The sequence below is a fragment of the Equus asinus genome, chromosome 21, assembly GCF_041296235.1.
Source record: "Equus asinus isolate D_3611 breed Donkey chromosome 21, EquAss-T2T_v2, whole genome shotgun sequence".
Classification (NCBI taxonomy): Eukaryota; Metazoa; Chordata; class Mammalia; order Perissodactyla; family Equidae; genus Equus; species Equus asinus.
The window spans coordinates 85,855,116-86,931,768 of record NC_091810.1 but is presented as its reverse complement, the minus strand read 5'-3'; the positions used below and the strand labels follow the sequence as shown (position 1 = coordinate 86,931,768).

Sequence of the window (1,076,653 nt, the reverse complement as noted above, 5' to 3'; positions counted from 1 at the left end):
GTGCTCTGGGCCAGGCAACTCCTGTGAGCCAAGCTCTTTCTCCCTGATGCAGGCCTTGGCACACACTGACCTTTCTCCCCGGTACAGACTTTCGCTAGGTAACTCGGTCCACCTTTTGGCTTTCTGCCTGCGTGCATGTCATCTGCTCCAGGAGGCTTCCTCACACCCTAGGCTCAGCATGATGCCTCCTGGATGTGCCCTCAGGCCCATGCTTCCCTCTCTCAGGGCCCCAATCCCACTGTGGTTGTTGCCTCTCTTCTTGCCACCCTGCCCCCTCCAAGAGGCACTCAGTTCTAGAACAGAATTGTCTTTTTCATCTTCGTAGCTTTTGCACTCCCACCTTCATTGCATCTTACTAATTTCTCAAAGCACAAAGCTCCACAGTCTTCCCAAGTAGCCCCAGTGGGTTAGGGGCCCCTTCCCTGAGCCCTACAGCCCTTGTCATCTTACCTCTGTCAGAGCGCTCTGCAAACCCTCCAGGAATTGTCCGACTCCTGCAGCAGAGAGCCACTCTGCTAGGGCAGGACTGTGTCTGTTTCACCTGGTGCTCCTGGCACCCAGCCCAGGGCCAGGTACACAGTAGACATCCAATAAATGTTTGTGGAATAAATGATTGAAGGCAGGGCAGAGGGAAGGAAAGACAAAGGTTGGAAGGAAGAAAGACTGACTCCATTGGCCTCTATTTTTCTTTCTTTCTTTTAAAACACTGAATGTTGAGAATTGGATTAACCATCACCCTTGGTTCATGACATGCTGTCGTCATTAATCCACGCATGGCCCTTATTTATTTAAGTATTTATTCATGGTAAACACCCCGGAGCCCACACGCAACCCAAGGCCCCTACGTCTCCCAATGTGCTGCCTTCCTAGGCCATCTTTTTGCCTCCCTTTCACATAAAACCACTATCCTGATTGTTAAGGTTTATCGCTTCCTTGGATTTTCCCCCCAAATATATATATAAACACTTGAAAGAAGTTAGGCATATATATATGTCTAAACCTTATTTTATTTAGTTTTACTTGTTTTTTGAACTTTATTAAAAGACGTCATACTGTATATTGTTTTCTAGGACTTATAATCTGGACTCAAGAAGATTCATCCATGTTGATGCATCAACTGTAGCTCATTCGTTTTCACGGCTTATAATAGTTCATTGGGTGAACAGACACAATGTTAAAAAAATTATGCCTGACATTTGCTGAAGATGGTAAGGAAGACTGTTCAAGGGGCCCTACTACAGTGGGGTTTTGCAGTGGGGACAGAGATCAGGCTCAACTCTCAATGCAAGAAGAACAAGTGGAGATTCACAGCCAAGGAAAAGGTGGGCGCCAGTGGATGGAAAATTACTAAGAGCAAACACGAGGGGTAAGGAGGATTCTTGCTAGACCGACTCAACAGGGTTCTTGCTGCAGGCAGGCCAGAGTGAGGGACGAGGAATTTGATCAGATATCGGTGGGGGGTTGGGGGGTGGGCATGGGGTTCTCGGATACCAAAGGGTGGGGGATTTTTGCCAAACTAACTTAGCAGGATTTTTGCTCAAATTGGATTCTCCAAGAACAGAGAAGGAAGCCCAAAGTCAGGCCTAGTTGAGCAAAGTCTCCTGATTAAAGTTTAGTCAAAGGAAAGAATCTTTATCAGCAGTTTATTTTTCCATGCTCCCTCCAAGCGGGGTTTGGATTGATTCTGCTTTGGGGCTGTTACGAACACCCTGCTGTGAACGTTCTTGAACAAGCTCCCTCGAGCATCTGTGCTAATGTTTCTTGGGGCTACTCTTAGGAGTGGAATTGTTGAATCACTGTCTACATGGGTCAGCCCATCAAAATAAAGTGCTAAAAACTGTTTCAATCCTTCACATTGTATGTCATCAGGGAAATGCAAATTAGAACAACAGTGAGATATCACTACATACCTATTAGAATGGTCAAAATCCAGAACACAGATCACATCAAATGCAGGCAAGGATGGAGAGCAACGGGAACTCTCATTCATTGCTGGTGAGAATGCCAAATGGTACAGCCACTTTGGTAGTTTCTTACAAAACTAGACGTACTCTTACCATACAATTCAGCAGTCATGCTCCTTAGTATTTACCCAAAGGAGTTGAAAACATGTCCACATAAAAACCTGCACATGGATGTTTATAGCAGCTTTATTAATAATTGCCAAAACTTGGAAGCAACAAAGACGTCCCTCAGTAGGTGAATGGATAAATAAACTCTGGTCCATCCATACAGTGGAATATTATTCAGCACTAAAAAGAAATGAGCTATCAAGCCATGAGAAGACATGGAAGAATCTCAAATGCATATTACTAAGTGAAAGAAATCAATCTGAAAAAGCTACATACTGTATAATTCCAACTATATGACATTCTGGAAAAGACAAAACTATGGAGACAAAAAAAAAGATGAGTGGTTTCCAGGGGCTAGTGGGGAGGGAAGGTTGAACAGACAGAGCACAGAGGATTTTTAGGGCACTGAAACTACCCTGTGTGATGCTATAATGGTGGATACAGGTCATTAGACATTTGTCAAAACTCATGGAAGGTACAACATCAAGAGTGAAACCTCAGGTAAGCTATGGACTTTGGGTGATGATGATGTTTCAATGTAGGTTCATCAATTGTAACAAACACACCTCTCTGGTGGGGGATGTTGATAATGGGAGAAGCTGTGCATGCGTTGGGTCAGGAGGTATATGGGAAATCTCCATACCTTTCTCTCAATTTTGCTGTGACTCTAAAACTTCTCTGAAAAAAAAAAAACAACTATATTACTTGGAACATCTGAGTCACTATGCAGACTAATAAACCTGAACTAGAGGGAGAGAAAAAAGCCTATTAAAGAAAAATCCCAAAACTCTTTTACTCCAACCACAAAACAGGAAGGGTCATATGTTCCAAAAGTAATTTGCATCATCCACAGGAGACAAAAATGATTGACCCAGAGATCCCCAACACCATTTCTTTGGAATTATTTGCATACAAATAAATGATTTACATCCTAACTGGGATGCAGATCCAAGGCCACTCCATTCCCCATCCCATTGCTCTTTACCTCTTAGGTAATTAGGGTTAGGGGTGCCCAGAGGTCTCAGCACCTCAGGACTGTGGAATACACCTGAATTAGTCTGTAGTAAGAAAGAAGACAGGTGACAACTTGGTGACAGAGGCACCCAAATTCATCCGGTGAACATTGAACTTGGTGCAGGACAAGATATTAAGGACACACACACACACAGGCACCCCTACACCCAGAGGCCTGGAGAGTTCTGCTGTTATAAAACGCCTTGGTATGCAGGGGCGAGGTGACAGGATGGGAGGGGCAGATCATGGCAGGGTCACACCTCGGGAATTTTAGCTTTTTAATTAATTTCTGTAATCCTAATTTTTCTCTTATACGTAATGGACGCAGTAATATCTACCACAGATTGCTGTGAAGGTTAAAGAAGGTGATCACTCTAAGGGCTTGGCAAATGTATTTTCTTCCAACTGTGATCTTGAACAAGTTACCAAATGTCTGGGCAGCTCAGTTTCCAATCTGTAAAATGGAACTAATGGAAAGCACCTTTCTCTAGTGGCATTTGTCACTTTTGGACGTCTAGCTGCTGAGCCACCTTCCTAAGCTTGAGGAATTCCCCTCCATGAGCCTGGGTAGGAAGCAGTCACTTCCCGGTGACGGACAAAAAGCCCAGGGCTCGGTCATGGCTCTGAAATCTCTTACAAAGCCTTTTCACGTTTATTGTTGGTAAAAATGAAACCAACAAACCTCTTCATCTCTCAGCCTCCCTCGCCGCTGGAAGTGGGTGTCATCTGGATTCTGCCCAATAGACTTACCAGTCTGATTCCGAAGTGGGTCACTTGAGAAACTCCGTAGGGCATCCATCCCAGCTGGTACTTCTGGGGAAGTAGAGGCAGCTCTTTTCTGGGATCAGGGGCGAGAGCAGCCGCTTCCGGATCTCAGCTGTGGCGGAAGCTCCCTTACCGGGCCAGAGCTGCAGTGGTCAGAGGTGTTTTCCTGAAAGCTGAGTCCAGAGTCTAGTTTTCAACCATCCCAATGATTCTGTGAGCTATTTTATCTGTCTTCCTGAGTCCCTACCTGCCTGAGGCAGGTGGAGTGGATTCTCTTGTTGGCAACTAGGAACCCCTTCTGTTACTGCCCTTTTTCCTGTCTCTCTGACAGCTTGGCCTGTCAGAACCTTCACTCTGGGTCTTCAAAGCTGGAACCAGCCATTCAAAAAAGCAAAGATGGTGGAGAGTTCATTCTGATGAGTACAGGGTTGGCAGCAGTGACATCCAGACCCCAGGGATGGCATTGGCAGTGGTGCCCACCCCTGGTCCAGTGGTCAGTGCTGGGAGGGGCAGCAGTGTCCTCACCAGACTGGGTTTTGGCCTGATTCCAGCTGTAGTTCCCCCACCCCGCATTTGTTGTTGGGTTGTTCTTGCCTATTTTTTTCTGGATCTGGTTCTCCAGCTTCCCAGTCATTCTGCGATTTCTCAATTTCCTCTCTTTTTGAGGCTGGTCATACAGTGAATTACAATGATTGAGAGTTGAATGTGGAACCAGCTTTGCGTTCCTGGGATAAACCCCACTTGCCACGATGTATCATCCTCTGACTACGCTGTTGGATTCCACGTGCACGCATGTTCACAAGGGATATTGGTCTGTGCTTTTCGTTTCTTGTAAAGTCTTTGCCCGACTTTGGCACCAAACTAATGCTGGACTTCAAGAACGAGTGAAGAAGTATTCGTTTTTCTTCTGTTTCCTAGAAGAGTTTGTGTAGAATTGGTACTATTTCCTCCTTAAATGTTTCGTGGAATTCACCAGTGAAGTAATCTGGCCCTGGAATTTTCTTTGTGGGGAGATTTTTAAATAGAAACTCAATTTCTTTAATAGATATAGAGCTATTCTGGTATCTGTTTCCTTTTTAGTAAACTATGGTAATTTATATCTTTCAAGAAGTTTATCCATTTTATCTAATCGTGGAATATACCAGCATTAAGGGGTCCATAATATTTCCTTATTATCTTTTTTATATATGTGACACCTGTAGTGATGTCACCTCTCGTGTTTCTGACACTAGTAATTTGGGTCTATTCTCTCTTTTTTTGCCTGGTCAGTCTGGCCAGCAGTTTATCAATTTTATTGATCATCTCAAAGAATCAGCTTTTGGTTCCATTTATTTTCTCTGTTTTTCTGGTTTCTATTTCATTGATCTTTTGCTCTGATCTTTCTTATCTCCTCTCTTCTGTTTGCTTTGACATCCACTTGCTCTTCTTTTTCTAGTTTCTTAAGGTAGAAGCTGAGATCATCAATTCGAGACCATTTTTCTCATCTAATATAGGCATTTAGTGCTATAAATTTTTTTCTAGGTACTGTTTTAGCTGCATCCTGCAAATTTTGCTATGTTACATTTTCATTTTCATTCAGCTCAAAATACTTTGTAACTTAGAAAAAATTCCTTCTTTGACTCATAGGTTACTCAGAATTGTGTTGTTTCCAAATATTTGGAGATTTCCCAGGCATCATTCTGGTATTGACTTTTAGTTTAATTCTATTGTGGTCAGAGAACATTCTTTGTATAACTTGAATAGTTTTAAAGTTACTGAAACTTATTGTATGACTCAGAATATAGTTGACGCTCATAAATTGCTTGGGTGCACTTGGGAAGAATGTGTATTCTGCTGTTGTTGGGTGGAGGGTTTGGAAATACCAATGAGGTCAAGTTGGTTGTGTTATTCAAGTCTTATATACTCTTACCAATTTTCTCTCTCCCTGTTCTGTCAATTATCAAGAGAAAGATGTTGAAATCTATGACTGTACTTGTGGATTTGGCTGCTCCTCCTTGCCGTTTCTGTCAGTTTTTGTTCCATGTATGACGAAGCTTTGTTTTCAGTGCATACACCTTTGGGTTTTTATGTCCCTTTATGAAATGACCCTCTTTGTGCCTGCTGATACCCACTGCTCTGAAACCTATTTTGTTTGATACTACTCCATCCATTCTGGCTTCTTGTTCAAATTAGTGTCAGCATGGTGTATCTTTCCCCATCCTCTTATTAACCTCTCTGTGTCTTTCTATTTAAAATGGGTTTCCTGTAGGAAGCGTAGAGTAGCGGCTTGATTCTGTTATCAGAGTAGGTAATCTCCGCCTTTAGACTGGGATATGTAGACTATTACATTTAATGTGATTATTGATATGGTTGCATTTAAATCTACCATCTTGCTATTTGTTTTATATTTGTTCTGTTTGTTTTTTTTCTCTTTTTTTCTGCTTTCTTTTTGATTACTTTTTATAAGTCCATTTTTACTTCCTTTGTTGGTTTACTGGCTGTAAGTCATTGTTGTGTTATTTCAGTTGAGTGTAGTTATTTAGTCATCGCCGTGTTAGTTATTTCCGGTGGCTTTGGGGTCTATGGTCTACATCTTTAACTTGTCGCAGTCTACCTTCAGGTAATATTTTACCATTTCATGTATGTATAAGAACTTCACAACAGTGTATTTCCGTGTCTCCCCTCTTGGCCTTGGTGTATAGCTGTCATAGATTTTACCCCTACATATGTTATAAGCCATTTAATACATTGTTATTTTTGCTCTAAACAGTTGGTTATCTTTTAAAGAGATTTAAAGGCTAATTCAAAAGTCATTATATTTACCCATATAGTTTCCATTTCAAATACTCTTCATTCCTTTGTATGGATCCATATTTCCATGTGGTATAATTTCCCTTCTGCCAGAAGGATTTCCTTGTAACATTTCTTATAGTGCAGGCCTGATGGTGATGAGTTCTTTCAGCTTTTGTACGTCTGAAAAAGTCTTATTTACCTTCGTTTTTGAAAGATATTTTCTCTTGGTGAAGAATTCTAGGTTGATGGATTTTTTTTTTTGTTTCAGCACGTTAAAGACGTTCCTTCACGGTCTTTTACTCAAGTTGTTTCTGATCAAAAGTCCACTGTCACTCTCACCTTTGTTCCACTGTATGTCATGTGTTTCTTTCTCCTCCCAGGCTGCTTTTGACATTTTTTGCTTTATCAGTGGTTTTAATCAATTTGATTAGGGTGTGCCTTGGTGTAGTTTTCTTTACGTTTCTTGTGTTTGGACGTCATTGAGCTTTTTAGATCTATGGCTTTACAGTTTTCATTGTATTGGGAAATTTTTTGACCATTATTTCTTAAAATACTCTTTCTGCCCCCTCGATTTCCTTCAAGGACTCCAACGACACATACATAGGCTGCCTGAAGTTGTCCCGCAGCTCACTATTATTCTGTTTATTTTTTCCACCTGTTTTCTCACTGTGCTTCATTTTCAAGTTTCTGTGTTTATGTCTTCAAGTTTACTAATCCTTCCTCTGCTCTGTCTAACCTGCAATTAATCCCATCCAGTGTATTTTCATCTCAGATGTTGTCGTTTTGGTCTCTAGAAATTCAACTTGGGCCTTTTTAAAAAATCTCTCTCGTCTTTAATTAATGTGTTCAATCTTTCCTCTAGCATCTTGAACATATGGAATACACTCATAATACTTTTTAAAATGTCGCTGTCTACTAATTCTATTATCTGTGTCATTTCTGGGTTAGTTTCAATGGATTGATTTTTCCCCTCACTTTGGGTGGTATGAACCTGGTAATTTTACATGCCTGGTAATTTTTTTCCCCACTGTGGAGCAAGATTCTTCTGAATATTCCATTTATGTCCACTCTGGCTGGTGGGAATGGGCAGTATTTCTAGTCCTATGTGAGCTCCAGGGATGGCTCCCTCTAATCTTTTTGGTAGTTATTTTCCATGCCTTCCATAATTTCCTCTTATGCACACTCCCATCTGTATTCAGCTGAATCCCCAAGGGGGAGTTTTGCAAATCTCCGTGGTCCTCTCTCTGTGTAGCTTTCTCCTTTCCAGTATCCTGCCCCGCAAATTTTAGTCACCCCGGCCTCCCGCTCCAGATCCTTATTCCCAAATCAAGGAGGTCACCAAGCTCTGCCCAGCTTCCCCTTTTTTCCGCCGTGGCCTGGAAGCTCTCTCCAGGCAGTAAGCTGGGTCCACTGCAGGTTCATCACGGTGGTTTGCCATCTCTCAGAGATCCCTGTCCTTCACTGCCTCTTGTCTAATATCTTGAGAACCATTGCTTCATAAATTCGTCTGTCTTTTCAATTCTTTCAGGTGGGAGGGCACGTCCAGATTCTTTTGTTCCATCTTGGCTGGAAACAGAAGGCTTCCTTTTGCACTTCCTTCTGTACACAGCCAGAGCAATTTTCTCATGTTTATAAAGGAAAACCCTGGCTGAAACATTACTTTGCATGATTAATGTGAAGATTAAATGAGAGAACATATGTAACTACTCAGGAAAGTGCCAGCATAGAGCAAGCCTTCAATTAATGTTGATGTATTAGGCAGCTTTTGCTGGGGCAACAAACAGCCTCCACATCTCAGGGGCTTACAATAACAAATGTTTCTACCTCTTGGGTCTGCTGGTCTGTTGGTCTGCTTAACGGTCTGTCATGACTCAGCTGTGCTTGGCTCACCTTGAGCACCAGACTTCCTCATTCTGGGACCCAGGTTGACAGTAGCATCATTGGAGAAGAAAAGAGCATGAGGCCAAATGAGCCATTGAAGTACATTTAATGTTTCTGCTCTGATATGCTACCTATTATAACCTCTTATATTCCACTGGTCAAAGCAGGTCACATGGCCCTTCTGCAAATTGACGGGACATTGCTGTACTCTGCCCACAGAGAGTCCCGGCAGAGAAGGGAGGTATGACTTTTTTACAGATGAGGGACTTGATGATGGGGAAGAGTAACACAGTTTGCCATAGCTGGTGATTGTCATTAACCTCCTCTTCTGCAAGGAAATTTCTCTGGACATTTATGTTCAAAGCAACACTTTGTTAGGCGTATTGGGGGGAACACATCTCAGTCCACAGCATTTCCTTTATCCTAGGTACACAGCTGTCCTCCACTTGGTTTGTTATTGCCTAGTGGACTGTGATAGTTCAGGAGGAGGGACCATTCATTCACAGCAGGCAGAAGGCCATGGAGACAGGCGGATGCTGAGAACTGACAGTTTGAGGGCAAACGGTATCATTGACCTGGGCATTGGGTGGATAAGTGAATGACTTTCTTCAGTCTTCAATGTGCCACTTCTATCTTGGGTGCCCAAGTCCTTATTCCTGATCATTGGTGCAGGAAACAAGGCTCCCATGAGACATCAGAAAATCGGCCCATCCTTGAGGATGCCAGTCATTTCCCTTCTCCATCCAGACATCAACCCCACTTACCTCAGCCGCAATGGTTCTGCTTTCCACTGAACGCCAAGAGCCTTTATTTCAGGGCATTTCATTTAGCAATAAATTACAGGCTGTCTCGTAATAAATCTTCTGTTATACTATCTAACTCCCAGGTGGTCTGAGTGTGAAAGAACTCAGAGTTTTTCCTGCTCTGTGCCAGGGCCCTTACACGTAGTGGCTATTTTAAACCTCGTGATGACCTGACGACGTAGGTACTGGGGGTGGCTCTGTTTCACAGGTGAGGCAAGAGAGGTTCAGGGAGGGTAAGTGACTGTGCAAGGTCACACAGCCCGTTAGTGGCTGAGCTGGGATTTGAACGTAGGTCGGTCTGTTTTGCATGATGCTTATTTTAGGTCCTTAGTGGCAATTTGTTTTCCTGGAAAGCAGGGCCTACATCTTATCCTTCTTCATATTACCCACAAAATCTGACAGAGAGACTGAGCACTGGATAGGTGTTTTAGAACATGTGCTACCTTTTCTTTTTAAAGAGAGAAGCAGGTAACTTCGTGCTGAAAGAGATCCTGGGTGTGGTGTTGGAAGCAGCATCGTCCCTCTTGGCTCTGTTACTCTGGTGGTCTGATGCTCACAGCTGGCTGACAGTACATTAGGCTGAGGCCACTGTGGGGCTGAGAGGATATGGAGATAAATAGGGCTTTGTCGGGGCACAGAAACAAGTCCATGGAAGTTGCAGAGGGAGAAAGGAACTCACACTTACTGTGTATCTGTGTGCTTGGCTTTCATCATTCATTATCCCGCCAAAGGCACATAATATTTTATGGGGTCAGGATTTCTTACCCCAGTTTAACAGCCCAGCATCATACAGCAATAGATAACAGAGCTTTTATTTGAATACAGGTCTGGCTGACTCCAAAGCCCACATTACTGCCAATACAACCCACTGCCAACACGGGTGGCAGCCGCTCTGTTGAGAGGAAGCCTGGTGAAGCCATCGCTGAGGATGGCTGGCCTCAAGCACCGGGGCATTAGTAACTCAGGCTGTCTGCCACCCACGCCACTGACAGTGACCTGCTCCCCTCTACCTGATCTATTGCTGCCTGAGAGATTTTTGTCAGCAATTACCTGCGTGGTAGTGGAGCATTTCATCTTTTTCACTGAATTATCTCATGACGTCCTTGACATAGTCTCTCATTCCCTCTGAAAATAAAGTGGTTTAAAATGAAAACTGCAATTACAATGCCATCTATTAAAAGGATCTGGGCTTCCTGTAGCATTAAAAGGAACATGTAATTGCCAATTAAAGAAAAGCATGCTATTGGCCAAAGGTATTGATTAGAAGTAAATTTGGAAAAGTTCTCTGAGTGACACCATGGACAGGCTCACATGCTTTCTCCTAGAGCCAAAGTGACCTGTGTGAGGCACAGAGAGGTTAACGACTTGTCCGAGGCCACACAGCTGGTATTCTCCTGACACTGGAGAATGCACACTTGACATATATTATCCAGGGAGCTGGTACAGATGAGAGTGTGTAAGATTCTAGAAGGGCTCAGTTGATTACATGGGCAACATGCCTGTAGGAGGCCTTTATCATCTCTCCCCTGGGCCTTGGCAGTCTAATCACCTCTCCTTCACCTCACTCCCTTCCCACAGTGTTCTTCAAATAACACCCAGAATGATGGTGGCAGTTATTGTTGGTTGCCCACCGAAAGGTCTCCCATCCCTTTTCCACTAACAGACCAAAAGTTTTAGTCCAGTAGCAATATACCCAGCTTCAGGGAGAAATCTTGACAGGTTCCAGCCTTTCCTGACAACTGCATCAATAAGTAAATAAGTCTGTGTTTCACTTAATAGATTTGGATTTTCTTTCTTTTTGAGGAAGATTAGCCCTGAGCTAACATCTGCTGCCAATCCTCCTCTTTTTGCTGAGGAAGACTGGCCCTGAGCTAACATCCATGCCCATCTTCCTCTACTTTATACGTGGGACGCCTACCACAGCATGGCTTGCCAAGTGGTGCCATGTCCGCACCCAGGATCCAAACCAGCGAAGCCCGGGCCGCTGAAGTAGAATGTGCAAACTTAGCTGCTGCGCCACTGGGCCGGCCCCCTGGATTTTCTGTAGTCGCATGAGTGTAAGAATTCTGAAACTATTTTCTACGTTTTTAGGTCTGAACAAGTAAGCAGATACACTAATGTTGTCGGAATCAGTGTTCTTGCCGAGGAAGAAAGGAGATGCAGCTGTGAAATGGGGCAGGGCAGGCAAACTCCACAGAGCAGGACGGGAATCAGACATCAGTATTTCCTGCTCTGTCCAGAGAACGGCCTGGAATCACTGACACCATGGGGAGTGAGCATACAAGATGAGTCTGGAACATCATGCTGTGACAGAAAGCAAGAAACAGCAGGAATGTATCAAAAGGACGCAGGAGACACCTGAAGGCACTTGGGATCCAAATCTCTGACAGTGCTGGATTCTAACCATTGAACAGAGTAAGAATCCATAAGTCCATACAAAGAACACGGACTACCTAAGGACAGCACTTCCTCGTTGTAGAAGGTCAGCGAATGAGCACAGAAGAAATGACGGTATTAGAAAGTCACCATTTTGCTACTGTCCTAGGAATAGAGCCAGGCAAGAATCATCAGGGGATGCTAAACATGTGCGTGGAAGCCCCTTGAGGAACAAGATACTTCAGTCTCAACAATTCTTTCCACAAAAATAATTACTAATTAGAAAAGGCAAAATAGAAACTTGGCAGGCACCATTTTAACAAAATGGCCGAAGTTAACCTCACCAGCAATCAACATCATCAGTAATCAAGATCATCAGTAATCAACAGCAAGGCAACATCGTGTGCTTCCTGATACGTTGCACTGAGAAGGACACAGCATCACTTCTGTGGTCTTCTGGCCAAAGGTACACAACCTAAAACTACTAATGAAGAAATATCAGACACACCCAAGTTACGGGACATTCCACAGAACAACTGGCATGACTGTGCTCTTTAAAATGTCAAAGTTATGAAAGAAAAAGAAAGGAAGAGGAATCACTCAGAGTAAAGGAGCCTAAAGGGATCTGATAACTACTGCAATATGTGATTGGATCCTGAACCAGAAAAAATTCGCTATAACTGATATTATTGGACAATTGGAATACGGGCTATATTATATAACAGTAGTTGTCAATGTTAAAATCCCTGCTATACTGTGGATATGTAAAAGAATTCTTTGTTGTCAGGAAATATATCAGAAGTATTTGGGGTAAATGAGCATGATGTATGCAGTTTACCCTCAACTGCTTCAGAGAGAAGAATGATACAGCAAACGAGGCAAAATGTGAACAGCTGGTGACTTGTGGTACAATAAAGATGGCCACAAATTCTCTGCTACTCCTCCGATTGGGAGGCGGAAACTAATTCCCATCTTCAGATCTGGCCTGGCCCTAGTGACTTGTTTGACTACTAGAACGTGGGAACGCGATGCTCTGGACTTGTGAGGTGACATCATGAGAAGCTTTGCACCTTTGACATGGGCCTCCTGGAAAGCTTTCTCCGGGGGCCTTGAAGACGTCCAGCTCCCTGAGCCCAGCACACTGCAGAGGCCCTGTGTAGGTGCTCCTGTTGACACTTCCAGGTGAGCCCAGCCCTCCGCCACCCTCACCAAGGCGCCAGACTGCGAAACGAAACTATCTCGGCTTTTCCAGATCAGTCCATCCATCTCTCCATGACCTCTGTCAACACCACATGAGACAGAAATCACCCAGCTGAGCTCTGCCCAAATTCCTGACACAGAAAATCATGATATGCAATATAATAGTTGTTGTTTTGAGCCATTAAGTTCTGGGGAAGTTTTTAATACATAAGTAGATAACTAGCACTAGGTGATTGATAAAAAAAAAAAAGGCACTCTTTGTCATGTTCTTGCAACTTTTCTGTAAGTTTGATATTATTTTCAAGTTAAAAGAAAAAAAATTTAGGGCCATAAATTAATGGTTGAAATGAGTATGTATTTCTGCTTAAACCAAATGCTTTTTTTCTCAATAGGAAAATCATGTAACGATTCCTTAAATCTGTGCCAACCTCTGGACCCAAGTTGAGTGTTTTGAGAGAAACACTGTGAGTCAAGACCCTGAAGGGGCTTGTTGAGCCTTGATCCTCAATGTGGAAACCAAGACTCAGAAAGTGGAAACACACCTGCCAAAACGCCTCGCCTCTGTGCGCCATCACCATCGACTCCTTCTCCTTCTGTGCTGAGCAGCTCAGAGGTGCTTCAGCTCAGCACGTCCTGACCTAATTCTCATTCTCGCCAGCTTGAGCCCCAACCTCCACCCAAACAGACAAACAATAAGTAGATGATAACCTAGCTCTTCGTCAATGTTTGCTATACCAGAGAGAGGCTTCCAGAACGATGCCTCCCTCGCCTCACTCTCTATCACCAGGTATGTTGGTTTTGCCTCCTGATGTCTCTCCCATTTGTCCCCTTCAGGCAAAGCTGCATCACCTCCCACCTTCTAACCATCCTTCCTGGGTTTAGTCCTGTCCTCCTGAGATTCCGTCTCCAGTTCTCCGCACAGCAGCCACATTTAAAACACAAATCAGATCATATCACTTCCACGCTGAAAACCATTCAAGGCTTCCTTTTGTTCTTGGACTTCCTTCAGGAAGCCATAAAGGAAAAATTTAAATTTAACTAGGAAAAATACATAAAACTCCCAGAGGCAAAGAAGAATACATATAAATTATCAGAAGCAGGCAGAAAACAAATAACAAATTGGAGGGCAATATTTGCAATACCACATGTCTAAGAAAGAGCTATAGTCCTCATTATATAAAAAGCCCTAACAAAGCAACAAGGAAATGATCGACATCCAATAGCAAAATGGATCTAGAACACAAACATTCAGTTCACAATAAAAGAGAAAAATGACAGATACAAACACAAAAAACTGCTCTCATAGTTAAATAAATATGAAACTAAGAAACAAGCAGAAAAATTGCCTATCATGTGGGCACAGATTAAAAGTTTTGAAAATACACAACATGGATGAAGGTACAAGGATACAGGCAATTTCCTACACAGTTTGTACAATTAAGGACCTTTTTAAGCCCTTTACAGATCTCCGGCACTCTTACTTTTGGAAGCCAGGCCTTCGATCATATAAGATATATTAAAATATACATATGTCCTATATTAAACACAATTTTTGCTGATATTGATATATTGAAAGGGTTTTATAATTTTCCCTTTGAAATTACTTGGCAATAAGTAATTCTTATGAGAGGCTATTTAATTTATCATAGTTTATTTCTCAATAGTCATACATACAAAATGAGCAAAATATATAACCTACAAATTGCTTTCAAATATAAGGAATCTTTTATGAATAATAACAGTACAAGTAATGCATTGTAGAGATATTTAATTAGAGATTTATTGATCTCAAATTTGCAGTTTCCCTTTGTGTCAGGAAGCTAATACTACATTCAGCGCCCAGACGTTTCCTGGGACCTGATGACAGGCTATGCCGACAGAACATTTTAATGGGGAAAGCGCCCTGGACAAACAGCCCCCCAGGACAACTAGCTAATGCCTCTCAAAATTATAAATGTGCATCATTTTCACTGAGAAATTCCACTGACGTGAATCTATCCTACACATACACTCACATAGGTGCCCAAATATGTCTTTACAAAAGTGTTCCCGGCCACACGGTTTGTAATAACAAAGTATAGAAGGGGCTTAAAATATGCACCCATCAGAGACTGAGTAGATGCACATTGGCACAGCACGCATTGGAGTGTGTGCAGCCCTTGAAAAACTGACGTGGACCCAACTGTGCTGATGTGGAAAAGGCTCTACGTATTTTGTCAAGTGAAATAAATGAAGATACAAAACACTGTGCATAGAGCCCCACTCCTTTCCCCACACACTAGTCTTTTTAAGAAGAAGCTGTATATCCTCACTCGTGTGTGTTTGTGAAACAGTCCTGGAAGCGCATACAGGAAAGCTGGACAGTGGTTATTTCTATGCAGTGGGACAGGGCTGGGGAGGGGCACTGTGTTCTTTGAATACAGGCCATGAGTTATTTTCATAACAATTTCACAAAGGGGTGAGAGGGAAGGAGGATGCGGAAAGGGAGGAAAGGAAAAACAAATTCCTCAACTGGACCACAAAGTTCGCGTCTTTGGATGCAAAGGACCTCCCCTCTCAGGCTTTATCTTGTGCTCCCTGCCCTAGCTCACTGGCCTGCTCCCAGTTCTTCGAAATGTCCATCCTCCCTCCCATCTCTGGGTCTTGACACATGCTGTTCCCTCTGCCTGGAATTTCCCCCACGAGCACACACACTTGGTTAACTTTTCCTCCTCTTCCCAGTGATCTCTCCCTTCTGAAGGAGGCTTTCTCTGACCTTTCAGGCTCAAGCTCCTTATTACGCACCCTGTGCTTTTAGCACATGGCACCAGTCACAGTTGAAAATTCTATGCCGGTGGGTTCCTTTTTCCCGTCTGGCTCCCTCAGTCGATTGCTGACCATGTCATCCAGCTCCTCGTCTGACACATGTTAGGTGCTCTGAACACACTTAATGAGTAAATAAATCGCCAAGGGCATAGGCAGGGGGACAGTCTCCTGTCATGGAGGCACGGGGCTTCTCCAGCAGGGCCCCTTACAAGTTCTTCCCTCCCAACAGCTTCATAGTAGGAGCTAGCAACTTTGCCTTCCTCGCAGAAAAGTGTTCTGCAAAGAGCTTCCTCTCAGCACTGTTAGAACACACGAGAACAGACACTTCCTTGTGGAGGACTGGATGGGGTGTCAATAGACTTCATTTTAGTAATCTGGGATTTTTCTTGATGTCATGGTTGTTAGAACATGGCAAAATATAAGTCGATTTTACATTGGACAATATTTTGTCACATATGAGTCAAACAGGTCAAAAATAAAATTAATAGGCAACTATATAGACAAAACAAAGGTAAGAGGAGATTTCCACTGCCAGTGTGGCCAACGGACCTGACCCTCTCAGAGAAAACAATGTAAACTTTGGACAAGCTTACCAAAAAAAAAAAAAAAAAAAAGACCTGATGACACTGAAGAATGAACCAGAGCAGGCAGATTCGGGAGAGGAGTCAGCAGTTGGAAAAATGAGTGGCACGGGATGAGTCACTCATATTTATGGATTTAGCCTTAGGCTAAGCCTAAGTCAACACCACACGGGGCAGCCAGACCTTTGCTAGAACACCTGTACTTTTTGGCCTGAAACAGTAGAGGTCAGAGTGCAGGGCAACCATCGTCACTGAAAAGTGAAGGGAGATCCTGCAAAGCAGAGAGCCAGAGAGAGAGAGTTGCAAATTCTGTGCAAAATCTCTACCCAGATCTCAGATCCCATGCGTGCCTGCGGCAGACTGTGAACAGCCCGGTTAAGGAAAAACGAAGTGACCTGAGATTTGAGCTGCCACTCAAGAGACAGAATTTGCAGTTGTAATCTAACAAAGGTAATTGCCTACTAAGAAAAACAAATGTACAGACCCAGCCCCGATGGCCTGGTGGTTTAAGTTCGGCACACTCTGCTTTGGTGGCTCTGGTTCAGACCCCAGGTGTGGAACCATACCGCTTGTCCGTGAGCAGTCATGCTGTGGCAGCAGCTCACACGGAAGAACCAGAAGGACTTACAACTAGAATATACAGCCATACACTGGGGCTTTGGGGAGGAAAAAAGAAGAGAGAGAGGAAGATTGGCAACAGATGTTAGCTCAGAGAAAGAAAACAAAACAAAAAACCATATACACTAGAATCTCTAGTCTCTACAACATAATATTCACACTGTTGGGGATATAATCCAAAATTATTCGACATATGAAAATCAGGAAAAAGACCCATCAGCAAGAAAAAAGAAAATCAACACTGACCAACTTTGAGATAACTCAGATGTTCAAATGAGCACAGACAGATTTTAAAGCAGCTATTATAAAATTCTATAGAATTCTACACCAACTCTTCCAGAAAAAAGAGGAGAAGGGAACACTTCCCAAGTCATTCTATGAAGTCAGCGTTACGCCAAAGCTGAAGACACAGCAAGAAAAGAAAACCACAGACCAATATGAACATAGATGCAAACATTCCTTTGAAAATTAAGCACATTTAATCCAAGAGTGTCTTAAAGAAGAGAATACATCATGACCAACTGGGGTTGATCCCAGGAATGCAAGACTGGCTCAACATTTGAAAGTCAATGTAATTCACAATGTCAAAAGACTAAAAAGAAAACTAAGTCCATCATCTTAAAAGATACAAAGAAAAGAGTTCAATAAAATTCAATTCCCATTTATAATAAAAATTCTCAGCAAACTAGGAATAGAAGGGGATAAAGGGAAATTTCTCAACCTCATGAAGGTTGATACTAAAGATACTAAAAACCTACAGCTAAATTCGTACTTGTTGGTGAAAGACTGCAGGCTTTCCCCCAAGAGTGGGAATGAGCATGTCCACACTCATCACTCCTAGTCAACATCATACGGTAGATCCTAGCAGGAGTGATGAGGCAAGAAACAGAAATGAAAGGCATTTAAATAGGAAATAGAGAAATAAAACTGTCTTTATTCATCAATGACATGATCACCTGAGTGAAAAATTCCAAAGAATTGACAAAATGCTATTAGGACTATCAAGTGAGTTTAGCGATATCAGAGGACGCAAAGCCAATATACAAAATCAACTGCATTTTTATACACTTTCAATGAACAATCATAAATTGAAATTTATAAAACAGTGCCATTTACAAAAGCATATAAAACATAAAATATATAGGGATAAATTTTTTAAAGTACGTGTGAGATTTGTATGCAGGAAATCAAAGAGGACTTAAACAGATATACCATGTTCATAAATCAGAAGACTCATGATTAAGATGTCAATTCCCCCACACTGATGCATAGACTCAACACGATCCCAATCAACCTTCCAGGAGACTTTTCAAAATTGACAAGCTGGTTCTAAAATTCATATGGAAAACCAAAGAATCTATAATAACCAAACCATTTGGAAAGAAAGAATAAGTTAAAGGACTCACACTGCCGGGTTTCTTGGCTTTCTATAAAGCTGTAATAATCAAGACAGTGTGATACTGGCAGGAGAGTAGACACACAGATCAATGGAACGGAATAGAGCCCAGAAATAGACCCAATCATGTACAGTCAATTATTTTCCAACAAAGAAACTAAGATAATCCAATGGAGAAAACATAGTCTTTTCAAAGAAAAGAACCTTGATCTTCAACTTGCACCACATACAAAAGTTAATTCGAGATGGATCATGAAGTTTACGTAAAATCTCTCTGACCTTAGATTTAGGCAAAGATTTCTTACAGAGGACACCAAAAACATGAACCTTACAAGAAAAATTGGCAAATTGGACTTGCTCAAAGTGAAAAGTTTCTGTACTTTGCAAGACTTTAAGATTATGAGAAGACAAGTCACAGTGGGAGAAAATATGTGCAGAACACACATCTGACAAGGGACTCGTATTCAGGACTTGTGAAGAGCTCTCACAGCTCAATAATAAGAAAGCAACTCAGTCACTTTAAAAAATGGGCAATAAGATTTGTATATGTACAAAATATAGAATGTTAACAGATGTATAAATCATCCATTTTTATACTTAAGGGAAAACCAAGTGGGGTCTTGGAGACCCTCGCTGTTTGGGCGTGTGGGCTGGGAAAAGCACGGGCCGTAGGAAGCGTGAAGGCACCCAGTTCATGTTGGGGGCCTCCAGAGTCACTGGAAGGTCAAGGTGCCCTGACAGCTTTCTTGCATTTGTGTGTGGATTTCTCCCCGCCACGGTCAGGCCTCCGCCCTGGCTCGGCCTCTAGGATGCCCATCACGCCTCCTGCCCTTGCCTGTGGCCGCCTCAGCCTCCTCGTCTTCATCCTTCCTCTGCGGAGCCATCACAGTCAGCCACCTCTCTCTGGCTGGAGATGCTGCTGCTCTCCCCTTCCCCATCCATCTGGGGGACCCCTGAGCCACAGTGGAGCATGCCCGGACTGGAGCGCAGCCTGTCAAAGAAGCAACAGGGCTCACGGCTCGGGATACAGAGCTGCACCTGCACAGGGAACAGCTGCTCTTTACACTTTGAAGGATTCCTCCGTCTCTGTGATCTCACTGAAGCCTCAGGGCCGCCTGGGCAATGGATGAGTAACATCCTCGCTTTTCGGGGAAGGAGACTCCCAGAGGGCCCTCCCCACTGCCATCAAAATGAGCAGGGAAACCACCTTGCTCACAGGATGCTCAACGTCTCCCCGGAGGCTGGGGAGCGCACAGGCTTTGGAACCAAGGAAACTCAGGTCTGAGTTGGCCTCCCACTTGCCAGCTGTGTGACTCGAGGCAAATCACTTACCTTCTCTGAGCTTTCATTTCCTGTGCTCTGCTGTGCTAATACTACCTGCTTCCTAGGGTTATTGATCGTGATCAAATGCACAACGAAGGTAAAATTCTTCTGCAAGGAACTCATTTGATTTCTTTCTCTGTGAAGACAAATCTGCTTATTCGTAATTTTTCTTTGTGAGTGTCTTTCCTCACCTATTGTATTTTGAAATATTAAAACCTAAACATTGAAAGCCTCATGTTTTGTATATAAATAACAATGGAACTATTTCCCCCCACAGTTGTTTGAAGCCATTCTCTTTCTTTATTTTTCCTTCTTCCCTTTCTCTATTCCCTCCCTGGCCCCCTGCACATGGCAACACACCCTTAGTCCACAGTCCTCCCTGTGCCTGAGTCCAACTCAGAAAAAATCCACCAAGGAAAAGGGAACCCTGGCGCGCTGTGGATGGGAAGGTAAATTGGTGCAGTCGCCGTGGAAAACAGTATGGAGGTTCCTCAAAAAATTGAAAATAGAACAACCATATGATCCAGCCGTCCTACTCCTGGGACTATATCCGAAGGGAAGGAAATCTCTATGTCGAAGAGCTCTCTGCACCCCACACTCACTGCAGCATTATTTACAGTAGCCAAGGCAGGGAAAGCCCCCAAAGGTCCATCAGCGGGAGAATGGATAGAGAAAATGTGTATACATGCAACGGAATGTTATTCAGCTATAAAAAAGAAGGAAATCCTGCCATTTGCAACAATGTGGATGGACCTTCAGGGCACTATGCTAAGTGAAATGAGACAGAGAAAGACAAACACTGTATGTTCTCACTTATACATGGAATCTAAAAAAAAGCTGAACTCACAGAAAGGGAGAGTAGAATGGTGGTTGCCAGGGCCGGGGGTGCAGGGGAAGTGGGGAGATGCTGGTCAAAGGGTACAACCTCCCCGCCCTAAGATGAGTAAGTTCTGGGGCTCTAATGTACAGTACGGTGACTACAGTTAACAGTACCGTATTGTATAATTGATACTTAAGAGGGTGCATCTTAAATGTTATCACTACACACAGAGCAGAGGTGATTATGTGAGAGGACAGAGGTGTTAACTAACCTTACTGTGGTAGCCATTTTGCAATACAGCTGTGTATCAGATCATCCCATTGTACACCTTACACTTACACCTGTTATACGTCAATATCTGAATAATACTGGAAAAGAAAAAATTCACAGTCATTCTAAGAAAATTAAAGGAGAGAGAGAACTTCCTTATGGTCACCTGAGCACATTGTGTGGGTTGCTGTCCAGGAGGGAGGAAGAAGAGGAAGAGTTCACAGGAGACAGAGTTAACTTTGCATAAAGTTCCCACAAATGCAGACACACGTGTGCCCCTGGGCCTGGTCAGCCCCCACGCACATTCAGAACCATCTCTGCTGCACAAACCAAGGCCAGGGAGGGAGCAGCCAGGGGGTCTGGGAGGCTGCGCTTGCCTGTGGCCATCCCTGTCCTCTGTCCCCTGCATTCCTGTCCACGAAGCCCCCCTTCGATGTCCTCCACAAGCGTCTGGGCCGCGGGCCCATCTGGGCTTGGCTGGGAGGGAGGGAGGCCGCCACACAAAGCCGAGGCCTGGCCCGGCCCCAGAAGGCGTCCCGCATTGTTCTAGGGGAGGCCCAGGGCAGCCCCGGGGCAGGGGAGGGGACCAGGCGCGGTCAGACGGCAGGCGGACGCGACCAGACAGATGGCGAACAAAGAAGGCACACAAAGGAAGCAGAGGCACCAGGGCATCCCCACCCAGGGCCCCGAGCCGCCGCCCCACTCGCATGCTGGCCCCACACGCACGCTGCCCCGACCCGAAATCCTCGGCACACAGAGGGAGGAAGGAGCTGCCTTCAGGGGTCCCCTGCGGAGCTGGGACCCAGAGAGTTTCTTCATTCAAAATTCACAGCCGAATTCTACAGACAGGGGACTGGGTCTAAGGAATGCTTGTCCCAGGTCACCTGTCAGGATTGAAATTGATTTGTTTCCAAAGCCCATGTTCTTGATCCGCGTGGTAAATGTCGAGCTCCTGGCCTCTGGCACAGACTTCCAGTCAAGGTAGGACAGACGCAACTCTCAAAGTACCTCAGCCTGTGTTACCCAACCAGGAAACAACAGAATTCTCAACAGGACAAACGAATCAAGATGCCAAACTGCTTGACTAGAGATGTTCATATCACGATAAAATGAGTGTTTTCAGATGTTTAAAATAATTGTGTTTAAAAAGAGAGAGGTTTTGACCTCACACAGCTGTGCTGAGGCATGACAACGTGAACAACTGCTGGCTCCGTTGGACACTTTCTGCAAACATCTAGAGGTGGCCTAACCATTGCATTCCTCCCCAGGGGCTTGCCAATTGGGGGGCTCTCTGGGGAGGGAGGATGGTGACAAGAGGCGGCTGTCATGCAGCACACACCTGCTGACTCGGGTACCTGTAGCACAAGCTCTGTCTCCACGAAGAGGAACAGACATGGAAGCATTAGCCAGAGTGGGGTCAGAACTGTCCCATCGTCATATCACCGAGCACAGGACTTTGCAGATCCCACTGACTCCTCAAGTAGGCAGCATCAAGGAGGCAGATACGTGAGCAGGGCAATACCCAATTTTTATTAAGCCCATTGTTTTTCATTTCCACTGATGTCCCTTCCTTGCCTGGTCCATATGGTGGGTTAATCATATTCCTCAGTCGAGATTTTCCTCATTAGTCACTGGAAGGCTCATGGGCAGAGGACAGGCACACGGGAAGACAGACTTCCCAGCCTCCCTTGCAGTTGGTAGGGCATGTGGCTGAGCCTAGCCACTCTTCTTTCACCTGGACTATCTATTGTCCACTCACCTTTTCTTCCCTCTGGATCTTTCTAAAGGAAATTCTAGACATCTTATCATTTTACCCTAAGATGAGGACTTTTAAAAAAACATTACCACAATACCATTATCACACTCAATAAAATTATAAAATTATGCTAATTTCTTAAAATCACCTAATACTCAATCCATGTTCATGTTTCCCCAATTGTCTTAAAATGTCTTTTTGTATCAGTTTGTTGAAACCAGAATCCAATTATGTTCCTTTTGCACATGGCTTATCTATCTTAGTGTCTTCTAAGTTTATTTTAATCTATAATAATAGCCTCCTTCACTCTTTACCCCACATCATTTATTTATTGGGGAAACAGTCATTTATCCTGTAGAAGTTCCAACATTCTGGCCTTGGAGGATCGTATCCTCACAGTGTTTCTTAACATGTGCCTCTGTCCCTTGTATCTTCTGTAAAGTGGTGGGAGGATCTAGAGGCGTGGTTTGACTCAGGTTCAAATTTTTTTGGCAAGAATACCTCCCAGTGGTGCTGGGTGTTTCCTATAGTGTCACAGCTGGAGGTGCATCCCATCTGGGTGCTACACTTTGAGTGATGTTCAAACTGATCGGGGCTCAGGCGCCAACCTGAGCGTCCATCATACAGCACCTTCATCTTTCCCCTCACGGTGTTAGCAGTGTTGATGATTGTGGCTTAGATCCATCATTTCATTAGGGCTTACAAAACAGTGGTTTTCTGGATCAATCATGTTTCTTTCTTATTTTTAATTTATTTTATTTTTTTTTGCTGAGGAAGATTAACCCTGAGCTAACATCTAGTTGCCAATCTTCCTCTTTTTTTTCCTTTTTATGTGGGTTGCTGCCACAGCATGGCCACTAACAGGTGAGCAGTGTGGGGAACCAAACCCAGGCCACCAAAGTGGAGTGTGCCGAACTTAGCCACTAGGCCACCGAGGATAGCCTCATGTTTCTTGCTTTTATTAGCCATGATTCTTCTATAAAGATAAACTTTTCCCTATCAACTATTTTTTGGAAGATTTATCCTGAGCTAACATCCATCCCAATCTTCCACCGCTTTTTGTATGTGGGTCACCACCACAGCATGGCTGACGAGTGGTGTAGGTCTGCACCCAGGATCTGAACCTGCAAACCCAGGCCACCAAAGCAGAGTGTGCCAAACTTAACTGCTACGCCATGGGGCTGGCCTCCCTATCAACTATTTGATTACTCTGAAATATAGCCCATCTAGTAAAGAAAGAATAAACGGTTATTTCTTTCCTTTTATTTACTTATTTTCAGAATAATGACTTATTCCCTACCAAACTTAAACAAAAAACCCCAATAACTTTTTAAATGGATGTCATTTAAAGTGGATTTAAAGTATATGTGATATTTCAATAAATTGTAATCATTATTCTTTTATTTACTTATTTATTTTTTGCTGAGGAAGATTAGCCCTGAGCTAACATCTGTGCCAGTCTTCCTCTGTTGTATATGTGGGATGCCTCCACAGCATGGCTAGTGAGTAGAGTAGGTCTGCATTCAGGATCCTAACCTGTGAACCAGGGCTGCTAAAGTGGAACAGGCCAAACCTAACCACCAGGCCATGGGGCCAGGCCTGTAATCACTACTCTTTTTGATTCTCAAACTGTCTTCCCTTTGGCCACCGAGAGCCCCTTCAAGTTGGACTCGACAGCCTTATATCCTTTCCGCAGGATCCAGGAGTCCTGATAGCTTCCATGCTTTCTGGCACGAGATGTCCAAGGCTTATCTTGTCCATATCCTGCCCAGCCCTGAAGTCAGTCCTTTCTCCAAGGAGCCCTGACTCCTTTCGGTAGTAAATGGTGCTTAAAATAACACCATCATTTTAAAAGCCCTTCCCCTGTGGAAGTGAAGCAGACAAGCAGTTCCCGCAGCCACTGGTCAGATCTTGTCTGGTGCAGCCACGGAAGACAGATGCTGCAAAGCAACCTCACTGCATTCGAGATTCTGGCCTCTGGCTGGCCCTGCCGGAAAGGACCATGGAGAAAAGCCCAGAAAAACCAAGCCCAGCTGTCTTTGCATCCTTTCCACAGAGCAACTGGCCAAGAGCTGACAGGTGTGAGGCGGTGTTTTCCTGGAGACCTGCTTCCTCTGTTCACCAAGCTGATATCTGAAACAGAGTGTGCCAGGCTTCCTCAGAGGACCCAGGGGTGCCGCTGCTGAGGCTGTAATTGTGTATGTTTCGGGGGGGGGGGTGGAGAGTGAGTGTTCCTAAGGGCTTTTGGTAAAAACTTTATAAACAATTTGTACCTCACAACCACCCTGGGGCTAAGTACCATTTCTATCCCCGTTGTAGAGATCCGGAAAATGAGGCTTCAAGAGGTTAAGTCACACAGTTAAGGTCACCACATAATGAGTAAGTGCATGCAGTACAGTGTGACCAGGGTCCCTCGGAACTCCACAGTAATGAAGCTCCCTAAGCTGGGGGAGGGAGGTCCTTCTCCAACATCAAAAACACTAGCAGCAGCAACAGCAACTGAAATTGCTAAATGCCACACCAATATCCGTTCTCCCTTTCTTTCTTGTGATCAGAATTCTGCTTTTATTCTGGAGAACAATGTGCACAGCTGAAAAACTACATTTCCCAGCCTCCCTTGCAGTTCAGGGCAGCCAATGAGATGTAAGCAGAAGTTGTTGGATGGGACTTCTGGGTAAGCTCCTTATAAGGGGACAGACAGCTGCAGGGTACCCCATTGCCCTCTTTTCATTCCTAGCTTCCTGCTTACATTGTGACCAAGATGACTGGAGCTCCAGTGTCATCTTGGATCATAAAACAGCTTTGAAAATGGAAGCGTGGCACCAAAGATAAGGGAAGAGAAAGCTAGAAGGAGCTTGGGTCCCTGATGACCAAGGAATTGCCGTGCCAGCTGGACTGCCTTGTTCAAACTCTCAGCAGGCTCCCTGAACTCTCTTTTCAACTAGGCTCTGACTCGAGCTTCTGTAGTCATCTCCGCACAGTCCAACTTTAGCAAGAATCCTACTAAGTCAGTTCAGCCAGAAGCACCTCATTCTCAATATCTTATCACCTTTGATATCTGAGCAGCTTCCCCGACCTCCCCATCCTCTAGGTGGTGTCTGATCACCCTGGCCTGCCTTCAGCAAGAATCTTGTTGGGTCAGTTTAGCCAGAATCCTCCTCACCTGTGATGTTTGCTCTTAGTGATTTTCCATCCACTGACTCCCACCCTGCTCCTTGGCTGTACGTCCCCACTTGGCCGAGTTGTACTGGGAGTTGGGCCTGATCTCTGTCCCTACTACAAAACCCCATTCTACTAGGCCCCCTCGAATAGAGTCTTCCTTACCGTCTTTAACAAGTGTCATGCATAATTTTTTCTTTGACACCCATCTTTGGACTTCATTTATGGGAGAGAGAAACAGACCTCTGTCTTTTTAAGCCATTTACTTGGGTATTTGGTTCAGGGTAGATGAGCTTAATCCAAATAGATATAAACAACAACATCAAAAGTGGAAGCAGTGCAGAATTCTGGATCTTCAGCGATGCCCTAGTTCAGAGGCTATCAGCCTTCCTGATAAAACTTATCAAATGTCAAATATTTTGCAGGGACCCCTTCATCATCTTGAAATAAAATTTACACGTAATATACCCAAGTCAATGTAATGTTCCGATTCTAATATAAAGGAGAAATAAAAAGAAAGCAATTTGTAAAAATAGGTATTTCAGTATATAAATGCCTGGGCACAATTACCCCAGCAGACACACTGAAGCAGTCAATGCTAATACCTATGAAACCACTGTGTGGGCGGCAGCTTCCGATGCAGCCTGACAGGTACGTTTTATCAGTGACTCAAATACAGCAGGCTATTGTCCTTGGTGTTGTGATTTTCTGAAACGGCAAACAACTCTTGGGTAAGTTTCAATCATAATGAAACAAAACATAATCTTACCTTGATTTACAGAGTTAGATGCATTTCTAGGAAACACATTATTAAAACTACACACAAATACTTTGTGTTTATATATAAAACCGAGAGTTGTAGGATGAGCTAATTATGACCAGGTTTCTCATCTACATGAATTTCTGGTAGGACACTGAGAATTCATGTGGGGCGCAGGACAGTTTTGTAGTTGGGACTGTCTTACACAGGGCAGGGGACACACCTGCCTGGACGCTCTCCTCTCCAGTCAACCTGAGCCCCAAGGGCACTGCTCAAACTTCCTAAGCGCCCCCTAGCGTGTGGTCCTGCCCTCTCTGAAAGCAGCCGGCAGAGTGCGGCTCTGAAACGCACGCGTCAGCTCTGCAGCTTCAGAATGACAGCAAAGTTGCCACAATGAGAGTAGGCTTCTACTTCCATGCTCCTCCTTGCCCCCAAGGGCGTCTCGGGGCATGGGTATCATTGTCCCCATGTGCCAGATGAAGAAGCAGAAGACGCTGGGAAATTACTGATGCTAAAAGCGCTGTGCCTTGAGCCCCTCAATGACTTAAATTCCAAATCTCTAAGAGCCCTAACAAAGAATAAGGAAAGATAACAGTCAACACGACTCTCTCTGTTTTACAGACTAACACCTAGCCAAGGCTGCACATTTTCTCATAAGACATTTGCTGATTAACTTGGGTTGGCTAATCAACCCTCGGATGATATGAAATTATAATCTAAGGATGCTTTGCTTGCATGGAAAGAAGAGAGAGGAAATGGCTGTGTGGCAGATTTCTGCTAACGACCACTCGGCCTGAAATGCAGCGTGGATGAGCAGGAACCCTCTGTCAACTCCCAGGCCCACAGCCAGCCCTTGGCTGCTATTCAGCTGCAAGAAGGACCTTATTATAGGAGCTCCCAAGAACAGTGACATGAGAGGACTCAAAGTGAAATACACAAAAATTTGTATTTTTTCTACGAAAGTGCTCACCAACCTTTTCATAGCCCGGCCCCAGCTTGGCCTGGCAGCGATGTGGGCACGGCGCACGTCTGTGCTGGTCTCTCCTTCTCCCTGAGGCCCTGGGGGAACACCCAACTGACTCACATGTCCATCTCATTGTTTTCAGATATATTTTTCCTTTTAAAATAAAGAAAAATGCTTTCTTCACTGAATTCTTCCCTTTCCAACAAGTTTTTGCCTTTTTTTTCTTGAAACAACAAAGATGGAGGCAGGCAGGAGTTTCTCAAAGTCTGGGTCAGGCAGATACCAGGTTTCCTGAAGGCGCAGTTGACTGGGTGGAAGGGAGGCCCTGAAGGAGAGTGCAGGGGTTGGCCTTCTGCTGTGTGACAGGACGTCTCACACGTGTTTGTGACATTAGTGCTTAAAGCAGCCCTGTGCAGTAGCTATCAGGGTCTTCTTTTTGTGTGTGTGAGGAAGATCATCACTGAGCTAACATCTCTCCAGTCTTCCTCTATTTTGTATGTGGGATGCCCCCACAGCGTGGCTGGACAAGCAATGAGCAGGTCCGCCCCAGGATTCAACCTGGGAACCCGGCAGAGCACAGGAACTTAACCACTACACCACCAGGTGGCCCCCAGACCCTCCTTTTACAGTTGGGAAAAATAGAAGACTTGCTCACTTCCCCAGAGCGGATGCCCGACGCAGGATTTGAACTCAGATCTGTCTGGACTAGGGACCCACGGTGATGCCATCACATCCTTTGATAACTACCTGTCTGAACAACCCTGCCCTCCCCCACTGCCTCTCCCGGAGCTCGGCGTTCACTGCCCAGCGCGAGATTCCTTGCTGGGCGCATGGCGCTGGACACCCTGCCCTTGGAATCCGCCTTAGTCCCCAAGTCTGAAACTCCAGGAGCCCGACTGTAAATGCAAATTCTATCTAGACAGTCCTTTGGAGAGTGGTTCTGACTCCCAGTTCTGTCTCTCTCACAAATGTCACAGAGTACAGTTGTATTGGTCTTTCACGATAAACAATGAAGAACTGTTGCACGATGTTCCAAATTCTAGCGAGCTCTGCCAGGATTTCTCTCTATTTCCATAAACATTTGCTGAGTATTAATAAACGAGTAAACAAGAAAACTGATGAATGTGCTCTGTGCTTCCGTACACTGGGAGTCCTTCTCAGCGATGGGGACTGAGGGAGCGGCTGCGCCGGCCTCCTGCAGTCATTGGCTCTTCTCCGCATCCCACCTGCTTTAAAAAGTGAGACCCTCCAGGAACGAAGAGGAAATTGCACCAATAAACACAATCTGACTCTAAATCCTTGATTTCCTATATGACGTGGCCGTGTATTTAATGCCCACTCAAGTCACGTGAAATCCCAGAGGAGAAGGGCCAGAGGGAGAGAAACAGGGCGTTCACCACAACTGCAGCTAGAATCAGGACCACAGCGTTTTAAAGATACAGCGTCAATATTTTGCAGACTATTCCCTTTGAGTTGGAGAATCTGAGCCCCAGCTGCCGTTTTCAACTTCATAATCTCATTCTGCCTAAATTATACCATTAAATCATAAAATTACTAATATGCAGCCCACATTTGGACATATACAACGGTACCAAATAGTATCTTAGAGGACAAGTATATTTATTCAAATATATTTATACAAATATATGTATTCAAAGTACACTTAATTTGCCCTCTATCATCGCAGAAGACTATAAAACCATTCTTTATGTCTCTTCGTGTTTCAATGTTGGTAATTTATCATGCCCTTAGGCATCTCCCAGATTTTCCTAAAATGTTAATGTAAGGACTTTTGGGGGTGCTCCTCTGTGAGTGGCTGCTGTTTCCAGGTTCTGAGGGTTCTGGGTCCCAGCTCCTGGACTCAGAGCCGAAGAAGCTGCTGCGGAACCAGGAGAAAGGTGAGCTCTACAGCGGCTGCTGGGCGCCCCCTAGGGCTTTGGAAGGGGCAGGATGCCTTATTTCTGTTTAAAACATACTAATTCTGTTCCTAAAGTCTTTTCAATTAGGAACATGTTTAGATTGAGAGAAACGTTGGGGTGTTTTTTTTTTTCTATTTTTCACATAAATTAAGAACTGGGTTGCATGGTAATCATTTTCTAGTTGTTTCAGGAATAGAACTATCAGCTCGTTAAACGCCGGGCAACAATACAGTATCCTTTCCATGGTGTTCCTTCCCAAAGTGCATAACCTCGATCGAATGACACGGAGAAAATAAGGCAAACTCAAATGATGGGTCATTCCGCAAAAGAATTGGTCTGTACTTTGAAAAATATTGGTTTCTTGAGAGTGAAAAACTGAGAATTGCTCCAGAGCGAATGAGACTAAAGAGACACAACCACCAAATGCAGTGTGTGATTCTCAACTGGATCTTTTTGCCATAAAGGGCAGCATTGGCATAACCGGCAATATCTGAATATGTGCCATACGTTAGACAACAGTATTGTGCAAATGTTACTTTTCCTGACTTTGGTAATTGCACCATCGTTATATAAGAGAATGTCTTTGATGTAGGAAACTTACTCTTAACTGAAAAACCTAAACTGAAAAAAGATTTTTGAATGAGAATGTGTATATAATATACACGCCGTATTAATTTCCTATTGTTACTTTAACAAATTACTACAAACTTCGTGGCTTTAAATAACACGGATTTGTTATCTTACAGTTCTGGACCCCAGAAGTCTGCCGTGTCTTACGGGGCTAAAATCAAGGTGTCTGCAGGACAGCGTTCCTTTCTGGGGGGTGTAGGGGAGAATGCGTTTTCTTGCCTTTTCCAGCTCCCAGAAGTTGCCTGCATTTCTCGGCTCATGGCCCCTTCCATCTTCAAAGCCTGCTGTGGCCGATCACGTCTTGTCACGAGGCCAGCTCTTTGGTTCTGACTCTTACCTCCCTTTTCCCCATTTATAAGGCTTCTTGTGACTACATTGGACCAACCTGGCTAATCCAGGAGAATCTCTTTATCTCTAAGTTGGCTAATTTGCAACCCTAACTTCATCTGCAACCTTAATTGCCCCTTGCCATGTAACATAAGACATTCACAGACCCCAGGGATTGGGATGTGACATCTTTGGGGGCCATTATTCTGCCTAACACACACACACACATACACACAGTAAGAGAAACAGACAGACAGAGCAAATGTGTTAAGATCTTACCAAGTTAACAATAAATGAAGAGTATACAGAAATTAATTGTAATATTCTTGTGACTTTTTGTGGGTTGGAAATTTTTTCAAAATAAAAAATTTAATTTAAAAAACCCCTCCCTTACAACAGTACTGGATATTTGAAGCAACACAAACGCACAACCCCTTATATGAAATTTAAAACTCTGAAAACTGACCATTTTGTCCTAACTCCTTTGGCTTCAAAGCTGCCCTGGACTTCACAGGGCTCTTCACCGCCTCCGTTGACTCCTTGTTCATTGACTGTTCATCAGCATCCCTTCCCCGCCTCTGCACTGTTGCATCTGGGGTGGCTCATGGGTCGGGCTTTGGGCGAGGTCCTGGGAGGCAAACAGGGGGTAGGGCCCCCCAACTGCCCAGAGTTGACAAGGCCCAAGCTACCGTGAGATCAGCAGAACCCAAGCTGGGTGTGCAGTGGGGAGCAGAGGCGGGGGAACAGAGATCGCTTTTGGGGGAGGTGATGCATGTTAGTAAAAGAGTGGAGAAGATCAGTGGGGAGCAGACACCCTCCACGGGGAACAGTGCGGGAACATGCTTGGAGACTGGAGGGCACGCGGCCTGTTTAGAAAATCAAGTCAATGAGTCTGATGGGAGAGACAGTGGAGGTTGGAGCGCACACAAGTCCAGGCCATGGAGGAGGGCTTCTTAGCATCGGATTACCACGGTAAGGAAATTATTTTGACCCTGAAGTTCCTGGGGAGCTGCCATAGGGATTTTTATTATGGAATATTTAATAAAGGACACACGCATACTCAAACACATGTGGTAGGCAGCTTTTTAAATGGCTGTCAGTGGTTCCCGCCTCCTCGTGTTCACACTCTCGTGTAATTCCTCTCCTTGACTGTGGGCTGCACCTGTGACTTGCTTCTAATGAATAGAATGTGGCAAAAGCGATGGGCCATCGCTTCTGACATTAGTTTATAAAGACCCTGAGTTCCCTCTCACTCACCTCTTTCACTGCCTTTCACTCTGATGAAGCCAGCTGCCATGCTTGAACTGCTCTATGGAGGGGTCCACGTGGCAAGGAACTAAGGGCGACCTTTGGCCATGAGCTATTGAGGATCTGAGGCCCTCAGTCCAACAGCTCGTGAGGAACTGAATCCTGCCGACAACCACATGAGTGAGCTTGGAAGCAGATCGTTCCCCAGTGAAGCCTTGAGTTAACCGCAGCCCCAGCTGACACCTTGCGGCCTCTGAGAGTCCCTGAGATGGAGGACTCAGATCCACGGAAACTGCGAGGCAGTTAGTATTTGTGGCTTTATTAAGTTTTGGGGTTATTTGTTATGCAGGGATAGATAAGAAACAGTTTAGGAATCATCTGACCCACCAGCTGCTCGAAGAACTAGAGTATCATTTCCTTCGAAGCCTCCTGCGTGCCCTTCCTCCATCCCACCCTACCCCACTTCTCCTGCCAGAGTGAGGGAACCACCATCCAGAATTTTTGTTTATCGTTCTCTTGCTTTTGTCATTTTAACACATTCATATTTGCTTAAACAAATTTGAGTTTTGCAGGTTTTTGAACTTTATATAAATGGAACCTTGCCACACATACGCTTCTGTGATTTGTTTTTCTTATTTAAAATTAAGTCCCTAAGATTGAGCCACGTTGATCTTCTGGTTCCTTCATTTCCAGTGATGTGCGTTTCTCCATTCTCCTGTCTTTGGACACTTATTTTCAGTATTTTTCTTTTGCAACCAGGCTGCTATGAACATTCTTGTGCATGACTCCTGATCATATGAGCCAGGATCTCTCTGGGGTGTAGGCCTGGGAGCGCAAGCGCCAGTTTATATGGTATAAGCAGCTTCAACTTTCGAATATAATGCAAAATTTTTCCAAAGTGATGGATACTGCTTTACACTCTAACTGGAGTGCATAGGAATTCCTTTGTTCTGCATGCATTTGGGATTGTCTGATTTATTCAATTTTGCCTTTTTGAGGTTGTAAAGTGACATCTCATGATGTTCATTTGCAGCTTCCTGATTACTACTGAGATGCACTGTTTTTCACACGCTTACTGCACATTAGGTTTTATTCTCCTGTGAAATGCTTCTTTATGACCCTTGTCCAGGTTTTATTGGGTCTTTGATTGATTCGCAGGTGCTCTTCATATATTTTGATTCTATACCTTGTCAGTTATATGTGTTGCAAATATATCCTTCTAGTTTTCGGATGATCTTTTCATTCTTTTTGAAGTACTTTTGAGGAAAGGAAGTTATAAGTTTAATGTAGTCTAATTTATTCATCATTTCCTGTATGATGTGCACTTTTCATATCTTGCTTAAGAAAGCCTTTTTCTCCCACTAGTTTACAAAGACTTTCTCTCACGTTTTCCTCTTAAAGTTGTGAAAGTTTGCCGTCTCCCATTTGAGTCTAATCCATTTGAAATGGTACGGTGTATGGTGTATGGCACGGTGTAAGGTATCCACCTTATATGAATATTCAGTTTCATACTTTTTCACATGGATAACCTTGAACCAGCACCATGTTGAATGGTCCATCCAGCCCTCACTGGTTTGCGGTGCTATCTCGACTACAGTCAAGCGTCTGTGTCCGTGTGTGTCAGTGTCTGGTGTCTGTCTTCTGTTCCATTGTTCTAATTGTAGATCCCTGTACCAATACCCTATGTCGTAATGACTCCAACTTTATAATAATAGTGTCACCTTATGCTCCTTCTTTAGGAATATCTGTGTTATTCTGGCCCTTTGTTTTACTATGTACATTTTGCAATAATTTTAATTAAATTCTAGGAAAAATGCTGTTGAGATTAAATTGTGTAGATTGCCACAGGTCTAGTAGAGGCAATGGTGTTGTTCTAATACTAAGTTTTCCTGCTCAGGACGTGTTGAATCTCTCCAATTATTTGGGACTTCTTTAATAGGTTTCCAAAAGAGCTTTATCATTTTCTCCATATTTGCTTCATATATTTTCTGAGCTTTATGTCCAGGTAGGTTACTTTTCACTGTTGCTATTGTAAATGTATTATTTTAAATTTACATTTTGTTTGTTACTGCTATAAAACACAATTATTTCTATATATCCAGCAACACTGTTCAATATACATCTTAGCTCTGATAATTTATCTATAGATGCTCTCGAGTTTTCCATGTGGATAATCCTAACAGCTTAGTTCTTTCCTTTCTAATCATTTCAGGCTAGGCTCTTAAGCACAGTGTTGAATAAAAGAGGTAATAGCAGGCATTCTTGACTTGTTCTTGATTTTAAAGGAACTACTTTAATGTTTCACTTATAAGTATGATGTTCACCGTAGGTTTATTGGTGATATTTTTTATCAAGTTAAAAAATCTATATCCTGGGGCTGGCCCCGTGGCCCAGTGGTTAAGTTCACACGCTCCGCTTTGGCGGCCCAGGGTTTTGCTGGTTCAGATCCTGGGCATGGACACGGCACCGCTCATCAGGCCACACTGAGGCAGTGTCCTGCATGCCACAACTGGAAGGACCCACAGTTGAAAATACACAACTATGTACCGGGGGGCCTTGGGGAGAAAAAGAAAAAATAAAAAATCTTTTTAAAAAAAATCTATACCCTATTTCGAGCTTGTGATGAGTTTTATCATGACTGAATATTCAATTTCCCTGGATGTTTTTCCATATCTGTGACGATCATATGGTTTTTCTTCGCTAATTTGCTGATGTGAATACGTTTACATTAATAAATTAGTTAATATTGAACTAACCTTGTATTGTTGGGATTAACCCAATTTGGTTATAGTCTACTATCTTTTAGGAAAAAATACTTTCAATTAATTTACTTTGAGTTTAAGTCTGAGTGAGATTGGCCTGCAATTTTTCTTACTATACTCTTGTTGCCAGCTTTTGCAAACAAGATATACTGACTCAAAAAATGAATTAGAGAGTATACCCTCATTTCCTTTTCTCTGAAAAAATACAAGTAAATTTGAAGTTATCTGCTCCATAAGTGGTTGGTGAGAGTTGAGATTAAAACCTTCCAGGATTTGTGTGTCTGCTATGAAAAATTTTTAACTACAGATTAAATTTCATTTCAAAGTCAGTTTGGAAAGTTTTGGTAAGTGATTTTTATTACAAATTTGTTAATTTCATTTAATTTACAAATTTATTAGCATAACATTTTCATCATCATACAGTTAAGAATTGCATTTATCTGTGTCGATGCAGATAATCCATAACCAATCTATAAATCAAAATTGGGTGAGTTTATTCTGAACCAGATCTGAGGACCACATAGCTTGGGGCCTTCCTTCCCAGAGGAAGGAAAGGAACCAAAAACTGGGGTGAACAGAGTAGTTTTACACTGTCTTGGAACAAAGAGCATACCTCACATATGACAGGAATGTCCCTTTTACAATTGTCCCAAGATGCTTAGCTGGCACAGCAGGTCGGTGGTCAGCAGGTCAGTGGTCACAAGGTGAGCTCAGCAGGTCAGTAATCAATCCTTAGTTTCCAGGAAAAGATGCTTATCCTTAAAGAAATGCTGATACGTGGGGAAGCCACATCCCTATCTTTAAAGGCATCATTCTTGTCTTTGGGTCATAGTAACTGTTTCAAGCAGATGTACAATGCATGCTGGACAGGCCGCGTCAGGCCCTTTTGGAAAAACAAGGTCAGGCTGAATTAGTTTTACACCAAATGGCTTCCTCATACACTGCAGTATATCCTATTGCTTGTCATTTATTTATCATCTGTAACAGAAATGCAATATCTAGTGGTTTAATCAGGTTTTATTTTTCTCATGTAATGGGAAGATCACAGGTTGGTGGTCCAGAGTGGGATGACAGCTCCACAGTGCCATCTGGGACCCAGATTCCTTTGTCTTTCTGCTGTCACATTCTGTATGCTTCTAACTGCCTTGTCACAAGCTGGTTGGCCTCAAGGATGATGACTGCATTCCAGGCAGGATGAAGTGAAAAGGTAGCAGGAATAAGACATGGGCCGCATGGAGATAGATGCCTGGCACAAGGTTTCTAGCCATTGTTAAAACCATAGAAGCGAATGCACTAAGTGGTGTAATATATCATGTATTTGAAAACTACGAGTGCGGGAGGGACTAGTGACCACAAGGAAATGGAATTGAGTGGCTATTGCTAAGCTCTATTGCAGCTCTAGAAAAAAAAAGTCAATAAAAGGCCAAGAGTGATTAACATGCAATTGAAAGCCACTGTGAAAGCGAGAGGACTTCCTCGGCAGCACAAAGAAGGACTCCTCTCTGGGGGAAGGCAGAGAGAGCTGAGGCCCAGGCCCAGGCCCGAAGCATCAGAGTAGTCAAGCTCCATAGAAGGGTGAACTCTCAACCAAGGCAGGTCTGCTATGCCCAGGGCAGGGCTGTGGTTGGGAAAGAACGGGACATTGACACAGGTGATAGAGTGGTCACTCTAGTGCTGACAAAGGGCACAAGAGCAAAGTAACCAGAGCACTAGAGAGGGAGGCTCTGACTGGACCCAGCAACATGGGCTCCCTCTTAGTAAGGCCGACCCAGCTAACGCTGCTGCCAAGGGTCCTGCCTGCCAGTAACAGAGACCAAGACTCAGCACCCAACATGGCAGCATTGCTTGAGAGGACCAAGCAACCACTGAGAGGGAAGTTGAATATAATTGGCCTCTTGCATTTGAGAAGGGCCAGTAATTTGTTCTGACAGGACTAGACACATATTTCAGGTGTGGGTTTGCCTTTCCTGTCTACAGAGCCTCACCATCTGAGAACTCAGAGTCTGATCCACTGGCACATCACGTCAGATCAGGGGGCCCACTTTCCAGTGAAGGAGGTGAGGGAGTGGGCCTGCAATCATGGGATTTACTGGTTGTACCATATGCTGCACCATCCAGAAGGTTCTGACCTAATAGAGCATTGCAATGGCCTGCTGAAGGCACAGCGCCTGCTCCAGTTCATGGCTGATACTTAATTAAGATGGGCTGCCATCCTCTAGGATGTTGTATATAAACCAAAGACCATTACAGGGTTCTGCATTCCCAATGGGAAGAATGTGTGGGTCCAAAGGGGAGACCCCACTTAACATCACTCCAGCTGGTGAGATTCATCTTCTCGCAACTTTGGGCTCTGCAGATTTAGAGGTCCTGGTCCCCAAAGGGAGGAAAACTTCCATCAGCACATACAGCAAGACTCCATTTGAACTAGAAGCTGCATCTGCCATCTGAGCATTTCAAGATCTTTGTGTTCAGGGACCAGCAGGCAAAAAGAGGAGTCACCATTTTGTCAAGGGGAATTGACCTCAATCATTAGGAGAAAGTTAGGGTTTCTGTTGCACAATGAGGGCAGGGAGGAATATGAGTGGTACCCAGGAGATCCACTGGGGAATGCCTCTTGGTTCTCCCTTGTCCAGGTTCAATGGTAACTGGACAAGTCCAGCAACCTGTGCTGAAAAGGGCATGGGGACCAGAGACTCGGGCCCTGCAGAGATGAGCATCTGGGTCATGCCACCACATAAGCCACTGAGATCGACATAATTGTGACTTCAAACTGAGGGAAATCTAGAATGGACAGTGGAACAGGTGAACAATGAGTATTGGTTGCAGCTCCGAGACCAGCTACAGTGCTGGGGGTTCTGGTTCATCTCGCTAACCTTCCTCTTAAGTTTTCCCGAGGAAGAGGGGCCCACTGCTTTCAGCCTGGAGCTGCTTTGAGATCACTTGGGAAGAGGGGGGTCTGACTGGTGGGGGTAGACTGTAACGTCTGGGGAGACGCATCACACAGGAAGCTCTGTACGCTGAAAACGACGACACTTGGATGAAAAAAACTGAAGAAGACACAAACAAATGGAAAGATATCCTGTTTCATGGATCAGAAGAGCTAATATTATTAAAATGTCCATACTACCCAAAGCTATCTATAGATTCAATGCAATCCCAATCAAAATTCCAAAGGCATTTTTCATAGAAACAGAAAATCAATCCTAGAATTCATATGGAACTACAAAAATCCCTGGACAGCCACAGCAACTTTGAGAAAGAAGAACAAAGCTGGAGGAAGCACACTTCCTGATTTCAAACTATATTACAAAGCTGTAGTTATCAAAACAGTACAGTAGTGGCATAAAAACAGGTACATAGCCCAATGGAATAGAATAGAGAGCCCAGAAATAAACCCACACATACGCTGTCAACTAATACTTGTCAAGGGACCAAGAATACTCAATGGGGAAAAGATTGTCTCTTCAATAAACGGTGTTTGGAAAATTAGATATTTACATGCAAAAGAATGAAATTGGACCCCTATCTTACACAACTCATGAAGTCAAAATGGATTATAGACTTAAATGTAGGACCTGAAGTTGTAAAACTCCTAGAAGAAAACAGAGGGGAAAGCTCCCGGACATTGGTCTTGGCAATGATCTTTTGGATATGACACCAAAAGCAAAAATTACTAAGTGGGACTACATCAAACCAAAAAAAGGTTCTGCAGCAAAAGAAAAAATCAACAAAATGAAAAGGCAACCTACTGAATGGGAGAAAACATTTGCAAACCATACATCTGATAAGGGGTTTAATATTCAAAAATATGTAATGAGGGGCTGGCCCCAGGGCGGAGTGGTTAAGATCGTGCGCTCCGCTTCGGAAGCCCAGGGTTTCACCGGTTTGGATCTTGAGCACGAACATGGCACTGCTCGTTAGGCCAGGTTGAGGTGGTGTCCCACATGCCACAACTAGAAGGACCCACAACTAAAATATACAACTATGTACTTCGGCGACTTGGGGAGAAAAAGCAGGAAAAAAAGAAAAGAAGATTGGCAACAGTTGTTAGCTCAGGTGACAATCTTTAAAGAAAAAAAAATATATATATAATGAATTCAAACAGCTCAGTAACAACAAACAAATAATCCGATTAAAAAATCAGCAGAGGAGGGGGGGTGGGGGGTGGGCACAAAGGGTGAAGTGGTGCACCTACAACACGACTGACAAACGATAATGTACAACTGAAATTTCACAAGATTGTAAACCATCATAATCTCAAAAAAAGCTAAAAAACAATCAGCAGAGGAACTAGTTTTGTTGTGGTGGTTGTTTTAAAATCCAGTCTTTAAACTGGAGTATTTGGTCCATTTCCACTTAATGTAACTACTGATATATTTGGATTTAAACTGTATTATTTCATGCTGTTTGTCTCTCCTTTCCGGCCGCCTTTTTAACAGATTTTTTAAAAGAATAATTTCATATTTTCTCCTTCCCTAGGACGGAAGTGGTCCTCTTCCCATTCATTGGTTATCCTACATGTTACAATTATCCTACATGTTACAGTGCTTACTTAAAGTGAATCAAAACCTTCCTCCTCCTCCGGGCTGACATACACTTCCTAGAACACTTTATCTGCTTGTCTCCTACCCTACTTTCATAAAAGTGTACTGCGCTGTATTTTCCTATCATGTTTTTTTTTAAATCCCATTATTATTACTCTTTTATATGGCAAATCACCTTTTGCATTTGCCCACCTAACTTATTGCTTTTTTGTTTACCATTTTTTCTTGCATCGTAGGCCTCCCGTCTGGAATCACATTCTTTCTGCCTAAAGTACAGCTTCTAGGCTCTCCTTTGGTGAGCTTCTGCTGACAGCAAACTCCCAGTTTTAATTCTGAAATTCGATTTCTGAAATTTCTTTATTCTATCTTCATTCCTGAAAGATTTTTACTGGGTGTAAAATTCTAGTTTGGCAGTAGCTAGAGGAAATTGTTTCATTGTTTCCTGTTATAAATGTTGTTAGTCATCAGGCTAAGCTGCCACTGTTGAAAGTTCCGTCAGAGGAGAAAGTCTGGATGCCTTTATGCCCAAATTTTCTCTTTGCCTTTGGTTATCTAGTTTCCCGATACTGTGTCCAGATGTGGATTCATTTTTATTTATTCTGTTTGGGATTATCTGTGGAGTAGTGTTCTTCACTAGTTTTGCAAAATTCTCAGCCTTGATAGCTTCAGATGCTCTCTGACCCCTTCTTTCCTTCTTCTCTGGGATGCCAGTCAAACCTGGATTGGACGTGCATATCCTCTCTGCTCTGCCCTTTCCTCTGTACTTTCTCTTTCCTCTTCGCTCCATTCTGCATTTCTTCTGCTCCATCATTCAGTTAAACAGTTCTCTTCAGCTTCATCCTACTGTGCTTTACATTTTTTCATTTCTACAAGTTATATTTGGCTTTCAAATCTGCTCTACCATTTTTTAGTGTCCCATGCTGCTATTTTCAAGCATGCCTTATATTTTGAAAAGGTACTAATTTGCATTTTACAATCTATATTTGACAACTCCAGAATCTGCTGTGTTTTGGGGAGAGTGGGCTGTCTTTGCTTCTATTTTGCAGTTGTCTCCAGGTGTGTGGTCTCCTTGCGTACTCACCGTTGTCTGTGTGCTGCTCAGTCCTTGAGAAAACCATCAATGCGGTTTCACCGTGACTGGGCCGAGGACTGATTTCCCAGCAGTGAATGGGAGCTGCTTCTACCATGCATTTGGAATTCTATGTCTGCAACCACTTAAATTCATGACCCGAGGCCCCTCCCCACTCCAGCAATGCAAATCTGGGCTTTGATTTTGCTCGAGGGCCGGTACTTGATCTACCGGCTCAGGGATGGGCTCTCTTCATTTTTCTTCTCCTCTCTTGTGCTCAGCACCAAGGAAACTTTGTCCAGTCCCATGGAGGTGGAAGAAAGAATCCAAACTTATTCCTGGGGTCTCAACTTAATGGGTAGGGTCTACCAGACTCCTCAGCTTAGGTGGGGCCTGACCTTCTACTTGTCTTCCTCATCCCGAAAGGTTAGCAAAATCATAGTTCAATCAGCGAATGCGTCTAGGTCTTAAGTGGCTTTCTAGGTTCTTATCATGTCAGATTTTGGGCTGCTCATCCCTCATTATGATGTTACTCCTGGATGTTAAGATTTTTAGACTATTTTATCGAGCATTTTAATTGCACTCTTTAGGAGCACTGATCTGAAAACCTAGCCCTCCACGCAGGTAGCAGAAATCAAGATCTTCACTTTGCTTTGATGTCGCTCAGTTCTACTACGTTCACAGGCATGTTTAATCCTACTTCGGATGCACTGTGGTTCACGGAGCTATGGATTCATGTTTATCAATCCTGGGAATCTTCCGGCGACCTTTTAAAATACTGCCTCTTCTCCATTCTCTTCATTTACTTAACGAAGTACAGTAGACATCCTCATTCCATCTTCCACGTCTCCTAACTTATCTTTAATACAGTGCTTCTCTTTCTCTCTGCTGTCTTCCAGGTAAATTATTTAGATATATCTTCAAGTGTAAACCACTTCAGTTATGTCTAGCCCATTTCTGACTTATCTATTGGGTTCTTGATTTCAGTCTATTACTTTTCATTTTTACTGTTAACTTTTAAAGTTTATTTCTGAGTTTCTTATTGTATGCTCATCTGTGTAATTATCACGACTCTGCATTTTATCTCTGACAACTGGAACACATTAAGTCCTTGCTGGCATAAATCTGTTGTTTCCATCTTTCTGTAATCACTCATAGTGGTTGGTGTGTTTGGGAACGATCCAGTAATGCTACGGGAGTTCTGTAGGCCTAATTGGAAAGTTTCCTTCCACAGATTTGATCCTGCTTCCACTGATATGTGGCGAGCATCCCCATGCTGGAAGCACCTCAGCCTGCTCTGACCGCCCTACTCTTCAGCCTCACCCCAGCCGTCTACACCTCAGCACCAGTCTCTACCCTGATTAATTCAGATTCTGGTCTGTTTAGCTTTGGGCTTGAAGTGGGGAAGGAAAGAGGAAAAAGTCCTTGGGGAATCCTTCTACTTTTTGTGAGCAATGTCTTGAAAAGCATGTTCTGAGATTTAGTTGTCATGGAGCTGCTCAGAGGTCCTGCTGAGTTCATGATGTCAAAACCAGACATTCATTTTAAAACCCCCATGTTATTTCTTAAAATATATTAAGCGTGCCCATTTTATGAACAGTACTTTGGATAATTCCACAATCGCAAGTCTTCATGAATTTCATTCTACAGCTTTCACTTAAATTCATTCTATTTTTCAAGTATTTTGTATTTTGCACTATTAGAGTTTGAAAAAACACGTTTAAAGTGAACAAATCCTAAATGTACAAGCTCATGAATTTTCATATTATGTACACACCTGTTTAACCACTCCCCAGATAAACACGTGGGACATTTCCATTACTCCAGAAAGTTCCACTAGGCCCCTTGTCGGTCCACTCTCCCTTCCCACCTCCAGGTAAACTCTAATTTGAGTTCTATCAGGTTGACTAGTTTGGCCTGTTCTGGACCCTCACATAAATGGAATAGAGTATATACCATTCTGTGCCAGGCTTCTTGCATCTAAGACGTTTTTGGTACTCATTCATGTTACTGCATGTTTCATTAATTCATATTTTGCTTTTTGTTATGCTGTGTAGTATTCCATTATATGAATAGACTACAAGTGACCTTCTCTTGATGACCACCTTTAGTAACAAAGCTGCTATGAACATGTGGACACACTTTCACTTCTCTTGGGAAGCCCTTACTCTCTCTACCTGCTCTCCCCGGCCCCATCAAGTAATAATTCTGGGTTATGGAGTAGACGTGGTTTTTTCTTTTTAAATAAATGCTCTCCTTTTTTGTTCATGAAAGATTGGCACTCGAGCTAACAGCCGTTGCCCATCTTTTTTTTCTTTTCTCCCCAAAGCCCCTCAGCATAGTTGTGCTACGAGGGACGCCGCCTCAGCAGGGCCTGATGAGCATCAGCATGGCCTGATGAGTGGTGCCATGTCTGCAGCAAGAACCCGAACGGGCAAAACCCTGGGACGCTGAAGTGGAGCACGTGGACTTAACCACTTGGCCACGGGGCCAGCCCCTGGAGTGGATACGGTTTTACCTTCCTTAGAAACCATAATTTCCAAAGTAGCTGTACCATTTCACACTCTCAACAGCAATGTATGAGTCCCAGTTGTCTGTATGTGTCTACTGATCATTACACTGTTGGCACTGTGGTGTTATCTTATTTTTGGTTCTAATTTGTATTACTAGTCATACTAAGCATCTTTTCATATGCTTACTCTTTTTGTAAAGTGACTGTTCAGGTCTTCGCCTCACATATATTGTGAATATCTTCTCCCAGTCTGTGGCTATTCTTAGTTTTTAGTGGTATCTTTTTAATTTTGATTTTTAAAAAATCCTTAGTGAATTCTAATCCTTGCCTACTCCAAGACTGCAAAGATTACTGTTTCCTTCTAGGTTTGCAATTTTAGTTTTTACCTTTAGACCTATCGTCCATGTTCTGTGTCTGGCGAGGTAAATGGTTCATTTTTATTCATATTGATGTCTAGTCACTTTAGCACACTTACTGGGGGTAGGGGAGACAAAAAACAAAACCAAAAATCAGTACATGATTTAGTAGGGTATAGCTCAAGTAGCATAGGCCACTAAGACACTTCAGTTAAGCTCATAAAATGGAAATCAGTCCTACTGGGTAATCTTGAGCTCCAATTCAGAAACAGCAGTTGAAAACGGGCTATTTACTCTCGACAACAGAAGAGTCAAGGAGGAATGATGAGGTGCTTTGGAAGAACAGGGGATGGGAAACAGCAAACAGGGGTCTCACACTTTATTTTGTTAGGCTGGATGTGAGGAGCTCCTTTGAGTTAGACTAGGTTTAGAATCCTGGGTCCAACACTAGTTTCAAAACCTCAAGGCAGTTACTTTTTTTTTTTTTTTTCCCACTCAATTCCCAGGAGAGTAAAAGAAAATGGGTTATTTCTCCTAATGGACTGCTAAAACACTTGGATCTTTGTTTCAACAAGGAATGCCCCTCCCTGTATCAGCCTGTCAAATCTCTATCCTTGTTTCAAAGCCTGGTTAAAACAGTTTTCTCCAGGCAACCTTTCCAGATCTTTCTAAAAGAATTAACCACCGTAACACTTCCAGAGACACAGGAAGTCCCTGAGGCTCAAAGGTAGTAATTGAGAGCAGCTTACATAGGACAGACTGAACCAGGGGCTGGCCCCGTGGCCAAGTGGTTGAGTTGGCGGGCTCCGCTTCAGCAGCCTGGGGTTTCACCAGTTCCGATCTGGGCGCAGAGTGGCACTGCTCATCAGGCCATGCTGAGGTGGTGTCCCACATAGCACAACCAGAAGGACCCACAACTAGAATATACAACTATGTACTGAGAGGCTTTGGAGAGAAGAAGGAGGAAAAAAAGATGTTAGGTCAGGTGACAATCTAAACAAAAAAAGACAAACTGAACCTACAGTTTGTTAAATCTGACTTTCTACATCACTACGATGCTTTGGAAAAAAAAAATCCAGTGGTTCCCCAATAGCCTCAGGATATAATCTAAACTCTGTACAGCTCAGCTTCAAAGACAATTCATACTGTTCCAATTTTCATACTTAGCTCCATTTCTCATTACTCCCCAGTATGTTTCATTCTGAGCGCATTCTCATAGGTCTTTCCTTTAAATGAAGAGGCCTTTTTTTTAACCATCTCAGTGTCATCCCAAGTGCTGATGAATAATGTAGTAAGTAAACACAAGACTAAGGTTCAGAACACTCAAGTCACAAAAGCCCAGTTGTGACTAATATCCTTCTAAATGTCACTCGTCTATTCCCGCAACCTATAAGCTATTGGGAAACACATAAACTCGTATAAACATAGCACTCTATGAATTAATTACTGAATTGATTCCATATATACATCACGGTAGCCAGCCAGTCTGTGCAAAAATTAAAAAATAAAATCATTTATACTTTGCTCACTTGCCTGAGTTTCCTCAGTTGTGTAGAGGTCACACTTGAAACTTCAGAAATCATAAACTCACAAATTCCTCCATCACAGCTCCTGACATCCAGTCTGGAACACACACACACACAACCTAAACTGGGACACTTGAGTTGAGCCGGGCCAACCTCCACCATTATTTTGCCACTGTCTTCACTCTACCCACTATTTCAGTCTTCCGTGGAAAAAGGACTGTTAGTAGACCAAATGATTGAGGTTTACCTTAAACTTCAAGAAACGGAACACGACAAATTTCTCCTGGTTTCCTTACCTACAAAACCGGGTGATGCACAACCAGAGGCACTCACAACTAGAATATACAACTATATACTGGGGGGATTTGGGGGCGATAAAGCAGGAAAAAAACCAAAAACACAAAAACAGGGTGATGTTTGATAACAGGTACAATTTGAGAAAACTTAAGACAGGGGCCAGCCCCGTGGCTGGGTGGTTAAGTTCACACACTCAGCTTCAGTGGCCCGGGGTTTCACCAGTTTGGATCCTGGGCACAGACCCAGTACTGTTCACCAAGCCATGCTGAGGCAGTGTCCCACACAGAACTAGAACGACTTACAGTTAGAATACACAACTATGTACTGGGGGGTCCTTGGGGAGAAGGAGGAAAAAAAAGACAAAATGGGTAAAGTGGGTAGGCACTACCTAACACATCTGTTTCAACTTGTATTTCAACCCAGCATATGTGGATCCATTTGGTTATCCAAACAAGTTTCCAGCTCTTTACTAAATATTCTTAGCTTTCCTAAAGGCCAACATTAAAACAAAAAAAGCTCCTAATGGTAAAAAACCATTACAACCTTAGGAGGTATCAATCAAATAACCTATTCAGGCTCCAATTTCTCAGATGTCCTTTCCCAGGTGGATGTTTTGATACATGAAAAGTACTGGACGTAAGGTTCAACCAGCCTGTGGAGAACAGAGAAGAGGAGAAATTTCTCAGCGAACTAGGAGGGAGTTAGGTTATTTGACCTTCTGCGTCCTAGAGATATCTAGACCTGTCTGCTAGTACTTCTGTTCTACACATAATCCTAAGAGTGTGATTATATTCTCACCATATTAATATTAAAACATTATAGGAAATATAGCAAAATATTAAAATACATTATAGGAAAAAAAATCCCATGTTTTCATAAGCATATTTTATTTTTCTGAATTTTAACAATTCAAATAAAATTCAGCTAGTTAACATAAATACAGAGTAAATGCATATAATTTACAGCCATGTACATAAATGCAAGAATAGCAAACCTCACATAAATGGTCAAAAGATAATCAACTCTTTTGAAGTTGATTATTTAGTTATGACTGACAGGTCATAATTTAATTATTCACATATGCAGGGGTACACATTCACAACATTAACACAAAAACTGAGTGAAACTAGAATTTTCAGTTTCTAAAAGGAGTAGCATAAAAGCAGTGTATGGATTAACAAGAAATATAGGGGCATGATGGAGAAGAGATCTGAGTGGAGAGAAAATTAGTACATTAGATTAAACACTTTTATTTAATTAAAATTCCTTCCAATTTAAATCAGAAATGTTTGTATTCTTAGGAATGTTAAAGTCATGAACAATATTAAAGGAGAAAAAGGCTGAACTATTTATCAGCCCAAAGTACTATCCGTCTGGGCAGAAGAGCATGAAAGCAACAAAAGACGAGCACAAACAATGCTAGAGGAGGAAAAGGATAGACATCTGATTTCCAGCACTTACATTCTTCAAGTTCAAGTCAAAATTTTTTTGATTTAAAACAAATCTAAAAACACTGACATGTTTACACTCTAGAGAGTAAAAACACTCATTATCTCTAACCACCTGAACTCTGCTGGTCCTAATACAACAACGCTATTACACAATGGGCACGAGGCCTTAGGAGACAAAGCCTGGGTTAAATCACCTAATGATGTTCTCTATCTTGGTTTCAGGTACAAATCAATTACTTGTGGGCCCCATCTAGTAAGGTCAGGTCCACAAAGTTACAGACACAACGAAAATTAAGACAAAGCTTTGGTGATTGTTTCCTGGGTTTCAAAGCACTGTATGGTATCCCACAATCACAGGGTTGGTAATTCTTAGATTTGGACTTGAAATTTAGGAAACTGCTTCTATAAGCTACAGATACTAGCACTCTATCTGCCACTCTAGGAGAGTATGCTCTTTCAGTATTTACTGCTTTTAAGTTCAGTTCAATTTTCTGAGAAGATTCTATCATAAAAGCACATACCAATCTGAAGAATGCTGACTACCTCTATACCAGAAATAAAAAGTTATCTGATAGAAAACAGATGAAAACAGTTAAAAGAAAAAAGTCCAATGCTTTCAGTATGTTTTTCTTTTTAATTATGTGTATCAATTAAAAAAAAACTCCAAATAAATGTTTCAGAGATAAGCTTTATATACAATTTATACACATAGTTTTCTTTTTTAAATTATCTCTGTCACACTCAAAGTAAACTACAGCAGATTGTGCTTTGGCGAAAACTTCAACTTCGTTTCCATTTGTGCACAAAGAAAGTCTAAGAGTCTAAGGTCTCTTTCCTTCTACTACATACGTAATACTCACTTTTAAAAGTTGAATATAATGCACTAAAGGCCAACGTAAGTTTTACTTGCTAAATACAAACAGGAATAGAATACATCCTCATCCTTGAAGGACACTTGTTATAATTTGCTACAACTAAATAATAAAATGTTCCTTAGCTGCTGGTTTTCATATCATCTTTAGTCATTTGTGGAGTACTGAGATCGTTAAGATTAGGAGAGTCTGTCCTACATTCAACACAACTAATGTTTACGAGTCTTCACAAGGCAAATGGCACTGTATTAGGCAGTGTATGTGGCAGGTGAAAAGGCAAACACTATAGATTGAGACTTTCTCTACAGATTTAAGTTAAAACCCCTGTTACTGTTTTTTTTTTTTTTTGGCATGTTCCTCATAATAAATATCAAAGCTGAAATTCACCATAAAAGGTACGAATAATTCCAAAGGTAATGAAACTAAATTTGCCTTTGGTCTCCTAACAGATTGGAATATTTTTAATTCCAATCGAAGCACCTCAAAAACATCCAGTTCCTGCTGATTACAAGTTAAGAAGGTGGAGGAATTTAAGAGGGCACTATGTTTCATTGGTGACAGCAGAGAAAGCTTGCAATGACATGCTAAAATGTCTACGTTAGGGGCACTACAGTGTACACAGAATACTTAAAACATTTATATTAAAGATCTCCAAAATAACAACCCTAAAACCCAGAAAAATGTTACGAACACTATTTCTGCCTAATACATGACCAATGTTTAAAAAAAACAATCTTAACATGGAGTTCTCTCCACTCTCATCCATCAAAAAAAGGCCACAAAGTGCATCCACAGAGTCATTCTTAAGATACAGCCATTGCACAAAATGTACGGGTCACATATGCTGAAATGAGTACCACACTGGAGCTTAACTAGAAATTTTATACATCAGTATAGCAATATCCATAAGCAAACGTCTCTTAACAGAGTTACAGCAAATATCTTTATAAGGGCCATACATATAATACATTTAAAGTATTAAATGGTGCAGTTTAACTCAATAGCAAAATGTAAAAGCTATATCCTGTTAGCACACTTACTCTGAATTAACGTGACTTTCTATGAGTTACCATTCAAGAAATTAGGACAGAATAAATTTCTTGTCAAAGCAGTCTGTTCATTTACAAAACTTTACGTCAATTACGATCTCTACCTGCTTACTCAGACAGGAGAGGGCCCTTGTTCTGTTTATATTGCCCCAGATATTTATGTTGCCTTAAAACAACAAAAAAACCACAAAAACTTGCAATGGCATAACTGAAAATTACCATTTTCTCTACAAAATAAAGGCAATCTATACAGATCTTCTAGAAACAATTCAAAGATTCAAATTCTTAACGTGAAAGCAAATAGAGAAAGATTCGTTAAGTGGTAAATTTTTTCCACTTTAAGAAAATTCTACCTAGAAGATAGGTGATAATTCGAGTTCGTAACTAATAAATCACTGAAGACAACTGCACTCATTCATGTATCATAACGTTAAACAAGATACGAGGACATGCTCAAGTTACTGAAAGGACTGCGAATCAACATTTTACTGGTTTATTTTGTCCCAAATGATTACAATTTGACTTTGATATGTTAACAAACAATCTAAGTGTCCACATTATGCTAAACATCAAGCATCTGTAAGCAGTGAAAACCAAAACATTTTAAAGCTAAAAACATACAAGATATTTATACACTATTTCATTGCTTGTCAAAAACAATGACTACTAATTAACTTTAAATAATTAACTTTAAAATATTGTGCCAGAGCCTCTGAAGGAAACATGAACACCGAGGCTCTCACTATTATTGGTGTTATTTTACAATTTTACACGAATTAAACAGCAGCCTGAAGTTAGAAACTTATGACTGTCAATACTATCTTTGGATACTTACAGTATAGTATATAATTAGGGATGGCTTTGTTTAGAAGATCGGAAAAGCGCTCATGGAATAAACACTACTCTGACTGCCACAGATCAATAAAATGCAACTGTGTCCCACGGACATGGTAGAGAAAATGGCAATTTTGAGGAAGGAGTGCTTCTGAAGGCTCTTTCTTGGAGGCAGCTGAGATTTTTTTTACATTACTGAAAAGGCCAAGTAATGTGGTTGTGATCACTTTAATTCCTACAACCAAACTTCCACCTAGGCATAGTTACATGTTCCCAACTATTCTTCTGTCCACCACACTGCTTCGATACTCCATGGTCCACTGTCATCTTTTGGTCTTCCCTTTTTATATCATGGCAGCCCGAGGCTGCTATCCATTGAGTAGGTAGACCACCAGTTCATAGGTGGCCATCATAATGGCTGTGTTTGGAATCTGTCTCACCAGATGAGTCGTTAGACCGCGGTAAAGAGACCCGTAACCTTCTTCTTGAACAAGCAAAGATAGTGTCTGAAAAAAAGATCTGTATTTTGTTCCCTCTTCACGTAGTCTCGTTCTTACAACTTCTGTTTAGGAAAAAAAGTCGTTTTATTTAAACATCAGTGATATCTTTATGCCTTCCCAATACTGAACACATCCCGTCTATCAGTCTGTAAGTGTATGCTTAGGATAAAAAAGGAGAGATTTTTAATGTGTAACTTATTGAAACCAGTCACCGTATAACATCAAATTTCTAAGATAGCTGGCTAAAATCATGTAAACTGATTATAAAATTCCATAGATCTCTGAATGGTAAAAGACAGAATAAAACAGGAGTATAAGTTGCATACTCGATACAGATCCAAGGGAGAACAGATATAAGAAAAGGTGAAGAAGTAGGAAAGGGAACGGAGTTAGCATCAAAGATGAATACAGAAAGATGCAGTGAGAAACAAGTAGAAAAGATTAAAGAAAAGTGGACAGAACAATGAGAAAAGAGAATTATTAATCTATTCATAATGGTCCACATACACCAACATGAAATTTCACATGGATAAGGCTGAAAATGTTTAGTGCACCAGCTGTCAGGTAAAAGGCCCCATTTGGGAGGGAACTAAGCAAAAATCATAAAGTTTTAGAGCTGCAAGGAATCTTAAGGGTTACAGTTAGTCCATCTGTTCTTTATTTTAAAAGGTGAGGAAATAAGGGCACTGAGAGGTTTAGTCGGGGTAGAGGCCGGGACCAGAATTCAGAGCTTACTATTAAGAGTCTGTTCTTTTCGCACCCATTATTTCCAAAATTTCTCACCAGAGTACTTGGGATGGGCCTGAGGGAAATGCCCTAAAGCCATTTTCACTGCAAATGTTAATATATTTGAAATGTCTTGTGTCCTCTCTTGAAAAATTCATGCCATTTATACATTCCACTTCAAAACACTGCTTCTAAGCTCTAACTCTTCTCATAAGGACGTGATCTCACCGGAAGGAAGAGTGCTTAGACTCCACACTCTCACTCCCCTTAGCACCAGCCTCGTCCTCCCACAGGAGGTCGGAGCCTAAACAGTACGGCTGATCCTGTCCTCTTCTGCCTTGTCTTACACAAGTGCGCAAGTTCCCCCAGGAAACTGGTTAAAGAGCTGCTTTTACTCATAAATTCCATTTTAGAGCAAATACTCATTTCCTGGTCCTGTTTCATTTTTCCTGATACAGCTTTACCGGCAGAGCCTTAGCTTTCCAAGGTGAATGAAAATGGTAATCAGCGTAACAACCAGCCTCAAACATACCAAAATCAAAGGCTGCATTTAAAACAACAAAAGCTACAAAAAACCTTCCACATGCTATAGCCAAATTCTTAAGTGATTTCCTTAGCTATTAATGAAATAGGCCAATACTGTAAAACTTAAAGACAGAAATAAGAGAAATTACTCATATATGCTTACTTGCTAACGTGAAATAATATAGAATAGCTTGGTTTTGGGCTTACACACTTCAATCCAAATTTGGGTTCCACCACTGAGTAAGCTATGTGACCTTGAGCCAGTTATTTAATTTTCAGATTCCTTCTTTCCCATTTGAACATGAAAACAATTCGGTGATGTTCTAAGCACATCTTGACTTAAAGAGAAGATGAGTACTTTGTAGGATTTTTATGTAGATTAGCAATAATGCATATAAAGTACCTAGTATAGCACCTACATCCATACCTTGTTTTTAAAAAAACAAAACTTGCCCAAAGGTCACATGGCCGGAACCTGACTGCTCCTGGGCTGAAATCTAACTGTCCAGAGCACACGCTAATCCACCACCATGCTCCTACAGCACATACTGAGTATTAAAACAGCCTTATGTTACTTATACAGATTGAATCCCATTGTGAGGAACTCCTAAGTAGCTGTATTTTGTTAGACTAGAATTCAGTAAAATTTCTAAATGCTCTAATAGGTGGGGAAAATATTCCTGAATTAACAGATTATTACTCATATAAACTCAACTCCTCTTACCATGTGGATATGCTATAGTTGTGGCACAAGTTTTTGAGGTGGCAGCAGCTAGCATCATTCCCACAAAATCTGAAGCTTCTTTTACAGACTCTTCATCATTTTCCACCGTAGAAGGAGCCTTATAGTCCAGTAGTTTTTGCTTAATACTTTCATAAATAACAAAATGGATAACAGTCTCTGATATGCCAGCATATGAAGCAGACATGCCCCTATAAAATCCTCTAAGTCCATCTGTCTGATACACTTTACGAACACATTCAAAAGCCCCCATTCGCTTTTCCCCACGGTTCCTGAAAAGCAAAAAGGAAAAATCTTATTAATCTAAATAAAACAGTACAGGTTTTTAACTAAAGTAAATAAAATATAGTAGAAGTATGTCATTCCCCTCTCTAAATCATGAAGAAGTCAAAACAGAATTTTAAAATGCTCATTTTAGAAATCCTATTCTTTTGTACCAATTTGTCATATTAGATGGGTAACATTTAAGTAATTTATTTTACTAAATGCAAAATACACTGCATCAAATCTTCAATGTCACATCTGCACTGAAGCTTGCACTGCACGATAAACAAAGGAATCCCTTAGGCCAAATACACTGCAACCGCGGTTCAAGACAAAAACAAAATAAACAAAAAACCCTCATTATATTAAATCTAGTTCTAATACAACAGAGAAGTTTTTTAAATTTAATAATGCATAAAAAAGAATGACAGACACAACAATGATAGCACATCACAAAGCAAGCAGTATGATTAGCCTAATTTCTGTGCACCTGAAGGAATCTTCCAACTCTACTCAATTTCTCCCAAAAAGTGACTGGGTGAATTTAAGTCAAACTTCCTATGATCCTTTAAAGTCAACAGCCATATCTTTCGTCTCCGCATCCTGCTGGACACTGAATGAGGCCTTCTACAGTTAGAAGCATTCATTAAGCACTGTGCTCAAGAACACTTCTTCAGTGCTCCCTAAGGGTGCAGCATCTACTTTTATACAAGTATATAATTTTGAGTTTGTAAAAATATTTATTACACCTCACACTATGATCCCCCCAATAGAACCTTATCCATAAGAACTGGGTTTAAATGCTACCCACAGGGGAAAAAAATAGAAAACTTACCTATTTATAAATTATACATAACCTATTTCTCACATAAGATAAAACCACAACTAAGACACCTACCCAATAACCTACGGATTCCTCTGGTTTTATGAACTAATGATTGTCTTGAAGTAATAACTGTCCTCAATTAATGATATTGAATAAATAAATAGCTTTTTAGTTGAATGATCCATGCAACCAACTGAAATTAGTTTCTGCCATCAGATCCTTCCTCACAAGAAAGTTAAAAGAACTACAAGTCCCAAAAGTAAGAGGCAAACACTTCACCCTGCTCTTGATCTCAGTGTCAGAAATTAGCATCCTCAAATCAACCTTTCACTATACTCCAACCCCATCCCATTCCCCATCTCCAAGCCTAAAAAACTGTGCTGGCTTGAGTTACAATGATAAGTGAAAAAATACCATTAAAGAGTTGCAAGCCACGCTTTTCCTGGATCCCTTATAGGTCCGTCCTGTAACATACTGAAACATGCCCCCATTGACAGTACACTAACTGGCACCTCGCATTTTTTTTAACCTTTGGGTGAAGTCTTACTTTTCAGATCTTTGACTTTAAAAAATAAACTCTGAGTTTTGCTAAAACACTTATGATTTCATTAAAAATTATTCCAGATCAAACAAGAATCAGACACTTGAAGTCTCCAAATAGCGCACAGTTCAACATGATAGAATGTGGAAAACAGATATTTAAGCAGGCATAATTGTAATGATTTCTTAGGTCAGTTTTATCTCTAGTTTACAAGATATAACACTACTTCCCAAACCCTAAAATAAAAACCAGTGGAAATCTGTTATAGTCTACTCCACACTGAAAGGCTCAAACAGTTCCAAAACCAGCAACATTACTATTATTATCATACACCAGATAAAAGCATTACCTTCTCCCATCCTCCAGTTAAAGGCCAACAGGAGTTGAGACGGTCAGACTCTAAGCTGCACTACTCCTGGCCTTCTCTCAGCTCCCAGAACATGCCAAAGGCCCTAATCTTAGGACCTGTGAGGTTTGCACTGACTGTCGCCACTGCTTGAAATGGGCTCAAGAAACCACTCCCTGACTGTGCCATTTCAAGCTGGTCCCCACTGCTTCCTGGTGTATCTCTAGAGCCTAGCAGTACCTCCTCAATATAGAGTTATTGAGTCACTGAATTCTGCTGCTGTAAGGTGGTCAGTGCTAACAGATGAAGTCTACAACCACATGAGCTAAATCCCACGCCAGGACTTTCTGCAATGATCCGCAAAGATCCAGTCTAGACTAGTACATCATTGGGCTACTTTGCTATCGGGAGGCTGATTACAATCATCCATGCAGTCAGTATCACTTCTTGGGCTGGGTTAATACATCCTTTTTTTTTTTTAAAGAAACCCCCACAACACATAATACACCCTCTTTCCTGGAAAGTCTCATACTGCCAACTACTATATTACTTTTGCTTCTGACAGCGGACCCAAGTTTTGGGAAAAAAATTAAAAAACAAACTCAGCACCAAAAGAGGGGGGAAAACACGGTTAGACACCTGGCACTGAATCTCAATGATATGAATATATAGAAAAAAACTAATTGAAACCAACTTTAATTCTGTTTTAATGAATTAACATACCTTGCATCAAGCTGTAAGCGGGTCTTTATAAGCCAAATGGGGTTGGTCGCTGTGATTGCAGTAAAACCTAAACAAACATGTTTAAAATGAACTCTGGTAAAAATGAAGAACACACTATTAACTTTAAGGTTTTTAATATTATATAAATCTATATTAAAGAAAATGCATATAAATATTTAAACTATTAACTGATGTATGCTTTACATTTTTATTTTACAAATCCATACAGCCACGAACATTTGTACTTTGTTTCCAATCTACATTCTTGAATTCTGACCATAACTAAAAGATTCTTTTAAAAGCAAAATCTGAAACTCCTCTCCCAACATATTCAGAATATCCTCAGGGGCGCCCTCTACTCTCTAAGCTGAATTCTGAAACCCATTTCTACAAACATACAGAAATGTTGTGTATTCCAGGGCTTTTTAGCATGCAAACTCGTCTACAACAGCTACTGGGGTCCAAATAACACCACAAATCACTATGTACAAAACGGATTCAACAGAAACATCAGCATTTACTAAAATGTTATCTTAAGTTGACTATGTAACAGAAAGGATTGTTGTTTGGCCTTATGGATACTTTATATAAATATACACTCACTAACACTGTTAAAATAATGGTATCACAGAGGTAAGGTTTCTGTTAGGGTTGACAGGACAGATCTATTTTCATCCACTTAAACACACACGAAAATTCAAAAGTTCAAAAAGTTACAAATTGGAACTTCCCTCTCCCTTTTATAGACACTGAAGAGAGAAATTCAGGGTAGAAGGCAGCTCTAGTTTACTTTAAACTGAAGTACTATGTACTAGCTGTCAGTACAGAAGGGTGGGCACCTAAGATGGCTCGCTCCAGGAGTCAGTTCAGATCTCTGGAACAGCGTGTGTCTGGGCCAGTGCATATCTTCTACTACTTGCTATCTTCCTAGTGTTGTGGAACCACAGCAGTATGTGAAATGCAATCTCGATGATGGGAATTTATGAAGATTGCTTCAATTATACAAAACAGGGTTTTAATATATTGCTTGTGAACATTTAAGATCAGTTACACAACCTTCGCAGAACTACTTACATGAAGCTACATTTATTCAATTGGCCTTTAAATTCAGTGAAAAGTTACATGCAGAAATGTCTAAGGATCTTAACTGTTTTAATACTTTCTATCAAATACTAGCAGGTCAAGCACATTATTTTTAGAAAGGTAGAATATACAGCACATTTAATATGAGTAAAGTACTTCCAGGAACAAAAATGTCGTGGTGTACTTAGAAATCATTTGTTTTTCAAGTGAACAAATAGTGCAGCACCAATTATAAACCTTTCCTGGCTTTCAAAGTTAGTATGGGTATATCTACAAACAATTTTACTAAATTAATTACCAGGTGGAATTTAGTCTCATAGGTTCTTTTTCCTTCTATAATGTAAGATAATTAGCTGACTCAAATTTTACTCCCTTAATCTACTGTTTTAACACTGTAGAAATAAATAGCCAGATGTTTCACAAATGGACGCTCAAATTGAATCTATCAAGCAAGATAACTGGAATAAAAGTTAGGTTTGATAACTCCTATAATTATTTTATAATGATTATATAGTCTCCATTTCTCTTATGTGCTTTTAATACCACATACATACATATAAAACTAGAATGGGACCAACAGTTTTGAAGCATCAGCCAGTACTAAAATAATAAAAATCTAAAGCGTGGGATGGGTTGTCAGGAAGATTTTTAGCAAAGAGGTTCTTTTCATGCATATATTCTTAGAAAAAGGAAAGAGAAGAACTATAAGAAACTGTCAGACCAGTTTAAATATTTCGTTTGGAAGAGATTTTTCTAGCATGGCCTGGCTTAAGTGAGAATAAAGTTAAAGAGTATTATTTTTTCTTCTCTTGAACCTCAATTTTTTTAGGGAAAAAGAAAACTAAAGATAAACAAACTATATTTTAAAGCAAATATGCATCAAATATCAGTATTCTGATCATTTAATGATTCTTTATCTTTAAACTTAAAAGTCTGTATTAAATACAAAATGTTTGTAACAGCATTAGGGGTTTATTAGCGAAAAGCTGCTAAGCAGCATAAACCAACAAAATACTCTGCATTACTCACAATGGTCTCTATTAATCATTCTGTGGAATTTTGAATTTAAGAAAAAATATTTGCTTTTTATTAAATTTTAAAAGCCTAAAACTGGGAATATCCTCATAGGAAACTTTTTTAAAAAATAGCCTGTCTGGGTGAAACTCTCATTCAATTTATTATACTTTATTTGAAAAGAAGATGAGCACTCAAGTTTTGTTTTAAATAAAAGTTCTCTTTCTAAAAATACTAACTTAGTACCAAGCTTAATACTCTTCTCCAAGTCACAAAATTCCTCCATTAGAGGCTGGAAAAAAACCCATATATAAACTTTAAAATATTACAATAAAGATTTATAAATGTTACTGGGAATAAATATTTTAAACACCCTTAAAACTATAGTTTTAACTATTCTCTGTTCATCTTAATAAAAAATGACAGGAAGCAAACAACAGGTATTTCTCACTTAACTAAAATTCATTTCCAGACACAAATTAACCTATGGAACAGGACACATTAAAACTGAGGTGAGAGAATGCTGTCATCTTAGGCCCATGGAACTGCTGCCATCAGTAACCTGTGCTGACAATAACTGTTTTGCTCCACTCTCCCAATAATAAGCCAGCTCTCTTCATAACAACACCAGCCTAACTGCCAGCAGACCATCAGGTTAGATAAACAATCTAGGCATAATCCACAGGTTTTTTAGCTATTGGTCCTTTACCAGTTAAAACTTTGGTCCTTGAGTTTTAGGCTATGAATTTCTCTTAACGAAAGAGACTCTAATAAACTAAGTAGACATTATTAGGGTAGTTAAATCTAGAAATATATAATCTATTAATTCAAGAAATAAAACAAGTAGGAAGAAACAAAAATGTATCACCAACTTAGAATTATATATCGTAAGGCAAAACAGCCAAAGCTAAACTTATCTTTCTATTTCTTCTAAGACAAATATACACAAAGATACTGGAAATGGCGCCACTGAAATTTAGAAATTTCCTGTAACTTTTTATTTTGGCATTTAAAACTGGTGACATTTTGACAATATGCTAATTCCTATTAATATTCTGAGTACCGTGTTAAACACTAAAATTGACTCAGAGGTAAATGAAGGATCTAGCGCAGGTTAAGAAGAATTAATATTGCTCCAGTCAGTTAAAGCCCAGTGGCAGTATACTGGCCATACTGTTAGTGGTGTGGTTAGTATTTTATTAGCGAGTTTGAAAAAACTTTTAAAATGCAATTTTTAAAGTTTTGGTTAATCTAAGACTCCACTGATAATGTAAACCAATTAAAAACCAGATTAAATAGAAATCCTGCTTATAGTAAACGTGCTGAAAATGTCTGTTTCATTAAGTGAGTGATACCTGTAGTATTGCATTTTTGGTACTTTTTTACTTCAATTAACTTCTGTAAGATCAAAGCCCACCTAACCGTCTAAGAGAAATGTACTAAAACTAGTAAAAAATTTAAAAAAACAAAAAACCTATAAAACTAAACAGCTAAGATCCCATACATTCTTATCCTGCATTTATTTGGAAACTAAGGGTAGGTATTTAAGATCAACGTTTTTGCAAGAGAGTAGAAAGCCAAGTATCAACAGACAAGAGAACGGAAAGTACTGTATTAGACTTCCTAAATGTTATGCTAAGGAAAAGCAGCAACTACTTTTTCTAAAAGTTGTAGGACGGTATGATACCATTTACATGTATATCTTAAACACTGCTATCAAATTCTTTGGAGGTCAAGGCTATTACGGCCAAGCTGAAGACCCCAGGCTTTCATTACACGATGACTAAAAAATTACCCCATTCTTCCTTCTAGAAGGAATATTACAAAGGAATCAGACTTAAAGTTTTATAAAATAGTCAGATAATGCACACACAAACTCAAAAATAAAAGTTCATGTCCCGCCTTCTATTAATTCCACAGCTATTACAAATTCCCAGGGTGTGTTTCTTATACTAGAGGCTGCAAGAGATGCTCAGATCAGTACTCACGAGGTTTAAGTTAGTCCATATTTCTACAGGAAGTGACCTGCGGATGGGGAGCATGAGATGACACGATCTCACTCTTTTCTCGGGAGAAATGTACAGTAAATGCCTAAAATAGACACAGGCTTTTCTGTATCATAACAACAAGCAGTGACCTCATCAGAAACACGTGTACAAAATGAATCCCATTGGAAGGATCTGAGAAATATTTACTGTGAGACCTAACTTTTTTGAAAATTTTAAGTTAAAAAAGAAAAAGAAAGGAATATCAAAATGGGCCATAAATTAATAAAAAAAAAATGTACCGAGTACTGAAAATTCTGCCACCTGCAGCAGTTTGAGTCCAAATACTTACCTAAAAGAAGACCAATTCTGCCTTAAAGAAAAAATGCTAACCTTGTCAAAGGGGAATCTGAGAAAATATTTAGAGATTATCGTATCCCATTTTCCTACTATTATCTACCATGATTAGAGTTGAAATCACAATTTTCTATTCTTTATCAGCCTACTTAGTAAATCTCAAAAAACAAAAACCAAAAAGCAAACAGAAAATTCAAGTAAATTCATTTTGTAACTATTCATAATTTTCTCTGATAAAATACATGTTGCTACAATAGTACCTTTCACCTTTTGCACTATGGCCAGTAATATTGCACATCCATTTTTATGGAATGTTTTGGATTATTTTGTATTTAATTTCTTGTGTTCTACAAAACAAAAAAGAGGAAGAATGTTTACACACAAACACACAAAACACCTATCCAACCATCCATCTGGTTGAATGAACTGCCATGGGCAAAACAAAATTTCCATTTAATGAGTAAAAACTTAACCTTTAGTAAACTTTAAGTCAAATAGAAAAATATAACTTGAAAAACAACAATGAATGCTATAAGCAAATAAAACCTACTAGGTATGTAGTAAATGTTAAGCAAATAATTATTGGTATTCAAAAAATTGAACAGTAATTGTTTGAATATAATAACCCCACCCAAAATCAGAATTCATTCCCTTTAAATCTGTAATATATATAAAAGCAAATATATTCCAGATAAAAACTTGTGAAAGTTGGGAATTACTATAAAGAAAGAAAAAACTTAATACTACTTTTTGAATACACACCTGTGTCTAGGTGTATACAGAAGGATACGCAAGTTCAATTAAACAAAACAACACAAACACCCTCAACAGAACAGCTTCAATAGCTAAGTTAAGTTCAGCCTGACAAAAGTCACGAAGAGGGAAAAAAGGCAGGTAAAACATAGAGGCAACATTATTTCACTTTATTAAACAAACTCGCAATTGGAAAAATTTTTCAATGCATGAAAATTTATAGCTCAAATTTAGAAATTTACAAATTCTTAGGGTAGTCCCTTGAAACTACCACAAATGAAAATAAGACCTACTTTAAATAAACTGTCTTTTTAATAGAAAACATTTAGTATCTAAACTTTTGAGTTCATACAGATAAAATGCAAAATTAAACTGAATTAAGGTTACTTGGAATTAAAATTATGTACAAGGTATCTTACTAAATCCTTAAAGTGTGTGCTGTTTGATGTGGCAAAATCTTGCAGGCACTATCATTAATTGCATTTTTTGGATATCGAAGTGACAAGGTTAGCATTTTTCTTTGAATAGCTAGTTAAAAAATGATTTTTCACATGACTGCCTCCAACCACTTTGCACCCCCAATTCATATTTAGACAACCTCTAAAAATGATCCTGAAGAAAAACCAGAGCAATCTGGTCTAGATTATTTCAAGAATGAAGGGGGCCAAAGTCTACCTTAATGAGTCTGCATGGGACCGTTCAGTTTCACCGACACAGTTATGTATAAAAACCGTGAAGCTAAATGTTAATGCTCATGAATAGTGCAAGGAAGCTCTGAAAGCACAATTCTCAGAAAATGTAACTGCAAACAAACGGAAGAAGTATTTTCAAATTACATAATAAATGTATAGTGCAACAATCTCTAAACAAGTATAAGACTATCAATTTACCAAAATTCAAGGAGTTCCAGTTGGGAAATAGTATCAATGCATAGATAAAAACAGATAACTATGAGTTAACATTTGTCCACACTTGAGAAAAAAATGAAAAATGACAATTCCACTGAAATTCTTTGCAATGTCATACGAATATGGTAATAAATTCTGACGAGTTATTCTAATGAAAAAAATACGTTCCAGTGGGAATTAAGATATTCTGAAACTCTAAATTTGCAATACTGAATATATAACAACTATCCTCAAGTTAAAATGATTGCTCATCTACTCTCTTGACTTCAATTCTTTCAAAAACGAAAGATCAGTATTTTTAAAATAATTTTCTGGGGTTAAAAAACAAAAACATAAAACTGGTAATCCAAAAATATATTCTTAAAGATCCTAACACAGTAGTTATATAGTTTGAAATTGGCCACTTTTACCTTATACCTACTCAAATTTGTAGAGGGAAAATCACATCTATTCGTATTGAACATCTGTAAAAAGTACATTAAAAATAATTCTATTTGTAACTAGATAATCTCTATGGTACTAAATAATTCTCAAACTCCAAATCTATGTAGACCAACCTACTCATTCCAAGGTGAAGGTTAACAGAGGTTCAAGTAAATTATGTAACTTGCCCGAGGTCTCTCCTCATTGGCAAATAAGAGTATTTCACCACCTTGATCTTTAGGTTGTATCTTCTAACTATAAAACTTCAATGACTCGGTCCACAATTACTAAATATAAAAAACCCTGGAACAATTTGAAAGGTATATGCTAAATTTATTATATGGCTACTGACCTTTCAGAAATAAGTATTTCAAACTTAACACTTAGTTCATTAAGTTATGTGGTTCAAACTGATCCAATTTATTTCTAAACAAAAAATGGTTAACAATTTAAGGCACTTATTATTAAGCACATAATTGACACTCAATTTATTGATCAACAGCTGATGAAATTAGTTATAGTTCGCTCTATTAGTCATAGCATAATTTGGAAATGGGAGGTATGGTTAAATATGCAACAAAGTCTCAGAAAACTGCACAGAGAATTTTCTACCGAGAACCAAAGGCCATGGCTTTGTCCAACATGCATGGCAGCAAATGATTCCAGAACCAGACTAGTCAAACCAATCTCCCAATTTATCTTTAAGGCAGTGCAGAGGCCCAGGACTAGATGTTTTAATTCAGAGTCATATATACTCATCAATGATGACAGATAAGTTCCTGGAAACAATGCTACAGCAAGCATGTACACATAGCCAGTGCCTAAACTTCAAGTGCTGTCTACTGTGATTTACATGGAATGCTATAAACATATTTTTCAAAATACGTACATTAGAGGAACTCTGAGTTATCAATAATACATCACTCACAAAAATTTCAGCATTTGAGCACAGGACAAAATGAATACTTTACCAAGAACTGCCGGCACATTTCAGACAGAAGCCAAAACATGCAGCAAAAAGAGAAAAGGCACTAACAGAAATTGAGGAGAGAAGAGTAAATTATAGCTCCATAACTTATTTATAGTGTAATTATGGTTGGATTCTTAAACTGTTAAAAGCGATCACTAAATATTCAGTGAACTACACAAGACAATGTAAATACTATATTACCTGTATGTTATTACAAACTCCTAATTACAAAAATGCCAACTGACAATAGATTTTACATGTGCCTCCTGATCAAAATTTATTGTATACTAATAAATGTAAGAATCGTGTTTGCAGATGCTAATTAACGAAAAGTACATCGTCTTAACTTTACAATGTGAATTCAGTATAAATCAATATTAAGTCTCTAGGTTTCAGAAAATTTTTTTGCTTTTTAATATTATATATTCATACCTGCCATTGCAGCTGAAATCATGTGTACCTGGGTAGAATCAGGATCAAATACACCATTCAACTTTTCCTTGCAGTTTGAATAAGCAGCAAAGTATATTGCTCTAAAATAAAGATTTAAATGTTATCAATAAATACGTTGCTTCACTCATAAGATTTAAATGACATGTAAATTGATCTTTATAATTTTCAAGTAGAGAAATCTAAAAACATAAGGTCCTAGCCACATTCTCGTTACGTCAGGTTAGTTTACACAATTTTTTCCATGAAGATCCTGAGTACTTTTTGTACCAACTCATTAAGAAAGAAACAAACTCAAAAGTAACGTTCCTCGAATGTAAAGCATCCTCAGACACCCCCACTTCCTCCACCCCAATATCTTAGTGGGAACTGACTAACAAACAGAAAGTGTTTGTATGAGATTTTAACATGAATAAGGCTCAAAGGCATATGTAATGCTAAGCCTAAACTAAATACACTTACCTGAGTTAAGTAAATGTAGTGTGAGCACTTTTATATATACACATATGGTTTGGTTTTCTTCGGCGGGGAGAGGGAGGTAGTACTGACCCAACCGATCAAAGTCTGTGTTGCCCAATTTTGAGACCCTGGGTACCTTCTCATCTATACTATAAACAGAGTCGGTCACAGGACTCTTCAACAGACAGAACAATCCCTAAAGAAATCAGCCCCACCAGGTCAGGCCGTGTTTTCCAACATTTGTAAACATTCCATTAAATTTGTAAATATTTGCCCTGTTAACTTGTTGACTATGACTTTATGGATCCCAACTACCTCCTCACTGTTTAGCTTTCCAGAAACTGAACTGCTTCCTTGCTGTATCAAACATCCTGTATTTCCCAACAATCCCGATTCTCTGTCCAACGATGGACAGTAGACAAGTACAAACGGGGAGACTCACTGTTGTGCCTTTTTAAAATATGCTTCAGGAAAAAGTGAAGTGAATATAATTGAAACGAAACATTCTACTTTATGAGAAAGAAAAAAGCAGGATACATTTAATGATGCCAAATTGCGAAGAAGAATAAACAATGCATTCCTAGAAATCAATAAGGAAAAAAAGATATCCTAAAGAGAAAACTGGCAAGGAATATACATATATGCAATCCACAGAAGAGATAGACAAATGACAAATATTACAAGGAGAGCATGCCTGTACCACAATTAAACAAATGTAAGATTAAAAGTGAAAAATCATGTTTTATTTATTTGGCAAGTATTAAAAGACATGGATAGTAGCCAACCTTGGTAACATGTGGATAAAGAGCAACTCATTCACTATTTGAGAATAAACATAGAGGATGCCTTTTCAGAAGGCAATTGAGCATTATTCATTACTTTTAAATGTGTACATGTTCTTTTATCCAGAAATTCTACTTTTAGGCAACTAGCATAAAGAAACATACTTGGGGGCCGGCCCAGTGACACAGTGGTTAAGTGCGCACATTCCGCTTCTCGGCAGCCCGGGGTTCACCGGTTGGGATCCCGGGTGCATACATGGCACTGCTTGGCATGCCATGCTGTGGTAGGTGTCCCACATATAAAGTAGAGGAAGATGGGCACAGATGTTAGCTCAGGGCCAGTCTTCCTCAGCAAAAAGAGGAGATTGGCAGCAGTTAGCTCAGGGCTAATCTTCCTCAAAAAAAAAAAGAAAAAAGGGAAAGCAACATACTTGCTTAAGTACTCAAAGGCACAGCTATGTTCATCAAACCATCGCTTTTAACAGCAAAAATCTGGAAATAAATGTTTATCACAAAAGGAAAATTTATGAATGAGGGGATAGTCACACTATACAATTTTTAAAAACCTACATATTTTCATGAAAAAAGCTTCAAGACAAATTTGGTGAAATATTTTTAATATGATTCAATTTATGTAAATGATAGCATATACATATTAAAAATCTTCTGTACATGATAAACCAAAAAAATTAATGGAATACTATATACCAGACTGTTTATTAATGATGGTTATCTAAGGGGAGAGGAGTTAAGTGTGTGTGAGAAGGGGGACAGGGTGAGAGGCAATGTGTTTAACGTGAAATGTCAAGCTTTATGCTATACATATTTTTCAATTTTTACAATGAGGATGGAATTTTGGATAATTTTCTAAAAAGAGAGAAAAGAGACCATAAAAAGTTGAAACCCAATAAATAATGAGACATGGATCCAGTACACTGTTTGGATACAGAGAGCTGGGTATGCATTTTCACTGACTGTGAACTCTGTGCAGTGTTCTATCATGCAAGAAGTCAATCTAAGATAAAAAGATATCAGAGAAAAATAACAAACTAACGTGTTAAGGCCTTTTTGGATAGGAATGAAACCATTCTGTTTGGCTTGTCCCCTAAGCCAAAAAATAGGGTTAGTTCTAGAGATGCAGGTCTTCTCCTTTCTTACTGCTGGTTCCTTTAGTTTGTCCTTTGCCTTTTCAACTTGGTGTAAAAGCTGCCTCGCAATGATCTCACTAAGAGGTCCTTTGCACTCCCACAGGGTGCAATCTGCCCATTCTTTTAGATGGTTACTGATGCCTGTTTGTTAACCACAGTGCTTTATCCTTACCACCTTGACTTCTGTTTAGCATCTCCCCTCTGAAGCTTGAAACAAGAAAGATTGACACAGTTTTACTTAGTTAAAAATTTTTATTTTTACCTGGAAGGGGCCACCCCTACTAAATTAGGGCCTAATCCTCTAAACAATGAACGAGGTCCTTCTTTTTCCAAGATCACCCTGAAAGAGAAAAATATTATTTAGAAAGGAATGTCCTCCAAAGTCTGGTTCTTTATTTGTATGGCAAGCTTAAGAGTCTAAATCCCATGTTTGTACTATAATATGTTATGCTGCTCTGGTCAATTTTCCTTGTTTTTCTTGACATAGCATAAATTACTGAAGACTGATAATAGATTTACTAGTGATGATAAAAAGAACTCCATTCAGATCCTTTCCTAAAACTTTTAAAGACGTAACAATATAGATTGCTGCATTTCTTTTTATATGATCATACGACTCTTATCTTCAACTTCCTCCAACATACTATCTTTATCAGCAAATTCAATTCCCAATTAGAAACGTATGTCCCCCCTAGTATTTGAGCTCCTTTCCTCAATACTGAACAATTCTCTCAGTACTGCAGTATTCCAGTGAAATGCTACTGCAAAAACCTATCACCCTAACATCCTTTAGGTACTATAATAATGGTTGGCCTGTTACCACTTCTCCCGCTACTCAGTTAACATTTACCACATTGAATACTTACTGTATAAAGACTAAGCAGAGAAAGGAGACAGAAAAGAAAGGGTGGGGCCCCTGCCACTGAGAAATTTGCTGTTCAGTTGTAGAAAAAAAGAATGATATTGAAACAAATAATTTAACAGGTCATATTAACAAGCAAATACTATAATTGGCAAAGCATAAAATTCACCTGTTTAAAGTGCCAATTATATCTCAATAAAGATGTTGGGAAAAAAGCAAAGGCAGCCATGAAACAGATTGATTAGGACAGAGCCTCTGAGTCGGGAACAATGGGAATGATATTACATCATGGGAGGTAGTGTTAAGGCAAGCGAATGCAGCCCTGGAATTCAGCCGCTACTGGTGACAGGTGTAACATGTTAACTTGACTCCTATAAGACAACCTGAAAAACTAAGAAATTAAAACAGAGCCCAGAGGAATTCCTAAAGTTCCTGTGAGGAAAGTCAGAGAAGGCAAAACCATCGAAAAATAGAATAAAAAATATATAGTACTGTCATAGAGGTCAAAGCAAGAATTTTAAGGAGAGGTAATCAGTGGTACTAAATGTCAAAATCATGATATTAAAGTACTCTATTAACCAAAAGAGGTATTTATCTATAACTATGGCATTTTAATCCAAAACTGTTAACAATTTTATGCTACCTATTCATATACTTAGGCAAGTCTGAAAAAAGAAAAGACTGATGAAATCTTTTGGTAGTGAAAGTAAACACAGAGTATGAGTTTATTTGCTACTACAAAATAAACACTATTGAACTAAGTTCAAATAGATTATGTCCCAAGTGAGCTGATAAGGCAGACACACAAGGCATTCAGTTATCTACTTAAGTTTAGACATGTAAAACCTAACTTCAATAGTTTTGAAATTTCAAATCCAATTTGTAACACAATGAAAACGTAAAAACAAATCTTTTTCAAACCATCAAGAAATGTCAAACAAACACTGAATTCCATCCTGAAACAAGTACAACTCTGCTTTAAATCTCAGTTATGTTTAGGTTATACAAAAATCACACACTGCCAGTAATCGGCTGTACTTACTTGTGTTGAGTACTTGGAAAATTAGAAACACAAAAAGAGTTAGCATTTAACACTATTACATTTCAAAGCTAAACAAATTAATAATCCAAAATAAAACGCCTACAATAGCTTTAGAAAATAAATCTATTGGATAAATGTAGATTATCCAATATGCTAATAACTTCTAAAATTTCTAATAATTCCTAAAAAATATTCCAAATACATATGATTCAGAAATAATATTACATTTTATATTATCCAACTAATTGTTTCTCTCCATTAAGGATTATCGTTTCTAATAAACATAATTCAGAGTAACTCTGTCATTAAGTTTGTAAAAAACCTTTTTAAATATGGCAGAATAGTGGGCCAGTGGCGCAATGGATAATTTGTCTGGCTACAGATCAGAAGATTCTAAGTATGGCAGAATATAAACAAACATATGGGCATCAGTAAGACAAACAGACTAAAAAGAAGTTCATGAATACTGTGCTCTCACTTTAGGCAATGGAGAGGTCCAGGAGACACTACTCGGTTGACACTGGCTCCAGCCATGGTGCTCAGCTGAACTTCAGAGATGTAAAGCGTCACAGACGACGACTGCAGTCGCGTTTTTACAACTTCCAGTGGACATGTCAGAATAGCTCCCACTGTACCTCCACATCTACAAAAAACCGACAAGAACAAACTCATCTACACTTCATTCGTAAGTAAAACAACTGGGCAACTGGGGTTTTGCCAAGGTACTAAAATTTAAGATAAATTTTGATTTTAGAAGACTAAGAAATTTTTTTAATGTTTCATTCATTTGACTGCATACAAACACCTCCAGTAGCTAAAAAGAACTGAGCTTAATATCTACCTAGTGAGAATAATTAAGCTAAAGGACTCCGAACAGTAGGTGTTGTTACTAAAATTTACTGGTAAGTCACATCACAGCTTTAAATACTGTTCCAAGGGTTTATCTGGTGCTCCTTGTCCAGATGTTACTTGTGGCTCTATTGAAACCTTGACCATCATTTGAGGTATATCCTCTCTCTCAAACTCCTCTCTTATCTTTCAAAACTCAAGAAATGGTCTTCAGAGCAGTAAGATATAAACTACTGATGGATAATCATACGGCTCCCATTTTAAATATCCAAATACTCAGAAGTGTTTCACCTACAAAAAAATACAGCATTTGAGTCTCAAAATCAGTCTGTTGGACCGACGTGGAAATCTGTGCAAAGTAGAGAGGCTTAGCTCAAAGAATCCAATTTAAATACAAACACTGATCACCAAAACGACAACAGAATAAAAGCTGTAAACAAACGAATTATTTAAACTTTTTAAAGGTATATAAAAATAGGCTGAGTAATTATTCTTTTTAAACGCAAGAGTGGGAAATACTTTTCTCTTAAGGCACTAATATAGCTACCCAGCGGAGCCCTGAGAACCGCTTTCTAATCAGAGGAAAACCACTTGGAAGAGCTCTGACTACAGTGAAAGAAAAAAGCAAGGCTGAGTCAGAGGCAACCCGAACTCCAAAGCGGGCATTAAAGGAAGAAAAAGAAACGCAGCTCACCACAGAAATACTAAACACTTCTACCTCCACAATCTTAAAAATGTATACATATAAAATATATAATAAAAGAAAAGCAGGCATGGCAGCAATATCACTCCAAATAAAATTTAAGACAAGAAATCATTAAATAAGCAAAAGTAATTCATAGTGATGTTAACAGTACATGCTATCAAAACAATAAAATTGAAACAAACTTTATGCAACTAATAAAAGTGAAAAATACAACAAATTAAAAAGAGAGAACATCCATATGTAAAACAAAACTTGACTCTTAGCTCATACCATATTTTAAAAATTAGCTCAAAATGGATCATAGACCTTAATGTAAAACATGAAACTATAAAACTTCTAGAAGAAAAACATTTAGAGAACAATCTTTTTGACAGGGTTTGGCACAGATTTCTTAGATGAACCAAAAAAAAAAAGCATAAATCATAAAAGAAGAAAATTGATAAGCTAGATTTCACCAAAATTAAAGTCTGAAAACGGTTTCTTTGAAAGACACTTAAGAAAATGAAAAGACAAGCCACAGCCTGAGAGAAAATAACACTTATCTGATAAAGTACTTATATTCAGAAACACAATGCAATAATAAAAACAACTCAAAGACTTGAACAAAAGATATATGGATGCAAATAAGCATGGAAAGATTTTTCAAAATCATTGATCACGGAAATGCAAATTAAAACCACAATGAGCTATCACTGCACATCTATTAATGGCAAAAATTTTAAAAACTGACAATAGCAAGTGCTGATAAAGAGCAAGCGGAAACTTATACATTGCTGGCAGGAATGCAAAATGGTACAGTCATTTCAGAAAACAGTTTAGAAAAAGAAAACAGTCTGGTGGTTTCTTACAAAGTGAAATGTACAACCACCCTATAACCCTGCAACCCTCTCCTAGGTGTCCGCCCAGGAAAAATCCACAGATACAGTGTAAGTCCACACAAATACCTGTCCATGAATGTTACAGAAGCTTTACCCTAACAGCCCCAAACTGGAAACAATCGAAATGTCCATCAACTGATGCAGGATAAAGAAACTGTGCTACATCCATACAACAGATTACTTATCTGCAATAAACAGCAACAATCTGGATGAATTGCAAAAGCATTATACTAAAATTGACAAAAGCCAGGCACACAGGCTTTCATTTTATGACATTTTCATTTTTATTATATTCTGGAAAAGGCAAAACTAGAAAAACAGAGATGAGATCAATGGTTACCAAGAAGTAGCAGAGGCAGGAGGAACTGACTGCAAAAGCCAAGGAGGAATTCTTGGACTAAGAGCAATGTTCTTTATCCTGACTATAGTAGTGATTACAGTACCCTGTACATCTGCCAAAACTCACTGAAATGTATACTTAACAAGGGTGAATTTTATTATATATAAATTATGCCTTGATAAATTTGACGGAAAAAACCAAATATGTGAAAACTAGTAGTAAATGCTAGTATGTGAACTACCTGGAGTTGATACAATTATATTAGGTGGAACTTTTAATCACAATAAACTTAATATTTCCCCAAAATTCTACTTACAGTTTTAAATGGAAATTTAAAAAATCTAAGCCCCCAAAAGATCAAAACTATAATTATATTGTCAAAACTCAACACATCAATTAGATAAACAGTAGCGCTATAACAGACTTGAAACAAAATTAACTAGATCCGAGAGAGACATCTATACTCAAACAAGGAACAGATATTATTTTCAAACAGCTACGAAACAGGCTTAAAACCTAACTAGACATAAGGCCTCAAGGAAAATCTTAAACAGAAGCCACAAGTTTATTTATGCTAATCGTCAAGGGCTAAGCGGTAAGATACGCACATCGTCACAGCACACGCTGTAGTAAACACAGTGCAGAACTCAAGAGGGCCTGTGTGGCAGACCACACTGTATTCACACTGCAGTAGTGATTTATTTACAGTAAATCATACCTGCTCTTAATTTGAATTTGCCTAGTTTTGTTTTCTTAGCTGATTAATGAACTTAACGAACATAAAACCCAAACGAGCCCAAAAATTGTAGTGAACATTCATATTTTTTTTTTGGTTTTATATTTTGTAAAACCTAAAAAAGGAATTCTTGATCTTCACAACCAACATGAATTACTTCTATAATGAAAATAAACAAAAACAAAAAGCAAAGTTAGCCTATAGGCCATGATTCCTACCCAGTCACTTCTGGTTCCACAAGAATAAACACATTACACAAAGAAAACAACTTTCTAAGAAAAAAACAATTATCTATGCCTTACAGACTAACAAGTCTGTAAAGATGATGTGTGATAGAACCCATGTAAAGTATTTTGTGATGTGGCACAGAAAGTACTCAATAAATATTGGCTACTGAAGTTTATCAGTGTCTATTATTCATAATGACAATTAAAACTTTGCAATAGAACTACTACAAATACTTTATGGCCAGACCATAGACAAGATACATAGAGACATGCACTGCATAACGACGTTTCAGTCAACAACAGACCACATATATGACAGTGGTCCCATAAGATGAGCACCCTACAGCCTAGGTGTGTAGCGGGTATACCATCTAGGTTTGTCTAAGCACACGGTGTGATGTTTGCACAGTGAAGAAATTGCCTAACAACGCACTTCTCAGAATGTATCCCCATCGTTAAGTGACAGATGGCCGTACAATGATTTCTAAAAAACCATTTCCACAAGTAAAATAGATAATGAGACTCTCAATTGTACAGAGCTGGGGCGTGCTGTAAGTGGATGTACACACAAGCGCTTCGGCTGTCCTGAAGCAGCTTTACATTATAAAACGCAATAGATACGCAGTAGAGGGGTGACACTCTGATATTTTTCATGCTGCTTTTATCTTACATCATTTTAAAGAAATTATCATGCACATTGAAATCATTAGAGAACAAAACTACTGCTGTCAATAAACATTTAAAATCTATACTTAGGAAACAGGATTAACTACATTCGATTTATCTCCTCTCCTGTCAAAAATCTCACTGTGTAAAGGAATATGTGACAAAAACAGAGCCAGAGGAGAAATTAACAGACACAAGATTTCAAGCACTGAAACAAATGGGAAGGGTAAGTGATTGAGCAAAGAGGAAGAAAGGCTTGCAGAGGGAAACACCAAAGAGAAGCAAACAGTTTTGTCCTGTAGAATCCCTTAGGGTCCTAATGATTAAGGGCACCAGGTGCTCAAGATTGAAGTGAGGCAAAGGACTGGCTGATATAGAAAAGCTATATAGCAAAGGTAGGATACCCAGGTGGTAACTCCAACTCCCCATGCCTCCCCAACACACACAGTGGGTAAAACTATACTCCAGGGTAGAAGCCGAATTCTCTGAAGAACATGAACTCAATCTCCGAGTTTAGGTTTAACAGGCACAATAGAAGCAAAAAGCCCCACACCAAGTTGCACTTACTGCAATCTTTTAAACTACTGAAGACAAAGATCTCATCAACTTCCAGAAAGAGCAACAGGTCACATACATAGGAAAAGTCCGAAAAGCCATCAGACTTAACGAGAGCAGAAAAGTTCTTATTCTAGAATTCTATACCAAACCAAACTATCAAGTAGATAAAATAAATATACTTGCAGACAGAGAGATAGTCCCAGAAATTTGCTACCTTGTACCCTTTCATACACAGCTACCAAAGGATGTGTTCCACAAATTAAGGGCGTAAACTAAAAAAGAGGAGGGAATAGATTAAATCATTACGCTATACACTTAAAACTAACACAATGCTAAATGTCAATTATATCTCAACAAAATGGGGTTGGGGTCAGGGGGAGGGAACTGAATGTAGGAGCAAAATAACCTAGGAGAGGGAGAAAGCAGTCTTACAATGATAGTGAAATGTCAGTATTAGAAAATAACTAGTCCTGACAGGATGAGGATGACACAGTTTAGAAGGATGAAGACTTCCAGGAAAAAAAGGCTCATAGATGAATGTATATGACCACATGAAAACAAATACTCAAGTACGGTGCTCTAGTAACTACGCCAATGTTTTAAAACGTGGGGCAATTATTAACTCCAGGTGGGAAAAATGAAGTTATTCAAGAAAGAAAAGGTCAACACAATATACAATTTAGCTTTGCTATGAACAATGTTTATATTGTTACAATAAGGTAAGCACTGACTACTGATTTAACAATAAATTGTGCTATAATTAACTATGTATTGAGAGGATGGAAAGAAGGGGGAAACAGGGAGTGGTTTAACTAAATCTTCATCTACCAAAACAAAAAGGATGAAGGAAAATGCCAAAAGAAATAGCTAGGACTTACAGGAAGCTCCCACTAGGAAGGAGACATGGGGAGGGGTGCTGGTGAATACTGATTATCTTTCAGCAGCTTTTTTTAAATCACATGCATGAATTTTTTAATTTTCAAATTAATTTTAATCAAAATTTTAGAAGTATTTTGAAAAAACAGCAGGGTTTTGTTTTGAGGAAGATCAGCCCGGAGCTAACACCTGCTGCCAATCCTCCTCTTTTTGCTGAGGAAGACCGGCCCTGAGCTAACATCTATGCCCATCTTCCTCTACTTTTTACATGCGGGACGCCTGCCACAGCATGGCTTGACGCACGGTGCCATGTCCACACCTGGGATCTGAACCGGTGAACCCCAGGCCGCTTAAGTGGAATGTGCGAACTTAACTGCTGTGCCACTGGGCCGGGCCCCCACGAGGGTTTTTAACTGGAGAATGTAGTTGACCTTTCTGGGATCCACTGGACCCCATGAAAAAAATGACATGTATAGTGTGCAAGTGTCTTTGACTCAGAACTCCAAAATAGCCGTGACGACTCTCTAGAATCTTGACCACTTATCATCATCTCCAGCCTGGTCTAGGCCACTCTATCTTATTGAGGTTTCTGCAGGAACCTCCTAATTTGTGTCTCCTTGCTTCCACACTTGCCCCACCTCCTCCAATCAATCTTCAATACAGTGGTTGTATTAAAACTTAGATCAAGTCACTCCTCTGTTCAAATCTTTCCAAAGGCTTCTATGTCATTCACATAAAAGCCAAAGTCCTCACAATGTCCTACAAGATCTCACACAACCTGCTCTTCCCTGGTCCCTCCAACGTCATCTACTACCCACCTCACTCACTCTGCTGTAACTCTAATTATTAGAGTTTAATACACCAAGCACGCCCCTGCTTCAAGACCTTTGTTCTTGCTGTTCCCTCTATCTGCAACAGTCGTGACTCAAACATGGGAATAGGTTACTACCTCACCTCCTTATCTTAGCTCAGTTGCCACTTTTCAGTAACGTTCTCTCTGATCACCATATACAAAATTACACCCACCAACTCTTTATCCACCTTCCTTGCGTTATTCTTCTCTAAAACACATACTGTCACTTAACACGGTAAATATTTTATTACCTTGTGTCCCCTTATGCTGGAACATAAGCATCAGAAAGGCTGCAATTTCTATCCACTACTATATAACCCAAGCACCTTTGATAATGCCTGTGACACAGCAAGCACTCAGGTGTGGAATGAGTGGATTAACATTGTAGTATTTGGTATCTTAAGATTTAAGAGGTAGCAGACAGTGTATTATCTGGTCCAACTTCCTTATTTTGTACGTGAGGAAACAAAAGTTCTGCAAGGGAAAACTGTGTGCTCCAGGTTGACAGCCAGTTACTTAAAGAACAGACCATATCTCCTGATTCTTAGTCCAACTCTTTCCCTCCTTTTCATCAGTGGCTTTTAAATGTTTGACTTCAATCCACTATAAATATTTTACATCAAGATGCAGTATGCCCACATGCAAAACATTTCACAGAACAATATTTACCCTTATTAGATGCAACACACTGCTAATTTTCTATTCTACTATTTTGCTAAATGTTCTCAAACTTAGCATCTAAAATGCAACTACTGATCTTCCCTTATCCCAACCCGGTGCCATTTGCGAATTGCCTATCTCAGTTAACAGCAATTCCATCCTTCCAGGTACCCAAACTAAAAATCCTGGAGTTATTCTTGACTCTTCTTGACACTCTACATCCAATACATCACAACCCGCTGTGAACTACTGTTACCTCCACTACTTCCAAGCTGCTCTGAACGCTCACTCTCTCATTTTGATTACTGCAATAGCTGAATCATCTCCCTACTTCTGCCCTTGCCCCATGTATAGTCTATTCTAATCATGGTGACCAGAGTTAGCCTTTAAAACTCCTGCAATGACTCCTCCCATTTCAGAAAAAGCCAAAGTCCTTTCACGGCCGAACAAGGCTCGACTACTGTGGCTATGCTTGCCTCATTCCTGTGCTACCCTCGGCTGTTTTCACCACATGCGCCTTCGGAACTCTCCCCCTCCAGGTCTCTGCTCAAACGTCACCTTCTCAATCAAACTCATCACCACCTTCTATTTAGAACTACAGTGCACTGCCACTATTTCCCTTTATCCTGCTCCACTCTTTCTCCATAGCACTGAACATCTTCTAATTAATGATATAATTTACTTTAGTATGACAATTCAATCCCCTTTTCCCAGATAATTGTGTATATTCTTCGATACTACATTAACACTGGAGAAGCGGTAAGTTTTTAAAGTCTAGTTGTAATATGGAGTCTGAATTACACCAATAAACTTTCCATATTGTTACATTAAAACCCACAGGTCTGGGGCTGGCTGGTGGCGCAGAGGTTAAGTTTGCACCCTCTTCCCCAGTGGCCCAGGGTTTGGCGGTTCAGATCCCGGGCATGGACCTACCTGCTGCTGGTCAAGCCATGCTGTGGCAGGCGTCCCACATATAAAGTAGAGGAAGATGGGCAGGGCCAGTCTTCCTCAGCAAAAAGAGGAGGACTGGTGGCGGATGTTAGCTCAGGGCTAATCTTCCTCTTACACACAAAAATCCACTGGTCTATCTTACATTCTGAATCTTTTACTCATGCATGACTCCATAACATCACGTGTTGGTCATCTGAAAAATACTGGATCACTGGGTTATACAAGTCTTCCTAATGTTGATACATTTTAAAGAAACTCCTGTCGATCCAAGATTTCAAAAATCCTAGTTTTTGCTTGAAAACCCGAATTTTATCATGGCAGCAAACGCTATCAGTGGTTTTCCTTGAACCAACAGTCTCACTTTATTCATTTTTTGAGGAAAAGTCTGCCACATATTCAAGTCTGAAACGTCTGTCTATTAATCATTCTTTCAAGAAGGGTTCTCATGAAAAAACAGGCTGGTTCAGCTTGAGACTGAAACAACTGCAGAAGCACTTTGGTATGCAGAAGTACATTATGCTATTTCCCGTACTGTCACACAGAATATGAAGTAAAGATGTGTACTCAAGGGTCAAGATTTAATAAAATTAGTTATTTTTACTTCCTCAAGAACATTTTTATTTATTGTTTGTTTGTTTGTTTGTTTGAGGAAGATTAGCCCTGAGCTAACATCTGGTGCCAATCCTCCACGTTTTGCTGAGGAAGACTGGACCTGAGCTAACATCCATGCCCATCTTCTTCTGCTTTATATGTGGGATGCCTGGCACAGCATGGCTTGACAAACGGTGCCATGTCCCCACCTGGGATCCGAACCGGCAAACCCCGGGCTGCCGAGAAGCGGAATGTGTGCAATTAACCATTGAGCCACTGGGCTGGCCCCTCAAGAACATTTTTAAATTGCAAGTGCCAGTGACTACTAACTAGTACAGTCTGGTGACGTCGCCTTGATGCAAGCTAAAACATCAGCAGTTTTACCCATCACTGCTTTTGCACCATTAGTACCAATGTCAACACGGTGAAAAGGTACATAATGTCTTCGTATTTTTATGAAAATCGCTTTAACCGCTCCCATCACTGAAAGGGTCTTGGTAACTCCCAAGGGTCCCTGACCCACACTGCTGTACTACACTAATCCAGTTACATGAAAATAGTTTCTTTGAGAATATTCTACATTATGATAAGAAACTTCCTTTAGTCTTACTGTGTATTAGTAAGAATGAAAGAACACATTTTTACAAGGAAAAAAAGAAGGAAAAGAAAAGGTGGTGAAAATTATAGAAATAAGCCTAATAAAAAATACAGAGTAAAGTAGAAATAAACCACATTAATTATACTATTAAGTATTCTACTTCTACCCTGGTCTTATGAGGAAACAGGTGAAGTTATTTAACAAATATCATTACAATAAAATGTCTGCAGAATCAACACATCTGACACCCAAATGGGAGTTTCTTACTGAATTAATAAATGAATAAATAGTTTAGGAAATGAATGAACTAATTAATTCCAGGATATCAAAATAAAGTTTCTTATATAATCTGAGATACTACTAGCTATACTACTAAGCTCTTACTGTCATAGGAGCCACACAGAAAAAAATTCATCCACTTGAAGGTTGAAGGTTCATTCCTCCCATTTAAGCCAATCTCTCTCTCAAATAGAAGAGAAAAAGCAAAGTGCCTCTTGGCGGGCATATGCAGCTAACACAAAACTAGACAATGTATAGTTCTATTAAAGAATTTAAAACTGTATTTCACATCGCTTATATCTTCATATACACACCTGTAGTGTTATCAAAAGTACAACTAAAATTAAATCTTCTTTATATCCTTTTTACAGGCTGCCATGAGTGGCCTCCATAACTCAATTAACCTAACCAACAACCTTACAAACTCTGAATATTAACTGTGGCAAAAACACAACGGGATCAAAGGATGTCTTAAAGACGGCACAAGTTATGCATGTGAATATGTCACCCAGAACCAAGGTCCAGCAGCTGTATTATCAAAATGTTCCTGATTTAATAATACATCTACTACGCTATTAGAAATCTCTCTGAGATCCTGATAAACACAAACTTGACTACAATTATAATCATTAGGAAAAAAACCCCCAAAGCTCCATATTCAGCTAATTTTTTGCCTCAGATTAAATGCCACTGTGAAAGGTTACTCGGTTCTTTCAAAGTACATTGAGTTTTCATAACTTCCTCCAAATAATACCTGTGTGGCATAGCTCAAGCACAACAGCTAATAAAAGCATGTCGCTCCTTTTCTCTACCTAATTCATTAAAGTAAAACATAAATTTCCTAACTTCGAATTCACATAATTCTATCAGGATAAAAAATAATGGAATCTAGTTTTCTATGAAGAATGTCCTAAAAATGATTGCCTAAACAACTTTGAGACACAAAAAATTAGACATCTTCAATTTAGAACAATGTTACCAACATAGCCCACTTTCCATTTCCAAAATGCTCAGTACAGAGACTTCCAGAATATTCTACAGAACTGATTTTATATAATAAAGAGCTGGAAGAATCTGTAGAGATTATTTACCTCTCATTAAACATGTAAGAAAAACTGCCTGACCTTGGGTCAGTCAATTTTTTACACCTCAGTATTTTTCCATATTTTGAAGGGGTTGAACCAGATGATCTTTATCACCTTTCCTAGTGCTAATGTTTCTCTAAAAAAGATAAACGAGGTTTTATTGAAATGACTTATGCAACCTCATATAAATGTAAAATGAAGACAAGATGCAAAGGAAGGAAATTTACAAAGGTTGAGCAGCTATCTTGCGCCAAGCTCTACCTCCTAGCACCTCACTTAATACCCTAAACAACCTTCACGGGCTAGGTCCTTTTTTGGGGGGGCTCGGGGGAGCCGGCATTTCTAAATCTATTTGTGTTTAGATGCTGCAAAAACTCTCCATTCTTGTTCTTAAAGAAAAAGCTAACCAGAAGGGCCTTTACAACAAAGTGAAAGATGATCCTAATCCTAACTGGGAAATTAGTGCAATCAAGGGAACATTTTAAATAAATCTGCCCTACTTTTAACAAAACTTGATACCATGTATGAATCTTGAATGCAGAATAACAGAAATGTTAGGACCTAGGGGTCGGCCCATGGCCGAGTGGTTAAGTTCCCACGCTCCACTTTGGGGGCCGAGGGTTTGGATCCTGGGTGCGGCCATGGCACCGCTCATCAGGCCATGTTGAGGCAGCGTCCCATGTGGCACAACTAGAAGGACCACAACTAAAATATACAACTATATACTGGGGGGATTTGGAGAGAAAAAGCGGTGGGTGGGGGGGGAGATTGGCAACAGTTGTTAGCTCAGGTGCCAATCTTTAAAAGAAAAAACAAACGTTAGGGCCTTAGAGATCACAGAGTACAACTTCCTCGCTTTACAGATGACACAATTAAAATCAAAAGGTTTGTTCATTTTACACTAATCGAAACAGTGGCCAAAAGTAGATGTGCGGTTTCCTAACTTTCAGGCGTTACCTAACGATAAAATTACACGAGGGAATACAATTATTTGCATAACAGGACATCTTTACAAGAATATCTATATGGGTAATGGTTTTTTAAAAATGAGTTAATTCGCCAAGATTATTGGTAAACGAACCAGAAATACCGAAAGCAAATTCTGCCTAAACTGAGTCTCACAGATTAGAAGAAAAATATTGCTTTTAGACCAGAACAGCGGCTGCCCATAACTGGCGTACAATAAATGCTGAATGAATGCGCCAAACCAAGGAAAGTACTGCCATCGTTGGCAATAGAGTCCATATATCCAACTCAAACCAAGACATTATGAATAGACCGCGTATCTATCACTTTGAAATTCTTAAAGTGGTTCATTTAAAAAACAAACTGTACGGCTTACGGGATGTGACTTTATATGGTCATATAGGCAGAAAACAGCCTCAGCACAATTCATCGTAGCCATTTTTGATAACACTCTTTATATCCCAGATATAAGAAATAACTCAAAATTGCAATGGTTCTCCAAATAACTCAGAAGGAACAACTTTAAAATGGTCTGAGCCCAAACGGGCTCAACAAAATATCTGTGGCACTCAGGTTGGCAACCAGCGAACGAGGACATTAGGCTTAGTCCTGACCTCGTACAAAGAGTAACTATTTCCAAAGCATTTGACCTCTCCCTACCCCCGACCTTCTCCTTTGAGAAGCAGCGGGTAAGAGGACTGGTTTTCAGGAAGAGAGTCTGAATCCGAAGGCACTGCTGCTTTGCACCACGTCTCCCAAGCTGGAAGGGTTGGGGCAGGAAACCTTCCGAGAGCTCGCCGGGCCCCCAATGACCGCGGGCGAGAGACCCCCGAACCCTCCCCGCCGGTGCCGGAAGGCCCACCGGGCCGAGCGGGACCCGGAAACCGGCCGCCCGCGGTGCGACGGGGTGGGAGCGACGTGCGGAGGCCCCGGGCCCGCGCGGCCAGCAGGGGAGGCGGCGGCGCGGCGCCCATTTTGTCCTCGGCCTCCGCGGTTCCCGCCCCGTGTCCCGGCCGAGGACCGGCGCGAGGCCCACAGGCACGCTCCGCACGCGGCCCGCGGCCCCCACCCCGCCAGGCCGAGGCGCGCGGCCCGGGCCCGCAGAGCCCCGGGGCCGCGCCGACCCCAGCCGGCCCGCCGCTCCCCAGGCCCGCGGGGCCGGCCCGAAGCCTCCCGCCCCGCCCCGGCTTCCTCCTCCCGACTCCCCTCGCCGGGCCTCAGCCCCGCCGCCCTCCCGCCGCGGCCTCGCCCCCTCTCCCGCGAGCCGAGGCCCTCCCCCTCCCGGCGCCCCGGGCGGAGCCGCCTCACCCCGCCGCCCGCCCGCCCGCCCGCGGCTCCGGCCCCGGCCTCCGCCTCCGCACGCGCCGCCCGGAGCGTACCCCCCGGCAAACAGATGCACCAGCGTGTCCCTCTGGCTCATTCTCTCTCCCGCATGTCCTCCGGGCGCTGAGGCGGGACGCGGATCCGGCCGCCCGCGACGGCCGGCGGCTTCGGTCCCCGACGGGGTCCGCACAGCGCCCCAGGGACGGCGAGGGGAGCGGCGGACACGCGGCTGCAGACGGCCACCGGCGCGGCCCTCCCCGCGGCGCTGCAGCCGCGCCGCCTGCCGCCCTCGCTCGGCGCTGTGACCGCAGCGGGAGCGGCGCGGCGGCGGAGGGAGGCGGCGCTGGGGCAGGAATATTCCGGTGACCCCCGACATAAACAGAGGCTCCCATTGGTCCGCGCGGCGTGACGTCACGAGGCTCGCATGCCTCTTTCACGTGATCGCTAAGGGGTTTCTCAATGAAAGGGGCTGGCGAGGCGCGGCCCGAGCGCGTGCCCGGACGGTAGTAGGTCGCCGTGCCCTCGCACCTCGCCCGCGCGCCGGCCCGGCTGCCTCGGCCAGCAGGGACCCGCGGGCGCCCGCCCGGAGCGCGCGTGCCCGGCCCCGACCACGTGAGAAACCGCCTGGATTCCGGGTACGCGAGCAAGGGAGCGCGAGCGTGCCCAGTCTCCCATGCACCTTTCTTAAAAAAAGACTGTTCTTTTAGAGCAGTGTTAGGTTTACAACAAAATTGGGAGGGAGGTACAGAGATTTCCCATTTACCCCGTTGGATTCACTTTTTAAAAATTGAGTTTATGACCCAGCATTTCCGCTTCCTGCTATCTACCTCAGAGGAACGCTGGATGCTTGAAAAGCCTTGCGCAGCATGCTCGTACAGCATCGCCAACAATAGTGCAATGTTTACAAACAGTGCTTGTAATAGCGGAAAATAGGATCAGTCGGAGAACGGAGAAATAAATCATAGAACACTCCTACTGTGGAATGTTATGCAAATACGACAAGGGGTGGGGTGGGGCCACGTGGAAGAAAATCTCCGAGGTGTAGTCACTCAAACAGGAAAATAAAGTTAAAACACTAAGGTGTATTTTAGAAAGAATAAAGAAAACTAGCATTTACTCGTTCTTCTAACCAGCAAATGTTTCTCATATGTATACATAAGAAGGAAATAATATTTCTCCAGAACATGGTGATTAAATATTTTAAACTTTTGTTAATTAGTAATTTATTTCTAAGGTGCAGAAAAGTACAGAAAATGATACAACACATATTCTTTACTCATCACCCACATTGAACACATGTTCATATTTCCCACCTCTTTGGTAACTTCCATTCCACCTGCAAGGCCCTCCAGGGCCTACTCTTCTTTCCTTCCAGGGCCACTTCCTTCATGAAGTCCTCCCTAATTGCCTCAGCTCTCTATGCTCTTTACCTACTCCTAAATTCCTAGAAAATGTACAGACTGCACGCCACTGGCGGGTGTTCCTCCACTCCACAGTAAACACTCCTCTGTAATATGGCCATCAGAGTCCCCAGCTCGCAAGGTGGTTGTGAGGACTAAATGCGTTAAATATGCAAAGCATGCACAGCAGTGCTCCATAGGTGCTACCTCTAATGATAAGCAGTATTTTACTGCCTGTATTCTTTTTTTTTTTAAAGATTTTATTTTTCTCCCCAAAGCCCCCCGGTACATAGTTGTATATTTCATTGTGGGTCCTTCTAGTTGTGGCATGCGGGACGCTGCCTCAGCGTGGTCTGATGAGCAGTGCCATGTCTGCGCCCAGGATTCGAACCAATGAAACACTGGGCCGCCTACAGCGGAGCGCGCGGACTTAACCACTCGGCCACGGGGCCAGCCCCTACTGCCTGTATTCTTAATAACAAAAATGGCAACTGATGTGTCTTGAGCACGTACTAATGTGCCAGGCTCTAATCTAAGTGCTTTCCAGCATTCTCTTGTTAAACCCTCGCAACCACCTGAGGTAAGCGATGTTATCCCAATTTTTCATGAGGAGCCCGAGGTGTAGAATAATTAAATGACTTGCCCAAGATCATCCAGTTTATCCAGAAGGAGCTTGGAAGTGAATCCAGCAGAATCCATCTGATTCCAGAGCTTCACTTGGTGAAATAGTGGCTGCCCATTAGAGAGGGAAAATTTGAAAAAAAAAACCCAGAAATGGAGAAATAAAAGTTGGCACCCGTACATACTTCCCCAAAACTGTTGCATTAACATTTATGGGGGAATTCTTTCTTTTTTAAAGCAGCTTTATGGAGGTATCATTCACATGCCGTAAAATTCACCTATTCAAAGTGTACAATTTAGTGGTTTTTAGTATATCCTCATGATTGTAAAATTATCAGTACTTCCTAATTCTGGAACATTTTCCTCACATGAAAAGAAACCCCACACTTGTTAGCACTTCTGTTATTCTCTTCCCCATCCTTTGGCAACCACATCTACTTTCTCTCTCTCTGTATTTGCCTAATCTGGACTTTTCATATATGTAGAATCACACAATATTTGGCCTTTTGCATCTGGTTTCTTTCACTAAGCATAATGTTTTCAAGGTTCATTCATGTTGTGGCATGTCTCAGTACTTCATTCCCTTATGTGACTGAATAATACGCCATTGTGTGAATAGGCCACATTTTGTCTATCCATTCTCAATTGGGGGACATTTGGATTGTTTCCATTTTTGGCTATCACGAATAATGCTGCCACGAACATTTGTGTACAAGTTTTAGCATGAACATGTTTTCAGTTCTCTTGGGAGTTTACCTGGAAGTGGAATTGCTAGGTCGGATGGCGACTCTGTTTAACCCTTTGAGTAGCTGCCAGACTGTTTTCCGAAGTGACTGCACCATTTTAGAGGTATTTCTTTAAGACAGTAGCTGTAGCTCCTTGTTTTTGACATAGTGAATGCTGTAGTAATTACATTTAATAAAGCTTCTAAACTGGTTAGGAGGGAGCCACAGTTCTGTGCAGTAACAGGTACTCCCGTGATGAAAAATAACAGCTCGTAATCCGACTGTTTCCTTTTGCACCTCCTTCAGATGCCATCATGAAGGAGACTCTGCTCCTGGCACGTGCTGGCTGGTATGTCAGGGAGGCTGCCCATGTGGGTGTGGTTGCTGAGGTCATCATTCTTGCAGTGAATTCCAGGGCTGAGCTGGCTGTCATGCTTGTTGAGGTTCCCCAGAACAATCATCTGCCTGCTCTTTTATAACCTTCCTTCCTCTTTCTAGGTGACTAGAGCACGTCTGTAAGTGATTCCTTCAAGATCAGCACAAAGACGAGGTTTCTTGAGCCCCTGCCCCTTGCACAAACAAGCTTCAGGTGCTTTTCCAGAATGACTTTAGGGCAGTGTAGGTGGGGCGAAGCCCATGCTCTGGTGGCAGGCACACCTTCACCTCCTCCAGCTCCCTGTTTCTGCAAGGGGTCTGCTGGGAGCTGGAGCTTTTACTGAAAGAGAACCTGATGGGGAATGGGCGGCTGCAGCTGAATGCTTGCCTCACAACAAACAAATAAGCTCCTGTGAAGTAGAGGGGACTGCTACTCTATTTCCTGATTGGTACTGACCTTGAACTTTAATTGCTAATGGGCTGAAGAAAGTTCTTAACAGCTATTTGTAGAGTAGAACATAGATGGACTGCTGATGCCATTTTTTCTCCCACTTAACTTCTCTTGGTCTGGTAGGTACAGAAAACTCATATGTGTTTCAAGCCTTGGATTGGCAACATTAGTTTTAAATGTTAGGTAGGATTTTGTTTTTGAATTTTTGTGTCTCCTTAGCTATTTTAGTGGGAGGTTGAGAGAGATTGTTGTATGTTCTCTTAGCCGGATGCCATTTTATTTAATTTTTTTCCTTATTTGCTTTTAGTAAAAAGTAATACATTCAAACAATACAGAAGTGCACGAGGTAGAAGTTAAAATCCTCTCCTCAACCTCCCTTTGTAAATCCCACTTCTCAGAGGACATGGTCGGTGAGAGCTGGGTGCCTGTCCTTCTGGGTACTCTCTGCCGTGATGGCAAGTGTCTCAAAGAGCCTCAGAGTTGTACAGCACTCAGTGTGCGCTGGGCATTGTTGCAAGCACTGTACAGGTATTTAAGTTAATCCTCTCCAGAACCAAATGAGGTACATTTCACAGATGAGGGACCTAGATACAGAGAGGTTAGAGGATTGGTCGCGGAGCCTCAACTAGCAAGTAGCCAACTTGGGACGGAAAGCTAGGGAGTCTAGCTCCAGAGTCTGTACTCGCATCCTTTATTCTACACCATCTCAATTGTTTTCTGGTTGCTTGGGAATATTAGCTATGTTTCCTACCCCCTCAAAAGGACTTTTTCCCCCTAAAGATTGGCCCTGAGCTAACATCAGTTGCCAATCTTCTTCTTTCTTCTTCTTCTTCTTCTCCCCAAAGCCCCCCAGTACATAGTTGTATATTCTAGTTGTAGGTCCTTCTGGTTGTGCTATGTGGAACACCACCTCAGCGTGGCTTGATGAGTGGTGCCATGTCCACGCCCAGGATCCAAACTGGCGAAACCCTGGGCTGCCAAAGTGGAGCGCACAAACTTAAACACTTGGCCACAGGCCGGCCGCCCCAAAGGACTTTTGAACTTAAGCAGATGTGGTGCCCAGAGGACAAAATGTGTGCTTACATCTGGACTCCAGACAGATGGAGTCATGAGAGCGGGTGCTCCTGAATGCAGGTTTGATGTCCCATTGAGCCACCACTCCCATCAGCCACCCTATGTAACATGTCTATTCAGTGATGGCTAAAGGTTCTTCTTAGATACACAGGTGATAAGCAGAGCTAGCACTGGAGATAGGTCAGGAGCTTGTAGAAATGGATTTTCCTCAGAATGAATCAACAGTTTGCTTGTAAGAAACAGTATCCTTCAGGGACCAATTCAGGAGCGTGTCCCAGGAGGCTTGAAAGAAAAACCCAACAACCTACTTTTCCTACTCTCCGAGACAGGAGTATTAGAAGTGTGGGGAGAATTTGCAAAGAAATGCATAGATTTTGTTGAGATAAGGGTGTAGTGCACTTTTTAATTTTGTCTGGACAGTACCTGGGACGTCAACAGTTTGCGGTAAGACAGGAGTAGTACCCTGCCTCCCACTTAAGAACTCATCTAAGGGACTGTCCCTGCTTTGAGACCCAGCTTGCCTGTTGCATTTGGATCTTGCTTTTAACATTAATTCTTTGTGTTTATTACAAAGTAATAAAGGCACACAGCCCAATTCAAAATATGGGCAAAAGACTTGAATAGCTGTTTCCCCCAAAAAGATACACAAACGGCCAATAAATAAGCACATGAAAAGATGCTCAACATCACTAGTCATTAGGGAAATGCAAATCAAGATCACATGAGATACTACTTCACCCCCGTTAGGATGACTATTACAAAAACAAAACCAAACAGACAAACAAAAACAGGAAATACCAAGTGTCGGCAAGGATGTGGAGAAATTGGAACCCTTGTGCGATGCTGGTGGGAATGTAAAATGGTGCATCTGCTGTGAAAAATGGTATGGGAGTTTCTCAAAAACTTAAATATGGAATCACTATGTGACCCAGCATTTCCGCCTCTAGGTACATACCCAAAAGAATTGAAAGCAGAGATATGATCACGCGATGTTCATACCAGCGCTATTCGCGATAGCCAGAAGGTGGAAACAGCCCAAGTGTCCATCCTCAGATGAATGGATAAACGAAATATGGTGTATGCTTACAATGGAATATTTATTCAGCCTTATAGAGGAGGGAAATTCTGACACATGCTACAACATGGATGAACCTTGAGAACATTATGATGAGTGAAATAGGCCAGTCCCCAAAGGACAATTTGTCTAATTCCACCTACATGAGACACCTAGAATAGTCAAATTCATAGAGAAAGAAAGTAAAATAGTGGTTACGAGGGGCTGGGGGAAGTGGGGATTAGAGAGTTAGTGTTGAGTGGGTGTGAAGTCTTGGTCTGAGATGACGGGAAAGTTGTGCAATGGGATAGTGCTGATGTTGCACAATAATGGGAATGTACTTGGTGCCACTGAGTTGTACACTCATGTCGACGAAAATAATCCATAATGAATCTCTAAGTCAAATTGGATGAGTTTACTTATAAGCAAGATCTGAGGACTAGCTTAGCCTGGGGCCTTCCTTCTCCAAGGAAGGAAGGGGACCAAAGAAGGGAGGTGTACAGAGTGGTTATATACCATCTTGGAACAAAGAGCATCCATCATAGAAGATAGGAATGTCCCTTTTACAACAGTCAAGAGGTTGCCTGGCCCGCACAGCACAGCTATTCACACAGCAGGTAGTAGGCTGCCGTCTTGGTGGACACAGCAGGGTGGATGCAGCAATCAATTCCTAGCCTTAAGGAAATGCCAGTGTAGGGGAGGTTGCATCCTTATCTTAAGGCCATTTGTTCTTGTCTTTGGGGCACAGCAAATGCTTAAGGCAGATATACAATGCATGCTCAACGGCCATGGCCACGTCAGGCCCTTTTGGAAAAACAAGTTCAAGCCGAATTAGGTTTGCACCAAATGGCTTCCTCAAATACTCCAATATATCCATTGCTTGCCATTTGCTTATCACTCAGAAATGGTTAAAATGGTAAATTTTATGTTATGGATATTTTGCCACAGTAAAAAAAATAATACAAGCAATGCATATAGTTATAAAAATGTAAACATATAGTTTGTTAGAAAAGTTATAATGAAAAACATCAGACTCCCTTCCCCATTCCTCTCTGTCTCCTCATTTTGCTCCTAGAGGTAACCGCTTTCGACTTTTTCTTTAGTTCCATTTCTCAATAGTAGCAGATCATGCTGTTTTTCTTTTTTTTTCTTTCTTAAGATTGGCCTTGAGCTAACAACATCTGTTACCAATCTTTTTTTTTCTTCTTCTCCCCAAAGTCCCCCACTACGTAGTTGTATATTCTAGTCGTAGGTCCCTCTAGTTTTACTATGTGGGATGCCGCCTCAGCATGGCTTGATGAGTGGTGCTAGGTCCAAGCCCAGGATCTGAACCGGCAAAACCCCCGAAGCAGAGTGCACAAACTTAACCACTTGGCCCTGGTGCTGGCCCCCATGCTGTTTCTCTTGACTTATTAGTTTCAGACATTATCTGTTACACTTCGGGTTATAATCAATGCCTAAGTATGAGAAAAAGAGCAATTATCAAAATAAGCGTGGCTAGGATGTAAGAACCTCAGTTGACTGTGGACACCTCTCTTGTGACTTCTTTCTCCTGAAAAGTAACTTTAAATCAGTCAAGGGTTCATAAGAATAAGAGGCAGGTAGTGAGGAGAAGTCAGTGTCTGGAATACGGAACCAGCTGAGGTTAGGATGATCTTGGCTATGATGTTCTTCCAGGGTGTGGTTCCCATTTCCCATGGCATTCTGGTAGATGGGACGTGGCGAGTCTGACGGTTCTCCTGGGGACAACTTGACTGGAGTGTGGTGGATCCATGGCTTAACTCCTCTCGGCTTTATTGAGGAGTGGGCTGCCAGCAGCACTTCATAGGGCCCAGCCCAGTGAGGGTGGAGTTGGTCCTCTGGTTGCTTGTTTCTCCAGGACTTTAATGAGACCCAGTCTCCAGGACACAGGTGATGTGGAGGAACATCTGTGGGATACGTTACCCTAGAGGCGAACTTAGGTATAGCAGTTAGAGTAGCTCCCAAAGACTGTACAGACCTGACAGTGTCTAGTTCTTCCCTCTCAGTTCCCTCTGGATCCCCCAAGCCATATTTAAAATATGAGAAGGGTCTCCCATGTAACATTTCATAGGGCTCAATTGGAGCTTGTTTCTAGGGCCTACCCCCACCTGGAGCAGGGCAACTGGCAGGGCCTTGGCCCAAGTTAAACTAGTCTCTTGGCAAATTTTAGCTACAGTCATTTTAAGGGTGTGATTCATCTTTTCTGTTTTGCTAGTAGACTGAGGCTGCCAAGAAGCGTGTGGTTTCCAGCAAATATTCAGGGCACAGATACCTCCTGTGTAATCCTTGCTATGAATACCCCTCCATTGTCACTCTGAATAGACATAGGTAATCCAAACCTAGCAATCATTTCTTTTAATAGGGCTTTAACCACCTCAGAGGCCTTTTCAGGCCGACAGGGAAATGCTTCTACCCAGTCAGTAAGCATGTCCACGAATACCAGTAAATACCTGAGATTCCTGGTGGCTCTTGGCCTCACTGTGAAGTCAGTCTGCCAATCTTCCTTGGCTCTGGTGCCTCTGGATTGGACTCCTTTTAGCATTGGTGGGGGTCCCGTGTTTGGGTTTGTTGGGGCACATGTCATACATTTCTGAATTACTTTTTGAATGGTCCTTTGCATATTCGGTCCTATGATGAATTTCTGAATCCATTGGAGGGTGGTGTCCCTCTCAAAGTGGGTGCTCTGATGTATGTGACTATTACGTCTTCCATAAGATGTTCAGGGACAAGGACTATTCCTTGCCTGTTATGATTCCACCCTTTTTTGGTGTACCTGTAGTCGGCGTCCTGAGAATAGGCAGAATCCCAGTTGAATTCCATTCGTTGGCCCTTTCTCAGTCTTCAGGAGAGTATTTTGGGTGGCATTTTGTCAAATCTACTTCAGGAATCAGGGCCGTTTTTGTTCTGGTCACTAGTTTCGCAGCCTGATCTGCCTGATTATTCCAATTTCTGTTGTCCCGGACACTGGCTCCTGCTTTTTGTTCCAAGACAGCTTCTAGTAAGTCTAAAATTTATTTAGCATGTTTAATCTCCTTTTTCCCTGCAGTTAATAATCCTCTTTCTTTCCAGATGGCTCCATGGTCATGGACCACCAAGAAGGCATACTTGAAATCACTAAAAATGGTCACTCTCTTTCCTTACCTAGATGAAGGACTCTCATCAGAGCTATAAGTTATGCTTTTTGCATGGAGGTCCTTGGAGGAACGGCAGCTGCTTCCAGAGTCTTTTGATGGGTTACCACCGCATCTCCAGCTCGGCATTGTCCTTGCTCCGTGAAGCTGCTCCCATCTGTGAACATCTCAAGGTCTGGGTTTTCCAATGGCAGGTCTGTCAGATCAGGATGGCTGGAATAAACTGGTTCAATTGTCTGAATACAATCATGTACAGGTTCTTCAGTACTAGCTGGAGGTGGAGTGGCTGGATTGAAGGTCAAGACTGCTTTCAGAGCGATGTTAGGATTGTCGAGCAGTATGGCTCAATACTTGCCTAGCCCCCCAGAGGTGAGCCAGTATCCTCCCTTTTGTTCCAAAAGAGGAGGTACACAGTGAGGAGTGTGGGCAGTGGTGGGCTGACCCAAAGTAAACTTTTCTGCCTCCTGTAACAAGTCACAGGTGGTTGTTACTGATCTTGGGCAGATGGTCCATCCTTCAGTTGTTATATCCAACTGTTTGAAGAAATAGGCAACAAGCTTTCTCATGTTTCCCAGATTCTGGGTCAGTACTCTGAGGTTAACTCCTTGCCTTTCATGAACAAATGGGTCAAATGACTTTCTAATGTCTGGGAGGCCTAGAGCAGGGGCGGTAAGCAGCTTCTCTCTCATGGTTTGGAAGGCTTTATGGCATTCTCCAGTCCAGTTAAGGGGTTCATTGTCTCCACCCTTGAGAAGGATGTCCAAAAGTTAGGGATCTGGATACGGCAGAATCCTGTCATGCCCAGGAATCCTCGCAATAGTCTCCTAGTAGTGAGTACTGGGATTTTTATGGGGCAGGGGGCAGGGTGGTCTGAGATGTGGGGATAGATGATTGGAAGTAAGGAGAAGTGACGTAATTGATGATCTGTGCAAGCGTGGTCTAACTTCATGGCTCCTTATAGGATGCGTGTTCACAAAATGGTGGTGTTAGCATGATCGGAGGGTGGAATTTTTAGTTCCCTGACATCAGAAATTCACCTATGAGACACCTGCACAGGCCTAGTTGGTGGATTGCTGGTCTTGACCAGCTTGAACTGGACAGGGGTCAACTCTTAGTTCCTGAGAAACCACTCCAGCATCCGTTATCATAGTGACCCAAGCCTCAGGGATGTCGTCTATGAGGATCCTAGTGGGAGTCAGATAACATATTGCCTAAGCAGCACAGCTAACAGTGGGTGGGCAAACAACTAAAGACTACAATTAATAATTGCCCAAAAAAACTTAGTTAACTAGTCACCTAATCATTAATGGCTAACTGTCCACTGGTTTCGCTTAGAATGTTCTTTAGTGGTTTTACACATGCTGGTTTGGGTTTTTCAGCCCCTGAAGCCAAAAAGTGTAGTTGATATTTTCTCTTCCCCATGGTACCTGACAAGAAGTCAACATCGGGTCAGTACCCAGGGCCAAGGGCAAAAACTGATGGAACTGCAGAGGACAAATAGATAACTCCACAATTATAGTCAGAGATTTCAATACCCCCTCTAGGTAATTGATAGAACAAGAAGACAGACAAACAGCAAGGAAATACTAGCTCTGAACAATACTATCAACCAGCTTGTCCTAATTGACATTTATAGAAAACTTCTCTCAATAGCAGAATACACATTCTTTTCAAGTGCACAGGGAACATTGGCCAGACAGACCATATTCTGGGCCAACAGAATATGCCTGGAAAAGTTTAAGAGGACTCAAGTCATACAAATTATGTCCTCTGACCATATGGAATTAAATTAGGAGCTGTGATGTTAGCTGAACTGTAGGCTTGTTTCAGGCTTGAGGGCATTCACTGCTCATGCCATTTGATTCCTATAAATTAAGTGGGTGCGTGATTCCACTCTTTGATGGGCAAAAAGAGAATGTGTAAACAGAATGTGGTGAGTTGCTAGATGTGTGTAGGTAATAGGAGGTGATTAAACAAGTGATAAGGTGGTAAAATTGTGGGTGTGTGTGTGAAATAGTGCACCATCCATTCGAATCCAAGAAATGAAACGTTTATTACAGTTATGCAACTAACTTTTATCAGTTAGGGATCTGACACATTCGTGGATGCTTTCACATGTGTTATCTCATTCTGTTCTCACAACACACCTGTGAGGTTGGATTTATTTAGTTTTTCCTACTTATAAGAGAGGGGGAGGCAGAGAGAGAGATAGAAAAGAGAGGAAGAAGAGGAGGAAGAAGGAGAGAGAGAGAGAAAGTGAGAGAAAGAGAGAGAAGAAAGTTCAGCTACCTTAGCTGGGCACTCCATGATGAAGTCCCTCTCACTCCCACTGTCCCACCTCTTCCCTCAAGCACAGGTCCCTCGAGGCCAGCTGACTGCTGGCGTGGCCCACACTCACAGGTCGTTTCACTCCTCTGGGATTTCAGACGTGTCTGAACACCTCCCTCCCGGCTTTGTGCTTCCACAGCATGCCCTGTGCACTCCTCAGGCCCGTGCTCTCCCTGAGCGCCAGGATTCCTGGCACACAACCGGCACCACGCTTCCCCAGGTTGGCAGCCTCTTTGGACCTTGAATAAATATTTTCCGTGTACCTGCCCTGTGTCAAGTACTGTCCTAGCAGCGCTATCAGACAAAGTGCCAGCTCTCACTGAATGTATATTCTAGTGTTCAACGGGCAATAAGCTGTTCAACAAATAAAATAATTTCATACTGTGAAACTATTTTACTATGAAGAAAAACAAGTGGTGGGAGGTTGTAGTTTGAGTGGTTATGGACATACTCTCTGGGGACATGATATTAATGTTGACAGCTGGGAATGGTAAGCAGGAACCAGCCATGTGAAGATGCAGGTTGTGTTCATTTTCTAGGGCTGCCATGACAAAAATACCACAGATTGAGTGCTTAAACAACAGAAATTTATTTTCTCATAGTTCTGGAGGCTGGAAGTCCAAGATCGAGGTGTTGGCAAGTTTGGTTTCTTCTGAGGCCTCTCTCTGGGGCTTGTAGATGACTGCCTTTTCCCTGTGGCCTCACATTGTTGTCTCTCAGTCTGTGTGTGTCTGTGTCCTCATCTTCTCTTCTTATAAGGACACTAGTCATGTTGGAATCATGTTGGAATCAGGCCCACCCATATGATCTCATTTCACCTTAATTTCCTCTTTAAAGGCCCTATCTTGAAATACTGTCACATTCTGAGGTGCTGGGGGTTAGGACTTCCAGATATGAATTTGGGAGGATACAATTCAGCCTGTAACAGGGGTGAAGTGCATTTCCAGGACTAGCAAGTGCAAAGGCCCTGAGAGAGTTTAAGGAGAAGGAAGGCAATGGGGCAGGAGGAGAGTGAGCAGGGAAAGCCTGGCTGGAGATGGAGCTGGATAGGGGCCAGGGGCCAGCTCCCTAGGCCCTTGAAGGTCATGGCAAAGATTTCATTCTAAGTGAGATGGAAACCCACTGGGGGGTTTTAAGCACAATAGTGCAAGGACCCAGTTTTCAATTTCAGAAGATCGTTCTGGTGATGTGTGAAAACTGAAGGGAAAGAGGGCAAGAAAGGTAACAGGAAATGCATTAGGGGCTTTCGAGGTGGTGACTTGGATAGAGCACTCTCAGGGGAATAATGAGTAGGCCGGTGAGGGGAAGAGCCAGCGAGTGAGGAAGGAGAAGTTACCCTTTTATACAAATGTAAGAAGGGACTAATTTATGAACACTTTCCAGGAATAGAGCAAGGCCATTCCAACGAGTCTTGGATGGCTTGATTAGAATAATAAATGCCATTCATTGAGCCTCTACTATGTGACAGATACTTGCTTTATATGCAGTTTCGTTCCCTGCTCAAGACAATTCCAGAGAAGGAATTGCCACCATCCTGGCAGAGATGACGACATGTAGGTTCTAGGGAAACCATCAGTGAGCATCAGAGTCGGAAATATACTCTCCAGTCCCTGAGCCCTTCTGACAGCCTGAGTTCCCTCCTCTTTTCCCTGCCTTGGGCCCTCCCAAGGCCACTCCCTGCTCCCTGTTGGGCTCAGAGCAGGGCTGCTGGCTCCTTCATCTCCCTGAGCAGCTGAGCCTGTTCCAGCTCTGGCAGCAGGGTGAGCCCCACAGTGGAGACCTGCGGCTGTGGGCCTTTAATAAGATAGCGTTGCTAAAAAGGAACATTTAATTGCATGTTTTATTAATTTGTTCTCCATGAAATATTAATCATGAACTCTTGCTAACACAAAGTCTGAGGGGCAGTGAGTAACTTTGACTTGTGGCAGTCTTGAAAGTACTGACACTTCCCCAATTCTGGTTTTGAGGTGAGTTCTGTCACATGATCCTCTACTCTGTCCCACCAGAGATAACCACTCCACCCAGAGGCTCTGTGCTTGGCTCCATCCTTCAGTCCTCCTGAGGAAAGCTGCAGACTTATTTTTATGAAAAGGAAAATAAAATATGCAAAGGGAAAGAAAGGGAGGGAGATGCCCATGGTGGGGAGGGCAGCAGCTGGCCGCACTGGGAAAGCAGAAGCAGTCCCGGAGGACGTGGGGTATGGGATGGAGAGGTCAAGCTGAACGCCTCCTCTTCCTGCCTGGGCCACGGGGCGGGGGGAGCAGACCTGACCTGAGCTGCCTGGCTGCGGGTGAGAGGAGGCCACTCTCTACCCCAAAGCGGTTTTCTGCTGACTGGCAGGAATGTCAGTCGTGGACACCAAACAGAGGTGGTATTTATTTTTACTTGGCTCACAACAGACATTGCCACCTTCTCCTCAGGGAGCATCAGGGCCAGGAATAGTTCTGAGAAATAGTCAACAAGGAGGAGGGCGTGGCCAGTGTGGGGCAGGTATGCAGTGATTTTTAGAGATGATGCAGCCTCTGCCCCAGAGCAGGCCCATCTTAATAGGAGCAGGAGGACCCTTTCCCCTGATGGAGGAAGAAACATGGTGGAATGCTGATAGAGGAGGTAGCTGGAGTGCTGCCCTTAGGGAATGGCCAGTTTGAGAGAGGAGACAAGTTCAAAGAGCTCCCAGGCTAAGGGTCTCTGTTCTTAGGGAGCCCCCATTTGTCCTTGGGAAAACTCCAGGCCAATATAGTTTTCACAGCCACCATTTACAGTGAACTCTAGTATATAGTGAACACATGCCTGAAAATGACTTGGGTACTTTGTCATATTTGAAGAAATGTTAGCTAATATATAGGCATCTCTTGTTTTAAGTAACCACTAGATGCAGACTTTAAAAAGCATTCTGTTTTTTAGACCCAAATATGTATGAGAATTTAGTATAAAAGTGGTATTTCCAATTAGTGGGAAAAAGATGAATTGTTCAATAAATCATGGATTATCCATCTGCAAGAAACAAACAAAATGTGGATTTCCAGTCTCACTTCTTATCAAAATAAATTCCAGATGGATCAAAGATTTAAATACAAAAAGTGAAACTAAGTCAAGAGAATGAGAAGATAAGCCACAGACTGGGAGCAAATAATTGCAGAACACATATCTTATAAAGGACTGTCATCCAAAATATGCAAAGAACTCGTAAAACTCAACAGTGAGAACATGAACAGTCCGATTAAAAAATGGGCAAAAGATATGGACACTTCACCAAAGAAGATATACAGATGGCAAGTAAGCATATGAAAAGATGCTCAATGTCATATGTCATCAAGGAAATTCAAGTTAAAACAATGAGACTACTGCACACATATTAGAATGGCTGAAATTCAAAACACTGACAACACCAAATGCTGATAAGGATGTGGAGCAACAGAAACTCTTGTTCATTGCTGGTGGGAATGCAAAATGGTACAGTCACTTTGTCACTGACTGGTTACCCCAAGGAACTCAAGGGTGGGTTTGGATATTTTAAATGTTTTTCCAACTTGTTTTTTCCTTTTGTTATGTTAAGGAGATGCAATCACCAACCACCCTGAACCAGACCAAGCCTCACCACTAGAGCTATGCCTATGATCTTTGCTTTATTTTTAATGCTGAGATCTTTCCAGCAGGAGCTCAGGCCTTATTACCATAACCTGCAGTGTATGTAGAAGCATGTTTTCCAACTGGGCCTGCACAAGCGAATACCCACCTCTCCCATTTGAATGTTCATTCCCATCCGAAGTAAATGTCTCTGCTTCCCTTTGTTTGTGGACACCATGACTCTGGAAATGCTTTCTCATGGTCTCCTATTTGCTGCAAATATACTTTACTTTGTGAGACAACTACTTCTCGTGGAGAGTCTGATTTAACTCGCCAGGAGGGAACCCACTTTGGTTTCAGTAACAACTTTCAAAGACAGTTTGGCAGTTTCTTATAAAACTGAAATACTTTTACAGTGTCGTTCAGCAGTCATGCTCCTTGATATTTACTCAAGGAAGTTGAAAACTCATATCCACACAAAAACCTGAACACAGATGTTTATAGCAGCTTTATTGATAATTGCCAAAACCAAGAAGCAACCAAGATGTCTGTCGTAGGTGAATGGATAAATAAATGGTGGCACATCCAGACAATGGAATATTATTTAACCTGTCGACGAAAATAATCCATAACCAATCTATAAATGAAAATTTGGGAGAGTTTATTCTGAGCTAAAATCTGAGGACCATGGCCTGGGGCCTTTCTTCCCAAAGGAAGAAAGGGCACCAAAGAAGTGAGGTATACAGAGTGGTTATATACCCCCAAACAGGATGTTTCACATATGATTGCAATGTCCCTCCCACAATAGTCACAAGATTGCCCTGTCAGCACAGCGCTTGATGGACACAGCAGGTAGTGGGTCTGCTCTCTCGGAGGGCATAGCAGGAGGCAAGCCTATTGTCTCGAGCTGGGTGGTCACAGGTGAGTGCAGCAATCAGTTTCTAGCCTAAGGAAAGATGTTTAATCCTTAAGGGAATGCCAATGTTGGGAGAGGGAGGGAAGTTGCACCTTTATCTCAAGGGCCTTCGCTCTTGCCATAGGGAACATCTAAAGCAGATAGACAATGCATGCTCAACTGCCATGGTCAGGCCCTTTTGGAAAGACAAGGTCAGGCAGAATTAGGTTTACACCAAATGGCTTCCTCATATTCTCCAATATATCCTATTGCTTGCCATTTTTATTTGTCAAACCTTGAAAGGAAACAAAGCTACCAAGTCATGAAAAGACATGGAGGAACCTTAAATGCATGTTACTAAGTGAAAGAAGCCAGTCTGAAAAACCTACATACTGTCTGATTCCAACTCTATGACATTCTGGAAAAGGCAAAACTGTGGAAACAGTAAAAAGATCAGTGGTTGCCAGGGGCTGAGGGAGAGAGGAATGACTAGGCAGAGCTTAGAGGGTTATTTTTAAGGCAGTGAAACTATTCTATATGATACTGTAATGGTAGATAGCAGTAATTGTACATTTGTCGAAAGCCATAGAATATACAACATCAAGAATGAACTATAGTGCAAACTATGGGCCTTGGGTGACAAAGATTTATCCGTGTAGGTTCATCAGTGCTAACAATGTATCACTCTGGTGGTGGTGTTTGATGAGCATCAAGGCTGCCCCTGCCCCAGGGAGAAGCCCAAGGCGTCCTGCCCTACATTCCGATCTATATCATCCTCCAGGAAGCTAGGACTGTCCTGACTTAATGCCATCTGATTCTTAGCTAAAGTTATAGGACCGCCCGATAACCAGACCCCACCGGCACTGAGACCATTTTAACGATTTTTTTCATGATCTTTCCTTTGTCTTGTAAAGAAATAACTCACATACCAATGCTTTATAAATTTAGTTCTAACCCTCAACGCATTGCAGCTCTGACTGCCCATGGGTCCTGTCCCCATGCTACTCCACGCTATTCTCTGAGTAAAAGAGCAAAACTGCCAGACCTTGAGAGTCCAAGAAATCTTTCTTTCAACTCATTGACTCACCGAGCCTGCATCATGTTGACAGTTGGGGAGGCTGTGTGTGTGTTTGTGTAGAGTCAGGTGGTATATGGGAAGTCTTTACTTTCTGCTCAATTTTGCTATGAACCCAAAGCTGGTCTAAAAAATAAAGTCTATTAAAAAAAAGTTAAACCATCAGAAACAAAACAAAAAAGTGAAGCCAAGAAGCTTTATTCACAATAACCCTGTAGGGGAGCAGAATTTGCCACCCCAACAGTGTCTCTTTGGTATGAGGATCTTTTTGGCCTGGTTACTTTTAAGAAACTGAGGACAGGGGAGAAGCTCTGAAAACCAAGTAGAAGTTACCGTTTGTAAGAGACACTTACATTTGTAAAGGACATCTCCGTCTGTAAAGGTATCTCTCTCTGTACTAGGAAGAGGAGGATGACCTTATCTCTAGAAACTTACCAATGTGGAAAGCAAGGACTTAAATCTACATAATAACCTTACTCTTGTTTACTGTGCTTTTTCTAGTAATCTCCCATAACCGACTCCCCCCACACCCAACATCCTCCTTTGTCTTCAGCTGAAGATAGTATTTAAGGTGGTGACCTCAACCATTCTGGCGAGTTACTCAGCTTTCCTGTGTTTCTCACATGTATACATGTTATTAAACTTTGTTTGATTTTCTCCTGTTGTTCTGTCTCATGTCAATTTAATTCATAGGCCAGCCAGAAGGACCTAGAGGGGAGAGGAGTTGTTTTCCTTCTCTACAATGCAAAACTGGAAAATATTCAACACTTGAAAGGATAAACGAATTGTGGTTTATCCATACAATGAAATACTATTCAACAATGAAAAAGAAAGAAGATACACACAACAACTTGGATAAATCTCACAGACATTAAGCTTAGTGAAAGAAGCCAGATACAAAAGACATATGTACAATCCCCATATGCCATTCTAGAAGAGGCAAAGCTAATCTAAAGGGAGAGAGAGCAGACGGTGATTGTCTACGGTGGGGGTTGGGGGTGGGGATTGACTGTAAAGGAGATGGAGACCCCTGGAGGGAGGGCAATCAGGGAGGTGATGGAAATGCTCTCAATTATATTGCTGATTACTTGGCTGCATGTATTTGTCAAAACTCATTGAACTGTATACTTGAAATTGGTGCATTTTGTTGTATGTAAATTATACCTCAATAAAATTGATTTAAAAAATGAAACCATAAAAATTTTAGAAGAAAACATGGAAGACTTCAAAAGATATAATTTTGGGATGAGGAAGGCTTGTCTAAACATGGCACAAAACCTGGATGGCAAAAAGGGACGATTGATAAGTTTGATTACAGAACTGAAAATTTTCTATGGGGCAAAGAAATACCACATGCAAAGTAAGAAAACATGACAAACTGGGGGAAATATTTATAACTTGACTTCTCTTATTCTTAAAGTAACTGAAATGGGGTATAAATATAAACCTATGTTGTCTCAACACCGAGCCTGGTGAGGGATGTAAGAACAAATACATTCTGAGGACCATGGGTGGTGATTGGAGTTGCCTGGGTTAATCATGGAAGCCTTGGCTTACTGGAGGAGGTGATTTATAATAACAAGGCATATCCCATTTGGGCAGGGCCCCTGGGACTGGGAGATGCAACCATCACCTCACCATGGAACTTTGATCTCAGACTGTCGTGCTGCTGCTGTTGTAACTGCTGCTGCTGGTGAAACTGACCTCACAGGCCTCGATTGAGGGTATTTGTGCAGAGCAAGGCTGGATGGGGGACCCAGGATCCAAGAGGATTTTTATTCCCAGGATAGGCTCCTTCCTACCCCTGCATCTTGATCAAGATATAGGAAAAATCCTTTTCTTAGGAGTTTGAACTGGGTTTCCCCAAATTAAATCTTAAAAGGTAAACAGGGGCTGGCCCCATGGCCAAGTGGTTAAGTTCGTGTGCTCCACTTCGGTGACCCAGGGTTTCGCTGGTTCGGTTCCTGGGCGTGGACATGGCACTGCTTATCAGGCCATGCTGAGGCGGCATCCCACGTGCCACAACTAGAAGGACCCACAACGAAAATATACAACTATGTACTGGGCAGATTTGGGGAGAAAAAGCAGGGGGGAAAAAAAGAAGATTGGCAACAGTTGTTAGCTCAGGTGCCAATCTTTAAAAAAAAATATCTTAAAAGGTAAACAAATGGAGGACTTCTCCCGTGCCCTGCTCCCCTCCTCCACTGCCTTATACCTAAGCCTGGTTTCTGATTAACCAAGGCCTGGTCCCGATTAGACCAGCTGACTCTGCTGATCGTACACCTGGCCCCGGACTCATTTCCCTCATGGCAGCTCTATCTGGATCCTAAATAAAGATAGCCTGGCTTCTAGGCCAAAGTTGATGGGTTGGCATAATGTCCAGGCCTGGCTGGTTGCTGTCCAGAGCTGGCTTCCTGGCCTTGGGCCCCAAGTCAGCCTCCTCAGCCCCGTCTGAATGGTGTTTCTTCTCTGAGGCAGGCAGCTTGACTGCCTTGACCTCTGCCCTGGCCCGGGCTTCTCTGAGAGGAAGTCCCTTTCCTGTGTGTCTCAAAGAGTCTGCCCTTGCTTCCAAGCCAGTCTCCATTACTCTGTATTTGCTTATTTCTCCTCTCCAGCAGCTTCTATCCCTCTGAGCTCCTAGAAGTCCTTCTAAACCTTCTGGGTACCCTCTATGTGCTGAGTATTCAGCTAGATGCTGGGATCAGCCCTGCCTTCAAGCTGCTCAGTTTAGTGTGGGGGACAGACAAGTAAACAGGCCATAACAAACCATGGCTGTAACAGAGGGAAGCACGGGGTGGGGGGAAGCAGTGGGATGCTCAAGGGCAGAGCAGCCAACCCAGCTGAGGAGGCAAGGGCCGATTCCTGCAGGAGTGACGTTGAGCCCATACCTGAAAGGCAGACAGGAAGACGTGAGGTGGAAGATGCCCCAGACAGGAGGAATAGCCCACGTGGAAACCTGAAACAGGAGAGGGAGCTTTGGGAGCCGGAGGCAGGAGAATCCTACAGCTTATTTTCCTCTGTTGGGCTATGTTTGTCAGGAGCATCTCTTCTTTCTGATTAAGGCCAATCCCACTCTGTATTAGCTATCTAAAATCTAATATAAAATTTAGCTGCTTCAAAGAGCAAACATTTATTATCTCCTACGGTTTCTGAGGTCAGGAATCGGGGGAAGCTTAGCCAGGTGGTTATGGACCAGGGTCTCTCATGTGCTTTCCGTGAAGCCATCTCCCGGGCCAGAGTCATGTTAGGTTTGACTCAAGTTGGAGATTCTGCTTCCAAGCTCCCTCACATGGTTGTTGTCAAGCTTCAGTTTCTTACCATGTAGTCTTTTCATAGGGATGCTTAGAATATGGTAGCTGACTTCAGTGAGAGAGAGAGAAATAGAGAAAAAAGAAGAAGGAGGAGAAGAAGAAGAGAGCCCATAGAACCCACAGTCTTATAATCTAATCTTAGAAGTGACATCCCATCTCTTCCATCACATGCTATTGATCACATGGACCAATCTTAGTATAGTATGGGAGGGGACGACACAAGAATGTGAATCCAGGGGGTGGGATCATTGGGGCCATCTTGGAGGCTGGGTACCACATATCCTGTGGTTAAACTGGATTGCATCACCTGAGATCCTAGGTGGAATAGCATGTAGACTTGGTTCCCCGGGCATCCCTGTGTCTTCCCTGGGGCAGGGCCCCTCATCTTTACCTGAAGTTCCTTATCACTGGATCAGGTCTCTTAGAAAGCTAGACATTTCCTTGCTTCTTCCTACTTGGGAAGAGGGGGCTTTCCTTTTGGCTTCTAGTTGTTTTTGTTTCTAGTTTGTGGAAGTCCCTACTGCTTACTCCACTCCTTAGGGGATTTAGAACACACTCTGAGCCAGGTGAATGACTATATCTTCTCTGACTCAGCTAATGAACCGAGTCTACCTTTTGAGAGTCTGGCTGCAGGCAGAGTGATAAGGATCAAGGCTGTCCCATGGAGAGAAGCCCAAGGCGCCCTGCCCTACATACCGATCTATATCATCCTCCGGGAAGCACGGGACCGCCTGACCTGATCCAACCTGATTGGAATTCACAGTTATAGGACCACCTGATAACCAGACCCCATGTGCACTGATAGCATTTTAACGACTTTTTTACATAATCTTTCCTTTGTCTTGTAAAGAGATAACTCACATACCTATGCCTTATGAATTTAGCCCTACCCTCAACCCAAGTTTGCAGCTCTTCCCTGCCCATGGGTGCTGTCCCCATGCTGCAGCTCTTCACTACTCTTTCTTCACTACTCTTCAGCTCTTTCTGAATAAAGGAGCACTACTACCAGACCTTGAGAGTCCAATAAATCTTTCTTTCGGCTCCTCTGTTCACCGAGCCCGCATCAAGAGGATCGCTCTTCTTGAGTCTCATTGCTCTAGTTTTACCATTCCAAAATATTAAAAGACAGTTTTCATCAAGAGAAAAGGAAGGGAGCTGTTGTCCACATCTTGGGGAGGTGGTATATGTGGTGTGGTGGAAAGAATATGGGTTTAGGTTTCAGACAAATCTGATTCCATCATTGGCTAAGGTCCTTAAACTCTCTGAGCCTGTTTCCTCATCTGTCAAACGAGTTGCTCTGGAGATCAAATGACGTAATTTATACAAAGCATTTGCTGGCAATGGGTTATAAAAATTGGTACTTCATTTATTTTATTTTTTTCTCAGTTAATGGTACTGGTTTTAATATTATCACTACCGTCTTCTTTCAAGGTCCAACTCAATTTTTACCTCTACTTCAGATCTATCACAATAATCAAATCAAGATTGCCATCTCTGTTCTCTAGACTCAAATAGCACTCTGAGTCATAACGTAATACTTAATTACCTATCTTGTTATGTTACTTTCTGTTTATTTCATGTGTGTCAGTCCTGTCTCACAGTTAGGTTTTAACCGTCTTTTTCTAAGTGCCTCTATAGAGCCCTATACATTTGTTACTCATTAATTGTTTGATGGTTGTTCAAGATACCAAGTATCCTTGGGAAGCTGGCTGCAAAGTGAATCCCCTGCTCTGAGCTCGGAAAATTTTCAGGAGGGAAAGAAAAGGGAAAGAGCAGGGAGCAAAGTAGCTGAGTACAGATACTATCAGGCATCTGCATAGAAAGTTTTGTATGTTATTTCACTTGAGATGATTTTGTTGGGTTTCCAAATTGTCTGCTGAAACCCTTAGGACAGCTGGCAACCCGCAGGGAAGCCGTCAAACCAGGTTGGATTCATTTCTTTAAAACAGTGTGAATGAATCTTACTTCTGCAGAGCAAAACAAGCTCTCACCTTTAAAATTCTGCTTGAAAGACACCAATCCAATATTAATCTGGAAATAGACTGTAAACAGTTCTTCCTGCGAGACAGTAGTGCTACTATTTTAAAAAACCTCCAAACCTGCCTTTCTTTGCTGCAGTTGACAACATGTTTATCAGTGTGGAGACTATTTAGTAACAAAGGAAGAATGGTTCCATTAAGGCATCAGCTTTACGGAATCCAGTGGCTGGCTTCAAGTGCTATTTTAGGGCCTACGTGACATGTATAAACATCTGTGTTGACAGCTCTAGCTTCCCGTTACCAAATGTGCATAAAATTAGTCCTCATTTAAAAAATGAACTTACTATATAGAGAAAGTCAAACTACAGGGTTAGTTCATTAGTGCCCCTCCCCCCACCCCCTGTTCCTTTGATAGAGGAAGCTGCTTTTGCAAATGGGAAGGATTTCCAGCACACTGTGTTGTTGGAAGTTTCTGCAGATGAATAGCATTGCCATGCTGCTCTGGGAATGACCTAAGCAGTGGGTCATATTGTGGGTTTCTGATGAAGCCAAGGAAAGGGTGCTTCCCCAGAAAACTTCAGTCATAAACAAAAACATGTAAGGGTTCCATTGATTGCTTCCAAGAGTCAGTGGATTGTTGGTTAAGAAAATCCAGGGTGAAGTTGACTGGGGAGTTTGGGGTTTTAGGAAGAGGCTAGGAAGTCAGTGATGGCCTGGAGGGTGTGGCCAGGTGCCATTGGCTCCCTGGAAGCCAGCATGGTGTGCTCAAGGATGTTGTTTGAATGAATGGCTAAAAACATGGTTAGAGCTGATGTCAAGATCATGACAGAGTCAAGTCAAGGGCTTTAGGGAAGACACCAGTGTAAGTGACAACCTCATATATAATCTCTGCTGTCCTTTCTCATGTTTGTCCTTCTGCAGAGCACAGTTGGTCTTGTGATTGCAGGTGGGTGAATGTAGCCAGAGGGATCATACCTGCACCTGACCTCTGACCCTGATGGGGACAGAGAATCTAGACACAGCCAGAAGGCAGACCTACTGTCATTTTGCTGCTCATGGTTCTATTCTAGTAATCCCCATGCCCTAAGGGGCTCAGTCCCTCACAAGGGCCCACCTGGCAAGTCTCCCCTTACCACACAGCACCTGGCGGTCTGCCTGCATCTTCCTTTTCTTCCAGGCAAAATGCCCACCTCCTTGGCGCTTGTAATCTCAGGAGGCAATCTGATAAGTGAATTCACACCAGCCAACGCATAACAACTCCACTCTGTTACTCAAAGGGAGGAATCTAGGTTGCTAATTTAATTACTGGGACAGGCGGGGGCGGAGGGGGGGGGCGGTTTGTGAGTGGAGTAGCCCTGCCCAGGGTCGCGACGACATCTCTCCCTCCCAACGAGCATCACATGACATCTTGGAGCATGGATCCAGGTTTGGGTCCTGGCTCCCCCACTCGCCAGCTGTGGGGTCTTATCCAAGCTGTGTTAATTTCTGTGAGCTTTAATTTCATCTTCTCTAAAGTGGGGAAATAACTCTTCTGGCTTTCCAGGGTGGTTGGAAAGAATAGAAGAGTGTGTAAATGTAAAAGAAAGTGTTGGCATTTGGCAAATATTTTAATGAATATGATGCACAGACTAGCCTTGTCAGGGTTGGGGGTTAAAGGTTGGAGTGTTGTGGAAATGAATCCAAATAATCCCTTTGAAATTCTGGTATCCACAGGTCAGGTTTGGAGGTAAATTTCAGAAATGATTGAACTCTGTGGGGCGCCCCTATCCCCAAGCGTTGCTTGCACTGCCCCAAATGGGCCTCAGGGCCTGCCAGCCGTACACTGGAGGCCACTCAGGCATTCGTGAATGGCTCCTCCAGGCCTGGGCCACCAAAGCAGGAGTCCACGTGGGAACAGAGGGCGAGAAGGGAGGAACATGACTTGTGCTTTGTTCTCTGCCCTGTCTAGGAAGTGGCTGGGGAAAGCATAGGCTTATGTGTCTTGGACATTTGTGAAGGAGATTTGTGAATAAAGGACTTGGTGCCAACATCAGGTCACATTCAGTCAGCCCCGGAGGATGTCCAGCACAGAGCCTTGTCCCTGAGAGATGTCAAGAAGGGGCAATGTGAGGGAAGCCCTTGCTGACTTGCCTTAAGATTAGGGATGTGTCTCATGCATTCCTGATGGCTATCTTAACTGCTTCTTATACAGATGCATCTTCTGAGATCAGAAGCACAGCCCAGGGGAGAAGGAAGGTGGAGTTCAGTGTTAGACATAGTGGGATGTTTATGGGGAAATGTCCTGTGGCTGATGATGCCACCATGGGAGAGAGATTGAGAAGTCCCCAGCCAGGAGGTGATGGGTGAGGCTGAAAGAGTCCATAAGCTCTTCAAGGAAGTGTGCTGAGAGGAGAGACTCCTATGTCTAGAGGTGTACCAAAGTCAGGGCAGTGGGAGCCATTGGCTTGGGTGCAGGAATTAAGGGGAGTACTGCCTGTAGATAATTTTAAAACAGTAATAAAAACTAGAAATCAGTTTCTATTATCATGGGTGCAGGTGATTTTAAACAATATTAACGATAACATTCTTTCCTTCTGCTGGAGCAGACGGCTCCCACGACCATCCCTTCCTTGGTGTGTCACCACCTATGTCCCCTTGCATTTGTTGACTCCTTGCTGGGAGATTGACTTTCCGAATGGCGCACCACTCTCCAGGTGTGATCTAATCAAGTACTGGGCCTGTGTTTGTCTGAGATACATGGTGACCTCGGGAAAGAAGACAAGAGCTTCTAGAGATGGCGAGAGAGAGTCCTGCATCCGGATCTGATCTTGCCTGAGGATTTCCCCACCATGTTCACTCACAGAAGCCAAAAAGTTGCCTTTTGCGCCTAGTTTGATTTGGGTTTTTGTCACCTGCAACAGAAAGAATTCCAGTGATATAAATACCATATTAATAACTATAGGCACAGGAAACTCCAAAAGCATTTGGTTATACACAGGGTGTTCTGATTTTCACCTAACGACCGGGATAGAGGCTGTGGTTTCTAGGTTTTTCCAGGCATTGGTGACCCCTGTCATCACTAAGCAAACAAACACATTGGCAGGTCACAGAGACACCCTTCTGTACACAACAGAACTCAGTAGAAAGCTTCCTGGACCCCATCCAAGGCAATTATTTACAGACGTTTCAAAGCACATAATTACAGGGCCACAGTGAAGGGACCCACACTATGCAGGCAGCTCCTGAATGGAACTCTGGAGTGACATACAAGAAATCACCCAACTCGTTGAACTTGCATTTAGGGTAAAAAAAAACCCCAAAAACTAAAAATTCCACTGCATAAGCCTACAGTGAGGAAAGCTGAATCAACAGCATTTCAATATGAGAAAACTTTGAAGATAAAATTTTTAAAAGGAGCAGAAGAAGCTATCTTAGGATTTTGAATTTATCCCAGGTCCAACACTACCCAGTAGTTGACACAGTGGCTAAAAAAGTTGACATTAGGGCCAGCCCCGGTGGCCGAGTGGTTAAGTTCAGCGTGCTCTGCTCCGGCAGCCTGGGCTCGGTTCTGGGTGTGAACCTACACCACTCATTAGTGGCCGTGCTGTGGCAGCAGCTCACATACAAAAAGAGGAAGACTGGCAGCCAATGTTAGCTCAGGTCAAATCTTAGCAAAGAGAGGAAGAGGGAAAGAGAGAGAGAGAGGGAGGGAGGGAGGGGCAGAGAGAGAGAGAGAGAGAGAAAGAAAGAAGAAAGAGGGAAAAAAAAGAAAGATAAAAAAGACAGAAAGAAAGACAGACAAGAAAGAAAGAAAGAAAGAAACACAGAAAGAAAGACAGACAGAAAGACAGAGAGAGAGAAAGAGAGAGAAAGAAAGAGAGAGAGAAAGAGAGAGAGAGAGAAAGAAAGAAAGAAAAAAAGAAAAGAAAGAGAAGGAAAAACGAAAGAGAAAAAAGACAGAAAGACAGACAGACAGACAAGAAAGAAAGAAAGAAAGAAATAAAGAGACAGAAAGAGAGAGAGAAAGAAAGAAAGAAAGAAAAAGAAAGAAAAAGCTGACATTCCATTTCCAAGCAGGCCCTGTCTCCTTAGGTGGAAGATGATTCCAGCACATCAGGCTTACAGGGTCCCTGTAGCTCATGATTTCTTAAAGGAGAGATCCTTTTTATGCCCAGCAATTCCCCAAAACTGTCTTTGGGCATAGTAGGGGCAGAAGCTGCAGCCAGCGTGCACAGGCTCCTGGGTGTGACAGCCTCCTGGGTGCCGTGTTCCTGGGCTCCGGGTGACATTCACTTCTTCAGTTCTAGGGTTAGTAGCTGCTTTTGCTAGTTGCTAATCTTTGAGTGATTTCCCTCTTTGGCTCCTTCCAACACCTTGTAATCAATTCCTGGTATTAACTTCTCTTTAAATATCTTCTCTTTAAAATATCTAGAGTGGTTTCTGTTTTCCTAATTGTACTAATAGGATTTTCATTTTATTTTGTTCTTAGAAATTCTTAGTTTTCATTAAAAAAATTTAAAAATTGTGGCAAAATGTACATAACATAAAATTTATCATTAAATTTTTTTTAAGTGTACAGTTTAGTGACATTAAGTACACTGACATTGTTGTGCAACCATCGCCACCATGCGTCTCCAGAACTTTTCTATCGTCCCAAACGGAAACTCTGTACCCATTAAACACCAACTGCCCATTCCCCCTTCACCCATAGCAACCACATTCTACTTCCTGTGTCTATGAGTTTGGCTACTCTAGGCGCTTCATGTAAGTGGAATTGTTACCGAAACCAAAGAGAGTTTGCCTCCTGGTGAGTTAAAATCAGACTCTCCACCAGAAGTAGTTGTCACACAAAGTCAAGTGTATTTGCAGCAAATAAGAGACCACATGCAATCATGTCCAAAGTCACGGCTCCCTGAGCAAAGGGAGGCAGGGACCTTTTATTTTGCATGGGGAGTGAATATTCAAATGGAGAAGTGGGTTTTCGCTGGTGCAGGCTCAGTTGGGAAACATGCTCCCACATACATGGCAGGTTATAGTAATCAGGCCTAAGCTCCCCCTGGAGAGAGCTCAGCATTAAAAATAAGGCAAAAGTGGGGCCAGCCCTGTGGCCGAGTGGTTAAGTTCTTGCGCTCCACTTCAGCAGCCCAGGGTAGCTGATTCAGATCCTGGGTGTGGACATGGCACTGCTCATCAGGCCGTGCTGAGACAGCGTCCCACGTAGCACAACCAGAGGCACTCACAACTAGAATATACAGCTATGTACCAGCGGGCTTTGGGGAGGAGAAGAAGAAAAAGATAAAATAAAAGATGATTGGCAATAGATGTTAGCTCAGGTGCCAATACTTAAAACAATAAATAAATAAAGCAAAATGTCATAAGCTTAGCTCTTGTGGTGGGGCTTGGTCTGGTTCAGGGTGGTTGGTGATTGCATCTCTTAACCTGACAAAAGGAAAAAGGAAAACAATTTGGAAAAACAATTAAATGCTTCCAAACCCACCCCTGAGTTCCTCGGGAAAATTAGTAGGTGGCAGAATCATACAATATTTGTCCTTTTTCGGACTGTCTGATTTCACTTCGCATAATGTCTTCCAGGTTCATCCATGCTGTAGCATGTGTCAGAATTTCCTTCCTTCTTAAGTCTGAATAATATTCCACTGTATGTATATTACCACATTTTGATTATTCATCCATCTCTTGATGGACACTTAGTTGTACGTTAGTTTGCTGGGGCTGCCATAACAAAGGACCAGAGAATGGAGGCTTAAACAAGACAAACTTATTTTCTCATAGTTCTGGAAGCCAGGAGTCCAAGATCAAGGTGTCGACAGGGTTGTATCTTCTGAGGCCTCTCTCCTTGGCTTGTAGACGGCCGTCTTCTCCCTGTGTCTCCACATGGTCTTCCCTCTGTGGGTGTCTGTCCTAACTTGTTCTTCTTACAAGGGCGCCAGTCATACTGGGTTAGGGCCCACACTAATGACCTCATTTAACCTTAATTTCCTCTTTAAAGGCCCTCTCTCCAAATATAGTGCCGTTCTGAGGTAGTGGAAGTTAGGATTTCAACATATGAATTTGGGGGAGGACATAATTCAGCCCACAACAGGTTGCTTCCACCTTTTGTTTATTCTGAATAATGCTCCCATGAACACGTACAGATATCTATTTGAGTTTCTGCTTTCAATTCTTTTGGGTATATACCCAGAAGTGGAAATGTTAGAGCATATGGTAATTCTATGTTTAATTTTTCGAGGAACTGCCATACAGTTTTTCACAGCAGCTGTGCCATTATACATTCTCACCAGTAATGCACAGGGTTCCAATTTTTCCACGTCTTTGCCAGCATTTTTTGTTTTTGTTTTTGTTTGTAGTAGCCATCCTTATGAGTGTGAGGTGGTGTCTCATTGTGGTTTTGATTTGCGTTTCCCTGATGATCAGTGTTGTTGAACATCTTTTCATGTGCTTACTGGCCATTTGTATATTTTCTTTGGAGAAATGTCTATCAAGTCCTTTGTCCACTTTCAGACATTTTTATTTGTAAAAGAAACCATATAAACACTATAGCAACAGTAATTGAACTTCCAATGAAATGGAGAAAATATTCCCAGATAATAATCCCCAGATCTGAGATGGCCACATTGTGGGGCAAACAGTTGATCCATTTTTCAGAGTCAGCTATAGCAAGGTGGCAAAGAGGTGGGCTCGAGAGCCAGCATCGCCTGGGATTTGATTCCTGGTTCCTCCACTTACTAGCTACGTGACCTCAGGCAAGTTGCTTAATCTCTCTGTGCCTTACTTTCCTTACTTATAAAATGGGGATAATAGTACTGCCTACTTCATGGGGTTGTTACAGGGTTAAACGAGTTAATAATTAGAACAGTGTCTGGTGCAAAGCAAGCACTTAATGTAAATTAGCTAACATCATTATTATTCTCTGGACCCTGACCCAGTCTGGGCTGCTGCCACAGCTGGGCACCTCTGATGTCCCCTCCCCCCACTGCAACTGTTTCTCATTACCCACTGAGATAGTGAGGTAACTCACTGCCTCGGTTATCCACAAGACAAATAGATCTATGCAAGTAGCGCTACTATATGGGAAAAGCTTTTTACATATTAACTCTAATTTTCACAATTACCTTCAATGATAGCCTGGTGATCGTGAGCTCTGGCTCAGAGATCAACTGAGAATGAATCTGAATTCAAATCCCACATCTCCTCTAACTCTGTGACCTTGGGCAAGTCATTTCACATCTCTGAGCTTCTGTTTCTATATTTGGAAAATGATGATAAGAGTCATTCCTCTTCACAGGGTCACTGTGGGGTTAAATAAGATAAGGCTAAGTGCTTAGAACACTTAGCACAGACAGTGCCTGGTATATAGTAGATGCTTAATAGATATTTATTATTATTATATTCATTTTACAGATGAGGAAACTGAGTCTTAGGAAGCTGAAGTTCTTGCCCAAGGTCATAAAGCTGATGTTGAGAGAAGGACCAAAACAATGTTCTTTATTATTTTCTTCCAAGCTGCAGACATGATTTTTGTGCAGTTCCTGTTGTGTGATAAGAGTAAAGACATAATTTTGTATTTTTTAAAATTTCACATTAAAGCGTAAGTAATGGAGATACGAAGACTATATAATATTCCACAGAATAATACAGCATCTTCGTGCCCATTATTTCCTTTCCTTCTCTTGGATTATTCCCTCAGGACAAATTCCCAGACGTGAAATTGGTATGTCAAAGGGTGTTAACGTTATTTTGATTCTGGATTCAGAACATCCTATTCCTTTCCTAAGGAGCTTGTCAATAGTAATTACGTTTGTGTGCTGTAATTTATTTTCTAGTCTCCTAGAAATAATTGAAACGTTGATAAAGAATGAATAAGCCTGATATAGATAAGTAACCTCCAGGCTGAAAAGGAGTGAATAGGTTGGGACGATGATGATCATGTTTGGAAACATGTGACGCAGTAACTCCAGTTACTAGATCTAGCTGTATGGTTGTTGTCTACTAGATAGGATGCTCATTTCACATGGTTAAGGAGTGCGTATATTATCCGTAAAGGACCAGCTCAGTCTCTGGGCGTATGAGGGGCCAAGTGTCACCGGGAGGGTGTGACTTGTTTACTGGGTCCTGCTGACCTACCTCCAGAAGAGGCCTCTTGTTCTTAAAGGGACCTGGATCTGAGGTGCAGGTGCCTGAGGGGGGTCGCTCTTCAAATCCTCACTCAGAGTGTGGAGTCAGGAGCACGGGGCTCATGTCCCTCCTCCCTTGTTATTAGTCTTGGGATCTACAGAAAGCTCTGAGAGTTTCTGTTCCTTCGTGTGTACAAGGTAGTAATAAGGTGAAATATTTCACAAGCTTTCTAAGGGCTTTACATGTATTAAAGCATACAATTCTCAAACGACCCCATGAAGGAGATGTTATCATTGTTCTTATTATACAGATGAGGAAACTGAGGGACAGACTGCTTAAATAACGTGCTCAGGTAACAGAGGCAGGAAGTGGAGGAGTCAGGGTTTGACCCCGGTGCTCAGGCTCCAGAGCTTCACTCCTCAACGTCACGCACCACGTTGAGTGACATGGCAGGTTGATGATCTTTAGCTTTAAGGGCTACCGGGAAGATTGGGGATGACGGCACATCTGGCTCTGGTCTCACTATTCTACAGAAATGGTCACTCTTGCTAAATTTGCCCATGACCTCCATATTCCCAAACCTGATAAACACTTTTCTGTTTTCATCTGCCCTCACCTCTCAATAGCGTTAAACCCAGTTGACCATTTCCTCATTCCTCACTCCTTTTTTTTTTTAACCCACAGGCCACGAGGTTGGTTTTTACTTTTTTTGTTTAAACAAACGTGCACCACAATGGTTCAACAAGTAAGGCAAATGCTGTACTATGAAAGCTGCCGTTTGCAATATACCACATCTAGAAACCCAGGGGAGGTGAATTACACCGAAGTGGTAGTCATTCTGATTAAACAATCAGGTCACATCCTGACATGTTGGTTTGCAGCATCAAAACTGTCCATTGAAGTTTCCTTTTTCTTAGTATCAGAAGTCCCATGTTGTTTTGTCTCTTCATTGTGTTTTGTGTGAGATCCATCACAGAATGGGAACTTTTTGACCTCCAACAACAGCAGTACGTGGCTTTATCTTCTGAATCCTCTGTATCAAAAGAGGGTACTATTTTGGGATTACATACTCTCTCTGGTTGTGAAGGTTTACCATAGATTTGCTGTGATGATCCTTTTTTTTTTTAAAGATTGGCACCTGAGCTAACTGTTGCCAATCTTCTTTTTTTATTTTTATTCTTCTCTCCAAAGCCCTCCAGTACATAGTTGTAGATTCTAGCTGTGAGTGCCTCTAGTTGTGGCATGTGGGACGCCGCGTCAGCATGGCTTAGATGAGCGGTGCCATGTCTGCACCCAGGATTCGAATCAGCAAAACCCGGAGCCGCGGAAGCAGAGCACACGAACTTAACTACTCGGCCACAGGGCCAGCCCCTGCTGCAATGATCTTTAACATAAAGTCTTTTGTAAGCTTGATAACCAATTGCAGCTGTCCCAGCAGTAATGGAAACTGCTGCAATCCATTCAGCTCAGATGCCGGAAGTCAGATTCATGGTGCCATGCCTTGCAAGATGTGTGCGATGGACACTGAGCACAAACGGCTCGCGTGGCCAGCCAGAGTCAACATGCGAGAGACATTCTAAGGGCATCAACTCCAGGCTGCTCCCTCGTTCTTGAAACACTTTCTTCTCCTGGCTTTAGTGACAGCACGCTTGCAAGGGTTTGCTCCTACTCCATGGGCTCTTCCTTCTCAGTCTCTTTTTCTCTCTTTTCCTTTTTTAACTGGCCTCTAAATGATGGTGCACCCTGGACTGGTCTCTCCTTGGCCCTCCTCTCTTTTCTTTCTTTAGGAGATCTCACACAGTCCCATGGCATAAGGTATCATCTATATTATATTTGTTGATGACCCCAGTATCAGCCAGGGTTCAACCTGAGAACCAGAACCAGTAGGAATATATCTTAAGAGATTTTTTGCAAGGAATTTCTTACGTGATTTTATGGGTTTGCTAGGCAGGCCCCAGATCCGTAGGCCAGGCTGTCAGGAAGAGCAGGCTGGAGCTCTTGGGCATGGAGTGAAGCTGCTGTCCACAGCCAGACTGTCTTCCTCCTTTTGGGAAGCTCCAGCTCTGCGCTTAATGACTTTCAGTTAATTGAATCAGGCCCATCTGGATTATCTAGGATAATCTCCTGCACTCACATTCCACTGATCATGAACTTCAGTCACGTCTACAACATAGCTTCACAGCAACACCCGATTAGTATTTGATTGAATAAATGAAGACTCTAGCCTAGGCAAGATGACCCATAAACTGACCATCACGACTCCCTAATTGACGTCTCCAACCCAACCTCCTTGCTGAGCCTCAGATCTGAATATCCAACCGCCTACTCAACCTGACCACTTCGTGTCTCAAACTTGACTTTCTCCCAACCAGACCTTCAGTTCTCTCCTGCGCCATCCCCACCTGCTTCTCCCTTCTCTCCCCATCCCTGTCAATGGCGCCACCACTGGCTCAGCCAAAAACCTCAGAGTCAGCTTTGCTTCTGTCTCACCTCTACGTTGACAAACAAGTCCTATCTTTGCTTCTCGAATAGATTTCAGTCATGTCCACTTCTCGCCATTTCCACCACCCCCGCCCTGGCCCAGATTCCTCCCTGGACCCTCTCCAAAGCCACTTAACCCGTCTCTCTGCTTACCTTCTTGCCTCACTCTCATCCTTACTCTACCCTTTCACCAAAGTGATCCTTTTAAAGCACAAACCAGATTTACTTGAGTCTCATATTTGAAACTCATCAGTGATTTCCCATTGTTCTTAGACTAAAATGTAAACTTCTTTCCTTGGTGGAGTATATTGTGAAATTGGTCATAAATACCTCCCATCTCTGTGGGCATGCCCCTTTGCTATGTGAGTTTGTCACTCCTCCCATACAGAGGAGAAGTCCATGCTCCTACCCTTTGAATCTAGGCTGGCTTTGTGACTTGTGTTGACCACTAGAATGAGGTACAAGTGACATTATTTGACTTTTAATCCTAAGCCTCAAAAGGCCTTGTGGCTTCTACTTTTGTCCTCTTGGAGCGCTCCCCCGAGACCAACATGTGGAGAAGCCTGGTCTAGCCTACTGGAGGGCGACAGATCATGTTGACAGAGATGAGCTCTTCCATCTCAGGCCCCCTAGACTGACCAGCCAATAGCCGGCTCTGACCACCAGATGTGTGGGAAGCCATCAAAGATCATCCAGTACCACTCGAGCCACCAAATGGTAGCAGCCACATAAGTGAGACCGGGTGAGACAAGTGGTTCTTCTGCTGGTTCAAGCCCAAATGGATGCCTTCCAGAATTGTGAGCAAAATAAAATGGCTGTTGTTTTACTGTATTCAGTTTTGGGTTGGTTTGTTACACAGCTGGAGATAACTGTTACACTTCATCTACAAGGCTCCACACGCCTGCGGCCAGCTTCTCTAAACTTACCTCATGCTGCACCCTCCCTTGAACATTCTATTCCAGCTATGCTGGCCTCGTCCTGTTTCTAGAATTTTCTAAGCTGTTTCCTTCCTCCAGGCCTTTGCTTCCTTTGGCAAATGTGTGCCAGGTTCATTTCCACTTTTCAATGTGTACTATCAGTTTAATTTCAAACACATGGAGCAGTCTCCCACGACCACCCCTCTACTGAAAGTTGCCTCCACCAGCTACTCTCATTGTTATGATTCCCTTCCTCTCCACAGTGTGTAATTATCTTGTTCCCTCATTTGTTTACTTGTTTTCCTAGAACGTAAGCACCACAGTTCTTCACAACACAGTGCTACAGGCCGCCACTGTCAGTGGAGGAGAGTTGGTGCAAAAGATACACTGTTCACCTTTGTAGGTGGAGAGCCTGGCTCCTCAGTGAGGAAGGCAGGGCAGCCGGGACCCTGGGGGAGGCTGAGGGGCGCATGAGGGCATCGGGCAGGGAGAAGGTCTTCAGTGACTCAGAAGCTACAAAGATGTACTTCCTTCAAGTCACACTTTGAGAGGTTTCAGCCCTCCCAGGCTCCTGGCCTGGAGCACCTACCAACCTGACTTTCATTCTTCTCAATCCTACCTGAATTCTGGGAGTTGCTGTGTGTAAATTATCTCAGTCTCAGGATTGCTCCCGAGACTTGGGGCTTTTAAAGAACCACAGGGGCTGGCCCCGTGGCGCAGTGGTTAAGTTTGCACGTTCCGCTTCTCGGTGCCTGGGGGTTCGCCAGTTCGGATCCTGGGTGTGGACATGACACCACTTGGCAGGCCATGTGGTGTTAGGCGTCCCACATATAAAATAGAGGAAGATGGGCACAGATGTTAGCTCAGGGCCAGCCTGGCAGTAGTTAGCTCAGGGCTAATCTTCCTCAAAAAAAGAAAAAAAAAAATGTAAGTCTCACCAGCCTGCTACAGGTGTATTTTCTGGTCTTACTGATGGTCAGCTGAGCCAGACCCCAGACTGTGCCTCCATGATACACCAGGCTGGTTCCTCTTCCTGGTCAAGGAGTATCCTTGAAAACTGTGACCCCCAAAGCCTCACACAGGCCACACCTTCAGCCCTCAAGGCACCGTTAAGTTGTTAGCAGCCCGCAGCAAGGGCCTGGGGATGGGGGAAGACTGGTAGGCCACTGATGAGCTGTGTGATGTTGGTCAGTTGTGCGGCCTCTCTGAGCCTCAGGTTCCTCATTCTGTGAGCAGGGGTATTAATGCCTCTGTGTGGTGTGTTGGGAGGGTTGCACGAGACAACGTCTGTGGAGCACCTAGAACTACGTCTGGCCCAGGGTGGGAGGTCCCCTGCCTTCCCCACAGAGGGGCCCTGGGGCCGCGATGTGATAGGCCAATGAATCAGCTCACCCCCTAAATAGATGTTGGTCTGGGAGCATCAGATCCCTAGGGAAAATGCGCTCCCAAGAGCTGGAATCTTCAGGAGAGTCCAAGAGGACTTTCGTAAGCCCCGTAAGAACTTAGTTCTTGAGGTTTGGGAAGGGAGAGGCTGGGCTGGCTGCTGTATACACAGCTTGTTTGTCTTTTAAAGTAAATCATCCTCCAGAACTTGCCCCCATCTGTGTCCAGAGCCCTGATGTGCTGGCGAGCAGAGGAAGGCAGTGCCAGAGGCGTGCTGGAGGAGGCGTGGGTTACCGGAGCTCTCCCAGTGTGACCTGGCAAGTTCGGCTCCCTCTGCTTGGAGCAGTCTCTGTCCTCAGCTGGCTAACCCCTACTCACTCCGCTCAGACACCATCCACGCACCTGGTCCCTGGCCCCAGCCACCCCGGGCACAGTTAGTTGTCCCTCTTCCGTGTCCCCCAGTCCCATGCGTTCCTCCATTGCCATGGTTGCCACAGGTGTGGGGGTCCGTTTCCTCCCCAAGGGCAGGCATTTGTCTTGCTCATCTTTGCACCTCGGGCCTAGCCCAGGGCCTGGCGCACAGCAGAGGCTCAGTACTCCCAGATGGCCAGCGCTGTATTTGGGAGCAGCTCTGCGAGAGGACTTGCCTCGGGCCTGCTCTGTCCCCCATTCTTCCCTGGCTAAAACACATACACATTTATATCTTCCACAGACATTGACAGGCTGCCTGCTGGGCTCCATGCTGGATGCTGGAGATGCAGGAGTGATCAGAAGAAGCTCTCCTGGAGCCCGCAGGCTGTTAGACAGGACGGCCGTGTGCCCGACAACGCTAACGCAGAGCAGAGGCCCTCAGTGGCCAGGGAGGAGTGTGCTGTGGGATGAGAGGAAGAAGGAGTAGCTCCTAGTTGGGATCAGGGAGGACTTCACGCTCTCTTTCCTTCCCCCAGGGACGTCTTCCTGTTTCTAGTATGGTGATTGCTGCTGTGGTGAGGTGGGCTGATCACACACAGAAGCCCCCCACCCCACCAGTCCCTCTGCCTACCTTGTCTATGGGCTTGGTCCTGTGTCACGGTTTCTTAAGAAATACCGCCCCTCACCACTCTGGGGATGTTTTAGGAATCTCAACCAAATATGAATCTCTTTGATTGGCACAGTGATTAGGGCATCTGCTGGCAAGGTCAGGGCAAGGTCAGGGAGGCCATATACCCTGTGAAGCCCAGGACAGTCTGGCTCAGTGAACAAGTGTGGTAGGTTGCACACGACTCTCCAGTGCCCTGCCTGACATTCGAGAGTGTGAAAAACCTGTTTATAATGCTCTGAGACTAAAAGCTAATCCCGTCTCACATGTAAACACAAAAGTACTTTCTGCTCGATTTTGATAAACACTGAATTTCCCAGAGGTGCAGCTATTGTATAAATCAGAGAAGACTGTACCTTGTTTTGTCTGGAACTTTGCCAAGGGTTGTTCAAAGGCTTGGAAATCATGTCACCAGTGGCAACGGTCACATTTGGTGCCCAGTTGGACTTTCCTTTATCAGTCTGCATTTACAACTGTTACATTCATATTTATTTAATCCTGCCAAGAATAAGGAAAAAGTGTTGACGATATATACTTTTTCAAGCAAATGCAACAGAGCTTACACCAAGTGCTAAGGAGAGGTGGGCGGGTGGTGAGACAATGAGTAATTTGAGGATGGGAGCTCTTTTAGGTAGAGAGGTCAAGGAATCCTTTCTGTGGAGGTGATGTGAGGTGAAAGCTGAAGAGTGACAAAGAGCCAGCCATGCAAAGGCCCTGAGGTTGCCATAGCTGGGCACAGCCTATGTACTGTCAGAACACCCATGTAACTGGAGTGCAAGTGAGCGAGGGGAGAGCGGCAGGGACCGAGGCTTAAGAAGTAAAAAAGGGCCTTGAAACCACGGTAAGGATTTTATTCTCAGGGAGTCACTGACGGGTGTGAAGCAGCGGGTGACGTGGCTGAAATTATCTTTAAAAAGATGAGGCTGCAGGCCAGGGCCATGGAAAGTACAAGATGAGCCTGGAATCTTTTTCAGTGTCAGAAAGCAAAGTAGTACTCAGAAAGTGATGGGAGCATTTCAAAATGAGACAGGAGCCAACTTGAAAGAGCAGCCAGTGGCCAAATCTGGGACAATTTGTGCAATAAAATAATGAGTGATAATAGTGAATTATAACTCATAGAATAAAATAAATATCCATGAGTTTATACTGACACAAATAAATAAATAATAAGGAACAGCTTATTTTTATAGGAGATTAATTAATATAGAAGAAATGATGGACATGGAAAACCATCATTTGACAACACAACAGTAATAATAATGCAGGCAGGAATCCTCATTCAGTACTAAGTTTAGTGGGCAAAGTATGATGAGAAAGATGGTATTTGCATAGTCTCATAGTATCTCCCACAAAATACTTGTTAATTACAAAGGGAAAAATCAGGGGGTGTCAAACCTGGAGATACCCCCTTAACCAAGTGGTCACTAGTAATGGGAAAATGGACACCATGTGCCTTCTGATAAGATGGCTGAGAAGGACACATCACTTCTGTGGTGTTCTCGCCAAAAATGCCTAGCTTGAAGTTAATCGTGAGTAAACATCCGACAAATCCAAACAGAGAGACAGTCTATGGAATAACTGGCCCAGATTCTTCAAAAGTGTCAAGGTTATCAAAGATAAAGAAAGACTGAGGAACTGGACAGCTGAATGCAGTATGGGTGCCTGGATTGGATTCTGGAGCAGAAAAAGGCCATTAGTCGGACAATTGGTGAAATTTAAATAAGGTTTCTAGATTAGTTAATAGGATGGTATAAATTTCTTGGTGTGGATGATTATTCCATGGTTCTGTAAGTTGGGGAAACTGGGTGAAAGGTACATGGGAACTCTTTGTCTGATCTTTGCAATTTTTCTATGAGTATGACATTATTACAAAATAAAAAGTTAGACATATAATAAATAAATACATTTTTAAAATCACAACACACATCCACACACAGTATCGGGCTGGCTGCTGTGTGAAGAAGCGGTGGAACGGGCGAGGATGGAGGAAGAACAGGTAGGGGGCTTCTGCCGGTGAATGAAAGGTGATGGGGACCTGGAGGAGAGGGTGGCGGTGCTGATGGGGAGGGGGGAGGGTAAGAGTGTATACATGCGCATTTTTAAATTGAGATACTATTCACATACTGTAAAATTCACCACTTCAAAGCATGCAAGTCAGTGGTTTTTAGTAATTCTCAAGGTTGAGCAACCATCACTCCTATCTAATTCCAGGACATTTTCATCACCCCAAGAGAAACTGCATACCCTTAGTAGTCACTCCAATTCTTCCCTCCCCCATCCCCTAGCAACCACTAAGCTACTTCTTTTCTATGTGAATATCCAGTTGTCCCAGCACCGTTTACTGAAAAGACTGTCCTTTCCCCATTCAATAGGTCTGGCATCTTTGTTGTATAATCCACGTATGTATGGGTTTATTTCTGGACTCTCAATTCTATACCATTGATATATATATAAATATATGTATCCTTATGCCAGTTACCACACAGTCTTGATTACTGTAGCTTGTAGGTTTTGGAATTGAGAAGTGTGAGTCCTCCAACTCAAATTTATGTTTTAAAGGCAAAGCCAACAAGACTTGCTTATGGATTTCATGGGGAGTGTGGAAATATCACAACCTTTGGGACTTTTGGGAAACTTAGCCCTTTCCAAACTAGATTGGCCACAGAAGACCCTCCCTTCTTCCTGGTGACTCTTTGGGGGTCGCAGGAGATAAGCTGCTTCCTCCAAGTGGACGCTCCTGGGTAGGGTCACCTTTGCAGGCAGTCAATGTGGAGAAATCACACACCTTGTTCCCCTGTTGTTTGGAGAGCTTAAAGGGAGAGAATAAGTGCTCTGCAAATATTTACCGTTGCCCTGCTGTTGCTAGAAACCGATCGCAGAGCAGCGTGCATGGCCCTCTGTGTTGTGGGTTTGTGTAGAGCTGTTCTGTGCAATACAGCGGGCACTAGCCGGCGGTGGCTAGCACAACTGAGGAACTGAATTTCAGCCAATTTAAATTTATATTTAAAAACTGAAACTTGACTCAGTTATTAGAAAATGTCCGACTATGTTTAGAATAGTTAGAGCATATGACTTGCTTTGTCAACTCAGTTTTATGAAACATAAAAACAGATCAAGTATTTCTGGTGAAAATTTAGCATGAGATTTTCAAATTGAGATGTGCTGTAAGTGTAAAGCACTCCCCTAGATTTAAAAGATTTAGCATGAAAAAGGAATGCAGAATAGCTCATGAATAATTTTATATTGATTGCATGTTGAATTGATAACATTTTGGATGCAGTGAATCAAGTAAAGTGCTTTATTAACATCACCAGTTCTTTTACCTTTTTTTAAATGAAGCTGCCAGAAAATTTAAAATTATATTCTGGCTTATATTATTTCTTGTAGACAGAGCTGCTCTAGATGTTTTAATGATGAGCCCCCAATGCCATTTCAACCACAAAGATAATCACACAGCAGAGGAAGTGTAGTGACCTCCACTGTTGAGATTAAATGTTCCAATTAAGTGGAGGCTGTAAAGATCATGGGAAAAACAGAAGCAAAGACTGGCTGGACGGTGACGAAGCGTTAGAAGGGACTGTGCCCCTCTCCCTCCTCTGTCTGCCCATCGGAACGTCTGCTCTGGTCTTTCCCTTGTCCCCTCCCTGTTGCTCCTTCTGGGGGGCTCACATCCTTCTTACTCTGCATATCACCAATCTTCTCTGGAGAAACAAAGGAAAGAAACCGAACCCTACAGCAGGAGTTGGCAAACTCTGGAAAAGGTGTAGGCTTTGTGGCCATGGTCTCTGACACGACCGTTCACTTCTGCTGCTGTGGTGCGAAAACAGTCACGCTGTGTGCACAAATGGCCAGGGCTGTGTTCCCGGAAAACTTTATTGCTGGACACTGAAATGAGAAAATCATATAATTTTCCCATGTCATGAAATATTATTCTTTTTTTGAGTTTTTTCCAACTCTTTCAAAATGTAAAAGCCATTCTGGGCTCATGGGTCATGCAAAAACAGCCCGCGGGATTTGGCCCTTGGGTCTTGGTTTGCGGCCCTGCTCTAAAGCGTAAGTGTAGACCCAAATGGAAGGAGCTATCCTTTTGGGAATATTGGGGCAGAAGGATCTTTTCCTTCCTTCACCGTATAGCTCCAATGATAAGCCAACTGTAAGCACTCGGTGCTCAGCCTGAGTGATCGAAACTTCAGGAGCCCTGTTGAGGTAGGAATATTAAACACGGAAGATCATTGGAAGCCCTGGACAGTGGGAGGGGTGTCTGTGCAGTAATCACTCTCAGGCCCGGGTCCTGAACTTTAAAGGGCTTGCTTTAGCCCTGGTCTCCCGTGGCCTTCCCCAGGGGATGAAGAATCCACAGGGCAAAGGGACATGCCCACCTGGAGACCACCCCATTCCTCCATGCTTCAGGTACTTGAGACCCCCTAATTACCTGCCCCATTGACCTCAAGTCCACTTTTATGCTGGTGTGGCCTCTTTCCTGGGCCTGTTCTCCTGTGCACAGACCACACTGCCAGTGTGCTCACGCTGGGCCCAAGGGACGGCCAAGGTGCAGCTGTCTGCACAGGTGCGATGGAGCTTGGAAGCAGGGGTGGGGCTTGTGTGTGCTAGGGGTGAGAGGGAAGGAGCTTGGGCCTCACGTAGAGGGCTGGGGACGGTTCTTCTCTCTGGCCATGTTAGGCATAGAATTCTAGATTTAAACCTAGCTTTCCAGGAAGTTATGAAAGTACATTTGTCATGGCAGCAGGCTAAGGCATATTTTAATTTACAGTTTGTTAGTTTGATGTGTAACTCTAATATTTAGACATACAAGCCTCCATTTGTGCCCTCACCGGAAACCCTGCCAGTGTTAGGGTAGGCCTGCTTCTGCAGTTAAGATTTGACTTTGAAACGCAGGTGGAGGGTGGTGGGAGTCAATGGTGTGAACAAGCCGGCTTGGTCTGGCCGGTGAGAGCCCATAGCATGTATCTCTTCCCAACTCTGTGTTCGGTGACGCCATGTTGGTAGCTCAAATTGGCCAACGTAGGAGTATTTTCACCGTGGAAATGGCAAATGCTACAAATCAGAGCTTTTTCGTTTGTTTTGAAAGCTGGCTGCTACACGTTTACCAGCACACCACACACTGCATAACTATCCCCTGCTTGTGACAGAGGCTGGCTTGTCTCCCCCTTGTCCCGCATAGAGTCTCTCCTCATTTCCTGTCTGAGAAGAGCAGACTGGAGAGAGTTTCTCAAGAGACATGTTCAGCAGAAAAGTGTGACTGTGAGGGAGCATTCTGAATCGTTCACTCATTTGGAAGGAATTTCTGAAATAAGCCAAGTTCCTGTTGTCTGGAGCCACACGCCTGAGCAGTGCCAAGCCCCGACTCTTAGAGCAGCATCTCCCATGAGGCCCCACTTCAAACCGCTGCTACTGATTTTGATCAGCTTTAGCAAGTAGTGAACATTCCCACCCTCATGCTTTATGTTTGCAGAATACTTCCAAATTCAGATAAACATGTAAAATGACTTTCACGGTTAATCCTTGGATTCTTTTCGCTGAAAGTACAAGTAGTAGCAAAAGGTATGGTTTCTCCTCTTATTGTCCATGTCTGCCCTCTGGTGGTCAATCCAGATAAATACAAGCCGATTTCTATCAATGCCGGATTCTCGGATTCTCGCAGAGGGGTGCACAAACCCAGTCACCTGCTGGGCCAGGCAGGAAATGTAGAATGAAGATGGCAGGATGTGAGAAGAGTGGGGAGTTGTGGGGTGTACTTAGGCCCTGTCTAAAAGGGAATGGCATTATTCACTCAGGGTCGAATGGCCTGGCACCCTACGGGTAGATCTCTTTCGTTTGGCCTTTGCAGTGTGGGTCTATAGCGTCTCAAAATAGTTCCATCCATTAAAAATTTTTATTTCCACCCTTTTGGTAAATATCTGAATATTTGGCAACCCTAAGTTCACGCTGCCGCACAGTGACAGTCTGCTGATGTGGTGACTGTTGGAGAATTTTTTTTTTTTTAAGGTTTTATTTTTCCTTTTTCTCCCCAAAGCCCCCTGGTACCTGGTTGTATATTTTTACTTGTGGGTCCTTCTAGTTGTGGCATGTGGGATGCTGCCTCAGCATGGCTTGATCAGCAGTGCCGTGTCTGTGCCCAGGATCCGACCCGGTGAAACCCTGGGCTGCCAAAGCGGAGCGTGTGAACTTAACCACTTGGCCACGGGGCCAGCCCCTGTTGGAGAATTTTTGAAAATGGCAAATGATGTTTAAGAGCAAGTTACTGTGATTTTCCCAGTCAAAGCAAGAATGATCTCTATGACATGCCCAACAGACATGGCCATATGTTTCATGGTTTAGAAATTCCAGAAATAGGAAATCCATTATTCTTTATTTACTTTTAATTTTTTATTGTGTAGTATTTCATACAAACAGAATCACACACGACTCATTATAAGGTTTATGGAATAATAAACAGCCTTCTCTCCACCATCGTCTTAAGAAATAGAAGATCACCAATGCTTTTAAAAGCTATCTGTGTCGTATCCCACTTGAGTCCTCTCTCTCCCCGCTGAGGGTAAATACCATTCTGACTGTTTTCTTTCTCATTCCTTTGCTAAACTCTTAGTTATTCTGAGAATTATTCTAATAATTTGTTTATTGTCACTTTGGGTTTTTTCAGATAAACAATCATTTCATTTGAGAAAATTAACTCATTTTTTCCTTTCCAATCCTCATATCTCATTTCTTTTTCTTGACTTGTGCTGATTAGTTTCTTTGATTCAATGCTGCCGAGAAGTGGTAATAGTAAGGGCGTCCTGATTTTATTCTTGATTTTAAAAACGCTTCTGTTTCATAATTAACAATAATGTTTGCTGTAGATTATGATAGGCACACACTTCACCAGGTTAAATAAATTCCCTTCTATTCCTGGTTTTCTAAGAATAGCAATTATGAACAGGTCTCAAATGTGGTCAAATGAGCTTTTTCTGCAGCTATTAAGGTGACCATATATTTATGCTTAACTTTTTATTACAGAGATTTTCAAACGTACACAAAAATAGAGAGAATATTACAGTTAATCCTCACGACCCATCACTCAACTTCAACAATGATCAATTTCCGGCATTCTTGGATAAGCTCTTCTCCCCACTTTTTTTTTTGGAGTATTTGAAAGTAATTCCAAGACATCATATCATTTAATCTATAAATATAGTAGTGTGTACCTCTGGCAGATAAGGACTTCTAAGAAGCGGAGACACAATTCCCATTATTGCTGCTCCCATCCTCCCATCATAATAATTCCTTAATATCACCTAATATCCAGTCTGAGTTCAATTTTTCCCGATTTTCCAAACGATTGTATTTTTATTGTTGGCTTATTTGAACCAGCATGCAAAAAGATGCACACTTCACTTGGTTAGTATGTTTCTTAAATCTTTTTCAGTCTATAAAAGTTTTCTCTTCTTTTTAAAAAATTCTATTTATTTGATAAAGAAACTATATCATGTGTACTATAGAATTTCTTTCCTTTTGTATTTATCTGATTTGATTTTTGAACTGTTCTTTTACATGTTATTCCGTCCCCTGCATTTCTGAAACCTAGTAATTAGATAGTAATCAGAGACTTGATTAGATTTAGGCTCTTTTTCTTTTTAAAAACGTTTAAAATTTTACAATATTTATTTGGCAAAATTTCTCTATAGATGGTGCTGTGTGCCTCCTACAGCAGCACATCAGGAGATGCTGAATGTGTGGTTGTCTCACTTTTAGTGATCTTAATACTGATCAGCTGGTCCAGATGATGTCCGCCTAACCCGTCCATTATAAAGTCCGCCATGCACCTTTCACCTAGTGCTTTTGGCAGCCATTGTTGATCATTATCTCCATCATTAGAGATTGCAAAATATAGTGATTTTCTAAGTCATTAACTCTTCCCACATTTGTTACCTATGATTTTTCTATAAAGAACTTTCCTCAATTATTTGGTTTCCCTGAAAACCAGTCTGAACAGGAACGGCAGGATAAGTGTTTGATTCTTTCTTTTTATGTGTCCATTTCAGAAGGAGTCGGCATCCCAGCCACCTCCACAGACATCCAACGACGGCTTTATAAAACTATCATTATAAATCAATGAGTTTTTGTGTATTTGTTGTGTGTTGGTTTTTTTTTGAAGAAGAAGAAGAGTGGCCCTGGACTAACATCTGTTGCCAATCTTGCTCTTCTTGCTTGAGGAAGATTGTCACTGAGCTAACATCTGTGCCCGTCTTCCTCTATTTTATGTGGGATGGATGCCGCCACAGCATGGTTGACAAGCTGTGCTACGTCTTCGCCCAGGGTTCGAACCTGCAAACCCCGGGCCGCTGAAGCAGAGCGTGTACACCCAACCATTACGCTACCCGGCTAGCCCCATGTTGTTTTTTAAAGTATATTTTTACATATTTGGTGTGTCTCAATCTATTAAAATCATTATTATTTTTGATGCTCAAATTATCCCATCTTTGGCCAGTGGGAGCTCCTTCAAGTTGGCCCCAATGTGCTATTGACATGCCCCCAGTAGCCTTGGAAAAGTTCCTTGATTTCTGTTACGATGAGATGTACCAGGCTCTTTTTGTATATTTCCTTCCCCAGATGTGGAGAAGTCATTTGTCCAAAGATCTTTGGTTCCTTTTAAAGGGTGATGATATTCAGAGACCGTAATCTTGCGGTTGGGATGTGCTGATTGATTCTACATCTTTTCAGAATCACAAGACTAATGCGACAGCTGACAGCAAGACCCCTGAGTGCAGTTTTGACTTTTTCTTTTTTGACCTTCTGATCAATTTTCCTAGGGATGGATAGTCAAGACACTGTTTAAAGTCACTGGAAATAACTCTGTGTGGTTATGCTACCAATTTGATATAGACTGAGTTTCCTTTGTTTTAGTTTTTAATTTTTAGGGGATTTTTTTTATTTTTTGATCCAATTTTGTGTTTTAATTATGTAAAATATTTACATGATTCCAAAGTCAGACCATTGTTAAATTCAACTGAGTAAATTTTAAAGATCTGATTGGCTTTATTCAATGATTCCTGAATCGGGCAGCATCCAATCTAGCAGATAGAAGGGCGCTCTGAGGAGATGTACAAAATGAGAGACTTTTATAGGCAGGAGGGAGAGGAACAAGGAAGCTAGACTAGTCAAAAAAGCAGGTTGGTTATTGCAAAGTTACTTTCCCCTGGGGGATGGCAGAGGTCCGTCAGGCAGGTTGTGTAACTAGTGTTGACCAGTGATTCCTGGTTGACTGGTTTAAGACTCCATTTCTGAGAGAGACAAAATTGTGATAGTTAAGTCTTGGTTTGGTGATGTTTTGGGCCTGTTGTCTGTTTTTAACATCATAAAATAAGGTACATTCAGAGAAGTCTAGCTGCTACCCTCTCCCATCCCATCTGTTCTCTTCCTTCCCCTTTATGAGACCTTTTATTAGTAGGTTTTGTTTTATCTGTTCATTGCTGCGATGACTTCTGACACTTCATAGGTTGAGGGTATAGTGCTCCACAGGCTGCTCTCCCTTCAGACACCGGCCCCGAGCTAGGGAGTTCCAGGGCCACCCTCACTTCTTGATAAGTGGCTACAGATTTGGGGGTTCTTATGACCCCCACAGGTTTGATAATTTGCTAGAGTGACTCACAGAGCTCAGGAAGGTGCTGTACTTACAATTACAGTTTTATTATAGCAAAAAGGATACAAATCAGAACTAGGGTGAGTCTGGGAGACTCCCAAATGGGAAGCTTGCAACGTCCTCTCCCTGTGGAGTCAGGACAAGTCACCCTCCCAGCACATCGATGTGTAATGATATGCACAGAGTATTGCCAACCAGAGAAGCTCACTCGAGTTACATTTTATTGAGTTTTTATTGGGATTTCATTATGTAGACCTTATTGAGTGAATTCAGTCTCTAGTCCTTCCCTCAGGTCTGGGTGATATCTCCTGGTTCAAAGCCTCAACCTTCTAACCACATGGTTGGTCTTTCTGGGTAGCCAGCCCCCATAATGAGTCATCTTCTTAGCGTAAGTGTCCCACCGTAGCGACATGAGTCATCTTGTTAGCATAAATTCAGGGGTGGTCTAGGGACCATCATGAATAACAAAGATCCTCCCAGCACTCAGGAAATTTTCAGGGTATAGAGATTATCTCCCAGGAATGGGGGACAAAGGCCAGCCAGGTTCTTGATTATACAGGAATTGCTTATTCATTTTTGAAAATATAAGAAAATATGTATTATATTTTTCCTTTAATATGTTAATTTAATTAATTATATTAATCCCTTTATAACATTAAACATACTTTGAATTCCTAGGACAAACTCAACTTGGTAATGAATGTATTATATTTTTCATGGGTTGCTGGATTCAGTTTGCTGATATTTTGTTTATAATTTTTTATCTGTGTCAACCTTGACTATTTTGTCAGTGTATGCTTTTGATATCCAGGTTAAATCAATGCAAATAATCCATAATCAATCTATCCAAAATTGGGCTGAGTTTATTATGAGCCAGGTCTGAGGACTATAGCCCAGGGCGCTTCCTTCTCCAAGGAAGGAAGGGCACCAAAGAAGTGGGGTGTACAGAGTGGTTATATACCATCTTGGAACAAAGAGCGTCCACCACACATGACAGGAATATCTCTTTTACTATTGTTATGAGATGCTTAGCTGGCATAGCAGGTCAGTGGTCAGCAGGTCAGTGATCATAGCAGGTTGGTAATTAGTCCTTAGTTTCCAGGAAGAGATGCTTATCCTTAAAGAAATGTCAATATCAGGGAGAATCCACATCTCCATCTTTAAGGGCATTGTTCTTGTCCTTGGCACATTTAAATGTTTAAAGCAGATGTACGATACATGCTCAACAGGCCGTGTTAGGTCTTTTTGGGAAAACAAGGTCAGGCTGAATTAGTTTTAAACCAAATGGCTTCCTCATATACTCCAATATATCCCATTGCTTTTTTTTTTTTTTTTGAGGAAGATTAGCCCTGAGCTAACATCTGTGCCAATCCTCCTCTTTTTGCTTAGGAAGACTGGCCCTGAGCTAACATCCGTGCCCATCTTCCTCTACTTTATATGTGGGATGTCTACCACAGCATGGCTTGCCAAGCAGCGCCATGTCCGCACTCAGGATCCAAACCAGTGAAGCCTGGGCCGCTGAAGAGGAACGTGCGCACTTAACTGCTGCGCCACCAGGCCGGCCCCTATCTCATTGCTTTTATTTATTCATCAGTTACAATAGCTTCAAAGAATGAAAGAGGGGAATTTAAAATATTTGTTCCTTGAAAGAACTTACCTGTAAATCCATCTGGTCTGGCCTGGTGTTTAATTTTGGTGAAGATTTTAAACTACTGATAATTTCTTTAATGATTATAAGTCTATTTAAAATTTCCAGCTGAGTCAGTTTAGATTTTCTGGGAATTTATTCATTTCATTTCTTTTTTTTTTTTTTTTTTTGAGGAAGATTAGCCCTGAGCTAACTGCTGCCAATCTCCGTCTTTTTGCTGAGGAAGACTGGCCCTGAGCTAACATCTGTGCCCATCTTCCTCTACTTTCTATGTGGGACGCTACCACAGCATGGCTTGCCAAGCTGTGCCATGTCCGCACCCGGGATCCGAACCGGCGAACCCCGGGCCGTGAAAGCAGAACGTGTGCACTTAACCGCTGCACCACCGGGCTGGCCCCTCATTTCATTTCTATTTTAAAATTTACTCGTATAATATTATGCACAATATTTTCTTATTCCTTGATTCTTAAAGTTCATTTCTTTTTACTCTGAAATAATTTCAAACCCAGAAAAATTGTAAGAAGTATAGTAAAGAACTATATCCTGTCCCTAGATTCACCCACTGTTAATATTTTGCCCTTTTTGCTTCATCATTTGTCTCTTTCTCTGTCCAGGTGTATTTTTTCTTTTTTCTCCCTGAATCATCTGAGATTGCAGATATCATGCCCCTTCAAACTTTAGTGCTTCAGCACTTATTTCCTAAGAATAAGGGCACTTTCTTGCATAACCACAGGAAATTTCATGAATTCAGGAAATTTAATATTTAAGTGTTGGACAATTTGGCATTGCCTAATATACAGTTCACATTCTACTTTTGCTAGCGTCGGTGCAAATAATCCATAGCCAACCTATAAATCAAAAATGGAGTGAGTTTATTATGAGCCAGAGTGAGGATTATAACCCGGGAATGATTTAGAAGGCATTCCGGAGAAGCATAGGTTTCAGTCCGTTTTATATCTTTTTAGAACAAAGAACATATATTAAACACACCCGGGATACATTTTCATCAAAATTTCAAAGAGGTATTCGGTTGCAAATTAGCCGGTCAACATGACCATGATGTCAGGAAGGGGACTAATCTAGGCATTACCAACAGGGCATTACCAGTAGGGCACAGATGGGGAAGTCTGCATTCTTATCGTAAGAGAGTGTATTCTTTACTTTGATGGTTAAGCAGATGTACAAAGTATGTTCGATAGGCCATAAGTCAGGCTTTTTAGCTCAAGCCGAATCAGTTTTGAACTTGAATAGTTAACCCATATACCTCAATATGTGAAAATCTCTTGTCATTCATTGTCCTAATAATGTCTTCTATCATGAAGGGGACCAGAATTTGTCACCCCAAAATATGCCTCTTTGGCATATGGATTATTTGAGGTTGATTATTTTTAAGAAACCACAGACGTAGGAGAAGCTCTGAAAACTGAGTAAAAGTTACCCTTTTGTAAGGGACATTTACATTTATAAGGGAAATCTCCATTTGTAAGGGCGTCTCCCTCTCTGTACCAGGAAGAGGAGGACGACTCTAAATCTCTAGAAACTCTTATCCATGGAGAAGGCAAGGACTTAAATCTGTGTAACAGCCTTACCCTTGTCTACCGTGCTTTTCCTGGTCACCTCCCATAACTGACGCCCCACCCCCAGCATCTTTTGTCTTTAACTGGAGGTGATGTTTAAGGTGATGACTTGGGCCAATTTTTTGAGGAGTTACTGTTTTCTTGGGTATCTCCCATGTATACAGGAGGTATAATCTTTCATTCATCACAGAGAGTGTCAGACAAGAACCTAGAAGAACAGAGGGAAAATTACTTTTCCTCCTCTACAATAGCATTATTTTTTCTGGTCCATGACCTAATTCAAGATTGCATTTAGTTGTCATCGTTCTTAGATTTCCTTTAATCTGGAATAGTCCCTCAGAGATTCCTTGGTCTTTCATGACGTTTCCATTGTGGAGAGTACAGGATGTTGTTTGGCAGATGTCTCTCGTGCTGAATTTGTCTCATGTTTCCTTATGGTTAGATCTGAGTTGTGCATTTTTTTTGTAGGAGTACTATGCAATATTGTTTGCTGCTCAGTGTGTAACATCACGAGTCAACTGATGATGATTTGTGCTGTGAATTGATGGCTGGGTTAAGGTGATGTCCAACAGTTTTCTCCACTGTAAAGTTACTATTTTACTTTCTGTTTTAAATAAGTAATGTGTGGGACGTACTTTGAAATGGTGGAAATATCTTGTTCCTCATCAAACTTTCACACGTGAGTTTTAGCATCTGTTATTGATTCTTGCCTGCATCGATCATTACTATTATGGTTGCAAAATAGTGATTTTTTTAACACCTCCATTCCTATGTTTATTAATTGGCATTCTCTTGTACGGAAGAATTTTCCTCTCTCCTCTGGTTATTTATCTTAGTCCTTATTTTAAATCTCAACAGCATCCATAGTTTGGTCTTCTTGTTTATTTGCAATCTTATTTGTTCTTCCTCCTTTATTGGTCCAGTCTTGCCAGAATTTGGGGTATTTTATTAGACTTTTCGCTCCCCTAGAAGCAGCCGATCTGTGGCTTGCAGATAACGGAGCTGGCCAATGCACTATCGGTAGAGAAGGCAAACCCCATAATCAGAATATATGTCATTCCTAGTAAGGATGAATTGCCCCCTCCAGGGTAGAAGAGATCCGAGATACTGAACTCGCCACCAAATGGCTGCTTACGTCCTTGAGGGATGGTACCCGATCAGGGGCTCAGCACTGGTCTGAACTGCTGACAGTCAGGCATCCAGCAGTGGCGGTGGCTAGATCAGCCTTTGTGAGAGGGACCCCACCATGTCAGGCCACCATGACTAATCCATTCATTCGTGGACCCCTTTGTAAGGACTGGGATGGCTGAGGACAGAGTCTCGCTGTCACTCACTGGACAGTTCATCCTGTTCACCTGCTTATTCAGTGCTGCTGCTTCTGCCACACGTGCTTTCTGGTGGGCATCGACGTAGGACCACCCACCATGTGCCCATTCCCATAGCTCCATCCACATGCCTCCTCCTCAGACATCCTGTTTCCAGTCTTCCAATCTTGCTCCCTCCAGGCCCTTGACCAAGCAGACAAGCCATTTGCCATTCCTGAGAAGCCTGTGTACATCCTCACTCCAGGCTACTTGTTCCCCCACACAACGTGGATGACCTTTAAACTCTGCCCACTTGGAGGACTTTGCCTCATCACTCTTTTCCAGGCCACTCTGTGTAGCAGGAGTCCATTTTTAGGTTATACCAACATATTGTGTTGCCCTGTTTTCAGGCCTTTTATTTTTTTTCTCCTCTGTCAACTGGTTGTAGAGAAGGCCCCAAGGGGCCATAGATGCGAGCTGAAGGTGAGGCATCAGTGCTAGAGAGGCAGAGTTCATGGGAGCTGGACCGCCTGTCCACACACTTTGTTTTCTCCGTACCTGCTTGAGCCTGGTTCTAAATGTACTATTTTCATTGTATGACAGATTGCAATTGTGCCTGCCTCAGCTTATGATTTGGGGGGTCCGACAACTGCCCTAGCCTATAATGTTCTATGGTCAGATGCTCAGTTTCTCCCAGAGTCCAACATTGTGCCAGAAGCTGTTTTTTGAATGGCAAATAGTTCTCTGTTGTAGACAGCATGGCCTTGCTCCAGAGCCCTAGGGCTCTGGGCCACACGTCTCCTCTCAGGGCTTGCCAGAGACTCCATAGAGTGTCCTTAACTACCACAGATGCCTCCAGCATCATGGGATCTGCCAAACCATATGCCCAAGCAGTAGGGCTGCGTGTACTGCAGCCTGAGTCCACTGCAAAGCTCCCTCTTGCTCTGGGCCCCACCTGACACGGGTTCAGGCAGTATTGCCAAGTGCAGCATATGCTGTTTCTAAAACCTAAAACAAGCATTGAGTTTCTTTCTTAGTGGTAGGTGGCAAAAAGTGCAGTAAATTGTCCTTTACTTTGGACAGGATATTTTGGCATATTCCAGACCATGGACTCCAAAAAACTTCACCAGTGAGGCAAGTCTCTGAACCTTTGTTAGGGTGTATCCCTCACTCTCTGGTAAGAATGCATCTTTCCAGGATGTCCAGAGTGCTTGTTACTTCCTAGTCTCCATGTCCAATTAATGTGATGTCATCAATATAGTGGGCCAAGCCTGGAAGGTCAGGATGATCAAGATTCCTTCAGATTACAATGTGACAGAGCAAGAGCGTTACACAGTCCAACAGCAAGCTTGTGAAAGTGGACTGCTGTCCGTCCTAGGCAAATGGGAAGTGATCTTATCATCCCTCCTGATCGGGCCAGATCAATCGATGCACCCAAGTTCCAGCGGCTGTGTTCATCTGTTCTAATAGAGATACCGTATCCGGCCCAGCAGCTGCAAATGTGGCTGCCTATAGTTAAGCTCATAGTAGCCCAACATCACTTGCTATGAGCCATCTGGTTTGGCAGGGATTACATCAATGAATTAAAAGCAGCGTATGTGTCCTTTAAGTCTTTGGGAGTGGCACTAATCTCTGTCATTCTACCCAGCATCTTGGGCACCTTGGTGTCAGTGTCACCTCACAGCTGGTACACAATAGCACTCCAAGGTCCTGGGCATCCCTTGCCCAGGTGTATGGCTAGTCCCGTAAATGGCTGGAGCTCCCTTTGGGAGAAGAGTTGGGAGAAATGCAACTATATTTGTTGTGCAAACTTCTGTGGGTGCTGGTCTCCCCTTTTATAGATGGGCTCTGGGTTCGAGCACTGTCTGTCTTCTGCTTATCGGCTCTTGGCCAGAATGGTTGTGTAAGTGAAGCACAGATCCTTGTTATCAGTGGGTTTCTTACTTTTTTACTTAATAGAACAAAGCCAAAAGTTAAACAGTTTCTCATCTTTCCTCCTCAATCTTAGTTCTCTTGACACAAATAATCCGTAATCAATCTATAAATCCAAATTTAGGGTGAGTTTATTATGAGCCAGATCTGAGGACTGTAGCCTGGGGGGCTTCCTTCCCCAAGGAAGGAAGGGCATCAAAGAAGTGGGGTGTACAGAGTGGTTATACACCGTCTTGGAATAAAGAGCATACATCACATATGACAGGAACATCTCTTTTACTATTGTTATGAGATGCTTAGCTGGCACAGCAGGTCAGTGATCACAAGGTGAGCACAGCAGGTCAGTAATTAATCCTTAGCTTCCAGGAAAAGATGATTATTCTTAAGGAAATGCCCATATCGGGGTAAGCCACATCCCTATCTTTAAGGGCATTGTTCTTGTCTTTGGGACATGGTCACTGTTTAAAGCAGATGTACAATGCATGCTCAACAGGCTACTTCAGGCACTTTTGGAAAAACAAGTTCAGGCTGAATTAGTTTTACAGCAAAGGGCTTCCTCATATACTCCAATATACCCTATTGCCTTTTATTTATTCATCAGTTCACGCTAATTTCCTCCAGCTGACATCTACTTTTATTCAGTATTTTAAATCTACTTTGTATTTTTATGTTAACCCCACAAATTAGACATTATTATTATTCTTTTATATAATCTATGCTTGCTTAGATTTACTCATTTATTTCCTAATTTCTTTGCTCATCACTCCTTCCAGCATATCAGATCTTCCTTCTGGGATTACTCTCCTTTTTCCTAAAGTGCACCCTTTGGAAACTTTTTTGTGAGGCTCTATTGGCAATGAATCACCATGTTTATTTGTCTGACAATGTCTTCACCATCATTCTTCTTCTCTTCTTTCCACAAACTTTTATGTTGAATTATAATGTCCATGCTGTGAAGTGCATGATATTACGTGTGTGGCTCAGTGAATTGTTCCCAAGTGCTCTTGCCCATTCAGCTCCCAGGGGCCTCTACCCCTCCCACGGGTAGCCACTCTTCTCATGTCTATTGCCAGAGAGTGGCTTTATCTGCTCTGACATTTTATATAAATGGAAGGATACACTATGTGATGTTTTGTCTCTGGTCTCCTTCATTCAACGTTATGTCTGTGAGATTCATCTGCGTTGCGTGTACCAGTGGTTCATTCTCTCTCTTTATTCTTTTATTCTTTGTCCTCTAAACATTTAGCTGTTTCTCACGGGTCATTATTTTACTGAAGCTTGTCAATGCCCATCTAAAGACATGGTTCCAAGCTCCGCATGTAGGCTGACTAAGAAGACTGGGGATGTTTTCAGTAGGAGTGGGGCTGGGCGCCTGCTTCCACACGGCCTCCATCTTCATTACATTATTCTTCATGCTGGGTTTATGGATGGTTCACCCCTTTCCAGGGAGAAATTTTTTTCCATAAAAACTATTGCCTACCTTATTGCACTTCTGTAGAGCTGGGTGTATGTTGCTATATTTACTCTTGCTAAAATTGATTGTTTTCCTTTGGGGTCACCTTTTCTCTCCATGGGGAGAAGCACTGAGCCTTGATTTGAGTTTCAAATCAAATTGAATTCAAATCCTGGGAGGAAGGAGGAGCCAAGGAGCAGTGGAGTCAGGCAGCCTGGGTTCCAATTCCAGCGATGTGACAGAGAGCGAATTATTCAGCTTTACTGAGCCTCAGCCCCTTTGTTTATAAAATGTGAACTCCGAGGGGTCTGTCTGGTTAATCCCAGTATAGTGGCATAATCCTGGCATAGTGTCTGACACATAGTAGGTGCTTGTTGACTCTATGAATCAATGAGGGTAATAATACCTACCTGCAGGGATGTCATGAAGTTTAGATAAAATGTGTGTCAATTGCCTTGTATGGGGACTAGGGCACAGGAGGTGCCCAACCAAAGGCAGATATTCTTATCAGAAAATGATTGCCTAGGCCAAGGTGCCTTATAGCATTCTACACTGACTAGGCTGAGAAAGAGCATAAACCATCATTTTGGGTTCTGGTGGATTACAGGCTTAAACTGTCACACAGCTCACATTTTCTATGGAGTCCCACTCTACCCAGGGTGCAATATCTAGCACTCTAGCACTGTGTTATCCAATATGGTAGCCACTGGCCACATGTGCGTAATTAAATTTAAATCAATTAAAATAAATCCAGGGGGCTGGCCCCATGGCTGAGTGGTTAAGTTTGCATGCTCTGCTTTGGCAGCCCAGGGTTTCACCAGTTCGGATCCTGGGCACGGACCTAGCACTGCTCATGAGGCCATGCTGAGGTGGTGTCCCACACAGCAGAACTTGAAGGACCTACAACTAGAATATACAACTAGGTACTGGGGGCCTTTGGGGAGAAGAAGAAGAAGAAGAAAAAGAATATTGGCAACAGATGTTAGCTCAGGTGCCAATCTCTAAAAAAAAAAAAGAGAGAGAGCAAGATAAAAGACCTCAAAAAAATATTAAAAGCTTTAAAATAAAATCAAATAAGAAATCTAGTTACTCAATCACAGTAACCAGACTTCAAATGCTCAGCAGCCATCTGTGGCCAGGGGCTGGTGTATTGGACAGCACTCATCTAGAATATTTCCGTCATCACAGGAAGTTCTGTTGGAGAGAGTTGGCCTAGGGTCTGTGATGGCAGGAAGTAATGTGGTGGAGCATGGGGCAGGAGTGTAAATTAGGAGGCTGAAATACAGGTGTGACATGACCAGCTCCTGAACTTCAGAAAATGGAGAAGAAGGGCAAGTCCTTGGGACATTTTGAAGAGAGAATGGACAGAACTTCCCGGCAGAGTGAAGAGGGCAGACAGTGAGCAGGCTTTGGATCTGGGCAGTGTTGAAATCCTGGCTTGTAGCTCACCAGCCTTGGTGACCAGTCACTTAACATCTCCAAACCTAATTTCTCATCTGTAAAATGGGAGTAATAAGTCACAAGGTGGTTGAGAGCATCAAATTAGGATGAATTTTTAGGTAGAAAGGCTTAGCACAAGGAAGGACGTAAGTAAGGCATGAGAGGTGACAATGGATGGTGGGTGTACGGTTATTACGGTTCTAGCTTGGGGGTCGGGGTGAAGTGGTGTTGACTAACAGAAGCATCTCTCATTGCACATTTCCTTTCAGGACCCTCGTACCCCCATAAAAATCCAGTGCCCTCTTTCTCCAGAGGCCCCAGTGCTACAGATTTCCATATGGGTCTCCCTGCAAGGTCCCAGACAGTGGACTCTTTTCCTGTCAGTATAAAGCTTTACCTGTTCTGTGTTCCACTCCCAAATCTGCAAGATGACCTAAAATATTGGAGCCAAGTTTGAGGTTGGAAAAGACCAAAATGGTTATGTCTCTCGCCCTCTCCCCTCAATCTGATGTTTGAAGCCATTCGACAATAAGATCATCTACCACAATTCTAACAACAACGTCCATATTTGAAAGTCTTCTGTGTGCTAGGACTGTGCCAGTCACTCGACATGACTTGTCACATGGCCATATGTTTCCCCTTTTCTTAAAGGAGGAAACGGGTTCAGTGAGCTGCAGAGTCTCTTGTTATCACCTCGGAGGGTAAGACATCGAAGATTTCTTCAGCTTGGTCATTGCTTAGTCTGTCCTTTTTGCTGCTCTTTGTCTGTTTCCCTGGGGTTATCAGCTCGTCAGATGTCGGCATGCTTCACAAGGAGTGTGGGGAGGGGGACAGTGGGGAAACCCTTGCCCATGAGGCAGCCAAGCTGAGGGTGGAGACCACGGGGCAGAGAGAGGGGCAGCCAGCCTCCTGGGGGCTGTGAGAAAGAGGAAAAGAGAGTAGGGAGTGGTCCTGCCTGGGGTGTGGTTGTGGGGCTGTGTGCATTCCCTCATGTTTTAGGCCTAAAGGAGGAAGCAAATCTTTCCAGCATGGGCAGCAGAGGAGGAGGAAGAGGAGGAGGAGGTGGAGCATGTGGAGGAGGAGGAGGAGGAGGTGGCTATAGGTCACATGCTGGCTTTCCACCACTCTAACTCCAGCTCCTGTTACACTTCTCTTTACACAGTTGATATCTTTTCTTCCCCTCAGCAACTGTGAGTTAGATATTATCTGCACTTTATGTTACAAACAAAGCTCAGAGAAGTGAAGTGATTTTTCCACGTAAGTCGCAGAGCTGGGATTTGAACCCATGAGTCTCATATGATGCTCTCCTCTCTGGTTTTTGAATGAAAATCTAATAATATTCTTTCTATAAAAAGTATTTCTAGGGGCTGGCCCCGTGGCCGAGTGGTTAAGTTCGCGCGCTCCGCTGCAGGAGGCCCAGTGTTTCGTTGGTTCGAATCCTGGGCGCGGACATGGCACTGCTCATCAGACCATGCTGAGGCAGCGTCCCACATGCCACAACTAGAAGAACCCACAACGAAGAATACACAACTATGTACCGGGGGGCTTTGGGGAGAAAAAAGGAAAAAATAAAATCTTTAAAAAAAAAAAGTATTTCTAATTTAGTCTTTCGTAACTTCAAGGAAGTTCTGTATGTCTGTTACTGTTTTTAAAAGATATTCTCTCTTTGAATGCTTGGTTGAATCAGCTGCATTGAAGAAATCTTGCCAGCAGGTGGCGACACAAATCCAATAACTCGTGATACCAAGCAGTGCTTTCCCAAGGACGGAGTGGGACTGCTGTGTCCCCGGCGGAGTGGGCGTCTGGCTTCATATTGTGATTCCTGGGCTACTGGATTCTCCACTTCTGCTGTCTGGGGGCTCACCTGCTTTCCTCAGGCCCTCGGGACAGAGTCCCCACACCTTAGCCCTGCCTATTCTTTTGCCCCTCCTCTCACTCCCTGCCTCCTAATCTTCCCAAATGGCTTAATGCTCCTCACCCACCCTGCTCTCCCACATTCCATGCCTTTGTCCCTGCTGGTCAGGCTGCCTGAAGGACCCCTTCTCCCTTCCCCAGCCTGGTTAATTCCTTCTCATCCTTGGGGACTCAGAGCAAGGGTTGCAAGGGTTGCAAGGGTCTCAAGGGTTGCTTACGGGAGGCCCCCTCCCACCATACCCAGGCTGTGTGGGGCCCCTTCTCCATGCATCTGGCTGTCGCAGCACTGGTGGCCCCGGGTCCTACTCTTTTTGCTTGGCTGCCTTCCTCCTAGACTGTCCCCTTGAGGGTAGGCCCCAGGTCCTATCCATCCTGGGCTATTCCTAGTGCTAGGCGCGGAGGAGGCGCAGAAAAAAACTGTTGATGAATGAATGAGCAAATGAGTGTTTATCTGTCCAGGGAAATTCCGTCCAGGGGTCTCTGGAGCCCAAAAGTGCGAGTCTCCTGTAGACACAGACGGTGCCCCCCCCGCCACCCCCCCCCCACCCCAGGGAGGGTGGCTCTTCCTGGCCTGCAGGGTGGTCTATTTTTATTTTCTGTTGGGGGCATTTCTTATTGAATCTCAACAGCATCTTTGAATCTCCTCAAATACCTCCGAGGAAGCATATATTTTCGCCAGACGTAAAGAAGAGTAATTTAAATAAGTGGAAGGAAAATGCATTTTAATTGCATTATTATACTAATTTATGTCTCCTGCCCCTCTTGAAAAAGTGCTTTTTCACAGTGTGGAAGCACATTAGGGTTGGGAGTCGAGACTAATTGTTTCAGATGGCTGCCGGGAGACGCCTGGCTTTGTTTTTACAGCTCTCAAAGCAGGTGGGTAAACAGGCCTGCTTTTTTCTCTCTACAAGGCCAGATCGGGTTTCATGAGCTCGGGGACCACAGGGGCAATGTCTGTGCTCCTAGTACAGCGCCTGGCCCGTGGCTGGTGCACAGGGAGAACTTCTCTGTGGATGCATGGGTGAGGAACAGAGAGAGGGAGGGCTGGATGCCAGACCGAGAGGGTGCAGGGTGGTGGGGTCTCCTCCACAGTGAAGTCCTGTGAGATCTGGTTGCAGAGAGAGGAGGAAACGATCAAACGTCTGCTGGACTCCTGTGTGCTGCTGGCTGCAGGGTAGCCACTGAACACTTTTTCCCTCTGAATCTTCACAACCACCCTGTGAGTTCAGCCCACGTTACAGATCAGCAAGTTGATGCACCGATGAATTAAGTAACTTGCCCAAATTCTCCACGTAGGAGAGGGGCAGAGTCAGTATGAGGACCGGACGTGTCTGATTCCAGCGTTCAAGCTCTTTCCTCCTCCCAAGTTGGGCTCTTTTATACAATAGCTCCTGCACATTGGACACCTACTGTGTGCGGGCACTAAATTAGGCACCTCTCTCAATTATCCAAGTAGTGATGTCTGGTAAATGGCGGTAATTGCTGTTAATAAGGATCCTAACAAAATCCTTTAGAAGGAGGTATTGTTATTCCCATAGTGTAATAAAACACAGATCCTGGTTCAGCAGTTCTGGGGCACGGCCTGAGAGCCTGCGTGTCTAACGGTGTGGTCGTGCCCGTCTAGGCTGCATGCTGAGAAGCGGGATGTAGATGATAGGGCTGAGGCTCAGAGGAGGAACTCATTTGCATGGACACCCAGCTGTCTAAAGCTCAGCCGCCTTCTCTCACATTCTCCTGCCTCCAGGTCCCCCAACCGTGAGGGTAGCCCTCCAGGGCCGTGCCCTCCGCAGTGGTCAGGACATTCTGCCTGGGGACCACCTGGGGCCAGCTCCCAGTGCCTGGGCCAGGACCACTCCTGGAGTGGACTCCAGGGTACTCTCAGTGTGAGAACCTCTGCTCCAGGCCAGACCCATCCACCTGCCAACCCTGCTTCTCTGTTTCTGTCTGGTTGCTGTCTTCCGTTGTGTCACCACTGTTGGTAACAGCTTTATTGAGATATAATTCACCCATTTAAAGTGTGCAAGTCAGTGGTTTTTAGTATATTCAGAGTTGTGCAACCATCACCACCATCAAGTTTAGAACATTGTCATAACCCCAGAAGAAACCCTGCGCCCTGAGCAGTTACCCTCCATCCCTTCCAGCCCTGGGGAACCACTATTCTGCTTTCTGTCTCTACAGATTTACCTCTTCTGGGCATTTCATATACATGGAATCATATATGGTCTTTTGTGACTGGCTTCTTTTACTTAGTGTAATGTTTTCAAGGCTCACCCATGTTGTAGCATGAGTACTTGATTCCTTCTTATGGCTGAATAATATTCCACTGTATGGATATATCGCAATTATCGGCTAATGGACACTTAGGTTGTCTCTACTTTTTAGCTATTATGAATAAAGTTGCTATGAACATTTGCATTCAAGTTTTGTGTTGATGTATGTTTTTATTCTCTTGGATATAATATACCCAGGAGTGGAACTTCTGGGTCAAATAATAACTTCATGTTTAACTTTTTGATAAACTGGTGTACTGTTTTCCAAAGTGGCTGTACCATTTGACATTCCCACCAGCATGTATGAGGCTTCTGGTTTCTCCACGTCCTTGTCAACACTTGTTGTTGTCTGACTTTTCAATTCTAGTCATCCTAGTGGGTGTGAAGTGGACGTCACCTGTTTTTGAGGCATCTCAACTGTCGTGGTGTAAAAATAACTTTTTCTAGTATCTGTCCTCCAGCTGTGCTGTGATGTCCTCCCCTTATTTCCAGATGGCAGTTGCTGTCCCCTCATTAACATCCCGACCAGATTTTACAGCTTTTCAGCCACTTTTAGTTATTAAAAGTGTCTCATTCCAGTATTAAAGATTCAGTCCCATTCACTTAAAAAAAAAAAGCAATCTCATGTCTGATTCAAAACCTTCTCTCCCTCCCGGAGCTGTGTCTCTAAATGTTTCCGGGGAGCGGCTGTGTCATCAGCCGTCATATCCCCCTCCTCTCTTCTGTTCTAAGTTCTGGCTTCTCCAGTGAGGAAGGAGAGGGCACTGTCTCCTTATCGGCGGGGAGACTGCAGGCCTCTCTGCTGGGCGGTGCTGCTTCTCCCGTCAACGCAACTGGCTATTAGCGCCCTCTGTGTGGAGAACACCCCAACGCAGGCTGTCTTGGGGGTGCATCACGGAGTTCTTTGGGGGGCCGTGGGACCTCCTCACTGGATACCTTCTTGATGTTGGAGACCTGGCTCCACCTGACGTCTTCCCCCAACCCTGAGCGCCTGCCCAGGCCGCCCACTCACAGCCCCTCTGCAGAGGTCCCCGGCTTGGCTCCCCACTCCTAACAGAGGCTCCTCCTTTGGTCTCAGTGGGGAGAGGATCTCCAGGGCTGGGGCGGGAACAGACTCTCTCCGTGGTCACTGTGTCCTCCAAAGGCTGAGGACCGCACCCTTCTCCTTCATTTCTCTTCTTCCACTGACTGGGGGTGGGCGGGAGAGGTTGAGGTGAAGTGAGCAGTGGAAGTGAAACCTGTCAGAAGGCCCAGTGCTGCCCCAGCCGCTGAGGACGTGGGGGAATTTATCGCCTTTCCCCCTCAGCTTTGGACTTCAACAGTGACACCAAGAAAAAGGAAAGAATCCTGCCTCCCCTCATTACTTCCTGTCCTGTGGGGTGGGGTGCAGGCCTTCCAGGGCACCTGGGGGGGGGAGGAAGAGCCACTTCTCAGGAAACCCAGGCTGGGCAAAAAATCGGTGACGTCCATCTCGTAAATTAGACTGACATTCAGGTGAAAATGTGTGGAAAGCATTTCCGAGTTGCGGGGTCAAGAATGTGGAAGCAGACACAGCATGCAGGTACAGGCGATTGAGAGAGCCCCCCAGCACGCTCATCTTCGGCCTTCTCGACACTTGCACACCCAGCCTGGACGGGGTCGGTTTGCATTTGCTGTTTCCTGTGCCGTTTCTCAGGGTCCTAGCACGGTGGCCAAGAGCACCGCAGCAGGAGTCTCACTGCCTGCCTTCAAATCCCTGCTCTTCCTTTCCTAGCTGTGGGCCTGGGGAGTCGCTGAGCACGTCTAAGCTTTGGGGTCCTCATCTGCAAAATGGGAATATTAGTACTGTCTACCTCACAGGCTTGTAGGCAGTGAAAAGAGGCAATGTGTGTATGTCTTAGTCCGCCAGCCTGCTGTAACAGGATACCATAGACGGGGTGGCTTATAAACCACAGAGATTTATTTCTCACAGTTCTGGAGGCTGGAAGCCCAAGATCAAGGAGTTGGCAGATTTGGTGTCTCCTGAGGGCTCTTTTCCTGGTTCTTTGACAGCTGGTTCTTGCCGTGTCCTCACATGGCGAAGGGGCGAGGGGGTCTGTTTTATAAGGGCCCTAATCCCGTTCATGAGGGCTCCACCCTCATGTCCTAGTCACCTCCCAGAGGCCCCCCCTCCTAATACCATCATATTGGGAGTCAAGATTTAACACCTGAATTTTGGGAGGACACGAATATCCAGCCGCAGTGTGCCTTATTTGGAGTCTGCGCTAATTAAGCACTCAGTTCCTCCTCCCCCAGCTCCATCACAATTTTCTCTCAATGAATAATTTAATATCTGAATTAAATCACTGCCTTCTCTGATTGCAGAAGGAAACTTATTTCCTGGTGCAGAGGAAGCGGTCAGCGGGGGAGACAGGCTGTGTGGAGAGGTGTGATGGTCGCCCTCAGAAGCTTCTCACCCTGGCAACCCGTCTGCTTCTCCCGCCGTCACGCCAAGCCCGCCCTCCACCCATGACCTCTGCCCCATCTCACAGAAGCAAGAGTAGAGATCTCGTGCTTGAAGATGCCTGACCTAGAGCTGTATTACAAAATTCACGTCTAGCCTGAGTCAGGTGATAGAATAGCAACAAGAAGGAAACATTTCAAAAGCTCTGCCTTGTGCTTAGGTCTAGAAAATAGTGGAGGCACTTTTAATTTTGTTTAAATTTATTATAAACTTCTTCGGAAGGGAAATAAATTATAATTGCCTATCTCAAAAATGAAGACTGCTGGAATTTTATGTTTTGGAAAACCCAGAGAGGCAGGAAAAGAATCTTAAAATGTTCGTTTTGAGTTAACATCTCCACATCTCGATTTAGGATGAGTCATAAATACAATTAATGAACTATGAGTATCTCCGACTCTTATCAAGTTTTATGACATTCCACAATTTTCCTTAACAAGTTTCACGCTTAGGCATCTATACAAACCACGGGCTACTGTTTAGATGAGTAAAGATAAGCTCGGTAACACTCAAAAGGGCATCCGGGCCGTAATACAGAGCAGAACGCGGTTGTGTCTCGTCTCACTTAGGGCCCCTCCTCTGTCCATCAGTCAGCTTACCAAAAGCTCTTTGCTTAGTTCAAAAACTTGAATATTCAGTTTTCTTATCGTTTTACAGACAGCATCTTAATTTTAAAAGTGCTTCTGGGTCCTAGGAAATGGTTCATAGCTTCCTCTTGGTTAGATATGATTTTCTTAGAGGGAGAGAGAAGTTCTCATTTATCGGATCTGTCTCGTCCTAGTTTCATTTGAGCAGGCCGAAGCAAGCTCTCAGTGACCAGCGTGCGCCCTTACCTCTCTTCCGGAATCTGAGAGAGGGCATCAGGTCAGGCTATCAAGGACTCTGGCTGCTTTTCAACGGAGGGCTGGAGTCTCGGATGCCTCAATGACAACGCGAACAGTGCTTCCTCCATCCCCACCCTTCTGTGGTCTGTCCAGATGCACACCTGCCTGGATCGCTCCGTGTAGCAGGCTTCTTTGTCATCTTCATTCTATGAGAGGACAGGGAGTTAGGAATTACACTCCAGTCTGTTGCCTAGGACCTGTCCTTTCTCCCTCACCCCATCCTACCAACTCCTTAGTGATGCCTGGCGCGGTCCCCATTCTTGCTTGCTTTTGTCTCTCTGCACCTTGAAATGACCTTGATCCTCATTCTTGCCTCCCCCACTCACGTGTCTGCTTATCGTCTCTGGAGCCACACCCTTTACCATGATGTGTTTAATTATCAGTGTCTGGTCTGGAAGGGGACGGGTTCCCCAAATGGACAGTATTAATAATCATCATATATTTCATCTATGGAGCACTCTTGTGCTCTCTCTTTCTACGCACACAATCTTAAATATGAAACATTATAAATGTATGGGAAAATATAGTAAGCATAATTCCTTTTTGTATCTTCTTTCTCTGTTGAATTTCCTTCATCTTTAGTAGTTTCTTCAATTTTTTTTTCAGGTTGGGTATGAAGTGGTAAACTCCGTCCTTATTTGTTTGGAATAAGCTCCTTGTGGAGTACTCGTCTAGCTGAGGACTGTTGTAGGTTGACGATTGTGTGCTCTCAGCATTTTGAAGCTGTTTTCCCATAGTCTTCTGACCTTTGTTGATGCTATTGTTCATGTCGTACCGGTTTAATTATTGTTATTTTGTAGGAAATCTGTTATTTTGAAGTCCATACCAGTCTAATTGTTATTATTTTGTTGGGAATTTGTCTTTTATCTCCGGTTGCTTGTAAGGTTTTCTCTATGTCTTGGGTGTTCTATAGTTTCGCTGTGATGTTTCTAGGTTTAGATTTATTTAGATTTATTTTTTTCTCACTCATTATGGTTCTTAAATCTGAGAAGTCGTGTCTTCATCAATTCTGGAAAATTCTCAACCATTATTTCCTATAATGTCTTCAAATATTATCTCCCTCATTTATTCTGTCTTCTTCTGGAAATCCTATTGGATATAGGTGGACATTACCATCCTATCCTTGGCTCTCTTAAATGCTCTTTCATATTTTTGCATCTTTTTATCTCTTTGTGCTGAGCCTGTGGAATTTCCTCAAGTTTCTCTTCCAGTTCATTACTTCTCTATTCAGCTTGTCTGGTACTGTTTTGCTAAATGTCTCAAGTTTTTTAAACATCATTTAAATGGTTAAATTTTTAAAAAGCTTTATCGAGATGTTGCTCACATACCATACAATTCACCCATTTAAAGTCTAGAAGTCAAGGGTTTTTAGTATAAATGGTTGAATATTTAATGATTTAATGTCCAGGAATTCCATTTATTTATTTTTAAAATTTGCCTGCTTTTTTTTTTCAATAATTCCTTGTACTCCTCCTCTGATCCCAATTTCTTTATTTTGGGTTATTATTTTAAACACTTTTATTTATAATCTCTATTATGTTGTTCTATTCTCCAAAGATCTTTTGAGTGTAAAAAAAAATCCTTTTTTTTCCTTTGCATATGTTTCCTGACTCTCACTCAAGCTCAGCTGGTTCCTTGTTTGCTTTTGAATTTTGAGCTTATCTTCAGTGAACGTTTATCCGTTGGATCATCCACAGTGTAGGATGAAATTGTATCCTTTGACAATGGTTTTTCATTCACTTCTATCAGGAGCCCTGGGGATATCACCAGCTTGTAACAAATTTCTATGCTAATTCATCAGCTTGGGGTTTTCTGGATTATACTGATAGTGTAAAATTTAACTTTAAAGCTATGTGAGGTACTGGACTATGATTATAAATTCCCAGGAGAGGACTTTTTTTTTTCCCACCCAGATCTCAGACAGAGGCAGACAGCTGTCCTCTCTTCTCCTTGAACTGATGGGGAGACTTTTTCCTAGTCTACACTGTCGCTAAAAGTATAGACCTTTGATGGTCCTGGCTTCATGTTGGCTTCTAAGCTTCATTTCCTTACTTTGCTTAGGTTGTTGATCTCATCTCACAGTGTCCCGGATGAGCATTAAAACCCACGCCCTGTGTGTCCACCAGAAGACATACACAAGGGTGTTCATAGCAGCTTTAGTCATGATAGTTCCAAACTGGAAACAACCCAAATGCCAATCAACAGTGGAACTGATAAAGAAATAGTGGATTATTTTTACAATGGACTACTACACAGTAATTAAAAAGAAAACACTGCTGATACATGCAATATCATGGATGAGTGTCGCAGACACACTATTGAATAAAAGAATTCAGACAAAAAAGAATAGCCAATGTATGAGTCCATTCCTAGAGAATTCTAGAACAGGCAAACTAATCTTTGGTGACAAGTCAGAATAGTGGTCGCACTTGAGGGGAAATGTTGATTGGTGGGGGCCATGAGGGAGCCTTCTGTGGAAATATTCTATATCCTGATCAGGGTGGAGGTTACACAGTTGTGCACATATGTAAAAATTCTTTAAGTTCTACATGTGTGAATTTCACATTTTACTATATGCTAATTATACCTCAACAAAAAAGTAAACAAATAAACAAAAACTAAGACACCCTCCTCCCCCAACCCGGCCCCGAGCAGCCATAGGGTAGCTAACATGTTTGCCTCTCTGGTTTTGAGATCCTTTATATTTCTGGGCCCTGAAGACCTGCCTTTCTTTTTTTTGTGAGTTCAGCTGAGAATGTAAAAGAATATTTGGGTTGTGTTTCCCAGATGTCCTGCTGTCTCTTTGAGGATGGCTCACAAGAGTCCACCATATTGCAGACCTAGAAGTCTGAGGTCTCCTTCTGTCTTAAGGCCCTTTTGCATGCATGTAGTGGGTGCATCCAGCTGGATACAACGTAATTTAGCGTAGTTGTCTCTCTGTCTAGGCGTTCACCACAAATCTCTTTGGGGCAGATTTGTGTTCAGGAAGAGCCCCTAGTGTGGGCCCTTTTGGTTATGTTAGTGTAAGTCCCCCAGTGACCTGGTCAAAGGGCAGAACAGGGCCTGATGGGGCCTGATGGAGATGAGCCCTGTCAGTGATTCTTGCAGTCAGAGCTGGTTTGGGGACAAAAGGTGTGCAAATTTGCGTAGGGGCCAAGGGGTCTCCTGTGGGGACGGCATTGAGATTCTGATTGCCTCCATTGAGGAGTTCAGCTGTCCTAGCTGGGAGGATCTAGTCTGACATCTCCAGTAAGAAAACAGACATCCTCTGGGGAGTCTGGACTGGTGACCCAGCCTCGAAACTGGAGTCTAAGGGACCTTGAGGGGCCACTTCTGACACAAGGTGTGGCTGAGGCGAGCAGCCCTCTGACCCAGCCTCCCTCCCACCAGAGTAATAGTTGAGGAACACTGGCTGTGCGTGTGAGTGCATCATAAATGACGGCAATGTGAGAACCAGGCATGAGAGCCCCCAAGGCCCGTGTAACAGCATCACCTCTGCAGTGGACAAGGGGTCAATGGATTGTGTGGGACCAGTTGTTCCCAGCAACCCTGCAAGGCAGAAACACACTCAATGATGGATGAAAACTTGGGCTTCCTTGTGGACGGATCAGACTTTCCAGTTCTCGCTCCACCTGGCCTTCGGAAGTGGAACTGAAGCCCTCGGGTTGAATGAATCCAGTGGTGTGGTAGACTCAGCGGCTTGGTTAACCAGAAACCATTCATGACTTCCTCCTCCTTTGCTTTTCTCTACTACAGAGCATGACAAGTGAACTTACTCAACTTCCCAGCTTCCTCTGAGCTAGGGGTGGTCATGGGATCTAGTCTGGCCAATAGGATATAGGCAGAATTCCCATTCCAAGTGAAAAGATGAAATCTCTTTGTCCTTCGCTCTTTGCCCTTCTTCCCATGTGAAGGCATGGCAGCCTTCCTGTGACTACAAGAATGAATCACAGATGAAGGATGGTGAGCCAGGAGCCTGGGTCCTTGAGGACATCCTTGAGCAGTGTTCCAGCCCAGCAGTCTGGGCTGCCTAACTCTGGATTTCTTGTGATGGGAGGGAAATACACCCTGTCTGTGTAAGCACTGTTAGTTGGACTTCCTGATACTTACAGTGGAACCCATTCTTAAGTGCCACAGAGGAGAGGCCTGAGAGGGCAGACACTGTATTGCTTAATAATAAGGGCTGGCAGCTGCTCGAGTGATTAATTAGAAAAATGAAAGAAATGTGCTCCTGTTTGTAACCTCAGCTGTGATGTGGATCATGCAGTTTTAGGCATTATCTCATCAGTCCCAGAATAGAGCTCTGACAGAAGCAGGGCAGGTGCGAGCCACACTCAACACCCTTGGGGACTGAAGCCCAGAGATAGTCAGTGAGGGGTTTTCTAATTATAAAATTAATACCGGTTCATTGTGCAAATAGGGGAAAATACAGAAAAGTATAAACAGGAAATTACTTGAAATTGCCCCCTCCAGAACATTTTGATGCGTTTCATCCTGGTCTTTTTCCTTTGTGCAAGCACATGTTCATACACACACTTTTTGACTTTTTGGGTGTTTTTTAAGTGACTTTCCAAAGGTCACACAGACCGCCTCTGTGGAAACTGGCACAGAGGCTGGGGTTGGGGAGGGCAGAGTGAGAACAGTCATCTTGTGCAAATAGAAGACTGTGGTGTAACTGATTCACTTTCTTTTTCGAAGAACGAGAAGGGAGAACATCCGGAGAAGGCCCGGGAAGGCCACTTGAGGCTGCGGTGGGTGCAGCGCTGCCCTCCTTCCTGTCTCTTTAGTTTCTCACACGGAATTTTCTCTGCGGCGCCCTGTCCTTAGTGGAGCACAGTGACCTCTGTACAAAGATCGTCTTGTTCTCCGGAACGAGTCAGTGGTCAAGGTCTCCCGACAGGCCTGAGAGAGGTAGTCGGCCAGCAGAGTGGGGACACCTGTGTCCCTTCCTGCCAATCGGGGTCCTGGGGCCCCAGAAGGCTTGGAGGAGAAGGAAGGAGGAGGAGGAAAGGGATGGTAAGAGGAGAGAAAAGGAGGAAGGGGAAAAAGCAATAACAATAATGGGAATGGCAGAGCTCTGTAGGCCCCTGAAGGATGGGCTTCTTCCATCCCCACACCCCAGCCCTGCTCTCCTGGGTCTGCATTTCTGTCCCAACGGGGTGTTAATGAGACAGACACAGACATGCTTTCAAATTCTGCTTCTGCTTCTCACCAGCTGTGACTTTGGCAAGTTCTTTAAATTCCTTGAGACTCTGCTCCCTTTGGGCATCATGGGACGACAGACAAGGCCGCCACAGCAGCTACCTGGTGGAGGTGGTGGTAAGAACCTGACCCCTGACCCTCCCTGGGGCTGGGCAGGGCACCTGGAGGGCAGCATTAAAGTCTGCCCTCGCTGCATGCAGAACTGGGCAGGGGTGGACAGTGTTTGCTGAGTTCCTCAGTCAAAGGAAGCTGATTCTGTCTTCTAGGCTGATGGGTATAGTTCACATGGGGGGTGTGAATCTCTCTACTGCTCTCATTGACATCCAAAGGCTGGTGGAGGAGAGAGGAAGAGACCAGCACTTCCAACCCTCCCCCAGTTCCTGCAAAAGCCGGAGTGAGGGGCTGAAGAGAGGGAACGTGTGGGCTCCAGGAACTCTGAAACCGGCATCTCAGCCGTTGTCACGACTGTCTCTCTTCATCTTTTCTTATGGCTGCTCTTGGATACTTATCGTAAATGCACTTCATTCTTTTTCCCTGCTAAGTGACTTTCTTCACCTGCTGAAACATGGCAGCCAGCACCTCCAGTGAGTTCTGTTATAGCCTCAGTGACCAGAGTAGGCCGACTTGCCCACCTCTCAGGTCCCAACTCCAGAAGTCCTGGGGAAGGGTCTCGCTGGCTGAATATGGATTAGAGAGCCACACCTTGACCGATCACAGGGGGCCATGTAAGAACTCTGCAGCCCCCAGGACCCATATGGGTGGGTCAGAGGATGGGGATTTAGAATAAGGAAGCAATTCCACGAGTGTCCCCTAGGGGCATTCAAATGTGAGGAGTGTTTTGAGATAAAGGCTGGAACCTCCAGGGAAAGGTGGACAGTGAGAACCCCCCCAGAGGCACCTGAACAGAGGCTATGATGAGCAGGGATGTCTGACGGTCAGTTGTAAGCTGTTTGCTTTTCTGGGATGACGAACTACTCTGTCTCTGTAAACATCCTGCTGAGCCTGCCACGCGCTCTTTAATGCCTGTGTGAGCGATTTGAGTGAAATAAAGGGTCTGCGTCTTACATCCGGATTGGTGCTGAGCGGAACGGGAGACAGGTTGAAGGTGGCAGGTGTGGTGAAATGAGGGCGTTTGGAACAGGAATTTGCCTCAAGAATGTGAACTCCCTGGGAGTTTTCAAAAGTCTAGAAAATAGCAATGGGTTTTCCACAGTGTGATGGAGATGCTTGGGCCAAGTTTAGTTAAATGTTAGTGGCCAGGGACTTCCGCTGACATTTGTGTTGGTGTGCGAAATAGGGCAGGCCCCACATCACAAATGTAATATGTATACAGAGCTTAGTGTCCCATAAACACACAGTGAACAGTAGGTCCTGCCTCCCCCGCCCATCCCATTGCCAGTATTCCGGGACATGACTTTAAATGCTGCCTAAGATTTAATTTGTGTGAAAGAAGATATTTTTGAGAGGGTAAAGGTTTTGGAAATAGACAGACTTGGCTCTTCATCCATTTTTGCCTCTGACTATCTGGGTAGTTTCTGCAGTTTCCTTCACCTCTCAGACGTCAGTCTCTGCACCCGCGTCACGGCGGTAATGACGCCCGCCTCAGGGTGTGGGTGTGACAGTCGGGCGAGAGAAGGCAGGTGAAGCACCCCAGTGCCCGAAGCACACTTTGTGCCCACTAAACAGAGATTCCATCTGCTACCTGTGTTTCTTTCTCGTTTCCTCAATTTCACTACCGGATCCTTGAGGGCAGAAGCCATGTTTAATAACAACATTTTATCTTTGTAAGGTACTATAGCATTTGCAACGTTGGGGGTTTTTCAGCTCGTATTTCTCACTTGATTCTCAGAATGTTCTGTGAGGCAGGCAGAACAGTCTCATTTCTCCCACTTTAAGGAGGAGCGGACTGAGGTATGTTTAGCACGGAGCCTGGCACACGTCGGGTGCTTACTGTTTGTTGACTGAATGTTGAATGAGTTCCTCGTGTATAGGCACTCAATGGCTACTTATTGAATCCACCCATTTGTTTATTCCTTACACAAATATTTATTGAGCACCTGCCATGTGCCTATCTGTGAACAACAATAAAAATCCTTGCCCTGTGGTGCTCCCCTTGTAGGGAAATGAATGGATAAATTAATAACCGAATGAACTGAGAAGACAAGGAGGAGTTGCTGCCTGGATACCAGTTGCTGTAGACCGAAGAGTTGTGCCCTCAAAGTTCACATGGGGAAACCTAATCCCCAATGCAATGGTTTAGGAGATGGGACCTCGGGAAGTGGTTAGGTCACCAGGGTGTAGCCCTCCTGCGAGGGATTAGTGCCCTTATGAAAGAAACCCCAGAGAGCTCTCTCACCCTTTCTGCCATGTGAGGATCCAGCAAGGAATGGCTGTCTATGAACCGGGGAGAGGGCCCTCACCGGACACTAAATCGGCCGGCTCCTCGATCTTGGACTTCCAGCCTCCAGAACTGTGAGCGGGACCAAGGCACCAGTCCTGGGTATTTTCTTTCTGAGCTTTGAAAAAGGAATACTTGTAGGATTTTAGAAGGACAGATGTGGAAGGGACCTTAGGGAACATCTAGTCTCCTTGGAATACACTTTTTAAGGTCTGAAAACACTGCGTTCACACGAGAACTTACTGCGGACAGCCAATTTAGAAAGCAGATGGAGGAAGTGCTTCTTTGTATCTGTCTCTGGTTCCTTAAAGATGTTCTGTGACTGCAAATCTCCTTTCAGCTACCATTGCACTTCTCTGCTTCTCTCACAAACTTGAAAGGGTGTGTACACAAGTTGTCTCCACTCCCTACACTCCCACTGCCTCTCCAACCCTCCTGTCCAGCGTCACCGCATCCTCCATCGCAACGCTCTTGGCAAAATTCTCCCTGACGTCCGTCTTGCCAATTCAAGGGCACCCTTCTGTTCTCATTGTGCTGACCTCTCAGCAGCTTTGACGCGACTACTTCCTCCTCCTTGAATCACTCTCTCCTTTCCTGTCTCTGGAATCGTTCTCTCCTAGTTTCCCTCCTATTTGTCTGATCATCTCCTTTCATCTCTTTCGTTGGCTCTCCTCTTCTATCTTCATGTTCCAAGTTTCCTACTAGTCAGTCTTGGGTCTTGCTCTCATTTGTCTTCATAGTCACTCCTAAAGTAACCTTCCTGAAGTCACCTCATTGATGCCCTCAGTTTTAAATATCATCCATATTTTGATATCTTTTTTTAAAGATTTTATTTTTTCCTTTTTCTCCCCAAAGCCCCGCAGTACATAGTTGTATATTCTTCACTGTGGGTCCTTCTAGTTGTGGTATGTGGGACGCTGCCTCAGCGTGGTTTGATGAGCAGTGCCATGTCCGCGCCCAGGCTTCGAACCAACGAAACACTGGGCTGCCTGCAGCGGAGCGCGTAAACTTAACCACTCGGCCACGGGGTCAGCCCCATTTTGATACCTTTTAAATTTCTACCTCCAGCCCAAATTTCTGACGAACCCCAGATTTAAATGTCCAAATGCCTGCTTAACGCTTTGATGTCTCACAGTCAATTCAGAAGCAGTTACCCAAAGCTGAGCTCCCCATCTCCGCCATATTCAAATCGTTTAACTCGAGTTTGCCCTCTCTCAGCAAATGACTCCACCGTTCAGGCGCCTGCTCAGTTCAGGAAATCCTGTGATTCTTCCCTCGCCCTCACACCAAGCCCTGCCTCTTTCCTCCTGCTACACAGGTTTCGCATCTTTCCAGTTTTTCCACCGCCATCACCACTACTGTAGTTTCAGCCACATCGACTTTTGCTGGATTACTGTAGTCACGGCCTCTCAGCCAATCTCTCTGTTTTCACTCTTTTAAAATGCAAATCATTTCATAAAGATGTGAGGCTTGAAGGTCCTTTGATGGCCTTGCAGGGCCTCAGAGGAAAACCCGAACTCCTTTCCAGGGCACGGCAGGCCCTGCGCGATGGCACTCTGCCTGCTCCTCAGGTCAGATCTCGCCTCTCTCTCCTGTCCACTCTGCTCTAGCCACATCGGACTTCTCCCCACATGGGACAGGGGCTTTCCCGTTTCAGGACCTCTGCCCACACGGCTCCCTCCCCGAGCCTGGGACCGTCATCTTCTCCCTCTCTCTGGCTAGCTCCTTTTCAGTCTTTTTTTTTAAAGATTTTATTTTTCCTTTTTCTCCCCAAAGCCCTCCGGTACATAGCTGTGTATATTTTAGTTGTGGGTCCTTCTAGTTGTGGCATGTGGGATGACACCTCAGCATGGCCTGATGAGCAGTGCCATGTCCACGCCCAGGATCCGAACCAGCGAAACCCTGGGCCACCGAAGCGGAGCGTGAACTTAACCGCTTGGCCATGGGGCCGGCCCCTCCTTTTCGGTCTCGATCACAGCGTAATGGCCTCCCTTCTAAGAACCTTCTCTAAACATCCTATCCGAATAGTGGACTAATTTTCTTTGTCACTTCACTCTGTTGGTTTCCTTCATAGCACTTGTGACAAATGGCAGTTATTTTTCTGTTTACCTATTTATTGTCTTCCTCTCTTGCTAGATTGTGTGTCCGCTAGGACAGGGGCCATGTCTGTTTCGGTTACTGCAGTGTGCCTAATGCAGTATATACTCATTTAATCAGTAATAGTGGATGAGGTCCAAGCTGGAAGGTTGGCCTTTTGGCCTCAGTTTGTTGTGGCCTTCCTATCTGTGACTGCAAGGATTCTGCTTTGCTTGCCCACCTGTTCCTCTTATTTCATCTAGAAACACACCTGGGTGGGCGTAGGTGAAGCATGGGGAAGCGCCTGGGCCAGCAGAGGTTCTCCGTGGTAAGGGGCATGTGGCGCAAGCCTGGTGAACCAGAGCACTTCTCTAAGGTTCTGCTATCCGAGGCTGAGGAAAGACTTTCTTTGCTCATTAGCTGTGAGGCTCTAAGGATGTTAACTTGGAGCTGCTGAGGCAGCTGACCTGAGAGAACAAAGCAAGAGGAGCAGAGACAAGAGCAAGAGTGAGGGGGTCCTGCTGGTGTCCCCATCACGGGCGGCTCACTGAGCATGCTCGAGTCCTGGACGGACCATGTGCTGTTAGCTCATTACCCCTGACATTTCCCGTCCTTGACACACATGCCCATGGAAATCGTGAATATTGGGAAGCCAGCTCCTTCTGGATGAGTGTCAAAATCTTTTATTTTCGTTATTTATTTTCCTTTGAGCTGCCGGGGGACTTTCTTCTTCATTACCGGTGTCACACAGAGAGCTGGTGCGCCGAGGGCTTTGATCTAAAACTGTTTAAAGTGAAAGCAGCTGCTTTTGCTGAGCAGCCTCACCCCAGGTCCCCTGAGAACACAGTTAAATAATGAAATGCAAATGCTGTCTAAAGCCTGCTGCTTGTGACCACTCACGACTTCTCCCGACGATCTTTCTCTTCTCCAGCACCCTGTACCAGCCGTTCCAAGCATCTGAGACGTCGAGTGTCCACAAGAACTGGAACTTTTTCCCTTGTTGTCGCATGCATCTAAGCCTTCACTGTCATCTCACTTCGTCACTGTCTTCTCCCCTCCCAGTGGCTCAGGACCGCCCGGTGCCTCCCAGCCACCTGGAGGTTGGTGCCCGAGTGACTTACATCTTCTGAGCTCCAGCTCCTCCTTCTCTCTGACAAGTCCTTTAGTCTCAGCAGCCTTCTGTCAGGCTGAACACCACCAGGTCTAAAGTGAGAGTCATTCTGCCACCTCCCCGGTTCCTTGTCCAGCCTCTTTATTTCTCTCAGTGCCCCCTCCTTCTGTCCTCATCCCCAGCTCTGACCTTCAGACTCGTCCTGACCCTTCCCTTTAGCTTGCTGTGCAGATCCAGGCAGCTGCCCCATCCTAGTGATTTATTGATTGATTGTTTCATCCAACCCAATTACCAAGGACTCTCCGTTGGGTCTTGTGTAGGTACCAGGGAGACAGAAAATAGAGCTGCTGTCTCTTGGTCTATTGCTTGGACCTCCGAGGCAGAACAGCTGCGTCCCTAGGCCAAGGCTGGATTAAAGCTCCCTCAACTGCTTTCTTGTGCATTTCACTCCCCTGGCAAAAATCTGTCCTGGCTCCCTGTTGTCCATAGAATGAAGTCCAACTTTCATCTATAGCTGTGTGTCCACTATGGCATCTACTGGCCACATGTAGCTATTGAGCACCTGAAATGTGTCCTCTCTGAATTGAGATGTGTGGTTAGATGTATAATACATACAGAATTTCAAAGACCTAGCACAAAAGAAAGAAAAAAAATATGAAATGCCTCGTTAGATGTTTTATTAATTATATGTTGAAATTATAATATTTTGGATATATAGAGTTAAAGTATTAAAATTGATAATATTTACTTAAAATTTTTAATGAGGCTATCAGAAAATCTAAAATTAATATGTGGCTTGCATTATGTTTCTTTTTTGTTTTTTTAGGTATGCTTTTTTTGTTGAGGAAGATTGTCCCTGAGCTAACATCTGTTGCCAATCTTGTTTTTTTTCTTCTTCTTCTCCCCAAAGCCCCCCAGTCATACTTGTATAATCTTGTTGTAGATCCTTCTAGTTGTGCCATGTGGGACGCTGCCTCAGCATGGCCTGGTGAGTGGTGCCATGTCCGCGCACAGGATCTTAACTGGCGAACCCCGGGCCCTGAAGTGGAGCACACGAACTTGACTACTCGGCCATGGGGCCAGCTCCCACATTATGTTTCTATTGTCAGCACAGGTCCAGAATATGAAGTTTCCCATAATCTGTCTCCTAATGATTTAACATATTGTCTCATGTTATCCTCACAATAGGCAGATGTGATTTGTATTTTTGCACCATTTTACTGATGAAGAAACTGAGGTTCAGATGAGGCACTGGAGAAAGGGATGTGAAGGTTAGCGCCAGAAACACACGCCTGAAACCCCACACGCCTCAGGAGAGTCCTGAGTAGCTTCACATCCGTGATGCCCACATGCCGTGTCCTACTGTCTCCCTTCCACCAGCCCCAGTGGGTAAGACGTGGAAGAGGGGCAATAAAATCAGGAAAAGCCTGACTGGACAGACCCGAGGCTGGAGGAGGACTGACTGGTTCTGTCTTTACACAGAATCACATGTTAGGCGAGCTCAAGGAGAGTACCCAGTTGAGATCCATCTGTTGGGTACCACTTGGTTAGCCTCCCCCAAGAGTGGCCACCTGGTGAACTGATAAAGTAAGCCTTGGTCTTAACCCAAGTTGAAGGTATCGGTGGCTGATTTCTTGGGCATTGGGGGTTGCTCGTTGTTTCAGAGGCTGGTGGGTGAGCCCCTGAGCTGGTCAAGTGTGGCCCCAGGGCCAGCAGAAGTCAATGGGAAGCAGGCCATGCAGCTTGGGAGGATCTCCTAACAAACAAAGAACTTGTTGCTGCCAACCAGCTGCTAGGAGGCGGAGCTGGGATCGCATCTCAATGCCTGCGCCGGGTTCTAACCTCCACACTGCACTGCCTCCCAGAGAACAATGCTCACCTTCTGTGACCCTCTAGTGCCAAGGATACTTCCGTGCACAGAGTGGGGCTGTATGTGCCACATCACGGAGTTGAAATTTAACCTGAAGTCACAGCGACCCATTGGAGAGTTTGAGCTGGGCAGTCAGATAGGAAGTCTTACAGCCAGAGTCTAAATGAGAAATGCCTGGAACATGGATGCAACAGGTGTGCCAAAAGCCCATTTGCATGATGCCTTTAGAGATTTTTGAACAAATTCATCTAAGGGATGGAACCAGGCATGATGAGCTGGACCCTCGGTTTCTGGAAGAATGGAGCAATTCCTGCGCATCACGGTCTCTCTCACTCACACCAGGGGAGATGTGATGCAACCAGCTTGCTTGCGTTGCGTTAGCTGGCAGATGCCCAACGAGGGATGGCTGGCTGACGCCTGGTGGATGTGGGAAGGGCGGCAATGGCATCTGCCAGCAGTCGACTGCCTCTGGTGTTGGGGAGCACATGTGATACAGCCCCTGGAAGACCCAGACCTGGTCCGGGGTAACCTTGCCGGGAATCGGAGTTCCTGATGACAGGCTGGGGTGATAGGAACCAGTGGAGTTTGAGGTATTCCTGTTCATGTGGTTCCATCTGCCCCCAGAGCCCAGGGAATCGGGGGATTCTGGGTTTCCTGTGCTTGAAGCATCACCCTACTGTGTTGATATCCAGGGCGTACTGAGAGGGAGCTGCGGCCTGGCTCTGCGGCTGGTGCCTACTTTCCCCCTGTCACCTGTGGAGGAGTTCCTGATTCTGGTGGATCACGGGAGCTCTGGGAGTGACTTAGGGAGCTTTCAGGGCCTTTCCCCTTTCTCTGATCACAGGGCAGCTTCTGGGTTTTGACAGATATGTATATTCAAGGAACTGCCTATGCAGAACTAATCTGTGAGGTAATTTCCCTTACCTCGGAGGCCCTCACCCCTCTGTGGTGTGAGCTCTTTTGTGGCACACCTCCCAGGAACAGGTTAATGGGCAGTCAGGGGCAAATGGCTTCAGAGTTAACCTAGTGTGACTTTTAAAAGTTTTTGAATTCGAGGCCAGCCCAGTGGTGCAGCGGTTAAGCGTGCACATTCCGCTTCTGCAGCCCGGGGTTCGCCGGTTCGGATCCCGGGTGTGGACATGGCACCACTTGGCAAACCATGCTGTGGTAGGCGTCCCACATAGAAAGTAGAGAAAGATGGGCATGGATGTTAGCTCAGGGCCAGTCTTCCTCAGCAAAAAGAGAAGGATTGGCAGCAGATGTTAGCTCAGGGCTAATCTTCCTCAAAAAAAAAAATAAAAAATAAATAAAGTTTTTGCATTTGAAACAAAAACGGGGTTTTTGGGCAGTGCTAACTCAGTGACATGTTTCTCTGTTCTCTTTGTTAAGGAGGCTCCCATTCAATTTCTCACCTACCCAACCACCTACTCTAAACACTTTGGCTCATCTATGGGGGCTAGTGGAGAGGTGCTAATGCTGCTTGCCGTCCTTTAGTCAGTCTTTGCTTTGGAAAAATTTAGAGCAGACAGAGGTCTCTGAGATCCTCTGGTCCCGTATCCATGTTGTACAGATGGGGAAAGGGAGGTTCAGGAAGAGCTCCATTATGCAGTGGACCAGGGCCCCGATGGGCGCTCGCTGGCTCCCTACATAGGCATTTGGCTCACAGAGGGATACCTTCGCCCCTCTGACCTGCTGTAGTGAGCCCTGTTCCTGCATTTCATTTGACTCTTGTCACCTGGACAAGCAGCACAGTGACATGGGAAAGGCTCTGCACGGGACATCAGGAGAGCTGGGCTCCAGACCTCTCTCCGTCTCAGCAGGCTGGTGGCCGGGGGCGCACTGTCTGAATCCACTTCACTGAGTTTGGGTAAGATGTCTCTTGAATGTGAAACACAAACCCCCCAAATGATCTAAAGCCTGCCCGCATTAATTAATACCCGCATCTGAGTCAGTTTGGGCTGCTATGCCAAAGTGCCAGAGAAGGGTAGCTTAAACATATTCCTCACAGTTCTGGAGTCTGGTAAGTCCAAGACCAAGGTGCCGTCAGATTTGGCTCCTAGTGAGAGTGCTCCTCCTGGCTGGCAGACGGCTGTCCCCTCACATGGCGGAGAGAGCGAGAGTTCTGGTCTCCCTTCTTTTTATGAAGACTCTAGTCCCGTCGTGGGGCCTCCACCCTTGTGACCTCATTCAAAGCTAATTACCTTCCAAAGGCCCCACCTCCAAATGCTATCACAATGGGGATTGGATCTTGACACATGAATTTTAGGGACACACAAACATTCAGTCTGTAACAGGCCTTCGTATAAGGCGATTGTTAAGACCCACTGTGTTCAGCACTAGAAATACAGAGACTAAAGAGGTGCTTCCTCTCCTCAGAGAATTTCCAGGTGAACTGGTGACAGTCTTGGAAACAGCATCATCCAACTTGGCCAAACAATTTGTGAGTTTCCTGAGCTTAGCGGAGGGGACAAGGAAGAAGGCGTGTTGCCCCTGAGTGAGATCTGAGGGGCGAGAGGTAAAGACTCAGAAACCCCCTCCTCCTTCCTGCTGGCCAGGGCGTCTGAAATGCACACTGGCAAGTAATTTCTCTAGCTTTCAAAGACATCTGGAGAGGACATGTTAGGTTTTTTCCAGCCATCGATATTATGACCAGCAGATGAGCATCCAGAAGCAGCAGGTGGAAGGGAGTGTTGAAGAGGGGTGGGGGCTGGGGCCGGGCTCGGAGGGCAGGTGGGAGACAGGAAAACACGTCCGTGCTGCCTGCCTTGCTGGGAGAGGAAGGGCATCTTCACCCACATCTTTGGGTCGGATGGTTTTCTCTACACTTTCCCCCTCTCTCTTTTCTCTTTCTCCCCTCTCTCATTTATGAAGCTTTCCCTCAGAAGGAGGTCATTTGTTGAAAAGAATCTATGGTGTGAGCTCACCCAGTCCTCTTGGTGGTCAATAAACTCCACCATTTTTACCCTCAAATGATTTTAACTTGGTTGTTCTGTGAACTCTCAATCGTGTTTTCTCTCCCCTTTGAGAATTATCTCTAGCCAGTGCTAAATCTAAGCTCACTCATTGGGCCTCCTGCTGTGACAGGGTACCAAAACTATTCTAGTGTTAGTTTGTCATGTAATTGACAGTGTAAGATTTCAAAAAATCCCATATTCGGCGTTAGGTTAAAATTAGCTAGTTCCCATTCTCTCGACTTATATTCCTTTATTAAACCCCTGTCTTACCTATTTGCAAGCCAATGCTAGCGATTCCACTATTTTCATGACATTTTGATGATTTGAAATAATTCATAAAACATCTAGAGTGGTCTCATTTAGCTGGATAATACTGCTACAGTATCCCCACTTTCAAGCTCCGTGTTATCATTATTTTTAGTAACACCTTTATTGAGTTATAATTCATACACAATATAATTCACTCAAGGTGTACAATTCAATACTTTTTAGTGTATTCACAGATTTGTGTAGCCATGACCACAATCAATTTCAGAACATCTTCCTCACCACGAAAGAAACCCCGTACTCATCAGCAGTAACTTCCCATTTCCCCTCAGGCCTCATCCCCTCGCAACTACTAATCTACTTTCTCTTTCTGTCTCTATGGATTGCCTATTCTGGACATTTCATATAAATACAATATGTGGTCTTTTCAGACTGGCTTTTTTTCACTTAGCTTAATGTTTTCAAGGTTCATCCGTGTATCAGTATAGATCAGTATTTAATTTCTTTTTATTGCCCAATACTATTCCATTGCATGGATACACCACTTTTATTTATCTGTTCATCAGTTGATGGACATTTGTGTGCAAGTTTTTGTATGAGCCTATGTTTTCAGTTCTCTTGGGTGGATGTGTAGGAGTGGAATTGCTGGGTCATATGGTAACTCTATGTTTAAGCTTTTGAGGAAATCCCAGACTGTTTCCAAAGTGGGTGCACCATGTTACATTCACCCTACTTGAGCGTTCTGATTTCTCCATATCCTTATTAACATTTGTTATTATCTATCTTTTTGATTTTAGCCATCTTAGTGGGTATGAAGTGGCATCTCATTGTGGTGTAGTTGGAATTTCCCTGATGGCTAATGACATTAAGAATATTTTCTGGTGCTTATTGGGTATTGGTATATCTTTTTTGGAGATATCTCTATGGAGATTCTGTGCCCAGTTTTAAATTGTTTTTTTTTTTTTTGTCATTTTGTTGTTGAATTTTAAGATACGTGGATGTACATAAGGTATATATATTCTAGATACAAGTCTCTTATCAGACGCATGATTTACAAAATTTTTTTCTCGTTCTGTGGGTTGGTTTTTCACTTTATTGATAGTGTTCTTTGAAGCACGAAAGCTTTAAATTTTTGAAGACTCCAACTATCTACCTTTTCTTTGTTGCTTATGTTCTTGCTGTCTTTTCTAAGAAACCATTGCCTAATCCAGGCTCATAAAGATTTATGCTTTTGTTTTCTTCTAAGATTTTGATAGTTTTAGTTCTTACATTTAGGTCTTTGATGCAATTTGAGTTAATTTTTGCATGTAATGTGAAGTAGGGGTCAAAAGAATTCACTTTGGAATTTATTTCTTAGGTTTCTTCTTTTTAAATTCAATTTCAGCTTTTTATCTTTAATAACCTCATTTTTTTGCTTTCTTTACCTTCCTTTTGTTTTATTTTTAAATTGCTTAAGAGAGATGCTTAATTCATTTGTTTTGGTTTTTATCTTGTTTGTATAATAATTTAAATATTTGACTATTGCTCTGAATACTATTTTAGTTCTATCCCATAGATACTGATAAAAGATTTTATAATTTTGTTTTCTAGAAATTCTGGAAATTCAGTTTTTATTCCCTCTTTGAGCAATGGATTAAGAGTTAAAAAACATTTTTTTAATCTTTTACTTTCTGATGTTCTTAATTTCTAGTTTTATCATATTGTGATCAGAGAGTATTGTCTGTTCATTTTTGTGTGTTAGAATCTAATTCAGTTTTCTTTGTGACTTAATGATGGTTGGTTTTCATGTGTATTCCAAGGGCGTTTCAGGACATAGTGTTCAATATATATCAATCAGGTCTACTGCGTACTTATGTTATGTAGGTCATCCAAATACTGATTTAATATTTTTACCTACTGGATCTGTCAGAGATGCAGAGAGGAATTAAAATCTCCCTACCACTAGTCTGTTTCTTTAAAACCTAGTCCTCCTTGTGTGCTGTAATTACTGTTTTTGACCATTGCTTCTCTGTGTCTCTTTGCATACATATTCATAACTGTTACATATTCCTTGTGAGTTGCACCCTGTAGCCTTATAGATGGCGCCTTCCTTTGTGTTGTTTAGCACCTTATGCTCTGAGCTTAGCTTTGTCTGACATTTAGGTTGTGTCCTCTGTTTTTTTGTTGTTGGCTTGCTTTTTCTTGTTACACCTTTGCCCATCCTTTATTTTCTACTTTTCTGAATCACTTTGTTCTTTGTGTACATCTTGCATATAAATTAGGCTTTAACTTTGCTTTGTGATCTTATCTGAAATATATTTTTAAGTAGATAAGTGAAGCCTATTTACATTTGTTAATGTCAGATACATTCAATCTTAGTACGGTGCATTATTTTATATTACATTTCTCTTTTACTATTTATCAGCAAGTTGTTGCAAAGTGAGTTTTCTTTGCCTTTTAAAACAATTGCAATTCTGGGGCCCGGCCCAGTGGTGCAGTGGTTCAGTTCGCACACTCTGCTTCAGTGGCCTGGGGTTCACAGATTTGAATCTTGGGTGTGGATCTACACACCACTCATCGAGTCATGCCGTGGTGGCATCCCACGTACAAAATAGAGGAGGACTGGCACAGATCTTAGCTCAAGGACAATCTCCCTCATGCAAAAAGAGGAAGAGTGGCAACAAATGTTAGCTCAGGGCCAATCTTCCTCACCAAAAACAAAAGAAAGCAATTGCAATTCTGATGTTCAGGAGGATTTGTATTTTTGTTCTCATGGCTATTTTTATAATTATAACTTTAAATAGTATCATTAGTGCTCTATTTCTCTAGACAGTGTTGATTAGTTCTTTTGTATGAATAATGATAAAATTACTATGCTTGATTTTCCTACCCTCGCCACCACCCACTGTTAGTTATCTTAGTGTCTCCCCTTGTCTTGTTAAAGATGTTTACACCTACTTCTTACTTGGTTTGTCAGCTTTGAATCATATTCTTTGGCTCCCACTATTACAAATGCAACAATCTGCAAACCTACTCTACTTTTCATTTTCTCTATCCCTTCCCCTTTCTGTTTTTTATTAGTTGTATCATTTATCCATTGTGGTGGCATATAGCATTTATATTCTATCTGTCACTTCAATCCCCAGCTTTGTTTAATCTTATTTATTTATTAACTTTTATCTCTTTATTGAGGTATAATTGACCTATAACATTATATTAATTTCAAGTGTACAACATAATGACTTGTTATTTGTACGTATTGCAAATTGATCATGACAATAAGTCTAGCTAACACCCGATGTCTAACCTTAATTTGCAGTTGTGATATATAGTGCTTGTCATCTGTCTTTTTTTTGTGTGTGTGTGAGCAAGATTGTCCCTGAGCTAACATCTGTGCCAATCTTCCTCTATTTTATGTGGGATGCTGCTGCACGGTGGCTTGACGAGCAGTCCCAAATCCATGTCTGGGATCCAAACCTGCAAACCCTGGGCCACCAAAGTGGAGCACGCGAACTTAACCACTACGCCACTGGTCCAGCCCCCTCATCACCTGTCTTTCTGCTGCAGTTTGCTCCTCTGTTATCTCTTGGTTGGTTGATGTTTGATCTCTTATAGATTCCTCAAGAAAGGTTCATGGGACAATATTACGTAAATTCAAAGATTACAAAATTGGTAGCTTTGTTTGCTTTTGAAAGGATGTCCTTGCTGGATATAAAATCCTATCTTGTAGGATGATAACATTCTCTTCCCATTTTGACTGTTGCTTTGGAGAAACCTGAGACATGTCTGAATTTCCCCCTGTTTAGTGGTTTATCTCTTTGCTGGATGCCCAGAAGATTCTTTCTCCCTCTCCTTTCCTTCACCCCTCCCTCCGTCCCTTTTTCCCTTCTTCTCTTGGTCTCCTCTTCTCTCCCCTCTTTCTCTATTTCTCTACAGTCTTACAGGATATGGTTCATGGTTGACTGTTCTGATTCAGTTTTCTCTGGTCCATGGTATATCCTTCTAGTGTGTAGAGTCAAGTTTTCTTTTATTTATTCAGCTTCATAGTTTCTGTTTTCTTCCTATGGACTCTAATTATGTGTATGTTGGATCTCCTTTGCCTGACGTAGCTGTCATTTTCTCCTGAAGCCCCTTTAATTCTATCTTTATTTAATTTAATCTTGGTTGCATTTCTTTTATCTGTCCTTTATGTCCTTTAATGTCTTTTCCACAGTGTATAGTTTCTCATAAACTTTCCAATTTTGTCTTCATTGCTCTGATAGTTTTAAATTTTTTGTCAATTACTTTCTAGGGTTCTGCCAGCTCACAGTTCATTTCTTCCTATTTTCCTGCTACAACTCTCCTGACTTTTGACATTTTTATTTTGTGATATTCTTTTAGAGAGAAGGTTGCTTTATTAATTTTTAAAAAATCATGGTGAAATATTTATGGACTTGTTTTTGGTTCATAGCAACATTTTTTTTTGATGAGTGTTGTTCATCTGTTGGTAAATTTTGCTTCTCATCAAATTTTTACCTTACAGTAACTTTGTATGAATGCTATGCCAGTTCTTTAAAAAAAAATCACTTATCACTAAATGTGTTGAGTTTTTTCACTTCCAGTTGTTTACATAAGGTTTCTGATGCAACGCTTCACAACTCAAAGCTTTCTCCTTTTTTTTTTTTTTTTGCTGTTTACCCAAAAGACTGATGGCTGGAAATATGGTTTGACTGTGTTATTTTTTGTGTGGTCTTACTTCCTCTGTATCTCTAACAGGAGGAGGGGGACTCCTCCTGAGATTTCTGCTTCCCTCAGTTTGCTGCACTCACTTTGCTGCCCTCACTTTGCTGCAAACAGGGTGTGTAGCTCACCCACTGCATTGTGAGTTCTTCCCTCCAGGAGTTTTATTTCTGCTGGCACTTTTGAGATCTGCCATCATTAAGTTCTCTCTCAACTCAAATTTTCTTCTTTTCTCTTCCTTCCCATGTGGTTTCTGTCTGATTTCAGTTGCTTTTGTCAACCCTTAAGCATATTTTGGAGTGTGTAGATTGTATTTGGCTTCTAGTTTCACCGAAAATGGAGTTTGTGGCTATTTTTAAGCTCTCCTTGCTCCTTTCATGTGATTTTGTGGAGAGGATGGATAAGTAAGCTGGTTTATGCACCCATGTCCATATGGAAGCCCCCACAATTAGTTTAAGGTTATCTACCATCATGGGTTTCTGGTGTGAAACGCTGAAGAACTGAGGTTTGAGAGTCCTTGAAAGAGTACTCCCCCTCCTCTCATTTAGTAATAAATGTGATTACAGATTTTAAAAACCCACATGACCTTGGCTATCCAGAAAGTTAAGGAATACGTTCTTTGAGTTAAATCTGAGTTAAAACTTTAAGCACTAAACTTTTCCACTTGAATCATTTTGGAAGGAAATCTTTCTAAACACTAATGTATTTCTGGCTTTCTTGGAGCTTAAAGAACCTGCTCTGTGTGGATGATTGGGTACTAGGGGTTATTGTGGCTGTATTGTACTGAAACATGGTCATTTCATTGAGGGGGTGGAGGGTATTGACTTCTGTAAGATGAAGCTCCAAAATGTGTGTTTGGGGTTTTTTGTCATATGTAGTTTCTTCCCCATTTTTCTTGTGAGTAGATTTTCTTTAGATGCCCTGTCTTGTAGCTGTCATTGTGTTTGCCTGTCATAGTCCTTCTTCTTTTAATTTGATGAAAGCTCAGAATTCAGACAACAAAGTTTGCTGGAATTATATATAAATTAAAAGTAAATTTACTTTGGGCATGACATGAGGGACTCTCCCATGAGAGAAGTGATATCAGTGCACAGACCTTGTAATATCTGCATTAGTTGCTTGGGAATCTGTTGTTTGTTGGATCTCAGCAGCCCCATTCCTCTTTGGGGCAGCCCACCTGGAGGGAGAGAATTCCCATGAGAAGAGCTCATCAAAAGGGCAAGTGGAAAAGTGAATAATGCAACACAGCTTGATAGGCAGCTGCTGTAGGCTACATGGAGATGGTCAAGGGACCAGATTATGCCAGCGAGGTTGTGTGTAGCTGCAACCAGGACCAAAGCTGGTTTGCTGACAACACAAAAGGGAATGGACGTTGAACAGCTACATTTCTGACACATCAGGTGTTTCTGTAGTTTTGATGTTATATACGCTTAAGGATATTGTAATTGAACATTGTAACTCTAATTTAAAACGTCCCCACTGTATGATCTCTTTTCTCTGGGAAATCTAAAGACAACATTTGCCAGAGCATTCCATTGACTTGCAGAGAAGGGTGTTTGTGAGTTCCCAGTGCCAAGTTGTCCTAGCATCTGGGGGAGGTGCAGACGCTTGCTATGCTGGCCAAGTACACAGGTAAGGTTCTAAAGTTATTAAGTGCAAGCTGCAAGATTCTAAGATTAATTGTGCTTCACTCTCCAGTGAGATTGGTGTATTATAAATCATAGAGGCATATCCCATCAATCTGGCGCCTGGATGCAGGGAGCATGATAACCCCTAACTCAGCAGAAACGTACCTTCCATCCATTACGCCTCCTCTCCTGGAATAAACCAGGTGCTCCTCAGATAGGGCCAGGGCAATGGACAGCATTTTAAAGACATTTTGGAGATAGCGTTTCTTCTCTTACCACAGGGAAACCATTTCTATGGCTCCTTGGTTTTATTCTACGATACCTTTAAACAAGGCAGGTTTAGAGAAGTATTTTCTGGGTACTTAGTTTTGTTCAGCTGTGGGTTATGTCTTCTTGGGGGGTTCAAAAGTAAGAAAATATATGATTCCTGCCCTTGATGACCCTACTGTTTGGTTAAAAAGCCATATTAATTATAATTGTGTGCTGTTGATGCTAATTGCTACTGCTCATCTAGCACTTACTATATGCATACCAACAGAACACATTAAGAAATTATTCATAGAACCTATTTCAAACAAATGCTGATAAGGTCAGAGAAAGGAGAGCTATGTACTGGCTGGGTTGGTCTGGAAGGTAGGCCTGCGCTGGGTCTTGTTGGTAGGAAGGCTTTAGTGAGGTGAGACAGGCTAAGTATCCCAGTGTGAGGGTGCAGATGGCAGGAGAGAAATGAGGTTAGACAGGCAGTGAATGAGTCCAAGAAAGGCTTGCAGGGGGCTGGCAAAACCACAGAACATGCAGAAGTCTCTTGTCTCTTGCTCTGCACCTCCTTGCCCTTCCACCCTCCCTCCATTAGCAGAGTCAATTCCATTCTCCTCTGGGGCACCTGCCTGAAGGAAGAGAATGCCTATGGGAACATCTCATCAAAATGGCAGCTGGAAAAGTGAATGCAGCACAGTTAGATAGGCAGATGCTGTAGGCTTCACAGAGAAGGTCATTTGAGTAGATTATGCCAGCTAGGTTGTGTATGCGTAGACACTGCTAGGGCTAAAATTACTTTGCTGACATTCTGCAGGAACAAAAAACAAGCTTTCTTCCTTCCCTTCCTTTCTCCCTCCCTCCCCACCCGCCTTCCTCTTTTTTTATTTTGAAGTATTTCAAGCTTATCACTCCATCCCTGCTCCTTTCAATTCGTCCTCTTCTTGATGCCCAGCTCAGTTCCCTTAGCTCCAACTTTATGGCCACACACTGCTCATTCAACTTCATCCATTGATTCATTCAACAAGCATTTATTGAGAATTCCATGTGTGTCTTCAGAAAATATGCAATCTTATAAGGAAGACAATTAAGATGCAATAATAACATGATATGACATGTTCCTTGAAACGAGAAATACAGGATGCTATGGGAGCAGATAGCAAGATAGAACTGAGGGGAGGAGGGTATCAGAAAAGAAGTGACACATAAGCTGAGACCTGAAAGTGTGAGGGGAGCTGTTCCAAACCCTCCCTAAGGCTGTCGAAGGGTCCCCCTGTCTGATGTGGGGGAGCTGCCAGGCACAGAGGATTCTTGACTGCCTTTGGCTGCCGCTGCCATCATACTCAGGAAATCAATTTTTTAATTCGATCAATAAGTGTTTCTTGAGCAATTCAAGGTCTAAACAGTTCTAGGCTCTGTAAACCAAGTGGGCAAAGCACCTGACCTCATAGAGCTTGCATTTTAGTAGAGATGAGTAACGAGTAAATAAATAAAAATACATTATATTAGGTGTAATGGAAAAAAATGAAACAGAGTGAGATGATGGAGTGTATGTTCTTGAATGTATGTGTGAGTGTGTGCTATTTTAGATAGGGTGGTGTGGACCTCTCTGTTAAGGTGATATTTGAGCAAGAACTGATGAATTGAAGGAGTGGCTATCCAGTTGGCAGGGTTGGGGGACAGCATTCTGGGCAGAGGCAGCAACTAGGGCAAAGGCTCCCTGGAGGATGTGTGCTAGGAGTGTTTGGGGAACTGTGGAAAGACCAGGTGCCTAGAGCTGCAGGAGGAGAGCAAAGATGGATGAAATTGTGGAGGTACCTGTGGGCCTGGTAAAGTAGAATCTTGTCCCATGCAAGACTGACATTGAAGAGGATGCCTTTGGCTGCATGTGGAGATCTGACAGTAGAGGGGCACGAGTAGCAGGAGGGAGATCAATTAGGAGGCTACTGCAACGGTCCAGGCAGGAGGTGATGGCAGCTTGCCAGGGTGGAAGAAGAGAGGTGGTCGGAGTCTGAGTGTACTTAAAAGATAGCCTGACAGGTTTGCTGATGATTTGGAGGGGGATGTGAGAGAAGAAAAGGATCAATGATGAGTCAAAGGATTTTGGTAAGCCAGATTTGCCATTGACTGACATGAGAAAGACTTGTTTTGGCAAGTACACATTTTGGGAAGCAAAGATCTGTTAAGTTTGCTATGTCTGGCAATCATCCAAGTGGAGAGTTTCTGTAAGCAGATTGTTATACAAGTATGGATTTCAAGGGAGAGTTTGGGGAGTTGTTATTTAAAGCCATGAGACAGGTTAAGATCACCAAGTGAGTGAGCCTAGAGAGAGAAGAAGTGAGGGCTGAGGGCTGAGTCTTGGGGGGCCTCTATTGTTAGAGGTTGGGGAGATAAGAAAGATGTAACAAAGGAAACAGAGAAGGGGCAGCTAGTGAGGTAAAAAAGACAAGGAGTGTGTGCTTCTCTGGAAGCCAAGGAAAGAAAGTGTTCCAAAGAGGAGGGGACGGCCACCTCCGTCACAGGCTGCCGTCCCAAGCATGCTGGGAGATTATAGGAAAATGATGCAAGCATCGGGAGGTTTGTTAAGACTGACTCTGAAGGATTTGAGGCAGAGGTGAGTCGGCTGACACTCCGAGCTCTTGAGTGCACAAGGCTGTGGCCAGGCAGAGGGGAGGGGAAGGAGTGCCAGGCAGAGGGACTGCAGGGGCAAAGGCTAGATGGTGGGGAGAGCATGGAGGGGAATGGGCAGTGGTAATTAGGTGTAGTGGAAAAAGTGGGAAAAACAAAGCAGGAGGAATCGTTTGGAAATGCTGGATTGTAGGAGCTCCGGGCAGTGTCCTCACCGTACCCTCCTTTGCCATGTGCACTTCAGCTTCTAGGCCTTCTGTCACGCTGGTTTCCCTGCCAGGAATGCCCTTCATCGCTGGATGGCACAGCTCCAGGGCATGCCATTTACGCTGTGCTTCCTGTTTCCTTCTAGACTCATCTCAACCTCTGTGTCTTCCACGACAGCCCCTTCTTTGGCTCCAAGCCACAGTCACTGTCCCTTCTCCAAATTTATCTTATTTCTAGTGGGTAAGATTGCCAGATTTAACTAACAAAAATACAGGATGCCAGTTGAATATTACATGGGACATACATATACTAAAAAGTTATTAATCGTTTATCTCAAATTCGAGTTTAAGGACGCATCCTGCATTTAATCTGGCAACCCAACTAGACTGACAGATACAGTTAAGCATTCATTCAACAACCCTTTAGAGAGAAGGAACTAGCGGCCCTCTCCTGCACACTGGGGAAGTAGGAGCATCAGGCCTGGACCCTGCCCTCAGGGCTGGGAGGCACCAAGCGTGTATTTAGGTCACCAGCCAAGCAGGGTCACAGAAAAAACAGCAAAGGTTCAGCTTGAATAAACTCCAGAATTTTGCTATCATATTACCTAGAGAGAAGCTATTTTATTTCAGTATACATGAAAATTTTGTGACTTTACTTTCACCGAGTGCTATAATTTTTTGTTTTAATGCTGTATGGGGATAGAGGCATCATCATCTTTTCAAGGCTTCAGATGACCAAGTCTTCATTAAGACTCCTCTACCTGTGAGGATATTGTCATTTGTTATTACCGTCTTCATCTTCAGCGCCGTTAGTGTTGATCAGAAGTGGCAGCTGCTAGGCAGAGGCAGGACGACCCAGCGGCTGACAGCATGTGTCCCTGCTGTGCCGTTTACTAGCGGTGAGATCCCAGGAAGTGAGTTGGTCTCTCTGTGCCACAGGGTCCTCATCTGTACCATGAAATGTAATAATAATATCTACCGCAGAGGGTCGGTGAGGGGAAGAGATAACTTGAGTGCTCAGAACAGTGCTTAGCATATGGTAAGTGTTAGATGGATGCTGGTTAACAGAATTTTAAAATTATTTAAAGACACGCACTGTAACTGATGTGGATCCAGCACTAGGACCTCGGAGAGGAGGGTGCCGAGTGCTCCTCTGATGTGAAGTGGCTCCACTGGCCTTGGTCTTGTGTTTTCCCTTCGACCTCCTTGAAGGGGAGAATCACATGGCCCACGTCTTTGCATCCATCCCTCACCTCCTCTCAGCTCCCCCCATAGTGGCATGGTGGAGACTGAAAAAAACTGTGGTGGGTTTATTAACGCTATTGCCAGCCTAAAGGAACAGTAATGATGTCCATGGGTGATGTTTCCCAAGGTTGCTGAGTTCCAAAATAATCTAAGGGCCTATAATTTCACTATTCCTGATTTATTTGTAAGGATTAAGAGAAAGTACTTAATGTAGCATACCTGAGGTGATCTTTACAATTACTCTAGGAATGAGAGCAAATTGAGAACTCGTGTACCATTCACATCTAAGTACACATTAGGACGCCAGGTGAGAATATCCATTTCAACTGATGGAGTGTTTAATAAACGACCAACGTTGGTTTACCCACCAATACACATTTCTAAGTGAATTCCCAAAACCTCTCTGAGAGTAGGTGTTAGGAACTGCACATTTCATACAAGGAAGTGGAGGTGTGGAGCAGCTATGAAATTGCCTAAAGTCACTTAAATAGTAATTAGTTGACCCTGGATTCAAGTTCAGGACTGGCAGATTTCAAAGCCCGTGTTCAAAGTGAGTAAGCATGTTTCTCAACCTAAAAAGCTGGTGGAGAGTGCAGAAGAGGCCTGAGAGCATTCGTTCGTTCATTCATTCATTCATTCGTTCATTCATGTTCGAGGCCTGCAGAGCTGGAAAGGACAAGGCCCTGCCCTCAGGAAGGGCACAGTCATGAAGAGCTGGGTGTGGGGACCAACGTAAGAGCTCTGGGGGCGTGCTCATCAGGTGCAGGGTAACAGAGGAGGCAGAAGAGTGGGAGGGGCCGGGGAAGGCATTGGAGCGGAGGTGGCGTTTTGCCAGATGGTGCGAACTGGGTGAGAGACAAGCGTGTAAGTCTCTCTCAGCATTTAGTCAGTGCTATATAAGATTTGCAATTGATACTACTTCACCATCATCATGCAAATGATAAGGAAACAAATATTTTTGAAAGTCTACTTGGTACAAAGCCCTGTGCTAGATGTTTTTATAGACAGAGGTCAGCTTCCTGACAACCATCACCGGTGGATACTCCAATCCACTATGCAGGTGAGGAAACCGAGGCTCAGAGTGGTTGAGATTTGCTGAAAGTGGGAAGTTATTATTTATTCGACAAAGTCCCTTATCTATTTATTCATTCAGTAAGCATTAGTTGAGCACCTACCCTGTGTCAGGAGACGTGGTTGGTGCCGAATAACAATGGTGAACCATAGGGAGATAGACCCAACCTCATAGAGCCTACCGTCTAGAGGGGGAGACGCACATTAACAGGTGATATGTATATGTACATGTGCACGCATATATATGTATTTTAGGAAAACAGTGCATCCTTTGAGAAGCAGCTTCAGGTGGGAGTGATTGGGGAGCACCCTAGGGTCTATAATTGGGATTGTCCTCCAGCAGAACTGTGGAAAGTCCTCCCGCACAACTGTGCCCCAGTGATAGGCGAGGTGCCCTCAATCAAGACCTCCAGTGCGGCTCCACTGAGCACACGGGGCTGTTGTGCTCTGTGTCTGCAGAGAGCACTGCAGGGAACCAGAGCAGAGAGGAGCACCGTGGTGGGCTCTCAACGGTGACCCAGGAGACTCTTTCTGCACACACGTGAGATGCCCTTGGGGCTGCTGTGAAGGGAGGCTGAAGGGCCCGCAGTTCTGTATGGGAGCAAACCTGAGCTGAGAAAGGCAGTTCACGGCTCTGATTCTAATGCTGATTTTACTCTTTGGTTTTTACAAAGGTCAGAATGGAGAGCAGGCTTCCAGGAGGGTGAAGAGCAGGGCTGCCATGTTGCTTCAGACCATGGTAAGCCAGACATGTGCGGGAGACACCCTCGTGCTCATGTGGTGGCTCTGGGTGGGTGTGGTGCCGAAAGTGCTCTGTGCTGGGGAGTAACAGGATGTCCTGGGCATCAGAAGGCTCCAAGGCAGGTTCAAGTTTCCCAGGACCAACTTTTTCCACTTATCACTTTGAGAAGGGCTGATCCCAGGAGACGGTGTGCATAGTAACGAGTGATGATTTCTTTTTAAGTTTAAGTTTTTGATTGCAAACAACAGAAACATCCTGTCTAATGTAACCAATGATTGAGGAATCTCGATTCATTGAGACATAAACACCAAATGTTTTATTTCATCTGACTACCTGTGATTCTCAAACTTTAATGCGCTTATCAATCACCTGGGGATCCTGGTAAAATGCAGATTCTGGTTCCGCAGGTCTGGGCTTAGGGACAGAGGTTCCGCTTCTCTAAGAAGCCAGTGCTGCTGGTCTGTGGACCTCAGTTGGAGTAGCAAGGAGATCTGCTTGCCCCTTTGTGGTTCTGTAACATGGTCTTTGTCGCATTTGAACACTTTCTGACACTTGCAGGTCCTACTCCTTTGGGAAGTCAAAGCTTATTCCTGTCCATTATTTAACACACCTCAGTTCCAAACTTTGGACAAATTCTTCTCTTTCTCCAGTCCAGGCTACAGCTGTGGCCCTGCCTCTTAGACGGAGGAGAGGGTGTGTGATCTGGTCCTGACATTTGCCCTCACCTCCCCTCCACCAAGTGCATCTCATCAGGGGTTCCGGGGTGGGGAAGAGAGATGGGGGAGGCCAAGGCTCCTTCCTTAGCCTCCTGCGTTCAGCCACGGGCAGTGTCGCTTACTTTGGTTCAGGCTGGCTCCAGCCATTGCTGGGGCCTTTGCTGGTTGTCTCCATGACAGTGCTGTGTGGGGTTTTGGGGCATTGTTCATGTAGCCCCTCCATCTCTTGGGAGCCTCCCAGAGGGGCAGGCTTGCCTCCTTTTGGCTCCTGGAGGTATATCCCAGTGACCCTTCTGCCAGGCCGGGCATCCTCTTGCGTGGCCCTGGAACCATCTGTCCTGTTCCTATGGAACTAGCCTATGTGCCTGCTGCTGGGTCCTGGCTGTGGGGGTGGTGCAGGGGAGCGGCCATTCCTACTTCTCCCACTCGCGCAGAAGACCCCTGGGGGGGGAGTACAATCCTTGGGGCCTGGCTCCAGGCCAGCGGGCATCCCACTGCAGCCCCCCAGGACTAGGTGGGAAGTGGGCTGAGGCTCCTCGTAAAGCTCTCTCCATGGGTCCCACTCTATCCCTGGCAGCCAATGTCTTCCCTCCTGCTTCCAGGACCCTCCACCCTCAGAATTCTGTCCCCACATCTGGCTTAAGGCTCACGTTCTCTGATGCTTTTCCTCCCAGGTGAACCAACCTCAGGGAAAACAGAAGGAAGAGGTAAGTCTTACAACCCACTCCTTGCTGGGTTGGTGCTCACGGCTTCCTCTTGCAGGTGTCTTACCTCCTTTTGGCCCACATTTGGGGTAAGTATTTGGATATTTGGCTGTAAATCTCTCCTTAGCCTAATTCACTGCAGAGCACAAATTAGCACGGCTCCCCTCTGCCTGTGGGCAGAACGCCGGTTGCCGGCGGAGCAGCTCGCTTTTGACATCCCCATGTGTTTTGGGCTGTCAGCTACTCTCCTTCTACAGGATCTGGCATCACGCTTGTCACCATCATCCCTCAACAGAAACCCTGTAACATTCATCTGGAGATTCCGCAAACCCCAGTCATTAAAAAGCAGACAGATTTTTGTATCTGTGATGGCTCACAATTAATATTTCATAGAGAAAGGATTAATAAAACATCATGCAATTAGCTGCTTCCCTTCAGCAATCACATCTCATTAAGGGCGGTCGCAGGCAGCCCACAGGACTCCTGAGCGAGCAGCTGGCCGGGCCCTGACTCAGGGGAGCGGCAGCCCCGGTTCCGCCCTGTCTGGAGAAGAATTTTCTCTGGTAAATGTGTGATAAATGGGGTAGGTGCTCAGCGGGATAGCTTTCAGCAGCCACACCTTTGTCTGTGTCACCAGAATTTTCCATTGATTTGTTCATTTACTCCTTTCTTCTTTTACTGTGCTCTGTAAAGTAGGTGCCGTGCTAGGCAATGGGAAAGGAGCAGTGGTCAGTGTGTCCACTTCCGAAGCTCCTCCCGGCTCCCATCAAAGACTCCTGCTCTTTCCTCAAAGTCCCTTCCCATCCAGCACAAGCCTTCTTCCGCCCTGATCACTGGCTCCACTCTCCTCCATACTCGGCCCCTGAATTCACCGACAGGCTTGTTCCGTACTTTGTGCCTTTGCTTTCCTCCTGTGTGAGGTCCCCTCCAAGCCTTTCTTTCCTGGGCCCTAAAACTGTGCAAAGAGACCCCTTTTTCTCCACCCTCAAGAAAAACACCTCGGAAAGGGCCATTAAAACCCTGTTTCAGGGGCCAGCCCAGTGGTGCAGCGGTTAAGTTCGCACATTCCGCTTCTCTGTGGCCCGGGGTTTGCCGGTTCGGATCCCAAGTGCGGACATGGCACCGCTTGGCACGCCATGCTGTGGTAGGCGTCCCACATATAAAGTAGAGGAAGATGGGCATGGATGTTAGCTCAGGGCCAGTCTTCCTCAGCAAAAAGAGGAGGATTGGTAGTAGTTAGCTCAGGGCTAATCTTCCTCAAAAAAACAAACAAACAAAAACCCTGTTTCAGGGCCTCCTTCTTACCTGGGCTGAGGAGAGCCACGTGGACCTAGCCTTTCTCGCCTGAGCCTGTTTCCTCTTTTGTCATGTTGTCTTTTCTCTGGAGCAGAATGGTTAGGAGGAAAAAATAGGTTTGAATGTGACTCGGGTCCTAGGGGGGCTAGCAGGTAGCCTTGGGCATCGGCTTCATCTCTTGAAGCCTCAGCATCCCGCCCTTGAAAAGGGGAGAGCAGTACCTTCGCATGGTGTGGCATGAGGATTCATGAACTGCACTTGAGGACAGGGGGCTGTGATTGTCACAGTTTGGGCATGCTGTGTAGCCTCTGATCTCAGAGGTGCTGGGCTAAGTGGCCAGCTCTGCTGGCCCCTAGGGGACAGGTCTGTCCCAATGCAGGGCAGCATTTTTCTGCCTGGCATGCTGTCATCTTTGAATGGTGGCTCTGCTTGACTGACACTGTCTCTGCTTCCAGCCTGATGTCCCTGTGTGAGGCCGTGGCCTTGGTCTGGGATCAGCATGTTGACATGGTCCTGAGGCCCCAGAGACGGGAGCTGACAGCGCCTTCTGATTTCCATCTCACTGCATCAGCTCCCATCCTCCTGAGGAGGCTGTGATTGTGAAGGAGCCCAGTTAGACGTGTGGGATAAAAGAACATTGAGCTGGGATGTCACTCTGGCAGCCTGATGGTCCGTTCACGTGTCAGGCCACCTTCTGCAAGCCCTTCATGTCTAGAGGCAGGAAAACAGGGCCTCAGTGACAGTGTCTTCAGAACCAAAGTGGCAGAGGAGGGCATGCTCTCGTCAGCTTTGTTTGATCAACCCGTACAGGCAGTTTGGATCACTCTAAAATGAACGGATTAGGAAATGGAATTATCTGGATGATTGCTTCTGCTCACTAGCCTACTTCACCTCTGTGGATGAGAGAGAGGGAGACAGAGAGAGGACAAGAGGGAGAGAGCTATTGAGAAGGTTGATTTGATTTGGACTAGATTGTGGTAGTCTTACGTGAAGATAGACAGAGTGTGGGCTATGTGCCCCCACCCAACCCAGTGCAGATGGAATCATCTGACAGTTTTAATCAAAGACATGATGAAATCAGATAAGTTTGTTGGGAAGGTCATTGTAGTGGATGCTATTGGTGTTCTGCCAAATCTCTTTTTCAGGTTGGTGTCATCCCACAGCTTCTGAGTGTTTGCTGCTAACAGCCCACAGCTGTCCTCTTTCCAAAGAGTTGTCCTTGGCCAAATTGAGCCACTCTGCCTGAAAAACATCCCCTCGCCCCCCAGTCAGTGGCTGGCAGTCACAGGGGGGCATCTACTTTGCCTCAAGGTGGGACCAGCTCTTGTACAAACAGTGCTCCTGAACTCACCCAAGAGATCAAGCTGAGACCACATCCTTGCCTAGTTCCTTCCTGTGCCTCATCCTGCTTTCCTCATCTCCCTTCTTTGAGAGAATTCCCCTAACACATCACTTGAACAAGAATCCCCAGCTTATGCTCTGCTTCCAGGAAACCCAACCTCAGACAGTTATTGTGCAAGGCGTGCGAGGACCGAGCGCTGGGGAGCGGGGGAGGAGGCTCTGCAATGCTTCAGGCATAAGCCGATAAGGTGATGACCAGGGAAAGTGGTAATGAGAAGAAGGAGGAGAGAGGCGCCAGAGACACCAGGACCCCATGTCTGCCTGGTTAAGGGGATGAAGGAAGAGGCAAACGTGACTGGTATTTCAAGTCGAGGTGAGTGAGGACACACGTGGTGAGGCCACTGGTTAATGGAAGGAGGAATCTTCACTTGGTCCTTTTCCATCTCTGGCTCACTTCTCCCATCCTCCTTGGGCCTGCTGTCCTCTTCCTGGGCTTGTTCAGGGCTCACAGTTGTACTCTGCATGGCCACCTCCATTCCTCGTGTGTGCCATGTCTCTCTGACTGGATGGTCCTCTTGATGTGTTCAAGGACTGTGCTGTGTTTTCTGTGGAGAACGCCCTGTGTGCTTTTCATATGTAATAGGAATAAAAAGATGTTTTTTGATTAATTGCTAGATTACTCTTAAAGCTTCCTCAGGACATTGGTGAGCCATAAGGAAGTCCTCCCTGGTCCGGTTGAGGCCTTCACAGTTATAACGCCATGGCCTGTAGACCTTGGTTGCTGGACTTTTAACTTATTTCTATTTCTTATCAACATTATTGAGAAATAATTTATTTAAGATAGACCACATCCATTTAAAGTGTACAATTCAATGAGTTTTATCAGTTATTTACACTCATAAAACCACTACCACAATCAAAAGAAAAACATCTCATCCCCTTCTTGCCTCTTTGCCTTCCATCCTCCCTCCCCCCGGCCCCTGGCAACCCCTGGTCGATTTTTTGTCACTTATAGAATAGTTTATATTTTGCAAGAATGGAATCATGCAGCATGTATTCTTTTGTGTTTGACTTCTTTCACTCAGCGTACTGTTTTGAGGTTCATCCATGTTGTTGAGTGTATTAGTGGTCCATCCCTTTTTTTAAAAATTGAACTTTTTATTTTGCGATAATTATAGATTCACTTGCAGTTGTAATAAATAATAGAGAGAGATCCTGTGTACCCTTTACCCTGTTCCCCCTAGTGGTAACATCTTGCAGAACTAGTACACAATCACAAATAGGATATTCACATTGATGCAGTCAGTCATTACAAGGATGACAATCCCTCATGTTGACCTTTTCCAGCCACACCGACTTTCCTCACACCCACCCGCTTTTTAACCCCTGCTAACCACTAATCTGTTTTCCAAATGTGTAATTTTGTTATTTCCAGAATGTTGTATTAATGGAATCATTTATATAGCAGTATGTAACTGTAGGGGAGGAAGACAATTCCTCTATCCTCTAGGTCTTCTGGCTGGTCTACAAATTAAATTGACATGAGACAGAATAACAGGAGAAAATCAAACAAAGCTTTATAATGTGTATGCATGGGAGAAACCCAGGAGAACTGAGCAACTCACCAGAATGACTGAAGCCACCACTTTAAATATCATCTTCAACTAAAGACGAAGGAGGATGTTGGGGGCAGTGGTTTGGGTCTTCAAGGGGAAGGAAGCAATTTACATGGAGATGGAAATGCAAATGGGCCAATTATAGACAATATGACCTGAGAGACACATTTACATTATACTACAGTTATCTTACAGTATTAGCTCCTTCCTGGAACAGGCCCTTCTATTTTAAATTCTTTGAGGCAGTTAGGGGAAAGGTCAAAGTTTCTTTCAGAGTCTTTTTGCCCTTAAAAATAATCAAGGCAAAGAGACACATTCTTGGGGGACCAATTCTGATCCCTTACATAACCATTTGGGAGTGCCTTTAAAAAAATACTGTATTTTTTAGAGCAGTTTTAGGTTCACAGCAAAATTGAGTGGGAGCTAAGAGGTTTCATGTACAGCTCTTGCTCCCGTACATGGATAGCCTTCCCCAAGATCAACATCCCCGACTAGATTGGCATGTTTTTTCAACCAATGAACTTGAATTGACACATCCTGTCACCCAAAGTCCGTAGTTTACATTGGGGTTCATTCTTGGTGTTGTACATTCTCTGGGTTTGGACAAGTGTATAATGACACATATCTACCATCATAGTGTCATACAGGGTGGTTTCACTCTCCTAAAAATCCTCTGTCCTCCACCTATTCATCTCTTCTGTCTCCCTAACCTTCGGCAACCACTGATCTTTTTATTGTCTCCATAGATTTGCCTTTTCCAGATGTCTTATAGTTGGAATCATAAGTATGTATCATTTTCAGATTGCCTTTTTTTACTTAGTGGTATGCCTTTAAGGTTCCTCCATGTCTTTTCATGGCTTGATAGCTCATTTTTTTTTTGAGCACTGAATAATATTCCATTGTCTGTATGTACCACAGTTTATCCATTTGCCTATTGAAGGTCATCTTGCTTGCTTCCAAGCTTTGACAATTATGAATAAACTGTTGTAAATATTCATGTACAGGTTTTTGTGTGGACGTAAATTTTCAACTTTGCTGAATCATATGGTAAGAGTATGTTTCATTTTGTAAGAAACTGTCAAATTGACAAAAGCATCACAGTTAGAGAAGACAAATTCATATACAAAGTATATGCCTGGTCTAGTGAGGACATATTACTGCTGCCCTCTCCATGATGAAATAGGTGCAGTGTAATGAACTGGCGTCTATGTGGCTGGCTAGTCCCCTTAGGGAATTGTGCCATATCAGGGGCTCAGGATTGGGTTCAGCTGTTGACAAGTTGGACCCTTGGTATTAGCAGTAGCTGTCAGCCTGGTGCGGAGAAGTCTATGTTGTTGAGCTTGTGTGTAGCTGCCATTCCTGCCACCATGTGCATTTTGTACATGATCTACTGAGCAAACGTTGGGGTGATTGATATCCATAGAACATTTCATCTTGTCTGTGTTACGAAGTCTTCTCTGCAGTGAATGCCCTTTGGTGACCATTCATATGGAACATAAGTATCTTTCCATTCTGTGCCCATTCATAGAGAGAGATTTGTTCCCATATCTTTCACAAAATTTGGTAAGTTTTTGGTCATTATTTCTTCAATTTTTTTTTCTGCATCAATCTCTTTCTCTTCTAATTCTAGCACTCCAGTGTCACAAATGTTAGGCCGTCTAGTATGGTCCCATTGGTTCCTGAGCCTGTATTCATTTTTTTAATCTTTTGTTTTCTTTGTTGTTCAGATCAGATAATTTCTACTAATCTATTTTCTTTTTGAGGAGGATTAGCCCTGAGCTAACATCTGCTGCCAATCCTCCTCTTTTTGCTGAGAAAGACTGACCCTGAGCTAACATCATGCCCATCTTCCTCTACTTTATATGTGGGATGCCTACCACAGCATGACTTCTACTAATTTACTTTTAAGTTTTCTGACTCTTTCCTTTATCATCTCCATTCTGCTTTTGAGCTCATTCAATGACTTTTCAATTTCATATATTCATACTTTTTTTCAGTTCTAAAATTTCCTTTTTAAAAATAGTTTTAGAGGCCAGCCTGTGGCTGAGTGGTTAAGTTTGTGTGCTCTGCTTTGGTGGTCCAGGGTCTCGTTGGTTCTGATCCTAGGAGCAGACCTAGTATCGCTCATCAAGCCGTGCTGAGACGGTGTCCCACATAGCACGACTAGAAGGACCTACAACTAGAATATACAGCTACTGTGAGGCTTTTGGGAGAAAGAAAAAAAATGAAGATTGGCAAAAGATGTTAGCTCAGGTGACAATCTTTAAAAAAAAGTTTTAATTTTTCTGCTGAGAATGTCCATCTTTCCATTCATTTCAGGAGTGTTCATCTTTACCTTGTAGAGCATGTTTATAAGAGCTCTTCTAAAGCATTTGTCTGATGATCCCAACATCTGGATCAGCTCAGAATCGGCATCTGTTGATTGTATTTTCTCTTAAGGGTTGGTCACATTGTCCTGATTCTTTGTATGTTGAGTAATTTTTTATTGTATTTTTGACATTTGGACCACCATGTTGTGAATCTTTGGGTCGTGTTAAATTCTCTGCAGAATGTTGATTTTACTGTTTTAGCACGCAATCAAACTGGTTGGGTTCAAACAGCAAGTTCTATCTTGCCATCTGTGGGCAGTGGTTCCAATGTTAACACGGTTTTCAAAGCCTTTGTTGTGCTGCTTTTGGTCTCTACTATGCGTGTGCCTTTCTGGGCGTGGGCAGTGGATGATGTTGTCGTTCAGATTTCACGGTCTTTGCTGTGATGCTTTGGGTTATCTTGTGCATGCACAGCTTAGAGGTGATCCTGGGACTTGTGACTGAATAAAGGGAGACCCTGCTCCAGCTCTCTACTCTCTAAGATTTCCTCCACTCTCTTTTAGCTTCCAGGGGCCCTTTTCCAAGGTCCTCTGTTCTGGTTTTCTCTCAATGTTTTAGGACCCCTGTCTGCTGCCTAGTTCTGCAGTGGGACCACATTTTGGTCAAAGTCAGAAGACGAAAGAGGGAAAAGCTAGGAAACTCATCCCCTGAAATGGATCATTCTTTAAGTGTTGGCTTCCTTCCCTAATCTACTTACTTTTGTTAGCTTTTCAGAGTCTGCAAGTAGTTGCTTTTTGTACTTTGTCTGAATTTTTAGTCGTAACCTGTGGGAGAGAGGGTTGAGGTGGACTTAATTCCTTTTTGCTGGCACTGGAATTTCCAGAAAACTGTGTTTTTGGAGATGTTGTTGGGCATTAGAGTATGCTGTCTGAGAGCTGAGTGGCTTTATTCATGCTTTTGCCTTAGTGAACAGAACATGCTGCTGAGTGGGACCTTGGGTAGAGTGTGCCACAGAGAAATAGAGGGGCCTAATTTCTGCAAAAAGGGCTGGAAGTGGTTTCCTTGGTCATTTATGAGCACATTTCTACTTATTTTTGGAACATGCCATGCATGTCATTTGCTACCAGATACTTTGGAAATGTGAGATTTTTGCCGAAATCATGATGTCTCTTAGGGTGTAAATAGGAGTTGGTGGTTGCAGTAGCCAAAGGCTGTCATTAGTATTATATGGGCTCTTTAGCTGAGTCCCTGAATGAACTCCTGAAGCTCCTGGTATGGCCATATATGATTTTTCCTTCTTGTAAGAATCAATAGCATTAAGATTTTAGACTCTTGTCCTTAAGTAAGGTGAGCCAACACCATTGCACCCTCACTTGGAAGATTTGCTGCATATCCACACTGGGGGAGGGAGAATCATTCTCATTCTTTTGTTTCAGCTCTTTTGTTTAGAAATCTTATTTATTTAATCTTTTTATATATATGTAGTTTATATCAAAGGGAATGTGTGTTTGGCTTTTACTGCTCTACGGAAAGTAATAAATAAATTCAAAAGAAATGTGTTCCTTTGACTCCCAAGTAAGGCAAAAGAAAGTTGCAATTGGACTTTGCCTTAAACCTACAATTTTTGCCCAAAAAAGTGATAAAAAGGGTCATGACATTCAAGTCCACCTTTTCCTGGGACAGTTTGCTTGGGCCTTGGGGATTCAGCTATAAGTTGCAGGCAACCCCTTTGTCACTGGCTTCAGTCACTGAGGGAGAAATGTCAGATCTGGGGTCAAAGACTTTCAGATTAGCAGATATTCTGCTATTTAGGGAAATGTTTGGGTGGAATGCAGGTGATAGCAAGAGAGTGCTTGGATTTCCCATTTGACAGAATTAAAAGGCATGTGAAACGCTTTGGCCAGTCTCTGTCACCTAGGGTTTTGAAAACTTTCATTTTATCCTAATTAAAAATAATTGAAGTCCCATTTAGTCCAGGGAGAGGTGCAGCCCCAGGGTTGGCAGACCCTAAAGCATTAGACCCAGCTAAGCCTCAGACTTTTCATTCTCTCCCCGGAGTCCCTCCAGAGGCAACACTTTCTTGTGGTAATCCTTCTCTCTGAGGCCTCAGCTTTAAAGAAGAGCCATAATGAGTGTTTGGAGGAGGAGGTTAAGAAAAGCTGCATTCCTGCCTTTTGTGGGACTAAGCAGCTCACTAATTAGGGTCCCCAGACAGCATGACTCAAGCTACGGGGCGCAATCTCACCTGCAGATTAAATCTCCCATCCCCTACTAAAGTCAGAGTACCCCCCGGGGGCCTGTTCTGGGAGGCGGCTTATTGCTGCCTGGGGTTCCTGCCTCGGGTAGAAAGAACCAGACCTTGTGTGAGTCAAAGCCAAAACCAATGCCAAAACCATGGCACAGTGGGAGGGATGTAAAAGGCCTCAGTGGACAGCTGGAGTCAGGCTGGATGTGAAAGAAACAGAAGTGGTTCAGGAACAAAGTGGGGTGGTCCTCGGTGGTTGCTGGCTGGCGCTGGTTCACATTTGTTGGTTAGGGTGGATGGGATGTGGGGGGTGGGGCACTGATGCAGACAGGCTTGTCAGCCGGCCCTAAAGGCACGGGATGCCGTCAGACACTATCAAAGGGGCTTCTCTGTGTTTGTTTCTCTTTCTCTTTGTCGCAGTTGTGGCTATAGAATCAGTTGTAAATAAACAACATTTTCAATTTGTTCATTTCCCCCTTCTATAGTTATAAGTATTATTTTAAAATATATTGTTATAAAAATAAAAGGTACTGACTGGTTAAAAAAAACCTCACAACTTGGAAAGCACAGCAAAAGAATTAAGAATTCAATAAAATGCATCAGTAATCAGGCCACTCAGAGATATTTTGGTGAATTTTCTTCCCGGTATTTTGGCTGTAAATAAATGATTGCTGACCTTGTATTTTCAACCAGGTGAGCTGGCCCGGTGAGCCATGCTGGCTAGGTGACCCATGTCAGCCAGGTGAGCCACCATCCAGAGTCCAGAGCAGAGACCTCCAACTAGGGTGTTGAGTGGAGAAACTTTCAGACACATTTGCCCTCCGTAGTTGTACCCTTTTAGTGGTCCGACAATATTTTGTCAATATCTTTGGCGTGTTTCATCACATGGAACATCTGATACCATTTGGACACAAGACTGGGGAAAGAAAAGCCCAGAACGATCCAATTAAGGGAACGGCTCTGCTTCTCCTGCAAGTCTAGGGAGATGCATTTTCAAGTCAATGTCATTACAGTCACTCAGTGGGGGAGCATAATTCTCCGGGTGTCCCCCGCACTAAGACCTTATTACGATGATGGGTTTAAAGAAATATCCACGAGACGTGCACATCAGAGGATAACGAGAACCCCAAACTGTGACATGTCCAATGAACTGTTTAATTGGAAAGGATTTTATTGGAGACGGCGGCCGCCCTCCTGACTCTCCAACTATGATGGGAAGTTATGGAGTGTCGATCATCATCAACGCTGCCCACAAAATGGCAGAATGAAATCATATAAATGCAAATTATGCTGTAATTAAAGAGGAAAGAGGCAAGAAGCAAAAACATTTAGCTGCGGATGGCCTTCAGAGTCCTCTGTTGCCTTTGAGAGTCCAGCAGGCTCTGAGGCTTTGCTTTGAAACCATCCTCTTATGCTGCTGATGGGGCAGGAGGTTAACGAGGAGCTGCAGCCACTGTTTGGAGCGAGCCGGCACAACGCCATTTCAGACTGACAGTCGCTCAGGGGGTGTCAGATTGATGGGAATCTGCCCTCTCACGTGGGGAGAAGGGCAGGCTCCTGTTACCTATTGTTTCTTCCCACCACTGTTTATTATCGTCTTCCAGGGACCCAGCACTGGGGCGTGATGGGAAAGGAAGAGAGAACTGGGTTCTTCTTCGCATGGGGAGGCAATGTTAAGAGTGTTGTCAGGGGCAGTAATGACATTTATTTTTTAATTTAATTTTTTCATTAGTTCTAAAATTCAGTTTGAAAATAAAATTTAAAATAAAATATAAAGAAGTGAAACTCTCTTTTTCCACTTCAGCCCCTGCCCAGTCCCTCCACCCTCAACCACAGGAGCCACTGTGAGTAGACTTCTGGGTGTCCTTCCAGAGTGTCCTTATGCTTATGTAAGCAGACATTCATATATAGTCTAGTTCCCTCCATTTTTATGAGGAAAGTAGCACACTATATTCCATACCTGGCTTTTTTCATTTAATGTATCCTGGAGCCCTGTCCATGCCACAGCATGGGAAGCATCCTTATCCTTTCCTACACAGCTTACTACTCTGTGGAGGAACCATGCTTTACTAATCCCCTATTCACAGACGTTTAATTTATTTCCAATATTTTGCTACTACAAACAAGTGCCATTGATAGGTACATCCTCTCCACCTGGGTTCTGAGCTCCAAGAGGACTATGGCTTTCACAACAGGCCTTTTCATAACACATAACACAGTCTCTGATACATGGTGGGTGCTCAGTAAATGCGAATGGAGTTTAGTCAAATTGAACATCAAAGAATCCCATAGAGGCAGCCACGGTGAACACGGCTGTCAGCCTGCCCATGGGGTGATTTCAGTGGGCCAGGTAAGACCTCATTCCCTTCCCCGCTCAACTCCAAACCTTTTCAGACTCCCTGGACCATGTGTGACATCCCTTGGTTTCTTTCATCCTTTAGCTTCCTGCTCTCACTTGTTAGAGAGCAAGAGCTCCACGCTGGTGTTTGCTGGTCATTCACCTCTCATGGAGTCTTCAGACCTCCCCTCTCCTGGCCACATCACATATTCTGACCATTTAGGACGTGGAGGAACAGACACCTACAACCTGCAGTGACAAGTCATAACTGGCTCTTGTTCATGCTGCCGGGTGGTCACTTACCTCACTGGTCCAGGGTCCCAGACTAGAGACTCTGGGCTCAAATCCCAGTTCTGCCACTTCCCAGTGTGTGGCACTGGGCCAGTCACTTCATCTCTGTGTCTCCAATTCTTTACCTGTAAAATAGAGATACTTATACCTTCCTCTTAGGGGTGTTGAAGGCATCAATGAGCTAGCATACGTGGGTACTTAGAACAGTGCCTGGCACATGGTGAGTGCTGTGTAAGGGTTTGCCATTATTGTCATTTGTCCTTAGGGCAGGCAGCGGAGTGGGTGCCTGCCCTCTGCTTTGAGTCTCTGCCAGCACTCCTGGGCAAACATCTCAAAGCTGGGAGGCGTTCGCACTCTCGTTATTGCTTTCTGGGGGCAGAAATTTTGGGTCACTGGTGGTGTCAGTTGACACGCTCCTATTTCCTTCAACACCAGCCATAGGGGGACGGCTTGCATGGAGTTCGCCAACATCGCATGCTCCTTTCCTGTGTTGCATTAGCCTGGTGAGTGTCCTGGGAATGAGCATATAGATCTTTGACGAGTTTTGCTTAAGAGCAATAAAAAGCAGCCACAGTCTGTTAATCCATCAGTTCCAAGTTAGAAGGAAAAACCACGCCATGATGATGGCACAGGGTCCCATAGAGAGATTCAATTGAAGGTTTCCCAGATGGGAAAGCAAGTGAGAGACAGGGTCTGGCCTGGGATGGGGAGGCAAGAGTGGTGAGTCACATTCTGCCAACTTTTTATGAAACTGATGGGGAGAGAGAAAGGAAGGAGTAAACAATGCAAGCCTTGTTCCCGTGAGAGTTCTGGTGTTTACATGGTGTGAAACAGCAAGAGATAGGCACAGGCCAGGCAAAACCAAGGTCAGTGGCCCTGCAGGCCTGGGCCCCACTTATGCCTCTGCCATGTTTCTGGCTGCTTAACCACGTGTTCCTTGAACACTGGGTCCCCTGAACCTAGAAGCGTATTTTTATGCCTTTGTACCCGTGCCCGTGCTGTGAGTTTGTCCTGGAATGCCTTTGCCTCCTTTGCTGGCTAACTTCTGTATTTGTTTCGAGACTCAGCTCAGGCACCGCCTCTTCTGGGAATCCCTGCCCGTGAGCTGCGTGTTCCTCCTCTGTGCTCCCGGGATGCCCACGCTCAGCTCTATAAATGGAATGAAGACATTTTGCAGACTTAATTATACGTGTACCGGTCTGGTTTTCCACGAGCTATCATGTTGCACCCGTTGTTTAAACAAAGAGGAGAGGGCTGTCCTTAGCGAGGGTTGTAGAGGTGCATGTGGGTAGAGTGTATGCGCTGCCTCCCAGACCTTCTGAGAGTCACCTGGGGCCCTTGCTAAAGGACAGAGTCCTGGGCCCCGCCACAGAGATGCTTCACTGGGTCTGGGGTTAGGTGTGGGAATCTGTATTTTCACTTTGGGCCCCAGGGGATTCTTAGGCTCTGGCGAGTCTGGGGAACATCTGTAGAGTGGTTGAGAGCTTAGGCTCGGGGCAGACTTGGGTTTGAATCTAGACCCTTTCAGTTATTAGCTGTATGATATTGGGCGACGTACTTTGCCTGTCTAAACCTCGTTCTTCTCATCAGCTACACAGGGATTATAACAGTATGGACCTCAAAGGGCTGTTGTAAGTTTAAATGAGAAAATGGATGGGAAATGATTAGCATAGCCCTTGACACATAACATATTCTACAATAACAGCTTATTTAATGCTCAGAATGATACTAAGGGGTAGGTACTATTATGTTTATACTCATTTCACAGATGAGAAAACTGACACACAGACAGGCTAAGAAGCTAGCCAAGGTCACACGAGCAGTAGGTGGCAGAGCTAGGCTTAACATCCAAGCAGTTTCTGCTGCGGTGGCCCACAACGGGCTTGGGGACCCCCAGCAGTGGGAAGGAATGGGGTGAGGCTTTGGGATACATGCCTTGCACATGGGTTGACCCTTCCCCTATAATGAGGTGGGAGTCTGAAATTGAATTGTAATAGACTAGGTATCTATTCAGATTAGAGGGTTTTCCTCAAAGACTGAAAGAGATAAATTTAGAATGGAAAGAGGTCTTCAGGGAATGGAAGAAATTCAAAGAACCCATTATTTCAGGCCAGTGATAGAAATAATCTTAAAAGAAGTAACATTGCGGTATCACAGACCCCTGAGAGGTTACTGAGGGTGAGTGAAGGGCTGAGGCGCTGGCATCATTGGGGATGACCGAACTTCCCTTTCATGACTTCAGCCTTGTGGTCTCCAGGGTTACAACTTCTCCCTCCACACATGAACAAGAGTATCTGAGAACATTCTCCTAAGGCCAATTCCAGAAAGTTTTCCATGGTAATGGAAAGTGGGTAATGGCAGTGGGAAGGAAAAGATGGGAAAGGATGTATACAACATTTTGCAGCAGAAATGAACAGGATGGCGATTTTTGCTTCTGATTGGAATGGTAAAGGGCGAAAAGGACCTTCATTAACACCGTTAAAGAAATCATGGATAAGCCACAGAATCATTCATATCTTTAGAGCCACCAAAGAGCTGTGGGTGCAAAGAAATTAGAAAGAACTAAACTCCAGGGAGATTAGTCCTTTCTAGGTGAGCAGAGGACAGAGGAAACGTTTATACTTGGCATCAGTTGCTGAAGTTAGGGCCATTGGGGGCAAAGGAGCAGGCCTGACAGAGAAAATAGAGTCTTTGCTGGGATGAGGAGAAACAGCCAAACTCTTGACAAATCTATGGCTGGCATTTGAATTTGAATCTGGAGCAACCGTAAATGCAAAGATAATGTGCCATAATTCTCTCACATAGAAATTCTGTGGAGTAAACAGAGGCTGGGGGCAGGGCTGGAAAACAGAAAGGGCTCTTGTAATTTTGCAGTCCTATATTTTCAAAATCTTGTGATCTTGAAGTCTCACCATCGTTCAGTCTTGTGGTCTTGAGATTTCCTGGCCCTGAGATTCTGAGGTCTCATAGTGTCATGCTGTGCACTCTCATAGTCTTGTGACTTCACAATCTTGAGGTCTAGCAGCCTTGTGGTGCTTTAGGGAGAGACCTGCACTTATCTTCAAAGAATTTAAAGACAGACATGAACTGACCTTAATCAAAACTGTGATCAAACATTCACCCTAAACAAACAATACAATTTCTGATGAGATAAACAAATCCTGGCTGCTCCAGAGGATGGGGGCTAGGATCAAAAGCAAAGAGATATTTCCATAGATTGCTGGTGCTTGAGCTCCAAGGCCCCATTAGAGGCATTAAAGATGCAGTGTTGCCCCAAACTAGCTCAACTACTAATCAGCTCAAACTGATCAGAGATTTATCCTAGCTGCCTAGCAAAAGCACACACTTAATATGCTTTAGCTCCTACTGTTATTATAGAAACAATATCAGATGTCAGAATTAGCAGATAGGAACTTCAAAATAACTATAATAAATATGTTAAAGAAGCTACAGGAAAAAATTGATATCATGAGTAAACAGATGGGAGAATTTCAGAAAAGAGGTAAAAACTGTAAAAGAGAACTAAGTAGAAATGCTAAAATTTAAAAAATATAATATTTGAGGGGCCAGCCCAGTGGCGCAACAGTTAAGTTCACATGTTCTGCTTTGGTAGCCCAGAGTTTACCAGTTTAGATCCTGGGTGTGGACATGGCACTGCATGTCAAGCCATGCTGTGGCAGGTGTCCCACATATAAAATAGAGGAAGATGGGCATTGATGTTAGCTCACAGCCAATCTTCCTCAGCAAAAAAGAGGAGGATTAGCAGCAGATGTTAGCTCAGGGCTAATCTTCCTCAAAAAAAATCTAAAAACACTTAACTGGATGGAACAGCATATTGAGACACAACTGAAGAAAGGACCAATGAATGTGAAGACATGTCAATAAAAATCATCCAAACCAAAGCAGAGTGGAAAAGGGTGGAAAAATTTTAAACAGAGACATAGTGACCTGTGGGACAGCAGCAAGTAGTCTAAAATGCATGTCATTATAGTTCCAGAAGGAGAGGAGAGAGAATGGGACAGAAACATTTTTTGAAGAAAAGTTGGCTGAAAATTTGTTAAAGTTGATAAAAACCAAAACTCTCAAAGCCAGGAAGCTCATCAAACTAAGCAAGATAAGTACAAGGAAAATCATGCTCAGACACATCATTTTAAAACTGCTAAAAACAAAAAATTAAGAAAAAAATCTGGAAAGTGTCTACAGAAAATGATTCAGTCATACAGGGTAACAATGATCCAAACATCCATTAACTTATTCTGGAAAAAAATAGAGGCTGGAAGACAGTGGAACAAATCTGTGAAGTTCTGGAAAAAAATCCGTCATGATAGAATTCTTTGTTCATCAAAAATGCCTTTCAAGGATGAAGGCAAAACAAAGGCACTTTCAGATTATACACACACACACAAACACACACACACACACACACACACACCCCTAAGAGAACTAATTGATAGCAGGCCTACACTACACAAAGTGCTAAAGAAAGTGTTTTAGCTTGGAGGGTAGGGGTACTAGATGGAAACTGAGATATTTAGAAAGGAACACCAGAATGGTAAATATAAAAGACTATTTTTCTCTTAACTAAAAAAAGAGTTATGACAGCTTACAGGCAGAATTATAACATTGTCTTGTGGGGTTTGTAATAATATGTCAAAGTAATAGGTAAAAAAAACTATAAGGTAAAGGATAGAGGATGGAGGTATTAGTTTTCTATTGTGTGTAGCAAATTACTACAAATGCAATGAACTAAACCAACTAAATTTATTAGCGCAGTTTTGTAGGTCGGAAGTCCTGTATGGCTCAGCTAGATTCTCTGCTTGGGTCTCACAAGGTCAAAATCCAGGTTTTGGTTGGGCTGGGCTTGTATTTTGAGGCTCTAGAGAGGAATCGACTTCCGAGCTCATTTAGTTTGTTGGTGCAATTTGGTTCCTTGCAGTTGTAGGGCTGAAGTTCCTGTTTCTTTGCTGGCTGTCAGTTCCTAAAGTCTGTCCACACTCCTTGGTACGTGACCCTCTCCATCTTAAGGCCAGCAATAGCTCTTCAGAGTCCCTTCTGTTTCAGATCTCTTCTGCCCCCAGACAGAAAACAGGCTCTGCTTTTAAAAGACTCACTGACTGGGTCAAGCCCACCTGGATCATCTCTGTATCTTAAAGTGAACTGACCTGGGACTTTACTTACATCTGCAAAATCTCTTCACCGCAGTACCTGGATTAGTTTTTGATTCAACAGCTGGGGGATGGGTATCTTGGGAGGTCGTCTTTAAATTATGCCTACCACAGTAGATAAACGGACGTGCATTGTTGCAAGGTTTCTACATTTTACGTGAAATGGTACAATGTTAACTCTAAGTAGACTGTGAAAAATTAAGGATGTATGTTGTAATCCCTACAGCAACCACTAAAAAATATAATGCAAAGAGACATAGTTAAAAAGCCAAAGAAGAGCAGTAAAAATTATTTAATTAACTCAAAGGAAAGCAGGAAAGGAGGAGCAGAGGAACAAGAAATGGGAGATAGAAACAGAAATCACATAAAAATGGTTAAACACTATTCAAAAATAAAATGAATGAACCATTGATACATGCAACTATCTGGATAAATTCTTAAATTCATCCAGAATAAACCTCAAAAAAGAGTGTATACTGAATGATTACATTTGAATGAAGTACTAAATTACTGAACTGAATTCATGGTGGAAAAAAATCAACAGCTGTTGCCTTGGTGGTAGGGTGCAGGGACCTGCCTGGAAGGAGCATAAGGGAATTTTCATGGGTGATAGTAATGTTCTGTATCATGAAAGAAGTTTGGATTGAATGTGTGTATGCATATGTCAGATGTTATCAAATGGTACAATTAACATTTGTGCTTTCACTGTGTGTAAATTTTACCTCACAAGAAAAAAATGTAAATTAATAGTAATTGTAGTTATGATACATATGCTAAAATATTTAAAGGGTACTGATTTCTTCAACTTGCATAAAAAATAAAGTGAATGATGGATAGATGGTTAGATGACAAATATGTAATAAAACAATTATAATTGAATGTCAGTTATAGAATATAGATAGAAAATATATGGTATAAAAGTTTTTCAACTTTCCTTTATGCTTGAAAGCTTTTATAATGATAAGCTGGTAAAAAAAAAATGAAGATGGAATAAAACATATTCAGATAAAAACTGAGAGAATTTGTTGCCAGCACTACGAGAAATACTAAGGAAGTTTTTCAGGTGGAAGGGAAATTATAGCAGAAGGAAATTTGAATCTATAAGAAGGAAAGAAGGTCACTGGAAATAGTAAATAGCAAATACTATTTTTCTTTATTTTCTATATTCCTTAAAGTCAATTGACTGTTTAAAGTAAAAATAACAATGTATGTGGCATTTAAAATGTATGTAGAAGTGACAGATGCAACAACAGTAGTATGAGGGCAGGCGGAGGTGTAAAGAGAATTAAACTTTGTAAGTTTCTTCGTTATAAAGGAAGTGGTGTAATATTAATTCCAGACAGTCTATGATAAGGATGCATATTTTAATTATGAGAGCAATCACCAAACACAACAAAAAGAGTTATAGCTAAATAGCCAATGGAGGAGATAGAATGAAGAAATAAAAAAGGCTTGATTAACCCAAATAAAAGGAGGAACAAAGGAAGAGAGAACAGAGTAGACAAGTAGAAAATAGGAATTACATTAAATGTAAATGGACTAAACATACTGTTTAAAAGGCAGAGATTCTCAGACTGGATAAGAAAGCAAGTCCCAAACCTATACTGTTTAAAAGATACACACTTGAAATACAAAGACATAAGCAGATTGAAGTAAAAGCAAGAAAAATATATGCCATGCAAATACCAAGCATAAGAAAATTGTATCACTATATTGATATCATATAATGAGCATTGCTGGAAACAAAGAGGGGCTGCATTTTGGTTTAAACATCTCTATAAAGAATTCTGAATTTCAGTCAGGTTGGTGAACCTACATCAGCTGTTTCATGTTTGAGTTCTGTATTTTTTTTTATCTCTCTTCCTTTTACTTCTCATCTATCTCCTTTCTTTCTAATATCACTTACCATAAAGTAATTTTTCTATTTTTATTCCTCAAAAAACTCATTTGCAAAAAATAAAATAATTGTAAAGAATTGCTCATAGTTCCATCCTCCTAACAATACACCTGCTTTCTTTTTATCTTGTCCCTCTGTGGTCCCAGTGCATATGCATATGCAGTTTTTACAGCTGAAGCTATAGCATGGATACAATTTTGGGTTCTGGCCATTCTCTAATATCAGTAAAACATCTTGCTTATGTTGCATGTAAGTACGATAAGGTTTCTCAACTTTGGCACTACTGACATTTTGCATCAGATCATTGTTTGTGGTAGGGAGCTGTCGTGTGCATTATAGGATACTTAGCAGCACCCTGACCCCGACACACTAGATTCCAGTAGACCTGAACCCCGCAGTTGTGACAATCAAAAATGTCTCTACACATTGCCAAATGTTCCCTGGGAGGCAAAATCATCCCTGTTTGAGAACCACTGAATTCTGGAAATCATTTTTATTCACTGTCTCACATTATACACATTCAGTTGAAGACTCATAATTTGTCAAATTATTTCCTACTACTGGACATCTGTATTTTTTCCAACATTTTGCCATTCTAAATTGCTTTACAAGAGGCATTCTCCTAGGCATTTCTTTCTTCTAGACTGTTTATTTCCTTCAGGGTAAATTCCTGGAGCCAGGTGTGTGTGTTCAAGGGCATCTGACCATCCTCCTCTTGGGGCCTTTGAGGAGAACAGTGGTCCTTGGAGCGATCGAAAGCTGGGGCTTTCCACGGTTTCATGCCCTGAATTAGTCCCCTGCCAGCATAAATCACCTGAATCATTTAGGACCCATCTGTGTCACTGAGAAAAGTGCTAGGTGACTTATACATTTTGGTGCTGGGTCAACAAATTAGTTATCTGAGCTATAAATTACTGCTATGATCCATATATCAGATCTGTATTATATAAATCAAAAGACACAGACGTATGATGGAAATTTAAGAATACTAATTTATAAAATGCATTATGATAGATTGAACCATACAATAAAGGAAAACTGTGGCACATCCATCAATACCTGCTCACTGGAGGAGATATTAGATGCCCAGACTGGCAGAGAGGGTGCCAGGAAGTAATTTAAAGGCTATAGACCCTGCATGGAAGGGGAATGTGGGCAAGTCTTAGTGATTCCTGCAAAACAAAGAGATCGCTGATTTATATTTTGACTTTCAAGAAATTTCTAAAGTGCAGTTTTCCTTTTGTGTATTTTTTTTTCCTTCAGAGTGTATGGTGCCACTGGGTTTAGGGGTTGAAACGTGGGTTTGGAAATACCTAAGTTTTTCTTGCCCCTGTGCATGCTGCTTCTCCAGCCTGGAATTCCCCCTCACTTCTCTCTCTTACCTGCTATCTTATTCATATTCAACCTCCGGTTCTCCGTTTGAATGTCCTTTTCTCAGGCACCTCTTCCCTGACACCCACTCCTGCATCAGATCATCCTGTCATGGGCTCCCATAGCTCCGGGTGCTCCTCATTGCTTGTGTCTCCGTGCCCATTCATTGTTCGTGTGCACTGCTCTCCCTCACTACAGCATCAGCTCCGGAAGGAAAATGGCGGCGTCTGTCTTGTCCTCTGCTGTGTCTCCAGCACCCAGTAAATTGCTGCAGAGGACACATGCTAGTGTTTCTGGAATGAAAGAATGCTAACAGGAGAAAGGAGGGTGCCACAGCTTGGGGCTGGAGGTCGGGAGATGCTGTCTCTGGCAGATGCTGGGCTAGTGCTGCGCAGGGCAGTATTCTCTAAGTATTGCTCAGCAAAGGTTCTAGCAATCGGAATGTTTGGTGGGTAGATAAGCTTGAAAAAGTTGCATATTTCATTCCCCTCTAGGGGAGTTGAGATGCACATCACCATAGTAAAGGCTTTGCAGGGTCTTCTAGTTAAAAATGTTAAATATTGTTTAGCTGTGGCCAGGGTTTGCGGATGGGAGTGCTATCTGGGTTGTGAGTTTTGCTGAATCCAATCACTGCCCCCTGATCAACCTAGATCTCTTAGGGGTTGCGTGGGCTCCTCATGCTGGCCAACGGGACGCCAGACATAGGCTCCACAAGCCTTTCCCTCCAAGAGATCATGTCTTGCTGGGGATACACATACTGACCTGCACCTGCATTTTAGATTGTCTAAAATTTCTGGGGTACAAAACAAAAATTAATTTTTTTCCAACCACAGCCTTCAAACACGCTCTGTTGTAATTCCTTTCCCCACCTCCCCACAACAGCTCTGGCAGACACTGTGATATTAGGGTCCCTTTAGCGATGGGAATGGTCCTCCTGACAATGGACACTCACATTCATGCAGCAGCCAGTCCTTTCTGGTCAAACCACCACTTGAGCCTCTTTCCCCTCCGGAGTGTTTCCCTCCCCCAGTTCAGCTGTGGCCGGTGACGTAGGTCTTCTTTCATTCGTTTTACATCTTTAGCTCTTCTTGGTGGGCAGGATGAGGGAGAATTAAAGAAAAGGGCCGAAGCCTTTGTGCTTAACGGGCTCTGCTCTTGAGGTTCCCTCTCGGCTCACCGGGCTGGTTGTGGTAGTCTCCAGGGACAGGCAGGGGTGTGCTGGCTCTCTTGCAGGTAACTGTGTGGGATTTTCAGAAGCCCCTTACGTCACAGGTCCCTGCCCTCCCCTCAGCTCCTGCCCACCACACGGGCTCTTCCTGCTGGGGCCCCTTGCCCTGACAGCCTGCCCCCTGGGGTGGCAACATCCCATTTCCTCCCATGGCACTGGCTTGGCCCATGGGAGTTGCATCCTTGTCCTTCCAATTCTGTTACCTCATGTGGCTGTCATGGGCTGCTCTGCTCAGCCTCCCACCTTCAGAGTTCTCTAGGTAACATCCAGGAGACTGCAGCCCCTCTCTCCTGAAGTCCAGGCACCACATGGCCCCGTTCTGTGCTGGGGCAGTCTTGGGGCAGGCATCTGGCTGGAGAGGGGCAGCCAGGCTCCCTTTCAGCAGCATCCTCTACCTTTCCAAGTGGTGCCCCAAGAGCTCTCCTCACCTGGTTGGGGTTGGACCAAGACACCCACCTCCCCGCTCATAGCCATCTCCCCTAAGCATCAATGACTTCCCCCATCAATGACCTCCTTTGACCTTCTAGTCTTTATGTAAGGGAGGGTGGAGTGGTAGGGTCAAAGTTACAGGACCACTAGGTAGTTTCTTTTCTTTGCTTTTTCTTTTTTGCTGAGGAAGATTTGCCCTGAGCTAACATCCATTGCCAATCTTCCTCTTTTTTTGCTTGAGGAAAATTAGCCCTGAGCTAACATCTGTGCCAATCTTCCTCTATTTTTCATATGTGGGACGCCACCACAGCATGGCTGGTGAGTGGAGTAGGTCTGCACCTGGGATCCGAACCTGTGAACCTGGGCCCTGAAGCAGAGCACGCAGAACTTTAAGCACTTGGTCACAGGGCTGGGCCCCATTAGGTTGTTTCTTAACAAGCACCTTGGTGCTTTCTTCATAACCAAGGGCACTTAGTACTGAAGACCCTCAGCCACAGGGCTGTGATTCTGAGCTAAGTGGGAAAATCTCATTCACCCTGTGTCCTCGTAGATGAGTGAGTGGCATTGGACTGTACGTGGCAAGGGACTTGGCTGGGGGGGGGGTCTCTGCTCTGCTCAAGGGGTGTTCGGAGATAGGACCAGACAACAGATCTGGGAATCTGGGGAGCTTTCCTGTGGGAGTTGGGGCCCGACCTGAGCCTTGAAGGATTTTTTTTAGCTTAAAAAAATGGCTTTATAACATATGCTTCTTATAAGAAACCACCACAAAATAAAATAATCTCCCTCCCCTGCATTTCCCCAGGAGAATCTCTCGTAACAGTTGGCTGTTTCCTTCCAGACCTTCTAAAATGTGTGTATAAACACACACATCCGAACCACAAATTGAGCACAAGATTTTTTTTTTTTTTAAGATCATCCCATGTGTATTGGCTTGAAAGGTTTTAAACAGTCTTTCATCAAATATTAGTGTGTGTCTGCAGCTTGGTGTGACACAGTCCTAGTCCCTGAGGGTGGGGAGCAAGGCACGCTGCCTGGCCTGGAGAAACAGGGCTGCTGGTCTGGCTGTGCAGGCTGCGCTCTGTCCTGGAGCCCCTGTGTGCGTCCCGTTGCCCAAGCACAGGCCCTGGCTGCGTGCATCCAGGGAAGGGGTCCTGGAGGGAGAGAGGCCTAATTACAGCAAAGGCATGGGCTCCCTGAGAAAGTTCTAGCTTACTAGTGGAGCTAGAGAAGGGAACGGAACTCGCTAATGCTGGAGCGAGGCTGGGGGGTGGCCCAAGGCCTCGTGTGCTAGGAGGTGGGAGATCCATTGGTGGAGCGTGAGCTGTGAGGCCAGGACTCATGGGGACTCAGAAAAGCACGTGGCTCCTGCCTCTGGCAGCTGGCAACCCACCTGGGGAGGAAGTCACACACCTGAGACATTTGTAAACAATGACCACATGGACAGTGATGCTGTGCTGGAGTGTGTGATACAGCTGGTATGTTAGATGTCAGGCTGCTGTCTGGGGACATGCTCGTTCCAGCTTTCTGACAGTCTGTGGTCAGTGTCAGTCCTCTGCTCAAAGGCCTTCCCTGGTCTGTCTCCCGTCACCTTTAGGAGAAAGAAAACCCAAACCTCTCCACAGGTCACATAAGGACGGCCCTTTGAGATTGGACCCATCACTCCGGTCCCATTTCCTGGCCCTTGGGAGCTTGAGGACCCTCCGCCCACATGCAGCCTCTCAGAGTCCCTGAAAGCCCCCTGCGCCCGGGGCTCTGCAGTCCCTCTCAGGCTGGATGCCCCGGGCACTCTCCGCCGCCCACTGCCTGCCGCCTGCTGCTTCTCTCTCTGGCTGACTCTTACTGGTTTCCCAACCATGGCGATGCCCACAGGGTTTGCGCGTTTCTTCCTGAAGACCACCTTTGGTCTTTCTTTTGGTTTAAGTGGAGTTGGGTGCTGCCCAGCTGTCTGTCCTTTCTCCTGTCTGTCATTCATTCCTAAAACTTCACAGGCAGGCAGAGAGGAGAAAGGAGGTCCCAGAGAGGGAGGCCTGTGGAGGACGTATGGAGCTTTTGTACAAATTAAACTTTACTTGCAGTGACAAACCATTACATGCTCTGCTGAGGTAGAAAATGGCATTTTTCTTTAAGCTCTGTTATGTCTGAAAGTTATTTGAATAACAGTATACTCGCACATCCAGATCAATTCCTCGTTAGAATAGCTCTATACTTAGGAAACACAGCCTTTCAGGATGCACATATCTAATCTTGTGGGGACATCATTCCGTCTGCTGACACCATTCATCTTGAGTGTTCAGTTGCAGCCGGAATGAACATGAATGAGCTCCTGATTGTGTTTTGTGAATCAAAACATGGAAAAAAATTAAAAATTCGCCTCAAAAAGAAAATAGACTTCTTTTACATGGTGCCTTCTGGGTACCTGCAAAGCCTGAGCTTGCTTCAGCCAGCCAAGCAGCTTAGGCCATTTGTGCCAGTGTTCGCTACGAGTGATGGATAGATTTTCCTTCCTGGGCATGGAGGAAAGTGGATGACGAAAGATGACCCCACTGCTGGCGTAGGTCCCTGCAACTGCCCCTGCTGCCCCCATCTCCCACTTTGTGAAATCCGTCAGGTGTGCACTGTTCTACCGGCACCCCATTGTGTTAGCTTCCCACTAACCTGCTTTTTCTGCCCTGCGCTTGGCTTCCTTTGATGGATGGTGTAAGAAACTGATGGGCGAGACCTTCTATGGTATTTGTCATAGCTTGTTGGTGAGCATATTGTCCACTAAATCAGTGGACCTTGTTTGAAGAGCCACATGAAAAATTTAGGGCTTGAGTACAAGAAAGGCATTGTTTCATCTGGAAAACTACTCTGCTTTATTTTTTGTGGACAGATTCAATTTTGTAATTGATTGTCTTGCTTTGGCTGCCAGGAAACTCAGAGCCATATTTGCAGTCCAATTTTTTACCAGTGTCTGACCCTGAGAACTCCATATTTATGTATGCTGTCTCCCTTGATTCATCTTTTAGTTTTATTTACACTTCCTCTTTTCTGATTTTATTTGATGTGTATTTATGTTCATATCTCTAGCTCTAGCTCCTTCTACCAAGCATATAGAATGAGTAGAATCTATCAGGGGGCAAGCAGGAGACCAGTATTTTTATATATTTATTCTTTCCCACCACTGTCCCCTCAGACCTGCTCTGTGGACCATACTTCCTTGCACCTTGGATGAAATCGCAGTGAAGTTCCATAATTCTTCTCGTCGCTCTTAGGGAAAAGCATCCTCTGTTCACTTTGAATCACAAAAGCAGTCTTCTCTTAATAATTACAATGTTCCCTCCAGAGCAGTACCCAAAATTCGGAACTTTCTTCCAGGTTAAACTTCCCCAGCTTTGAGCCTACTTCAGGATGGGGACCTTGTTGGGGAGGTGCAGCTGGGGTGTAACCAGCATCTCCAGTCAGCTTCTCTTTTTCCCTGAATTGCTCTTCTAACCACCTCACCCTCATCCCTAGACTGCCTCTTGCTCCTCCCGAGTTAGATGGAAGCTGAGGGGCAGGAAAGCTCTCACCTGCTGGGTGGCCTTGTCCTGAGATGGAAAGCAGCCTTGGTCTTTTCAAAATGACCCATTCAGCTTCCATAACAATGCCCGGGGGTAAAATACAGCACACTTCTCTGCCCCGCTGCTGATGGAAACCAGTTTGGCCCTGGGCCACCTCAGCCGTGTCTCTTACGCTTCTTTGGACCTAGGTATTGCACCTGTCTCTGCACCTGTCCCACACCAGAGACACAGGGCCAACTCCCCACATGGTTCTTGTGAGGCCCTTTTTGGATCTTCTCGACTTCACAGTTTGGCTGTGGGCACTCAGAGTGCAGCTGACGGGGGGGGGAGGGGGCGGTTAGTGAAGGAACCATGGACATACGTGTGGCAGGGTAAGGACAAAAGATGGTGAGGCTCCAGATACTAGCGCTGTGTCCTGAAAGGGTTCGGGGAGGGAGTGGTGTCCTTGTGAGAGATGGGCTGCTAGATAGAGGTGGTGGATGAGAGGAAGCAGCCAGAGCCAGAGCAGTGGCCAGGTGGGGCTGTGTTATAGGTTGAATTGTGTCCCCCCAAAAGATACGTTGAAATGCTAACCCCAGTATCTGTGAGCACGACCTTACTGGAGGTAGGGTCTTTGCAGATGTAATCAGTTTGAGATGAGGATATTAGGGTGGGCCTTAATCCGATATGACTGGTCTCCTGACAAGAGAAGGCAGAGACCCAGGCCCAGACCCAGACCCAGAGAGCATAATGCCATGTGAAGATGGAGGCAGAGGTCAGAGCGATGTGTCTCCCAGCCAAGGAACACCAGGGACTGCAGGCAACTGCCAGAAGCTAGGAGAGAAGCACAAACAGGTTCTCCCTCGGAGCCTCCAGTAGGAACAACCCTGCCAACACCTTGATTTTGGACTTTCCTCCTTCAGAATTGTGACAGAATACGTTTCTGTTGTTTCAAGCCATCCAAGTCTGTGGGAATTTGTTGTGGCAGCCCTAGGGACCCAGCACAGGGTGCGATGGGAGAATTCCCTAACTCTGCCTCTTGTCTTCTTTCATGAGGGTGCCTTTCACTGGCCAGACTCACCGGGAAGCGGGAGCAGAGGAGCAGCTGTGCAGTCCCTGGAGGTCAGCTTCCGGCCCGGGGCAGGGCAGGGAGTGGAGGGAGGGGGGTTGTAAGTGGAGGATAAGCACAGGCAGCCCTGCCTCTGCCTTCCATCTTCGCCAAGTTCAGAGTCAGGGATGGCGGGGGTCCATTCCAAAGGCCCTGGAGAAACTGCTGCCTTTACCTCTCTTCTCTGCCCTTTGGATTTTGGTTCTCTGGTGAGCACGAGCTGCCTTGGAACACAGCTGGCTCCTCAAAACCACATCTGAGATCAGCAGTCGGCTCTCCCGGGAGAACAGTGTTATAAACAGGAGAGGAGTGGTCTGTGCGTGCTGAGGAAGGCAGTGATGTACGCACTGAAAGCTGGGGAGCAATAAACACGCAACGCTGTTCAACCTCATTTGTAAGCAGACGAACTCAAGTCACAACAGCACTGAGATGAATCAATTGTCACCCTTCAGTTGGCTGGCTCCCAGGGCTGATGAGGGGAGGGGAAAAGGCCATCCCTTCACTGCTGCTTGCCGGGCCGGCTGTGGATTCCATGAGGTGCAGAGACCCAGCACAGCGCTGGCCCGTGGCAGGTGCCCAGCAAATATGAGGCCCTCTCTCTTCCTGCTTGGCCCCTTCCTCACCTGCCCCCTCTGGCCTTGTAAAGAGTGTGCCATGGAACACTCAAGGTGCAGCATCAGTGTATCAGGGCCATGTAGAGTTCTTTACGCAGACATTCACCTTTGCTGATGGAAACCCCTGGAGCTTTCACGCTGAGCATTCTCGGCAGTGTGTACAGCTTAGAGCACTGTAGACGCCTTGTTCTCCAACGCTTGGCTCAGGGTCTGCTTCTGGGGCAACTCAAACTAAGACAGCTGGCAAGTTTGGCCTCCTGAGCCCATGTTCTCCAGATGTGGGAGTCAGGGATGGGCTAACCTTGGCCACTTGCCCCTCACTTTTTTGTGTTGATTCATCACCAAGGGTCGCATAGCTCACTCATGACGTTGACATAATGAAAACATGTATCGTGAACTTAATATGTGCCAGGCACTATTCTAAGCACTTTAAGTGAACTAACCCATTAATTCCTCATAAAAGCTCTCTGGGATAAGTATTATTATTCTTATATCACAGGAGAAACAATAGGCTCAACTGAGGAGACCCCAAAACACAGGGCAAGCTAGTGGCCAAGCTGGGCTCCAGCCCAGTCTTGTGACTTTAGATTGTGCTTTTCCCACTGCACATTTACACTCTATGAGATGTGATTTTATTTCTGTGTATTTTTGTTAGTTTTCATAAGAATTTGGGGTTTCATAACTGAGCCCTTTTGTGGAGGTTATTAGCCCCCCCATGGAGGGGTTGGGAAAAAAGGAAGATGAAGGGAAGGTGTTATGGACTGAATGGTTGTATCCCCTCGAATGTGTATTTTGAAGCCCTAACCCCCAACGCGATGGTATTTGGAAGTGGGGCTTTGGGGAAGTACTTGGGTTTAGATGAGGTCATGAGTGTGGGGACCCCATGATGGGATTAGTGTCCTTGTAAGAAGAGGAAGAGAGACCAGAGCTCTCCCTCTCTCTACCATGTGAAGACATGCTAGGAAGGCGACCATCTGCGAGCCAAAGAGGGCTCACCAGGAACCAAATCTGCCAGCATCTCCATCTTGTACTTATCAGCCCCCGGAAGTGTGAGAAATAAGATCTGTTGTTTAAGCTCCCTAGTCCGTGGTACTTTGCTAGAACAGCCTGAGCTGACTAAGACAGAAGGGAAGAGGCAGGCATGAAATCACAGAAAGAGAAAGGATGCTGAGAGGAGAGTAAATTTCAGCCTTTGAACAGCAGTGGCTCTGTTAGCTGCCAGGATGAGTCGTGGGGTGAGGTGATCAAGGTTTGACAGCCCTGGGCTTTGGGGAATAGAGTCAGAGAAGAACCTCTCAGAAAGGTCAAGTAAAGGTTTCTCCAGGGGTTCTTCCATCATCTGCAATTATGGTGGTTCTGGTGTCTGGGGCCTCCAAAGTGGCCAGAAGTGGAGGGTTAACCCCCTGAGCCATCAGTGGGCTCTGGAAAGAGGACCACCCAACTGGGTCCCTCTTGGCGGGCACATCCCATTCTGCAGAGCTAGCAGAGCTACCAGTATCTTCTTGACACTGCTGGGAGGGGAGGCCTGAGAATTTTCTAGCAAGGGCTGATAGGTGTGTAAGTTATGAACAATTATTAAGTACTGTTATTATTCTCATTTAACTGTACTGGAAAAAGGGGAGCTAAGAGATGAGTAATTTAGGAGGACCACACAGGAAGTGAAGGAGCCAGATTTCAAACCCAGTGCCCACATCTTGAACCCCTATTTGTAACTACTGCACCATACTGTACCCTTAATGGGATGGTACCTGCTTTATTATTTTGTGTCAAATGTTATTGCCATTCTTCTTACACAGTCTTTTGTTTCATGTAAGTAAACATAAAAATAAGCATAAAGACTCATGGGGACATGGATGGCCAAGTGAGGGGGAGGCTAAATGGACCAAGGTCCCTAAAGGCCCCATCCCCTTTCAACCAAGAAATTCCTTTCATTTCTGCTATATATGCACATCTCCATAAGATGCCTCTGTGGGAGGGGGGTTTTGGGAACCACTAATGTGGTAGGAGATAACCAGCTCTGAAGTTCAGAGAGAGATTTTTTGGGTAGGGGTGTGAGTGTAGGAGGATCAGTAAGAGTTCATTAGAAGAGCAGGTGGTGGTGGTAGCTCAAACTAGAGACCAGGGGACATGCAAAGTGAGAGAAGCTGGTGGGTGTAAGACATATTTGAGAGGTAACATTTCAAACACAACACTTGCTTTTAGACCCTACCTCTTATCGAACTGTGTCCTCCTGCTTTTAGTTTAAAGTCTACAGACTTCAGCTAATTTATGATACAGTTTGTTGATTGAAGGGAGAAAGTTCTGTTACAAAAATTCTCCCTTGGATTGAGGGTGGGAGGAGAATGGGTCCCAGTCTCTCAAAGTGGATTGTCCCAAGATTCCACCAATGCACTAGGCAGAGATTTTCCCTTCTGCCGAGCCCCGCTGTCATTCTTTGGGACTTCATTATCCTCCTGGGTGGTCTATTCCGTGCTCTGCCCCTCAGAGTCTTGATCTCCATAACTCAAGAAGCCTTCATCTCCTCTCCACTTCAGCCGTCTATTCCAGCGGCCATTACACGGGCCATACCCTTGTTATCACTTGGATCTCCTCTACTCTGACATCCTGAACTGTGCTTGTACTCTGACCACCCATCCCATCTTTCCATTGCTCTCACTGGGCTCCTCCCACAGCATCTGATCTTTGTCCACATTGAGATTTCTACCCTCTTGATACTTAGAATTTCCTTCTATTTTCACCCTTCATTTAGTCACTTCCTTCCCAATCTACCCCTAACCTTGGGGTCCATCACTTCAATTTCTCTCTTGCCAAGATCTTCCCTCTCTTTACCTAACTTATCCTTCAGTACCACCACAGCCAATGCCTTCCACACTGGATCAATCTGGCTGTCTATTTTCTCCACTCCATTGCTAGGCTGCCAAGCGCTATTGGGCATAATTACACAGTTTTGGTGGTTGGGCCGCCAGAAACTCATGGTCCGTTACCCGAGCTGGGTGCTCAACTCTGCACAGAAAGATCCTGTTTCCCTGGCAGTGCTCTCCTCTGTTCCTCTCAGAAGCTCATCCACAGTGTCTCCTCTCTCTTCAAACCTTCCATGCCATACCTCTCCCTTCACCTTTGGGGGTTGGCTGGGCATCCCACTAAACTGAGAAAGTAGATGCTCAAAAGGGGATTCTTGTTCCACCTCCCAAACTATCTGTACCTCCAGCCAGCTTTGCCTCCTTCCTTTCGGTCTCTTGGGAAAAATAGCTCTTTTCTGGTGTAAGGCCACTTGCTCCAGCTGGCTCTCAATTTTCCTCTCCTGGTGTTTGCATATTCTGTTCTCTCTACCTGACCAACCCATCCTTCTCATCTTGGAAGGGTCCTTTGATCATCCTCCGACCCCTCCTCTCCTCATTAGCTGGACAGGATCACTTTTTGGTTTCCCCATCTTTAGCCCAACCCCTACATTCTGTGACTTCGGAGCTCAAGGCATGAGGCCAGTGGGGGCCAGGGCTGGGGTGAGGATTGGGCCTCTCCAGCCTCCTATTTCACTCATGCACCAGGTTGGCCCTGCTCCGGATTTCTACCAGGTATGTCTTAGAAACCTTGGCACTGGAGGAGAAATTGAGTTTTCTAAATTGTCATCAACATTGACCTTTAAAAAAACGTCCAGTAAGGAGCAAAGAGGATTTATCTTTCGATTTCAACCCTGTGAACTTCAGCTGGAGAATTGCGTTTAGGGATCTTGTTTTTGAGAACCCTATTACAAAAATAATACAGCTACATAATTGCAGGGGGAAAACGAAATTTTATTCTCTTTCTGTGATGGCCTTGAGGGAGAATAGAAGAACACAGAAAACTCTTGACTTAGGAAAAATAACCAGAACCTCCCAAACATGCTATGTAATTTAGTCGTGAGATGCTTTCAAAAAAAGTCTGTTTATCTTAAGCCCTAAAGAAATAGCTTCATGGAGAGATTATCCCATTGAAATTTATTTTAAGGAATTATTTAGAGAACGTTGGTCTTTACCACCCATTAATCAGATTTCATTTGCTATTCCTTCGGTTTCTCTTTAGTTAGGGGTAATTATTTGAAGACTGCTGATTGCCTGCTATATAGGATTGGATTTTTGTGTTATAAAAACATTTCAGATGATCTATGGGCTTGAATGCTGTCAGAGACGACTGAGAGAGTTCTGGGAGGCAAATTGCTGTAAAGTCAATTGGGTTTGGTCTGGGCTGTGACAGAGAAGAATGAAACGCTGCTGCTCTGCAGGTTTGTTTTGGAGGTGGAATGTTCTTCGGGTGTGGCAGAGGTTTTAAAGGCCCTGACGGAGTGGATGGAATTCCCGGTAATGGAGGGTGGGCCAAGCCCACTTGGGGGAGGCCGGAAGCCGCTGCTGGCTGGAGAGGACACCATGGGCTTCTTGAGGCCTTTCTACAGCGTCCTTCTCAGGGGCCCAGAGCCCAGGTGAAAGGACAAATCCTGACCACCCCTCCCATGTTTTCCTCTGGTGGGAATCATGCCCTTCATTTTCCCAAAGTTGAACATCGAGGCAGATCTCAAGTGCGAGCAGACAGAGGACAGCGGCCGTGTGTACAGAAGAACTCACTTGGTGTGGACCGTTGTGAGTCTGCAGTCAGTGTGAACCGCGCGGTGGTGGGACCTTGAACAAGCCACTCAGAGGCTCCAAGTCTCAGTTTTCCGGACAATGGGAGAAATAGGAGCACTTGCAGCTCAGGGGTTGTCACGAGGAATCGGCGAAATAACTCACGTAAAGCGTCGACAGCATGGCCCAGACTAGAGGCTCAGGGCATGTCATCATTGCTAGTATCTGTTGGATGGGTTAACAAGTGCCATCTCAGGGCTTGCTGTGATGATTAAATGGCATAAGTGAGGTGGAGGACTCAGCACTGTCTTGGACACATAGCAAGCACTCAACACAGGGTCGTCATTAATGTGAGTGGCAGTCACCGTGACCGCGTGTGTATTCGATCAGGTCCGTGCCCACCTTTCGGAGCTCCTCCTCTCCACGTGTGACCTGCGGCCATGCTGGCCTCCATCTGTTCTCCCAAGAGGCCAAGCCTCTTCTCTCCTCGCCTGTCCTGTGCCTCTGCACTTGGTGGCTCCTCCTTATCACTCAGGTCTCCAGTCTAAAGTCATCTCTGCAGAGACCACCAGGCTCAAGAGCCTGCCGGCCCCATCCGGGCACTGTCTACCCTGTGCGATGCATGATGCACCATCACTGGTTTATTCGTTCTGTCTCCTCCCTCTGGACTGGAAGTTCCATGAAGACTGGGATCTCTCTTGTCCACTGCTATTCCCAGGGCACAGGACCATGTCCGGCACAGGTTGGGTGCTCAGAAAAATAACCTTTCCAGCCTTGGCCTGTCGAGTGCCCATTTAGAGGCCCCGCAAAGGGATTCATTTTGGAGTCCACATCTCGGAGCCTTGAAAATGCTCAGTGTTCCCTGGAAAGGGCCTCGTAAAACCTCACAGCACTAAGAATGTCAGGAAAAATATCTCCCCAAAGAAAAAAGAAGCTACTTCTGCAAGTAGGGTTTGAGGAGACCGGGCTGGATGGAAGAGGGGCTTCTGTCTTCCAGGAGGGAGGAGGTGCAGCAAGGTCCTCTTGGGATACCCTGCTGCCCGGGGAGATGGGAGAGGAGGACCCACTTACTCTGGGGATCAGTGCTGTGGATATAGCTGCTCACAGCCACCCCATGGGGTGCCCTCCAGCCAGCAGTCTGGCTCCCATGTCTGAGCTCCCTCAGTAGAGTAGGGTGGTGGGGAAGGGGTAGAGACCTAGGCCACATCTAGGGAAGGGCAGCGTGTGGGCCCAGCAGCGATTCTGTCTGGAAGATGTGGATGGGCTCTGGGATAACACAGAGGGCGTTGGGGAGGCAGGAGAGCAGGGGGCAGTGGTGGAGGTGGCCAGAAATGGTCAAAACAGAAGGAGCAGGAAAAGCAGGCTACATCTGTGTGTCTAACGGGTGTAGGAAGTCCATCCATCCATCCATCCACTCATCCACTCATCCATCCATCCACCCATCCGTTCATCCATCCAAACATTTCTCTCTCCCTGCTCTTCCCTCCTTCCCTTTCTCCCTCCCTCCATCTCCCTCTCTCCCCTCCTCCTTCTCCCTCCCTCCCCCTCCCTTCCTTCTTCCCTCCTCTCTCCCTTCCTCTTTCCCATCTTTCCTTTTTCCCTCCATCTGTCCATAAATCAGTCTAAGAGCCAGTCACCTGCTGGCTGCTGGGGGCACAAAGTGTGCCCAGTCCAGACTCTCATTGACTTCACACATTTTGGAGGGGGGACAAGCAGGGTCGCTGCTAGAGCATAAAGCACCTTTGTGAAAAATTTTTAAAAAATACTTTTTTTTTAAGAAAAGTGTGCTTTTGTCTTCAAGGAAAAAAAAAATTGGTAAGTTTGTATGCTGTTTCCCTTGAATGGTGGTGCCCTTCAGCCATGTCTCTGCCTGGGGAGCTTTCTGGATGCTGAGGCGCACACGCCCAGATCCCTGCCTGCCGCCAGCAGGCGACTGAGTCAGGACCAGCAGGGGTGCAGGGAGTGGAACTGCACCTCCCAGAGCAACGGGTAGGCGAGAGAAGTGATACCAGGAGGGCCTGAAGTGCAGTTGGGCACGCTGCGCACACGGGGGTGAGCCAGGGAGTGTGCACAAGGCTGGCTGTGCCCAGGGTGGGTTAATGTCGGAGGTGGCTCACGGCCGCTGTCCCAGTACACACATGGGGAGCTCTGAGTGTACACACTGGCCACTGCGCTTCGGATAGGTGAGTGTATGTCTAGATCTCAGTGGCGTTCCTTGGGTGTGTGCCTTGTACGCCTCACAGTCTGAACATCCATAATAGCAGGCCTGCAGACAAGTAAAGACAGATTAAATGAACAATGTGACATGCCAAGACAGAGGTGGGTGCAGTCCTGAGGGGAGCAGAGAGGCCGCACTGACCTTGCTCCAGAGGGTGCCTTTAAATGCTCTCTGACTGCTCCAGGCTCAGGGCTTCTGTAAAAAGCTTCTCAGATGGTCAGGAATGACTCCAGCTCCTCTCTCCTTCATCCTCCAGGCCCTCACTTGGCCCCATCTGTCTTTGTGTCTTTGTCCTGTGTCTTGCCTGGCTTGTTGGGGTGGGATCTTGGCTCTGGCTTAGCAGTCCCTTGACCCTGGTATGGTCCCTCAGCAACTTGTGCCACATCGACGGACAGGAATGCACCACACACCTGCTCCTGCTCAGGCCCGGACACCCCAACCCCATTTGTGCCCCAGGTGCACAGCAAGGAGGGAGCGGCAGGTCCTGAGCATCCCGTGGATGTCTCTGCTGCCCTCCCCAATGTGCTGCCCTGGGGGGCAATCACAGCCTCCAGGGGCCACTGAGGTCTTGGGGCTTGAGGTGGGACCAGCTGGAATCGATGGGGTGAGCAAAACGCTGTGATTAACACCCCCTGCACAGTGGCTTGTGCCAGCATTTGCATCAACCAACACATCACACAACAAGCTCTTGAGGGATTCTGGAGTCCTCTGTGTTTGATTTATAAAAGTTTACCACGAAGAATTGATTTGGACCGGCAGCGGGTTGCTGCTGCCGGGTTATCTTAACGTCTTCCTAGAGAAACTCGGTGCAGGTGATTCTTCTTGCTAATAAGAATCACCTATGTATTTATCTATCTGCCCAGGAATAAAAATTCAACACTGCCAAGGAACACTGTCCTTTCTGGGGACAGCCTTGTCTTTCCTGTGATGTGTGCGCACTCTCCAGGTGACTCGTCACAGGTCTTCCTGACCCGGTGGCTGCTCACACTTCCGACGCTGTGTCTGGATCGGAGCTTAAATGGGGCAGTCCCTCAGGTTTGCAACGACTGTCTGCAGAGGACTCAGACGTCACCACAGCCGAGGGAGGTGCAATGGCATGGGTCCTATTGCCACCCACACATCAGGGCTCACTCTCTATTTTCTAAAATTTTCAAACAAAGTATTTCTACCAACATGGGCATATATATTAGAAGGTAGAGTAGGGTAGTGAGGAAAAACAAAACAAGATACTAAACATGGGTTCTGTGGCCAAGACTGGGGTTTGACTCCTGGAAATATTTGCCATAGTAGCTGTGTGATCCTGGCCATTGTGGGAGACAGAATAATGGCCCTCCACAGAATCCATGTCCTAACCCCTAGAGCTCTTGAATGTGTCACCTTACGTGGCGGAAGACACTGTAGATGCTAGCCAGTTAAGAATCCTGAGATGGGGAGATTATCTTGGATTATCCAGGTGGGCTCAAAGTAAGCACAGGGATTCTTTTTTTTTTTTTATTCAGTTCATAATAGCTTACGTCAATGTGAGATTTCAGTCGTACGTTATTTCTTGTCTGTCACCACGTAAGTGCTCCCTTTTACCCTCTGTGTCCACCTCCCACTCCCCTTTTCTTGGTAACCACTGAACTGTTTTCTTTGTCCATGTATTTGTTTATATTCCACACATGAGTGAAATCATCTGGTGTTTGTCTTTCTTAGACTGGCTTATTTCACTTAGCCGAATTCCTTCCAGGTCCTTCCATGTTATTGCAAATGGGATGAATTTGTCTTTTTTGTGGCTGCATAGTATTCCATTGTATGTATATACCACATCTTCTTTATCCAGTCATCGGTCAATGGGCACTTGGATTGTTTCCACTTCTTGGCTATTGTGAATAATGCTGCAACGAACATAGGGGTGCATGTGTTACTTTGGATTGTTGATTTCAAGTTGTTTTGGTAGATTCCCAGTAGTAGGATAGCTGGATTTTTCTATAGAATGGTATTTCTATTTTTAGTTTTTTGAGGAATCTCTGTACTGTTTTCCATAGTGGCTGCACCAGTTTGCATTCCCTCCAGCAATGTATAAGGGTTCCCTTTTCTCCACACCCTCTCCAACATTTGTTATTTTTAGTCTTAGTGATTATTGCCATTTTAACAGGTGTAAGGTGGCATCTTAGTGTAGCTTTGATTTTCATTTCCCTGATGATTAGTGATGTTGAACATCTTTTCATGTGCTTATTGGCAATCTGTATATCTTCTTTGGAAAAATGTCTGTTCACCTCCTCTGCCCATTTTTTGATCGGGTTGTTTGTTTTTTTTATTGTTCAGTTGTGTGAGTTCCTTATATATTATGGAGATTAACCCCTTGTCAGATATATGATTTGCAAATATTTTCTCCCAGTTGGTGGGTTGTCTCTGTTTTGATTCTAGTTTCCTTTGCCCTGCAGAAGGTCTTTAGTCTGATGAACTCCAACTTGTTTATTTTTTCTTTGTTTCCCTTGTCTGAGAAGACATGGTATTTGAAAAGATCCTTTTTAGTTCAGTGTCAAAGAGTGTGCTACTGATATTATCTTCCAGGAGTTTTATGGTTTCAGGACATATCTTCAAGTCTTTGATCCATTTTGGGTTTAGTTTTGTGTGTGGTGTGAGATAGTGGTCTACTTTCATTCCTTTTGCATGTGACTGTCCAGTTTTCCCAACATCATTTGTTGAAGAGACTATCTTTTCTCCATTGTATGTTCTTGGCACCTTTGTCGAAGATTAGCTGTCTGTAGATGTGTGGTTTTATCTCTGGGCTTTCAGTTCTGTTCTGTTGATCTGTGTGCCTGTTTTTGTACCAGTACCATGCCGTTTTGATCACTAAGGCTTTGTAGTACATTTTGAAGTCAGGGATTGTGATGCCTCCGGCTTTGTTCTTTTTTCACAGGATTGCCTTAGCAATTCTGGGTCTTTGGTTGCCCCATATGAATTTTAGGATTCTTTGCTCTATTTTTGTGAAGAATGTCATTGGGATTCTGATTGCGATTGCATTGAACTGTAGATTGCTTTGGGTAGTATGGACATTTTAACTATGTTTATTTGTCTAATCCACGAGCAAGGAATCTCTTTCCATCTCTTTATGTCATTATCAATTTCTTTCAGTAACGTCTTATAGTTTTTCATTGTATAAGTCCTTCACCTCCTTGGCTGAATTTATTCCTAGGCACTTTATCCTTTTAGTTGCGATTGCAAATGGAATTGTATTCTTGAGTTCTCTTTCCATAAGTTCGTTACTGGAGTAGAGAAAAGCAACTGATTTTTGTGAGTTGGTTCTGTACCTTGCAACTTTACTGTAGTTGTTAATTATTTCTATTATTTTTCCTACGGAGTTTTTTGGGTTTCCTATATATAGGATCACGTCGTCTGCAAACAGCGAGAGTTTCACTTCTTCACTCCCTGTTTGGATTACCAGCATCTTTTTAAGAGGGATGCAGAGTCGGAGAAGGAGCCGTGATGATGGAAGCAGGGCCAACAGGAGAAAGACTGATTCCTGGAAGATGTTACACTGCTGGCTTTGAAGACGGACTGAGGAGCCAGGAGCCAAGGAAGGCAGGAGGCCTCCAGGAGCTGGAAGAGGCAAGGAGATGCATCCCCTCTCGGAGCCTCTAGGGAGGGTGGCCCTGCCGACACCTTGATTTCAGCCCAGTGAAACCCATTTCTACTCTCTGCCCTCCAACACCATAAGAAAACAAATTTGTATAGTTTTAAGCCACTGAATTTGGGGCACTTTGCAACAGCAGCAACAGGAAACTCATCCAGGCCTGTTGCTGTCTCTCTTTTAGCTTCAGTCACTCATTTCTAGTAAGAGAAGAGAAGGCGAGCTGGAGGTGCTTTCCGGGTAAGGCTGCTGTGTGGGGTGAATGAGGCAGTGACTGGCGGGGGTCAGGAAGGTGGGGAGGAGGAAGAGGGCGGTGGAGAAAGGCCTTCAGCGCCAGGCTCTCTGGAGGGTGCTTCTCACGCTGTCTGCGGAGAAGGCCCCCTCGCTTCATTTTTAGTAAATTCAATAAATTTAGATCCATTGTGGATCAACACTTTTATAAAATACAATAAAAATGAATCATTAGAACAAAATGAATAAAAAGACATAGAAAACGAAGCTCCATTTTATAATTATTAGATTCAGCAGTCATAGCATTGTTCTGTGTAACTGCTCACAATTTTCTCAATGCTCTCACTTTCTGCACCTCACCACCTGTGGGGGGGTCACAAACAGCATCGGCAACGTCCCTGTCCCGGCTCACAAGCTGAGTCAGTCGTTGTCCGGAGGTGAGGATAAGCTGCAGTTGAGGCCTGGGGAAGTCAGATTGCTTTACAGACAAGGCGATGGCCAGACTGAATACTGAAGTATGAGTAGGGGTTTACCAGGAAGAAAAGCAGAAAAAAAGAACCGGGGAACAGCATGTTGAAAGGCATGGAGGTGCGTGGTCATCGTGCCTCCGATATGAATTTCCCTGATGGTGTCTTTGAAGGACAGCATGCTGAGGTCTGACTTTCTAGGACCCTGATAAAGAGGAGAAGACCACGTGCTACAGTGTTGATGACGGGAACATTACTTCTCAGCTTGAAGCCTGCCCTCAGATCAGGCGATAGCTCTCAGTGGAGTCTGCAGAGCCTGGCCAGCTGTGGCACTGCCTCTAGGTCCAGCCTCACCCCGTGTGCTCGAGCCCCAGTGCTCCAGGCCCCTGTGACTCCTGACATTCTCAGAGGCATGCCCTGCCCCAGGACCCGTCATGGTGTTCCTCTGACTGGCATGCTCTTCCCGTCTTGTCTTTGCCAGGCAAAGTCTACCTATCCTTCAGGTCTCAGCTTGAACAACGTTTCCTTGGGGGACCTTCTCTTACCTCCCAGCTTTCATCTTGTTATGTGTTCCAGGAAGCACCTGAGATAGGGGTCTGCCCATCTTAGTGTTCAGTGAATATCTAGTGGATGAGTGAGCAAACACGCTGTGTTTCTCTCTCTCCAGCATGTACCACAGTTGCTATGAAAACTTTTATGTATTTATCTGTTTAATGTCGATATTCCCACTAAGTCATGAGCTGTCTGAGTCAGGGATCATGTCTGCTTTGCCTTACACAGTGCCGCACACATAGTAGATGCTCAATAAATACACGTTGAATGAATATGTGAGAGGATGAGTGATGGAGTTGGGTGGGATGGCTGGGGTAAACCCTAGAGGAAGAGTTTGATTGTCCTCCTCACAGTTGCCTCAAGCAGCAGCAGCAACAGTAGCTGACATTCAGAGGGCTCCCCTGACCCTGAAGCATCAAGCTGTGGTCAATGGCGAGGTCCAATGATCACAAGAAGTGAAGGAACTTTTCGGATCCTAAGAGGAATCTGTGACGTGAAGATTGCATTTTCTGGAGAACAGTCATGTCTTTTCCAAGACAACCAACTTATATATGCCCAAAGAGTCCATTCGAGGAATTTCCCGGATGTTTTCTTCAGGTGGCCATAGGACAACCACATTGGTTAAGGCTCTGTTCCATTATAGTGAAACAACAACAAACAAACAAAAGCCACAGTAAGAGAACAAACAACAATAACAACAAAACAACCTGCCAATCCAATTATATGAAACAATAAACCGGAAAACATCAACACCTCCTTTCATGACGACTTCCTCCTGGGACGCAGGTAACCCGGAGGAGCAGGATCCTGCAGGTACTAAGTACTCTCTGTATGTTCGTGGATGTGACTTTTGTCTTCTGAGATGCAGATGGTATTCCCTGGTCCTCCCGACTTGGCCGGATCTGTGGCTTCTTGGAGCAGATTTAACAGCTGTGGGTCCTCGGGGAGAAGGGACTGAGTTGGGATCACAGCTGTTGGATGTGCCAGGCTTGAAATGATGGGCCATGATGGACCTGAGGACTGAGGAGGACCACCTGGCCACCTCCCAGCTTCCCCCTGAAGCTGTCTGCTCTGGCTCGCCAGGTGGGAGATAGATTTCCAGCCATGGTGCACAGTGATAACCTCTTCCTCTGTTGGGCCACAATCGTGGCTTCAGTAGAGTGCCAATTCTTCACGGGCAGTGGGCAGGCTTCTCTTTTGAGCCTTGATGGTGTCTAAGGCAGGGCCTGCTCTCTGTGGTTCCTGTTAAGGGCTGGCTGACAGGTTATTCCTATAGATGCTAGTTCACAGTTCATGAGAGGAATGATGATCTTGTAGAAAGAAGCCAATTGGAGGACTAGTCCTGGATCCACGATCTCTCTGGGCCTCTGGATCTCACCTGCTCTGCTGATTTCCTGGGGTTCTTCTGAGAATCAGCTGAGTTGATGGCCGTGGCCATGGGGGGGAAAGTCCCAAAGTGCTAGCACAGAATGGTGACTCGCTGGTCATGGAGATGGAACTCCTGATGTCTGTCACTGTGACTCGAATCTGGTGGTACGACTGTGGATTCGAATTTTGCTTTCTGATATGAGAGCTTTATCTAGAAGAAGAAATCTTTTCTTTGGAATCATGGAAACTTGAGTTTAACTTTCTACTTTTACATTTTTTGAGTGCTCACTACCTGTTAGCACCATGCTAAGCCCTCTATATAATTCTTACGATAGCCCTGTGAGTTGACTTGCCCAAGATCCCTAAGAGGTATGTGTTGGCCTAGAGAGGATGGCATAACAGCAAAGAGCTGGGCTCTGGAGTGGGACCGGCTGGGGCGGAGTCCCTGCCCTGCTCACCAGCTGTGTGACCACGAGCAAGCTCCTTCCTCTCTCTGGGCCCCAGTTTTCATGTCTGTAAATGGAAAGACTGAGAGCCAAAGGGCCTTACCCAAATTGGGCAGTGTGTCAGGGCACATGGATGACCTGAAGCCGTAAAGGCCCTATTTCCTCTTATCATTGGCAGCATTAATCTGATTTTATTTATTTTAAAAATTTGCAATTGTGATAAAATACAGGTAATATAAAAATTATCATCTGAGCAATTTTTAAGTGTACAGTTCATTAGTGTTACATTCACACTGTTACGCAATCAGTCTCCAGAAGGCTCTTCATTTTGCAAAACTGAAACTCTATGCTCATTAAACTGCAACTCCTCATTCCCCTCCCCCCCAGCCCCTGGTAGCAACCATTCTACTTTCTGTCTCTATGAATTTGACTACTTCAGATACCTCGTATAAATGAAATAATACAATATCTGTTCTTTTGTGATGGCTTATTTCATTCAGCATGATGTCCCCAAATTTTATCCATGTTGTAGCATGTGTCAGAATTTCCTCCCTTTTTAAAAATTTTCTTTGTTTTTTTTTGCTGAGGAAGATTAGCTCTGAGCTAACATCTGTGCCAATCTTCCTCTTTTTTATTAATTTTTTTTGTATGTGGGACACCCCCACAGTGTGGCTGGTGAGTGGAGTAGGTCCATGCCTGGGATCTGAACCCATGAACCTGGGCTGCCAAAGTGGAGCGTGCAGAACTTTAACCACTCACTCAGCCACTGGGCTGGGCCCAGAATTTCCTTCCTTTGTAAGGCTGAATACTATTCCATTGTATGTATATTCCACATTTTGCTCATCCATTTGTCAGTTGATGGACACATGGGTTGCTTCCATGTTTTGGGGTTATGAATAATGCTGCTATGGACATGGGTGTACAACTCTCTCTTTGAGATCTGCTTTCAATTCTTTTGAGTATATAGCTAGAAATAGAATTGCTGGATCACATAGTAATTCTATTTGCAATTTTTTGAGGAACTACCATACTGTTTCCCATAGCGGCTGAACCATTTTGCATTCCCACCAACAGTGTACAAGTGTTGCAATTTCTCCACATTCTCACCAACACTTATTATTTTCTCTCTCTCTCTCTTTTTTTCTTTTAAAGATTGGCACCTGAGCTAACAACTATTGCCAATATATTTTTTTCCCCTGCTTTTTCTCCTGAAATCGCCCCAGTATATAGTTGTATATTTTAGTTGTGGGTCCTTCTAGTTGTGGCATGTGGGATGCCACCTCAGCATGGCTTGATGAGTGGTGCCATGTCCGCGCCCAGGATCTGAACCAGCGAAACCCTGGGCTGCCGAAGCAGAGCATGTGAACTTAACCACTCGGCCAAGGGGCCAGCCCCTATTTTCTCTTTTTTTTTGATAGTCATCATCCTGATGGGCATGGGGTGGTCTCTCACTGCAGTTTTCACTTGCAGTTCCCTAATAACTAGTGATGTTGCCTATCTTCTCATGTGCCTGTTGGCCATTTGTAACACATCTTCTTTGCAGAAATGCCTATTCAAGTGCTTTGCCCATTTTTTAACGGGGTTCTTTATTTTTTCGTTGTTGAGTTGTGGGAGTTCTTGATGTATGATTTTACTTATCTGAATTTCTTGCAGTCAAGTCAAATTTATCTGATTCAGAAAATAACGAAGCCTATATTTCTCCAAGTGTCATGAAACAAATTCACACTTGCTGTACATAGATTATTGCATTTGATCTTCACAACAATCTCTGAAGAAGCTACTAATGTCCCCTTGACTTCACAGAGGAGGAGACTGAGACCACCAGGAATCATTGTTCCTGACGAGGGTCTCAGGTCAGAACTGGCAAAGCCATCAGGGCTGAGGGCCAGTGGGTAGAGTCCAGATGCTGAGCTCTAAAATTGCCTGTCTGCACTTGGTCTCTGCTGAGATCCCCGGGTGAGTTCTCGTTGTCTGAATGATATGCTCTGGAAAGCCTGGTGGTCCAGGCTTTGACATCACCTTGATCTTTCTGTCCTTTACACAGAGGCACTTTGATTTGACCAAGTTTATGAGCCTTGACTTAGAGCTGACCTGGGGCTAGGGACTGGGAATTAGAGATTCATTCATTCGTTCCACAAACATTTGCTGAGCACCTACCAGTTTTCAGACGTTAAACCTGATTCTCAGGATTCTGAGATAAACCAGACCCAGTTCTTCTCAAGTGACTCACATTCAGTGGGGGAGAGAACAGATAGATGGTTAATTTTATGTGTCAACTTGCCTGGACCATGGGGTGCCCAGACATTTGGCCAAACATTATTCTGGGTGCATCTGTGAGGGAGTTTCTGGATGTGACTAACATTTGAATCAGTAGCCCGAGTAAAGCAGGTTTGCCCTCCCAAATGTGGGTGGGCCTCACCAAACAAGTTGAAGGCCTGAATAGAACAAAATGGTTGACTAAGAGGGAACTCCTCCTGCCTGACTGCCTTTGAGTGAGATATCGTTTTTTCCTGCTTTTGGACTTGAATTGAAATGTTAGCTCTTCCTAGATCTTGAGCCCGCTGGCTTTCACACTAGACTTACACCATTGGCTCTCCTGGGTCGCTAGCTTGCTGACTGTAAATTTGGGGCTTCTCAGCTTGTATAACCATGTGAGCAAATTCCTTACAATAAATCTATATATCCTATATTTATGTGTTACCTACCTATCAATCTATCATCTATGTATGTATGTATGTATGTATCTATCATCTATTTATCTACGTATTTATCTATGTATGTTTGTATGTATCTATCATCCATCTATATATGTATGTATGTGTCTATCATCTATCTACGTATCTATTTATGTATCTATGTATGTATGTATTTATCATCTATCTATGTATCTATTTATGTATCTATGTATCTATCATCAAACATTCATCTATGTATCTTTGTATCTATCTATGTATCTATCCATCTATCTATTATCTATCAATCATCTATCTGTGTATGTATCTATGTATCTGTCTACCTATCTATCTGTCTACGTGTCCACCTCCTGTTGGTTCTGTCTCTCTGGAGAACCCTGACTAACACTGCACAGTCACAAAGTAGAGTGATGAGCACAGAGGCAGAGGTCTGAGGGCTGCATCATGAAGACTTGACCAAGATGGAATGCAGGCCCTTGATCCCATTTCTTGGGAGTCCTTGGGGCTCATGAACCCCTCCCTGGCATCAGAGTGGTCTAAAGGACAGCACTGCCCTGGCCTGGCAAATTCCAGGGGCCATGGCTTCCACAGGGTCCAAAGCTTTGAGGGGTATTGGCAGACATACTGATTCATTCAGTCAGCAAACATGCATGGAGCACCCTTTGTGGGATGGGTCATGTTCTAGGAATACAGTCGTGAAGACTGCAGATGTACAAGTCCCTCCTCTTACGGGGCCTATGGTATAGCAGGGATGGGAGAGCAGACCATTAGGAAACAGTGGTAAGTTGTGTGAAGATGATCAATTAGGCATTGCGTTGGCTTCTTGAGGCAGTAACGTTGGATGAGAAGCACATTCCAGGCATAGGGAAGAGCTGGAGCAAAGCTGGCCCAGAAAGAGGGGTGATGGGGCTGGGCCTAGTGAGCACGATGGGATGCTCTAAGGTGAGACTTGACGTCTCACCCAACAGGTAGGGCCCGTAGCCTGAGGAAAAGAGCTTATTTAGATTTATTACAAGTGGGAAGAAAATTCTTTGGAGGGTCCTAAGTAGGGGAGCACTGTGATCTGGCTCATAATGGAACACCATGCCCCTTTGTTGCAGCTGTCCAGATGAGAGCTGATGGTGGCCTGGACTGGGGTGGTGGCAGAGAGGAGGACAGGCATCACTGGGTGGGGTATATTTTGGAGGTAGAGGTGAGAGGAATTGCTGATGAATGTTGGGGAAGGGGTACCAAAGAAGGATTGGATTCACTGAAGATGTCCTGAGCTCCTAGGAAGTGGTGATCCCACCGCCTCTGAGGTCAGCAGAGGCCCCAGCCTGGGGTCAGCAATGGCACCTGTCACTGAGAGGTTAAAGTGGATAGGTTTTGAGTTGAGTCCTTTCCTGGCCACTCCCTTCAATCCATCTGAGCATTGGGCTAAAACCCTCAAACCTCCTCCTTGCGTGTCTCAACAGTGGGACCAGAGCCGTCTCTGGACACATGTTGGATCACTGAGGAGACATGGGTCTCTCGTCCGCTTCTCTTGTCCTGTGTTCAGGCCTGCCTACCCTTCAGGGCACCCCTGCCACTCAGGACAGGAATGCTCCTCAGTTCCTGGGCCTCTCAGGCGCTGGGCAGAGGTCGCTGCATGCCCCCGGGTGAGTGCGGGCAGGTGGAGAGATGCCCACTGGATGCAGTCTTCCCCCAGCGCGCCAGGTTCCTCCCAGCCGGGCCCTGATCCACTGCTCTCCTACCTGGAGGGCATTCCTCCTCTTCTGAGGACGAACCTGCTCATCCTCGGAGCCTCGCCTGACAGCCCCTCCCACCCCAGGCCTCTCCTGCATGTGCCCACAGCCTCCTGGTTAAAGCTAATTGTCCCCCTACTTGAGGGTCATCTGTCACGAGCAGGTGAATTCCTTGAGGGCGGGGACTACGTCTCATTTTTATTTCCAGCCCCCAGCGCAGGGGGCTCAGTCACTGTTTGGATTGAAAGAGCAAAACAAATCCATTGTGGCCACAGAGCAGTGGCTGGGAGAGAAGCTTGCCCTTTCCAGAAATGTCCAGCTTCTCTTCCATAAACCATACTTCATGCACCAGCAGAACAGCGATAATGACTCCAGCTTTATCTTCATTTCTGTGATTAGGGAGACGTAGTTTTGAGTTAAGCTTGTTAATGAGGTGCTGTGACTGTTACTTGAATAAAAGACCAAAATTTGCTTGAACTTAGGCAATAAGTATTTTACTTTTACGACATGTCTGGCGTTATGTTAAAGGTGGAATCCATCAGACGTCCTGTGCTGCAGTCTCAGCGTTGGGCTGAAATTCAGATGTGCTCACACTAACGGGAAGGAGTCTGGAAGCTTTAATCACGGCTTGTGGTTCAGCCTGATTGACAGTGTTTCCATTTTTTAAAGCGACTGTTTTTCATATGGAATAAATGACTCCCCTTTCGTTTTTCTCCTGTAATAGGAAAGGTTCTCATTGCGGAGGGAAATCTCTACAAGCAGCCTGTTAAGTAGTAAATGTTACTGCTGTGCCTGAACGGAGTTATCATCCATGGGAAGCGTCAGCTGATAAGGTGTACAACACAGAGTAGGTCGTCCCACCTGCTGAGCTCGGAGGCAATTCCTTCATCATCTGGGGAGATGTGCATTCAACATCATCGTCCTTCCTCTCCTCCAAATGCAACCTTGGTTTGCACGGTAGTTGGGCCTATTCTGGATGTCGGCTCTGGAAATTCCACTCCATCTACTCTGAGTGAAAACGGACTTGGTTGGAAGAATCTCAGGATGTGTGGCTGAATCCAGCCTCAGAAATAAAGCCAGGCAGCAGGACCAGAGCTGGCCTGGGGTGCTGTTCCAAGCCGGGAGTCTTTGCTCTGTTTCACTTATTCATGCTTCTCTCTTTGCTGTTCTGTCTTGCTGTAGTCCAGCTTTCTCAGTTCCCCAGTTCTTGTGGTGGGACGTGGTCACCTCTACCAGCTCCCAAGGGTCCATGCTACAGCCCAGCCATCTAGAGAGAGTCTGCCCTCTTCCCCGAATGCAGCATCCCTCCCCAGACCAGTCCGCTGTAAGCAGGGGGTAGGTCACACTTTAACATGGAACTTTGGCTGCAACTCTATGGATGGGGTGAGGAAGGATGAATTTCTAGAAAAGCAATAGTAGGAAGATAACCCAAGAGATGTCCATTGCATTGCTAGCAAGAGCCCAGATTCACCCCACAAATGGATAGCAGGCTCAGGGACTCCCGCCATCTTGTAATTCAAGTTCTGACATTGAAGCCCGTAAATACCTACAAATGAAAAGGGGCTGTGAAGGACGGAGAGCGTGTATTTCTGATTCCATGTGGAGCTGTGACCAGATCTGAGTCCCGCACACTCACCACCTCATTCTCAGAGCTTGTGCTGTTGATTTAGTCTTGGGGGCATCACTCCTCGACCCAAACCAGGTTTCCTTTCCCCTCTTTGGCCCGGCTCCTCACTAAGTAATATCCACAATATACCAGGGGCTTGCAGCCACAGTGATGAAGCTGCTGCCCCTCGAAAACATTGCTTCTCTACATTATCTCTCAGCCTCCCAACAACCCCATCTTCTAGATGTGGACTTGAGGCTCACAGAGGTTGAGCAATTTGCTAAGGTCATATCGATAGGAAGAAGGGAACTGGGACTGGCTGTCACACATTTCTAGCTCTACAGCCTTTATTTATTTCATAACACTACACTAGTCCCTCCATACAACAACACATCTCAAGACCAGGTTGTCAGCAAGGAGAAAACAGGGAAACAATGGACAAGAAAATGGGCCCGTAATTTCTACATTTGAAAAAGGATGTAGAAATGCACGGGTGGACCCGACGTCTGCTGGATTCTTAGCTGCTGTGGCCTCAGGTTGGCTTAGAACTGTGTTCCATAACTGTGGAAGCTCATAGTCCTCCTCTGGATGGGGTGGATTTCCAGGGGGCTTTTGGGCCCATTTTACCCTTGTCACTCAGGTTCTGTGGCCCATGGGTGCTTTCTACGTGGGACATAGCATTGACCCAGACATGAAAACACATTCCTTTTCTTAGGTAACATCCTGAGCCTAAGTAAAACACATCCACACAAAGTTTTCCACTATTGCGAACATAGTAATCTTCCCGGAGGATGTGGAGGTGGGCTGAAGACGGGTTTCTACCCGTCTACACAGTCAGTCTAAGGTTTGACATTAGTCACTCCGATACTTACATTATCTTATGGTCATCACATCCAGGGACATTTCCACTCGCTCCTCACCCCATAGAGTCCCCTCGCCACTCGCCATCTGCAGAACTCCCCTCTCTCCCTCTCCTACCTTTTCTTGAGTGTCAGGGTAAAACACGCGGTCTTCTCATTTTCTAATGCTAATAGCTGCCAGATGCAAACCGGCTCACTATTCTGAGCCTCTCTTATAGTCCCTGGGTGGAACCAGAGCCTCTGCTTGTGGAAAGCCCCCTCCCCTCTCTGCCCTGGGGCCGCTCTCTCCATTCTCCCCAGGTCTAGCATCCTCTGTCCACCTGGAGCTGAAGCCGCTCACATCAGTACCTGCTGTTGGAAGTCATCTTTCTCTGACAGCACTAGCTTGGCCCTCCTGCCTGGAGCCTCCAGAAGCAGCCATCCCTGAGGAGAGAGAGAAGGCATTTCCTCCAGGTGGAGCAGCCAAGAAAAGGTGAGGTGGCAGGACTGAGCGCGGGTGTCCAAGGAGCTGTGGGGAGCGGGGCAGAGCGCACTGTGTCGGGGAAGAGAGATGGAAGACGATGAAGGGCTCTGCCAGCCTGGGAGAGGACTCCAAGGTCCACGCGGGGGACAGCGGGGGGACTTGTCTTTATCTGTTCGGCCTCTAGTAGAAGGTAGGTGCTGGTCCTTAAACATTTCTATGACTCAGCCCTAAGCATAGTGTCTGCCTCATGGAGGCAAATGGTAAATATATGCTGAAGGAACAAGTAAGCAGAGGAACAGATTTTGTCAACTGTGAAAGGGACTTAAGGTGTTAGACAGTAGGTGGGTCCAAGAGGCCGTTTTATAATCCCTGAAGTCCCACTCTGTAGCATTTACCTTAGGATCAGCTCCAGGTTCAGAAAGGCCAGTCCATGCTGCCCACCAGACAGTCCCTGGGGGCCGTAGTTGACTGAGTCCATGGGGTCTGGACTGGTGAGGCCACCAGCCTGCAGGCCCCCTGTGGGAGGAGCGAGCCTGCATTGGTCATCCTTGTATCCCTGGTCCCAGCTCATGCAAGGCTTCAGGAGCTGTGAGGTGTGCCCAAAAGGAAACCCTCCGAAATAGAGATGATTGTGGCCACAAAGTGGCGCCATTGTTCCAGCCAAAGACCTCAGAATAGACTTGGGCAGACCGTGTTGCTTGGAACTTTGAACTGAATCCAAACTCCTCCAACATATCTGTCAGGCTCTAATCTCAGTGCAGTGATATATTCTAATCCCATAACAAGAGGATTAACACCACCACTGTAGCCAATTTGAATTGAGAAAATCTGTTTCAGGAGCGAATTCTGAGGCGATTCCTTCCCCAGCCGTCAAGAAGGGCCGGCATGTCGGTAGGAGCGGGTTCTGCACCAACTGGCGAGCCGGCTTGTAGGCTGAGCTGCTCACGCCGCTCGGGTGGTGCCCACTTACAGAGCCACACTCCAGCCCCCGCGCGCCATCTTGGTGGCTGCCACAAAGGCAGCTGGGGACAGACAGAACAAGGGTCCCCAAGCTAAATTCCCCTCATTCCTCCCCTGTGCACCAAGCTCTTGGTGTGGGACGCCTCTCTGCGCTTCGCCCCATGTTCACGTCTTACCCTTTCTTCAAGGTCCAGGTCCCAAAGAGGCTGTTGGCGTGCCTCCTGCCCCAAAGAGTAAGACCCTCTCTGGAAGCTTCTTCTGCAAGCTCTTCTGATTCAATGGGAACTGACAGATAGGAGAGACCCACCATTTTCTGTACCTGTTTTTACTTGACTCCTCATGGAGGGGGTGATTCCCTTGAGGGCCAACTCCACACCTTGAGCTTGTAGCGTTTCCTGCACACGGGGAGCACCTGGTAGTTATTTGTGGCTGTTGAACAGCAAGTGGAACATGCTGCCGTATTTAAAGGGCTGGAGGTGTTTAATAGCAGAGCCAGAAGAGCAGAGTTCTGTGAGGTGTTTCTCTTGTTCTCAGAGAGCTGTAGGTTGTGACGCACCAGTAACTTTGTGAAAATTAAGATAAGAATAGACGCATTTACTGAGTGCCTGCTAGATAGTAGTCACGGTGTTCTGCATTCACACGTGGACTTCATTTAGTTTCCCCAACAGCCCCAGGAGGCAGCATTTCTGCTTTCCACGTGGGGGAAAGTGAGGCTCAGGAAGTTAAGTAACACACTTGAGTGTCTAAGTTAATGCTGGCCAAGCTCTGCGGGGTTGATGGTGGGGTTGGAAAACCCAACCTGTTTTCCTGGACCCCTGTCTGTAGGTCCCAGGCCCACAGTCCCTTTGAGACTCATAGGGACTCATGTTCTGGGGCCATGATGGCTACACTTAATCCGCTCTGACTCTCGAGGGCATGGAGGCAGCATGGCTGGGGCAGTGGCCTGGTGGATGGCCAGAAGCAGCACATCTTGGGTACATTGGTTGCAGTGGATCCCTCCAATTGTCCTCCAGTGAGAAGGCCCGAGGCACAATGTATTTGCCCAGGAGGACATGTGCAAACAAGGCGCTGCCATGGCCTGTTTGTTTTGATCTGGGGGTCACCTGGGGGACTTCCCTGCCCCCAAATAGCCCCCTCTCTGGCGTGTTATGGGACCCTGAATCTCGCCATTAGTTCTCATTTCCTTTACGTTTATAGTGTTTTTCAGCCTCTCAACATCCTCCATGATCTATCAAACCTGGCAAAGGATGAGTTGAGGGCCACGTGGGAGGAGGAGGGGTGCCTGGAGGTGGCAGGGAGTTGGGGCCAGACTTGGCTGTTCCCTTCTGCTTTCGTGACTGGGATGAGGCCAGCAGGCAGGCAGGAAGGCAGAAAGCCACCGATGCAGAGAATCCAGCTTTTGGATTTGGACCACAAAGACTTGAGGACCCTGCTTTTCACCTGTTCTCTGTACCCTGGCTCCCTGAGGCTGCCATTCCTGCAGCTGGAGTCCCAGATGCCGTGGTCTGTTAAGCAAGCACAGCAGGTATTGCTAGCGAGAAGCAATGCAGGAGGGAAGACAAGTCTGCAGCAGAATCTTCACTCAGCTGAAGATGCTGCAATGGAAACGCATTTTCTGGGCAAATGAAGTCTCTGGCTTGTCACTGAGTGTTTCCTTGGTGAGAAAAAAGCTAAATGGGCCTACTTGGCTGCCTGCAGGAACAGTAGGAAGCCCCCAGTTGGTCTCTGTCACTGGAAATTCCCTCTGCAGAGGATAAGGCCTTTCATCCTACTACTAAAAGTTAAGCTAAGGCTGCAAACCCTTGGGAGAGTAAATTCCTGATCCTTTTCTCCCAAGAGTCCACTGCTATGGAGGAGAACCTCGAAATGTGAGGACCCTGAGCAGCTGGGGACAGTAGGCAGGTGTGGCAAGGCAGGCAGAGGCATCAGGGACGCCCTTGCACTTTGTAGGTTTCATGAGTGTCCTGTGGGTTGGCCTCCTTTGCATGGATCTGAAGTGTGTGTGTGTGACGACTCAGCTGCAGCCTTGCTTGTTTAGTAGCTTTCCGGGTTCCTTTCCTAGGGTGGCTCCAAACTTGGCTGGCTTTCTTTGGCTTCAGAAAGTCACGTAGACTTTCTCTGAACTGGGCTGTGATAGGCTGGATAACGGTCCTCAGAGATATGCAGGCCCTAATCCCTGAACCTGTGAATGTTCCCCTCTGTGGAGAAAGGGTCTTCGCAGATGTGATTAAGTTAAGGGTCTTGAGATGGGGAGATTATCCTGGATTGTCCAGGTGGCCTCTGAATGTAAGATCAAGTTTCCCTAGAAGAGGAATGGAGAGGAAGACTTGGCTACCGACAGAAGAGAGGAAGGCTGTGGGACAGAAGCAGAAGGAAGCAGAGTCAGAGCGAGAAGATACCGGCTTTGCAGATGGAGGAAGGTCCCATGAGTCAAGGAATGCAGCTGCAGAGGCAGGAAAAGGCAAGGGATTATCCCCTAGAGCCTCCGGAGGGAATGTGGCCCTGCTGACACCTTGGTTTGGCTAATGAAACCATCTTGGACTTCCAGAACTGTAGGAGAAGAAATGTGTGTGGTTTAAGCCACCAAGTTTGTGGCAATTTGTTACAGCAGCTATAAAAACCTCATACATGGGGTAAGGGGAGAATTTTCATCCATGGGACCCTGGCCTCTAAGGAGCTTTCAATTTAGGAGGTGAGAGGAGACCCACAGGAATCTTTGAATGCTGACTGTGCACCATATTGTTTCCCGTCCCCTTCAGTTAGCAGGGGCGTGGAGCAGCGGGAGCAAATGGGTTTGGGCTCAGAGGCCCCAGTCCAAGCCTGGTGCTGCCGTTGATCATCTGATGGACCCTGAGAGCATTGCTTGAACTCTGGAATGCCAGTGGCCACATTGTAGAGTGGCGCTAAGAGTGCAGGCTGCTGTGAATGTTAAATGAAATCAGGGCTGTCATGATGTCATGGCCAGCTCGGTGCCTGGTCCATTAACCTTCAATCCCTCATCCTTCTCTCCACAGAGTCGCCCGGTACCAGTGTTCTGAGTACCTGGGGAGATGATCGTGAATTAGTAAAAATTCTGAATTCTACGGTTTTTTTGGAGGAAAAAAACTCCTCATTTCACATATGGGGAAACTGAGGCTCAGAGAAATTATGAAACCTGCTGGGGTCACACTACAAGTCAGAGCCTGGCTGTAACTTTGGCCCTGCCAGCCTCCTGTGGGGACACCTGTGCTCCTTTCCTATCCTGTCAGTCACCAAACCCTGACTAGCTCTTGGCCTCTATCCATCCTCCCTCCCGTTGGTGGAAGGAGACAAGCTGGGGAGTAGGCACACATAGAGAAACTAAAAGAAGATTGTTCTTCCGTGAGCGTGGCGTGGGCTTCACTTGCACGAGGTGAGTGGACTCTGGAGTTTTAGTGACGTAACCCGCTGGAGTGTAGGAATAATGGCATCTAAAAGCAGAGCCCTGAGGAGACTGGAAGGACAAAGTCTCCATTTTCCTTGACTACAGATGAGTTCCTTTATGTGGATAAAAACACCAAACCCGGAAGGATCCAGAGTGGTGTGTGTAGCGTACATGTGTGCATGCACGTGACCAAGGAGGTGTGGGTGAGCATGTGTGTGCAACGTCTGTGTGAGCTGGCATGTGTACTGTGTCCTCTGTTACCTTGGACTAGGCAGCCTTGAAAGCAGAGCCTGAGACAAGGGTTTGTGTGCAGGAAGTTTGTTTTGGTAAGTGATTCCAGGGGATGGGAGAGGGGGACTGAAAGAAGTGAGAGAGAGCAGGTGGGCAAGCCAGTCCAAGGGCATGCATCAAGCTGGTCACTGCTGCCAACACGGGCTCAAGCCTGCTGACACCCTCCCTGGAGCTGTCCTGGACGCGCCCAGAGTGGTCCACCTGAGGGGCGGGAGAGGAGTCCTTATCGGGCAGCGTCAACAGCCTTTGCTGTTGTTGCCTGGCTCATGCTTTAGAGTGGTGACTACGTCACAATGGGTGGTTCACAGGGCGGGCAGAGAAGTCTGGGGCAGGAGAGAGACACGCAGCTAGGGAGTCAGTGCTTGCAGCTGGCGGCTGCCGTGATGGGCGGAGTGAAAAAGGAGGCAAAGAGGATGTGAGATGAGGCACAGGAGGTGTCTGATGGCTCCTCCTACCAGAATGTTCTCTTTTGTTGGTGTTGGAACCTCAATCCTGTATTGTTGGTAAAAGCATCTTCCACACCATTGCAGACCACAGGTAGAGACCTGATGGGTTTTGTCCAAGCTTAGGGAACTATTCAGAATGTTTCTTACCTAACTGATGCATCAAAGGAGTGACATTAGGCAAGGATCTTGGATGCGTCATACGCTGTGCCAGAAGAAAGCACGAGGAGATGAATATAACATGAGTTCCTGTTCTTAAGAAGATGTCACAGCAGAGCGAGGGGGCTGGCTTGTGACAATCTGATGGGGGTTAAAATTTCAGCTTCTCAACTATTGACTGTGTGGACCTGGGAGCGCCGCCCCGCTTGTCTGAGCCTCAGTTTCCTCTTTGGCGAGATGGGAATAATGATAACCTCTCCAGAGGTATGAAATAAGAATTAAATGACACAATGAATGTAAACTGCTTAGCCCAGGCCCTGGCACAATATACACACTAAAAATGGTGGTGACAAGAGGCTTACCTTCAAGGGGGAAGATATCAATACATAGATGATTCCAGTGCTTGTGCTAAGTGCTACCCACGTCAGAGGGACGCAGAGTGAGGGCAGAGTGAAGGCTTCCTGGAGCAGGCTATGTAAAGACAAGTAGTTGATACAATTCACAAAAAGATGAAATAACGTGGATATTTTTAATATAAAATTTAGTCAAGTCAATTGAGAAACCATTAGATCCATAGCAAGTTCAGAAGTCTGAATGCAAGACTTAGAGGTTATGTGAGAGAAGGTGTAAGATATGCCTTGTTTCTAGGCAGGAGGAGATGATACTCCAAAGATGGCAACTCTCTTCCAATTATTTTCTAAATTCGACAATTCACATTCATTGTTAGTGTGAGGCTCGTTGCTGCTCCATTATCAGAGAGAAATTTGGCAAAATGTCCCTATCACACCTTTTGACCTAGCAACTCCACTTTTAGGAATGTATCCTTCAGCAATACTGAAATGAGCTCGAACATGTCCAAGGTTCATTGCAATAGTTTTGTGAGTAGAAAACTGGAAACCGTGTAACGGTCCTTCGATGGGGAACGATGGCATCAGATTATGGGCTGCAATTTAAAGGCAAACGAGACTGCTGTCAGTGTGCATGTGTTGGCAGGGAGGTTTCCTAAGGCGTTAAGTCACAGGATAATATGTGGAGTATGATTCCAATTACGTAGAAAACAGTACGTGTATGTGAGTGAAGAAATGAGCCTGGAAGCTCACCAGTTACCCTGGGAATTGGGGCAAGATTAAAGAGGGACTTAATTTTTTTCAAATGAAGGAATATTATGTTTGTTAATGTAAAAAAAAGGTGAAAAGGAATAACAGGTACATCTTCTTTATAGAAAGGTCCCAATATAGTTTCGATATATAATTGTTCAAAATTTGATTCTTAAGTGACTCTACTAATTTGGGGAAAATAGCATAGTCATCAAGTAAAAGCCTAAATGAAGGTATTCATTTCTATTTTTCTTGACTTATGACTCAGTATTTAAAATATAGCTCTTTGTCATGGTCATCGAATATCGATTTTTCTGTTTTCTTATACTTTTAGATTGATTTCCCTATTCATGTAAAAATCAATGTTTGGGTGACTTATTAAAGTTTTATGTTCTTTAATGTTCCTTGATCTGTTATAATTTTTTCCTTTTTAGGTCAATAATGCTTGAGGATGCTCTTGATTTTCACATTTCACTTTACGTCCTGCTGTACTGTGTGAATTTGTTAGTGACCTCTCAGCTATGCCACGATATCTCTGAGTCTTTGTCTTAGCTGATGAGCCTGCACTCAGATTTGGGGGCGTTGATGCAGATTGCTTCCCCCTAGTTCTCGCAGAGTCCCTGGGCAGTCTCACGGTTGCAGCTGGGTGGGCATTCAGGGCCTTCCTCCCACCTCACCTTCCCTTCTTTTTATCATCTGTAGGGTCATGCCCTTCCTGGGGGCCCTGCTGGAGAACCTTGAGTCTTGTGCAACCTGAGGGAAGAAGCTGAGAGCTTTGGAGTCTTCCAGGGAGCCCCCAAGACAAGCAAGGCTTTCTCTTCTTGTATCAACAGCATTATTGTGATGGGCCATCCTGGTTTTGATCTCTTCTCCAGGAAGGGGGTAGGTGGGAAGGAGAGAAGGCCCAGAGAGGAAGAGCAGACCTCCTCTGCCACAGCTTATGGCAATGTAAAGTAAAGATGAGCAGGAGGTTGCCAGACTGAAGAGGGGGTGGGTGGTCCAGGAAAGAAGAAGGTCAGAGAGAAGGAACAATAGGCGGTAGGCTTGAGCATGCCAGGGCCCCTTCTCCCCCCACCTCCACCTGCCTCAGCAAACACCTCGGTGTACACCCGTCAGGGGCCACCTTGTCAACGGTTGCAGATCTCGACTTCACAGGGTTTCTCTCTTTGCCTCAGGTTCTTCATCAATAAAATGGGGCTAATGCTAGTGTATGTCTCACTGGATTATTGGGGGATTTGATGAATTAACATTTGTAAAGTGCTTAAAGAGGGGCCTGGGGAGCTGGGAGGGCGGTAGAGTGTATGTATTATTATTATGAACAATCTGTGGCCTTTATTTATTATTTTTTTGCCATTTCCTTACACGTGAGTTACCTGTTTTTAAATTTTTTTAGAAAATGTTCTTTTCAGTTCATGGAGAGAAAAGAACCTGTCAACTCTGTACGTTTAAACAACAAAGCGGTTTTATTTCAGAAACAGTCTCTATTATCCTGTCCCGGCCAAAGCTTTCTGGCAGTTGTTTTTCAATTGGGTTCATCTGATCCAGTAAAAGGTTGACCGGCCTCTGAGTACATGTTCTTTTTGCTGGTTTTTCCTTTCGTTGGAGACTCAATGGTGCCTAGCTATCAGTGGGCCTCGGAGTGGCCCCATGTAACCTGTTGAAAAAAACTAGCTTTAGTACGGAGGGAGGCTGTCCCCACAATGTCCAGCCTCCTGCTTCCGTGGGCTCTGGGCGGGCCTGGCTGAGTAAGACGGTGGAGGGTAGCCTGCCAGCAGGGTGTGCTGGTAAACTGGCTGGGGTGGAGGAGAGGTGTGGGGTAGATGGGGTGGGGGTCGGGGGGTGGGAGCTGTGATTTGCAGCATTGCTGATTGCGGTGCGTAAGCTCCCACCATGGCTGATTTCACTCTGCCTACATGGGGTCCCTGAACAGAGTTCGGGGGAAGAGATGAGCATAATCAGCTCTTGCAAGCTGGTGCAAGCCGGCTCAGGCCACCAGCACCTGCCAGGGAAGGACCTGGATGGGACAGAAGAAACCAGACTCCTATAGCAAAGGGCCTGGGTCGGGATGTTCTTGTGGGGCTGTCTTTCCGAGCAGTGGATGTTGGAGGAGTCAGAAGAGAATTAGCATTTGCTGGGCATCTCCTGAGTTGGTTCCGAGCTAGGTGCTTTGCAGACATTATCTCATTTGATCTTCGTAATGACATTGTGAGTCAGCTAACTTCAACCCCATTTTCATATGAGGAGACAGAGCCTCAGAGCTGTTAAGTAACTTGCCCAAGGTGACACAGTGGCAGAGCAGAGATTGAAACCAGTACCAGTGAAAGCATAACGACCCCTGGGGTTGAAAGCAGTGGAGAATAGCGCTAATGAAAAAAATTGCAGGTCATTCTCTAGGGATGAATCCATTTTAACTTCGCTCCATCACTCTGACATAAAAATCATGGATTTAAGGTCCGGGAGGAGCCTTTATTTAACTCAACCCCTCATCAAACAGATGAGGTAAGTGAGCTAGAGCCGCTTTATTTCAGCATGAAATAGGGACACCACGAGCACGTGTGTGCAACAGTTAGGAAGGTGCTCCGTGCTCTTGGAAGGGAGAGGCGATCTTACTTTCCCGGGCCCCTGCCCTCAAGGACAAGAGGCAAGGGCATCGGTGCCCTGTCTCTGGGGAAACAGTGATTCCTGGAACCAGGATTGAAATGAACCGATGGGAGGAGGTGCATCCTTTCTTCTCTATGAGGCCTTCCGCGTGGGCTCCTGGGACCTGGACTGACACCCGAGGAGAGGGACACTGCCTAGGGATGCTGATGATGTCACACCTGCGGGCAGGCCATTCACTGGAGCACGTTCCCAGGCCCGCATCCGAGGAAGGCTGCCTTTGCGAACAGTCCCCCGCATTGCAGTCCTTCGTGGTTTGGCGGACACGTCTGTGCAGAGGGCGTGGGGAAGATTCCAGCCCTCATCTCGCATTTCAGCCTGTGTTTGTTAGGGAGGAACTGAAGGGGGACCTTTCAAACCTGCTGTCCGTCTGCTTTGATGCCCTCTGCAAATGTGACGGACCAGTCCTCGGGTCAGATGGCCCATGTTACCAGGGTCAGGGTCACCATGCCTTCGAGGGCCTGCAGGCGCGTCCCTGTCGCGTCCTGGGTCCAAGGGCAGCGGGCTCCCTGTCTCTGCCTGTGGCCCGTGTGCAAGCTCCCCTGGGCAGAGCCTGCCCCCTCAGCCTCCCCCCACTGCCGTGTTCTCTCCACTCCAGGGGGTTAAGTGGGCGAGATCATTCTAATGGTGGAGGCATAAAATAGGAGCTCAGTGAAGATGAATAGAATTAGCTTTTCCTCCCATAGTGCCTTTCGGGGGGTTTTGCACATACCCCTATGAAATCTGTGTCATGCTCTCTGGTTTATTTACTCCATTCTTTTAGGCATTTATCAACAGGAATTTATGTGCCAGGACGCGGCTGAATTCTTAAAGATCTTGGAGGTGGGGCTCTTCCCTCCTCACTTGCCTCCCCACGGCCCTGCCTCTCGGCTGGTTACACAAGAGTACTCAGCACAGAGTTATGTGTGTCCTGGTCTTCTGGGGTCCTGTCGGGTTAACCCCATCCTCCCAGGGTGGCCTCAAGCTCCGAGTTACAGGCTCAGAATCTGTGGTGCCAGGTTGTGTGTACTTCGCCCCTCACCCACTGCAGACATTAGATTTGACTGTGAATCTCTAGTATTTCAAAAGATTCAGGCTTAATGACCCAGCTCTGGCTCATGTCCATAAAAGTCAGGGAACCTTAGCGAAGACAGAGGCACGGCAGGCCGGGAGATCCACGGAGAAATGGGTCCCAGAGCAGCACAGAAGGAAGGAAGTTGGGAGTGGGGAGGACTGGCCGCCTCTGTCCTGGTTGCCCGGAGTCTGAGCTAACACAGAGCAAGGGGGCAGGTGCCAGGCCTCAGCAATGGAGGGGCCTCCCTGTCTCCCTCCAGAGCAGGGAGAGGGGCTTTGCATGGAGCCAGAGTCATTTCTGTTCCAGTGAAAGGGCGACTTGTCCAAGTGGAAAGGAGGAGGGAATTACCAGTATGTGAAGCCCTCAGTTTCTTGAGGCAGAACCTCCGGGAAATGGCTGCCTGGGGAACCCTTGCAGCCCAGGCTGGTCTGAGGAGGGCCAGGCTCCAGGGCCCGCAGACCTGAGTTCAGACTCTGGCCTGGCCACCCTGTGGCTTTATGACCGCGGGTAAACTTGTCACCTCTCTGACCGCCAGTTTCCTTTTCTTTAAACTGGGAGCAGGAACACCTTTCTGGGGCTGTTGTGAGGACTACACGGGGGCTGTTTTTGAAAGGCCTGGCACAGAGCAGGCACTTGATAAATGCTGATCCTCCTTTTCTCGTCCTTAATTAACGTTTATTTCTGTGCTAACTGGTCTCCAAAGATGGCGCCCAGTGAGCCGGCCACCTGAGGTCCACACCTTGTGTCTGGGCTGGCTGTGGCTAGCTCTCGACCAGCAGAGGCAGTGGGAGTGGTGCTGTGTGATTCCCAAGGCCAGGTTACCAGAAGCGAAGCCTCGCAGCTTCCCCTGGGCCTCCTGGAGGGCGGGCTCTCAGGGATCGGCCTCTCAGAACCCAGCTGCCATCATTACGTGGAGAGGGCATGTGCAGTCGCTCTGGTCCACAGCACCAGCTGAGCTCCTAGGCAACCGCCAGCACTGACTGCCAGCCATGTGAGCGAGCCATCTTGGACATTCTGCCCAGTCAAGACTTCAGAGGGCTCCAACCCATGTACTGTGTGAGACCCCAAGTGAGAGCCCTTCAGTCGCCATAGAGCCAAGATAATAATTATATACAATATATAATATTATTTTATATATATATATGGTTTTGTTTTGAGCACTATGTTTTGCTTTGGTTTGTTTAGGAACTATCTAGATCCAACCTTGTCATGTGGAAATTCCATCATGACTGACTTGTTTCTTTGGGTTGGATAGTAGGCCATCTGGAATTCCCCTTTTAGGATGCGGTGTCCATCTCTCCCGGGGTTTTACTGGGGTTCGGGTCCAGCATAGTCTGAAGGGGAGGGGAGGGGCTGGGCGGAGAGGACAGCTTGGGGATTCTGAAGCTGGGCTCTGGGGGTCCAGAAAGCAGCTCAAGTGCCGGACTCAGTTCTCAGGCTCAAGCAGGCCTCGGGTTCTGCAGGGCGAGCGCCCATGGTGAGCCTGTGTTCCTGAGGGAGCAGAGGCCACTACACCCGTCTTCTAGATGAGTGCATGGAGGCTCAGAGACGTGGAGATGTGACTTCACCCGAGGCCACAGAGCCAATGAGAGCAGGGCCAGGCTTTATGCCCATTTCTGCCTAATTCTGAAGCTGGGTCTCTTTAAGCTGAGAATTAAGCGTTTTCTGGGGTGAGTTCTTTCCCCATCCTGAGAGCTGCTGTTTGGCACCAGAGACCTGCCACTCATGTTTAGGGGGTGGAGGAGTGCAGTTTCCCCTAAAGGGCCATAATCAGGGCTTGCCTATCCACTCAGAGGCCTGTGGTTCCAGAGCAAGGTCAAAGGTCTTCCCTCAGCTAAACCTCCAACCTGAACCCAGGTCACTGTTTTGCCTAGAACCCCGATTTCCAGGGAGGCAGACTAGGGGTCTGTATCTAGCAGGGGCAGGTGCCCATGGGGGCTGGGTGGGGGCCTGACTGCTGCCTGACTATGCTGGGCCTCTGTCTACTGCCTTTACACGCTGCCACTGCTGTCACCAGGATCCCGTGCATGTTCGAGCCTCTTCGCCAACAGGGGAAATGGACTTGGAGAGGCTTAAAGTGGGAAGCGTCTGGGCGCCTCCCCTCCCCGAGACAGGAACACATTTCCCTGCTTGCAGCCTCGGCCTGCCTACTTTATCTCTGAAGAACTAAGAGGATGTGCTTCGGCCCAGACAGCTTTCAACCGCAGCCCGCTGTCCGAGGGCCTGTCAAACCCTCCCTGCCTGCCTGCCTGGCTCTCTGCAGAGACAGCATCTCCCTTGGGTCCAGGAACAACCTCCTTCTCCACAGCCACACCCATGGGCTGCCTCAGGCTCAGGAGAGCTGTTGGTCACCGTCGGCAGAGGGAAGGGCCTGGCTCCCCCAATGGCAGTGTGGGGCCCTGCCCCTGTGATGGGCTCTCACGTGGGGAGGGGAGTTGAGGGTTACTATGGAACAGCCCCTCATGGGGGCAGGCACGGTTCCAGGCCCTTTGCTAACACCACTTCCTTTAATTCTCATGACAAGTCTGTAAGTTGAGTGGTATTATCCCCGTTTATAGGTTTGGAAACTGAGGCTCAGAGATGGTAAGTGACTAAGGTTCTCTTCATTCATTCATTCATTCATTCACAACTATAACCACCTTAGTTTGGGTTCCCTTGAAGCAGAACCTGATGCAGGGGTTTGGGCACATATGCCCTCGGGAGAATCACATAAGCAAGTGGCGATGCAGGATAGGCAGGGAAGGGGCTGAGCAAGGGCATGATTTCAGGGGCAGTATTGTCTGGGGCTGAAGCACTGAGGGGGCTCCGGAGTGTAAATAGCACCACAGAGTTGCCCCACCCTGAGACGGGGGTGCTGTGCTCTTGGACCTCTTTATCAGCCAGTCACGGCCCCGCTGAGGTTGGTGGTGTCACCTTCCGGAGTCTCTGGGTGAGGCGGTTCCTGTCAGCCAAAGACCATTCTGGAGATGGTCACCTGGGTAAGCTCTTGGCACCAGCTCTTGCAGCAGGAGCCGGGAGCAGGTGTAACTGACACTCCAGGGTGACCAGCCATCTTGATTGCCCAGGACTGAGGGTTCCCGGGATGCAGGATTTCGGTGCTAAAACCTGGAAAGCCCTGGGCAGTCCAGCACTAGCTGTCCACCCTACCTGGCAGTAAAGGGGATCCGAGTCGGGTACCAACCGGGTCTACTACTTTGACTGAGGGTCTAGAGGTATGAAAACTCCTCTTGGTAATGGGGACGTGGTGGCCAGTGGTGAAAAGACATGGTCCCTGCCCTCAGGAGCCCAGAGTCTAGCTGGGGAGACCTGAAAAATGACAATGGCTGCACTGAGTGGAAGGAAGCATGGGGGATGCAGAGAAGGGACCCTCTGCTAGCTCGGAACGGCGGAGCATGGGGAGGAGGACAGGGGAGGTGATGCCCAGTAAGGATCTGACAGGTAAGACGACTTAGCCAGGTGAAGAAGTTGGGAGACCAGGGGAAGAGGATATTGTAATTTGGGAAATTGCAGATGTAAAAGATAGAAACCCAACTCAACTGCAGAAAAAATATGAGATGTCCAAGGTGGACATCATGTGTTAGTTACCTAATGGTGAGAAACAAATGACCACAACACTCACTGGCTTAAAACAACAAACATTGATTATCTCACAATTTCCAAGGGTCAGGATCTTGGGAGTGGCTTAGCTGGGTGGTTCTGGCTCGGAGTCTCTCATGAGATTTTAGACAAGACATTGGCCAGGCATCTGAAGGCTGGACTAGGGCTGGAAGAGCCACTTCCAAGACGGCTCGCTCACACGGCTGTGGGCAAAGGCCTTCATTTCCTCTCCGGCTGCTGGCAGGATGGCTCGGTTCCTCACCACGTGGACCTTTCTGTAGGGAGGCTTGAATGTCCTCTGACACGGCAACCTGCTTCTCCCAGAGCAAGTCACCCAAGAGAGCGCAAGATGGAAGCCACAATGCCTTTAAGACCTGCCCTCAAAGTCCAGCTCTGTGTTTTCTACCCCATTCTATCCGTTAGAAGGAGTCACTAAATCCAGCCCACGCACAAGGAGAGGGGAATTCGAGTCCGTCTGTGGAGGGAGCAGTGTCAAATTTGTGGGCACCACAGCGGGTTTGACTGGATCCAGGGATGAAAACAAGCTCTGGCGTTCTCTCTCAATCTCCCTCTCTCTCCTGCTTCCTTTTCTGCTTCAGCTCCTCCAGCTAATGATCTCTCCACATTGGCGGCAGGAGGAGACGATGGTTTCTGGCAGCCCCTGGTGTACATTATTTCAACTCCCTGACCAAGAAGACAAGACCCACTTCTCTTCATTTAATAAATCACAAGAGAAGACCCCGATTGCCTTATGTGGATCACTTGGCCCTACCTGGGCCAATTTATTTCCAAGGGAAAGCCGTTCTCTGGTTGGCTGACCTGAGTCACATGTCCCCTCTTGTGTCTAGAAAGAAAGAGTGTTGTGATCATTGGTTCACGTGATAATGCTGAGGGCGGAAAGCTCCCCCTAGGCCACGATTTCCGTTCAATGTGATGGAGGCAAAGGGGACAACTCCTGTAAACTGACAGGTAAGGAAAGAATGTGGTCCATCCTGGCCAGCCAATCTGTGTTGGGGGTTAGAGCGTTGGCCGGTAGTGAGGGAGCTGGAGGCCACAGTAAAAGACGAGGCTAACGAGTGGCAGAGGGTGTGATGTGGGGGGCCTCCCACGCCACGTCAGGGGCCGATATCTGTGCTGAAGCAAAGGGCATTAGAACGAGTGCATGACGTGATCGCGTCTCTTTGTAGAAAGATTACCCTGGTGGTAATGTAGAGTCTGGATCAGAGGAGCCCGACTAGAGACAAGAATGCTGGCTCAGAAACCATTTTAGTGATACAGTCGAAAAAAATCATTTTAACAAGGATTTTAAATGTCATGACACATTCCACACATGGTGGAATTGTAGTAACTCTTGTTCGGTGACCGGGAGATTACTGGGCAGGCGAACTTTCTATCCCTTTTCACCAGGGTCTTTGTTAGAAATGCCTTGGCTACCTCTGTCCCTCATTTACTCAGTGAATGTTTGTGAGGCACTTAGATGAGGCCATGGTTAAGCCAAAGGAATGAATTTCTAATGATAAACTATCAGGTATCTTGGCAGGTTGATGGGGAAGATATTTTTCGGTAAGAAGAATAACTATCCCTTTGTTCTATGTTCAAAACTACTTCATCCCATGACAATTCAATGTGAGGACCTCTGCTTTTCATGTGTTTTTTGATTTCATCCTCACAGCACTTACTAGTTATGCTCTCCTGCATGAGCACCAAGGACCTGGCCACGTGAGTGTGACCATCAGGCCCCGCCAGGGGTCAACACCGGTCGTAGGCCTGCAGAGCTGGGCCGAAGAGCAACACCGACCACAGCAGGAACAGCAGTTTTAGAAGCTCCAGGCGCTAAGTGTTCTACACCTGTTATCTCCCTTGACTCTCCCAGCAGCGCTGGAAGGTAGGTACCATTACTGTCATCATTTTGCAGCTGAGCAAACTGAGGCTCAAAGACGTTGAGTAAATCACTCCAGGTCACAACTGAGAAAGCGGTGGTTTTGAACGTGGGTGATGTGGCTCCTACGCTCCGCTCTCTCTGCTCTGCTGTGTGGACTCTCGTGAACACGCCGCAACCCGAGCCAAGAACAGGAGACTCTGGGTGGGCGGCCTGGGCATCTCCGTGTACTCTGTGGAGCTGGCAGGTGGGTACCATTGTGGACTCGCCCCAGGAACGTTTTGTTCTCCGTGAATCTCTGGCAAGGTCAGGATTTCAGCTGCCACTGCCCTGGGAAACATCTTACAGGAAACAGCAAAGAAAAGCTTGGCCAAAAAATGCAGCATATTAGAGCAGGAGAATATATAGAAGCCCCCTTGTCCACAGGGAGCGCATTCTAAGACCCCCATGGGTGCCTGAAACACAGATAGTACCAAACCCCATATATACTGCACGTCTTTTCCTGGACAGTCATGCAGTCGCTTAACGACAGGGGTTTGTTCTGGGTAACGCGTTGTTAGGTGACTTCGTCGTTGTGCAAACATCATAGTGTGTACTTACACACGCCTAGGTGCTATGGCCTCTACACACCTAGGCCGCTTGGTACCAATCTTCCGAGACCCCCGTCGTATATGTGGGCTGTCCTTGACTGCAGCGTTGTTACGTGGCGCGTGACTGTGCATACATATCTATGATAAAGTTTAATTTATAAATTAGGCACGGTGAAAGATTAAGAGCAATAACCAATAATCAAATGGAGCAATTATAACAAGATACTGTAATAAAAGTTACCATAGCTCTTAGCCATCTCAGCTTACGATTATTTTCCTTTCCTTATTAAACTGAGAACCTTCACCTTTTCTCTTAAAGGAAGCACTTTGCGGCTGACCTTTGGCACATCTGAATTGCCAGCATCACTACTCTTGTGCTTTCGGGCCATTATTAAGTCGAGTAAGGGTGACTTGAACACAAGCACTGCGATACTGTGACTGGTGATCTGACACCCGCGAGGACCACTGCGTGACTAGCAGGCGGACAGCGTGTACAGTGTGGATACACTGGACGAACGATGATTCACGTCCCAGGCAGGAGGGAGGAGGATGGTGTGGGATTTCATCACACTACTTAGAACGGCACACAATTTAAAGCGCATGAATTGTTTATTTCTGGAATTTTCCATTTACTATTTTTGGACTGTGGTTGACTTCAGGTAACTGAAACTGGAAAGAGAAACCATGGCTCAGGGGAGATTGCTGTATAGCATAACAGCATATATTTTCTCTCTGCATCTTCGTACAGGTGCTTGTGCATTTCGAGAAGGGGCTCTGACAACATCCCTGAGTAGAATCCTGAAAACGTCCAATCCAAGCTTGGTCCTTAGGAATGCCGTTTTCCAGGATTTCCAGTTCTCTGCCTTCAAGGGCATGGTGGGGTTGCACCGCACCTGCCTCTCTGAGGTCAGGTGTGGCCATGAGCATTTGCCAGGGGAATTTGAGTGGAGGTGACATGTCTCACTTCTGGGGTAAGCCATGCTCACTCTGCCTCGGTGCCCAGAGAGGCTGCAGTGGTGCATGCTCTGTCAACCGTGTCTCAGAGCAGCAGAGCGCTGGCTGACCTATGATAGGCATACAGTGAGAGAGAGGTACACTCTTCTTAGTGTGAGCCATTGATTTTAGGGTGGGTAGTTACTAGATCATAATCTGGCGTGTCATGGCTGATGCTTCAAGTCTCTGTTCAACCCAAAGAGCCCCGTCCCTCTGTTGAAGGACTTCCCCTGGGTCTCTACCTGGGGTTGATCTAAGGGACAGGTTTGGAGACCACTGCAGCTGGATTTGGAAGGGACCCATTGCTGACCTCAAAGTCACATTGACCAAAGTATATTAAAAACGGAAAATTGAAATTCGGAGAGTAATGGCACTTGATAGATGCATGGAGATTTAATTTTTCAAAGACTTTCCACATCTATCAAAATTTTTCCCCAGAATAACAACAAAAACAATACGTGACCGATTCCATTTCCCAATGTCTACCATCTCGTTTGCTCTTCTGCAATGCGACCTTGCCATCCTCCATCAAGAGGTGAAGTTGATGTCTCAATCCTTGATTCTAGGCTGGACTGGGACTCCTTTGACCAGTAGAATAAATCCGGCAGAAGTTATGCTGGGGTGGTTCTGGGAGTAGCTCTGAACTGGCTGGAAGCTTCTGCTTCCTGCCTGCCTTATTCAGGCTCTGGGATGAGACACCATGTGGAGAGAGAGAGAGAGACAGAGAGAGACAGAGACAGAGAGAGAGAGACAGAGAAAGAGAGAGAAGGAGAGAGATAGCAAGAAGTATCATTGTGCCAAATGTGTGAGTGAAGAGGCATACTGGGAAAGGGAATCTCGAGCCCCAGAGGCCCAGGGCTAAGGTGAATGACCCAGCTGGGTCCTTCCCCAAATCCTTGACCCACATAATCATGAGTGAAATAGATGGTTGGTTGTAGCCACTACATTTTGCAGTAGTATATTATGCAGCACTAGATAACCAAAGCATCGAAACAACAGTAAAACCTGGGAGGGATGTCAGGCATGACTTATTTTCTTATTTTAAAGATAAGAAAACTGATGGTCATGACACTGAGTCCTGTTCCTGGGATCGTGGTGCTCTTTGGTGGAATAGGAAGGACTAGAACACACGTGTTCTGATTGTCAATCTAGCTCAGGGTTTTTCCGCCACAGAAGACATCCTGGCATGTAGGATGTTTGAGGCAAAGCTTGCAGAGGCTCTAGACGAGAGGAAAATGAAGGCCAGAGGTGGAGGGCCTTGCTTATGGTCACATGGGGAGTTTGGGCCGCTGACCAGACAATCCCCGTCTTCTGACTCCGGGGTTCAGTGCTCCGCCCTACAGCTTCTGATTCCTCCATTATCTGAGAGAAGAGCCAAATTGCTTGAAAATTAAAATGTGTTTTTGTTGCCTTCTTTTCTTGGTAATATCCTGTAAAAGCAAACGATAATTCTCAGGGGGATGTTAAATAAAAAGCTGTAAAAATACCTCCTTGCCACAGGCTGAACATTTGAAGGGAGATTTGCTGAGGAGGAGCCATATTGTTAGAGCCAAGGGAGCAGGGAGAGGAGGAGACTGCAGTCTGTTCCCACTGCGGGAGCCCCCGCCAGAGAGACAGCCCTGGCCCAGAGCGCCCCTGGCCAGTTGTTCTCTCTAAACAGGAATGTCTCTATTGACACGCTTAATATAGAATGCGTAACACTTTTATATGTAATTTACGTAGTTGGTATAACCATTTTATTGAACAATTTAAAGTCCCATCACTGTCTTCCAATACGTTCTGTCAGATGTCTTTCTCTCCCTATAATGTTACCTCTAGAAGATTCCACAGATTTCTGATCACTTCTCAGTTATGAGAGCCCTGTTTTCAGGTATTAAAAGGTCTAGTCAAATCTAAATAAAAACTTCTTTTTCACGTCTCGCTTCCTCTCTCCTCCAGTTTAGAAGGATCTAAGCTTGGAGACCTGCAGTGGGCACCAAGGCACGTGACTCTTTCACTCTCTCGCTGTCCTTCTACAGCCCTGCTTCCGTCTCCTGTTCCCTCTACTTTAGCCCCCAAAGGTGCATCCGCAGCCCCTTACTGATGGATTTTCCCGACCTGGCAGACACTGCTTTTGAGTAAGATTCCGTCACGATGGCTCAAACCCACTAACTTCTGTGCCCACTTGATACATGGGAATCACATACATCCTTGCCCCATCTAATGGTGCCCATGCAGCCTGCCCAACTCTGTCCCAGCTCTCTGTGCCCTGACATTATGAGCAGCTTCTTCCAGGTTGTGCCCTCATAAGTTTCCAGGCAGGAATTAAACAGGAGTCTCTAGGCCCACTGCGGCACAAACTCCCAGAGGAAATTGTCAAGTGACTGAAGAACGCTCACCATTGTATGGGTTAGCTACTGTGTGATAATGCCATGTAACAAACCACCCTCCAACTCAGAGACGTGCAACATTAAGCCCCTGTTCTCACAGTCATGGGCTGCAGCTTGACTGATACAAGTTGACCTATCTGGGCAGCTCAGTTTCCAGTGGTGTTCTGGTTGGTGTTGGCTTCTTGCTGCTAGTTGGGCTCAGGTTTGACCCATGTGTGTTCCTTCTGGGCCAAAGCTGAAGGGGAAGCAGCTACCCTGGGGAAGCTACACCCAGGAGACGACCGAAGGGCTAGAGAACAAACCAAACGATGCACGCACACTTCAAACCTCTGCCTGCACCATGTCTGCTGATATCTCCTTGGCCAGAGCGAGCCCCTTGACTGAGTGCAGAGTCCACGCAGGAGGAGGGCGTGGGGATACTCTGCTTACGACGGGCCAAAGCAAGTCACGTGGCCAAGCCCAACATCAGTGGGGTGGGAAAGAGCCCTCCCACGGAGATGGTTGATTGGCGGGAATGTCTGCTCCATAGAAACCTAGTTTGCCACTGTCATTGAGACGGGATTCACTTTCTGCAACTCAGCTTCTCGCTGGAGAGCAAACTGCCAGCCTTCCTTCTCACGGGCACCCCCAGTCTCTCCTCTTCCTCCCTTGAGGGGGTCACTCCGTCCCCTCCACTGTAGAGGGGTGGGGACCAGTTCTCCGATCCTACTTTATGTTCAGCGCACTCTGAGTGACCCATCCTCTCGTCTAGCCGAGATGGAGCAGTGGCTGCTATTTGAGTGATACTATTAAATTGTAATAACTTTAAAATGTTTTCAACTTATTTCCTTTCTGATTATCAACGAAGTATATTCTCTTTTGAAAGGAAAGGAAAAGCATAAAGATGCAGAAAAAGATTTTCCCTACAATCCCACCACCTAAAGGCTTTTAGAACAAACGTTGGTGTCATGGCTCCCACTTATACAACTATTGCCTAGTCTGCGGTAATGGAGTACCACCCCCTGGTGGAAACTTCCTGAATTGCAGGTGAGCAGTCATTTTCAAAGGAAGACGTGGAGAAAACGGAGCAATAGGTTTGTTCACTTTCATTTCAAGACAGAAGCCCTTGGAAGATGAAGGAAGGAGTGGGGAGGGGATGGACGAAGCACAGGCTTGGAATCAGAGGAGGAACACAGAGGTGATAAGGTTCATTTATTTAACTCTCGTGCCGTCAGGCATCCCTGTTTGTTACTATTGTTAGATTTCATCGTGTTTTCACTGGCTAAAGTGTAGTAGGTTGAAGACCGTTTAAACCTGCTTTTTTGATTGAGTAGCAGTTGGGAGCAAATTGAAACATAATCTCCCCCAATTTGAAAATCAGGCAAAACTATTGAATCTTTTTATCTAACTTTAGATTCTGTGACTTTAAGAGAGCAAGATAAAAGAAACAATGACAAAGAAACTCAACCAAAACCCTTCTCTTTGAGTGGGAGGGTCTGGGTCTGGAGAATTGGAAAAGTGGCCGAGAGCAGAGTCTGTGACCCGGGGACCCTGGAAATGAGATGTATTTGCAGAAGCTAAATAAAGGGGCCCTTGGTTTGGCATGATTCTCTTCTGTTTAAATTGTGCTCTAAAAGGTTTCCACTTTAATTATATTAGTTACCGCAGGAGGCCAACTGCTCAGGCATTGCCTAGGCAACCGTCTGTGATGGATGCCTCCTCTGGACTGGGGGTCAGGGAAGGGCGGCTGGACCAGAGCGGGGATTTCTGACCTTGTCAAGTCTGAAGGTCTGCCTAAATGTCAAAATATTTCTGGTACCTCCACCGGTGGGTGCTGGTGCTTTTAGTAACCCTTTGTATTTTGCGTTTGTTCTTTGCCACAGCAAATTCCTACGTCTGAAAATGCGAGCTTGTGCATGGGGTGGGTGCCGCTATTTCCTCGGGCTGCGCACAGTGCGTGGGCGCAGGCCAATTCCTGGGCCTCTTCGGTTGCTCTGTGACCCGCACGCTGGGCCTCTCTAGGCCAGGGGATCTCTCTAAGCTGTTCACGGTGGTGATGGTGACAGGCCTTCCAAAACCGCCCTGGAAAAAAGTGCCAAGGTCCACCTCACTGTCATCTCAGGACAAAATAACTGAGCTCCGAGAGAGGCGAGTTCCCCTGACTGCGGGGCCTCTGGATCTGGAGCCTGGACCTCTGCGGGGCATCGAGCTGGGATTAGGGGCTTCTCGGCTCCGCTGAAGTCCTGTGCCAAATCCGTGTGCATGTGCTTTTTGCCAGGGTCTGTCACTGTTCCAGATTCTTAAAGAGAGTCCAGGAACGTGGAAGAAGTTCAGAACTGCTCTGCCTGTGAAGAGGCAGGGTGCGTCAAGACTCAGCTGGATGGAAGGATGGCAATGGCGTGTGTCATCCTTGCCATTGTAGCAACAGGTCTCAATTACTGAGCGCCCGCCGCAGGCCGGGCACTGTACCTGAGCCAGTAGGGCATATTCTCATCCTAGACCCCTGCAGTCTTCGTGACCATCCTCCCAGTGGGCGTTAGCACACCTATTACAGAGTAAAGTCCTGAGGCCAGAGTGTAAATACCTGGACAGGGTCCTACAGAGACTGAGTGGCAGAGACAGGACCTGGGCCCAGGTCTGGGTGCTCTCTCTGGGGCATCACCCTGGGAGGGTGACAATTGCTCCAATGAGGTGTCCTGCTGGGAATCCTTGCAAATGGGTCAGGGACTCGACCTTCCCGTCCCGGCTGTCCCTGGAGGGCTGGGAGAGAAGACCTTGTATTCAGAGTTAGGGCCAACCCATTGAGAAAATCCAGTCTCACAGGCGAGGCCTGAGGTGAGGTCCCTCCAACCCGACAGGTGGATTCTCACCTTGAAACCCAGAGGGGCCCTGGGCTCGTCCCCAGAGAAGCCGGATCTTTCCTTTCTCTAAACCCCAGCCATTCGCTTTGCCCACACGGACCTGCAGCTTTTTTTAAGCTGGGGAGCAAACTTTAGTTCGGGACTCTGAGTGTCTGCGCTTGGACGTCAGCGGCCTTTCTGTTACAGTTCTTTGTGGGGGGATGGGCACAAAGGCCTCTCCTGAGATGAGGCAATGATGGAGGGGGAGGGTCTGTCTGGACCTTACGCAGCATCTTGGTGGGTGTCTGTGCCTGGGCGAGGACCTGGTCCCTCTTCTCTGTCCCCAGTGCCGTCTGGCTAGCTCCCCTCCCCTCCACGGTGCTCCTTGGTGTTGCCTCCTCTGGGAGCCTTCCTGACTCTGGGGAGCATCTCGGGCCTCCTCCCACCGTGACCTGCCCTGTCCTGCATGCTGCAGTCCTCTTCACACGGTTTCCCTCCTGCAGGTGTCGGGGTGTTGTGTCTCCCTCAGCTCGGTGTCCCCAGCCTCAGCACAGTGCCTGGAGCTAAGTACTTAGTAAGGTGCTGCTGAGGAAGGCACAGTTTTCCAGCTGAGGAAGAGCCCTGATCTGAAAACAATCAATGGTGAAGGGAAAGCACATTGTAAGTGGCAGAGCCCCTCCTCCAACCAGCTTAAGCTGCAAGGGAGGATTCGAGATGGGAGTGGATCCTGATCCAGACTCGGAACACCGCCAGGCCCCCTCCGTCTCCCACCTCAGCTTCTCCTGCCTTTCAGTGTCGTTCTCAGACTAGCTCTCCATGAGACAGGGCACAGTGTGAGGGAGGGCAGAACCCTCACCCATCACTGCCTCCAGGGCAGGGGCTGTGGGCTATCTCAACCTCTGTGTACCACTTAGGAGCTGTGTGACCTTGGGCAAGTTACTTAACCTCTCTGTGCCTGTTTCCTCACCAGTAAAATGGAGATAATCATAGTGCCTGCCTCACAGGATTTTTGTGAGAATTAAATCAGCCAATACATGTAAAATGCTTGGTCCAGTGCCTCGAATATAGTCATAAATGTTAGTTATTACTATTATTATTCATTTTCAGCTCAACAACCTATGTATGCTCCTCCTTAGCCACAGGATAAACTCAAAATCTGCTTTTCGTTGACTCCTATAATCTGGCCACAAATCCCCATCCAAGCTTTTCCCTTACTGAAGAGGAAAAGCCCGCTCCTGTGTATTTCTCCACTCTCGCACTCCTGCCACACTTCCCTTCTGACGCTTGTCACCAAACGTGTGGGGATTTTCCCCGCACCAAGTGATTCCCCACAACCCCCGCTGGGCGTCCTGTAACCCGCTTCAGTTCTGACACTCTCTACCTGGAGTCAGCGTCAGATCCCACAAGTTAAAGGCTCACCCACAAGACTGTCCCCACTTCAGACGCCAGTCAAGAGTCCCGGGTTGTCACCTGTTCCTCTGACTGACCGGCTACACATCAGGGCCCTCACAAGTCCTCTTTGGTTTCTTTCATTTGCTAGAACAGCTCACAGGACTCAGGGAAACGCTTACCCACATATCAATCAGTTCCTTATATAATAAAGGAGATGATAAAGGATATAGATGAACAGCCAGCTGGAGGGATCCATAGGGCGAGGAATGGAAGCATCTCGAGCACAGGAGCTTCTGCTGTAGAGCTGGGGGGCACTACCCTCCCGGTACGTGGACCCAGAAGCTCCCTGAACCCCACACTATTGCGGTTGTTATGGAGGCTTCATCATGTCGGCACGATCGATCATTAACTCAACCTCCAGCCCCTCTCCCTTCCCAGAGAGGGAACCTTCGAATCATGGTTTGATGTCTCTGGTGACCAGCTGCCATCCAGGAGCCCACCAAGAGTCCCTCACTGGAGCAAAAGATGTTCCCATCACCCGGGAAATTCCAAGGGCTTTAGGAGCCGTGTTTCAGGAACCAGGGTCAAAAATCAAATATTAGAACAAAAGATGCTCCTAGCACTTGGGAATTTACAAGGGATTTAGAAGCTCTGCGTCAGGAACTGGGGTCAGAGACTAGATGTTGGAACAAGAGATGCTCCTAGCACCTCTGTCTACAAGGGTTTTAGGAGCTCTGTGTCAGGAACTGGGGCAGAGACGGCTATCCGTATTTCTTACTGTTTCATGTGTGTGTGTGTGTGTGTGTGTGTGTGTGTGTGTGATGCACTGGTCCAGCCTCTACGCCTTTGTTCCTGCTCTGCTCCTGCCTGGTCTGCCCACTGCTCATTTCTACACTCTTTTAATTCCCTTCAATTTTCATGACCCCAGGGGTGTTCCACTCCTTCCATGAAACCTGGCCTGGACACCAAAGCCTGCAGCGGGTAGAAGATGATTTTCTCCCGGGGTCTCACGTGTGGAAGCCCATGGAGTGCAGAGCTGCCCTATTTGCTCCGAATGCCCAGGACCAGGCGCAGCCCTTGGTCAATTTTTATTAAATAAATTTGGTGTCTGCTTTGGTACTTGGAGAGAAACTTCCCATGCCTGGCTTTATTGAGACGAATGACTCCCTTTATTCTGATTTTCTTGGAAGGAAACAAAATCAAAGAAAGAAACCCTGAAACAGCTACAGTTTTATATAGAAAGCATTATTTCTGAGCTAAATGATTTTTTTCCTGAAGGAAAATTTAGAAGTTGTAGCTTCTGATGGAATTAGAGGAATGGAAATGAAGTCACGCACCGATTCACAGCATCTGAAGAACTTGGTTTGGATCCTATTTTGCTTCTACAAAATGCTATAAAAGATTCAAACTTCTGGGCCAGTTCGGCTTTGCAGTAACACATGTCCCTTGGGCTTCTCCCCAAATTGCATTTTTTCCTAGATTCAGTCAATTATTTGCCTTGGATAATGTACTAGCTTTTCTGAGAACTTCTAGAAACCTGATCCTTCTGGTCGTTCGCCGGCAAAGAAACCCTTTGATTTCAAACCAAAATGTCCTCACAGATCATTTGGAAACCAGGGTGACAGGGAAGTGCCTCATTCCACCCCGTTCTGTCTGTTCTGTCATCTCAGCCCGCCCCGCCACCACATCGTGTCTCCTGTCCTAGATATTGAAGGCTTCCCTCAGAAACACGCTGCCTTGATCTTCTAGTCCTTAAAACCTCATTGCAAGTCCCTATTGGTTCAGGAATTTTCACTGACCCTGGAAGGGATGGCGTGGTTCAGAGGCAGTCAGTGTGGGGGTGGTGTGTTGCCTGTGTGTGTGTTATATGTGTGCATATGTGCTTGTGTGACTCTGAGTGTGTGTGTGGCACGGCTGAGTGTATGGGGCTGGGTGCTGGTGATGGCTTGTACCAGGAAGACATGGCAATGGGCAGAAACAGGCGGACTTGTGTGTAGGATACTCCTACCACCTTGGGATTCATATTTTCTCTTTGTTCCCTGCATAAAGCCCCTTGTTTATTTTGGAGTAGGGCAACTGTGGAAATGATCTGATACCAGCGTTTCCCCACATACCATTCGTCATTATCTCTCAACACAGGAAGAGAGACATGCAGCACGTGGGAAGTTCAGAGTTTGGCAACTCACATCAGCAAGCATTTGCTGCGGACCCGTTGGGCAGGTCCCCTCCGTTCCTGCCTCCCTCCTCTTTTGCAAGCCGTCCTCAGAGTCGCCTTTTCTCTGGCCTGTGCATTATCCAATTCCTGCCCATTCTTCAAAAGCTAGCTCTGTGCCTACTACAGCTCGGGCCACCACCTAGTGGGTCCCCAGTGCTTGTTGGCGTGGGAAAGGGCTGCTCCTCGGAATCACTCAGAGGCTTTTAGAAAACACACACGTCCAGGCCCCTGCCCTGCGCAGTCTGATCAGTGGGTCTGGGATGGGAGCTGGGCTGCCACACTTTTTAAAAGCTCCATAGGTGATTCCAGTGCTCACCTGGGGTTGGGACCCATGGCTCCAGAGGCAAAGTGACACATCCAAATGCCTAATTGCTTTCCGGTTAGCCTCGTGGTCACCTTGTGGTTAGGAAGCAACCTGAAGACAGGGACTAGCTTTGCATCTCTCTGGTCTACCCTGCAGAGCCTAGCCGAGGTCAGGGCGCTTGACGTCATTAGTGTTCTAGAAGATCACAGAGTCGTGTCCACTGATGACTCCCGAGTTTGTGTCCCCAGCCCATGAGTCTCCTTTGAGTTCTAGTCTTACATATACTGTGCTGATTATTAAGCTGTTGTCTCTCGGCCCCAAACCCACCTGTCTGGACTCCGCCTGTGCTGCTGGGGCTGGAGCTCTGCAGGCGGCATTTCCCCTTGCCAGCTGGTCCACTGGCAGCCTTCAAGGGAGAAGGAAAATGCTGCTCTCTGTCTTGCTTGCCCTCCTGGTCGGCGTCACTGCATGGATGGCCCTTCCTGGGCAGTGGCAGGTTAGCTGTTGCTGTCAGTTTCCAGCTTTTTCCCCACGCTGCCAGAACTGGCCTCCTGGAACTCCCTCCTACACCGCCCCAGCCTGGCAGCGAGGCCTGCTCCAAGATGGGGGTCCCAGCCCAGCAGGGCTCCCCTCTGAGCCTCTGGTTCTGATGACCCCATCCTCTTCCCTTCCTTCCCAGCCCTGGAGGTGATAGTGGAGCTGCAGTTGCCACCTCTGTGTTCGCCCAGTGTCCCTTTTCTGCCCTGAGTCCTCCAATACCTTGTTAACCAATTCCCGTATTCAATTCTCTCTGCTACAAGGACCGGGGTGGTTTCCGTTTTCCTCACTGAACTGGACTGACACAGTATCAGCTGCCGCTGTTTGATTCCACTCGCTTGTCTCTCCAGCATCTTTACTTATCCCAGGCAGAACTCTGGTATTTCCCCGAGAACTGCCCTTCTCCCCTGTCTGGATCCATCGTCGCCCCGGTGCTGACCCAGAACCTCGAGCCTCATCCTTGCCCGCTCTCTCCTGCTCCCCACACATCCATTGGTCAGACGGTGCCGTTGATTCTGCCGTGAATTGTCCCCTCGTCCAGGGAACCATGCTCGGGCTAACCGTCCTCCTGCCTTTCTCCTGGCCCCGCACAACCCATATCCCCACAGAACCAAAAGTAATACCACTAAAATATTGATAGGGTCGTGACATTGCCTGACCAGCCTTCAACAGCTTCCTGAGGCACATACCCTCTGTACTGGCTCACAAGTCCTGCCAAAGCCATTTACTGCCTGCCCTCCTTGTTTCCTGCACTCCAGCCGCCCTGGCTGTGTTCCTGTTTCTGTTTTGTTTGTTTTTTTTTTTAAAGATTGGCACCATAGCTAACATCTGTTGCCAATCTTCTTTTTTTTCCTTCTTCTTCTTCTCCCCAAAGCCCCCCAGTATATAGCTGTATATTCTAGTTGTGAGTGACTCTGGTTGTGCTATGTGGGATGCCACCTCAGCGTGACTTGATGAGCGGTGCCGTGTCCGCACCTGGGATCTGAACAGGAGAAACCCTGGGCCGCTGAAGCGGAGCACACGAACTCAACCACTCAGACACTGGGCTGGCCCCTTGTGTTCCTGTTTCTTGAACATGCCAAGCCCTTTCCTGCCACAGGGCCTTGGCACCAGCTGCCCCTCTGTCTGGAATACTTTTCTCCTCTGCTCATTGCATAGCTGGCTCCTCCCCATTCATAAGGAAGCAGCTTTAAATTCACCTCTTGGGGAACCCTTAACGGACACCCTCTGTCTTGGTCAGTGCGGGCTGCTATAACAGAGTCTCATAGACTAGGCGCCTTATAAACAACAGAAATTTATTTCTCACAGTTCTGGACGCTGGAGGTCCGAGATCAGGGTGCCAGTGTTGTTGGGTTCTCTTCCGAGTCACGGACTGCTGACCTCGTTGTCTTCTCACATGGTAGAAAGAGAGTGAGCGGGCTCTCTGGCCTCTTCTTATGAGGGCACTAGTGCCATTCATGGGGACCCCACCCTCACGACCTCATCGCCTCCCACGGCCCCACCTCCAAACGCCATCACATGGGGATTAGGGTTTGACAAGGACTTGGGGGACACGACGTTCAGTCCATTACAGCTTTGTTAGAGCTGATATCTCCCAGCTCCGAGCCCCTTTCACTCCCAGCACTTTTCATCACTTCCGGTCATCTACATGTTTATATCTTTACTTCCTCTCTCTTCCTCGCCAGGCTGTGAAATACGTGGGGCACACACCCTCTGTGACGGCTCCTCATATCCGGTTCATTCACCACCGCGTTCCCACACCTTGTCCTCAGCTCTCATTACACGTGTGCTAAATGAATGAATGAGTGAATCTAGAGCGGCTATCAAAAAAAGGAAAAGAAAAGAAAAGAAGGAGAAAGAGGAGAGGTGCAAGAAAACTTCCATTTACTTAGCTAGCAACTGTCCTAATGCACTGCCAGCTGTTTTCAAGTAGACGCTGCCACTAATTATCTGCAGCGCCAGAGTCTCCTCTGAAGAGAGAACGCTGGGATATTGAATTGTGTAGATATACGGAGAGAGTATGGCTCAACATAGTGGCACATGTTTATGAATGTCTTGGTTCTGTGTGGCACTCAGACACGTACACGTGCACTACACACACACGTGTTGCACCCTATAAAACCGCATCCCCTTTCATGATATTCCCCTTCGGAACATGCTCTCACCTACAGTACTCATCTGAGTCTGACAACAATCTTAAGAGGTGGTGCAAGGAGCATTATTCTCATTTTATTAAAGATCATCTGTAAGATATCTCATGAAACCCCATCATTGTGTAGATGGAGAAGCTGACGCCCAGAGTGAGACAGGGACTTGCTCGAGGTCGCACAGCAAGTCAGTGAAGAGCTGCTGTAAAAACCAGATCCTTCCTCCCTCTGTGTACCTCAGGAAGGTCCTGAAAGCAAGGCTAGGTGTGAATCATCACCTCGGGGGCTAAAGATGTGCAGGGGTTTCTGTACCATTAAGAAATCCCATCTTGGGGCTGACCCGGTGGCTCAGCGGTTAAGTGTGCGTGTTCTGCTTCGGCGGCCCGGGGTTCGCCGCTTTGGATCCTGGGTGCGGACTTACATATACTGCTTATCAAGCCATGCTGTGGTAGGCGTCCCACATATAAAGTAGAGGAAGATGGGCATGGATGTTAGCTCAGGGCCAGTCTTCCTGAGCAAAAAGAGGAGGATTAGCAGCAGATGTTAGCTCAGGGCTAATCTTCCTCAAAAAACAAAAAACAAATCCCATCTTGGGGCGGCCCCATGGCGGAGTGGTTAAGTTCGTGTGCTCTGCTTTGGTGGCCCAGGGTTCACCAGTTTGGATCCCGGGTGCAGACCTCCACACACTTGTCAAGGCATGCTTGGGCAGCATCCCACACGGAAGAACTAGAATGACCTTCAACTAGGACAAACATCTGTGTACTGGGGCTTTGGGGAGGAAAAAAAAAGAGGAAGATTGGCAACAGATGTTAGCTCAGGGCCAATAAAAAAAGCATTAAAGAGAAAGTTGCAAAGTCTTTAAAAGAGAGAAAAAAAAGAAATCCCCTCTTGCGTTTGGCAGAATGGCCCAGCTGCTGGTTAAGGCGCCTCTCAGAGAATCCAGCAAACCGTCTTGTCTCTGAACCCAAGTGTACGTGTTCCCTAGAGAGGCAGGATCAGGGCACTGTGGCTGATCTGATTCTGGCCATCCCTGTCGGCTCTGTGGGGAGGTGTGATCATTGTAATGCAATATTCATACCATTCTATTTTTTTAGTTTGATTTTATTTTAGTTTATCAGTAGTAAAATCCCTGCTGGCGTGTCATTTAATTTGCTCCCCGTGCTAATGATGATTCTGAGCCTTTTACAGAAATAATTATATGGTAATACCAAATCTGATGGTGGATTCAAGCCATCATCTACAGTAATAGGATCATAACGAAGCTCCCTGGGGTGCTCCTTTTTGTAATACTGCTGGGGGCAGGGCAGGAATCTGCTCAGCTTCATCTCACATTATCACAAGATGCTCACTAGGGTCCTCTCCTGGGGAAAGGGCCTTTTCTGGCTCTGGCACTGAGCCTGTGGACAAAATAAAAGGTTACAAAGCAGTGGTCTGTCCTGTGCGTGAAGCTAGACGGGCTGGCCGCCCCAGCTGGTGGGACAGCTCCTGAAAAGGACGAGATTAGCGGAGGTGGAGAGCAGCCACTCCCTGTCTCTTTCCATGCCCACTCCCACTTCTGTGTGTAGACCCCCACCATGCAAACTGAAAAGGGGGCTCAGAGGAGGGTCACTCTGTGTGCCTGCCTTTCAGCAGCACATGTAACCTGGTCTAGAGTGCAATGTGAGCCACCCTGAGCCAGGCGCTGGAACAGAATGAACGAGATACTGTCTCTGCCCTAAAGACTGGGGACGAATAAGAACTCCTAAGTTTCATGGCTGGAATAGATGTCTCTCTGGGCGATGGGAGTGGGGAGGAGGGCTCTGCGTGTAGTGAGAACCCAGGGGAGAAGAGAGGTGTCATCCCCAGCTGGAGAATCAGCAGATACTTCCCAGAAGAAGCGGTTGAACTGAGTCTTGAAAGACTGATGGTGTTTTCTGGGGAGAAATGGGGTATGGTTCAGGAGAGGGTTGTTCTAGGCAGATGGGGTTTTGTTAGACAAAAAACCCTGGGGGCTTCATATTGTCAGAAGGGCCAGGCCAAATGCAGCGAGGCTGGAGCCGACACTTGACTCTGTCCTTCTTTCCTGCCTTGCTTCAAAGAACCACCTGACCAGTCACTCTGCTGCCCCTCCTTTGCTCTGGGGACCAGGAGGAGTGAGGAGAAGAGGGAGAGCTCTCATTCTTTACGGCTCAGAGGCAGACCTCAGACCACGGGGTTAAAGTTATGGGAAGCAAGTTCAGGCTCGATAATTAGGAAGAGCACTCTAACAATGTTGGCTGCTTAACATTGAAATAGACGGCACGGTGAAGAAATGAGCCCCCCATCAATCAGTGACTTGCCCAAACCTCGAATGCCAGTTCGGCAGGGGTCAGAATGCCACCCAGGGGGCCTGACTGTGAAGAGTGTGCCCTTTATGCCACCCAGAGGCCTGGCAGGCTGCCCCGCACAAAACACCACAAAATTCTGATCCTGGGTTAGGCCCGAGCTCACGGAGACATAGAGACTTGCTGACTGTTTCATATCTTAGTTTCATGATAATGAGCAAACAACAAGCCACAACATCAGGCATTCGTTTTATTAGCTCTTAGGAGATTCCTGCTGAAATAGCTCAGAGGTCCCGGAACTTCGTCTACAACCTCATTGAAGAGTGTGGTGAGAAAAATACATATACATCTGTGTGTGTGCGTATATTTCTGTCTTGTGGTGTGTCTCTGAGGTTGCTGCCTGCACTGTGGGGGCTCAGAAGTGCTTCTGGAGGGCAGACTGGATATTCTTCAGCAGGCCCCACTTAGCTCGGTTCTTCCCACGCCCATCTGGTGTTACCACCTGCAAGCAGAAGCAGAGAGCCCTGGCACCAGCCACAAGGGAGACAGCGGCTCCCAGGAGCCTGGCCCTTGCTGTGTGCCAGACACTACATACATCTCATCGACTCCCACGACAACCACCTGAGGCAGCTGCCATCAGCCCCGTTTTATAGATGAAGAAACTGAGGCTCAGAAGGACCACGTGGCTTTTCTAAAGTCCCACAGGTAATATGTGGTGGGATCAGGATTTTACAGACCAGGTTCCCCTTCCTTTAAGGCACCTCGTGTGACTGAGTGCTGACCCCACGGGGGCTTCTCCATAGAAGAGCTCGCTTGTCCTCCCCCAGCTCTGGAAATTGCTTCTGTCACAGCTATTGTCATTTGTAAATTTCAGTGGCTGTGTTTGCCTTTCTTACCAGACTGAGCACTTTGACCTGGGGGGTGGGGGAAATGACAGTCTTTCATCTCTATAATCCCAACACTGGTTATGGTAAAGAGAAGGTTCTTAAAAAAGTGGATGAAGGGTGAATAGAACAATGATTTGTAAATCTGTCTTTGATGCTTCATACTGTCTTTGATCACAGTGAATTGTCAGTGCCCTAGAAAAGGCAGATTGCACTGGACAGAAGGACCCTCCTCGAAATCTCACCAACTCAGCTTAGACGTGGGTCTCCAGTCCTCACTTTGAAGGTAATGTGTGTCTCCATTTCTCTGGTCTGGCAGCATTCCCATTCCTTCCTGATACACATTTACTGAGGAGGCATTTAGGGAGTGAGGCCGAGAGCCAGGGATGAGAGCCAGCCGGGGCTGTCTAGACAAATCAGACTCACAGGGCAGCTGCAGTAGGGGGCGGTTTGGGTGGCAAAGAGCAATGTTTGTACAAAGTACAAAGTCTCTATACTCAAAGCTTTCAACTTTTAATATTTGTATTCAAAAGGAAAGGGCAAAAAAAATTAGACACTTATTACCATTATGCTCTCTGGTTTTACAGAATTTATTTTCAGCTTTGGAGAAACCAAGGCTTCATGCAAGGTAAAGACCATATTATATACATGGCATTAGGTCATCCATTTCTGGGTAAAAATGGAGATAATACATAACCGTGATAAAGGTAATATGAATAGTGTGAGCTGTACGCAGAGCCATCAGGGGGCAATGAGGGAGGAAGAATAGTGTTGTGATGGGTAGGGAATTGACTCATAAAAAATAGGGGGTTTGAGCTCTGCCTTAAAGCGTAATCAGGGTCTCCAGAGATAAAGACTATGCATGACAAGTGAACGGGGCAGTGGGGCTGGAGGTGTGTCTATGAACAAGGAAAGCAGATGAAACAGGATGAAAGAAACAGAGGACAGAACTTAAGATACTAAAGGAACTGAAATGATAGTTGACATCCCCTTCTCCACCCAAAATGCTCATTATGGTTTTCCAAATGAATTCTACCAAAGTTTTAAGAAAGAGTTGTTCTAGAAAGTATGAAGAAAGCAAAAGTGTCCTAGCTCATTTTATCAAGCTAGTAAAATATTGATTGCAGAACCAGATAAAAACAATATAAGCAAAACATTATAGGTCCAGTTCACTTATGATCATAGACGCAATAATCCAAAACAAGATATGAGCTAACTAAAATCAAGTGTATTAAAAAATAATAAATCATGATCACATAGGGTTTATTCCATGAATGTACGTAGAGTTTAGTATCAGAAAATCAATATAACTCATTTCATTAATGCCTAAAGGAGGAAAAGCATGTGATTATCTCAAACGATACAAAAAAAATTCGTAAAGTTGCACAAGCTCAGAAATTTAGAAGTAGAAGAAAATTTTCTTGACTTAATAAGGATTATACATGACGAAAACTAGATAAAAAATCATCATGGTTCAATGGAGAAACGTTAAGATCAAGAATAAGACATTATCAACTATCACAGCTACCATTTTCTGCAGGACCAATGGCCCTGGCCAAAGCTATAGGGAGAGAAAAAGAATACATGTTCAAGGACTGTAAGGGAAGAGAAAAAACTACCATTTTTTATAGACGATATGATCATATGCATGAAAAAACAAGCAGAATCAATCAACAGCTAGACTCTCAGAAGAATAAGAGAGTTTATCAAGATTGTTGGAATCAAGATTAACCTACAAACACCAACAGATTTATTGTAAGCCAGCAATACATTAGAAAATATAATCAAATATAAAATAACATTCATAATATCAACAAAGTCCATAAACTATCTGGTTTAACCAGGAACATACAGTAGCTCAATGGGAAGAACTTAGAAGCAGTGGTAACATCCATGGGGGATGATTTGAATTAATGCTCAGATATATTACAAACATATCACTTGTCTCCAAATTAATGTAGAGATTCCATACCTACCTAGTCATGTTCTATCTGGATTGTTTTTAGGAATTTACTCCAAAATTTATATGAAGGCACGCATTTCTGTGATCAGCTAAATAAACTTTAAAAAAGAAGAAGCAGACTCACCTTAGCAGTTAAACAAGACACAGAGCAAAGCTGAGGTTAAACAGCAATTAAACTGCTGTGGTACTGACAGAAGAACAGACAAATAGACCAAGGGGACACGATAGAGAGCTCGGGACGCATCCCTAAATATATGGCAATTTACTATAAGATCAGAGTGGTGCCTTTAGTGTAACTAATGGAGAAGACATTGCTTTGTAGATGATGCTGGGCAAACAGCTGTCTCGATGGCCGAAAAAGCGCCCCTCTCCCTAGCACCACATCCAAGGGTGGGCCCCAGATGGATTAAAGACCCCAATTCGAAAGGCGACACTTTAAAGTCAATAAAAGAACATGTGGAAGATTATCTTTGTGATCTAAGCCATGGAAAGACTTTTTAAACAAAACTTCAAAAGGTCAAGCCATAAGGGAAAGTGATGACTTTGATGACATCAAAATTGAAGATTTCTGCAGTTTCATGAAGTACACTGTGAACACAGTTAACAGAGAAATGTCAGCATGGGGAAGATATTAGCAATGTCTAAAACCATTATCTAGGATATATAAGAATATCCTGCAAATCACCTAGAAAAAGAAAAATGCAGTAGAAAAATGGGCAAAGGGTTTTTATCAGGCTATTTACAGAAGAGGAAATCCCGAAAACTAACGAGCATATGAAATGACATTTAAAACAATAAAGAGGAAGCACTTTGCTCCTATTGGGGTGGCAGAAGAGTGGAAGGCTGGATCACACCAAATGTAGGCGGGCTTAGGAAACTGGGGTCCTTATTGGCTCCTTATGGGAGTGCGCATGCCTGCAGTCAAATCAAGTACGCACGCACTCCGTGCCCTACAACTCTCTCGTGCTATACACTGAATTGTGGGCTGAATTGTGCCCTCCCCAAATTCCCAGGTTGAAGTCCTACCGCAGGACTTCAGAATGTGACTGTATTTGGAGACAGGGCCTTTAAAGAGGTGATTAATTTAAAACGAGGTCATTGGGGGGGCCCAAATCCGATCTGACTGGTGTCCGTATAAGAAGAGGAACTTTGGGCGTGCAGAGAAGTGCCAGAGGCACACTCGCACAGAGAAAAGGCTGTGTGGGGACACAGGGAGAAGGCAGACGTCTGAAAGCCAAGGAGAGAGCCCTCGGAAGAAACCAGACCTGCCAGCACCTTGATCTTGAATTTCTGGCTTCCAGAACTGTGAGAGAATTCATATCTGTTTTTGAAGCAGCCCAGTCTGTGGCATTTTGATAGGCAGCCCCAGAAAACTAACACAATGTCCCGGAGAAATTCTCCCATCCCATCCCGCCCACCAAGTTCACGAATGAGGCAGGTCATGGCAGCGTTATGGGGGGTGACCTGGGCGTCCGTCCCGGCTGAGCGGAGAGGTAAGATGTGGGGAACAAATGCGCGTTGTGAAGGATGCACAGCATCAGAAATAAGGGGCTGATTGTGCAGAACAACACAGATGGGTCATAAAAACACAGTGTTCAGGAAAAAAAGACGAGAAACAAAGTGAGCCACGTAACACAGTCCTGTTTGTGTAAGTTAACAACACATTTAACACCATATACATCATGCAAGAGGACATCAAAGCAACAAGATACACACAAAACATAGAATGGAGGTCTAGGGAGGAATGGTCACAAAAAGGAATAAATACATGAACTAGAAAAGGGCCTTGCAGAGACCAGAGTTGATAATGGAGCATGAACTGAGGTGGATGGTTAATTCAACCTTCCATCTATTGGGTTAAAATAGTAGGTCCAGTGTCAGCCTATATTAAACTCCTTCCAGCATTCAAGCCGGTCTGCAGGGCGAGTAGGGAGGGCCCAATAGGGTTCTATTTACATGAAGGATCAAGGAGCTCTTTAGAAACGAATAAATGCTAAGGAGACAGACAATGGGAGCCATACTGATTTCATTTCAGGGCAGGGAGGCACTGTGAGTGTGTGAGTGGGTGCAGGGTAAGTCTAGGGTAGTTATTCTGAGTGTGGGGCCGTGCTGGCCCCTCAGATTGTCCTCCAACCCCAGCCCGTGAAGATGCAGGTCTCAGCCAAGGCAGAGGGTCTGCAGTAAGCACAGAGGAAAAACCAGAAGGGGGATTTCAGGAACCCAAGGTCAGATGCCCGGGGAGACCAGGCAGCCCCACTCTGTGGCTGGAGGTCCACAGAGCCACAGGGAGGAGGCTGCCCTGCAGAGGCTCAGGAGGGCTGGCAGGACCACTTCCTGAGCCCTGAGCGTATGAGGCACAGCAGAGGGGGCGGCGAGGGGGAAGGGAAACGAACCCCAGTGCAAACGGAGAAGGAATTTGAGAGGATGTGTGCGGGGAGGGGTCGGCACATTTTCTGAAGAGCTACAGGGAGAGACTCAGAACAGTAGCAGTCTGTGACTATTGTGGGGCCTGAAATTTTGCCTCCAAAGCTGATGTAATCTGGGTTTACAGATGTGGTAGGCAGAATAATGGCCCCCCAAGATGTCCATGTCCCAATCCCGGGAACCTGTGAAGATGTTACGTTACATGGCAGAGGGCAATCAAGGTTGCTAGTCAGTTGGCTTTAAGATAAGGAGGTTATCCTGAATCACGGGGCGGGCCCAAAGCAATCACCAGTGCTTCCGAGTGGCAGAGGGAGGCAGAAGAGAAGCAGTGTGAGAAGGGCTCCGCCTCATGTTGCCGGCTCTGAGAATGGAGGAAGGGGCCGTGAGCCAAGGAACATGGGCGGCTGCCAGAAACGGGAAAAGACGAGGACGTGAATTCTCCCCTGGAGCTTCCAGAAGGAGCACAGCCCTGCCGACATCTTGACTTTTCCCAGTGATACCCATTTTGGATTTCTGTCCTCCAGAATTGTAAGATAACAAGTAAATTTGTATCGTTTAAGCCACTGATTTGTTATAGCGGCAACAGGAAACCAGGGCACAGACAGAAGGTTCCATTCGTCACGGGAAGACTTCCTGGAGGTCAGCTGAGATTTGAAGTCAGAGGGAGACAGTTAAAAGTAAGGAGGCCATTTGCGGAACTGGGGATGGTGGTCAGCAGGTGCACTGAGGACCAGAGGAAGAGCAGGAGGAGAAACTGAGGCCAAAGGGCACTTGACTTGCCTAAAAATACATTTCTCTACCCCGTCAAAAACATGAGTTAGGCTCTTGGATTTTAGAGGCTCTCAGCTGGGGACGTGGGCCAGGAGGGGCGAGTAAGAGTGTGCCTGTCTTCAGGGAGCTTGCAGTGGAGCTGGGGCTTGGACCCACGTATGCCAGCCCAAGCCTGACGCTCTTTCCAATGCAGGGTCTTGCCTCTCAAATGAATGCAAATCGGGCCCTCACTGCTTTTGGCCTTGAGGACGTTCTCCCCAGGTGAGGTGCCAGGATCCCAGGGGGGAGCCCACCCTGCCCAGACTTGGCTGCTGCTGACTATGGTGCAGGGGGAGGAAGGGCTCCCCCTCAGACGAGACCTAGGTTCCCACTCAATTCCTCCTTCGAGTTACATGAGGTCAGGCACTTTCGCTCTCTGAGTCTCAGTTTCTGTATCTGTAAAATGGAGGCAGTAAATGCCCGTCTTCCGAGTGGTCAGGGTGATCAGTGATAACGAATATGCGGTGTCTGATACAGAGCTGGCCTCCAATAAATGGGACCTTTAAGAAGCCTTAAAGTTAATTTTCATGCTTCATGTATTGTACTCTAAATAAAACCCCTTAAAAAAAATCAACAAGCCACAGACTGTGAAAATCAAATATAAAAGGTGTTATTTCACTTCCTTTACAAAAGTACATTTGATGGAAATATTGCATTTTGGATAAGAAATGATTCTGCTGCTTCATTACAGCATTTTAAATGAAACCTTTCAGGAAAACCAGCATAGAACTGATGCCAAAGGAAAAATATTTCGATTTTATAGGAGTGAGCTGAAGTCATTACTTTTATGAAGCTTTGTAAATGTCATTCAAACACAGCATCTTACTTTCATTTGCTATTGAAGCCTTTACTTATGCAAATCATGACAAATGTTAAGGAAATCGGTGTTTCCCCTGGAATGCTAATATCATCGCAAAGGAAAGATCTATATTGCAGCTCTGTGAGTCAGATAAAAATGAAGCTTCCAGAAAACCTCATTAATTAGTGCTCTGCTCATTTAGAAATTGTGTTAAAAAGCAAAGAAACTGGAATGAGTTTCCTTCCCATAGAGGAAGTGCAAATTAACCGCATAAACACAATTTCAGGGGGAATGTTATTTCTTGACTGCTTGTATAAAGCACTTAGCTTTCAGGCATCTTAGGGTACTTTGTAATTATTAACTTTATTTATCAGTTTATTTCTTCACTCTTTAATTTAGACATTCATTCATGTCTTCATTTGCTCGGTCACGTTTTCACTCATGTATTCATTCAATAACCATTAAGAGCCTGTGATATGCACAGCGCTGTGGTGAGGATGGTGGGAGAAAGAAAGATGGATTGGACATGAATTTTGTTCTCAAGGAGTTCAGAGTTTAAAAGGGATGACAAAACATTTACCCAAGAAAAGCCAACACATGTCAGTCTCTCCACCCCGTCCCTGTCCCTAGCATCTAAAAATGACAGAAGATATAGTTTTTAAAAAATTAGGGAGCTGGCCTGGTGGCATAATGGTTAAGTTGGCGTGTTCTGCTTTGGTGGCCAGAGGTTCACAGGTTTGGATCCTGGGTGTGGACCTACGCACCGCTCATCAAGCCATGCTGTGGCAGCGTCCCACGTACAAAATAGAGGAAGATTGGCACAGACATCAGCCCAGCAACAATCTTCCTCAAGCAAAAAGAGGAAGATTGGCAACAGATGTTAGCTCAGGGCCAATCTTCCGCACCAAAAAAAATTAGTAACAGTACTTAGTGACCTTCATGGGCAAAACATTTTTGAGGAATTTCTAAAAAATGAGAATGCAGATGGAATTAGATTGAAGGAAAAATCCATAGTCAAAGGGACATTCTGCAAAACGTGGTAGCAGCTGTGGGTGTGCTCTGGAGAGAAGGGTGTCAACAAGAATTGGGCTCTGGGGTTACCGACAGCATAACTGGCTGGGGTCCGGAGTTTCTCATCCCACTCCCTTCCGTGTGTGTCTGACCTCTGTGGGAGGGGGAGGGAGTGCATGTGGGTGCTGGGCTCCAGAAGCAGAGCGTCACCCCTGGAGCTGGCAATCAGGATTAGTAGAGAGCTCCCACCCCCAGCAGACTTGCTCTGCTGTGCTGACCAACAGCATAATCCCTCCCACCCTACCCCTGCTTCCCTTTATCACTGGAGGGAGCAAGCAATCAGATTCTCTTCTGCAAACATTTGGCCAGAGATACAGGGAATGTACCTAGTCAGATTGTGTTGGTCACACGGAGGTTGGATCCAAAATCACACGCAAGCTGAGTTTAGGGGAGGAGAAACTTCGAGCTGAAAATGGTACAGATTCAGAGAGAAACAGAGATGGAAGGGTGAGGGTGGGGGCAGGAGAGATTGAGAGAGAGAGAGAGAGAGAGAGATTCAGAGAAACTGACGACTTCTGAGTTCCCGTGGGTACCAGATGCATGTCCTGGCTGGAAGTGGTCTCAGGAGACCCCCCACTCTCTGCCCATAAATTTCCATTTACAAAAGCTGAAATGGATGGATTTATTCTCTTTACTTCTAAAGAATCCTGATTAAGACATGATCCACTCTGATTGCAAAGAATACCACCACGGTTGTACAGTGAGATAGCTCTGGGCACTCTTGGTATTTTCCTCCCCTTTCTCCCTTGAATAGCAATAAAATTATACTCATGAATGTATGTCCCCCAGAGATATAAGAAGAATCAGCCTTGCATCACAAGGAAGATAAGAATAATCTTGTCCCTTCTTTTTTGGAGTCCATCCTGACCTGCTCAGTAGCTATTCCTTGACTTTCAGATAAACAACAGATAAAATTTTTTAAAGATAAGTATGTCCTAAATATTGCATGGGACATTCTTATACTAAAAAGTTATTCGTTGTTTGCCTGAAACTCAAATGTAACCGGGCATCCTGTATTCGCATTTGTTAAACCCAGCACCCTATCCTTGCTTTGACTCACCACGGGGTCAACACGTAACCTTTTTGTCCTTCTCACACCACAATTATTTGTTAACTAGACCCCAAGCTCCTCGAAGGCAAGGATTATGTCTTATTTTCCCCTGAATCTCTACACCCTGACACGGTGCCTGGCACCGATATCTTTTGAATCAAACTGAACTAACGGTGCTCAGGCCTCGTTTGCAGGCGGTGGAGGCCAGAAGCTGTCTCTGGCTCTGAGTTAACATGTTTTCTGGGATTGGGGGTGGGTGGGTCACATGGTGGATTCTGTGATGTCATGAGCATCCTAAGAGACCTGCATCCAGAGCTTCTCAAGAACATCATCTGAGAAATAACATGCACAGTACCTTGCAGATGTCGCTCCACTGCCCAGGACCGTTGTCGTTGATGGCTCGAACTTTAAACAGATACTCGGTGTTGGGGGTCAGGTTGTGCAGCTCCAGGTTCTGCTGCATTATGTCTTGAATTTGTCCACAGAGCTCTGTCCGCACGTTGTTGGGAGGGGAAGTAATGAGTTCGTAGAATTCCATCTCAAAAGAGTCCACGTCTTCTGTTGGGCATGTCCAATAAACCTACGAAGAAATGAACATGGGGCTGGTACACACCATTCAGCTTCCTTTCCCCTGAAGATGTGTGTTGTTGACGATCTGTGGGGTGAGTTTAAGCCGACCTCAACCCCTCCACCTGCTGAAGACTTTGAATTAGACCTTGTGCAACAGTCTTGAAAGCCTTCATGATGAGGCCTGACACGATGCTTCTAATGCATTTGAAGAACAGAACAATGCTCCTCTGGGTTCTGTTACTGTCACTCGTCACGGAGGTACCCACTGTCCTCCGGACACCACTAGCCAAAGTAGCTACCGTTCACTGAACACCTGTCAGGCATGGGGTTCTGTGACAGACGTTACCTAACTCATTTAGTCCTCACAACTCCCGGAAGGGAGATTTTATTATGTCGTTTTACAGTTGAGGCTCAGAAAAGTTACATTTAGCAAATTCCAGTGGAATCACAGAAAGCTAGAAGATGAAAAGTGTATCTATTCCAACCCTTTATTTTATACACAAGAAGTAGAGTCCCAGGGAGGTGCAATGACTTATCCAAGTAATGGAGAATATATGTTCACACTCAAAGCAAAAATACCAACTCTTGGAAAGAGATATATTAACAAGTGTTAATTAGCAGATTGTGCCTGGCATATAAATATTCTATAATATTTGTATTTTTTAACAGATATTGCATGCTTTATTTAAATTTTTAAATATTTATAAAATTAATTTATAATTACTCTTATAAGTATATAATTTTTTTAATTTTTATGAATTTATATAATTAATTTATAATTTTTGTGTATTTATACTTAAAACTTTCATTAAATTTGTGTGCCTATTAATAACAATTAACTTATTTTTCCTGATTATCAAAACAAACATATTCATTGTAAAACACTTGGAAAATATAGAAAAAGTATAAGGGAAGGAAAAAACATTACTTATAATCCCACAATTCAGTTAATAACTTATTATTATTTCTTTCCAATTTTGGAATATACATAAACACACAAATACATATAATTTAGATTAAATAGTTTTTATTCTTTCTTTCACTGATTATATTTTATAGATTTTCCCATTTCATTAAAAATTCAGTAAAGCATCACTTTAATAACTGCCCCATAAATGATTTAATCCTTCTATAGTTGAACATTTAGGTTGTTTCTAATTTTATACTCAAATCATGGTGCAATGAAAACCCTATGGGAGTGAATCTCCATCTGAATTTTTAACCGTTTCCTTGGAAGGGATTTCTAGAAAGAAAATTGAGCTTTTATTTAAAAACTCTAGGATTTTTAAGACAAGTATTGACAAATTATAAGACTAACCTTAGCATTATTTTCTATGCCAAAAGCCTGCAGGGGGCTGTTAGCCAACCACCATTTGAGAGAGACGTCAACACAGATTTGTTGCATCCTCTTCTGCATTACTGAGCACTGGGATTCTTGTATGAATTCCATTCCACGGCCCTAAAATAGGGATCTATGATATTCTTACATCGGATACCACTGCCTGGCAGTAGCTTTAGCTGTCCTCTCTTGACAGCCAATGACTTGTCTAGGTTTTGCTGCGCTGACCCCTTTCTTGAGCTCCTGCAGGGATGACTAACAGGTGGCACGGGGTGACTGTTCCCCAAGCCCAAGTACAGAGAAGCCATCACCAGAGCATCCTCCCCCTCCAGATCAAGCTGCTGCCAACCTCCCAAGAGGTCTGAGTTGCATGGAGCTGAGACCCAAAGCCATCCCTGAGCTCAGCTCACACACGCTGCAGGCTTTCCTGCTCTAGGATCATCTGGAAACGTAGGTTCGGCTGTGGGCGTCTCTCATGTGGAGGGCAGAGACTCTTTGCCGTGTTGATAGCCCATGGGAGGGAGGTTCTACCCTGCAGTGTAAGGTCATCCTTGGCGTCAGTTATAGACTCTGAAACATAGACTGTGATGTCTCAGGAGAATGGAAAATAAAGCTTGGTCAGTGTCTGCTTTCATTTTCTTGTTTTTAGACCCTCGACACTAAAGTGTGGTCTACACACTGGCAACACGTTAGAAATGCAGAATCTCATGCCCCACTGAGACCCACGGAAACAGAATCTGCATTTTAACAAGATCCCCAGGTGCATGTTAATGTCTGAGAGCTGCTAGTTTAGACTTCAAGGATGCTAAAAGTTTTGGGGAGTGTTCTCAGATTATGGGGCAAAAGATAGGCTCTGCCCTGTGGCAGCAGGCCATAGGCTGGTCTGAGGAACCCCAAGAGGAGGCAAGATGAGCTCTAACAGAATATCCAGTTGCAAGTTAATCTTTCCCTTCCCTAAACTTCAGTAAAATGTTCTGTGAACAGTTTAATTTAGGTTCAGCTGGATAAGGGAAAGGTCTTGTATCCATGTTCGGCCAAGAGAGTGGAGGAGAAGTCATGTCTCCTGAAGCCAGGTGATGGCAGGTGTAGAGGTCTGTGAGAGACCCACACCCCACAGCTCCCAAAGAGGCTGAATCCCAGGATAAGAACTGGAATTCCATTGGGGATTATTCTTCCACTCTTTCCAAATCATGGAGAGACTGGATATTTTCCTTAGGAAAGGTAGCAGTTTAGAGAAATCACAGCTGATAGATAACGGAGCCTGCATTTCTAATTCCAATTTCTGGGCTCTCTCTACTACTACAGGCTTCTCTTTGGGAAATAGCACACTCTCTGAGCAGTCTCTTGGAATTACTTTGTTTCCCAAATTGAGTTCTCTTTCAATAGAGAAGCTGCCTTTGAAGTGCGATTGGGGCTTTCAGATGTATTTCTGACTGAGGCTTAAATGCATTGCTTGCTTTAAGCCAATCTTGGGTTACTTAAGGTTTCGGAAACTTATTCCTTTTGCATGGGCTGACCACAAAGAGTCCCGAGGAGCAGATCTGACTGACTGGACCCTCGAGGTCAAAGAGGTAACTGCAATCTTTCCTGCTACCCACTTCCATTCGGTACCCCACACCCTCCCGCCTTCCCCGCGGGGCCCAGAGCCTTTCTGACCTTGGCAGCTCTTGGATACACCAGAGTCTGGTAGATCACGATCGGGCCTGGGGTCTTCACAGAGCCATCGTTGCACGAGTACCAGTTGTGGAAGCTGCTGCTGTTCTGCACAGGCTGGTTTTCCACCCCGGCGCTCCAGTAGGTGTAGAGGCCGTCTGTGGGCTTGGCAGGTGCCGCCGACTGGGCTCTCCCATAGACCTCCAAACCCGTCTTGGCTTTCTCACCACTGGTGGTGTTGATGGACAGCAAGGAGGTGCTTCGCTGGTATATCTGCTGGTTGCCAAAGCTGTGGGTGCTAAAAGTGACCTTCCTGGCAATCATCATTTCCGAGTGGGTGGGGTAGGGGGAGGGCAGGGAGTCCCCTGAGGAGCAGACCTTCTTGGGTCCTGTGGGGAACAGCTCGTGGATCGCACTGGAGAGCTCAGCGAAGTCCAAGGGCATGCCGTGCACGGAGTGTAGGCGGAGCTGCGGGTCGGGCCTGTAGGTGCTCTGGATGCCGTCCTCGATCTGGTCCACCAGGATCTTGGCGGACTGCAGGAACGCCACCTGGCCCGTCTCCTTCAGCGCCTCCTTGGAGTAGGCGATCAGGCCGTCCATCTCGTTCACTTTCATGGTCGTGACGTACACGTATTTTTCGATCTCCTTCTGCCTGGAGACTTCCAGGTTCTCTATCTGCTCCATGATGGATTTCTCTTTCTCCTGCAGGATGCTGCGCAGCTTGAGAAATCCGTTTCTGATCTCTTTTCGCTTTACCTCCTTGTCGGCTTTGAAGCTGCTTTTTAAAATGTTGAATTCCATCAGGTCGTTATCGATTTCATATCGGACTGCAAAACAAGCAAGTTAGTTACTTTAGTTAAATTTTTCGTCTCCCCAGATGTCAAAGCCAGTAGCAAAGTGGAGCAAATGACCTCGGACTCCGGGGACGTGGGTGGAGCGGAAGGGAGGCCCGTGCGACGGGACTGAAACGCTAGAGGAGGTGACGAAATGCACTCGGCTTCCCCCAATATACTCCTTTTCCTCCTCGTCTAATGCCCCCTCAGTTCTGACAGCCATCCTCCCCTGTCACCCTCCTGCCTTGTGACAGTCATCCCCGTGGCCTCGGGTCTGAGGTTGCAAGTTCACAGCCACCCTTGATACGAGTTTTCACCAGACATCACTTGTCAGCAAGGTGGACTCAAGAAGAGGCGACCTCACAAAGCAACTGGTTCTCCCATCGTGAAAGCTGAGCTTTGCAGGGGGAGGAGAAAGAGCTAAATTTCTGATGACTGCTACCTGCCTCATTCACCAAAAACCCAGGCCTAGACAACAGTGAGAAATCAGCGGTTTCTGTTCACTGAGGTCGTCCTCCACATGCTCCTTTTCTCTGCCGGGGGACTTCGACTCTCTTGGGGTCAGCTGGCCTCCATCTCTTTCCTTTCCCTCACTTCCTTTCAAGAAAGGGTCTGCTGTTACTCTTCAAGGAGAACCCAGTTCATCCTGCAGCCTCTCACAGGGTATTTGGATTTTAAGTTCATTCAGTCATTCAACAAACGTTTCCTGGACACCTGGTACATGTCATATGCCTCTCTAGGCACTAGCGAGACAGTGCCTAGAGTATGAATGTGAGAGGGCGCTGATGCTCATGGCACTCATCGACCCCATGATACTGCAGTGCAGAGGAGGCTACGGTAGGGGGCATGTGGCACATCACTATCTGAGCACCTGTAAATCTCTGGCTTTACAGAGATTTAGGCATTAGGCAGTGATTTGAAGACTTGTCAGCCTTCTGTGGCCTATTCCAGTGGTAAGAGTCTCCTGTGAAAGGCCAGCTCTGCTGTGTAGTACTGGGCAGTAATCCTCCCCAAAGTTTACTCAGGCGTCGGGGGACCAAGCCCTTTTTGCACTTGGCTCTTAGCACAGTCCTGGGGCCGCAGGAAGCTGGACCTCCGTGGGTGGTGGCCATTGCAACAGTGATGTGCATTTGAGTCAGAGAAGCCCCAGAGCTCTGTCAGACCGAGACAGGCCCACGCCGGCTCAGGTACCACTATGACCAGGGTTCGCAGAGGTGCTCAAAGGCATTTGCTGTGTGAAGGCCATCCTCTCCTGTTTTCTAACATCTTTGGGGGGAAGATCATCAGTGTCACTCCCTGGCCTACTTTCTGAAGCCCCCATTTCCTCTGCCCACCTCCCCCCTGGCACTAGCGTATGGCCACTGAAATTCCACTGTATGCATTCACTTCTTTGACTATTCAACAGTTACTCACTGTCGAAGACACTTGGATAGGAAATTCCTTGCATTATTAGGGATTGGTTAAGTTTATGTAGAGCAAGTGCGGAGAGGCAGGATAAAAATTTCTTAGATGGGAGAAAAGAGGCAGCACCAGGAGAAGAGAAAAGAAGGAGGAGGCCAGAAGCACCTCCAACCCCTACAATATGACAGCTTTGCAAGAGCTGGTCTTAGAGCAAAGTCAAATCAAATTCTCTTTCAGGCAACGCACTTAAAACTAGTTACTATTTAGTAACCATTGATTATGGATCATATCCATATATTATCATACATTATACATATTATGGATTATATCCATATATTATCACACATTACACATATCTTCCTATGAGGAAGATACTGTTCCCATTTATAGATGAGGAAACTAAGGCTCAGAGAGGTTAAGTGACTGTCCAGTGTCACACAGCAAGTAGACGGGAGAAACCAGGGCCTGTCCCTAACTCTATTCGTCTAACTCCGAAGTCCACGTTCTTAATTGCTCCAGCTGTGGTTCTCAGCCCTCTGTGGGCACCAGGATCACCTGGGGAACTTGAAAAACCTCTCTTGGCCTCCCCTGCTGAGTGAATCGGCCTGAGCTGGGATCCAGGAGTCCCCGCGAGGCAGTTTGTGGCTAGGTTTGGAATCTCATCCAGGGAATCTTGTGGGGATCTTGTCAAACATGCAGATTCCAATGCGATTGGTCTGGGGTGGACCCCAAGGTTCTGCATGTCTAGCAAGCCCCCAGGTGGTACCTGTGCTGCTGGTCCATGGGCCGCGCTCTGAGCAGCAAGGAGCTAAAATTGCACGCTCGCTTTCATCCAGTGGTCCTCAACCCCGGCAGCATGTTAGAATTACACAGGAGCTCATGACAACTCCCTGGGCTCGGCCAGCACCTCTGTGGGGACGGGACACGGGCATCAGCGGCCACTGACACTCCTCAGTGGTTCCAGGGCATGGCCTGGGTTGACACCACAGCTGTAAGCAATCAACCCAAACTGGATCTTCTCTCCAGGGCCTAGAGTTTCTCTAAGCATGTCCTTAGAGTATCCGCCATTGAATGACCTGGACATCTGTTTGAAAAGCAGATTTATGGCACCTCCCCAGGAACTGAATTGAGTCCTTAGGCCCAAATTTGAGCCATGGTTAAAACACGTTTTTTTGTTTGTGTTGGTTCCTTTAGCAAGATGGACGGGCTTGATTCTTACCCGTATCTGAATGGCTACGTCCTGAAGGGGGCCCTGACTCCTTCCCAGCCTCTGGGCTCTCTGGAGATTGTAGAGGTGTCCCCTCACTCCGAATCAAACTTTGTTTTCTGAAGTTCAGGTGCCCTGGACTCTGAGAAGACTCTCCCAGGTCTCTCTGGGGGCCCAGAGGTGGAGCTGGGCTCAGGCAGTGAGTCCTACCGTAAGAGAACCCTCCAGGAACCAGTGGGGCTGCCCACGTGCGCGGCGACGTGGCTCCTGTAGCGTTTCATCCCTGGAGGCCTGCCTAGCGGAGTTCCCCAACTGAAGAAACGTCAGTTCACACTGTGTCTAGGGGCGGGGCAATGGAGAAATCGAGATGTTCCTGACGTTCATGGAGGTGAGAGGCCCTGGGGGACGGAACTCGTCCACCTCTGACCCACCTCCGACCCACCTCCATGTCCACTGGGGGCTCTCTGTGCGGCTCAGGGCAAAGCTGCCTCGTTCTCATGTTCAGGCACGTTTATTCAACGAACACCAAAATATCTGGCAAGGGCCGGGGCTGGGCTGACCTGGCGCACTCTGGTCTACTGGACTGGAGATCACGCCTTCCAGAAAGAGACCACAGGGTGGGAGGGTGGTGGTCGCTGTTGTTTCTCATTCTCTCTATCTGCAGACCTTGGTCACTTTTGGGCACAGAGCAGGTTGTCAGATGAATGTTGTGGACTCAGGGGCACTGGAGTCAGACAGACGGGGGCTGCCATTTACTAACTGCCACAGGGCAATTGCTTCTTAGAACCCCAATTGTCTTATCCATGGAGGGAATTTCAATGCCTGCACTGCAGGATTATTGAGGAGATTAGACATAACTCTTCCACAAGGCCTGTGTACAGGAGGGCTCTAACCAGGGAGCCATTCCCGAGGGCAGAGAGCTTACAAGGATCCCCGAGCTCCTCGTGTGTAGTCAGGTGGATGCACGCCCAGAGGTAACGGGGCTCTCTGCTGAACCCCGTAAGAGACTGCTGCACTGGGTTCCATCATGGAAACTTGGGGCAGTCCTCTTATAGAAACTGTAACTATACTATCTGTGGCCAATAGAAATTAGCTGTGAGCAGGCCTGCAGAGGAGAAACCAGCTGTTGACCAGAACGTTATTGGCTATTTCTGATTTCTCTTGTCATTATGTGTTTTCTACCAGTTCATTTACTTTGTTGTTTACACGTTTTGGGAAAAAAAAAATCTGTACGAAAAAATTTAAAATCGAGATAATTCTCAATATTGTCTTAATTCTTTCCCCCTGCAAACTGGGAAAATACTGAAGAAATCCAACTTTAGCGACAAAACACCTTAGAAAGGCTCACAGAACTTCAAGATACTATAGGATCAAACTCATTTTCCAAAGGGGAAAATGAGGACCAAGATCATGAAGCTTATAATCAAGATGGTAGAATCTGTACGCACTGATCATGTGCCAGATAGTTTTATGCAAGCTTTGCGTGGAGTAACTCATTTAATCCTCACAACCACCCAGTGAGGGAGTGACTACTATTATCCCCATTTTATAGACGAGAAAGCCCAGGCACAGGGAGGTCAAGCGGCCGGTGGGAGCTGTCAGGTGTGGACAGCAGGCCAGTGCCTCGCAGCCTGGTTTGTGGTTTCCCGGTACTTCCACTGCTCCACCAGGTGGAGCTAAGGCTCTCATTAAACCCACGGCCCAGCCGTCTCCCCATCACTTCCTGAACTAGGAGCTATTCTGGAGGGGAGAGAAGGGGCCCAGGACCTGCTTTGAACTTGGCGATGGCGCTGAAGAGCGCGGCGGACCTCTCGGAGCAGGCGTCGATGAGGCTGATGGTGTCGTGGCCGTTGTGGAAGGCAGTCTTGCAGAAGGTGCAGAGCAGCTCGTTGTCGCTGCGGCAGTACTCGATGATGCGGCTGGACGGGTGGTGGATGCAGATCTTCTCGTCCTGGTCCTCCGTGCTGGTGTCCACGAAGACGTGGTCCTGCATGGCCACGTCCGAGTGGAAGGTCTTGAGGCAGTCGTTGCACAGGTTGAGGCGGCAGGTGAGGCAGCGCTTGTAGGCGATGCGCCGGCTGCGGCAGACCTGGCAGAGGATGGGCCCGGTGGAGCGGTCGAAGCGCCACTTGAGGTAGCCGTGCTGCTGCATGTAGCGCTTGGTGAGGCGCCCGCGCAGGTAGTTCTCGGGCAGTTGCATCTTGTGGCTGTAGGGCATGCAGTGCGAGCGGTCGCACACGGGGCAGATGAGGATGAAGAAGTTCTCGGTGACCTCGGCGTGCTTCTGCAGCTGCCGCAGGCACTTCTCGCACAGGCTGTGGTGGCAGGGCAGCATGAAGGAGTGCAGGCGCAGCCGGCCGCACATGGGGCACGAGAGGTGGTCCACCAGGTTGCTGTTGGCGGGCGTCGTCTTCACCTCGTCGAGCTGGGAATCGCTGGTCCCCACGCGCAAGGCGGTCTTGGAGCTGAAAGGAGATGCAAACACAGGGCTTCAGGAGGAGGCTCCAGAGCTCCCTGTTTCTCCGCCTCGGAAAGAACCGGGGGTCGCTGACAGGCAGCCCAGTACGATGGTCAGGAGCTGGGCTCCATGCCAGGGTTCTGGGTTCTACACCTGCCTCCACCATCTTTTAGCTGGGTGACCTCAGGAAAGTTAATCAGCCTCTCTCTGCCTGTTTCCTCAATATTAAATTAGTACTCACTTTATAGGTTCTTGAGAGGATTAAAATGGAATTTAATACCTGCAAAGCCTTAGAGCAGTCCCTGGAACACAGTGATATATAACTGTTGTTTTTATTTTTGAGCCAGAGAGAAGCAGCCAAGACTGGCCTGACGCTATCAGCCCGGCCCTGGTGTTCTGGCCTTCAACAATATCACAGAAGACCAGCATCAGATAAGGCAATCCCAGGACTGTGATAGAGCAAGGCAGAAACAGGACCACTTCATCGTATGTGAACTCAGACAAAAGCAAGGACATTGTCCAGACCACAAAATGACCAGACCTCCCCTGGGCTGGTTAATGGGAGTGCCTGCTGCTTTTTCACTCTGGTCTTCCCACCTTTCAGGTAATATTTATTAAAAGACCCAATAGGAGATTCACCCTCAGTCCTCATCTAACAGGAGCCTAAATCCTATAGTAGCTTATTGATGTCTTCTTACCCAGACACCTCTCCCCTGTTGCAATGAGTTGATCAATCCAGTTTCCTCCAGCTACAGGTGTGTTCTTGGTGGGTTTTGCTTAGAGGGCATTGACATCATTATTATTGTCGTACATAGGATGGAACACAGAAGAGGACGGTGAAGTGTCCTTCCCAGGACACCAGGAGGCAGTCCCAGAGCCAAGCCTAGAACCTGTGTGTTCTGACCTCCTAACCAATAGGTCAGAGTTAGGGGTCTGGGCTCGAGGGGCAGACTGTACATGAGGGAATCCATCACTTTGGAGCTGACCTCTGCGATGGGTTTCTTAACCTCTCTCATCCTCGGTTTCCTCATCTGTAAATCAGAGCTCACAATACTGCTACCTTCATGAGAATTTTACAAAGTCTGCATGAGATAATCCATAGTGAGGGCTTAACTCCTGACCCATAGTAAGCCTTCAACAAACATGGCCCTGGAATTGCTCCCCTCTGCTGCTAGCCAGCTCCTGTCCACACTGGAGGAAGGCAATGGTCAGGTCCATGAAAACTGTGTGCTTCTACTGTTTGTATGTGCATGTGGATGCTTTATTTGTCTAATGTCCATGCCCGATTTCATATATTTAACTGTAAGAACTATGGATGAAGTAAAAGCATACTTGCAAACTTCAAGTGCATGTTCTAAGAAGCTGCCATCAGGGCCAAAGCAGCTTGTGAAAAGAAATGAGTTCAGTGTGGGGGTGGAGGTGTAAACAGATACACAATTTGGACTGTTCCTATCTCTTCACCTCTGTTCACGTTAGTGATGTTTGGGAGTTGATCTTGACGTTGTGGCTGTGTTCTCTTCTGCTGTTCCTTCTTGCAGTCGAATATGCCCCGGTCTCCTTCCCCATTCCCTTGGCCAGGGACCCATGTCTCAGAGCCCAGACAGTTAAAGGTGCTTCCCAGGCATGTTGGAATGGAGTGGCTTCGTAGTGACAGAGAGTGCAATTTGTGAAGACTCAGACACCTGGAAAGCTCCTCCCTTAGGGACTTGGATGCTGGGCTCCGGGCCTGCCAACCTCAATGTTCTCAGCCCTGTTCCCTCCCTGCTTCCTCAGCCTCCAACTGGGCCCTGAAGGGGTCACCTGGAGGGGCATGTCAGTTGTACACAGGGTAGCTGGATGGACTTCTCTAGTTTGATAAGCGGGGACTTGAGAATCAGGTGTCATATAAGGGGGAGGAGCAAGAGAAATCAGAAGGAGGGAGGGAGGGATGTGTTGGGGGAAGAGGAAGAGAGAGAAGGCAAGGCTAAGAGACACCCAGGGAGATGGGGTGGAGGTGAAAAGGGAAGTGAGAAGAAGAGATGAGTAAAGGCGGAGAGGGATGGATGAGACAAAAGTGAGGCAGGAGGAGCGAGATGCTGAGCAGGAAGTAGTGATGAGGAACAGGAAAGGCAGTGGTTCAGAAGAGAGGCCACATGAAGATCAGCCTCAGTGCACCAGAGCCAACCTCTTGACACGTGCAGTAGCATCTCTGACCATCCTCTGAAAGCCTCAGGCTTGGACCTGGGCATCCAGTGGCCATGGTTCCTTCCAGAACAGTCACCAAGCCTGGCAGCCTTGCCTGCCTGCTGAGATCTCCAGCGTCCTCTGCACAGCCCTCCCTCTCCCAAATTCAGTCCTGTTCTTCTTGCTCCTGGGTTGTCACCATATCACCCAGCAAGTCTCCCAGGTTCCCTCCTTGTCCCTTCCTGGCAATTCTGCACTTTAGAATCACCTGGGAGGGGACCTTTACAATTCTGATGCCCAAGTGGTACCCCAGACCAATAAAATCAGAATGGCTGGGGGTGGGGGCCAGGCATGAGTATTTTTTAAAGATCCCCAGGTGATTGCAACGCAAAGCGGAGTTTGGGAGCTACTGGCTTAAGCCATCTTCCCAAAGAACCAATGTCATCCCTCCCCTGTTGAAATGGGCTCAGTGACTCTCTGTTGCTGATGTGCAGAAAATGGGGCAGTTGAGAGGAGAGAGGAGTGTGGACACTACTTTCTGCACCTCACAGCTCCTGGACCCGCATCCAGGACCCCTGCGTTCTCTATTCATGCAAGCACCGCGAGAGGTCCCCGAGCAGAGGGTGACATCTATTAAGCATCTACTAAGTGTGAACTGCAAGATGGACCATACTCTTCCCCTGAATGCACTGAACCTTTACTCTCAGTATGGCTTTTCCAGCCTTAAAAGGCTTCACACCTGCTCTCATTTTTCTGCCTTTCTAAATCGTGTCATCTTCCAGTGCTCAGCTTTGATCTTTCCTCCTCTAGGGAGCCTGCCTGCTACTCCCAGATCCCCCTCACGCGTGACATAGAAAGCTTGGCTTGGTTGGAGCAGGAGGAGGATGTGCACTGCCTGGCACAGAGGGTGAATGCCCCAGATGAGTAATTGAGACCCTCAGTGCCGTGACTTCTGCATAGGAATGAAGAGAAGGCTGGCAGGAGTTCACAGCTGTCTGGGGGACTTATACAGGCCATAGGGGTCAAAAATGGCCTGTGGAAGTTATGACTTTTCCAATAAGTGTTGCAGATATGAAGAGTTCAGAGGAGGAAGACGGAGAGCTATATTTATATTTTTATGTTACGTGACAGATTACAAAGCACATCCATTAATCCTCAAACCCATCCAATCGTGATGGGTATTGTTCTCTCCATTTTGTAGCACAGCATTTTAAAGTGAGGAGCAGAGACTCTGGGGTTCAAATCCTGACTGTGTCTTACTAGCTGTGTGATCCTGGGCGTCCTATCCTCTCAAAGGCTCCGTTTCCTCATCGGTACAGTGGGCGTGGGCTGAGGGTCAGATGGGCCCCTGCCTGCAGTGTCTGGCATAAGCACTGAGCATTAGCTATGACTGTTTTGTACAGGTGAGGTTCGGGAGGGCACAGTGCTCGTTCGCACAGCTGGGGGAGCTTGGATTTGGAGCTCAGGTCTATCTGTGGTCAGTCGCTATTTAGGACACACTTAATTGCTACAAAATTTTTGGCCTCCTTTTTTCAGATAGAGAAATGGACTTGAGGCACCACCACTGGCCTGCCCCGTGGGGCCCACAGCTGGCAGTGTGGCCCACATCGGGCGCCCGGCACTTACGAGATGCGGATGCTCTTGAGGCGGCCCTTGCGGAACGTGATGGTGGCATTGCGGCAGCAGCGGCTCTCGTAGTAGTAGCACTTGAGGTTGCTGTTGGCCGTGCAGCAGCACTTGCAGTTGGGGTCGTTGGCCCAGGAGCAGCAGCACCAGTGGCAGTTGGGATTCTCGGAGCAGGTGCAGTGGCAGCACTGGCAGTTCCGCTCATCCTTGTAAGGGCAGGGAAAGCAGGTGCAATTCCGCTCCGAGGTGAAGAGGAACTTGCAGCATAGACAGGAGCATAATCGAGGACAACATCTCTGCCATGTACAACATGGAGAGCAAACACACATGGCGGTCTCCATGGTGCTTACATGATGGCCACCATCCTCTGGGGACAGAATCTTGCCGGTGGTTCTCCTGCGGGGAAGTTCCTCTTCCCCCTGGTGAGGCCGTCGGCTTGGAGGTTGCAAGAGGTTGGCTGTTATGAGGCCTTCACAGGCTGTGTTCCTACTGGGAAGCTCAAGGGCTGGCATTTACATATATCAGCTTCAGGCCATTTGCTTATGTCACAATCCCTGTCTGCCTCCCATATCTTACCAGGCCGGGTAGGTGGCAGGGTGAGATCTGGGCTGACGGACATGCCATGCCTTCATAGGACCAGCTCCAGAGGAGTGTTGCATTGAGCCGTCCTGGAGGGTTAGCTGTCACTCGTCGCCTTTCAGGTTAAGATGTGGATTTCAGAAGCTATTTCTCTTTGCTTGGTGCTTTCTCTGCAGCTTGGGCAAGTTGACTTCAGGGTACGTCTTTATCGGCTGAAAGGCCTTGGTATGGTTAATTGGAAAAGTGAACTGACATGATGTTCCTCTCCTTGGGCTTTCTCTGCATTGATAGAACTCTTGATTTGATGAACAAAGCACAGTGTTTACAAATAATAGCGATGCCACCTTTAAAGGGAATCACCATTTGGAGAAAAAATTAAAGGAAAAAAGATATAAGTTGACTTAGGTGCTACCTTCAGTAGTCATCGAGTCTGTCAGTTGCTGCATGATCACTGCTGATTTTCGTGACTCTTCATGCATAAATTATTCTGAACATTTCTTGGCTTTTTTGCAGCTTCATGGGGATTGGCTGAGGCTCAAGCTGTTTCCTGCCCCCTGCTCCCATCCCGCTATATCCCTTTTATCAAGAGGCTGGAACTCTATGTGAAAATCTTTAACTCATCTTTCAGTATGTGCTCACTATCTCTAGAAATGACCTTATATTTTAGGGGAGAATTTTACTTTCCACTCAATTCATTTTATTCCTTTCTCTTGCCTAATTGCTCTGGCCAAAACCTCCAGTACTATGTTGAATAAGAGTGGTGAGAGTGGGCATCCTTGTCTTGTTCCTGTCTCGGGGGGATGGCTTCCAGTTTTTCCCCTTTGAGTATGATGTTGGCTGTGGGTTTGTCTTATGTGACCTTTATTATGTTGAAGTAATTTCCTTCTATCCCTGTTTTGTTAAGAGTTTTTATCATAAATGGCTGTTGGATCTTGTCAAATGCTTTCTCTGCATCTATTGAGATGATCATGTGGTTTTTATTCCTCATTTTGTTAATGTGGTGTATCACGTTGATTGATTGTGGATGTTGAACCATCCCTGTGTCCCTGGTATAAATCCCACTTGATCATGATGTGTGATCTTTTTGATGTATTGCTGTCTGTATTAATGTTGCCAATATTTTGTTGAGGATTTTTGAGTCTATGTTCATCAGCAATATTGGCCTGTAGTTTTCCTTTTTTGTGTTGTCCTTGACAGGCTTTGGTATCAGAGTGATGTTGTCCTTGTAGAATGTGTTAGGATGGGTTCCATCTTCCCTAATTTTTTGGAATAGCTTGAGAAGGATAGGTATTAAATCCCCTCTGAAAGTTTGGTAGAATTCCCCAGGGAAGCCATCTGGTCCTGGGGTTTTATTCTTTGGGATGCTTTTGATTACTGTTTCAGTCTCTTTCCTTGTGTTTGGTCTATTCAGATTATCTGTTTCTTCTTGATTCATCTCTGGGAGCTTGTAAGAGTCTAAGAATTTGTCCGTTTCCTCTAGATTACCCATTTTTGTTGGAATATAGTTTTTCATAGTATTCTCGTATAATCTCTTCTATTTCTGTGGTGTCCGTTGTCATTTCTCCTCTTTCATTTTTGATTTTGTTTTTCTGAGCTTTCTCTCTTTTTTTCTTTGTAAGTCTGGTTAGGGGTTTGTCAATTTTGTTTATCTTGTCAAGGAAGCAGCTTTGTGTTTCATTGACCCTTTCTACTGCCTTTTTTGTTTCCATTGCATTTATTTCTGCTCTGATTTTTATTACTTCTCTCCTTCTGCTGACTTTGGGCTGTCTTTGTTCTTCTTTTTCTAATTCAGTTAGGTGTAGCTTGAGATTGCTTATTTTGGATTTCTCTTGTTTGTTAAGGTGAGCCTGTGTTGTGATGAATTTCCCTCTTGGTACCACTTTTGCTGCATCCCATATGAGTTGGTATGGTGTGTTTTCATTTTCATTTGTCTCCAGATATTTTTTGATTTCTCCTTTAATTTCTTTGATCCATTGGTTGTTCAATAGCATCTTGTTTAGTCTCCACATCTTTGTCCCTTTCTCAGCTTTTTTCTTGTAATTAATTTCTAGCTTCATAGCATTGTGATTGGAAAAGATGCTGGTTATTATTTCAATCTTCTTAAATTTATTGAGGCTTGCCTTATTTCCCAACATATGGTCTATCCTGGAGAATGTTCCATGCGCACTTGAGAAGAATGTGTATTCTGCTGTTTTTGGATGGAGTGTTCTATATATGCCTGTTAAGTCCAACTGCTCTAGCTTTTCATTTAATTCCACTGTTTTCTTGTTGATTTTCTGTCTGGATGATCTGTCCATTGGTGTTAGTGGAGTGTTCAAGTCCCCTACTATTATTGTGTTATATTTAATATCTCCTTTTAGGTTTGTTAATAGTTGCTTTATGTACTTTGGTGCTCCTGTGTTGGGTGCATAGATATTTATTTATAAGTGTTATGTCTTCTTGGTGGAGTGTCCCTTTGATCATTATATATTACCCCTCTTTGTCTCTTTACCTGTCTTATCTTGAAGTCTACTTTGTCTGCTGTAAGTATTGCAACACCTGCTTTCTTTTGTTTGCCGTTAGCTTGGAGTATCATCTTCCATCCCTTCACTCTGAGCCTGTGTTTGTTGTTGGAGCTGAGAGGTGTTTCCTGGAGGCAGCATATTGCTGGGTCTTGTTCTTTAATCCATCTTGCCACTCTGTGTCTTTTTATTAGAGAATTCAATCCATTTATGTTTAGGGTGATTATCGATATATGAGGGCTTAATGCTGCCATTTTAGCACTAATTTTCTGGTTCTCCTGCATTTCCTTTGTTTCTCATCCCATGTGTTTCAGTCTACCAATTGAGTTATGTAGTTTTTTATGTTCTGTTTCTTTGTTTTATGCTTATTGATTATTTGTGTTTCTGTTCTGCTTTTTTGCCTAGTGGTTACCAGGAAGTTTGTATTCAAAATCTCATAGATAAGATAGTCCACTTTCTGATGGCCTCTTATTTCCTTAGACTAAACTGATTTGGTCCCTTTCCTCTTCCTGTTCTAAGTTGTTTTTTTCACATCTTATTCCATCTTGTGTTGTGAGTTTGTGGTTAAATTGACAAGATTATCTTTTTTTTTTTGGCATTTTCCTTCGCTTTAATGTTATACTTAAGTATTTGCTAATCTGTTCTGATGTATAGCTACAATTTTCTGATTTTGTCTACTTATTTATCTCCTTACTCTGTGCTTTGTAACCCCTTTCTACCCCCTTTTTTCAGGTATGATGGCCTTCTTGAGGATTTCTTGTAGGGGGGGTTTTGTGGAACTCCCTTAGCTTTTGTTTATCTAGGACAGTTTTTATTTCTCCATCACATCTGAAGGATATTTTCGCTGGATAGAGTATTCTTGGCTGAAAATTTTTGTTCTTCAAAGATTTTGATGTCATTCCAGTCTCTCCTAGCCTGTAAGGTTTCTGCAGAGAAATCCACTGAAAATCTGATAGGGGTTCCTTTGTAGGTTATTTCTGCCTTGCTGTCCTTAGTATTTTTTCTTTGTCATTCACTTTTGCCAGTTTCACTAGTATATGCCTTGCAGTAGGTCTTTTTACATTGACATATTTAGGAGATCTGATAGCTTCTTTCACATGGATTTCCGTCTCCTTCCTCAGGTTTGGGAAGTTCTTTGCTATTGTTTCTTTGAGCAAGCTTTCTGCTCCATTCTCCTTCTCTTCTCCCTCTTGAATGCCTATAATTCTTATGTTGCATTTCCTAATTGAGTCAGATATTTCTTGGAGACTTCCTTCATTTCTCTTTAGTCTTAGTTCTCTCTCCTGCTCTGTCTGGAGCATTTCAGTATGTCTGTCCTCAATTATGCTGATTCGCTCCTCTATGATATCCACTTGAGTGTTCAGGGAATCTATATTTTCTTTTGTCTCATTGATTGTGTCTTTCACCTCCAATATTTCTAGATTCTATTTCTAGATAGATTCTCCTTTATACTTTCAATCTCTTTTGTGAAGTAGCTCCTGAATTCATTGAATTGTTTCTCTACATTCTCTTTTAACTCATTGAATTTTTTGATGATAGCTATTTTGAATTCTCTGTCATTTAGATTACATATTTCTGTGTCTTCAGGACTGACTTCTGGGTACTTGTCATTTTCTCTCTGGTCTGGAGATTTAATATAATGTTTGATACTGCTAGAGGGCATGGCTTTGTTCTTTAGCATCCTGGTATTATTTGGTTGCAGTTACCACCTATTGCCACTGGGTGGGGATCAAGAGCTGCATACTCTGAGTCCTCTGTGTTCTACCAGGGTCCCAGGCACTGAAGCTGGCAGTGGGTGGCCCAGTACCAAGTGGGGGGAGGGGTGCTTTCTTCTGCATGCTCTTGGGGTTTTCTTGCTCTGCTCTCACTATCTGCTCCCCTGGGGTATTGACTTGATGAGGTCACCCTGTGATAGCTTTCACCCTGGTAGGGGGCTTCCCCTAGGCTGCCAGGGACCTTGGGGTCTTTGATGTTCCCCAGAACAGGCGTCCCCTCCCCCCTTCCTTCCCACTCAGAGGCCATGCTCAGTCCCAGATCACAGTCTTTTGGGGAGGGGGTGAAGTTTTCTCTTACCCCATTTCATCTCCTCCAAGGGGGCCTTCAGCCTGTCCGCCCTCTGACGTGTGGCTGCGTGGGTCTCTCAGACGCCTTTTGTGTTGTGTGGATGTCCTCTGTTGGAGTATGGATGCCTTTTTTGTTGTATCATGGAGGGGAGAGACCACTGGGAGGACTCACTCCATCATGATGCTAATGTCACTCTTGTCTTTTCATTTTTTTGATAGTGCCCTTTGAAGCACATAAGTTTTCATTTTGACAAAGTCTCATTTATTTATATTTTTGTTGTTGTTGCTTGCTCTTTTGGTATCATTTAAGAAACCTTTTCCTAATCTGAGATCATGGAGATTTACACCTATGTTCTCTCCTCATAGCTTTGTATTTGAGTTCTTAGGTCTTTGATCTATTTTGAATTAATTTCTATATTTGATGTGAGAAAATCAATAACCATAGATGTATGGTTTATTATTGGACTCTGTATTCTAGTCCTTTGATCTATAGGTCTATTCTTATACCAAGCACCTTGTTCTGATTACAGCAGGTTTGTAGTAAGTTTTGAACCTGGGAAGTGTGAGTTCTCCACTTTTGTTCTTCTTTTAAAGATTGTCTGGGGTATTCTGTATTCAAATAAAAATCTTAGGATCAGCTCTTCCATTTTTGCACAGAATTAGAATCTTGATAGGCATTGCATTTAATCTGTAGATCAATTTGGGGAGTATTGTAATATTAACTATATTAAGCTGTTCAATCCATGAATGCAGATGTCCTTCTACTTATTTAGAACTTATTTAATTTCTGTCAACAATGATTTTCTTTTTTTGTTTTTGGCTTAAGCCAATACTATTTATTATCTTATGGTTCTAGAGATCAGAAGTCCAAAACAGGTCTCACTGAGCTAAAATCAAGATGTCAGTAAGGTTGTGTTCCTTCTGGAGGCTCTAGGAAAAAAATCTGTTTCTTTGTCTTTCCCAGCTTCAGAAGGCCACCTGCACTCCTTGGCCTGTGGCCTCCTTCCTCCACATTCAAAGCCAGCATGCTAGGATGTTCAAATCCCTCTCTGATCTCTGCTTCCTTCATCAGATCTCCTCTGACTCTGATCCTCCTGACTCCCTGTCAACACTGTTTTTTAGTTTTCAGTGTATAAATCTCGTTCTTCTATGGTTAAGTTAATTCCTAAGTATATTATTCTTTTGATACTACTGTGAATGGAATTGTTTTCTTAATTTTGTTTTTGGATTGTTCATTGTTGTGGTAGAGAAATACAACTGACTTTTCTATAGTGTTCTTGTATCCTGAAACTTTTATGAATGCACCATTACCTCTAATCCTCTTTTGTTGATTTTTAAGGAATCATATTTTTATATAACTTAGTGTTATCTGTGAAGAGATACTTTTATGTGATTTTTTGGATATGATACCAGAAGCACAGGCAACAAAAGTAAAAATAGACAAGTGGGACTACATCAAATTAGAAAGCTTCTGTACAGCAAAGGAAACAATCGATAGAGTGAAGAGGCAACCTATGGAATGCATGAAAATATTTGCAAACCATATATCTGATAAGGGGTTAACTTATAAAATATATGAAGAGCTTATACAACTCAAGAGCAAAAGAAAGATAATCCAATTAAAAAATGGGCAAAAGACCTTGAACAGACATTTTTCCAAAGAAGACATACAAATGGCCAACAGGTACATGAAAAGGTGCTCAGCATCACTCATCATCAGAGAAATGCAAATCAAATCCACAATGAGATATCGTCTCTCATCAGTTAGGATGGCTATCATCAAAAAGGCAAGAAGATAACAAACGATGGTGAGGATGTGGAGAAAAGAGAACCCTTGTACTCTGTGGGTGGGAATGTAAAATGATACAGCCACTGTGGAAAACAGTATGGAGATTCCTCAAAAAACTAAGAACAGAACTACTGTATGATCCAGAAACTATCATATGTAACTATCCCATTTCTGGATATATAGCTGAAGGAAATGAAGTGTTGAAGTATCTAGAAGAGATATCTGCACTCTCATGTTCGTTGCAGCATTATTCACAATAGTCAAGATGTGGAAACAACTTGAGTCCATCAAGAGATGAATGGATAAAGAAAACGTGGTGTATATATAAATATGTGTGTGTGTATACACACACAGTGGAATATTAGCCATAAAAAAAGGAAATCCTGCCATTTGTGACGGCATAGATGAACCCAGAGGACACCATGCTAAGTGAAATAAGTCAGACAGAGAAAGACAATTACTGTATGATCTCTCTTATATGCGGAATCTAAAACAAAAAGAAAAAGGTTGAACTCATAGAAAAAAAGTAGAATGGTGGTTTCCAGGGGCGAGGGCGGGTGTGGGGATATGGGCAGATTTTGGTCGTGGAGTACAACCTTTCGTTCATAAGGCATGTAAGTTCTGAGGATCTAATGTGCAGCATGGTGGCTGTAGTTAATATTATTGTATTGAATACTTGAAATTTGCGAAGAGAGTAGATCTTAAGCATCCTCATCACACCAAAGGTCACGGATGTATTAATTCACTTGATTGTGGTAATCGTTTCACAATGTACATGTATATCAAGTCGTACACTTTGTACACCTTAACTGTATACAATTTTACTTGTAAATTATACCCCAATAAAGCTGAGGGAAAAACAAAATCAATGTACTAAAATCAATGACTTTCATACCTACAACCCCTCCCAAAAAGATGTAAGTGAAAAGAAGACCCAATTTACATTCACAAACAAAACAAAAACAAAAAAACAAAGGAAATCTAGCTGTAAACTTGACCAGAGAAGTTCAGAACGTATATAAGGAAAGCCATAAAATACCCCAAAAGCCTTAAATATAGACACGAGCAAATGGAAATATGTACCATATTCATGGATAGGAAGACTCAGCATACACATGTCAGTTTCTCTAAATTACTTAACAAATTCAATGCAATTCCAATTAAAAATATGATCAGAATTTCTTCTGAAGCTAGAAGTGTGGATTATAATGTTTATTTGGAAGAACAAACAAGCAAGAATAGCCAGGGAAACTGATGGAGAGTAGAAATAAAGAGGTCTTGTTGCACCACATATTTAAAGATGCTGTAATGCTTCTGTAATTAAAACAGTATTGGTGTTGGTGAAGGAGTAGACGGACCACTGGAAGAGAATAGAAAAATCCAAATGGACTAAAGTGCATACGGAAATTTGACATGCATATAAAGGCAGCATCTCAAATCAGCGGGGGAAAAGACGAGGTATTTAATAATGGGGTTAGGAGGGCTGGATAGTCAAATGCAAAAAATTAAAATTGGACCTGTTCCTCACACCAGGATAAATTCTGAATAGATCAGAGATAGAAGAAAACATGGGTCAAGTACTTTATAACCTCAGACTGGGGAAAACCTTCCTAGTTATGACAAAATGCAAAAGCAATAAAGGAAAAAGATTGATAAATTTGATTACATAAATAAAAATATTTTAAAGGACTAAATGGACAAAAACACAAACAAAAAAGGAAACAAAAACCCCACAGAAATACCAAACCCACCAACCATTAACAAAGTAGAAAGATCAAAGACAAATTGGAAAAAATGTATGCCCTATTCATAGGCAAAGATTTGATGTCCTTAACGTCTAAAGAGCCTCAAAAAATTTTAGATGGAAAAGATCAAATTTGCTACAGAAAAATGAGCAAAAATATGAACTTTACAGAAAAAATATTAATAGCCTTTAATCATATATAAAGTTGCTTCTCTTTGCTCATAGTAAGTGAAATGCAAAATAAACTTACAGTACTGAGATACCATTTTTCACCTGTCAGATTACCAAAATTCCAAAAACTTGAGAACATACTCTGTTGGCAAACCTCTAGGGGGACTGCAGGCCTCATATATTATTGGTGAGAGTGTTATAAACCGCAGAAACACTATAACTCTCAAAATTATATCTGCCTGTTGACTCAACAATTCCAATTCTAAGAATCTCCTGAAAATATACTGACAAAAATACAAAAAGTTCGTTCATGGGGTTATTTATTATGGCGCTACTCGTAACAGCACAAAACTGGAAACAATCCAAATATCCATCAATAGGGAACTGATCAAATAAAGTGCCTCCACACAAGGCTGTCTAGGGCAGTTAGAGGAAACGATGGGAAAGACCTCTATTGACTGTTTCAAAAATATCTTATCGAGTGCAAAAATCCGGGTGTAGAAATGTGTGTGTAATATGTTACCATTCATCTCAGAAAAGGTCTGAAGGCACTGGTTTATCTTTTCGTATGATATGGGAGGATAAACAAAAACTGAGATCTATGAGGGAGTGCAGAAACAAGGTTGGGAGGACTATAAACCTTAGTTTATAGAATTGATTTTGAAACCACTTAAATATTTCACGGACTATTTCAAACTAAAAAGAACAATCCTAAAAATTAAAGCAAAATGAGACAAATGAACCTGGGCATTGAGTTGGTGGCATAACCAGATGAAGAGGAATTATTTTAAGTTAGATTAAAACACGGTAATTTGATTGGACATCCCCAGTGGGGGTTATCCCAAGGACAAACAAGCAAACAAAACAAATACAGAGAGAAATCTTAAATTCCTTCAGTGATCATGTTGGCATTGTTATTCTGAGTGTTGTGTGTGTATTGTCTAATAAAGCCAATGAGGAATTATGTTGATGTCATGAGGGTCACAGTTTTTGGCAAGGGAAAAAAGACTTACAGATGGATGATGGCTGAAATTAATGAAATCTTGTAGTCCTGAATTGGAATTGGAAATATCAATATCAACTCACGATATATTTTATCTGAAAAACACTATTTCCTAACTCTGGCCACTGAAAAGGTGCGGAAACAGTGACTTACCCAGCAGCAGAGAACCCACCTGTCTCCCACACTGGGGTCTCGGAATGTCACTAAAGGACCCAGGGCTCTTTGAGAAATGGGTCATTCCAGGACTGGGGCAGTAAGCGTACAAGGTAAATGTGGGTTTAGATCCACATTTCACGAAACTGAACAGGTCCCCTCTGGCACCAATGTACTTAGCTCTGCTGGAGGATCTAGGATGGGAAGGGCAGCCAGCCAGCAGGGCAGCGTCGGGTGTGAAGGAATGAGACCACGTGAGCGGGTCCAGTGATGCCAGGGTGCACTGCCCAGCCATCCTTGTTAAGACTGAGATCCTCATTCCTCCACTTGTCTGGAGTGTTGGCTGCGCCCAGCTCACACCTGCATCTTTCTCTGGGAATTGCTTTCAGTGGTGGGGAGCTGCCCTGCTTAAACTGGGACAACTTCACTGGGCCATCCCGGCTACTGAGGAAGTCCTATTGGATGGGCTGAGGTTTACAGTTGCAACCACATTGTATTTCAGCTTTTCCTCTGCTCAGTGCTGTTTCCCTCACTCCCCAACTGCCCTCCCCAATATACTTCCTGTGCATAAATCTCTGTCTCATAGTCTGTTTCATGGGGAACTTGGCCTAAGTGGATGCATGTGGGAGCCATTCTGGCTTACAAGCCCCATTCCCCATATGAGACAATATGTATGGTTTCCTCCCATGGGAATAGCTTCCAGAGGTCTTAGCAAGGGACATGCCCCATTGCAAGAATGCACTGCATTTAGAGCAGCTTGATGTGTGGATTCCCATTAGGTGTCTATAGTTAATTTACAGTCCTCCCAGGCCAGGTGTAGCTTACTAATAAGAAGTCGTTTTGCCATAAGCAGTGTTGCCTGGTAAAACAGATGACATTCACCTTTATTGGGTTTCCAGGGGAACACAGCTAGAAAGTTAACCCAAGGTCATTTTTCCAGAGAGAAAGAGAATGAGTTTGTTAACCCTTTGTTCACATTTAAAAACCTACAAGTTCATAAAGATAACTGCAGCAAAACAAAAATCTCAACGACTCTCATTTAGAAGATACTGGGAAACTAACTCATTCTTTCGAAACCTGGTAAATAAAGGGAAAGAAAAACTTATCTAGACTTTGTTATATGAACTGTGCCTCAGGATAATGAATGGGTTGATAAGCGGAATTTTCTCTTTATAGAAGTATCCTAGCTAATAAATGAAGAATGATGGAATTAAGATATCGTCCTTGCAACTCCTCCTGAAAAGATGAATCTAGACAATATTGTCAGTGACTGCTAACAGCACAGGAGAGTGACAGCCAGACACTGCGTGTCCTGATGCAGGTGCAGAACACTACCAATAAAGTGCTGGCAACGAGTTCTAACCCAAATCATATCAAACTTCTAGATCCAAGCGCCGATGGTTGGGGGCAGATGGTATCATGGTGAGGCAATTTGCAAAATGCAGATTGTGGAGAACTGTACAGGACAAATGACCTGGTGTCTTCAACAAAGATGTTGCAAGGGACACGCACACACACACACAGATATGAAGGGGGAAATGTATAAATTAAAAGGGACCTAAGAGACAAGAGGCACATTAACCAGTTATAATTCTTGAACTTTATTAAAATCCTGATTTGAGTGAACTGTGAAAATATTTATTATTTATGCAAACAACTGAAGAAAACTGGAAATGGTAAAGATGTGTATAAATACAAGATATTATAGGAATCTTAATTCCTTTAAAGGACATTTAACTATTTAAAACAAAAATTATAACAGCCTGTATTGCAGGCTTTGTGGTCTAGTGGTTAGATTTGGTTCTCTTACAGCCATGGCCTGGGCTCATTTCCCAGTCAGGGAAACACTCCACATTTCTGTCAGTTGTCATACTGCGGCAGCTTCACATTGCTGTGATGCTGAAAGCTATGGTATTTCAAATACTAGCAGGGTCACCCATGGTGGACAGGTTTCAGGAGAGCCTCCAGACTAAGATAGACTAGGAAGAAAGACCTGGCCACCCATTTCTTTAAAAATTGGCCATGAAAATCTTATGAATAGCAGTGCAGCATTGTCTGATATAGTACTGAAGATGAAAGGATGGCACAAAATGACTGGGCAGGGTTCAGCTCTGCTGTATACAGAGTTGCTGGGAGTCAGAACCAACCCAATGGCACTAACAACAAAAAATTGCAGGCTTCGTAACATACAAATGTAATATATCACAAGAATAGCACAAAGGACTGGGGGTAAAATGAAACTACACTGTTAAAAAATCTTATTAAGAAACGTAAGTGTAATACTAAAATGTGTTTTACTAACCCAAAAAAAGACAAGAGAGGGAGAACAACAGATCAAAGCAAGAGATGGGACAAATAGAAAATAATAAGACGGTAATAAGTAAATCTAATATCAATAACTTCATTAAATATAAATGGACTAAATACTACAATTAAAAGTCTGAGATTGTCAGATTAAATAAAAAAGCAAGAACCAGCTATATGCTGTTGACATAAGATGCACTTTAAATGTAAAGGAAAAAACTAAGCTGAAACCAAAAAAATACTCCATCCAACACTGAACACACAAAAAAATGGAGGTTAATTAACATAAGACAGAATAGTATTTTTTAAAAGGTCTATTAACAGAGATAAAGAAGGCTATCTTGATTATGATAAAAAAGCCAATTTATTAGGAACTGATAACCATCATATATGTTTATGTGACTAATAACCAAGCTTCCAAATACATAAAGCAAAGTCTGACAGAACTAAAGAAATAGATAAAACCACAATCATATTTGGAGATTTTTAACACACCTCTCTGAGTAATTTATGGAAGAACTAGTCAAAAAAATCACTAAAAATATAGATGCTAAGAATACTATCAAGTACATGGACTAAGTAGCATTTATAGAACAAGTGAAGAATACACATTCTTTCCAAATGCACATGAGATGTTCTCCATTTATAACATATTTTGGGCCATTTAAGGCTTAAGATATTTCAAAAGATTGAAATCTTACAGAGTATGATCTTGTCCACATTACAATTAAATTAGAATCCTTAACAATATATATCTAGAATGACCCTAAATATTATAAATTAAACAACACATTTCTATAGCTCTTAGGTCAAAGAAGAAATTACAAAGAAAGTTAAAAATATTAAAAACTGAATAATAATAAAAATGCAACATATCAACTTTTGTGTTGATACAGCTAAAGAGTGATTATCAGGTTATCAGTGATTATAGCTTCAAATGCTCAAATTAGAAATGAAGACAGTTTTAAAATGAATAATCTAAGCTTCTACCTTAAGAAGCTAGGAAAAGGATGAGAAAATTAAGCTAAATCAAGTAGAAGGAAAGACGTAATAAAATCAATAAAATAGAAAACAAATAATGGAGAAAATCAACAAAACCATGAGTTGGCTTTTGAAAAGATTAATAAATTGAAAAACCCTTAATTAAGCTGACAAGAAAAAAAATAGAAAACTAATTACCAATATCAGAAATTGAAGTACGAATATGATTACAGATCTTGTAAACATTAAAAAATAACATTATGCAGGGAGCCGGCCCGTGGCCAAGTGGCTAAGTTTGTGTGCTCCAATTTGGCAGCCCAGGGTTTCGCCAGTTTGGCTCCTGGACACAGACCTAGCACTGCTCATCAAGCCATGCTGAGGTGGCGTGCCACATGTCAGAACTAGAAGAACCTACAACTATAATATACAAATACATACTAGGGTGGCTTGGGGGAGTAGAAGAGAGAGAGAAAAAAAGGTTGGCAACTGATATTAGCTCAGGTGCCAATCTTTAAAAAAAAAGGGGGGTGGAGAAGATTATGAATTCTATACCAATATAGTCAATAAATTAGAAAAAATAGGTGTTTCTTTAAAAACACAACCTACCAAAACTGACAAGAGTTAAGATAAAATATGAATGCCCTGCCTTATAACTATTAGAGACGTTGAATTTGTAAGAAAAAAATTTCTGCAAAGAAAACTCAAAAGACAGATGGTCTCACCGGCGAATTAAGAAAATGAAGAAATACCATTTGATTGTCTCAATAAAAGCAGAAAATTATTTGGCAAAATAACATCCATTAATAATTTTAAAACTAGGAACAGAAGGAATTATAAAAGGAATATACGAAAAACTACAGTCAACATCACACCCAATGGTAAAAACATTGAATACTTTCCCCCCAAGACTGGGAACAAGGCAAGGACGTCCATCATCACCATCGCTATTCAACCTTGTACTGGAAAGTCCTTGCTAGCGCCATAAGGAATGAATATATATATCACCACAAAAAATGAAAAGAACTAAAATGCTTATGCACAGATGACATGATTGTGTAGAGCATCTTAAGAAATCTACAATGAAATTATTAAGATTAATAAGTGGATTTAGCAAGGTCATAGCATACAAGTTCAATATACAAAAATCAAGTACAACAGCAAACAATTGGAAAATGAAATGTACAAACTTCAGTTATAATAGTCAACAAACATACTTTAGGAATAAATTTAACACAGAATGTGCAATACCACTGCTATTTTAATGGCTTCATTATTTTAACGGAATTAATGGGATGTGGAAGTAACAGAGGCCAGGTGGTAGAACTTAATCACCAGAAGCAAGGTTGGTGTCATCACCATCCTGGGAAACTGAGAGGAAGTGGCTATCAGAATGTTTTGACTGTATGGGACTTTTGGCAATAGCTAATTGATCACAGCCTCCCTAGGAATGAAACAGGCCCACAGCCTGTTAAAGAATTACTGTACCTATATAGCTGGAAACACTCTTGGTCTGGCAGCAAGCAGCCTGATGAATGGCCTTACAGAAAGTTAGAGCCTCTTGCGAGATCCTAGGCCCAAAGCTTCTTGAAGGGCAGGCTGGGCCCTCTTGAGAAGGGTCCCTGCAACACATCCAGAAGTATATAGCATTAATCTTTCCACAAGCCTTATCCAGAAAGACTTGTGGGCATTTATTAGGGTTACTGTGGATTGAGGAAAATACGTGGAACTTTCAGGGTTACTGCATATTGGCTCGGAGTTGAGGCTAATACGTCAACCATTGTGAGGCAGCGTTAATATTGAGGCTCACGGAGGTTGGGTGATAACAGAGTTTGGCCCGAGAACATCTCACCGTAGTCCAGTGGATCTACAGGCTGGGCCTGTGGTCATCTCCCCCTTTCCTGAATGTATAATAAGCACAGACAGACTCAGCAACTGGCACAAGCCCCGTACTGACTCCCTGAATTATAGACTGGTGACATCATGGCAGAAGGATGCGATTGGAATCCCCGGGAACTTCATCTCTCTACCAGAAGAGTTCATTCAAAAGCAATACTGCGTCCCATTTGGAATTTCAGAGATTAATGACAGCAAAGACTTGGGATCTAAGACTTGGAAGTCGAAATTAAGACCTGGTCATGTTGGACTCTGCATGCTAGTGATCCAACAGGCAAAGAGGTAGATTCCTCTCTTCCCAGGATGATTAATCCAGCTGTGGAGGGGAAATTGGGCTGCTGCAGGGAGTGTCCATACCTGGAACCCAAGTAGCAAACCCCTTCTACTCAATAAAGACGGGTCTTGTAGGACCAGCAAGGACTCAGATCTTCACATAAATAACATTGACCAGCGATTGTTAAGCAAACTCGGGACTGTCATAGAATGGGGTCTGAGTAATAAGGCTCATGCTCCCTTTCACATAATCAGCACAAGAAAAACCTGAGGTTCTGAGTGTAGCTCAGGGCTAATACAGAGTAAATAGGTTGTTTCCTTAATTCAATCAAGAGACTACTTAGTTCCCTGTGGAATTTGAAACCTCTTATTGCAAATTAAACATGAGAGTATGTCATAGCAAAGAAATGTAGCTTACCATTTGGGAGTATAAATGTCCCCAAAATTGGTTAGTGAATAATAATCAATCTCAATGATTTCATAAAAAGAAAGCAATACTGCGAAGCACCTGTTTCCTGTCTTAGTCAGCTTCGGCTGCTCTTGACCGAGTGGTTTAACAACAAACTTTCTTTCTCACAGTTCTGGAGGCTGGAAGTCCGAGATCAAGGCACAGAATCCATGTCTGGTGAGGGCCCACTCCTGGTTCATCGACGGCCGTCGTTTTGCTGTGTCCTCACATGGTGGAAGGGACGAGGCTGCTCTCTGGGTGCTCCCTGCTCTCCTTCATAAGGGACTGATCCCATTCCTGAGAGCTCCACCTCTTGACCTAATCACCCCCCAAGGGCCCCACCTCCAAAGGCTACATCATTGGGGATTAGGTTTCAACATACGAATTCGGGGGACACAGACATTCTGTCTAGCAGTCCCCACGTGAGCCTCTGTTTCCTTGAGCTTTACCATAAGTGAACTCAACTTGGGAGCTTCCCACCAGCTGGAGAGCTCCTTACTGAACTGCAGCGGGCTTCCTCAGACAGAAGGAAACCACTCTGCAACACCCGAGGAGGACAAGGAGAAACTGAGGCAGCATGAGTTAGGGATGGTGGGGGAGTATTCTTGCATCAACAGGGGCTGGAGCAGAAGACCCCTGAGGTCCCTTCCAGTCCTGCCAGCGTGAGTCTCTTACTAGGGGGACACTCAAGCCAACTGCCAGCATCTCCTCGCCCCACCTTTTCCCAACTCCTCCAAACTGCCCTAGTCCCTAATAAGATTGAACACTGTGACAAACAGGTGGTGGGTTGGAAACCAAAGATCCATCTGATACTTTGCTTTGGGGAAGGCACAGAAAAATATCTTTCCTTATCCCAAAATGTCACTTTAATCTGTTTTCCTTACCACAGGCTTGCTGCTTTTGGATGTCAGCCTCTGGAAAACCATAGGAGGGATTACTCACACACCAGGCAGTGTGAGAGACTCCGCAGCATCTCACTGAGGTGTAGAAACGATCCATAAAGTAGGTACGCTTGTCATCATCCTTCCCATTTCACACAGGAACAAACAGCAACTTTGAGAAATTAAGTGATCCCTCCAAAGCTACAGAGCTAATTAGTGACCCAACCCGGTCAGCTCAAAAGGCCACACCCGTGGACCCTCAAATTGGAGCGTGTTGATGCTGCTGGTCCAAGGACCACACTTGGAGTGCAGGCACGGCTCTATTCTGGCTCCCCCTAGAGTGGTTTGCTACCTGCCACAAGCCAGGCAATGCACAAGATGCTCTATGGACTTCGCTCAGTGAATTCCCACAAGCATCCTACGAGGCAGATATTACTATAATTCCCATATTACTGAAGAGGAAATTGAGGCATAGTGAGCGAAAGTGCTTACCCAGGGTAAGACAGATCTCAGACGCACAGGCAGGATTCACACCCAGACCTGGCCGACCCCAACTCTTCTCTTGACCCTTCCCCAGGTTTCTCGGATCTACATGTCCCCATGGAAACTGCACGGTGTACTCCCAGGGCAGTAGTTCACAGACGAAGAAATAAAATATTGCCCAAGAAAATTAGGAGGCCACAGCCAATAAGGACTGCAGCAGAAATATTGCTACAAACTGTGGTATGATCCCGTGCTTTCGATAATTCTCTCAAGAGAAGATGCATTATGCTAGTTTATCATTTTAAATAAATCCTCAACAAGCTCTTTGCCTGTCAGTCTGTATCTGTGGAGGCTGTTTTTGCAACATCTGATAAATGAGCAATTAGAGACTTTAAAAGACCCTTAAATGTGTGGAGCTGGTAAACCTGAACTCCCAGGAATGGTAAATGTCACTTCAAATGTCATTGCTGCACGCTCCCTGTCTACCTCTGTTTCGACAGCTGTGCTATGGCACTTCTCTCCTAGTTTGAGGACACCTGACTGCCAGCAGGATGTAATGGGAGCACTGGGGAGCTGGGCCCTAGGTCGCTTGGATTCTAGACCCAGCTGTCCTTGGATGACCTTGACCAAGTCAACATTTCTCTCAGTTATTTGTTAATAAAATGAGAGGGTTGAAACTAGAATATTGTTAAGAGCTCTCCAAGCTCTAACATTCTACAGCTTCATGAATCTGTGCCCTTGACTATGCACAGCTTCATTCTTTACAATTTCGAAGATAGGATCCTAAACAAGGGCAAGTTTAGCCCTCCATGCAGATTAGTTATCATTGTCATCATAATTATTATTCAGTGAAGTCAGAAAGTCTATATGTAGCAAAAAAAGCAGAACCAGGGATCTAAACTTCCACCATTAGATATTTATTTCTTTGGGTTGGAGGATTTTAAAATATATCAGAAGGAGGGCTGCTTTAAGACAGCGGATTGTTTTTAAGAAGCAGAAATCTTTTTTTTAAATACAGCTGTTCAATGAGACCCTATATACAAACCATAGATATGGAGTTTTTATGGATGGAGTGGGGAACGGCATAGGGTTGGGGGGATGGGCAGGGGTATCTGGGAGTCTCTCCACTGAGCTTTTCCTTCACTCTCACATGGGCCCCAAGGCCCTCCCTCCCAAACCTAGGATTCCTCAGAGGACCATTCAAAACTCGTTTCTCTAAGCCAACACCAGCTCACACTCCTTAAGGATTAAAGAGCCAGTAGAGATTAAGATGAGTGATTGGGAATGGGGAACTGTGGGGTGGGCGAGGCAGGCCAGACTCAGGGATGGAAGGGAGAGGAAAGAAATTAACCTTTACTGGGGGCCTTGTGTCCACCATGTATTTTGCTAGATTCTTTAAATAGGCAATAAGCAGAAAGTATTTAAATTATACATATTTACAGAGGCCCGGTACCCATGTCATGGTTTTCTAAAGCCAATCCCTCCACTTGTGCACCAGATTCCATGCCCACTTCTCTGCTCAGGACATTGTTCTAGCAATTCTCTCCTCTCTCCTATCTCAGTCATCTCCCACCTGGATCATAGCTGTGGCCTCCTAACTCCTCCGCCCATCCACAGTATGCTGTCAATGCAGCCACTGGGCCCAGAACCTGCAATCGTTTCCCGGGATGCTCAGAATAAAAGCAAAGCCCTCATGGACCTCCAGGGCCACCTGATCTGGACCTGATCCCATCTGACCCAGAGATGATCCTGGTCACTCTCTCACACTCTCTGCTGCAGCCACGCTGGCTGTTCCTGGAAAATCCCAAGCACACTCCTGCAACAGTGCCTTTGCACTGACTGTCCCCTCTACCTGGAACTCTCTTCCCTGGATATCTATGTGGCCCACTTCCTACCTCCTCAAGCCTCCTCTCTAAAGTCTCCTTCTCAGCAAGTTTCCCTGTTTGACGCTGTAGCCCACCCACCCTTGAAGCTTGGGCACTTCAATCTCCCTTCCTATGTAAATTCCTATGTTGAAGTCCTATCCCCCAGTAGCTCCAAATGTAACCTCATTTGGAAATGGGGTCTTTGCCGATATAATTAGTTAAGATGAGGTCACACCGGACTAGGGTGGGCCCCTAATCCAATATGAGCGGTGTCCCCATAAAAAGGGAAAACTCGGACCCTGATTCAGACCTGCACAGAGGGAGAAGCCCTGTGAAGACTGGAGTTTGCTGCCACAAGCCAGGAACCACCAGAGGCTGGGAGGGGGCCTGGAGCAGACCCTTCCCCAGAGCCTGCACGGGGGCACGGCCTTGCTGCCACCTCAGTCTCAGACCTCTGGCCTCCAGAACTGCGAGACAATAAATTTCTGTTTGCTGCCCCGATTGTGTGATTTGTTACACAGCCCTAGCAAACAAATACACTCTGCTCTGCTTTTCCTTTTTTCCATGGAAATTCTAAAGTCTCACGTAACTTACACATTTATTCATTTTAGTGTCCATTTAGTGTCCAGATTATAAGCTCTGAAGGGGCAGAGATCTTGGTCTATTTTGTTCCCTGAAGTATAAAACAGTAGGCGTTAAGTGAATGCTTTCAAATGAATGAATATATAAACAAATTTCCCTCCTTTCTTCTGTGTTCTCCAAACACATCACAAAATTCTCCCTTACTCATTTATGCTTCAGCTCTCAGACTTTTTCCCTGCCTGATGCTCCTCTCCCACCTTACTCACTCTCACTGCCCATCTTCCCACCTCTGGGGACAATAACAGCACGTTGGTTTGGGTCTTCTAGGGAGAGGCGTGTGGCCCAAGAGGGTGCGGTTACATTCGTGTTGCACATTCTTAACCCCCATGGCAGCCCTTGAAGCAGACACTGCAATCCCATCTTACGGATGAGGAAACTGAGGTTCATAAAAGATAAGCAATATGCCCACAGCATCCTGTGCATCAAACACTGACCCACATTGACCTTTCTCCTTTCCTTATTAGCATACAGCTTCCAAGGAGCAGGAGCAGCATCTTTGCCTCTGTATCTCAAACTCCTAGGCCAGGCCAGGCACATGGTAGGTGCTCCATCAATGCTGCTGAACTCTCCACTGCAACACCATTGGGAAGTGGCAGAGCTGGGCTGGAATGCAGCCTGACCCCACAGCCCCTGCTCCTGCCATATAGCTCCCCCCTGCCAGCAGAACGCAGGCCACATCACAGCACCCTTTTATTTTTACGAGAGTTTTTCAGCAGCCTTATCTCCCCACACTCCACCCAAAACGCTTTCCCACTCCCCGAGGCCCCCAGCAACCCATGTTAACACCTCACGGGACACCCTCCCGTATACAAATACACACATGTTGGGTTTTTGTCTTTATTTGTTAAAAAACGAGCTCTCATACATTCGTGTGTGCGTCTTGCTTTTCTCATTCAACAATATTCCTGAAAACTCCAGGTAAACCGCTTTGCCTCTACATTACTCTTTTTAATGACTAAATGGTATCACAATTTATTCAACCACAAACATTGTTGGGTATTCAATATATTTCTAGGATTTTTTTCTTTTTGTTAGTTTTGTTACATTAAATATCCTTACATGGATAACATCTATGGATAGATTTCCAGGAGTGAGACTATTATATTAAAAAGTAAATGCATATATGCTTCTACTTGTTATAATGGAAACTTTCAAACCCAGAAAGGTAAAGGAAATAATATAGTGAAGCCCCACAAATCTATTGTCCAGACTCAGAAGTTATCAGCTCATGTCCAGTGTGGTCTCATCCAATCCCTTTCCCACTTCCCCACAGTCTAGATTATTGGGGGGGACAGATACATTATCACTTAATCTGTAAATATTTGTGTCTACAACTCTAAGAGTTGAGGACTCTTTGGAATAACATAACCACAATGCCCTTATCAAAGCTAAAACATTGGTAATTATTTCTTCCTATCATCTAGTCTTTGAGCAGTGTTCAAATTCCCTCACTTGAACCATAAATAAGATTTGAATTTCTATCTGATGTCAGTTCCTTTTAGTCTGAAGAACTTTATTTAGCATTTCTTGAAGTATTATTCTCATGACAACAAATGTTCTCGGTCTTAGTTTATCTAAAAATGTCTTTATTCCCTTTTATTTTTTGAGGAATATTTTTGGCAGAATATAGAATTCTGAATTTTTTCTTTCAGCATTCTACAGATGTCATTTCTTTGTCTTCTGATCTTTGTTGCTTTAGAACGAGCCATTATTCACATTTTTCTTTTTTGTGTACTATGTTGTTTTCTCTGGCTGCTTTCAAGATTTTTACTTTATTTTTGGTCTCCAGCAGTTTAACCATGGCATGCCTAACTCTGATTTTCTTAGTGTTTATTTTGTTTGGGTTTCTCTGAGCTTCTTGGATCTATAAGTTGATGTTAAACAAATGTGGAGAAATTTGAGTCCTCATTACTTCAAATATCTTTTTCTTGCCCATTGTTTCTCTTCTCCCCTTCTGGAACTCCAGCTGCGTATATATTAGACTCCTTGATATTGTCCCACAGGTCACCGTGGCCCTTTCGTTTTAAAAAAAAAATTCTCTGTTTTCCCTGCTTTTCTCATTGGAAACTTGATACTGACCTGTTTTCAAGTTCAGTGACCCTTTCTTCCGCCATTCTCAATTTGCTGTTAAACCCATCAGGCAAATTTTCATGTCAGATATTATACTTCTCAGTTTTTGACTTTCTATTTGGTTCCTTTACATAGTTTCCATTTTTCTGCAGAGAATCCTCCTCTATTCATCCATTTTGATCATGTTCTCCTTTAAGTGCTTGAAAATACTTATATCAGCTGCTTTAAAGTCCTTATGTGATAATTCCAATGTTGGTCATCTCAGAGTCAGTTGATATTGACTGGTTTTCTTTTGTTTTTTTGACAATGGCTCACATTTGCCTGTTTCCTCATATTGTCTATGGACGTCATTGCTGAAATTCTGGATTCTCTTGTTTTCCTCTGTTAATTGTTGGCTTTTCCTTTAGGAAGCAGTTTTCTTTGTTGGATTCAAACTCCAAACCATGTCTCTCCTATGGTGGGCAGCAGCTGGAATATATATTTGGTTCTTTCTGCCTTGCAGCTGTTGCTTTGCTGAGGCCCCTGGAGTTTTCTCCCAGGCACGTGTAATTCGTGGGTCAACTGAGTATTTGAATAGGCTTTACATGCAGACTGTAGGGCTTTGTGTCTGCAGCTCCCATGCTTTCCAGCCTTCCTGCCAGTCCTGAACTCCATCCTCTGTCCTCTGAGTCCTCAGGCTGCAGGGCTGTGGCTGTTGCCTGACTTCCAGCCCCACGTTGTATGGATTGGGGAATGCCTGTTGGTGAAAATCTGCACAAATCAATATCCAGAGCTGGCCAATTTTATCAAGCTCCTCCAATTTCTGCCTGCTTTTGGTTGCTCTTTAATGCTTTCAAATAGGTTAATTTTCCCCCAAGTTTGTCTATTATCTGCAAGAGAGTTTATCTGATAGAAGTTACAGAGAAGCGCAATTTCCATATCTTAAACTTTTACTTTTAATTTTACCATAAAATATATGCTTGCACACCAATTCACCAAGTTTTTGATATAGGGCCATGGCATTTTCTTTGAGCATGTATCTGTTTTTGAGTATGTATGCCCACAGTTTCCAATTTGGTTTTCTTCAAAAGTAGAGGAAGAGCTTAAAGACAGTTTTGAAGTACAAAACCCATCTTAGTGGTCTTGGGCTCAACCTGAAAATTATACTCCCCTGACTTCAACAGGCCACAGTTGGCTTCAGCTTCAAAAGAAAGATAGAAGAGTGATGTCAGCAACATGGCGGAGTGAGCAGTTTTCTTTGTCTCTCCCCCTTCAAACTGCAACTGAATGGACATTCATTGATCAGCAGAGGATACTTACACAGCACCTCAGGACGCCTGAGAGCCCTGCACTGCTATACAGCTGAAGGTGGATGGACTGCCCCTGGGGAGGAGGTGGAGCTGGGTGAGAATGCTCCAGCCCCCACAGCGCCTAGTACCTGCGAGTGACTCTCTCCCAGCTGACATGCTCATAGCAGTGCCATGGCCCTGAGGGTGGGTGTGCACATTGGTGCAACTGTGGAGACAGGTAACTACAGCCCTAAGCCCCCTGTGATTGCCATGTGGACCAATGGGAAAATCCATGCTCCCACAGCAGCTGCAGGGAGAGTCTCTTGTTGGCCCTACTGGAGAGGCACTGTCCACCAAGCACAAAGGCTGGGCCATCTTGGGGCAGGACTGGCACAGCTGGGTGAGCTACCCACTGGCTGCAAAAAAGACCCATAGCTCTGGGGCAGCCCCGACGGGGCAAGTGAGATCCATTGGGACTGTGCGAGCAGATGGTGACAATCTGAAGCCCCAGCATGACTGCTCCTTGGTCCAGGGGGAAAATCCATGGCCCCACAGTGGCCCCAGGGAGAATCTATACTCAGCCCTAGTGGAGAGGCACCACCCACCAAACACAAAAGCTGGGCAACCTAGGAGCAGAAGTGGTGCAGCCAGGTGAGCTAACCACCAGCTATATTAGATGCCCATAGCTCTGCCGCAGCCCAGAGTGGGCAAGTGGGATCCAGCAGGACCAGACAGTGGCAGAGCTTCAAGTCTGGGTGAACCAGCTCCTGGCTGCCACGAAAGCCCATAACACCACTGTAGTCCCTAAGAAGAGTGTGTGTCTAGGCAGGTCTGTGGGAGCAGGCACCGGCAACCCGAAGCCCCCGTGTGATTTTCCCACAGTTGATGGGAGACCCCACAGGGCCACTGTGATCATGAGGAGGGGCCCAGGCCTGGTCAGGAGCAGCTGACGGGGATCCTGGCCAGTGCAGATTACACAGCTGCTGCCCCTCCCTACCGATGGCAGCAAGTGGAAGCAGTAACTAAACTCTATCTCTATGTGGAGGCACAAATGAACACCATCAACCAGTATGAAAAAATATATTAAATATTCAGAACAGAAGGAAAATGACAAGCACCCAGAAAACAATCCCAAAGACACAGAAATCTATAACCTAAATGACAAAGAATTCAAAATAGCTATCATTAAAAAATTCAATGAGTTAAAAGAGAATACAGATAGACAACTCAATGAGTTCAGGAGCTATGTCCCAAAAGAGCTTGATACTATAGAGAAGAACCAATTAGAAATGTTGGAGATGAAAAACACAATGGAGGAGATTAAGAAAAATCTGGACTCCCTGAACAGTAGGACTGATGATATGGAGGACAGAATTAGCAATTTGGAGGATAGGAATATAGAAATGCTTCAGATGGAGGAGGAGAGAGAACTAAGACTAAAAAGAAATAAAGAGACTCTCTGAGAAATATACAACTCAATTAGGAAATGCAACATAAGGATTACAGGTATTCCAGAGGAAGAAGAGGAGGAGAATGGAGCAGAAAGCTTATTCAAAGAAATAATAGCTGAGAACTTCCCAAACCTGGGGAGGGAGCTGGAAATCCATGTGACAGAAGCTAATAGATTTCCAAAATTTATCAATGTAAAAAGACCAACCCCAAGGCATATAGTAGTGAAGCTTGCAAAAGTCAACAACAAAGGGAAAATATTAAGGGCAGCAAGGCAGAAGAAAATAACCTACAAAGGAACCCCTATCAGGCTGTCAGCAGATTTCTCAGCAGATACCTTGCAGGCTAGGAGAACTTGGAATGATATATTAAAAACTCTGAAAGACAAAAACTTGCAGCCAAGAATACTCTATCCAGCAAAAATATCCTTCAGATATGATGGAGAAATAAAAACTTTCCCAGCTAAACAAAAGTTAAGGGAGTTCATCTCCACAAGACCCCCTTACAAGAAATGCTTAGAAAGACCCTCATAACTGGAAAAAAAAAAAAGGGTTACAAAACCCTGAGCAAAGGAGATAAGTAGAAAGACAAAATCAGAAAATTGTAGCTCTCCATCAGAACAGGTTAGCAAATGCTGATGTATAACATTAAAGATAAAGGGAAGGAAAACAAAAAGAATAAATATAATCTTGTCATTTTAACCACAAACTCACAACACAAGAAGAAAAAAAGATGTGACAATAACAACCTAGAAGGGGAAGAGGAGGGGATGGAACTGGCTTAGTCTATGGAAATAAGAAGCTATCCAGAAAATGGACTATCTCATCTATGAGACGTTTTATACAAACCACATACTAACCACAAAACAAATAATTAGAACAGAGACACAAATTGAAAATAAGAAGAAAACCAACATAGAAACAACCTAACTGAATTGGTAGTCCGAAATTCATGGGACAAGAAACAAAGGAAATGCAGGAGAACTGGGAAATGAGCTATAAAATGGCAGCATAGGCCCCCACATTTCAATAATCACTCTAAATGTAAATAGATTGAATTCTCCAATCAAAAGACACAGAGTGGTAGGATGGATTAAAGAACAAGATGCAACAATATGCTCCCTCCAGCCTCAGCCCCAAACACAAACACAGACTCAGAGTGAAGGGATGGAAGATGATACTCCAAGCTAATAGTGAACCTAAGAAAGCAGGTGTCACCATACTTATGTCAGACAAAGTAGACTTCAAGGCAAAACAGGTAAAGAAAAACAAAGAGGGGCAGTTTATAATGATAAAAGGGTGACTCCTCCAAGAAGACATAACACTTGTAAATATACGTGCACCTAACGTAGAAGCACCAAAGTATGCAAAGCAACTATTAACAAAACTAAAAGGAGATATCAACAATGATATGATAATAGTAGGGACCTCAACACCCCACTAACACCAATGGATAGATCATCCAGACAGAAAGTCAGCAAGGAAATTGTAGAATTAAATGAAAAACCAGACCAGATGGACTTAATAGATATGTATAGAACATTCCATCCAAAAATAGGTTACACATTCTTTTCAAATGTGCATGGAACATTCTGAAGGATCGACCATATGTTGGGAAATAAAGAAAGCCTCAACAAATTTAAGAGGACTGAAATAATATCAAGCATCCTTTCTGACCATAATGCTATGAAACTAGAAATCAATTACAAGAATAAAGCTGGGAAAGGGACAAAGACGTGGAGATTAAACAACATGCTACTGAACAATGAATGGATCATTGAAGAAATCAAAGGAGAAATCAAACATTATCTGGAAACAAATGAAAATGAAAACACACCATACCAACTCATTTGGGATGCAGCAAAAGCCGTCCTAAGAGAGAAATTCATTGCAATACAGGCTCACCTCAAAAAACAAGAAAAATCTCAAATAAGCAATCTCAAACTACACGTAACAGAATTAGAAAAAAAAGAACAAACAAAGCCCAAAGTCAGTAGAAGGACAGAAATAGTAAAAATTAGAGCAGAAATAAATGAAATTGAAACAAAAAAGACAGTAGAGAGGATCAATGAAACAAAGAGCTGGTTCTTTGAGAAAACAAACAAAATTAACAAACCCTTAGCCAGGTTCACCAAGAAAAAAAGAGAGAAGACTCACATAAATAAAATCAGAAATGAACGAGGAGAAATCACAACGGATACCACAGAAATACAAAAGATTATGAGAGAATACTATGAAAAACTATATGCCAACAAATTGGACAACCTAGAAGAAATGAATAAATTCTTAGACTCTTACAAACTTCCAAGACTGAATCAAGAAGAAATAGAGAATCTGAATAGACCAATCACAAGTAAAGAGATTGAAACAGTAATCAAAAACCTCCCCCAAAATAAAAGTCCAGGACCAGATGGCTTCTCTGGAGAATTCTACCAAACATTCAAAGAAGATTTAATACCTATCCTTCTCAAACTATTTCAGAAAATTGAGGAAGATGGAGCACTTCGTAACACATTCTACGAGGCCAACACCACTCTGATCCCAAAATCAGACAAAGACAACACAAAGAAGGAAAACTACAGGCCAATATCACTGAAGAACATAGATGCAAAAATCCTCAACAAAATATTGGCAAACTGAACACAGCAATACATTAAAAATATCATACACCATGATCAATTGAGATTTATACCAGGGACACAGGGATGGTTCAACATCTGCAAGTCAATCAATGTGAGACACCATGTTAACAAAAGGAGAAACAAAAACCACATGATCATCTCAATTGATGCAGAGAAAACATTTGACAAGTTCCAACATCCATTTATGATAAAAACTCTCAGTAAAATGGGTATAGAAGGAAAGTACCTCAACATAATAAAGGCCATATACGACAAACCCACAGCCAACATCATACTAAATAGGGAAAAACCAAAAGCCATCCCTCTGAGAACAGGAACAAGACGAGGGTGCCCACTCTCACCACTCTTATTCAACATAGTACTGGAAGTTTTGGCCAGAGCAATTAGGCAGGAAAAAGGAATCCAAATAGGAACTGAAGAAGTGAAACTCTTGCTGTTTGCAGATGACATGATCTTATATAAAGAAAACCCTAAAAAATCCATTGGCAAGCTACCAGAAGTAATCAACAATTACAGCAAAGTTCCAGGGTACAAAATCAACTTACATAAATCAGTAGCATTTCTATACACTAATAATGAGCTAACCGAAAGAGAACTCAAGAACACAATCCCATTCACAGTCTCAACCAAAAGAATAACTTATCCTGGAAGAAATTTAACCAAGGACGTGAAAGACCTATACAATGAAAACTACAAGACTCTACTGAAAAAAATTGATGGCAACATAAAAAGAAGGAAAGACATTCCACGCACATGGATTGGAAGAATAAACATAGTTAAAATGTCCATACTACCTAAAGCAATCTACAGATTCAATGCAATCCCAATCAGAATCCCAATGACATTCTTCAAAGAAATAGAACAAAGAATCTTAAAATTCATATGGGGCAACAAAAGACCCTGAATTGCTCAAGCAATCCTGAGAAAGAAGAACAAAGCTGGAGGTATCACAATCCCTGACTTCAAAATAAACTACAAAGCTACAGTAACCAAAACAGCATGGTAGTGGTACAAAAACAGGCACACAGATCAATGGGACAGAATTGAAAACCCAGAAATAAAACTGCACATCTATGGACAGCTAATCGTCGACAAAGGAGCTGAGGGAATACAATGGAGAAAAGAAAGTCTCTTCAACAAATGGTGCTGGGAAAACTGGAAAGCCACATGTGAAAGAATGAAAATAGACCATTCCTTTATGCCATTTACAAAAATAAACTCAAAATGGATCAAAGACTTAAAGGTAAGACCTTTAAGAAACTGTAAGAGTTCTAGAAGAAAATATGGGCAGTACACTCTTTGACATCAATCTTAAAAGGATCTTTTCAGACACTGTGTCTTCTCAGACAAGGAAACAATAGAAAGAATAAACAAATGGGACTTCATCAGACTAAAGAGCTTCTACAAGGCAAGGGAAAACAGGATTGAAACAAAAACACAACCCACCAACTTGGAAAAAAATATTTGCAAATCAAATATCTGACAAAGGGTTGATCTCTATAATATATAAAGAACTCACACAACTCAACAACAAAAAATCTAACAACCTGATCAAAAATTGGGCAGGGGATATGAACAGACATTTCTCCAAAGAAGATATAAGGATGGCCAATAGGCACATGAAAAGATGCTCATCATCACTGATCATCAGGGAAACGCAAATCCAAACTACACTAAGATATCACCTTACACCCATTAGAATGGCTAAAATAACCACAACAAAAAATAACAAATGTTGGAGAGGTTGTAGAGAAAAATGAACCCTCATACACTGCTGGTGGGAGTGCAAACTGGTGCAGCCATATGGAAAACAGTATGGAGATTTCTCAAAAAATTAAAAATAGAAATACCATATGACCCTGCTATTGCACTACTGGGTATCTATCCAAAGAACTTGAAATCAGCAATTCAAAGAGACCCGTGCACCCCTATGTTCATTGCAGCATTATTCACAATAGCCAAGACATGGAAACAACCTAAGTGCCTATCGACCGGTGAATGGATAAAGAAGAAATGGTATATATATATATACAATGGAATACTACTCAGCCATAAAAAGGATAAAATCATCCCATTCACAACAACATGGATGGACCTTGAGGGTATTATGTTAAGTGAAATAAGCCAGATTGAGAAAGACAATCTCTGTATGACTTCATTCATATGTGGAACATAAACAAACACGTGGACAAAGAAAACAGATTAGTGGCTACCAGGGGAAAGGAGGGGTGAGGGGTGGGCACAAAGGGTGAAGTGGTGCACCTACAATATGACTGACAAACAATAATGTACAACTGAAATTTCACAAGGTTGTAAACTATCATATTCTCAATTTAAAAAAAAAGAAAGAAATAGGATAGTAAATACAGCAGGATAGCAAGACAACATCAGGGACGCTTCCTTTGTGGTGTCTCATAACAGTCAAGACTCTAAGTTTTAGTGCTTTGAATGACAGCTCAGGTGCTAGAGGAGTCCACAATTGTGTATGAGAGTGAGGCCAAATTTTCCATTTACGGACACGACAATATCCCCCGTCTTACATGCTCTTCTAAAAAATGTGACTTCTTTCATCCAGTGGGAGAGACTTTGTCCCCTTCCTTTGGGTCTACTTTAGGACATTTTTTTTTTTTTTAATATGAGGGTTGTCTGCCCCTTAAATATTTGCCAGGATTCATTTGTAAAATTGTTTTGGGTGCAGTATTTGGGGCAGATGTGAGAAATTCAGAGGGTTAGCTCTTTGACATATTTCTTATTTTCTGTCGTGGTTTTCTCCCTCTTAATTTGGCAGTTTGGTATTTATATTTTCTTTTAAAAAAATCATACATTCTATTCATATTTTCAAAGTTACTAAAACAGAGTTGAACAAAATGTTCTCCTATGTGTCTTTGGATTTTTCTCTGCATTTGTATTTTCTCCTTTATTCATTCCTAATTGTATAGTTTTGTGCTTTCTCTCTCTCATTCTTGATTACACTACTTAATGGTGTACTATTAGTTGTATTGAATTTTTTCCTCATAGAATTTTCTCTTAAAATATTTAATTCTACTATCTTTTGGTCACAAATTCGTTGTTTTTTTGAGTTTATATTTTCCTTGAACTTCTTTTTGTCTTTCCCTTTTAACTTTGTATCTTGATATTTATTTAATTCATTTTCATTCTTGTTAATTTAGTATTATAAGTGTTTGAGGTTACGACTTTCCCTGTGCACACAATTCGAAATGTATCCCAGTTCTAATTTGTAATGTTATTATTTTATTTTTTAGATATTTGACAATTGTAAATTATCTGTTATCTTTGACCCAATAGTTAACTGAGAGATGTTTTTCCCCTAATTTCCAAGGGTTTGGCGTTTCTATGTTTGCTACTTATTTTTTGTTTTATTGTATTGCAGTCTTAGAATGTAATTTGCATTATAACAGCTTCTTGGAGTTTATGCCTAAAAGATGGTAATTTTTGTAAATACACCATAGAAACCTAGAAAGACATAATTTTAATTATATTGTTCACATACTTTATATCCTTACTTATTTTCATACACTTGACCTGTCAAGGATCTAAAGAGGTGTATTAAAACCTTTTATTCCTTTTATATTTTTGTCAGTTTCTCTTTGTATTTCCTATGGTTTTACTTCACAAGTGTTGGTGCTTTGTTATTTGGTTGCTAACGGCTCATGACAACATTATCTCCACCATAAATGGCAGCCTTCCTCTCCACAGTGGATTGCAGCCTTCAGCATTATGAAGTGACTGCTTCTGCCACCACACAACGCTTTTAACCCTGAATTCATCTTTGTCCAATAACAGTGTCATAATTCTTGCCTTGTCTCCATTCAGGCTTCTGCTTCAGGTAGGAAGCTGGTTTGAGGAGAAGAGAAGTGGTGTGGCTGCCCATCTCTCTCTCCACCCTGACTGCATTGTTTCCCTTTGTGGAGAAGGAACAGCTTCCCCTGGCCCACCCAAGCCCAAAGTCTCCTGGGTGAGAGCCCTTCAGATCCCTCTCTCTGATCTTTTTTGCAAGTTTCCTAAGCACTGGCGTGCACCAGTGAATGAGACGTAGGCTCTGGATCTTAGGGCCCCATCTCTTTAGTGGAGACAGAGGGAGAAGTCACAGTACAGAGTAGCAGGAGTTACAACTGCTGCAACCTCTGCTCTATGCAGGTGGATGCTGTCGGACCCAGACAAGGGGCCCCTCCCCATTTCAGTCTTCCTCAGGAGGGGACACAGGTGATGTATTGCCTGAATTAGGAGTTAGCCAGGCAAATGGCAAGGAATATGTGGGAATTCAAGACAGAGAGGATGCAATGATCAAAGGCATGGAGACAGGCATTTATATGCCAATTTCACAAGAAGGTAGTTGAGTGTCAAAGAAGTGAAGTAATCAGCCCAAGATAACAGTGGTAATAGAATCCAGATTTGAATCCAGGTCTTTCTGACTCCAAAATCTGTGCTCTGCCCACTCCGGCGCACCGCTTGCCCAAATACCAATTCCCTTTCAGTGTCATCGCGTTTCCTCATCCTCATCATGTACTTATGGTCCTAGTTATCACACTTTCTTCTCTAGTACAAAGCTTTCACACAGACGAGCAAACAACTGACAACAGTTTAACATGAGAGCTACTTTCTCTTCAAAGAGGTCTGTATTTATTGAGATTAAAGTCAGAAGCTGAAAGAACACAACTCCAGCAGTGGAATTCCATTCCACGTTTGGAGAAGGAAGTGTGGGGATGTGTAGGCGCCTTGTCGATGCCTGAGAAGTTTCACCTTTGAGCTGAACTGAAGGCTGGCCTCCCTCTCCGCCCCCCTTTTTCCTTTGGTTTTCTATTCTTGGTGTCCCTTTGCTCACACTAATTCCTAACTCCTTTGTACAAAGAGTCTCTGACCGGCTCTTCTATGACTAAAGCCACGGAAGAGCCCTGGACCTCTGGGAAAAAGGTGCTGGTGGGGGACAGAGGCTGCAGTGAGTGAGAACAAAACTTTGCTCAATTTAGTTTTCTAAAGCTGTTCCTGCTCACGTCTAGGTTCTTGCTTCCTTTCCAGGTCTCGTGAGGACTCCTCTTTCTTGGAGTCCTGGGCCTTCCTTGTCTGAAAAGAGTTTTGAGTTGCTGAGGAGTCAGTGTCAGGAGGAAGCCAGCTTCTTCCTGAAACGGCCCTCAGGCTCCGCATGAGTTTCTTCCATAAATTCATGCTGCCCCTTTCAGCCACACCTTCACACCTCTTTGAGGCGGAAACTGCTTTGAGGCCCTGGATCTGATTGTTCCCTGCTCCTGGGGGGCATCTACAATATGGAGGTGGGAAGAAGGGGCCTTCGCCTCGATTTGGTCTGTCCCTGTTTCAGGGAGATGGGTGGCCTTGCCAAGAGTCTGGTCAGTGACAGCCTTCTCACTCACAGGCATTTTTTGTGGCTCAGGCTTGAGTGACCTCTGTTCATTCCACATTGATCAGCAGTTGCCTCTTCACCCTAGAGATCCCAAATTCCAGGGGCTGCTGCTTTGAAACCCAGAGATTTTTCTAAGACTTGGCAGGAATTGTTCTTGACTTTCCTTATGTGTCCATTCATTCAATTAGTCCAACACACACACACGCACATACACACTATCTTGGAAGGTAGAGTGTGGCCAGAATGTGCTAGCTACTTTAGGAAATGTAAAAATACAGACTCTTTCCACATCACTCAGTTTACACTTTTACCTTCACTAAATGTCTGATTTTCAGACCTAAAATCAGGATATGAGGTGGGGCGCTCAGGGTTTTTTGTTTGCCTTGGTTTTTTTGGGCGATTAGCCCTGAGCTAACATCTGCTGCCAATTCTCCTCTTTTTGCTGAGGAAGACTGGCCCTGAGCTAACATCCGTGCCCATCTTCCTCTACTTTCTATGTGGGAGGCTACCACAGCATTGCTTGACAAGTGGTGCCGTGTCCGCACCTGGGATCCGAACTGGTGAACCCTGGGCCGTTGAAGCAGAATGTGCACACTTAACCGCTGTGCCACCTGGCTGGCCCCTGTTTGGCTTGGTTTTGAAGTAAAACAATACCCAATCCAAACCTGCTTAAGCAGAAAAAAGAAAAACAAATTTTTGACTCATTTAACTGAACCATCCAGAGTTAGAGTGGGCTCCAGCACAGCTGGATTTCAGGAATCAAACAGCGTTATATCAGAATTCAGTTTCTCTCCAGTCTCAGCTCTGCCTCTTTTTGTCTTGGCTACAGTCTTTGGTTCATGTGGTAACATGATGGTGGCAACAAGTCTCAAACTCTTTCCTCCTTACAGTTTAAATCAAATCCAGAAGTGAAGTCAGTGTCTCTCTCCCAAAAGCCCCAGCGGCATCTGATTGGGTCTGGTTGGGTCATGTGACCATTCCTAAACCAATTGCTGTGGCCAGGGAAATGCAGTGTGCTGATTGGCTTAGACTCAAGTTATATGTTCATCCCTGGAGCTGGGCATGGGCTGAACCACCTCCAGCCCCTGGACTGAGTGTGGGAGGGAGTGGTTCCCCACAGGGAGACAGGGTAGTTACCAGCACAGTGGCAAATGGATCGCGGGAGGCAAAAACTGCAGATATTCACAACACCTGCTCTGACCAAGAATTTTTGAATTTCTAGATAGAAAATCAGATTGAGAGAAGTAATATGATGCCAGTGTATTGTCATTTCTGGGACATATTTTTTGTGCAATGACAAGCCTGTCACAGAATATCAATGATTTTTGGTCACTGAACTGCTACCTCAATCCCTCTGGTCTTTATAATTATTTGGTAATATCTCCCAGGGGCAACCAACAGAGAAAAAACAGTGTCTCACCTAGTCTAGATATTGTTGGCAATTTTAAGAGAGATTGTCTTGAAAAGCTTTTCATTGTATGTGCTGAGAACCTATAAATTGCTTTCAACGTTTTCCAGAGAATTGTGAAGTGCTCTGAAGGCTGCCAACAAAATGTCAAGTCAGCCCACTGACAGAGGAAGGAGGAGAAGCCTTTTGAAAAGACTGCATTGTTTCCCATTAGCTTACGTTCCTGCTGAATCTGAGCAGCTGACCTGAGGAAGGAGGTCGGAAAGGCTAAAGGATGAAATGCTGGGTAAGTCCTTTACTAGTGGCTCCAGTGGGAGAGATGCCACCTCCATCATCGTAATTCTAAGGGAAACACCCATAGCTTCAAAGACATTGGAATGCCTCTCCTTGCAGAGCAAAACTTACAGTGTGAAAACGAGACCTCAGCACAAATTTCTTTGGGCATCTTTTATTAACAGACCCAGGCTAACACAGTCATTCCCCAAAAACTCATCCAATTTCCAAGAAGGCAAGCAAAATTATTAATCATGAAATATTCATTATTATTATTGCACATATTTTAGAGTGAACACAGAACAGGGAAATTGTGCCAGGACAGTGATCCGACAGTGTTAGGGAGAGAACCATGCTGCATAGACCGTAAAGCTGGACAGTGGAGAAATGGACACAGGTGAGTCAAAGCCATTCAGTCCAAGAGCATCTGGCTCTTCCTGCTCCCGCGGGTCCATGGTTGAGGATGTGCAGCTCTCAGCCCCTCCCTCAGCACGGTCAGTTGGAGAAAGTTGAGAGGGCAAAGGCTCTTGGCGGTTGTCTCAGAGTGCCCACAACCATGTTATGGCTAGATCTAGATTGGGTCACAAGTGTGGAAGAGAACCCAGAAGTAGAGGAAGGCGGGTTTAGAAAGAAAAAGTGGCTCCTTATTAGCTGGTCTATGCCACAAATGAGCAAAGAAAGCTCCTGGAGATAAGGTGGCATTCCAGCTACACAAATGGGAAAGAAGATTTCCAGGAAATAAATGGCCTCCGCCCCACCCCTACTTATCTTTAGCACTTTGGGATCAGTATGGTAAGGATGTATTTGGTTTCAAACTAATGGGAAAAAAAGAACTATCTAAAACAAATAATGATTTATGTACCTAAAATGTCCAAAGGTAGAAAGTGCAGCTTTCAGGCACAGTCTGAGCAGGGTGCTGGCTCCATTTCTCTGACTTTCTTTCTGCTCTGCCATCTTGTAGGTCGACTCATTCCCAGACTGGCTTGCCTTAGAGTTCAAGATGGCTGCCGCTCTTCTAGGGTTCACATCCACACACTGCTTTATCCAGAGCAAGAGAGCTTCTCTTTTTATATCCATCAAAAGTCTTGAGTTTTATTATAATTGGACCACTCACTCTGGTGAAGAGGAGGCGGTTATGCTGAGTGATTTAGGACTTTGGGGCCAATGTCAGGAATGGGGGTGGTAGATCAATCTCGCTCAGACCTCGTGCCTGCTACACAGTGGGGGTGGTGAGGGATGCTGGGGAAAGGGGTGGCCAACAATGTCCTCTGCAGGGCCGGTTATGTTCTTACCACGGCAAAGGTCAAGTGCATCCATGCTATGGTGAGTGTGTGGAAGAGAAGAAAACATATTTACACCGAGAATACACATCCGGGGCCACAGCTGCACTGGGTATGGTATTGCAATGGAAATGCCGTGCAATGCACTGCCCATGATTCTTTTTGAAACTAATGAATTGCCTTATAAATATAGTGCTAGGAGCTTCATGTTAAATAGTTGGTCCCAATGTAGCACTTATAAATGTGCTGCTTGCTTAAGGCAAGGTATTACTTGAGATGTAACAGTGTTTGCCAAGTGACTGAATGCTTAAAGTGAGTAACAAAAGTTTACTATGATTTGAAGTATTTAAATAAATAACATTTTCTTTCTTTCTTTTTTCCACAGAAATACACCATTTTCAGCAAAGTCAATGATTACAGAGTCATCTGCTCTATGATGTTTCCATAACCTTGTCACAGTGGTAGATAGATAGACAGACAGACAGATAGAAAGATAGATAGATAAGGTAAATTCTCTGTCTTCACCATATTTTTCCCAAGGATCTTGACAGACATAGGCTTCTGGTTGCTTCCTTCTCCGTGGGACGCAAAAGAGTTGATGCCAGCTATTCACCCACCCAAACTAGAACCTGGCATCTCTCTGTGTAAAACTAATTTGAAACCAGCATGTTTTCCTCACTTTCTATCTTTATTGCAATTTAACTCAGGTAGGGCAACTCGTTGCAACAGCCCCAGCAGAAGCAACAGAGGACTCATGACTCCTGCCGTACTCCTTCAGGGGATGGCGAAACTCAGGGCGGACTTTTCCTCTTGTGTGTGGAGAGTGGGGCTTCCCTTGTGTGTCCAAGGGATCAAGGTGAGAGGAGTTTGAGGTGGTGTTGGACTTTTAAGCCCCTTTGGAATGTGTAAGAGTTTCATTTTTCTTGATGTTGGGATGTAATCATTGACATGAGCAAAATAACACGTCTGGAGAGACAGGACTGAGCCGCCTGCTGGGCCCAGAACAGTGCGACAGATCACCCAGACTGTGTAGTTTGACAGTTTTAGCTTTGGGTCTTGTCAAGGACATGGCTGCTTTTTTCTGGTCTGTGGAAGGGCTCCACGGAGGCATCTGGGATCCCAAATCTGTCCCCCACTGGTCTGTTTCAGGGGCTGAAATGTCATTTAAAATTGAAAACTTTTTATTCTTCTTGTGAGACACGCGTGCCCCATTCAACTCAAGACATATTTTCATTCTTTGGTGCAAGAACTCTCCTTCATTTATTTTATTTCCTTTTCCCCCCAAGCCCACTCCAGTTCCCTTATTCCATAGAAGCCTATTCAAGAATATTTTGTATGCAGCAATTCAATCCACCTTCCACATGTTTATTCAGATAAGTCTATTCTTAAAAATATATAATGCAGTATGTTTTAATTTATGTAAATAGCTCTGTGCTATAAACCTCATTTTGTTGTTTACTTTTTCTACTCAATATGTTTTTTAGATTTATCCATGTTGCTGTATTAAAATCAAATCCATTACCTCCTCCTCCCACATAGAATTCTATCATAGACAAATCCCACAATTATTTATCCAGAGGGACAACTAGATTGCTTTTTTCTCTTTGCTATCATAAAGAGCACAGTAATAAACATCCTTGCATGTTTCTCCTTGTCCTTGGACTTGTGTAAGTGTTTCTGCCAGATAAGTACCAAGGTGTGGGGCTGCTTCTTGTCACTCAGACCTGCCAGATTGCCCTCAAACGCAGCAACACCAGTTACTTCTCCCAGCCAGGCCCTAGATAGTAATTGTTTCATTTTTGTCAATAATATTTTGGTGTTTTATCATGGCATCAACTCTTGTGTCCCACTGAAAGGGAGGCAACCAGCAGCCTGTGGCTGTCGAGATCACTGGGTAAAACATGGAGTTTTCTTATTTTAATGTGCAATTCTCTGATTACCTGTGAGATTGAGAATTTCTTCATAAACTCATCAGCAATTTGGGATTCCATTCCTGTGATTTGTCCATATCGTTTGTCTGTTTGTCTATATATTTGTCTTTCTATGCTGATATGATAAAGAAAATAAAGGAGAAGGGTATGTGTGTAAACCACAATTTGTTTAACCACTGTCCTATTGACATGTGTCATTTCCAGTTTGGGATAAACCAGCAGGTTGGTTTATTATTTGAAAATCCTCTCAATATAATTCACCATAGTAACAGACTAACACAGAAAGAAATTATTCATCTCAATAGATACAGAAAAAAATTTGATAAAATACAACAATACATGATGAAAACACTCGGAAGACTGGGAATACATAGAATTTCCCCAAGCTGATAGAGCATTTATGAAAATCCTGCAGTTCATTTCATACTCAATGGTAAAAGATTGATTTCCCCCTGTTTGGGAAACAAGGAAAGCATGACCACTTTCATCCCATATATTTAACATCATGCTGGAAGTCATAGCTGGTGCAATAAGGCAGGAAAAAGAAATAAGAGGCATGTGGGTTGGGAAAGAAGATGTAAAACTGTCTTTGTTCACAGATGACATAATTATCTCCGTAGAGAATCTTAATAAATGTATAAAAAGGCTGTTACACTACTAAGTGATTTTACAGACTTGTAGGCCACAATGTCAATGTACAAAAATAAATTGTATTTCTATATATGGGCAACAAAAGCATCAGAATTGAAATTAAAAATGCCATTGAAAATAGCTTTGAAAATACAAAATCATTTAGGGAAAATATAAAATATCGAGGGGAAAATTTTTAAAATACACACAAATTTTGTATATATTGAATATATTTTCAGTATACTGAAAAATTATTGCTGCAAAAAATTTTAAAAGACTTGGGAGACTCTGGATTCTAGTTCTGTGGGAAAGGGGCTTAGAAGTCACCATTCTGTTCCAACAACAAGGAAAAGCCTGAACTAACTGAAAAATCAACAACTCTTCTTGGATTCGTAAGAGGAGGGGAGGACATGGGGCAGACCACTGCTCCTAAGACTGAAAGGACAGGTGGATGCGGGGAGTCACAGCTTACTGGAGCACAGACTCGCCAGTGGAAACCACCAAGGGGACCAGGGCCTGGCGTGGGAAACCTGAACTGGGACTGACTAATTGCTGGAGATTCAGTATGGAAAAGTCTGAGTTGAAAACTCCAGGGGAACCCAGTCATAGGGGGCCCCCAAAATATTGTGAGATTTACCTCCAGGAGCTTGACCAACTTCCCACAGGCAATATCGGAGAAAAATGCCCCTGTGCATCCAGGAGGAGCAGGGGAAAAGGAAGCGTTTTGAAATAGGCCAGAACGCTCTGTTGTTCTTAACAAGGCCTGCCCTCAGGAGAAACTAGTTAATCAGAGCCTAACCTTCGAGGGAGTTACAGAGTCTAACTGACTTGTGGGTAGGGAAATAACCAAATCCAGCCAGTTCCAGCCATTCTGTTCCACTCAAAGGGGGAGGAAAATACTGAGAAACTCTTGTGAAGTTCACGGTCCAGAGACACAAACTCACTAAAAGACTGAGCCCCAGTCACAGGACTAGAGCGCTTCCCCTCCCCACACCCCCCCCAGCACATCACTAAAGGCCTATTTACTGGAGTTCCTTTGACCCAGTGCATCACGTCCAGCTGTCAAGAAAAAACCACAAGGCATACCAAAAGGCAAAAAACACAATTTGAAGAGACAGCAAGCATCAGAACCAGACATGGCAGGGATGTTGGAATTATCAGACGAGGAATTTAAAACAACTATGATTAATATGCTAAGGACTCTAATGGATAAAGCAGACGGCATGAAAGAACAAATGGGCAATGTAAACAGAGAGATGGAAATCCTAAAAAGGAACCAAAATGAAATGCTAGAGATAAAAACACTGTAATAGAAATGAAGAATGCCTTTGATGGGCTTATTAGTAGACTGGACACAGCTGGGGAAAGAATCTCTGAGCGAGAGGATCTGTCAATAGAATCCTTCAAAACCAAAAAGCAAAGAGAACAAAGACTGGAAAGAACAGAACAATATCCAAGGACTGTGGGACAACTACAAAAGGTGTAAGATACATGTGAAGGAGAAGAAAGATAGAAGGGAACAGAAAAAATATTTGAAACAATAATGACTAGAATTTCCCCAAATTAATGTCAGACAGCAAACCACAGCTCTGGGAAGCTCAGAGAACACCAGGCAGGATAAACACCAAAAAACTACACATAGGCATATCATTTTCAAACTACAGAAAATCAGAGATAATGAAAAAATCCTGAAAGAACCCAGAGGCAAAAAATCTTACCTATAGAGGAACAGAGATGAAGAGTTACATCTGACTTCTCAGGAATCATGAAAGCAAGAAGAGAGTGGAGTGAAATACTTAAAGTATTGAGAGGAAAAAACCCACCAACCTAGAATTCTGTATCCTGTAAAATTATCCTTTAAAAGTGAAGGAGAAATGGAAGGCTTTCTCAGACAAAGAAAAATTCAAAGAATTTGTTGCCAGTAGACCTACCCTGCAAGAAATAGTAAAAGAAGTGCTTTAAAGAGAAGGAAAATAATATAGAGCAGTAACTTGGATTTACATACAGTGTGGAAGAGCATTAAAGAAGGAATAAGTGAAAGTAAAATAAAACTTTTATTTTTCTTATTCTTAATTGATCTAGTAGATAACAGTTTGTCAAAATAATGATACCACCAATGTATTTGATTATGTATGCTTATGTGTATATCTTATGCATGCTTTAAAAAAGACTTGAGAAATGGAGCAATATACTATGTTTGTGAATTTGATGACTCAATCTTGTTAAGATGTCAGTTGTCCTCAGACTGATCTACGGATCCAAAGCAATCCCAATCGAAGTCCTAGCAGGGTCTTTACAGCTTCTTTCAGAAGCTGAGTCTACAATTTTTATAGAAATGCAAGGAATCTAGAATAGCCAAAGCCACCTTTACAGAGAAAACAGCAGGGGAAGACTCATCGGACCTAACTTCCAGACTTACTACATAAAGCTACGGTGATCAAGGTCGTGTGCATTTGGCATAAGGGTAAACACATAACTCAATGGAATAGAAGGAAGAGTCCAGAAACAGACCCATGCATAGATGCTCAATTGATTTTCAACAAAGGCGCTACGATAATTCAATGGAGAAAGGCCAGTCTTCCAACAAATGGAGTGGAACCAATTGTATACTCATATGGGGACACAAATGAACTTTGATCCTGACCTCATAGCATATACAAAATTTAACCCCAAATGCATCATACTATAATCTAAAAGTTAATCTATAAAATTCCTAGAAGTAAACATAAGAAAAAATGTTTGTAACCTTACCTTAGATAAAGATTTCTTAGATAAAACACAAAAAGCAGAAACTATAACAGAAAAAATGTGATTAGACTCCATGAAAATAAAAAACGTTTGTCTTTTGGAAGATCCTGTTAAGAAGATGAAAATGCAGGTCTCAGACTGGGGAAAATATTTGTCAATCATATATAGGATTAAAGAACTCTTAAAACTCAATATTGAGAATACAAACAACTCAATTTTTAAAAAATGGGCAAAGATTTGATGACTCTTTACCGAAGAAGACAAAGGAATGGCAAATAAGCATATGAAAATATGCTTAACATCATTTGTTATAAAGGAAATCCAAATTAAAACCTCAATTAAAACCACTCACACACATGAGCATGGCTAGATTCAAAAAGACTGACAATACTAAGCGTCAGAGAGGATGTGGAACAACCGGAACTCTTGTAAATTGCTGATGCGAGAGCAAAGTGGTACAGCCACATTGGAAACCAGTTTGGTGGTGTCTTATAAAATTAGACGCACATCTACCGTATGACCCAGCCATCCCAATTCTAGATATTTACCCTAGAGAAATGAAAACATATTCCACAGAAAGATTGGTGCATGAAAGTTCATAGCAGCTTTATTCAAAATAAAATAAAAACTGGAAACAAGGCAAATATCCATTAACAGGTGAATAAATAAATTGTGGTATATTTATACAATGGTCTACTACTCAGCAATAATAAAAAAGCAACAACCGAATCATAGATGCGAGAACAAAGCTGAATCTTGAAAGCATATGGTGAGCAGACCCCAAAGACTATATACTTCCATTTTATGACGTTCTAGAAAGAGCCAAACCACAGTGGCAGGATGCAGATCAGTGGTTGCCTGAAGCCAGGAACTTTTGGGATGCAGAAGAGAACTTTTTGGGAGGATAAAAATATTCTGTATCTTGACCGTGGTGTTAGTTACAAGACTGTATACTTTTGTCAAAACTTATGTGCACTTAAAATGGGTGAATTTGTGTAAGTTAGACTTCAGTGAATCTGATTTTAAAAGTTGTGGGGGTGTTTGTTGTGCTGATTACGTTTCCATGTTGTTGCCCAGTGCCCGAGGGCCTAGAGAGGGGAGCAGCCTGGGCTGCAGGGTGTCGCAGCTTTGTGGGAGACACCCATTTCCTCTAGCAGATCACAGAAATGTGGTGTCACATTTCTTTCTGCTGGAGCCCACATCGGGACCCTGGGATCCACATTTGGCTGCACAAATGGAACTCCGATGAAGAAGTGGCGGGCCCAAGAGAAGTTTAAGGAAGTGAAAGGAAAGACATCATGGTTTCCTGCCGAGGGGAGAGAACAGGGGCTGGGAGTCGGGGCAGGGCAGTCCCTGCTGGAGCCTCTTGCTGATTCTCTGATGTGGGGCTTTTCCTCTGCAGATGAACTGACAGAGTCAGTTTCCCTGGGCCCGGCCCTTGTTATCCACCAGGGCGACAGTGGGGACTCCCATTTGTCCCTCATTTCCAGGTTCATGTGGCCTAGGAGGAAGAGCAGACACGGGCATAGGTAATTATCATAATGCATAATAGAAAGATGTATTCAGGGGAGCATGGGGGCTGGGACTCCTGAACCCCACCACTTTCACCTGTTAAATGTGGGTAATGACAGTGGCAACCTCCCAAGATCATCTCGAGGAATTAACGAAATATCAAAAACTGCATTTTCAAACTATACAAGTTGCGTAATGCATAGGATGTTTCTCATCTCTAGAGGCCCTGGCTGGCTTTAGGCTCATCTTTATCAAATAAAGTATGGTGTGTGTCTGAATAAACTAATAAAATAATAGCTACTAGGTGCTGCGCAAATAGTGCACGATTTAATCCTTATAAACATCATGCAGGATCTGTACCATTAGCCCCATTTTCCCCAGGGGAAAAGCGAGGCTTCTAAGAGTTATAGGCTTGACAAAAGTCACCCAGCCAGTGAGCAGTGGCTCTGGGGAAAGATGGAGAGAAGGGAAGGATCCATGTCTTTTTTTTCTCTTAGACTCACCCTGGCTTGGTTATCCTTGTGTTGTCATCAAGGATCACAAACCCAAATGCCTACGGGAGCCAGGTAGGTAGCGTGGAAGAGGGAGAGGCTGGGTGTCAGACTGAGGGTGAGGCGTGCAGAGCTGAGGGGCGGGAACAGAGTCTGAGGAACCAGCAGCTCCTCCACTCAGCCAAGGTTGCCCAACAGGAGTGCCAGCTCCACGTGGGGCACCCCCGAGTTTGCAAGAGAAGCAGAAATCTGAATGTAAAAGTAAACACGAAATATCCTGATTTTTAATTGTTAAGTAGGTTTGATGAACAAACATTTCATCTGGGTGTAACTAAACCCATTGTGGGTTAAATTTGGCCCCAAAGTTTGCAACATCTGATCTGTATAATTCTCTTTAAATGTAAGATTAAGAACCAAAAAAGGAATTTTTGCCATTGGCTAAATTCAAAGATTCGGCATATTGCACTGGAGTTTTGGATGACATGCTACTTTAAACCTTCTTGGCTGGTGCATTAGTCAGGGTTTTCCAGAGAAACAGAATCAGTAGGATATACATATATATACACATATATATGGAGAGAGAGAGATTTATTTTAAGGAACAGGCTCACGTGATCATGGAGACCCAGGAAAAAGCCAATTTTGCAGTTCCAGTGTGAAGGCCTTCTGCTGGCCGAATGGGCTTGTGGGAGGTCAGTCTTTGTTATAATCAGGCCTTCAACTGATTGGATGAGGCGCACCCATATTATGGAGGACATTACACTTTACTCAAAGTCTACTGATTTAAACGTTGATCTCATCCAAAGTCACTGTCACAGAAACATCCAGAGTAATCTTTGACCAAATATCTGAGCACTGTGGCCCAGCCAAGATGACACAGAAAATTAAGCATCACAGGTGGTTATGTGGCTGATGGAGAGGCCGTTTTGACAGATAGGGCTGGGCTGCTTTGGGGTGTGGAGCAGTGATTGTCTGGGCTGTGATGGGCTGTCTTGCATTTGGGGAATATGTTCCACACGAGCTGTCTCTAGAACAGAGCCCAGCAAAATACCCAGGGAACTGGGAAATGGGGGCAGCAGCCTGTCTTCCAGACTCTGCAGCCCTAATTCAGTAACTTTCAAGGGAAAGGCTGAAGTCAGGCCATTGGCTGCTGCTCGGAACAACTTCATTTCTCAGTCCAGGCCTCCGGGGGAAAGCCAGGAAGCTGAAGAAATTGAAGGCTGGAACTTCTGAGCCAGGGAATGAAGATTTTACCCGGCCACAGGGCTGTGGGTAATGTTTGGTGAACGGACAGAATACCTGGATTTGCACGCACATTTATAGGCCAAAGAATCCTTCATTTATTAATTCAGGCTCCAAAGGGAAAAAGCGGCTGTGTGGAGAGTCACAATGGTGTGGAGAGGCAAGTTACAGGGCCAGATTTGGACCCAATCACCGGCGCTCAGAATCGGAGCTGTGCCCTACGTGCAGTGTGTCGGTGACTGCAAGATCCGGGTCAGGGGCCTGTGCTGAGGAGCTGGAGATCAGCTTCTAGCCCCTGCCGGTTCCTTAGGGGTTGGGGCCGTGGACCAACCACTCTGGCTCTCAGCATCCTCATCTCGTAAATAGGAGCGTCTCCTGGATGAGCCTGTCTTGCTACATTTTCGGCGGCATCCTCTTTGATTGCCTTTTCCTCTGTCAATCATTTTGTAATATCATAGTTTACAGAGAGATTTAAGCTGTAATTCAGTCTTTCCTCTCGCACGGTTGATCCCAGTTTTCTTTTTATTATTGACAGTTTTAGAAACATTTATTTTTGTTTAACAATTTATTTTTGGGAATGTCATGAAAATTTTTAAGGTGGTTGTCACACGTGGGAAACCTTCAATCAAATTTCTTTTATATGTGTCTCATCTAATGACATATGTGCTTAAATATTTGTGTAAAACATCACAAAATTGGACAGTTTGCTCCTTTATGTAATTTCTACATTCTTTGAGGCTTTTTCTATCTTGTCTTCTTTAATATTTCAAAGATTTTTTACTAAATCAAATTGATGTGTCCTTAGAGGAATTAACTAAAACATCCTTAAAATGTTTAAAAATAGGCAAAAGCAAAAATACAAAATGAAAAAAGGAAGCTTTAAAGAATCTGTGCAGGTTGCATTGAATATGAAGAACCGCATGTGTGATGAATATGTTTCCCAAAGATGCATGCTTAGGGGATAGCCTCCCTTGGTCAGCTGAGGCTTCCTTGTGGGGAGAAGCCATATAGCCGAATCATGCTGTGTGTTCCAGCCCAAGTCCTTCCAAAGCTTCAACAGGCTAGGGAATTGGGTTTCTGTTACTTAACGCCTGCCCACCTGCTTTGGTGCCATAGAAATGGTATTGAGAGGGCAAGCAAAACAGTTTGCAACAGGGTCCTGTTTCCCTGGCTTCTGTATGGAAAAATGATGCTTCTCCTTACTAACTGGTAAACTTTTTTGTCATGGAAACCATAAATATTGCACTGAATGTTTCCCTCTTTTTGCTTTGGACACTGGGAAGCTCCTATTAAACCATGTGACCTTAGCAAGAGTGAAGGACAGAGTGATGTACATTTTTAGGAATTCTGGCTTCAGTGTTTTATTCTAATTGTTGATAACCAGTTTCTCTTTTTTGTCTATTGCATATAGATTTGAAAGGCATCACAAACCCAATTTGGAAAAATAATAGAGGTATAAATAAAAGAAAGGTGATGGTTTGGAGGAAGAATGGCTGAGATCAAGTTGAGCAAGAGGGGCTATGAATCAAAAAGCTGAGATGGGAGGGGAATGGGTCGTGAATATTGACGAAATGTGGGGAATGGCATGGGGGCTGGACTAGGAGATTACAGATGGGATCAAGATTTGAGGGGGTATTAGCAAACACAGCATGCTGAAATCAGAGCTTGAGGAAGCTTAGGAAGAGGCAGGAGAGCTCCCAGCCAGGCCCCAGGACAGTCTAATCCCCACAGCTTATTTAGTCAGCAGTTTTTCTTTGTCTGGGCATTTAAAAGATTTTTCTCTTTATCTTTTCACTATGACGTCTACTTTTGGATTAATTTGTGTTTATCCTGCTTTGTGCTCAGAGAAAACTTTGTTGTTTTTTTTTTTTCCTGAGGAAGATTAGCCCTGAGCTAACATCTGTGCCCGTCTTCTTCTACTTTGTATGTGGGTTCCTGCCACAGCATGGCTGACAAGTGGTGTAGGCCCACGACCAGGATCCGAACCCACGAACCCGGGCTGCCAAAGTGGAGTGTGATGAACCTTTAACCACTACACCACGGGGCCAGCCCCATGGAGCAAACTTTTAATTTGAGAACTTATGTCTCTCTTAAATCCTGGAAATATTCTACTTTTATCTCTCAAATATTTCTTCTTCACTGTCTTCCATGTGTCTTAACTGCCTTTCTGATAATTATTTCAATTATGGCTATCCTCTAGGTCATTTCCCCAGAGTCACTTCTCATACTGTGGCCAGACTGGAGTGCACCTCACCTACTGAGTTTATTCAGTAGCTATATATCTAGTTTTCAAGATTTCTAATTAGTTTTTAATAGTTTGCTGTCATTTTAATTTCTGCATGATTTTGTCTCATAATTTCTGTCCCTTTTATTGATGGTATTTCTTCTCGCTGAGGATCTCAGACATATTTATTTAAAGTCATTGTCAGACTGTCTATAATTGTATTTTCACCTGGAGTGAATTCACGTTGATTACTTATTAGTTTATTTTGCTTCCTGTCTTTCGTTGCATTTCATTTCCTCATGGGTTTGGAATTTTCGTTTGTAGGCTCATCCTAAGAGGAAGGTCCTGTCCCACAACCCGTTCCACACACACACACTATTTCAGTTATGATGCATTCGACTTCATGTAAGAGGAAATCCAACCAACACTGGTTAAACCACAAGAAAGGTATTATTTACTATACAAGTATACAGAGTCTAGGTGGCCCAGGGTTCACTGAGTGGTCCAACAACGTCAGGGTTCCACGTCAGCATCTTTCCTTCTCAACAGCTGGAAGAGGCTGTCTCAGCTTCAGTCATCCTGTCATTGCACAATGACATCTCAGGTGAGATGGGAGATGCAGGCTGAAAACAGCAGCTTTTTCCCTACAAACACTTTATATGGGAGAAAACCTTTCCCAGAAGCCCTGAGCAGTAGGCATGATTTGGGTCCTTCTCGGGGTGTTGAACAGACGTACTCCTATTTTCTCTGCAAGAATAAAACTCTCAGACCGAAGGACAGTAGTGCCAGCTTCTACTCACCACTCTGCATCTCTCTTCCATTTCACGTCCGCAGATGCGGTCATCTTGATTTTGAACCTGGCTATGATTTTAGCAGTTTCTTTTTATATTTCATCTGTCATTACTATGTGCTCAGAGTGGAGGAAAGGAAGGGACTTCAAATCATGTACTTGAAATGCTATCTGGATCCAAGTCTCATTCTCCTTTCTGTTTTAAATTATGGGATGTGAGTCATGTGTTGGGTAAATGATCAAACTCACACAACTACCTTGGTTTGAAGGGTGTGGCCCAGCGTGGGAAGGAGACGGCCACCTTTTATAACCCTCATGGATGTGTGAGGCACAGGAGAAGCTCAGAATAATGATACAAATACCAACAAGCACATTCTCAACTTAAAAGGACACACCTGCACGTCCAGGTGATTAACATGATTAACACCAGGCAGAGTTTGTAGCCCAGATATACTCTCCACATGAATTTGAACTCCGAAATCAACCTCCAATGCCACGAATTTTTGTTACTTAAACCTTGAATTAGCTACACCATGGCGGTTGTGGTGAAGATCGATGTTTAGTCTTGGTTAATCTTCACGTTAATTACCTGGAGTGTGATTTACAACTTGGAAAGGGGTAGGATATCAACACCTTGACCCATATAGTCTTTTCACCTGCCCAGTGGGATCTTCGTATCCACCCCTGAGGCATGGGGTGGAGGGTGCAGGAGGGCCTTTGCTGTGTCTCTCCCACAGGAGGATGCATGTTACAGGTAAGTTACAGCAGCAGGCACAGCCCGCTTAGCGTCACCTGCCCCTATTTGGTCATCGCTGGCTTTTCTAGACTGGTGGGACCAGTTTTGGAGCAGAGATGGGGCTGTTTCAGAGACATTGTTTCAAAAGCTTTGTTTTCAGAATTCATTTCCCCTCTTTCGTTCAAAGGAAAGAGAAACTTTGTACAGGGTACTTACTAGCAGTTTATCGAAGGACATTGAAGTTCAGCATTGAAGACCTTGTTTTCAGAATCTTTTTCTTCCCACTTTTTTTTTTTTTCAAAGGCAAAAAGTTAGTTCTATACAGTTCACTATAGGAGTTTTTCTACGGGATTTGAGGGCGCTTCTGATAGGGTGGGCTGAAGCCTACATTGACAGAGTTTTTCTAGCTCCTGGGCTGCTGCTGCTTAAGCAGAAAGGGGCTTTGGCCTGTGGCTTCTGGCTGCAGCTGCCATCTCACTACCCCGTCCTCACAGTCTGGGGTCCAGCTTTCCAGCTGCTCAGTTTCCGGCCGTTGCTCAGGCCCCATCTCAGCCTCTGGCCACTTCCACCTTCATGTCCATGTCCGTGCCACCCGCTGGCCTGGTTTGGGGCTGGCCAGGGGCTGCCTGAACCCCACAGCTCCTCGGTGAGCGCTCGGCACGCCCCACCCCACCTCCTCGCCCTGTCAGCTGAGACGGAGGCCTTTGAAGCCAGTGCTGTGGGCCCAGGCCCCTTCCGCTGAGTTGAGCTGCAGCTCGAGTCTACATCTCCTGCAGCAGCACACTGTCTCTGACCCTTCACATTTTCCTTGCCCACTTTTTTTTTTTTTAAAGATTTTATTTTTTCCTTTTTCTCCCCAAAGCCCCCCGGTACATAGTTGTGTATTCTTCGTTGTGGGTTCTTCTAGTTGTGGCATGTGGGACGCTGCCTCAGCGTGGTCTGACGAGCAGTGCCATGTCCGCGCCCAGGATTCGAACCGACGAAACACTGGGCCGCCTGCAGCGGAGCGCACGAACTTAACCACTTGGCCACGGGGCCAGCCCCTTTCCTTGCCCACTTTTAAGGAGCCATTGCTGTGTGCAGCCCCTCAGCCGCTGCCCAGGGGAGGGGATGGTTGTGCTAATTGCATGTAAATGATCAAGCTCCACAGATGGTGGGAAAAGCAAACCAACAGTTTACTTCACTTTAAGGATGCAGGTACAGCAGTGTAGGAAGTGGGCATATCAGGGCTATGCAACCGTGGGCAGGGTCTCTGCCACGTCGGTTTAGGGAGCCTGCTGCAGTCTAGAGCAGGGGTTTGCAAAATATGTCCCATGGGCCAAAGGTAGCCTGCCCCCGTTCTTGTACGTTGTTGGAACACAGCCACACTTGTTCGTTTGTTTACATATTGTCTATCGCTACTTTCACACCTAAGACAGGTAGTTGCAACAGAGGTCGTACAGCCTGTAAAGCCCAAAGTATTTACTATCCGACCTTTGCAGCAGAAGTCTGTCAACCCCTGGTCTCCAGTCTTTTGAGGGGAAGAAACTTAAGACTTCTGACAAAGCCCTGAGAGATGCAGGACGCCTTCCTGGAGTCTGTCCGGCAGCCCTTATAGCTGTTCTGAGTGTGTGAGGTAGGAGTGATGCTCATCACGGACCAAGATACATACAAGTGCATTTAACTGCTCCCATGTACCACCGCCTGAGTGAGGTTCATAGCTGACGTGTGCCTCATTAATCCCCTCTAAGGGCTGTTGTGTTAACAGGAAAGGACAGACCTAAAGAAGATATTATAATATTACAAACAATAAAATATCTGTGATCATTTGCCTCGTTGTGAAGGTTTTAAGCTCTTATCTTATTTGCTTTGGTGACAACCTGCTAGACATGGTGAGATCAGTAAAACCCCTTGACCACTCTCCCTAACCCATCTGTAGGAGTTCAAACCCCCTTGGTGGCCCCAAGGCAAGGAACACAGCAGAATGGGGGGCTGCCACAGCTGTCATCTGTCCAAGACAACCCGTGAAAGCCACCATATCGGGAGAATGAGTGGAGTCTTTCTCCTTCTCGGGCTTTCTGCCCATTCACCACTGTTGCAGGTGGAACAGCTGCGGAAACGTAGTGCACAGAACATGCGGCTTGTTTACGTGACCACATCAGCGGGAGCGTCACCAGGTCTGCTGCACAGAAGGAGCTCCCGAGCACACGTATGCAGAACACTGGATTTCCAGTACAGAAAATTTACCCAAAGCTTGAAAATAAGGCAAAAGTGTAGGCAGATGTCCTTTTAATGGTTAACAGGCTCAACCAAGGATTATTCAGTTATTTACCAGAATGTTCCTGTGTTTGATCCTGCTATTTGTTATTTATTAGAGTCCAGACCTTGTAAAATTACGTGCTAACTTGTAGTTCTGTTTGAGAGAGGAAAAACCCCCTAAACTATGGTTTTATTCCTCTGTAGGACAGTAACTGGTTTTGCAAGCGGCCCAACAATCTTTTTAAAAAAAAGTTTGTTTTGTTTTTTTCTTTTTTTCCTAGCAATCTTATTCAAGCCTTCTTTTTTAAGGCACCTTTTATTGATGGGCTATGCAGTCCCTGTTCCTCACTTACTCTTCGAAGTGGCTCTATCTTCCTTCTGGAATGTGGGTATGGTGGAAGGCTGGCCCAAGTCTATGACATGGAGCCTCTCCTTCCTAATGTCCTGTGACGTCCCATTGGCCAAAGCAAATCACATCAAACTCAGGGGCAAAGCACTTCTCCACAGGAGGTGGGAACCAGGTGTATCTGACTGAGCAAGTTTCTAACCTATTGCAGCGGGTAATTTTATGTGTCAGCCTGACTGGGCCATGGGATGCCCAGAGAGCTGGTTAAATGGTGTTTCTGGGTGTGCCTGTGAGGGTGTTTCTGGACGCAATTAGCATTTGAGTTGTTGGACTGAGTAAGGCTGACGGCCCTCCTCAGTGTGGGTGGGCACCATCCACTTTGCTGAGGGCCTGAATAGAACGAACGGGCAGCGGAAGGGAGAATGCGCTCTGCCTGACTATGAGCTGAACATCAGTCTTCTGCCCTCAGCTCCTGGTTCTCAGGTCTTCAGACTCTAACCATAATCTACACCATCAGCTCTATGGCTCCCAGGCCTTTGCACTGGCCTTCCTGGCTTCTCCAGCTTGCAGACGGCAGATTGTGGGACTTCTTATCCTCTGTAACCATACATATATAGTATTGGTTCACACAGTGTATATGTAGGTGTATGTATGTGTGTGTGTGTGTGTGTATTCAGTTACGTGCCGCATAACGACCTTTTGGTCAACGAGGGACCGCATATGCAATGGTGGTCCCATAAGGTTAGTATCATATAGTCTATGTGTATATTAGGCTATACCATCTGGATTTCTGTAAGTACACTCTATGATGTGCATCCAATGACAAAATCACCTAATGACACAGTTCTCAGAACTTATCCCATCGTTAAGCAACGCAGGGCTGTAGTAGGGGAGGAAGACAGTTCCTCCACCCTCTAGGTCTTTCTGGCTGGTCTAAGAATTAAATTGACACAAGACAGGATAACGGGAGAATGTCAAACAAAGTTTAATAACACGTATACATGAGCGAAACCTAGGAAAGCTGAGTAACTCACCAGAATGGCCAAAACCTGTCACCTTAAATACCGCCTTCAGCTAAAGACAAAGGAGGAGGCAGGGGGTAGTGGTTTGGGTCTTCAAAAGGGAAGAAGGCAATTTACATGGAGATGGAAATGCATGTGGGCCAAATATAGACAATGTGACCTGAGGAACACATTTTACATTACACTACAGTTATGGGATCAGTTCCTTCCTGGAACAGCCTTGTATCTTAAATTCTTTTAGGCTGTTGGGGGGAAGATCAAAGTATCTTTCAGAGTCTTTTTGTCCTTAAAAATAATCAAGGCAAAGAGACACATTTTGGGGTGGCCAACTCTGATCCCCTACACTGTGTATCTTCTATTGGCTCTGTTTCTCTGGAGAACTCTCATACTCCCACCGCAGTGGATAAACTGGGGGCATTTCATTAGTAGAGCTCATTGCAGTGCACTCATCGTCACATTCTTAGAACAAATAAAATGATCACATGGTATATAAAATATGAAAGCATGCAAACTGACTTCTCAACAAAAGTGCTGATTGCAAACTGCACCCCCGTGAATGTGCATCACAGACCTGGCTGAGCGTAGTGGAGATCACAGGAAAGTCAACCAGTCCAAACACGTTAATGCCATAATCCTGCACTGGTATCATGTACAGAGATTTTGAAAAACCCAGAATGCCAATTGTTACAGTTTTATAAGTAAACAGCTATAGTTCATATAAGCATTTTCATAAAAGACTAAAGTTACATCTATTGCGAAAACATCCAGGATGAAAGAAAATTTGAATCAGAGGTGGGAGACTCTACATCCTGTGGGCCAAATCTACCCCAGTTTCGTAAATAAAGTTTTATTGGAACACTTGATAAACAAATGGCAAGCAATAGGATATTGGAGTATAGGAGGAAGCCATTTGGTGTAAACTTAATTTGGCCTGACCTTGTTTTTCCAAAAGGGCCTGTCATGGCTGTTGAGCACGCATTGTGTATCTGCTTTAAGCATTTGCTGTGCCTCAAAGACAAGAACAAATCGCCTTAAGATAAAGACGCAACCTCCCCCACACTGGCATTTCCTTAAGGCTAGGCATTGATTGCTGCGCCCACCCTGCTGTGTCCATCGAGACAGCAGCCTACTTCGTGCTGTGTGAATAGCTGTGCTGTGCCAGCCAGGCAACCTCTTGACTGTTGTAAAAGGGACATTCCTATCTTCTATGATGGATGCTCTTTGTTCCAAGATGGTATATAACCACTCTGTACACCCCACTTCCTTGGTCCCCTCCTTCCTTGGAGAAGGAAGGCCCTGGGCTAAGCTAGTCCTCAGATCTGGCTCATAATAAAACTCACCCCGGTTTGGGTTTATAGATTGGTTATGGATGTTTTCATCGACAACTGTTAGGCACGGTCCTTTATGTGCAGTCTACGGCTGCTTTCGTACCACAATGGCAGGGCTGAATAGTTGCAGCAGAGATCACAGGGCCCACGAAGTCTAACGTTGCTGCTCTCTGGCCCTTTGCAGGAAGCATTTACTGACCCCTGCTCTAGAGGAATGCCAGAAGTATGATTTGTGCCTGTTCTTGCGCTGCCTCTGGACATACCACAGTCTATAAAACCAGCAAGGTAAGAGCAAGGGCAGCATGGCGAGCACTACATACCTGGAGTCCAGGAGAACAAGGGCCTCCTCCGAGGTGGGGCAGGAGTCTGCTAGGGAACCTGCTGAGAGCTTCTCCCTGCCTGTTCCTTCTCAGGTTTTCTAGAAAAGAGTTTTCTTAAGGGAAAAATGGTCAGGGTATTATCCTTCCTGAAGGATTGGAAAAGTTTACGTCTGTCACACACCTGGAGCTGAAAACAAGCGATATTTATTTGCAAATGAAAAACTCCATTTGCAGCAGTGGCAACAGGTACCTGCAGCGTCAGGCTGCTCTCTCCCCACTGACATTGCCAGGATTAAAAATAGCCGTTCTGTGTGTCCTTCAGCCCTGTATTGAGCTGGAGCCCTGAGCCGAGTTCTCCTCAGCTTCATGCTTAATGAAGCATAATTTGTATTAATAGCAGCTATTAAATCTAGAGTGCTTAATAGGAATTTAGAGCTGCGATCCTGAGTCACTGAGCTTCCTGCACGCGGTCCCCAGAGCGCTGAGCTCAGCCTGAGCACCGGCCACGGGTCCTGGGCCTGTGCGGGGAGCAGCTGTGGCGAACAGGAGGCAAGAGAGAGCAGGGCGCCAAATCTCCAACTCAGCCTGGGGTTTTCTTGGGTCCTAGGACCGCGTGGCGGTCCCTCTGTGGTGGGAAGGCTGCATTCCGGAAAAGGCAGCATTGGGTGCTGGAGAACAAGTGGGCCGGGCAATTTTACAGACTTGCATTCAGGGAAAGACAGAAATGAAGATTTGATGTTGGTTCGGCACCTTTCTGTTCCCATCCTTCTTTAAAACAAGCTCTGGTTTAAATGTAATATGGAAGGATTTCTGTAGAAAATCATCGTGGGAAGTGAAGTGGCTCCTCGTAGCCCTGCTTCAGCAAACGTTTCCTTCCTTGCTGGGCTTCCCTCCATCTACACTCACTGTGCCTGTGTTTTCTCTGTGCCCTGAAGCCCTTGCTCAGACAGCCGTCTCCACTCCCACCCACCACCCCGGGAGCTCCAAAAAGGCAGTGGGAGAAGAAAATGTGTCCTTTCATCTTTGACTCTCTGATGCCTCGCTCAGGGTCTGGTGCCAGGTGGGTGGGAGACCTCGTGGTTGCTGTCGTTACTGTTATTTTACAATTAAGAAAACGGTGTTAAACTCAGGGTCTAATTGTCTGTTTTAATACTATTACCAGCTGCTTGCCCTTGGGCAAGTCATGTCGTCCATCTGGCCTCAATTTCCACATCTGCAAAGTGGAGTTAATAACACTACAAACTCCTAGGTTGCTGAGAAGATGAACTACAAAAATACAAAACTCAGGCTGTGCTTGTGCGCTAGAGCTATTTGTACCAGAGCAGGAAAGGCTGAGGTGCCAGCAGTTTCCTCTGACAGTTGCACACTGGGTGTGAATGTCTTTTTCTGCCCTGGGCATAGGGCTGGTCACGTGGCGGAGGCCTGGCTCCATGCACAGCTTCTGCTCAGCACTTGGGTAGGTGGGAGACGGCAGCAGAATGTGGAGCTTCAAAGAAATGATCAAGTTGGCAGCCTCCCTGTGGAAGGCGCTGTTTGAGGCAGGCCATCGCAACGGTGCCCCGGGTCCTTTAATCACACCCGGGAGAAAAATGCCTTTAACAAGCTCCTAAAGCCCTGAAGCAGAAGGATTAATAACAGCTCTCATCTTGGACTCAGGCAGCCAATAGGAAAATAGACGTGAAGTCCTGGCCATATGCGAGCCTGGGCATCCTCGCTTGAGCGATCCTTTCGGAGGAACCGGTGGCAGGAGAGGAGAACAGAGTTTTCTACTGCTTTAGGTTTCATGAGCAAGCCAACAAACCTAAAGACAGTCCACAGAGTGGGGACATGCAACAGGGGCCTTCTGTTTCCAGTGATTCTTCATTCCCACAGTGTTGGCTTAACTGCAGGGACCCCGTCACAGAGGTGGGGCTCTTTGCTGGGCTGTGTACATCAAACCAGAGTTCCCGGGATATTCGCTCGTCTGTGGAGTGCAGGCTGCTTCCGCAGGGGTGATGACTTGGCCAAGATGGAGGCAGGTCCCCCAGCCACAGGTCTCACAGCCCTTGAGACAAGAAGGGAGTCCACACTGGCACAGCGATAAACCGTGGAGTGACTCAGGGAGTCACGGGCAGGCCAATAGTAATATAACTGGCTCACAAGCTTGCCTCTTTTTTATTCACTGAGAAGTCCATGGTGTCAGGCACAGGCTGAGACAGGGGATAGAGGCAGAAACACAGAGCCCCACCCACCTGGCGTGGACCCAGCTTGTGTGCCCTTTACTGAAAACAATCCAAGATCATGAATACAAAAGTAGGTAAAAAGTGAGTATTTACTTAGAATAAGAAAGAAATTACATCCAATTTCATATTTTTAAAATAATGTGCTGGAATTAACAGACACAGCTCTATAATATTTTTTACTAACATATTCTGGTAGCATATTCTTTGATCGTCTCTTTGTATAGCAACAATTTTGTAATGTTATTATCCAAGGAGGACAGAAAGATGATTCAGTGTTGCATAGTTTACCAAAAATTGCTTTGTATTATTGGTAGCTGAGGAAAGTTTCTTTCATCCTTATGTATCATTGTAGTGATGTCATGTACATGTAAAGATTGTTGTAAATTTGGAAAAAACTTCTGCCTCCCGTGTGTGGATTGTATGTCTTATTTCTTCTGCCCTTTCGTTTCTGGTTTGGTAGTGTTCTGATTCTCATAACCTCTTCTATCTTTTTTGTTACTTCATTATCTATACCGTTTGGATATCAGGATTCCTTCCGTGTCCTCATCTGGACCGTCAGCATTTTAGTCTCTTGTGGTATAAGAGGTTTTGACATTTTGAAGCCTCTGCTAGTCTGTCTTTCAGTTGATTCTTTTGGCTTCCACTACGACACTTCCTTTCTGTCATATTTGACTTTTGGAGCGATCATTAATTCTGAAAAAAATATACAAAATTGATCTGTAATTAAGGAACATTCAAATTCAAATGCTTTTCTAAATACCAGTATTTTGTGTTTAACTACATAATTGTGAAATCAACTTGCTTTTATGCTACATACATAGATTGTGCAGGAGTTTTACTAGGTGAGTTTCTTCAGGTCATTTTCCTGCATCAGTGGTAATTTTGTATGCAGTTTGGTCTGAAAGGCCAGATTTTTTGGAGGACAAATTGTGTCAGACACACTAAGATAGGCCTTGATACGTAGGGGCGTTTAAAACATGCTATTTCCCACGTAGACAAGTTCTCTCTTTGTAGTATTGCTACAAGTTTGCACCCTACAGCACAAGAATTATGATAAAATGTATCATTACATAAAAAAGAATTTTCAAATGTGTGCCAAACTTATCACTGTATATACAGCATTATTGAATCTATTCCTGAGAAGGAAGACATTTTTATCTAGGTGTGGATGAGCCCTGGAGCCTTTGCTCATAATTGTATTCTTCCTGTGATTTATGAGTATTACATAGCCCAGCTGTGGCTCCACACGATTTGAACTTCTGCTTCCATCTTCAGGTGCTGTGGAACATGTTTATATCGTCATGCCGTCTCTGGACCTGTGCCTTTGTACGTGATGCTGGAGCAGTCGGCACAGTGGGCCGTAAGAGTATTCTGCAGAAGTGACTGCGCAGTGCTTTTGTAAAATACCTGCTAAATACAAGTTAAATCCATCCCACAGCCACTCCTGACACCTGCATGAAGAGATGTGACAGAGAGGGGCAGACGGATGGAGAAAGATGGCAGTGTTAATGAATTGTATTTAAATATCTTATTTTTGACAAGTCATGACCATAGGCACACATTAGTGGGGCCCCTGTCAGGGCCTTCGGAAAGAGCTGGGCAAGAGAGAAGCACTGAGGCTAGAGCATCCTCAGTCCACCTCTGTTTGCCCACAGAGCTCATACTGGAGGGAGGGAGAAGGAGAGAGAGTAGTAGACAGGCCGCGGCAGAATAACATGATCGTTCCATGCCAGAAGGAAGCACAGGGAAGTGGAGAATCAGAGAGGAGGGGTCCTGGGTCAGCCCGGGAGGCAGGGAAGGCATCCTTGGGGAGATGGTGTCCAAACTGAAACCCAAATGGTGACCAGTTCTTTGCCAGACAAACCAGGTGAGAGAGGCGTTTCAGGTGGAGGGCACAGCACGAGCAAGGGTCCAGAGTTGTGGTCCAGACATAGAGTCTAGAAATGCAAAAGCATTCGGTATGGCTGGAACTCAGAGTGCCAGGAGAGGAGTGCAGAGAAAAGAGGCTTAGTAGAAAAGCAGGGCTGAGGTCACAAGGCACCTGGACTACCATGCTAAGGGGACTCTACCCTGGGTGATGGGGACGTATTGAAAGATGGAGGTGAGATTTGCATTTAGAAAGCTCACTTGAAACAGTTTTGAACTGAACAGGAGTGGAGTAAGACTGGGGCTGATGCAGTAGTGCGGGTAAGAGTAGCTGTGTGTGAGAAGGGGAGGTCCAAATATTAGGAAAAAGTAAGGAATAGAGGGGAAAAAATACTTTGGGTGGGTGGGGATTTCCAAGGATAATAATCCAAGTGTCTGAGTCTATATGATGTTAAGAGAGGAGAGGAAGAGCAGCAGATTTGCTGGGGAGCTGCTTGAGGTTCTTACAGGACGTCTCAGCGAAGATGCCCTGTGAAGGGGCACCAGATGCACCCACAGTGCTGGAGAGGGATCTGCCAGAGTGGTGACTTTCAGAAGTCAGTGAAGCCACAACGTGGACGAGCTCTTCACAGGAGAGAGTGTGGCATGAAAGTGTCAAGGACACAGCACCAAACCCTGGAACACTAACATTGAAGTCCAAGAAGAGGAGGAATGTGCACAGGAGACCTGGAAGAAATGGGGAAGTGTAGGAGAAAGATGAGTCTCTAGGGAAGTTTTCCTCAGTTTGGGCGTGATCCTAGAACAGGATAGATCAGAGCTTCCAAGTAACACTTGGTTGGGGAAGCCCGAGTAATGGGAAACACGTTTTCCATTTCACGGTTCCAGGTAATTTCCATGCTGGCATCATCTGGCTATTGCATCAGGAATTTGGAGGAGAGAACTACTTCATTCTCTTTTATTTTTCCTCAGAGGGACTTGAGGAAATATAAAACCATAGGACTCTCAGTATCCGAGGCAGACATTCTGTACAATTAATAGAGAACAGAGACAAATTACAAAATAATTGAGGTTTTGCCTAAAATGATCCCATCACTCTCTAACTCCATGGCCTAAAATGTAAACCTAGCTTTTGCATGTAGATGTGTATTTACTAACGACATTATTTCACTCATTACAGTTTTGTGTCACCTTCTATTTAGGTGAATACAGATATTGATCATCTCAGTTAATTTGCCACAATAATGCTGTGTGGCATAACACAACAAAAGTTTATTTCCTACACATAGTTCATATCTACCATGGGTCAGTGGGAGTTCTCTCCACATGGTTGCTCAGGATCCAGGCTGACAGAAAGTCCACCATCTTGAAGCTACACCATCTGGAAAATTTGGCTTCCTCAGTCACTTTAGTGGGAAAGGGAGAGGCATTGTGTCATGTCCTGGCTCTACAATGCTTTGTCCCAGAAGAGAGATGGACCACTTTGATTCACAGCCCTTTGGGCAGGACTAGTGGTGCAGCCCCATCTAATTGCCTGGGGGTTGAACCTGCGGAAGAATACATCCATATATGGTGGGCGGTACATATCTCTGCCACACTCCACATCATATAAATCCAAAGTCTCAAAAGGCACTTTAGGTCAGAAAATGTAAACAAAATAACAATAAAACGCCTTACAATTAATATTAACAAATAATAGTAAAATACTTCTATCAAAAATTATCTAAGCAAATATAAATGGAAATACATCTATGTCTGGTTTTATTGGAAGCAATTACTTTTTTTCAAATCCTATTTATTTACATTTTGACTTATTATTTGTAACATTGTAATACCACATTGACGTTACATTTATATATTTTCTAATATTAATTTGATTAAGAGTAACGAGGGTATTTTTTATTGTTATTGTGAAGTATAGGAAATTTAGAAAATTACAGTCTTAAAAAGTTTTAACTGTTTTGCTTTTGCTGTAAAACTCAATCTCAGCATATTTTAAATATGTCATGATATGTCTCTATCTTTGCTTTCTGTAGTAAGTGCACAAATACCGCAGAGGTGAAACGCACAGTCATGTATGAAGAACTGAGTTTCAACAAAAACTTAATTTACCAATAGATGTTTTTTTCTCATTCCAACGTATAAGAAAATTGCTAGACTATGAACTGTTAAATTTCCCAGTTTTATTATGCAGTGCGGTCTTTTGGGAACTAAAAGAATTCAACCATCTCCTTGGGCTCGGTAATTTGCTGGAATGGCTCACGGAACTCAGGGAAACACTTATGTTTACCAGTTTATTGTAAACAATATACAGTCCTCCCTCCGTATCTGAGGGAAATTGGTTCCAGGACCCCCTCGGATACCAAAATCCTCGGACGCTCAAGTCCCTTGTGTAAAGTGGTGTAGTATTTGCATATAACCTACAAATATCCTCCCATGTGCTTTAAATCATCTCTAGATTACTTATAATACCTCATACAATATAAATGCTGTGTAAATAGTTGTTACACTGTATTGTTCAGGGAATAATGACAGGGAAAAAAAGTCTGAATATGTTCAGTACAAGACGCAACGATCACAGGCCTTTCCATCGGAGTTTGGTTGAATCCGCAGATGTGGAACTTGTGCATCTGGAGGGCCAAGTGTAAAGGATATAAATTAACAGCCAGATGAAGAGACGTGACGTCTGGAAGCGTCCTGAACAAAGGAGCTCATACCCCCGTGGAGTTGGGGTGCGCCACTCTCTCGGCACGTGGATGTGTTCACCAACCCAGAAGCTTGCTGAACCCCATCCTATTGGGACTATTACGGAGGCTTCATCATGTAGGCGTGATCAATCATTAACTCAATCTCCAGTCCCCTCTCCCTTCCTAGAGGATGGGTGGGGTGGAGCTGAAAGTTCTAAGCTTGAAATCACGGTCCGGTCTTTCTGGTGATGGACCCCATCCAGGAGCCCACCAAGAGTCACCTCATTAGAACAAAAGACACTCCTATCGCCCAGGAAATTCCAAGGAACTTAGGAGCCATGCGTCAGGAACCAGGGTCAAAGAGCAAATATCAGAACAAGAGATGCTCCTAGTGCTCTTATCACTTAGGAAATTGCATGAGTTTAGAAGCTCTATGCCAGGAAGTGGGAGCAGAGACATATATGTATATTTTTTTCAATTATTTCACACTTTGGAAAAAATTTTCATGTTATTTTATATTTGTTTTAAGCTCATATTATTATACTTCAATATAATTTTGGAATGTTACCAGTTTCCATAGCGTATGTTACTTTCCTATTTAAAGGTTATACTTAAAAATAAAACTAGTAATTCAAACACAGTTTAATCATAATAGCAACTTTTTTTATTTCAAATTCATCTTTAAATTGATAAAAGTTATAATATGCACCTCTTTAAAAACACTTGCATATATTTCATTTTATTCCTGCCCAGAATATTTATTTGTCAAGAAGACTTTTTAAAAGAAGTTTTAAAAAGATATTTTGACAAATGGGATTTTATATTTTCAATTACGTATTTTATATTGCATGTTTAGGAGACACTCTTACTTAGACACTCTCTCTTTTTAAGACTTATAATCTCTGAATATCGTTTTAAAACTATAAACTACAGAACATTTGCATAAATTATAGGGCACTGGGTTCACAGATTTTTTTAAATAGAAGTCTTTGTATTTGAAAAATACAAAAAAGATGCTTGCTCTGTCTCTCCACATTATATTTTTTGCCTTTTGGTATGCCTTGTGGTTTTTTTCTGGACAGCTGGACATGCTGTACTGGGTCAAAGGAACTCCAGTAAATAGGCCTTTAGCGATGTGGGGGAGGGGGCTGGGGAGGGGAAGCGCTCTAGTCCTGTGACTGGGGCTCAGTTTTTTAGTGAGTTTGTGTCTCTGGACCGTGAACTTCACGAGTTTCTCAGTTTTTTCTTCCCCCGCCCTTGGGTGGGACAGGATGGCTAGAACTGGCTGGATTTGGTTATTTCCCTTCCCACAGGTCAGTTCGACTGTATTTGCAAATGAGAAGAAAGATTAGTGTATGGTATCAGGAATCCATTGTCTGCAAATAACAGAAACCAAACTGACGTTGGCTTAGCAGGCAGCTGGGGTGGGGAGGGGAGGCGGTGGGGATCCACGCTGTTACTCTGGCTCAGCAGAGCCACCGGGTCCTTTGCGTCTCTCCGCTCTGTCCCCCTCAGTGTGCCCACCTTCTGCCTCGGGCTTGGTGTCCTGTGGTTACAGCTGGCTGCTGCCTTTCAAATCCTCTCATCCACGTCCCAGTCAGGAATCAGGGAGAAGGAGAAGGGCGAAGGCCATCTCCTAACGAAGCCTTGCCTTTTAATTCAGGCAAGATCGTCTCCCTCGGGTCTCCCCTACATCTTATTGCCCAGAACTGAGTGAAGAGTGATGCTTCGACACAAGGCAGGTAGTTTTAATGATTCTGTTCATAAGCGAGAAAGTGGGAGTGGATACAGAATAGGCAACTAGCAGAGTTTGCTGAACTTTCCTGAGTTAAAATAATGATACTTAGATAATTAAAAACTTAACAGGCACACATTTATTTGACCAGTGTATGAGTAACATTCAATTTATTTATAATTGGCCTCTTTTTATGATTTTCTCCTATAAAGAGAGTCATCTTAGAACACTTCTCAGCTCCATTCTTACAACTTTCTCTATCTGACACCTGGGTATTCATCCTTTTTTTCTATTTAAATAAAAGGATCTTTGGTTATTTTTAAAATAAAATGAAGAGGACTCTTTTGGTTAATTCTTGGGATGGACAGGCAGATGTAAACAGACCTGATTAAGGAAATGCTGGAAGCCTTCACACACAAACCCAAGTGTATATGATGATGCCTAGACCATGAAATGTTAGATTTCTCAGCTTTGTTCTGTACGTTTCAATTTCTGTTGAACTTGCTCATGTCAAGTCCAAAGCAAGTGTCCCCATCAGCCAACTGCCTCCCCTCAAGTGGTCTATCTGGTTCTGCCGGCGTTGACCGTGGCTTCCAAGGATACACGTTGATCTGCATCCAAGGGCAGAAGGGAAGGAGCCTGGAGGACTGGTTGTTCACGGCAAGTTTCTAAGGGCCAGGCTTGGCGTGGCTGGTGTCACTTCCACGCACATACCGTTGCTAGAGCTTCATCACAGGACCATGGTAACGGTAGCCCTGTGGCAAGGAGCAGGGCCCAGGAACTGCTTTCCAGGAAGAGGGCGGATGGGGTTTGGGAAAGAGCCAGCTGGTCCCTGTCACACAGCTGATTTGGCTGTTCAACAATTACAGGCTCTTCTGTAAATACTGGTTGAGTCTGGCAATTAGAGATTGGTGGGTCTATATTTCTCTCCTCTACAATTTTGCTGCAGAAATATCACAACAAAAACAAATTCTAAACTCAATTCTGATGAAAGTGCAAGAAGTCACAGAACAGTCACATGAACTGTGCCTGTAAACAAGGAAGGCTCCGCTCTGCATCCTTAGTGCTGCTCTGAGAGCCTTGAGTGAACGGTGGGCTCCAGGGCAGACCCAGAGATATTTCAAGACATCCTGCTGGCAGGACAGCCAGCCATCAAGATTCTGCTGGCAGGACAGCCAGCCATAAGCTGGGTGGCCGGAAGGAATGCTCCAGAAAGTGGGGCTCTCAGGGCCTGCGGAGCTCCGGACCTCACTGCCGCTCTGAAGGAAGTGGGCTGTTGAGTTTGCTTTCTTACCTGTTGTTAACACAAGGGCCGTGGAGACCCAAGCCATCTCTGCAGCCAACCACATATCCTGACCCACCCTTCATTTCACCAATCCAAATTATTTCATAGCAATAATAATAATACTAACAATACTAAAAGCAGTAGAAGTACTAATTGGACCTCAGGTGAGAAAGGGTTGACTTAATGAACCCTTCAGCGCACGTCGTGCTGCCATCACTGGTCTCTGTTCCTGGCCCCATTCCCACTCCTGTTCCCTCCTCCCCGACATAGGCGGCCTGTCTAATGTGTCAGTGTATGTTCTTTCATCTGCATGTGTTCTTGAGAACATGTAGAGTTTCGTGTGCACCTATTGTTAGTTTATATTGACTCTATTGGGTTAGAGATCTCACTCGGTTTCTTAATTGTTACTTAATTTTGTCTTCCCTACCACTATTCTTACATGATCTCCCATGTTACTGCATGTGTTATGCTGAGCTTCCTAGGGAACAGACTCTGAGATAGAGATTTGCGTGAAGGAATTTTACTGAGAATGTTCTGTGTTTCAGGATCAACCCCTGTGAGACAGGGAGGGAGGGAAGCAGGACTGGGCAGAGGGAGGAAGTGATCTGATGTAGATCATGGGGACCTCATGGGAACTCTGGAGCTGGGATGGCCTGGACGAAGTTGCCCTGGCTTAAGGCAAGGGGCCTGGCCCTAAGACATCAACCCATTATTGGATGTGGGCTGCCCTGGAAGTGTGATGGGGGTGAGGGATTTGCTTTGGCTGAGAGCAATTTTTGTAGAGTGATGCAGATAAGAGCATCAGTGGCCAACCATTCCAGGGGCTGGAGTAATGAATGCTTCTGTTCTGACAGAGGCTGGGGAGCGCACTATACTCTCTGCTACTCTACATGTAAGACAGTCTGTTATTTCTCATTGCCGCTTCACATCCCACTACATTTACTTATCCGTGTCTTCAGATGGCCTCAACTCCCTGGTACCACAAATGATGTGTAACAAACATCCCCACTTACCAGGTGGATCTGAACCAGCTTCTCTGGGGATTGTGAGAATGGAATTCCGGGTCCCTGGCAATGGTGCTGGCTGGTTTCCAGAGTGGCTGCCTCTGCCTGTGTGCCCACCGGTGGTGCACAAGGGTTTCTAGGCCTCGCCCACTTTTTATTTTTTTTTAAAGATTGGCACCTGGGCTAACAACTGTTGCCAATCTTTTTTTTTTTTTTTTTTTTCTGCTTTATCTCCCCAACACCCCCTGTACACAGTTGTATATCTTAGTTGCAGGTCCTTCTGGTTGTGGGATGTGGGACGCCGCCTCAACGTGGCCTGATGAGCGGTGCCATGTCCGCACCCAGGATCCGAACCCTGGGCCGCCGCAGCAGAGCGCGTGAACTTAACCACTCGGCCCCGGAGCCAGCTCCCCTCGCCCACTTTTGACGCTCTCTGTCTCTCTGATTTTGGCAACCTGATGGGTCTGTGCTGTCTGATTTTTCTTTAAATTTGCATTTCTGTCATTGCTAATGGATTTGAGAATATCTTGAAATGCCTTTTAGCCCCTTCAGCTTCCCCTTCTGTGAATTGTCTGTTCATATTCTTTGTCCGTTTTTCTAGTGGGTTCTGAAAAAATACTTCTGATCTCTTTTTAGCTGGTAAACAAGCCTCCTATACAGGTTTTAATAATGGTATCTAAGGAGTTTCAGCAACCCTCTCTGGAGTGTGCATTCCTGTTCAGAATACTTCAAGTGTTAACTAATCATTCTCTGTCTCTCTCTTGCTCTTTATTTCTCTCTCTCTCACACACACACTATGTTTATAATGAAATATTTTTGAAGAAATGATCACTGATTATATAATAGTTGTCTGGTTAGTTTGTAACTGAAGATTTCTTTGGAGTAGCTGATTTTTTTTTTAAATGCTCACTGCCTTCTTTGTGCCTACTATTTATCTTTTACATCTAAATTTACAGATTTATAATCTTTCGTATCATTTCTGGGTGAGAACTCTCATTTTCTAGTCACCTGAATCTGTGAAGGAGCTGAAGGAGGTGACAGGGCTAGCTTTCTCAGCTCTTCCTCCCTCCCGCCCGCCCTTGTCTCCCTCTCTCCTCTCTCTCTGGTGTATTAGTCAAAATACGAGTCCTGGGAGCCCTGGGTTCTGTGATTTTGAGGATGTTTTTAAGGTGTAGGATTTTGTCTAAAACGGAAGACCCCAGACTGTGTAATGCCTACGATGTGCACGTAACCTGAGCCGTTATCCTGGGAGGGCACATCCTCAGACTCTCCCTTCCCACGTCACCTCCCACACCGGAGAGAAGCACCCTCAGGCTGGTGTGCCTTAGCTTTCCCCAGGGGGAAGTTTATGTCAGAGGAAGAATCGGTTCAAATCCATTTGTCTTGGGTTAAGATTTTCGCTGCATACAGATCAAATCTCCCCAGGGTCCTTACTGCGGAAGCTCAGGCAGACTTCCAGATGGGCTGACCGTGCAGGGTGAGCGTGTTCCCCAGCCCCCAGGAAAATTCAGGGGTCCCATCCCAGCCAGCACACAGTTCTGAAATCGTTACCTTAAATTCATGTTCTCAGCTGGAAGCGGCTATTCTTCAATGCAGCTCATTGATGCCACCTTTTTCCGTGAAGTTAGACATCATATTTCCTCTTATATGAACAGCTGAGGAATCTGGCAGCAAACCAGTGCTGGCAGGCTGGGCACACACACACAGGTTGCCCATCTCTGAAAGCACTTCAGAGTTTCCTGTGGAGAGGGGTCTGTCTCACTGCCCCTGTGGCAGACCCAGTCTACGTTGGAGACACCTTAGAAGGTGAAAGAAGCTTGCTTCAAGTTGTGTTTGGGTCAAAATCTGTTGGAACCAGGATTTCATGATAACCTTCTGGCTACTGTCAAGAGATAGAGTGCCCCAGAGGGCCTTTTTATTCAAAAGGCCCTCTGGCCAAGTGACAGAGTTGACATATTTTTATAAAGTAAAAATTTATTTTATCATTCATGAACAGAAGGAAAATACACTATGCACTTTTTCGATTTTTTGAACATGTCCAAGAGGGCTTGTAGCTGCCCGTCAGCAGCGTTGCAGATAAATAGCTGCATTTTTCAGACAGCAGCCCACTCTGTGGGATCAGTTCTCACTTTCCAGCAGCCTTACCCTGTGCTTAGTCAAGTCTGACAGACACGTGGACGGGCCCTGGAACGCAGAACTCTGCTCAGGGAGGAGTGGTCAACGCATGGCTGTCATAAGGAGGTCGTGGCCGGCTCATTAACTGTATCACGAGCTGTGCACTGAGTTCCACTTTCTCCTGAGATCATGGAGAACTCTTGGTGGATTTTGAGCAGGGAAGTAGTATAATCTGGACTGAGAAAGTCTGAGCCCATTTGGAAATATCCCCGTGCCTGTTCTCTGCACTCACTGATTCTCCATCAGGTGGCTCATCCCGGGTGAGACACGGCACTTTGGGAGGTGGACTCACAGGAGAGTTCTGGAGCGAAAGTCTTAGGGGAGGAAATGGAGAGAAGAACGCAGAGTGGGGATGCTTGCAGACGTGGACCCATATCTGTCCTCGCGCCTTGGTTCATTTCTGCTGGGGAGGCACTGCTGGGGGGCGTCTCTAGCAGCTCAGATTCTCTCGTCTGTCCAACGATTCTGTTTATAAATACCCGCTGCCCTCAACCAGCTAGAGGTGACTTTCTTGTTTGCAGCTAAGACCCTTGACTAAAACACTTCCCCTTTCTCCTTCTTCTCTCAGCTTAATCACTGCTTCTTTAGGGAGACTTTGGCCTTCTTGATTACGGCAGTTCGCCCTATCGGAGATGCTCATAGCTCCAGAGGTGCCTCCTGTGCAGCGCCTGTAAGTACAATCGCACATTTATTTAATAATAATTTCTGCACATTCAGTGAGGGTGGGCAGCTGGTGCTGCTGGTGTCCCTGGTGCCCAGTACAGTGCATGGCTCCCAGGAAGCACTGAGCAAGGAGCTGTGGAACATCTTTGGGCAACGAATGGACAAATGAATGAATGAAGACTCCAAATTGCTTTGTGTCTCCAGATCATCATAGATTCCAGGACACAGAGGTCAACAGAGACCTTGGGGACAGCTTTCTGCTGTCACTGCTCTGGGAGAGGATACATATTTGTCCTTGTTTCTGCATAGTTTGCTCTCCTGCTGGTTTTTCGATTCTCTCTGGTTTACATTTTTTAACATTCATTTTATCAACACTCAGTTTATCTTTGGAACTGTGGTTGTCTAACCAGGACTTCTCAGCTCCCGTCTGGGGCGTGCTTTGGGACTATTTGTAGCCCTGGGTGCTAAAAAGGAAAACTGTGTTCATTAGTGGGCTCTGGCGCCTGCACACTCTGCTTTTTCAAAGGCAACATTTCCCTCCTGTGGGCGGGTCATTCCCTCGCAGTGTGGGCAGACACTGGCTCAGCTGCACCAGCACGATATTTGGAATACCACATCTGAGAGGGAATCTGGGCTCTGCCGCTCACCAGCTGTGTGACCTTGACGAGAGACCTAATCTCTCTGGAACCCGGTTCCTTCCTTTATAAAATGGGGATGAAGTTACTTTCCACAGGGGGTTGCTGGGAGGATTAAATTAGAAAATACGGTGAAATCCCTGGTCCAAAGTACATGCTCAGCAAATCTTTGTACATCTCCCTGCTCTTTCTATTTCCCCTTTTTCTGAAAATTTCTACATTGAGGAGAAAAGAGGAGTCCACCCATGGAGAGTATTGTCCATGCCAGACCCCAGAACCACTGAATGAATGAATGAGTGAATGAGTGAGTGGATGGAGGAAGGACTGAATGAATGAGGGTGTGACCTGCACTGACTGTTACTAGGGGATGTCAGAATAGCAGTGGTTATAGTTGTGGTGGCAGTAATTATTTAGTGAATGCCCAAAGGGCTGGACATTGTGGCAGACACTTGATGGAAGTTATCTCATTTAATTAGCATGAGAGTCCTTTAAGAAAGGTATCATTAGCACCATTTTATGAATGAGAGATGAAGGCTCAGGGAGATGTCACACAACAGTGGTGCCATGACCAGTAAGTGGTTCTATGAAGGTATCATGAAAAGAGAAGGCCGTAGCTATGTGTGTATGTGCATAGGTGCATTTGCTGGTACATGTATGTTTGTGCACGTGTGTGTGGTGTTTATTTGACTCCCAAGAAAACAGTAGGCACTCATGACATGATTCTGCAATTAATGAGTGACTGTAAATGTTGGTGCTAATTAGAAGGATGAAGGCAGATAAAGTGAAGCATACAACAAGAAAAATGATTGACTATATGGCCTTGAGGAAGGAAGGTCAAGGCCAATTCACAGAGGGCTTCCGGGCTCCCTTCCTGCTGTTTAGGGAAGAGAGAACTGGGCTGAGGCCCTGAGCAAGGTCAGAGGGCTGTGATCATGGATCCTGGGAGCCAAGGCTGTGGGGCCTGTGCCCAGCGAGGGTACTGGTGAAGTCCGTAGGCACAAATGGAAGTCTCTGCAACGTGACCAATGTGTGTTAGCACCCAGAGCTTGCCCTGTTCAAGGTTTCCAAGTAGCTCTATAGTTACGGCAATGCTGGGACTCACAGAATATAGACACTTGCTTTGGACTGGCCCAAAGCAGGCTGTCTTGGTGGATATATGGTTAAAACTGGTTAAAAGCACCAGCTTGCGCCTGGGCGACCCTGAACTTTGGCATCAAGTAGCCTTTGGATTATACACTTAGCCTCTTTGTGCTGTATTTTCTCATTTGCAAATGGAGATATAAATGTAATACAATTTTTGTGAGGTTAAAATACATAATGCACAGCACAGTTCCGGGCACCTAGTTATTGTTTAATAAAGTATGTGTATTAATAATCATTCCCGTGACAACATTCGTTACAACGGAAAGCATTCCTAAGCCTTAATTCATTCAGCTTTATTTTAAGATCACTAAGAAGACTCAGAGAGGCTCTTTGGCTCTTTGTCCCGTGGTTTACTTTGCTAACATGTTCTGGTCACAGATTGGTGGGACTGACCCAGAGTGAGTGTTAAGCCAGGCTGCTAACACAATGAACAACCAGTGGAGAGGAAGAGAAGGCATTTCCCAGGGACGCCATGTGCCGTTCATAGTACTGGGCCTTCAAAGACAGCGTTGGGTTGTTAATCTTCTCTATCTCCCTTCAGCAGCTGAGTAGCCTGATGTACCTGACACCAGCTGGTTCCAGTCCATCCGCGTCTCTGCTCTGCTGGCCAGCGCCTGTTGCTGCTGCCATCACACCCATGCTCTGGTGCCCTCTGTTGGCGGCAATCTCCACATGCTTGGGCGCCGTGACTTTTGTTGGCCTTGGAAGAGGGCTGATTGAATCTGAGATCTTGCCTTCGTGTGCAAGAAGTTTAAGAAGTTTAAAAAGTTTAGAAGTTTAGACATTTAAGTATACTATTAAGTGGGCTGTTGGAGCAGATAGACCTGAGGGAAATGGAGCAGGGTCTCAGAGGTGTCATACCCAGCGTGAAATTAAATGCTTGGTTCAGGACAGTTCCCCTGGATGAGGCACTAACAAAGGGAAGAACCCAGGCCTTGGCTCCACACCCTTATCTGAGCCTACAGGCAACATTTCCCAAAGTGAATGCCAGTCCCGAGGATGCTTTATGAGGTAAAGGATTCCATAGTCAGATTGGTTTGAGAAACACTCCTATATTCTCTTCTAGAGGATTCCCAATGCTCATTCTGGAAATTTCTGGAGTGAAAGAAATCTGTTTAATCCATTCTTTTCAGGAACAGAACTTTATCAGGAAGTTTTTTTCTAGTAGTATCTATTAAGGAACATCTATGGGCCAAATATTCTGTGCAGCACACAGGGGGAAATCCAGGTTCAGAAATTCTCAAATGGAAGCAGTTAATGCAAAGTTCTTTGCTGCGTCTGCCAGCTCCTCCCCTCTTCTGGTGAGAGTTCTCTGTGTCTTCTTTGAGGAACGCTCCTTCCGTCTCCCAGTTATGTGCTCCTGGGAGCAGAGGGCTGTCAAACATGGACCGTAGCCCCACCCACAGCCACAGGGGCCATACATGACACAAAATGGGCCAAAACAGTGCTTATCCAAGATTTGGAGCTGCTTCTAAGGAAACTGAGTCCCTTCTTCTCTGAAGGTGTGGCAGCGTAGATGGGAGCCTGGGAGCTGCCAGCAGCCACAGATCCTCCCTAGTTATGAAAATTGGTGAGAGAATCTGCCAGCATGCAAGAAGGGGCAGCCGTGCCGTGAAGGACACCCAGCTAGTGCTTAATAAAATAGACATAATAGTGATATTGATACTCATGTATTAATAGTATACAATATATAATTATATACTTCATAATGTCTAACTATAATTATGTAATTTAATTATAAACCATAATTAAATAACTATGTACATAATATATAATTGTATTACATATATATTGATATAGAATATATATCAGGGCTTGCTAAGTTTGTTAATACGGATTATATAAAATTATAAAAGTGTATAATTATATACAATAACATATATATTATAACTTATTATAATATACATATACAACACAACATATATATACAATATACTAATTTATATTATATAACATACATAATTTTATATGAGTATATAAAAATGTAAGTATGTAATTATATATAACATATATTAATAACCTCAGCAAGCCCTAATAATTATATATATAATATATACTAATCATGTTAGCAAGCCATACGTTTCCAGTCATCAGCGAGGCCCAGCCCCACCGCAGCTCTTCTCGCTGTTGGGTAACAGGAGCCAAAAGCTACGTATCCTTTTGAATCCTGATGAACGCAAGCAGCTTCTGGGGTGACCGGACCCTCCACCAAGCTGCCCGCAATTCAAGTTTGGCCTCAGGAAAGGCAATGCTGGTTCTAGAGAAGACTTTAAAATTCATTAAAGATTCCAAAAAGAGCAAAAAGGAGCGCTGGAGGTCAGGCCCCTTTTGAAAAGTCTCTGCCCTCTTAGGTGGAGACCTGGTACAGCCAACTCCACTTTCATCCGAGTGCCCTCATTTCATCTCTCCTCCCCTCCTGCGTGTCCCCTGGCTGTGTCTCATTTCTCAGTCTCGAAAAGCCAGGGGCTACAGTCTGGTGGAGGTTTACGACAGAGGAGCGATAACCTGGCTGGTTTCTTGTCCTCTCTGTGCAGGCTCCCTCTGTCTTCTGGAACACTGTCTCGTCATTCTGCTTCCTCCCGCACCCACACTCCGTCTTCAATGCCTAAGAAGAGATTAATGTAACCAGCAGCCCTACTCAAGTCATCTGGCAATTAACAGAGATTATAGCCATAAATGACAGTGGCAGTGTTTCATTGCTGGTGGTGTAAAGAAGTTTTGATGAGGAACATGGAGTTTTCCCAACGCTAGGTCAGTCCTTTAGTTCATGGGGAGAGGTGCGTCTGGGTTTTCTGGATACCTCACCTGTGAACAGTGATGGGCTGGAGCTGGCTCCAAAAAGCCAATTGTCAGCATCTTCCCAACTCTGAGTTCAGTGACATCACGTTGGTAGCTTAAAATCAGCCATGGTGGGAGTATTTACTTCATAGGAATCAGTGAATGCTACAAATTAGACCCCCCTACCCCCAAAGCTGCTTGTTAGCCGTTTACCAGCACACCACTGCCCGGAGACCTCTTCACCGTGGTCCTGCCTTTGAATACCCACACGGCTGAGATTGCTTCCCTATCTGTTCCTTCTGCCACCCTTGCAGTGGCATTGGTGAGCAGCCATCACCCACAGGACCGAATACGCTGAATTGAGAGTGTTGTGACGATTCTGTTTTTCTGATTAGTCAGACACCTGATCCACTCTAACACAGCCTCGAACAGAGGTTGCAAACTGGTCACCTGTGTGCTGAATTCAGCCTGCCGATCTAGTTCACTTGGTCCACATGCCATTTGCTGAAACGTGAATTAGTTGCCAAAATTTAAAATCTGGTAGATTTCGCATGAAAACCTGTGTTTCTGACTCTCGTGAAAGAGGAAATCAGAAGACCCGGCAATAACGGGCGACCATCCGTGCATTGAGACGTCCACAGGAGCTGAGGAGCAGCGACCCCTCTGGGCTTGGTGTGCATTTTTCTTTTCTCCTCAGGCCCCCTCCAGGTAGCTGTGCTCACTTACACTTCCTGCCTTACCTCTGCAGGCATTTGAGTTTGGCTTAGAACAGCATGTCCTGTGCCCAGTTCCCCAACCCTCCACGAGGGGCACTTGACAATAAGGCAGGACATGCTCTGGGGGTGCAGAGGACGGTAGGATCACATTCCACTGGGGAGATCAGGATGGCATCACTGATCAATAGCCCTGGAGCTTAGAAGTGGGACCTCCTGTTAGGGATAAGATTTCCGTGGCCTAAAATATGGGAGGAGGGATGGCATTCCAGGTAGCAGGACCAGGAGGAGTAACAGCATGGAGATGGGAACACTCACCGTGTGCTTTGGAAATAGTAAGACCCAGGACTCATGGTGGGCAGTCAGGTGATAGGAGGATGAAAGAGGAAGGTCACTGAGGACTTTGCATTGGAGGCTCAATTCAGCTCAGTTTCATAAATTCTCTCTGGCTGCTTTCTATCCCAGGATCTCTGCTAGAGCGGGAACTCAGGCATGATTGAGATGGAATTTCTCCCCAGGACTTTTCTCCATGGTTTAGCAATTTATAAGTTTGTTTTTGTTGGTGTTTGTAAGCTTTTGCCATGGACCCTCTGTCAGGTTAACCTGAGATGAAGCCCTATATTCAAACCTGATAAACCAGGCCCTTTTCAGGGTAAAGAATACAGCTCGTTTGCCACGAGGGACTGGGGAAACCCTCAAGCTCCAGGGCCTTGTATGGAAAGGGTGAGTTCTGAGGAGTTTCTGTGGCCTGTCAGCCGGGGAGGGCAGCTCCCAGCAGAGATTCAGTGTCGTGGCAGGCACGGAGTCTGAGAGGGACAGAATCCGGGAGCAGCCGCTGTGGGGGCAGAGGGACGAGCGGATGCTTCTGAAGGGGACGAGAGGGAATAAGCTCAGAAAGAAAATGAAGAATCTACTTATCAGACAGCAAGAATGTGGGTCTGGATGATTTTGAGAATAAGGGAGTCGTGAGAACTGTCAGGGAGGCCCAAGGATGAGCGTGTGTGTGTGTGTGTGTGTGTGTAAATTACCAAGGTGAAGATGCAAGCACCCCCAATTAGACAAAGCCTTCTTAGCCTCCCTGTGGACTCTCTGAGATGTAATAGAAAAAATATAGTTCAACATGATCAACAGGCTGTCTTACCACCAGACAGAAGAACTCCTCTTAGGGTGTTAACAATCTGTATTTGCGGGAAGATGGTGATAAACTGCTTGAGCTACAAGGATGGGCAGGGTTTGTGGCAGGAGACCAGAGTATGAAGAAAAGGTGACGAAGCTTCTCTTCAAAGAGAAAAAGAAAAGAAGTCGATTTTTACTTCTGAGAAGGGTAGGGATAGCTGCGAGCAGGGGCAGGAGAGGGCAGGTTGGAGATGGCTGGCAGATGGCACATGGCTTGGGGAGGGTAGCCAGAAGGAGTTTACAACGTGGTGATGCCTATTGTGATATGCGATGTTTGCTGTGTCGTGTGCAATGTGACTCCTCTCCATGACCCCAACACTTCCAAGAAAACTTTGCGTGAATTTTCCCTCCTTCCCTCTGGAAGGAAAGGGTAAGGCTTAACCCCTGGGCTGGGCCAATATGAAACAGGAGGGAGAGGCAGCTGTAACTGCAACTCACAGAATCCTGGGGAAGTGCTCTGGATCTCCACCGGCTTTGGGTGGGGAGGGGAGCCATCTTCAGTGGACTCCGAGGGCATGGTGGCCCTGGGTGGCACCTGGGTAAGGGAAGGTCAGCTTGGAGGAGCAGGAAGGAACAGGCTGAGAGAGACAGAGCTGTGCCCGGGCCCACCGGCCCTCCGCAACGCCCCTGCCTCCTCTGGGTCTCATCTTCCGTAGTAAGAACTACCTACTCCAGGGATCAATTAAGATTATGCACAAAGAGCTCCAGCCCTTTGTAGATGTTCAACATATACATGAGGATTGTCTTTGTACTGGTCTCCAGCAACGTGCAGCCGAGGTCAGCTCTGGGTATGACAGGGTGCCCTGACGGAGGCCTGATAGGCATCAATTTGCCATGTCACCATCCCTCACATCCCACACCCCTATCTTCCCCAAGCGTGGATTTAGAACAGAGCCCCAGAGAATGTTGACCCAGCCAGAGCGATTGTCGGTGTCCCACCTCATCAACTAGTCTGAAGAATGAAAACTCTCAGAGGTCATCTTTACTGTGAAATTCTAAAATCATATTTATTCACCAATTCACAGAAAGTGTCATAATGACCACCAACATGAATCAGTTTGTAGGCATTTACAAGCCAAGGCTGAAAATAAATATCTGTCTGTGTTGAATAGGCATTTAACAAATTACTCGGAAACTGCAAGAATCTTAATTGTTAGAAATTTAAAGTTTGTGATTCAAACATGGGTAAGATCACAGTCTTAGGAAGAAGCCCAACAGACCCCGTGACGGTTCTTGTTTCTTCCTACATCGTTATGTACAGACAGGTTCTCAGCGCCCCTCTCTCTGTGAGCCTGGAGTACAAGACAGCTCAGTGAGGCAGGGGAGGGGTGCTCAGAGAGGGCGTGGGGGCGGGGAAGGGCATTTTCTCTGATCTGCGACCCGGCAACTTCATTCACTGAGCAAGATGACAATGTGCTCTCCTGAAATTAGGTTCGATGATCTATAAATGCATACAGTCTTTCTAACGAGATAGTCCGAAGTTTGCATTGTATCGCGCTCATACACACACAATAGCATATTTAGCAAATAAATGCATTTTCTAGAATAAAAGGATTCACTCTTTGAGGCAGCTGGAAGAGCTCAGAAGTGTGTCAGGTACACACTGCCACCCCCGGAGGTGCAGCTGGTCACCGTGGGAGACGCTCTGGCTAGACTGGCCTTAACCACCCAGACAGGAACAGCGATTGAAGGTGATTCTGTAAAATGACGCTGCTGGTCGTTCCTCTCTCTACTGTGTCAACACCTCAGAGGCTCCGAGGAGAGAAGGCTCACCTCCATCTCAGACCTTTCCCATACACACTGTGGCTGGGCGGCTGGGCATAAATGGCCATCTAAGGCTCCTAAGTGGTGGTGGCATCTCAGATATGGCAGAAGGGAAGGGCTGGGAGAAGAAATCACTAGACCTTTTAGACTGGCTGAGCCCCCAGAACCTTTACTTTTAGTTCCAGAATCGTGCCTGAAGTTGGCAAAATTCAACAGCACTCCACCAAGTGTTTAGGAAATGACAGAGGCAATAGGAAGGGAGCCCCAACCCACTCCCCAGAGAAATAGCTTGTTGAGTGATATGCAGATCTGGTCCAAGGGGTTCAGACCTACTATGTCAAACATCCCACCACTGCTTGCTACCAGACAGCAAGACCCAGTGCCTGCAGCTGCCTGAACGTTGCTCTGAATCTGTGAGTTCCCCGAGGCTTCTCCTCAGCCAGGCATTGATGACCCGGGGGGTGTGTGGCAGACCTGCTTCTCTGTGGCTCCTTTAATTTGGGGTCTAGTGATAGTGGTAAGTGTCTACTGCGTAGTGACAAGCTGGACCTTCAATTTCCAAATGCTTACCAAACTCCTACTATGTGCCAGGCACTGTTTCCAGAGCTTTGAGAGCTCAAAGTAAACAACAACAACAAGAAAAAGTGTAACATTCAAACCAATGCTTCTCAAGAATTTAAAATGTGTTGGGACCATCAACATCTTCATTCTATATCTTACTTACTTCTGTATTATAGATGTGTATATGCATATGACACATATATTTAGCTGTCCTTAGCCTACTTGTCTCTGATAATTTATATTCAATATGTTAACTAATTTTCTAAACTAATGCCCCACCAAGTCATTCTGAATCTTACCTTATCGACATGATAATGTCCATTCCAATAATGTAACACATCAAACTCTAATACCTACAGATTTCTTTGAAAACAACCAACTTCTACATGCAATTTCTGTTCTGAACTCACCAACTAGTTTTCTTCAATCTCCTTCCCAGCCTGTCCAGCTCAGGGCAGCAACAGCCATTTTTAGAAGCTACTGTGGTCAGGCTGGAGGCATCAAGTGGAGTGATCCGTCACGACTAGTTCAATTAAGAACTGAAATCACCTTCAATCAGCTCTGACTTTGGAAGCAATAGCCCTGACTGCCTCTGCGGTCACCCGGCCAGACTTACCCATAGTTTGCTGAAACTTGGGTACAGCTTTCAAGACATAGCAGAGCCCTGGCCTCCTGGGTGAGGGGTTCCTGCTGCTGTCGCTCCCACCCAGCCTCACCTGTTCCCCTCAATCTCTCTTCTCCTGCTTTTTTGAGTGATGAGTCGTGGGTATCAAGGCTAACTTCCTGACCTGCAAAAAGCTGTTGCCGTCTCCATCACTTGAAGTTTACTAGTGAAGATGAACATGACCTCTCTTGAATCCTGCTCATCAGCAGTTCCTTTGCAGCCAAATAAGGGAGCCCGGGGGTGGGTGCTCCATGTTGACCACGATGGATGTACTTTCGTCTCCAGGAGTGGATGGTGCACGTGACATTAATGTTTGTGACCCACAGGCACAAGCAGAGCCCCTCGTCCCAGATGCCCTAATGAACCCTTGCCAAGGGCAGCTGCCTCCCCATCCCTCCCCCTCCCTTTTCCACACAGTGGCTGGAGTCTGTAGCTGAGACTTGTGGTGAATTCTTTGCTTCTGCAAATAGACACAACCTGTGGGCTCATTTCTCTGATAGCTCTTTCTGCTGGGAAAAGAACCCTCAATATTTGTGTGTGTGTCCCACTTCTGTTCTGAATTGCGAAGAATAAAGGGTCTGGGCAGCAGAGATGCATTTTCATTTCAAGATAAAAGCAGACCGACATTAAAGCTGACATGTTTCTATTGCCTGTGATTAATACACACTGTCTGCATTTGGGCTCTTCTCACGTTTGTTGCTCTCTTTTCATTAGTCTGTTGGGAACTGAGCTTCATCTTGATGAATCTCCTCTGCAGTGAGTCTGATAAAAGGGACTGGAGCGCAGCACAGGGCTGGGTCATTAATAGACGAGGGCTTTCTCTCCTCAGCTGGGACGCTGCCACGACCTACAGGGTGCAGCAAGTGGGCTTGTCAAGGCCCACCTGCCCCTGTTCTCTGCTTAGGGGCTCCTTTTACTGTTATAGCTGGGAAGGGATCACTCTCCAAACAGCCCCATTCCCGTTCTCTCTCCATTTGGGAAGCAGGAATGTCATCCTCCCTCCACTGCACTTCCACGCCTCCTCGATCTGACTTTATGAAGGACCCTGGCTTAAACACTAAAAGAAAAATGGAGGAATCTTTCTCCACTGGAGCATCTTAATTTTTCAAACCCAGTCCGTTCACTGAGGTCAAGTGGTCTCTGGTATTCCACTGAATTCACCGTTTATTGAGCACATGCTGTGGGCCAGGGGCTACGCTGGACACCAGGGTGCCAGGAGAGATAAGTTCCTCTTCCTGCTTTGAGGAGGGCACCTGTGACAGCAGAGAAGGCAAGAGTCGAGGAGCCATCCTGGCCCCACGCAACTCTGTCTTTCAGGGTCCTGGGCTGGTGCCCCATCAGGCGCCTGGGCAGTGAGGACTGGGTTCCATTTCATTCGACTGAAAGTTCTCTTGGAGTGGGACCCTGACTCTGGAGATGTGTCACCTCCGTGGTCCAGAGGCACCAGCCCCTCTCTGCTGCTCAGAATGGGAGGAACTAGCTGGTGTTGGGACTCAGGTCTCTCGACTGTTTCTGACGAGTGTAAATGGCTGGTGTGACCTGCCCACTGACATACTGTGTGTCTCATCTCTGCCCAGCCTTCCCAATGAAACCCCTCACGACTCACTCACTCCACCTGTGTGGCTGCATCTGCGCTCCTGACCCTCAGTCCATAATGTCTTCCTATCTGGCTTGACCAGACAGAGGTCCAAGTCTGTCAACGAGAACAGAATCCATCCCTGCTTCCAGAACCACCAAAGGCCTCTCCACACACTTCCTGCCATCCTGTTCCATGTCCTTTTGTCCTACAGGAGGCTTTGTAATAAGGGACCAACCTCTGGGAAACACACAAAATTGCCTTAACGTCTTGGGAGAGCAACATTTCGTCAGGGAATTCAAAAGAGAGGCCAGGCTGTACAGACAACCTCTTCTGGATCTAAGTGACAGGAAGAGACCCTTTGTCTTCTGCGCTCAGGGCCATCTGGTTTCCCCATGCTCGCTCACCACAAACACCCCGCAAGCCCTCTTTGTTCTTGTTAGCATATTCTAATCCATTAGAGAGGAGTTATTCTCCATGTGGTCTCTGTGGCTTCAGGAGATGCTTGGGTATTTCATCAGAAAACCTTTCCAAGCTGGGCGGGAGGAATGAAATGTCCACTAGGGCATTAGGGGGTACTCAGTGAGGAGACTGCTGAGAGGACCAGGAATGTGTCTCTGAGCTGGAGAATTGGGATTCTCAGGAACTACACAGCAGTGCTAGCTCTCCGAGGCTGGGTCCTTCCCAGCCCATTCCTCCTCCATCCTTCCACCCCAACGCCCAGTGCCTGGGCCCTCTGACTCCCAGTCTCAGAAATCCTTATATGTGGACAGATACTGCACCACAGTTAGATGTAAATAACCGAGAGAGCGCCAACTAGCTCCTCCCAAAGGTTTGTGGACCGTCACAGAGTTTAAGCCATAAATCAAAAAACTAAATCAATAGTTGGTGGACCTCAGGCATCTGGTAGGGGGGAAAAGGGCATTGGTGGAGACTGGGACCTCTGCAGGTCTTAGAAATTCGAGGACCAAGACAGATTCAGTCTGTAGAGAGGCTGCAGGTTTGTTTTGGTTTTAGTTTTTCACTTTTAGTAACATCCAGAATGAGTTACTGCCCTTCCAAGAAAAGCCATTCATTTCCCGTCCAATTTAGTGTCGGATTGTGATGCTGCATGCCCCAGTCCCATTACAAATGGAGTGGTCTGCAGTGACCTGGCCGTGACCCAGCTCCACTCTCTGCCGGGCCCTGGACGGCTCCGCCAGTAGAGGCGCTGTGTGCAGAACAGTTCTGGTGATGCAGGGTCATTGCCATGGTTTAATTGTTTCCCCCTCAAATATGGCCCTGGAGGAAGCTGCTCAGTTTACAGGAACCTGGAAGGCAGCATCCCTAGAGATGGGAGGCCTCACTACAGCCTCTCCTGGGCCGTGTCTCTCTCCAGGACGAAAGGGGCCAGGCCAGCAGGAAGTAGCTCATGTGTGAGGGGAGGAGTGGAATTGCGACTAAGTGGGGTTCCCTGAAACCACTGTTTCAGGGAGTAGGGAGTGGAGCCTGGAGGGGCCTGGAGGGTAGGTGGGGCCATCTGCTTGGGTCCCCTCTGCATCACTACACAGTAATTAATCATCTCGTTAATAGTCATCTCCTCCCAATGCCAGTGAAAGTCATTCTCCTCACCCTCTCCATCAGTGGTTCTCAAACCTTAGTGTGCATCAGAATCAGAGAGCTCCTGAAAACACAGATGGCTGGGCCCCAGCCCAGAGTTTCTGATTCAGTAGACCTGGGTGGGGCCTGAGAATCTGCATTTCTCCCTCATTCCCAGGTGATGCTCAGACTCTGGTTCAGAGACGCACCTTGAGAATCTCTGCTCCACAGTGTTGTGTGAAGCCTTGGCAGGTCCTCTAGAGTCGGGCCCTTGTTCCCTCTTCAGCTCTGACTTCAGGCCTCAGAGGTGCTCCCTCACATCAGGCTTTTCATGCCTTGGGGCCTTGGCTCACACCAGCCCCTCTACCTGGGTTACTTCTGAGGTCTGCTTGCCTGCTGTTCATACTTAAAACTTCCTTTGGTCTTGTTTCACTGAGTCTCAGCCGTCAGCCCTGTTATATCCGCCGGATGGGCAGGGTGACCAGCTTTCATCCATAGGTGAACTGAGTCAGGCTGGTGAGAAGTAGAAACATTCAGGGAAGCATTGCCTGGTTCCCTGGGGGCTCCTCAGCTGGTCTCAGCAACGTGTGCCAGGGCTCCCAGAGTTACACCTGCCGTCCAACTCAGGGTGGATAACTGCCAGAGCAGGTTACCCAACTCTCCCCACTCCACACTTCTGTCCACAAGAGTCCTGGCTGCTCTCAGATTGCCTCCAACACTGCAAAGAGAACATCCCAACAGCTCAGGAGCCAGGAGACCCTCGTGGGCAGGGCCATGCCACCTCCATCCTCCTTCCCCTGTGCCTGGCACAGGGCCTGGTGCGCCATGGGCGCTCAGCGACGATTTGCTGAATTATCTTGAACAAAGCTGCCAACACAGAATCCCATCTGTTCACAATGGCGACGGGGATGTCGGAGTGCTTTCCGGGGTGCTGGTGGAGGTAACTTCTTCCGTCTCTTCTTGTCTCCCTGGGATAGAGTCAGGTTTGGCTTCTAATCCACAGCCCTTATAAAGCCAACACCCACTTCCAGTTGGTGCCAGAGGGAAAACCAGAGCAAGATCTATAAAGCAGGTTTAGAATGAATTTACAAAGTAAAGCAAATACAGACGGGAAATGAAGGGGCTGGAGTAGACTTCAAAACTCTCATTGCGCATTTCCTTCGCCTACAGCTGGACAACGGAAACTGGGTACATGAAAATTAAATTGTGCCAAGGGCTTTGGCTTGTCAGCCTCGATAAAGGTCTGATGCGGATGGAGAATCCTGTACCATCCATACTCTGGACAGCACATTGCACGGGGCCTGAGGGTCCCCCACAGGTCTGAGAGTTATCTTACCTGAAAATCATCTACTTTCCACTGGGAAATTCTTTCAAAGAATCAGGCCATTCCCTCACTTTTTTGTAAAAGCGATTTGGTTCATTTAAATGAGGGGATGGTTAAGAAAAAGTCCTCTTTTTCTTCTTCTTGCTCATTTTGAATCACAGAGCCAAGAAGACTGCTAATTTCGAAGTGTGCTGGGGCGGGCTTTCTACTGATTATGTTGCTGTTGATTCAAACAGTCACAAGTCTTTAGGATCATTTTTAGAGCAGTGGCATGAGCGCGGCTGAGATGGAAATCGGTTGAGATAATGAGCATGGCTGCTCAGAAATCACTGCAGTCTGAACCATGCGGAGAAGGCGCCGGGCCTGGGAGCTAGCTCTCAGCTCAAATGGGGTCAGCATTCAGCACTCGGTCAGTCCCTGGACACAGGGCTTGCAGCTCTTGAGGAATGCTTCCCTGCCTTTGAGTCAATTCGGGAAGTGATAAGTGTTTTTGTTTTCATTTGGCCCCTGGAACATGGGCTTTTTAAAACAGCTTCACTAAGGACTGTGTAGTTGTTGGTTGTCCATTTTGGAGGTAAAGACCACCGGATAGTTGAAGGGAGGGTCTGAGACAGCAGTTTGCTCTCCCTTGGCAAGTGGAGGGGTACTTTCCGTGCACTTATGGTGGGCTGTGCAAACTACGGCCCATGGACCAACGCGGGCCAGTTGCTAGTTTTTATATGGCCGGTGGGCTCGGAAAGGTTTTTCCATTTTTAAATGGTTGCAAATAAAAATCAAAAGAGTAATAGAATTTCATGACATGTAAAAATAAGATGAATTCAAATTGCCTACATTTTTAGGGTTCATAAATAAAGTGTGTTGGAACATAGCCGTATCCATCCATTCATTTGCGTATTGTCTGCGGCAGGTTTCACGATACAATGCCAGGGTTGAATACTGGCAACAGAGGCCTACAAAGCCTCAAGTATTTACTATCTGGCTTGTTACAGAGAGTCTGTGGACCTCTGCTCTCTGTATGGGCATGGAGGGTACTGCTTCCCACCAGGAGCCCCCTCCCTGGAGGGGTCACATCCACAAGGTACAGCCCTTGCAACATGCAGGGATGGGTGGTCTAAACTCTGTTTGATAGGATGAGTCAGCCATTCAAGAAAGTGGTAGTGAAATGAGATCCCACTGACATTTCATTTTTGGTATCTAGATGAATTCGGTCCTTGGTCAGATTTATAGCATTTGATTAAACCTACTAGAATATATATTTTAGTATTATTTAAGACAGGTGACCAACTCACTGATTGCCTTACTCCATTGGGCAACTCAGTCTGTCCTGGCCTTTTCCATCTCAACCTCCTCTTCTCCTCTGCCCTGTAACCAGAGTCACTTGAGAGCTGCCAGCCTCTCCGTTTCCCAGCTCGAGAGAGCAGAATCTGGTCAACCACTTGGCAAGATAAGCAACTGTCTGGCCTGTGGCCAAACCACTCAGCTGTTCCTCCTGGGTGCAAGCCTGCATCTGCTGCTGTGGATGTCTGGACGAGAGGCCCCAGAGGGTGTGGGTCACCTGGGAGGTTTGGTTCCTGGAGGCCAGCATATGGAGCCTGCAAGACGCTGGGCTGATTAACGACATTTTCCACTTGTGGTCAGAATCTCTGGCGGAGGGCAGGTTACATTGCTCACCACTCACCTGGACATGCCCGGAAGCTTCTGCTACTTTTCTACAACCACCCTTTCTTGTTCTCACCCATGGTGACGAGTTGGGCATTGGGAACATGGTGATGCCCACTGACCCAGCAGCATCCTTTCAAGCGCCTCGTCTTCAGAACTGGCAGGCAGAGCGTGACCTCACAGCAGGAGTTGATGGAAAGTGCTCTGACTCAGTGTCCCCATTGTTTCTCGACAAGAGTCCAGTTGGAAATGATTCAACTCTGCTGCCCTAGCCAAGTGTCACTTTCACCTTCTCCCTCCCCACACAAAAAACTAAAAGTATATAAAGATTTCACACGCCCCAAACAGCTTACTCAACCATGAATAAGTGACAGAGCCATCGGAGACAGCTGGAGGGCCTGAGAAACACCTTCCCTGCTCCAACCAAACTGAAAGACTGAGCAGGGCAAAGTGCTCCCATAAACACCAGACTTTAATATTTTAAGTCAAAATCCAATTCAAAAAGAACTGGTTTTAAACGAATAAAAGTATTCATTTTACCGCCGTGATATTGGGAGAATTCTGTTAGCTCCTAAATGCCCGACTGAAGAATCTCTTTCTATTTAACTAAGGGGATTGTGAGGACTAACCGATCCTGCAGACTTTCTCCTTGTAGATGTGCAGACAGAACCTGAAAGAAAAGAGCTATTTGGTTGGGAGAATTCGCAGACGTATCTATTTCCATTCAACGAATATAAAACCCCAAACTTCTGTCAATGTTTTTTCCTAAGAATGGAAAAATAAGAGCACTGTTGAGTTTGCCAGCGTGTCCCTCTTCTTTCTGTGACTTTTCTCTTCCCTCTGCGTCTGTCTCTCACATAATTTCTATGCCTGTATGTTTCTCCTCTGCAACTGTCCAGTCCTCTGAGGGGAGGAGCTTATCATTCAGCTATATCCCCTTCCTACAGCTGCTGATAGAATGCCTAGCACATAGTAGGTCCTCACAAGGCCTGTTAGCTGCATAAGCATGAACAGAAGTAGAATCAGGGTGGTGGGTCCAGCTTCTTATCTAAATCTCTGAATAACTCTGAGCAAGACACTGAAACTCTGAACCTTGGTTTGCTCCTCATGAAAACGTGTCTGACAACAGATGTCCCAACTACATCAGAATTATTGTGAGGCTCAAAGACACTTTTGGTGATGGAAAAAGCTGCGTAATGTAGTTTTCTCGAATCAGAAGCTTGCAAAGGCCTGTTATGGATCCTTACTGGGTGGAGGTCAGACTAGAGGACACTGACAGCCGTCCCCTTTCTTACTCTTTCTCTGTTTCGATGATGCAGGGCGTAGAATGGGAGGGTGGGAGGAGGGGGACAGAGCATACATACTGAGGACAAAGCCCGAGACATTAGGAGGAAAGACGTCCCCAGGCCTCATGGAAGGCCTACGTGGCCCGGCCCTAATTCTTCCTGCTATTCTCTTGCCACAAAAGATCACAGACCAGTTACTATAGCAACAATTCTCTTCACGAGGTGTCCATGTTAGGATGGAGATAGAAAAGATTTCCTTATTAAAAAAAGAAGAAAGAAAGAAATGAGCTTTTTGGATATATTTGCCCTCCACCCAAAGCATTGCTCCTTTTATGAGAAGAAGAAAGAAGAAGCTGTTATGATTGCAAATCTATCTCTAATTCCTAGCAGTTAAATCTCCAAACTTTCATTTTAGATGCGGCGCAGTTCACACTTGTTCTAATATATCCAAGAAGAATGTGTTTTTTTCAAGAGGCAAAACAGTGTGAAATAGGGGACAAGGGACCATAAGACTAGGTGCTGAGAGTCTTGTCAACCTCGGGCCCCCTTCTGGCCTAGGTGGGCCCAGCCAGCCCCGTCTCCCAGATCTGTGGCCACCATGAAGCCCAGCCGTGTCATCTCATCAGCGCTCCTTCTGATCCCTGGATGCAGGCTTGTCACAGCTGTCACCTGGGGCAGTGCCCAGCAGGACGGCCATGCGGGGCTCTGTGGCTGCCAGGCAGGCAGCTTCTCAGACAGCTTTGGTTGGGGACCAGGCCCTGCTGTGGCCAAGGACCTATTCTTGCTTTCAGACTTTTCATTTAAGCTTATGTGGCCTCAGAAAGGACAAAGGGAAAGGCTCTTCAGACCAGGGAGAGCATGTGCACACGCTCGCACGTGCGTATGTGCGTGTCAACCTTTTGTAAATAATTCTGCCTCAACAAGGACTTTCCTCTAAAGCATTAAGGACTAAGACCTCGGGTGTGTGAAGTCTGACTGCCCCACCTTAGGAAGCCACCTGAAGTCAGGTAAGGAGAACCTGCCGGTCTGTGTAGAGAGAGACGACCGAGTCAGGCGCACGCACAGTGAGCTGGAATCCAGGGCACTGGGAACATGGGGCCCAGGGGAGGGAAGCGACACGAAGGCTGACCTTCTCCCTTGCAGAGAAGAGCCAAGGCAGGACTCTGCAGCTTGGCAGACAGGGTGCTGGGTGAGCCCAGGGCTGGTGAAGTGGGGGCTACAGGACAAAGTCCACCCTGAAGTCCCCACTGATGATGACACGGGGCTTCTTGAAACCACCCCAGGGCTGGGACACAGGGAGTGCCCAAGGCTTACAGGGCGGATTCCAGGACGCTGGGGAAGGCCTGCCCAGACCTGTCATAGAAATCAGAGGCGACGTGTGATAGACTCGGGCATACATCGGGGTGGGGCTTACAAAAGGGACCGGTGGGTGGGCGCAGACAGCCGGGCACTAGTAGTGGAGGGTGGAGTCGTCCCACTCCAGCTGGGCTTGCCTGGCTCCGCTCTGCCCACGTCTGCCCCTGCCCAGCCCTTCCTCCTCCTCCTCGTCGCTGTCGTCGGAGTCGCTGCTGCTGGAGCTTAGGTCTTCCTCCACTTCCTCCTCCTCCTCCTCGTCCTCCGTCTCATCTTCCCCTCGCCCTGGTTCTTCATGTTTCTGCATGTCAGGGGGAGAAGGGAAATGCTCATCGGGGCGGAACAGAGGCCACTCTGGAGCTTATGTTTCTCCCTCCACTAAGGAAACACTTGGGGCCCCCTGGAATTCCTCTCCCTTAATGCTAAACCCTTGGGCCTAGAGACAGGCTTTCTGGAAGGGTCCTCTGATAAAAGGCAACTCAGAGGGCTCGGGACAAAGACAAGAAATAGCAGTGAACTCCAAGACATGGACTCGAGGTAAATTATTGTGTGTTTTAAACACTGGACCCATAAGCCAATCCCAGCCATCATTCAGCGAGCCTTTCAGGCCAAGGTTTGTTTCCTGGCATTTCCGGAGCCTTTCTGTATGGAGCTTTCCAAGTCTTAAAGGTTTGCCTCTCAGTAGGAGAGTGGCATTCAAGCTTACGCCCCTTTTCCAGGTGGCAATGTGACGTCTCTGGGAGCAGAGGGTCTTCTAAGCCGAGACTCAGGTGTGCTGCCCTTGGAAAGTATTCCTTTGGGAAGGACAGCACTCATGATGCTCACGTTCCATGCCTGCCCCTCACCTTCTGACTTGTGTCCTCAAACTCGACCCCTCTCTTTTCCAGTCCCATTTCCCTCCCCGCAGCTTTTTGGTGATTCCAGCCAACTCTTGTTTCCGGATATATGATTCGAGTTGATGAAGCAGCCATAAAAGATGTGCGCGCTTGCTTGCCTCATCCCCTCTCTGAAGCATCTTCTCTTTACCTTTGCTGCACCCCCAACCCCCACAGATCCTACCCATTCTTCCAGGCCTCCCTCAGGCTAACCTCCTCCAGGAAGTCACCCCTGAATGCTCCAGCCCCGAAGGCTCCCCCTGCGTGTGCTTCACTGACCGCTGGCATCGCCAGGTCAGCCCCTGGTGGGCACACTCTTGCCCGCTATTCAGCTGCTCCGGGAATAATGGTCTTGTTTCCCACCCCCAAGGCTCAGCTCTTCAAGGAAAGAAATGCTGGAAGCGCCAGCCCGGTGCGCTCAGTACTACACCCACAGCACGTGCTGGGAGAAGCTGAGCCGCATCGGCACGCTGGCTCTGAAACTGGAGCGTGAGGCCAGCTGAGGGGCAGACTGGGGGCCAGGCTGGGGTAAGCTTTTCATTCCTCAGTGACTCCTCCTGATTCTCCCCCGCTCTCCCTCCACTGCCTCCACCTCTAGCAGTGCCCAGGGCAGAACAAAGGGCAGGAGGTAAGCGCCCCCCTTGATATTCCTATGTCCAGAACAGGGACCTCAGACACTCATGCGTGGATTCTGGGGGCTGCTGGTGAACTGGAAAGATAGGAGCTTCAGAGTCAGCAACCTGGAGTTTGAATGCTGGTGCTGCCATTACCAGCGACGTGAGTCTGAGCACTTGACTTTCCTCTCTGAGTTGGTTCCCCCCTTGACAAATGAGGATGATGCCTCCTACTTCACAGGTTGCTGGGAAGATTAAATGAGGTGGTTTATGTAGAGCGCCCCATGCAGTTCTGGCACAATGGGGGCTCTAGAAACGGCAGGTATATTCCTGGCGTATTTTTTGGTTTAACCTATTCTGAGCCTTTAAGTGAGCTCTGCAGGCAGATGGAGCGAAGCTATCTAATTTACACCGTTAGTTAATCAAAAATTCAATACTGAGTCCCTAAGTGTTAGTCAGCTCTGAGCTAAATACTGCGGGGGAGGCAAGGGATAGACACCACATGGCTGCTTGCCTTAAGAAATGTCTGCTTCTGTTTGCAGGGGGAGAGCAAGCCACACGTTTTTAGTCCATGAATGCAGCTGGTGGGAAAGTTCCGTCCCTTCAGGTGGAGAGGGCTGGAGGAGCTCAGAGAAGGGAGGGATCAGTGGGGCTGGGCTAGCTGGGCAGGGCTTTGGGATAGGAAACATGGAGCTGGGTGAGGGGAGGCATCTGCCCCGCGCTCCCAGCCCCTGCACGGGGATCACCTCCATGGGGTTGACTGTGATGGTGAGCGCAGAGTCGTCCCAGTCCATCTCGGCCTCCTTGGCAGCCTCAGTCTCCTGGGTGAAGTGCTGGTGGGCGATGCGGACCCGGTACACGCCCATGGCCACAACGAACACCAGCATGCACACGGAGATGATGATGACCACTGTGGCGATGCTCGGGACCACTGGAACGAGGAGGAAATCCACACGACATGGTGAGCAAAGGACTAGCTCAGTCTTGGGTGGAGCATGAACGAAACATCCACGTTTAGGTTAAAACCTGCCCTCCCAGCTGTAAACTCTGGGTCAGCACCTTACTCTGCCTGGGCATCACTTTTGCTATCTACATAATGGTCTGAATAATTCCTGTCCCATGGTAGTTGTGAGGAGTAAATGAAATAATCTATTTGAGTTTCCACATGGGCACATAGTAGGTGCTCAATAAATCCAAGTTCTCTTCTATCTCTTGCTCTTTCCCTCAAATTCTAGGACAGCTCCCACACAGAGCCAGGCACTGTGGAGTTCAGTGGGGACAAACAGAAGTGCCCACCAGACAGAGACACAATATGGCAGGCAAGTGCTGGAGCAGAAGTCAGGGTAGGAGACGACAATATGGTGCACGTGGGTGTGTGAGCAGATAGAAGGTCCATGGAAGGCTTCAGGCAGCGCGTAGCTTTGAGTTGGGCCTAAGAGGACTTGCAAAATTCTAGCCCAGCTCTTTGTGCAAACCTGTTATTATATATTGTCTGTAACTTTTGTGTCCTTGACGGGCTCCCTACTCAGTTCTGGGCATCTATGGCTGCTGCACACCCAACTGTCTGTTTAGTGCATGGTCTTGAGTCACAATGACCACCTAGTATCCTGAGGTCCCTCCTCCCAGGTGACCTACCTGCACTGCGCTGGATGCTACTCCGGGACTCGGGGTGGTGGACGGACTGGAGGAAGGGAGGCTGCACGATCAGGTGGTTGACGTGCTCCTCGTCTGAAACTCTGACCTCGTGGAGGACGCTGACCTGGGGAGAGCAGGGAGAGGTGCTGTTGAGCAGGAGTGGCAGGTGGGCCGGTGGCAGCAGCCCTCCTGGATAAAGGAGGGGACATATGGGTGAGCCCGGCTCCCCTGCAACTGCAGGACTCACTCACCTCCAGGTTGAACTCATTGCTGGTGTAGCGCCCGTTGAGCTCCGAGCACTTGAGCCTGAAGCGCCGGGCCCCGAGGGAGGCCGGCCGCCAGTTGCGGTAGCGGATGTGATGCAGCACCTGCTCATAGCGGCTCAGGGAGCCCACACCTGTGCCGAGAGACCACGCCTGTCACGAGGAGGCAGAAGAGGAGACGGGGGAGACAGGCTGCAGCTGCTGGGGTTTGTGGGTCTCCTGAAACTGGCCAGGCTGAGAGCTCAAGATGTTTGGGGGCAGACAACGTGCTGAAGCAGAAGTTCTAAGGGGCCAATTAAACTGATCCACAGGATTCCCATATAGACTGGTTGGCCTCAATCTGCCAAATGTTGCTGTAATATTTGCTGAGATCACACATTATAGGAGAAGGCATCCACCTAGTTTCTAAAGCAATTTCCCTATGAGTGGGATGTGGGCCAGGTCCTCAAGGTGCTGGAGGGGCTCGCCAAGCTCTGAGGTCAAGGGTCCCTACCTGACCCCACCTGCACAGGAGACAGAGCCGCCTTCGCCTCATGACTCCCTGCACGAGGCCACTCTGAGAGGAGACCACCGGCCAAGGGGCTGAGCACGGCCTTACCATAGATGGAGTAGCCCGCGGTGGAGTTGGTGGCATCCAGGTGTCGCTGGTGGAGCTCACTGTGGTTGAGCTCCAAGCACTCCTGTCTCGGGTCCAAGTCCCCGTCCAGCACCAAAATGTCACAGAAATCTAAGTTGTGAAGCATTTTGTCCAAGACTGCTGATTTGGGGGCTGTGGGAAGACAGACACATGGAAAACACAGGTGTGAGGATAGCTCGGAGAATAGCCCTGGCACGTCACCTTCCTCCTCTGGGACTGCACCCCAGCTTCAGGCTGGGTCAGGAGAAGAGGCTGTGTAACCCCAAGTACCACCTCCACTGCTCAGATGGATGTCCAGGCAGCCCCCTAGGCTGGGCACACGACTTTGTGTGAAGAGCATAAATACAGTAGTCAAAAGATGTGAGTTCGGGTACCAGCGCTGCTACTGAGAAGCTGCATAGTATTAGAGAAGCTATCAACTCCTCAATTTCCTCATCCTTGAAGAGGGCATGGGTCTTGAGAGGATTGAAAACACACAGTCTGCACTGTGTAGCTCTGGCGCACAGGAGGTGCTCAATAAGCAACAGCTCTGATTCGGGACCAGGGATAAGTGCCCTCCCCTGTGCTCTCATAGCTTTCCCCTGTGGTTATGGCAGGTGCCTCTGTCACCCCCAGCAGACTCTGAGGTTCTTGAGGCAGACACGCCTTCTATGACTGACCCCTCAGTATCTAATCCAGGGGTGGGCATGGAGCAGTATTACTACACACCGCTCAAGGGGAGCTGCATCGTTAGTATAATGAAATAATTAAGTAAATTGGTTAGTCTAGTTGGCAAGCTGTTGGTCAGACTAGCTGTCCTTGACTGATTTTATGACCCCAAATTTCCCAAAGGAATGTCTGAGTGTTTGAATGCTGGACAGGTTGGCAATCTCAAATTAAAATTCTACCTTAAAATTATGGAGTCCTTGCTACGTGCCAGGCACTGTGCAAACGGAATGCTAACAGACAGACATTAGAGGGGTACCATTAGCATCCTCGTTACATGGATGGGGAAACGGAAGGTCCAGGGGGCGGCGTGGATTGCCCAGGGTGCCCGAAGTTGCACAGAAAGCAGAGGAGGAGCTGGGACAGAAACCATGACTTTCAGATTCCACAGTTGGTTAAGTCTTAACCTCTGGGCCAGAGGTCTGCAAATAGTTTTGATCTTGGAAGACTTTTATTGAAAAATTTGTGAACAGAGATCATTTAAACAAGCATATTTATTGATTTATAAAGTGGACTAATATATTTTGTTCATTGTAAAACATTTATAAAAATAGAAGTTAAAAGGGGCCGGCCCGGTGGCGCAGAGGTTAAGTTCGCACGTTCCGCTTCTCGGCGGCCCGGGGTTCGCTGGTTCGGATCCTGGGTGCGGACATGGCACTGCTTGGCAGCCATGCTGTGGTAGGCGTCCCACGTATAAACTAGAGGAAGATGGGCACGGATGTTAGCTCAGAGCCAGGCTTCCTCAGCAAAAAGAGGAGGACTGGCAGTAGTTAGCTGAGGGCTAATCTTCCTCCAAAAAACAAAAAAAACAAAAAACAAAAACAAACAAAAAAATAGAAGTTAAAAAAGGATTCACTAAAGATGAGAGAATTATTCTTCATATTTTGTTTAATTTTTTAGTGATAACAAAAAGAATTTTTGCTCTCACTAGATATGTATTATTATAAATGGTTTTGTATGCTTAATTTTTAAATGCTTGCCAATCTCAGTGGCTTCGTGGATTGCTGGCACAATCTAAAAGCACATTAATACATGCTTACAAGGTCCATCATTAACAATAGTGTATGTATAGCTCTACTTCGAATGGCCTTCTCTGGTTTCTGGGGTTTTTTGGCCAGGTTCTGATCAGGTCAGGCTAGGTCCTCCTCACTCTCCCTCCCAACTTGGCGGGCTGGTTGCTCACACCAGGTAGAGGGCGTGTTGTCCCTGCCATCTCTCCTTGTTCTCCTGTGCTTGCACTGAGGTAGTTATCTTCTGTCTGCGGTTTCCATGATGCCCACTGTGGGGAAGGGTCTGTGCTGGGCTCAGGTGCTGAGAGGGGAACCAGCCATGGGTGGGCCCTCAGGAGCTCCTGTCTGGAGTGATAAACAGATAACACCACCGAGCGCCAGCAAACGTGTCTTCACAGGAAGCAGCAGTGGGTGGGGGTGCACAGAGCAGGAGCCCTAACCCCATCCAGGGTCAGGGTGGAGAGGGGGAGGCCTTCCAAAGGAGGTGTTGCAGGTAGACAGGCTTGCCAGCCATAATGGGGGAAAGGGAGGGAGAGGGACCTTCCAGGGAGGTGGAGGGTGAGCAAAGGTGGGAACTGACACAGGTGTGAGAGAGAGGGGAGTGCAGGACCGCCCCCGCCACCGAGCCTTTGGTGCTGAAACAGCACAGAGTGGGTCAGTGGGGGCAGAAGATGCTGCTGGAGTGGGTCACTGACACCTGGCGGCAAATGCCATTAGCCTGCGTGTTTAAGGGCACCATGATGATTATTCTAACAATGAGTGAAATGTAAAAAGCACTAGTAACAGCTCTTGGGCACTTGGCTGTGCACCTGCCTGCTCCTCTCACAACCAGATGCTGAGCTGTGGACCCAGGTCACGGCTCTCCTTTCTCCCACCTTGCCTGCATGCTGGTGCCAGGCCTGCGAAGCCAGATGCTCTCAGTTACAGCCTGCAGCCGCCAGGGCAGAGGCCCTTCCTTTTTCTGTCAGATTTTAGCCACAAATGAGGGAGAAAGCGAAGATCGCACAACCTGATGCCCCTTGGAGTGTGACTAGGAAACCGCCTGCTGGGACAGGTGGCAAACACCGTCTGTTTTTGTGAGCTCAGGAGGGCTGCTGTGTGGGGCACCCCATTCGCTAGGGACCAGGGTGGTTTAAGGCAGTGGGTAATTAGGATTATTATAGGAGCAGCCCTTCAGGGACTCAGGCCCCCTGGCACCAGCACATCATTAGCAGCTGCTTTTGGAGGGGAATGGGGAGAGTTTAAATTCTTCTCTTGGAGGAGGCAGCAAGGGACAGTTCTCACACAGACATTTCCCCTAGAGATCTGGGCCCTGGGTTTTCCTTCCTTCTTTCCTTCCTTCCTCCTTCCCTCCCTCTCTTCCTTCATTATCCTTCCTTCCTCCCTCCCCACCAGCAGAACATACTGTAGCTTTCGATGCAACTAAGTGTTCTCCCTGGCAGATAATTCAAATTGTTCTGCTTTCACCGAACAGCCCTCCCAATAACGAAACTGCTGGAAAGAACGACCGGAAAGTTTCCTGAGAGCTTAGACTAATATTGCTGAACAGGACTTGACTTTACTGTGGGTGTATTAAGATGCAGTCATATGTTCTCTTCGTGCTTCTTTAGCTTTCCTTCTGATTATCAAAATGATGCATGCACATGATAGAACATTTTGCAGCTGCAAAACGTGAAGGCAACCAGAAACAAATTGGCTCTTCTCACGCTTCTCAGAGAATATCACTGTTAGCATTAGCTGTGTTTCTTTCTTGGCATTTTCCTATGTGTTTTTTTCTTTACATGGTTGACCTCACTCTACGTGTAGATGCTCTGTAATTTGCATCTTGCCTTTTTTCACTTACCGTTTAGCATAAACGCCTTTCCTCTAACATCATATGGCTTATATGGGAATCCCGTAACTTGCTAAGCCACTCATTCCCCTCCTGTTATTTATCTGCGTTGCTTCCAGGTTTGTTTGTTCTGCTATTCTAAATTACCCTGCCGTGGGGAACAATGCTGTTGTCCTGAAGTAGGATTCTGCCTGGCTGTGAGAATTTAAGGCCCACTGCCCACAACCCAGTATGCACCCATACCTGTGGTCTTTAAATCCCCCGGGGCCTCGGCTTTGGCGAAGGTGCTCACAATCTTGATGTCGGGGAAGAGGAGCACCCCACGGGCACTTTCAAACTGGGCAGCGGGTCTCCAGAAGCGGTCCGTGCCGCGGAGGGTGATCTGGGGCTCGACGGCCTGCAGCACCATCACGTAGGCGTCCACGTCGGGGATGCTGATGCACACGTCTTCCCCAAAGCACCTGCGAAAACAGCTGCAGTCACGCCACTGAAGAGCAGATGCTGAAATCATCTGTCATCGGCCGTGGACAAGGATACATACAGCCACCTCTAGTCCTTGACGAGGCATCCTGACTGCCTAAGAGTCTCTGAGGATGTCAACAGACATTCAAATTTAAAGCCAAGTTATAGTCAAAACACTAGCAATCTAGAGACTTAAAAAGATTGGCTTCTGGGAGAAATGGGAATTTGCTATACCAGCAACAAGTAACTGTTAAGCCTTTAATTATCCTTTAGCAAAGTAATCAATGGCAACTTTAATTAGATTGAAACTGCTTGTTATGTGCATAAGGATTTGGTAAGCAAATTGTTGTCTAACTGGTTGCTTACAGCCATCTTACTAAGTGGGACCCCAGGGCTAGACTCCCCTGCGCTGCATATATGTTCTCTCTCTATGAGGATGTCACATGAGAGCACCTGTTCCAGGTATGCCAGCAGAATGCTAGTGTAATCACGCTCCTTTTTCCTGATATACTGCCACAAAAATATCTGACTGCCAGAATGGTGTGACAAGAGCAAGGCCTGGGAAGGCAGACAGACAAGGGTCCACAGCCTGGCTCTGCCACTCCCGGGCTGGGTGACGCTGGGCAAGGTGCTTGACTCTTGTGAGCCTCAGTTTCTTCATCTATACAATGGGGATGACGATAATTAATTACCTTCTAGTAGTAAGGATTAAATGCAGACGACGTGTAGAAAAGAAGCCACCCCAGAGCCTGCCTCATGGTTGGAACTCAGTAAATGTTGACAGATCCAATGTGCTCATCAGACCTCATCAGACATGCATGTCACTGGCACTCTCCACTGGTCATTTAGGCCAGAGACCTAGGCTACAGTGGAGAAGCCAGGGTCCAGATGGAGCTCTGGGAATGTGCAGAGGCCTCCAGCTGGTGGCAGCCATCCTCTTGCATCCTTTGGGAAAGGTCCCGACGGAAGGGCAGGGGCTGGATCCCATGCAGAGCCTCTCCATCCTCTTCTCTGGGGTGAGTGAGACGTGGGAGTGGTGGTGAGCTCCTGCTCCCAGTTTTCTCTGGCCTTTCCTACACCAAACCCAAAGCTTACAGAGGATATCCCTCCCCTCCCCAGCTTATGGGAAGCCTGGCCCTGGAGCTGGAGAGTGGCCGGTCTGGTCCCTCTTCACTGCAATGTGGAGCCAACCTGCAGGTGCCTGCTCTTACCCCAGGCCTCCAGAAGTGGCCTTTAGTGTGGAGGTGGGAGCCCTTCCACCATCGCTAGGACTATTGAAGGTAATTGCCAGCTGGGCTTTATCCTGGCACCTGTCCCAGGCCCCACAACATGACAGTCAGCAGACCCATCTTTCCCTCTCTTGTTTCTGTCTTTCTGGGCCCCTCCCCTGCCTCCAAGCGCCAGCGGACTCCCCTTCTGCTTCCCAGGAGTGTTCCTGGGGTCCCCTTCCTAGCTGCCCTCCCAGGCAGCTGCTGTGGCTGAGAAATGATTTGGTAGGCCAGTAAGGGAGGTATCTAAAGGCCATAGCAATAGTCTCAGCTCCTTAATTTAACTCTGATCCCGGGGGACAAGAACCGTGCCTGCTCTTTCTCTCACATGCTCCCAGTATTTAGGAGTGCTACAAAGGTGGGCTGGTCGACTTAATTCAATTAATAAACATTTGTGAAGCACCTACCACGTACCAGGCACTGTGGCCTTAAATCACTCCACTTAAAACCCAGTTCTCTGAGAATTTACAGGAAGCAGTGCCTTCCGGGCATTAGATCAGAAACAGAATAAGACAGCACAAGCTGGATTTCAGTTGGGAAAACAACAGAACATTTTCTTTAAGAAGGAGGACACAGGTCCACTGGGGCGTCCTCACAGGGAGAACAGAGAAACTGCGACCAGCTGGAGAGGGGTGCATTCTGTCATGCAAGGGAACATTCCCAAGGGGCCCCCGCCCCCCTCGCCTCAGCAGGCCCTGCTGACCCGCGTCCACTCACTGCACTTCGGAAGAGACCTTCAGGCGCCGCACACCCGCGGTCGGGAACTGCCTGGAGTTGATGTAGGAGACCTTCTGGAGGGCACGGTTGATGTTCCCAATGTCGTCCCCTTCCATCACCAGGACGGACTGCGAGGGGTTGAAGTGATACTGGAAGACAGAAGAGGGTGTCACAGGAGAGAATGATCAACCATGTGCACGGTCCCATGGAGACACTCCAGCTCCATGAAAAGGCCACTCAGGCCAGCACAGGCGTCTGCCGGGCATCTGCCAGCACGGCAGCTGTGTGAACTCATGACTGTGTTAACCCCCTGGTCGGCTTTGAGAGCCTCCCCTGTAACACCCCTGTGGATTATAAACTCCCAGGAATATTGGCTGAGCCACAGGAGGGAATTCTGAAATCCAGTCACAGGCTCTTGCAGCCCAGCCCTTGGTGGGGGTGACCCACGCTCTGTGGTTCCCTGGGGTCCTGAGCAGAAACTTTGAGCCCTTGGACTGCCCACCCCCTCAGCCAACAGCCCAGAAACTTGGGGCTTGGGCTCCTCTCGCTGTTGTTGTCTTTGGCCTTGAGCTGCTCCTCAGTTCACCCTGAATTCCACTTCCTGACCCAGGCCCCATCTTCTTAGCTTTCAAATTGAAAGCTCATTTTGCAGTTCATGGCTTTCCTTCTCTCTTAGATCTGATTCTTGGTCTTGCTTTCCTGGTGCTAAACTCTAGTTTCCCATGAATTTTACTCACTTGCTGTTTACATGCCTGCCCTCTGCCCCAGGTCTGTCTATTCCTTCCACTCTGAGCCTCTGGTGTCCCAGGGACTATGACGCTCCCCGCTGAGTCACTTGGGTCCTCCAACTAGATAAACTAGGTCCAGACTCTGCTTCTCCCGCATGCCCTGGGCTGTCCCTCTTCTTTGAATGGAGCATAGAGAACTGCTTTCCTACTGGTCTGAGTTATTGAGCTTGACACACTTCTGAGCAAGAATTATTAGGAACTGCTATGAATAAGATGTAGGGAACATGTCTGTGGATTCAGATTATGTATCCAATGCTCATCTCACAGGAAAGAAAGACATGGATGTATTTTTATGTAGCTACTTGGCAACAATGATTTAGTTTTTTGAATAGATAATATATCTATATGGTTCATATATATACATGTACAAAGTGGCAAAGTGAAAGTGTCCTTCTTATTCCTCTCTCTCATCCACCCAGTTTCCCCAATCCCATCCCACAGGTAATCACCGTTATAGTAATTTTCTCAGTGACAGATTGCCTTATCGTTCATAATTAGTTGCTTCCCCTCCCAGTGAGAGGCTACTCATGCCTGACCTATGGTCAACAGGCTTGATCATGTGACTTATGGTACCCTTCTTTGCAGGATATACACTTTTGACCTGTTGCACCCAGTAGTGGGCATGTGATGTGCTTGGCCAACAAAATGTCAGCAGAAGTATTTTTAGCTTCACTCCCATGTGGAAGATTTAACAGCCAGCTCATGGTTTGCCATCTCCCATTCCCTCTGCCATGAAACCTGCAAAGCTCCCTGAGGTCCACCAGCCTGGGTTTCACAGTGGGTGGTATGGATCAGAGCTGCAGCCAATCTATAATGGACATGAAATGTGAACAACGACAAAATTTGTTGTATAAACCACTGAATCTTTTAAGTCATTTGTTACTGCAGCATAACCTCGCCTATCCTGACAGTTACACTTAAGTATTCTTATGAATATACAGTCAAGGGATATGCATTCCCATTTTTCTCCTTTCTTACACCAAGGTAACTTATTTCATACTATACTCTACTTTACTTTTTTGCACTTAGTTCATATCTTGGAGATCTTTCTGTGTCAGTACATAATAAGATTCCTTATTCTTTTTTATTTTTACAGCTGAATATTATTTAAAATTAAATAAACTATAATTTATTTAACCAGTCTCCTAGTATGAACATTTGGGTTGTTTCCAATCTCTTGCTAATAATGCCACAATGAAATTTGTCGTACATGTAACATTTTACAAGTGTGTAAATACATCTGTAGAATAAATCTCTACAAGTGAAATTGCTAAGCCAAAGAGTATACGCACTTTAAATTCCAACAAATGTTGCCAAATTCCCAGTTGCTAGGGATTATATCAAGATACACTCCCTCTAACAGTGGAGGAGAATGCCTCTTTTCTCAAAACCTCCACAACAGAGTATGCTGTCAGACTTTGGGATTTTTGCCAATCTGATACGTGATAAATGGGTTCTTAGTGTAGTTTTAATTTGCATTTCTCTACCATGAAAGACACTGTTTCCATGAGTTTAAGGGAAAAATCTATCTATATTAGCTTTCCCTGTTCTGTCTTGATGTCTTTATGAGTTCCTCATTCTGTGCATGGACCCCAACAGGAAGTAGACATCTCATGAGCACTAAGGATGACACTGGCTCATGTAAGTCCCTTGCACTGTGGACCCTAGCCAACTGGTAGCGCAGTCTTTGTCTTCTTCAGCTATCACATGAGTGCTTTCTCCTTTCCTCCTCCTCAAGACCTCCCCGGCTTCCCTCATTTTGGTCCTCACTGGGCTCCTATAGTGCTTAGGAAATAGCAGGATGATTATTGTAGTGCAGTGACCATGAGCTCACTGAGGACGGGGGCTGGGAATCATCCCTGAATCCCAGAACCCAGTCCTAGCGCCCTGTAAGCCCCTGTTCCATGAACGAGTGAATGGTTCCCCCAGCCCACATTTTACTCAGTACCATCTCATGTTACTCCTCAAAGGGACTCTTTTTTCAGTCAAGCCTTCTTGGGAGTCCCTATCAGTGCTGCCAAACCCTGTTCTCCTTTCGTTCCTGGGCATCCTGGAGGCTGCACTTCCCAGTGGCCCTGAGCCAGGTGGGTGGGGCCATGTGACTTCGTCTGGCCAATGTGAGGGAGTGGGGCGGGGTTTCTGGGCTGAGGCTGTGAAAAGCCATGTGGGATGCTCCACCCTTTTTCTTCCTCCGCTTTGGTGGCCCATGGCCTTCTGGGCAGAAACCCTGCCTCACCTCTGCAACTTAGAGTGAGAGAAAAATTAACTTTTCAGCATTAAGCTGTGGAGATTTTGGAGTCATTTGCTACTGCAGTTGCTTATCCCGTTTAGGAAGAATTCAGTCCTCCCAGGCACGGTTCTCTCTCCCCTAGGCTGTGGCATCTTTCATCCTGAGCTGGGTGGACTGTCATACTCCAGCTCCGGTACAAGCTATAGAGTACAACCTTGGACTATTTACTTCCCCTTTCTGGACTTTATTTCCTCATTTAAAATAATGGGGATATTAATATCTCCCTGTCTGGGGCTTAAATGAGATAACATATATAAAGTATCTAGCATTTAAAAGGTGTTCAGTCTGTGATGGCTTTTATTATAAATCTTAATATTGTAATTATGTCTGCACTAAGTCTCTGCCCCTGGCTGGCACCCCTGCCTTCACGGCTCTCCCTCCCTACCATCTTGTCGCTCCTGTCCTCAAAGCCTGGAGCAGCGTCCCTCTGAGCCGTGTTGTCTGGTCACAGGCACAGCTATGGTGCTGGGTTCGGGAGCCCCCGGGGAATATGCGCGGGCGATGCCTGGGTCAGCCTCTGGGCGGGCTTCTCTTTCGAAGCGGCTGCCTCATGAGCTCAGTGCGCTCAGCCATGGAGCTGCCCTGCGCTGGGGAGTCACTGTTAGCTCTGACTGTTGCACAAGTCATCAGTTTCTGATTTGAGCAGATTCACGGTTCTTCTAAAAACATCACTTACGTTCCACAGGTTTTTCTGTCCCCTGCCCCGCACCACCCCTGCTACAGCAGAGCCTTGTGGTGCTGTTGCTGTCTGTCTGTCTGTCTGCCTGCCTGTCTGCCTCCCTCAGCAGGCTATGAGTACCTGGGGGGCAGGGGTTACTGATTCTCCTCGGCATCGCCACGGCGTCTGGCACACGGACGTGGGAGGGAAGGCCATGAGCGCTGCAGGAGAGGCCGATCTCCGAGCCTCGCCTGAGGGCTGAACAGGAAAATCAAGCGGTTCTCCCAGAAGGATGGATTGGCAGCATCCCCTGGCAGTCAACAGAGGGCACATTCCCACTGTAGCCCCCCCCCCCCCCCCCCAGCTGGAGGACGGTTTAGGGAATGTGTTGGACCTCCAGTTAACACCCTGGTCTTGCTGCCAGAGCATCCCAGGGACTGCTACAGGGCAGGCTGGCCGGCAACAACATTCTCGCAGGATCAATAAAACCTCCACTAAAATAGGTTTTGTTTGTCTGTTTTGTTTTCTTAAACTGCAGTGTTTGCAGCCCTGTGGTGTGTGTGACCAAGGGTCAGTCTCTGGTTGTGCAGGACACAGGATGCTATTGGTATTACCACAGAGGCAGGAGATGGCTTCCTGGGGACCTAGCAAAGGGTGACAGTGCTCACTCGCCCCTGGGAAGCTGTGCTGTAGCCACGGTGATTCCTGTCATTGAGTCATGAAGCTGCAATGGTCTGCTCTCCTAGAGGGTTGGCTGGTGTCATCAGCCACCTAGCAGGCTGGGACATCAGTGAGGTCCCTGCCCAAAGCCTGGGTCTGCACCTCGCGGGCAGACTGGCCATGGCACTCCAGTCACCCTACCGTTCCCTTGGACACCTGCCAGCCCCTCTGGGCTGGGCCAGATGGAAATTTGCCACGTTAGAGGCTCCTCTGCCACAACTGTCACCCAGGCTTACCTTTCAAAAGAAGCTGGAGCAGCAGCCACGCCAAGTGCCAGCCCAGCAGGAGAAGGGAGCTGTGATTTGGAAAGTCTCTTAGGTTTGCTCGGGGAGATAGATCTATATGTATATGTTTATCTATTTAATCTCTATGTTTATCTTTTCTATGTCTATATCTAATATGCATAAATGTATAAAATATACATCTAGAGATATATAAAAATAGATAAAATTCAATTCTCACAACATCACTACAAAATAATATTAACTCCATCTTATACAAGAGGGAATTGGGGCTTAAAGAATTAAAATGCATTGCCCAAGGTCACCCGGCTAGTAAATATCCATACTGTGATTTGAACCTAGGAGTGTCTTGTTCCAAAGTTCTCGCTCTTTCTCACTCTTCCGCTCTGTGGAGATGGCAAATTGGCAGGGATTATGCTATGAAAATGAGAACAGGGTATTCTTCAGGAATGTGCCTATTCCACAGTGCTTCGTGTGGATACAAGACAGCAGCTACCCCAATCATTTAGTGACTCCAGACATGCCGGAGAGGTAGTCAGAAATAGGCATGGTCCGGGAAATGAGGGAGAGGAGGAGTCAGCGCCGGTCACCCTGAGCAGCTGGGAAGCTGCCCTCCTCACAGGAGGACCTCGCTTCTTCTGACTAGCCAGAGAGAAGGGAGGAGGCCAGGAGCAGGGAAAGAATAGTCATTATTCAGAAACGAAATGAGGGATAAATGGAGGAAGGGCAGGAAGGAAGGCAGCTTTCATAATGTTCAAGAATGCCTTCTAATCTGAGTTGCTGGTGTGGAAGAAAGAGCATGGACTTATTTTGGACAAGTCCCTGAGCCCCAATCTCCTTATTTCTGAAATGGGGTCGTAATATTTAATTTGTTGTGAGGAGTAGAGATAATGAACTTAAAATAGCCCCAGTGGGTGCGCCGTAAATTGTGTCTTATCATTCACTTCTCACACACCGCTCTAGTTCTTGCCAGCCTCGCCCTGAGGGTGGAAAAGAACCGTTTGCAGTGACTGGTTCTGAGCAGGTGGCATCTTGAGAAGTTGGATTAGCCTCCCCACCCCCAGCTCTTTGTGCCACTTAGTTTAGCACGTCCTCTTTTCACAGGTGATGACTACTATGTAGAAATTGCTGGGGTTCCTAATTTATAATTCTAAGAATGCGTGGCTTTTAAGTCTAGCATCTTGGGCTTATTTGTTCCTCAGTGCTTGGAATCCTGAAACTGTGGCCACATGGGATGATGCAAAGCAGAGATCGACTCAGAGGCAGGGAGCAAATCCAGAATCAGAGAGGGGAGGGCTGGAGGATGGATTTCTGCATCACTGGATTGACAAAACACTAAGGAAACAACACAAGCAGTAGGTCAAGGATCGAACCCCAGGCTTTGCACAGGAGGATATCTGTGGGAAATGTGCCATGAGGGGCTTGCCTGGGCCAGCTGCCATGAAACAGACCAGTGGAAAGCCGCCTTTCCAATAGAGGCGGTCTTGTGAGTTTCCTTCAATGACGGGTGATCGGCTATTAAGAACACCTGTGTGTGTGTGCATGCGTGTGCACGCGTGTGTTTACTACACATTAAACAATGCTGTGGAAAGCCATTCTTGCCTTACCTTGCCTGTGTACCCCTCCTGTCTTCCCCCTCTGACCCAGTCTCCAGGGTGAGCATCATAACCCCACAACTGCCAGATCATGCTCCCCCACCTGGAGCCCTTCCATGGCTGCCTGTTGCTGACAGATTAAATAAATAAATAAAATAAACCCCTAAACACAGTTAGCAAGGCCCCGTGACCTGGCCTCTGCTACCTCTCTGGTCACGCTCTCTGCCTTTCCTCCTGCAGGCTGGGCACCTGTAACAGTGGCCTTCTTGGAGTTCCAGGGCACACTATGGGTCCCCCCTCTGCCATTACTCATGCTCTTGCATCTGCCTAGAGTCACCGTCCTGCCCTCTCCCCTGACCCTCTGCCTTTTTCCTGGTTGGTTTACCCATCCTGAAACATTCTGCTCAGACTTTGCCTCCTCCAAGGAGCCTTCCTGAACTGCCCTTCCCCGGGTTCTGGAGTGGGACTGCGGGGTTCAAGTTCTGGCTCTGCTCATTATTAGCTCTGGGATCTTAGGCAAGTTTCCTTTCTCTTCCAGTCCTCAGTTTCTCATGTGCAAAATGAGAATATTCATGGTACCTTTGTCATAGGGTTGTTCTGGGGCTTAAATGAGTCAATATCCATAAACCTTTTGGAACAGTGTCTGGCACGTGGGGGACCCTCAGTAAATGTTAGTGCTCGTGATCCCTGTAGCAGTCGCCACACTGGATCACAAACGTCTGCTTGGCCAGTGAGTTCCCTGAAGACAAGAAGCTTGGAACACGTTGTTTTTTTTTTTTTTTTTTGAGGAAGATCAGCCCTGAGCTAACATGTGCTGCCAGTCCTCCTCTTTTTGCTGAGGAAGACTGGCCCTGAGCTAACATCTGTGCCCATCTTCCTCTACTTTATATGTGGGACGCCTACCACAGCATGGCTTGCCAAGCGGTGCCATGTCGGCACCCGGGATCTGAACCGACGAACACCAGGGCCACCGGAGTGGACTCTTCGAACTTAACCGCTGTGCCACTGGGCCAGCCCTGGGACATGGATTTTTGTGTCTTGCTCAGCCCATAACCGAATCACATGGCTGTCCGTAGAATGTTTGCTGAAGCGACTGAGACTTAAAGAGAATCAGGCTGTGCTCAGGTCACCAGCCCCTCCAGGACTACCCAAGTCAGAGCCCCACAGCCCCACAGCCCCACATGGACAGTGTAATTAAGAGGGCTTTGTCTTGCACGGGTGACTCCCCTGTGCAGAAGAGGCAGGCCCCGAGCGGAGCTCCACGGGGCAGCACTGGGTGCCAATGGGAGGGGGGGGTGGGAAACCTCTGCCCTGGCCATGCCCTCCTTGGGAAGGCTTCACAGCTGCTGGGGCCTGGGGGTCTGGGAGAGGCTGGCCTGTACCCCAGAAGCAGAGGGTGGGCCAACCAACTTTCAGAGAGGAGGCAGAGGGGCTGCCTGCTCTCACTGGGGTCCGCTATGACTGAGTGGTGCTATGATGATGTTTACTTTGCTCTTTGACCAGGACCCAGAGGCCTGATGCCAGCAGGCACTCCTAAAGTCCAGGTGAGGCCATAACCATCCTCTGCTTGTCAGGGAGGCACTCGCTGAGGACTGCCGGCCACATCCTGCCCCCTCGGGGGGAGCTTTTCTCGGGATGTATCTTTGCTTCTCTTGGATCACTCGAATGTTTTTATTTTGCGTGGATAATAAAAATCATGACTGCTCACATTCCCTTTGACTGCTAGAGATGGCTCGGAGGCCAATCTGTGCCTCGACCTAACCCTGTAAGACCCAGACACCTCCATTTCTGCTTTCTAATTGCACCCCACTCTGGGTTGACCTCCTTTTCTAATTCGTATTTTACATGGTCCGAACTTTTTATGTTTTTGGAATGTATTCTTGCATGCTACTTCAGTTCCTTTGGGCAAATAAATGACAAAGCAACCACTAGTCCAGGAACAAATTACATGTGATAACTCCCTCCAGCTAGACACTGAACATGTGCCTGCTTTGGGGTAGTGAACTGACTGCACACAGGGCTTCATCTCGGAATTTCCAGAGATGGCAGAAGTCCATGGTGGGGTCACGGTGGCTAATCTCCCCCCGTGGCAGCCCCTTTGCCCGTGGCACCATCTCTGTGCAACTTGACAGGCAAGGACTCCCTTTCCCAAGATGCACTGGTGCTGGGCAGCCTCCACTCACCAATTGGCGTCTTCCTGAAGGTGATGCCGTCTCCTTCCTTACCTTTATTCCTCGGCCGAGGCTTTCCAGGGAATTAATATCCAGCCCTTCCTTGCAGGCCTGCAGGCAGGAAATCACCTTCTGACTCTCCATTTTGCCAGGGCGGATGGTCAGACTGGCCAGGCTGCCGTGGAAGAACTGGGCAAAACGTGGTTTGGCCACTTCTCCTCCTAAAAGAAAGAGAAGCGCCGTTATTTGCCCTCTGGAGATTGAGTCTGAAACACCGCTTCAAGGCACCACCTGGCCAGGGAGCCGAGGACACAGTGACTGTGTCCCCGAAACCTGAGCTCTTCCTTCCGAGTGGTGAGCTCAGGGGCCAGAAGCTCAACCAAAGATATTATTTGCCGCCAAGACCATGGCACTCCCCAGCGGCACCTGACTTAGGAATCCTGGAATTTCTGAATTTTAAAACAGTTACTTTCAGAGGCAGGAACTGTCTTAGAAGACAGGAAGGGCTGACAGAGTAAAAAGAGGAGGGAGAAGGAAGCTACCAGTGATTAAAGGCCTGCTGTGCCAGGCTGTCTGCTGAGGACTTCACCTGAACAAGCGGCAAGGACGGTATCACTGTTTCCAACAGACACATGAAGAACCCTGAGACTCAGAAGGTTGAGGGACTTGCCCCAGGACACACAGCTAAATGCTGGAGCCGGTACTCTAGTCCTGGTCTGTCTGACTCCAAAGCTGGCATGTGCTCCCCTATATTCCGCTGAGAGCTTGGCATGCAGTGGAGGACTCCCAGAGACACCCCATCCACGGGCTCTGGCTCTCTTGCTAAGAGCTGATTTCGCATCTGCCCAGATTCATGCTCTTTGACATAGAAGGACTTCCTCTATTCCGTCCTTCCTCTGACTTTCTTCTCATCCCCTACCTCCTGTATTCTCCTGTTCTCTCTACTGGCTCAGCTGCATCCTGTCTGGGCTGGGGTCTACTCTTGGACGTGTGAAATTGCTCAATGAGGCTCATGTTGCAAAGCCAGCCTGAGACTCACTTTCTCCCATTTTCTCCATGGTTTTCCAAATCAGCCCTCCCCTAAGGTCCATCTTGAATCCTCACCTCCACCAGGAGGCCTTCCCCACTGACTCCATGGGCACAGACCCCTTCCGTCTCCAGGCAGCCGACTCCAACAGACTTACCCTTGATCTTGCACTTCTGTTCAGAGAGGTGGCAGGACATATAGGAAACGGGGATCTGGATTGAATTCCAACCTTGCTAAGTCCTGGGAAGGTTTTGTAACCTCTCTGAGCCTCCACTTGCTTGTAGGGGACACTTCTGTGTTTGCCTCCCGGTTCTCTGCACTCTCTCAGCTCCAGCTGCTTCCCCAGGGCCTGGCTCCTGCAATGCACAGCCAGCACCTTCTCCCAGGAGAGTGTGCTCCACTGAGACACCACCCTGTGGACACTTTCCCAGCACCCTACACCATGGTGCCTCTGCACTTCTCTGTCCTTGAGTGAGCCATGCTGTGTCAGCAAGTCTGGACGGCAGGCTGTGGGGATGGGGTGGAGGGAGCTCCCTAGGGTGCTCTGTCCCAGCCCTGGGGGTGTGGATGCTCCTGATGCCTGCTTCTCTCTACGCTTTAGAGTTCTCTCTACTTGTTAGTAGCCGCTCCTTCATTATTCCAATCCTATGTTATGGTTAATAATTCTTTATATTTCCCTGTTGAAATTACAGTGTGGTTTCTCTCTCCTGGTTGGGCCCAGACTGATACAATCCTTGATGTTTGCACGCACCCATTCTTCCTCCTTCTGAGATACCAGCTCCAAACTGCTCAGATACACAAATCCCACCAGTCCTTCAAGGCCCCTTAAGCCCCCTGACCCCTGTGGCTCACAGAAAACTAACCCTCAGCCCCCACCCACCATGTGCTTGCCCTGTCCTCAGCCCCCGCCCACCATGCCCTCTCCCCGCCCTCAGCCCCTTAGAGCAGCAGATACAATAACTATCATTTCCTGGATGTGAACTATGTTTCCAACATGTGTGCAGTCCTCAGCATACATCATCTTATTGAATCTTCATCAAAGTCTCGGGAGGTTGGTACATATTCTGTAGTTACAGATGAGCAAACTCAGGCTTAGAGAGGAGGAGTAAGTGGCCCAAGACCACACAAGTAGGAAGTGGTGCAGTGTGTGTCTCGACAGTGTGAGTACGGCCATCCCTGCACAGGACCAGCTGGAGCATCCTGCCGGGGCTGGTCAGCCCAGTCTAGAGCGAGGCTGAGAGAGAGCCCACTGTGGTCCATCATCTAGCCCCGCTCAACTGCTCACTCAGCAGCTCCATCCTCAAAGACCAAACTTTGCGACTCTCTTGGATGCTAAAACATTTTCCTACACACTGTTTTCTCTCAGCGAAACATTCATCTTCTGTATTTTTGACTCAAGAATCCCAGATCCGTGATGCATTCCATTTATTAGGGACGCAGCTCCAGGAAATCAATTCAATTAGTATTTGGCATTAGGAGGCCAGCATAAACTCTGAAATATATTTGCACTCAGGGTGCAAATGCAGGATTTTGAAAAATAATAGACACACTGAAAATCTCTTTCTTTTTTAACATCTAGGGTGGCTGCCTACACCACATGGTGCCTCTGTTAACATTTAGACATACACATGCTCATGAATTATTTTAAGAAAAAAAAATAACCTGACTTCTAACACAAAGAACCTTCTCTAAATGTTTGTGAACATGATTTTGGATTCCTGAGGTGAGATCTGCACACATTTTAAAGTGTTTACTGTATGCCTAGCCTTCTGTTAGATTCAGTTAATTATGAGATGTGGACCATGCTCTCCAAGAGCTTACATTTAGTTGGGAGAATAAAGTATAGACACTGGGAAAGTAAAATAAAAATATAAGAGTAAATTGGCAGTACAATAGATATTCTAAGACAGTGCATGATTAATTTCCAAACAAAGGATATAGATAATGTGTCCAACAGATCATAGGGGAAAAACAATAGCCATCATTTATTAGGTCCTTAAAACATGGCAAGTTCTTTCATGTGCTATTCTATTTAATACTTAAGTGGCAGGATAGCACTTCTGAGATGTTAGTCTCCGGTCTTTTAATTTCTCCCCTCTTACCCTCCATTGAAATACATCTCTGGTTTGTGCTCATGGCCACAGGAAGGGTTGTGACAGGGAGAAGAATGCATGGGGCTTGAAGCTGAGTCTCTCCCCAGTTTTGTTTCCCGAAAGCTAAACCCTTGGGGGGGGGGGGAACATCTGCATATGGATTAACATTTGGGAAAAAAGAGAAGCAGAAAATCTGGCTTCCCCTAGACTAGGACATGATACCCCAGACTGGGAGTGGGAGGTGGCAGGGAGGGGCAGAGGGGTATAAGACAACAGAGATGCAGAGTGAGGGCCCTGAAGCCTGACCCCTGGGCTGAGCCCTGGAAAGGGTGTGTGATGTTGGGAGGTAAAGCCAGTCTGGTGTTTGGACATATGGACGGACGGACTATGGATGGTATTACAGAGAAGATGAGAAGCAGCAGAGACATTTCTGTGCCCTTAAATAAGGCAAAGAAATCCTGAGAGAGCTGTCCTCAAGGACCATTAGTGACTGGGGACCAGAGAAGTGAGGACCATTTCAGCAGACACCTGCATGGAAAGATGACTGGAGGCCTCTCAACAGCTTATATGTCCCCCTGAAATCAGCTTGCACCCTAAGGAAATGGAAGAATTCCAAATCTGCCGAGGTCAAATCTCCCCACTCAGATGGAATAGGGGTTTGAAATGAAACTAGATGGATGCAGAAAAAGTAAGTTTTTCTTTGTACATTCAGATTCTTACCTGCTAAATTTACAACTCTTTTTGTAGATAATGTTTTCAAAGTTAGGTAACCTTCTCAAGGCCACACAGCCAGACAACAGTGAAACCTAGATTCAAACTCAGATCTTGCTTGTTCCCAAGCCTTTGACCTGCAGGCCAAAAATGAGATGCGGCTGGGAGGGCTGAAGAAGTACTTTTTGGAAGACGTAATAATTGTGTTGCTTCACAAAGATGGGGGCAGGTTGGGACTGACACCACATTGGGGGAGAATGTCCAGTTATGCTGGGTTCTGTGGACACTGGATGAACTCCGCAGCAACTCCCAACGATTTGTGTCATTTGCTGGGAAACACGGTTGTCTTGAAAAATGGTAGTATTTGGCAAACGTGATTTACTGTAGCCCATGTTATTCTGAGCCAGAGTTTGCAGTGAGAATGAACTCCCACTCAGCTTTCTTTCAACTGAAAGGTGGAGCCCACCCTATAAACATAGCTTTTGAATCACTAATGTTCACTTTCCTCTAAGTATGAGTAAAAGATCTGTGTTGTATGAACGTACTAAGTCTCCTCTTTTTGCAAAGTGGGGGTGGGATGCTGTTGGTCTTTTCTTTCCTGCTGTCATTCCCACAGCCATTTAGTCTGAGAAACACATGGAAGGGAGTGGGGGCCAGGTTCCTTCCTGCTTGAGTCAACTGCTGCTCTGTGTATGGCTTGTGGATGGGATGCCCCTCAATGGACACAGTTTCACGGATGGTTGGGTATCAATTTTGAGCAATGCAAGTGGTGAAACTCTGAAATCTTGTTTTCTCTCATTTCCTCCTTTCAGTGATGGAGACACCCAGAGAATACAAAGACTAAGTGAAGTGTGTAATAGATCCCCACAAGCTGCAGCTTGAGAACTGTCCACACCACCCCAGGGGCTGCAGCTGCAGGTTGCAGTGACTTGTGGAGACAGACGATCTGCCATCATGGCTGGTCATGACGCATTCTCAGCAGGCCTTCTCAACCCTTCAGCTTTTATGTATCCATCTTTCTAGCCTTTCCAGCAAACATTTGTATGGCATGTTCTAAGTGAGCAAAACATACGACTTGTAGACGACTCCAAAAGTCAACTCTCTGGGGCTGAGGATCTAAATCCATGGAGTTGGAAGGGCCCTCAGACATCACCCAATATATCTCCTTCATCTCTAGCTGAAGAACTGAGGAGCATGAAGGCAAGACACTGTTTTCAAAGACCCAGAGCAGATAAGCAGCAGCAGTGAGGGTCTGGAATTCTCCTCTTCTGACTCCAAATTCAGCCTTCCTGTGCTGAACCATGAGACTTGATGGGCCTATAACTATCTTTGGGCCTCCGCTTGACTTTGTCTGATCTGTAGGAAAAATTCCCAGGGAGTTTGGGCAAATATTTTTGACCCCAGATTCCAGAATCCTCTGGTCTCCTGTACTTGGTAATGAAACGCCATCTGGCTTTACACGTCCCCAGAAGCAGAGATGGTGTAGCAGCTTAATTAAGGGTGAGAGCTCTGCTGGCACAGACCTGGCTGCAAATCCAGGCTCTATGTGACCCTTAGCAAGGCACTTGTCTTCTCCAAGTCTTAGTTTCCTCGTCTGCACAATGGGGAGCATAATCATAGCCACGCCGCAGGGCTGTGAAAGAAGCTCCGCACAGTGCGGGAGCTCAGAAATGGCACCCGTCCCAGGGGCAGCAAGAACTGAGGACTCCAAGATGAGATTATGTCATGTCAGTTCTCTCTGTCTCTTTTCAGTGGCCTCTTTCTCTTTTTTTCTCCTCTCTGATATGTCTCTCAGAGAAGCTAAAATGATACTGTTTTTGCTCTAAGACCCTTATCTCTTAATCAACATAATCTTCAAAATAAGATATAAAGTTAGAATTATAACTCAGCTATACTGTGTTTCCAGACATGAATCACTGGATTTTAAAGCTGTGTCATCTTTAAACCAATAAACCCTCATGTCAAGTTAACTCCAGGGCCCAGAACAATGGTTCCTTGAGTTTTTAATACAGACAATATTAAGACAGGCTGAGAGACACCCTGTCATTAGTCCCTGTGTGTCAGAACATGAACCCCAAACCTTTGACAAAATAGCCTCTAAAATGGATGCAATTCAACCAACATTACTTATTGACTTTCTCTAGGTCCTGGATAGGGGGAAGGGGAAGGAGAGGAGAGCCTGTGAGAGCACACAGTCCTTGCCGTCTGCGACTCATGACCTCGCAGGGGATGGAGGCCTGCATAATAACTCCAGAGAGATGTTCCCCACAGAGTACTCCAGGAACACTATTTCACGGAGTGAGCTGCATGGTGAAATAAGATTGAGAAACATGGATTAAATAATATCAACCAGGTTACATTATTGGTGTGCTTTTGAGAGCTTTGAATAAGCTAACGTGCACTGTGACTCTCCAACATTGTCGTGTGGGAATGGTTTATGTGGTTTCCCAAACTTGACCTTGGCCTCCTTGTGGAAGGGGCATCCTACGGGACTAGAGCTCCATGAGCCCTCCTTGGGAAATGCCACCTGCATGTAAGGCAGACTACGCTAGCACGTGCCTCTGTCTTCCAGCAGCAGAGACCCTGGGGAGGCAGAATAATTTCAGCACAGACTTTATTAAGAGAATTTGAACTAAATTAGACCAAGCTTATTAAGTGAAGGCATGTACTCCAGGTCTGTGAACTCATTTTAGTGTCTGGCAGAAAAATGACACGGAAATGTATACCAGATCTCAGGACCACATGTGGCTCTAATTCTGCTCTATCTGAGGACCATATGCTATTGATTACTGCAACTCTCAGGGTTATTTCTGCGTTTTCATCCCTTTTTTGACCATTCCTATATCTTTGCCTTGGCTCCTCCCCAAAGCCACAATGGGGGTTCTGTATCTGCCCTTTAACAGGCTCTGATTTTTAGACCCATCCCCCTCTCTGCCTTCTGCTGCTTTATTGGTAAGTAGGGAGGAGGACTTAGCAAGACCAGGAGCTTGGGGACAAGGCCCTCCTCATGTGGGACCAGGCAAAGCTGGACACTCTGAGGATGTCAAGGTCTAGAACACTGGAGGAGAGTCTCCAGCAGAGGTAGGGATGGGGTGGTCCCTGGGGACAGAGCACAGGCAGGGAAGCCTGTGATGAGGCCCACCAGGAACAGACGAGGCTCAGGCAGGGAGCAGGACGGTGGCCTCCTTAGTGAGCTAGAACTGAGCTTCTTCAAACACGTGCAGCCATTTTGTTAAATGAAGTCTTGCCCAGAGGTCATACAAAATAGGTAAAACAGAGCTGCGCTGATTGTAGTGTTAGGGGAGAGGTGCCCTGGAGTGTCACTTGCTGGGGCATCTCTCTGTAACCCTGGGGCTTCCTAAGGCCCTGGTCTGGCACAGTCAGCAGCCTTCCTGACTCCCTCCCTTGAACAGAGGCTTACAGTACCGGGGCGGGGGGGGGGCCCAGTTTAGAGTTCCAGGGGAGGAGTAGGTGTGAGTATATAACGCTTAGTACTTATGAATAGAACTTGAAATTTTGTTGGGAGAAATAGGATGAGCAGAAAATCTAAGGAAAAGGACAAATTAATTAGGCTTTTAAAGGATTTTCTTCCATGGTGTGACCCAGAGGGAGACAAGGAACCTGATATTTGTCTAAAGGCAGCCGCTGCTGAGTCAGCAGAGACTGAGCTCGGCCATGGGGGAGGGTCTGACTCTGTTCTGCGAACTCTGTGACACCGAGCACGGAAGCGATGGCAAGATGGCATGCACTGGCCACACAGAAAGGAGGACTCCTTTGTGACGCGAGGTCCATCCTGACTGCAAAAGCCTTTCTCTATAATTAAGATACGCCACATGCTCTAGGCCCTACTGGCAACATTTCTTAAGTGTAAATGAAGTCTCAATTTTTTTGTTGCTTAATTACTGGAAAAAGTACCAACGAAAATGAAGTTTCACTGATTACTTTGGCTTTCAGCTTCACTAACAGGCCACAGTAGGCTAATTGGGGCTGCAGAGCACTGCCCGGCGACGGTGATGGAGCCAGTTCCCAGGAGCAGCCGCCAGCCAGCCGCTATCAGGTTATTTTCTGTTCCCACTGTTAAACCTCAACTGGACATTTCACAAACGGTGGGAACCAGTTTCCTTGCCAACCTCAAGACACCTGAAGAACTCTCCACAATTGCAGGCCCAAAGGCAGTCCAAGTTCCACACAGAGGGCTTCTAACGTGTATACAAGGAGACTCTGGCAGGCTTAGAAACACACTGAGAAGGGCTGCATCGTAGGCAGTTAATTTTGTAGCACCATGTCCTATTGAAAGATCTTTCGATGTGTCCTTACAAGGCAAAAGTGAGGCTCCAACAAGGAGCAAGCATCCATGGGGATCCAAGGTCCTTAGCAAGGTGGTACGGTGTCCTATGGTCTGGTCTCAACCCCTTTTCCCAACCTCTTCTCCACTCATTCTGGTCCATGTATGTTCCAGGGGAAGGGAGCCCTGTGCACGCCTGCGTCAGGCTTCCCTGCCATAGTGTCTGCTGTCGCCTTCCTTATCTTCCTACTGAACTCTTACTCACCCCATAAAGCCTGATTTTAAAGATTTTTAAGGATTTTCCCTTATGCTGAAAATTCACCAATGAACTGTCATTCCTCTCGGGGAAGATACCCAAATCTTCTCCACGGCTCTGAAAGCTGCCTGATTGGATTTCTGCCTACATCACAAGCCCCATCTTCCATTACTTGTCTTCTGACCCACTATTCTCCAGCTTCACGGACCTTCTTTCTAACTTATAGATGGACCTGGTTGGACAAGGTCTGTGTGTAAGGGTTAGTCTTGGGGAAGCGGAGAGGAGTCAGGGCACGCAAGGAACCATGGGGAAGCTGGAATCACAGAAGCCAGAGGGGACCAAGGTCGTCAGCTTTGGGCAAGTGGCATTTCTTAGCACTCTGCTCAACAGCTGACCCAAATCCAGACTCTGGCATCTGAGTTCATAATATTTGTCATTTGGTAATAAGGCCACACACACATACTGACCCCATAAAGAATAAGCAATGAGGATAGAGCTATCTTCTGAAAGGTCTTGCAGACTGTCTCCCATGTTGGATTTAGGTGTAAGGGGCAGAGAAGGGGGTGGGGGAGGGGACCAGCAGATGTTTTCACACTTACACATTCATTGAACTGAAACACGCCAAGCACACTCCACGTGCCCAGCACCTAATCCTCATGACAATCCTGTGAGGTAAATATTACTCTAGTTTTGTGGATAAGCAAGAAGGAGCTCAGGAAAGTTAGGGATTCTGCCGGGTCCACACAGTCAGTAAGTGGCAGGGCTGGGATCTGACTCAAACTCCAAAAGCCTAAATGCTTTTTCCCTGTTCTGTGAAGGGTCACTTCAGGGGGTATACAGCAGGAGATTAGCAAAGGACACGCAGAGTTCCTGTGGGTTTTGATTCCAGAGTGTTCAGATGGCTCAGAAGGGAAAGGGTTTATAGCATTTGTATCAATATACATCAACTCTGGTTTTTCCCAAACACATAATTACTCAACAAAATGATTAACAGCAGGGGCAATGAGCCACAGTGAAAAGAGAACAGGCTTTGATGACTTGGGGTCGGGCAGATTTGGCCAGGTGACTTTGGGTAAGCTACTTCAGCTCTCAGAGCCTTGGCTTCCCTCATCTACAAGTCAGGACCAGTAATACTTTCTCACAGGACTGTAAACACCTCATGTACGTAAGGGGCTTCCTTGCAACACTGCCTCTAAATGTTTCCACCAGGAAATGATCTAAAGCACTTCCACTCACATTTAATTGGCTAAAGCAAGTCACATGACCCCACCTAACTCCAACAAAGCACGGTTCTAGCATCTATCTGGGGAGAGGACAGAAATACTCAGTGAACATCCTAGTGGTCATTCTTTCTCTTACATCTTTGAAAATAAATGTATACTTTAGTTTAATGTTTGAAAAGCATTTTTGTAGAATAGCTTTCAAATAAATACTAGTCAGATATAGTATTAGAGCTATTATTTATGGACTGACAATGCCCTCTTCAGATGTGGCTAGGAGGACACTGGAGAAAGAAACACCTCCTAGAGAATGGAGTCAAGGTCCACAAAGACACCTGCCACCCTAGGAGAGGGGCCTTACAGCATCAGGCCAGAGGGATTTCAAAATTGCTATGGACCAAAGACTGCTGTATTTCTCAAATTTTTCCTCTTTCTCAGTGGAAGTGTTTTTTGGTTATTCTGTCTCATTCCACTGTTGCATAGTATGTGTGTATGTGTGTGTGTGTGTGTGTATATAGGAGATGATGGTTGTGGTGGTAGCAAATAATTTTTCCTATTAGTGTAGAAGTCTCCAGATCAAGTGGAGCCACATCTGGGCCTGATATAGAGCCTCTTGTGCATCTCATCCTGATGAAGACATCACCAGGAATCACTCAGAGAGCCTGGATATTGAGCTTGGAGGCGGTAACAGGTGGGTGGTCTCATTTAGGGAAGGGCAGGTATATTTTTCAAGTGGGAAGTACAGCCAAACAAATGTCTGTTGACTAAGTGGAGACACTGTGGTGTTCATCAATATTGTTCATAAAATATTTCCAGTTTTTCCCCAGACACATTATAGATTTCACTTCCCTGCTCTGGGAGTTAGGTGTGGCCATATGAATAAATGTGGGTATAGATGATTGGTGTCACTCGTAGGTAGGAGCTTTAAGCATGTGCACCATTCATCATGCTTTCTTTTCTTCTTCCTCAGTACCCAGCAATGTGGTTGCTCTGTCTGCCTGGGTCCCAGACTGAGGAAAAAGCAGAGAAGAGCTCCCATTGATTTGCAGTAAATAGGAAGTGGGAATTATTTTAAGTGAGAATTGGGGTTTGCCTGTCACTGCAGCACAACCTAGCCTATTCTAACTGATTCAAAGAGATCATCTTAATTCTTTTAAAAGTCACTTTTTACTTTTGTGGGACTGTTTCCCTACCCAGTGGGCATGTAACTGGGCAGCAGTGGCCTTGTAGAGTTGGGGGCAGGTTTCCATTGTGGGTTGGGGTGACCGGGATCCAGATGTGGCCTCTGAGGGCCTCTTGGGAAGAGTCACAGGAAGGTTCATGGTCAGAACATGACTAGGGCCCTCCTATCTTATGCGCAGCATCCAGGTTATGTTCCAAAATATCCACAGACTGGCTGTGGTGTCCGGCTGGGGCACTGAGCCACATGAGAGAGCCACGACTCTAGCACAGCTGTGTCCAGTGACTATTCCTGTGCAACCTCTGAATCAGTGCCTTGCTATACTAATTAGTTTCATGGGCTCTTGCCACATGACACAGGCTCCCTTTCCTGACATCCTGGGGATTTCTGCAATACTGGTGAAGGTCTCATCGAGTTCTATTGAAATATTTAATGAACTTTTTACTCTCATATGACATATGTCAGATGCCAGGTAGGTGACCTCAGCTCAAAAATACATCCCCTTCCCTTGCCTCATTCATGCTTTATTTCCTTCCTGGGTTTTTTATCCCTAGTGCTCCCAGAGCTGCACTATGTGCACTTCTTTCCATCTTCTTTTGCATGGAGCTGCCCAGAACCCACTCTTTGTCCTAACCTGGAGGGGCCTATGTCACTCCTAGTTCACTCTTTGGTCAGCTGGTCCTCTGAAGGCATATTCTTATACCCTAGCCCACCTCTCCCCACCGCCCCCATGGTGAATGGTCAAAGTCACAAATATTAGTAACTTTCAACATAATGTTGGGTCATCTCAAAGTACAAGTCTGCTTATTTGGGGAGCATTTTTCTTCCCCTCTGCTCTTTCACTGGCACCTCAAAGACTCCAGCCTTTAAGGGAGCAAAAACAGACTCCAGCAGTCCTGTGTGAGAGACAGAAAGGCTGCATGCATGCTTGGAGAGCTGGATTTCCTGCTTCCAAAAAAGAGAGGAGCCTGGGTTTGGGGACTGGAGGAGAGGCAGCAGCTAAGGAAGTGAGGAGGGAGCAGAGACCTTGGAGGGGGAAGGCAACAAGGGGCCTCTGTCCTCAGTGAGCAGGAAGGGGCTCAGAGCTGAGCCGAACTTCAGAGTGGCCTCCCGTGGCCTCACCCCTGTGGACAGTCCACTCCCACTGTCCTGCATATTTCTGAGTTCCCTGAACCGAGGGTCAGGGGCTTGGACATCTTGTATGGAGAGAAAGGGAGATCTTTGGCTCCTGTTCAACGTAGCACTCAACAGAGTCAACTGACAATTTTGATACAAGATTCTACATTCAGGCCCAGTTTGAAACCAGATAAGGTTCTAGAATGATACAAGGCATTAGCGAATCAGATGCAACCATAAACTGCTCATGGCCATCTAAAATCAAAATCTGGTCTCAAGCTAAGAGCTTTATTATTCCACAAGTTTAGTGTGGGGATTAATCCTTATTTTTCTAAGTCCTCTTTTATTAGTAAGGGATAGTAAATTTTCCTGGCTAATTCTCATACTACTTGATTTTCCCTTTTCTCTATCAGTACTTTTATGGACAGTACACAGATGGGCCAGGGGGAAAGGCTCGACTTAGGGTTACCTTGCCAACAAGCGCCGACTGTAAGTTGCATGGCTATGTGAGATGGATGAATGGGCCAATCGTTGGTCACCAGGTATGGTTCATACGTTGCTCCATCCATGTATAAAGTAACCACAGGAAACTCCACATTGATGACATAGTAATGCCACTCTTTGTCACAAATCTAATGAAAAGAAAGAGAAGCAATACTTACAATTGAATATGCAATACAACATCAAACAAGCTTTCACTCTAATTATGAAAGGGTGAGAAGACATTTTTGGGTCAACAATTTTTTACTGCAAAGAACTCAATAAACATACTGGTTGATATGCACTGTGATTATAGAAGCTCATGACAAACATAATGGAGCAAGCCATAGGGTAGAGGAACACCTGAGAATTCAATCATCAGGCAAATATTTGACTACGGGGAGATTATCTTGCGCATGTAACTACCAGCTGTCTAGTTCTTGGTGGACAGGTGGGGGTGTCAGCTTAAATTTGCTTTGTATGAAATTTTTCTTAGTTCTTCAGTAGAGGAAAAAGTTAAATTGAAATTGTTTTTCTAAGTTTTGTGATAGGTGGAGTTATAAAAAGAAAGGTGCTAGACAGAAAGGTAGAAATAAAAATGAAGATACAGAAGGGGAGGAGGAAGGGAGAGAGAAAGAAGAAAACAGAAGAGGAAAGAATTAGAGTTAGAAAAGAGTAAGAGAGAAGGCAATGAACAGGGGAAGAGGAGGAAGGATGAGATGCAGAAGAATAGATAATTCCTCTGCCTCTATTTGAAGGCTTGCCCCCTGAGGAGCTGTCGTAATCTCATGTCCCCTTCAACTCAAGCAAAATACATTCTGAGAGAGACAGTCTTCCCAAGGGGACTCAGCTGCATCCTATCTGGGAGTACCTGGGGAGGCAGAGAAGGACCGCGAATGGTCCTCCTGGCCAGGAGTCCATGCAGAGCACACTCTTACATTTGTGTCCCCTCATCTTTTGTACCTAAGACTCCTGGTCTTAGGACTGGGAACCAAAACCTAACTTTAATGGATAGGTAGAGACATTGGGGGCTAGGATAGAGTCACAATTCCTGACCCCAAGAGACTGAACTCCTACAGCAGGATCCAAAATAGAAACCAAGACTGGCACATCTTGGGAAGGGAGATAGGAAGCGTAAAAGATGGCCAGGTTGCAGAATGGTGCTCCCCTCCCTCTGATCCCCTAAGCGAGTGCCGTGGGAGTCACACTAGACTCTCTCTCCCCCACACTCTCTCTCCCTCTAATGCCTCTGCACCCTGTGGAGTCCACCTCTGAAATGTCTCTCATCTGTGTCCTCTAGTCTACGTTGCCCCTGCCATTTGTGGCAGCAGAGACAGATGAGTTCTGCATGAAGATGGCCCCAATGTGAGGGCATCAAAGCCCTCCCGACATCCCACTCTGGATTAAATGTGCTGTTTCTCATGAATAGATAACACCAACAGGGATGCTAAATGATCTTTTCCCTTTCATTTTGGAAAATAGATTTTTTTCTTGATGTTCTTTTTATATTGTCCTATCTCATGTTTCAGAAAATTTCTCCTTTTGAAGCCCATTAGCCTGATAAAGGCTGGTGAATTTTTTAGGGGTCCTGGGAAGGTAGTCAGGAGGGATCCAGGCAGATGTCTCCAAAATCCTGTTACACTCCACTGAGTGTACAGCTCAGTACCTGTTACACGTCACTAGAGGTCCTAACCCTGTTTACACTCCCCTTCTGCTCGATGCCTGAGACCAGACGTTGGGCAGGGTGCAGGGCTCCTGGGCTAGGCCTGGGACTGGGGTGGGGCCGCCTAAGGGGCATAGGAGGGACATGAAGGAAGACCTAGAGAGAGAGCCTAGGGGTGATGGAAGAGCGGGGACCATGGGGAGTATTTGAATGAGGAAGCATCCAAGCCAGGGAAGCCCAATGCACCCTGGACTGATTGTTTGCCATCAAGGATAGCCAGCCAGCAGGACCTGGAGTATGGTTCACATCCTGGGGATGTTCTTTGAGGCATTGGGAAACCTCTGGCCAGGCCCAGGATGGGACGCGAGTGGGTGGCAGTGCCGTGACCCTGACTACACCCCGTGCCCTGTGACATGGAGGCAGAACATCAGAGTTAACCAGGCAGCACGGGGGGCTCCCCTGTCTAGGCTGCCGTGTTGAACCCATGTGCCACTGACTCTACAGCACTCCACACCTGCCCAAGCTGGGCAGAGGATGATCCTCTGGCTCGCTTTCTTTCATAACGTTTACAGCATTTTTGTAGGACAACACAATAAAATTCCAAGGAGGAAATAAAACAATTCCATAACGCACAGCGGCGGCGACCCCTCTCATCTTACGGTCTTCCCCTAGGCGTTTTCCGAAGTGAGCTCCAGTGCACAGCAGTCCTCATGATGCCCCACAGAAAACCGTGACCCTGTACAGCAAGCCTCGCTTTCTTGGATTTTCCGTGTCATTAGCATATCCAAGGCTCCCAGCGAGCCTCAAAGTTGATGCCTGTAATAACTTCCCAACCTTGCTGAAAAACAGAACTTTCTATTTATAGCATTCTTATAAACATCTTGTGAAACAACAGTTGGGCAAGGTCTATTTGGATCACACCATATATAAAATTTGAAAGTTTGCTGGTTTTGCTTAACATCAGCATTAAAATGTCTTAACCAACTTTACTTTAGATGGCTGTATAATCAGGATGTACTCTACTATACTAAAATATTCCTGGATCATCAGGTATTAATTATGTATCAGCAATTATAAATGATGCTCTAATGAATTCCTTTGTGCGTAAATATTCGTCCGCATCTCCGATTATATCCTTGGGAAAGATTCCTGGAAACGGAATTACTGAGCCAAAGGCTGGAGGTATTTTGAAGGCTCTTGACACATATTGTCAATTTTCTTTCTGCAAAAGGTTGTGTCTATTTATACTCCTGCCCGCAGAGTATGAGAATACTCGTGCATTATACCCTTACCACATTGAGTATTTAAAAAACAGAAATTCCTGGCAATTTGAAAGGGATATATTTTATCTTACTTTAATATGAGTCACAAATGATAGCAAGATTTACATTCTCCGAGGTCAGAAGGGAGGACCTTCCGGGATGGGGGAGCAGCCTGGGCTAAGACTCGGAGGCAGGAACGATTGGGAGCATTCCAGCCAGCTCCTACGTGAGCATCCAAACAGGCAGCTGGCTCAGACAAGGCTTTGCCTGCAGACTTCCCGCACCAAGCCATCTACGAAGGTAGCTAGAGGAAGCGCCTAATTAGGACTTCATAAATGTGGATCTATGATCACGAAGAACCCGCATTAACCCTCTGCTAGAACTGCAGGGACAGAGTGTAATTGAAAAATGATCAAGCCAGGAGGAAGCACAAATAAATGTGTCAATGCACAGCTCAACCACAAAAGAAGGAAATTAGGCAAAGTGACCTTTCCTGGGAGGAGAGAAGAACTTGAATTCCCGACTGTTCATGAATCACTAGTGAACGCAGCCGGCACCATGCAAGTCCAGTGCCATCTCCTGAGATAATGCCCAAGGCCTCAGCTGGACCAAAGGCACTTTGCTCTCTGAAAACCTGCAGGTGTGTCCCCCAGGTAGGCGGCTGCAGCTGCTGTTAGCTGGTGAGTGAATCGGACACCAGAGACCCAGGGACAAATGTCAAGGAAGGGTAGTAAGGACAATACCAAAGGAGGTCTGAGTTGGGAATAGACTAGTACTCCAAGGTGAGTCGGGGCCCAGGAAGCCCCCTGTGAGAGGGGAGGAGATCAGGCTGTTGATGGGTAGGTCCAAATGTCCTAGAAAAGGCCACCCTAGAAATTCCACGTTGGTTTCCCCAGTAAATCATTTTTGAATGCAGCTATTGAACATGAGATACATTTGCCTATCAACGACTCCCTGCTGGGGCGCGTGCTGAGGGCTGCGCAGGATGCAGCACTTATCAGATCTGTGTTCTGCCTTCAAGATGTTCAGTCTAATCGTGGGGGAGGGCCGCGACAAGTACACAAAAGACTCGAATGTAATGGGAATTGAGATCAGTGTCATGCACCACAGGCAAAGCACTGTGGGACCCCAGGGGATGAAGAGATGACTTCTGGTGGGAAGAGGGTAGTATTTAGCATGGATATTAAAGGACTGTTAAGATTTCATTAGGAATAGACGGCAAGGAAAAATTCCAGGCAAATGGAGCAGAAACCTCTTATTCTTTTATTCATCCCTTTGTCTTTTCTTTTTTTTCCTCTTCCTTCCTTTCCTTTCTTCCTTCTTTCCTTCCTTTCTCCCTCCCTCCCTTCCTTTCCTTCTTTCTTTCTTTCTTCTTCTCCCCAAAGCCCCCCAGTACATAGTTGTATATTCTAGTTGCAGGTCCTTCTGGTTCTGCTACGTGGGACGCCACCTCAGCATGGCTTGACGAGCAGTGCTAGGTGTGCGCCCAGGATCCGAATGGGCGAAGCCCTGGGCTGCCAAAGGGGAGCGCATGAGCTTAAACACTTGGCCATGGGGTCAGCCCCTTCCTTTGTTTTTTCTATTGCCAAAAAAGATGCAGGTTTGAGGCATGTGGAGATTCACTCATTCATTCATTCCTGCAGACATTTACTGCAAGCGCATCCTGCTTTGTCAAAAAAAGAGAGCACCTGCATTTATGGAGCTTCCAGTCCAGCCACAGAATTGACAAAAAGGCTTATAACAGATGTGACTCGCGCCCCACAGGTTTGTGCAGGGTGCCAGGTTAACCCTGTGAGGGAGCGGGGGTCTGACTGCACTGAGAGGAGGGAAGGAGCAAAGACACAGAGCTTGGGGGGGTGGGGTTGGTTTGGGAAGGTGAGGAGTGGGAGTAGAGATGCAAGGATGGATTCGGAACTGAGGCCCGAGGACGTGGACTGCTTCTATTCTGTAGGCAACAGGAGGTCTGGGGGTTTTGAGTGGGAGGAGGAGGATGGTAGTCATAACAACAATTAATCTTGGAACATGCTTTTCAATTTTAAGGCAGCTTTTCCTATTCCTTATACCATTTAATCCTCGCTCCAGAGCTATAACGTAGGAGGGCTAGTGCTCTCTTAGGCATCTTTAGAAAAGGAAAAGAAAGAAAAGGCATGGTTTCTAATCTCAAGGAGTTTGTATTGGGAGTTAGATGTAACACACAGCCCACTGTGTGTCACACACACCCTGTGTGTCTTTCCATTTCACACACAACCAGTGGCTTAGCTTCAATAGTCACTGACAAATCAGGATCTTGAGCAGACACTTATCTCTGGAGTGATGGACTTACACGTCCGATTGTCCCCAAATGGCCCGACTTCATGTGCTACATGCCCTTCACGCTCATCGTGTCCAAAATTGAGCTCACCATCCCCTGAGCCCCAGCCTTCCCTCTCCCCTCTCCTGCGCTCACCGCCTCAGCAAACGCTCCCTCTTCCGGTACATCATCCACGCCAGAAAAACGGGGGTGGGGGGGGGTGGGCTTCGAACCCCTGCTCTTTCCCTCCCTGCAGTTAACTTACAGCCAAGTTCTGATGATGCTTCTCTCATCCATCCTCACCTCTCTACCTCATCCTACTCAGAACTTAAAGTACACACTAGGGAGGGGAAAGGCTGAGGAAGTGTGTCTGGGACAGGCTCTTGCAGGATGGAAAGCATTTGAACAGGGGAAGGATCACGTGGACCAGGGGATGGTGAGAAAGCTCTGGTGGGATTTCGGGTGTGACAGAGAGAGCAGCCCGTTAGTGCGTTAGTGACCGGCTGCCTGTGGGCTGGAGGCAGCCACAGAATGAGATGGGCGGAGCAGTAACGGAGGCGCAGGAAGGAGTCCGTGCATGCTGAGCCTGTGGGTTATGGGTTGGGAGTCATGCCTGCTTTAGGAATCTCTGCAGAATCACATTCCAGACTTTGGGAATACAATCCAAACTTCCTAATCCTTGGCTCCTTCATCTGTAAAGTGAGGGTAATAATAGTATTTACATCATAGAGTGGTTGTGCAAATTGAGCTAAAATAAAGCATACACAATGCTTAGCACATATTTTCAGCCAGAGCAGATACGGAAGCCCCTTTCCTTTTCTAAATGCATTGAGATGCTGGATAAAATATAAAAACAATGGTAACAAAATAAAACAAAAATCAGAGAGCCAGAAAGAGAACTCCTAAAGTATAAAAACCAAAAAACCCAAAGCTGCAACTGAGAGTTGAAACTGCACAGCCACTGAGGGGCTGTGACTCCCCACACCCCGCCCCGATCAGCCATGGTTCCAAGGCCCAGGAGGAACAAGGAAGGGAAACTCAGGTCCTCTGTGCAAAGGAAACCCGAGTTGGCATGTATGTCTGCAGAAAGCCTGCAGATGCAAAGGGCTGTCTGAAGCCTGGGTCCTGGGAAAACCGCTGCTACCGACCTAGGAATGCAGGGAGGAAGCCAGCCACTCTGGAACAAGGGCCCTCCGAGAAGTGAGACCCCTGCACCTGCTCTGTGCTTGTGCATTGGGTCCAAATGTACACAGCCCACACAGTGTGTAACCCGGAACTCAGAAACTAACTTAAATAGGCATCTTTGAAGACTTCAGGGCCCCGAGCAAAGGCAGACTCAAAGCCTCTCCATAGCGAGGTGCCCACAACCTAGGCCATGAGCAGGAGATGAGCTCAGAGTGAAAACCTGCAAGACAAGGGGAAGCGAGCCTTTGCCTGTGTGAGAAAAATGATCCAACTTACATTCCAGGAAACACAGAAAATGGAGCATTGGGAAAGGGACTCAGGGGAGGCGGGTCTGAAAATGAACTAAATAAAATCCCAGAAATACAAGACATAGTGTTGAAACAGAAGCAAATCAACAGGTTAAACACAGACCAGAAAGCTGATCACAGCATTAGTGAATTGGAAGATAGAGGAGATTACAGCGAAGTGAAAACTTTGATGAATCAGTTAAGAGATATGGATGCTATGGTGATGGACGGATAAATTCCAACAAACAAATGCACCTGACAGATGCGCGTGGCCAGAGGAGAGGCTGCCGGAGAGCAGTGGGCTGGTTTCTCCACCATGCTAAAGTGTATTACTTTAGTGGCTTGCCTTCCAGAAAGCCATTCTTTACTTCAACAGCCTCATCAAGTGTTAAATTCAGAGGACAGCGGACACATAGGGCTGCATGAGCACCTGCTCCACAGGACATATCGAAGGGTAGGTCAAAACTGAACCTCGTCTTCTGAAATGGAGAGCTTTTGAACCAGGAGGGTTGACACCATGCAAATCGGTTCTTGCTGTGGACTTGCAAAGCCATTTGGCCTCAGGCCACTGTTTGGAGCATTAGAAAGACGAGGTTTTGGTTGGTGCCAAGATCAACCTCATGCCAAAGCAAAGATGCCACTCTTATTTGCAAAGCTATTTAAGATCTTCCCGGAGCGCACCTGCACTCGGGACAGGCAGGGAGAAGTACAATGTGTTTTCAGGGGAAGGTGATCGTGACAGCTCGGAAAGCACCCGCTGGGCCTTCTGTCGAAAAGCAATTGCTGACTCAGGGCGGTGGAGCACAGGGGTCAGGGAACATGGAAGGTAGCCTGTGTCAAAGAGACCACCCCATTTGCAATTCAGCTGAGCAACATTTGGGCAAATCCCCGAAACAATCCTGAAAAACTGAAAAACTGTCCTTGCAATTTGTGCTTGCAACATGTAAATTGAGACTTGCTGGCACCCAGGATTTAAAGTCACTGTGGGGAGAGAAAGCACACCTGTATTATGCACGGACGACACACCTGGCCCCCTGCTATGAGTTCTGCCTATGTAATCAGCCTACTGGACCAGCTGGTTTATTCTTTCCCATCACTGCGTTTAAACAGTGTCAATCAGATCTGCCTTCCCCATCCCCAGACGACACCCTGGGAAGATGCCTTAACTTCCAGGTCTTACTAACGCCCTCATTTCCATGTACTAAAAAGTGCACTTCAATTAGTCTCTCATCCAAGTCGAAGCTTCTCTTGGCCAGCCTAGGGCTGGTCGGCAAATTCTGAGAGGCCCCACGGAGGTGGAGGCAGGGTTGGCGGGGCTGACGTGGCAGCAAGAGGTCAGGGCAGAAAGTCTGCTCACAATGAAGTGGGATCGTGCATTCCGCTGCTCTGTCTCCTGCAGGAGCGAGGAGGAGGAATGGGACCAGCCAGGGGAGATGAGGCCCCTCCCCAGCTGTCACTCGGGAAAGTGTGTTCTCCTCTGACCCTTCCAGCTTCCTTCCCAACTGGGCTTTTGTTTTAAAACAGTGTTCTGAAAGAGCTGCTGTGAACAGAGGCATCCAGGGTCAAAAGTGTTTGGTAAAACCTCATTTAACACACTTAAACAGATTTCTTCTAGCAAGACTGCTTCGAGCAGGGGTTCTCCAGGTGTGGTCCCTGGACCAGCAGCATCAGCATCCCCTAGTGTGATGGGCTGAACATTTGTGTCCCCCAAATTCCTATGTTGAAGCCCGAGCCCCCATTGTGAGGGTAGGGAGACGGGGCCTTTGCGAGGTGATCAGGTTTAGCTGAGGTCACAGGGGTGGGAGATTAGTTCTTACAAGAGGAGGAAAAGAGACTAGAGTTCTCCCTCTGCCATGTGAGCACACAGTGAGAAGCCGGCCATCTGACAGCCAGGAAGAGGGCCCTCACCAGGAACGGCATTAGCCAGCACCTTGAGCTTGGACCACCCAGCCTCCAGGGCCGTGAGAAAATAAACATCTGCTGTTTAAACCAGCCAGTCTGTGGTGTTTTGTTACAGCAGCCTGAGCTGACTAAGACACTAGGAACTTGTTAGAAATGCAGATTCTCAGGCCCCACCCAGACCCACTGAGTCGGACTGTCTGGAGCGGGCCGGTAGTCAGCCTGTGTCCCAACAGACTCTCCTCGTGATGCTGCGGGCGAAGTCCCAGAACCTCTGCCTCAGAGAATTTCACATGCTAGTGCTAGGGACGCAAGAGGCAGTTTCCCACATTTTTTGGCCTCATTTATTTTGTTTCCCTGTTAGAAACAAAGAAGATGTTGGATCAAGAGTCGGGTAGTGCTTGGGTTCAGTACTGAATTAGCAGAAGGTTTAGTGAGCCCCTGATGAATATCACCTTGGAACACAAAATCTCAGGAGACGCATGCTGTGAAATGCACTCAGCACACACGATGGAATGTGGGACATTCCCACTATGTCCTAGGCACCTTACAGGCACTGGGAACGTGACACAACAGGACGATTCTGCCGGTCCCTTCCCATTCTCCAGTTGCTCCCCCTGCCCCTCCTTCCTCCCACTGCTTTCCAAAGCATCTGGGTCTCTGCTCACATTAGGACTATCTTAACCCCCAAGAGAAAAAAGTCTCTCTTAAGTCCACTGAACTTTATTTCTCCTCCCCGGGTTTTGCTTCTGGGATGCACCAAGGATTCATCCGGGGATGTTTTCCTCAACAGCTGACACCTGTGGGGCCCTGGGGCCGAGGCACCACCCGCCTGTTGTAGGCGGTGAGCACCCGTGTGTGGAGCGGGTATGATATTCAACAGGCCAGGAAGCACGCGTCTTAAAGTTGACAATTAGGAAAAGGACAGTTTCTCCTCAGGTGCTCTTTCCCTGATCACAGTCAACCGCACAAAGACCAAGCAGATGGCTCGCCTCGGAAAAGAAACTGTCTGGAAAGAAGTCACTTTAGGCTGGGGTTGCGGCGGTTGGAGTCCCATCCTGAGGGTGTTACCCCTGCTGTAGAAGACTGAGCTGCTTGAGGTGCAGCGTAAGGGGTACAATGGCTGCTTGATACCAAGAGTTCACTGAATGACTGAATGAAGGAATGAACGAATGAATACGGAAGAGCCAGCAACACTGGAAATGGTTCCTCTAGAAAATGGGGACAGGAGGGTCCAGCGTGGAAGACTGGGGCATGGCCCTGGAGATAAGGGCATGTCAGTGTCAAATACGTGGACTCCTGGCAACCTCGCCAGATGGCAGTCCAAGAGAAAGGGTGGAGAAGGCCCCGTAGGCCTGGAAGGTTCTGGGTAGAAGATGAGAGCCTCGTGGGGCGAAGGAAGGAGGGTGGAGGTCATCAGATATGGGGAGTCCTCAAAAGACACTGCCTAGGAAAGGGCCCGTGCATGTTGCTTTGATGCGCATCCTGGGGGTGTGGGACCCTCCTTGCTTTCCCACCAGTGGCAGTGGCTTTGAACTGAGTCAGCTCAGGGGATATTTCAGCTCTACTCTCTCACCTGGCATGGGACCTGGGGCAAGTTTCTTACACTTGCTGAGTGCCAGTTTCATCATCTATAAAATGGGTAGAACACCTATGTTGTAGGAAGATTTGATCATTTATTCAATGCATATTTATTGGTAGTAATTATGGGTCGGGAATTATTCTAGGTGTTGAGTATATAAAGTGGGCAAAGACAGATGCACTTCCCTCCCTACGGGAATAGACACAAAATAAAATACTCACATAAATAGGTGTAACGTAATATCTGAAAGATATACAACGAAGGGAAGGTACCAGGGGCTGTATGAGCCCGCAATTGGGAGATCCGACCTAGTTATGGAGCTCAGGAAGTGATGGTGAAGGAGAGAAGGAGGGTGAATGGATCCATGGGGGTGCAACATTCAAGGCAGGGGGAGCAGCGAGACGATGGCCCTGCCGCTGGAGCACAGAAGGTAAAGGAGAGCTTGTGACATGGAGGGCAGAGGGCCTGGCAGAGCACGTGCCAGGTGGGGAAGCGTCCGTCTCTGCCCCTCTCTAGCCCCACGGCTGCCAGCACACCCTTGGTGCGCCCCAAACCCCCTGCCCCCGGATCAGACTTCCTGTCTCCTCACACTAGGCTCTGAGCTGCCCCAAGCCTGTGGGGACACCCACAGACCATGTGCTCGCTCCTCAGCCCGACCCTAGACAGGGGGTACCGTACAGTTCAGTGCTGAGGCTCTGGAGCAGGCTGCCCAGGCTCAAACTCTGGCTGTGTGATCTCAGGCGAGTCACATTCCCTCTCTGTGCCTCATTTCCTTCATCTATAAAATGGAAATGCTAACAGCAGTAACTATCTCATGGGGCTGTGCGGATTAAATGAGTTAGCACTTGTGAAACACTTAGAGCAGCACCTGACATAGCGAGTGCTAAAACCAGGTAGGCATGACCATTGGTCTTGTGTCCGCCGCATATTCCTCAGTTACTTACCTTGTTCCTAGCATGAGCTCTCTGCCCTCCTCCCATTAAGCCCAGCACGTGCCCAACCCTCCTAGTGTTGTATCTCTCCCCACCGTGCCCCCAGGTTACTTGAACGCGCCAGCCCGCACCCTCCCCTCTCGCCCCACCCTCCCGGACCCTCACACACTCAAGGCACATGTGTAACTGCGCATTTTCTAGTAGCTACATTAAAAAAAGCCGGTGAAATTAACTTTAACAATATACTCTATTTAATCTACTATCCATTTATCATTTCAACATGTAATCAATATTAAAAATTATTAAGATATTTTACATTCTGTTTTTCTTACTAAGTCTTTGCAGTCCCTCGTGTGTGTCACACCAACAGCACGCCTCAGCTCAGACTAGCCATGCTTCAGTGCTCCATAGGCACACCCAGCTAGTGGCTATCCTATTGGTCAGGCCAGCCCTTGACTCTGGGATCCATGACGACAGGGACCATGGCTGAAGCTCCAGGTATGCACCTGTTCTCCCCTGAGGCCTCTTCCTCTGTTACTGGGCCCACAGCCTTCCAGCCACAATGGGGATCAAATCCTGGGTACCAAGTGCTGAAAGACCTTACGGAAGAGAAGGTGAGGGGAGCGCTTAAAGGACCCCGGGGCCAGGCAGCACCTTTGGGAGGGGAGTGTGAAGAAAGAGAGGTGGGTGGTGAAGATTCATGTCACATCAGGGAGAACAGGCCCCACCCTACACAGCCCTCAGCCTCCAGGCCCATCGGCAAAGAGGAGGAGGAACCGGCAGAAGAGGGAGCCATCTCCCAGCAGGGCTCTCTCAGTTTCCTGGAGACCTGGAACAGGAAGCAACAATCTGCAGGATGAATGAAAGGAGGGAATACTTTGGTGCTGAAATATTTCTTTCCCTGCTTAATTTCTCCTCTCATTCCTTATCAGTCAGACAAAAAGCAGGGAGCGGTCGCGCCTCACCGGCTTCACCCTCATGAGGCTGACGTTTGTGGGCAGCTGCAGAAGAGTAGGTGGGAGGGTTCCTGGAGACTTCGACCAGCCTGCCCGGCCCAGAGAGTCTCGGGAACTTGCTCAGGGTGAAACAGCTTGTTAGCGGCAGGGCTGGAGCCCAGAACTCCTGCTTCCTGTCCTCGGGCCTGTGCTTTTGAAAGTTCTTTCTTGCCAAAGATGAGAGGACCCCAGTATATTAAACAAATAGGCTATTGAGATGCAGTTAACTGTTCAGTAATGTATTTGAAGAAAATTAATTTTTCATTCTGCCACTCAGAACATTGAAGCTGGCTGTCTGTAAATACACAGACTGACTCCTCCTTGCAAGTTAGTAAAAAAAAAAAGAAGATAATCTCAGTGGATATCTTTAGAGAAACATAATTATAATTTAGTTGACATATCTCATATTGCAGGGCTGGTGAACAAACCTCCCCTGAATAATTCAAATAATACATTCTGCCCCTTTGGAAAATTGAGCTGATCTTCAACGGAATTGGTTAAATGTTTCCATCTCCAAAGAAACACCATGAGCCAGCCAGCAAGCACATCCTGCATCTCAAAACTCACCGGGACTTCCCCAGGTACTGGCTCTGTAAACCAGATGCCTGGGGCTGGCTGGCCTTGCCTCCAGCCACGTGCTTGCCTGGGCGTGTCTGTCAGCTCTCCGGTGGAGCATTTCCAATGGAGCTGCTGAATCTCCAGCCCAGCTCCTCCACCACATGGGTCTCCCACGCTGCTCTTGCGCTGGTGGAAGTCGGAGTGCCTGATTGTAATCACAGGCTGTCAGCAGGCCGACGCCATGAGCATCACGTTGCTGTGCCACAAGAGATCCATTCTCTCCGCAGTGGGTCACCTGTTCCCCTTGCAGAGTGATTTCTGTTGGGGAGGTCGATTTGCATTTCACACGGGCCGCAGAGAAGGCATGTGCGAACAGGTTACCTCTGCTTGGGATTCCACAGCAAACAAATTGGGTACTTCCTTTGAACTACCAGTCAATTAAATGTGGGAGAATTTGTAGAAATCTTCAGGGGAACAGTCGCAGTTTTAAATCCATTAGAACATCCAAGATCTTAAGACCAGGCTATTATGAATGTTTGCCAAGTGGAATTTTCACACCTGAGTTTTGATCTCATACAAAGCTTTGGGAACAGTTTAAAATCCAGCAATATCCCTTCTCCCCTCGCCACTCCCTGCCAAAATGAAAACTCATGCAAACACAAAAACCTGCCCAGCACCAACCGTCCCTTGCTTTGGAGAGAGGACGGGTAGCAAGACCACCTCCACGCCCACATTAACCTCTCAGCACGGACTTCTCGAGTGCTGATTAGGTGCAAGGCAGACGTCAGAAAACATAAATGGCCCTCTGCATTAACCGGGATGCGTGTGGCTCATTCATCGTGGCTTCCATCCAAGCTCCTGTTCAGGGACCACATTTTACAAAGTCTGCGAACAAGATTGGGAAGGCTAGTCCACGACCGTGTGTGGCCTTTGCGTTGGTTTGCTATGTCTGCTACAGCAAAGCCCCGCAGACCAAGTGGCTTCAAACCACGGGAACTTACTGGTCTCACAGTTCTGGAGGCTGAAGTCTGAAATCAAGGTGCCGGTGCCTTGTTCTGAAGGTTCTGAGGGAAGATCTGTTCAGGCTCTCTTCTAGCTTCCGGTAGCCACAGGCCTTCCTCGGCTTGTAGAGGCATCGCTCCGATCCTCTGTCTTCACACGGCCTCTCCCTGAGTCTCTGTGTCTTGACACGGCCATGTTCTCATAAGGACACCAGTCATATTGGAACCGGGCCACCCTACTCCAGTATGACCTCATCTTAACTAATGACATCTGCAACAATCCTATTTGCAAGTAAGGTCACATTCTGAGGCCCTGGAGGTTAGGACTTTAACATCTTTTTTGAGGGACACAATTCATCCCATAATAGCCTTCTCTTGTTCCCACCATGTTCCCCAGGTGCAGGGCCGGGGTCTCAGAAAGCGCTCAAAGGATGTAGACTGCGTTCAGGCCTCTCCCTCACCATGACAGAACAAGCAAAGTGGCTACCTAGCGGGTCACCACATTTTTTTGGTATGAGGACAGAAAATTCTTTGAACCCCATGTGATAATAATAGTAAATGCTGAGATGTTCTATGTATTCAGGAAGTGCTACTTTTAAAAGGAGAATCTTTGGTTAAATAATAATTTAAAAAGCCTCCCATTACAGGGTCTGTAAACCATATTCATTGATTCATTCATTCATCCATTCAATAAATATGCCAGCAGCCTGCTGTGCACTAGGTACCCTCTCTGTGCAGAAGAAGCTGAGATCCGCTCAGGGAGCCGGGAGGCCTCTGAGGCTCCCTCTCTAGTGATCCGACAGAAGTGGGGGAGACGCTCAGACTTAAGACCACTTTATAGAGCATTATGCTTATGCCTGAGTGTGAGATAATCAGATATATAGAGAGACATATATATATGTCTCTGCCCCCAGTTCCTGACACAGAGCTCCTAAGACCTTTGTAATTTCCTGAGTGACAGTGACAGGACCATCTGACACAGGGCTCCTAAATCCTGGAATTTCCTGGGTGATAGGAGTGTCTTTTTGTTCTAATGGGGTAATTCTTGATGGGCTCCTGGAAGGGGGCCAACACCAGAAAGACAAAACTGTGATTAGAAGCTTGGACCTTTCAGCCCCAGGCCCCAATCTCCAGAGAGGGGAGAGGAGCTGGAGACTGAGTTAATGATCGATTGGCCTATGTGATGAAGCCTCCATAAAAATCCCAATAGTAAGGGGTACAGAAATCTTCCGTGTTGGTGAACACATGTATGTACTGGGAGGGTGACACAGCCCAACCCCGTGGGGAACAGAAACTCTTGTGCTTGGGACCCTTCCAGACCTCACCCTGTGTGTCTCTTCATCTGGCTAGTCATCTGAATCCTTTATCATATCCTTTATTATATAATAAACTGGTAAACGTAAGCAAGTGTTTCCCCGAGTTCTGCGAACTGTTCTATCAAATGATCAAATCCAAGGAGGGGGTCATGGGAATCCCCATTTGTAGGCAAGTCGGATGGAATTGTGGGTAACCCGGGGACTGGAAGTAGGGGGCAGTCTTGTGGGACTGAGCCCTTAACCTTGGGATCTGCTCTAACTCTGGCTGGTGTCAGAATTGAACTGAATTGTAGGACACCCAGCTGGTGTCACAGGGAATTGCTTAGTTTTGGGAAGAAAAACCACACATCTGGTAGTAGTGTGACAGTAAAGGAGAAACACACAGGAGAGTTCTTCCTACGTACACTGAGGTTCTAAGGGAGTTCACGGATTTATCTGGTACGGGAGGGAGGGGCTGAGGAGAAGGAGGGAAGGCCAAGGATGGGCATGCTCTCCTTGTCCTCGTGGCCGGCAGGCTGCCAGGCATGCCCTGTGGTTCTTTGTGGGGGAGCCCCGATGAAGCAGATTCTACCACTGCACCCCGTGTGCAGGGGAAACTCTCCTTACAAACCAGCTCATACAGCTGAGTCCTGAAATGTTCTTTTTTCCTGTCCCAAACTCTGGGGTAAACATTTCATTTTGTTTTTTAGGAACTTCCTTACTAAATTGCATTTCCCACAAAATCCTGAGAGACAGACACATTTAAGTCACCCCAACATGCAGGCAGAATAAGGGCCCCCAAATCCTAATCCCCACACCCTAATCCCCAGAAGGTGTGAATATGTTGTCCTACGCGGCAAAGGGACTTTTCAAGGGTGATCAAGTGAAGAATTGTGAGATGGAAAGTTATCCTGCATTATTCCCCATGAATAACCCAGGACAATTTCCCATTTTATAAAGCTTTATGTAATCTTATAAGGTCCAATGTAATCACAAAGGTCCTCAGAAGTGAAAGAGGAGGCAGGAGAGCCAGAGAAGGTGATGCGATAATGGAAGTGGAGGCTGGAATGTGTAAGTACCGACTTTAAAGGTGGAGGAAGGGGCTGCGAGCCAAGGAATGCGGGCGGCCTCTACAAGCTGGAAGGGACAAGGAAACTGATTCTCCCAGAGCCTCCAGAAGGAACTCAGCCTTCCCAACACCTGGATTTTAGCCTGCGAGACCCGTTTCAGACTTCTGACCCCCAAACTATAAGATAATAAATTAAATTTCTCTTATTTGAAGCTACTAAGTGTGTGGTAACTTGCACAGGAAGAACAGGGAAGATATGCACCCATCTTACGTGACTCCTGACGCTCGCTTCTCCAAACGCTGTTTTCTCACAGTGCTCTCTGCACCAGACTCCATTCTTGCACCCCACTTCCGTTCTGCTCTCCCCTCCTTCTCCTCCTCCTCCCACCCTAGTCAGCCTGCCAAGGCCAGCTCCCCGACTCCACACTCCATTCCCCACACTGCTCCTGCCCTGCTCAGCCCCCCAAATCCTTTCCTGCTGCCAGGCCCATGAGCCCTGACCTCTGAATTCCCTCAGTGTTTTGAAGAGTGTTTCTCACTATGTCTCATCTGTGACGACTTTGGATAAACAACCAACCAGAAATCTCATCTGCCTAAAGACATGTAAAAGGGCTGGGCGGGCCCCACGGTGCACGACTGGAGACCTACCGAACTGCCCCAAAGCCAGGTTCCCCCCTGAGCTAAATGCTATTTCCTAAGGGCTCTTTTCCCTGAAATGCCCACAGACCCTGTGCGTGGAAATGGCGCACTGTGATGTGGGGCACCCAGCAGCCGTCCTGCGTCCACCCCTCACGCAAACAGGACTCTGCACCTCCGACCGCTCAGCCTGGCCAAGGTGTGCTCCATTGCTGCAAGTCTTTCCATTCAGAGGGTGGAATTGCTCGGCCTTGGGCCTGGGTGGCTAAGCCTGAAAGCTGTGCTCTTGCAATTCTCTGAATGTCTCCCCAGGGAAAGCCCACTCAGGAGAAGTTCCCAAACTGTCACCCTGGAGTCACCACTGCTGTGAGGACCACCCTCTCTCATCTACTTTGTGCTGCTCACTGGGCTAAGAACTTTGCATGCGTTGCCTTATTTAGTTCTCCCAACAACTCTTGGAGGTAATACTATTAAATCCCCCAGTTTACAAACTAACTGAGGCTCAGAGAGGTTAAATAACTTGCCCAAGACCACACAAGGAGTTGTGTGCAGAGCCTTGCCGGAAAGCCTTGCTGCTCAGAGTGTGGGCCACCAATGAGCAGCCTCAGATCTGCTGGAAGCATGGGCATCACCTGGGAGCTGGTTAGAGACCAGAATCCCAGAGCCGCTCCTGCTCTTCTGAATCAGAACCTGCAATCCCACAGGATCGCTAGGTGATTTGCATGCGCACTGAAGTTGGAGCAGCTTTCCTCTAAACCACTGTGTGGTACTATCAGGAAAGAAAAAAGTCATTAATGGATGTGAATTGGAAGAGCGTGTCCAGGAGGGATTCCTGCAGGTCCAGTGGAGGTGGGCATTGTGGGAGGCCTCCGAAGGCATCCCATTGAGTCCCTAAGCGTTTAGCTGCCAGGGGTATCCCTCCTCCCTGCACCTAGCCCTGAGTCCAGGCAGCAGAGGGCTGCTCCTACAGGTTTGCTGGAGGACTGATGCAGGGCGTTCGTCCTTGCGTGATGGCCATGGGGGCTGATGGCCTGCAAAGGGCGTTAGAGCAGTGGATGGGGACTGCTCTTGCACACGGCCCTGCCTGGGTTAGATCTTAGTCCCTTAGCTGAAGGAGGAAGCGATGGAACTTCAGGCACCGTGGCAAGCCATCAGGTAGGCAGGAGAGAGCGAGAGAACAAAAGCAAGGTCAGGAGGGCACTGATTGATCTGGGGAGGGGGTGCCTCATGCCCAAGCCGTGTTCAGTGAAGGGCCGGCTCTCCCAGCAGCCGGACTCACTCCATTAACAGCCTCTGGGGGTCCTCTCCTTCACCCCAACACTCAACCAGAATTGAGGGGAGCGAGACTGGTACTCAATCCCTATCATTACTCCCTCTAAACCCATTAATTTAGATCTTATTTATTTATCTATACCCACCTCATTCCTTACCAGACTCAGGATTAATTTGTATTAATAATAGATACTTAATAACCATTGTTAACAGCAATAGCACTAATCACTTTTCATTAATGAAATAATACTTCATTATTGTCAAAGTACTCCACAGTATGATCCCACGTTGTCCTCAGCGTCCCTAGGAGGCCGAATGGGTGAGTAGCATGTGTTCCACAAATGAAAAGAGTAAAGCCTGCAGACGCACGATGAGGTCATCGAGGCAGCTCGAGGAGGGGGATGGGGACCAGCACCCAGGTCCCCCGAGTTCTAGGCGGCCTTGCTTCCTAGGCATTTCCTCTAACCAACTAAACAACATGGAAGCCAGACCAACAATAACAATGCAACACTAATCACATGCAGACCCCACACTCTGATTCAGGAATGCCTACCCCAATTTCTCCTCCTCCTAACTCAGTCCAGGTTTTAGATTCACGGTTGGAGAACCCTGGTGAAGGGTTGGCATTGGTTCCATGGAGTGATTGCCCATGCCCATTAGAAAGTTTCTCTCTCCCTCACAGGTTCTGAGTGTATTCCTAATTTTCGAATATGCTTTTCCTCTGTGGTCATACATGTATGTATATATGCTGCTTGGTTTGTCTTCTCAATTCCCAGGTATTTTCTGGGTCCTTAAACAATTACCAGCAAGGCTGGTTTTGGGGCCAGCCTCTGATACTCAGTTAGAAGAGACGCCTGTGTGCTACGCTGAGTGGGTGAACGAGGAGATTTTTTTTTTTTTTAAAGACTTTATTTTTTTTTTTCCTTTTTCTCCCCAAAGCCCCCCCGTACATGGTTGTATATTCTTCGTTGTGGGTCCTTCTAGTTGTGGCATGTGGGACGCTGCCTCAGCGTGGTTTGACGAGCAGTGCCATGTCCGCGCCCAGGATTCGAACCAACGAAACACTGGGCCGCCTGCAGCGGAGCGCATGAACTTAACCACTCGGCCACGGGGCCAGCCCCTCGAGGAGATATTTATGATCAGAATTCCTGGGGATCACAAGCTGACTCCGAATTCCTGAGCCTCCACTTTGGGGACCCCTAACCTGAGCCTCCCTGACTCCCCATGAAATATTCTGGTTTCCACACCTTGCCCTCCCCTCCATGAGAACATCTGCGTTTTTACAGGGGTCTTAGGTATCTGGAGCCCATGCATGGCAACGGGCAGAACTTCAGGCACCTGGGTAGGCCCATCAGAGGCATCAGGGAGAGAGATTGGGAGATGGAGGGTTTATACCACCCACTACACTGAGGGCAATTCTGCCAGGGAGTGGAGCTGCCCTGCACAAAGACCGGCCTCCCCGGCTCTAAATGATGCCCAGCATCTGAGCCAGAGGGCCGCTTGGTGCCCGGACGGGTCTTCCTCTCTTGGGTTGCAGTTCTCAAGCCCTCAGCCCAGAAAAAAAAAGAAGAGAACGCCAGAGCCGAAAGTGTCCTCCCACATGCGCGGCTGACCATTTAATTACAAGGCCCAGTCAGGCTAACTACACGTTAGGGACCTTGAAGACACTGGGTAATTAAAGGCGGCCTTGCTGCTGAGTTCTAGAAAGGTGGACTGTTTTCACTGTGGTCAGTAGATGAGGCCACAAGTCATTCAGTGAAAAGGCAAAGCTTGAGACCAGGAGAATCAGGAGAAAGAATCATCTGGAGGCAGCAAACCCACTGAGGGCTCAACACTGGGTTGACTTTCACAGAGTCAGAGAGCTATATGCGATTTTTCCTGGCAAATCCATCATCACAGAAAACTGGTTTCCTCATGAGATCGTACGACTGAGCCCCAGCTGGAAAGAGCTGAGTTACAAGAAGGCTAAACGAGGTAAGCCAGCTAGTGCAGTGTGGGGCATATAGTAAATGCTCGATAGATGGTGATTATTAAAATTATTGCTAACTATTTGGTTTAGTGCGGAAACATCCAAGTGCCCACAATGCCAGACACCGTGCCCAGTGTTGGGGATTCCGAGGACATGCTGTCTTTGCAGATTCTTGGGGCTTCCAATGACAAATATAACCAAGACTCAGAGGAAATACTTCCAGAAGCACAAGCCTTGTACTTGGCATGAGACGTGAGTTGAAGGCTACCTTGTTCTGTGAAGAGAGGTGGTGAGGATGGCTAGTGGCTGCGCTGATTCAGCCTTAAGCATTCACTTTAGACTCTCCTGGGGACACTTCAGAGGATGAGAGGGAAGGGACACCTTGAGGACGTGACTTTTACTGAGAGAATGGATGAGCACACAGCAAAAACTTGTTGGATATTATTTATACCCTGGCCCAAACAAAACATATTGAATGTGGCTTGTGAGGATAAAATCAATACATGATTTTTAAAAAGTCAGGAAATAAGAAGCCATGGAAGGGAAAATCTGGGTCGGACAGTCTGTCAGACACCTCAGCTCTCAGCACCATCTCTCTGCGGGGAGGACGGGGAGAGGGGACATGGCCACTTGTTGGCTCCAGCTGCCATTGTGGCAAATAACTCCACATGGTCCGCCCAGCCCCTGGCCAGTGATGGACTTCCCAAGGGCACAACTCCACAGCCCCCCACCCTGCTGTGGGGCTTCCCAGGTGTCTCTGAGGCATGAGGTGCAGTGGGACTCATGCCACCCAGACATAAAGGGCAGGAACGCTCCTGGGGCAAATATTGGGCCAATGGGAGACAGGTGCTGGTGGACAACTTCTTCTCCCTTTCTCTCCCCACATAAGGCAAGTAGTTAATGATTAAGAGTTACTAGTTGCTTTGGGAGAGCAATCAGCCGAACTTGTCCCCAGCTTGATAACACACCCTTTTGCTTTACCTCCCTCATTGCCTGCCTCCCTCCCTTTCCCACACTCTCAGCCCCCTGGGCTTGTGCTGCTTGTGCTAAAGGAGAAGCTCATAAGCTTTGGCCTCAGACTTTGCTTTCTAGGGACTTAGGCTAAGGCAGAAAGTTAAGATGAAGTCTTGGAGTGAGTGTATATCATTTGTCCCCTAACTGTATGCTGAAAGGGTCTACATTCTTTAGCAGACCAGGCAGCCAGCTGGGTCAAAGCTTTGTGGAAGCTAATGCAAAGAGGAAGCTTGATGAGTCACATTGTCTTATCACGTCCAAGAAACGAAAAGATACCTTTTTTTAAAAGAGAAGAAGAGCTTTTTCTTATACTGACTCCAGACAGGAATTTCTCTTGTGAATTCTCAAAAGAAGACATTGTATGACGTAGAGACTGTTGTCCTAAACATCATCCTTTATTAATCTAATAACGAGTTTTGGGGGCTGGTTCTTATACACCTTCAACGTGGTCTGAGCATCACTCCAGGTGTACTCCAGTAAGAGCATGGAGCCAGCCAGATGGAATAGCGCACGGTTGACGCCAAGGGCTTAGAAGTGGCATGGGTTTAGGTATGATTCCCACTTCTGTCACCGACTACCTGCATGACCTCCAGCAAATTAAACTCCCTGAGTCTCAGCATTCTTCATCTGTAAAATAGGTCGTGGTAAGGATAAATAATATAATGCACGATATGTGCTCAATTTGACACTCAGCACACAGTGAGTGTTTGGTAGAAATTGCTATTGGTAAAACTGTTCTGAGAGGCTCCGGAAGGAGGCCCAGGTACAGCGTGATTCTCAGACGTCTGTCTTAACTCAAGGACTAAGTGTAGAGCATCTTCAGCTGTTGCTCCTCCTTTTTGTTTTTTAATCAATGAGGGTCTCTTTTTCAATTTCAAACATTTCAGGCTTTACATATAGTTGTATCCACGGCCTGAGAGAATAATACAATGACCTAAAGCTACCATTTGTATTTATATATACATGAATATGTTGTTTTATGAATGACCATCGCATGTGAAGCCGCAAAGTACACACAGGCTGTGTGTGTGGAACCTGGCAGGGCAGGGAATTCAAAGACCCCGCAAAGTAACTCAGGGCTTCATGGTCTGGGGATCCTAGAGACTGAGATCTGCTCAGCTTCTTATCTTTCAGTCAGTTTGGAGAATAAGTAAACTCCAGGCTGTTTTGTCTGTTTGTTTTACTGACTACAAAAGCTAGAGAAGTACCGAGAAAAGAACATCGGGAAAGCCATAGCAGTCACGGGGGGCTCCTGAAAGAAGAGGATCTAATGTCTCTTTCTTTCCCCTCCCCCTTCCTCTTTTCTTATTTCAGTCTACAGATACTCTGGGCCAATTACTGTGCCAAAGCTAGAGCTCAGTGGTAACCACAACAGAGGAGGTTTCTGCCCTCATGAAGCTCACAGTCTGTGCGGGAGACAAATAGACAAATAAATAAATAATCATATTTTAAGCTGTGACAAGTGCTTTGAAGGAAGAGCACAGGAAGTGACAGAATTTTAATAGGTGGTCCTGTAGTCTGGGGGTCTGGGAAGGCTGGCAGAAAATGGGCGGGGATCCCTGGGGGAGAGCGAGCCTACGGGCGTGTTTCCCTCCTCTGGCTGGTATGATGGCACCGGGATTCACAGCTGTGGGTAAGGCCGCCCTCCATGAACGGTGGGCACCAGCCTCCCGGCCTCTCCAGAAGACAGTGTGCTGTAGTGGAAAGAACACAGGTTTTTAGAGGGGCCAATTAAGTTGCTGTGTGGCTAGGGGCAAGCCACTTCAATGCTCTGAGCCTCAGGTCTCCGGTCTGTGAAATGGAAGTAATGATTCTTGTTTACAGACTGCTGTGAGGATTGAGTGAATGCAGACCAAGTACCGAGAGCAGATCCAGCCTAGAGAGGCTCAATAATGTTCATTCCTTCGACCCTCTTCTTCCCCCTTCTTTTGTATTACAACCTGGTAACCCCTGATATAATAGCACAGGGCTTTGCCAACTATTTCTTTGTGACCCCACAGGACCTAGCTTAATGCCTATATAAAGCAGCTATCCAGTAGGTGCTGCTCACACAATATTTGACTGAAGAAGCAAACTTGTCACATTGCCCCCGGGTTCCGTGGCTAATGCTACAGTTACAAGAACAGCACGACTGAGATTCCAGAGAAACCCTGTAATGCACGTAAATGATTCTCCACTGTCCTAAATAATAACACAGATTTAATTAAAAACACTTTAAAGACATCCTTTCAAAGCCTTGCCCAACCCTCTATTCCTCTATCAGACTCTCAATTTGCTGACTGGAGGGTGATTTGTGCTGAAACCTCTGAATGGCAAATCGCATTTTCATCCCAAAGTGTCACAGATAAAGCCATGTGAGCGAATGGAATAATTAAGGGCCAAGGAGGTAAACCCAGCCGGGAGTGATGGGAAAACTGAGCCAGCCAAGGATGTTCACAGAATTTTTTTTTTTTTTCATTTGCTGATTAAACCAAAGGTCTTGGCTATAAATTAGAACTGTGTTCTCTTGAAATATTAATCTACGTCTTAAGTTAAAAAAAAAAGTCCATGGTTGATTGTAATAATTCAAACTGCTGGTGGGTGTCCTTGGCAGAGATGAGTAGGGTTTGTCAAACTCTTTGTGGAATATTCCTTACATGGTGGGAAGCCCCTGCCTCTAGCAGAAACAGAGTTTACCTACAGACTCCTGAGCTCTTCCCACCTATGTTAATCTTCATCCCTCCCTCCATCCATCCACCCATCCACCCACCCACTCTTCTATCCCTCCAGCCTCTATCCCCCCCATCCACCATCTACCTATCCACCCATCCACCATCCTTCCATCTTTCCATCACCCATTCATCCACCCATCCATCCACCCACCATCCTTACATCCATCCATCTATCCATCCATCCATCCATCCATCCTTGCATCCAGCATATACTCACTGAGCCCCTACTCTGAGCCAGGTGCTGTTCTAGTCCTGGGGGGCACAGCAGGAAATAAGACAGATGAGGTTCCTGCTTTCATGGAGAGAGAGTACATAACTATATAACAAATAGTTATAGAATATAAACCATAATTTCCCATAATGATATTCATTCAACCAAATGTCCTTGAGATGAGCGCAAAAGGCCAAGATCTCCTGATTGCTGAGGTCAGTGACTATGTTTTCCTGAGAGGATAAGGGCCATATCTGAGTTAGTCCTGAAACCCAGATCACAGTAAGCACTCAGAAAAAGTGTGTTTGATGAAGACAATCTACTCTGGGGCTACTCAAAGACAAGGACAATGTCTTATCTGCCTCTGAATAGAGTGTTCCAGAACAGGTTCCAATTCATTCAACTGGCATTTTCTGAGACCCATTCATTTCCCAAATATTGTACATGTCTTTTAGGGAACATATGTATGTGTTTCTGCTGTAACAATTTGGAGTGGAACTTCTGGATCCACTTTAGGAGATACCGCCAAGCACTTTTCCAACCTGGTTATATCAATTTACATCCCCACAAGCAATACACAAGAGTTCCAGTTGTTCTAAATTCCTGCCAAATCTTGGTATTGTCTTTTTTCTTTTCTCTTTTCTTAGCCATTCCAGTGGATGTCTAGCATGGCTCCCTGAGGATTTAATTTGCATTTCTCTGATGTTTAATAAAGCTGAGCACCTTTTTATGTGTTTACTGACCGTTTGGATAACTCCTGTGCAGTGAATGTCTGGGTCTTTCTGCTTTTTTGTCTGCTTTGTTCACTGTGCGTCCTCAGGTTCTAGAACAATGCTTGTCACTAAGTAGGCGCTCAAAGGGTATTCGTGAAAGAAGTGTGCAGATTCATATACCTCTTCTCCTATCATTTTCTTAATATTTTTCTTCAAATCAAGTCACTTTTACTTAAATAAACTGACTTAAAAAGGTAATTTTGTATCATTTCATAGCTCTGAAATCACGGTTGTAATGTGAAAGTTACACTTATCTCTTACACATTAAAATAAACGGGCAGCAAGAAAATTTTTAAAAAATCCCTCCACGTATTTCTAATATCTCCCCTTTAATGCCAGTGGTGATGTACTACTCTCTCCCAAATTAGGTGAATTGATTCAGGTAAAACACTCAAGTGCTCGTGATGAGTTGGCTGTGATTAGCTTTCCTGTACACCATGGTATCTGAACAGCACCAGCAGACCTGAGACAAGGGTGAAAGGGGCATTCAGGAAATGTGTGGGAAGGGATTGGTGCCAGGGCCCTAGCAATGTCTTTAGAAAGATGGCAGAGGTGGCCCAGAGAACAAAATGTTGGAGGGGTGCCAGAAGGATGAGACACACGGAGACACGGGAAGACAAATTAACACTTGACTCTCGTTGTGATGTAAAGTATGTTTTTCAAGACATTAAGTGACCAATTGTGCTTTGCTCCACAGATAAAAAGCCTTAAGTGTATTAGGGACAAATGACTTGCAGGAGGTTAAGACTGCTAAAATCTTATTAAATGAACAGCCTTTAAATGTCCTGCCTCTCTCTCCCTAGATGAGCTGTTGTTGGATGAAATGCAGAAAGGAGCAGCCTCGAGTCATAAAGTGTAATGAGGAAGGCTCCTCGCTTCTTTAATCAACCACGAATGTGAATGCTCCCCGGCCATGTGAGAGCCTGCCCCCGTCATCACAGCCAGGCAGGCTGGGCTGTGCAACCTTTGTGAGGTCTGGGGCCCGCCCTGTGGTGACTGAGCTGATGATGGTGCCAATGTTCAGCTTATGACACTGCTTGGGGAACAGAGTCCCCATTTACCAAAAGGTGGGAAGTCACAGAATCCTGCTCTTGAAAGCCAAGAGTCTGCTCAGATCATAGTCCCAGGAGATGTGCCACACCCTGAACTGGTTCTGGGTAGTTCAGGCAGCGAGGATGAGAGCCTTCTCTGTGGCTCAGCCTCAGAGTTCTGGAATGAAAGTCAGTGGGAAGCCCCTAGTCTGCATGGATATGATTCGCAGTGTTGCCCATTAGCTGCTTCTTCTAGGGAGGAGTGCGTAACACGAGGCCCCGAGGGGTACAATCCTGACTCCAGGAGAAGGGAGCCTTCCTTCATAAGGAGGTCTAAAAGCCCCCTCCCATCTCTGTGGAGGTGGGGCACATGGAAGAAGTGATTGGTGTGGAGCCCATATGGTCCACAGAGAAGAGACCAAGGCTGCCATGCCCCCTGGTGCTCTCGGCTGAGCAGTAGAAGGAAGCAAAGCCTTGGAAGAAAGACCTAAACCTTTAATGTCTTTGGACTGCTCTCAGTCAATGCTCAAGCAAAGGCTAGACCCTCTGCAACGGGAACAAGGATCTCAAAGCATAAGCCGAGAAGCCCCAGGGTAGCTGGGGATGTCCAGGGAAGGCCCCAGACAGACCCCAGGGACCACTCTGCTGGATGCTTGGGGAGGGCCTCTCACCAGCCTGGAGTCAGAAAGCTACACCAGGGGCAATGCACTGTATTACCACAATTAATCCTCCCAACGCTATGGGGAGAGATTGGGGAAACTGAGGCACAGTGAACTTAGTTAACTTTCCCAAGGCCACACGATCAGAAGTAGCAGATCTGGGATTCAAACCCAGGAAGTCACGTTCCCAAATCTAGGCACTTCACCACCAAGCCAGGTCACCATTCATAGCCAAGTACACCATAGGGCATGGCCTCTTGTTTCCATAAAGTCCTGAATTCCAGAACCTTCCAGAACAGATTTAAACTGGTTAAGCCAAGACTCTGATTTCCAGCATGGGCAAAATAAGGTGAAAATAATGACAAGGATAAAACAATGTAATTTATTATCATCTAACATGAATCTGGCGCTTTACTCACATATCTAATGCTCATTAACCCATTTTATCCATAAGGCCGTGGGGCCTTGGAGGGGCTAAGTTCCCACTGCTGGAGGGTGGCCATGGTGAGATGGAACTTGAGGTTTTCTGCCCAAAACTCATGGTCTTGCTTCTACACACTGTCTTCTGCTCTCACGAGCCCCATATTCTCTCCAGTATACACCGTGCCACTGTCCTTCCTCCTCCATGGGTATTTGAATGGAAAGCCTCGTCTGTCACCTGGGAAAGGGACTGCAGGCTTCAGATGCCCCCAGCAAGCCTGTGCCAATTTACACTTGCCCCTAGCAGCATACGCACACTTGGTATTCTCATTACAACAAAAAACAACTTTGAGGGCTGGCCTGGTGGCGTAGCGGTTAAGTTCACGTGCTCCGCTTCGGCGGCCCAAGGCTCACGGGTTCCAATCTCGGGAGCGGACCTACACACAGCTCATCACGCCATGCTGTGGAGGCAACCCACATACAAAGTAGAGGAAGATTGGCACAGACGTTAGCTCAGCGACAATCTTCCTCAAGCAAAAAGAGGAGGATTGGCAATACATATTGTTCACTCAGGGCCAAAAAAAAGAAGAAAACAACTTTGCTGTTTCATTGAGCAAAGACGACTTTTAAAATTTTATAATTTGTGCTCTTCTGTTGCCAACCCCTTTAACTCCTGGCCTGGGCTGTCCATGCCCACAAACTAACCAGCTGTACCCGCCAGGGACCATAGACCCACTACTTCCCGGGCAAAAGAGTATAGATTTGTTTAAATTCTCTGTTCTTCTATTGACTAGCCAGTTGATCTAGGGTGAGCTGTTTTCTATTCTCTCTAAGCCACAGTTACCTCACATCTCAGTAACGGGTACTAACGCCTGGCGGGGATTAACCAAGACGCTGAGGGGGAGCTGTGTAAAGTGTGTGGCGGGGTGCCTGGCACTTTGTTTGCCTGCACCCCCGAGCCAGCCCGTATGGGAACTCTTTAGAGCCAAGACAGTGTCACCACCCGCTGTGTCCTCAGAATGGGCCAGTGGGCAGTAGGTCCTGTCGCTGCTCTTTACTCCAAGCCCTCCGCCGCCCCAGGGCTGGTGGGTGATGCTTCCCTGCCACTCCTCTGTACCCCTCTCTCCTAGCCCCGATCATGTATCCTAAACACGCTTCCCTCCCACCAAACTCCGAGCTCCTCCAGGGCCAGGACTGTGCCTCACTCACTGCCGTAGCCCCCGGCAGTGTCTCCAGCACACAGCAGGCCTCGACACTTATTTCTTCCTGTTTAAATCACTTTTTATTGTAACATCAAACAAGACACACAGAGCCACACAAAACAAGTGTAGAATGTAATGAACCATTATAGAGCGGACATCCTTATAAGCACTACCCAGGCCGAGAGAGAATTTTTCCAGGTACCCAGAAGCCCCTTCCCTGGGCGCCACTTGAGTCACAACCACCCTCCTCCAGGAGGGCCCACCATCCCGACCTCTACCGTCTTCACTTCTCGACCGTTTTATCCCCCAAATCTGTATCTCTAGACACTATAGTTTAGCTTTTCCCATTAAAAAAAACTAATTTGTTACATTTTAAAGTCTTTGTTAATCTACAGATCGCTCCTCCATCGCTTTCTGTTCCTTACAGCTTACCTTTTGCAGAACCCGGGCTATTTGACCTGCAGTTTCCCCGTCTGGATTTTGTGGACTGCACACTCACACGCGGTTCAAAATGCTGCTCTGTCCCAGTATTTCCTGCAAACAGGCAACTGGACCCAGGCTCCTCCGCTTCCTTTTCTGCCCCAAACCTGGAACCAGCCACTTCTTCAAGAAATCTTGGTATGTTTTAGTGCAAATGATATTTTAAGGCTACAGTCTGGAAAATGAGAGCAGGGGTCTATCATAGTTCTGTTTACCACGTGCCCAGCTCTCACCGGATCAGTGCCTAGTACGGAGTAGCTGCTAACAAAAAAGGGTGCGTGTTAAATGAACTCAGCCGCAGGACAGCGCTCACCCCATGTGCAGTTTCTCTCTCTCTCTCTCTCTGTGTTATGACAGTGCTGGCCCAACAAAGCCCTTCCATGGCTCACATGATCTGCCACCACTTCCTCACTAACTTTGCTGTACATTCACTGTATCGTTTATCCTCACAGTTACACCTGAGGTGTTTACAATTATCCTTATTTCACAGATGAGGAAACTGAGGCTCAGAGAGGTGAAGTGACTCACCCAGGGTCACACAGATAACAAGAGGCACAGCTCAGCAGTGAACTCAGGTCTGGGGGGCTCCCAAGTCAGTGTGCCTTTCACTGCTCCAGGAGGAAGATTTGCCCCCGAAATACAAGTTTGTTCATTTAGAAACTTAACCCTGATTGAGATTTGTTGATAAATGGGTGAGCGAATGAACGCCTGACGTCGTGGTGAAGAGTGTAGACACAGCCTAACTCTGTGCTCTGCCCCACTAAGAAATCCTTTTTTCCGTTTTTTTTGGTTCTCAAGGTGTCATATTTTGGCTAGATATGGCAGAGGGATATTTTTAGTATTCTGGAATAAACCTGAAGGTGTATTTTTGCTCTTGGCTTGTGCAGCTTATTTTATTCATGTTTATAGATGCAAAAATAAGTGGATGATATCAGATAATTCTTCAGGGAATTCAAGCCTCAACTCACATGTCTGCCTCAGTTATGGGCTCACTTATTATCTGAGTCTACAGCATAGGTCTAAGAATCTCTGCTTTGTGCCCGCATAGCAAAAGCCTCATAGTCCCCTTGTATTTGTGGCTGTGATGACAAGGTTTGACAAGGTTGTGCTTGATGGAAAGGCATGTGGCCTTTTTAACAGAAGCAGACCAAGTTACAAGGCTGATACCAAGCTTTCAGTTTCCATGGCACTCACACAGAAAGACAAGGGGTGCGCGGGATCTAACATTTCATGTAACGTTGGAAGTGGGTGTTAGGCTTCCCTAGCGGGAGAGGAAAGAGATCTCTCTTTGCATGAGCGCACGGGAAGTTACCACCCATCCGCCAAAGAGAGGAAGGCATATGGATCCATGGGGTCAACATAGGGATGGCTCTGGTGCTGTCCTTTGTCTTTATCTTGGACGTTGGTGTCAGGACAGTGTTGAAAAGAATGACAACTCATCCCTCCTGATAGAGAGGAAGGAAGGCCAAACGATGTTTGTACCTTCAGTTAGCTCAGAAGTTCATACGGAAATTGACTGGAGAGCCTCCATTGGGCTGTCCTTACAAGCTGGTTTGGCTCTTGACGGCAAAATGGCCCAAAGGTCCATAGGTAAGGGATGAGGACTCAGGGTAATGCCAGATAAATATGGGAGACTCCCAGTGCAAATGAGCCATCATTTCTGAAATCTTTGTGGATATCCCAATTCGCGAGTGCCATTTACAATTTCCCCTCAATCTCTAAGTTCTGGCTAAAATCATTACTTTTGCAGACCTCTTCACTCTATTCACTTCCATGACCAGCATGAACAATTCAAATAAAGAGTGATATTTCTGTTTAAAAAGGGAGAGAAGGACACTGACTCCATCCTAGGGAGGCTGATTATCCAGATGACACAACACAGGTCTCTAGCCCCCTAGTGCCTTATGTACACCCTGTTTTAAAACGTACCCAAGATTTGTTTTAATCGGATATGGTAAGACATGCAGACACAGAAATGACTGTCATGAAGGAAGAAGTTTTTATATTCACAGATCCCTAGAAACAGGAGTCATGCAAATGGGGAGGCACCAGGGCTGGTCAGGGAGCAGACAGAGTGAGAAGAAGTGTGGACGGGAGGCTTTATTGTGGTTTTTTGCAGAAGGAATGGGCAAAGCAAGGTAAACAAGCTGAACAGGTTGAGGATTGGCTAGTTTGAATAATTTCAATGGGCTCTGGGCCATAAGGGTGGTCCCTAGTTGTCTGGTACCTGGCCCTGGAATGCTTTGGGACAGGTGGATACCGTCCTGGTCTGTAGGAGCCCAACAAAAGGAGGCAGGTGGAGGTGTGGACTCAGCATTGGTTGGTTTGCATATCAAAGGTGTGCTGGCAGGCAAGTCATTTACTCTCTTTGAATGAGCTAACCCTGGGAAGGGGAGGCCCTCGCTGGGTCCATAAGGCCTCAAGATGTTAAAGCATCAAAATACAGGGAAAAAAATACGCTTGATACACACAGAGACAAAGTTGATGCCATTTCTTGCATTCCTAAGAGCAGCAAATTCCACCTTGCTTTCTATCCCCATCCTCCTAGGTCACTTTCCAGATCCCTTAAACTGACACCTGTTGGTTCTCTTGCTTACTTTCTAAAATCCAAACCTCAGAATTTTCTCTCGAGGCTCTCTTTAGAACCTTGTTTCATGGCAAACAAACAACCCTAAATTCTTAAATGTTGTGCCCAATTTCAATTCAGTGTTGGAAGATGAGATTGGGCCCTCCTACATCATTCATGCCACTTCTCGAGCACTCTCCTTAAGCATTGTCTGGAAATTCCAGGTTAAGTTTCTCCCTCCCTAGTGTGGCCCATGCACCATCAACTCTTCTTTGCCCTTGATCCCACCATTGCCCAGCTTCTTTTTTGTCTGCTTCAAGATCTACAATGTCCTGAGTTTGTATTTTTTCCATGAGCACTCCTTAACCTCATAATCTCTAATGTAAAGAAGGCCTTTGTTCACAGGCATTTTTAGCTAATCATAGCATAGAGTTAACACTGTATCACTTCCCACCAAATGTGAGAACCATGCCCCAGTATAACTCGATTTACCTCCTCTCCCATCATTTGTTCTATTGTGGTTATGAGTTCTACATCCACATAGATTCGATACTCCCAATACACTGTTATAATTATTGCATTAAAAGTCATTTAAAGAAATTAAGAGGAAAGGAAAAACAGTTTTTTATATTTATGCACATATTTACCATTTTCAGTGCACTTCTTTCCTTCTTGTGGATCTGTTTTTCCATCTGATACCATTCCTTTCTATCTTGAAGACTTCCTTTGTCATCCCATTGACTTTTGGTCGCCATCATTTCCAGTACAATGTCCATTTTAATTCATATTGTTGTTCTCCCATATGTAATGTATTTTTTCTTTTTCTCTGGGTGCTTTCAAGATTTTCCCTTTACTTTTGGCTTTCCATAGGTTGAGGATGTAATTAGGTCTGGTTTTCTTTGTATTTATCCAGTTTGGAGCTTACTTATCTTATTCAATCTTTAAGATAATGTTATGCACCAAATTTGGAAAAATTTTCAGCCATGATTTCACAACTAAATCTTATGCCCCATTCACTGACTCTTGTCCTTTGGTCATTTTGAGGCTTTTCTCTTTTCTTTTCTCCTCTCCTCCCCCCATTCTGGCTCTAGATTTAAAAAATCTTTCTCTCTCCTCTTTGTTCTTCACATTGGACAATTTCTTTTGATCCCTCTTTTGGTTCATTGGCTCTTTCTTCTTCCATCTCCAATCTGCTGCTAAATCCACCCTTTAATTTCAGATATTTTATTCTCCACTCTACATTTTACATTTCTGTATAGTTTCTATTTCTTTGCTGAGATTCCCTATCTGTTCATTCACTATGACAATCTTTACTTTTAAGTTTTTAAACATATTTAAGATAGCCGCTTTAAAATTACTTTCAGTTAATTCCAATATCTGTGCCATCTCTGGGTCTGTTTTTCTTGAATGATCATACTCTGGACGTTAGGTCACATTTTCCTGATTACTCACATGTATAATAATTTAAATTTTATACTGGGAACTGTGGTTTGTATATTGTAGAAACTCTGGATTGTTATCTTTCTCTGGGATTGTTGATTTTGTTAAATTACTAGATGGTCCCCTTGTATTCATAGGGTTTGGTTTTATGCTATATATGTCTGTTTGGGTTTGCCCTTAAGCCAGGACTAGTCTCTTAATCCTGGCACATAATTTTTACTCTTGAGATATGTCTCTTCTGGGATTTCACTGGAAAACTCTAGGTGTCTACCTAGCCTTTTTAATTTGAAGGAATTCGAAAATCTGTTTCATTTGCAGTAGGCAGTAGCTAACACCTCTGCTCAGTTTTTTCATCTTTCCTGCTATTGCTTTTCACTGGGTTCCTGAAGTTTCCTCTGTGTGTACACAGTTCAGGGGTCAGCCAAGGATTTGAGGGAAGTTTATATTTAGATTCCAGGATTTCTCCCTGCATGTTCCTCCTTTCTGGTATTAACCCCCTAAACTTCCAGCCATTCTGGCATTGTTGAACTTCACCCTATAACACAGCAGGCTTAAGGAACTGAGTCTTCCTTCCTTCCTTTCATTCTTCTTTACTTTTTTCAATTATTATTTTAATAGCTTTATTGTGGTATGACATATATCATAAAATTCACTCCTTGTAAGTGTGCAATTCAATAATTTTTAGTCAATTTAAGAGCTGTGCAATAATCATCACAACTTTTTTTTGGTTTTGAAGCTGGGTACCTGAGGGTTACTGTAGATATTCAAATAACGTGATTGTCTTTTGACCTTGTTCCCAAGACAGACGTAGATGAATCTTGTCAGTTTGTTGAGGGGTGATTTGGGTCTCAAGGATTTGTGAGTTTGTTTCGAAGAAGAAAGAGAAAGCTTTGGGGGAAGTTGAGATCACCAGATGGCCAGCCCCCAGCAGCCATTCCAGATTGCCTAGGGGCTTATCTGGAGGGATGCTTTCATTTCTCTGAAGCTCCTCCTGCCAAACCACTTAGCTCTATAAAACCCCCTGCTTTTTGCTCTGATTGAGGCAGATTTGAACAAATCCAAGCTCCCACCTTCTTGTTTTGGCTGATTCAAATAAAATCTTTCTCCCTCTCCAAGCACTGATGTCTCAGGGTTTGTCTCGCTGCACATTGGACATATGAACTCGAGATTAAGAGGTTCAGTATCAGTTTCAGAATATTTGTATCACCCAAAAATGTTTGTGCCCATTTGCACTTGATTCCTGCTCTGACCCCAAGCCCTAGGCAACTACTGACCTGCTTTCTGCTTACAAAATTGCCCTTTATGGACATTCCATGTAAATGAAGTCATGCAATATGTAGTCGTTGTTGTCTAGTTTCTTTCACTTAGCATAACATTTTTGAAATTCATCCATGTTGTGTGAATCAATAGTTTGTTCCTTTTTATTGCTGAATAGCATTGTACATATGGATATACAACAGGTTATCTATCCATTTACCTGTTAAAGAACATCTTGGTTTTTTCCGGAAGCTTTTTTCCAATGTTCCTCAGATGATACATAGTCAAATTGGCACTTGTAGGTCTGTGGACCAGTGTTTGGAAATTACAGTGTAGAAGATCCGATTATGACAGTCATATAAGGATTTACTTTTTTTTAATTTAAGAATCATTTATTCAACATATATTTGTGTTAGACACTGTTAAAGATTGAAGAGGTGAATAAGACATGATATCCCCATGTAGTGGAGAAAATGAACCAACAAATAAATAAGTTTAATAAAGTATGGAAAATGCTGTGATAAAATTCTGGGGGCCCCGTGGAGGTGAGGTCAATTCTCTATGGAAGAGGCAGTCACAGGAAAGTCTTATTAGGGATGTGACCCTTGAGTCTAGTCTTGAAAGATGAATATGTAATTGGCCAGTGAGATAGTGGAAATGACCTGCCTGTCCATGACACATTCTGTTTTATTCTTCAGAGCCATGCAAATAGGTGCATACAAAGTGTTGTCCAGTCTACCTGTGCCTGGGCATTGTGTGGAAGAAAACTATTCCTGTGAGTTTCTGCTGAGATCAGCAGATGGAGAAGTATGGTGAAGACTTGGAGGACACCCAATTTTGCCAAGCTATCTAAACACTTCTCAACAAGACAAACACACAATGGAAAAGAACATGCAGCTTCGGAGATTGGTAGACTTGGCCCAATACCTTAGGCAAATTACTTTCAGAGCCTCAATTTCAGTATCTATAAAATGAAGTTAAGAAATAACTTCAAAAGCAATTGTACAGCTTAGACTTAATAAGGAGTTTAAGGATTGGCACATGACAGCCTCTCGAAAAATGCTGGTTTCTCTTCTTTCCCTCACATGTAATATGTTACTGGCTGACTGCCATTCTCGCACCTAAGGCTACAAGGAGTTAATGCCATCACAAGGCTCATTTGTGTTTTGACTCCTGTTTCTATTGCCTCAAGAAAGCTACCATCTTCTAAGTAACCAAGGGATGTAGTAGCTGCTTCATAATGAGGCCTTGCTTCCTTCTAAATATGCACTGATTGTCAAGGTGATAGAGGAGGTTCATTATTTAAAAGCATAATTAAAGGGCACTTCCTTTAGCTAAACTAATGAGCAGTAAGTGCAGCAATATTTGCATGTTTAGACAATAAGGATGGAAACAGATGACTCAAAGGAGATGGGGAGGAAGCAGGGAAGGTAGGACAAATTAATCTCCCCGCTGGGCCTCCAGGGTTATTGCTTGGCAAGACTTCCTCAGAGGAGTAGACCTCCTGGGAAGTCAGCTCCACTGTCTTCTCTTGCTTTATGGGATAAACAGCCCTCTTATCACTCTGTCTCAGAGTAAGCAGATCTGTACTTCAAAAGATGCTAAACATGATTCCTGATAAGTTGGGCATGGAATCAGTTTCTGGATGGACATCCACACCCTGTTCTAAACATTCAGGTATCAGCATGGATAATGGTTCATTCTTGTCATCATGTGTATTCACTAAGGTTGTAAATTCTCCCAAGTCAATAATGGTGCCTTTTATCGTCTTGGAGTATGTGTGTTTTGAGGTCATATTCAAGGTTCTTCCATTTATGAGACAAGTAATTTGGAAAGCACCCTGCTAAGTTTCTCATTCTTCATCCTTTACCTGGGTGTTATGCTTAAAGTGAAAGATTTTTTCTGAATTAAAAGAAAGCATCTGGGACAATGTAAGACCTGAAGTAACGCTGATTCCAATTTTCCTCCTCACTACTTAGGGACTCCACAGTGATCAGTGCCTTTGCCTCACGTCTCCTAAATGAGGACGTTGGCATTAGAATTTTCCATTTTATATTAGGATTCAGTTTTTCCAATTTCTCATCTTTCCATAGTGCAGAAATGACAGAAAACTATCTTTCATACAACGAATGCAGACACTAGGGTTTTATGCCAAGGAGGAGAGTCCCGCCCCTCCCACTGGCACCTGATCCCGGAAGCAGTCTAGGAAGCCAGTGTGGTGACCAGGTCATTGTTGCTTCCCTCGGGACCACCCCAGGGCACAAGCATGTTAATTTACTATTGAAAAGGTGACCTGACTTACTAAGTATTTTTGCTTGTGTTGACATTATTTCCCTCTTTTTAACAGTAAAATTAGAGACACTGATTTTAAATATGTGTTACAGAATGTCTACTGAAAAAATGCAGCCATTGCCTCTGGGCAGATGTACAGGCTTAAAAACAAATAACGATTTCTTGGGAGCAAAAGGAATTGCAGAGCAGGTGCTCGTCAGGCAAGAGGGACCAGAGAGGAGCCAGGTGTGCTAGCGAAGGGAGAAAGGTAGAGAATAATGAGCATCTTTGATTTGGTTAAATGTAGCAGTTGTACAGCCTTCTCTTTCAAGTCAGGACGAGAAAGTGGAGAAGCCAGTGGCCTGCAGCCGGGAAGACAGTGATGTTTCTGCAGCTCTGAATTCTCCAAGAGTGTGGATTCTCCTTTAGCACAGGCTCTTCAGAAGAGGAATCAAAGAAATTCCTTGGAATAATAATGGAAATCCAAGAAAGCCCTGAGAAATCAGCTCTTCAAGCAAATGGCTCAAGATCTATTGATAAATACGGCTATGGAGACCCTCAGTGGGTTTGTGGACACTATGTCCACAATAAGACACACAAGGAATCATCTCCGTGTCCTCAGGGCTCCCTGCTGGTCAGGTAGCCGGTCAGCTCCCCAACATGTGACAACACTAATCTGTGCTTCACTAAGCTCCACTTCCCTGCCCTTACTCCCTTCACTTGGGTCCCTCGGGAACTTCCTCCTTCTGGTCATGGTTCTGCCTCTGGGGCTGCAGAGGTCCTATTCTTCCCAATAATAAGAGCAGTCGCTGTTTGCTAACTGTCCACTACAGACCAGAAGCTTCCTGTGTTGCAGGGGTGAACGGTGCATTTGGGAGGTGGTTCCATTGGGGAGGAAAGGTGAAGTCGGGGAGTGAGTCATGGAAAGACAAGCCAACACAAGGGGGCATCGTCAAGGTCATCGCCACGGGCAGAGGGGCTTGCTTCCCCTGAGACTCCTGAGAAGAGTGCAGGGGGCTGCCCAGAAGTGCTCCCCACCCCGAAGCCTGGCTGCTCCTGTGCCCACTCGGGGCGAGGGGTGCTCCCTAGGTGACAGCTCCAGGACTGTGCCCACTGGAGCCCAGCAGGCTCCCGTAGCATGGAGAAGCCCTGAGGCAGGATCCTGGAAGGACAGTGCAGGAGGGGGGAGCTTGAGAGGGGCCTTCCAGGGAAGCAGGTGTCTGTGCCTCGGGGGAAGGGCAGGCATTATCTAGAGAATTCATTCCTGTACTGACTCTGTCAGCTTTCAGCTTCCAGGTGAGGCTCTGTCAAGAGAAAGGATTTTGTAGGTTTGTTTCAGCGTTTCCAGAACCAAGCATAGAAAACGCAGTGTTTCTTCTCTAAAGGCAGAGAAGGTACCTTTTCCACGTACCAGGGCTTGTGAGGGCCGGTGCCTTAGGCTACTACAGGAAGACTATGGTTTGGGGGAAGGAAAGGCTAAATCGGCCCTTTGGGCTCCCCACTCAGAGGCCTGTGGGAAGGGGTCTGCTGACAAGCAGGATCAAGTAGTTTCTCTGCTGCCCCCTCCTAGGGCCATACCACAAGGGGAGGGGGTCTGAGGAGGCCTGTGGCAGGAGTCCCACACGCTGCAGCTACAGAGGAGTCTCTGGACCTGCCTGGGAAGCCTGGCCCAAGGTCTCCTCTGTAAGGTGTGGGGGATGAGAGGTGGCCGGATCTATGGCCTGAGGCCGCTCCTGGGCTCCCCATGGCTCCGAGGGATGCTATTGCTGCTGTAACAAATAATCTCAAACTTTGCGGCTTAAAACAACACAAATGTACTATCTTACAGTTTTGGAGGCCAGAAGTCTGCAATGAGTTTCACTGGCTAAAATCAAGGTGCTGTCAGGGCTGCATTCCTTCTGGCGGCTCCAAGGGAGAATGCTTTATCTTTGTCTCTATTTCCAGCTCATCGAGGGTGCTGTATTCCTTGCTCATGGCCCCACATCACCCCACATCACCACTCTGCTTCCATCATTACATATCTAGCTCTCACCCTCCTGCCCTTCTCCTAGGAAGGCCCCTTGTGGTCACTTGTGGCCCACCTGGATAACCCAGGATTACCTCCCTGTCACAGGAGCTTTAAGTGCATCACGTCTGAAGATATCCTTTTGTTGTGTAAGGTAACATATTCACAGGTTTCAGGGACTAGGAGGTGGACGTCTTTGGGAGCTGTTATTCTGTCTACCATAAGAGGCTCACTGGGGACCCGGAGGAGCCCAGCTGAGGTGCCGTGGCATGGAGGTAGGCAGGCCAGCAGGGCAGCACAGACCCCGGGCATGAAGAAAGGCTGCCACTAGATAGGCTTCAGGGTAGAGGGCACCTGGCTTAGCTAGGGGACTGGAGTGATGGGTACAGCACAATGGCACCCTCTGTAAAGAAAACAGAACAAATAGGCTGACCACGTCAGCAGTCACCCTTCAGGGAGCAGAAAATCCAGTCACCGTACAGTCCCGAGCCGAGAGGACCAACAGTGTCGGATGCCAACACCATGAAGCCATGGAAGCCATCTCTCCCCAACTGTCTAGAAGCTCTTGGAGATGGGAAGAGGCGGAGAGGGGGACTCTGAGAGAAGGGGGGCTTGTCAGGACCCATACGTGTTATAGAGAAACAAAAGAGGGAGAGTCCGTGTATCTGTGACTCTCCCACATCCGTTATTCATTCAGAAAACCCTGCAAGTTGGCATCTTGGAAAAAGAGGTTCTGGACATTCTTCCCCCTCTGTTTAGGACACGTGTTCCTAAAGGAAAGCGGGTCCACTGAAGGCCGGTGTACAGGGCGGGACAGTGAGTGGGGTGGCGTGATTGTGTTAGAAGAAACGTGGCAACGTGTCCCAGAGACAGTCTTTAACAATGGAATCAGAGTGTTGATGATGCACAATTATTTTGCTCAGTAAGATGACTGGTCTGGATTGGGCTGATCATTCTCTGATTAACTCCTTGGCACTTGGCTATAATAAAGATTGAACTAGCTCATTGGACTCCCAGTGTGGCTGAGAGAACAGAGAGATGTGAGCAAACTGACTCGGCATCACTCTAACAACTCTTCTTTCACCAAGAATAAAGGATTTGTTCACTTGTAGCTTCTTCCAGGAGATTTAGAACTCTATGCCAGTAGAATGGACTTGACAGGCAAAGGCTTTGGCCCAAGACGAATGTGAGCATTGGCTCCAATCCTAGTGCTGCCATTTGTTTCTGGGGGAACTTGTGCCTGTGATGTACTGTCTCCTTTATGTAGGAGGAAGGAAGACCACCGTCAACACTAGGGGCCTGGGTCTAAGGGACCCTGCCCCACTCACACTGCCCCTTCCCTCTGGGTGTGGTGGGGGCTGTTGGGGACCAGAGATGCCCCTCCCCAGCCCCACTACTGAGAGTCCAGCATTCTTCACAGGCGGGTGGGGTGGGGGGCGAGGAGAACAGGAGGCGATTACAAAGGACGAGTGGGCCTCATTTAAGAAGATCCAAACTTCCCAAGTAGACATGTTATGATACGATTTTTTGTGTCAAAATTGTAGTGTTCTTTTTAAAAAAAAAATCAGTAGTCTCAAACAAGCAGCCAGAGTATAAAGATAAATGCAGACTAGTTGTTTGGTCTGATGATATGTGTTCTTAAATGAGAAAGTATTAAAAATTAGGAGATTTTACATAAAAATCTCATTTCCAACTCCTAAACAATTGGAAGTTGGGTTCCAGGCCTGGATTCTTGTATGGCCTGGAGCTGCGTGGTGGCTGCATCTTTAACCCGGACCCACCTTCACCCAGCCAGGCATCCTCACTCATTGTTGCTTCTCTCTGCCCGAAATTATTAGAGTTTGGGACTCCTGCAGGAGAGTGCTCCCCAGGTGTCCTCCTTCTCTCTCCTTGGGCCTGTTACAAGTTCTGGCACAGGGAAGGCGATGGCCAACAGAGTGACTCTCACTTCCGCATTTCGTGCTCCTTGCAATTCTGCAGAGACACCTTGTTTTCCTCATCTGAGTTGGGGGTGCCTGTCCTTTCGCTGCTCGAGTGCGGCTGTCACTCAGGCTGTGTCTTTCAGTAAGTGGAACATGCTGTAAAACATCACCAGGTTTCACTCCAAGCACCAACAAGTCCAGAGGGAAGATCATTAGCATTCGCGACACTGAGTCAACGGTATCCACATCATGTTAAAGTCGGGCGGGGCTGTGCATTAATAACCCTTTGCTCTGTGTGCTGGAAGCTGGCGTTCGCCTCGGCCCCCGTCTGGGTTTAGCACGTGACTCACTGCAGGCTCCAGGGATTTGCATTAGCAGGTCATGAGTAAAAATCTCATTAAAATGACACTCTCCTCACTGTTACCACCCCTTTAGTGAGGTGCCCTGCATTGTCAGGGCCATTTCCTGGAGCTGCTTGTTAATGGGTTTACCTGGCAGCCCCCCACCCTTGCAAAGGCCCTTTGAGGTGGGGGGCAAAGGGGCTGGGCTGCTGGAAGCACAAAGCTCTTCGTTGGCAACTCTCTCTCTCTTGGAACCCTCCTGAACAGCTAGGTGGAGACCGTCCTGCACAGCATGCCCTGGGGTCAGTGCGCACCAGGAGCACCTGTCAAGCACTTGATCTCCAGGCCTGGCTGTGGAGAGAGGAAGGGGAAACCCTGGGTCTAAGGCAGCCTCTGCCACTGGCCCCACTGAACGGCTGGCTTGAGCTGTATCTGCTTAACTTTGATAAATTTTATGAATGTCACATTAGCACTCTTCACATTTACCCAACCCTCGAATTCTCTGTCTTCTATTGAATAACAAAATGCTTAGATTGTGGCCCATTCCTTTGGGGATAAAGTACCAACTCAGTAACATGATACAAAAAGTCTCTTGAGATTTATAACCCACCTGCTCCTCCAAACTTGGGTTCGAACCCCTGCCAGTCTTCCCCTTCTGCCTGTCCCTATGCTCTGCCACGTGGAAAGCTTACAGTGCTCGGAAGATGGCCCTCCTGCTCACCTCTCTGCCAGGCTGACCGCCTGGCTCCACACCACTGAGCCCCCCACCTCCTTCAGATGGTGTCCCCTCTCAGGGGCTGACCCAGGTCTTTATCCTCAGATCCATGGCAGGTGCCCTGGAAATGGGCTCCCACAGGCTCCCCACACCTGGCCTGCTGTCCCCTGCCCCAGCACAAGTTGCATGGGATTGTCAACTCTCTGCTACATCTTTGCCCCATTATCGTGGAAACTTCTAGCGAGCAGTCTCCTATTTCAGCTATTGAACCTTGGTACCCAACACAGAGCCTGGCACATAGTTTGTGCTCGAATAAACTGTTGATTAAAGAAATAAGTGTGGCCCCTTCAGGCATTAGAACATATGCTTCTGGAATCCCCAAAGTGGGCCAGGAATTTGAATATGCACAATATATCAGACTGGCTTGAGATCCTTCTGGCCAAGGCCAGAAAATTCTGTAATAGTCACAGGGCCACTGGTGGTAAATTCCAGACAATCTTTGAAATAAGATACCAAGATCAAGGCTGAACAACATTTGAGACCTAGAGAGTAAAAAATGGCAAAGTTTTAGAATTTTAAAATGCTTCCACAAAGATCAATTAATCACCAGGAAGTTTTAAAAGATCTCTGGATTCTCTTCTGTCCTCCCCTCATCCCCTCCCTCACTTCATCTCCTCCTTCTTTTGGTCTTGACACCTATCCACTGTCATGCAAACATTTACTGGGCACCATCTGTGTGCTCAGGGTCCTGATATGTACTGGAGAATTGGAGAGAGGGAGACACAGCGCCGCTCTCAGGAGCTCAGCGCAGGGCGAGGAGAAGGGCAGGATAGCTGGATAACTGGGGTACGGTGAGTATCGGGATGCAGTTCTGCATGGAGTCTGGAGCGCACAGGGGAGAGGCAAACCACCCAGGGAGTGACCCAGGATGGCTTCCTGGGGGAGGAGACTTTATCAGGTGTGCACATTCTGAACATCAAGTTGTTTACATCTAAGAGACTTCTGGTAACATTCTGTTCACAAGAGGAGCTGAGTAAGGGGAGAGAGGGACCATGGTCTATATACACCACGGATTGCCCACATGAGTATGGCTGAGGTTTCCTATATCTTGCCCACTGTGGCTCCTTTCAGAGGGACGGCAACTGTCCAGGTGAGCTGGGGCTTCTAATCATCAATAGGCAGCCTTTAAATTTTTTTGCTGATAATCTCTTTTTTCTTTTGTGAGGAAGAACCCCCCTGAGCTAACATCTGTGCCAATCTTCCTCTTTTCTGTATGTGGGACGCCTCCACAGTGTGGCTGATGAGCGGAGGAGGTCCGTGCCCAGGATCTGAACCTGCAAACCCAGGCCACGGATGCAGAGCACGTGGAACTTTAACCACTCAGCCAAGGGGCTGGCCCTGCACTGCTAATTTCTTTAGTAGAAGAATGCTTTAGACTGAACTGTGTACCCCCAGATTCCTACGTTGAAGCCCTAACTCTCAATGTGACTATATTTGTTGGCAAGAGGGCCTCTAGGAGGTAGTGAAGGTTAAGTGAGGTCCTGAGGGAGGGGTCCTAATCTGATAGGGCTCATGCCTCCTCAGAAGAGGAAAAGGTACCAAGCTCTCTCTCTCCGTCATGTGAGGACACAGTGAGAAGGCGCTGTCTACAAGCCAGGGAGAGGGCCCTCACTGAGGAACGGAATCAGCCAGCACCTTGATCTTGGACCTCCCCGCCTCCAGAACTCTGAGAAATAAATGTCTGTGGTTTAAGTCACTGAGTCTCTGGTAGTCTGTGATGGCAGCCTGAACAGACTCAGACAAGGAAGAAGACAGAGCTTGAGCGAAGTGAAGATCTGACAATTTCACAGGGTTTCATCAACACTATGTATAAACATTTCCCATTTTAGTGATAATTGTGATCCCTAAATTAAAAATATTTTAAATTTAGAAAGGAAAACATTTTTAAATTTTAAATTAGCGAGCTCATCAAAGAGGGAGCATAGCAAACGGAAAGGGCAGGTGCAAACCATGGTTTGCTGGGTGACCCTGGGCAAGTCACTGGATCTGGGTCTCCTGCCTCATGTTACCCACTGGGCAGGACTGGGGCAGAGATGAGGAGGACCTCACACACGCAGCGTGCCTGGCACAGAGCGGACCCCGGCGGATGGTAGTAAAAGAGATCAGAGTAGTTTGGAAGGTGTTCAGTGAATCTCAGCCCCTCCTTAAATTCACCATTGTGGGAACAGATTGCAGAGTTGCTAGGGTCCCTGCATCTTTATCTGGAGAACCAGAATTCCTTCCTCATCTATTTTTAATTTCAAACCCTGTGACTTCATTTGCCTGTATCTGTGCTTCTCGATTCCATCTCAGAATATGCCGCGGGGCATCTATAATTATCCCGGCAAGTACAGCAATGTTCTCATTAAAAACCCTCCAATAAATATTTCAAATAAATATTGAATTTATTTTAATTCACCTCAATTCGTATTATGTATTTAAAAACATCCTATACAAGCCATATGGCACTTTAGAAGGTAGCTGAGGGGTTGCCGGGAAATCAAATAGACAATATCAAGATTCCATAATTTCTGCAAGACTCAGATTCCTAATTCAGAGGAACAGGCGCTAACCTGGATATCATATTTGCAAAGCCCCAGGATCCAGCAGGAGGGGCTTTATTGGGAGTGGATTAAGCAATGGCCACTGTGCTCCCCGACACATCTTCCCCACCAGCTTGGCATCCCTGAACTTGTCACGTTGCCTGTTGCCTGCGGAGCCACCATGAAGAGATTCCCTGAGGTTAATGAATGTCTCTCTTAGAGAGCATATGTCTGTACATCCTGTGTACAGGATGAAAGGCGGCAGCAACCACCCTCATCTCCAGGTGAATGAGTTCCTCCTGGGATGCCTCCCAGGAACCCTCTCTGAGGTCAGCCTCACTGGGCTCCTGGGGTCTTAGGTAGCAGAGGGGGAGCGGGAGGGAGACTCGGGTAGGAAGGAGAGAGAAGGGAAAGGATTATGGAGCATTCAGCCCTGGGCAGGATGAGGCAGGCAGCACACAGAGAGTTTTGGAGGCAGAAAAGAAGACTGAGGGCCCCAAGAGCTCTCGGAATATGGGTGGGGCAGAAAGAAAGCAAAGAGAGATGCTGGGGCGCCAGGCAGTAAGGCCACAGAAAGTGTCTCATCATTTCCTCTGCTTCATCAAGCAGACCCATTCTGCAATGTCCTTCTCTGCCTCCTGGCACTCTCTGACTTGAAAACCTCAGACCATTGTAAAAAGTTCACACCTCCCTCTTCAAATCTAAGCGAAGGCCAACCCTAGGCCTGCTCCACAGACCCCTCCTCAGCAGCACAGTCACCCAGAGAAGCGAGCGCCACCTCCATGATCTCAGCTCTGCACGGCCCTTGGAAACAGGCACTTTGAAGCTTTTGATTCAAACCAGACACTTCACATGTCGTTGACAAGGGTGACACAGTGGCCCTTGTGATCACCAGTCATGAGGTTCCAGAGTGAGTCACAGATTTTTTCCACTTCAGAAAAGAACACGCACTGCTCACAGCATGCTGTCACTGTTTACTTGAAAGTCCTCAGGCCCCTGCGCTCAATTTGTGTCACCAAAAGCAAGGCTGCACTGTCACCCAAAGGAGAGTGAAGAGCATCAAAGAGGAGACATGGAGCACTTATGATATAAAGATGTGCAACAAAGATCATCAGCTGGACCTGGGGCTCAGGACAATCAGCTTCCCAGGAGCTCAGCGTGGAGCAAATGGACAACATGCCTCTTGGCAGGTCCACTGACGGGTATGGGATCCTAGCTGGGACATGTGGCTGCCCTGCCTCCGAGTCGTCTTTAAGGTGGCAGGTTCCATCCTGTCTTTAAGATGCTATGTGTCTTCCTGAGCTGATTTTTCCAAAAATCAACAAGCAACCAGAACCCCAAGGTGCCCACCCACCGCCATCATCACTGGAGCACGCCAACCATACCTGCAAAAGGTGAGCCGCAGCGAGGTGAGCACCCTACCTGGTCCAGCTTCCAGTGGAACTCCGCGGGGCGGAAGGTGTCGGCCTGGTCGAAGTCCTTCCTCAGGAGGAAGACGAGGCGGCAGTTGTGCACGTACAGGGCGTAGTGGTGCCGGTTCATTTCTGAAAATGAGAAGGAGGACCGGGGTGAGCGAAGCCCTGTGTCAGTCTCGGCCAGAGGAGTCTTCCGCTACATGGCTGAGCACTCCTCGGAGGGCAAAGGAACGGGCATTCCAGTTTTCTCTTTTACAACTGGTTCTGATGAATGTTCTAGAACACACATGGCAGAGCTCACCGAAATGAAAGAGGAAGTCAAGAAAGCTGACAGAAAGCTTCTCCTGAGAAGACATTCGGGCTTTAAATATTGACCTAACTTATGCTCAGACACTGCCTCAGGCCCTGGATAAAAACGACATAGGTTAACAGCTGGTTTTTTTGGTGCAGACACTTTTGGGAGAGGTGAGGGGGCTCCCTGACAACCAGGTCAGCCAGCCTGGGCACATTTAACACAGCTGGTTTCGCCCAGAGTTCTGGGTTTTTACTCTATTTCATCAGGCTTGACTACGGGGGCCTAATCTGTGTGCGGTTAGGGGAGCTGCCTCACCTTCAGGGGCTGGGACGGGGGACAGATTGATTTCCCAGCATTAGACAGAGTTCTGTGCTTTCCCCAAGCCAGGAATAAATACCTCTCTCCCCAAACACAGACAATCGATGAGACTTTTCCTTCCCTTGATATAAAAACTTCCTTTCCTGCTTAGGAAACCTCATGTGATGGGTCCCAGCCATGATGTCCTGTAGCCACCAGGCAACACCCCCTGGGAGGGGATGCGCTGTCCTTTGACCGACACTCAGAGAACTCAACACTTCACTACAGAGTAGCACACATAGAAATCCACCACGAGGCACGTGCTCCATAAATGCCAGGCGAGTGAGCGGGTGACCAGGCGTAGTGGGGAGAGCACAGGCCCCCAGGTTCAGACAGACTTTGGTGGAGTTGTATCTCTGGCTGATGCTGGGAGAGTTACTCAGCCTCTCAGAGCCTCAGTTTCCTTGACTGTATGATGACAGGGATGCTGGATTATCCTAACATGTCATAAGACTAGGATCCTGTCCTATGGGGAGAATAGGATATTGTGACTGATTGTCGTACATCCTGTGCAGACCTCGCCCTTGAGGTTTGAGAGGGAGGAATAGACACCAACTACACTTCTAGGCATGGGCTCTGATTACTCCCAGCCAGACAGACTCTTGCTAATCCTCCTCCTACAGTGACTGGTTCAAGACCCAGGCCTAAGTCCAGCAGTCAGGCCATTCTCCCAGCCACAGGGCTGCTGTCAGGAACTGGCAAGGCACTCGATTCAGGCCAGTGATTCAGGAGCTTCACTAAGTTCTGGGAAAGAACTATCTCGTTTTTAGCAGAAGCAAATAGAAGAGATACTCTCTTTTTCTCTGGAAGTTGTAGTACATAACTGGGAAGCTTGGAGCTGCCGCAGTCATATTTCCTACCATGAAACTGATATTCTTATGGGGACAGAGCTAAGAAATTGCAGAGAAAAGGAGCCAGGGCCTTGATCACCCTTTGCCTGAAGCCATCCTAGCTCTGGATGTTTCAGTTACAAGAATCTCTCACTCCCTTTATTATTTCAACTTTTAAAAATTACTTGATATCAGTTGCATCTGTATTTCCTGTTCCTTATAACTGAAAGCATCCTAATTGATACAATGAGGAAATGTGTTAAAGCATCTGCCCAGAACAGATGCTCAATGACTGTTAGTTATTATAAGGACTATTACACTGCCTTGTGATGATGACAACATAACAAAGTAGTGTCAGATGCTGTTTTCACGAAAGCATTGCTGTTGTTCAGAAGGGAATCAAAGAATGGAAGGGAAGAGAATGGTCAGCTGCCAAGTATGACAGGGTTGGCGTAGGCCGACGCCAAGGTGACCACTCAGCCTTTGGATTGGCAAAACACTCAGGCCTGGTTATGGAAATTTTACTAAATATTTCTTGTCCCCATCACAGTTGCCTGATTCCTGAAGTTTCTGTTGGTAACTATCAGGAAAACATTTTTTCCTGTTGGTTTTATTTGGATGATGTGAGTGAGGAGGTGAAACAAGAAGAATGACAGGACAGACCTCACTGGAGGCCTGGAACATCTCTAGCCTAGGAGGTTCCTCCCTCCCTCCACCTCCGTTAGTCTGCCACCCACAGTGACTGGTTGTTCAATGGGTGGTGCAGGATCCACTCAGGAATCGGCCTCATTTCTTTCCCTGTCCTTCGGTGTTCTCGGCTGCAGCTCTCTTCTCTTCTCTTTGCCCACATCTCTGGCAGATCCTGCAGCTGCATCCATTTCAAAGCTCTTCCCTCTCTTCTGCTCAGCCTCGCCCCACAGCTTGGCGGCCAATGGTGGGGAAAGGATGGGGTATCATTGTGTCTTCTTTCTTTCTTCTTGTTCCACCACCTCATCCTCCAGCCTCCTCCTGGCTCCAATCATGGTCAGCAGTGGGGAAGGTGGATGAGAAGAAAAGAAGTAGAAAGTCTCTTCAAAGAGCCAGTGGCGTTTGTCATTTCCTCAGTGATGTCTCTGCCACACAGTGCCTACATATGGGCTCCCTCATGGGCGCACAGACTGGTTTTTTGAAAGGCCCTGTGGAGATCTCCACATGGTGCCCGTGGCCCCTGGAGTGGGTTTGGGCCCTGGTAGAATACTTTCTTCAGCCCCTTCCTCTCCCCCCCCACCCTCAATAAGAATGGACCTGTTACAACCTTTACATAGGAATTGATCTGATAAGCCACACAGTCCCTTTCCGGGTGGCTGGGACATTTGTGCCAGCTCCAACCCCACCTTGTTGGCCCTCACCTCTCCATTCCTGGTGTGAGCGATGCTCTTTCCAGTCGGCCTTTCATGATGTCTGTCTGCTCCCCCCTCTCAGTAACCGCTCCCCACATCTGCTTCTCCTGCTGGGACCCCGTCTTCCTGTCCTGCAGCACTCCTGGCTCTGGCCCTGCACATTTCTGGATGCCCATTTGGTCCACACGAATAAGAACAAAAACACCTGTGTTTTGCCAAATTGTAGTAGGCACCCGCTCCCCTGTTGCCCTGCTCTCCTCACCCCACCAAGGAGGGTGTCCCCATCAGCCTTTTGCCTCAGAACCCCTGGGCAAGCATCAGGCCCCAGCTTTCATACACCCTCAACTCCTGGGGATGTGAGTTGCACTTTCCCAGCATTCTCCTGGGCTCTGCTCCCACACCAGCCCAGAGTAGGTCTATGAGGGTTTGCAGCTCAGCCAACGGGCTGCTGGGAGTGATTCCCACTTCCTCTACAGCAGACAACCTCGGTCCCTCCAAGTGGTTGCCTGGGCATCTCTGGAAGTGTGGAAGCACCTCTCCCTTTCCCAGCAGGCAAGAGGCCCAGGCTAGCACTCTCTACCTGGCTGGTACCTCTTCCATGCTCCTCTGCTGTTTGCTGGGCCAGGTTAACTCTCTTGCCTTGTAGGGAAGTGGCCAGTACTGTATGTGGCTACTTATCACTCATTGCTCTCAGCTGAAACTTAGAGGTAGCAAGAGGGCTGCACTGGCAGGAAGAGGGGATCCTGGCAGGAGGAGCAGCTCTGTGGGGGAGGGGAGTTACTGAGAGAGGGCAGCAAAGGGCACGGGGAATGGAGAGAGAGGTTCCACAAAGGTGGGGTGGAAGAGGGCACAGCACCCCAGGCAGTCATCGTGGGAGAGACACTGCTATGTGTTCACCTAATCCTGCTTCCTTTGCTCCCAGACACACAGCTAAACTCACTGCACAGCTTCCCCCATGGTTAGGTGGGGCCACGTGACCAAATTCTGGCCAACAGAATGTTGAGTAGCAGCGAGGCAAGCCACTCTGTGGTCTAGCCAATAAAACGCTTCTGCGCTCAAGTCTATTCTAACTTTCTGTCTGTGGTTGAAAATGGCAGCACCAAACGACGGAAGGATTCTGGGTCCTCGAATGTCGGGGCACAGCTAAGCTTCCTCATCCGCCCGCCACCTGGGGCGGCTGGACGGTGCCGTGAGGGAGCACCGCGGTGAGTGTTAGCCACCGAGCTGGGTTTTGTTGCTGGTGGTGATAGTGGTTGGCTTTCTCACTTTTTTAAAACTGCAATTAGCCCTTGATGAGAATCAATTCTGATATCCAACTATTCATAAATTACTTCATAATGGGCCAGCATTAGCGAGTTTCACTTAGAGGACAAGATAGAAACTAACGCAGTCTTTATGAAGGGCAATTTGGGAATTTACATCAATCGCCTTCCTAACGTTTATATCATTTGACTCAGTAATTCAACTTCCGGTCAGGAAATAATAAGAAATGTGCAGGGGCCTGCCCGCGGCTGAGTGGTTAAGTTTGCAGGCTCTGCTGCAGTGGCCCAGGGTTTCGCTTGTTCGGATCCTGGGTGCTGACATGGCACCGCTCATCAGGCCACGTTGAGGGAGCATCCCACATGCCACGGCTAGAAGGACCTGCAACTGAGATATACAACTATGTACTGGGGGGATTTGGGGAGATAAAGCAGAAAAAAAAAAAAAAAAGATTGGCAACAGTTGTTAGCTCAGGTGCCAATCTTAAAAAAAAAAGTCCACAAATGTATGTACAAGAATGTTCATAAGAGCATTGTTTTATTTACATTTAAAAGGAGATAATCTAAATGTCTAACCAAAGGGAGCTGGTTAAATGAAGTATAATAAAGCCCCATGACAGAATTTTAGACTGTCATGTAATTCCTATTTTTAAAGAATATTTTATCACATAGAGAAATGATCTGGATATAATGTCAGGTAAAAGGAACAGAGGACATGATAGTATCACACGTATTATAAGAAATAGACTGAAAATTGAGAGGGCATTCTACATATACATAGAAATAAAAAGATTTCATTTGATAATGAAATATACCAAATGTTATCAATAAATATCTCCAAGTATTAGGATTTTAGGTGACTTATCTATTCTTTTATGTTTTTCTGTGTTTTCAGGTTTTCTGCTATAAATATGTGTTGCTTTTGTAACTTGAAAAAAAATTTCTGATCTATAAAAGCCCTAATCAAGCTTTAATTTATTCCTAATTTTTTTAATTTAGGCACGGAGGTATTTATAGACTTTTTTTTAAGTCAGAGAAATTGGAGAAAAATCTCCTCGTTCTTCTCCATGCCAGTGTTGAGCTGATTTGACAGGTGTTATTTTATACTAAGGCCAAAGCTGAGCAGTGTCAGGTCTTGCTGATTTGAGGGGACAAAACGCCTGTTGGGTGGAGGGGTCTGATGCAAGCAAGGCACCCTTGTCTAGTGCAGAGTTTCAGCCGTGGCTGCACAAAAGAACCCCCAGGATCTCCGATTTATTGAGCTGGGGCGGGGCCCTGGCATCCATGCATTTCCGCATGCGCCAGGTTATTCTATTGTGTAGCAGGATTGAGAACCGCGGTCCAGTAGCATGGGCCTGGGATGTGGGGCCAATGCACCCAGGTCCAAGCCTGATTCTCTTGGTAATTGCTGTGTTATCCAGGGCCAGTCGCTCAACCTTCCGTATTCCAATTTCTTCCTCTGTAAGCAGGAACATTGACACCTGTCTGACCTGCCTCCAGGGATATGTGATACCTTCCAGAAGGACTATGTGTGTGGCTGCTAACCCCAGCTCGTGCTGTTTTGCATTCATATGTACACTGCCAAGCCGTGGTCTCATTGAGCCTGGCTCCTGGCTCATGATGGGAGCACCCCGGCAGGCACTGAGGGGACCAGGTCACAGGGTGATTCCTCGGCCCACGGGCTGAGTCCTGAACGGTTCCCAAACCTCAGCTCCATCTCATGCAGGTCTGCAGGGTCCTTCCTGCATGAAGGCCCCAGAAAAACCGGTCCCCGGCACTGGCTCCGACACAGATTTCCTATATGACTAGGGAAAGCCAGGCAACTCTCTCTGTCTCAGTTTCTACATCCAGGAAATAGGTGAACATTTATTGTAAAGATCGACTGAGAGGGGAAATGTGGGGTCCTCGTAGGAGCACAATGTGAATAAAGCAGAAGCAATACGATGATGACGCTAACAACATCAAGTACGCTAGTCGAGCACTGACTGTATATCGGGCGCTGCCAAGTGATCTCATATGTTATTTCACGGTTATTTTCCCCATTTGACATATGGGCAAACTGAGGCTCGGATAAATTAGCAACCTCTCCAAGGTCACACGTCAAGTGGTAGAAAAGCTGAGACATGAACCGTGGCTGTCCGACAGCAGTGGCCAAGCTGGCGACCGTGCTCCGACCCGGTCTTCTCACTGCAATATTTGCTCCGCTTATTTATTTTGGGCATTTTAACAAAAGTGACATTGAGATGGGAAACTGTGGAACTATAATTTAGGATGGAGTTGTAAGATATTTGTGCATGTGTGTTTGCGTGTGGGGTGTGGTGACAAAAGCAGAGGATCACAGTGAGCTGGATCTAAGCTTACATGCCAATCAATACCCATGCTTCCCGGCTGCGTAACTCTGGACAAGTTACTTAACCTCTCAGGGATGTTTCCTTTTCCTTAAAATGAGAAGCACAATAACGCTGTTATAAACTTGTTTGTAGAGACGTGAGGCCCTGTTTGGAGTATTAACAGCTAACACAGATGGCACTTCCTGTGTACCAGACGCTGTATGGACAGTAAGTCATTTGATCCTCATACAAACCCTGTGAGGTAGGTAATACTATAATGCCCATTTTATAGACGGGGAAGTGAGGCACAGAGGGGTTAAACCACATACCTGAGGTCACACAGCCAATAAGTGGTGGGGTGCTTTTAACCACCAAGCTGGGAACTGCCTCACACAGGCTCAGCATGCCGAAAACGCCTAGCAAAGTTTAGCTATCATTATTACATATGGCAAAGACATTAAAACTGCTATTTTAAATTAGCAGGGTCCTATCATTGAAAATAATCTTCTGGAGGTCTTACTCATAATATCGTGCAGATGGAGCTGCTTTGCTTGAAGGAAGGATGCAGCTTCCTCCCCATCCCCATCTCACCGTTAGTAGCCCTAAGTTACTTCTGGGGAGGCTGGGGTTCCAAAGAACCCAGTTTGAAAACCACCAATTCCAATTTTTGCATTCTTTGTGTCTGTACATCTCCTTTTCTCCCTTTTCTGGTCTGGCCCTACCCCAAGCCCGGGAAATCAGCAGACAGACTACCAGAGACCAGAATATTTTCCCTGGACCTCTCTCCCACTCCTGTTTTCCTCCCACGTTCTCAGTGGCTGTGTCTGTGCCTAACCAACAGGGATGCGGCGGGCAGCGACCAGGAGGGCTGAGCTGGGAACTCACCCGTTTTATCTGAGTTGCAGAGGATGGTTTCCTTCTCGGCTCTCACGCCAGGGCTGGGACCGTGTTTCATCCACATGGTGATGGTGAACTGGTCCGTCAGGTTCTTGGGCACGATCCCATCAGGGATCTTGGCACCCTGCCTGCCATCAAACCTGAAGATCATCTCGCTGCTGTCCACCAGCAGTCCTGCGGTCCAGTTGGTGGTAGTGGTGGGGGACGGCAAGAGGTCAATGATGCCAGAGGAGGCTCCTGCAGGGGCAGGGGACAGAAGGGACAAAGGGTCATTCCTCATGGGGTAGGTGACCTGACCGTCTGTTTTCTGCTCCTGAGTCAGGATGGGCTGCTCAGGGTGCTTACTCAGAGGTCTGTGCCCAGCCCTGAGCTAGGAGACTTGAGAAAAGAACGCCAAATGGCAGCCTTGACCTGAATTGCTTCTGGCTGGCTTGGGGAGGCATCAGTAACTTACAGACGAAAGGGTCACATGTGGCAAGACAGTGGAATTAACTATTATACAAGGAAAAGGGGCTGGAGGCATTTAGGGAAATGAGATTGCCCTGGGAGCTGTTATAAGCGGGCAAGTTTCCCGGAGAAGGCCAGGCTTTGATGTGGATCGATGGATCTCTTCGTGCACTCCTCTATCCATTAACCTGTCAGCCATTTATGGACCACCGACCAGGTGCTGAGAACTCTGCCAGGTGCTGGCAGTGTAAAGGTGAACCAGCACAGTCCCCACCCTGGAGGAGCTCCGAGCCAAGAAGCAACTGTGACACAGTGTGATCAGGGATGTGACGGGGGAAAGTTCTAGGTCCTGATCCCATGAGAAGGAGCGTAAGCCACTTTGTAGTCACTACACTTTTTTACAACCACTTGTTTAGGCCAAATGGTCCAGTGGTTGAGAACATGAGTTCTAAAGCCAGCAAAACTTACATTTGACGCCTGGCAGCATGACCTGCTAGCCTTGTGACTGTGAGCAAGTCATGACCCTTTCTGACTCTCCCCGTCCCAGGGCCGAGAGGACTGAACGAATGAGAGACTGCAGTGGAGCTGGCAGCAGCATGCCCGCCACGCGGTGAAGGCTCACTCCACGTCAGCTGTGACGTTATCATGATTATCAGAGTTATCATCATTTCCGCACCACTCGGATTCCAGGCTAAGGCATGAGGACTTAACTTGAAGCAGTGGGAGTGTCATGGGCAGATTTGTGTCTTAGAATCACGCTGACAGCTTTGAGAAGGGCTGATACTGTCAGGGAATAAGTGTGAGGGGGTCTAAGATGTGCCCGATGCTGGGGGCCACGTGCGTGGGGCTCTCCCCTGGCGTGGCGCTGACCAGTCAGCTGTAAACGCTGATGGGTTTAATGGACAGTGGTTGTGTGATTACCTGCCATTTGTCAGGGATCATTGGACTTCTGAATTCTGTGTATCAGAGTGTCGTCTCACCTTGGGATTAGGTTCCAAAATTAGCCATCACAAACATCTCCTCCAGTTAAAATGACCCTTGAACATCCCGTAGGAAGGTGCCATATTGGAAACCATATACTTCTTTGAAAACATTCAACTCAGCTAGTTTTCCCTCCAGCCTTGGGACAGATCACTGGGTCTAGGGTTGAGCACCCATTGGTTTGCAACGGAAGGTTATGCTATGTGGAAAATATGTAACCTTGGAAGCAGATGCTCTGCTCAGCACTGTGAGAGGCTCACCCTGGGAAAGGCCTCCAGGAATTGCGGTGTCTGAGAGGGTGGGAGATTCCGTTTTCCCAAAATTCATGACCACCCTGTAGCTTATGCTTATCAAGGGGAAGTGTGGGCATTGTTGACTGCATTATTCACATGGGTATTTCCTAGAGTTTTTGGTTGGTACTGTGCCTGACACATAGTAGGCACTCCATTCATGTTTATAACTGCCCTTCTTCCCACCTAGTGCCTCCAAGAGATGCTTCTGGCCATCTACTCAATACTCATGTGAGCCTGCCCATCTAGGCTCTTGGCAGTACCCACACCTCTCTCTCATCAATATTTACTTGTTTGCATCCCATGCTCCTAGATCTTTGTTTGGTATTTATTTTGCTTCTCTGATAAGCTAATTCACACTAATGTTTTAATGACTAACAAAGTCTTGAGGGTTATCACCCTCCATAGGTATTTGAAAGAAAGAAATCTATCAAGGTGATGGTAGGTAGAGATTTTGGGGTGGTCTGGGAGTGGGAGATACATGGTCTTTTGGGATAAGTTCCTTTTCTAGAACACCCAGAATATGCAACATGGCAGCGGCTTCTTTGACCCATCAGTAAGTTGGCTCTGACACCAGGATTTGTGCAGTGTGAAGACAGCCCAGTAACTGGGCATACTCAGCGTGTGTGTTGGTTCCTGAAATTTCACGTGGCCAGAGAGATGCAGGCTGAGCACTCAAGGCTCCTGACTTCTACCTCAAGCCAAGAAGCCAGCGCCGTGGAGTAGGGCCCAGTGCACAGGTGTGTGCCGGGGGTCTGCCCTGGCCAGCTTTGCTCCCATGCCTTTATTATTATTTTCCTAGGAATTTTTGGGATGTGAGAGCCCGACCTGGTTTAAGTCCTTTAATACTTTTTCTTCGTTACTCGTCTATGTGGTGAATATGATTCAGTTTACAGATAAGAAACCCGAGGCTCAGCGAGCTTGGAATCACAATCAGCCAGGGAGCGGACTCGTCATCAGGGCTTTCTAGCACCAAGGCCCACACTCCCCACTGCACCACCTCAATGAAGCTCTAGGAAGATCCTGTAACTTCTGTTGCACTTTACAAACATGGAAACTGAGGCCCAGAGAGGGAAAACAATTAGACCAAGATCACACAGTCACATAGCTATCAACGGGCAGGCCAAGCTCTCAGACAGCCAGCTAATGTTCTTTCTACCTCACAGTATAGCGTCCAGCCAAACACAGTCCAGTGTCCTGGGACCCCACCTCCCTACTCAGGCAGCTGTCCACAGAGAGGCACACTGAAGACAGCATGTGCCCTGGCAAGGTCATCGATGTGGAGTTTCCTGTCTTCCCTGGTGAGGGGAGCAGCAGGCCACCTCGCCTAACCCACGGATGCCGCCTCCCCGACAGCATCAAGCTGCATTTCACCAGATGGCACAGACTGCCACAAACTTAACAGCTTGTATTTCATTTCTCAGTGCAATTAAACAAACAGAGAGATTTACTTTCTCCCAAAGTTCTTCTTGCTCTCCCCTTCCCAAGGGATCCCGTGGAAGCAGTGGGTAAACAGGATGCATCACTTGCAAAGATGGTGTGGCATCATCTGCACATCAGGATGTATTTAAGACACTCCTTGGGAATCCTCGAGAAGGTCCCTGGGACCCACCAGGCTGCTGAGATTTACACTTGTCTGGTGCAACTTGAGCAAGGGGGGCTTGGAAGCAGTGGTGAGGTCCAAAGCAAGGTCCCTGAGCCCCGCCTGGGAGGGGAAGCCTCGCTGAGCCAGCAAGCGGATAAAGACAGGGGTGAACGGGGCAGATTTCAGGGCAGACCGTGGAGTGGGAGCCCGAATGGTGCACAGGTGCAGGGGTTACATTTGGGATCCTTCGTTGTAGGGTTTGCATTCTCCTCTGGACGGCCTTGGTGAAGGCAGTGTCCTTAGCACTTCAGTGGGCCTGCAGTAACGGTGACTGACGTGGAGCCCTCAGGCCACGCTCCTCATGCTCTATTGCAGTGGGGGAAGGGGCAGGGGTAAGTGAGGGGGGCGCCTCAGAGGCGAGGAACCATTGTCATCAAGGACACAGGCCTCATTCTGTAGGGTATTCTCACAATTGGCAATATCAACTCTATATTATTTCAGTAAGTGTTTGCGTCACATCTCAGCTAGGTCAGGCACGTTGTGAGAACACAGCAATGAACCAGACAGAAAGGGGCCCCACTTTTAGGGATCCAGTAGGGAGCCTTATTTTCATCGAGTGGAGCAGTTCGGTGGTGGAGTCTCAGGGGAGGCCAGGGAGGCCCTCGTACAAACGCTGTGCTAGGGCTGTGTGCTGGGAGAACGCGTTCTGTCTCTTTGTGCTTCTCTGACCCCTGATACCCCTTGGCCCTGCGACACGGGGACCGATATCCACCTAAGTGACTTAGATCAGCAGCTACAGTCCCATCTCTCTGTCACGCCTTCGGCATGTCCTTTCTGATGTCCTTTCAGGAGCTCACGTCTTCTCTGCTCCTACAATCAGACTATCATTCCATGTCTGGAATCCTAGGCAAGAGGGCTTCCTCCCAGGCCTGGGAATCAGAAACTTGGATCTCCAGGTGAGGCAAGCTGGGCTTCCGATGAGGGGTGTTCAGCCAGGCTCCCGGGCCAAGGCCATGGATTGCCAGTTGCTGACCAGCTTGGGCAGGGCCACTGCAGGCAAAACCTTCTCTCCAACAGAGGAGGGCATGCTGCAAGGTAGCTGCTTAAACGACCTCCAAGAAATAAGCACCTCCAGAGAGAAGCCCCCTGCTCGCCATTGTCATTCATGTGTGCAGCCCGTTGCTGATGTACAGTTGGTGACTTAAATTGACTCCCAACAGGTATGCACCAGTTTTCCTCAGAGTAAGAAGCCCGCTTCAGCTGTCTGAGATTAGAAGCACTGGCTATAACTGGGGGACTGATATTGTCTCCCCAGGAGCTCCAGCTCTTTAAAGGTGTCTCGGAGAAACTGACAACAGCTTCCTATAGTTGGGCTATTCTGAGGGTTTAAAGGCCTCTGATCACCATCCTTAGTGAGGACGAGCTCTGTTAAGCTTCAAGGTGTCGTAGAAAACTATGGACTTAGCTTTTTAAATGTCAGGACACTGAATGGTTAAGTGGTCTCATTAACTTCTACATGACCTCAAGAGTTACAGCATTTGGACATTCAACAAATATTTGTTGACTTAATAAATACATGAATGAATGAATGAATGAGTGAATCCTCTGTGCACACCTCCTGGGCTCATACATGTATAAACCATGAGGACAGCTTCACGTCTGGTGGTCTGAGCTGCTCTGACAGATCGGTCACTTGATTTGGTAGCATGCCCTCATGCTGCGGCCTTTCCCTCAGCAGGGCCGTCCTCGCAGTTCTTGACTCCACATACAAAGAGCTGACCTGGGCATTCCGTGTGGAAGATGCCAGCCAGCTACCAGGAGCCCTGTGCTCTCTCGGAGGAGCGGCCCTGGTCTCTAGGCTCCGGAGGGCGTGTGCATAACAACTGCTTTTCTATTTACTGTGATCTGTAGTGACTTAGGAGCATGAGAGCAGGCCTTTTCTTGGGCTGTTGTCAATGTCAAGTTTAATTTGGCCAAGAGGTCCCCCTGAGGGCGTCATCAAGCATTTCATACCCGGCAGTCCTGTGATGCTTCACCTCTGGAAAGCCGGATACTGAGATGGCCAGAACTGCATGGTGAACCTCTGAATTCAGAGGGAGTGATAACCTAAATTCTCCAAGAAGCCTGCCTTTATGTAGAGCAAGGGCCGTGGGGGCCCATCTTGGGCTATGTCTGGCCCCACAAGCTGAAGGGGACACTGGTTCAGGGCCCTGCATTGTCGCTGTTTCGAGGCAGAATGGACGTGTAAACCTCAGGAGGCAATATGCCTGGCGTCCAGTGTCTCACCAGGCACGGAGAAGCCATTCCTAATGCTGCTGCACCTGTCAGGGACTTCCTGGCAGCAGGCTTCCTGCCAGCTATTGTCCGACTTCCCCTTAAACAGAATCCTGTCACTGCTCCTAGTGGAACTGACTCTGCAGGAGGAGGAAGCAGGCCGGCGGTGACCAGACATCCACAATGCCCCTCTGGGAGACACCCCACCTGGGTCACTGCACAATGACAGCACCATAGAAGAGGCGCCAGAACTCAACGGCAACCAGGCAGCAGCCAAGGACTGCCTCCCCAGTGTGCACAGAGGGCGGGAGAATACTGACCGAAGGGAAGCATTTGGAACGGTGAAGGGGAGAGAGATTCTAGCAGGAAGAAAACATGAATGAAGCCTTAGGGATGAGAACCAGCCAGGCACGGAGCAGAGGTGTCCTGGCCAAGAAACGGCAGAACAGCAGGAGGAAATGGGCGCTAAGGATGGCATGGCAGGTGGAGGCAGGTCCTCGGGAGGATGGAGAGTCAGGCTAGAGTTGGGCACCTACACCTGGATGTCCCCCAGGCTCCCATCCTCATCATCCCTGAATCTGTGCTTGCCCTGGATTCCTAGTTTTGGCTGGGGCACCCTTGTCTGGTTAGATGCTGGCTTACACTGGAGTCATCTTAGATTCCTTCTCTTTCATCCAGACAGCTAATCAGTCATCGCCTCTTGCTGATTTTGCCTCCTAAATCTGTCTTCCATTCAGATTAAGACTACAGCTACTACTGCCCTCTGCCACTCCCCTGGGGCAGAACTCGTTATCTTTTGCTTAGACTATGGCAGTAACATCCTAATTGGTCTCCCTGTTTCCATCCAAAGTCAATAAAGATTTATAGGATGAAAAATGCATGAATGCCGAGGCTTAAAGTATCATGGCAGTTCCCTAGTTGGGAAACCCTGCAAGCAACTTGTCTACCATCCACTGGAAACACACAGAAGCTCGTCTCGAGAACCTGACGTGCTCTGCAGGAGTCAGGAATTACAGTGCCCGCACCTCCTGGGCAGTTTAGAGGGAACATGGAGCCTGACGAGCTGCCTCCTTAGGAGGAGCAGACTCCAGCACCAGATGCGCATGTGGGTCTCCCTCATTTGCTTCTGCTCTTTTTTCCTGAGCTCTCCCTCAGTAGAGGTCAAGATCTGGACTCCTAGTATGGCAGCCAGAGTGCCCTGCCTGTCAGGGTTCCTGGGACAGAGTGCCCCTAAATGTGGCAGGTGGCACAACCAAGAAGGTCACCAGAAAGACACACAGGCTTCTCTTAACAAAGGGTCGCTCCCAGGACCAGAGGAGCTCGCATCTTGGGGGAGCTGCTTTCCCGACTGCATGGACCTGCCTTGCTGCAGAGGTGAGGCTGGCAGCCCGGAGCAACAAGCTGTGTTCGCAGCACATGCAATTTTGCTCTGAAGTTTCTTCCCTCAGAAAATCCTTCTCATTCTCAGTGTCTGCTCATCTCTTCCCAGCAACATTCAAAATCAAATCACAAGTGCATGCCCTTGGGCCCACCTGATCTTTAACAAGCTGATTCCATCAACTCCTTCCAACCCGGAGGAGTTTAGGAAATGACTGTAACCCGCGGTGGCGTGGGGTTGAGCTGGCGTATGATTCAGGTGCACGGGGAGCGAAATGGGATATTCATTCAAAGTAAGATGTCATCTGAGATGGCTCCTCCGCACACAGAGTGAAGGAGGGACTGGGCCAGTTTTCTGCATACTGCAGGCCCTTTATATCCATTTTCGCAAGAGCTATTTGGAATATTGAAGCTGGGGTGCTTCCCCTGGTCCACTGCATCGTTCGGAGAAGCCTGCATTCCCACAGGCCTTCCTTGCCAGCCTGGTGACGTGATAAATGGGACATGGTGAGACCCAAGCACAGTTTGTTTCACCTTCAGCGCTGAAATTTTCATTTGGTTCTTTGGTCAAGAGCAGTGTGGGTGAGAGCATGTGTGTATATGTGAGTGCGCACCACATGTGTGTGTGCGTGTGCGTTTGTGTGTGTGCCTGTGTGTGTGTGCGTGCGTGCATATGGCAATGTTGATGGAGGAAAACTGCCCCCAAAGATAGCAGTGGAGGGGTCACCAGGAAGGATGGCAGGCGAGGCTGTGTGTTCAGGAGCCTTCTTTTCCCTTTGCAGAGATGTAGTTACCCCCAAATACAGACCCAGTCTGAGAGTACTCTTCCCCAAGCTCCCCACAGCACAGCTGCAGAGTCAAGTGCGAGTTCCTGAATTTTCTTGGCAAGAACAAGAAAGAAATGAAATATACATGGTGGGGATGAAGGAGGGGCCCATCCTTACACCATCAGTCTGGTTTCCGAAGCACATGGGACCATCCCACTGTGCTGAGCGTCCTCTCCTTCCACAGGCTCCCTTGAGAGAGTCACGTTCCAGCTCCAAAGGCCTGGCCCTCCTTCCCGGGGATGGAGCTGGAGAGCCCGTCATGTTCTTCATGAAGCTGGGATAGACCCAACTTCAAATTCTGGCTCTGTCACTTTCTATCTGTGTGACCTTGAATGAGTCATTTTTCCTCTTTGGGCCCCAAATTTTCCATCTTTCAAATGGGATAAATGATACCCTCCTCATACTGAAGAGAGAATTCACAAAAGTAATGCACGTGAAGAGTCTGCAGTGTGCACACGGTAGGTGCTCCAGGAAGCTAAGCGGCCTTTTGTAGCGCCCTCCGCCAGCCTTGTTTCCTAGTTCCCCGCCTACCTTTCTTGTGGCGCCACCTCCCAGCCCACCCACAGCAAGCCCTCTCTCCCTGACACTGGGCCTTGCAAATTATGTAACTGGTCCCACAGGGAGGAGACTAACTTCTTCCCAAGTGACTGACACCACCCTTCCTGGGGCTCCTGGTCAGGCGCCTCTCTATAAACCGACACGGCAGAAGGAGACCCTTGTTTCTTCAGGCTCCGTGCTGGGTGTTCTTAAACACATTGTGTCACTGATCCCTGCTTTACTGATGACGAACAGAGGCTTTGTCACATCACAGCCACACAACTGATATACGGTGGGGTCTGGATCAGGTGTGCCGGAAGCTGAAAGCTGTGCCTGCCTTCAGATCCTTTAACCACAATAAGTCAACTTACCATCCATCTGGGAGGTACATATACCAGTGTGGCGGGGAGGGGCTGATACTTTCATAATATAATAAGATACCCTTTATTAGTGTATATCATTTAAAAGCAATTAACTTAAAAAATCCCATCAGGGAAAAACCTACCACATAATTTCTGAAGGGATTTCTCCGAGTAGGTCTCCCGGTCACAGCCCTTGCCGATGTAATTGGTCTGCAGCTCTGTGGTGATCTGGATGGAGGACACGGCCCCGTCGCACGTCTCCAGGTGGATGCTGGGGAACAGCGGCACGCTCCCCGAGCCTGGCTGATACTCAATCCTCTTGGTCCAGTCTGAATAAACAAGGAAAAGATTAAAGTAAATCACGGCACAGCCAGTTCTGCTATAACACTTACCTTGAAAATGTGAATTTGTTTCAACACAATTGATATATTATGGAACAATTTGAAGATAACAGGAATTTCACATTTGCTTATGCACGATTTCCTCCCTGAGAAATACCAAGTGCATGCAGAATGCTGCTGAGCCACATAGGAACGAACGGAAGCGCACATGTACACGTCTCAAACATCCACCAGCTACTCGGTTCACTGTGTGTCATGAGCCACACCCACCTGCATTTGTGGTTACAACCTTCCACCCCGTTCAGAAAACCCTCCTTCCACCACTTCCTAATAACGCACCAGCTGCAACCTGTCCCACGCCCACTGCCACCAGCAAACGCCAGGTCTCTTCAAGCTGAAGGGCCATATTTATTGTAGTTCTTGGGCTCCTCCCAAGCTCCCAATTTGGAGACAAGCAAGTGTTGGAGAGGAAGAAAATCACAATCAAAATGGCCCAACACAAACCAAAGCAATCACCGAAAACAAACACTCAGAGTGAATGTCCACACGAATCGATTGAAGCAACAACAGCAGCGACTGAACGTCAGAGCCAACTGGAGGCAGCGCTCACAGTGATGGATAACAGCGCTCGCTGACGACAGGGAGTGGCCCATGCTCAGCACGGACGCACGTCTGAGAGGCCTGCGCCACCCTTCTAAGGCCGACTTGCAGGCACAAGAGTGAATTTGAATCATCAAGGAATGTGAGTTATGGGAATCCCAAACGTTTGTCACATAGCACACTGCTGGATGTTCTCTAGAGGCTAGATGCAGTAGAAATGAAAATGTGGAATCTATGCCTGCCCTCAGTGAGAAACTCAGGAAGAAACTCAGGAAATTCAGAAGAAACTCAGGAAATTTGTGGGCCAGTCTGCAGCCACTGGGGGCTCCTCCCAAGCTCCCAGTGGGCCACTGGCCGCCATCTTGAGCAATACCAGCAGAGCGCAGAGGGCTGGCTTATGGGCTTCCTTCACTGAGCAACCATTTGTTTGGGGTTTCCAGGTACCAGGCTCTGCTCGGAGCACCAAGGACACCACAGTGAAGGAGTCAGGCAGGGCCCCTGCCTCGTGGAGCTGGGGGAGAGAGGTGGACGATGAAGAGCCCCGTGCAGTCCCAGCAGAGAGGATAAGTGCTGGGAAAGGAAAAGCCGCTGACAGAGAAGGGCTCTTGAGATGGAGAGAGTCCCTGTCTGAGCTGAGGCCTGAGTGTCGAGGATGGATGCGCCGGGGAGGCCTCAGAGAGGCATGTTTGAAGCAGAGGCAGCAATGACCTTGGCTTGACTCTGTCAGGTTAGGAAGTTCGTGGGCAGGTTAATGAAGGTCTCTAAGCCTCGGGCACCTCATCAGGAAAATAGGGACCACAGCACTGACCTTACAGCACTGGGTGAGGACCAAGTGTGACGATGTGTGCACGGCATGTAGTAGGGCCCTGACTGATGCTGTTCCCCCAAAAGGAAGGGAGATGTTTGGTCCACTGGGGGCACATCCCCTGCCCTGCAACCCTGGATACCCTGTCAGCTGGGTGTAGCTCTGAACCCCCGCGTTAACTAGCTGCCCTTAAGGGTTTTTCTCAGAAGCCACCACGAGCAGAGACTGCACCCCATGGCCGTGAGCTCTGCCACCAGAGAACTTGCCATGGGAGCATGTTTAGACGAGAGTGACTACATGTGAAAGAGAATGCATCCAACTACCTGTTTTTCCTCAGAGCCCCTAGAAGCCGCGTCTGGACTGGCCCATCACCTCCTGGAGGATGAGGTCATGGAGCTGCCATAGCCCATGCTCCAGAGGCCCCAAGTTCAGTCTTAAGGATACACCCCAGGAGAAGAGGAGGGCTTTTTGTCCGGTGTATCTGAAAGTCACAGTGCTGTCAGAAGCAGTCCACACCTGACCAGCCTTATGGTGCCCCTGGTACTAACTGCGTCCTGTCACTGTGCATTTGATCGTGCTGTTTCTTCTACATGGAGCACCCTTTCTGTTACCTTCTGTCTCGTCACCTCCTCCACGCAACCTTTCAGGATTTCTCCAATCTGGGTAGAAACCCTCCTCTGTGCTCTCACAGCATCCCCAGCATTAGTCTACGGCATCAGACCCCAGCTTCATGGTCATTCTAAATCTCTACCACTCTGCACAGTGCCAGTAGAGTAGATGCTCACTAGATAGTGGTAGAAAGTGTGAATGAATCCTATAGGATAACATTGAAATTATCTATTTGTGTGCCTGCCTCCCCCAGTTACTGGGAACTCCTTAAAGGCAGGGATTGGGATGTTTAGATTTGACTGTCCACACTCAGCTCAGAGTAGAGGAGACTTCTGCATGTAGCCCTGGGGAGTCCCAGACACCCAACCTCGACTGTCACCGTGGCAGCCTTCCTTGAGCCACAGCCAGGACGCATGGCCTGTTGGCAGCTTCTCTGGTGTGGTCTCTCCCTTCCGTCCTGCAGAACCATGCATCCCAACAGCGGCCCATACTGTGTTGGGGTCTTTTTGTTCTCGGCAAGGCGGCTGGTCCAGGATTGAGGAAGGAGAAATCCGCTTCCCAGTAAGAAGAAAAGGTGTCAAGGAGGAGGCCTCTTTTCCTTCCCTCCCTCACTCCTCTCTCCCTGGATCCCTCCCTTTCTTTAGAGATGCAGATAAAGCAATGCAGAAAGCGGTTTTGTGCAGGCAGCCTTGGTGTGAGCCCCACAGCACCAGTGCTGGAGGGCCCGCTGCTTCTGCTGGTGTGTAAGAGATCCCCACAACGCCTCCTTCCGGAAGCCTTTTCCGTTGGAGAAGCCGAGACACTGGATCTGGGTATTGATTCTCTTGATTCTGTGGGGGCTGTGGGCACCTCTTTCTCATCTAGATATTTTGGTGGTCAGCTTTGATGAGAAATTCCACTTCAAATCCTTTTTAGAAGGAATGCAAGTAAACATTTAGAAAGGAGCAAATAAGCAATGAAGGGACAGTCAGGGGAGGCACAGTCCTCGCAGAGTCTTCCTTCCTCGGGCCCCTCTTCGGCTGGGCGGCGAGGTCCCCTCTGGGGAGAAATCAGGTCGGAAAGGGCTTTAGGAGCGTCACTCTGCCAGTTGCTTTGGTGACTCCATGAGGCTCGCTTTAGAGGGTTTAGGAGGAGCAGGCGAAATTGCAACCACACAGTCAAAGAAATCAATGAAGCTTTCTGGCATAGTGTCCTTGAGAGAGCGGGAAGATCACATACACATCTTTCATTTTCCAAGAAGGAGTTGGGATGAGGATTAAGAGAGCTAAAGGCAAGTTACTCGATTCGGCCTTTGCCACAGGAATGTCTCTTCGTCCTCATTTCCTGGAGGGTAGGACAGCATGGTGCTTAATAGTATGACCTCCAAATGCAGCGCGCCAAGGTTCAAATTCCAGCCCTCCCACTTCTTGTGTAACTTTAGGCAAATCACTTAATCCTCCTGAGCTTCAGTTTCCTTTTCTGTAAAAGTGGTACCTGCCACCCAGGATTTCGGGGGAATGAAATGCAAAGTTGTTTCAGCACCGAACACAGGGACCTGTCCAAGAGACGTACTGTTGGTAAACCGTCGTTTATCCAATAACGCTGCTGCAGGAAGCGAGAGGACAGACGGTTATTAAGCACCTGTAAGGCAGGAAGCTCCTCTGCACCTTTTCTTTCATGTCATCCCCCCAGCAACCCAGTGGGTGAGCGGCATTATCTTGATTGCACAGATGACAAGACCATGGCCTGCCGTTGGTGTGACTTGCCCATGGCCACACTGCTCCTTATCAATAGCTCCTCCACGATTGTGAGGATGTGCCATGACTGAGAACAACAGTAATTTTCACAGATTCATTCTTGAACATTCAATTTATGGTAATATAAAAAAAAAAGGTGACAATGTCCGATGTTGGCAAAGGATCGAGGAATCAAGGAGTATTGTCAGTTTCATCACTGCTTGACCCTGAGGGCAGCTTGTGGGGGCAGAGGGGCTGCTCTGACACTGAAGACTGGAGAGAGCTGGACTTGAATCTCATCTCCCCCAGAGGCAGGCCATGCGGCCTCTGCAGAGCAGTTGCCACCTCTGAGCCTCCACGGCCTCATTTGTGGATTTGAGATAATTACACCTCCTCAAGGGCTTGTCGTGAGCATTTAAGGCCAAGGGCCCAGCACAGAGACCTTCTCGTTGAAGCTCGTGATAGAAATAGCCCATCCCTGGATTCACAAGCTTCCCAAACTTCTCTGAGCTGTCCTGCTTTAATCTAGCTCCATGCGTCCCGATTTTAAAAATGTTGTCTGTATATAAAGGGCCTAGGGACTAGATCATGAATTGTGGTTCAATTTTTTTCCGAAGTGAAGAGAAAGGAAGTAGATGACCTGTTGTTTTAAAAACCAGGCTCACTGATACTGGAAGTATTCCCGAAAAAGCCAGCAGTGGGATGCCCTCAGGAATTAAACTCCTCTGTGGATTAAGGGTTTAGAAACATGATGATTTTATTATAACTCTCGCTAAATTTGGGGAACATATGTGTTCTTATCAGGAGAACATTCACACTTGGCACTGTCATATTGGACACCTGGAGGTGGAAAAAAGCTAATCCGAGACTCTGGAAAGCACAGGCTTTGGGGCTCCCATAATCCAGAACATTCAGGTCTGTTGTTCCAATTCCGCCCTCAGAAGGGAGGCAGAGGATGAGAGGAGACGAAGGCGTGGGCCAGACACTCTTCTTCCCTAACCGTGCGTGCTCTGGGGCCTCCAGCTCTTCCCCGTCTCAGCTTTCAGCAGCTGAAGAAGCACCTGGTTTTCTAGGAAACTGCTAGGCGTGGGGATGCTGCGAGTGGGAGGGATGGGGGTCCCCTGAACAGGGATTTTTCAGGCAGCTGACAGCCCAGCCAGTCTCTGTGGGCATCCACCATCTGGCATCTTTCAAGACTTTCTCCAAGAGACGGGTGATGTTGATTTGGCACCAGGGGACTTCCTTTCCTAGCGGGAGGAGCTACGGAGTTGGCTTTGCTGAGCAGGGAGCACTTATCTCCGCTGGCCATCCCTGCCTCTGAACTGGGCTGGGAAGGAGAGAGGGGCTGGAGAGGTGAGTGGAGGTCAGAGGACTGAGGCTGGGCAGGCGGTTTGGGTTTCATTTTGGGGCAGCGAAGAGCCGTAAATCTGTGTTTAGTGAGAGCGTGAAGTATCCAGACTTGCTTTGGAAAGGTCACTCGGCAGCTGGGTGTGGCCTGGGGTGCATTTTCAGAACATCAGAACACTCCTGACTGCCACCTCTTGATTGATCCATGCAGAGGGTCACCTCTGACAGGGTCACACAATGGGGAATTAATTTCAATTCAGCTCAATTCAACTTTATTAAGAGTGTTCACCCTGCGGCTGGACAGACTCAGGTTTGAACCCTAGCTCTGCGACTCCTTGGCTGTGTGGCCTTGGGTAAATCACTGAACCTCTCTGAGCCTTGTTTTCTCATCTGTAGAATGAGATCAACACAAATCTACCTTGCAGAGAGTGACTTTGGGAATTGGAGAAAATGTGTGCAAAGCACCAGGAACAGAGAGCTATTGTGACTACTACTGTCATCATTCTTATCATTATTCCAGATGCCATGTGTGTACCGAGCACCTATGTGTCTGGCAGAGCCCCAGGCAGGGAGGCAGAGAAGTGGGACTCGTACCCCCAACTTGATGGAGCTCGCAGTCAGGGCAGTGGCAGGCACACAGCCAGCTTTGAAGCAGACAGAGGAACAAAGAGCAGGCCCAGGGGACAGAGAGGAGGAGGTAATTATGCTGACAGGGCCATTGAAGGACACTTTGCAGAGGAACTGACGCGGGCATTTGTTATAACATAGGTTTTATTGTTACTGAAGTATGGTAAAGCCAACAGTGGTGGTCTAGTGGCCAAGATTCAGCGCCCTCACCCCCCTGGTCCAGGTTTGTTCCCCAGTCAGGGAACTGCACCACCTGTCTGTCGATTGCCATACTGTGATGGCTGCGTGTTGCTGTGATGCTGAAAGCTATGCCGTTGGTATTTCAAATATCAGCAGGGTCACCCACGGTGGACAGGTTTCAGAGGAGCTTCCAGACTAGACAGACTAGGAAGAAGCACCTGGCCGCCACTTAGGAAACAATTGACCATGAAAACCCTGTGCGTAGCAGCAGAGCACTGTCTGACAGAGCCACGGAAGGTGAGAGGACGGCACAGAAGTACCGGGCAGGGTTCTGCTCTGCTGTGCACAGGGTCGCTAGGAGCTGGAATAGACTCAATGGCACTAATGACAAAAAGGCCAACAGGTCAGGATATGACTGCCGTGGAAAAGAGAGCTTGTTATACTCACAGATCCTCAGGAAAGGGGCACGTCACACCCCTGGGGGCCACACGGAGAAGCACCTGGCTCAGTCAGGAAGCAGAGGGAGAGAGGCAAACGGGGCAGGAGCCTTTCTTGTGGTCTCCATGGAAGGAACAGGCGAGGCAGGGTAAGTGGGACTGGGGTTGGCCAGTCTGAATGATTTCAGCAGCCTTTGGGGCACAGGCCCTCTCCTCAGCTGTCTGGCCCTGGTCCTGGGTTGATTAGGGCAGGCGGATGGTGGCACCAAGTGTGAGAGCCCAATAAAGGAGGTGGTTGGGGGTGTGGGTTCTGGATTGGTTGGTCTACGTTTGAAAAGCAAAAGGGTAAGTTGCTTACTGTCTCTAGGAACTGGCTCACCCTGAGAGGGCCCAGATGTCAGAGCATCAGAGTACAGCTCATAAAGGCGTGGGTAACACAGCGCTGTCTAGCAAGGAGAAGGCAGGGGGCAGAGAGAACTCCAGGATGTCTCCTCCATGGCTTTAGGTGCCATTTACATGGGCAATGACAAGAACAGTGCCCCCACCTCAAGTCACATGACTCAGCGGCTTTGCACGACTCAGACAGCGTGGACATATGTGAGGCTGGGGTGGGCCTCCAGGGGGCGCAGTGCGAGATGAGTCAGGAAGGAGCTTTCGGGGCCAGATTACTGGGCCGTTGAGTGGGTTTGTGCAGGGTAAGTAATAAAGACTCTGCCAAGGCCTTTGTAAAAGTCACCGACAGAAGTGACTTCTGAGATTGCCCTTCCCTCTCCTCTCCCCACGTGCCTCCTGGGGTGGATTCCTCAGCGTCCAAGACTGACTTTGGGTAGCGCCAGAGTGACACTTAGATGGCAGGGCACAGAGGAGGGGTGAGGAGTCAGACATCTGGGTTCCGACCCCGCCTCCTCTGCTCACCAGCTACCGAACCTTCTGCAAGATATTCTCTGTGCCTCAGTTTCCTCATCTGTAAGATGGGGAAATCACAGCTACGTCTCATGGGGTCGTTGGGACAATGAAGTGAGATGATACATGTGGTAGAGTGGGACCTGTGCCAAGCCCCAAAAGGACGGCTTGCCTTTCTGAATTCATCTTCTGTCTGCATCTCCCAGCTGTTGACGTGGGTCTACAACCCAAGGTGGCACGTGCAGCTGGAAGGAGGCAGAGGTGGTGAGAAGTGAGGGAGGCTGGGCATCCACTCCCGGCTCCAAGACCAACTTCATGCTCAGAGGGGTCCTGTACTTGGTTTGACACTCTGCTGTTGGTGGGGCGTGCAGCTGGAAGGAGGCAGAGGTGGTGAGAAGTGAGGGAGGCTGGGCATCCACTCCTGGCTCCAAGACCAACTTCATGCTCAGAGGGGTCCTGTACTTGGTTTGACACTCTGCTGTCGCTGTCTTAAAATTTTTAATAACTTTGAAACAAGAGTCCTCCATTTTCATTTGCACATGTAGCTGGTCCTACCTTTCCAGCTGAGCAACCATTTCTCCATCTGTAGAATGGGAAGATTAATCAACCACCCCAAAGGGAGGAACCCAGGCTTTGGGGTCAGGCCCAGGTGTGAATCCCACCTCTGCCTCTTGGACCACGTCATTTCCTTGTCCGCCTGAGTCCATGTGTGCAAACACGTGATATTAGCACGGATTTCAGAGTTGTTGATGGGGTTTATTTAGCCCTGTGCCCAATGTATAACACGCATATACATTTTTGAGCATTAAATTAGGCAGCTTTCTCTTCTCTGATTAAAAACAGTTGCACACAGGCACAATTTAAAAATAAGCAAAACAAATGCTCTGAACTCAATTATAAATGTGAAGGATGCTCTTTCTTCCTTTATTACTGACCTCTTCCCATTTACTATATTTTGTTTTCACAAGAGCATTTTATTCCCTTTTAATTCCTACTAAAAAGAGATACCTTAATTAACTGTAGAAGAGAAGGAGGGAGGGGGAAATACCCTGTGGCCACATCAGGGCTGAGCCTCAGGGCCGTCCCTCTGCTGGGCGCCCAGGCCCTGCCCTTCCTGAGGCTGGTCCTTCTCTTCGTCTGCCTCTCATCTCACACGTGACATCTTGGCCCACCTTGATGAGGCCCCTGCCTGTCCCTCCCTCCTGAGAATTTATATTTACTCATTTATGGCCCGTTCCTGCTCTGGAGCATAACTGGTGAGTCACGGAGCAGTGCCCGGCACACATGGGGGCTCGATCAATATCTATCAAATGAGTGAGTGCCTTGACATATGAAAATCAGAACAGACGTGCACGCACGCACACACACACACACTCACACTCACAGTCCATTCCTCCTTGGGCTGCCAAAGGTGAGGAAGGGGGGGTCTTTGTTGATTCAAGATTTGGCTGCTGTGTGTGTAAGTGTGTGTGCACGCCCACACCCCAGCCGGAGTTTGAGTGGGTGGACAAGTGTGTGTGATGATGAAGTTGCACTTATATGTGGCTCCAGTTTTGGAAACTCTCGTGTATTTCCACCCTTTCAGGCTCCCCAGGTGTCTTGATAAGGGTCGAATGAAACAACCAGAAATGTGTCCTCCAGTTTTGTCTCAATCATGAAGTTCTCCCCAGGGTTCCGAGGACAGAGGGGACTCGATTTTGCCCCAATCAACTGTGACTCCCGGGCCTGAGGAGCCCTCGCACCTTCACTTGGGTGGCTTCAGAGTCATGGATGCAGGCGGACACTGTCAGGCCTTATTCTGGGAGCACCTGGAATAGTGCAGACAGCCTCTTGCCTGCCAGCTTCTTGTTGAGGCCCGAGGCTTCTGTCAGACCCTCGTCCCTGGCCTGTCACTGCCTCCCAGGAGGACCCGTGCCATCAGGTCAGGACCAGGTAAAGACGGCACGCTGAGCAGGCTGCACTGCCAATGTGATCCGAGCCTAAACCACGTCAGGGTCTGTGGAGGGTAAGGGCAAGGGCAGGCTCCGGAACAATGCCACTCGCCATGATCTACAGACCGCGCCATCCCTGGCCTGCCCATCACAGGTCTGTGAGGACGGACGGATAGAACCGAGATCAAGCATTTAGAAACTTTTATAGCAATTTGACAGAGTAATTTTATATTTGTTGAATCTAATAGTAACTAAAAATTTGGCTTACATTTTGAATGTCTTTGCTATTTATTTCATTTTTATGGAAATTTGTTTCTATTACATTTTACAAAATCATCGTCTGTGACTGATGGAAAAACACTCTGGTCCTGCAGCACAGAGGACTCGAGAAGCACTGCTCTAAGAACACCTAGCAGGGCTATTTCCTGAAACTCACTTCCAAAGCCTTCGGATCCAGGAGGCAAGGCTGCAGAGCACTGGAACATTTGCCCCACACACCCAGAGGGCCATTAAGGCCTCCTGCTTCTGAATTTTGGATGGCTTCCAAGAACAAGGTCTCTCCACTCTAGTCTTATGGCCATCATCACTTCTCACCCGGACCAATCTCTAGGACAACTTCCTACCTTAACTCTCTTCGTCCTTCTAATCTACACTTGTCACCACTGCCAACCACAAGACATCCAATTCCTCTTCCAGGAAGTCCTCTGTGATTGCTCCAGCCTAGACAACATTCTCTCCTCAGCAATTCACAGACCTTTCAATCTACTTCATCTATGTGGGGCTCACACTATGCTCCCCCAATTTCTATCTATAGAGAGGTGCAGAGTCAGGCCTGGCCTCAGGAGAACCACCTGAAAAACTTGTACAGACACTAATTCCTAGGCCCCACCTTAGGAGATTCCAGTGGATAGTTTTAAGGCAGAGGCCCTGGAATCTGTCATGGTAACCAACACCTAAAGTGACCTGGATGCACGGACAGACTTGAAAACCACCAGCCCAAACAACACTGGGCAATACACTCCCACCCCTCCCCTCCCCACATCCATGAGTCCCAGCAGCCAGGGGAGCAGCTGGGCGAGGACCTCTGCTCCCTCCGCAGGATGCCCAAAGCCAGGGCTGTTTGCTGCCCGGAAACCGCCCCAGCAGGGTAGGACCTCACACAGAGTGAGTTCAGAACGAGCTTTCGTTTCCGTCGTCACATCCTGCAGGGCAGGGCACAGGTTCCAGTCCCACAAGAACCACAGACGCAGGACCCAGGGCTCTGGAGCCACTCCCCGTCGTGGTGCATTAGATTGCTGCTCCTGGATGTCCTCCTCCCGGTGGACAGAGTGCCCCTCCCTGCCCCACCGACTGGCTCTGAGCTGTAGAAGAAACTGTTCATTGATTTCTGTGACCTTTTCTTTGGTCTGCAACTCTTGACACCCCTCCCTCCTCCACCACAAGTTCCACAAGCGCAAGGACTGTGTCGATGTTGTTAGTTTTTACATCTGCAGTGCCTGGGACACAGCAGGTGCTCACTGAATGTCTGGGGCACGAATGACAAGGATGCATCATGAGAGGTGCCAGTTCCCAGGTCCAGGGCTCAGGAATCCCTCGGCCCTCTTGCTCCGGTCAGACTTTCTTCTCGCTGCATCCTTTGTGGATTCGCCTGCTCGAGCCAGCCTCTGGACTGGAGATGTGGTTGCCATTCTGCTGGGCTGGGTGCGGGGTGCACTCTGTGTCCTGCTTCTCCAGGGCCCTGGATCCACACAAGCCCTCGGGCAAGTTCTGCTCTGGCCCCGTGCCTGGCGTGAGCCCCTGAACGCTTATCCCCAATCCAGCCAGCGCCCGTGTGGCGAGGGGATCCGTTCTCTCTTCTGCGTGGTTCTCTGATGCCGGTGTGAGCACCTGATTCCCCAACAAGCCTCTGAGCTTGCTAGTGTCAGGCACCACCTCTTTGAAACCTGTGACCTCCCCTCTCACCTGGCTCCAAGCTCTCCAGGGATGTTGGGGTAGCAGCTGATGATGCCATTGAGGGAACCCCATGGTTCAGAAACCAAGACCCCACCCAAAGCTTGTCTGCCGCTTTCTCTCCGGCCCCTTCATCCCCAAAGATCCTCGGCTCAGGTGCTTCTCAGCTCCCTAACAGAAACACGTCTGGCAGAATTGATGCAGAAACCAGGCAATTTAGGAGCAGTCCTCGTGAAAGATAATTCTCCCAAGGGGAAAATCATTAGCTCAACCAACCAGAATACTTTCTCTTGCATTTATAGAACTCTTCTCTCTTATGTCCAATAAACACGAGCGTTTTCCAGGCAATTTTCTTATCTTGGGACAAATGTATTATTGGTACAAGATAGAGTAGCTGTTCTTCAAGAATCTTTAATGGCTTTGAAAAGAATTTACAAGGCAAGAGAATGATTTCTCATGCACATATTTTCAGTCTTTTTGTAAAGATGGCTTATGTATACTTTTCATATTCCAGTCACGTAAATCTCTTTAATCGATAGGTCAGTTGCACATGGTTGAAAAACTTATTTGTTTTTAAATAAAAGGACCATGACTCTAGGTGATATGAGAGCCCACAGGGCTTTTCCTTTTACTGGATGACATTCTACAGTTGGAACCAAATTGTCGTCTCTTCAGGAAATACAGTACAAATCCGCAGAGCCCGTCACATACACTGGACACCCGAGAGTCCACGCACACGAGGGCGGGGAGAGGTGTCCCTCACGCTGCTGGGGGCATGTAGCCGTCACCAATGATTAGGGGAGGTGCTTAGCAAAATGCAACTCAGGCCAAGAAATGCCCACAGCCTTTGGCGCAGGTAACACACCCCAGAGAAAGTAATCCAAAATGCAGACTTCTGCGTGAAGATCTTCACTGATGCACAAAAAAGAAAAACAGAACCAAGTTGAGTCCCGACCATCACACTGCCCTGTCCACCTGTGAGGACACGGCCCCGTGCGCTTGGCCTTCTACTCGGGAGTGTTATGCAGCCGCAGAGGGATGGCGAGGGTTTGTGACGCGGGACAGTGCACGTGGCACAAAGTTAAGAGGAAAAAGAACACAAAGTTCAAATGACTGTGTGAAGGGAGCAAAGTACCATAATACTGATACAACTAATTAATTAGATTATGGGCAGGGGCCAGCCCCGTGGCTGAGTGGCTAAGTTCTTGTGCTCTGCTTTGGTGGCCCTATACATCGGTCATCAAGCCATGCTGTGGCAACATCCCACAGAGAAGAACTAGAAGGACCTACAACTGGGATATACAACTATGTACTTGGGATTTCGGGAGAAAAGGAAAAAAAGAGGAAGACTGGCAACAGATGTTAGCTCAGGGCCAATCTCCTCCAAAAAATAAATAAATAAAAGAAACAAGCTACTGATTAAATGTATGCATTTTTAAAAAATTAAAAAATTAGATTATGGGGTATTTTTACTGTGAGTATTATACTATTTAAAAATCATTTTCAAACGAGCATAAAATACTTCATAATTTAAAAAATGTTTACATTAAAAAGTCTTGGTAGCCCAATTGCCATTTGTCACCTCAAGTTCTCTAACTGAACGCAGAACTCGTAAACATTGCCTGAGAAACATCCTTCCCCCTTGTCGGGTGCTGCCCGCCGGGCAGACAGACCCCCTGCCTCTTTGCGTTGGCACAAAGGGCTCCCGCCCGCACGGGCACATGGGGCCGGCTCACACCCTAGCTGTGGAGTACTGTGTCTCTCCTCTGGTAACGAACAAGGAAGGTTACAAATCCACAGGGGAAAGAGCCTGAAGAGCTAAATCCCAGGCAGCCGGTAGGGGGTGACATGCTGTCAGCCTTTGCTCCTGGGCCCAGGAGACGCCCAAGGGTGGTGGGAGATTCACCCAATGAGAGGCTGTCATTAACCAGACCTCCCAGCGGCTGGACGGCCCCTCTTCTGGCCGGCCCAGTTCTGCCTCTGTGCGGCTGGCTGCCATCTCCCCGGGATGCAGAGTCTCAGGTCAGAGACAGACATTGCCATTGGAAGACATAGAGGGGCAACAAAGCCATCTTGGCTTCTGGCCTGCAGCAAATGCCTCATTACTGAAACAAGGCTAACTAAAAACCCATTTGTCTTAAACGGTGGCTGAAAATGAGGTCACATTTTACTCTAAATACCAGCCTCCACCGACCAGGTTATCAGAAATAAGTCCTCCTCAGAGGGTACTAGTTTCTGGAGACGCAGACTAGTTCCCCACACTGGCCCACGTCTGCAGGCCCCACAGCTCCCCTGAGCTCCCACTTCTGCTAGGGCCCACTTGCCCATGCCTGCTGCTCCCATGGCAGGGCCAGCTCTGCCCCGCCTGACCAGTGGACACTAGCCCCCGGCTGAGGGCACCAACCATGGGTGCTCTGAAGGCATCCAGGCCTCGGGGGCTGAGGCTGCTGGGCTCCAGGGAGAGATCAGGAGAAGGGACCTCCCCTGCTGAGGTCCACCTCGTCCCTTTGGGCCAGGTGAACTCAGGCTGTCATGCCACAGCCTTAGAGTCTCTCTGGAATGTTCTGTCTACATGCACTGTCCACACTGGAAATCTCAGCACATCTCTCATGAAAACAAATAAGGAAACGACACTAGTCCATACACCTCTGCTCGGTTTTCTCCAAACCCTCGGCTGCAACTGAAACTCTTATCTCTTGTCCGTCATAAAGCAAGAGCTGCTGAGCAGAACAGGGATGTAAACAGAATCCTGGAAGGGGCAGCGTCTAATCATCAAGATCTCCTGGGGACACTGCTCCCTGCCCCTTCCCATCGCTGCCTCCTTCCCCACTCCCCCAGCCCACCTGGTGAATTTGCACTGACCCCTCGGAGCTCGGAGCTCGGCTTCAGCACCACCTCCTCTGGGAAGCCTTTCTAAAGGGTCAGGCAGCCCTGCCTTCTGCCCTCACAGCCCCTGGTTCCTGGTCATTGCCCAGACTCCCCCATGTTGGAGTGATCTGTTCACCTGCCTGCCCAGGCCCCACCATTCCAGCTCATGGTCCCCAGGGGCTCAGCACCCGCCCAGCACAGAGTAGGCCCTGGGAAAGTTCATTCAGGTGAATGGAAGCTTTGAGAGCTCCTCTATTGTGCCAGGACCATGGCTGTGCCTCCGCGTGGTTAGAGTGTGGTCCATGCTCCACACCCCTGTACGGGCATTTCAAGGGTCATGACACACTCGGCAATATGAATCCAGGGCTCCCTGGCAGACGAGGCTGACTCATAACCCTTCATCCTGTCGCTCTGTCCACCAAGAGCCACGTGAAATGGGTATGTGGAGAAGGATGCACTATTCTGCCCATTTTAGAGATGAGGACAAATGTGGCAAGGAGATGTGGGGTGGCTTGCTGTGGGTCACATTCATCTCTAGAACCCAAGTGTCTGGTTGGTGTGCAGACGACGATACCAGTGTCTAGTCTGGCATCCCTTGGCGATGCAGAGAGCAGGAAGGAAACCTCCATTTAACAGGCTCTTTGCTGGGCCTCTTACACGTGTTATCAGTCTACACGACCTGCCCAAGGTCACACAGCCAACAAATGGCACCCAGAGGCTGGCCTAACTCCTAAACCCACTTTAGTGTCTTCCATTTCTTCTCCTCCTTCCTGCCCCTCATTGGTAGCATTGAGCTCTTCCTGTACACCCAGCACAGTTCCGCCTCGTGACAACCCTCTGAGATAGGTCCTGTTATTAGCCTCATTTTGAAGAAGCCACATTTGAGGGTTCAGAGAGGTTCAGTCACTGGACCAATGTCCCTGAGCCAACGGGATTTGAACCCTGATATATCCGGCTTCAGGGCCGGCCCTCTGAAGCTCTACCCTCTGCTGACTCCCTGCAGGGAGACATCCTAGCCGGCTGCACACCTTTAAAAGAACCGTCAGTGGAAGAGGGAGTAGGCTGATTCTGTGTGGCTCCAGGGCAACCCAGGTCCACGGAGAGATGGAGGAGAGCGTGGGGTTCTGAGTCAGGAGAACCGACGCCAGCCGTGGTCCCGCCTCTCAGCATCTGTGTGTTCTTGGGCAAGCCCTGTCCCCTCTGCGGTCCCCGAGGGGTCATCTCAGAAGGCTCAGAGATGGCTCTGCTGTCCTGAATGAAGGCAGGTCCCGGAGGTGGGCTTGTGAGGAGGAGTGGTACCCACCTCATCCCCCATCAACCTGCAAGCAGGGTCCTCTCTCAAGGCTGCCCTGCTCTCCAGTTGCACATTTTCCTTATAACACAAGGGAAGGGTTCTAACTGCAGAATTTTCCTCAAAACAGCTTTCCTCCAGTGATCTGAAAAGGTGGCCACCATTCTCCTTTGCTTTTGAGATGCATTGTGGTGAATGGGCAGGGGCCCCATGCCTGCAGACACACAGGACCGGGGTTGATGCTGGGCCTGGATAGTACTAGCTGTGTAGCAAGGATCTTAACCTCAGTGTACTCATCTGCAAAATAACAGCTTTCCGGGTGTGATGAGGAACAAATGAGAGAGTACATGCAACTCCTAGAGACAGGGCCTGGCAAGCGGGAAATGCTCAGTCAGGGGCGGCCAGTATTGTGACTGAGTACCATTTGGCAGAGTGCAGTCCGCCCCCACCCCTGCCCCTCAGAGCTGAGACTGTAGCACCCAGAAGCCTCAGAGGCCCATTTACGCGGTGCTCACATGGAGCCCTGGGAACTGGGCGGAAGCAGGCTGAGGCGGGCGCATTTATCCAGCAGGTCTTTAAGCACATTAAGACGCCACTGAGTAGGTAAATCAGCATCCTGCACAGAGCCATTTGTTGCACCTTAATGACCGGCTGTGTCAGTGATGTCAAAACAGGTCGTTATTCACAGAGGAGTGCCTCTCGAGGCCCTCGCCAGGAGCACAGGATGCTCGCCTGGCAGATCGGCAGAGCCAAGCCAGGAGCAGCTGGCCTGGGGTCGCTCTGCCCGAGTTAGGGAATTCAGGCCTCAATGACGGCTGCTCTAATCATTTGGAGGGTAAATGCTACACTATGATTTTAAAAATCAAAATACAGGGAATTGAAAAGAGCTGCTGTTCACTGAGCCCCGAGTGTGTGGTTCTGAGCACGGTGCTCCGCCAGCAGCCTTTCATCTTCTCACCAGAAGGCGTTACTGTCCTATGTAGACGTGGGGAAGCTGAAGCAGGCAGGAACGACTCTCCGAGGTTGCAGAGTGGTTAGAGCCGAGCTGGGACTGAGGCCTGGGCTCCCGGCCCCCCAGACTGTGCTCTTGCCCCAACCCAACTGTCACCCTTTGGTTCCAATATTCAGCTCTAAAATCAAGGACATGATTCTCAAGCCACACAGCCCTACCCAATTCTATGGGTATTCAACGTGAGTATATGCATTTACATGACAGTACCTATTTTACCAGTTTTAATCATAATGCTTTTGGCATGGTGATTTAATTTTTGCAAAGCACTAATACACATAGAACCTCCTGTGGCCTTCTTAACAATCCTGCAAAATAATAGGGCCAAAAATTATGATTCTTAATTTACTGTTGAGAAACCCAGGCTCAGCCAGGGAGTGGCTTCAGCACAGCCTGTGGCCGGCTCACAATAGAGCCAAGGACTGACTTGACTCACTCCTCATCCAGGTCCATCTTCACGGCTTTGCACCTGACCCCTGCACCCGTGCACCCCATCACCTTCCCCAGGGTTGCGTTCAGGGCCTATGCTTGGGAAAGGGGGCGAGGAGGAATGTAGGGGGAATGAAGAGGGAGGAGAGGAAGGTAGAGAATGAGGACCCAGGGAGAGGGAAGAACGTGGATGACCAGGAGAGTCAAGAGGACAGGAGGAGATTGAGGGCAGAAGGCACAGGGGATGAAGGAGCTGAGCCCCTGGGGTAAACCTCAAGTCAAGTCAGCTTCTGTCCTGTTGAACGGAAGGGTAGATGGTGGGCAAGCTTCATGACCAATTCTCTTACAGGAGAAGGCAGGCTTCCTGCTGTGGGATGAGGAGCCAGCTTGGGCTCAGTATCTTTGGGTTGGAAGCTGAACATCCAGGTCTCAGACTCACATTGTGTTTCTCTGGCTCCTGAGATCCCCAGAGGCAGCTTTAGGGTCAGGCAGATGGTATCTGAGAGACGGACCATAGCAAGTGTGGGTTTATTTTCAGATGACTCATAGTTTCCAGGGGATGGTGCCCTGGACCAGGCGCAGAGAAGGCAGTGTGAGTGAGGCAGGACCGGGAGAGGAAGGATGAACGTGGGGCACCCCTCAGGTGCTGCGTGTACATTGTTTCATGGAACTCCAGCGACCCTTTCAAGGTGAGTCTCATCGTCATTTTGCAGAGAAGGTGACTGAGGGATTAAATGTGTTGCCTCAGGGACACAGGTTGTGTCTCCTCTGAGCAGTTTTCTGAGGTGCCCTTTTCAAGCTGTTTACATGCCCCTTTGGAAGTTTCCAAGCTCCTTATTCTTTCCTCCTGATGCCTCATTGCCCTCTGGGATGGACCCACATGAATTTGAATTCCATCTCTGCCATTTACCAGCTGTGAGGTCTTTGGAAAGTCACTGAATCTCTCCTAGCCTAAGTTTTCCTCATCCGTAAAATGGGCTAAATTTGTTCATCTTGCAGTGTTGTTTCTGTCCTCTGTGCAGCAAACCTTGCTTTGGACTTTCATACTCCTTTGCCTCTGTCTGAATTTGTCCATTTGATGTTTTGTTCTTTCTAGGCTGTCCTAGGTACTCCAAAAATACTAATTCTCACTAAGGTGTGAATGGACAATAATAGCTTCACACAGGTGTCAGCAAATTTTTTCTGTAAAAGGTCACATAGTAAATATTTAGGCTTTGAGGGCCATCTGGTCTCTCTGGAAACTCCTTAGCTCTGCTGTTAGTGCAAAAGCAGCCAAGAGATAATATGTAAATGAATGAGGGTGGCCATGTGCCAATAAAACTTTATTTATGGGCACTAAAATTTGAATTTCATGTAATTTTCATGTGCCACAAAATATTATTCTTTTTTTGATTTTTTTCAACCGCTTAAGATGTAAAAACTCTTTTTAGCTCACAATTGTACAAAAACGGGTGGTCTGCAAGATTTGGTTTGCCAGCCATACTTTGCTGACTCCTGGCTTAACAGTTATTCTTGCAACCGGCATTTGCATTTTTAGTGGGGATTATCCTTTAGTACAAAAAATTGGTACCCTAATGATGGAATCTCAGACATCCTGGCAGGACAGTGAAGGAGAGAACTAAGGACAAGCAGCCATCTTTCTGGAAATGCCCTCATACCTCAGCCTGCAATGAGGGCAACGTCATCACGCAATCCTCTGATGGACACAGTTTCACCTTCTGAGTGCTGCCTGATTCTGTTTCTCTAAGCAAATCTAAGCTCCTTCCTGGGCTTATCATCCTGTGATTGGAAATCAATGCCCTTCATGTAGCAAAACCTAAGCCAGCTCTTCAGTGTACTTGATCAATAACTGATCTGACTTTTGGAAGGGGCAGGGTGAAGCTAGCTGACTCCTGGGCTCTGGGCTTCCTTCTCCTTGGCAGAGCGGCGGCCAAGTGGACAGCTTCAGAGGGCACTGGGACATATATTTGACAAGGCTTAGTAGGGGTCGTTTCTGCTTCAGACATGCCTGACTGCCAACCTTGTCCCATTGCCTATGGTGTCTCATGGGATTTGCCTGAAAATCTAACCTCCTTTGCTGCCCAGAACTTTGAATTGGTTTTGGAATAAATGCACGAGTTTAGATACTTTTCCAGAAGTGCTCCACTTAAAAGTCACACAGGAATAACTGTCCTTTTCCTCTGGTCTCCATGCCCCATCTCTATCCCAGCCACCATCCATGTGGTTGGCCAAGAAGTCTTTCATCCTCAGGATCCCCTTCACCACGCTGGGGTATGAAAGCCTCTGGGTTCCCCACTGTCCCTGGGGTGATACAGGAGACCCTCCCTCTGTGATTTGGTCCCCATCGGCCTGTCCACTCTTCTTCCCCATGCCTCAGCCACATCATGCTCCTTCCCACCTTCCTGACATCTGCTCCCTGGTCTGGAACACCCTTCTGTGTGCTAAAACTACTATCCTTCAAGACTTGGCCCAGGTGCATCTCGCCCAAGGCCCCTGCACGGGTAAGTGTCTCTCCTGTGTGTCCCCATAGCTCCCTCCACCAGAGCCTTGGTTCTCAGTATTTCATCACCTCCCCTGTACTACATGCCCTGGTGGATCGTGTCTGTCTCTGTATCCCCAGCCTTCAGCACACAGTGGGCCGTCAGGAACGGGTGAATGAATTCCCTTCAAAAATATTCCCCACGTGTAATGTGTGCATCAAGTTCAGTTATCTCACAATGCAGATAGTGAACGGAAAATCCACCCCAACCAGCAGCTTTCATGCTACTATCTTTTCAACAAAAAAGTGTTAGACACACTCTAGGCGTTTAGTAAATATTTTCTGCATGATCTTCCTACTCAAAGTGAAGGCCACGGACCAGCCACATCCAGACCTCCCCCAGACTTATTAAGTCAGAATCTGCATTTTGCCCAGCCTCCCAGGTTGGAGAAGCACTCCTCTGACAGAGACCACCCCTCCTCCTAATGAAGGCTTGACTGTGGAATGGTGGGAACACCGAAATGACCTCATGCACCTGAGAATTATTTAAACCCTAAAGAATAGAGAAGAAATGGTTCAATTATATAGCTGCATCTCCTTTTCTTTCTAATTTAAACAGGACACCCTACTGTGAAGGTAGAAGGAACAGGAGTTGAACCTGTGGGAGAAACTCCGGGAACGGGCGCTGCTGGGTGAGCCGGTGCTGGGCGAGGTGTGACTGGCTGCCGAGAGATGATGCTGAGGGATGAGGCGGGCACACGGAGACAGGGTTCCGTGGAGCTAGAGTCTGGAGAGCTAATTCTTGATATGGGAGCCTCGGATTCAGAATGGCTGGATGTCGGTCAGCAACAGGTCTGGGAAAGAAATGGCGTGGGGCCGCCAGAAAGTCTCCAGTGGCTCTCTTCAAAGGGGAGTTGTTTTGCATAAAGAGAGAGTGAAATAGTGAACTTTGGGTCCCGACTGGCAGGGGCAGGTGCTAAATACAAGATCTGATTTGCAACAGTAAAAGGGAAAAGATACTAAGTGTTGTGAAGACAACGTTTCCAGCTTGAAACATAGAAAGAGATGAGCCACGGGTTATAAAGAATAATAAAGGAAGGTGTGAAGAAGCCGTGTGTTTCACAACATAACACAACACAACATAACATAACATAACCAACCAACCAACAAAAGCCCCAAACCAGCAACTGAATTATAAACAATCCTTGAGGACACAGTCTGTGGCCCCTGCACGTGGACTGGGTGCACTGCTGTTATTGCTGCCATAGCCTCTGGGGGCACTACATCCTCTGTAGTGTTCTGATCCATGAACAGATGCATAACTTTCCCGAAGGATGGTCGTCGGTGCACATACAGGCCCAGGCTTGGGTATGTATAACCACTTGGAAGAGGGAGACAGACACCAAGAAGATGGCAGATGCAGGCGACTGGCATGAGAGGCAGGCACAAGCCTGTCCTTAGCATGTGGTCCGCTGCTGGTGCACCTGTTTCCTGGTTCCTAATAGAATCTGCCATCTCTGTGAATAAGAGCTGCTATGGGGAGACCACGAGTTCTCAAAGCTCAGGACAAAACATAGCAATTTAGTTCTCCCTTCCACTCACACAGGTCTAGCTGATGCTTTGAGGACCATCTTCTTCCTGGGCAGCTGAGAATGGGGGTGACGTTCCCTTAGGCAAAGCTGCACAGATCCCTGCAGAGTAAGCTGACCCCACCACCTCTTCAGAATTACAATCTCAGAAGACAGCAGAGACGACAAAGCTCACGCAAGAGCAAGACACACGTGCCTGGCGCCCTGGAGTCGGTGTCTGGATGCAAAGCCTGCCTTCCTCCCTTGCTGCTGATTGAGCCTTCGTAAGCCCTGCTGCCCACTGGTGAGTGATGATGGTAAACAAGCTTTTAGTTTATGCTGAGGCAATGGATGGAAAGTTCAGTGAGTGCCTGGGGCTATGAGTAGTATGGTTCTGCCCCCAAGGATCCCATATTGTTTCTGGGAAGACAAGACCAACATAAAGAAAAAAGACCCCCAAATGGAAAACCATAGCCCAAGCAGATGATTCCTTGGCCAAGATCTGAAAGGCAGGTGACAGGACAGCCAGGGTCTGGGATGTCCTTCGCACACAGCTAGGTAAGGCCAGCAGCATGCTGGGAAAGCCTTGGTCCTACATTCCTGGAAGGGGTTATTGTGATGGAAACGGGGGCCGCTGCCCTGGGGCATCACTGGAGTCTGGAAGCAGTCCCTCATGGGCCCTGGGAAGGAAGGGAAGGTTCCAGCAGTGGGCAGGGTCCCTTGCTCCTCCAGGATAGCTTGCTGGGGGAAGCTGACTGTGGCAAGGGTGGGTGAGGGTGCTGACAGGGAGTGCCTCAGGGGAGACGCGGGGCTCCTGGCCATGATGGATTGCTTTCACTGTGCTGCAAGGCCCTCCTGCCTGGAGGGAAATGACTTAGAACAGGGACAAGAATTTAAATTGCCAAACTGTGTTTGGTGACTCTTGGTGCTTGTGATAAGTCAGCGGGGGGAGGAGCCTCTGTTCTCCTGGGCAATTATGCCCTGGCACACGCCTGCAGACCCCTCACTCACAGCTGGGTCTGGGGGGCTGGAGGATCATTGTGGCTCCTCACCCTGGCATTCAAAATCTTGACCACCCACCCTACCCTGCCCCTGACCTCTCCAATCTTGCTTCTCCCTTCTCCCCAGTCCCAACCCCCTACTCAAGCCAGACTGGCTTCCTCATGTTCTTCACTGCTGCCCTGAATGGCCTCCCCTCTCTGTCCTCCTCTGCCACACAGTGCAGGCTTCACCCCACACCCACTTCAAGAAGAGCCAACTCTTTTCCCTAGGGACCTGATGACCTCTCACAGTAAAGAGCAGCCTGCCTCATCTGCAGCTAGCAAAGAAAACCAGTAAAACCGAATAAATCAGATTGCTCCATACAGCTAGGAGAGAGGGCTGGATAAGGGACACAGACCGGGGACCAGTGGTGGTATGCTCTTCCTTGGAGAAAGGTACACTTAACACCTGCAGCCCTGGTCAGGGGTAGCAGAGAGAACAGATCCCAAGATGGGATGGTCAGAGGTGAGGGTTGCTCATGTGAAGGAACGAGTGAAGGGTCAAAGAGGATCAGTACCCTGGGAGGAGGGAAGATTCCTCTCCAGGTCTGGAAGGCTGCACATATCAGAGAACCTGGAGGATCTGTCTATGATCTGAAAGCCTGCTAGGATGGTGGCTGGAGAGAGAGATTTAATGGCTGGCTCTGGGACGGGGGTGGGGGTGCGGGGTAGGGGAAGCTAGAAGGAGGAGGAGGGGCACGGTGCAGAATCCAGTGTCCGCTTCCGCCACGGAGGCTGGGTAACTTATGCAGGGGATCCACCATACAGTAGATTCTGATGGTACACACGCTTAAACTGCTTTGCCTGACATGGTGAACTGGTGCAGGGAGTTGCTGCCTCCCTCTTGCCTTTGTTTCACAGAAAGGTACGTTTTTCACCATTCATTCATCCATTCAGCACTTGCCGATCGCCTGCATTGGGGCTGGCCCTGTGCTGGGCGCTGGAGACACAACGACGCACAGGCACAATCCTTGCCTCCAGGGACACACTGCCTAGAGCTGCCAACAGCATCGCGCACCAGAGAACAGGTGTTCCACATATTCTTCACACACAGAACTAAACATTATCAAGTGCTTTTCTTTGCATACATTTAGCACTGAAACACGTACAAACTCTGTTAGGAAATTGCACTTAAATATAGGTACAAAAACGTAATCCCAAATCTATACGTTTTTCATTTATCAGAGACAAGAGACATTGGGATCATTCTCCAGATCTGACTCTGTGCTTTGCTTTCCCCACTTAAAATCCCATCGTGAGCATGTTCCATGCTTAGGAACCTTTTATACTCTTTCCAGGTTTCCTTTTCAAAAGCTAGACTTTCAGTGGAGTCAGCCCTTATAAGTTAAAATAAAACAAGGAGAGTTCTTCTTTGCTCAAATAGCTTTTCATTCATTCATCTATGTATTCACTCATTCATTTATTCAATGGCTATTTCTTGAGCACCTATGATTGGGACCAGACACACGCTAAGCCTGAGCGATCCAGTGGTGGATGAGAGAGACAGAATCCTGGCCGCAGGCTCCGTAGGGTCTAGTGAATTATACTCAACCAGAGCTCAGGCTCCCTGAGTTTCCCTTGCTGGCTTGTTCCTCTTTCTCTGTCTCTTGCTTGACAAAGATGGCTCGACTTTGTTCTTTACATCCCATGTGTCTTACCTGGGGCTCCTCTACTGAGCATTTCATCTTCTCTACTTGGTTCGCAGGCAAACGACTCTGGCTCTCTCCAGAGGTGGGCTTAATTGACCCCTCCCACCTTTCTGGTTGAAGGATTAAGGGAGATAGAGTTGTGCAGGGGAGTGACCCCACGTAGGTCTTCAGGTGTCCATGTTCTGTACCATGATATCTTGTCGATATGACCCAAATGAATTGTATTAGGAATGAATGCCTGACTAAAAGGCAGCTATTCAAAGTCTGACCAGTGGCCTGGCATCAGTCTGCTCCATAGGGATATGAATGACTAACACAGCTAATCGCGCACTCTCTAGGGGAATTTAAGAATGAAAGATACAGGGGCCGGCCCTGTGGCTGAGTGGTTCAGTTTGTGCGCTCCACTTTGGCGGCCCACGGTTTCGCAGGTTCAGATCCTGGGCGCACACGTGGTACCCCTCATCAGGCCATGCTGAGGCGGTGTCCCACATAGCAGAACTAGAAGGATCTGCAAGTAGAATACACAACTGTGTACTTGGGGGCTTTGGGGAGAATAAGAAAAAGAAAAAAAAGAATGAAAGATACAGAGAAAGAGGTAGAATATAACAGGGGTCCTGAAGCTTAAGGACACCCGAAGAGAAGGTGGTAGACAGAAGCCACAAAATGCAGGATGGAGGACTCCATGAAGCACCATGAATCATGAGGAAGCAGCAGCCTGCAGCAGCATCAACACGGGAAGCAGAAACAGGAGCAGCTGAGCACAGAGATGACACCAGCATCCCTGCTCGGCCATTGGAACTACTGGTGTTACCACTAGAGCTACCGTTATTCCGTGAACCATCCAATTCCCTGTGAGATGCCCTCTACAGCTGGCCTTACCCTCCTTATTTCCCCTAGGCTCAGTGATAAACCTCGTCATCTAAGGGTAACCTGACCCTCTGCTCTGTCTTTGCCTCCTAAAAGATCTAAACTGGCACCAAGATCCACCTCCATCTAAGTCCACCGCTTCTCCATTCCCAGAGCCAACAGTTTACAGAGCTCCTACTCCACAGGTTGGATTCTGGATCTCCAGCCTCTGCCTGCACACCCTCTGTGCCAGCCCACGGAACACGGCAACCTTCCCCAGGTGCTGAGTGATGATCACAGTTTGAAACGCAGCTGCTAGACCCAGCACCCTTAGATAAAGTGAATAGGCTCGCCGGCACTTTCTCCTGAGCACTGCGGGATAATTACTATTGATTCAAGATGCCATGAGATTTGAGAAAGGGTGCACTGGACAAACTGGGCATGTGGTGTTAGACAAGGTGCCTTGGACATTCTTGGCTGTAAAATGGGGATAATAGGTCACTGAGGAGTTGTGAGAATAAACAAGCTGCTCTAGTTCTCGCGGCAGAGCGACCACATTTTAAGAACTCCTCTAGTTGTGTGTTGTGATGATTTGAGGACAGGTCCAGCACCTTCTATACACCAGGCCAGCCTGCCCTCACTCAGCAGGACTGACACGAGCAGGCCCACCTTGCCAGCCAGGCTTGCAAACTGGTTTCACGTCCACCTGCACCAGGGTGTCCTGAGCAGCCGGCTTCTGTCCGCAGTCGTAGGCGGTCACCAGGATCTCATACTGGTGCTGCTTGTCATAGCTCAGCTTCTCAGTGTTCCTGATGTTGCCTGAGGACACAGAGATTCAAAATCGTTTCAGATCAAGTGAAACAGACTGCAGTTCTTCAAAATCCCTTCTCCACTCCTCCAACCTTCACCAGAATGAAATTACCGTTTTTCCTACCTGTTTGCAAAAACAAGGGCAAATAGGGCATGGCTTCCACATGTGGCCTGCTTATGCCTTGGTGGCAGATTCGCAGGAGGCCCCCCAGCTGTGGGATGGGACTTCTAGGGAATTCCAGGCACACAGCTGGAATCCAACTGGCTGTGTTTATAAGTAATGGGCTGTCAGAAAACTCCTAAAGGACGCCCATGTGGCCATGTCCCTCCTGTAGGGTACCGAGAGGGCATCTGCCATGAAATCTCTGGGAAAAGATGGAATTCAGAAATGTCCTGACACACGTTTTTTAACATCTGGGCTCATTGCCAGGAATGTTCACTGCCTCTCCTCACATTATTTAGCTACCAAATAGGAAGTAAAATCAATAAGAAAACATGGACTTTCTCTTCTGAAAGCTACACAGAATAGCGAATTCTCTGCCCAGGTGGCAAAGACGTTTTTCTTCTCTGAGAGAGAGCAAACAATTTTTCTGAGCCATTTGTGTGTTTTTGTTCCTGTGGGTTTGATATTATGACTCAGAAATAATTATTTGATAATTAATGAGAAAAATTTTAATTGACTGTTTTTGCTGAAATACAGTTTTGTTTCCAAGGAAATAACAAAGGCCCAAGGTGCATTTAATACTTTTTAGTTTTCAATTCCAAGAGATTAAAGTCTTCCTTTGTTGAGAATAATTTCATTCTTGCTTTTTTTCTGATGGTGGAGCTGACAGCAAATTAGGACTCAAATGTTAGCATCATCCTTTACCAGAAGTGAAATTAAGAAAATGGAAATTAAAAAACAAACAAAGCCATGAGCAAATAAACAAACACAGAATGGCTGACTCAGGGATATTTTTATATTTCATCAAAACTGAAGGAAACTCCCTAAAGAGCTTTCTTCCATTCCAACTGATGTTCATGTGGAATTGAGACAGCAGAGACCAAGGCAAGAAAGTCTGCAAAATTAGAAAAGTCACATGATGTTTTAAAGATTGGAAAAGGTGACCCTCCAATCACCCAATCTTAGTAAAACAGACTTAGTACCAGCCCAGGAGCAGGTGCTACAAATGAAAGTATACGTGAGTGTGGGGGGGACGAAGTCGCCCAAGACATTGGACCAAGAATTAGAATCATTTGTTCCGCTATCTGCTCTGGATTATTCCTAAAATGCAATGGCAGCCACTGATTTGAAGTAAAATTTAGTTCAATAAAGCCAGTCAAAAATCTCTGAGTAAAAAAGGGTTTGATGTATTTTCGGCCTTGTGGCTGGTGTCCAGAATCCCTTTCATTTTTCCCCCAATATTTGTTTTGCTCTCAGCTCGGGGCCAGCACAGCTCTGCGACGGCTCAGTACTGGGTTGGTAACACTCCCTGAGGGTTCTGTTAACACACTAGTTTTTGGTGATAGTCATCCCCGGGGGAGAAATTCCGTCAGGTGGAAGCACATCGATACAACCATGAGAAGCATGTTTCAGCAACATCAAATTGAATTCTGAACAAAAAGTTTTAACTTTCTCTTTCTTTAAAGGTAAATGGCTCTCAAAAGATATGCCTCTGAGAAGAAGAAAGCTCAGGCTTTACAATCCGTGTGACATTAAGCAGACCGAACACTATTGATTGTGCTAGAAAAATAAACACACAAGCCAGCAATCCTTGGCTCAATTGCTGCAGCTCCACTTCCGTCCCGAGTCTTAATGAAACTGTCTGAGAAACTAATTTACTTTCTCCACCACCTCTGACTTCTTGCATGTGAGAACGGGTTTCAGAGGCAGAATTTAAAGGATTAGGTCAAAAATGAGGGTACAGTATTGCAACCAATTGTGGTGTAGAGGAGGGTCATATTTGGATAAGACATTCATTTACAATTTTTTTGAAAGCTCAGAAAAAGCCATCCATTTTGCTACCGTTCCAATTGTATTTTTTGCCCCCACATTTGAATTATTTCTCCTAGTAGTGCCTTCTCAGGAGACCTGAGTCCACAGTCAACCCAGGTGAGTAGCGGTCCTTGGGCCTAATTCTCGGGTCCACATGAACCTGGGAAGCTAATCCTCAAAAAGACACTCAGTACCTACTTGCATTTTAGTGAAGGCATTGTTCTAAAACTCAGGTGGGGTGGGCAGTGCGCTGAGGCAGGCACGCCGACCTGCACCTCCTTGTGGTGGAATTTGACCCAGAACAACCCTTTTGGATGCTATTGAGGCCAGTCACTTTGCAAGTGTTCATATGTTTTGGGCATGCAATTCCACGTCTAAGCATCGATTCCAGGAAAATGATACAAATTGCAGATACAGGTGCAAATATGTTCGTCTAAGCATTATTTATTACGTTGGAAAATAGTAAAGCAACTGAAAGTCCGATGGTAAGGGAAGAGCTAAGTCTGCATAAGATGGAATGCTGTTCAGCACTAAGAGTGATAGTTATGAAGAGTTTTTAAGGATGGAAAAAATCCACATTGTCAAATGTTAGGTGAAAAAGGTGAGGACAAGGAAAAGTATGGAAAGTGTGGCCTTTCTTTTGTTTAAAACCTTCATAGAAGAACTGCTGGTGGAATGTCAGTAGAGGTATCAGTGGTGGGATTATGGGTGACTGATTCCCTTCTTCATACTTGCCTATGGTTTCCAAATTTCCCACAAAAGGCATGCGTTACTTTCTATTCTGGTGGAAAAGAAGTGTTTTCACTGACTTTAGAACAAGCCAACTCGCAGACAAAGGGCTCAGAGGCATCAGAGTTCCGTGACTCAGCAGGCAGCCTGCTGACAGAGAGCCCAGCTGGGGCTGTGTGTGGACCAAACAGGGCTTGAAGAGAGGAGAGCTGGCCAAGGGGGGACTGGGTGTCACTGAGCCCACCGCTGCTCCTCCTGGGTCATTCTCTAACATGGCGGAGAGCTTGGTTCATGCCAGCACAAGTGAGCACCTTGATTCATTACATCCACCCTCTTCCACAGGCATAAGAGGTAACTCCCATCTACTGATGAGGATCTGGGGCAAGGCTTAAGTAACTTAGACACACACACACACATTGGAGTCATTGTTATACGATTAAGACACACTTTGTGTTTTTGAACTTAAATCCCATTGCCATGTGCTCCTGTCAAATATCTCTGAGGAAGAGCCGTCTGGTGGAAAGGCTGTGGGGCCAACACTCAGCAGACCCAGGCTCCAGTCTCAACTCTGCCAGCAGGGTGACAGGTGCTGTTAGGCAAGCTCTTTATGCTTTAGGACTCAGTTTTTCCACCTGTTCAGTGGAAATGAGTAGTCAGGCCCTATCTGTCTCAGAAAGTCTGGCCTAGTGCCAGAAGATTGGGGCCTGGAAGCCATGTGAAATGAATCCAGAACTTCCCAAGAGGGAGTTGATGTCACCAACTCAGAGTTTCCTGCTCATATTTCAGTCTGGAAATCTATTGGGGGTAACGAACCTTCATGTCCCAATCACCCAGGTGAATACCTGGTAACTGTGGCACTCACCATGTGCCAGGTACCCTGAGAAGCTTATCCCCACACGCTGCCAAGCCCTCTGCCAACCCCACGAGGAGGCCTTCCTGTTATGCCATGATTTCACAGGGGAGGAATTCAAGGGGAGAAAAGTCAAGGAGTTCGGCTGGAAGAGGTTGAGTCTTGAGTTAAGACGGGTCAGGCTGACTCCATGTAATGTCTCCTATCCTCCTGCTGCCCTGCTTCCCTTCCTTCCCCCACAGGCAGAGAGTCTGGCAGGTTGGAGGGACCCGGTGCCATCCACCTGAAGCCATTGGGCCTCAATGAGTGGGCCCCAAACTCAGCAGTACTTTGTCTGATGTGCATGCCAAGAACTTCTTCAAGAAGCCCGGAAGGTCGCCGGTGGAAGTGATGGATAAGGGCCAACTGGGAAGCTCATTAGAATGGGAGCCTCTTCTGTGTCTGCCTCTGGGTCCTGCCTTCATTACTTGGAGAACTGCTCTTGTAAACCTCACTGTCGGAGGCCCATACTCCCTGGGAGTGCCCACTCGCCTCTTTATCTTATGTTGTAAACCAACATTGGAGGCAGAGCCCTGGCAAAGGACTGTTCCTCACTTTTAATGAGACAGCTAAGGAAATAAATTGGCATATGTTAGCGAAATGGCTCATCAAGATGAGTAATTATCTTCATGACTGGGGCAGTCTACCCTCCACTGAAAGAATTTGCATCTCATCTCTCCTTGGGCTGTGCCTCTCCAGAGCTAAGGCAGGAGGCCAATGGAGCTCGACCACTCATCAAAGACCCCACCATTGTCTAGTCGTGCCCTTCACCAAGGACTCGCCACTCCCCAGGTTCCAAAGCTTTCATGGACTAGACCAAACAGCTGATCACAGGAGAACAGAAAAATACAAAGCAGTTTTACATTATATGGAGTAGTGTGTGTGTGATATGTGTGAGATGTGAGTCTGTGCGGTGGGGGCAGGCCAGTCTTTTCACAGGGCCCGTAGGAAAACCTATCAGGAAGCAGCTCTGATGGGCTCTCCTAATTGAAATGACCGTCTTCTGAGTCTTGAACCAAACTTTAAAGTCTGATATTTTTTCCTTTACTCTTTTGTGCACTGATCTGTGTTCTGCACAATTAGCATCTAGCAATGTCTAGGTGTGTAACTGTCATTTCCAGATGCTTTAGCATTTTATAAGGAAATTGCCTATTACTATTTTTTAGTAATATGAATATTAGTTCATGAATATTGGTTTCATCTTCATAAGCTACTAGAGGTGAGAAATGAGGGTGTCTCCTCGGCTTCCTTCTCCCATGGAAGCTGTTGTAGTTCCAGGATGCAGAAGCCTGTGTCATAGCTAAGTTTCTCCCTGGTCGCAACAAGAAGCGCTGGGCTTTTCCTGACGACTTGCAAGCAGGTGGCTGACAGTATTTCCCTTTAGGCCTTGGCCACCAGGATGCTCAGAGCTAATTTATTTCCTAATGCAGGTGCAGGGCTGCTTCGTGTCCCAACCTCACCTTTGATGCCACCTGATTTTCTATTTTTTATTTTGATTTTTTTTTCACTAGATGGTAAGCTCCATGTGAGCAGGCCCCTGTCTGTTTTGAGTTCCACTCTGTCTTCATTCCCATTTCCCAGCACCATACCTGGCACTCAATTAACGTTGACTGGGTGGACAAACTCCAGGTTTTGCAACTGCTGCATCTTTGTGCACTATTTAAATACTATTCAAAACAAAGCAGGGATAACATACATATACCCACACACTCATGCTAATAATTAAACGATATACTTGGCCAATAATTATCATTTGATTAAAATCAAGGTATTGAAAAATTACAGTCACGGTGGCCTGAGTTGATGGGGGCCTCTGGCTGTGGTGTTTACACTACAGTGAGTTTTTATTAATTGAGGAAATAGCCAAATGGCTTTATAGGACTGTGTTCAGGTCAGTTTGGGGTTGGGGTATGGTAGGAGGGTTCTTTCATGCTCCATTCTCGCTAGGGTAGAAATTCTCAAAGGACACTAGCAACAGCTTTACAGATTCCTGAATGGATCTGCTGCTTAGAAGGTGTTTCAAAGTCTCCACCCTCTCTGCTAGCATCTCTTTGTCTGGCAGCAGGAAGCAGATTGCTGTGGTGAGGAGTAATGTTATAATGTGGGAGTAATGTTATAACTCGTTATCTAGGAAAAGGACTCAGATATGACCAAGTTGATGGCCTGGCTTACATGTGAATGACAACTGGAAGATTCCACCAGAAAACCAACCGATCTTTGGTATTCAGTTGTATGGTGCTGCGAGTTTTAAAGACTATGTTCCCTGAGTAGGTTTCTGAGGTGTCCTGGGGTTGATCTAGGCCCAGTAGGGCTGCCGATCATGTCAGGCCACCTGTCTAGCGCGGACTGAGTTCTGGGTTACAGAGCCTGCATCAGAGGTAGCAAGGGAGGCCTTGCTTGCCAAGTACATTCAGAGCCTCCACTTGGCCTTCAGAGTGGGGGTGATGGAGCCATTTCCCCGCCCCCCACTGGGGTCGTCTCAGGACACTCACCATTTCTGTCAATGGCAAAAGGCACATCAGCGGTGACGATCTCGTAGTTGCAGATCTGGCTGTACTGGGGTGAACAGTCCTCGTCGGCAGCCTCCACCTGCAGGATACTGTCATAGATCTTGCCCTCCGTCACGACGGCCTTGTAGGCCGGCTCTTTGAAGGTGGGAGCAAACTCATTGACGTCCTTCACCTGGATGTGGACCACAGCCCTGCAACCACACACAGGAAGGAAGGGATGGCGGTAAAGAAAGAGTCCCGCCATCCTCCCACACCTCCCACAGGCACTGCCTAGACCCCAAGGCCAAGTGAGTGGAGCAAGCACAAGCCAAAAGGGCCAGCTGTTGTCTGAGCGTTCTGTCCTCCCTCCCGTGGGAAACCCTCCTACCTGTCCTTGCCCCGATCCTCAGACATGAGTCCGCCCAGAGAGAATCTTCCCCATCTTTGACCTTCCTTGATACCCAGCTGTAAGCAACAACTTTCCTTTGATCATCTCCCCGTTCCCCATCCATTCCTTCCTCACTTCACTCACTCCTCCATTCAGGAGCAATTTCACCACTCTCCCTGGGTTAGGCTTTGAGTCCCACTCCATCCGGGAGAGAGTTACAACCCCAAATGAAAAGGGCTGCAACAGAAAGAAGACCGTGGCAGAAACCCAGTGAAAGGTCCTAACCAGGTCGGCAGGGACGGGCTGGCTCAGGGAAGGGTTCCCAGAAGTGACACCTGAACTCGGTCCTGATGGTGGAACAGGTGTATCTTCAGGTGAAGCAGAGGGATAGAGAATTCCCCGTGCAGAAAGTGGCCTGTGCTGATGTCTGCAGGGGCCTGGGGAACCAGCAAGCAGTGGAGCAGCTTAGAGCACCGTGGTGTGACCAATGGGTAACACGCATCTGAAGAGCAGCGTGTGAAGGAGATGGTGGGCAGGGACGGGAGGGGCCCGGGGAGCTCTGCCAGGACACTCACTTGTGCGACTTCTTCCAGGCCGTCTCCCGGGGCCCCGCGCCGCAATCATAGGCCTGGATGATGAACGTGTACTCCTTCTGTAGCTCACAGTCGATGGGGCTCTTGGCCCGGAGCCGGCCCTCTCCTGATGTCTTGTTGAGCACCACAGCCTCAAAGGGCAGCTCCTGGCCATGGATCTTGAATGCACAGATTTCCCCTGCAGAAGATGGAAGACCATGAGTGGGGATCTTGAGAACTGCCAGCCTGAAGACAGAGCTTCTGCTGGGCCAGATTTGCAAACCCAAAACCTCCAGGCCATTTCCTCCACACAGAGGGCTGTCAAACCAGAAGAGGCCTCCCGAGATGCAGACCAATACATTCATTTATGGATGGTAAAATTCAGGTGTTCCATGCATGGAAATGTCACCCATCAAGGGCATCTGGCAGAAAAAAGGGGAGAGTCCCCAGGCTGGGGAGCTGGTGATTACCCCCGTCTGCCACTTTTCCTAGCAGGTTCCCACTTGCCCTCTGCCCAGTCTGAGGTTAAGGAATTTGCCCACAGTCAAAGGACAGATTGCAGAGGAAAGGAGAAAAAAGCCAAGGCTTTCACAACCTTTTGTCCTGGGACTCCATCCTCACTACTTGAAAGGGTGGTCCATGAACAGGCAGCATGAGCATCTCTGGGAGCTTGTTAGAAATGCAGACTCCCAGGTCCCACCAGATGGCTTGAGTCAGATCTGCATTTCAACAGGGCCCAGGTGATTTATTTGCTCCCGAAATCTTAGCTGCATGGCTCTCCTCCGGTTCTCCTGTCCTTTACTCCTGGTTTAAGCAGCCCACGTTGCTGTTGCCACGCCCCCTCCCCCGCCCCTCCTTTTGTCTCTCCACCCACTGCTTCCCTGTTGGGAGATGGCCACCGCTGGGAGTTGTAATTTTCTCTTGAAACAGTGGGTGAGTCTATGTGAATTCCAGAATCCCTGTGGAGCCTGAAAAGCAAACTTCTTAAAGAGCTGAACATGTTGTGAAATTAATGCGTTTCTCCCCCTCAGCTGGGCTAATGTGTATTATAACTGTTTCTCTGCATTAAAATTATAAGGCCATGAAAATATCTTCTTTCTCTCAATTGATGGATATTTATTTCTTGAACCCCGACTGTAGGTTAGCCCTGTAATAAGTGCCTTGGGAAGTACTGAGACTTTGAGACACGTCCTCTTCCTGTATTGAGGGAGCTTCCAGGCTTGCTGGGGAGACGATGTGTAGATGTCCAGAAAGGCCCTTCATAGTGCAAAGGGGCATGTGAGTGTCATGCGACATCGGCAGTAAGGCATTTGCTGTAGACTGCTGGGGAGTGAAACACAGGCTTAGAGCCAGAGGCCTGGGTTCACAGGCCTGGGTTTGCCAATTTAGTCAAATTATACTAACTCTCTGGGTCTCAACTGTGGCATCTGTAAAATGGCCCAGGAGATGGTGTTGGGGGGAAGGCAGCTACCCTGAGATGCCCCAACGCTGGTCTGACACCGCCCTAGCTGCACTGCTGGGACCAGGGTGAGGTGTCTTGGGTGCCCAGCTCAAGAGGGGCCCTCACTCTCAGGGTGACCAACTGTCCCAAAGACCTGACACCGCAAGAAGGAATAACAGGATCGCATGCCTGCTCTGTGCCAGGTCCCAAGCTTTGTACCTCCACCCAGGTGATCTCATTTGATCTTCATAACAAACCTGCAAAGCAGATGTTTCATACTAATTTATACAAATTAAAAAAAAGAAGGTCAGAGAGGTTATTACCTGCTCATGGTCACAGAGCTAAAGTTGGATGTAAAACCCAGGTATGGCTGACTCCTCAGTCCACGCCTTTCTGCTCCACTGCACCATCTCCCAGCAGCCCCATAACTTGTAAGGGGACACCTTGGCGATGCGTCTAGTGACGTTCTGTATTCCCATTCGAGTCTTACTCAGGATAGAAATCCCCACTTTACGTATAGGAAGCATGCCCTGATCTCTCTCAAACAATGTTTTCTGAAATGGTCGATCAATACCGATCTTACCTTTAGGGTTTTGTTTTTTATTATTTCATCGATCCTCAATTTCATTATGAACACTGAACTTTCACTACCTCCCCTCCTGGCCCTTTCTCAAATGTAGCTGTGGGATAATGGACAAGGCAGATAGGTTGTGGACCAGGCTCTAGCAAGAAGGCTGGTTCCCATTCCACCACCATGCCGTCTCTGTACCGCCTCCCCACAAGGAGGCTCGGCAGCCGTCAGGGCGAGAGGATGGGTTTCCTCCCAGCCTCCAGCTTAATTTCTGCTCTGAATTGGCTGGAGTTGAATGGAGGAACTTCTAGAGTGCCTGCCTTGGGATTCTATCCCAAGATTGATGCCAATATGGGAATATTACCAGCGAAAGTGCCCACACTGGTTCTGGGGCATTCTGTGGAAGGCCCAACCACTGCCATGATTATAAGACCAGTCGACCATTTCTCTTCGAAGAGTCCAGTTAAACCAAAAGTAAATGAGGGTAATTTTCTGTTGGAAACATTTGATCACAACTAAAGTAGTTCTCAAGACTCAGAAATCCTTAACAAGAAGAAAGGAGAGGAAGGAGGAAAAGAAGGAAGAGAGGGAAGAGGAGACACCTGGGGAGGGTGAGATAAACTAAACTTCAGGGCAATATATGCTCAGCTCAATTCAATTCAATATGAACAGTATTTTTTGAGAGCCAGTTAACTGCCAGGAACTGTGCTGCGGCCAGAGATGTAAAGAAAATGACTTGGATATCTTTTAAAAAAAAATTTATACCTTTGTATATTGCAATATGATTGCCACCGTAGTGTTAGTCAACACCCCATCACATCGCACAGTGATCATTTCTTTCTGTGGTGGGCTCCCCTGCCCTCAAGTACTCACGACCTAGTAGAAGGGACAATCCAGTGGGCCAGGCGATGTGATGCTCACTGAGCTCCACCAGCTCAGACTGGGACAGGATTTGACCCCTTTTGAACAAGATCTAGAAATCATGACCCCCTCATTCATCCCACCTCGTCATCTGACACTTTTGTTCTGGTTGCAAAAACATTCATTGGTTTATTCATCTATTCATTCATCTCATAAATACTGATTAGGGACTAGGTGCCCAGCACTGGTGAAACAATAATGAACAGAATCAGACCTCTCCTGGGCTATAAGGTGCTGGCTGCCCAGTGGCGAAGGGAAATAAGGAGTTGGGTAATCATGTACCTAAATGCAGAATGTGACTGCGACAGTGATTGAAGGAGAGAGTCCTGACCTGGTCAGCAGGGCGGTGGGGGGGTGGGGGGGGGGTGGGGGGTGGGGGGGGTGGGGCACGCCAACCTAAGGATGTGGCGGCTGAGCTGAGCTCACAGGAAGAGAAAAGGCACACGCCCAGGCCACGAGGGAGGGAACTGAGTTTCAGGCAGAGGGGGCAGCACACCATAGGGCCGTTCAGCAGGAAGGAACGAGGTGAGGCCAAGGGACTGCAGGGGCCAGTATGGCAGGAGTAGAGGCCATGGGCAGGGCCAGCTTCATGGGCATGTGACCTGAGAGCCACACAGGCCCCTGAGCTCAAGAGAGCTTGGTTTTAATTGCTACTGTTGCCATCTCAAAATGTTAATAATTTTATCTCTGAGCTTATGTTTCATAAGTGAAGTCTGACGGGACAGTGGAGCACGCTGAGAGCAGAGGAGACGTGTGCAGTATGCACATTCACCATTCTTGCTGCCCCATTCACATACAGTATTCGGGATGCCCCATGAGCACGGAGTTCCGGTGGACCCATGACGCCTGGGGGCTCAGCGGGACTCAGAGCGGAAACAAGTTAAGCACGCGATGTCCAGGACTGAGTAAGTGGGCAGCTGACAGCCCCCAGAGGCTACCCCTTCCGTTCGAACCTAAATTGTTTTGAACACAGAAAGAGGGCAGGGGTGTGTGTTTTGTTTTGTTTTGTTTTTGAGGAAGATTAGCCCTGAGTTAACATCTGCCACCAATCCTCCCCTTTTTGCTGAGGAAGACTGGCCCTGAGCTAACATCCGTGCCCATCTTCCTCCACCTCACACGTGCGACGCCTGCCACAGCATGGCTTGCCAAGCGGTGCCATGTCCACACTTGGCATCCGAACCAGTGAACCCCGGGCCACCAAAGCAGAATGTGCAAACTTAACCACTGCGCCACCGGGCCAGCCCCAGCAGGGGTGTTTTAAGAGACATGATCAGCTGAAGAACCTTATATCCTTTCTGACTCAGGTTGCTTCCCTGTGGTAGCCAACCACTTATGCTGCAAATGATGACAGGGAGGAGAATGAACGATAAGATGACCCACAGCTCCTTTTCTTTCCCGGCCTCCTTACGCCCAGTAAGCCAAAGAGAGAGTGCGTTGGTAGAAAGTACACAGACAAAGAAGTGAAATAAAAACACCGGAGTTGGGTTTGTACGGCATTTACACTGCTCTGATAAAGAACTGACTACATATGCACACACAAGCTACGAAACACCAAGCCTGCAATTCTGGAGGTTCTGCACAGCAGTTAACTGCTCTTACATTTGCATTTGAAACTGGCATTGCACAGTATAAAGATAAATGGTAAAATTCATGCTAATAATTTAAAATTTTAATTTTTCTTTACTTAGCATGACATCAAATAGGACATTATTTTAAAACCCTACCAGTTGAGAGAGAGAGACTGTGGAAGAAACATGCTGAGAGGAAGTCCTGAGGAGCAAGGATGTTTAAAATCACAATTCCCATCTCAGTGTGTTTTGTCTTGATCTTTGTGGGGCCCGTCACTAGAATTTGTTATTGCTAATTGGGCACTGCAGTGGGAGGATGACGGACTTAAGCAGAGCAGACCTACTGGTTTCCTTATACAGATATCCCTTCTACAGTCTAGCTTTGCAGTAGCTTCTCAGGCGGGAGAGCTGGTGTGCCAGGAGCCGTGTGTGGGAGTGCAGCACACAGATAAGCATGTGCTTTGCACCAGCAACGGGCTCTGTGGGACGAGCCAGCAGCAGCATCAGGCTGCCGGGCTCTCGGCGCTCTCCCACGCTGGCCATGGCCTAAGGTGGCGGAACTCGGCTTCACCAAGAGCCCGCTGGGGAGGCCAGACCCACAAGATGAGCCCCTGCGGAGCCCGGCGGGGCAGGAGGGCTCCAGCCCCTCAGCCATCTGTTGTAGCTCACAGCTACCTTCTCCTCTGCAGCAACATGCCTTCAACACACCAGAGAAACTGGTGTAGCTGTCTCTTAATTCCTCCCATGAGATTCTGGGGGAAATGAATGAAACTGGTGAATGAATGAATGAGTGAGATAGGTTTTTAGAATATATTTTGTTTTTACCCTCAAATAGTTTTGAACAACAGGTTGTGTTGATTCTATTTTTCAGATGAGGAAACTGAGTCTCAGAGAGATTGAGTGGCTCTCCCAAAGTCACTGGGACAGTAAGGAGCAGATGAAGGACTGAAATCATGACCCTGAGGGTCTCAGTCCAGCCCTCTCTTTGTTGTTTCCTGTCGCTCATCACGAGTGAGCGTGATATTCTAGGATGGTGGTTCTCAGTGCTCTATCTGTGGACCCCGGGATCCCCCAGGCCCTTTCTGCAGGTCCACAAAGTCAAAATTAGCATCCTATTAACACTAAGACACTATTTTCTTTTTCCGTTGTGTTGGTAATTTGCTCTGGTGCTATAGAAGCAATGGTGCCTAACAGTGCTGGTGCCTGAGCAGCATCCAACTGCATTCTTCACAATATAGGTCACAGTAAACAAAACCAGTAAAGACTTCATTAAATCTTAATCCTTGAGTGCACGTCTCTTTAATACTCTGTGCGACAAAATGGAAAGTACACACAGAGCGCCTTTGTACAGCAAAGTCTGCTGGTTTGCCTCTATGAAAAGCTTTTGTGTGATTTGAGCTGAGTGGGGAGCTGAACTAGGACCCTTTTTCACGGAATGCCATTTTTACTTGACAGACAAACTACGTTTCTTCAGGCCCGAGCGTGTGGCAGACATCCTTTTAAAGTGAGCCTGTCACTTCAAGGAAAAGAACTAGTAGCATTTGTTGCCAATGATAAGATTTAAGCTTTCAATTTTGGAAAACTTGTGTCTGCCACAGTGAGTTCAACAATTTACCCATACTTTAATAGTTTTCTGATGAGATGAGTAGTGATATTAATGAATATAACTTTTTGATATTGTATAAGGAAATATGTCAACTTTTGAAAGATCCACTTAACAATGAATCAGTACCTTCCAGATAACCAGTGCGCAATGTCCTACAGTCGTGTGGGCGAAAGATTCATTCAAAGTGCGAGATGGACCAATGCATTTTAATGCAATGGTGTACGGTAAGTTCATTAATGTGATTTCAGATTCCTTATTATGACTAGCCTTTGAGAAACTGTTACTTATGGAGTTCTGGTGTACTATCAGAGAAGAGCGTCTACAATTATCTGAGAAGATTATTACTCAACTACATACCTGGGTAAGGCTGTGGTTTTTTCACATGCTTCGACCTAACAACGGATCACAACCGATTGGAGGCAGAAGCCAACATGAGGACTAGCCATCCTCTATTAAGCTAGACGCTGAAAAGGTTGCAAAAATGCAAACAGTGTTATTCTTCTTATTGCTTGGAAAATGTTTTTTCTTTGTCAAATTATGTTATTTATGTTAATATGTAATGAGCTTCTTATTGTTATTTTTAAATGAAGTAATAAATAAGCATTTGAAAGTTTCTCAGTTTTCATTTCTAGTACAGTGAATATTGATAGATATAACCCACAGAGACAGAGGCTCTTGAGGGTCCTTAACAACGCTCAAGAATGTAAAGAGGTCATGAGACCAAAAAGTTGAGAACTGCTGCTCTTGTAATTTACCAGCCATAGTTTCCACCCAGATGCCTCTCCCATATCCTGTGCTTGATGCTTGAACAGGGACCCATTGCCTCTCACAGGTCTCTCAACCTCAGAACAACGCAGTTTTCTCTGTACCTCACAGCTGGGGCATTTGTCTATTGCAAGTGACTAGGCAGATCTTGATGTCCACAGAGCTTGGGCAAGAAACTTCATTTCCAGATCTTCATCCAAGCACGGATGGTTAAATCCTGGCTCTGGAGCCAGACAGGCTGGGCTGGAATCCTACCTGTGCAGTTTATGACCTGTGCAACCGTGGTTGATTACCTCTCTGTGCCTGTTTCCTCATCTGTAAAATGGGATGATATTAGTTATAGTTACCGCATAGCATTGTTGGTTGTTGGGAAGACTGAGTTAATATACGCAAAGCACTTGGTGCCTGGCATAGGGGTAAGTACTAGGCAAGCGTTAGCTCTTATCACTGTCATTATTGAAGAAAGTCACACACTTCTGGCAAACTCCCTGTTCACATTTAGAACTGAAGAGGCAGAATGTGGAGATCGACTCATCAGCAGGAATATTTTGAATATATGTCACATGTGTCATTCAAAAGCAGTCTGGCTCCTTGAAGCACCTTACACCATTAGCCATAGGTTACACATATTTATTTTCCTGAACATCGTTGGCCAACAACTGCATCCTGTGCATTTGCAAAATCTCATCCAGGGCTAGTACTGCCGCATGGGGGCAGTTTACTGGTGTGCGAAGGGGGTCTTGTCTGTCTGATTCGGCTCGTCACAGTGAGTGGAGGTTGCTAATGGCCTTTATTGGGCGAGTCAAGGGTGCTAAATATCCTGCTCTGAGTGGGTCAGCCCCAGATCACCAAGAACCGTCTCACCCAAAAGGGCCGTAGCGTCCCCTTGAGAAACACGGTACCCCGAGCATGCAGCCAGTCTTCCTGGAGCAAACATCAGGCCAGTTCCTGACCCCAGTTTGAGGAAAATGATGGATCTTGTAAAGGCTTCTCCTCCAGCCCGGCGAGGTCCCTCCAGATGGAGGACGATACCGCCTGCTCTCAGCTGCACTCTGTCCTCCCAGCATGCATGCTCGGCAGGCAGTGAACACTGGCCACGCTGCTGGAGGCTGGGCGGGTGAGTTTTTTAAAGCGTCCTCCACACCTCTCCATGGAGTCATCTGTAGTCACTTTAAGTATAATAAAATGGGAAAGGACAAATGCTAATCCCAACAAGAGGTAATCATGCCCAGAATACCAAATTAGGGCTAAATCTGGAAATAAATTTAGACTTAAAAAAATGTTGATTTCAAGCCCTCCTACTTCACATAAAAACTTAAAATTTCCAAAAGCAGAAAGAGAAAGGGAACAGTTCAACGGATTGTCACTTTGGCTGCTCCCTCATAGGTCTGGGTGGCAGGGAGATCTTGGGCAGGAAGATGACCTTGAGTGAGTCCCTGCTCTGCTCTTCTCAGCTGGGTGACCTTGAGTGGCTCCCAAGTGCCTCTTGAGTACAGCTGAGGACATCACCATGCCTAATCCTGTCAGTGCCACGAGGCTGCAGTGTCACGCGAATGTGAAAGAGCTTTGGGAAGTATAAACGTCTATCTACTTTTCATTATTCCAATTACAATAAATCCTGCCTTCAAGCCGCCAAGATGCATATTGGCAACTTACCTTGTTTCTGTTAGAAACCAAAGGAGAGGGGGATGTCTCCATTTATAGCTTTCTGGCTACTTAGCATTGAGCAAAATAAAATATACTCTTTTATTTAAAAAGTCATTTTCCTAAAGCTTTGTGCTGAGATCAAAATCCACTCCACCCCTGCCCCCCTTTTTGGAAGATTAACACAGCACGGTTATTATGTTGCTGAAAACCCAATGAAGACAATGCATTTTTCTGTCTTTGGCAACATTTGTTGAATGAAGAAATGCTGTAACAACTAATATATATGCTGAGAGACTTAGAGAGGCCCCCATGGCTCAGCTTGTCACAACTAGGTCAAGAAGAGCTTGAAGACATGTCAGGCAGTCACTAGGGCTGTCTGGTGCCCAACGGTCTGGAGTTGAAGGACTCCAGGTACAAAAATGTGCTGTATCCATCATTCACTCAGCAAACTTTCCCTGGGTATAAATGATATAGTAATAAGAAAATGGATAATAGCAATTTGTAAAATTCACTGCACCTCACATTTATTGAGTGTTTATGATGGACTAGGCACTTATTTAGGGCTACAATGAAAACAACCTGCATCTCTGCGTTTGCTGACCTGCCTGGCCAGGGGCTGGGGATTTACGTGAAGCAGAGACCTGCTCTGTCTTTGCAGACAGGAGGCGGCAGATGGACAAAGAGTCACGTGCAATGAAGTACTGCAAAGGTTGCAATAAGTGTCTGTTCTGGGTGTGTGAGAACACAAATGATGATGGATCTGTCAAGCTCCCCCCTAAATACTTCCAGAATCGATGGTTTGCTGTCATGTAGCCCCCACAGAGGAACAATGCAGCTGCAAGGAGGAAGGAGCTTCAGCCTAAACAACTCCGCTGCAGTAAGTCTCTGCCCTGTGGACACGATCGTGTCTCTCTCTTTGCAGTGGCATTTCAGAGCTTCTGTTCCTGGCAGAAGGGTAGTGTAGGTTAGTGCCTAACAGTCAGGTAAACCCAGAGTCAAAGCCTGACTCTTCAGTTGTCATCTCTGTAACTTTGAAAAAGTTAGTCTTTCCAGACCTCCACTTCCCCGTCTGTGAAATGGGAATAAAGTCATTTGCTTCCCATGGTAACCACATTATAATCAGAATAGCACTGTTTTTTTTAAACTGAGGATTTACTCTGGCATGAACTAGGTTGAGCAATTTGTGCGAAGCTATATAATTCTCTCCACAGCTGTATGAGGAAGGCAGCAGAAAGTGATGGGAGACCAGACCAGATGGGCACATTCCTGGTTCCACCAGGTGCCCTACCCAGGTTAGCGATGCCCAGCCCTCCACTGACCTCACTGGTTGACCCTCAGGTGTCCACAGTTCTGGTTAGGTGTTGTCAGATGGCAGGAGGAGGGAGGGAGCAAGGAAGCCACTTTGAATAGGACAGTGACTGCATTTAGAATGGCTGAATTTTTTTTAAATTTTTTTTTTTTTGAGGAAGATCAGCCCTGATCTAACATCCACCGCCAATCTTCCTCTTTTTGCTGAGGAAGACTGGCCCTGAGCTAACATCCAACATCCATGCCCCCTTCCACTACTTTATAAGTGGGACGCCTGCCACAGCGTGGCTTGACAAGCGGTGCGTAGGTCTGGACCTAGGATCCGAACCGGCGAACCCTGGGCCGCCGAAGCAGAATGCGTGAACTTAACTGCTGCGCCACTGGGCCAGCCCCTAGAATGGCTGAATTTTTAATGTTTGCCAAGACAGAGTTTGTGTCTCAAAAATTACTGGCCTGGACGCAATTACCAGATGGGAATAAATGCCTTTCCCACTGCCAAGTATGAATGGGAGCCTGTCGAATGAGGGGAGAGAAACTTGCTAAAAAATGAAGGGATCTCGTTGGCCCTCAGGGTGCATTTCAGTCCAACCCACTCCAGGGTCATTGCGTAGACTCTGTCTCAGCTCACTCCCGCTGTCCTTTAGGGAAAAGATTGGATGTTGAAGAGCCGCGGAGAGTGAAAAAGTCCCATACGAATATAATGGCCCTTTGCCACTGTCTGAATATCTCCATCAACAACGTGTTTTGAAGTGTTTGCCTCCTGCAGGGAAGAAATCTTAGCAGGTGCTGAGGTCCCCAAATGCTTAAAACTCTGTCCTCACCCTCACAGAGCTTACAGTTGGGTTTGAGAAACAGAAGCTATAGGTAGGACTAAATAACTAAAAGTGTTTGAGATTAATGAGTGCCAATGATTTCTCAAGATATGGGGGTGAATTTAAAGCCTCCTCAATTAACAAGAAGAAGACCTAATATTCAAACGGAACTCGTATGAATCACGCCGACAGGTAAAATCTTGGGATTCTCTTCCTGCCCCCTTTTCCTCAGCATCCAAACAGGGGTCTCACGTACGGCCTCAGGGCTGAACCAGCCAGAGGGGCAAAGCCAAACCAACTCGAAGGCTTTGCTTGCTCCAAACAATATATTCTTTTTAATTTATCTTTTTCTTCTATGCACTCTGGGTCTTTCTCAAACAGCGTCACGGGCACTCGGACAGGCCCAGGATGGAAGCATGACTGGTGGAATGCTCTGCTCTGCACTTCTCAATGTGGGAGCCACTAGCCACAACGTGGCTCTTGGAGTCTTGAAATGCGGCTCAGTGTGACCAAGGAACTGGATTTTTAAATTTATTTAATTTTTACCATTTTAAATGGAAATTTAAGAACAGATACTCAATTTAGTTACTGAAAAACTTTTAAGTATGTTTAAGTACATGGATCAATTTTTTTCAACTATGGATTATATGAAATAGAAATACAGGTTAAGTATTTCTGATGAAAATTCAGAGCCTAAATTGAAATGTCTTGTACGTGTAAAATGCACACTGATTTGAAAAACAGAATATAAAATTTCTCATCAATAATTTTCTACTTGATAACATATTGACATGATAATATTGGATATTTTGGGTTGTATAACATATACTATTAAAATCTATTTCAACTGCTTCTTTTTGCTTTTGTAATGAGGCTACTAGAAAATACATCATTATATGTGTGGCTTGCCTTACGTTTCTGTTGGACAGTTCTGCTCATAATTAATAGTCTACATCATGAAAAGCTAGTTTTCCATAGAAATAAGTGTAAAGTAGAGAGGATGCATTCTACCACAATAACTGTAGAATTGTTCTGCCTTAATGCTGATTTTTATTTCTCAGCATTATTCCTAACATTTGGGATAATTCTCCCTCTTAAAAAATAGCCCATTTGGCCTTCTTCAGATGATTAAGCCAAATTTAGCTCAAGTTCCCAAAGTGCTGATTGTCAGGGCTTGAATTAGCATCGCCTTTTAACGATTGCTTGGATGGCATTGTTATAGGACAAAAAATATTTTGACATCTTAATGACATCGAATATTTAAATAATAGCACGTTGGTCACTTGTCGAAATTCAGATATACATACTGACAAACGGCTTTTATTAATTATCACATAAGGTAGAAGCCTTTTGGCAATAGGATTCTAATTTACAATTCACTTAGTCACTAGAATTGAAAATGTGTAATCCTTTATAAAGAAAGTTTTATTATTTTTTTAAAAATTTTATTTTTCCTTTTTCTCCCCAAAGCCCCCAGTACATAGTTGTATATTTTTAGTTGTGGGTCCTTCCAGTTGTGGCATGTGGGACGCTGCCCTAGCATGGCCCAACAAGGGGTGCCACATTCGTGCCCAGGATTCGAGTGAACCGGTGAAACCCTGGGCTGCCGAAGTGGAGTGCGCAAACCTAACCACTGGGCCATGGGGCCGGCCCCAAGAAAGTTTTATTTTTATAAAGTAAATTTAATATTACATTAGTATTATATTAATAAAATATTTTCTAAAGTAATAATTATATATTGCTATCAAGTCATAAGTCAATATTCTTATTGCACTTTTTCTAATTAGAAGAATTCAAATTCACACAAAATTGTAATGCGCTGTGCTTGTTTCCTTGCAAATGGGAGGATAGAAAACTTGGGTTGTAAAAGGCACAAGTACAAGGACTTAGGAGTTCTGGTTCTGGGGTGGATGGCCAAGCTCCTAACACAGTCTCTCCCACAACACCTATAATCCTGGAAAAATACCACCCTCTCCCTCAAAAAAATACCTAAGGGCCTGGAGAGTGATCAAAAATAGGCAGATTTTGGAGGGGAGTAGGAAATTGGAGGAAATCATTAGCACTGGGAGAGTTGTTTGTTTTGGGTTTTTTTTTTTTTTTTTTGAGGAGGCTTAGCCCTGAGCTAACATCTACTGTCAATCCTCCTCTTTTTGCTGAGGAAGACTGGCCCTGAGCTAACATCTATGCCCATCTCCCTCTACTTTATACGTGGGACGCCTGCCACAGCACGGCTTGATGAGCAGCGTGTAGGTCTGCACCTGGGATCCAAACAAGTGAACCGAGGGCTGCCAAAGCGGAACGTGTGAACTTAACTGCTGTGCTACCCAGCTGGCTGGAGTTTTCTGTTTTTTAATCATTTAAAAAATTGTGGTAAAATACACGCAACATAACATGTACCATCTTAACCATTTTTCAGTGTACCGTTCAGTATTACTAAGTACGTTCACAAGTTTTCTGTTTTGATCGTTTGCCCTGAGGGCAGCTGCAGCGGGGGAGGGGGGAGCGGCTTAAACTCTGAGAGAAAGCCTGCTATCTTCTGGCCAGGTAAACAGGACTGCTGGAGGAGGAATCGGAGCGGAGGGAGCCAGGGAAGGGGAACCCAACACCATGTTCCAACTCCACCCCAGTCTCTGGCTGGCCCCAGAATCACGCCTGTGGGGACAGACTGGAAGGCGTCTGCGCTGAGCTCTGACCTGCTGCCCACAGCAGGTGAGGGAGAGCTTATGGTGTGAGTGGAACTGAGTGAACTGCCTGTTAAAACAAAACATCAACAACTTCTGAAGGAATGTGACCATCCAGTCTTCCCAACGTACGATTCAAAATGTCCCAGACGTGATCCCAACTTACCGGACACATGAAAAGCCAGAAAAATGGGAGCCTTTCTTAAGGAAAAAGACCACAGGGGCCAGCCCCAAGATAACTCAATATGTATTCACAAACAAGTCCATTAAATAAGTGCTGATAGGATGCGCAAGGCTATAAAAGAGAATATGCTGCAATGAATGAAAAGATATAAATCTCATCAGACAAACACAGCATAGAAAAAAGAGTCAAGTACAAATTCTATAACTAAAAGAGATAATATATGAAAGAAAATATTCACTGGATGGACCTAATGGAAGAATGAAAATGATAGAAGGATGGATCAGTGAATGCGTGACAGAGCAACATAAAAGCATCCAATATGAAGGAAAGAGAGAACAAAGACTGAAAGGAAATAAACAGACCTTGGTGACCTGTGAGAAATATGAAGTAGAAAAATAAAATTTACCGAGAGAAAATATAACCTCAGGGACCTATGGGTTGATATCAGAAAGTCTAACATAACAGGTCACTGGAGTCCCAGAAAGAGAGGAGAGGGAGAAAGATGCAAAGATAATATTCAAGAGAAATAATGGCTAAAATCTTTCCACATTTGGTGAAAGACATATATTTACATGTGCAAGAAGCCGGTAAACCCCAAGAGGACTAAATATTACATTAAAGCTGAAGTACATTGAAGCTGAATATAAAGAGAAAGCAACCACAGAAAAATGACATTACATACGGGGGAACAATAATTTGAATGGCTGTGAACTGATTCCAAACCATGGAAGCTAGAAGACAGGGAACAACATCCTTAAAGGACTAAAGAATAAAAACTACCAGCCCATGATTCTGTAACGAGCAAAAATAGCCTTCAAGAAAGAAGGTGAAATGAAGAAAGACATTTTGGTTCACCTCCGCTAGACTGAGCCTACAAGAAATGCTAAAGGAATCTTTTCTGGCAAAAGAGAAATGATACCTGGGGAAACACGGGTCTTCAGAGATGAAGGAAGATCATCGGGAATTGTAAGTTTTCAGTAAGTCTAAGAGACTATTTCTTCCTCCTACTTGGTTTAAAATACATACGATTGCTTAAAGTAAAATTACAACATTGTCTGTGGGGCTCATAACACGTACAGATATGATACGTGTGACTGCGAAAGCATAAAGGATGGAGGAGAGGGTGGTAAATGGCCCTCCATGGTTGCAGGGTTTCTGCAGTTTGCACGAACTGGCAAAATATCAATTCTTGGAAGACTGTGAAAATTTATAGATATATAAAGAGAGCAAGTAATCACTTAAAATAATGAAAAATGATATAGCTAAAAGCTCAATAGATAAATTAAAGTGAGATTCTAAAGAATAGTCAAATAAACCCAAAGAAGGCAGGAAAGGAGCAACAGAAAAACAAACATCAGCAGTTAAATGAAAAACAAATAATAAAATGGGAGATCTAAATCCAACCATATCAATAATTACATTAAACATTCCATAAAAAGGCAGAGATTATTAGAATGGATGAAAATGCATGGCCCAACTATATGTGTGCTGTCTACAAGAAATACGCTCTAAATATAAAAACGGAAAGGTCAAAAGGAATGAGTGGGAGAGAAATTCAATACAAATAGGAAGTACAGGAAGGCTGGAGCAGCTAAATTAATATTAGATGAAATTGATGTCAAACAGAGCATATTACTGAAGAAGGACATTTCATAATCATAAAGGGAAGAGACAGCGGTCATAAAAGCATATGCACCTAATTACAGAGCCTCAAAACATATGAAGCAAAAATGGACAGGATCCATCCATCTCCTCAATCGTATTAGGAGAATTTTAGTAATTGACAGAACAACAAGACAAAAGACAATCAATAAAGTCGTGGGTAATCTAAACAACACTCTCAACCACTTTGTCCTAACTGATATTTACAGCATATCACGTCCAACTGCGGGAAGACACATTCATTCCAACCTCAATGTCACAAGCACAAAGGCCACATGCTGGGCCATCAAATGAGTCCCAACCAATTTAACAGGCTGAAATCCTACAGTACGTTCTCTGGCCACAATGGAACTAAACTGGAAATCAATAGCATTTAACAATAACAGATCTAGAGAAACCCCAGATATTTGAAAATTAAACAATTCATATTTAAACAATACATGAATCAAAGAAGAAACTGAAAGGGAAATTAGTAAATAACTGGAATGGAAGATAATATAAACACAACATTGCAAAATCTGTGGGATGCAGATAAATCAGTGTTTAGAGAGAAATTCACGGCTTTAAATGCATATATTATAAAAGAAAAAGGTCTAAAATCAACAAGCTAGAAAAAGAAGAATGAAGTAAATCAAAAGTAAGTAAGTAAAAAAAACCCTATTGATTATTATCATATTTAAATCATATATTAAAAAATTTGAGGGCTGGCCCAGTGGCGTAGTGGTTAAGTGTGCCCACTGCTCTTTGGCGGCCCAGAGTTCCCAGGTTTGAATCCCAGGCGGGGACATATACACTGCTCATCAAGCCATGCTGTGGCAGCGACCCACATACAAAATAGAGGAAGACTGGCACAGATGTTAGCTCAGGGACAATCTTCCTCAAAAACCAAAAAGGAAAGATTGACAACTGATGTTAGCTCAGGGCCCATCTTCCTCACCAAAAAAATGGACTTTTTAATAAAAAATCTTTCCACAAAGAAAACTCCAGGCTGAGATTGTTTCATTGGTGAATTCTGTCACATACTCAAATTAAAAACAACAATCATACATAATTTGTTTTTGGAAAATCAAGGAAGAGGGAACACTTTCTCGTTCTAAGAGGCTGCCATTACCCTAATACCAAAGCCCAACACAGACGTTATAAGTAAAGAAAGTTACAGACCTCTATCTGTCATGAACACGGACACAAAAATCCTTGAGAATATAGTATCAGACTTAATCCAGCTCTATAAAAGGATTAGGACTAAGTAGAATTGATCCCAGAAATACAAGATTCAGTCAATGTAATTCACCATATTAACAGGATAAAGGAGAAAAACTATATGGTTATTTCAATAGATGTAAAAAAGAATTAGCCAAAATTCAACACCCATACATAATAAAATCACCCAGTAAACTAGAAATAGAAGGAAACTTGCTCAAACTGATAAAGGACATCTAGGATAAATCGACAGCTACCATCAGACTGTGAAATATTCAGTCCTTTCTTCCTAAAATCAGGAACAAGGGAGGAGACTCGCTCTCAGCACTGAGCAGTTCTTGAGCGCTTATTATGCGCCAGCTACTGTGCCAATGGCTTTAGAGCAACTCTTTGTGCAAGTACCCAGTTTTCTCCCATTAGACAGAGGGGCAGACTGGCACACAGAGAGGTTCAGAAACTTGCCCAATGTCACAGAGTAATCATAAGTCAACATTTAAATTCAGCTCCTTGACTTCAGACTTCACCTCTTCTCACAGCTGTCGCCTTAGTGGTATAACAATAAATATCGTTATAGGAATCTGGGGGGGGGGACCTCTGTATCTGGCTTCTTCACACTTTCCTCTCCCAAAGTTCAAGAAGCAAAAATAACTGTTGACACTTGTCCACCAGGGACAAAGCAGACACACGCTAAAAGGTACGTGGTTTCCAGGAGACTCTTGAGAGAGCGGCCGCCAGATTTGCACATCTCCATCAAAGCCGCCATGCTATCCATCAATAGGAATATTCAAATTACAACAATATTTTGCTACTAAAAGTGAGTCTAATTTGCTCATTTTCATTATTTAGAGGCAGTTAATTAAAAACCCGGCTGATATTTATTTTGCTCCCTTCACATCACCAGTGATTTCTTGCTGCCATGCTTTCACAGCATTACAGTTTTATGACTTGTACGGCCTATAGTGGGTTTCTTATGGTTGTGTCTCCCATTATTTTAATTTCAGGCAAGACATTAAACTGCTGTAAGATTTCAGCTATTGCTGGTGAAGCGTGAGGAACATCATGGTGCTCATCCTCATGAAGAGCAGACACTACTGGATTGTACACCAGGGAACTGGCCCCGGTCCCTTCCACAAGAACGTAGGAGTTCGGTTCTGGGCGAGTGAAAGATTGACCCCAATGTTATGCTGGCCAGAAACATGCAGGCTTAATCCTGGGCCCATCAGCATTTCATCGCCACCTCATCACGGAGAAGGAACCGCCAGGCTGAAAGATGGCCCATGTCAACTGTGACGTTTCTGAGAAAGCTAAGGTTTCATTTCTTAAAAGTCATGGTAATTTTGCAATTCACTCTATAAAGTATCTAAAAAGCTTTTAATATTAATATTTTTAAAATTAATATTAATATTAATGTTTATTCTTGCATCTCTCAGTAGGAAAAGGCATCCTGTCTGTCTGGCAGCTCCACACCTGCTTGGTGCGGGCCACCTCAGGCAGAGAAGCCCTGCTCCGAAATTGCTGGTTAAAGGTGAGAATATCAGCGAGCCAGTGAGCAACCACTGTGTGAAATTTTTAATCTGGAAATTAAGGAGGAGCAGAAAACACCCTAACAACCAGGCTTTTGCAGCTTATCTTCCAATGAGAACCTGTGGAAACAGACAGGCTTTCAAGCTGCCCAGTAGAGAGGTTAGTAAGCAGCTGTCATTGCCATCAGCAGCCTTTGTTGTCAAGAAATGAGCCATACTAGTTGCTGTTGGTCGAAACAGAGAACTCTCTGTCGTAGCTACCAGGAGAACTCCTACACAATCTTCAAAACCCAGTTTAAGCATTACCTCCTTTGAGGAGCCTGCTCTGGCTTCTCAAGTGCAGATGAGTGCCCCCTCTTGGTGCTTCCCCATATGTCACGCTTCTCTAAGCCTCAATCTTCTCATCCATAAATGGGAGTAATAACAGATCCTACTACACTGAGCGACTGTGGAGTTTGCAATCAACAAGGCAAAGCGCATAATGTTTGCATAATGCCGCCATGGAGAAACTGCACGGGAAATGTTGGCAATTGCTAACATCAGTGGCAGCACCGTCATGTGGAAGTTGACACTCACTTTCTTCTGACTTTGACCTCACAGGAGAGAAAGAGGCTCGGAGACAGTCACCATCTGGTAGCGGAAAGATCCCAATGAGGGTCATTCCCAGGACCCCCCCGCCCCCAATTTTCTCTTTGTCAGGCGTCAAGCCTCACCTCCTCTAATCAGCCTCATTTCAAGGTCTGTCTGGCTCATGCCCCAGAATCCAGCTTGCTTCTGGGGCCTGCTCCAGTGAGCCATCTCTGGTGGGCCATGGTTCTGGTAGCCACGGCTCCTCTCATGGCTGATGCCACCCTGAGCTAATCCCACGGCTTGCTTCTTCTGGGCTGGATATACTGCTCCATCCTTCGAAAATCCACTGCCCATCACTGGGCATGCTGCCTGCACGACCTCTCACCCTACCAACAATCCTGCTGCCAGGGGGTATTCACCCCATTTGAAAGATGAGTCAACTGAGGCACAGAGCAACTGAATGACTTGTTCAAGGTCAAACCGGGACCTGATCCCATGTTTTCCTGGCTCTGGCGCTCACATTGTACACCAAGCTGCCTCCTTGTACAGCAAAGACCCCAAAATCAACGAAGAACTGCAGGTACACGAGCCCTCATATTTCCGTTCCCTGACAAGTTTTGCCCATAATCCATATGTTGTACCGAAGTTCCCAAATGTTCAGGTGGGGAACCCCAAAGGGGCAGAGGCATATTTTAAATGCTTAATTCAAGTTAAGGCAAGTGTCAGGAAAATCCATATTTTGAGCTGCAGAAGAAAGAGTAATGGCAGCCCAATCAATATTACAGAAGTATGTGGACTCTTTTACTGTTCTATCAATTCCTGGAGCTAATAAGTCAGCATCTCAGGGGACAGCTTCATGGTCTAAAACAAAAGTTCAGAGGCCACTGCCTGTCAGGCGTGTCTCCAGCTTTTACTCTGATCAAGGTGAGTGGGAGATGAAGGGCCTTCCGACAAAGTACCAGACGACCCCCGGGCACCCCTCATCACGACCAGGACTGCTCAGCTGCTAACAAGTGTCTCTGATATGGCTGGCTAATTCTTCATTTCCTTGTCATCAATACTGCTGGCAAAGCCCCCATAGAAGGCATGCAGATTAAAATGTTAGATCAAACTCAGAAGAGAAATTTGAAAATCAATTTTAGGTTCCCGAAGACAAGGCCAGGGAGGATAATTAAGACTTGTGACTCCCGGCTTCAGCTGCTTTAGTTTCTAACTCCGAGAAAAATAACACCATTATTTTCCAAGGAATCAGCTGGAGCAGGAACACAGTGGCAAAGCCGAGTGTGCTCCCCGGGCAGAGAGCCAGGATGGCCCAGGTATTCCCAGTTCATGGACACAAGCTCAGCACACTGCCTCTTGACAACTCTCTCATTTTCTTTTCTTCTACCATTTTTTTCTCCGGCAACAGAAAGCCAATGCAAATGGGAAAGGGTGGCTGCTTCCAAGTTTACAGTAAATAACTTGAAAGAGCTGTAGATTACCCGGACTCTGGGTGTCAGGAGCTATTGTGTTCTAAATGTAACCCATTTCCAGCAGAGCCAAATGCTGCCTTGACATTTTCCTTTGCCGTACTTGGATATTTGTATGATCGGTGCTTTGCTCTGGCTCCGATTTGCCTATTGTGTTTCACAGGGACTAGCGATGCTAATAGGATGCTTCATTTCCCCCTTGGGCCAGTGCAAGATAAATTACAGCCTCGTGATCCATCTTGCTGTACAGTAAATACCCTCGTGCTGCTTCTTACTTTCCACACAAAACACATGTGGATGTAGTTCACTTTCTAAGCTACCTAGAAATGGAAAGAGCGATGGAATTCCTCCCTCTCTAGGTAGGGGGTATTTGTAGAAGACTCAGGAGAATTTCATTTCCTGGCTCCCAGCAGCGAAGGTCACATAATTATACCATCCCCAGTGAGATCCGAAATTCTGCATAGCCCAGAAAAATAAAATTGACAGAAGGCAATCTGCAGCTCCTCAGAACAGCCTACGTTTTTATCGACTGGGAAGTCTGCAGGCATGGTTCTGCACAAATTTATCAGCAGAACTTTTTCATCCTATTCCTGCTTGGCGAATGCTATTTGGCCTAGAACTTCCAGTATAAGCTTAGAATTCAATCACTTGTTCCTCTCCCAGCCAATCGCACTCCTGTGTGGGCTATTAGGAATAATTAATGAGCACCTGTTACATACCAGCCACTGCCGAGGAGGCAAAAGAACTAGGACTCCACGGCTGTCCTCCACGCTGACGTCTCCGTAGGAAGGGGCTGGAGGCACAGAGCACCCCACGGGCTTAGAGAAACATCTCAGAGCTTTTATTCTAATGTTTCTCGACCTTCAGCTTTTCAACGATCACCTTCATGATCTTGGCTATAATTGAGGAAGGCCTATAACATTTTTACTTCATAATTTTAACTAGATTTGTTTATTTTTACTTAAAATTACTTATAAAGAAGACTTAACTATTACTCACAGTTTGAAAAACAATGCAAACAGCCACAAAGAGAAGGCGCTGTTTGTGTGCTACTTCTAGTTTGACCGTGTGGCCCTCACTGTGAGGAGAAGGACATGTGTGCATGTGACTAATATAGAGTGTGATAAACACATCAGACAGGAGAGGAGGGGGCACTCAACCAACTCTAGGAGGAAGGGAAGGCTTCCTGGAGGAGGAGACCTCTACGTTGGGCTAGAAGGATGATAAGGAGTTCATCAGGAAGACGAGAAGACCTTCCATATTCCCCTGTGGTCTTCCTCGTGTCTCTGGAACCAGCCAAAATGTCTTGGTGTTACTTTGCTGCCGTCCGCTCTGTAACAATGCAGAAACAGTCAATTACTGATGTCCAACAGGGACATCAAAATTGATCGGCACCAGCAACTTGCAAACTGCTTAGGCATTGGCAGTGATACGACCTGATCATTCGTCCTGTGAAACAACTCTGAAACGCTGTCTGTTCTCACACTCAGCATCTCCCACTGGTTCGATTGTTGGGATTTATTTCAAAACCACATTGCAGCTACTCTCATTGTCCAGGCTGTGAGCCTCTCCTAGAGTCAGAAGCCCTAACTCTCCAGCTTGCCCTGAAGATGACAGCCCTCAAAGTGCACGGAGCTCAGTGATGCTGGAGATTTGGCTGTGGTGACATCCCTGAGCTGAAGAATCCATTTCCTGGTCACCTGACCGTCATCTAGGGGATAATGCCCAAGCCTCTGAGTGGGGTTTCCTCCATTCCTCCTCCTTAGGGGACAGGAGCATCTCGCTGCTCCCACAGAGCACATGTGAAGGATGCTTGAAGCCTTGAGGTTTATGCAAAGAACCGCAGCCTCCGGGCCTTCCTCTTGGTTTCTTATCACTTCTTCGTAGAAGGGAGGTTTTTAGCAGCGTTACCCCATGGACCTGAGCCCCAGAAGGAATGAGGCAGAGCACACCCGCGACACAAAGAAGGTGCTGGCTGCAGGGGTGCTTGTCGCCTTCCATGAAGATGAACCAGCTTCCTTGACAAATCACATTGATTAATATTACTCAATTCAAAGCAGAGACTGTGAATGATTCATTTTCCCTGGCTGATCAGCCTCCCTCAGCCTTATGGGGCCGCATGTTGTCTGGGAGAGACAGTGACTATTTCCATCTGTCAGATAGCCACAAAACAGCCCCAGGACCCACTGTGTTCGGGACCTGAGATAGGCGGGAGGTAGCCCACGAGAATAAAACTGACAGGGTCCCTGTCGTCTGGGACCTGGCCTAAAGGAAAAGGCAAATATCAGATGAATAAGTACAAGCCTGAAGATGTGATAACAAATTGGATTAAATGTTAGGAAGGGAATGAACAGGAAAAAAATTGAGGGGTGGGATAGTGACTAAGTAAAGAATGAGAAGAAATTAGTCAGACATATTGTGGAACTGGGAAGGAGGGTGGAGGTAGCTGCATAGCGCATTCTGGGTAGAAGAAACAGTAGTGCAAAGGCCCTGGGGTAGGAGGGTACAAGTCTCCTCTATGGAAGTCTGAACATGTGAGGGTGGCATCAGTGGCACGAGAAGACTCAGAGAGGTAGGAATGGACACGTCATGTTTTCCAGTTCAGAGCTTTCCAGTCTGACCCCAAGTGCATTCTTTGAAGACCTCTTACTTTCTTATATCCAGCAGGTGTTGAGGCAAAGGTGGCCTCTGTGAGGTTGTTTTAATATGGCAAGCTCTGATTGTTCAAGTCAGCAAACTTTCATACACCATCAGCCTTGTGTCTGGCCCTGGGCTCTTGCTGGGGATACCTAGCTGGTCAGCCTGGGAGGCACCTGCTGGTGTGCCACCCTCAGACCCTCTGCAGTGTGGAGCCAGGGCCGCATGGTCAGCCCTGGTGGGCTCAGGCCCCGGGCTCTCCCCTGAATGGAGTAGCCACGTAGCCAGTGAGTGGAAGCTTGATAACAACAATGAGAAGTCATGCCTAGGACGAGCCAGGCGTCACGCTTCATGGTTTACACACATTCCTTCATTCAGACCTTGCAATGACCTTGGAGCAGGTGCTCGTTCTACTCCCATTTTGTAGAGCAGGAGATGACTGAGGTTTGGAGAGGTTGTGTGGTTTCCAAGGATACATGCTTAGTGTGCGGCTGAGTCAGCCTCAGAAACTGTTGTGGATTAAATTGCATCCCCCTAAAAGACATGCTAAAACCCTATCTTCAGAAGGCAACCTTATTTGGAAATGGGGTCATTACAGAGGTAACCAAGATCAAATGAGGCCATTAGGGTGGGCTCTAATCCAACAAGGTGGCATCCTGATTAAAGGGGGAAATTTGGACACAGACAGACACACACGGAGGGAAGACCATGTGAAGACACACAGGGAGAAGACGGCCATGGGGCTGGAGGGGTGCATCCACAAGCCAAGGAAGGCCGAGGATGGCCAGCACACGCCAGAAGCTGGAAGAAGGAAGTGTGGAAGCCCGTGATCACACTTTTCTTCAGTTGCCCTTCAAGTCCACCTTGGTCCTGTGTGGGAGCTGGGAGGGGATGAAGAGAGAGAGAAGATACTGGAAGGAACCCACAGTCCAGCCACAGATGGTCTCACATCTGTGTCCCATTCAGCCTACTAGCTCTGCGTGAGCAGATGGGGTTCTGGCACACAGTGGAGCTCAGAGTGTGCTTGTAAATAAACGAGGAATTGTGCATCAGAGTCGGCCACAGAGACCCTCTGGGGGGTGCAGACAAGGGGGTGTTTTGGGGGGCTGGGGTCGGCGGTTAAGGCCTCCAGAGTTTGCTGAAGGTGCTTGACAAGGCTCCATGACTCTGACCAGAGTTTCTTAAGAGGAAACAAAGATAATTCTTGTCACTGTTTCTAAAACTTGGAGGATCGCTGAATTAAAAAAAGAAATTCGAGAGGCTGGCCCTGTGGCCAAGTGGTTAAGTTGGCGCGCTCTGCTGCAGGCGGCCCAGTGTTTCGTTGGTTTGAATCCTGGGCACGGACATGGCACTGCTCATCAAGCCACGCTGAGGCAGCGTCCCACATGCCACAACTAGAAGGACCCACAACGAAGAATATGCAACTATGTACCGGGGGCCTTTGGGGAGAAAAAGGAAAAAAATAAAAATCTTTAAAAAAAAAGAAATTCTCAAGGACTTCGATAAAAGGGCTATAAATAAAGCTGTTATTATCTCATTAGTAGGTGTCGTCCCTCGAGGGGGCCAAGTGGATCAGCACTGCCATCTACACCTGGCTGGGCCAGTCTGGAACACATGTGGATGCATCAGGTCTTCTCAGGAAACGGGGCCGGGCCACACAGGGGCCCTGCTCCCAAAGGACCAGGGCCCTGGATCAGGGGCACGTGCTGATGGGGTCGCCTGGCTCTGTGACAGGCACACACTCCCAGCTGCCCCTCACCAATATTTCCGGCTGCTTCCACAGCCCAGCATCGTCCGAGTGGCTCAAGGGTCAGGTATATAGACCACTGTCCGGGTGGGGTCATTCCACAGGCACAAGACAGCTTTTATTGCAACAAACACAGCCCCAGGGGTGCCTGAAATTCCACCGTTTCCTTGGGTTTAGTATCCCCCATAGTGGTATCTCTTGGTTTCATTTTTGTTTCATTTCCAATTTTTATCTTTATGCTCAGTACATAAAGTTTAGAAACATAAAAAGGTAAAAACATCATGGTAATCATACTTCTGGGAGGCAATCGACAGCAACTTTTAGGCACATCTACTTCCAATCTTCTTCCAGTGAACTTTTTTTAACCAGTAGAGATGACATCGTATGCACAAATCTGTATCCTGTATCTTTGTTTCACATCAAAAGAGCAGGTCCCCAGCTTATCACACTCCTTGCAAGCATTACTTTTAATGGCTGCGTGATATTCCATTCTACGGGCACGGCAAACACATATATCCAAATGTTGAAATGTAGACTGTTGCCAACATCTTACAACCACAAATAGCTCTGGGATAAACGGTTTCATATATTTTTAAAATATCATCGGCAAAATGGTGATGAATTCCTGGAAGGGGAACTACTGAGTCAAAGGGCATGAGTATTTAAAGCTCTTGCTATGTGTTGCTATTTCACTTAAAGACGCAGCCTCTCATTTCCCCTTCCCCAGTGGAACGCATTTTAGCACCTACGCTCCACTAGGCTAATGCCAGCCTCCCAGGGAATGGAGTCAACTTCTCACATGTAGGGTGGCCCCTGGCTGAGTGACTGTCCTAGGACCCCCAGCAAGTCTCTGAAGAGTCACTGTCTCCCGCTCTCCCCTTGGTGACCTCCACAGTGACCGTGGCCTCCCCGGGGTCAGTCCCCTTTGCCACTCTGGGAACAACGTCCCTCAACGTGGTCTAGAGATGGTCTCCTTTTGTGGCCAGGCTGGTACCGGAGACTGTTAGCAAGAAACAGCAGGCTCCGGCCTGCTAAATGAGATGGTTGCAGCTCCTGCTGAGATGCCCAGCAGCATCGGCAGGAGAAAGTGACTCATCTCTGCCTCTTCCTTCCCCCAGAAGGTGGGGCCCTTGGGGGGTTTTGAATTAGCACGTCTCCCTCCAGACGGCAGGGTGGGAATGGAGTGGAAAGGGCGGAACGTGCTATCGTGCTATTGCAGGGGAAGCCCAGCTGCTAAGCTGACGCTGACAGTCAACGAGACCGCTGACGCCTTCAGGCCTGCAGCGTTTCAGCAGGGAGCAGGCAGGCTCAGCCTGTGCTATAAGTCACACTGATTGTAGCAGGCACTGGAGAAAACAAAGCCATCTATAAGTGAGCATCTACTATACATCAAACGCTAGATGTGGCATTTCACGCATGTTAGCATACTTAATCCTGTCTACACTCCTGAGAGCTGGTTATTTTACCAAATTTTACAGAAAAATAAACTGGAGCTCAGAGAGGTTATGTGACTCACCCGAGGCCACACAGCCAGTAAGTGACCCTCAGGCTTCAGACATGGTCTGTCTGATTCCCACGCTCACTTCCCTCTGGGTACTAGTTTCTAAAGAGGCCTTCCTGGTGGGTCCTCAAGGCCTCCTTGCTGCTTTGCCCACAGCCAGGATCAAATGGGCAGTCGGGTCCTAGTGCCAGTGAGAAAGCCTAGGTGTCAGGTCTCTGCCAGAAAGACCATATAACCCTAATGATAGACAAACAGATTAAGGTCGCTGCATTTTGAGCCCATCTTTCCTAGTTCCTGCAGAGAACTCTTGGTCTTCGGAAAGACTGCATCAGGTCAGGAAGGTGTGGCACAGGCCCGTATAGCCTAAGTGTGTGGAGTGCCTGGAGCATGATAGGTAGGGGCAGACATTAGTTCCCTTGCTCCGTTAGGGTCAGATGGCTTTGCAGGTCACTCATAAAATATTTACTGAGCATCTCCTATGTGCCGTGCAGACTAGCTCCTACAGGGGTCTGCTACCAGGAGACAGGAATACGGGAGCACCCCCAGCAGGAGACGTTCCTTCCTCTAAGTCCAACCGGCAGGAATTCAAGACCCATCAAGAAATGTTGGAAGAAGAACGATCCCAAACCCAGCTCCCGGATCCTTCCAGACGCCTCCCTTCAGGGAGTCTTATAAGAACGCTGCAGATAACGTGGTGGCTTCTTTCAACTGAACCGCGACACTGCGAGACTGCTGGCAAGTCTGGCCAGAACTTCTGGGATGGGACAGTCAGAGGAGACCCTGGATTCAGAGCACAGCCCCTCACAGGGACTGTGCAGAATGTGATGTGAAAAACAACTTATTGCAGCCTTTAAAAGCAAAGGCCGTGGAGGGCTTATGCCTTGGGAGGGCGATTTGGAATTCTGGCCAGTCATCTCCTGGATTGTTCAACTAAATACTTTTAAAGTAGTTGAACAAAGAAGAGAGAGAGGGACGATGCAAAAGGGAGGGGACTCTTTGTGAGAAGGCTGTGCTGCTGCCACAGGAGCATTTGGAAGGAGACAAGCCCCCAGCCTCCCTCCCTCCCCTCTCCCTCACTGCCCTGGGTTAGGGACCCCGCCTGCCTCAGCCCAGAAGGAGCACGGCCTGGAGCATCCGCTGCTGCTCTCCTGACAGCTAAAGCGGGCAGAGGTGGGGTGAGCGCTGGAAGCTGAAAACCGAGCCAAGCCCAACAGCTCAGTCAGATCCTCTCTCCCTGGCATTTGGAATCGGTTCCCAGTGACTGAGCCAGCTGGATGGTAACAGGCTCTGGACTATGAGACATGCAGACTTGAGCTTGGTGGTTAGGCTGGGCCTTGCGAAAGCAGACCTCAACTGTTTGGAGGGAGCACGTGAAGCGGAAGAGCCGAGAGGAAGAAACAAGGGACCCCAGAGTAAGAGGCAGATCGCAAATGTGGTTGTTGATGATGATTTTCCATTTCTAATGAGGCTTGACTATCCTTCTTGTGCCTCATCTCTTTGGGATTTGCCTGTATCCTTCCATGAGCCTGCGCTGCCTGGAGGTAGCATGGGCGGCGGGCTGTTTCTGGTCCCTGAGGATGCACTTCCTAAGATACTGGACCAGCCTCACAACTGGTTCCTTCGTGGCTCAGCCTCCAACATGCTGTTTTGTAATCAAAGAGCATAAAAGACAATAAAGTAACAGTATGCTATCAACAAAAAGATGAATCAAGGCAAAGTCATTTAAAACAGCATAAAAGGCAAATAACAAGGCTAAAATAAAAACGAAAGACATAAAACTCAAGCTCAAAATAAAAGTTGAGTATGATGAGAGAACTAGATAAAAGATAAGCCGTGGATGAAAGTAAAAGTGAATAAAAGACAGTCATTAAACTGTATGTCAGCTGAGGACAATTAAAATACAAGAAACAAAAGAGCAAGTGAATACTGAAGGAATATAATCTGCAAACTATAAAACCAGGATAATCAGGCAATAAAACAAAATGGAGCTCGCTGGGCCCGGGGCAGACGCCAAGGGCTTGAGTCTCCAGGAGCAAGACCATCAGGGCCTTTCCAGCCACCTTAGTCCCTGCTGGGGCACAGGCCTCCCATGACTGTCTTCCACGGCCCGGCATCCGCAGCAAGTGTTCTCTGGACAGAGAGCCCCAGGGGTCAGAGAGCAGGACACTTGTTCTGTCCTTTCCCTTTCTCCCTCTCTCCTTCAATGTGTGCCTCCTCCCCACACCGGCTCCTTTAACGCACCAGACGGAAAACGCGACCCAAGCCGCAGTGAAGCTGAACCAGATCCACTGTCCTTCAGTCCCTCAACCACGTCTTGTGAGCAACAAAGAGCAGTGCCCATACATATGGTCTGTTACAGAGTCTAAGCGTCAAGATTTAGAACCGCCACCCTGGTTCCTGGATGGCGAAAGGAAGGCAGCAGGCTAAAGGCCTTGTCCATCCAAAATTCTGCAAAATGCAGAGGCTTTGGGTGGGGCTGACATGGCCAGAGGAAATCACTGGGCAGTAGAGTCATCTGTGAGCAGCTGGCCTCCTTCTCCGGGTTCTCACCAGGGTACTGAAAGGGTCTGGGGCCAGCAGCAGGCAGGCAATATTGAGATATATTACAAACCTATCAGGAGCTATAAGGGGGCTTCCATCATGGTCAAAGAGAACGAATGGGTATCTGACTATGAAAAATTCCATTTATTGAAGGATTATAATAGGATCATTTAGGCTTTCTATTTCTTCTTGCATCAACTTGAAAAGTTATATTTTTAGAAATGTATTTATATCATTTAATTTTTTAAATTTATTGTCATAGTCATTTATAACACCATTTTATTATCATTTAACATCAGAGGTCCTCTTTTTTCATTCCTGCTAAAGATAATGTCTTCATTTTTATCATTTTTAACAGGATCATCCTTAGCAGAGGTTAATCAATTTTACTAATGTTTTCAAAGAACCAGCCAATCCAAAGAAAAGAAATTAATGAAGTAGCAAACAAATATACAATATTGCTACTCATTAGGGCAAAAAAAAAAGATGCCTAGAAAAATGAGCTAACAAACCGTGAGAGGAAGGCTAACGCTACAGCAGCGTTTAGTAGCAGGTCCTATCAGAGATCACTCTGTGGAGACACACCCGGCAGGATGGGGAACTTCAGTTGGGTTGTAAAGAATGGCAGTATTTGGATAGTCTGAGAAGAGGAGGAGGAAGAGACAGTGGAGGGAGAAGAGGAGGCGAGAACGGCTGAGCAACGGTATAGAACAGACAGGTTGATCCATTGGGTTTCTGCCATAGGATTGAAGGTCACCAAGTTCAGTAGTAAATAAGGACCAGATCCTAAAGGGCTGTGATGTGGAAGCCAGAGGGAAGGAGTTTGTGGCACATCCTAAACTTAGGGGGTGGCCACTGAAGGTGTCCGGTGGATGAGGGAGGCAGTCCTGTGGGAGGACCTCCCTGCAGAGGAGCAGAGGGGAAATGGGCTGGACAGAAAGACTGTCAGCGGCAGTGGAGGCCACCGGGCCCAGTGATGAAGGCCTGCGGCAGGAAGCCGGCAGTGAAGACAGAGGGAAGGGTCCAGAGCAGGAGCAGTCAGGAAGGGAAAAGAGCTGAGGGCACTCAACATGTCCTGCCCACGAGGGAGGGCTCTAGAAAGTTCTGGCAGGTATAAGTGGCCCATTTTCGCGCTCCAGTGTTGGGAGGGAGCCTCCAGTCTCTTTGCTCCGACGCCTTTCCCTCTTGCTGATTGGGAAGACAGACTCCACCTCACTCTTCAAAGAGACAATTATGCCTTCCTGACTCTCCGCTGTCACAACCTCCCGTGTGACAGTGTATGTAGGTCAGCGTGATTGCTCCTTTGCCCTAAAATAGAGTTCTCTCCCTCCTGCGCCAACAGTACTGACTGCCAGAGCCCCGCATGCTCAGGGAGCGCTTTCTCCCAAAGCTGGTCTCCACGCCCTGGCTGTGCAGCCCCACAGCCCGACCGAGCAGGAAGGGAGAGAATTCTGGGCTCTGGGCTCTGCTTCTCCCGCTCCGTGTGGCAGGCAGCACATACGAGAGCAACACTCAGAGGGACCTTTTTTGGGAGCGCAGCGAAGAGAAAGCCTATCATTTTCCATCTGAAAATGTAGTTGAGAACACTGGGCATGTGTTTATGCCTGCTGGTCACTCAAGAAGCAGCAGGGGAGAGAGGTCCTATTTCCCTGATGGCCCAGCTGAGCTTCTCCCAAGAATAAGGGACAACAGTCCTCAAAGTTCTGATGACATACCTCTCGCATTATCAATGCTGAAACAGTACTACAACCCTCTTTGCTCGAGCACGTTCTGCTGTTTCTTACAGTATGTTATACACACTCACAGTTCCCCCATGGCTACCCTACGTTTGGAAAATGCTGAGTGAAAACAGTTTCTTAACTGCAAGGCTTCTCAGAGCCTTTAATATGCTAACTTGCATTGTGAAACCCTCAGAGAACCAGTGTTCCCAAGACGACGCAATCTTGGAACTGTTTCTGCAGAGCATCGCTGCACTTCACAGGGACCTTCAAGGAAGATGGTCAAGCGGCCATCTCACCCGCACGGTGACGGAGCGGCCTGCCACCTGAGCCTTGTGGTCAGACACGCCTCCCTCGCGCTTGCCTCTAGAGCAGAATCTCTGTGGTGCAGGGGTTTTATTGCATCACAGGGGTGACCCCAAATGGCCTAGCGTTAAGTCAGCAAAAGGTGTTGGCAAGGGCCTTGCCACCTTCCGCTTCCCTTTTCTCCACCAAGTACCCTCATGTTCACTCTGACAAAGGCATCAAGGTTTGCTCCCATAAAAAACAGGCGCAAGTAATTCACAGTGGCTGCTCACTGGGTGACCCACCCACACAAGCCTCCCTTTATTCAGTCATCTCATCGTTCAAAAACACTCAGTGTGGACTGTGCTGGGTACCGGGATGCAGGCAGAAGGGAGGGTGCAGACCCTGCCCTTGAGAAGAGAGCAGTCCAGTAGGAGAAGCAGAGAGCTGAACAGACTTACTCTCCTGGGTGAGATGCTATGAAAGAGGGGTGGACCAAGATATTTGGGAGCACATGAGGGACACCTCTCCTGGTCCAAGAAGGAGGCATTCAGAGATGGCTTCCAGGAGGAGGTGATACCCAAGTGGGGAAGTGGGAAAATGTGCTACAGCAAAATCAACGACACCCGCAGAGGCTGGGAGATGAGACACAGCGCGCTACGCCCAGGAGGAGAAGAACAAGCAGCCAGCAGGGCTGAAGAAAAGGATGACTTTAGAGAAGCGACTGGAAATGAGGCCAACAGAAAGGCAGAGGCCAAATCAGGGACCTTCTTATAGAGTAAGGAGTGTGGATTCCATCCTGGAACCTGTGAGGAGCACCGTAGCCCGGGCAAGGGCGTGCGTGTTTAAGTCAGAGTTCCAGGCAGAGCTGCTGTTGCTCCCTCCCAGCTCTGGGACTTCCCCACCTGCTGCACACTCTTCCCCAGGTTCATCCTGGCGCCTTGCAGGCGCTCCTGCTCCACCCAGATCCCCAGTTACAAACCCTCTTGCCAGGCAGGAGTTACTGGCTTGGTCTCTCTGGCCACCGAAGGCCCATCGCGAAGCATCAATGCATTACAACAGCTCCATGTCTGCCCAGGAAGGGAGAGATGGATATCACGGGCGTGTCCCTGGGGTTAGGCTTACGTGCAGACAGCATGCCCACTTACTGGCAGTGCCACCGTTTTATGCGGAGCTCTCTGACCACAGATTTGCTGAACATGTGCTACTTGGCTGTTGTACCATAACTGGTTTTATGGAGAAACCCTGAAATTAGTGAATATGTGGCCCTAGGCTAGTCCATAATCCCTGAGCATCACTTACTTAACTGAAAGTAAGGATATAAACCCCTTGCCAGGCTTTCTTTAGGAAGGATTACGTTAGATGATGGACACTGAGGCTCCAGCTTGAGCTTAGACTGGACTCAAATGCCCAGACATAGGGGACCAGCTGGAGGGCAGGGCATCGGGGGCTGGAAGGTTCCAGGCAGCCACTTGGTGGCGCCGATGAAAGCCAAGGTTTGAGAGGGTATTTGTTCGCTCAGATTGTCCCACAAACCAGGTAGCTTAAACAACAGATTTATTGTCTCTTGGTTCTGGAAGCTAGAAGTGTGAGGTCAAGGTGTTGGCAGAGTTGGTCTTGCCTGAGGGTTGTGAGGGAGAATCTGTCTCCTTGCCGGCATCACCCCAGTCTCTGCCTTCATCTCCAGACAGTGTTCTCCTTGTGTGCATGTCTATCTCCAAATTCCCCTTTTTATTAGGACACCAGTCATTTTGGACTAGGGGCCCAGGCTACTGCGGTATGACCTCATCTTATCTAATTACATCTGCAAAGACCCTATTCCCAAATACGGTCACGTGCTGAGGTACTGGGATTAGTACGTCAGTGAATAAATTTGGCGGGGGACACAGTGCAACCCATAACAGGGAGGAAGGTGGGATGGCCCAGTGAGTTCATCTGAGGTGGGAACTGCAGAACTTTGCACATTCTAAAGCCTGCCTCACGCTAGCGTCACACACAGCCTGGATGTATGAACATGCATGTTCATACCATGTGGCTGGTTCCTGGGGTGGAGTTCTTATTGGCATCAAAGATTGGTGAGGCCTGGGGAAACTCGCTTATGTATGAAGATGCCTGGCACGTGTCTGGTCCTTAGTACATGACATCCCCCTGTCTCCCACCCTCTGCCCATTCCCTAACTCCCTGTGTTCCAGCCAAGCACGTTTTCTCCTTAGTCCTCTGTAGATTATTTGCAACAACCTTCCAGGGCCATGTCTTCTAGGCCCTTCCACTCCTTATCTTCAAGGCTTGACCTACATGCTGCTGTGGTCCCGAATCCCTCCACTCCCCGAAGCCCTCTCAGATCCTGCATCCAGAGGTACTTGCCTGGACTCCTGGAGGGCACTCCATGCCTGGGTCCATTTATCTTTTAGCAGCTTCAGTGCCAGGGGAATTGCCAGTGAAATATGTCACCTCTGAGAAGTGAGAAAACCCTGCAGAAGGTGTTTGCCAGAAAGACGGCAAAAGGTGTTGTTTTCGCTTAGCAGACGTTTAAATTTTTATGAGACACAAACTTGTGGAAATCACAGACTTTCAGATGGCTGTTTGCTATCTGGAGTCACCATGCTTTCGCGGCCAAGGCGCTGGAGGTGGGTGTGGTGTGTGTGTTTGGCTGGGGGTGTGGGGTCTGTATTGGGGATCTGATGGAAGAAATAATGTGTGCTCATGGACCCAGCATGGCCCCCCACTGGGAGCTTAGCATTAGAAAAAGCCACTCAGCTCCCAGAAGATGCCTCATCCTTGAAATATGTATTCGTCCTTCTGTAAGCCTGAATGGTTCTGTTTTTTCAGCTGCATGCACTTTCCACTTAAGCTTGACTCCAGATGCCCAGGGTGAGGGCATGCTGGGTAAATAAAGTTCTCTCGGGCCAGTGGAGTTATACTGGGGTCTCCTCCTTCCTCCTTCAAACCTGACACAACAACCATATTCTAGAACTGCAATGTCAGGACCAAGTAGGGTCATAAGCATTCCATGACAATTCCTGCCCTCCCTCCCCTTCTTCCTTCCTTTCGTAAATATACACTGAGCATCTACCATGTGCTAGGCACTGTGTTGGGTGAAGGATACACGATGAAAACAAAGCCACCTTGGGTCTTTGATTCTGTGGGGCAGGTAGAGCCCCCAAGCTTTCAATCCTGAACTGCACTTCAGTGCTGTGATTATTGACCTTAAGAAGACAGATTTCCTCGGAAACAATGATTCTGCACCTTCACTGCCCATGAGGTTCACCAAGGGAGCTGTAACACATGCCAGTCCCAGGCCTCCCCCAAGAGCAACCGAATCAGACTCTGGGAGGCCCAGGCTGTGCACGCTAAGGCAGAGCCAGGGTTGAGAAGTCAGCCCTGGAACACCCTGGGGCCCCCTCAGCGATCTGTTCACACGTCCTGTCATCTGTAACCCACCCTGGCTAGTTCCTTGGTTAGACTGACAGGGAATGTTTCTGGACAAGACATGGAAGTCGACCCTCCATGAAGCAGAGGACGCTCAGACTGAAGAAACGACCTGACAGCCCCATGGAAATAATCCTTCTTAATTCCCGGAATAAATATGTAGTTTCACTCTTTGATACACAATACACATCTGTAACATAAAATAATCCCACGAAACAACTTTTAGGGGCCTACTGTCTGCCTTCATGGCGCTATCCATGGTGGGGCATGTGTGTCCATCTACAGCCTTAATCCTCCACCATCTGCAATTAGGGATTTCAACTCCTGGAGGTAAAACAAGGCAGAAATGAGTGATGCAGGCTGAGTTCAGGGTGATAAACGGCGGGGAGAGCTGTGGTTATAGAAATGCTAACACTGCACCCAGAGCCAGTGGGCTAGTATTTTGTTCCCACTGACTGTGGCCAAGTAGAAATGGAGGACCTGTGTAGGCACCTTTAGATATTTTGCAGATTTTTAGGTGAAATCTCCTGATTTTTAAATATTGAGAGCCAGTCATTTTTTTAAATATTAAAACAAACAAAAAACACATTGGGGGCCGGCCCAGTGGTGCAGCGGTTAAGTTCGCGTCCTCCGCTTCAGCAGCCTGGGGTTCACTGGTTCGGATCCCAGGCACGGACCTACACACCACTCATCAAGGCTTGCTGTGGCAGGTGTCCCCCACATAAAATAGAAGAAGATGGGCACAGATGTTAGCTCAGGACCAATCTTCTTCAAAAAAGCCCCCAAAAAACCCCAACGCATTGGGCAATGCAAGTCAGACCTATCAACTGATCAGATTCAGTTCCCAGACCAAAAGGATGGGGTGCACTGGCGACGGAGGCTCTATCCACAGGCAGACCTTCCGTGGTGGGTCGTCCCTGTTAGCTGATGCTGCCTCAAGGATTAATTGGAGACGTTAGAGGCGGAAAGCCCTAGAGCTGCTGTGCCCCTCTGGCTGGTGTGAAACGCAAGCATGAAGTTCATGAAGACCTGTGACACGTAAATCTCTCTCACTCACCCAGTGTTGACTTATAGTGGCTGCTGATGAATTTTACTCAAGACAACCAGCAGTAAGCTGTAACAACTGAAGTGCCTAGAATCCAACTGATGAATGTGCCAGTTATTCTTCCTCGCCTAAACACTTGGTCTTAGGCATTGCCAGGTAACAGAGCAGCCACAATTGAGCCAGAAATTCATTCACTTTAAAATCTGCTACTGAACTTCTACTTGAGGTGGGCACTGTGACCCAGAGGGATGGGGAGTCCTCGCCCTCAGGGTCTGCACTGTCCTAGAGTAAACTGTCAGTTAAAATGCCTCCACCTTGCACTGGCTGGGAGGGGGGCAAGGCCACCCTGGTTACAGGACAGGAAGGCATCGCTCACCTCTTTCTTACTTCTTGCCTGATTGTTTTTATTTAAAGCTCACATAGAACACTGTATGAAACCAATGAATGATGATGCTATGAAAACTAACTCCAAAATTCCTGTAGCAAATCAATAGCAAACAAGTGGGCTCTCTGGAGAGAAAGGGCAACTTCTCTGCCTTCTTAGCACAGGTAAGACAGAGGCGGAGCCTACAGAGCTGGGGTCTCTGCTGGGTGCTGGCACAGCTTTGTGAGCTCTCCCAAGGATCATCTTGGGGGCCTTCAAGCTTAAGTTGAGACAAGGACCTGTTGAGAATTAATAGTGATTTGGAACCAGTAGGAAAGATGAGTATATCTAGCTCTGACCCACTGAGGAGTGGGGTTTGATTCAGGCCAAAGATTGTGCCCACCAATGGATGGGTTCAGGGTCCCAGCCATCCTTCCCCCAGTGCTGTCTCCTCTAGCCAGGATGGCTTCTGTCCTTCTGCTGGCTAATTCCCACATTTGAGTCTTTCCTCAGGGAGTCGCAGAGGCCCTGCCTCCTCCTCTGCATATCCCCCAAAGCCATCTACCTCCAGGCCAGCTTTAGTCCCCTGAAGCCATCTCCTCCAGGAAGCCCTCCTTGTCCCCTTCTGAAAGCTCTTGCACACAAGCATTTATTGAGTGCCTACCGCATACCAGGTGCTGTATCTGTAAATTAGCCTCTTTAATTCTCACCGCAACCCTACATAGAAGGTCTTCTTTATAGATGAGGAAACAGAAGGGCAGAGGAGTTCAGCATGAGGTGTGGGGCTATCCAGCTACTAAAAGTGGTAGATCTAGAATCTGGCCGTGTAGTTCCTTCCACTCCTTGCAGAAAATCCCCATGCAGCTGGGATGGGCTCTGAGAGAGAGAAACTGGAGAGATGACTGACGAGGGCCATGTGTCAAGGAGCTGCTGCCAGGGAGCTAACAGGTGAGTGCGTCTGGAGGGCGGAAGGGGAGTGGGTCAGACAAAGCAGGTGCTGGCGGTCACAGCCTGGGGGTGCTGGGGACATCTCGCTTTCTATACAGCACTGCATTCAGCACTTCCTTCAGGACATGTAGAAGAAACCTAGATTCTTTCTTAAAGCATTCTTAAGGATTCATTCTCTTTCCCTCAAATCTTGTTCTTCTCCCTTTATTTTTAATATCTTGATAAATGGAACTACCATCCACCGAGTCTGTTGATGCAGAAATCTGGGAAATTCCTAGATTTTTCCCTTTCCCTCGTCCCTTGTTTCCCATGGAATTACTCCCCGGAACCCCACCTCCTCATTCTCTCACCAGCATGCCTTTCCCTCTCCTCATGGTCTCTCCCCCGAGGCTGGCAGCAGCCTCCAACCTAGTGCCCAGCTCCAATCCGGCTCCCTGTGTCCACCCTCCGTAAGATAGCGAGAAAGTGCTCCCTAGAAAGCCATGCTAATCATGCTAGCCCTGCATTTAATCCCTTCATGGTTAGCATTCACCTTCAACTAATCTGAAAGCTTTTTAGCTTAGCACAAAGGCCTCCGAGTCACGGGGCCCGCCCGCCAGCCTCCCAGCCAGAAGGCTTTGCAGGGTCCAGTCCGGTCTTTTCACATGTGGTGGGTTCCTCACTGCCTCCCCTTGTCTAATCTCTACCTGTAACCAGTCACAGTCCCAGGAGGAAACAGGACAGGTGGGTGAAGGGACCACTCACATGGGTGAGGTTCAGATGTAGAGAAACCTCAGGGCATGGGGCAGGAGCCAGGGACACAGATAGCACCCCTCAGCCTCTGGGGTGAGGAAGCAGCTTCAGAGACCTGAAGCCAGAGGCTGTGATGACGGGGCCCCCTGACAGGACCTCTGGCCTTTGGTCAAGGCACAGTCAGCCTGCAGTGGCCAAGCAGGGAGGATGCGGGGCAATGAATAACGTGATGATGTTACTGTGCTTCCCATGGGCTCCCACCTGGCCCCACTGGCTGAACCAGCCGGAAGCCAGAGGGCAGGACACAGAGCATGGCAGGAAAGGAGGGCTCCACAGAGCACACGGGGTCCCTAGAATGGAACACCCTGCTCCTCCCTCAAAACTCGGCCGGGCCACCTTGCTGGGAGGCCTGCTTGAGCACCTCCATCCCTGGCTCACATGAGTGCCCCTCATCTGAGCTCCCAGCGCTCCGTGACTGGCTCACTTTAGGCTCTCAGCAAAGGTGTGTGGAGCACGGGCATGAACGAATCTTTTCACATCTCCCTGGTGGCCCATCTCCCCTCAAACTTGGGTAATGAGCTTCACATATTTACAATTTTCTATCTTAATTAGGCTTTCCTTGATTTGTTTTTCCAAAAATAACCACCTGGAAGCTTCCAAGGTCCTCTGTGGTACAGATTTCAGGGTCTGGAGGGCAAGACGGCGCTTCCCTCCTTGGCCCCAGTGAGGCAACATATTCACGACTGCCTTGCCCTGTGCCCAGATGGAGGTAATGACAGCCCCGAGCAATCACTCTGTCCCGGGCCCTGCACTCAGAACTTACAGGCCTGCCTAACCTACCCAAACATCCTAGGAGGCAGTCACTACTGGTCCAGTTTCACAGATGAAGAGGCTGAGGCTCAGAGAGGTTCCCGACCATCCCTAGTGCCACACATTTACTAAGCGGTAGAGCCAGGAGGCGGATAAGAGCTTCAGGAACTTCATGCATTAAAAATGCTATGGAGGGGCCAGCCTGGTGGTGCAGTGGTTAAGTGTGCCCATTCTGCTTCACTGGCCCAGGGTTCACCGGTTTGGATCCTGTGTGTGGACATGGCACCACTTGGCAAGCCATGCTGTGGTAGGCGTCCCACATATAAAGTAGAGGAAGATGGGCACGGATGTTAGCTCAGGGCCAGTCTTTCTCAGCAAAAAGAGAATTGGCGGGAGATGTTAGCTCAGGGCTAATCTTTCTCAAAAAAAAAAAAAAAATGCTACAGAGCCCACAACCTTCCCAATTCAAAATATAAACAAATAACCCGAAACTAATGCAGGTGATGGAAGTAAAGTAGTTTCCAAGTTCTATAATTCTGAAGATCTGGATGCATTTCTCTGCAGCTGAACTTCTCTCCTTTTTGTGTGTCCCCCTCCTTTGCTGGTGCCTAAAGCACTCCTCAGGTGCCTGTTGGCTCACCTGGTCCCGGGTGAGAGGTGTGAGTCCAGGTGGAGGCTCGGCACCACCAGCTCCCCTCCAGGCCATCTCAGCGCGAGTGGAGTGGAGTGCAGAGTGGCCCTGGAATCTTCCTGCCCAGCCGCTGCAGCCACGCCTTTGTCTTCCCTCCTGCAGATGTTACCCAGGCCCCCCAGCTGACTCCTAGTGCTGTTTCTACTCTCGGTTGGCCAGTAAGAGCACCCTGGAATTCCCAGCACCCAGATCATTGTATCTTCCACCTCTCCCAATCGCCAGCTGGTCTTGGAGGCTGGAAGGGAAAAAGCACAATATGCAAGGAAGGTCCCAGGTGCAAGGACAAATCTCGAACAAGAGCAACCTGGGTTGGAGTTTCGAGAGGGAAGTGACGCCTGCCGGGGAGGGCTCTGCAGGCTCTGGGAAGAGGCAGGGTCTGAGCTGGTGCAGAAGGTGGAGGGGTTTCCAGAGGGAATGAGGTGAGAGTTAAGGCCTAGGGCAGGTGGGACTCAGAGGGGGTGGAGGAGAGAGGGAAGGCAAGGGTGAGCTCATGACAATGCAATGGCCCTAGCCTCGTGGGGTCCTCTGTAGTCTGTCTGAAGTAAACCCTGGGCAGTTTGGCCCACTGCTCACACATTTTAACTGTCTTGGTTTTGATTATATATTTTTCTTTCCGAATATCTGATGCCTGTCTTCTTAAATGCTCTCTTAAGGCAGAACGAATCTTGTCTCCTGTCCTCCTGTGGCTCACCGTTGGTTTCAGGAGCAACAAGGTAATTAGACTGATTGCTCCAGGCTAGGGCCGCTGCCTAGACCGGAGTGGTCTCCTCCCACTCACACAGCATGTCTGCTTGCCTGGCCAGGCTCCTCCAGCATGAACCATAACCAGTGCCTTCTAGGTGGGAGGGGCGGAAAGCAGTGGTGGGGACGCTGTGCCTCATCCATCCCGCGGGTCAGTTCTATAAAGGAAGGTGTGCACAGTGCCTCTGTGACATGCAGCCTCTGTGACATGCGGCAGAGGAGCATTTCAGGCCATCACCGCGAGCTGCTGTGTTCTTCCCTTCCCAGGTCAGCTTGTCTTTGGCCAGCTCGTAGATCAGCAGCCGTTCTGCCTCTGTAGGTGCCAGCCTACCTCTGAGAACCAGGGTGAGGCGGTGGCCTGGGGTGTGGTGCCCCAAGGGCAGAACACCAGCTCCTGGGGAGACCCTTTCTCGCCAGGCTTAGGGTGTGAGGTTGCAGCTCTTTTTCTCTCTAGACATTTTCCAGGCCCTTCCAGCAGCTTTGTGAATCTTTTTTTTTTTTAAAAAAAGAAACAAAGGAGAAAGTTTTTGCTTCGAATGGGCAGCTGTCTGTCTCCATCTGTCTCCACAGCACCAGACCCAGGGCAGAGCATGGGTTGTTGCAGGCTCTCCATGAGTGCCAAGTGGACAGAGGACAGAACCGTGAGAGGAAGCGGGGCTCCAGGGCTCAGATTCTGAAGTCCTAGTTCTGGCACCTCCGTTTACCGTCTGTGTGTATTTCGGTCCTTCGCTTCACCTCTCTGGGCCTCAGTTTCCCCCAAATAAACTTGCTCTCAGAATGACAGTCCTTCCTAGCTCTGCCATCCTCCCTGGGCTGTGGGAAGGATATAGGAGATAACATGTGGAGGTACTTATTAAATGGTAAAGAGCTCTGCAACAATACCATTTATTTATTGATCAATTTCTGAAACTCTGTGTAAGCCATATCCCACTTTAAAGCTACTAAGAGAATTCTTTGCTTTGGGGACCCTGTAGGGGTTCCTTTGAAGAATCCCTTTGAAATGGGAATTTCTTCCCCTAGCATACCATCTCTGCTTAGGTGAAGGCTCCTGTGAGAGCTGGGGCTGTCTTGGCTCCAGCAATGCAAGCATCCCCACCTCTGTATCCGTGCCAAATGCTCTCGGCCTCCACCAATTTCAGGGGACAGCTATTTATTCATGGATTTCTGTAAGAATGTGCTCATTTATTAATTTCTCCCCTGAGATGATCAATCCTGCAGGCATCTCCTTGCTCTTTCCAGCCTCGGTCCACGAGAGGGTCCATGCTCTGCCTGGGACACTGCTCTTCTCTTCCCAGTTCCCTGCTAACTCATACTCATGATTCAGGTCTCAGCTGGCACACACCTCCTCCAGGAATTGTGTGCCCGGTGCCCAGTGCAGGGCTGGACAACTGTGGGCACTCAATCAATCTTCAGTGAATGAATGAGTGAATTTCACTTGGGTTGTAATCCACACTTTCCTCAAAGGTAAGCAACAGCATGAAATTCGAATTGAGTACCTTCATTATTAGCTGTGCATGCCTTACCCCATCCCTCTCCTGCTCCTGGCACTTTGGACACAGGCCCCCTTGTTTCACTATTGTGTCCTAACTGACCTTCAAACAGGCTCCAGCCTCACACATACAAGTACTAAGTTGGTCACCACCAGGTCAGACAAGAGATCAAATGGTGCACAAAGGGAAAGGTACGATTCTGGGGACATCAGGCAGTTTCCATGGTAACCACTGGTTTCCCTCAAGCTCCCTTCCTCCACAGGGGGTGGAGATGGAGGGACCCTTTGCTACACCAGGACAGAACACACCAAACCCCGGCCCCCTACTCTGAGGGCACTTAGGCCAAGGAGAGAGGTCAATGCCGCTCAGGACCCCAGGGGTCTCGACAGGGCCTCTCTCATGGAATCTGGGTAAATGTATCTGATGCCCATGACTGCCTGTTTCACACCTAAACAACTAAGTCCACTCCTTGGAATCGACTTCTGGGAAGGAAGTGGACTAGATGAGTAACTCTGAAAATGTGAGCCTGGAGGGTTAGAATCAGGACTTAGAAAAAGATGCAACAAGGAAGGATCAAGAAGGACATGCATTCATTAAACACACATGGAGTTGTGCTGACGTGGGCCAGGATGGTGCTGGGATCCTGCAGTTTACCCTATCTCCGCTCACAGATGAGAAAACCAGGGGAGGCTCAAGTCAGTCAGGGACATGGGGCTGGTGAAGGTCAGGGACGGGAGAGCCTCCCCGTTGGGTCCAGCCTCCCACTGTTTCTCACCTCCCAACTTGGGCCATTGCAAGAGTGAGCCACTTGGTCTCGACCCTCCGAGCTCCCCAGCCCCAGTTGGCCCTTCATTGAGCAATGGGAGAGATCTTTGTAAAATCCAATTTGGATCTCGTTACCCCTGAACTTAAAGTTGTGGATGGTTGCCCATTGTCTGCAGGATGGAGTCCCAAAGGGCTTTGTGTGCCCTTCATATTGTTACCCACCATCCCCGCCTCCACCCACAGGAGCCCTGCTCCAGTGGAAGGGAGGCAGAGAGAAACGCAGACAGACGGGATCCTAAATTCACGCCAGGCCCTCTGACTGTCAGGCATCTCCACCATGAGCTGACACTGAACCCAAGCCTGCTATCTATCAGTCATGGCTGAGAAGCAGAAGTTTTGAGGTGTCATTTGTCTTTTAGCAACTTAATTGAGGTATAATTTACAGATCTTAAAATTTACCTGTTAGAATATTTCAATGACTTTTAGTAATTTTAGAGAGGCGTGCAACTATCACCACAATCAATTTTGAGAACATTTCCACCACACCAAAAAGATGCCCCTTGTGCCCATTTGCAGTCACCTTGAAGTCTTACACCCCACATCCCGGGCAACTGCCTGAGACGGATCTGCTTTCTCTCTTTGTTAGTTTACCTTTCCTGAACATTTCATATCAATGGAATCATACGGTATTCTGTCATAATACAGTAACATAAGAGTCCATTGTGACTAGCTTCTTCTACTTAGCATAACGTTTTTGCAATTCATCCACGTCATACTGTATACAGGTAATGCATTACTTTTTATTGATGAACGATATTCTAGTGTATGGATATACCATATTTTGTTTATCCATTCACCAGTTGATGGACATTTGGGTTGTTTCTGATTTTAAGCTATTATAAATAATGCCACTATTAATATTCATGTGCAAGTCTGTATGTAGGCATATATTTTTCTTATCTCCTAGATGGATTTCCGAGTGGAGTTTTTGGGTCATTTACGTTTAACTTTTTAAGAAACTGACAAACAGTGTTCTAAAGTAACTCCACGACTTTACTTTCCTCACCCCGACCCTGCAGTGTATAAAGGGCACAGTTTCTGCACACTCTTGTCAACACTTACTGTCTGGTTTATTATTACTATTATTGTTATATCCATTTCCAGGAGCCTGAAGTGGTAGATTACTGTGGTTTTAATTCGCATTTCCCTAATGACTAATGATGTTGAGTACCTTTTCACTTTTCATTCATATATCTTCTTTGGTGAAATGTCTATTCAAATCTCTTGCCAATTTTAAAATCAGGTTGTTTGTCTTCTTATCATTGAATTGTAAGATCTTCTTATATATTCTGCATTCAAGTCCTTTATCAGATATATATTTTCTCCAAGTCTGTGGCTTGTCTTTTCATATCCTTATGGAGTCTTTTGAAGCAAAAAAGTTTTAATTTTGATAAAGTCCAATTTATCAAGGTTTTTATAGATCATGGTTTGGTATTATATCTAAGAATTCCTTGCCTAACCCAAGGCCATGAAGATTTTCTCCTATGTTTTTATCTGAAGGTTTATAGTTTTACCTCTTACGTTTAAGTTAATTAATGATCCATTTTGAGTTAGTTTTTGTGTATGTTGTGGGGTAAGGGTATATATTCGTCCTTTTGCATGTGGGTATCCAATTATTCTAGCACCATTTGTTAAAAAGGTTACCCCTTCCCCCATTGAATTAATGTGGCATCTGTGTCGAAAATCACTTGATCACAAATGTAAGGGGTTATTTCTAGACTCTCAGTTCTGTTCCATTGATCTATATTCGTATCCTTCCAACAGTATCCCACTGTTTTAATTACCGTAGACGTAAAGGAAGTTTTGAAATCACGAAGTCTCAGTCTTCCAACCTTGTTCTTCCTTTTCAAAAGGGTTTTGGTTATTCTGTGTCCTTTGCATTGCCAGGATCATCTCGTCAATTTCTGCAAAGAAAGCCTGCTGAGATTTTGATAGGGATTGCATTGAATATGCAGATCCATTTGTGGAGAACTGCCATTGTAACAACACTGAATCTTCCAATCCATGAACTTGGAATGTCACTCCACTTATTTAGCTGTTTCTTTTTTTTTTCCTCAGCAATGTTTTTATAGTTTTCAGTGTACCAGTCTTGCACTTCTTTTGTTAAATTTATTCCTCAGCATTTTATTGTTTTTGATGGCTTTTTGAATGGAATTATTTTCTTAATTTCATTTTCAGATTGTTCATTGCTAGTATATAAAAATATCATTGAGTTCTTTATACTGATCTTGTATCTGCAAACTTGCTGAACTTGCTCATTAGTTCTGGTAGAATTTTGTTGATTCTGTAGGATTTTCTACATCTAGGCTCATGTTGTCTGTGAACAAAGACAATTTTTACTTCCTCCTTTACAATCTAAATGTCTTTAATATCTTTTTTTTTTTTGGTCTTATTTGACAGGCTTAGAAACGTCAGTTCAATGTTGAATAGAAGTGTTGAGAACAGACATCCTTACCTTGTTCCTATTTTATGGGGAAAGCTTTCAGTCTTTCACCATTAAGTATGCTATCAGCTATAGATTTTTTGTAAATGCCCTTTATTAGGTTGAGGAAGTTTCTCTATTTTTAGTTTGAGTGGATGTTAAATTTTTCATATGCTTTTTCTGTGTCTGTTGAGATGATCACGTGGTTTTTCTTCTTGCTAATTTTGTCCATTTTAATAAGATGGTGTATTAATTAATTGATTTTTGGATGTTAAACCAGTCTTTGATTCCTGGGATAAATCTGACTTGGTCACAGTGTATAAACTTTTTATGTGTCGTTGGAGTTCATTTGTCAATATTTTGAGAGTTTTTGCATCTATGTCCATGAGAGATGTTGCTGTGTTTTCTTATGATGTCTTTATCTGACTTTGGTTTCAGGATAATCCTGGCCCTTCATCCTCCTCTGTTTCCTGAAGAATTTGTGAAGGATTGGCATTATTTCTTCTTTAAATATATGATAGAATCCACTAGTGAAGTCATCTGGGCCCGGGCTTCCTTTGTGGGAAGATTTTTAATGACTAATTCAATTTATTTGCTTGTTATAGGTCTATTCGGATTTTCTTTTTCTTTTTTTGAGTTAGTTTTAATTATTTGCATCTTTTAGGGATTTTTCCATTTCATTGAAGTTGTCTAATTTATTGACACAAAATTGTTCATAATAGTCCCCCAGTTTGTTGTTTGTCTTTGGTCAATTTCCAGAGTCCTGAAATGGTGGTTTTTGATGATTTTTTTTTTTTTAACTTTCATTGTCCTTTTTTGGGGGAGAGTATTTGCCGAGCTCCTCACTCTCCCATTCCGGAAGTCACACCCTTCTCTTCTGATTTTGATACCACATCCTCATTTTTCAGTGAAGGAGACCTTGTGTGGCCGACTATTTCAGACCTTCAAGTTTCTATTCAAATGACAACTCCCTGAGGGGCTCTTCTTGGCCTCTCTCCTCTCACATGCCTCTCCTCCCCCTCCAGGTTCTCCTTATCACATCAGTCAGTCCTGTTTTATCATAATGCTTACCACTCTCTGGATTCATTCCACTTATTCAGTCATTTTCTCATGTTTATCGTCCACGCCCAGCTCAAGCCTCCCTGCCAGAACGTTAGTGCCACGAAAGCAGAGGCTGTCTGTCCTCAGCTCTATTGACAACTGCCTGGCACATTATCAGCGGAACCTGATAAATATCTGTTGATGAATGGGTGAGTGAAGGAATAAAGAAAGGAAGGATTATATAAATAAATAAAGGAAGGAAGGCGATAAGGGCTCCAAGCTGGGGCACTGATTTCTAGAGCAGTGATTCTCTAGTCCATTGTTCTTTCTTCCTAAATTAAAAATGTGCTCCCAGGGTGGGGGTGGAGGAAGCAATAGGAGGGAAAAACTAATCTATACCGAGCCTTACTGCCCATGGACAGGCAGCAGACGTTTCCTGCACATTTCTAAGCCCCCTTGCAGTTAGGTTGGGACCAAGTGACTAGTTCAGGTCAACAGGAGGTAATTGGGAGAGAGTCTATTATGTCTCCACTGCCCTAACTCAGCAAGACAGATATTACTGTGCCCCTTTAAAGATGGGCTGCTGAGGGCCAGAGGTCAAGCAATATGACCAACCTCGCCCAACTGACAAGAGGTGGAGCCAGCTTTCTTTTAAAACCCAGTTCAAAGGATTTGTGCTCCTTCTGCGTTTTCACTATTCCGGGCAACCTACGTGGAAGTAATTATGTCATTAAGTTATTATAAACAATTAGCACCAGAGCTGGTTTACTGTGAGTTAGGCAAAGGATCAAAAGCCTCATTTCTTTTCCCTTTTCCTTTCTTAATGTGAGTACACATAATGTTTTGCATCAGTGCAGCCCTGGCGAACTATCAAAATGATTTTTAGGCTGACTTAATTAAAATTTAGGACAGAAGAGCTAGTTGAGTGCGGAAATGGGTTCCTGAGATGACGTTCGTGGTTTAAATGTGAGCCTTGTAGGGAGCGCTTCAAATGCTTTTGCTCGGTCACTCACTCCCCCACCCAGCGTGTTTTCTGGTTTGATGTCCGCTATCAGCGGATGCAGAGATGAAGAGAGTCAGCCCCCACCCTGAAGAGCTCAGAGTCCAGAGGGAGAGCCGGAACAAAGGCTGCTTTTCCCCACAAACACCAGCAACACACCGCCACCGCCTGTTTCTGCACGGATTCCCGGGGCAGCGTTTGTTGCCAAGGTTGTGAGTGGGTCATGGGGTGATCGCAGACTCGAAGGCAATGCCTTTGAACGACAGGATCTTTGCTCTTGGTGTGGATGGCTGGAGGTCTGGAGGAGGTTTGGCTGCCAGCCCTGCCTGGGAGGGCCATTTGGCTGTGGCCTCTGCTTCTGGGTTTATTCTGCCTCTTGTGCACCTGTGTGGGAAGCCCACTGCTCCCCGGCCTCACTGCATCAGCACCTGCAAAACGGAGGGCTGGGTCAAACTAGCCTTTCCCTCCCTCAGGTGCATGGCATCTGTGGCATTTAAAAAACATTGTGCTGTTCTCTCACTCCCAGACTAACAGGATCAAAATACGGGAGTTGGGGGGTTTGAGTGATGGGGTGGGTGGTGGTAGAGGATTGACACATCTAGAAAAGCACCCAGGTGACAGTATGAGCTGCCAGGATTGGGAACTAGAATAATATTAATCTAGAATAATCTCTTGGGTCCCTTCCAGCTCTGTGCAGATTCAAGTATGCAAGGCACGACCTGAGAAAGGGTCACAGTCTCAAATGACATTTCCAGAGCTGAAAGGCACTCCTAATGCCCTGCCTGGGATGTGGCCTCATGTTTTCCTAAGTGCTTTCATGCTCATTAAGCAATGCTCTTTAAAGACGAGCGCCATAGCAAGACAGGTATTTTAGGCATTTTATAGATGAAAAACACTCCCCCTAAAAGGACAGTTAAGAGTCTCTCCAAGGGTCACCCACTATTTAGCCACATACTGGGACCAGAACCCAGCCAGCCTGTGGACCCCCAGCCCGGAGCTGCCTCCAGGAGCTCTAACTGCTCTGTAAAGCCAAGAAGCTTCCAGAAAGTTTTTCCAAGGGGAGGTAGAAGGGGGTTGGCCACATTTCTCCAAGACTCTGCAAGACTGGAGAGCCGGGTTGCACAGAGTCCTGAGAGGCGGGGACCCGTTTATGGGCCACCTTCTGATACACGGAGCGTGGGGAGCCCCAGCTTGCCCAGCAGGCGCTCTGCAGCCCTCAGCTCTAACGGAGAATCAAAGACAACTGAGCCCACTATGGCGGTGGTGAGAGCAGCCTCTCCGTGTCAGCCTGGCTCCCGCTGAGACAGGGAGAGACAGTCCTGCCAGGGCACTTCACGCTTAACCCCTTGCTACTGGCTAATGGGCTGTCAGAATCCATAACAGAGTCTGCCTTTCTGCCCTGCAAGCCAGAAATGGATCCTATTTTCCTCCATATTAGGTTGCCCAGGGTTTTAGTTCAGCACCGGATTTAGCAGCTCAGATGGAGAAGTCTGAACCCCCCATGCACCCTGGTGGCCCTTGGCCACACTGGAAATGATGGCGCCCAGAGGCTCTCAAACCACGGTCCTCTGTGCTCTGCATGAGACAGTCTGGGTCCCAGATATCCCCTAAACCTCATTCTAAAGGCACATGGAGAAAGTACAAAATGAGTTAGGCCAAAGAGTCTCCACTCAGCTCTGACCCCTGCAAGCAGCATCTCCTGCAGTCTCTTCTCTTCCTGGGCTTGGTGTCCCTGTCCCTCACATAAAGAGACCATCTTGGGGGCCGGCCCAGTGGCTCAGCGGTTAAGTGCATACATTCCACTTCAGCGTACGTTCCACTTCAGGGGACTGGAGTTCGCCAGTTCAAATCCTGGGTGTGGACATGGCACTGCTTGGCAAGCCATGCTTTGGTAGGCGTCCCACATATAAAATACAGGAAGATGGGCACAGATGTTAGCTCAGGGCCAGTCTTCCTCAGCAAAAAAAGAGGAGGATTGGCAGATGTTAGCTCAGGGCTAATCTTCCTCAAAAAAAAAAAAGAGACCATCTTGGGTCAACGAGGCAAGTGCTAAAGCGATAACAATAATAAAAATCTCTATGCTGGGGTGGGGGGCACATACCCGAGGCACCACCCAGCCCAGCCTAAGGCCCGGAAGGCTTCCTGGAGGAGGAGACATCAGAGCAGCAGGAGGAATGCACAGTAGGTGCTCCATGAACATGGGTAGGGCTGAGACGGGTCGCACAGCTATACAGCAGCCTCCTGCTAAGGCCTCGCCCTGCTCCAGAGGTACCTATGGATTTTCATTCTGTCTTAAGAACCACAGACAGTCTTCTCACATCTGAGCCAGCATTTGGCGTGGGTGGGGCGACCTGTGATTCTCAGACTTAAGGGAGGTAGAGGGATTTGGGGTGTGGCCTCCCCTGGGCCACCCTCAGGATGGGGCCTCACGAGTCTCTGGGGCTCTGTGCTTAGACCAGACCCTACTCTCTCTCAGGCCTGTCTGGTTTTTGCCAGGGCCAGCTCAAAGCTGAGACTATACATCCCAGTGTGGGGGAGGGCCGGCAAGGCCCTTTCTGGCCACACTCATCCTCCACCAAGGCGTGTCCTGACTGTTGGCAGTGGGTGCCCTCCTGCAGCTCATCTGACTCCCCGGGAGGTTGGAGACATGGTCATCAAGACGCCAGCCCACCACACTCCAAAGAAGGTGCATCAGCTTTCTGTCTACAGATGGATTTCTGGAGAGGTCCTCAGCTGGGGTCGGAGGAGAGGGCAACACCACAGGTTGTGGCGACCTCTCGCAGAAGGCCTCTGGGGTCTGTCTTCACACCTGCGCATCTGGACGTGAAAGAGTAAGCACCGTAACTATGAGGGTGTGTGTCCGTGCAAAAGGGTGTCTGGAGTGTGTGCCCATGGAGGGGGCTCTCACGTTGTTGGCCCAGGGGCAGCGTTGAGAAACGTGCATCAGTTCATCTCTCTGGCCCCTTCTGTCAGGGCATCTTTTTTTTTTTTTAAAGATTGGCACCTGAGCTAACATCTGTTGCCAATCTGTTTTTTCCCTTCTCCCCAAAGCCCCCCAGTACACAGTTGAGCTGAGTCCCAAGCTTGGATCAGCTTTGCTTTTTACTAACCATGGGGCCTGGGGCCGTGTTTTCTCTAAGCCTCAGTTTCCTCACCTGTAAAATGAGGACGCCAACTACCTGGCTGGTTGTCAGGACTGACACCATCCGTAACGTGGCAGGTTACATGAGTAACTGGTACCCAGCTCATGTTAATACTCAGTTCCCTTTCTCCTTGTCACTGTTTGAAATGATAATATCGACATTAGTGCAATGTTTTAAAGTTTTCTTTTTAATCGAAGACAACTGTTTCCTAGGTGTCACCCAGCTCAGGTCCTTGCAGGAAAAAGCCCGCAATCCTGCCTTAGTTTGCAGTGAGTTTTACCAGTCGTAGGAGCTTTGGCTAAGGGCACCTCCAGGGAGAAGCTCAGCTGTGGCCTGCTTTGTGCATCCACTCTGGGGCTGTCCACCGCGGGCGATCTCTCACTCCACTGACTCCCAGCGCACTTCCTGCTTTCTGCTCCCTCTGATGATAGTTTACACCCATGTTCGTCTTCTCTTTAAGTTCCCATATCTATTGAGCGGTGGGTCCAAGGCTCTGTGTGCTGTTGGCCATTCTCTTCCCTGGAGGAGCTCACAGTCAGTGGAGAAACAGATGGTCAGAATTCAGGGTGGCCAGTACCGGGTGATGGAGGTACTGCCAGCAGGGAGGTGGGGATGTCTGAGCTGTGTCATCGCTAACATGAGTTTTGCCAGATGCTCAAAAAATACTATGGTTAACTTTTCATTCATTCTTATTCAAGGACAAAAGCTTATGTTAATTTACATTTTTTGAAGGCAACAAACAAATGTTCATCTACCAAGGAAATCAGCGTAGCCCTCGTGTAGAATATAAACATCTCCCCTGTGATGTCCTGGACATGACGGTCCATCCCCATTCCTCCTGGGAGTGGGAGGTGCTGTGAGTAGGGGACAAGGAGCAGAGCCAGCCCAGCCTGCCGCCCGTCACCTGCCCCGCGTTCAGTCCTGGCCAGGTCCCCTTCATCCTCCCTGATCCCCAGGGGGCAACACTACTCCTTCTTCTCCAGGACACTCCCTAGGCTGCTCCAAACCACACTGGCCCTTCACCTCTGAAATCTGACAGCGTGTCCCAGCTGCCCCAGCATTGTGTCGGATACGCCCATATTGCTGACAGCCCTCCACCTACTGACATATTTACCAAGCACCCTCCTTATGCCAGACACCGGGCTAAAAGCTAAGGGCATTTTCTCATTGTAGCCTCACAACAATCCTATGAGATTTGTATTAATATTCCCATTTTACAGATAAAAAAGCAAGGCTCAAATGACCACAAAAAATAGGTGGAATGGTAGAGAAATTTCCTGAGTCAAACTGTTTATCCAGAAGAGTGAAAGTTCATATTTAAGTTTAAAAAATTAAATAAGAAATGCCATTCTTATATAAGAAATGCCAATCTAAGAAAAGTAATTCTTATACCCATGCACAATTCAATAGCAAGGCCACTTTCTTTCTGTAAAACACCTTGGACTTACACATTACCTTATCTGCTCTTCTGAACATGTTTTTTGCTTGTTGTTGTTGAGGTAAGACCGGTATATAACATCATGTAAGTTTTAGGTGTACAACGTTGTAATTCGACATCTGTATACACTACAAAGTGATCACCCCAAAAGGCTAGTTACCATCCATTACCATACAGCTGACTGCTTCCCCTCTGGTAAGCACCAATCTGTTGTCTGCTTCTATGATTTTGTTGGTTCCAGTTTTAGCTTATCTTTTCTTCTGACAACACAGTGAGAGTCCCGTGTGCAGCTTCCCTCTGCCAAGTGACTCCACATCTCCCAAGGACGGGACCAGCCCTTGCACTTCTTCAGACACCTCTTAGAGTGTGGCACAGGCTGGAGCAAATGATGGGCCTGAAGAGTGTCTGTCAGCCAGCAGGAGGACAGCCAGTGTGGGGTGGGGGCACCTCCTCCCAAAATGTCACCTCCTAAAGGTCAGTGTTGACATGGGGGGCATGAAGACAGTGACGAGTATGCAAGTGGGGAAGCAGCGAGGTCTGTCTCCGAGTCTATCTCACAGAAGGGAGTAGAAGGGAGACATTAAGGGTTTGATTTCACCAAGCATGGGTAGACCTACTTAATCCAGGCCCACTCCAGAGTCACGCCTTCCACATTAAACCAAGGACATGCCTACAGCCACAATGCAGGCTGGGGCTGCATCTTTTTGGAAGCGGACTCTCACAGTGCCTCAAGAGATGTCCAGTGGGCTGGGAGGGGGAGTCAGGGAGGACTGTGGAATCAGCAGAAATCCTCCTCCCCCCACAGGACCACCCAAAGTGCTAGGACATTTGTCAGTGTGGATCTGAAGTCAGTGTGGGTCAATGTGGGTGGAGTGACACGGGAATAAAGTTTACATGGTGGCCACAAGAGATGGCAATGTGGTGGGGAGAAAGGTACCATCAGCAACTATAGGATGTAAAGTTTCTTTACCATTAAAGGGCATAAGGTGTCTTGAACCACAAAAGATGTGTAATCTTGCAAAAACAGGAGGCAACGGCTCACTCCCAGATGGAAGTCCAGTGTCCTTAGGTGGCCCAACATCCCACCCCTATTGCTGCACCTATGGGGGATATCATCACACGGAGGTCAGTGTGAGGAGTCCCACAGGCCATTTTTAGGAGGGTCTTTTCTAACTATTTCCAGCCTCACCTCCCCCACCCCTCCCCTCTCCCAGATACCAAGGCTATGTGCCTAGTTACTGTCCAGATGCAAGAAGCCACAGCCAACAAGCAGCACTTTCCTGAGTGGGTTGTGTGTGACAATGAACAGGGGCCGATTTCCCAGGCTGGCCATTCTTCAGTGCGCTCAGCCTTCCCACCGGCCCCAGGTCCACTCTTATAGTTCAGCGTCTGCAGTCTGCTGCGGCCTCAGCATGCGGGGCTGTCGGTCTGCCAGGACCCCAGGCAGCCTGTCTGGTTGAACCCAGGCAAAGATGGACAGCTCCACATGGCATTTGTATCATTCCTCTTAGAGTATTACTATTTAGAAGTGACAAAGAAATACATAAATGGTCCAGAGTAAATACTTTGTCATCATTATCCATTAATATTTCATGGAGGCCATCTGAGTGAGCTTTCCAGCTGCTAATGGAGAGCAGGCATTACTAGAACTTGAGTGAGGTAGCGGTAGCTTCCGGAAAAGATAAGGCCTGGCTGAGGACACCAGGAGGTTCGGTGGAGAGAGATGAATTCCTCTGCTCTGAAGGAGATAACTGGTCCCAATTAGCAAAAAAACCTCTGAATAATAGGTATAATTTGAAGGAGGGCTTTGAGTAAACACGGGACACTGCTAGCAGGGCCATAGTGAGGGGGCTGCTATATTTCCTAGAGGATCTCTGACAGCTTTAATGAATAGGTAGGAATCATTGTTAATTAGCACATCCACTCTCGGAATGCAAATGTGGCTGCCAACCCAGCAGCTTTGCTCTCAGTACACGAACTGTGTCCATGTTTACCAGGTGACGGTCCCCAGAGGCTTGTTTTTTATAAATTGCTTTTGGGGGTGGGGGGTGAGGAGATTCTTAATAGGAATTCCAGGAAACCCTGGGTTTCTGAGCCTAGCTGCGTACTGAAGGGAATGCCTGAGTTGGTCTTAGGACAAAATTTCAATGACCAACAGCCTTAAGGACATGAGCAATAGGACTTTCCATTAGGCCTTTGTGACCCCAGCACGTACCCTTTCCAACTAATGATTGTGGAGGCGTCTGTAGCCCTAGGACCTCCTCTGGGCTTTGATTAATAAAGAATGTTAATGATTATTTTGTAATTAAAAGCTATCATTTATTGAGTACTGGCAAATGCACTATTTCTTTTAACAGCTACCCTCTGGGTAGGTCCAATATTATCCTTATTTTGACTCAGGAAAATTGCTTAATCAGATTAACTCAGCCCTCTCAGGTCACTCATTGGGATTAGAGTCAGGATGAGAACCAGGTCTGTCTCACTCTCCTGCCCAGGGGAGTTCCTCAGGTACACTTGTCACTCCAGGGCAGAAGACGGCAGATTCCCTCCTTGACTCTCCAGCTGTTTCCCTCTTTGTATGGCTGAAACACCCATCTCGCTGCTCCAGGAACATCTACCTGCTTATAGCTCCCCGAGTACAATCTGGGAGCTCCTGCTCCAATGCCTCAGCACTCGATTCTTCCTTGACTTTAAACCTACTAAGAAAAAATACCCAGGGGCTGGCCCCGTGGCCGAGTGGTTAAGTTTGTGCGCTCCGCTGCAGGCGGCCCAGTGTTTCGCTGGTTCGAGTCGTGGGCGCGGACATGGCGATGCTCATCGGGCCACGCTGGGGCGGCGTCCCACATGCCACAGCTAGAAGGACCCACAACGGAGAATATACAACTATGTACTGGGGGGCTTTGGGGAGAAAAAGGAAAAAAAGAAAATCTAAAAAAAAGAAAATACCCAAACTGGCAAATAAGTTAAAAAGATGACTATACGACCCTTTAAAGTCATCCTGAAGCACAGGTCAGACTCTACAGCCTGAAGGCCAAATCCAGACAACCACGTGTCTTTGTAAATAAAGTTTTATTGAAACACAGCCACATCCATTCATTTAAATATTGTCGAGGGCAGCTTTTGTGCTGCAATGGCAGAATTGAGTAGTTATGGTAGAGACCTTATGGCCCACAAAGTCTAAAATATTTACTCTCTGGGCCTTTATAGAAGTAGTTTGCTGACCCCTACTCTAGGGGGACTTGACTGTGTTTCTTCTTACCATTTACCGTTGATTAGGACCCAGATAAATTTTGTACTTTGTAAAGGTTAGAGGTCAATGTACAGAACACAAATAAGGGGCAGATGCTGTTAGAGAAAAATCTCGAAAGTTAGAGTTTTATTGTCCTGCAGGAATTACCCAGCTTCGCATCCAGTTTACCTGTCTCTTCTCAGCCTTTCTTTTTATCTCACAGACTATATAAAACCCCAGCTCTCATATTATCTTTTGTATGATTTTGTCATCTTGCTGTTTCTCTCATTAAAAAGTTAAATGAAACTCTGATACATGCTTGCTCTCCCTCTCTCTCCATTGTGAGAAATTCATTTTGACAAGCTGTTCCATCCACTTCTAATCATAATTCAATGCTTACCTGGGTTGTCCCCTTCTCTGGGAAGCCTTCCCTCATCCAGCCCTCGTTACTGGCCTCTCTCTCTTCACCTGCAGTGTCCTGAGTACCCTTTCCTTGACATGAATTCTCTCATTTGGGAGTGAAATGAGGGATGCTAAAGAAACAAGGACTAAGGCTTCTGTGGGATCCGAGAGAAGAAACTGCTCAGCTGTGGACAGTAGAGGTTGGGGTGGGGACTGGTGTTGAGGGGTCCCCAGATTTGTGAAACAACTATCAGCCTTTTGATAACTTTACTCAATGATTTTCACCATCTTGAGCATCTAATCTCTAACTCTCCAGAACTACCAAGAGCTCTAGGCTTCAGTAATCTGGAGTCAAAGGCAGAAAATCATTGATAACCTGGATGGAGAAAGGGACCAAAATAAGGACCTCATTAAAGATGTTCAAAATCGCTAATTATCAGGGAAATGCAAATCAAAGCTATACTAAGATACCACCTTACACCTGTTAAAATGGCTATAATCACTAAGACTAAAAATAAATGTTGGCGAGGATGTGGAGAACAGGGAATGCTCACACACTGCTGGTGGGAATGCGAACTGGTGCAGCCACCATGGAAAACAGTATGGAGATTCCTCAAAAAACTAAAAATAGAACTATCATATGACCCAGCTATCCCACTACTGGGTTTCTATTTGAAATCAACAATCCACAGTAACATATGCACCCCTGTTCATCGCAGCACTATTCACGATAGCCAAGACATGGAAGCAACCCAAGTGCCCATCGACGGATGATTGGATAAAGAAGATGTGCTATATGTATACAACGGAATAATATCCAGCCATAAAAAAAGACAAATTCATCCCATTCGCAATAACATGGAAGAACCTGGAGGGACTTATGCTAAGTGAAATAAGCCAGACTGAGAAAGACAAACACCATGTGATTTCACACATATGTGGAACATAAACAAACACATGGACAAAGAAAACAGATCAGTGGTTACCAGGGGAAGGGGGGTGGGGGTTGGGAGCAGGGGGTGAAGGGGAGCATTTATGTGGTGACAGACAAGAAATAATGTACAACTGAAATTTCACAATGATGTTAACTATTATGAACTCAATTAAAAAAAGTACCCCTAAAAAAAAAACAAATAAGGGCCTTATTATGTGCGTAGTATCTGCAAAAGACTAACATGAACTTAGAATTATCTTGTCAAAACATCTGGGCAAAGAGAACCTGAGAAGTTTCTAGTAAGCAGGAAGTAAATGGAACATAATCACACACATTACCATTTTGAGATGGTAGTATGTTGTTAAGATGCTCATTATTTAGTGTGTCCTTTAAGGTTTTACTTTTGGAAACAAAAAACACGTAGAGGGGCTTTCACAAGTCACGCCCCACCCCCACCCCACACCCCATTTTCTCCATGAGATCTAGTCCCTCACTATAGGGCTTTCAGGAGCCTAACAGCCACGGCCAAGCTTTGAGCTGAAGGTAGAAATCTGTAGCTGACTTTTTAGCTTCCACATAATACCCGCATTTCCAAGTTTGTTTTGCATGAGTGAAACTCCTCTAGCTGTTATTCCTTCTGCAATTAGCCTGGATTTCTGGCAGGTAGTGTTCTTGGCATCATTAAAGAAAGACTCGGTTTTCTGAGATGTGCTCCTTTCAGCTTTCCAAAGTTATTACCTTTCTTTCTGCTCACCCACACTTTAAGCTGCCACCAAGCCAAGAAGCAGAACCACACTTGCTGTTGCAGCCAGCTCGGTTTCCCTGGGGAATGCAGTGTGTGTCTGTGTGTGTGTGTGTATGTAAAAAGAGGTTTGTTATCCCTCAGCCTCTGCCTGACTCTTGGCTCTCCTTCCTGGACTTCAGGCAAAGTTTCAAAACTGATTATCCAAATGACCTCTCAGTCTTATGGGATGTCAACATGGTGAGAGGAGGGGAGAGTCAGAAAAGGCTTTGGAGAAAGGCACTATGACCTAAAATGCTTGTCCTCTGTTCACAAGCCAGCCAAGTGCACAGAGTGATGGATGGGGAAGCATGCGGATGCCCACTCCCCCACAAGCATATGTATTTGTAGACCCATGCAAGGAATCAAAGTGGAAAAATAGCAAGTAAAGGGTAAAGGGTACTTGTTGCTTCAATTCCGAGTTCTGTTACCTTGCAATCACATTCAAACACCTGGACTCTCAAATGTCTGAACAATCATTTCAAAAAGTCCTTTCAGCTTCATGGATTTCAGATCTGGCCACTCCCAACCCTCACACCACACTCACTCCTGCAGCCGTAGATAGGACTCCCGCCAGAATGCCATCTCCTGTCTTCTTAGCGAATCTACAAGATCATATAAAAAGCAACCCACAAGTCTTTCTTGAATAAATAAACGAATTATTCCTGTTGAGAACGGATTTTCATTTTACAAAAGGGAACGTGGCTTTCCCCCCGCACACTAAATTCCTTCAGTGCTTCAAAAGTAATTGGATTCTGACCCAATGACAAAGCAGAGTGTACATTTTTGGTAAAGAGTGAGGAAAACACAGTCAACCACAGTAATGACTGACAGCCAGTCTTGGCAAAGTCACTGGGACCCCATTTGTGCCATAACAGGAACGGGGAAGAGGGGACAGAGAGGAGGAGGCTGGGAGAGCAGGGGGAGAGACTAGCTGGACTTCTGGACTTCAGAGAATTTACTGGTACATGTGCATGTGGGTGTGTGAGTGTGTGTATATGTGTGTGCGTGTGTGTGTGTCACCGACGCAGTGGAAACTTCAGGGAAGGAATTCCCTCCAGGTCAAACAGCAGCAGGGCTGGCCTCACGTACTAGGCAGATGAGGCCATTCTATGTGTGGTGACTTGGAGCATAATATATAGGCCTTCCTGCATGAAATGATGTCCCCGATCTGTGACTCCGACCTACCTTCCTATAATGGGGGGCCGTGTCTTTCATTCCTCAAAGAAATTTCAAACTGTGATTCTCTGAGAGAAAGAAAAACAGTGAGACTCAGGCTGAGATGTACATGGCTGATAGCACATCCCTTCTTGAGAGCAGACTGGCGCTGAGCCTGGTAGGGGGAGGGCCCTGGCTGCCTGGACACGAGGACAGAGAAAGCAGGATGCAAGGCAATTGAAGACAGGCTTTGCTGATTGACCCTAAATTGAGGCTTGACTATGAAAGGTGGTCAGAGAAAGAAGAAGCCCTCTTAACTTGGAACAGATGTTCTACAAGTTTAAAAACTTGTTTGGGGGCTCAGTGCTCCCAAAGTGAAACTACAGAGTTCAGCCTATCCAAGGCCATGGGATTAGACAGAATGATTCAGCTTCTTTCTGAGAGTTTGAGGCCAAAGAACTGGAGCTGCAGCTCATTTTGGTAACACCACCATTTCAAGAGGAACAATTCTGAGGGCCAGAGCTCCATAACTTGACCGCAAGTGGTTAACTTTGCAAGCCTAGGAGATGGAGCCGATACTCGAAACCTGTGCTGTCACTCTTCCTTTCCACTCAAGTGACAGTCAATGCTAATTCATCACAGCATCCTTCCTACTGAGCTAATATTAATCATCAGAATCCTTCTCAACCCAGCTCTAAGAGTGACCAGAATTAGTTGATTGGACTTGGCTGTTGGGTCAAAAGTTATCTTTCTTTCTTGGTCAAAAGCGATGAAGAGTTTCCACATATAAATTATTTAAAGGTTGCATCTCTATGCTTTTCTCCCTGAAGAGGAATTCAGGGTAGGACACTCTAGCAGATATGCAGTAGATCTGTGAGCATTTGAGGAAAATTCGTGCGAAAACGAGCACACACGGTTGACTCATTTACAATTCCTGAGAGGCAGGTGAAGGAAGCATTAACTGGAGATCATAAAAGCATATTTGCTATGACTTCTAACTCTCTGCTGCTTTAGGGAGAAAAATGAGGCCTCATTTACACAGAGCTCCAGCCATGCTTAGCAAGAAAGAAGTGTTGTAGTCTGTGTTTTAGTAAAGAATCGGATGTTTGCTTCACCAAAACACAGAGGACCCATGATGCGTTAGTAAGTCCGTTCCACGTGACTCGCCTTTGCTCACTCTCTGGTTTAGGACTCCAGGAAAATGACTGGAGCTCACCAATATGGTGGACCCTGGAACACCAGCTTGTAAATAGCCATTAAACAAAACCCCAGTGGGCTCAAGCATTAGCAATCCTGCAGGGTCTCCTTAGGATCTTCAACTCTCAGATTCCGCGTCCCTAAAATGATTTAATTGTTCCTGTTCAACAAGGAAAAGTTCAACGGCACATGGTTTTTTCTTCTCTTTTTTTGGTCTATTAGGAAACACCAACTAACATATTTTACTCAATGTTTCAGTCAACGGTGTTTTGTGAGAAAACCATCAAGAAAAACGACTCCGTTCAAAATACGTGTATGATTCTCAGGAGAAAACAGGATCTGGACCCATTAAAGAAAGTAAAACAAAATTTCAGTAGAGCTGTGAAATCTCTCCCAGGAGAGAAAAGTTGTAGAAAATAAAGATTAGATAAGATATTCTTCCAGTGTTTACTATCTACTTATTAGAAGAAAAGAAAAACATGGCAGGCTAACGCGTTAGTACAGGGAAGTCTGTGCTGCTGGCTTAGGCAGGTTCAGTGGATTGGCAGATGCAGGGTCCCAATATTAGCCATTATTCCAGATTCTGGAGCATCTACAAAGAGACATGTGCATTTCACGTTCTATCCATTACCCATAATCCTCACAGCCACAATCAAAGTTGTCATTATCCCATTGTTGTAGTTGAGCACCATGAGATGCTGAAGGGTAAAGTCTTTGGCTAAGAGTCTTTGGGGACAAGGGGAAGCTGACTCTACAAAGAGTCAAAGAAAGTTTTCAGTCCCAATTTTGGATAAGTAGGGATTGAAAATGGCTCCGCCAGATTTTCTGCATATTTGACACTTGTTCCCAAACTTACTTACTTAATTCTCATAATTCAATCCTACGTGCTTATTGAACAACTCCTCTGTGCAAAGCATTGTTCCAGAAGGAGACACTGACCAGAACATCTGAAAGGGCAGAGGCAGAGCATGGCACATGGCTGTGGGTACGCAGAGTGTGTGACGAGACAACCCTCGTGGGGATCTTACCTTACGATGCAGAAGTTTCGAAAGGCAGCAACAAGCAGAGTGGGTCACTGGAAACAAGATGGAGGTGACAGCACATGATGCACCTACTCCAAAAGTTTTTATTATCGCTCCTTCTAGCCCTTTTCTCAATGAAGATAGCCAAAAGAACTTGTTTGGGTTATTATATGCAGGGTGGCTGCATGGACTTGGCTAATATGAAGTTCTACATTTGAATGAACAATGTGATATCTTGTCTGATGAATTTTACAGCCAATTCAACTGGCATGGAATAAACACCTTTGAGATGGTGAGACTCACCTGAAAGTGTGCACGCCTAGGGGAGTTAGCAATGGCACAAGAAGAGCTAGCAGGGTTGGGGTTCTGCCAGGCCCTGCCATCTCTTATATTCTGTGTATTGATTTGGAAGAGGCTTCTGAACGTCGCCAGTCACTTCTTTGGAAAAAGACCCAGCCTGGAAGCCACGTGTGGTTTCAGTAAGCCAAGATGATGGGCTATTATATCTTAGAGTACCATATTGAAACAGCAAACACAGATAATTGAGTTACCTTCAAAATGGATCAGTCACAGTGAAAGGCTTTGGATTCCTTTAAATGAGGAGCAGCTGTGACTTAAGAGTCCCAGCGGTAAACATATAAATTCCCATTTCCAGCCCCATTCTGAAGAAACTGAAGTCTGGATGGGTTGAAAGCAGCCTGCAAGTCTGTCCCCTTCACTCTCTCTATGCCTCTGGAAAAATCCAAAGTTGAGCGGCAGCCATACACGTTACTGCCTTTAACCACATGCACAGCCTTCTGCTCCATGCTCCCGGCCCCACCTCCTCTACCAAAAAAATCAACACAGGAACACCAATGACAAATGAATGGCAGATCCTGCATAAAACAGCCTGTATCCACCCAATGCCTCACTGTCTCGAACTCCCAAAACTACTACCTAGGGAACAAACTCGCAGCTGACCAGACCTGCTCCTCACGTAAGGTAAGATGGGAGACCAGAGGGCAAAAAGGGCAAATGAGGATATAATGCCATCCAGAACAGAACCTAAGCCACATGGTCCACACTGATTTCCCAGGTTCCACATGCCTCAAAAGCAGATGGCATTTCTTGGACAGTCAGATGTGCCCAGACTGCTCGTACTATTCATTCCAAAAGGCCCTCCCACTTGGAAATGCTGAAACCCCAGTTCTTTCTGGGCTTTCTCAGAGCTGTCAGTGTAGAGAGGTCACCATCCCCTCACCCAGTGCCACAAACACCGCACACATTTGCTCTTCAACCCCTTTGAGCCTGTGCTGCATGCTGGGGAAATCATGGAGAATAACATGGGGTTCAACATTCATGGGATGGTGAGTGAGATAAAGACAAACAGATAAACCCACTTGGTGCACTGTAATGGGGTCTGTATGTGTCGAATGCTATGGGAACACAGAGGAGAGTCTAGGAACCAAAGTGTGTTATCAGGGAAGGTGTCCCAGAGGAGGTGGCCCCTGACCGGAATCTCAAAAGATGAGTAGGAACTCAGGGAGTTGGGTAGTTTGATCCCAAAGGGGAGGGTATTTCAAGAAGAGAGAATGGCATACCAAAGGCCCAGAGGCCAAAAAGAACATGACAGCTGTGGAAGAAGTGCTCATGTGATAGAGCAGATCACTGGGCAGGAAATACACGCTCTACTCCTGCCTCCTGTGGGGAGTCTGCTGAAATGCAACTTGACTTTGGGCTGAGAATATGACTCGTTTGGGCCACTGGTATGTGAGTAGACAAGATGTGAACAGAGGCTCAAAATGTGCTTGCACAGTCAGGTTTGCTCTCTTGTGCTCCTGCCTTTTGCTATGAGAACAATTCCTGGATAGCTTTAGGCCAATAACAAGATACATGAAGAGCAGATCTGAACCTATCTCAGCTGAGCTCAGCTTAAATGGGCCGAACTCCAGATGATGACACAGAAGTGAGAAGTCAATAAACACTTACTGTTATATGCCAGTGAGAATTGGGACAGCTTGTTATGTAGCATTACTGAAAATATAGCAGACTGATACGCTGGGCAAGGCAAAAGATGGGCAAAGAAGAGGCTGGAGAAGGAAGAACATGCCGATCATAGCCAACTGGAAATAAGCACAGCAGAGAAACAAAGGAAGCAAGAAGCAGCCCTGAGACATGAGGGCAAGGACTGCCTTCTTTTGGATGGTCACCCACGTCTGACACTTAGCGTAAGTGTGAGCACATAGCAGATACTCAGTGAAGACCCAGTTGGATGAGCAAACCAATGAGTCCTCAGCCAGGAAAGAATAATAGGCAGCACACACATCAGCAATGACAGACTACTTACAGCACTGGGTCAAAACTATCACAGGCAAAAAATTAGCTATGGCTACAGCCGGGAAACTCATTGAAGTTAACAGAATAGTCATATGAACTTACTCAATGTAACCAGAACTTGTATGAGGATTAAAAAGGAGTAAACCTTCATATTTTAATTACATTTTGTCTAGAACTTCCATGCTCAAGGAAAATCTCATGAGCCTCTAAAATAGACGATATTGAATATAATAAAATGCCCAGTCACTGAGGTCAGAAACATTTGTTCAGTTAACACTTATTAAGAACCCAGATTGTGCACTGCACATGGTAGACTCTGGAAGACACAAGTTCACTTTCTAAGACAGTCTCTTAAAAGCGAAGATTTATGTGCAATCTTATTTCAAGCACATCAGCACCACAATTCTTTATTGAACTAACCTCACAATAACCAATGCTGTGGTTTTACCTTAAAATGAGCTTTCTCAAGGTGAAATGGAGTTAGCTATTCTTAGGGCCTCTAGAATTGAGAATCAAAAGGTTCTCAGAACCACTGGGGATATTCAGAGGGAATAAACCAAACAAAACCCCAGTATCACCTTTTTCTAGCGGACCTGGAGGGTAATTTCACTTCAATCACTTTGATTATGGTGAATGAAAGCAGAGTAGAACCTGAGAGGAGAGGGTCAGGGGTGGGGCCCATGAGATGGGGTGAGGGAAACACACTCTATGGAAAGGTAAAGTCGGGGAGGGCACTGGGGCAGATGGCCTCAACCACTTACCCTGCCCTGAGCTCCTCATACAACGTGACTCTGACACGCCTCCCCTCTGAGGTGCCTCTGACCACAGCAGAAGCTACGCCATGTGAGTTCCAAGGCTTAGTCATTAAGGCAACACAGTTTTCACTGGATTCTCTTGTGATAGTCAGCTTTGGAGTCCCGAGACCACGTGAGCATCTGAGTGCCCTGAAGCCGCCATGTTGTGAGGAAGCCCAGACCACATGGAGAGGCCAGGCGTAGGTGTCTGGGGTGCAATAGATAACTGAAACAGCAACCGTGATGGGGACTGCCTCCCTGGTTTCCCCTGGTACTTTCTGCAGTTAATGGTTAGAAAGTTATCAGCTCTACAAAGCAGGAAGTGCCTGTACCTCCCAGCCCTCAGGCAGAAACACAACCAAACCCATGGGGTACAAATGTGTCTCATGGTGCAGCACCTAGAGAGACAGCCATCCCTTTAGAATAGTGGTTCTCAACTGAGGGTGATTCCTCCCCAGGGACACTTGGCAATGTCTGAAGACATGTTTGATTGTCACAACTTGGAGAGTGGTGCTACTGTCGTCTAGTGGGTAGGGACCGGGGATGTGCTAAATGTCCTGCAATGCACAGGACAGCCCCCACAACAAAAAGTTACCCTGTCCACAACATCACCAGTGCTGAGGTCAAGAACCTCTGCTTTAGAAGACAGCAACCACTCAGATCTGTGCAGTTTGCTGAGAATGTTCCATTTTCACAGAGGAATGCTGCCTGGGCCAACATATGACAAGGTCTGATTGAAGACTCTTCTCTCCTCTTTGAGATGTTAAATAGATGAAGCAGTGGAGTCTGCAGGCTGTCTGCCCAGGGGACCAGCCCCCACAACGTCCTCTCAGAACCTTGCCTTAAGCGCCAGGCTCCCTTTAAAGCAGAGCAATTAGCCACCTGCTCTCAGACTCACTCTGGAGAACTATTTCTTTTATAAAAAAAACAAAAACAACTCACTAAGGATTGTAAATTTTAGGACAGTGTGCCTGTTGCAGGTGGCCGGGAAACTGTCATCACAGGAAAAGCTGTCTAATTTCAACGTATCACTGTCACGAGCTTCTCTGACAAAAAGCCATGGGTGAGAGGAGGGAGGAAATGGCTACGATTCAGTCATTTATCCCACCGATAAGTGAACCCCGTGTGCCCGGCCCTGTGCTGGGTGTTTCGAGTGGAGGGAACTGTGGAACAGACTGTCCCCCTAAATTGCTGGGGTGTTTCCAGGTGGCTGGGTAGGAACCTCCTCCTTCAGCAAGATTCACGCCCTGCTTACCCTCGGCAGCAAGGAGAAAGTGCGGCTAGAAGGATCCTTTACTCCTACGGCGAGGGCACGGCCCCATGGCTGGTTCATGGGGCTGCTCATGGGCACCGTCGGAAGCCACCCTGCATGGCCCACCCTCCGCACTGCGGGCAGTGGGGGCCGGGGGCAGTCACACCCGGCGGGAACCGAGGCTGGCAACCAGACAAATTCGGGAAGAGACCTCTGGAGGAGTGGGGTGCAACAGCATGAAAACCAAGCCAAAACAAAATGTAAAGAAAGGAGCAAAGTCTCAAGGCTGTCAATTTTTCTTTTCCTAAATGAAAATATCTTTTTTCTCCCTGATTATCAAAGCAATTATGCTCACTGAAAGAAAAGAACATTTCAGATAATATGGAAAAATAGAAAGGAAATGAAAGAGTAAAGTATGGGAACGGGGGCGGGGAGTAACTTTACATTCTCAGAGAGAGCCGACACACTCCACCTCAGCGGCGATCGAGGGCAGTGCCAAGTCAGGCTGAGAGCACGTGCTCCTGCCGCGAGGTGACAAAATGGCACTTTATCTCCATGGTCTCCCTCCTCAGTCCAATCGTGAGAAACATGTGAGATGAGTCCCAATCAAGGGATACTCTTCAAAACACTAAATCAGTGAACCTCACAACTGTCAAGGTCAAAAACAAGGACAGTCCGAGAAAGCGTCTCAGCCAAGAGGAGCCTAAGGAGGCTTGAGGAGTAAACGTAGTAGGCACGCTGGATGAGATCCAAGAACGAAAGAAGGGCATTGGGCAAAAGTAAGAAAATCTGAATAAGGTGTGGACTTAGCTTAATAACAGTATATCAATTTGGGGTCATTAATTGTACCAAATGTACCACAGTAATGTAAAATGTTAATAGTCGGGTAAACTGAGAGTAGGGTTTGTGGGAATTCTCTGTGCTATCATTTGAAATGTATCCGTAAATCTAAAACTGCTCTAAAAAAATAAAGTTTATTAAAAAACAAAGAGGAAATGAAAATCATCTGTAATTGCACCCTCCAGATAAAACTATTGTTAATAATATGGTTTCTAGCCTTCTCTTTGCATGTACCATCACTCTATATGTATTCATATTTTTATTATTTTAATTTTAATTTTTTTTAATAAAAAATAGGGCTATGCTATAAGCTTTTCAACCGTTTTTGTTCACTCACTGGCCCTCATTTGCAGACCTAGCCAGCACACGTTACCATAATGTTCCATGTGCACGGAAGGTGACGTGCATGGAGGAAGCACATTAGGACTTCTCAGTCAGGTCCACTTCATGCACGAGCCTGAGCCAGGACAAAATGCATGTTTTAGGAAGACACCCGCTGGGCAAAGCACCAGTTTCAACAAGATTATGGAGGGATCCATTCCAGTTGAGGAGAGGGAGTGAGAGAAGAAGCCACCTCCTGAGATTGCATCACACACCACTCACGTCTCAACCACCATCTCTTTCAATTCTCACAGAAATCCTCCAAGGTCGACCTGTGTGTCCTCATTTTGAGAAAAGGAAACTGGGTGTCTGAGGGAAACTCGTAGCTTGCCCAAGGCCATACAATCAGTAAGCGGTGGAGCCAGGGTCTGCACCACGTCCAACTCCCAAACTCGGGCTCCTTTTGCAGAAGGCAGCGGTGTTGCCTGGACCACGTCTACCCTTCAGAGATGAGGAAACTAAGCGACGTGGTGTATGACCAACCGCAGTGCAGAGGCTAGAAGAACATCCATTAAGCATGTAACATGTGCCCCAAAGACTTGTTTTTGCATAGCTTGATTACCTGGGTGGTGTAGTGGTCCTAAGTGTGCCTTGGGGAACCACAGGGTAGATGCAATTCAACTAAGGATTAAAACTCTAAGCCTCCATTTCAAGGCCCCCACGACTCTGAGGAAACACAATGCCAGCTGGACACAAAGGTTCCTGGGCCCCAGCCCCAGGGATTTCATTTAGTAGGTCTAGTTTATGGCCTGGGAATTGTTATCTTTTAAAAGTTCCCCAGGTGAACGCTGAGGTGCAGCCAGGCTTGGGAACCCCTGAGATGGAGGGTCCCTTCCAGCTTTAAAATTCTAAGAGCAACTGATTAGTAAAACTAAATCCCTGTAATTACTCTTTGCAAATCTCACTGTAATTCCAAAGGGTCTTCTTAATATCTTTTCCTTGGAGAAAGGGGAGAGAGAGAAACAGAGAGAGAGAGAGAACCACAGTCACCAGCACTCTTCTGTCCTCCACACAGAACACTGGTCATGAGGCCCACGGCTCTTCTTGCGATTTCAAAAAAGCCCAAACAGTCCAAACAGGAAAAATACTCTTGATATCCCTCAATCCAACCAGCCCCTTACGGTACAGACCAGGTCCCAAAGTTCAGGACACATTCCAACCCAGACGGCCCATCTGAAACCCACGTTCAAACCTCCATCCAAGAAGCAGATGACGTGGTGCTGCTCACGCCCGCTGACATAGGAGCCACCGCACAGCGTGACACGTTCCCACTCCCTCCTAATAGAGCAGCATATGTGGATCTGTGTCAGGCGGCCAGAACCCTCATCTCTGCCCCCCACCTCATTAGCTAAGAGCCCATAAATCCCGCCCCACTGTCTGTTTGGAGAAAGCAGACAAGCACGGTGCACATCAGATGAAGAGAGCAGCTGGCCAGGCCATGGGGGAATGGGGAGGGCGCGGCACCTGTGCACTGACATCCTCAGGCCTGGAAGAAGGACAGTCCGCACCTCCACTGGCTGTTCTACAAGACATGTTCCCTTGAGCCTCAGGCAGTAAAAGCCACTCAGGGACCAGCGCCCAGCACTGTGCAGTAAAGGGCGCTAGCCTTTGAGCAATTATTAGACATCTTCCTACGGTCCCCCAGATAAGAGCTCTCTGAGTTCAGTGTCATACAGCGCCTGACAATTCTAAGGGAGCACTTAGGATGAAAGCCATCACTTACTGAGCGCCCCCTAGGGGTATGGAGTGGAACTGGACATGTTGTGTGCTTTACCACATTTCATCCTTGCTGCCACCCTTGTGGAAGAGATGTTATTATTCTTGCTTTATAAAGGAGGCTCAGAGGGATTAAAATACTTGCTCCAATGGGAGAGTTGGGCCTTGAGCCCAGCACGAGCAGGGTTGGCTCATGGAAGGCCTGTGGCAGTCTTACGGATTCAGGTTTTATTCTAAGGGCTATGGTGTCATGGACAGACCTATGGCCCCAGGTTTGCATTCCAAACAGACTCTCCTGGCTATGTGTGAGAAGAGTGGAGTGGGTGCATATGGAGACCCATCATTAAGTGCCTGAAAGGAGAGAGAGCAGGCAGGAAATGGAGAAAAACCAGGGTGCTTGTTCCTGCTGCCCCGAGGCCTGCAGATTAATGACTCTTCCTGACAAAGCCATCCCCAGAGAAGCAGGAAGACACTGTTTATCAACGTGCGGTCCATGAACCATCTGTATCAGAATCGCTGCAGGTGCCCTTTAAACTCAGATTCCCGGACTCCATCTCAGATTAGCTGAATTGGAAGCTCTGAGGGAAAAGCTTGGAAATCTGTATTATCAGGAATTTAGGATTAAGAGCACAGGCTCTGGAATCAGAGTGCCTGGTCTTTCATCCTAACTCTGTCACGTCACTGAGTCCTGGCCAGTTACCTGCTGTCTGTAAAACAGGCATCATGTGAGTACCCACCTCATCTGGAAGTCATGGGGTTAAATCAGTTAACGTGTATAAACCCCTTAAGCTAGTTCCAGGCCAACAGTAACAGCTCAGTTAGTGCCCAAGGGCCTCTGAGGGGATGATGCAAGTCAATGTCAACTGAGGAGGCTCAGTTCCATTCCACCCACAAAGATGCTTTCTTCATGGGCGTGTTCCAGGGCTCAAGAAACCAGATTGAAGTTGACTGTATTCTCCATCTCAGGAGGGGAGGCCCACAACCTGGGTGTACCTCCATCAGCTGTAGTAGCCAACGCCTCCACTTTTCCCATGCAGATTCAGACACAAAAGCACCATTCCAGCTGTCATGGGTTGAACTGTGTCCCCTCAAGAGATGTGGAAGTCCTAACCCCTGGAACCTGTGACTGTGATCTTATTTGGAAATAGGGTCTTCACAGATGATCCAATTAAAATGAGCTCATTAGGGTGGGCCCTAATCCAATATGACTGTGTCCTTAATAAAAGGGGAAATTTGGACACGGAGACAGACACATACAGAGGGAAGACGATGTGAAGATACAGGAAGAGCGCCACCTACAAGCAAAGGAACACCTGAGGCCACCGGAAGCTGGGGGAGAGGCTGAGAACAGATCTTCCACAGCCCTTAGAAGGAACCAACTTTGCCAACACCTTGATTTCAGACTTCTAGCCTCCAGAACTGTGAGAAAAGAAATTTTTGTTGCTTATTCCACTTGGTTTGTGTTTGTTATGGCAGCTGTAGGAAATTAATACATCCGCCAACCCAGAATGCGCAGTAACCGGGCTCTAGAATTAGAGAGAGAGCTGAATGACAGCTCCCAAGAAGTAAGCCCCAAATTCCTGAAATTTGGATCCTGAATCTGCCTGCTGAGCACCCAGAGGGGTAACGGTCCTCCTAGAGACGGTAGCAACGCTACCGACTGGAAGAGACAGCTGCTCGCTCTTCCCTCAAGGGCTCATCTTCTGGGGCCAGAGGAGGTGAGTAGTGTAAGGACCGCTGGCCCCTTCCTTGCCTGCGAAGCTGTGCGATTTGGTTGGGATGAGGGGCACTCAGCAGGTGCATTAGCCCATTTCCAGTGAATGCCGATGATGGAAGCCTTGGGCAGCCGATTCTTTGCAGCACAGTTCACAGAGCAGCAGCAAATGGCTCCATGAAAGAAAGCACAAAAGCTCTCCCCCTCCGGGACTTCAGCTGTCAAGGCACAGAAAGCAGTTGGCTTTCCACAAAATCTTGGCAAGTCTACCCTGGCTCTGACAGGCTGATGAAAGCTGGGTGGCTGTGCACTTGGCAGAGCAGCAGTTCCAGCCACACCTCGGTGAGGAGTGGGGCGCTCTGCCACACAGAACCCAGAACCCGGGCGCTGAGCAATGGGAGAGCACTGCCACACCATGGGGCTTGTCCACACTTAGGGGATACCCTGAGAGGCGGTCCACAGGCAGAGCCCCAAAACCCAGAAAGAACAAAGGCCGAGTCCCTTAGAAAGGTACACAGGATGCTTCACGACTCATCTCCAACTGCTGTCCAGTCTCATCTTCTTCTCCCCTCACACGTTAGGCTCCAGAAATGCCCAACAACTGGTTGTTCCTGAGTTCAAATCCTGTCTCCACCATGTATCTGCTCTGTGATCTTGGTTGTGACATGGAGCCTCAGTGTCCACCTCTGTCAAATGGGGAGACAAATATCTGTTCTTTCTGGTTATTATAAGAATTACCTGAGATAAGATGTTCAAAGTGCCTTCACAGTGCCCAACACAGTCAGCTCTCGGTGGTAGCTATTACTGATCACCACTAACTTATTCATCAATAACCCAATTCAACAGTATTCGATCCACAAATAACTCTGCTGATGGACAATAGATTAACCAATAATCAAAAGAGCAGTACTCAACTCATCTAACCTAGCTCCCCAGCTGCTTCCAAAGGCCCAACCATGACACTCAAAGACGAAAGAGCAGTTCCCTAGAATCTAGCTTAACTCAGACTCTGCTGCAGCCCGGAGCTTCAGTTCTGAGGGAGAGGGTGGGGCTCTGATAGCGGGGAAGGTCCCAGGAGAGAAGGCCATCCAGGGCCTTCCCACCCCTTGCTGACCCCCCAACCCCCAGCCACCCCGAGTCATATTTAAGTCTCTTGCAAGTTCATTTTTCCCCTCCTCTTGGAAGAACTGACTTCCTGAAGCCCATGGCCCCCAAACTATAGGTGTATGATTGAATTAACATCAGCATTGCGGGAATCAGCAGCCGTCTGAAAAGACCTTTTTAAGTAACTGTATTCTCCCTTCTGTCTTTATTACAAATAATGGCAATCAGTCAGAAGCGCAGTCTCTGTGGCTTCCAATCTGATTTATCCTGTCTTTAACTATCATTGAGACTCTGACTGTCTCAATCCAGAGCAACTGAGCACGGTGGACCCGGGGCCTGCGGAGGAAGGCAGGGCCTCAGAACTGGGGTTTGTACTGAGCCCTTGGCTCATGGCAGAGAAAAGCCACTTCAAGTCTCCATGGGGCTTCCTTTGCCTTCCACATCTTCTGAGCAAGGGCACACAGCTCTGCGTCCCCACAGCGAATTCTCCCCTACCTGCCACGCTGGTCTTTTTAAGCATTAGAAGCTTGTACTGAAGTGTTATTTCTTTCAACTACTGCCATCCTAACAGTATATGATCCTTAAAAGATGAGTACTCCTTGTGCCTTGGCTCCATTTTCTGCCATGGCACCAAAAGGCTCACCAGGTCTGAAGGTCCTGGGTGGCCAGAGGCAGGCTGCCTGTTCCACGCTTGGATTTTAATCAAGACAAGGAGGCAACTTACTATCCACAAAGCAGGCCACTCAGCAGCATTTTCCCAACTAGAAAGAGAAGATTCTCCAGGTTTCAAGTCTCCACAAGGTAACCTTCAGCCAAAGAAATGTCTGGTCAGGGTAAGGAGCCAGTCATTCCTTCAGGAAGCCCCCGAGACGCTCCTCTGTTGGCCTTTACACCCTCCTGGAATAGCCGGCTCCCCTGGAGACTCAAGCCCGGGGCCTGACTGCCCAAGAGGCAGCGACAAGAGCTAACAATGACAGCACGTTCCTGAGGCTCTCAGGTAAAGAAAAGGCTGATTTCCAGGGTCAGCTTCCTAGACGCTGGCTCAGCTTTAAGCTTCCTGGCGGGTTGAGTCCCACACCATCACTCCAACCTCTGACGGTTGACATTCAGCCCAAACTCCAAGGCTCGTCTCCCCTGCCACCTTCTGCAAATGCCTTATCCATCCTTTAAGACTCATGTGAAATGCTGCCTCCTCCCTGAAGCTTTCTGGATTCCTCTGGGGGGATTTAGTGACCCCTCTCTGCCTTGTATGGGGCGTTCCTTCACTCTGTCGCTGATATGAACATGCTGCAATTGCTTTTTTCCATGGGCCTCCCCGCATGGCTCTGAGGTGCCCTAAGGCAGGGACCCTGTCCTTCCATTTGTGCCTCCACAGCCTAGCGCAGGGCCTGGCACAGAGCAGGCCTTCAGCAAACACTGTGTGCTCACCGAATGAACATGGGATAGTAAACGCACAAGTAACACACGGAGCAGAAACTTTCAGTCGGGCAGTGAGGAATGAGGCCACCGGGCTGTTCTTGCATTTTAATATTCCAAAGCTGCCACGCTCCCTTCATTTATTCAGGCCACATCCATGAGAATGAGTCATTTCTCAGTGGCTGGAGTGGATGACGGGTTTTGCTCATTCTAGAAAGTCTTTCTGTAATGGATGATAAGCAATGACTCCACGGCAGTGCTTCCTCCCTTTGGGGTCACATTTTGATACTTTCCCCAATGCCCCTTTATATGCAACGGCTCAATCAGAGTGTGACACCCCTCCAGGGAGAAGGGCATCTTCCTTTTGCAGATGAGCAAACTGAGGCCCAAGAAGTGAAGCAGCTGGACTCATGGTCACATGCGAGTTAAGAGAAAGCTGAAACGAGGCTTCTACCCGCGCCTTCTTCGGTTGCACTCTCTACAACCGCAGTTTGCCCCTCCTGATCAAAAAGTGACTACTATCCAGACACAAAATCCATGCGTGATTCTTTAACATGCTTCTAGCCTTTTATCCGATCTGCTCAAAACAGTCTCAACAGCAGGGCAAAGGTGGAGCTGTAAGTACTTCTGGGGCCAGCATTTCTGCCCTAACAACCATCTTTATGGCCTGGTCTAGTGAGCTCACCAACCATGTCTCTGATTATAAGCTCAGGCTTTCTTTGTCTTCCTCTCAGCCATCCCGATTCATAATGGAATTTCAAATTAACTCAGCAAACAAATTTATCGTATGTCTCCTCTCTGCCCAATACTGTCAGTTGCTGTGCTCTGCCCCAGGCTGGGGGAGGGACCCCTCGCTGCTCCCAGAGCCCCTGAGCTTCCCTCTTTTACTGCACTGGTCACTGTTCTGTCTCTGTCTGGCTCCTTGTTTGTCCCTGCCCAGGACAGGGGTCAGATTGATTCATGTCTGCAGACCCAGAGTCAAGCATGTTATTAGAAAACATTGAATACATTCGTGAAAAATAAATGAATGAAAAAATGAACAAATGGATGAATTCTACCAAGTACTGCAGTGACACAAGTGAGCCTGGAAGCTACTAGAATACTGGAGACTTGAAGAACAAACACTGGAGAACACGAGAGTACATTTTGGGAGAAGAGTGAGGGAGGAAGTCAGCATCAACCAAAGGCAGATGCAGAAATGAAAATGTCCTATGGGGAGTGGGAGAGATTGTGCTGGCCGCAGTGTTCGCTTTATGGATAAAAGTTGTCAGCCATAGGGCAGAACTCCAGGTGACTGAGGACCACAGCTAGCCTGTAAGGCACCTTTGTGTGAACTGGAGAAAGGTAGCCTCTTTGTGCAGATGCCAACCTGAAGCCACATGGCCTGGGGAATGGTCAGTACCTCTGTGTTAAGGAAAAGGAGGCTTTTAGTTTGGTGGATGTAGACCAGCACTTGAAGGTGGGGCCTGGTGAGTAGAACAAATGCCAAATTTCAAACTCCTGCATTAGGTTCCCTTGTGCAGTGCCCAACATGCACAACCACATGCAGTGGCCCGACTTTGACAGTCCAGGTAAGATGTGTAGAGAACGAGAAGCACAAATGAAGCCCAATTCTTTTCACAGAACCTGACTTTCAAGGCTAATTGGCCTTTTAGTCAGTCCCCCGCCTCAAAGTTCACTTCCCTTTCCTGAAATCCTCCCATGTTGTGATGTGGGTCCCCCTGAGAGCAGAGCCCGAGACAAGGGCGTGGGCCAGCTAATTTACTTGGGAGGTGTCTCAGAAAGCCAGAAAAGAGGGGGGCAAGGAAAACAAGAGAGAGAACCATGGAAAGGTATAGAATTGGGCTACTTATTGCTGTGGGCATACTGGGGCTTGATAATTCAGAAGACACTTTGAAGAAACATGTAGAATGCACACCAAAATTGTCCCTCCTACAAATGCTGGTGAGGATGTGCAGAAAATGAAACCCTGTACACTGCGGGTGGGAATGTAAACTTGTGCAGCCACCATGGAAAACAGTATAGAGGCTCCTCAAAAAATCAAAAATAGAACCACCATATGATCCAGCAATTCCACTTCTTGGTATTTACTCAAAGAAAATGAAAACACTGTCTCAAAGAGATATCTCCACCTCCATGTTCAGTGCAGTATTATTCACAATAGCCCAAACATGGAAACAGCCTAAGTGCCCTTCAACACACGCAAGGATAAGGAAAAGGTAATATGCATATACAATAGAATACTCTTCAGCTATAAAAAAGAAGGAAATCCTGCTATTTGTGACAACATGGATGGAACTTGAGGGTGTTATCCTAAGTGAAATAATGCAGACAGAGAAAGACAAATACTGTATGAACTCACATGCAGAATCTAAAAAACCAAGCTCATAGAAACAGAGATCAGATTTGTGGTTGCCAGAAGTGGGGAGTGGAGGTGGGGGAATTGGGTGAAGGTGCTCAAAAGGTACAAACTTCCAGTTATAAGGTAAGTAAGTAATGTGGTTATAATGTAGGCCCTGATGACTATAGCTAACACTGCTGTAGGCATTATTGAAATTTGCTAAGACAGTAGATACTGGAAGTTCTCATCTCAAGGAAAAAAACCTTTTTTTCTTTTCTTTCCTCTTTTTTCTTATGTCTATATGTGATGATGGGTGGTAACTTGTGGTGGTAATCATTTTGCCACATAGGTAAGTCAAGTCATTATGCTACACATCTTAAACTTATACAGTGCTGCAGGTCAATTATATCTCAATAAAACTGAAAGAAAAAAAATTATCCCTCCAAAGAATAAGCAGCTGGGGGTATTTGTGGACTACCCCCATCCTCCTGCCTCCCATTGGTTGAGAGTTGTCACCTTCCCACACTTCCAGGCAGTACCTGGATGTAGAGATTCTGACAGCCTGCACTAAACTGTCCATCATGACTGCACTGAAATCAGATGGTCTAAGGGGGCATGACGTGGGGCATGAAAAGGATCTGCCACAGCCTATCCTTGGGTCACATCAGACAGTTGGAAGCCCCTCTTTACTAGAAGAGGTCAGGAAGAGGAGTAGTCCCTCCGACCCTCTCTCTCCTAGGACAAGCCAAAAAGGTTGAGTGAATGGCTCTCTGCCATTCATTCACTGCAGCAGCCAGCAACAAGAGATCCTAAGAAAGGCAGCCTCCAGCCACCAACAATAAAGGTGTAAGCATGTACCCACTAGTACACCGGGGCAAGGCTGGTACTCAGGGCCATTCCTCCCTGAACGGAGGAAGGAAAGGCACCATCATGGCCCTGGCTCCTGGGTAACATTGAATTACTTACATTTAATATTTTATGGCAGGCGTAATGATATAAGCTGCATTCTTCAGCATCCATTAGAACTGAAGGAACATTTATATTTTAGTGGCACACAGCCACAGATTCCCCACGCCTGCTTTGCTGGGGCCATGCTGTGAATACAGGAAGCAGACGAGAGGCCATCGATCAGAGCTTGGATCTTAACCCCATAAATATGACCTAAAGTGCTTACACCTATAAAATCAAAGGAAAGAGGCCGATTTTTTTTATGAGGTTGGGTTGAATTTCTTTTTTAATTCAAAGTGCATGTCACTTGTATTTATAAGCCAAGTCACAAGCCTTTCACAAAAGTGTTGGAAACTGCTCTGTGAATACCAAGTGCCTAGCACAGGCAGCAGACATGGGAAGGAGGCACCAAGTGAGGGGATAGGGTGCCGTAGACCCCAGGACCAGCCATTTCTTCCTCATCAACCCAAAGTCATAAAGTCAAAGATAGAGAAAATACCTCACACCCATTAGAATGGCTGCTATCAAAAACAAAACAACCCAGAAAATAACAAGTGTTGGTGAGGACGTGAAGAAATTGGGACCCTTGTCCACTGTTGGTGGGAATGGAAGATGGCACAGCTGCTAATAAAAACAGTATGGTGGTTCCCCCCAAAATTAAAAATAGAATTACCATATAATTCAGCAATTCCACTTCTGGGTATAGACCCAAAAGAATTGAAAGAGACTGGAAGAGACATTTGTACACTTATGTTCACTGTAGCATCATTCACAAGAGCCAAAAGGTGGAAGTAACCCAAGTGCCCATCAATGGCTGAATGGATAAACAAAACGTGATATACAAATGCAATGGAACATTATCTAGCCTTGAAAAAGAAAGAAATTCTGACATGTGTCACAACATGGATAAAACTTGGCAACACCATGCTAAGTGAAATAAGCCATCACAAAAAAACAAATATTGTTTGATTCCACTTATATGAGGCACCTGGAGTAATCAAATTCATAGAGATAGAAAGTCGAATGGTGCTTGCCAGGGGCTGGGGAGACAGCAGATTGGGGAGCTATTGTTTATTGAGTACAGAGTTTCAGTTTTGCAAGACGAAAAGAGTTTTGGAGACGAATGGTGGTGATGATTGCATAACAATGTGAACGTACTTAATGCCACTGAACTGTACACTTAAAAATGGTTAAGATGGTAAACATTATGTTATATATATTTTAGCACAATTAAATATAAAAAAGATATAGAAGAAAGGAGGCCTCATTGATGATCTAGTCCAACCCACTGATAATAGAAATAGGGGAAACTGAAGCCCAAAGGGCGCAGGTTACTTGGTGAAAGTCACACACCAAAGTGATGGAGGAACAAGACTAGAATTTAGATCCTTTCTCTTGGTCCAGTGCTCTTTTGACAATCCCAATTAACTCACTTCATTACAAAACACGGGGCAAAGTGCCAACGAGAAGTTTATTAAACACTCACCAGACGCCAGGCACTGTTCAGAGGCCTTTACATATCCTAACTCATTCAACGCTCACAGCAACTCTATGAGGAAAGAATTACTATCATTCTTCATTTTACTCCTGAAGAAACTGAGGCATGGAAAGGTTAAGTCATTTGCCCAAAGGTACCAGTGACAGAGCCACAGTTTGAATCTAGACTGCTGGGCTCCAGAGTCCATTGACTTAACCACTCTACTATCCTGCTTCTCATCAGGATTCTTCTTATCCTGTGTCTCAAGGTAGGCTCCCTTGTGCTGTGAGGAAATGTCTCAGTTCTCTTCTAATCCATCGTGCATGTGCTGAGCTCTGTAGGGTTTTTAGTTTAGGTAAAATTGGGAAAAACAGAGGGGTGAGAACCATGGGAAGACAGTTGACATACATGATCCAAAAAAGTCCAGACATTTTACAATCCAATGAGGAGGTCGCTGAAGGAGGAGGTCTGTGTGGACTGGATGCTCAGTGAGTCTTCTCTGTGGAGGGTGGGTCTACCCTGAGTTTTGAAGAATGGGCAAGACTTGGCTTAAGGGGTTGATGTATGTGCTAATTATCTGGTGTGCAGTCCCATCCTGGGAACTGTGGGCAAGATCCAAACACAGACAGCATTATCTACTTTTCAGGGTGCCAGGAAATGTCTGTCTGAGCTGGTTTGGTTGGGAGCAGGGCTCAGCTCCTGGATCTTTCTAGTTTAGGGCTAGAGAAGACAACTAATCTCTTTCTGAAGAAGGTAGAACAGCAGCAAGGCTGGTGCAGGTGAAAGAAGGCATAATGAGTACCCAGATGACTGACAAACCATCCTCCTGCAATTCCTACAGGCTTCTGGGACCACTTCAAGGTACAGGGATTGAAGTGCAATTGGCCTGAGGTGCTGGGACTCCAGGTCTTCACTCCACAGTTCAGCTTTTAATTAGTTTACATGTTGTGTTTCTAAGTACAATTTCTTCACACAAATTGGACCTGTGGGTAAATATGTCTGAAACTATAGTCAGAAATGAACAAACTACACTGAATTCTTCAGATCCCACAGTATTCTATGGACTGGCAAGGAAATTAACATTTATTGAGTGCATGGTACTCATGTCAATTCATCCACACAAAAACACTAGGAGGTAGGTTTCACAGTTATGCCCACTTTATAGATTAGGGATCTGAGGTTAATGAAGGTGAAATGACTTGCCCAAGATCGCACAGCTGTTTGTCAGCAAGCCAGTACATGAACAGAGAGCCACTTGACCCCAAAGCCCATATTCTCTCAAGTACACAAGGCAGCATGTCCAGAGTTTTTCCCTGACTCTATTTCCTGAAGTCCAAGGAGAGGTATCAGGGAGGTCTGGCTAGCAGAACTCAGAAGACTCACATTTCAAACCTGAGTCCAACAGCACACTGATCCCACACAAGTACAAGGAGACTTTGGGGTCCCTCTCTTGCATGAGGGCACTTCATAAACTGCACCTGTTGCTGGGGAAATGAGGGCAGGTTGTGAGTGTTTGGGGTTATTCTCCCCGTTGTTGTCCCTCTGGAGGGCAGGATGATGGATACTTTGTGAAGAGCATTAAGAGCATTTGTTATCCTAGTGAATGATAGAGTATCAGATTTTGACTGGGTACCAGTAAGCCTGGTTCAACTCTAATGATTCTCAGTTTTCCCCATAAGAATGAATTCTGGCTCATTCAGGGATGAGACAAGATAAACTCATCTTCTTTCTCTTCTGTGCTTTCTGGCATTGCTTTAACGATACTGACCTATTTACCAAGAGCTACATAGACAATCATTTTAATGAGGTGTTATTTTTTCTGTACAATAGATAATCTTTGCATTTTTAGTTATTCTTCAGGGCAAATATTTTGTATTAATCTTAGCAATGATGGATAAAAGGTCATGTATAAAATATTTCACATCTAGAAAGTCAACCTTTCACTCTTAAAATTGATGTGTAAAGTTAAGTACGGTTGTAGAGAGCACTTTGGGAAAATGTCACACCAAATTACACAGGTCAATGAGAGAGTTTTGTCTGGAGGGGCAGAAGCAAAAAGAAAGCTATAGATTCTAATGAGGCTCTAAGCTTTCATTTCCATTCATTCATGCCAGTCCCTCATAACTGGCAGTGTGTCATGGAGTTCAGTACCACGGACAGCACCACGGCAAGTCCTGCCTGGCTGAAGGGGAAGCTGGGGACAGAGTGGTAGCTTCTGGAGAATTCTGTCTCTTAGGCTCTTGAGTCCTTGAGAGGAATCTGGCTTGGAGGAATAAGACATGGCCTTGAATTCCCTATCTGCCACGTACTAACATGCGAGCTTCCAAATTCCTTGACTAATCAGAGCTGATTTTCTTCTGAAAATGAGGAAAAGCTAGGAGGATGAAATGATATCATGTATGGAAAATGCTCAGCACATTCCAGGTCCTCTGTTCCTCAGTTTTATGGAAGAATTAGGGCGTTCACAGCCTCAGATGCCTGCAACAACCAATGGGAACATGGCTTCTGGAAGCTTCAGGCACAAGACATGAATAGCTGTTAAGATCTTGCCTTTTGGGGCCTGTTTCTTCCTCTTGTCTTGTCTCCCCAACTTCACATCCAGAATCCCCTCCTATTGGTGGGCAGCCACTAATCCACAAGATGCTCCAACTGACATAAAGCTTTATCCCTCAGGGGGAAAGTGCTGTTTGGGAAACTTTGAGAAACTAGGGACTATTCAAGGTTCAAAAGAGTAAAGTCATAATGGTGGCATTTTAGGTACAGTGCCAAACAGCAAGTGGGACTTTGAATATGATGTGTGGAGGGTGGGATTCTGACATGTATTAAAATGGTACTTCCTGCTTGTGGCTAACACTTTGTTGTGTGGTAGGACTGCGATGAGGAAAAGTATATATCTGGCTTCTTAAAAGCCTTGACCTAGTAACAAGCTATGGGAGAGGTGTTTGGGGAAGGGGGGTGGTCATCATGAGCAACCCACCCATAGCAAGGTGAACTGCACTGTCCTCTTACACATCAAACAGGCTGTCTGGCAACTCAATCTCATGCTTTGTGATCTATCTCACCAAACTTCTTGTCTTGGAGGCAGCTTCAGCTCTTTAATCTCTTTGTAATCAAAATAAATCTCTTAATAAGGATGCATGCAAATCCTCTTTAATTTGTCACAAGTATTAACTGTGGTTTCCCAAGTTTTCAGCATTTTTGTGACACATTTGCAGTCCCAAAAGGGTCCCCTAAACCACATTTCTGTGGTCAGCATCACTTCTAGTTTATATAACTTGTTCTCAGGGCAAAGAGGTCCTCTCCCTCATCTCTCACTTGTTTCAATAAATCTGCTAAAAATGCATGAGATTCAGAGACTTTCCCACACCGTCTGGGCTGCCTTTTCACATTGATTTGGATAGAGCAGAAAGATATAAATATACATGCAGATCCATGCCAAGAAGGCATTCTCTGCGGTCAGGCTAACCATCATTATTTTTAAAATTATTTTTCTCCCTGTTAAAAGAGAAAACATGTGAATTATAGAAATTTTGGAACATTGTAGGAAAAGAAAAAGAAAACCAATCAATCAGTCTTCCACAACCCTAGAAAAATCAGTCAACATTTTGGTCTTATTTCTTCTAGTGGATTTTTTCCCCTACACATAATTTTATTTTGTACATGTTTGCTTTCCTAGTGGAAATATTGTGGGGTATATGCATTTTTACTTCACTCACTCAACATTATAAGATAGAATTTTTATATCTCATCTAAAAATCACTTACAACACTGCAGAATGAGAGGGGTATGCTATTGATTATTTAATCACTCCTCTATTGTTAAACAAATTGTTTTATTTTATTTCTTGTTTTTAGAAATTATCCTACAATTGACAGATTTCCACATAAAGGGTAAATATTGTAAGCATGATGATTTTTAAATATCTGAGTGCTCCATTAATTGTTTTTAATTAGTAGCAACACTTCAGTGAAGGGCCAGTGTGCACATGTCCTTTTCAAGGTGGTACAGGAGAGACATGACAGTATAAGTGCAAGATCATGTCCTACCATTGAGCCCTACTTGAAGAGGTGTGGCAGACACTTGTATCTGGCTGCCCCTCACAGATCTACTCATTTTCCCTACTATTCTATTTCCTATTGAGTTTCCCATTCTATAGATATCAGGAGGACCTCCGTTCTGGGCATGGCCTGTGAACACTGTTGGGTGGGGATGTGATGCTGGGGACCAGTCCTAGGACAGAAGCCAACACCAGCACTTGGATCCTTAGTGATGTCACTGAGCTGTTCTTCAACTCATCCTGGTGCTGTCCTGATCCCAGGCTTCTTATTACTATGAGAAAATATATTTTCTTCCTTGTTTCTTCTAGTCGAGTTGGACTTTTTATTAATTGCAGCTGAAAGCATTCTAACTGACAAAGTAAAGCTAACACCTATCATAATAATGGCTACCATTTATAAAGTTATTTTACAGGCTTTATCTTTAATTGAACAGTAATTCCCCTTGTTGAACAGATGAAGAGACTAAATATCAGAGAATCTATACGACTTGCCTCAAATCACAGAGCTGGGATTTGAACCCATATTTGTGTGAATCTGGAGCCCTGCTGACAGGTAGGTTAGAGAAGTGAAGAGTGTCAGGCACATCGTCCACGAGGATGACGAGGAAGCAGGTAGCTTCCTCAGCTTCTGTGCCCTTTGTTGAAATGTGCATGTGTGGAGCTTACTGCTTCATAAAGTCGTTTTGCATCTATTAATTTATTTTATCCTCCCCCAGATATCTTGTGGAAGAGCAGACAGCTTCAGAAAGGTTTAAGTGCTCTGTCCCAAGCTGGTGTCAGAGGCTGACCTGGAAGCCAAGTTCCCCGACCAGTGGTCCAGACCCCGCTTCACTGCAGCCCCTGCTGGGGAAATCTGCTCAAGGAGAGAGTCCTCTCCCCCTTCCTGGTTTTCTCTTTAGTCCCCACCATTCACTGTTCTTATTTTCTCAAGCACAGCATCTACCCTGTGGCGCTGTTAACAAATACAATACATCAGAGAAAGAATTACAAGTATTTATGGCTGTAATAACTTCCCACCCAAAAAAGGGGCATGGATCAGATCATTAGAGAAAATCAACCCAGCACGAGGTGTGCTTTCTATTTCTCCCTTAGATTTTAATTCAGACAATGTACGTGATTTTCCGGGAGTGAGAAACTTCTGCTTAGAGAAACAGGATTTTGCATGACAGGGCTGCTGGTTTACAAATCGGGGATTTATTTTTTGATTCACTGATTCCATCAGAACGTTGTAACCCAGACAACCCTCTGAGGCTTTCCAGCTGGGACTCAGAGCTTCCAGGAGGATGTGTGAGTCTGAGATGCACCATGCCTTCTCTCACACACTCTGTGTCTTTCACAACCTGCATTTCGGGGAAATCTTTCTGTTAATTTATTTTTAAGGTTCAACAAGAAATGATAACAAGAGAGTTCATTCTAAAGGCTCAGTTCATTGCCATCTGCTCTAGAAAATGTGCTGCCTCCCCCTACCTTCAGGCTGGTTTGAGGCTCCTCCTCTAGACTCCTGCGGTCCCTGGAGATGATCCCCTACTCGGCGTCTATCACTCTGTATCCCATTTGGCTGTTTTCTCATCCATCACCCCCACTAGACTCAGGTACTTTAAGCAGAAAATGTATCTTACTTGGGTCTGCATCCTCAGCCCTCGGCACGGAGCCTGCCATGGGGCTAGGTGCTCAATACATTATTTATTCAATGACTCCTAAACGGCACACAGGAAAATCTCTTTTTTGGTTCACATCTCAGTGTTCACGTGGGGAAGTTGCAGCCAGACTAGTTCAGCCTGGTGCAGACCAGCAATGTATATACTGCAGCCCAGGGAAGCTCCCACCTTCCCCCAACTCTGACGTTCTGTCTCTGTCCCTTCACTGACCAAGTCTTTGTTCTGAGAACTTAGCTATGACCAGGGCTCTGCCCCTGAGCACAGACCCCACCCCAGGGCTTCCCTTCTCCTAGGGGCCTGCAGTCTGGAGAGATGGGGCCACAAAGGGCGGTAGAAGGAGACTCGTGTCTGGCGTGGAGTTAGGCACCAGTTTATCCTCTCTGCTCCAAGTGCCAATCCTGCATTGGACAAAGCTACACAGCCCTGCTTCCCTTGGAGCCTGGATGCCCCGGGAAGCCGGGAGCAGGGGTGGCCCCCTGAGTGCTGGTCTGCATTGGATACCAAAATAACAGAAATGGGGAAAATGAATTTCCCAGAACTCTTTTCAAGGAGAACAATCTGAGCATCTCTGGGGGTTGCATGGTGCTGGGAACCACTGACGTCCCCTGACTGCCTTCTCAGGAGGGTGGCTCTGGTCATTTGAGGGCTCCGGTTTCTCAGGGGGTCTGCACCCCCTCAGCTCCTTCCCGTCACTGCCTTCAGCCTCACTTCTAAATAAATGAGCAGCAACACTTTAAGGACTATCAGCTTGAAGGGGTGCTAAGTTATTAGCTTCTAGAGTCCCCAGTGGTTTCTCTCCAGCCCTGCTGAGGGAGGGTGGCGGTCTGAGCAGGAATCCATACCCGAGGGTGGAGGAAGCAAGCAGGGAAGGAGGTGGTGAAGCACTGGACCACACAGGCCGCTGCTGGGAGTGTGGAGGTCCCAGAGAAGGAGGAGGAGACAGGTTCAGGGCTGCGGGGCACACGCTCACCAACTGGCTGGGCCGGACCCCATCTAGCAGGTGATTACGGAGGAGATTGAGTTCACTGGGCAGGAAGCCTTGAAGGAATTGTCAGAGAGGAGAGAGGCAGGTTGAGGAGGAGTGAGCATGAGTCTGGACTTACTCTGGGTCCAAGGCTCCAGGGGCAGATCTTTTTCTAACCTCGTCCTCAAGGCCCCAAGGCCCCATTCTAGGAACAAGTTGCACTCTGCCCCAAGTACCTGTACAGCTGAGGGAAGCTATTCTTTTCCACAACCGTCTACCACAATCCCTCACCATCAGTCACCTAGGATACTCTTGCCCTCTACCCTTTGTAACCAAGCCCATTGATTTCAGCTCCGTGTCCCCGAGAAGCTCAGGGAGCACACTGAGGTTCTCTCTTCGTGTGGGGCCTTTTGGTGGCCTGTTGCTCCTGGCACCCAATAAAGATGACTTCAGATACTTCTCTCTGTTGCCTCTGCTCACCTCCCATCAAACAAACAAGCAAACAGAAGCAACCCAGGTTCTTAGGGACTGCATTTACTGCTGCTTCTGCCTTCTCTCACTTCTGCCATCTATTCTTGCATTTCTGGAGCTGCTTAAGGCTGGAATTGCATCCCACACGATGGCCTTTTCCTACCCAACATGGTTCAGAGCTCCAGCACTAATAATGAGATGCTCCTGAATCTTGCATAATCCAGAAGATACATAACTTGAGTCCCCCCACATCCAAATGGAAAGGAAGCACAAGCGTTACCTGTCTGGAGGCGAGGCCTGCTCGCTGCTTCCAAGCTCTCAGGGATACTGCTGGCCTGACTTGGTTTGGCCAGGCCCAAGGTGTCCACTCAGTGCCAACAGTGTGCCCTGGAGCATGTGACACCTGCATGTGAAACTCACCAAATCGAGACCGTGTCTTTTATCACCCCGTCATTTTCTCTATCAGCCCTATCACAACCTCTTCCTCTCTCCCGGCTGACTTGCACCATGCAGGGTCCTGGAGCGACCCAAGCCCAAGGGCTGTCGGAGCAGCTGCACTCGGGGAAGACACAACATGTGGTTGCCTGTGGTCACACCCTGGACACACATCAGGCTCTGAGATGACACTTCAGACACTAACGCCTCTCATGGTAGGACAAGGACGTCTGTTTGGGACACTGGAATACAGCATTCAGAGACTGCTGGGCACACACTTGCAATAAAATGCTAAAGGCATAAAGCCGCAATGAAGTGTTTGCAGCCAGAGTGGCCTTTTCTCTGAGGGGAAGTGGCTGAGTTGCCACTTCTCAAAGCATCAGCCCAGTGCACGCTTCAAAAGAGCAAAGCGATTATTATCTGAAAGAGACACAGACAGAAATCCCTCTGAGGGTCTGCACCTTTGCTTATTATTAAAGTGATCTACAGCAACGCCAAGGCACACGCTCCGAACTGCCCCGTGCCAGCTCCTTATTCTTCGTGACAAACCTCTATCGTGGCACTCTGGCGGGAGCTGTTGGCTGCCTTCCCAGCATCCACTCCCTCGCCCCCTTCCTAACTGGAACCTGATTTGTTCTGCAGCCAGCCCATCCCCAGCCCCATGGGGGCAGCCTGATTACTTAAGAAGCAAGTCAGTGCTCGGCGTTTCTCTGGTCACTCAACTGGGAGGGGACTGTGACCATGGCCCAGACAGACTGAGGGTAAGGACACAGGTGCCATGGCTGTGGAACTGATTCTCTCTCACCCTCCTGGGGGTGAGAACGGAGGGACACGCAGAGCCAAGTGCCACTGCTGGCCACCTTGTGACCTCAGGGGACCGCCCTCAGCACAGCACCCCTGATGAGCACAAGAGAGCAGAGGGACAGGAGCTCTGGGTCCCTGATATCGTCACTGAGCTGCTGGATCTGTCCACCCTACCTCTGGGCTTCCTGTCGTGTGAAATGAGACATTTCTTTAATTCTTGACTCAGAATAAGGTGGAATTACTCTTAACCTGGGAAATATCCCAACTGACCTAGGACTATTATTATTTTCATTCTACTGATGAAGAAATTGAGGCTTAAGCGACTAAGTTTCCTAAGGTTATACAGCTACTAAACAACAGAAAATCCGAGGATAATTTGATTCCACAGTCCAAATTTTTTTTCTTTTTTTTGGTGAGGAAGATTGGCCCTGAGCTAACATCCATTGCCAACTTTCCTCTTTTTCCTTGATGAAGATTGTCCCTGAGCCAACATCTGTGCCAGTCTTCCTCTATTTTGTATGTGGGATGCCACCACAGAGTGGCTTGATGAGTGGTGCAGGGGTCCACATCCAGGATCGAAACCCATGAACCCCAGATCACCAAAGTGAAGTGTGAGAACTTAACCACTACACCACCAGGCCAGACCCTCCAAAGTCCAAATTCTTAACTACTCCTACATATACGTTTTTATGTTAATAAGATGTAGAAATTTTACAGTTCACCTTCATTGAAGGAAAGAAAAATATATTAAGTCAATATTGTCCCGCCAGAACTCAGAGCATAGACTGGTTTGCAGGATGGATTGCCTTTAAAAATTATTTTAAAGTTCAAATTTTCCACTTTACTCTTTCTCCAGTTTCCTTCTTAGCTGGGTACAGAGCAGGCATTAGACATGTTTATTAAATGACACACCTAAGGTCCTCCAGTAGGGAATGGTGGCTCTGAGGAGGGCCCTGGATCCCTGGACCCTTTCCTGCATCACAGTAACTCCCTGGAACCCCAGCATGGGGAGACCTTCACCCCAGGGTCTGTTTATTCAACAGTGTGAAGAAAATAATTATCTTCCAGCAGTAGCAAAGTTTTCACAATTAATCACTAACATATAGGTCACAACCTGAGTCCAGAGGGGCCCCTGATAATCTCCTAGGAGTGGTTATGCCAGAGGAGATCTTCAACAAGAGCTCTGCTCTGCCAGGTACCACGAGCAGCTTTGGCAGAAATGCAGCATCCTGACACCATCCTTTGTTGGGCAACCCAGATTCCTGATCTGCCTGCTCCATCTCTGCTGATCCCGACCTTGCCCTCTGCTCTCCCCACAATCTTTGGAATTCATCTCACCACTTGGCCCTCCCAGTGCCTCCTTGCCCCTTCTCCCTGCCACATGGCCTTGGCTGGTCACTGGACCACACGTCTGCCTCCGCCCAAGGTTCACCTGAGCAGCACCATTCCTGGGAGACCGCCCGAGAGACTGACAAAGAGCATGACCTGTGGAGCCAGTCCCCAAGGCCCCCTCACTCACAAGCTGAAAGACTTTGGACAGGTCAACTCATTTCCCCGGTCCTTGCTGTCTTTGTCTAACGATGGGAGTCGTGACAGTCCCTGCCCCATACGGCTAATACACATTGCACCAGGGTCACAGCATACTAAACTGCACAGTTCTAGAGGGTGCTGTCGATGAGGTGCACAGCCTGCACGTCAGCACAAGGGGGTCCTGGCTTACAGCAGCAAGCAATTAATGCATGTTTCGTAGTAGGTGTTACCATTGTTATCATTATGACTATTGTTGACTAAATTCCTGGGGTCTTCCCTGCCGTCCATGGCCTCCCAGCTACCCCCTAGCTGCTGTGTCCCCACGGAAGGGGACAGAGTGGGTAAGAGTCCCTCAGGGCTGTGTTCGGCATGGATCTTATCAGAACTGAGGGGACACAGTCTCTAGGAGCCTTGATTACAAGAGGGACACAACTGCGAGGCTTCCAGGAACTAACCAATCCGCATTAAACGTGAGGGAGGACACGGCTGAATTGTTAACGTGAATGTCAGTATTTCTCATTTCTCTAACAACTGAACACTGCGTCAGATGGCAGTAACGAGCCCTCAGCATGGGGAGGGTGAGTTACAGGCCGAGGTTTCACACACACTGTCTCACTGGAGCTTCAGTGGCCCCGAGGGAAAATCAAGGAGATGGGTTTTCTATTTTGCTTGTGAGGAAAGAGAGCCTGGAGGAGTGGCGACTCTGGCATAGCTGGTCACTGGTGGGTCTGACACCAGAGCAGGGGGCCTGTGGCCACCAGGCTTCAGGCTCCTCCGCGTGGACTGGGGCAAGGACCCTCCAGGGAGGAGGCAGACTCAGCTGGGAGGCCACTAGCTGAGGTCTCTGGCCTCTAAGGCCTCACCCCTTAGCTCCAGTTGCATCAGTAAGCTGTGGCCTCCAGACATCTGAGGCGACTTCTTAGACGTGCTCTCCCAGAGGATTCCCTGAACTTCACCAGCTGCACTTTCTCAGGATGATGCAAAGAGCAACACCCTGGTTGACAGGCACGCCATCTGGTCCACTCAACCCTCCCTGGGTATAATTCATGCAGATCGTTTTGTTTGCTTGTTTGTTTTTTAAGGCTCAGCTTTGTTATAAAGAAGTGACGTTCCCAGAGGATCCACCAATCAGGGAAATCACCAAAACTCTCAAACAAAAATCCCTCTAATAATTCACTTTATTATGACTCCAACCAACCCCAAAAACTTATTTTCTTGATTTCCTCCAATTGTCTCTAAAGTGAGACAATTTTCCCATCAACATGCCGACAGCCTGCCCTGCATTATTCCATGGCACGCTTTATTTGCATTCACAGGGAGTTTAACACTCGGAGTAGTTTGATGAGATTGATGTGAGGTGTCTCTTCAAAAGTTGAGTGGTAGAACAATTTAGCAATGCCTCCACTAACTATGTGAAATGAAATATTAACTTCACAAACGCGGCGACAGATCAGAACAGCATTCGCTCCAAGGCAGTTACGGCTTCGGATCACACATCCCCACCGCCCCTGGGACATGTGTGAGCCCCTCCGTCAATCATGCCCCAACAGGAATTCACTGAGCGCCTGCTTGTGTCCCACATGGCTCTGAGGGACCCAAGACACAGTTCCTGGCCTCAGGGTGCTGACACACTAGCAGAACTAACCATGATTAAAATGGCATGCAATCGAGAGGCAAAATGGGTGACAGACACCAGGAGATGTTGAGAAAAGAAGATAGTGTGGGTTGAAGAAGGGGATCCACAGAAAAGACAGGGAATAATTGCAAGAGTACAAGCACCATTTAACAAGTGCTACTTGAGCCGACACCATGCTGGGCACCTGACATCCATCATTGAATTCAGGCTTGATCACACTCTCTAGGTCTGAGGCTCACCCAAGCTCAACCAGCTGTCATTGCATGGACTTGGTTCTCCTCCAGGTTGGAGACTGGGGTCATGAATCAGGCCAGGTGAGATGCCGTTCTCCGCACTGCCTTCTAGAAGGGGCTTCTTTCCTTCTCCCCACTGCTCACAATGAACAGTAACCATATGCTAATTTATTTGTCCCCAGACCGGGTTGTGAAGATCATGGCTGGGTTTCATTTACTACCATACTCCTGGCACCTCATGCAGAGCCCCACACACACGGGGTACTCAGCAAATGATTACAGAATGAGCGAACGAGTCTCAAGACTTCCAATTCCCCCTGTGCTTTGCTATCTTTGTCTGAGATGGGAGTTGTAACAGTCCCTGCCCCATATGGCTAATGTGCATTGCACCAGGATCACAATATAACGAGCTGCATGACTCTACAGAGTGCAGGCCCAGAGCCCGGGGAAAAGCATGCTCCTCTGCAAGCTCATCCTGACTTTCTCCTTCCTCTGAGCTCCCCTCCTACCTCACCCATTGCCTCAGAGACACAGAAGTCATCTCGGAGGCAGTGGTGAACACTCTCCGCTTTTTATCCTCCCTACCCTCTACTCCAGACCCTGTACCACGCTGAGCCCACAGCACAGGCTCCAGAAACTGATTAGAACAGGTGGGTTGTGACCTTGCTCAAAGACATCAGCTCTGACTTGGGATTTTTGCTCAGACAGAAGTGGCAGCTGGGTCCCCTTGGAAGGCAAGTTGCTAGAGAGAGCCCCCATATTCAGGAAACAACCATTTCCTGGAGCCTCCCCAGGACACTTGAAACTTTTAATTGCCCTTTACTAATTGGAAACCGGTTTGACAGCTAAGGACCTGAACAAGGGAACAATGGAAGGGCTCACGTTTGGCACAGGTGGAAGGCAAAAAAGACAGTCATGAGAGGATAACAGCATCCACATGAACAAATAAACATTTTCATAATTTGCCTACTAATTAAAATAGCAAATACAATCAAATCCAATTAATGTGGATTGGTCTGTGGGGCTTTAAATCAGAGGAGCCTTGTTGATTGCTCTGGAGTCATTAATTAGGCCTGACATGATTTCTTCTAAGCAAATCCTCTTGGCATATACCTTTCCCAATCACAGGATTCAGGATCGGCTGGGAAGTCACAGGTGTTGTCCAGAACTGGACGTCTGCAAGGGCGGTGGCCAAGGGTTTCCACCATTCTACACACGCTTCATTTCCTTAGTTCAGGGAGGGCTTCCGAGCTTCTGCCTCTGGTTGGTGCATGTAGGGGTTCTGGGATCGGGGGCAGGATCCAGGATGTGAGTGAAGGCGCTGCCCCTGGGTCTTCACCCCTTCCCCTCTCAGCTGCGTGTAATTTGGTCCTATGCATCCCATCCTTACCAGGAAGCATCTACAACTTTCAGGCCACTCGAGGAATTCCCTGGCATCGGCTGGGAAGGGATCTAGCTCCCTCCTCTAAAGGACATAAACAGAAACTTAGTCCAACCAAGGGTTCCCTCAGGGACATTCTCGGTGCCTGCTTTGTGCCAGAAGGTGGCGGAGCAGAGCAGAAGCCCTGCCCTGAGAAGCACAGGTGGGCTCCCTTTAGGGAGACAGATATTTACAAAGATAGTGTCTCCAGCGCCCTAGGAGTCAGGCCAGGCACACAACCAAGAAGCCGAAGCCTTGTGTACGGAAAACAGGGAAGGAGGGACTACGGCAAATAGGGGACACAGGCGCCTTCCTGCTCACTCAGAAAGACGGTTTCCTCTCAGGAATATGTGCCCCCTTTCCTAGATGTTCTGGGTTTCCTCAAAGATTAAACACATAGAAATCCAGATTCTTAGGTAAAAACTCATTTTTATTGCTGGTGTTGCTTGTTTGTTTCATTTTGTAAGATTGGCTGATTTAAACAACCGCACTGGAACATGAAAAACTGGGCCACTGCAGGGGACCACCGAGGTAAAGAGAAGAGCGTTCAAGGCTCCCAAGGGTGGTCCTATGGGGTCTTCAGGGAGGGGCCACACGGTGGGGTCTTGGCAACAAGCAGCTCTTATCCAGATTAAGGAGGGAGAAGAGGTAGGAGGCAAAAGAAAGGACACAGGTGAAGTCATGGGTTCAAGGGACGACCTGGTACCTGCCCCATCCCAGGGGTCCTGCCTGTGAACAGTGATCCCAGGAGTGACTCCATGCCAGCAGCCAAGGGAGGCTCCATGCCAGGAAGCCTAGGGGCTCTCAGGTATCAGGAAAGAGTGCTGGGCTTTGAGTGAAACTCAGGAGATTCTGTCTTTGCCCAGCTCGTCCCTGGAAGCTTGGCTTTGAGGATGGCTATTTAATTTTTCAAATGGAAGATGGAGCCAAAAAAAAAAGAGAAACCACCTCATGGGATGGTTGTGGGATTCCATGAGACTGTATGTGGGAAATGTCCAGGGCCTGTCACCTGCTGATGTGTGCCCTACAAGTGACAGTGTTTACTGCTGTCAAAAATCCCAGTGGTCCAGAGCACACCCTTTCCTTGAACCAGATGTTCCGCCCACGCTAGTCCCTCGGCCTTGTGGCCACCTGAGAACTGGGATTTGGCTGGGTCAAAGGGAAAAAGGGCCAGCTCAGAAAGGAGGGCCTGTTCCTGTTCTTCACACTTCAACCTGCCCTCAGTATTCCCACACTGGCAGATGTCACCTTCTCAAAGGCCCAAGAACCAAATGCAGGGAAATCGGGGGGTGCATTTGCTCTAATTTGGAGATCCATGCACTGTGCTTGGTGTCACAAAGCCATTGTGATGTCTAGACTTTTACCAATGACACACTTTCCTTTGTGAATACAGGAATGGCCTCTGTGTAGCTGGCATGGATGCACTCGAAAGCTGTGAAATCCTCCGTCAGTCTCTGAGTCGCCTCCTTCCTGCCGTCATCATGGCCCCTTTGCTACAACTTTATAACCCATTCGTGCTTCTTCCAAAGCACTGAGCGCTCTGCCACCTCCTCTAGGTGCTCTCAGCTCCTCTGCTCTCAGCCTCTCTCAGCCGCAATTTGTCATTAATTCAAAATGACGCTGTGCTCCACTGAACTGCCATCTCTTCTGTGGAGCCTTCCGCGAGGTGCCTCCCCCTGCAGAAAGGATCCCTGCCTTCTGGCCTCCTGTGAGGACACGGGGGCTGCACTGGTGAGTGGAAGGAGCTGTGGACTTTGGAGTAAGGAAGCCCTGCGTCCACCACCACTTTGTCCTGTATCCCCGGCCAACCTCGCTGAGCCTGTTTCCTTATCTGTAAAAAGAACTAACAGTCCCTAATTTTCAGGGTTATTATAAACATTAAGCACCATGAAATGCATGGCTTCTGACATACAGAGGCTTCAATGAAGAGCCGGAAAATAATCTGTCGCACTTGGTTTTCCATCCCTTCGGCTAGAGTAGAGTTTCCGGCTGGGGGTGATGGTGCCTGATCCATCTGCTTTTATACCCCGCACCTGGCACCAGGAATCGCACATTATTTGATTCATCGAATGTAATTGCCTGAACTTTTTTCCCCCAGAGCCCTTGTACAGCTTCTTTAAAATGTTTTCTTTATGTTCACAAAGAAATTAACAAATATACGAATAACACGAAATAGAAATTGCCCAGGATTCGGGTGGAGACCTTTGGAGACAAGCTAACAAATAATCTGATTGCTGAAAATGTCAACCCTGAAAAGGTTTTGCTCTCCATTTTCAAAACAAATGCAAATTCCCATCTTTCTCCCAGGTACCCGTCGTCAGACTCTAAAACCAAGGCGAACCCAACTGTGTTCCTCTGAAAATCCCCAATATTTTCCTTAACCCCAATTAATTATAATTTCATTGTGGTTTTACAGAGTTCCCTTCCCTGCTGATCACAGCTCACCAGCTTACCCTGACTTTCAACAGAGCTAACAACATGACAGAGGAGACATCAGAAGGTGTTTGGCTTCCTGATTATTTTAAAAGAGGGCTTAGAATTTTCTTGCGTGTTCCTAACACAGAGCGATTGCTTCCAACAAGCTCACAGTTCGAATCCTGCAGAGAGTTGTAGACTGAAGGTCAGAACCACGGCTGCCAAACAGTTTGTTTATTTCCCTGGGGGAAAACTACTTGAAAAAATAATAAAGTCAGACTCCTCACTTGCCATGATGATAGAGCAGGTCAAGGGCCCAGCACTGAGGAGAGAATCGCCAAGTGACAGCTCCCCAAACCAGCCTTGCGAGGAAAGTCACACTGCACAGGACTCGCGCATGCCAGAAGATAAGAAATCATTTATTTTTGTGTAACTGGGATCCCGTTTTGTAAAGTAATGCCCACCTAGCAATCTGAAACCAATTACTTGTTAGAAAAACTAGCACAGAGCAAACAGCTATCAGGAGGAGATCTCGGATCCGCATCCTAATGAAACTCTCGGCCTTCTCATTAAAAATAAATGTCTATGTTGCTTCCAACCATTTGGGGAAGACAGCGACAGACTGCGGGGGAGAAAGGGAAGGTGCTGTGAGTCCGGGGAACCACAGAAAGCAGAAGCAGGCTTAATTGGATTACCTCTAATTAGGTGACTCTAATGAGAAGTGAAGAACATTGACGACGCATGTGTGGAGAAGTAACTGGAATAATCTTCATAATTAGAGATGCATATGAAGATAAGGCTTTTCATTCCTGGGGTGGTTTGTCAGTACAGACTTGTGCCTCCATCTTTCCATCCCCAGAGCCCAGGATCCGGGGCTCAGTGCCCAGGTGGAAATCCAGCCCACGCTCACTGGCCGTGTGACTCTGGCAGGTGACTTAACTCTGTCTGTCTTTCCTTATCAGCTGGATGAAAATGATTAAGATAGCACCTACCTCACAGGGTTCTTGTGGGGATTACATGAATTATTACATACACAACTCTTAGGATAGTGCCTAGAACATAGTAGGCATTCATAAACTTAGCCGCAGTTATTAATTCACACACCCATCCACCATCTATTTATTCAGACAGCATTTATTAGGTATGTTCAGTCTTCGTAATTCTGAGTCAGGCAAATCTGATCAGATTAGCCCCGATTCAATGATTTCCCATTACTTTTGAAATGAGAACTCTATGGACTCCCAGCCGCATCTTGCTTACTGCTTCCCTCCTCTCTCTGCTCTGGCAGCACTGGCCTTCCTCCAGGCTCTCTGACCTGCCATGCTCCCTTCTCCACAGGGCCCGGGCACAGGCTATTCCCTCAGCCCCCAGGATGCCCCAGGAGAGCAGAGTCTGCATCTGTTTTTTTGTTCTTGAATCCACAGCACCTAACATAGAGGTTGGTTTGTACGAGGTGCTCAATTAACATTCATGGAACTAATGCATAAATAAATGAACTAAAGATTAAAAATAATAAATAAGACCGCGCTGTGGCATGATCATAACAGGTAACATTTATTTAGTGCTTGCTCTGTGACAGGCACTGTTCTAAGCACTTTTCTTGTGTTATCTCATACTCATTCCCTCTTGAATGGAATGAAATAGAATAGAACGGGGTGGAGGGAAGTTGGAGGGCAGTGTATTGAAACAGGACAGGACAGGGCAGGGCAGGGCAGAACAGGATAGGACAGGAGATGTTAGCTTAAGTCTGTAAGGGAGATCCGTAAACAGACCACTATAATCAGTGAGTTAACACCATGATGGGGGAGAGCAGGGTGCATGGCAGCAGCCCAGAAAAGACGTGCCAACTGTGTTTGCAGACACTGAGGAAGGTTTCCAGAGGCGACCAAGCCCTGAAGTGAGGGCTGAAGGACCAGTAGGGATTGTCTACAGGAAGTGGGTGGGGCCTTTCCAGAAAGCGGACAGAAGCAATAAAAGCATGAAGGTCCATGAGAGCCTGGGAACCGAAGCAGTGTATAAAACCAGGGAGAGATGGCTCGCCAGGAGTGGTGGGAGAGGTGCTGGGAGATGGGAGACAGCCAGACCAGCGTGGGCCTGCGGGCCAGCCTGGGTGGTCACCAAAGGCTTTAGAGCACACAACCGGATGTATGCTTCATAACTATATCTCTGGCTATAGCACTGAGTCTAGACAGGATGAAACCAGGCAGGAGATGGGGAGAAAAGTTGGGAGACTGCTCTAGCAGCTCAGGGAACAGATGTTCAGACCTCAGCTCCTGCAGCAGAAGCCGTAAGGGGAGGAAAGCCAAGTCAGAAGAGGGAGACAGAGATGGAGCAGGTGGAGGAGGAGGATGAAGAGAGAGAACACGGAAGGCTCTAACCCGAACAAGACCAGACCTTCCTGGAGGTGACGCAGGGAGGTCAGGGCAGAGAGCCCCAGAAGGATGACCAGGCTACAAGCAACAACAGCCAGAAGTGTCAGTCCTGCCCAAACTCCGAGGCTTCTGTCTTGGAAGAAGTGGGCATGTGTGTTTGTACATGCATGGTGGGAGGAGGAGGGGGCAGAACCCAGGCCTGAGACAATGAGAGGACAGGGCCAGGTGCCAAAGCAGGATGCAGACATTCAGGCTATTGAGGCCTACAGGACGGGAAAGGAGAGAGGGGCTAAAGAAAGATGTAGTCACTGGGGGATACTTCCTGCTAGGGCATGTGGGGTGACTCTTGTGGCTGCCCACCTCTTCTAGCTGTGACCTGAAACCCTTACCTGAATGCCCTGATCACTGAGGGACCCTAGTATGTCCAACAGGTCTGCTGCAATCCCCAGGTCCTGCGCCCTCTGGCCTGCCTACATTGCCATCAGCTATGCCCTGCTTGAGACAGGACCAGCCCTCCATGATATTGTGACATCTGTGCTAAGACTAGTCTGCAGAGCTTCCCTTCACCCCACTGCACACCCAAAGCCTCTGGGGCACCCGCCTCCTTCCCTTCTCTAGACACCCAGTGTCCAGGGTCTTTTGCACCTTGTCTTGTCTCAGAAAGCCCCAGAGCCAATTGACCAGTGGAGGCCACAGTCCTGATCAGGGCCTGCCAGGACTGCAGAACCTGGTGCTGCCTCTCACCAGCTTCACCTGGGACCACCCTCGTGTGGGAGCAGCAGGTGGACCAGATGTCTTCCCATTACCCATATGTCCTGAGCATCTTGCCGCCTCAGGCCCTTCACAGGTGTGCTCATTGCCCCCCTGCCCCCACCACCTACTCAGCCTTCAGTTTTAGTTTTAGCCTAAATGGGCCTTCCTCAGAGAAGACTTCCCTTGGACCCCTAGTTACATGCCCCCAGTACCCTGAACTTCCACTTTGTCTCACTTGTCAAGATTGTAATTCAAATAATTAGCTGCTTAATCATGTGCTTAGCGTCTGACTCTCCCACCTGGCTATACTTTCTATAAGGACAGGGACCAGGCCAGCCTTGTTCACCACTGTGTCCCTGGCACCTAAAACAGAGCCAAGCACATAGCATGCGCTCAACAAGTATTTGTTGAATAAACATATGAATGAACAACTGATGCAACCATGGTTCAAAGATCACACAGCCAGGGAAATATTGAATCAGGATGCACATCACCTGTTCTGCACAGGCTTTGGATTAATCCAGTTAGGACTTGACTTTTAGTGGCGAGTTTGCCTTCGGATCCACAGTCCGGGGGCTCTCGGGAAGCAGTGGGATGGGGGAGAGTGGGAAGAGATCCAAAATGCCAACGAATGCGGATTTTCTGAGAATACTAGACGGCTTAGTGTAAAACTGGAGTGAGGAGTGTGCTTCTGAAATGTTAAACATCGTTTAATAATTTGGCACTGTACGATGAGGGGCCTCTGTCAACATCAAACACGCAGCGCACCAGTTGGCTGAGAAATGAGCAGGATGGTTTTGAAAAATTCACCAGTTCTCTTGGGGAAGGCCAACTAATCTGATTTTAACGCCTCACACAATGCTTTGGAATTTTCATTTACTTCAAAAACGTGCTTGCTAGAATTAACCGGATAGACTCTCCCAAAGGAGACGCGGGATCCTCCGTGAACACCATGCTATTCATAGCAGGTAGAGCGCCTTCCATGAGGGACTGATGAGGACTGAGAACAATCGGGATCATTTATGGAGAGAGCCTACTACATGTGGGCGCCGTGCAGGTCCTCACCCACGTTTCCTTCCACAGTGTTGGGCAACACTCGGAATCGACGATTCTTACACCTACATTGTGGTTAAGCAACTTGCCTAGGTCCCAACATCTAACATGAGTGGAGCAGGCCTGGGTACCTGAGACCTCCTGGCCCCAAAGCCTGTGCTCATTCTCCAGTCCCATTTTGTCTAACTCCTGGGTTGATGTTGGTCCCGTGAGAGTTCTAGAATTAAAGGCTTTGTAGCCTTCCATTGCTGCCAAGAGCCAACTCTCAGGTGAATGGCCACCCCCGGGTGCACTTTTCCAAAAGGCCCGAGATGGAGTTGATAGGCTCCAAGTTCAGCAAATGCAGGTGGGGCCTATCCTGGGGGGAGGGCAGGTGCTTTATCCATCCTTCACATTCAAGAAGAGCCTCACGTTGAGACTTGCTGTTCGGTCTGCAGACCCTGTCAAAAGGCTACACCGACAGACCCACAGGAAGCCTTCATCGTACAACTGTAATTGGTAAATGTCAACATTTAAATGCATCTGGTGTTGTTCATTGGTTTGGCAATGCTCTGCTTTTTAATACACCAGAAGCCTCAAAAAGTAGAAATGACTGTGACCCCTCTGCTCCCATGAATGGTGGAAAAAGCAGAAAATTCACAAACTAGGGTCTGGCCATTTTAGGGAAGTAGATTTAACAAGATAAAGGAAATGCTGAGGAGGGTGAAAGAGCAAGACACAACGAACCAATTATAAAAACATTCAGTCAACACACATTTAATGGGCACTCACTCCATGCCCTGCTCTGAAACAGGCCTAATCCTAGGGACATGACCAACTGTGCTGCACACTCACTGTTACCTCATACCTTATGCCAATCCTGAGAGGGCCATCTGAGGAGGCTCAGCCTCACCTTTTCTGTTTGTGCAGCTTGGGGAAGCGAGGCATGGACTTGGGGTAGCGAGGCATGGACTTGGGGTAGTCAGCAGCACTGTCTATGCTCCACCAAAGGGGTCAGGGTAAACCAGAGGCCAAGAGTCCCCGGGGTTGGGGGATATGGAGAGCAAGGAGGGCAGAGGAGGGGCAGCCTGGGGTCCTATGGACTAGTCACAATTGACTCATTAGACAGGACTGGAGAGATGTCCCCAGGTTGAAGGATTCTGAGTTACTCAGTGTTTTTCAGGTAGAAAGAAATGAAAAAATAAATGCAAGTCAGAAACCTAATGGGGATGAAACAAATTGCCCCGAGTAAGCAGAAGAGCACTTTGGTGACTGAGACATAAATTCACTGGAAAAGCCAAGTTATGTGGGTGCTGAGACCAGATGCTCAGAGTAGTGACAGGACTGGGGGTCTGGAACACGCAGGGTGAACTGGGGAAATCCTGCTCTTTAGGTACAGCAAGAGTAGTGCAAAGAGGAGGCTGGGACAAAAATGTGCAAGGCAAGGCTTGCTCTCATTACGTTCATTTTCTCTCATCCTCAAGTCCTGCAAATCAGGTGCTACATTTTGTTTCTGTTTGACAGAGGTGGAAACTGAGACTCAGAGTTTCAGAGACATGCCTCAAATCAATAAGCGGTGGAGCCAGAATCACTTGGTGTTGGAGCCAGAATCAGTTGGCTGTGGAGCCAGGATCAGTTGGTGGTAGAGCCTTCATCACTTAGTTCTGGAGTCAGGATAGGTTGGCTGCGGAGCCAGGATCAGTTGGCAGTGGAGCCAGGATTGGTTGGTGGTGGAGCCATCATCAGTTGGCTGTAGAGCCAGGATCAGTTTGATATGGAGCCATAACGAGTAGCTGGTGGAGCGATCATCAGTTGGCTGTGGAGCAAATATCAGTAGGTGGAGGAGCCACCATCAGTTGGCTGTGGATCCAAGATCAGCTGGCTGTGGTGCCAGCATCAGTTGGTGGTGAGCCATCACCATTTGGCTGTAGAATGTGGATCAGTTGGCCATGGAGCCAGGATCAGTTGGCCATGCAGCCAAGATCAGTTGGCCGTGGAGCCAAAATCAGTTGGTGGTAGAGCCAAAATCAGTTTCTGTGGAGCCAGGATCTGTTGGTGGTGGAGCCATCATCAGTTGGCTGTGGTGCCAGCATCAGTCGGTAGAGGAGCCATCATCAGTGGCTGTGGAGCTAATATCAGTAGGTGGTGGAGCTACCATCAGTTGGCTGCAGATCCAAGATCGGTTGGCTGTGGTGCTAGCATCCATTGGCTGTGGAGCATGATCGGTTGGTCGTGATGCCATCATCAGTTGGCTGTGGAGCAAAGATCAGTTGGCTGTGAAGCCAGGATAAACAGGCTGAGGAGCCAAGATCAATGGGTGGTGGAGCCATCGTCAGTTGGCTATGGAACCAGGATCAGTTGGCTGTGTGGCCAGGATTAATTGACTGTGGAGCCAGGACCATTTGGTGGTAGAGCCAGGATCAGCTGGTGGTGGAGCCGTGATCAATTGGCTGTGGAGCCATGATCATTTGGTACTGGAGCCAGGGTCAATTGGCCGTGGAGCCAGGATCAGTTGGCTGTGGAGCCAGGATCAGTTGGTGGTGGAGTCAGGATCATTTGGTACTGGACCCAGGATCAGTTGGCTGTGGAGCCAGGATCAGTTGGTGGTGGAGCCAGGATCAGTCGGTGGTGGAGCCAGGATCAGTTGGTAGTGGAGCCAGGATCAGTTGGTGGTGGAGCCAGGATCAGTTGGCAGTGGAGCCAGGATCATTTGGTGGTGGAGCCAGGATCAGTTGGCTGTGGAACCAGGATCAGTGGGCAGTGGAGCTAGGATCAGTTGGCTGTGTAGCCAAGATCAGTTAACTGTAAGGCCTGTGGCTCTTTTTCCTGGACATGCTGCTATCCTCTTAGGAGTGTGATGCTATGAGGATTCATATCTTCAAATGAGAGAGGTCATGGTGAGTCTTTGTAACAAAAGAAATCCATAAGAACGGGAGAGATTCTCCACGGATGTGCCTTGTTGGTTCAGGGATTATTGAGTGTCATGTGTGTGCACAGAACTGTCCTAGGCACTTTGTGTTTGACATGAACACCATGGGAGCCCTGTGGGAATAGAGGTGGTGCACAAAATGCATGTGGTGCATCTACTTGGCAAGAGCAATCTGTAGGAGACTGGACCTTCAAAGATGAATAGCACCTGGATCTGTGTACAAAGGAGGAGAACTTTCTGTAGGGGAGAAGGGCACAGCATGAGCAAGTGTCTGGGGGTGGGGATGTCTACACAGTCCGTTCATAGTCAGAGTAGAGAGACAGATACTTCAAAATACTATTTCCTTGATTGTAAAAGCAACATATGTTCACTGCAAAAATCCCTGGAAAGAGGGAGAAGTATAAAGAAAAAAACTAAAAAGTCCTCCATCACTTTTTGCTGTCTATCCTGCCAGGCTTTGTTTTGTGCACTCAAAAAAAACTAATTCACGATCAGACTGTACATGCAATCCCATGGCTTGCTTTTTTTTATTTAACAAAATATTAGAAGTATTTCGTTCTGCTAAAATATTTTCAAGCCTCTGGGTTTCCATGGCTGCAGGGGGCTCCGTTTAGGGCTTCCCAGGTTCTTCTTGGGCCCATGAGCATGTTGACGTGCTTTGCCTGATGAGGACGTGGCCCTCCGGGATGGAGAGGTGAGTTCACCAAGGCCTCCTTGGGCTCCTCCTGGGGCACTTGTAAGGGGCCCATCCTTGCTGCCTGACCATGCTCCCCTGCTCTCCTCCCGCGGTGGCTGCCCTCGCCAGGGGTGTAGTAAGGCAAGAAAAGGAGAGTCTACTTTCCCTTCGGAGGCAGGAGACTCAAAATGCCCTCACCCCACTACACTTATAAACACAGCAACTAAAGGATTTTAGAAGACATTATCTAGAGATAATGGAGTTTAAAGGAACCTGTTTGGGGTCTCTGAAGTATTAAGAGATGCAATTTCTAACTCAACTCCTTGTTGGAAATGAGCATATCAGGCTATGAATATACAAATAGAGCCCCTTCTGACCCTGTCTTGTGTGGTGACAGCTTGAATCCATTTACAGGATCCTCGGCTCAGAGCGGAGGCTTCCCAGTGATTTGTATGGAAGGGAGGAGCATCGCACACAGTGTGTGTGTGAGAGTGTGTGTGTGTGCGCATGTGGATGTATCCGACAGCTTGCCTAATTCTGTCCTCCGGGGAGAAGAAAACCATCATGCAAACCTTCTGCTCACGTGCCGGGCAGGGCACTACCACCTGATGTAGATGGTTGTTTCAGGTTTACAACGATAGGTAAGGAAAGAAACTATCATCAGCTTCTCCTCCCTGAGGAGACAGAGAGGATGAGCATTTTGCCCAAGGTGACCCACCACCTCAGTAGCGGGGTTGGTGTTGGGACCCAGATCTTCCTGGATCCAATGCCCGCTTTCTCTGCACCCCACACCGCTGCCCTTGCCCCGGTTCCGGGAGGCTGGGTGCCTCCTCCCCATCTCCACCCCACCACAGCCTGCAGAGCCATCCGCAGTGTCCGAACTTCAAACAGGGGCTCCGGGCAGAGACCCGCCGTCCGCAAGGACTCCGTCTGAAACAGAACCCAGCATTTTGGAAGATTATCAGGATGAGGAAAGAAGCATGAAGGGCTTTTAGGTTAGCTACAGTTATCAGGAAATCCAAAGAAATGAACTTTCATGTAGTTACAGTCTGGAGCCATTTAATCTTCCCACTGTCCATCTCTGAGGTACCCACCCAGCTCACACACGTCCTCTTCCAAGTACCACTGTATTGTCCATTTAATCCATACAGTCCCCCTAATGAGGAGGGTTTCTGATCAGAAGTTCAAAGATAGAGAAAAGGAGACTCAGAGAAAGAAATCACTCGCTTAAAATTGTAGAGGGAAAGCGGCACAGTCCCGCTGTGGACTTCATTTTCCCAGGACTTCAGCATCTTAAAGTGCCAAAGCCGCAAGCCCTGCCCCGTGAATGGTGACCCTGTGTAAGTCCCCAGCGGCGTTCCTGCTCGTAGCTGGTGTCCTCACACATCCAGTCAGAGCGGGTCGACACCTCCTAGGACACAGGGGCGGTGCTGCCTCTTTTGGGGCCTCTCAGTGACTGGAGCCAGGTCACAATGGCCGGGGTCAGGCCAGGACACCGAATTGTCCTTTCAGGCTCAAATTTGGTCTGACATTTTTTGCAGACATCTCTAGAAGCCACCACCACCTCCTTTGCTCCAATTAACCTTCAGCTGGACTCATTTTAAATTTTGGAAATAAACGTGTTTTGTAAACCGTAGAGAGCTCTATGCTTGGAGGATGCTATTATTATAATTAAACTTGGGGAAAATCCTGGAAGTATTATTTAGAGATTATCCATCTTTTATAGGTAAAAAACTATCCAAAAAAGCTAAATGACTTGTGAAAGATCACAAAGTTGAGCAGTGGCAGAACTGAAACGAGACCCTGACCTTGCTTTTGGATTCAAATCAGTGAAATACTCACTGAGCACATACTGTGTCCTCAACATCTTGCTAGGCACCTGGGGGAGGAGAAGATCAGGTCCCTGAAGGAGAGAGACTGCATCTTGATCTTCTCTGGTTCCCCAAGCCGAGTGGTACGCTTGGCGCAACATCAGCCCTTAAGAAAGGTCTGCTGAGTGACTTAAATGGCTGAACTCAGAGATGCTTATGCTCTTGCTTCCTCTTGTGAACATGGGGAAACTAAATTGCCTATCTGAGGTCTGAATTCACCCAAGAACGCCTCAGGTGTTCCTGGCATCATTGATCCTGTATTCATCTGCATCCCCGGCAAGATTACATCCTCTTCATGGGCTGTGTGCAGTGCAGGGCTGGACCAAGCCTGGGGACTCCACAGTGGCTGAGGAATCGCAGTCCTGCACCGTCTCCAGGTCTGACAGCCTCTCTAGGGCCGGCACAGCTTTGGCCCACACCAGAATGCCAGGGTCCTCATTTGGAACCCTGACTCCCTGGTTCCACACTGGGCCCACACCACCCTTCCCTACCAGCCACCATTCCCATTCCCAGCCCCCCGCCTGACCTACCATCTGCTCTGTACTCCTGCCTCGCTGCCCCAGCCGGACGGTGGGCCACAGTGAGGGCACTTCTTCTATACCCCAACCATCTCAACATCTAGATGATGGTTTTTCACATGGCAGGTATTCAATAAACTTGTGTTAAACACAGAAAAGACTTTAACCACATGTGTTTGGCTTGTTTTCAGCCAAGGTTTACTGGCCTTTGAGAGTAAATGCTTTGAAGATCACATTTTCAAAGAGCTCCTACGCAAACCCAGAATTAATAAGCATCTAAATTACAAATCTCACCATGTAGAACAAATTGGATTTCTTTTCATTAATAGCAAGGAAGCAGAAAACAAGCCCAATCCCAAGGGAGCCAAATGAACACAGTTATTTACCATTTTCTCTCGCATTCTTTTTTCTTCCATCTATAAACCCATCTTTATTCAATTATGTAGCTCATAAATACGGCCCCTGTATGTCAGCACAGCTAACAAGTGGTCTCCAACGTCAGGGGCCTTCTGACGGCTCACCCAGCCTTGCAAAAGAATCTGGGATTTTTTTTTGAAAAACAACAACAACTAGCAAAACCGAACCAAGCCTTAAATGATCACAATGTTCCAAATATTAAGATGTAGGCCTAGTGGCTATTTAATAAAAAAATGTTAATGTTGTTCTCTATAACAGCATTGAAACCATGTTACTGATGGAAAAAAAGGCCAGTTCACAGAATATTTTTATATATGCCTTCTTACCATTCGCTTTAAAAACAAACCTGAAGCTTTTGCAGAAATCTGAGCACCGTAATAGCAAAGATTCTTCTCCAAAACAATTCCTGCAAGAGTTTGAGGAAATTCCACCCCAGTGCTGGGTTGCTCTTGTACATTTCCCATTTGTCCTGCTGGGCAACAGGTGGGGGTGGGGGGTTGTTGGCCCCCTGCCTACACAGCAGAAGCCTAAAGCCTAGCGGGTTAGCCAATTATACATCAGTGAGCTTACCTCCAAAAGAGAAATACTCAAAGTGCAGTCCAGGGACCCCTGTAAGAAGAGTCCACGAACTCAAAACGATTTTCATGATTTCATAGAGATGTTGTCTTTTTCACTTTATCTCATGAATGTACAGAGAAGTTTTACAAAAGCTGCACAAGGTATAATATTGCAACAGATCGAATGAAAAAACAGAAGTGAGAATTCTGCTGTCTTTTATTAAGCTAGACATTAAAGAGATTTGCCGTGATGTAAGGCAATGACTGGATTTGCTTTGGAAGATATAGTTATTTTTTCAGAAAAGATGTTATTTATGTTAACGTGTAATGAGTTGATGATTGTTGAACTAGTAAGTGAGCATTTCTTAAATATGTCAGTTTTTGTTGTTGTTTTTTTTTTTTTTGAGGAAGATTAGCCCTGAGCTAACATCTGCTGCCAATCCTCCTCTTTTTGCTGAGGAAGACTGGCTCTGAGCTAACATCCGTGCCCATCTTCCTCTACTTTATATGTGGGATGCCTACCACAGCATAGCATGCCAAGCAGTGCCATGTCCGCTTCCGGCATCCGAACCAGCGAATCCCGGGCTACCAAAGTGGAACGTGCGAATTTAACCACCTCACCACCGGGCCATACCCAACCATGTCAGTTTTAATTCTAATAAGGTTAAGTATTGATAGATATAACCTACAAGTCAGGATCTGGGGAACAAATGGCTACCCAGGGGCACAGCCCCTTCCTATAACATGGCTGCTGGGACATGGCCTGTCCCCATTCAGTTGGGACACGTACTACAGTTAGTGAAAACTTGTCCTGGAGTAATTTGGCAGGGCTTCCTGCAGGAGGAAGCACTGGGCACTTGGCTGTTAGAAACCAGTAGTATCAGGCTGAGTGGAGGGGAGCAAGTGGGCACCTCAGCCTGGAGAGTCCAGGTGATGGTGAGGCGCTGAGGCCAAGGAGAGGGGGAAACGTCGGGGCAACCTAGCCTTGGATGCTCACTCTGTGTCTACCACCTGGCATGGCACTATTCCCAGAGTCTCTTTATCTTAAAGGGGAGGCAGATATTTCTGTTCAGCGCAGGCCCAGACCTCAGATCCCCCACCCTAGCTTTTGCTCACACCTGAAGTGCCTTCCTTGCCTCTTCAAACCCCTCCCATTCGGAGCACAGCTCCAGGGCTCTGCTCTCCCCATTCTGCCTGGTTGGGTTCTGCCCTCCTGCCTCTTCACCCCAACAGCGGCTTATTTGCATTCCCTTTGGGTCATGCCTTATAGCCTGGTTTATATCCTGGCTCCTGTGTCTTCATCATCCCCACTCCGAGCCCAACTGCTGCCCCACTGGACAGTGAACTTCTCCGGCCAGTGCACTCCCCTTCGCTGTCCAGTAAAGGCTCTCCGAATGATTAACAGCAGGACTCTCCTTGTGTGATCCTGGACAGCTCCCTCCCTCCCTGGCCTTTATCTTCCCCATCAATGGAACCTGGCCGTTGACCGAGGCCTCCCCAGTGCGAAGCAGGTGGGCTCCCAGCCAGAGCTTCTTAATTGCTCTGTGCTTCCCGCTCCTTCTGCACAGTCTGTTCCCGCACAAACCCTCCGCACCCCGCCATGCACACTACAAGCAGCTGCTCCCTGCTGACCTCTCTTGCAGCCCCTCAGTACTTTTTTTTTAAAGATTGGCACCTGAGCTAATAACTGTTGCCAATCTTCTTCTTTTTTTTTCCTGCTCTTTCTCCCCGAATCCCCCAAGTACATAGTTGTAAATTTTAGTTGTGGGTCCTTCTAGTTGTGGCATGTGGGATGCCCCCTCAACGTGGCCCGATGAGCAGTGCCATGTCCGTGCACAGGATCCGAACCAGCGAAAACCTGCGCTGCCAAAGCGGAGCGAGTGAACTTAACCACTTGGCCACGGGGCCAGCCCCCCTTGGTACTTCTTATCACGGTGTACTGCAGCTATGTGTTCTGTGCTTGTCTCTCTCTCTCTACACAGTGAAGGTTGATAGCCCAGTGTCAATTACAGTTATTGTTATCATTCCTAGTGTTATTAACTTCCATTTAATGGATACTATATTCCAGGCATTGTTTTAAAGACTACAGAGATTATTCCCTTAAATATTTCCAATAGTCCAATGAGCTAATATATGAATGTTACAGAAGAACTATATTGTGCCCATTTTACAGATGAGAAAACTGAGGATCAGAGATATTAAGTAATTTACTTAAAGTCATGAGGCATGGATGTGGCAGGGCCAGGAATCAGGTACAGGCCTGTTTACATCAAAGCTGGAGCTTTAAATGACTGTTCTTTACATCATCCCACCTCTTAGCATGCGGCCCAGCACACAATAGATGCTTAGTATATTGTTGGTATTGAATGAAGGAATGACTATTATGTTGAGCCATCATTGTGGAACTCAAAGCCCTACACATTATCCCATGTGCTCAGAAAGAGATGACCCATGTAGAGTCACACAGCTGCTTTGAGCCTCGGTTTCATCACCAATTCACTAGTCATGATACTGTATGTTGGAGGTCAGCAAACTCTGGCCCCCAGGCCAAACCCAGCCCTATGCCTGTTTTTGTACAGCCTGCAAGCTAAGACTGGTTTCTATATTTTTAAATGTAAAATGTAAAAAGGACTCCAACCTTTCAAGAAAACGGTTGCTCAATTTTGCCCCTTGACCTGCAAAGCCTCAAATATTTACTATCTGGCCCTTTACTGAAAAGGTTGCCATAGTATGACTTCTCAAGTTCATTGTGAAAATCAAGTGAATGTTATTGGAGGAAATCTTCTGGAAAAAAAGACGTAGGAACAAAGGCATCCTTCTGAATAATAACAATTAATATTGGTTATAATTTTGATGCCAGAGGTGGCCATTTTTCCAGGGGTCTTTGCACCTGCTTAAAGCCAGTGGGCGTGAGAGTCCACCACCTCCAGCCCTTGGGCGGCTGTGTGATTACCATGCACGAGTGATTCTCAGGGTTGAGGCAGAGATCACTTCAAGGGCTGAGGCTGCTGACTAAATGCCAAACTGGCCCAAACCCTTGGCAAACAAACAAGTCAAACTGAATCCAAACGTTTCCTAATTAGTCAAAATATTAGTAAGAAGCTAATTACTCAAAGAAAGGCCCAGAGAGTTCCTCACAGAGGACAGGTGGAAGGTCGAAATTTCCCCGGAAGGGAATAGGCACACCCAGGAGATGCTCCTGAAGTCCAGCCCTGTCTGTCCGTCCCTCTGTCTGGCCGGCCGAGGGGGCAGAGCTGCTCCTGCTGGCTCCATCACACTTGTTCCTGTTTTTCTCCTGAACCTCGGGTTCTAAATTTGAAAATTAACTCAAGTTACACCTTTCCTCTCTACCTAACAGGGCGGTTATGAGGAACTAACGGAAAAAAAATGGATGTGACAATATAGCCTTTGCTGTGATTAGAAATAATAAAACACTTCCCTCACGGGAGAGATGGTCAGAGCCAGAAACCATGAAGAAAATATTGGCAGATTTGACCTTATTAATTCAACATTCAACTAGTATTTATTAAGCTCCTATTATATGTCAGGCACAACATAAAAATCCAAAAACTCGTATAGGGAAAACAAACAAATGTCAAATGAATTTTAAAAATGTTTGCATTGCATATGACAGACAGTTGGTATCAATCATTTATAAAGAGCTCTTAAAAATTGGTAAGAAAATGATGAGCATCCCAATTAAAGTATGAAAGGGTATGAATTAGGCAATCCATAAAAAATAGAACAAATGAGTCGTAAACATCTGAAAAGATGCTCAACTTTATCAATAATCAAAGAAATGCAAATTAAATGACAATGGGATGTCATATTCCACTACAGCAATGGAGGCAAGGAGGGAAATGCCTGATGTGGGCAGAGGTGTGAGGGATGGTGAGAACTTCCCAGAGGGTAACTTACGAGTATGTATCCACATCTCAAACCTACATGCCCCATCTCCATTAACTTTCCAACAGGATGGCTTTTAGGCAACTGACCCAGAGATTCTAAAGATTCTAAAGATCATCTTCAAGAACAAATATGCGAGGAGTATGAGGGAACTTCAGAACAGAAGACCCTTCCAGATCCTAAGACTGTTAAAGGTAGGAAGCTGTGGGTTGTAGGTGCAAGAAAAGACAAATGTATCAGGGATTAGCATGGAGCATTCACAAACGAATCCAGGTGAAAGGCTGCACTGGAGATCAGAGCCAGCGGGCAGAGTGACTATTCAACAGAGAAGAGCTGGGGCAGTGGTACAGCTCTTCAGGGAAGAAATAAAGCTAGATCTCTCCATCACTTTTTAAACCAAAATAAATTCCAGATAGATCAAAGATTTATATGCAAATAATACAAGTACATAAATCTTGAACAAAAATGTGGGTAAGTCCTTTTATAATCCTTTCTATAAAGGAAAAAACTATAATAGATGGGATTGAAAGATAAGTTTAAAAACTAGGGGAAATATTTTAACTTATGTGATGGATAAAAGGCTAAAACTTGTAATATACAAACTGATTTCAAAGTCATAAGGAAAAGTTCAATACCTCCCTAAAGAAAACAAATAGGCGGTTTACAGAAGAAATATAAATAGTCAATGAACTTATGAAAATATGATCATATGTTCATCCTTGCTTATAATAAAATCAATATAAGGCAAAACAAGGTATCATTTTTTTCTAGAAAATTGGCAAAATATGTATAAAACTAGAAAAGTTCAGAGAGAAGGGAGGTAAGGAGGGAGAAAATGAATGTTCATTGATTGCAGGGGTTGATACACTCACACATTGTGGGTGGGGATGAAAATGGGTCCCCAGCCTCATGGAGTCCCTGCTTCCCCATTGGCTAAAAATGCAAATGACAATAGCCACCTGCAAGCACTATTCCTATTTTACATACCCGGTACTGCAAAGTGCTCTGTCATTCATAAAGCACGGCCACACACGTGATCTTGTGCGGTTCTCCCAAGAGCTCTGAGGGATAAAGCGTAATTCTCATCCTCACCTGGCAAGTGATGAAACTGAGCCTCAGAGAGGTTAAGTAACTTGCTTAACGTCACTTGACTAAGACAGGTTGGAAAGCGGATTTACATCCAAGTCTTCTGACTCTGCACCCAGCTCAATTCCTTTCTCCGTGTGGTGGCTGTTCTGAGAGGCCTGCAGGCACACTGGGTTAACGGAGATGGGTGTTGCAGCATGCGGGCAGGGGTGGCCATGGGTTTATTCTTCCTCAGAGGTTTGCTGAGGAGACAGAGCCTGGCCAGCATGAGTGAGACGCTCAGGACACAGCTGTGTTCAAGGCAGAGGACGTTCCTGCACGTAGGGGGGGCTCTATTTTAGGGGGTCAGATAGAAAAGAAACAAATATCAATGGCATAGCCAACCGGGTGAGTCAGAGAAGGCCTAACTGAGCAGGAGCTATGTGGGCTAAGATAGTCACAAAGGGGCAGAAGCAGCGGACAGCTGTGGGCAGGACGGAGCAACAGCATCCCAGAGAGGGGGCAGCAAGCGCAGAGACCCAGCCTGTTGGAGGAATGGAGAGAGGCCACAGGGTCTGAGCGTCCTGATTAAGGGGATGAGCCACAAGAGAAGAGCGTGGGAGGCAGGCTCGGACAGCCTGTGGGTGCTTCATAGGCCATGACAGGAGAGGCCGTTTTTTATCTCAGGACGTCGGGAAGTCTTTGAATTGAATTAAACAAAAGAGAAATAGAATCTGGAATTTGCTTTAAGAGACCCTCCAGCTTTGAATGGAGGATGCACTGAGGAGGCGAGAGAGTTGGAGCAGGGGTCCAGCTCGGACCAGATGGGAGGCTCATGAGCTCCTCCACGGGGGAGACAACAGGCCGTGGAGCGGGCAGGGTGCACTGATCCGGGGTACATTCTGAGGCTGCAACTGCTAAGACTTGTCTTGTGGTGCGCACGGGCAGGGAGGAATCAAGGACGACCGTGAGTTGGGTGGCGGCTGGGGCTTGTTTTTTAGATGGAGAGGACTGAGGGACAACAGTTCGAGGTGGGAGAAGAGGGCAGAGCTCTGCTTGTGACATTGGACTCCAGTCTCTGTGAGACAGTGGAGCAGAGATGCCAAGTAGGTTCGGTGGGTCTGGAGGTCCCCAGAGGCCCGGCGTGAAGAGGGTGGCAAAGGTAGAAACAGTCAAGGAGTATTTGGCTACCTGGTGGAAGAAGCGGAAGCAGCAAAGGGACCGAGAAGGAACGTCCAGTGAGACGATGGGCTCACAGAACCCGAGGGAGAAGTGTTGCAAAGAGGAGAGGACAGGCAGTGGGCACTGGTGAACGTGGGAGGTCCTCAGGGACCTCAGAGGAGCAAGGGCCTCCTCCCACTGAAGCCATCAGAAGACTTCTATTTTCACCGTAAACTGTGGGGTGGTGTCATCAGCCAGAGGAGTAGAGGTTAAGGGCGGTTTGAGGACAGAGGAGAAAGTGTGAGTCAGAATACTCACGCCTACACATTGAATTTTCCACACTCCAAAGTGGAGGCTGAGCCAGGACCCTGTGATGCTCCCAGCCAGGGAAGAGTTTTTCCCGCACCATCTGTTGGTAGCAGTATGATGGGGTGTGTTTGGGTCCATTTCCCTCCTTGGACTGTGAACTTCTCGAAGAAGACACGAAGATGCCCCTTTCTTCCTACCTTCTCTTTCTCTTCATTTACATTCTCTGCACCTGCCCCTCAACCCCACCTCAAAGGCCAGCCTCCCAAGGGGCCTGAACTGGTCTTCTGTAGTCCAAGTCAACGAGCTCCTCTCCCATGATGCTCTGCGGCTCTCTGTGCCTCAGAGCTGTATAGCGCTCCCAGGAAGGGGAAGCTCCCTGACGGCAGGACTGTCCTCTTGGTCCCCTCTGAAGCTCCCTGTATCACCATCCCCCAGCACCCCCCCCCCATCCCTGCCCAGGCCAACTGCAGTGCCTGCCTCGTGGGAGAGGCGCAGGAAATGACTGCCCGATGAACTCAATCACATTCTAAACCAGGCTCAAAAAATTCATAAAATGGGAGTTCTGAGACTATTCCAGAATCCATCATTATCTTAAAAATGCAAAAAGATAATGAAAATCTTTTCTGAAGGCTATTAGCAAAATTAGAGCCCTAAAGGGACTTTTGATCTTTATTTCTCCACCTTTTACATAAAGTCTGGTTTTAAAAACCTTAAAAATGTCTGTTCAGCACCTAGAAGACTGGTCAAAGAGGCTTCAGAGACTATTTAACACGCCTCACAAGCCCTGTTACTAACCTGAAAACACAATTTCACAACTTAATATGAAAATTTGTCATCATTTAGCATGTATGAGGATCCTGATAAAATCCTATGTTCTGGGTTTGTAAATCTTGTGCGATGTGTATGAAACTTATATATGAGGCTATTGATAGGGTTCTAGTTTTAGTTCATGAAAAAGTTGGCAGGGATGTGATTTTAGAAAGGCAACAGTTGCTAAACTCTGTCCCCATACAGGTGTATCTTTTAGTGCATCCATTCATTCGTTCGTTCATTCATTCATTCAACAAATGTTAATTAAGTCACCCATGATGTGCCAAGCACTGTCTGTTCAAGAAGGAAAGGAGTAACAGTTTGCTCAAGTGTTTGGCCTTAACTCGGAAGGCAATGAGGAGCCATGGAGGCTCTGAAATAGAACAGAGGCCGGGTTGGGACTGTGCCACAGATGCGACTGTGCTGTGGAATCTGGCTACGGTCTCTGTATGCGCTGTTCCTTCAGCTTAAGTTTTTGGCCAGTTGCAAACATAGATTAACTAATTACCTGAAGAAAGACTCCCATTTCTAAAAATACAACTCAATGGATGTCAACAAACTTTGAAATTGGACTCTGAACCAGGCTGTCTGGTTTTGCATCCTAGTACCTCTGTTTCCTAGCTGTGTGACCTTGCACACACAACTGAACTGCCCTGTGCCTCAGTTTCCCCATCTATTCAGTGGGCATAATAACACGGCTTATCTCATAGAGTCTGGAAGATTAAAGGATTGAATACAGGTGAAGCCCTTGGAGCTGTGCCTGGCACACAGTGAGCGCCCATATTAGCAATACTGGGGCTATATTGTGCTGTGTCCTGTGGACACAAAGGAGAATAAGCATGGTCCCCCTCCTCAGGGAGCAGCCAGGGGAGATCCCAGAGGACTTCAGTGCAGTGCGGTCAGGGCAGTAACGCAGCAGCAGCAGCAGCATGGCCTGGATGAGGAGGAGCAGGGCGAGGGAGGGCGGGGAGGTGGGGAGCCGTCTGGAGAGGCTGCTGGGGATGGGGAGGTGGGTATGAAGGATGGATGGAAAGACTCCAGCTCATTCAGGGGGCTGTGAGAGTGTCATGGCCTGCTCAGAAGCAGCCGGATTTTCCCCACTTATAGATTAATTCATTAGCGTCCAGGCCTGGTTCACAGTTTTTTCATATAAACCCCTTGGAAGGTGCTAATGGGACCTTCCATGGCATGGATGATGACATCACAAGAGATAAGTAGTCAGTGGTGTTGGGGGGAAGCAGGAGACGCTAACTGGAGCAGTGGGAAGAAAGAACATCAAAACAATAGATCAGCATTTCCTCAATCCAACATACAAACCTCAGAAATAAGGTCCTGGACTTGGGAGGCTGAATTCCACCAAAAAACTCAGGAATGGAAGTGTCCCAATCAGCTGCCCTTTTTCTCAGCCGGCACTGAAGACTCCTTCCAGAGCACCCAGGAACCGGTGTTCAATGATCGCAATAGAATCTTTCACGAAAAACCTAGGCATCTGAGAGGATCCTAGGGAGCTGGGGCCACCAACACCTGTCACTGCCCAGGGTCCTGGCCAAGAGGGGAAGGTCAGGAGGGTCAGCTGTTGTCCCCTGATCCTGGCGTATCCAAAGGAGAGACCTTCCCTCCACCCCTTCCTTCCTTCTGCCTTTCTTTCCACCTTCCTTTCTTACTTTCCTCATATTTTCACTTCTATTTTTGTTTATGTGATATGCGTTAAAGATTAAACACTGAAAGATTATAATAGGTATCTATCTGAAATGTAAGTTGCCCACATCATCTTTGGCCCCCTGTCTCCTAGTGTTACCCCTTGTCTACTGAGAAGAGGAAATGAATAGAGGTCAGTTGGTTGGGTTAAAAATTTGAGCTCAAATCACCTTAATAATCATAGGGTAGAGTCTTCTCCCAAGGCAAAATCATTCTGAAAGATGAGAAACTGAGTCGTCTGAGGTTTTGGCAGTGCCATTTGGCTCACCAGTTCTTCCCTCTCTCCCCCTGAGCTCTCAGATGAAGAAGTGAGTTTGAGAGGCGCAGATATAGTATATGGCACACTGATTTGTCTGAGATCAGACAGAGCAGTGTTCAAATTCTGGCTCTGCCCATCACTAACAAGCTGTGTGACCCTGGTTAAGTCACTGAACATCTCTGAACCTCAGTTCAGAATTTATAAAATGGGAATTTAATGCCTACATCACTGGGCTGTTTGAGAGAATTACATGAACTGACATATAAAAAGTATTCTCTTTTCTTTAAAATAATATGTTTTCTCAACTTCCAGATTGTTATGGTTTCTCTTTACATTAACTGGATAAACTTTTTTTAAAATAACTTTAGTGAGATATAATTGGAGTATAAGAAACTGCACACATTTAAAGTGTATGTTTTGATCAGTTTCAATATGTGTAGATACTGTGAAACCCTCACTAAGGTCAAGATAACAAGCATTTTCATCACCCCCCAAAATTTCCACATACCCTTTACAGTCCACCGGCCCTCAGCTCCCATCTCCAGGCAGCCACTGATCTGCTTTCTGCTTTCCAAGATTACTTTTCATTTTCTAGAGTGTTGTAGAAATGGAATCAAACAGAATGTCCTTTTTTTGGCCTAGCTTCTTTCACTCAGCGTGATGATTTTGAGATTCATCCACGTCGTTGGTACATTAGTAATTTACTGCTTCCTATTGCTGAGGAACAGCTCACTAACTGCACTTTTGAAGCTGTTAAGTCACGCCTTAACAAATCATACAACGTCCTGGAAAATCGGGAAGACAGAAAGATCTTACTGCCTCTAGCTCTCAGAAACCCTTGCTCCCTATTATATTCTACTTCGATACATTATGCCTGCTCCTCAGCTGGGCTGTTAAGGCCCTTCATTCTCTCTCCTCAGATTGAGCCAATTCCTCTTTCCAGCCAGGCTGGGACCTCCCTACCACCCACACTTTCCAGGATCTCTCCAGCGTCAGTGCCCAGGCTAACGCTGTTCTATGCAGAGTCTCTTAGCTCCCCGCCTCTACGAAGCCTACCCATCCTGATGGTCCACTGCCCGCCCCACCTCCATCAGGACCTCTGCTGCTGCTCCACTGCCCTTCGGCCCCTCTTCTCGGCACGTATGTCTCACATCTCAGCATGTAGAGCCTGGCAGGCTCCTCCCTCCTGCAGCAAACAGCCTCAACTGCCAGCTCCCTGTCAGGGTCAGAGCTGAGCGTGGGGACAGGGAGAGAGGCGAGACACAGGGCCTGCCCTCGGGGTGCCCACAGTCAAGGCCAGTAGAGAGGCAGACAGGCACACCCCATGCCCACGGGTAGGCAGGAAGTAGGGTGAGAGGGAGATATACTGTGTCTGTCTGTCTGCAACTGGGAGTCGGGATGGGTGTCATCAAGACATTCCTTCCCCTAATTTGCCAGGGACATCACCAGAGCAGGGAGCAAGCTTTACAAATCTCCCGTCTGCCCCCTCCATTCCAAACATATCTATCTGGGCTGAACAGAGGGCACAATCAAGAAATATTTAATTTACTTGTGAAGGAGAAATGGCCCAAAGAGTCTCTCCAGCTCTCCTTGAAATCGTCACACCTAACAAGGAAAGAACCCCACAGCCAGGTATGAATCAGGGCCTGGGCAGAGCTCTGCCCTATGGTTCATTCCACAGGCTGCGGCCACTGTCAGAATCAGGACCTGGACAGAGAGGCGGGCTTCTTCGCCAGGGCTGAAATTCTCGATGCTGCTCAGAGGCTGGGGGTAAGGTCGAGCATCTGGTGCTCCAGGGCCCACCCTGACCCTCGGCTGCTGGCGAAGCAGCTGATCTGAAAGCCCGACTGTAAGAGTTCACACGGATGACCACACCACCCTGATTCTCACGAACACCCTGGGAGGAGGGCAGGACTGTGCCTACGCTTCCCATCTGGCAGGTGAGGGCACTGAGGCACAGGTGGCAAAGTGCCAGGACGCCTCTTGTCCTCCGACTGGGCTGATCACCTGGTCCCCGTTTTTCCGGGACTGTTGTGGTTTTAACACCGAAACTCCCCTGTCCCAGGAACCAGGCACACCGATGGTTAGTTATCTTAGCTCCCACTCACGTGCTCTGGTTCACTTTTACTTTAGCCCAGAAATTCTGGAAATGTGATCACCTGATCACATCGCAGCATGCGCATCTGGAACTGTAGGAGTGGCCATCAGCAATCTGCGTCCCGCAGCCTACCGGGGGCTCCAGGGGGCTCCAGGGCTCACTCAGGTTTGAGAACCACTGCTCTAGAACGCCCGCTGCAGATGGCTTGCTGCGGGAGTGTCCCGTCGGCTCCTGCCTCACTGGCACCCTGAGCTCCCACAAGGCACCTGTGGCTGACCTGATGCAGCAGCCAGGCGTGCCTGCAGGAGCCGCCTCACCCGGCAGGCTGATGGGAAGTGTGGGGTGTGACACCCCTGAGGAAACAGGAGACAGAGCCAGTGGGTAAGCGACACCCTCTCTGCCCCTTGGGCTGACAACTTTAAAGCACAGTCTGTACATAATCAATAATAAAAATGAATTAAAATGAAGTAAATGTAAAAAATCAGTTCCTCAGTCTCACGAGCCACACTTCGGTCGCCCAGCAGTCACATGTGGCTGGTGGATACAACATTGGACAGCAGAGGGAACATCCCCAGCATCACAGAAGGTCCTATGAGACAGCCCTGCTCCACACGGCTCCTCAGAAGGGCCGCAGGGATGACTAACTCAAGAATGTTCCTTTGTATCCACTCTTCCTCCTCTGACGAACTCCATGCAGTCTCCCAGTCTTGCCCCCTGGAGTCACCCAAGCCTTTGCTTCAGGCTCAGCTTTCTTGGAGAAGTGGTGGCAGGTGGAGGTGGCAGGCCAGGACAGGGAGCCACGAGGACAAAGCCTGTCCTGACTCCCAGCCCTGCTGCTGGTCCCCAGCTCTGTCCATCCCCTGGCATCCGGCTGAGCCGGCTGAGCACGCAGGGGGCTCTGCCGCCAGCCCAGCAAACATTGGCTGCTGACAGGGGCAGTCTTTACATTGAGGGATGGAGCCTGAAGATTACGGGAGAACAAAGCCCTGAGCAGATGCCCTTCCAGACAGCGGTTTGCGTGGACTTTGAGGGAGAGTTTGCACTGCTGGAGCTTTTCTCTTGGTGCCCAGCACAGGGTACAATTGGGACGGAGTGGCTCTTGAGCTCGAAAACTCAAAGTGGCAGCACAGGGCCCTGGTTTGAGAACTCGATCCCCACAACCCCCTGCAGTTTGTGAATAATGCGACTTGCTTAGGAAATAAACTCTATCTTACATTTCCTCCAGGACTCCATCAATATTGTATACGTGGGACAGCCCCACAATTGGCTGTTTTACTGGAAGAATGGTTAAGGCGGATGGTGTCTTGAGGTCTTTTCAGTTCAGTTCAGTGTGACCAGCATTCACTGAGTGATTGTGCTGGGCCCGGTGGTGCCTTTTAGCCCAGCAATAAATTAGAAGCCCAATTTATTCTTTCAGTTAAGAAATCTAATAGCATCTAGGTTTTAAAATACATATAATTCTTCATTGTGATAAAAATATACCTGGTCTTTATTTATCATTACTGCAGCTTTGGAGTAAAGGCTTGATTTCAATGATAAATATCTCGCTGATTTCTCTTTAAAAAGAAAAAAGATGATCTTTTGGACGACAATTTTATTTGATCAATAATTGCATCAATTCCTGCCAAAAGCACATACTAGCTGCCCAAGGTGAAATTACCAGCTTCCAATTTTTAATTAGCCTGTATCTCCTTTACAGTCAGAGCTTCTAACAGAATTCGAGCAAAGTAACTCACTGAAGAAAGGCAAGTCATGCGGAAAATGCCAATATCAATTTCCTAAACAAGTCATAACGCAAATGCCACCCACCCAGCTCCCGGCCCTAAGCTTTAAAGGGAAAAGCCATCAAAGAAACTGATTGGGCAGGAAACATTATCAATTAATGAGAGAAGTTAAAAGGAAAAAAGAATGCATTAAATAAATTGGAAAAACAAATTTCAGTAGAGGCCTGTTATTTTCAGTCTGAGGAGGAATGGCTTCTCCGTTTGGACTCATCCATCTTTGCCTGGAACTGAGCAATTCAGAGCAAAGAGGAGACCCTGCTATGGCTGGGAAGGGGATGTGCCCTCAAGCCAGAAGGGAAGAGGTCCAGGGTGCATGTCTAGGGGACTCATGCCTATCTCCTAAACGCTCCTGAGGTCCTTATTCCTCCTCCATAAAACGAAGGTAATGCAATCAGCTCCACTGACCCCACAGGCTCACTGGAGAGGCCCGGCAAGATCCGGGGCTGAAACGGAAGCATTTAATCACCTTAGGGAAAGTGGAAACTGCGTTGGGTGTGGGTGTGGGTGCGTGCACTCATGTGTACACATTCTGGTGCACATATCTGATTATACGGGTGTGCTAGTATCTGGAGTGCTAAAAGTAACCTAAAAGAGTATACAGACTTTGCTGCAGAAAGATGAGTGAATGCATGGGCACGATAAACACCAACATCCAGCTGATGAAATCGGGAAGATTTGGTCAGAGAGGGACCCTTAGGGCTTCACCTGAACTGTTGATGTTTTATTTCTTAAGCTGGGTAGTAGGAAAACAATATTTTGCTGTATTAGTCCTTAGAACCTTCTGTATTAGGAAATCTATCTATTGACCATCTATCTATCGATCGTATATCTAAAGGACAAAGAAATAAACCTCTGCCTGCAATAGGAAAATAGGAGGTCGGAACACCGTGACTCGGGGATTATACCTCATCCCCAGCTCTGCTGAGTATCGCTGTAGATCATTTCTGGGGGAGAAGACAGCTCAGTTTTAGGGGAGAAAGTCATTTTGAAAGTGATCATCACTTTCCCTGTGGAAACAGCAGCTCAGAGACTTTTGCAACCTAATAGTCCATTGTTCAGCTTGGCCTGGATGGGTTGCAAATGGTAAAAGTCAGGATAGTCGAAATTCTAAAGTGAAACACGCAGTGGGCGACAGCACAGCGAGAGAAATGTAAGTCTCTTTTGAACTCAGGCCTAGTCGCAAAACTCAGTTCCTCTGACCATCAGCTCCAGGAACTTTAGCAAATCACCTCAGCACTCCCTAAGTTGGTTTCCTTGGTGTACACAGGACAATAATCCCCCTGCAAGCAGCTAGAGATCACACAGGGAAGGGGAGGGGGGAAAGGAAGAAATCTTTGCATAAAAAAAAAAAGGTCACAGACGAGTTATAAACTTGGGAGCTTTCACAGGAAGCCCCATTTCCAGCTTCTTGAAGGATCAGAAGCTCTGCCTCACCTGGCCTTCATCCCCGTATGCCACAGTAGGTGGCAGCTCCGTGGACACTGCATGCTCTCCGGCCCAGCACAGCCCCTCCAGGCCCACTGCAACCATTGTGCCACCTGCCGGGACCTGCAGCCTTTGAGGGGGAGGCGGCTCTTTGTGATGCTTCGGGGAATATGTGCGAAGCCCTGGCGCAGTACATGCCCACCATCCTTGCCAACTAGGATATGTAGCTTCTCGCTGGAGAGCTCAGTGCCTGAAATGATCCCACTGTTGAGCTTTATTTCTCTGGGACTGGCATGGCCAACTGCCTGCCTCTCTAGGAAGCGTCCCCGTCCCCACGCTCCTGTCCTCTTTGGACCACTTAGCTAATCTGATGCAGCAGCTTCTGCCTCGAGGGCCAGTGGTTGAGGGGGTTGGACCCCCCCCAGGGCTGGGCTTTCACTGGTTTTGCGTCTGCTCCCTGCTTCTTTGGTTTCCAGGCTCTTCTCTCGCTGCCTCTTTGATCGTTTCTTTTCTAATCTCCATCAGAGGGCTCCCCCTAGGATTCTCCACTCCCCAACCCCAATCTCAAGGCTTGCCACTTCTAATCAGCTAGGGGTTGAGGAATCAGACTACCAAGGTTTCTAAATCAAAGACCTTTTTGCCATAAAATCTCAATGAGTGAACTGTGAATGGGGCCTGGGAGCATCTCTCAGAGTAAATCAATTAGGTGACTGGAAGTGCCCCCCCCCCCCCCCACACCATGTTTCTGGATTAAGAGATATGGGCGAAACAGCAGTGCTTACAGACCTCTGAGCCCTGCTCCACCCAAAGGGAGAAGCAACCTAGAGACACTTTCTCAGGCACCAGTTGTCCGAGGCTGATGTGATCACTTGAGCCTCACACTTTTCGTTTGTTTTCTCTTCATTTCCAAAAGTTCCTCAAAGTCCACGAGCTCACTGAGGGCAGGAACATGCTCCTTCGTGGCTCCTCCTGCTGCACCTGCCACATTATTGGCACTAAATAAATATTTGCTAAAATGAAAAGAATTTGTTCACATTATATGGCAGCATTTGAGGCACCCAATGCATTTATTTAAGAATCCACTCAAAAGCATTTATGCAGTTCCTACTCCATGCAAAGCGCTCTCTGAATGAGATTTTAAATATTTAATGATGCTGCCCCACCCCTTGTGAAGCTATGTGCCACACGCACGGACACACGTGGACTCACATTCACCCTTCGACACGAGCCTGGAAAGGAGCCTTAGGAAACTAAAGCACGGCCGCTGTGCTCTCTGTGGTGTCCAGGACAGGTATTGCTAGGCAATCATGTCAGTCATGCGCTCTCTCTTCCTAAGCCTGGATCCTACGTCAAAATTCTTCTTAACCCTCTCCCCCGGGGGGGACTCTACCAACTACTCAGAATTGGCCTGTGAATGAATGAAAGTTATTTACATCCCAGATCAAGCTGAGGGCATCAAAGTCCTCATTTTACAGAGGCTGGGGCTGACCCCAGACATGTCAGGTAACTTGCACCAGTTCTCGAAGTTCCCCCAAAACAGCCCGGCTCTCCCGCCCCAGGCCCAGTGCACCTCACCTCCCAACCCTGGAGTGTCACTGCACAAGAAGTCCACACAGAGCGGCCTGCCCACAGCTCCGTGTTGCAGGGTGGCACACCGGAGGACCCTCCAGGTCTTCACCCAGAACAAGTGAACAGAAACGCAGGTCTCTACTGCGCTGTCTCAGGATCCGACGCATGGCAAGACATCCTGAACATTCTCTCTTTCTCAGCTCCTCACAGGTAAGGCAGCTGCTTTTCAATGACTTTCCTCACTTGTCCAAGTCAAAAATTCCCCCAAACCGGCCCTCCCTGCCTCTCGCCATCTTCTCTCCCTGTGCCTTCCAATGCCCCCTACTCCTCGCCACCAGTCATTTTATGCCTTTTGCAATGCAGATAAATCCAGCTAGAATTTCTTCTCCCCAATTTCCCAGCTTACCCATTACCGTGACTCTGCACAAAAAAGACCCAGGACCTGACATGACCGAGTCAGCATCGCACTTACGGGGCAGGAGAGGGGGCGAGAATGCGGATATTCAAGGGGAAATATTTCTTTCTTTTTGGACACATATTATTAAGTAAGACTCAGGAATCTCAGGATGTAACGGACATTTCTTCTTCCTTGCTAAAACTTCCCTTTACTTAAGAGAGGACGCGGATCCCTTGCTTTGATGCCTGCACAACTCACTGAGCTCCCTTCTCCGGCCCAGGCCCTGTGCTGGGGCTGCAGGCACAGAGGTAACAAAGCAGGGCCCTGGTCCAGGAGCAACAGACTGTAGGGGGGCTGACAAGAGAGTGGAGCAAGCCTGGAGCTGGGGCGACAGCCAGGTGATGGCCCGCTGTGCTCCTGCAAGTCCTGCTCGCCTCTGGACAGACTGAGGGGGCACCGATGGGTGCGGATCCTGCAGGGCAGCGTGAGGAAAGAGGCCTGATCAGCATCTCAGGGGTATTTGGAGGAGCAAAATATGGGACGATTTGCCTGTTTTCCCCTCCTTTGTTCATTTGGCAGCAACTTTTACTGAGCACATACTGTGTACAAGGCGTCTGCTAGGTCCTTGGGACACGAGGACAAACAAGGCAGGCATCTGACCTCGAGAGGCTCATGTCCACTGCAGTTAAGGAGATGTCATCTGCTTTCCTGAATGTTCCCCATTAGGGCCTGAGAAGAGACAGAGCTGCACTGATGCTGTGATCAAGAAGGCGGGTCACTTCACAGACAGTGACTTTGCAAAGCAGACTGGGGGTTCCTGAGAGCACAGCCGTCTGACAGTTCCTTCCTCCTCCATTTATCTCCTTGCTCATCCTCTGCAAGTACATGTTCTGCTGTTGCTTCTCAATGAACCAAGGCCTGTGGCAGCGTCAGCTCATAGGCATAAGCCTGGTCACCCAGCAGTGACGTGACCAGTGTCCAGGGACCCTGAGCTCTGGCACTGAGCCTGCAGCAGCGTGTGGGAGCTCTGTCTGCAGCCCTGGGCTCATCCCTGCCTTCCCCCAGCCAGGGCTCCCCAGTGGGCATCTGAATAGGGATGTCCTGCAGGGGACGAGCTCAGGGCACATAAAATGCCATCAGGATGAACCTCACAGACATAATGTTGAGGGAAAGAAGCCAGATACACGTGTCCCTGCTGCCTGATTCTATTCATATGAAGACCCGCAACAGGCGCAGCTGACCAATGGGGGGAGAAATCAGAGATGCGGTTACCCCGAGGGGGTTGCGGCAGACGCAGGGAGCAGGAGGATTGGAAGGAGCAAGAAGGGGGTCTCTAGGGTGCTGGGAAGCTTCCATACCTTTATCTGTAAAGTAGCTACATGCTGGTGTATATATGTAAAAAACAATATTTCTGTGCCTGTAAGATTAGTGCATTTTACTATGTAAAAATTATACCTCAATTGAAAAAGAAAACACGTTCGGGGGCATTGTTGAGATATTGTAAATGTGCACAGATAAGTTCACTCGAGTCAGCAGACAGTTCCTGGCACCACTCTGAGCCATGCTGTGCACTGGGGCCCGAGGACAGAAAGGAAGAGGCCCAGGGCCCATCCTTGCAGAGTTCACAGTCTGGCCAGGAGACAGCCCTGTGCTGGGAACCCAGAGAGGAGAGAGCTGGAGGAGGTCAGAGACAGCAGCAAGCCAGTCCTGAAGGGTGAGCAGCCATTGGCCTGGGTGGGAAGAAAGGCCTGGATTTGCAGACGAGGGGTGGCCTGAGAGAAACCGTGGGGAGTGGCGGGGGATCGCCAGCAGTCTCATGCACCAGAGCATGAAGGCAAAGAGTGCTGGGCAGGCGGGCAGGAAGAGGCAGTGGCCAGACCTGGGATTAACAGCCGTGAGTACCTGGGGCTGCCCCCACTCACCTCATTATTATTCAGGCCAGGACTATCCAGGAATCTAGAACATGACTTACCATAACCCAATTCAGAGCAGTCAGTCTTGAATACCAAGTAGCTGAAGGAGCTCTGGGAAGGGCCATCTCAGACCACCCTGACCATGCCCGCCACCCCATTTCACAGGCTGCAGACTGGTTGGTGGGGCCAGACCCGGGTTTGCGGCGGGGTGTGCCGCAGACCTGACACTGGCCTGCACACTCGACTGTCTCCCAGCATGGGGAGGGCGAGCCTGGGCTGCTTGTTTCAGATGCAGGTTAATCCTTCCTCTGAAAGCATCGCTGTCATGGCCGACAAGAATTATTACTTGTCTACATGTATTGTTTATTTCCTCCTTCAATAAAGCCTCACGGAACAAGGATATTCCTTCATTTCCATTTCTATTAATTGTAGTGTCTTCAAGGTGAATAATAAGGCCGTGCAATCAATAGTAATGATGGAGCCACTGAACACAAACAATATCTCCTCTGCCATCTCTCCCCCAGCATCCATCTGCTTTATTAAGTGGCAAAGTATACTATTTAAAAAAAAGAAAAGTGTACCGGTAGGGGAAACAAATCTCCAAATAATTATTTTTAAAAAGTAATCGGTGGTATAATTCAATTATGCAGCATGCAATGCAGAAAAATTCTCTTAATTACAACAGAATTGAATAGAACATTCTTCAGCCTTAACCTTGTTATTTTTCAAGGTGAGCTATTACTAACTAAATTCTAAGATGGCTTTCAGTAGCCTCTCTTTGCAGCAGCCATCTGCAGAAGTATTCAGAAGGAATCTGTCTCGGGGTTCACGTACTTGGAGATGGCTGGAGGATAAACAGACAGCTGGAGGGCACATGCGAAAGGCAAGGAGCATGGGCTTTGAGGCTGGGCATACCTCCCTGTGTGCGGAAATAAGGCCAGAGACCTCGGCGGAAATGATGTAACTCCCCAGACCTGCCGCTTACCTCGTCATCCCTACCTGGCATAGCTCCAGGGACAATGAGACGGTTGAACACAGACCTGAGATCACAGGTCCTTGTAGCTGACCCACTGATGCTTCGACCCATGTCCCCCTGGCCCATGTCCCAGTTCACCTGCAACACCATGGGCTGTTCTGTGTATGTTGACAGCTTCTTACCTAAAATGCCTGCATCCTCCTGCTTCTCTGTCGGGGGCTTTCTCCAGGGCCATGACAGCTTGCTCAGTGCTTACGAGGGGCAGCCAGTGCCAATCCCCAGAGGCAACACTCAACCACTGAGGGCCTCGTGTTAACACATTCTCCAACTTCCCCATCCTTTGGTGCACATTCTACATGATACCAGCGACCAATCATCCTGGTCTGCAGGGGCCGAGGGGATTCCCAGGGTGCAGGACTTCCAGTGCTAACACTGGGTCAGTCTGGGCAGACTGGGTCACCCTAACTAAATCTCAAAGGTCCCCAGTGGGAGGGAGCCCAATGCCCACAGCAGTAACCTGAGCATTACTGCATCATTTATGGGCTTTTCTCCCTTCCCTGTCTCCTTTCTCCACTCCTGTACTTGAGCTTCCTGGCGTCACACCCCAAACAGACCACCTGCACCAAGTCCTTGTCTCAGGGGAAACCCAGATGAAGACAGCACTCGGCTACATGGGGTTCCCTTCCCTCCACTCTTGCCCTTTGCTCCACTCCAGACCCTTTCTCCTAACCCGGCCGAGTGTGGGCTTGGGGGGTGAGCAGGGAGGCATGGAAATAACCCACCCCGGAAAGGCCACCTGCTGGAAGGTAAGGAGAGTCTCGGGGCCTTTGTACTGGGCATGCTGAGGGCACACACATCCCATGGCATCCTCAGTTCCTGTGAATGGTTCAGGTGCTGCCAACTGGCCCGCTCTCCAGATCCTATGGCCAGCTTGGGCTATTCCCCACTGTTCCCACGCTCATGGAGCTATGCTGGGTGGGCAGAAGAAAGGTGCATTCTTTGCTCTCTGGCTGGAATAGGAGAGGCAGTTTTCTAGTTTGTATCCAGGTTCTCTGCCCAACCCACGATAGAGCCCAGGCAGCCCGGCCTCTCCTGTCTCTGCTCTCTCATCCCCCAGTGCTGGCCACCACCTCTGTATCTTTGCTCATGTGTTCCCCTGCTTCCATTCTCCCTTGGCCTCTCCAACTTCTACCCTCCAAGACTAAGCGTAAGCCCAGATCATCTAGGAAGCTCTCCTCGAATGGTCACAGCCCACAGAGCCCTCGATCTTTCCACAGTTGTCTGCACCGCTTCGTACGTTCTCACTGTGGCTTGTGCACGGCTCTGCTGCATCCCCAGCTGCAGGTCAAGGGGGTGGAATCTGAGCACAGTGGTGAGAACTGCACGGGGTGCATGGGGAGCTCAGAACCTGCCTGCAAGGTGACAGGCCATCATGGACATGAGTCAGATGGCCTCCTAGTTGGGGCTCCTGAGAAGCAGACCCTGAGATGCAGGTTCTTGTGTAAGTGATTCATTAAGATGTTCCCCCAGGGGGAGACCTGTAAGGAAGTGGGGTTGGACACAGGGAAGGGAGGAAGTCAGGCAAGGATGCGATTTCAGGCAGAGTCTCAAGGAGGATGGCTTCCTTCAGATCCTGCAGGGAGCTCTGCAGTGTAAGGTGCAGCTCAGAGTTGTCCTGACCTAAGGCAAGCGAGGTGGACTTTCATACTTCCCCAGACATCACTGGTTCAGGGCACGCTGGGGAGGGTGCATAGATCCCCAGGCACTTCCCTCTCTCTGTCTGCAGGCACAGAGCTTCCAGAAGTCCATAGGCAGTCCACCAAAGAAGACTCAGGTGCTGGCCACTGAGAGCCAAAGCCAAGGAGTGCCTCCTGCCCCCTCTGGCTTCCTGGGCACAGCCAGCCTCCATGCTCTGCACAAGTTGCTGCCACACAAAAGCAAGTATTTGGAACTTTCCCAGTTCCCAGGTCCTTCTGACCCACCTGCCCTGGCTCAGCCCTCCCTCTGCTTTGCGATCTGTGCCTGTCCTTTGCCCTCTGACCCCCAACAGCTTTGCCTTGCTCCCCAGCTCTGATGAAACCACTTTCTCGCAGGCCCAGACCTCTGACTTGCTTCCCTGAAGATACGTACACACCCCCCACCCCCCACCCTGAAGAGGCTACTTCTGGGAACTCTGGGAACTGTCCACTCTGCATCCCCCGTGAAGACCTGGGGCGTGACACACCTGACGGATCTGCCCTGTCTCAACTCTCCCAACACCCTGAACACGCAGGCCCTCCAGAACACATGGAAATGACTGTTTCTGCCTTTGTGTGCTGCCAGGACTGTGTGAAGACCCTGGCCCACGGTTGGCACTTTTATAAAGTAGGCCCTAATATGGCTGATTCACACAAATGATTACTATCAAAATGTTGAATGGACAGAGTTGGGGTAGCCTCAGTCAGCCTTCAGGGAGCTGTCCCAGCCTCCCTCACGAGCAGGAGGGTCTGCGTCTAAGTTGTCCTCAGTCAGAGCTCCTCTCAGGTGCCCAGCAGAGGCAGTGCCAAGGCCCTCTGTTCCCCGACCTTCCTTATCTCGGAAGCACAACCTCGTGTTCACCTGCACAGCCTTGCCCTGGTGCATGCACCATGGTTCAAGTCCTGGCCCACCCACGAGGGGCCTGGGGCGGGACCACGAGGGCCCTGGGCCCTGAGCCCTGTCTGTTAAGCTTGCTGTCGACACGCAGGTGCTGCCAGGTTAAGCGTGGCAGGCAGGCTCCTTCTGGCTCTCACCCTGGAGACAGGGGGGTGGGGGGTGGGACAGGAGGTGGGGGGTTGGGGGGGTCTGCATGACAAACTCTGCTCAACACGTCACTGAGGATGCCAACAGCCTCATTTCCGTGGCGCTGTGAGTTCACCCATCAAACATCCTCCGAGGGTTTGTGAGCTGCTCCAGTCCTGTCTCCTTTTGGAATCAATGCCGACCCCAGAGAACCACGGGTGCTGACACGGTGAGGTGAGGGGGAGGACGCAGTTCCCAGCACTGTGAACTGATCACTGCAAACACCCCCCACAATTCGACAGCCAGGATGGAGCGTTTTGAAGGCTTTTCCAGTGCTGACCCCACCGCCATGAGTCAACAGCGTGGGTGAGGCATCTGGAGGGACTGCTCCAGGGGCCTTCTGCAGAGGCCCCGACTGGGGGTGAGGAAAGGGGACCAAGAGAGAGCAGCCCTTAGGAACCGACTTTGTACCAGAACCTGGGCTCCGACGGTGCAGCGCGCTGAATCCTCACAACAGCTTGTCTAGGGTTTTCCTCTGCACCTTAGTATGTATTATCCCTATTCATATGTGATACTGAAAAAATAAGAATTTTGGAGTCATACTGAGGCCACATATACCTGTGAGGCTTCAGTTTCCTCGGCCACAAATTGTTGTGAGGATTCACTGAACGAACGTGAGTGAAGTATCTCATGGCATCGTGGGTGATGAAGATTTTTAAGAAAAAGAGGTAAGTGAGTGTATTTTCCAACCAGCAGGAATTCAAAGATGGTGATTCTGATGTCAAAGGCAAAGTCATTCTCTAGAAAGTTTGCCCTCAAAATGTGACATCAGTGCTTCCTCTTGGGTGCTCTTTGTCTTTATCCGAATATGTCAGAAAGGACAATGGAGTGAGAGAGAAAAGGAGGACATGGGGTTGGGGTCTGAACCCCCAAAGAACTGGGTCAGTGTGTAAGAGCTATTTCCTTCAAGCTTTTCAAAATTGAGCCAAGACTAAAAGAACATTGCCAATCACAACCTTCCTTAAACATTTCATGATTTTCCCATATAGTAATCAACACAATGAAATGTAAAATACCAAATATTACATTTTAAATAAACATTCTAATTATTATCTTATTGATTGTCTATTGTGTTCTGCACACTGTACACGCCCCTTCCCACACAGGATCTTATTTCTTTTCACATTTATCCCGTGAGGTATTAATTGCTGACCTTATTCATGTCCTATGCACATTGATTAAATTGTCACTCTGTGTCTCATATCAGAGCGGAAGAAAGAGAGGCCAGCAACACTAAGAAACTTTCCCAAGGTCACTTAGCTAGTCCTGAAGGAGAGTGGACCTGGATTTAACTTATTCTAAAACCTCTTGAGTTTTCTTTTCCCACATCACTCCACAGGCTTTTATGAATCTAGGTGTGAGCAAAACAAAAATAGGGAAGGTGGTTCTCTATCCAGCTTCTCCTTTTCCCCCTTCCCCATTCTAGAAGGGTAGAAAGTTAATGGGTTCACTTTGAAAAACAGCCCTGGTAGCACCTTTCAACACTGCTATTATCACAACTAGTAAGAAATGTTAAGTAAGGGGGTTGTTGAATGCAGAGTTGTTTTCTGTTTGTACTTTTATTCTAGAAGCTAAGTGTTCATTGGTTTAAGCAAATGCATTTGGCCTCAGCTGGGAACCACACATATTTGTGCATCTGCATTACACAGGCACACACAATTTGAATTTCACAAGCTTCCCTTCTCAGGAAACTAGTCAGGCCGAGCGAGCAGCTTTATGTGACTAAACAGGCAGACTTTTCAAGAAAATAAACAATTAGCCTGGAGGAGAACCTGCCACTGGCCCTTTCCTGCTTGGACATTAGCTGGCATTCAGGCTTCTGCCCTCCTGGGTGCCCAGGGCCCTGGTGAACAGAGGTGACCTCTGAGAGATCTGGGGATAAACGATCGCAGAATGCAATGACGCTCTAAATCCATTCGATTGGGGGCAATGATGCACCGAGCCATCAGCTGTTTGGTGAGCCAGAGCAAAGTGATTATGCTGCTCCCCAGAAAGGAAATCACCCAGAGACGCTGGTGAAGAATTAGCTGGCATGAGGATGTCAGAGAGTAATTTCTCTTAAATTATTACGTTGTTGCCCGATTATCCAATGGTGCTAACTTCCCTCCATGCTGGGATGAGGGGTCAAATGCAGATGTCTTACTGGGTCTGTTGGAGAGCAGTGATGATGGCGAGGGAGCTGTAAGCCCTCCCTTGGGACTGCTCTGGACCGCAGGTTCCAGAATTCTGTTATCAGCAGCTGGCTAAAGTGAAGCTCCAAACATTCTGTGTGCTGTAATGAAATCATTTGGAAATGCTGAGTGTCCCTATGGCCCTTGCCCTTTCTGGACCAGAGTTTCCAGTCACAGATCCACAGACCCACAAGGTGGACAGAGTGGATCCCTGCACAACACTAACATCCCCTCCCTCCCTCCATTACCCACACAGCCTGGCCTCCCAGGAGAGGATCGCGTTCTTTATCGGCCCAGTGCATGAACTGTTCGGGTGCGGGACACTGGGGTTAATGTCGCATTGACAGGGGGTCACATACGCTCTTCTGTTCTCTGCTTGTGAATTCTGTCCTCACAACCAGACTGCAGGCACATCCCAAACAAGGACTTTGTCACAAAGGTGGCTGACATGGGAAGTGCATGACTGCCATCTTCCGTAAACGGGAAGCAGACGCCCCCAGGCAGAGTGAGGCGTAGCCTGGGCTCCGGAGCCAGGTGCATCCAGGTGAGTCCAGCTCTGGCACAGACTCTTGACCTCTCTGAGTCTCCATCTCTTCACCTGTGTCAGGAGGTGCCAAGTATCGTAGGTGAGTGAACAAGGCAAAGAATGAGTAGAGGCCCCATAGTCAGTCCTCTGGATAAATGAGAGCCATCCAATCCTCACACACGAGGACATGGTGCAGTCCCAGGGTTTGCTCTTTTCTAATTTCCTTGACACATTCATCCGTGAAGATGGGCTTAATATTGTGCACCTCCCATGTCGGCTTTAAGGTTTAAATGTGTATCTGTAAAGATGGGGGCCCAGTAAGGAGCATGTGCTCCAGAAACCATTCTGCATTTCCTACCCCTTGATTTGTCTTTTTTCTTCACCGCTTTGGACCTCATCAAAACCTTACAAAAACCCTCTGAGATATGTACAGTTATTATCACCATTTTACAAATGAGGAACTGGAGACTCAGAGAGGTTAAGTAACTTTCCTGGGATCACACAGCTACTGAGTGGTGGGGCTGGGCTTTGAACCCAGGAGTAAGCTCCCTTTCTTAACACTACTCCAAATTCCTACGGGGCGAGAAGCCTCCTGGGAACACAGGTTGGGAGCTGCATTTCACACTGTCCCAACTTCCTACACTACTGGGTTTGAGCCCCCATTGGTTAAAGAATTGGGCTATGCACACAGAATTTAATTCAACAATAATGAAAGTTTTTCCTTCCAGAAGGGTCCACTGTTTAATTACCTCCATTTCTGTGAATGCACCACAGGCTTGGGCCACTGTGCCCCGCGAGTGTTGATCATCAGATTTCTGTTAATTAATACCGAGTTTAATCTTCTTTGATTACCAACATTGATTGCTGCTGATCTTTCGGCCAGGCCTGCCAGCGGGGATATATCTGAGTTCCAAAACACTCAGGCTCCATCGTGCCAGGAGAGAGGTGAAACGGAACATGAAGCTGGGTTTATGGTCAATTTAATTAATGCAAATGCTCAGCTCGGGTCATTGGGCCCAATAACGCTTTCCAATAAAGCTATTGGGGACAAACACTTCTTGACTGTTTATTTGCTATGTCCTTTAAAAAAAATCAAGAAACTAAACAAGGTAGGACCTAAAGGACACTATTAAGTTCTCAGTGGTGTCCAACTCTACAGGAGACCTGCCTCTCGACTAGAATCCTGAAAAGAATGAAGGTGAGGGTCTCTTGGCAAAGAGAGAGCAAGCTGGTGTATAGGAGGGCTCATGGTGGAAGGTAGATATGAGTGTGAGAGAGAGACGGGCCGGAGCAGGGAGAGGAAGAGAGGGAGAAGGGAGAGAAGGAAAGAGAGAAGAGGTTGTGGAGTAGAAGGTTTACCCACAAGCAGATTTATTAGATTTCTCTAGAGGCCAGCCCTGTGGCCAAGTGGTTAAGTTCGCGTGCTCCGCTTCGGTGGCCCAGGGTTTTATCGGTTTGGATCCTGGGCACGGACATGCACCACTCATCAGGCCAAGCTGAGGCAGTGTCCCACAAAAGATTTCTCTAGTCAATTAATCAAAGACAAATCTCCTTTGAATAATCATATTTAACATCTGTGTAGGGCCTTCCAGGGCCCAGAGCCACCACCACACACATTATCTCATTTGACGGCTGCTCACAACAATCAAGGCAGGCGCATATTATGGTTTCCATCCTGCACATATAGAAAATGAGACTTTGAGAGGTCAAGTGGGTTGCTTAAGGTTACACAACATCAAAGTCAAGACACATGCTGAGTGAACGAATGCATGAACACACGTCCAGTGCCCCTTTCCTGACATGGCCCTGTCATCTGCTGGATGATTCCTTCCTCCTCTGAAGATCCGGAGCCCTCGGTCCCTCCCTGTTGGGTCTTCATTGTGCACTTACTCAACTACCCTTGCTAGACAGTAAGCCACGTGAGGGCAGCCACAGGGACATGCTGACAAGCCTTTTCACCAGCAGATTCAAAGCGTGACATTAAGTATTATTTTCCTCTGCCTCCAATTCACTCCCCATTTTATGCAGTCTGTTTCTTAAAGACAAACAATATGCTTATGTGACAGGAGCTAATGGATGTCAATGTGGGTATAACTTCATTTCACAGAATTGATTAGAGTCCAAGAATAGCTATGCCTTCTATGAATACAGTCTTTCAGGGTGTTCTCCAGAGGCCCTTTCCCACACTGTTCCGTCCCTTCGCCAGGGCTTCTGAGCCACACCATAATTCTCGCGCCTCCAGAGCTCAGTGCAAACGTGAAGCTGGGGTATCCAAAAGATGGTAAAGCCCTTCCTTGTACTCTCAAAGCCTTGCCTGTGTGCTGGCCCGGGGCAGGGCAAACAACCTGGACTTCTGCCTGAAGGAGGCGGTCCGGTGGCTCTAAGCAGCCTGCACCTTGAGAAGGTAGATATGTTCCCATCTGGCAAAGGATGTGGCCACTCACCTTCGGCTTCCTTTGGTAATGGCTATTGCTTGACTCTCTCTGCTTCAGCGAGGTTCTACTTTTCTCCCCGACTTTCACCGTTCCCTCAGCACCAACAGGCCTTCATCCTGCTCTGAAACTCAGAGACGTGCAGCAGACCTAGGGATTCGAACCTATGGACCAAGCTGAGCAGAGGCATTCCACATCACAGAATATTACAGAGGAGAAGCACACAGCTGGTTCTGCTCCAAAATCTCATTTATCTATATTTGCTTCTTAGGCTGTGTTCTCCTCATCCTCCTTCTGAAGGAAGGAGCTGAGGCTTCTCGAGACAGATAGATGATCAGAAGAAACTTGGTGGGTTGTAATGATGGACCCCAGTGTTGTAACAGACAGGAAGATGCATGATCTCCCCCAGCTACACACTCAACTTGATGGCCTGGGAGGAACATGGTCCATCCTCCATCCACCTAGGACTCCCAGGTATAGCTGGTTTCTGAATATTGCAGCTCTAATCCAGGAATGAAAGACACGGGTCTCACTTGTCCCAATTCTCTCCACTTGACTGATGGTGGACATTGCTAATTGATCATGGTATTGTTCCCTACTGAGTCAATTTCAACCTTGGAATTCTTTCCAATACAAGGTTCCAGACAATGACTAACAATCAGAGTTGGCACATGAAATGCCACAGCTCTCTTCCTGCTCTCCATGCAGCTAAAGACAAATCATTGATTAACATCCATGGCCAGGTACAACCACCAGGAGACCTATGAACTGGGTCTCTTCAAACTTACTGTGAAGGATGATCACTTGTTAGACTAATCAGCATCGTCTGTGGTGACCATTAGCACAGCACGAAATTGCCGGAGCTTTAATGCAGAACACAAGCAAGATGGATGAAACGAAAACAGAGCAGTGGAAACCTAGACATATTCTTGTTTATTCAGCCTCTACTCAAGGCAGAACAACCTACTTAAAACAAATGATGAGTTTTAACAACTAGTATGTAAACAATACCAACTGATACATCCTCAAATTGTTCTCCAGCAGCTGAGAGCTGGAATTGCTCTTTAGGCATGCACACACGTGTGGGTGAAGCCTGGCATTTCTTGCACTTAAAGTTGGAAGATCTTCTCTTAGTTTTGCAAGAACACCAAAACTACCTTTGTTACCGGCTCTTAGTTAATATCAGCCCTGGCATCGGTTCCCCTACAGTGAACCCAGCATATACGGGTTAAAACCAAAAGCACACATTCCCAGTTCCCTGGGTCTTTAGTTACACTCACACGTAAGTGCTTGTTCCTTTAACCTCTGACTCCCTGAGCTTTACAACCAAATAGAAGCTACAAATTGTTAGAGTCCAGATGACCTCACCCTGGACTGTCACTAAAGTTGCAGCTAATCACAGGACCTTGAAGTTCTTTTACAGAAAAACTAATGTCCAGAGACTATCAAGAAAGCAAAGCTTCCCAGGCCCAACTCCTGGGCTTCCTGACACCAGAGTCTACCTTCCACCACGGAGATAAACAGCCAAGGACACTCATCTGAGAAATCCTTTGTCTCCTCCACTGGAAGCAGCCTCAGACACAGGCCCACGGGAAAGTGCTGACCAAGAAGGCCACGGCCCCCCTCTCCTACGTAAAACCTCAAATAAAAACCCCTACCCATTTCTTAACAGGGAGCTAGCAATTCTTGAGGCACTAGCCCTTGCTGTGCTCCCTGTGCCTGGCAAAGGGAAGCCTTTCCTTTTCCACTCAGGACTCTGTTCTGGTTATTTGGATTGGCATCAGGATCAGAGACCAAACTTTCGGTAACACTTTCTTATAATACGAACTCAATACTTTTCCAAGTTTGCTATGGTTGTTCTGGATCTCACTGTTGCCGTGGGATTTCCAGTGTTATTTTTCTCTTCCCTCATTCCCTCCACCCTCCCTTCCCCCTCCCCCCATCTTTCCTCCCTTCCTTCCTTCCTTCTTTCCTCTGTCTCTCTCTCTCACTCTCTCTTTCTTTCTTTCCCCACTTACACTTTTATTGGTTTCATTTACCACATCTCTGTATTCCCTCTGGCAATGAGGGAAGTCAAAGGACAATGGGGTGGGTGGTGGGGTGGGAGGGAAACGGGCAAGCCATCACTGGGTGCAGAGAGAGGGACCAGACAGTAGGATAATGGATTAAGACACCCTCAGCAATCCAGCGGCCTGTTTCTGGCCTTAGACTATTGAACGGTGTCAGGGGCAGCACTGAAGGCTTGTTAGGGACACCACAAATCATAGCGGGTCCCCGTGGCTGGCTGAGCGGAAGCAATGCAACACTGATGCCTATACCAGCCGTGCCCCCCTTGCGAGGGGCCCAGGATCCTACAGCCTGATTTCCTCAGTGCGGGAATGCTTCTGAATTTATGAAACTTCAGCTTTCTGAAACGCTGCAGGTCACAGGAGGGAGACTCCGACTGGCAGGTGCCTCCATCTGCCTAATGTTCCTGGGCCTCTAGACCTGAAGAGCGCTTTGATGTGTAATATTCTTGCTGACTTACAACCTTGTTCTTCAGGAGCTCTGTGTGGGAGGAGGAAGAAGGAAGAAAATCTAGCCCTTACCTAAGAAGACGCAAAGCACTGATGGTTTTATTTTTCTTCCAGATAAAACCGATTTTTATTTCCTATTTGCAGTGGGAGAATCGCTTTCGAAGTCAGTGCCGAAGGAAAGTGCATTCAAACTGCACTTCATCACACTCAGCAGGGACAGGCAAGCCAGAGTGATTGCCTTTTTTTTGACAAAAGCTTGTTTTTGTCCAAACAAGGATGGCCTCACGGGGCCTCAGACGGCCGGCACACAGCTGTGGTTTAGAACTCTGACCTCGGGGAGCCCGTGTAACCTCTCCCACCCCCGAGTCTCCAAGCCCTCTCCCCTCTGTCGAGAAGTTGGTAGTTCACGCCTGCTCTCTGCTGCTAGTGTCCGTCGGCCTCGGGCTCCTTCCTGGGCTCCCTCGGCCCCTGAGAGAATCGCCAGCAGGGAGCACCTACAACTTGGAGCCGTCTTTGTTTCCACATCTGTCCCCAACTAGGAAGGGGACAGACCGTGGTTGAGGGCCCGGGTGTCTGCAGCCCCCCTGTTTGGACCCAATTCCTGGCTTTGACATGTACTGAGCGAATTCAGGCAAGTTCTCTGACTTCAGTTACCTCCTCTAAAAAATGACAACAGTAACAGTCCCTGCTCACAGAGTGATCATGGAGATTAAATGGACTGCAATAATGAGTGATGCACTACAACAATGGCCAGCACATACCCAACGCTTTATCGGTATTGGGGGTGTAGGGGTATGGATCAAAGACAATGAGCTCCTTGGGGGCAGGGACCTCTCTAGGCCACTTCTGTACTCTCAGCATCTAGTCTGACGCAGAGAAAGCTCCCAGTAAACGTGTGTGAAGCATGCCTGTCCTCTTAGGCTCCCCCACTGGCCTAGTGCTCAATTAACAGCTGTTGTTCACCAGTTTTTCAGTTGCCCTAAAAAACATTGACCAGTTCTTACTCTCTTCTCTCTCTGTCCCACGCTCCTGGGTCGCTTCCCTAACAGGCGAGAGAGGATCTCTTGCTGGCAGGTCAAGGGAAGGCAATGCAGTGGAGTCAGCCTCACAGGGCTCACCATCAACCAGAGCCACTTCTCGTGGTTTGCAGCAGTGACAGTCTACAAAGTCACTCCAAACACTGAATTCACGAATACTGAATCACTGTCGCTAGACAAAGTGCAGGGGGAGCTTCCTGAGAGCCTCTGGCCATAACATTTCCAACAACTGATGAATATACAACCCTGTCTCACGTGTGTTTCAGTTTAAAGACACCTTACTTAACATATCCTGTTGATTCATTAACAGTGAACTCACGGCCAGCACTATCACTCAAGCCTGCATGAAGCTCATCTAACGCACACAGTTCTACCACAAGGCACAGCACAGCCTCCTTGCGCTTAGGAACGCTAGACAGGATTTCAACGTTCTGCTTAGAGGCCATTTTAAACAGCAAAGTCACCAACAAATAGCACAAAAATGCAAAATACATGGCACTAAATAGACCATGAAAATGACACTTGTTGACAGCATGTGAGCTGAAACAAGAAGGCAGAGTGTTGCCTGGTTCAACCTCAGCAGGAAAGGTGTGCACGGGGCAACTCAATCTTTCGTCACTTTGCACGTACCCACAAATGACCGTGAAGGCACCCTGAGTATTGATATTGGGATTGCAAATGATTTTTAGCAAGTAGGTGAATCCACAAATATGGAATCTGTGAATAATGAGGACTGACTGTATATGATGATGACATATGGAGGAAAATATGTAGTATGGCATTGGCAATGAATGCCGATAGAACCACGCCTTCAAATGTTCCCAGACTATCAGAGCTCAACCTTAAACCTTCTTTCAGGGATCTTTCCTCTTCTTAGAGTTGTCAATGAGAAGTTAATATGAATGTTCTGTTGCTCTCATAAGGAACAGAAAGATGTGTCTTTATCCCTCTCAAAGGCCAGCCTCACCGTATGCTGAGTCTGAGTGCCATTTGCCTTCACTCCAGCTATCAGCTCCTCCTGCTTCCACATTGTCCATTTTTTCATACTCCACTGAATTATTTCTTACTACAAATAAACACTCACATAAACATACTATATATAAACATAGTATATATAAACAGCATGATGCTGCAAAATTTTGACTATAATCTCCATTTTCTAAATCAAGAAACTGAGCTTCAGAGAGGTTAAGAAGCTTACTGAGGTCACACAGCTGATCAGGCAAAACAGGGCAACTCTGAAATCTGTAGTTTTTATAGCATTATACTAATTAGCCTGGCTGTATGATTGACCTTGAGAGAACTGTCAATATCACTGATAACTAGCAGAGCAAGCTCTAAAGATATTCTGACAGCTAAGAGAAGCCATAATAGGGACATGGAGGCTAAGAGACAGTTACCAAAGGGACTGAGCCAATTGCGAGTCAATAGTACGTACAGACCCAAAATTGGTGTGGTTCTCCATCTATTGCCAAGGACACATCTACACGTTGCTTGGTGCCTCCTCCACACATACAGTCACAATGTTATATGCATGTCATGGTTTTCATCAATGAGAAAGCCGAGAGTGTGAACACAAGTTTTGAGGATAAAGATAATACACAGAAGACCCTTCTTAAGTACATCAGACAGCTTCTAGTAATCATATGACAAGTGTCAGAGTAATGGAAATTTCCAACATATTGTTAAGACTCAAAGAGGTCTTGCACCCCATAGAAAACGGTTCAAAGATATTAAGATGGAAGTTTCCACAAAAGGCATTAAAGGAAGAAAAAAAAAAGATGAATAAAGAGGAAGTAATGGAATTTAACCGCAAGTAGAAAATTCATCCTCGCTTCAGGTTTGAAAAGAATGCATATCACAGCGGCAAATGGGAATGACAAACCTCCGGTCAGAAACACGACTTTTCATTCTCATTGTGGCGCATATACAGCTTTCCCAAGGTTTGACTCCAGAGAGCCAGAAGAAGAAAAGAGGAAAAGACAAATGAATTGGAAATGACCTCATCCATTTTCTATGGCCACATGGAGGAAATAATGCCTTCCCAAAGCTGGGCCATGGATTAGCTGTCAAATAAAAAACCTACGTCCTGTATAAACACTTGACCTAAGCACAAAGCATTAAAGTAACTTCAGCCACATATAGCTGTGAGGAAGTCACTGCCCATCGGGAATTAGCAAACTGGTAGATAGAAGTTTCCACAAGGACCTTCTTTTCTTAATCTCAAGGTCTGCTTAAATAACTTTACTAAAGGGAGCTTAACACAATAAACGGAGGCTGAGAAGCTATGAACAGAGACTGTGTAAGAGAGGAAATTAAAAATGCTATTAAGCATCGGGGAAAGTGCTCAGTCAAGTAATTAAAGAATAACAAATTCAAAGATGAGATAATTTTGCAACCAAACTAGAAAAAATATACAATAATATCCAATATTGGCAGAATTTGTGAAAGAGAGGGCACCTGAACGCTGCTAGTGGGAAAGTAAAATGACAAATCTGAAAAGAATACATGTGAAGAACCTTAAAGATGTTTATATCCTTTGACCCAGCAGTTTGTCTATTGGGATTTCATCTGAAAGAAACCATCTGAAATGGAGACTGATATTTCAGCACAAAAGTGATCACTGTAATACTTTTTAAAATATTTATGTTTATATCTGCAAAGGTTTGGAAACCATCTACATGCCCAGCAGCAAGAGAACTGCTAATTAAGTTGTGACACATCTTTATGTCAGAATGGTTTGCAGCCATTTAAAAACACATTATCAAGACCTTTTTAATGACACAGGAATATTTAATATTATACAGAAAAATAATTTTGTACATAGAATGTGATCTTGTAGCAGACACACACACACACCCCTCCTACACACAGAACACTGGAAAGAAATAGGATGGAATTCTAACAATGTTTGCCACTCTAAGCCAGTGAGATTACCAGTGATTAATTTTCTTCTTTATAAACAACTGAGCAATAATGCATTTAAAATACAAGAAGATACTATCATGACACCTATGATCTATAGTAAACCCTTTCCATCATTTCTCCAAGTAACACAAGACCTTTCTCATTGCACAGGCAGACTGTGTTACTGTTGATTATGTCTTGTCTACTGTCTCATGGTTTCTACTTTTTGCCTAAACACTCTCTCTTATTAAATTATTTAAATCTCTTAAGTGATCCCCAGGGACTTTGCCACATGCAGTGTGCACCCAGGGCTATTGATGGAGCATACACTTAATTATTGTAGGGCTTTTCACTAGTTTGAAGCATATTTGCTTTAAAAGTTTGAAACTGCTCCTCCACACCCTCCTCAACCATTCCAGTGAACAGCGAATTCAGTTTCATGAATACACTCATTTATTTTAAAAATATTTATTAAGTGCCCACTGTATGCCTTTCTACACCACACGTTGCTGTCAAAAGCTTCCTGCGCCTTAAGCTGGCCTCCCCAGCAGACCTGGGAGCGTCAATCCAATTCCAGCTTGTAGCACAGAGTCAGGCATCGAGCAGATGCAGGCCTGGTGTGTGCTTGCTGGGAAAGACATCCACTTCTTGAGTCAGGACACAAATTAAAAACAAACAAACAAACTCAGTGCATACAAACATGGTGCTGTGGCTCTGAGGATATTTCTAGTTAATGATATTGATTTGGCTGTCTTTCTGCTGGACTGAATCAAATAGAAGTCTCGAACAATCAGGAACTACTAATTGGGGACAGCCACGTTCAAAAGAGAAGTACTGAAAAGCCTGGGAAACACTCCTCTCCTAGGATGTCAGGTCCAGAACATGTTCCTCTAGGATGTAAAGCATGAACGACAGAGAACAGAAATACCGACCTGAAGCTCATTCTGAAGGATGCCAAGGCAAATGACCACTTTTGTGCTCCGACTCTGGGGCAGGCGTGGTGATGGCACTTTCTCATTTCATCTCGTTCAACCTGCACAACTAACCTGGTGAGGCTGATGTGACCATACCCATTTTACAGAACTCAGAGAGGTGAAGTGTCAGATTTCCATTCATGTGTTGGAGCAGGTTACAATCATTCAAATACCTATTTTCTTCTAGGAATTAGTCCAAATGTGAATTAAAAACACTGCGTTCTTAAGGTTGCTTTTTGGAGCAGTGTAACTCAAATTGAAGTTTAAGGTCCACCTTCATCAAAAGGGGGGTAGGCATCTGCGTTTTGAAAAGGGAGGTCCCAGTGCCCAGGAGAGGAGTAGGGTGAAGAATGGATGAGGGGGCTTTTGGGGATATTTCTGAGGAAAGGTCTCTTGTCTTCAGCTGCCATAGCTATGACTAACTTTGACCTAGAAATAGTCATCTTACACCACCCATGACCCACATATCAGCATAATTTGGGGAAAGGCATTTCCATGGAATGCAATATTTAGGGTTGGCAAAGATCTGACTTGTACACGTGGAAATCAGTTTTCCAGATTCAGGATTTAAGGATCTTAAATGCTTCCTAATGTCCAAATGGCATGGGGTATGTAGATGGAGCCAGTAAGGTCTGTTTTTAAAGCTTTTACTAGAGTCAAAAGAACAGGAGTGAGAACCCTGGTTATGTCTCTAGTTTCTGAGAATCAGTAGGCATGTGGCTAATGAGCACCGAACATTTCTACGCCTCAGTTTTCTCACTATAGACTAGAAGCAATGGTCTCTGCTCTGCCCCATTCACAGAGATGGCATTAGCACCACACAGGGTATATCCGAAGGCACTGCATAAACTTGAAACCATTAAAAAAACTCTACCTTCTTAAACTATTTTAAATCACAGCCTTTGAAACTTTATGAATGGCATGGTCTGCTTTCCATAAAAATGTATAAATGTACATGTCCAAAAATTGTCCCCACAATCATTTCAGATAGTTCACAGACTCCCTGGAGCCACAATGAGTCCTAGACTGAGAACCTCTCTTGTAAGTTATTTATGGGGAACTTGCATAAGGTCCCCTCCAGGGGGCACAAGATGTCCTCACCCCATATATGATGACTTTTCCTTCTTTCTGGAAGCCAAGAAGATTACTAGTAGAACTATTTTCATCTCTTAGATAAGGTTTGCAAGGATCTGTGTCACTTCTCAATTTGTCACATATTTGTAATAAGAGGTGGGAACATGGGAAGTCTGCAAATATCTTGTAAAGAGTCCCTCCTTACTTTATGATTTCTAGAAAAGAATGGGGGGAAACGTGCCCAAATTAGGTAGAGGGTCCACAATTTCTGCCCTGAGGAAATTTTCAAAGGAAGCAGAACAAGGCTCCCTGACCTCTGTGAAAAGTAACCCAACTGCCCCCAACAAAGGCCTGCCCGTGGCTTTGAGCAGAACACTGACAGTCCACCCCGACTTTCAAGCATGGAGCTCTGATTCCAGCGCGTGCTCAATCAAAGAATCCCACAGCTGCCAGAGGGACAAAATGGCGACCGTCACGTCTAGGTGGGGCTCTACCTGAGAGAAAAAAAACGAAGACTGAAACCCTTTGGTAGGTGCCTATTTCCTGGGATCCTGAACTTTCTATCTCCTGGTGATGACAAGACTTCAGCCAAGGGCTGTCCAGAGAAGGGAGCCATCCCTGATTTTGGCAGATCTAGCAACAGCTCCTCCACTTCACGTTTCTGGCTGTCTTCTCTCTCAGCACACACACTCTTCCCTTTGAGGAGAGGCTGGAATGCCAGCCTGTCAGGGGCCCCTGTTCACCGCGCTATTTTGAGTTTTTCAAATGAGTTATACAAGAGCAATTATATAAATTTGATTATGTAACATCATAAACAAATGTAGCTGCTGCCAACACTAATTAGGGACATCAACTCCTTGGATGCCACATGCACAGCGCCCCTGAGCTCAGAGTGGCCAACAACAGGTTTCCTGGAGATGGAAACAGCTCCTGCAGGTACCCTGCGCTCTAATTCCCATGGGCCACCCTCCCAGCCACTGAAGAACATGGCAGTGACCATGGCAGAGCTCAAGCGCTGACGCTGACCAGCCCCCGTCCTACTCCAACATCTTGCCCATGACCAAGATTTGCTGACCCTGTCTTTGTAACTGTAACTTTGTAACCTCAAATCTGTCTTCTGCTCTCCATCCCTCTGCCTTGACCTCGGGGTAGGGCTCCAACTGCCCCTCGCCTAGTGTACCTGGTCTGCCCAGGTGGCCAGATGGATCCTAGGGATCATACCTGCTCATGTATAAACAGACAGTCTTAGGCAGAAATGCACATTCAGCTGACAGTGAGGTAGCTTAGGCTGGGAGTTGGGGAGATCCAGGGATTGGTGTTAACTTCGCATGTTGGCTTTGTCTTCCTGGCATCCGTGGAGACCCCCTGGCCGGCAGATCCAGCCATCACTGGCTTTCATTAAATGGGCTGGGTCAAGGCTGAAGAGAAGCTCACAGGCTTCCTCAGCTGCCCAGGTATGCCCTTCAAGTCTCTGCACCATAGCTGTCCTCAAACTGTCCTCAGACAACACAATCAACTCAGCAAGATATGTCTGTGCACCTCACTTTCTAACTTGCTCGCGCCTTACAGAACTGTGCTCCTTCCCATGATCCTCTACAGATGTGCTTCTCAAACTTTCACACACATCTGAATGATGCAGAGATCTTGTTAAAATGCAGACTTTGACTCAGTAGGTGCCAGAGGGGGGCACCCAGGAGCTTCCCTTGGTGACTTTGCTTTTCCCCTGCCCTCCCAGTCAAGGAGCCAGGTGTCGAAACCAGGCTAGAGTAAAGATGTTGTCTCCAAACCTCACGAAACATTTTTAGCTCTTCCTGCCAAAATTTGAAAGAAGGCAAATTAGCCCTTCAGAGTCTTAGAAAACATTCATTTAATAACTAGGCAAACTACCAAAATATAGAAACAGATGCTGAATAAATTGTACAGGCCAGAGCAAATTGTACTAGAAGAAGATACTTATAACATGATTATTCTTTCTAAAAAGTTTTTACAAATGGCAAACTCAATGGCCTTGCCCCAGAGGAGATGCCAAATCATAGTACTGAGAACGATGGAGTTACCTTTGATAATGTCACTCCTTCCTTCCTTCCTTTCTTCTTTCCTTCCTTCCTTCTTTGCACAGACAGTGCCTGAGTGCCTTCCAGGCTGGCCTCAGAGCAAGCCAGCCAGAGGAGACGTTGTTCCGGCACCCACAGAGGGGACCACGCACTCACGCATCTCCACACACGTGCAGCCTGCTGGAGTCACAGACAACATATGCCTGGCACAAATGTCACAGTGTGGACACATCTGCCACACAGAGAACCAGCCAGTGGGAAAAAGGATCTTCTCGGAATTCAGCTGCTTAACTAATCCTTTATAATTCTATATTGTCATTTCTGGATTTATTAAAGGTCACACAAAAAGCAATACTCTTTTCCACTGAAAAACCAAGCTTTGAATTAAGGTCTGCTTAAAACCACATTTCACGTTAATGAAGACTATATTATTAAAATGGATTTAATTTTAGCGTTTTACTCTCAAGTTTGGAAAATGAGTGATTAAATAAGAGAATGCTTTCCTTTCTTTTCCCTCCCTGGGTGGGTTTCCACACCCATTTGGCCTGATTCTCCCTGGCCAGGGGCCCAGCCAGTTGCAGCTGAGTGCAGCCTGACTCTCCCCATGTGGAGAATGTCTGGCTGCAACGCCAGGGGCTGAGGCACTTGCAGGGGCAGCGCACGATGCCGCTCTAGGGAAAACCATCATGAACAGCAGTACATCAAATGATTATGTAAATTTGACTTCTAAAAAGTAATTGAAATAGATTTTTCTCATTTCTTCTCTATGAAAGCTTCATAAGCATTAGCCCCAGCCTCCCAAAGAGACACAGCCAAATAGTGTGACTCAGCCTTAACCGTCTGACAGGCACATCCTCTCTAGCTTACTCTCAGGTGATCCACCCCGCTCCACCACCAGGGCTGGCCTATTCTTTGGAGGGCCCTGAAGGAGTATGGGCTCCTGGAAGACAGGATCAGCTCTGGCCCACTCAGTATTCCTCGATCCTGGAACAGAGCTGGGCACAGTGATCTCGTGCTGAGTGAACGCAGGACCCCTCAGACATGCCTGCTGCTGGCACTGAACAGTTGGTTGTCAATAATGTCTGTCTTTCTAGTATGTTGTACATCAGTCTTGTTTTGATATATCCCTCCGTAACACAAGTTATTCCAAAGTTTGTAATAGAAAATTAAGCAGGCTTGTCCTGGAAGTGACCTGGATCACTAGTCACTTGACCCAGAAAATCCCACAGAATATTGCAAATTAAGAGGTTCAAATCTTTGTGTCCACTTTAAGAACACCCATGAAACTGCCCAGGCCATCGAGGGTATACATATCCCCAAAGCCACCAAGTATCTGCAACGCCATTTTACAGAAGCAACGTGCGCCATTCCATTGTTAAATGGTAGAGCTGGCAGGTGTGCCCAAGCCAAAAAGAATGCTGCAATTTTGCTACACGTGCTTAAAAACGGAGAGGGTGATGTTGAATTTAAGGGTTTAGATGTAGATTCTCTGTTTGCTGAGCTAATCTAGGCGAAGGAAGCTCCCTAGATGGGCCCCTGCTCTTAGAGAACTCAAGGTCAGGTCAACTAGACATGAGCCCCACTTGCCACATTAAGATGACCCTTCCCAAGGAAGAATAGATTGTTTCTAAGCCACATGAGGAGGTTGCACAGAAGAAAAAGATATTCCAGAATAAATTGAAGAAACAAAAATTTATGGCTCAGGAACAAATTCAGCACAAAATAAATGCAAAGAAGAGTTTTAAAAAAATTAAGCAGGTACCTCTTGGAAGGGGCACTTGCTATTTCTTAAATGTCATGATTCCTGGCTAGCCTCATAGGTCACACTGCTATCTCTCTGGGCTTTGCCTGCCAGCTGCAGTCTATGGGCCAGGATGCATGGCTACGTTGGTGCTGATGCTGCCACCAGTCTGTTGCCTTGCTGGGTGGGGCTCTTTGGTGACTGTCTTAAACTCATGCCTTTCCCAACCCCTGCCTGACATCTCTAACCTCCTGTACTGCCATGTTCTCTTGGCTGGGAGCCAGGAGTTACAGCAGTTTCCGAGAATAGTGGGTGAAATGAAGATAGCTAGAATTTAGCATGTAACGAAGGACAGAAAATAGGCTTTCATGTCGTACCACTCAAGGTACAAATGAGCTCTACCCTTATGAACCCCACTAAGCCTTAATTTTCTCATCTGTAAAATGGAGATAATAATGCCATAGAGTTTGGAAGACAATTAAATTAGATAAAACATGCAAAGTGCCTACACTGTACTTGGAACGTTGTTGGTGCCCAGTATGGAAGCCATTTGCTGTCATCCCTGTAGCCCAGTGCATATCTGCTAGTTAGACCAGAGGCCCTTGGACCATTTCCTCCTGAGAGTTCCAGCCCCCAAAGCACTATGGTGCCAGATAAGCCCTCTGCAGAGCGTTCGCTCAATCCCCAGCCTTGTCAGACTCTGCAGACTCCAGGCTGAGTACGTGGACTGAATGCTTTCACGTGAGCTGTAGGGCAATTACTCCAGATAGAACATCTGACTCTGTCAATTTGGCTCCATCTAGGTTCAGACTCTCAGCTAGAGTTGTCTGAACAGGGAAATAACTTTAGGGGCAGGACAGTCTCTCCTGGGACCCTGTTTGTTAGAGTAACATCTCACAGAGGACTTCACTTAAGCCATGCTGGCTGGCATCTCAGGCCCCGTGTGGCTTGAGGAGTTGTAGGGACGTGGCTAGGAGAAGCGGGGAGTGGATAGAGACTGTGACCGGAGCAAGGACTCAAAGACCCCATGGGAAAACCCTTCCTCCATGACGTGTCTCTCTTTACATAGATACCATGGTGGTTAATTTTATGTGTCACCCTAACTGGCCATGGGGGGCCCAGATTAAAGGTTATTTCGGGATGTCACTGTGAAGGTGTTTCCAGAACCCTCACTGTTGAGCTGGGGCATCTTGTCTCATCTCCTCTGAACCTTAGATCGAGATTTACACCATCGGCTCCTCTGATTCTCAGGCCTTCGGACTTGGACCGAATTAAACAACTGGCTTTTCTGGGTCTCCTCCAGTTTCATGGGACTGCTCAGCCTTCATAATAGCATGAACCAATTCTTCACAATAAATCTGCCTATCCATCTATCTATCTGTCATCAACTCAATCTTTTGTTTCTCTGGAGAACCCAGACTAATACAGATACTGAGCTAAAAAAGAATGCATTCCTAAAGTGCCAGTGCCAGGAGGCCTCCTAGAGATCACTTAATCCATGTCCCTCATTTTAAAATTGGACAAATGGAGGCCCAAGGACGGAAAGTGACTTGTCCAGGGTCACACAGTTAGTGGGAGAACTGAGGTTGAAACCTCACCTCCAAGTCTGTGGAATGTCGTTCCTTCTGTCTCTTGTGTGTAGATAAAATTTTTATAATATGCTAATCTGCAAAGATATTATGGAAGCCCTCAACTGGAGGGATTCTATAAGGTTCTTTTGTTCGTGCACTGATCCTGCATTGGTGTGAGCTGGTGAAACTGCTCTTGCCAGCCCTCAGCCCCTGGGAATCTGTTATCAGCTAACACCTGAATGTCCCTAGTCCATCAGCCCCAGCTTTGTGTCCGCAGCATTTCGTCCAGCCCTCTTTCTGACTGCTGGTGGACGTCTTCCCAGGTACATATGGACGGAAGTGCTCAGGGTGTGCCTCACACGTGCTGGAGAGCAAGCCCACCTAACGCATCACTGCCCAGCCGAGGCCGCTGCCCATAGCATTGGAGGAAGGTCCTTAGCCTTCTCCCCTGCTGTCCAAATATGCTGCTCCCTCCTCCTCCGCTCTTGGGGCTGCTGCCACTCTGCTGACCCAGCTGTCATGGCCTGTAGGAATCAGGGGGAGGTGCCTTGTTCCTGATGGGTGGCACTCCCTCATGTGGCCCCTAAGCAGCATGGCATGAGTCCCCACTTTAAAATGGCCCCTTCAGCTTAACTTATATCCCACTGTTCCATGGGGTTTCAACCTAAGGCTTTGTTCTGCCCAGGGGATGGACATCATTGCCCCTCATCTCTGCTCAGGTACCCGCAGCCAGGTCTTTGAAGTTCCCTTCTCACACACCCACTAATTTATGCCCTCAGATGCCTGGGAGGTAGCAGGTCTGGAACGCGCTGGCGTCCGTCCGGGACCGCCTACTGCTCATACATCCTGTTTGATTAGAAGAGTGATCTCAGTCCTGGCAGCGTGTTAGAATCACCACAGGCAGCTTTGAACGAATCCTGATGCCTGGCCCCCTCCAGGATCTATTAAATCAGAGGCTCCTGCAGGTGTGGCCTGGGACTCGGTATGTATGGAATGCTCTAGAAGGCAGGAAGAGCAGTTCCTGTGGGGTACTAACTGGGCGGGGGCACAGGGGGCCTGCCAGGGGATGGAGCTGCTCTGCCTTAATTTCTTGCCACATCAAGGGGGGCAAAGGTTTTGTCTGGGGAGGGTTTGAGGGGCGAGATGTCTCACAGTCCATGGGTCCATGTGCCCCCACACCCCTCCACACACTGAAAGGCCCGCATTTCCCACTCCGACGATACCTGCTCAGGCAGACAAACAAGCAGCCAAAGCCAAGAGGAGGGGGCACCACAGCGAAGTCAGTAATTCCCGCCACATTTTCTTACTGGAGAGACCCAGGTGATCTGTGTTCTCGTGCCTGTTTTCTAAATGAAAGAACTCTGTTTAACATGCCAGTTGGAAGTTGATTCTTTTTAGGCTTAGGGAAAAAGTGGCTTGACATTAATGTAGTTCTGGGTACCACAAGGCTGCTGGGCTTTCCAAAGGGCACTCCTCATCTGAGGGTGACAAGTCGGGGCATGAACTGTCTCATTTACCTGGAACTAAAGAGTTTCCCGGGATGCAAGACTTTTAGTGCTAAAACTGGGAAAGTTCCAAGAAAATCTAACAAGTTGGTCACCCTACCAAGAATTAGGTCCTAATTGTTAGGCAGCTGAGTTCTCACCACGGCCACAAAGGAGACACAGGGTTAAGAACTGGACCCTCGTGGGACAGATATCACTGATAACCACGCCTAGACCCCAAGGTCTATGTCAAGGCCCCTTCATGATCTTCAGCTCATCTTTCTGAAAACCAACCAAAATCTCAATGGCATTCACCCCTAATTAGAAGAGGAATCTTCGTAAGCCCATCACAAATGTGTTCCCCATTCTACGTTTTGTGGTATCAGTTCCTAACTATGCCCACCAAGAATCTTGATGATGCTTTCATCCATTATTCATAATCCTCACAATAACTAAAAATTGCATATTATTCCCATTTTAATAACCCTAGGATTAGATCTGGAGGCCATCTGAACTCACAGCCCACTCCCTTTTTACTACGTTACGCCGCCTCTCAGAAGCAAGTGAGGATGCCCCAGACATAAGCAGCCCCACAAACAGCTGCTCAAGAGCCCAGAACCCCTCCTGGAACTCCTCCAGACTCACCTTCCTACCTGCCCAGGCATGCCCCTCTCGCTGTCTGCCCAGCCATTCCTGGGACTGAGTTATTAATTTGAGATTTGCCACTTTTATTGAGACTTCAATAAAATAATAATATAACAGCAACAGCAACAACAGTGTTAAGTGCATCTCACTATGCATTTCGCTGTGCATTCTACACCATGTTTCATGAAATCCTCATCCTATGAGGTGGGTGTCACGCCCATTGCACAGTTGAGGAAACTCAGGCTTAGAAAGATGAAATAACTCATCAAAGTGTGCACAGCTACCTAGTGGTACAGCTGGGTTTCAAAGCCACATGTGTCTGGTCCCTTCTCCTGGCTTCCAGGCAGGGACAGGAAGAGGCACCTAGAATGATTCTGAATTCATGGCGGCAAAAGCTTCTCCAGTAGCATCTGCCCACTCAGAACCACAATTGTTCACCAGGAATGTCCTCCGATTGCGGGGGCAGGAAGTGCATTCAATTAACATTTCATGCAGAGTCAAAATTCATGCCTCTCCTGGGAAAAATAATAAAACGTCACCTTAATCATAATTAAAAATGATACTCAGCTTCCATCTGATATGCATCTAAATCTATTTTAGTGTTATTAGTGTGGAAACAGATTCTCCATCAGTGTCGTTCCTGGCTCATAAATAAACTGAAGTAAGAGCAAAATAAATTTTAAGTTCGAAGTATCAACGTAAATGCATTTTTACAAGTTGTCTTATTTACAGTCACAGATTCGCAGTTTATTGATTGCAAGCTTTAAAAAAAAAGCTATGCATATCTGTACTGCATAACAAGAAGAAGACTTTAAGAGAATAGGACTATCAATGATGCACGTGCCCTCGGCAGATGCCACCAGCCACGCAGGTTCAGGGCAGGGCCACGCTCTACGGCAGGCTCCCTCAGTTCTGAGGAGAACTGCAATTCACCAGGAGTTCACAAAGGGTGAGGCCACTGTCCAAAGCCACCATGCATCCCTAACGTCAGGAAATGTCAGGAATCAGAGCAAGACACCGTCCTTGAAGAGCTGCACTGCCTCCGGAGAAGGAAAGAAGCATGCATTGTGACCAAGGACATCCTCAACCCCAACACTTGTCAGTCACTGCATCTTCCTTTTTGGAAGTTACTCGTCCCTGGGACACCACAGTGTGTTTCCACCAAGGTGTAGAAGCCCTTGACCACACTGGACTCTCTCCTTGGATTGCTCTCCCCTCTTCTGGTCGACCTGGTAAGCTCATTGTTATCCTTCCAACTTTAGTCATCATGCAGGGAAAGGATTAAACATTCCTCTTCCTTTGCAACCACCGAGCCTCGTATGCCCATCATTTGTTCCACTTATCCACAGTTGGGTCTCTCCTCCAAGCCTTGAGCTTCTTGGGGCTGCAGCTGAGTTTCCTTCGTTTCTGTATTCACCACGCCTCGCACAGGGCCTGGCTCAGGAGCTGTTATCTGTATGTGTTCCCTGCACTGGATCAGAACTAAGTTGATGGACTATGTTTTATCCCGGAACTGAGTGTATTTGCCTTTCTCACAGGCACACTTTTCATCTAGTTATTCATTCAACAGACATTCCTTGAACACCTACTATGCCCTCAGCCTTGAGGATGAAAAGCCAAGTACAGAACACATGGCCAGCCCTGTGACACGGGGTTGTCAAGTTAGGAGACAAATGACACGCACACCAACAACTAGATCAGCGTTTCCCAATGTGACCTGAGGAACCAAGACCCTCTGTGAGTGAGTGGCGTTGTGGTGAGGCAGCCTGGGGAGCCCCACACAGTCCCACTTCCCAGGGCCGCCCCACACGCCAGCCCGGCTCAGGTCTGAGAAGTCCTGCAGCAAGCCACACCACGGCATTTTTAAACCCTGACATTTCAAAACGTTTGGGGTTATGGGACTTTTTTGTAATATAAAATAAAGTTAACCTTCTGTAGGAGCAAATGTTACAGAGAACAAATTGCAATAAACATCAACCTAGAGCTATAAGCCTCATCAAATGTAAACACAGATAGAAAAGGAAATCTGTTGGGGAAGGCGTTCAACAGGACCAGCCTCTCCTTCAGAGGAGCGAGGCCTTGGTCTCGGGGAAAGGCCATCCTTGTCCTCTTCCTGTGGGTGAGCGTGCATCAGTAACCTTTGATTAAGCAGCTACTGTGTGCCAGGCATGCGCTTAGGGGCTGAGGCCCCACAGATGAACCAGACCCTGGACCAAGTGTAAAGGCTGTGCCTGGTGCTGTGAGCATGTGTGTGAGTGTGATTGTGTGAATATGTGTGTGTTTGTGTATGAGTGTGTGTATGTTTTATGTGAGTTCGTGTGTGTGTGTGCATGTGATGCCTAAGACAGAGACCGTTCCCACAAAGAGTGTAGCTTCCGTCAGACGTGGAGGAAAGGACAGCAAGGAAGGCATTTCCTGAAGGTGTGGGGCAGGGTCCCATGCGACATAAAGTCCTGAACGGCTGTGATGTGAGTTTGGCTTCGCACTGAAGTAATTCCCCTCTTGCTAACTATCACATCACAACACCCACCCATCAGGCAGCCTGCTCTGCACCCACTTCATTCCCGACCACGTTGGTCAGACAGGTATTCCGGGGGGCCACCCCCAGGTGTAGGCAGCACCCAGAAGCCTCTGGCATGCTGCTACGGAATCCTGACGACTCTGCCCCTCTCAGCCACGACTGAGTTCAGAGGCTAGCGCTTCTCCCTAGCACTCAACCCAGACTACGTTCCTTTCCACCCTCCTCCTGGCATTTGACCGACAGATCTAGTTCCTAACAGAGACGAGCTGCAAGAACTGCAGACACAGGCCTGGGCTGCAGCAAGGAGGGCCCAGGTCTGCTCTGAGTTTTACCAGGCCCGGCTGTGTCCCCAGCTCTGACATGGGCTGGCTGTGGAGCCTTGTGCTAAGTCTCTTTTCTCACCTGTGCAGTGCAGGGAGCTAAACCCTGAGCATGTGCTTCTCAGATGTTAACATGCCCATGAATCACCTGGAGGTTACGTTAGGATGCAGACTGACTCAGTAGACCTAGAGACCTGAGATTCTGCGTATCTAGTACACTCCTGGGTGATGTTGATGCTGCTGGTCCATGGACCACACACTGAGGAGCAAGACTCTAAGCGCCTTTCCCTCTGCCGGAGTCTACATCCAAGTTCTCAGCACTCCCTGTGAAGGTCAAGACCATGGAAACCGTGGAGGCTCTGTATATATACAGTGGTGATTGTTACCTGTGTGCCTCAGCCACACGCAGCTCAAATGGGGCACTTTCACTATGTCCTGACAGCCACATGGGGAACAAACAGGTATCCACACAGCGTAGCACTCCTTTGTGGTCATGCACACATATGTACACGTGCCACGTGTCCTCCCACTTCTCCACCCTGTGTTCACCAAAACCTCCGCCATCTGCTAAATCACGGACAGATGAGAGCAACAGCACTCAGGGTGTTTTGGGACATCAACGCCCCTCATGATCCACTTGTGAGAAGCACACCACTAGCTGGTCATTTACCCATCCATGGCTTTCTTTCTAAAGACTGGATTAAAATGCTGAGTCTCACATTAGCCCTTGGATACTGAGCAATCATACCCTAACTTGAGGAGGACGAGAGCACTCTCTGCCCCTGCCCATGACCGGTGTGGGCTTTATTGCATCCAGCTCCCGTGTTGCTGAGCTCATGCTGCACGCCAGCATGACGGGGTGGGCAAAGCTCAGAGACCTGAAAAGCCCTTTGCCCCCAAAACGTGGTTTGGAAAATCAGGGAAGGAGAAAATTACGGTGGGCTGCAGTGGCTTGGCAAGGGTTTTGGAAGAATCAGAGCTTAGCAGTGAATCAGGTAGAAGAGAAAGAAGTGGCTGTGGATAAAAACAAGCATATAAAAAGTACAGATAACCATAGCAGTGCATGAGTACTCCTGTAGGTGAGTCCAAAATGAGGGAGACATGGGTCAGCTCAAGCCCTTCATCCAAGGAAGGGGTGGTGATGTTGCCGTGTTCCTTTGGGAGAGCATCACTTGGGGGCTGAGCACTTTTCCTCCACAGGCTGTTGGGCAGTGAGGACTCCGTCAGGCCCCATTGCCTCTGTGAATGCCAGACACAGCAGCCTGAGAAACGGGAGTCGTGTCCTCTCATAAAGTTCAGAGTCCTGTGGGCTCTGGCTCTTGTAAGTTTCCCCAAGGGAAGGTGATGGCTGATTGTCAAAACCCTCAAGGCCCATAAAAACCCTGTAGTGCCCAGGCAAGTGAGAAGGCACTGTGGCGGAGGCCCGTGTCTCTGTCTTATGCAGGGAAAAGTAAACCTCCCTGGTCTTGGGAGGCCAGAGCACAGAGAACAGACATTTGGGATGAGGCACAGCAGGCTTGCAAAATGGTTCTTTAAGTATAAAAACTCTCAGAAGTTGGCCCATGGAAGACACAGGGCCATCTTTTCCAGTGTTATTTCTCAAATGTGCTTTCTTCATATTTCTGCTCATACGTCTCATAGACAGGGTTCCTGGAAAATACTGAAGATGCATTTACAATCAGCAACGTGGTTTCTATGAGTCTTTCTCAAGGGAATCACTGATTCCTGGAATAGGCCAGGGTTCCCCCACTTTTATGTCTTCATAGTACACTATACAGGTCCTCGGTAACACGTAGGGCAACTGTACTGAATAGCGTGTGTGCTTGTCGAAGGCCTGTCTCCCTCCCTGACAGCAGGACTCCATGCCCCCATTTGTCTTGTTCATTTACATATTTCCAGGTTCCAGCACAATTCATGATACACAATAAGTGCCCAATCAAAATGTGTTTAACGAACGAATGAATCATTGAATGAAATCATAGTCTAACCACTTATGCCAGAAGAGTCTGGGACACTAGGATCAGGACAAGATGCCTAGAAACAGTTGCAGGGCATTAATATCAATATTGGAGCTAAGTGAGGATCAACTCCCTCCTTGGCCTGTTCTTAAATGTTTATTCTAACAAACAGATCTGGATGAGTGGCCTGGACCACAGGCCAGGGTCAGTGGATTCACAGATCATTGAGTCCATTCTCCTTTCCCTCATCCATGACAGATACTAATATTTAAGTCCTCATAGAACATTTACTCAATGACCATGGACACAGCCTTAGAATATCTGCCAACAGAGCATCCCCAGCAGTCACTGCCAATTGATTGGAGATAACAGGAGATATGAAACCTATTTACCATCCTGACCATAGATGAAGAGATGGACAGTCACAATATGACAAAATGGATATGTCACACCATGAGATAGCACTCTTAATATTCCTTTTTTTAAAAAAAAAAATTTACTATCTTGCTAAAAATATTAACAGAACACCTAGAACCTTAACTTGCAAATCATGATTTCTACAGCAGATTTCATGCATTCTCATTTTTCACGTTCTGTTACATTGTCAACAGTTGTAATTCGTCAACTCCTGGAATGTTGGTACATTACAACCACTGTGATTCATACCACTTCTCCCACTCTGCATGACGATGGTCAGCATATCATGTGGGAAGAGGAAGGCTGACTGACGGAGAGGGTGAGTACAGAGGCAGAGGCTCTAGCAGGACCACAGGAAACTCTGGCTTCCTCTTTTACTCCAGCTCCAGAACATCCCTTATCCCCTGGTCATTCTCCATTGCTTCAATCTCGCAAAGCTGGCTCACTTCCTCCCTAGCTCCCTATTCCGCAGCTTTGCTAGGAGCAAGGTCAACAATTATCTACTGTCAGCAAAGGCCCCACCTCTTGGTCCTCAGGATGTGTGTCAGCTCACTGGTAGAATAAGTGAGATTCGTGTGTGTATCATTTTACATCTGTATAAATGTTATCCTATCCGCCTTCTCAGCAAACCTGTCAAGTGAGTATTACTACATCATTATTTCAGATGAAGAAATGAGGCTCAGGCCTGGCCAAGTTCTCACAGCTGGTAAATATTACAGCTCAGTGGGGCTCAAATCTTATCCCTTTGTTTCCAAATCTCATCCTCTTCCCACAATGCCATGTGGTCTCCATGCTTATTTTCTTTGTTGGTGATAACTTGCTCAGTAAGTACTACCATAAAAAGAGCAGAACGTCCAAGTGCAATTAAGGCCGGGGCTGGGGCTTGGAGAAATGCCAAGGCCAGAGGTAAATGCCCAGATGGCATGTCTGTGCCTATTCTCTGGAGTGACATCCTACAACATAGGATTTTCCCTTTTTTCTTTGAAAAATGTTTATATATACATGTTTGTATCTGTATATACATATGTACATACATACATGTATACACACATTATATATAATTTCACCTAAGTTGCATATTTTTTCATATTTTATCATCATTGAAATCGGTATGTATCTTGTAATCAATGAATCAATGCCCTCTCACAATTTCTGGCTAGCCTATAGTCAAGATGTAGTTGTCATTGCAAGTGTGTACACATCAAAATTTGCAGAATGGCTTTTAGCACTTGGAGAAAGTCCTGGATACAATAATGGAGCGCTATCAAGAAATGCTGTATTAGCAATGCTCTACTGGCACAGAGGATGATACTGTATGGAAAAACATGGGCTTGCACACCTCTGAATCACAGCTGATTAGAAATTTGGCCTCTGAAGGTAAAAATAATTGGGGGAGACCTCAACTATTTAATTTTACCTATATTATATTATCATTTTAAAGTATGCATGGGAGTGATAACATTCTTCTGTTTGTTTTCAAAACTCTTGAGGCTGGCCCAGTGGCGTGGTGGTTGAGTTCACACACTCCACTTCAGTGGCCCGGGGTTCATGGGTTTGGATCCCGGGTGCAGACCTGCACACTGCTCATCAAGCCACACTGTGGCGACATCCCGCATAAAACAGAGGAAGATTGGCACAGATGCTAGCTCAACGACAATTTTCCTCAAGCAAAAAGAGGAAGATTGGCAACAGATATTAGCTCAGGGCCAATCTTCCTCCCCTCGAAAAAGAAAAGTCTTAATAAGTTTTAAAATAAAAATTTTGCAAAGTTTTAAGAAAGCACATGTCCCATGTAGCTGGCAACGTTTATCCTTTCTTAGTGGTCATAAAATAACAGTGCATCTTACAACTGATGGCAATTTACCATCAATAAATAGAGCTCACATATGTATTGTGTGTATATTCATATGTGTGTGTGTCTATTCTGCAACCTTAAAGAAAATTGAGTTGCAGGTCTGGACAAATCAAAATGGTGGAGTTATCTCATTTTGCTTTTCATGCCACCAACCACCCTTCCCATTCCTCACAGTCAATTTTGGGGGAGATGGGCAGCAAAATCTGTGGTTATTGAGCCCTTCCTGTAATGCAAATATGGCACAGATTGCTGCGATAGACGATGAGATGCAGAGCACATCTGAGAAATGTACAGAACATTTGTTTCTATGTGTCACTTTGATTTTTCCCCCAAATGAATGTCTTCAATTCAGCTGGATGATCTAACTTCCCTTTCAAATCTACATCCATTGCACTTTACACCATGAATGCTGAACTAAAACTCTGGAATTCAAATTCCTTTTGCCTTAGTCATTCTATTATTTCAATGCACCACGAATTTCTTTGTAGCAGAAACCAAGGCTCTGAGGCATTCTTGAAATAGTCCTTTTAAAGCTGACATTTTTTAATCATCCCTAACTCAAATTAAAATGGTTTTGACATGGGTTCTGAGAAGGCACAGTGCTTCATAGCAGACTCTTCTCATGTATTAAGCAGGATTAGTCAGCCTAATTCTAAAAAGATGTCAAAGGAATATGCTGCAATAGATTTTTTAAAAATTTGGGCCAAATTTGTTTCTATTTTTTCCTTTTAATGTCTTGGAACCTGAAGGGAAAGTTCCACTTCTAAAAATAAAGAGAAAACTCTGATTACCAATTACAAAACAAGATGCAGGAAAAATGGATGAGGTTCAGACATTATTTCTCTTTCCCCATAGAAGGAAAATATATCAAAAGTAGTTGCTTCTGGACAGTATAGGTTTTTTTCCACTCTGTGCAGGAAATGTTCTTAAAATAGAACACAGAACTTCACCTAGCCAAAACCATGCATAATTCAGTGAAGAGAGTGAACCATAATCTCTTTACACTGTTTGGGTAAATGGTTTGTGCTCTGAAAACAGGAATTTTCCAGATAGCAGTCAAAAGTCAGATTATATTTCTCTTCAATACAAGTATCTGTCACAACTGGAGGCTCTGGCAATCTATTCTGTGGCCCCACAGGGTCAGGAGAAACGTCTTCTGTCCTCAGATCTGAGACAGGATGCAAATACGGCATTGGGGTAGATGCTGGGAAAGCATCCACGTTTAGCTTTGAGCACATGGATGAGCAGGATGGCCCTTTGAATCCTGGCTGGATTTGGGCGAAAACACATGCTGATTTCCTTCTTCTGTAATTGGGAAATACTAAACTATCATTTGTAAAGATTTACTTGATTTGCAGAAATACTTTTGAGACAGTAGAGCCTAGAATTTAAGACTATGACTTCAAATGACTGGCTACTCCAATTGTTAACTACGCCAGCTTGGGCAAATAACTCAATCTCTCTGTGCCTCAGTTTCACCATCTATAAAACAAAGATAAAAAGGATATCTAATAGGACTTCCACCTCCCACTATGAGGGAATAACAGAAACCTACTGCCTGAAAAAACCAGAACGCTGGAAAAATGTGTAAAACAATGGTTTTCAGATATTAGACAATAGGCAGCACAGCACTGTGACCTTTGAGAGAAGAGAGACTGAGAGAAGAGAGCCTGATGCCCAGCTTACCGTCTGGCAAGAGTTTCCAGGCTGCAGCACAGGGAGAGCGTCCAGAGAGGGCTCAGCAGTTCCCCTGTGTCACAGAGTCAGATTCTGAGGTTTGAGAAGGACAAGGCGAGAATTTGTGGGGAAAAGTATCAGAGAGGAAGGAGATGCATAGAGAAAAAGAGCTCTGGAGATGTCAGAGGGTTTCCCTCGCAACTCTGACTGAGTACCAATGGGAGCAAGCATGTGAGGGAGCTACCAAGGCTGGGAAAGAGCCGCTGAGAAAGAGCAGGCCGAACATCCCTGAGCTCTGAGTGCTGGGAATTGTCTGTGCTCCCACCATCCAGGGAGGAAAACCCTGATACTCGAGGTGTGGAGTATTGATTGCCTCAAAGAGGGAACATCTTATCGCTAGACTAACAGTGGACCTGGTCTCAGCTAACAATGTTTAAAAGCAAGCCTCGAAAAGTGCAAACTGATTCTGAGTAACTTAACTGCATCCCAGAATGAAGTCCCCAAATATAGAAAGGTGTAAGAAAAAAATCCCACAACTCACCATAAAATTCACAACGGGCAGAATCCAATCAGAATTTACGAGGCAGGCAAAGAAACAAAAAAAGTCTGAGGAGAACAACCAGCTGACGGAAATAGACCCAGAAGAGACACAGATGATAGAATTAGTATCAAGGACATTAAAACAACTATTATAAATATATTTCATATGGTTAAGAAGCAAAAGGAAAGAAAGCATGGGCAGATAAGGAAAGACATAGAAAATCAGATAGAAGATAGATAGATAGATGGATGGATAGATAGATAGACATACTATACACTATACATAGCGACTCAGACCAACAAGTGGGTCCCCAGAGCTGCACAGCACTGGACATATCTTAGGCCTTGATTTATCAGTTGACATTATTCTCACCAAGCATGCATTTAAATGTCTGCCTAACAGACCAATCCACTTCCCCGCCCAGCAGCACTTAAGCTCCCTCTACCACCACCCTTCTGGTTGGGGGTTTACGTGGCTGACCTGAAAGTCTTCAGGGAAAGGAGAGGGTAGAAAGAGCTGGGTGGCACTGTCAGGGCCCCCATCTGGCCCTTGGAGGCCAATCACTGGGAGCAACATTGCTGTCTGGGGCAACATACATTAATCAGCTCATGTGACCGGCTGTGTGCAAAGAGCCATATGCTAAAGTCATGGAGGACAAAATGAGTATATTTTGAACCTCCTGTGTGCAAGAAACATTTATTATATTATAGTTAATCCTTGCAACAACCTTTAAAGATAAATATTATTATTCCTATTTTGTGGTTGAGGAAATTGAGGCTCAGAGAGGCTGAGTGAGTCACACAGCTAAATAAAGGCTGGGGAGACAAGGCTCACATACAGCGCAGTTGTCTCTCCCGGGGCTGTGTGAGCTCAGGAAAGAGGAGAGCATTGTGACTGGTGGCCACAGTCAGAGGCGGCTTCCTGTAGGAAGTGGTGCTGCTGCTGGGCTTTGAGAGACAGGCAGAGAGGAGGGATGAGAGAATGCGAGCTTAGGGGAACAGCATGAATTAAGCAGAAGAGCAGGAGTGATCAGGGCAGCGTGCAGGGCACTGCGAAGACCCCCTCATGGGGACAGAAGGCTGAACGACATCAGAATGGAAGACATCGACAGAACGCCAGTTTTGGTCTTCTCACTGAGATATAGAAGATTTCGTGCAGAGGAGTAGTATGGAGGAAAGAAAGTTTTAGGAATCTGGCTATTGCTAGATAGCTAGGCTATTCCTTTTTAGGAGGGAACTCAGAAATCCAGGAGATCTCCCTGGAATTACTTGCCATGGTTCTAGGACACAACAGAACAAGATCACAAGTGCTGATATTTATTAAACAATTTAAATAAACCAAACACTGTGATGAGAGCTTTCCATGTTCCATCTAGTCTCCACTATCACCTTGCTGTTGGCTGTCACTTTCATTGAGCACATTTTACAGAGACCCAGAGGGTTAAGTAGTCACTTGCTCAAGGCCACACCATTGGTAAGTGGCGAGCCAGATTCAGGTGTAAGCAGTGAGTCTGTATGCTCTACAGCCTTGCAACTCCAAGTGTGGTCCACAGAGCATCAGCATGGGCCTCACCTGGGAGCAGTAATATTTGAATTTGAAGATCTTTTCCCTAATGAATCTGAGACTACTTAGAAAAACATAAAGCACCATCAAAGGGAAAGTATTAGAAATGCCTTTCAGCTGTGGAAATTGGATTGAAGACCGTGACCCTTTCTTGGGTTATGCCTTGCATATTTGAATCTCAGCACAGGGGAGAATGGGCCTGGATGCTCTCGGGCAAAGCTCTAAAGCAGGCATTAGCAAACTTTTTTTGTAAAGGGTCAGGGAGTAAACATTTTAGGCTCTGCAGGCCATATGGTCTCTGTCATGACTACCCAACTCTGCCATTGTAGCACAAAAGCAGCCATAAACAGTACATAAATGAACAAGTGGGACTGAGTTCAAATAAAACTTTATTTATAAAAACAGGTGATGAGCTGAATTTGGCCCTCAGGCTATATAGTATGTCATCCCTATTCTACAGCACCAGATACTACCCTCTGAAAGAGGGACTATGGAAGCGAGGGCAAAGGAAGGAAATGCACTGCAAGCTGAACAGACATTCTCATAGTCACCCGGATGCAGGACATTTCAATGGGGGCAAGAAAGCGTTGGATTTTGGATGTCTATGATGAACGTCACAACCACTAACAGAGTGAAGAAAAGTATCAGACTACTTATGGCAAGGAAGACTTTTTGCCCCTTCATATTAACTCTTGTCAGATAGGCTCTGCAGAGTAGAAGGAAATGTCAACTCATATCCATCAACTCTTTTTGATTCATTCATCTTTACTGAATAACGACCATATGCCAGGCAGTATGAATAAATACAGGATAAGCTATGCAGTGTCCCTGTTCTCAAAAGTTCATAGCCCAGTGGGGGAGGAAGATGTAAACAGACAGCCCAAACCAACGTGGGGCATGCTGGAATGGAGATAGCCATGGGCCACCTCATGAGCTCAGAGGAGGACACCTTCCACAGACCAGGAGAAGGGGATCAGAAGCAGCTTTCTGGAAGAAGGTAAGGCTTGTTGATATTGAAGGCTTGGAGGATGTAGAGTCAACCAAGAGAAGGAGGAGGGGCAGAATGAACAATATACAAAGCCTAGAGGCAGGAGGAAGTAGAGGAAAGTAAAGCAATGTGAACGCAGGAGCAGAGAATTGAGTCTGAGAAGGGACTGGAGGGTAATGGGGTGAGGGGGAATCTGCGGCCAGATTATCAAAGACCTTGGCACCCTCTGAAGAAGGTGGCCCTAGTCTTAGGGTAACGGGGTGCACTGAAGCCTTTTAAACCAGGGAGAAATAATGTCTGGATTTCTCTTCTAGAAATCTAGAGAACTTTTACTAAGGCTTCACTATGAAAAATGGAAGGACTGGGTAGGGGTGTGGAATACAGAGGAAAGGCCAGGAGGAAGCTCTGGCAGTCACCCAGGAAAGAGCTGGTATTCTGAACTAAGGCAGTGACAAGAGTCAAAGAGAAGCGGGTAGTACTAGAAAGAGGAATTCCAGAAGCAGAACTGATCAAGCTTGGTGACTGCTGAAATATCAGTGGTGAGAAAGAGTTAAAGAAGACAACCAAGTTTCTGGCTGAGTAACCGGTGGGTGTTGGTGCCATTCACTGCAATATTCTATACAGGAAGAGGGCCAGGTTTGGAGGAGGGGTAATGAATTCACCTTTTGACTCTGAGTGTCTAAGGAATAGACAAGCGAAGATGTTGACGAGGTGGGTGTATGGGAGTGAAACTTAGGGGAGAGATCTGGGCAGGAGGTAGGAATTTGGAACATCAGCCTGTAGAAATTGTGATCAAAACCACGGCAGGTATGAGATCACACAAACAGAGTGCATGGAGTAAGAGCAGAGGGCTTGGGAGGGATCCCTGGGGAGAGACGGGCAGAGCAGGGAGACCATGATGGGGAAGGGACAGGGATGAGGAAAGGAAGACCAGGAGAGAGTGGCATAACATTCATTGTCAAGGATGGCTTGTGGATTATCTCTTGGAATGCTTCCAACAGCTGTATGGCTAGATCTGATTATTCTTGTCCCACAGATAAGAGGACTGGGGATCAGCGGGGTAAAGCATCTTGACTAGGTTTGCTGTACCAATAAGTTTTGGAGGTAAGATTGAAACATACGTTTGTTTTCTTCTTTGAAGCCTATGTATTTCTATCCCATAAGTGACATCACAGGTTTCAGTAATAAAACGAATGACATTTATTTAGTATGTACTGTGCTCTAGATGCTATAAACATTTTAAATATATTCATTCATCAACTCTCACAATAATTCAATGATATCCAGTACCAATAATCCAGTACCGTTATTATCCTTATTTTTCCAAGGAGGAAATTGAGGCACAAAGAACTTGCCCAAGATCACAAAGCTGGAAAATGGCAGATCTGAGATTTGAACATAGGAAGTCTGGCTCTCAAGTCTGTACTCTTAACCACTATCTACACAACTTGAATTGACCTGAAGCCTTTCGTTCGGCAAAGGCTAGCGGGGTAACTGCCACGTCCCAGGCATCACGTTTGATGTTGCAACTCAAAAATGCACTGAACATTACAGTCCTATCCAAACGGATCTTACAGTCCAGTACCTCATAGAACTCATTCTCAATCTTATCCAGAAAAGACAAACAAGGCAGAGACAACAGAGTTGAGTGGCAGAATGTGGAGGAGACTTGAACTGGGGACCAGGTGAGAGAAATACAGGCCTTTAATGAACACCTCAGTGTAGAGTACTTTTCTAGACCTGAAATGAGCTATAATGGGTAAACCAGTTTAAGGGCACAGTCACTGGATCTTTCAGACTTGCCTTGACCTGAATTTGTCTCCCCTTGTGTTTTCCTGTGGAAAATATTTTTGTGATGGTTAATTCGCTGCTTATGGGAGAGTCTGCTTTTTTTTTTTTTTAAATCACAAAGCTTTTTTTCAATCTCCTGTTTGTGATGGAAATAGACTTAGACAGGTAGAACTTAGAGAGTCGGGATTTATGGACTCACGAAGTTGGATGATGGAAAGGACATTAACAGCTCTGGAACCTGAAGAGGGTGAGATTAGGTCTCCTTCAGGCAGGAAGGACCGTTGGGCGATATGAGGTAGTGGGATCCTCCCCGAAGAAGCTAAGACACTTAATGCTTCTTGATAATGGGCCCCCCATCTCTTGATAACACCTTCCTTTCCAATGCTCACTGTGGTATTCGACTGTTATACAGATGAGAAAGGTCTGAATTAGGAGGAGTCTACAATAGATGTTTCAATGTGGAGAGATAGTTGACTCATAAAAAAATGAGAGAATTATTCTCCCCTTTAAAAGCCAAGTTTGAGATGTCTCAGTGCCTTCAGGAACTGCCAGACTAACCTGCCAATGAAGTCTCCTGAGAGTCTATAAGTCTCTTTGTCCTCGTATTATTACACCTGAGACCTCAGGGAGACCCCGATATCCTGAGGGTCATTTGGGAGGGTTCCCTCTACAGACATCACCTCGGCGTCATCATAGGGTTTACATAATATCCAATGGTGTTTTCTGAAATGACTCTATTTACTGTTTGAGGCATGCTTCAGGGACCAGACTAGCTTTACTGACTGAGGGCATTACAGGTAGGTCTAAAACACCCATGGGTTTGACATATCCCTTTGCATTTAGGCTAGCTGCCTGTTGGACCACACTATCCTGCCATGTAAAACCTTCCTCATGTCACTGATGTCAGGATGTATTGTTCCATACATCAGAAACCAATGCCAAAACTACCTCCTGCCCCTGCTCATGGAGGCCTGACATTCTGTTAGTGCTCCATCCATCCAGTCATCAGGAAACACTGGCTGAGCATCTACTTTATCAAGCCTTACCCTGGGGGCAAAGAGATGAATCTGACACATCCTTCAAGCTGCTCACAGACTATTAGAGAAGACAGATAGGAAAGCAATAATTTCAATATAGTGTGATAGATTCTATAATGGTTTTATATCAAAAACAAAAAATAGATTTGAGCTCCCACTTCACATGTTGTTCAGAGTGACAATCACGAGAGAGGGTATGAATGTGAGAGAAAACTGGCCAGCTGAAGGCTCTATGTCCTCATAGGGCAGAAGGACTTTACATTTCAGAGTGAGAGCTTAATTTCCCTTTGTAAGAGAAGTTCTTCACAAGGAGAAGACTGGAAAGCTGGGTCCAGAGGAGCCTGGAGGAATTTGTGGGGAAGACGAGAGTGGGTACAGTATGAAAAGGCTACCAGAGTGAGCCAGGCAGCTCCCCCATGTCCTCCTTCATTTACTGGGGTACTTCCCTCCTTCTCTGCCTGAACGATTTTGAGCTCTATTAAATAACCATGTGAGGAGCATCAATATGGTTTTTGCTTCATTAAAGAAAGACAATTCAGGATGCTAGGGAGCAAGATGGTGGAATGGACAGCCTCAGACTCTCCTTTTCCCATGGATCCACTGACCCAACAACAATACAGGGACCAATTTCCTTTGTGAGAAAAGCACAAACCAGTTAAGAGGATCTTGCACCCCAGGTTAGTGCAAAATCAGCTGTTATGACTACAAGATGTTTTATGTACGCCCATGATAACTGCAAAGAAAATACCTATAGAAAATACACAAAAGAAAATGACAAAGGAATCAAAGCACGTCCCTACAAAAAAAATCAAAGGAACACAAAGAAAGATTATAAGAGAGCAAGAGAGAGACAAAACTGCTATAAGAAAGACAGAAAACAATGAACAAAATGGCGATAGTATGTCCTTCCTTACCCGTAATTACTTTAAATGTAAATAGTTTAAACTCCCTAATCAAAAGACATAGGTTGACTGAATGGATTAAAAAAATCAAGATCTAACTATATGCTCTCTAAAAGAGGCTCATTTCAGATTTAAGGACTCACATAGACTGAAAGTAAAAGGATGGAAAAAGATATTCCATGTAAATATCCACCAAAAGACAGCAGGGATGGCCACACTTAGATAAAAGACTGAGTCAAAACTGTCACAAGAGGTAAAGAAGGACATTATATAATGATAAAAGGGGCAATTCATCAGGAAGATAAAATAATTATAAACATATATGAACCTAACATCAGAGCACCCAAATATATGAAGCAGAAATTCACAGAATTGAAGGAAAAAATAGCAATACAATAATAGCAGGAGACTTCAATAGTTCACCTTTAAAAATGGATAGAACATACAGGCAGAAGATCAATAAAGAAACAGTGAACTTAAACAACATTACAGACCAAGTATATCTAACAGAAATGTAAGAACATTCCACTCAATAGAAGCAAAATACATATTCTTCTCAAGTGCACACAGACCATTCTCCAGAACAGATCATGTGTTAAATCACAAAAAATGTCTTAACAAATTTAACAAGACTGAAATCATACCAAGTATCTTTTCTGACCACAATGGAATGAAACTAGAAATCAATAAGAGAAGACTGAAAAAATCACAAATACGTGGAAATTAAACAACACACTCTTGAACAACCAGTGGATCAAAGAAGAAATCAAAAGAGGAATTAGAAAATATATTGAGACACTGAAGCCAGACAAAGACACCACAAGAAACGAAAATTACAGGCCAATAGCTCTGACAAAGATCAACGCAAAAATCCTCAACAATATACTAGCAAACTGAATTCAACAGCATAGTAAAAGGATGATCTACCATAACAAAGTGGGATTTATCTCTGGGACGCAACAATGTTTCAACAGATGAAGTAGAATTGTTCTTTCTCTGCTCCATACCGGAGGCCAAGTGGTCAGGTTTGATCTCCAGCACTGCACAGTTGGGTCCTGTCCTGTATCTGTTCTCCTTCAGGTTATTGCTCACGTTTCCAATATGTTTTTTCCAACATCTCACTATAAAAATTTCCAAACATGGAGCAACGTTGAAAGAACTATACACTGAGTATCCATATTCATTTGTACAATACCCATTTGTACAAACGAATCCATCACCTATCTATCCATTTATCTAGTCACCAATCCCCCTTGTTTTTCAATGTGCTTTTTAAATTAAACTTATTTTGAGATAATTATAGATTCACGTGCAGTTGTAATAAATTATTCAGAGAAATCCTGTGTATCTTTTACTCCGTTTTTCCCGGTAACAACATCTTGCCAAACTACAGTACAATATCACAACCAGGATACTGGGATGGATGCAGTCAAGATAGAGAACATTCCATTCCCATTCCCACAAGGACCCATCACATTATCCTTTCACAGCCACACCTGTCATCCTTCTTTTCTCACTCCTCCTTAACCCCTAGAAACCACTAAGCTATTCTCCATTTCAATTATTTTGTATTTCAAAAATGTTTTACAAATGGAATCATGCAGTTGTAGCCTTTTTGAGGTCGGCTTTTTTCACTCAGTATAGTTCTCTGGAGATTGAGCTGGTTGTGTGCATCAACCTTTCATTCCCAATGTGTTTTCAAAGGCATTTTCCCACCTAGGGGAAGTTCTTCAAGAGTTTGTGTCATTATCACCCAGTAAAATCCCCAGCAATGTTACAGAAGGAAACACATTCCTCAGAGTCTTCTTTTTTAAAAACAACCCACTTATGGAGATTTCGACCCTTGGAGTATGGGTCACAAACATTTTGAAGTTTCCAGCATGATTTTTGCATGTGTGAATTTGAGAAGGGAATAAAAATGTCAGTGGCCATATTTATCTTGCATAAAATATTTGAACTTTATGCTGCACTAAAACAATAAATTGTCTCTGTAATAAGACATGGGCAATTAAACAAGCAAGAGAAACAATTCATGCAGCTTGAGTTGAATAGAAGCAGAGCAATTGAAGTAATGGAATCGCACCCCAGGAGCCCGAGGAGGGGGGTGTGCCCTGGAGAGGTGACTGGTTTATGCTTCTTTATATAACGTATAAGGGAAGTGTAATTTAATTTGCAAACAGCAATCTTTAGAAATCAATTAGGAGTTTATTCCAAAGAGGGCAAACACCAGCCAGAGATTTATAGACCTTTCCTCATGAGGCAGGAAGTTAGCACTTAGCACTCAAGCCCTGAGCTCCACATCTCCACAGGAGTGACTCCCAGGGGGAAGGATACCGTGGGGGCACAAGGTGAGGAGCCCTTCTTTGCTGCGGCCTGCAGCAGAGAGCTCTGCAGTGGGGGCGTGGGCCTGTGGCCCGGAGCTGGGAGGCCACTGACCAGGATGCTTCTCTACTGATGCTCCTCTGGGAGCTGATACTGAATCCACACAGAGGCTGGTCAGCCTGGGATAGGCCCTGAGGGCTGGCTGGTGCTTGCTAGTGGACAGAGCTTCCCGCCCTGGAGAGCAGGGCGAGGGAGGCCTCTAGATTTGGGCTGCTTGGTGGAGGTCCAGATCCCCCATCCTACAGGGTACTTCTCACTGCCTGGGGACTTGCGTCTTCAGCCATCTTGAGCTCAGCATTTTCCTTCCTATGCTCCTCAGAACATAAACCCACGGCTGTCAGTCTAAGAAGAATTAGCAAACACAGATTTTGTGGTCTTGTAAGTTTGGGGAATGCTGGCTCAATGAAAGCTAAGCAAGTGTCTTCACTGCAGGATCGCTCCGACCCTTTGCTATGAGGCTGTGCAGGGGGCTCTACAAGACTGTTCCAAGTAGGACTGTACAGTTATAATTACTGATGATAAGACGATGATCAGGATTTTTGTAACTTATCTGACCAGGGGACCGCATTTTCTCAGGAAGCTTCACCCAGACTAACACGCTCTGGGTTACACTGAGAAAGGCTGATGTGCATGGTTCCTGTCTGAGGCCTGTGTGCACATGAACACAATGAACACAAGAAGCTTCCACATGAGAGGGCTTCCCATTGTGTCCCTCTGCAGGACAGTGCCTGGCTCACAGGAAGTGCTCCATGAATGCTGGTTAGATGCCTAAACATGATAACGATTATTTGAGTTCCAGGTACTGTGCTAAACTCCTTTCAGGTATGATTTCATTTAATTCTCAAAACAACCCTGAGAACTAGGTCTCATTCTTGCTCCCTGCTATAGATGAGAACACTGAGGGTTACGATGGTCCAAGGCCACACACGTAGGAGGGGGCAGGCTGGGACTTGACTCTAGATTATATGACCCCACAGCCCACACTGGTAACTGTTTCTCTCCGTTGCTTCCAGGAAGGAATGGATAAGTAAGTAAATGAATCCAAAATCCATCCAGGGACCACTCGCCAGACAGGGGCTAGCCTAAGTGGCCCCATCAAAACACCCTGTTCCTCCAAGCTAACCCAGCTCGGAGACAGCCTTCCAGAGTGCTCAGGGATAACACACATTTCCAGAACCTTCCTGGCCACAGAGGGTCACACACAACCCTATGGGAACTGCATTGTCACCAAAAACAAGATTCACCTGAACTACTTGACTTGATCTTCATTTAGTTACACGTGGTTTTCTTTGAAAGAGTCAACCCTGAACACTGCGGCATTGGAATAAAGCAGCCACAGGAACAGGGGGTAGGGGCAGGAGGTGACAACCTTGGAAGCAATCAAATATCGCTAAGGCTGCCAAAAAAGAAATTAGGAGCCTTTATTTCAGCACAGTAGATGGAGGCCCAGGAGAGAGGACAAGTCAACCTCTCAGTGTTCCTAGTGTGCCTATGAGACACTTCTATCAGCACCGTAGCAGACAGAAAATACCCAACCTGTCTAGGAAACAATGTTGATGAAGGGAAAAGCCAGGTGCAACAGGCATTCTGAGGATCCCTCTTGGAAGACTAGAAGTGCATCTCTCAGAAAGCACTGAATGAGCACCTCAGCACTCAAGGGTCTCTTTCAGCTCCTCCAAAGGCTGACAGCAGGCTCCGAGCCCTATAAGGAGCCGGCCCAGGGGCTGTGAGCTGGCCACTTTGCAGGGGCCCGTCTCAACCAGCACTCGGTCAGGCACGGCCCTACCTTGAGGACACATGGCCACTGCTGGTGTTCAGATGCCTGCGCAGCACAAAGGAATTAAATTACTGTTGTGATTAGTGACTGTGCTGTAAGCACATCCGAATAGCCAACTTTTGCTCTGCCCTGTTGATGATTTCTTCATGCATCTCATGTCTGAGCCAAAGATGGAGACTGATTGCTGCCTCCGGGTAAGATGTCAGCTCTGTCTGTTTGGGTGAATAGAAGTCAACACTACCACAACTCAGCACAGGACAGTGGTTAAGAAGACAGATTTTCAAGCCAGATTGCCTGGGTTTGATTCTTAATTCTGCCACTTACTAAGTTTGTCCGCTTTGGGCAAGTTATTTTATTTCTCTGGGCCTCAGTTTTCCCCTCTCTACAATAGGGATAAAAATGATAGCATCCATCTCTGAATATTATGGCAAGGATCAAAAGAATAGATGTAAGGCATTTAGCTGCAAGATCTGGTATAGCAGCATTAGCTGCCATTATTGCTATTCCATATTTACATTTCCTTATCCAAAATCTTTGAGGCCAGATGGGTTGGGGAATTCAGACTTCTTGGCATTTAGAAAGGTAATATGGTGCATACAATTTACATTATTTAGCACCCCGTGCAGGATTGAGGGCAATACCTCACAATCAAACAGGCTAATATTCCTGTGGCTAAATATAGAAACATTCACATTGTGAGATAAATAAATATTATAAATATCTTTGTATCATTTCCATCAGATTTTTCCACCAAAGGAGTTTTGGCATCAAACTTATGAGGAGACTTTCAGTTTTCAGACCTTTTTTGAATTTCAGGTAAGGGATGGTTGGCCTGTCTCCCTGGGACCCCTGCAGTGTATCGCTGTGTCTGTTCTGGGGTAGCGCCCCCTCTCAGTCCCTTGTCCCAGCTCACTGTGGGGGTTTATTCCAGCAGCAGAGGGTTCCTGCCTGGAGCTTGTCTGTGAGCCTCCAGGGGGCCTCGGGGCCAAGCCTGGGAATGGTGGGTGGTCTACAGTTGTGAGGGCCTCCAGTTGTGAGCACCTGCCCAGTGCCCGGCCAGGTGTGCTTGCTGACTCCCGATACTGTGCGCGCAGTGCCAGGTCCTGCTCCCAGCCAGTGTGGACTAACAGTAGGTCCCCTGGACAGGGATCTTCTTCCAGTCATGTGGGCAGCCCGATGTGGTCATGGGTCGACACAGGGAATGAAGCGAAAGTGGGTCGAGAAGCACCTTCCCTCTCCAGGCTCTGGAGTTGAGACTTGTTGGCAGGTGAGTGAGGGCTGGGTGGAAGTCAAATCTGTCCACTCATTCAGTGAACACTTACTGAGGACCTACTGTGTGTCAGGCCCCATACCAGTGAAAAGTGAAGTCACAATGCTACAGAGCTAACAGTGAAGGAGTGCTTGGAATACAGGCTTCACCCAATGAGCAGGCTGGATTCCTCCTTCCCTCCCTCCTGAGGCCACTGGAGGCTGCTCTCTGACGCTCTTCCCCAAGCCCTGGAGTCCTAGCTCTTAAAGTCTGAGAAATAATCCCAGTGAGAGTCTTCACGCTCCATGAAAGAGCATTTATCCTCAGTCCATGAAAGCGTCCAGCAGGGGTTAGCTCCACAGCAACCCTAGAGGTAGCTGGAATGCAGAGCAGTGGCTCACCTGTCACCACCTGCTCTGCTAAACCACATGAAAAATGCCCCCAAGATGTGGTCATTTGTGCAGCAGAAGCCTGGAGGCACCAAGACCCACCCTGCCCTGGACCACCTCTTAGTGCTCCTGCCCGGGGAGGCCTGAGGTCCTTGGCCCACATGGGTGGTAAACAGAGGCAGGAGGTGGGCTTTTCTGCAGGGGCCTCCTCTGGGCACTGGTGCTTAGCGCCCACCTGGCAATGTGTCCTCCCCTCCCAAGCACAACCCCGTCATTCAAGACATTCTCCAAGTTCTAACCGCTGAGGAGGGAGAAGAAGGCAGGGAAGCCGTGGGAGGCCCTGAAGGCTGCCCTTCTGATCTAATGACCACAAAGACAGCCCTGTTGGAGCCCAGCTCTGCGCTAGACATTCTCATGTGCCATCTGATGCTACTTTTCCATATCACACAGAAGGAAAATGAGAAGCAGGGAGTTGAAGCAATGACTGCGGTGGCCTAGGCTATGGTGTAGATCTATCAAAGATCCAGGCTTTAGACGGAGACAACAGGGGCCCCCTAAAGTCTGGGCCCCTTACTGCTGAACGTACTCTTGAGATCATAGAGACACAAAAGGCTCTTTAATGATAAAATGCTTCCTGAGCTAGAACCACTAACCTGGCTAAAGCCAGGAAAGAATGAGCCGCCCTGAAGATAGAGCACTGCCCACTCGAGAAACAACTGTGGGGAGGGCGCCCCCCAATCTGTCCTGGCCCTGTGAGTGGTCTCCTCTTGGAGTGAAGATGGACACAACAGAATTTCAAAATGAACAAAGTTACTAAAATTGTGAGTTGTCCAACCCTGGCCTTGGATCCACAGGGTCTGGTTATATATATATATATATTTTTTTTTTTTTAATTTTATTTTTTCCTTTTTCTCCCCAAAGCCCTCCGGTACATAGTTGTATACTCTTCGGTGCGGGTCCTTCTAGTTGTGGCATGTGGGACGCTGCCTCAGCGTGGTTTGAAGAGCAGTGCCATGTCCGCGCCCAGGATTCAAACCAACGGAAACACTGGGCCGCTTGCAGCGGAGTGCCGAACTTAACCACCCGGCCCCGGGGCCAGCCCCTGGTTAAATTTTTGTTTTTATAGGAGAACACACACAAGTTGAGCAAACATAAATGCCGGTCTTCCATGTGACTATCTGCCTCGCTGGCCTTCTGGTTTTCACATCAGCCTCGGTGTGCTTAGGTGATGTGGGGAGCCAGCCTCTTGATGTTGGATCAACTCCGGGGCACTGACAAAAATCTAGTTTGGGGGCCTGTGGTGCTGGGGCCCCAATCCTGGCCGCCCTGTGAGTCTCGCAGACCCTGCATACCTGGGTCTCATCACAAGCGCCTTCAGCACAGTTCATCTTCAACCACCTGAAGGAGATGCTGTCACTGGAAGCCCCGGGGTCTGCTGGAATTGGAGTGAGACCCTCAGGGGCCTCCAAGTCCGGCCTGTCCTCCCGCCTCCTGGAATTCCGTGTCTCAAGCATGTGCCCCATATTCTGATGGGGTGTTTAGCTCTCAGCTGGAGACACACTCTGAGGAGCATCCGGGGTGATAACTGAGAACCAAAGTCATAGGGAAAGACTTGAGGACAGCGAGCATGAGTGTAAAGTTATTATCCTCCTGAGTATCCATCAGGTTTCTGGTCTGTAAGAGCCCTCAAATAATGTTATTCATTTTCAGTAATATAAAACATTTTTTTCAGCAACTGATAAAGGCTCAACATTGCAGAGACATGAAGAAGAACAAGGTTTGGCCCATGATTTGTGTTTTGTTTGGTGTACATTTGAGGTCACACTCAGTGTGGGACTGGGCACATGTGTGTCCTAGGCCAGGCTACCTTCTTGCCTGTCCCCTCCTCTTCACCTGCCCTCAACCTGGTCTTCTCACAGTCCTAAACCCCCAGTCCCACAGAGCCAGTGCCTCAGTTTACTTTCTGTCCTTCCTGGCCCCAGTGTCCAAATCTACGAATGCAGAGAATAATACTGAACTCATCAGTGGGTTGTGAGGATCCAAGGACGCGGTGTGGGTGGAAGCGCTGTGTGGGGAGCCCGGGCACGCAGCGGCATCTGTACATCTCACCCTCCTTTCCTTCTCCGGATAGAAGCTGCCCCGTCTCCATCATAAATAAGCTCAAAGTGATATTCAGTCTTCTTCTGTTCTTCCTCTTCTCTGAGTTCATGGGCTTTTGCCTTTGGATTTTCAATTAGATAGAAAGCATCTCGGAAGCAAGTGCCAATTCTGCTCATGGATCTTCAGCCCAGGGCACTGAAGACATTCCTACTGAATTGCACGGAAATGGTTCTGGGGGAATTTGCCTCTGAATGCACCCAGAATCTTCTCCGTGAGTCACAGTGTTAATAGTAACAGACGTGGGAGGGGTTCTCACTCTGCTGCCCAGGCAAGGAGGCCTCGTCCCAAAGCTAAATACGTCCAGACCAATTTAAGGCCAAAAATGGAAAATGTCTGTAAACTAACCATGTGGCTCAGGTGGGAAGATGAGAGGCCAAATTCCACATAGTGGTCCTGATAATGTCCACAATTCTATTTTCCCAGGGAACTCACACTTCGTGCTACCAGTGTTAAAGGCTAGTGACCAAATACATCATAATACTGACATACAGTCGTCCCTCAGTATCCTTGGGGGATGGGTCCAGGACCCCCATGGATACCAAAATCTGCAGATGCTCAAGTGCCTCATGTAAAACAGTGTAGCCTTTGCATATAACCTGTGCGCATCCTCTCGTATACTTTAAGTCATCTCTAGATTACTCGTGCCAGCCCCTGTGGTCTAGTGGTTAAGATGCGGTGTTTTCACTGCCGTGGCCCAGGTCCACTTCCCAGTCAAGAAACCACACTACCTGTCTGTCGGTTGTCATACTGTGTCGGCTGTAGCTGTGATGCTGAAAGCTATGCCACCTGGATTTCAAATACCAGCGGGGTCACCCACGGAGGACGGAGGACATGTTTCAGCGGAGCTTCCAGATGAAGACAGACTAGGAAGAAGGACCCTGCCACTTACTTCTGAAGAAATGTTGGCCATGAAAACCCTGTGAATAGCAGACAGAGTATTGTCTGATAGAGCACCGGAGGGTGAGAGGACGGTGCAAAGACCAGGAAGGGTTCTGCTCTGCTGTGCACAGGGTCACTGTGAGTCTGCTGTGCACAGGGTCACTGTGAGTCAGAATCGACAGGATGACACTAACAACAAGATTACTTGCAATACTGAATACAGTGTAAATACTATGTAAATAGTTACTATACTGTGTTGTTTAGGGACATGAGAAAGGAAAAAAATCTGTACATGTTCAGTACAGATGCAACCATCCTAGGCCTTTTGACCCATGGTTGGTTGAATCTGAGGGATGTGCAGCCCAAGGATACTGAGGGCAGATTGTAGAGTATTATGAGCTATAATGAGATGGCACTGGAAGGTGGGCAACCTCCGCCAGGGCGCGCTGTGGGCAGACAAGCCTGTGGGCCTCTGCGGACCAGGCAACAGGTGATTTGGCACAGTCTGCACCTGTGCTGATGGTTAAAGCTGAGCTGAGGCCCTAGACTATTTTCATCTGGAAGTAATTTTCCTGGCCGCAGAGAAACCATGAGAGGCCGGGGAGCATAGCAGATCAGAGCACAGCATCCAGAACCCTATGCCTGGCTCTGCCTCTTACAGCTGTTGACAACATAACCTAAGCCCTCTTGTCTTCCACTCCCCCACCCATAAATGAGGACAACAGCAGTGCCCACCGCCCCTGGGGTTGGAGCCATGCGGGATGAGTAAATATGGCCAAAGGTCTGGGAACCGTGTGGAGCACAGAGAAAGCCGTAGGTAAGCAGCAGATATGATAGTGATGATGCCATCTTTCAGAGGCGTTCTTGTGTCCCTCTACCTGACATGGCATGTCCCCAGGGAGGTGCTGAGGTCAGCTAGGGAGCTTGGAAGAAGCCAGGCTTCCAAGCAGGTGCCTTCTTGATGACTCACTTTACCAAGTGGATGTGCGGGAGGCCCTGATGCCAGAGCTGAATCCACTGGCGGGTCTGGCAGGGCTGGGCGCTGCCCCTCCATCGAGCCACCACGGGGATCCTTCCCACGGTTTACTAGCCTCTAGGACATGAAGACAGGGCTTGCTCTGAATGAGGAGCAAGCAGCATCCATAAAACATTTAAAAATACATCAAGAGAGAGAACTCTGAAACAAGATCACTCCCAGATAAAAAGCCATCTTGTTTTCTTAAGGAGCTTTGAATTCTCTGAATGAAGGATCTGTGGTCTGCAAGGTTACCTGCGGGAAATCTGGAGCTTTTAAAGCCCTGGGCTTTAATTAAAACTCACTCACGCGCAACTAATGTGGGAGCCCAGAGGTCCAGGATGTGCTCTCCGGGAAGGCGGGCCACAGAAGGTCTTTGATGAGAGAGAAACTCCAAAGTCCTGGGCCCCGCGTGCGAGGCCTCTCTGCCCCCGTTCTGGTTCCTGCTCTTCAGGAGAGGCGGTACACCTCACTCTTCAGAGACAAATGCACCTGGGCACCCGAATGTCCGTCATTCCTGCAACTCATGCATGATGGTTGCTGTACTGCTACCCAAATGAGCCAGAGCATGGTTGGAGTTGATGTGCTACTGGTGTCAAAATAAATTCACAATTGTTAAAATAAAAAAAAGCAGGTCCGTGCACCATCTACAATAATCTTGCGTGTGAACCAAACGCTGCCAGTTGTGGTCTCCTGCTCCCCCCAGGTTGGGTTCCTCTCTGCCGCCTCTGCTCGTGTTGGTCACTGACATGCTTCAGATAGTTGCACCATTCGATCCTGCCGCACCCAACCATGTGTGCGCAGCCTGTTTCTATATCCGCGGCCCCAGGGACTCCCCTCACTCCGCTATTAGAAGCAAACTCAAGTCCTCATTTCCCTCAGCAGATCTCGCCTCAAACACTATCTTTACTCCACCTTTCATGGGGCTTTAATTATTTTATAAAGCTGCCACCCGCCTTGAAAGCTTTCTGGGGAGAAAGTTGCTGTGGGCTAAATTTGGCCCAAAGACTTGCTTGCTTGACCTACTCAACGTTTTTAAAAATGTGAACTAGTTGCTGATGTCTAAAATACAGGAAGTTTGATGCATCAACTCAGATTCTTGAAAATCAGGACAGCTGGCCATATGGGCCAACAGTTGGCCAGGTCCTGCCTTCGTGAGAGCAAGCCCGCTCCAGCTCTCCATGGTCTCAGCGCCCTCTGTCTCATACTCTGCCGTCTCACTTGCTTTCAGGTCCTGCTGTGTCCTGGGGTGGGTCTTTCCAACTCAAGAAGTAAGAATAAACTAAGCGAGCAAAGACTCATGAATGCCTGACTACGCCAAGAGCAACACCCCGCGTCCCTAACAGCTCTGAGACCAAGGGGACGCGGGAGGTTGTATCTTCGCTCACACAGCATGAACATTAATATGGGAAGACAATAGCAATGTCAGTGCCTCTGGAGAGTTCATTCCCAAATACTAGAATCTCTCAGCTAACAGGGGTGGTCATTTTTTTTGACAAGAACTGGGAAATTTCTGCTGATGGGAGCCAAATAATATAAAACATTGTTTTCAAAAATAACTGTTACATTTGCTCATCAACATTTATTTAGTTGTACTTTTTCTTCCTGAGTTCCAGGCCCATAATGTGTTCCTGGAAAAGGACCACAGGTCCTATTCCTGGTCCTCCTTCTGCTGGGGCAGATAGAAAAAGGGTCAGTTCACGTATGCTGAGTCATTAGCGAACGTCTTGAGGAGGAGCTGGCTCATTCCAGGGCCACACGAGGTGCTCATGTGCTTTGAGCTGTAACAGAGCGTGGTGTGGTTCCTTCCTTTCTTTCTGCTGTAGAGAACTTTCAAAATTTAAAGCATAATTTCCAAGCTTCCTCTGCACTTGACATTTCTTAGTTTCATTTTCTAGTCCAACAACAGTGCTCTGGCTTTCTAAGGCAAATATGCTCCTTTATTCTCTAGAAGCAGCTGACTGGGAGAAAACCGAAGGTGAGGGAAGACAATTAGAAGAAAAGTGTCATGTACAGATCCAAGGGCACAACTGTCTCTCAAGACACCAACCATTTTTATTTCTCCCAGATCTTGAAAAAGTGCAGAAAACTACCATAATCATATTGTACAGCAAGGATTATTCTGCCTTTTGCATTTTCCTATTTCCTATTGTGGCCATGTACAAAGTAATTAACAAAACTTCTTTTTATGGTGACTGTTTAATGATAATCAGTTTTTCCTGGATCTCAGAAAACTATGGAGGAGGTGCCACTGTGGGTTGAATAAGGAAGGATTCTAACAAGAAAAGCCAGTTTTCAGGGGAGGTTACCCTCTGTTCCATGGACAGCCATCCTGGGGCAAAGTTGCCTAGTTACCTTGTCAAATTCTTCTTTATAGGAGAACATATCCCTCACCTTGACTTCTAGAAGCAGGAAATGAGAACCCGTGCTTTTTAAAATAACCTTTGCTCTGAGGATGTAAAAATGAGACTGGCGGATGTATAGCCAGACCCAGCTGCTGGGAACCGGAACCAGGAAGTCAGCTGACGTCAGCTCACACATCCCCTCCTTTCAAGATAACTGGGGCAGTTAAGAAATTGTGCCCTGGAGTCAAACTGGTAGGATCCAAATTCTGGATTGACCATTTACTATCAATGTGACCCTGGGCAAGTTACTTTTCTCTGGACCATGGCTCCTTATCTGCAAAATATGCATAATGATACACCTCCTGCGTGGATTTTTATAAGGACTAAATGAGTGAGTACACGCAGAGCCTTTACAATAGAGCCGGGCATACAGTAAATTCTTAAATGTGTCAAAATATCCATGGAGCGTCCTTTTTGTCCACAGCCACGTGGCTTCCCAGGTTTTCTCGCCTGCTCTTGGGTTCATCTCAGGGCACAATCCTCCCACTTCTCTCCCATTGCCATCGAAATTGCCACCTGCATGGAACTTTGAAGTGTACAAAATGCTTTTACACTCCACATGTCACATAACTTCATACCAACCCTGGGTATTGTGCCCCCTCTGCCTGACTGTTCTGGACAACTTGGCATCGTTTTCTCTCCTCGGTGCTTCCCCCTGTATCACAGGCCAGGAGCCCTGGGAACCAGACTTTCTAGAATTCCAGACAGCAGGTGACAGGTGTTCTACCTGGGTGAGAGTAACAGCAGAGAGGCACAGGTGGAGTCGAAGGTCGAGGAGGAGTCTTCTTGCTCCTGAAGCAGCGGCGGGCGGCCACGTGGGCTCTCAGCAGACGGTGGACTGCGCGGGGGCACACCAGCAGCACTGGGCGTCCTCCTGCGAATCAACCCCATTGGTGCTGCAATTCCTGACTCCTGAACGCTAGTGGCAGCTTTCCTTCCGCCCACCCGCCCACCAGCTTCTCCACAGACCTGTGTCCTCTATTCCCTCCAGGACATCCCCTCCTGTTGGAAAGACAGAGAGTGTTTTCCATTTTCCTGACCAAGCCCAGACCTATGCATCTACTTTATATTACATAACACACATCGAGTACACACTACATGTCAAGCACTATTTTAAGCATTTTATACAAATTAACCTGTTTAATCTTACAACAATGCAGTTTGAAAGGCGGCACTATTCTGATTTTTCAAATAAGGAACCTGGGGCACAGAGAGGTTAAGTTCTTGTGCGTGCTATCACCAGGCTCTACCGACCCTCTTAATTATGCAACATTTACTAGATGCCTGGCCTTGTACGAACTGCTTAAGTGAACACTGAGTCTCAGGTTTTCCAAGATGACCCAGGGAGTTAAATGCCACGTAGGGATTTCCATCCGTCCCAGCTCCACATCCAATGTTTCCTTCTCTCAAACTCCTGACACCTCTCGCATGGAGCATCATGGCGATAAGGATGGATAAACTGTGCAGTTAAAGGGTGTCTGGCTAAGAGCAAGTTGGCACCTCATGTTCTGTGTGCTCCTTACATTTCATTCAAGAAACTGTTTTATCCCAGAGAATGAGCCTGTAGTGGTGGGTCCTGAGGCCCAGGGATAGTCTGTTATTGTCATACGAGAGAGGACTGGAGCAAACGGGAGGAGAGAGGGAATGAAGAGAAGGCGGAGGCGCATGGTGCGAGAGGCACGAAGAGAAGAGGAAGGAAAAGGATGAGGCCAGAGCAGGACGAGGGGAGAAGGAGGCAGTAAAGTAACAGACAGCCTTGCTGATCAGCCAACCGACCAGCGCACGTAAGTGCAATGGCGGAAAAGAGAATCATCCGGTCTCCCGTTTCTACCAGGGGATCCAGTCTAAGCGCAGTTACTAAAATATTCATCCCTCTGCCCTAGATTTACATCATAATGCACAACCCATAAGTGTTAGTTATTTTGGTTGCCTGATAAAAATTTGATACATTCTGATTAACGCACATGTAATAAATAGTCTAATTTTATTATGTTGTATAAAGACTTCAAAAATATATGGCGTCTGTGCTTTTCCAAAGTGTAAGAAAACAGATAAGCCTTCAGACAGTCAAAGAAAGATTGCTTTCATTAAACTACGCAGTTATTGAATTTCTCCCCGATGCTGTACTCGCCCTGTTCTCAAAGCTGTCCGCCACATGAGCAATCAATGGGAGTGGGAATTTTCCCTCCATCTCTGGAAGTGATCCTTGAAGATACTATTTAAATAATTAGGAGATTCTTTACTGAAAGCCTGCAAGCAATGAGCATGTGTTAGAAAGAAGTCAGCTGAGCTGGTAAGGGTGGTGCTGAGCCATTTGGAGAGGATGCAAGCTCTGATACTACTCCCTGGGACGTCTTGAAGCTAAAGAATGTCGATCATCCACCCTGTGCTAGGTACTCAAAACCCTGTCAAAGGAGGTGGGCATATGCATCCTTTTTTTTCTTTTATCAATAAGGAGACTGAGGCTTGGATTATCTAAGACCTGTTAGAATGGCTCTTTATTTTAGATTAGAACCATAAACGAAGCTGCCAGGCCAGTTGAACTTTCCAGATCACTGAATCTTGAATGGATTGGCTCAAGGATGGGAATAGCTATGGGCCTTCAACCTCCCATGAGGTCTGTGCGTTTCCTCTGCTCTCACATCCTTCCAGCAGATCTTCTGCTTCGGCCAGCAGCGGCTGTTTCTGTTGCTTGCAACCCAAGTGTGCTGAGCGATAGAGAGCAAGGCTGGGTTTGAGCCCTGACCTTCCTAAGCCAACAGCGACCCTCTGTGAAGGGAAGTGAGGCTCCCCTCCTGCTAGTCCCACCAGGGGGCCCTGCATTTGCATCAAAAGGTCAGACCTCACAACAGGTGAATGTGGGTAGACCAGGCGTCTCCAGGACTGAGCAGAGAGGAGAGGACGCTGGGCACCACCAGCTACTCGCCAGCACAGTGCTCCAGCCCCACATCCTGGGGCATCTCTGGGCCTGCCTGCCCAGGCCTAGGGGGCCAGGTGCTCCTCGCTTTACCCTGATAAGAATCAGCAGGCAGGGCTGGGTCCCTGGCTTCCTTAGGACTGGCTCCCTCCATAACTCACGCCAAGCAAAATGGTCTAGTGGAGGGATTATGCGCCCTGTCCCCTTTGCTCACGCAGGCACTCGGCATCCTCTTGTTGCCCCTCTACCCCTGCCAAGGCCTGCATTCCAGGAGAACAATCCTCACCCAAAGTCATCCCGGTGCCCACTCCCAGTCTGAGCCAAATCTACTCTTTCTACCTCCTCTTTTCTTGGTGCCTGAAGCTATGCAGATAATGGGTGACATTAATAGAAGTACAATGCTTAGGCTGAGGGAGGTGATAATCCCAGAGCCCAGGGCTGGTTAGACTATATCTAGTGGGATGCATTCCTTCCCAAGAGTGATACTGTAATACAGGATTTTCCAAACTGGGTGCATTCAGGAGGCTGCCAGATGTTAACGGGGTCTAGAAACAAAATCGCAAAGGATTTGGCAAAGGATTAAGCCCAATGGTTAGCGGGAGACATGACAGTTCCCATCACACATTCAGAGGGCAAGTGTGGTGATGCGGAGGAGGTACAGTGAGTGATTGAGTTTCCAGAGGACAGAACTAAGAAAGAAGGGTAGGAGTTACAGGAGGGAGATTTTGGCTTAATACAAGAACAAATGTGCTAATTAGGGTTGCCTTCTCTGGTGCTGAGTATTCTGTTCCTTTAAGTATCTAAGCAAGAGTGAGAGACATCTGCACGGGGCTGCTATTGGAAGGACTCCAGGTTCTAGAGAAGATCAAATTATATGATCCCACAGTCCCTCTCTCTCTCTCGAAGATTCCAGGATTACGTTGTACTTAAATGTTGATAGACAATAGGGGAGTAACTAAATAAACTGTTTCATCCCATCCATGTGCCGAAATCTTGACAGCCTCTAAAAAGAATGAATTAGGTGCTAGCCCAGGACCAAATTTACAACATGTTATAAATTAGAAAAAGCAAGCTGCAAATAGATATTTCCATACAATACTATATATTTTCTTTGGAGGATATGTGGGTACGTGAATACAAAACATGCACACACACACACACACACACTAGGAAAATTAACAGTAAACATAGGGGAGGGGCCTGGGGCTGGAAATGGTAGTGAGAGAGGAGTTCAACCTCATTTGCAATGTTTTCTCCTTTTTTTTTCTTTAGAGAAGGAGACTATATTAATGCATTACTTCTGGCATTAAAAATGAAAGGAAAAGTGCTGATGGCTGTGAGGCTATTTCTCCAGATAGGGAATTTGAAGTTTAATCTTGATTGATGGTTGGTTCATTCATTCATCCATAGCCATGAGCAGCCCCTCTGCCCCGACACTGTAAGGGAAGAGAGCATCGTGGAAAGACAGACGGAGTTCTTCCCCTAAGGAGCTTCTGGTAGGGGAGACAGCCATTGCAATAGAGTATGAGGGGGCTAAGTCGGAACACACAGCCCAGGCATCAACGTGGGCTTCCCAGAGCCTGAGGGCTGAGGCCTGGTGGCTCTTCGAGTGCAGGATGAGTGTTTCCAGCCTAAGGGACAATATGTGGCAAGGTCTAGAGTGAAGAGCAGCATGGCCTACTCCAGAACAAGGAGAAGGTTTGCTACCACCGCTGGGGGGTGGGAGGAATGATGCGAGATGAAGCTAAAGATACAGGCAGAATGTGGGTGATAGAGGGACTTACGGGTCACATTAAAGAGTTTAGACTTTGGCTTGCGAGGAGTGAGGAGACATCAAAGAATTATAAGCAGATGAGAGGTTAATGGTGGAATTTCAGGCTAGCTAAAGGAATCTTCTGGGCCAGGTGGCACTGGGTGGTCCTCAGAACACAGCACATAAGCCTTCTACTTTCATACGCCACAGCCTTGATTTCAAAGAGCTACAATGGCATCAACTTGCAATTATCTGTATGCAGATTAATTGCTTTGTGGATTACTTGTGGCAAATGAAAAATGTTAACCCCAAACTGATTTTCCATTCTTGCACAGGACACTGATGGCCGCCTTTCTGTCATCAGTCACCAGCTCCCCTCAGCCTGCAAATTCATTTCAACACTGGACTGAGCCAAACCAAATCCAGAAGGGAAATCTCTGTTAAAAATGATTAGCATAATGCATGAGAAAGCCAAGTGTAAATGAATGCTCATCCAGGGGAGTGCCCACAGAAGCACCCGGCTCAGTCCTCAGGAAGCGGACGTGCACGCAGCTGGTTCACTGCAGCCACGCGGAAGCGGGAGACAGAGACGGGCTTGGTCACTTGGGGCAACTGTGTTAGAATCCTGGCTCCTCACTAGATCCTTGACGTTTGGCAGGTTACTTAACCCTGGGCATCAGTCTCTTCATCTGATACCTAATATGGACAACGCAGGGAAAATCTATGCAGGTTTAGGGTCGAAAGTCAGCAGGCATGCTGAGAATTAAAAGTCAAGTGCAGTCAAGATTGCACTTGAAAAATAAAACAACAAAACCGCAAATCCTCTTTAGCTTGTGAACACCAGGCACTTGGAAGTCCAAAGCTTTCCTTTATAATTTTTTTTCTTTCCCCATATTTTCCCGAATCACTGTAGCTGAAGGTCTAATTGGAAAGGCTGAGAGAGAGAGCTCAATGGCAACTAGGCTGAGGGATGTAGAGATAATGAAGATTTCTCTCCCGCTATCCGCATCTGCTTCCATTCAGGTAAATGAAATGTGCATTATGACTCCACTCCATTGCACCACTGTAACTATTACAACTACCTCTAGTTTTTTATGGTGGGGATTAAAGGGATATATATGAATTACCCAGCACAAATTATGTGGTTGGGGGTTTTCTCCTTCTGTCTATCAGTCATGGATAATTGAGAACGCATTGCTTTTGCCTGCAAACCAGTCACTCCAGAATGAATCTGAAATAGAGCTTGAACTTTAAAAATAGTATAAACTGAATTGTTCAGTTTGTGGAGGAGGAAACTGAGGCAGGGGAGGGGAATGCTCTAGCAAAGGCACACAGCCAGTGCACAGCAGAGCTGGGACGAGGTCCCCACTCCTGGCAGTCAGCCACAGCTCCTTCTGTTCCCCCACATGGACCCGCCACAGGAGCCTGGCTCTGTTTGTCCAGAGGATGAGACCTCCCCCAACCCTATGTCTACAAAACCTTCCTTAAAAATCACCCTCACGTTAACGTAGTAAGAAGATCCTCTGGTTACTGTTGATGGAATACTTCGGGGGAGATGTCATGAATTTGGAGACTCGAGGCTTCCTAGGAAACTGAGGAAATGCTGAGTTACCCTTGGCTTCATGGCTGTCTACGTGTCTGTTATAAGCCCCTCCTTGTCCCCAAATTCCACCTCAAAAGTTGTGAGTAGGTCCATTCTGCAGGTTTCCATAAAGCCGCTCCTCCCTCAGGTCCACTGCATGGACAGGGCCCCCAGATGACCTGGGAGGAATTCCCAGGTGAGTGGCCTCGTGCCTCAGGAAGGGCGTGAAGACTGGTCAGGACACAGTGCGGCTTCACCGCAGTGAATTATCAACCAAAAGAGAAGCAGCTGGATGTTTCCTGGAGCCTCTGTGACCTCAGCTCAGGCTAGCACGTGACTTCCCCAAGGATTACAAGAGCAAAACTGAAAATGGCTCTCAGACTTCAGGAGTTTGCACTGCAAGGGGGTTCGCCTCTTTCCTGCTGGGTGTGTATCATGCGGGTTGACTGGCTCACCGTTGCCAAACACCTGCCTAAAAGTGTGTAACACTTCTAGATGTTTCTTAGCATCCAGATGTACAGCATGCTCCAGCTGCCGCTGCTTCTATCAGGTTGAACACTGCATCCTGGTTCTGATCATTCATGGGACGTGGGAATCGGTGGATTTAGGAAGCATAAGCCAAGGGCTTTAGGGTCAGTCAAACAGACGGTCAGCTCCTGGCACTCCAGTGACATACAAACTAATTCCCTGTGCCCCAATTCCTCATTTGTGAAATGGGAATAATGGCAGCAACTTCCAGAGTCATTACACAGATGCAGTGATGCACGTAAAGGCCCCTGATAAGTGAAGGCGACACAGTAGGTGTGCAATGAAGAGTAGGTTTTCTCAGAGGAGACAGGGAACATTCTGTCTTGTTCACCACTGCATCCCTAGCACTTAGTACACGGCAGGAGCTCAATAAATATGAATAAGGGAGTGAATGAATGAGCACCTGAATGGCCTCCATTTGCAGCCTGCAAGTGCTTAGAAAAGTCCTTGAAATCTATGCTTGTGGTGAGAACTTGATTAATTAAGGCACCAATATGTACATAAAAAGTTAGAACCACTTACAAGTTGAACCACTGAAAAGCCCTCTTCCACCATCACTGAACTAAGAGCTCACTCCCTTTCAACATGCTGGCTTCTGGTCCCTCAACATACGCCACTGTCCTCTCTAGCCTCCAGCCCACGGGAAAGAACAATGTGCAGGGGCCCTGTTACCTTCTCAGCCACCACACACCCAGGTGCTCTGTGTCCTCAGCTGGCGGGAGCTGCATGTGCCGACAGCAACACAGACACTGCTGCACTTCAACGGGGATCCACGGTCTGGCCTAGAAGGGGCCCTGATTAGCAGCAGCTGATGCAGTCCCCTTTGGTACCCCAAGGAAGTACATATGAAGCCACAGCAAGGACCACCACTCCACTCACAAAAGCACCAAAATCTGGCCCTGGCGATTAACCTGCTGCCAGAATTGAGAAGAAAAGGCTATCTTTCACCAATGAAATGGAAATGAAAAAATCCATCAGCGGCGACCAAAGCGATGGGCTGAAAGGAAGCGAGCCAGCTGGCCTGAGAGCAGGAGGGCTTCCAGTCACTCATCCACATGCACCCCGATCCAGAAATGCAGTCAACGGCCACCCCAGTGCGGAGCTGTCTTTCCTCTACTAAACCAATCCTGGTTTGATCAGACAGAAGGCTGTCTCTGAAACATCGCCCCCAACTCTCCACGCTGACTTCTCCTGTCAATAGTGCACACATTGTGACTTTTCACTCTATAGATAGTTGGAGTCCCTAAGTTTCAAAAGTCTGAGAGCAAGAAATGGGTGTGGCACAGATGGAACAGTAGTGACATATTTTTCTTAAATATATGGTCTCATAGGAAGGTGTTGTGTGGGTGACAAAGATATGAAGAAACCTGGGGGCACTTCAAACTGGGAACTGTCATTTTCCATACACTGTATCTTTGCAGAGTGTGAAACAGCGAGAAAGTGGTGGTGGCAGGTATTAATAATCATAAGTAAGCTTAATTGAGTCCTTTCTGCTTGCCAGGCACAGCCACAAGCACTTTATGAGTACTGACCCATTTTATTCTCCTAATTACTCCCTGAGAAGTACAGAGAAGTTACATAGCTCACTAAAAGTCACAGGGTCTTTATATGCAGAGCTGGGTTAAAAGATAGCAAATAATATGAAAACCCAATAGAATTAACTAAAAAAGATGAGTAAAATAAAAGGCTTTGCAACAGAATTTAAAAAAAAGCAGCATGAGAATGAAAACTTGCCTTGGTAGCACAAAAAAGCAAAATGAACACTGGAAAATGGAGTCCGTGATGCAAAAAGTAAAGTGAAAAGATGTCTAAGAAGACACGAAAATATCAAAACAACAAACAACAATAGCAGAACACACAAAACACACAGAGGACAGAGCTTCTGAGCATTGTCTGCATTTGTGGGGAACAGAATCCGTAAACAAGGTTACTGTAAGTTTCCCTTGCCTAAAATAAAACAAAAATGATTAATCATAATTGTAAGATTAATCAACCTCATTGTATTTCAAAAAATGAAAAAAAATCAGTGAAAAGAAACCCTTTCCCAGATACAGCCAGTTAAATTCACTAAGTTAAGGATTAATAATTATTTTGAAGACAGTGAAATATGTTTACTAATAAGAAATTAAGTTAGAACCTCACCTCTGATCTGACATCAAAACAAATTTCAAATAGTTTACAGAGTTCATTTTAAAATGAGCTATCTGTCACCTTAGAAAAGAACTGATTAGTACTATTTGGATTTTGGGATGAAGAATCCTGTTCTTTTTGCTTATGCAAAAACTAATGGGGGAAAAGACCACAAAGAAACCATCGATGGATTCAACTAATGTAGTTTAAAATTTATATCTGAAACAACCTAATCAAAATTTAAAAGCACAAAAGAGTAATATTTCTTGCAAAAAAAACCCATGGCAATGGGTTACTATGAAAAGGAGGAAGTTAGAGATAGACATTTTTGCATTTTAATAGGGAAGCGATAATCACTTCAATTATAAATATATACGAACATGAAACTCACAAAACAAAAAAGACATCTACACCATAACCATTTTGGAAATGTTCATACTCCCCAGTAATCAACAAAATGCAAAATAAAACGTGGCCACTATTCTGCTTATTAAAGTGGCAAAACAGAGAGGAGAGCAGTTCCTTTCTTCGTTGCTGGTATGTCAGTCCCTTCTTGGAAGCCAGTTCTGCCCTGGGTACCAACAATAATAACAGCGTATACAGTTGACCCATGAGTTCATCTCCCGGGAATGTACTTCGTGCAACAGTCAAACAAGAGCATCAGGGGTATGCAGGAGGATCGTCACCGAGCACTAAAACCTCTATCTACCCTGTGCTCTGTTACTTTAAAACCCCCTCAGTGTCAGTCCTCACAGGGTTTTGACCTTCCAGAGGTGTGGAGCATGTTCCCAAGTGTCATCTTATTTAATTTTTGAAACAGCTCCCTAAGGAAGGTGTCATTATCATGATCCCCTCTTAAAGACACTGGAAGACAAAAAGGGTAGGTCACGTGTAGTCTAAGTTAAAGGTCGCAGCAAGTTTTCTCTGATGTCTGAAATCATGCCATTAAGACATGAAAATATAATGATACGATGAAAAGGGTGGATCACTTAGACAAACCCCTTCCTCTACAAATTAAAGAATGGGGTTTTAGAGAGGGGAAGTTTCTCATTGAGGATCACCTGGTGATTCTGGAACACTCTCTTGCACTAACTCATCGTGAGGCACAACATTCCTGGGAGGGAGGACCTCCTCTCAAAGCCCTTCTCTCTGCTGTTTGTTAGCTTCTTAGCTAAAATGCTGGCACCTTAGAGGTTGGAAATGGGACACGTGATGGGTCAGTAGTGATGGAGAAATAGGAGGTTAAGAAAAGTTTGTGAATCTCCCACCCTCCCACCCTCCCCCAGTAGGGTTCTGGGTACATAGTGAGCACCAGGATGGGTAAAGAATTAGGAATTCAGGAGAAAGAGGGAAACAATACCACCAGGGCCGGGGCAGGCTCTCATTCCTCCTGGGACTAGGAATTCCTGGCTCAGGCAGCTGTGTTGTGGATCCCACATCTGCCATTTCAGGCCCACCAGGTGCCTACTGGCCGCTGAGGATTCTCTGGAAGGACCCTGGACAGCTCTTCAAAGAGAAAAGCCCACCAGACCCTCCTAGGGATTCTAACAGGCCAAATACAAAGGTCTCCCGGAAGAGTCCATGGGGAGCTTTGCTGGGAGATTCTAACCCTGGTCTCAGCCCCTCTCCTCGGCTGCGCTGAATCCACTTGGCAGCACGTTTATCAGATACTTCATTATTTAAAATAAGAAGCCCTGTGGAGTTGGTTTGGGGAACTAATTCGGGTCTGGACCACGAGAGACTTGTTTGGCTTTCTTGTGTCAGGTGTCCACGTATTTGATAAGAGCAGATGGGTACCGAGGAAGCCTGGAGCACTTCAAGCTCATTTCCTGCTGGATGGGGCCGCCTTGCCAAATCCCTGCCCTGCCACTCATCCTCGGCCTCTGCCCCCAACCTGGGGGAGGCTGAGCGGAGGGGCCCTGTAGGGCTGCCCCCACGTGAGAAGGGGCCTTCCCTGCAGGCCTCTGCCTCCTGCGGAGCCCAGGTCTCCACTCCGGAGAAGGAGAAGGTGTCCCTGTGGTTCCCACCCGGCCTCTCTCAACTCCCCAACTCCCCCGGACGACGCGCCCTCCTGCCCCCACGAACAGACTAATTTGTAGTTGTTTATAGCTATGGATCTCAGCAGTATTTCCATGGTAATTTGTTACTAATAAAAGCGAATGCTCTGAAGTTTGTGAATGATTTCCCTTTTATTTTTTTTAATAGGAGTGGATTCAAGGTTATATCTATAATAAAAGCCCTGACTCCTGTGCATTCTGGTACATTTTCTTCAGGGACAGAAGATGAAGCTCCCAGCCTCCAGGGGCACTGTGCACGCCCATGGGAGGGTGCTGCCCAGGGGAGCTCTACTGCCCTGTGTGGCCGCCTGGGGCTGACCGTGGGGACCGCTGGTTTGGAGCTTTGTGAGGCATGGCTGTTTGCACTAATCAAGGAGTAAAAGCTCCTTAGGGCAGGAACTTTGCCTATTGTCCTCTGGGCTCCAGCCTCAGAACAGTGCATACACTGGGTGCTCAGTCACCATGAGTGGCAGAAGGCAGTGTTCTGACTGATTAGCTCATTGACCAACTGAGACCTGCGTCGTGAACATGCAGAGAACACATGTGGGGTCAGGATCGAGCAGCAACTACCCCCAATTCTCAGTCTCCTCACCCTTCCTCTGTGGCTTTCCTAACCCTATCTGCTTTCCAACTCAGTTTCATACGTCTCCGATATTCCCACCTTCTGTGTCTCAGGAAGTACTCAGCACTGCCTTTCTCCGAACCTCTGCTTCACTGTTTGGCTAACCTGATCACTGAACATTTAGCACGCGCTCAGGGGTTCCATGAGCATGTTCTGCCTTCTTGTCTACACGGAGCACTCCTCACGGGCAGGCATAATGTCATCTGCCTCTGTGCATATACTCCCCACTTCCAGCAAGAAGGACTCCCTGTGAGCTCCATAAGCATTTGAACTGAGTTGAACCATACATAGGCATATGATTAAAAAATTTTATATTTTATTTGGGCATCAGAGGGACCTAGGTTCAGATCCCAGAAAATCCCTTTGGATGCTGTGTAATCTTGGGCAAGTTACAAAACCTCTCTGACTTTAAATTTCCCCAACTTTAAGATGCAGATAACAATGTCTACCTTGTCGGGGGTGGGACAGAGGGCACACCTTATAAAAAATGCCTTCCCTCTTCTCACACGCCTCCCAATTCCCTCACTCCCCACCACATTTTGAGCCCGTAAGAATGATTAGCAGGTCAATAATGGCATGAGGTCCACCAGTGCATTGTCAGTAGGGATTGCCAGTTCCTTCCCAAAGGCCTCATGGAGCCAGAATGGGGGACAGGCAGGGCTGACCAATCAGAGGCACCGCTGCAGTCTGGCTGCCTGGGGGGGCAGCAACCAGCGCAGTAAGACCCCAGGCAACTGCAAGGCCCTCAAGGTAGCCATGGTGCCCCTCAGAAGGGGTACGGGGGCCATCAGCAGACAACTGGGCATACCTGGAGTAATAGACAGGCTGAACATCACACTGTTATCTTATTTCCAGATCCCTCAGCTCACCCCCAAGTTCTGCCCAGGTTCCATGTTAAGTACAACCAATCAGCCAAGGAATGTGCCTTTTCCCAAATTAACACAAAACCACACACACATGTGCAAATACTCCTACTAGCTAATTCACAGAGAAGCTACTATGCGCCAGACACCAAGTCTTCTACATGTTCTCACTCATTAATACACCCTCAAATCCATAAGGCAGATGTTGGGACTACCTTCACTTCATGGCTGAGGAGAGGGAGGCCCAGAGAGAGTAAGGAACCTGTGCAAGTCGGAGAGAAGGACCCGGATGATAACCCAAGCAGCCCAGTCCCAAATAACAACAGCCACCACTTGTAAACACCTGCCACATCCCATGAGCTATTTTGAGATATTATGATTTCTATATTCCAGAAGGGGAAAATGAAGATTTGCAAAGTTAAGTGACTTACTCAAGATCACACAGGAAGAAAGTGATGGAGCAGGAATTTAAAGTCGAGCCTTTCTAACGTGTCACTCTGCATCCCAAAAGATGCTTTTCCTTTGGAAAAAGGGGAGCAGGAGGAAAGGGGAGATCCGTGGAGATTGGTTGCATGAGCAACTATCTTTGTAGCATAGTCCTAGCTACCTGCTACTAACAAGACCCTGAAGAGACACATTTCTCTCCTATCTTTGTTCCCTCCTCCAGATAAAACACAAGCTTGGAGCTTATATCCTTCTCGTGCTGCAGGTTCCAGGTTAAGTCAAGTCCCTGCAGCCTTTCCCTCCTCCTCCTCCTCTGTCTTGTACATAGCCCTGTTCATTACCATCCTGGAACCTCTCCAAGACAAGCACTGCCAGGAGAAGCCATTGTCTTGTCAGAAAAGTCCACTAAGGCTGTCAGGCTCCCTAACAAATCAATCAGGCACCAGGAGGCCTTTCAAAACGATACCATTTGCTACTCAGGCAGAAACAAATAACCATCCCAGGTGAGTGAGCGGCAGAGGCCCGGCAATGGGCCCAACAGCACCAGGTGGCAGGAAGAGAGCTGACATTTTCCACCAACAAATGGCACAGGGTGTGCTGATTTCTCTCATCTTAAAAAAAACCCCTTCTCTTGGCCCCTTTTCCTCCATCAGCTAGCCCCATCCTTGGTTCTCCTTTACACTCATGCTCCTCAAAAGAGGGTGGGTCCAGCTGACTGTCACCAATTTCTTTCTTCCCATTTTCTATTGAACCAACCCCAATTAGACTTCCATTCACCTTTCCCCTGAAACTGCCCTTTTCAAGGTCACCAACGTCCTCCAGGTTCTACACGCCATGATCCTTTCTCAGCCCTCATCTTCCCTGCCCTACCAGCAGCACTTAATCCCTCTCTATCTTCGTCAGTGCACACTCACTGCTGTAAAACCAACCCTACATCTCAGTGGCTGAAAAGAACAAAGGTTTATCTCCCACTCGTGACACATTCCAGGGTGTGTGTGTTGGGGGGGGTGGTTATTGCTCCACACATTATCAGGGGACCAGATCCTCCCATCTGGAGGTTCCACCCTCCCCTGGGGCCATGGGGTCTTCCATTGCTCTGAGAGACCAGGAGATCCTATTGGCCAGGCTTAGGGGTGGCATACATCATTTCCACCCACGTTTCACTGTCCAGAACTCAGCCCATGGATGCACTAACTTCAAGGGACAGTGGCAAATGAAGTCTAGTTATGTGCCCAGGAAAAACAGGAACTGGTTTGGGGAGCATCTCATCCACACTCCAGCCACACTTTCTTCACTATTTCTAGACACTTTACTCTCTTGGTTTCCTCCTAAAGCAATGGCCATTTCTGCTCAGTCTCCTTTGCTCATCTCAGCTCTTCTCCTGAACAGCTTAATATCCCATGGTTTCAAAGGCTAGCTGTATACCAATAATTCTCGAATTACGCCTCCAGCCAGACCTTTCTGCCAAACCCCAGACTTGGGTATCCAATTGCTTACTTCACATCTCCCTTGGATGCTAGAAGACACAGCAATTGGAACACTCTAAAGTGAATGCCCAGTATCCTTCCCAAACCCACTCGACCCACAGCCTTTCCCACTTCAGGCAATGGCACCTCCATCCTTCCGGTTGTTTGGGCCCCAAACCCTGGAGCCCTCTTAGACTTTGTTGTTTCCCTCACACCTCAGATAGAATGCATCAGGAAATCCTGTTGGTTCTACCTTCAAATCAGACCCACCAAAATATCCCACAACTCCTCACCCCCTGACATACGTAAGCCAGCAGCACTCGCGGCTGGGTTACTGCAGCGGACCCCTCACTGGCCTTCCTGATAACGCCCGGTGCTCCTACAATCTGTTCTCAACACAGTAGCCGGAGAGGTCCTACCAGAATACAAGTCAGATCGTGTCACTCCTCTGCTCAAAACCCTGCAATGGCTCCCACATCACTCAAAGGAAACGCCCAAGTTCTGACCATGGTCCACAAGCCTTGCTCCGTCTCCCCTCCCCACCCACCAGTACCCCCTGACCTCCAGCCTTTCCCTAACCAGTCAGGCAGCTCCCATCTCTGGCCTCTGTATTGCAGGTTCCTCTGTCTGAAACCCCCACCCTGCTGACACATGACACAGCCCCTGTCCCTCAATTCTGTCTTCACAGTAAGGCCTCCCCAAACACTCCGGATCTCCCCTCCCTGCTTGACATTTTAAGGTTTTCTGCTTTTCTTTCTTTACCTGACCTATTATATAATTTACTTATTTGCTATGTCTGTTGCCTAGTGTCTGTGTCTTGCTCTCACCTCTGCTAGGACGGGAGCTGTGCAAGGGCACAGAGCTCTTCTTAGTTCACTGATTTGTATCCTAAGTTTCTAGAGCAGATCTTAGCACACAGTAGGCACTCAATAAATATTTTTGAATAAATAATTAGTATTTTGCACTACCAAAAATTATAGAGTATTCACAGTTCCTCTCGTAGTGGCCAAGATATGCCACTTTGGTTTCCCACGCCTCCCTTACAGCCCTGTCATTCAGAAGTCTGCCTGGCTCCCTACTGAGAACAAACTTCCAGGCCAGCAGTGAATGAGCTCCACATTTTTGTCTCATTGCTCCTTCCTCACTGTGGCTCCCAGGTCCCCCATTCACGAGGCCTAAGTGCCAGGCAAAGGGACTGACAGATGCTACCTTGACATAGCCACATCTTTCTCCCCCCATGTCTCTGCTTCTGGCTGTCTTTCTCCCTTTGAATGCAGTCCCAGGGACCCAGTCATCTTCCAATGGCCATTTCAAGATTTACCTCCCACACCAAAGCCTCCTCTGATGCCCCCAGCTGAACTGAGACCACACCAGTCTTTAAACTCCATAGTGGCCTTATGCATGGCTCTCACGTCAACTTCCTCCATTGAGTAAATGTTTATTATATTCACCTCAAGCAACAAGTATAGGGCTTTTTATTCATTCATCTAGCTTTTCATTTAACAGACTACTTTTGCTCTGTGCTAGGACGGGAGACCTAGAGGCGAATTGGTCCCTTCCCCAACTTCAGGTGCTCACAGCTGGGAGAGGAGAGAGCTCGATGAACGAGCAGTTCCAGCGTCATGTTATCAAGGACCGTAGAGGTACTGAGTGATGCGTCAGCTGGCATAGAAGAAGGGCTGGGGAGGCTCAGCAGAGGAGGTGAGCCGAACTAAAGAAGATGTGGGTCCTGAAAAGCAGAGGCAGGTGGGGGAGGAGAGGCACGCTAGCGTAAAGACCAGGGAGGGACTCAATAACATTTGTTCAATTCAGTTCAATCATTGAGAAATGTTCTGTCTTTGATGCTCTTTCAAATGTTTGATTATATACACACAGGGCCTTAATGAGAGTGAGGAAAAACTCTGATGCCTCAGAACTAGAAACACACTTTTTTTTAACCTAGTAACAGGATCTCACATGTTGAAATAACTCTATTAATGCTTCTAGATGCTTTCACATCCATGATATATTTTGGTTTTCTTCACAACTATCCTGTAGATATACAGAACATTGTGGTAGCACTCCCATATCACAGATTTAGAAATAAACTTGGATATGTCACATGGTGTACTGACCACTGACCAGCAAGTTAACTCTGTTTTAAACACAGGCCCCATCTCATCCCCTCCTAAGACTTCCTTCTACCATCGGAGGGCATCACCTGGAGTCTAAGGATGGAGTGGTTTAGGTTCCATGAATCCCTTGAAAATTATGTGAAATTCTCCAAACATTTTTCAGGGCACTAAGTTCTGTATCTTTCATTAGATCTCACAAGGACTGTGATTTTAAAATGTGCACAAACCGCTGCATCATACCACAGCCAACACTATTTACAAAGAACAAAGAAATCCTGGCTTTTCTGATGACCTTGACCAAGGACAAACTCAGGACTGCTTTATACAGCTCCCCCCAGGGGAAGAAGCATGCAGCTACATGAAGAACGCAGACTTCTCTGGGCTCAGCTGCCTTCGTGCCTGCACCAAAGGTCGCCTTGGGGGTGTCTGGAAACAGCCAGCAGCTGCTCCAATCCTAGCCTAAATAATGCCCTGCAGCCAGAATCTGAACTCTATTTGTACACAGTGTTTGGGTTCAGTGCCGCTAAATTTAAAAGACCTTTGCAATATCTAACACCCACCATCTGATTTGGATTAAATGTCATTAAAGTCTAATTAAGGGATTGCTAGAAGCGAACTCTACTGCAGCCACCTGACGGCCAGGTGCACTCATTTAGTCTGTGCATTCTAGTGGGTCCCAAACTTTGGAGAACATCAGAGCCCCCTGTGGTGCTTGTTAGCCATCTAGCTATCCAGAACTCACCCCTGGACCACTGACTCGACCTCTCAGAGCTACAGGCAAGTGCGGGGACTCTGCGGTGGAAGGAGACCAGGAGAAAAGAAGCTCAGTGTGTCCCAACCATCCCTGGTGATGATAACCACCGGGACAGATCCAAGTTTGATAAGCACCCACTTACCTATTTAGTGGCCTCCGAATCTGGCTCTGCATCAAAATTGTAGAAAGTTTTACAATTCTGATTCCCAGGTCCAGTCTAGACTTACCGAATTGAATTCTCTAGGGACGAAGCCCACAAATGTGTTTTTACACAGCCCCTCAGGTGACTGATGTTCAGGCGAGGACATGGATGATTAGATAAAGGGTTACTCTGATGGAGTGAGCCTGGACAGCCACGAAGCCTTCCTACATGGCCTCCCCAGGACAGCCATAACCGCTTTGCCCATCGCCTTCGGCCAGGGGCCAAGGTGCCAGAACTAGTCAGAACAAGTGGGCAACACCCCGCCTGCTATAGAGAAGAGGAAACTGAGGCTCCAGACAGAAAGACTGCCCAAGACTCCACCACCTGCACGTAGCCGACTGTGATTGTCCACCTTCTGGCCCTGTGGCTTTTGTGGGGACTTGAGACAAAGGGAGGGAGTCAGCATCCAGATGGAAGTCGAGCAGATGATTAATCCCTGCATGCATGGGTTCTGATCAGGCCTTGAGGAATCGGACTGGGAATCAGAATGAGACCCACCTGGGCACTGAGAGAGTGGGACAAATAACCTAAAGGGCCTGGGTCTCAGTTTATTCATCTCTAAAGTGGGGCAGGGAGTCAAAAACTACCAACCTCTGGCTAAATCAGTCCACGTGTTTTTTACAGCCTGCAGTCTAAGAATGGTTTTTAGGTCTTTAAATTGTTACATTTTAAATGGTTACATTAAGTTGTTACCTAGTAGACTTGATGTTCCCACTTGACCTGAAAAGCCTAAAATATTTCCTATTGGATCCTTTAAGGAAAAGTTTGCTGAGCCCTGGTGTAGAGGGTTAAATGAAACCATCTCTGTGCAGTGCCAGGCACATACTGCGGGCTAGTATGCTTACAAGAGCTTTTAGGGTCTGGGGACATCCCTGGCTGGCAGCCAGCAAGAAAGCAGGGACTTCAGTCCTACAGCCACAAGAAGCTGAATTCTGCCAACAACCAGGGAGCCTGGCAGAGGCCCCCAGCTCCAGATGGGAACTCGGCCGACCCCTTGTTTTCAGACCCATGAGACCTGAGCAGAGAACCTGGCCACACTGTGCCCAGTTTCCTGACTCATGGAAACTGCGAGATTATAAATGGGTGTGGTTTTAAGCCGCTAAATTCGTGGCACTTTGTCACGCAGCAAGTGAAAGCGCATACAAGCCTTCAGACCCCAAAATAGCTGACTATTCTCACCGGAAAAACACATCCCAACTCTCCCCTCACACTCCGGAATCTCCCCTCTACTTTTCTCTGCCTCCTCTCTCAGGTGCCCTGCCATCCAGGGAGCCTCACGGGACCATCCCTAGCCCTCAGGGAGTTTTCAGTCCTTGGAAGACAGGGCCCTTTGTAGTGCCCCTGGGTTGTGCACGAATTCATCCATTCCTCGCGGATTCCCTGGGCCAGTGCAGGGGATACTGGGATGACCAAGGCTCCTGCCTCCACAGAGCTCCCAAGCCAGGCGGAGCCGGTATGGTGACGCCTTCAGTGCAGTATAAATAGAGCTACGAGAGGAAATCGTGCTGGGTCTGTTGTGCTCAGCAGTGCGCCCTGAGGCCTTTGCGTGCCTGACACTCTGCTCGGCCCAGATGATGCAGAAGTAATTGACGATGCAGAAGTAATTCAGCCTGCAAAAAGCTCACCCTTGTGACTCACCAAGGCCTGAAGCCTGTGACTCGGGCCCAGCCTCAAAGCATCTAAGGTGACAGCAGTGTCATTTACCTCCAACCCAGCTCTTATATGCCTCCCCATCAAGAGACTGCCGGGTCCTTTAAGGCAGAAACTGAATGATGCCCACACCTACATTCTACCCCATGACTCACAGAGAGTTGGGAATTTAATTTACCAATTTAATTTACCAATTCTCAAATGCCCTCCTCTCTAAAATTCAAGCAAATTCCTACCTGCTTTCCTTCCACTGACCTTCGCACAAGCGTTAGCAATGAATCTTCAATACACTGAAGGTCTGTCCTCCACAATTACAAGACACCGGATGGACTTAAATCCTCATAAAACAAACACAAGTGAAATGGTTGAAAGATTTAAGCTGTTGCCAGATGTGAGGGATAATCTACGTGTATGCAGGTGTGTATATGTATGCGTGTGTATGGTGTGTTGGCAAAGAAATAATTTTTGGCCTTTGGGTAATTTTTTTCCTCTGACCTCCACTGGCCAGCTGGGCGGCTCCGGGAGCACAGAGCCACAGGAAGGCTCATGTGATCTGCCCGCGCCGGGGGCTCCACTGTTCTGGTGACTGCCAGGATCTGGGTGTCCACAGTACAAAAAATTGTTGGTAACACAAACATTTAGTCCCACTGTTGGCTGATCTGCCCTCCCCACAGGCACCAACACACCATGAAATACCCGCCTGGGCCAGCCCAGGGAGACATGATCATTGGCTGGTTCAGAATGGGCAACTTAATTATGGCAAAAAGTCAAAACTTAACAGGACCATCAACTAAGACCCAGATGCAATTATGATACAAAGACATTTTTCCTACTGCAGAAGGCATACAGTATCCAAATGTGTCCTTACTATATAATTAATTGGTGCCTTCTAAAACTCTCCTTACTTTTTTCCTTTTTTTTTTTTTTTTTGAGGAAGATTAGCCCTGAGCTAACATCTGCCACCAATCCTCCTCTTTTTGCTGAGGAAGACTGGCCCTGAGCTAACATCTGTGCCCATCTTCCTCTACTTTATATTTGGGACGCCTGCCACAGCATGGCTTGACAAGCCATGTGTAGGTCTGCACCTGGGATCCGAACAAGTGAACCCCGGGCTGCCGAAGCGGAACATGTGAGCTTAACTGCTGCACCACTGGGCCAGCCCCAAAAACTCTCCTTACTTTTCCTTGAAGCCTCAGTACAATTCACAGGCACTTTCAAGACCACTTCAAGAGCCACAAATGAAATTCTTAAGTTTCCCAGGATCCATAGGGTATTCAAGCTGGAAATACCTTAGACGTAATCTATTATAACAGTCTATCCCCTGATTCACACAGGAGAAAACTGAGGCTCAAAGAGAGGAAGTAGGTTTTCCAAAGTTACGTTCTGAGCCAGATGCCGAATAGAAACTAAAACTGAGGTGTCCTGCCTTCTACACCCGGGTCCCCCAGTCTCAACACTACTAATGCTTTGGATCAGATAACTCTTTGGTATGGGGGCTGGCAGTCATGTGCATTGTAGGATGTTTAGCAGCTTCCTGGTTTCTACCCACTAGATGCCATAGCAATTCCCCAACCCATTAAGAAAACCAAAAAATATCTCTGAACATTGAGTGTCTTTTGGGGGGCAAAATGACCCCAAGGGAGATGGGAACACATGACACCAGTCTACGTGAATTCTGGCTGTAACATTTATCCAGCTGTGTGATCTCAGCCAGTCACTTACCTTTCTGAGCCTGAGTTTCCTTTTCTTTAAGGTAAAAATAGTGTCAACTTGACGAGCTCATGTGATTGGTGAATGTGAGTGAAGTTATGTATGGAAGTGCCTGAGAAAAGTGCCAGGCACACAGTAGGCTGGCAGTGGCTACTATTTTTATTTTTGAGAGATGTGATAGTCTGACACCAGTCTGTCTCCATCAAGCTCTTTCTCCTCTCGGCAATTTGCTATAAATGTTACTGAACAATCATCTCGTATTGGGGACTGCTGCCTTGGCTGCAACAAGCTGAGACCATGGCCTCATCACATTTGGAGGAAAGGGGAGTGCTTGCGAGTCAGGCAGGGCTGTATTTGCTGTGCAGGAAAACAAATGACGTGCTATCTGTTTGTTTTTGTCATGTCTTTAAGCTTCCTTATCTCCAGCTGCAGGATTCTGCAAAGTAAAATTCAATTAGTATTTATCATCCTTTTCCTAGATGAGTAAGTCAACTTCTTTTATTGCTAAAACTCATAAAAAATGTGGAATTGTCAAAGACCTCTGAAGATTTCAAGGTTTTGAGATGAAAAAGGCCTGAGTGTAAGAGGAAAGAAGTAATTTTTTTTCATAACAAAATAACCATGCTGCCACTGTGATCACAGATAATGTTCAGATAGGAACACAAACAGAAAGTTCAATTCTGGGTTTTCAAACTTTGGCTTCACCACGACATCTGTGTGTGCAGTAACCTAACAGTGTACAATACATGCAAGCGGGACAGCTCCAGCTCTTCAGGCTGCTTCTCTGTTTCTGCTCCTCTATGGGTATTTATGTTGGTTGGGATTCCAGGGGACTTGAAGACACATGTGCATCTTCAGATTCAGGACCGGTTATCTCATACCCACTCTGATGACCAAAAAGAGTCAAAGGAATTTGTGCTGGTGACTTCTTGGGTCCGCCCCATCTCCTTTCTTCCCTAGAAATGGCAAGTGGTACTCATTCCATTCCAGCCCCTGGTTTGACTAGATAAGCACATACTGAGACAACTGCCTGGGACCTTCACTCCCATCTCTAGGAGCTGTCCACACAATGATAACTCATGCCCGAATCCTACATCCAGATGTCAGCCCTTCTATTTCCTTGACTTCCCTTGGTGTGAATCTGGATTTTTCACCCATCTTCCCCGACCATGAAGTTTGGGAAAGCTCTACCATCTCTGACCACAGCCAGCTTCCAGAACAGAGTACGCTGATGTAGCTAAAAGGCACCTGTTCTGTCTCTTTCAGCTGTCATTGGATCCAGTGGGGCTGCCCCCAGGCATTCCTCTTGGATAACAAGAAAGATGAGTTTTGATTCCTGAGGAAATCCACTAGGACTAACCATCAGAAAGATGGCCCACCTAGGCAGCTGTTACACCTATTTCAGAAGACCTCTTCTCCCTCACGACTCCATCACTATAGAAGGGTGTGTTCTGTTTGTTCATGTAGGCTCCATGGTGAGAAGCCCTTGTCTGTGTCATTCACCACTGAAGTTCACACACAGTAGACACTCAATAATTTCTTATGCATGACTGAATGAACAAATGTGGGATAGGGCAAATGCCCCTCTTTGGCAGTGTGCAAACCTCCAAGTGTACCAAACCCACAGTTCTTCATCTCTCATTGCCTGGGTAGCTTAAACCAGAGGCCACAAGCTGGCGACCTGGGGCCAAATCCAGCTAGTGTTCTTGTTTAATCTGTAGATTGTCTTTCCACACAGTGCTTTAAAGATAAAACTGAATTATTTACTTTTTAACAAAAATTTGGAAATTTCACCCAAAACTTTAGATTTTGGGCTTCTTTTAGAAAATGACAAGGCCTGGTAGCCTTGGGCTTACATTTATAGATAAAGAAGGTTAGATTTTTACCTATTCTTCCCACTAAGTACAACTAAAGACCCTGGACAAGATACATAAAACAAAAACATGCAAAGACTCTGAAAGTTGGAACGAAGAAGGCAGAATGGTTAGGGTGCATGGGACCTGAGAAATGACATGCTGGTGAGTTCCCTGGGTTTTCTTTTTGCCTCAAATATCCCAAACTTGGAGCTAAAGAAGTCTGCAACTCAGAAACACCAACAAGTACAGCAAAAAACAAAAAAGCCCAAACAAGAGGTTGCTCTCTCTAGCCAAAGGACCAGGAGAGGAGCAGCCTAGCAAGACAGGAAACTTTCAGACACCTGTCACTCTACTCAGATAAACACTATGGCCTCACCCCCACTCACGCCAGAAAAGGCTGAGTAGGAATCCTAGACCTCCACCCTCTTGAGGCTATTATGAGGTACTCCAACATTCTGGCTGAAGAGGTGTCAGAGAAGGTCAATTAGGCAGCTGGGACTTTCACCCCCAGTGGCCAGTAATGTGGCCCCTCCCACGGTGTCAGTGTGAGGCCCCATTTGGAGACTGGACATCCACTCTCATCTGGCAGTAATGAGGAGCCCTCCTCCCTCCCCACTGGGAGAAGAGTCAGGACTTTTGCCATTGCCCAACAGTAATGAGGCCGTGTCCACTGCAGTGTCACTGGAGACCATGTGGGAAGCTGGAACTCCCACTCCTGACCAGAAGTAATGAGGGAGCCCCCCTCAGGTGTCCATGAAAGCCAAGTAACCAGTTTGCAGTAAGGAGGTGGTGCCCGCCAAAGAAAAAGCCAATTAAAACAGAAGGATTAAATAAGATCCAGTCTCAGAGAACAATATAAAATTTTCCAGGTTGTCACAGAAAATCACTCATTATAGCAACAACCAGGAAGATCTCAAACTGAATGAAAACCAGACAATCAATTGATGACGCTGCTGAGACAACAGAGACAAGAGAATTATCTGACAAAGATTTTGAAGCAGTCATGATAAAAATGCTTGACTGGTCAATTATGAACATGCATGAATCAAAATAAAACAGAAGGCCTAAGCAAGGAATTAGAAAACCTCAGCAAAGACATGGAAGATATAAATAGGAACCAAATGAAAATTTCAGAATGCAAAAACACGATAACTTAAACGAAAAGCTCAGTGGATGGACTTATCAGCAGAATGGAGGAAAAAATACGTGCACTAGAAGAGAGAAAAATAGAAATACCCATTCTGAGCAAGAAAGGGAAAACAAAAAACAAAAACAAAAAACACCCAGAGCTTCAGGGACCTGTGGAACTATAACAAAAGATCTAACATTCATGTCATTGGAGTCTTACCAGGAAAGAAAAGAGAAAGCAGTGCTGAAAAAAAACTCAAAGAAATAATGGCTGAAAACTCCCCCTTTTGATGAGAGACACAAACCTATAGATTAAAGAAGTCAAGTGAATATCAAACAGGATAAACTCAAAGAAGTCCACACCAAAGTGACATAATTAAACTTCTGAAAATAAAAGACATAGAAAACAATATTGAAAGCAGCCAGAATGATATCTTACCAATCAGGGGAAAAGCAGTTAGAATAACAGTAGATTTCTAACGAGAAACCAAGGAAGCCAGAGGAAGGGCACAATATTTTTCAAGTGCTGAAGGAAAAGGATTATCAACCCAGAATCCTAAACCCAGCAAAAATATGCTTCAGGAATGAAGGAGAAATCAAGACATTCTCAGATGAAGAAAACCTGAGAATTTGTCATGAGAAGATCTATTCTAAAAGAAGGGCAAAAGGAAGTTTTTCAAAACAGAAAAGAAACTGTAAAAGAAGAAACCTTGCTGGGGCCGGCCCGGTGGCGCAGCGGTTAAGTGCACACATTCCACTTTGGTAGCCCGGGGTTTGCCGGTTCGGATCCCAGGTGCGGACATGGCACCACTTGGCAAAAGCCATGCTGTAGTAGGCATCCCATGTATAAAGTAGAAGAAGATGGGCACAGATGTTAGCTCAGGGCCAGTCTTCCTCAGCAAAAAGAGGAGGATTGGTGGCAGATGTTAGCTCAGGGCTAATCTTCCTCAAAAAAATGAAGAAGAAGGAGAAGAAACCTTGGAATATCAGGAAAAAAGAAAGAACACAATAAGCAAAACTATAGGTAAATACAATAGCCCTTCCTTCTCCTCTTGAATTTTCTAGATAACATGACCCAATATACTGCCTACAAGAAACTTACTTCAAATATAATGATAGAGGCAGACTGAAAGTAAAAAAATGGAAAAAGATATATCCTGCAAACATTAGTCAAAGAAAAGCAGAGTGGCTATATTAATATCAAATAAAGTAAACTTAAGAGCAAAGAAAATTGCTGGAGACAGACCGTGACATTATATAATGATTAAAGTGTCAATCACCAAGAAGACATAGAAATCCTAAATGTGTACGCCCTAGACAACAGAGCTGTAAAATATGTGACGCAAAAAGTGATAGAGCTGAAAGGAAAAATAGACGAGTTCATAATAATAGTTGAAGACTTCAACAGCCCTCTCTTAATTGATAGAACTGGATGGGAGATCAGCTAAGATATAGAAAAACTCAATAATACTATTAACCAACAGGGTCTAATTGATCTTTATAGAATACTTCACCCAATAACAGCAGAATATACATTCTTTTCAAGTGCCCACAGAACATATACTGAGATAGGCTATATACTGGGCCATAAAACCAGCCTTGAAAAATTTAAAAGAGTTGAAATCAGACTTCAGGTGCTCTCTGACTACAATAGAATCAAAACATAAATCAATAACAGAAAGGTAGCAGGAAAATCTCCAAACATTTGGAAACTTACACTTCTAAATAACTCATAGCTCAAAGAAATCTCAATGGAAACAAAACTAATATATTGAGATTAATAAAAATACCACACATCCAAACTTGTAGGACACAGCTAAAGCAGTGCTGAGAGGGAAATTTATAGCATTAAATGTCTGCATTAGAAAAGAGAAACCATCTCAAATCAATAATCTCACCTCCTATCTCAAAAGCTTAGATAAAGAGTAGCAAAAAACCCAACAAGTAGAATGAAGAAAACAATAAAGACAGGCACAAAATTAATGAAATGAAAGTTCAAAGGATGAAAAGACAAGCTACATAACGGGAGAAAATATTTACAAACCAGATATCTGACAAACAATGAGTATTTAGAATATGTCAAGAACTCTCAAAACTCAATAGTAAAAACACAACAATCCAATTAGAAAATTGGACAAAAACCATGGAGAGACAATTCGTGGAAGAGGATATGCACATGTACACATGGGACATAAGCACATGAAAAGATAGTCAACATCATTAGCCATTAGAGAAATGCAAATTAAAACCACAATGAGATAACACTACATACCTATCTGAATGACTATAATAAGAATCAGTGATAACAACAAATGCCTGGGAGGAGGCAGAGAAAGTGGAACACTCATACACTGCTGGTAGGAAAGTAAAATGGCGCCGCCACTCTGGAAAACAGCTTAACAGTTTCTCAAAAAACTAAACATGCAACTCCAATACCATCCAGCAATTGCACTCCCTGACATTTATCCCAGAGAAGACTTATGTTCACACAAAAATGTGTATACATATGTTTATAGCAGCTTTATTCAAAATAGCCCCAAAGTGGAAACAACCCAGATGTCCTTCAGTGGGTGAATGGTTAAACAGACTTGGCACATGTATACCATGGAATACCACTCAGCAATATCAAGGACGGACTACTGATACAGGCAGCCACCTGGATGAATTCCCAGAGAGTGCTGCTGACTGAAAAAAAGCACCAGTTCTAAAAGGTTGCCTACTGCATGATTTCATTTATATTACATACTGGAAATGACAAAATTATTGAAATGGGAACAGATTAGTGGTTGTCAGGAGTTAAGGAGGGAGTGGGTGGGAAGATAGTAGGTGTGGCTATAAAAGGATGACACTTGTGGTGATGGAAATGTTCTGTATCTTGACTATCGATGTCAATATCCTGGTTGCGATATTGTATTATAGCATTCCATGATGTTATTACTGGGGAAACTGGGTTAAGAGCACACAGGATCTGTCTGTAGGTAAAACTGCATGTAAAACTACATTTACTGCAAAACAAAGAACTTAATTTTTAAACATCAACTTAAAAAAAAAGGAATTAGCCAGCACTTAGTAGCAGCTGCTCTTCCCTGGGGTAAGGTAGCCCTGCACTGCCACAGGGAATCTCTCTGGATCCCCACAGTCTCCTCCTCTCCAGATGCCCTGAGCCGGGCCTCTTCCCACACTGGCTCCAATCGAGTGTGTGAGTGGAGATCTGGGAAACACACCAGCGGGGGAGGCTGTGCTCCCAAGTGCACCAGAGTCAGTTCCAGGCCCTGCAGGGTGCAATGTAGGCAGCCTGATGGGACTTCTCTGAATGCCAGTGTCCCCAGCCCTGCCCCCATGCTGCTTAGCAGCAGGCCGTAAGCCACTCAGTGCTTTCAACTCAAACCAGCAACTATTTACTGAGATCCTCTAAGCTGCATTGTGTGCCAGGACGTAAGGATAAACAAGCCCACTCTGGTCTGAGGAGCAGGCAGGTAAACAGATTGCATCAATAGTGCAGCAGAACCCGGGCTGAGCCCAGGAGCAAACACATCAAAAACAGGAAAAGAAGGTGCTTTGTTAGCTAAGCACGTGCTCCAACATCAATCTCATTCATTCATTCCACAGGCTTCAGTTGAACACAGTGCTAGGTGCCAGGGACACAAAATGGATTCAGACAAGCTGCTCAAGACCAGTGAGAAGGCCGACTCATGAGCAGACAGTCACAGCCTCTGTGCCAGTGTGACAATTGCCGTGGCCAAAGAGAGAGCTACAGGAGTTGGGAGCCACAAGGATGCCCGTCAGGCGCAGAGTCCGTTTCACATGATGTCAGTGTAGGAGTCCTGGTGGGGTTGAGGTGTGACCCTGGTATGGGGCATGTGGAATTGCATGGCCCTTCTCGCCACGTCCCTGCTTTCTGGCTGCACACACAGGGTTACATTTGGCTCAGGACCCTCCTTGTAAATTAAGTTCAGACATTTAGAGTCATGTCTGACGGACTGGATGTGGGCATGAGAGGAGGGGTGAGTGGCGAGGCCCAGGGGAAACCAAGTAGCAGGCAGGAACACCTGAGCTTGTGAAAGAGGAAAGAAAAACACTACAAATGAGAAAGAAATCTGATGGCAGAGGGCAGAATCAGCGGCAAAGAGTTGAGTGGAAGATTACGTACCAGAGCATAGCCTGGGCCTGTATGTGAACCCACCCTGCTCACTTGAAGCTTGGGAGTACTCATCCATCTCTGGAAAATGAGGGCTTTGTGGTAAAACAGAAAGAACTGTAGCACTAGAAGCCCAAACAACATTTCTGTGGGAACCCCAGAGCAAGAGTGGGCCAGAGGAGGAGAAAGGCCACTTCCTCCAGGGCTGGGAGAAAGGTGATGAAGGGAGGTCAGTGCGGATCAGTGCCCTACCACGTGGGCCGACCCAGGGGCCTGTTAGCATCATGGCGGACCACTGAGGGCAGCATCAGAATAACAAGCATCCAGAGGCAGGCAGTGATGGAGTGCCAAGTGGCAGACGTTGAGATAGAAGACACCCCAAATGGCATGGCCAGCCCGCCACATGTGAGGCTGGTGTGGAACATGGCTGTGAAGTGGAGCGGCATGACAGGTGAGAGGGAACAGCACCGGAGCGATGGCCCCAGGAGCAGCCGAGGTGGGGCGATGGCAGAGGGGTGGGTGCAGTGAATCTAGAGCTGGCATCTCACCCCTTGAGGGACTCTGAGAGAGACACAAGAAAGGGAAAGGGCCTAGGGGTGCTCTTTGTGCAGCGGACTTAGGGATAAAGGGCGTCAAGTGTTGATCCTTGCAATCCACAGCCCGGTGGGACTAGGAGAGGGGCTTTTGCTAATGTGCCCTCACTTTCCAAATTGCTTTTTTTCTAATTTGCCCTTGAAATTTTGCTCTTAGTATCATTAATGTGCAGAAAGAACTCCTGCCACACTTGGATTTACTTTTCCACTAAGAAAAATACAATGTATTGTAAGGCCACGGCCACCCAAGCCAACACTGCAAGGATGTCATTTACCAGGGCACTCGGCTGGAACTTAAATAAATAATAATTTTTAAAGTTTGTAGATCATATTGAACTTAGCTTAATAGGCCCTCTCTCCAAACCTCTGAAAGGATGGCTCATAAAAAAGTAATTAGTTTATATAGACTGTCAAGGTTCATGGGGGACAGCTGGCCTTTGATGCCCCATCTGTGATTACAGGCAGCTACAAGATAATAAAATCAAGCTCTGAACTCACGCCAAGGTATGCAGCGATCTCACGCCGGACACTGTGCCAGGGAGAATGTGCCATAAATGCCACTTGTAATCCTGGTCTCTGATTTGGAATCTCAAGCGAGTCTAAGACATTTAGGACTTGCATTCACAGGCCCCAAATTCCTAGTAAAGTAAAACCATTGACCTTACAAATCCATGTGCATAATTAATAGTGGTGATGGGGTCTGATTCCAGGTCTATTCAATATGGCCACTGTCATAAGCTGCGGACATGGTTTCTGGAGAAGGGATGTGAATTGGTATTAACTTGTCTGAGCTTGGTTATTAAATGGTCCAATTACTGAGAACTGGAGCTTGTTTTCAATCATCATTGATGTCACTGTGATGATCACCAGTTACAGCTTTTTAAGAGGATTTCCTCAATGTGTTCAAATTCCCAGTTCATTCTTCTCTACGCTGCTCCCTTATATGAACTTTCTTGGGCTGTTTTTTCTCTCATAGTTCAAACAATGCCCCATGCCCTCAATGCAGAAAACCATATTAACGGGTGGTTTTCATCTGGCCTCTTTCATTGCCAAAGACAGCGACACACTCAGTCATCTCAGGAGAGAGCAGATATACCAGTGCAGCAATGAGGGTAATTTTATGGAAATCCAAGATCACCGGACGTCAGGACCGCTCGGGAACTGAGGCCACAGTTCCATCTGGGACCGGCTCCACCCCTCAGTGTGCTGACCATTGCTCATAACTGTGATTTGCACGTGTCATGGAAGCTTCATCTGCAACCTCAGCCTCCAACATGGCCCCTCAGCACTCAAACAGGAAGCCGACTGGCCTAGAGGTCTTTTCTATCGAGGTAGCAAGTCACAGGCTGTAACTAGCCCATTCATGGGCCTGACCTGATTTACTGTATGTGGAGCCCTGACTTTGGAGTTCTAGGTTTGACCCATGGTCTTTTGCTGAGGCTGGACAGAGTCAGGGAGGCTGACGTGGTGACAAATGAAGCTGAGTGTCCCCAGGGACTGAAGCCAGGACCCTGACCTCAGCAGCACTGTGCCCACTCCTGCTGAGTCCACTGGCCATGGGATGGAGCAGAACCAAATGATGGTGGAAGAGCACAGCAGTTAACAGGGAAGTGCAGACAACAGCGGACTGGGGAGACACTCCTAGTGAACAGAATCACCCTCAAAATGGGGAGGCCTGGCAACACTTTTCCAGCAGAACGTCAGGATTCCTCCGGGCCAGCCCAGTGAGTGCCGCGTACTTCCGTTCTTCCCTTCTGTGAGTGGGAGCCTGTTGAGCTTTGCCCTCCCCTGCAGGGTGCGTGGGGAAAGATAACTTTCCTTCTAGCTCACAGGTCTCTGGACCTAGAGGAGTGCATCCAGACCTGATGAGGAGGACAAAGTCTTGGGCTGCAAGCCAGATGCCATGACTGGATACAACTTTTAGGAGTCCCAGGATAGGGTGAGTATATTTTGCATGAAGAAGGGATGTGAATAACTGTGGGCTAATGGCACGCTGTGACAGACTGACCACACTGATGACCCTAACTTGCCACCCCTCCGTGCCCTTGGTAGTCTACTCCTACTCTGACTCTGGGCTTGGCCATGTGATTTGTTTAGCCAGTGGGACAGCAACAGACTTGTCCCAAGTAGCTGCTTGCAAAAATGCTTGCACATTTCTGTGCACGTTATGCTTCTCTGCAGTCACCACAGAGACATGCTCACGTGTCTGATGCCTCTGCTAGCCTGCTGGCAGAATACATGGGGGAGACCAGTGTCATCCCAGGTAAGGCTACTCCAGACCAGCCAGCCTACAGCCTACCCAGCTGCTGCCCACAGACACCTGAACGAGCCCAGCTGAGTGCAGCTGAGATGGGCTCAGATGAGCAGACCTGCCCGATCAACACGTGGAGTCACAAGAAAGAATTAATGGCTGCTTTTTGACGCTCCTAAGTTTTGGGGTAGTTGGTGCACAGCAACACCTAACTGAGACATCTGGTTGGACCTACAACTTCACCATGAATACTGTGTTCTGAGTAAATTACATATCTGGGTTTAGCCTCAGTCTCTCCTTCTGTAAAATAGGGATCATGACAATGCTTATTTCAGAGGGCTCTTGCAAAAATTCTATGAGAGAGTGTGTGTAGAAGACCTTGTTCAGTGCTTGGTACATAGTCAGCGATTAATAAGTGTTAGCCAATTTTCAGTGGTGTGTGCGCAGCTTGTTTTCTGTACAAGGATGGACAGCCAAGGTGACAAGCAGGGGCTGAAATCCATCTCTTTCTCCACTTGCTAGTCATATGCCTGGGGGGGAGGGCAGTGTCCATCTGTAGGAAAGGGCACTTGTTTCTAATTCGCACAGTTACTCTAAAGGCTGGTCCTGCTATTACTAATAATTTCACTTTTCATCTTGTTCTAGTATAATACTGCCATTAATTCAGAATCCCAGAAGACCTGAAATTCCTACATTCAAGGGCTTCCCTCAAGCTTTCTCCTATTTTCAACACTCCAGCTTTCTAACCTGGAACTCCACATCCTATTGGGGTGACCAGGACCTTCTCGGTTTTAACACTGAAAGTCCCACGTCCCAGGAAATCCTCAGTCCCAGGCAAACAGCCTCGTGTGTCTCCCTGAATGTCCCTTACTCTTCAGCGTGACTGATGGAGAATGACCCACAAACACACACTAGGTTTCCTTGAAACATTAGTTTGAATTGGAGCAGGACCTTGCCAGAGTCTTCTCATTGAGTTTAAGGTCATAGGTGGATAGCCTCCTACCTCCATGGAGCCTCTCTCCTGCTGTCAGTATTTACCTGGAACCCTCACTCTCTTCTTCCTCCTTGACTGGCCCTAAAGTACAAAGTATGAAAGGGAAAAACTGGAGTGAATGTAGTGTCTATGAAGGGATACCCAAGAAAGGTCCCCAAATATGCCCCAATCTCCTATCAGTCACTCTCAAGGCTGGCAGCTGCCAAGCTGGCAGAACAAAGAGAACCAAGGAACAGAGCCAAACCAATATTTTAATTCCAGAGTGATGGATACATCTGTCTTTCTTTCTCCCAGTCAGGCCCCTCCAGCACCAACAGAGTCAGGACCATGGGGTCCAATGAGCTTTGCTGTTCCTAGGTACTATAAATGGACCCTTTCATTGTCACCCTCCCTAGAGACCACAAGCATCAACTTGACCAGGTCTTCTGGCCTATTTACTGGTGGCTGTGCCCTCATCCCTCCATTTTATTCAGCTTTAAAGCAACTTCTGTATGGCCCTGATGAGTTCTCAAATCACATCTTGCCTGCAATTGGAAACCCTTAGATCGCAGTTACTATGGTGAGCAGGAGAATTTCTCTCGGGGATGGAGGCTGAGGCCTGCGGACATGGGACCAAGGGCTCCGCCACAGGCTGCACGCAGGTGTGGAGCTGGGTCCAGTTCTTACTTCATCTAATCTGAACCCCACCATCTGCTCAAAAATTGGGCAATCACAGATCGTATCAGCAAAAACATTTAACCACACAACCGCAATCTGTCACTGAAAATAGAACATATCTGCTTTTTTCTCACCATCTATGAACTAAACCATAAGCACAAAATCATGACTCCTGTGTTTGTTTAAGAAAGGTATTTCAAACAAACTTGCCCATGGCGGTGTTAGTTTTTCAAAATGGAAAAATATTGTAAACAACCTGAATATACAAAAATAGTGAAATGGTTAAATAAACTATGATATGGCTACATGATGTATAATTATGTATACTCTTAAGAAACATTTTTGAATATATTTTAGTCAGCTTGGGAAATGTCTGTGAAAGTGAAAACACAAAGACTCTGAGCTGTATATACTGTGATCTCAATTAATAAGAACTGTTTATCCTTATATGAATAGAAAAAAGCCTAGTAGGGTCTCAGGAACATGGGTTATTTTTGTTTTATTCTTTATTCTTTTTAGTAATTTTCACATGTACTCGAAAGGATAGACGCTGGTCCACATCCTTCTGCTTCCTGTTTATTCTTGATTCCAAGTCTGTGAGATCCAAGGCAGTAGCCCAGATTATGGATTCCAGAGAGGTCTGAACCCAATTCACTGCAGAGACTGCTATGAATCGACCTCTGGCTCAGGCTAAGTGAACACTCATAGAGCAGGCTGGGACACCAGGAGCACCCTGCCTCTGGCCCTCAGGAAAGACCCCACACAAACCAACTTGGAACACAGAGGCACGTCCACTGTGAGGCTGACAGTGGTGGTCCCCTGCTGCCAGGACCACAGCTCAGAGAGCCAGGGGCAGGACAGACTGAGGATGGCTGGGTCCGGGGAGGTTGGTCCTGAGGCTGCTGGGTGGCGGAGTGAGGCCCAGGTGTGGTTATTGCACGGTGTCCCACGTGGTACTTAGACCCGTCTCATGGTTTTTCCACTGCCATAAACTACCTAACTACTTATTTACTGACATTTTTCTTTATATTTGGGTTTACAAAAAACTCAGATGAATTTATAATAATAAATGAATTTACTTAAAAGGAAAACAACTGAAAAGCCAGCCTAAAATAGAAAGTAACCTAAACAAAATACAACAGAATGTTATTAAAATTCTAGCTCGATGCTGTTGCCTATGGAATGTTATGAGACAAACTTGCTCCTTCTTTGTCGAAAAGAGAGATTAGCAAGTGTTTGAGAGGGGTTGAAGACATCCTGGGGCGTCCCAAACTATGCCGTTCTCCCTAACGTAATCAGAAAGATTGAAAAAGAACTTAGAAGGGAATGACTCACTGCACAGGGGATTCAGGATTCTTGAACGCTGTGAGCAGGGACCATGTAAATCTTCTACTTCTGCTGGACAATTGGCAGAGGGGAAAGAAGGCAGGACTTGGCATCTGAGGGTCTGGAGCTGCATGAAAGGCTGATCCATCCTTAGCAAGTAATCTTGATTAGTTATTTCATTTCTCTAAGTCTCAAGGTCCTCATTTGTAAGACAGAATCACAGTCGCTGACCTACCTGTTCTATAGGGTTGGTGTGAGGCTTGAATGTAACTGTGTGTGCAGCGGCTGGCACACACATGTGCAGGTGGGGGGTGTGTTTATAATAAAAGGGCGCATGCTTTGCAGTAATCTAAAAGTATACCTTGCAATAGATTACTGCACAGAGATAAATTATAGGTAGAATGTAAGGAAATTAATTCCCAACTAACGTTTACAGAGTTCTGCACTACTCTTCCCAAAGGACTTTCCCCTACATTATTTAACCGATTGTCCCCATACTGCCACATAACCACACAATCTAGGCAGCACAGATTGATAGTCCATCAAGTCTCTAGAACAAACTTCAAACTTACTTTTCTCCTTTCCTTAGCATCATTATCACAGATTATAATCACATCATTGTAATCAACCTAAAATGAATAAAACACTTGTGGTTTATTGATAATAATAAGATTACAATTACTCTGATTACTCTCATTGTTACCACAGCTCAGATTATCAGAACTGGGGTATCCTGGACATCTACTGGCTGCCAGAGAGTGCTTTAGGCATTTTGTGTTAGTGTCTGATTTAATCCACATAGTGACCCAGGAGTAGGTACTGCTTTACCCTCATTTTAAATATGAGGAATCTGCCCCTGGGAGGAGTTCAGTAACTCATGTGAGTGCATGCAGCTAGCCAAGGGCAGAGCCTAAATGTAAAACCACGTGGGTTTGCTCAAAGCCTTGACTGTGCACAATCTGCATTCCCTTCTCACCATAAGACAGCATGGATACACAAGCCTTCGGCAAGGGTCCTGCCTCAGGCACCTGTGGGGCCTGGAGCACGGACAAGCACCCCGGGCAGGTCCAAAGACAAGGAGGCAGATGGATGGGCAGATGCTGTGCAGAACAAGGAGGGCAAACGGAGTTAACCATGGAGGCAAGAGCACCTTCTGCTGCAAGCACATAATCGAACCAGCCAAACCACGTCCCAGGAACCTTCTGGGCAGCCTTCAGAGAGTCACCCAGCCTGAGAAGCCAGCCAATTATGCCTGATCATTTTCTGCTGCCCTGGCCTTACGAAAGACAAGTGCAGACTGGCCCAATGTAGATAAATGAGCAGTTCTATTATCTCTGAAAGGCAATCTAATTCCCTTCAAATTTAAAAGTCTCCACAGTTTCCTAACAGGCCTCAGTGGGGCTCATGTAGAAATTAATAAGTTCACAATGTGCCCAGTTTGCTTTCATTATCATTTTTTGCCATGCAGTGGACAGGATTTGCATTACTACTCAAGGATTTTTCTGTCTCTGATTCTCTAAGAAGGTCACGTCCACTGGGCTCAGACACTAGGTTGAGAATAGAGTCGGGTCTAACGGACTTGACTGGGGTCTGAGGGGGGTTTCAGTGACGGAGAGTCGGTGCCTCTACTGATCATGTGGGGCAGGGATCAAAAGACTATATCATAGGAAAAAGGAACTCAGAGCGAGTGGTGAGAAGCACCGGTCTGCTCTGGGATACCGGGAAAGTTGCTTGAACTCTCTGTGCATTAGTTATCTCCTCTAAGAAATGGGCAGAGAGAAGGATCTGGAAAAGGAAACTCAAATTTATTAAACTTCCACTATATGTTGAATCATTGCAACATGCATCATAGACATTCTTTAAGTTTAATCAATACGTTATTGTATGGAGAAGCTTATATTATTTTACAGATGAAGACAGTAAGACTATTGTAAGTTATAGTATTGAATATGAGGTGTTATCACAACTTTTGAGGAAAAAAGTAGAAAAATGACCGGAAGGAAGTATGCTAAAATGTTAACAGAGGCTCTCTGGGGTAAGAAAACATTTTTCATACTTTTTTGTACTTTGCTATTTTTTTCACATTTTCCATAATAAACACTCTAATTAGGAGATATACAATAAAAGCTATTTTACATCCCTGAACTTTGCATTTATATGAAAAATGCAATCATGATTTTCATTTAAATGATATTTTACATAGGAAATTTTTCTTTAAAAAACTTTTTTTAAAGAGGAAATCACAAGAGAAACAAGACAGAGCAAAAATGATATGGATGGAACCGCGTCCGAATAAGCTTAAAGCTCAGCTCATAGGCTAAATTGGAAATAAAGACCTCTGGGAAGGAGTGGGAAACTGACACCCAGTACGACAGCCGTTGATAAGGGGACGAAGAGCTGCAGTTGACTTTTAGAAGTGATGGAGCTGGCAGATAGGAAGTTTTCGATTTTATGAGAATGATAGGGATCCAAAATAAATCTTCAGTATTTTCCTTTTAAGATAAATGTTTTAAAATAAATGCCTGCAGTTGGGATGGATGGCTAGTGCCCGTGTCGTGTCTTAGAGCCGATCATAAATAACACTGAGAAAAACAGCTTTGGCCATTCTAAAAAGCACCTTTATTTTTTACTCTTAGGAGTTTGGAAGATTGTATTTTGATGCATTAAGCTAGACTTTTTTTTTATGCAGCTGCAAGTATAGAAATTATCTTCAGATGGAAATAACTGCTCAGGGCTTGGCTTAGAAGCAACCCTTAGATTCAAGATCTGCCTGAAAACCTGTGGGCACATCCAATGGTCAGAATACAAAATCAAGTTTAATGGCATCTGATGGATTTATGATTTAAGGAAATCCTTTGATGAATCGTCAGGTGAAATTATTAATTGTCCTTCTAGCCCTACAACCAAGGAAGGTAAGTAATCTTTTGTAAATCCAAACTTTCAAATATCAGATTTGCTTTAAGCATTTTTTCCCTCCCTTTTGCTCTGCACATTAGAGAGCTTATAACTTTACTGTAGATCAGCTTATTCAACAACGTCAGTTTCCCAGGTCACTACTGGATGAGAACAGCTTACTCAACAACGTCAGCTTCCCAGGTCACTACTGGATGAGAACAGGTCTACACTGAGGGCAGACATAAGGAATAATCAGACACATCCCTCAGCTTTTAAAGTGTTAGCCTCACTACACTGAAGCGACCCAATGGCATCCATTTACTTCCCATGTAACGTCATTGGTTTTCTCTGTTATGCTTTAAAGAGGAGCCGCACACTTGAATGGAGAGGTGAATGGGAGGTGAAGGACCTCCACAGGGGCTGTGAGCAAAGAGGCACAGGGAAGCCAGGAGCACACGCTCAGTCTGAAGAGGGGAGCCACGACTCAGCTGTGTATTTCCGATATGACTCATCAAGATAAACCAGAATCCTGCATTTTTATGCTACATCTCCCAATTTCTAAATGTTGTCTCTATTTTTTTAAGCACACAATGCATGCCAAACCAAATATTTCCATGATCCGAACATTTTTGCTAGTGTTTGTTTTAAAATTGCATTTCTAGGGGGTTGTGAAGAATTGTTGATTAAGCTCAATACTGTTCAGTTATGTCCAAGAAGGGGATGAGTTGGAATATTCCCAGGCTGGCAAAGAAGCTTTGGGGAAGATAGTTCATCTTTTGTGATTTACACTTCCAAGTGGAATTTGGTTGAGCTGAGACCTCTGAGGATGGCTGGAAGATACATGGAAATGTCCCAAATCTAAACGCTATGGAAGTCACAGGTAGGTGCCCTTGGAAGTTATCATTCTACATAAAATAAAGATAAAACCTTCTTCTGAAAGTCAGAAGTATCTCCCCCATGCTCTGCAAGAACGCTTATGGGTTTATCTTCACATAACGCTGAGTTTCCCCATTTAACCCACCCCCTTGCTCCTTACTTTATAATATTCTGTAATGAAAAAAGGGCCTTCACAGAGCTTATCTCTTAGAAGTGTGAAAGAGCCAATTTTTTCTGCCCAAGTAGCTCATAATGCAGCAGACAAACTGTCAGAAAAAATAGACTTCATCATGGGGAAAACCTCAGCCTGGCACCCATCTATCATAAAGCAATCTTCTAGAAATCTTGAAAACCTTCATTAAATTTCCTGTCTTTCTCCCGACAGTTATAAAATGTTAACAATATTACTCATGATGCAGGCATCTTCAGAAATTCTTTGTTCAATCCCTCCTCCCCTTGCCATCACCCATCCCCTTAACTTTGCCAAAATCGATGGAAACATGAGACACAGCCAGATTCTTCACAACACACCCCTCCTGGGCCTTGGCCTTGCAGGAGGTTAGAGGAGGAAGCAGCAGTAGTCTTGATGACAGTGAGAAGATTCTCCAGCCACAAGCTGCAGGGGGCAAAATGTCACTGCCTCCAGATTCTTCCTCCAAAAGCCACACCCACTTTGAAGCTCAAAGGCATGGCCCCATCCTGCCCTTAGCAAATATTTCCTGGTCCTTTTTCTTCCCTTTTCTCTTACCTATCTACCAAGCTACAATTCTCCACCTGTCCATGCTATGTGGGTAGTGGGGACAGCAGGTCACACACTTTATCATCTTTCTAGAGGGAAGATTCCCCTATGGCCCTTCCTAGCCCAACTTTTCCAACTCCAGGGGCCACATCAGCAATATACCATCTCTCAGAAGAAGAAATAAGGGTCTTGCATTGGAGGCAAAACCAAGGAAAAAAACCATAAGGAGATACAAAATCCACACCAGAAATCAGCAGAGGCATACAGCTTTAAATCACAAGCTGATCTATGAGAGGCACAGGGTGGCGACAATAGCTATAGATCCTGAACCTGGACTTCGTGGAGGTTTCCCAACATGTGTCGAAAGTGAGCCAAGCCCAGCCATGCCAAGCCATCATCTCACCTGCAAAAGGAACTGGTGCATCTTTATCCAGGGCTACAAGTGGTGGGTCCAAAATGACTGTGTCATTGTTCTCAGTTATGACTCCATGATACGAAGTCTCGATCCATGGCTTGTGCTTGTTGACTAGAAAACAATGGAAAAAATAAAACAAAAAGATTGACTTTTAAGATGACCAGTTGAATAACTAACCCATAATAATATTATTAATATTGTACATTTGCCCAATCATAGGCTCTCATCTAACAACCACATGAAGGACACAGAGCGTGTTAGTCTCATTTTATACCCAAGGAAGCTTCAGAGAAGTGAGGTTCAGGGAGAGGTTCAACAATTCACAAGAGGCACACAGAGATTAAGGGCAGCACAGAGATTCACATACAGTTTTTGGCTTTAAGACCATGGATCTTTCGCCTAACCAAAATCCCATTATTTCTACTTCTGGATGCCTGGTGTAGATAGATTTTGTTAAAAATTGATTAAAAGCTTTAATTCTCAAATGCTACTATCTATTAATAGATGTTTCAGAATTAAAGTCCATTATCGATCAACAAACTAGCAGATTATGGCTGTGTGCTGGGATTTCTGACCTTGACCTAATCCAATTCATCATTAGAGCTGTTACTGCATTTTATATGCATAAATATTCAAGTACCAACATATGTGTAAAGATGCAACAGATACTTGAATATTTTCTGATCATTTAAGACTGTGTCTATCTCAATGGTCTAAATGATCTAGCAATTTAAGTTGCTCTTCAATAATTCGACCAGCTGAATGATATATTATCTAATGAAAAATTAATGCACTTAGAATACATATCAAATATGTGTTACTGGTTGAATTGTCTTCTGAAAAAATGATAGGCTGGAGACCTAATCTTCAGTACCTTGGAATGTGGTCTTCACGGAGGTAATCAAGCTAAAACGCCGTCATTGGGGAGGGCCCTAATGCAAAATGACCGGTGGCCTTATCAAAAGGGGAAATTTGGACACAGAGACATGTGCACAGAGGGAGAATGCCATCTGAAGGCTGGAGTTGTGCTGCCAGAAGCCAAGGAACTACGGAAAGCTAAGAGAGACGCCTGGGACAGGTCCCTCCCTTACACTCTCAGAGCAAGCATGAGCCTGCCAACAACTCGATTTTGGACTTCTGGCCTCTAGAACTGTGAGACAATAAATTTCTGTCATGCTAAGCCACACAGTTTGTGGTACTTTGTTAAGGCAGTCCTAACAAACGAATTCTGGATTCTTATAGTCCACAGGTACTAATGAAGGGTGAGGAATTTAAATAAGACTGTGCTAGGATTGATGCAATATTCCTATGTGAGAATTTTCTCTGGTGAATATCCCACTTCTGCCAGTTCCATCTCCTTGATTCGGCTCCGGCCCAGCCGTTTCCTATCTGGATGGCTGCAGTGGCCGCCTGACTGGTCTTCCAATAAGAAGTCCTGTCCCACTCCAATTCCTCCTCCACACTGGCAGCAAGAATAATCTTTCTAAAATATTAGTCTGATCTCCTTGGTTTGCCTTTTGTTTGCCCACATACACTCCAGAAGTCTGGGTGCAGAGTAGGTGCTTTAGAAACAAAATCACAGGTTAGAGGGAGCCCTGGACTCATCAAGGGGTCCTGATGCCAGTCCTCACACCTCCTTCACAGTTTAAAAGGTGTCGCCATGTACGTAATGCTGCCCACAGCAACCTGAGAGGTAGGGCGATCCTCAGAAAAATGATGCAGACACTACTTTCACAAGGTGCGATTTTCCCAAGACGGCCACAGGGCTACTAACTAACAACTGGGGAAGCCAAAAACTCTCTCATACTTCGTGGCATGTAAAAAGCACACACACATGCATGTACGCATTCACATGATAATATATATGTAATATACACTATAATAGATAACACATTATAATGTATCTAAACATATTATATTACATATTTTTCAAGAGCCATGGCAAAGCAAGAGCTTATAGAACTGCGAACAACTCTGTTGTGGTGGCTCCTGTCCCCTTTGCACCCCATCATGCTTCAGAAGGTCAGTTAGGAGTTGCTCCAGAATTGGTAGTAGCCTCAACCCGGGCCACCACTCTGCTCCTTCTCACCCATTCTACAGCAACCGTGAACTGACCAAGAGGTGGTTTAGTGGGGCAAGGACATAGCCTTGCTAGTCTCAGGTCTTGGGCCCTGAGACCCATCTCTGCTGGTTGAGTCATGTGCAGGGCAGAGAGCAGCCCTGCCTACTGCAGCTCTGGAGGGGGCGGCAGGCTCATCCGTGCTCACGTGTTGGCTTCATTATGGACCCCGGAAGAATAACAGCCACCTTGGGCTGTCCACACGCTCCTTTGCTCTTTCATTAGCCATCAACACAAATGCAGTGTAAATAATTCGCAGCTGTTGGGAGAAACAATTAATGCTGTTTTTTCTCTTTAATTGAACCTAGGGGCCCATTCATTAGAAATGTGTACAGAGGATACACCTGGAGCTCACCTCGTGTTTCAAACTCATTGGGCCACTTGGCTCCATGGCAGACAATGGAATCTAAGTCACAGTTTCTGGGTCTCAGGCCTGGCTTAGCCATTTCAGGGCTAGTCCTATGAAAGTCATTGGCCACTCAGAGTTTTAACTCCCTCAACTGTAAAATGGGGAAGATGACACCACTCACAGGGTTGTCATGTCATTCAGATGTCCTAGGCTGGACACACAGCCCCTGACCTTTCATTACTTAGACTCATCACCTTGCTCTCTGGGCAGTGACAGTATTGGCAGGAGAAGTGATTTATAGACCTGAAAGTCGAGGTTTTCCCTCATTAGCGGGGATGGGTTTATTCCCTTCTACCCGCAGGCCTGCCCCCTTTCCTGTCCTCTAGCATTGCCACAGTTAGTTGACAACCTATCACGTATTAGCATTTGACATATTCATTAATCCTCACAACAACCCATTAGATAAGACTTTATATCTCATTTTGCAGGTGAGAAACATGCTCAGAGGGTTTAAATGTTCCCTTTTTGGAAAATAAGAATGTTAACATCCCTAAAATTTCCTCATTTCTCTCCCACTTTCTGACTTCGTTCAGATCTATCTCGACTTTTGCTTTGTCAAGGTTGATAAACATTTGCATTTTGATGTGTAACCAAAATTAAATCTTCTTTGCTTTGTCTGTAGATCAAATCCTCAGAGTTAAACTAATAACTTAAATTTATATTATTTTGACTATGAGGATATGGTTCATGGCTGAGCCAATTATTGTACAAGAGTTATTTTTCTTCTTAGTGGTCCAATAGTCATTCCAAGGACAACAAGCCTTGTATCCAGACCAACTTGACTCTTGATTCTTTCGCTCCATCAAATGGCAGAATTACACTCCATTTTAACTTGCATCATATTTGAAACTAGACTCCTTTGTATATTTTTTGTTTTCTGAACTCAATGATTGTCTTTTTATTTCTATTGAGTTATGAAATGCAGGAATTCTTTCCCAACCCCAACTATATTATAGATTTTCAATCATTCCATCTATTACTCATTCCTTATTTGTAAAATAGAGATACCTACTTCATAGGAATGTTGTGAAAATTGCGTGAGATCATTTAGGCCAGTCTAGTATACCCACGACATGATTAGGCATTCAGATACTCTGAAGTTCCCCCAGCTCCTCTTATGCTTCTGAGTGGCTGAACTGTGGCCTTGCACACTCACAGGTATTTAGCCCGGCTCAATAAACAAATATTTATGGAGTACACAAAATGTGCAAAAATAGGTTTAAGCCTTGGGGATGAAATGGGGGGAGGGAAGTTCCTGAAATAAGCATTTGACAAAATTCAACATCCATTCATAATTAAAACTATCAGCAAATGCGGACTAGAAGAGAACTTCCTCAGTATGATCAAAAATTTTTATAGAAAGTTATAGCCAACATGACACTTAATGGTTAAAGAGTGAATGCTTTCCCCTCAAGAGCAGGAAGAATACAAGGATGTCCACTCTTACTGGTATTGTACTATTCACATTGTACGGAGGTTATTACCTGTGCAATAAGGCAAGAAAAAAATTAGATGGGAAGTTAAAAAGTAAAATTGTCTTTATTCACAGGGAACATGATCATCAATGAAGCAAATCTATGGAAGCTACTAAAATTCTACTAGAACTAATAAGTGAGTTTAGGAAGGTCACAGTATAGAAAGTTGATATATAAATATCAATTATATTTTTATGTACTTTTATATTTTTATGTACTAATACACAATTGGAAATTTAATTTAAAAATACTAATATGATAGCATCAAAAAACATGAAACACTTAGAAATAACTTTCATAAAATATATACAAGATCTGTAGACCAAAAACTAAGACATTGCTGAGAGAATTTGAAGAAGAGGTCTTAACGGAGAGACAGACAGCACTCATGATTTGGTAGGCTCAATATAGTTAAGATGTAAATTTTCCCTTAATTGATCTATAGAATCAATCAAATCAAAATCAAAATAATAGCAGAATTTTGTAATGGATAAACTAATTCTAAAGTATATATGAAAATGAAAAAGACCTGATATAGCCAAAAGAGTTTGGAAAAAGAAGAGAAAAGTTGGAGGACTTATACTACCTGATTTTAAGATTTATTGTAAAGCTAGCTTAATCAAGATAGAGTGGTATTGACATAAAGATAGACATATAGATCAATAGAAAGGATAAAGAGTGCAGAAACAGACACATATACTTAAGGTGAATTAATTTCTGACAAAACTTCCAAGATAATTCAATGGAGGGAAAGGATGGTCTTTTCGTTAAATGCTGCTGGAAAAATTGGATATCCAAATCCACACAAACAAACAAAAAAAAAGAATTTCAATCATACTGCACACCATGCACAGAATATTATCTCTAAATGGATCATGGACCTAAAGGTAGGAGTTAAAATTATAAATGGTTTAAAAGAAAGCATGGAATAAAAACTTAGTGTCCTTCAGTTAGACAAAGATTTATTAGAAGTGACAAAAAGAGCATGAACCAAGGATAAAATTGATACATCAAATTTTATAAAAAATATAAACTTCTATTCTTTGAAAAACACTTTTAAGAAAGTTTGTTTTTTTAAGCCACAGACTGGGAGTACCTATTTGCCAAACAAATCTCATAAAGGACTCGTATCCAAAATATATAAAGAACTCCTGTAACTCAATAATAAGACAAATAATCTGCAAAAAAGGGGCAAAAATTTGAACAGATCTGTCACCAAAATAAATGTATGGACAGCAAATAAGAACATGAAAAGATGCTCAACATTAACAGTCATCAGGGATGCGTAAATTACAGCCACAATGGTGTGTCACCACACCATGACTAGATGGTTAAACTGAGGCCGTCCATGCCAAGTTCTGACGACGTGAAGCAACTGAAACTCTCATACATCGCTGGAAAGGATGTAAAATAACGTAGTCGCTTTGGAAAATACTTTAGCTATTTCTTATAAAATGACTCAGCAATTCCATTCCTAGGATCTACCCAAGAGAAAGGAAAACATAAATTACACAAAAAGCCCTGTATGTAAATATTCATAGGATTTTTACCCAGAACAGTGCCATCAACTAGCGAAAGGATAAACAAATTTTGCAGTATATCCATATGATGGGCACCTACTCAGCAATAAAAAGAAATCAACTACTGATCCATACAACAAAACAGATGATGCTCCAAAGCATTTCACTGGTGAAATGAAGTGAAAGAAGTCAGACACGAAAGACTACAGGCCGCTTGATGCCATTCATGTGACATTCTAGAAAATGTCAAAGTATAAGGATGGACAATGAATCAGTGGTTGCTAAGGTCTGGAGGTGGGATGGAGTTTGCTTGCAAAGGGGCACAAGGGAGCTTTCCAGGATGATGGAATTCTTCTGTCTCTCAGATGTGGTGGTGGTTACACTTCTGCGTGCTTTTGTCAAAAGTTATCAAACCGCACATTTTAAAAGGGTGGATTTTTTACATGTGAATTATACCTCAATGCAATATGGGGCAAAAATAAAGTCCTTATCCTCAAGGGACTCTCAGGCCAGAGAGGGATCCATGATAACCTGGATGGTAAGAGGGAGGGGAGAAGAGGACAGCAGAGTGCTAGGGAAAAAAAGAGAAGCACTAACCCAGCCACGGTAATCCAGAATTACTTCCTGGAGAGAGTAGATTCTAGGTCATGAGCAGTAGGAGTTAAGCAGGGATAAAGGCTGTTGAGAGAGGGTCTCAGGCAGAGGAAGATGAACAGGCAAAGGCCTGATGGTAGAAGCACCTGGTACCCCACGAGGGACATGTGAATAGTCAGGTTTGGCTGGAAAACAAAGTTCAAGGGGCAAGGCAGCCACAGGCTGGACCGATGGATAGCATCTACCTCACCCAGGGCTTACCGGCATGTGCAGAATCATCCAGGAGGACTTCCAAACCCTGGCTTCACGAGACACTAGAGAACCATCCACCTCCTTCCCAGAAAGAAGCAGTAGGTATTGATGCTTGTGGCTTGGCTATGATTTCTTATTAATCTGTCCCCTCCTCTGACAAATGTTTGGCCTTTTTGTCCCAATAGACTGAGGCCAGTCAGCTCATGCTTTGCCTCACTTGGATGTAACTTGAGAAGAACAGACAAGATAACATCCCCGTTTGCCACATGAGCCTTTTCGGGGCTGCGCTCTGTCGTATCGTACCCCCTTAGGACTGCTTCTTGCCTGTCTTGTCTCTTGCCATGTTTCAGTGTCTGGAAAATGCCTATGTATTTTCACTCGTCCAGAAGAAACATCAGTGTGACATTTCTGCTCCATTTACAGAGAAATCAGGTCTTGCCACCCAATGCACCTTCAACTAGAGCACACACGTGTTTTCAGAACTCCTCGGCTCTCTTCTCTTTGCTCCCACCCGTGAAAAAGTGCCTTAATGCTTGATCTGAGCCGTGGGGCCAAGTGGCTGATGATGTACCCTTTGAATCTTTCTACTTTCATCCTAAAGTTGACCCTCTGGCCATTGCTAGCTCCTCAATCCCCAGAACTCCAATACTTCTCCGGGAAAAGTAAACTGTGAATAAAAAACATGCCATACTGATTGCAAAAAGCTCTAGTAAGGTCAACTATACCCTGGCAAATAGAGCTTCTAGTGGTCAGCCTGGTGTTTTGCCTGTCACGCCCAACTTCCCCTTCTGACCTGATCCCCTGGGAGAGCTGCCTAGACCAGGGTGGGCATCTGACCACGGGGAAACTGATGGGTAGAGTAGGCTAGTCCAATTGATTGGATCTTGAAACTTTCATTCAAGGGGCCCAGAAACTACCGTTTATTTGACAATGGGCACTTGAAAGTTCATAAGGAGCTGGAGCTGGTGTTTCATGCAAAGACCACTCCAAGTTTAGGGGGAGCTGAGAAACCATTAAAATCAGAGAAAGCCAATCTGCCAAGAGGCAGCGGAGACAGGAATTGACAAGCAGAGGGCAGAGCAGCAGCTCAAGCAGCTGCAGGAGATACAGAGGCTGGCCCCTACTCCTGTTTTCCAGTCCAGGCCCTGCTCACCCTTCATGGACTCATCAGCCTGCCGCGGGGTGTCTGAGGTTGCCAAGTGAAGCCTCTCAGTAGTTCCTCCCCCGACCACCATTTTTTTTTAACTTGTACTAGTTTGAGTGGGCATCTGTTCCTGCCATAAAATGACTCCTAACTACATAATCATAAGACATTTTTAAAAGCATTTTTACCCCCCGCCTCAGAGTGAGGGTGGGATAGGATCCTGTCCAGGTGAGAGGCAAGCCTGCCGCAAGGCGAATCTCACCCCGCATTTCCCTGCCCAGGACACCTCAGCAGCTCTCCTGTCCACCACAACATTAGGTGGAGCCACCCAAGAGCCCAGCCCCCTCAATTACCCACGCCTTTGCCCTCACGGTGCCGTCTACTCCTGTCCTCACACTTCCTTCTCCTGACTCCTGCCTGTACATCCTTCCAGATGCAGCTCCAGCCCCACCTCCTCCAGGTGTCCTCCTCTGTACCCCCACATCACCCTGTACTGCCTGCTGTCATGCCACAGGTCCATGGCATTGCCATTAGCTATTTCCCCATCCCTCTTTCCCACAGAACTGTGAGCCCTCTTGAGGGAGTGGTAGCATCCTAGTCATGATGTCCACAGGTCCTAACACAGTACCCAGCACACTGATAAATGAGGTGAGCACGCCTTTGCCCTGCTGGCACCTCCAGTGTCTGAAGCAATTAGCAGCGCTTTGATTCCAATGAGCAGAAATTCCTACATCACCAGACAGCAAGAGGTGTGCCTCTGAAATCATAGGGTAACATTTGCCATCACTTAATTAGAGGCAATGTACATCTCTTGCTAGAGGTACCAATTAAAGAGTTTTAAATACAAATCCCATGTGTGTGACTCACACATGCAAAGATTCACAGAAGATGAGGATTACATTTCACTGTTTTAATTGAGTTGAAAAAGCATTTGAGGACAAGATGACTGAGCCATTAATCCTTAACTGCTTGATAGGTGCTTTCAGTGAGGATGGAACATTGCTTGCCTTCCCTTCCTCTCTTCTTTCCTTCTATTCCATCTATCCATCCATTTATCCACCATTCTTATGTTTTTCTTTCCTTCCATCTGTCATTTTCTATCCATAAATACTCAGTTATTTGGAATGCAGGTATTCTCAGTCATTAATTAAATTTCTCCAGCTTGAGGATGAACTATATGCATTATCCCACAGGGTACTGGCATGTGGGCCAGGAGCAAGGCTGGGAAGAATTTTGCCCTGGGAGCTGTGTAATCTTACAAGAGCAAGCTTTTCAGTTGTCTCTACGTGAGCCATCTGGATACAGCCAATTGCCCAAAGCCTGTCCTAAGACAGACCCTGAGGCTGGGTGCAAGGGGTACTGGGCTTAATGTCCTAGTTCTGACACCATGGAACCAACTGGATACCTTAGCCAAATCTTTCAATCTTCCCAGTCCTCCACTCTCCTTCACAAAATGGAGGTAATACCAGGGCTGTTGGGAGGAAGATAAGATGAGACCCTGAGTCAGAGCTGATTCAGTGGTGACTAGCATCTTATACGTCCCCAGGAAAGCCTCTCGGATTCTGAACCTCAACTCCCAAAGGCTGGGATCAGGACCCCTGTGGGACTTAGTGTGCCCAGATCGACGATACCCAAGTCACCCAACAAACCTATTGGTGGGCTGAGGACCAAACAGAGCACTGGGTTTACCTCCCACGAGCCAGGAAGATGAGATTAGATCTGTGAAGCAGATCGGGAGCCATTCAGGAAAAGATCGTTTAGAATAGGAAGTGGGGAGAAAGACTGTGAGGATTTAATGTTCCCATTCAGTTGCTAGAGCCAGCTCATCTTGCCACACAAAATGTCTTACCTACTGAACAACACGATTGGACTGAAGTGTGCACTAGATCATTACATCTATAATTACCCAAGATTGCCGTCACTTCAATATCTCATACTTCACTGCATTTTAAACATCCTTAACCCCTAAAACCAGCCCTTAACTTGCTTTCCAACGTATGCTACTAAACGTAATTGTCTAAAACTCTCTCTGTAATTGCCATTGTTCAACCATAACCACCCCATAGCTAACCAGGAGCTGCCACCATCCTGTCTCTCAGGAGGGTCCACTATGTGCCAGGCTCTCCACTCAGGATCTCATTAAATCCTCACAACCACCCTGCGAGATGGCAGCACCAGCTCCATTTCACGGACAAAATTATAGAGGCTCAGGGAGCTTACGGAAATCACACAAGGTCACAGTCCCTAAAGGAAGAACTGGGATTCCCGCCCCGCTTTGGTCCTTCCTCCCCTTGACCAGAGATCAAGGGAACAGCGCACATTTGTTTCCATCTCCTGTGGGTGGAGCCCTGGATCTTAAGAGGCACAAGGGGACAAAACAGCTGAGAGTGAATCCAGTTGGAGAACAGTCAGGGTTCTCCAGAGAAACAGAACCAAGAGGAGATGGAGAGTAGACATGGAGATAGAGAGAGACATAGAAATAGACACAGAATAGACATAGATACATGTGTGGGTTTATATATATGTATATATAAAGGAATTGGCTCATACGACTGTGGGGCTGTCAAGTCTGAAGTCTGTAGGGGAGGCCTGCAGGCTGGAAGCTCAGGCAGGAGTTGATGCTGCTGTCTTCAGGCAGAATTTCTTCTTTTCTGGGAAAACTCAGTTTTTGCTCTTAAACCCTTCACCTGATTGGCTGAGGCCCACCCACATTATTGAAGGTAACTTCCTTAACTTAAAATCAAGTGATTGTAGATGTTAACCACATCTCCAAGATATCTTTGCAGCAACACCCAGTTTAGTGTTTCATTCAGTAACTAGGTTCTATAACCTAGCCAAATTGACACATAAAACTAACCATCACACATTAAAAAGAATCTGTTTAAATGCTATATTCAAAATGAGTAAGAAGATTTGATGCAACAGTGCAAATTCCGTTTAACCTCATATGGAAACACCATATTTTTGTTTCTTTACTGACAAACTAATAAATAAAACCTATGTGGCTTATGCTATCAACTTTGTTCTAGAGGGCAGCAAATGTGTGATACGTTTTTATTGCAAATTCCATTTCATGCCTTAGATCCCAAGATGTTCAGAAGGACAAATGGCAGTTCTCTGGTTTACAGTATATTCACTGCAAAATGCTCACCTGCTTCTCCATGCTTCAGAAAGAAAGCACTGGCAGGCCAATTGCACTTATTTATGTGGACTGTTACCTGCACTTCTCCAGCTCTGGCTCCTTCCTGGGAAGTCGTGGAATATTAGAGATAGAGGATAGGCAATAAAAAAGGCTCCTCTCCACCACCAGCAAACCAAATCCTCCAGGTGCCCCTCACGATGAGCCTGAGTGTCAGGGTCGTCCATTTGCACTCCAATGGCTGCTTTCCCTCCTGCTCAGCTCAGCTCAGCTCAGCTCAGCTCAGGCACCACTAACTTGGGAAGCATCCTCTGAGCCTCCTCCATCCCGCCGCTCCTAAAGACACACCCAGACTGAACTGGATCTCCCCCCTCATCCTCCCAGCGCGCCCTGCCTGTCTCTAGCACAATGAGGACTACCTGGGGCTGTAAATATCCTTTTGTGTCTTTCCTCTACCAGAATGTGGGGAAAGATGCTGAGTCTTTCACATCTGGACCTCCAACCCTAGCACAACAGTTCTCCAAGTATGGCCCAGGAACTCTTGGGGGTCCCTGAGACCCTCTCAGGGTTCACAAGGTCAAAACCATTTTCATAAAAGTACTAACATAGTATTTGCTTTCTTTGCTCTCGTTCTCTCTGGAGGAGTTTTCCAGAGGCAACATATCATGATACCCAAACACAGTGAACGCAGAAGCAGCTATGAGAAACCAGCTGTTTTCCATTAAGCAGACATTTGCAAACAAATAAAATAATGGCACTCTCCTTGTTATTTTTTTATTTTGGATAATAAAGTTATGTTTAATAAAAAGTATGTCATTTTTGTCAATATGCAATGAGTTTATTATTTTAACTGAATTAACAAATATATATATATTTAAAATTTTATCAGCTTTAATTACTAATATCATAAATAGCAATAGGTATAATCCACAAAAACAAAAGATCTTTGGGGTTGTTGATGATATTTAAGAGTGTTAAAGCATGCTGAGATCAAAAAGTTTGCTATATGACCTCGCAAAGGACTTAAAACATCATACGTACCACTCACGTGGGAAGAAAGAGAGAGAGTGTGAGTGAGGAACAGAAGACAGAGAGAACAAAGAGGGGAGGGAGGGGAAAAAGAGAGATCTAGAGTCGTCAAGGCGAGACTCACACAATCAATTCTTAGATTCAGCTCAGTTGGGCGAAAGTCAGTCAATGCAAAGACAAGATCAGTCCTTTCTCTGGTGCCGGTTGTGAAAGCAAAGCAACCGGGTGACTGACCGGCTTGCACACCAATTGGTGCAATATTGTGTAGGTAACAGAGCCTCTGATTCTTTTGGAAAAGGAAGAGGAGCATCTTCTCTTGCTGCATGAACTTGAGTGCATACTGTCAAGAGAACTGTCTGAAACCATAGTCTTTCTATCTCTTGCAACCTGGTTGGAGAAACTACCATAAAAAAAAACAAACTTCATAAATCATTCCTGCAAAAGGCACCAAAGGTTAAAAGCATCGTGATGAATTTCTGAAATAAATCTGGACTCTGAATTTTCAGAGTGTTTGGGAGGCAACCACTGTGTCTCAAAAGAGAAATCAGGATCTTAGCAATTTTAAAGGGTAACATCACTGTTAAAGGTGTCAATTTCTCCTAGAGGTAAATAGAACAGGTATTTTCCCATTGGGAGAGTCTCTCAATGCTTAAGGCATCCTTCCCAAGGAGATGTGTGAGATCCTCGATCTCACCATACTAAGTGTGGGGCGTGGCATGTGGTAAGCACTCAACAAATGTGTATTAAAAGATCAACGAATGAATAAGCTCTCACTGCTTGTGTCAATTTAGGCAAAGACTCATGTATGGTAATTTCTTCCCAAATATAAATTCTCTGAACCAAGACTTCTGGTTTGGATATACTTACTTCTGAATAACTGTTGATTGATCAAGAGAATTTTGATTTCTACATATACCAACACTACTTCTAAGGATAAATGAACAAGGAACAAACAAGGAAAAGGAAAACAAAGAGGATGGATGGATAGAGTCCACAAAGGAGACTGGCAGAAGGTAAACACTGGCCCAGAACAGTACAGCATGTAATGAGAAGAATTCCATGGAATTCTATGGAATTGAGAAGGTTCTAGCAGGAAAAGTAACTCCTGACTCATGATATCAAATTATCACAGGACATTTGAATGGGGAACAAGACATGCATATTATCTGCAACAAGGCACACAAATGTACTTGCAATTAATGGATTTAGGGTTGGGAGAGTCTAAAAGATCCTTATGAACACAGAATGATAAATGGAATTAATTGTGCAGAGCTCTTTGTACCAAATTTAAGATGAGTATCATGTCATTATTAGAACATTATTTGGTGTGCTGCGTATTAGTGAAAATGGAGATAATTACAAAAACAGTTATATGTTAATCCTCAACATCATTTTCTCATGTCTTTCTTTTTAATGAGGATTGAACTTCTCAACAGTGATGCCTCCTTCTATTGGATATTTTTCCAGAAACTGACTCTACTTCACAAAGGACATGGGCAAGACTTCTGCTGCTACCCAGCTGATATCTGATAGGGTTAAGAGAGCCCTGGTCCTTTCTGATGTTAGTAGGATGTGTTGATCCAGGTCCTCCAAGAAAGAGATACCAAGACAGGATTAAACATGCAGGGATTTTATAGGGGAAAACGCTTGAAGGAAAATAGGGAAAGAGCCAGAAAATGCTAGGAAAGAGATTAGACCTTGATGCAAGCGTAACTCCAGTGCAGGAGAGAGGAAGAGAACGTTGGGTGACAGTGTCTTATACTGTCACACGGTCTACGTGGAACTCTATAAAGCTGATGCCCTTGGGGCATCCTCAAGCCAAAGTCAGCAGTCAGAGGAATCCCAGGTCTCCCGGGAGCGGGTCTGCCTTCATACCCCACACTCAGTCATCGGCTGGGAAGAACCCCTGGAAGGCACAGCCTCAGAGCCAAGATATTTCAGCGCCTGGCAGCTGGGGCCTTCATTACCCTCCCTGTAGTGGGAGGTAGGCGAGATGCTTTCTCATGGCTGCCACACAGGGTGCCTGGTCATGATCTCGGCCCTCTCAAAGTTAACTTTTTTAAAAAAACAAAATGCCAAAAACCATTCATTCATTCAATAAATACTTATTGAGAACCTATGGTATGAAGGCCTGGTTCTAGGCATGAACGATGAAATTGAGAAGAAGCGTATTCCTAGAAACATCTGGGGGTAGGGGAGTGGACACAGAGTAGACTGCAATTGCGACACCTTGGAACAAGTAGGCCAAATCTGTCCTCCTCTCATACCGATGGCAAGTATGGGTAATCAGTTCCACTGAGCCTGGCACGACCTCAGACCCTTTGTCAACACCACGTTTCTGGCCGCCTCTACCAATCCACAAGAGGCAGCATTTAAGATGAAACGCATTTGCCATCCCTGTCCTAGAAGTGGTGGACAATGGGGTGGGGGAGCTATGGAATGCAAGGAATATTATACACCCGACTGAGGTATCTCTGCTGAGAATGCAGGGTAAGAAGATAAGTAAGATTGACCCCAGGAGGGTTGGGAACAAACCTGTTTTAAGGAAAAAAATGAGAGAGAGAGAGAAAGAATGAATAAGAATATAAAATCAGCTTCTTATTCTTATATCTTGGGCCTAAGAAACTTGGAAATGGTTTTTGAGACAGATCATAATCACAGTGCAGCAAACCTGCATGACTCTGTCCTGGAATTCTGGAATCCCTTGACTGTGGGGATCACTGATGACGGGCACTCAGCAAGTGTGTAAAGAACAGGACTGATGAGTGCACAGTGGCCATTTGGCTCTCATCCTCTAGGATTTCCCAATGCACCCAGCACACAGAATCCCTAGGCACGCTCAGGTTGCCCTGCACCCAGCCCCTGGCTTTGTGAGAAAGGGAGGACAAGGACGTTCAGCTTCTGAACGTGAGTTACCTGCTCTTCTCTTAAAGATGAGTCCCTGACCAGGCATAATTTATCATTCCTATTCAGGACCCTCACCTCTGGCTCCACTTGGGAACAGGAGGCAACTTTTCATTTCCTGCTCCTCACCTGGTGGCACTATCTCATAAAATGGCACCCTCACTGCTGCTCAAGCAAAAACCCAGAAGACGTCTTGATTCCTGCCTTTCCCTAACCAATGGTCCCTCCACATCCACACATAATCCATCAGCAGGTTCTGCCATTTCTGCACCAACGTAATAGAATGTGGAACTTCTCTTCCTCCCACCTGCCAACATCCCCTTCCCAACCAATACCATCTCTTGCCTGAAACTCTGCAAGAACTCTCTACTTTCCCTCAATGTTTTCACTCTTACCCATAAATCCCTTCTCCACAGAGCTTCTAGAGTGATGCTTTCAAAGGCTATGGCTATTTCTGCTCAAACCCTCCCACAGCTGCCCATCACACTTAGAATAAAGTTCAAACTTCTTTCCATGGTGTATAAGACCCACTCCCGACCCATCTCCCACCACTTTTCCTCAATGGTGGCTATGCCCCAGCCACACTGGTTTCCTTTTTATTCCTAAAATTTACCGAGCTCAGTCCTACCCTGGGGTATTTGCACGTGCTGTTCCCTCTGCCTGAATGCTTTCCCCTCATCGCATGACTAGCTCCCTCTCATCATTCGGCTCAGATCTCAAAGAACCCCTTCCTGAAGACCTCTTCTGGAATATCTTCTCCCTGCCCCCATCACTCAACCTATCACACCTTTTTTCGTTTCATCACAACAATTGCACCTGAAATTACCTTTGCAATTTCAAATTGACTTTTTTTTAAAGATTTTTTTCCTTTTTCTCCCAAAGCCCCCCAGTACATAGTTGTGCATTTTTTAGTTGCAGGTCCTTCTAGTTGTGGCATGTGGGATGCCGCCTCAGCATGGCCTAATGAGCGGTGCCATGTCCGTGCCCAGGATTCAAACTGGCGAAACCCTGGGCCGCCAAAGCAGAGCATGCGAGCTTAACCACTCCGCCACAGGGCCGGCCCCATCAAATCAACCTTTTTTATTGTCTATCACACTCTCTGGAAGGAAAGCCCTGAGTCCTTATCTGTTTTGCCCATCACTGTTTCTCCAGAGCTTAGACAGTGCCTGGCCCACAGTAGATACCAGTAAATACACGGCGAGTAAGTGGATGAACCAGCACCCATCACAGGTGTCGGTGAGGTCAGAAAAGTGTCTCTCTGACACCAGCTCCTTCTGGAGAGCCCTCTCCCGGCTCAGTTCAGCTTCCTCTGTTCCACCCTCTCCATGGTCCCCACGGCTCCAGGGTGGCTCATGCTCAGACACTCTCCATTTCAAGGCTCTCATTTTTGTCCAAAGAGAATCTGAGAACTCCAAAGGCCTTTTAATCTCAAACGGATGAGACTCTCAAAGAAGGAATTCAGGGGCAAGGTAAGGATTTTGAGAAGGGCCTCTTTGATTCATCTGCGCCTTGATTTCCTCTTAACCCCCTTTGCCCAAATACACAGGCGCCCTCAGCCCTCCTAGCTCTTTCCACGCGCTGGCTGCCTGAACCAGCAGAGACCAGTTAGTGGGGCCCGCCCCAGCCCTGGAGGGGGCAGCCGCGCTCTGCCCCGCTGCGGGGCAGGATGCTGAAGCCCCAAGCTGGAGCTCTCGCCAAATTCCCGCCAAGGTAGGTGGCTCCGGCCCTGAGGAAAGACACAGTCAAAGGCAGAGTATTCCCGTGCTGTCATGTAGGGTGATCTGTTTTTTTTCACTGCCTGGCAGCCCCTTGCATTCCCCGTGCCACTGGGTGCAGCTGCTCCTCCACTCGTAAGTCTTTATAAATAAAGCAGCCTCTGCCTACACAGTCTGAGCGACAGCGCCCAGCAACGGAGCTGTAAGGAGCCCTGCAGAGGACAAGGTGCCAGGACCCCCCCTCTCAACCAAGGAAGTTGAAACCTCATCTCCTCCTCTACTGGAGTTTAGCAAGCCCCACACCGTGCCCTGGCATGCAGTTCCGAAATCTTCACAAACCAAGCTCTCCCGAGACACCACAGAGACCAGGCAGGCACCCAAGCTCCGCGGCCAGCGTGGCTCCAGTCACAGGTAGATCAGGCTTCCTTCGGGAACGCTGGAGATGAATTTAGTGCCTGTGGGGACAGACCTTGACTCCAGGGCCTGTCCCCAGGGTTTGTGTAGAGTAGGCTCTCTTTAAGTGTCTCTTGGATTCACGAAGCATTCCTATCTTGGATATGTAGATTGTCTCCAACTCTGAGCATGGAGTAGGAGACAATGAGATTTCCTACAGCACAAGGGAAAGGAACCGGCTGTAAAGCAGAGCGTTCCCATATGGGGGCTGCTTAACCCTAGGGGTTGAGGGAGGCACTAACTTCTTCCCTCTGAAAGTCACTTTCAAAATGGCTTCCACCCAGGCATAGGGCCAGGCTAATGGACTGTGAACATGTGTCCCTTGTACACAGTGTACTCTACATGTAACAATTTCATTCAACAAGTATTTAAGGAGTAACTATAGTGTGTGGGAGGGGCTGTGCTAGGTATTGAGTAATTACTGAGTAATTACACTAGTACTTATAATTGGGGTAAGTGCTAAGAAAGAGAAGAAGAAGATCCTATGAGAATATATGTCAAGGGCTTGCTGGAAGGACGACCCTTCAAAAGTTGACCAGTGAGCTGAGACCTGACAGCTGAGAAGGATAGAAGAATGTCCCAAGCAGAGAGAAATGCATGGGAAAAGACTCTGAGAAAAAACTATAAAGAGACAATCTAGTGTGTGTGATGAGGGAGACCACAGACGGCTACGGCTTGGAGAAGCTCCTGATGATAGAGGATAATGGCAACAGGATTCAGGACTCTCACTATGTAATTGGTTAGCTCAGATGTAATTTTGTAAGAACTTCAGAGGAAGACGCGGTCAATGACAAATTCATCTCTGCAGGCTTCCAGGAGGTGGGGCTGGACCTCAGCTGGGTCTCGCATGAAGAGGTGGGTTGGCAGGAGGTGAAGGAAGGTCAAAAACCTGGATAGCCACTTACACTCCTCCCTTCTCTCTCATCTGTTAATTCATCTCTTACCATGTCTATATATCATCCCTCACAGAAACACCTCATGTGTGTCTGCTTTCCAACCCCACTGCCTAGGCCAAACCCCTGTCATTACCCTGGGAGTGTTGTGACTACCTCTGACTGTCCCCCTTATCACTCCCTCCACAGCATCCTCCCTACTGTGGGCAGAGTGGCCTCTAAAATGCAGATCAGATTGGATCGCACTGCCTCCCTGCCCCGGTCCTTGCAGTAACTCCCATTACCCTGTATATAAAGATCACACTCCTCAGCCTGGCGCACACTGTTCATTTTGTAATCTCCACTTCCTCTGACTCCCACTTATTGCCAAATCTCCCCCAATACCTTGAGCCACTTCTCATTTCCTGGGGGTGCCCTGCCCTCTTTCCATCCCCGCCATAAGCCCAGAGCTTCTCTCCCACCATTTCCTAGGGTTTTCAGGGGATTCACCACTCTTCCTACGTGACCTTATTCCACGGGTCAAGGACACCCCCAAATCCCTCACTTTGCGCTTCAACCACTCATGCACCTCTTCTGCACATGCTTATAGCCAAACCCTCCTGAAGCGGTTACATTTGTAAACGACTTTTCCAAAAGAAGTTTACTCCTCCATCTGATCTTCTGAGGCCAAGAAGCTAAATGTTGCCCGAGCATTTATTGAACACCTGCTGTGTTTCCAGGCCCATATCAGCTACCAAGAGAGGCACAGGGACAGGCATGGGCCTCGCATTGCAAAAATCACAATCCAATGTCAGTGACATCACCAAAGGAAGGAAGCCCTTTCTAAGAACAGGGTGCAGGTGATGCCACGTGAAACTAGATCAAGGTGGTATGTTTGACTCCACTGCTGCCACTCTTCGGTTGTCGCCATTGGTGTTCCCCACGGGGTGAGCATCTGTATATGTCCCGGGAACTGTATGGGGCTGTTGCAGGTTGGGTCCCTGGGATCAGACTCTAAGACAGAGCTCAGTGTGCAGGATGTTTGGTTGGGGGTGTCCTTGGGATCACAGCTGTGGGAGAGAAGGACAGGAAGGAGGAAGGTCAGAGGAAGAAGGGGAGCTGTGATGCAGGCTCAACGAACCCCAGCGATGCTCCAGAGCTTGACTGGCCCTCTCCCAGGTGGCCGGAGTTGGGCTGAGATGGACGGGCCTTTACACTCTCGCGTTCAGTGGTCCCTGGATGGGGGCCACCCCAGGAAGGGATTTAACTTTGGGCGAAGCGCCTCTCTGAAGCTGAGACAAGGCCTGAGGGGGTTGACAGCTGAAAGCTCTTTCTGCCAACAGTTCTCCCAGCAGCTGGGGCAACTAGTACTTTATTGAACGGATGTCCAGGCAGCACATGGCAGGGTTCACCGTACAGGTGTTTTCCATGTAGCACTTTGAAAACGCGCAACAACCCAAGATGTAAATATCATCTCCATTTTACAGACAAGAAACTGAGGCATGGAGAAAGTGTCATTTGACCAAAGTTCTATAGTTGGATTTGAACTCAGTTCTGATTTCACAGCTTATGTTTGTGTCACTGTACAACGTTCACTCCTTCCAAGCAAGTGGGTAGGGACTCACACTGTGCCCCCTCACCTCCCACAGGCTGGGTACATGTGGACCACGAGTACCTACTCTTAGTTGAAATGACCAGGAGGACAAAAGCCAGAACCATTGCGTTCGGGTCAGTCCAGGCCGGAGTGGAGTGTACCACAAGCGTAGTCGCCTGTACCTTTGTTGCTGGGGTGGTGTCTTGTCCTAGGCCACATTCAGGGCCCCAGGAGATGGTACCAAGGCTAGGACTCATGGATGAAGCTGCTTAATTTAACAAGTAAAAACGCAGGACACCCAGTTAAATTTGAATTTCAGAGAGACAACAAATGATTATTTTAGTATAAGTATGTTCATGCAATATTTGGGACACGCTTCTACTAAAAAGTCATCGACTCTTTACCTGATATTCAACCTATTGGGTGCCCAGTGTTTTATGTGGCAACCCTACTCACGGGAGAAGTGGAGGCACCCATCCTTATCTATGAGATGATTTCAGTGACAGGACAGCTTCCCCAGACCACACTCTTTCCGAGCCTGTTGTCTGATACCCATTTACCTGCACCCAAAGTTCTTCACTGCACATTTAAAGCTAACACTTAGCGTGCCGGCACCCCTGGGAGAGTGGGCCCATGAGCTACCCACCTTCACCCTTTAGGTGTTACTGAGAGCAGGTTTTGGGGAATACACACAAGACTACACAGATGGGAGGTGGGATGGCCAGAAGCAGACACTACTGAGGGAGTGAAGGGCTCAGGTGAGAAGAAAAGGCTGATGGTATGTGGGGTAGTCTTGTGAGCTTTTTCATTTTTCTGTTGGGCTCCATGGGAAGGAGTTTCTAGTCTTCTAGGAGGATTATGGGCTCTCCTCTCTCTGGCTTGGAGGGTAACACTCCAGCTCCTCTCCAAAAATAAAGCCCTGCCCACGAGCAATGAGCTGTACCCATGGCTTGCTTATGGGCCACCAAGAAGTCTGCTGGCCCAGTGCCACTGCATCTGGAACAGACCCAGCTATCGCAAAACCCCCAGCTTCCCACTCAGTCTCCTCATCCTGTGCTTGGCCTAGAACTTGAAGTTTCTTAGCAGCTCTATGATTAGGAAACGGCGTGTAGACAATCAAAAATGCCATCTCAAGTGACCCGAACTTCTTCCTTTTCTCCCAGCTTTCCAGCTGAGCCATTTCCTTTTATTACCCAGAGATTCATAAAAATGCATAAGTGAAAGCAACAGCTTAAATAGTTTTCTTTTAGGACTTTGGTACTAAATACATTAAATGAATTCCCTCAGCCCTTGGACAAGAAGCCATTAGATATGGACTATTACTTGCATTATCATTACATTAGTGGGTCATTATGAAAAATAAAAGTTCTAATCAGCATGAACATTTATAAAGTGCCATGATGGGGAATATGCCAGGCTGGGCTGTCTCAAATATCCAAACTAACGGCAATGAGTAATGACTTTGAACAAAAAAAGGCTGAACACAAAGAATCACTTTAACAACTACCACTCAAAGTCATTAGCAATTAAAGGCTCTGGGAAAACACGGAGGTCCACTCCCATCTCTCCAGTGAAGTGAGAGTCCTCTGAGCTCTCCTTGGGGTCCTGTGACGACACTCATCGTCTTTACCTTCCTCACCCGCCTCCAGCTGGGAGGAGAAGACCCTCTGTGGTCCTTACAAGGTTCCTGGCAGCTCCAGGGTCCCTCAGAGGTAGCTCAGGGGCCACAGCAGGTGGTATGGAGCAGCTGCAGGAGCAGTGTGGGGAACCCGGCACCCCCTTGAATCCTGTCCTTTCCCGCTTATCCATTTGTTTTTACTGTGATCCTCTTTATGAGTTCCAGAGGTTCTGGAATGTGCACCATTAGCTTCCCCTGACACAGGATGATTTCAGGTGATGAAGCTACCTGCTTATCATGGTGGACCAAATCAGTGGGCAAGGGGCAAACTGTGCAAGCAACTGGGCCAAGGATCCAGCAGAAAAACCGAACTATTCCCAACAGCAAGGACTGCCTCAAGGAGGGGTCTGCATTAGGGGCTGCAGGCAAGGAACCAAGCAGCCATGAGACAGTGAGTCCGTCTTTGAAGGTTTTCCCTCAGCCACTCTGCCTGACTTCCCAGGGAGAGCAGCCCACTCCCCAGGGGACCCAGTGGGTCCTGTACAGACTCTATCTACGTGTATGGAAGTAGTTTTGTTGCACTTCCTTGCTTCCATCTATTAGACCATGGCCTCTGCTGGGAAAGAGGAGTGTCCAAAAGCACCCACTCATCCATCCATCCGTTTGTCGATTCACTCATTCAATCATTAATTAACTCAACAGGTTGAGAGTCAACATGCTCCTTTCATGGTACAAGGTGCTTACCTTGTCTCTGTATATCCAGCACCTGAAACAGAGACTGGCACCGAGTAGGTACTAAGTAAATGTTGACAAATAAATGCACAGGTGACTGAGGACTTGTTTTGAGAACGGGCTGCATTCCCAGGTGGCCCTATTGCTGGAGAGCCGGGAGGAGGTAGTACAGGAGGAAGAAGGGGATGTTGTCATTGCGGTTAAAGTCTCAGATTGTAGACTGACATTATTCCAACAGAACAGCAATGTCTCCCTCATTGTTTCATCCCAGCATGTGAAAACTTTCTTATTTCCAGCACCATTACTCTTTGGGATTAAGATATTTTCTTCTGCATGTTGCTAGTAAAAGGTTGACTAGATTACTTTTGCCACTTTATAGCTGTAACACGATTTCTTTCGAGTTTTCGTTCCCCCAGTTGAACTTCCTGTGAATTACCTGCTTTATTTAGCAAAACCTCCAGGAGCCTCTGTGCAGGAGAAGTGCTCCCATTTGTCTCCACAGCCCTGCCTACTCCACAAAACCCTTTCATTTCACCTCCCCAGGCGCCACTGCGCGCTCTCTTGCTTTGTCTGTGCTATCTAGCCCTCCTGCTTCTCAGCAACATCCTAACAACGCTTTGCTGAGCTCCTGCTACTGCTATCACAGCCTCTTCCTAATAAAAACAACCTGTGTTGCACGCTGCATTTCACTACAGTTCAATTCCTCCTCTCTTATCGCGTGTTCAGCAACTTTGGGGCGTCCCAGCTATTGTATGCTATTATATGCTTAGTTGAACTTACTCAATTCCCCTTGTCTCCAGTTTTGTTCATTTTCATTTCTGTAATGGATTCTGTGCCCCTTTGTATATATTTTCTAACAGGCTTTCTAAACCAGCAGGGACCATGGGGGATTGCACCTCACCAGGGAGAGACAGGTGGGCTCAGGGGTTCTGGGGGAAGTTCTTCCCAGAGTCTGGACTGCAGCTGCGAACACTTTGGCACCCCATGTCCAAGGCCCACCAACCACCTCCCAGAAACTAGGCATCTGTGGAAAAGCATTTTGAAATGACAAGCCGTCACAGAAGCTGCGCAATCTCACTCACGGGCAATGATTTTCATGGGGCAGAATGTTCTAGAAAGCCATCTGTCTCACATGGGTGGGATGTGTCAGAAAGATCACTCTGCTGGCTCCAGGAAAGATATTCTTTGAACCCAAGAAACCCTTCTGTGCTTGGAAGAGGCACTGAAATCTTGCCTGGAACTTATTAAACTGAAGAAGGTTGAACAGAACACGCAGACGAAGCTGGAAGTATATTAAAATTTGCTACCAGGGCCCTGGGGCTGGGGGCTGGTGGCACGGGAAGCCCTGGCTGGGGCTGTCTGAGCAGGAGCCTCTGCTGGTGGAGAGCCAGGCTACATTTCCCACCACACACCAGTGTCTGTTGAGACAGGAGAGAGATTTCTTCTAAGGGGCCCCAGGGGAGCCTATGTACTTATTCCAATGATTCAGCCTTGCTGGAACCATTTGGAGGGCTTTTCTCTGAGAACTGCCTTGAGGAGCCATGATCCTTCCAGCAAATGCTTTGCATGACCTGTATGTGCTGTGCAGAGCACCTGATGCACACCATTTATTTCTCCCAGAAACCATCTGCCTTTAGGAATCATTTTCTGCTTTATACGGATCAAGAGACGTTAAGCTCAGAGACGATGAGGATTTCCCCATGGATCCCTCACTCCTAAGGGCCAGAAAAGGAATTTGAAATCAAGGCTCTCTCACGTCATAGCTTACCCTCTCTCCATCAACCCATGCTTCCTGTCTACAGCTGTCTGGAGTCATTGAATAAACGTTTACTGACGTGACGCCATGTGCCAGTGCTCTGCTAGAAGCCACTTTACAGAGGGTTTAGTAAAGACACATCCTCTGATCTAAAAGAATCACAGTGTGGGGAACAATCCCATAACTCAGCTCGTCCAAGATGCTTGACAGCCAAGGAGCAGACGAGGAGCAGCCAGGGTGCGGGGGCAGGAAACGGTCTTCTTGGGGGAAAATCAGAGGCGTGAACCTCGTTCACAGAAGACATGAATGGAAACGACTCTTCGAAGCTGACAGGAGTTATCAAGCCCCCAAAGAAAGGGAAGTCATTTCAGGCAAAAGAAAAATCACACGTGAAGGCCCAGAGCCGGGAGAAGGTGCAGCCTATTGGGTGAAAACAAAGGGTTTCCTGTGACCCGAATTTCAGGTGCAAGGTAGCGCGGGGCTGGAGATGTAAAGAGGAGCCCAGCGCATGTATAAACCACCTCTTTATCCATTATTATTCAGCCTTAAAAAGGAGGGAAACCCTGCTATTCGCAACACCATGGATGAACATAGAGGACATTACGCTACATGAAAAAAGCCAGTTACAGAAGATCAAACACGGCACGATGCCACTCATATGAGGTCACTAAGTGAGTCAAATTCACAGAAGCAGAGGATAGAGGATAGAACGGTGGCTGCCAGGGGCTGCAGGAGGGGGAAATGGGGAATCATTTTTTGATGGGTAGAAAGTTTCTGTTATGCAAGATAAATGAGTTCCAGAGATTGGGGGTACAAAATAGTACCTATAGTTAATAGTATGGTATTGCGCACTTTCAAGTACATTGAGGATAGATCTCATGTTAAGCATTCCTATCAAAAAAACAAAAACAAAAACCCAAAAGCCCACAAAAGAACACAAGGAAATTTTTGGAGGTGTTGGATACTTTTGGTACCTTGGTTGTGGTGATGGTATCACAGGTATATGCATATGTCCAGACTCATCAGATATATACATTAAATGTGTGCAATTTTCTGTATATCAATTATATCTCAATAAAGCTTAAAAAAAAAAAAGGAGCCCAGCATCACTAACTTTCAGAACAAATAGCACTTTGAGCCTAATCTGGCCAACCTGAGCTGCGCTACTTCAGTATTTTTGGTTTTATAGGCTCTGAAGGTAATCTTTCTTAAAAAAGACATTTTAAGTACTTTCGATGTAACCAGAACAAGCGTGCCATCTCCTGGGGGGACCACTTTAACACCAACCCTCATTTGGAGGCCTGCTCACATTAACGAGACGAATCTGTCTCCTCCCCTCATAATTTTTACCTGTCATCAGAAATACGGAACTGTGAAAACAGCAGTCCTCCAGCAAGTCAGCCGGCAGCCTTTTGACAGGCTTCCGGTCCCCACCTTCAGTGGGACTGAGTTCCATGCCTTTCACTTGAGGAGAGAGGCTCCTGTTAGCATGTCTCTCTCCCAGCCTCAGCCTGAAAAGGATGGTCTTGAAGGCTTCTGGTAATTTTATCTGGCTGGAGCACTGGGGAGCACGCTCAGCTCAGAAAGACATCTATTAAGTTGTCAGTCATGCTATCATTGGCCTTAACGGTGTTTAGGATCTACGAAGCAGAAGCTGACTGACAGCACAGAGGCACTCTGTGAGGGAGAGAGCATGCTAATTAGCACAGCTCCCCACACGTGCCTTCGCTGGCTGGGAAAACTGGAATCATAACACATCCTTCTGCACCCTTCCTTCAAAGATGTCAAGCGAGGAAACAATTGGAAGAATGCTATCAGAACATCCGAAGCTCCCACACGAATGGTTAGGCAGGCTTCCCCACTGGAACCCATCCTGCCTTAGGGGGAATGGGCTCACCCAGCACGCGGAACGGGGTGCAACGCAGACAGAGTGAGCCACAGGGCTGTGGGAGGTCCTCTTCATCCAGGCCCCAGCAAGGCATAGCAAAACTGGTTCTGGGTTTAAACAGAGGTACTGAGAACCACTGCAATGAAAGAGATGGGAAGGGAATCCCACGAAAGAATCGGGTCTACCTGGCAGAAATATCTATATCCATATATGTGATGATTATATGATAACAGCAGCCGTGGTTTCGGGTTGTATTCCGCATGCCAGGTACTGTGTTAGATGCTTTACACACATTATCTCAGTTCATCGCAGCCCAACAGTCCTGCTGTGACCAGGGTATTATCATCCCCACCAGACAGATGAGAAAAGGGGGCCCTGAGAGCTCACTGGTCACAATATTAGCAAAAAGTAGAGGTGCTTTCAAGGCCAGGTTGGTCTGCTACTCCTTGCACTTACAGAGTTTAAAGTTGCCTGCAACACCCCAAAGCCCTTTCAAATGGATCAGCACCTCTGACTTCCCATGAGGTGGATGGGACAGGGGTTATTATTCCCATTTTACAGCTGGGGAAACTGAGGTCCAAAGAGATAATGTGCTTATTCTGTTGTTTTGGTTTCTCCATTGATCAGGGGAGACAAGGTTGGAAACTACTCAGGACAAGACCTCTTCCTGGGGTGAGCACGGCTCTTGATGCAATGGAACTCATGCCAGGGAGTCAAGAAAAGGTCCCTTGTGACATTGCAGCTGGATGGAGCATAGACACGGGTCCCACTAGCTGTGTGTGGAGGTTTGCTGTGTGTGGTGCACTTGCCAAGTCCAAGCAGGCCCACAGGCTGGGAGCTGACTGGCTCGACTTCTGGGACTGTGCGTGCACTCTAGCCTGGTCATCACCCTCAGGAGATCAGTGGGGGCCGGGCCAGGGGGTTCTCTCACTTGTTATTATTGCCATTATTCTCCTAAGACAGGCCAGCTTCCCAGAAACTCAACCAGAGTGACTTCGGGAACACACAGCCACAGCCATGCTTCCTCTAAAACAGCGCCTGTGATGAGCCTGTCACTGTCACTCCTGACTGTGCCCTCCCAGAGGAGCTCCACCGTGGTCCCTGGTACCAGCCAGTCCTGCTGAAGGCAAGCAGGGTCAACCTGGAGAAAGCAAAAGGCAGAGCAGGCCTGCACGAGGCAGAGGGACCTCCAGAATCAGGGGTCTGCCCAGGAGCACAGGGCGGGACTTGGGACACAGTCCAGGTCCAGAGAACAGGCATTAAACCAGAGCAGAGACCCACCTCCTCTCAGGCTCACCCTGTGACAAAAGCCACAGTTGAAGAAGGGGCGGGACCTAGAACACCGTGACCTTCAAGGCCCACTTCACCTCCAAGAGCCTTTCCTGACCTCTGCAGCCCACAGCCCTCCCTGCCCTGGCCGACTCCACAGCAGGTGTCTGCGGAGTGAAGCCGTTGGGTCCCAGGTCACTGGCACTCTCCTATGGCCATTGCTTTGGTGCATACCTGGAGGGGCTCTCTGAGTTTCCTTCCCTGATGCAGACCACCAAAAAGGTCTGCAGTGAGTTAAGGAGGGGTCTCTTGTCTCTTCAGTGGTGCCTGGAATGTGGCTGAGACTATTGTAGGAGCCCAATAACGGCCTGTCAGGAGACGGAGTGGTAGGTGGAGAGGGGCAGATTTGGGAGGTAGGCAGTCCTGAGTTCAAATCCTGACTCTGACCTTTAGCAAGTTACTTAGCCCTCTAGCTGTCTGAAATGGGATGGTCGTGGCTTCTCAAGGAGTTTGGGAGATTGGAGGTAAATAATAACAGGACCCAGGCCGCCTAGACCACGGGTTCTCAAAGTGCGGTCCCTGGACCAGCAGCATCAGCATCACCTGGGAACTTGCCAGAAATGCAGATTCTCGACCCCACCTCAACCCACTGAGTCAAAAGCCCTGGGAGGGGGCACTGCAGTCTGTGTTTTAATAAGGCTTCTGGGTGATCTTGATGCACGTAAAGTTTAAGAAGCTTTGTAGATGCTCAATACACGTTAGTCCATCCCCAGCCAGAGAGGAAGGAATGCGCTTCAGCAGTACTGGCTTTCAGATATGGAGCTGAAGTAAGGAAATGGCCAGTGGCCAGACCAGTCATGACATAACCATGATCATTTGGGACAAGTCATCAGGTGAAGGAGGAGAGCGTGGTTCCACTGACTTAAATATGAGCCAAGAAGACGTCCAATTCAATCTAATCCAATAAGAATTTGAATGGTTGCTATTACACAGAGTAATGAACTCGCCTTTAAAGCAGGCACTCAATACATGCTGATCAGGCCAGAGCCGGTTAAATACGGGCTGCCACTTATATGCCGTTAGATCTGCTTTCTCCAAAAGCAGTGGTTTTCAACCCTGGCGCACATTAAAATCACCTGGGCAGTTTCGAAAAATCCTGATACCCAGACTGCAGCCTCAACCAATCACACCAGCATCTCCAGGAGGGGTGAGACCCAGGCAGGAGCAGCTTTTAAAGCACCCCAGATGATTCCAGTGTGCAGCGCAAGGCTGTGAACCACTGAACCAGGTGGGCCAGCCTGCATGACTGGTGACCTGCAGTCAGGCAGGAAGTAGAGGCCAGCCTCTTGTCTTCTTCATCTGCACCCCTTTGTCCTCCTGGTCCCCTCCCTCAGGTCCCAAGACTCAGCTATTCTCATTGCAGAAGCAGGAAGCCGGCTCAGGAGTCGGAAGTCACTTGGACTGAAGGTCCAAGAAACAAGGGGCAAATGGAGAAAGGAAGGACAAATGTTACAATTTCAATCTTGTAAATGCAAGGACGACACTGCCCTCATGAGATTCTGAGAGGCGTTCAGTAGCCTGCCTGATTGTAGGGTGGTCAGGAACTGAGCTGAGACCTGACCCCTGGCCATGGACCTCTCCCTCACGAGTCCTCTCTACTGTGGCTTGCTCTCCCTCCTTCCGCCCAGAAAGCTGCATCTGCTGAGCACCTACTACGTGGTAGGCACTTGACATCATCTCTGATCCTTAGCACCCACGCTGCCAGAGACGTATGATTATTCACATTCTGCAGAGAGAAAACCCAAATGCACAAAAGTAATTAACTTGCCTAATATCACTAACAGTAGATGATGGAGCTGGAATTGGACCTGGGTCTTTTTTGTTCTAAACACACTGCTCTTTCCATCGTACCACACAGCCTTTCTGGGAGAGAGAACATTAGAAAATGCCAACACGGCCTCTTAAATGGACTTTGATTTGGAGCCATCACAACAAAGTAACTCAGAATCAGAAAAAGGCTCATCTATCACTTCTAATTTTGCACATTCCTCCATCTTTCCTACCTGGCCTGGCTGAGCCAGGAGTAGAGAAGCACCTCAGACAGCCATTCTGGCCTTGGTGAGAGCAGAGGGGAGCCCAGGGATAAGAAATTGCTCAAGGAGAAAGCCATTCAGAACAAGCGTGCATGTGCTTCCAGGGCCCGCCAAGCTCCAGGAGAAGGTGTTGACATGTCTTCCAGTGCCCCGCTTGGTGAATCTGTCCTTCAGATTTGAGTTCAGACTGAGGTTCCCATGTCCACCTGGCTTCACTAAGCCCTGATCCCAGCACTGTCCCCAATCGTGCTGCCTCAGGGCACCTGGAAGTGCACCTACCTCAGGAGTCTCGGACCCAGGAAGGATGCTCCTCCCCAAGGACTGGCCCAGTGGCTGCCTGGGGTCCCCACTTGGCTGGACAAGAGTCAGACAGGTGGACCAACACAGCAAAGGGTCATGGCAAGCAGCTCCGTGGGGGCAGCAAACTTGTTTCCTTTTCTGCCTGTCCCTGTCCCTTAGTGCAAGGTACTTCATCCTCCCTTCAGGCACCTGGGTCTCAGGAGAAATCCACCATCTGCCGTTCTGGGTATTTGCAATATTCACACCCCAGCCCTGCTGTATTACATTAGACTTTTGTCCCCATGGACAGATGTCAGGTCTCAGGAAATTAGGCAAAGGTAAGTAATGTAGGGGAAGGAGAGGCCCCACGTGGGGGCTCCTTACTGAAGAGCCCCTCCCTTGCTGCACCGGCCACTGGATGCTGTGAGTGCACATACGTGTGTTGTATGTTTGTGCTGTGTCCTTTCCTCAGGACTTCTGTTAAGCAAGAAACTTAACAAAACGACCTGTGGTAATAAAGAAGGCAAAAGGACTCGGAACCACACAGACTTGGATTTGAATTCCTACCCTGACATGGCACAGCCCACACAATCAGTCCTTCGGTGGTGATTCCTGTCTGCAGGACAGGAGACAGGGCATCAGAGCCTGCTCGGCTCACCTTGTCGCCTCGTGAGGCTGGGTGAGAATTAAGTGAGGAAAGTCTGAGGGAGTGCTCTGTAAACTGCAAAGCATTATGTAAATATTAGCAGAGTCATAATAACAGCTACTATTATTACTAGGTCTCTTTGTGACTTGCAAGTCGGCTATGCCACACACGTTCAAATCCCATCATTACTGCCCCTAACACACACAGTCCCTGGGCTAGACAGGCTCTGCCATCAGAGCGTATGCTCTAGAAGCAAGACATTCCCAACAGAGGACACTGAGTGGTGAGTGCTAAACTAGAAGGAAGGAAGCACAGGGTGGGCACTGCAGGTTCCAGAGGACAGGCAGCTAACCTAGTCTGTGGTCCCAGAAGGCTTCACAGAGGAGGTGATCCTTCAGCTTTGCTGAGAAGCACATGTAAGAGTGATGCAGGTTGGGAGGCTGGAGATGGTGGGAACTTTCTAAGCAAGCAGAGCAATTGCATGTACGATGAAACAGAGCAAAGAACAAGTAAACTATGTTTGGAACTCCAGTGATCTGATATCTGCCAAAGTCGTCAGCTCCCTGTCTACATGACTTTCTATCACTGGGCTCCTGAGTCCGGCTCAGGAGGAGGATGGACTTCTTGCCCCCAATGACAGAGGTAGCCCTCACCAATAAATAAACTCCCCCTTCAGATTAAACCAACGCATCCCCACTATCTAGCCCAAGTCCTGACACATGGTGGGTTTTCAATAAATATTTGTTGAATAAATAATCTCCAATATAATCTAGAGATTGATTATGATTTAAAAAAAATGCACAGAGTATCAAATAGCCCTACATTTCTACAGCCATTTCTTTTATAAACTGACTTCAGCCATCTCCCAGTGCCCTGCCATATTTTTGCCATCCATTCTCCACAGCCCACTTCTGAGGTTAAACCCAGCTGCCCTGGTTCTCTCCATCCACAACTTCCCTCCCCAAAGCCGACGGGAAGAATAGCCGTCGTTCATCACCCACCTGCCAGGTCTGTGCTCAGGGGCATCCTTAAGTTTTCCCACCCAATTCTCCCAACAACCCCGCAGGGCAGCTGAGAGTCACCACGTTTTATAGACAGGGAAGCTAAAGCTCAGAGAGACCAAGTGATTTTCCCAAACTCACAAAGCTGCTTAATAAATACAGAGGCAAGATTCCAGCTCAAGTCCCTTTGATCCCCAAACCTGTGTTTGTTCCTACATACGTGGTCAAGCTTCCACCTGCGTTAAAGTTGGTGGCATGGCCACAGACCAAATAATAGTAACAGTATCAACAAAAATAACTACTATATATTAAGTGTCACACCTCTCACTCACAAAGCAAGGAACTGTCACCTTATTTAATCCATACAACGATTCCTACGAAACAAATACCACTTTACAGATATAAATAAAATACCCCATTTTACAGATGTGGATCTTGAAGTTCAGGAAGGTTAAGTAACTTTCTCCAAGGTACAGCTGTCGTGCATGTAAGTCTGCCTGCTTCCAAAGCCTGTCCTCGTACCACAACACCACACGATTGCTGACTATAAGTGCAAACGAATCGATGAGGAGACTTGCCTACTGTGCTCCATAGGAATCCAAGATCCTTCTGGGGCTTGAAGACCAAGAGTGATACATATTTTTAATTACTAGAGCGCTGGCATCCATGCACATCAGTTTGGGGAAGCCGGCGCTAATGGGCATAGCCAGCCTCACTCTGTTCCATAAGCTCTGAATGAACTGCTCGTTAAGAATGACAGCGACCCTCACGCTGCCGTCCTGGATGCAAAACCCTCAAATCTTCTTGAGTCCAAGACAAATAATGACTCACTCATCTTAATGCTCCAAGATAGAGAACTAAATCTCCTCCTGCATTCACCAAGGTTCTCAAGGTGAACAGCAGAAATATCACTTAGTTTGGGCTTAGCAGATTTTAGAATTAGGATTTAAGCCAGATTCCTAACATGGAGGATCCCCAGACAGGAAGAGACCCACACAACACAGGCACCCCGCAAAAAAAGGTTGAGACATATATTCCAATTCAGTATGTTTCCATCAGATTAACATCTCCATTTGTCAAAAAGCCAAATGTTAATGTTCCACGTGTGAGCGTGTTGCTCTGCTGTGGTTCTGCGCTCAGCCTATGACAAGGCAGTGCCACCGGCTGACCACATGGCCCTGTGATCTCTGCTCTCATTTCCCCCCTTCGGATCCTTTCCCTTACTGCTCCTAGAAGCACGGGTGCTCATGAAGTTCTCCTGTCCAAACTAGTCTATGTTTAGAGAATGTGCGAACAGAAACACACCAGAAAGGACACAACGGGACAGCCTCATTCTCCATTCAGCTCCAAAGCCTACCGTTGAGGATGGCCATGAGGATTACACTGAGGAGGAGTGTAATGGAGACTCTCCAGAGTTTCCCAAGTGTGTGCCACAACAGAGGGATGGAGAACTACCAGGAACATCAAAAAGTTTCCAGAATCAACAAGTGGGAAACACTGAATGAAGTAAAATTAAACAGGTATCTCTACTACAGATCTCAGAGTTCTCTATATGTAAATCGGCTTTGTATAACTTCAAGAGATGACCATGATACCCAGTATATCCCCAATATAGCTGATTCTTTTAAAAAGCATCACCTTGGACTGTTATTATGTGGAACACCCTCCTAGAAATGTTATGTAAACCTTTCTTGAACCCACTTTTGTTTGCAAAGTGAATACATCCTGGGGCAAAATATTTCATGTGTTTTCCATTTTAAAATGTTCTCATATGCACCTTCCAATCTTCTTTTTACAACCCAGCTTGGGAAATTCTTCTCAAGCCATCATGTAGGGGTTTGCTGCAAGCATTTTGGAGCTTTTGATGACTATGATGCTCCCTGATGGATTAATGGAATGACAGCACATGCGTCTTGGGTGCTAAGTGACGGCTGTTCCTCCCCCCATCCAGCTCCACACCGGCGATCGGCATTGCAAAATTTGTTGCCTGGTGGCCCCTGCGCTGCACCGGGAGAAATGTGTAAGGATGGAGCTCAGGAAGTGTCAAACTATCTTCTCCTAAGCCGATGCCCAAGTCATAACTCCCTCTGCCCAAAGAGGCCTGGTTAAAAACCCAAGCTTTCTCAGCTTGAGCACAGGCCAGGTTTCTATGGAAACATTATTTAAGGGGAATGTCTTAATTTAGCTCCCCAGACCATTGGGATGGCCTCAGGAGCCCTGTGCATGGTTGCTCTTCCCAAGACGCCAGTCGGCTGGGGCGGGGGCTGGGACTGTCCTGACTCATGGAGTAGGGTCACCCTATCTGATATCAGCCGGAGAGCAGAGAGCCATCCAAGTGGGAGACAGACAGACTCGGGATGCAGAAAGCTCTGCAGCTCCAGTGGAAAGACTTCTTCTGTGTCTGGAAGGGAAACAGTCAGCTTGGAGTATAAGCATATAAGCGAGGGAAAAGTAAAGGCGTCTTCAGTACTTACCACAGCGTGACCAGCTGAGGAGACTGAGATTCATGGGCAGTGAAGTTATATCCTGGAGGCCCATAAGTAAGTGATGGAGATAGGGCTCCAAGGCAGGTGAGAGCTTTAATATCAAGCCAGTTCTCAATCCACTCCAACTGCAACCAGCTACCCAAGGGCCATGGTTGAGGGGCTATCCCATCAAAGCTCTGACTTCCCGAGGTCCAAATTGCAGCCAGATGTGCCCTGTTGCCTCCACGGCAGGCTGTGGCTATTGTAGTAAGGACAGATCCTATTATCTCATTTCTAGGGAGAATGCCCCAGGTTTTCTACGCTGCATTGAATGCCCTGTATGGAGTATCTGTATTCCTACCTCCCAAGCTTTTTCAATTCTGAGTGATGTGGTTGGCCTCCCAGCCATGTTATCTGTGCATGCTTTTGAACTGGCAATGAAGGCAGGCTCCTGGCAGCCCCACTTTTGCCATTCTCCAGGAGTCAGCCTTCAGATGTTGTGAAAGGACCCAGGCCTTTCCAAAACATAATCTTGGGGCATGCTTCTACCCCAGTCCCTAGTTATTGATTCCTCAAGTATCAGCTGCCTCCAGGTCTCTCTGGAGACACCTTGGCTATAAAAGCAAGTAGCCTAGGCAGGGATCAGGACCTTGTCTGTGATTCCACTGAGGAATCAGGCCTCTGTGTGGTTTTAAGGTCAGTAGATGGATGCTTGCTCCATTAAGCAAACATTTGAAGAATTTACCCCATCTTCATTTAAAAATCCTTTAAAATGAGGACAAGAATATATCACTTTCCAAAGACAGTGAACACACCTTTCAACACAATATCTTTGATATTGGACATCCCTGGGGTGGACTAAGGGGTAGGTTTGCTCTCTCCCACAGGGACACAGATGTAATTCCAAGGGAGCAATCATTTTGGAGCTGTGGATGTTAGGAGTTGTTCTCGTAAGAACTGTTTTGGATGTCCTTTGCTATTAAGAACGTATTTCAACTTTAAGAAATATAAAAATGTTTAAAAAGAACTCACTTCTCCAGAGTGACTATTTTGTGCTACTCTTTCACAAGTCATTTCATTTCATTTTCATGACACCCTACTGTGCTCGACATTCAGCCAGGAAACTGCATTTCAGACACACTAGATAATTTCTCACACCTAGAAAGTGACAGAGCTGGGACTAGAGATTGGGTCCACCAAAGCCCCGGGTCCAGGCATTTTCTCCTACCCCACACCTTCTCTCCTCTACATTTCATTGCACAGGAGAATTATCTTCTCTTCTTTTCCTGCCTGGGGAGATGAAGTTGGTTTACAAAGTATTTTTAGAAGATTTATGCATTTTAAGTGAAGTTACCTGTATTAGCTTGAAAAAATAAGAAGGAAGGTACACACGGATCCATGTATTATTCACCTTCAAACACAGGAAAAAGAATTAATTATTTAAGTGCCATGGGTAAAAATCATAGAAATCAGAGGACAGCATTTCCCCTTAACATGAGGAGTCTTTTACATTCTCTCCTCCTGTTAAACTTCAACCAACGCGATGAGTTATGTGAGCCCGCCATGCAGAATAGCGATATGTATCATAATTGCAGCTCTCCATGTGAGCTATCCATCAGAAACCTTAATGTAATTGCCAGACTGAATCCTAATTCATCTCTGGGAGAAGCTTATTACTTTGAGGGTGTTGTATCACCTGCTTTTAAATCACACACAAGCATAGCTGCAATGATCTATTTAGTCCTCAATGTTTCCAACATCGCTGCCTGTGTCTACATCAATTCCCCATCTGCCAGCTAGTTCAGACAAGACACTGGTCAATTGTAGGGCAATTTTAGGCCTCTCTCTGTCTAGTGTTCCTACCTCTGTCTCTCTCCTTCCAGTCCAAACTTCTCTACACAAACACCAGAGTGAGCTTCCCAAAACACAAGACTGCCTGGGCCAGGAAAAGCCTTGACTGGCTCCCCATCAGCAGCAGGACACAAGGTCTCTCACCATCCAGCCATAGCCGGGCCATCTCATCCCATCTCACACCTCCACCATCTTCAAGCAGAAGCAGAATTATAGACAGCACTGGGAGTATTAACATCACGCCTGAAATCGCCAAAGGGAGCCAGGCCTGCCCGCTGCCTCTGCGGCCCGCCTGTGGATGTCCTAGATGTGGTCCAGAAACTTGACAATCTCTCTCAGAATAGAGAAGAAAAGGACACAGAGGTACAAATCACAAGAGAGAAAATAACTACAGACAACTGCAATCATCGAACATCCACATAACTTGTATCCCAGAAGAAAAACACAGTGCAGAGTCTACTCTGTAGAAGCCACAACTAAAGATAGAAAAGAAGAGAAATTTGCTGAGTCAAAAAATGATCCAAGAGGCTCATTGCATTAAAGAAAAAAAATCCTTGAAGGAATTCACTCTTAGTAACCTGTGAAAATTTGGATTTGAAAGGACAAAACGTGGTCTAATAAGCACCCAAGCAGGAATTATAAAATGGGTCTGCTGCCACAGGAATAGGGTCAGGATGCCCTGTCTCTCCTTTGGTCACAGATCTATCCAGTGGTGAGGGACAAAGTGGTTGTGACCCAATGGAGGAAGAGCAGCCACGCTGTCCCTCACGCATGAAGGCAGTGGAAAGATTACCTTTGGTCTGTCCAGGCTCAGAAAGCACACCCCTGATGTGCCCTTCCAGGTGGTGACAGTATCACAGTACGCCCGCGGGAATGAACTCAGTCCAATCAAAGGAGAGAGAAGCAACATTAAGAGCCCAGGAAGAGGGAACTATGGTGTAAACGGCCCATCAGTGCCGAAACCATTTAAACAGAGGATCCAAATATTGCTTTAGATTGGGCCACTACATTTCAAATGTCAAAGCTTCTTGAAAATAAAGACACAAAATATAAAACCTGCATCTCCACACAGAAAAGCACAGCCAGCTCCCACTTCCCGCCAACCATCCTGCAGGACCTGCAGGCAAGCATGTCAGCCCCCGGGCCGTGTGCCTCTGCTTCTGTCCCAGTGCTCATCTTGCTGCCACACTTTGCATTTGTTTCACGTTTTCTTTGCCATTAGAAGAACACAAGCCCCTAAGAGCAGGGGCTATTCCACTTGTGTCTTTTCCGGAATGTGGCATATAGTTTCTAACTGTGAATGTTTACTGAAAGAATGAACGAGGAAAATCATGAAGGTTCCTCCATTATACCCCCCAGCAACCCTCCCTAAGGGCATGACCTCTGATTCCCAGCAGGGCTTCCTGGAATGTGCATTTATTATCTACTCTGAGCACTGGTTAAGCTTCCCTCAATATCTCTCTGAGAAAATCACTGGTGTGCTCATTACTTGGGGAGCCGCGTGTAGCCATATCAGGGCGTAATTGCAGAGGGCACCAAACGCTGTAGTTCTCACCACCATTCTGAGTCTGTTACCGCCACGCCCACAAGGCAAATATGGAAACTGAGGCGCACAGGTTGCGTAACATCCAAGTGCACGTGGTAAGGGGTGGACGGGAGCTGCCCGCCTCTCTCGGACCCTAAAGCTCCTGCTCTGCCTCCACTTTCTCGCCCTCGCCCTCATCCGGAAACCCATGGTAGTCACAATCACATTATGACGCAGGAGCTTTATCTCCTGAATGTCAGCAGGCCAAACCCGGCACCAGTCCCTCCAGGCGCCGGGCGCAGGCTGCTCAGCACGCCGCGGCAGGAACGCGCGGTCGCTGTGCGTTAGGCCATCTGGTTTACCAGGAGAACGCGGCGTCCCCGTGATGAATGGGGCCCGGTGGCATTTACACGGGAGGGGCCTGGAGAGCGGCTTCCTCCGCGTGATAAGAGGCTGGGCGATGCATCACCGGCCGCGCGGGCGCGCAGAAGTCGGCAGTGATGGATGGGGCTCCGGAGCAAGGGCGCGGAGCGGCGCCGAGCGTCAGCACACGCGGCCCAGCAGACGTGGCGCCTGATTAGGGGCTCGAGAGCACGAGGCACTCGAGATGCAGTCGCTCATACATGCCTCCGCTGTCAACAGCTGACTGCGCACCTCGTCTGAGCCAGTGCTTGCTAGATGCTGCAGATAGAGAAAGAAGCTACAGTCCTTCCCTACCACCAATAACGAGAGCATCGAGTACTGAGTACCCACTGTGTACACACTGTACCCGCTTCTCTCCTTGAATCCTCACCACTTCCCCACGGGGTAGGTATATTCCTCTTTTAAAGAATGGGAAAACTAAGACCAAGAAGGATTAACCAACCATCCCAAATCATCACAGCTAATTGGGAAAAAAATCTGGGTTTGAACTCAGATCCACAGAAACCAGAGTCCTTATGAATATTTCTTTGCAGAGAGGCAGACAGTGGTAGCTACAGACAAGGAGCACCTAGAATGTGTCAGACATTTGCATGCTTTGTCTATCTTATTCTCCTGACAACCTCATGAGGTAGATCTTATTTTCCCAGCTTTTCAAATGAGGGCACAGAGAGGTTAAGACATTTGACTAAGGCCACACAGCTTGTTAAGGGCTTGGAAACTATATGCTGGTACCACAAATTCTCTCAAGAGCCCCACTAGGCTGCCAAGGGAGTGGCAACGAGAGGTGTTTGCAGATCTACAGAGTGGGTGCCTCTGAGTAAAACCTTCACCAAATGTGACCCTCACACAATGACATAAGTTGAAGGAATCTGGTTTTGATACTGTGCTGTAGTCATATAAGATGTCACCCTGATGGAGCCTGGGGGAGGGGTACACGGACCTCTCTGTGCTATTTTTACAACTTCCTATGAGTCTATAATTAGTTCAAAAGAAAAGTTTAAAAATAAATAAATAAATGGTAGGAATCAATTCAATTTGACAAACACTAAACACCCAAATCGGATCAGCTCTGTGCTGCTGGCAGGGAAACTGAGATGGCCACCACGTTTCCAGGATTATAAGTTTTTAGATATCCTAAGATTCACATCCCCTAAATGCGATGACTTCATGCTGTCCGACGTCCTAACTGTGGGAACACTTACTATCAACTCTTCCGGCTGAGAATTTAATTATGCATCGTGTCTGCGTTTCTGATTATCTCACGTGTTAACCTCAGACAAGCCACTCAGCTCCGTCCCCTCCTCTGACAAGGTCCCTGAGCTGGACATCTTCCATTTGCCCCTCCAGATGGACATTCCGTTCTCGCCAAGCTCTGTAGCCTGGGGCCATGTGGCCCACATCCATGAGCTCCCGTGCCAGCCCAGGGGGTTGGGTTCAGCAGTGAGGACCACTGTGGGAACTGAAGGAAGGGAGGGGAGAGGCTGGGGTATTTACTGCCCCAGCTCCCACCCCTTAGGTCACTGCAACATGACGAAGTCCTTCCACCAAAAGGACAGTCACAGCTCCTGTCTCAAGACCCTCCCTGCCGACCTTTATCTTCAGGCTCCCTAATGAGTCCCCCCACTTCAGGCCTGGGGGCCGTTACCATGCCCTGCCATGTCTAGACTAGGACACCACAATATCTCGTCATTCACATCTTGCTCACACTTTTGTAAATAGTCCCTTTATTAGCCTTTCTTCGAACTACCTAGTTTGAACGTGCCATCTGTTTCCTGCCAGGATGCAGTCTGATGCCATCTTCGAGAGCAGAAACCATATTGAAGGCATTGTCTCATTACCTATGGTATCAACCACAGAGCAGGGTCAGGCCCAGGGGGAGGGGGTCGGCCAACTGGATAGCTCCGCACTTGCCTGAGAGTTGGACTTACGGCAAATTTATTTAAATTGAATTTTTTTTTGCAAATACAATTCTATTTTAATTGGGAGAGCTCAATGTTTCTTAATCTATTTGGGGGACTCGGATCTCTTAGGAAATCTGATGAAAGCTATAGACCTCCAACCTAGAAAAATGTACAAATGCATGTTTTCACAAACGTGAATAAATTTTCAAGCAGTTCAAAAACCACAGGTTAAGAACCCCTGCAATGAATCCATTATTTATTAAAGCAGAGAATCCTATTGTGATGTGAGTACTTGCTTCCTAAGACGTGGCCAATTCTAAATGCACCATTATTATTATTAATATTATATTATTATTATTATTATTTAAATGGAGATGGCACTTGGATTTACAAGTCAGTGTGAGACTGCAGGATCTGGGAGGAAACACAAAAATTCTAGAAGCTTATAAATGACGGCAGAGAAAAATAACAAGAGGAACACTTACACAGGCCCTACCCTGTGCCCAGCACTGCCCGACTGCTTTACAAACAGTAGCTCATCTAATGCTCACAACAACCCATGAAGCCGGTCCTCATCTTATTCCACCCTGGTCTCCTTGAGCCCTTGAGATTAGCCTGGCCCTTTCCCTCCATAATGGTCAGGGAAATCACTTCCTGTAGGAAAAGAGACCCAAGATGGGCCATGATTCCTGACAGCCTTGCCTCCCTCCTTCCACGGCACCTTGTACTTCACACTGTCGTTCCACTGAGCCACCTGTCCTAGAGTCGCCTGCCATCAGAACAATGGTTTTCAACATCTTTCCCACTGTAACATGCTTAACTCAGAATATAGACTGAGAATGTTAATAATAATTAAACCTAGAATGTACTGAGACCCTCCCATGTACGGGACTAGCCCCATCCTAAGAGTTTTATGGGCACAAATCTTCAGCTAATCCTCCTAACAATTCCATCATTAGAAATGTTATCATTCCCACTTTACAGACGAGAAACCAGAGGCTTAGGAAGGTTAAGCACTGTGCCCCAGGTCGAGCGGCTGGTGAGCAGTGGATCTGGGAACTGAACCTCGGCAGGTTGTCCCCAGACTGTTACTACCTTCCGGGGTTAAGATAATGCAGTAGGGCATTCTCATATATCCCAGCCCACTGGCCCTAATGTCACCCCCTTCTCCTCCACTCAAGAATGCATCCTGGTGTGCAAGTGAGTAAGAGTGACATTATAGTGATAACCTTGAACCTGCTCTAAATGTTTTGAAGCCAGTAAATTGCTCATTGCATTATTTTAACCATTGCTAGAAACACAGTCCTTGCACCTCCTGACAGATGCCAGCCCACTTGTGTGTCTGCACACAGTCTCAGGGTCGCACTGTGTTGGGCAGGGTCTAGATATGACCATCTGTGTCCTCAGAATAGCCCAGGCTCTCAGAGAACATTTAAATGAATGCATGCAAGGGTGCATGAATGAATGAAGTTGGAAAGGATGACCCTCAAGTCTTAAAGGCCCAGGTAATTGGAAAAAAAAATGGCAAAAGGATTGGGAGGAGAAGCAAGTGATGGAAAGACCATACCAGCCTGGGCCTCCCCTTACAGCACCCAATATCCCTCCTTGATCTTCAAACTCATCCACTGGGCCCTGTGGACCTCAGAGAATATCGAAAGCAAGCTCACCTCAACCCCTGACTCAGGGCTCAGCTTTGAACAGTTCCTTCACCTTCTTATTCTAATGGAAACCCGGAAGTCCCTCGGCCTCTCATCTAGGCCCTTCTATAGTAGAGGCGAATTTTTCACAGGTGGGCAGATGTCCTCCTGGATCCCCATTGTCTTGAGCAAGCCCACCTCTCCTGAGGTTCAGTTTCTTCATGGGTGCAATGAGGACTCTGGACTTGATGACTTCATGAGCCTTCCAGCCATGACCGTGCTTGTTCGGCGGCTTTGACACGAATGGGTGGATGATCTGGGAGCTTGGCTCAGGTGCTGCAGGTACCACCAGTACCACCGCCACTACGACTGCTACTGCTACTTATAATATGATGAGGATGAGGGCGATGACGTCTGCTCCTGTTTGCTGTACGCCTCCGACTGTGGCCCTGTGCTGAAATGCTCATCTGCTCCCCACAACTGCCCTTGAAGATTACCCTCATTTTACAGAAGAGAGAACTGAGACTCAGAGGAGTTAACAAAATCACCCAAGTTCACACAGCCAAGGATTGGGCAGGCTAGATTTTGAAACAAGATGGACCAGACCCATTTCTTCCCCATCCGCCTTCCTCCAGCCATTCCCACTGTTCTATTCACATTCTTAGCACATTATCACCCTCCTACATACTTATTTATTATGTTTGTTAATTGTCTCTCTCTCCCCCTAGAAGTGAGACTCACAAGGGCAGGGGTCCCTGTTTACTTTGCCCACTGATACCCTACATGTCCTAGAACAGCGCCTGGCATGCAGGAGGTGCTCAGTGGAGATGCACTGCCTGAGTGACCAGTTTCCAAACGAGGCTCCTTCCTCTGTGCTGGGCCCCCATCCGTGAGGTGCATGAACTGACTGGCTCTCCAACCTCCACAACAAGGATGGACAAACAGCCTGATGGCCACACCCAGCTATGGCCTTGTTTTGTACAGCCCACAAGCTGAGTATGGTTTTTACATTTTTAAAAGGTTGTGAAAGAAGAGCAAGAGGAGGAAGAAGAGAAGGAAATGCAGCAGCAGCAGCAGCAACAAGAATGTGACTAAAATATCTGGCCTTTATGGAAGAAGTTTGTGGACCCTTGCTCCAGGAGACCAAGGTGACCAGCGGATGTACTTGTCCCTGCGGCCTCTGGAACAACATGCTCTGCCCACTGCTTTGCTGCCCCTCAGACAGATGCTGTCCCTACGTGACCCTGAGTGGCACACCCTCTCTCTGTGCCATTAATTCCTCATTTTCAGGCCATTAGAGGAGCTCATGTGGTACAGAGCGGAGTGCTCAAGAGGTTTCTCCATGGGAATTTCCTAAGAAGCCATTTCTTGGGAGTAAAGACATTCTTTACTGTCTAATAAAGTAGTTCCACTCTGAATCCAGGAGTCCATGACTCAGCTAACAGGACTCCATTAGCAGTTGCCGCCACTCCTCCCTGCTTAGCTTCTGTTGGGTACCAAATGTTCCTCCCGCATATCCATCCACTGCGTGTGCTAGCTTGGAAGTTAAGAGGGGCCAGCCAGGCTTGCCTCCTCCTAAATGCCAGACCTGCATAGCTAACAGATTCATACTGTTAAGGACGCGTTGACAAGCTCGTGCAGTGGGGAGAGACGTCCTCTGGCTGCACATGCGTGCTGAAAGCTGGTGTGCGCCCATGGAAGCCGGAATGGTAGACAAACCTCAGCGCTTTTCTAAGGGCAGCGTGAGAAACGTCTGGCCTCAGAGCCACAGCAGAAAAAACCGCAGGGAGATGCAATGTGCTTGGTTTCACTCTGCTCCTGGTTGGATCAAAAATATAATTAACGATTCCCCCATTACAGCTGACTTTTACACCCCCTAAAGCTATTACTGGTGGCATCTTCAAACGGCTTGTGCCCTTTCCCACCAATTCAGACGTGGTGAGAGTTCGTTTCCTCCAGAGGGAAGGTAAGAGCAAGCTCGAGCTTCCTGGCCTCACCTGCTCTCGTGTCAGCAGCGCCATCCTCGTCCAGATGCCCTAGATCTTGCTCATCCAGGGGTGATCTGCAGAGCTGGGCGTTGCCCTGCTGGGGACAGTCCCAATGACAAGTGATGTGCTTCCTCCCTCTGAGCCCACTGAAGGGTGTCTGAGCCGAGCTTCGTGCTCTTTCTCCAACCACAGCACCTCCTGCGCAGCAGCCTTCTCATGACACGCAGGTAGGGCTGAGAAGGGCACTGAGGACTCGGTGCTGGTGGATCACTGGCACCTCATGAGACCTTGCTCCGAGACTTGAGGCTCAGATCACCTTGTTCTTAAACTCCACCTGCCCTGTGGCCTCCCTTTGCTCTGAATCCAGCGAGGTTTTCAGCCCAGAGGGAGAAGGGACTTAGTATGTTGTGTCCATACTGTGTGTCAGACACTGTGCAGGATGCATGTGCTGAGATCTCCCCTCTGCCCTCCAGACCCGCTCTCCGCCCTGCTCCCCTCGCTCTGGGCCCCAGGAGGCCAGCCTGCCTCGCTCGCCTCTGGCTTCTCGTTGCGTTTGACCAGCAAGACGTCCAAGGGAGGGAGGAGAGGGAGGTTGGGGTATTTCGGCCCTGGGCTTGCATGTGGCTGCCGTCTCACCATGTCCCCACATGGTCTTCCCTCTGTGTGTCCTAATCTCCTCTTCTTGTAAGGACACCGGGCAGATTGCATTAGGGCCCAGCAACATGACTTCATTTCACCTTAATTTCCTCTTTAATTTCCTCCTCTATCTCCAAGTACAGTCACATTCTGAGGAACTGAGGGTTAGGGCCTCCACAGATGGATTTGGGGAGACACAATTCAGCCCACAAGATGGCCTAAGAAGGAGGCAATTAGCAGCAGGGCACCCCGATAACAAGGTTACCTAGATCAAAGGGACTGAATGCAAGGAATACGGAAGCCGTCTGGAAGCTTCCCGGCCTGACTCTGCCCCGAGCTCTTTGTGCCTTCAGGCATGGCCCTGATTTTCCTGTCTGTAAAATGGGCATAACTACATCTTTCCCTCTTGTCCCAGGGTTGCTCGTTAATCCTATATATCTATGGCTGTGAAAGTTCTCTGCGGAGCTAAAAGCACTGGGCCTATGTGGTTGATGTTAGAATCTCCATTAAAAGGAGAAGGGGCAATGATAAGTGCTATACACAGAAAACGGATCTCTGCTGCCCCTCCCCTCCCCTAACAGGAGAGCCACCTCTTCAATTAGCTCCCTTCCAGGGGAGCCCGCAGTCATGGGGGCTGTCCTGGGTCAAGGATCTGCCTGCCTTGCCTCACGACATCCTCACCGTGATCTTGGTGGATGGTCCTGCCGGGTGTCTTACAGGTGGGGCTTCAGGAGGTTTGGTGGAGCCAGCTGCCTTGTTCCAAGGCCTGTGCCCTTGGCCCTGTGCTGGAGCAAGCTCTGGGTACATGCACTGAGGGCCCTGAGCTGAGTAAGGCACATTCCCACCTTCAAAGAGGTCACAGGCAGCAGGGGCCACCACGATGTAACACACAATACGGGAGAGAAGAAGCCAGCCGAGCAGGGGTCATTCTTCATCATGCTGTGGGCAGAGGGAGTGTGGACACCTGAACAGGGCTTTGAAGGCTGAGGAGGAAGCAGGCTGAGAAAGGCTTTTTGCCCAGGAAGAGCATGGTGCCCTCAGGGCCATCCTAGGAAAACTGTTCCCCTGCCTGGGTGGGATGCTGGAGCAAGAGGAAGAGGGGAAATCAAGAGTACAGGAGAGATGCAGAAGACTGACCAAAAGTAAATGGTACCCAGGGTTCCAAAGGGGCAAAGTGGTAGAGTCTGGAAACTAGAGCTGGAAAATCTGATAAAAACACCGAGTGTACCTTGCCAGTGGGTATTAAACAGGTGGTGTGGGTACTCAGGAGAGAGTTCAGCCACAGTAATATCTGTCTGAGCACACGTGCCAGTTCAAACCCTCTTCTGCCTGGGCAGGAGGTTGGAAGGAGTCGAGGTTTCCCACAGCTGTGGCTGGTGCTCTGGGGACAGTGATGAGTTGAGATGGTGAGGGGACCTGGTGATGAATGGCACCCACTCGCAGCGGGCTGGGACCAGAGTAAGGCAAAGGGAGGTGCTCAGGGGCAGAATTTCAGGAGGTGCCTGCTCCCAGCATGGGTGCCCGTACAGGCTCAGCCTGAGACGGAGCACCTGCTGAATTCTACACCTGGGCACTTCACAGCCCCCACCCTAATCTCGGCCGTGCTCAAAGGGAGGGAGTCAGTCCCTTTTCAGCCCCTGTAAGGAGAAGGCAGCTGCATCTCGACACCTGCTGCACCATCTCCAGCTTGAGCAGGCCTCACGCTTACAGCTTCCCGCAGGCAGCAGCATCTCGCTAGAATTTAATAACATTGCTTTGATTTCACCATATTTACTTTTATAGATTTATAGCAAGTGATATTAGTTTTCCATTCGTGGTCGAAATATAAAGTTTCCTTTTAAAATAAATTTAACTGAGTGAAAAAAGTCAGTTCCTCTGGAGAAAAATATGAAGTCAGTAACAGAGCCGGGACATGCAGACGAGGAGACGTCGTGAACGGGGGATGCGTGAGACTGTGGCGGGAGCCACTAGGTTTCCCCACCTCGGCTGTTCCTCGAATGGAGCAGGTTAGTCTGAGAGGGGCGAGGGATGCGTGTGTCCCCCGCATTAAGCGCCAATGCACCGGACACTTTGTCCACTGAGCCAGAAGCCACTCCTGCCCAGGAGAGTGGATACAGGCTTCTGTTTCTGGCAAAGACACTGGCTTTACGTTTCCCATGGAAACGATACAGGAAGCTCCCTGCTCCCAGGATTTCTCAGCATCACACCGAGCCCACTCCCAGTCACTCCAGCAGGCTCCTCTTCAGAAGATTTCTGATCAAACCTAGGAAGCCACTTTTTATTTCCTGAAGAATGACAGCCCCTGACGAGTGGCTGTTCAGCGAGAACAACAGGATGGGAATAGTTTCTCGGTAAAGACATCCTTGATGTTTCAATGTTTCAACCCATCTCTTGGGGCATGGGACACCTTGGTGACCAATGAGGATATGGCTCTGGTACCTTCACTTGAAAAGCATCCCACACGCAAAGACCCAGGCTGCTCTTCAAGATGCAGAGATCCTAAGTGGACGAGCTGGTTTGGGGAGAAAATCTCATTAAAAGCAGGCAGGGACTTTTTCCGCCTGCCCTTTGTGGACCACCTCCTGCTCACATTTCTCTGCTCAGCTCTGTGCCTGGGGGAGTGAAGAATGAGCTCTCTTTCTGGCCCTGGTGAGCAGAGGAAGGGGTGAGGGTCCAGGAAATATATGGCCTCTCCAAGCAAGGAATAAATCTGCCCAACATTTCATGAGTTTGTACCTTTGAACACTGTAAACGCATGCACAGAGAAAAGCTATGTTTTTTTAAGGAAATGCCATGCACCCTGCTACCGTGTCCTGTAACTGGGAAGGCAAAGACAGAATCACAGAAAGAAAATAAATTGGCTTGGGGCTGAGGAACAAGGTGCAGTTCCCAGATGCACCTCTTACTTGCTCACAGTGGGTGATTTAGAATAAGCCTGGTGACTCCTGGAGCCCCAGTTTCCTCAACTGTAAAATGGGCTGGCGCTTCCTCCCTTCAGACAATAATTGATATAATCATCAGAAAGCATACTGCAAATGAAGAGTGTTAGCTAAACCAGAGGCCTTGTTATAAAGAAGGAAAACAGAGAGTATCCAGGTCCAGGAGGGGGTCCAGAAAAATCAAGGAATAGGACACATCAGGGCAGGAGAGGGGCGGCTGCAGCTACTGTCACTGAGAGGTGTCCAGAGATGGCTCCTGGACAAGCTGACATCAGGCGTCGGGGAGTGTGAACCTTGTTAATGATGGAGAAACTGCAGGCAGAGGGCGCAGGTCGTTGTGCAGCCAGGATGGTGAAACCAATATCAATCCATTTGTTATTCATTCGTTGTTTTGGTTCATCCAACAAATATTTGAGTGACACACCTACTGTGTACCAGGCACAAGGAGTAGAAATGATGGAAGTATTATATCCTGCCTCCAAGATCCTTAGAATCCAGTAGTCCACAAGTCTGGAAGAGGTGTGTGGTGGCCCTTTGAAGGAAGGCACTCATTTGGATGCACAGGTTCTGCTGTGGAAATTGATGGATCTTACTGTGGAAGTTATTGTCCCTTTGTCTAAGACCATCTCTTCATTCTCCCAACACAAATTTATTGAGAAGCTTGGGCTGGAGGATGTAGCTTCAGAGACTAGTCTCATGAAAACCCGTCCCCAAGAGCTTGCAGGCTTGATGGACACAAATAGGAGACAGAGAAAATATAGGATGCTGCCTGATAAGGGTCATGATAGACGCAGGGGGCAGTAGGAGCATCACGAGGTAGACCTAACACAGCCCATGCGTGAGGACAGGTATAGTGGGGAGCTTCCTTAGCAAAGACCAACAGATGCAAAGCTCTAAAGCTTAGAGCTTAGAGCTGTAGATGGGGCGGGGAGCACAGCCACTGAGACGGAACGCCTAGAGCAAGCAGGAGTAAGATGAGAGCTGCCAGGGAGCGGCTGTTTGGAGACTTGTGGGCAGGGGCAAGGGATGGGGGCCTTATCCTAAAGGCCAGCCAGGAGACTGATGGGCTGCAACTGTCGCTGTCTGCTCAGAGGCAGCCGTAAGTTAGTGCAGGCCACCGCAGAGCCACAGAGCACCCCGTGTTCACTGGCTGACCCACCCGGCGGGTGCCTTCCCCACAGATAGAAATAACTTCCCATGTTTCCTGTCATTGACTCATAGGTGATGCGTGCACGCACACACACACACACACACACACACACGCATTTGCTTCATTTACTTCGTTGTTTAAAATTAACCATTTTGCTCAATCTAAGAGTCCTGCATTACCACCAATTAGTTTCATAATTCTGCACAATCTACACATCCAGCTACCCCCTGCCTTGTCGTTCTTCTCTGTCAGATAAGAATGGTCAGCCCAACTCAACCTGGAGGGTTATTACAAAGCTAAATAAGATGTTTCCCAGGAAGCTTTGACAAGTTTAACCCAAGGCTAACGGAGGTAGGCGACTGAAACTCTAAACCCCACAGCTCCATTTCCGGCCTGTGAGACTGGCGCAGAAACAGGGCAGGAAAGGGGCGGAGAGGAATGTGGCTGGTGGCAAGATGAGCACAGGAGAGGGGACAGGCTCTCAGGCTACCACCGCCCTGAGATGGAAACTCAGGCGTGTGCAGCGTGAGAACCCAGCCTTGCCGATGATTCGGAAGCAGCTCCCATCCCGAAACTGGAGGGAAGTCCCCGGAACCCAGAGAACTGCAGGATCTAGGCGGGGTCTGCAGGAACTCTGTGGCTGGACCCCCAGGGTTCAGAGGGTCTCCACAGACCTTTGAGGAGCACAGGTCAGGTGCTGCTGGATATTCTGACTTTGATATCAGTTGAGCCCAGTGGTGAGCTAGTAAACCAGCCCTCCAGAAAACAAAAGCAAAAACCTCAATCTGTAGCATCTGCCGATTTCCATGGTGAAAAAACTCCAACCATGGCCAATTTCAAGCCACTGGTGGCTTAAGAATTGGCTCCAAAAATTCCAGAATATTTAACAATTGGTTCCCAAGAGCTGGCAGCACGGGCTCCAGCAGAACACTGAGGCAGCCATCAGAAGGATGGATTTGGCATCTCAGGGCCTCTCCAGAAAATTACTACAAACAGATTATGAGCTATTTTCTGTAATAAGCATTTGCACTTCACAGTTTGGTTAAATGAAAACCAGCCGCAAAGGGATTTTTACGGCGTGTACTTCTCATGTTCTGTCTCCAAAGGCATGTTTGCAAAGCAGAGAGAAATTTCTAATTTACCTTTCCATGGTGTCAATAAGCAGGATCTGCTAGAGCTCGAAAGGGCAGACTGTCTGCGCTTCCTCCCTCCCCCGGTGTTGCTGAGTCAGACTGCAGTCTGAGCACAGCTTCATCCTGCCTTTGCTGGGAACCCAACACCTGCTGGACTGTACCCATCCATCGGAAGCCAGAGGTGAGAGTGAGTGCAGCCCTCAGACTCAGCCACATTGACAGAGGGCTGAGTAGCTCTTTTCCGTTTACTGAGCTTAGGGAGGAAATCATGGCATCGTGCAGAATACACACTGCGTGGCTGTGCACCTGCACCGCTCACTCACTGAGACTTCTCCCCCTGAAGACGTGCTCCTGTGAATTATAAGCCTCCTTATTACTGCAGGCTTTAAAAATGTATATGTTATGCCTGGAAATTCAAGGGGAAAGTAATTATTTGGAGTATAGTGAAAAACACTCTTAATATTTGCTCCTCCTCCCTGTCGCCTCACTTTGTCTGTGATTTCCAAAACAAAATAAGCTTCAAAAACAATGGTGTTCCTGAACTCTCTTAGAAGACAAGTCATTAGGGACGCTTTCTCTTTTCTTTGCCACCACCTCACAGAAGCAAAAATTCCATCAAGATGGCTCTTTCTCTTCTCCTTAAGCAGGAAATGAAAGCAGATTCTACTTTGAAGGAAGACATTGTTTTCACCAAAATAAAGGATCCCTTCCATTCCTTTCTCTGGGGTTTTGAGCTGAGCCATGCCAGTGACACTTGACATCTTCACTCTTTCACTTTGCACACACTCTTGTATGGTGAGGGGGCACACGGGGGAGAGCCCTGGGGTCAGACCTTGGGTTTGAAACCCAGTTCTGCAGCCCATGAGCTGTGTGGCTTGCACAAGTCACTTGTGCTCACTAACCCTCAGTTTCCTCTCTGTGGAGGAACGTTTCAGGGAAGCTCTTGGGAGTAAATGAGGCAGTGCATGTAATGCCCTTAGCACAGTGGCTGTGATGCGGAGTGGGCACTCCGCATATGATGAGGATGATGCTCTCGAGCTGCTCCCACACATGCACCTTGTCTTTCAACTATACTTTGACTGTTGGAAGGGATAGCGATTTTTCTCCTCTTGTAGGTTCCAGAGACACAGGGAGTCTAGGTGCTAGGCAAGGTCTGATAGGCCAATGTGCTATTGCGTATCAGGAGGTGGGGGCAAGGAAAAAGAGAGCTGGGTCCCAGATAAGGAGAAAGCCCACTAGGAGGGAAGAGGGTATCGCCTCTGTGGAGGTGGGGGCACTTTGCTAAGCTGAGACATCCTAGTTCAGACCTAAGCAGGGACCCAGCTCCTCCATCACATGGCTTCAATTGTTGACCCAAGGTAGACTTGCCTATGGGATCTCCCCAGGTGGCTTGCCCTGGCGACTCGTATTTCCACTGGGAAGATCACCTCTCTGACTTGGCTAACAAAGATGGCGTCTTTCTGAGTCAACTTCCATGAGCTCTTCACCATGGACTGGGGGAACAGGCCACAGACGACGAACAATGAAACACAATCCCAGATGTGGAGGGCAGGACAAGAACAGACACATGGAGCAGGACGGGCTGTGTCTGTGGGGACTACAGGACTACTTCAGACTAACCAATAGGATCACTGCCGCTCCTTGGAACAGTGACGTCAAGAACGAAAGCCCATGAGATGGGAAGCATAGAGTGATACACACTAAGCCTTGGATATGCAGCTTCCTCTCCTGAAAAGAAGTAGAGAATGGAGATGAGGAGCCCAGGACCGCTCTGGGGCACAATCAGAAACTGGATAATGGCTCTGGAATCCAGCCTGCTTTTCTTTCCTGGGAGCGGGAGCCGACTGCAAGTCCCATCCCAGCCTGGGAGCCATGAGGGGAGCAGGGGTAGAAGCCAAAGCCCAGCCCCCTAGAGGCTTACTGCCTGGCCGGGAGGCAGGGCTCTCAAGCGGGCAACTCAGAGTCACCCCAGAGGTTGAGGGGCAGCAGAGAGAACTCAGGACTGAGAGCTAGAAAGCTGAGCCCTTACTCCCTGCCTGACTGAGGTCAACGAATCTTGAGGAACCTCAGCTTTCCCATATCCACAATAGAAATAATGATAATAATGATCCCAGCATTTGCAGCAACATATCTACCCTCCAAGGGAATTATTTTACAACATCCATAATTAGCTTTCTTGTTTTTCTCTAATAATAAAGAATAAAAGCATTTGAAGTAACAGCAAAATGAAAAGTCCTGACCTTAGAATCAATGTGCTATCCTCTCTACGGTAGGGTAGAAATTAATTTCTTAATTCAATAACATGATGCCCTGTGGTGTCTAATGTTTACACTTCCCTCTTTGCTTATTGCCAAATTATTACTGTGCAAATATGCTCTGAAGTTTCTCTTGCAAAGTGGCCCATTCCCCGATCTTTTGAATGTCCTGTATTAACGCTCTCGAAGCAGGCCGCTCTTTAAGGAAGATGCTCATCATCTTAACATCCGTTTGGAATTCAAGAAGTTCATCCTCATTAAAAAGCCCAAAGAAGCACAGATCCATCTAAGTAGTGTACTCCTCAAACTAAAAGGATTGAGAAATTCAAGGTAAAACCTGAATATTAAGGTGAAATTATTCTAGTATTTGCAAATTTTAAGATATGGTGATAGCAACTTGAAATTGGCAACCCTTTAAAATAAATAAGTATTTTAGCAAAACCTGGTATAAAATTGGCATATACACAAGTCAGAATCGTGGGCCTGGGAAGGCTGAGGGTCAGCATGACAACAGAATTGGAGGGATGACCATGATCAAATAGTTGAACTGGGAGGAAACTTGGAGAGCCTTTAACAAATTCTTTTTAATTGTTGCTGCAGAAAACAAGTCCCACAGAGAAGTATGACCTCCCCTAGGTCACTTGGGGGTTGACTGCAAAGCCAGAACTGGAGCACGGCCTCGTGAATAGGTCACATGAAACCCAAGTCCTCATAGTCACTCTTGCTCTAGGCTGATCCCTTATTCTTCCCTCTGTGCCACCTCAAAATTCTTCTGCCTGAAACAGTGGGCCTTTCACCAACCCTGTGAATTCCTCAGTCCCTTAAGAATTCTCCAAGTCCTTCTGAAGAGTTGCACAGGGCCCAGTGCTTACACAGACACCATGGGGACCTCCCTAAACTCACATCGCCTTGAAAAGATCAAGGGGCAGTCTTTTCATAAAAGGCTCATGCTCCACTACCTCCATCGCTGGCTGCTAGAGCCCACAGGAAGGGGACTCTCCCTCTTCTACCCAAGACTGAGCCAGTTACCCCCCCAGTCAGGCGGGAGCACCTCTCCCAGTTAGAGCAAATCAAGGCTCCTAAGGGCACAGGTCCAGCTAAGGCTCCCCCAGCACGAGTGCCAGACCTTCCTGGGGAGCAGTCAGAGATGCTGTCCACACCTGTGCTGAGGTTCCTGGCCCAGCCCGGAGCTGCGGTCCTCCACACTAATAGCTGGATTTCTGGGAGAACAGAATTGCTCTGGTGCCAGTAGTCTCACACTAGGGAAGGGGCAAGAGTGCAGGTGGTGGTCTCCTGTTAGATCTGGGCAAGGAAGAGAAAGGAGTCGTTTCCATAGGTAACATGCTGAGAGCTAAGAAAGGTCCACACGCCTAGAACTAACTCCCTTACTGTGAACCACAGAGCCTGGGATTCCACCACGCACTCCACCTGTCCCAGCCTCTCGTGTTCAAATCTGAGCTCTCCCATTCACAGCTGCCTGGCTTGAGTATGTTACTTGACCCCAGTGAGGCGCACTTTCCCACCTTTGAAATGGGATCATGATACCGCTCATAGGACTGTCCCCAGGATGAGAAGGTATAAACAGAACTCTCCCAAGGTCTGGCACCTAGCAGGGGTGCAACAAATGCTGACCCCTTCCTTTCCCTTTGGTTGAAAGGATCCCCTCTCCGAGCTCATCTTCTAAAGTGAGTATGTCCAAAGTGTTTTCAGCTGCATGCTCCTTGCAAGAAGAGACAGGACACCTAGCTGCAGGGACAGCATTGGTTGGCAGGAGACAGAAGTGCCTGATAAAGGGAGGCTGGAGAGAGGCAGGGAGGGGTGGATTCAGCCCCACTCCCACTGCGGCAGGCTGCCCAGGTTCCACTGGCTCCAGGAATCCCAAAAGAGCTTTCTCCCTAAGGCTTGGGCAGGTATGACGAAGAACTTAATTTCTAAGTAGTTGCACATAATACACTATTAAGTACTGAGATTTAATACTTTAAAAAGCAAGCATATCTTATGCCAAATGCATACCAATTTCCCCATGCAAGCTATGACTGAGTGCTTGAAATGGCCAGTGTCAGCTCCCAGACTTGTTGATATGGTGGTTCTACCTGCATTTGCATAATTACTAGAAGAGTTAACATTAAAATTTCACAAGAAGATCCTGTCTGAAAAATTAATTTCTATATTTCCTGCAAACTGGAGAGGGACACCTATGTCTGGAACACAACAGGCCACTCTTTTGTGAGGGGTCCCTTATCAACCCCTCACTGCTCCAGCGTGGCGGCACATGAGGACAATGGGCTGACTCGGTTTGAGGTCCTGCATTGCTACTGGCTGGCTTGGTTGCTTCCAGGAGCTCCCTTAACTTTTTTGAGTCTCCATTTTGTTAGCTATCAAACTGGAAGAGGGATACCTATGTCCCTGAGTCTTGTGAGAATTAAGATATTGAGTAGAACAGAATCATTTCATTAATCCCCAACAGAATGGGTGAATCCATTCCTCTTGGAGTAACAAGGAGAGCAGCCTTAGAGAGTATTTTGGCTCCTGCACACTTCCTTGGATACATTTCCAGGGTGGAGAGAGGTAAGGAAACAAACCCTGCTCTGCCTGTGGACTTCATTAACTCCACCTGAAGGGGGAGCCACTGGCTAGAGAGACAAGCAAGGAAGTTTCCTTGTGCTGTAGGGTTTAGATGCTGGTGTTCTCAGAATATTGCTGTCACCCTTGGGAGATATCTGATCCACAGTCCCTGCTTAAATGACAGGTGAGTCTGCACTCACACTGGAGGTGGAATGACAGGGATCCTCTCCCCTGAAAACTGGCCCTATAAGACGTTTCCCAGGAGCTGTTCTTGGATGTGCAAGAGCAACAGGGGAGCTGCTCCTGTAGGAATGAGGGCAACTTGGGAAGAGCTCGGGGAAGCCACGTGTCCTTGTATTAGGGGGGAAGGGTGGGAAGAATCCGAGAAGTGGGCGGAGATTCAAAGAGCCCAGAGGACCAGCTACTCTTGAGGATCCAGGGCAGGTTGTGGGCTCCCCAAGCAGATGCCATCGCTAAGGACCACTTCATTGTGCAAGTTTTCTGGGGGCGCTGCAGAAATTCTGACACAGGGGGACCTCTAGTCTCTTCTTTTCTGCCTTTTTCCAGCTGTGCCAGCACTCAGCGAAAGAACTGACACAGACTGTAGTCCTCTTAAAGAGAACCTTTATCATCAAGGTCCCGTCAGCGAGGTTGTGTAAAAAAGAAGTTCTCACATCATTAACTGAACGATCACTTATACAGTGAATTCCCACTCAAACGTGCCCCCTGCTGCTTAACCACAGTGTTAGGGGAAGCGCAAAGGTTGTAACACCATTTTTGTTAAATATAAAATAAAATTAACATGCTTTTATAATTTCTAGTTCTATTTCTCATAACAGTGCTCTAAGAATCTACCATGAAATTTTTCTGTCTTGCTTTTTATGAAGGTTCATTCTGCAAGTGGCCTTTCTTCTGTATAAATTATGGGTAAAGAAGGAGGGCCCTGCACACTGTCCACCATGGAAAGGTGGTTTGGGGAGATGTAACTGACCCTCACACATCTTTGTGGGCCATCCCAGAGAGGACCCTGTCTTCTAGAAAGGACCACTGCCTAGAATTCCAGGCAGAAACTGGTATGTGGTGCTGTGAGGGGTGCTGCCCAGAGGGATGGGGTGGGACATGGATGCTGGGAGAACAGGGGCCCACTCCAGCTCGGGCTGTGTGTCTGGGATGACAGGCAGTGGGTGTCTGGTCTGCAGGGTCCAGGTTGAGGACCTGTGGGAAGAAAACACTTTTTGATTAAATCTGTCCCTTCCTGGGAGAATTCTGGCAGGCTCTGGGGAGGGTTCCTGGAATTGGCTCTCGGAGGGAAGGATATATTAAGAACGATGTGGGTCACCTGGCGGGGGGACCTCTCTCCAGAGCAGAGATAGGCCTGGTTACCTATTACTCAGAGAATCTGTCTGTCTGGAAGGCGAGTTGCTGAGGGTTGGAATGTGTGTAAAAGGAAGTAGAGCAGGTAAGGGATGGAAAGATCAGGTCTGATAATATAAAGCAACCTTGAGTGCCTGCCGTATCCCTGGCTATTTGAAAGGAAGGGCCCCTGCTGATCTTTCCCATGGAAGTGACCACGTTCTGCAGGTGCTCTGCAGGGAAAATCAGGCCCGCCAGCTCGGCCCTTCTTAGACTGAGTGGGGGCAGTTTTGCACCAAAGGAGACTGGACTCAGGCCCCACCATCTCTTAAGTCACTGAGCATGGCCTCTGCTCAAAGGGGGCCCTAGGTGCTGCACCCCAGCAAACCGAACCACAGCAGCCCTCTCTCAGGGGTGGTACAGATGCCAGGGAACAGGGGGAAAGCAGGTGCTGGTCCCAGGACACAAGAGGTATGACCTCAGGTGACTATGAGACCTGTGACATCTTACAGTCTCAAGTAAGCTGGACTCTGGGTGCCCGGGGTCTGATGAAACAGTGACCCACGCTGCCTCCCGTTCCCAGGTGAAAGGCCTGCATCATGGAAGGAGCCTGGCACCGATCAGATGCTCTATAAAGGTTTGTCTGATGAATGACTCTAAGAAATCTACCCGGTGTAGATGCTAGGAGTCGGCGTCAAACCTTTCCCTGTGCTCTGAAGAGGGAAAAGGACTCAAAGCTGAGTAGCTTGGGGGAAACGTACATGTGCTGTCCTTCAACAGGGGACCAGGGGCTTAGGAGAGGAGGAACAGGTTACTGTCCAATTACTGTTTCTACTGAAACTGCAAAGATGTGTGTCGTGTGCTGACCCTTTAAACGTCGGGTTGAGAGTTTAGGGCTGTTTTAGGATATGATGGCTTCATTCCAGGAACTTTGTCTGTACTTGAAGCATGAGCCCTGATGAAGCCTCACGTTCAACCAGCATCTGTCATTAGCTTAGTTATTAACAGGCACATGAATGCACTTTGTCAGTAGCTTTAGTAAAACAGTTAAAGTCAAAGACATCAGAGTATTTAAAGATGATACATTTTAAAAGGAGGAATTCAAAGAAATAAGCCTCTGGGGCCAGCCCCCTGATGGAGTGGTTAAGTTCGTGCGCTCCACTTTGGCAGCCCGGGGTTTCACCGGCTCGGATCCTGGGCGCCGACGTGGCACCGCTCATCAGGCCATGCTGAGGCAGTGTCCCACATAGCACGACCAGAAGGACCCACAACTGAAAAATATACAACTATGTACTGGGGGGCTTTGGGGAGAAGAAGTAGAAAAACAACAAAGAAGATTGGCAACAGATGTCAGGTGCCAATCTTAAAAAATAAAAAGAAATAAGCCTCTCGATAAACTTGGTCGTTATCTCACTATTTCTTAACTGATATTAGTCACTGCTTAACCTGAACCGGGAAATATCTCAAGACTTGAACAGAACACTTCTTTCTAAGCCACCCCAAGTCTTTGCCCTGGAATAAGATTCCTTCCGTGTTACCAAAAGAAGGTCAGATTTTGCCTTTTGTTTCCCGTTTCAGCAACAGTTTCTCTTTTTATCCTATCTGACTTTGGGTTTTTCCTTAATTATGAACAGCTACTCATTCTGAGGTCAATCAATGGGTATTCAGTATGAGCTAGAAGTGTTCGATTTTGCACAGTTGTCAAATATAAGTCAGCCCAAAGAACTCCACCATACTAAGTCAGTGGGCTTGGGGTGGGAAGCAAGAAAAGCAGGGGGCTCCTCTCAGCTGGGTGTTGCTTAGTTGGCAACAAAGAATCTTAGATCTTTTCTGGTATTTGTGCTGGAAACAGTATAGAAGCTTCTGCTGCAGGCAGCTCCCACTTGGAGTAGAACAATGATCTCCCAAGTGTAGGTGGTATACTTCAGAGAGTTTTTTTTTCTCTTGTGCCCTTCACCCGCGGCTCTGTGAAGCAGAGGGCGGGAGGGAGGGACTGTCTGTGGAAGAATCCGGGTCATCCTTTGAAGGGTGCCATTTGACCCTTGGAGTCAGCAGGGAGGCACAATGCGCTTCTGAACCGCATGGTAGTGAATCGCACAAGTTGGCAATATTCTGATTAAAGCTGTACACTTCCTTCCATTCGGCTAAATTTACCAGCCTTTAATGTGAACAAGTATCTCCTCGTTCCCCGATAAGAACAAGGTGAAGATAAAGTTCTAATCAGCTTTCACAGCTCCCTCCACCTCTTCTATCAATCATGCATGGTGCCCTGGAGATCCGAGGACCACAGTTTTCAATTACTGGCAGGTATTGTTCTCTGTTGTTGCAAATGACCCTGCTACTGTGAATCCTTTTTTCATGTGTTTATCTTCTCTCCCCAGCGAGTTCAAAAACTCCTCGAGAGCCCAGCTGGGAGTGAGTACACAGTAGGTACTCTGTAAATGCCTGTCATGTTGAGTGTGATTCTCCAGGACTTCAGCAAGACCACAGAAAACAAGGGAAAATAATATATGCCCCCTTGGGAAATTACTTTGTATTTTATTTTTGACAATGTAGACATGGCTGAGCATACTACCCGGTTTAGACTTAATTTTGTGACTAGGATTCTGAGATCACAGCTAAAACACTTTCTTCAAAAGGACCCTGAAAAATATATGAATGCATAACTCCCTCATCCATGCCACTGATGGAAAGATAAACGTATGATCTCTAAATGATGCCACAAAGAGGTCGTGATGATGGACTTGGAGGCAGCACGGCAGGCGTGGAGGACGAGAGCAAATGTGGACAGAGGCTTCCTGTCTCTCTGAAAGCTCGCTGTGGAGGGTGTGGCTGCCTCTTCTCCACTCACAGTAGGCCGGTTATGCATCATTCACTCAGCTCTGCAGCAAAGAGTGCAAAAGGGAGTGCAAAAGCAATGCAGAAATTAGGAGACCCTGGCTTGGCTAAAGGCTCAGACCAGCATCTTGTCAAAAGGAGATCTCCACGTGTTCTGTTCAGCTGCTCCAACCCCACAGACTAAGCTACAACTGATGCCTGGGCCCTGTGAGCAAGGTCAGGCCCAGGAGAGGTCTGCATTCAATGGACTATTAAATAATAATGCTAGCTCTCCCTTTAATTGAGCAGCTCTTCCCTTCCGGGCAATAAGCAATGTGATTTTCACACTTTATTCAAATGTTCACAACAAAAATAGATATTAATACTCCTATTTGACAGGTGAGGAAACTGAGGGCCAGAGGGATTGAGAAAACTGTTTATCACACAGTAAGTTTTGGACCCAGATATTGGACCCCAACTTGACTCCAGTGCTCTTTCAACTCAACCGGTGGTCATTCTGTAACTCTTCTACCTGTTGATTCTTGGTTTATTGCATGGGCCATTCTGAACACCAGAATTACAGCTCTCTCTCCAAGGCACTTCCATCACCACATGGGTGGAGATGAGGTTTCTCTTCCTCAGCTCTTAATATCAGCATCATTAAGAACATGAAATAACAAAGGAGCCACCTGGGTCATGGGAAGACAATGGTTTCCAGTTGAGTTTTTGTTGTCTACACAAGGAAATTACCTCCTTCTTATAGGAAATCTTGCTAAACAACCCACAGTAAGATTTTTAAAGTTTCTACTTAGAATCGGAGGCAAGAGTCTCTGCAATATGTCTCTCTATCTACCCCCCGCCCTTCTTTCCATGGGCCTGAAGTAGGCTGCTCAGTCCAGAGACCTCTGTATGACATGTGTGGTCTGGCTTGAACTCATGACCCACAAACAAAGCAATGATTGCAGAAGCTGTGAGTTGGCTGAAATGAGGCTTCAGCACAACAGGTTTCTTGGCCTCAAATCATGGCCTATTGGTCCTAGATGGTCCCAGGAAGATCTGGCCAAGCTCGTTGGTATAACTTCTATTTGGGAATGCCAGTTCCATCCACGTCTCAGAGACATGTTCCTAACACAGCCCCTGCCAAAGTGGCGGCAGACCATGTGACTATATTCCTCCTAGTCACAAATGATTGTCCCAAGGGGGAACAGCTGTTTATAGGAAGCCCACTGACTACCCAGCAACCTCTGTATGACATCTGTGGTCTGGCCTGAAATGAGGACCTGGAAAAATAGCCTCTTTCCTCAAGAATTTGAACAAAGAAGTCCTCAAGGAAGATACAAGTGAGCTGCAGACACTAGATATGAAAGACACTGTAGACCCAGAGTGTGGCAGAGGTGGGTGGTGTCCATCAAATACCCACGTGCTCACCTACAAGTCCCTGCCTCCTCGCAATTGGGTTGGAGCTGCATTAGCAAGTTCTGGCCATTGGACAGTGAACAGAACCGAGCAGTGTCACTTCTGGGCCAGTGCAGCTAAAAGCAGTTGTGTCTTTTCTATCATTCTGCCCCCTCTCTTGGCCATATGGTCCAGATGGCATAGCTGTAAGATGGAAGTCTCTGAGCTATCCCCTAGGAGAGAGCACATACACTGGCACTTTGGCACGGCTTAGCAAATACAGTGATGACCGATATTAACGTTAATATTACTACCACTGTTTGGTGACTAACTGATAAAATGGCAACCAAGGTCAGTCTGTGGCCAGCATGAAGCAATGCAGACCACTGGGGGAGACGGGATACAGACACTCACACTCACCTAGTGAGTGCTTACTATGCACTAGGTCCACTGCCTCATTTGATCCTTATAACAATCCTCATGATAGAGTGGATATTAGCTACCCCACTTTAGAAATGAAAAACTGACAGAGTGGTTAAAGGACATGTCATCTATGGTCTCCAGCATCAAGAGTGGAACCCCAGTTTGACCTCAGCTCATCTGCTGCCCTTTTCCTAACAGGTTCCCTGCAAACTTGCCTTTCCCTCTGCCGCGCACAAGGGCCTGCAGTGACACATCCTGACCACAAGGGGCGTCACAAAAGCTACCAGTGAAGACTGGACTGTCTGGGCATCCTCTCTCGGAGCATCAGGGGTACAAGGTCTGAGCAGGAGGGTCATTGTCACCACACATGGGCAGGTGCCCTCAGGAAGCATCACTCCAGGGTTTACAGTGGCCTCAAAACCCGCTACAGCAACCTGGCAGCCAATGAAGCCTGTCACATCTGGTCAGAATGGGAGCCTCACAGCCCACGTCTGCTGTGCATGTGCATAAAATCATCCCCCATCCACAGACAGCACCGTGTGTGCATCCCCCACGCAGCCTGGACCTCAGTGGTATACTGGGCTGTGTGGGAAGCTGCGCAATCAGAAGTACATTTAAGAAAGAAAAGGAAATGAGAGCCTTCAGTGATTGCAAATTTATATTTTCCTATCACAAGGCCATGTTTCAAAGAGAATTTAAGAGGCTCTCATAGTTTCCAGTCCTTCCCTTCTAACTTTAGAGTGTGAAAGTGAATATTGAAAGCAATGTTTTAAGTCATTTTCTTTTGCTTAAAAAAAGAGGTCCACCTTGATCACTGCCTGATGTTAATAAGTGGAGGATGAGGTGCATTGCCTTAGGGACAAGGCAGATGACAATCTGAAGACCTTGGTACAGATAGCCAAGGGGCTTGGGTGGGGAGCCACCTCCACATCACAGAGGGAAGGAGAGAAATAACAGAAGAAGCCTCATGTCAAGTCAAGAAGGGAAATGAGTTCACAGCAAAGGATGAGAAGAGTCATCAGAGTAAATAACGAGGTCTAGGACTTTCCAAAAAAGAGTTCACAAAAGTTGCCTGGTTAAAAAAAAAAAAAGAAATGCAATTTACAAGGATGGTGATATGGGATTTTAGAATGAGTTATTCAGCATGTGTTTCTATGGGAGATGGGAGGAAAAATAATATGCGGAAGCTCCCAGGAGGAAGGAACAGGAGAAAAGCCCAACACTGCCAACCTTAGACAGGTCTCTGTGAGATCTGATTACCAATTGTCAAAGTAATTGAGTAGCAAGAGCAGTAAGCTACTGCCTCGGGGACATCTCCTTACAGGGCAACCCAGAGCCTGGCCAACAGAAACTGACTGACCCAGTCTCCTAAATCCACCTTTGGCTCCCGTGTTCATCTTCCCACTTAACCTGCAGCAGCCATTTTCTTCAGGGTTAGCAAATAGATTTCATCTGCTCTGCCAGCTCTGCTTGGACCTGAAGCATTACACTGACTGGCATTCCACAGCAGAAATGCATCCGCTGAAAACACACAGCTCTCACCCTCCCTTGCAGTAGGGGTGGCCGTGAGACCCGGGTCTTGCCAATGAGATGGAAGCAGCAGTTTGGTGGGTGCAGGAGGTTGAATAGTGGGCCTCAAAGATATGGCCACTTCCAGGACCCTGTGAATGTGACCTTATTTGGAAAAAGGATCTTTGAAGACGTAGAAATGAAACTGTCCTGGATTATTCAGGAGGGCCCTAACTCCAATGATAAGAGTCCTTACAAGAGACACACAAAGGAGAGACACATGGAGAAGAGGAGAAGGCCAGGTGAAGATGGAATCAGAGATTACAGCAATGCAGCCACAAGCCAAGGAATGCCTAGAGCCGCCAGAAGCTGCAAAAGGCAGGAAAGGATTGTCCTCTAGAAGCTTCAGAGGGCCCAGCCCTACGACACCTGGATTTCAGACTTCTAACCTCTGGTCTGTGAGAGAACAAATTTCTATTGTTTGAAGCCCCCAAGTTGACGGTAATTTGCTACAGCAGATAGTTAGCAAACTAACAGAGTGGGATTTCCAGGAGAGCTCCTTAAAAGCTGGCAGCCTTTTCCACCCTTTTGTTCATTAAAAGCTGCCCTAGGAGAGAAAGCAGCTATTGGATGAGACTGTGTGGGCCACTGTGAACCTGCAGATTCTTGTGCCCTCCTCTGGACTGTGGCGTTTGACACACCCCTCACTCGGCTCTCCATCCCAACATGTGACTCTTATCGGCTCAGGTGTCCATGTATGATCTCACCTCTAAGTATGCATTGAACCCATGGTTTAGTCCTGGATTCAGGATCTGGCCTGGAAAGTGTTTGCTCTTCGATTTTTGACGAGGCACTCCAGTGAATGTTACCTCTCCCCGACTGCTCAGAGGGCACTCGAACCCCTAAAGCTTTCACATGATGTCAAATAATGATAATAAAATAATAATAATAATAACAACAATACTTTGAGGAGCACGGAGTCTACAGCTCAGTAATTCAGGGCCACAGAATAAGATGTTTGGAAGCCAGATGGAAGAAGGACAAGAGACTACATGTCTATTATCAAACAGTGAACCCCATTTAGGGAGGATTATGTGTTTTTGAGTATTCAGAGTAATTGCCTCCAAAGCCAGGGGAATGAATAAAATCTTCAGCAAAAAAAAAAAAAAAAAAAATTGACTGCCTTCAAAATAGTAAATATGCAGTGTCTATACATTTCCAAACAAACATATTTTGATTAAGCCATTAATGCCACTTGATAGCTTTCTCCCTCTCCCTCGGTCTTGCCGAAGGATTTAACATCAAGCAATTCAACAGTGACAGCTGGCGAGAAATCAGCTTTGAGATTTCTCATAAAAGTAATGCTGTGTTAGTAGCCAAATACTTGGAAATGTGAAATGTTAAAATTTAATGGTGTGGAAAAGGCTTATTCTAACTTTGCAGATTGTACCATCTTTGTGAAAGTTGGTAGAAAATACCAACTTGGGTTGTGGAAGGCCCAGTGCAGTTGTAAAAACAACAGAAGGAGGTATCCAGCAAGCTGCAGTACTTAATATGGTTGGTTTGTGGAGTTCTTGAAACCTCCGCTTGGCTCTCGTGGTTGCACAGAATAAAGCTCCTCATTGGTCTCTGCGTCTTCGCTCCACACTCTCACCATTACTGGCCTTTCAGCTGAACAGACAAATTTATTCAGCTTATATTATCTTCCCAGGGCTGTTTTCAGGAATATTCTGCCCAATGTCTTATATCACTGCATTCTGCTTAGCATTTAGGAAATTCACTTCTCTGAGAGGAATAGCAGGAAATAAAGTTTCATTGTATTTTAGATGAAGAACAAAAATACAATGGCTCACATCCAATGTAATCAAAGCTGCCCATTTGCATTTTGGGGAAATAATTACATTCTTTATCTCCTGATCTTAAATCACTTCCTGAAAACCCCCAGCACCTGTGACAATGAAAATGTACAAGTACACAAATTACTCACTGGATCCCTTCTGTAGACTTTAATGCTGGCAGCTTCCAGCCTTATAACTGCCCTGGATTGAGGATGGTTGGGAAGAGGGGTATGTGTGGGTTCTCCAGCCCACCCCATCTGTTTCTTTACCAGAATTTGAAAGCACATGTGCAACTATGTATCCATTTGAGTACTTTGTGTGGTTTTACCTAAATGTTTCCTATGAATGTGCCTTACCTCCTCTGCTTGCTTGCATGCTGCTCAAGGGCAGGTAGAGATGGCTGAAAAATACTAGCTGCTATTGTTATTATCCTGACCATGGTTATCCTAGGGAAACAGCAGCTCCTAAGTAAGGCTGGGCAAAGAAGCCCCTAAGCAAAGAAGTGGAAAGTCCAAACCAGACGGCTGGTACCTCCCCAGTTTAAAGGCGGGCTGGAGAGGGGAAGGGCTGCTGGGCTTGGAGACAGGCAAACCCGAGCTCCAGCCCCAGCGCTTCTAGTTTGTAGGCCTGGATAAGTCACTCAAGCCCTGAGGCTTGGCATATTCACATAAAAAGTGAAGGTAATAGTACAGTTGTTATGATATTAGAAAAACATATATAAACTCCCTAGCACATTGTAAGTACTCAAAAAGTGTCCATTCACTTGAAGTGATAATCCTACAATATCATACCCAATATTGGGGCTGGGAGGAGCCAGAGAGCTCAGCCAGTCAATCCCCCATCTTACAGAAGAAGAAACCGAGGCTCAGAGAAAGCGGGTGGAATGGACAAGTTTAACCAGGACTGTCTACTCAGGGTTAATAACAGAGCAAGGGCGAGAACCCCGGTCTCCTGCACCCAGACGAGAGCTCTACCCACCCCTGTCTACTGTCTCTTCCACTTCATGCCTCTCCAAACAGAATATCAAGTCCAAGAGGATGAGAACCCTTCTTATCTTCTTTCCCCCACAGCACAGCTGACTAGACCACAGACTCCTCGTGAGATGAAACAAGACCAACTCTGAACCAAGAGCCCGGCTCCACTGCTTGGCTTCCATCATGGGCCACATCTAACTCTGGGCATTTTCGAAGGAGGATTTCATGGATCTCCACCTGCACTGAAGCACATGGCCAGCTAATGATCCTAGATGATATGGTCCTGGATCACAACCTAGAAGACTTCCCACATCAGACTATCACAAGAAGCAGCCAGGGGAACGGGGGCCAGCCAACAAAAGAGTGGACTACCAGGAAAGTATTCCATTCCGAGACTCTCCCAGCACCCCACCACCAGTGCCACAGTCGGTCATCAGACCCGTACCCCTTCCAGCTATGACATGTATCCTCTGGCACATCCCAAATGCTCTTGAGAGACATAATGTACTATAAGCCATTAATGTCAATTAATCAGAAAGCTTCCACTGGGAAAGCTGGGAAACTTCTAAGCAGAACATGATTTTCATCAGATAGCAGTGGCTTGAGAGGGGAAGGAGCAGGAATTAGACGCAGAATTAGTTATGCCCTGAGCTGTTCGGAGAACTAGGGACAGCATGAAACCACCGGACACCAGAGGGAAAATGAGATTTCAGGAGCAGGAAGGCAGGAGAAAAGACGATGCAGTCTGAGAACTCTGAAACTGGACTTTGAAGACATTTGGTAAAAATCAAATTACTTTCCCTTAGAATCTGGTCTCTGGGAAAGGAGCTTTTGTTTTTCCAAGAAGCTAACTAAATCGCCATCCAGTGTCCTCAAATTTCCTCATCTACCCATTGTGTCTAATCTCCTAGGAGGGCAGCTCGACACAACTGTACAACCATTAGAAAAAAGAGCCCATCGCAGACAAATAAACAGCAACCCACTCACCACAGTGTGGGCGCCAGCTAGTAGCTCCATTGCTTCTGAGTCCTAAAGCTAATTTAGAGTTTAGAGTGGCTGTCGCTGTCCTTAAAAAACACAAAGCACTAAAGAGACAAAGATGTTTGTCACTGGTCAGTAACACGGTCCCAAGCCCCCAGGTGTTCTTATCCAGCCACTCACTCTTCCTCTCCGGTTTTGTCCAGAAATTTTAGTGTAGTGCCACCGTCAGAATCAGGACATGAGGCAAGGGCTCCGTGCACTTTCTGAGAACTTGGGGGTGTTTGTAGCTGAAGTGGAATAATATTAATAATCACGCCAAGGCCTGATGCTGATTATCACATGAGGCAGAAAATGCACTCTCCATTAGCTGACGTTAGCAGGAGTGGAATAGTTGTAAACAGTGCACTGGTTCCTCCAGTTCTCCTCCAGCAACACTGGGCTTCCTTCCTGTGTCAAACGCCCACACACAACGTCCCGGTTAGCAAGAGAGGGGTACCATCTAAGTAATTTTTAATTTTTGATGTTTGGCTTGAGAGCATCAAAGAATATGGTCAATCAATCTGGTGTACCAAATAAGGGACATGGCCACCTGAGAAGACAGTTTTGGAGACTGTCCTCCCCACACTGTAGTAATTCACGGAGAGCTTTCAGACCAAAAGGCAACCTTGCAAGTTAATTTATTCTACCACTCATTAACATTCTCTCCATCATGACTGCTCCTAGCCCCAGATATCCTTAATATATGAGCAGTTATGGTGTGGTGTTGGGAGGGGGACAGAACTAATCAGAAAGGGTTAGAGAAATTTATCTCATAAAATCTTTGTGAATGTTTCTTGTAGGGTTGAAGACACCACCAGCCTCCCATAATGTGGGGCCATCATGCAGTCAATAAAATCTGCTTAAGGTTCTCTAATCAGTCTTGGTCTTAATTTAAGTCACTTCAAGACCTCAAAAGGGCAGTGTAGTCCCACTGGTTCTGGCAACGACTATGTCCTGGCTGCAGCAGGATCACTGATGTGTCAGAACGTCGTCACTCATGCAAAGTTAGTTCGCTGCAAATGAAACCTCCACAAGGAGAAGATTGTGTTCAAGAGACCTCAGAAAACTGCCAAAGAGAGCTTAACGGCAGTATAACTTGGGGGCACAGACATTGGGAGAGGGGGGCTCTTCTCTGCTTTTTTCCAACGTTTGTCTGCCACTGCTGCCGCAGACTGAAGGATATAATATTAACATTGCACAACACTCTAGCCGCTTCATTTAGGCATTTATGATGTTGCATTTTTAAATTAGAAAGAGTTTTGAGCGCCGAACATTTCATTTGCTAATATGTTTTTCCTTTCTTCCCTACAGAGGCTCCTGCACCATTTGAAATAAAAATTCATTTCCTTGAATACATGGAATTGATGCTAATTAAAATGCCTGTGAGAGTTAAAGGAATCAACCAGCCCCAGGAAAATATAAGGTCAATTTTATTTTTCAAAGGGCATGGAGAGAAATTAAAATGCCCTTAATTCAAATCATAGATTTTGTAGAATTTGAAGAGATTTTACAGCTCCTCTAGGAAAGTAAGAGAAAGGGCACGGCTCTGAAGCCAGACAGACGCAGGTTTGGCTTGGCTGTGCCTCTTTCTGAGTCTGTGACCTTAGTCAAGGTCATCTGCCCCCCACCCCACTGGATTAGGAAGATGTGTTAGCCAGGAAGGCCTGGCTGTCAACTCCATGCAGCATGTGCTTCTGCTTTACCCGAGCTTTTGGGGTTGGGAGCTGGTGTGTCACTTAAAAGAAGAAGAATATTAGTGACAGCAAACCAAGTCAAAGCTCTGTTATTGAGAAGAGTGTGAATTTCTCCTATGGAATCGATGGGCTGGTTTCAGAAGGGGCTGCATCCTCAGCCATGAGATCCTCTACTGTGGATCCCCAGGTGACTGTGAATCCCCCAAGTGACTGTGGATCCCCAGGTGACTGTGGATCCCCCAGGTGATCATGGATCTTCTAGGTGATCGTGGACCCCCAAGTGATCGTGGATCCCCCAGGTGACTGTGGATCTTCTAGGTGATCATGGACCCCCAAGTGATCGTGGATCCCCCAGGTGACTGTGGATCCCCCAGGTGATTGTGGATCCCCCAGGTGATCATGGACCCACAAGTGATCGTCGATCCCCCAGGTGACTGTGGATCTCCCAGGTGATTTTGGATCCCCCAGGTGATCATGGATCCCCCAGGTGATCGTGGATCTCCTAGGTGATCATGGACCCCCAAGTGATTGTGGATCCCCCAGGTGACTGTGTATCCCCCAGGTGATTGTGGATCTCCTAGGTGATTATGGATCTCCTAAGTGATTGTGGACCCCCCAAATGACTGTGGATCTCCCAAGTTATTGTGGATTCCCCAGGTGATTGTGGATCCCCCACATTATTCTGGATCCCCCAGGTGACTGCAGATCCCCCAGGGAAGTGAATCCAACACTGTAGTCACTCCCATGGTCCCTTCTTAGATTCTTTCCACATCTGGAGACTATCTGCACTTTTATTTTCTCTTTGTTCTTACTATTTATTTGACTTCTTATAAACTCACTTTACTGAGTTATCCTCGTCTTAAGATGTTATTACTTGCGTCCTAGAAATAACAGGTTTGACATGCTAATGGTATACATTTTAATACAGAGTGAAATAAACACAGAACTGTAAATGAAGCCTGTTTACCCTGTGCCATTCAAAATCACTTTGCCATATGCTTGTGGGGAAACACTTCTCGAGGGGAGGTACAGTGGAAGATCGCTGTGGTTTCTTCCCTCCGCATCTTTAAAATGATCAGACCACTGTCACTCCCCACGCCTGCGGACACTGAGGCTGAGTCCACCCCACGCTCTGCCAACCCGCAGTCCTTGGCCTTGAGGGACATTGAAACAACACCCAGGAATGTGAAATGTGCACAACTCGGAGGGGACCTGAGGGAAGCTGGACTCCAGCACTGAAGGACGAGCGGGAAGCAGGAGGGAAGGGGGCCAGTGGGAGAGAGGTTCAAAGAAGAGACTGAGAGGGGAGTCGAAAGGCAGCAAGCACATCTTCCAACCAAGACAGGTATGCAACATCTCTGGGCCGCCTCCTAGCTGGGTGGCCTGGTGCCACTACTTATAACTTCAACTACCCTTTACTTGACTGTAAGTAGACTCTGGTTCTTACTTAGCCTTAAGTAATAATAATATCTGTGAAATAATGGCTTGGGGAGCAACCACAGTGGGCAATGCCCGTGCCCCGTCAGCTGAGGAAACCTGGGCTGTGCTGCGGGTGAGGGAGTCACGCAGCAGGAAGGGCCTAAGGCCTGTGACCTTTACGCTCCCTCTCTCTCCTCTCTGTCTCTCTCTCTGTCTCTCTCTCTTCCCCCGCTCTCTCTGTACAGCTCTGCAGCTCCCATCTGAACACCGTGGGTATCAAAGGGCTTAGATCCTTAGCCCAGATGGTGTACACACAGCGTGGGGAAGGATAGATGGGTCTGGTGGCTCCAGAAGAGCAAAGCGGCACCCACCCACCCTTCGGTCCTGGTCCTTGGCCCCCTGGCTGGCTTGCTCAGAGAGGAGGACTCCCTGCTACGAAGAGCATCCACTCTCCAGACAGCACCCGACTCGCCTTCCCCGCTGACGGCCGGAGACACAGTGTGCAGGGCAGGGGCGGGCGGAGGCTCTCTCAGGATTATCTTCTCTGGCACGCAGCCCCTTCTCTGAACACAGAGGAAGATAAGCACTGAGCGAGCTCATAGTGGGCAGAGCTTTCTCTGTGAGTGCAGCCCCCAAGGGTTGTAAGTGACTTGTTTGAGGCCATGGAGGCAAGAATCAGGCATAGGTCATCTGACTCCCAGCCACTGCTCTCTGCAAAGTGACTTCATCTCAGTGTCCGGACCCCCCAGCCTGGAGCACACGGCAGTGCCCGTGCACACAGGCCCAGGAGCCCTCCACCCTCAGTGGGCACCCACTCTGCCTCCCAGCTCTGTTACCGCAGGCAAGACCTTCAAACTCACGAAGACTTGATTCCCCATGGGAAAAACAGTAACTTCTCCAGGAGGAGAGGAATAACGTTTGTAAACACCGTGCACCTGCTAAGCGAACACCAGCTTCTTGCCATGAACTGTTCTCTATTCCCGCCTGGGGCTCAGAGCAAAACATGGCATCGGTATCATCCTGATCCTCTTATCAAGCTGCACTTTGCTCCTGGCAGGATTACCCAGCTGGTCCAAAAGTATGTTCCCAGGGGACGATTCTGAGACGATTCCTCAGCCAATTAAACAGCGAGACCACATCCCAGGGCTAAACATTTCCACAAGGCCGGGAGGTTTGAGGGGCACACACCGCAGTCCCAGGAGCCCGGCAGTCTCATCGAGTTGGATTCGGAATCACTCCCACAACCTCCAGGACAGACTCGGAGGGAGCCCCGGATCCAGCCGCAGGCAGGAAGCCCAGGATGCGCTCGCTTTAAAAATCCCACAGGTGATTTTGAGGCACAGCCAGGCTTGAATAATTGCATCCTTGTTTGTTCAACAGACATTTACTGAACATCTACTATGTGCTGGGCAGTACTGGGGCCTGGGAATACCAGAAGATGGGAAATCAGACAAAGCAAATGAAAATCGCGTTATTATGCAGCGAGGCGATAAAGGTGAATGCAGGGGGCTGCTGTTCCCATTCAGAACCGAAACCTAAGACACTATGTAACTTTCAAGCGCATCATCAACAGAATCCCTAATGGGATATTGTTCCTTTTGGGTTTCCTGTCTTTCTTGCCCATGTTATGTCCAGCCTGCCTCTGAGCCTTAACTCCCCCTTCAGAAACTTCACTGCTCTCCCTAGACTAAATTTGCCCTATTCTTCAAGGATCACATTCAGCCTCACCTCCTCCAGGAAGACTTCCCTGGCTGGTCTAGCCCTCTCCTCCCATGAGAATTCACTGTTCCCTAATTACATTCTGTGTGCTAGTATGTGTCTCCAACAGGACTGAAATTCCCAGAGCAAAGGTGATTTCATCTCAGCTCTCCCACACATCACCTGACACCATGCTAGATACCAGTAAGCATTTGACCTGCATGTGTTCATTCTTTGATAATGCCTTTTTTCTCATTGACCCTGAATGGAACAGACTGATCAATATAGAGAAGCTGAAAAGGAAGACCCCCCCCCCCCCCAAATGGAGGAACCTGGAAAACGCAGGGCTTCACTCCTCTTCATGTCTTGGATGTGTAGAGCCTGCTGAACTAGCGCGCTCCTTTCACCACCAGGCACATCAGAAGGGCTGTCCTGGGACCAGTGCCCTCCTGGAGAAGCCAGGGTGGGGCACAGCATTGAGGGCCTGCCCTGAGGGGAACACCTACGTGTTCAATCAGGGTACTCGGAGACCACCTGATCCAAGGTCAAATCTGATATTCTTAGCCAAGAGGGGAAGTCAGAGGTCAACCCCCAAAAAAGCAGAAGGACCAAGCTTGATTCCTGAAGGGCACACAAAGCCATACATGGAAAAACAAGCCCTGAGCAGGAATCCCAACAGGTCTGGGCAAGCGGAACACAAGGTGCAAAGGTGAGCAGAGACCGGGGCTCAGGCAGCTTGTTTAATTGAGTTCAGGCTGTGTCGTCCGTGAGTAGCCTCTAAGCTGACAGATGCCCAGGAGGCTGGGACACAGACTAAAGAGACTGAGAAAATAGGAGAATCAGGCAAGCACCAGTGAAATCCCATTTGTATGTTTTACCTCAGATATCCTTCTGCAAACTGTGAGAATCTCGCCCAGGGAGAGACCCCGGGATGCTGCGTGACACCACATCCACCACGGCGGGTCATGTCAACCGGCAGTGAAGGTCTCCCAGGCAGCTCAGAGACATTGGGGTGGAAGGATGTGGAGTTGGCGGGAGTGAGAGCAGGGACCCAAGTGACAGCTGCCATGGAGAGCTGGCCTCCTTTGCTTTTCTGCAGTTATAATTCTGTGAAGGTCAGCTCAAATGTCAGTGTTGACTTAGTGGACATAAATGTGAAGTGAGGTGAGGGATTGTGGCTCAGCTATATTCTAGATTAAAAATACAAGACTTTCAGAAAAATGTCTCCCCCAACAAGTTATGGCATGTCCAGGTGTCGCATAAAAGCCAACCTTGATATACATATTCTGCACAAGAATAAAGGAGACTCTGGATTATAAACTCTGTCTGGAACTCATTGTCTGGCCATTATCAGAACAAATCCCATTCTCAGATAATGGACATCTGTTAAATCTTCCACTGTTAATAGAAAATGCTGCCTGTGGGACAGAGACTTTTATGACAGCTCCATCTCTTCCGTGATAAAAGTGTTCTAAATCTTATTTTAACCAAGTGATTGTGTTTGCATCTGGTTTTCTTAGGGGGAAAAGAATAATGGGCCACAAAAGAATCCGAGTCAGAGACGTCGCAGCACAATGAAGGGCTGCGGAGAAACCAAACTCTCCTGCCTTCAGCCTTCCGTCCCGCCCACGGAGATCAATGGCTCCAAACTCCTTAAAATCCAGACTGCTGAACCTGGACTAGGAGACCCACAGGGGTAAGGCCCGAGTCTGGCCCCACATTACTGCCACCCCTGCAATTTATACTCTAACCATGCCAATATTTTCAAGTTTCCCAAATGTTCCAGACGTTACCATATCTCCCTGCCTCGCCATATACTGCTTTCTCAAACTCCATCCCATGCTACCAACAACTTGCCTCCCCCAGTCAACCCCAAACTCACCTCCTCTGAGAAGCTTTCAGCGACATTTCTCTCCCATCTCCGGCTGGTTAGGTGTCCCTTTGGGACCTGCAGCACCGAAGGATGCTCTCTCTGTAAGCCTCAAGCTGACTGTGCAGCTGTGTTTACCTCTTTGTTTCTTCTGCTTGACTTTGAAAGTACATTCCCCCAAAACAGGGTCTATCTTATTCACCTCTTTATCCACAACACAACAACCCAGCTCAGGGATGACTGGATGGCTGAAGGGATAGATGGCTGCATGGATGGGGAGAAGGATGGGCTCATCTGAGAGAATGATTCTGGGAGGTAGAAAAAGGGACCATTCCAATGCAGAACACTGAGAAACGGTTGAAAAGGTAGAGGATATTATAAATTTACCTAGAATCTTAAAAAGATAAATTCAACAAGAAGCATGGCCACAATTCATATTTTTAACCTTTAATAGGCTCACTTGCCTGGTCCTTGACCACACCCCTACCTGGACTCTGTCCTAATCTCAACGACCTGTCCCTTGACCTACTGGGAAAACTTAATCCAATATCGGGGTCTTCTTTCTCCCTCATTCCCTGAAACTCAACAAAGGCAAAATGGGCACATCGCAATTCCTGTCTGCTTGGTCTTAAATGACACCGGTTCCTGATCCAGAATTTCACCCCAACTCCCAAATCGTGTCTCAGATGTCAGCTATGATCCTCGTCCCTCCGTTTTTAGAACCTTCATAAGACAAGAGGTTTTCAAACCATCTCTCGTGTGAGCAGTGACCTGGGTTTGAATTCAGGCTCCGCCACTTGCCAGCTGAGCAATCTCAGGCAAGATATTTGAGTTCTCTGAACCTCGGCATTTTATCCATACAGTAGAGATGATCATAGTGAGACCTGAAGAGGCTGTTGTGAGGAGTAAACGAGACTGAATGAGGAGCTCTCAGAACTGTGTGTGATACACAACGACACTTAATACGCCACTAGGACCCATCAAAGGCAGCTGTGGAATAACAGAGAGCAATGCCTGAAGGTGAGGCAACGGCAGAAGTCTTAACTTTCAGGAAACGTGACAGCATGGATTCAAAAATACGTGTCGTAAGACACACAGTGACGCCCAGGAAAATTGTAAAAATCATCTTAAAGAGATGGCTTATAAGCCCTTAGAAAAGAAAGCGGTAATCCTGAGGACTAAAAATGAACTTATTAATGACAAATATACCAGGCTAACCTTAGTCCCTTCACTAGATTGAGGTCAAGGGTATGCATTAATAATTACAATAATGGAAAACATTTACACTGCACCTACTATGTGCCAGGCACCATTCTAAGCTCTTTACACACATTAGGTGATTCTATCTGCAGGAAAGCCCTATAAGGTAGGTGCTATCAATATCTTCAATTTACAGATGAAGATATTGAGGCCTAGAGGGTTAAAGTAATATGCCTAAGACCCCCAACTGCAGGAAGTATCAGAGCTGAGATTTGAATTGAAGTGCAGCTCCAGAGCTTGTGATCTGTGCATTACACACACTACCACTCTGCTATCCCAGCTCACAGCAGACATTACTAATCAATGCCGCACACACTGTCACTGAGCAGAGGTACCACCTCCAGGTAGTACTTCAGAGGGATCACATCTAGTCTGTTGGCATTGTCACCCCAGAGGAGATCTCTTCGCCATTCCTGCCATTGGCATAATATGTCCAAATGTCCTTAAGGTAGTCGGCAAAGTCTAATATTGATATTCTTATGAATTAAGTGGAAAAGAGCCCAGGATAGAGTTGCAGTTGGTTGAACACATATAAAGACATCACACTTCTCACTAATGGGTCAATGCCCATCCGAGGGAATCTCCAGGAGTTACCCCAGAAAATTGGAACTGCTGCTGGTTTCATGTAGCCTGGTTGATGGAGGATTTGCCTGAAGGGCTAAGGCACAGGCTCTGGTGAATACACAACTGTGTCACCCAGGAGGTCATAGTTCAAAACCTCCTCTGAGGCTACAAAGCCTAGGGAGTGTGCAGGGGCCAGGTTTTCAGTCTCTAGACCCAGTTTATTGAGCCTGTATTCACTCAGGCTTGTGTGGGATCCTGGGGCAGAAATGGAGGAAGGGTCACAAGAGGAAGCAGAGCCTTGGCTGGGATGTTGAGAGCCAGGAGTATCAAAGTGACACCTGAGTCTCACCAGATGGAGCCAGCACCTAGCCACAGACCACTAGTTGTGTCAGCTCTCTGGAGAGAGTGAGTTGCCCCCAGAGGACGTGGATTCTCATAAAAGGTGTCCACAGCCCACTAGCCCCTCCCTGCTTCAAGGAGAGGGTGGTCCCAGAAGGGCAGGGCTGTGAGCAGAAGACTTGGAGCAATGTCCCTAGTATGCTGAATATCAGCTTATACCACAGCCCTGCCTACATACACACAATGAGGAAAGCAAGCGGATCTAATGCTGGTCAAAAACACTGTCCCCGGGAGACAGGGAGGCTTTCCAGTTGCTGGCAGGAGAAGGCTCCTGTGCAGACAGATGAACAAAATGCTCCAATCCGCCATTTTTCTTTCAGTGCAACAATGCAACCGCAATGACATCCATCTGTTTGTTGATTTCTTTTCTAAGGCAGAAAATGAGGTGTCCACAGAGACCCCGGATGCATAATGCATAACATTTGCAAACAAAATCAACCCTCAATTAACTGTACCGGCTGAGGGAGGCTGCAAGAATCCAAAGTACCTGACAATCCTCGAAAACTTCCATTTCTCTTTGGGAATGCTGGAGTGGTAAACAGTGGGAGATTCAGACACACACAGAGGAAACAAACTCAAGGATTACACATGCTGTGTATATGTCACACTCACATATACTTACACACAAGCACACACACTCGTACTTACATGCACACACACACAGGCACACAGGTTGGTTGAGGCCTAACTCAAAAAGCAACTGGGCTCCATTTGGAGGGCACTGCATTCCCTGTCAGTGGACGGGGGTGAGCAGCGGTGGGCAATACTTGCTGCAGATGTTGGCAAGGGGATTCAAGTATCTGAGGGGAGGATTGCCTTCAGGCTTCCCTCAAGCCCCTAGAATTTGTGCTTCTGGAATTTTCTCAAGTTCAATAATAGGTTGTATCCTACATCATTGTGTCTTATACCATGGGTATATCAGAGACACCTCAAATATTGTCTCCTTGAACCTGTGAATTGGGTAAAACAGCCATAAAACAGCAGCACATTCTATCACAGTGTCTGCTGGCTTGGTTTCTGACAGATGTTGGCAGACTCTCAGCTACTGTAGGAAATTAGATTTTGTCAGGCAGCTGGAATACATATGAATGCATATTTATCCATATACACCCCCACTCCTCACCTCAGCGAAAGGCCATAGATAGTAAAGAACTTACCAGAACTCACAGCTGGTTAAGGGCTTTGCTGAACAGGAACCCCATCTTCCCATTCCCTGCCTGGTACCCTGGCCACTTCCTTGGGCTAGTAAGAAAGGAGGCTGTGCTTATTTATGTAATATGATCACATCCTCAGTCCCAGCCCCATACACACTTCTCCATCTTTTGGTCACCAGCACGGAGTAGTGATGTTGCAAGCATGCGTTGCTGCCTCTCAGGAGGGCAGGAGGAGGATGCACACGTGCCCCATTTGCCACAAGAAAGGCAAAAGGCAATCCAGATACGCTGACTTATTGGTTTTTGACCTCCTGCTCCTCTGGGGTTGTATACAGCATCACGAAGTCTACAATCCCAGATCAAAAGAACCTGCTACTTCTCTTTGGTAAGAGCCTTCTAAAGGCAATGAAGACTGTCTCCTACTGATCTCTGGTTTATGTGACACATCAAAAATACCATATCAGGAGTCCACCTTTGATAGCTACTGAATGGAGGCAGAGGATCACAGCTTACTATTTGAAAAAAGAAAGAAGGAAAAAGTCCTCAAAAAAGATTACTGAGCTTAGGACACATGGATGCCAATGTTCTCACTCCTGTTTATTTTAGTACCCACAGCTGTATCCTCCTCCAGGTGCCTCTTAGGCAGCGTTTCCACCAGAATTGGGTAGTATTTCTACGCTGAGGGAGGACTCCCGAGCAAGGCTAGACTCAAAGCCAGCAGATGGGAAATCCTAAACTGAAAACACAAATGCACCACACACCGCGCAACACAAGAACTAGGTTCTGCCTCTGGAAATGCAAAGACACTCTGGAACAAGGGATCCGGGGGTGTTAGAAGATTGGAGGGACAAAGTATGGCCATTGGTTGGAGAGGGAAAAAACAGCAGACATCTGGATGTCTTGGAATGGCCAGAATTGCTGACTGGAAAGGCCTGGTTTTATTTTCAATCATTCATCCATCCAAACATCTATTAATTAATTCATCCATTCATTCATCCATCCAGCCATTTATTTGATACAAATTAATCAAATAGCAACACAGTAGACTTGCCACTATGCCAGGTACTGGGCACAGAGTGGGGCACAAGTTACATCACCCTTACCTCATATTGCTTACAATCTTGACAAGCAGACATAAAATATTAAAATCATGGATTGGAAGGATAAATATAGTTAAAATGTCCATACTACCTAAAGCAATCTACAGATTCAACACTATCCCAATCAGAATCCCAATGACATTCTTCACAGAAATAGAACAAAGAACCCTAACATTCATATGGGGCAACAAAAGACCCAAAATCACTAAAGCAATCCTGAGAAAGAAGAACAAAGAAGGAGGCATCACAATCCCTGACTTCAAAACATACTACAAAGCTACAGTAATCCAAACAGCATGGTACTGGTACAAAAACAGTGCACAGATCAATGGAACAGCATTGAAAGCCCAGAAATGAAACCACACATCTATGGACAGCTTATCTTCAACAAAGAAGCTGAGGGCATACAATGGAGAAAAGAAAGTCTTTTCAACAAATGGTGCTGGGAAAACCACATGTAAAAGAATGAAAATTGACCATTATTTTATACCATTCACAAAAATAAACTCAAAATGGATCAAAGACCTAAAGGTAAGACCTGAAACCATAAGGCTTCCAGAAGAAAATATAGGCAGTACACTCTTTGACATCAGTATTAAAAGGATCTTTTCGGACACCATGTCTTCTCAGACAAGGGAAACAATAGAAAGAATAAACAAAGGGACTTCATCAGACTAAAGAGCTTCTTCAAGGCAAAGGAAACAGGATTGAAACAAAAAAACAACCCACCAATTGGGAAATAACATTTGCAAGTCATATATCCAACATAGGGTTAATCTCCATACTATATAAAGAATTCACACAACTCAACAACAAAAAACCAAACAACCCGATCAAAAAATGGGCAGGGGACATGAACAGACATTTCTCCAAAGAAGATATACGGATAGCCAATAGACACATGAAAAGATGCTCATTATCACTGATCATCAGGGAAATGCAAATCAAAACTACACTAAGATATCACCTTACACCCGTTAGAATGGCAAAAATAACTAAAACAAAAAGTAACAAATGTTGGAGAGGTTGTGGAGAAAAAGGAACCCTCACACACTGCTGGTGGGAATGCAAACTGGTGCAGCCACTATGGAAAACAATATGGAGATTTCTCAAAAAATTAAAAATAGAAATACCACATGACCCAGCCATCCCACTACTGGGTATCTATCCAAAGAACTTGAAATCAGCAATTCTAAAAGTCCCATGCACCCCTATGTTCATTGCAGCATTATTCACAATAGCCAAGACGTGGAAGCAACCTAAATGCCCATCAACTGATGACTGGATAAAGAAGATATGGTATATATATATATATATATATATATATATATATATATATATATACAATGGAATACTACTCAGCCATAAAAAAGGATAAAATTGTCCCATTCACAACAACATGGATGGACCTTGAGGGTATTATGTTAAGTGAAATAAGCCAGAGAAAGATGAACTCTGTTTGACTCCACTTATTTTGGAAGTTAAACATGTAGACAAAGAGAACAGATTAGTGGTTACCAGGGGAAAGGGAGGGTGGGGGGTGGGCACAAAAGGGTGAAGTGGTGTACCTACAACATGACTGACAAGCAATAACGTACAACTGAAATTTCACAAGGTTGTAAACTATCATAATCTCAATAAAAAGTTAAAAAATATTCAAATCATCACACAAGCAGATCAGTGAAAACTGTGATAAATGGTATGACAGAAAAGTTCAAGCCACAAATGCTTATAAAAATGACCCCCATATAGTATTCAGCAATCAAAAGGCTTCCATGAGGAAATAATATTTCAGCTAAGACCTACTGGAGGTTGATGTTCCAAAGGAAGGTAAGACGGACCCAGGCAGAGGAAATAGCATGTGCAAAGGCCCTGGGGTAGAGATGAGGATGTTGTGAAGGGCTGCACCTATTAGGACAGTACACAGATTTTCTGCACGCTCCTGGATGCAAGCCCTGTGCTCATTACTGAGACAAACATGGACCACATATAAAAGATCCAGCCTGGATATGAGTTCACTGCAGCCAGGGACCATGCACAATTCCTCCTCGTATCCTCAGCAACTAACACAGCCCCTGGCAAAGGTCAAGTCCCAGAATGAGTAATAAGCAGGAAACTACGGTGGATCATGGGAAGGTTCATGGAATGAACTAAAGATTTGAAGAGGCACAGAAAACAGCAAGGGCACTCCAGAAAGGGGTTGCGGGCAAGAGCAGGACCTGAAGGCACGATGGGGTGTGATGGAGACCAGGAAGCCACTCCTCCGCTTGGAGGGGTGTGTGCAGAAGCACTAAACTGTGGGCAGAGGCATAGAGAAGTAAACAGGAGTCAGATTGCAGAGCATCTTAAGATCCAGGGAGAACCTACCTCACTCTGATGCCAGAAATGAGGCAGAATGGAGACACACCCATTCCAAGAATGCAGCTCCCAGACTCCTCTGCCTGCCACCTGCAGAGCCTGGAAGCAGGGCCCACCCATTTCCCAATAGGTAAACCCCAGTGCAAAAGGCCACGTGCATTGCCATCATTCCCACCGCCCGCCCTCCAGATGCAGCACACAGCCCCCTGAGGGCAAGGAGGAGCAGAGAAGGCGAGAAGAGCCAGCCACAGGGGAGGAACCGAGCGCCCTCAAATGACGTCAGGAGAAAGCGCACAGGGAGGAGCGGGAAGGATTGCACACCTGCATCCCTCTGCTGCCCTGCGGCGCCGAACCACACCACTGGAGATGCCCCTCCCTGGGCCCCCACCGGCCGCGAGTCTGGAGCTGTACTTGGCCCCCACCTGCTGCTCCAGTTGAGGGCTTTCAGCCCTTCCAGCCTCCTAACAGGCTTGTTGTCTCCAAAGACTGGAGAGCAACGCCCTGCCCTACACTCACTCCGGGCCGCTGGAGGGCGGTGAGCGATGGAGTGGATTACAGTTAGTAAAGTGCATCAGTCAGTAGGTAGTTATAACTGCCTTTAATATAAAAAATAATAATAAATAAGTTAAATCCAGAGGGGTTTAGCAACTTGCTGAAGGCCAAACAGCTATTAAGTTGCAGAGCTTGATAATTTAACTCCATGCTCTCTCTGATCTGCAGCGTAGAATGGCGGCTAAACCCAGTGGGTCAAAATGAGCAGAGCTCTACCAGGCAGATCCTGTTGTCCTCCTCTCTGGAGAGTCCAGAAGGTGCTACCAAACGAGGTAGGGGTGGCATGATACTGGGGCACAGCTTGGCAAAGGGGAGGGGAAGGAGCAGAGGGAAGGGGAGGACACGAGTGGGGCTGGGGCGGGGGAGTGGGGGTGAGGAATTTGCCAGTACGACCCGCCAGCGCCTGGGGCTGCAGCACAGACACCCAGCAATTTCCTCTCCGGATTCCCTACTAAATAAAATAAATGTCTCTGCCTCATGTCACAGTTTGCATTTTCAACCTGATTCATGGGGAAAGCATTGGCAGGTAATCTTTATCCGTTTCAAGTGTTTAACTTTTCGCAGAGAATACTAATGACAGACATGGGGAAGGAGAAACATCAACCTTGGCACGAAGAAATTAATCTTTGAAAACAAAAGAACAAAAGAAACTTCCCAGTGCTTTCAATACTTGCATATTCTCTCTCTTTTCTTCATTGTTCGTTTTTAGTCATATCTTGACATCCGTGAGGGATTTTCCCTAAGGGGGCAAAAAAACTCAAACTGACAAATGCCACTATAGCACAAAATTTCCCCCATTGACTGTCTCTTTTCTTGCGGAGGGCCATCACCTTCTCACACATCCTCACCTTTTGTTCCATTCTGTCATCAACAGGAGCATCGTTCTTTCTTTTGGAGCCCATTTTCCACAAAGAAATAGCATGTTTATGACACCCCTAGAATCACTGTGCACCTTAGGGACTCCCTCCCACACACAGCATTCTCACAGTGCCTGAATCAGATTTGTGCTTTGGTAAACCTACTACATGACGGGCACCTTTAGCCCTAGTGTAGAGATGAGGAAAAAGAGGCTCAGAGAATTAGGTGTCCCATAGCGGAGAAGCGGCAGGAGTGGACTGAAATCTCCCCCATTACACCACTGCACACACTCTTGTAGCACACCTTGCACTCATCTTATTCTTGTGGCAAACTGTGGATCTTGCCCAGCCTGTGTCGGCTCACAGAGCTCTAGCCCCTAGGAGAGAACTGACTTGAGGGTGTCTGGAGTGCTGGCTTCACCGATGCAGGATGAGCAGACACAGTCAAGAAGCTCGAGCTGCAGGTGGGGTTGTGGAAGCCTGTGAAGGAAGCACCCGGGACAGAGTGGAAACAACCAGAGGGAAGCTGGGGTCGGGGAAGCTGAGGATCCGAGGAGACCACAGGAGTCGTGAGCTGGGAGAGCATTAGTCTTGAAGAACAAAGACCCAGGGACCAGGGAAAGAAGGCTGAGTTGGGATGAAGATCAGCCCAAACAGCACCCTGAATAGATGAGGCTGAGACCCACTGTTGTGCAAAGGAAAGGGCTGGGAGCTGGACAGCTGGTTGCTATCTTCCAATACTCATTGACCCAATGTTCCCCGGGCACCTACTATGTGCTAGCCATCCCTAGGAGGTCCTGGAGGTCCAGAGATGAAGAGCACACACTTTTTGCAATTTTGGAGTTTGCTCTAGAGATAAAGACTAGAGCGGAGACAAGCACCGTGCAGTGAGTTAAGCGGGGTGATGGCGGAAGACCCAACTGCTGTCAGGGCCTAAGGAGGGGCCCCCACTAGGCCTGGGGGAGGAAGAAGTTTCCAAGAAGGTTTCCCAGGTGCCAATATTGTCTCTCTTCCATACGGCAGCAGGAAGACCATGAGACGGAGTACGAACCCGGGCCTCGCTCCAGCTGTGCAACTTGAGTCTACGTTACATACTTTGTTCTCAGTCTCATCTGGAAGACGTGGATACAATGCCTCAAACCACTGAATTGAGAAAAGAATGGATCTGAACACATCTGCCACAAAGTAAGTATATTTTAATTCCTCCCTGCCAAATAATCAAAAATAATCAAACTTATATGCCCTGGACCATTTAAAATGCTAAATATGAAAACCAATGTATTCTTCCTCAGAATTTTTTTTTCTAGCTTTATAAAAATAACTATTTGAACCTAGTTTTGGGAAGAATAACCTATGTATATACAGATTCTTATTCCGCCTTTCCATCCACCCTAGTAATCTTTTTTACAGTGTCCACGATGTATGGCCTTTCCACCTCTGCTTGGTATTTCCAGGGCTTACTTTGTTATCTTTTGGAGGGAATTTCTATACCCCTTAGAGCTTTGAGCTCGCTCCTTAAAATTTTGATACTAATGTGATTATTGTTAATCAACAGATTCAAAAAGTTGAACACACCGCACGACAAGAGTTGAACACAACTCTTTCTTGGCCTGTGGCTCAGAGGCCGTTGAACTGTGAGACTACGATGAAATATGAACTGCCAAGATGGTGATGGCATCAGCGAACCACAGCCATGGTTGGACAAGTGCTGTTTCCTACCTGGAGCTGTGTCAAGATGCCTTTACAAACATGCATGATGCTATTTGAGCCTCAGAACCACCCTGGCTGGAGAGATAAACTTATCCTGTTTCACACGTGAAGAAACTGGCCATTGGTGATGCAGCTAATAACAGGCAGAGCCAGGATTCAAAAACAGGTCTTCCCGACATCAAAGATCACACTCTACCCCCAGCATTCCCAGAGCTCCTCCTGCATATACACTTATTTCTCAGTTCTCCTTTTCAAGGATTATGAAAAGTAGCTTTAATCAACCCAACGTGGCTGCTGTGTCTACCAGAAAGTTGAATTTTTTTCCCCAAATTCTCATTCTCTCCATCTTATAAACTAAAAAGAAAAAGTATCCCTTTCATAACCAGTTCAGTAAAAAGCATCCCAGAAATAAAGGACTGCATTTATTACCACGACTCTGCTAATACTATTGATTTTCCCTGCACCATTTCTCTTTTCGTTGCTCTCCTTTTAGGCCAGGAGCAGCAGGAAAGCGTACCATTCGCCCCACAGACAGCACTAATAGATCACCGTGCTGTCACTCTCGCCTCTTTTGTGAGTGAGCATAATAATTCCAGCCGTGGCACAGCTTTTCACCTATCAGTCATCAAGGCCCCCTGTTGAAGACAATATACTCATTACAGGGAGCTCCTCAGGCTGCTGTTGCCTTGCCATCCTGGATTGAAAAGTCATCTGTAATTTTCTAATGCTCCCAGCAGTAGATTGTATCACACTTCGGTTCCACGTTGGCAAAAATACGGGTCAGTTCTGCCCCAACCATCTCCCCTAAACCACAGTGATAGACACCGTGCACCGGGCAGCTTTGGATCCTAATTGCCAATTCTCCCATCAACCAATCAGCCAGAGGAAGCTAGTTCAGCGCCTCTGTGCTTACCACCTGGTTGAGGAGATAAACCAAGCACAGGGGCAAAGTTAAGGACTTGAGCTGATCACAGGAGGGCTGCGGCAAGCATCTCCTAACATTGACCCAAAGGATGACTGGGGGGCGGGGTGATCTCCTCTCTCTTCCCGCCTCCCTCTCCACCCCTGCTACCCCAAATTAAGCTTCTCAGTTGACCCTTTGCAGGGGAATTTCTCCACCAATCTCAGCAACATCTCAGGGTTGATTCATTTCCTACCACTTCCCCTGAGATGTAGCTGCAAGCTTTAATAACAATCAAATCTGAACCGGATTCCAGAAGAGTCTGCATGTAAATGATCCAATAGTTAAATTCCAGCAGAGGAGCAAGTCAGCCATTCCGAACACTGGCAGCTTCAGCCAGGTGGGTAGCTGATTTTGGATGAAAGGACACAGAAGAAAGGGCTTTGTGAGCAGTGGGCAAAGAGGATGCTAGAGTTGAGTATTTCAAACCATAAGGTCTGAGTAGGGTTTTCCCTCCCCTCTAAATGAAGGGGAGGCTGACAAAACCGCTCCCACCACAGGAAGGATGGGATTGGGCAGGAAGGCCTCCATGGCTGCAGGGCAGGCCTCTGCACAGGGCATTAGCAGAGCCCATTCCCGTGGCTCCTACAGAAAACTTCTGCGTGGTACCAACAGAAACAGAAATAACTGGAGCAGCAGAAACACCAACAGAACTCTTAGACTCCAAGGACTTTGCCTTAAGGAAGGAACTTTGAGCAGATGCTGACAGAAAGACTGAGAGCCCCGATGTGTACGAGGCCTCTGTGACAGGAAACTAATCAATCAGCCAGGTATGGCCTGGGACAGATCAGAGGGGAGGGCATCTGGCAAAGAAAGAAGGAAGAGTCAGCAGTTGCAGAGACCAGCTGGGACAGAAAGACCCAGAACAGAACTAGGACCAGAACCCAGCACTGGCTGTGGCTCAGAGAACTTGAGGCTGACAAGGAGGCCCTCTTAGGTGTCATGTGTAGTTGATCAGAATGCATTTTTTGCTTGGGTTTGCTTCTAAATAGTTTTATATGCTTTCCATTTCATTGAGAAATTTTGGCCTTTTCCACTCATCTTAGAGTTAGTTGTCCTTGTCAGTTCAGAAGTGGAAAATGCAATTCAAGCATGAAAGGCTGGGGAGCCAGAGTAGAGCAGAGGGTTACCAGCAGCTCCCAAGCAAAGTCCTGGCTGGGCCGGGTTGGGTGGGCAGAGCATCACCCCATAAGCCAGCTCTGTGCAAGGCAGTGTTTGCAGCTATGAACCCATGAACACAGAAACTGTGGCCTCCATTTTCATGGTGTTCTCACCCTTCAAGGAGTTCTCAGTCAAGCAGGGGAGGCTAAAGAGGGCTATAAAAATACAGACCACAATTCACACTGCATAGGCTAAGTGCCAAATCAATCATGCAAGGCACTCACTGCTGTAGAGCTCAGAGGAGGCACAGTGTGGCCTGGGGGATCAGAGGAGACTTCAGAGAGAAGCTGGGCCTCAAAGAGGGAAAAACCACTGCTGGTGAGAGGGCAGTCACTGACCATGCAGCTCAGCTCCAGGAGAAGAGGATCTTACTCTGCTCTGCTCACGAGGTGTCCCTGGGGCCTAGAAGAGTGCCTGGCACATAGCCGGCATTCAATACACGCTTATGAAATGAATGAACGGAATAATATTTACTGAACTCCTCCTAGGTACCAGGCATTGGAGTTATAAAGATAAATGAGTATCCTTCGTCTCAAGCAGCTTCTAGGCCAGTAGGAGAGACAGAAGAGTAAGCAGATGATTTCAATTGAGAGTGTTAGGTGCTATCATGAGGCTGTGCTCAGAACATGCGTGCATAACCACCAGGCCTGGAACAGTCACCCCGTTTGTCCACTGTGCTGTACACTGGGAACAGAAGACATAGAGACTCTCGACATTCGAACTATGTGAGTGAGAGAATAACGGGCTCCGTTCTAGTGGAATGCTCTTAGGCACTGCAGATCAAAAGCATTATAAAGAAGGGCCTGCCACCTGACCCAACAATTCTCCGAGGGATTTATCCCAGGGTTATAAAGATTAAAGATGCGCATACCAAATCAGCTCTGAGGTTGTTTATTGCAGCACTGTTTATGGTAGAAAGAAAAGCCCAACAATACAATATTGGTTAAATAAATTATGGTATGTTCACACAATGAAATATAATGCAGCCATTAACACACTGTACCAGAATATTTATTGATACAGAAATATGTCTCCAATATATAGTTACTTGAAAATGTAAGATTCCAAAGAAAATGCACACCGTGAGATCCATTTTGTACAAATATATATTTTCCCTCAAGAAAAGTCTGAAAAAATGTGCTTAAGAAAGTTAAAGAGATTATCTATAAATGCTGAAATTATAAGAGGGTTATTCAGGATGAACATACATTGCTTTGGTATTAAGAAAACACTGTTATTTTAATAAAAAATGAACAGTCCTTCTTGCCCCACACACACTCTGAACAAACCCCACAAACTAAACTGGCTACCCTTCAGGGCCATCTTCCCGAGGGACGGCCCTGGGGCTGGGATCACCCCAAGCCTGCCCCAGCCCTTGGCCAGTTCTGAATTCAGTATAAACTCCACTTTTTAAAGTCTTTTAAAGAAGTGACACCTGGCAGGTTAGATCTCTGACCGTCCAAATATCGGAACCATATCCTCTCCATTTCTCCTTAAAGAACGCACCCTCTCTCTACTGCAAGCTCAAATGACCTCATTATAAAATAGAAGGCTCTAGAAACTCCCAAGTTTATTTATTATTTATTGATGATCTCCGGAAAGGACATGTGCAGGAGCAAAGTCTCTCTCTGGATGCTTGAGTAATTTGACAGCAAAGAGATTACCTCCAGGAGGGCAGAGAAAAACACGCCGGGGGACAACACGATAATGAAAACCTGTGTGCCAAATAATGACCAGAGTCCTCATTTTTCTCCTTAACATGTGCTAAGGATGAACCACTCGGATGGGCTTGTTTTATGATGGGATCATAAAGGAGCCGCTTGCAGACAGGTCTGCCTGTGAGGCGGCGCGTGGGAGGCAGGCTCTGACATCCATCGGCGGCTCAAACGACATGTCACTCACTTCCCAAGGCAGACGCTTCCCTGCAAGCTATTTCTGCATTTTTATAACTCAGTTTTTGCTGCTCTGACTAGGGGAGCATTGCTCCTTGCTGTGGGCGGCTGAAATGAAGAGAGCCAGGGACCAGAGCCTGAGTTTGTCAAAAATCACCCAAGCCGGCTGGCAGGAGTCCTTTTATGAGTGAAGATGAGCACAAGGCAGGAAGTGAGCGTGTAAGTGCCGAGCAGGAGAAGTTGGTGCCCGCCGAGCGGTGACGACGTGGACCCCCCATCCCTCCACCACCCCTAACGTTCTCTCTTGTTCACACCCCTGATGACGGTGAAATGGAGACGAGGTGGGGGCAAAGCTGCGCTTTGGAATCAGAAAGAGCTGGGTTGGGCTGGATCACCTTCCTCTCGTAGCCCCAACTCCAACTCACAGGAGTCGTTAACATCAATTCTTCATCTGTGAAGTGCAGAGCCTGATGCTGCCTGAGCAGGGAGAGCGTAGGGAGCTGCAGTAATGAGGAGTAAGCTCGGGCCACAGGGTCAGGAATGATACCCGGGAGGGTGTTTCTGTGCTGACGTAAGAGTATTAGTATTTAAGGAGAAATCAATCATCAAAAGATAAACCCCAAAAATCCCTTTATTTGGAAGTTAAAAAAACACTTCTAAATAACCCATGAATCAAAAAACGAAATCATAATATAAACAGAAAATATTTTTAATTCAATGATATAAAAAATATACACATCCAAGCATGCAGGATTGAGCTGAAGGAGTATTGACAGGAAAATGCACAACCTTAAAGTGAAGAAAGGACAAACATGGATGAGTTGAAACATCCATCTTCCTAAACTGGAAAAAGACGAGTAAAAGGAACCCAAAGAAAGTAATAAAGATTGAAGCAACTCCTAATAAAATAATAAGCGTAATTTAGAGAGGGTCAAGAAAGCCAACAGCAGATTCTTTGAAGAAGCTAATAAAAATGATAAACTTCTCGTGAGGCTGGTAAAAAGGAAGGAAGAAATAACGAGGATCAGGATTACTGGTGGAGGCATTCTGCGGGGCGTGGCTGGGGCTCCCGGAGTTGTGTCTGCTTCAAGATGCTGAAAACGCAGGGGAGACACAAGACATGTGTCCTGACAAAGTATCAGGAAGCGATTTGGGGCAAGTGGGTGTTCCAAGCAGGAGGTACAGAGGAGAGGGAAGCCCTGACTGACTGAAGGCCTGGGAAGCTACTGCACAGGGGTAGGAGTGGAACCCCTGATGGTTCCTATAATCAGAGCTTTTAACGCCAAAGGGACTCGAGTGATCCGGAAGGAAGACTGCATCTTGTAGTGGTCACTAGTGCTCAGGAGTCAAATGGAGCTGAGTTTGCATCCCATCTCTGCAACTAACTAGCTTTGTGACCTTGTGCGGATTGCTTAACTTCTCTGTGTCTATTTCCTCATTTGTAAGATGGGAGTAACCATAGTACCTCCCTCACAAGGTTGTCGTGAATGTTAAAAGAGACTGGTACCTGCTCAGCTGCATGAGAATTACTATGAATATCAGTATTATTTTACCCCTCTGCAGACATAATTTAACGCACTGGTTTGGGCAGGGAGGCAGAAGTGCGCTGCTGCAGACAGGGCGGGACAACCCTCCATCCTCTCAGTGGTCTTTCACAAAGCACCTCTATGTGCCGAGAACAGCTACCTTTCCACCCAGGTTGTCGACGAGCTGCCCAGAGGGAGGGGCACCTTTGGTCAATGCCAGGCCAATGCACACTCCAAAGTGGGCCTCCCGTCCAGCAGCACCACGGGCAGGGGGTGGGCAAGGTGAGGAAATAGTTCTCAGATACCAAAGTGCCAAAGAATCAAGACAAAAATGGATGATACAGCCCTGAGCAGAAGGGGGCGATTTTTCAAAAAGAAACATTTTACCTAAGGAAAATCAGAGGCGAAACGGCAGATGGAAACAAACAACACTGAGTTGCAGCTTTGACCTCAGTTTTTCATGCCAAGAACCCTGGGGCTGGTGCTCCTGGGACCAGAAACGGAAGAGGACAGCCTGGCTGGCCAGCCACCCCAGGCAGCAGGACCAGCGTCTGGGCCTCCTCTCACCAGGGCACAGCCCTATGGGGCCTCTAGAGTTGGTGGGGGGTGAGGAGGGCCTGCTTTCCACAGGGGCAGGGCAGGAGTAGACTGAGTTCAGAGCTCTTCAGGCGAGTTCTGCCAGGTCCAAGGACCATAAATCCCAGAAATGGAAAACAGGAGTGAGAAATAAAACCCTTGACTTCCCGCGAACTGCCAGCCACTCTCTTTGGGCTGTAAATAACCACAGTTAAACCAAGCACCCTTTGCACTTCTTGGCAGGGAAGTGCATGAAAACATCTGATGTAAGGATTTTAAATGCTTAAATCCCCTCCACCAACATCCACTTAACTGCCCAGAGCTGCGTCTTCCAGATCTTTAAAGAGAGCCCTGGTGCCCCTTTCCCCCCACCCCTCCACTGCCCCAACCACTGCCCTAGGGGACCCTGACTGGCGGGGTGTTAGGGGCATCATGAATGAGGAGCAGGGGTCAACTGGGCCTGGCAGAAGGAGGTGGGTGGCCCTGAGCTGAGGGCCCAGCTGCCCACAGTGCCAGCTCTGGCCTCACCACTCGGCAAGCTCCAAATCAGGCAGCTGGTAAGGAAGCGTCTGAGCCCAGATCTGAACCCAAGTTGTCCTGGTTCCAAAGCTGAGGCACGTTTTCAACAGGCACGCCACAAGCCTACCCAGGAAACACAATCTGGGTCCTAACTGTGACCAGGACCGTGGAGTAGGGACTACTTTCTCTCTCCCCAATTCCTCCTCTGTAACTTTCTAACGTCACCATATTACAGTGAGCCTGGGAGTCAGCAGCTCAGACCGTGCTGATTCTGCATTTCATTTTGATGATATCTCATAAGTAAATGAGTCAAAGCCGTGTCTCGGGTCCTCTGGATGACCGTCTTTTAACCAAGAACTGCCCAAAGTCACAGCGTCTAAAATTGTGTTTACCACTAGGGTCACTGCAAATGAACATCAGCGACATCATGGCAGTCTGTGGGGATGAGGATTTCAGAGTAATCTGAAAAGAGAGAAGTGAGGGGGCAAACTGAGTCCTCGGGTAGAAGAGGCAAAACCAGAACCCAGAGGAGGCCCCACAGCGGCCTCTGCCTGGCACCTGCAGCCTGCCTGGCTCATTAGCAACAAGCACAGCAGGAAGTACCCCAGGAAGAACGGTTCTTGTCTCAGCTCCACTGATAATTAGATTAAAGACTATTTAGCACATAATTCAAAGAGCCACGCTGCTAACCTTATCTTCAAATAAACTGGGTAGCTTCCCAGGATTATTGACGACAGCTCATTAAAACTGGCATCTGAAGGTTTTGATTAATCATGAATCCGAATAGCCTGAACTAACAAGCAAAGCCAAATGTATGAATATAGCTTTTAAGCCTATTTATGTAAGGTCCTCCCTTCATTAGTATTATTGAACTGAAAATATAGATTGTATACATAAAATTGAATCCGCGTCTATACAACCCCACTGTTAACACAACATCCACCCTTCAGTTTCAGAAGAATGCACCACGCATCTTATAAACTTAATATTGTTAACTTGAACTTTATTGGTTTTGTATTTGTTTGTATATGATTTATACTTTTTTGACTTATAGAATTATAAGAACTATAGAGCTATGAAGTTCATACTTAGTTCAATAGTTCCACATTTTAGAGAAATATCGTAATGAAAATAATTAAATTCAACAGAAAAGCTTCTGAGAATTTCTTTTTCTCTTAAATGGAATCGATACGTTACTCAGGTTTGAGAAACACTGACACAATGAAACCCTAATGATGGGTTTTTAAGTTGTTTCCTGTTATTTTACTAATACAAACAATGTGCAATTAATCTCCTTTGCCAAGTATCTTTGCGTGTTTGAGTATACCTGCGAGATAACCTTCTAAATAAGGCAACACCAGGTCAGAGTGTAGACGAATTTACAGTGTTCATAAATGCAGTCAAATTACCCTTCGATGAGACTGCAATTACTCTTCCCAAACTATGTATGCAAATGCCTGTTTCCACACACCCTTGACACTTTTTATATCTTTGCCAATCTGCTAATCTGAGAGATAAATTAAGATGTATCAGAGTTGTTTTCATTTACACTTCTATAATCAAGAGAAGAATGAGTATTTTTCCATATGTTTATTTGATATTTTTCATTTCTTTACGGTGTATGGACGAATTGCCTGTTGATGCTCTTTGCTGATTTTCTGTTAGAATGTTTTACTATTTCCTCATTGATTTGTTGGCACTCTTTGCATATAATTTCTGTCTCTTGTGTCAAGGATATTTTCTCTCATTTTTCATGCATCGTTGGCTTTGCTATAGTAAATTTACTGGGTGGGCTTTAGCAATTTTTTTAAAGTAAAATATATCAACTTTCTTTCCATTGTAGCTTTTGTTTCCTTTTAGCCTTTTTATGATCCTATTATTATTAAATATTGTATTCATCTAGAATTTCTTTGGCATAAGGCATGAGGAAAGTATGGAGATCTTTTCCTTTTTCTAGAGATCAGCATAGCTTTTCAAATAGTCCATCTTTTCCTGCTGATTTGAAATGTCATCTTATCATATATTAGATATAAATTCTCCCACTATTAGGCCTATTTCTGCCATCTTCTGTTGCACTGAACAATTTTCTATTCTTGAATTTAAGTGGTGTGTATTTATAAAACATTTTTAAATTTGGTAAGGCTAGTCTGCCCATATCAATCTTTCCTTATATTTTCATGTGTTTAATTTTCTGGGGAGCAGTCTGCAAACTTTTTCTTAAAGAGACAGTAAATATGTTAGGCCTTTTGTGGGCCACACAGTCTCTATAGTAGCCACTCAACTCTGTCTTTGTAGCTGGAAAGCAGCCACAGGCCATATGTAAACAAATGAGTGTGGCCGTGCTCCAACGAAACTTACTTTATAAAAACAGCTGTGAGCTGGATGTAGGCAAACCATCATTTGCCAACTTCTGTTCTGAACGAACCCTACTATCATTTTTGAAACCTAAACAACCAAACCATTTTTGGAGTATTGGTTGGGATTGAATAGAAGTTAATGATCAGTAGTGGGAGAGTTTACATTTTAAAATGCAGACTCTTACTATCCAACACCACATTTTTTCTTTCCACTTATTCACAGCTTCATTTTTGCTTCTCGGTAAGATTCTGAAGTTTTCCTCACAGCTCCTGCACGCTTCTTGTTAAGCTTAGTGTGAGGTATTTTATCGGTTTTTACCTTTGAAATTGTTTGTTCCCACTGACTTCTGTTCAACCCACAAGTTGAATGCAGAGCTTATAAATTGATCTAGAGATTTTGCTGGGATTGATGGAGAAATCCCATGGGACCCAGATACCCTCTGAAATTGCATGCAACACTTGTGAAGCAGTGTATTTTCCTGGGAAGAGAGTCTATACCTTTCACCAGAATCTCAAGATCACCATCCATTCCCCTGCCCCAAACATGAGATCCTTGACTTAAGGTGGGTAAAGCCCAACACTTCGGCATTGAAATGGAGTCCAAATACAGGTGACCAGGAATATACTGCCTGTGGGGCCAGGGAGAGTGAGAACCACCGACCTGCCCTGTCTATCTGAGAGCAGGGGTGGCAGCCAGGTTTATGGAGCACTTTCCCACTATTGTCCATCTTGGCAGTGCTGCTTGAGGGCAAGGCACCCCAGAAAGCCTGTGGCCATCAATCTTGCCCTCACCCACTGTCCTTGACTTTCAGGCTGAGGTACCCTCTCACCACAGACTTTCTACACCAGGCCCAATCTCACATCCTTCCCACAGAGCCTTGCTCTGCCTAACTGCTTACTGAGATCATGAGCTGTCTGTTGCCAACTGCTCCCTAATCCCCTACCAGGGCCCTCTCCTGGCCTTCTGTTGGCCCTGTAGTCCTATCCTCATGGAGAAAGGCAGCATGGCTGGAGGGAGAGCACAGACTACAGGATGCAACAAACTCAAGTTCAAATCTTGTCTTTGCTAACGTATACTATAAGGCAACATGTGAACTTCTCTGACCTCAGCTTTCTTACGGTAAAGGGCAACATGCACACCTCCCTAGCATGGCTACAGGAATTGAAAAAGACAACACCTAAGAGCTGAAAACCACTCTTACAACACAGAGCTTGTTATACATCAATGGGAGGGTCATAACTCACTTCTCATACAGCCAGTTGGCATCAGTCAGGCTCAGCATCTGCCTGTGAAGCCTATGGAGACTCTGTGAACTCTATCCTTCCCCATCAGCGAGGTCTGCTTTCTGTGGGGGTCTCAGCAGTCTATTTTAGAAGAAGTCTGCTGTGGCCCTGCCATTAACCTGATGTCTCAGTGTCATGCTGTACCCAGGATGTCCCCATGGGCATCACTCCCAATGAGAGGGGGGCTTATGTCCTCACATGGCAAAGAGCTGGCATGAACTGAACGTGAATACAGACAATTATGAGATCCAGAATTGGATCTCAGGCAAGATTTAAACTTGAGCATTCCTCTTGGAAGAGGAAGACTCTCTCACTGTCACCTCCTAAGCCTTGATTTCCCTGTCTGCAAGATATGGACGAAAATAAGGGCAGCTAAGCATTACTGGACACCTACTGTGCGGAAGGAGACAATTCCTCCTCCAAACCCTGTGACAGAGATTCTATTATCATCAGAGAGACACACAGTGGTTAAGCCACATGCTTAAAGAGGCAAAAATGAAATATGCACTAGGTAATATGATGTTAGAACCCAGGCTCTTAGTCACTGCCATGTACATGCTGATCCCATGGAGTGCTTTAAATCACATATAACTCATACATTCCCGGCATTGGGTCGGGTCCCCAGCAGATGTTCAATAAATGATAATAGCCCTTTCTTGAGGCAGACATTGGACCCCTCCCCCACCAGGAACTGGCCTCTTACAAACTGGCCATCACATTAGGAATTGGCCATATCTTCAGATACTGGCTACTCCATCAGGAACTAGATACCCCATCAGAAATTGGTCATCCCATGAGGATGATTCAAAAGATGATGCTCCAGCTAATGTGAGCCCAGGAAGCAAGCTGTCACAAGGTAGACTTCAATTCAACAAATACATACTGTTCTTCAATGGAAAGAGAAACGAAAACACATTACTACCAAATGCATCTAAAATCCAAGTACTCAGGGATTCTTAAAGTCCATCTGGATAGGAAGAAGAAGGTAAAGGCATAAAAACTTGAGGTGAACAGTCCATATGGAGCCTCACGGTAGACTACCATGTGCCAGGCACTGTGCCAAGAACCTCCAGGTGTCGGTTTATCTGGAACTTAACTCTGAAAGAGTTCCTTGGATATATTTATAGATGAAGATTCTGAGGCCCAGAGAGGTTAAGTGAATTGTCTAGATTCCTGGGGCTTATAAGAGGTAGGCCTGGCATTCCAAAGCAGGCAGCTCCATGCCCTTTCCACCAAATTTCAGTGCAATGGGTCCCCACAGCAAGAGTGGCATATGCCCAGGACAGACCCTGCCTCCAGCATAACTGCCCCAAGGCTAGCCCTGTTCTGGACTAGAGTTTTTGCCACCCTTTAAACCATCTCCCGAGAAGTATCTGAGTATAAGTGTCTGCCACTGCCACGGGCTTGGGAGTCCTAGAGAAATAGAGCTGTGTTCGTAGTGCCCAGCACAGAGCCTGGAAGAGAACCAAGGGGGTCTCGAACAAACACTGTCAAGACTGTTTTCACGACCTCTGTCAAGATGGCAGAGCCTTCGCACCAACCAGAGAGAAGGTAACCGAACACACATCGCCACTCCTTATCCTTTATAGGAAGGCGGCAGGATGAGGTGAGGAGACTGGTTATTTCAAGAGCTCCATTATCTGAAGCCAATGAGGCAAAGATATCAAAATCAAAACAATGGAAGCAGCCCCATTCTCCCAGGAAAGTGCCCTTCCCCAAATGGCCACTCACAAGGGAGCCCTTGTGATCAGAGGGGGTGACGGTGCCTGCGATCCAAGAATTGACTTGTAAGACACGCTCAAATTTCCACCCAAACACCATTTCTTCGTGATGTGTGGTGGCTGGGAAATCCTTGAACCCTTCTGAGACGCCATGTTTCCCTTTCTAAAATGGGCCTACCTGCCTACCTGCCTGGGCTTTCTGGAGGTTTAAATAAGATCATTTATGTAACTTGCTTGGCACAAAGTGGGTGCTCCTCGGGCCTGAAGTGGCGTCATCAACAGAGGACTGCAGAGACAGGGATGTTATGTGTCTGGAACTGTGGGAAGCAGACGAAGGCACGCATCGCCCCAGCAACAGAGCTGGATAAGTGAACAAGAATTTGAGAGTTGCAGGGAAGAGCAGCAATAACTATTCTAAAAACAAAAATTGAGAGAGATAAGGAAGGCAAAGCTGTTCAGCCCCAACCATGTGATGGCACTGCCCTAGGAGCTTTATACTCAGGGTCTTCAGACCCGAGTAGGCCACAGGGTCCCCAGTGATCTTCAGACCTGACCTCCAAGTAGACCACAGGGTCCCCGGTGGAGGGAGAATGCTGAGGCCCAGTGAGCTTGTGTAGCATCACCACGTCCCTCTCTGAACTAGTGAGACACTGTCCCATTATCCCCTGTTAGCTTGTATAATCCATCATGGAATCACATAGACTGGGGATGCGGTGGGTACAGGGTCAAATCTCTCCTTCCTTAAGATTGATGAAATGCATTCCACGCATCTCTTCCTCTGATTAAAATACATGGATGATAAATTACCAAACTCGTTGACATGGAAATGTGAGGGAGAGGAGTGCTGCTGACAACTGGTCCAGGGTGATAGGCACAGAAGGGGAAAGAACAGTGATGCACAGCCTACCTCCTTGCCATCTTCTGACTCCTAAGCATCTGTGAGTGTCTGTGGGTGAAGGGCAAAGTAGCTAATGCATTAGAAGAGGATCTAGAGGTCTTAGTGGTCACAGATGAATGTAAGCTAATAACCAGCTATACCTTTGGTTTAAAATACTAGGAGCCTAAGTAGAGGGTTTTCCCCCAAAGTGGCAAAGCTGTAAAATGGAAAGAGTCTGTCTTGACAAGCACCACCCTCTCCTGTTTGTGACTATTCCTTTCTGATGGAAACACTGCTGCACAAAAGTTTTAGTGCTTTCAGTGCTAACCACTGTCCTGTCTACACTTTCTTCCAGGAAAGCAGCTCCTAGAAATCAGTCACACTTTTATGTTAATATAAAGCCACTTGTCTTCTTCCACAGGATCCTGTTCTCCCTAGGCCTCTTTTCTTATTATGGAACAAAAGTTTGGTGCCTGCAAACAGAATTTCAGGCGTCAGAGAAAAACCAGGAAGAGAGTCTTGAAAAAATCCCAGGACAGAGGCTGTGGAGTCTTGCTAAAGAAGTAGGAAGTGGGAGACGGCTTCTCCAGCTCACATCTGCTCCTGCAGGCAGACAGGCTGCTGGGGGCCCCGACACAGGCTCCATGGGGACCAGGATGGAACATTTCAGCAAATGTTCTTTCTGGGTTTGTGCCTACCTGGAAAATTGTAGGATGGTGGAGTGAAAAAATCAGAGCCATTGGAATTGAGGTGTAAACTTCATCTCCGCTGCCGTCTAGCTGGAAGACCACTGGCAAGTTATTTAATTTCTTCAGTTACCCACTCTGTTGAATGGGGATAATAATATCTGCATATCAGTGGGTGATGGGAGAGTGAAAGTAAAATGCATGGCAAATCATGAGAACTAGATAACCATTAGTTCCTTTCTCTCTCCACCACGGTTGAGCAGATCACATAAGATTAATCCCTCTATGGGACAGTAAAAGTAGGCAATCGAGATCTAATGTCCCCATGCAGCATTTTGTCGCTTAGTGGTCTGGTGCCCTCACTCTCAAGGCTGTATTTGCCAACATCATCCTTTAAGGAATGAAGCAAAGCCTGATGATGCATTTAATGGGCCCTGGGAACTGAGCCTTTAAAATCCCAGTGTCTTCTGACCTTCTGGTTCCAGACAGACTCTATGAAGAGTATGGGAGGCCCGTTAAGGCTGGATGGTGACCCAGAGAGAAATGTGAATTTGCTTCCCCAGGCATTTCCCTCTGCCCCCAGCCCAGCCCACTGGGCATCCTCTCTCAGCATAACAATTCAAGCCTGTAGGAAGCCCCTGAAGTCTTGAAGTTCTCGACACAATAGCTTTGTAGGAATCAACTTCTTGACCCTGATGAGGGTAGTCCTTAGTCCTTTCCCTCAAGTTATTATTAAAATCGCTTTAGTCCAAGCGCTCAGACTTTCCCAAACCCCTTCCCATTGACAGTCACAAAACTTGGTGGTGAGGGACTATCTCCCTGGATGACCATGAAGATGGAGAAAGGCAGGGACCAGATGACCAGACCTGAGCCTCAAAACGTGAACACTGTGGATTGGTCTCCAGGTCCAATCTAACCTGGCTCACCCGCCCTGACCTCCCCACACCTGCCCTTGACCTTGACCACCTGACTTCATTATGATCTCCCTGTGGCTTCAACGGTGTCCTGTCCATTGTCTTGCCCCATCTACTCACCTGCTCCAGTAAAACTCTGACTACATCTGTTTTGACCCTTCTCCAAAACTCATTTCTTTTTTTTTTTTTGGATAATTCATTAAACATCATTTTAAATTGCTTCTATGGCTGTTAGCCAAGTCAACTTTTTGAGTCAAATCTGATAACATACATTTTTCTCAGATGCCATATATTTCAGAGACTTCCCAACATCTTAGCTCAGAGCTGTATATCTTATCTTCTGTCATTTGATTTAATCTATTCCATATCCATGATTATATTTCCTTTCTTGTCTTTGTATATTTGTGCTATCTCTCTTATTTTCTAGATTATATCTAAGAGAATGTGCATTTTATTGGTATCTTCAAAGAATCAGCCTTTAGATTCACTTATAAATTCTAATGTTTTTCTATTTTATGATACATTAATTTCTATCATATTTACGGCTTATTGCTTCCTAATTTCCTCAGATTTCCTTTTTTTAACTTATGTTGAATGCTTTATTTATTTTCATTCTTTCTCATTGATTATGAAGCATTTAAGGCTATGGATTTGCTTCTAAGTACAGCTTTGGTCACATTCCATAGGTTTTGATATATGGTATTGCTCTATTAATAGCTTGTAATTGTGGTTTTGATTTTCATTTGTACCCGCAAGTCGTTTAAGAAAGTTCTGTTTTTTCTTTCCATGTGATTAGGTTTTATTTTGCTTTGACTTTCATCGTAAGTGCTACAACATGACTCTCCACAGGCAGGGAACACATTCTCACCCTACTTTTTAGAGGAAGAACCTGAAGCATGGAGATAATTAGCAATGAAACCAGAAAAGGAGAAATGAGAATCAAGACCTTTTGCATAAATAGATTCTCCCCAAGATCCTTATTCAGGAAAAGGGAATGTACAATTGTCAGTGGCCTTTTCTAGGGCTGCGGAGGGAAGTAAAGGGTTTTAGCAGCTAGAGGCAAGGCCTGCAACAGGGTGCACAGGCACCCCCTTGGTCATGCTGGGAGGGCGCCTCCCAGAGTGCTCTGCTCTGCTCCTTTTTCACACCCGCTCCCTGGGCAGGGTGTAGGGTGGCAAATGGTTAGTGCTCCAGCTTTCAGACCAGGTCCAGAGCAGCAGGAGCAAAGGCCCTGCAGGGTCTTCGTACATAGGCACTCCAGATACAATAACAGTACCCAGATGTCACGGCTAGACTTGTCCAGACGGGGCCAGTGTCTACACTCCTCCAGGGGTATTACTCCATAATTGTGTTATTTAATCCTATGAAATAGTTACCAGGCCCCTTCACAGGTAAAGGAGCAAGGCTCAGAAAGAATAATGAAGTTAGTGCCCATCAGGGTTGGTGGTGCAGGATGGCACCTCCTACAGAAGAGTGAGAAGGTACCGCAGGCGAGCGTGGCTCTCCTAATGGAGATCAGACAGTGCTATTTCAGAGCCAGCTTCTGGAGGAACTGTGTGAGGACGGACTGTGGCGTTCTGCCAGGGTTTCGAACCTCTGTTTACATATTTAACTTTTAAATGATTTATTTCCAACACTCTTTTCCTACACACTTCTCATTCCCTAAGATGAGGGGTGGCTTGACCCAGGCCTGGGGACTACAGTGCGTATGAAGTTAGGGTGGTACCCAGCATGTGGCAGGTGCTCAGTTAACATGGGGATGGGGAGGTTCCTTTACTCCTTCCTCCCTTTAGCTTGGGGCTCAAGCTGGAAGATAGGGGCCTACCTCCTGCAGAGTCAGACACCAGTAAATTGCCAGGGCTGGAAGAGCCCAGAGAGACCATCCAGTCCAGGGGTTCACTATAGAAGTTCACAGGGTACTAAAACTTGGATAGGAAACCCTTCCATCTTCATCTTCACTAATCTCACAGAACTCTAGGATCTCCTTCATTATGCACATAGGCAGCAGACCACAGTAGTCCTAGCTGTGGACCTAGGACCTGAGACTCTGTGACCAATAGAAATCACAGGTGTTTGCATGGCACATGACAGTCATCACAGACATCTCAAAATACCAGTGACATTCATCACTACTTCAGAATTAGGGTTAAGTATTATACCCATGACTAGATTTTGTCATTCAGTGTGTTAAGAAATAAGTATATATATTCCAATATCACAATTTATAAATCTTTTGATAATAATTTCAATATGTTTCCTTTATAGTCCAATGCATTTTATTTTACTGACTAAAAAAACATTATTCTGAGAAGGGCTCATATGCTTCACCAGACTGCCACAGAGGTCCATGGTACAAAAACACATTTAAGAACTCTGGTCATAGATGAGGAAATAGGCCCAGAGAGGAGAAGTGATCCACCCAAGGTCACACAGCAGAGTTGGGACCAGAACCCAAATCTTCCAATTGCCAGCATAGGATGATCTTACAAAAATGGGGAGACATGGGGGTGCAGGCAGGGAGCATGCAGCTCAGCCATATGATCCCTCCTGGCAGCTGTGGGAGCAGGGGTGTGGATCAGCCGGGGGGCAAGGGAGCATGGAAGGCCGGCCTGCACAGTCTGCCGCCCTGCCTGCTCAGCCAGGGAGGCCCTCAGAGCAGCAATTACAGACATTTACTATTTGTTTTCCTGAAGCCTGCTCACGTGGAACCAAGTAATAGATTAAATGATCCTTCAGTGGCCACATACGAGGGCGGGGGGCTTGATTTGTCTATACAGTTAAAACCCACATCACGTACGTGTGTTTTTTATCATTGTGTTTGAGCAGCTTAGGAAGATCATATAATCCCTGGGTATCGTCCCTCAGAAGGGTGGGAGTGCCTGCCTGCAGAATAGGAAGCCCTCCATTGGAGAAGGGCTTTTCCCTGCTACCTGAGACTTGCCGAGGTCAGTAACTTCGAACCAGAGAGAAGGTGCCTCTCAGAGGAGGATGCTCACGTCTGGGGAGGACTGACATCATTGCATCCAGCATTTTACAAACTGGGAGCCTGGAACTCCCAGCACACACTGGCCATTTTCTCAGCCTTCCCTGAATACCTGACTCTTTTGCTCATGCTGAGCCCTCACTTGGAATTCCTTCTCTCCACTTCACCACCAGCACTATTTAGGAATAATAATAATAATATAATAATAATGGGAATGCAATTTCTACAGCTTGGGGACTGCTGGCAGGCAGGAACTCTCCATCTGTAAAGGAGGCTGCTGCATAAACAGCCATTTTCGATACTGTGTGATCAGTGTTAGGAGAGGCGAGTACACTCTTCTGGGGCCCTTAGCCGAGTCTTGAAGAAGAAGTATAGGGGCAAAAGGAGTTCCGGGCTGAGAGAACAGCATATGCAAAGGCACCATGGCAAGAAACAGCATGGCCCATTCAGGCCTTGGCTGGACTGTCCATCTGCCTGGTGCAGAATGCAACTGTATCACGTCCCAGGAGGCTGCAACATTCTGGATGGGATTTCTTGGAGAGACAGACAGACTTTCTTCTGGTCTTACAGCCTGGCAGGAGTTTTGATAGGAGAGGAAAAGTGGAGAGAGTACCTTGGAAGGGTTCCAGCCCAGAAGAGCGGTGCGGGGGACTTCGTACCTCAGCTGTAGGTGAACACCTGCCCCAGACTTGGAGAAGAGCTGGGCTGGTGGAGGGAGATGTGAGCCAGGTTCCTGTGTGCCGGCCAGAGCTGTGGAATCCCCCAGGGCCAGCTGGAGAGATCCTCTATCTGGAAAGTCAGGAACATCACAGAGGGGATGGGAGAATTGAGTCTCTGCAGGGCTGGGCTGTTTGATAGAGCTTTTCTCCTCATTCCTACATCGTTACAGAGCACAGGCGCTGAATGGATCTGTGGACCTGTGTTAGCAACTGACTGATGCTCCCGAGAAAGGGAACTGTCCGTTCACATGCATTTAGCCGCCTGCCTTTACTTCCTCCCCTTTCAAGGTTCACTCACCACATTGGTTACAGAACAGAATTTGATCCAGGAAAGCTCACTTTGAGAAAAGATCAACGTTACTAATCCCATGTGAAATGAGAAGGTGGGAGTCTTTGGGGAAAAGCCTCGGGGAATCATGATTCTCGGCCCCCAGGCTGAGTGCGGGGGTCTCCGCCTGTTCCCCTCTGCCAGGGCACTGACCCAGGGTCCACTTGTGGTCTCTTCACTCTCGTCTCTCTCTCCAGCCTGGAAATTCATGGCGGGCAGGGACTGTGACTCATCCATTTCCAGATTCCTTCAGCGTGGCACAGACCTGGCCCTAAGAGAGGCTGGGAAATGTCAGATGGATGATAGGAACGGCACAGCCAGCAAACTCAGATCCAGAACTCAGTATTGATGTTTGTGAGGCCCAGGTGTTTCCCTGTGCTGCCCACCACTGGTTAACATAAGTTACTCAGGGCAACCACAGGCCTTGTTACTCCGCTTCCCACATGGGGCAGCCCACTGGGGATGGGCCGAGATGCTGAGGGGCTCACTTAACAGCCAGACACAAAGCATCTCATCTGGGCCGGCCAGTCATCAGGCCCTCCTATGTCAGTCATCCCATCTGGCCCGGCCACTGCGAGGTTCAGGTCACTCAGACAGCAGGGAGCGGCAGAGCTGGGACCCCTGAGGCCGAGGGCTTCCAGAGATCTGGGAAAGCCGAGCCTGCCCTTGCCATTCTGAGTTTATTCGTTAAGAGGATTTTGGGGACTGCATCAAGGCAGTCTCTTGCCAATTCTGCAAATTGGCAGTGGGGTAGCCCTGGTGACAGCCATGGGAGGCTGGCTCCCCTGACCCCTGGCCCCCTTCCTCATGCACCCCCTCCCGAGGGATACCACACCTGACTCTCACTGCCAAGTTCCTTCCCCTATATCTGGAGAGTCAGCTTCTCAGGTCTCCCAACAGTACCTATGTTATCCAATTCGGGGCCAGGCAGTCGGCACAAGTAAGGCATAATAATACAAGAATGAATGATGACAACACTTTATGGAACTCTTCCTTTAAGCCAAGACTCTTGCTGAGTTATTTATAAACATGTTATGTCATCATTCTCCTAACAGCCCACCAAGGGGCCTCATTATCCCCACTTTACAGATGAGGAAACCGAGGCTCAGAGAGATTAAGCAGTTCATCGAAGGCCACAGAGCCAGTCAGCGGCAGGGCCAGGGCATGAAGGCGGCTCCTCCTGAAATCTGTCAGAGACACGTGATCCTGAACCCCATTGCTAAGGAAAACTATTCACATCCTGAATGAGCTCTTTCTACATCACCAAGAGTCCTTAATTGTTGGTGTTTAAAATACTGTCTTTGGACATTTTGTTTTCTTAGTGAAGTAACTGCTTCCACTGCCGTTTGGGAAATCACAGATTGAGGATCCCTGAAAGCAGCAGAGGATGGGGAAGGGGAAGACACAGGGCCAAGAAGCAGGCCCACCTCAGTGGCTTCCAAGCGAGTATCTTGTAAGGTCCCGTTTCTTCATGGCCCAGACCCACTCTCTCACCTGAAGATGGGAGAATCATATTCATCCTGTCATGCTCAGAGGAGGCCACCACAAGGACTGGACAAGATGGTCAGTGTGCAAGGTGAGTGTGCAAGGGCTTGAGACAGGCCTGAGGAGGCAGCCTGGGTGGGATCTTGTGGGCCCCTGGCACCTCCATGGTCCCCATGTAGCTCTCACTGGACCCCTGCTCATGAGCACACCTATCCATTGAGAGCATGCATGGGTCCCAGTTTCCTGCCACGTCACCCTGAGTCATTCACTTAGCACTGAACACACATCTCTGGAGCCCTGCTGGGTTCCACACATAGTTCCAGGCCCCGGGGAGACAGCAGTCATGCAGCAGGGAAGTCCTGCCCTCACGGAGCTGCCAGCCTTCTGCAAATAAGAGCTGACACTCCTAGGGCAGTCCTCACGGCTGTTCCAGGCACTTGGCCTGCCTTTGCTCACTTGATCCTTCCCCACAAAGCTCAGAGGGAGGAGCTAGCATTACAGCTAAGGAAATGGAGGACGGGAAGGTTCAGTAAGTTGCCCCAAGTTGCACAGGCAGGCAGCAGTGGAGTTGTGTTTGAACCAGGCCGTCTGGCCCCAGAGCTCACACCCCACCATGACACTCTGCTGCCGTGTGGCTTCCCCTGCCTTCCCTCTGACATCAAACCCTTTCATCCTTTCCTCCCCAGCTTCTCCAGTCTGCTTTCTGCCATCTCCCCTCCCCCTGGCCCAGGCCCTCCTCCTGTCCTCTGGAAGCACTGCGGCCTCCCTCTAGCTTCTGCCCCTTCCAGCCTCCGCCCAGCTCCCACCAAGCCTCCCGCACCTCCACTCCCTCCTGCACCCCACCCCAGATGAGTCCCAAATAATATCCAGATGTAGAGCCCTGGCTTTCAAGCTCCCCCAAAGTCTGTCCTAGTACCTAGCATTTCTCCCTCTGTTCACCAATGCTCAGTTCACAAAAGCTGTGCTCCAGGCCAGTGGGTCTAAAATTTTAGTGGAATCACTGGCCTTTTTGAGAAGCCAACAAAAGTTATAGATCAGCCCTCCCCAGGAAAGTAAACACGTGCAAGTACTTCCCAAAGTTAGTAAATGCCCTCTGGACTGTCCCAGCTCACAACGTCACCATGAAGACCTCTGTTGTGGACACACAAGTCTTATTACTGTTCCTTAATTCCTTAATTATACTGTGTGTCTTTCCACACCCCTCTCAACATTTGCTCATGTCATGTCTTCCATCCATGATCTTCTTCCATTCTCATTTCCATCTAATGAAATCCTAGAGGCCCACCAAAACCCAGCTCCAATGTTACTAGGCCAGACAAGAGCTTTCCCTCAATGCTTTCACCCATAGCTACCCACACAGGATTTCAGAACTCCCCTGCCTGGAAATTGGGACCACATCTCATTTCCACCTATGCGATTGGACCCATTGAGGGCAAGGATCCTCAGCTGTCTCACAGTCTTTCACCTCATGTAGCATAGAGCTCTGCAGACAGCAGGCATACAGTGCTCAGTTTTTTAAAAAATAGAAGATTCTAGAATGCTAATGAAAGGACTTTTCATCATCTGCGTCCTACTAATAAGGCCTTGCAAAGGGTGGACTTCTGGAAAATTTCGCCAGACATAGCCTAGGAAAATTCTCTCTCGCCTTTGCCATTTGTTAGAACTACAAACTTTCATACCTTCTCGTTACCACAGTTATTAAATTCCTACTTAAATCTCTATTTCATTAGTAATGGTAACCTAGTTTACAGGAATCCATGACTTTGAAATAAGGTCAGATCCTGATAATTAGTTGTGATCCATATTTTGTATCTGATAATTAGCTTATGGCCACAGCGATAATTGGGCCCTACATTTTTGGGAGGTGGCATATTTTAAGAAAGCAAGGTACTCTTCATGTGCTCTGATCTTCTCTCTGCTTTGTTAAGAGGTTGTTAAAGTGAGAACTATAACATAAGATAAAATGAATACATTTGCTCTCGAGGAGGCAATTAAAACAGAATGTAAATATGACTAATGAGGAAACTAACTTTGCTGGAAATATTATGCAGGAAAATCAATTCCTGGGATGTAACATTTCCATGCTAAGGAATTCAGTTTGGTGGTATCAGGGACCAAAGGGATCTAGGAAGAAAAGACATTGCTATTGTCAGGGAAAGCCAAGGAGGGCAGAGAGATGGCATGAAAGGCGCCCATGTCTTTCCAGCTTGATCTGCCCAGCTAGGAACCATCTGCTGTTACAAACGCTCCCAGCAGTGGCTGCTGCACCTGCCCTGCTTTAGCAATTCTTTTCAACATGGCACCCCTAGACAGGCATTAACTCAGGAGTCAGGAACACTGCGTTCAAATCTCAGCTCCACTGGGTCACAGCTGAGTGGCCTGGAATGTTCCATGCCATTGCTCTGGGTCTCGAATTCCTCAACACTAAAATGGGAAGAATGACACCTGCCTCATGGATCACAAGGATTACATGAGCTCCTGCATGTAAAGTGCCCGGGAGGGAGAAGAGCAGGCCAATATGTCCTGGGGAAATTGCTATCGAAGCTGCGGAGTGGGGAGGGCATGAGAAGTCCCTGTGACAGGAGGAGGCTCCGGCATGAGGCAGGGGCTCTGGCAAGGAGGATTCGAGAGTCAGGATCCTGGGCCCTGCCCTGCCCTCCAAGTTCAAGCCAAGTGATGTTGGGCATTGGTGTCATGTTTTCAACACGTCCATAAAATGACAGCATTTCACTGAACAATTTCCAAGGCATTATTCTAGGCACCCAGCACTGTTCAATGCCACAAAATAGTTCACCTTTTTTTCCAAACAGTTTATTACTAACTAGCCTGACTTTCCCCAAATATGATCTTTTCTAGACTTATTTGGGTTTAGGTCCACAGCTGTAGGTGCCGCTAACTACATTGCATTAAACAGTCCAATTTCTTGCCCTAAGGGTCTCCGAGCTTTGCAAACGTCCCCTCTTCTCTCCTTCTCAGTTTCCATCCAGGAGCTGTGCACTATTCCTCCAAGCCATGGCTGTGGGCATGGAGCCAACCCATGTGTTCCATGAGCCAGGCTGAGGATACAGAGCACAGGCCTGTCCTCAGAAAGCCTGGAGTCCAGTGGGGGTGACAGACCGGATACAGACAAGGTCAACCCAGTGGGGCATGGTCTATGATGGAGAGGTGCACCTGGGGCCCTTGAAGGCAGAAAGCGGGTCAGCTAACCCAGAGAGGGGGATGGCAGGAGGGTTAGGGAAGGCTTCCTGGAGGAGGTGATACCTGAGCTGAGTCTTGATCATCCGAACAGTCATTCATCCAACAACTATTGATTGAGCACCTGCTGTGTACCAGGCATTGTACCGGATGCTGAGGCCATAACACTGAATGTTATCATGACGTTTCCTAACTCAGAATCCACATGGCTCACGCTAGTCACTCACTCCAGTGTCCGATCTATAGGCTTCTGCCTCTCTGACATGACTTCCTTAGTGTGGCCCAGCTTCCTCTGTGAACAAGCTATCTTCCTTCCCCAAATGCCCCCTCCATACTAGGCTCCCTCTCCCCACCAAAATTTAGCCCAAAGCCATTGTCACACTCAAGTTTAGCCTCTTCCCAGACCTTCTCTTTATAGGGATGGCAGGTGCCACTGCGCACATCTGCTCCTGATGTCAGGGCCAGCGGGAGGGCCACCCTTGCTACTGGACTCCCACTCATCTTATCTCCCTACTCAGCTCCTTTGAGCTGGGGCCCTGCTTCCTCCTTCTTTACACCTGTTGTGCCAAGGACAACTCCAGACTCTGAGCAGACTGGGAGACGATTAACGAGGCGCTGAAAATGGGATGTTTCCTCCTACTTGTTACCACCTTTCTAAGATCAGCACTCAACCAGAGCACGTTTTGTTTTCTTGTTCAAGAAGATGGAAGAGAAAAGGAACCACCTACTGAGCATCTAATACATGCTATGTATTGTGCTAGATGCATTAGTTTTATCCCTCTTTCAATGTTCTCCACAACCCTAAAGGTGAGCATTTTTATTTCCTTGCTGTTTGTGCGGAAATCAGGGCTAAAGGAAGCTGGCTGACCTGCCTGGGGTCTCACCGCTAGTAGGCGCCACACGGGGACTTGAACACAGCTGTGTGATTCTGAAGTCTAAGCTCCTCTTCCTCCACGAAGCTTTTTCCCAAGAACACGCCCTTTCCCACCGCCGAAACCCTGCCCAGGCGCTGCAATCTGGAAGGACAAACAGAACTTGTTTGCCGTGTGATGGTGGCTCAAAACCCGGTGAAAATGCAGGGCCCCCTCCGGGGAGAGGCAGGCGCCTCCGAACCAGGCTTTAAGCAAACAAGACAGGAGGAAGAAGAAAATGGCTTCCAGACACTGCCATCCATCTCTGGGAAGCCTCAGACAGGATGCAGCCGGCGACGAAGTGGAATGAAATTCTGAGAAAAAAAGATAAAAATGGAGGCTTTACACATCACTGAGCTGCCTTCCTATCTAGAGGGAAAACCCAAGACTAATGAAACAGAAAACCTTCAACAAAATCAAAGCCGATTTTTCTGTCAAGTCCAGAAACAACAATACATAAACCTACAGGCGTTTCCCAGGTGTGTTACAGAAATAGCCATGTTTCTGCGAAGTTGGGTGGAAATCAGATTTGGGGTGAGCTAGTCCCTGCCACCCACCGAGGGTGAGCTGGCTTTGTCACCGGGGATGGAACAGGAGAAGTGCCTCTTGTGACATCGGCTTTAGGTTTTCTTCCCAACGCCCTTCTCCTCCCCATCCCAGTCATGGCCGTCCTTCACAGGGAGTTAACAGCGGTCAACAAACGCTTAATTGCACGGGGAGCTCTCAGTGAATCAACTCTGCTAATAAATTAGTCCATGAAGAAAACACACACACACACATAATGCAGATGATGCAGACTCTTGTGTGGCGGCTCTCCTGCAGACAGACCCACCTGCACCGTCTGTGAGTCAACAGGTGGGGCTTTCGGACACCAGGTAGGGAAGGAACCCTGCAGAGACGGGGGACAGGTGGGTCTGTCATTGGTGTGAGAGGCGGCTACTGAAGTGTGTGGGGTCAGATGATCTCGGTCTGACAGTCACTCCCACCACTCAATGACCACGTGGCCTGGGACTGACGCGTCTTACATTCCTCGCCCGGCCCATGGGCTGCAACCACCTACCCCCTTGTTATCACTGAGTTTCAGCATCCATCACGGAGGGAAAAGCAGGCCTATTTCTTGGGTTAAAATGACAGCTTAAAGTTCTTGGCATAGGGAAGGCTCCTGAAAAATGCCTGGTCTACTTGCTCTGCTCATCCTCCCTCTGCTCATCCTCCCTAAATCTGACCCATTCTTGAAGGCCCAGCTTACCCTCACCTCCTCCAGGAAGGCTTCCCTGACCCTACAGGCCCCTCAAAATCTCTCCCTCCCATGAACTCTCTGGTCCTCTTGGTCGCCACCAGCCCTTGTCCATGGCCACTCACTGCCTAGTCCATGGGAGAGAAATGTCTGGGTGTCCTGGGGATTCCCAGCCAGACTGTAGCTGCCTGAGGACTGCCCAGTGGCACACCGGTGTTGGGCCCAGGCCTCACTCAGAGTACGCACCTAGAAAATATGTGTCCACAGATGAGGCACCCAGTCACCGAAGAGGGCTTTCCAATGACAGAAAGGTTCCTTGCATGCACCAAGTCCCGACTGCATGCCAACCACTTTCGTGATCATCTCATTCCAGCCTCCAAGAACCCTCGGAGATAGATACTCTCGATTCCACTGCAGGATGAAGAAACTGAGGCTCCTGCGGGGAGCTAGATGTTTCCCTCAAGCCTCACAGCTCAGAGGAGCAGGAATGGAGGCAGGACTGTGGTAGGAGGACGGGAAGAAGGAAAGGAGGACGACAGAAGTTGGGGAGACAGAGGCAGAAAATCAAACGGGAAAGACAACTAGACGCCTCTCTGTGGCCTCCCATCGTTGTGGGCCATCAGAGCTGGCCTGTGCACCGACCCTTCCCTCAGGCTCCCCGCCACACTGCGCATGGGGCATCTGGTGCTCTGGGACTTGCTGCACACTCTTGTTTATCTCACCCAATGAAAGCTAGGGAGAGAGTTCCCATGGTGCTGACCTCTGTCCCCGCTCAGCTGACCAGCAAGTTTATCCTCGGAAGTAATCCAGTAACTCCGGAGCACCAGAATTGGAACTAGATTGCTTTCCTCTAATAAAATTGATGGTGTATACAAATTCAATTACATCATCGTGTGCCCCAACGGTGGCTGGAGGGGCCAAGGTCACTTACACACAACCGTCACCAGGGTGCAGAGACCAGGGGCGTGAAATTACCTCCTGCCTGGAGCCCAGAGGATGGCAGGGGTGGGGGCACAGCAGGGGCACAGCGGGGCTGCCAAGTGGGAGGACTGGCCTCTTGGGCAGGGGGCTGCTTGTGTTCAGGCCCCAGGTCCTCCCTGAACCCAGGAGTGACAGGGAACCCAGGTGGATGCACGGGGTCCTGACCGCCAGCCGCATCCATGGGAGGGGCTGTGCTCACCCCTGCAGGCCCACTGTTGTCTGTGCTTTCTTGATGGCAGCCATATCTATCCCTACCACATGGTCTGCTTCTGCCCTGCACATGGGAGGGAGAAGCGAGTATGCCCATAAGCAAGGCATGCTCCTTAATCCTCATTGTATAGATTTCCGGCTGTCAGAGAAAGAAAGTGGGCTCAGAGAGGTTAGGGAATGTGCCCAAGGCCACACAGCCTATGAATTAACAAGCTGTGCTTGGAACCCAGGTTTATTGGGCTCTGGAGCCCATACCAAGCAAAGAATCTTCACACTGACCAGCTGGGCAGGGAAGTTTTCTGGGAGGGAGAAGAGAAGGGCTATACTTCAAAAGAGAAGCTCAAGGATGCCAGTGCTTACCTTAGGGGGTGTTTCCAACCCCACTTAACGCTGGTGGAAGATAAGCTGGCTAGAAACAAACATTTTACACAAATGCTCCCCTTTCCCCTCCCCCCTCCCTCAGGGATTCCTAGGATCTGGTGAGTCCAGTAAACACAGGCCTATGAGAATAAACCTGGGGGTGGGAGGAGCAGACTTGGACACTGCGACAATTTGATGCCAGAGGTACCCGAAGGTAATACTGGCCCCCTGCACAGGCTCAACCAGCCAGCCCTGAAGAGGGGTAAACCGACTTCATTCTCCATCCACTGAGGGGCATTCGACCTCAGGCAAGTCATCTAAACTCTCTGGGCCTCAGTTTCCGCTAAGGCAGTGGTTCTAGAGTGTGGTGCCCAGACCAGCAGCATCAGCACCGCCTGGGAACGTGAGAGGAAGGCAGATTCTCAGGCCCCGGCCCAGACCTCCTGCACCAGCAACTCTGGGGGTGGGGCCCAGCGATGGGTGTTCCACAGCCCTTGACAAATAAAAACGGCAAGTAATAGGACATACTGGAATATATGAGAAAGCCATTTGGTGTAAACCTAATTCGGCCTGACCTTGCCTTTCCAAAAGGGCCTGACCTTGGCTGCTGAGCATGCATTGTATATCTGCTTTAGAGATTCCCTATGGCAAGAGCAAAGGCCCTTGAGATAAAGGTGCAACTTCCCTCCCCCTCCCAACGTTGGCGTCTCCTTAGGCTAGGAACCGATTGCTGCGCTCAACTGTGACCACCCAGCTGAAGACAATAGACTTGCCTCCTGCTATGCCCTCCGAGATAGCAGACCCACAACCTGCTGTGTCCATCAAGCGCTGTGCCAACACGGCAATCTTGTGACTATTGTGGGAGGGACATTTCAATCATATGTGAAACATCCTGTATGGGGGTGTATAACCACTCTGTATACCTCACTTCTTTGGTGCCCTTTCTTCCTTTGGGAAGAAAGGCCCCGGGCCATGGTCCTCAGATTTTAGCTCAGAATAAACTCTCCCAAACTTTCATTTATAGATTGGTTATGGATTATTTTCGACACCCTCCAGTGGATTGTGAGGCAGCGCAGAGCACCCCTGCTTGAAGGCAGTGGCCTGCGCAGGAAAGTGCATATTAGAGCTACCTGCGGAGTTTCTACAACAACCCTGGGACCAGGCCACACTCCAGCCGAAGGATATCCCATCTCTGATGTAAGTGAGGGGGGACACAGGCTTTATACTTTTTGCAAGTTTCCCAAGTGACTCCAGGTGCAGCGGGTTGAGAACCACTTTCTCTGGAGATGATCACACACTCAGACCACAGATGGAGAAACACGAGTGTGCACAAGCGCCCCTCACGCCGCTTGCAGCTGCCGACAGCCCTCTTGCTTCTCCCGCTTCCCTGCCTGTTGGGAAAGCGTGCAGCTGGGGAACGGATGAGCGGTCAGAACTGTTTAGGAAGATGCACAGCAGCCACGCCAAGGATGGATCAAGAACTGACCGAAGGCAGGAAGGGTTTTCAACTTTGATCTTAGCAGGGCTTCATAAAAGTCTGTGATATTTCACACAGGTCTGATTGTTTTCCTTTCATCACAAAAAGTCCTGAAGGTCTGCAAACTTGTGCCGATTGCACAGGGCACAAGATTGAAGGCTCTTCCTGAAAGCCTCTCCCTGGAGCGATGCGTCCTTTCAACCCCATTCTACCAAAGACCTTGAAGCTGCTCACACCTTCCCCCTGGCCTGGGCTTTGAATGGGAGTTGGAGGCCGCGTTTCCTGTTCCCCTGGAGCTGAAGGAGGCCTGGAGGGAGGGCAGGGGACAGAGAGCGGACACGCCGGCCTCAGGTCCCAGCCAGGGAACCCCAGAGGCTGTGTGGAACCCGGCCCAGCTTCCAGTGGCGCCCTCTGTGTGGGCTTCCCTCACGCTGTGTTCCCTTCTCTGGTGTTAATGAACCTTTGCGTCCCTGTTCACCCTGGCTTGGCATTCAAACCCCCAACAATAATAGGAATGGATGACAAGGAAGCAGCCACCCAGCTGCAGACCAGGGCTGGGCCCTTGGAGCATCTCCTCTTATCTGAACCCAAAGCACAGGAGCTGGTGCTGCGCCTCTCGCTCTGCAGACCCATCTCCACCTCTGTCTTCCGTGTCCGGGAGGCTGATGTCTATGGACTGCTTCATCCACGCTGCCCTGCACACTTGTCTGGCTGGGTTTGACCAAAGCGAGGCACCAGGTGAAAACCAAAGGGCCGGGTAAATGAGAGGATGGGGACTCTGGCTCCCTCTCCATTGGTCCCGCGTGGTCCCTGCTTTTCTGCAGAGGGTCACAGCTCCATGGGCAGGCTCTCTTCTATGGCCACAGCTCTCAGCAGGGCCTAGTAACTCCGGGTAACTGCTCCCCCCGCCCCCTTCAGCCTGGGGGTGGTAACAGCTCCCACGTTGTTAGCCCTGGGGGCTTCACTGTCCCTTACTGATGTCCTTTTAAAGCTGTCCACATTTTGGGGCCATGTGAAACTGCTGTGTTTGTAGGTCAAAAATGGCAAAATCATTGGCAATTTCATATGGTTCAGTCTACTAAATAGTCCCTTCCTTAAACTCTTCAGTTAATTCCTCCCAGTGGGCCTCTGTGTCCTGCTTAACCTACACAGCAGGCCTGGTGAGAGGTTGTTAGCATCGTTCACAGGTGAGAAACAGAAACTCAAAGAGCTTCACTGACTCGTCCAAGGTCATCTAGTGTAAGTCTGAGAAAATAATACAGACAGGTGGAGGGTTCACTGGGTTTCAGGCACTGGACTAACAATCACATAGATGAGCTCCTTTAACCCTCTGAACTCTGAGCGAGACTGATATCATCCCCATTCTACCAATGGGGACATCGAGGCCTGGGGACATTTGGAGCAACCTTCCCCTGGTGCCTAACCTGGGAACTCCTTCTGGTCAAACTCAGCCCGCACAAGATGGAAGGCAGCTGGAGGAAGCCATCTCCCAGGGGCACAGGACCGAACAAAGGAGGTGGAGAACAGGCCTAGAGGGACAAGGGCAGAGTAACAAGCTCCTGGGCTCTAGGCTAGGACGAGAGCAGCAAGAGCAGGACCGAGCCTCAGCAGGCTGCTGCCTGCAGACCTTCGTCAAAGCGCAGCTGAACGCCGAGTCCGTGGGCTGCTTGTGCCCTGCTCCCTCCCGCTGCACCCCGCTGCCTTCCACAGGGAATAATGATGCTGCCCCCTCCCACCAGCTGACCCAACAGATTTAGTACAAGGTTAGCACATAAGGCAGCTTTAGGAGGTGATGGAACCACGGTTGAGAGGGAGTAAGCCTGGCCAAGTGCAGTAGCTGGAGTGGGGGCACCTTTCCCGGGGTCATTGGGGCCAACAATGTCTTGAGGCTTTGTGCTGGGGCACAGCCTGCCTCCCCTTCCCGTGGTTCTTTTAAGACCAGCCACTGGGCCCCCAACGTGCTTCTCTCAAAGCAATGAGGTCAACAGGAAGCTTTGGAGCTGGACAGACCATGGCCCAGGTCCAGCACCTTCTAACTCCATCTCTGGACCCCTCGCCTGGCCTCCCTGAGCGTCAGTGTCCTCCCCTGAGGGAGGTCAGAGCCCCCCTCAGAGAGGCCAGAAGATGAAATAAGACAGCAAAGGTAAAACGTGTAGCCCCTAATCAGCATTTAATAAACGGCTGGTTCTGATTCCTCATTCTGGAAATAATATTTCTAATCTGGAGATGATAATTGGTAGTTTAAGAAGGGAGACTAAAATTGTTTATCACACATTGATTTTATGCACCTGGGGCTGGAAAACTTGCCTTGAAAGATGGTTTTCTTGATTTCACTGTTAAATTCTGGGATTTCCTTGGCAACGGCCTTCAGGAAGACAAAGAAGTCAGTCAAAGGCCGGCCAGAGGGCTGAGAGCGGACGGCGATGTATTTATTCCTCTTCAGAGCCGGCCCACTGCAGGGCATGCTGGTCACTGTGTCCTCGGTGGAGAGGCCTCCTGTGCCTCCGTCAGAATTAACTCCCTGCCCCCTTGCTGCCAGGTCCCTTTAATTTTCTCTCTGGTTCAAATCGAGTTCCAGCCAGCACCGCCTGCGTGTGCCTCCCCAAGAGATGGGCCCAGTGTGCAAGGACCAGCACAGGCAGGGGCTCGCTAGTGCAGGCTCGCAAAGGGCAGCTGGTCATGCTAGGAGGGAATGGAGATGGCAAACCAGGTGGGGGCCAGAGACCAGGAGACAGGGTCTGGATGAGCAGGAGCTGTGGGCAGGATGGAGGCTGGTCTTTCTCCCTGGGTGTGGTAGGGCTGGAGGGGAAACTGCAGCAGCTGGAGGGCTGTGGCCCCGGCAGAATTGGACGCAGAGTTTGCTCCCCCTCCAGCCTGCTCTGAGGCCTTTATCACAGGACCATCCCCAGAGTGGGGCTCAGCACGGGCCCATCACTTACGGAGAGAGGCCCAACAGGGCAGAGGGAAGGATGGCGGAGCCTGAGGTCACCCTGTCCAAGTTCACATCCCGCTCTTCTGCTCACAACCTACGTGACCCTAAGCAATCTATTTAATGTCTCTTTGCCTCAGTTTCCTTATTTGTAAAATAAGGAAAATATATATAAAGTATGTGGAACAGTGTTGGCTGGAAAGTGCTACGTCAGGTCAGCTGCCATTACTGTTAGCAGGACATTGGCCAAGTTCAAGGGTCATCCTGTGTGTAGGCAGGACTTGAGGAAAGCTTTCAATCTTACCGCAGCTCACCACTGGGCTGCTGGCACAATGTCTGAAATGCCACTGCAGAGCATTCATTCTTACCTGCATTCATTCATCCAGTCACTTAACTAGGAACCAAGCTGTATTTCTCAAAGTACGCTCCGTGTACAACCGTATACAAGTTGACAATCGGGGTTACACTGGAGAGTGTTGTTTTAATTTTAATAGCCATGTATGTTTTTAATTTCATCTTACCAATATTTAAAGCAAGAAATATCCCCTTTCTATTTAAATAAATAATGACACTATCTCAGATAAATTTACATCTCTTTAGATCATAATCCTGAGCCATATTCCCTCCTCCTCCTTTCTCCTTTTAGTCACCATGGGAACAATATCCTTCTGGTCAATTTTTTATACTTTAATAGCCATGCATTTCTTTATTTCCTTGTATCATTATTTAAGGCAAGTAATAATCCTTTCCCATTTTTAGTGGTGACATAAAGTTTCCTTCTTAATTTACATAAGAAGTCAGTTAGTTAAAAGAAAATATTATGTAAATAAAAAGCACAAGTGGAATATTATATGGCAGTTAGAAAGAATGAACCAGATCTATATATTAACACAGAGAGAGAGTCAAGACGTTACAGCTGAATGAAAGGGATGTTGTAGAGCAATGTACATTTTGTGGCATCATTTATGGAAAACTTACAAGATATCCAAAACATAACTAGTGAATTTTTTCCTGGCTACATGTATATATTTGTAAAGATATGCCAAATTGACTAGAAGGATAGTGTTTCCCATGGCAGGTAAAGAGGGAAGGAAGAGGAGGGAATACGGCTAAGACTGATGATCAAAGGGGACATAAATTAGGAAAAGTTTTAATTCCTTTTTTTAAAAAAGAGAGGAAGTGACTCGAAGGAAATACAACATTAGTAATCTGGATGGAAGCAACATGGATGTTTACTAAATATTCTTGTCTCTTATTTTATAAAAAATAACAGAGGCAGTATGAAGATGTGCAAACTCCCCCAGAAGGGACAGCTGAAGGTGGGCAACACCAAGCCGGGCCAGGTGCCATGTTGCAGGGATGCAGAAGAGAAAGGCAAGTCCCTGCCCTCAGTGTCATATTTGAGTGGCAGACACAGAGAGGAAATTTTCCCAATTCTGTGATAGAGATGAGCCAGGAAAGGTCTCTTCGAGGAGGTGAACCAGTGCTGTGGTTAAGAGTCAGGGCTGGGACCTGTAAATTGATGAACAGATAGATAAAATGTGGCGTATCCATACAACGGAATGTTACTTGGCAATAAAAAAGAATAAACTACTGACACATGCTACAGCACAGATGACCTTAATGACATTGTGCAAAATGAAAGAAGTTGGAAACAAAATGCCATATACTGTATGATTTGATTTCTATGAAATGGCCAGAATAGGCACATCCATAGAGATGGAAAGGAAATTAGTGACTGCTGGGGGCTGGGAGAGAGGGAGGTTGGGGTAGTAGGGAGAAATCACTAATGGGACGGGGGTTTTTTTTGGTTTCAAATGAAAAATGAATCAATGAACTTAACTGTGTATTGACTGCTAATGTGTATAGAGTTTCATGGACTAAAATGTTCTAAAATTGATTGTGCTGATGGTTGCATGACTCTGTGAATATATGCAAAATCATTGAATCATACTCGGGGTGAATTCTATGGCATGTAAACTCCATTTCAATAAAGCTGTTATATATTAAAAATGAAATAAAGACTCAGGGCTGGGGTGTGGATGGAGCAGAAGAGAGGGATCATGATGGAGGGCAGCTCGGCGCCCGCCCCGCCCCAGCAAAGGTGTGCCTCCCTCACTCTGCAGAAACTATTGTTAGGGATGCTGAAGACACAGTGGAGACCCAGGAAGACAAAGTCCCTGTCTCTATGCAGGTTTTGCCTGGTGAGTTGGGAGAAGCAATGACACCAACAGTCTTAAATGACACACATGTGCCTTCAAAACTCCATAGGAACTGGTCAGATCCAGAAGGTGGGGAAACACCTTTCTGGAAGGAGGAACAACGTGTGCAAAAGCTTGGAAGCAAGAGGGACTGGGGTTTTACACAGAGTTTGTGCAGGATGTAAGCACTGAAAGGAGATGAATCTAAGGAGATAGGCAGGAGCATGAAGAGCCATAGGCCCTCATACGATGAAACCTCCACCGAAGCCCAGCTTCTCATCTTTCCACCTGCACCACCTACCCCTCTCCATCACATATAAAACGAAGAATGCATTTCCTCTAGGATGATCTTCTACAGAGATACTAAGATGGAGCTGAGTTCTCTTTTTGGTTCCCGACTTTCTGGATGTGGAGAGACCAGGGCTTGCCTAGAAGCCTCTTCTGCTGACCCCTCTGGTCTTTGAAAAATAAACACCCTGTATATGTGAACCAAATGGCCGCTTGAGCTGGCTGTACGTCACCAAGTGACCCGCTTAGACAGAACTTACCTGGCCTTGGGAAGTGGTTCCAAATAAACTTGCTTTGAGTTTGTTAAAGTAACAATCACATCTTGTATATCTCAAGATGATAAAAATGAGCAGTTACACCTCCCCACTGCTGTCTGGATTTAACGTGATAAATGGAAGACATAATATACCTTATGGAGAGCTCACAGAGGCTCCATGGACAGTATCTCCAGTCTTTATTACGGTGCCTCTTCTCCACTCGGGCCTCCTGAGTTGGGGGGCACTTATTTCCTTCATTTATCACTGCCGTTGGCCACAGGAGGTGGATGTCAAAGCCTCATCCCCCATCATGTAGACATGACTGATTCCCTGCTCGGCCTGCCTAACAGCCAGCTCCAGCACACTCTGCCTTGTAATCATGAAAAATACTCTCTCCCCTTGAACAGGACTGTCACTCGCACTGCATTATCAACAGCCTCCAAGCCAAGACTTTATTCTTTTTCTCTTGCCACTGGGTTCAAACTAAATAAGAAGTAAAGGCACATTTCTAAAGAAGTATTCCATCTTCTTTAATCTCTTCAAATTGCTTGGCTACTCGAACCTTCTTTTCACCAATGGGAAAAGCCACCAGCACTGAATAAAACATTCAGACTCCTGGCGGAATGCAGATAAGGTAGGATCAGGCTGCTTGGTGAGGAATACTAACACGTGCATGTGTGGAGACATTAGTCACTCGCCTTCTTTCCACCTCCCAGGCACAGAAGCAGCACAGGACAATGATACCAGGGATGGAAACCTGCTCCGTATAGAGCACACCTTGTCACAGTTCTGTGAAATAATTTGACTCTATTTAACCTCTGCAAGCATGGTCTGGCTCCTTGAGAAGGTTAAGACTGTTCTTTTGTTTGCACATTAGCACCCCAGGAGTGCTGACTAAAACTTTTGTGAGGTGTTTCTAAGATAAATGGCAAAGAGGAGCTGGAGAGCACATGGATTGAGCGGCGCAGTCCATGTCAGGAAGAAGACTGCCTCAGCTGTGTGCAAGAGGGCGCTGCTGAAGAATCAGACACCAAAGAAGATGAGGAAGACAAGGCCCAGCTACGGAAAATGGCTGACGTGTAACACGTGGGAGAATCAGACCAGGGGAGTTCAACTTAGTGAGCAATGTTATAAACGTTGGAGGCTCACCCAGTACACGCCTGGCTTACAGCAGATGAACAATGAATATTATTATACAAAGTGGTATTTAATTTTGGAGCTGTGATTTCTTAAAACAGCTTAAAATAAGGGAAGGAAAGCTCCAATTTATCGAACTCAAAATAATTAGGCATAGTTCAACATTTTTGATACTTAGAAGTTGTTGTTACTGTTGTCCTTTAATCTAGTTGATATTGTTTAATTCATTTGCTTATACTTTAATAAGTTAAATACTTTATAGTATATCTACGTCTTTACTTTCTATATGTGTACAAACACACACACACACATATAGAGAGAACATACATAAAACAGAACTGTCCCCCAGAGCTTAGAATCTCAGCCCTTGAGTTGTTTTCAGCCCCACAAATTACCTGGTGGCAGTGGAAAGACATCAAAGCATTGTTGTGGAGAGGGAAATCAATAGTGTTCTTAAGACAGGCCCTAAATCTGAATTAGCTATAGGAATGTCATGCATGGCTATCAAATAAATTAAAAACTCCAATTTACTTAGAAATAACTCAGCATGGTTTTTAATATTGTTAGTATTAATAACACAGTATTAACATGCAAAGATGAAAGTACAAATTAGAAACATCCATGTGGCTAGGAATAAAGAATTTGATCAAAAAATCTAACAGTAAACAGTGGTAGAAGCAGAAGAGAAAAGCAATTTGGCAAAATGTACCAAAAGCCATAAAAGGTCTCTACCTCTTGACCCAGAAATCCCATATTTAGGAATTTATCTTAAGGAAATAATCAGAAATAGTCAATGAAGATTCATATTCAAGTATGTTCACCACAGCCATATTTAAAACACACAAAAACTGGAATCAAAACATCCAGGAAGAGAAAATGGATTAAATAAATTGTGGTATATGCAAGAGATGGACGTGTGTCCATTACACAGCCAATGAATGAATGAATAGATGAATGAACGAATGAAGTTCTAAACCAAGAGTAGCCCAGAAACCCTTAAGAGAAGAAGAGCAGTATGTAGGAACTAGCCCCATGAGACATCTGTGGCTCAGACTGTCAGGCTCCATAAAGTGAAGCAAAGACAAACTCATTGGGATATGCCAGTTTGAACTCACGATGTGTTTTCTCTTAAAAATAGGTTAAACCATGTGAAACTGCCAATATTGGATCACCTTAACCAATAACATGACAATTTCATATAGGTTAACCAAATACATCTTCCGTAGCTCTATCTAATGAAAAGACCAGAAACAACGAAAAACCCAGTAGCAATGAGCACCCCTCCTATCTAAAAAACATTTTCCAGTAAAAGGAACAGACTCCTTAGAGAAATGGCTAATTCAAGGTCTAGAAGAGAAGATGAAGAAGACGGGCCTACAATATCTTGCCATGACAGAAAGCAAGGATGTCATCCAAAACTATGGAACTGTGTCTCTGAGGACACAGGTGCCAGCCTGAAGAGGCTTAATTTAAGCATTAATAATAATGTTAACTGAAATGGATTGAAGCACATCAAACACGCTTAAACCCATGTTTTCAGAGAACACAAGCACACGTTAGTTTCCACTGAGTAAAGAACATCAAGGAACCAACTCCTTATTCTGAAATCTGCTGAAGAAATCCGCTAAATAAGGAAGGCAAGCTTATCTAACAGAACTATTTGAGCTAACAAGTGCAGAAGGAATGATGAAATTAGAATATCACATTCTGCAGGTCCCAGTGAAATAATTAATGAGGCAATAATCATCTATGATTACCAACATCACAAAAGGCAATCAGACATTACGTACCATCTGATGGAAACGTGCCATACCACAAATGAGGTCATCTCGCCAAAACTTCAAACCAGAACACTAGCGATCAATTTATAGGAAATACAGAGGAGAGAGGAACATGTTATAAGGACACCACGGGGACGATCTGATTACGGGAAACTCTACAGAGCAAATTAAAAGATAAACTGCAAGAAAGGAAAAGAGTGGGCGTACATGGGGAGGGGGTCTTTTAAGTTAAAAGACACTTAAGAGACATAACAGCCAATGCAATTTATGGACATTATTTGAATCCTGATTCAAATAAATTGCAAAAATCTTTTATAAACTAATTGTGGAAATTTGAACAGGGACTACATGTTTCATGATAAGGAATTACTATTAATTTTTTAGGTGAGATAATTGTCATTATCTCACATATACACACTGTGGGTATGTATTTAATAAAATAAGTGCTTATCTTTTAGAGATCCAGGCTCACATATTTATGGAGAAAATGATATGATGGCTGAGGGTTGCTTGAAAATACCCTCAATGCAGATGAATGAAAAATATCAAACCTGGAGGAAGGGAACATGAAGGGTTATGACAGTGTTGTGTTTCTTGTCACATATGTTGGAAATTTTTCTGGTTCAAAAGTTTTTCAAAAGTTTGAAAGTAATAATTAAGAATGTTAAAACATGTCCTTAAGGTATTCATTTTCAGAAAAAGGATGCTACAAAATTGCATGTTCTTTATGATTCCAATTTAGCATATAAATATAGTTGTACATACAACACAAGAGAAAAGACTAAAATTATGTACTCCAAAATGCAAACTGTAATTATCTCAGGGTGCAGGAATTATGTAAGATTTTTATTTTCTTTATACATTCCTATATTTTGTACTTCTTTATAATTATCACATGCTTTAATCAAAAAAGTCTTATTGCTTTTTACATCTAACAGTGTACAAAACATTCAAGAATTAGAATAAATATACCCCCATCCATAAATAAATATAATCTAAAATGTAGGTCAAAATTAATGACGACATGCTAAATATTGGAAACATTCTCATGAGTGACAGACGTCTTGCATTTTATCTGATGGTCAACCTTCCATGAAAACAGATCTGGCATCCTCACAGATCTGATCAGAATTTGGGGGTGGGCAGAACATTCCACATGATGCTGTGATTTGAACACTGACACTGTGTTCACTTCATGCACAGCCAGGAAAGAAAGTGGAACCTTAAAGCAAAAATCTAAGTCTTCCCAAATGCCTTGAGTTGTGCCCAGACTGGGGGCTTTTGACTATATATCTGTATTAAGAGACAGTGCCCCAGGAGATCAGCACTTCCCACTTACTTCAAATAGAAAGATCAACAAGAAAAGGCATAGATGTATAATGCCATCTGATTCTTCAGGACAAACACTTGACAAGGCCATGGGGTTCTTCTAGGCTTGAGCCAAGCTGTCTCGGAGCTGGTCCTAATTAAAAGCAGCATAAGTCACTCAATGGATTTGGGGCTGGGCTATAAATGTCTTAGATAATGGAATGGAAGCAGTTCTAAAAAGCGAAACAAAACCTAAGTAGCACGTTTATGATGCTAGTGCTTCAGAAGATAAATGCTCAGCCACTCACTCACCAGACGCCATCAACATCTAGTTGGTGTCGAATTCCAGGCCAGGCCCTGGGAAACAAAGACAGCCAAACGAACCATGCCCCTGCCCTCACAGAGCTCACAGTTTACTGGGAGAGATGAGTTTTAATCAAACAAAGATACAAATGTGTAATTATAAGTCGTGCTAAGCACCATGAGGAGAAAGAACAGGGTACTTTGTGAGCATGTGACAGGGGGCCTGGCCCTGTGCTGGTGCTCAGAGCAGGCCTCTTCCAGCTGAGATGAGAAGGACGTAAAAGCAGCACATGTCACCCACTCAACTGGGGAGGTGAGCTGGGGAGAAAAGGCACCAGAGAGAAAAGAGCTGTCCTGAGGTGGTACTTGCCAGGCATGAAAAGAAAACAACCATGACTGGACCCCAGGTGAGGAGCTCAGGATGAGGCTGGGGAGACAGGCAGAGGACAGATCTTGTGGGGACTTAGGGCCATGTTAAAACTTTCAGTCTTAGGTCAATGAAGTGTTTTAGGCAGACAACTGAGAAAGCAGTAGTAACTGCTAGCATCACCGAGCACTTCCAGGAAGCAGGTACCATCCTGGGTTTACATGGATTCTCTCACTCAATCCGCATGACAGCGCTCTGAGGCAGGTACGTTACTACCCCAGATGGAGCAAGTTCCCACAGCTAGTAAGATTTAGAGCCAGAACACAAATCCAGGATTCAGGCTCTGACTCCAAAGCCTGCCCTCTCGCCACTACGCTCCATTGCCCTCTGTGCTCACATGGCCACCGTGCTGGGAATGGATGGCAGGGGCGGGGTGGGAAGGAACATCATCAAGGATGCTATGACAGTCATCCATTTCCTAGTGCCCTACGTAATTCACGAAAAGCCTATAGCACAATGAAGGAAGACATCCAACTCATGGGCCATTGCTACATAGTGATTCCCTTGACACAGTGCCACTGGGATCTCCAAGCCCTCTTCCAAGTCTTGGGACTGTTCAGAATTCCTAAGGATGCAGAGATTCAGCAAAACTTCCTTAGCTGACATAGACCATGGGGCTGGCATCCTGGCTGGCCGGAATTTAAAACTCCTCAAGGAAAATGTTTATTTCAGAAAAATTCCTATATGTGTGATTAGGCAGAAAAGAATGTCCTTGGTGTGTCAATCATCCCTAAACCAGGTGAGGGTAGGCTCCCAGGAATTCCCATAACGGCCACTAGGGGCATAAGAGGGTCAAGAATGGGACCCCAGAGCCCAGAAGGCATTGACCAGACCGGGATAACAAGGCTTCAGTCCTGACCTCTGCTGTGCACCCACTTTGCACCCTGGGCTTTGCATCAGTAATATGCCTAACAAAACCCTGTGAGGTAGCATTATAACCCCACTTCGTGGATGAGAAATGTGCATTAGGATCTAGGTCTTATTGGACTTAAGAGTCTCTACCCAACACTATCTAATAAGGAAGTTGGAGGAAAAACTTGATTGATATCAACGGGTACCAAACTCCAAAAAATTCCCCCTGCCCTCTCTCTATGCTCCTCACTCTCTTGGATCTCTAGAGGCTGGAATTCCAGCAGAAGGAGATGCTCTGACGAAGGAGAGGAAAGCAGGACAGGCTCCCAAAGCTGCGAGCCCTCTCTGGCCAGGCCCCGCATTTGCAGGCACACTGCCCAGGTGGAGGCCTTATGGCAGGACAAGAATCATTCCCAAGGAAACCCACAGGGTACCTCTGTGCAGAGGAGAAGCACCATTTCAGACTTGGATTCCAATTTGACATTCGAGACTGCGTGACCTCTGGGATTTTTATTTCCTCTTCCTCTGACAGGATGATGACATCCCGGCTCTAGGTTAATGACTGAAATATGAGAATTCCCATTAGATGCTTCCCCATAGCACCACCCTCTCCCACACCGCCGCAGGCACCCTCTATAAAAATCATTTGCTCCTTTCCGCACTGCACAGACTCAGATTTAAGCATTCATTCAGTTGCCTCAGGCTGTCACCAAGCAAATTACTTATTAATTTCTATGCACTGCAGAGCCATCTCTAAACAAATAGACAGTTGACGTGGGATTGTCAGTGTTAACCCCGTGCTCTGGCTTTGTGCTTTCTGTCAGAGCCTAGAAATGTTTCTAATATAGAGTCGTACACATTTGATCACATTTACAAAATGCAAATTTACTCAACACTAATTGAAAACGTTCATCAGTGAAGTATTGAGACTTTGTACCCTTTCAAGCTGTTAAAGGGCTAATGAGGGACATTTTCTTCCATATATTACGACACAACTAATTATTTCAACCTCCTCCTGTCTAAAAAAATAACGGCTCAGTAGATTAATGGGCTGTAACCTTTTGATCTTCAGCCCTTTAAGAATATGAAGAGCGCTATGGATCCTGTCCCCAGTAAAACCCATCATTTTACTCAGATGTGCACACCTGTACACAAAAAAGGTAACTTTGCACAGACATAAAACACAATTTCAGATATTCCCTGGCCCACCTGAGAGTCCAGGAGCCCTGAAGAATAGTCTGCCTCTCTTCTTTTTCAGTCCGCTAATTTGTTGATTAAACTGACGGCTGCCGGTTTCATTAGTGGTATCGATACTGAGTGAAGGAGGCTCACAGAATGATAAGCGGTATTTGTGTTTATTTCTCGGCTCCCAAACTAAATTATCAGGTGTTTTGCATGCACTTTAAAAACGTGCTAATGGCCTCTGGAGGAGACAGATAAATGCACCACAGGAATGAGAAAAAAGATGTCATGCCTGGCGTCCCAGGAAGGCACAGCAGAAGAGGCTGGCTCTTCTCCGAGGCCTAGTGCCTGGCACAAGGCAGGTGTTCAACAACGTTGTGGCTACCATTGTGAAGCTATAGTCTTTGGGCACACAGAAACGGATTCCCGCTTGGTCCCCGATGCAGTTGGGTTGACCCTGCCAGACATGCTTTGTCCCTGTGGGCTACGAAGGGGATCTGAGCAGCATCAGTGTTCTCTTAAGATGTGTCTCAGAGCATATTATAATTTCTACATACTATCTACTAAGGGCCAGGGCTCCTATGTCTTTTTTAATATTGAAACAACCCTCTAAAGGGGTCATGATTCCAATTTTACAAATAAGGAAACCGAGGCTCAGAGCGATGAAGGGGCTCACACTGGCTTACCGGCTGATAATGGGTGCAGCCGGATTCTACTGGGCCCGTCTGACTCCAGTGTCCTGGCTCTGCCCCAAGCGCCAGGCTGCCTCTCCTGTCTCTAAGCACTTTGCACTCTGCTCACATACCATCTCATTTCTCACAACAAGCCCAGCGGGGTATTTTGTTATCCTCGATTGCCATTTTGTAAACGCAGAACTTGAGCGGCAGTGAGACCAAGTGACTTGCCCAAGGTTATGCAGATGGCAAGTGGTGGATGCGGGGCTGGAAGCTGGGTTTCCTGGCTCCCGGGCCCCTACAGACCCTGCACCACACCTGCCACAGACATCCCCGCAGCCCTGTACCAGCTTCAGACCGCCCAGCAATGGTCCTTCCTGGCCCTAGAACCTAGGCTCCGTGGGAGCAAAGACAGAGCAGGGGAATTAGAATAAATTTTAGGCAGACTCATACAAAGGCTACAAGTGAGATATATTTTTAACAAATTAATTTTTTTCGCTATGAATAAATTTATGGGCCTCTTCTCCCCAGCAAGCCTGTTCATTTTGCACAGACGTAATTTTCATGACAGGCCCCATACAATATGTCCGGGGGCAGAATCCTCCTTTTGTCTGGGGTGGGGGTGTGGAAGGAGGTCAAAGGGTTCCTCCCACCTCCCACCTCTACTAGTGCTCATTCTGGGTGCCGAGCAGCATGTCCCAGTATTCCCAGTGCTAGGGAGTGCTAGGACTGGTGAGTGGTTTGGAAATCCTTGTCTAACCTCCCCATTTTACAGAGGAGCCCTGAGGTCCAGGAAGAGGACGACTTGCCCAACGTCACTAGTCAGTTGTGCGGCAGCTGAGGGCACAAATGCTAGAGCAGGACTGGCTGGTTTGAATCCCACCTTTGCCTCTTACTAACCATGTGACTTTGGACAGAATTGTTCAGGCTTAGCACAGAGTCACTCAAAGTCATAGGAGTCTCCCCCAGCACATCTCAAATCACACAAGCTGCCAGCCGCCCGATTTCTTCCCCCAGGCAGCTTTGGACAGCACCACACCATTTAGTTGTAGCAGTGGGGACCCAGCTCTAAGAAACAGCTTCTGAGTCTGTGTCCTCTCCGTCACACCAAGCTCCAACTCATGTATGCTGTTCTTGTTAAGAAATGCCTGGAATAAGGAGACTACAAATATCTCTCAATCTTCAAACCTATACACTTGGATGAAGAGAATTTGGATGCTTCTTCTCCCAAATAGAAAGATAATTATCTGGACCCGTTTAGTGCCTGGAAGTTGGATAGCAAAGCAGCAAGAGTTTGGACAGCAAGAGATACCTGCCCCATCTCAAAACATTTATCCAAACTATCCATCTCCTATGTTCAGACAGTGAGAGTCCAGGTGTAAGGGATGCCTCCCTGGGACCCTTCCAAGCGGCCACCAGGACTTGGGCAGCCAACACCTCAACCAGCCCATGGACATGGCAGCCCTTCCCCCACCCAACTTGAGGGATGTATGTTGCTCCTCATTAACAAAAACCAAGAACGACGAAACAAGGCTCTTCACATCTTCACAGTCCAAGAACGGTTTCCCTCCACGTGTGCCAAGTGTGAAACCCAGTTTGATTTATAGCATAACCGAACAGAAGCAAAACATGAGCCCACACTGGCTTCCTGGGAATGCCAGTCTTCAATTGCAATTACTTGCAGCCCCTTAAAAACATTAGGCACGTCCATTGAGGCTTTTGGCAGAAAGGGGTCCTAGGCTTCTGCCATGGCACTGTCGAGATTTTTCCAAGAGGAATAAAAGCAAGAAGAGGCAGCATGACACATCCTGACACATCCCCCCAACAGAAGGGCCGACCTGAAAAAGGAAGGAAATGCACCCGTCTGTCTGCGGCTCCTCTTCCTCTCAGCCTAATTCATGCTGCAGAGCCGTTATGCTGCTTCTCTGACTTTAATAATGTGTCCCACCAAAGGGAATACAAGGCAGAAGATGCAATTTATCTCCCATTTTGGGTACTTAGTGAAAATGTTGTTGGGTGTGCACTTTTTAATTAACGATTCCAAAGATTGTATTAAGGAATTTTTATTTCAGTTAAATTATCTCCAGTGAGGTCATGGGACCATTTTTCTTGTTAAAAGACTGAAGAGGAGTGTGGAAGAACATTGAGTGTCAGGGTACGTAACCAGCCTTGTGTCCTGCCCACCCTGGGGCTGTTTCCTCAATGGAAGGATGTGCGGACAGTCCTCCACAGTCCCTCTGGCCCCGATGTTCTCTGGGTCTCCCATCTGTCTGGTGAGAGTAAACCTCCCGGACTCATTGGAAGACAGGGAAGATGGAGGCTGCAGGTGTGAACCCCACTCCGCCTTCTGTTTACGGCATAGCTTCCCGATGAAACAGCTCGCCATGTAGCTATTTTTAAGGAGTCAGCGTCAGGGTAAGAAGAAAGAGCAGGGGTTCTGAGGGCAGCCAGCTGGGGGATGCATTCTACATCTCACTAGAGGCATGACATTGGGGAAATTGCCTAACTCTTTAATTCCTTCTCTGTGATGGGTGTAACGTCCATCTCACAGAGGATGATGTGACGTGGGGTATGTGAAGCAGTGAGGATGGTGCTTGGAACTTTGCAAGCCCTGCAGACAGGAAAAGGCAATTTCTCCTCCTGGTCCTGTGGCTGCCCCTTGCTCTGCTGTTTTTGCCAGCACACAGCTCCTGACAATTCTTGGCACTGCCAAGGGCGGTGGTGGACAGCGTGTTTTATCACTGAACAAAAGGCAGAAAATGTGGGGCCAAGGAGAAATGCTAAGAGGACCAGCTGAAGCTGTGACCTCTCAGAAATAGCTTTGGCTTCTCTGAACTCAGCCTTCAGGAACTCTAGGGGACTATATTCTGGCAACCGTAAAAGTCATCGATGTCTCCGACTGGGTCTTTGGAAATCTCAGTGTTACACTAACCAGGTGATGCAGAGGGATCAGCAAATGGGGAGCAGAAATAAGGAGGAATTCTAGAAGGATCAAAGAATAATGATCCCAACACAAGAGATGAAAATACTCCATACTCTAAAGCTTTGAAGGAAATTTAATTTTAAAATTTACAATATTTCAACATCTGCAATATAGCATTTCTCATCTCTGAGTTTTGTATCTGTGTATTTCTCATATACAGAGATTCCCCAAGCCCAAATTCCCTACCAAGTCCTTAATTCATTGAGTCAAATGATTTTAGAAAGACCGCTCTGAAGGCTTGACAATACTTTTATGAGGATGACTTCAAATTTCAAACAATAAAGTTAAAAATCAACATGTGGGGGCCCAGCCCAGTGTTCAGTGGTTAAGTTCGTGCGCTCTGCTTCAGCAGCCCAGGGTTCTCTGGTTTGGATCCTGGGTGTGGACCTAGCACCACTCATCAGCCATGCTGTGGCAGCTTCCCACATAAAATAGAGGCAGATTGGCACAGATGTTAGCTCAGGGCAATCTTCCTCACACACATACAAAAATCAACACATGGGGCACAGGCCTTGCAACACGGGCCAGATACCCCATCAATTGCTCAGCTGTCCTCAGTGTCCTTTACAGACCTAAATTCAACTGTGAATTTAAGAACACATACACACCATGTGTATTCCAGAATTTTAGTCACAAAACTCATTATTTTTGCCATCCTTAAAATGTAAAATGTAGGAAAAAAACAAAGGAGAGAAATCATTTCTCTTCAAAAATCAGTGCATCCTTCCTCGATTTATTCCAGACCACTCCCACTTTCACTCCAGGCAGAGTGAGAGAAAGCTCTAGCAAGCCTGAGAAATTGTTATGGATTCTCGAAATGAGACTGTTCCAGATCCTGTGAGAGTCTGGGGAGGAGGGAGGGAAAGAGAAAAGGGAAACAATGTTAAGACAAGACATCAGCATGAATGGGGACGTGACCCACTGAGCCCATCGCGCAGCCCCAGAGGGAAAGCCTCCGGCTCTGCACAGCCTGCCCCAGGGTGGTCAGCACGCTTTTTAAGTGCAACGCAGAAGCTCCACCATTCACTCTGTAGACGTCCTGCTTCTCTTGACCACAGCCTCTGTGATGGTCAAATTCATGGGTCAACTTGACTGGATCACAGGGTGCCCCGAGAGCTGGCAAAACGTCATTATTTGAGTGTGTCTGCGAGGATGTTTCCAGATGAAATCAGCATGGAATCGGGGTCCTGCCTAAAGAAGTGCGCCCTCCCCAGTGTGGGTGGGCATCATCCGCTCTGTTGAGGGCCTGAACAGAACAAAAAGGCAGAGGAGGGAGGGGTGCATGCCTTCCTGCCCGTCGGCTTGAGCTGGGATACGGAGCTTCTGCTCTCGGAGCTCCTGGTTCTCAGACTCGATTACAGCTTTCCTGGGTCTCCAGCTTGCAAACAGCAGGTTATGCGACTTCTCATCCTCCATAATTACGTGAGCCAATTCCTCAATTCCTCACAACAAATCTTTATATACACCTATTGGTTCGTTTTCTTGGAGAACCCTGACTAACAGTGCCTCCAAGACTCAAAACCCAGTTTGGAACATTCTCATTTTCCCAGACTCTACCCCCTTGGCTAGACCCCCACGCTCCATCTGCTGTCTTCCTAGAGGCAGACGCGGGATCACGCCTCTCTACCTGTTCACATTGCTGGGGCTGCAGTAACAAACCACGATACAACGGGTCGCTTACAACACCAGAGACTTACTCTCTCACAGTCTCAGAGGCCAGAAGGCCAAAAGCAGGGTGTCGTTAGGGCCACACTCCCCCTGAAGGCTCTAAGGAAGGATCCTGCCTAGCCTCTCCCAGCTTCTGGGGGCTCCTGGCATTCCTTGGCTTGAGACTGCCTCAGCCTTCACATGGCCTTCTCCGTGGCCTGTCCTCATCTTGTAAAGACACCAGTCATTGGATTTAAGTCCCACTTTAATCCAGGACAACCTCATCTTAACTAGCTACATCTGCAAAGACCCTATTTCCAAATAAGGCCACCTTCTGAGGTTCTGGATGGACATGATTTGGGAGGGCCACTATTCAACCCACTGCTGAGTCTAAGGAAGAGCTGTTTCTCCCGCCCCTCCACCTGGCCCACTGGGTCAATGTGGCTCTCACGGGGCCCCTAGGCTGAAAACTGCAGGAGAAAGACCACACTTGTTTTTCAAAGTTCTACTGAAATACACAGCTCAAGGGGAAGTGCCCTGCCAGCCCTGAACCCGAGCTGTGATTTCCTCGGCGCTAATTCAGTGAGGTTAGGCTCTTACCCACGGTGGCTGCAGGATGGACCTCCTGTGGTCACCTTTACACCTCCAGCTTGGGAATCTGGGTCCTCAGCCAGGAGGAAAGGTGGTGCCCCAGGCACCATGGGCAGTGTCAACTGAGGCGGCCTCTGAGATGGGGGACCTCTCCTCCCCTCTATGGGTCCTTGCACCCATCTGTAAAATGAGGAGCCATCTCTCGGATCTCAGCTATTCCTGACTGGGAAGAGCGAGCTAATGGAGAAGGGAGGCCCTTGGGGACGGAGAAGGTCTCATAGCCAGACCACCCAGCCCTAGAGTGTCACCCTGCAGTCGGGGGCTGAGGGCCCTGAGTTTCTCAGGAGTAGACTCCGGCCACCCTGCTCCTGTCCCTGTGACCAATCCAACATGAAACAAGTGGCAGTCCCATTCCTCCAGCCCCACAGCATTCTGCGTCCAGGAGAGGACGCAGAGAAAAGATGGCCTTTCATGTGAAGGCAAATTTTTTTTGTCCATTTAGTTTTGTTCTGCTTCCCGAGCCTTGGGACACATTTAGCACATACACACCCCACAGAGAACATAAAGGGCACAGTGATGTATTTGCAAGCACTTTCATATACTATTTATTTTACCTACTGAAATATCATTTCTGTCTGGGAAAGATATTGGGTACGGCCGGCTTTTATGCTCTCGGCACTTTTCCCCCTAACAAAACCCTTCTCTATAAATCTGCAGTCCATGGCCTGACTTCAGAAAACACTTTAATAGTTCCCAACTCCAATATTTTCCATAGCGATATATCCTCATGTCAAGAGTACTGAAGTGCTGAGGCTTGAATTCATACAAGAGAAGTTATCAAAAGCCTGCCAGTGGGGTTAGGAACTTAATCTCCTCCCGCCCCACTGAGGGGATGCAGGGGGTGAGGGGAGATGCTGGAGAGAAGATGGACCCGCAAACGCCTCCCATCACTCCCACCTCTAGGACCGAGCAGGCCTGGGCCCCACCTGGAGGGAGTGGGGAGGGATCGCCTTCACTATTAGCATCAGCAGCCAAGGTCCTGGTCCTCGATCACACATAACTCCATGCGTACTTCCTCCGTTCTCAGGAGTGCCAGCCCTGGGTCCATGCATCATTTCCACGCATGGCCCCATGAGCTGCTTCCATGCCCATCCCATGCCTTTGCTGAAGCAGGAATCAATGCTTTTCTCATCACGATAAAACAAACCCAGTCTCGGGTAGTACACCCAGCAAGACGGACATTACTGAAGATTTTGGAGAGGCTTACATCATATGTCACACTGAAACGTTTTTAAGTCTTCCTTGGACATCTCTTTGGCCATCAGCTACCTCATCTCTCTCTCTCCTCCTCCTCCTGCTTTGTTCGTGAAGAACAATTCAACAGCCTCCTCCTCATATATCAACCCCATCAAGGAGAACATCCGTTGGGAGGCAGTAGGAGATTAGAAATAACCATCTCTAATATTAGCAGTAACAAAACCCTGGTATGGTCACCTGTTTGTTTGTTTGTTTTCCTCTCGGATGGGGAAGCTGAGGCCAGACAGGATGAGCGACTTGCTGAAGTCATTCAACTAGACAAGCAGCAGAGTCAGGAGGTGGAGCTGGAGCCCCAGACCTCCACTCTCCCAAAGCAAACACCTGAAGGAACGTGAATTGCCTTTCTGTACAGCCACCCTTCTTGTGGGTGTATTTTAAGATCAGCACACCCACAGACAAAACTTTGCTGAGCAAATTTCTAACATACTCAAGATAGTAAACGGAAACAAAACTACTTGGGGAACAAAACTGTGATCACTTTCCAAGTCCCTGTTTACAAACAAATAATAGGAGCTGCTGGGAAAGGATGTGGGGAACAGCAAGGTTCCTGACCAGGGAGACCCTGGACAAGTTACCACCCCTCCCTGGGCCTTAATTTCTCACCTGCCAAATGGAAGAAGTTGACTATGGGTCTTCCAGCTCTAAAATTCTAAGTCAAGTTCAATAATTTTCTTTTTTTTTTCTTAAAGATTGGCACCTGAGCTAACATCTGTTGCCAATCTTCTTTTCTTCTTCTTCTTCTTCTTTTCCCCAAAGCCCCCCATTACATAGTTGTATATTCTAGTTGTGAATAATTTTCTAAGTGATCACCAAGGTTCACTCTAAAGGGCCAAATCCCTGGCACTTTACAAAAATAGCAGCAACTGCTATTTATTGAGCAGCAAATATATGCCAGGTGCTAACTATGCAGTATCCCGAGTCTTGAAACAATCCTGCAAGATAAGGGTTACCATCCCCATTGTATAGATGACAAAACTGAGGCTCAGAAAGCCCAAGCGACTGTCTTGAGGCTACAGAGATGCGATTTGAGGCTGTGCATTTCTATGTCCAAAGTGTGTGTCTCCTTCACCCGCAGGACCATGAGACTCAAAACAGATAGTCCTGTCCTGTCCTCAGGCAGAGCCAGCTGTGTGAGCTGAGGGCACACCCTGCTCCAGCCCACAGTCAGAGCCCCAGGGTGTCTACTGGTGGCCAACCCTCCACCGGGGTGGGCTCAAAGCTGCCCAGGGGGCTGCAGAAAACTCATTTATCACCCTTAGTGATCTCCAGGCAAAAGAAAATCTCTCTTCACAGGAAAAAGGACACCCAGCTGAGCCGGGCCCCGCCCACCCGTGGCTCAGTCCAGATCCCTAGTGGAGGGTAAACTCTTGTGTCTGCAGACACAGAGACACGAGAGAAGAAAACAGGTGGGCACCGCAGGCAGGAGCCCTGCGCCACGAGACGCCCATGCCATGGAACACTCCTGCCCCCACACTCACACTGTATAGCATCTTAGTTATAACCAAAAAGCAGCTGGAGTGTAATGAGTGCTCATGCTGCATCAGGAAGTGAGGTGAGGGCTTCACGTACGCCCCTCACTGAATCCTCCCTTCTACAAAGTAGGTACCAGGATTCGCCCCCTTTTTGCAGATGAGGAAACCAAGACCCAGACTGGCCACACCACAGTTAGTGGAGCTGGGGTTCAAGCCCAGACAGCCTGGCTTCAGAGGCTGAGCGCTTAACCTCCTGCTGACTGCCTCCAAACACTCGTGGTCCCCAGGGCCTGCCCTGCCCCGTGAGTTGCGGAGGAGAGTGCACTGAGGCTTGGAGCGGGGCCTGAACCCCAGGTCTGTGCAAGCGGAGGCCACACCCAGGTGCAGAGCTTCCAGCCTGAGCTCCTTTCCCTGGGGACCAGACTCGGGCTGAGAAGCAGCGGGCCTGGGGGGCAGGGGGAGGGGGTGGGTAGCATCCAGGGAAAGTCTCCTGGTAAACAAGTCTGTTGGGAGCTCCTCTGGGACCCCAGCTGCCACGAAGGCGCCCTGGTGCCCCGCTTGAGCACCTCCTGAGGCAGCAGATTCAGCCACAGCACTGAAAGCTACACCAGCGGCTGCCATCCCTGCTCGCTGAAGATACGGCCAGGACACTGGGCACAGGGCAGCTGTCCCCCACAGAGCTGACCTGTGCAGGTCCCTGCAGGACCCTGCTGAGGCAATGGGGGCATTAGGGGCTCCCCCAGATGGGGCAGCAATACCCAGAGCGTCGGGGACACAGAGCAGCCCCACCCTCAGAGGATCATCCAGGCTGCTCTCCTGCATTACAAATGGGGAAACAGGCTCAGAGAAACTGAGGGTGGTCCAGGGCCAAACAGTCATTTTTCTTTAAGACAAGAAAAACAATGCCAAGTTTCTTCTGTTTGAGAGATTTCCACCTGCTCTCTCCACAGTGTCTGCATTTCAGGAAGGAGTCCCAAGCCAAGAAGGTGGAGCCAGGAGCCAGCCCCGTTCTCGGGTGGGAGGGGAGCCACCTCTTTTGAGCCTTGCTCTGGGTCCTCGCTCCCAATTGTCGAGCTTCTCCCCAGGCTTCTCCCCACCTCCTAACTCCCTGCTTTGGCCATAATGGAGGAAGAAGCATCATGAGACTCACAAATAATGAGCCACTGTGCTTCTCCACCATGGTGCATCTTGCGGCGGCACTGAAATCGCCTCTGTGGGGTTTATTTAACTCCTCATCTCTCCCACCACTCAGTTACTCCAGAAAGGCTGGGGTGGCTCTGTCATAGTCCCCCGTGTATCCCCACTGCCCAGCAGAGCTGGCACATAGTAGGCATCCAATAAATACTTTTTGAATAAAAGAGACAACATTTTCACAACCATACCAGAAATTCATCTCCCAAACTAGTGTTTCTTCAAGGGAGACCGCCTCTGAGATCGTGCATTTCTTCCGGTGACGCTTGGTGCGGCCTGGAGTTCCTCTTGGGGACCGATTTCCCAGGCCACGCCTGCCCTCATTTATGCCCCCCGTCACACACCTGGACAGCAGCACCAGCAGCTCCCCAGAAAGTCTCCTGCAGGACAGCCTCTCCTCTTGCTGTCCTGGGCCTGTCCCCTGCCCCTGGGGGTGCGATCTTGAAATTCCGTGTGTCTGCTCACTGACTCGTTGACCTGGGGTGAGTGTGGCATCCAGGAGTCAAGATGGGATGATCAGCAGCCTGGGAGGGAGGGGCCTCCTGGGACACACATCTCCCAGTGAAGGGCAGAGGTCACCACGGAAGGCTGAACATTTTCCTCTCAATTCTGCATCACTGCTTCACTCACCCAGCACCCTTCCCGGATTGGAGGTATTACGGTGGGATCTTGAGGGCACCAATCCCCGGAGGGGCTCACGCAGGGGGAAGGAGGTTCTTGGTTTCATATGTCTGTTCAGAGGGGCCACTTCTGGGCCTGCCTGGAGAGGTCCACGACCCAGCTCCCATGGGGCCAGCCAGCATCACATCAACAATAAAACTGTCTAAAATGCTACAAGTCGCACCAGCATTTGTCTTATTTTACAAAGGGGATCTGGCGCTGTTAGATAACACCGGCCTGCCCCCACCACTTCCCACCTGTTCTCTACACACCACCACCATGTGTCCTTCTGCAATGACGTCACTCCCTGCTTAAGACCCCTCAGCACTCCTGTCACCACCAGGCTGAGCGTCGAGCAGGGCCCTTATTCACTGTTAGCCTCAGCTCCTGACACCCATGTCTCCCAGTGTCCATTCCGGCCTCAGGACGCTGCTTGCCCACGCTGCCATGCCGTCTGGGCTGCCCACATGCAGTCCTCTCCGCAGGGTGACCTCTCCCCTGTTTCTCTGCTCAGCTGGCACCTCTCCTGGGTGGCCTGCCTCTGTCTCCAGGGTGGGGCTCAGCTCTCTTTTCTGCAGATCCTTCCCGCACATTATATATAGACTTGTCCTTGCACCTACCTCATGACGCCATGACTCTCTGCCTGTCCGTCTGTCTGTCCCTCCCTCTAGAGGTGGAGCCTGAGCGCAGTTCATCTCTGACATTATCAGAGGGGCCAGGGCCCAAGGAGAAATTGAACTTCATAAACATTTGGGGCTTCATAAAACATATTAGAGGCCAAAGAGAATCTACAGCGTTTCTTTAGTGGTGCTCCTCAATTTGCCCAGATTTCATCATTTGATGTATTTAAAAATCTTACTTAAAAATGACTGAGCCCTTCTGCTGAGAGGTCATGCATGGGCCATTACATCAGTCCACGGGAAACAACCCAGTGCCCACACGAGCTGATCAGCCTCCTGAGGCCTGCTCCTCCTCTCTTCCTTGGATTTAAGGCGAAGGAGCTGGTACTGCAGGCAGCAGAAGGGGAGCACAGCGGGCTGTGTGGACACAGTCTGAGGCAGACCCAGGCAGCGCACCATCAGTGCAGGAGTGATTCTCGTTCCTCTCACCTGGAAGACAAGCTGGCCTGTGCCCCTTGTCCCCTCACCCCAGCAGGCTGCCCGGCTCCTTTTAGAGTCCTCTAGGAGAATGAGGGGCCATGAGCACAGCGGCTGGGCCTCCAGGGCCGCTGTGCTTCTCCTATCTCCTCCAGAGCCCTCTCGGGCATCCAGGCTGCTCCCCTGTCACACGCTGCTCCCCATTCCCACTGCCTCCTCGTGACCCCACCACCCTGCAGTGGACGCAGAGTTCCCAATAGAATCTTCACTATCAAAACAGCCTGGCATGTGCCACACTCCTTCAGGGACTTCCCTACAGGAGAGCTGTCCCGGGTCCCAGCTCCACCCTCTGCCTGTGGGTGAACCACACTCCACTCTGGTCTCTGCTCATCTCAGCCCAGAGGCGAGGGTGTTGGATGGCATTACCCCACGTTTAACACGCAACGGCTCTAACGTCCACACACTCTAAGCTGAACTAATGTATTAACAATGGAGAACGCTCTCAGGGACGTCTCTCCTCTGGACTTTAACGGGGGTCTTAAATCCCAAAGAACTGCGTCTCCTGTGGGTGGGGTATCAGGTTGGGTGGCATGCGGATGAGTAAACACTTTTGGACCCACGAAGAGAGGAGACTTCATGGTGCCCCTCAAATAATTCCAAAGCGGTCACAGGCACCTCCTTAGGGCTCCTGGAACACAGATTTAAAAGCAGCCCCAACACACAGAGACACTCTCATGCACACACAGCCCACCCAGACCATAACAGAACATCAGGTACACACTCCGTACCCTGACTCTGGCTCTGATTCTGGCAGGAGATCTTCCTAACAGAATGGGGCCCACTGGGGTCTGAACACCAAGTCTAGTGTGGAGCAGGCCCGGCTCCCGGCAAGGCCGCAGGTCAATCACAGCACTGAGTCTGAGCCGACCTGGAACTCCTGAACTGTTTTCAGCCCCTCATTGGCATACATCTGCCGTTAGAATCCACTTTCTCCCCGGGCTCTGTGCTGGAGTTAAGCTCTTCTGGAAGCTTCCAATCCCTTCAGCCCACAGGAGCATTAACGAGCACAAAGGCAGTAACTCAGAGTGCTTAAGAGCACATAACAACATAGTGGCACTTCAGAGGCTGGGGACTGTCTGCGTGGCTAACAACGATGCTGCCCCCGTAGAGAGGGCCCGGGGGACACCACGGCTCCCGGCAGCCTTCAGGGCGTCAGACGGGAGAAGCGTGGAGCCCCACGTCATAAAAGTTATCATCTCGCAGGAGAGTAGTTTTTTTGTCCGATTTCTACCTAAATACAAGGTGCAAACGAGTGCTGGGTGGAGAAGGGAGCGCACAAGCATTTAAGTCATTTATAGTTTACATTTTTACGGCACAGCAGAGATCAGCATCCGTTTTCCATCCGCAATTAGAAGATGGAGCAGTCTGCCAAGGCTCCGTGGGAACTGTGCCTATTAAAGAGGCCAGAGCATGCAGTGATTGATCAACACCAGGATTTATTCACTGGGCTAACAGCAGGCTCTACTTTCGCCATTACCCAGGGTGATACATAACAATTTAGATAACGCACGCACCAGGACAGAGGCATTTATAACCCTGGTGTCGGACTCCTGCCTCGGGAGGAGGAGACGCTCACACCAGAGCGCCCAGAGCCTGTCTGGCCTGGGGTCTGCCATCCCCGGACAGGGCCCACACAGTACCCAAAGGGGAGACGTGGGGCCAGAACCCCTGCCTGCCCACCTCGCAGCACACTGAGTCTGCAGGCAGGTCGCCCCTCACTGTCTCATCTGTCACTGGGGACAATACTGTTGTCACATGGGGTAGAGGGAGGGGTCTCTGAAGCTGTAAAATGAGACACTTGATGGTAGGTTTATAGAGATTCAATTATGCATAAATGCACATACGTACACACACAAGGGTCCTACCTCAGTATGCACACATGCACACACACACACACACACGGAAAACCCCCTCTCCCCTACTCCCTCTAGCGCAAGCAATAAGCTTTCAGTGTGAGGTCTTCTCGGAGTCTTTTTTATTTGTGTTTCTTGGCTGGCACCACATGGTGTTTAACACCTTTGCTGAGTTCTGGTGACAGCTACTGAATGTTCCCTGTCAGCATCATCAACCTGCTCTTTGTGTCTTGGGCCCCCGGGTGACAGACCCAGGCTGGGCGCAGGCTGGACAAGGCGCTCAGATGGCTGTCTGTGAGAATGATGCTCCGGTAGAAACATGGATAAGCCGCTACACAGCCCACGGGGTTTCAACACCCCCTCCCCAAGTTGTGACATCCCCGATCCGTGCTCCCTGGGCCTCTCCCGCAGGACGGCCCAGAGGTTCCTCCAATTCCACATGCTCCAAATAAAGCTCATCACCTTCTCTCACCTGCTGCCATGACCCGACCCTCCTCCCTGCGCACCGTCACCACCCACACGCCCAGGGCGCCCAGGAGCAGAGTCCCCTGAGCCTCTCCCTCATTCCTCAGCTCATGCAGTCGCTCCTGATTCCCGTTTGGTTCCTCCGCCCAAATATCTCTCCACTCTGGCCCTCCTCTCCATACTCACTTCTGCCACCAAATTCATCATTTCTCACCTGGATAAGAACGTGGGTTCCCCTCACCCCGGGGCTCCCCACCCATCATCTGATCCTCCCCAGCATCTTTCCAAAATACAAATCCAATCATGTCCTTCTTCTGCCTTACACTCTTCAGTGACTCCCACCAAAATCAGGCTGGGACTCAACCTGCCTGGCCTGGGAATGTGTCTAACAAACATTTCTTAAAAAGGCCAACAGTGCCATCTGTATTAGTCAGGGTTCTCCAGAGAGACAGAACCAATGGGGGTGTGTGTGCGTGTATATATATATATATATATATATATATACACGCACACACACACACACACACACATAGAGAGAGAGAGAAAAAAATTTTTAAGGAATTGCCTTATGTGATTATGGCAGCTGATAAGTCCAAAATCTGGAGGCTAGGCCAGCAGACTGGAGACCAAGGGAAGAGCTGACATTCCAGGTCAAGTCCAAAGGCCATCTGCTGGCAGAATTCCTTCTTCCTCAGGAGACCTCAGTCTTTTGTTCTATTCAGCCCTTTGACTGATTGGAGGCGGCCCACCCACACTATGGAGGGCAATCTGCTTTACTCAGAGTCCACCAACCTAAATGTTAATCTCATCCAAAAACACCCTCCCAGAAACATTTAGAATAATGTCTGACCAAGTGTCTGGGGGCCATGGCCCAGCCAAGTTGACACATAAACTTAACCATCCCACCGTCTCTTTTCTGTATTGACAGGGTTGGGGCTTTGGGAAGCAAGCAGGACTTACATCCCTCCCCCATGACCCGTGCAGAGGCCCCTGAGTGACTCCACACAGAGGAAACCAGGCCTTCAGAGCTGGGGAGCCCCCTGATCATCTGATAGGAGCCCTCACACAGCAGTGGGAAGAGAGAGGCCTAGAGGGGATTGAGGTCCCACAGACGTACGACAATCCATTAACCCAGAGGGTAAGGTGAGCTGCGCATCAGCTCAGTAAGCATTTAATCGACGATTGACATCAAAGAACGTAAAAGCTGAGGTTCCCATACGATGTGGCACTATCACCCTATCTTTGAGCAGGGCCCAGCACCTCCTGAGATCAGGCCCTGTGCTGTACACCCAGCACAGAGCGTGCACGTGGGGGGCGGGAGCTCCTACAAGGCAGGGACCACGGGGAAGGGATGGGGGTGGCGGGCCCTGTCCTGGGGTTGGGTCTCCACAGTCACACACACTTTCTCCTTGGGTGCTCGCCTTGTCTGGAGTGATGTGGGGCAGACGAATAAAGATTCTGAAGCAGGGGCTGGCCCGGTGGTGCAGTGGTTAAGTGCACACATTCCACTTCGGCAGCCCAGGGTTCGCCAGTTCGGATCCTGGGTGTGGACATGGCACCACGTGGCAAGCCATGCTGTGGTAGGCATCCCAAATATAAAGTAGAGGAAGATGGGCATGGATGTTAGTTCAAGGCCAGTCTTTCTCAGAAAAAAGAGGAGGACTGGCAATAGTTAGCTCAGGGCTAATCTTCCTCGGGAAAAAAAAAAAAAAGATTCTGAAGCAAACAAGCCCCAACGACAACCCCTCCCCAAGTTGGAAGTGCTGCTGTTCACACACAAGCGGGGCTTCTCTGCAGAGGAAGAACATCATACACAGAGGGTAACACCCGCTCAAGGCCACACGGGTGGGAAATAGGGAGTTCAGTCTTGAACCTGAGCCCTCCCACACGCTGACCGCCCTCTTTCTTCTACCATCCCCCTCCCACATTCTAGCCCAGAAAGCCACCAAAGCACAGGGATTCTCTGGAACCCACAGCTCCAGGTACCCAGGGCTCCTTGCTGCCCCATAGACAGGATGCAGCCCTAGAACACGGCACCCCTTGAACATCCTCAGATCAAACGCCTCCAGCTTCTGTACAGCTGCCTGTTAGAGCCACCCCCAGCCCCCTCAGCGGGAGGGACTTCCCTTCTCTGGTAAAGATGGCTATAAATACCATTGCTCCTGGAGTTGCAGTAAACGTGCCCTCAGACCCGAGGCCTCATCTACGGAAGCTGGGTTTTCATCTGGGGGTGAGTTCACTGAATGGAAGGCTGTGTCAGATGAAAAGCATCTTCCAGACTCACATGCGAAGTGACCACAGCCAACCGCTCAGCCGCTACAATGGGATCCAAGGAAAGAAAGACAACTTTTATTTAAAAATGTGGAGAAAGGAGTGCTCTGAAGTTATACTTGGTAATTGTAGATCCATTACTCAGCCTCAAAGGTACAAACCGCTCCACGCCTTCCTTCCTTAAAGAAGAGAAAACACAAAAACAGACTGTACTCTGGAGGGTCTGCAAGGTCACCAGGAGGCGCATCTCCCTCCACAGTCAGAGTCACTTAGGGAAACAATCTCTGGCACAGGCCCCATGCTCATAAATACTCCAGGACGAGGCAAAAAGCCGTTCCCAGGCCCTGGCCGGCTCCCACAGGCACACCTGTCCCTGTCACTTGCAGGTGGAAGCGAAGGCCAGAGTCAGACCCAAGGTCAGCCTTTGCTTGTGCAGGAGGCTCAAACGATGGAGAAAATCACATTGCAGGGCTCCTCCCGCTTTGTTGCCTCTGGAATGCTCCCTCCCTCCCCAATCCTGGAAAGGAGTCCCTTCATGCAGAGGTCCAGGGTCCGAGGGGCACCACTGCCCACCCCTGGGCCTGGGTGGTGCCTCAAGCCTCCATGGGCCTCCACTGTGTGCAAAGCCCCACACGTGTGCCTGGGAGCTGGGGGAGGCGGGCACCGGGGGACGGGGGAATCTTCAGATCCTGAAGCTCTTGGAAGGCCCCAGCTCTCATTCCTCTCCAGGCCCCATGTGCACGCCCTTGTGTAGGGAGCTCGCCGCCTTCACCTGGACAACAGCCCCAGTCCCCCAAACCCCACACATCACCAGCACCCCCCTCTCCCAGACACCCTGCCCTCCTAGGCTGGCCAGGTGCCCGCTCTGCACCTCCTGGCACAGCGCACTCACCTCAGGCACAGCCCTGCAGGTGTCACATGGGGAGCTGAAAGGGAAGATCACCCCAGTGGCATGAGAGGACAAGTGACTGGAAAGAGACAGCGGTGGCTGAGAGCACCTTCTGCCTGGAGTCCTCTCCTGACCAGGGCAGTTGCTGCTATGTCACCACGACAGCCACTGCTTTGGGCAGGTAGGTGTGATCAAGGGGCCCTCAGCCCGCTGTCACAGCCCTGCTTTCTAAGCCACTGACGAATAGGTAATCAGACCCAGCATCTCCAGAACTGCTGATCTTTCCACCCGAACATGTGCCTCCCACCATGTGCTCCAGCTCGGGTGACAGAAATCCCATCCTTCCATTGCTAAGGCCCCAAACTGGAGTCCTCCTTGCCTCTTTCTTCTTTCTTGCCCCTCCTCCAATCTGTCAGGAAATCCTGTTGACTTTACCTGCACTGTATGCCCAGAATTTGGCTTTCTTCCCCCTAACACTTCCATTGCTATGACCCTGTCCAGCGCCATCCTCTCTCTCTCAGGTCACAGCAGCAGCCTCTGCATGGGTCTTGCTGCTTCTCTGCCTCCTCTCAGTTTATCATCATCACAGGGCTGGGGGTAACTCTCCATGGCATTACTGCGTTTGTCCTGGGCTAGCCTTGCCAGGATGTCTACGTACAAAAAGCCTTGGAAGACAGAGATAGCACCTCCCTCCTGGACAGAGGGCAGTTTTTTTCCTGAACAGAATAATAAAGATATTCTCTTACTCCACGGCAAAGCTTGGGCAGGTAGGCCAACAGCCCCTGACATACTGGGGGTGACACAGACCCACTGTGTGCACAGCATCCACCTGGGCTGCTCCAAATCATCCCCTTGGGACTTGGGGAGCAAGGGGAATGGAAGAGAACAAGAAGCTCAAGCTGTGATCACTGCTGTGCTGCGAGTGATAAAATCCTTTATCTCTGACCAGGTGTCTCGTGTCTACCAGCAGCCACGAAACTGTAGCAGGTGAAATTGTGAGCTTAGAAGTGGATCCATCACGGTTCTCAAAGTGCTCATTTAATACTAAGTCAGGTCATGTCCCTCCTCCCTTCAGACCCCTACAATGACCCTCATCTCACTCAGAGGAAAATCCACAGTCCCCACAATGGCCACAAGGCCCTGCATGAGCCCATCCGCCCATCCCCCATCACACCTCAGACCACATGTCCCCTCTCCCCCATCCTTCACTCTCCTCCAGTCCTGGTGGCCTCCTCACTGTCCCTCAGCACAGTCACACTAGGCACATGCCCTACTGCAGAGTTTTATACTTGCTTGGTCCCTTGCTGGGTACTCCCCCCTACACCCACATGGCTCACTCCCTCACCTCCATCACATCTTTGCTCAATGCCACCTTCCCACCGAGACCATGCTGAACCCCCTATTTAACATCACATCCTCCCGGCCATCACAGGCCCTCAACACTACCTACCTACCCCTAGCTCACCACAGCGCCACTGGCTCCCCATCTGTGTTGGTCCCTCCTCAAGCATGGCCTTCTTGGGTCAATTTACAAGTCTCACCACCACCCTCACCCCAGGCAAATTGACCTGGGCACAGCCAGCCCCACCCCCTGACAATGACTGAGAGAGACGAGGGCATCTGAGGTTCTCTTGGCTGTGGGATGGGAAAATGGCACCAGGGGACACAACAGCAGAGAGAAGAAAACAGCTTTCCATTCAGCAAAAGGGCAGAGCACTGGCCTGGTCCTTGAGGCTGGCAGACAGAGCAAGGAGTGACCAGCCCTGGTCAGTGTAAATGTCGCCATTCCCAGGGGAGCTGCAGAAATACTAGGGAGGGAGACATGGCCCAGGGCCGAGCTCCAGCCAGGCTGTGGAAGGAGGCTCAGACCATGGGGTCTGGGTATTCCAGGCACACATGGACCCTGCCCCCACCTCTAGCACAGGCTGCTGACATCTGGAAGAATCAGCTTCTTTTTTCAACTGGTACCTTTTCGACATCATCTTATACTCTTTCCAGTTATGGTTTTAAGTTTGGTGATTATGACAGGCCTGCTCTGCTATTTACATTTCTGATTACTTTTAGAGCTTTGCAATTAAATTTTCTTAAATTAAAACTTTAGACCCAAGCATGAGATTGCCTGTAATGTACCACGGTGTGTTCATATATGCAGTTTTATATATTTGGGTTGCAAAAGCCTCAGAAAGAAAGATATTTCAATATTTGGCTCCCAAATGGCCATGTTTCCATATCACCCACACGATTCCACGCAAGGCTTTCTATTCCCACACTCCCAGCGATGCCCTCCAGATCCTTGTGAGCCACAACAAAGAGGTGGGAGAAGGAACCAGTCCTCTTTTGAAGCCAGAACCCAGCTGATTTCCCAGCCGCTCAGCACCTCCCCTCGGCAGGGACAGGGACCTGAGACACACAGCCTGCAGACTCGGCCCTCAGCCCCAGGCTTCTGGAGGTACAGCCCCTCGACTGCCTTCCCTCACCCAGAATTAGATTCAAGTCCCAACAAAGCTCTCTCTAAACCATTCCCACGTAAACTGACATGGTTTTCCTACTGACTCTGTGCTCACCACACTCCGCCCAGTGGTGCTCTCCTGAAGCAGTTCCCCTCCCACAGAGGCTCCTGGACCCATCCATCCACTTGTCGGGCCCTTCTCCTCTGGCCTCCACCAGGCTGTACAGCCAGCACAGTCCCTGGCCCCTCTCCCTCCTGCTGCCTGGACAGGACTCTGGGGTCACGTTCACCCCACAGTTGGGACAGCCACCTCCATGTCTATCTCCAGCCCGCCCCCAGGCTGCATTTCCAGGGCCAGCTACGTTTCTATTTAGTTGCACCTGGGAATGTCGGGCTCATCGGTTTCCCTCCAAAGTCCTTCCTGCCTGCGGAGCTCCCTCACCGTGTTAATTCAGCCTGCAGCCCCTCAGTCACCCAGGCTTAAGCCCACAGGATCAAGAGAACTTGCTGGGGCTCACCCCATGCACTTTTCCAACCCCCCGACTACTGCAGAGGCTGCAGCAGCTAATGACTCTCCTTCCTTGCAGCTGGCAGTGGTCACGAGACACGGTTCTGTCCGGTGAGGTAGAAAGAGAAGTCTGCTGGGGGGTCTGAGAAAGCTTCTGCCTTCCTGAAAATACGGCCCGATGCAGCTGGCGATGCCTCCTCCTTTCAGCTTCCCTCCCCTTCGTCCCCCAACACTGACGTGTACCTGGAGCTCCTGCCACTGCCCGAGGCCCGGGGGACAGCAAGTACTCAGGCCAAGTCGAATGGAGGAAGAAAGTGCCAGGGACTTCAGTGGCACTGCTGAGTGATCACTCAAGCTCTGGAGAGCCTGCCTGAAGACACCTTGTCCTGAGAGGGAAATTGGTGTTTGTCTTGTGTTTTCTGTCGCTGGCAGTGAAGGCGTCCTTCCTGATACACGAGTTCATTCTGTATTTCTTCTCCCTCCACTCCCGCTGATATCGACCCTGATATCAGTTTCCCCACACTAAACCCAGCATATATGGGGTTAAAACCAAAAAACTCATTCCGTGCTTACTCTCTGGCTTCCTGGCTCCAGAATCCACTACGCTCCATGGAGACAGACACCGTCAAGGACAAGCACCTGGACTATCTCCTCCCCACAAAGAAATACAGACAGGTGGGAAAGCTTCTGACCAGCAAGGTCATGAGCTCCCTCCTCTCTGCAAGTGTCTCAAGGCCAAAGACAGGCTGGTGGGAAAGCTCTGACCAGCAAGGCCATATGCTCCCCCTCCCCTACCTAAAACCCCAAATAAAAACCCTTCCTTTTAGCTTTTTCGGGGAGTCTGGGATTTCAGCGTTAGCTGCCCTCTCTCCTTGCTCAGCGCTGTGCAAAAATAAAGTTCCTACTTTCTTCCACCACCCCCGGTGTCACAGATTGGCTTGCTGCGCAACGGGTGAGCGAACTCACTTCAGGTTCCGTAACACCGCCCCTCGCTCACAGCGGACCTTCTAACCCAATTGCCCCTGCTCTTTTTCTCGTCATTGTTTCAGATGTGCTTTTGAAGCCCCCACTCTGGACACAGCCTGTGCTGTATAATGGAGAGAAAGCGGGTGGCAACCACATGCTTGAGGCGGGAGCACCCAGGCTAGCTTTCACCTTGTGCACCTTACCCAGAGCTGAGTCACGTCTCCTGTCTTCCCTCTGCATTCTTCAAGGTTTCCTCCACACCTCGAGCAAAATCAGAACCTCAGATTTCCTCTGCTGAGTTCCTGCAATGACCCTCACATCTCCCAGAGGCTTCTCCAGCCCCCCTCTCCTGCTAGGTCCATTCTGCACCCCAGAGCTGGGGTCCTCTTCCTCACAGTGCCCACTCCCAAGCCACACCCCCCACCCTGGCCGCCCAACCCTGAGCTCAGCACCTGGATCCCACTCTCCAGATACTCACCCTCGTGCAGCGACTCAGTGAAACTCTGCTGTGAGGGCGGCGGCCACCAGGGAAAGGGGCCTCAGTGGTCCAGAGGTTTAGGAAGGACCAGGGTTACATTCTGGCACATCCTCCAAGGCAAAATGTCTCTACTGGTCCTGTGGGGAGCCATCAGAAGGACCAGGCCAGGGAGACAGTGAGAACTGAGTAAACATACTCTAAATTCTAGGCCCTGGGCCACATGGCATCCACAAATTACCTCATTTTAAAGTGCACAATTGGGATAGTTCTACAGAGAATGGAGTCCAAGGTTCAGAGTGACTCAGAAGTGGGTCTGAAGTCACATAGCAAAAAATGGGCAGATCAGTGGTCTGAGGTTAAGAGAAATGGAGTTGGAGGAGCTGGTGGTCTGCAAGGCAAGGCTGCGGGCAGGCGTGTCCTGCAGCAGAGGCGAGCTCTCTCCCCCTGCACCATCACTGGCTCCTCAGCTCTGCCGAGGCCCCTTCCTAAAGCCAGGCATCCACCAAAACGCCAGCAGAAGATCTGTGACAGACCTGACCCTAACACAACCATGCCACCAATCAGGCGATTACAGAATCCAGAAACGTTCTGCCCTAGAGCACACCTCCAGCTGGCGCCCTCTGTAACCCCTGGAACACACAGTTCGCCCGACTGCACCTGGCGGGTAAAGACAATTTCCGAATCTAGACTAGGAAGAGCTTTTCTTTTTTCAAATTGTCTTATAATTGCCAAAGTGCCTTCACAGCCTTTGTTCCATCGGGCCCTCATAACAATACACCAGCATTACTTTTCTAATTTTCTACGTGAACAGCATCAGAAACAACAACGCAAGGCTCCGAGAGGTCTCGCTGCTGAAGACCTCACAGCAACTTTAGAGTGTGGCGGACGGTGGTCACAAACAATTTTGCCTTCCTCTCTTTCCTTCTGGTTTCCTGTAGGACCCAGGGGCCCCGAAGACCCCCTCCCCTCGAGCATAACAGAAGGTTTAAAAAGGGCCTGTGCCCCTAGTCAGGCCACTCAGAGTGCCCCCTGGGAGGTCTGATGGAATCCTCAGGAAGAAATAAGATCTACACCTGGAGCAACTGAGGGTCATCCCCTCACCAGAGAGAGGAACACCTGCCGGAGGGCGAGGTCGGCTGCCAGGAAAGCCAGTCCTCGAAATGTGCAGGTGAATTCTGGGAGCATCACTGAGTTTACAGATCCAGCCACGCCTGAAGCCAGCCCCAGCTCTGGAATTTTCATGTATGTGAGTCAATATTTTCTCATCCAAGTTACGACAGAAAGTCTCTACACCAACACAAAGAGTAAAACGAAGGCCTCCTAACTGGTGGCAGGGCACAGAAGTCTCCTACGGGGTAGAAAAAAAAATCAAAGAAAAGCCTAGACAACCGCAGACAGTTACTCTCACTCACTCAACAGATATTTATGGGCTGAGCACCAGGCTAACGGGTTGGAAAGCCAGTGTGAGCCCAATAGACAGCATCCCTGTCCTCAGTGATCTCAATAGGACAGAGGTACAGACACTGCAGGAGGGCTGGGTGGCAGCAATAAGAATACAAATCTAGTCTGATGGAGAGGAAGGGAAGACTTTCTCAGAGTATCACATTTAAATGGAAAAACTGAAGCACAATCAAATGCAAACTCCATGAAACGAAGTGCGAGCCGGGCTGCAACATGGGAGAAAACCCACTGCGGAGACAGTACCTTCGTCACCAGGGACTCACGAATACTGGGGCATGGGGGGAGAGAGTATAAGTGAATTCTACATCTCCTTTTATAATTGGATATAAATACATATGAAGATCTTTCCAAACTAATCAGACAAGCATCCAAGGAAATATTTACAAGCACCTTTGTTGCAGCAATGTTCATAACAATAGAAACTTATAATAACTGAAACTTAAAAATAATAAAATACGTCAATATTCCTTTACAACTGAAAAACACTTAAAAAGACAATGTAAAGCCACATCTATTGACTAGGAAAGATGTATGCATCTAGCAGAAATAAGCAGGCCTCAAAGAATACTTGTAAAATGATTCCATGTATTGAGTCCAAATTAGGAATTCAACAAATATTTACTGAACAAATGGCAAATAAATATATCTGAACAAATAAACACCAAACAAAATGTTTGAAGTCATTATTTCTGGGTGAAGGGCTTATTGATGATTTTAAATTGTTTTCTCTATCTGCTTATCTGAACAATCTAATTTTTTGTACAACCCACATGAATTACTTGCACAATAAAAAGAAATGCATAAAAAAAATCTTTTGAAAGCAAGCATGATTCACCAAGGTCAGTTTTAAAAATTGAAACTTGTAATTTAGGAAATGGGACAGAAGCTGGCCGGCCCTGTGGCAGAGTGGTTAAAGTCCCACACGTTCTGCCAAAGCAGCCAGGGTTCACGGGTTCACATCCCAGGTGTGGACTTACTCCACTCATCAGCCACACTGTGAAGGTGCCACACATACAAAGTGGAAGAAGACAGGCCCAGATGCGCTCAGGGACAATCTTCCTCAAGCAAAAAAGAGGATGACTGGCAATGGATGTTAGCTCAGAGCCAATCTTCCTCACTAAAAAAAAAACAAAAAGGAAGAACAGAAAACAGTGCGGCTGGATAAATATAATGGACAAGAAAATTTTCTTCCAGCAAACAATGGAGAAAGATAAACCTTTCCTCAATGTCACAGTCAAAATTTGTTTAGCACAAGTCCATTCCATATTTCATATTTATTCAGCTCTCCGTGACACAGCACATTAAATATTAGCAAAGGAAAACATTGATATTGATACAGAAATGAAGTCAACGGGCTTATGCTCGTATGATGCCAAAAAAATCACACAAAAAAAGTCTACGTATGCCAAACATCTAAATATTTGGAAAAATCTGCAAAACAAATGCCATTTGGATCAATTCCTGGGGTGACTGATTCCATCATCCATGTTTCTCCCAGATGTTTTAGCATAATAGAGAATGTAGCATTGTACAACCAGACCAGTGGCGAGGCAGAATCGCAGCCAGCTATGCCGTCGCCATCCCCAGAAGCACATCCTGGGAAAATAACACTACTGACTCTCTGATGTCCTTTTGCAGCCAAATTGTAATCCTCTGATTGTTCATATCATTAGGATAATTCTGTTAACTTTGAAACTCTGGAAGTCCTGATGGAGGCCAAGCATCGGCTGTGATCCTGGCAGATTTAAAGAAAGCAGACAGCAGGTGCTATGGAGAGCTGGCCAAACGGTGGGCTCTGGGCCCTGGAGACCCTCATAAATTGCAAGAACAGCTGCCTGTGTCCCACGTGGGTTCCCAGGCCTCACATAAACAGTGCGGCTCCCACCTTCTAGGGGGTTGCCTCACCCACCAGGCTGCACCTCCTCACCCAGCATAGCTTGGAAGGAGTTCACAGGAGGCTGAGGAGGTCAGGAGAGGCGCACTGCAGGAGCGGGAGGAGGGCTGAGCCTGGGAGCACTGGCCAGAGGGAAAAGGTTGCCAGGGACATGGTCACACCAGCAGCTGCAAAGACCCAGGCTGTAGCTGCTGGGAAAGCTGGACAGCTCTAGTTGCTCCCATGAAGAAGCATGGGACACTCACGGGTTCCACTCAAGGACTTGGGAAAGAAGAGGGGCCATCACCCCACAAAACTCTGTCCCCCAACACTACTCGCACTATTCTGGAATCAGCTGTTCACATGGGGTCACTCTCCACTGGAACATGAGCTCCTGAAGCTGGGCCCATACCCTCCTAGGCTTGGCACCTCTGCAGCCGGCACAGTATGTGACTGGGAGTCCTAACTCAGTAACTACAGGCAGTTAAAGGAGTAAACAGATGAACACACAAAATAACAAAACTGCATCTCACCCAAAGGCTAGGTTTTAAGTCAGCATGTGCTGTGAAAATCATGGCTGGTCAGGCTGGTGGGGCTGTGTGTGTCAGTCCTGGTGGGCAAAGTGTGAGAGAAGATCTATGAGCCTGGCAGCACTATTTGGAGCAGGCTGAGGAAACGTAGCAGAAGCTGGATTAACAGGAAACCCCTTCAATTGCCCAGAAGGTACCGAGAGAACAAGCCAGCATCTTTCCTTCACTACTGGACAACATCGCTGCTTCTTCTTTTGAAAGCCACAGGAAGCGGTTACCTGGCTGACACAGGGTTACCATGGTGCACAGTCTCAAATATGCACACACAGGTGCACAAACACAAGGACACACTCAGCATTGCAAGGTTTTCACAACGTGATGGGTACACAGGAACTGAGGCCAGGCGGAGCCTCCCGCCACCCCCAGTGCGCTCACTCTGGGGCTCACCCACTTGGTGTGGAATGGTGGGTGGAATCTCCAGCACTATTTCAACTGTTCTCTTTCTCTCCTCTTCAGAACTGCTAGTAGCACAAACAAAAGAAGGAGCTAAATTCATATATGATAGGGCTGAACAGCTTTCCTCTAACTGGATTACCATAAGCTCAAAAAGAAGCTGGAATGGGATGAGGGAAGGGAAGGGGCTACCCCATGAGAAGGCAGCCCTGGCAGGCAGCCGATCAGGCGCCACTCACACCATGCTAACCACACCAACCGCAGCTCACCTGCCTCTGCCGCCCGCTGCGTCTGGTTTCCACTCCCCGGCCTGGACTCTGATTCTTCAGTCCCAATTCAGGCCTGCACACTCCTGGACACACCCATGGTTTTCTGAACACTGTGTCCTCAGCAAGCCCAGAGGCTTGGTGAAACTAGCCCTGCAAGGTGGACCATCCCCCACCCAATTCCATCTCATTTTCAGATCCCTAGTGGGCGACAGAGGAAGAGGGACTTCCTGGCGGGTGGAACAGGAGTGAAGGGACAGGAAAAGGCATAGGTGTGTAGTTACACATCACTACCAGTGCCGGGCTGAGCCATACTGGAGCCAAAGAAAAACTCAGCAATGCTGATCTTATATTTACTTAAAATGCTGACATTTCGTTCATCATGGATTTTGCATTAATTTCAATTTTCTAAAAAATTATCTATCTTTATTTCTGAAGTGTTTTTTCTTTTCCTTGGTGCCTCCTTAAGTTTTCCACCTAAGATGAGTGCTCCCTCATTTCATCCTAGTCTCCACTGATAGAGGTATTATTTACTGAGTGTCAATAATACACCAGACAACGCACTTTAAAAGACCATAGATAAGCCTCTAAATAGTCCTATTAAGAGTTAGGTATGTTTGCATTTGACAAACGGGAAAACGGAGGCAGAAAAAGCACCCAGCATAGGAAGTGCCGCACAGCTGGTGAGACGTGGTGGGGACACAAATTCAGGAGGCAGTGACGTGGACCCTGCTTGATGAGAAGACAGCACCTCCTGTGTATTTTATTTCGAGGAGAAATGGCATGGGGAGGCTCCCTAGAGCCAGCCAGAGAGATTCAGGGTAGATCCCATGATGCCTGCAGAGGTTCCAAGAGATCTGGAGACCCATCGCTTCCATGAACTTTTGCGTAAAGACCAAGGAAAGGCTTCCCTGCCAGAGGAGCCCCGTGCTGAAGTAAGCCTGGGAAGTATTTTAAAAACCAGGCTTTGAATTTTTCATCAGATTATTTTAGATTTGTGGGAGGAAGATTATTACGAATTCTGTGGCCAAAAGAATTTTTCTTGCAATTTAAATTTTTCAGAAAGAATGAAACAAAATATCTCACAGGAAAAACGTCTAATTGGATGCAAAGCCATCGGCCAGCCTTCTTCATCTGCTCATGAATACCACACTCTCATTAACACTCAGGGATCCATGGAAACCTCACTGAGAAACCACAAAACCTCAACGTGGATTTAACTAGGAGCTGTTTTTCAAGAATGTGTATGTCATATTGAATATCAATATATCAACTCTGGCTCCTGAACCATAATTTTGCTAATATTAGCAGTAGCATGAATGAACTTAGATATTGTGAACTCCAGACTAGATCAAATATGCAATATTGTTCTGACTAAGCTGCCAACATTAGAGACCGTGAGTTATCACCATTCTGGTGTGTGGGGGTTGGCGCCCCTACAACTCTATTTATCTTTTCATTTCTTTCGTCATTGTTGTTTGCCAGACACCTTGCCAGCTGGTGAGGACGTTGGCCAAAGTCCACAAGTGCGTGGGAACACACATCCCAGGTCAAGATCTACCTCTTCTCCCTCCAAGCTACATTAAGTTTTCTCTCATCAGATTTTCTCCAACACTTATCAGCACCACACCATTTAGCACAAAATTAAACACAGTCCTATCTTGTTAAGAACGGAGAAACTTGTCTCCTCAGGTAGAATGCAGCTGCTCAACAGCACGAATTTTGCTTCAATTACTGTCACAGCCTCAGCTCAGGGATGAGCACATACCAGGCTGTCAGTTAAAAGGTTTACTGGGGTCAACAGAGACACAAAGAAAGGCAAGTGGGGCTCTGTGTGCGAGTCCTGGTGGGCCAAGGGTGAGAAAAGATCAAGGAGCCTGGTGGGACTGCTTTGGGCAGCCTGAGGAAATGTAGCCAGAGGCTGGATCAACACTAAAGACAGGGAGGGAGGCCAAGCCATCATAGGAGTACAGACAGGAAATGCTGTGAACATGGGAACCAATATTCACAACACAAGCTGTGAGGATCTGGAGTGAGGAGGGGGACAAAAACCAGCCCATGCATGTGGTTTAGGACCAAGACCAAGCCTGACATGAGGGGATGGAGGTCAACCTGGTAGCCAAGGAATCATGGCCAAGGAATCTGTCCTCCTCAGAGCTGCCCTGTCCCCAGGGCAATGTCTGTAGTGCCCAGCTCCTTTACCCTTGGGCTCCTGGGCCCCAGCCTCAGCTCCATTTTCCCTAGTTGCGGTGAAATCCAGGGCTACCCAGTGGCTACCATTCTCTCTTCCCTGGCTTTCTCCAATAGTCACAGGAGACAGAGGCTACCTGCTGTAATGGTACTTGTTTATGAATCAAAAACTTTGGTTCCAATCAGCCAATGGAAGAGATATTATATGGCCACTGTGTGGAGAACTGAACAACAGTGGCTGCTCCAGGATGGAGAAGACTTGGTTTTTGATTTCTATATCTTGCTCAGCACCCAATAAACACCATGGAGACTCAGCAAAGAAATCCAGTGAGTCTTTTAAGAACTGGCCAAAGGTCACAACCAAATTAGTACAAAAAGTTCTTCACACTCAATTTTACTTGTATTGGTTGAAGAGGCTAGCAATCTGATCATCCTAACTAGAAATTTGTTTCTTTTTCCAATTCAGACATCTTCCGCAAGTCTTCACTCCCAGATGAAGAGCTTCATTATGCTAGTGAATTACTGGAAGGCCACGAAGACAGGAAACTAGGTCTCTGAGAGGGCCCAAGCATCAGAGAGGGTCCATAAAGAAAGACTTCCACCCTTCCTGCTGCCCCTGTGAGTGGCTTTTAGTGCTGATTACTATACAGGGTTTCCCTGTTGGGATCCAGATGGCCAGAGGTGGATTTACACCGACTTTTCCCACATCCCATCTCATGAATGTCTGCACCCCTCCTGGAGGGCTCTCCAGATGGCACCTGTCATAAATGGAAACCAAGGCCAGATTAGTCATCTGCTTACATTAAGAAAATCACCTTCCAACTGATTGACTCTCTCTCTCTTTGGCTTTACTGTGAATAAACAGGATGACTGCATATTAATGAAGGTACTTGTTTAATTAATTGGTGTAAGAGAAACTGCAGGTCCATCTTGCAATGAGAGAGACTGCCTGACGATGGAAACCTTGAAGAGGCACTGAGCCCTGATTGGTGTGCAGTGTACATTGTGTATGTTTTATTGGACCAAAGTAATCATTTTCTCACCCTACCCACCTAACGGAAAAAAGGAGGAGCCCTCTCCAGCAGAAAATAATATTCAGCCTCTACAGTTTCTTGTATGTAATGACCAGCATACAATAAAAAATTACTGGACGTATGAAAAAGCAAGAAAATTTGACCAATCATCAAGGGAAGAAAGATCACAGAAACAGACTCACAGACTATCCCAATATCTGAGTTAGCAGACAAGGACTTTAAAAGAATTGTTAACATGATGAAAATAGAAGAAAAGATGAACAAAATGGATGAAAACATGGAGAACTGCAACAGAAATTGGAGTGTGTAAGAAAGACTTTTAAAAGGCATTTTAGAACTGAAATAGATCAAGTTAAGAATTCATCAGGCAGATTTAACAGCAAACTGGATACAGAAAGACAAGATTAGTAGATAGCCACCCTAGTGCAGAGAGAAAAAAAATGAGGGAAAAAAGAAAAAAGAGCACAAGAGCATGTGGGAAACAGTCAAACTGTCTAACCTACATGTAGTTAAAGTTGTACTTAGTTGTCTTGACTTCAGACAGACCTAGGTTGAACCCCACCCTCCTCTGAGGTTACTTAGTGGATCACTTACTGGATGAGTTAATGGTATGCTTGCTAAGTGACTCCTGTGAGCTTCAGTTTCTGCATGTACAAAATAGGAACAACTAAGTCGACACCATAGGCTTTTTGAAGTGAGGTAGCATATTTTGAAGTATTATCTACATGCTTCTCCCAACCATCTCTGACCCAGAATCAAGATGCCTATCAATAACCATAGACCCCTGGAATAAAGCCCCCTAATACAGGTCCCCTAGGCTCACAAGCCATTGGTCAGTGTGGATGATGAAAATGTAGGGATGCAGACTCATGGAGTGGCCTATCCTGTCTCCCAGGCCTGGTAAGAGATGGCACAGGATGGGAAACTGGAGAAAGGAAAGACAATATAGGTCAGAGAAAAACCTGGGCTGCTCCACCAGAGTAAACGCCATCCCCTGCCCGGACCCAGAGATCACATGAACAGCTCAGCTCTTAGAGACACTTCACGCTGCCCTTACCCAGTCCTGACCACTGAGATGGGACAACCTACAGACTGTGGCAGGAACAACGCTCATCCGGGCCCTGACACTCTGGTAAGTCTTCCATCTGATCCCCTGTTTCACGGATCCAGACATGGGATAAAATGAGCCGATAATTCTAATAATCAGTAATATTATTCTCAATTGCATTAATTATTGCATTAATTATTGACTATTGTGACTTACTACATATTATTTCAATTATAGCTAATATTTAATGAGTGCATACTATGTGCCAGGCACTGGTCTTTACAATTCACATATATATTAACTCATATCACAACAACCTTCTACAGTAAGTACAAGCTAAGTATCTTCCTCAGTGTAACCCAACTAACCAGGTTCTTCCTCAACCCTTAAGTATGACCCAAGGGATGGGTAACACCCGCTGAGTGCCACCGTATGTGGGGAACCTTTTATATTTGGCTGACTGAATGCAAACAGCAATGTCTGGGGTTCAGTCCCTCATCCACAATGCAGTTATGTTGTTAACCACCGCTACTCCCGCAGCGCTGCCGTGAAGCTTAAAGGAGATGATTATATAAAGTGCCCATCACAGTGATCAGCACGTTGTCAACACTCATTAGACATACTGTCTCTTACCTTTCATTTGTGTGACAACAGAGATCTTAGAAAAAAGGGAAGATCTGGAATTTAAAATGTTCCTTGCATATAATTCACACGGAGAATGAAACTTAGGAACATCTACTTTTCTTGTTGTACTCTGTCATGTAACTTAGGGGAAGTTAAATAAATGACAAAACTGCCTGTCTCTGATTTAGTTGAGGGTTGTCAGCTGGAGCATCTGAGCTCACTGGGATGTATCAGAAGCTATCTTAATAGGTCGCATGCCTGTTGGGCACATCTGAGATCGATTTGAGGCCCCCAGAACAGCTGCCCTCCTCTGACCAAGCAGATAACCTCAGGGGCCCCAAACAAGGTTCAGATTTCTCCTTAAAGAGCTGCACAGGTGGAGGAACAGCCCAGGGCTGAAGGCAGGCGGGTATGGGATGCTGGATTTATTCCCCAGCCCCAGATTCCCTGGGAGTCAGGATCAGAAGACTTCAGGGCACCTCAGGCCATCACCACCGAGACTGCCCGAGCAGCTGATGCCTGGAGACAGCTCCTCTCCAAAGGGCCAGCACAGCTGCCTGTCTGCCCCAGGCAGGCCGGCTACCGAGACAGCTGAACATAATGGGGTCATTGGAGGATTCAGAACAAAAAAATCACAAAGCCCAGGCACAAGAGGAGAGCAGCGTCTGAAGCTCCTGCTCTTCCCATCAGAGGTCATCTCATTTTAAATTTGGCCTCAGGTTTCCATAAACCTATTTAGATCTTGTGTACCCTCTGTGTGTGACTAGAATGTAAGTCAGAAAGTCAGCTGAGGCAATGGGGCTGTCGGCCTCTGAGACCACACTGGGCGCCAGGCCAGGGCAGGCGGCGGGACCCGGTGGGGAAGGCCCCGTGCACTTCCTGAAGCTGAAGGGAGATGGTCCATGTCTCAGCCTGGCCTTGAGTCAGGGACGGTAACCACTATTTACTGAGCCCTGTCTTTCACCAAGCACCAAACACTGAACTGCAGACTTGACAGAACCTTCCCAGAAGCCCTATGTCATAGATACTATTATCCCCAATTTCACTAAAGGAAACCGAGGTTAGCAGATGTGAAGTCCCTGCTCCAGGCCTCCTAGTTGGTGAGGGCAAGGATGCAAAGCCAGGTCTGTCTGATTCCTCAGCTCAGCGAGGCCCATTTCCCTACAGCACGTTCTGTTCTGATTACTGAGGTATCATCCTGGACCAGACACTGCCCCAGACCCTCTACAGACATGATTTCATCTTAATGCTCACAATCTCCCTGGGGACAGGAAAGAAAACTTTTTGACCAGATCAGATACCCATGAATATGTTTTCTAATATAAGGCTGTATAAGCCTCTGATTGGCAAGAAGAAAGAAGGTGGCACTATCCTCGAAGCATGCGGCCTGTAAATCCAGGGTTCTAAGAAAACCATGAACTCCAGTCTCTCCCTCCCAGAGAGATATACCACATTCACGGAAAGGACGTTTTCATAACTAGAGGCATTAATAACTAGATGCTTTAAATTTGATGCAACTCAATTCAAAATAACAAGCCTTTTCAAGAGACCTGACAAACTGATACTAAATGTATACTGAAGAGAAACAGACAAAGCACAGCCATACCACTTCTGCGGAAGATAAGGTGGAGAAACTTCCCTTACCAGATACAAAGACGAAATATAGAGGTATAGTGACTCAGACAGAATGGTGTTGGTATAAGACTAGAAAAAATGACCAATGAACCAGAACAGAGAGCTCAGGAAGAGATCCTCCCATATGTGTAACTTGAACATATGAAGGAGACAGTATGATCGTCACAGGGAAAAGAGGGATAACTCAATCCATGGAGCTGGAAAGCGCGGCTCTCCACGCGTAAAAATTGAAATTGGATCTCCAACTCATCATTCACAAAAATCAACTCTGTGTGCGTGTGGATGCGTGTGTCTCTTTCTGATCCTGGGATAGGAAGAGATTTCTTAAACAAGATTTATAAGGTTCTAGTAACAAAAGAAAAGAGTGATACATTTGACTTCATCAAAATTAAAAACTTTTATTCATCAAAATATGACTCAAAGAAAGATAAAGGACAGCTACGACCCAGAGAAGATACCTGTGGAATAGACGACCAACAATAGTATCAAGAATCTACAAAAATCACCTAAAAAAATAAGAAAAATACATACATCCCAATAGAAAAATTAGCAATACGCACTTTCACAGAAGTGAAAACACTGATAGCCAATGACGTCAGAAGAAACACTCAGCCTTAGTGCCAGTCAGGAAAGTGGAAGATTAAGATTGCGAGACTTCATTATACATTCGTAATTGGAAACAGAAGAAATCTGACCACTCTCAGTGTTCAAGAAAATGTGGTTTAAACATGGATATTTTATACATTGCCAGTAGGAGTATAAAGCGATACAAGTATTTTGAAAGGCAACTGAACAACATCTTGTAAATTTGGACAGTCACCTACCCAAAGGCCCATCCACCGCAGAATGGACAACTAAAGTGTGGCTATCTCACACACTGGAATATTGTACAGATGCTCACAGAACGTCTTAAAGTTGGCTTGGAAAAAACAACCCCAGAAGACAATATCCAGTGAGATATTTTTTTTTATAAAGTTCCATACAAGTAAAACTAAACAATTTGAGGTTTAGGTATCATGTGTGGTTTTAAAAGACAAAAAAATAAGAAAATAATATGCACAACATTCAGAATCATGGTCAGCTCTGTCGGGTAGGGGAGTACAGAGCCAGGATGGAGGAGGAGCCATGGGCAGTTGTGAGTTATTGGTAATATACAATATTATACAATACTCTCACTTTGAGTTGTGAGTTCACAAGTGTTTATTATATTTTTTAATAAATAAAAGAGAGCCAGTGATAACAATGTGCCATGAAAAGAACTATGTTTAACCCAATTCTGTATACCTGAGGCCCAATTTAAAAAATCTGGGATACAGGTGCAATTGAATATTGGCGATTGCCAAAACACTGCCATCTATAAAAAATACCTATCGTCCACACTACTACAGATTGAAAATCTATAGCCAGAAGATTCTCCAGCCCCCTTTATACCTGAACCCAGAGAACAGATAGATACGCAGCCATCTTGACCCTACGACCACTTTTCCTCGTCATGACCATGACAGACATCCATAAGGCCCTGCCAAGACTTCACATTCCTTCCCACACAACTCTCCCCATACTCTCTTGCGAGGAAGGATGTGGAAAAGCGGATGAGTTCTGTACACATCAGGATATCCAGAACTACAGACAATGCAGAGAAGAAGAATTCAAGGGATCACAGGCAAGAGAAAGAAGAAAAGTCAGCTGACGGAGCAGGACGCAAAGTCCATAAAACTGCCATGTGGCTCTCTGGTTGACACAGCCTTGGGCACAAGCCCCTGCCTGCTCGGTACCTGAGATGAAGGGAAAATCAGGATAGACAACAGCACATTTAACTTGACATGTAGGAAATATGTTATGCCATGAGGTGTGGAGGCTGGAAATGGAAACCAATTTCCCAAAGAAATATCTCTGTTCATGGATGACTGGGTCATTTGGGGTCCCTGAGGGGAAATTGGATGTTCGGAGCTCAGGAAAGAAACATCATTCCTCTAATGCATCCCTGGATGCTCGCTGCAAGCAGGACCTTAGCCTGGATAGATAGATGCCAAGGAAGACCCAGGGGCGTGGCTGGCATCCCACCAGCCTTCAACTCTCCAAATGCCCCCAAGGCTTCTCAGAGTCAGAGCCACAGCTGAGAACAGGCACTCAGCAAAAGTCAGAGAGATGAGGATCGAGACACCAGTAATGCATGGTTTTCTTTTGGTTCAAAGCCCAAGTCTTTTGAGCCTGAGCCATGAGTCATTTAGGAAGGACATCAAGATTCTAAGGAAGGAAAGAAGGAGAAGAAATGATAAGGAGGGGACCATCTCTCCCTCATAAAGTCCCTACTGGCAAAAGATACATCTCTTAATTCTTGCGGCACTTTCACTGCCTAGCAGTGTATGGACAGAGTATATTCTCCCTAAATGCTGTTGATTGTCTAGTCAATTTCTCCAATCCAAGAGTCTCAGGTAAGCAACAGGGAACACTCACAGGAAGGATGCACCTGGTAATAGCATCAGACAAGCATTGAATGGAGCAGAGGCTGGGGGAGATGGTGGTTAGGAAGGGGGAGGCAAAAGTGACCAGTCCTCTCAAGGGCACTGCACATTCTGGAAGGTTTGCTTACAGCCCAGGACCTGAACTAGGGCAGAACAGTAGCATTAAGACCTCATAAAAAATCGTCTCCATGTAGAAATAACAGACGGAATGCCAGATGTAGCAGCTCAGAGCACTGGAGTAAGCATGAGATCAGAAACTGGGAGATCCGAAGTAAGACATCATGTCTCAGTCTCCTCATCTGTCAACTGGTATAATACCTACCAAGGGTGGGTAGGGATCAAGTGATACAGATGCGAAAGTATGACTAAAAGTATGAAGTGTTATAGAAACACAAGGAAAGGTCAACGGCAGTTTCTAAGCCAACTCAAAGATGAGGTTGGGCATAGACAAGTGGAAATTTCTTAGAGGCAAATGCCCTTCAGTCCAGAAAAACACAAGGCCCAAACCCAAGACCTGGCCTGGTTCCAGCATCGCATCAAAGTGCTGGGTCTGCCTGAAGACCTCAGCGAGTGAGCCTCGCTCTCCCCTCCCGACCCTGGCAGGTATGAAAGGCAGCTGAGCCTCACCTCTGGGGACTGAGCTAGGTGGAGTCAGCACCCCAGTGGGAGGACGTCCCTACATCCCTGTGAAGACCCGACCACAGGCGTCCCCTGGATTGGGCAACGCAAGTAATGGGGCTGCCCATTCCCATTCCTTGTAGCTCGTGGGGAGCAGCCTCCTGCTGCAGATGCACTGCACGGTCACATGCCTCGTTTCTGCAGCAGCCTGCTGTCTACCCTTCGCTTGCCCCGTGCTTTCCTCGATTTCCCCCGACCCCACCAGGTCAGTATTTTTATCCCCATTTGACAGATGAGGAAACTGAGGTTCAGACTGGCTGAAAATCATAAATTGGTTTGTGGCAAAGTCAGGATTTAAGCCAAGATATGCTTATCCACAAAGCCCACACTTTTGTCCACTGTTTTGGGCACATGTTTTAATAAATTAATGGTCAGGAAGATGCAGGCACAGTGTATGAGTTTCTTTTCAGGGAGTGGGAGAGGTGGGGACATACTCTCTGGGCAAAAGGTCCTCCAGGAGAGGGTGTGTTGGGGGTTAAGGTAAGGTTTTGGTGCCCATTTGCTCCTTATCCACAGACCCAGGATTAGCTGGGGGCTGGCAGCACTCACTCCTCTTCCTGGCAGGTTTCAGGGGAGAAAGCAGTGGTAATGGGAAACCAAGGGCCCCCCCCCAGGGTCCCCCAGTACAGAGGTCTGTGGTGAGGCTGAGTTGAGACACGAAGCTGAGGCCACATGGATCTAGAGTCACAAGGATCTGAATCCTGGAACCAGTGTGTTCTAGAACCTTCTCAGGTAGAAGGAGAAAGAGAGAGAGACCACCAGGCCCAGAAGAAGGGTTTGGCCCAAACTACCCACAAGAGGTATTCTTGGAAAAGGAGGAAAGGAGGAAAGACCAGGCTAGATCTCCCTATGGGAGCATAAAGGAAGAAGAAGACCGGAGTCCCAGCCTTTCCTCAGTGGCTGCCCCCCCCACCACACACACCAGGGGCTGTGGCCCAGTTAGGACCTCAGGCACTGACCAGTCAGCCCTCCTCCCTTATAGGGGAACTGGAAATGGGCTTGGGAAGACGGGCAGGATGGCAAGAAGAGAACGTGAAATTATGAACTCCCTGTTCATTCCCGGAGGATACAAGAGAGGACCCCAAAGGGCACATGAGCACCCTGAGACAGAGCAACGGGGAAGCAGGAGAGGAGAGACAGGGACTGCTCTAGACCACAGGTGGCCTTGAGCCCTGACAGACGCTACTGTGCCTCCAAACTTCTCTCGAGCGGAGCTGGGCTCCTCCAGGGAAGAGGAGGGAGAGAGGAGAGAAACGGCACAGGAGACAAGGGGGTACGGAGGAGAGCAGCCTTCAACTCGCCAGCCCTCCTGCTCCCCCGTTTTCTGTCCCCAGGAGCCCCCTCCTCCTCTCCAGAGCCCCCAGAAACCCCTGTGCCTCTTCTCTCCCCACTTCTCCTTGAGGGCGGACCCCCGTTTCTCTTGGTTGATCTCCCACGGCACCTCATCGACTCCTTGGTACCCAGGAGGGACCCCGTCAATACTTAGTGGGGTAGCAGATAACGGGCAGCAGAGCTCTGATTTGACTAGTGATCCTGGCACACAGTAGGTACTCAGTAAGTTCTTGCTGAGCTGACTCCTTGCTGGCTGGGGCTCTCTATTTTGCCAACAGAGACAAGAGCACAAAAGGCTGGCCCTGCTGCAGGGGAGCTTGGCTCTGGGTGCCCTCTCCTCTGAGCTTTGTACAGGAAGACCCAGAGCCTCCAGTTGAGGCTCCTCGCCCACCATGCCCCTCTCCCAGCATCTCTCACAGGGTCAGAGGAGGGGGCTGCCAAGGAGCAGGATACATTCTTTTAATTCCCAGAAGGTTCTGATATGACCACAGCTCATCCTTTCCCATCTTTAAGAGTCACTGCACCCGCAATCCCCGAATCTTAGTTTCCCAAATGTCCCACCCCACTCATACCTCCACGCCTTTGCAGATTCTCACCTCCTTCCTAAAGTGTTCTCTCCCTGCTTGCCCTTTTGGTAAAAGTCTTGCTCAAGTGCACTTTCTTCCCAGTTGCCAGTGAGTCCCTTGAAGACAGAACATTTGCTGTCCATTCCCATTCTTCTGGTTGCTGGTACCAGAAGAACTGGACCTCTGCCCTCCGTCCACACAAGTGATCCCAACCACAGCCCAAAAAACAGAACAACCAAGCAGGCCTGGCCACGTCTCAGTTCTTAAACTGATGTCTAAGCTATTGTAGAGTAAAGCTCTCTTTTTATTAGATCTGAAACTAGGCCTCAAGTTGTTAGGGTCTACCACATAGAGAGAACCCGGGAGAGTAAAGAAGAAAGCAGAGCTGAGAGATGGAGGAGGCCTATGTCCTAAAAACACTGCCTGAGCACCTGGATTCAGCCATGCCTGAAGTCCACACCTAGACTTTTCATTGTGTGAACCTATATACATATTTGTCTGTCTATTTAATCTGGTTTGAGTGATGTTTTCTATTACTTGCTCCTGAAACAATCTTGGCTCCTATAAACATCACCACCTCCCCAGGGACCTAACAGAGCATGGTACATAGTAGATATTCAATAAATATCAAATTAAATTCAACAACTCTGCAGCAGCTTATTTAAACCCTGGCCTTCAAAGTATAACTTAACATCCTCTTATGCCTTCTTGGGAAAAAGGAAATCTCCCTGTTCTGTTTTGACTTCTCATCTCATTGAGACATCATTTTGGTTGCTCAAGAACTGCCATGGGGAGAAGCGTATTGTCTTCTAACTTTTAGAAGAGCACTTCTAATTAAAGCAATATTAAACAGTAATAACTGTCTTATAGTTTTATGGCAATGCCCACGATCACATAAATAAGCATTTTATATCCAATTAGCATTTTATATTTATTCAATCCTAAAACAATCTAGCATTTTTATTAATCAAATAAAATAGCACTTAATAGATATGGTTGTTTTAGCTTCTGAAATTAGCCGCATATAAAATAGCACTACATCCAATTATGCAATATATTGCCCCAAAAGAGCAATATGTGCTCGCCAGGATTTCCATCAACATGACACTCGTATTTACCTAAACACACTAAAACTAGCATTTTCCAAAATTCCATCATTTGCGTAACACTCTCATGATTTCTGCTGTAGCCACGTGCCACCTGTAGTATTATTTACTTAAAATGTTTCTCTAAATAGACCTATTTTGTTCATTTAAATAATTTTATTTTAAAAAGGAAACTTTATATCAAGAGTTTGATATGCTAGCTGTGCTTTAAGACAATATTAAAGTAATGACATAGCTATTAACATAAGAATGGTTTGTCTTTGTACCCTCATCCTGCGAACTCATCCTGAAAACCAACAATGGCAGTCATGGGACATGTGGGGAAATGTGTGAGCTATACCACTCCAGGGAGAACTCCAGCCACACCCTGTCTGGACCTTCCTGAGCCTCCCTGTGTCACACAGCATCTACCTGTTCAGCTCTACCACAGCCGGGACTGGGGTGGTGTGGGGGTGCTACACCTTGGCCCTCTCTGTAGCAAGCTTTCTCCTCTTTATTAAGCAGTTAGTAATTTATTGATAGACCAGGAATCTGGCGATAAAAAGTTAGAATCATCTCTTACATGGTGGATGACCTCTTTGATCTTGCAGGACAATTGCATTTTAAGGAAAGGGTACATTTCTGAAAATGTCAGAAAATTTAAAACACGTCCGTTTCCAGACCTCTGGATAAATACAGAGTAAGGAGGATGAACTCTAGAAGCACAGGAATCTGTAAGCGTGCTCCCATATTTTACTTTAAAGCTGCCTTTTCTTTTCTTGGCGTTGGTCCTCACATCCCAGGTGGGGCTCGCACCCACATTACCATGCAGCACATCACAGCAGTGGTCTGGCCTCCTCCCTGGTATTTGATCAGGCCCACCTTCTGGACTGAACTTATTGACATTCAGATGCAATTTTCAGGACTAACAATGCTTCTTAATGGACACTTGAATGGCGTTTATACCCCTATAGGGTATTAGAAAGGATTGCAATGATGATAACAGTGAATATTAAAATAACAGCACAATAGCTACCAAAACGACCCGCAGCCTGCCCACGCATGCCAGCAACAGAGCATTGCCAGGAGGTGGACAAGAAGGGGTATTTCTGTTTGCCAGTTCAAGGGTGAGTGCAGTTTATAGTTCAGCCATCTGGCTTGGAAATCATGCAATTTGGAAGAAAAAAAAAATGAGAGGGTCAAATTATTTCCAAATTTGTGCAGAAAGTGACACTTCTAAAACTTTTATATCACAGTTTTCAAATCTGCTAATTTGCTTGCACATGGACTACACTGCTGCTGGCCAGGATCTTTTAGAAGGGAGGGGGTGGGAAAAGTACTTTCTAGAAGGTTTGCCGAGTGTGGGGCGAGGAGGGGAGCTGGCCACTTGCCACCACCCAGATGCAGTAAGACCCACTGCAGAACAGTGGCACACATTGTCCCAACTGATTCTCACATCCCCTTTTGGAGCCAAGGAATCGGAAGGCTCAGGGAGTTTCTGGGATGCACTCACCTGTGCAGGTACCGAGGGTCCTGGTCCCAGGAGAAGACAATCTTTACTTCAGGCATGGGAAAATGAGGGCGACAGAGCAAAGAGAGGCTCAGAGGGAGGGAGGGTGGGAGGGCTCTGTGACAGCCCACATGCAGGGAAGGGGCACAGCCACGCAGAGGGCAGTGGCATTCCCAAAGCGGGGAGCAGAAAACCACACAGGAGTGAAAACCCTCATAAAGGCAAGGGAGAGGAAGAGAGCAGGCTGAGGACAGCGAGCAGAGGAGGACGCAGGGGTCTGTGATGCCTGCAGGAAAGAGGCATCCTGACCCCGCAGTGGTAATGTGGGGCCCTAGGTGGCTGCAAAGGTGCCTGCGAGGCCCGCACACACCTGGGCCAAGAGGGACAAAGGAGAGTGGGGACAGGGGTTGCAACATCAGACCTGAAGCCCCAGAGAGGTCCTGGACCCGACCTGACAATTTTGAAAAGCTTAATAGCTTTTCAAAAGGTATAAGCAGAAAAGAAAAGGCAGTTATACTTTCAGTTTGCTTTAATTGGATTAAAAATACCTGACTCTCCAAAACAGAGAGGAACTATAATCACTAAGGATGCCTTCTCTTCTTTGGCTAGTTATGCCAAGGGGAATCTTTTAAACAGCATCCAGCTAGATAATAGGCACATATGATATACCCTTAAATCAAAGAAGGTGCAGGGACAGAATTGCCGAGGACGATCAGATGTATCTTTCCTTGTCGATCCCCAGCCATCATACCAACCCTGTTTCTCAGACACCTCTGCCATCTTTCAAATACGGCTCAGGAACACCAGCCCACAGCCAGCCCCGTGTGTGCAGTGAATGCTGTTGACAAACCCAGCTCTCTGGCGCTCCATGTTCTGGTGCCAGAGCTGCGTTAATCCCAAGAGACGTACCTCTCCTGATGGACAGCAAGAGCGCACCAACACTGACCTGCCATTAACGGCAGAGCTGAGCGCAATCAAGCAATACAGCAATGCACAACTCCAGAAAGAAAAGGAGGACTGGAGGAACCCACCCAGCACAACAGAGAAAATTTGTTAGGCTCTGAACAGTCTGGGCTGACGGAGAGGGGAAACCGGAGTCTCTACTTCCAGACATAACACGTGAACGTGCTCCACAGAGCGGGGCAGCAGGGCTGCACTGAACACACCCTCTCCCCATAGCATGCTGGACCCCGTGTCAAGCGATGAGGAGCAGGGGCTGGCGCTGCCTGCAGGAGTGCAGACGCCCAGCTCCGTCACTCACAGGGGGCAAGCTGCTGAGTCTCTGAGCCCCATCACACGCCCTCAGAAGACTGGGCTGAGAGTAATGACATCGCACAGTACAACAACCAGTACTGCAAAAGCATGAAATGAAGACATGCAATGAAAAGTAGCTGTTATTATTTATAATTATGGTAATGATTCACAGCAAAACCTTTCCGCACATGGAATAACTTACTTTAAATTTTTCAATACATTTTGGAACTTGCTCTATAAAAATTCCATTCTATTCCTGGAAACACAGACAAATTATGCAAACAGGACTGTGTTTTCTCAGTATCGTAGAAGAAAACATGTCTATCTACCTCCCAGGGTCAGGACGACACGAGAAGAGAGATGGTGAGGAGCCTGGGAAGCTCTGGGGTCCTAAACGGCATCAGGAGTAATCAGTTAATTTCTAGCCACGCTTGGACAACAAGGCTTGAGTTTGCATTGTCCAATGCAGTAGCCACTAGCCATGTGTGGCTATTTAAATTTAAACTAATTAAAATTAGATAAAGTTGAAAAATTCAGTTCCTCAGTCCCGCCAGCTACATTTCAGCGTACGTGCTGCTGGTAGGTGACGTCCTGAGTGGCACGGATACAGAACATCTCATCAGCACAGAAAGTGCCACGGGACAGGGCTGCAGCCTGGATAACACACCCTGGACCTCGCGGCAACCAGGCCCTAAACACAGACCCCAAGGCAATCTCAGAGCAACCAAGACCTGTTACCTTCCTCTCTCCTCGACTTCATCCCTAAGTCACAGAATTTAAATAAGCTATTTTTAGTGACAGCTACAGACCTCTTTGAGAAGCTGATGAAAGCACTGGATTCTCTCTCTAGGAAAAATAATGCAGATGAGAACACAAACACACAATCACACACAATTTTGCCAACAATGTCGGAGTTTCGAGATGTATACACCCACGGATCCACGATTAGGAACCTCAATCTAGAGAACAAACCAGAAGGCCTGTTTATCAAAAGGTTGACTGATAGAAAGCTGAGAGGAATATTTAAGAGGTTTTACGAGGAACAAAGCTCAAAAAGCCCTATTTCTGTTCCACACCACTTTATTTGGGCCATTCCTTTTTATTCCTCACTTAGATGGAAATGGTCAGCTCCTGAGGGGTCTCCTCAGCGTTGGCTCAGTCCCCTGCACTCTGCCGTTGTGAGCCTCATACATCGGACAGCAAGTTTGGAGTTGAGGAAGAGAACAGTGGGCAGCCACTGGACGGTTGTAAGCAGTGATGTGATACCATCTTGTTTGTCTTTACAAACTTGTTGAGTGGAGAACTGTCGGTGGAAAATGAATTGTTGAGAGAGTGTGAAACCAGAAGCAGGAGACCAGGTAACAGCTGATGCAGGTGAAGGTGACAGATAACAGTGACTTGTACTTGGTTGTGGCAGTGGAGACAGAGGGAAGCAGGCAGAGCTGGGACACATTTTGGAGGTAGAGCTGATGACATTGTTGCTGGTTTGGATGGAATGGGTAAAGAAAAGTCTTTTGGTTGTAACAAGTGTATGGTGCAAATATGAAAATGAAAAGGTGTGCCAGAGATTGGGGATGGGGAATATGAGGACAAGAGTTCTGTTTTGACCTTTGAGATCTTCAACTGGGACCCAAGTAGAAATATCAAGCAGAGAACTGGAGACAGAAGGCTGGAGTAAGAGGTGAAGCTTTTGGAAACTTTCATGTTGTGATGGTATTTAAGACATGCCATCACACGACTGGACCAGATGGATCACCAGGGAGCAATGCAGGGAGAGCTGGGAAGAGCACCTTGGACAGCGGCCAAGGAACTGCCAACAGGAAATGGTCGGAGGAGTTGGAAAGAGGAAAGGAGATCAGGAGGGAGCAGTGTAGGAGGGAAGAGGAAAAGAGTCTGGTGCCCAGCAGCCAAGAGAAGGTAGTTTCAGGAAGGAAGAGGTGGTTACCTACATTAAATGCTGCTGTGAGGGCCAATAATAGAAGAATGGAGAAGGGCCCATTGGAGTGGGAGTAGAGAACAGTCTCAATGGCGTGTGACTACAGAAACCAAGCTGGAATGGGATGAAGGGAGAACAGGAGCAGAGAGAGTGACTAGACGCATTTCTTTCTGGTAAATGATGCTTTACTCTCTTGGAGCAGCATCTTTGATGACACTCCTTGTTTGTGAGGGACACTGACCACCTGAAGCCTCCATGACCATGGGTCATCCTAGAGTAAGAACTTGGGCTCTTGGCCGAGACTATAATTGACTAATCCCTCAGTTGCCATGCAATGGATGCCTGCGACCTCTCATCTCCATGGCTTCCTCAAATGCGTTTCCCCACAAGTTCTCTCTTGCTCCCCGCTCCACTCCCATGGCGAGTATCTGCGACCATGCCATTGTTATAAATAACCACTGCTTGGCTCATTAAATAGATGGATCAATTTATGGACTGACTCCAATAAGTTTTACTTTTGGTTCTGAGAGAGAACCCAGAGAGAAAAAAAAGAAATGTAATGAAGGGAGAACATTTGGAAGTTTGAATCAAATTACAAATGATTAAGAAATAACACTGCTTCATATATTTATTTTTAGAAGCCTTAGACTGTTGGATTTTAATTTCATGTTTTTACAAATATGCAAAGTTAATAACATGCTATTGATTGGGTAAGCTCCCATTTAAAATATGAGGTACTTTACACAAAACAAAACAAGAGATAACAGTATCTTCTAAATAATCCAGGAGTTAATTTTTAAAATATATTTTAAAAGTATATATTAAATTATTACATAGTTTAATACTCTAATTTAGTGAAAGAAAAGTGGTATTTTGATTCTCCAAGAAATTTAAATTACATGGGTATTTAAAGATTTAATAAAAATGGGCTCTACAGATAAAATTCTATACTTTCAGAAATCCAATGGATTACAGTCTTAGTAATACAGAATAATTTCTCCTATCCTCTAAGTTCACAACATAATGGCAGGTGGATTCTCACGGCTGTAAGGTTAACACAGGGGCTTATTTCAAGGCCTTGGAATGAGTATGTGAACCGAGTTATGACAGCAAACTAAGGGAAGAGCTCATTGCTCTCGAAGGAGCACTTTCAGGCGTATTTCTCCAGATGAGACCCACAGCTTAAAACTTCTTTTCTAATTAAGATTTTAATGTGATTAGATTATATTAAATCAGATGAAAGCCAACCCTCCCATCTTTTTTTCCAGTCCACTCCTTCTGTAAACAGATTTCCACATGAGTGGCTGCTTATTAAAGGTGAGCAACACATACATAATCAAGTTTCACCGATCATAATATGCAGACAGAATGTGCCAAAACCAACCCCAAATGCTGCCATTAATTTTAGGGGGGAAAAGTGCCAGATTAGAAGCAGACTTCACATAGGAAAGAGCTAATCTCTGAGGTTTTCATTTATTGCTTTTGTTGCTAAAGTATCAATAACTGCTTCAGAGTATTGTACATTTTGGAACCTTGATGCACAGCCATCAAGATATATATTTTTCTTGAACTAATATCTGGAATCTGCCCAATGTCAACATTAGTCAGTTTATCTCAATATTATTCAGTTACTTCTAGCTCCTATTAATTTTTATCAAATCCTCAATAATTTTTTTCTCTTATGCTCTTGTCACATGCACATTTCTTCTTCACAGGATGCAACAAAAGCTGGTTTTAGACTTTAGCCATGATGTAAATACATCACGGGAGGATTCTTAGTAGCAATGCAATAAAACTATGGATGGACCTCTATTCACAATCAGGTTGGCTTCTGAATCCTGCCACCCAGCGTGGAGCCAAATTGGCAAGCATTTGCCCTGGGGCACAGCTTTCTCAGATCTGTGAAAGTTTGTAAGTTGCAGATGTCAAATAAAGAAGCAGCTCTGAGCATTGTCAACACACCATCTAGCATTTCTAACTATCAACAATTATCAGTAGAAATTAAGACCCCACAGAAGCATTTTAACACCAAGGATACTACATTTGCTTAAGAACCCATGAGAACTTTGTAACTAAAAGAAATTTAAGATGTTTTAATATTAATATGATACACTATCATTCACAAGCATAAATATATTACAAATTAATACCAAAAGACTTCTCTAAAGAATAAGTTCATTTGGCCACCTGTAATCTAAAAATAATAATACCTGAAGATACAAAAATTCAACGAGAAACAAACACACGAAGACACAAGAAATGAGTAGTATGTTTTAATTTGCTGATGAACGTTTAATTCAGCTGGGAAAAGCTGCTCACGGCGCATTGGCTTCCCCGGAATAGCAAATAAACTCTTATTGGCTGAATTAGCAAGGTCCTCATTGCTTAGGTCTATTCCTCCTTTCTCTGCCAGTAGAAGGAAGGGAACACGCAAATCATGGCAACTCTCCTACCAGCCATGTGTGAAGGCAGGACAGATATTGACCAGCAAGAGAAGGAGGAGACAGGGCGGGGCAGCCTTGGAAACAGAGAGAACTGCCTTCTCCACCTGGGAGCCCCAGCCTGGAAACCCGCCTTCTCACCTGCTCATCTTGCATCATGAGCCCAAGGGAGACAGTGGCTCTCAGGGCCATGAGGTTGCCCAAAGTCAACGTGGTAAGTGGGAAGAGCAAAGATTCTCTCTGAAAAGGCAACCATCTTGCTTCACAAGGCAGCGAAACAGCTTTATGCAACTAATTGAAATCGACTTAGCAAATGCAGGGACACAGTTTGGAAGTCTGAACTCTTTCTGTTCCTTTGATTTAGTCTGCCTAACCTCTCTTACCATTTAATTCTAATGACAGAAGATTGAGCTGGCAGGAATAGTCATTGACATTTAATTAATGTCTGGTATTCCATTTGCCGAAGAAGAAAGTCCAAGTAATGGACGCTTGGCATAGCCATCTTGAAGCGTAGGCAATGATGAAAGTTACACGGGGGGCCTATACTTTCAAAGGGCATGAATACCCACGTAGATGTGTGCTCTCTTCCATGGGTCACTCCTGCCCGTGCAAAGATGCTTAAACTCTAGGGGTGACATTCCATCTGTATCTCTACTGTCTAGAACAGAGCTAAGAATACAGCAGAGGCTCAAAAATATTTGTTAAATATCACTACGTTTTTACAAAGAGGGCAATCTGGGAGTAGGGACTGCATCACTTCCCATGCACACAGCCAGATCTGCTCAAAAAGTCATTTGAGAGAATGACATTTTCCAAAAAGCTGAGAGAAAAGAGATGATGCCACTGAGACACATCAGTAAACTCAAATATGAGCAGGTGACCCGTAGACAGAGATCACTTTGATGTGGCCAATCAAACACACCCATAAAGCTTTCCTGACTGCAGGGAATTCTCTGCCCCCTCCCCCATAATACCACACACCCTTCATCCCAGCCTTCTAGGTGAGGGTTCTAAGAGGGAACAAAGAAGGCGGTATGCTACCTCCACAATTCCTGCTGGAAGTCAGTATGGGCCACTCCCTGTGCTCACGTAGCTTTCATGGGTGTGAAAAATCTGATGCAGGCACAAGCCCAATGTTTCTATGTACTTCCTGGAAGTGTTCTGCCCACAATGGGTGCACAATTCATTCACTGGGCCATTCAACAAATATCTACCAAGTGCCAACTGTGTGGTGGCACTGTTCTGGGGCTGTGGATATACCAGGGGACCAAAATGATAAATGCTGTCATGGAGATTATAAAGATAAATAGACAAGTATATATATGTATATGTATATATATATATATACATATATATATATATATATAAAATTTGGTGTAGAAATGTCAAATGCTATGAAGAAATATAAAGCAGAAGGGGATAGACAGTGATGTGCAGGGGAAGGGGGTACCCTCTTACCTAAGATAGTCTTGGAAGGCCTTTCTGATGAGCTTACATTTAAGCAGAGGCCTCAATGAAATGAAGGCATGAGGCATATGGATATCTACGGGAAGAGTCTTGCAGGGAACAGAAGTACAAAGGTCCTGAGGCAGGAGCAGTAGTCAAGGAACTACAAGAAGCACCATGGGGCTGAAGCAGAGAAAGCTGGGAACAGAATAATGGGAAATGAAGCCAGGCAGGTGGGCAGATCATGGAGAATCTTGCTAATCACTGTGAGGACTTTAGATTCTACTGCAGGTGCCCCTGGAAGGCATTAGAGTTGTAAGAACTTGCAGGATTTCCTGATGGATGAGATGGGGTGAGAGAAACAGACAAGAGTCAATGATGACTCCAAGATGGCCTGAACAAGTGGGGGCAGAAGTGCTGTTTACTGAAAAGGAGGGTCACTGGGGACTGGAGGGGTGAATTTCAGAGAAGCCGCAGGCTCGGTCTTGGAAATACACACTGGCCGATGATGACGACAACAGTGACGTAGTAGAAAGCAGAGTGAAGAGCTCAATTCTCAAAAATTAAAAATTAGTCCTCAGAGAACCAAGTAAGAAGCCCCATCTGGAGCTCTCTATGGGAACTTGCTTTTCAGCCACTTGCATGATGAGAAAGAAGTGGACTAATGTCATGTTGAGTTCCATGAGGAAGGAAATGTAAATGACAAATGACAAAATTGTCCCACATTCACCGTGGACACCCTCCGTGAACAGGTGACAAATCTCAAGGGCTCTACTGTGCTGGGCAGTGGTCCTTGCTAATGGAGCCCTCCCAGAGGAGGCAGGGAGCCCAGCAGACACTGCTGACCAGCTGGAACCCGGTCATTTATCATGGATCAGAGGCCACTGCTGGACGGGCCTTGGAAGTAAGAGAGTCAAGCGCTCACAGTTGTCACGGCCACAGCCGCCCAAGTGGGTGTCCACATCCTGGGGTGTGAGCATGGGAGCCACCACTATTCTCTATCCATCTATTAATATTCTCCTTTTCTTAAAATTTGTGATTACTTTTTATCAAAGTTGTACATACACACAGTTAAAAGAGTCAAATGTTCTACAGGGCTTGTTACCAAAAAAAAAGCAGTTATCCTCAATCTTCCCTCTGCCCCATTTCCCACTTCCCGGAGGCAACTGCTTTTAACTAATTTAGCCAGTTCTTTCATTATTTACCTCCGTATCTCTAAATAAACATGTTTATGTTGCTACCTCATTTTTCACTTCTAAGCATTATTTATCTACTTTCCACTTTGGAAGATGAGGATTTAGCTCTTGGTCTTTCTTCCCTCCGTACATCTAAACACACATCCACACACAGGCACGTGCACATGTGTACACACACATAAACACATGCATATAAATACACACAGACACTGCGCACATGCATACAGACACATATAGACACACACATACACACATGCATATAAATACACAGACACATGCATACAGACACATATAGACACACACATACACACATGCATATAAATACACAGACACATGCATACAGACACATATAGACACACACATACACACATGCATATAAATACACAGACACTGCGCACATGCATACAGACACATATAGACACACACATACACACATGCATATAAATACACAGACACATGCATACACACACATATAGACACACACATACACACATGCATATAAATACACAGACACATGCATACAGACACATATAGACACACACATACACACATGCATATAAATACACAGACACATGCATACACACACATATAGACACACACATACACACATGCATATAAATACACAGACACATGCATACAGACACATATAGACACATACATACACACATGCATATAAATACACAGACACATGCATACAGACACATATAGACACATACATACACACATGCATATAAATACACAGACACTGCGCACATGCATACAGACACATATAGACACACACATACACACATGCATATAAATACACAGACACATGCATACACACACATATAGACACACACATACACACACGCATATAAATACACAGACACATGCATACACACACATATAGACACACACATACACACATGCATATAAATACACAGACACATGCATACACACACATATAGACACACACATACACACATGCATATAAATACACAGACACATGCATACAGACACATATAGACACATACATACACACATGCATATAAATACACAGACACATGCATACAGACACATATAGACACATACATACACACATGCATATAAATACACAGACACATGCATACACACACATATAGACACACACATACACACACGCATATAAATACACAGACACATGCATACAGACACATATAGACACACACATACACACACGCATATAAATACACAGACACATGCATACAGACACATATAGACACACACATACACACATGCATATAAATACACAGACACATGCATACAGACACATATAGACACACACATACACACATGCATATAAATACACAGACACATGCATACAGACACATATAGACACACACATACACACATGCATATAAATACACAGACACATGCATACACACACATATAGACACACACATACACACATGCATATAAATACACAGACACATGCATACACACACATATAGACACACACATACACACATGCATATAAATACACAGACACATGCATACACACACATATAGACACACACATACACACATGCATATAAATACACAGACACATGCATACACACACATATAGACACACACATACACACATGCATATAAATACACAGACACATGCATACACACACATATAGACACACACATACACACATGCATATAAATACACAGACACATGCATACACACACATATAGACACATACATACACACATGCATATAAATACACAGACACATGCATACAGACACATATAGACACACACATACACACATGCATATAAATACACAGACACATGCATACAGACACATATAGACACACACATACACACATGCATATAAATACACAGACACATGCATACAGACACATATAGACACACACATACACACATGCATATAAATACACAGACACATGCATACAGACACATATAGACACATACATACACACATGCATATAAATACACAGACACATGCATACACACACATATAGACACACACATACACACATGCATATAAATACACAGACACATGCATACACACACAAACATTCGTATACACACATATACATACATATAATACACACAGGCACACACACATGCATAAACACACACACGCACACACACGCACATGCACACACACACCACCCCCAGCCCTGCCAACAGTCAGCTGTGACACTCAGTGTTTACATGACCACGATGACAGAAATGTCATTCATAGCTAAGTCACCCAGATGCCTCTCATCGCTTCTCCTTTTTCATAAAAGAACCTCTATGTTTTCAAAATTTAATAACTATCTTGATTTGTCTTTCTTATTTTCTATGTACTTTCTGGGCAGAAACAACAGAAGTGACTAAGCAGAAACCTGTAAGCTTTAGATTGATATGGTCACTCTCTCTGCCTCTCCCAGCCCCGTGCACTCACACATCCAGGATTTTTTAGTGAGAAAGGAGATATTATCCCAGAAGCAACATTGCAAAAACAGATTGATAACTATCCCACGAGAAAAGGGTTTTATAGCCCAGGGCAGGCGCAGGCACCTGGCAACAGCAGGTGCCGGGTTTTGTTGAACCGCAGCATCTCAAGCTATTGAACAGACGAGCGCAAAGATCCCTCGCTCCTCCCTGCTTCCTAGTTCTATTAAGACGAAACGTCCCTTTTGGTCCTCTCTCAACCTTGCACAAGCCCTTTTTCTGATGTTTGAACACAACACAAGGTCCCCCAGAAGCCGATGCTGCTGTTTGGGGGCCTCCCTCAGTATCAGCCCCCTCCCACTGTCAAAACGAGAAATATCAGTGCCCTCCCATGTTGCCACGTGGCACAGAAACAGGCCAGCAAGGGGAACATTAAGAACATGCTGAGCCGAGAGCATGGAAAGTAACCTCAATTCCAAAGCTATTTTTTTCTCAGCAGGTGAAGAATAAAAAATAATGTGGCTGACCTCTGCCCTGGCCAAGCGTACAGAAACAGTGGCAGATCTGTTCCGTGCCAGGCTGCCCTGCAGTGGCCAGGCTGCCTGGTTGGGGCGTTGCCCCCAGCCTGCAGGCCAGGGACCTGGTAAAAGCAGAAGGAAAGGCAGTCCCTGAAATGCTGCAAAGCGTGTGGATTAGAACAATGCCAGCAGAGGCTGGGCAATCCTGACGCCACAATACCTAATCTAGCAGGTTCCTTGAAAATTCAAGGGTGAGGAAAAGAAGGCACAGGTATGAAAATCCACATAGTTAACACTGCTATGGCTAACACCACCATTTTACTCAAGTCCAATCTTGGATTCTGGAAGGAACAAGAGACGAGAGGGCAGAATAGTGAGACTGAGGGGGACTTGTGGAGGCCAGGGCAGGAGGGGCTCAGCAAGACCGTCCTGGCTCATCGGGTTCTCCCCCCTGGGAGCTGGTATTCACAGTGGCCCTTCCTCCCTCAGTCCCTCTCCCATCCCTACACGCCCCTTCAGTTGGCTTACCTGTGGGGCTCTGAAGCACTGCTCAGCCCTCCGGTGAACTGGTGTAGGCGATGTGGTGTGGATGAGAGATCAGAGAAGGACCCAGGAAGACTTGAGAAAGCAGCAGGAATAACAGTGACTCTGCTTCTCACCTATGAATCAAATGTTAGCCCTGCCAGGCAGGCCCTGGAGGGTCTGAGGTTGTCTTTTCTCCCCTACTGACTCCTAGTTGCAAGTGCCTGCTGGTCCTTCCCAGGCCTGGGGCCCAGGTGGCAACTGGCTAGAGCAGAAAGAGGAGGCAGATGGAGGGGGCGGGTACTTCATTACTGCAGGTCTCCGAAGGAGCAGACTGCACATTTGCCTTCTAGGAACGATGAGTGCCGGGAGGGTTGCAGGTCTCTAAGTAGCTAGCGTGCTCCCAAGTGCGCAGCACCCACCCACCCATACACATGCACTCATACCAATATACACATAGCAGAGCACAAACTCTCCCAGAGTCATCAACCCTCGGCATATTCAGCACCATTCTATTACAGAAGTGGAAGAAGAGGGTTGGAGAGGTGAGATGACTTGTCCATGGCAGGCCGCATGCTGAGCCAGCACCGGGAACCATTGTTCTTTCTTCTGACCCAGCCATCTGCCAGCTGGGAGAATCCATCACAGGGTGGTTGCTTGGCACACTGTGTGGGGGTGGGTAGAAAAGGCTGGGACTTTGGGCTCAGGCAGATTCCCTTTGAGTCCTGGCTCTATCATCACTGGCTGAGTGGCCTGACAAGTTGTTTAAGCCCCCCGAGGCTCAGTTTCCCGCATCTGTATACTGAGGAGAGTAGAACCTACTCCCTGCATTGTTTTAAGGATTCTGTGACATCCCACATGTGCAGCACCTGGCACAGTGCCTGGAACACAGCAGCTGCTCCCTTAAGTGGCAGATGTTAGTAATTCTCACCTTAATATTCAGATTTGTGGCAAATTTAGATGGCTCTGCCCATCCTGGCTGAGCCTGAATCCCTGGGTGGTCCCAGAGAAGGGGATCAGGGTGCGGGCGCTCAGGGCACCATCAGGTGGGGAGGCTCCTGACCTCAGCGTAGCCAGACAGGCTCTTCCCAAAGTTTCCAGGCTGGTCGGCCGGCCCAGACTGTCCTGCAGAAATATTTGATGACGGAGTCTCAGAAAGATTCAGAAATGTCAATGATTTACACACATGGGTCATAGTGATTTGGTTAGTTTTATATTCTTCAGCCTTTTGATTTGAACTCCCTCGTGGAAAGGTCAGCTTCATGCTACCCCTAAGCCTCAGCCTTTGCATCCTAGTACCTACCTCCTAACTGTGTCACAAGAATTACGGGAAGAAAGGTGTCAAAAGCCCTCAGCAAGTGCCTGGCACATCATAAGCGCTCAATGAAGGCTTGCTGTCGGGGCGGCTCTTGTGCTGTGGCTGCTGCTGTACTGACTGCGCCACGATTCCATCTCCCCAGAGGCCCAGGAGAAGGGTCTGCACACAGGATGTTGGGGCCATTCTGATTCACCTGAGGATGCACTCCCTATAGAAAATGTGGTGAGGAAATGGTCCATTCATTCACGCGTTCACTGGACAAGCACTCACGGAGCCCCACTCTGTGTCAGCCTGGCCTGGATGCTGGGACACACGTCTGAGCAAGATGCAGTCCTGATCTTCATGAAATTGTGTTTTAAGAAACTCGCGGCTTTTCACTCCTATCACCACAGGTGTCTAAGAGTCAGACATCACAGGTCCTTTCTTAGAACCAAGATTTCTTGAATCTTACTTTGTAAGGTCTCTATCGGTTCCTTAGTCCTGATTAAGTTGAATGACCTCTACCCATGGTCCTATTTCATATTTGCAATTAATACTGGGAATAACAGTATCATTCACTCATTCATTACACTTAATAAGAACCCACTCCATGCTCTCGGGAGCCAGTGGGCCCATGACAGATGGTCTCTGCCCTGAGAGAGGGCACAGTCAAACACAGGTCCTGCAGCTCCCCTCCCCCTCCCAGCCCTGAGGGACCTCACTGGCTTCCCCTTTGCAGGAGGTGCTGCCCAGCAGCCTCCCCCAGCCCCACCTCCTGCTCCCCTCCTGCTCCAGTTCTTCAGGCTGTGCCTGCCTCAATCCCTACCCCCACCCCCACCCCCACCCCCAGTTAGGGCTCCAGGGAGCTCCAGCTCTCCCAGCTGAGCCCGGGGGCCCAGGGCAAGGTCACCACTCCAGCTTGTCTCCAACCAGCTGAGAGGCATTTCAGGAGACACTTCCTCCCTCAGAGCCTCAGCCTCCTCCTCTGCAGAGTGACCCAGCAACCCGGAGCCTAAAAGAGCTAAAGCCTGAGCTGCGCCTGGCCTGTGCTCGGGGTGGGGGAGCGCCCCCACCTGCTGCTTAGAGCCCCACTCTTGGGCCATAGCACTGGGGCCCAGCTGAACCCGGGCAACCAGCACACCCCCTCCTCTAAGACGAATATCCTAGACCTCTGTACCGGCCAGGCCGGAGAGCTGTCAGCACACCCACACCCTGCAGGCCTGGTCTTCCGGGAATACATTACCAAGCAACGTTAGCCTCATTAGCAGGGAGCCAGCAAATGACTTTATATGTAATTTGGAAAGAGAAGAATATTATTGTACTTTCTTTTCCTATGGCTATTATCCCCACAAGAGCTCATTTCTACCTCCTAACAGGGATTTACCTGGACTGATGAATTGGTTAAAAATTTACTCAGTGCAACATATGCCGTAAAATATTTAGCAAGAGTGTAAATTCAGCCAATGCAGCTCCCTGAGGGACACTGCTGTTCTTCCATGGACACCCCATCTTCCCCTCCCAGGGCTCTGGGGAGATCGCACAGTGACCTCCAGGGGAGCAGGGTCTGAAGCAGGCCTGGCGGATCACTTCCCCCAGAGTAGGACAACTGACAGCATATCTGGGACCACATCTAGACGTGGGCAGGGGTACAGAGAAAGAGTCTGGCAGCTGAAGGTGACTTGGGTGAGTCCAGAGGACCAGAGATTTTAGTCTTTGCCCCATGGCTCTCACCCCATGCTGGTTCTCACAGGACAAGCAGTGTCATCTTGAGGCCCCATAACTGCAGCTTCACCCTGTCATTGCAAGGCTTCCCCAGGTTTATATAGGATTGCTCTCTCTCAGGCTTACAGCACCCTGGGCTCGGGCAGAACCACAAAATCAGCCACTTGGGACAGGAACGACAAAGACTGGATTGTCATGGATAATTCAGCAGCTTCCACCCCAATCCCAGCACCAGACTTCACAAATTTCAAGCTAAACTCTTCCTCCTGGCATAACCACAGGCTCATCCTGTCCCAGAAGCATGCCCGAGGGGACAATATCAGCTTCCTGACAATGCCCCTCTTTCCCAGCCGGGCAGGGTTCAGAATCCCAGTTCCCAGCCTCCCTCTGCCCCACAGCCCAATCTCAGGTGTTGCAGACTAGCTGATGGCCCCTTGTTCCTGAGGACAAGCCTTCAGCCCCCACCTCCCCCAACGCCATGCCTTTAGGTCAGACAGATCCCCTCTTGCAGCCATCCCCTGAGGTGAGCCCTCCCGCCCTCAGTCCTCAGCCACGCTTGGGAGGCCCAGACACCTGACTTGCTTCTCAGCCACATGCCTCCCCTGAAGCCCGTCACCAAGATGTGGCTCTTCAGTGATGAAGGAAACTCAGCAGGCCACGTCCTGCCAGAGCCCACCTCAGGGCTGCAGCCCCCAGATCAAGGGTCCCTGGCTTCAAGGCCTTACCCCAGGTGTCCATACCAAAAGCCCTCAGTGCTCAGCTCACAGTGAACGCCAAATAAGTGTGGGTTCCTTTCCCACCAGCCTGATCAAGAACGCGACGACCCAACATCTCACTCAGATAAAACTCTGCAGGAATCCTGTGTATTTTTCAAGGTAGACCAAAGGTGCAATTAATTTCTAACACTAAAGACAGATGTGCAGACAAAATTCCTACCAGAGGGCCAGTTCTGTTGTTGCTTTCATTCATTCATTCATTCATTCTTTCAATGAACACTGCTGAGAGCTAACTGCGGGCGAAGGCAGGAGAAAGCAATGGTTCTACAATCCTCCCACTCTTTGTCCTGGACTGAGGCAGTGGGGGTGCCTCTAGCATTGTTCCCACCTCCCTCATCGTGCATCCCTTTCACTGTGGGAACTGTCATGGAATTCCGGATGTTATCGATACAGTTTACTGAGTGCTGGCAGTGGGCTGTGCCTTCTGCTAAGGGCTTTCTTAGATGATCTCGTGGAATCCTCACAAGCCTTTGAGTAACTGGAATTACCCTCATTTTACTGAGGAGGAAGCAAGATTCCGAGAAGGCGCCCGGCGGCACAGTTAGCAAGTGATGGAGCTGAACGTACAGCCCGCTGTGGGATCCACAGCCCATGCACTCTCCTCTCCACTAGACTCAAAACTTGCAGAGAATTCAGATCCTCACAGAGATGCTCATAACAACATCATGACTTCCTTCTTCATGCAGCCCCTGCCTGCAGCCTGGGGGAAGGGCAGAGGACTGAAACGCTTTTAGGAGACCTGAAAGAGGGAAAAATGAAGACCTCCCAAACTGTGAAACCTGCATCCTCTAGGACCCCATCCCCAGAGCCCTGTCCCCAGGGTGGAGACAGAGTCTCCTTGACCCTCCTTAGCACCTGTGGTCAGGGACTCAGAGACTATCAGAGGCTGCATTCGGCAGATGGCGACACTGGAGCCCAGTGGGCCTCACTGGCTGATGCCATACACAGGCAAGAGGCAGAGCTGGGGCTGGAGCCTGTCTCCTGTCCTCCCGACTCCACTGCCTGCTGATTGAGGAGGCTCAGTCCTGCCCAGCCCTCTGGAACTGTGGCCTGAGCCTGGTATGCACTCCGCAGCCACATGTGGGCTCAGAATCCATGCACCTACCTGCTAATAAAGGCAGGGCTGCATCCCTGGGTAAGACCAGTTCACCTGGACAGACACCCCTCACCCTATTCAGCAACTCTTCTGGCCTGGGTAACCTCTCCCCTCCCTGCAATCCTGGCTCAGGCCACACTTCCTCCAGGAAGGCTGCACTGCTCTCCATCCTACTCCCCAGTAGACACTGATCTCTCCACGGACAGTGGCTGTGGCTCATTCTTCTGTATATCTCTAGCCCCCAGCCCAGGGCCTGGCACAGAGAAGCACTCAATAAATGACTGTTGAATAAATTTTGTTGAATGCACCAGAAATGATACAATAGCCTCAGGCTCAAATAGATATTTCATTATCTGGTGAAGAATTAAAAGATGCCAGCTCATCTTTAAAATAATTGACTGCTCTTTTATGGGGCCTCTCATTTCTTTCCAGCCCTGCAGAGCACTGAAGCTCTTCAATACCCCTCATCATCAGGGGTACTATTTATTCTATAAGCATTTCATTTCACAGCCCTAAGATCCCAAATCTTCAGTGGTCATTTTTTTCTCTGGCATCAGGATGGACTACTAATTGCTATTCAGTCCTGAGAAGAGCAAATGAACGCCAGGAAAGCCTGATAATTCCAAACCATCATCTTCCCTTTGATTGATTTCCTCAAGGCAAAAATTCTCCATTAAAGGCAGCATTGTCTACTCAAGTTTTGACAAAGACCATCAGCCCTCCATAACATTGTGCAACGCATCTGACACAGGGCAAAGGGCAGGTGTACAATGGGTCTTCTCCTCATTACTTTAGCTTTTCTGGAAGCCGAATCCCACCATAACATTTAATAGCTATTTCTAAACCATGCATCCTCTCCCGGCCACTGACCATCGCGACTTGGTGAAGAGAGGCTGCAATTCCCCTTGGAACAACAGCGTCAGCACCTAGTCAGCTCCTTCCTAGTGGGACTGCAGGAGGCAGCCTCAGGTGGAAATGCATCTGCCACGGCCAACTGCATCTGTGTTCAGGGTGAGCAATGCAAAGAGGTCTGCAGGCCACTTGCAGCAAGCACTGTCACTGAAGTGGTCACCAGAGGTTACTGACAGATCACACGTGTGTCACAAAAGCACAAGCTTTTCTTATGTTTCCTATTTAAGAACTAGGCTTTGAGCACGTCCTCTGTTGGGGATGTTGTGTTTGGAGGCTACAACATTGAATCGTAATTCTAATGACCCACGTTTATTAGCAGCATATGGAGAGCACACCCACCAGATGCTTTACGCATGCCGCCTCAGCCGGTGCCAGGAACTCTGGGTGAGAGGTGTCTTATCCGAGTCAGTTCTAACTACCCACTCTGGCAGGTTAAATCAGTGACTCTCAGATTGTGTTGCTCATCAGAATAAACTGAGGAGCTTTTAAAGATTCTGATGCCCAAGCTATCCCCCAGCCCAAACTACAGCAAAATCTCTAAGACCGGGAAGCAGACATCACGTTTCTTAAGTCCCACAGGTGATTCCAGCAATGGCATAATGACAGACGGAAGTTCCCATGGCTGGTCGCAGGAGAACAGAGTGACTGAAACCCAGATGGGTCTGACTCCAAAGCTGGTGTCTCATCTTTTAAGTCACTCTGTCCATAGGTCCCTGCCTTCAAGTTGTTCACAGACTCCAATAAAGGGAACAAAGCCAGTCTACAGCGTCACAGGGGAGAGTCAATCAATGCCATGAGGTAGGTCCAAAGGCCTATAGGATTAGGGAGGAGAGAGCACTGAATTTGGGGCAAGTGGATGATGGTTTCTTTGGGAAAGTCTCATTTGAAATGGGCCCAGAGGCATAGATCCATAGAGTCGTGGTGGGAGGTGTCTCAGGCGGAGCACGAGGCATGCACAAAGCAGGGAGGCAGGACAGCAGGCAAGGCCCAGGTGAAGACAAGCCCCGAGTTAGGTTGGAGCTTAGAGGATACCAGGGAGTAGGCACAGCGAGGGTAGAAAGACAGGGTGCAAGGAGAAGGTGATGATGGTGGGTTCAGGGAGGAGGTGATGATGCTGGTGCAGGAAGGAGGTGATGACAGTGGGTGCAGGCAGGAGGTGATGATGCTGGTGCAGGAAGGAGGGGATGATGCTGGGTGCAGGGAGGAGGTGATTTATGTGGTTGGTGACAGGAAGCCTCTGAAGATTCTCCAACTGGTAATGATATGACTGTGGATATGCTCTAGGAAGAGGCATCTAGCTGTGGCACAAGGGAGGCTCTCGAGGTCTACCATAGAACAGAAAACAATTGAGGGACCAGATGGATTGAGAGATCAAGTAGGAGGAGGATGCAACCTTCCCGAGAATCAATAACTGACCCAGGGCAAACAGTGAGACCAGGAGTGAGAGCCAGCAGATGGAAGAAGGGACAAGACTTGGCAGTGACTGACAATGTGGGCGGCCTAGCTTTTGTCAGCGCCCTGTCGTCTACTAGTTAGGTGACCTTGGGCAAGTCACTTAACTCTCCATGCCTTAGTATCCAGCTCTGATGAATGGGAATAATAAAACCCTCCCCGCCCATCTCAAAGGCAGGCTGTGAGTCTCAAGTGAGAGAATGCATGCAAACACATGCAGGGGGTAAAGAAGCGTCAGAGACAGAGCCCTCCACAATTTCAGGATGTTAGTAACACTCTGTATGTGCTCTGTGCTTTTCCAAGCTCTTACACTTGAAGGCTATGGTACCAGATGAGAAAAAACGTTAATAATGATGTTTTTTATAGCTCAAAGTTATGAACAAATAAAAAGAGTTTATGTCTTCTGCTGCTGATAGAGAACAGACTTACCAACAGGAATTTGAATTAAAATGTCAATAATTTTTCATTTGAGTTTCTTAAAATAAATTTAATTTCTTTTTACATTTTCCCCTTATTTTATGCAGCAATATATTCTACGTATTGACTTTCTGGAACACTTTGAGATCCAAACTAACGAGAACACAAAGTCATAAAAAAGTTACCTTCTGTCTTCCTCTTAAGAAAAAGAGAAAAGAAAGTAGTTATCGGAGCTCTCAGAAAATGTTGGTCATGAGGATCGTAATGTTTATGCCAAGAGTCCTCAGTCAATTATAATTCTTGAAACTTGAGTAACACATGAAAAGGACCACAAAAGAGAACAGGTCTGAAGACGAATTCTCAATAATCCCCAGGATTCCACTAACTAGTACTCCATAGCTCCAAGGGGCCCAGTCCTTGGCACGGTGGGATTCTACTTAACTCTGGCCCCCAGTTTACTCTATGGCCTCTAGCTAATTATGTGGTCCCAGTGGCCTCCAGTGGGAGTGCTAAACTCTCCAAGGACCTCACATCTTCAGGAAGGCGTACATGCCACCCAAATGGAGAGTCCCATTTGGGTTTCTCAATCTACTCTAAACCAAACAACCGATTATTAAGTAGTTTGATTATGCCAAATATTTAATTATGTTTGCTGCTATACAGATATATATACACACATATATGTGTCATATATATATCATACATATACACATCCTTATTTTATCTTCACAACAAACTAGCACTGTTGCCCGTTTTGCAGAAGCGGAGGTTATATAACTTGCCGAGGGTCACACAGCATGGATTCTGTATTACAAAATACTTCAGCAGCCCCAACACCCTGCATGCACTCCCACTTTCAGAGAAACTGAATGTGAGACTGTGGGGCCTAAGAGGTGTGAATCACCTCATGTGGTTCTCTTCACTCCAACAGAACCAGCAGGACCACTTGGCAAAGTGACCTCCTGACAAATGGGTAGTTTCTGCATGCATGTTCTCATGTGTAAATATTAGTGGAGATGTGTAAAAACACAGAGCCATTTCATCATTTTTAAATAGCTATTTGCAGTAACTTCAAAATATCCAAAACACAGTTGGAATACTTTATTCCTGGCAAACGGGGAGTTCTCATTTTGTAGGAGAAGAATAAATTGCAACCACTTTTAATAACAAAACAGACTTTTCTATCGCAGGAGGGAAGACAGAAAGGCACCATAGTCTTAGGAACAAAATTATACAGAAAAAAAACACATTTAAGATCCCAGGAAATGTATGGGACTTTTTCCTGCAGCCACCTCGAGTCCCATATGCCAAATTCCCTAAGCTTGTTCCTGAAAGACAAACATGGGTGACAGCCATGACCATTCCCTGTTGGTCTTTCCTTGGGAGCCTTGGTGTTACTGAGATGCAACTGGAAGATGATAGTGCCCAGGTCAGGTGAAGGCATAACCAACTGAATTAATCACATCCTAACAGGTATGACTTGAAAAGACGAGGCCAACTTGCATGTTGCTGTTAGACCAGTCATGGAAGAAGGCAGAGGAATGGCAGGAGGCCTCCTAAACACAAGATCCCTCAAAAGTAGCTCTTATTCCACTGTTCTCAAAATCCATCCCATTCGTCTCTCATCCCTCTGGCTTCCAAGTCAGTGCCTGACTTCTTCCCTGATCAGGAGCAGGCGTTCAGGAGCACTGGTGTGGGAGCCAGCCCCACTGCATCAGGCAGACCCTTAACAAGCTGCAGCCTTCCTAAACCCACAACATGTTTACACACGTCTATGCCCTACACATTTTCCTCTCCTGATCTATACTCTGGTGTCCCAAAGGGGACAGCCTAGGAGCCTGGCTGCATGGTGGGGTGCTGACCCCCTGCCTCACTCTTACTAATGACCTTTCTCCTCAATCCTCCAGCCTCTGGGTTGGGATTTGCCACGGAGCACAAACAGACCCCAAAATGATTCAGCCACAGGCATGACTCTGAGCACCTTCCCCTCACTCAGTGAGTCCATCAACAAACATTATGTGCCTGTGAGCATTGCAATGGTTGACTTCAACCATCTCATGCTCAAGTAGGGGAGACAAATTAATAAACAAATCACGAGAATGCAGTGTGGTCCATGCTCCAAGGGATAGGATGGTGCTATGCAAGCTCAGACAGGAGGCTCCAACCCCAGCCAGCAGCATCCTGGGAGGGCTTTCTGAGAAGGTGAGCCCTGGCTTGGTGAGTCTGAAAAGATGCATGGGGATAAACAGGCAGTCCAGGTGGGAGGCAGGGAGGAAACAAAGGGCCGTCCCAGGCAGAGGGAACAGCATCAGCAAGAGCAGGAGATGACAGCCATCATGGTGTGTGTGTGGGAACCACAAACAAGCACAAGGTAAAGGGTGAGGCTGGGCCTAGATGGTAAAGGACCACAGATGCAGGGGAAGCGGCTTTGACTCCATCCTGAGTATGACTGGAGTGACTGAAGGGGTCTTAACAGAGTGGGACAGTGACACCTTGGTTTGAGGACTACCTCTCTGGAGGGCGGGTTGTAGATTGTGGGGAGACAGCAGGAACTGAAGACTGGGCAGAAGGCTGTTGCAGCCCCCCCAGACAGGGTGCTAAGATTGGAATTCAATGTCATCCCTACCCACAGCTAAGACCTACCTGGATGGCAACACTGGCCCCACAGAGCCCAGGTCTTCCTCTGTCATTTGGTCACAGTAAGTCAGAGCCCAGGGCACCCCTTTAACTAGCTGGTCCATTCTCCTGGCCCTGGCCCCAGCTCTTCCAGCACCTTCCTGTCCTCCACCAGCGTGTTGATGAAGTGCCGGCACACTCCAGGGACAAAGAGGAGAATGCCCCCTTAGTGGGTCAGTCATCAAACCACTGTCCAACAGATTGTCAGAGCAAGTAGATCTCGAAAGAGAGAAGTGACAGAGAAGGGCCTGGGTTTTATAGGTGGTGAGTGAATGGGCACACCTCAGAACACTACTGGGGTATACTGGAGCTCCACGAGGATGCAGGAGGATGCGGGGGGCTGCTGGAGAACACAAGCGGCTATGTGAGGGCTCTGGGCTCCTGCAAGAGGGAGGCATGGGTCCCAGAATGGAAGAAAGCCATGCTCTGGTGCCTTACCTGATTCTCAAGAGGACTCGACCAGACCCGAGGTTGGCACCCTGAGAAAGGAATGTGTTTGCCTCCCTGTCTCTTGATACCATATAACAGAGCTGGCCACCTGCCCCATATCTGGATGGACCATTATCACTTACCCACACATCTTCTCCCTCAGTGCTCATCAGAGGAGAGGCCCCAAGACCACCCAGAAGCCCAGCCCCAGGTGCGGAGGACACATTCCCAATCCTCCCCTGGGAGGAGCATGAGAGTAGAGACACATCAGCCTGGTTTCTGCCCAGAGCTGCAGGACCCGCGGTTTGCTCAAACATCCAAACGCCCCCTTCGTGCCCCTGTGTCTCCCCTCCAGGTCACTGCAAAGTTAGTGACAGACAGCGCGTGATGTTCCAAGGCAGAGAGGTCGGTTCAGACAGCTCTGTTGTCAAAGGATCAATCAAAGCCAGTCGCTCACCTGCAGAACCACACCTGCAACCAGACCGGGGCAAGTGATGGAGCCTTTCATTAATTCTTTCAAACAGCCTTCGAATAGAATTGCAGAAAAGCACTTTCTTCGCCAAATGACACCGTGTAAACTTTTTGGGAACTAAAATCAAAAGCACGTGAAATGAAATCACTGAAGAAAACTCCCAAAGCACAAAACATCACCCGTGGCAGCAGTGTCTGAAGCTGCCATCAGGATGGATGGGGGCGCCTGGGAGAAACATCAGATGGTATTTGTCAACTCACTGTTCTGAAGGACAAAGCAGGTCATTCCCCAGCCGAAGAGAAGTGAGCCATCCGCATGGGCCAGAGGCATGTGGCTGGCAGAGGAAATTAATCCTCATGGAAAAAGCAGTTTATAGCACTCACAAAATGCGTTTCTCTTTTGTTTAAATAAAAATGAAGAAAGAGAGAAGAAAAGTCATCACTGAAAAGGTTTGGAGGTGCACAGCCTGCAGGTTCCGGAAAGAAGACACGGACTAGCCTTTCAGGGCATGAGCGCATCTCACTCCCCCTTCAGAAGGCAAACCAGCCCCCGAAATGCACATCTCCCAACTCCACAGCCTCCCCCGCTCCTCCTGGGTGGCCTGGCCCCATACCGGGTGCTGAGGCACAGCAGCTGGTCACCCTGAATGCTTTCTCCCCTCCCCCACTGCTCACACTTCAGATCAAGCTCCAGTGTCGCCTCCACCCGAAGCTTCCTCTGGCTCTCCAGGCTGGATTAGAACATGCGTTTGCACCATATCCCATGTCCACCTTATCTCGTCATGCACCCACTTAGATGCACGCAGCTCTTCACGTGTCATGCATAACTCCTGCCCCGACCTCCAGCAGGGCCAAGGCTGGAAGACACTGTCATGGTTTCTCCACCTAGACAAGACCCTCGAGAGCACTTTCTGCAGGGCTCTCTCCCTGAGACAGGATTCTGTCAGCACCCAACAAACACTGAGGGGAGCTGCGAGAGGACAGTGACATCAGGGCCACAGTTCCCAAACTGTGTGCCGAGGTAGCATGGGGAGCCACAGCAAATTCACAGAGATAGAACTGGATATTCCTGATTTTCAGGGGAATACAGTGACAGCTGTCAGACACCATGCAAATGACTATCTCGCGGTAGTTCAGTCTGCTCATCATCCCTTCCATGAAGCCGTATCTTTGCGGACCTTGGCTTGCAGGATTGCTGTGATAAAAGGAAGGTACTGTGTGAAAAACCAATGTGGAACGAGACCTGAGGATGGCAGTGTCCTGTGTGACTCCCTGGTCTGAGATGTTGTATGGGCCCCCACAGGCACTAAGCTGTTAGAACATAAGGATTTATTAAATTCTGGGCACCAATCTGTTTGATAAGCAGAACTGTTGGGTATTTCCTTGAGCCTAGGGTCACTGTAAAAGAAATTACTGAGACACAAAGGGTGCTGTGAGCCGAGAAATTTGGGGAACCTCTGCCCTAAGGTGAAGTCAAGGTAAGGAGAGGGGGAGCCAGCTCCCAGGGCTGTCCTGGCAGCGTCATCTATGTCTACCTATAATGCCATTCACGCCAATGTCTGCTGAGCTCCTACTGTGTGCCAAGCCCTGGGCCACATACAAGGACCCCACAAGGACGAGGCCCTTCTCCAGCACTGGTCCCAGTGGTGTGCAAGACGCTGCCCAGGAAAAGCTGACAAGCTGTCCTGAGAGATGCACAGACCACAGCTATGGTCCCTCCCCAGTGGCCAGAAAGTGAAGCCAGGAAGCAAACACCTTGTGGATATGACTGCAGTTCCCAAGCAAAGAAATAAACACTAAACTGACAGTCCACGGAATGCAAACAAGACCTTATCAGATACATCAGAAACACATCTCTTTAGGATCAATGTGGGGAGTAACTCTAAGCATCAGACAAAGAAAAGAACGAGGAAAGACTAGCACGGAGACCATACCAATCTCTGCCCATCCTCCTGGCTCCTAAATAACCCTGGAGATGCTGGGGTGCAGGGCCCCAGGGTAGGCCATGTGTGATCTGGGCGTCCTTGGGCTGCCTCGGTGGGCAGAGGGAAGGGTCCCAGCCCACATTCCACCGCATAATGTGCTCCCAGAAAGAAGAGGAGAAGAGGGGGTTCAGGCCCTTTCCGCTACAGCAAGAACACAGGGGTTCGAGTTTGCAGGACCAATGGAGCAAGAGTGGGTGCCTCACTCCACAGAGTTAAAAAAGGATCTCACCCTTCTTCTTGCCATTTCAGGGTTTATCTCAGTCCTTCAAAGAGGGTGTGTACTCTGCCAGCTGGCTCCCCATTAGCTGGGACATTGGGCAGGCTTCCCAAACTCTGAGTCTCAGTTACCTCCTCAGAAAAATGGAGGTGATAATTCTAGCCCACGTTTGTTATGAGCGTTCAATGTTATGGTATATGGAAAGTTCCTGGAACAAGAAATGTGGTTCCCTTCCTCTACTGCCACTCTCTGAACCACACAGTCTAGGATTTTATATTTTATCTTTTATTATTTTCTCACAAGCGGGTCTGCCTATGCTTCAAGGAACCTTCTCTGATTGCCCAAGGGAGGCAGGTTTGACCACTCCCTCCTCTGCCTGCTGATGATGCTTAGTTTTTCCTTCAGTACGTAAATTCACACATTCTTTTGTTCAACAATTATCTACTGAATGTCTCTTCATGCCAAGGGCAGCAAGCAAGAAAGGCCGGTCTATCTTCAGCGAGTCGCCAGTCAGTCCTGCACCACCGTTACTCCCACAGCCCCTCCCCGCTACACCCACTCCCACTCTTGATAGCAGGAAGGCTCTTGTGTAGAGAGGAAAAGGAGGTGATGTGATTGGCAGAGGACTAGGGTACCGCATTACGAAGTCCTGTAAAGAGAAAGAAAGGTGACTCCAAGTAGAACACTCCAACCAAAGACCAGAAGGACCTGAGTCCGTTCTTCTGAGTAAAATGGAGAGGCATCTGGAGCCATCGTGAGCAGATCTAGGGCTAAGACCCAGTGTGGGGAGCAGGGGCTGACGAAGCCCCTGTGTGCACAGTGTCCCCGTTGGTTTCTCTCTGCCGAATACCTAAGAGAGGGGCAGGAAGGGGTCTCTGTCCCCTCCCCACTTCCACTCCTCCCCGATCTCATGATGAGGGAACCAGTGCAGTGTCCAATGAGCCAATTAAAGTAATTTAGTAGTGATAACAATAATTCATCAGTGTTTTACCCTAAGAGGTAATCACGACTGACAAAAGATGCTAGTTCACATACGGCTGCTGTATAACTCACCCACTCCATTCCTAGGTATCTACCCAGGGAAGTTAAAGCATATGTTCACTAAAGACTTGCACAGGAGTGTCCACAACAGCTTTATCTGGAAACCACCCAGATTCCCAGCAGCTCAAGGGATAAACTCACTGTGGTTCATCCACACCGTGGAATACTATTCAGTGATAAAAAGGAATGAACTATTAATATATGCCACCATGGATCTCAAAATAATCACGTCAAGTAAAGAAGCCAGACAAAAAAGAAAAGTACACATTGTATAACGCCATTCATAGAAATTCTGGAAAATGCCAACTAATCTACAGTGACAGAAAGCATTACAATGGCTGTGTGGGGTGAGAGCAAGGTGGGACAGGCAGCGGGAAGAGAGTAGAAAGGGGCACCAGAGAAATTCTCGGGGGAGTGGTTCATTATCTTGGTTGTGATGACAGCTTCCTGGGCATACATCTCTGTCAAAACTTATCAAATCGTACGCTTTAAATATGTGCAGTTTACTGTACATTAATCACGCCTGTTAAGAAAATGATAATAGATGACAGAAAAATAAAGGGATATAAATAGGAATACAAACCGATGGATCCTTCTTGGAAAGTGGTTTGGCAAAACGTACCAGGAACCTTAATATGTCCCTACCATTGCTACTTCTTCTAGAACTGTATCCTAAGGACATAAAGAGAGGTACAAAACCTTCACTGCAGGATTATTTATAATGAAAAAAGTGGAAGCCACTAATACATCTGACAAAATGACCGCTCAAATAAATTATGGTACACTCACATATTGAATTATTATGTAGCCGTTAAAGGCAATGCTCATGAGGAGCTTTTAATAACCTGGAAAAATACTTATGTGATGATGTTAAGTGAAAAAAAGCAAGATATAAATTGTATACACGGTATGAACTAAATTATGTAAAAATATGCATAGAAAAATCTCTGAAATAATCCTTTAGGATTATCTCTGAGTGATGGGGAATACAGGTAATTTTTAATCTTTTAATGCAAATTTTTAAATGTTGTTGCCCTTTTTCATGCATTTCCTTGGTTTTCTACAAGGAGAATATATTTTTTAATTATAAAATAAATAAACAATATTCAAAGAAACCCTCTAGTCTTTCTCGTTCCTTGAAAAGCAGGCCCTGTTATAGGAATGAGAACCAGATTGCATTTCTCTAATCCTTGCATCTGTGAAAATGTAGAAATGTCTGCATGTAAATTGCCGTTCTATGACTTGGATCCACGCTCCTTTCTCTGCTTTTAGACCACCTAGAGAACCAACTGATGAACAATACATATGCTGTCACCCAAGTTTATTCCATACTTTGTTAAAACTCCACTTCTATCCCCATTCTGAGTGGAAGCTCCCTGGAGGCGGAGGTGGGTCTTTTTTTACCTTTATACCCCACCTTGCCATAATACCCAGGAAAGAGCTGAGGACGCAGGGACACACGCACAATGATGACATAAATGAATAATAATACCATATCATGTTCTTGTACAATGTCAGCTTTTCAGAGTCACCTCCTGTTTTAAGCAAAACGTCAACAAAACAAGAGCCCTGGGAAGAGGGTGGTAAGGTTGGTGGGACACTGGTTCCATTTTTTAAAGAGGAAGACGAGACTGAAGCACTACCTTTGGCTGAGAGTGACCCCGAGGATCTTTCCCTGACTCCCCTATATGAGCAACAGACACAAGTACTAGGACTCCACGGTCACTCACGGGCCTGGGAGCTCTGGCCACGTCCTGCTCATCTCTGTATTTCCAGTGCCCAACCCAAGCAGACATTTGGTAAATTCCTGTTATTTCTAGAATAAAGAGTTAGCAAGTAGGCAAAGGGAAGCCATGCATTTGAATCCATTTTTCTCTAATGTAACATATATCCAAGAGAATTTTCAGTTTTTCAAGACCTGTTTAATAATTTCCCGAAGACACGACCCTCTAAACTCTAACTTATTTCACCAGAGTCTTTGCAGCAGCCGAAGAGGACTGACACACTGAGGAGATCGGCCCCCCATCTCAAGAGTCCCCAGCCCCATTCCCAGCTCCCAGATGTAAAGCTGAATCACCTCCTGGCTTCTCTCATGGTCACTATCACATGACCCACCAAGCATATATTCTCAAATGGCTGAACACCTAGAACAGCTAAAGTGATAGAAGGTGCAGAAGGAAAAGAAAGGCAAAACATCAAGAGAGTCAGCAGGTGGGTGGGCACTGGCTCCTTGGTGGCTCAAGCCTAATGCTAGGCCTGGGAGGAGAGCTGGGGTGGAGAGATGACATGGCCATGTCCTCCAGAATCAAGGCCAGGAAGACTCCATCTCTGGTATTCTTCTAAGCAATGGAAACTCCCAGAGCTTTTCAATTAGGGGCTAATATGCTCAGAACTGGTGAAGGATGCATGGAAGGGGGAAGAGATTGAAAATGTAGTGAGGAGACATAAACAGGGGCCTGAATAGGGTGAGACAGAGTAGAGGGGAATAAAAGGATGGATGTAGTGCAGTGGTATGCTGAGCTGGCTCACAACAGCTCACCAGAACTGACTGTGCACATTACTTCCCAAGTCTGTGTTCAGTGATGTCACACTGGTAGCTTGAAATCATAGTCACGATGGGAGAACTTAAAGAAATTCTAACTAAAGAATTTCTAACTAAGAAACTGGCAAATGCTACAAATCAGAGAGGTTTTTTTTTTTTTCCTCCCAAAGAGCTGGTTGTAAACATCTACACACACTACTGGATATAGGGTTTTGGAAACCTGCTGGCTTTTGGGAGGTAAAGTGGAGAGGAGTCCAGGATGAGCCCTGATGTTTCCTGTCTGGATGGATGAGGCTCCAGCCCTCGAGATACTGAACACAGGGAAATGAGCTGGTATGGGCTCAGGGGTGGAGAAGCTGAGGTCAGCCAAAGACAATTTGAGTTTGAGGGATTTGTAAGACAACCCAGAGAATGTGGCTTGAGAATAGTGGGATTCTGTGTCTGAAGCTTGGAGACAGTTCCATGCTGAGACAGGCTGTATTTAAAGCCACGGTTGCAGGCAGGTGGAGTTAAAAAAAAAAAAAAAAAAATGGCTGAGGGATGATCGTGGGACTCTGCAGAAGCCAATGTCTAAGGGAGATGGAGAAGACATGACTGGGCAAAGGAGACTGTGGAAATTCAAGAAGCAACAGGAAAGGAGTGGATGCTCCAGGAAACAAGGAAAGAGGGAGATTCAACAAATGGAGAGAGCCACACTGTCAGAAGCTTCTGAGCCAGGCAGCAAAGGGACCAGTGGTAACCTTAACTAGACCACATACAGTAGAATGTGGGCATTTGGGGAAGAGAAATAATGGCCCCTCGATATCTGTTTAATCTTGTGATGATGTATCATTGGACCAGTCAGGACCTAACCAAGACAGCAATAACTATTCTAGGAACTTCAAAGAGAGGAAATGTAATGCAGATAATCGGTTACCCAAGTGATAGAGAACAGGGACGCTAAACAGCAAATGGCAAAACAGGAGGCCACTACCAACCCAGGGCTAGAGGGACAAACAGAGGAGGCAGGGTTGCCAGAGCTCAGGAGGTGGGCCACATGGCAGAACCTGGAAGCTTGGCAGCCTCCCCTGCAGGAAGGGAGTCAGCAGGGGCAGGAGATGTGTGGCAGGAATGAGAGCTACAGGCAAGGAGAGCTAGCCTCTGACAGTGAGATCACCCGAGGCAGAGAGAGAAAGAGAGAAATACTTTGGCTTCTCCCTTCTCCCCACTCTCCAGCCTTTACCAGGGCCTCCAGTTGGTTGTACCAGCCAGAAGCAACCAGCAAGACAGCTGGGGAATGTAGTTCCCTATCATACAGAGCCAAGAAACAGAAGGACAGCAAACAGGCAAATGAATCACACGGTCATTTATCACATTTCATCAAATCTAGGACACCATCAACTGTGAGACCCATTCTGATTTCAGAGACGTTAACACTGGAAAAAGACAATAGTCGCCGTGGAATTAACGAAATATGGTACACCTGTGGAGACACGCTGGGCTGGCCCAATGCTTCATGGAGTATCTATTTTCTCAGACACGTCGGGTTTCCTTTGCATGAGACCACTGTCTAATCCCAACTCAACAAAGACACACGCTGACCCCTTGGAAGGAGGCTGCCAGGTGCGCTCCTCTGCAGGTTCCTGGTTCATCTGCCTTCCCCAATGCTCATTCTCCCAGCCCACCTGGTACATCATGGCCAGCCACATCTTCAAGTTCATCACGTTCCCTGGACAGAAATCAAATTTATTATTTTATTCATTGATGCCCCACCACGTTCTCCAATGGATTTCAGTCTTTCATACCGAACTGTATGCTGTGCCAAAGGAGAAAAGGCATCACTGAGGCAGAGGAGGGGGAACCACGGAAAGCAGAAAGATAAAGCCAGGACAAATGAGCATACATAACTCACTCCACCCGCTGGACAGGCACTGGAGGTGGGGCACATACACCAGGCGGCCAAGAAGCCCTCCCAAGAGTGGGCCAGCGATATTCTCGGTCCTCACTGACAGTCCCGCACCCCGAGGCTCCTGGGAGACCTCACTATGGGGCAAGCATTCTGGTGGCCATAACCCTGTCCAGGAGCAACAACGCACCCAGACTGCAAAGCAGGCAGGAGCCAGTACTTGCTCTGACAGCCTTCTGAGTGAGAGCCACCCCATGGTCTCCTTGGGAAGGAGAGCAACAGCCTGGGCGCCCTGGCGAAGCCTGTTTCTGTGCGGCCCTGGCTGCGTCTGCAGTCGGATCAATATCAAACACAAGCTCCCCCACGGGTGGGTCGACTGCGGCTTTCTCATAGGCAGTAACTCAGCAGGAAAAAGGAATCAGGAAAACAAGGGGAAGTACCTGCCTTTGATGAGTTTGACACGGGGCTCCTGTGGCGATCCTGAGAATGTGAGCACCCAAGACTCTCCGTGAGCCAGCCCAGGCCCCGGAGCTCAGGGGGGCCCAACATCAGAAAGGGGGTCCCCAAGGATGTTCACTAGACTTAAACAGTGGTGATCATTTTGCAATATATACAAATATCGAATCATTATATTGTTCACTGGAAACTAACATAATGTTATATGTCAATTATACCTCAATAAAAAAATATATTTTCTGATTCATAAAAAAAGAAAAGGGGACCCCATTCTCCCCAGGCCTTCAGATAGAAGCTGATGCAAACAGGCCGGTCTCAGCTCGTGCCCTACACTGCAGAGGCTCTCTGCTGACTTTGGGTCCTAACTGGTAGACGTCATTTCCACTCTCGGGAAACCTGAGAGTCCCACACACTCCAAGGCCACCTCATTGAATCAACATTTATTCACTCCTTTGCCTGCTCCCCGAGTCAAGAGTTAGTTACCAGGCTGGGGAACAGGGATGAAATAAGACATGAGCCTTGCCCCTTCTCAGACCTCACTATCTGGTAGGTAAATCTAGTTACTCAAAAAAAAATAGTAAGGATTGCATGAATTCAACTTGAGGCATGTACAAGTTAGAGTTAGAGTTAGGACACAATTGTGGGAGGAGAAAGGTAGAGAGAGCTTCATAGTACAAGTCCCAGACGAGAAGACTAGATCTCTGTCCACCAGTGGAGATCTGAGACGGAGGCCGTGGGTGGGGAGGAGGTGAGGGCATCCCGGCTCCCACAGGGAGAGGAAGAGGCTGCCTTGAGAGAGAAACCCCTGGTTTCTCCCCTGAGCTCTAAGTGTCAGGTATGGCTGGCACAGCCTGGAGATGAGGCTGGAGAGTTGGGCAGCCCCAGGGCACAGAGGCCTCTTGCTCAGCACATGTATCGCCTTCCCACATCACCTCCACCAGCCCCGGCTCTCCAGCCTCATTCAATGTCCGTGTTGCCCTCATATCCAGAATCATCACTTAATATTTTAATCTGTCACTTGTTAGATCTTCTTGAGGGCAGAGAACTATCTTTCCAATCGACAGCATTCACCATTCACCAGTGCCTTCCATGCTCCAGGTAGCCTGCTAAGCCAGGAAGAGGAGGAGGGGGTGAGGGGTGAAGGACCAAGCAGACCAGCCTTGGTGAAGTCGAGTTTAGGGAGAGCAATATTCCAGCCTGAGTAGCTCCTGAGGCAAAAGGACACTTACCAGCAAAAATAAATTATGCGGTTTTTTAATTAAGATTTTTAGCTTTTCAGAGAATCCTGTTACCAGCGAGTGACAATCAGCATTGTGCTCAGGCTTTTGTCATGTAAATTCCACATTTATCCAGCAGCTTTAACCTGTCAGAGCCATTGGCAATATTCTTTGGAGAGTTTTCTTCCAGTTTGTTTCATGGTTATTGCTTTTAACCTGAAAACAGGAAAAAAAGAGAGCCTGTTCCAAATGGGACATCCCTTTCGTAGACCTTCTGTGTTTCAATTTCAAAACCAATACTGCAACAATAAACTAGAAAAAAATTTCCTTTGGAGACTGGGAGATGATCCACCCAGCCCAGCTGGTGCAGCCAACAAGACAATCATCGTGCCAGGCCCTGAAAAGCGATGGTGGCCTCTCTGCCAAGGCCCAGTGCCATCTTCTGAGGACCCCCATTGTGCACAGGAGGGGAGCAGAAGAGGAGAAGACACACTCTTGCCCTCAGTGAGTACAGAATGGAGTCAGGGAAAACAATTAACACACAATAAATAGAGAACAAAATAGGAAAACGTGTGGCCAAGTGGGAGGCTGCCGACCACAGCAATAGGGAGAGCCTGGGCTCTGAAGTCAGGCATGCCTGGCTTCAAGTCCCAATGCCACTATTTTCAACTTACCCAGCCTCTTCAACTATAAAATGGGGACTTTAGGAGACCCATCTCACAGAGTCCCTGTGAGGATGACCTGAGCTGACGTGTGCACAGTCTCTAGAACAGAGGAAACTATCCATAAGGTCTCACCACCCTGTCACCCTACTTCCCTCCAGCCTTAGGGTCTAACCTTCGACAGAGACCCAACTTTCCTCCAGGGTTCCACCCTGCACGCTGTCCCCCACAAAGGGGGTGCTCCGCGCCTGTTGCCCAGGACATGAGTGTCCGCATCCTTTCTCTCCTGGGGCGTGAGAGAGTAGAGACCACTTTGGCCAAGGCCAAGTCAGGGACAAACAGAATCAAGGAGAAGACGCAAGTCATCATCTAGTGAGGGAAACACCTGAGATGAGAAGAAACCCCTGCTTCTAGATGACGTAGGAGAGGGATCCCACTGGACCCGCAGAGGCCTTGCAGCTTCCACTTTGTGCACTGGAGCCCGGAGGCACCAGGTAAGACGCACGGCTATGCCGAGGTCTTCCTGCACGGAGGAAGCCAAGCCACACGTGATCCATGTGCGGGCTCCAGTCAGGAGGCCCAGCTGAGCCCAGTCCTTGAGTCACCCCACCCAGGCACCAGCCACGTGAGTGAAGAAACCTCCAGACAATCCCAACCAGCACCAGGCACTCAAGGCCACGGACACCATGCGGCAGAGACAAGCAGTCCCCACTACTGCCTGTCTAAATTCCTGAGCCACAGGAACTGCGTGCAAAATAAAACGGTCCCTGCTTTACGTCGCTAAGCTGTGGGGTAGTTTGTTAGACAGCAGTAGATAACCAAGACACTAGCCTCTTGTACGCCAGGCTTTTTACGTCCTTGGGCTTACTTCATCTTTACAGCAGTGTCTCGAGCTAGGTAATATTCCCAACTCAGAGGCGAGGAATCTGACTCTCGGAGAAGTTATGCACCTTTTCCAAGATCCCAGAGCTTCTAAGTGGCATAATCAGGACCCAAACACCAAATCAGGATTCACACATGAGGCACCAGTCAGCCACCCAGAATTAAGAGAACTTTTAAAATAAATCAGATGCGGTACTTAGTGCCTGAAATGGCCTATTTACATATATTCTATACGCCAATAACACTCACCTCTGAAATAAAGTGATTTGGCTGTCAAAAAAATAACAAACACTAAATCCCATCCACTGGAGCAGGCCCACGTGACCAAAGCTAAGCTGACGGACTAATTCACATCGAACTACTCAGCCGACAATGGCTCAATGCAGTAAGTCTCTGGGAGAAAGTGCAGAATTTGTACCAATAAGACTTTTCAGTGCCTTACCTGAACTCACTGAACGACCGCTGTAACCCAGACCGATGGGCACGCTGGGGTGGATACAGGCAGAGACTTTCAGTTCTGCTGGCTGTTCCACATCAGCAAAGGACGCATTGCAGACAGAGGTAACTACTGTGTAAATTCACCTATTGGTGTTCTGGGAAAATGCTGAAAATACACACTTGAGAAATGTGGCTGCGATCAGAGGTGCCAGATGTTCCCCAGACGCGGGGATGATGTGTGCTGCAGGCACTCAGCCTAACTCAGCTCGCTTTACCCAGGGAGGCCGGCAGGTGCCTACCTCAGCCCTGATCTTGGGGAAGGAGCTGCGGCAAGCGTGCCCTCAAGCGCTGGGGCCCAGGGCTGCCCCACCTGCAGAACACCACCCAGTGTGTTGCAGTGAAACCTCCTAACCCCAGGTAGGTGTGCTGCCCGTGAACACTCAAAGTTCAGCGAAGGGAGACACCAGGCAGGGTCAGCAGAGTCCCCCAAATGTCCCCAAAGATCTCACAGCTGCTAGGCAAGTCCGACTGATGTGCAAAGGAATCCCAGGGTTCAGATCCTGGAATGCGAGGTTTACTATAGACAGGGGCACAGCAAGGACGAGCTACAAAATACCTTCTCTTGTGCATCTCTCTCTCAGTTTGGGGTCCCTCAGGAGCCCCTGCCAGAGATAAGGACCCAAGACAAACATAAACAGGTAGTTTATCGGGGAGGTGATCTCAGGAAAGCCCAGTAGGGCAGACTGAGACACAAAGGGTGGAACAAGTCGCCAGTGTGGGCCATGGAGCCTAACCTCCTAGAGCCCTCCAGGGAGGTGTGAAAGGCGGTAAACGTTCTCCTCCCTGAGGCAAGAGGGAGTAGATGCAGTGATCCACCAACTCCTGTCAGTCATTGGTTGAGGACCTGGGGGTGTTACTTCCCTGGGACTTCTGACCCGCCACACACACAGGCAGAGAGGGGTCTAGGCCAGAGAAAGCCAACAGGCAGAGAGGGCTGCTGGAGGTTGAGCCTGAACGCATGAAAATGGCAGGAACAGAGGGAACATGGGCAGGGTATTGACAACATCTTTACAACAACCCTCATGACCACACAAACCCCCTTCCCACACACCCGCTGGTGGCTACTGTCTAGTCTCTATCCAACCTGCACCTGATTGAGCCTGATGACCATGCATGCTGGAGAAGGAGGCAAGGCCTGCTAGAAGGCTCAGCCTAGAGTTCATGGCCCCTCTGGTGAGGAGGCCCCAATGCTATGCCACTGGTAGCAGGTTCCACCTAACTTGACAGCTGTTCCATTCCCCAGCCCAGATGAATGGGGTGGGGAACAGGACCAGCCCTTCCCCACCTGGGCTGCCTATGAGTGGAACAGGGGCCTCCGCAGACCTGGCTTGGTGACCACCCCCTGTTGTAGGGAGGTCTGCTCCTGAGCCTCCTGGCAAAAAAACAAAAACAGTAATCCACAAAACCACTGCCTCCTAGGACTGCCTGAGTGTAACCTCTGACCTCAATCGCTGCCTATGCATGCCATACCAGGGACTTGACACAGTCTGTCTAGGGCATCTTCCTACTTGGAGAGTGCGATGATGCTGGAATGGGAAACAAACAGGTGGAGAAGGTCTGAATTCATCCTGAAATGCCAAAAAGATAACAGAACACCACGCCCTACACACTTGTTTTATCCCCAAATCTTTTGTCAGAAACACTTTGGTCTGGCCGTCAGAGGAATTTCATAGAACCTAAGGCTTTTACCGCCGTGATGTACTTTTCCCAAGTTCAACCATTTCAGGTGAATCAGGATGTTAACTCCCCATGAAGTTGGAAAAGATTCCACTTTCTAAAAAGTCCCCAAGAACACAGTCTGGGAGCAGGGGGCATGGCAGTAAGCTCATGGCAGCTGGCAGAGCGGGTGTGAGGATCTCCTCTCCCACCCACACTCTTCTCCTCCCTCCACACAAGCTGGGTCTGTGCGGGAGTTTGCAAGGAAGCCACTTTTAAATTCACAGCCATCGTCCATTGTAATTGAAAATACGGCGACGCATAAGAGATGATGTTGATTTTAGAATCAGAATGTCAACCAGGTCTTCTCATTTCAGAAATACATACATCCCTTAGCGCCCTGAAGTTACTGTTGGGCTGAAATTTTTATAAACTCAACTCCAAGTCAAATATTACAGAACCACCAAATGTCACTGAACTACTTATTAAGGGGATATACCATTTCCCATCAAATCAAAATATTAAAATGCGTTTTCATCTCAGAGTTACTGAAACTCTCTTTGGAAATTCAGCCTTTCTCTTGGCAATACCTCAAGCTTATGTGAAAGAAAGGAGAAAAAATAACAGACACCCAGGGACTAAAAACAAAACAAAATTAAAACTCTCATCCTTCTAAATTATCAATGAGAACACTAAAGGAAGAATTTTCCATCCAGGAGAACAGTGTTTTATCTCTGCAATATCAGTATTGACCATAATAAATACTCTTGCCAGTCTATCGGAGTTTAATCCATGGGGTTGTAAACACAAAATGATGTTATTTTTGCCCCCGACTGTGCTACGTCAAGCTCCTCTTCCCACTAGGTGGCAACTGCCTTAAAGTTGACCCCACCCAATCCTACACCTTTTCCTTCCCTTTCAGTTACTAAGACTTAATCCAGTTCATTTTCATTTCATTCTCCTATCTGATGCAAAGATCTACTCTCTGCCCTCCCCCACAAAGCAAGGCTTCCCAAAGTCTCATGATGGAGAGGGCCGGCTGTGGTGGGCTCTCTCCCCTCCCCTCCATCCTACTCTTCTGCTTGTGGGGTAGAGATGCAGGAGAGGGGAAAGACCAAAAGATGTCTCCATACTTAAGTAGACAAAGTGGAGGTCCCCTTCCTCTGGTCTAAATGATGTTCTACCACATCATGTGGTTTACGGGCTCAACGTGCTCTTCCAACCCGCCCCACCGGGAAGACCTTATTCTTCATAAGGTCTTCATGTGACATATGACAACCTTGTTCAGTTGTCCATCAGCTGGTGGCACTTTCCTCTTCTCCTCCAAAAGGTCCCCAGAAAGACTGTAGTTCCAGAAGTTGTCTACTCTTTAAGGGAATTTAAGCCTGAAGCACATACAGGACCCATCTTTGGTACCTCTTAGAAGCAGCTCTGTGTGTGTGTGTGTGTGGTAGGTATCCAGGCAGCTCTCAGCCTGAACGTCTTCCAGCACACCACCCAGACCTCCACAGTTCTCTTCCTTATACCAGTGGCACTGGAGTGGGTCCGCTAAATATCTTTTGTGTAGCTTTAACAAACCCCAAGTTTTCCAGGAATACAACCGTCCTATGAATTGAGACCAGAGTGTACTTTGTTTTGTTCAGAACTTTACCAGAAGTATCTCACCATTTCTTAACGTCATATCACCCCAATACTGCCCATGATATTTGAATTGCCAATACAACACACTTGGATCTATTTGCATTTGTAGTTGTGGAATTCACAGCAAGCATCCAATTCACTACTTCCTCTAGTATAGTTCAGCCCAAGCATTACCTATTGTTTTATTATACTTTATTTTCCTTTTAGTTCTTTTATATTTCAGTTAAGGCATTAAATATAAATACAATATATATATATTATTGATTTGTTAAATTATGTATACAAGCAGGTAATAGTATCAGTAAATTTCATTTCAGAATAATAACAAGGGTATTACAAAATATTTCTTGTAAGAAGGGGCCACTGGCTCTGAAGAGATGCAGACCTCTGAAGAGCCGTAGATTCGTGATCCTTTCTGTCTATTTCTTGGTTACGCATCCTGAGCCTTTAATAAAACCCTGTCGGGTCCAAACTCCAGCCTTGATATTTGAAGGGAAATGTTGTTCCCACTTGAGCCGGAGTTACAGGAAGGGGGCAGCTCTACTCTGTCCAGGTCCCCCCCCCCCCCGCCCCCCCCCAGCCCACGCAGGGAGTGGCAGCATTATCTCAGAAGAACACCTGCCCCAAGGAGATGGGGGACTTCAGGTCAGCCTCTGGCTGTTAGCCACCTGCCCACACCCGACTCCACAGCCCACACACTGAGGGAGTGCCCCCCGCAGCTTCCCTTCCCAACAGCGGTCTCAGAAGCTCTGGGTTTTGGTTTGAATGGGAAGGTGGTGTTTCCCGGGGCATAGTGTCAAAGCTTTAATGCTCAGAACTGAACCAGTATATCCTCAGATCCAGAGTAAATGTCTTGACTTTGGAGAAATTCCCATTTGCTCATTTTTTGTGGACTATGTACACAGCCTGGAAATCTCAGCATAGTCAGAAGTGGGCACATCTTCCTGCTTGCTTGCTTCCCTAGCTGTGGTGGCAGAACTCCACAGGCCTCATCATGTGTGGCTGTCCCCTTTTAATTGATGACAAAGCTTTTCTGATTAAAAACCTTATCCTTGCCTCTCCATACACATGCATCTGATATCATAAACTACAAATCGCTTTCAATGACCTGATTGGAAAACAAAGCATGCTTTATATATGTAGGACTTCCACAATCTGGAGTTTACGAGAATGCTGACAGGAGCAAGGAGGGTCCATGGAGCGACACAGGAGAGTGTGCTGGGGAGAGTGTGGGACCCACAGCAGTGGATGGTTACAACTAAATTCTCATCAGTCCAAGTGACAAAAGATGTTCTCCCAAATGTGTGTATTCAATGCTACAGATTAAAGAAGGAGCTCATGACTAAGCTACTTCACTGATGGGAAAGTCAATTTGTATTAATTATCCCAGAAGGATATACACTCTGGAAATGGCCCCAGAATCATCAGCCTCAGAGGTTCAAGCTCTGAACCATCTAGCTTCCCAGTCCCTAACCTGTCCCACACCCAACAGGCCACCCACCCCCAGCCTGGCTCCATCACCCCATCCCTGAAGGTGCCAGCACACGCCAGTGATGGCCAGTGCCCAGTCTGCAATGCTGGCCTTTCCTAACCAAATCCTCCTACTCCACCAGCCCTACTCCAGTGAGCTTGCACTGGGAAGATGGGCACTTGGGACCCAGGGGATAAAGGGGAAAGAAGAATCAAGGAAAATTCCGTCCCAGCCCTGCATCCCCTACGAGGCAATGAGCTGGATTCTAGGGAGCTCCAGCCATCACTCATCCACCAACACTGTGCAGACCCTAAACCTCTGGGGACATGAATGAGGACGTCACAGACCCTGACCTTGAGGAATGCACAGTATAATGATGGGCAGGCAGGTGGGCAATGAGGACACACTCCGAGAAGTGCCATGGTGGAGGTCCATATGGGAGCTGTGTCTGTATGGGGGACAGGGGAAGAAAGAACACCTCCCCAGGGGGTGCCCAAGCATGGATTCCCCAAAGAGGCACCAGCAGTGTAAGGGGAGCTGCCAGGCTGCCAGGCAGGACAAAAGCACAGTGGCAGATGGGGCAGGATGCGCAGAGGCACAAGAAGGCCCGTGAGGCAGACGGGGCTGAAGCGTGAGGAGAAAGTGTAGAGAGAAGATGCGCTCACTCGCTCGCTCAGGCTGTGCTGGTTGCTGGGCTCCATGCACACGAGTTCACATAGCCCAGGAACAGGCAGGTCTTTTGAGATAAGCCAAGGAAAGTGGACTTCATCCTGAAAGTGACAGAGTGACACAGAGGAATTCTGAGCAGGGGGTGAGTGACAGGTGTGTGTTGGAGGATCCACCAAGGGCTGCGGAGAACCAGATTGAAGAGGGATCAGTGCACAAGCCGGTGGGCTGTAGAACCCAAATTACCACGCAATCTCCGAGCAGCAAGGCCCCTGCCTCCCCACCCCTCACCCCTGTCCTGAGCTGGCTGAAGTAGAAAGACAAGAATCAGGGCTATAGTGCCTGTCACAGGAGCAAGGACAAGAGACGAGAACATCCCAGGACACCAAAAAACACACTCAGAACCACAGATGGAGAAGGACCAGTGTTCGACAGACTCCTGAGTCATGTGTGAAGTGCCGGGAGCTGCACAGGGGAAGCCCTGCCCTGCCTTTAACAGACACAGTCGAGCTGGAGAAGCAGCCGAGTCTTCGTGGTTAACTGAGGGGAGACCTGGGCTGCATGCCTGTACCCAGGCGATGCTTCTTTGAATAGATGTGAGCACCATCAGCCTGCACATCTGAGGCTCTTGTACCACAGTGGATGACAATGCCCTCTCATGCCTCTTGGGGTACCTGCTTAGGTGCTCAGGAGGGTTGGCTGGGGATTGGCAGGGCTCAAGCTCTCCAGAAATCAAGGCTTCCTCAATTCTGGAGAGAGAGGATATCAAAGTGCACATCTTTACCCAGAGCCACAAAAGCTACCCACACCAAGCACCAGGTCCTTTCATGCCAGGACCCAAGGCTGAAAAGAGACTCAAGATCCACCAGAGCTAGCAGTCAGCATGGGCAAGAGCCCAGTTTCCTGAGGGTCTGTAGCCAGCCGCTGCCGGCTTTTAGATGACAGAAGGTATGTCTCACAGACCCATGCCTGGAGGGTTCGCACAATTTGGGCACAGGAGCTGATATCACTCTAAGATGGTTTGAGCACCATGACAGAGACCCATCTGCCTCTCACGTCCCCCAGGCCTTCCAGACAGGCTGCCATGCTGGTGAACATGCCACCAGTGTGCGACTGCTCAATCCTATGGTTGAGCAGTGCCCTCTTTCTAAATGCAAACATCATCAAATGAGATCATGCACCACGTCCCATCACCTTACAGGAAACTCTCTGATAAGATGATCTGAGTAGAGCTTTAGGGCACCAGTACCTTCGAGACTCAGGGCAGAGGCAGTGACAGCTCCCAGTTTCCAAATGGGAGCCCATCTGGTTGGAAGTGTGAGCCAGGTGACCAGTTTTGAAGCTGTGGCTGCACAGCAAGCTCTCCGTCTTTAGTAAGATAGGGTGGTTCTGGTCCAATAGAAGGAGCAAAGCTTTCTAAAGATGCTTTTACTCACATTTCCCATTGGTCTGAGAAAATAAATTGTTTAAGACTAGGATGATGATGATTCTCATCGTTATTGGTAGTATTTTAAGTAGTGGCTTCCAGGGAGCAGCCAAACCCTACCTCCAAAAGCTGTCCTTGGTGCCACCAAGGTCTTAAAGAGAGAGATTGGGGGGTGGGGGTAGGGGACAGGAAGAGATATCACAGCACCAGGAAACACTGGGATGAGAAGGTGCTGAAGGTTGATGCAACAATTCTGCCAGCCCTTCCCATCTGCCCCGTGGGCTCTGGGACAAAGCCCACTGGTAGGACACATCTGAAAGCAAAACTCCAGGAAAACTACAGCTGCAAAGATACTTGGCTGGTTTCTGACTTGAATTCCTCTACGTAGGAGGGCTGGAATTTAACTACTGGAAGATTAGGAAGAAGGGGAGGCAGAGGGGTGTTCAAAGAGGAAAAAGATGCAGGTGCGACAAAACATGCTTATTCATGAATCTAATTAAAAGAAGAACAAATCACTAAAAAGTCTTAAATATAATTTTAAAATTAATAATCAAGCAAGATGCAACCAGCTTGATATTTCTGATGATGGTGCAACAGAGCCGAAATAATTGATTTTCCTTTGGGAAAAAAATACCAAAAAGAAAGCTAAGAAGCTAAAATCCAGGTCTTAAATGTGAAATTTGAAGGAAGGGAGAAAAGAAAATTCTTAAAATACCATGAACTGCAAACTCAGTGTTTCCTCTCATCCCCAGCATTTCCTGAGTGATGGCTTGTCTTTTAGTTCTTGGCTCTAAGTCCTGATTCTTAAGCCCTCCCAGACATGGTCTGGAGGGGAGAAGCTGGGGCATATTCGCAGCAAAGAGAAGTGTGCCCAAAAGTGCCGGCAGAGCACAATGAACCGAGATTCTAGGGCTGTGTGGGCTTAAACTGTCTTTGCATGCTACCTCGGAGAAGCAGACTAAGTGGTTTTCTAACTCCAGAGGCAGAGAAAATAATCCCCCACACTTCAACATTGTTCTCCTACTTTCCATTTCACGTCTAATCATTAGTGATTCATTCCTTCAGGTTGACCTGACCCATGGTAAGTCTGTAACTACCAGCTACAGGGCAGGCTGTTATCTGAAACGCACTGCATTTCAAAGGGTTTGTGGACTATAGCGAAAATCTGCCCCTAGGAGAGCGATTGTGAGTTGAGATCTTGAAGGAGCAGAGTTGGAAAAATAAACATTCAGAACCTCAAACCACCAAACACACACTTGCAATCAAGCTAAGCAAATGCTTACAGAGTCTCCTCCTCTGATTGTTCATGAGCTTTTATAATGCAAGACCCCATCCCCATCCTGTCTCATGTGCACATCTCCAGGAGGACGGGGGCAATGAAAGTCCTGCAAATAGGCGTGGACCCCACAGGAGATGGGGCTTGATTGGTGCAAGCTACAGCACAAGACCCAGATCCTCACTCAGGAAACTTTCCTTGAGAACACTTTTAGCAAGATGGAGAGCAAACCCTTCCTCTCTCAGGTCCTCACTCTCCAACTCAGAAGATAAAGGGACAGCAGTCTCTGACCCCAGCTCAGGCAGGCCTGAGGAGAGACCCCAGATGAAGAGGTTAAGCCCCATTCCCATCTCCCTGTCGCTCCTTGTTTCTTCTCCCGTTAGCATCCCAAGGTCTTGTTCACCAGCCCATCCTCAGTGTTCACACGCCCAAGGGAAGAAGCTTAAAGGGGGAGCAGCAGCCAGCCCAGGGGAAGATGACCCTGTGCATGCCCGAGTTGGGCACTAAGGTCTAGCCACTCACACCCGCTTGGAGACGCCCTGTCCACAGCCAAACGCAGAGCTGCTGGGGTACACTTTAATAATAAAGCGGAAGTTTCCTTAGAGCATTTGGCCTGAGTATCAGGCAGAAGCATCTCTGGCTTCAGGTAGGGAGCGATGTGCTAAGTGTTTCCTGGCAGAACGAGAGAGACAGCCTGAAGGTACCTGCGTTCTCAAGCTACAGAAGTCCAGGATAAACTGTCTCGCTGCAGAGGAAGCCATAAATATTGCACCCTAAGGCCAGGACTTCAATATCTTTGAAGGGTTTCATTTCTCCTCCCTTCCAGCTTTGATATATGTACTTACTTAACAAGGGTCTGGGGAGGGTTAATTGAATTAATATATTTAAAGTGCTTTGAGTTTGAAGAGAATACGCAATATAAATGGAAGTGTCACTAAAAAGGTTAATCTAATTTACATCTAACACTTTCAGTTCATGGTGTTAATGAACTATATCCTTTTAGAGAGTGATTAATTTATAGAAATGTGATTATTTTCCCTAATGCTATATATGGGTCAGCTTCCCCTATTACTATACCTAACTTTATAGGAGAATTCAGCATTTTACAAATTAAAATAATAAATCAAATACCCCTGTAATGGTTATATTTCATTAATTACAAGGAGACATGCATTAGATTAACATTTATCTGTTTTAATTAATTTGCTGCAATGCAGTTATCCATGCAAATTGGAAAACGACACATCAACTTGACATGATATTAACAGTTTTGACTGATTCCTCCCTGAAAATTTATGGGTCTGCCACTGCTGCATTCCTTGCGTAACCATGGTGACCACCAGCTGTGTGACATATGCAGGCTGTACATCAAAGAACTAAGAAGGGAGTTAACGCTAAATTCAAACTTCTCCTGAAAATACACTTAACTAAACTGCTATAAAGACAGACAGATGTAGGGTTTTGTTTGGGAGGGGGGTTGAGTCCCAAAGTCTCAAAACAAATTTCTTAAATCTGATCCCCTTATTTTCTTAGGCACTTTATCCTTTCAAAGGGTGTTCAGAGCCCTTCATGTGGATACTCAGAACTTTCTTGGGGAGAGGAGGGAGGGGCCGTGGTGTCCTTTCTGCACACGGAAAAGCAGATCCCCGAGGGCTGAGCGATCCGCCCCAACCCACACTGGTCACTGGATCCAGGTCACCTGACATGGAGACCAGGCCCTTCCTTCATGCTCCACAGCGATTTTCCTGTCAGACTTCTTTGAAGACTGCAGATTTAACTATATAATGCACCAGACGTCATGGAAATGCAAAGCGGCAGAAGTCACAAAAACGATGCGGGTTTTTTTTTTTTTAATCAGCAAAATTTAAGTCAAATTGCAGCCAATTAAGCACTTTTAGAAGCTGTGAGAGTGGCATTGACAGCTTTCCCAGTGAAAGTGCAATGGCATCTGCCGGACCTGACCCCCTCACACATGTTGGCGTGGTCCACGTTCCCCTGAGTCGCCTGCAGACTGAGTTTCCAGCCTTTACAGAGCAAACACTGTCGCTGATCTGGAAGGACAGTTAGGGAACCAGAGGGAAGAGGTCTGAGGAGGGGTTCCCACCAGTGACTGAAGCCGGAGGGGCACTGACCGGGAGAAGTATGTGGACAGAGTCCTGGGGACGTGCAGCGGCGTGGGTGCCATCACCTGCACACAGCCACTCCCTCAACACTCAGCATTCACTCCGGACCTTGGACAGCGCTGGGCGCTGGGCACACACAGGTGACCAGGCGCTTCCTATTCGAGGGGCTCATGGTCTGCCTGGGGAGACAGGAGGGTGACAGCACTTGGATGGGGAAAGTAGAGGTGGTGAAATGTGGAGGAACAAGGAACCCACCCGGGAGCAGCCTTGCAACCCATGCAAAGAAACAACGCGTCCCCCCGGGGGAGCTGTTAGCCGTGGAGGGGGTGCTTGTCAACCTCAGCTGGGCAGAAGAAACAGTGGAGGGCTTAAAACGAAACCTCAGGTGCTAGCCTAGAGCAACTTCACCAGAATCTCTGGGGCTGGGTTCCAGGCATCAGTGTTATTTTAAAACTCTCTCAAGTGGGTCCACTGTGCATCCAGGGCTGAGAATCACTGACACAATGGATAAGAGGGCAGACTCTGAAACTAGACTTCGTGGACTCAAACCCCAGCTCTACTGGCTTGAGTGAACTGGGTAAGTAGCGCGACCTGCCTGGCCTCAGTTTCCTCACCTATAAAATAGGGATAATAAGAGCACACACTGGATTGAGTGGCTGGAGGGCTGAATGAGTATTAATACAGTCACGTGTCGCTTAATGACGGGAATACGTTCTGATAAATGTGTCGTTAGGCCATTGCATCGTTGTGTGAACATCATGCAGTGTACTTACACAAACCTAGATGGTACAGCCTACTGCACATCTGGGCTATATGGTACTAATCTTATGGGACCCCTGTCACATACGTGGTCTGTCACTGACTGAAGCATCATGATTCAGTGCACAGCTGTGCCTATAAAGTACTCAAAACGGTGCCTGACACATAGTAAGCTCTTGAGAGATGGAAATTGCTGGAAAGTTCATGGAGAGGAGAGGAGGCCAGATGAGAAGTGAGGGGAAAAACCATCGATGGGCCTCTTTGTGGGGCTGGAGAGTTTGGATCTCTCTTGAGAAGATATAAGAGGCCAACGGGGGTGAGGCTTCCTGTTCTAAGAAGGCACTAGGCCCCTCTGCATCCTCGCTCCCAAGGAGGCCTGGGTTGCAAGAGTGCAGGCAGAAGTTCTCTGTAGACGCTTCCTGTCCTGGCCTTTACTTTATGAATGTCTGAGCTCCTTGAAGGAGTTCTGGAAGGGATGGGAGAGGTAGAAGGTGGGAGAGGAGCTGGTTTCCTCCAGGATGGGAACTGGTGGCCGGCTCCCTCTCCTAGCCCCGCAGCACCCCCAGGGCAGTTCCAAGGAAATGTGATATGAGAACTGGACTCCAGGTGCTGGAGCCCAGGGGTGGCAAGGATTCCGCCGCCTGTGGAAGTAGAGAGCTGGGGACGTCAAGAAGCCATGCTGTTCAGACAATGGGCATCACAACTGGTAACCTGTAAGGGATGGAAATCTGAAGTCATTCCAAGAGTGTGAACTGTTCTCAAAACCCTGGGACCCTAACAGACCCTGGCATGGATGGCGAAGGACGGAATTTTTTGTAGGCCTGGTGGGACGAGAGTTCATCTACCCATCCTGGCAGCAGTGTGATAGATGATGTGAGGAGAGAATCAAAATTAAAACCTAGTGCTTTCATTCTCAAGAGATGCTGAATAACGCAGTAGTAATGGACATGGAGGGGAGCAGGAAGGTTCTGGATCTTCATGGGTAGAATCGACTGGACATGATGAAGGATAGGGTGTGATGGAGGAGGAGAGATAAGCCTGCTGGACGACTCCTGGGGCTCTGGCTTGGGTGAGCGCACAGATGTTGTACCTTTCACCCAAAGAGAAGCCACAGAGTAAGCACCAGATTCCTGGAGGGAAGATGAGAGGCTGGGTTGGCACACATGGGGCTGGCGTTACCCAGGGAATCCTAGAGGGGACAGACGTTGAGCAAGTCTCTGAGCGGGGCTCAAGATGAGCTAGGAGAAAAACTGGTCAGGGCCAGAGATGGCCCTGGGAGTAATGACATGAGCAGAGGGCACTGAACTAGGGACAAGAGGAGAAGGCATCAGAGATGAGTGCCTGTTCCAAGGACTAGAAACCACTAAGAAGCAGAAGTGGGCTTCAGGTGACATCGTCCAAGGTATCACCTGGCTCCCTGGTGCTGGATTACAACCATCTGCCAGCAGGTGACCCCTCTGTCTGATTCCTGGCTCTGCTGCTGCAAGCCCTGTGGGGTTCATGTACCAATCTGTAAAGTTGGTATTTGAGAAAAAGGCAGCTGACATATATAAAGCACTGCCAGGACATCAGAAGAAAAGGCAGTCTTTCGAGCAGTCAGGGACCTGCTACACCGTCTCTCCCACCCTTCCACAGTCACCTTTCAGCATCCCTTCCTCACCGCCCCAGTGTCCAGCCCTGTGGTACCCTTTATTAATCCTGCCACTTAAAAAAAGGAGTCAGAAGGGGGCCATGTTAACCCAAGTGAACAACCAGCTGGGGAGGTCTTTCTGGTGCAAGAGTCCTCTTCAAGCACATCTCAGACCATGCAATGCAGACAGCTGTCTTCTCCCCTTGAGACCAGGCATAACGGGAGGTGAGCAATGCTTCAAGCTGCCTGGACAAGAAGAGAGGGGTCAGGGTCGCTCCTGATGGAGAAGTCAATCAGAGAGTGAGGCTTCTAGAGAAACCAACTCTTTCAGCAATTTTGTAGTGAAACCAAATGTTCTCGGACAGTGAGGAGATGCCTTCCAGGGTAGCAGGGCCTCTCAGATCTCATTCAGAGCCTTCCTCGAGCAGACCTCACATCACTCTGGGAGGCAAGCCCGTGTGAGGTGGGCAATCCATGTCTACCAAACTGTTCTGCATTCAAATCTCAGTTCCACCATCTCTGAGCCGTGAGACCTTGGGCAAGTTACTTCACTTCTCTGGGCCTCAGTTGCCTCCTCTGTAAAGGTGGAATGTAATTCCACTTGCTTTATAGGGTTGGGGTTAAGCGCAAACCAACTGACACATGCGAAGTGCTTAAAATAGTGCCTGGGACATAATATGCATTCAGTAAACATTCAGTCTTTTATTAGCTTTGTAACCTGTATACAGAAATCTATTTGTCCAGGCCTGAGGTCCCTCCTCACTCCTGCCTGCAGACCAATCATGGGCTTTCTTAGCACCTTGCATCCACCTGTCCTGCCCGCCTCCCATCTGCTTACCCCATGCCTACTCACCCATCAAGACCCCCTCATTGTCTCCATAAATCTTTCCTGACTTCGCCTATCCTTGCCAATTTCTTCCTTTCCTACTAGACTTTTTCAGGCTCTGCTATACACAGTCTATCCTTTTCCCATAAGCTATCAAGTTCTCCAATAGTTCGTGTCATGTGTGATGTTTGCACCAGATGGAGTGTGAGCTCTTTGATATCTGGAACTTGCTTTATATTTCGTTCCCCTCACAGAGAGTAGCAGGAGATTGAGAAGTAGCTACTGGCTAATGAGGCTCACGCACAGGGCCCAGCGCATGTTTGGGTTGGCCTAAAGCTCACCCCAGGTGTCCTCCTCTGACCAGGGCCCCCTCCTGCCTTCTACCTCTTGCCCCACTAAAGCTCACAGCATGATTGTTACGGAGGAATGTCTGTGTTGCCCCTGAAATTCATATGTTGAAACCCTACCCCCAAAGTGATGGTATTGGGAGGTAGGGCCTTTGGGAGGACCTCTCCTTACAACCCGAATCATACCACATTAGGACCAGATGAGGCCATGAGGGTGGAGCTCCATGAATGGGATTAGTGCCCTTATAAGAGTCACGGGACAGCCTGCTTCCTCTCTCTGCATCCACATGTGGAGACACAATGAGAACTCGGCAGTCTACAACCCAGAAGAGAGCTCTCACCAAAACCCCATCCTGCTGGTGCCCTGATCCCCAACTTCCAGCCTTCAGAACTGTAGAAATCAACTTCCGTTGTTTCTAAACCAGCCAGTCTACAGCACTTTTATTATAGCAGCCCCAGCTGATTAACAGGGTGACCTCTGTCCTGTTCTGTGCCTGTGTCCTCAGCTCAGAACTCCTCCCCCAGTTCAGTCCTCCCATGGTCCATCCTCCAACCTACCATTCCCGTGGAAGCATTTCCACAGGAAGCAAAGGGCTAGGTAACAAATAATAAAATGAGAATCTGTTTCAAACTGTCATTTCGTCATCACAGCTTCAGTTACCCCCTTCCACACAAACATGCATCGTCACAGAGGTCGTCACTGTCTTCAACAAAGAAAGGACGCTGCTGAGCTTCCTGGACAGCAGGGCTGGGCGGAAAGCGCCACCTGGGCAGGGGCCTCTCCTTACAGCCCAAATCACATCCCAGAAGCTCCTCCTCCAGAAACGAGAACCCCTCACCTCCAGTGCCGGCACTGGGAGACACGTTTATTTATTTATATAGCACACCTTGCCAAGTCCTTATTCTGAGCTGGGATGAATGAGACAGGGGCCCTGGACTCCAAGTCTTTCACAGACTAGTGAACGAGGCAGACGTTTTCACAATTCAAGCCAAATGTGCATGTGTGTCTGTGCACGTGTGAACATGTATTTATATTTATATATGATACTTCCACACACATGCACATCCAGAGACAGAGACAGAGAGCACCGAGTTTGAGCTGAGAGAAGATGTGAACAAAGCTACTGATTGCCAAGGGGTCAGAAAGAGGGGATTTCACCAAATCTCAGACGCTAGAACCAGTGATGAAGTGATCAGTAATTACAGTCACTGCGTATTAAGCGCCATTTACGTGCCGTGAAGTGGGCTTTCTAAGCACTGTCCTGACAACCACCTTGCAAGGTAGATGCTCGTATCCCCACGGTATAGATAAGCAAACTGAGGCTCAAAGGGATTAACTAATTTGCCCAAGACTATCCAGCTAGGAAGGTAAGGACCAGGACTGGAACCCAGGTTTCTCTGGCTACCAAGACCAAATTTTACTTCATATCAGAGAGAGAAAATGTCTATGTCAAGACACGACAGAATCACAATTGCAAACAAGTGGATTCCCAATGCCAGTCACTACCGACTGCTCTGCTCACACCCCGAGGCCAGGCAGCGGGGGCCCCTGGAGATGCGGGCAGAGCCAGAATGAGATTCCAGCCCTTGGAGCTCACAGGGCAGCGCTGGAGCCAGACAAGGAGCACAGCATGCCAGAGAGAGAGCCACAGTCTTCTGGGGGTGACCAGCCTGGGAACCAGTCTAGGAAGCTTCCCAGCGGAGGCCATGCCCAAGCCTGGCCATGTCTTGAATAACAACAGGAATTAGGCTGAGGAAGACCTTCTGGCCTGAGGACAGTCCAGAAGGTCCAGGACAGGAACGAGCACATCCTGGTCCAGGAACCAAAGGTGACTCAGGATGACGGCAGGTCAGAGTGCCCCCTCTGACGCACTGCTGAGGGCTTTTCGTGGCGTTTCATTTGGGGAAATAACTGTCACACTCCAAGGAGACACGTGCTACCTGGCCAGAGATGATCTAGGACAATTCACCATAAACATTCCATACCAGCTTCACCCCGCAGGAAGTTGTGCACTGTGCAATCTAGAGTACGCAAGGATGCTTTTTGAATCTGCAGGAGGGAGGATGATGCTACTAGCAAGAACACTAGTTTCCCCAGATGAAAAAGCAAGGCCCACTTCCCTCACTTCACCGGCAGGCCCCTTTTAAACAACAGTCCTGGACTCTCCCACGGCTGTGAGCAGGACCACAAGGGCTCCAGGGGACTCAGAGACACCAAGAGCTCAGCTTCCTTGTCGCCGCTAGATCTGCTTTTAAAACCAAAGGGGAAAATATCTGATGATCAGTCAGGAGCCACTGGGCATGAGGACCCTTCTTATGCATATCCTAGTGCCACACCCTCTAACTAGTTGTCTTGGCAAGTCATTTACCCTCTCTCAGGCTTGGTTTCTTCATCTGTGAAATGGGCTAACACCAGCCCTGCAGAAGTTGTAAAAATTAGAGACGGCCCAGGGAAGGGATTAGCACAGCGCCTGTTACCCACTAGGGAGGGGCTCCCACACTGTGCTCCTGACAGTGATACTGTTACTGTTACAACTCGGCTCTGTCTTCTCCCCTCCCTATCACCAAATGCTGTTTTTGCAGGCTCTCTTCCTATCCCCACCTCCCTTGACTGCCCCCATCACATAGTACCACACTTTGGACAAATTCTGTCTGCTGTCATTCTCTTAAAATTTCCACATAAAAATCTCCTCTCTCCAACTAGAGCAAAGCTCGCAAAGAAGGCTAAAGGTGAGATGGGAGAGGGGGTGGTCATCTGATGTCTGCTAAGGCTTCTCCAGAGCACTGGGCAGCCTCTGGGCACACAGGTGGGCACTACCATAACTGAGGGTCTATATGCAAGTATTCTCCTGAACGACCTGTGCCTGGATGCAGACTTGAAGCGGGACCGTTACCAGGTCCTTGAGCCCTGAGACCACTGCTACATCACCAAGTTTAGCACGAACCTTAAGATGTTTGTCTAGATCGCTTTGTCTTCTTTTCCCTGGATAAGACACGTCTTTCTCTGCCCCCAGAGACTTCCTGGGTTCATAATACCTTCCCAGCTTTGTGCATAAAACCTGTGCATGGGATGTGGTCTTTTCAAGGAAGCTAAGAAGTGTTTGTCTTTTTTGAGTAGCCAAGATATAGGAGAGTAAAGAGAAGGGATTATAATAACTGCCTGGCCACTGTTTTACGTCTGAAATTGGAAATATGTTTGCACTGAAAGTACAGTGATTCTGTGAAAACCACAAACAGTGGTCAGGAATTAGTTGCTCGACTCCCCACAGCAAGAAGCAAGGAGCACAAAGGCAGAACACGCTGTGAACCACGGAGGCGACATCTCACAGGAGCCGGAAGCTGGGAGGGCGCGCTTCCAGACGGTGTCCAGAGGGTGCGCTCAACTCCGCCGCTCAGTGGGACACCACACTCCCAATTTTCTTCTACACATGAATACAGAACTAGACGGAAGAAGAAAGCTATTTTTCGTTCAATCTTCTTCACATGCCTTCCTGACTTTTCTCTCTTTCAGTGACAGGAATAACAATGATATGAACCTTAGAAATGGCAAAGTCAGTGGCAGGGTGCAGCCCCTGTGAAGCACACCTTTATCTTAATGTTCTTCAGAGACTGTGTGAGATTTGGAAACGTAACATGCAAGTGCACTGTAATAAGGAAAGTCAGTCCTGTAAATACCAACTAAAGTGTCATTATAAATGTCTCTGTTTTGATCAAACATTACCCATTTGTCTTTTAAAAAAAAAAATGCAGCTAACGGCGCTCTTTGCAGCCCCCCAGTGGTTGCAAGGGGAAAGAAGGAAGAACAGGGCATTCAGACAGTACCTCAGCCTGCGCAGGGCCAATCAACTTTTTTACACGGGAAAGACAAATGGCTTATTTTCACCACGAAATGACTATGTTCTAAGTGGGGACGATGAAAAGTGTTGGTTAAAATGCACATAAGTATTCACATTATAAAACATGAATCACTGAGAGGCTGGATTTTTCTTCTTTTTAATCTTTCTCTCTTCTGCCTGCAAAGCTCTCCATGTGGACCTGAGAACTCGGCAGTGCAGTGTGCAAGGACGCCAGCTCCCCTGCCCAGCGGAGGCGCTCCCCAACCCTCGCTGGCTGCGAGCTCCCCGTTGTAGACATCTGCTTATGAATATACCATTTGCTCTGCTACAAAGTGATGAGAATTCTTCAAAAACATGCCATTTCCCTGTTTAACAAGGTGTCTATATGGGGGAAGGAGGCCAAAGGTTTGGAAGTTCATTGTTTTTCATTCTTGTTTTCACCAAAACAACAGTCTCTCAGAATGATCCCTTCACATCAGGATTCCTTCACCACACTACGTTTGAAACATTTTCGTAATGTTTTTCTTTGTCTTCCAAGAAAAGAAACTGCCTCTCAAGGATACACCAGAGGGGGAAATTGCTGAAAAGAAACAGGATGTCTGCTTATACAATAATTTCAGTCACATCACCAAAAAATTAGAAGATTACGGGATGATCAGAAACTCTCGTATTCTGAAATTGATCACTCTCAAGTTGCGGGAGAGACATTCCGAGGCCCAGAGGAGGGGAACTATGTGCCTCTCATCCTCCAGCCTCCAAGAGCAGTTAGATCTGGTCTACATCCCCTCCCTGAGCCACTGGTAAGCTCGAGTTCAAAGCCAGCTCGCCTCTAACACGGAGTCTCTTCACCTACAGGCGCAAACCCCTGGGTCCTCAGAAGATGGTCAGGCGAGATTCCAGCGACCACGCTCCCCTCTCCGGGTTACCTGGCAGACTTGGCCTCAGCCCTCAACCCAAGCGCACGCCCTCCTCGTCAACAGCACAGAGAATCAACAAGTTCTGTCTAAGCTGGGCGCTCCAGCCCCCATCTACCACTGCCTCCCCTGCGCCCCCAGCCCCGCCCCCAGCCCAGTGATACACCTCCCTCGCCTCTGCCCGCACCTAGGGTCCTACGAGCACGTGACCTTCTGTCTCAGAGGCGCACTCCTGGCGCCCCCACCCCAGCGCTCCCCACCGCGCTCCAGGCAGCAGAGTCCGCGGCTCGCCAGCCTCCAGTCTCCTGACAGCGCCAGGCGTGCGCCGGGATCCGGCTTCCTTCGGGGCGGAAGGAGTGGGGAGGTCACGACCTCCAACCTAACAAGGTGGGCGGGGGAGGGGCACCAGGTTGGGCGCCTGTGCCCGCGGGAGCCGGAGCCGAGTCGGCGAGGTAGGGGGGAGCGCTTCTTCCGGACTCGGCGGCCCACCCAGCGGGCGCGCGTTCCCAGGGGAGCCAGAGCCGCCCTGGGGGAACCTGAGGCGAGCCAGGGGGGGCCTTCCCTGGAGCCTACAAGTTCCCACCCCATCCGCGAGCTGGGAGACAAGCTCTGCTCCCTGCTTTGAAGGCACCGCCGCTTATCCCTCCCTCAGGGCAGAGGCACACAACTGCCACTCCTCTCCTCCCCGCTCTCCTCCTCCCCTCTCCTCTCCTCCCCGCGCCAGCGCCCTGCTAGAGCTGTTCCCGGCCGGAGCCCGCGACTCACCCACTACGCCCCCTCCCCAGCACAGACAGCCCCCAAAGTTGTCCAGACTCCCCAGACCTCGCTCCTCCTCGGTCCCCGGACCCCGCCCAGAGATTGGGCCGGCGTCTGCTGGTGGAACCTCTCAGGTCCAGGGCGCAGGGCGCTCACTTCGGGCATCCTGGGCGCACAGAGGCCGGGGAAGCTGCGGCAAGGAAGGGCGTGCAGATCTAGCGTGAGCCCCGGTCCCCGCCGCTCGCACCCTCACGCCCGCCCTGTCTTCCTCCTCGGAGAGGAAGAAACTTCGCCAGCACCCACCTTTAGCCGCGAGGAGGCGGCGCCGCCGGCTGCCCCCGCCGCCGCCGCTGCCGCTGCCGCTCCCCACGCCCAGCGCCAGCAGGAGCGGCACCCAGCACAGCCTCCCAGGCAGCATCCTCGCCGCCGCCGCCGACCAGCTGCCGCTGCCGCCTGCTGCCCGCGCCGGCTTCGCCTCCGGTGCCCGCCGGGCCGCGCCGCCTCGCCCTGCCCGCTCGGTGCGCGTCGGCGCCGCCGCGCTCGGCCTCGGTGCCCACCCGCCGCCGCGCCGCTCGCCCGCCGGCAGCAGCCGCGCTCACTGGCGCGGACCCCGAGCTGCTCCGGCGCTCACCCCGGGACGGCCCGTGACGTCACGGAGGGAGGGAGGCGGCTCCTGCATATTCATGAGGCGCGGACACCGGCCCCGGCTTCCGCGCTCCCGGCTCCGCGGCCCCGACCCTCAACTTTCCTCCGCCCTCCTCTCGCTCCCGGGCGCTCCTGCTCCAGCAGGACTCGGCTCCCGGAGGACCCTGGGGGGCGGCCGCGGGGAGCCCTCCGGCCCCGCGCCCCCGCTCCGGCTCTCCAAATAACTGCCACAGGGGATGGCGGGCTCCCTCGGAAAGTGGTCTCCCAGGACCTGAGCGTCGTCTACTGGGGCGCAGGGGACCCCGCCCTGCCACGCCCTTGGAGCTGACGTCCCTGAGCAGGCCGGGCGGGCGCTGCTGCAGGTCCTGCCCTTGGCCGGGTCTCTGGACGCTCTGTGCCGCCTGGTCTGGGGAGGGCGCCAGGCACACGCCGGAGCTGAAAAGCGCGAGCGCAGCTCGGAGCTGTCGCGCAGGGTAAATCACCGCGGACCCGGGGGGAGAAGGGCCGGACTCCGCACCATCTTTGAGAGGCAGGGGCAGGCACGGCTCTCAGAGGCCTATGGACGGGATGAGAAAAGGCCAACGTGGGGTGCTGGGCCTACCGAGGCTGCAGTGGGGGCCACAGGTAAACTTCCCTGCAGTATGGTGCCTAGGCAAGAAGTTACCACTTTTATGTTGTCATTCCACGTATCTTAAGACCAGGCCACCTGATTGACTGTCATGCCTTGGGACACCTCATGCCACTGAGTCACTGTCAGTTCCCTGAGTGCCGGGGCCATGCACGTCTCAACGATCCCCCCCAACCCCTAGGCCTGCAAAGTTCATAAAGGTACTCAAAAAACGTTAACTAATGGCCCAGAATAAATCCTTGACCATATTTGCATATATGCGGTGCCAATATCACACACAGTTCAGCGTTCATAAGGAATAGGTAAGGAAGTAAGATAGAGAAATATACAAAGATATTTATTTATTCAATGATTAAATGCATTTACTGAGCACCGAGGCAGGATTTATCACCCGCCACTGGGCACTGGATTAGACAGAGGTCCAAAGACCAAGGAGAGTGGCTGGTGCTCCTCACCAAAGCCTTTGTTCCTGTCTGAGAAGGGAGAGGCAGTAAAAGGCAATTACAATGCTTTGTGTTATGGTCCTGCGCATTCTTTATGCTGCCAGATATGAGCCTATACAAATCAATTAACAAAATGTATATATTGCAACAGTGTCTAAACAGCATCCTATAATTAATAACTGTAGTTTAGGGTACTCAACAAAGCCATAAAATCCATTAACAACCCTCATGCTGCTCAGCCTCTCTGCGCCGCCCTGGCAGCTCACCCAGAGCTGCTGCGGTGGTGAAGGCAAGTCTGTAGCATTACCAGGCACGAGAGCGGCTGGGGGCAGCCGTGAACCGCGGTGGCTGCAGGGAGGCTCTGAGCAGGCGGGCACTGCACGGGCAGGTCCCCTTTAACCCACTCGACCAGCACCTGTGCCGTTATTCTCACTTCACACATGAGCCAAAGGAGGCTCAGGGAAGGTAGGTAACCTCCTTGCCCAAGGTCAAAGAGCTAATCAATGCCCCAGGCCAACTCCAGGAGCTTGCCTTTTTCAGACTTGGTGTGAGGATCCAGAAAGGATGGCGGGGAGAAGGGGAAGCTGACCCAGGCAAAATCGGGGAAACCAGCAAATAGAGGAGAAATGTAAATTTGTCTCATTTTCTTCTGATGATACTCCATCAAATTACATATCTGCCTCCTCTTCATTTTCTCTAACAAGTAGACTTACCTGCGCTGTCCCTTCATGTCATTCTACTGGGTTTCAGGAAGACCAATTGGTTAGTCTTAAAATTTTTTCATGAAATTTCAAATGCAGACCAAATAATGAGAAAGAAGGGAAACTAGAGCAGATTGGGAAGCGTCCCCACTCCATATAGTAGATGGCCAAGAAAAGACACAGCAGAGAAAGACACCAGGGGGCAGACCAGCCATCAAGAGACACAGCAATGCTAGCCTCTATCTCCTCTAGAAATGGGGGTATTAAGGATGCCTATTGTGGAAGATCAAGTGCACTCATGGCCCCCATATGTTCATGCCTCTCTGAATCCGTCCCCTTTGGCTGTGCTCTCCAATTCCAACTCAGAGCTTGGCCACATGACTTGCTTTGGCCAGTGGGACAATAACGTGCATGTTTCCTCATCCTCTCTTGGACTCCTGCCACCACCATGAGAAAAAGCCCAGGGTAACCCACAGGAGGGTGAGAGACCACATGGAGTAGAGCTGAGCTGTCCAGCCAGCCAAGGCCATCCTAGGCTGGTCAGCACCAGTTGACCCACCAGCTGACCACAGACACATGAGCAAGCCCAGCCAAGATTAGCCAAGCCTGGCCCACATCAGAGCTGCCCAGCTGACTCATGAGAAATAATAAATGGTTGTCACATTAAGCCACTATGTTTTGGGGTGGTTGATTAAGGAGCATTACACCTACTTCATAAGGTCGTTACAAGAAGTAAATAAGAAAATGGATGTCAACCCCTCAGTATGTTGCCTAGCACATAGCCAATGTCCAACAAATGTAAAAACATCTCCCTCTTATCCCTCCTTCCCAAGTCTCCGAAATGCAAGTCATAACCCTGGTTTATTTCATTTGGGAAAATGCGCCAACGACCTGGCTTAGAGAGGCTGAAGGTAAGTAAGTTCAGCCTTGGAAATTCTCAGACCACAGGAGCCTCAAATCCATGTCATCCGTGTGGAGCACTGCCCGCCCTCTGCTTCCGCTGGGCCATTGCAGACACAAAAATTGGGCAAAGCAACCCAACAATTAATGCGTCCCCATTCACTCGGTGCCAGGCTTTGCAAGGGGGATTTGACATTCCATACTTCATTTAATCCTTGCAACAACAGATGTTATTTCCCCTGTTTTATTATAACCAGATTACTGGCTCAGAAAGTTTGAGTAACTTATCTACATTCACGTAGTTGTGCAGAATATGAATTCATGTCTGCCTGATTCCAAATCCCATCTTTCTCCCACACATCACGGTTTTGAGAGAGGCATATGGGATAAGTAAGCAACAAAAAAGTTTCAAATCAAAAAAGGAAGCTTTGGGGATTTGATTTTTTTTCATCTTTATCCACCATCACCTCTAAATAATGACCATTTAAAGAACCACTTGTCACCAAAATAGTGATACAAACCTCTGAATTTGTTGAGGCTGCACTCTTTATTCTTGACTCACTATTGGGCATATTCCTTTAAAGACCTTGCTCAAAAACTGGTGAGCAGAGGGGCTGGCCCCGTGGCCGAGTGGTTAAGTTCGCGCGCTCCGCTGCAGGCGGCCCAGTGGTTCGAATCCTGGGCGCGGACATGGCACTGCTCATCAGACCACGCTGAGGCAGCGTCCCACATGCCACAACTAGAGGAACCCACAGCGAAGAATATACAACTATGTACCAGGGGCTTTGGGGAGAAAAAGGAAAAATAAATAAATAAATAAATAAAAGCTGGTGAGCAGGATGCTGGAAGGCCTTGGGTACCTTTAGCTGCAAGCCCAGGGCCCCACCTGGCGAGGCAGTAATGCATCTCAGACAATTTATTTGGGTCAATAGTTTCTAATAAATGAATAGCTCTCCTGTTCCAGAAGACAGACTCTAACAGGAGCAGGCCTGACGTAAACACAGCCATTCCCTCTCATTTGCACCAGGGTCATTAATGCTTTGCCCAATTAAGCACCAAAACACAGCCCCTGAATAATTTAAACTGGATAAGTGAAGAAAATAAATAAATTATACCAGCTTATGGAAACTTATTTTTAAAACGAAAATTAAACTGAGGCTTTCTACATGACCCAAATTTAATTCAACTAAAAGTACTTAACTTTAAAAGAAAGGTTGAAAACCTGCTCCTTGAAGAACTGGAGTCATTTATCTCTCCCCGCCCCCATCTTGGCAGGCAAAGCTGGGTCTTCATGACCCACAAGCGCCTGGACAGGTTACAGAATTTTCCACATCTCTCAGATGTTTTGGTGCTAGTGCCGATGCTGCTGCTGCCAAAGGAGCTTTTTAAAGTTTAGGCATTTCTCTTCAGGAAAAACCAAGACAAGCTTGTTCACGACCAAATCCAGTTCGTGTTCAACACTGTTTAGACATGAGCGTTTGAAGCTTGGCAAGGCAGAGTATGCTGACTAAAAACAAAGACGTCATTGATGAGAGCAAGGAATCATTCCAGAACACTCTCCTATACTTTTTTCTTGGACCTTTATACCCTGTGGTGGCTTTAAAAAAAAAAAGAAAAAAAGCGCCATAGAATTCAGTGACACTTCTCCCATCGAGGAGCGAGATCTACCTCTTCTCTCCTTAACTCTGAACAGGGTTGTGACTACTCCTATCAACAGAATTCAGCAGAGTGATGCACGGTGACTTCCCAGACAGGATCGTGAAGGCGACACATCTTCTGCTTGGTTCATCAGGATGCTCACCTGTGGAGCCTGGAGCCTCCGCATGAAGTTCAACTACCCCGAGGCAGCCATGTTGTGAGGGTCCCAGGCCATGTGGGAAGGACGCACGTAGGTGCACTGACCGCCCCAGCTGAGTCCAACATTTGAGTCACCCCAGAACCTCCAGAGAATTCCATATCCTAACTGCTGGGTCACTTTCAGCTGTTTGGATCGCCCAAGCTGAGGCCTCAGACATATCAACCGAGTCAAGCCATTCCCACCATGCCCCACCCGAATTCCTGACCCACAGAATCCATGTGGGTAATAAAATGGTTTATGCCACTAAGTTTTGGGGTGGTTTATAATGCATGGAGCGTAACTGAAACATACTTATTTTCATTTGTTCCCTACAACAAAGAATGGAAAACAGAAGTATGTTGAGGTAAGACATGTAAATAGTCCCATTTTGTGGCTCAAATATTTAGACTTGTAGAGGTCAAGAAGAGGAACCAGTTCAGCTTAGTGGAAAAATAATGACTTCTAGATCAGACAAACCTGGGTTCCAAACCCAACTCTACCATTTTCTAACTAGATATGACTCAAGAAAGTTACTTACTCTGTTTGAACCTTAGATTCCTCAACTAATGCAACAAGGTTGTTTTTAGGGTTAAAAGAACTGTAAAGAGCTGAGCCCTTTCTCTGCCAAGTGGTAGAGATGCAGTGAATAGAGCCATCAGTACTGATGTGGAAACTCACCCAGGGCCACACAGGTTGTCGGCGGCCATTTACCTGATCCTTAATCCAAGATTTGGTCTTTTCTCTGTAGGCAAAATGTAGACAGATATGGACACACATGGAACCACACCAACACCTTTGCCAGCACTGCCACAGGAAGCACCAGCCCACGTGCCCTGCCAGAGCAGTTCAGATGTGCTGTGAGTACCCCAATCTATCTGCTCTGTCGTTTCGGGGCTTTGTTCCACTAAGGGGTATGAGAAGGAACCTACCACTTGTTGAGCACCTGTTGTGAGCCAGACATGATACACATTACCTCATTTAGTCCTCCAACAACACTAGAGGGTGATTTACTATTCCCTTTGGACACCTGGGGAAAGTAAGGCTCACAGAGATTAAGTTACACTGCGTATTAGTCAGAGTTCTCCAGAGAAACAGAACCAATAGGATACATACATCCTAGAGAGAGAGCACGTGTAGAAATAGATACAGATATACATATTTATCTATCTCTGTGTCTATATCTAGACGGAGAGAGAGAGAAATGATACATATGGAGAGAGAGAGAGAGAACGAAATTTGTTGTAAGGAATTGTCTCATGCATTTTTGGAAGCTGACAAGTCCCAAGATTGGGTCCTGGATGCCCAGGAGAGCCAGTTGGGTAATTCTAGTCCAAGTTCAAAGGCCCAAGAACCAGGAGAACCAATGATACAGTTTCAGTCCAAAGGCTGGCAGCCTTGAGACCTAGGAAGAGCTGATATTTCAGTTCAAGTCCAAAGACAGGAAAAGACAATGTCCCATTTTGAAGGCAGTCAGGAGGAATTCTCTCTTACTCTGGGAGGCTCAGCCTTTTTGTTCTGTTCAGGCCTTCAACTGATTGGATGAGGCCCACCCACATTGGGGAGGGCAATCTGCTTCACTCAGTCTACTGATGCAAATGTTAATCTCACCCAGAAACACCCTCACAGGAGAACCCAGAATAATGTTTGATCAAATGCCTGGGCACCCTATGGCCCAGTCAAGTTGACTCATAAAATCAACCATCACACACTGCTATAAATGAAGGAGCTGGGATTTGAGCTGAAGTCTGTCCACCTTGGAAGTCATGTTTTTCCAGTCTAGGGAGACAATGTGTCCAGCCTCCATCACAGTTGTAGGTGCCTGGTTTGGACAGAGACCAGGTGGGCTGCCCTGAGTCACCCTGACTATAAGCCAGTCTTGGCCTTTCAGCGTGCTTTCACAATTCCCCAGCACCCAGGCCTGTCTCTTTGCTGTCTAAACCACCAATGGCACGTCTTCCCTGGGGATGTTCCTTCCTCCTTTCTTTCCTTTCTGTCTCTAAGAGCCTAACTTGAGTCTTATGCCCCAAGCTGTCCCCTGTCCCTATTGTCTCTTGCCTGGCCTTCATATGCAACCAGCTGCCAACCATCTCTGCCCAGCTCTCTGCCACTGCTCAGATACTCTCCAAGGCTCCTCATAACCTAGTAGAAGGTCAAAGTTCCTTAACCAGGAGTAAAGACCCTCACCAGCAGGGCCGCCACTTCCACTGACACTTCCACTGATTTCCTGTGACTCCCTTACACATAAACTATGCTCCAGGCTGCTGTCTTCACTGTCTGTCAAAAGCCACCATGCCAATCCCACTTCTACACCTTTGTTCACACTACATCTTCATCTGTTAGGGGTTGAATTGCATGCCCCCAAATTCGTATGTTGAAGTCCTAACACCCAGCACCTCAGAATGGGACTGTATTTGGAGACAGGGTCTTTAAGAGGCAAGTGAGTTAAAATGAGGCCATTAGGGAGGACTCTAACCCAATATGACTGGTGTCCTTATAAGAAAAGGAAATTTGGACACACACATGTAACATGTGAAGATGCAGGGAGAAGACAGCCTCTACAAGCCAAGGAGAGAGGCCTCAGTAGAAACCAACCTTGACCCTATCTTGATCTTGGACTTCTAGGCTCTAGAATCGGGAGAAAATGAGTTGCTTGAGCCGTCCAGGCTGTGGTACTTTGTATGGCCTCCCTAGAAAACTAACTCACCCCCCTGCAGTCTCTCCCTCTTCCCCCCCACCTGACTCACTCGGCCTCCAGTGGACGTGTTCTCCCAACTCCCCAGCACTTGTTTGTCTTAAAATCCTCAAGAGGCTCTCCATCACACTTGAAATAAAAGAAAAATGTTTAGTCTAACTCACAAAGCCCCATTTGATCTGCTCCCGCTTGCTTCTCAGACATCTCTCTCCTTGTCCACTGGCCTTTGGTCCTTTGAACGGACCAAGCTCTCCCGCGCCTTAGGGCCGAGCCACTTCCTGAGACTATACTTCTCTGAGACCACCACGTGACACTGAGGTCTCATCTTAAATGTCACCTCTCCAGGGAGGCACCCAGTTTCTCTCTATAATATCGCTCTCTTTTAATTCTCTGTGATCACTCCTTGCTGACATCTTCATATGAATTTACTTGCTCATTTTCTTTTTGTCTTTTCTCAATAGAATATAGACTTTAGGCGAGGAGAGACTTATGTGCCCGGCACATGGGCGTTAGATAGTTATTGAATGAATGGATGGTTTACCTTCTCTGAACAGAGCATATTTTTTCTGCGTCCCTCTTTTTTGACTATTTCACCAAAAATTGTAAACCACCTAAAAGTACACTCTTCTTATAAAAATATAGAACTCATATTTTCAAGTAGCTGGAGCATCTTGCTGGAAAACTCAAAAAATTCATACTGGAGAGGGTGGTGGTAGAGAGTAAGAGAGTATCTTGAGAGGTGGGCAGTGCAGATATGGTGTTCATTTTAAACAGGAGAAAATGGAAGTAGAGAGAGGTTACATCACTGGCTTAAGGTCACACAGCCTGGGCTACATTCTAATTCTCTTGAGTCCTGATCAGAGCACTTTCCTATACCATGTCCAGCTGCATACTGAGGGTTAGTAAGTGTTCAAACACCAGTGCTTAAGATGCCTGGGGCTGACTGGACCAGGAGTCGGGAAATGCCTTCCACACAAAACACCCCAGTGGAGTGGTCCCTGTGAAAGAGAGGAGAAGGGATAAGCATTCATATGCTTTCCCAGTTCAAAGACACAAGCAACCTGTGCCTGCTCTCCCTCTGTCACAGCCTTCCACTCTAACGGTGACAAGCTGACTGCTCGACTGCTCCAAGGAAATCATCTCACCTGAGTAATTTTAAAGTTTTATGTCTTTCAATTTCTCAGTGTTTAAGAAACTTTGTCCAGGTTGGCATGGTTATGTGTAGGGAATCATGTGTCCAGAGGGGACAGGATATATTATTTCACCTTCACACGCTGTTCTACAGCATCTGGGAATGTCAGAAAGCAGTATTGAGTGGATGGCACATGATAAATGGTATGTATTTGCCAGCTGAGGAATTGAAGGACATTAAAAACCCGAGCCTTGCCTGAACGGCGGAGTGTGGAACCATTCTGGCTTTAGTCCACGAGAAACCAAATATTGGAAACTGACTTCATTGTAAAAAATATCAAGCTGTTTTTTGGATTTAGAGTTTGGGGATGAATACTCTTAAATCAGACTACTAAAATCCAAACTAAATACATTTCCCTAAAATTGGTCTAAAGGTTGATTTAATACTGCAGCTGCCTGGAAGAGAGAGGGGGAGAGAGGGCTTTTCAAAGAGGAACCACACAAACAATGATTAAGGATTTTGAGGAGTTATATAATACAATTCATGCACACAAAGATGAAATTTCGCACTTTACAAGCAGAGATTAGGGCTTCTTTTAGACTCTTCATAGGAACTGATGAGATGCCTGCTTCTCCACAGGGCTGGAAACAAGTCTGTAATTAACAAATTCTTTAAGTGGCTGAGCTGTTATTCAGGAGTAAATATGAAATAAGGGCACTTTCAGACCCCGAGTGCTGGTTCACCAACAAGCCCCACAAGAGGAAACGCCAAGAGGAAAGGAGGAACCGTGAACAATAAAAACCATGTGGATAGATCTAAACAAGAGTTAAACGACAAAAATGATAGTTAAAATAATGAGTAATTTGAGCGGCCTATAAACAAACAGCAACAAAACACTGGCAAAAATAACATGGAAACTAGAATGGAGATCAGAATTAAAACACTCTAGCCTCTGTGAACTGTTCAACAGGAGAGCAGAGACATGGATGACTCTTAGACTTGGCTCACCAAGTGTTCTTGTTAAAAACTTAAAGGTACACACTTAAAGATTAGATATGGAACAAATAACTTCCATATTATTAAGGAGAAAAGGGAAATGGAAGAAAAGTTGATCAATACAATAAATCACAGTAAAGGAGTAAAAAATACACATAGAAAAGGCAGATTTATTAGAACAAAATTAATTGATTTGATAAGTCCAAATATACCATTAGTAAATATGAAAGGACTAAGTTTACCTATTAATAATAGAGATTTGAAATTAGATATTTTTAAATGCTGCTATAAGCTGTTTACAAGTGAAAGAGCTAAAATAGAAGTATCCAGAAAAGTTGAAAATTACAGCACATGTATTTACATTTATATGTGTGTAAAAAAGTATTACGAGGGGCTGGCCTGGTGGCACAGCTATTAGGTCTGTGCATTCTGCTTTGGCGGCCTGGGGTTCACATGTTGGGATTCCAGGCACAGACCTACACATTGCTCATCAAGCCATGCTGTGGTGGTGTCCCACATACAAAAAATAGAGGAAAACTGCCACAGACGTTAGCTCAATGACAATCTTCCTCAAGCAAAAAGAGGAAAATTGGCAAGAGATGTTAGCGTGGGGCCAATATTCCTCACCAAAAAAAAAAAGTATTACTAAGAGTAACAAAGGTCATTACATAAAGATGAAATGTTAAATTTGCCAGGAAGATATAATACTTCTAATCTTCCACGTACTTAATAACGTAATCTCAAAATGTATAAAGTAAAAATTTACAGAATTACAAGAAGATTCATGAATTCACAATTAAAATTAAAAATGCTAATGTACTTCATTTTGTAATTTGTAGGTCAGACATAAAATGTAGTCAGAGTAGAGAAAATCTGAACAATACAATGAGGAATTCTGCTGTAATGGACAGATTTAAACTTGGCAATGAACAATTAGAGAATACAATTTAATTTTCAAGCACAAACTGGATGTCTACAAAGCCATTGTCACCAAATGTCAAGTAATCTATATCATGGAGACAATATTTTTTATCACCATTATACTAAAATACAATTAATGAGAAAAAAATGTTTTAAAATGCTCAAGTATTTGGAAATTGAGGGAGAATCTTCTAAATGGTTAATGGATCAAAGGGAAAATAAGAATTAAAAAACATTTAGAACTGAGCAATAGTGAAAATACTACATATTAACACTTATAGAATGAAGCTACATGGTATTTAGAAATAATAGTCTTTAATGCTTATCTTGGAAAAGAAAGAAGTCTGAAGATTTTTAATTTGAGCATCTGATGCAAAAAGTTAGAAAAAGGAAAACAATAGTACTTAGGATTGTGTGGTATTGCTGAAGCAAGAGACAGACAGAGAAATGGAACAGAATAGAGAGCCCAGAAATAAGATTAACACATGTATAAAAATTTAATATATGCTTAGAAGTCAATGGGGGAAAAGATAGACTTCTTCATCAATAGTAATAAAAGAATTCCAGATGGAACAAAGGCTTACCTGAAAAATAAAAAATTATAAAGTTCAGGAGAAATTTAAGAGAATATTTTTATGACAAAAGTAGGGAGGAATTTCTCAAACATAAAACTAAAAGCACAAATCATGAAGAAAAGTATTGATATATTCAGTACATTGAAATTAAGAACTTTTGTTCCTTAAAATACACCACAAATAAAGCCAAATGTGAAACCATGAAGTGAAAATTGATATTTGCAACACTTATGACTAACAAAGGATTGGTACTAGAATACATGAAGAAGTCCTGCAAATCAATAAGAATCAACTAAGCAATTAAGAAACTAGAAGAAATTTTATAAACTGGCAATTCATAGAAAAATAAATCTGAAAGGCAAATAAACACACAAAAAGGTGCTCAATATCACAGGTCATCAGGGAAATAGAAATTAAAAGTCATAAATAGATATTGTTATAAAAGCAATAAAAAAATACTGCTATGGGCTGAATGCTTGTGTTGCCCCAAAATTGGCATGTTGAAACCTACCCCTCAAGGTGACGGCATTAGGAGGTGGGGCCTTTGGGAGTGATTAGGTCGTGAGGACTGGGGTGATAAAGGAGACCACAGAGCATCCTAGCCCCATCCGCCAGGTGAAAATGCAACGAGAAGATGTCAACCCAGAAGGAGCCCCTCGTCCAACCATCCTGATCTCAGACCCACCTCCAGAACTGGAAGAGATCAATTTCTGTTGTTTGCAAGCCACCCAGTTTGTGGTATTTTGTTATACAGCCTGAATGGACTAAAACAGATACCGCTTCACACTTATTAAATTAGAAAAGTTTTAAAAGTCTAATAATGCCATACATCCGTGAGAATAAAGAGCAAGGGGAATAGCAATACGTTGACAGTGGAAATACAATTGGGAGAACTGCTTTACAAAGCGCGTGGCAGAATCTACATAACTAAGTAACACCGTACATCCTACAGTCTGGTCTCATCTCCTAGGGCTGCTGTCATGAAGTACCACAAACTGGGAGCTTAAAACAACAGAACTTTATTCTCTCACAGTCTGCGGGCCAGAAATCTGAAATCAAGCTGTCAGCTGTGCTCGCTCCGAAGCCTTGAGGGGAAGGTCGTTTCTTGCCTCTTCCAGCTCCTGTAGTCCTGAGTGTTCTTGGCTGTGGCAGCGTCGCTCTGAGGTCTGCCTCTGTCCTCACCATCACATGGCCTCTCCCTGTGTCTGTCTTCACTGGGGTGTCTCCTTATAAAGACACCACTGGAGTAAAGCAACAGCACAAGTTCAACATCTGCATCCACACGTACAATTACAAACCAGCAGAAACAACAGATAGCAGAAACAGACACACAGAAACATAGATACTGGAATTTATGAAAGTCTAAATAAGTATGTTTAATATATTTAAAGAAGTAAAAGACAAGCTTGAAAATAGCAAAATAGAAAGGACAGGATACATCATTAGAAATAAAAAACACAATGGACAAATTAATCAACAAACATATGTAGCTGAAGCGAGAAATTTCAAACTGCAAGAAAGATACAAAAAACTACTCAAAATTCAGGCCGGGGGACTATGAGATTAAAAAATATACAAGAAAGGTTAAAATACAGGAAAAATAAAGGGAGTATTCAATATAATTGATAAGACTAGAGAGAAAAAAGGAAGAGACAATATAAACGTAGATAATGTCTGAGAATATTCCAGAATTGTTGAGAGTTACCATGTCTCCTGTACAGCAATTCTAGTAAATTCAAAAATACATAAATATTTATTAAAAATGCACACCAGGATTTTTCACAGAAATAGAACAAAGAATCCTAAAATTCACATGAGGCAACAAAAGACCCCGAATTGCTAAAGCAATTTTGAGAAAAAAGAACAAAGCTGGAGGCATCATAATCCCTGACCTCAAAATATACTGCAAAGCTATCGTAATCAAAACAGCATGGTACTGGTACAAAAACAGGCACACAGAACAATGGAACAGAATTGAAAGCCCAGAAATAACACCACACGTCTATGGACAGCTAATCTTCGACAAAGGAGCTGAGGGCCTACAATGGAGAAAAGAAAGTCTTTTCAACAACTGGTTTTGGGAAAACTGGAAAGCCACATGTAAAAGAATGAAAATAGACCGTTCTTTTACGCCATTCACAAAAATAAACTCAAAATGGATCAAAGACTTAAAGGTAAGAACTGAAATCATAAGACTTCTGGAGGAAAATATAAGCAGTACACTCTTTGACATCAGTCTTAAAAGGATCTTTTCAGACATTGTGTCTTCTCAGACAAGGGAAACAATAGAAAGAATAAACATATGGGACTTCATCAGACTAAAGAGCTTCTACAAGGCAAAGGAAAACAGGATTGAAATAAAAACACAACCCACCAACTGGGAAAAAATATTTGCAAATCATATATCTGACAAAGGGTTTATCCCCATAATATATAAAGAACTTACACAACTCAACAACAAAAAAATCAAACAACCTTATCAAAAAGTGGGCAGCGTCTATGAACAGAAATTTCTCCAAAGAAGATGTACGGATGGCCAATAGGCACATGAAAAGATGCTCATCATTACTGATCATCAGGGAAACGCAAGTCAAAACTACACTGAGATATCACCTTACACCCGTTAGAATGGCAAACATAACCAAAACAAAAAATAACAAATGTTGGAGCGCTTGTGGAGGAAAAGGAACCCTCATACACTGCTGGTGGGAATGCAAACTGGTGCAGCCACTATGGAAAATAGTATGGAGATTCCTCAAAAAATTAAAAAGAGAAATACTGTACGACCGAGCCATCCCAATACTGGGTACCTACCCAAAGAACTTGAAATCAGCAATTGAAAGAGACCCATGTACCCCTATGTCCATTGCAGCATTATTCACAATAGCCAAGACATGGAAGCAACGTAAGTGCCCATCAGTTGAAGAATGGATAAAGAAATGGTATATATATGTACAATGGAATACTACTCAGCATAAAAAAGGATAAAATCATCCCATTCACAACAACATGAATGAACCTTGAAGGTATTGTGTTAAGCAAAATAAACCAGATAGAGAAAGACAATCTCTGTATGACTCCACTCATATGTGGAAGATTAACAAACACGTGGACAAAGAGAACAGATTAGTGGCTACCAGGGGAAAGGAGGGGTGAGGAGTGAGCACAAAGGGTGAAGTGGTGCACCTACAATATGACTGACAAATAATAATGTACAACTGAAGCTTCACAAGGTTGTAAACTATCATAACTTCAATAAAAAATAAAATAGAAAAGAAAAATTTACCCATGATGGATAATGGTTAAAGACTCATAAGGAACCCTGATGTTGAAATACTAGTTAGTGTGGAGCTTACAAATGACAATTCTGCAAATTTGCCTTAGGCCCTCTTCAACATATTTGTGAATTGCATTCATCTAATAAAAAATCTTATTTAGCACACCAAGAAATATCTGGGGGGGGGCCACCCCAGTGGTGCAGCAGTTAAATTTGCATGTTCCACTTGGGTGGCTGGGGTTCACTGGTTTGGATCCCAGGTGTGGACCTACACACCACTTATCAAGCCATGCTGTGGCAGGTGTCCCACGTATAAAGCAGAGGAAGATGGGCATGGATATTAGCTCAGGGCCAATCTTCCTCAGCAAAAAGAGGAGGATTGGCAGCAGATGTTAGCTCAGGGCTAATCTTCCTTAAAAAAGAAAGAAAGAAAGAAAGAAATCTCTGGGGCTTCAGAAAGCAACGCTACAAAGAGAAAATATAGCCAGGGTCTGGAGGAGGGGAGAATGGCAAGTGACTGCTAATGGGTATGGGGTTTCTTTCTGGAGTGATGAAAATATTCTGGAATTAGTCATGATGGTTGCACAACTATATAAATATACTAAAAAACACTGAATTGTACATATTAAAAGGGTGAACTTATGGTACATGAATTATATCTGAATAAAGCTATATTTTAAAAAGTCAAAAAAAAAATTCACACCAGGAGGGCTGGCCCCATGGCCGAGTGGTTAGTTCGAGTGATCTGCTTCAGCAGCCCGGGGTTCGCCAGTTGGAATCCTGGGCATGGATCTACACACCACTCATCAAGCCATGCTGTGGCAGCGTCCTACATAGAAGTAGACTGGCCTAGAACCAGGATATACAACTATGTACTGGGGCTTCATGGAGAAAAAAAATTCCACACCAAAATACGTCAAAGTGAAAGCTGAGAACGCTGCAGACCAAGAGATGTCCAGCAACCAGAGAGGGCACCTACAAACAAAGGGCAAATTGGCGCTGACTTTTCTGTAGCAACAGTGGGACCCAGAACACAAAATGCTGAAAGAAAAACACTGTCAAGCTACGGTTCTATGCACAGCGAAATCATCTCTCAAAAATGAAAAGGAGGGGCTGGCCCCGTGGCCGAGTGGTTAAGTTCGTGCGCTCCACTGCAGGTGGCCCAGTGTTTCATTGGTTCAAATTCTGAGCGCGGACACGGCACTGCTCATCAAACCACGCTGAGGCAGCATCCCACATGCTGCAATTAGAAGGACCTACAACGAAGAATATACAACTATGTACCGGGGGGCTTTGGGGAGAAAAAGGAAAAAATAAAATCTTTAAAAAAAAAAAGAAAATGAAATAAAACCATTTTCAGACAAAAAAAGAGAAAGCTTATCACCAAAATTACTCTCATTATCTGAAATTATAAAGGAATAGGGAAATAATCCCAGATGGAAACTCTGAGGTACAAGAAGAAATGGTGTGGTAGGCAGAATAATGCCCCCAAAGACACCCACATCCTAATCCTTGGATTCGGTGAATATATTCCAAAGGAGAATTAAGGGAGTAGACGGAATTAACATTGTCATTCAGCTGACCTTAAAGGAGGGAGATTATCCAGGATTATCTGAGCTGACCCAGTGAAATCACTGTGGTCCTTAAATGTGGAACAGGGAGGCAGACGAGGAGGTCAGAGAGATGGCAGCATGAGAAGGGCTTGACCCAGCATGTTGACTTTGAAGATGGTGGACAAGAGTCATGAGCCACGGAGCGCGGGCACCTTTTAGAATCCGGACAAAGCAAGAAAATTGATTCTCCCTAGAGCTTCCAGAAAGGAAAACAGCTCTGCCAAGACCTTAGTCTGGGCCTCAGTGAGACCCATTTTGGATTTCTGGACCCTAGAACTCTAAGATAATAAATTTGTGTTGTTTAAGCCACTAAGTTTGTGGCAATCTGTTACTGGAACAATAGGAAACTAATACAAACGGGGAGCAAAGGTGCTGATAAATATCTGTTTAAGTATTAACAAATATCATCGTATAAAATAAAAGAGAGTAATGTCAATTTTGAAGAAAATAGGACAGAATTTAAATATTGGACAATAATAGCTTTTGTGTTGTAAAGAACATATTAATCAGAGTCCTGTCAGGAGAGAGAGACCTCACAGTGACTTGAACACAGAAAATTCAAGACAAAGAATTACTATCAGGGCCTGGAATAATACAGAATTGGCTAGTGACAGCAAAAGAGAATTCTAAAGAATACAGGCATGGCAGGAAAAGAAACAACCACTATCCCTTGGGTAGACAGAGTGCCCAGGAGAGAGTCTGCCCCATGTCCCCAGGACTGATCCAGATGTGGCTAGAAAGGGCCAAGCTTGGCTCACTGGACGGCAGAGAGGTCACTGAGGTTCAGCAGTGGCTGGACCTGCTAGCGTCTGCCCTCTGGGCTGCAATAGAGGCCACAATCAGGCGAACATCAAGTCTCAGAATTTGAGAGGTGCTGAAGGAAGCTGCTGGCTGCGGCTGGAACCGGAAGCCAGAAAGGCCCCTCTCTGTAGGAGTCTGGTGTACTAGCGGATGCAGGTTGGGTCAGCGTGGTTCCAGGCCAGCTGTGTGGGATGAAGGTCAGGTGGAGGAGGTCGCTAGAAACTGTCTTAATTTACGTGTGCTTGCTAAAATAGCAGCGCAACCACTGAAAGAGTAAACATAGAAGATACAATTGCTGGGGCCGCCTGGTGGCGCAGCACTTAAGTGCGCATGTTCTGCTTTGGCAGCCTCGGGGTTCGCCGGTTCGGATCCCAGGTGCAGACATGGCACTGCTTGTCAAACCACGCTATGGCAGGCGTCCCTTGTATAAAGTAGAGGAAGATGGGCAAGGATCTTAGCTCAGGGCCAGTCTTCCTCAGCAAAAAGAGGAGGATTGGTGGCAGATGTTAGCCCAGGGCTAATCTTTCTTAAAAAAAGAAGATATAATTGCCAAACAAGTAGACTGAAAGAAATAAAATTAGTAGAAAAACAACACCAGCAACAACAACTCAATCAATCCAAAGAAGCCAAGAAAAGCGTAAGCGTAGGGGAGAATGGAAACGGAAATAGTGGGATAAATAGAAAGTACACAGCACATGGAGACAAATGCAAATTTTTAAAAATGTAAACGGAATAACTCTTCAGTTAAAAGGCAAAGATTGTCTGACTGGAAAATAAATCCTACTGTATGTTTATTTCAAGAGATGTAATCAAACACATTGTCTAAAACATACGGACTTGCTAAGATGAAATTCAAAGGATGTGTAAAGATATATGAAGCAAATACTAACCGGAAGAAGATGAGTTATATTAACATCCACCAAAATAGACTTTACGATAAAAAGGTTCACTACCTCACTATCAAATGTTCAATTCACAAGGAAGATAAAACAATTCTAAACATCTAGGTTCTTAATAACAGAGCCTTGAAATACATAAAGCAAGGTGTGGAAAGAACTAAAGGAAAAGTAGAAATATTTACCATTCACAGTCGGGAACTTGAACCAGTTTCTTTATGTAACCGACATTATGTAGACAAAAAATAAATAAAAACATAGAGATTCAAATACCAAAATTATTAAGATAAATAAAAAGGATATTAGAGCACATCATATCTAACAATTGGAGAATATATGTTCTAGAACACACAGAAACCTTATATACTGGTCAATATTGCCAGTCTCAATTCTATTCAAAAGATTCGACACACACCATGTTCTCTGTCTGGAATGCAATTAAGTTACAAAACGAAAACAAGACTCTAGGGAGACAAATGGCTTTAACAGTTTGCTTGGAAGCTTAAAGACACAACTAAAACACTCATAAATCAAAGAAGAAAACATACCAGAATTACAAAACTGAACAAAGTATTAAATTGCAAACCTTTTAGGTTTAACTAAAGCAGTAGTAAGAGGGAAGTTGTATGCTTAATGCCCGCATAAGAAAACAAGAATTCCTCACATTTAAATAGCTAAGTATTCAACATGAGAAGTCAATAAAAGAATATTAAAATAACTCTCAAAACAAACAAAATAAAAGGAATAATAAAGATAAAAGGAGAAAATAATGAAATAGAAAGCAAACCATGCAAAGAGGAACAATAAAGCCAAAGTTGGTGCTTTGAAAATATTGAAATAGGCAAAACTGTGAAATAAGAAATCCAGGATAAAAGAGAGGAGACAGACATAAACAATGTTAAGAATAAACAGGAGGACAAAACTACGTGTGCTACAGATGTTAAAAAAATAATAAGAGGATATTATAAATAATTCATGCTGATAAAATTTAAAGCTTTGATGAAATAAATTTCTAAAAAACTGAAAATTGTCTTCAAATGTCAATGTTATGAAAGCTGTTTTTAATAGGTTTGGGAATTATTCTAGTGTGAAGGAAACTAAGGAGAAATGGAAAGTATAACGTGATTATTTTCTGTACACCTAGGTCAATTAAAAAAACTTTTTAACCTATAAATGACACTATTGGAACGTTAGGGGAAATATGAATATAGACCGAATGTTAGATAATGGAGTAATGTCAATGTCAAATTACCTGTGAGCCGTAGTAGAAGAACACTGCATAGTGAAATAGTTAAGGGTGAAGTATTATATCTACAGCTGACTTTTAAATGGCACAGAAAAAAATGAATGTGTGTATATAGTTACGTGTGTGTTTGTGCCAGAAGCAGCGAGGGAGAGAGTTCAAGGAAGCAGAGAAGAACAATGTGGCAAAATGTTAACAATCAGCGAATCTAAGTGAAGGGCATTTGAATTTTCATTGAGGTACTCTTGAAACTTCCAGAAAGTTTGAAAAGTTCAAAATAATTTAAATACAAAGTAACAATATAAACATTATATACAGTACAAATACAGTAAAAACTCAGTTAAGAATCTTAACTCAACAATGTAGGAAGTGATCCAGTAATTTAAATCTTTTCTCATAAAAAATGCTAATATTGCAATCAGCTTTTAAGGAACCAATAATTCCAACCTCACATAAAATTTTCTAAATTATAAAAAAAAGCAAGAATGTCTCCAAATTCATTTTGGGAGTTTACGTAATCTTGATAACCAAATCTAACAAGGACAGTACTGAAAAAAGAAAACTACGAGAAAAACTCACTTGTGAACTTAGATGCAAATACACATCCTCCTCCAGAAAAAGAAAATTATCAAGCTGACTTAACAGAGTATTAAAAATTGGAGCTTATTTGAGAAATGCAAGGTTCATTTAATTTTAGAAAATAGAGTAAGGTAATTCACCATATTAACATATTTAAAGAAATAAATGGAATGCTAACTTAAAAGATGCAGAAAGCTGTTTTTAAAATTTAATATATATTCATGACTTTTTAAAAGTCTCAGAAAACTGAGTAGATGGAATTTCCATATCCTTACAAAATGAATATATGTATATCTATGTACCTGTCTACATGTGAATTATATACAAATCTATATTATATGTTAATATATATATTAATCTTATGTTAAATGTCATATTTAATTGTGAAACTTTGAGAACTGTCCCTTCTGTGACTGATAATAAGGCAAGGATGCTGTTCTTATCTCTTTTGTTCAGTTTTGCATTGAAAGACTTTGTGAATATGATTTTAAAAAAGAGAGAAAAATAGAAGAAGAAGGTATAAAGATTGGAGGAAAAAAGGAAACAAACAATTGTTGTTTGCAGATTATATGACTGAATGTGGAAAACAGAAAAATCTTTAGAAAAATAATTAGAATCAATAAGAGCCTTTAGCAAGTTTATTGGATACAATAATAACGTGCAAAAATCATTTGCCTTTCTATAAACCAGCCATAATAATTAAAAATTTAAAAATACAGGGGCTGGCCAGGTGGCTCAGCAGTTAAGTTTGCATATTCTGCATCAGCAGCCCGGGATTCACCGGTTCGGATCCCAGGTGTGGACATGGCACCGCTCGTTAAGCCATGCTGTGCTAGGTGTCCCACATATAAAGTAGAAGAAAATGGGCACGGATGTTAGCTCAGGGCCAGTCTTCCTCAACAAAAAAAGAAGAGGATTGGTGGCAGATGTTAGCTCAGGGCTAATCTTCCTCAAAACATAGGAAAAAAATTAAAAAATACAAACATCAAAAAATAACTAGGAAGAATTATAACAAAAGAGCTCTACAAAGAATATTATAAAACATTATCAAGAGACATCAAACAGACCTAGATAAATGACTGGAGATATCAAATTATGAGATTGAAAGTATTTTTTATATTAAAGATATCATTTCTCTCCAAAAAATGTCATATCAATTGAATGAAATCCCAATAAGAATCTAAAAAGGGTTATTTATCTGTTTGTTTTGTGGAACTTTATAAACTTTATAAAATGATCTAAAATGTCTTCATAAATACAAAAGGAGAATAAAAATCAAGATGCTCTTGCTGAACAAAGTGGTAGGTTTTACCTTACCTTGTATCAATAATTATTATAATGTCATACCAATTAAGATAGAGCGCTATTTGCTCAGAGACAATCAGATAGCCCAGTGACCTAGAAAAAAGTTTAAAGAAACATACCCATGCATTTAAGGATAAAGAAATATTAGATACCAATGAGGACATAATGCCTCTTCAATAAACTGTCCTGGGACAATTGAATATACATAAGGAAAAACCAGTGAAATTTGATCCCTACCTCACACCAATTCCAAGTGCATTGAAAACCAACATCAAAGGCAAAACTGTAAAGTTTTTAGAAGATAATATGGGAGACTATCTTTGTGACCTTGGGGTAAAGGAGTTTTTTTAAGACGATACATAAGAAATACTAACCTTAAAGGAAAAGATTAATAAAAGTGATCATGTTAAGTTAAAAATTTGTATTCATTTGGTACCATAGAGTGAAAATAGGAGCTGCAGCTGGGGGAAGATATTTGTGATACATCTCACTGACTAAGGCCTAGTATCCCGAATATATGTAGACTCTTACCAATTTACAATGAGAATTATAACCACCAGATTGTCTGAAATTAAAAGTCTGCTCTTATCAAACATTGGTGACAATGTGGAGCAATGGGACCTCTGTTATCCTGCTGGTGGGGTGGAAAATGCTACAACTGTTTGACAACTGATGTGTAGTAAATTGTGAGATAGCCATCCAGTGACCCAAGAGTACTACTTCTAGATCCTCGCCCTAGAGAAACCCTTGCACATGTGGACCAAAAGACGTGTCCAAGAGTGTTTACTGCCACACACCTGTGATAATCTCCACTGGAAAAAGGCCAAGTGTCAATCCACAGTAGGGGGGATAAATAAATTGCGACATCTTCATTCAATGGGATATGATAAAGCAATGAACATGAACAGACTACTGCTACACACTCAAAAAATATAGATAAATCCAAAAACAAGATGTCGAGAAGAGAAGCCAGACACAAATGACTGACCATACACATATAATAGCATTAGTATTACACATATAGTGATCCATATATAGTATTATTCTACTCATATCAAATCTCAAACCTAGGCACAAGGAACTTTTATTTCTTATGGATGGGTTCATATATGGGAACACCAGAAAGCAAAGCACAGACATGATTATGACAAAAGCCAGCATGGCGTACCTTTGGGGCTATAAGCCCCTCAAGGGCAGGAACCAAGAATTTCCATCTTTATCCTCAGTGTCTAGCACAGACCAGACACACAGCTGGCACTCAAGAAACTTTTGTTTTGGGGGCTGACCCCATGGTGTAGTGGTTAAGTTCAGCATGTTGTGCTTCGGCAGCCTGGGTTCACAGGTTTGGCTCCTGGGCGCAGACCTACACCACTCATCAGCCATGCTGTGGTGGGGACTCACATGGAAAGTAGAGGAAGATTGGCACAGATGTTAGTTCAGGGCTAATCTTCCTCAGCCGAAAAAGAAAAAAGAAAAATTTTTATTTTGATTAGATGCTACAGTATCTACAATAGAAGCTATTAAAGTGTAATTGTTAAACACCCTGTAGTCCAACCTTGTCTCCATTCCAGGCCACAGGTTCCAGACAGGACAATCACAAAACATCCCTTGCTGGTTTCAACTCCTTCATGCAGTGTTGGTGAGAGCTCTTGTAGGCAGCACTGTATTTTAGGCAATGCACATAAAAAAGTTGGAAAGACCCACAGATCTTCCCCACAAGGCTCTCATATCATGAAAGGGAGGCAGGCAAGAAAATAGACAAGGACAAGAGTTTATGGCATTAAAGAATTGTCAATGATTAAGTATGTTACATCTCTTGTAAAAATGAATTGTTTTTAATGGGGGTCTTCAATCCTTTAGCCAGGCACCCACCAAAAAAGGTTATATGAGATGGTTTGGCCGATGAGGAGGGGCGGGGGAGAGATTTGCTGGTTTCCCAAATCTTACCGCTTCTGCTTACCCCTATTGCTCGCTGCTTACTGCTTCTGGAAAGTAACATGCCGCTTCCACCCACCCCTCACCCCCTCTCCCACCACCACTTCTGTGTGCATTGGAGAGGCTGGGAAACTTGTGCTGCATTGTGATAGTGAGGGCTGGGGGGCCAGGAACCCTGAGAACGGGAGTGAGGGGCACCAGCCCTGAAAGCAGATGGTCCTCTGACAAAACACTGGACTTGGAAGGAGGACTTGGACTGAAGAAGGACAGCATCGCTGGAAGAGCCTGGAGTTGAGGGGTGTGCATGTGCCGGCCAGAGTGGTGGACAGAGACGGCCCCTGCTAAAGGAGGAGGCCCAGGAGGCCTCCCATAGGAGCCCCAGATAGACAGAGCTGCCAGTTATTGCGTGTGTTTATTTCCATAGTGTCAGCCAGGAGCTTGTAGTAGAGTCTTGGTTAAATATTCCTGCCTGTTGCCAGCTGCTGCCCACAGGGAAATAAGCGAGGAGCTGCAAGTCATTAGAATTTAGAAGGGGACTAGCACTGCCTGAGGCCACTGTGGGGATGGCAGCAGTGACTTGCCAGGAGTCTCCAAGGAGAAGCTGAACTGAGAAGACAGAAGCAGGGTTACCAAGCCCAACCTCCCCCTCCACCCCTGCCCACTGCCCGCGTGACAGGCCTCGCTTAGGTTTTATTCAGCGAGTCCGCAGCTTCTGCTTTGCCTGGGCCACCGACGTTGGGCCGCTGCAGAGTGGCAGAGGGACTCTGTTTCTCACCAGGAGGCTGCATTTCCCCAGGAAGCAGGAGGACGATGGAGTAAGTTGCACAGTGGGTGATCACAAAGCAGGACAGATGCGGCCTGTGAACATCTCTTTTCCAAATATATCTCAAAGAGTATTTGAGACAACTGTCGGCGGCTCCACAGGACACAGGTGTGGAGACCCGGGGTGAGAAGTGTCTAAAAAGCCAGCCTCTCTCCGAGGCCTAATTTGTCGTTCTCAGGTCGGGAAGCAAGTGTGGGCATGTTCCTGAATTAGTCTCTGCCCCGGCGCTTTCCGAGGGAGACACTGCCCGGGGCCAGCGATCCTGCCCTCGTGTTTTCACAGCTGTGCGCTGTGTTGCTATCACCAGTTCATGGAAGAGGGACTTCCAGCATAGACAGGACTCCCCAAAGAACAGAGAGCAAGCCTTGAGGCCCCAAATGAGGTTTTAGAGGCGACAACAAATGACCGACTCAGAGAGGGAGCCTGGGGCCAGGGCGTTTTGTCGCCAAGGCTGGCCCAGAAGAAGGATGCTTCACTTCCAGACTCCAAGATTCCAGACTCCAGGGGCTAATGTCCCAGAATCAGGCTCAACACGTAATCAAGGCTACAAAAAAGGAGACCATCTTTGCCTGCCAGTTTTAATTAAATTATGGGGAAATGATGATTAACTAGAGCCCAAGACAGACAGCTTCTTAAAATACCAAGGAGAGCAGCCACATGCCACTGGGAGGTGTGTAGCTGCCATCACAGCAGAAGCAAAGCCTTATCAGATGTGGCCGCCTGTCTATGGATCCTGGATCTCCTCCTGCCAGGCAGGTTTTCAGTCCAAGAAGGAAGAGAAAGGCATCGAGATTCCAGTCTGGATTACTCCTGCGAGCACTGCCCCTCCAGCTCCCTCTCATCCAACTGCAAAGTGGGATTTAAGAAAACGAATGGTTTTCTAAATCTGGAAATATCCAAAGTGCTCATTGCTTTGAGACTTGTCCTTGCAGTTCTGCTGCAACCCTGGGTTTATTTCCACCTGGCGTATTTGCACAGGCAGGTTGGGATAGGTCAGGGGAAGTGGGGAGCCTCTCCCGGCGGAGTCAAGGAGACGAGAGTGGGATAGAACAGAGAGGGTGCTGAGAAAGCCCATGAGGCAACTCAACTCCATTCATGCTGACCCTCCCCCCGAACTCCATTCATGCTGACCCTCCCCCAGGAGCACGTGCACTCCTGGTGGAGTGGAGATGGCCCCAGCTGGTGAGAAAACCCCAGACCTCACACCTGTCCAAAGACTAAAGAGGAGAGATGAGCTCCAGAGAGGCACGGAATTTTCACTTCTAATAAAAGTGAAATTGGACTGCATGCAGGGAGATGAAAATGGACTCCTGAAAAAGGATGAATCTGATAGTTCTGACCAGTGGAATACGGTCCGCCAGCTCTCAGAGAACAGAGCACATATCCTGTCAAAACTGATAACTCAGAAAAGAGATGGGATTTATGGATGAGATGAGCTCCTGTGGCCTGTACAGAGATCTCCAGATTAAACCGGTTAGCTGCTGGCCACGCTGGAGAAAGTGTCTCGTTTGGCCATCTCCCCCAAGCGCTCGCTGGGAGCTAGTTTGGAATCCACTCTGTGCCTCTGTCCTCAGGCCGTGACGTGCTTGGCAGGCCATCAGATGCTGCCATTTGCTGAGTGCCACATGTCCTGGCCCGGAAGAGGACTCTTTACCAAGCTCTTTGCTAAGCTTTAGGCTCTCCACCCTCCCAACCATGGAGCCCGCCTGGCCTCGTGTCCAGGGCTCTGCCCAGGCCATTTGGCAGCTTGGAAAGAAATGGAAGTACACACATTGGCAATGGAGGTTGCTGGACACTTCCTTCTCCTAACAGAGAGATTGTGGTTGATGCAGGTCGCTCCAAAGGAAGCTAGAGATGGCACATATCAGAAATCTTTCCTCTTATTGGAAGGTTTTTGCTTTTCAAGAGAAATTTAAAATTAAGGAGACTGAATTACAGGTGTCTGTTGTAGGAAGTAGTAAGGTGACCACTGGTTAGGTATCGAAGAGAGAATTGCGTCTCAGCTATCACAGGCTTAGATTTATACACATGAAAACCCCAAGAATTCTGAGCTCCCAGAGAAGCTAATCCCTTTAGCCTTAAAATACTCACCATGCACACATGCACACACACAAGCTATTTTTTTCCAGGGTACACAAGCCTTATAAAAACTGAGATTTGATTCACTGATGTGGAAATAAACACGAGTCAATCCTGCTTCTTAACAGGGTACCACATGTGCAAATGGCTTCTGTAGGAACCATAAGGTAATATGATGATTTGTTCTTGTAGGTTAATCCTCTGGATCTCATGGGGAGTCTACCCTACCTGGAGTCTGGGATGCCGAGCCAGGGGCCATCTTCACAAAACCCTCTTCTGGGAGTGGCTGGAACAGTCCCAGCAGGCCAGGCAGAATCACAGGTCACTGCCTGCAGGACGGTTCTCAACTGAATTCAGCAAGCGTTTGTCAAGCTCCTTGCTGGGGCCCAGGCCTGAGCTAGGCTGAGCCGTACACAGGACAAGACGGAAAGGACCCATGCCTCTCCTGGGATGGACTACCGGCTCCAGCTGGAGAGGAGGATGAGCCAGGCTCCGGAAAGGCTCCCTGACATCCAGCAGTGTTGGGTTGTGGGATGTGTCTGTCTGCAGTGTTTGTTTCCACAGGCGAGGGCAATCCAGTATTCACCCAGGGCTGGAGGCATGTTACCTCAGAGGCCCTCGAGGGAGGGCAGTCAGGCTTGTAGCTGGGGAATAAGTGAGGCGGAGTTAAAAATGCAGTCGGTTACCCGGCCATTGAAGGCCAAGCTGGCAAAGCCCCTGTGCTCCTCTACTCAGCCTCGTTTACTTTCCAGAGGGCAATTGCTCTGGCATGATGATGGCCCCAGGGGATGCCCGCCCTCTTGGTTGTCAGAGTGGGTGATTTCATTTGTAGTAAAGAACTCAAGCTCCAGAGAATATATGTATGGGATTAAATTCTGGCTCTGACACGTAAGCTTCTAAACCGCCATTTCCTCACCTATAAAGGGAGGTGGTAGTAATAATGCCTCCCTGATAGGGACAATAAGAGAGCCAATGAGATCACTGACATCAAGTGGGCACAGGCCTGGTGCAGGAGAAGCTCAGAACATGTTGCCTATCGCTTCGTCTCTTCAACAGGTACGTATTAAGTGGCTACTAAGTCTGGGTCAAGACTTGTGCTCCAGGCCCCACAGGAATAAACCAGCAGAGTCACTGTCCTGTGGGAACACAGACAGGCGTGAAGAGAAGACAACACAGCGCAGGTGGCAATTGCCTGAGAGAGGAAACGAAGAGCCTGTTGGAGCAGAAGGAAGGCCCCCAGCCCAGCCTGGGGCCGGCAGGGCTTCCCAGAGGGTTTGAGTCCTCGTCTGTGGTGAAAGGGGAGGAGAGACTAACTAGATGAAGAGGAAGGGGGGGATCAGAGGACATCTCAGGACGGGGACCCTGCAGGAGCATGAGTAGGGTGGTGGCAAACAGGAAAGGCAGTGTTTGGAGAGAAAAGACGCCTGCTTGGGGCTGCGGGAGCATCTACGTGTGGAGCCTGGCTGTGAGGCTGGGCCGGGCTGGAGCTTTATAGACGACACAAAGTGGCTCAGATGCGCTCCTGAGGCACAGGGAGTCAGGAGAGGTATCTGCATGGTTCTAGAAGTGTCCTGCTGGTGTTGATGACAAGCCCCCACCAGAGAGAGGGGGCCTGTGGAGGCTAATAGAAATCCTTGGCAGTATCCAGGCTGGAGGTTAAGGGGACTGGACTGAGAAGGGTGGTATCTGGAAATACTTAGGAAGTGGAACTGGCAGAACCGAGAGGTGGGCTGCATGTGGACTGTGGAGGGAGAACTCCAGGCCAGGCTTCTAGCTCGGGAAGCTGAGTGGGTGGTGGTGCCAGTGTCTGAAACAGAGCAAGCAGGAAAAGCACAGGTTTGGGGCGGGAGGGTAAGGAGCTGGGGTCTGTGGCGAGTCAGCTTGGGCTGGTTTAAAGGGCCGGAGGTGGGGCAGTGAGGAGGCCTGGTGAGGTGACCATGGTAATGTCGGCTGAGGAGGGGGACCGGCAGACAGAGTGCCCGAGCAGGAGGGCTGAAGTCTGGCTTCTCAGGGGACTCCTGCAGAGTGCCTCACCCTCGCCGCCCTGCAGAATGCGATGCCTGCAGACCACGAAGGCTTCATGGCTTTTCTACTCCTTGCAGACCATCCTGGTGCCAAGAAAACGACTTCTTCCTCAGTCCTCCCTCCTTCTGCCCCCGCCTCCTCTCTGCTCCTGCAGACTGACCTTTCTAAAAGACTGAAAACCAGGTTACTCCCTTGCTGAATAATCTTCAGTGGCTCCCTATTCCCTTCACAATTCAAGCAAATCTCTTTGGCATAGCAGTTTAATAACTTTCCACTCAAATAGTGTCTACATGGTTTTCAAACAACTATCCGGAAAAAGGAACAAGTGTAGTCAACTCCCTGGACATTTTAGAACAGGCAGAGATGGTCTCAGAATCCTCTGGCATCTTCGGTCCCTCCAGTCTATTGGGCTCAAATATTGCCAAGCACCAGAGTGTCCTAGAGTTTCAGAAGTGGGAAGGCTCTTGGGCACCAGAGAATTCCCTCCCTCACGCAAGGCCTTTGTGCTGTGGCCTCTGCCACGTCTCTCCAACCCCCTCCCTTTTCACAACCCACCGCCATTCCTCAGAGAAATGCACAGGAACTGCAGGCCTCTGGCGCCATCATGTCTTATATCTCTGGATTTCACACTTGCTTTTCCTCTGTCTCTGTTGCCTCCTCATCCCCTTTTTTTCTTCCAGACTAATTACTACTCATTATTTAGGACTCATCTTAAAATTCACCTCCTCCAGAACCTTCCAGAAACCTTCCCTGAGGCCTCCAGTGGGTTAGGTGTCTCTCCTCTGTGGTCTCACACCAGGGCTTTCTTCCCTCCATCCTGTCACGTCCCACGCTGTTGTCCTTGCTGTCTCCTCCTCCAGATGGGGGCTTCCTCAAGGCCCGGGCTGCACCCTGTTCATCTTTATATCACTCCGCTTAGCACCAAGATCCAGCATGAGGCACTCCAGAATCAACAAAGTCATGTCTCTGAAAACCTGTGGCTAGATTTGTTTCCCTGTCACGAGGTTGGTCTGGACGCCAGACCACTGCCCGACCCCTGCTCCTCCAGAGCGCCAGTGAGCCTGCCGCGGCGCGGGCTTCCGAGCAGGAGGACTCCTTGTCACACCGGGGAAGTCACCGTGGGATGGGCCGTTCACTGTGGCGTGACAGGGACAGGATTACAAACCGGAGCAAGTGGCCTTTGGGGAATGGCACTATTTAGTTCTCAGATCTTGACATCTCCATTATTCCAAGAAGCTGGGGTGGAAAATAAACATAAAACAGTTAAGTCGTTCCCCAAAGAAAACAGTTTCATAACTTTCGTTTTAGACAGTGGCCACATGGTTTCTAAACAACTGGATGGAAAAGCAGAAAGTCAGTCCAGTGCTCAGCTGTGTTCGACTGGGCAGGATGGTCTCAGAATCCTCCAGCATCTCCAGCCATTTCATCCTGGTGGGTGACACCCTGGCCCCGTTCAGCCCAATACACCAGAGTCCTTCCTGGCCTTTCAGAACTGGAGAAGAATCCTAGAGACCATATACTCCCACGGCCTCATTTCAAATTTCAACAAAACAAATGCCTGGGCACACTTCTGAGTGTAGGTGTGCTGCTCCCCTAAGATACCAGGATAAGAGAGTATTCTGAGAAGTTCAAGGGCTGAAAAAGGTACAAAACTCCTCCAGGAGTTTCGAGCAAGCGCTTCCTCCCCCCAGGAGCTCAAAGTCCAGTAAGAAACAGATAACTTGCACGGGAGAGCACAGGAAATGCAGGCATTTGGGTGAGCACTGATGGCACGGGGCAGCTAACCAGGACAGGGGCAATCGGCCCCAGCCTCTTGCAGATGGAAATATTGGGACTGAGGCCTCCCGTGTGAGTCAGCCTGGTAAAGAGCGGGGATGGGGGGCACAGAGTCCTCTGCAAAAGAAGCTCATATACAGAAGCCTTGAGGTGAGAGCTCAGGGCGAGTTTTGGAGATGGCAAGTGGGTCAGAAACACTCAATCATGGGTTTGGGGATCGGGTAGGGAGTGGTGAGAGGTGAAGCTGGAGAAGGAAGCCAAGAACATATTCTGAAGTGCCCTGCATGGTGGTCATAAGGCTGAGCAAATCCGACCTTATCCTGAGGTCAGTGGGGAGGAATCGAAGGGGTGTGATGAGAGCAGACTTGCATTTTAAAGTGACCTCTTCACTCTGGCTCAGGGTGGAGAAAGGACTAGGGAACCAACAGGAAGCCACAGCCAGGCAAGGGATGAACTGCAGAAGGGGCAGCAGGAATGGGGAAAAGGGTGGGGATTTGAAAAATACTTAAAAGGCAGACTTGACAGTTCTTGGTTAATGGTCGATGGGGGAGGTTAGGAGTAGGAAGGAGCTGAGGGTGATATCAGGTCCTGACTCGGGTGATGCCACTCGCTGAATGGAGAACACCAAGATGGGCAGCAGTGTGGGGCAGGGACATAGGAAGAGCTGCCATTTACTATATGCCAGGCACCAAGATCAATGCTTTTCATGTTATTACCTCATTTAACCCTTACTACAACATTATAAGCTAGATAATATTATTATGCCTACTATACAAATAAGATACTGAGGCACAGAGATATTAAGCACTTTTTCCCAATATCTCACAACTCATGAGTGGCCGAGCCAAGTTGCAAGTATAGGATTGGGTAGAACTCAGCAATACCGTAAAGTGTGAAATGCTAATTAGACATACAAATGGAGCTGTTGGGTAGGTAGACAGAGTCTAGATTTCAGGAGAGAAGTCCACGCAGGTATCCTGGAGGTCAGGAGAAGAAAGAGTTTTGAGAAAGAGGGAGTGATTGAGAAAGCAAATGCTGCTGAGAGGAACAGGCAGCCTGAGACTAGATTATCAGATTTGGCAACATGGAGCTTATTGCTCTCAGCGAGAATGACTCAGTAAAGTGGTGAGGACAAACGCGATTTGGGGTGGGCTCAGAAAAATGGGAGGTGAGGTAGTGGAGATAGTGAATACATATTCTTTCAAAGAGCTTTGCTATAAAGAAGAGCAAAGAAGAGGAATTTGGGGTCGAGGAAGGTTTTGTTGTTAAGATTACAGCATGCTTGTATATTGATGAGAATGAGTTGACAGAGAAGGCAATTTTGATATTACAGGAAAGAGGGAACAGAAACTACAGGAGAAAAGCTCCTGAGGAAGCCAGTAAGCAGGTGGAATGGTTGGCCCCGGACCGGAGCAAGAGTAACGCATCCATCGTCACAAGAGGAAAGGCAGAACACTTGGATGCAGATGCAGGAAGGTTGAGGGATGTTCTGGTGGGAGATCAAGGCAGTTTTCTTCCTATTTCTTCTATTTTATCAGTGAATGAAGAAGTAAGTTACAAGCTGAGAGTCAGGAGATGCTGGAAATTTGAGAAGAGAGAAGGAGTGTAAAACAGTTGTCTAGATCTGGGGACCCACTTGAGCTCTGCGATAACAACTTTAAAATGAGACCTGATGTTTCTCTCCAGCATGTTCAGCTTCTTAGAAGCAGGGGGATAGAATGAGGAGAAAGGTGGGTTTAACCCACAGGATTCAAGTTTGTCCAGGAAAGTACAGTGAAAGGAAAGAGGAACCAGGGTGTATTTGGGAGTAAATAGTGATGGAACATAAGTTTGAAAATAAGGGGAATCGGGGTGATGGGTAGTGAAAATGTGGCCGGCCTCCATGTGAGAGTCCCAGGGAGTCAGACAATTGCTTGAGTGAAGGCTCTACAGGAAACCGGCTGGAAAGCTCAGTGGTCAGAGTTTGCCTTGCTCTAAGTTAAGACTTTTGGGGATTGCAGCAATGACTAATAAGAAGGTCTGGGATGTGCCCATGGGACAGGGTGACTGAGGTGGAGTAGAGGAGGACATCATTGGGGATGAGGCAGTCAAGCAACTGAGAGGTCAGGAATTTGGGTGCCTCCATCCGTGGACGTGAAGGCACCAAAAGTGACGGCAGGACGAGTGGAGGAGAGAGACACAGTGAGCCCGGTGTAAAAATCTTCGATGACTGATACCTGGAGAAGAGGAAATATGAGCTCAGTGTCAAATAGCACCAAACAGAGCCAGAGGGGGTGCAGTCTGGTGATGTGCAAGTCAAACAGGGTGGCAGCCCATCTAGGAAGAAGGAAGAAATGACTGTCAGGAAACGACAATAAGGAGCGAGGAGGATGTCTACCTCAAGTCTAGGCTCTGAAGGAGAAAAGACAGCCTCCCTGTGGAAGCCATGTCCTCAGGGGAAAATCAGGTGTCAGTGTGAGCAAGAAGGTGGAGGGGTCATTCGGAGAAGAGAGCTATGCCTTCCAGAGGGCACAAGGGACGCGTAGAGGGGGTTGGCCAAGGGCAGTGGGCCACACAGAGCTGGCAGAGCTGTGTGGGTGAGTTAGGAGACCCAGGGACCGAGGTCCACGCTGATGGAAGGCCTGATGAGATCAATCCCGATTGTCCCTGGGGACTGCTGGGTCACAAGTTCTCGTGGGGGTGTACCGAGCTTGAGGAGCTTGCAGGGCACTCAGGACATCAAGAGCCAGTGGGCGGTGGGAGCCACAGGTCTGAGACAGAAAAGAGAGGGCCAAGCTGAAGATGCAGACTTGGGAGCTGGCAGCCTGCAGATGGTTGGTGAAGATGGGAATGCGTAAGACCACCCAAGGGTGGGGATGCCGAGACAAGCACCTAGCACAGGCTTCCCAGCAACACCAACATTAAGAGAGGCAGAGATTAGAAAAGTCACTCAGGAGACAGAAGGAGCATCCAGAGCAGATGGAGGAAAACCCAAAAAGTTTTCCCAAAAGACCCAAAAAGGCCATGGAGACTGAGGGAAGACACCTGCCCATGGCAAATGCTGCAGAGACGTCGGCCAAGATGAGGATGAAAAGCTTCCATTATCTTTAGCAAGTCCCTGGTGCCTCTGTGAGCCATTGCGGTGGCTCTGTGGAGGGGGAAGCTGGGCTGCTATGGGGTGAAGCGTGAGTGGGAAGAGGTGGAGAAATTCCTCCCCATGCTGCCATTTCCAAGCTGTGTTGCCTTGAACAATCTTCTTGACCTCTCTGGACCTCTATTTTTCCACCTGGAAATAGGGGTATTAACACTGATCTTATGGGGTTGTTGTGATTAAGTAAAGTTAGGCAAAACATAGTATGTTTGACAAACCGTAGGTGTGTAATAAATGGTAATTATGGTAAACACAACATGCATTATTGCTGCTGCTTGGCTAGGGTTTGAAAAATAAGAATTGGAGCAAGAATGAGATGTGGGGTTAATAGATATCTTTATTTTTTTAACATGGCATGGATTCACCGGAGCACGTTTAGAGATTGAAAATATAGCTGTAGAAAGTGGAGCAAGCTGTCCCTTGTAGAAATGAACCCACCACCTTGGTTGTATCACCTCCGATCAGAAGGAACAGAGCTGACCTGAACATCCCCACATGTGTCTGGAAAAGCCACTGGGGTTCCCAGAGACCGGGGCTGTTCAGACACCTCGGGAAATGCCATCCACAGCTTCAAAGCCTTCTCACTCCGGCTATCAAGTGCTTTCAGGAACGAAATGTTGATCACACAGCCAGGCTGTGATTTTCTGATTTGTGCAGCAGTCTTCCCCTGGAAAGAGGCCAGACTGTCATGCATTGAATTCCTAACCCAACGCCTCATTTTGTCCAAGGTACTGTCAATCTTGATGAGTTACCAGAAGGGAAAACTTCGATTTCTGTAAAAGGACTATTATAGAGTTTTCCATGACCCCAGGAGACTTGTGCAGCGGGCGTGAGCCATGCGCTGTGGATGTTTGCCCGCCGCATTAAGATGCTGAATAGAGAAAACAGCAAATGCTGATCTTGACTAACTGTCACCCTGTGTCCGGTGGCCCCTCACCTTCTGCAAACTTGATTTCTGAAAGTCTGAATTAGCACCAGAAAAAAAGGAGGAGACTATGTGGCTCTCTAGCAAATAAAGTGCAGAAGGGTTAATTATGCATGTAAGTGTTGCTGGGGTATTTTTGGTCTATAGAAAGGGTCTGTGAGAGAACCATCCAAACTTCAGCCACCTCTCCAGGCCTGCGGCAGGGGAGGGTGGGGTGGGAAGACCACAGAAGCAGCTTAAGATGGGTTCCCAGGAAATAAACTCACCCATAATTTTCAAACTTACCTCAGTTTGCCTCTTCCAGGAAGTCCTCCCTGATATCCTTAGAGAGACTTCTCTGTGTTCCCACAGTCTCCAGTGCTTAAACTCTTGAAGCTCTTACTTATTGGAGGTGTCAGAAGGTCTCTACAGGAGCGAGTGAATGGGCTTCAGCCTGGTGGGCAAGGGCTACTTGAAGCTGTAGTCCCCTATCCTTCCACAAAGGAGTGGGAAGCACCAACTGCCCACGTCGACAACTGTGGGGAAGGGGCCACTGGCAGACTAAGGGAAACCTTAGCAATCGGCTCAGCGCCTGCATATTGTAAGTACTCAGGAAGAGTTTGTTGAAATTTAATTGATGGACTGATTTTATTTGCAGTCTGAATCACCTCTTGCCCCTCTGCTCTTTGAGCCCGCGCCCCTGCGTGTGTATTTCCCTCCTTCCCATGGTCCCCTGCCCACTGCTTGAGAAGTTCTGCAGGAAGAGAGAGCAGGTTGAGTTGGTATCAATCAGAAGAGGCCTTATAAAGAGATGTGAGATTCTCAACTGACCTCCGGAATGAAGTTAAGATTTTTGAGAGCAAAGATGAGGGGAGGACATTGTACGCAGTAAAAAAGCCTGAGCAAAATGGAGAGAGGAAGGACCAGGGAGAGGCCTGATGTGGCTGCAGAATGAGGTAGGAGATAAGGTGGAAAGGAACCTAGGACCGTATTCTGGGGGGTCTTGGATGCCAGCTCCAGGACTTTGAATGTAATTAGGTGGCAGTGGGAGCCACTGAAGGTTCTGGAGGAGAGGATTCTGACAAAACTGTTACTAACGAGACATAGTTGTCCAAGTTTGCATTAACAGGGTCACTTAAGTATCCATTATTTAAATACCAAGCACTTTTAAGAATAATCACTGTTTCTAGAAAAATGCCATTGCCACATGTGGCTCTCTTTCATGGGTAATCTAAATAAGGTCTTTTGGATATATTTTCTGGTAGGAAGCATCCGTTTATTTGACAAATTTGTTGTTAAATCCCTACTGTATATGTCACACTGCACTAGGCACCATTAGGGGACAAAGATGAGTGGATCAGACTCCCGCCCTCCAGGGGCTCAGTGCTCAGAGGAAAGATGAAGCAACTCCAGTATGCTACACACAGTCCAACTGAGGCAGACTCGTGCCATCACAGCGAGCAACAACATAGTGAAATTAGCTAGAATCGGTCAAGGACATAAGCCACGGAAGTGTTCATGATAAGGAGCCAGATGTGACTCCAGGACCCAGGAAAGGGCAGAACAGCTGGGCCTCCCCAAGAGCTGGCACCAGAGCCTGGACGCAGCTCTCACTGCCCTTCTTTCCGTCTCGTCCTTCTCTCTTGGCTGACACTCTCTGCAGCATAGCCCACACGGCCGCCCCACAGGCCTGGGCTCCAGCCACACCCCAAAACACTGTTTGACGTCAATGCCTTCCAGGTCCAAAGTAGAACCCCCAGGACAGAGAGCCCAGGTGGCCTGACTCATGTCGGGTGTCCAGCCTGGTCTAATCAGCTGTGGGGGGATGTGTGGAAACGGGTCATGTGGTGTAACCAGCTCCAGGCGCCCTCCCCTGTGGCAGGGGTGGCACTGTCCAAACAGGAGGCAATCAGGAGGTGGATAGACACCCCAAAATGTAACTCCCTTGCTAGCGGATCACAGGAGCTTAGAGGGCCAGTGGTCTGGGAGTTCGAGGAGAATAAGATGACTCACAACCAAGGAGGGCTTGGAACCTCCCTGCCGTCAGGATCAAGGACTTCCAGATGCGTGGGAGGGCATCCTAAATAAAGGGGAAGCACCCACCGGCAAAGATTCACTGGGAAAGAGAGAATTACACCACATCCAACCGGTGTAGCTTTATCTCTTCATAAAGTACTGAAATATTGTTTGGTTCATATGAAGTCTGCTAATTTTTGCAAGTAAGGTAACATTAAAAGAGGCTGAAACCAGAAAATGACTTTGTAATTTATAGACTTTCACGCCAGGCTCTTCATATCCTTCCCTGGGGGGAAAGGACAAATGTCTGCAGAACAGAGTCGGCCGGGGCAGGCTTCCTGGCTCAAGATGTCCTGCTGGAGCACATTCCTTGGAGATGACCACGCCTGTGCCCCAGCCGGCCGCAGGAAGGGCCCTCGGGCAGCCGGGCCTGAAGGCGTTGGTGGGATGGGAGGGTCAGCACCATTAGGCCCTGTGCTTCCCACGAGCAGTCCCCGCACAGGGAGGAGGAAGCTGGAGTGTCAAACATTGTCTCCACAGGCTACAGTTCCGAAAAACAGAGCGTGTTCTCACAGACCTGAAGACACCATAGAGCCCATGAGGGCTGGGACCTAGAAGAGACCACAGACATCCTCCAGCTCAACCACAGGAACCCGAGCCCTGGTCACATAGCTGGGCCTGGAGGCAGGTCTTCCAGACTCCTCTTCGGGCACTCCTTCCACTCTGCCCACTGCCTCCATGACCCAGGCATGCCAGAGTGGACTTTCTGCGGTGGTATAGGTGCTTGGTGTCAGCTGGGACCAACACCCGCAAGATGGGATGTTAGCTCTGGTCACTGCCATTCAATTTTCACTCACCTTCCCACTTTCCATTTTAGTGAGGGCTTCTTCCTTCGTTCCTTTCCTTCTTTCTGCCTTCCTTGACTCATTCATTCAAGTGTTTGTTGTATTACTACCATGTGTGGTGGTCTAGTGGTTAAGATTCAGCGCTCTCACCACTGTGGCCCAGGTTCATTTCCCAGCCAGAGAACCACACCACCCGTCTGTTGGTTGTCACTCTGTGGCAGCTGTCCGTTATTGTGGTGTTGAAAGCTAGACCACCAGTATTTCAAATAGCAGCAGGGTCACCATGGTGGACAGGTTTCAGCAAAACTTCCAGGCTAAGACAGACTAGGAAGAGAGACCTGGCCACCCACTTCCAAAAACATTGGCCATGCAAACCCTGTGGAGAGCAGCAGAGAGTTGTCTGATAGAGTGCCAGAAGGTGAGGACGGCGCCAAGAGACAGGGCAGGGTTCCGCTCTGCTGTGCACAGGGTCACTAGGAGTCAGAACGAACTCGATGGCACTAAGAACAACAACAAAAAACTATAATGTGTCAGTCACTGCGTGAGGACCAGATGGTCAAGATAGATGGTCCCTCTCTTCATGCAGCTCTTAGGCAATGAGAGCAGAAGGAAACACATGCATGCACACACAGGGTCAATAGACCCGTGAAGGCTAAGACAGCCCAGTGCTGAGAAGGACAGCATCAAAGTGCAAGCTTTAGAAGAGAGGGGCAGCGTCCACCTTAGATGCTCTTCCACCAGTAAGCTGTCCCTCCATCCTCCCTGAGGAGGTGACACTCAAGGTGAGACCTAAATAGGAAGTTGGCCATGGAAAGTGTCATTCCAGGCAGAGCCCAGCACGTGCAAAGGCCTTGAGGTCCGTGTGAGCTTGGTGCGTTGAGGGAAGCCCAGGATGGGGGAGGGCCACGTGAGGTGAGAAGAGAGGCAGGGGCAGGCCTGGGGGCCTGGTAAGCTGTGGTAGGTGCTGGATTTCATGCAAAGTGAAATGGGAAGCTCTGAAAGGGTCTTGAGCAGGGCACATTATCAGACAACTTACATTTCAAGAGCAGCCTTCTGGCACCTGTGTGAAGAATGGGCGGGAGGGAGCAAAAGTGAAAGCAGGAAGACCCGCCTGGAGGCTGGTGATCGAGGGGAGGGACGACAGCAGCCAGACCAGACGGGGACCATGGAGATGGAGAAATGGGACGGATAGAGACACAACCACCAGGATGAAGTGCTGGTTGGCTACAGGGGCTGAGGGAAAGGGAGGAATCAAAGGGCTGAGTGGTATGTTCTGGAAGGAACAGTCCAGAGTTCCAGCTGGGCAGGGTTCGGTTTGTGAGGTCTGAACTGTCTAGGTGCAGTCAGGCTCGCGTACCACTGGAGAGCAGAGGAGAGCTCTGGGCGGAATTACGTGTTTAAGGTCAGGGAGAAACCCCTCGAGTGAGCATCAGTGAAGTGGGGTTTCCTCGGAGCATTCGGAGGAATCTCACCGGATCTGAGGGCGCTCGTTACAGGCAGGCGCCCGAGGAGCTGCAGCCGGCGAGCCCTGCGGACAGACGCCAGGAGCCAGGAGGCTTTCTGACCCTGTGTCTTTGATGGGCTCCTAGGCCGCACTGAGTCTGGGAGTCTAGTCTGTCTGTGTGTCTGTCTCTCTCTGTCTCTGCGTTCCTCTCCGTGTCTGTCTGTATTCGTCTCTGTGTGTCTGTCTCTTTCTTGCTCTGAATGTGTGGCTGTGTGTGTACATGTGCCTGTCCTGTGTCTTGTGTCTCCACAATCCTTTCTTTCCTTTTCTCTCTTCATGTGTTTGGAGTATCTGTGTGCTGCTGTCTGTCTCTGTCCATCTGTCTGTCTCTGCCTCTGTCCCTAACAGTCCATCTGTCTCTCTCTGTCTGGCTGCACTGTCTCTTAAACTGCTTCCTTTGACTTGCTTGTCTTCATCTCTCTCTGCTTCTGTGTGCACGTGACCAAGCCTGGCTGCTCCCATCCCACTTGTACAACATTTTCCAATTCACCAGCCTAACAGAAGTTGACCACCAACTCTGAATTCCAGTTCCAAATTCTTGGGGGAGAGGATCTGATTGGCCCAGCTTCAGCCAGGTGTTAATTTCTGGTTCGATTCAACCAGCCAGGAAGGCGTGAAGCAGGGCAGGGAAGTGTCAGGTCTATAAAAGTGATTGTTTGCTACTGATCAACACAGCACTAAAGCCCTGGCCAATGCAAAAGAAAAAGAGATAAAAGGGCTTTGAAAAAGAGATAAATTGTTCACTATTTGGAAATATTATAAACATCTAATTAGAAACACTAGCAGAATCAAACAGTATAAGAGAGCTTGGTGAAACTGCTGGATTTAAAGGCAATCTCAAAAATCAGTATCATTCCTTTAGATCAGTAATAACCAATTAGCAAATATAATTTTTAAAAAGCTATAATTCACAAAGACAACAAAACCCATAAAATATATAAGAATAAAAAAGACCCATAGGGAGTAAAATTTAAAATTCTAATAAATAAAAATATATGCGTATATGACCTGAGTAAATGGAGACACATTCCAAGGTCATGCATGGAACAACTTAATGTTCTAAGAATATCAATTCTCCCCAAATTTGTCTTAAATTCAAGGCAGTTACAATCCACTTTCCAGATGGAGTTGTAAAAGAACTTTATGCGTGTACTTTATACTTTACATGAAGATGGGAGAGCTGAAAGCATCTCCTCTGAGGTGCTCTGGGCCTTGGAGGGGCAGCTGTCCCTGGGGACAGGCAGGAGGGCTGAGACCCTGCAGTGACCTGAGCCTCCCCAGGTGCAGGTGACCTGCAGCAGCCAGCTGAAAACTGGCACAGGGCAACCAGGCCCAGAGAGGACTCCTGAGACACAAAGACCTGTGGGGATGGAGAGCAGAGTGAATGCCCCACAGCAGAGAGCACTTCCACGGCTCAGGAAGCTGGCAGCGAGCTCTAAAGTATAGAGGAATATCCAGAGCCTTGCGTCCCCACATCCCCACCCCTCCTGAAGGGCAAGTCCTGACTCCACCCTCAAAATATTTGAAGCCCGTGATGAATAGAATCAAATGAAAGGTGCAAGAAAGCCCCAGACTCAGCTCTCCTGGAGGGTCGATGGACTCCGCCCCCCACTTCCCTCCGCTCTAGCAGCCAGAGAGAGGGACCATGCCTTTTCCTGGGGGTAGAATGACTTACCTCAGTCTCTACTGCTCTTTTTCACACCATGTCTGCACTAGAATTGTCAAAATTATAAAACATAAGAGCAATCAAGATAATGGGACACATTGGTCAAGAGAGGAAACTGTCAGAACTCATTTATTTAAACAAACAAAAGCCTCTCAACAAACTAGGAATTGCAGGTGTATTAGTTTTCTGTTGCTGCTGTGACAAATGACCACAAATATAGTGGCTTAAAACAACACAAACATACGTACGTCTTACAGTTCTGGAGGTCAGAGTACAAAACGGGGTCTCACTCGACTAAAATCCAGGCGTTGGCAGAGCTGCATTCCTTTCTGGAGGGTCTAGGGGAGAATTTGTTGACTTGTATTTTCCAGCTTCTGGAGGCCACACACATTCCCTGGCTCATAGTTCTCTTCCACTGTTGTCAAAGCCAGAAATGCTGCATCTCTCTGATCATTTTTCTGCAGTTACATCCCCCATGACTCTCTCCTCCCTCTTTCTTCCTCTTTGAAGGACCCTTGTGATTGCCTTGGGACCATCCAGATAATCCAGAATAATCTGTTATCTTAAGGTCAGATGACTAGCAACTTTAATTCAGTTCAATAAGGTAAGAAAAAAAGGCATAAACATTGTAAAAGAAGAAGAAAAACTGTCTTTATTTTAAAATGACATAAAAAAGAAGAGGAATGAGGAAAAACCTGCTTTGCCAGATAATAAAATCTGCTATAAAGCCATAGTGATAAAGGCAGTCTGGTATTGTCTTACAAACAGATTGTGGACCAATGGAAGGGAACAGAGAGCCAAAACAGACACATTATCATACCTCCCATTTGAAAACATAACACTATAAATCAAAGAAAATATTGTTTAATAACAACGTGGACAAAACTGCAGCACGAGAAAAATAAAGCTGGATCCCTACCTGATATCACTTTATTCCAAATGAATAAAAGATCTGAATGTGTAAAATAAACATCTGAAATGCCCAGAATAAAATGCAGAATATTGTTGTGACATCAAGATAGGAAAGCACTTTCTAAGCAATGCTTCAAAAACCACAAACACAGCAAAAAAAATAGATGAATTTGATCACATCAAAATTAAGTATTTTTTAATTCAAAGAAAGACATTTTGGAAGGTCAATAGATGACAGGATGAAAGAACATATTTGTGGCATTTAGTATCAACAAAGAATTTATTATTTAGAGATACAGGAAACTCCTGTAAATCAAAGGAAAAATAGATAGCAATCCCAAATTAAAAATGTTCAAGGGATATGATCTAGCAATTTGTAGAAAAGGAAACTCAAAGGCTAATAAGCATATGAAGAGATGCTCAAACTCATTAGTAATCAGAGAAATGTTAATTAATTAACAAAGAGCTGTTTCTTTATCCTTATTAGGCTGGTAACATTAGAAAACGGGATAACACCAAGTGCTGGAGGGGATGTAGGCTGTGGAAATTTCCGTGTACTGCTGGTAGAAGTGGTGTTGCATTCTAGAAAGTTCCGGTGAGTAGTTAGTCAGATTAGATATAGAAATATCTATGACTCAGCTTCCCTGCTCCTTGGGCTTATATCTCAAGAAATTCTCACACAGTCCAAGGGGCTGTGAGGATGTTGAGTTGTTTCAGGTTGCAGAGGGTTGGAAGTGCGGCTGGGTAAATCATAGTGGACGCACATCGTGGCGTATGCACTAGTCAGCAGTCAGCAGCAATAGATCAAATACGTCCCTGAAAACAAGGATGGATCTGGAAAACACAGAGCTCAGTAAAATAAGAAAGAGCGTGATATATATGATACAACATATTTAGGCGAATTTAAAATATGTGCACATAGAACAACAATATGCACTTTGCAAAAGGGATACACATTAAACACTTTAGAAGGAATGGTTGACTGAGGGTGAAAAGAAAGGAAGATGGGAGCAGGGAATGGAGAATAAAGAAAATAAAACAGCAGAGGGAACTTTCACAGACCATGATGATCATGGACCACACACTGATGAAGAGGACTAAGTCAACTCTGCAGCCGAGGCTGAAACCCGGCTGCAGAAATTCCTTCTCCGTGGAAGGAGAACTATCCAGAAGGGAGAATGTGGGTTACTGAATGAGTAATGAGGGCCCACAGTGAACCAAGTGATGACAAAGGAAGTGTCTTCATCCTCAAAGTTTTTAGAGGAAGAAATTGAAGTTGAGAGCAGCTAAACAACTTGACCAAGGTCACTGTTTGTAAGAAGCAGTGCCAGAATTCAGACTCAGTGTCAAAATGAGTCATCGCTGGGCTGCTACTGCCCCGGCCCAAGCCAATATGGTCGCTCACTGGACCGCCACCGTACCCTCCTCGCTGGCCTCCCGGCTCCCACCCCACCCCTCCAGTCCACTCCACACGGCAGCCAGAGCAGCCAAGTCAGATCTAAGTCTAAGTCAGGTCATGTCACTTCCCAGCTCAAAACCCTTCAAGGCTGCCCCAGTCCCACATCATTCAGAATGAAATTCAAAACACTTACCTGTCCTACAAGCCCTGGGATGCCCCGGCCCCTGGCTAGCTTTCCAGTCTCATCTCTGATCACTCTCCATCTGGCTCTTTCTGCTCAGCCATACTGACCTCCTTGCTGTTTCTTAAACACTCCCAGGACATCTCAGCCTCAGGGCTTGGCACTAGCCTTTCCCCTCCTTTTCACATGTCTTTATTCATCACTTCACTCAGGTCTCTGCTCCAATGCTACCTGCTAAGAAAGGCCTTCCCTGACCACCTCGTCTCTAATGCACCATCTTCTATCCATCATTTTTAATGCTTGACTCTGCCTTGTTTCTACCACTTATCCCTACCTGACAGCACATTATCTTTATTTTCGTTTGTTGGTTTATTTTTGTCTCCCATGTTAGGATGAAGGCAGGATACTCCTTTGGATCTTGTGCTCTGCACGTCCTGGTCCATGACGAGCCCTCACCCAGTGTATGTGAATGAGCCCAGACCCATGTTCTTTCCACTGTGGCATGACCACGACTCCCTGACAGAACTTGAGGAAGGGAGTATGGGGCAAACAGGAACAACAACAAAGGTCAAAGGTGGCCCTTTACTAGGAAGCAGGTGTGAGGGTCAGAGAGAGGAAATCCCAGAACCTAATGGGGCTGAACAAAGTGAGGGGCAGTAGGAGGAACCAGGCAGCAATGAGATTTTAGAATTTTAGCCTCTCTGATCTTTCTGCTTCCAGAAAAGATGAAAACCAAACTGACTAACCAGTGCTGCCAGCCCCAGATCAGCCAATGCCTGAACCTGTTCTCAGGAGCCTCGGGCTCGTGAGGCTGTCCTACAACTGCCCTACAAAATTCCTTTCCCAAGTCTAATGGCGATCACAATAAGAAATTCATCCTTATTATAGGCATAAATTTCTCTTGCTGCAGTTTAATCCATTTCCGCCAAGAAATGTACTATATAATCAAGAAATAAATAAGGGGGTCAAGTGCCATGGAAATCTAACCTCACTTACACACTCAAATAAGAGATTTTTCCCCAGATTGTAATTATGTCTGTCTTGATAATCCCAGCCAGCTCTCAGAATCTAAGTCTTAGGGCCGAGCTGGGCAATCAGCTTCCATAAAAACAACACTTAGCGTACGACTCTCCTAAGAGACACGGTTGACTGGACCGTTAAGAGGAGAGATTCCTTGGTGGGAGGAGGGAAAAATCTTTTCTCAAACAACTCATTTCCCTTTCTGTTAAAAGCACATCCACTATTCATTTTCTCCCTCACTAAATGATGTTCTTAGGAGCCAGGAAGAACTCTAGTCTGCCTACAAAACCCATTCTGGCCAGCAAAGGGAGACCAGACTCCTCTCCCTCCGGCACCACCTGAAGTGCCATCCTCATGGATTCGTTCCTCTGAGTTAAGCATTGCTCTCTTCAGGCTCTGCATCTGAAATGTCAACAGCTGAAAATGAGATGTCAGTCCCCATGTCTCAGCATAACGGGCATTTGTTACTTTTGCTGCGTGAGTTCAGCCATCCTTCTTCTGGTTAGCTGCATCCCTGCAATGCACACATCCAAATTTTTTTGTAGGAACCATCATCAGCTGTATCAGTTAGTTTTTGCTGTAATAAGGCTGCATAACAAATAATCACTAAACTTCAGTGTTTACAGAAATCAGCATACATAGCTCAGATGTGTGGGATCAGCTGTGGGTTTGTCTTGTCTGGGCTTGCTCATACTCAGCTGTTTGCTCATCTGGGCCGGGCTTTGCTAGGGTGACTGGAGTGATTTGACTCTGTTCCATGTGTCTGGCAGAGGTACAACAGAGTGTGCAAAAACATACAACGTCTCTTACAGCCTATGCTCAGAAATGGCACGATCTCACCAGCTATCAGATAAATGCAAACTTAGACAAATACAAGGTACCTTTTACACTTATCAAACTGGAAAGATACATGTTGAGGCACAGGGTTGGCGAAACAGAATTAGATGCTCCCATACTTGGTGGAGAGAGAACCAACGAGTAAATTTCCTCGTATGGTGATTTGACAAATATGTAATCCCTTTGCTGTGGACACAATATTTCTGGGGGTTTATCCTAAGCAGACAGAGAAGTGTACACAGATGGGTGTACAAGCACATCTAGTGCAACAGGTAAAAATGTGGACAAGCTAAATGGCCAACAAGAAACAAAGTATAGTACTTTCATGCAATGGAATATCATATAATATACACACACACACATATATATGGAATTTTATACCTAAGGTGAGAAATATTCACTCTACAATTAGGTGAGTATCACATGTTGTATGAGTTGACTTTTGTTAAGAAACCACACATATATATGTAGATGTATATTCATTGGGAAAAAGTTTAAGTGAAAATACCAAAGTGTTCATTTCAAATATCTATCTCTGGGTGGGGAATTATGAGACATTTTATTTCTTTTTGCTTGTTTATGTTTTCTCGTTTTTGTACAGTGGACCTGTATCAGTCATTTAATTTCAACTTTACTAAAATGTGTCCAGTTGTTCATTCCACTGAAGATCTCTCTGGCTCATAATTTTTTCAGGAGTATTGCCCACAGTGCACTCTAAGCCCCTGTCCTCTTGGTCCGGCCCTGCTCACCAAGGCTGCATCGTAACCGCAACCCTCCAGTTCCATTCCTGCAGTAGGTTTATAACTTTGTAATCATCTACTTTGGGGCGGGAAACTGCAGAGTGCCAGTGGCCCCTGGTTCCTTAGTGCCACCTGGAGTGTACAGCCTGGTGACAATGCCTCCTCCAGAGCTGGGGTTCCACTCCCAGCTGCAGGAAGCTAACTCGACTCCTTTCTGCAAGAAGCCTAGCGCACTGGGCCAGGAGCGCCTTCCTCTGAAGGACTCCCGGCCCCCAGCTGCTGCTGGCTGCACGCTGGGAAAAGGAGACCTGTGCAGAATGCACCGAGGAGCTCATTACTCAAAGGTGCCCGGTGGCAAACCACTTGCAAAGCGAGCGAGCTGTTTGTAGGGTGAGTAATCACCGTAGCGCTTGAGTTTCACTCACAAGGAATGTTAACAGCACGTTGTAAACATCATTCATGTTAATATTGTTTTTCCTCAATCCTTCATTTTCAGAGGGAAACATTCTTTCATCTGTCCCTGGTCCAAAACTTATATATACTTGAAAAAATGTATCTAGTTCGCAAATAACGTTTTTCAATTTATATTCCAGTGTCTGAATCGGCTTTGACTTGGCCTTAAAGACTTGGCTGACCTTCCTAGACTGCAGGCCGTCAGATTCTCTCAGAAACAAACTAGAAGGAGCTCAGGGCAAAAATAAAATTGGAGGCTTATGTGATCTTCACTGAGGTGTGCCTGGGGGTGCCTGGAAGGGGGCCCCATGGCCCCAAACCTCTCTCCTCCCTCCCTCCTTCTATGTCTGTATGTCTTAACCCATTTGGGCTGATATAACAAAAATACCATAGATAGGGCAGCTCAAACAACACACGTTAACTTCTCACAGTCCTCAAGGCCAGGAAGTCCCAGATCAAGGCAGCAGCATAGTCAGTGTCTGATGAGGGCCCACTTCCTCGTTCAGAGACAACTGTCTTCTCACTGTGTCCTCACTTGGCAGAAGGGGCAAGGGAGCTCTCTGGGGTCTCCTTTATAAAGGCACTAATCCCATTCATGAGGGCTCCACCCTTATGACCTAATCACCTCTCAAAGGCCCCACCTATAAATACCACCACACTGGAGATTAGCTTTCAACATGAATTTAGGGAGACACAGACATTCGGTCTATAGTGTTGTGCCTCTCTGCACGGGCTTCATGGGCCCTAGAACCCTTGACTAATTTTTGTCTTCTTAAGCCATCAGTTTGTGACAACCCTGTATTAACACCTCCCGCTAGGACTGGGAATTGTCCGTTTCTTCTTGTAATCCTGCCTATTTTGGGGCCATGTTGTTAGGAGCGTAGGGTCATAATTATTATATCTTGATGAATTACACCATTTGTCATGCAGTGTCTTAATGCCTTGCACCTTGCAATCTATTTTGTAGAATAGAACAGCTTTCTTTTAGCTACCATTTGCATAATATGCTGTTTTTATCCTTTATTTTTAACGTTTCTGTATTAATTTTGTTTTTCACTCTTATAAGTAGCAAATAAATGGATTTTAAAACTTTGTTTTGATTTTTAGTCAACATAATAGTCCTGTATTTTACAAGGTTGGTTGAATATGTTTATTACATCTGGATTGCTAATACATATTTTTATTGTTTAGCGTGCTTTCCCTGTCAATTTTTTCCCTTTTTCCACTGATTTGATTACATTTTACTTCTCTTAACCAACACCTCCTTTTTACTTTGTTGGTTTGATGGTCACAATATCTGTTTCTAGTGTTTTAGTGGTTGCTCAAAAAATTTTAATATGTATCTTTAATTGTATATATTTTCTGACAAAGTCTAAAGTTTGGGGGTGTGATACCCTTCTTCCTTCCTCTGAACCATGTGGCATCATCTTCAATGTGGGTTCTGTCTAGAATTTCAATTCTAGCTCTGTTGAGGAGGTAGGAGAGAGGAAGGGAACAGGGGTGGAGGGTAAGCTCCTGACACTAGGAATATTGATAAAACTCATTCACTTTTCTTTTATTTTCCACAATTAAAATCACTTTAATGTATCTTTCATGATTTTTTAGAATATATGTTTAGTGTAAAATATTTTCAAACAATACAGAAACGTCTAAGAGGGAAATAAAAATCACCCAAAATGCCTCCTCCCCTGAGATAACTGGATTTGGGTGACCATCCAGTCACGTATCTCTCTATGCAGACAGACAGAGATAGATAGACATATGCATTTTCATATATGCAATTTTCATAAATGGACTTATATATTTGCTTTTTCAATCAAATGACAGCTTTCAATGAACTTTTTTTGAGTTTTGCTCAACTCTCCTCGAATATACACATGTTACAGAACCAATATATTAACAGGTTACCTAAATATCCTGTCCTAGCTTTTCCTAGCTTTATTTAACCATAGATAGATAAATGAGATAGAAAGAGATAGAAAGAGAGAGAGAAAGGAAGGAAGGAAGGAAGGAAGGAAGGAAGGAAGGAAGGAAGGAAGAAAGGAAGGAAAGAAGGAAGAGAAAGAAAGGAAGAAACAAAGAAAGAAAGAAAGACAAGCGACACATGTATAGAATTTCGGTCATCGTTGATTTTGTAAAACCAGGATTATATTGTACTTCTCTGAAGTTTGCTTTTCCCACCTATAATCCATCATGTAAATCCTCTGTAGGCAGCTGCAATACACCTAACTCATTCTTTGTAGGTTTTTATTATGGAGATTTCCACACATACACAAAAGAAGTGAGAAAAGTATAATGAACTCTCATGTAGCCATCACCCAGCTTCAACAGTTATCAATATTTACATTTTGCCTATCTTGTTTCATTAATCTTTCCTGTGGCAGGCAGAATAAGGCCTCCTACCCCACCCCCACCCCAAAGATGTTCACAATCTATCTTCTAGGAATACGTTACCTTACCTGGAAGAGCGACTTTGCAGGTGTGATTAAATTAAGAACATTGAGATTAGGAGATTATCCTGGTTTATCTAGGTGGTCCCAACCTAATCAAGTGAATCCTTAAAATTTGAGAATTGTTTTTGCGTGTATTTGGAGAAGGAGATGTAACTATGAAAGAATGACCAGAGAAAAGCAACCTTGCTGGCTTTGAAGATAGAAAGGGCCACAAACCAGGGTCTCTAGAAGCTGGGAAAGGCAAGGAAATGGATTCTTCTCTAGAACATAGCCCTGCCAACACCTTGATTTTAGCTCCATGAAAACCATGTCAGACTGGTCATCTACATCTTATACATCTAAGATAATAAATGTATGGGGTTTTTTTGCAGTAATTTGTTATGGCAACAATAAAAACCTATTGTCCCTCTCTCCCTCCCTCCCTCCCTTCCTTCTGCCTTCCTTCCTCTCTCTCCCCTCCCTCCCTCCTGTCTTCTTTCTTTCCTTCCTTCCTTTCTTTCTGGTGAGGGCTGCTGTATTTTACAGGAAATTTCAGATATCACATTTTACCCACAAATACTTCACCAAATATTTTTAACAGATGAGCATTTAACAAATAATCACAATATGTATTAAACCTTACAAAATGAATAACTGTTTAACATCATCCAATAATCTGTGTTCATATTTTCTTTATTGTCTAAAAACAATGTCTCTTTTTATCCTTGGTTTGTTTGATCAGGCTTAAAGAAGGTCTTCAAGTTACATTTCATTGATATTTCTCTTAAGTCGCTTTTAATTCATAACAGTTTCTTTTTTTCCCCTTTTAAACAGGCCATTTTTGTGTGTGAAGAACCCTGGTCCTTTGCTCACTAGAATTTACCACACTCTGAATTAAGACGATCACATCCTCAAAGCATTGACTAACGTGTTCCTCTAGCCCCTATTTCCCCGTAAACTGGCAGTTAGATCTAGAGGCTTGCTACAATGTAGATTCAATTCTTGGCTTCCTGTTGCATCACATGAGGTTGTGTGACTGTGAGTGACATTGAGACGGATTGTTGGTTCTGGTGTTGTCAGCCTATCCATCCATTACAAAGTTTCCCCAAAGCCTTCCACCCTGTGATATTAGGAGTCAATTGTCTAAATCTATTATTTCAATAGCATTGTTTGAGTGTCATTAAAATTCATTTACATATACTTGATGCCTTTTAATCTTTTGCAATTTTTTTAATTACTCAAGTTTTCCCAACTTTAGCCAATGGGAGCCCCCATGATTGGCTCCTGGGTTCTTTTGACATGACCCATTAGCCTTAGATAACCTCCTTTTAGTATGAAACACCATTTGGAGACCACAACCCAAGTGATCAGGGTTAACTCACTCCTTTTAAAGCCTGAATGACGTTTCACAATGGGAGTGGCAGACGTTACAGGTGAGCGCACGAGACTTCATTCTCTTCCTGTTCCAGGATGCCTTACTGCATGCTAACCGGCCACACCTCCTGACCCTCAGACCTACAGTTCCTCATCGGACCTCGTTTCTGGCAAACAGGCCCCTGAGAGAGATTTGGAAGCCAAAAGTGTGGAAGACTTTTGCTTTGGCTGCTTCTGTCACCTCAGCTGGAGTCACGGAGGCTGCCACGTCGGAGCGGTACTAGGAATCCCAGTGACTGGTGCCCAGCTTCACGGAGAGCAAGAGTCAGTGCGGGGCAGGTATTTTGCTGCTTTACGTGACTGCTGCAGACTATCCTGGATCCAGCCATGGGGTGTAGCTTTCTGAACGTCTAGCTTTATCAGTCAGCTTTTGCTAGGTTATGCTGCTTTAAAAAAAATCTTAGTGGCTAATGACAAAGAGTGATCGCTCGTTGATGTTGCACATTGGCTGTGGGGTTGATTTGACTCTGCTCCTGTGTCTTCATTATTCTAGGAGCCAGGCTGGTGGAATAGCCCCTATCTAGGACATGCCATTGTTGTGACAGATTGAAAAGAGAGGTGGTGAAACCATGCAAAGGCATTTAAAGCTTTTATTTGGAACTGGCACACATTCCTCCCACAAATCACGTGGCCAAGCTTTATGTTATTGGGGTGGAGAGGAATACTGTTCTTACAAGGAAGGGGAGCAAACAATTGTGAACAATAATGCAATCTACCACTGTTGCTATCTGTTTATGCCAGAGAGTGCAGAACCTTGGTGGGCCACTTCTGTGCTGGTGTTAGGGAAGTCACTCCTGGAAACTCCATCTAGACTCTCCTCCTCCAGCCTCCCGAGGATCATGTCCCTACCTAGATTCACCATATCCATGCACTTTCTCCTCAAATTAACTGTAACACAACTTTGCAACACACTATGGATGCATCACGTTTATTCTATTTGTTCCACATTGATGGGCAATCACTTTGTTTCCAGATTGTATTTTTTTAATTTTGCTACTAAATATAATGCTGCAACAAAATCCTTTAAAACATATACTTGAATGCTATATCTTTATTCCTATGGGATAGATTTCTAGGTGTGGGATTGCAGAGCCCGAGAATATGGATGTTTTTAATTGTAATAGTTATTTCCATATTTCTTTATAAAAAAAACTAAAACAACTATTATTCCAACTTTTTTCTGCATATTTATCAGTGATACGTAATTTAACTCTTTAATATTTTTGCCATCTGATAGGTGAAAAATGTTCTTTCTTAGGTCTTTTAATTTGCATGTTTCTGATCATTAGTGAAGCTAGGCATCTCTTTCTTTTTTTTACAGATTTATACATAATATAAAATTCACACATTGGAACTGGCAATTGAACGATGTTTAGTAAATATGTATGATTTACAAATGTTTTCTCCCTGCTATGACAGGCTGCTGGCCTTCTGCCCCATCCCACCCTGGTAGAAGCACTCTGCAACCAAGTTCAGGGGAGGGAATGAGGACTAAGTCCCAGGGAAGAGCGCCGCACGCTGCCGCTGTTCTTACCTGAAGCTCAGCGGGTTTGACCTCAATAAACACTTCTCAATATGTTGTTCGCCTCTGGTCAATTTCCAGACCTGTGAAATGGTTATTTTGACCATTTTCCCCCCCAGTTTTTTAGTTCTGTGTTTTGAGGAGAGGATTCACTGATTTCTTCACCCCTCCAGGCTGGAAGTTGCTAGGCATCGCTTTTTAGGTTTATGACAGTTTGGAGTGGGGCTTTTTTCTCAGAAACTCCAGCAAGTGCCAAGGTTGTGTTCTATTACCTGGATGGGGATTGGGTCATGTGCCCATCCCTGAACCACTCACCGTGGCCAGGGGAAATGCAAGGCTGTGATAGGCCGAGCCTGAGTGCCACGCCCACTCCAGACTCTAAGGGGGAATGAATTCCCACAGCACCTAGCCTGAGAGTGGAGAGAGCTGGTCCTCCAGAAGTGAATGGGGGTAACATTCCTTGAAAGAGAGCATGATGCTAGGTTGCAAAAACAGTCGATACTCACTACAGGCTCCCTTCAGAGCTGTGCTGCCCTGCATGAAGCCCTACATCATGGGCCAGTGACCAACTCCTGTAGTGTCTATCAGCTTCAGAGAGACCCTGCCTGACCCCTGGGTCTCGCTGAGTTCTTACTGATACCGGATGGACAAAGCCACACGATTCAGGCCCAGAAATCGGCTTCAGATGGGAACAAATTTCAGCGCCCTCTAAGATCTCTTCTAGTCATAAACCTAAGAATCTAGAATTCTAAATTTCTCTTGTTTTACATTTTACTTTTTTGTATGTTTCCTTTTAGTCTCTTGTTCCTTCTTTTCAGCTATGTTCTATTTTAACATTCTTTTATGTTCTTATTCTAAAGACTTCCCTGTTCTGTTTCTGCCCTTCTCTCTTTCTTTTATCAGCATTTATTTATTGAACACTCACATCAGTCAGGCAGTGTGCAAAGCTACAATGTTGCAGAAACAAAGATGTATTAGCTACAATTCCTTCCCTCAAGTTTACAATGTCTTTGCCAGAGAGAACCTATCATTCATGCTGAAGCTTACCACAAAGTAAAACAAGTGCGTGCAACATGAGGGATGCTGACAGTGCAAGCTCTGCATTCTCCCAGGGCTGGCCTTGTGCACAGTTTAGCTGAAAACTGCTGCAAGTCCAAGAAGGCAGCCAAGCTCCAGAATACCTTACTCTTCCCAGGGCTTGAAATTCCTCACTTCACCTCTTCACACTCCCGAAAAATGCCCATAACTCAAAATCTCTAGGATGCTGGATGCCAGACATTTATAACGGAAGATTAATTAGTTCCAAAATGTTGCTTTCATCTTAAGATGGGCAGTATCAACCTAAATGCAAGATGGTGGTTTAGATGTGGTAGGGGATGGTTTCCAGAGTGGGATCTGTATTGAAGGAGGCCTGCAAGGGGATCCCCAGAGGCATCGTGTGCCTGTGCTGCAGGATAAGGTGGATACAGAAGAAGGATGAGGACCCAGATGGGGAGGGGACCTCCAAGAGTTGATCCCATATACTTTACTTCTGTGCCAAGGACCCCTTAGAATTTCATCCATCTACTATCCCTTGTCTCGTTTTCTTCCTCCTTTCTTTTTCCTCTCCCGCTCAACTGCCAGTTGATGGACAGTAATGTATATGTGATTTAGAGCTCAGTGACCTAAAGAAGGCATTTTGACTTTAGTTGAAGTTTTAAAAATTGTGCAATTCATGTGATCAAGTGTTGCTAATGTCACCGGCTGATGAGTAACTGTAAAGAAAAGCAAAATCTCCCATTCCTTCATGGGCTCCTTGCCAACACAGTGAATTATCACAAGGGCAAATCAAGTGCAGAAACACGGCTTTGGGGAGGGGGGAATTTTGAGAGACTGAAAAAAATAAACCCTAGAGAAGGGGGGAATCACACAGGAAGAAGGGGGAAAAACTACCTCACCTTCGAGTGTGAAATTGGTTTACCTTCGTTAAGATGCCAGTCCCATGAAAACTATAAATATAGCATCCTGATTATTTAAGAGAAAAACGCTAATTTTCAAGTTTGTGCTATTTCTAGCAATTCCAATCTGCTATGCGGGAAGTGTGAGAGTGCTGATAATTAAGGAACACTATGTTAGGCACTAACACATCGCCTCTGGATCCCAGCTCACGGTACCTTGTAAATGTGACAAAATCAGATTTGATACTGCTAAAATGTCAGGGGTACACGTTAGCAACCCTCTGATTTCAATACAATTCAGTGATGCTTGACTTTGCACTGCAATTGTTGTGTCAGTGTTCCTTGTCATTAAGTAGATAATGTGAATTCAAGATAACTATCACGAGGAAATATCAAAAAGCCACAAGCTGAAATAATTTACAAATCACTTCTTCCCCTGCTTTTTGTCACTGACCTGCATAAATTGCACAGTCCACAGCCATGAGAATGCCGGGGGTTGACTGAACTCCTCATGACCCTCAGCACTGTGAAGCATCAGAGAACAAACTCATGATTGTCTTACCCCGCACCACCGCCCCCCCCCCCCCGCCTTAACCCCTGTTGATGACCCCCAGCAGTCACTCAAGCCCCAACCTGGCTGTATTTCCAGATTCTTCCTCTTCTCAGGCCAGTCCCACTAGGTCCCATCATGTTCATCTACTTCTCCAACCCCAGGTTCTGTTTCAGATCTTCCCCATCTCTTGAGGCATCTCCTGTCTCCGGGTTTGAGCCCTCTGCCCAGCTGCCTGAGTGAAGTATCCAAAATGCAAATGTGGCTGTGCTCCTGCCCTGCTTAAAAACCCTGTGGTGGCTGCCCTTTACCCCTGGGGTCAAATTCCACATCTGTGGCATGCTTCCACGGTCTGTGGTGGTCTGCCCCATCCATCTTTCTGGCCAGGCAGCTCCCTACCCCCGATACCTGCACCTTGCACTCCATGTCTGAAGCAGGAGCACCGAACTGCGTAGGGTTCCCGTGTACCTCACGCTGCTATGGTTGCGTGCTTTTGTTCACGCCAGCCTCACCCACCACCTTCACCTGGAGAGCAACACTCACCCTTTAAGACTCTGTGCAGGAGGCATCTCCTCCAGAAAACCTTTCCCAAGCCTGCAGAGGAGTAGGTGTGCTTTCTCTGGCTTTTTTCCTCCCTCCCTCTGTCACATCACATTGTTGTTTACCTTGCCTTCCACCCTGATGGCTGGGAGCTCCCTCAGGGCAGGGGATGTATCTCATTCAGCTTCCTGTGCCCGATATGAAACCGCAGACCAGGGATATTGTGGTCATCCTGTGTATTTTCTGGAATTTGAATCTGAGTGTGCATTTAACTAAGTTGTTGATGAAAACTGTACAAATTCAGATTCTGCAGGGGAAAAACCACTTCCTTCAATTCCTGCATTAAAGGAATAATGATTGGATTCAAGCATTTATTCAAATATGCTATCAAATTATAAAATCATGGACTATTTATCCATATATAATATACATTGTTCTAGGTTCTGAAACTTAACATATAAGTGTTGTTCTTTATGTTTTGAGATACAGCTTGCTATTTTCACTCAATGATGCATTTTTTCAGAACCATTAATGTTGATACAGTTAAGCTCTAGCTCATTCATTTACATTGCTATGACATATCCCACTGTATCGATACATGGTGGCTTATATGTTCACGATTGTCATATTTTCTTGCTGGAATATTTGATCAATATGTGGGTTTCCTTTTTTTCCCTAATACTCTCTCTGTTAAATTCAATTTTCTCTTATATTAGAAATGCCACACAGCTTTCTTTCTTTTGATTTGTATTTGTAGGCATTTATTACCCATCTCTTTATTTCCAAATGTTCTCCATGAGTTTGTAAAAGGGATGTTTTTAATAAGCAACAGAAGTTTGATTTTTATTATTTGTAATCAATTGACTGTATCTACTTTTGATAGGTAATTTTATACTTATGAATGCCGATATATTTAGACTTAGTTATTACCAGGTAAGTTTTTATTTACTTGCTTCTTTGTCTGTTTTAATTTCCTTGCTTAACTTTCTTGCCTTCTGTAGAATTAATAAAGTTTTCTTTATTCTTTCCATTTTCCCCTTAGCTGGTTTGAAAGCTATAGACTATTTTGTTTTTACTCTATTTATGTTTACTTTTATTTTTTAAATAAAAAAGATCTATTGAGATATAATTCATATGCAATTCACTCATTCAAAGTAAACAATTCAATGGTTTATAATATATTCATGGAGTTGTGCAACCATCACCCCAATCAATTTTAGAACATTTTGTCACCCTAAAAAGAAACCTCATACCCATTATCAGTCACTCCCCATTTCCCTGGACCCCTCCCTCCCAGCCCTAGATAATTTCACTCTACTTTCTGTCTCTTTGGATTTTCCTAATAAATGGAAACATACAATATATGGTCTTTCGTGACTGGCTTCTTTGACTTAGCATAACGTTTTCATGATTCATTGATGCTATAGCATGTACCAGTACTTCATTCCTTTTGATTGCCAAATAATATTCCATCGTATGGATATTCCACATTTTATTTATCCATTGATCAGTTGAACATTTGGGTTGTTTCCGCTTTTGGGCCATTATGAGTAATGCTGCTGTAAACATTCCGGCACAAGTTACTGTGCACTCATATGCTTTCCTTTCTCAGGTATTCCCAGGAGTGGGATTTCTAGATCACTTGGTAACTCTGTACATCACCTGTTGAGGAACTGCTGGACTGTTTTCCAAAGCGGCCGCACCATTTTACATTCCCACCAGCAGTGTATGAGGGCCCACATTTCTCCACATTCTCACAATACTTATCTGTTTCATTCCAGCCATCCCAGTGGGTATGAGGTGGTTTCTCACTGTGGTTTGACTTGCATTTCCCTGACGCTGTTGAACATTTTTTCAAGTGCTTTTGGCCATTTGTATATCTTCTTTGGATAAATATTCAGATCCTTTGCCCTTTCTAAATTGGGTTATTTGTCACTTTATTATTGAGTTGTAGGAGTTCCTTATATTTTTTAGGTACAAGTTCCTTATCAGATATAAAAGTGGCAAAAATTTTCCCCCTGCCTGTGGGTTGTCTTTTCGTTTTCTTGATGGTGTCCTTTGTAGAACAAAGGTTTTTAGGTTTGGTGATTTTCAATTCAGCTATTTTTTGTTGTTGTTGCTTGTGGTTTTAGCGTCATATAAGAAACTATTGCCTGATCCAAGCTCATGAAGATTTATACCTAAGTTTTCTTCTTTTAAGTTTCAAGATGCATAATCAATTCCAGTATCATTTCCTTCTTTTTTTTCCCTGAATAATCTATTGACCACACTTTAAAGTCTCTACATGTCTCTTAACTATTTTTTTATTTTAATCTTTTTATGCCATGTTCCAAATGAGTTCGAGTTTACTACCTTCCAATTTCTTCAACTTGCAATCTAAAGTTGATTCTATTAATATTTTTATTTTAATATTCCATTTGTTTGTATCTCCAGCATTTCAATTGTTCTTTTTCATATCCACTTGTCCTCTTTCACTTTGCCTATTTATTTTCATAAATTTCTATTTTATTCATGGATGTCATTTCTTTTCTTTGAGGATCCTAAATATACTTTTCTAAAGGTAATTTTCACATTGTCATTTTTATTTCATCTGGAGTGGATTCAACTCACAATTGTCAATCTTTCTTAGCATTAGATTTTTTCTTAAGTTTTGGAATTTTTATTTACAGGCTCACCGTGAGTAGGAAAGTTCATTTTTTTTTAACCTCTGTCTCTGAACTTGACTCCTATCCAGAACCAGGACACATATTGCTTGCTCACAGTCCCTTCCAATGGTGATATTCTGGATATTTCCCTACAGTCTGACAGCACATGTCGGCTGGCCTGGGCCACCCTGTCTCCGCATCATTGCACATCACCTCCAGTGCCAGGCAGCTTTACCCCAGCCTTGCTCCAAGCAGCAGGACTTTATGCATCAAGTTTCTTTTCTTCTAACTGACAAGAAGACTGAGGCTCAGAGATGTTAAGAAGCTAACTCGAGGTCACACAGCTGGAAAGTTGTGAGACTGGGGTTTAAATTAGTCCTCTCTTCCCAGTGTGCCTGGCTGCTCGGAAGGAGGAGGGCAGCAAGTGATCTCCATGTGGCCCCTACAGTCCCAATCAGAGATAACAGCACAGCTACAGGAAGCTGAGGTCTGCTGGAGGGAGCTTTTAACTAAATAGTCCTTTTTTCCAATGAGTCAAGTGCAAACTGGACCCTGCTCCCTGGAGTAGCTCGATGTGTCCAGAGAAGGTTTTCTAGTTCGAGTGACACAAGTTCCAGTTCCCACTCTGCCACTGACTTTCAGGGTCACTTGGACAGATTCTGTCACGTCCCTGAGCCTATGTCCTTAGCTGTGAAGTGAAGACAGGAATGCCCATCTTCACAGGTCATGGCAAGGGTTCTGCAAGCTGATGCATGGGGTAGGGACTCAGCAGTGGTGGTCTCCGCGTCCCTTTCTGTGGACATAGTCTATTTTGCACAGGAGCCTCAGTATTGCTGAGAGCACACATTTCCTCCTCCTGTCTCTGGAATCTGAAGAAAGCACACGCCTGGAAAACCCAAGACACAGAATGTCAGATTTTAACACACCCCTTGCTATGAGATACATTTCCCTACTGATCAGAACCGTGGTGGGGCCGGGGGGAGCAGTAAAGGAAGGCAGGACCAGAGCCCACGAAGGCCCCCATTCTGGTCGTCAGGAGAGAACACTTTCCCTTGACAACCTGGAATAGAATAAAGCCTCTGGGAGGGAATAATTCTGGGTGACAGCTCCATAAGCCGATATACACTATGAAGCCAGTCTCAAGAGAATACAATTGTTTCAAAGAAAATAAGAGTAAATTAGAGACTTGAGATTTTTCCCTGAATAATGCATTTGAGTTCCAATTTTGGACAGTCCTGAACATGAAAAACTCCTTAAAATAAGACTAATGCCTTGGGCTAGGCAAATATTTCTTAGACATGACACCACAAGCACAGTCCATAAAAGAAAAAAGTTAATAAGTTAGAGTTTATCTAGATTAAAAGATTTTGCTGACGTGGTTAAAAGAATAAAAAGACAAGCCAAAGACTGGGAGAAAATATTTGCAAACCATATATCTGATAAAGGACACGTATCTATCATACACAAAGAATTCTCAAAATTCAGGAAGAAGAAAACAACATAATTTTTTAAATGGACAAACGATTTTAACAGGCCCTTCATCAAAGAAGACATATAAATGGCTAAGAAACACATAAAAAAAGAACGCATTGTCATTGAGGAAATGCACAGCAAAAACACAGTGAAATAACACTAGACATCCATTAAACTGGCTAAAAGGAAAAATATGCACTACAGCAGGTGCTGGTGAGGAAGCAGAATTTTTTATACACTGCTGGTGGGAGTATAAAATAGAGAACAACTTTGGAAAACAGTTTGGCAAGTTTCTTAAGAAGTCAAACTTACATTTACCCTGTGACCCAGACATTGTACTCTTAGGTGTTTACCCAAGAAAAAAGAAAGCTTGAGTTCATACAAAGACTTGTCCTTGAATGTTCATAGTAGCTTTATGTGTAACAGCCCCAGACTGGAAGTGACCCAAATGTCCATTAACAGGTGAATGGAGAACAAATTGTGCTACATCCATACCATAGAAATACTACTCAGCAATAAAACAGAATGAACTCTTGATACACCAACATGAGAGAATCTCAAAATGGTTATGCTGAGCAAAAGCCAGACAAAAAAATGAGTACATACTGTACAACTGCATTTAGATAAAACTCTAGTAAACGTGAACTAATGTGTAATGACAGAAAGCAGACCAGCGGTTGCCTGGAGTTGGGTGGGAAGGAGGAGGGGTCACAAAACAGCCTGATGAAACTTTTGGGTTTGATTGTGGCGATGCTTTCACAGGTGTGTGCATACGGCAATATTTATCAAATTTTACACTTTAAAAATATGCAGTTTATTGTACGTCAATTATATCTCAATAAAGCCAGGAAGAGAGGAAGAGAAGGGGGAAGAGGAAGAGGAAGAGGACTAGAAGACCTAAGTTCAGTGATTCTCACCTATTGGTCATTCTCATCAAGACACTGACAAAAGTTTCAAAATATGGGAATGTTTTCTCCAATGTCGAAATTCTTCTTGGACACTCAAGATTACATAGGGTCCTTCAGGTGGTTTTTATAAGTTTAAGGAATTTTTGAAAATTGATGCTTGGAAAGCATTCGTTACCTGGGGCTGTTTCCCATCCTTTGGAGTCTCTGATGGACCAACCCTTCAACTCTTCCCTCCGTCTTTTCCCAGTCCCAGTCATTTTCCTAGCCACCTTGCTGCATGCATAGCAAGTGTGGCATCTCAGCTTCATGATTTTTGTCATTGCAGACACTCCCATCTCCACTCCAACCTGCAACCCTTCAAGCCCTTGGCCCTGCAATGTTGGCCTGCTCCTGCCCTCTAGGCTGCTGGATGCACTCGGCTTTTAGTGGTCTATCCTTTGTCCTCTGGCCCACTACTCCTGGTCACCCATATGGGTCCTTGGTCCTGGCTGTGGTCGTCCAGGATTCAAACACTCACCAGACCCACCTGGTGCCTCTGTGTAGGGGCTGAAGGTAGAACAAGGCAGGGGGTGGTTCAGATTCTCTTCAGCTGGATTGTTTTCTGACCTGCGGATAGTGTCGCAGTTTCCTTCAGCGAAGCGTAGACAGTTGGCTTCCCAGGGTGGCTCAAGGCATCTCAATGGAAGCTTTCCTATCTCCCACCCCAGGTTGGGCTGGGGGCTCCTCCTCTCTTCTAGGATCTCGTGGTTCCCTTTATCATTCCACCTGCTTTGTTTTCCTTGTATTTTCTTGCCTTTCCTCAATTCATATCCATTTCCCAATATGGGAAATTGGAGAACATCGTGTCTTATATGTCTCAGTATCCTCAGCACAAAGCACAGATGCAGGCACACAGGAGAGAGACAGCTAAACAGCTGATTTAACTTAGAGCAGTGAGACCAGCGGGACCCGAGTCGACAAGTCTTGGAGACCATCGGTGTTTGCTTTCCCTTTCATTACAAATGCGGTTCCTCGACTTTCAATTTTTATCAGGGTGATTTGGGAAGAAACACTGACCCTCTTCTCTGATAAACTTTTAAGATTGCCTAAGCTTTGAAGACTTATAAACATGAAAGAAGAATCCATTTATTCTACCCAGCTGAACTCTAACCTACTTTCCAAATATACTACATTTCTCAATCCTATCCAGCAACCAGAAAGCTATGCTACTTACATTTCTTGAAAAGAGAGATGGCCAAGATTTTCATCCCAAATCTCTGGCCAATTTACCTCCCACACGTGCCTGCTACGTCCTCCAAGCAGAAGAGCAGAATGACCACTTCAGGAAAATTCACTTCAGAAAAATGCTGCTTCTCAGCTACTCTCCTGCCTGGGGAGTGGGCTAGAGAGTGGGAATCATCTGGGACCCCTCCTACCCCTCTGGACTGAGGCCTATACCAGAGGCCCAACCAATTGTCCTCTTCCTGTCCCAATTTCCCCCTCTGGTTCCTGCCGGGATAATGACCACTGAGCAGGAGGCATGGTCAGACTGTCTGACCATGAGGTGGACAATAGATGTTGCCTATATTTCCCCGCTTCTGTTGCTGACCCCAACCCCTTTAACCTACCCCCACCTCCCTAGGGGAGACGGTAATAGCCTCTAAGGGCCCTTGCTCCTGCTGGGTCCTTGGCCCCGACCTGAGCTTGTCAGCCCTGGGGATGGAGTGGGGAGGTGAGGCCAACAGAGAAAGCGGGATTACAGTTACATACTGGACAGGTGAATTACAGAGTAGGGTCAAGGAGAAAATCTGAGAAGATGGCAGCCTGAGCCCAAATTTCTGATGCCCTCCGTCAGCAAATTCACTGCAGCAGTAACGCAGCAGGAAAGCAAAAGTGACAATGAAGATGGGAATAGCCCTGATGCCAAATCCTAAAGAGGAGCCAAGGGGACAGGACAGGTGTGGCAGGTGTCAACTTTTGGACTGTGAGACTTGCTTCTGTCACCTGGAGGATGTAAGACCCAGTGACGATGGAGAAGGAGTCCTTGCTGACAATGTCTGGGGTGAAGACATGACCACTCAGCAGTGTGAATAGGCCCAAGACACCGAGCTGTGAGCTCCCCAAGGCACAGAGAGAGCTGCGGCCACGCGCCACTGTCCTCAGCGCCAGGAGAAAACTGCATCCCACATTTCCTCCTCCTCCTTGCCTTCCACCCTCAGGGGCACCACTGTTTGAGAGGCCCTCAGACGGAGCGGAACAGGCGCCAGAGGAAGCCATACGCACTGACAAGGGTGTGGAATGAACGATCATAGGTCAGGAGACGGTAGCACGAAGGGAGACCAAGCGAAGAGCCAGGCCTTCCTAATGAGGGAGCCTTGGTGAGAGAAACAGCAGATAATTAAATAAAAGCTCATAGAAGCTGCATGAAGCTACGCAATTAGAGAATAAAAAAGGAACTTGAGTACATTTTTTAAAAATTCTGAATTGAAAAATTCAGTTGCAGAATTACAAAAAGAATTGATTCAACTGAAAACTGAGTTAATAATCTAAAATATCAAGTAGAGTAACTATCCCACTACACAAGAGCAAAAAATACAAAGAAAAAACATGAAAAGAAGAAGAGACATGAGGGATAGAGCTAGAAGTAAGATGCAAAATGCAGAGTTTCAGAAGGAGATGCACGAACAGAACTAGGAGAAGCAAAAATGTAAAAAGGAGGAAATACTCTGAGTTGAAAAAGATATAAATTTTTAAATTGAAAGGCACATATAGTGTCAGCAGGAATAATGAAACAAAAGATATACACCTGGTAAAATCTAGGGACTGAGGATAAAGAGATTTGCTTGCGGGCTTCCAAACACAGCAAGAAGGTTAGTTTCAAAGGCAAGAAATCAGAGCAGCGTCAGAGTTCTCATCTGCAGCTTTGGTCACCAGAAGATACTGGAACTATATGTATGTAGTTTTTCAAGGAAAGCATTGTGATGCAAGAATCTCACACTATCCAATAAAATATTCAAATGAAAAGAGAAAGACTTTTTCATCTCAAGGAGACTCATGTCGTATGCCACCCAAGTATACTTCTAAGTAAATTACTTAACAGAGTAATCTAATTAAAAAAAAAACAAACAGAACAAAAAATTCAAAGAGTAGGAGTCAGTCAAAAAAATATTTATGGAGTCCCTATTTTGTTCCAGCATAAAGTGGTGAATAAGACAGAGCGTCTGCCCTCTGGAAGCTCCTAATCAGGTACTAAGTGTTGTGAAGAAGATCGAGTGGTGTAATGAGGAGGAGAGAGAAGGAGAAGCTGGAGCTGCGTTGGCAGAGTGGGGATGGCGTTTGAATCGAGAGCTGAGTGTAACGAGGCGACTGTGCATACTTTTAGAAAAAGAGCATTCTGAGCGGAAGAAACAGTCTCTGAGAAGGAAATAAGCTTGGTGTGTTTCGCTCATTCAGAAAGAAAACCATGGTGGTTGGGCATAGGGAACTGGGGCAGGAGGAGGTCATGTGGCAGAGACCGCCATGAACACTGAAATCCAGGTTCTTCCTCTCATTCCAGAGCACTGGGCTAGAGCACGGTTCCCAGCCTCCCTGGAAAGTGGTGTGAACAGAAATGACATTCAATTCTGCCTCATAAACACCACCCATAAGCACTCATCCCTGCTCGTTTTCCCTTTCCAGCTAGTTAGAATGGAAAGGACACCCAGGGAGGCTTTGAAAGAGAGCCACATGTTGAAGATGATGGCAGCCTGTAGCTCTGAACGACTATGTATAGAACAATAACTCTACCAATCTGTTCCCCCACCTTCGTGCTGGTATGTGAGCAAGAAACAAACACCTACACTGTCCGAGCCACGTCTACACTGTCTTGGGTAAACGTTTTATAGCAGTCAGCACGCTCTGACCATCACAGGTAGGCAGGGTGTGTGGGACCATGGTACAGAGTTTGAATTGCTCTCCAAGTGTAATAGGCAGGGCTAGGGGTGTAATGGGTATGGGAGCCTCCGGGTAGAAGTTGAGGAAGGAAGTGACACAATCAGATTCATATTCTAGGATTTAGGGGCAAGGCTTCTGCTCAATCAAGAGGCCATTGCCGTAGTCTTGGAGACAGACCACTGTGACTTGGAGTGGAGCTTCAGGAATTCAGAGGCTATGACGTGATTGAATATGGAGAGATTTTGGATGTGGAGCTGACGTTTTAGATACGGGCTATGTCAGAAAGAGAGGAATAAGGATGATTCATGCGTTCGAGGTAATTTACTGAGATGTGGACAAGTGCAATAGGGAGCAAATTTGAGGAATGGGAAACCCAGATTTGTTTGCTCTGGTTAAATCTGAGCTGTCTATTAGACAACCAAGGGGAGATGGTCAATATATGAATCTGGAGCTTCAAACAGGCAATTAAGGTTGAGGAGAGAACGACGAGAAGCATCAGTGTCTGTCTCTGAAGCCTGTGCCTGGGATCTCTTAGGGGAGAGTGCTGCTAGAGAAGACTGAGGGCAGAGCCCGGGACCCTCCTGCACAGACTTCTGGTTGGTGAGGCTGGCAATGGAGCCTGAGAGGCAGTGCCATCTGAGGGAGGAGAAAAGCCTGTCGAGTGCAGGTTCCCAGGAACTTGGTGGGTTTTTCCCAGCAATGTTCAGCTGCCTGGGTGTAAGCAAGGAAAAAGCAGAGAGTCGGTTTTAAATAGTTCGGGGCTTTTCCAGTCAAGTACTTAAGCAGAAACGCATTAGTTTCCTAGGCCTGCCGTAACTGGCTGGTGGCTTACAACAGCGGAACTTTATTCGCTCACAGTTCTTGAGGCCAGAAGTCTGAAATCAAGGTGTTGGCACGGTTGGATCCTTCCGGAGGCTCTGAGGGAGAGTTCATCCTAGTTTCTCGTGGCTGCAGGCATTCCTTGGCATTCCTTGGCATTCCTTGGCTTGTAGACACATAACTCCAATCTCTGCCTCTATCTTCTGCTCTGAGTGTTTCTGTGTCTCTTTTCTCTTCTCTTGTAAGCACTTGTCATTGGATTTAGAGCCCACCCTAATCCAGAATGATCTCATCTCAAGATCGTTAATCACATTGCAAAGACTCTTTTTTCCAAATAAGGTCACATTTATAGATTCCAAGTGGTGTATCTTTTGCAGGGGCCACTATTAAACTCATTACAAGGACCAAGGGGCAAGTGAGTTAAAAGGATTTGTGAGGGAGACTATAGGGCTGGATCATGGAATCCAAGCTGGATGAGGACAGAAAGGAGGACATGGGAGGGTCATGGAGAGTAAAAAGTGGCGAGATCAGACTGGAGAGAAGCTGAGCAGAAGAACCAGACAAGGGAGCTGGAGAGATGGGGTGCAAGGGAGCCACGACATCACGGTGGCTGAGGGAGTCTAGTTATTGATGATGACAAAGTCTGGGGAATGGACACCTGAGTGAGTGACTGAGGTGACATCTGAGACACTCCACTGGAGGACAGGAGAGCACGAGACTCAGAGAATGTTGGCTGAGTCATCAACAGGGGTGATGAAGCCCCCAGAATGATGACAGGAACGGAGAAGGGGGACAGTGAGTCAGATGGCAGAAGCATCAATGAGTGAGCGGTGGGACAAAGGGGTGGGACAGCAGTCAGGAGGATTGAGCACGTGACAGTGATGGCCAAATCGGATAGATGACTGTGAGGGGATTGCCAGGGGCAGCACAAGGGATTAAAAGATAGAAAAACAGAAAAATAAGTTAGGAACCAAAATTCCAAAGGATTCCAACAAAACCCAGGAGTTGGTGGGAGGGAGATAGAGAGAATGGAGAAGAAAACACATACTAACCGCTTCGTTGTGGTGTGGGGTCTGTGGCTGGGATTAAATTGAATAAAAACTACATTAAAAAGTCTCCTCTTGGGAAATCGGGACATTAAGTATGTTGATAGAGAAATACAGACTTGAATATACTCTTCAAAATATATGTACCCACTAAAAAACAGAAACATCTAGAAAAGCTTCCAAATCACCAGAGGCCAAAATAGTAACTAAAAATAAAAACTCCATCAATGATGTAAAAATTGGTCAGGGAAAAAAGAAGGAACAAATAACACATAATAGTACAGAAAGCACAAAATGAGATAAAATAAAGCCAAATACTTCCTTTATTTCAATTATGGCCGCTGTATTTAATGTCCCTATTAAAAATAATGAGGAAAAAAATCATTAGACAGTCATTAAAAACAATCGCCATGGTGATTATTTCATGGGCGTACAGCTGTGCACTTTAAGCATGTATAGTTCACTATACATCAGTTATCCTCAATAAAATTGTTTTAAAGAAACTACAAGGACTGTAAGATTGGGTGAAAAAGCAAATTCCAATTTTACGCTCTAGGCCTGCACCTAAAAATGACTGAGAGAGGCTGTGAAGGGGCGTGGCAGGTGCCAACAGATAGAAAAGATGGACGGCAATATTGGTATCGTATTAGGTGGATTTTGAAGTCACAAGTCTTGTAAAACAATATAGGTATTTTGCAATGATAAAAGGTGAAATCCGCAAAGATGTTCTAACAGACAAAAGGCTTTAATGTACCAATAATGTAACTCTAAAATATACAAAGCAATGACTTCCAGAAATACAACAGATGGGCAAATCCCCAAGCATATTAAGAAACTCTAACGCACTTCTCTCAGAACTTACAAAATCTAGTGGATAAATAATGAATTAAAACTATAGAGGGCTTGAGCAATTAACAAACTTGGCGTGATACACACACAGACATGGATCTTCATACTCAACAAATAGATAAGGCACACTTTTCAAACACCCTATGAATCTTCATTATATATTAGGACACGAGGAAAATGTCAGCTATTTCTGAAACAAACAGAAATCATACAACAAAACTAGAAAATGTCAAGAAAAACTTAGTCCATATAAAGTAAACAAACAAATAAAAGTCCACTTGGAAATCTTTTTTCTAAATCACCTGTGAATTAAAGAAGAAACCAAAACTGGAATTTTAATTAGGAAAAAATTGAGAAGATTACATATTAAAACCTTATGGGAATTAGCCAATTAGTGATATTTAGTAGAAAATGTGTAGCCTTAATTTTAGGTATTGGGAAACAAGGAAAATTTTAAATAATAAACTAAACATATAATTCAAGAAAATAGGACAAGTTCAGAATAAAATTAAATGAGATAGAAGGAAATAAAAATGAAAACAGAAAACTCTGTTGTCATAAATAATAAAAAGTTTGTTTTTGGGAAAAAGTGTAAAACAATGGAAAGGTTATATCTTTGACAAGGGAAAAGACAATAAATCCATCAGGAATGACAAAAAAGATAAAATGACAAAAAATAAGAAGGTTTTAAAATTTTGACAATGTACTACGACAAACTACTTTGGAAATCTAAAGGTAGTGGATGATTTTCTAAGAAAATAATGTTACCAAAACTGACTCAAAAAGTTGAAAACCTAAAAAGACCCAAAACCAGAAAAAGTTAAGTCTCCAAAGATAATGTCTGTGAAAAAGCACTTGGCACATTGAAAATCCCGTGCAGTGGGAGGGGTGGAGACCGGGTGTCAGTCCTTGCTCTGCCACTCAGGGGTCATGTCACTTTGGTAGGGTTGACAGATTTAGCAAATAAAAATACAGTACATCCAGTTAACTTGGAATTTCAGATAAACAACAATTTTTCAGTGTCAATATCCCCATACTTACACTAAAAATTTATTCATCATTTATCTGAAATTCAAACTTAACTGGACACCTGTATTTTACTGGCAGTCCTAGACCTCAGGCAGATTACTGAACTTTCTTGTACCTGTTCTCTCATCTTTAAAATGGGGATGATGAGGATAATAATAATAACATAAACTTACCCCATAACGATAATGGGAGGACTGAGTCCATGTGGAAAATCTTTAGGGAAACATGGCACCCAGTAAGCACTATGTAAATGGTAGTGATTTTACTGAGAGCTGCTTTTCCTCCTCTCTCTCTCTCCAACAGGCATGTATTGGACACTGACTGAGTGCCTGGCCTAGGCGAGACACTGGGCAGACACACGCATGATAAAATTAAAAGCCACCCCACCCTCCCCCTGCACAACCACATATCGGAGGCGATTCTAGCTATCACGGCGCTAGGTCTTCCTCCCTTGAGCCCCAGGACCGGAGCACCACACAGCTGCGCGTTTCACCCAAGGGCCCACACCCACCCCGAGGGAGGAGACCCCCATCCTGCCCGCTGTTGGGAGCCTTACGTTCATAAATTGGGGCTCTCCCACTTTGGAATCAACAGCCTGTGGCGGTGTTTGGTGACTTTACGTCTTCCGGCCTCTTTAACGCAAACAGGCACCTAGAGACGATGCCGACTCTGTGTAAGGGCCTGGCATGCCACAGGCACCTGAGCTTCTCCTTACGCTGAAACACTGTTGAGACGGTCAAGCCTTGGGTGGTTTCGCCTGCACAGCCCTTTCCCTTGGGTTAACCTTTACGTTTGCTGTTCTCTGAGGAGAAACAGGAGTTAAGACAGAGAGCAGCCTTGCCTGGTCTCCGCTCCCAGGCTTCCTTAGAGAGCTCCCGTCTCCCTGGGTCGTCGCCTTTCACTGGGAGGGAGGCCAGGCCAGCGAAACCGGACGGACGGAGAGCAGGCCTCTGCTCCCAGACCTGGGCCCTTCCCCTCGGGCCGCCTGAGCTCCTCCCGCAGGCCTCTCTGGGCAGCCGCGCAGGGCCACGCCCGGCTCGCCTCCGCCCCCTCCACTTCCAGGGGTCCCACCCCGTGGCATTTCTGCCGGGGCCGAAAGCGCCTCCATGGCCTCGTCTCCCTTTCGGGGGCTGTTCTGATGATGAAGTTCACCTCCCTGGACCCCAGACGTCTTCCTCCTTAGTCCCCGTCTGCTTCCCCGCACAACGACCTCTGCGTCCCCTGCCTTCAGTGATCCAGCCCCGCGCTCCGCAGCCTCCCAGGTAGCTTTTATTTACCCTTTGCAGTGACTGCTAAACACGCAGGGCTCTGCGCTTTGATAGTGGAAGGAAAGGGTCTATTTCTGCTCAAAGGAGAAAAGCAGCATCTTTTGCGTTCCCACCACGTGCCGGACACTAGGCTCAGCCCCTTTCCACGTATTTTTCTCATTTATTTCTCTAATAATGTGGTGAAAGAGATGTCAGTGTCTCCATTTGAGAAATTGAAAAACACGGGTTTAGAGAGTCTAAATATCTTGTCCAAGGTTGTACCCAAGTCAGTGGCAGAGCTGGAATTGAAATTGAAGTCTCTGACTCTAAGTCCAACACCTTTTCCACCATCCCACGCTGAATGCTGCCTGGTGGAGAGTTTGCATTAATGTGTGTGTGTGTGTGTGTGTGTGTGTGAAGATTTTTAGAATGGCACCTAGATCTGGGTTAATTCTGTTCTCTCTCAGCTTCCTGCTCTCCTTTCCTGCTCTCGGTTATGGATTTATGGCTTTTTCATCCTGTCTGTTCAACCCCATGGTCAGCCAGGCCCAGAACAGAGACCAGGAGCTAAGTAAAAGCAGTGTCGCCCACTGCCTCTCCCTGCCATCGTGTAACAGATCCCACAATAAAGTCCCAAATCTCCAGGCAGTGTCTGGCCCTCTCTGAAAGCACAGACCCTTTCTGAGTGGGAAGCAGCCAGACCGGGGCGCACCCTGGGCCTTGCCCTCTGCTCCCTGCACCCATCAGCCCCCAGGATCTCGTCTGCGTGCCCGCCAAACCCGTCTCTCTCCCTTTCATTTTATTTCTCTTCCACTCTTCCCTCCCCGTCTTTCTGTTAGTCGCTAAGACTGTCATAACACAGGACGACAGACTGGGTGGCTTAGGCAACAGAATTTATTTCGTCAAAAATCTAGGGGCCAGAAGTCCCAGATCAAGGTGTCGGCAGGGTTGTTTCTTCTGAGACGTCTCTGCTTGGCGAGTAGATGGCCGCGTTCTCCTAGTGTCTTCACATGCTCTTCCGTCTGTGTAGCTCTATGTCCTAATCTCTTCTTAGAAGTCCTTAAACCAGTTGTATGGGTTAGGGCCCACCCTAATGACTTCATTTTAACTTAATTACCTCTTTAAAGACCGTGTCTCCATTACAGTCACATTCTGAGGTGCTATGGGTTAAGACTTCAACATGCGAATTTTGAAGGGCAAAACCCAACCTGTGACACACACTCTCTCTCTCAAATACGCACACACACAAATGCACACCTTTTGAAAGAAGGGAAATACTAGGTTGAGACTGAGGTTGTCCCTGTGTCACTGGGGATTCCTCAGTGCCTCAGCCACCTGCTCCTTATTAATGAGGTGGAGCGGTGGGTGCTGGCCCAGGGCTGGGGCTGGGAAGGGTTTCCGTGAGTGTAGACCACTTGCAAGGGATCCTGGAGCTTTCAGCCGGGGGTTTGTGGGCCTGGTGCATTCTCACTTGTGGGTGTGAAAAGGCTGAGAACAATGAGGGAGGAGAGTTGGGACCCATGGTTGAGCGGTTTCCATAACTGGATTTTTCAGATTTGTGTTTCCATTTCAACGGTCATCTAAGAACATTAACATAAGTACATCCTGAAACATCAAGATGACCCCCCAGATGCCAGGACTGCCGTGCCATTTCAGTGCCTATGTTTGTGTTCATTTCTACCGTTGTGTTACAGCCAAAGAACGCTATTTTAAGTGCTCAGAGCCAAAGAGAAAAGAACATATTTGAATCTATGCATAAATATAATGTTTATGCAAAGTGAAGGCCAAATAATGTCACGGCACATGGTATAAATTGGAGTCTAAGTTATTTAGTTGCTGGAACAGAGAAAAGAGGAGAATTGAGTCATCACATAGCACAATTAAAAACCTGACATTAGGAGGTAGTCACGTATCTTAACCCATCATTCATTACATTAAATTAACAATAATTTTAATGTTATTGGCCTTGTACTTAATCAATTTTTAAAATTGGTTAACCAAATTTTATAAGTTGGTTTAAATTTGTTAATTTGTTTTGGTTTTTATTTGTATGAGCCTATTAATATGAGAATTTGAATCTAGTTTTGTGTTTATACACATTTAAGAAATATGTTAAGTATAAGTCCAGACTTATACTTCCTTAAGACACAGTAGATTGTATCAGACTGAGTCTCTGACTAACACAAAATGTAAGAGGTAGATTGCAATCCAAAATCAGATGTTTGATGGCATCAGAGAATAACCAAAGTGTCCGAGACTCACTTGGTGAGCCTATGTTCAACGTAGTTTTTTCTCCTTGAGTCATTTATCAATTCCCGGCGTGAGCAGAGACAGAACAGCAACAACAATGACATTGACAGTAGTCCAGCGCTTACGGCAGTCTTGCTGGGCTGGACAGATGAAACTTGGAGTTTAAGCTACAGAGAAACCAGGACTGAGGCCCAAGACCCTGGAGAAAGAAGAACCCCAGAGAGGTAAGCTGATATTCCAGCTGGATCTCCCTTGAGTCATTTTCTGATTTCCAAGCTATGTGTTGGATGAGACACAGAGAAACCAAGGGGAAAGAAGCTGCCACAACAGTAAAAACCTGAGCAGGGAATGCTGTAGACTCTCAGTGCTGGGAGACAAAGCTTGGAGTTTGGGGCCTGCCGTGAGTAAGGCTCCGTAAACACTCAGGGGTTCAGTTGAGTCCCCAGAAAAGTTGTGTCTTAGGAGCAAGGGCAAACCAGAAATAGAAAGACCTCCCCAGAACCAAGATGATCTAACTGTATCCTAGCTGCTGCAAGAAGAGCTCTTATCCCCTTTCTGGCTCCAGCTTGACGAAAGCAATTGTGGTGACATGAAGCTCTTCACCTACAACCTGCTGAGCCTGCGTGTGGGGGTGGGGCCCCATGGTTTCCCCCTGCACCTCCAGGCCACCAAGGTCCATATCAACCCTGAGGACTTCAACCCCGACTCTGTGGCACATATGATCCCCAAGGTGGAATGGGTGGCATTTCTGGAGGTGACCAATACTTTGCATCTGATCAAGCTTCCCAAAGGACCAATACACGGGCATGAGCGTGATGAGAAATTTCTGAGGAAGATGCACATACTGCAGGAGACAGATGTGTTGGAGGGAATCCTGCAACGTCCAGCATATGGACATATGCTCCCCATCAGCCACAGGATCCCCAGCATGCTGATGAGGAAACTGAGACCGAACCACGCCAGGAACCAACTTTTCATTCAGTGACCATGTGTATCTTTGTTTATGGATGTCCTGTTTGCTGTCTCTATCATGACCCAGTGACACACCAAACACACTTTTCCTTGAGCTTGGTATCAATATATATTTTTTTCTCATTAAATGTTCAAAATGAAAAACTAGGAAGAAGAAGAAAACAGTGACAACTTATTCTTCTCTGGAGGAGGCAAAAATCATCTCAAGTCTCTAAAACTTTTTTTTTTTTTTTTTTTGCTGAGGAAGATTCACCCTGAGCTAACACCTGTGCCAGTCTTCCTCTGTTTTGTACGTGGGTCACCATCACAGCATGGCTGTTGACAAGTGGCATAGGTCCACACCCGAGAACTGAACCTGGGCCATCGAAGTGGAGTGCACCGAATTTAACCACTAGGCCATGGGACCAGCCCTCTAAAACTTTTTAAACACAATGTCCAGAATTAAATAAAAATTAACGGTCATGCTAGGAAGCAAGACCAAGTCTGTGAAATCCGAGAGAAAAATAGTCAATATCAGTAGGCCCACAGGCAATCCAGATATTGGAGTCATCAGACGTATACTTTAAAATAACTATAATTACTAGGTTCCAGAAAATATATAAAAATACAGACCGTTTGACCAGAGAATTATAATCTTAAAAAAAAAAAAAAATCAAATGGGAATCCTGTACCACCAACCTCTCAACAGCTTAGTCTAGAAACCCAGGTCTTAGTTCTGACTCCTTCATCTTCCTCAGCCTGATACACTTCTGCTTCACTATCCATTACTCACTGTCACTTCCCTATTTAAGGCCGTCAACACGTCTCACCTACGTCCACACTCCACACCGCAGAATGAATTTCTCTACTGTAAATCTGACCGTTCGTCTTCATAAAATTGCAGTGGCTCTCCTATTGTCGTCAGAATCAACTCCAAGCTCCTTTCTGTGTTCTCCTGGGCCGTGCATGACCTGACCTTGCCCTCCTCTGTGGTGTATATCTTGCTACTTCACCACTCCAAACCCCAGCGAGCGCTTGTCCTTCAACTGGAGTAAATTAATTTCAGTGATTCAAATGCACTGTGCATTCTCCACCTCCTGAAATTGTCACACACCACTTCTCTTTCATGAAACCTTTACTCGTTCTTCGCTTAGCAAATTCCCACTCACCCTTCAGGAACTTTGTCTCCCAAGGGGCTCTCTCTGATCACTCGGGATCTCTTTAGATCCCTCTTCACACATAATATTCCCTCTTTCAGAACATTTATCGTCAGAACAGTAGTTAACTATCTCCCTGCATATCTCCCCCACCAGATTACCAATTCCCTGATGGCAGAGACCATGGTCCCCTGAGACTTTGCACAACAGCTAACATATTATAGGTAAGCCTGAGAATTGGTGGCTGGGAGATGGCCTTGCAACCAGGGCCTTGAGAACAGAAACTCAGCATTTTTAAAAAAAGGATTCAGCCCACCAATGGGCCCACCAGGCCCCAAGTACTGATGCTGAGACTGTATTTGTTTGCCTCCACTCACATGGGGCCCAGGGTGAGGCCAGTCTCCATGGAGGACTGGGAATCACAGCCTAGCCCAGAGCCTCTGGGGCCCGCCCCACTTCACACCAGCTCAGGGAGCGCATAAACGCCGGCGTTCCCTTTCCACAGCCCTGAAGGTCGTGAGTATCAGGAACACACTCCCCAAGGGCCCTTCTTCAAACTGCGGGCAAAGCATACAGCTAGCTGTTATCTGGCTGCAGTTGCTTTCCAAATGATCTATAAAAGTCTACGTTCTTCCTCAAAGTGATCTTTTCTCTTAATGCCTCTGTGGGTAATCAGGTCTGTCCTAGCCACAGGGCTGGGGTGAGGAACGCGTGTATAGAGAAGTCCATTTGGAGTGATGATTCAAACATACAGGGCAGCTAATACCCTTGTGGTGGGGGACAGACTGGAATAGATGAGGTCATTCTCGTCGGTAGCGAATCTTCGATGGTCTTCACGGCCCTGCTCTTACAGCCCTGGCACCCACTGATCCCTGCAGCACAGCCACCTGAACGATGACAGCTTTAGAAACAGCTGAAAAAGTAATAATACTACAAAAAACCACGACCGAAATTTTTATCTGGCCTACCTTTTCATCCTTACAATGAGCATGGTTATCTCCACTTTGGAGGTAAGGAAGATGAAGCTGAACGGCTGAGTAACTTGTCTCAGGCCACACAGCTCGATGCAGCCAGGGTTCCAACTCAGGTGACTGCGATGGATCCACATGTCTGATGATCATTTCCCCCTTACGTGGAAATGACTGAATTGTTCTGAGCACAAGTCACTCCTGTTCTCTGGTGCCGCTCTGTACTCGCAAACAGCATGCCTGGGAGGAAACAAACACAATTTTGAATCCTAAACTTATGAACCTAAACTTAAAAACTTGTAACATCAGAATATGTCCAGGGTCAAAGGGTCAAAGCCATTTTTTTTTTTCCGCTGAGGACGATTTGCCCTGAGCTAACATCTGTGCCAGTCTTCCTCTTGTACGTGGGTCACCACCATGGCATAGCCACTGACGAGTGGTATAGGTCCCCACCTGGGAACCGACCCTGGGCTGCCAAAGTGGAGTGCACCGAACTCAACCACTAGGCCGCAGGGCTGGCCCCTCACAGCCATTTTAACTTTTGGATGCTGTTTGCCAAACAGGAATCTGGCTTTACCCTTTGAAATGTCTCTCTTTTCAAGAGCATCTCTGCTGTCTGGATAACATTTGTGTCGAGTAGACTGCCTCGTGGAGGGAGCACTAAGGCCCCCCGAGACCAGTAAACTGAATGTTTTTGTGCCTGAAATAGCCTTCTGAGGGACACAGGCCCTCTCTTGGTCCTCTGATTACACTTGATGGTGCAAGATAAAGTAAAAAAGAAAGCTTCATAATGATGATGCACTGCTTCCTGCCGCAACCATAAGGAATGAAAAACTCAGTATGGCCTAATTCACGACATAACAACCGGCAACAGCCCAAGTTCATTCCAAGGTAGAGACATCACTAACTTGTGACCCAGCCTGGGGGTCAGGCAGCTGTGAAATAACGTTTCAGTTAAAAAACAAAAAAGAAAAAGAAGGAGAAAAAAACCCCTCCAGAACATATTGCTGATAAAATGTTTACACTCGGTTTAACAAATTTTATAGTAATGATGCTTTAAAAATGTGTTTCTCATGAATGGCTTTGCGATACTGAATGCAAATAAAGAAATAATGAGTTTGGAATTACAAACAGATTACCTCTGCCCGGAGCTGATGGTATCAGCGCCTTACCCGCACTCGCCAAGCCCATAGGCGTGGATTTGCCACGTGACTCCCAGCAGATCCTATAAATTGCATTTTGGCTGTCTCATCAAGTCACGTGGTTACCACTGGAAGGTTCTGTATGACTGTAGGTGCTGTGGCAACAGACGAGCCTCTCCTAACCAAAAACACAACCAAAACGTCCTAGTTGGCCATGTGAGCACCATGGAAACAAGAGAAACTGAGGAGAGCGACACGAGTCCCAGACCAACATCAGAACGTTCGGCCTGGAACAAATCTGAACCGAGAGAGAAACGCCAGTCTTCCATAGAAGCAGCAGAGATGATATTTTAACCCAGAGAAACAGCAAAACTTCTAAGCCTGAAGGGGCTGGATGCTAGAGTGAGCCCCAGGCACACCTCAACAGCCTTTCAGGCAGGCCTGGCAGACGCCTGTGGCTGGGAGGGACTCTGGACACAGAAAGGAAAGAGCTCCGTTTAATTACCCACGATCACTCAGACTCACACACCACATTCCGCGGCGCACGGTCACGTAGCAGGCTCAGGCCTCAGCCGTGGGTAGTGGGGAAGATGAGAGGTCAACGGGGCGGCGTTAGAACGCGCAGAGACTTCTCCCCGGATGCAGAGAACACAGCCCTAGGATGAAGGAAGGATCGGGGCAGTGGGTAGGGTGACCGACACGCCCCAGGTTGCCCAGAATGTCCCCAGCATTAGCACTGAAAGTCCAGGTCCCAGGAGACACTCGCCCGACAAACCCCAGCACCAGGGCGTCAGTTTAGAGAGGAGCACAGCCGCAGCCTCAGTAGCCCTTCCTGAGCTAGACCCAAGGCAGACTCCTGCGGAGCCGCCTCGGAAGAGGAACGCTGAGGACTTGCAGAAACCCAGACCAGGATCTTGGCCCTGACCACCTGGAGGGAAAAAGCGGACTCCCAGGGCAGGCGGCTCTGGAGCGCAGGACTCACAGCCTAGAACAGAGGAGGCTGAAAGAGGCGAGATGAGGCAGGCAGGCTGGTTATCCAAAGTTCCTTACAGGACTTGAAAGTGTGATCAGAACCCACGGCGTCTCTCCTGTAGTTAAGCATAGAGCAAACACAGGAGTCCTTATCTCTCCTCTCTGTGTGTGGGTCTGGCTCGGCCATGTTCCATCCATTTTTTTTGTCCGTCTCATAAAGCCCTTGATTAAAGAACTCTTCTGGATCGTGTCATACGTGCGCAGGCTTGGCCTGACTATTGGAGGAATATTCTGGTTAAAATTCTGCTTTAATCACCTGGTCTACCCCCACCTCCCCATCTCTCTTATGAGAGCCCTGTCGTAAGGAGGCTCCCCCAGTCATGGTGTGTTCCCTGTTACACAAATAGGGTTTCTCAGCCCAGGCAGTGATGGGCTTCAGAGAGAGGCAAAAGTGATTCCTCTAATGGATCCAAGTGTGGATTTACACATCCTTCATTCCTGACAGAGGCCACAATGTAAAAGTACCTTAAAAAAGGCTTTTGAACACCCCCTGCCCCCATCTTGCTGTTATACAAGGAGAGAATATTGTTATTTATCATTATTCTTAGGGATGAGGATGGAGTTTGATCCATTCTTCCTCTCACCTGTCCTGCCCTGTTAGGCTCTGGCCGACAGAGAACATCACACAAGACGCTAGCTAGGAAGGGACCTGTGGATGTTTTACTGCTGAGTCAGAGAGGTACCCACTAACCCCCAAGGCACAGGGGCCCCCTGGATGAGCTGGGCCGAAGAGGACCATTTTCTTCACTGCCTGCTTGTGACTTGAAGACCACAGGCCCTGAGAAGCTGAACAGAGAGAGCAGAGGTCTGGGCTGGGGTTCCAGAGGCAGATGTCACCTACCGCTCCCTTTGGAGTGGACACTTTCAAGTGCGAGTGCCTCTGGTGACTGATTAGGAAAGGGTACGCAGGGTGGCTACGTATGGCTGTGCAGTCTGTGCACTGCACAAAAGCACCCCCTGAGGGGGCAAGTGGGAACTGGAGTGTAGCCCCGGTTCCACTCCAAGCATCGTGCAAAAGCTAAAGGGGCTCGTTTGTCTTTGCACAAATATGTCATCTCCTCACCAAGCCCTGTTCCTGTCAGGACCTGCCTGCCCAATGGGGCATCGTTTTCAAATTCCCACAGAGGCGCCTCATGGGTTAGCTTGCTGTCTGTGAGCGCTACCTTTAACACTCCCACTCCACTTCCTGGTCAGCACGCGGCTTTCCATATGTTAGCGACTCCACTGTCCTTGGGACAACTGAGTGAGCAGACGGCAGGAAGAGAGCCTCTCCTCCATGGAAACAGAAGACAGGTGGGATCAGGGTTCTGGCCGAACTCCATCCAAGTTTTGTCCACTTAACCAATTGGCTAAACAGCCAAGCCTATAGTCAGCCCCAGACACCTGTGCTCTCAGGGGAGCAGGCCAGCGGAGGAGCCGTGCCCTCACAGCTTCCGGCCATGCTGCCCATCACTGCCCAGGCCCTGTGGGGTGGGTGCTTCAGCTGTTAGCCCAGAGCCTCTGAAATGGTCAGAACAGAGTATTAAGTAAAATCATTCCAAGTCCCCACGCACCCTAGGCCAAAAATTCACCCCGATTACATTTCCCATCTCAGATTTCAAGCCACGCTGTCTGATATAGCTCAGCAGAGGAAGCCGTACCACAAACACCACATGAGAGCATAAAAATACTCCAGGGAACACGATACCAACAGCTTAAAAATACCCTGGACTTGAGCTCTGTGGCGCCCCGTCCCTTATTAAATTCTAGGAAAGAAATCAAAGCTCAACACGGGAGTTCCCTTCCTTTTGCAAATTAAAATCTAAAGAAATGAAAGGCCTTCCCTCCCAGATTTGACTTCTCTGGAGTCTCAGCCAGCGGGGCTCCCCAGCTGGAGTCGGCGAGTCTCCTCCAGGAGCAGCTGCTCTCCAGTCGTCTCCCGGAGTGGGGGTGGCTCCTGGAGCAAAACGGAGGTCCGGTCTGAGTTATCCAATCCCAAGTCCCTCGTGTGTCCACTTTTCCAAGAGCAGGAAAGTCAACAGGGTGCCCAGGAGCAGCCCAGCCCCAGCCCCACACCCACCAAATTTAGCCAAGCGACACGTGTCTGCTGCCAGCCATGGGGTGTAGCAGATGCTTGGTGATATCTGGGGGAAAGGAGATGGAGAGAACAAATGCGAGACATAGAAAGAGAATATTCTGGGTTTCAGACTCCCTAGAATTGCCAGTAAGACTGGCATTTGCCGAGGGGCAGCCCCCTGCCTCCAGGTCTTACTTGAGTTTCAGGCTTCTCCGCGTCCAACCTATGTTTATAAAACGTCCTAATTCCTGTTTCTCCTTTGAGCCTCATGTTCCTGGCACCCCAGGGGCTGCCTCCTCCCATCAGTCTCACCTGTCTGTTCCCTCCCGTGAGCAGGAACCTGCCCAAGCCAAGCGTGTGTGGCTCTGCTCTTCTCACACCCACTCCTCTCCGTGACTGTCACCTGCCTCCTGGGTACGCCCTGGCCTGCTCCGCACTGGCTGCTGCTTCTGCCCCCTGCGTGCGCCTTGTGAATCCTGTCGATTAGGGCATTTCCCTTCTCTCTAGTTTTTAAAAAAAATTATTTTATTGCAGTCATATTGGTTTATAACATTGTGTAATTTCAGGTGTACATTATTATATGTCAGTTTCTACAGCGACAGCATTTTGCTCACCCCCAACAGTCTAGTTTTTATTTGTCATACATATGTGTCTCTTTACCCCTTTCACCCTTCTCCTCACCCCCTTCCTGTCTGGTAATCACTAATCTGTTCTCCTTATCTGTGTGTTTGTTTATCTTCCACGTAGGAGTGAAATCATATGGTGTTTGTCTTTCTCCGACTGGCTTGTTTCGCTTAGCATAGTATCCTCAAGGTCCGTCTATGTTGTTGCAAATAGGACGATTTCATCTTTCTTTATGGTAAGTAGTATCCCATTGTATATATAGACCACATCTTCTTTATCCATTCATCACTTGATGGGCACTTGGGTTCCTTCCACATCTTGGCTATTGTGAATAATGCTGCAGTGAATGCAGGGGTGCATAAATCTCTTCCAATTGTTGATTTCGTGTTCTTTGGATAAATACCCAGTAGTGGGGTAGCTGGATCGTATGGTATTTCTATTTTTAATTTTTTGAGGAATCTTTGTACTGTTTTCCATAGTGGCTGCACCAGTTGGCATTCCCACCAGCAGTGTGTGAGGGTTCCGTTTTCTCCACATCCTCTCCAACATTTGCTATTTTTTGTCTTGTTAACTATAGCCATTCTGACAGGTGTAAGGTGATCTCTCATTGTAGTTTTGATTTGCACTTCCCTAATAATTAATGATGTTGAACATCTTTTCATGTGCCTGTTGGCCATCTGTATATCTTCTTTGGAAAAATGTCTGTTCACATCCTCTGCCCATTTTTTGATGGAATTGTTTTTTGTTGTTGAGTTGTATGAGTTCTTTATATATTTTAGAAACTAGCCTCTTGTCAAACATATGATTTGCAAATATTTACCCCAGTTGGTGGGTTGTCTTTTCATTTTGTTCATTGGAAGAATAAACATAGTTAAAATGTCCATATTACCTAAAGCAATCTACAGATTCAATGCAAGAATCCCTAAGACACTCTTTGCAGAAATAGAAGAAAGAATCCTAAAATTTATACAGAACACAAAATATTGTGAATAGCCAAAGCAATATTGAGAAAAAAGAGTGAGGCTGGAGGCATCACAATCCGTGACATCAAAATATACTGCAAAGCGATAGTAGTCAAAACAGCATGATACTGGCAGAAAAACAGACACACAGATCAATGGAACAGAATTGAAAGCCCAGAAATCAAACCACACATCTACGGACAGCTAATCTTCAACAAAGGAGCCAAAAACATACAATGGAGAAAGGAAAGTCTCTTCCATAAATGGTGTTGGGAAAACGGGACAGCCACATGCAAAAGAATGAAAGAAGACCGTTATCTTATACCATACACAGAAGTCAACTCAAAATGGACTAAAGACATGTATGTAAGACCTGAAACCATAAAACTCCTAGAAGAAGTACACTTTTTGAGATTGTCTTAGAAGGATCTTTTCAAACACCATGTCTACTCAGGCAAGGGAAACAGAAGAACAAATAAAGAAATGGGACTACATCAGACTAAAAAGCTTGCGCAAGGCAAAGGAAACCAGGAACAAAACAAAAAGACCACCCTTCTCCCTAGTTTTCGACTCAGCTGCAGGAGGGCCAACAACTGAAGCTGCTGTCGATGCTTCTGGAGAAGACCACCTCTTCGTGCCGTAGGCTCCTTTCCAAATCCTCGCCTCTGCTCATCTTCTGAGGTCTTCTTTCCGCCGCCTCGTTTCCCGCAGCAGCGGGACAGGCCCCTGGCGTCCTCTCTCCCTCTGCAGTTGTCTGCCTCCTTTCAGACTAAGTTGTGAAATTTACGCCTGCCACTTCAGTCTGCCCCTTTCCTTCTCTGCCATGTGTAGGGCTGGAATTGTTTGCTGGATCCTGGTGCTTTTCTGGATTTTCCTATTTCTTTGTTTCAGGCCCAGACCTTTGTGGTCCTAGCCTTCTCCTGAGTTCTCAGGTAAGTCCCCCATAGCAAGAGAGGAAGCCAGGGTTGGGGGAAAAAGTATTCATTACTCAAATGTATCCTATCTTTGTCACTTCCTCTTTGAGAAGAGGAAGGCTGCCAGGATGTACTGTCTCAACAGTCGTTCATCCAACAAATATCTACAGAGGGCCTACTGTGCGCTAGGAACTGTCCCAGATGCTGGGATACAGCAGCAAGCAAGACAAAGCTCCTACCTTCACAGGGCCCATGGTCAGGGGGAGACCCCAACATCTAACCTGGGCTTCACTCAGCTGTGACTTTCCTACATGGCCCCTAGCTTCCCTTCTAACACCAACTGCACATGTTTTCCGGCATATTTGTTCCAAACCGGTGCCAGGCCCGCTTTCCCAATAGTATAAGTGTCTCATCCTGAAAATTGCCCTTCACATGCTGGAGTCCTTCTCCCAGGTCATTCCCATCTCCCCTCTCAAATCTATGCACTTTCTTCAGCCCCCTCGTGCAGCCATCCCAGTCTTCAAGCAGGGACTCCCCAGCTGCTTTCATCACAAACTCTTTCTAGCTAAAGCTTTTAATCCCTTTCTTGGGCAAAAGAGTTGGAATAATTCCATTTGATTTTTTTGGCACCTGAATCCAGGACAATGGCGTAAGCCTTTTATAACCTGAATCCTCAAGCCTCTTTGTCCACTTATGGATTAAAATGTTCTGCTTCCCTGAGGATAACCCCACATTTCAGGTCCCTGAATCCACCAGGATGCTCAGACCTTAGGTAAAGACCTAGCTAAAGCCAGTGTGAGAGCATGAGGCAGGAGACGGCTCCAAGAAGCCATGAGCCAGACACGTGGATCCGAGGTTGGCTCACACGTACTTTTCTTGGTCCTGGATATGGCTTAACACAAGACTCAAGATAACACTTGCTGAGACAGGAGAGCCCGTGCCTTCCATCAGTGCCTGGCCCTAACAACTCCCAAATCCAAAGCCCTGCCTCATACCCCAGTTCTCACTTCCCACGTGGAACGTCGATGTTTCTGGTAAGTCAGAGTCCCGTGCATCTTACCAGCTGTGGCTGCAGGTTGAGTTGCTGTATCGCACATCAGCTGTACACCAAGATTTCATGCAGCTCACATCCTATATCAGTCAGGAGAGGCCAGGTTATGTCCTGGTAACAAACGGCCTCAAAACCTCAGTAGCCAAACAACAAATGCTTATCCATGTATGTCATAGGACGTCTGGGGAGGAAAGGGGGTTTTCTCTACATTTTCTTTATTTGGGGACCTTGACTGAGGGAAGGCCCATCTATGTCCTTCTGCAGTCATGAAGTTCTTATTGTCATTATCATCATTATTGTTATCTACACCTGTAGTAGAAAAACGAACTGTACCTGGAGTCAGGAGAGTTTATCTTGGCCCTCACTCTGCCACTTAATAACTATTAATAATACTTAATAACCAAATGCCAGTTACTTTCCCTCTATGGACCTCAGTTTCCTCATCTGTAAAACAAGGGAATGAGGTTACAAATAATCTCTAAGGCCACTTTCATCTCAGGAAGTCCATGTCTCTTCTACCTTGGAAGGAAGGGGAATTGGTGATTATTGAGTGTCTATTCTCACAAGTACTCTGGAAAGCATAATTAGTCTCACATACAGATTGGAAAGCTGAAGTTTAGAGGAGTTAATTCCTTGCTTGAGATCACACACGTGGTAAGTAACAGACGTGAGAGTTGAACCCATGACTGTCATATTGCAAAGGTTTTTCTCTTTTTGTTGTATTTCATTCAACACACAACCTGACTTTACAAAGACAGACAAGGAGGATGGGGAGAAACAAATGCCAGGAGGTGAGCAAAGAGCCATGACTCATGGAGTAGCCATGGGGAGTAAAATTACCCACGGTATTTTTACTTCTTCTCATGACTCAATTTAACTTAGTGACGACAATATTGAGTCCTTACTAAGCTCCAGATCCTAGGTTAGGTCCTGGATGTGTAAAGACTAAATACACCTGAGAAGGCAGGGAGCACACATATCCAGTCGGAAATAGAAACCACTCTCCATATTTCAAGAGGGAGGGATTTAGTACAAGAGATTCACGTCTTATAAACCGCTAGGAGGTCTGCGGAAGCAACGACAAGGGAAAACTGTTGCTGGCTTTCAGGAAATGAGGACGTGAAGGAGCTACCGAAAGCTGCCATCTGCCCATGCATCTCCCTGCCATTCCTGGACGTAAATAATGACTTATCCTTTTCTTCTGACTTCCAAATCTCATGCACAAGCCTCTCATTTGAAGAACTGAAACTGGAATTCTGCTGGCAAGGGAATCTGGGTAATGTAGTTTCCAGACTTCCAGCCTTTGTGATGCAAGGACAAGCTTAGAAAGCCAGGGAGGGTATTGAGGACAGTTGGTGGCACAGCACACCAGTGATGACTAGAAGGGTCAGGAAAAGTCTTCTGCAGGGTGACATCAGCTGAGTCTTGAAATAAGATGGAAAGGGAGGGTCCTGCAGAGGGAGTGGTGTGAGTGAAACAGAGTGACAAAGCCTCTTGAGGAATGTCAAGTTACTGAGTCCAATCAGAGCATCAAGTGGGGAAATGGGGCTAGGTGAGGCCTGAGTGGTAGGCAGATAAGATTCTGGAAGGCACAGCATTGCCATGCTAAGGAGTTTGGACTTTATCTAATCAATTGTGGAAAACCACGGAGGTCTTTTAAGGAAGAAAGTGGCAGAATCAGGTGAGTACGTTTAAAAGATCCCTTTGTCAGTGTCGAAGAAGATTGGTGGAGGAAACAGGGAGACCAATGAGAAGGCTTTGCTGTCATCCATGTGCTAGACTATGGTGGCTTGGCCTTGAGCAGCGACCATGGGGATGAGGACAAGGGGTTGGTTTGGGAGGTAGCACAGAGGTAAGCCTGAGTGATTCACGGGCTGTGGGCATGAATGAGAGAGGAGAGTCGGCCAGGCTTCTGGCTTGGGTGATGGAGGATGGCGAGACCTTTGAGACCATTCCCTGCAGTGGGAGCTTGGCAGAAGGGGCATGTTTAGGGGCTGGGGAGACGGGACTGCTGAGTTTGGTTCTGCACAAGTTGGGTTCAAAGGGCCTGGTGATGGACGGGATGATAACACCAACAAGATGTGGAGTGGCATCCTCCCAGAGGCCAGCCCTCTGCTCAGTGCCAGGAGCACTCAGCTGAGCACGGAAACCCTGTCTTGGAGGGGCTCTGAATCCAATGCACCTGGCATGTCTGTGACCCCAGAGGAGCCTCAACAATGGAAATCTTTGGGGAACATTCCACCATTGCTTGAGGCAGATGTTTTCAGTTCCACAATGTCTGCAAGACCCCTTTCCCTGGAGTCTCCCAAAAGCACACTGGAAATGGGGCTCATTCCCTCTTCCTCCGGGCCCCAAAGGGAGGCCAAAAATGACAGGAGAGAGGAGCAAGCTCTTCTGCTGTTTGATCTTGATGAAATCTCAAACCTCTCTTAGTTCCAGGTTCTTTATCAAACGAGATGATTGGGTTTAAGGCAAGAAAGATTTTTAACTAGGCAGCGGGGGATTTTAAAGATGGGTAAGACAGGGCTGGAGCCTTGGGTAGCTAGTCCGCTCTGAGTGGCTGGGCCGAGGGCTCCTGGGGCTGGATTAGAAGTAAGGTTCTACTGAGACACGGTGTGGGGACAGGGTGACCATGTGCCCCCGTTTGCTTGGGACTTCCCAGGTTTTAGCTCTGAATCTCCCGTATCCTGGGCACCGCTCCATCCCAGACAACCCGGGACAGCTGGTCACCCTATGTGGGAAGGATATGCTTCTCCTCCTCCCCAGCGAGTTCCCCATAAGGATCGAGAAGACATCACAAGACACTCCTGAGCAGTTTCAGCCGCTTCACCTAGACCCACCTGCCAAACACCGTCAACCAGGGGAGTGAGAAGGCACCTAAGCACAGTCTACGCGAAACCTGCCTTCTCGGTGGAAGCCTGTGTGGCCGCCTTACTGACTGTGCACATTGCCCCCAACCCCAGCTCCTCATCTGCTTTCCCTGCTTTATTTTTTAAATTTATTCCATGACATTTTTCAGCTTCTGTCATACTAGGGAATGTGTGTAATTATTGTGTTTATTATTAATTGTCTGTCTCACTCTCCTTGAATGTGAACTCCTGGAGGGCAGGAATCGTTCGTTGTGTTTCATTATCCATGTATCACATTCATCTGGAACATACTAAGCCCTGAATATCCATTTGCAGAATGAATGAATGAGTTAAACATGCTCTCGATCTATAGCGTCTCGGACAGAACATGAACTAATCCTGACTTTTTAAAATTCAAATGAGACTAAGAAGACATTTGCATTATTTCATATTCAAAGCCGACTATTGACACATTTAATCTTGCTAAAGTTGCCAAGGGTGGTGGCTTTCTCCTGCCAGTGGGTTACATAATCTTCCAGGCACACATTCGAAGCAGCAGCTAACCTGTGTGGTGGCAGCTGTGGAGCGGTAATTGCGAGGGGGTGTCTCTGACAGGCCAGAGAAGGCAGGCCATCTGCCACAGAGTCGGGGACAGCCCGGGCCAGGATGCCTGGCCTCCAGCAATGCCTCACCTGCCAATTAGCTCTCCGCACACCAGCTGAGTGTGGGCTCCAGGCTCTGCTGGCCAGAGCTGCAGATGGAACAGAAAGATCCCCAGCGTAGGGACCCATCAGCCCACCCGTGCTGGAGCCGGCAGGGGACTGGGTGGATGTGGGCATCTCCTATGGGAAGTGGGCAGGAAGCTGTTTCCATGTTCCCATTCCACAAGCCTGAGGGGAGGGAATGAAATGTTCGTGGGAGCGGTCAGGCAGGCTGAAATGGTGCTGCCTCGCTTCCTGAGCACTCCATGCCCAGGCTCACCCCCTGCTGTTGGCACACGTTGATCTCAACGTCTGCCATGCTCTTCTCCCCCACGATGGCCTAGCAAACATCTTTTCACCCTTCAGATCTCTGCAGAGATCTCACCTCTCCTGTAGGGTCTTTACTGGCCATCTGCCAATAGAGTTTGTCATTCCTTAATCTGAGATACATCAATAATAATGATAACGACAGCAGCAGCAGCTAAAATGCGTCAAGCACTTACAGTGTACAATAAAGTGCATAATAGCACCTGGCCACAGGTCTGTTGCCATGTGGAAGTCAGCTAATACGTGCGCACACATCCATCCCCATACTCCTCACAGCAGGGCTACTGCACAGGTGCCAACTCTGATTTCCAGGTGAGACCTGGGGCTTCGACAGGTCACCTCACTTGCCATGTCCACATGGCTATGAAGGGGAGAGCTTGGACTTGGCTCTCAGTGGACACAAGCCCAAAGCACATGCGCTAGTCACCGTGCCAGGCCGTGCACGTGGCGCTGTCCTCCTGCCCCCCACTTTCCACCTTCACGTGGTGGCATGGCGTCTTGCCCCTGGATCTCATGCCTCTGGGCCTCAGCTCCCAGTTGGCAGGGGCTGCACCTCCTTGATTCTCCTCTGGTTCCTAGGCCCTAGCAGTGCTTGGCTTGTACTGGGTGCTCCAGGAGTGTTTCCTGAATGGAATAATAATACAGGGAAAGAGCTGGCACCGTGGAGGGTTGACCCCAATTGACCTTATTAATTAGGTTAATTAGGAATATCTGGAAATTGTGATGGGTTTGAATCTGCATCCACCAAATGACCCCGCATTTTCTCAGTTTCCCGGGGTGTTACAAATCTGTCAGAATGGCCCATCCTCCCAAGGAGGAGGGAAGCTGATGGCCACTGCAGCCCGGGCTCCCAAGGATTCTCTGTGCCCTGTGACGCCAGGGCTCTTGCGGAGCAGGAGTCAGATGCTCAACAGCTGCTCCCAGAAGCTGGCATTCGGGTTGTAGATGTACATGAATGCAAGGGCCGCCAAGAGAATATCCCAGAAGGGCCAGACCTGTGTGGGAACCCCACTCAGGGCAGCAGGGAGCCGTAACTGATGAGCTGTGGACCGAAGCCATGAGGAGGATCAGGGCACATGCTGCTGCAGCATGGGCAGAGTCTCTGTTCCTCACGGTTCCTCGACCAAGGCCCTGTCTGCCGGGCACCAAACTGTCCAACTAAGGACAGAAGGATGAGAGGAGACAGGACACAGGCACTAAGAGGTGGCAGCCGACAGTCAGCTGTGTGAACCATCCATCCTTCCCCCTCAGAGACGAGGCATGCCAGAGAATCCTCCTCTCCTTCTGCTACTGAAAACCACACCCAGCTTGGCCCAGCATCAGCATCAGCATCAGCACCACAAGCAGCCTGTATCCCGGGATGCTGGGAAATACCCAAAGCGGCCTGGCGGGAGGAGCCCTCTCACCCGCGTGGCCTGGGCTCCTCGTTCCTCTCCGGCAGCTGAGGTCTAGTGGCCCAGAGGAGCCAGAACATGGGAGTGCAGGGGGCACCTGCTGCTCTCCTTCTCCTGGGACCCCGCCTACTCCCCCTGTAAGAGGGCTGTCCTCAGACATGGCTGGAGATGGAGGCCACCACCTGACAATAATGACTGTGTTAATAATCATCGTCCTGTAGCACCTACCTGTCCCAGGCACTGTTCTAAGTATTTTACACACAATAACTCATTGACAGCTCACAACAACCCCTGAGTATAATGTATAGATGAGGAAACTGAGGTACCGAGAGGCTACATGCCCATGATGTCATCTCAGAGGCCCTAGGAAGGTACTCATTAACCCAAATACCTCTTCCACTAGTAGCTCATTTTACAATTAGTGCTTGCCTTTGCACAACAAAAGTTAAGAGCTCTTTCGCAATGGAATGTCCCCATTAGGGAAAGCCTGGAGTAACGACTACATGGATAAGTCATGAATTGACTCCCTTCCCCACCGTGCAGCAGCTGTGTGACCTTGGGCAAGTTGCTGAACTTCTCTGAGTGTCAATTTCCCTTGATGTAAAATAGAGATAGAACTGAGTTGTCCTGAGGATTAAATGAGACAATCCTTGTAAAGTGCTCATACATGTAAACATTCAGTAAATGTTGGCTGCTGTCGTTATTATTATTATTGGTGTTACCTTATTGAGAATGTATTTCTCTGCTCCTCTTATCCGTGTCCCTAGAAGAAAGCAAGGCCTTGCCTGGGTGGGAGTGAAGACAGTTTTAATGAGAGGTGAGCAGGCAGAAACAATTTTGTAATCTGAGTTTCCATCCCGGAAGGCCTGATGTGAAATGAGGGGATGAGAGAGGGGTCCCATGAGGACAGCAGTCCCACAGAAGAGGCACCGGAGGGAGCGGGATTCCACAGAACACAGTGGGACGGTCCAGACAGAGGAGCTGGCCAGCCTCAGGGAATGTGGTCGTGTCTGGCTTCCAAGGAACGGAGGCTCCTTCAGCAGCCTCTAGGGCTGCCAGCTTTCCGCTCCAAGACGAGCTGCAGACACAGACAGAACTCCCCGCTTCAGCAGCCCTGGGGCCTGGACCCGCAGTCCCAGGCCAGGAACGTTTCTCTGCTCCCACCTCCAGGGCCCAGGGGTATGTTTCTTTCCTTTGGGAGGAGTGTTCCTGAGAGACGATGGGGCCACCAGCAGGAAGGAGGTGGATTTCTCCAGATGGCACTGTCTCTTCTCTTACCCACTGGATCTTATGTAAGGTCCCCATGACACGTTGCCTCCTGGAATAAGGAGCCAGGAAGTGGGGAGAGCCTTCCTGGCACCCTGCTTTCAATAACTGCCTTTATTTTACAGATAAGACAGCTCATGCTCAAAGAAGGTGATGTCTTGTCCCACATCCGCCCTGGACCTTAGCCCCGGGTCTCTCGAAGGCTCTCTTCCCCTCCACATGGCACCTCGCTTCGCCAGACCTTCGATTCTGCGTTACTCGCTTTTGTCAGACACAGAGAACTAAATAAACAAGCGTGTCTCCCTTTTTCCCAGGGAGGCCATGAGCTTTGAGCTAAATTTAGAGCTCGCTCCCTCTTATTCCGATTTCCTGGTGCCGTTTCCTCTTTCTTCTGTTGAGTATTTCCAGCAAGCTCTTAGAAAGCTTCGTCTTCACTGTCCTGATTCATGGATGAGCTGCCTCCCATCCCCTTGGGGAACAGGTTTAGAATAAATAACAATTTTAAAATATTTACATTTAAACTTAGTGTCTCCACAGCCCCCTGATATGGAAAATGTGTGTCTGGGAAGTGAGAAGTTCTGATTAATAGGCTATTCTGATGGATAGAGAGAGGAGCAGAGCCTATTCGCAGAGGGGGCGGGAGGCTGGCACGTGCACGGGGAGATCTGAGGGGTGTGGAGGAGCTTGGGGTGTGTGGGTGATGCCTTCGCACTCCTGGCTGACACCTGACAGACCACAACTAGAGCGTCATTGTCCACTCACCGTTCTCCTTACCTGTTAAACGTGAAATCCCTCAGGAGGTGTGGAGGTGGGAAGGAGGAGTGTCACATACCCGCTGGTTGTGGACAGACCACCTTGGTGTCCTCTGTTAATCAGATCCTTTCCCCGGGGGGCATGGTTTATGGGATGGGGCCACCCTGACTGGGTCGCAGAGGCACTGAGCCTGCACGGTGCCATCTGTTAGTTACCTTGCCTCCCTAATGGCGATGTTGTTAGTTCTCACCTCTTGGCCCTGCTACCCCACCTGCCACCTCCAGTCTGCTCTCACCCCTCCCAGTTTCTGACCCCACTGCCCAGGCTGCTGTTCCTGCCACCATCGAGTTGGTGACGTTTGCCCTTCCCCTTCCCACTTTCCCAATTTTGAGCCCCTCTTTTCCATGCCTCCAGCTTTTCTGACCTCAAAAGGCCTTAGTGCCCACCCTCAAGCTTCCCCAGAAGGGTCCTTGCCCTCCCCAGCTGCTTCCCAGAGCTGCGCCAGGCTCCAGGATTCCCCCTCTTCACACTCCACCCAGCACCATCCTGGGTTTCCATAGTCTCAGGCAGCTGACAGAAAGGAACTGTATGTGACCGTCCAATGCACACTAGGAAGTAGATGGTGACCGACATCCTGCAACGTTACCTGGGGTGGGGTGGAGAAGGAAGTCGAAGCGGCAGGACGGCTCCCCGTTCCCACTGTTATCCCCCATACGCAATGAAATTCTCACATCCCCAGACATCCCTTCCTCGAAAGGGGCATCTCCTTCCACCCAGTTGCTCAGGTCAAAGAGAGGAATCCCCTCCTTCCTCCTTCAAATCACAGCCTCTGTCTCCTCCATCACCCAGCCCCACTCTATCGCCACACTCCCTTACTCCACCCCCTTCCTTCTGTCTGCACAGCCTCCACCCTGGTCCATCCATTCTCTCTCACCATGACGCTCCCATAGCCTCCTAACCATTCTTGTCCCCAGCACAATTAGTTCTCCACACATGAGTGCAAGTGATCTTCTGAAAGTGCCCATTAGAGCACACTGCACCTGTGAGCCAGTCCTTCCCGAGGCTTCCCATCAACCTCAGAGAAAACACATGATGTTTATCCCGCTTCGAGGGCTTGCTTCATCTGGCCCTTCTCCCCTCTGATCCACCCTCACCCCACTTCATCCCAGCCCCACTGGATTCTTTTTCTGTTCTTTTAACTTGCTAAGTTCATCCCCACCTCAGGGCCTTTGCACTTCCCATTTCCCCTGCCTGACCTGTGCCCATGACCAGCTCAATCTTGGCACTGAGTCTCAGTTTAGGTGTCTCTCCTCAGAGGAGTCTTGGATGAACACCACCTTTCCTAGGTCCCTGTCACATCACCCTGGCGTGTTGCCATCAGAGCGCTCATCTCTTCCTAATATTGTCCTGTGTAGTTATTATCTCTCCCCCTACCAGAATGTAAGGTCACATTGTGAGGCCTCTTTCTGTGGTCACTCGTGGATAATGGGTGTAACAGAAAGAAATGGGCTTTGGATCAGACAGACCTGGGCTTGAACCATAGCATATCCTTTACAATCTCAGATGCCCTTTAACCCTGCCAAGCCTGTTTTTCTCTTTAGGAAGGTGAGCGCAGTAAGATCTCATGGGGGCTGCGAGGAAGATGAAATGAACTGAGGTCTGTACAGGGCCTGGTGGGGTACTGGGCTCACACAGACCCTCACCGAGCAGCCATTTCTCTTTCCCCTCCTGCTCCTTTGCAGGGCTTGGGGGCTGTTGCTGGCAAACCCGGTTGTTACTAGAAGGCATGTGCCTGGATGAACTGGAACAGAGAACCAAATCTGGCTGATGGAATTACAGATCCATAGCAGGTTAAACTGTGTCCAAAAACTCATGTCCACCAGGAACCTCAGAACGTGACCTTATTCGGAAACAGGGTCTTTGCAGATGTAGTTAAGGTAAGCATCAAGATGAGACCATCCTGGACTAGGGTGGGCCCTAAATCCAAAGAGAGTGTCCTTGTAATAGACAGAAAAGGACACACAGGGTGCAGAGAAGAAGGTGATGCGAAGACAGAGGCAGAGATCAGAGTGACGCATCTACAGGTCAAGGAGCCCCAAAGGTTGTTGGCAACCACCAGAAACTTGGAGAAGCAAGGAAGGATCCTTCCTGGGGCATCCAGAAGGAACCAATCCTGCTGACACCTAGACTTTGGATTTATGGTTCCTGAACCAGGAGAGAATAAATGTCTGTTGTTTCAAGCCCCCAGTTTGCAGTACTTGTTACGGCTGCCCTGGGAAACTATACGACATCCAAGAGAGCCAAGCACATCTGAGAAGGAAGAGCACATTGACGTTGTGGAAGATTCTACAGCTCCTGGTGTACTGTTACTGTGTGGTCCTACTGGGCCCTGGGGAGACTATCTGGCTTACTCCAGGGCACCCAGCTGTTGGGGCAGGGGTGGGGAGAGGGAGAGTGGCTTTGTTTCATCTTCAGCTCCCAGTTTTGACTCAACAGTGAGGGGGGGAAGTTCATATATTCACTCAACTAACATCCATGGACTGCCTGCCATTTACCAGCCCACATTCCGGGTGTTTCATGAGAGGGGAAGACATCCCTGCTCTCATAGCACCCTCTCTGAAGGCAGTGATGAAGACGTAAACACCTAGCTACAATGGATCAGACAAAAAGACAGGCAGTTAAGGCTGCTTTATGATCAAAGGGGTGAGAAAGACTTCTGGTGCCTGGGGGTGGTACATGGAAGTGACACTGACCATTGGTGGGACCACAGGCCTGCCGCTGCCCCTCTTGGAGCCCCAACAGTACAAGAACTAAGTTGGAGTTAGTGTCTCTGAAGCCCTCCCAGTTTAGATATTCTCTGATTTTCTAAAGTTACTGTACTCTGGGCTGTGGGCCACCTTGAACACCCTAATGGTGCCCATCTCGCTTCCCCAGACTATGCAGCCCTGCACCCTGCCCCCGCTTCCGTATCCCAGATGTGAGAGTGAGCCAGAAAGGGTCACGCAGGACCATCAACACCCAGCTTTGAGGCACTTCTGTTGCCTGGAAACCCAGGCCCAGCTCCCTGTGGCTAATCCCCCACCCCCCACCCCCGGGCTAAGAGCTAGGTAGACTGAGGTCCTGGAACCATGAGAGCAGTAGGCTCCCGGAAAGTCCCTTGCAGCAGACAGCTGGCAGCCCCATCCCCTGTCTGGTACCTTACGGGAGGGAGCGTGGGGCCGGCGGCTGGTCGAGAAGGAGGGGAGGAAGGGACGTTTGGTCCCATGGCTCTAAGTGATCCCTCCACCTGCATCTCTGGAGCAGCCCCTGGGCCGCTTCCACCCCTTCCCCCAACAGACAGGGATGGAGCATCCTCAGACGCCAGGCCCTCTGCCAGGCCATGGGGGTGGTGGGCAGGTGCAGAGGAGGAATTATCATGGACCCAGCCAGTCTCTGCCCCCAAGAGATTACGTGTCAATAGGTGACATTTCCCATCTATTTCCACCGGCGGGGGAGACCTGGAGCAGGTTCCTTCTGGGCCCCCTTTGCCAAGGGGGGATGGGTGCAGAGGAGGAGAGCTTTGCTCTCCAGGTCATTACCACCCCCTTAGGTGTCGAGGCCCTCTCTCCTCTCTGGAGGCTCAGGAGTGCCTTGGCGCATGGAGAGCCGTGTTGGCATGGGGTGGGTAGGATGGAGACTTAGAAAACCCTCAGGGCCCGGGAGGGCGTCACGCCTGCTGGTTCATCAACGTTGACCTGCTGACCAACACTGGGGGTGATGCTCTCTGGCTGCATCTTAAAGGATAACAGACAAGCCTGCTCAGCTGGGGCAACGTCCCCTGTTCCTGCACAAAAGGACTGACAGCTTCCCTGGGTCACTGATGGGCCTGCGCGGACGGGACTCTAGGCACGGGCCCTTCCTGCTGACTTCCGTGCAACATCTCCATCCCTCCTCCCTTCTCCCCGGAATCTTTGTCTAGTCTCAGGGTGTGTGTGTGTGTGTGTGTGCGCACGCGTGTCTGTGTGCATTGGGATGAATAGGGAGAGGAACAAAACTCCATTGAACCACAAAGCTTGCCTTTTTGTCTGGGCCTGAGTTTTAAGTTCCAAAGCCAAGAATTTGACATCTTTGTTCCCTGCTGTACTCTGAGGTCCTCCCTCCCAGGGCAGTGTGATTCCAGTTTAGTTGCCTGGACTGGGGAAAAAGCCTAAGGACATGAGAAAGTCAGGTAAGGATACAGTTGGTCAAAGCGAAGTGTTATTTCAACACATAATCTAATCTGAACTTAATATGCATAATTTACTACACAATGAGGCAAGAGTAATTATTACAGAAACATTTAGTGAGCATATTATCTACTTTATTCCAAGTAATATCTTAGGGTCTTGAGGGAAGGGGGAGATATGGCATAAAGTTAAACAAGACAATTCTACTCTCAGCCAATCTACTAAAGGCAATAAAATACACAGACATGACTACAGTTCAAGATAGGATATAGAGGCCATGAGATGAATTATAGAGTGCTTGTGGGCGAATACAGGTGTGAAAGGAAGAGCAGCTTAAATGTGGTAGGAGGACAACTGATTCCCTACCTAGAAAACCCCAGCTGGTGCACTGAGGAGCCGCCAAGACCAACAGTGAGTTGGGAAGGTGACTGGACACGAGCGCACACAGCCAGGGGCCTCCTCTACGTCAGCAACAGCCAGTTACAAGACGTCAGGGAGGAAATATCCTATTCGTGTCCACAACCAAAACCATAGTAAGTCCGGGAATAAATCTAACAAATGCACAAGAGTGGCTTGAATAAAGCTGTAAAACTTTACCAAAGGACATCAATAAGAATGAAAGAAATGGAGTTACCATCCCATGTTGTCACATAGAAAGACTAACCATGGCAGAGATGACAATACTCCCCAAATCAATTTACTATTCAATATCGTCCAACAAATTTTGTGTGTGGGGGGGAGCTTGACAAATAGATTCCAAGTTTATCCTGGGAAAGAAAAATGTGAAGGAAAAGAGGAAGGAAAAGGAGGACGAGAGGGCGCTGTGTGCCGTGTACTATAACGTACTCGACAGCTAAAGGAATCCAAACAACACGGTATTCTTGCAGGATTAGATAAATAGATTAAACTGGGGAAGATAAAATATTCCAGAAACAGGTCCCATATGTCTGGGAATTCAATATGTGATAAAGGAAGCATTTCACCAGGCGAAAGAATGAACTACCCCAATAAATGACATTGTCCTTGAACCCGTTCTTTGTCTCTTGAGAAAATTGTCACACAAAGTGGGGAGACTCCTGGCTGGGAGTCGGAGACACCTGGATTTGAATCCCAGCCCTACCGATTAAAGCTGGATCGCATTGAACGTGTTTCTTCAGCACTCTGAGATTTCTTTGAAAAATAGGGAAATCAATATCTGTCCGTCTACCTCACAGGATTCTGATGACAAATGAAATATCTGTATATATGACCGAGCTTGTGTTGTAATTCTTAGGACTCTAGGAATGAAGGCCCTGGGGTTACACAAAACAAAGACAAAAACCCCTCACGCATCTAAAGGCTGGAGTGTCACCGTTGGAACATCTTCTCTTGCTTCACTGTCTTGGTCCATGCTATAGTGTAAATTCCCTGAGCGGCAGCTTTTTAAACTGGCGCCAGCCCCTCAATAGAAGAACTGCCCTGAGAGCAGACTTAAACGAGCAAGACGAGCATGAAATAATCAGCAGAGGACAAGCCCAAGGAGAAAAAGGCTGGGAAGACTAAAGACCATCTCTACCACGTGCCTAGGACTGCAGCAGGTCCACTCTTCAGGCTTCATAAAGGACACTGGTCATTGGCTTGTTTGCTCTCACGTCCACCCCCTTCTCTTTTCCTGCTCTATTCTCTATGGCACAGAGCTGCATTTCCCAGCCTCCCTTGCCAACGTGCTCCCAGGTTGATTCAGCTGATGGGAGACGCTAGTGGAAGACTGGAGGGTGGGAAGAATGAAGAAAGCAAAGTATTACCCCTGGTCTTGCATCGCCTCTGGTGGTGTCTCAGCAAGGGAGAACAGCAATGGCTGCTTTTCTCCTATGATCCCAGCTCTGGAGGGACAGACTCTTCCCTTATTTTCCCTCCTCCCACTGCACAGATGCACACCATGCATGCAAGTCCAGCTTGATGGCCTTGGCCTCTCTGCTCTCCTTGCTTTGTTCCTCCAGCACTAACATTAACAGCAGTTTCCTGTTGTTGCTAACCTCTGGGATTCCTCACTGTCCGGTGGTTTTACTTCTCAGCTTTTCCATTATTTGCACAAGCAGTTCCCTGTGTTAAATTCCCATATTTCAAAGATCTAGAGTGGTTTCTGTTTTCCTAACTCATAGGATCTGTCCCAGGGAAAATATTAAATACTTACACTAACATCGATACCAACAGTATCTAAAGTTTATTGAGCATCTACACGTGCCAAGCATTGTGCCAAGGGCTTCAAATTGTCTCCTTTATTCTTCACATCTACTTTAGGAGGTGAGCACATTATCACCCTGATATTGCAGATGACAGAAACTGAGGCTTACATTCAAAGTTGACATCCCGTCTTTCTCAGGAAATAATTCTTGTTGGAGAATGGCTAGCTGATTCTGACAGAGGAGAGACCTAAGTCAACCCACAAAACCCTGTACCCCACATCGCTGTCTTTCATGTTTCAGGCAGCTCGGTGGTGGCATGCACCCTCTTCCAAGCCCCCATGTTGTCAGGCCCATCCTCAGTTACAACCCCCCTGGAACCTCTGTGTGTGGCTGCAGGCACCGTCCGGCCACCACATCAGCTGAAGTAGTGGTTGGCTCTGACTCGTGACCCACCTTGTCCAGTTCTTCTTTAAGTAGAACAGCAGGACCATCACCAGCATATGGTCGTCGGTCCTCTTCTAATGAACTTTGATGAAGAGGATTTGGGCTGACACCTCAGTCATTTCCAACCACACAACCGTTTTTCACCAGCCCAGAGCCTTTACTGAAGATTAGATTGGGTGGACCTTTTCTTTCCTCTTATCTTTGATCATTTTGCAAAAAATAGGAGGTGTTATTCAGACTGCACAGAAAAGCCTGAAAATTGCTGTTCTCCATCCTAATGCTTCTCAAAAACACTATTTTCTCCATCACTCCCCACTCCATCACTCCACCACCACCTATTTTCTTAATATCCTCCCAACGTAACTACTTTGAAAACCCATGAAAGCCAACTTCTGGGAGGTCTTCTGTCTGCCTCAGCTCTCTCCTTCCAATTCAAGGAAGGCAATTACTATTTTCTCATGTATTTCTAGACACATCTCTCCTCTATCTCACATCTTGAGATCAAGAGTTCTTGGACCCAACACACAAAAAGTCATCGGACTCTTCCTAATTTGCATGCCTATCTCCTTCTAGAGAGCTCAGACCTTACCCGCTCAGTGGAACTACTTAATTCACTTCAGTTGCTTAAACATTAAAAATATAGATGGATAGATAGATAGATAGACAGACAGACAGAAAGACAGATAGATGATAGAGTGAGCACATTCATGAGGACCAGTTTCCCCCAGATTCCAACTCTGGGAAAATATAAAGAAACAACAGTAAGTTGGGCAAAACATAACAGAATTTTTGTTTTGTTTTGTTTTCTGAAGGAGGTAGGTCCTCACTGTTTTCTACAATTTGGTTTAATAATAAGAGACTATGCAACAAAAAGTTTACCTTTTGTTCAGAACAGACACCTCCCTTTTCCCCTTACCCTTTGGGTCCTGATGGAAACTAGATGTGGCTCTAGTTTATCATCCAGCTTCTTGTAAACTAGAAGCCACTCATATGTGCTAGTAAGAAGGTGGAGCTGAGGAGAAGACAGCTTTTTCAGCTCCTCCTTTCTTCGGTTCTATTCACTTTTAGAAGCAATTAAGCAGAGCAATTTGAACAGCATAAGCAATTACTTTAAGCTAATAGAACTTGTTATCATGTCAGGGGATCTATTTTGTAAAGGAAGACAGTTGCTGGTGAGAAATCAGAAATGTAGGGCTGTCTCTTCACCATCAGTCAATCAATCCATCTCTGAGTCCAGTTGTAAGCATTGACTCCATGCTGGGCCCTGGGAGGGAGCAGGAATGGCTGACTCAGCCCCTCCACTCTCTGGATTTACCATAAGTTTGGGGAGACATGGTTAGTAAGGGCCACACGTTGATCCTGAAATGTGCTCCCCTTAATGTTGTCACACCTTAGGTATCAGTTGATGCCCTGAGAGCACAAAGATGGGACCCCTAACTGAGCATGGATCAAACAAAGAGAGTTTGCTCAATAAATGTTGGTTAAAGGAGTGAGTAGATGTGCAGCTTATTTGAAAAGAAAACCAGCCCAAAAAACAAAAAACTCTACTGAGGAGCTGGGAAGGTGGCGTGAGTGGGAGGCTAATGGCGGGAGGTGGAATGTGGAGGCCTAAGTGCGGGATGAGTGTAAGGACTAGGGGTGAGGCCAAGTTCCCCAGAAAACCTTCTAAGGATGCCTAGTCCTGGCACCCAAAGTCCCCTCTGTATCGCTTTCCCTGGTGGGCCTCGTTTGTCTACGTCTAGAACCCTCCTTGCTGATTTTTTTAAAGCCCCTGCCTTCTGGAGCAGTGCACTACCCTCAGAATGCAGTGACGGCCACGCGTTACAGCAGCAATAGGTGTCGTCGTGAGCACTCAAGTAGGATGTCCCTTCACTCTCCACGCCCTTTGAGCTCTAGCTGCGGAATGGTGTCACAGGGGCTGCATCCCAGCAAACTCACCCGAAAGCAGCTGTGAGATTTTTCATCAAATCAGTGTTGTTCCTGTTGGGAAGATCCCGCGGTGTTGAACACTGAGAATTCTCAGTAGAATGGGGAACGCTTCAGAGCATCCAGAAGTTTTGCCTCACCAAGCCTGTAAAAGTAATCAGATGTTTATCTAAAGCTTGTCCAAACCACTTTGGTCTGGACACGAGGCTGGAAATCTCCTGAGAAGCCGTCTCCTTCTGAAACTTGCTTTTTCTCTCTTTCTAGGGAGGGTGGAACTAGTGAACAAACAACAATGGAACCTTGAGGACGTGATCTCTCCTGAATAAGCAGGCCGTGAGGAGGTCTCAGGCACGTTGTCCTCCTATTTCCTGCGCTCTGCTCTGGAAGCCCTGGATGCCGTTTCTCTGGCATTTCACTCCTCCCACCAGTTTCTTCCCCAAGTCACTGCTAAACCTTCATCCTTCCCTCTTCCCTGCCACGCACAGCCTAATCCACAAGAGCAGCAGGCAGGTGCATCTGCTGCTGATATGTGGACACCCCAGTCCCTCCCGAGTAGGGGAAGAAAGGGCAGAGTGACCCCTGCACCCAATGTCAAAGCACCAAAAGCATCCAGGGAATTCCTCTTCCTTACCCTATACCTTTCTGGCCCAGGTGGCTTCAGGCAGAATTCTACCAAACACTTTAGGAAAAATAATGTCAATTGCACAAACTCTTCCAGGAAATAGAAGAGGCAGCAACAAAAAGGAACAAACTACTGACACACGCTGCAACATGGATGAATCCGAAGAGTGTGATGCTGAGTGACAGAGGTCAGCGCAGAGGCTCCATACTGCGTGATTCCATTTACATGGCCTCTGGAAAAGGCGAAATTGTAGGAACGGATATAAGATCAGTGGTTTCCAGAGGCTGGGGGTGGAAGAAGGAGACTGGATGCAAATAGGCCGACAGAATGTTTTTGGGGTGATGGAGCTGTTCCGTATGTTGATTGCAGTGGTGGTTATGACCGTACGCATTAGTTGAAATATATTGAGATGTACATTGAAAAGGGTGGATTTTACTGTATTAAGTTATACCCCAATAATATTGACTAAAAAAAAGAAGAAAACCCTGGCTTTCAAAATGTTAGATTTCCATCTATTTAAAACTAGCTTTAAGAAAATACGTTTTCACTTATTATTAAATATATGTGCATGTGCATATATATATATACATATGTGTGTATGTATATATATGTCTACATATATATGTGTGTATATATATCCCAGTCATCTCCCTACCTGCAGACATGAGCAAGGGGTGGGGGAGAATCTTACCCTATATATTGAAGCGTGAGGACCCTGAGTGATAGTCGGCTAATTCTTCTGACATGAGTTCTGGCTGTCACCCCCATTGTCTCTGGGTCCAGGAAATGCCAGCATTAGTCTCACATGTTTCAATTATTCAAACATATTTATTGAGCACCTAAAATATGCCAAACTTTCTTCCATGTTCTGGGGACACAGCAGTGGACAAAACAGACAAAACTCCCTGACCCCATGCATCCTGATACTTAATTCTAACCCCAGGTGACCTTTATACAAGAAATACTGGCTTCACACCAACAGTCACTCTGCTAAAAGAAGAAGTAAAGGGCTCTAGGACATTTCCTTACATTTGAGTTTAAAAGTTTTTCAACATGAGACAGAGAAGGATCCTGAAAGTGTAGAGGAGGAAACCCAGGAGAGAGGACACTCAGAGCAATGGATGAACTAAAGAATAATTGAACAAGCTAAGAGCAGTAGAGGTGAGATGCTTATACGTATACAACCTTCAAAATCCCACGACAGATGTCAGGAGGGATATAGACAAACTTTTTCAGTGCATGAGAAATCAGCACACAGATAAAAGGACTTAAAATAATGTCCATGAGGAATAGATAGAGTTTAGCCCAGAAATGAGGGGTGTGATATCTCTATTTAAGTACTTGAGCGTCCAGTTTAGATAAAGGGGTGAGGCTTGTTCTATGTAGCCCTAGAAAGTAGAATCTACAGGGAGACGTGTTTTGGCTCAAAATGAAGAGGAAGCCTTTCACTATCACGGTAGTTTTAATATGGAAAGGGATACCTCAGTTTGGAGTGAGTTCCCCTCCCCAGAAGTGTTGAAACAGGGTCTGTGAAATTATTTCTTGGGAATGCTGTAGATGAATTCCTGCTTTGCCTTGAGTGGAAGGCTCATTACACATCAACCTATTAGTATTTGTGTGCATCTACCATGTAACAGGCACATGATCCAGGCCCTTGAGGACCTCTGGGTCCAGTGGAGGAGATGCACAGTTACCCAACTGAGTGATCAGTGTAGGGATAAAGGGAGCACAGGGCTGGGGGAGCACAGCCCCTGACTCAGCATAGGGATCAAGGAAAGCTTCCTGCAGGAGGTGACCAGGGCTTACTTTCAAATGATAGAAAGGAAGTAAACAAGCAGTCAAGGGCCAGGAAATATTGGACTAAAATGAATGGTTTTCAGGCTTGCACCATGGACCCATAGGTTATCCATATAGACTCTTGAGGGGCATCCTGGGGGTAGCACTATATGGCCAGAGTTTCAGACACTTCTACTTTAACAAAAGCAAGGAATTTTAGTCTATTGTACGTCTTCAGAACCCACTTAAGATTTTCAGTCAAATATTTTGCATCTAAAAACAAATCAGAAAGCATTAAACCAGTAAACTATATCCCAGAGTCTGGACTTCCTAACCTGTTGTATGCTTCCCAGAGCTGGTGGCTCCACATTGGAAGTGTGGAGGCAGTTGACTAATAGGGAGAGGTCCCATGGAGCCCCATACTCAATGAAGGCCTCCTTGTTTCTGCCATTCAGCCATGTCGATTGGTGCTGGAATAATACAATGAGATGAGGAGCAACTGAGTTAATTTCTTCCTCCAGAGGGAGTCTGCTACTTTGGAAGAGAAATAAGGACCCAACTTACCCAAGGTACTAAGGCATGACGTGGTTTTCTGAGCCCACTCTCATCACTTTGGGAAAAAAGTTTCAGCACCAAGGACAGCACCCGACTCTGGGCCACTCAGCAGGAGACTCTGGCTTCGCCCCTCCCCCTCTCCACCCGTGAGGGCTGAGCCTGGGTCTCTCCAGCTGATGGAAATCCCAATTCTACGTTTAGGTTTCTTTTGGGCCCCATCTTACGAGAAAATCAGACTCTGCTGCGCTTAATCATTTCCCATTTAATGTGAGTGATCTCCTTTGATTCAGAGGTATAATTAGCCTTAACAGCATGCTAAATATAAAGGCACACCACCACCTCCAGGACGTGGCAAGTGAAAAGAGAGCTGAGGAAGGGACCCTAATATTTTCTGTATTCTCCACTAAATGCCAATGAAGTAGCCAATAAACCACAGCTGGGAATGATGGTTTTTTGATAGAGATGGGGGAGTTTTACGGGGAGAATCACCTCACAGGTCATGGTGAAAATTTCCCCCTCAGTGCAAGAGGATGGGAGGGAGAGCGTCAGGAGTGGGTGAGAAATCGGAGTCTAGGCCCGGGCTTCCCAGGACACGGGATGGGTGGTCAGAGGCAGGGATGCTGCACACCTGGTCTGCGTCTCCAGGGCAGCGTGGGCCAGAGGCTCATCTTTGACACTCTTCACTTCCCCATCTCCTGAGGAGACACCGTGAAATGGTGGGATGGGCACTTGGATCCGTCCTCAAACGTTCCTCCGTGTGAGTCCTAGCCACGCCCCTCGCCAGCCACTTTAATTCTCCAAACCAGTTTTTTCATAAGTAAAATGAACATACTATCTCCCTCCCCCACAGGATCATTGGGAGGAATAAACGAGATAACTTGTACGGAAACATCCAGTCCACTGCTAGGTGCGTAGCAGGTATTGGAAATATCACATTCTTCCTGCACACTTGGAAGGAATCGGATCTTTGCAGCGTGAGTTGGTACGGTTTCTAAGTGGCTCATTAATGACTATCCAGAAAGCGTGACCGTCTCCCTCCATCTGCTCGCATGCTGCAGAGGCAGCCGCGTCTGTGCCCAGTCTCAGCCCAGTCTTAGCTAGACTGGCCCTTGGCAACAGCGGCTCCACAAGCTCCAGTGGAGTCAGAAAGAGGTCAGTAAGTTTTGTGCGGGGGTCCAAGACGGCTCTTCCAAATCACCGGTGTCTCAATTACAAAGGAAACGAGCCTGAAAACTGCCTATAGCTCAATCATTAAAGGTGCTTATGCTGAGAACCAAAATCCATAGTTTTTCCCCCTTAACTAGAAAGTGATGGTTAAGCATTTCCTACACCGAGTATTGTGCTTAGTCCATTCTGGAATGATTTGTATTAATTACCCACTGTGCTGAGTATGGCTCCTGCAGGCCTTGGCCTTTGTCTGCTGCCACATTGCTTGTTCTTGGAGACTCAGCTCAGGTGTCCCCTCCTCCAGGGAGCCTTCAGGGCCTCAAGATGGCCTGAGGGCCCCCTCTCTGTGTCCTTCCTTCTTGTCTCCCTCACCCAACAGAGCTCCCTGAGAACAGGGCCTGAGGCTGATGTTGTTGTGGCCCCAGAGTCTGGCACAAGGCCTGAGACAGAATCAGCTGCCAGGAGACTGTTGGATGTGGAACGATATGCCTGCAGTATCCTAGACAAACGTTCCCCAAAGTCTATTCCACGGAATCCTGGTTTCCTGGGTTATCAGTAGATATTGTATGAAAAAGGTTTTTGTGGTCAATTAATTTTGAGAAACCTCAGAGAAGACTACGTTAAAGTTTTCTTGTGACGGAATTCTAAGAGCTACGCAACACGCTGATGTGCCCCATGAATCTCTAAGGGGAAACTAGCAGGCAGAGCCTCCCAAACTTGTTTAAACCTGGACCCTTGGGGGAAGAGGGAGGTTAAGAATGGAAAGGAGGATGTCACAAGACTGGAGCTCCATGGAACACACCTTAGAAAACACTGTCCTAGACTGGCTCACAGGAGGTCGCATGTCGTAAATTTAAGAATCTGAAAAAGGACACAAAGCAATCACAAAGGCACAGGCTTTGTCAAAGGCACGCCGTCCCCAGGAAGGATGGCATCTGGGGGCCTCGAGGGGTGGGCCGTATATCCCAACCACCCCTGCTCTATTGGAACAATGAAACACAGGCCCTTCTGTCACGGGAGCCTGTAATCAGGGAACTAGGTTTCTTCTGCCTGGCAGTTTGGGTTTTCCTTGCACCATCTTCCCTGGAAATGCAAATTGAGAGCAGCTGGCCAGGTTCTGACAGCTGCATGGCCAGCCTCCTTGCCCTACCGCCTCCTTATCAGGAAAATGCTTCCTGAGGTGTTTACAGCCTTCTGAGAAACCTCCTTATCAGAAAATGCACTGCTGTTCAGAGAGGTTGTTTGGGAAGGAAAGCTCAGGCCTGGAAGTGTGGCCACAGTGTCTTTGTCATTGCCTGCTATCTTGTCCATCTTCCTCACTAGAGTCCCCTGTTGGCCTCTCGTCATTTATGGGGCAATTGCATTTGCGTCCTCCAGGCAAAGCCCTCCAGGGAACCTGCTGATGAGCTTAGGTCAGGACCATCTCCCTTGATGGGACAACCCTTCGTTTCTGGTCACCTTATGGCACTTGGCACCCTATAAACAGATCCCACCTGGCTCACGGGCTGATCCCTGGTGCAATCAGCAGCCCCCTGGAGGTGGTGCAACACCGCACTGCTTCTTGCAGCTGGGGGTGGAGCAGAGCGCCGCTCGTTGGAGAAGGACTCTGACCGCACCAATACCAAGAGGAGCATGTCCAGGACAAATCCCCTCTGACAGCGTGGCTAGGTGGATTGATGGGAGTGATGTGGGTAAAGTCACTTTACAAGTCTTCCATGGCCACACAGAATGCGGCATAAACACGATATCCCTCTGTTTGAAGATGCTGTATTGTGTTCACGCACGTAGAGTAGGGCTTGAGTGCGTGGACTTTGGGATGGACTGCCTGGGTTCAATTGCCAGTGCTGACGCCTGCTACGCATACAACCTAAAGCAAGTTACTTAGCCTCTCTGGACCTCAGTCTTCTCATCTGCAAAACGGGGATAACAATTAACCCAATTAAGTTGATTAACCATGTGTAAAGCATTTAGAACAGTGCTGGGCACTTAATCAACTCACTACTGTCACTATGCCCCGGGAGGCATGAGTGGGGAATCTCTGGTGTGTCCCCCACACCCAGGACTCAGCCCACGGGTAGTGGGTGGTTGGCGTTTGGAAACAACTTGAAAAAAACCAAATTCAGAAGGCAAACGTTAATTTGCAGGCACAGAGCCCACACTGGATGAGGACTCTGGGTATAGCAGGCCAGCAGGCTTCTCTCGGGGTAGGGGAGTAATCCACAGCACTCAAGAAATGATGAGCAAATTATCATCCTCAGCCCAGACCTGGCCTGCCGGAGACTTTGCTGCTCGCAGCAGCCAGTAATTCTTGGCTCATCCCAAGCAGTAATATTTTTTTTTTTTAAAGATTTTATTTTTCCTTTTTCTCCCCAAAGCCCCCCAGTACACAGCTGTATATTCTTCGCTGTGGGTCCTTCTAGTTGTGGCATGTAGGACGCTGCCTCAGCGTGGTTTGATGAGCAGTGCCATGTCCGCGCCCAGGATTCGAACCAACGAAACACTGGGCCGCCTGCAGCGGAGCGCACGAACTTAACCACTCGGCCACGGGACCAGCCCCCCAAGCAGTAATATTAACAGAAACAGTGATCACTGTGTCCAGCGGGCTCTACCTCCAAGTATCTTCCCACTGCTTATATCCTTCTCCGCTGACCCCATCCTAGCCCCGTCCTCTGTCCTCTTTCATCTGGGCTGTTGTCACCATCTCCCCTTCATTCACTCTTATTTCCTCCACACTCAGCACCACAGTGACCATTGAGACAAATAAATCAGGTTGCTCCCTGCTGAAATCCTGCCTCATCCCACAAGGCACAGGGGGACCAGGTCCCTGTCCCCTCCCCACACTCTCTAGCCTCTTACTGTGCAGCCCTCATTCATCAGCCCCACACAGCCCTGTACACGCTTTTTCCAGGCCCAGACAGCTCTCCCCACTCGTCACTGGCCTGGGTGTCCCTGGCCTTCTCTGACCGCCCTCCCCAGGGAAATCTGACCCCCATTTCACTCTCCTCTCACGCCTTCTGCTTTTCATTGTCTGCACGTTTCACTTAGTTATCTTATGTTTGTTAATATGATTAGGTGTCTGTTGCACATGCCTTCCGCTACACTCTGAGTTCCGACAAGCACAGATCGTGTCTGTCCTATTTACCGTTGTATCTCCAGTGCTGAGCTCAGCTCAATAAATATTGGTTGAACGAGTAAAATCAAATATGATCTCTGAAATCAGAGGCAGCCTCTGGGGCTCCAGGCATCACAGTGAGAACCACCCCAATGCTCCCCTGAGTGGGCAGAGCTGGTTTGGGGGAAAATCAATTTTTATAGGAGGTTATTGAGCTGATTGGCACATAATGTGACCCAAGAAATCTTCGTGGAGGTTACATACTGGTCGTCCGAGGACCTAGAGAGGTGCACAGGTAGGTTTTCTTTTGCTGCAGTGTTAGTAATTTTATTTTTTAAAAATTTGCTTTAATATCCAGATTTCCAGACAGTCTTGAAAATCTGGATGGTCCACCAACACAAAGGCCATCTTTGCATGTGGTGTAGCCCCCTGGAAGCATTACTTACCTTCTCCAGGTGAGTATGAGCTCCCCACCCCTGCTGTTGTGCTTTGCTCCTCACCTGCCTGCCTGACTCTCATCATCATTGGAGTTTCTGACCCGGGAGCTGTTGTCACCAGAAATGCTGAGACAACACTCACTCTGAGTGAGAGGCACAGAGGCCCTGGAGCAGCCTGCAGTCCCAGTTGGACCCACAACTTCCCTGAGTTCACCCTGGTTGGGATGATCTCTAAATCAAGAGTCAGGAAGCCCCTGGCTTGTAGCTCTTCATGCAGTGGGAGCCCAGGACCCGTTCCTTATTCAGTCAGGCCTCAGTTTCTCCATCTCAGAGGCAAGACTACTTCCTTCTCAAGGCAGTGGAGGAGCCCAGCCCCATCCCACCCCACCACGCCACCCCCTGCTCATCACCTTCAGTTTGCCACTCTGCCCGCAGGCTCTCACCTGTGTCCTCAGCTTGCTGTCACCCAAACCTCAAGCACGGGGACAAGGCATTGGCGGTGGGAGAGCAAGCGGCAGTGTTGCTGTTTCTGGTCAGAGGGCGTCCCGGCCTCCTTACACAGTGGGGTGGAGCAGGCCGCCTTCTCCATCCGTGAGCACAACTGGCCCCTCTCCCTGGTGGGCTCTCTGGTGCTCCCTTAAGCACTCCATGTGCAGCTTGTGAATAGCAGGGAGAACCTAATTAATCCTTCTTGGGTTAACTGGGTAACTCTAATTAGAAGAGCCCCATCCCCTACCAGGTACCCCTCTCCCCACGCATACCCCCACCCCATTCTCCACTCCCCTGTAATAGTGTTATACATCCTTACTGTCACTGTGGTCTCACGAAGGGCGAAGTGTGCTGCCCCAACCCTCGACTCTGGGCTGGGCTGTGTGACTTGCTGTGGTCCATGGGATGTTAGCAGATTCAAGGCCAGCAATGTGCTTGAGTGGTTGGTACTGATTCCTTGTGCTTTTGCCATCCCCATGAGAAAAACATACCCTGGCTGGCCACTGGTGCAAGGGGGAAGAGAGACGTGCGATGCTGACCCAGACCATCTGCAGCCTGGAGCCAAGTCTGGCCAGGCCCGGCCCAGGCTAGATCAGCCAATCCCCCACCCAGCTGACCTACAGTCATAGGAGTGGGAATAAATGTTTATGGTTTTAAGTCACTCAGTGTGGGGTGGCTTGTTATATACAAGAGCTGGCTGATATACATCCCATTACTGGAGTTTTGTGAACTGCTCTGCAACCGGATGCTCCTCTCTTCCCTGCGCGGTCCTTAGCTTGCCCTGGGTGAGCAATAAGTCTTGTAATCAGTTGGCAACAAGGGATGCCCAGGAGCGGTGCTGTGGTCCTGATGCAGGGACAGCAGGCAGTTTCTCTGTGGAAGGCTGTGAAGGGCCACCTGCCCCCTGAGCCCCCCGGCCTTGTAAGCAGCTCTGATTTCATGCCTACATGGCTGCTCTTCACTCCTCTCTTCTTCTTCCCTCATTGCCCTGGGAAAAACCCAGACAGCCAGCCCCTCACACCTCAGCTTACTTGGTTGAGTAGATGTAGAAGAATGGGCTCACATCCCGGCTCCATCATTTATTACAGTGTGACCTTGGGCAAATGTTCAAACTCACAGAGTCTAGTTCATTGTCTTAAAATAGACTAACAATGCTGCCTAACTCTGCCGCTTCCAAGACCTTTGGCAAGTTGCTTATGCTCTTTGTGCCTCAGTTTCTTTATCTATAATAGGACCTGCTTCATAGCTTTATTGTGAGAATTAAATGTTTTAACACACACAAAATTCTTCAGAGAATGTCTGACCAATTACAAGCTCAAACTCCTGTTTCGAGGATTTTTAAAATTAGATAATACACATGAAAGAGCCCAGGACAATGCTGAACACTGGGTAGGCACACAACAGAGGCTGCTGTCTTTCTCTCCCTCCCTGCTTGCTAGTCAACCCTAGACCAGGCTACCGACCCCAAGCAGGCAAGGTCCAGACCATTCATAACCGAGCTCACTTTAATTAAGACCCAATTAAAAGTTATACATTCTGTGGCCAGGGTTTGCCAGTTCTTCTGTCTCCAACTCGGAAGTCTCTCTTGGGCTTCAAAATGTCTTCTAGAAAAATCCTTTTGGATATCCCAGAAGCCCCTCAAAATCCACGTGTTCAAAACAGATTCACCACCTCTACCGCTTCTGCCACCCTCCCTGCTCCTCCCTGGACTCCAGTCTCAGGGGCACTCCCATCCACCCAGATGGCCAGGTAGAGGAAAAGAAACCCCTCTTGACTCCCCCATCCTTCTCATCCCATACTCAATGTCTCCAAGCCTGTCACTTCTTCTTCAATATGAGACATGTCTCGACCCACAGTCCCAGGGGAGAGCCCCTTCAGCTCTGACTCAGATGACTGCAGTCGCCGCCTGGCCAGTGTCCCTGTCTCCTAGTTTGCTCTCTCTATACGACGGCCAGAATAACCTCTGCAAATCATACACAATCCCCTGCTGGCCCACCCCACCAAGAGCTTGACATACTTTGGAGAATTCTGAGCAAAACACTCACATATCTGACTCTTGCTTCAGAAGCATTGCTCTGACTGCTCCATGGAAAAGAGATCAAGAAACAGAACAACTAGGAGTCTATGACGATGGTCCAGGAAAAACTCACGAGGACTTGGACTATGACCGTGGAAGCCAGGATCATGCAGTTACAGACCTCTGGGCTATATTTGAGCTGAAAACATTTGCTGATGAGTTAGATATAGCGTGAAAGGAAGAGGGACAAAGGATGGCTCCTAAGTTTTTGACCTGAGCAACTGGAAGAACAGGGTTGGACCTTACTGAGATCCAGAAGACTGCGGGAAGAACCTTTTTATAGTGAAAATAGAGTTTAGTTGGAGGCATGTTACTTTTGTGATGCTTTTTAAATATTCAAGTAGAGACGTCCAGTGGGCCATTGGGTACATGAATCAGAACTTCAGGGTATAGGTCTTGGTTGGAGATAAGAACTCGATAGTCATTGGCATGTAGTTAAGTCATGGGACTAAACGAGATATCTTAGACTGTGAGTGTAAGTCAAAAAGAAAAGAGGATCAGGAACGAGACCATGGGGCATTGTTAGGGTCAGAAGCCAGCAAAGAGGAATGAGAAGGAAGAGCCCGAGAGCAGGAGGAAATCCAGGAGAGTGTGGTGTCCTGCATACCAAGTGGATAAAGAATCTGAAGAAGGGAGTGATCCACTGTGTCAAGTGCTGCTGATAGGCTGATAGGTTAAGTTCGATGAGAATCAACGAGTAGAGCTGGCGACGTGGAAGGCATTGGTAGCCCGAATGAGAGCAGTTCGGCAGAATGGTGGGAAAGACAGACTGATTGCGGATAGTTCCAGAAAGAACGACAGAGTTGTTATTACAACAAACTACAAAATAGTGGTCAGGCATTTAGGGACCTCAGTAATCATCTCCGCCCATCTTTCCAGGTTCATCTCTCACCCCCTATCCCCACCCTCAGCAAAATGCCTGCGTCTGATCAACAAGAAAGACATGTGCTTCTTCCTAGGTTGTTGGCATCTTTCCTCCTCTGCTGCTGGGCCCTTCCTAAAGTCCTCTCCCTTCACCCCAGTCTTTGTCCTTTGAAATCCAGACACTCTGCCCTCTCAGGAGCCCGTCCTAAACAGGCCTTGCCATATGTGAACCAGTTTGCACGATCCTTGTGTGAAATAGCCAATGTTGTATCAAATAGGTTCTCCAGGAAAACCTGTATGTGTTTCCTGTTATGATTGTAACAAATTACTACATATTTAGTGGATTAAACAATACAAGTTTATTTTCTTACAGTTTGGAAGGTCAGAATTCCTAACATCAAGGTGTCGTCAGGGCTGCGTCCCTTCTGGAGGCTTTAGCGCAGAATCTGTTTCCTTGTTTTTTTCCAGCTTCTAGAGGCTGCCTACTACATTCCTTGGGTTGTGGCCCCTTCCTCCATCTTTAAAGCCGGCAGCATAGCATCTTCCAGTCTCTCTTTCTGCCCCTGTCATCACATCACTTTTTCTAACTCGGATCTTCCTGCCTCCCTCTTATAAGGACCCTTGTGATTGATTACATTGGTTCCACCCAGTAATCAAAATAATCAAAGATAATCAAATAATCAAAGATAGTCTTCCATATCAAGATCCTTAACTTAACCACATCTGCAAAGTCCCTTTGACAAGTCCTCCCGTGCTAAAATATTCACAGGTTCCCAGGACGTGGACACTTTGAGGGACCATTTTTCTGACTACCATATAGCCCCATTTCAAACTATTTTATTCTCAAGAGACATCCATCCCCAATCATTTTTGGTGCAGAAAAATGACTCTTTGTAATCCACGGTCACTTTTCCCTTAGAGCTTTGCCCTGCAGGCATCTCCATGGGTTTGCTCCATCTCCCCCTAGAAACAGCGCTCCTTCCACTCAAACACTTTAGGGGGAGATAGTATCCAACTATAGCTGAGCACTCATTTTCCATTGCTGTGTTTATTCAACATTTACTGACCGCTCTGGGCTGGACCCTGTGACAAACCTGGGACACAGAGATGAATAAGACAGGATCCCTTCCCTTGAGAGGCTTATGGCTTCCTTATCGTTCCTGTCTTGTTTATATCTTTTTCCTGCTATCCAGCCCCTGCCTGGTGCCTGCCACGTGCTCAGTAAAGAGTTTGTTAAGCTGAAGTGGTCTGAGACGTTGCTCTGCAGCGGCATCGTCCTATATATTCTCTCTGCCACTCTCTTCTTGCTCTCATCATTCTTTGTACCACTCATGGTTCAGGGCAAGAAACGCCTCCCACTAGACTGGAGCCCCAGCTAAGGGCGGGGATTCGGGCAATGTGTGAATGCATATGTCTTCTCTGCTCAAAGCCAGGCGTCTGATGTCTGCAGATTGCTCTCCCACATGGAGCTACATGGTGAAATGCCCGGGCCATGGCATTTGTGTGATTCAGATCCATAAATACTTGTTGCATAAAGCATGTGCCTGCCGGATCGTGCAGACACAAGAGGGACTCCGAATGCACTAAAGGAACGTGCTTCTGCGGCTAAAGTCACATTAAACATTTATGCCTGAGAAACTGAAGCATTTTCTCCCACAGAGAAAGAAGTTAGGAGCAAGTTCTAGAATGCTCTGTCATGAGAAAAAACATCAAATAAGTGGCAAAACAGCATCCACAGCCGTGCTTTGGTATGAAGGGCTCCAGAGAAACATTCATTTGTTCAAGAAGTACTGACTAAGGGTCTACTGCGCACCAGGCACTGTGTTGGCACTGGGGAACTGGCAGTGAAGGAGACAGTCCAAATCTCTGCTCTTCCAGAGCTTGCTTTCTGGGGTGGGGGGAGCAGTAAGAGCCGACAGTTACTGGATGCTGACTGTGTGCCAGGCATGGTTCTAAGCGCTTCACCTACGTTAACTTCTCCCTGTCATCTAAGGACTGTCATTTCTTTCCTTGCTTTACAAAGTGGGAAACTGAGCACAGAACAGTCAATTAACATGCCTGAGATCACAAAGCTTCAGGGTGGGCGAGTTGGGATTTGGTCCCAGGCATCCCTGTGCCGTGACTCCTACACTGAGCTGCTTCCTGGCCCCTTCTTCTCATGTTAGAGGTAGGGATTCAGGGGTAGGTCTTAGCCTTCCGTGAGTTAGAGAAGAGAGAGACAAACTCTTTGGCCTCCAGGATTTGGAAATTGGGAGGAAAGAGAGAAAAGTTGAAAATGAGAAGGAAGAGGAATTGGGAGTAGGCCCCCTACTGGCCTCGTCCCATCATTAAAGGTACAGCCCCCATGGACAAAACATTGCCATGGTCCATGGTAAGCAGGCTAAGCAGGAACGGAGATAACCTCTTCTGAGTTTCTTCCATAGGCCAGGAATCCAGTAGACACTTTATATAAGATGTCTTATTTAACCTTTATATCAACTCTTTAGAGTCAATAGAACACGATTCACCAATGGATAAAATCGGGCTAGGCTATTAGATGAAGCAGAATTCAAACCCAGGCGTCCACGTGGAAAGCCTTGTCTAACGCCCTTTCCAAAACCCCATCCGAGCTTTTGGTCTGCACCATCAATATTATTTAAAACACTCAAACTTGTTGACCCAGAAAACCTACATCTAAAAATTTGTTCTTAGAAAGCAGTCAGACAGGAACATGAATGTTTATTGTAGTTTTATTTACCACAGCAAATTTAAAAAGTCGGGGGGAGGGAATAACACAAATATCCAATAACAGGAAACTAATTAAATAAATCGTGAGACTCATTTAATAAAATCATGTATTACTTTTATAAAAGTTACTTTTAAACATGGAGAATTGTTTCAGAGATTTTTGGTAAAAATAATCAAGTTTTGAAATAAATACTAAGGCTGGTATGCATATATTTATATTAGGTAGAACAATATGAAACCGCCATTTTGCAAACCAAAAATAATTGGATGTTGGCGATTTCATGTGGTTCAACCTAATAGGGAAAACATCTGATGGATGAACACCAAAATGCTAATTGTGGCTCTGTTGTTGGTGATTTCAAAGGATTTTCACTGTTATGGTTAAATTTATTCCACAGTGTGCATCCATTGCTCTTGATCAGAAAAACCGGTTAAAATAAATGCAAATAATTAGAAACATTAAAAGATTATCTGACATTTGTTTTTAAGGAGTATGCTTGGTCTCTTGCATGTTATGGTCTGAGGATAGATTTTCTTTTTAAATGATCCACTTCGAGTGGTTAAATTGAGAACTCATGACAAAAAAAATTGAACAGTTGGGGAAATTGATTTGTGAAATGACTTTTTTCCTTTTGGAAACATCTGAGCTCTGAGTTATCAATCAGATTGTGTGCAACTTTTAAGGTAGTGAAATCACTGGACCATCTTCAGACTGCCTGAGACGGATACGGCATCCAATCAAAAGCTAAGCCGTGGCCTGTGAAGCTTTTCTGGGGTCAAGTCGGGGCAGGGGCAGGGTCCCTCCTGGGGGCGGATGTAGAAGAGTTGAAGACCAGTCCTGGTGGATCCAATTCATCTTCTACCCTATGCAGGACTCTGGAGGGGAAGAGCCCTCTCCCGGGCCTTGCTATCTAAGCAGGGGCTCATGGTTTCCTCCAAAGTGTGGCTATGAGAGAGCAATCCCAGCCCTGGACACCATTTACACCCTCTCCCCAAAAGGTCACCAGCCTGTGTGTTTTCTGGTCGTAGAACCTCTGGTGGAGGAAGCAAGTCCCCACCCCTGTGGATGGACAGCCTTTAGCATGACACCGGGTGAGTCTCCCACAAGGCTGCCCCAACCCCAGGCGACCTGCCCCAGAGGGCAGCCGGCTCCCATCAGCAGGGCCCCAGCCAGCCGTAACCAGTGCTGGGGAGAAGGATGGAGCGCTGCAGGCCCAGGCTTCGTGACCTCTGAATGGGCGCCGCTCTCACCCTGGGGTCCATTTGAAGGTTGTTCTTGTCTAACTTAGTTCAGACTTTCGCTGGTGGATAGATACTTAGGTGTTTCAGCCAGCCCATGTGAGAGCTCCACCGGTGGAATAGAAGGTTTCAGTATTGCGTATAACGTTCAGGAGGTGAGATGTTACACCTCAAGTCCAGGCTACCTCATTGTACAGGCCACACTGCACATGGCTTTCACCCATTCTTTTTTTCTTCTGTGTAAATGGACACCCTGAAGTCGCTCAAGGTGAAGGCCCTGTCTGTCATGGATAAGTCAACTTATCAGGGACAACCAGGGCAGCTCACTAAGCTGATGGAAGACCTCAGACTGATCACTCTGGACAAGACACAGCACAGGGAAGGGCCACAGGGAGCAATAGGAGCAAGGAGCCCTGAGAACGGCTCCCAGTCAGCCAAGAAGGTAGGGAAGGACTCCTGGGAAGAGGAGGACCTCAGCTGGGCCTGCACACTACCGTTTGAGAGGAGGTGCTGCAGGATGTCTGGTTCACCATCTCGTTGTCACCAGCTTTTGTCCTGTGCCATTTGTGACTTTCCACAATTTTTAAATAATGAAATCCCTGCTGCTACTCACGCAGGTGCATGCCACACAAAGTCGCCTGTGTGGGAAGCAGCCCAGCCACAGATCACTCTGTGTCCCTGGGAAGACCTGCGCTTGGAATTTTGATTTGGGGATGCATGCTGGGAACCTGTGTTTGCTTTCTGGACCAAGAGCCTGTGAGCAGACGTGCCATCTGTCCCCAGGCCTCTCCTGGTGCTTCATTTCAGCTGCTGGGGAGCGGTCTGCATACTGCTTTGAGGCGCCCCCGGGATACCCAAGGCTCTCACACATGGCCTGTACTTGAAGGCAGTCCATCCCAAACATGGTCCCGAGCTTGGAGAAAATCAAGCCTACCGCTTTCATGTTTTGCAATAGCAGATAAGCACAGGGAAACCTGGTTTCCTTTAGATAAAGCTGGTTCAATTTCTGTCTGAGCATCAGGGAGGTCCCCTGGAATTTCTACCACCAGGAGAGGGGTTTACCCAAGGCCCCTGGAGACAGTGTGGTCAGCTCCGAGAGCTAGCCGTGCTCCCCCAGTGACCCTCCCTCAGAGCCAGTGAAGGAGAGGGTGGAAAAAGGAGAATGAAATGCCAGGTCACAGCCAAGGGTGTGGGGAGGTGGAAAACAGCACGTGTGAGAAACAGGTCAGGAGGAACCACTCAGAACCAAAGCTGGGAACGCTGAGAATGTGACTCGAGACGCCAGATGGTTCAACAAAAATACCTGAAATGCCTAATAAAAAATGTGTCGGTTTCAAAATATACATACACCTGATTTAGGATGTTTATTGACAACATCACCCACTTTTACTTTGTACTGCATCAGCTGGCGTTTACCTGTTCTTTTTTCTCCGATTTTACTTAGAAAATTTTAATCCTAAAGAAAATTAAATAAATAGTGTTAGGAAGGCCCAGGTACCCTTCGTTGTAAGCAGGGTATGTATTTGCCACATCATTTCATCACCTTACCCACTCTCTCTCTCAAGGAGTTTGGCTGAACTACTTAAAGTAAGGTGCAGACATCAGGACTCTTCACCAACAAATGCACGCCTATTAACTTTTTTCTAAAAACTTACATTTTATTACCAAAAGCATATTTTCAAGAAGCACAAACTCACTGATGAAGGCTTCACACTCGATGTGCGAGTCCATAGGTCCCTGGATTATTGTCTGACCACTTCTCACACAGTACAATCTGATAGAGAGCACTGCACCTTCTCAGACATGATGGGATTGTCTGCAGAAAGAGCATGTCCAATGTCAAACCCTCAAGTCTCTAACGGGCAGACGGGATGGGCGTCAGGAAGAGTCGTCTCAGCCCCTCCAATGGGTGCAGGAGCTGGGAGGCCTGTACGGTGGTAGCGCAAGGTCAACCCAGTGTGCAGGGGGTGGGAAGAGGTAGAGGGCAGAGGGCAGAACCCCTGGTAACCCGCTTGTCCCCTCTCTGTGGGCGATGCAAGGATGGTAGGGTGTAGTAAGTAGGTTCGGGGGAACTGGTGCCGCAGCTGATTACAGACCAGAGAGATGGGAAAACTGAGAGAGAGAGGGCTGAACAGCAACGTGACACTGAGGATGCTGAGGTGTCACTAATAATTGTGGCCTCCGCGGCTCCCCGACAGCTCCCTCTGCCCCGGACTGACGGCCAACTGCGCACCCCAGCCTCTAATCGCCACCACATCCCCTGATGTAAATTGTATCACCCTCATTTTGAAGAGGAGACAAAGTTAAGAGAATGCCCCAATTCATGTATTTGTCAGGATGCAACCTGAAAGTATTCTCAAACGAGTTTGTATTGGCTCACACAACTGGAACCCCAGGGGTTGGTGCCTGGCGACACCACAGCTCAAAGCCAGGGTGTTTAATCTCGTGTTCCTCCCCAGCCCGGGGATGAGGACGAGACTGGCTGTGGGGACAGACGGAGGTCAGATGGCCAGTTCCAGGAAGGCCTGTGATGGCTGAGCCTGGGGTCAGGAAAGGAGGAGTGGAGGACCCGGTTGTGCTGGGGCCTCCCGGTCAGACACTCAGGCCACTAATATCCTACTGTAGCCAGAGGACTGGTCACGTTGAGGAGTCTTCTGCTGAGGGGGATGGGCAGCGTCCCCTTGATCAGTGCTCCAGCCACGGGGCAAACTCTGCTGGATGTGACAAGCCTTCTGGAAGCCCAGGGGAAGATTTGAACCCCTCTAGACTCCTGAGTCCAGCTCTGGGTTAGAGAGAAACACCATGGCCAGGACTCCCAACCTGTGTCCTCTCCCACTGTCCGGTGTCCTGCCCACCACTTCCAAAAGTTCCTGACGACTCCGGCAGAGCAGCCACTCCAGCCCAGTCGCCATCACTCGAGGGCTTTGGCCCCAAGCCCTGTGCGGGCAGGCCCATGGGCAGGAGGAGTCCCGTTGCTAGGACTGGAGACTGGCCAAGCCGAACTGACACTCACAGCCCCAGCAGCTCCAGACCCCTTTCTCCAGTCCTGTGGCCCAATACTGACCTCCAGGGCCTTCCTTCTCCCTCGCTTGCCCTGCCCGCTGGCCTAAGCCAGGTATCCCAGGCCACCCTGCACCAGCGACACCGGAGTTGGCTCCCCGGCTGTTCACAGCAAAACAAGGAGGGGTGTGTCCTCCCCGGCAGAGGGGACCCTTGGCCCTCCGACCCCAGGAGCCAAACCAGAGGGGAGTGCCCAGCGAAGGCAGTTCCAGAAAGGGGGCTGACTGCAGGAGAGGGGAGCCCGAGAGCACAGGGCCTCTTGCAAACAGAGCCCTGGGAGCCGCCCCTGCCCCAGCCAGGCTCCTGGCCTGAGCCTGCAGTGCCACCTCTGGGCGGAGCCATGGAGCGAGGGGCCTCATGGGTGGGGCCTCTGGGGTCACCTACCCTCTAAACTCTGCCCTCCTGCCCCCTGCCTGCTCTGACCTCAGGAGATGACCCCTGTGTCAGTTCCTGCGGTAACAAAGTGCCACAGACTGGGTGCTGAAACAGCAGACGTTTATTTTCTCACGTTTCTGGAGGCTGGAAGTCCAAGATCAAGGTGCTGGTGGGTTTGGTTTCTCCTGAGGCTCCGTTTGGTTTGATTTCTTGGAGGTTGGCTTTCTCTTTCCTTGGCTTGCAGACAGCCTCTTATCTGTGCACACACCCCCTGATGTCTCTTCCTCTTATAAGGACACCAGTCCTATGGGATTAGGGTCCCATCCTTGAGACTTCATTTAACCTTAATTACCTCTTTAAAAGCCCTAGCTCCAAGTCCATCATATTGAGGGTTAGGACTTGACATGAATTTTGAGGGGACAGGATTTGGTCCATACAGTTGCATCTGCAGGACTTTCCTGAAGGCCCCATTCCGGTCCTGCCCCCTGCCCTTTGATTCTGCCAGGAGAGAACGCAGGACAGGCTCTGAAGACGCACACCCACTCACTCCCCACTCAGCCACTCGAGGGCGAGGGCGGGAGAAGCAGCAGCCAGACTCTCTGAGCATCCTCTCTTGGGGGGCATTTTTGCTCAGAGTCCGGGGCTTCCTGAAGCCAGGTTTTTGTTTCTCTCCTCCATCTAATTAAGCAGTGAGGCAGAAGGGTGCTTTCTCAAGTTTAATGACTGTTCTTAGCACCATCCAGCAAATGACTTCTTAAATTGAGGACCAGAAAGCACTCAATTTTCTGGATATTTACTGTCACAGCTACAGCAACACAGCTGCCACTGAGCATGTGATTCCCAAGGCTCATGCTGAGACGGGAGGCGACACCAGCCTCCCAGCGCTGAGACCTCCAAAGGATGATAACGACTGCCTGGTGGTCTCGGGGCCAGCCAAACCGCGGCCATTCACTGGCCTTCTTGCCTGCATTTCAGGGGCACCTGATCCACCAGGCACTGCCAGCACGGCTGCCTGCTAGGAGAGGCGGGAGAAAGGCATCTGATCTGGGCGCAGAGCCCACGCTCACCTCCTCCCAGTAAAACAGCCAGCCTGATACACTGCCCCAGCTCCGTCCCTGTCCTGAGAAAGAGGAAAATGCTTCCTTGCAGGAGAAATCAGAGGGTGGTGCCTTGGAGACAGGACATCAGTGTTTCTTCTTAGCAGGAATGCTCTGGGCGGAGAAGAAAGGCTGAGTTCAGAGCTGGACTGTGTGCCTGCGTGGAGACTCATGTCTTCTTTCTGGTTTTCTGGATTCCTGGTGGGAAAAACAGGGAGAGGTCTCATGGCATCTCTGCTGCTGGAGTGACAAGCCAGTGTCACCTCCTCTAGGTTGCTTTGAACTCTCCCCTCCCTCTTCTATGTGGCACAGAGCAAAAGAATTTCCTCCAGCAATTGAGAAAGATCTGAAACCCCTGAATGCCATGGCTGTAATCACAGCTCTGAGAGGAAGGGCCATCCACAGGGTGTTCGGAGAGCCCTAACAGGTGGTATTTCAGCCTCGAGCTGGCTGGAGCCACCTCCTGCCCAGCAGGCTCTGAAGAGTGGAGAGGAGATGACATCCCACATCCCAGGAAAAGAACCCCAGGGCCAGACTGGGCTTGCACCAACAGCAAAGACCAGTGAGCCTGCCCTCATCCCAGCATCCTTTCCCCGAAGTCATTTGTCTGCTCAGAATTCTCCTATAGCTTCTCTAGCGTGGCTGTCAAGGCCGTAGGAGACGTGACACCTGCTTAGGTCTTCTCTAGGTACCAAGTTTTCCTCCACCGAAGTCCTTACCAACCAGCCCTGCAGGCCTGTGGGCCTTGCCACAAGCGGCTCCCTTTGCCTAGAAGCTCTTCCCCACCCCCTGGTCCCCTGTCCACAGGCAAACTCTTGCTTTGGGAACCCACTGTTTCAGGAACCCACTGGGAGCCCTTGAAGATAAGCACTGTGTCTTATGTGTCTTGTCCCCGACACGGTGCCTAACCCTGTGCCAGCTGGTGCTCGCCGAATAATCGTTTGTTAAATGAGTGCATATCAACGAATTCGTTTTCTATCGCTGCATTAACAAATTACTACCACTCGGGCAGCTTAAAACAACACACATTTGTTATCTCACAGTTCCCGTGGCTCAGGAGTCTGGACACAGCTTCAAAGGGTCCTCTGCTCAGGGTCTCAGGAGGCTGTAATCAAGGCATCAGCCAGGCCGCGTTCCTGCCTGGAGCTGGGGTCCTCTACCAACTCATGAGGTTGTGCAGAATTCAGTTCCTGTGGGTGTGGGACTGAGGGCCACAGCTCCTGGAGGCCGCTCGCATGCCCCTGCCATGGGAGGCAGCTGATGGCAGAACAGCTCCACTTCCCAACCAGCAGGAGGGCCTCTGTCTCTGGGCGGCTAAGAGGGAGACTCACATCACTGTGCCCAGGGGAGATACAGTCCATCACGTCTGCTAGACAATGTAACCCAGTCAGAGCAGGACTTCCACGCACCTTTGCCAGATTCTACCAGTTAGAAGCAAGTCACAGATTCCACCTGCACAGGGGAGGGCATCATACAAGGGCGTGACTCACCAGGGTCACCTTAGGGTGCTCCGCCACAGTCAACAACAGTAAATGACAAATAACTTTAAAAGGTTAACATTTATTGAGCTCCTCCTCTGTGCCAGGCACGGCTGTGAGCCCTTTCTAAGCATTAACCTAAGAATGAGTGACGTAAGGAACTCAATGAATGAATGAAGTACAGAGAGAGCTGGATATCCTGCCTGGATACCATGATCTGAGAGAGAAGAACAATGGAGAGAGTGAAAAAGCAAAGACCCTGCCCCCCAAAAAAACCCACTCCACACCCCCCACTAGGTCGTTCAGTGACTCAGCTCCGACTCAGCTCACCACCCGCCTTTGTACGTGTTCTAGAACCCAGCTCCTGCCCTGTGACCAAGCTGCGTGCCGTCACCCAGGTCTCCTCTACCTGACACAGACCCTCTAGACCCCAAGTGCCAGCCTGTCTGTGAGCAGAAGTATGCTACCTAACCAGGCCCCACCACCGTTTCTCCATGCTTGTGGACACTAGAGACCAGCCCCTCCTCGGCCCTGCGTCCCCCTGCCCCTGGTTCGTTCCCTCTCCCTCCTTCTCTCTGCTTGATCAGCTTTGGCCAGTCCTTGACTCCTGCTGGCACCCAGCGATCAGCCTCCAGTCCAGTGGTGCTCTCCCCCCATCCCCCTCCCTCCGCCATCCTCTACCCCCATGACCATCGTGGACCCCTTGGCTCCAACCTCTACTGCCTGCCCATGACTTATGCACCTGTCTCTCCACCCCCACCTCCCCCCAGAGCTTCAGGCCCACAGTTCCAGCCGCCACCTGGGACATCCTGCAGGCTTCTGCGCTCCAGGTGGTGAAATGGAATTCTTCAGCTTTTCCCCAAACCCGCTCCTTCTATATCTGCTTCCCCATCACCAAGCGCAGAACGCTGGCTCGGCTCTCGCTCTCACAGCTCCCTCCCCACATGGCTGATTCTACCTGTGTGACATTTCTCAATCCTTCTCCCCGTCTCTGCCCCACATTGCCCTCACAATCTGTTCCAGTCTACTCCTGAGTGGCACATCTTCCCACCTCACTGCGCCCCCCCCCCCAGAACTCTGCCCTCCAGCTACGCTGAGCCATTTTCAATTTCCTGAAGGAAGAATTTTTCTCTCCCTTTCAGGACTTTACCCCCCACAGTCCCTCCACTTGGTAAGTCCCCATCCGTGCACTCTTCTTTGACTGGCTAACTCCTATTTGTCTTTCAGGAACCCATCTAGATGCCACTTCATCCAGGAAGCCTTCTGGGACTTCTCCAGGCAGATTGGGCTGCCCTCCCAAACCCCTGTGCTATCTCTACCAGAGACAGAGATATCATCACATGAGGCCAGAATCTCCAGAGTCCTCATCACATAGTGCCGGTGTCATCTGTTCCCTCATCTGGTCTGTGAATTCCTCGAAGGCAGGGGCTCTGTCCCCCAGGCCCAGCCAGGGACTGGCTTATAGTGAACAGTGACAAATGTGGCCTGGCAATGGTAACAAATGAATCACCTGCACCTGCCTGCACCACCAGCTGTCATGTGTCTATTTTGCCTGCATACCCACCCCCGTCAGATTTGTTTTAAGACTGTGCCCTCCTATTTCTGGACCAGGACCTGAGGCCGTGACCCGTGCTTGCTTCAGTCCATTTCAAAGATATTGATTTCACTGTGCTCCAAGGGTGTTGGGCACGGGGAGTTTTCCACAGGAGGCTGAATAGACAAAGCTCTTCTTCCCCACCCTCCTCCAGACACACACTCCTATGTTTTACCCGAAATGTCGGCTCTCCTTTTCCAGCTGCCTAATCCCTATCATCCTCCAAGACTCAGGCAAGATGTCACCTCTGCCAGGAAGTCTTTCTTGATCCCCAAGCTGGACTGGGCTCCCCGACTGTGCTCACACAGCCCCCGCGTATTTCAATCCTGTTCACTCTGGTCTCCCCCACTGGATGGGAGCTGTTCCAGGATCAGACAAGATTATGCACAAACCTGGAGTGCCAGCCGAAGCAGCCTGGTCTCGTGGAGGAGTGGGACCCCATTGTAAGAGCAGGAGCCATGGGGTAGTGAAATGAAAGAGAAATAGATCTCCATTCTGGCTGCTTTTAACAGCTCACTTGAATGGCCAAAAGGAAGATTCACTTGATGAACTCTGGGCCTCAAGATGCTTAAAAGACAAACATTTTTGAAACAGAGAAGCTACACTTTCTACCCTGGATTTGGGAAAATCAAAGCCTTTCTTTCATGTCAGTTTAAAAGATTTATGAGGCCTGCTCCTTGCTGTGTCTCTGGGTAGTTGTTTCCTATGAAAGCATTAATGAGAGGTAAAGAAACCTCATAGTGGCGTGGTAAGTGTGTGGCACCAGAGCCCTGTCTCATCGTGACCCTCGCCGGGGCGGGAGCTGATTCCTGAGGCCATCACCCACAAAATCGACTCCATCAAAGCTTTTGCATGGGCCTTTGTGAGCAGCACGTTGCTATAAATAAGCCCCGAGCTCGCAGTCAGGGGAGACCCGGACATGGGCCTTTGGTGTGTTTGCAGCCCCAGATGTGTCACGATCCATTTTGGATACAAGAGTCAGGAACCCAACTCAAACTGGCTGAAGTACAAAAAGGACTTTATGGGCTCACAAAGCTGCAGAGTCCAGGGCTGCGTCTGCCCGCAGATGCAACCAGACTCAGAAGCTCAGCCGAGGCCGGCAAGACCAGGCTCGCCCATGCTCAGCTCTGCCTTCCTCCAGCTGTGTCAGTTTCACTCGGACTCCCTGCATGAGTGCACCCCAAGGACCTCAGTCTTCCACCCTATAGTTCAGCGACCCTGGAGGAAGAGGGGCCCCACGCCCAAGGGTTTCATGCCAATCCCCACACTAACTCTGATTGACCAGTTTGGGGTCAGGTAATAACCCCCAAAGCAGGAAGGTAGAGTGAGTTCAAGCCCACCACGTGGCATGAGAGTCTAGTTCTGCAAAGCAATGGCGGCAATGCAACCTTATAAAAGGGCATGGGAACTCGGCCAGCAAAAGCATCGGAGGTCCACCGCTGGGCGAATCACTGCGCCTCTTGGCACTTGGTTTCCTCACCTATAACAACAGGCAACTGGCCTCTCTGGGCAGTCTTTAAAACACCCAAAGAATGATATAAGCTGAAAGTTGAAACAGATTGTTTTTAAAGTTTTAATGACTCAGACCTGGTGTTTCATCTGGGTGTGCTTAGATTTCAGCGAGGAGGTAGAGAAAGGTGGCAGGAAGGATGACCATGGCCCCCAGGCCCCCGACAGAGCCAAACCCGGCCTGAATGGTGAATTCTAGAGCCAAATGGTGTGTGGCTCCTTCCTGCCTGCTGCTGCCCTTCCCGTGGGCTCTGCCCCGACTCGCTGCCTCCGGGCTGAGAGCACTGGTTCTCACAGGGGCTGATTTTGCCTCCACCCAAGACGTTCGCCAATGTCTGGAGACATTTTTGATTGTCATGATATGCAAGGGAGGGGAGGGGCTGCTACTGGCATTTAGTAAGCAGAGGCAAAATATCTAGATATTTAGATGCTGCTAAATATCCTACAGTGCATAGAACGACCTCCCACGATAAAGAGTGATCTGGCCCAGCATGTCAGTGGTGCTGAGGCTGAGAATCCCGGGACTGGAGCCCCTGCTGTGTTCACCTGGCCTTCACTCTTTAGAAGACTGAATCAGTGCATTGTCGTCCACGGAATTACCGTCAAGGCCAGTCACTGGGGCTGCAGTGTGGAGAATGGTTTGAAGATCCAGCAAGAGAGGAGGGGCAGGGAGACCAGGTAGGAGGCAGTTGCCATAGTCCAGGTGGGAGCAGGGCCGGCGTCACAGGTGAACGACCTGTGCAGTCACACAGGGCTCCGTGCTTAGAAAGTACTGTGCTTGGTTAGATGCTTTGCTGTCAGTGTCTTACAAGTCTCAGTAATTGTTGAAGAAGGGGCCCTGCATTTTCATCTTGCCCGGGGTCCTGAAAATTATGCAGCCAGTCCTGGATGAGAGATAATGGGGTCTGAAGCCGGGCAGTGACCATGAGAACAGAAGGGCCACCCTTCTCCCTGGGAAAGCATTGCCCATTTGTCCAGCTCCCCAAAGTCCTGGGCACTGGCTGAGAACAGGGGCTGGGAACTGACTGTTGTAGGTCTAGGTACAAAACAAGGTCTGTGGAGTGAAGGGGTCCAGAGGCCAAAGAAATGCACAGCCTTCCTCAAGCCAGGCTGGAACAATGCTCCCAACCAAGAAGGATGGGTCTTGTCCACTTGGCATGCTTTGGGAGAGAGAGAAGGAGCCTGTGAAGCACCTGTAAGCAATGAGAAGGCATTTTGGGGTTAACACGAAGAAATAAGAGCCCACTTCTCCCCGAGAGGCTGAATGCTAGGCTGTAGCACCAAAGCTTCTCCCTGAAGACAGGCTGGAGGCCAGGGTTTGGAGGACAGGGGAGGGTGTCAGTAATCTCAGGATTTCCATGGGAGGCCACCAGGTAGTCATCATGAATACAAACTCCAGAGTCAAGGGCACCTGAGTGCCCATTCACTCTGTTGCTATAGCTCTGTGACTCTGAGTGGTTTACTTAACCTCTCTGAGCACGCATTTCTATCAGATGGAAAACCAATAGCACCAGCAGCATGATGGGATATTGTACCTGTAAATCCTCAGCAGAGTGCCTGACCTGGAGCAATTGCTTAACCTCCCTAAGCCTTAGTCCGCTCAGCCATGAGGTAGGGATGTAGCATGGCCCCCATGTCACTGTGTTGCCACGAGGATTAGAGCAGACGATTCTCAGGGTGAGTAGCCGGTGTGCGTGTTTTGTTGTTCTCACCATTACTTGGGCTCTGAAACTCAGAACCACATGCCCTGAGTCTGCTGTCCATGATGAAGCTGATCCTGTGGGAGAATCTCACCTCCAGCCCAGGCCCCGAAGGAAGCTGTGCCCCTCCTTCTGTGCCTCGTATAAGGAAACATGTGGTTTCCTCAGTATCTCCCTTGGTGATACCCAAAGGAACCCTCGGTCCACATTTATAGCCCTCTTGCCAGAGCAGTCTGCACTCCGACTCTGCAGTCTTTGGGAGTTTGGGTGTGTGTGCGCGTGCATGTGCACATCCTTGTGTTAGAGACAGGTTTCTGTAAATGACCAAGAGACAATCACAGATGCCCTGGAAGCTTCTGTCCCCGGCAGATGACCACCAAGGAAGCGTGTGCTCTCTCTTCCTTTCCCACGACCAGAGTGACCAGCGGGATTACAACCATTCCTTTTCTTTTGGGCATGGACCATCTTGAATGTGTTTATGAGCCTTTGTGCTAAATAGTGTCAAATAACACACTGCCCGCTGGCAGCTCAGTCCTTATTTAACTGAGAAGGAGCTTTTCAAGGTTCTCACCTGGGAAATAGGTGAAGCTATGAACTGCTGGCAGGAAGGAGACGGAGACGGAGATAGAGATGGAGCAGCAGCCTCGGAGTCCTCCGCCCCAGTGCCTCCAGCGCTGTTGACGCCCAGCCTCAGAGGAGGCTTGGGAGACCAACTGGTGACAGTCTCATTGACAATGACTTCACCGCAGTCATCGGTTTTGAGAACCTATGCCACATCAAAGGTGCCTTCATTCCATGTGATCCTTGCTTGTGACAGTGCCGTGTGGAGGTGGACAGCCCAGGTTAGAGCTGCTGCTCTGCCTTGACCACCTGGGGGAGCTGAGGCAGGTCACTTCAGCCCTGAAGGCTTGGTTTCCTGGCCCACAGAACAGGGATGACGGCGCCTCCCTCCCTCCCGAGGTTTGCTGGACGCCGGCTCTCATGGTTTGTGGGAGCTGGTTGTGCACCTCTCGTCCAAACTCTGGGTTCAGATGTCAAGTTGTCAGGTTGAAATTAACCATGGTGAAAATATTTACACCACAGAAATTGGCAAACTATGAATTAAGGCTTGCTCTTTCTAGAGAGCCAGTTGTTAAACATTTACCAGCACACCACTGCCTACGTCATATGCCAGAGACTTAGGGAAATGATCCTTTATAGCTCTTCGCACAGTGCCTGGCACATAAAAGTGCTCAGAAGTTAATAACTATAATTATGATACACATTTTTGTGTAACAAAACTGATGCTCAGAGCAGTTGCATAGCCTGCTCTTGGCCACAGAACTGATACATGGTAGAGACTGTCCATTTCTCTCTCAAACCCCTGCTTTTCCCACTGCTCTGCACAGCCTCTCAGATAGAGGCACACTGAAGTGGCAGAGAGAAGAGGAAACCATGTTGACCTACTTGGTGACTGTTGGATGGAGAGGCAGGGGTGGGAGCGGGAAGAGAAGATTTGAGCAGATCTGGAAGCATGATGGGGCTCAGAGAGGCCAAGAAATCAGGCCAGGCTGGGAGCGAAGTGAGCAGAGGCACCCAGATGGGAGTCATGTGGCCTGTGGGCAGAGTGAGGGGGCCATGGTGTCTGCCTCCTTCCTGCAGCAAGGACTCCACCCAAGCCAAACTCGGACCCCCTTACAGTTGTCTCAAGGTTGCAAAGCTTGGGGTCTGCAGCTGTCTCCGTGTGGGTTTGCACGGCCCTCCACTTTGCAATGCTGTCTCCCTAAAGGCCACTGCAAGGTCTCATCCTTCTCGGAGCTCTCAGGCTAACAGCTCCAATCTTCCAAACCGCTCCTCTGTGTCCTGTGTCGCACCATTCAGTTACAACATGTTTAGAATTAAATAAAATATTACCCAATTATATTTAATGGTAAGTAGTGAAGTTTTTCTTAAATAAAGTAATCATTGTCATTAGTCACAGTCGTACAGTTATGGAGCATCATTGTCATACTGTTTTAATTCCCCCTGTGAGGCTGGTATCATCGTGCCCATTTGACAGATGAGGAAAATTGAGGCTCAGACAGATTCAGTGACTTGACCAAGGAACCTGAGCTGGCAGGTGCCTGTGGCAGCACTCACACCCAGGTCTGTCTGACTCGAGCTCCTGTTCTTCTCACCATGTCACCCACACTCTTTCTGTGGGCTGTTTTTCCACACATTCAGCTTCCCAGCACCAGCCTCTGCTGCTGCTTTCCCCCAGGAAACCTGCACAGTCAGATGCACGTTCTGATCAAGTGTGGCTCAAACAAACAGCTGCTCTTGGAAGGCGCGCCAGGGCCTGCAGAGCCACCCCAGCACGAGACTCTGACAGGAGTGCACGTTCCCGGCTCTCTGCGCACACATCGGGGGTGATTTAGTCTCAGGGAACCTGGGAGTCGTGCTTTCCCAAACACGGCCAGCTCCAAGCAGCGGCCCCATGATTGGGAGCAAAGGCTGCTGAGACATATGGGGAGAGGCACGCGAGGAAGGCAGCGTGGCCAGGGGAGGCGTCCCAGGCTTGCTTCCGCGGTCATTCCGGATAAACGATCAGAGGCGAGGGTGAGAGGACCAGCAGATGCCCACGGGCGCCTCCTGTCTCCAGGCAACTGGGCCCAATGAAAACCCCACGTGTCTGAAATTGGTAGGTGGGTCCTCATCCGGAGGGACCTTGAGCAAGGTGTTTATCCACAGGTCTCTGCTCCCCAGCTGTCAAGTGGGAAGACAGAGAACCACAGGATCTGCCTCATGCAGCAGCACTGGTCATTTTACACAAGGCCTCTCTCACCTCCCAGCTCTTCAAGAAGCATCTTCTGATTACTCCAGGCCAACGTTCTTACCCGTCTCTGAAGGGTTAAGGAATTTGCTCACATATTCTGGTTACAAACATAATATACGATTATTGTAGAAAATTTGGAAAATACATAAAAGACAAAAAACTTAAAATTACTCATAATCCCGTGATTCAAAAATATGTATTTTTAAAATTTGACCGTCCATTATGTTATATATTTAAATGGTTAAGATAATTTTCGACAAATAGTTTCGCATTTTTCATTTAATGCTATAACAAAAGAATTTCATGTCATTAAAACCATCTTTGTAAGCATCATTTTTACAGTCTGTAAAGTATCCCATCAGATGCGATCTATTTAATCCTTCTCCTATTGTTGAACATTTAGAAGGCTTCCAATATTTTGATATTATAAACTGTATTGCATGAACATCTTTGTTTGTAAAGCTTTTTCTAAATCTCCACTTCTGATCATTCCCCTAGACAGATTTCTAGAAATGAAACCATCTGGGCAAAAGGTGGCAACATTTTGAAGGCTCTTGTGGCACGCAGAAATGTCACAGCGATGCTCATTCCCACCGGCAGTGTGGGACAGGGCCAACCTCCCACAGCCTTTCCACCATTTAATTATTTTCCTTTTCAAAAGTCTTGCTATTCTGATGCAGAGAAAATGGATTTTCATTGCTACTTCATTCAGATTTTTTTAAATTACTTGTTAGGTATTCTGTTCACTGTCTCAATGGGTTTAATTCTGTTTTGCAAATTTATTTGTTTATTTTCCATTGCATAAACCTGTGTCTCATATCTAATCTCCCAAGAGACAAAGCCTGAACCCACAATGGCAAACTGAACCAAAATTCCTTCTCTGGCCCTGGTTTAAATGTTTTAATATGTCCCCATCACTTTCCTGCCTTGGGCTGTCTGTCTGAGGGCTGTGTCTGGCTTCTCCTTTGCTGACTCGCCATCTTGAAAGACCTCCAGGACAGCATTTCACAGCGGGGTTTGGCAGCCAGGACAGAGTGTTGTGATAGCTTACGAGTCTTCCTCCTCCACTAGACAGTGAGTTTCTTGAGGGACTTTCTATATCCTTGGCCTGAAATAGGAATGTCCAACCCCAAACTCCAGCCAGAAGCACCACTTAGAGGTGTATATCCTTCCTCCACTTCCCAGTTGCTCCTGCCAGTATGTGAGATGGGGAGACTGGCAGGAAGGGCTGGGCATGGCACAGCTCAAGCCATCCTCTGGGGCTGTCTCTGGCGGGGCTGCCTCCCCTCCAGATGCTGTCCTTCTCCACGTCCCAGAGGACAAGGTAATGTCATGGGGGCAGGCTTCTCCCCTGTGGCTGGCACCGACATCAGCACAGTTCAGGGGACACGAGGAGCAGGAAGCTGCAAAACGACCTCTCTCTGCCATCCAACCTCACCATGCACAATGCTCGTGTTTAGGTCCCTCCCTAACTCCTGTACAACATACATCTCCGCGGCCCGGAAGTCATCAAGACAAGGAAAGAGAACTCTCTGCACCCCAGATTCTGCAACACCCACAAAGGTGGTTTTCTGCAGAGAAACGCTGCACCCATGGTCTCTCTACACTTTTCCAAAACTAGATGAGAGTACTCTGGAATTAACAAGTAATTTCTAAAGTTCATGAAATTGACTTTTCCTCTTCGACCATTATTTACCAAACCTGTTTCTAGATTCCGTGGGTTATGATTGGGGAACACATGTGAAAATCATTCTATGATCAATTTCCATTAGAGAAACATTGTCAAACAAAGTAAACAGATTTGTTACCTACAGGACTGCTCAGAGCCTTTAACACACTAATATATGTTGTGACCCTTCAAGAGGAGGTTAAGGAATGTGTTTCTCAAACATCTTTGACTTCTAAACCCTTTATCTGGGGACATCTTATGGACTAGGGGTCTAGAGAACCTGCCTTGGACACCCTGCAATACACAGCCTCAGATATCCCTCTGCCGGATGCTGACGATATTTCCCAGGAGAGGGGGCTTCTTGTCAGAAGGGAGGCTCTGCCCATCTCTCCTGGACCAGTCCCCTCTCTCTATCCCAGTCCCAGCATACGGTGTAGTACCAAGTCTGCCTCGATGGTAGAAGGAAGAAGTAGGCAAACTTCTATAAAGAGCTGGATTGTAAATATTTTAGGTTTTGCAGCCATATGGTATCTGTTGCAACTACTCTGCTCTGCAGATGTAGCATGAAAGCAGCCATAGACCATATGTAAATAAATGGGCATGGCTGTGTTCCAATAAAACTTTATTTACAAAAACAGGCGGTGGGCCACATTTTCCCACCCTTGGTGTGGGGCATCTCAGATCAGGGAGAAGCGCCTCCAGGTATTGAGTGTGAAGAAGTAAGCTGCAGAGGGCAAAGTCACGAGAACCCTGCAGAGAGTAACCCACTCTCAGGTGAGGAAGCTCCCCCACCAACCAGTTCAACCCACGGGGAAATGCCATGTGCCATCCCAGCTTTGGGGCTCTGAGGGCACAGCCATGCCCAATATCCAACACTGCCAGTGTGTGATCCTAGAGAGTCTCTAAAGCTCAAAGGCCCCAAGGGAAGCCACATGAGGCCTGTGTAAAACCCCTGGTATTCCTGAAGAAGTGCATTTATTTAGGTGAACGGAGGGTCAGTGGCCTCGTCTGACCCGAGATGCTTAATTGGCGAGCAGCTGCTGCAGACCTCGGGGCAGGAGAGTGGGGCCGAAGGTCTGCCCACGTTCCATCGTGGTGTTCTTCTCCTGGGCCAACTGTTGGGGAATGCACCGGGAATCTGAGGACTGTCTGCAATGCAAACCCCAGAGGCTGGGCCGCGTGGGCTGAACAGACTTCAGAGATACAAAAACAAGCCGTTCTCTGTAAGCTGGGGCCTCATCCTCCACCCCATGATGGAAGGAACCTTGTAGTCTTGTCCTCTAGAACCAAGGGCTTTGTCAGCAGTATTAGGAGTCAGACGGGGAGGGGTGTGGCTGCAGACAAAACCAGCTTCGAAAGTTTGACCCAGAAATACAGCACTGGCTGTCTACCGAGAACCTGCCATACATCAGCCATCTTCCACACCTCAGCACAGATTCTTACCGCAGGGTGGATATTCCCCCATCTCACAGCAGAAAACTGAGGCTCAGAAGAGGCTCGTGAGTTATCAACATTTACACAGAGCTAGTAGGGACAGAGCTGGGGTCTGGACCCAGATCCATCCGACCCCATTGGTTTCCCACATACCCCAAGTTGCCAGTCTTCTCTCCTTCTCTAGCTCTCTCCATCTTCTAAACCCTGCCTGCTCCTGGGCCCATGGTCCTGAGTTCGGTTGGCTCCACACCTCTGTCTATTCCTACCTGTACCTTCGAAGCCCTGCACAGCCACGGAAAGGCTGGTGCTGGTAGTTGGATTGATAGGATGTGAGGTTTTCCCAGGATCTGAAGTTTCCATGTACAGACCTCACATTAGACCATGATGAGTGTGGTTGGGACCAAAGCCCCAGAGCCATCAGGGTGGCCTTTACCTCGTGGTAGGGCTGACACACGTGACAGCCTCATCATAATGGGGCTTGCTGTGCCAGGCTCAGTGCTGAGACACGCGTACATATCACATTTCATCTTCCCAACCACCTGCTGAGTTAGGCACTATTATCATGCCCATTTTTACAGATGAGGAAACTGAGGCTCAAAGAGATTGCCCCTAATAACATATCTGATAATGCAACCCCTCCAGCATGACTCCCATGCCCTCACCACTACGCCATGCTCCAGACTTCTAGCCTGTAACTTCAACCCAGTCTGGCTTCAGATCCTTCAGATAAGGGGACACAAAGGACCCTGCTCCCCCAGAAATCAGCCATTGTTCCTGCATGGCTGGAGCACTGTCCGCCATCCCTCACAAATATTCACTGAGTACCTGTGGGTGCCAAGCCCTCGGCCAGGTTCAGGGCACATCAGGACAAGTCAGACATCTGGTACACACCTTCTAGCTCACATGTGGATGTTCGGCTTGTGGGCACCAAGGCCTTTAGACATGACCTCTTCGGAATTTCAAAGGTTGAAACATGCCCAACCCTTAAGCCTCACCTAGAGACAGGCAGGAACGTTCATTCTAAGGCAAGGTGTGGGATCCAGCCCCATGAGCTCCCCCTCACCACATCATAGCATAAGATGGCGTGGGCAGGTCTGTGGTTATTCTGGGAAGATGGTGATTGGGAGAGAAGCAGCAAGTTCAGCTCATAATAACTTGTGAAATGCTCCGTCTCTCTATGCCACGTTTGGACAAGGGCTTGCTTGACACCTGCTGCATATCCAATGCTCAGTGCTGAAAAATGTTCCCAAGCTGCTTCTTGTTTAGCAACATTTTGTTCTCATTTTAAGCTGCCCTAGACCAACACCACCCAGGAGGTACTTGTCCTGGCCTCATCCAAGTCATTTTACTCTTGGGAGGCGTCTAAAACACTGTCCTTCCTCATGTCCCTCCGTGGGTTTGGACCACCTGGTCTAAGCAAGCTTGATTCTTCAAGAACCAGAAATGAAGCCTCATGGTTAAGACTGAAATGGAGAAACAGGGGAAGCCGCGCCTCCCTCCCCAGGGAGAGGTGAGGACAGGCAGCTGGGGAGAGGAGACTTGGCAGGGCTGAGGGAACTCTGGTGGACGTAGGTGTGTGAGCACCTCCCACCCTCCAGGATGAGCACCGTGAGAAGCTGGCTGCTGAGGCTGCGGGAAGATAAATCCGTGGCAGCCAAGCAGTGTGAGAGTGGGCGGGCAGTCAGGCGTCAGACTAGCCTCAGATGGCTCGGCCAAGGCTAGCCTTCTGGGAGGGGAGAGGAGGCCACTGCCTTTAGGGTTGGGGTTGGGGTGCAATGGGACCCCCTCTTACCAAACACCTATCTCTCTAGCCTGCCTCAGAGCCCAAAACTGCCCTTACATGACCCTCGGGGCTAGGGTTCCCCCAGGGTCCTTATTCAGACATCGTGGAGCACACAGATCAGTCATTATTTATTCTGGGAAACCAGTGATGCCTCACATTGACTGCACAGTAAAAACACCTAGGGAAATTTTTTAAATCCAGGACTCAGACCACACCAGGCCAATTACACCAGAATCCCTGGGACAGGGACTCAGGCATGAGCATTTTACGTCCCCAAGTATTTCCAATGTGCAGTCAGGTCAGAACACCTACACCTGGTGGGGATTAGCTTCTCAGGTAAGCCCAGTCAGAGATTGAGGGGATGCACACAGGGATGGAGGAGCCGGCAAGGTGCCGGGGGCCTCACTGATGGAGTCAACTCATCCTCATCCTCATCCCACAACAGAGACAATGGGTTTTATCATCCTCAGGTCTGCAGTGAGAGGTCCGGAGCTCGGGGAAGTGGAGCCGCAGAGCGGGAGCCAACACCAGAGGAACCCAGGGCCTTCGTCCTTCTCAAGATTCCGCCCTGCTGCCATGGATGGCTGACAAGGAACAACAAGTAGTTAGGGACTCCTGGGGACACTGTAGCCTCCTGTTATCGGGTGTGCACAGGCTGTGCCTCCGAGGGGCTCTGGTCAGGCTGGGTGTGGCACGTCTGCAACCTAATGAACCGAGAGAGCGGCAGCTTGCTTTCTGCCTCAGAAAAGCCATGATTTTCCTGGACCCTCCTCTCTGTGCACATTGTGCATTTGTTTTAGGCAGCTCTGACCACCAAGACCAGCTTTTACACGGGCAGAGTAGGTGACCTCCTAAACACTGTAATCCGAGAGGCACCAGAAAGACAGCTGAATGCCCTCCACAACCCCCTCCCCGCTGGCTGAAATCCCACCATTGGAGCGCCGTGCCCCACAGGTTAGACCACTGGCTCCCAAGCTTTGCTGCACATTAGCATCACTCGGGCAGTTCCCACGAGTGATTCCCACGCTCAGGTCATGCTTCATATCAATTAAACCAGAATGTCTGGAGGCGGGAGTCAGGCATTGGTCGTTTTTAAAGGTCCCCAGGTGGTTCCAGCATGTGGCAAAGTGTGAGAGCCACCGGGTCAGGCATTGCTTTGAGCAAGGCCCTCCTATGGTGAAGAGGGCAGGGGACCCTTCACTGCCTCACTCTGCCACTCCCGCCCCCCACCGGTGCCCCAGCGTGGTCCAGCTGGTCAATTCTTTTCTCTCCTGCCCAGGAAGGCTGTGGCTGCTCACAACAGTTTTCTCCTTCACACGGAGCTGAGGCCAGCTCTAAACATGTTCACTGGCCTGACACATGTCTCTTTCCCCCCTCTTTTCTGGAGTGGTGGTTTTCAAACTTGAGCAAACACCAGAAGCACCGGCAGGACTTGTTAAACACAGATTGCTGGGCCCCGCCCCCCGGGCTTCAGATTCCGTGGGTCTGGGCTGGGGCCTGGGGATCTGCATTTCCTACAAGATCCCAAGTAATGCTGATGCTGCTGGTAGAGGGACCGCACACTGAGAGCACTGGTCAGGAGAAGGGGAGGGGCCAGGGTTAACAGGACAGTAGTCGGCAGAGCCTGACAGAGGAGATCCCCAGGGTGCTCAGAGGAATGCAAAATGATTCTTAATAAAAAGAAACCTCATATCTCAGCTTCTTCAAAGCCCATGAGGAGAGGCTGAAAAGAGAGGCACTGAGTGAGCGACGGCCGGCCGGGGAAGGTCTGACTTGGCCATGGTCACGGATCTGCACGATGTGACATGACACAGGGAGGGGCCTGCCGGGAGTGAGGGTCTGAATTTTAGACCCTTTCCATCCAGTGTGAAGCTGGTCTTCCAGGGTGGGGACCTGCGTGAAGCAAGCCGTTCTTGAACTTCCTCTCTGAAGGCAGAGCCCCCTGTACCATCAGCTTCGTTTTCCGTCACTTGGAGAGGCAGCAATGAAATAGTGCTCAGAAAAATTACATTCCCGGCAATTTCAGAGCGTGCCTGGCTGATGAAGCATGCACATAATTGCTGCTTCATAAAACTTTGATAAATGAGATGCAAAATATACAGCTACTTCCTCTGAACAATGTAGGGGGCCTTATTCCAGGGGTCATTTTAGGTGATGAAAAACACAACTAATGAGTTTGATTAAAGGATTCATTAATGGGAGAAAATGTTTAGAAACCAAAAACAAGCATCTTTTCCTGGGAGTGTCAAACAAGTCAGCTTGAACCCTAACTGGCCAAGGTTTCAGGGCAGTTGGTTTCCGGGCTGTGCTCAGCCGCCTGTGATCTCCCTGGATGATCTTGGGCAAGTCCCAGACCCTCTTTCTGCCTCCCTTTCCCAGCGGTGGAGCAGAGAGTATAAAACTTCCCCTTGATTCTCAGACATCGGTTCTGGGGCTAGAGTTTGCTGCAAAAACCCGACCCTTAGGTTTGAGCCATGGAGGGCCTGCTGCCCAGTAGGACACTCAGGACTTAGTGACAATTGGTGACTTCCCATCCACATGTCTCATTTCTGGACACAGTAGAGAGGGCCTCATTGAGAAAACAGAATAGCTGCCATCTTAAATAGCCGTTCCAAACTTCCACAATGATGAAGAATGACGTAACCTGGGTGGGAGTGTGCGCACGTGTTTATGAGTGTGTGTTTTATGAGTGTTTGTGCATGAATGTGCATGAGTATGTGAGAGCATGGGTGGAAATGGGTGCATGTGTGTGAATGTGCATTTCTCTATATCCATGTATTAGTAGGTATGTGAGTGTGCATGCATGAGTTTGCAAATGTGTCTGCACGTGTGCGTGTGTGAGTGTGTGCAGGTAAAGTAGTGCATGTATATGTGTGCACACGAGAGTGTGTGTCATGTGTGTGCCCGTGTGCATACGAGTGCACATGAGAATGCGTGTGCAGCACCTGCATGTGTGTACCATTTTTGAGGCATCCTGCCTTTGCCTCCTGTGGGCTTTACACAGTCTCCTTGGCACTCTTCTCCCAGCAACCCCAGAGGCAGTTTAATACCCAGGCTGGAGGTGTGTGTGGAGCAATTTGCAAAAGCATTTAAAAGCAAATTGTTTTAAGCAAAAGACTACAGCATTATAATAGCAGCACTGTGTCTACCCCATTGATATTTTATTGAAATAAGAGTAGGTTCTGCAGAGGACAAGGCAAACTGTGGCCCAGAACTGAAGACCCTGTCAGCTGTGAGAAAACAGGGCCGAGCTTCTATTTAGAAAAGGGCCAATTATTTCCCTGCCACAAACAGCTACATTATTAATGCTTAACCAATAAAAGCTTTCACTTAAAAAAATGACCAAGTGTTTTATGAAGAACTGAATATATTTGACCTGAGTTCATTCAAGATTTAACCATGAGAAATAAGCAGATCCTGTCAGAGGATGAACTGAGGGCACACGACTGAAGGCGCCCAGTGTCTTCCTTACATCTGAACAAGTGTTTGCAGACACTGGCCGGTCCTCACCACCTGCCTGGGTTTCAACGTAGCCTTAAGGAGAAATCAGCATCTAGGACCAAGCATGGACAGGTCATATAGGAATGTTCCAGAAAGATGAGGAAAGATGCCCAGGGGCTCAGAGGAGGAAGGGAAACTCCCTCAATTCCAGTTTCCAACATGTTGTCTGGATGTAGCAGATGCACAAAAAACGGTTTTATAAATTAAGTGACCACATGAATGGATGAATGAATCAATCAAATAATGGGAAGGAAGCAAAACAATGAGCCCCTTCCTGGTTTACAGAACAACCTTTCATTAAGATGAATCCTGCCAAATGATGCTTTTTACCCTGAAGCCTGCATGATCCCCAAAAATGAGAGATTTTCCAGAAGAAATTCTAATAGCAAAATAATGATTTTCAGACACCAGTGTCTTTGCCAGCCAACGGAATCAACCAACTGCTATGGAGAAGCCTGATGTGAATGTAGCGGTGCTTATTGTTACAGTGACTGTTCTGATCGTTGTAAAGATGTTTAAAACTTTGAAACTTTGCTTCAACTAATTTTTACAGAGTAACCAATGCTATCCTGGAGGCTCAGCAGTCACAATACCCACCAGAAAGACCAGACCCAGTCCTTACTGCAGAGCTCCACGGGTCCTTACTCAGAGCCGGGTAACTCTTAGTTAGCACACAATCCTTGTGAGCAGGGAGAGCTGCCCTCTCTGCACTCCAGCTGACTCCACGCTTCACGGTAGAAGGTGGATTGCTAGAGACGGGCAAGGTGATCCTGACAGGAAATGATATCACATATAACAAAAGAGGGAGAATAAGCCATACGCTACTGTGGAGAAATCTCTAGAATATAGTAAGTGCAAAAGGCGAGGTAGAGAAATTGTATAGTATGCTATCAATTATCTGCAAAAAAGGAATATTTACAAACATAGAAAACATATTTGCTTCTATTAAAAGTAAATCAGAGCTAGGTTTCTTTAAATATACACTGCTTTATAGATTTAATTTTGGAACCACGTAAATATTTCGCATAAGTCTAAAACAAGATTAAATTTTAGAAAAGTAATCTCTTAAAATCAGAAGCAAAATGGAATAAATGAACCTAACTCTGTACTCAGTTGGTAGCACAGCCACACGGGGAAGGATTATTCCATGCGATTTGGAAACACAGCAATTTGACTCTACATCCGTTCCTGGTGGAATAATTCCTTAAGCCGATGTTTCATGTTCAGGTCATAATGTTCATGGTGATATTTGTATTGCTATTCTTAGACTGTTGTGTGTATGTTGTGCAATAAAGCAAATGAGTAATTATCTGGTGACATTGAGAAATGATATTTTCAGGATGGGAGAAAAAGCATATCGACATAAAATCAATGAGGTTAAGTAAAATCCTATAGTCGTAAACCTGAAGTGGTAGCAGCAGTACTAACCTACAGTATATTTTATCTTAAATATATATACATACACATACCTTTTTTTCCTATCTCTGTCCGCTGGAAAGTCCTAGAAATAAGAATTAAACCAGCAGCACTGAGCACCTTCATGCCCATTTCCCAGTAAAAGAAACCAAGAGTCCTTGGAGAAATGTTCGATTAAAGGTCTGGGTCAGGAATTGCACAAGCGGAGTCTAGGACGCCTCGTCATGCTTGAGCGAGGAAACCATCAAAGCCTTCTGGGGTCGCGTCAGAAGGGAGCAGGAGCAAACTCGAAGGGGCTCCCGCTGGCCAAGGGGAGGCAACTTGAACTTCAGTAATGATAATAACTGGAATAAATTAAAAGACAGGAAATAGGTTTAAATCCGTGCATTCATAAAAATAAAAAATAAGCTCTTTAGTCCTCATTTGAAGGCACAAATGAACCAACTAATTATCTTAAAAACTGGTGAAGAGGGGGAAACAATCAAGCATTTATTTATCTTGCTTTTCCCAAATGAACGATCCCTCAGGGCAACTGCAGAGTTGATGGAGAGAAGCGTCTATTTATAGATCTTTCCAGCTGATAAACAAAGACGGCATCATAGAATTAGTGTATCAACATTTTGCCACCACCAGTGAATTAACAGATCTAGGCAACGAGCATCTGTCTGCCACCATCGCAGAGAGCGAACGCCAGACATTGCATGTCTCCTGATGGCAGTACACAGCACCGCCGACGAAGCGGTCACGTATTCTGAACCTGAATATAATCAAGCCTCTAGATCTAACTTCCAATTTAAAGAAATACAGGCAACAGAGGAACTTGTTAAAGTATGCCACATGAACACAAGCAGCAAAATCCAAAGTGCCATCAATTTTCCAGGATGCAGGACCCAGACCAGCCTCTCCAACAAATAAACTGCAAGGGAAAAAAATATAGGAGAACCTATAGATTAAAAGAGGCTTAAGAGTTATATCAACCTGTCACAATGTATAGGCCTTATTTATATCACCATTCAAACATACTATTAAAAAAAGGTGTGAAGCCTTTAGAAATATTTGAGCACAGATTGGTCGTTTGATGGAATTAAGGAATTACTGCTAATTTTTTCAATGTGATAATGGTATGTGGCTATGATTTTTTAGAGTTTTTATCTTATAGAGGCATAACCTGAAATATTTAGCAATGAAATGCTACAATAGCTGGAATTCATTCTAAAATAACTTGTGGAGGGGTGGGAAGGAAGTGAGCAGAGAGCACAGAGGAAAAACGACCAGCTATGAATTGGTAAGTATTGGAGCAGGATGATGCATAAACGGAGTTCATTATACTATATTCTCTACTTTTGTATATGTTTGAAATTTTCCATAATGAAAAATAAAAGAAAAAACCATAGCTGACAGCCTCATAGTGAAAAGAAGCAAAAAGATAAATAAAACAACAGAAAATCAAGATGCAGTAGCAGTGTCTCAGAAGGCAGAGGCATGGACTAGATCGTAAAAAGAGCCTTCTCAATAACAGGATGAACCACACAACCCACATAAGTTCCACCTATCTGAAAAGTTTTGTTTGGGGAAGACTTTAGCACCATAAATGGTGCTTCACCAAATTTTTATTTATTATACAATTGCCATATATGTAGCACTCCCTAGGTCTTCTTTACATACTCTCTAATTTTGTGTTCCCAACACCTCTGGAAGATGTCATCATGACACTTATTTTACAGATGAGAACGTTGAGTCTTAGAGATGTTACCTGACTTATCCAAGGCCACACAGCTAGTTGGTGCTGGAGTTGGGACCACAGACTGTCTCTCCCACTTCCGTTGCGGAGAAGCTGGGCTTGTAGCTATTCACATTGGCTCCTCTTTGGGAAGGACACCAGTGGCCTTTGATGGACACACCAGGTCTCTCCCTTGGAGAAGTGACACCACTCTCTCCAAAATAGCACATCCTGCCCAAAGTGAGCCAACCTCCCACCATCCATTGACTCTCACGCTCCCGGGTCACCCACTCCTTCATTCAGCATGCCATCGCCGTCCAACTTATTCTAATCACATTAGTAATGTTGAAGGATGTTTTCATTAGTGTGTTAGGCTTCATTGTGCTCCCAAGACAGAAATATTTAGTTGCAGGTGGCAGCTTTCAGCTCCTAAGGGGTCTTGTTGTGGCTCAACACACTTCATGCAGTGCCATGGGGCCTCATGTCTGCAGTGGCAGGTGGGAGATGCCCCCACGTGGACCAAGTGAGCATCACTCCTTTGGCCTTCACTCCCTAGAAAAGAAGGTCCCCCTTAGTTTAGTGGACATTGGAGATGGAGAATTTGCACTAAAAGCAGCCAAACTGACTCAGCTCCTTGAAGCACAGGACAAAGCAAAGCCATTAACTGAGAAGGTTTGCCACGCTGTGTCACCCTACATGCCCAGTGACGTGACACAGAGGTGCCATCAGGCTAGGAGCTTGGGTGCTTGTGTGGCACTCTGAGTCAGTCCCTTCATCCTCTAGACTTCACAGTCCCCATCTCAAAGACGAGGGTGAAAATCCCCACCAAACCTAAAGTTTGGGGAGTGGAGAAAGCCAGCCATGTGGGTGTCCTGGGATCGTTGATGTTACTACAACACTGTGACAGGAACCGACTGCCGGAGCAAGGACCCCAGGAACAACAGCCTGCATTCAGTAAGTGCTGGCCACGTGCTGGTTATGGGCTTTCCCACGGTTCATCCTCACAGAGAGCCTGGAAGCATTATGATCCCCACTTACAGATGAGGACACTGAGACACACAGACGGGAAGCAAATTGGCCAGTTACCTGGCAGGTGGCCAAGCAAGGGCCAGACCCCAAAGCCACGCCCTTAACTGCTTGCTCCACTGCCTTTGTGTCTTTGAATCTTAGAACAGGGTAACACACGCTAAATACCCCATCGATATTTAGCATATAAACTGAATAAACAAACGAAAGAAAGAATGAATGGTTAGTAGCAGCCTGGCCCCAGATAGAACGATGTTCACACTGGTGGTGAGGTGACTGAACTCACGTCCTATGTATGGTTGTGTTGGAGATACCTAGAGTTTGTAAACAACAATTTTCTGCTTATAATGGCAATAATACATGTTTGTAGTAGAAAATTAGGGAAGTGCAGAGAAGTACTCGAGTCAAGGGTTCGGTAGAGTTCCAGTGGCCCCCACAATAATGATAACAAAAAGCATGTCTATAGCACTTAACGTGTTACAGATATTACTCTAAACACTTCCCCTATTGACTCATTTAACAGCAGAAGAAAGAGACATTATCATGGTAAATTTCAAGATTTACAGCATCTTAAATTCAGCCCAATGACCTTAAACTCTTCTCTCTTCCCTTCCCCTGCCACTCACAAGAAAAAAATGTTTTTTTAGTTACTGTGTGCGCAATGACTTATTAAGCCCCTGTTTTTACCTAAAGAGCACTAGGTAAGGCTCTTGATAAACGGGATCCCTTGCACCCACATGCTCTTACTGCATCACTAAGGACATGGCATGGGCCCACTCACCAGTAGTTATCACTTTAGACCAGCAGCATCTGGGAACCTGCTAGAAATGCAAATTCTCCAGCCCCATCTCAGACCTACTGAATCAGAAATGTGAGGGTGAGACCCAGAAGTTGTGGTTCGACCAGCCCTCCAGGCGACGTGATGCACACTGAATTTGGGAACCTCTGCTTTAAGAGCCTGGTCCCGGCATTAAAGCGTTGATGACGGTCACCCCTGCTGTCAGACTTCAGTGAGGGGAAGATGCCACCGTGGGCTGGAGCAGTCAGGGAAGCCACCCTGGAGGAGGTGATCCTTACCTGGAGCTCAAAGGGGCCCTCTTTAGAAGCAGGAGAAATGCAGAGGGAGGGACTGCTGGGCTTCAGGATTTGGACAAGAGATGAGCGCCTCATCTTGCTGCATCTGGGGCAGCACAGCCAGAACATGAAGAATTCACTCACTCCCTCACCTTCAGATTTCAGCCCTGTCACCACCAGTCGATAGCTGTCAATGGCAATTACTGTGAAGAGGCAGGGAAATGCTGACTGGGCAGAAAGGGAGTGAGCGGTGTGGACAGCGAGGATCACAGAGGTAGTGGGAGGTGAGGCCTGGAGCCCACGGGCGGGACCTCATTGATCGTTCCGTCCTGGGGGTCACACTCCATGTCCTCTGTTACCACCAGGCTGCTGAGTCTGCACCCCAGGACCCCAAAGACGTCACACAAGGACCAGAGCACAAGAGTCAGGAGATCCATCAGTTCGCGGGAGCATGTCGGTGGCGGGTCTGTCCTATGGACAGCCTTGCCTGGGGGTGGGGACAGTGGTCACAGAACATGCTCACGCTGGTCCTGCTGGTCCTCGGACTGTTTTTCCTCAGGTTCATTCCTTGCTCTTCCCCCACTCTGCTCTGTAGGACAGAGGGGCCGAGCCCTGGAGGCTGAGTTTCCCAGGCTCCCAGATGAGCTGTCTTCTGGCTGCCCAGCCAGGGAGGAAGGCAGGAGGAAGCGAGAGGCCCGGGTGTGCAGCCCCTGCTCTCTCTGCTTCAGGTGGCACCTCCAGCCATGACGCAGGATCTCTGTGGTTCCAGCACCCACGGGGCAGCCCCCATCATAGGCTGGCGAGATTCTTCCCTTTGTCCTCCGCCCCCACCTCACCAAAGCCTGCAGCTGCTGCCGCTAAAGCTAGTGCCGTATTCACTTTGCTCCACCGAACTGCGTGGTGTGGGCTCACTTCCCCTGCCGGACTGTCTGATCCGATGCCCACCCACCCTGCCGCCTCTGCCAGCCCATCCTCCTGCAACCCCCCAGGAGTGTTCACAGCCTTTCCAAGGCTCTCAGTTCTCACTCGATGACGCCCAGGCTCCTTGGCAGGCCCCAGACCTCTCTCCAGCTGCGTTTCCTCCTGCTCTCCTCTGGCCAAAGAGAAAAGCTTGCCCATCGTAGCTGTATCTTAGGCCCTAGGCCTCGCCCTTCCGGGTGAGGTCAGTCCTAACTCATCTCACAGCCTCCAGCCTGCCACCTCTCCCATCTGGTGGTCCTCCTGTAATTATCGCATTAGCTGCCTGCCCCTCCCGCAAACCCAGCAAAGCTCTCCTGCCCTCAGGGCCGAGTGCACTCCTCAGCATGGCCAACACACCCTCCTGGATGTGGCTGGGCCTGCGGCCAGTGCCCCAGGTGGGTTGTCGACTGGACCTTCTCCTCCTTCTGACCAGATCCCCCCCCCCACCGTCCCCCATCACACTCAGTGGTGGTCACTTAGGTGGCAAACGTCTAATAAACAGAATCTGATTCTTCAGGAATTCATCACCCTGACCAAATAAGTCCCCGGACTCTGGCGATGCTTCAGTTCCGACTTGCTGCCGGCTTTTAAGAACACAGGAGAGAGACTGCTGCAGACCAGGCTTGAATCCCAGCTCCACCGCTCACCAGCCCTCTTGCTTCTCCAAGCTTCCACTTCCTCTCCTGCCATACACGGGTGCCTCCTGGAAGGACAGCAAATTCACCAGGAAGGGCACTCCCCACCTGCTGGCAGCGCCTGGAAGCACTGCGTATGCATTTTTATTGACCAAGACAAGCTCCCGCCTGGCTCCCTTGGCGGTGGGGGAGTTCGGGCACGTCCCTCCCATAGGAACACGGTCCTTACCAGGCCCTCTGCTAGGTGGGCTAGGGTCTCAGCTGCTCTCTGTCAGACACCCTGATTGAAACCTTCCTGCTTTCCTCTTCCCCAAATAGCGTGAAGACATTCAGCCCCCTGCCCAGCCCCCTGCTCCTCAATAGTCGTACACTCTGCAGATTTGAGCATGAAGAGTGAAAAATGTGGTCCTGATGGAGCATTCAGGCATTCTAGAAGCATCTGTGCTTTGGGAAAATTCCCCTGAGGCCCTCTGAGGTCTGGTGCCCTTGCTCCATCTCCCCAAGGTCACTGAGCCCCGAGGGTGGAAGATCCCAGAGCGCGGAGTAGAAGCTCACTGGTTTCCATGAACGGAGTGGTGTGGACGTGAAGAGGCATCGGGGACCCATCCTCGGGGATTCGGAAGTTTCTCTGCAGCGGAAACCCCAGTCCAGAGTAACAGATATTTAGGTGTGGCTGTGCGATACCAGGGACTGCAGGAGCTGAGACTGGGGGTTTGAGAACGACATCTTTCCAACTCTGTATCCTCCAGTCCTCACATAGTGTCTGTGCTCAGCAAAGGCTGGGGAATCAAAAGGAAAAGAAAGGAAAAGAGGAAGCAGAGTTCCTTGTGTGTGCCAGGATCTGGGATACAGAGACGGACAGGAAGTGGTCCCTGCTCCTACAGGACCTGAAGCGTCCTTGTCACTCAGAGCCCTTGAGATGGTCTGTCTGCCGCATCACCACTCAGCTGAGTGTGGACACTCCCATCGATTCTTCTCTGATCGGGTCCATGAGTGAACCTCCGAAGTCAGGAGGCCACCTAAGCAAGAGACCCAAGGGACTATGGCCTCAGCCAAGTGAGAGGCCTTGACAGGAGGGGCTGGTGCACCCCCAGATGGAAGGGAAGGGACTCACACAGCAGACGCAGTGACAGCTGCATCCCAAATGGCTTCTTGGTGAGGTGAGCCCAGAGCAGGGCCTTGGAGGATAGGGTGGGCTTGTCTGAATGGGGAGGAAGGAGCCAGGGCCGTGAGCAAATGGGCAGGCAGGAATACACACGGACACCTCAGGGACACAGAGCTGGGAGGCTACGTGACCCACAAGACTTCAAGTGGAGGGTCCACATAGTGATGGATTAGCAGTGCAGGCCCTCTGTTAGCAAACGGATGGCGCTGGTGCCCGTGGCTATCTGCCGCACACGTTCATGCGCATAGCTTCCTCGACTCTCCCAGTGGCCCTCTCAGACACCACTTGGCCGGCCCTGGTCCATGGCTTCTCATATTCTCGTGAGCCATTTCACATCCTCTCATTTTCTTTAAGTTCCTGCCACCTCCTCACGCCCCTTGATCTCAGCACGTGACCTGGGGCCCTGCTTCACACAGAAACGGAGACTCTTTAGGAAGCTTCTCTCCTGGCCTCTCAGGCTGGGGTAGATGCCCACTGCTGGCCGCCATCAAGCCCTGGGCATGAAGGCCTGTTTGGGGGGGCTGCCTTTCCTGCTAGACTGGGGGTTCCTTCAGGGCCTGTCTTATCTATCCCGCATTCCCTGGGCCCAGCACATAGTCTGGAGCGGAGTAAGTGCTTAGGAAATATTTGCTGAAAGAATGAGTGACTCCTACTTGCTTGTGGGGTGGCCTATCTCCATTCATAGTTAAGGGAAATCAGGTCAGACAGATTCATTGAACCGCCGGGGGTTATCCTTCCAGTGAGCGGCACGACTCACCCCTAAATCCAGCACCACTGGTCACAGGGTCGGCACTCTCCAGACCAAAGACTCCAGAGAAAGGAGCCCACGAATGCCCCCAAGATGGGTAGCCATCCGGCCCAGAGGCTGCTGTGTGCACCAGCGCCCAAGGCGGCACACACAGCAGAGATAGAGGCCACCGTAATGGCAGTTGCTGTAAAGTTGATGCGTCTGCTCATTTCTGATCCGCACGCCTGGTCCCTGCCAGTCATCCTCAGACGGCACTGGATGAAGCGGCTTCTGGAGAAGCTGCGTGGGTGGAGCGTGGCCACCATATGGCTCCTGTGCCTTCTTGTTTATGCATGTTGATATTTCCCACGCCGTTTGCTGAGCCCATAGCTTCTGTTTGTTCTGAAGTTAATGTAATTGGTGAACTGGGCTTGACTCCTCTCTCTGTGCCAGCTCTTGACTCCCTTCTAATTGAAGGGCTCCATTAGAAGCTTTTCCTGGTATATGTATCAAAGCTGGGATACCATTTGCCCTCCCAGGGACGTGCCCACTGACTGCCCCTACCGCCCAGAGAGGCGGGCACGACGAGTCAACAGCAGCGGAGAGGACAAGATGCCGGCTTCCTCTCGCTTCAGCTCCCTACAACTACACTTGCCAGGACACAGGGTCCCCGAAGGGGTGTTCTTAGGGGCCTTTCAGCACACGCAGGCAGCAGTGCCTCATGTGATTCTGCCACTCCTTTGCTTAAAACCCCTCAAAGACCCCCCTGTCCTGCAGGGCCCTTTAGGAGCAGCCACCGTCCACCCAGCCCTACCCTCACCTCTACACCCAGCCCCAGCCACCTGAAGCACTGTCACCTGTGCTGTTGCTGCTCCCCATGACTGGAACGCCTTTCCTGCTCTGCCCAGCCCCTGAGTTGTTGCAGGAGCTACCACATAAAGAGAACTGGTAGCATATTGCTGCAAAGTACGGTTTATTGTACCCATTCTACAGATGAAGAAACCGAGGTTTAGACAAGTTGAGCAACTTGTCCATGGTCACACAGCTAGGCAGTAGCAGAGCTGGGATTCTGACCTGAGATCTCTTTCACCACAAACTCAATGATCTTAAAACTTTAGCACTTCAGTGCAGGACTCTCATCTCTCAGGATTCAGTTCCTGCTTCGCTTCTTCTCCGAGGTCTCTCCTGACCCCTATTTTCCTTGCCAGAAGCTTCTCTTCCCCCTCCCGCAGCCCCTCCAGGCAGACTCCGAGCAGAGTGCCTGAACTGGTGCCTAGCACTTGGTCTCTCTCTCCCCGCTGGCCTGGGAGCTCCACAGGCAGGGAGGGCTCACAGCCTGGCGGCAGCCCTGGCCCTTATAAAAAGCATGGACACACCTGTGGGTGGCCGCCACATTATTTTTAAATGAGCTCATTAATGGGTGGCAAAGACAGCCAAAGCCTTAGAACATGCAAAGCATGGCAGGAACTAAAACCCGTTCTCCCCAGAGTGACACACCCCTTTCTCATCATCACAATACCCAACATGCTTTTTGACTTTCCAGGCTTTCTCCTCAAAAGGCTACCACTTGCCCTAGGACAGTTTTCCTGCACAACAGCGGTGCTAACCTCATATGACATATGGCACCCCCAGCAGAGGCTGGCTGATGGGTGCTTTGGGGACACGGCTAAACCATGTGTCCCACCCTCTCTTGAAGTTAGGTGTGGCCATGGGACACGTGACCGAGATGTGCACCCTCCCAGGCTGCAAATACCCTACTTAAATGCTGACTCTGTGGAGAGACTTGTAGAGAAAATAGAGTCCGGGTAGAGTCGCCGCCCCTCTCATCGACGCTTACCCGAGTGAGCACCGCCCTTCTTGTGAGAGGAGGGGCCCTTCTCTGTCGGGCCCCACACAGCTGCTCCACCTGGAAGCCAGACTCCCTGGACTTTCTTCCACGTGCATCCTCCACGTGCATCCTCCTTGTCTCCACTCGTTATCCTTCTCAACACATCACAGGAAAACAGCTTTCTAATGACGCTCTTTCTCACCCTTCCTCTACTCACAGGGAAACGCGAGAGAAACTGTGGAATAGTGCCAGGTGGGATGAGACCACCGAGGCCAGGAAAACCCTGGTGAGTGGGTGCATCTGGTCCAAGGAAGGGCTTTCCCATTTCTCTGGATGTGGTTTGCAGACAGTGAATCCCCCAGTAAAATCTGTCGTTCTGACAGAAGGAAGGAGGGAGGGTGGCAGACATGGGGGCTGCTCCCCGTCCTCACGCGCTCCCTGTTGGAGCCGTCACCATCCTGTGTCCTACCCTCTCCCACAGTAGCACAAGCTCCTGGAGGGAGGGCTTTTTCTTACTATCTCCACGTCCCCGGTTCTTAAACCTCCTAACTGTTCAGCAAAAGTTTGTTGACTGACTCAATGAATGAATGTGTGAATGAGAAAATGGGCTAAGGTGAGGAGCTCTCATTACATTCTATCCCAGGCGGTCCCCTGGCAGGGACTTTCCTCTGCTTTATTTACCTTTATGTCACTATATCAAAAGGAAAGGCAGACCACGATGAGTTATCTGATCAAGATGAGTCCATATGAGGCATCTGCCACCTTCCTGTGTGCATCTCAGATAGACCAAGCAGGTCAAATGCCAAGCACAACCTACTGCATGCCGGTGCCATGCTGGGGACACAGGGAAGATGCCACACTTGCTGCTGGCACACTGTGGGGGAAGGGAGAGGGCCCACTGCTCTGGGGCAGGACAGCCCGCTGTGGGCTGGGTAGGGGCTGCCACATAAACTGGGGGCCCAGGGCAACACGCAATAAACGGCCCTGGCCAGGGGTGAAGAACCCATCTCTTCTTCCCACAGAGCCACACCCTCAACTCACAGCAGACAGGCTGCCCCCAGAGGACTGCAACCTCCACCCAGGGCGTGGATCAGCACCTGCTTCGAAGGTGAGAGAGAGGCTCTTGCAAGTCTCTACTAAGTGTGCTGGCTCTGTCAGCCCCAAGTGAGAGAGCTTCCACTTTGCACCCCTAAGATGCTGGGGCGCCACCCGATCCACGCCTCCCTGTGGCCGCACCCCGGCCAGTCTGGGGGAGAGCCTCGCAGCACAGCATGGGCCTCCTCCAAGCAGTGCAGCCTGGTCACCACCCTGAGCAGGCCAGGGGTGGCAGGGGGAGGCCAGGCGGGGCCCGGGACACCAGGAATAGGGGAGCAGGCAGCTGGGAACTCATCTCAGGGAGGCAGAGAGGCAGCAGGAGGTGGGACCACATATGAGAGTCACCCCTGGGTGGATGCTCCATTGTCCCATGCGGCTTCACTTACAAAACACAAATTCTAAGATAGATCATTACGAAGTTCAAGACGGCAACCACAGAGCGTTAGACCCCAGTGTGGGACCCTTCTAAACGCAGGGCTCTACTTGAAAGAACTGGTTGTTCACCCACAAAGCTGGTCCTGGGCTGGATGGAGGGTCACTAACCATAGGATTTGTAGAGGGTCAAGGAAAGAAGAGCAGGGCAAAGCGGGGTTATCAGAGTAAATACCAGAGGAGGTGAAACCCGGACAGACACGACAGGCAGAGAGGAGGGGAGGGGCTATTACAGCCCACCGTGCACCGGGTGCAGGAGAGGACGAACCAGCCTTTGCTCAATACTGTAGTTCTCAAAGTGTGGTCCCCAGACCAGCAGCATCAGCATCACCTGGGAACTGATTAGAAACGGACACTCTCAGGTCTCCTCTAGACCCCTGAATCAGATACTCTAGAGGGGCCCAGCCACCTGTGTTACAGTGAGCCCTCCAGGGGATGCTAGTCCACACCCAAGTGGGAGAAGCTCTGGTCTAGACCCCGGAGTGCTTGTAGACCATTGACATTCACTGTGATCCCAGAGGCAGGACCCTAACCTCAGAGGCAGCACAGAGCAGTGGTTCAGAGCAGAGGCTCTGGAGCCAGGCTGCTTGGGGTTGAGCCCCACCTCTGCCACTTGCCTGGCTGTGTGACCTTGGGCCACTCAGGTAACCTCTCTGTGCCTCCACCCTTGTCTATAGGATGATAAGATCCCACTTCATAAGGTTGTTCTGATGATCAAATGATTTAAGACTCGTGAAGTGCTTGAAAGAGTGCCTAGCACATAGAGCGTGCTGTGGAAGTGTTTGTTAACCAAAATAAATAAAATAGTGGTGGGAATTACCATTGATTGGACACGTGCTCTACACTTGGCACTGGGCTCTGCTTGCAGTGAGGATTTCACTAGATTCTCACATGGGTGTTGCTGCTCTTCTTATCTCCTGTTCAGGGAGGAAGCTTGGGGAATGAGGCCCCAGGGCACAGGAATGGAATTCTCGGTCCACAGCCTACTAGCCCAGTCATAGGGGCCTCACTTTTGTCCTCTCTGGAGTGGAAATTAAAATATCTGCCTAATTGGTTGTGATGAGGATTAAATTAAGTTCTGAAAGGACTCTGGCACATGGTGGGCCCTCCCTCAGCAGGTGCAGGCTCTGCTGCAGGAAGATATATCGCGTGGGGGCCCTTCACTCCCAGCTGCCAAGGTGTTTGCAGGATGAGGGTTCTCTGCCGTAATCTCGCACACAGCTGCCAGAGAGCCCTGACCTGCCGTGTGCCTCTCCCAGCCCCACCTTGGACAGAGAGCTCCCTCCCGCCACTCCCAAACCTTCCCTTTGAAGCAGCCAGGGATGGCGGCCCCCGCCTTCCCTCTGTCCTGGCCATTTCTGCTGGTTTTCTCCTGGAAGATGGTATACGAATATTCCAAAAACACTGGTATTTAGATGCCCTACAATTTAAAGATCTATTTAAAATTAAGCATGCTGAATAAAAGTCCTTTAGAGTGTTCTAAACCCCCATAAAATACTGTTGCCGACACCTCGGTAAGCGGGTTATTTGCAGCTTCATAAACAGGGTGAGTTGTGAGTGTCTCAGCCGTGCTTAGCGGTACCTCGGTTCCTCCTCATAAATGTGGATGAGGCCCTCGGAACGCTGGGTTTACGAGCCTAGCAGAAGGCACCCAGCCCAGCTGGGATGGGGGTCCAGCAAAGAATTATGTCCTGAGGCACAGGTAATCTCCGAGTCGAAGGGAAAAGCTAACTGAGACAGGGTATGGGGAAACCAGCACATAAATCACAAGGTCTGGAATGCGCTCCCTCCTCCATCCCCGCCTCTGTGCTTGTCTGGGGTGGAGAGCCTGGACCGTCTGCAGGCTCCCTCACACACCTTCCTGTGGGTGTGAGGGGTCGAGTCCTGCCACTCCAGTGGCTCTTGGGCCAATGCTGCTCAGGGGGCCTTTGGGCTGTCTCCATAAAGCCTTTTCTCTTGCTTTCTTGGTTAAAAGAAAGTTAAATTCAGAAAGAGAACTACACACACACAATGTGCCAGTGTCATTTCCTTGGTGTTTATATTGTACCACAGTGACATAAGATGCAACCATTGGGGGAAACTGAGTGAAGGGGACATGCAACCTCTCTGTACCGTCTTTGCAACTCCCTGTGGATCTATAATTATTTCAAAATAAAAAGTTAAAAAGATCGAAGGGAGTCATCAGGTTTTGAAGAGTACATTCTAGGCTGCTTGGCAAATGGCACATGATGTGCTGGGGCTGTCACCACTTGCCATAAGAAACTTTTCAGAAAGGGTTTGGGTGACTGTTTTTTTGTAAATTGATCCTTTTAGTTTAAACTCAGAAAGGAAATTTGATTCGCTAGACATTTGTTTAAATGTCTACTAAGTATCCTGCTCTGGGCTAGGCTGTTATTTCTTCCTTAAAGGAACTTATTAATTATAATTACAATAAACACCGATACTATATTACAGAGGGTACCATGTTTTTTACTGTACTGAGGCCTATAAATCTTCACACTGGCTAGTCCCTTGGTCAGCACTTAACAAAATTTTCATTGATTGGTTGGCTGATTCCATCCTGCTTTTCCTGTGTAAGTCTTGATTATTTTCAATTCAATAAATGATTCAACAAATGGCTATTGAGCACTTATTATATAAGGTCTGGAACTCAACAAATGCCGACTCAAACCGATTCTGTGCTCAGTGCAGCAGGACTCAAACAAGTAGCTCTCATTGTGGCCAGACTGTGCTAATCCTGATAACGTGGTCACAGGGCACTCGTGTACGTTGTTCATTGTGACGACTCTGTGAGGCAGGTAGGATCGTGGTGATGATCATCATTGTCATCTCCACTTCACAGATAAAGTAGAGAGGTGAAATTGCTCACCCGAGGTCACACAGCTAGTGCGTGGTAGTGTCAGGATTCAGCCCAGCAGTGTGGTTGCAGAGCTCCAGTTTTTGACCCTACACTACACTGCCTGTTTCTAAAAGACAGAACCAAAAAGTATACAAAGTGCTGTAGGATCACCTAGGCAGGAGCAGTTCACTCTGAGTACAAGGATGAGAGAAGTTTCCCAGAGGAGGTGCCATCAGAGCTGAGTTCTGAAGGGCAGGGGTCCAGTCATCAGAGCAGAAGGAGAGCGAACCACCTGAATGGATGGAGCAGTTACTCTGCTGTCCTCCTTGGCTTTATACTAAGCACTGTTTCCTTTATCCTTGCATGGTGACGCCTGTATTTCAAAGCCCTTGGAACTCAGGTCTCCTGGGACCAGATACGTCCACCATTAGTGCAGCCTGGCCCTTGCTTCGTAAACTCTCCAGGAGAACTCACTTTCATCACCTGAAAGTGCAGGGCTGTCTTCTAGAGCTCGCAGAGTCCCCTGCCCTGGTTCTCTGGGTTGCAGTGGTTTTTGGTGCCCAAACATGGCAAGGATACCTTTAAGTGCTCAGATAAGAATTTATGTTATGCAGATAGCATGCAATCTGCTTTCTTAATCCATTCTTAAGTGCATAGTACAATATCGTTCACTATAGGCACGTTGTTGTACGGAAGATCTCTAGACCTTCTTGCATGACTGAAATTCAGGTGAGAATTTGAAGACATGGACTATAGCTGCAAGCGGGTTGGGCGCTGTCCAAGGTGCTAAAATACTAATACCAGAGCAAAAGTTTCTCTGGTTAGTCATCAGAAAATGCTAGAACAGAAAGAGAAACTTAGCCACTATTTTATTCAGCTATCTTACCAGTGCTTAAAGGGAGATAGAAATCAAGGGGATAAAGACAGAAAGTGAAAGATTTTCCTTAAATAAAATAAACTAGAAAAAACATACACAAGACCACTTTGGAAACTGCAGTGTTAGCAAGGCGGGTTGTTTTCCAAAGAAGACACTGTGGGCCTAGTCTAATGAGCACTAGACTGGGAGTCCACTGAACCCTAGTTCAAATCTTAGTTCTGCTCCTTAGACAGTAAAACCTGCCATTCCAACCTCTCAAAGATCAAAAATAAAAATGAGATAGTGCTTGAGAAAGCACTTTTGTTTCATGGAAGCATTAACACATAAGATATTGTTATTGCTAGTAAAGTAATAAATAGTGCAGCAAGCATTGCTGGTTAGACAGATTTATTCCTACCAAATAAAAATCTCTTAGGGTTCTGATTCTCTCACAAACACTATAAGTAAAGCTCTAAGTCCCCTTTTTATGGAATCAGCCAAGCCTGTTAATAAAAATAAGGCCAGCTCCCTTTTGAAGAGCACTTATCCCTGACATATCCTGCATGATAAGACAGGACATTTAACACTGACCTAATTACAGGACAGGAAATTCACCTTATCTGGGATAGATAATAAGGTGTCCGTACACACAGAGAGGTCTCCAGTCAGACCCTGTTAATCTGAACGACAGGCTCAGAAATGCTGGGTGGGAGGTTATGTTAGCCAACCCTAAGCTAAGAACACAGATCATATCACATCCAAGAGAGTCAAAACATTGTTTATTCATTCAACTAACACTGTGGAGTCCCTGTGTTCCATAGTGTCTGCCATCTAGTAACATGTTGGACAGGGTGGCAGGAGTGTGGTTATGAAGCATCTTGAACTTTCAACTCAGGACTTTTAAATACCATAAAATTTGCCTGAAAAGTTTAAATAGAAGAATAGACAGATCAGTCCTGGATTTTGGAAAGATAGTGGGGCTCCCAATCAGTTACAGGCTGGTATCTCAGCAAGAGAAGTGAATTCTAAACCAACAGTGAAGAGAGATGGAGAGGAAGGTGCAGGTTCCAGAAGTAATTTGATGAGAAACTGTACTGGATTTGTGTCTGGTAGGATAGGAGAAGGAAAAGAAATTCAAGAATGTTACCTAGATTCCTAGATTGGCATCTTGAATTGACTTGGGTGCCATTCACCAGGCTACAGAATACAGAAAGAGAAGGAGCAGGCTTGGGGAGATGGGTGGTGAGGAGGATGAATTTTGTTTGTCATACGGTAAGGTCGGAGGTCCTGGGGGCAGGAGCTGTCCTGGTAGAGACAGGTGTGGGATGCAGGCAGAATTCTTGGTTGGTCTGAGAGGTGTCAGCAAGTGGTTGGCAGTTAAAGTCATGGAGTGGGAGCTTGGCCAGGCAGCAGGTAGACAGTGAAGAGGTCACAGATCCAAGGCCAGAACCTTGGGGATTCTGGGCCACACATCTCATGGGAGACCAAGAAGAACCAACCAAAGAAGGGGAGGAAACTCAGGAGAGAGTGGTGTCAAGTGACGCCCTGCAGAACCAGAATCCCCAGGTAGGAGTTCAGTCCAATTAGCCCAGAATGAGCAACGCCAGCTCTTCCAGTTGATGTTCTGAAGTTCCAAAGGAAATAAACAATATAATGTTTGTTGAGTACCAGCCCTTTCCTAAAAGTCTGCTGGGGAACCAGAGAATTATAAGACGCAACTCCTACCCTCAAAGCACTTCAATCTATCCATAAAAATTTGATTATTACAAAAAAGGAGGGTATGGACCCCGAGAGCCGTGAGGAGTCAGAGAGGGGCAGGGGATATGGCAGTACTTAGGAAGGCTTTGTGGAGAGGGGACTTGACACTTTCAAGGTAGCAAAGTGCTGGAAGGTAGACTGGGGGCCCACAAAACAGAAATAAAGGCCAGAATGAAAAGGAATGAGGATCCTGTGGGAAGCACCTTGCCTGGAATGCACGCTGCGTCCTTACCTACACTGCCTCGCAGCCATACTAAACGACATGCAATTCCTCTGAAATGCAAGCTCTGTCATTCCTCTGGGCCTTTGCATATGCCTGTCCACTACCTGGGCTGCCTTACACCCTGTCTCTGATGCACATGCTTGCCCCAGACTGATCAACAGACTGTGAACTCCTTGAGGGCAGAAACTGTATCTTACCTATCTAGCTCCAAACTTAATGCTGTTCAATTCACAATATCCCATTTGTTAAATAAATAAATGAATGCTAAGAAGCAGCAGAAAATGAGCTGGAAGAGGCAGGGAAGATGCTCTGAGAAGCAATGTGCCTTTTAACTGATTCACCAGGTGTTTGAGTTTATAAATTTACTTTATGTTATTCCAATGTGAGATGAACTGACAGATCAATAGATTTTATAGTGGCAGCGTGTGGCCTGAATTAGATTTGGGGAGAAGCAAACATCATCTCCAGATTTAGAAAGTTTTTTTTAGCCTATCAACTTTTTAACCACAGAATGGATTTTAATCCAAAGCAGGCTGCGTAATCACTTCTGAAATATTGTAACGTATCAGTAACAGATACCCCGGAGCCTGGAAGCCTAGCTTTATGGAAAGATAAATGTTTCTCTCTTTGACTTCTTAATATTCAGAGAGTTACTGGCTTGGGAGAATTGTAGTTGACCAGTTGTCACTTCCTACTGTGCTGGGCTGTGCCTACCCTGCTCCCCAGTCCCATTCCAAGAGCGCTGATGGGGAATACTTCTGGGAGGCACCAGGCCCAGAGGTTTTTCTCCCCATCTCCTGTCTGGAACCACTTCTCTCTCCCCAACTCATCCAGCCTCACTGTGGTGAAGAATGCAGGCTCTGCAGCCAGACTGCTTGGGTTCCAACCCTGTTGGCTACACTTTCTAAGGGATCCTGGGGAAGTCACTTAACTTTTCTGAGACTCAGTTTCCTCACATTTAAAGTGGGGATTATAATACACCTACCTCATAGGACAAAGGTTCTCAACTGGGAGCGATTTGGCCCCCAGGGGATATCTGACAGTGTCTGGAGGCATTTTTGATTGTCACCAGTTGGTGGGGAGTGCTCTTGGCCTCTGGTAGATAAAGGCCAGGGATGCTGCTCAACATCCTACAAGGCACAGGACAGGCCCCACAACAAAGAATTATCCAGCCCAATCTGTCAACAGCGCTGAGGCTGGAAACCCTGCTCACAGGGTTATTCTAAAGCATTCAACAAATGTTGGCTCCTCCCCACCTCATCACCAAAATCCCATCATTCTCCTTGGTGTCTAGCTCCTTGTTCAAAATCCTTCCTTCATCTGGTCTTCCTTCCATCACCACCACAAATATCCTGACAAAAGCACACATCTTTTCACAGCTGAGACCATCTTCCTGTCCTCTAATTTGCCTTCCTTGGCTCCCACCTTGAACCAAAGCTCCCTCGTGAGGCTGAACTGCTCAAGGTCAGGACTCGGCAATTTCCTGTGTCTTCAACACCAATCTCAAGGCTTCACTCACGGTGAGTGCCGAGTGAATGTCTGGTGGACCAGATTGAGATCCACGCCTTGCTGAACGGCCAGGTCATCTGTTCTGATACTCTGCCAGGCACTAACCCTCAAAAGATCACTCAAAGATAAAATGCTAACATCTTAGCCATCTCCCCCAAAGTCCCAGCCTCCACTTGTAACTGCATTTCCCACCACCCTACGTGGACTCTTCTTTAAAGCCAAACTGTCATGTTCACTGTCTACAAAGCACCTCTATTCTTGTTTCTGCGCATTTGCTCAGTCAGTGTCCCCTACCTTGGTACCTTTTCTCTGCCCTTCACATGATCAAACTCTATCCAGCCTTAAAATCAAAACCCAACCCCACCTCCTCCCAAAAAGTTTTCCTGATGACCGCAATCATCAGCCACTATCTCTCCACCTCTTACAACTTGAGCTCTTCCTCTGGACAGGGTCACCCTAGGCAGGCTGCTTACCTGAGACTCACTGTCCTCACCTGTGAACCGGGCATTACTGGAGTCTTTCGTGGAGCCCAAAATCCATAACCTTTCCCAACCCATTAAAACTGTTGAGAAATAAGTTAAAGTTTGAGAAATAACTCTGAAGTCTATATTCATAGATGTTGTTAATATTATTTGAGTACATCTAGCTTTTTCTTGATTTTTTCTCATTTAAATTGTCAAATCTTTCCTCATAAGGTAACAAGGAGTGCTCTTTTTAATCTAATTATTTGGGGAAGGGACGATCAGGAAAAACCAAATGGTTATTAACATCCCAGCCTCTCGCCTCTCTGTGCTCCTCAGCCTCAGGCGCTCAGCGTGGAAGGTTGACCATATGTTCCAGTAAGCTTTGCCCTCAGAAGCTTTTAGCTTCCATTAATAAATGTAATTGAGAGCAATGAAACATTTGGATCTCACTTTAATAAGTCAACAAAATGTAAATGAAGACTGTGGTTGGCAGGAGCCTTTTGTCCTGGAAAAGGAAGCTTCTCTTCCCTTGCAGCCTGCTATTTAGGGAGGGCCCCCAGGATGAAGGACGGGAGCTGCTGGGCCTGGGTATGGACAGCCACCTGCATGTGAGGTTTGAGGGGCACAGAGAAACTCCCACACCCCGTGGGTCTCTGCCAGTCATCCAATGCGGTACCTGAAATCCCGCTAGTAGTGGCTCAATTCATTCCTACCCACAACTGGCTTCTCCCTCAGGATTCACTCCTCACCCCACCTTTGAGACTAATCCTGTTCCTGGTTTGGGAGAATTTGAGAAGGTTGAGTGGGGAATAGAAAAAGCACCGGAACTTTTGCATTCTTCTGAGAGCCCATTAAAGTTATCTCCTTTACATGGTAATAATTCAACAATTAAATAGTACTCACTCACTCAGAAACCCCAGCCTCAAACTGTCACAGCTGAAATGTAATGGATGAAGGTGGAAAAGAAGCTCCTGTCCGCGGATCTTCCTATCTAACCTGGGAGACAGGGGCAAAGCCATCAGAGAGAAGCGAAGGAATAGCCAGGGGCCAGGGGGGCTGGCAGCTCCCACAGCAAGGCTTTGCAATCCCAGGCCGAGGGGAGTGGTTCTTTTGCCCACACATTTGGCAAGCACAGAATGCCAGGCCTGCAGATCGGGACCATGAGTATTTCACTTCTCTGAGATCTGATGGCTCCTAGATTCTCTGAGGTTGACCCACTGGTAACGCTGTATGGAAGGCAGGTTGGCAATATTTACGGAACTTCAGATATGCATGCCCTTTGACCCAGCAATCCCACTTCTAGATATTTATTGTGCAGATACACCTGCATGTGTGCAAGGCGGCATACATGCAAGAATATTTGTGCCAGCATTGTTTGTAATAGGAAATAAGTGGAAACAACCTCAATGTCCATCAAAAGAAGAATGGTTAAATTGTAGTGCAGCTGTGAAAGAGAGGTCATTGCGTTTACCAAAATGAAAAGCTATCCAACATGCTTCACTGAGTGAAGGAAGCATGATGCTGGACAGTGGCAGGGGGGATATTATTCTGAATATCTGTCTGTATACAAAGGCACAGTCTCTAGAAGGACATGCAAGGAGCTGGGAACGGTGGTTGGTGGTCCACTCTGGGAGGAGAACTGGGTGGAACAGGAAGTGGAAAGATGACTTGCCCTTTCTTTGTATTTCTTATCTGTACTCTTTGAATTTGTGCCAAATGCATATTTTCAAAGAAGAAGTAACTTTATAAAAGAAAAGAAAAGCCAAGATTTTGTAGCTGGACAAGGGCATGAATTGCAGCCCTTCCACCTACTAGCTGCTGTGTACCTGAGGTGTGCTGTCTAATCTCGCCGAGCCTCAGTTTCCCCAGTTTCTAAGCAGGGATAATGTTATCCACCACATCATTATTATTGTGAGGACTGGAGGAGACAGTGGCCTATGCTAGGGTCTCAGTAAGTGGTACCCACAGCCACCAGCATCCCGTCATCAACATCACAGTAAGCGAAGAACAGCAAGTGTCAGCACAAAGACCGGATCAATGCCTGAATCAGAAGATGGTCTTGCTCTCTCCTTGGCCATAGATTGATCCCTAACACTGAACCTCGCTGGCCAGGAAGTCCATCCTGTTATCTTAGGTGTCACCTTTCCCATGAGGGGTTGAGCCTGTCCCACCTGGTTCTGTTCAAATTCGTCCTGGAAAACATGCCGACCGGAATGGCCTCCTTCTTGAGAGGCCCCTTGTCCCTCAGGGCTCTGGTCGTGACCGTGGGGGAAGCTGCCCCTGTGCCTCCACGGCTGTCTATGCGGGGCTGAGCGTGGGACTCGCACCGCTAGGAGCAGGGGAGCAGACCGCTCTTCACTGAGGCTGCAGCGCTCTGTGGGGACCCAAGTGGGACCAGGCGCCTTTGACCAGCTGAGGAGCATAAAGCCACTTAAAACTTCAAGGAGGGGTCCTTTGTTATTTGTTTGGGGTCAAAATCAGAGAGAAGCAGATGGAAGTCAGAATTGCTAATGCTCCGTCTGAGGCCTTGGAGGCTGTTGGCTTCCACTCCAAGCTCCCTCTGCTGTTCTTTGGGAAATGCATCTACTTGGCTGGTATCTGTGCTCCAGACTGAACTGGCCTCAGGGAGGGTGTTTTGTGCTAGAAAGCCAGCTTTCACAGTGTCCTCCTCCTTCTGCATCTCCTCCCTGGAGTCCCCCGGGGTGACCGTCAGGGATTTCCTGATCAGTCTCGTGGCAGGAGAGCCAGGAGGCCGCGGGAAGCAGTAGGCGCAGTTTTGAGCCAGAGTGACAACTTCAGCATCTCCCCACCCACGCACGCATGCACACACGCACATACACACAGGAGTTTTCTGATGACTCTAGTTCCCCAGGGAGAGACTGGGAATTTTCACCCGTGGAGTAGTTTTCCCAAAGAACATAGAAAATCACCCCAAATACCACTGTCTTTCAAGCCCTAAATTACACAGACTTGAAGGGTGGAGAAGAGGAGGTGTGTCTATTTCCATCTCTGGGCGCCCCCACCCCATGGAATTTGGTCCCTCAGGAATTCTCAGGACTGTTTTTATCCGGAGAAAGCTGGGAGATTTGTGAACTTTGCCCATCTGAACTTAGGCCTCTGCTTTTGGTCTAACCTAGGGCTTCAGAATTCCCTTCTGTGTCATTAAAACCACTTGAGGTGTAATTATAGCTCCTCTGCCCACCGACCCCTGGGAGTGGGGTCTCGGGAGGCGAGCAACGGAATGCACTCTTTTTAGACTCTTCAGCTCTTGCCCAAGAAACGCTATTTAAAGCCCTGTCAAGCTGCCCAATTGCTGCAATCTTGTCAGAAATAAGTCTGCCTTTTTATTTTTATTTTTCCAATTCCAAGACATGTTTTGATTTAGGTAAAACTCAGCTCTCAAGTCCTCAACGAATGTTTGAATTGACAAAGAAAATAGGAGCATCAATGCAGAGTGCAGAGTCTGCCTCTGCTCGGGTTTCTGTCCCAGCTGACAGCTGGCAGTCACAACACCTCTGGCATTGGAGAACGGATCTGCTCAGAGCCACAGGACCTGGCAGGACAAAGGGTAAACATCACAATAGCCTGGACCCTGAGGCTATTGATTTGGAAACATCTGGCTGATTGTTTAAAGTATTATCCAAATTATCATCACTATTATTTGCCGAAAGCAGCTGGGCTTCGTGTTGTACGCACTTGGACCCACAGGATGGATGAGAATCACGTGTGTGCCACATTCCCGGGGCCACGCATGATTTCCTTCCTGACTCAGCTCCATACCAGCTTCTCCAGCTTGAGGTAGTGTCTTGCCATGCAAGGGAGTGAGCATAATGCTATCATGGAGATAGCAAGAAATCTGCTCTCATCTGCTCAAAAATGAATCTGTCACAAATAACGATTTTTAGAGACAAACTGTATTGACTATTGGGCAGCTGGGAACCCAATGGCTGAGTTCCCCCAGAGCTCCTTCACACACATCATCCACCTGATCTGCGCATCAGCTCGAGGTTAGTCCTGCTCAGCCCTGTCCCATTCAACGTGCTGACAGTGGCTAGAAGGAGAGCACAGTGGGCTTGACACATGGGGTGGATGCTCTGTGCCTCAGGTGCAGGACAGGAACCAGCAAGAGGCGACAGAGGAGGACCCTTGGGCAGAAGAGCCGCCTGAGGAAGGAACTGCTGTCTGGGAGGTGGGCATGGCCAAGACGGGGATTGAGCAGGAAGATGGAAACTGCTTGACAAGGGCTGCCATCAGACAGTAGAGACCAACATCCGTTCACACAGTGTATCTAGCTAGTCAATAGTTGCCATGCCCGGGAGAAAGAAGGTTGAGTGGCTAAAGAAGTTTTGGAAATGCTTGATCAAAATTAAATGGGTTTCTTTTCATCAAGACTTCTAAGAGTCTTTAAGGTGCGAATGATGAGGGTTATAGTTTGTGGTACTTACACAGCCTGTTAGATCTCAGATTCCCTTTCCCATTTCCCAGAGCATCTCAAAGTGTCAACAAGCTGCACCATTCTTTTGTCAACTGGGTCAAGTTGGAAGCTGTTTTCCAGAATGTCCTTCTCTCTACGGTTCCAAGTTCAAGTTGACTAAGAGCAGAACTGGCGTGAAATTTGGAAGTGGAAGCAAGCAATAACAATTTCTCCTGAATGTTTCTGAAGTCAGAGGAGGTGGCAGACACAGTGGTGTCTGATGAGTTCCAACTTGTTCTCCACCACTCTTCTTCCCAATTTCTAGCCCTAATCACCAACAGTGGCCCCAGGCTCACCCCTAGATTCTTGGTTACCTCAGAGATGTTGCGGCTAGAGATGCAACAGCTTCCCATAAACCTCTCCGTGAGTTCCCTCTTCACATTTCCACTGCAGCAGCTGGAACTGCCTGGTTCTCACATTCTCCCTGCAAGTCTCAACTTTCCCCTGCACATCAGGGCTTTGGGAGGATGGACGATAGTGAATTTTTATAATGCTCCAACTTCTTCCAGACTGTGTTAGTTTGCTCAGGCTGCTGTAACAAAGTACCATAGGCTGGGTGACTTAAACAACAGAAATTTATCTTCTCATGATTCTGGAGACTGGAAGTCTGAGATCAACATGTGAGCAGGGTTGTTTCTTCTGAGATCTCTCTCCCTGGCTTGTAGATGGCCATCTTCTCTCTGAGTCTTCACACGGTCTTCCCCCATGTGTGTCTGTGTCCTAATCTCCTCTTATTTTCAGGACATCAGTCAGATTGGATTAGGGCGCACCCTACCTAGGGACCTCATTTAATCTTAATTACCTCTTTAAGGACCCTATCTCTAAATACAGTCCTATATTCTCAGGTACTGAGGGGGTTAGGACTTCAACATTTGAATGTAAAGGGGATATATGTCAGCCCATAATGGACCTTCGCTTCCCAGCTCCTCCCACAATTGTGCAAAGTCTAATTCTTGTAATAAATCTCTTATTCCATGACATGGATAAGTGGCTCCACTTCCCTAAGTCCTGATATGGAAATTGGTAGCAGAAATGAGATGCTGCTGTAAAAGAAAAGGAAAACCAGAGGCATTGGATTTGGGAGCAGATGGCAGCCAGTGACTGAAGAAGCGGCAGGGTCAGAGGTGCCCCAAACTTCCACCTGCATCTGGCCTGCAGAGAGGCAGCAGAGGTCTCTGGCTGCTGGTCGGCTGGAGTCCTTCAGCATCAAGGATTCTGCAGATTACCCTAGACCAAGACTTTTAAACACTCCCTGCCAGCCCAGCCACAACTCACTGTGCTGATGGCTAAACCCAGAATCTGAAGAGGCAGCCCATGATAAGGATGTCCAGCCTGGTCCTGCCACCAAGCAGAACACCTCACAGGAGCCTCCAACCCCGAGGAAACAGCCATCTTCTCCAGATGACCAGACACACACGAAGCAATTACATACCCACCTAAGACAATCCATAATTAACTGTCTATGTGTATACCACAGATAATTCATGTCCCTCCTCTCCCCTACATTATGCTCCAGCCAAACCAAACCACTTACACTTTCCTGAAATGTCAGGCTATTTCACGCCTCGGGGCCTTTGTTCAACTGCTCCCTCCCATCTGGAAGCCCAGCCAGCGTAGCTGCCTAGCAAACATCTATTCGTCTTTCAAGCATCACCTTTTCTATGAAGCTTTTTCTTTTGGTACCAGGCAGCTATCATTTATTAAGTACTTGCCACATACCAGGAAATGTGCAAGGCACTTCATTTGATCTTCTTGATAGCTCTATGAAATAGATACTCTTAGTCTCCCATTTAACAGGTGATAAAACTAAGTTTCAGAGAAATTAAATTATTTTCCCAAGGTCACCCAGCTTGTAGGTGGTATAGTTGGGCTTCAAATTCAGACCGTTGTGATCCAAGTCTGGCTCCACGCATTCTCACAAAGGCAGTATAGACTGTTTCTCTGAAGGCAGAGTTGAGTCAGAGACTGAGGCCATCCCGGGGTCCTTATCAGCATCCTGATGTGTATTATAATAGTCTGGAGATCAGCAAGCCCATCTGAGAGCAATCCTTTCTAAGCATGCCTCCCATCAGTGTCCAGATCTCCCCTTAACTGCCTGGACAGGACCCAGAAATGCTGATCCGCATCAGGAGGGGCACTCTCTGCCAAGGGGCAGCTCCTGCCATGTATATATGGGAACTTTATAGATGGTCTAGGTGGTACCAGAGACAATGGGAGAAGGAAAGATTGTTTAGTCGGTGATGTTGGAAAACTAGCTTCAGAGGGAGACAAAGAAAGCTACATAGTCACTTTATGCCAATAAATTCCTGATGGAATAAACACCTAAGCATGGAAAGTAAAACTACAAACCTCACAGAAGAAAATAGAGTTGAATAACTATAATCAAATACCTCAAAGCACAAGCCATATGGCTTAACAACCAAAAATGGGTAGATATCACAACTTGGTCATCACGGATTTTAACAACGAGCACCACAGACAAAACTAACAGAACGATGACAGACTGGAAGAAGATATTGCAATATCTAATACCAATAATGGATGAATATCTACTCTAGACTCCACCAGGAACTCCAAGTAATCAAGAAAAAAGACAGGAAACCCAATTCTTTTTTAAAGGGGCAAGGATGTGACTAGGCAATTCACAGAAAATGAATAATGAGGTGATGCTCTTGCTCCCTAGTAATCAAAGATATGCAGATTAAATCATGAATGAGACAGTCCTTTGCAGCCATCGGAGTAACAGAACTTAGAAAAGTGGGTAATTCATAGTTCAGATGAGGACAGGAGGAGATGGGAACACGCCTGCTGCTTGCTGGGAGTTTTAAGTTTGTACAGCTGTTTTAGAAAGCTGCTTAACAGAATTTAGTGAAATTATGGGTATTTATGTCCCATGATCTTGCAATTCCACTCCCATTTATACAACTCAGAAATTTTCCGCAGATCTAATAAGGGAACCAGTATGAGGATGTTTAGCCACAGCGTTATTATTTCTAATAGAAGGAAGTTAAACTTGGGGGTCCATCACTGGAGGGGTAATTAAGCAAAACGTGCTGGAGAATACAATCCCAGGCAGCAGTGAGGAGCTGCGGATGCGTGCACACAAACCAACACGGATACATCTAAAAAGCATGGATGTAAATGGGGACAGTCAGAACCAGAATGGGGTTTATGGCACAAGACTTTTTAAATAAATTAAAAGCCAAGCATGCATAAATCAACTCCAGATATTTTACAAGGAGACGTGCATATTTAACTTTTTCAGAAAACTTGTTAGGGTAAGAGATTATGGGGGGTTGGGGACACCGGGTGTGGAGATCAGAGATGTGGGAGAAAATAAGCAGCTAAGGAGAAAATGAACAAGCAGACCTGGAGAGGGGCCCTACGGAGGTGGTGCCAGTGAGGGATGGACCGAAGGGCATGAGGAGGTCCACCTGGCAGGTGGGCGAGGCTCCAACAGAGGAGGAGAGGAGGAAGAACCCGGGGTGGGGGCAGGGGCAGCAGAGGAGCAGGAGAACCAGCACCAGCGATGGTTCCGGAGTGAACTGCCCGGCTTCAAATCCTACCTCTGCCATTTAGTAGACTTGACCTTGAGCGAGTTACTTCCCTGGACCCTGCCTCAGTCTCTTCAGCTGTAGAATGGAAGTGCTCTCACTACATACGTCAAAGGACCATGGAACGAACAGTTAGATGGCACCGGGCACAGCACCCGATAAGTAGCAGGGGCTCTGTGAACATTAGCCGTTGATTGTTCCTAATCAATTCTGTGTTCAGTAGCAAAACCATGTACTTTAAAGGCCTAAAGTGATGCGACAATGAGGACACACGTGGGGTCTTTTAATCAGCCATTGCATGGATCTTTTCATCCCACCAGCAGGATATTAGCTCCACCCTGGACATTGTCACAACTATCTTCTCCCTAAAACCCACAATGGCGTCCACTGCTACCTCTTTTGTATTGGACGAGACCTTGGAAATGCCGCCTGGAGCTGGACAGGAGAGTGTGAGGAGGGAGTGGCTCCGGAGTCCCAGACCTACCTGGTTTTGTGTCCTGCATCTGCACTCACCGTGTTCCTTAGTCTCTGTGTCTTACTGTCTTCATCCATCAGTATAGATAAAAATAGCATCCTCAGAAAGTTATTGTGGGTGTTAAATGTGATCTTGTGCAGAAAGCATAGCAAGTGCATTGTAAATAATAGTTACTATTACTAGTGCCTGGGTGGCAGTCACTCTAGGGCTGAGGGGAGAAAGGGGACATTCGGATTTGGTGAGAACACCCTAGCAAAGATGAAAAGATGAGGGAATAGTGTGTGTGAAATCGACAAAGAGCCCTCAGTTTTGAGTCTAAGTTACCAGCTAGGGGTGAGTAGCCGGCTTCCAGTGCTAAAAGACCCCGGGGCTTAAAGGAGGGGTCTGTTAGCAGGACTGAGCCCTGGGAATCAGCACCTGCTTCGTAAATGAGCATGCCGGAAAGCAGACACTGTCAGACCAGGAAAATGATTTCATTATTCTTATAAATGATTATTCTACTTCCCTTGGGAACTCAAGAGGAGCTTATAAGAGAGAAACTCAACTTCCCAGTGATGGGGCTGTTTTCAAATCAGAGTTGGCATTTGCATCAATTTTGCTGAGGGTGAGCAATTCTTTTTTCCCACTCAGCATGATGGAGTGGGATAAAAGAGTTTGGTTCCTTGCACGAGAAGAAAACACGTCCAAAACTGCAGCCTTGGGGAAAAGATGAAGGGTTGTTGGCTCAGCCAACGTAATGAGAAAGATGACTGTGAGGAGATACACTGTGCAGGGCTGATGGCGACCAAGAGGGCACAGCCAACCGGTGACTTTGGAGAGAGTGCTGGCCTTCTCTCCAAGGCAGCACGGGGAGGGAGGAAAGGCTGGGTGGGCCATTGTGGTAAGTGTTCCCAAACACGCAGTGGAGTTGGCACCTGCTTCACAACGTGGCGAGTTTCCATCAGGGTTTGCTTTTTTTTTTTTTTTAAAGATTTTATTTTTTCCTTTTTCTCCCCAAAGCCCCCGGGTACATAGTTGTGTATTCTTCGTTGTGGGTTCTTCTAGTTGTGGCATGTGGGACGCTGCCTCAGTGTGGTCTGATGAGCAGTGCCATGTCCGTGCCCAGGATTCGAACCAACGAAACACTGGGCCGCCTGCAGCGGAGCGCGCGAACTTAACCACTCGGCTACCGGGCCAGCCCCCATCAGGGTTTGCTTTTAATTGATTTAGGGTTTGTCCTGATTTTGCTGATTTCGCCTCTTGCCTCTGCCCCCTCTAAACCTCCCCTCAGAGACGTCAGAAACCTTCCCAGGGCTCTTGTCTGCAGGCGATGGTCCACGGCTTAGACTCCTCCAGTGTTCCCCGTGCCCTCAGCGGCAGTTTAAATTTCCCAAACTGTCCCTGCCTGCAGCCTCCTTGCCCGAGAGTGGCTCTACTTTTGCTGGATTTCGTTCCTCCCTGGCATTCAAGGCCCTCCACCATCTTGCCTTTCTGACCTGGGCTCCCCGTGGACCCTCTGCTCCCTCCAGACCCTCCGCAGACCCCCATTCATTCCCCCTGCCACACTTTCGTTCATACGGCTGCCCACCCCGAGATGCCCTCTCCACTCTTTCCACTTCCCATCCACAACTCCATTCAGCCACGTTCACTGGGCTGGGGGCCCAGGGCGCAGAGACAAAGGCAGAGCTTCTGCCCTCACAGAGCTGGTGAAGGGTAGAGATGAGGATGAGAGCCCGGGACACAAAGACTGGGGACAGCGTGGTCGGCAAAATAGTAAGAGAGAGCACATGGCACAGTGCGGGTAGGAATGGGGAAATGGTCAGAGGAGGCCCAGGATGCCCCCTTTCAAGTACCAAAGTTGGCTGCGTCCACTGCCTCCAGGAAGCCTCTCCTGACCCTGCCAGCGTGACCTCCTCAAGCATGCATCTGAGCATCTGAGAGGCAGGCAGTGCAGGAGTAAGAACCCACAGTCTGCAGCCTGGCCGCCTGAGTTTTGAATCCCAGCTCTTTCGTACACTAGCTGTGTGACCTTACTCAACCTCTCCGAGCCGCAAATTCCTTATCTGTAAAATGGAGATAAATAATAGTACAGACCTACCAGCGTGATTATAAGGATTAAATGATATAAATACGTAAAACACTACTTAAAACAGGGTCTGGCACAGTGTCAGTGCTACAGAAGTGTTTGCCATTGTTGTCTGGGGCCTTCGTCGTACACGGCCTCTGGGTCTTCAGCATGCCATAGCTGCCCCATAAACCCTGCTGGAAGGTGGCACTCAACAAGAGGTTGACTTTCCTCTATATCAATACATACACATTACCGTAACACTCTGCCTTTATCTCCATAACGACAATTCTGCTGTGGATCACAGTGTACCTCGTTGCTCACATGCTCTCCGTTGACTCGCAAAGAGTGCTAATAACATTGCATTTTGATTGGCACTTTTAAAAAGAATAAAGAAAGAATCTTCTGTCTTGAGTATCCAAGAATAGACTCCTCAGCAAGTCTTCCAGCTTCGGGCCTCGGCCAGAATTGGAGGAGGAAGTGATCATTTGTTGTCTTTCTTTATAGGCTGCATTTCTGGCATCACTTCGATGCTAAATTGGACTTTTTAAAAATAGTCTTAACAAGCATTTTGACAGACTCTTTTACTGATACTAGAGAATGTAGCCACGGAGAGTCAGCATGTGTGAAATCTGACCTGCTCCAGCCAAGTGGCTGCTGACTGCAGCCCCCTCCTGGGGAGGTACCTAGTGGCAGCAGGGACACGGGCTCAAGAGGACCATTTGGGAATATGGCACTGGCTTGACGCTACAGCCCTAGATGCCTCCCTCCTGCAGCTGACACTTAATTGCAGGAGCATAAGGTGGGATTAGCTGAATGAGAGGCTGTTCCTTCTCCGATGCCCACTGCTCTGTTGGGAACAGTGACTGAGACCCTTTGGGGACACTCCTAGGACAATTCTTTTTTGGAGCCCTGTCTCTCCAGGATCAAGTCCAAGTCAAACCTAAATGTCAGTGAATATTGGCTGAGTGCCTTTGTACATAAGTGGTGGGCTTAGCAGGGAGGAGGGGCTTGTGCAAAGACGGAAGAGTCCGGCCCCTGTCACTGAAGCGCAGCATCACGGTGAGGAAGGAGCTAGGTCTTCAGAGGACATGCACCTGGGCTCTGGAGCTCTGGTAAGTGTCTTAAACTCTGGTTCCCCATCTGTAAAGTGGGGATGATAATCATTGCCTCATGGGGATATGGTAAGGAATTGCAGTACTTCATACTGAAAACATGGGCATGACTGCTATTATGATGCTATCTCTGGGAGATAAGACCCTGAAGAGGCAGGATACACACAAAGACCACTCCAGGCGGTGGGAAGGTGCTCCATTCTGGGGAGAAAGACAGGGACCTGCAGCCAGCCAGCATCCCAAAGTGGATTCTGCCATGACATCCACCGAAGTGGCTCCAAGGATAGCTGACTGATGCCCAACTTTATCCCTGCAATACCCCAACCCTCGTCGAATCCCTCATCAGATGTTGCTGCCAATTCCAGACCTTCTGCCCTGCCTGTCTGTAGCACTGGAACTGAGGCTTTCTCATTGTCCTCTTCCCCCTGCCCCACCACCTTCTCCCCCTCCTCCTCCCCCTGCCTCCCCGCCCGCACCCCCCCCCCCCCCCCCCCCCGTCTGCTCTGATCACAACACTCTTTTTCTTCTTTGGGCCAGAGGGAAAGTGAAAACTCAAGTTGAGACCAAGGAGTAGAAGGGAAAGGAGCCCCTCCTCAACATTCTCGACTCAAGTAAACGTGGCCACCAGCAGAGCTAGAGCCTGAGGCCTCGATCTGGGTGTGCCCTCATTTGGAAGTGCACTGCCAAAGAAGACAGAGCCCACCCCAAATTAGCACACGTAGGAAAATGATAGCCCACGGAGGGAAAGCGACTGAAAGCCTTGAAAGCTTGTGGCAGAGCTAATATTCCAGACTGCAATCAGGATCTTTGCCCAGACTCAGTCACATGGTGTCCAGGCTACAAAGCATCTCTGAGACTTGACCTCCAGTCCCTTCTCTCACAGGTGGGCAGCCGAGTCTCAGAACCCCAGCCACAGGCCAGGTGTCAGCTGAGCAGGAATTAAAATGCAGGTGCCTCCATTCCTCGCTGCCCTCTTCTCCCTCCTGACCTGCCTGCCTATCAGCTTTAGAAGGACTGGAACTGGAGAGGTATGAACAACTCCCACCTAAACACACAAACATTCTGTCCCTCTGTTTTTTGCTCAAGCATTCGTGCACACACACACACACACACAGGCACCACCACCGCCTTATCACCACCTGTTGATAATGACAGGTGTGAAGGATTGTTTCTCTATTCCCTCCTTGCATTTTAAGAGACATTCATCAATTTCTCACTATTCGCCAATCAATCAACAAGCAAACTTCCTGGTGCTCAGCACTGTTTACTCCAGTGGGAGGATTAAGACAGAAGGTACCAAATTTACCTTCAAAGAACTCACAATCCAGGTGGGAGAGATTGGCCTAACACCTAACACGAGCCCCAGAAGCATGGATGAACCCTGGTTGGGGAGAAGGCCCTGTGTGAATTCAGTGGC

General features: G+C 46.6%; 3 protein-coding genes, 4 long non-coding RNA genes and 1 pseudogene across 13 annotated transcripts; 3 read left to right on the top strand and 5 right to left on the bottom strand.

Moving 5' to 3' along the window:
* Nucleotides 1–34,557: 34,557 nt before the first annotated feature.
* Nucleotides 34,558–45,178, bottom strand: LOC139041443 (uncharacterized). 2 transcript variants are annotated; one of them, XR_011496611.1, is made up of 4 exons: nt 45,093–45,178; nt 44,236–44,325; nt 43,452–43,647; nt 34,558–35,104 (listed from the first exon to the last, which is right to left on the bottom strand). It is a non-coding gene; the product is annotated as an uncharacterized lncRNA (long non-coding RNA). The 2 variants fall into 2 exon arrangements; XR_011496610.1 differs by lacking the exon at nt 45,093–45,178 and having other exon boundaries at nt 44,236–44,549.
* Nucleotides 45,179–45,395: 217 nt separating this feature from the next.
* SLC25A36 (solute carrier family 25 member 36) lies at nt 45,396–79,865 on the bottom strand. Its single transcript, XM_044753924.2, has 7 exons — nt 79,359–79,865; nt 66,639–66,803; nt 64,519–64,596; nt 61,850–61,950; nt 53,925–53,991; nt 51,207–51,496; nt 45,396–49,293 (listed from the first exon to the last, which is right to left on the bottom strand). The coding sequence occupies exons 1-7, from the start codon at nt 79,676–79,678 to the stop codon at nt 49,100–49,102; spliced, it is 1,215 nt and encodes a 404-aa protein (XP_044609859.2). The 5' UTR covers nt 79,679–79,865; the 3' UTR covers nt 45,396–49,099.
* Nucleotides 79,866–170,103: 90,238 nt separating this feature from the next.
* On the top strand, nt 170,104–217,383 carry LOC123279617 (uncharacterized). The gene is made up of 3 exons (XR_006517802.2): nt 170,104–170,169; nt 171,563–171,595; nt 216,993–217,383. It is a non-coding gene; the product is annotated as an uncharacterized lncRNA (long non-coding RNA).
* A 33,439-nt stretch (nt 217,384–250,822) lies between these two features.
* TRIM42 (tripartite motif containing 42) lies at nt 250,823–273,000 on the bottom strand. Its single transcript, XM_014852008.3, has 5 exons — nt 272,660–273,000; nt 268,180–268,877; nt 262,975–263,798; nt 259,765–259,989; nt 250,823–250,909 (listed from the first exon to the last, which is right to left on the bottom strand). Exons 1-5 carry the CDS (start codon nt 272,998–273,000, stop codon nt 250,823–250,825), a joined length of 2,175 nt encoding a protein of 724 aa, XP_014707494.1.
* Nucleotides 273,001–346,815: 73,815 nt separating this feature from the next.
* CLSTN2 (calsyntenin 2) lies at nt 346,816–910,797 on the bottom strand. Of its 2 annotated transcripts, XM_044754268.2 has the most exons (18): nt 910,183–910,797; nt 693,904–694,026; nt 481,865–482,060; nt 480,905–481,113; nt 474,679–474,828; nt 449,529–449,714; nt 440,694–440,942; nt 440,138–440,224; nt 433,366–433,487; nt 388,438–388,600; nt 376,135–376,301; nt 367,617–367,765; nt 365,413–365,630; nt 361,585–361,755; nt 360,975–361,120; nt 360,724–360,847; nt 359,835–360,019; nt 346,816–357,900 (listed from the first exon to the last, which is right to left on the bottom strand). In XM_044754268.2, exons 1-18 carry the CDS (start codon nt 910,295–910,297, stop codon nt 357,697–357,699), a joined length of 2,964 nt encoding a protein of 987 aa, XP_044610203.1. In that variant the 5' UTR covers nt 910,298–910,797; the 3' UTR covers nt 346,816–357,696. The 2 variants fall into 2 exon arrangements, with proteins under 2 accessions (XP_044610203.1, XP_014707493.1); XM_014852007.3 differs by lacking the exon at nt 440,138–440,224 and having other exon boundaries at nt 910,183–910,794.
* LOC139041441 (uncharacterized) lies at nt 437,286–462,402 on the top strand. 3 transcript variants are annotated; one of them, XR_011496607.1, is made up of 3 exons: nt 437,286–437,424; nt 439,962–440,070; nt 458,535–462,402. It is a non-coding gene; the product is annotated as an uncharacterized lncRNA (long non-coding RNA). The 3 variants fall into 3 exon arrangements; XR_011496606.1 differs by lacking the exon at nt 458,535–462,402 and adding an exon at nt 443,590–449,506 and having other exon boundaries at nt 439,962–440,036; XR_011496605.1 differs by lacking the exon at nt 458,535–462,402 and adding an exon at nt 443,590–449,506.
* A 67,755-nt stretch (nt 910,798–978,552) lies between the features above and the next one.
* On the bottom strand, nt 978,553–987,120 carry LOC139041357 (uncharacterized). 3 transcript variants are annotated; one of them, XR_011496361.1, is made up of 5 exons: nt 985,102–987,120; nt 984,649–984,775; nt 984,150–984,297; nt 982,978–983,217; nt 978,553–980,100 (listed from the first exon to the last, which is right to left on the bottom strand). It is a non-coding gene; the product is annotated as an uncharacterized lncRNA (long non-coding RNA). The 3 variants fall into 3 exon arrangements; XR_011496360.1 differs by having other exon boundaries at nt 984,649–985,366; nt 986,315–987,120; XR_011496359.1 differs by having other exon boundaries at nt 984,649–987,120.
* On the top strand, nt 980,491–980,886 carry LOC106838140 (multifunctional methyltransferase subunit TRM112-like protein pseudogene; annotated as a pseudogene).
* Nucleotides 987,121–1,076,653: the final 89,533 nt, after the last annotated feature.

Bases quoted from the DNA above. Each gene is read 5' to 3' on its own strand.
- SLC25A36 (XM_044753924.2), bottom strand. From the start codon at position 79,678: ATGTCGGGGGTCACCGGAATATTCCTGCCCCAGCGCCGCCTCCCTCCG. The intron at 66,804-79,358 runs GTACGCTCCGGG...GGTTTTTTGTAG, and splicing joins GTGCATCTGTTTGCCGGGGG to ATGTGGAGGTACAGTGGGAG. The intron at 51,497-53,924 runs GTATGTTAATTC...TTTGCTTTTCAG, and splicing joins CGCTTACAGCTTGATGCAAG to GAACCGTGGGGAAAAGCGAA.
- TRIM42 (XM_014852008.3), bottom strand. From the start codon at position 273,000: ATGGAGACCGCCATGTGTGTTTGCTCTCCATGTTGTACATGGCAGAGA. The intron at 263,799-268,179 runs GTCCTGGGCCCC...CTTGTTTTGCAG, and splicing joins CATCGCCAAGTTCAAAGCAG to TCCGATATGAAATCGATAAC. The intron at 250,910-259,764 runs GTACTGTGCATG...TTCTGCTTGCAG, and splicing joins AGTGGAGCGACATCTGCAAG to GTGGTAACACCAGATGGGCG.
- CLSTN2 (XM_044754268.2), bottom strand. From the start codon at position 910,297: ATGCTGCCTGGGAGGCTGTGCTGGGTGCCGCTCCTGCTGGCGCTGGGC. The intron at 482,061-693,903 runs GTGAGATGATGG...CATCTTCTGCAG, and splicing joins TGCACCAGTTCCTTTTGCAG to GGGAAATCTGTGCATTCAAG. The intron at 449,715-474,678 runs GTGGGCCTGCTC...TTGTTTATTCAG, and splicing joins TTGCAAGCCTGGCTGGCAAG to ACTGGACCAAGAGGATTGAG.